The sequence below is a fragment of the Lepidochelys kempii genome, chromosome 3 (assembly GCF_965140265.1).
Source record: "Lepidochelys kempii isolate rLepKem1 chromosome 3, rLepKem1.hap2, whole genome shotgun sequence".
Classification (NCBI taxonomy): Eukaryota; Metazoa; Chordata; order Testudines; family Cheloniidae; genus Lepidochelys; species Lepidochelys kempii.
This window is the reverse complement of record NC_133258.1, coordinates 57,314,428-58,467,860: the sequence shown is the minus strand read 5'-3', so window position 1 is coordinate 58,467,860 and position 1,153,433 is coordinate 57,314,428. Positions and strand designations below refer to the sequence as shown.

General features: G+C 42.3%; 7 protein-coding genes and 1 pseudogene across 16 annotated transcripts; 4 read left to right on the top strand and 4 right to left on the bottom strand.

The window, feature by feature from the left end:
* Positions 1-127,423: 127,423 nt before the first annotated feature.
* On the bottom strand, positions 127,424-260,379 carry CD109 (CD109 molecule). Of its 2 annotated transcripts, XM_073336464.1 has the most exons (33): positions 260,092-260,379; positions 250,085-250,245; positions 218,585-218,613; positions 212,469-212,699; positions 212,226-212,351; positions 197,768-197,807; positions 196,629-196,713; positions 192,480-192,576; positions 190,873-191,011; positions 190,360-190,469; positions 187,895-188,134; positions 186,192-186,293; positions 186,028-186,090; positions 184,608-184,784; positions 181,258-181,410; positions 180,446-180,520; positions 179,815-179,875; positions 178,096-178,228; positions 175,259-175,376; positions 173,587-173,700; positions 172,781-172,999; positions 171,064-171,208; positions 170,005-170,181; positions 166,770-166,851; positions 162,045-162,273; positions 161,235-161,400; positions 160,016-160,206; positions 154,676-154,831; positions 154,522-154,587; positions 142,965-143,107; positions 137,449-137,605; positions 136,933-137,035; positions 127,424-132,994 (listed from the first exon to the last, which is right to left on the bottom strand). In XM_073336464.1, the coding sequence occupies exons 1-33, from the start codon at positions 260,190-260,192 to the stop codon at positions 132,789-132,791; spliced, it is 4,395 nt and encodes a 1,464-aa protein (XP_073192565.1). In that variant the 5' UTR covers positions 260,193-260,379; the 3' UTR covers positions 127,424-132,788. The 2 variants fall into 2 exon arrangements, with proteins under 2 accessions (XP_073192565.1, XP_073192566.1); XM_073336465.1 differs by lacking the exons at positions 127,424-132,994; positions 136,933-137,035; positions 137,449-137,605; positions 142,965-143,107 and adding an exon at positions 151,697-151,749.
* Positions 260,380-315,128: 54,749 nt separating this feature from the next.
* Positions 315,129-353,263, top strand: SLC17A5 (solute carrier family 17 member 5). Of its 3 annotated transcripts, none has more exons than XM_073336460.1 (11): positions 315,129-315,319; positions 325,010-325,206; positions 326,718-326,951; positions 327,599-327,686; positions 329,423-329,509; positions 330,777-330,895; positions 333,289-333,447; positions 339,571-339,703; positions 343,269-343,416; positions 349,419-349,509; positions 351,563-353,263. In XM_073336460.1, exons 1-11 carry the CDS (start codon positions 315,235-315,237, stop codon positions 351,698-351,700), a joined length of 1,479 nt encoding a protein of 492 aa, XP_073192561.1. In that variant the 5' UTR covers positions 315,129-315,234; the 3' UTR covers positions 351,701-353,263. The 3 variants fall into 3 exon arrangements, with proteins under 3 accessions (XP_073192561.1, XP_073192563.1, XP_073192564.1); XM_073336462.1 differs by lacking the exon at positions 315,129-315,319 and adding an exon at positions 315,562-317,029; XM_073336463.1 differs by lacking the exon at positions 315,129-315,319 and adding an exon at positions 317,050-317,142.
* A 67,367-nt stretch (positions 353,264-420,630) lies between these two features.
* EEF1A1 (eukaryotic translation elongation factor 1 alpha 1) lies at positions 420,631-425,188 on the top strand. The gene is made up of 8 exons (XM_073336459.1): positions 420,631-420,735; positions 421,522-421,711; positions 422,579-422,758; positions 422,858-423,154; positions 423,390-423,540; positions 423,774-424,030; positions 424,213-424,447; positions 424,789-425,188. The coding sequence occupies exons 2-8, from the start codon at positions 421,568-421,570 to the stop codon at positions 424,911-424,913; spliced, it is 1,389 nt and encodes a 462-aa protein (XP_073192560.1). The 5' UTR covers positions 420,631-420,735; positions 421,522-421,567; the 3' UTR covers positions 424,914-425,188.
* A 9,657-nt stretch (positions 425,189-434,845) lies between these two features.
* MTO1 (mitochondrial tRNA translation optimization 1) lies at positions 434,846-446,700 on the bottom strand. Of its 4 annotated transcripts, none has more exons than XM_073336455.1 (12): positions 446,317-446,700; positions 444,757-444,956; positions 443,767-443,884; positions 442,368-442,657; positions 441,698-441,810; positions 441,349-441,539; positions 440,910-441,040; positions 438,769-438,973; positions 438,515-438,686; positions 437,647-437,765; positions 436,946-437,103; positions 434,846-436,687 (listed from the first exon to the last, which is right to left on the bottom strand). In XM_073336455.1, exons 1-12 carry the CDS (start codon positions 446,507-446,509, stop codon positions 436,502-436,504), a joined length of 2,076 nt encoding a protein of 691 aa, XP_073192556.1. In that variant the 5' UTR covers positions 446,510-446,700; the 3' UTR covers positions 434,846-436,501. The 4 variants fall into 4 exon arrangements, with proteins under 4 accessions (XP_073192556.1, XP_073192557.1, XP_073192558.1 ...); XM_073336456.1 differs by having other exon boundaries at positions 440,910-440,953; XM_073336457.1 differs by lacking the exon at positions 446,317-446,700 and adding an exon at positions 446,083-446,310.
* A 6,875-nt stretch (positions 446,701-453,575) lies between these two features.
* On the top strand, positions 453,576-476,423 carry CGAS (cyclic GMP-AMP synthase). Its single transcript, XM_073336453.1, has 5 exons — positions 453,576-454,424; positions 468,062-468,284; positions 471,228-471,482; positions 473,716-473,818; positions 475,851-476,423. The coding sequence occupies exons 1-5, from the start codon at positions 453,765-453,767 to the stop codon at positions 476,203-476,205; spliced, it is 1,596 nt and encodes a 531-aa protein (XP_073192554.1). The 5' UTR covers positions 453,576-453,764; the 3' UTR covers positions 476,206-476,423.
* A 1,600-nt stretch (positions 476,424-478,023) lies between these two features.
* DDX43 (DEAD-box helicase 43) lies at positions 478,024-542,133 on the bottom strand. Of its 4 annotated transcripts, none has more exons than XM_073336448.1 (17): positions 541,690-542,133; positions 540,095-540,150; positions 537,062-537,194; positions 534,634-534,786; positions 533,364-533,445; positions 530,443-530,599; positions 530,235-530,353; positions 529,778-529,888; positions 527,128-527,269; positions 523,155-523,255; positions 510,071-510,158; positions 507,335-507,462; positions 497,619-497,728; positions 496,717-496,855; positions 492,112-492,199; positions 478,837-478,974; positions 478,024-478,485 (listed from the first exon to the last, which is right to left on the bottom strand). In XM_073336448.1, exons 1-16 carry the CDS (start codon positions 542,069-542,071, stop codon positions 478,861-478,863), a joined length of 2,103 nt encoding a protein of 700 aa, XP_073192549.1. In that variant the 5' UTR covers positions 542,072-542,133; the 3' UTR covers positions 478,024-478,485; positions 478,837-478,860. The 4 variants fall into 4 exon arrangements, with proteins under 4 accessions (XP_073192549.1, XP_073192550.1, XP_073192551.1 ...); XM_073336449.1 differs by having other exon boundaries at positions 534,634-534,783; XM_073336450.1 differs by lacking the exons at positions 478,024-478,485; positions 492,112-492,199 and having other exon boundaries at positions 478,838-478,974.
* A 10,874-nt stretch (positions 542,134-553,007) lies between these two features.
* On the bottom strand, positions 553,008-1,084,074 carry KCNQ5 (potassium voltage-gated channel subfamily Q member 5). Its single transcript, XM_073336454.1, has 14 exons — positions 1,083,628-1,084,074; positions 700,075-700,165; positions 668,439-668,565; positions 619,657-619,832; positions 618,239-618,364; positions 605,293-605,403; positions 600,616-600,711; positions 594,710-594,804; positions 592,546-592,572; positions 583,214-583,434; positions 574,959-575,067; positions 556,314-556,445; positions 555,470-555,596; positions 553,008-555,016 (listed from the first exon to the last, which is right to left on the bottom strand). Exons 1-14 carry the CDS (start codon positions 1,083,987-1,083,989, stop codon positions 554,069-554,071), a joined length of 2,748 nt encoding a protein of 915 aa, XP_073192555.1. The 5' UTR covers positions 1,083,990-1,084,074; the 3' UTR covers positions 553,008-554,068.
* On the top strand, positions 661,896-662,461 carry LOC140908201 (mpv17-like protein 2 pseudogene; annotated as a pseudogene).
* Positions 1,084,075-1,153,433: the final 69,359 nt, after the last annotated feature.

The window sequence follows — 1,153,433 nt, the reverse complement described above, 5'->3', positions numbered from 1 at the left end:
GAGGGCATAGCACAGTGTATAGAAATATAGATCTATACTGCACTATAAATCAAATTGTACCCAAATTGCTAAATATTCCATAATAAACCAGCTTTCTGAGACCAATGTATCTTTTCCCCTACATACCACACATTATTCATTTTCTCTTTGCACCTCTGGACTGTTTTTCTCCAGACAAGAGGTCCTTTGCATCCCTGCCTAGCTAAATGCTGCTCTTGCTTTTTCTAAAGCCAGCAGAAGATGCTTTACTCTTCCAACAGATGTTTCAGGGTTTAGAGTTAGAAATGTATGTGGTCTCCAAGATAACATGCCACAATCTCCGCATCTAGACAGCCAACATGTGGGGACCGTCATTTAACAGCTCTTGGATGGGCTGTCTAATTTATCTCCATAAGAGCTTTGTTCTGATTAGCTAGTGATGTAGATCTGAAGCAAAAGTAAAATATTTAAATTGTATTAAGAACTAAAACTGTCTCATTATTATTCTAAATGATAAAAATATTTGGTAATTAGTTAGACGAGTGCAGAGAAACTGGAGTCTTCAGAGCTGCTTGGTCCATCAGGGAGGGGTGTGCAAAGAGACACTGATAGGACAGAGAGTAGGTAAATCAAGGGGTTGTAGAATGCTTCTGGTACTAAATGACCCCCCCCCCTAAAACAGACCTTGCTGTGGGGCTCTCAGAAATGGTAAGGGGCCTGAAACACCAGCAAACAGTCTTTTGTGTTCTGTATTCATGTGACCCGAAAAGTTAAAATATTAAGATCTGTAGAATTTGCAAAGTTTAACGAACAGACCAAAAAGCCCCATTATCTTGTGCAAGAGACTGTACCACTTTTTATTTTTAACTACACTCATAAGGCTTCCTGAAGAGGGCTGCCTCTCAGTAGGTGTGTTCCGATACTCCCTTTAAGATATTTTGGAACTCCCACTTGTAGGCCCTTTGGAGGGACTAAATATGAAAGGCAATGCATTAGGGTAAAAATCTCTGTGTATGCACAGCACATGCATACTTTAAAAAGCTATGTCATTGCCTCTAAGACGTATTAGTACGTTACCTGTTGCAGAAGTTGCCTAACTTTTTCATAATGTGGACCCCCATTTTAATAAAGAGATTGTTACCAATTTAGATCATGCAGTCCACCTCACCTCCATTTGTGGCAAACCCCCAGGGTGACTCTAGCATATGCTGATCTGAACATGTGAGATCAGGACAGAATTGTTGTATTTTTTCCTGTATTTAATGCAATGTGTTATGTCCTTCTTGAAAAAAGGAAATCACACTGTATGGCTTTTGGTTTTCTTTGTTCTTTCCCCCGTCCATCTATTCTGTTCTTCTCTCTCCTCCAGCTTCCTGAATGTGCATCCTACCAGTTGCTCCCCTTCTCAGCAACTTCCCAAGCCTGACATTTGCTCTCCTGCCACTTCAACTTGCTTCCTGGGACATGTTACCCAGCCATCTGGTTTTCTTCTTACTGCTGCTCCCTGGACATATTGCCTTATGCTTTGCTTCTCTTGATGTTTGCCCCCACCCCCACTCCCACTTATGACCGGTAGCTCCAGTCCCTCACAGTTCCCTTTCTTCCTCATCTTATGTAGCAATGGCCCTGGTAAAGGCAGTTAGATCTGCTCATCCATTTTGTTCCCAATGCTCCAGGCTCTTCTTTGCAATGAAGAGCCTAGACACCAGCAGCCACATCTGGAAATCAGAAAAGTCAACTATGGGGCCAGCCAGCGAAATACCATTAGTAAAGTTTGGGAACTCCTCACCTAGGTCATTGCCACTTAGACCCAGATCCAGCAAAAAGACTTATACTTAACATTGAAGCATGTGAGTTGTTCCATTGAGTTGGGGCTCTTGTGGAACTAATAATTTGCTTAAAGTTAAGCACATGCATAAATCTTTGCAAGATTGGGGCCATAAATATTACTCCCCCATGAGGGGGAGTTTTTCTCCCCATCCCCAGGACAGTGACTTTATAAGGTACAGATATAGATAGCTCTACTTTCGTTACACAGTAGTACAGGACCAGAAAGCCCATTATTCTTTGTCTTGGACCAGTCTGGTATCAGCTCTGCCACTTCTAGCCTGACAGCCTGATATCCATCTCTAAGAGATATTTAATGTGGGGCATAATCATAGGGGTATATCAGAAAATTATCCCAATCACAGGCACAATATGGGGCTCTCTTAGCAGGGAAACTTCCTGTCTCAGCAGACAGAGCTAAGCATTTGAAAGGAGGCTATTTAGCATCCCCTAGGCCCAAGGACTTTCTCCTGTTCCCTAAACAATCTCCAGCAGGATGGGGGAATGCTAAAGTTTACCAACACCTATTGTGTGTGTTTCCCTTCAGAGGACTACTTGAGAAAGAGAGGGGCTGTCTGGGACAATAGTGAACTGGAAAAACCCTTTATACTTGAAAAATAGAAGCCTGAGTTATGTGTGGAAGAACCCTGTGGCAGAGTAGGGAGAGGCTATTGACCAGATGGGATGGACAGTGAAGGGGACGGACCAAGAGATGGAAGATTTTCTTGATTCTGTAACTAAGCTAAGAGGAGCCCACTGAGTTCTTTAACTAACCTGGCAGCCCACTGAATATCTAAATGAGGTATGTTATGCAACCCAATTATTTTGTTCTACAATTTTATCTTTATATAAATCAACCTTCTTGTTTAGAAGACAAATGGGTTATTTCACATAGACCATCTGTAATAGTTCTCAACGTACCCAGGACTGTGAATCCCCTCATTACTCCCTGCCTCTACCAAGAGGTAGTCTTTACAATAGGTGCATCCCATCCTGAGTCCCTTTGAAGCATTTCTTTGTGATATTCAGCTCTTGACATTGGCTACTCACAGAAGTCCCAGATCTTCTGTCCCGAAAGGAGCAATGTACCCCCAGTTTACCAGTTTTATCTTAAATCACCGCTCCTGTATAACACAAAACACTTGTAATTAAAAAAAGAAATTTTATATAAGATGGAATGGAGAGTTAACTAGAAAAAAGAGAGAATTGTGGAAACAATGGTTACAATACAAAATTAAAACTTGAACCATAGAATCACAGAGGTAGAAGGGACCACAAGGGGTCATCTAGTCTTACCCCCTGCCAAGATTCAGGATTTGTTGTGTCTAAGCCATCCAAGACAGATGGCTATCCAGTGTCCCTTTGAAAACCTCCATCGAAGGAGCTTCCACAACCTCCATAGAAGATCTGTTCTATTGTCCTACTGTTCCTAAAGTTCGAAAGTTTTTTTCTGAGATTTAATCGAAATCTGCTCTGCTGTAGTTTGAACCTATTGCTTCTAGTCCTGATCTCTGTGGCAAGAAAGAACAATTTTTCTCCATCTTTTTTATGGTAGTCTTTCCAGTATTTGAAGACTATCATGTCTCCCTTCAATCTCCTCTTTTCCAAACTAAACATACCAAGTTCCTTCAGCCTTTGCTCATATAGCTTGCATTCCATCCTTTTGATCATCTTTGTTGCTCACCTCTAGATCCTTTCCAGTTTCTCCACATCCTTTCTATATATTGGTGACCAAAAATTGGACACAGTATTCCACCTCTGAGGTCTAACCAGCACTTAATAGGGTGGTATTATCACCTCCAGTTACTTGCATGATATGCCTTTGTTAATGCAACTTAAAATTGCATTTGCTTTTTTTGCAACAGCATCGCATTGCTGACTCATGTTGAGGTTATGATCCACCACAACTCCCAGATCCTTCTCAGCAGTGCTGCTGCTAAGCCAGTCATCCCCCATTCTGTATCTGTGCATTTGGTTTTTCTTCCCTAAGTTATAGGACCTTACATTTGTCTTTGCTGGATTTCATTTTGTTGTCTATATCCCAGTTCTCCAACACATCAAGATCCCTCAAAATTTTAGCTCTACCCTCCAAAGTGTTGACAACCACCCCCCCCCAGATTTGTGCTATCTGCAAATTTGATCAGTAAGCTCTCTATTCCTATATCCAGGTCATTAATGAAGGTTTTAAACAGTGGACCCAGAACAGATCCCTGTCAGAACCCCACTTGAGATCTCCCTCCAATCTGACATCATTCCATTAATAGTTACTCTTTGTTTGCAATTGTATAACCAATTATGTATCCACTAAATGGTAGTTCCACCAAGCCTGCATTTCTCGAGCTTACTTATCAGAATGTCATGTCAGAAGCCTTGCTGAAGTCCAGATATATTCTGTCCACTGCATTCCCCCATCCACCAAACCAGTTATCCTGTCAAAGAAGGAAATCAAGCTGGTTTGGCATCGTTTATTCTTGGTAAATCCATGAACCTGGGTCTACACTTCATAATTACCTTTCCTACCTAATTAATGATGGTGTTCCTTCCCCCCAGCCTCCCCTACCCCCCAAAAAAAATCGGTCTGTTGCAGAGCTGGCTGGCTTCACAGGAAACAGGATCCAATTTTTTTCATGAGAATACCCTCTCTTCAAGTTGTCTCCTCAGTGAAAGGTGCCTTTCCTCACCCTGTATAATACTGAAACGGCCTTTTGTCTTTATTCAAAGGCAGGGTAATTCTCTGTCTGTTGTTATGTTCTTTTTTTACCTCCAAGAGATTTTGATTGCTCACAGGTGTCTCTGATGTTCTTCCATAGAAAGTCTTGGGATGGAGCAAGGCTAGATAATTAAGCTGTGAATTGCATCCTCAGTTATCCAGGGTGGGGTGACAACTCCCTCCGGCTTGAATGGAACACCACTGAGACATGTTCTCCGATGGTGACTAATTTTAGTCCAAGTCCATAAAGCATACTTTCCTTATAAATATAGTATTTCTTAAATATTATCTATGCATACATCCTTCAATTATTATGAATTTTGACAAGTTATGAGCTTTCTGTAGATACCTTTCACATGACTCTTTGTGGAGAAATACCCTGAAAGACATGTGTAGTGAGTTTATCAGGTTTGAGGTGTGAGTTGTTTGCAAAGAACAGGGAATATAAGATTATGAGAATGGCCATATTGGGTCTTCTGATAGTGGCTGGTGGCGATGCTTCAGAAGGAATGAACAGAACAGGGCAATTCAGTCCCAGCTTCTGGCAGTCAGACGTTTAGGGACACCCAGCACATGAGGTTGCATCCCTGACCATCTTGGCCAGTAGCCATTGATGGACCTATCATCCATTAACTTATCTAATTAGTTTTTGAACCCAGATATACTTTTGGCCTTCACAGTATCTCCTGGCAATGAGTTCCTCAGATTGACTGTGCATTGTGTAAGGAAGTACTTCCTGCTCTTTGTTTTAAACCTGCTGCCTATTATTTTCATCAGGTGACCCTAGAATCATAGAATCATAGAATATCAGGGTTGGAAGGGACCCCAGAAGGTCATCTAGTCCAACCCCCTGCTCGAAGCAGGACCAATTCCCAGTTAAATCATCCCAGCCAGGGCTTTATCAAGCCTGACCTTAAAAACCTCTAAGGAAGGAGATTCTACCACCTCCCTAGGTAACGCATTCCAGTGTTTCACCACCCTCTTAGTGAAAAAGTTTTTCCTAATATCCAATCTAAACCTCCCCCACTGCAACTTGAGACCATTACTCCTCGTTCTGTCATCTGCTACCATTGAGAACAGTCTAGAGCCATCCTCTTTGGAACCCCCTTTCAGGTAGTTGAAAGCAGCTATCAAATCCCCCCTCATTCTTCTCTTCTGCAGGCTAAACAATCCCAGCTCCCTCAGCCTCTCCTCATAACTCATGTGTTCCAGACCCCTAATCATTTTTGTTGCCCTTCGCTGGACTGTCTCCAATTTATCCACATCCTTCTTGTAGTGTGGGGCCCAAAACTGGACACAGTACTCCAGATGAGGCCTCACCAATGTCGAATAGAGGGGAACGATCACGTCCCTCGATCTGCTCGCTATGCCCCTACTTATACATCCCAAAATGCCATTGGCCTTCTTGGCAACAAGGGCACACTGCTGACTCATATCCAGCTTCTCATCCACTGTCACCCCTAGGGACTTTTCCGCAGAACTGCTGCCTAGCCATTCGGTCCCTAGTCTGTAGCTGTGCATTGGGTTCTTCCGTCCTAAGTGCAGGACCCTGCACTTATCCTTATTGAACCTCATCAGATTTCTTTTGGCCCAATCCTCCAATTTGTCTAGGTCCTTCTGTATCCTATCCCTCCCCTCCAGCGTATCTACCACTCCTCCCAGTTTAGTATCATCCGCAAATTTGCTGAGAGTGCAATCCACACCATCCTCCAGATCATTTATGAAGATATTGAACAAAACCGGCCCCAGGACCGACCCTTGGGGCACTCCACTTGATACCCGCTGCCAACTAGACATGGAGCCATTGATCACTACCCGTTGAGCCCGACAATCTAGCCAGCTTTCTACCCACCTTATAGTGCATTCATCCAGCCCATACTTCCTTAACTTGCTGACAAGAATACTGTGGGAGACCGTGTCAAAAGCTTTGCTAAAGTCAAGAAACAATACATCCACTGCTTTCCCTTCATCCACAGAACCAGTAATCTCATCATAAAAGACGATTAGATTAGTCAGGCATGACCTTCCCTTGGTGAATCCATGCTGGCTGTTCCTGATCACTTTCCTCTCATGCAAGTGCTTCAGGATTGATTCTTTGAGGACCTGCTCCATGATTTTTCCAGGGACTGAGGTGAGGCTGACTGGCCTGTAGTTCCCAGGATCCTCCTTCTTCCCTTTTTTAAAGATTGGCACTACATTAGCCTTTTTCCAGTCATCCGGGACTTCCCCGGTTCGCCACGAGTTTTCAAAGATAATGGCCAATGGCTCTGCAATCACAGCCGCCAATTCCTTCAGCACTCTCGGATGCAACTCGTCCGGCCCCATGGACTTGTGCACGTCCAGCTTTTCTAAATACATCTTGTGCACGTCCAGCTTTTCTAGTTCTTATATTATGTGAAGGGCTAAATAATACTTCACTATTCACTTTCTCCACGCCATTCATGGTTTTATATAATTTTCCCCCCTTAGTCATCTCTTTTCTAAGATCAACAGTCCCAGTCTTTTAATCTCTCCTGATACAGAAGCTGTTTCATCATCCTAATAATTTTTAAAAAAAGAAAAGGAGTACTTGTGGCACCTTAGAGACTAACCAATTTATTTGAGCATAAGCTTTCGTGAGCTACAGCTCACTTCATCGGTTGCATCCGATGAAGTGAGCTGTAGCTCACGAAAGCTTATGCTCAAATAAATTGGTTAGTCTCTAAGGTGCCACAAGTACTCCTTTTGTTTTTGTGAATACAGACTAACACGGCTGCTACTCTGAAACCTAATAATTTTTGTTGCCCTTCTCTGTACCTTTTCCATTTCTAATATATCTTTTTGGAGATGAGTGGTGGGATGGAGATACTGCACACAATATTAAAGTTGTGGGTGTACCATGGCTTTAGATAGTGACATCATGATATTTTGTCTTATTGTCTATACCTATCCTAATAGTTCCTGACAATGTCAGCTTTTTTGACTGCTCCTGCACATGGAGCAGATGTTTTCAGAGAACTGTCCATTTGTTCCCTAGTCACCCAGTTTAGTGAGATCCCTTTTTACCTCTCCACAGTCAGCTTTGGAGTTAGCTATCTTCAATTTTCTATTATCTGCAAAATTTGCCACCTAACTATTCACCCCATTGCCAATGAGCCTCTATGTCACACCAGCCCCCCTCCAAAAAAGAAGTATCCTTCAATCTTCAGAGAGTTGGTGAAGTGAGGGATTACTGGAGCCTCAATTCCCACTTGAGGGGCAAAGACACAGATATCCTCTCCCCTTAAGATATGCCACCAGTGAGTTACTGTCAGGCAAACAAACAAGGATCATGGAGGAGGTGAGAGTTGGCCTGGCTGCACTTGACCATCAATTTAAAATCTTCTTGTGCCATTGGAGAGGGGAAAAAACATAAATTAAATTGTCCCCCTAATCCCAGAACAAATTGTCAGTTTCTGCTAAGCATTAAACTGTCTATCTTTTTAGCTTATTAAATTCCACACATCCTACATTTCTATGATTCTGTGAATGTTAACTTTCATTTATTTGTTACTTGTGTTCATCTAGTACTGGCAATCCTTTTTGACCCTATTCTGTACATTAACCCTTACTGAAAGCTCAGAGACATGTTTAAAAGGTGTTTTTTTTTAACAAACATACATTAAGTACAGCTATTTGAAAAGCCTTGTCAGGAAAATTTGATTGTTATTGCAGACAGACAGGAATTACCCTTCTCCAGACCATGAAACCTACAAGCACTACTTGTTCCAAAGGGAAAATGTCCCTCTGCTCATGGGATCTGGTCTAAGAGGTGAACCACTTGGTAATAGCAAAATTCAATGTAATTAAATTTAACATCCTCATAGGGGGAACATACCAAAGAAGCCCACCACAGTAGCATTTAACTTCAAAAAGGGGAACTACACAACAATGGGGAGGCTAGGTAAACGGAAATTAAAAGGAACAGTTACGAGAGTGAAATGCCTGCAGGCTGCTTGGAAACTTTTTAAAAATACTATAATAGAGGCTCAAACTATATGTATATCCCAAATAAAAAAAAAAACAGTAGGAGAACCAAAAAATGCCACCATGGCTAAACAACAGAATAAATGAGGCAGATAGAGGAAGAAAATCCTGTTTAAAAATCCATCCTTTAAAAATTGGAAGTCAAATCCTAGTGAGAAAAATAGAAGGGAACATAAACTCCGGCAAGTTAAGTGTAAAAGTATAATTAGTCAGGCCAAAAAAGAATCTGAAGAGCAACAAGTAAAAGACGCAAAAACTAACGGCAAAATATTTTAAGCACACCAGAAGAGGAAAGCCTGCCAAACAATCAGTGGGGCCACTGGACCAACAAGATAGTAAAGGAGCAGTCATGGAAGACAAGGCAGTTGTAAAGAAGCTAAATGAATTATTTTCATTGGTCTTCATTGCAGAGGATGCAAGAGAGATTCCTACACCGCAGCCATTCTTTTAAGCGACAAGTCCTAAGGAACTGTCCTAGACTGAGGTGTCAGTAGAGAAGGTTTTGGAACAAACTAATAAATTAAACAGTAATAAGTCACCATGTCCAAATGCAATTCACCCAAGAGTTCTGAAGGAATTCAAACATTAAACTCCAGAACTACTAACTGTGGCACGTAACCTATCGCTTAAATCAGTCTCTGTACCAGATGAGCTAGCTAATGTAACACTATTTTTTTTTAAAGGCTCCGGGGCAATCCTGGCAGTTGCAAGCTGTTTGCAGCCCCTACAACAAAGGTCTATAGTTCGCGTTTTTTTAACTTTTTATAAAGGCAAAATTACAACAAAATATTAACAGTAAACTGTACATTACTTACTCAGGATCAGGCTAATATTCAAAGAATCTGTCTGAAGATTTTGGCTTGCTGGCTGGGGAGCCCTCTTCTGAGTATGCTAGAAAGTGTGACCAAATTTACTCTGTGGCTTTGAGTTTAAACCAATCCCAAGCACAAAGCAAAACAGGGATGCAAACCCAAAAGAAATTAAGGAATGTTCACATGGACTTCTGTTTAATTGAATTAGCTTATAATTGTGGTATGTTACACAACCAAAATTATTAAAGCTAGTTCGCCTATAGACTTTATTCATCTGCCTTTGCCTCAAAAAGTACAAAGAAAGAGATTATGGCAAATTTTTCTTTTTATATGATTAATTAACTAACTTAAAGCTGTCACCTGCATTATTTAGCCATCAGCAAACAGAAAGCACTGAACTTCACCCAGCTTTACTATAGTGTATAGGAAAAGAGCTGTGTCCCTTTAATAGTTGTTGAGTCCTCAAGTGGTGATCTGTTTTGAAAACACCAGCAACCAGGCAAAGAAGCAGGTTGTATATAGTTAAGCCTTGCGTATTTGTGTATAGTTAATAAACATTGCTATTTGAAACCCAGCTTTGCCTGCCTGGTTTCTTCATGCTTTTCCTGTTATGTAAAGAGCAAAAATTCAACATATTTTGAGATTACTTTATAGTAGAAAGAGATACGCAGGGAACCCTTATAAATAAAACACTATATTTTATTCCTCCACAAGAAGAGTGTGATATAAAAGTCCAGCATTACGCGTTAAGAAAAATGGGTGCAATTTTCACTAAGGTTACAGAACCTTTAGGGTCATGAATGAGAAGGATCTCAGTTTGCTGAAGTCTGAAGAAATTCTTTCCATACTCTCAAGTGTGGGTTTGGTAATTCTTTGCAAATGGTTTGTGCAAATTCTTTAGACACTCAGATCATCTCATAGCATTACAATCCATGACAGTTTATGCAAAAAGTAAAACTCCAGTTCCTCTTAATATAAACATTTTACACAAGAGAGGGAATGTCCTATGTATGTTGTTAACCTCTCTTCTCTCTCTGCACCACTGCCTTCCTCATGTTTAATTTTGACTTTCACATTTTCTGTCTGAAAACAGCCAGCCTCATTTATCATTTTGATTAACAGTGACTTTGTGAGTTATCAAAGATCTCTTCACTTCAGAGCAACAACATATTAGCCTAGAAGTGCCACATGTGAGTAATGCATAGTTGATTAATATTGTGTTAGCCATAGCTCTGAGAAGGCTCCAGTTTACTGCTAGTAAATTACATTTCAAGTAAATTGGCTCATGGGATTAAAAAAAATAGTTTGGTGAATGGAAATAACACAGCTGCTGGTAATATCTGATGGATGTGATATAAAATTTTAACTGTTTATAGGATATGTGGTATCAATTGAAATGCTAAAAACAAACTAGCTCATGATTATCATTTGCCAATTCTATCTTAAATTCTCATTAAAATAAGTCTGAAGCATCATGTATCCCACAGTGACATATGTCACTACAGTCATCTTAGCTTTTCACTGAGTAGAGAGTATAGATATACACTGAGTGCTGTAGTGCATAGATAAATACTGTAGGAGGATTACCCTGAGGGTTGAAAAAACAGTAATCAAAACGAATGTAGGAAACTACAGGCTGACAGTATTAGTGTTCGCTGAAAGTCACTTTTCAACTCACAGAGAAAAAGCTTCTTAAAAATAGAAGCAAAAACTGAAGAAGAGGAGAGAAGGAAGCCTAAGAATGGCCAAACTGTGTCAGCCCAGTGGTCCATTGTGATGGGGTGGTGGTCTCAACACCATAGCCCTCCCTCTGGCTACATACCTAAGTCTCCTACACAACTAGTTGTGCAATTATGCATTTCAAAATATGGGCTAATAGGACTGATATACTCACTGTACTGAAGTAGCAGGAAGACATTTTGGTCCAGATTCTTGGTTGCCTTCTGGTCCTTTTGCAGAATCTGAATAGTGCAAAGTAACTAGAAAGTCATCTTTTCTACTCAGCTAAGAATTTGCCCAGTATAGGGTGCCCTCATTTGGCAAAGAACCAGCATACTAAGCTCCTGCACCACCCATCCATTTGGCTTTGCAAAAGAAGTTGCCAAGGTGCCAAGAACACAGAGCTCTGTACTAAGTCACTGCAGCTACTCCACACCTCTGAAAACTCAGGCCATGACTTTCTTATTGTGTTTTCCACCATTGTGTTTTCCAGCTTATCTTTCAGGAAGATACATACTTGTACTGGGACTGATTTTCAGAGGTGCTGATTGCATACACCTCTCTGAGGTCAGCTGGCAATGCAGGTGCTCAGAACTTAATGAAAATCAGGCCTATAACAGGCTCAGACACCTTCTCGGCACCCCCTGATGGCAAAAGGTCACTCTGCAGCACTCTGCCTGTTACCTCCTTCAATGGCCCTTTAAGAACTGCACACTGCCACTCCAAAGATAGTTTAAAACATTTCCCTCCTGGGGTCCAATTTATTTAGGCATTACACAACCTGGCCCTCCAGCTCCCAGGTCTAGCTCAGTCTCAATCTCTCTCTGGGCTAGAAGTCAAAGAGGGATCTTCTAGAATCTTCATCTTGATAGAGGAAACTTTGAAGCCCATCTGTAAGAAACCCACTTGAAACCTGCATTTTAAATTTAATATTTGGGTCTCTATTCCCATGTTAGCTATTCCCCTCACAATCTGGGATACAGCTGACTTTAAAAAGTAAGTGCCCAAGAACAAATTATTGGACTTCAGACATCCCAGTTGTCCTACAATCCACAAAATTTTGATATGTTAAGCATGATTAATAGCTTCCACAAAGAGGTTTCCTGAGCCCCTATAAAAGGTCTAGTTTCCTGAGTTGATGATTAAATATCAAACAGGATTTTATTTGTTGTAGTTAAAGAAAACTATGATGGTCCCACATTGCAATTTTGGAACCAATATTTTAGAGAATACTTCCCTATTTTGTAAACAAAGTGGTGGCTAAAACAATTTTTGAATTGTTCTGTGTATCCCAGGAGCCCATCTAGTACTAATTGCCTTCACAGAGGACTGGGCCAATATGATACTTATCATGATGACACAATACAGCAACAAATTCAAACAAAATATTACACTTAGCCAGCAGAGTCACATAATTTTCAACCCCAGTGCCGTTGGGATGCCATTATGTAACACTTATTAACTGGATGAGATATCAAGGATTATCAGTGAGCTTTATTATTTCTTCATTGAAATTGTTCAGATTCTTTCATTGCCAGAACGAGATGCTGAACTTAATCTTGTGGGATTATTTTTATGTGATTTGTCTCTGCACCTTGTTTACAACTCCAAAGACCTCAGCAAGGTAGCTATATGCTTAATTGCTTCCCATGCAAGGACATTTCCTTAGGAAAAGGACAAGATAAGTATTTACCTAGAGAGAGGAGGTGAGAATTTATCTCTTTCTCCATTGCCATCACTCTCAGATAAATACACACACAGGGCTTCTGCTGAGGTTCCTTTTGCTGCCCGGATTGTACAACCAGCCCTTTTCTTCACCCCCAACATCTGTGCTCAGGTTGTTGCCCTTTGCTGTAGCCTCTTTTCCCTTATCAATGGAAAATTGTACTGTAGGTAAGCGGTCACTTACTCCTCATTTCTTTGTTGTCATATGATTACAACCCAGTCATACACGAAGGCACAAAACTGCCAGCTAAATCAGAAATGTGTCTATAAAGGGATAATAGATTTATTTTTAAAAGACTGTGTATGGGGGGAGTACAAAACCGTGTAAAAGTTCATTTTAAAAGGACTTGTCATCTCTATAGTTTCCAGAAATCTGAGGGCCAAGTTCTTAGCAGAGCTCTGTTGAAGCCAAATGGCTTTGTAAGCTTAAATAACTTGCTCTATAGTTGATGTTTGCTCCCGTGAAGGTTTTTCCTACACTAGTCTACTCTGGTGGTGTAACATTAGGCTTATGGAATAGAATCAAACTAAAGTTCATTGATTTGTAGTCTGCACAAAACAACGAGGGATTGCATTATAAAAAATAAATTATATTACAATAACTGAAAGTGAGAGAAGCAAAGTTCATGCAAATCTTTCCTTTTCATTGTTCTGAACTGTATAGCAATCCAAGAAAATAAAATGTGATAATCCCAGCCAATTCCAGACTCAAAGAGAGTAAAGACTTCCATAACTAGAGAAAATACAATGCAGCCAACACTTTTACTGTATCATATGGTCCGTGGTTTGTTAGAGACCTGCTTGCCCTTTCAGACTCCTAGAGACATTTCTATGAAAATACCTTACTCTCAGAAGTTATCATAGGTGATACACATCCTAGGGTCACTTTGCTTGGGGACAGTTTCAACTACTCTCGCACATGTTTGTTCTCAATTTTTGACTCACATTCTGAGGGGGACTTAATCATACAGGACATAAGGGATTCATGGTCAGTCCCATCATCTGCAAATGATTCATTTTAGGATCCTCTCAGATGAATGGCACTATAAAAAGTGAGATTTGTTGTAATTATTGGAATTTACATGTAACTTTTACTATTTATTATTTGCTAATGGTAAAGTAAAAATAGTAAGAGTAATTTTCACAAAAGCATTTGACACTGTGCTATTTAATGAAAGGGGATGCAGTCATGAGCAGCAAGCCAACTTTCATCACACTTTAGTAATGAAAAGTACAAGAGTATTTACGAGTGCTGTTGATTCTTATGAGATCAGGGACTATACAAAGAGCTCATTTTGTATTTTTCTCTGCAATATATTGGACCAATTAATATACTGCAAATGGCCATTTAAAATCTTAGATTATAATTGCATTTTTATTGCTCTCAGTTTTACTTGTTTACACTTAAATTGAAATGTTATCAAATGGTTATTTTAAAATAAGATTCCTGTTCTGCGTTTTGTTTTGTTATTAATACATGTTTTGTACTAAATGTGTAACTCTTCTGTGGTTTTAAAGATCCAACTGTGATCTCTTTGTTTTTCTTATTTGTTTAATCTCAGTTACAAAGGACTGCAATTAATTTTAAACGTAATGAGGAAATAAAATAAAACTGGCATCACAATTGATTTTAACAACTACAATGTCCAGAGCTCTCTCCCCTTCCTTTGAGCCTCAACCTGAGTTTTCCCAAGGTAAGTTAGCCATCTGTTCAATGGGATTTCTTATCATCATGCTGGCATTTTTTGCCTTTAGTTTAAAAGATTGTATTGTGTCCTGCTGTGTGATTTATGATTGAAACAATTTGCCTGTAGCTATTATTGTTCTAGGGCAAAAACGTTTAGTTTAGTAACATGTAGTTTTTCGTTGGAGGCTGAAACTTTGGAAAGTCCTTAGCTTTAAGTATGTTGAATGTGAGATTTATGAGAAGTTGAGTAAGAATGTACAGCAAATTGTACTGGCTTTTCTAATATTATGGGTTCAAATGCTTTCGTCATGCTATTTTAAAATGAAGAACAATTCTCATATGGTATCATCCCCTACAGTCAGAATTCAAAATGACATATAAAGTACTGCAAGAAACTTTTTGTGATGGTTTGGAGCTTCATTGTGAAGAAGTCTTACTGATTCAAGCAGCAACATATTGTTGAAAAGCTTCAGAAAAGAGGGACTATCTTTTGAGGCAGTCCTGTTTTTATTAGTGGATATTTATGTGCATTAGGCATTATGGGATTTGTCTGCATAAATCCCCATAAATGGAGATAACAAATGGATGAACAAATCCTGTGGTCCACCCCCATCCATTTGTTGCATTCATTTGGTGCATCTTGTCATGTACTTAGATTGTAGTCACTTTGGGGCAGGGACTGCCTTTTTCTTACATGAATACATATGTAGCACAGTAGCGCCTCAATCAGAGAGTAGGTTTGTTAGGTGTTACTGCAATACAAATAATTAGTAACAAATCAGTTCTTATAAAAGAAGCGCTGCTTGAACCTTCACCCAACACTCCAACCAAACCACAGCAAAACTTTTCTGAGATTCCATGTAGCTTGATTAAATTTATTTTTCTTTTACCCGCCTCAGAATTTGTTGGGGGGTTTTTTGTGGGTTTTTTTTTTTTGAGGGTGGGGAGGGCTAGAAATGGCAGTACAGAAATATAAGAATTCTCATGAGGGAGTCTGAACTCGTGATCTTGCCAGCCTACTTTCTAAAACCACAAGCTTCAGATAGTCATCCAAACCTTTTGGATACCCTTTTGACATGATCAAAATGGAACAGTCTAGGCCAAATCCTAACATAGTGTAGAGCAGCTTAGTTACATTTGCTTCTGGCCAATTTACACTGATTGAGGAGCTGGCTCACTATTCACGGTGAGGATGTGCAAGGTATTTATACAGGATAATACCATTACTGTTGTTTTGTTGTCTGTTTATACAGCACTTAGCACAAAGGGGTCCTCATCCGTGACTAGGGCTCCTAGGCAATCCAATAATACAAATAATTATTAATAACTATACAATATTTCTGTAATACCCTACGTGATCCTACTTTATACAGCCTAACACCTTAGTATTTTGACCACTACATATCATTCAGTATATGTCTTCATGACTCAAATCTTTCTCCTGCATTGAAAAACTGGTTAGAAAATTATTGTTGAAAATAATTTTGACGAAACAAAGAAAAGATGGACAATGGTTTTTGTTGTGTTTTGGATTGTTTGGGGGTTTGTTCGTTTGTTTGTTTAATTTTATGAAAAATATTTTCCATTTTAGCCCATCTCTGCTGAACAGGAATGGTGCATCTTGTCATGTACTTAGATTGTAGTCTTCACAGGCCACTTCAGTGACTATTGTGTCACACTTCAGGTGCATTTATAAGTCTGTGTCTTGAATCCTGCATGATATTGATGACCTAAAAAGGGAAAGATCTTCATTATCATCAACATATAAAATATCCTGTTTATTTAGGAAGTTTTTAAAAGGTTTATAGGTCATGGCCATATAAACATCAGAAATAAAATATTGTTCTAACTTATTTAAAAATCTAAAGCAACTTTGGCCCTCTCTCCCTTTGTAGCAGTATGTTCAAGTTAGGCATTGTGTTTCTCAACTTTCTAGCATTGTCATTCTACACAGAAAGGTTACTGTAATAGAAGAGATGGCTTCTAGTCAACTAGGAAACAAAAAATTATATGTAATTTATATCAATCTTTGCAGACACCTTTCCGACCACAGAAATGTCTGTATTTGACACAGGGGGGAAAGGATTTGGATAGACAAATTACCGCAGAGGAATGGGCTGTTATGTGAAAAAGAGGAACAGCAATAGTACAATAAAAGAAAATGTCTTTGATACTCTTTCAATGGTACCTCATACCTGGTACCAATGGTACCTCTGGTTAAAAAATACACATAAACCAAATGGGGATAAGTGTTGGAGAAATTGTGATGAAAAGAGGAGATTTTGTTTAACCACCTTTGGAAAGGCAGAGCCTCCCCTTATGAGTCCTGTTAACTCAGATTCCTCCATCAACACAAGAGAAAAATACCCCTTTCCTGGGAGATCTGAATACAACTACATTGTTACCACATTATTACAATTGCCATTTTAAGAAATGAGAAAGTTCATGGAAATTGCATATTGTAAAATTGGCAATGACTACAGGTTTTCAAATATGGAGGAATATGCCAGGCCACTCTTAGAAGACACTCTAAAAACATTTAAGATGATTTAAGATATGGCAGATGCCTTAGGGATGATTTTTAAAGCATTGCCTGGATTAACAGCTGAGTTCATTTGATTGTTATCTGTTTAAAAGCTTAAATAAATTTGTAATTCAATTTCACATCTATGCAGTTTCTTTGTTTTCAGAAATTTTATATGATGTATCACAAAACACTTTACTAACAGATAGAAACTAATGTGGTAACCAAGCATTTGCAGATAATCTTATATAATTAGGGAAGTCAAATATAATTTGAGAACTCCCATGTTTTTCTCTTTGAATTCCTTGGCAGTTCTGTTGGTTAGAGCTAATTGCCATCTGTACTAACGTGTACTACGGTGTAACTGCAAGGATATTTTAGCTCCCTTACTCTTGCAGGACAATATATGTTTCTTTTCATCAGTTTTCAAGGACTCTCCCTTCAAATGAATGGAAAACAAGGATGTATCTGAGGAACAGCAAATGCAATCGCAAAAAAAAGCATGTTTCTTGAAGATATCTATAGCAGATAGAAGAAATGTGTTTTTTCCATTGTGTCTGATTGTGTTTGGGAGAGACTGATAATGTCCTGAATGAACTTTATTAATGTAGCTAAACTTTATTGCATTATGATTGACATTATCGAGGTCCACTGTATTAAAGTTAAATTGTGTATGTGTTACTGTGGAATTGTATGTCTGTACCTTCTCTAGGACATTGTGGGCTTGTCTACGTTTGAAACAAGACAGTGACACAGCTGCAACTGTAGCATTTTCAGTGTAGACACTATCAATGCCAATAGGAGGAGTTCCCTCTAGTAAATCTACCTCCCCTCTAAGCAGTAGCTAGGTCAACAGAAGAATTCTTCCACTGATCTACACTGGGAGTTAGGTCAGCTTAACTACATCATGCGATTTTTCACGCCCCCAAGTGACGTAGCTGGATGACCTAACTTTTTAGTGTAGGCCAGGCCTGACTAATGCACTCTCTGGAAGGTATAAGGAATTTCAAAGGACTTTAGTACCTGGGGAATGCAAATGACCGACTTCAAATCCTCCCTTTTCAAGCTATAGCCTGTGGAGGAAAATCCACTGTCTATTAATTACCTGCTCCTTGAAACTCCAGCTCAGAGACCCCTGAACTGTATAAAGGGTGAACTAAATGTGTTATGAGGGTACTTGTTCTGAGCTGAAGCTGTTATGAACTTGTAACCATAAGGAATCCCCTTGGGTGGGAATGTTGAAGGACTGCCCCTGCCAGAATCCATGTTAGGGCGGGGGCTAACTCTGGTAAGCTTATTAGCAAGTATGTAGTTTTTTCTATTGTTTTTCATGTTTTCTATGTAATGCTTTTTACCTTAAGACTAAAATAAGCTTCATAGGAAGTGCTGGGTGGTAACTTATATCTGTAGCAATTGCACCTATTAACTGTCTCTAAAGAGAAAGTAAGCAGGTTCTGCTTGGGCAGCCTGTCTTTTGCTGGGAATAACACAGGATGGGCAGGGAACTGTGCATCCTAGAAATATCCAGATCAGAAGGGAAAGGGACATGTGTCCCCAACTTTGGAGGGGCAACAGCGGGGGAGGGGGCATGGAAGCCTGAGTGTGCGTGCCCTTGCTGGACCACTGAGGGAAAATACAGTTTCCCAGAACTGTGACTATGTCAAATTAAGTACAGGTTTCAGAGTAGCAGCCGTGTTAGTCTGTATTAAGTACAGTACATCCTCCTTTGTGGATTTAAATATGAGCTCTGTAAAAACTGTGGCCATTCCAGCCCAGTAGTCTAATGTTATTACGGTTTGCCGCATTCCTATGTGAGAGAGAAGGAGGTTCATTTTTCAGTTGCTGCCTGACTCTCTCCCTGCATCAGATGGGTTTGGAAGCGCCACAAAAGCAGGAGGGGTGGATGTGAGGTAATCAATTCCTGTACAGCGTGAATACTTTGGTCATGTTAACAGTGGTACTTTCAAATAATAGGACTCAGAGAGCTACTCAACCAAATGTATGGTCTCCACAGCAAAGTGCCTTCAGAGGATAAAATGCATGGTGATATTCAGACATGGTCTTTCATCAATAATGATGTTAAATACGCTCTTTTCATTTGAAGAAGTCATGCAGAGATCACCTTAAATAATATTAATCATCCTCTGGCATTGCAGCAGGTTATCTTCATACATTATGTATACTCAGGGCCAAATTCACTGTTGATGTAAGAGGATACACCTCCACTGAATTCAGTGACACACCAGCAGTGAATTTGCTGCTTGGTAGTTATTAACAAATACATTGCACTATTAGTACTCTAAATATTTCTCTCTCCACCTACAGAAACTGTAGGATGACTAGGTATATCAGCATTTTGAAACTCTGTAGGTTTTTTGGGTTATGGAGTAGTTGGATAATTTACTCTATATAACTACAGTCAACCTGTGGAACTCTTTGCCAGAGGATGTTGTGAAGGCCAAGACTACAACATGGTTGAAAAAAGAACTAGATAAATTCATGGAGGAAGGTTCATCAGTGGCTATTAGCTATTGTCTCTATCCTCTGTTTGCCAGAAGCTGGGCATGGACGATGGATCACTTATGTTCTTATATGTCATGCTGCCATGGCTTAGCAGTCAGGTGGTGAGTAACAGTAGCATATGGGCTGAAAATATCCTTGCTTTTCTCAGTTTCTCTCCCTGCCTTAATTGTAATCTACCATATTTAATATATTCTAATAGTGTGTGTTTTTCCACAGTGTCCTGAACTTTTACTGTCATATTCAGAAACCTGTATAGATTTTATCCTTTGTGTCCTCTCCTCTGATTTGCTATAACTGAAGATGTGCCATCAAGGATGTCTCATATAGTATAAGCAGTTTCTCTTGAGTGATAGGGTGGAGAGTACCACAAAGAGAAGCTAAGTGATGCTGGCAATAGGTACCACAAATGAGAATAGATTCTTATACCATAAAACACAGTCATAGAGTTTAAGGCCAGAAGGAAGCAGCAGATCATCTAGTCTGACCTTCTGTGTATCACATGCCCTAATACCACCCAGCACCTACACACTAAACCTGACAACTGAAATGAGACCAAAGTATTACAGCCCCCAGGAGATTGTGCCACAGCAGAGAATAGGAGGGACCAAGGTGCCCCAGTGCCCAAGGCCCCCACAATGACAGGGAAATGATTAAGTGAGAGATACCTAGATAATCCTGGCAAGTGACTTGGACCTACACACTGCAGAGGAAGGCAAAAAATCCCTGAGGTCTCTGCCAATCTGACCCCACATCAGTTAGACCCTGAGCACATGAGAAGAACCAGCCAACCAAACACCTGAGAGACAGAATGCTTGGTGCCTCCTCAGAGCCCCTGGTCCATCCCATCAATGTCCCATCTCCAGCCATAGCCATCTTCAATGCTTCAGAGAAAGGAGACAAAAAAATACATTGGGCAGAGGAGGGAACCCCTTCTTGACCCCTGCAGATGGCTGGCTGTGAAACCCTGAAGCACAAGTTTTTAGGACCATAAGACATAAACCAGAAGTGAGTCCCAGGACTGTACAACCCTGCCCCCTGCCATCACAAGCAACCCCATTATACAATCACGATCAGAAATTTGTCCATCTCTCTCTTAAATTGAATTAAGTTGTTTGCCCCCCCCCCCCAACTCCTGGTGTAAGGCTGTTCCAGACCCTCACTCATCTGCTAGTTAGAAACCATCTTCTAATTTCCAGCATAAATTTGTTCATGGAGGGATGGATGAATGAGCCAATCAGATACAATAATAAACCACCTCAGCTTTTTACCTCAGCTTTTAATCCTGAGGAAGAAATCAATACATTTTACCACTTATATGTGGGAGTTAGTTGCCTAAATGCCTTTAAAAATCTAGCCATAAATGGCTAAATCCTGGTGCTAATGAAACCAGTGGCAGATCAGACTAGGATATGATCCAAAGAAGCCACCAGCTCTATGAAAAGCAGGCCTATGAAAAGACAGAGACTTCATATCCTACTGTCATTATATGTTAGCCAAAAATAAGAAGATTAACCTTATGAAAAGTGTTTTCCCCACCTTCACCCCCACGTTTTCAGTCATCAACCAAATAACCACATCCCTTGCGGACCTAAACAATATTTAAGAAGTGGCTGCCCATCCACTTGTGTCGTGTTATTTAGTTGCTATCCTGGTACTGGCCAAATGTTTTTCTTAGGCTAACAGTATGGGGCAGGCTTTTCTTTTATGAAGGTGTTGCTTTCTACTGTGTTATTTTCCTCACTGGTGACTGCAAAACTGTGATGCACACTTGATGCTTTTAATTATTTGATTTAAATTAAATGACCACAAAGATCATTGCCAGGATGACTACCACTGATAGTTACACTATTTCTTGGCTTAGTGTCTGCAGAGGAACAGATGCCACAATAATAGACATGCTATAAAATGATTGATACATAATCATTTAGAATGGGAAGTTAACATCGTTACAAAATGTTATAAAAAATAACCACTGTATTTTCCCAGTAGCTATTGTTTGAACACAAGTATCTAGTCTAATTTTTTAAGTCAACAGAAAATGACAATATTACTAAAATTCAAACTTATCCAGATGCGGTGCGATACTCCTGGGATGCTGGAGCAGAGCTGTAAATCAATTCTGTTGCCTGCTTGTCTGGAATCAATCTGATTATCTCTAGTAGTTTTAAAATTCAAGAGAGGAGATGGAAGCATTTATGTGAAACAGTCTGAGTGTGAAGATGATGCTTTGTCTGCTGTACCAGAAGCCAGAGATGTGACGGAGATTTAAATTCCCTCCCATACTCTTCCACGTGCGCTCCAGCTCACCCAAAGTAAAACATAGGAGGGAAAGAGTCTTGTGGTTGAAATAATAACTAGCACACTACATACATAAAGAGAGTCACAAGCTATTTACATACACATTTTCTATGGTCTTGCTAATGAGAAGAAGCCTGTGGCTATTTATACCAGATCAATGACAGATTAAGTTTTTCAACCTTAGGCAAAGACTAATTGTCTATTGACTGGTACCTTCTCTAGTCATTGACACCTGTGTATTTTGAGTGTTAATTGGCTATGAAACACTTGCTGATCAATGTGGTAACATCTCACACATCATTTACACTCACTTTGCACAGATGTATATGACTACACAAGGTGTGCAGCAGTGGAGAATCTGTTGCCTTCTGGCTTGCACCATCTTTGTCCAGGAAGCAAAGCCGTTGACCCTGATCCAGCCCCTGTAGGCTCCCTAGATATCTGGCAGTACATTCAGAAATGTAGCAATAGTTCCCATTTATGCCATTTCAGAATGCCATGCAGTGACCCATATCAAATTAAACCAAAACTAGAACAAGTATATGAAAGATTGTCTGTTTATTTCTTCTGTCTCTCTCTCTTTTGGACTGCTGGATATTGTTCCTCACTTACTGTTGCCTTGGCCCAACAAACTCCTCAGTTAATATGACCCTTCACTAGGTGGCTGTCCTAGCCACTTCTTATCCCATCTCATTCTACCCCTACTGTATAGCCTGCAGCCTAGCTCAAGATCACTGGAAGCAACTTGCAAAAACAGATTTCAGAAAAGCAATTTGTTTACCTTACAGTTCATACCTTGACAAGTGTCTCTTCACTGGCTGCTGCTTTTATTCATTTTGTTGTTTTTATTTTATTTTTTTGCCTGTGTTTTGAATTGTTCAGCTACTATATTATACAGGCTACTAAAATTGTATCCTTGTCATTCCTTCGGAGGAGTACAATAGTCTCCTATTAAAGGTTAAAGTCAAAGTGTTAGAAGATTCCTGGTTCTCCCATAAACACTGTTCTCCCTCTACATCCTGGGATATCACTTGAGCTCTTGGTGTCTCCATTTCCCTAGCTGCAGAAGTAATGATAATGAAACTTACCTACCACACAGGTGTGTTGTGAGTCTTAATAAATTAATGTTTGAAAAACATTTTGGAGATCCTTTAATGGAAGGCACTGGAGAAGTGCCATGTGTTTATATGTATATACCGGTTACTGGTTACAAATAAATAAAGCTTTTCTTTGGCTGTTTTTTGAGTGTGAGTCCGCACTTCCCCTAAAAAGAGAAAGCATGTAGGTAGATTGGAGAGAGTGAGTGCGTAAAAGATGCTATCATGTTTAATTTATACAGCATATTTGGATTCTATTCCTGTTGATCAAGAAATGTATTTAAGGCAGTCAAGAAAAGGTTTCCAAATAGCTTCATCTTTGTAATGTGTTCTGCAATTTGCATGAATTTCTTGTATGCAGCTGTTTCCTCTAGTGATCTATTCAGTCTCAGTGGGTGGTGTTTGTATTTCCAAGGCCACGCTACTGACAGAAGCCTTGCATTGTCTCACTGAACTTAGTGCCTGCAATGGACATGGTTATGGCAATCCAAGTTGCTTCAAATATACACAGAATGTTATTAAACAATGCACAAAGCCACGCAGAATATCAGTCTTAGATAAGTGTGAATGCACCATCAGTCAGAAAGACATAATATAATAACATTCATTTTCAAAATAATATAATAACATTTTATATTTATAGAACCTCTTCCAAACAGGAGAGTCATAATGTTTCACAAACTACATGCAAAGACTGCCACTGAACTTTTAAGGTCTTTCTCTTCCATGCCTGTCAATGCTTTTTCCAAAGTCAGATACCCTATTCCCAAACCTCCTCATGTAACTAGAGGACAAAGCTTTAACATAATCCAATGCCTAGAGCTGATGTCAGAAAAATTCAAACTGAAATAAGACTTCACAGTGCAATGCTGTAGCTAAGGGCTAATCTGATCCTTATGAATATCAAGTAGGAGTAGGGATGTGGAGTTACCTCTGTATATAGCATTGATGAAACCTTTGCATTGCTAAGTACCACACTTAAGAAGGAAAACTCAAATGCACAAATGGGAATAGCTGGCTAGGCGGTAGAACTGCTGAAAAGAACCTGGGGGCATAGCAGATCACAACTGAATATGAGCCAACAATATGATGCAGTTGCAAATAAAGCTAATATCATTCTGGGATATATTACCAGGAATGTCATATGTAAGATGTGATAAATATGACAATATCCTGGATAAGCCTTACTGAATTCAATTAAATGTTATTGAATTAATTTTAATACCTTTGAAGCCCATTATATTCAAAATGCAATTGTTAGTGTTATTGTGAAGTTGCTTGTAACTTTTCTAGGAGGAGGGATGATAACTTAATTCCTCTTGTTTATCATCCATCTGAAGCTTTGCTCTAGGGAAGGGCCTTATTGTCTGTCTGATTACTCACTCACGGTCTCTTCAAAGGTTCAAACTGGATTCTCTAGAGACCAACAGACAAAGAAAGGACATTGGGATAAATCACCTGAGTTTATCTGACTCAGGCCTTCCTCCTGATCCATCAACTGTACAGGACCTCCAAAGTCCCACAATCCTTAGGGAAGGGTTGGAAGGATTTAGACTACTGAGGCCCCATAGGGTGTATGATACTTTTGATCTGAAGCTGTTATGAATTTTTGACCACAAAAGAGACCACTTTCTGGGGTTTGATAGGTTAATCATCTGCCAGAGTGCCTGGTGCAGCTGGGGTGACCTCTGGTAAGCTTATTAGCATATGAGCAGGTTCTTTTATTGTTTTTAAGGTTTTTTCTGTAGTTCTTTTACCTCAAGAATAAAATAGGTTTGCTTAGAAAGTGTGATAACGTATAACTGTAGCAATTACAGTGTGTACCATCTCTGAGGAGAGAAGCGAAGCAGGTCTGCTTAAGCAGGCTGTCTTTTGCTAGGAATAACATAGTAAAGTCAGGGAACTGGTCAGCCTGGAAATACTCCAAACACATGGGAGAGAGAGACGAGTCTCTACCCAACAAAAGCTACAGCTAGGAAGCTGGAAACCTGAGAGTGAGTGCCCTTGCTGGACCATAGAGAGAGAATACAGGCACAGTTGCCCTAAACTGTGACATAAGACACGTGCGGTAATTGTCTCACTCTACGCCCTGGTCTACACTAGGACTTTAGGTCGAATTTAGCAACGTTAAATCGATTTAAACCTGCACCCGTCCACACAGTGAAGCCCTTTATTTCGACTTAAAGGGCTCTTAAAATCAATTTCCTTACTCCACCCCGACAAGTGGATTAGCGCTTAAATCGACGTTCCCGGCTCGAATTTGGGGTACTGTGGACACAATTCGATGGTATTGGCCTCCGAGAGCTATCCCAGAGTGCTCCATTCTGACCGCTCTGGACAGCACTCTCAACTCAGATGCACTGGCCAGGTAGACAGGAAAAGAACCACAAACTTTTGAATCTCATTTCCTGTTTGGCCAGCGTGGCAAGCTGCAGGTGACCATGCAGAGGTCATCAGCACAGGTGACCATGATGGAGTCCCAGAATCGCAAAAGAGCTCCAGCATGGACCGAACGGGAGGTACGGGATCTGATCGCTGTTTGGGGAGAGGAATCCGCGCTATCAGAACTCCGTTCCAGTTTTCGAAATGCCAAAACCTTTGTGAAAATCTCCCAGGGCATGAAGGACAGAGGCCATAACAGGGACCCGAAGCAGTGCCGCGTGAAACTGAAGGAGCTGAGGCAAGCCTACCAGAAAACCAGAGAGGCGAACAGCCGCTCTGGGTCAGAGCCCCAAACATGCCGCTTCTATGATGAGCTGCATGCCATTTTAGGGGGTTCAGCCACCACTACCCCAGCCGTGTTGTTTGACTCCTTCAATGGAGATGGAGGCAATACGGAAGCAGGTTTTGGGGACGAAGAAGATGATGAGGAGGAGGAGGTTGTAGATAGCTCACAGCAAGCAAGCGGAGAAACCGGTTTTCCCGACAGCCAGGAACTGTTTCTCACCCTAGACCTGGAGCCAGTACCCCCCGAACCCACCCAAGGCTGCCTCCTGGACCCAGCAGGCGGAGAAGGGACCTCTGGTGAGTGTACCTTTTAAAATGCTATACATGGTTTAAAAGCAAGCATGTGAAAGGATTACTTTGCCCTGGCATTTGCGGTTCTCCTAGATGTAGTCCTAAAGCCTTTGCAAAAGGTTTCTGGGGAGGGCAGCCTTATTTCGTCCTTCATGGTAGGACACTTTACCACTCCAGGCCAGTAACACGTACTCGGGAATCACTGTAGAACAAAGCATTGCAGTGTATGTTTGCTGGCATTCAACCAAAATCCGTTCTTTATCTCTCTGTGTTATCCTCAGGAGAGTGAGATATAATTCATGGTCACCTGGTTGAAATAGAGTGCTTTTCTTCAGGGACACTCAGAGGTGCCCGTTCCTGCTGGGCTGTTTGCCTGTGGCTGAACAGAAATGTTCCCTGCTGTTAGCCACAGGGAGGGGGGAAGGTTGAGGGGGTAGTCATGCGGTGGGAGGAGACAAAATGCGACCTTGTAACGAAAGCACATGTGCTATGTATGTAATGTTAACAGCAAGGTTTACCCTGAAAGAGTGTAGCCACTGTTTTATAAAATGTGTCTTTTTAAATACCGCTGTCCCTTTTTTTTTCTCCACCAGCTGCATGTGTTTCAATGATCACAGGATCTTCTCCTTCCCAGAGGCTAGTGAAGCTTAGAAAGAAAAAAAAACGCACTCGCAATGAAATGTTCTCCGAGCTCATGCTGTCCTCCCACACTGACAGAGCACAGACGAATGCGTGGAGGCAAATAATGTCCGAGTGCAGGAAAGCACAAAATGACCGGGAGGAGAGGTGGCGGGCTGAAGAGAATAAGTGGCGGGCTGAAGAGAGTAAGTGGCGGGCTGAAGACAGGGCTAAAGCTCAAATGTGGCGGCAGTGTGATGAGAGGAGGCAGGATTCAATGCTGAGGCTGCTGCAGGACCAAACCAGAATGCTCCAGTGTATGGTTGAGCTGCAGCAAAGGCAGCTGGAGCACAGACTGCCACTGCTGCCCCTCTGTAACCAACCGCCCTCCTCCCCAAGTTCCATAGCCTCCACACCCAGACGCCCAAGAACGCGGTGGGGGGGCCTCCGGCCACCCAACCACTCCACCACAGAGGATTGCCCAAAAAAAAGAAGGCTGTCATTCAATAAATTTTAAAGTTGTAAACTTTTAAAGTGCTGTGCTTAAAGTGCTGTGTGGCATTTTCCTTCCCTCCTCCACCACCCCTCCTGGGATACCTTGGTAGTCATCTCCCTATTTGTGTGATGAATGAATAACGAATGCATGACTGTGAAGCAGCAATGACTTTATTGCCTCTGCAAGCGGTGATTAAAGGGAGGAGGGGAGGGTGGTTAGCTTACAGGGAAGTAGAGTGAACCAACGGGCGGGGGGTTTCATCAAGGAGAAACAAACAGAACTTTCACACCGTAGCCTGGCCAGTCATGAAACTGGTTTTCAAAGCTTCTCTGATGCGTACCGCACCCTCCTGTGCTCTTCTAACCGCCCTGGTGTCTGGCTGCGCGTAACCAGCAGCTAGGCGATTTGCCTCAGCCTCCCACCCCGCCATAAACGTCTCCCCCTTACTCTCACAGATATTGTGGAGCACACAGCAAGCAGTAATAACAGTGGGAATATTGGTTTCGCTGAGGTCTAAGCGAGTCAGTAAACTGCGCCAGCGCGCCTTTAAACGTCCAAATGCACATTCTACCACCATTCTGCACTTGCTCAGCCTGTAGTTGAACAGCTCCTGACTACTGTCCAGGCTGCCTGTGTACGGCTTCATGAGCCATGGCATTAAGGGGTAGGCTGGGTCCCCAAGGATACATATAGGCATTTCAACATCCCCAACCGTTATTTTCTGGTCTGGGAATAAAGTCCCTTCCTGCAGCTTTTGAAACAGACCAGAGTTCCTGAAGATGCGAGCATCATGCACCTTTCCCGGCCATCCCACGTTGATGTTGGTGAAACGTCCCTTGTGATCCACCAGAGCTTGCAGCACTATCGAAAAGTACCCCTTGCGGTTTATGTACTCGGCAGCTTGGTGCTCCGGTGCCAAGATAGGGATATGGGTTCCGTCTATAGCCCCACCACAGTTAGGGAATCCCATTGCAGCAAAGCCATCCACTATGACCTGCACATTTCCCAGGGTCACTACCCTTGATATCAGCAGATCTTTGATTGTGTGGGCTACTTGCATCACAGCAGCCCCAACAGTAGATTTGCCCACTCCAAATTGATTCCCAACTGACCGGTAGCTGTCTGGCGTTGCAAGCTTCCACAGGGCTATCGCCACTCGCTTCTCAACTGTGAGGGCTGCTCTCATCCTGGTATTCATGCGCTTCAGGGCAGGGGAAAGCAAGTCACAAAGTTCCATGAAAGTGCCCTTACGCATGCGAAAGTTTCACAGCCACTGGGAATCGTCCCAGACCTGCAACACTATGTGGTCCCACCAGTCTGTGCTTGTTTCCCGAGCCCAGAATCGGCGTTCCACAGCATGAACCTGCCCCATTAGCACCATGATGCATGCATTGTCAGGGCCCATGCTTTCAGAGAAATCTGTGTCCATGTCCTGATCACTCACGGGACCGCGCTGACGTCGCCTCCTCGCCCGGTATCGCGTTGCCATGTTCTGGTGCTGCATATACTGCTGGATAATGCGTGTGGTGGTTGATGTGCTCCTAATTGCCAAAATGAGCTCAGTGGCCTCCATGCTTGCCTTGGTAAGGCGTCCGCACAGAAAAAAGGCGCGGAACGATTGTCTGCCGTTGCTCTGACGGAGGGAGGGGCGACTGACGACACGGCTTACAGGGTTGGCTTCAGGGAGCTAAAATCAACAAAGGATGTGCCTGTACATCAAGGAGTATTTCAGGCAGGACTGCACGGAGGGTTCCAATAAGAAATGGTGCACCTAAGTTATCGTTGTTATTGGAACAAGGAGGTTAGCCTGGCCTCTGATTGATACATGGCTAGATTTACCTCGCTGCACCTTCTCTGTGAGTGACTGCAGTGTGATCTAGACAGGGGAGGAGGAAAATGAGTACAAAACAAATCTGGTCTATTTCTTGTTCTGACCCACTCCATCTATCTTTTACATCTTTGGCTGGCAGCAGACCGTGCAGAAGGACTGCATGCCATCCACATCTCATGGCTGCTTGGCAGAAGATGGTACAGTACGACTGCTAGCCATCTTCATCTCTTGCCTGCCTGGCATAAGATGGTACAATACGACTGCTAGCAGTCCGTATCGCCTGCCCGCTCACCATAAGACGGTTCAATAGGACTGCAGGACTAAAGAGAATGACCTGGTCAAGTCACTCCAAATTTAGTCCCTGCGCCCATGTCTGCCCAGGCGCTCCCAGCCGACGTGGCCAGGAGCACCTCGGACACGACGAGGACGACTACCAATCGTATTGCACCGTCTGCTGCCAGAAGGCAATGGGTTGCTGCTACTGTGCAGCAAAGCCGTACCGCGTCTGCCAGCACCCAGGAGACATAGGGTGATGGTTACCTGAGCTGGCTCCATGCTTGCCGTGGTATGGTGTCTGCACAGGTAACTCATGAAAAAAGGCGCGAAATGATTGTCTGCCCTTGCTTTCACGGAGGGAGGGAGGGAACGGGGGCCTGACGACACGTACCCAGAACCACCCGCGACAATGTTTTAGCCCCATCAGAGTGCTCCATTGTGAGTGCTCTGGACAGCACTCTCAGATGCCCGATTGTTTGCCATTGCTCTGACGCTGGGAGGGGCGCTTACAGGGTTGGCTTCAGGGAGCTAAAATCAACAAAGGGGGTGGCTTTACATCAAGGAGTATTTCAGGCAGGACTTCACGGAGGGTTCCAATAAGAAATGGTGCACCTAAGTTATTGTCGTTATTGGAACAAGAAGGTTAGCCTGGCCTCTGATTGATACATGGCTAGATTTACCTCGCTGCACCTTCTCTGTAAGTGACTGCAGTGTGATCTAGAAGAATGAGTCCCCTAGACAGGGGAGGGGGGGAAGCAAATCTGGTCTATTTCTTGTTTTGATCCACTCCATCTATCTTTTACATCTTTGGCTGGCAGCAGACGGTGCAGAAGGACTGCATGCCATCCACATCTCATGGCTGCTCGGCAGAAGATGGTACAGTACGACTGCTAGCAGTCCGTATCGCCTGCCCGCTCACCATAAGACGGTTCAATAGGACTGACTGCAGGACTAAAGAGAATGACCTGCTCAAGTCACTCCAAATTTAGTCCCTGCACCCATGTCTGCCCAGGCGCTCCTGATCGACCTCACAGAGGCGACCAGGAGCACCTCAGACATGACGATGACGGCTACCAGTCGTACTGTACCGTCTGCTGCCACAAGGCAAGGGGTTGCTGCTCCTGTGTAGCAATGCCGTACCGCGTCTGCCAGCACCCAGGAGACATAGGGTGACGGTTACCTGAGCGGGCTCCATGCTTGCCGTGGTATGGCGTCTGCACAGATAACTCAGGAAAAAAGGCGCGAAATGATTGTCTGCCCTTGCTTTCACGGGGGGAGGGAGGGAACGGGGGCCTGACGATATGTACCCAGAACCACCCACGACAATGTTTTAGCCCCATCAGGCATTGGGATATCAACCCAGAATTCCAATGGGCAGCGGAGACTGCGGGAACTGTGGGATAGCTACCCATAGTGCAACGCTCCGGAAGTCGACGCTTGCCTCGGTACTGTGGAAGCGCTCCGCCGAGTTAATGCACTTAATGCACTTAGAGCATTTTCTGTGGGGACACACACACTCGAATATATAAAAGCGATTTCTAAAAAACCGACTTCTATAAATTCGACCTAATTTCGTAGTGTAGACATACCCTACATGACACTAGTAAGGTCTGAGCTGGAGTACTGTGTCCAGTTTTGGCCACCACACTTTAGAAAAGATATAGACGAATTGGAGAAAGCCCAGAGGAGAGCAACAAAAATGATAAAAGGTTTAGAAAACCTGACACATGAGGAAAGTTTAAAAAACTGGGCATGTTTAGTCCTGAGAAAAGAAGACTGAGGGTGGGAGGACCTGATAACAGCTTTCAAATATGTTAAGGGGTGTTTTAAAGAGGATGGTGATGTATTGTTTTCCGTGTCCACTGAAAATAGGATAAGAAGCTATCCACTTAATCAGCTGCAAAGGAGATTTAGGTTAGATATTAGGAAAAGCTTTCTAATTATAGGGATAGTTAAGTACTTGAATAGGCTTCCAAGGGAATTTGTGGAATCCCCATCGATGGAGGTTTTTCAGAACAGGTTAGAGAAACACCTGTTAGGGATGGTGTAGGTATATTGGTCCTGCCTCTGCACAGGGTGTTGGAGTAGATGAACTCTCAAGGTCCCTTCCAGCCCTACAGTTCTATGATTATATGTTTACTGGAATAGTGTGGCCATTCCTGGTGTCCATATTTTAAAAAGGACATTGATAAATTGGAAAGGGTACATCAAAGAGATATAAATAGGATTCAAGGTCTGGAAAATGTATCTTAGAATGAGAGACATAAGAAGCTAATCTATTTAGCCTGTCCAATAAAAAGACTAAGAGGTGACTTGATCATGGTCCATATGTGTCTACATGGGGACACTTTTTCTGACAGCAGAGAGCTATTTAATCTGGCAGACAAAAGCATAAGAGGATCCAGTGCTTGAATGGCTGGAAACTATTTATTTTCTGTACTGATTGTGAGTCTAAATTGTTATTTTACATTAAGAAAACCAACAATGAAAGCAGAAAGTCTCCCCTCTGTGTTATAGGCCGCATCAGAAATGAATGGAAAATGCCAGCTGCCTCCAGCAAAGAACAGACTTCTAGACATTTAAAGGTGCAGTAGATAAATTATAACCACTACACACACCATTAGTTGCCTTATATTTTTGAAATCTGTACACAGGGATGTTACAGGGGTCCAGGAGGGTAATGTGTCCACAGGTATGTTTGATTCTTGACCAGTTCTACTAATTTGAATTTCTATATGTGCCTAGGGCCTGATCCAAAGACCATTGAAATATATCCTTGGATTTCATTGGCCTTTGGATCAGGACCTAGGCATATAGATATCTAAATTGTTAGTCGCAGACCTGATTTAGACATACCTCTGAATGCTTCAGAGGGTTTTTGATCAAGCGTCTAGTCACAATTTAGATTTCTGCTGGTGGTAAAGTTGCTCCCTAGTAGAGGCTCCACCTAGCCACAATGCAGCTGTGACCTTGCCCACTTTTTACTAAAACACCCAGTTTCAACAATAAAGTCTGGGGTTGTGATACTGCTACAAACCTCTGTGTCATCTGTCAGGTTCTGGGAACCCCTTGATCTAAAATAACAACCCTCTACTGCTTAATTTAGAGGAACACGTTTGTTAGTTTGGAGATAGTATTGGACTCTTAAACCTCTTATATGGGCCAACCACTAGCAGGGGGACAAAGACAGTTGGGAAGTATGTTCTCCTTCCTTACAACGCAACTCCCTTTCCACAATAGTTACACAGTAACAGAACCGAAGCTATGTAGAGAGTGGGGGCATTTCTCACTTCATTTTCTCCCTTTGCACACAACAGATCCTCTTCTACCCACAAGGTGTCAGGGAACTGGGCTCTGTTCTTTTTTAATCTGTATTTGACCTTCATTTCCCTTTTGTCTAATTAGAGAATCGTGCTGCCTTTACTAAAAATACTCTTCTTACTTGGTTAAGACTAGATACCACAGTTTCAGGGGGACAACACTTTAAGTGTTTTATGCAACCCCTATTAAAAGTTGGCTAAAAGAAAATCTATAACCTGGAGTCCCCTCTAAGTTAAGCTTTTTTTAGTCTCAGCTTTTAAAACATAGTTTGGTTTTGGACATTATATCGCTAATGTAGCATTTAAAACACTGCCACTAAAGAATTTTTATAGTTCTAAATTAGAAATGCAACCACAAAAAGTAAGAAACAAAGCGTACTACTCAGAAAACCTTACAAGCAAAAATGTGTAAGCTGATGTAGAGCTGTGACTACAAGCAGTGAAAATGCAAATACTTATCTTTCTCGGGGATTTGCTTGAAAAGATACTTTCACTTAGGCTCTATCCTGCAAAGAGTTAGGGTTTGTCTACATGAGAAAAAGCTCTCAGTAGCTGGTGCGTACTAGCTACTCCACACTAACTCCCTGTGGAGATACTTTTCTGTGTACTAAAAGCTTGTCTACATGGTGAATTAATCCACACAAGGGGTGTAAACTCTAGGGCACACTAGCATGTCGCTGTGATGTTAACTGATTAAACTATGACCATGTAGAGCATTGTTGCTACCGCTGTTATATAATTGCAACTGATCTTGTGCAAAATGTGGCATGAAAGATGTCTATGCAAAGGTTATGATTTGCTGAATATGGTTATGCTATTTGTATGCATGTATCATCTTTGTAGATGAAGTTAGGAGTATTAACTATGTGCCTGTATTTCTAAGGTGTTTGCTTCTGGGTAGCACCAACAAGGTGTTTAGCCAGCACATTGTGAAGGAACTATTCAAATAGATAGGTCCATTAAAGAACTTAACTCACAATGGAAGATGCCTATCTACTCTTAATGGAATTTCCTGCTATGACTAAGCGAAGTCATGCATGGACATGTAACTTGTTCCTGTGACTCCAAACTCCATCTTTTACCTGTAATTTTCCACTAGCTGTGCTGAGGGCTTTGTTTGAAACAATGGATTTCCCTCCACATGGCAGAAGCTATAAAAAGCCCTGGAAATACCTTCATTTTGCCTCTTTCCTACTCAAGCCCCTTTCCTGCTCAAACCTCTGGACTATGGACTTATACTAATGGGAACATTCTAACCAAGGGACTGAGGACCTTCCAATGATTTGGAAACAACTAGAGACTTGACTTAAGCCAGCAGTTTATTCCATCACTGCTATAAGCCTGAACCAAGAACTCTGCATGTTCACTGTATGTATCTGATTCCTTTAAACAATTTTAACTCTCACCTTTCTTTCTTTTTATAAATAAACCTTTAGATTTTAGATACTAACGGATTGGCAACAGCATGATTATTGGGTAAGATCTAAGCTGTCTATTGACCTGGTGCGTGGCTGGTCCTTTGGGACAGAAGAACCTTTTATTTGATGAAATTGGTTTTAAAGAACCACTCATCTTTAAGTCTCGTGTTTTTGGTGGTGATGCAAGGACTGCAATACCTAAGGAAACTGCTCTTTTGACTTCTTGTTAGCCAGTGTGGTGAAACAGAGGTTTCCTTTTGTTGCTGGTGTGGTATATCTTAAGGAAGAACAACTGCCAGTTTTGGGGTGTATCTGCCCTATTTCTCAGCAGTTTGTCCTGAATTTGGTATTCTCAGTTGTGACCCATGGAGGCATGGTGACAGTCACGTACTAACTTGCCCATGTGGAACCTTCTGGCATGCACTAGGGAACTTTAATGTGCACGAGGAAACTTTTCGTGTATACCAGCAGGGTCCACAAAAGCTATTCAGTGCACGGTATGTTAGCGTACACTAGAATTTACACCCAGGTGGTGCAGATCAATACACCATGTAGACAAACCCCAAAAGTTCCTTAGGGTGCCTCTACCTGTGGCGCCGAGTCTCAGAGCCTGCGTCAATTGGCTCAGGATGCAAGGGTAAAAATAGCAGTGTAGACATTACAGCGTTTCAGAGCCTGGGCTCCAGCCCAAGCCCAAACATCTATTTTAGCCCAGCCCAAGCCCATGAGCCCAAGTCAGCTGATCAGGGCCAGCTTCAGCCCTGTCATGGGTCCTTTATTGCAGTGTAGGTGTACCCATGGTGCACTTCCAAAATGCAGTAAGCTAAATCATAGCAGGGCACTACTAGTGCGCAGTAGAAGGGTCCACACAAGGAGCTGGTGTGGAGTAGCTGGTACACTTTAAATTCCTGCCCTAGCTTACTGCGAACTAACTTCCCTGGGTAGAAAAGCCCTTACAAATGTGCTCAGCTTTTTATGCACTGTGAGGAGTCCCACTCACTGTGTGATGGTAAGAGTGTGTATAATTTCCTTTCTCAGGGGAAGAACAGGCAAATTGAGAAAATCACTAGTATTTTTTCCATATCGTCTACCATTGGCATGACATGTTCCCATATTAACAACAGGCGAAAAAAATTCAAGGTGCACTAACAGTGGCATCCAACTTCTAAACAAAAGGAGCTGGAGCAGATCCTCAGCTGGAATAAGCTGGAACAGCTCTACTGAAGTCAATGGAGCTGTGCTGATTTACACCAGCCGAGGATTTGGAGAACTATGTAGAGCAAACACAAAGATAAGTGCCATGATAGTATGTATGTAGGGGAAGAGTCCTCAGAGGCTTTCTGCTTCTCTCTGAACAATTCTCTTCCTATTCAAAGAGACAAAATGCTCCTTCTTACTTTAGTAAAATGACTCTATTTTGGAATTGCTTCTCTATAGTAAACTCTTACAAATCCTCCACCCTGTGGCTGTTGTCTGGTGTGTGGGTTCCTGGCTCAACAGAGCAGAAAATAAACCAAGTCAATTAGGAAAATCACTAATACATAGTAAAACTGCCAAGAGAATTGTTTTGTGAGTTCTATGTAGTGAAGTCTGATAGTGGAACCCATATACTTTAAGGAATTTGGTCAGTGCTGTTGTTCAGGTTTTTGGCACAGCTCTGCATCAACTGTGCTTAAAGCACTTTAGGACAGCCATAATAGGTTTCCTAGTACAGTAAAATGCAGCAGAGTACATGTTATCATCATTTGTTTGGAAATAACAAAGGGCCAAATCAGCTTTCAGCTACATGAGTACAAATCTGAAGTAACTCCTTTGACATCCAACTCTGCTCTCAGATTGGCATTGTGTAGTTCTCATTTATTTAATCTCATAATTTATTCAAGTGAAAGGCTGAAACATTTTCGTAGCAAACATTTTAATTTACATCAGCTGTGCTGTCAACCCTAATGAGTACATAGTCAGCCCTGCAAACTTTCCACGTTTCTGGTAAATGATCAATAAGTTTGCAGATTTCAGACCCACTCAAATCTGGCACCAGCTTTATCCTCTGGAGAGCCCCCATAAGGCTCCAATAGATCCATATCTCCTACTTAAGGCCAGAGCTCCTACTTAAGGCTCAGCAAAGAGCACCTTTACCCAGAGGCATGTGACTGGGGGGCCTTTGATGAAAATGTTACATCAAAAATTCCTGTTGATTATTTTTGTAATATTTAAATATGTTGCCATCTTTAAAGTAATTTTCAGTGACAGAGGGATCTTTGAAGTTACAACACATGACTCTTGAAACTCTCCAAGTAGAGCTGGTCCTGTACTACACCCTTGGTCCAAGAGCTCTTATAAAAACTGGTCATTCATATTTGTCCCTTATGAGGAAATATTTGCTGCTTATGCAAATCATAGAATAGTTATCTTAACCAATTTGAATAGTATTCTTCTCCGCTTCTGGATTAACACCAAGTTCCCACAGATCAAGGCCTTCTGGTGGTCTGAATTTATGAAACTGTAGTAGTAAAATGCATGTTAAGCATGATGGTATAATTGCCTAATTGTTCAAAAGCTGGGGATAACATGCATCCTATTTATTTTTTGGTCGAACTCTGCTGAGCTGCTGTTTATCTTAGTGCTCACAGACCACAAACTCTCAAAACAACAGGCCCAGCTGCTTAATGTCAGTAATGACCTTCCATTGGTCCCAAATGCGTTCCGGAACCCGAAAGGCTGTGGGTCATAGAATGTCATCCTTTGGAGGTTTAGTAAACATCAGCTGTCTGTATTAAACTTTAAAGTTCCACTGATCTGTTGGAGGTGGATGAATAATTCCATGAATCCCAGCCCAAATGTTTTATTTAGATGTCTTTGAGTGATTCTCAGTCCCTTGCTGTCCATGAAAAACATCAGAGCCCTGTGTGGGGAAGTGGTGGGAGAACATTGAGAAGCATTATCCAAAGCTTCTCCCAGCTGGAAACACATTTTCAGTGGCCAACACACTGCCAGACCATGATCATTTCAGCAGAGAGCAAACTATGAATCTTACATTTTTGTTATTTTTAATCCCATCGCTCACTTTCAAAATAGGTGGAGATGTACTTACTGATATTCTGTTCAAATCCAAATAGGGGAAGCATGTCAGTCTTCAAGTGAATTTTTTCCAAGATTTCACTTTTGTCAGAAAGGGGGAGATTTTTCATTTTATTAAATTTTACTAGGATGTTCTGCTAGTGCGGAGTATATTAAATCCCAAAGTGCCATTTCAGTAATAGTATTGTGACACAAGATGGGCATTCACAACTAACATAGTCATTACATTTCTCTCAATGAAAACTGAAGCAAACCTATTGCTTGCAAAGGATGAAACAATAAAATATAAACCAACTTCTTGGGCACTTGCAGGAATTACATGCTGCCAGAACCAGGGTAGAAGCTGCACCTCTGCAGTTCATGTGGCTTCTGCTGATGATTTACAATTACTTGTTGCAACTTGCTTACCAAAATGATACAGCAGCTATTGAGTCTGGATTTCCATTAGCCACTTCAACTGTCTATATGACTCCATTCCTATAGAGGGAGTACTCGGCTGAGGTATTAGTTCTCTGACTCCACATACCATGCGTAAGAATTTCATTCTTCACAAGAAGTCGGTTGGCTCCCACTTGTTTGGAAAGCCTTTTCCATATGTACTGCAGAGTCCAAATTTCAACATGGGATGCCTAAATCAGAGCCCCTAACTCCACATACTTCTTGAAATGACACTGACATGCCCAGATACACACCATACAGGCTAACATAAGCAGTCACATTTGAAAATTAAGCTCATAACATAAAGCAATAAGTCTTCAAAGTAAAAGTAATATAGCTCTGTCACTAAAATTGTTATAGAATGCCAGAAGCTGAAAGCTCTTCTATTCCAAGGGCAATATTTTACACAGTTATTGCTCAACAAAAAAAGTCAGTTGTTTTATCACACTTATCTAAACATAGGGGGGAAAGGTGGTGTAGTGAGGCGGTGTGGTTCCCCGCCGTCCCGGAGAGAGATGAGTCCCTCCAGACACCAGAGTGAGCAGAGCCAGGGAGCTCTGAGCACATCCCCCCAGAGGGTCAGGAGTGGCACAGGAAGTATAAAGGCCCGACCCCAGAGCCCACTAGGAGAGCAGCCAACAGGGAGGCTAGATGCTGCCGGCCTAGCTCGCAATTGGGAAACCCCAGCGGCCTGCAGTAAACCCAAAGGCTGGACCGATCTGCTTTGCGCCAGCTACCGGAGGAGTTGCCGAGCCTGCCCCGCGCCAGCTGTCTCAAGGAGTTGCTGAGCCTGCCCTTCGCCAGCTATGCCGAGGAACCCATGGTGCTGGACCCCCCTGAGGACACCAACCTGACCCAGGTACCTCAAGAGGGGGAGTCTGGAAGTAGCCCAGGGGCAGCCGACCCTAGTCTGGCTGCAGCACTGCCAGAGCCCACGTCAGTGTGTTGCGGCCAGGATCCCCACTGACACAGCAGCGGGTCTTCTGCCGCTGCTAGGGCCCCGGGCTGGGACGCAGTGGAGTGGGAGGGCCTGCGTCCCCCCTGCCACCCAACTCGCGGGTGGCAGTCTCCCCCTCTCCTGGGCCCTTCGGAGCCAAGGGCCTGGGCTTACTGCTTATATACTCAAAAAGAAAAGGGGGACTTGTGGCACCTTAGAGACTAACGAATTTATTTGAGCATAAGCTTTCGTGAGCTACAGCACACTTCATCCGATGAAGCATCCGATGAAATGAGCTGTAGCTCACGAAAGCTTATGCTCAAATAAATTCGTTAGCATCCGATTAAATGAGCTGTTGCTCACAAAAGCTTATGCTCAAATAAATTTGTTAGTCTCTAAGGTGCCACAAGTACTCCTTTTCTTTTGATGGATACAGACTAACACAGCTGCTACTCTGAAACCTGCTTATATACTGTTATTGCTCAGCTCCTGGCTGAGCGCCTGACTCACCATTGCCCTGCCCTGACCTAGGACCTGGGCTTATTGTGTTTATTTCTGCCCTCACAAAGGCCGCAGAGGAAGACTCCCGTGGCTGAACTAATTCCCCACAAGACATCTTCCCAAGTTTAGTGAGGCAGTGTGGTTCCCCGCCGCCCCTGAGAGAGAGAAGCCCTGGCTAACCTCTCTACAGATGGTAATAGTAAATGTTAAAACAGGTCTACTGAATGGAATGTGCCACTGCAACACGGTATCTTAGCAAATTATAAAATGTATAAAGCTTAGTGTTAGGATATAGATATTCAGGCCTGTCTGTAAAGGCCTATACTCTAAGAATTTAGGTGTATTCCTATCACTTGGCTAGTTAGAGGTATAAAAGAAAGAATCAAAATCACTGTCTGCCAGTGTAAGGGCCTTCTCTTACTGTGACAGTCTGAGGCCCTATTCTTAGGCTAAGGCCTTTGGCTAAGCGACAGAGGCAGCCATAAGCTGGGAAGTGAACAGTCACATCCTCACATTCCAAACTAGTCACATTGAAATAAGGTGCTATTGGGCTGTTAGGAATTTAATCCTGTCCTTATAGTGCCTATCACCTCCAGAGAAAGGGAAGTGCCTAGAAGCTGTAAAAGGAAATTGAGGTTGATAGTTTTCTGTCTGGTAAGAACTCACTTATCAATAGACATAGCTGGGAAACTCTTATGTCTTTACAGATGTAGTTGTGAAATCCTCACTTCTGTATTGTTTTGTCATTATAGTTCCCACTTTGCTATTGTTTATTGGCATGGTCTCTGTCTGGTTCTGTGATTGCTTCTGTCTGCTGTATAATTAATTTTGCTGGGTGTAAACTAATTAAGGTGGTGGGATATAATTGGTTAGCTAATCCATGTTAGGATTGGTTAGTTAAATTTTAGTAGAATGATTGGTTAAGGTATAGCTAAGAATATTACTATATAAATTAGGGGCAAACAGGAAGTAAGTTGGGATTCGAAAATAAGGAAAAAAGGAACTTGTATTTAAGCTTGCTGGAAGTTCACCCCAATAAACATCGAATTGTTTGCACCTTCGGACTTCGGGTATTGTTGCTCTCTGTTCATGCGAGAAGGACCAGGGAAGTGAGTGGGTGAAGGAATAAGCCCCCTAACATCTTGGTGCCGGGACTTGGATACATCGCATTGGATAGGTGAGTGGCAGCCTGTAAGTCCCCCTCCCCAACAGTCCGCGCAGCTGCTTGGAGGGGGTATGGCGAACTCTCGTGATGGTAGTTGCGGGTTCTGGCAAGCTGGGGTAACGGATTTTTTGAACAAATGGATAAGGAAGAATCAGGGCCCATACCAGGTGCAGGGGTTCACCTGGGATGAGATTGAGAAGGAGATGGGAGAGGTTTTGGGAGACCCCAAGGGAAAGGAGTGTAGGAAAAAGGGAATGGTATTACAAGGTTTGTGTGCTGGGATGGCATACTGGGTAAAAAGGGAAGCTGATCTCCTCCAACACATTAAGGATTTGGAGGAGATTGTGGATCAGCAACGGATTTTAACAGAAAAATCTGTGTTAGCAGTAGAGGTAGCGGATTTGAAGGCACAGGATGCTGCACGGACAGAGGAGTCTTGTGAGGCAATCCGGAGAGAGAGGGACGAACTGCTGGGGAGAGTAGGAGACTTAGAGGAGGAATTGTATTATTGTAAACATGGGGGCAATGGATTTGGGGACCTCAAACCATCCGCCCCACTAATGGAACTGAAGGAGACACCTCTACCACCCTACCCTGAAAAAACACTGTACCCACCACTGCCAGTGGATGTTGTAAGCCGGCGATCCACAGTTACAGCCCCTGCGAGAGAGGCTACCCGGGAGGAACTGCAGGAGGCAGGAATAGTGGCCCCAGTTGCGGGGTGGGGGGACCATGCCCCACAAGTAGTAGAACAGGCAGAAATCCGCCCCTTGTCCCTGAAGGACCGGGAGGCAGTACTGGGCCGCTTGGGAAAGGTACCCCGGAATGATTGGGATCAGTTTGTGCTGTGGCTAGTGGAGGTGGGCAGAGAGATGGGGGGTCTAACTCGTGAGGACCAGGTGATCTTATGGCGTAGTCTTTTGGGACGAGGTACCTTGGGAATCGATGTGGCAGGAGTGGCACATCCATTTCTAATTCCCGGACAGGTGGCAAAACACTTGTTTGGGGTGTACTCTCGTACTGCAGGGATGAATAAGATGAAGCGAGTCCCTGGGGAAACAGGGCGGGATACACTTAATCGCATACAGGCCTGGGCACGGTGCTGGGTGGATCCCCTGGACGGTCCATGGGTGCTGCCACAGGCAGGGGCACCGGGACCTGGTGGGGGTGTGGAGCAGGGCAGGGGTGTGGAATTGCTGGAGAAATGGTTGGAGCTGAGCAATCCGCAGTTTGTGGGGCATTTAAGGTTGCAGCACCCTGAACTTGCTCCCAATCAGCTACCCCAGTTTCTGGAACAGGCAGATGTGTGGAGGCAGATGCATCAGGGGGAAGAGCCAGTCCATGCTATTACTGCGGGGGATCAATACAAGGTGGAAAGGAGTGGGTCAGCCTGGAGAGGAGGAGGTAGAGGGAGAGTTCGTGGCTTTGGGAGGGTAGTCAGGGATGAGCGGGCAGCTATAGAGCAAGAGATCCAGAGACTGCAGGCTAAACTGACTACCCACGATCTTACCAGATCAGGGGGAAAGTGGTCCCGGAGGCCAAGGGACTGGGACTGCCTGAAATGCCAGACATACAATTTTGCATGGAGACAGGAATGTGTTCGGTGCCAGGACCCCCGGTCCCCCCATGAACCAGTGGGAGAGACAGAGGTGGGTACTGCAACTTAGGGGTGCCCTGGGAGGCGTCCTGTCCATGTTCTCAGTTTAGGACGGGATGCATCTGGTCGCCCCACGCTCCAGGGGGCAATCGAAGGGAGTCCCATGAGGGATTTTTTGATAGACACTGGAGCAGCCATCAGTTTAACCACATGGGGGCAGGGGAGACCCTCAGAAGGGACTGTGACAATTGTAGGGGCAACAGGAGGGGAGACACAGTTAACCCTGAGGAGGGGACAAATCAAAGGAATCTGGGGGGAAGGGGAGATTATGTGGGGTTGTAATGATATGCTTAATCTGTTGGGGGCAGGAGATTTACACAAACTGGGACTTGTACTGGATTTAGCCAATTGGGTGTGTTTACTGGGGCAAACACAGGACGGTCAGGGCTATACCATTCCCATGGGGATAGCCACTATGACCATTAAAGCGGCACATGCCCTCCCACCACCCCCGGCTGGGTGGGAACACATCCCTGTGTGGGCTAAGGATAACCTGGATTGTGGTAGGGGCAGCATGGAGGTACTGATGGAGGGAGGGGACCCTCCCCCACAGAAACAGTACCCTATTCCTCGAGAGGCATTGGCAGAGGTGGGGGCAACTATTGAGGAATTGGAACAGAGGGGACTGATTCGGGCAGTTGCATCCCCTTGTAATGCTGCTGTGTGGCCCGTGAGGAAGCCAAATGGTACCTGGCGCCTCACTGTGGATTACGGGGCACTAAATGCTCTGGCCAATTCGCCAGCCTCAGTGGTGGCAGCGTATCCTGAAATGTTGGCCCGTATTGGACCCCAATTCCGAATTTTCACTGTTTTGGACATAGCTAATGGATTTTGGTCTCTGCCACTAGCTACCTCGTGTCAGTATAAAACTGCATTCACATGGGAGGGCAGACAATTCTGCTGGACAGTCCTACCCCAGGGATATAGGGACTCCCCTGCAATTTTTCACAGATACATGAGACAGGCTCTGGAGGGGGTGGATTCAGCAAGGTGCATACAATATGTAGACGACCTGTTGCTAATGTCAGGGACAGAGGAAGAAGACAGGGAACTAACTGAGCAGGTCTTGCAAGCTTTGGCAAGAGCAGGATTGAAGGTCAATGGGAAAAAGGCTCAGATGGGACAGACAAGAGTGACCTACTTAGGAGTGGAAGTGTCTCAGATGGGAAGGGAAATCGATAAGGGACGGGTGCAACTGATCCAGTCCCTGCCACTGCCTACGGATGTTAAAAGCTTGCAAAGTTTTCTGGGTCTAACTGGATTTTGCAGGGATTTTGTGGCCAATTATGCAGAAATAGCCCAGCCTCTATTTGACCTAACCCGAGCCTCAACTTGGGAATGGTCAGAAGAGTGTACTGAGGCAGTGAGAGTGCTAAAGGCACGCAAATAAAAAGGTACAAACAGGGGATTGGGAAAGGGGACATGTAAATTTTGTTATGTATGTATTACAGGTTAATTCAAAAAGGAGAAAAGGATGAAAATTCCCTGGCCCTGGATGGAACAATTACTAGTGCTAATCACAATTGTCACATTTACAAATTCTATTCAGATCCCACGATGTGAAGTGTCAAAAGGAGGAAACACATGGACGGCTACACATGCAACCTGTGGTAATAAAGCTAATGAAGACTATGAGAATCTCCCCATAGAAAGATGTACCACTAATACTCCAACAGGAATTTGGCAGTGTCGGTATATGGTTTATGGATTAGATGGGGGAATCCCAACCAGGTGGAGAATATCAAATTTATCAGGAAATATTGCATGGTACTCCCTGGGTGCTGCCATGATTAACGATAGTGAAAAACACAGTTACCCAGCTATGTGGTTTGTTACAGAGGGTCCAAAGAATATAACCCTCTGGTCTCCTGGAGCAAATGAACCCTCTTGGGAAAATAGGGCCCCACATTTAGGGTGTGATGTTACCATATGTAACCACAATGGTACTTCCATGGAAGATAATCCCCAAAGGTGTGATTGTTATGTACATATTACATTAGGCGTAAAATCCCCTTTGGGACGCTGGGTGTACGATGAGTTAACCATTTTACAGAATGTAACCCTACAGGTGATATGGATGCCAAGTTGGAAGAATCCAAATTTAAAGTGGCCACAGCCTGGAGCCAAGAATATTCCCCGACGAGCAAATGTCTGGGAGCCATTGTGGGAGCAGGTGCAGCCAGCACTTTTTAACGTGTCCTTTCACTCTATTACATGGGTGGTACGCCCCAAGGAATGGTGGGTGGACCAAATCCATCCTAATTGTAGTATGTACATAAAAGGATTGAAACAACAATTCAATGCATGGGTGAGGGGACACACCTGGAATCGTCGTCGGAAAAGGGGATTGTGGGCAGCTGGGAACACTATGCTGGGTACATGGAATCTGGGGGACGAGTGGGTAACCAAACAATTAGTAAGCCAAAATGTGAAATTTCAACAACAAATTAATGAATTAATGGCACAGCAACTATCAGCAGTTGCCACAGGGTGGAGGACAGCAGTAGAGGTAAACTTGCAGTTAACTCATTGGGCAGGGGACCTGGTGACATGGGTAGAAGATGGCTTCAGAAGACTAACATGGGGAGAAGTGTGCATAGGTATTCAAAATGCTCAGTTAATAATGTTAATGGATATTATGAGAGATGCTTGGTCAGAACAATGGCCTTCAGTATTGAATCGGGAAGCTAGCCCATATTTATCCACAATTGCAAAAACATACCCATCTACCTGGAAAATAACATCCCCGACCTGTGGGGACAGTTCTTGTGTAATTGTTACTATGATACCATGGAAAGGAAATGCAAATAAGGTGGTTCCCTTGTACCCTATGGGAGTAAGTAGGGAAGGGGGAGCACGTTGGGAGCCACTAGGGAATAGGTGGGGGGCATGGAATGGCGTAAATTGGACTGTCATCACATTAAGCAGTTGTATATCCAGAGGAGGAATATGGATGTGCCCCTCTCCTATGACTATGGAGGAGCAGGATCAATGGCCTATTGCAAAGGGGGGGCATTTAGGGGTAATGTATATGGGGTACGGTGTATTCTGTTGGGAATGTATGCAATCCTGCAATATAACACTAGGAGGCAAAATCCTTCCAGTGTATGACAAAATTATGAACTTCTATACTCTGCCACCTGGACTATGGTGCACCAATGGATCAGTGGACTCAATCGTTGTAAACAATCGAACCAGCACCTACTACCCGATACCATACCAAGTAGTTGAATTGGTTTGGACAATACCAAATTTCACTGTGGATATTCAATGGACACACAATATGGACAAAAGTACACAAAGATTACAAGAGCAACTTGCTGCAAGCGACAACAGTTGGACACACTTACAATACACACTACAGGATGGCGCTGACAAAATTTTAACCTTATCAAAGGAGGAGAAGCAGTGTTTTTGGTGGTGGCCAGGATGTTGGACCATACTGCAGTGGTCAGGACTCTCGGTGTTGCTGTGGAGTATCATAGCAGCTAGTCTATTGTTAACTATATGTGTGTTACCTTGCATATGGAAACGATCAAGGGGGGCACAATCCCCTAGAGAACAGCCACTAATTATAACTTATAAGTAATGTAGTAAGCCCCCCCAAGTGTACTAGACAACCTGGACCCAACCTTCTCGGGCCCACTACACTGGGAAGTCTGGAACACTAATTGGAATAGGTGTGGTATGCCCGTACGAGAGAAGGTGCAGGGCACTATACTACACAAGGGGCAGTGGGACAGATGGAGCATCGACACCTTCCACCTCGATGCCTGGCCCTATCAGGAAATGTGTCGCCATATGTCCTATGCTTTTCCAGGGATACCTGGGCAGGAGGATCCCAAAAGAAAAAGAAAAAAAAAGGGGTGGAGTGTTAGGATATAGATATTCAGGCCTGTCTGTAAAGGCCTATACTCTAAGAATTTAGGTGTATTCCTATCACTTGGCTAGTTAGAGGTATAAAAGAAAGAATCAAAATCACTGTCTGCCAGTGTAAGGGCCTTCTCTTACTGTGACAGTCTGAGGCCCTGTTCTTAGGCTAAGGCCTTTGGCTAAGCGACAGAGGCAGCCATAAGCTGGGAAGTGAATGGTCACATCCTCACATTCCAAACTAGTCACATTGAAATAAGGTGCTATTGGGCTGTTAGGAATTTAATCCTGTCCTTATAGTGCCTATCACCTCCAGAGAAAGGGAAGTGCCTAGAAGCTGTAAAAGGAAATTGAGGTTGATAGTTTTCTGTCTGGTAAGAACTCACTTATCAATAGACATAGCTGGGAAACTCTTATGTCTTTACAGATGTAGTTGTGAAATCCTCACTTCTGTATTGTTTTGTCATTATAGTTCCCACTTTGCTATTGTTTATTGGCATGGTCTCTGTCTGGTTCTGTGATTGCTTCTGTCTGCTGTATAATTAATTTTGCTGGGTGTAAACTAATTAAGGTGGTGGGATATAATTGGTTAGCTAATCCATGTTAGGATTGGTTAGTTAAATTTTAGTAGAATGATTGGTTAAGGTATAGCTAAGAATATTACTATATAAATTAGGGGCAAACAGGAAGTAAGTTGGGATTCGAAAATAAGGAAAAAAGGAACTTGTATTTAAGCTTGCTGGAAGTTCACCCCAATAAACATCGAATTGTTTGCACCTTCGGGCTTCAGGTATTGTTGCTCTCTGTTCATGCGAGAATCATAGAATCATAGAATATCAGGGTTGGAAGGGACCCCAGAAGGTCATCTAGTCCAACCCCCTGCTCAAAGCAGGACCAATTCCCAGTTAAATCATCCCAGCCAGGGCTTTGTCAAGCCTGACCTTAAAAACCTCTAAGGAAGGAGATTCTACCACCTCCCTAGGTAACGCATTCCAGTGTTTCACCACCCTCTTAGTGAAAAAGTTTTTCCTAATATCCAATCTAAACCTCCCCCACTGCAACTTGAGACCATTACTCCTCGTTCTGTCATCTGCTACCATTGAGAACAGTCTAGAGCCATCCTCTTTGGAACCCCCTTTCAGGTAGTTGAAAGCAGCTATCAAATCCCCCCTCATTCTTCTCTTCTGCAGGCTAAACAATCCCAGCTCCCTCAGCCTCTCCTCATAACTCATGTGTTCCAGACCCCTAATCATTTTTGTTGCCCTTCGCTGGACTCTCTCCAATTTATCCACATCCTTCTTGAAGTGTGGGGCTAAAAAGAGAAGGACCAGGGAAGTGAGTGGGTGAAGGAATAAGCCCCCTAACACTTAGTATGTGCAATAATCTACAGATTTGCCAGGCAATAAAACAAAAGTATAACAATTTTTTAAATATGACTTTACCCAGAAAGTTTAGAGGGAAAAATGAACCTGGGATCTGGTGTATATATGTCAGTGTATGCGAGAGATGGAGAAGATTGGGGCTGTCACATTTAGAGAGGAGATGAATGAAAGAGGACAAGCTAGAAATATACAAAGTAATTCAAAGGCATGGAGCAGATGTTCCCAAACTGTGATGTGCAAAGCACATGCTGGTAGTCCATGGAGAACTGGCTGATCACGTGATGCTGGCTCCCACTTATTTCAAGTTCCTATACTGCATTAAAGAGAGTTAGAGATACATTAAGAGTACATTTTTCAAAAATGCCAACATGATTTAGGAGCCTAAATCCCATTGAAAGTCAATGGCTTCTCAGACCGTTCATCCATTGCAGCCTTTGTCTGCACCCCTGGACCAATACTGAGGTCACGGGGATGTAGGTTCCAGAAACTCTTTAACCTTTAGTTCCTCTCCTTTCGAGGTTAGGGAGTTCTCGTGGTCTCAGGGATATCTGCATAAAATTACTGAGGCAACAGTAATTTTAATAAAAGCAAGATTTATTAAAAACAGAGAGAAAATGTAATTAAAGCAAAAGCAAGTTTACTTAATATAGCTAGATTTACACTTTTCAAAAGTTAAATTAATAAGGCATTGATTTGCGATAGAGAAAACAGAACAGTGAAGAACTTACAGCTCATGAAATCAATCCCCCTCTAAATGGCTATGGTGGTTTGGCCATGTCATCAGGCTATTCTGAGGCAGAAGCACAAGGTATGCTTCAGTTGGATTCCATCTGAAGGGAAGAGAAGGCATGAAGGACAAAGACACACCTATTGCAGGACATGGAAAGGATACTATCCTTATGGAGAAACCTTATGATGGAGTCAAATGTCTTCCTCTGGACAGACACCAGTGGAAAAAACTGGTTGCCTCATGTACCACTGGGCACGGGAGATTTAAAGTCTAAACCAATTGGGCAGCAGTAGTGTCCCTAGTCTCTGTTTGCCAGAAGCTGGGAATGGGCGACAGGGGTGGATCACTTGATGATTACCTGTTCTGTTCATTCCCTCTGAAGCAGCTGGTATTGGCTAATGTCGGAAGCCAGGATACTGGGCTAGCTGGACCATTGGTCTGACCCAGTGTGGCTGTTCTTATGGTCAACCTGTCAGCACCACATTGTGTCTATAAACAACTCTACTAGCAGTATCTAGAGATTGCCTGTAATCAAGCCCCACAATACATGGCTACTACCCCGGCTTTCCAACCAGTTTTCCCCAGTTACCTACACACATAATAGGGTTTGACTTCCTGCTTTCTCTAAGAAATGGGCCACTGAGGATACAAAAACCCTTTAACAATGATTAATAGCCATCTTTAAAAGGTTTAAAGGCTTAGCTCAAGTACCACCTTTCATAGATCATGTTGGCTTTTAGATTCATTCAGGCCTCTTATTAAAACAAGAAAAATGCCCATCTAATATTTAAATAATTTTAATTGACTCGTGGGACTCATTGCTACAAGATAGCCCTGAGGCCAAGAACTGCTGCTTATTTTGATTATTATTCTTGTTGCACCCAGAGACCCTAATCACTTTCTGGCCCTGTGCAAGATTCCATACGGACATAGAAATAGTCATTACCTCAGCCCTCAAAAAGCTTGAAATACACACAGACACACAGAGGTACTGTATGCAGGTTAGAATAAAACTCCTGATTTTTTTAATTGATAGAGTAAGAGAATACTATAGGTTCTCACATGTTGTTTCTGTTGTTGCCTGGGTGCTTAAGAAGAATGTTGACTACTTTTAGATGCACCAAAAATATGAAAATAGGAGTGGCTGGATTACCAAACTGCACAAAAATGTCTAGCTGGTTCATCTTTCTCCCCAAAGGGCTCTTACTTCCAGCATTTTTATACTACTTTCTTTAATACATTACTTAAAGATGAATGTGTGAAGACATGGAATTTTACAGGATCTGAGAGTCAGATCAGGTTGTGATGTTTGTTTAGGAAAGGAAATGATCCCCAGCTGTGTCTGATATTTTGAATACTCTGAGTAAAATTTTCTCTGATCCACAGTGCAGGCTTGTATTAAATATTCTGCAAACTGAATTCCCAATGACGTCAACTGAAGACCTGTACCCAGAAGAAGAGTGAAACACACAATAGAGGTCTGCAGTGGAGGGGAAAGATCCTCAGTGTAGATAATGGAATGTAGTGCTATTTTGTTTGAAGGTCTTGTAATAATACCTCCACAGCATGCCTCTAGCTAAAACAGCGATGTATTTTCATTAGAAATGGACACAAACCACAAAACTTGGACCCTGATTTCAAACACCCCAAAGCTTGAATGCAATCAGATTTGGGGCAATGGTTATTTTTAGACTGTTTTTTTTTTTTTTTCATTTTACTGTTCCAGTACTTGGCCTCTCTGGAGCAGAGACTGCCCCTTATACTGATTGTGTGTGATGGTTTTGCAATGTATAAATCCAAATCCCTTTTTATTTTTGCCCTCCAGAATGTGGAGCCTACTTCCATTCCATAATAGCCCCCCACAATTAAATTAGATTGCCTCTGTTTGATTTCTTCCTTCTCTGATAGTCTGCATCTTTTAATGTTGTGTATGAGATTTGATATCCAACCCTCCCAACTCTTCTTTCTTTTCCAAATTCATTCCCTAATAAAAATCCTCATCAGTAAATCAGAGAGTTGTATCCTCTTCTCTTTATGGAGATTCCATCCAGGTTTATAAACCTTAATCTGGACTCTACCTGTAGTAGTAGAAAGTTTCGCATAAACCATTGAGACTTATTGAGGGGAAAGGAAATGTGACAATGCCATTGGTGTTTTGATGTACACTCTTTTGTTACCTGCAGGCCTTTGTAAACCATGCAGTAATCCTTGATGTAACTCAGACTCAGAATAGTGTACTGTGAGTACTGTTCTCACTTGAGTGGACATAGAATCCTACAATCATGGAAGATTAGGGTTGGAAGAGACCTCAGGAGGTCATCTAGTCCAACCCCCTGCTCAAAGCAGGACCAACCCCAACTAAATCATCCCAGCCAGGGCTCTGTCAAGCCGGGCCTTAAAAACCTCTAAGGATGAAGATTCCACCACCTCCCTAAGTAACCCATTCCAGTGCTTCACCACCCTCCTAGTGAAATAATGTTTCCTAATATCCAACCTAAACCTCCCACACTATAACTTGAGACCATTCTTGCTTCTTGTTCTGTCATCTGCCAACACTTTGAACAGCCTAGCTCCATCCTCTTTGAAACCCCCCTTCATGTAGTTGAAGGCTGCTGTCAAATCCCCCCTCACTCTTCTCTTCTGAAGACTAAATAAGCCCAGTTCCCTCAGCCTCTCCTCTTAAGTCATGTGCCCCAGCCCCCTAATCATTTTTGTTGCCCTCCACTGGACTCTCTCCAATTTGTCCACATCTTTTCTGTAGTGGGGGGTCCAAAACTGGACACAATACTCCAGATGTGGTCTCACCAGTGCCGAACAGAGGGGAATAATCACTTCCCTCAATCTGCTGGCAATGCTCCTACTAATGAAGCCCAATATGCCATTAGCCTTCTTGGCAACAAGGGCACACTTTTGACTCATATCCAAAATAGGCAAACTTTAAGATCCAGCTGCGAATATATGTAGAGATACCATTTTATGTCCTCACTTACTGTTTTCTCTAAGTGCCACGGTCTCGTTCAATTCGGAAGCAGTTACAGAAAATAGACTCAGCATGGGAATTCAAAACGACTGCTACAGTTTACTGATGGTACATGCTCAGCAGGTAATGCCATAATGTTGATAGATTGTTTCATTTGCCTTGAAATAGGGCAGTGAGGAGAGATCCTGTAAACCTTGCTTTGAGAAACTGACATGCTCACGTGCCATGGCCATGCCAGTCACATGATCACCAGTGGCAACACAAGCGCACCTGTGCAACACAGAAATGCAGCTGGAAGGCTGAAGATACCCAGTGCAGACTGGCAGGCTGAACCAGCTCCCGAAGTACTCAGCATCATTAGGGTACTCAGTACTCAGCATCATCCTTTCACCCCAACTACAGAGAGATCCCTTCTGTGCACCCATTGCAGCACTCACTGAAATCAATGGAAAGACTATCACAGAATTTACTGGATGGGAATCAGGCCCAGACAGCCAGACTGCCAGAGCTGAATCACTGGTTGCTGAATTGCTGGAGTTCATCCAAGAAGGGATGGCCACTAACAGCACCATACCAGCTGCTCCAGTCACTGCACAGAATTCTCTTTCAAAAGGGGCAGGTAGCATGTACAAGTACAAAAGCGTGAGAGAAAAAGAGTTGTAAATTTTGAAACATATTTCCTGTACCCAGCAAGCTTTTAAAAGCCTGCAGAAGTAGAAACTGTTGTCATTCGAGAGAAATATGCCTCGTACAATCCTGACACACAAGAATTTACACCATCTGTTGCTTCTGTACACGTCAGAAAAGGTGACAGCCAGTCAATGCGAAGCACTGGCTAAAAACCCTAACCAACAAAATGAAATGTAGAGGAGTGGACTGCATCATCATAATGCCACTGGTAGGTCACTACATTTCAGCATTATTCACTCTCAGGAGCAAATTAATATAAACTCCATACCCCCATCCAAGCATGTGCTAGAGTTTGTAAAGTCAGCTATCAGCACATCTAATTATCTTTGAACAGCATCCTGGAACAAGAGTGCTCTGCAGCTCACCCCAACACATTGATAAAGCAGCATTGGTGTTTGGGCTTAATTTTACTGCTTATAACTCAATCCTTGAAATGTTATCAACCATTGACTGCCACATAGACTGTCAATGTGAAGAGCTCGGCTATAGTAATAATGCCTCTGCACAGTGATGTATGTCATAGGGCTACACATTTATCAGACATGATTCTCGCTTTGGTTCATCATATATTAACATGGAGAGTCTTAGGCTCCGCAGGTACTAACAAACATTCTCAACGTGGCCTCAACCACTTTCCATCTGTTGTTTTTGGTCCTGTGAGCATTATTCCTGGTGTCAGTGGAACCCATGAATGTGTTGGTTATCAGCAGTTAATTTTAACTGCTCAGTATTATATGCCTCTCTCTTTAATTCCTCCCTGCTGTTTAGTGTGAACAGCACTAGCATCCTCACTGGTTTCTGAAGGTCAGGAGAACTGAGAGGGACAGCTGGAGGGACATTGCCCAGCCTAGGCTGCTGTCTACATGGAGATCCAGAAAGTGATGCTATTATAGTGCTGTTTCTTCACAACCACAGAAGCAGTGAAGAGTCACCCCTAGATTGTTTCCATCACATCCCCATTTCCAGAGAAACCTTGTCCAGTGTTCGGGGAATTTATGTGGGATTGTAAATTACCTTCCATAACTAAATGTGAGAGCATACAAATCTCTCTCTTTTTTTTTTTTTTTTTTTTTTTGGTGCTTACAGGTTCCTGATATAAAATGAGCTGGTGCTTTATCCCCTGAGTCTGACTGAAAATAAATCATTCCAAGATACTGTTATGCACCTCGTGAAATTTATTGTTATTTGAAGAAAAATGGGTGGTATTTCACTTATGCTGAGAATTGTTTTAAGGGAGTATACACTGTCCAGACTGATCAGTAACACCTGAGTTCCTGTGAGCATTGGGAAAAAACGGTGCACATTTGCTATCCCTCTCTATTCCACTGAGCTACAGAAACCAGCATATAACTTTTACATGCATACAGTGGAGATTATCTATGTGAAATTCAATTGCTCCTGTAATAGGCTTCCGACACACACTGAATATTGGCTTTCTAGGATGCATTAGACAAAGGGCGATGGGTCCTTATTAGGAAATGTGTGGGTACTGATTCAAGGACTGTTTATGAACATATATTACAAAATGTACAGAAATATATTTTAAAAGTACTGCTCTAGCATATGGAAGTGTAAATGAGTGAGGACAATTAAATGAAGCATTAACCACCTTGTGCAGCAGAAAGTGACATGTATATAGCCTTTATGGCTTTGTACAGACCACAACAGAAAATTTATTTTCATAAGAAATACAGAGAAGCAATATGTGGGTATGCACATAAGCTCACTAGCATTAAACTGGATAAACAATATAGAGACTAAATGAACTGTGGAGCTATTTTGCACATTTCACAGATTTAAAAGTACTTCATAAGTAACATCAAATGCTAGTTAACAGATCCATTCCCAGGAGTTTTATATATTGATTCATATGTTTCATTTACTTAGTAGTTCATTAGCACATTGCTTACACGGAACAGAATGATACAATAAATGTTTTGTACAAAGTTGGTATGGTGTTTGTTATCCTTTTCCCCTCCCCCCCCCAAAGTAATTTAACTGCTGTCATTTACATACTATAAAAACTTCACAGTAGATACCTCTGTCTTACTGCACAATTTACCCAATGCAGTTAGAAGTGTGGTCAGTAAAATTCTAAATTCAGAATGCCAGGAAGATCAGATAAACTTGATTACTGGCAATCTTAATATGATAAAATTATTCATATATTTTCTAAAATCTGCTTCGCTCTAACTCATTGTTAAAAATAATTCTGCAATGTGTTTGGAAAATGGTAAACATAATCATGTTAACACAATCGATTTAGCTGTACATCTCATACTGTTACCCTATTTCATTTCATCCATAAGTAAAATGATATCAATGAATGGCTTGTATTATGAATGTAAACATGATGCTTCCCCATAACAGCCTTTTCTTGGGATCAAAACATGAATATGACATTTTCCCCACTGTGGCCATGATTTGGGGGAAAACAATACAAATAAAATATCATTTTGGCCACTGGGATTTGAATATGAAATATTGTGCTGACAACATGAATGACTGGGGATTGCAATGGAGGCTTTTGATGCAAGTGGGCTCTTCAAAACAAGCTTCGGAATTCTTGTTCTGCTCATTGAACATAGATTTCTTTTAAATAAAGAAAAGCTACATAAAACACTGAAACCATCAGCAGCTATAATTTGAAGCCACTCTGCACCATTCTTGCTGGTGGTCTTATGTTTGTAAATATTGCAGAATGCAGCAGGTGTACTTGAATCATACACAAAAGAATCTTTCCATGGAAGAGAAGAAAATAAATCAATTTTGATTCTTACAAACTTCTACTTAGGATACCACTGTCCTCCTTCACTAATTTCCTGTTGCCTCAGTGCGACTCTAGGTATTCATCTTGGATACATCCACACCTTCCTCAACTGTCCACAGCATTGGCTAGTCTATCCAGACTGCCACATAGTCAGCCAACAGATTCAACACCAAAACTTTGGAATTTGCTCGCACTTGTGTCTAACTGCTGTGCTGGTGTATTTTATGTTTTCCTGCTGCAGCTCAAGTACCCTGATTGGCCCCAGTTTACCAGGAATAAGCGGTTCAGTGGAATGAGTTCAGAGAAATGAACAGTGTGAGTAAAGAGAAAAGTCAATGAGTGTAGAGAATGTCAAAGTTATTCTTTTGCTCCAAGTGGAGGAGCACTCGAACAATTTTTAAGATGAGGCTGCTGAAAGCCATTGAACAAAACTCTAACCCCTGTATAGGTTGGAAGACATGACTTTGGTTGCTATTATTACTTCAAGCCTGGGGGATTTGCCGTACCCCCACACTCCAAGTTCCAGCACCCCAGAAATCTAACCCCTTATTCCATATTCCATGATAAACTCATTTAGATACTAAGTTACCTGGAAAAAAATTCTCCCTACTAAGTCAAGAGCTGGTGGTAGTGACAGCCACACACATTTTAAAAAGCATACTTGAGAATTTCATGGCCCTAAAAATATCACATTTAAGTTAGAAAATATGGTCACCTTAAGCGGAGAGAGTTTTATGCCACCTTTCTAAACCCTTTGAGTGAAATCTTGGCGCTACTAAAGTCAATGAACTTGTTGCCATCAATGAGACCCGGATTTCCTCCCGATCCCTGCAGCCAGGCCCAGCAGCACAAGTCAGAGCAGCCAAAGCAAGGGCTGAGCTATGCATATGAGCTTGTAGGAGCAGAGCCTAGAGTTCATCCCTGATGAAATGTTGGAAAAAGGAAAACATTGAACACAAACGTTTACATCTATGGAGACTCATATTTTTATCATAAATTCTATTAAGACTATTAAAAAAAAACCACTTACTAGTGAGCATACCGCTTAGTACCATGAATAACCCCAGTGGTAATATTTGCAGTAAAAAGCCCTACATTTAGACATGAAAGAAGAGTGATGATCCCAAGGAGGGACAAGAGGGTACTAAAAAGGAGGATGAGTGCTATACTAAAAGCAAATGTGTGAACATATAAAAATAATAAGAATGGCCATGTCTCCATAAATTTACCTGGTAATCTCCCTCTACAATTGTCAGATAGTTATGAAAACCAACACAAGGAAAGATGAGCAGAGTTATGTGGAGCAATATAATGCCTAGATTAAGCCTTAAGGTTTTACAAGATCATAAATTCCTAGGAACGCTTGTGCTCCCAAGTGGTAATCTGTATACTGTTACTAGAGGCTTGGCACATTTTGACACTCTGTTTACATCAGATATGCAACAATCAATTTGGTTTCCTTTATAAAAATCTGAAAATGAACATGATTTAGCCTTGATTGGTCCAGTTACTTTCTTAAGAAAATTGAGTAACCCAATCATGTAATATAATAAAATGAATTGGAATGGAAGTCTTTGCTGAGTAAACAATCATCAGAGAATAATAGCAGTCATTTATCAGATATAATGTCAAAATCACAATAAACTATAGATCTTCTATTGCCATAACTCCTGCTCTCAGCCCAACCCCTTCATAGCATATTTCTCCATTTGATTCCCATAATATGTTTTTCAGAGAATTACAGCAGAAATTTACACAGGAAGGTTCACCAGGTCAGATCTATCATCATTATTAAACATAATCCTGACCCTCTTGTAGTATCTTCCATAACCTCCCTATCTCCGCAGCCCACAGTATCAACCATTTACATGTCTAGTTGCAAAAATATGCTATCTTAATGGTAGTCAGCAAATCGGTCATTTAGTAGTGGCGAGATGCAGTTTGTTTATGATTTTAAAAAATGTAGAATGCACACATGAAGCCTCTATGATATAGTATCCTGGTGTTGGAGGAGTGGTTCTTCAATGGGGCTGGAGGCTTTTATAGGTGGCCTCTCAATTCATTTGCAGTCTCTGGTCCAGTAGGGGCCAGTTTCAGCTCCAACAAATGTGCAGCTGGCAGGAGTGTGAGGCAGAGAGGGGCAGATGAAGTGAAAGCAGTCAGGCTGCTGCTGCAGGCTGTGAGACGATATCTCCCTGCTCATATTTCTGGAGCAGCTACTTTCATGATCGCAAGTGGGCTAAGAGGAGGAAGAACAGAGGAGCCCTAATCTCCTGTCTGCTACTTGGCTGCAGTAGAACACTCTTCAACTGTGTGGCAGGCACAAGTAAATCTCAGACTCAAGTTTATTGTCTGATCTGAATGGAGTTCAATTATTCCCCGATACATATCAGCGTGCTCACAGGGTGCCCAGCCATTTGATGGCATCATCATCAGCCAGGTGGGAAGTCAGGAGCCTGCTTTTGAAATAAGTCAGTGGGCAATCAACAATGATATGCAACATAGTCTGAAGTTGAGCAAAGCTGCATTGTGGGTGTCAAGGTTCCTCCCCCACTCTGAACTCTAGGGTACAGATGTGGGGACCTGCATGAAAAACCTCCTAAGCTTATCTTTACCAGCTTAGGTCAAAACTTCCCCAAGGTACAAAATATTACACCCGTTATCCTTGGACTGGCCGCTACCACCACCAAACTAATACTGGTTACTGGGGAAGAGCTGTTTGGACGCGTCCTTCCCCCCAAAATACTTCCCAAAACCTTGCACCCCACTTCCTGGACAAGGTTTGGTAAAAAGCCTCACCAATTTGCCTAGGTGACTACAGACCCAGACCCTTGGATCTTAAGAACAATGAACAATCCTCCCAACACTTGCACCCCCCCTTTCCTGGGAAATGTTGGATAAAAAGCCTCACCAATTTGCATAGGTGACCACAGACCCAAACCCTTGGACCTGAGAACAATGAAAAAGCATTCAGTGTTTTACAAGAAGACTTTTAATAAAAAATAGAAGTAAATAGAAATAAAGAAATCCCCCCTGTAAAATCAGGATGGTAGATATCTTACAGGGTAATTAGATTCAAAAACATAGAGAACCCCTCTAGGCAAAACCTTAAGTTACAAAAAAGATACACAGACAGAAATAGTTATTCTATTCAGCACAATTCTTTTCTCAGCCATTTAAAGAAATCATAATCTAACACATACCTAGCTAGATTACTTACTAAAAGTTCTAAGGCTCCATTCCTGGTCTATCCCTGGCAGAAACCAGCATACAGACAGACACAGACCCTTTGTTTCTCTCCCTCCTCCCAGCTTTTGAAAGTATCTTGTCTCCTCATTGGTCATTTTGGTCAGGTGCCAGCGAGGTTACCTTTAGCTTCTTAACCCTTTACAGGTGAGAGGAGCTTTCCCCTGGCCAGGAGGGATTTCAAAGGGGTTTACCCTTCCCTTTATATTTATGACAGTGGGTCATTAGAAAAATCCCGTTTAAAGAGACTCGCGACATAGTTGCCCTGTCCTGTTCAAAACTGGTTCAGAGGTGACCACAGGAGCCTTGGCAAATCAAAACCTTGTGGACAGATGGTTGGGTCAGTGGTGAGAGAGTGATAAATGACTGTCATCACTGATGACTCGTTGTGCCAATCAGATTCCACCATCACTTCCTGTGGTGGCATAAATGACCATAAAGGGTGTCTAGAAGACAGGCCAGCTGGCAGGTGGTTGAAGAGGTCTGCATACAAAAGCAGGTCACTATTCTCACAGATCTTGGCTGGCAGCATGACAGCAGTTTTCTACAAAATGTAAAGATGGGAGCTGTCTTTTTGGATTTGACCACCGTGTACGACACAGTTTGGCACAGAGGCTTTTTGTTTAAACTCTCTCGAGTTGGCCCATGTTGGGTGGTCAAAGTAGTAGAGCTCTTTCTCCAAAACCGGTGGTTTAGAGTACACGTAGGAAACTGGTGTAGCTCTCAGAAGTTTCAGATCTATGGCCTTCCTCAAGGCTCAGTTCTTTCACCGATTACTGTTTAATGTGTACCTCAATAACCCGACAGCTTTCATGCAAGTTTATCTGTGCCAATGACATCGGCTGCAGCTACCAAGCTTGGTCCTTCTCAGAAATTGACAAGGCCTTGAATGATGATATGAAGCTCATGGCAGACTACTGTTGTCAAAGGCGCCTTCAACCAAGCTTTTCCAAGATGGTTTCTAGTAACAATCAAGATTATTCAGTGGCTTTACCTGCATTCTCACTGATAAATTGTCCTAGGCCAAGAAGGAACCCATTATTCCATCATTGCTTTTGAGGCTGATCAGTTACAAATATTTATTTAATGTGTTTGCAGGAACCCATTTTCCAAAAGATACCCCAAGTTACAATGAGTGGTCATTCTAACAGCAGAATGAACACGGATGTCATTTCTTATAATTTTCATCTGTGTTCACCCTTATTTGGGTTTCCCCTTTCATCTGCTTGGTCATTCCATACAACTAAGTCAGTTCTTTATCGTATTGCCAGATTGCCTTCAGCTTGTTTATCTTAATCTTGATAACTTTCATTTTATTTTTGGATTACTCAACTATAGTCTCCAAGATGTAAACTAGTTATTAAGCTCTGGATGGGGCATGATGGTATGAAGCAGAGTAACAGACAGAATGCTGTTCAATTATATTCCAGAGAAACACTTATTAAAAAGACAGAAAAACCTTTGTTTAGATATTTTTCTCCCAGTTTGCTGCTAGCAAGTTCCAAAACTTAACTATATCCAAATAAATACAAGTTAGAATTCAGAGGAAAGCACAAAGTATATAGGGCCTGACCTAAAGTCCATTGAAATCAATGAGGGTCTTTCCACTGACTTAAGATCTGGCCCATAGTCCCTGTAGTTCTTCAGGTGCCAGCTAAGTTTCTGAATTTAGATCATTCAAATCTTTCATATCATCATCCTTTATCATACAGGAAAAAGCCCTTTCATTAAAAAAGTTATTTCTCCAACATTTTAGCCTTTTACTTCAAATAAAAGAATAGTCTCTTTCCTTAAAGCCTCACTGAGAAATTTGACAGATTTGTTTTGAAACTTATTGCCATACTTGCTTTATCTTTAAGCTTTTAAGCTCTTGTGATGCTTAAACAGCCAGGGCCAATGGTGAACTCTATTCTAGAAATTCTGATAACACACTCTATGTGACTCAGTTGCCATCTTGCTAACACACTGGAGATTGAACTGGGTACCTCCAGAGCTAAAAGCATGAATTACCACAGCTTGAGCTAAAGAGTCATAGAAGATTAATAGCCTCTGAGGACTGAGCACAGAGGAGAAGGCATTACACACTGACCAGTGGGTTACGTAGAGCTGAACTTGTGTTGCCTTTTCTACTTTTAAAAAAACCTGTTGTGGAGATTGGGGAGATTTACTAAGTTATTTTGAAATGAATCTCACTCAAATAGAGCACTTCAGAGAAAGGGAAATTGACTAAATTCCATACTATACTGGAGTACTTAGGGCAGAAAGAAAGGGAAGAATACCTAGTGCTGGGCATGAAACAATTTTCCTATTTCATGACATATCAAAAAAAAAAAGGCCTGTCCTGAATTGGGACAAAAAGTAAAAATTTCATGAACTAAAACTCAAGGAAAAAAATGGTTTGGGTCAGTCAAAACCTTTTGTTTCAATAATTTGAAACATTTTGTTTTAATTTCAACCATTTTAATTAATTATGTTTTGCTATAATTAGCTTATATTTCTAAATAAAAAGTCATTTTGAACGGGAAGCCAGAATTTTACATTTTTAAAACTTAAAAAAAAAATGTTTTCACAATTTGCAAAACTTATTTTCAAATGTTTTTTATTGAGGAATACAAACAGTTTTGATGAATAAGCATTTACAAAGAAAACAAAAGTTTTAACAAAAAATTGCTAACCAGCTCTAAAAATAACATTAAGAGACACAATGGATGGAAGGCAAAAAAGACCATATGGGCAGCTACACATCTTGGAGTTAGTATGTGGGAGGCTACAGGGCAGGAGACAGAAACTATTAAGGAAGTTGAGAGGTGAGGTGACAAAAGTGAGACACACAGAAGGTGGAGAAAATCTATTGTCACAGAAACAGCATTTGCCAGTGTCTTAAAAATAACTTATTTAGACTCAGAAAGAATGTATAGAGAAGAGCTGGTTTTCCCAATTGAATTTACAAAAAAATAAAAATGAAAAAACTGGAGGGGAAAAGTTGTATTATGGATTTGTCTCTATTTTTTTTTAATTAAAATGCCAGGTTCTGCACTCAGTTATGTACTATAAAACCAGAATAACTGCACTGAATTCAATGGAGTTATTCTGGATTTACAACAGGATTTATGAGAACAGAATTTGAGTGATTCTACAAGTTAGAAGACTAGGTTTCTTGTTTGTCTCTATTCTGTTCTATTCAAATTCTTATACCATGCTTAGTATCTGAGCCCCTTCCAGAAGTGCATTAAACTATGTAACTGGAATTTGTCATGTGATTCCCTTTCTGCCTTTTTCTCTTCAACAGCAAAATTATGTACATATTATTATTATTATATATTATCTGTGAATTTAAATCATACCTACAGGAAAACTGGACCTTTTTTGCTTAGTCCAATAATCTTTCAGTTTAAAAGGCAAGAGGCATTTCTCATATGTGTTTGAAAAGAACGGCATTTTGAGCTACTCTGGATTTATACTTATGAAACTGGGTGAAATTTGATCCTTTACAGTCAGAATTTTAATTCTGTTGGCAGTGCCCAACTGGATGAAAATTGATATAATTTTTGACAAAGTAACAAGTGGCCTGTTTTCAATTGCTGAGAAGAGTCTTACCTTATAGCCATTCAAGCTGATAAGCTAAGAAAAATGGTGGCAATGTCCTTTTAAAAATAAAATCAGTGGTCACCATGACTTCCTCAGTTTATCAAACAAAGACCTGTTGGAAAGACACAAATCTGAACGCTTGCCTGGGTAATGTGTTCATGATTTCCAGGGTAGTAATGGACTGAATAAGTAATTTTTCAAATTACAAGCTATAGTTACGCTTACTTTGTGGAAGTTACCACAGAAAAGCATACTATGATGAGAAACACCAATTCTTATAACTACACAGTAATCACAATCATTGCTGCTTGTATCATAGGGTTACATTCCTATTCAGAAATTTAAATTATAGTAGAGATGAGTTTCATGTCAACATATGCAGACATTTTTCCCATGAGTAATAATTGCTGTAGCAACGATGAACCACAATTGGTATAAATATCTTTTGATGCTTGTTTCAAAGCACCAAGGACAAAGATTTGGATTAATGAGAACGAAAGATGGTCAACTGTTTACCTCTTTCGTAAAGGAGCCTCTCAATGCTTTCTCAGCTAATCAGTATCATTGGCATTTATCTGGCGCTACTATTTGTCAAATGTCTTTTCTAGGACTCAAGTGATGATCCCAGAGTTACACTGGCAAAACTTGTCGTGCTGATCACTCTCAAATCCCAGTGAGGTCAAAAGTTGCACCTTCCAGCACTGGTACATGAAACAGAGAGGGTGACAGTCACCAAAAGTGGCTGGAGCCTCAAAAAGCCCTTTTAAAGAGACTGGTCAGGATGGACAGACTAGGTCTCTTTTCGTTCCCTCAGTGAGTCATTTAAAAATCACATTTCCTCTCTCCAATTAATCACTGCTTCAGTGACTGATCTGAGAGAGAAACATATGTGTGAAATCATTAATATCTATAAGAAATTAGATGGAGGGAAATTCAAACTTGGGGCCAAAGCATCTAGTCAATGTTTCTAAATGAGTGAGATGGAAAGATAAGGGAACTGAAAAATAGCTCATTTTAAGCAGAGCAACCTTTATGAAATATTTGGGTTTGAAGGCAAACTAAAAAACTTCAGTGCAAGAAATATAGTGAACCTGAAGGCTTTCAAATGTCTCATCATGTTGTTATAATGCTGTTAAAATTAGCTTGTCCATGGTAAAAAAGTCTACAAAGTAAGAGAGTTCTGCTATAACTATGCTATATGGACTACCTGTCTTCTATAAAAAAAATGGTATGTACCCGTCTCTCTGAACTTAGACTTTGGTGAACCCCAAATAAGAATATTGACAGACGTATGAATTGGGCTGTGAGTTGTCTCCTGTTCTGTCTCTCTACCACCCTTCCCTGAGTAGGGAAGTCAGGTCAGCTTTGGCATTGCCTTGTACATGTGGAGCCAAAATTACAAGGCCCCAAGCAGTCATTTGTGTTGCTTACAAATAAGGTAGTCATGATCCATTTGTACTTGGCCTCAGCTCAGCGTCTTCTAAGAGAACCATTCATAGTTTTTCTTTGTAGCCTATGGCAATGATTTATGTTAGATGACAACATGTGGGAAGATGCTGAGAAGTGAGGGGTGCACGCTGTTTTCGGCTCTGCCGATGGAAGCTGGTAGCTTTACATGTCTTCAGGGGTTGCCCAGAGCTGCTGAAATGTTGCCAGTTTCTGGGGTAACAACCAGAAATTCTTCAACATTGTCTCTTAGGAAAGAGGAAATTGTTTACAAGAGGCCAAGTGATCTACTTCATTACACAGTTCAGCCTCTGTCCGTTATCATCTATAAATAAATCATGTAGGGAAATGCTCTTAGCAGTCAGATACAATGAGCCCATTCAAATATGCTGTGTCATTTTTGCCAGACACCATACTGTGCTGCAAGGAGCTGGAGAAAAGTTCTGTTTGTACTGAGCAGAAACAGCATAGTGTATTTGTGAGTCTAAATGTACCCTTGAACTGTAACTAAACTCCATAACTGATAGTCTGTCCATAGGGCAGCAGTATATACAAATGATGGTGCAGAGGCATAGGGTGATTATAAGACTTTAATTCCATTGAGGATCAGCCAATGAATTAAACTAAAAAGGCAAAATGTTGGTAATATGTACACTATGAAACCGTCAGAATGTATAGCGGGTTCATGGAGGTTAGGTCCATCAATGGCCATTCTTATATTCCAATCACTATAAGTTATAATCATGGTCTCATGGATGTAATGTACGTTTTTTGAACACCCATGCAAAAATTTGGGCCACCAGTTTTAAGTTAGATGAATGAAGTTTAATACATTCTATATGGTTTTCAAATTTTTAGCACTTGCACACTATAATGCAAACACCTCCATTTTTAAAAATCAAATTTAGCAGCCAATTAGCCCTTAATGAGAATCAAATCTTCTCCCTGTTTTTAAAAAGCCATTTAAAATAATGACTTTATGCTGACACACATTTTATAATTCTGCTCTGGGAAAATACATTATGTAACATTCCATTTGAATTTTTGTGGTTGTCGGAGACAGAATGTCAGATTGAAAATATAGCCTCAGAGAAAATCTATCTGGGTGGCTATTAAATTCAACTCTGCCGCAGAGAGTTTATTCACAGATGCCATTTTGAAGCCCATATTCTCAACTGGTGATAATCAATGACTTTGTATTGTCCCATCTTTTATATTTATTTTATTGAGTGTCAAATGTTGGAAAATTCACTATTCTGTCATTGACATTTAACAGGGGATAGGCCATTAAATCTTGAGACCTTTCTATGTTTTGTAAAGTACACTATAGTCTCTCATGAGTTTACGGTAAAATTCTCATTCACCTTAGTGGTAGACGAGATAGGGCAAGAATGAACACTTTTGAAAATCTCACCCTATAAGTTTTAATCATAGTGAGCACCGCTCAGGAATTTTGCCCAACAGTTAATAACTCTTCTTGGCTTTGTAATGTTTTAATGTAAGCACTTTTTTAAAAAATTGTGGTCTATGCCCCCGGCTGATGTACACCAGCCAAGGATCTTTATCATGCATTGGGAATGGAAGTAGATGAATGGTCATTCTGGTTTCTTACAGAACACAAAAGTTCAGATGCTCAGCTGGTGTAAATTAGCATAGCTCCACTGCAGTCAAGTGCCAGTAAACACAATAAATCTATGACCAAATCTGGGAGAAGCCATGACTTACGTGCTGTTCTGTTTAACACATGTGACCCATTTCATATTGGTGAGCAGGACACTTACTGATGAGCCTTTTCCTTATGTGTCACTTGATCGTCTTTGTGCCTACTGCTATCGTGTTTCAGGCTTCTTTTTTTTAAAAAAAGCTGTAAATAGCCCGATTTAATAAAGGGCAGTGAATCTTATAGCTGTCTTGAACTGTATCCAACTCAGAAAAGCAACTTAGGACTTCTGAAAACTTTTAATCTGCTCCAATCAAACCATGTGTTATGACATCATCTGAAAGCCTAAAATATTGTTACTTCACTGTAACTCACGCCAAACTATGTCCGGCTACTAATCCATTTAGCATTCAGGCTCCTAACATTTGTCTGAACCAACAAATCCATAAATGTCTTATGTAAAGGAATATCATTGGATCAGGGCCGGCTCTAGGATTTTTGCCGCCACAAGCAAAAAAATGTTTGGCCGCCCTCGCTTTTTTTTTCGTGCCCCCCACCCCCAGCTCCACCCCAACTCCACCCCTTCCCAACCCCTTCCCCAAATCCCTGGCCCAATCTCCTCCCTTGGGCGTGCCGCATTTCCCCCCCGATTGGTTCCTGCGGCTCCCCCCCTGCAACACCCCGCCCTAGCTCTCCTCTGCTCTGCCTGCTCCCCTGAACTCGCTGCCGCTCCGCTTCTCCCCCCTCCCTCTCAGGCGAGGGAGAGGCAGCGCGTTCAGGGGAGCAGGCGGAGCGGAGGTGAGCAAAGATGGGGGAGCAGGAAGTAAGGGGGGGTAGAGGAAACACTCCTCACCCCAGCTCGCCTCCACTCCACCGCCGCCGCCTCCCCCAAGCGCGCCGCCACTCGGCTTCTCTTCCCTCCCAGGCTTGCTGCGCCAAACAGCTGTTTCGCACGCCGCACACCTGGGAGGGACGGGGGAGAAGCGGAGCAGCGGAGGCAGAGCAGAGGTGGGCTGGGGCACATTTCTAGGGGCGGCATTCTGGCGCCGGCCATGCCGCCCCTAGAAATGTGCCATCCCAAGCACCTGCTTGTTTTGCTTGTGCCTAGAGCCGGTCCTGATCATTGGGGAAATCGGTTCTGTCCTTGGAGTCTCATCACAATCCTCCTACACTACTGGCCAGCTAAGGCCACTACTAAAAAGATTACCTCAGGCTATCACATTTTATTCACCCAGAATAAAACATTTTTGTGTTAACTGGGACAGATCAAGGCCTTGATTCTTCACTCCATCCAGGCTCTGCTCAGAGAAAGGGGACCTGCAAACAGCTTGCTGCAGCTCAGTGATTGAGGGCTGCCCTAGCCCCAGCATGGGTTAGAGCTGCTCCTTCCCCTTATCAGGAGCAGGAGAGCTGTTGACAAGTAAGTAGCAACGCTGCCCCTGCAAGTTCTCCACCAGCAAGAGTTCCTCTGCTCAGGGGACAAGTCTCCACCAGCTGTCTCTAGACAGTGCAATGACACTTTTCACTGCTTACATAGAGCAAATGGCCTCAGTGGAGTAGAGAATCTTTCCTCAGTACTTTTACAAAGTGAGCAGCACAAATGCTTGGCTAAGCGTTTCCCCCTCCTTACTACCCACTCTGCTTATGGGTTTGTTTCCTTCCATATTGTGCAGTGAGGAGCCCTTGTATCTAACTTACAAATGATGATGGTGTTGGTCGGCATGGCCAAATCTCAGAAAGGTTGGGTTCAGTTTGTTTAAGCATCCAAAAGTTGCAATTAATTTTGGATAAGAATCGGGACTGTCCAAACTGCTAGAAACTGTGAAATTAGACTAGAAATCTCTCAGGAACGTTCTTTCTCATAGAATCTTTTAGCTTTTCAAGCTCTGGCTATGTATTTTTACCTAATGATGAAAAATGATTTTTACAGAAATGAAAAGCACCCCTAGGAGACATTTCACAACCTTAAAGTTTGGTTTAAGTTAAATCTAAGTGCGTGAAGGTCTCAGAAGGGTCTTTTATTTTTTTCAGAATAGGTTTGTCTGGCCTTTGCTGCAGGAATCCTATTTTAGGATCTCCTGGACAAACAGACAGAACTAGGTAGATAACTCTGAAATTGACACTCTTTTAGACACATGCAAAGGGTCATGAAGAACAAGATACTTAACAGCTAAAGGACATAGGTCTTGCCACACACAGAAGAGGACAAAATGGTTCTTAGTTATACACATTAAGCAGGTCTTTATTCAAGCATACATTTCTGTACTTGACTTCAGTGGAGCTACTCACATGCTTGAAGTTAAGCATGTGCTTGTGCTGGATTGGGACCTTAATGCTATACCTAACAAATCATGAAGTCAATATTAGTTTACAAAACCACAGAAGTAAGATTTTTTTAGATAGAGGGTACAAGATTACATTCTTAATTACAGGAGAAAATAAGGGTCGAGCATAAGACAAGAGACAAAGAAATGGGAAATACTAGATGGACCTTGCAATATTCTTTTAATCCATTGATATTCACTTTGTTTTATATTTGTTTCATTACTTGCACGTGTTATGTCTACAAGGATCTCCTAATGCATGAAATGCTGTGCTGTGTTTTGTCTTCTAAAAGTGGCAGATCTTGCACTGAATATCTTGAGATGTGAGTTTTACTTAGTACAGTTCATGCAGTAATATTCTTTTCAAGCTGACAGCAATCCAGCCGTAGCTTTAGGCAGCAGTAGCTTTTAGTGTTGTTGCCAGCAATGTATTCACTTCCTTTGGCCAGCTCCAACTTTTAAATACTGCAGCATTGTTTAGGGTGCAAAAATAGTATTTACTGGGCAATTTTAATTGAAAAGAGCAGCCTATAATCAATAGAGGTTGCATTTATTGCAACCATATCCCTTATTTATTAATATGCAGCTTTTCAGCCTCCTGCTAACATCTCTTATTATTTTTCATCATTAGGTAAAAATGGAAATAAGTATTTATTAAACACTCTAAAACTGGCAGGCATGATAAATCAGTACCGTAACAACACATTATTGCTTATGCCTGTTTAAAAGTCCTGGATGAGCTATTGTATTTGGATAGTGAATATTATGACATAACTTTCCACATACCAGTGTTCTGCCACTACACTCAATATCCCATAATCAAACACACTGTGGTACATCATACAAGTACTGATGATTGAATACGTTGAGACATTGTGTCTCTGAAAGCAGAGTGTAATATTGAAATTGTAATATGTATGTAATATGTAATTTTTGTAATCATCTACCCAGTAAATTTACTTCAGATTGTTCTCAATGGAAGTCAGATAAATAGAACTAGTAACTACCAGATGACACTTTCTGGATACTTTCCTTGTAGCTATTCAGAATCATGCACTCCTGGCTTTCAATTTTTGTCATGAGACTTGAGTCAATCAATGAATACTGAAAATGAAGCTGCATCCCACACTAACAAATCAAATCAGCAGCATTTATGGTGACTTGTTTAAATCAGCAGTGTTGAAACTGTCATTTTAGTGGGGGTGATATAATTTGGTAATGGCATTGGCAGGGTGTATGGTGGCTAACAGCTGGGGCCTAGATCTTTGCTGTGGCAGAGCTATGCTCTCAAGGCTTCTATTGCAGGGTTTCTGACACTCTAGAGAGTGCTCAATCAGATCAGTCTCAGGGGGCTGAATGCCAAATTGTATTTACTTATGTGGGACTAAAATTTAAATTAATAATGTCTTTTTGCATCAGATCAGATTTATTATTTTGTCTGCCATAGATTTAGCTAAATTCCTCTTATTTCAGGCAGAAACTTGGTTCTGCTTGCAAGAGACTTAATAGAAGAAGTAGAAAAGCTACTTTTGTCTCTTCTGTACAAAGTTCCTTATGATTAAAAACCTTTTGTTTTCATGTGGACAAGTTTTATTGGTTGTCTAGTGGATTGAGCAGAGAAGGGGGAATCAGAGATTCTGGGATCTGAGCCTAGCTTGCTTTGTGATGTTAGGCAAGATGCTTCTTGTGCCTATTTTCCCATCTTTAAAACGGGAGTGAACTGTTACCTAACCGCCTTCACATATATATAGACAGACTTAATTAATGTTTGTATAGTTCTTTGAGATTGTCAAATAAAAGAGAAAATAAAAATTAGTGCTAAACACCATTCTATCTTTTAATTCTTCTACCATGTCCCAAAAACTCCATCCTTTGAAGATGGTTTCTTATAAGCTAAAGATAAATGTAAGTGGGGGAATAGACCCTCTATTGTGGGGAACTTTCCTGGCTTCTGCACTACCCCGGTGAAGTGGGCTAGCGAAAGGATCTGAGTCCCCCTCGGTCTCCCCAGCTGCTCACCGCATCCAGCTCCCGACTGCTCCAGCCCCAGCTCCACCACTCTGTCTCAGCGCTGCTGCTGCTGCTGCTCTGCCTCCAGCTCCCTGGGCTGCTTCTTTGGCCCCTCTGCCTCTGGTTGCTACAGCTCTGCTCCCAGGACGGGTCTGCTCTGCAGGCTCTCTTCTGTGACTCTGCTCCCAGCACTGACCTGCTTCCTGGGCTGCTTTTCTGGCCCCTCTGGCTCTGGTTGCTCAGCTCCTCCCAGGGCAAGTCTGCTCTCTCTGGGCTGTGCCTCTGGCTTTGGGGCTGCAGCTCTGCTCCCAGGACAGGGTCTGCTCTCTCTGGATCTGGCCCAGCTCTGCTCCCCAGCTTAGCTTGGGCCCCTGCTTTCTCCTTAGCTCGGCCCCACTCTGTCTGACCCAGGCAATTCCAGCTCACACAGAGGATGGGACCTCCCTGACCTCCTGACTCCCTGATTAGCCAGCCTGCCCTGTCATTCAGGCTGACCTGGAGCATTGGCCTCTCCCCATTGTTCCTGGGGACTGTCAGTCTCAGGGTCCTGATTCCCCATCGACCCTTCCCCTTTGAGTACTGGGAGCTAGCAACTAAAACACCCCCACTGAATGGTAGTAAGGGGGCAACAGTCCCCTTACATTAAGCAGCGGAGGTGAAAAGATTTTGCTCATATCCCTGGAGTAGATGCACTAGTCTAGGAAGCAGGAAATCTAAGGTAGTACTAGCTGAATGAAATTCAGGGAAACTGAGATTTTGAATCTAACAAGCCATTTGTGAACCAGTCCCTGGCTTTGCAAATACACCATGTTGGGTATTTGGAAATACTGAATAAATAAGACAACTGAAGAACTGGCAGTCTGCAAGTCATTGCGTAGCATCCGATATTGATATTCAGTTTGTGAGTTAGAAGTTGGTCATTTTCTTGTTTTTAACTAGTTTACTAAAACTCTTTAAAAATAAAGTAACAAATTACAAATGGCATACAATGAATAATGCACTTCTAATAGAAACCTGCAAAACCTTAATCAGTATCAGTGGCCATTCAAGTATTTGCAAATTCAGAAAACTCTGACTTCATGAACACCAGTGAATCAAATCTGAGCTGTTTTTTCATTAATATATTTGTGATTCAATTTTTGACATTACTTAACCATCCCTACCCTGGCCTGGATTCCCCTGCATCAGTGACATGATCTAAGCCACTGCACAGTTCCGAAATATATTCCATAGCTTAGAAAAAATGCCTATAATTATTACAGTTAACCCAGGAAGACTAGCATAAGGTCTGTGAAGTAACCTTATACAGTCAATGTTATTAAAATCTTCTTCTGCACTGTGGTGTGTGAAGCATAAACTATACTTAAAATGGAGAATGCTATTAATAATGTGGTTAATTTAGCTACCTCAGGTAATAAATATCAAGATTTTAATGGGACCCTCCGTATTTGGATAGCGTTTTATAATAAAATGGCTAACAATCTGACTGTGTGCCCAGTGGAGTCAATGGAAACGTTCCCGTTAACTTTAATGGTGCAAGATCAGGCCCTAAAATGTCAACAATTCTTCGTCTTGAAAAACATTTTTATCTAGGACATCGAGATATTTGGGAGCGGAAGGGCAAAATGTCTTGCATGATTGTCATAGGCTGTGTCAATTTGTTTTAAAATATTTTGTATCAAAAAAGCTTCTGTTTGTGGAATTCATTGTGGTTTAGATCTCATGTAAGACAGGACCATATGTCAAATAGAAAACACATGCTGCTTGTATTATAAAAGTGAATAATTCAAAGGGTTTTCAGTAAATGTGCAATTTTTAAATGTTTCCCTTAATCTCTGGTAATTTAGATAAAACAGCAGAACATTTTTGCAGACACCAGGGGAGTCACTGATGGTGAATGATTTTTCTTTGAAAAATAAATGGCAATAAGAAACAACAAATTCAGTTACAATAGGGATGAGCATTTGTCAGACTCATTGATTCCGACGTCTTACTAGACATATCAGCCTCCTTACCTTGTGTGAGAAATTTGCCCAGAGAGAAATTCTCTGATTCAGCACCTTACTATTTCTTTCCATAGCTGGAATTAGGTGGAAGCACTGAAAGATGTACTTTTTTTTTTTTAAAGCCATGAACATTTCTTCTTAGATTTCACCCCATTGCCTTTTCCCAGAATGTGTGATATAGCTGTCACAACCCCTCTGTAGTAATCAGAGGACATAGGGACATACAGATATTGGCCAAATGAAGTAACCGCAATGGCCGTTTGCCAGATGGCTGATGGATGTAGCAAGTCTGCAGAAAAAAGTGCAAATCGAAGCCAACCTGACTTCCATATTAAGAGTAAAGGACAGCTGAGGGATAAACACCTGGGGTTGTGTTTGGTGTTCAGCCTTCACTTGACCACCCCTGTAAGGTCTTGTAAGTTCAAAATTTCCTTTTCCTTTTCAGGGATGAGATTTCTACTTTTCCTCTTGGATAAGCAAACCCTTCTGTAATGTTTGTATTTAGAATCATGCAGCTAGACAAATTTAGGGGGACTGTGATTGTTTAGTCACGCTAATATTTTTATTGAAAAAGAATGAAGTTTAAATGAAGAGTCCAAGCTTAGGTTAATGGTTACATGTACATACATGGAACTTAATGGAAATTCAGTTGTCACAAATTCTAAGGTGTTCTGAGTAGCCAGGCCATAATAAAGGAGAATCAATCTCCACCTGATTCACCTCTTCAGTATCAGGATATAAAGACCATATATATATATAACTGAACACAGTCAGAAAAATAGCCCTAATATCTGCATCTGATTTAAAGGTTACTCCCACCACTGCTCCATTTTGCTTTGTGGGTGCATAAAAGCAACATCAGCCAAATCATTTACACTCAATTTCTTGTAAATCCCAATTATTCAAGTCACTTATTTACTGTTATATAGTTTCCATTCTGACACATTGTTAAAATACATAAATCCAGAGCATAAAGTACATGTATAAATGTATATCTCATACAAATCCTGAATAAATACTTGCCTCTAACCAACAAATTGGCAGATCAGCATTAAGCAAGCTGCCACTGAAAATATACATTGAAAAATAAAATATAACTGAGCTCTTCTCCCCAGCCCTATAAATTACATGAACATCAGGGCTGGAGACAACTTCCAATCCTCATAAAGATCATTTTTAAAGGCTTCAGACAAGCAGTAATGTATGGGAACAGTCACGGAGCCAGTTCTTCAGCTGTTGTAAATTCAGCTGGCTTAACTTAAGGTCAGACTAGATGATCTAATGGTCCCTTCTGGCCCTAGCTGTATGAAATGAAATCTCTGAAATTCCATGGAGGATCTCCTGCAGGTGGGGATTTAGCCTATGGTGTTCTTTATAATATCAGGAGAGAGAGATTTTCAATTAGGGGCAAGGGCTGCACTGGTTATACTGTATGTCTAAAGAGACAAGGAATCCCTGCTGAAACAGCTCCTGAAAGCCTTCCCCAAGAGTCAACACTAGTGGACTCTAAAAACATGGGGTGGAATTGTGCGCATGGTTATTGAGGCACTTTTGAAACTCCCACCCATGATCAGTTCTGAATGCATCAGTCTAAAATGAGTGGTTGGTGAACGTGCATAAGAGGTTGTTATGAACTGAGGCTTCAGAAATATCAGCGCAGATCTCACAGCTCTACCTCAGAGGCAAGACACTAGTGCCTCACAGCCATTTTTAGCAACAGAAATAGGGCCCACACCTTTTTTCAGTGTTGATGAGATGTTTTATTACACTTAGAACCCACTGCACAGGTCTCTGATCATTTGGACATGTGTCCAATGCTATCTGTCTCTCTAGTATACTATATTTGGCATCAATATTTTAGGCAGTCTCCAAAGTGAGTAGAGAAAGTGATTTTGTGTTGGTCTTGTGCTTCCAACTCATAAGTGGATCAGCCCAGGGGGCAACATGTTTGGTACTAGTTAGAGCAACAGAACATGTTATTAAATCACTGGTCCCAAGAAAACACCAAGACTCAATGTTTGGCACAACAGAATCCAGACTGATTATTTTATTGTCATTTGAGTTAGCGCACCAGGGATCTAGCAGGCACAGTCTACTAGAGTAAGATGATAGGACAGCCTGAATGCAGTGTTCAGGCAAAGCTTATATGGTAAGAGCAGTAGTGTATATGACAGAGAGGAGTGAACTTTGAAGAACAATTAAGAAATAAAATCTCTTCTGCCAGATAACATCTGTTTCAGTATCTGAAATTTAAGTCAATAGTGTCACCTACTGACCAAATAGCAAAGGATTTTTTTTAATGTAGCAATATAGCTGTGTAGTGTATGTCTAAAGAAATATCCTTTCTGTAGTATGGGACATTCCCACCCATCCTCTCGCTCTGTTGCCTCAAGTTATTATTGGTAGCAATTATTTTCTAAACTGATCTCCCACAGGTGTCATTCTTTTAACAATATTTACTATATGTGATTAAGACATAAAATAGAAAACCAGAACAGTTTCACAGCATGTCAGAAAAATTTCCCCTTGGTATTGAGACATTTTACATAAGCCATTTGAACATGTATCAGTTTATCTTGCGGTTAACCTGGAAACTGTCAAAAAATCAAGAACAAATTCCTAAACCTAAAGGAAACTCCCAGACTCTGTAATTCTCTCACCTTTACAGGCAGTTCTCTTTTCTGTAATGTTAGGTTTGGCTGCTGTAAACTACCAGAAAGGGGTCAGTAAATTAAGGAAACGTTTTATGGAAAATCCTTGGAAAAGTGTATTTTGTGCATTTGGCCAGCACAGCTTCATCACTCTGTAAGCTGCATAAGGGAACCAATTTGGTGCTTGCTTGCTTATATTTGTAGTTCTTTGGGCTTTCACCCAGTCTTGCAATGAAACCTAGCTAGCTTCAAGACTGAGCTTGATAAATTTATGGAGGGGATGGTATGATGGGACTGCCTACAATGGCATGTGGCCCATCAGCGACTGCCAGTAGCAAAAACCCACAATGGCCAGAGATGGAGCACTAGATGGGGAGGGCTATCAGTTACTACAGAGAATTCTTTCCCAGGTATCTGCCTGGTGGGTCTTGCCCACATGCTCAGGGTCTAACTGATCATTATATTTGGAATTTTCCCCCAGGTCAGACTGGCAGAGACCCTGGAAGTTTTTCGCCTTCCCCTGCAGCATGGGGCACATGTCACTTGCATGTTTAAACTAGTGCAAATGGTGAATTCTCTGTAATGTGAAGTCTTTAAACCATGATTTGAGGACTTCAGTAACTCAGCCAAAGGTTAGGGATCTATTACAGGAGTGGGTGGATGAGGTTCTGTGGCCTGCAATGTGTAGGAGGTCAGACTAGATGATTACTATGGTGCCTTCTGACCCTAAAGTCTATGAGTCTATGAGAGCTGAAAATTGCAATATTGAAGCTTGGTGACTGGTACAGATGAGAAGATAACATAAATTGGTTAGTCTCTAAGGTGCCACAAGTACTCCTTTTCTTTTTGCGAATACAGACTAACACAGCTGTTACTCTGAAACACTGAGTAATAAGTAAGTTGTTTAATAAAGTATGGAAATCTAATTATATTATAAAGATGTATCATAATATCCTTAAATATGGAAAAAGCAGCAAAAAGAAAACAATTTGCAGTTTTGCAAAATATTGTGGTTTCACCTCCAAATAGTTCACCAGCTTAACGAAAGTGATATGCATTCTTTATGTGTGGGGCAAATAAGCATCGCTGAAAAAAATGTCTTTGTGAAAATGTTACCATGTTCAAAGGAAGAAGCCATTGTTGCTGGCAGAAATTCTAAGACTTCATAGTTCTGAATTCTGACAAAACACAATTTTTCAAAGAGAGGGCAAATTTAATTTTGCTTGGATCTAATTATCAAAAGAGCCCAATTTAGCCTTTCATTAACTTCTTTCAATATCTTATGCGGAATGAGTCAGTTTTAGGCTACGTCTACACTTTGAGCTAGAGGTGTGATTCCCAGCTTTTCTACACATGCTCACATTTCTACACATAGCTCAGCATTTCTCAAACTGGAGTCAGTGGGCCCCTAGGGGTCCCCATGGCTTCTGAAGCCAAATCAGGAGATTTTAGGTGCTAAAAGTCTGATGGCACAGTGGGGCTAAGGCAGGCTCCCAGCCTGCCCTGGCTCTGAACTGCTCCCGGAAGCGGCCAGCACGTCCCTGTGGCCCCGGGGTGGGGGGTGGGGGTGTCCACGGGCTGCCTCAGCCCTGAGCGCCAACTCCACAGTTCCCATTGGCCAATGGGAGCTGTGGGGGCAATGCCTTCGGGCAGGGGCAGCGCACGGAGACCCCCTGACCCCACCTCCACCTAGGAGCCACTGCCAGAGAGACGTATTGGTCGCTTTCAGGAGCTGCCCAAGGTAAGTGCCGCCCAGCCAGTGCCCGCACCCCTCACCACCTCCCGCACCCCAATCCCCTGCCCCAGCCCTGCCCCCCGCACACCCAAACTCCCTCCCAGAGCCCACACCCCCTCCTGCTCACCAACTCCCTGCCCCAGCCTGGTGAAAGTGAGTGAGGGTGGGGGAGAGTGAGCGACGGAGGGAGGGGGGATGGAGTGAGTGGGGGGCAGGAAGAGGTGGGATAGGGTGGGGCCTTGGGAGAAGGGGTAGAGTGGGGGAAGGGCCTAAATCAAAATGGGGGTCCTTGGGTTGCTAAAATTTGAGAATCGCTGCTCAATGAGAGCTAGTGCGAGGATAGATAGTGGTATTGCCAAGGTAATATGGGTAGTGGTGGCACAGCTTAGCCATGCTCAGAACAAACCCGCCTCAGTCCCATGGATATGTACTCACTGCTCATGCTGCCGTGGCTATACTCCTATTTATAATCACATTAGCTGTCACTGAGCTAGTGAAAGTACGTGTCTACCAACAGATCGAGGGACGTGATTGTTCCTCTCTATTCGACATTGGTGAGGCCTCATCTGGAGTACTGTGTCCAGTTTTGGGCCCCACACTACAAGAAGGACGTGGAAAAATTGGAAAACGTCCAGCGGAGGGCAACAAAAATGATTAGGGGACTGGAACACATGACTTATGAGGCGAGGCAGAGGGAACTGGGACTGTTTAGTCTGTGGAAGAGAAGAATGAGAAGGGATTTGATAGCTGCTTTCAACTACCTGAAAGGGAGTTCCAAAGAGGATGGATCTTGACTGTTCTCAGTGGTAGCAGATGACAGGACAAGGAGTAATGGTCTCAAGTTGCAGTGGGGGAGGTTTAGGTTGGATATTAGGAAAAACTTTTTCACTAGGAGGGTGGTGAAACACTGGAATGCGTTGCCTAGGGAGGTGGTGGAATCTCCTTCCTTAGAAGTTTTTACGGTCAGGCTTGACAAAGCCCTGGCTGGGATGATTTAGTTGGCCTGGCTGGGGATTGGTCCTGCTTTGAGCAGGGGGTTGGACTAGAAGACCTCCTGAGGTCCCTTCCAACCCTGATATTCTATGATTCTATGAGAATCACACCACTAGTTCATCGTGTAGACTAGCCTTAGACCAAGTTCCTAGTGGACAAATGTCCATGCTACAGAAACCACCACCATTTCTATTACTTTCAATTCCATACTGACAGTCTCAATAGAGAAAAAGATTGAATGGACATGAAAATTGAACTGCCCTCTCCCCTTTATATAAATTAGTTTTCTTAGGGTTGAGGCATCCTGGTGAGGAAGCTTAATCTGTCACTTGATCTCAGGAGTGTCTGTTTTGTACATTTCACAACCGGTCAGGGACACAGTCTAGTTCTGTCAAAGTCAGTGGCAAAATTCCCATTGACTCCAGTGAGGCCACAATATAGTCATATTTCACAGTTCCTCAGTCCCTCATAATGGAGAAGAGACAAGACTCCAGAGCAGTAAACACAATGGCTCTCCTTAATTTAGGACACTGGACACACAGAGTCTGCAGCTCCTTGGCTCTGAACTGAAGACTCAGGAATGCAGTTTATGCAAGAATCCTGACCCAGATTAAGTAATCATGGACTGGATTGCTCACTGTGTTACACACATGAAAAATGAAAAAAACCTCAGTTTATATTCAGTGCATTAAGCAAGATATATCTAGGAAATTTACTGCACACAAAGCCATCAGCTTACTGCATGGAGCCAGCTAGTATCATGCTCCATTTTGTTACTTGTGGAATTAGTTTAGTCTAATTTCGGCCACCAAAATTTGAAACTTGTTGGATTTGGTACTCTGGAAACTGAGAAATGAGTAAGTACTGATTAAAGCTAGGCAAAGCACAAGCTAATATTATTCAAGCTTCCCTACTCTGTTCTAAGGTGCTGATATTTGCATCTTCTTTTCTGGATCATTTTGGAGATAAGCAGTTGCTGAACTCTGGTGAATCTCAGCATTTGTTAAAAATTCATTCCATTTAATACCTAGCATTTTCCTGAGGCATTTGTTTTGAAAGCATTTAGACATCTGTCTACACCTTTAGTGGATTTCCAGCTTTCAAGGTACAAATAATTAGTTGAAGATTTGTAGTTTGGCCTTTAAATTGTAGATTTTAAGCTGGTAACTGCGACTGCTGTCTTTCTAGTTCATTTCATTATTTCCTTCCGGATACCCCCAATGGCTTGCACCATTACCACCAGAGTATGTGAATTGACTCATTTCTGGTGTTCCTTTGCCTGCTAAGGTAATGCTTGAGTTGGGAGTTGCTGGAGTTTTTTTTTCACAACTAGTTATTGACCCCTGTTTTGTTTCATGTTGGACAGTCGCTCATTCTTTGCTCGCATGTTGGTTGAACTGTCACTTAGAAGAGCTATGTTGTCAGCAAAATTTAAATATTTTAGTGTACTGCTGAGCCATGTGATGCCTGCTTTTCATCCATCTACACTTTTTCTCATAATGAAGTCATGGCAATGTGAAAGAATGCATCCTTGTTTGACAACAGTGTCTATATTAAACCATTTGCTGACGTCTGCATTCAATTTAACTGTGCAAGCTGCATCTTCATATAAAGCTTTGATGATGTTAATTATTTTTGTTGCCATACCGTAACATTTCAAAATGTTCCAGAGTGAATTGTGTTGGAGGCTGTCAAATGCTTTCTTAAAATCAATGATGTTTATGAAGAGTGTTTTTTGCTATTAGACCTTCTATTTCATGATTATTCTTAGGCTGGAAACCTGGACGGCACACAATCTTCCTGATCAAAATCCAACCTGCTTTTCCCTTAGCTTCACCCCAACTGCTTCCTTTATTCTCTATAAGATGATACTGCAGAAAACTTTGCTGATCACTGAAAGAAGTGTATCATTTGCCATTTATTGAAGTTGCTTAGGTCACCTTGCTTTTGTATTTTGACTACAATGCCATTTTCCCATTGCCCAGGGGGCTTCTCCTGTCTCATATTTTGTTGAAGAGTTTGGTGATTGAATTGATGCTCTGATGATCACAAGCTTCCAACACTTCCCAGGTGATTTGTTCACCTACAGCTTTCCCAGCTGTTTTATTATATCTTTCACTTTGTGATGTGAAATGTTACAATAGGGTATGTCTCCACTATGGAAACTACACCAGCACAGCTATCCCACAAGGCCCTGTTGTGTAGATGCAGCCTACACTAACACAAGGGGTTTTTCTGATGGTGTAAGAACACAACCTCCCCTCATAATGTTAGTTACATCTTCTAAATCAACTCACTAAATCAACCGCCGGTGGATCGATCTCAGAGCATCGATCCCAGCTGTCGTGTAGATGTAGCCATTGACAGAAGCACTCTTCCATTGACATAGGTGCATCTACACTGCTGAGTGTGTCAGCATGGCTAGTCAGTCGGGTGTGGTTTTTCAAACCCCAGAGCAATGTAGCTATGCCACTATAACTTTCAAGTGTTGACCAAGCCTAATTTTGAGAGTTTTTTACCTTTGTCAAAGTCATTAGTTTCTTGGGATGCTCTATTTAGCTCCTCTTAAAAGTGCTTCTGTCCATCACTCTCTTTGTTCTTTTTTCTGTTGTTTAGATCTTTGCTTGTTTATCCTAACAGATCCTTTGGCTGGTGCAAACTTGCCAGTTAGAACCTTGTTGATTTGATAACATGTTTTACTATCACCTCTTTCAGCAGCCACTTCAGCTTCTTTGACGATGTTATCCATGTATTTCTGTGTCTCTTCTCACTCTGCTTTTTACTGGCTTGTCCTTTATTTTATATCAATTTTTGCTGCTTTTTCTGGAGGTGTTTTTGGAGAGCTGATGTTTGATTTGGCTTGTTTCCTTTTTTTCACACAGTTCCACATACCTTCATTTATCCAGAATTTAGGTTTTCTTGTCTGGAAGCCAACTACAGTTATTGCTGCATCTATGATACTGTCACATAGAAAGGACCATGCCATATCAATGTTGACTTCTTGTGGTGGATCTAATCTGTTCCTCTGTTTAGTTTGAAATTCCTGTTATAAAGTCTTGTTTGTTAGCTTTTTGCTGGCAATTTTCTTGGTGCTCTGGGGGCTCTTGTTTTTCTTAAGTTTGACCTTCAATCATACATATATTGTGGTCATTTCCAATGTCAGCTTCTCCTTATGCTTTGACGTCCTAGAGAGTTGATCTAAATGTTCTTTCAAGCTTAAGCAGGCTCAACCTCAGTGATAATTCAGGGATGAATCTTCACATCCTGCCAAGCCACAGTCCAGTATGTTGACATACTCTTTGTCAGAACAGCTATCTTGTTGTGTTTCTATAACATCACCTTTTTTTCGAGAATAGGTTGTTGACCTATCACTCAACCCCCAACCTGAGGGAGCAGTGGGCTTCTTTTTGTCTGATCCTACTCTTTGACCTGTCCAAATTCGTTGATCCTACCAAGAGTTAAAACTCCTTTTGACATAGTTTTCAGGGTCATTGAAGCATACAAGTATTCCCACCATGTCAAGGGGGAGTCCACATGAAAGAGGTCAGCACAATATGTAATAAAACCAACAGACAGAATAGGGTTATATTTATAGCATGTCTACTAGCTGGTTTCCCCAGGGAAGTGAAAATCAATGTATGATTAAGCGGGGAAATAATGTATTATAATAAAGTTTTCTAGAAAAAGGTCATTTTTTTCTAATTCCCAACCCCAGAGCCAAATCTATTAATAATTATTTAGATGGCAGCAATATATTTTTGAACAAGACATTGAAGAACCCAGTGTGCTTTTGTCAAGAAATTCTGATCCCAGATGACTCCACATCCAAAGCCTAACCTTGCTGGCTGACTAAAGGGAAACTTGCTTCCAGATGTAGCAGAAACTTCTGAAGCCAAAGCTGCTATAAGCTTCCAACTCATTGAGGTCTGATCCCACAGACATAAGGAGTGAAAGTTTTCTGGTGTTATGGTCATGCAACAGAATAAGGACACATGTACAGTAGATTTTTTCCCACCGTACAGTACACAATATTTAGCTGCTTGAACATTCTAATTCTCTGTTTCAAGAACTGAGAAATATAGTCAACAGCAACCACCAGTCAAATGTTCATGGGCCCTAAACAACTAATAACCTCTTTTCGTGAGTTACAATACATATGAGCTGCTGCAATTATAGGGAAAATGCCATGTGGGGGGAGACACTGATGGCTTGTAGGTAAGTGGTAGTTTAGAACAAATTAAATTATGGCAGCTTCCAAGTGGAAATACCTCCCTTTTAAATACAAATATGTTCTATCTTATAATAACTGGAGAAGACCAAGGTCTTCCAGTGAACATCATGTGTTAAATCTCGATAGGCAGTTTTATCTAATTTCTTTTGATCTCTGCTGTCTGGAACACAGTACACCTGTGAAATACACCCTATGTGCAAAGCAAGACTCATAAAGGAAAGACAAATATGTCTAGAATTAGTACTCACAAGTTACAACATGTGTTTAGCTAGTTCTTTCTTCTGAGCCATTGCTGCTGCCTTCTTTAAGCTCCATCTTAGTGAGCTGTGTGTAGAAGGCTCCTTGCATTTCATTACTAAAAAATTTATTTTCAATGAGTTGCTGTCTGCACAGAGAAGCTCAGTCTATTAACTGGCTCAAAGTGTATGATCTGCCTCTTTACACAACCTCCTTTGTGCCAACCAAATCTCTTGGCAATAGGGAAGCAATTTAATGTGCATAGAATAGTCACAGTAGCTTGCTGTGGCTTCAGCAATAGTAATTTCTTGGGCTTCTGTGGTTATCTGCATGCCCTGGGGTCACATAATCAGTGCCCCCATCCTTTGTACACCTACCTCCCAGATACTTCAATAATATGAAGAATGACAGAATGTCTGACAAATCTAAGGACCTGAAATGCATTCCCTCTGCAGATTAAAGGTATATCTTTACATGGTTATGGATTTGCACTGGCCTTCCCTGTAAGGAGATTTCAGGCCGGCTGAAGTCCAAACATTCTTTTTGCAGGCCAAATTTGCACCCACAAAATTTGTGCCTGCATTTCCACTTTTGAAAAATAAATTGAAATCTCAGATATGAGTTTCTGCACCTCTGATTTCCTGGTTTGAAGCTGCAATCAGGCACCTAAAGGTACAAATACTCAGATGTGCACCTGCAATTCAAAGGAAAAATTCATGGCTCAAATTGAAGATACAGAAAGGGATCCCTCCTCCTAAAAATGTACCAGCCATCTTTGTAGTCTATTAACACTGTGTTTTCTGTGAATAGGACTGAATCTTGATTGACTATAGGGAACTTGCCTGGACCATGATGACTGAACTGGACCTTACACAACTACCTATGTGTTCTACACTAAACATTTTCACTCAGCTTATGTAGCTCAGAAATGTTAAAAGCTGAGTTGTCCTTGGTGGGATATGAATTTGTGCTGCCATGGAGCCTACATAGATGGAAATTTTATGCATATACTTACAGAAAATCCACTGGACCTATATGTTGTAATGGATTATTTTTATTAGTGTCACAGATAGTTACATGCATACGTGGAATGGAATCTAGACACAAAAATACTTTAAGGCTCTACATCACCAAGGAAAGCATGTAAATAGTCCCATTGAAATAATGAGGTTAAAGTTAGTAATGTACTTAACTACCTTGCTGAACTGGGACCTAAATGATCTATTCCATAATGTCCAGTACAAGGAGGTAAAAGCTCCCTACGTTTTTCTTTGAATACAAAGGGTGCTGCTGGCAAACACAAGTGAGAAACAAATGAAATAAACTGGGGGAAATTAACATATCTAGCCAGACAGAAAGTATACTGACAGTTAGAGGCACAGGGCTAATTTTCTACTAGTCTCTGTAGGTAAGTCAATGGATCTATGCCAATTAACAGCAACAGAGAATTCAGTCCCAAATGTAATTACTGGCAAGAATATAATTTTCCACACACATTTCCCACTAATGCGTTTTTTGTATTTGCTAGGGGCATCTACAAGTCAAATAAAACCACTGACAAGTACAAGATCATCTCAAAATACTCCCCTTAAATGGTCTGTTTCACAAACTATACCAGAGACAAGGTAGGTGAGGTAATTTTTTTTTTTGGACCAACTTCTATTGATGAGCGAGTCAAGCTTTTGCTAACTAATAGAAGGTGATCCAATAAACGATATTACCTCACCCACCTTTTCTCTCTAATATCCTGGGACCAACATAGTTACAACAACAGAGCATACAGAGAATATCATCGTCATTCAACTGCTGATTTGAGAAAGAATGAAGATTCATTCCAAGTATGTCAAAATCTTCGAACAGTTTTATAAGGTACACGTGTACCTCCTCTAAATAAGATCCTGTGCAAATTCCTTCTCTCTGTGATTAGAGAAGAAGTAATATCATAAACTGCTTTTGTTAAAACCTCCTTGTATACTAGTAAGACATTTATTTAAAAGTTGTTGAAGATCTGGTGAATTGAAGGTCAGTCTGGGGCTAGATGTAGTAGTGGAAAAATATCTGGCTGGCATAGTCCATAGAATGTGTTGCAATCGCTTTGAAAAACTCTGGAAAGCTAGAGCTGAGGAATTTTATAGAAATTAAGGCATTATTGGCAGCATTTGTGACTGAAGACAGCTCAAGTGGACATATCCTCATCCTGGAAAACTCCTGATGAAAGTCCTGGGTTTTCTTTTTTTCATTATATGGCAAAATGCTGACACCTAGTGGATATGATACTCCTAGGGGAAATTGTGATGAAATCTGGCCAAAATTTTCCATCTCAACTCTTTTTCAATGGAAAATTGGATTTTTAACTAAACAAAAAAAAATTATGGAAATTATCTACTTTCCTACTTTTTTGGTCAGAAAACCAAAAATCCTAGCATGAATTTTTTTTTTCAGTTTTCATACAAATTTTTCAGTTTTTGATTGAAAGCCAAACAGCTTTTCCTTTTCATTTCTTCAACAAAGGATGATTTTTTTTTCATTTTTGTCAAATTTTTCTATGGAAAAAGCTCCATTTTGCAACCAGCTATACTAGTGACATTCACACCCTATAGCTTTCTGTTACCGCTTCTCTTTTGTAAACCAGTCTCATTATCCTATGTAAGCTCAATGGGAGTTCAGCTAACGATAGTTAACCTCCGCTCTGAACAGAGATTGCCTGATGATGGATGGCAGTGCTAACCATTGTTTGTCTTTGCTTAGGTAAACCATGGCTAGCATCAGTTCAATTAAACCACTTGCTGAGTGGTGCGATTTCCAATATAGAGATTTCAGCAGGTTTGTGAGCTTAATTACAGTAGTTAATGTAAAACACAATTGTCCAAGTCCTGATCAGCAGCACACATCCTGAGTTAACCATTGTACACCGTTGTGTCCTGCAGGGGCAGGAGGGAAGGACTTCTCCTTCTACCCAGATTGCAGAGCAGTTGAGGCATTCCACATTCTGCTGGGATCCTCATGCCCTGGTCCAGCTCCATCATTATCATCATCCTGTGTGCCAATGTCTAGGGGCCTCCCTTATTTGGACTCACACAACACTCCACCTTCAAACAAGCTTTTCTTCCTACCCAATGTGTCTTCCAATAGTAGTGTTAAAGTGACAGACCCTAAAATCTATCGTTTTCTGTTTAACGTCCCCTCATCAGCTGGGTCTCTCTTTTGAGACCCAAGAAAAACATATTAAAATAAAAATTCCCAACGTCTATTGCCAGCCTGCTCACAGCTGCACATTTCCTTCCCAGGCACTGTGTCTCCCTTTGAGCCATGATTTAATAAATCCATTTCTAATTAAAGTCATCTTTTCCTTTTGCTCTCCCCTTCTGAGCTGCACATTCCCATCCCTAGGGGTGATAAATGCATTTGCTTTACGAAGTGCTCTTGTCTTCCTCCACCTTCCTCTTCCAGCTGCAGTTTCCCACTAGTGATTTTCCTAGTCACAAAAAGATTGAAAGGAAAAATCCAACCACTCCCTGTGCTTCTTCTGAGCCAAATGCCACTTTCTGTGCTCTTTTTACACGACGGCTTTAAACCCAGACCATCCCAGAGAGTGATTATGTCAGCCATGTCTTTCTCCCGCACCTGACTACAATAATCTGAGAGAAGAAGCAAAGCAAGCTGGACATGAGCCTAATGTGCACAGCAAGGGATAAACCCCCATTTTTCATGTGAGACTACAATGACTTTTATGTGCTAGTGTTCACATTTCCTGTAAACTGTTCAGTGCAACTACACATTAGAGACAGGCTTTCAGGCTGAATTCCACTGGCCTACAACAACGTCTGTGAAATTCACACAGTAATCCAAACTGTGGGGCCATTTAGCCAAGCCCTGAGCATTAAATTGTTGTCCTGTATGTTTTTATGTTGTTGTATCTGATCTGAGGGGTTTAGTAGGAAGTTCAGTCATGCTGGTGATGCTGAAGTTGTTAATTGCAGTAAAAACTTTTGATATCTATAAGCCTTACTTAGCATACATATTCCTTGTTGAGTTACAGTATGGAATCTACAGCCTTGTTCACAGTGGGATTAGAAGAACCATGCTAACTGTAACTATGTTAAAACATGGTTGCTGCTAGCTGGATTCTGACATGGTTTCCCTGAGGTCTGTGGACAAGAATTAGTAGGGGGGAGAGGCATTCTTATGAAAATGTAAAACCGCACATAAGTCTAGGCTTGAGAAAGGAAGCAGACTCTATAGTGGTTCAGGTCCAGGAATGAGAGTTAGGGAATTAAGGTTCGAGTATTGGCTCGATCACACAATTTGCTGTGTGACCTTAGGTAAGTCATTCATTTCTGTGCCTCAGTTTCTCAGATGGGGACAATACCATTTTAATGAATTAAGCCAAAACTGTGGCAAAGAGTTAATGCTGGTGAAACACTGTGAGGCTTTATAGAAGTGCAAATTAGTAGGAGTAGTCTGTGCATAGTTTTATAACACAATTAAAGGAAGGACAATCCCTGTCCACACTCTGGTCAGAGAAACCTACAAGCCACAATGGTGTTTACACATGGTTGTAGCTAGTTTTGTACTGATCTGGGTGAACAGGATGTATAGGAAAGCCCTGATTCATCAATTCTTTTTTGCCCTCTGCAACTTTCAGTTTGACTCCTATAGTATCTCTATTTTAAACGAGTAACATAGTTACAGTATGGATTATAAAACGGATCTTACATCCCATTACTCATCTGCCCAGTAAATCTGAGCAATAGAGGTGTACTCAGATATTATGGTGTATAAAATCCCAGAGTGAATAATTTGTAATGTATAATTTATATTATGAATTTAGCTTCTCTTTGAGGCTGTGGAATATCACTAAGCACATCATGTTTTCTTCAAAAAATATTATTTTTCAAATTTATTCAACTAATATTTGACACTTGACAGCATGATTCTGGATATTTTGAATTCAAGATTAATTTTGGTGGCCAGATAAGTCATTATGTGATATTGTTTCTGTTCCCTGATTTTAGGTGAGCACAGAAACAAATTCGTTGGTAAACAAATACATGAACATTTACCACAGTATAACTCAGTAATTCAAATGTTTCTGGAAAGTGAATCCAAAAGAAACTTATGCATGGCCAAATTGAATTCACTTAAAATTTGAGTAAATATTCACAGAAAGTATTCGCAAAAAGAAAAGGAGTACTTGTGGCACCTTAGAGACTAACAAATTTATTTGAGCATAAGCTACAGCTCACTTCATCGGATGCATACAGAAAGTAGTGTGGATCATTCACTCTTCTCTCCTGCAAGCCATACCATGTGATATTTTTCAATGCCTGTTGTGCATCTGTTGCTTAACTTATTTGAACCCAGGGAAAAAAAGGTTGGGGACCAATTCTCCACACCCCTGTAGCTGAGGAGAATTTGGCTGTGGTAAAGCTGCTAGACTGAAGAAAGGGTTGCAATGAGCTAGGCAGGAGGGCTACCAGGTGCTTAGCCCCTAACTCAGAGTAACTGAAAGGAAGCCACAAGTGAACAAGATCTGGATCCTAAGTTTATTTGAAAATGTAAGTAAATATGATAGACCAGTTTTTTCATATGATGTCCCACACACATTGGGGACACTTCAGTTTTCTTGGCTTTTCATTATGTGACTCATTTGTCCTGTTCATTCCAGGCATAGTATTATACCAGTTCGAATTTGCACCTATTATTATTACCAGCAATTATGTTATAATGAAAAATACTAGTGGTCCTAAAAACCTTGGTCACAAATATCCTTTAAATGTACCAGACCTAGCATTCTCTTGGACGAAGTCAGTGAATGTCTAAAACTGATCAGTACAGGCTGGAAAGCTCTCCAGCATTCCAGGCCACCCGCTATACCAGACAGTCCATTTGCACTTAAATTTTCATCTTTGGAATTTCACTGTAGCCTTCAGAGTAGGAAGCTTGCATTTCATTGTATTGAAAGACAGATTGTCTTTGCTGTTTGGCTCCCATCCCTACAACAGCAGGGTATTCTAATTATTTCTGCAGACAGAGAGCAAAAATATTTTGCCATCACTGGAGGCCTTATTAAAACTGACTGATGGGTAGTACACAGGTTAAGTGAGGCTACTGTCTGTGTGCTCTTTTCCTCTTTCACAGTCCTAAATGTGAACATTCTGAGGACACATTTGTAAAGAGAGCTTAGTGCAGAAATCAATGTCATACCAAGACTTGCAGATTAGAAGCTAATAGGGACCTTTAAATGGTGTGAATAACAGCCATCACTTCGGACTGTTTTGATTGCTGTAAATCCATACCATTTAACCAATGGGCAGTGTGCCAGGTAACCACAAGCCCAAAGGCAAATGTTGTAGATGCTTAAACACAAGCCCCTTTATTACTTTATAAGTTTCCAATAATCACTCCCACAGGGATCAGACGGGAAAGGGTCTTTCTAAAGGCTTGGAAAAAGAAAGAGGGCAAATACCCTGGATACACAAATGTTGCAGTTAGTACCGTTTCTTGCTAAATCCCTGAGAAAATAGTCAATGCAAATAAGAGAGATCAAGGAGATGGGGAATCCAGCATTATTGCTTTGAAAATACCAAACACAGGAAGTATATTTTTAGTTTTGCCTAGAATTAGTTACTCCTCCATAACGCTTAACACTAAAAATAGGTGCCCTATTTATGAACAAATTTATAGGCAAAAAGTAGGAAAATTCTTTCAGTTGCTTTTTGTTAAAGCAAAATACCCAAAAAGAAGTGTGATTTGCATGGTATTTTGTCATACATGTAGACCCCATGGCACATTATACATGTAGTACCTAATTATTAATTTTAAAGTGCCTATAAAAATTATACTAAGAGCAAATTTTTTTATTTATTTATTTTTTTAACTTACAAAGGGCTAATCTGGCTACACAACATTTGATGTCCCTACATCCTATTGACATTGAAAAGAAATCCTCTGTTGACTAAAATTCCAGACTAAGCAGATGTGTCGTGGCCGAATGCTGTAAAACTCTGGCTTTGGCCACACCTTAAGTGGGATCAAGTTCCAAAGAAGAGAGCTGTCTACCAGGAATAGCACCCAACACCTAGAGTTCAACTCTGGGGACAGATAGCTAAAGCGCACCAGCCAAGTGCAACAGCTGCAGAAGGAGAGGCAATTGCAGGAACTGCTGAGTCCCAAGGTATTTAGGCTTTTATAAAGCACCATTATTACCTTAAATATCACCTAGAAAAGAAAAGGCAGCCAGGGAGAGACTGGAGTACAGGTGTTATATGCTCACATCTCCCTGCCCTACTTACCAAGCAGCAACTGGGGTTATGAGATAGCTTTGAGCAGGCAATATAATCTAAGAATGTTAGATTTCAAACAGAAAGTGACTGGCAACCCCTGTCTCCACTGAGGCCATATGTCAGAACCACCGCTGCAGGTCACTCATTTTTTACTCATGGTAAGGGCTACAGATTCTATTGCCGCTCATTTGGAGCAACCTACACTGCTCACTTGTGGCTTTGCTACTCATAATTAAAGGGTGGGATGTGCTTTTCATATATGTTATGTTGCTGTGTTCACCCACAAGAGCTTAGGTACTAATTCGTGCAGTCCTTTCTCAGGCAAAACCCACATTAGCTTAAAAAATGTGGATCCTAATCAATATCAAATCTCTCAGGGTTTGCTCATCACTACCATTCTCCCTGGATGTATACATATAGGGAGCAATCAAGATTCCATTGAAGTCAATGCGACTTTTGCCATTGACTTCAACAGAGCCAGGCTTTCTCCCATCATTCCTGAGATTCAGAGGTGCAGAGAACTGCAACTCCCAATGGCTTCAACTGTTTATGGGGTCACTGGGAAGATTAGCGAGGATGCATGGTGTGAACTGACTTCAATATGCTGATTACCAACTCCTCCATATCTGTATCTCCTCTGACCTGGCGGGAACTGTCAATTGCATGACTCCATGTGTAGGCACATGGATGTGGGTGAACCGGCTGAGACTAGCTGATGTTGGTTGGTTGCAGGGTTATCGTGGTTATTTCTGCCATTTTTATTACAGGTGTTTGCCCATCCTTTGATGATTGGGTTTGCAGTCTAGGGGGTCTCGTTAGACCTCTGGCTGCTACTAGGTGATCAAGTAACAGCTACAACCAAATATTTTTTTTTCCCCTGTGGATGGCTAGGAGGTTGAACCCACTTCTTTTGGATGTGGATCTGGCAACTGTCCTTTGTGCCTTTGTCATCTGGAGATTAGGCTACTGCAATGTTCTCCACTTAGGGCTCCATTTTAAACGGACTCAGAGACTGCAGCTGATGCAGAATTCAGCATCCTGCTTCTTCAGCAGTGCTTCTCTCCTGGAACATACCAAACCTGTGCTCTACAATCTGCACTGGCTGCCTGTTGGTTTCTTGACTGATGTTAAGCTGCCCCACTTTCATGTACCAATGGGGCTTCTGAGCAGGCACCGCTGCTAATGCCAACTCTGGCAGTATGTCATGGGGAGAAAGGCAATATCTTGGTTAGGTATGTTCCAGGCCATATTGGTCCCAAGACTCATTTCCCCCCCAAGTCTATAACAGTCCAAATTGTTAGCTTCTGAGATTCACTGCAAGGCTCAGCTTTCTTCCTTGCCTATGAGGAGACGGGTATGGGATAGGACTGTTTAGTGGTAGTGGGGGACTCTTGGAGTTGTGTGGCATGAATTCATTTCAGCCATATTTATGCTGTTGCTGAATATTTGAGTTGATCTGGGGGAATAATGGGCCTGTGTATTTTAGTATATTTTGGTGTTAGTCAAGGGCACTCAGCATTACATGGGTGCTCTCTTCTCAGAGTTTGTATAAATCCAAATAAATAAGGTGAAAATGGAGATGTGGGTTCTCAGCACTTCTGATGGTTTCTCCTTCACTGGTCATTTTAAAACCAAGTTTGGATCATTTAAAAAAAGATATGATCTAGTTCAAACAGGAATTATTTTGAGGTAGTTCTATGGTCTGAGTCACACAGGAGGTCAGATTAGATGATCAGTATGGTCACCTATGGCTTTGAAATATATGCAAATCAGGCTTCTGCTCTTGCTGCTATTGGTGTTCGTAAATATTACATGTCCACACTGGGCCAGTTATGCCCTCAAATAGGCACATACAACTCCCATGTGTTCTAATGGGAGTTGCTTGAATGTATCCACAGTCGGGATTTTGGACCCATTAAGAGTAACATACACACTGAGGATGAACAACTGGCCCTTTTGAAGTCAATGGCTAAACATCCACTGACTGCAATGGGGTTGGGGTTTCACATAAAAAGTTGTTTATTTAAAAAAGCTACATTAATAGGAAGTCACTTGTTCAAATGAAGCTTTGTAATTTTTTCTACTTCATTAAATGTATTGGCAGTTTAGTTACAATGCTAAACCTACATAACTTCAGACACTTCAACCAAGAAAAGAATGCATTTTTAATTATCACTGTCAAATAATGGCATAATAGATATAAATGGTAAGAATCAAGTATTAGAGCTATACATGCAACAACCAGATAGAACAGTGCAGGGAATAAAGCAGAGGGAAAATATTTCATGGGGTGGATGGTACTTACTCATTCTTCAAAAATGTCTTATGTTTTTAATTTGTGGACTATCTTTATTAATAATCATGTTTATTTAAAACATCTTTAAAAATATAAAATGCCATTTCAATGGAAAAAACTACTAGAGTTCTGTTGGAATCTTTCCATTAATGTTTCAGCTTTAAAGTCTGCAGCCGACTGGGAAGAAGGGAAATTAGTAAAACTGAAATGCACGCACAACAGGTGAGGAAAAAATGGAGCAACGCAGCTCCAACTCCCTGTCCACTAACCAATGCCAGGAAAAGATAGATCGGTATTACAGCATGCCCTTAAGGTCGATACACATGGGCTATCTTGGAGCAAGGAGGGGAGTTGCATAATCGTGGGCCTCTCATGGAAAATGCCCTTTCTGAAACCTTGTCTCTTTTAAAACAACAGGGCTCCAGCTCCAACACCTTAATTGATTACAACTGCAGCAATACGGCACCAGGAGAGAGAGAGAGTCATTCAGGTAGGAAGATTCTATTTAGGACATTATGGAGCAAATCCAACAACGCTGTCCTTCACTCAGAAACCAAAAGGCAGCCAATACAGTCGTCAAACCACCAGTGTATTGTGCTCTGTTAAGACATTTCAGTTAACAAGCATGCAGCCACATTCTGCAGCAGCCTTCTCAATAGCTATAAGGTGCAGTTCCATATAAAGCTCATTTGCAGTAATCTAATCTGGTGGTATTGAAAAGGAAAAGTACAGTCACATCCGAAAACAAAGGGCAGAACTTGCTGGCTAGAAGTAAACAGAAATGAGCAATCCTGACCACCAGAGCTGTCTAGTCATCTTTCTGCAGCTGTGCACCCAACACGACCCCCACTTGCTAACTTGTAAAGCAATTGGTAGGTGACCATTCTTTCTCAGAGTGGCTGATAAATTGCTGTGATCTCTTCAGGTTGCTTCCCTCAACCTATCAACAGCTTCTCAGTCTTATCCTGATTAAGGGCAAGTTTGTCCCTTTCCCTTAAGCCGGTGCAAAACCCCTTGCTAGGCCTGCCTGGATTGCCTTGGGGCCACCGCAAGTTCCTTTCTGACTCCTAGATGAAGTCCATGGGAGCTGCAGGTGCTCAGCACCCCTGAAATTCTGGTCTTGAATTCTTGAATTCTGGGCATGCAAAATGAGTGGGCACTGTAATCTTAGCGAGAGATTTAAAAGGCACCAACGGGAGGCACACAGCTCCCACTGAAAGCCAGCAGGGCATCTAACTCCCATTTAAAAAAAGGAGTACTTGTGGCACCTTAGAGACTAACCAATTTATTTGAGCATAAGCTTTTGTGAGCTACAGCTCACTTCATCGGAGCTGTAGCTCACGAAAGCTTATGCTCAAATAAATTGGTTAGTCTCTAAGGTGCCACAAGTACTCCTTTTCTTTTTGCGAATACAGACTAACACGGCTGCTACTCTGAAATCTAACTCCCATTTGTAACTTACAGTATTTCTACACTTACCGTGGATCAATGTTCTGGCGATCGATCCACCAGAGGTCGATTTAGCGGGTCTAGTGAAGACCTGTTAAATCGACCAAAGATTGCTCTCCCATCAACTCCAGTACTCTACTGGAACAAGAAGCATAAGGTAAGTCAACAGGAGAGTTTCTCCCGTCAACCCAGCGTGGTGTAGACACCGCAATAAGTCAACCTAAGCTACATCGACTCCAGCTACATTAGTCACGTAGCTGGAGTTACGTAACTTAGGTTGATTTAGCCCCATAGTGTAGAGCTTCCCTTAATCTCCCCTTTAAGCCTTGATCTTTCTCCTTTGCTTTCCCCCTTTGTAAAGTGGGGTAAAAACACGCATTAGCCCCATGGGGATTTTGTGGTGATTAATGTTTGAAAAGCCCTGAATAGCTGCTAAGTATTAGAATAAGTGGCGCAAACAGTAGTACAATGTGGGAGAGAAAATTATTGAAGAACATTTTTCAAAATTGGCAACTATGAACCATTACCTGGGCTCCTTTCCTTCTACAGAGGATGCTGGTGACAACACAACAATCCACAGCTCCTCTTTATATAAAATGAGTCATATGAGCTGTGGGATGGAGGAGAAACAAAGAATCATCTTGTTGACCTTCCCAAAATCCTAAAGTCGCATCTCTGCATTGCAGTCTGATCTCAGTGTACAGAAGTTGTTTTTGTTGGTGGAGAAGGAAAGTATTTCATTGGCCTACCCCAAAAATGCTAAGACTGGCTATGCCTAAAGATCATGAATCAAGAAATACAAATTTGAAGATGACAAAATGAGGAAGACCAAAGAAAGGTGAAAACTGTATCCAAATGGATCAAAATAAAATGGAGATATGGGCCACCAAACAAATTATTACAATACAGTAGTTTTATTGCGCATAGAATCTTTCACATTCACTGTATTCCAGAATCATTTACCCAGTTAAATAACTACGCCAAGAGAGATAAATAAAAGTGTGTTTTCAGATTATATTTTAAAGAAGACAGGGTCCACATTGTGAAATTGATAGAAAAGAGAGAAAGGGAAAGAAAAGAAATACAAAATGCTGGAGGTAGGCCAGAATATTTGTTCTTAAAAATAACTCTGACCATGTAGGGTAGATTCAAGAAATAACTAATTCCTTTGAGGAAAAGCATAATTTCTGAACAGTGACATTTGTTTGATGCCAATATGTTCTCACAAAGAAGTGGTAGAAGCCCCAATACTTAGTCATTTAAAGCTAGACAGGACAAAGCACTGCGGAATATAGGAGGGAGCAATCCTCTGCTGGCCTCCTCAAAGCTAAGAATATACACCCAGTTGTTACTGAAGGAGACACTGAAAAGACTGGCAGAGAACAGGAACTGAAAAGATAAAAGTGTTGAAGGAAACAGTGTATAAGGAAATATTATAGGGAATAAATAGATGCTTCCTGGAGCAATGGAGAGTAGATGGCAATAATATTCTGGTTGTGTCAGTACACAGAGAATAGCTACAAAAGAGGAGAGGGAGAAATTGCCCTCTTTAAGATAAAATTAATTTAACCTAAGTACTCTGGCTTTATGTGGATGAAGAGTGTGGGAGATGAAGAGATGGTGGATGGATGAAGAGTGAAGAGGTGGTAGCAATGAAACCCACCCTTGGCTCACCGAAGAGGGGCTCTGATTTTCATTCTGAAATGTATTAACAAGCACTTAGAACATTCATCAGCTGTCTTTTATCTTTAGATTATTTACAAGTCCGTAGATCGAAAGGTCTGTTAGAAATGGGCCAGTGGCCTCAAGCAAAACTGGTGCTTTTCAATCTTGTAGGTGTCGTACTTACGTAGTAGCTAGTAAATGTATTTCCACACAAGGGGAATTAGAGCCTTGTATTAACCTTCACTCCCCCAGGAATCAACACACCAATATTTCTCCCTCAATCTGAAGCTTATAAACGTCTCTCTTCCACAACTCGTATATAATATATTTTTGACAAGAATGTGACAGCATTTGTGGTTCTAACTATTGTGTGCATTGTAATGCAATTCCAATATTAAATGCAATAAGAGATCTAAAAGGAAGAAAAAAGCTCCCTTTCTAACCACGGCAGATTGCTGCTGTCTTCCACCTGGCTGACTGGTGGCTTTTTAAATTTTTATATGAGGACAATGTAAGGGTTTGTCCAGCAATTCTTAAGCAATAAAAGGCCAAAGTGAGAGAAATGAACCTTTGGTTCCATGCCAGCCCTGTATTGTCTCCACAGCAACCCAAGCTAGTCTAGCTACTCAGTAATTCAGCAAAGAAAAGTTACCACCTTTACAGAATAAAAATTGTAACATCTTCATGAAGACCTAATGCTTTATCATCTTGCTACTCTAGACGGGTAGCATGACACCAACGAGGCAGGAAAAAATTATAAACATGTATATAGACCTAGAGGGCAGCAGAACAGCTGTCTTCTACATCCAGCACATCACTAAACCAGCCTGCAAATATTTCAGATTGTTCTGCAGTGGCACAGATCAAAAGTTTACTCTACAAGAGTCCCACCCTGCAAGGTTCTGAGTTCTCGTAACTCCAGTTGATGTTGCTTGCATTTGGGGGTGCTCAGCACCTTTCAGAATCAAACCTTCAAGTACAGTAGCATTTAGCTGCACCTTCCCTTGGAGGAAGTACTGTTTGCTTGGTTACAGGACAAATGCGGAAGGTCTGATATTTAACATGCTGGGACCAGTTGATCTGTTGTGCAAGTTTTATGGCTAGATGCTCTTTAAAAAAAAATCTGTGAGGCAAAGACTTCTGTTGTGAGGGTAGTGATAAATTTCAAATTTGGTAAGAAAAAGTAAGAAAGAGGGTGGTTGGCTGAAATAACATAGTAGTGTTAACAGTTTAGTTTGTGCTTCAAAGCTACAAACCACTTCTATAATCAAATCTGTGTACAGAAGCCTGAAAACTTCTATAATCAAATCTGTGTACAGAAGCCTGAAATACAATCATCGGCATTCAAGCATGATATTTGCTGCCACTGCCATTATATTTAAATGTTCTTGATTACTTCATGGTTGCCTTGACCAAAAGAAGTGAGTTGCTAGCTTTTATTTTCCAGTACATAACTATCCTGTCTGAGTCTATGTTTTAATCTATAGGCACCTCACGATGGCATGTGCATTGTCAGCACTTAACAAATGATAAATAATGATGCAGGGATAAGTGAGAGATTCTGCTTTGCCTAAGAAAATACAAGCTGGAGCCAAATTTCCTTAGCTCACTCCTTAGGACCTGCCTTGAGACATGAACCAAGGAAACTTAACATGTCCATGAGTCATTGGCTTGGGTGTCTGCTGCATGGCACAAGGGAATTCACTGTCTGGGTATAAGGGCACAAAACTAATCCAGCAAACAAGTAGCTGATTCTTCTGCAACAACCTTATTGACAATTGTCTTTCATCAGAATCTACAATTTTACCTGAATTAAAGTGCTTGCTCTTGCAATCTTAACGTGATACTTGTGTTAATCTTTTTTAATTTAATTTCCTTGAGGTTTTTAAGGCCAAAAGAAAAGCTGTTGCTAACCATGAAGCGCCACTTCCAAGCTTTATCGGCTTTGCTACCAGAGCTCATTAGATCTTTGAACTAGATAGTTAATGGTGGTAACCAACTAAAACTTAGGGCCAGCTCCACAGTTGCTGTGAATTGGCATAGCACCATTAACTTGAATCAGTGGTACTATGTCGGTGAGGGGTTCACTGGTGCTAATTACATAGGCACAGAGGGCCTGATCCTGAGAACAAATGAGCACCATCAATGCCTTTGGCACTGTGGGCTTTGGGGATTTTGACATCTCCAAAATCAGAGAGCTTCTATGTAAGCAATTATCAAGATATTTCATTCATTCCCATATGTGTGAAGCACAAATTTTCACATATCTCTCTGGTGTCTGATATTATAGAACTCACTTTTGTGCTGTGGAACTAGTGTCACAAAGAGGGAGCCAGAAAATTACCGGATGTGATTTGTACAGAGTAGTTAGTCTGCATATGTGATATCATCCTACTCTTTGGGGCAACTACTTGTTTATTGTTCCTAGTTAGGTGCCCAGACACCAACTACACTTTTTTATTGGTCATTTCTTCTTACTGAATATTTTTGAAAACATCCTATTTTCTTTTCTTTATTCTCCTGCACCCTGAGGTGCACAGGGTGTCCACCAGATTCTGCAACTTATTTCAGTCTTGTGCTGGCCTATTCAGGCTTCTGAATGTCATGCTGATGGAATTAGCTTGTTTCTCTAGGTTGCTCACTAGGTTCTCTTTTCAGGTGATGTCCATATCATCCTTTGATGTGGAAGTCAGGTTGGTAGCATCATTAAAACACGTCATAAATATTCTGATCATTATCTTCTTACCATATCTGCTGCTTTAGGTTGGTTTGCTCTCCTTAGAATTTCTGATGTTCCAAGAAACCCTTTCCAGTGAACTCTGAAGATCTTTTGCAGGTACTTATTTTGGAATTAGTTAATCATCTAATCAATTTCTGTTATAGATTTCTATAACTTTGCTCTATAAAAGACAGATATGACACCAGTGTTAAAAATTCATTGTTTTTTGTCAGTGACAATCATGCTACTTTTCCAAATCTTTTCAAGTTTATGAAAGTTATTTGCTGCTTTTAGAGTAGCAGCCGTGTTAGTCTGTATTCGCAAAAAGAAAAGGAGTACTTGTGGCACCTTAGAGACTAAGTTAGTCTCTAAGGAGCCACAAGTACTCCTTTTCTTTTTGCATGCTTTTTGCTCGGCATCTAGCATGGTGTCACTGTCAGTGCACATCTCACTCCCTAGGTAGGTAAAATAATGTACTACTTCTAGTATTTCTTCATCTACTCTTATGGTTGCTTTTGAAGACATTGATAGCTACATATTTTGTCTTCCCTTTCTTAAAGAACAAACTTCTTTTGTGGTGCCTGCCAAAAACTAAGTCTTTTCTTCCACTAACTGATGTGTTGAACTAAGCAGGACAATGTCATAACCAAAAATGAGGTCATCAGATTTTGATTTATCATTTTCCATAAAATTCTTTTGTTGCTCTCTGCAGTTTCTTTCCTCATTACATGGTCAATAAACAGTGCAAACAATAGAGGGGACATAATACATCCTTGTCCTATTCCAATGTCACTACAAACCATTGGCTGATGGTGTCACCGTCTCTGACTGAATGTTTAGCATTATCCTGTAGAAAACATCTTGATAGACTATTATTGGCATGTTTTTCCTCATTAGCCATCTCCCATTGAGGTATATTCACAAACAAGTCATAGTTATCTCAGGCTGCAAGTGATTTTTTTTAAAGAATACCCAATAAGAAGATACAAATAATACTAAAGAATAATATCCTCTCCTATGTAACCCCCTGCAAAATTATGAATATAACATATCTTTTGTTGTCATCATCTTATGCACACCGCTTATTATACCTCTTCCCCTACTCTGTGTTTATCCTGTCTATTTAGATTGTAAGCTCTTTGGGGCTGGGACCATTTACTACTCTGTGTTTGTACAGTACCTAGCACAATGGGACCCCATTCTTAAAGGGTCTTTAGGCATCACTGTAATAAGCATGGTTAATGTAATAGACTAGGAACACCTTGCAGAATGACAGGACATATGCAGGGGACAACTGTCTAGCTTAGGTTTCACTTTATCACTGTACTACTGCTGAACACATCCAAGATCTATAACACATTGTCCAGAGTGAAATCTGCTCATCACCTTTCCCAAGTTCTAGGCCTTTCTTCTAGGCCTTTGTTTAATCTCCCCATGTTGTTATTTCCCCGTCTTCCACTGAAGTCAGTAAGCCTACTCATTTGTTTAGCATTACGCAAAGGGGTAGGCCTTTGATGTACTGGGGCAGAGTGCTCATCACAAAACACTATCTCCACATCAGATAAAGAAATTTCTTCAATATCAGCCGGCAGAGAAGTGGGAGGAATGTGGTCCTTTCCATATATGGGGATAAATCAAATTTATCTATAATCACTTGCATAAAAGTCCATTGTTTTGAAGATTATATCCTTTATCTGTTTTCTTGTTTTTCCAGAAGATTAATGTAATGTTTACAGAAGACAGCTTCTCTTCACTCCCCTCAGGGAGGGTCCCTCCTTTAGATACTATTTAAAATATTGGTGAAAACTAGAGAGGTGCTGTAAATTTAAGATCCAGATCTGAATGCAAACCTATCCAAAGCTTGGAGCCTGGATTTCTGTTTGGGCCAATCCTGAGTTAAAACAAAAAAATATTTCTAAACATTTGAAAAAAAAAGATGGTCTTCTGGTCAAGACACTGCATAGTGAATCTGCGAGATGGGTTCAATTCCCAGCTGTGACCTTGGGCAAATCACTTAAGCTGTGTCTGTCTATACTGGGGTATTTTGCAGTGGTGCAAACCCCCAGTGTATATGTACTGTACCAATGTAAAAAGTAACTTGCACTGATGCAGCTTTACCCTGGTTTGAAACCAAAAGCCAAAAGGTAGACAAAGCCTTAACCTCTCTGTCCTTTAGTTCCCAATTGGCAAAATATTCCCTTTCTCCCACGCTTTGACTGTCTTGTCTCTTAAGAGTCAGGGACTGTCTCTTGCTATGCCTACCACAATGGAGCTCTGACCTCAACTGGGGGCTCAAAGAACTTCCATAATAAAAATAACCCATGTCCTTCTTTTCTCACAGACACATCAGAGGGGTTGAGAGGCACTTAAAGAGGCTCCCCACCCCACCCAAAGGGTCAACCCAAACTTCCTCAAGATGCTTCAAAACTGAATTAATATTGGATTTAAGAGTTTTATTAACAGAGGATGTGGAAAAAGCTAATGTACTCAATGCTTTTTTTGCCTCTGTCTTCACGAACAAGGTCAGCTCCCAGACTGCTGCGCTGGGCAACACAGCATGGGGAGTAGGTGGCCAGCCCTCTGTGGAGAAAGGTGGTTAGGGACTATTTAGAAAAGCTTGACGTGCACAAGTCCATGGGGCCGGATGCGTTGCATCCGAGAGTGCTAAAGGAGTTGGTGGCTATGATTGCAGGGCCATTGGCCATTATCTTTGAAAACTCATGGCAATCGGGGGAAGTCCCAGACGACTGGAAAAAGGCTAATGCCCATCTTTAAAAAAGGGAAGAAGGAGGATCCTGGGAACTACAGACCAGTAAGCCTCACCTCAGTCCCCAGAAAAATAATGGAGCAGGTCCTCAAGGAATCAATCCTGAAGCACTTACACGAGAGGAAAGTGATCAGGAACAGTCAGCATGGATTCACCAAGGGAAGGTCATGCCTGACTAATCTAATCGCCTTCTATGATGAGATTACTGGTTCTGTGGATGAAGGGAAAGCAGTGGATGTATTGTTTCTTGACTTTAGCAAAGCTTTTGACATGGTCTCCCACAGTATTCTTGTCAGCAAGTTAAAGAAGTATGGGCTGGATGACTGCACTATAAGGTGGGTAGAAAGTTGGCTAGATTGTCGGGCTCAATGGGTAGTGATCAATGGCTCAATGTCTAGATGGCAGCTGGTATCAAGTGGAGTGCCCCAAGGGTCAGGCCTGGGGCCGGTTTTGTTCAATATCTTCATAAATGATCTGGAGGATGGTGTGGATTGCACTCTCAGCAAATTTGCGGATGATACTAAACTAGGAGGAGTGGTAGATACAATGACAGGTAGGGATAGGATACAGAGGGACCTAAACAAATTGGAGGATTGGGCCAAAAAAAATCTGATGAGGTTCAACAAGGATAAGTGCAGGGTCCTGCACTTAGGATGGAAGAATCCAACGCACCGCTACAGACTAGGGACTGAATGGCTAGGCACCAGTTCTGCGGAAAAGGACCTAGGGGTGACAGTGGACGAGAAGCTGGATATGAGTCAACAGTGTGCCTTTGTTGCCAAGAAGGCCAATGGCATTTTGGGATGTATAAGTAGGGGCATAGCCAGCAGATCGAGGGACGTGATCATTCCCCTCTATTCGACATTGGTGAGGCCTCATCTGGAGTACTGTGTCCAGTTTTGGGCCCCACACTACAGGAAGGATGTGGAAAAATTGAAGAGAGTCCAGCGAAGGGCAACAAAAATTATTAGGGGTCTGAAACACATGACTTATGAGGAGAGGCTGAGGGAACTGGGATTGTTTAGTCTGCAGAAGAGAAGAATGAGCGGGGATTTGATAGCTGCTTTCAACTACCTGAGAGGTGGTTCCAGAGAGGATGGTTCTAGACTATTCTCAGTGGTAGAAGATGACAGGACAAGGAATAATGGTCTCAAGTTGTAGTGGAGGAGGTTTAGGTTGGATATTAGGAAAAACTTTTTCGCTAGGAGGGTGGTGAAACACTGCAATGCGTTACCTAGGGAGGTGGTAGAATCTCCTTCCTTAGAAGTTTTTAAGGTCAGGCTTGACATAGCCCTGGCTGGGATGATTTAATTGGGGATTGGTCCTGCTTTGAGCAGGGGGTTGGACTAGATGACCTCCTGAGGTCCCTTCCAACCCTGATATTCTATGATTCTATGATTCAGGCCAGGATAATCATTTAGAAAAAATGATCACAGCTCAATGATTCTGGAATGTTTTAATCAAACCTGAACTTTATTATTAAAATTTCCAACCTTCAGCTGGATAAGCCAATAAAACCAAAGGTTCTACAATTTATGCATTTTCTGATATTTTCACTAACTTTATAACAATGTACAGCTTTTACAGAATGAAATCATTGTCATAAAGTACTATATGATGACACAACAAAGAAATGTAATGCAGTGAATTATTGTCAAAAGTGGAAATCTTTTTACACTAGTTACATTTGAAAGTTCAGGCTCAGCATCAAAGGTGGAGAGAGAGATCTGAAGCTCTAAAAATTCCCTCAGGAAATTGGCTGCATTTCACTAATACTAGGGACAAATCTGCCTAGACTGCACTAGGATCAGCTTTATTTACCTTGAGTCCAAATTAACAATCTGAATCCAATTTTGAAACCTCTCCCCCTGTCTAGTGTCACCGTGCATAATAAGCATTTGTCTAAACTGCAGGTGTAAAGTATGTACGCTGCATGTGCATAACAAAATTACATAACGCATCTTGCTTATGTTTTCATTACAAATACACGCTCAGTTTGAATACTTGATCCATCAGTCTACCTAGTGACTTCATATGATAAACCAGCACTGTCTGAAATGGACATCAGAAAATAATACCTATTAATACCAGAACAATATTCTGTTCAGGACACCCACTGTGAGCCACTGTGTGTTACCCAGCCTGAGCAAGAGAGAGCTTTGCTGGAGATTAGACAGTGTGTCAGCTCCCTGACACAACAATCTGACTACCTCACCAGCAAACTCCTCAAGACTCTGACAGTCTAAATCTTGTCTTGCAGGTAACAGTCAGCAAACCCCAGTTCCCAAGTTCCCCAGAGAGTTTCTCTTCAGCATCCAGTCCCTCTCACTATGACATTTCCAAAAATTATTAAGTTCACTGCCTCCAAAGAAACAGTGTACATTCAAACCTGTTAACTTAGCCAAAGACTCACACTTCACTTTACTATGCCACACTGATTTAGTTTTACTAAAAATAATCTTGTTAATGAAGACCAGAGATTTAAGTGGTACTGAGCAAGAGAAAAAGAGACAAGATATGGTTACAAACAAAACAAAACACTTTCTGGTGAGTGAAACTTAATTCTACCAACTTCTATTTTTGCCTAAAACAGTTTCTCACTTACAGAAAGTTATCAACAGCTCCTGCCAAGAGGATCCAACTTTCACAGACTCAGAGAGTGCTGTTCCCCATGTCCCACAAGACTAGAAAGTCTTTTTGCTCCCCCTATATTACCCAAAATTCATGGTCTTTGCCTCAAGAGCCAGGAAAGCAGCCTAGCCTGCAGGCTCTGACCGCAGAGTACTTACTAAGTTGTCTCCTCCGCTCATTAGCTCAATGGCTTTGTTTACCTTTTATGTAAATGTACTTTCATTGTCCTCTGCCTGTAATCAAGCCAGTCAGACAGGCAAATTCATATTCCTTTCTCGAGGCGTGGTCAGGCTGGATATACGCACTGCTTCCCAAACATATTTTAAGAACCTATTTCCAGCACGCATCCATAACTCTTTATACCCAACCCAGACAATAATTTTCAGGACCAGTGTGTTATCAGTTTACAAATGATACCTTACAGGACACCTTATAGATACATATTATAACAACAGTGTGCTGTGGGTAACAAGGCTGTCAGACTTGGTATGTGTTACAGTATGATGGGCCCTTTACCAGTTGCGATTAAGGGGCTCTTAGGGTCACAATCAGATACAATAAAAGCAGTTGATACAGAATTTTGAACAGTCAGTTTTACATAGAGCTTTCTTACTTATATCCAGATGTACTCTTTATCCAGACCCACACATTACCCAGTATAGTTGGCTGACAAAGATTTTCCCAGCCCCAAAACACACACTGTTTCCCAAGCCCCTGCAATGAAGTCAATCTCCTGAAGGTATAAAACTGCTGGCATTAATACAGTAGTCGGCAGCATGTGTGCCTGGGAGCTGCTTGGAATTGACTCTGAATGAAGCTGCTTTACTATCCCTCCCAATGCTTTGAAAAGTCAAGTATTAAACCACTGGAGGAAGTGTACAAAAATGACCGAAACTCGGAAACTTTAATGACATTCAGGTTTGATTCAGATGTTCCAATGTTATTAAATCCTGGAATCCTCTCTCTCTTTTTCCCCAAATAGTTCTCTTGGCCCTAGTCTGTTTCTGAATTACCTTTTGCATAGCAGAATGATGCCAAAAGCTAATGGTAATCCATTCTATATATGAGCTGCACACACAGTATTTGCTGAACAGGAAACACAGCCAACAATTTTAGGGTGTTTTTAATTTCTTTCATTTCTTTGTTTTGTGTCTTGCTTTTCCACTGAAAAGTTCTCCTCACAGAAGGTGGATCTGAAAAGGGAGGAGAGCTAAATGGAAGAGTAGCCATTTTATTTAATCAGCTTATTAAAAGGCACAATGAATACAGCTGCAGATCTTTTACCGTGTTATTAAATTAAAAGTATATTATTTTCCTTAGAAAAAATGAGTAAGATGAAACTTCTCCTATCGGGCAACATTCCTTTTTATATATATATTTAATTATTATTTACAGAATTAATTCAGTTACGTGTGTAAGCGGGGGAATAGTCCCGCTCTTGTGGGGAACTTTCCTGGCTTCTGCACTACCCCGGTGAAGTGGGCTAGCGAAAGGATCTAAGTCCGACCTCCCACTTCCTTTACCCAGTGGCCTCCCTGCCCTTGAGGACTCCCCTTCCACTCTCCTGTCTGGCAGAGTCCTCGTATCCCCAACAAGGCTGGGCCCAGGATTCCTGGGGGGCTCGACCCTGAACCCTGCTGTGGTCACCTAGGACAGGGGCTAGGTCGTCCCTACTCCGGGTACTCTCTCTGCACTGGGCACTTCTCTGACCCACTGACCATTACATACAAGTTAAAGCAAATGCAAGTTATTTAATCAACAATTAATTTTAAAAAGAATAAGGAAAAATGGGAACGGTTAAAGGAAACACATCACCCCGCTCTGCGGCAGGGAACATCACAAACAGTGTCTCTGGAATGTCCGGGCAGTTCACAGTCTGTCCCTTGTAGGTCCCAGGCCTTCTTCTCAGGCCCTGGCAGTGCTGCAGGGATGCTGTGGGTTGGACACTTGGTCTGGTGGTGGCCACACGCTCTCAGGCTCTAGGTGGTAGGACCCTTCTTCCCAGTGTCGCCCTCGGCCTGTCGGGGTTACGATCCAAGCCTGGCCTGCAGAGCCCCTTGGCTGAGGCGTCTCCCTGTGCTGGGCCTGCTGCCCAGGGTCCCCCTCGCTCTCCTCAGCTGCTCACCACACCCAGCTCCAGACTGCTCCAGCCCCAGCTCCAGCTCCACCACTCTGTCTCAGCGCTGCTGCTGCTGCTGCTCTGCCTCCAGCTCCCTGGGCTGCTTCTTTGGCCGCTCTGGTTGCTGCAGCTCTGCTCCCAGGACGGGTCTGCTCTGCAGGCTGCTTCTGTGACTCTGCTCCCAGCACTGACCTGCTTCCTGGGCTGCTTTTCTGGCCCCTCTGGCTCTGGTTGCTGCAGCTCTCCTCCCAGGGCACGTCTGCTCTCTCTGGGCTGTGCCTCTGGCTTTGGGGCTGCAGCTCTGCTCCCAGGACAGGGTCTGCTCTCTCTGGGCTGCTTTTCTGGGCCCTCTGGATCAGGCACAGCTCTGCTCCCCAGCTCAGCTTGGGCCCCTGCTTTCTCCTTAGCTCGGCCCCACTCTGTCTGACCCAGGCAAATCCAGCTCACACGGATGACGAGACCTCCCTGGCCTCCTGACTCTCTGATTAGCCTGCCCGCCCTGTCATTCAGGCTGACCTGGAGCGTTGGCCTCTCCCCATTGTTCCTGGGGACTGTCAGTCTCAGGGTCCTGGTTTCCCATAGACCCTTCCCCTTTTAGTACTGGGAGCTAGCCAACCAAAAAACACCCACTGAATGTTAGTAAGGGGGCAACAGTCCCCTTGCACATGGACAAGTAATACAACAAAGGAAGAAAAGAATTTAAAAATAAACCACCTGACAGACTATAACCCAAACACTCACGACCATTTACAAACTTAAACCATATTTAAGTCCAAGGTGATTCCTTCCTGAGGGAAGATTCTCATCTTCTAAGGGCCCAATTCAAGTCAATTTGAATATTCTTCTATGCATTTTTAAATACTGAGGGCCAGATTCATTCCAGTTGCTTTGCACTGCTGCAGCAATGCAAAGCAGCCATAGACCCAGTTTAACCAGGCAGTAAGAAAGGTTTATGAATGCATCACTCTGATGAATCTGGCCCTGAATTGTTATGTACTCTTGGAGCTTATGATAGACATGTTGCAGAACAACTGAATACCAAGACCCTAAACTAAAAAAGCACTTCAAAAATGTAACAGGCAAAATTACTGACAAGGCTTTTTAATAATTTACAAGCATGATGCTAAAGTTTGAGCAAAAAATTCCCTGAAATTTGGAGAAGATAAGATATGTTGACCTTAAAGGTCATGATGTTCCCCATTACTCTCCTGCTCAAATAAAAAAATAAAGGTTAATGAATAATTTAGGCTGGTAGACATGATACATACATACTGAATTTTGATACTGAAGTATAAAGATGAGGAATTGTTGATTGTTAAAAATAAGGGTTTTGTTATTTTAATCTAACAGTTCATAATTATGGATAGTGAATGAGTTTGGAAGGGATAATACTTATGCCAGGCTTTGGCCTAGCTGTTGCTTGACATGAGTGTTCTCTTACCAATCTTTCTTTTTATATAGACTAATTTAAATAACGCTTAAAACCAACAGGACAGAGGTGATGTTTTGTTATTGTACTGGAGGATTGAGCTAAGAGGAAGTTAATTAGTATAATAAAGTACACAGCACATCATGCTAAAAATCCCCATATTGGTAAAAACAGGGGTAAGGTAACATGAAGACATAATGACATGAAAACAGTGTAGACAGCAGATGGGAGTTTCAGGTTTCAGCTCTGTCCTTCACAGCAGAGCTGTGCGGGTTATTAACTGTTATCCATAAAGAGCTCTGAGATCCTTGGATAGGAGAGGCTCTGCCAGTGCGAAGCTCTGGGAGATGCTCAGTGTTATCATTCAGCCACCTAGCAATAAATTAAAGTTTGCAAATTCGGACTGTACAGGTTATGTAACACTCAATGCTTAACATTGATTGGAAAAAGGCTAATGAATATGTAATATGAAAAGGTATAAAACCCAGAGAAGAAAGGGGCCAACTCAGAGAAATACCAGATCGGAAACTAAAGGAACAAGACTGAAGGACCTGATCAAAGATAAAAGCTGAACTGACCCTCATACAGTGAAGAAGAGCTTCCCCAGAACTTGGTAACCCTACCTGTTCCCTCTTATCTGTTATTGTCTGGTATAAATATATGTTCAGAAACTATGTAACAATGATTTTACAAATTTTAAAAATAAAGGTACCAATTAATTAAGCCCGAATTGGGTGGACTTGTAACTCTGTTTCCCACCTTAAAGGTACATACTAGAAATCAAAATGCATAATTTGACTATCTCATTGTACTTATTGCATTGTTTCCTTATACTCCCCCATCAGTCTGCCTGTAGTCTCTAATCTTATGGGTATGTCTTTACTAGCAACGGTAAAGCGCTGCCGCGGCAGCACTTTAACATGGCTGTGTAGTCGCAGCACCAGGGCTCGGAGAGAGCTCTCCCAGCGCTATCATAAAACCACCTCCATGAAGGGAATACCGACCAGCGCCTGTGCTCTGTCTGAAACTTGCAGTGCTCAGAGGGGTGTTTCTTTGGGTAGGGACCATCTTTTTGTTCTGTGTTTGTACAGTACCTAGCACTATGGGGATCCTGGTCCCTCACTGGGGCTCTTAGGTACTACTGTAATACAAATGAATAATAATAATATAATGTATGGTACCACATTCTGAGATAGATAGAGCCCACGCAAGTGCCATTTGTCATTCACTCTACACCTACATATTAAGGACGTAGATGTGCAGTAAGGTCAGAAACAGACCTGAGTGAGTGGAGAGATTCTATGACTGGAGTTAGACAAGGGTGTTTGTTATCACTAACCCTCTTTGCATTAATAACAGACTGGCTAATGAAGCAACAAAAGACATCGTGTAAGATGTAAAACAGGTTAGCAGAGATGAATTACATGACCTTGCCTTTGCTGAAGACATTGCTGGAATGATTGCTCTTACATCAGAAGTAAAACAGGAAGCTGTGAAAATTGGATTGAAAGTAAATGAGAAAGTAAAAGAGATTAGGAAGGTAGGAAACTGGATAACCGATGCAAAGGCGTACGTGGATGCAAAAGAAATTGAACATGTTGAAGAGTTCTGCTAGTGATCACATTTGAAGGTGGCTGCAATAAAGATATTCATATAAGAGTAGGAAAAGCAGTTACCCCTTTTGGAAGATTGAACAACATCTGGTCAAGTAGAGATCTCCCCACCAAACTAAAGTATCTGTACAATCCGGTTATACCATGTGATTGTACAGAGCATGCTGTTGTATGGAGCAGAGACTTGGCCATTGGCAGCGGCTAACAAAAAAGAAATTGGAGGCTGCTCATAACAGATGGTTGAGGACAATACTACACATTTCATGGAATAAGTGTGAGAGCGAGGGAAGTGACAGAGCAGAATATGATAGAAAATATCATCAAAGAAAGAAGGCTTAGGTGGTTTGGACATGTACACTGCATGGAAGATGGGAGACATGCTAAACAAACATTGTATTGGGTACCCAAGGGAGGAAAGAGACAGCAAGTAAGGCATGGAAAAGCTAGTAGAAGACAGTGACAGAGGATACTGAATGTGCTGGCATCACTTGGGAAGAAGTATCACAACTAGTGACTGTAATCAAATGAGGAACTAGAGTACCTGATGAGTCAGCAGCACAGGAGGAACTAAGGCTGATGCTGAAGCCGAAGCCTGAGCCCCGCTGCCTAGGGCTGAAGCCCTCAGGCTTCGGCTTTGACCCCAGATGGTAGGGCTCTGGCTTCAGTTTCAGCCCTGGGCCACAGCAAGTCTAACACCAGCCCTGGTGACCCCCCGCAACCCACTTTGGGGTCCCAACCCGAACCCCTGGTCTAAGGTGCAGAAGTAGGGTCCAACAGTGGTAATGGTTCTTTTCAGAAAATCTGTACTAAAGACCATCTTGAAAGAGATTTCCAAAGGCACAAATGGCAATTGGATGCCCATTCACTTCTAGTGGTAGTGAGGGACCAAACTGCTGTTTGTGTCCTTGAAAATATCCTTCTTTAGAAGGTTTTATTGAAATACTAGGAGCACTTGCTGATATTGCTCTGCATTACCAGCTACCAACAGTATTTATAGCTGTACTTTAAAAGTACAAAACTATATATTTCAGTCCTGTCAATGTGACTTTTCAGAGAGCTGAACCTCGGAAGCATTTCTTGAATTCAAGCATCTCCCTTTCTTTTCACTTGCCTGCAGGATAATTATTGAAAAACTGGTAGATCATTAGGAACTTGGGGAAAAATTGGTAAATTCCTGTGTGTAGTGGATTTGAGACTCTGTTGCTGGAGGAATTATGGATCCAACAAAAAGGAATCGTGAGGTCTGAGAATCTAAGTGAAATTTCACATCAAAGCGAAGAAGCAACATGTTCAATCACTAACCACACCTGCACCTCTTCTTCTTGATCATCTGCATCATTCACAAAACATTGCAGTACACCAGTTTCATTTACTCAGCTGTAAGTCATAAAAGGGAAATCTAACATCATCTTTTATAAATGAAACCTTCTGCGTCCTTTATCTGCTGTGCTTAAATTTCCATATGTTGAGCTCATACAAACAACTAACTAACCACTCCAACTGTCCCCAGGTAATGGCCAGATAAAGTCAAGAACACTGCTCCACTGACTAAAATAGATTTGCATTGTGCTATTTGTTGGAATCAGGGGAAAGCTGACAAAAACTTTTGGAATCTGGCTGCCAGATTCTTTAAGGGCTCATTTTATGCTGGCCAACCTATATCAATAACTTATGTCTAAATTCTTGTATGGGCCATGATTATTGTCTAAACTTTTCAAACTTGAGCATGTAAAGTTAGACTGCTAAGCCTTGTTTAGGCAGCTGTGTAGCAGTGGGCTAACTTTCAAAGGAGCAGAACACATGTAGCTCTCACTGACTCCAGGATTTTCCGAAAAGGGGACCTGAAGTCAGGCTTCACTCATCTGAAAAATGTCAGTCTAAATTCTGAAGGATACATACCTAAATCAGGCGTTGTGCATCCAGGTGTTTGCTTCATGCACCCACATTTGGGAATGTCTGCCTCAGTTTAAAATGTTTCCCAGGACTAGCGAAGAAATCCCAAGGCTGTCTTTGTAGACACTCTTTTACCTACAAAGTGGGCAGATTGCTATTTTTCCACAGATAATTAAAATGAATAACCAAACCTGATGTTTTTTAAAAACGTATGTATTCAAACATTCCCAGCTTTCAGAAGGCTAAAATGGCTCCAGGGCCGTAACTCATCTGGCATGTTCTCTAGCTTACGTTTCTCTCAAGGGCATCTGCATCCCAGAACAGTGAAAATAAAAGAAAGTAATTGATGCGTTCCCACACCTCATCAAAGCTCATTGGAGCTTCAGCCATAATATAGACCCCAGGACCATCTGTCATTTCATTTCACTCATGTGGGCTCAGAACAATCTTAAGCGTACAGTCAGTGTTTATCCATGCAGCTGCAAGCTGTAGAACACAAAAACAACAAACTGCTGTGGTGATGTGAAAGCCTCACAGATATGGATATGTATTACTACTAGTAACTTGCAGAGGGCCCAAAGCTTTCCATACAGCTGTTGCTGTCAGTGTGTAAGTATGCTGATGTGCTCAGCAAGAGTGGCCTTTATTCTTAGATGCGGTTCAACACAGCCACAGAATATTCTAAATTGTATACTTCCTCTCTCTTTTGCATGATCTGGAAATGGCTTTTAACAGGAGCTGATTGTACACAACCTCAGCAAGGTGCTGAGTATCCTCACTTCCCATTCTGATTTATGGACTGACTTTTTCAGAGACCCAGAACACTTTCAGGAGCTAAAGGGTTTACCTGGAGATGTTAGTCCAGGGACTCTATCCTTGCTCTGTCTCTCTCTAGCTTTTGCTTTATGAAATAAATGACCATTCATTCATCCTTAGGGGGTACACAGCAGCTGTCCTATTTGGTACATGATAAATGTTATTAATCTGTTCCTTGTAATTGCACTAGACCTTCTGACAAGGACTTCGGTAGATGAAGAAGCTGATGAACAATTTGATTAGGACCACTTTAGTACAGTTTTACCATTCATCCATTTTGTGTTTGAGCTGTGGATGGTTCTACTTTGAACAATTTGCACAATGGATTGTTGTGTGTCTTGGTTATCATTCATAATAGCTGTGGCAGAAAAATAAACCCACCTTCCCTGGATTATGGAATAAGAAATCGTCCTGTCAATTATTGTGAAATTGTTATGATAGGGCACCACATAATAATGTGAATTATGATCGAGCCCCTAGAGTACCATATCATATATGGACGGGGGATCTGTGCATAGTAATAGGATACTGTATTTTATTTATAAGTATAAAGCAAATTATACTGCCTAGACTTACACTGCATGCATCCTTAATGAAATGAATGTATGGTAAGACAAACCAAGCCCTGACTTCAGACACCTAATACTTTGGCTAAAATCTCCTTTCCAGTATGTTAGTACAATGCCACTGAGGTCAATGGGACTGTTCCAGGATAGTACAGTAGTTTTTTGTCCCATGTGTCTCATTTGCTACCACATCATCGGCTTTCTTCTTGGGAGAAATGTCTGCAGTGTCTGAGACTATAGTGTTGATTTCAAACATAATTATAAGGCAATCAGTGGCTCATTCTTATTTGGGTGCTGTTATTTTAGGTTGTAGAATGCCATATGCAACATTTATTTGCATGTTTTATTGCCATTCTCATAATTAAAAGAAAAAGGTGACCTCTTGCCATGCAGCCATAGTACCCGTAATTAATGAGTGGCAAGGTAAGCCCTGGATATGTCCAACACAGAATGCATTCAGAGCTATTGTCCGAACCAAGAGGCAATTTGGAGCTGCCAAGCTGCACCTCCTGTCCCCTTTTTGTCTGTCTGACTCCCCCAACAACTCCCCCTTTTTAAACTACCAGAATTAATTTTGTTCTCAGGGGCCGCTCTAGCTCTGAGCAAATAGGGGTGGCTGAGTCAAACCTGAGTGTCGCTGCAACCCCAATCATAACACCACTCACTCAAATTTGGCTTGGGGGCCACCTCCTGTCATAATGGGGCCAGCCCAAACTTGAGCGAGTGGTACTGCAACATGGCACTTCGTCTCCCCACTTCTGTCATGATCATCAAATCATCAGAAGGCTCACCTCACCAGGCCACTCCTGAAAGTGCAACAGACCACCCTTCACCCCAGTTGAGAATCTCTATTCTAGAGCAGAGGGGCAGTACACTGACGTTTTGGCTGGGGTGGCAGGTTGTCTCAAGCAGCCCTTGCTTGTTTTTCTGTAATCCCAGGCTTTGGCCCTTTGGGACAAAACTAGTCTTGCAGGTTGACTGGGGAGGGGATAAAATCTTCAAAGCTAACAGCTCAGGCCAGTCTCCCCGTCCCAACAGCTCATCATCTGATCTCAGCGTTCCCCCTCCCAACCAACAACTGACACCCAGCGTCTCCTTCCAATTTTCCTCACCAGCCTTGAGTCCCAGCTTCTCCCCCGGCTCCCAGTTCAAGTCTTCTTCCCCAATCATTCCCAGCCTTCTCAAAGAAACAGTCACCAGATACCCAGCATGGAAAATGTCAGGCCACATGTTTAAAGTTTGGCAAAGTTATAAACAACTGAAAACAGGGTCTTATAATAGGAAGTATAACGGGCAGCTTTAATAATGGGCAGTGTTATCAAATATCTACACTTAATAGGGACCACAGTAATGCTCCGTACTTCCACACTGTGTGCTGAATTCTGCCCTTGGACACATGATCAGTGCCAATGAATGCAGTACGGCTTGCACACAGAGGACAGAATCTGACTTCATAGTACATCTGATGAAATGATAAATTGGTAAAACATCTGAACAACAGCTTTGAAAAGCAGAAATCTGCTCTTACTTCATAAGAACATAATACCATACTGGGTCGGACAATGGTCCATCTTGCCAGTATTCTGTCTCCAACAGTGGCCCATACCAGAACTTCATGGGGAGTGTACAGAATAGGGCTATTATGGGATGATCCACCCCATCTTACACTCCTAGCTTCTGTTAGCCAGAGGTTTAGGGTTGCCCCGAGCATGGGGATGCATCTCTAAACATCTTGGCTAATATACATTGATGGACTTATCCTCCCTGACTTTCTCCAGTTCCTTTCTGAACCCAGTTATACTTTTGGCCACCACAGCATCCCATGGCAATGAGTTCCACAGGTTAGTTGTGCGTTCTGTGAAAAAATACTTCCTCTTGTTTTTATTAAACCTTCTGCCTGTTAATTTCATCAGGTGACCTCTGTTTTTTGTATTCTGTGTTAGCATAAATAACACTTCCCTATTCACTTTTTCCTCTCCATTCATGATTTTGTAGACTTCTATCATATCCCTATTTAGTTGTCTCTTTTCTAACCTGAACAGCCCTATCTTTTAGTGTTTCCTCATATGGACACTGTTCCATACCTTTGATCATGTTTGTTGCCCTTCTCTGAACCTTTTCCAGTTCCACTATATTCTTTTTGAGATGGGATGAGCAGAATTGCATGCAGTATTCAAGGTGTGGATGTACCATGAATTTATCTAGTGTCATTATGATATTTTCTGTCTTATTTTCTATCCCGTTCCTAATAGTTCCTAACATACTGTTAGCCTTTTACACCACTGCTGCACACTGAGCAGAAGTTTTCAGAGAACTATCTATGATGACTCCTACATCTCTTGGGTGGTAATAGCTTATTTAAACCCATCATTGTATATGTATAACTGGGATTATTTTTTCCAGTATGCATTACTTTGCACTTATCAACATTGAATTTCATTTGCCATTTTTTTGCCCAGTCACCCAGTTTTGTGAGATCCCCTTGTAGCTCTTCACACCCTGCTTTGGACTTAGCTATCTTGAATAATTTTGTATTTGCAAACTTTTCCGCCTTACTGCTCACCCTCTTTTCAGATCATTAATGAAAATATTGAACAGCGCTGGTCCCAGTACAGAGCCTGGGGGGACCCTGCTATTAACCACTCTCAATTTTGGAAACTGATCATTTATTCCTACTCTTTGTTTCCTATCTTGTAACCTGTTGCTGATCCATGAGAGGACCTTCCCTCCTATCCTAGCTACTTACTTTCCTTAAAAGCCTTTGATGAGGGACCTTGTCAAAGGCATTCTGAAAATCCAAGTACACTATGTTGACAGGATCACCCTTATTCACATGCTTCTTCACCCCCTCAAAGAATTTTAATAGAGTGGTGAGGCCTGCTTCCCTTTACAAAAATCATGTTGACTTATCCCCGACAAATCATGTTTAATTATGTGTCTAATAGTTCTGTTCTTTGCTATAGTTTCTACAAATTTTCTCACTACTGAATTTAGGCTCACCAACCTGTAATTGCCAGGATTGCTTCTGGAGCCCTTTTTAAAAATCAGCATTGCATTAGCTACCTTCCAGTCATCTGGTACAGAGGCTGTTTTCAGTGGTAGGTTGCATACTACGGTTAGTAGCTCTTTAATTTCATATTTGAGTTCCTTCAGAATTCTTGAGTGAATACCATTTGGTCCTGGTGACTTATTATTGTTTAGTTTATCAATGTGTTCTAAAAACTCTTCTATTGACCCATCAGATTGGAACAGTACTTCAGATTTGTTGTCCACAAAGAATAGATCTGATGAGGGTATCTCCCCCATATCCTCTGCAGTGAAAACTAATGCAAATAATTCATTTAACTTCTTTGCAATGGCCTTGTCTTCCCTGAGTGCTCCTTTAACATTTCATGGAAATGGGTGACTTAGTGACCACAAGCTTGTTTTCGATTATTGCCATTTGTGCACAGTATATACTGTATTATTTTTCTATTGTTGTATATACTAATCCTCCAGTTTTACTCTTGAAAAATAAATCTTAAAAAATCTTGAGTTGTTGGGGAGGAAGAACAAAAAGTGGGCGTGCAGAACGCTTACTAATGACAAAATTTGGCATGTAGCTGAAAGCCACTAATGAGAATACCCACTGTGCAGTCTGTCCGTATTCTGAGTGGTTAATTCTGCAGACTGTAATCTAACAGCACAAATATAACCAGCAAGGCCAGAAGAGATCATTCAAACCTGTTTACAAGGGCATGATGGGGAATTGAACTTTACAACAGCCTACGATGAGATTTGGCTCGGCCCTAGATATAGCCTGAGAACATGGCATCTGGTGTAAGTTTATATAACTCACAAAAAAGGCTGCACACATTTAAATTGCACACAAATATTCATTAGGAATGGGTGAACATTGAAAGATTCAGAAATTCTGTTTGGTTCAGGTTATGCCCTCAGGCACATTTCTTATAAGATTTCTGATACGTTCCAGTCAGGCCTCCTCAGTAATGATTAGATCATTTTTCAATACTGTGAGACTCTTCGCAAACCCGTGTGTGGAAATCTGGTCCAATAATGATTTAAAGAACCAGAACTCATTTACCTTGGGAACCAGGGGCCTGATTCGCCTTTCATTTAAACCAGCTTTACCCTGGTGTAATTCCACTGACTTCAGAGGAGTTACTCAACACTTACATCAGTGCAAATCACAAGAGATTTAGGATTTGTATGTCTCCTTTAAATATAGCCTTATGTTTTGTTCCTGCAGCAAAGACCATTGACATCTTCAATCTTTATAGGCTTAAACATATACCATACAGCTCTCAAACTTCCAAGACCCAAATGTATGGTGCAATGAGAAACCCAATAAACTAATATGAGTGTTGCAGATATATGGGTTTGTTTTTTTAACAGACATAATACTTTCTATTATATCAGTTTCCAGAGAACACTGTTGATAGATAATACAACATATGCATGGGATAGAGACAAATATTGGTCTGCAGCCCAGGATTGGGAGTTGGGTTTTATTCCCAAATTGATACAGACTTGTGTGCCACCCTGTACAAATCATGTCACTTCTGTGTGCCTCATTTTCAGTGTCTTTAAATTGGGGACAATATACACAGTACAAGCCATTAGAAACTGATCATTTGCCAACAGTTACCACAAAAGTATCCTAGATATTTCCATTGTACGTTCAGGGAAACTGTAGTAATCTCAGAAATGTGGCACTCTAACTGGGGCTAATATTGATTTTTTAATGGTACTCCCAGAGTGCTTGAGAATTCAGGCAATAACATTTGTGGCATTTTGACATCTTAGAAGCACATTCAGATATGTGATCACCTACCAGATCAATATTCATAAGAGACACTCGTGCATCAGGCCCCAAACAGAAGAAAACTATGATAGAAAATACTTTATTGTTTGTTTCAGTCTATGGGTTGGTATACAGGAGTGAAATAGATGCTATCACGTCGCTCCTCAATAAATGAAAAAGAAGAAAACAGCATCTTTGGGGAGTAGCTGAGAAATAGGTACTCTGTCCTGGTGAGAAACAGAGACGCCCTGAGACTGACCGCAAGAAGAAAGTAAATCTGAAAGATAAGTGTGGAATTACACTGATTTTTCTAGACCTACATACTTAAACAAATTCCTTTTCTCGACTAAACCAGAAAAATAATGTACTATATGAAAAGTGAATCTCATTAACTGATGAACCCCAGACATTTGGACAACTGATATCTGCTGAATTAAAAAACAGAAACAAAGCAATCCTGGAAACAAAGTTGACACATGAAGAGCAGCATTGGTGCTGTGTATTCATTAACGTCACTGCACTTCCATTTTTTGTAATGTTATATGAATACTGTCACTGTTTGAAACGAAGAACTGAAAAAAGATTAAAAAATGGGGAAAAAAGAAGTGGTGTATGTAGCTCTTTAACTATGATTTTTTTCAGTGCATTGCCTCTAAATTTCTAAACCTATCCAAGTTAAAGGTGTCATTTTGTGATTCAGAGTTGATGCATCATATTACTGAAGCTACATACAGTGTACTCTGTCCTAGAACCTTACATTTATTCTTTTTTGTTTTATTGTTTCCTATATCCCATAATAAAATTAATTCAGACTGATAGCATGTGGCTGCTCTTTATGTACAGGAAAACACAGGAAAAACTCATAAAAAATCCAGCACCCATTTCTGACTGGAATGAGCAAAATGCTCAACGACATACTTATTCCTTGCAAAACTCTTTACAACTCACTGGAATGTTCAGTCAACCCTTAACATAATTTAATGTCATGCTAATGATAAAAAATTTTGCATGCTTTTTATTTTTCCAAGTTTCACTGAAATCCAATTAATCATAAACTAGAAGAAACAATAGTCTTAAGCTGGATGTGAAGAGGAAGATTCATTAATCATAATGACGCTCAGCTAAAAGTCAATCAACTCATTCCTCTTTAATAGAATTACCATTACAATGAATTTAAAATCATATCTGAAATCAAATTACAAAATATAAACTGAAAATTACATGACAGCTCAGTTATACAGACTCTGAGAGTGTGTTTTCACTGCCCCCCCCCAAAAGTCTGTTCTTAACTGGGGTTAGCTAACCTAAAGGTTCTCAACCAGGAGGTACATCATCTTATCTAGATATTTGCCTAGTTTTACAACAGGCTACATAAAAAGCCCTAGCAAAGTCAGTACAAACTAACATTTCATACAGACAATGGCTTGCTTATACTGCTTTATATAGTATACACTGAAATGTAAGTACAATATTTATATTCCAATTGATTTACTTTACAGCTGTATGGTAAAATTGAGAAAATAAGCAATTTTTCAGTAATAGGGTGCCATTACACCTTTTTATTTTTATGTTTGATTTTGTAAGCACGTGCTTTTTAAGTGAGATGAAACTTGGGGATAGGCAAGACAAATCAGACTCCTGAAAGGTGTACAGTCGTCTGGAAAGGTTGAGAGCCACTGAGCTATCCCACTTTAGCTAACTCAAGTTAAAATAGCAGTGAAAACAAAGTAACTCAGGATTTATTGCTGGTTAGCAGTTTGGGTTCAAGTTTATAAGGAAGCCTGAGGTTGAGCTGATAACCCAAGTTGCCACATCTTCACTGCTATTTTAAGCAGAGTTAGCTCACACTTTATTATGACAGACTACACCTTTATTATAGCAGTGAAGCCATCCCCTGATATTGAACCTGAGAACACAATGTACTCTAAAACTTATGGCTTCATTAATATCCTGCTGAGCTAGGGGTGGCTGCCATCTTTTTCCTCATGCAAAACCACAGAGATTTTTCAGTACATTACTTCCACATGTGCACATACTACTATCCTTTCCCTTTTAACCAGATTTTTAATAAGCATTTCTCAGTAAGATATCTATCCTCTTGCATCAAGTGTCTCTGAACCGGATCCTCCTTTCACACCAGCGCACACCAGAAGTACTGCAACTGAAGTCAGTGAAGCTCCACTGGTGTGAAGTTGTGAATCAGAACTAAATCAGGCCCTTTTTCTTAACTCCTTCATTTCTTGGTTACCAGATGCACAATGTTCCATTTTCCTCCTCAGCAGTTAATGCCCTTTCTGTCCTAAATAGCAATGGCTATTCCAGGCCTATTTTCAGGGTAGATTATACCAAATCAAATTTATTTAGGTGATGACCACTCTCAGGTCTGAAGATCTTTGTTCCTTTATCACCCAAATACAGACATGCCTGAAAATAGGCCTGGAATAGTCATTGGGTGTGAGGCATGTCTGTATTTGGGTGATAAAGGAACAAAGATCTTCAGACCTGAGAGTGGTCATCACCTAAATAAATTTGATTTGGTATAATCTGCAAGTTGTAACAGATGAAAAAGGTGTCATGGATCAAGAAGAATATTGATTGAGTGTAATTTTGGCAAGATGATGTTTTGGGATCTTCACCCACTATCCACTGTGGTAGTGATTTTCTTCATCTATAGGACAGACAGAAATCTTCCAAACTCCTCCATATATAGATGGTCACCCCGGGAACCGCTGAAGCACAATCAAGAAGTATCTTCTAAATAAAATCCATCACCTCTTCAGATGAATTTTATGCCTTATTTTCCATTTTTAAAAAAAGTGGGCTTACTTTGAGCACTGCTTAAAAGCAGCTGGTACCAAATGCCTCCTAGGAAGATGTAAAACTTCCATAATGGAAGCTAACATTATTCAGCGCTTGGAAGTTCCATCAAGGAGAATAGGCTAAATTATGTAAACATGTCTCCTCAGCATTAAATTAACAGCTGAGATATGTCTGTTAAATCCAAAGCTGACTGCAAAGAGTTACAAATAGATCTCAATTAATGGGGTAAAAAAATGGCAGATGAAATTCAATATTGATAAGCGCAAAGTAATCCACATTGGAAAACATAATGCCAACTATATATTCAAAATGATGGGATCTAAATTAGCTGTTACCACTCAAGAAAGAGATCTCAGAGTCATCATGGATAGCTCCCTGAAAACATGCACTCAGTGTGCAGCAACAGTCAAAAAAGCTAACAAAGTGTTAGGAATCATTAGAAAAGGGACAGATAGCAAAATAGAAAATCTCATAATGCTACTCTGTAAAACCATAGTAAGCCCACATCTTGAAAACTGTGTGCAGTTCTGGTAGCCTCGTCTCAAAAAAGATATATTAGAATTGGAACAGGTTCAGAGAAGGGCAACAAAAATTATTAGGGTTATGGAACAGTTTCCATAAAAGAAGAGATTAAGAAGACTGGGGGCTGTTCATCTTAGAGAAGATCTAACTAAGTGGGGATATGATAGAGGTCTATCTATGCTGTGGAGAAAGTGAGTAGGGAAATGTTATTTACCCCTTCACAAAACAAAAGAACTAAAGGTCACCCAATGAAATGTATAGGCAGCAGGTTTAAAACAAACATAAGGAAGCATTTCTTTACACAACACACCATCAACCCGTGGCACTTATTGCCAGGGGATATTGTGAAGGCCAAAAGTACACTGGGTTCAAAAAAGAATTATATAAGTTAATGGAAGATAGGTTCATCAATGGCTAGAGATGCAACCCCATTCTTTAGACTTCCTAGACTAAACCAGAAGATTGGACTAGATGACAGGGAATCACTCAAAATTACTGTGTTCTGTTCATTCCTTCTGAAGCATCTGGCACTGGCCACTGTCAGAGACAGAATACTGTGCTAGGTGGACTATTGGTCTGACCTATTATGGTTGTTTTTTGTTCTAATAAATAAATGATAAGTCATGAGCATAGATAGCATAACGCACCCAGTCTACCCTTTTTAATAAACATGCAACAAAAAGGAATTCAGTAGAGATGGACAGATAAATGGAAGAGCAAAACATGGCCCATTTTTGGGGACATTTGAAGGGTCCTACAAACTTTTTCTTAATGTGGATCCCATTTAAACAGAGTGCTTATATTGTGGAATATTCATCTCACCTCCTATTCGTGGCCATATAGACCATCTCCCCTCCAATTCGCAATCAGACAATCTTTGTGGCAACTACAGTAACTGCTTATATGGAAAAATATTCCTCCCTCTTCTTCTGACACCACTGTTCATTCTGATACCAGTGTCACCTCTTTTGCTGAATGATAGCAGAGATCTGGGGACTTGCAAGTTGCTTTCTCAATGGAGGAGAAATCAGTGATGTTGAGTCTGGGAATATTCTTATGTGTACCTCCCTTTATTTATACACATACACCAGTCCTGTAATGAGATGGTCAAACAGCATGAAAGACAATCTGTTAGGAATTTCAGCCCAGCACCAGTGCCAGGCTCCCAGGAAGCAATTCTGCTTCAAGTTGGACTCTGATCAGAACCAAAGGCAGACAGCAAACACTCGTGCTGCTCACAGAACAACCTCTCTTCCCAGGCTGCCTAGTCTAGATAAAAATCTTGCATAATCCAAAACCAACCACAACGCAGCATGGATGTCTTCCTGGGAGTCAAAATTGGCTCGCTTGTTAAGAAAAAGAACTGAGAAGACCATATGTAACAGCACCACCTGGTGATGCACGCAATAATAGTATGTAGAAATATTTATGCATTTTAAGCTATCTTTTCATGCAATTTAGCTAATGGAAATGAAGAAGAGAAGTCAGCACCATGTGACCAGCCAGCTGTCCAGGGAACATAGTTTCTCCAATCACAAATTCTTTCCATTCACCATTTTCTATGTTTCATTTAATGCATTTTGAAAGAGAATGGTATGGAAATCTCTGTAAAATTGAAAATGAAAGTTACCCGCAAAATATATAGGTATGTTGTTTTAAAGGTGAAAATGGCACCTTGATTTACTTGGAAAATAATAAGGTTTGCATAATGGAAGCCATCTCACAGTAGTAATGAAATCTAACCAAAACCCCACTCTGCTGCAGAACAACAATCTTGTGCAGTAACTATAGTGTTTCATTTTTAACACACGTCAGGCTTTAAACAGTTGAAACGTTTGCACTTTGTACATTTAAATGTCCAGAGTTAAAAATGACGCAAGGGCAACAGCTGCTGTTTCAGTCCTCTCCTCCAGCCAAGCACAACAACCACTGTGTGAAAAGTAAAGTACTGTGCAGCACTACTCCTGTTCCCACTGAAGCCAATGGGAGGGATCAGGCCCACAATTTGGAACAAAGAGAAAACAAGCCAATAGACAAACAATAAAATGGAACATAGTGGTTTCTGAGGGGACCTACTGTGCTCACAGTAGAGATTTGAATTGGAATTTGGATTTATCAGGAGGAATTCCCTTTTCCTCTGCTGAATTTTTCCTCAGCCAAAGTCATTGCAACCTGATAGCGGTATGTTCTTTGCTGTAGTGTGATTGGCGTCCCTGTGGATTTTAGCTACAGAAATGCAATAACAGCCTAAATCACTGCATAATCAAGGGCTGTGTGGTGTGCTGGTGAGCTGTGGTTGCATTTTCATGCAAAATAATAGAACTCCTAGTAATATGGAAGCAGCACGTCAGCTCAATATCAGCTATTTATAATCTTTCCATTTTCACAGTCAAGCTCCACTGGCAATTATGGCATAATCAGTCATTTATAATTATAATAATATCTTATATTTATATCATATGACTAATCCAAAGGATTGAAAACCAGGCTATCAATGTAAACTTTGTGTTGCCGGCTGTACCAGATAGGCGACTTGAGATGGTTTTAATCCGGCTGCAACTTTATTATTAGATGTCCGGGACTACCCACAGATAAACCTGTACAGTGCAGGTAACTCCAAGTTCATTCAATAACTAGCCAGGGGGCTTCTGCCAGCCCCTTCCCCCCTGCATTTTTCCATCCATTTCCCCCAGCCAACCCATTGCTGGGACTTTACCATCCCCCCCAAATGAGGGTTAAGGGGGGGCTATAAGGAAGGGGCGTTGGCTCCCTGCCATGCCAGTCATAGGAGCCCTAAGCACTAGCCCCATTCCGCTTCTTTAAACAACACCTCCTTTTTAAGTCCTTTGCCAAGCAATTTATCTGGTCAGTGTATCCCTTCCCAATGGTGTACCTCCCCGGGGCATCCTCCCCACACTTACATAACAAGTTGCGACACCATAGCCTAACTCCCTTTCCTACTCACCCTAACAACCCCCATGCTTCAGGGCACGGTGCAGTCATTTATGTTACTCGGAATCTGTTTTCTATATGTTTCATCCTTAAATGCAAGAAGTGACTACGTTCAAGGTAGCAAGAAACACTGTTACTGAGTGAGTAACACACTGAACTGTTTGTTCTCCTGGAGTTCTTTCTTAGCTTTTTGTTGTCCACATTCTGAAATGTAAGCCATCCAGATTGAACGTATATGTTTTGTTTGGTGTCTGCAAAACAAATGAAACTTTACTTTAAAAACCCCTGTTTGTACAGCACTGTGTCTCCAGCTTTTGCAAGGTGAAACCATCTTGAGGAAAATTATACCAGTCAGGCCCCTCCCCAGCCTGCCAGATGTTGTTATTTGCACCTAATTTCTAGTCTGCATTTGTCTAGATACATCTTCCAGCTACTGGCTCTTGTTATGCCCTTGTTTACTCGACTGAAGAGCCCTCATCTATCTGGAATCTTCTCCCCCCCATAAGTACTTCTAGACTGTGTAACATATTACTGTTATCCCGCTCGTGGCTAAGCTAAATGAGTTTCTTAAGTTGCTCACTGTAATACCGGGCTTTTAGACTTCAAATCATTCTTGTAGCTCTTTCTTGACTTGTGTACCATTAGGTAACACCCTTTTTAAAGTGTGGATACCAGAACTGGACACAGTATTCCAGTAATGAGTTTCACTAATGCTGTATACAGTGTTAATACCATTTCCCTACTTCATTAATACAGTGAAATGGTATTAACACTGTATACAGCATTTATACATCCAAGGATCATGTTTATACATCCAAGGATTGTGTTTGCTGTCTTAGCTACCACATGGCACTGGGAGCTCAGGTCTCAATTGGTTATCCATCTAAGGCTCTTCCACAAACACTGCTTCCCAAAATACAGTCCACATCCCAAAAGGGCTGGCCTACATTCAGTATGCCTAGATGTCTGGCCTTGCTTTTGGCTCTATTAAAACACATGTTCAAGTAAGCCCAATTTACCAAGCCATTCAGATTGCTCTGTAGACCAGACCTGACATTATTTATCACCCCACCCATTTTTGTGTCATCTGAAAATGCTACTGGACATGATTTTATATTTTTTTCCAAATCATTGATAAAGATTTTGAAGAGTGTTAGGCAAGAACAGATCTTTTCTGGACCCCACTTTCTTACAAGTGGGGGTGATCAGTGAAAGTGTTGACATTTAAAGTATCATTATTAACATATAAGTTAACCCCACTTGAAATGAATGGGCAGTTCAGATGCCAAAGTCATTGCTTCAAGCTCTCTCAAACTCAAGTAGACATCACTGTATCAGTTATATTCTGGTCATGTTTTGAAACATTTCTCTGCCCCCATAACAAAAAGTGACAATTTTTTTAAAAATAGAAGCAAAGACTCTGGAGAATATTAAAAAACACTGTCTACAGACCCCAGCTACTCTTTTACGCTAGGCACTTGGGGAAGATTGCTGGACAGGTTGTTTGAGAATTGGTTTGTCAGGGTAACTGCAGTGCAATGCAACTTTATAAGTAACCTGTCAAAAGATCTACACTACAGGATGCATGCCTTTCCAAAAGAATATCCCACCTAGGAGGTGCAGTGAAGTGGAATTATTTATTTATATTGGTGGAGCTTTCCTGTTTTAGTCTGTATATCTGTGTTCAATCCAGGTTATGAGAGCTGTATTGAGTTTTTAATAACGGTAAGAAAAAATTGTGGCCTAAAGGATATATATTGATATGCTACTTAACTTAACCAGGTCATACATCAGCTGAGAGTTTTGGTGATATACTACCATATGAAGCAATCTGTGGATTGCTTTCTCCTGTGCAAGTGCCCCTTATATTCAGTCACATTCTCTCTCCCTTGATGCACACTCAGTTCCAGGAAAAAAGTGACATATTACACCAGGAAAACGTTGTTTGATCTGAATATTCCAACCACAGATATTTAGAATTACACTTTCTGAAATAAACACAGCTCTCCACAAAGTATTCAATCATTGGTCTCAGATTCAACAGTTTAGAGCTGTGAGTTACTTTTAAAGCAGGCTGTGAAATCATATGAAAGCGTTACATAATGGTACAGAGATACTGCCAGTAATGTGTCCTAATTCATGAAGTAGAGGCCCAGTAAATATGAGATTTACAGCCGTTTCATAAGATGTAAATTAATTAGCAGCTCTCCTCATTATAATTTACAGAACCAAAAATACACTCCCTCCAATACAAGAAAACACGTAAGTATATGCTTAATTTTAATAGGCTAGGAGGGGGAGCGGAGAGAGTGCTTGTTTACCAATGTGATGAACACATATTTCTGAAGAAAAACATACATTGTTTTCCATTTTTATCTTTCTAATTAGACTGGTATTTTTCTGAGCTGGAAAGTCCATTAAGAGGAAAGGGGACAAGCAAAACACAGACGAATTTAAAAACAGAAAGGGTAATTTATTATTGAATTGGAACCATATAAACAGGGTTAGTCACTCTGAGCCTTGTACAGATGTAGGCTTGTTTACAAACCCAGAGTGCTGGTTGAAAATATATCAAAAATGGCTGCAGAAAGCTGGCATGCTGGCTGAATAAAACAGGGCTCTTGTATTGGCTCCTGCAGCAATCACAGGCACTTATTTTAAACCATAAGCTCGTCAACAAAAACAAAGCCGAAGGGTCAGAATATGACTTGAAGGCACAGGCCTGCAAGGGGGATGGTGCAGTGATACCTTCTCACAGATCCTGATGGGGGGCAATGTGGGCAATAGCTCAAATGCACACAAGGGAATTAAAAGTGTGTGCAGCACACATCTCCCTTCTGCAGCCAGCCACCAATACTGGCCAGGCCAAAGGCTAAGCCTCCACACTCCCCTTACCTTCTCTGGGATGGTCAGAGTCCCAGTGCAATCCCTTTACTCAAAGGGACTTTAATTCTGCCTGGCTCCTTATACCCTCCTTCCCCACGTCTGCACTGTGCAATGGCCAGGCACATAACACACAATACTCCTTGTTCTGGAGCACCAAGCTGAGAAGTAACAGCTGCTCTAGATTTTTAGGACACCTTTCACAAATATAATTGCGCTTTACAATGGAAAGCAGTGAAGCCTAATGGTTAGAGTCTGATACAAGGCATCTGAGGTTCTATTTTGGCCCTGCCACTCTCTCTCTCTCTCACCTGGGTCATCTTTCTTTACCTCAGTTTGCCCATCTATGAAGTTATATGGCACAGGTATGAAATGAGGCGTAATAACAGAACTCCAGCTAGCTAGAATAAAAAATGCTTGAAGGCAAACTTGGAAGGAACTAAAAAAATCAGCAATATAGATTTCATAGGTGAGTTAAACAAACTGAAGCCAAATGAGGAAAAAACTAGATTCCAAATGCAGCATGCTGTATGTAAAATACAAGATACAAATTAGAAACAAAATGTAAATTGCAAGCAGGAACATAAACACAAACAAGTTCTGTATATAAATAAATCTATTCCTCATTGCAACTGTTTGATCAAATGCTGGCTCTGGCCTGGACCAATGGAATCATACCCAAATATCATGGAATCAGAGGGACTGAGGAAAAAAAGCTCATGGGCTATTCAGTCTTTCCTCCTGCAGAACTGTCCTCTATTGTCATAGACTTTAAGGACAGAAGGGACAGTTATGATCAGCTAAGTTGACTTGCTGCACAACCCAGGCCAGACAATTTCACTCAGTAATTTCTGCAGTATAAAAACATAGGCTTTGCCATTTTGGATCAGATTCAAGGTCCATGGAGCCCACTATCTCTGATAGTGGCCAGTACCAGATGCTTCAGAGGAAGGTACAGAAACAATCTTCCCTCGCATGTTAGATTTTCTCCTGATCTCTGTTAGTCAGAGATTGATTTGATGCATGAGGTTTAATATCCATTTAATAAAATTTGCTGTAATTAATTATGATTCGCTTGATGGTATGATCAAACCCAGTAACACGTGGTTGAATTAGAGCACATCTCTATGGAAGTCCTGCCTCAGTGTAGGGGGCTGGACTTGATGATTTCTCAAGGTCCCTTCCAGCCCTACATTTCTGTGATTCTATGAAAAATTCTCTCTATTTTCTTAGTTCCTTTAATTGTGCATTTGACAGGGTTTTTTTATGTATAATCCGTTTCACTGTTTTAGCCCCTATTTTGTGAGTCTTGCATACAGCAACTGGGGAAAGAAAAACATTAAATAAGAACATGCCCATTATGGCTGTTTTGATAGCTACAGCCTGTTTACATGGCTCAATTTTCCTGTTTCTGAAGGCTAAGGGGAAGATTTCCCTATGGTAGGCACTGTAGAAGACAGCCATAAGTCTGCCTCCTTAGATCCTCAGGTAAGCTCCGCTGTGAGGTCATACCATTGTCAAGGCAGGGGGTGGGAGGGACATGTCAAGGGCCAGGGCCACAGCATGCAGCTATGCAGAGATTGCAGGCAGCCCTCGGCCCAGAGGTCAATCCAGGGAGGCTGCCATAATTTATACTGTCCCTCAGGACTGTCTAAGCCAGGGATCTCAACCTCGAATCACCACAAGGGCCACATGAGGACTAGTACATTGGCCCGAGGTCCGCATCACTGACACCTTTTCATATAAAGGTACAAAAGTCCGCCCTGGCCCCACCCCCACTCCACCCCTTCCATGAGGCCCTGCTCCCCGCCCTGCCTCTTCCCACCCCTTCCCCACCCTGATTCCAACCCCTTCCCCAAAGTCCCTGCCCCAACTCCGCCTCCTCCCTGCCCCTATTGCAACCCCTTCCCCAAATCCCCGCCCCTGCCCCGCCTCTTCTCCACCTCCTCCCCTGAGCGCTTGGCTCCCTGCTCCTCCCCCCTCCCTCCTGGAAAGCACTAAGCGCCGCCAAACAGCTGTTTGGTGGGGGGAAGCGCCTGGAGATAGGCAGAGGAGCAGGGACGCGGTGTGCTGAGGGAGGAGGAGCGGGGTGGGGGGAGCTTGGCGGCCCACAGGAAATAACTCCGGGGAGGTGGAAGGGATGCAGGAAGCTTGGCAGGCCGCAGGAAATAACCCCGTGGGCTGCGTGTTTGAGACCCTTGGTCTAAGCTATACCGGGAGCCACTCCAGAGTTTGTCTACACTGCAGTTAAATGCCCATGGGGTCCCAAAGCCCAGGCTCCAGCCTGAGCCGTAATGTCTATGCAGCAGTTTTACAGCCCCTCAAGCCCAAGTCTGCTGATGTGTGCCAGCCGCGGGTGTTTAATTGCACTGTAGACACAACCTTTAAGTCAGTTTAGCTCTTCCACCCTCTTCATCCATCTTACAGGTGCAGCACGGAATCTTACCCGAACTACTTTGTGGTAGATGCAGGTCTGCACATTCTAAGTTCCTGTGCCCACACAATACGTGTTGCTTGATAACAAGAAGATCAAATGCAGTACTAAAAGGAAAAGCTTTTGAATGCTAGTCTTTGGCTCTGAATGGAATGGCAACAAGTTGGAATCCAATGGTGTGTTGATGGCATAGGGTTAGCAATTGCCTTTAATTATATGTGCTCATCTCCCGTTGCCCATAAACTGTAGTTAATCAGTTAGGTCTTTGTCCTACATGTTGCACTAGTCATTAGACTATTCTGTTCATGCTAGGATCAAAGCAGTACAACACAGACAGAGAACAAAATCAAAATTACAGGTACATAAACTAAAACAGGGAAAAGATGATTTGCAGAAGATGCACTTTAACGCGTAAATACGGTATCCACTGTTTTTATTAGTAGTAAATAAACATTCCACAAATTTTAAGATCACTGTCTGCTAAAGTTCTCATTGACCTTAAAAATTACCACTGTTTACTTCCCAAAGTACAAGTAATGAGGAACATTTAGGCATTTGGGGGAGGGGGACTCAAAAGCAGACATTTGGCATTAGAAAGATAGAAAAATACTGTAAAGACAATGGTTCTCTTGGGTTTGAGAAAAAAATATTTTTAGAAAACCGAAAACTATGAAACCATCTACCACTCTGGGGATGTTTCCCTCTGTTATAAGAAACAAATTTGTAAGCATAAGTTATGTGTTAAGGATAAGAACACAACTAAAAAACATATGGGGAAAGGATTAAGCACAGTATTTTAATTATTTTATTATTAATCTTCTCATAGTGGATGAAAATATCTTCAGGCCTGCAACATTTATACCCATGGAATGAAAATACAAGAAATAATTTAGACATATTCTGAGTTTCTCTAATCATCTACTGCCATCTGATGGTAAGTATGTTTTCCGTAAGTTGTTAATTATCCCAGTTAAAGCTCCAGGTAATATATTGTTTTAAAACCAGCACTGTATTTTTGAAAGCTTTGAACTGATCTGGTGGATTCATTGATTTTTACCTCCAGGACAGCTCAAGTTTAACAACTTGAAGTTTTAACTACTTTCAAAACTAAGGACTGCTTTCAAGCTGGTTGTAATTCCCCATGGGAAAAAAGTTTTCTAAAGCATGGGAAATCTGAAAAAATCAGTTGAATTAATTCTATTATTATTTCATAAAATACTGTAGTACAGTGTAAGGATTGAATTGTCTTCTCTTGCTGCCAGCATAAGCCCCAGTCCTGCAATAAACTCTGCATGGGAAGATTTCTGCATCTACTCAAAGAAACAGTGTCATTCATGGGGCTCATTATTAGCACTTAGACCCACATGCAGTGAACTCCATATGGATCTGTTTCTGTTGAAGACAATGGCAACACTCCCACTAATTTCAGCATGAGCATGATCACATCATTGTTGAATGATGTCACCCTAGCAGAATTTCTTTGGTTAGAATAACTAGGCAAACAACTTGTCAAAAATTAATGTAATCTTTAATAGAATTTCCAGTGGGCATCATAATTTGTATCTGAATAAAAATAAAGCAATTTTAATCTCTAAAATTCTTACATAGACTAGTCTATATTTAATCCCATAACATTCACCATAAAGAACTTATACATTTCAAAAACCAATTGGCCGCAGTCTTTACACAATAGTTTTAAAAAGCAAAGATTTTCTTTTAGAAATCTATGATTTGACTAGAAGTGAAAATATGCACATGACCTCAGTATAGATCAAAGCAGATACTTGCCCATATCTCAAAGCAACAAGAATTCTGGAACAATTGGCTATGGCCTCAATACCTAAATCAGTTGAGATGCAATAGACCAGAACTGATGTGCAGTAGCAAAGCTGGGAAGAAATGTATAGTACATCTGCCTATACTATGCTGCTCGTTAGCCAGTGCTTTTATAGTTCCTTATTTACATTAGCATCAAACTCACCTAAAATATTAAAAACCACAATAAAAATTGATCCATAAAAAATGCCTGACATGAGAGCTGAGCATTGTTCATTAAGATTTTGTGAAATTACCAAGAAATACAGAAACAAACGCATTATGTAAAGCTAAAGAGAATTCTTCATTCAGCATCTCTGGTTATACATATATAGTACTCTGCAGTACAGTTACAAATTAACACTTTACACATCAGAAATCAAATAGTGACAACAAGAAAGAATAAGATATTTGGAATGGTCAGATACACTAAAGCTATCAGACTTCATTGCATAAAATAGTAGTGCAACGATGTTGCAAAATGGCATACAAAATCGGAATAAACTTGCTCTAAGAAGTACTGTTGAAATCAAACATATGGAGCCTAATAGCTTTTTTTACCCAGGGGGAACTAACAAGAGAATGGATCAAGTAGACAATAACTGCTGTTGTATTCACATCCATAAATTACTGGGGACATACAGTCCTTGAAAACCTTGGAAGCAGGACTATGGGTAAGTGCTATGTAATTTAATATGGATTAAAACAATAGGCTTCTATAGAAAATATAAATCTGCAGAATTCAATTGACTAGCAAGTAAAATCCTTTCCATATGTTTTTGGACCATCCTATATAAATTCTTTAATAGGGATATAATTCTCTATTAAATTCTATAGTTTCAAAATGATTATACAAAGGTCATTGTTTTCTTTTAAATTCTATAGTACTTTTCCATAATGCTGTAGTTAATAAAATTCTTCTACCATGTTCCAAAACAGGCAGGAGAAAAACATAAACAGTGCCCTGTATAAAGGGAGAAAGTATCTATAGAAAATGTAATGGCCACATTAGAAAAGGATAAACTATTATGATGGCCAAATTAAGCACAATACAATAAGAGTGAATTTGACCTCTCTCCTCAGAGTTTGAGATGGAAAAGGGAGCAAAGTAGCCAATGACCTTAGTGACTTTAGTCTTTCATACAGTCAACCCTTTTCAAATTTAGCTCTCATTTTACAAATTCTGCAAATTAAAGCTATTAATATATTACATATTCTTAACAGACTATTCTTCCTACACTGTATTGTAGTTACACCGTATACACATACAGAATCCCTGGACCTATTTAAATCCATTCAAGTCAATGGGTTATGGAACATGCTCCAGGAGTAAAATTTTGAAAAGTGTCTAAAAATGACTGAGGGTGCATAAACTCCATTTTCATAAGTCACTTAGGAGCCCAAGTCCCATTGGAAGTCAGTGATAGTTAGGTGATTTTCAAAATTGTACCTTTCAGCTAGATCTCTCTCTAAGATGTATCACGATGTTTGTATGGCGAAGTCTGACAAACTGTAGTCGCTGTAGTGGCAGGGGGGTCCTGGCTGGGAACCCTGGCAGTAACTGAACTGCCCCCGTGAGCAAACTTCACAGTCCATGTATAGTCATTATGAAGTACTCACAGCTAAGGGGAAACATTGCCCAGTTGACCCTACAATGATATAATCCAACATATACAAGCCTTCTATATGAGATACATACAAAATTTTAAACATATAGGTCCAAAATCTTCCCTCAGCTATCACCATGCAGCTTCATTGCTTAGAGTGAGATTGTATGGATGAAAGTGAGTGTAGAATTTGGCCCCAAATGTTTTAAATACATTGTATGGTCACTTCTGGGAGCTTCGAAGAATACTGAAACACACAATGTTTTTCAAACGCACAGCAACCATCAGACAACACACAACAGGACTCCTGTTCAAAAGCATTGTCTTAACATTGCTCTTTAAGAGAGTCCACTACTGTGATTGCCTCAGATACATCCACTGCAAATATAAAATACAAAATCAGAATACTTACAAAATTATCCCATGACTCTGATACAAAACTATAGGCATTAGCTATGAATAAAAAGCAATGTGGTGACATCATTCTTGTCAATGGAGTGTACAGATTAAAGATCCCTCAGAGTCAATATTCTGTTTTACATGGCAAGTTACGTGCTGTGCATGTTCATGCCCCATCAATATTCTTTAGTGCGGAGACAGATCTGGATTTTTTTTAATGATGTCCCTGCTGTACATAAAAAAGGACTGTTCATATACTGATCCTGACACTTTTCATGACAGGATGCGCATGACTGATGCTTCTTAGTGTTGTTCATTAGACAGCCAAGAACTGTTTAAAACATGTGTAGTTTCTGAGAAAACAAAGTTAAGTGAACACTAATACAAGCTACACTGCAAAAAAATTAGACAAAAGCAATCTGAACCTGTGTTTCTGGAGAGTATTTGGGAAGCTACGATTCACTGCAAAAAATTCAGGGTTTTTTCCCCACCATCTACTGATAGAAAGTAGTAGTTCATCTCCAGTACTTTTCCACCGGAAAACAAGCCTCTTTCTCATAATATTAACCACATATCAATTTTCCTCTTGATAGCTTTATGTACAGTAGAAGCCAAAAGTAGCGGGCTCTGTGTTCTGGAAATTTAGAATAAATCTGAGGAACATGACATGTCAACAGACCCAATGGCTGCCCACCAGAACCAGAGTGTGAGGTGAAAGAAGAAGTGTTCTTGAAGTTCACCGAGTCAGTATATTCCAACACAAAGTGAAAAAATAACTTCCACAGCATACACTATCTGTGACTGCCCATGCTCTATACTTGGGACCAAAGAGCTGACTGATAAACTGGACTTGGTAGGCACAGGAAGCGGAAGAATATTTATACTGGGGTCTTGATTTCCTATTAATTTTGGGTCCCACTAAAACAATGGAACTGCTCACAGATTCCAGACCTTTATTCAGGAGCATGGTATTGTACTCAGAAGGAGCCTCATTGATTTCAATGGGTAAGATACAAGTGAGACACAATCCAGCTCAGAGTAAAATACTATTCAATTACTCAGTGACCCGGATACAACACACATCAAAATCAATGGGAAGGCACACTGACTACAATGAGCATTGGATCAGACCCAAAATGAGACCCCACATTTATGAAAAATTTTAAAAAACTCTCTCTCTCTGTATATATATATATATACACACACACACACGGTTTAGGCAATTTTTGTATATTCCTAAGCTACAATTTGATTTTAAAGAAAATCTCGGCAGGTAACACCCTGTGCGGAAAATCCTTATATCCCTCTACACAATGCGGCTCTGAACTAATCCCTTTTCTTTAAAAAATATTACAAAAATATATACATTTTAAGCAATAGCAATAGTTGGATGAAAACAATACTCAAGAAAGTCAAAACGACTCTGTCAATTAATTACACACAGAGAGACTTATTACACAAGAGTGTGTATGAAGGGCAAATAATAGCCGTAACTTTAAAATTTTGTCTTGTCTCTATTTCTGTCACAACTGCAGTTGCTCTGTATTTATAATAACTGTTATCATTTTGGTTGCTTTAAAAAAACAGTCAAATTAAATACTATGGGCAATTTTGGTAAGGATGGGATGGGGGCATAACTACCCAACAAACAGGTGCTCACGGCAAAAGCAGAAACGGATCCTATCGTCCAACTCTGGCAGAACTTTCAAAGACTACACATTGAATTCTACCTGAGTATGGAGTGCAGATTTAGGCCTAAATGCAGGTCCATAATCTGGAATAAGGAGCTCCTACCCTCCCTCCCTGGAGTCCCACTCTAGTAAAGCACTGAAGCATAGGCTTATATGCTTAAAGATAAGCATATACACACACACACTCACTCACTCCACTTAATCTACTCCTACAAGCCCTTCCTGCAATCAATAATGGGAGTTATGGTTTGCAGGATCAGATACTAAAACTGTGCAGCAGCAGGTGTTTCTTTGCATAGCTGTTGCTGGCTAAGGATGCCTGTATCGTTAACATAAGGAACACAGGCCCGAGCACCCCTGTTCAGTCGGCCAATGCTTCCTGTAACAGAGGTCCTCCAGAGTGGCTTTTCTACAAGGCTCAAGGACACCAGAACTGGGTCAAGCCAACTTTGATCCTGGACTCCTGCTGCTACCCACAGGTTTGCCAGTCAGCACCTGGGTATCAATCCCATTTCTTTGCCAATTCCCAGAGTTCAATGGCTAGATCATTCACTATGAGGAGGGAAGTTGTGTTTATTATTATTATTATTATTTAGGATATTCAGAAATAAAGTCCCAGGGGTAGAGTCCCTGCTTGCCAAATTTCACTGTAAGAATCAAAGCCTTCTTTCAATGTAAAGAGTTTTTAAAATGTCTGAAACCTTTGAATAGCTTATTTTTAAAAAATATGTAACTTACAAACTGGCAAAAGCTCTCTTCTTTGCCATGATAAAAAGATTTGATGGTTTTTTGATTATCAGCCATTTGTGAATGCATCATTTCCTGGCTCCCATAACGGCTTTGTAGATAGCTCCATTTACTTTTCCGATTGTCCAATCATGAACGTGTACAATGGAGTTCAGTATTAAGTAGCCTTAGGTGTGCAGAACAGAACTGAGCAGGGTACTGATACAAACCCACAGTTATGCTTACTGAAAGTCAAATCAAAGGGTAGATAATTTTTCTGAATAATTCCAGAAACTAACATTATTCCTTAATGTTTAACACCCATCCAAAAACAGTAAGCAAAACAAAAATAATGCTGAAAGGAGAAAAAGAACATTTGGAAAATAGAAAGTTAGTCTTAATTGTTTTCTCACTTAATCTAATTCTGTATTTCTTTAGAAAATGTAAATAACTACAGCATGAAAAAAAAGCATTTAAGAATTTGTTAAATTTGTCCAGTAGAAACACACAACATTTTTCTGACCCAGCAAGTTAGCCTATGGGCCCAATCCTGCTTCTACTGAACACAATGGGAGGCTAGTCTCTGATATCTCTGGGTGATGCTTCAGCCCTTATTAATATAAAACTTTCTTTGGGTGATTTATGGAAATCTCAGAAGTGCTACATAAACGTGTCTTCTTACACCATCCAACTCTGTAGCAAGCCTGCCTGGATCACAAACAATAAGCAGAACAGGGAAATCGCTGAAAAGTGCTGGTGCATTCCTGGAGAGCCATTACTGGAGTCCGTATCTCTTTTGCAAAGACTGCAGTCATTTTCACAGAAGACACAAGATGTCAAGCCTTGCATCACTTCTGAATTGTAGCTTCTCGTTGCTCTTCTCCCTGTCCAAAGAGGTTAGTAAGCATCAGCTTCTGATCTTAATGGAAATCATTGTCAAACAAACAAATATTTAGCCTGCATTTTCATAGCTGGTTGAGATATTTTGTTCAGGTTTCTTTCTTAAAATAAATACTTGGGATGAACCAAGCCACTGAAATGCTATGACTTCTAGTGGAATCTAGAATGCAAGAGGAAAACAATGCTTTTAATTCAAATCCATCACCACCAGTTGGCCAATGCTTCAGAAAAAAATAATAACTTACAGCTGTATATTGCAGCTACAAACAATAATAGCAAAGAGATTATTTAACTTCATAGGGACCAAACACTAATGCAGACTGGGGCAAATACTGCAAAAATACCTTGTATTTGCTCAAATTTAGACATGAATCTTTGCCCCTTTTTATGTGCACTTTCTGCCATCCCTGAAGTTTTTGCAATGTACTTGCACAAACCCTTACAAAAAGGTAGTTTGAACTGCACATGTTCAGGTATCCACAGTCACAGAGAAAACTAGGGCTGATTGGAAATCTTCTGACTATTCTTCCATTGGAAAATGCCAATTTGTCAACACTGAAACATTCTGCCAGAACATGCTGATTCCTAGGCAACCCACCTAGGAGGCCACTGAGCTCACAAGCAGGAGCCTGGAAGCCCCGGGACCCCAGCTCCCAAGCTCCCTGGCTCCTTGGCAGCTCTCCTGCTGGGCTGCCAGGCTGCAACCCATGTGATGGGGAGCTTGGGAGCCAGGCTTCCCAGGCTCCTTTGAAGCCCACCAGAGCCAGGTCTCCCGGGGAGCCTGATGCGCACATTTTGCCTTGGAGACAGAAAACCGTACCGGCTGTATGGTTCAGTAATTCTGAAATGAAATGCTGCAGGATTTCATGTCTGCAAAAAATGCGATGGTTTTGTCTTTTCATCCCGATTCAGGATGGAAATTTTTCCAAAGCCTCAAAAAAAATTTTGCAGAAAGGAAATGTAATGTCATGGCCAGCTGTAGATAAAACATTGCTTGACACACCCAGGAGATAAGAGCTCTCCAAGCTCCTCATCAGAACCCTGGCATAGAGACAGTTAATCAGATTAGACAAGGTTCTGCTCACACCCTTACAACCAACGTGCACATTCAACGTTTTTCTCTCAGCAACTGTGGGTGAGGATAGAAAATTCCAGACACTTAATGCACTAAAGCACCTGGCATATGTCATATGGGATGGAACTCTGCTTATTAACACAGCATGGGGGAAGATTCACAAAACCCCTTGCCAGAGTCCTGGCACAGAGGCTATTGTACTGTCTATGATACCTGATTAATGAACACCATGGACAATATTACTTTGACTGTAATCACATGCACTGGCAAAATTGCTGCTTCACTAATTTATATTGGTGATTTCCTACACAGCACTCGGAATGGCCTGCTTCTAGAATAATATGCAAAGCAATCTTTTTCTTTGTTTAGGGTTAACACTGTGGAGTATTTGTGGTTTATACTGTAGTTTTTATACAACAGTACAAGATGTAATTGTACATTACACCTTCACTTTTTATGCCACTAAGTGATGCCTTGTTAAACAGTCAGTGTGTTCAAACCTAGAGGATAATAAGCAAAGTGATAGCCAACATGGACTTGTCAAGAACAAATCCTGGCAAACCAACCTAATTTCCTTCTTTGACAGGGTTAACACATAGGAGGGCAGCAGTAGACATGATACATTTTGGTTTTGGCAAGGTTTTTGACATAGTCTCACATGACATTCACATAAGTAACCTAGGAAAATATGGTGTAGATGAAATCAGTATAAGGTGGATGCACAGCTGGCTGAAAGACCACACTCAAAGAGCAATTATCAGTGGTATGCTGTCTAACTGGGAAGTCATATCAAGTGGGGTCCTGCGGGGCTCTGGTCTGCAATATTTCCATTAACAACTCGGAGGACAGAATGGAGAGTATGCTCATGAAATTTGCAGATGACACCAAGAAGGGAGGGGTTGCAAGCACTTTAGAGAACAGGATTAGAATTCAAAATGATTTTCATAAATTGTAGAATTTGTCTGAAATCAGTAAATACAAGTGCAAAGCATTGCACTTCGGAAGGAAAATCAAATGCACAAATGTAAAATAAGGAATAACTGGCTAGGCAGCAGTTCTGCTGAAAAGGATAGGGAAGTGATAGTGGATCGCAAATTGAATATGTGTCAACTGTGTGATGTGTGGCAAAAAAGGCTAATGTTATTCTGGGATGTGTTAACAAGAATGATATCCATAAGACACAGAAGGTAATTGTTCCACTGAGCACTGGTGAGTCCTCAGCTGGAATACTGTGTCCAGTTTTGCGCACCACACTTTAAGAAAGATGTGAACAAATTGGAGAGAGTCCAGAGGAGAGCAACCAAAAATATAAAAGTTTTAGAAAAATCTGACCTATGAGGAAAGGTTGAAAGAATTGGGTATGTTTAGTCTACAGAAGAGAAAGCTGAGATGGACATAACAGTACTCAAATATATAGAAGGTTGTTTTAAAGAGAACAGTGATCAATTGCTCTCCATGTTCACTAAGGGTAGATCAAGAAGTAATCAGCTTAGTTTGCAGCAACAGAGACTTAGGTTAGATATTAGGGGAAACGTTCTGACTGTAAGGATAGTTAAGCACTGGAACAGGTTACCTAGAGAGGTTTTGGAATCACTGTTATTGGAGGGGTTTAAGAATAGGTTAGACAAACACCTGTCAGGGATGATCTAGATATACTTAATCCTTTCCCAGCATGGGTGGGAGAGTGGACTTGACATCCTGTTGAGTTCTCTTTCAGCCCTACATTTCTATAAGTCTACAATTTATTTATGCACTGTAAATTCAAAAATATTAAACATTCACTATGTCATTTTTGGAGATTAGCTCATCATCAGTGTTACACATAAAAGGCTAAATCCTGTAGAACTCAGTCAGTCCTGAAGGTTAATGGAAATTTCACCAAAGTAAGGACTGCAGGAGTTGGCCCACAGATTCCAGCTATTATGTATTCATGTCATGTACAAATTGTTACAATGTGTTAATTAACACCTTACGACTTAAACGCTCTTTAGATTGCCAGGATAAATTAATTACTTTTGCCACTTCCTCATTTTAATTTTGATCCCTAGGATTTGATTATATTTATTTAATATAGGCTGAATTAATTACCTCCATCCAGATAGAGTACTTTGTAAAAGAACACTCTGCCATGGAGTATTTGGATTTCCTCTGGGTCTACTAAGGGATGGACAATAAAAACTGTATACAACCCAAATCTTTATTAAAGTTTAGGTCAGTTTGTAATAGGAGGACCCAGCCCCCTGCCATTTTCTCTGGCTTATCTTAAGCTCTTCTCCCCACCCCCCACCTCACCCCTCCACATGATTCCCCACAGCCTCCAACTTTACCCAAGAGTTTTATTCATTGCTGAATTTCGTCAAAACACATGCCATACCTAAAACAGAACCTGAGAAATATTTCTGCATGTACATCTTTTTTACATAACTATTGAAATCAAAATACTGGCACCCTCTCCTCTAATGAACTCTGTATTTAAATAAGAAACAGATGGAAGGGCCACCTGAAGATAATCATTAACTTGGTAACTGAACCACACCAGAGTTCATACTTCATTTTGGTAGTTTTGGAAACACCACTAGGCCAGATTCTCAGCTGGTATAAATTGGCTTCAATAGGGTTATGCTGATCTACACTAGCTGAGAACTGCTCCATTAAGACTAAAAGAGTTAATAGTAATTCATTATAACTCTTGACACATTTGCAGATAACTGGAGAGTAACCTATAGCATTTGTAAAGTATCAAGTGGCTTTTCCTGGTCTTCACATCTTCTCTGCTTTCATGAATACAGTAATTGCATATTTTAGCTTGTGAATCACAGTGATCTATCAAGAATGACTAACACTTACTAGGTTCATAGTAATCCACTATAGTCACGGAGGCACTTTGAGTATTTGCTACTTTGAAGTCTCTCATAGCAGGAATATCCACACAAACCTGTGTTTCATTTAGCTAGAAAAATACAAAAAAAATACATTCAGAGAATTCTAGATAGGGTGTTGTGAGGGAAGGGATGGGGACTAGATGGTTGGCTAATGGTCTAAAAACTCACCTCTAAAGACCAGAGTCTGAATTTAGGTCATTAAACTGATCTCTTTGGTGGAAATTTAGCCAAATCACAGATCATTTAAGTAAGCAAACAATTTACTAAGGGCTCAATCCAGCAAACCCATTCTGATCTAAGTAGTCCTTACCTACACATGCAGTCCCATTGACAACAGTGTTGTGAGTAATGGTTTAGCCATACTGACTCCTCAAAAGATGTGATTTTTATAAAAGTGTCCTTCTGAATTTGAATCAAATAGCTGGTGAGTTGAGGTTAGCACCTGCCATTACAAATGGATTTTCTTGTTTTTTCAACTTACAGAGTCTAAGTATATGTTGACTTTCCCATTGTCCTTTTCCACCTTCTTAACGGGATCATCTAATGAAATGAAATCTGGTGATACAGAGAAGCCACTAAGTAAATCAACCTCCATGAGGGCCATACCACTCTTGGAAGATGCACCAGACCCCAAGTACCTTTTAAAAAAATGGAGACAGGAAAACTTTTAATAGAAATCAAATATTCTAACATTAAAATGAAATGCTCTGCTATTTACATTCCACATTATAATACAGAAAGTATAGAATTTGGGAAATGAAGGAAAGATGATATGTTTGAGGACAGATGTTGAATTTCTAAGGTTTTAAGCGAATCATTTAACAGACTCTGAAAATTAACAATTTAGACAAACATTTATATCTCAATTCCCCCTAGCAACCTCAAACACATGGCCAAGGAGTAGATTAACCTCTGAGCAAAGAAAAGTATTGCAGTTATTTACCATTTGCAGGAGCCTAATTCTGATCCCACTGAAGCCAAAAGGAGTTTTGTCTTTGGCTGCAGTAAGAGTAGACATGGGCCCCAAAAATGCAGAGTAGTAATATAATTATCTGCAACTTTTAAAGGAGGCCTACAAGAAAAGCCAGACTGTACATTGCTAGGATTCTAAAACTATATCACTTGGTGCTACCATTTTCTGGTATTTTTGTGTAAATTTATAGATTGAAGAGTCTATTGAATTTGCTCCCTATTTCTCCAATAAGGGTCCATAATTCACTTAATGGAATCACTTGATTACCTCTCCAACCTTCAATACAATTTTAAAATGTTCATTCCATATTAGCCATCTGGTTTTGGAAAGAGAAAGTTTAGCAAGTTGAATTTTTCCATTTCCCCCTGAATATTGCTTATTATAGCATCTTCTGCCAGTTTGAGTATCACATGGTGGACGTGAAAACTTTTCTCTTCAGCAGGAGTGTAACATACCGTGGTACACAATGAAACTATCAAAATATATGTATGGCTTTCTCTTCTACATGTAACACTTCCATGTCCAGCCAAGACTGCTTCTTTAAATAAAGTTGGTGGCACAGGCTGTTTCCTTGGCACTGAGGCTAAACCACCATTGTTATTGAGGATGGAACATGTCTCTAATCTGCATTTTGAATGCCTGACAGTAGTTGAAAGTAATTGAATAAACTATTTCTTTGTAGATTTGGATGGGTTTAAAAAAGGGGAAGACTTGCTTTTCACAAAGCAATGCTATTAAGCCTGACAGCATGGCTGATTGAACACAGATAGGACTTTGAAAGAAATACAGCACCACTGCTGACTTCGGTTGGCTTATGAGATTAGAAACAGAGGAAACCATCTGTTGGATGAGGCACTGTGCCAAAGTAGCTGCTATTGAAAACAAATAACTGAATTGGAACTGGATGTAATTAGGTCTGTGTTTATAATTACAGCTGAGAGGATACAGAAACATCCAAGCTATCTATCTAGCCTGGGTACCACTAAAATAACAATGGGCAACCCAAACAACCTGGTACTCCCCCCAAAAAAGTGAGTCAGATCTACCCCCTAACAATTACACATGTGCCTTCCTCCAAAAAAACAGAGAGAGGCAGGGGATAGTCCCAGCTATTGTCTCCTCTGTAACATGGGCCCTTAAAAACACACACACACATATACACAGCTAAGAAAATGGCAAGTGATAGAAGGAAAGAAGTGAAAAGAAAAACGTGTCTCTTAACTGAATTAAGGAGACCCTGGGCTGGAACTTTGGGTTATGTGATCATTCCTCCAGCAGTCTAGGAGCTGTAGCTCCCCTCTGCACCATGCAGCAGAGGGCAGCAAATGAGCACAGACATCAAGCATATGTAGCCAGTAAGCACAGAGGGCAGAGTGAGTAGAGCTAATGGAGCATGCCTTCCTATTCCTTAGAGACATCAGAAATCCCACTGCATGCAGAGGCAAGGCCATCCAGAATTAGCAACAACAGCACATGCTCCTCTACCAATCCTGCAAGTTTTCTAACTAAAAATCCATCACGCCGCTGTCACAGTTCAGGGCAGCTGCACCTGCATTCCCCTTCTATGGTCCAACAAGGGCACCCAATCTCAGGCTTCCATCACCCCTCTTGAGTGGAGACACAGTTCTCTTTCCTTTTGGACCTGGGGATCTCCAGGCTGAACAGTTCCCTGCCATCACTGTGTTATTCCCAGCAGAGGCAGGCTGCCCAAGCAGGCCTGCTTGCGGTCTATTCAGGGATGGTTAACAGTGGGACTGCCCATAGTTATATTTACCACACAGCTTTTTCTATGCAGCCTATTTTATTCTTAAGGTCGAAGGACTACGCAGAAAAAATATTACAAACCATGAAAGAATCTACACGCATTCTAATAAAGTTTACCAGAGATCACCCCAGCACTAACATGGGCTCTGGCAGGAGCAGTCCTTCAACACCCCACCCGCAGGGTTTCCTTGTGTTACCAGTTCATCTCAGCTTCAGCTCTGAACAAGCACCCAGTCTTATGGAGCCTCAGTGGGCCCAGTCCTGCCAACCATTCCCTAAGGATTGGGGCCCTCTGTGGACCACGGGTCCTGTCCGTTTGCTGGATCAGGAAGAAGGCAATGAGCCTGTGTAAAACCAAGCTATTTATCCAAAAATTCTTTCTTTGTCTCTTGGTCCCTGGGAAATCTAGTTTGAATGAATATTTGGGCACCTCTCCAGAAGGTAGCTTCAAAGAGTCTGATAACTGAAAGAATTACATTAGCATCTCTCTCCTCCTTGAGGAGTTATATACAGTGCCACAATAACAGACACAGTAGCATTTTGAGTAAAATAGGCCCCAAAATTTTTGAACCTAATTCAATAAGCTTTAACTTAATTCAATAAAATGTATCTTAATTCTGTAAGGTTCATCCAGGAGGTTGCAGGATATTGTCAGCCTGGCACAGTTTCCACTAGGAGATTTTGTGAGACATCACATGCTCAAAGTTCAACAGCATGCAGATGACACATGGTGGGCAAATGTTATTCTGTTAACCTAGTACTTTTGGCCAAAGTCTGCTCAAGAGCTGGCTGAAGCAATACAGAATTTCTGCTGGCTGGTATTGGAAAAAACTTTGAGGTGTTTGCAGCCATTGACCAAAGATGCACACCCATAACTACTCAAACCAGTCCACAGCTTAGGAATTCTCCTGAACTAACAACCTGCATCTTGCTATGATTTCTAGATTATGCTGAAAGGGAAAATCACATCATGTTATATGGATTCCAAAATGACTAACAGTAAAATTATTTAGGCATTCAGTACACATGGCATGAACCGTGTCCCATTAATCAGAGAAAAAACATCTGATTATCAGATCCAGGCACATATCTGTTACTCTAAGGGTCAAATCCTGCACTAAGGTGCATTGGCCCAGAATCATCAGGACTCATGTGGAGCACCTTAGGCTCCAGACTGATGGAGATTGGTCCTGAATGACCATGTACCATTCTGAAGTGGCTGCACAAAGAAAGATGTCAAAAGTGGCAGTGCCTTTCAGCATCCCAGAAGAGGAGAGAGATGGGGTCCTTCCAGGCTGTATCATTGGTCAAGAGCTCTGAATCAGATATCTCAGCCAGGGAAAGAAAATGGGGACATCCAGCTAAGATTACCCCCAAGCCCGTGGTGTAACTTAGCATAGAATATGTTGCTGAAGTGCCTACAATTTGTGCTGGAGTTCACTTCACAGAAAACTTTGAAAAACATTCTGTTTACAGACAGCTCTGCTTATACACTGCAGTGTCCCTGACCCCCTCCTGTATCACTGGGGTTATTATCAGAGACATATACATGTAATCAGGACTTTTGTTTCAAGATTTTATACGCTCCTGTTGATTATTACCCAATGAAGTCAATCTTCTATGCACTGACCTCATATCTGGCTATATTTATATATATATATATATATATATATTATACACATATATATATATATCTTTATTATCTGTATTATGGTGAAGCAAGAAGTTCCAACTGTGATCAGGGCCCCATTGTGCTAGGCACTGTACAAACAGAGTAACACACAGACATTGTCCTGAAGAGTTTACAGTTAAAATAAATAACATACAAAGGGTGTACAGAGAAGGGGTATAAAAAATAAGCAGCATGAACAATGTGATGGTTTGCAAAGGTCACGTTTGCATGGAAATGATTATAATGTCACAAGGGAGCTGCAATTTCAAGGGAGGAAATATTCAACAGGAACAGATAAGCGCTTAAAGATTGTTTTTCTCCCAGTGTCCTTGGTAGTAAAGCAGAGAAAGAAGGGAAAAATGTAAATATATAATATACAAGTACAATGTCCTTCAGGGTTTTCTGTGAAGTATCCAGAGCTCTTTAACCACAACAGGATGTGTCTAATGAGAAAACTGCTACAGAAAGATGTTTTCTTTAAATGCTTCCCTTTAATATATATATTCAGTGTCATGCCAAGTAACAAAGAAAGCCAGCAAAGGAATTAAGAACACAGTTCTCTTGTCTGACTGGATGGCTCAGAGGTAACTAATGAGATATGGCAGTTCTATGCCACCTGTTCACTGCTAACCCAAATATAAAAGCTAATAATATCCTATGGCTGTTCAGTGGCTTACAGGAAGTGATTTTGATGATCTCAGTCCACTTCTAGTGGACATGTATTCACATCACAAAAAACACTTTTCACAACTGGTACCCTTTGTTCCATGTTGGAATGAAAACAAAACCTTTTGATGTTTTTGCAAGAACAATGTCCATTTTCACACAGAAACCAGAGCACTTTTCAATATGGGAAATGGCAGGGGGCTGTGTGTGTGTCAGTCATGCTCTGCAGCCTGGTACTTAGGGCACTGGCCTGGGTTTAAGTCCTTGCTCTGTCTGACTCAGAGCAGACAGGTTTTTCATTGCAGATCACTCTGAATCAGGCAGAGCAGGGACTTGAACTTGGGTCTCAGACATACCAGGCTACAGAATATGAGAGCCTTGTTCTCCCCACACCTAACAAAATTTTTCTCAAAACCAATCGCCACAAAATGTTTCAGTTTCAACAAAACAGTATATTGTGACAAAATTTCATTCCGTCAAAAATGTTCTGCATCAGCTCTACTTATTCACAAATTGCTCGGAGATAAAACCTGCAGATCTTCTATTGCTGAGCAGCACAGATAACCAGAAACCTTTGAAACTTCAAATGATATTATTGTGCATATAAACACTTCCATATATCTCTAACCTTTATGAAACCCTCATACTTCGAAAAAATGAGATGACAAATGGCAGCTTTGTTTTTTATAATTATGTTAATTAATAATCTGTTCAGATCTAATAAGATATCTCTTTGTTCATTTAAATATTTGCTTCTGAATTTAATAATTGGTCTCTTCTATGAAGTCATTAATTTGTTCTGTAGTAGATATAAATCTAAATCACAGGCATTAAAAAATACATACAGTACTTCACTCCTCTTAAATAGTATCAATACCGTACAGATCAAGAGAAGCAGCGAAGCACCAAATGAGTTACTTACCTTGTACATACATTTACGGTAAAATGGTTTATGTCATTTTTGTCATCTTTTACGACAACATCTAAGTCAAAAGCTTCTTGACTTTGGACAGATCTGCGCCTTCTACCAGTGACTGAATGTTTCACATTGTAAATAATGTTGAGCTATGAGAGTACAAACACAAAACATAGATGAAATCTGTACAGCAAAAATGAGTTCAATAAGACGGTTGGCTTGATCTCAAAGTCTATAATGGTAGAACTCTAGAGAACAGATCATATTAAGTGTAGTGATTGTCTAAAATCTGGATTCTCAAAATTCTCTGTTTGTGGTCCAGTGTCAGCCATCAGTAGCCACTGAATACCTTTTGTTGACAGATCAGTATGTGATATTCAAAGGAATACAGGAAGTGTCAGAAAGCTACAAGTGCAACTCTGCTTGTCTTACGATACAGTGCCATCCACTAAGACCTTCGCAGGGCCTGACTGAGGAAAATGTGTGAGTTCCGTGAAATGCAGGAATTTTCTAACTAGCTTCTACCGTTTGATAATGTGCACTGCTGCAGATATTTCCTGTCAATTCTGAAATGCAATGAAAAAAAACTCTGGACAATGACACTAACAGAGTTAGAAAGGAAAAACAGTCACATACCTGGGAATATGGAAGGAGAGCAAATAGGAATTTTTACTCACAAAGTAGTTTTATTTAAGAAATTTACCTTGATCCTATGTGTGATATATTATAGCAATTCTACATTCAAAATAGATGATGGTTAGCATTTTACTCTAGGCTCAGTGTAATAGAGAGATGTATTTATTTAAACCTTAATAAGGACCAATTTATCACATCAGCTAGTTCATTAATAAAAAGACACCATGACAGTCATCAGCTAAACACAAATCAGAAATATCACTAACTGAGCTTTCACCTGCCAGTTCAACAAATGCAGGCCTCTGCCAGGTGAGCTACACAAGGAAATGTGACAGTGTGTCTAGCAGAGGACAGTGGTATACATATAAAAGAAGCCCATACACTGGACACCACTGCAGAGGATTCCTGATGTATTTAGTGTAGGAGATGTGCATCAGCAGCTTGAAACAGCTGGAGAAGGGTTGTAGAACAAGAATTTCTTCAGGAAGGTCTGACTAATCAGGTGATGATCTGATTATCACAACATTTTAGGAAAGTATAAATGTGAACAGCCAAACCAAAGATGCTGAGGTCAGGATTAAATGACCATGAGCACTTTCATGTGACAGTCATTAGAGAACATTCACCAAGGAAGGGAAGTGACTGGTGTGGCGTAGAGAACCAAACATGCCAGACACAAAGCATTTAGAAGTTGCTGAGAGTTAGACATAAATGTCAGATGCCTTAAGACTGAGAACCTTGCCATGTGATATTGATTTATAATGGCAATATCTTCCCACCGAAACACAGTACACCAGCATGGTTGGCAGGACAAGGTATCTGGAAAGGGACCAGAGGAAGAGTTTATAATTCAGCACCTCAGGGAGAAAAGCACTTGGTACAATGAAAAGCTCAACTTTGAAATTCCTAGAACAACAAAAACAACTACAAGATGGTGAGAAAACTTTTACTATTAAGTGCTAATAAACATTGGTTTGACAGATTTGTGATTATACCCAACAAAAGGAAAGACTTGTCATTATACCCCACCTTCCTTTTAGATACAAACCGATACTCTCTCCCTGTCTTCTTAGCCTTCTAGATAAATCTCTGGGAACAGCAAAAAGAACTTTACTTTCTGCTTATTATATGAAAATAGCAGAGTTGGTTCATCTTTTCAAATACAACTAACTACCAACATCACTATATCCATCACTACAACAGTACAATAGGAGAGGATGTAGGAAATTGTACTCCATTGCCATACAATCATTTAGCATGATGCCAGACAATGAAAGAAAAGATGTTATTCTAAATTCAAAGGTACCACAAAGCGTGGTACAAGTAAGTCAGCACAAATAGAGGGGCCTTTAATTTTCTGTGAGCTGCTTTTCCTGCTCTATCTTCTGACCCCTTCTTGTAAGTTACACCGTGTACTCCAACTTACAGATGTTTACTCCTGTCACTCTGTATAGCACCTCTGAATTTAGCACTCAAGTACAGAGATGATTCAATAAAGACACCACAAAGATAGCAAAACACCACTGGCTCTGAAATGAAAACTTATCTTGAACAACAACGTATCCCTAGGCAACTGAACAAGTTCAGGAATAACACAGAGGATAGAGTGGTCAGTTTATTGGAGACGTGTCGTAAGTTTGGTATAATCAAGCTGGAACCCATACAGCAATTTGTCATCACAGGAACAATGTTGTTTTAGCTTTTGCCAGGAAAAACAAATTCATGAGAGGTTTCAGAGTAACAGCCGTGTTAGTCTGTATTCGCAAAAAGAAAAGGAGTACTTGTGGCACCTTAGAGACTAACCAATTTATTAGAGCATGAGCTTTCGTGAGCTACAGCTCACTTCATCGGATGCATACCGTGGAAACTGCAGCAGATATTATATACACACAGAGAATATGAAACAATACCTCCTCCCACCCCACTGTCCTGCTGGTAATAGCTTATCTAAAGTGATCATCAAGTTGGGCCATTTCCAGCACAAATCCAGGTTTTCTCACCCTCCACTCCCCTACACACAAACTCACTCTCCTGCTGGTAATAGCCCATCCAAAGTGACACTCTCTTCACAATTACAGGTTTCAGAGTAACAGCCGTGTTAGTCTGTATTCGCAAAAAGAAAAGGAGTACTTGTGGCACCTTAGAGACTAACCAATTTATTAGAGCATAAGCTTTCGTGAGCTACAGCTCACTTCATCAGATGCATATCGTGGAAACTGCAGCAGACTTTATATATACACAGAGAATATGAACCAATACCTCCTCCCACCCCACTGTCCTGCTGGTAATAGCTTATCTAAAGTGATCATCAGGTGGGCCATTTCCAGCACAAATCCAGGTTTTCTCACCCTCCACCCCCACACACAAATTCACTCTCCTGCTGGTGTGCAAGGCACTGCATTTAGCCGTATGGAGTGGAAATCTATCAACTGCATGAAAAAACTTGTACAGATACGGACAGACATCATCATCCTTTCCAAATGCAAACAAATGGACATCGTTCCAAAAGGACTGAAGGTAAAAAATCCATTACAATCTACATACCACACAGACTATGCTGACAGCTTGTGCCACAAGCTCTCAAAGAAACTGCGGAACCACCTGATCAACATCCTCTACAGCAAACAGGGAAAGATTAAGAATGAGCTCTCAAAAATGGATACTCTCATAAAAAACCAACCTTCCACACAAACTTCCTCGTGGCTGGATTTTACTAAAACTAGACAAGCCATTTACAACGCACACTTTGCTTCTCTACAAAAGAAAAAGGACACTAAACTTTCTAAACTACTACATGCTACAAGGGGCCACAGCAATGGTTCCCTCAACCCACCTAGCAATATTGTTAACCTATCCAACTATACTCTCAGCCCAGCAGAAGCAGCTGTTCTATCTCGGGGCCTCTCCTTCTGCCCCTCCACCCCCACGAACATGATACAGTTCTGTGGTGACCTAGAATCCTATTTTCGACGTCTCCGACTCAACGAATATTTCCAAAATACCTCTGAACAGCATACTAATCCACAGAGGTCTCCCTACCAACACTACAGAAAGAGGGATTCTAGGTGGACTCCTCCTGAAGGTCGAAACAGCAGACTGGACTTCTACATAGAGTGCTTCCGCCGACGTGCACGGGCTGAAATTGTGGAAAAGCAGCATCACTTGCCCCATAACCTCAGCCATGCGGAACGCAATGCCATCCACAGCCTCAGAAACAACTCTGACATCATAATCAAAAAGGCTGACAAAGGAGGTGCTGTTGTCATCATGAATAGGTCGGAATATGAACAAGAGGCTGCTCGGCAGCTCTCCAACACAAGTTTCTACAAGCCATTACCCTCTGATCCCACTGAGAGTTACCAAAAGCAACTACAGCATTTGCTCAAGAAACTTCCTGAAAAAGCACAAGATCAAATCCGCACAGACACACCCCTGGAACCCCGACCTGGGATATTCTATCTACTACCCAAGATCCATAAACCTGGAAATCCTGGGCGCCCCATCATCTCAGGCATTGGCACCCTGACAGCAGGATTGTCTGGCTATGTAGACTCCCTCCTCAGGCCCTATGCTCCCAGCACTCCCAGCTACCTTCGAGACACCACTGACTTCCTGAGGAAACTTCAATCCATCGGTGATCTTCCTGATAACACCATCCTGGCCACTATGGATGTAGAAGCCCTCTACACCAACATTCCACACAAAGATGGACTACAAGCCGTCAAGAACACTATCCCCGATAATGTCACGGCTAACCTGGTGGCTGAACTTTGTGACTTTGTCCTTACCCATAACTACTTCACATTTGGGGACAATGTATACCTTCAGATCAGCGGCACTGCTATGGGTACCCGCATGGCCCCACAGTATGCCAACATTTTTATGGCTGATTTAGAACAACGCTTCCTCAGCTCTCGTCCCCTAAAGCCCCTACTCTACTTGCGCTATATTGATGACATCTTCATCATCTGGACCCATGGAAAAGAAGCCCTTGAGGAATTCCACCATGATTTCAACAATTTCCATCCCACCACCAACCTCAGCCTGGTCCAGTCCACACAAGAGATCCACTTCCTGGACACTACAGTGCTAATAAACAATGGTCACATAAACACCACCCTATACCGAAACCTACTGACCGCTATTCCTACCTGCATGCCTCCAGCTTTCACCCTGACCACACCACACGATCCATCGTCTACAGCCAAGCTCTGCGATACAACCGCATTTGCTCCAACCCCTCAGACAGAGACAAACACCTACAAGATCTCTGTCAAGCTTTCTTACAACTACAATACCCACCTGCAGAAGTAAAGAAACAGATTGATAGAGCCAGAAGAGTTCCCAGAAGTTACCTGCTACAGGACAGGCCTAACAAAGAAAATAACAGAACGCCACTAGCCGTCACCTTCAGCCCCCACCTAAAACCCCTCCAACGCATTATTAAGGATCTACAACCTATCCTAAAGGATGACCCAACACTCTCACAAATCTTGGGAGACAGGCCAGTCCTTGCCTACAGACAGCCCCGTAACCTGAAGCAAATACTCACCAACAACCACATACCACACAACAGAACCACTAACCCAGGAACTTATCCTTGCAACAAAGCCCGTTGCCAATTGTGCCCACATATCTATTCAGGGGACACCATCACAGGGCCTAATAACATCAGCCACACTATCAGAGGCTCGTTCACCTGCACATCCACCAATGTGATATATGCCATCATGTGCCAGCAATGCCCCTCTGCCATGTACATTGGTCAAACTGGACAGTCTCTACGTAAAAGAATAAATGGACACAAATCAGATGTCAAGAATTATAACGTTCATAAACCAGTCGGAGAACACTTCAATCTCTCTGGTCACGCAATCACAGACATGAAGGTCGCTATCTTAAAAAAACTTCAAATCCAGACTCCAGCGAGAAACTGCTGAATTGGAATTCATTTGCAAATTGGATACTATTAATTTAGGCTTAAATAGAGACTGGGAGTGGCTAAGTCATTATGCAAGGTAGCCTGTTTCCTCTTGTTTTTTCCTACCCCCCCCCAGATGTTCTGGTTTAACTTGGATTTAAACTTGAAGAGTGGCCAGTTTGGATGAGCTATTACCAGCAGGAGAGTGAGTTTGTGTGTGTATGGGGGTGGGGGGGATGTGAGAAAACCTGGATTTGTGCAGGAAATAGCCCAACTTGATTGTCATGCACATTGTGTAAAGAGTTGTCACTTTGGATGGGCTATCACCAGCAGGAGAGTGAATTTGTGTGGGGGGGTGGAGGGTGAGAAAACCTGGATTTGTGCTGGAAATGGCCCACCTGATGATCACTTTAGATAAGCTATTACCAGCAGGACAATGGGGTGGGAGGAGGTATTGGTTCATATTCTCTGTGTATATATAAAGTCTGCTGCAGTTTCCACGATATGCATCTGATGAAGTGAGCTGTAGCTCACGAAAGCTTATGCTCTAATAAATTGGTTAGTCTCTAAGGTGCCACAAGTACTCCTTTTCTTTTTGCGAATACAGACTAACACGGCTGTTACTCTGAAACCTGTAATTGTGAAGAGAGTGTCACTTTGGATGGGCTATTACCAGCAGGAGAGTGAGTTTGTGTGTAGGGGAGTGGAGGGTGAGAAAACCTGGATTTGTGCTGGAAATGGCCCAACTTGATGATCACTTTAGATAAGCTATTACCAGCAGGACAGTGGGGTGGGAGGAGGTATTGTTTCATATTCTCTGTGTGTATATAATATCTGCTGCAGTTTCCACGGTATGCATCTGATGAAGTGAGCTGTAGCTCACGAAAGCTCATGCTCTAATAAATTGGTTAGTCTCTAAGGTGCCACAAGTACTCCTTTTCTTTTTGCAAATTCATGAGAATTTACCACCAGCACATGGACATCTGAAGCAACATACTGAACAGGTCAATTAGCAAACATTTTACTGGAATGAGTTACTGCTGCTAAGGTCTGATTTTCCCTTCCTCCCTTCTCATGGGTATGGGGAGGTTCGCACAGGAATGGAAATAGTTCTTAATATAAAAAGGTTAACTGAAGCCACCTTCCTTGGTGCAGCCTAACTAAGTAGCAGAGAATCAGTTAAAGGCAGACTTGTCCACTCTTCTTATAACACAGGGGAATACCAGAGAGGGGCAGGGAGAGGAAATTGAAATTTAATATTTTGCATCCAAAAGAACTTTAAGAAAATAACTTCAATGGTATCACGTCCAAAAATATGTGAGTTATTTTGAAGGTCTCCATACAGCCAAGGACAACTTCCTCTCCCTTTCTTATTCTTAAACTATCACCATAACAAACATGTATTTGGCTGAGGGCATTTGTTGAAGGAAATATTTACAGCATTTTCTCTCTTTTAATTATTATCCTTGGTGAAAACACGTTGGGAAAATGCACATCTTAGCCCAGATCCTCAGCTGGTGTAAATCGCTGTGGCTCCATTTCAATGGAGATAGGCTGATTTACATCAACTGGGGATCTGGCCCTTTGTCCAAAAGGCTTAAGGAGAGGAAAGATAAATTTCTTTACGACACGGACACCGTCTGCCCAAACCAGGCCAGAGCTACCTTCCTTTTCAAATTATAGGGATGGACTAATCCTGCTCCTCTCCAAGCCAGGGCAATAGCTTGATGTGCAAGTTTATCAACTGCAAGACCAAGAGACTACAAGAAAAATGTTGGCCTCTGCAATTTTCATGGCAACCTAGAGAGTCTGGAGTAGAGGCAGCTGAAACTCATTTACAGCCTACTGAGACCAACGTCAGAGAAGGTTATAAAGTATCAAGCAGAGTCATCAAGAATTACACAGGTTTTTCTAAGAATCTATCTTGTGGAGAACTAAAGCTCTTCCAATAATGGCCAGTCCTTGAGATCCCAACAGGAGATGGTATGGGACTTTCTGGTATTTAAATGAATCAGTGTGTGACATGCTACATCTGGAGGTAAAGTCAGATCCGCGGAATAGAGTGTCTGACTACTGCACTCTGATAAGGTGTAGGACAGTGGAACCCAGCTGAAGAAATACAATCATGCTGTCATATGCTATCTGATTTAGCAGACAAGATCCAGATCCTGCTTGCAGCTGGAGAAAAGTGAAATCTGATTTGAACAATATCAGAGCTCCTTCCTGAAAAGCAGCCCCATCAAGGAAAGCAGGAGGAAAGAGGTGGTCCCGCCTAGGAATAGTTTTATTGGATGAAATGCCTTACTCCAATGCCTTGTCTTTGCTCTGCCAAGCTGCAAGAAGATAAGGATAAAATTGTGGCATCTCTGTCTCTAAGCTACAAGAAGAAATACAACCTAAGGCTGACTTAGATCAGTGGTTCTCAACCAGGGATCCAGGGCCCCCTGGGGAGCCATGAGCAGGTTTCAGGGGTCCGCCAAGCAGGGCCAGAGTTAGACTCACTGGGGCCCAGGGCAGAAAGCTAAAGTCCCACCACATGGGGCTGCAGCCCAGGCACTGAGCCCCATCACCTGGGGCTGAAGCCAAAGCCTGAGCAACTTAGCTTCATGGGAACCCTGTGGCTTGGGGCCCCGGGCAAGTGCCCTGCTTGCTACCTCCTAACGCTGGCCCTGGCTTTTACATGCAGAAAACCAGTTGTTGTGGCACAGGTGGGCCGTGGAGTTTTTATATCATGTTGGGGGGGCCTGAGAAAGAAAAAGGTTGAGAATCCCTGATCTAGATGAAGCAGATGAACTGGATCCAGCAATGTAGACCTTTGTACATCTGTTTGGTTTTTGAACCTTAGGTCTCGTGGTAGTCTATTAAAAATGTATATTATACAGTATTTCTCATTAAGTTCCCCTCCCCCAGCCCTTTTGATATGATGGATGAACAAATGTTGCCCCACTGAGATATTAATTCTCATCTTGGCCCACTGTGTGGAATCTAAAATTATTCTCTAACATATTGGAACTTTGTTGTAAACACAACTAGCATTTATGTCAATGCATAAAAAAGACTGATGATTTATGAGTCTGCAGGCATTGCAGCTTGATGCTGAATGAACAACATATATACCTTTAACTGCTGTTCATTGGTAATGTCCAGTCATGCAAATTTCTTTGTGAATGTCATTTATCCATATGTATATTTATCATTTTAAAGAACAAGCTCTCAGTTCTCTTTCCTGGTCTCCTAGATGTGTCAGGACATCAAAGAGAAGATCAAACAGATTATAAGAAACTGGAATTGGAATTTTGCTGACTTAAACCTTATGGCAAGCTCTATTTTCCTGAGTAGGCATAGTAATGGTGGGAGCCTTTTAAAGCATTGTGGTAAAACAGCCTATAACTACCAGATATACAGTGATCTATATTTTTAAATAAAGAAGAATGAGCTTAATCCCCATGCTAGATAAGATCTAGCTTTTCCATACTGTCTACTACAGGGTTTCTTGCTTCTTCCTCTGAAGCATCTCGCAGTGACTACTGTCATATAGGATATTGGACTAGATGGACGGGAGGCCTGATTCAGAATGGCAATTCCTATATTCCTACTTTTCCCTACATAAATTGCCTCTGAAATTTCACTGAACATAATGAACAAGATTCCCTTCAGCAGCTGAGCTCTGCAAGCTAGGAAACTGAGAAGCATAAGGGAGCAAGTTACTGGTCCCTCTGAGGACCAATCAGTGCCAGCCCTAGTTTGAGACACAGCAGACAAAAATTAAGTTAGGGCTGCCTGAATTCATACCATAAGGTCCTCTGGATCCCAGCAGAGGTGTGGCAAAGTGAAGTTCTGCTATACTTCTTTCACTTCTTTTCTTTCTCTCTTCCTCCCTGACATCAGTCAGCTCTGTGTTTTTGGGGAACCAGGACACAGTATCTAGCCTGTCTGATTCATGAAAGACACCTCCCCACCATCACCACCACCTATCTCTTCTTGAACCAAAACCGATCAGAGAAAAGGCTTGCAGAGAGCAGCGAAGGGCATTAGGAGACACACCTAGACCCCTCTTGACAAGGGTGACAAGATTAAGACATGTCCATTAGCATACAGAATGGAAAACAGAGACAACTCCCCTAGCCTCATCTGCATGAAAGATGGGACAGGGAGACATCTAAATTTGCATACAGAGTGGAGAACAGAGAACCACACTAAACTCTGATATCAGAAAAGCAGGGAGGCACTGCATCATGGGAATCTCTGCTCCAGATGTTAATGAACCTACACCTGTACGCACCCAGCTCAGAAATTATCAGACCAATTCTAGTAATAAATCCTTGATTGATATCCAAAATACTGAAGCAGCCTAATTGCATTGTGAGCTCCCTGGAAGAAAACACCACCCATAAGCAAGAGTGATCAGCTCCTATTGTCTAGCCTAAAGAAACCCCCTAAATCATCAGTTTACCCATAAACAAATCTAGTGTTCTCCCTTGAACCATTGTATTTTCTCTACAAAAACCCCTACCTATGCCCAAATAAGTGTTCTGATGCTTAGATCTAAGCATCAGACAGGCTCTGCCTGTCTCCTGCCCTCAGGGCCCTGAGTTACCACCATCACCTGGGAACCCCGACCAGTTCAAGCTTCAGGGAATGGTGAGATCCCCTTCTTTCTCTCTCTCTCTCTGTTTTCCTTTCTACCTCAGGTATTAACCTTTAATAATGTATGTTATGTTGGTTTAGGCTCTCCTTGTGTGGTTATCACTATCATTCAATAAATAACTTTTATGGTTAAACTGGTTGCTTCTCTCTCACTCTCTCTGAACTTTACTCTTTTGTGTTTTTAGCTTCCCCCATTTGCTCTGCAGCAGCGCTTCTTTTACCTAAACTAAAGATCCCTGTAGTGCCCAAAAATACTGTGGGGTTTACTCATCAAGTGGGTTACTACCAGTACAATTGTAACATGAAAGTGGGATAGGGACGTGTTAAACCTGTGGCACATCAGAGGGGAGCAGCTGAAAGTGCTGCTCAGCCCAGCCTATTGAGACCAGGGGCACATATAAGGGTGACAGCTTGAAGGTGCTGTTTAACCCAGCCCATTGAGTACAGGGACATAGGAGGGGATCAGCCTGAGAGTCCTGATTGACCCGGTCTGCTCAGACTTGCTTGTTTGTGTGTGTGTGTGTATGTTCATCTAGTTCTAGGGCTGGAGGAACCCAGTCCTGGGGAACCGAGGTCCTGCAGGACAGCTCCATTGGGAGGGGACTTGCAGAAGGAAGGAGTTGAGCTCCATATGAACACAAGTACATTAACAGAATTACAGAAACCCCCCCAAAAGAGTAATCCGAATAAATGAGCATACCCCAAAGTAACGGGCACATCTGGTAACATCCCCCATATTTCCCTTATACTGGGGTACGGGTGGTTGGTGCAAAGCATTCCCTACTGGCAGACTGCAAGCAGATTCTGGCCTCTTTGTGTTGTCAGAGTGCACAAAACAGCTAAATCCTGCTAAAGAGAACTTGGCCTTCTTCCCTTTCTGCCCTAAACAGTATTTAAACAACTGTGACAGTTCAGAAGTGGGAAAGGTAATCTATACATTACTAAGAGTATACCCACGTTCTGCACTGATTTACAACCTATCCAATCACACTGGCTTCAGTGATTGTGCAGGGGAAAAGTCTGCACCGAATTTGACCCACATCATTTTGGCAATTAGTAGAGTGCCTTGGAATTCATTTAAGGTGCTATATAAATACAAGTTGTGTGCAATCTTGTTTTGTGCAGTCATATGGTCCCAGGATATGAGAGAGACAAGGTGGGTGAAGTAATATCTTTTATAGAACCAACTTCTGTTGATGAGACAAGTATTACCTCACCTGCTTTGTCTCTTCTCATATAAATACAAGATTCTTCTTCTTATTGATCTAGTTTTATGAAATTTCCTATTAACATTCTTTCTTCAAAAACCACATTTAAAAAGGGATCTTAAAAAAAGGAGTAAAATATCTTCCTGCGTACCTGAAAGATGGCAAACCCAACACCCTCTGCTGAAACTGAAATGGCCGTCGGTTGCATAGGTGCAATCTGAAAGAATGACATGGTGATTTAAACATATTCAAAATATCTTCAAGTGACAGGATTGATTAGAATTCTTCCTCATTTTCTACAATACCTCTTTGGTCTGAAGAAGAAAACGGTTTTGAGTATCAACAGAAAACATTACTGGAGCTTCCAGACTAGGTCCAGTCACTGTTAGATCAATTCCTGTTTTTCTGGAAGTAATGAGAGCTGCGAATATACTCAAGGCTTGCAGGGCCACGACGGTGTCCTGTTGAGAGAAACAAATGCTTTTGTATTAAATATAATACAAGAAGTCTGCAAACTAGGTGAGCACCAGTATCTGTTAAACTTTGTCTATACACAAAAGTTGCATTAAATTAATGACAGGTTTCAGAGTAGCAGCCATGTTAGTCTGTATCCGCAAAAATTAAATGAGACCTCTTAGCATGGACACTCTTAACCTGATTTCAGAGTATATACATAAGGGTTGCATCAATTTAATAAAATAATCAGTTCTTAACTAATTCAGTAAGTCATATGTAGGCAAGGTCTTAGATAACTGGGGCTTCCTGACCCTTACTGTGCAGACTGCACTGTCCATCCAACTGACAGTTTGGTAATGACAACCATTTCTGATGGAATATTACTACTGCTTCCTCCACAGATAAAATGAGATACTAGTGATAGTCACAATGGGCCACATGCCCAAGTCCTTACTCAGGGCCAGATCACCCTCTCCCATAGTAAACCCAGGAAAGAGGAAAGTCCTGTGAGGATTACCTCACAGTTACTGCCACATCATTTCGTCATGGAGGTTGGGATTTCCCCCCAACTCCAATCCCCTGAGATATGCAGATAGCCAGGATCATCCATGGAGAGATCCTGTATCTCTGCTCAGACTGTTGGTCCCTGGTGCTCCCCTGCCATGTTCTCTGGCATCACAGCTCTACTGAAAGGCTTCACTCCCATCAGAGCCAGGGGGTCATAGTAAAGGAAATGCAGCCCCAGATACTTCTGGAATTTTCTTCTGGGGCTGTCTCTGGACTGCAGCTTGATTTTTATTTGTAGATGCCATGGAGGTCTGTGGAGTTTTGAGCCAGGCTCACACTTTTATAAAGGCCTTGGCCAGTAGGAGGACAAGTTAAGGAGGAAAGGCAATGAGCCAGCCACAATGTGGCCTAACAAGAAATAACTGTAAATAGCAGACATTCTGCCTCACTTTTCCACAGCAGCTCGATCACAGGAACAAAAAAGCTGTACCTTTGAGAAACTGCAGATGTTAAAAAAAAAAAAAAAGTAAAAATAATTTTTTCCCAGTATTACAGCCAACTTTTCAAAGAGGATTCCCCTCAGCTTCTATATCCAGCTACAGACCTTTTGTTCCCAACATTTTCAGCAATCATCTGAACCCACTAAACACAGTATGTGTTTGTACATCAGCATTCTGCAGGCACACAAATTCTCCTTTTTTGCAGGTGCAAAATATCTGGGTGTGCAAAATTGTAGCCCTAAATTAAAAGGCAGTTTTTGGACATTTGGACCTCTTGAGTTTAGTATGGGAGCTGAACAAGACAACAACTTAATCTGAGTCTTCACATTGTCAGAGAATGGATTAATCTTAAAGCATTAGCTATTCTCTTTGCAAATATTGCAACAATAACAGATTCATAAACTGTAATGTCCTGTTCTCATTATAATTATGTCATGATTATCAGAATTTTAATAACTCATATTCTGAAAAATATGGTGATGAGCTGTATTTCTTTGACCTTTTCGTAATTCAGTAATTTGATTTATTGTTTATTCTTAGCTGCTGGTAATAGGAACACTGGGCCCTGCGGGTTTGGCACACAGAGGTTTTAATTATTCAATCTTAGGTCACCTTCTAGTAATAGGAAATTTGTTATATGACAGCAAACATTCATTAACAATGCAACTCTGACTGTGCCAGTCATAAATATAATAGTACTTGCTGACTAGTCATTCAAAAATCTCTATCTTTTTTTCTCCTCACTGTGTTCTCAAATTATCTACTTCACTGATTCCTTAAAATCTGGAAAATTCAGATTGAGTGGCGAAGTTGCCCAAGTTAACAGAAGACTGAATCACTAGCAGTTGGAATTCCAGCCTGAGGACTTAGATGAAATGTTATGGTAGAGAAGATGCAAATTATGGACTACAGGAGAAAATCAATGGTAGGTTGCAATGGGCAGACATTTCTCAGGAGAGGGCCAAGATTTACCCTACAAGAACACTGTCTGGTCTCTCATTCTTAAGAAGATGGTCCCTTTATAGTAGAAAGAAAAGGAGTACTTGTGGCACCTTAGAGACTAACCAATTTATTAGAGCATAAGCTTTCGTGAGCTACAGCTCACTTCATCAGATGCAGTTGAAGTGAGCTGTAGCTCACGAAAGCTTATGCTCTAATAAATTGGTTAGTCTCTAAGGTGCCACAAGTACTCCTTTTCTTTTTGCGAATACAGACTAACACGGCTGTTACTCTGAAACCTTTATAGTAGCAGAGCAATCAATAACAAAAAAATTGGATAACTGCCCCCACGCTACTCAAATTTCAGGTGTTTTGGACCTACTGATTAAAGGCCAGATCTTACAAGACCTGTATCATAACTGAAGTGAATGGAACTGTACATCGTATTAAGGACTAGAGGATCAAGCCCATAAACTCCATCCTGAATGCAACTGCAACACACTGGTAAACTAACAAGCCGTCATGTCAACATGGATAAACTGTTATTGTGGTGCCATGCAGATTGAACAACAAGGATATGAAATATTTGAGGTTACTTGTAAGCAAATGGCTAGGAAAAATAGCAGAAGAGAATATTAATTCCTTAATAGAATTTCAGCAATTCTTATATCAAACTGGAGCATGATGTCCATGTGAGATGTTATAAATATATTATTCTTTGGTTGAATTGAGCATTATTTCTTTATAATTGTCCACACTACTCTTTAAACATGCACACGCACACATAAATTAAAAACATTTTAAAATAAAACATTCTGATCATATTTTATATATTGCAAACATACAAATTAGAAAGTAGTTTATGATAGTTCAAGTTAGAAAAGTATGACGCAGACAGCCAAGAGCTGTCTAACCTCACTGTTTGATAATGACGCAAACTCCCCAATATGGAAATCTCTTACAAGTCAGGGAAAAACTCTAGCTAATATAAAATAATTCATTCTTTACATGTAACAAATATGCTTTGGGGTCACACACAAAAGTTAAATAAGAGCAAGCTATAAAGACATTATTTTCTTTGGAGAAATGTCAAAATTAAAATAGATTAATCTAGCCTTTATTGTGAGAAACAGTGGATAAAGGGATGGATTAAATTCATTGGTGAGCTTCACCATGATGGTACTATAGTGACATGCTACTAGATTTTCAAACTCCAGAATAAAAATACCATCTGGAAAAAAATCTGAAAGCTATTTGCAACTGAGATATTGCTTTAATCAGTCTCTTCAATTAATAATAATAGAAGTAATGTATTACAAAGAACAACCTGGAATCCCAGGGAAACTGTACTGGTTTTACAAATTTATTCTTCATTTAACAGAACTAATACCTCTCAGATTACTGTCAACATTTGAACAATTGAATTGAATATGAAGCTTGGAAAAGACAATGAGAATGAGATAAGGTATTGTACTTGACTGAGACCACGTTTTACAGTAAACAGCTAGCTTAAACTAATGCATTCTCAAGTACTATATAGATCCTGTTGGATACCAACACAACTTGGGTGATGTGGTCTCAGTAAAATGATACCTGCTAGAGGCAGAGAAGGTCTTCCATATTTACTGGGGATTCAGAAATTCTGACAATACTGGGGATCTACTCCAGATGCCATTCAGAACAACTGTAATTTGACAACAACTGGCTATTCTTCATGACTATTCATTGACTCCAAAAACAGTAACAATTTTCAAAGAGAGTTTGGCAGATGCACTTGTGTGAAATGTCCCTTATTGTTGCTAGTAATTAATAAAAACAATAAAGGGCCAGACCATGTCACATTGATTTATACCTAAAGTGAGCCCTGCCAGTGCGGAAGGTAGGGTCAGCTGATTACCCGGCACCAGCTCCTCTGGCCTGTTTCCACAGATACCCTGTCCAAGGGTCCAAGCTCCCACACATAGAGAGGGGAAGACTAAGGGAGGAAGCATGAGGAGCAGGGCCAGGGTAGACATTCATCATTCTCCCACAAACCCTGGGGAATCTGCAGGCCAGCAAAAGCCACTGGATGCCATACTTTTCTGCAGCATATCCATGCTGGGTACCCGTATTTTCAGGTATGTAGTGGGGCAGCCACAGGGAGAATCACACTGCCCAGAGCTGAAAGGAGGGGCACAACAGTCCTCAGAACCAGTGCAGAGCCAGTGCAGGGACGCTACATGCATGGCCCTCTGCACCCCTGGATCTCCTGATAGCAGCAACATTCAAGGGCCAACCCCTTCTCACCGTACAGTGGGAAAATTTCACCTCTACCCCTAAGAGGAATGCAGAGGAAACCCTAGAAGGGGAGCCTCCATGGGCTCTCCCACACCTCCACGCAACTCTCCTCTGTGGCTTTCTCAGCAGGAGGAGTGACCTGGCCTAATAATGACCTCTTGCATTTAGAGAACATCTTCCAGCTGAGGGTCCCAAACACTTTAACTGAGGTCAGCCTCACAACAACCCTGTGAAATAGGGCAATACTACAGAGACCAAAAAAGAGAGATCTCAAAGATGTTACCAACAAAACAGGGTGCAGATATGGTGTGAGATGCAGAATGCAGCACAATATGCAATCATTTAATAAAATAACGGATTTTGTTTCAATATCATCCTGAATAGGAAAGATCTAAAAATGCAGGTGAGATTTTTTTTTTAGCTGAAAATATCACTTCCTCCGCTTAATTTCAGTTCTTGTTGCTTTCCTTTTAATATTCGCCCTTTAAAAATATTTGAACTGCTCTTCTTTTTCTTTGTTTAATATGTTTATTGGATAAAATATATAGTCTGTGTTTAAGACCTAATCCAGCAGAGAATTTAAGTATGCGCTTAATGAGAACTATTTGTTACAGAATAAGAAACAATCAATGTATGCTATAGAAACATTTAAAAAAATTAGAAGTGAAGGCCCAGCTGTTTGAAGGTATTTAGGTGTTGCCACACTCAGCACTGCAGTGCCTAACTGAGGAGCCTAAGACTCATTTTAAAAAGTGATTTAGGCACTTCAGTCTAAATCCCATTGACCATCATTGGCATTTAGGCCTCTAAGTGCCTATATCACTTTTGATAATCAGACTTAGGCATTACAGTGCTGAGTGCAGCAACACCTAAAAACCTTTCAACATGTGGGCTAACACGTCAATTTGGAAAGTACATTTATATATAGCAAAGCATCAACAATGCTTCTAAAGGTGACAGTCTGACCTGAGTCGATGAATAACCTCCAAGATGGTTTCTTTGCTGGCTTAACCATTTCATAATGGGGATCCCCTCGGATAGTCTATCTTGCTGAAAGTGAGAGAGCAGAGCATAAGCTGAAAGCTCAATGTCTACGGAGCGTGGCTGCCATGAGTCAGACAGTTGAGGGGCTGGAGACGTCCAGAATCGAATATCTCCTGGAAGAGAGATCATCACTGATGTCAGAGCCGAAGACATGAATAAATGCTCAATAGCGGAGGAAAAACCTGCCTATTTATGTTTACCTATAGGATCCAGCAAAGCACTTCAGAACATGGTTCACATTAAGCATGTGTTTAAATGCTTGGCTGATTAGAGATGGACTTGGTCATGTGTTTAAACGCTTTACTGAACTGGGGCTGAACGCCAGAAACAAAACCCACCAGAGTTCACACAATGACTCCTACTGACTTCAAGGGATTTTGGATCTGCCCTTTATTTATAATTATAGAAGGACCCAATTCAGAGAACACTTACTAAAGAGGCATATTTCAGAGTAACAGCCGTGTTAGTCTGTATTCGCAAAAAGAAAAGGAGGACTTGTGGCACCTTAGAGACTAACCAATTTATTAGAGCATAAGCTTTCGTGAGCTACAGCTCACTTCTTCAGATGCATATCGTGGAAACACGATATGCATCTGAAGAAGTGAGCTGTAGCTCACGAAAGCTTATGCTCTAATAAATTGGTTAGTCTCTAAGGTGCCACAAGTCCTCCTTTTCTTTTAAAGAGGCATAGTGCTCAGTACCAGAAAGAATCCCACTGAAGTGAATGGGACTGACCATAGTAGTAAGCATTACGCTTGGTAGTAAGAATTTGCTGGGCCAGGCTCCTTTAAGGCTTATCATCAGAATAATTGACCAGGCCTGACCCTGTTGAGCTAGCGAGATCTGATGGGCACTCAAAACAAGGTGGGACGGCAGCAAGCTCATGTTTTGCAATAATATAATCACACTGCACACAAGTGAACACTGTCATTAAGGCTGAAACCCCACCTTTGTAACAGACCCTATTCACTTGCATATAGTTTTCATCAGGATTACTGCTCTTCAGGGTTCTATTCTATTCTAAATAGATCCCTATACAGCACTAACAACCAATGTCTGTATGCAACCAAACAGTGATTTCTTTTTTTTAAGCTGGAAGAAAATCCATTCATACTACTGCATAAAGAGCTTCTTACAGTACCTTGCTGCTCTGATCTCTGGTTTAGAACATCCAGGGCATCCTTTGCTTTTATACTCTTTGCCAATGACAATGCATATGTGACAAGTGTCAGCGTATAGTTATCTGAAATTCCTTCTTCTAATTTAGTTTCCAAGAAGTTTGCAGCATTTGCTACAGCAAGGGCATTCTGGGAATAAAGATTGTATTGAAAGATGTTAATTTAATACTACCAAGAATTTAAAAAAGCAGTTAACAAAAGAATGAATGTAGGCAACAGCAACATTAAATTGCAATATTAGAATTTATAAGAAATATGTATTAAGGAAGAGAAATAACATTTTTAATATAAAAGAAAATATAAAAAAATCTCTTTCAGAGTCACAGACATGGAGGCAGACATGGCAGAGTCACAGTCATAGAGGCATTAAGGCCTCAGCCAACAAAACACTTACTTAATTTGAAACATGTGAGCACTCCTGTTGAAGTCAATGGGACTGCTCACACCCTTAAAGTTAAGCACATGCTTATCTGCTGTGCAGGATCTGGGGCCTCAGCTACAATATATTTGCCTCTTTTCCCCCCAACTTCGTTAAGCTTTTGGAAAGGCCCACTGAGACTAGATGTTCCTCAGTTTTAACACAACTCCTTACTACCAGTAGACAGGAAAGATGCCATCAGGCCAAAGTGTAGCAAAGTTTAACCCAATCATGTGTTATTGTCCTTGTTATGATATCCCTCAACTTCTTTAAAAACTGCAAAATGATTAAGAATTATTGGGATAGTTTGGGAGGTATTTTATTAACTACAAGCAACACCAAAGTATTCTAATACCTCATCATTTTGGTAACCAAATAAAGTTGTCATAATGTAAGCTGTGAGAGTGATTGGGCTACTACTGCCTCCTTGAAGTTCACTGTGTATCACTCTTCCAGGTTCCCAGAATTCACCATTAGGCTTCTGATGTTTGACAATCCAATCAGCTGTTTTCTTCAGTACGTATGGATCAATATCTATGAATGGACGAGCTTGCAGGAAACATCGTAATACAAAAGCTGATAACCTTGGGGGAAAGATTAACCAAATACAAAGAATTAATGATATATTACAGCTTCTTCTATTAAACATGTTTTATTATTCAGACTGCTGTAGTGCCCTAAGTGTGCTAAACACTTTCCAAATACAGAGGAAGACACATGCCCTGAAGAGTGAGCATTAATCAGCAAGGAACAGCTAAGAACCACTAACTGGCAAAGAAAATAGTTATTTTTCCTGTCCATAAAACAACACTTTCTTTATATCTTCAGCATTTCAAACCTACATACAGATTAGAGGCTCCAATTCTGCCAGCACATGCTAACTTTTAGACAGCTGTTGCTCATAAATTGTGTGTACATGTTTGCAGGACTGGGGCCTAAATTTGTCAAAGAACTTTATAACTATATTATATGAAGTAGAACAGCAATAAATGTGATTTTAACAAGACACACAGAATCATAACATCCCACAGAATCATAATGTCAGAACAACCCTCTGTGGCTTAACTGTGAATATTTTGAAACTTTTGATTGACCTCTTCTTATGCCGTATGTACATCCTAATACTGCACTATTTATGTACCAAGGTTCACAGTCTTGATAGCACCATGCAGAGAATCTTATTTTCTCCATTCTATCAATATTAAGCCTGATCCAAAGCTCACTGAAATCAGTGAAAAGACTCTGACTGACTTCAGAGAGTTTTGGATCAGGCCAGTAATTTAAATCATTCTTATTTAGATGAGTTAGATGAGCTGCATGGAGCAGTCACTATCTGTCTATCAAGGTACTTTTACAGGACCCATCATCTTAGTATCCGAGCACTTCAAGAGGAAATTCAGTCCTTGAAGAGGGCTAGAACAAGCCCTATGTACCACTTCAATCCCACTTAAGACCTCAAGAGATAACTGGGATCTAAGTGGATGGGATAGGCTGCTGTTAGCAGCTATCAAGAGAGCGTTTGGAAGTCAGCACCCTAGCAGGCAGGGTACAGGGTATGGTTAGAGTGGGAGTGGGTTTGGTAGGTGAGATGGATCACTCACACCTGTAGAGAATCTGATGAGCTAATGACGTATTTAGCTCCCCTGTTGGATAGCTTGGAGAAGACGACAAGCAGTATAAAAGGCTGAGCCATGGAGCAGGATAGAGAGAGGCTCTGGCTCTATCTAAGTCCAACTGCTGCTTGTTGGTGGTATACCTGGAGCACAAGACAGAAAATAATAATTAAAAAAAAAAGACACCTCGTGGACTGTGTGTGCTGTTTAGTTTGTTCAGATGGGTTACCAGCCAGGGCTTCCAAGTGCTGAAGACACCTGTTTACAAGCAGGGTCTTGTCTGGGGGTCAGCCAGAGCCAGGAAGGTTGAGAGGCAGCCAAGGTGAGGATAGGCTGAATCGGGGGGGAAAATGGAGGTGCTAATGCAGGGGCTGAGCAACAAAAGGAGAAGCAGAGGGCGTGGCAGGCATTTCAGCAGACAAACCAACAAGCTCTGCTGGGATGGCAGGCAGAGCAACAGTGAGTGTTTCAGGTATAGCAACAGTGAGTACAAACTGTGACAAGTCCTGCCACAAGGCATGGAAATCAGGGGGCTAGGACCCTGTAAAATGGGCCCCAAGGATGATCCCAATGAAGTCTTACTGGCTTCTGAAAGAACGGTTACTGGTGCAGCTGGGATAAAGGATTAAGGGCCTACACACAGTCCACTAGGTGTCTTTTTTTTTTAAGCCACTTATATGGCATTGGGCAAAGAGCAGGCCAAGAATTATGAGCTATTATAAGCGGCTATGCAGGATCAGGTAGACTTGTCAGCCGAAAGATACAGACAGAAATTTAGGATGGCCAGGTGGACTTATGAGGTAGGGCTCAGAACAGTCACTCAGAAGGCCAAGGGGGGGGCAAGATATAGAAGTGGTAATGGAGGTGTGACATTAAAGCACTGGACTGGAGTGATCTGAAGCTCTCAGAAGGGAGTAAAAACAATTCCTGTAAGAGTTAGCCAAAGACAAGAGATGGGTATTATTGATTCAGCAGCTGATTGCTCGCTCCGGCAGAGCAGGCTAGTTAAATCACAGTGGGTTCGGGAGGGGAATGCTCTAGGCATAGAGTGCACGCATGAGGAGAAAAAACTTATCTGGGGGTGCAAGTGCCATTAGAGGTACATGGGAAGTTCTGATGGAAAAGGGTCAGAGTAGGGGGAACTTTGCCCCATCCTGTGGTCCCAGGGATGCATTGGAACCCATTCCATTTAAGTAGGAGAAGAAAGGCCCAGGAGAAGGAACCTCATTGGATGGCAGGAAAAAGGGGACCCCAGGCCCACAAGGGTGTATAAGAGTAAACCTTAGATGGGAACCAACAAGCCAAGAAAATGGGACCAAGGTAGACAATACTGGGGTAGAGGAGAAGCAGGAAAAGGGGATGGAGGAGCAGAGGTCACCCGTACAAGGACAGGCCGAAGAAAGAGTGGGAGGTGAACCCAACATACCCCAGAGAAAGGGAAGACCCCTGAGAGTTTAACACCTCAGGGAGAGGAGAGGCCACCAGACAGTGGGGTCCTGGTGGGGCAGGATGACTGAGAATGCTCTATAAAGGATGGGACAGATCCAGGGCCAAAGTCTGTGGGTTTGTCCCTGTTGCGATGACCTGTGGGATGAAATGGAATTGTGGGGTACGCCCCCACCTAAGGAGTTCTTATTCTGTGGATAGAGAATGGCGAATCCTCACAGCTGACCCACAGAAAGTCACACTAAGAGAACTCCAGAGGCAATGAGGCAGAGGCCATCACCCCCATAAGGAAGATGAAACATGTCAGGGAGAAAACTGGAAAAGGGAGCCCTAACTAGGAGAAATAAAGGGGGAGGTGTGTGACATGGTGCCATTAGCAATTGGGTCACTTATAACAACCACTGGTATAATCAGAGTAGGAGCAGGTTTGGAAGGTGGAGAAGAAATCACTTGCACCTATGGAGAGCCTGATGAGCAAATGCGATAATTAGTTCACTGGCTGGATAGCTGGGAGAAGACAAGTAGTATAAAAGGCTGAGCCAGGGAGCTGGAACTGCTGCTATGTTGGTGGGACCTGGAACACAAGGCAGAAGACAATAATAGAGCCACTTGGTGAAGGTACCCTGGTGAACTGTGTGTGCTGTTCGGTTTGCCCAGAGGGCTTACCAGCTGGGGTCTCCAGGAGCTGACAGGGGGACCTGTTCAGAGTGGGGCATAGCCCTTGTGCTGGCCCTCTGCACAGGGTCTAATTTCACCCTCGGAGAGACTGTTCATCCAATGGGCCTTCAGTAAAGAAAGATTTAAAAGATGTTCAGAACTTTGATGACAAATAATCCTAAATGTATTTGAACAGCTTCAAGGCTGATGAGTGGCTCAACAGTACAGCTACAATTTATTTGCTGAGCATGGACAGAACAATGCTCAGAGCTATCCCTATTTTTTGTAATAGCATGAAATTATCTTTAACACCACAAGACTTTGGGAGGGATTCTCCCTCCTGGTCCAGTCCTCATACACTGCTGCAGGAGCAAACAGGGATCCTAAAAGCACTTCATCCTGCTGGGGTGACCCCCCCCCCACACACACACTCCCCCAAGCAAAGGCACTGTGAAGGACAGCAACAGGCTGCAGTGCCCCTCACAAGCCCTGGAGCAGCGATTCTCAACACGTGGACGGCGGGCCGCATGTATCCCAATTAGCACACAACTGCAGCTCAGATGTGTGCTAAAGGCCACCAGGCCATGCAGCAGGGTCTGGGTTCCCAGCTGCCTGGCCACCCCGCCTGGCAGCCCACAACAATAAATAGGTTGAGAACCACGGCTCTAGAGTATGGCACGTATTGGGAATGGAAGAGGGTGGCACTATGGCACCCAGCATTACAGCCATTCTGAATAGTTGTGATGACCAAGGAGCTCCTCAGTGTCAGCCCAGCCAGGTCTGCCATAATTTAAAATAGCTCCCTAAATTATGCTGGGAGTTTCTCTGACCCCAAAGCAGCCTGGAATTGAGAGGACGCAATGGTGGCTTAAAGGCCGAGGACACTGTGGGTTTCACAGCACAAAATTTCACCCTTTGTGTTGTGTCTAGCAGCCAAATGTGCAGTGTACTTCATTGGTTCCATTATAAAAAGCTTTCTGTTCTAGTGAGCTATTCTCTGGGATAGAAGAATCACCTCCAAGCATTTAATTCAACAAATCCCATGGTGAAAGTGACTCACTACTCATCTTTTGTGAAGCTAAAAAACTCTGTCCTAATAATGGCCTTAGATCATCTAAGCTAAAAAGACAGTACATTCTGTGTAAGCTCAAAAGCTTGTCTCTTTCACCAGTAAAAGATATTACCTCACCCACCTTGTGTCTTAGAGAATCTTACAAGTTGGCCTAAAGACATACCGAAAACCAGACTGCAGCCATATCTGGGCATTTTTACCAGTTTCACAAACGTTTTAGTCCCAATGAATTATGCAAATATTTGACAAAATTCCAAACTGAATATTTTCTTTTTCTGGCAAAATTACTTACCACGTGCTCCCAGAGGGGTCACTGTTTCCAAAGGCACTGAAAGAGCCATCATCCCTTTGGTAGAGAAGCTCTCTTTGGTAGCCTGAAGAGACCAAAGCAAAGACAGGTATTGTATAAATTACTCCTGAGTAGATCCAAACTGGAATTTCTTTCTGGGGGCTATGGGAAAGGAGCTTTCAGACAGTGGAGAAAGAGAAGTGAGATTGCTCCAGCAGAGTATATTTATGTAGATTTTAAATCTCATGTTTCAAAACATTTCTGCCAAATGTGCAGGAGTAAATATGAGTGAGAGAATTAAAAAAAAACCCAAAAACTAGGTTGCAATAACATTAAGGATCTGTTTATGGAAACTGAGGTGCATAGCTCCCACTCCATCTTTAACCCTCCTGTCATCAAGGGACATCAGATCGGCACACAACTGTACATTTTCACATAACTCCACTGCTGCACTACCTATGCATAAGAATGAATTCAAGGCTCAGTGAGATGTACCAGCTTCTGAATAATAGGAAAAATGGAAAGCAGAAAGGAAAATATGTACCAGCTAGAAAGGCAGAAGATGCAGCGAAAAGTAGCTATGTGAGAGTTGCAGCTGCTCGTCTCTGCCAAATTTAAAGGACCAGCTAGCTGTCAAAAAAGCTTGCTGGAAAAAGTTCCCCTGCAAGGGTGGCCCTCCAATGAGGTGGTTTAGCAATGACCAGCCAGCCATGAAGAGAAGTGCATTAGAGCAGAGGTTCTCAATCTTTCCCCTTCTGAGGCCTCCGCAACATGCTATAAAATCTCTATGGCCCACCTGAGCCACAACAACTGTTTTTCTGCATATAAAAGCCACGGCCAGCGTTAGGGGGTAGCAAGCAGGGCAACTGCTTGGGGCCCCAAGCCCAGGGAGCCCTGCAAAGCTAAGGTGCTCAGGCTTTGGCTTCAGCCTCAGGTAGTTGGGCTCAGAGCCTCAGGCTTCAGCCCAGAGCGGGGAGCTTAGGCTTTCTGCCCAGGGCCCCACTGAGTCTAATGCGGTTCTGCTTGGCGGACCCCCTGAACTCTGCTTGCAGCCCCCCCAGGCGGCCCCAGGACCTTGGTTGAGAACTGCTGCTTTAGAGGAAGGCTCTGGTTAAAAGATATCCCTAGGTTTTCCAAGATATTTCCTGGTGTTTGACACATATATGTCTTTTTGTTGATAATATGTATCTTTAAAAAAACCTCAGGTATAGTTTGATATCAACCACTTACTTAGTGTCCCATCACAACAACTAATAGCAGTACAACACCTTTTCTTCATATTTTTAACTGCAGTGCAAAATCAGTTTACGTAGTTTTTTTAAAATGAAACGAGTCTTTTAGTTGAACTGTTTTGCTTCTCCACTGACTCTTTAATGTCTCTGAAACCTTTCGTCTAGATTTCACATGCTAAGAACACTATGCAAAACCCCATCCTGACTGTCTGTAAGCCATATCAATAATAATAATATCTATTGCACAGTAAGATTAATAAAAATGTGTTGAATTAATGGAAAAATGTTTTTGTCACTGCTGCAAATATCTTCCAGGGTTTTGCAAAGAATAAAATGGACTTGCATAGTTCTTTCAATGGCACTGTGACAATATATATTGTATACAGAGGTCTGGATACATACAGTAGTTTCGTTGAGATCCAACTATCAGCTTGAATACATGCTTGGTGAGCTAGTCAAGTATGATATAGTTAGAAAACTATAATACAGACAGCACAATTTTAATAACCAGAAAAGAAAACTACCATTATGGAATACTGCAGTGTTCTCCAATGGTGTTTTACAAGCTTACAGATTACTTAAACATTACTGCTGTGTTTTGGATCACAGCCTGCCCACTGACTTACTGTATGACCTTCAGGATATCATTTAACCTCCATTATCCCATCTGTAAAATCTGTAAAATAACAGTGCCTCCTTTTCTCTTAACCCCCTCTGTGGACACTCTTATTCCACTATAAGAGTGCCTTTTTGGGGAGTTTTTTTAGAGCACTTCAGGAAATTGCTTACAAACTTGAGAACAGCTGTTAAAATAACAGCTGTCTCTCTTTTCCCCCTCTTCCCCTGCAACCAAACTATGTAGTAAAGCTGGTTGAAAATTTTCAGTGTAACTTTTGTTTGACAGAAAATTGGGTTTTTAAGAAAACAAAGTTTATTGTGAAAAGTGTACTTTCCATGGAAAACTTTCAACTTTTCATTGAAAAATCGAACACTGGAAAACCAAAGAATTTCAGCCAAAACCAAAAAAAAAAATTACATTTAGAAATGCCATCACGATGCCTTATGGGAGGTGTAGTACCTCATGCCCCCATTATCCTCTATAGGCCTGGTTCCCCAGGCAGACTACATCTCCCATGATGCACTACAGTGGCTAAACAAGAGAGGACACTGTGGTGCATCCTAGGAACCGTAGCCTGACCCTTAGAGCAGAATGGAGCCATGAGGCACCCAGAGTATAACTTTCACTGCAGCAGCATTTCTAAATTAAAATTATTGGTTTTCAGCTAAAATTTTTCAGTTTTCGATTAAAAAAAACAAAAAAAAAGTCCATGAAAAATTTTGCTGAAAACAAAAAACAAACAAAAGACTGTCTTCATCTAAACTTTCTGCAGGAAAGAAAACTTCTGACAAGCTCTGCTGTGTAGCTCTGGGGTGACCAAAGTCTAATAATCAGGCCAAGAAGAACCCCTGGAAGCTACACCATTGAGAATATTTCTATTCGCAGGGCTATTTCTCCCTCTAGTGCCAGATCAGTCTAGGAAGCTAGGTCAAATTTAGACCTAGTATCTACTTTAGTCAAAGGAGTTCTCTTGGGGATTAATCTGGTTCATTGTGTTTTCTAACTAACTTGCAACCCTTTATGATGCAAGGAGCAGTCAGAAATATTCAGACTTGTGCTGTTTTATTGGCAAGAGATAACCAGCTCCAAGAATGATGATATGGATCACCTTTTACAGAACAATTTTACCCTGGAAAGTTACTATATACAAATGGCATCTTCATACTCAGCAGATCTTACTTTAGAAACAAATGTAAAATTGTCTGACTTTTTAGTATTGTCAGCCCTGGAGAACCAACACAGCTACAAATAAGTGGGCTTCTCATCTAGCTCACACGTCATCAAAAGAATGGCGAATCAAATTCCAAATGCAGGGCCACAAATGAAGTATTTTCTGTGAGTATGATATTTTTTTTAAATCTAGGCTCATCCCTGAAAGTTTACAGACCTTCTCTCATAAATGATGTAGCCTTCAGTTTAATATCTTCCTTCAATTGTCTTGTGTTAGTCAGGTATTCCAAAACATAAATATTAGGAGCAAAATTTATCATGTTCTGTTCACCACAGCCATAAGGCATCTTAATCAGTGATTCCAAGCCATTGATAGAAGGCCCAAGAATATCACCTGAAAGATAAAATTAAAGGTCAGTGCACATAAATGTATGCATACCACACAGAGGATGGGGTTACTTACACTGTGGAAGCATGTGATATGTTACACTTTTCATGTCCCCTTTAGCCATCTCATCTGCCCACTGCCCACTCACCTATCTGCCCAGGAACTTATTCTAAGATTTCAAGTTGTTCAGTGGTCACTGTTTTCAAAAACAAAACAGAACCTCCCATCCCGGGCCATGTTTCATTAATTGTACACATTTGCAATTTCTGTCCCAGAATTATACTGGCCTAGAGCTTCCTTATTAAAGGCTGAATCTCTAACCATATGAAAGAGACCCCTACATGATGAAAACACTCACTACCATAATATCCAAGTAAGATTCAAATTCCTCTGTCTTAAACAGTCTCCACAGAAACCTCATTCTTAGCCCAATGGATGATGGGAGAGGACTTTGGGAGTTAATCAGAGCAGTATCCATCCCAACAGTCTAACATTACAATTAAGCCAATATGAGTATAAACACAGTGTCATTAAAACCACAAATCAGCAACCACCTGGGATCAAATCTTGTTCACTTTACTCACACTAACCTCCCCACTGATTTCAGTGAGATTAACCGTGTGAGGCAGGAGAGCAGACCTGGGCCCAAGAAAGAACTCTGCTATATGGAGAACCCGTCTGATAGTTTGGTAGGGGAATTGGGTAGACTGGCTTCTCAAAAGCAGTTGTAATGACACAGTGTTACGCTGTACCATGTCTTGGAAGCTATGTGAGTTGAATGTAAATCCAACACAAGCCCAGCAGACAGTTTTATATTTACAGTGTGCAAAAGAGTAAGAGGTTGCTAGAAAATAAATGAAGGTGTAAATAGGATAAAATAATCCTTACCAATAACAGTGACTTGCACTCTTTCACTGCCACTTACTACATCAGGAGGGAAGGTGAAATCCAAAGTTTCTGATACAGTTGGTGGGTTATTCCCAGTCAAATCTAAAAGATGTGTCTGTGAATAAGACTGTTCCAGCCCCTCAGCCTATCAAAATAAGCAAAAAGGATCACTTTAATCTCCAACACTTTACATGCTGTCTTTAAATTTCTCTTTGTGCTAGTACAAAAGTGTTTGTCAGACTGCAAGATCTAAACTGCTGCTAACAAATGATTTCTGCTACTTGCTAACACAGCAAGAAGTAGAGTATTGACTCATCTGAGCTGATGCACATGTTTCTTTAAAACAGCAGGCACTTCCATCTGTAGTAATGGCTTATCAAGATGAATTGCTAAGAACAAACAATAATATACAGGGCCTGAGACAAAGTCCACTGAAGTCAGTGAGAATCTTTCCATTGACTTCAATGGGTTTTGGATCAGGACCATGGAGCAGAGCATTCTAAGACAAAGGTGTGTTCTTTCACACAACATGCAACACTGTAATGCTCAAAGAATGAAATTTTGTTCTCGGGGGAGAAATTCATCCCTGTGGAGAGGGCAAAGTGGTGGGAGGAAGGATAGTTTCAATGGTTAGGGAGATGGCCACAGACGCAGGTTCAAGTCCTTACTCCGCTACAGACTTCCTGTGTGACCTTGGGCAAGTTGTCTAGCCTCTCTGTGCCTCAGTTCCCCACCTGTAAAATGGGGATAATAATATTTCCCTACCTCTCAGGGTATTGTGAAGATAAATACATTAAGGATTGTGAGGTGCTCAGACACGACAGTAATGGGGGCCATATAAGTACCTTCAGGTACGTCTACACTGCAGCTGCAAGCATGACTCCCAAACAGACTCGCACTACCTCTGCTCAAGCTGCCGCACTAAAAATGGCAATGTGCATGCTGCAGCATGACTGGTGTCACGGGCTAGAGACCAGAGCCTAGACCCCGGGGATCAGGCAGGCCCAGACTCAGGTGGCTAGTTCCAGCCACTGCCCATACTGGAACATCCACACTGCTATTTTTAGCATGCTAGTCTGCTTGAGCTAGCACGAGTCTGTCTATCTTGGCTGCATGGCTGGCTCCCAGCTGCAGTGTAGACATATCCTTAGACAGTGCCAGCACAAGTCTGTTTAGAGTATGATGTGTTTGTCCTCTATATCGGGGTAAATTTCACCCTTAGAGCCCAGGCCTGAACCCTTACTACATTTCACTGAATTTAAAGGGATGACTCTTGTGAGTGAAAATAACTTGTTTGAGCAAGTGATATAGGATTGGGCACTTATACCTCACTTAAATAGAGTCACAGTGGTGTAAAACACACAGAATTTGGATGAGAATTTTAGTTCCTTTATTTTATTTATGAATAACTTTTTGGCTAACTTTCTCCCCCTCCCAGAATACAGAATTTGTCATGATAAAGCTCTGTTGAAATAAAATCAACTGTGTCAAATTTAGCTATATTTTTGTTTATATTTCTTAAAAGGCAGTCTAAACCATGTTAAGGAAGGAGTTCTTTAAAAGATAAACTTTCTGATAACATTTACCCATTCTGAAAGCTTCAGGTCAAAACGCAGATAAATAAATATTCCATTGGTCTGCCTTTTCACAACATTCTCCTGTTTAAGGGGATACCATCTCTGAATTCTTGACATGACCTACACCTTTGAATATTTACCTTCACTAAAACTTTCTGGAGGATGGCATCCGAAGCAGTGGGTGATATTGCTGCCACTTTAATAGGAATCTCTCCCAGCTGTTTTGGTTTGATTGGAAAATTAACAGTCTTTGCATCTTCACTTGGTACCAACACAGATTGCTGGTTTCCTGTAGCATTTATTTCATTGGATGTAATAAGAATTTCAAATGTGTCACTGAGGTCAAGAGTCACCATAACCTATAAAAAGACTGCAATTAATATTTTTAACTGGAAAAAGGGTGTTAATCTTAGGAACTCCCTTTTATAAACTGTCATTTTCTGTGTGTATTTAAAAATATGTCTTAGTTGTACCATTTATCACTGAAGAAACAGTAAGGATCTCAAGGAGATATGATCACTATAGTATGTATAAGCCTTGCAGTGTCTGGGCAACATCCAAGAATCAGAGCAAGAAAACATGGACAAGAGGAAAAGAAGAAAAAAAAAGAACTGGAAGTCGATGGGAGCTGAAGATATCCAGAACCTCACAGGGACTGCCATTCACCAAATGGAAGGGCTCAGGAAAACACTATATGTCATACCAGATCCAACCATCAAACTGAGTAGCCTATTTCTGGCCAATCCCATTCAGAGGAAGCCAAAGACAAATAGTCCATTTGACTAATTTGGGTGCAATGATTTACATGTAGGAAACTAGATTTTTCCTGACTCCTGCAGCATATAGTTCATATATTAAAGAGTACCTCTAGAAGAGCTGACAAACTTCAGAGCGTAGCAAAATGGTAAGGAAAAATACTAGCAAAAAAGAGTTTGCCTATATTTACCTCAGTTGCTTCTTTCAAATAATTGAAGATGTTTACTTCCAAAATAAACTGCTCTCCTCTGGTAACCGAGTAAGGAAGGTTCAAGGAAATAAAAAAGGGTTGAAAAGCTTCTAACTGGAAAACAAAATCATTATACAACAGTGAACCCCGGTGGTCATATATTAGCTATTAAATTGGCTACAGAAAGTTTAGATTCAGATCTGTTCTAATTAGACTTCCCCATTGGTAAACCTGGACTAGAGAACAAATTTACTTATATTGGACAATTAACATTGGGTAATATGCAGGGTTTCTGATTTTTGGTTTTAACCAATAAAACAGCCAATAAAAAAATGAAAACAGTGTTTATCCAAAAAATCACCAGACAAACACCAGAAATAGTTACTTGTAGTTAACGGCTTGTCTATGTAGATCAGTAATGTGCACTAGAGAGGCATGATTTCTAAAACACACTAATGTGTTGCACATTAATTGGTCTGTGTGGATCATGCTGATGCACACTAAAGATTCTCTACTGAGCTTTAACATAGTGCTGTTTGAAACAGTATGACACTACAGCACGCTAGGGAACATTACAAAAAGATTACTCAGTACAACACAAAGAGAGAGCCCCCCAAAACCCCAGTTTTTAGACATCTACATAGAACTCAAAAACTGCTAAAATAAGCCTCAAAAAATGAAATGAACAAACCGTGAAAAACAGAAGCCCTAGTAATATAATAGGACTGAAGCATGAGCCAAAGCAACTATTAGTACAATAGCAAATGCCTTTTTCCGAGGACTCTCTGGGTATGTTTACACTGCAATAAAACACCTGTGGCTTCCCAATGTCAGCTAACTCGGGCTCCTGGGCTCATGTTGCAGGGCTATTAAATTGCAGTGTAGATGGTCAGGCTCAGGCTGAAGTCTTGGCTTGGACCAGCCACAGGTGTTTTACTGCAGTGTAGACATACCCTCTAGCCCTGTTCACACGGGAGTAGCTGGGTTCTTGGCATTTTCATATCTTAGGTGCCTAGAATGATTTAAAAGTCTAACTTCAGACATCCAGGTTTGAAATCTTTGACCTTTCCCATCATTTGGGATCCTGTTAAATCATGACTTTCAACTGTTTTGGATGCTTAAGCAATGGATGATTTAAAAACTTGTCTCTACATGGCGCTATCTTCATGCCAATCGGGAAGAATATATTAGAAAGCAAAATAATGGGCTCATCTAATAATCTATTTTTTCTTCTTTATGTATTGCTTTCTGCAAGTGCTGTAATTTGGGTTTGTATTTTTAAGATTTATCTATATTAGGTATATTTTTGAAAATGCAACATTTTTTAACTAAAGCTGTGAAATAAAGAAACGAAAGGAGGCAGCAAGCAGATGCACTTATAATCCAACAAAGACAGACGCCCAAAGGCACAGAATCACTGTATATCATTCTGCAGTATTGAAGTTATTTATGCGTACAGGAGAAGGAGGAATATGGTACCATAGATTTTAAAAGAGACCTCTCCACTGATTTCAGTGTGCAGCTCTGCTTAAAATTTGATTGTATTTAATGAGTCTTGTTTTCCTTATTAAAATAATCAGGTTGCTACTGTTCTTGTTACAATATAAAACTGAAAATAATAAACTGGGGTGTTACCACTAACATAAACTGGAACTATATTGTACTATGTTACCACAACAGGTGCAGTCGTAATTCCAAGTCCAAGGTTTTCAGATATTACAAAAGCACTGGCTACCCAAGAAGTGATGGTATCAGGTACTATAACTTCCATTGTTGTATCTCTGCTGGATCTAACAAGAGAAAAACACATCCGAATTTCAAAAGCATTAATTTAATGCTCAGTAAATAAAATGTTTAAGACAGATCATAAATGTAGTCTGAATTCTTAACTGGAAAGATTGTTGTTTACCTTTTCTTCTTCTCCAAACTTTCTGTAAAATGTTTTTGTTAGGCCCCAAAGTAATAATTAAATGGTGAATTAAAAATTACTCACTTTAAGATAATAAATCCCTCCATATTCTATAGAAATACCCTCCAGATGTCAGCTGTTTTCCTAAAGCTCCTGATATTAATGCTTAGTTAAATGAGTGTCATGTATTGACGCACAGTACGGGTCAGATTGTGTCACCAATTTAGCAATTTTGGATCGTCTCATGGTTAAGACACTGGACTAGGGCTCAGTAAAGTAGGATTTAATTTCTGCATCTACCACAGATTTTAGTGTCATAGAATCATAGAAATGTAGAATATCACGGTTGGAAGGGACCTCCAGAGGTCATGCAGTCCAACCCCTGGCTCAAAGCAGGACCAATCCCCAACTAAATCATCCCAGCCAGGGCTTTGTCAAGCCTGACCTTAAAAACCTCTAAGGAAGGAGATTCCACTAGCTCCCTTGGTAACCCATTTCAGTGCTTCAGTTTTTCCTAATATCCAACCTAAACCTCCCCCACTGCAACTTGGGACCATTACTCCTTGTTCTGTCATCTGCTACCACTGAGAACAGTCTAGATCCATCCTCTTTGGAACCCCCTTTCAGGTAGTTGAAAGCAGCTATCAAATCCCCCCTCACACTTCTCTTCTGCAGACTAAACAAGCCAGTTCCCTCAGCCTCTCCTCATAAGTCATGTATTCAAGTCCCCTAATCATTTCTGTTGCCCTTCGCTGGACGCTTTCCAATTTTTCCACATCCTTCTTGTAGTGTGGGGCCCAAAACTAGACACAGTACTCCAGATGAGGCCTCAACAATGCCGAATAGAGGGGAATGATCATGTTACTCGATTTGCTGGCAATGCTCCTACTTAAACAGCCCAAAATGCTGTTAGCCTTCTTGGAAACAAGGGCATACTGTTGACTCATATCCGGCTTCTCGTCCACTGTAATCGCTAGGTCCTTTTCTGCAGAACTGCTGCCTAGCCACTCTGTCCCTAGTATGTAGCAGTGCATGGGATTCTTCTGTCCTAAATGCAGGACTCTGCACTTTTCCTTGTTGAACCTCATCAGATTACTTTTGGCCCAATCCTCTAATTTGTCTAGGTCCCTCTGTATCCTATCCCTACCCTCCAGCGTATCTACCTCTCCTCCCAGTTTAGTGTCATCTGCAAACTTGCTGAGGGTGCAATCCATACCATCCTCCAGATCATTTATGAAGATATTGAACAAAACCGGCCTGAGGACCGACACTTGGGGCACTCCACTTGATACCGGCTGCCAACTAGACATGGAGCCATTGATCACTACCCATTGAGCCCGACAATCTAGCCAACTTTCTATCCACCTTATAGTCCATTCATCCAATCCATACTACTTTAACTTGCTGGCAAGAATACTGTGGGAGACCATGTCAAAAGCTTTGCTAAAGTCAAGAAACAACATGTCCACTGCTTTCCCCTCATCCACAAAGCCAGTTATCTCATCATGGAAGGCAATTAGGTTAGTCAGGCATGATTTGCCCTTGGTGAATCCATGCTGAATGTTCCTGATTACTTTCCTCTCCTCTAAGTGCTTCAAAATTGATTCCTGGAGGACCTGCTCCATGATTTTTCCAGGGACTGGGGGGAGGTTGACTGGCCTGTAGTTCCCCAGACCCTCCTTCTTCCCTTCTTTAAAGATGGGCACTACATTAGCCTTTTTCCAGTCATCCGGGACCTCCCCTGATCGCCATGAGTTTTCAGAGATAATGGCCAATGGTTCTGCAATCACATCCGCCAACTCCTTTACCACCCTCGTGCAGTGCATCTGGCCCCATGGACTTGTTCTCGTCCAGCTTTTCTGAATAGTCCTGAACCACTTCTTTCTCCACAGAGGGCTGATCACCTCCTCCCCACACCGTGCTACCCAGTGCAGTAGTCTGGGAGCTGACCTTGTTGGTAAAGACAGAGGCAAAAAATGCATTGAGTACATGTGTGCATTGAGTACATTAAGTGCAACTCCAAGTGTGATTTGGCCTTCCTGATTTAACTCCTGCATGCTTGAGCAATTATTTTTATACTCCTCCCTGGTCATTTGTCCAATCTTCCACTTCTTGTAAGCTTCTTTTTTGTGTTTAAGATCAGCAAGGATTTTACTGTTAAGCCAAGCTAGTCGCCTGCCATATTTACTATTCTTTCTACACATCAGGATGGTTTGTTCATGCAACCTCAATAGGATTTTTTAAAATACAGTGTCACCAGAGGTAAATCATCAAATCTCCCTTTGCCTCATTTACCCATCTGTATAAGGGACCTAATACTACTTCCCTTTCCCCACCCTTTCTCTGTGTTGTTCATTTAGATTGTAAGCTCTTCAGGCAGAGATTGTCTCTTAAAATGTATTTGTACAATGCCGAGCACAGTGGACCTCCAATCTTAGTTACTACCTCTAGGTGGTACTGTAATATAAATGGTAATAGGGATCAGTGCAGAATACTATTTAAAATGTAATAGTACAACATGCCCCTGGAAAATAATTAAAGTATGTCAGAAATCCAGAGCAAGTAAGAGTAAAAATCTCTGTTTTTCTCTAAGTGTTTACCTAGTATTGGTGTCAATCCAAAGCCAAGTCTCCGGGAAATTTTTCCTTACATGTGGACTACTGAAAGCAGGAAATCCGCCTGCAGTACCTAGATAGTCATCAAAATCTGCACTGTAGGGTATCATCTCATCATCTACAAAATTAAAAATATTGTCAAATATCAGAAAACTACGTAGCAAAACAAAATCAAATTAGCACCCTGTTTCATGAATAATTATTTACAAACCCACAAGAAGTTTGGTAACAGTACACATGGTATTTCTGAATTGAATTTAGTGTTATGGCACTGTTATTTTCACTTAAACACAAAAGCATTGCACACAAAATTTAAGTTTGACAGGTCTCTATGTCTATACAGCGTTTTGGAGCAAAAAGGAGCAAGCCTCCCAGCTAGGTCATCAGACTTAGGCTAGCAGGTCTTGTGCTACACTCTAAATGTAGCTGTATAGACAGGACTTTGAAGTTGCAACTCTGGCTGGAGCTCAGGCTCTGAAGGCTAGGGAGGAGGGTGGGCTTCAGACCTCAAGCTCCACCCAAACCACAACTCAAAGCGCTGTTTAGAGCACTAGTGTGAGCCCCACTAGCCCAAGTCAATCAACCCAAGGTGGGGGCCTCACTCCCATTTGCTTCCAAATGCTGTGTAGACATACCCTAGATGGCCTCTTTAGGGGTATACATATACTCCATATAGTCTGAATATAACTATACTAGGGGTGCTGAGCCATTGCTGTTTAACTCAATGAGAGTTCAAAACACAAAGCACCTCTCAGGTCCAGGACCCTTTCAGCCACTTCGTGTCAGCAGTGGCATGGACAGAAACCATAGAGTCCATGGGGAAAAAATGCAAACTAGCCTAAGTCCCATGTTCAAAAGCACCTATGTTGATTAGGAGCCTAAGTCCCATCAATTGATTTAAGTTCTTATGAAAGTGTTACCCCATATTTATACCCAAAACTCTCCAAGAATCTTAGGATGCAGTCCTGCAAACACCTATTCATGAGGGTAGTCAGAGATTAATTCAGTGGGCCTTGTCACAGTGGTTAAGACTGCTCATGTGAGTAAGAATTTGCAGGATCGGACTCTTAAGGCTTAATCTTGTGACCAGAATCTGATTTAGCCGGGCTGGGTGCAGCATAAATGAGAGAAATTCTTCTCCCTAGATTGTAAAGTAGCTGCAGAGATGTTCCACAGAGATTATTCAGTCATATGAAGTAAGGTCTTATGTACCCACACCTATAAGACAGAGGGGGAAAGGATCTGTGTAGTAGCCCTGCAGGCTCAACGCAATGAGCTCATGCAGAGTGCAACTCACATTGCACACAAATCTAGTCACCCAAGCTGCACAGCTGAACCACATTGGATCTGCTGCAAAGGGACCCTCTCCATCTGTAGAGGAAGGGTCTGTATTTGAAATATCTATTTCAGGAATTTGTCTTCAAGCCCCGATGGATCTTTTGTCACCTCAGACAACAATGTAATCCTGACAAATATGCAAAATACATGCTGTTAAAGAAAGTGATTCAAATAAAAGATAAAACCTGTAGGCCAAATTCTCCCATATTACAACATCTTACATACAGGTAAATCTATGACTTCTGTGGCGTGGCTCTGGGTTTTTCTTGGTGCAACCAACCAGAATTTGGCCCTGTTTGTTTATCTTTAACCCTCCTGGACCTAGCAGATAGCAATGGTTTGGTTATGCCAATTTTTATTACTTACAGAGAACATTATTCTTGTCTTCTGGAAGGTTTGCATCAGTCAATACCCAAAGGTTGCATTTCTGGATAAAAAAGACATACAATATATTTCAGTACAGGACATGTAAAGTACTCATTCTCTTATTTTTTCCTTTCTTTCATTCTTTTTAAATGTCTTTCTTTCTTTTTTAAATTAAACTCAATTTAAAATAAAATGAAAGTCAATTTTTAGCAACTCAAATGCATGGCACAACAAATGCTATTTTCTGACTTTGAATCCTTACCACACCATCAGACGTCACTTAGGGTGGCATGATGTTTTGGCTTAAAGAAAAAAAGAATTAAGTACAAAGACTTCAGTGGACTGCTAGTTCATCTGCATGCTTGCATTTTGAAATGGGCACATAGTGATGAATTTCACTATTATCTATTAAAATTCTGTGAATACTTTCATTTTTAGACTTTTGTAAAACAAAATTAAATTCTCCCCCAAAACAACTTGATGCTGTCTTGACAAACACAGTAGAAACTATGAAAACAGTGGATTGTCTGCAGTTTTCAAACTTTACAAGGAGTATTTAATATATTTTCCTTCTGCAGAGTATGTACAATTAAAGAGAAAAAAATCCAACTTCTAGATTTAAAAATGATACCTGAAAGACACTGAGAGGACTTCTGATTGCGTCAAAATATTGTACTGTGTTGTACAAATGTAGTTCATGGAGCACCTAAGAAAAGAAAAATAAAAGAATGCGAATTGTGAAAGCAGGGTGCAATTCTTTAAATAAAATGTACTATACAGGATGTTAATTTGCAGAGCTATCCCTCAAATAGTAGATCTCTTGCCTCTGGAAAATTGGAGTTACCATATGAATGGCGTTAGGCAATAATGGCTTACACCAGTGGTGGGCAACCTGTGGCCCATCAGGGTAAGCTGACTGCAGGCCATAAGACATTTTGCAGACGTTGACCATCCGCAGCCACAGCCCCCTGCAGCTCCCAGTGGCTGCGGTTCGCCATTCCTGGCCAATGGGAGCTGTGGGAAGCGGTGGGCATGTGTGAAGAGCTTTCCTATGTTGTTTGTTTCTAAAAGAAAAATGATTTGACTGTGAGCAGTTTGATGGACAAAGTTCAGAAGTGTTGGAAAAAGATGAAATGCCGGTTGGAATATTAGTCCGCTAGCATATCTAAGGAATGAAAATTTACAGGACAGAACAAGTATAATTCCAAATAAAGGGGCTCATCTTACAAACAGTATATTCCTAAGCAGCTCACTAATGTTGATAGACAACTTGAATGAGTAAGAATTGTTCACACAAATAAAGGTTGCAAGATCAGTCCCAAAGTTGCATTCTATACTTATCTATTTATATCTATATAAAATAAAACATAAAAACTGTTACATTTCCATAACCTTACACTTTTCAGAAATACACTGTATACAAAGCTTTTTTCTTTTACTTACACTGTCTTCTGTAATGTCACTACTTTCTCCAAGGAGCTTTGTACTTTTGTCAACAACTGAAAGTCCAATTACAGAACTGGGTTCAGTTACACTGATTTTAAGGGAGACTTTCTCAGATGGATTGACTTTATCTTTATTCCAAGATACTTTGATCTAAGAAAAAGAAGAAAATGATGATGGTTTAAATTACACATTAATATTTCAGGGTCAGCCAAGAGCTTTCAATCATGAGCTTTTTATTTTAATTAGTTGTGGCTGAGAATCTGGTTTGGCTGGGGAAGGCATGGTTCCCACCAACTCTTGGAAGGCGCTAAGGGTTTACATGCTGCTCCCTAAACCCTCAGATTCCTTCAATCTGTAGTTGGTAAGCGCCAGCACCCCCATGGACATCCTTTGTTTCTGTGATGGCCACTATCTTGGCCAATAACGAGTATTCAAGGGACCACTAGAGCTAAAAGGATGAGTCTGAACTAAAGCGCCAGATTCGGTAGCTGGAGCAGTCACACTCACATCCTCTGTGGGTTGGGCACAGAGGGGGTTGTGTAATACACTCTGACCAGTGGGTTACACTTTCAATCTGCAAACCAGCCCCACAGGTTCCAACTGGCCCTTCTACAGCTATCCCAGTATTTTCATAGGGGGTTGAGGAACAGATGGCCGTTCAGTACTCCTGTTTCAGATGAATAATTTTGCCCTTTTCTTCATTGGAGAACCAAATTTTACTCTAAACTCTTGACTGGAAAAATGCATTTAAGCAGAGAAACAGGTCTTCCCAGAACTACATTCACAGTGAAAAGTCTGGGCCAGTGGCAAACATACTATCAATGGCTAAAGTAATTGATTATCACCATAGGCGCCGACTCCGTGGATGCTCCGGAGCTGGAGCACCCATGGGGAAAAACTGGTGGGTGCTCTGCACCCACCGGCAGCTCACAGCCTGCCCCCCCACCCCAGCTCACCTCTGCCTCCACTCAACCTCCGCCTCCTCCCCTGAAGCATGCCTGCTTTTCCCCCTAGCTCCCAGCGCTTGCCGCCGCAAAACAGCTGTTTTGCGCAGCAAGCGCTGGGAGGGAGGGGGCAGGAGCAGGAATGTAGCGCACTCGGGGAGGAGGCGGGGAAGAGGTAGGGCCGGGGCGGGGATTTGGAGAAGGGGTCCAGTAGGGGCAAGGAGGGGGCGGAGTTGGGGCAGGGACTTTGGGGAAGAGGTTGGAATGGGGGCGGGGCAGGGGTAGAGTGGGGCGGGGGAGGTCAAGCACCTACCGGCGCGGGGAAAAGTTGGCGCCTATGATTATCACTGCTTATTATGCTGTAAATAAGACAACAGACTGATTCATGAAGAGATGGGTTTGGATTAAATGACATTTAAAACACTGTTGTCAAGTTATTTATTGAAATGAAATGCAAGAACAAGCTATAAATTACTCCCAGAAGTAACTGATCACGTTTCTGCTGCACTTAGGAAATTTCAATAGCTACGCCTCACAAAGAGAAGTAGAATTAGTTTGGAATTTTTGTAGCTTTGAAGAAGATCAATTATTTCATTATATCCCATTGGTTTCCAAATCTGAAGTTTTCAGTGGCTGAAACCATTAGGCAAATATTTAATTCCCATTAATTCATCTTCCCAATTTTCCATCATCTCTGTATTTAAGATTGCCTGGTTTTCTGATCTTTAAATTGCACTTTAATCAGATACTTCGATTTTGGCCTGTTCCCACAAACCCATGCTCACAAGACTAGTAAGGTTTGCAAGAACAGGCCCTATCTCTGTAATATAAATTATACTGTAGTCTTCACTAGGAGCCTAATACAGTACCACTGAAGTCAATGGAAAGACTCCCATTGACTTCAATGGAGCTGGATAAGGCTCTATATGCTTTCTTGTTACAAATATCTTCTCCTGCTTCTGATCTTAAGCTTCTGAGTTTTAGCTCTCAGCTACATTACCTTTCTTTATTGCTATTTTTAATTTATTGAACTTTTAAGAAAACAGATACGCAACACAGCAGGAATGTGTCACATGTAGGGTATGAACTGCAGCTTTCTGACCACCTTGCCACACAACTGCTTATAACGCCACAAACAATGCTCAGCTCCCAAGGATGGGATAGCATTGTGAAGAGAATGGAGAATAGCTAACCAATTCACAAGCACGAGCCAGATCAAGTTCCACCCGATTCCTGGTTCCAAATAAAACTGTTCAGCATATTCATAGGTTCCAAGGCCAGAAGGGACTATTGTGATCGTCTACAACACAGGGCACAGAACGTCCACAAAATAATTCCTAAGGCATATCTTTGAGAAAAACATCCAATCCTAATTTTAAAATTGCCAGTGTTGGATAATCTATTATAACTCTTGATAAATTGTTCCAATGGTTAATGACCCTCACTGTTAAAAATATACACCTTATTTCAGGTATGAATTTGTCTGGCTTCAACTTCCAGTCATTGGATTGTATCCCACCTTTATCTTCTACATGGAAGAGCCCATTAACAGATATTTGTTCCCCTTACAGATTGTAATTAAGTCACCCCTAAACCTTCTTTTTGTAAGCTAAATATATTGAGCTTCTATGAGGATTGTTTTCTAATCTTTTAATCATTCCCATAGCTCTTCTCTGACCCCTCTACAACATCCTTCTTGAATTCTGGACAACAAAACTGGATGCAGTATTCTAGCAGTGGTTGCACCAATGCCAAATAGAGAGGTACAATATCCTCCCTACTCCTACTCAATTTCCCCTGTTCATGCATCCAAGGATCACATTAGCCCTTTTAGCCATAAAGCGTTTGACTCCATTGAACAGGAGAAAAATTTCCACTGGCCAACCTTGTCCTAAATGCCACTTCTGTATTGCCACAAAGAGAACTGACTGTACTCATGATTCATGGAGGGAGGGGAAAACAGTCCCTCTATGCAGCCTTTCCACAGTTTGGTTCCTCTCCACACAGCAGAAACGTGTTCATTCCATTCTGTTTTCTACCTTCCGGATTCATAACATAGCTGGGAGTATTGCTCCTCTGAGAAGACAACACTTGTATGTTCTGAGTATGGCCCTTCTGAATCTTTCTCTAGTCCAGTTCTGGGGGAATCATAGTTGAAGCAACTCTCTCCTGGTTTACTATGATACCAGTATCTTCCCAATGTCTCCTCCAACAGTCTTTCACTTATGGCCTGAACCAACTGCCAATGAAGTCAGTGAGAGTTTTCCACTAAATTCAGCGAGCTTTGAATCAGGCCTACATTGAGGAGGACTTTTTTATCAGCAAATCTTCCATTCTGAACTATTACTTAGTATGTAAGACACATAAAGAAAGTCATCTCAAACTCAGTCTTTGATTTACTACCTTGTTTTCAAGAACAGGCTGAATTGGCAGAGTCAGGGCATCATTTACAACTTCCCCATTCTCATCAATATAAAAGATACTTATACACGCCACAGGAGCCCAGGAATTTTCTGGTTTTAAAGTGAACGTTGTTAAAACCTCTGTGCCTACAGCCACAATCTGTTCTTTAGCTACCACCTGAAAGGGAAAATAAAATGTCCAAGTTATAATAAGATACTATCTGTATTACAATCACAAATTGCCCCTAGTTTTGCAATAAATTTTAAAGACAACCTTCCATACAAAATATGAGCTATCTGTGCCCTTTTTTGGAGAAGGCCCGAGAAGGTTGATTGGCTTTTGCGCGGGAATATGGAGGAGAGGGCAAATGGATTGTTTTAAATTAGAAACTCACGTCTTGACTAGCCTTTTTTTCTGGAAGACTCTCCAGACAACTGGGGAAATAATAGGATTATGACATTGCAGATATCAAGCAACTGAAATCTAATTGAGAAGGAAGGTAATTTTAACTAGACAGATTGAAACATGGAGGGGGGCTGTTTCTTTGTGACATCTAGCGCTAGTAGAAAATTTTCAAATGTTTTGAAAAAAGTGGGAGAAATTTTTAAAAAATTGTGACATTTCCCCCCTATTTTTTGACCATCTCTTTTAACACCACAAACAGTTTCCCTATAAACATTTGGAGGAAAAGCGCTGTTTGTTAATGTTTCAACACCATTCTTCATTTCAGTGCTGGGAAAGCTCACCGAATATACATTTCAGACCTCCAACCCCAACAAAACCAACAAAAGACCATACTTAACACTCCTCTTATTCCTAAGACATAAAAAACAAGGAGAACCACCAGACTTCCAAACTGTTCATTTTTTTAAAAAAAATAGCATTCTTTTACGTTATAAAAAAGGGCACAAATCTATTTTTTCTATTTCAGGTCAAATGTGAGATTCTAAGGTCACGCTTGGTCAGCTTGCTGTTAATAGAAATCTATGCATCTAACACCAAGCATCTTGATTATCAGGGGTTAGAATATGCTGTGACCCCATGTGGATTCTTGGGGTGGAAGGGTCGGAAATGCACCCCTGCCCAGTAGATGGACACAATCTAATTGATGAGATCTGGCACTGCTACTAAGGCTCATCAGCTAACAGAGCTGGCCTGAAACAGAGGGGAACCCACTCCTCCCTTTAAAAGAATGGCAGAGCAGCCTCTCCCATACAGCTCCAAGGAGGCAGACAGTGGGGCTCCCTCTGAGTAAGGACTGAGCAAATACAAAGTAAGGACTGGATCCATTGTTTTTACTGAGCAAATCAATAATAATCAAATCTCTCAAATACTTAACCACATTTTTTTACTCATTTGAATTTATCTCAGGTTGGTAACAATCACCTCAAGTCATACACATGTAAAATTGGTAAGTTACCAGATAACTGATCTCCTTTATTAGCTTGTTGCTTGCAACACTCAGCTGAAAAGGAATCCCAACCTAGAGAAATAACATGATGATAGGAATAAATAGGTGTCCATGATGAATACCTGACAGTAATATTTTATTGGCAAGTATAGCTTCATATGAACATGTGTTACCTTTACATCTTGTCTTGGTTTTTTTATCTGGAGGTAAGTCATGCTGGGGGAGTTGAATATACCATGAATTGCTATGTTAGTTTCACTATTAAGAAAACTAGCCTGTAAGACAATACAAAAAAGGCTGTTACTAGAATTATAAAATTTATTTACTGCTCATGTGTATACTATCATTATATACGGTATGATACAGACTGAAAATGTTATATATATTATATACATAATGGTTTCAACACAGTTAGGGTGGCCAGATTATCAAAGTGAAAAACCAAGACATGAGGCATGGGGATGGGTGAGTTCATGGCGAAGAGCATGGGCAGGAAGGTACACCTGGGACTGGCTTGGCAGATTAAAGAGAGGGCGTGAAGGTGCCTCTTTCCTTTCTGTAGCAGCTCAGCAGAGCTGGGCGCAGCTCTGAAGCAAGTTTACAAAACAGGGGGGAAAGATTTTTCGACAACCTTACTGCAAGCCAGGAATAACCTAAGAAACTGGGAGATTCCTGGTTTTGGGGGACAACATACCAGAGGTGGTGGGAAGGGGAAAGTGGCAACATGAGACTGGCCTGAGATGTGCTGATCCCTGATCTCCATACATGCTGTCATTCTCACCAGTCCAGCTGCCCACAGTCTCTGACCAGGCAGTCAGGTTTTGCAAGGGGGTTACATAACACCTTTTTTTTTTTTCACCAAAACTGCAGGGACCCTAGAAAGGCCCTTGAAAAAGGACATTCAGGGCCATGTGGTTGCCATTCTCATAATACTCATGTATGGCATGTCACTTAAAGCAATGACTCAATAAGCAATTGAGTGCTGATCAGTTTTCAGGTTTTCTTAAAGCACTATCAGTAATAACATTAGTAATTCCTTGGTTGGTCATATCTCCCATTAGTTTATATCAACTACAGTTATTCTCATTGTGGCCTGTTTCCATTCAGTTCTACTGGTATAAAATCCAGAGTAACGCTACTGAAGCCAATAAAGTTATTCTAGATTTACAGTGGTATGATTTATAGCAGAACCTGGCCCCATGAATTTCATCTAGAAAAGCAACAGCTGGTGAGATAGCTCAAACTCAAACCAGGTACAATCACAATTTTCCAAAGATCTCAGAAGCTTGTCACTACACACGGCCTTGACCTGAATATTAATCCCACTTCTTATTTTAACACCCTGTTCTCCCTTACCCTCCTCAGAGGGGATAGCATTCACTGTGCCCTTCATCAAGTGAGCTATGCAAACAAACAGACACGGAATCACCTGATGTACAAGTAGATTTATACCTTCCCTCTTCTTCCTCTAGGGCTAATCACCAATATCTTCAAGCTCCCACATGAAGACCAGAATTCTGACAGCACAGTCAAGTGGATAAGGCACTAACCTACACAACAGAAGACCTGGCTTCTATTTCTGGTTCTGCCACTGACCTAGTTGAGACACTGGGTGAGCCATTTCACCTTTCTGTGCCTCTATTTCCTTCCCCATCATTGTCTGTCTTGTATACTTAGTGTCAGGCACTCTCTCTCGCTGTGTATGTGGTGTCTAGGACGATAGCCTAGGTGCTACTGTAATACAAACAATAAATAATTGCTCCCCACACCAGCTGTTGCATAAGTCAGAGGCAATGTACTGTTGAAAAGCCACTATAGTCTCATTCTTTGAATTGTGCTGGATTAATGCTTTGAGTTTTCATGATGTAAACACTACCTTAATAAGCAGATTCATCGTATTAGTCAGAACCGGGACCTCAAGGTGAATGATTCCATTTTCTGGGACAGTGTAATTTAGGATATGCACTGTCTCATTTCTCTGCTGCACTGCTCCATTTTTGTACATAGAGAACACACCGTGGTGAGGAACAGTGTCTGACTGTTCTGCAGTGATTGTGACATAATTTTGTCTCTCTTCGGCAGTCAGCTGATTTTTGTCGGAACGTGTTACTTTTAGCTAATAACAAAAAACAAGGAAGTGTTCATAAGACAGGCCACAACATAAATCCAGGATTCATAAGATGTAACCATACATTCGTTTTTATGACATGATTATATTTTTTAAACAGCAGTTATCTTCAGGTTTGTAATATGTCTATCAGGACACCTCAACTCCATAACTCAAATTCCAGGTCTGAAACTTCACATAGGGAGTGTCCAGAGAAGAGCAACAAAAATGATAAAAGGTTGAGAAAACCTGACCATGAGGAAAGGTTAAAAAAACGGTCATGTTTAGTCTTGAGAAAAAAAAGACTTAGGAGGGACCTGATAACAGTCTTCAAATATATTATAGGCTGCTATAAAGAGGACAGTGATCATTGTCTTCCATGTCCACTGAAGATAGGAAAAAAAGTAATGGGCTTAATCTGCAGCAAGGGAGATTTAGGTTAGATATTAGGAAACACTTCCAACTGTGAGGGTAGTTAAGCTCTGGAATAGGCTTCCAAGGGTGGTTTAGAATCCCCATCACTGGAGCGTTGTAAGAACAGTTTGGACAAACATCTATCAGGGATGAGTCTAGGTTTACTTGTTTCTCCCTCAGCACAGGGGGTTGGACTAGAAGACTTCTCTAGGTCCCTTCCGGTGTTTCTACGATTCTACAATACTGACTCTGACTGGTAAATGGAATGGGAAGCAAGACAAAACAGGCACGATGGGAAACCTTCCCCTTTCCAACTGTGAAGATTACTAGTGTTCTTGTGAAACCACCACAGCATCCCACAGCTAAGTATGCACATTGAGCCCCAGTAGCAACAAGCATTAGTCCAATGTCTAAGTCACATGTAGGAGGAACAGAACTGATTCAGACATGGGCTCATCAAAAAGCCAGAGGAAAAGAAACTGCACAAAATTTGCATCAAGTACCAAAATGAGCACCTCCCAGTACACAACTTCTCCATTTCAAATCCCTCAGTTACCTTCACATATTATATCAGTTCTCACATTCCATCAATCCCTTCACCCATAGCATATCCAGGCTTCTCTCCACCCCACACTCCATAAATTCATCCCCCACACACATACAATTCATCTCTCCCCCTCCCTCCCTAATCTAAAAGCCTATCCCTCCCACTAGACTGTTAATTTTCCCTCACCCCTCAGTCCATTAATTTGCCTTCCTCTGTGTGTATCTCATATTCAGAGCTCCACTTATCAGTAGCTGCTCCTTTTGTGTGGATAGCTGACAATCCCTCTCTTCGCTTGTCAGCTGCTCAGCCCTGGTACCAGCTTCATCCAATACCTCCCTCTGTGTCTTGCTTTGGAGGATAAAGTGTGTGAGGGCTGGGAGCAAGCTGAGAGGATGGCAAGGGAAGGGAGAAGAACCAAAAGCCAAAGACGCCTGTTGTGAGGCCATAATCTTCAGCTAAATGGTGAGGTTAGGCTGGTCTGCTGTGAATGCTCATATTAAGCACTTGCCATTTATCTATCTGGATCCAAGTTTTACACAGCTTCAGCAAAAAAAAAATTCACTTGGCTCATTTCAACAAGCTTTAAAGTATTTCCCTTTCATATGGTGCAATTGTGGTTGCCTGTTAAATGCTGACATTGTCATAGAGTAGAAACCCTTTTATCTGTCTAGAATTGGGAACATGAGATTTAGTTAGATGACAGGGCCTTAGATAAAAAGAAAAACACAAAGGACATAGCCCAATTTCAGAAACCAGGAGGTTTTTACATAAGGAGGTGTTTGGATAAATAAGTTTTATAAGATTCTATAAAACAGCTAAGTAATAAGCGTATGTTAGTAAAAACACGAGATTCATTAGCTAACAGAGTTATTTAAAAAATCCAGACTAGCTACAGAATGTTCTGACTGAACAAAAATAGGTATCAAAATGGAAAATAATCAGCCCTAATGCAAATCCTAAAGACTCTGTGAAAAATTTCTTTTCCTCAAGAGCCCTCACCAACCATCTCCAAATATATTCCACGTACCTGAGGCAATGTCCATTCTACAACATTTCCTATTATTTTATAATTTTCTAGTGCAAATGACACTCATGCTAAAATTGCTGGCATGAATACAATGAAATAAGAGGTGTCCTTAGAATAAATTTGTAAATTCCCCCTAACACTCAGCAGACATTTTTAGCTAAGCAGAACCATAAAAGGAACACTGATTATTTTTCTTACACAAGAACTATCTTGATGAACAAACCATAATTAAATAGAAGAACTTACAGTAGCTGTGAAGTTCAGAGAAGGCTTTAGAGCTCCAGCATAGTCAGAAAAGTCAATGATGTAGTCATTCTGCTTTGGAAATACAGTGGTGCTTGCATTCTGCGTGATTCCTGTTGGAGTAATCATGAGTGTTCAAAAGACATGATTTCATGAATAATCCTTCTGAAAGTCTTCTCCCAGCTCTTCACGATACTGAGAAAACTCTCTTTATTTAAAATATTAATTCCAATCACCTCCATTTCTACTGTTGTCACTATCCTTCCCACTGGGGACTCCAGTGCTCTGACAATCCAGGCATACGCACTGGTACCCTTTCCCTCAGCACCAGATCCCTGAGGCTGCACAGTACTTCCATGAGTTACACTGCTCCATTCCACACATTTGCCATCCTCCCTACTCTCTCCCATGATTTGAAAAGTACAGCTTTTCGAGCCCTTCTGCATATAAACAAACTGTTAGGATATGGTTCGATCATTTGTTTTCTATAGCAACATCACATAGTAAGTAACATACCTGTAAGTGATTCTGTAACTACAGCTATAATTTCTGTTGGCCCTCTGTAAACTATATCATGCTGATACCGTGCATGTTGGACAGTAGATAAGTTTTCAAACTCTAAGTAATTAAAAGTGAAGTTCACAGATCCATTTATCTATAACAAGAAAACAAAGATCTTAATTTGTTTGACTGGATTTTTTCCAATGGAGTCATCAAAACTCAAAGCACTTAAAATCAGAACAATTTTTTTTATCTATTATTTCTAGTTAAATTGGATAGTACCCTCAATAAAAAACTACAATTACAGTTCATGAATTAAGATATTAACACTTTGTTTTGGTAATCATCATTCTTGTTTCAACAATAAAAGCCTTTTAACTGTAAGAGACAGTAGGGTCTGATCCTGGCAAATTTTGATGTTTTATTATGAATATTCATTATCAATAATATTCAATATTCATTATTCAATATTCATGAATATTCACTGCCAGATTATTAGTGCAATGTGTTCTATAGTGAAATACAAATGACAAGTCCCTGCCCAAGAAGCTTAGAACTGGAGAATATGATCCTGTAAAAGGATGTGGTTAATTCTCCATCACTTGAAGTCTTTAAATCAAGATTGGATGTCTTTCTAAAATATATGACCAGCTCAGCCACAAGATATGGGCCTGATGCAAGAATTACTAGGTCAAATACTTGGCCCATGTTATACAAGAGGTCAGGCTAGATTATCATAATGGTCCCTTCTTGCCTTAAAATCTATGAATAAAGTGCTGAGCACCTACTGAGACATAGCATAGTGAGAGATTATAGTAAACAAAAAGTGAGGGGGGAGGGATAGCTCAGTGGTTTGAGCATTGGCCTGTTAAACCCAGGGTTGTGAGTTCAATCCTTGAGGGGGCCATTTGGGATCTGGGGCAAAAATTGGGGATTGGTCCTGCTTTGAGCAGGGGGTTGGACTAGATGACCTCCTGAGGTCCCTTCCAACCCTGATATTCTATGATTCTATGAGCAGAGATTAACAGAATGACAAAGGTTACAATGGTGAAAGACTGTGGGATATGCTTATTAGTTATTAATATCTGTATGATGGTAGTACCCAGTTGTACGATTATGACTGTGGTCCCAATGTGCTGGCTGCTGCACATAACATAATTGAGACAAGATACATACATCTTGTTAGTCCCATATAAGGGTGAGGGAGTTTCTGTTGGCTTTTTCTTTTCAATTTATTGAATGCATTAAAATGTTGGGAGAAAAACAGGCAGGTATGGGGACCAGCAATGGAAGAGTAACAGGAAGAAATGACTTTAGATGAAAGGTGTGAAGGAGAATGTGGATGATTGGCTCAGGGTCAGGAAAGATGCTTCAAGTACAGAGGGCGATATAAAAAAAGGCCTGGAGTGGTTTATGAGAAAAGAACAGGAGAATCAACAAAGAGCAGTGTGTGAGCAACACAATAGGAGGCAACAGGAGAAAGGATTCCCAGTGGGGACAGAATGTGTGTTGATAATTGCTGATGAGGGTTTATTCCAATAGTTCATCTTGGCAGTGAAGTGGATGCAGAAGCAAAGTTCTTACGTTCATAAGGACTCTACAAATTGTCAACAAAGACTCACCTCCAATGTTTTAGTAACATTTTTCTTGCTCCCCCAATAGGACACAGGAATGCAAGTGACTGTTACACTTCCTCTCACTGGCTTTCCATAAGTATACCTGAAACATGACAAGAGAGATCATATGAACCATTATCACATGGCTTTGGATTTCTGAAGAATGTACAAGACCGAAGAATAAAGAAAAAAATGTACCTGAGGACATTAAATAAAACTACAGCACATTTGTACTTTGAAATGATTAGAAGTTTTTAAAGCTGGCATCAGTTGAAATTCATCAAGGGCATGAGCCCCCAGATTGTGAGTGGGGGATGTGCACAGAAGTGGAAAGTACTGCCCTTTTCCCCCACAGCCACTTGGAAGTCCATTATTATTATAAAACACTATTCATACATAGCAAGGTGCTGGACAATCTGAGATCAATCAACATCAAAATAACTACAGAAAAACAATAACTGGTCAGACTTTTTACATTTTATCATTTCATAATAATTATGACATTAACCCACAAGAAATATGAAAATGTCAAACTTTTAAAATTCTATTTAACAAAATGTGAATGTTGCACAATTTTAGTGCAGTAGAGTTTAAAGGCTGTGAGGGAGGATCTTGTGTGCCCTTTGAGGATTGCACTAATCTTACTAGATGGAGCTAATACAGATGGAGACCCCAATTTATAAAATATGCCTGGAAAAGTAACCATAAAGTAATAAATTGATCTAGCATTCTTCCAAAAAAGTCCCCAGGCAAACATAATTAAAAACAGTAAACAAGTCTTTTCAATTTTAATCTGAAAGCTAGAACAAATTCAGGTTTTTGAATGTCATTGGGAAGCTTAGCTCAATTATCGTGAAGCACAGATACTAAACTGCTTTTCCACAAATGCTTCCAGATTATGTTTAAGAAAAAACAATAGCTCATCAGACTCAGACCTCAAACAACAGCAAGGGAAATTAAAAAGAGCAAATCAAAGAGTGACTCTGGGCCAAGATTGTTAGTAAGCCTGCAAGTAAGCACTTTTAGTATTGTACAATCAATAAGGAATTACACTGGCAACTGTTACAGAGATTTTAAAACAGAGACGCTGGGAAAATATCATCAAATATCCTAATTCCAGGAAAAACTTTCACAACAGTCTGCAGCAACTGCAGTCTTTTTAGAGGACAGGCTGGAAGACCTAAAAATACAAGTTACATTAATCAGCTATTATTAAGGCTAAGATTTTGTCATGATTATTTTTAGTTAAAGTCACAGACAGGTCACAAGAAATAAACAAAAATTCACGGAAGCCATGACCTCTCTGTGACTTCTACTGCTGAGGCTCCCTGGTTTCCCCCACCACTGTGGAAACTGGAAGCTGTTGGGGGGTGGGAGGAGGGCCTCCGCCTACAGCAGCTGGGAACTGCAGGGTGACCATATTTCCCAAAGAGAAAACGGGACACCCCCAGCTGCTTGTCCAAAGCATCCCCCTCGCAAGACTGTCACTCGTGGCTGAAACCCTGAGGAGGGCCCCCTCAGGAGTCTGTTCCTGTCACTGGAACATTGCAGGGGGCCCCCTGTTGCTGCTGTCGCCTGCCGTTGGAGCCCTGTCAGAACTGGCTGCCAGCTCCACAGCCCTGCACAGATTCCGTGACTTCCAAAGAGACCTCCATAACATAAATGTACCCTTCGCTATAATCAAGCCTAGAAATGACAAAGTCATTGGGCAACACCATGCCTAACTAATCTAATTGCCCTCTATGATGAGATAACTGGCTCTGTGGATGAGGGGAAAGCAGTGGATGTGTTGTTTCTTGACTTTAGCAAAGCTTTTGACATGGTCTCCCACAGTATTCTTGCCAGCAAGTTAAAGTAGTATGGATTGGATGAATGGACTATAAGGTGGATAGAAAGTTGACTAGATTGTCAGGCTCAAAGGGGAATGATCAATGGCTCCACGTCTAGTTGGCAGCCGGTATCAAGTGGAGTGCCCCAAGTGTCGGTCCTCAGGCCAGTTTTGTTCAATATCTTTATAAATGATCTGGAGGATGGTGTGGACTGCACCCTCAGCAAGTTTGCAGATGACACTAAACTGGGAGGAGAGGTAGATACGCTGGAGGGTAGGGATAGGATACAGAGGGACCTAGACAAATTAGAGGACTGGGCCAAAAGTAATCTGATGAGGTTCAACAAGGACAAGTGCAGAGTCCTGCACTTAGGACGGAAGAATCCAATGCACCGCTACAGACTAGGGACCGAATGGCTCGGCAGCAGTTCTGCAGAAAAGGACCTAGGGGTTACAGTGGAGAAGAAGCTGGATATGAGTCAACAGTGTGCCCTTGTTTCCAAGAAGGCCAATGACATTTTGGGATGTGTACGTAGGGGCATTGCCAGCAGATCGAGGGATGTGATTGTTCCCCTCTATTCGACCTTGGTGAGGCCTCATCTGGAGTACTGTGTCCAGTTTTGGGCCCCACACTACAAGAAGGATGTGGAAAAATTGGAAAACATCCAGCGGAGGGCAACAAAAATGATTAAGGGGCTGAAGCACATGACTTATGAGGAGAGGCTGAGGGAACTGGGATTGTTTAGTCTGCAGAAGAGAAGAATGAGGGGGGAGTTGATAGCTGCTTTCAACTACCTGAAAGGGGGTTCCAAAGAGGATGGATCTAGACTGTTCTCAGTGGTAGCTGATGACAGAACAAGGAGTAATGGTCTCAAGTTGCAGTGGGAGAGGTAGATTGGATATTAGGAAAAACTTTTTCACTAAGAGGGTGGTGAAACACTGGAATGCGTTACCTAGGGAGGTGGTGGAATCTCCTTCCTTAGATATTTTTAAGGTCAGGCTTGACAAAGCCCTGGCTGGGATGATTTAGTTGGGGTTTGGTCCTGCTTTGAGTAGCGGGGTTGGACTAGATGACCTCCTGAGGTCCCTTCCAACCCTGATATTCTATGATTCTATCCCTGTGTCTTTCATATCTCAATCTGGTAATATTACAAAGATGATAAAAAGAAACTGACAAATCTGAAGACAGTGTAAATCTCAATGCTTTTTTATCCAGACAGTATACTTGAATTATCATAAAAATATCACTGGGGGAAAGCCATGCCCAGTATACAGCTAGGACCAATAAAACTTCAGAATTGCAAGGGATTCAAATTCACAGAATCCTCTGACATCCAAAACTGACTGCCTTGCAACCATCAGTCACAACTGTAACTATTCTATCACGGTTAAATGGAAGAGTTAAGTAAACCTATATACATAACACTGAACCCCAACTCACACTGGCAAATTCTAGACATCAAAGTATCTTAGCCATCTATCTTATGGGTTTCTAAGTCCACTCATCTCCATAGTATGTGAGTGTCTTCCATGTAACATAGATTGGCAACAGAAAAGTCCCTTGTAAACTTCATGGACTCTCTAGTTCATCTGCCTTTGGGAATTACAGAAAACTCTATTTGGGATGTTTTGGTATGAGGATTTTTGAGGGGGATGGGAGGACTAGATCTTATTTTCACTCCCAGCCCAGTGACACTATCACAGATCAGTGAAAGCGCCTGTCACAGTGCATAACTGTCCTGGGCTGTCGAACAGTGGACTGTAACAGATTTAAAATAATGAATAACAACAACAAACACTGCTAAATGCTCTAAAGCAAATGAAAGAGAATCAGCTGCAATTAACAAATATTTATAAACCTTTAATAGTGACAATACCTAGCACTACTGTAGCAACATGCATCTAAGAATTTCAAAATGCTTTACAAATGTTTATTACATTTCAGTTCCTCCCTGATCACTTGCAATTTCAGTTCTCTTGAAATCCAGACTGAACTGTTTCAAATAAAATGGAGCTATATGTGAATATTATTCCTCCTTTAATCTCCTTTTCCCACCACTTTAGGAGAAGTAATCTGCCATTTTTAAAAGTAGATTCTAAATTCTCTGGTCATACACCATGTCTGTGCCACACTAAGCACACTCTCATGTTCAATAAATAATAATATCTAAATTAGAAATGGGATGAAACACTCATTTGTCACCTTTTAAAATCCATATTATGATTGATTTATAACTTTATAACTACTTTATAACATAAAGTAACACGAATATATATGAATTATATTAATCCAGTGAGAGAGTTGTGTAAATTTATGATTTACTTACTTTGCAGTGACAATACCAGTAAAGTCCTTGTCTTTCAAAGGATAATATAATGATGTTGTAAGAGTAACTTCAAATTTTGGTAACACTACAAAAAAATCAAAAGCTAACATTAAAACATATCAGAAGTATTAAATTCATACTCAGGAGAGCAAGTATCAATTTTTTAAGTAATAGGGGTATTTCAGTGTAATGATGATGGAATCTCCCATCAGTCTGATGGATGAGTGATTTCACTGTAATACAGATTGCATTACTACAGCTTCCTAAAGGACATCAGGTAGGACACGTATATTGAACCAAAACTGGTATGCATCTAAGGCTGATCCTGCACTGAGAACCACACAGAGACTGCTGCACCCATACAGAGCCAAACTGACTTTGATAAGTCTCCAAGCAGACATGGAGGTCCATTTGTGCAGAGACACTTTTAGGACTGAGAACTAAGGTATCATTCCTTTCTCTCTCAGGTCAGACCTGAAAAAAAAAACTACTCATCAATTCAGTCTTTACAGTACTATCAGTGAACTTAAAAGACTACACAGATGATAGGGTTTCATTTGCTCTAGTTCAGTTCACACTGATCATCATTTCAAAGTTAAGAATGCCTCCTCGTGGCATATTAGCAGTGACTTCAGCTGGAGTTATTGCCTTTGTTCACAGCACAGAGCAGGAATCATGCATTCAGATAAGCAGGGAACATCCCGCACAATCGATATCCTCTAATTGCTGTTGGTGAGATACTGGCAAACTGAAGTCCTCACTATTTTTTCTACCACTTTTCCAATTTTTATCCAAAATATCACTGATTAAACTACTAAATGACATCCTGATCCTGCAAATTGTGGGTCAGTTTCAGAGAGGTAGGAGATGCAAGTGGGGTTTCATGTTCGTATGTCACCAAGTAATTGTTTATCTCCAAGTGTTTAATGCCAGATATTGATACCTGAAGAATAGAATGACACTCTTCCACAGGAATCAATTTGAAGTATGGGAATTATTGTGATGTGCACTTAAAAAAAGACACCCATCAATGTAGTATTTGAGCACCGTTGTCATCTTGACACAATACAATACTTTCCCATTCCCAGAAAAGAAGGATTACAATTTTCTGTCTCTGAGTGCACATGGACCACACTTACCATATTCCATCACAGTAAATCTTTGATAATGAGTTTGATCCTATAGAAAAACAAAACAAAGTATATAAAATTGTGCTTAGATTATTTGGTTCATTATATCTACTCTAGCCCAGTCCCACACTCATTCAAGTCAAAAAAAGCAAGATTTTAGCCTACAAGTTAAGTTATAGTCATTGAAATTGTGTCATTTTAAATAATGACATAACATAGAACCAGATATTGATTTATGTCAGTGAAGATAAGTATTATTTATTTATTTACCATAGAGAGACCACCAGTCAAGGATCACAAGCTCCATTATGCTAGACGTTGTAAATACACACAATGAAAAGATGATCCCTGCCCCAAAGAGTTTATAATCTAAATCTAAGACAAGAGAGCAGAGGTATTCAAGTAATCTTAAAGTTCTTCATTAACTCAGTAAATCTGCAAGATTCTATTAGCCCTGTGTGTCCTGAACTGCTTAGTTTCCTTAATAAATAATAATACTTAGCTCTTATATAGCACTGTTCATATTTTAGATCGCAAAGCACTTTACTAAATAGACCAGTATCATTTTACATCTCCACTGGCTTCAACGGAGATATATCAGGGCTGAACTTAGCTCAGTTACTTTTGTTTATTGGATTAAAACAAATGAATGGAAGAACTAAGTTTTCTGTACAATATATAAAACTGCTCAAGGCCTCTCCTTTCTATTTTCCGTCTTTCTAATTCCTTCTGTTGCTTCCTGATTTTCTCCAGGATCACAGTTTAAAAAAGTAACCCTTATGTGGCACATTTAGCTATGTGACTGTAATGTTTCGGTTTTCTGTGCACTGCACTTTTAAACTTCTATTCTGGTATTTAGAAATCAAAAGCCATTTTTGTTCTCAGAGACTAGGGCAGACTGTCCAAAGAGACACACAATCTGTGCTCTCCCTCTGAGACTTTACTTTTTATTTCATTTATTCTATTGTTCTCTTAATCTAAAATGAAAGTAATTGCAGCTGATAGTACAATGTCCGTTGCCTCTTTGCGCACATAACCCTTGATGGAACTTTTAACTTGTGCATTGTTACGCTAAAAGACACTGCCAACATTGCAATGGTCTGACTGCTGATTTACTGACGGTGACTTACAGTCTATAAAGTTCAGGATGACCTGCAAACAAACACGTGGAATAACATGATTAAACTTTCTTTCAAGACAGATGCATTAATCACTCATATTTCTGTTTGCTCCTTTCTAAACCATATGGGATATATTAATAAGCATTCTCTGATGATAAACAACAGATCAGTTAAAGAAACATTAAGACAATTGCTAAGTTAATATGTCTTGTATCCTGGATCTCACTGATCATTCGGCTTTCCAGAGCCAATAAACAGATGCTATTGTGGAAAAGAGGCTTAAAACATGATGTGTGGAATGAAATATTCCTAATTTGTCTTATCTGAAGCAGAAGTATACCAACAAGCCATTGGTTAATATACACTTGTAATGCCAGAGATCATCTGAAAATGTAAAACAAATGTAGGTATTTGTTCTGTCCAACTAATTGTCCATGGCTTGGCTTTGATGGCTTTGAAGTAAGATTTCAAGAGAATGTTGTTGCCTTATATGAAATCTCAAGAGTCAGTCTCAAAGATTCTGAAGCTTAGTGGGAGTTGGAGCCTATCTGAATGGATTCCACAGCCCTTGTCATTTGGTGGAATCTAGAAGGGAAGGTCAGATCTGGACTGAATGGAGCTGTCGTCCCAACAACTATATGAGTTCCTGCATTCACCTAGAAGTAGTTCATTAAATCCTCACTGTCTGATAGAATATGGGCGAAGATATTGGGCCACAACGGAGTGGCCGCCCCTAAAAGTCTGAAATGCTAAGTAGGGCAGGGGAGGGGAGAATTAAAAGGCTCACCCCTAACAGTTTACAGGACTCCAGTAAAGTGGAGAGTCCAGTGGAAAGTCTGAGCTGGGCTGGGTGAAAGGGGCCTGATTTAAAGGTCTTACATCCCTACTGCTTAATAGATTCCAGGTGAAATTATGTTATCTTATTGTTAATTTCTTTGTTAATAAAGCCAAGCCCCAGAAGGAGCAAGCTTCTGATGTATCTTTATATATAAATACTTACTTTTCCTAGCGAGTTATCTCTAGCACAAAGTAAACTCAGATTGTCTGAATTCTGAGCAATCAATCTGAAAGCAATGACCAGTGGAATAGCTGCCTTATACCTTACTAAGGACTTGGCTACACTTGCAAGTTACAGCGCAATAAAGGAGCCCCGGGCGCACTAGCTCACTACCCGTCCACACTGGCAAGGGACGTAGATCGCTCTGACTCCGCGGCTACAGCGGTGCTGGTACTCCACCTCGGCGAGTGGAATAACGTTTGCTGCGCCCCCACTGGAGAGCCGTGGTGCCAGTATGAATGAGGTGCTGCATTACTGCGCTCTGATCAGCCTCCAGAAATGTCCCATAATCCCATTAAGTCCAAGTGGCCACTCTTGTCATTGTTTTTGAATCACTGCAGGAATGCAGATATGCCCTTTGAAAGCACCGTTTCTGACAGCCAGCTGCTTATTTGCTCAGAGACAAAGCAAGCCATTAGTGTGGAATGCTGTGTGTGAAAGAGAGAGGCGGGGGAGTGAGGGGGGTTTGCTGCTGTTTGAACTTACAAGACACCATGCTGACATGCTCTCAGCCCCCCAAAAAACCATTCTCTCTCCCCTCACATACACACAACACACTCTCTGTCACACTCCACCTCACCTCCCCCATTTGAAAAGCATGTTGCAGTCACTCGCATGCTGGGATAGCTGCCCACAATGCACCACTCCCAATGCCACTGCAAGTGCCGCAAATGTGGCTACGCCAGTGCACTTGAAGCTGTCAGTGTGGACAGACTGCAGTGCTTTCCCTACCATGCTCTCCGAAGGCTGGCTTACCTCAAAGCGCTCTACCTCTGCAAGTGTAGCCAGGCCCTAACACTCCATGTTTGTTTGAAAAGGAAGTGTAGCCATGCCCTAACACTCCATGTATGTATCACGGCCTGCAATTTCCACAGTATTAGGTATCTTAAAGAAATGACAGATACTGCATTTTACTGTATGCCCGATGCTTATTAAAGACGTAAACCTATTCTAGGAATTAAATTAAATTTTACCCATACACAGTCCATTTTGCTGAGCTAAGCATTAGCAGTTCACTGCTTTTAAAGCCAGGAAAGGGGAGGTATTTTCCTTCTTGAAATAAGTTTTCTGTGCACCCCAATGCACCAGTCTGGGATTGAAAGAGTTACTTGTCCCCGCTAGCAGCAGAAGACATAGATTAAAGTGAGTTTAGAGCCTTTGGCAGCAATTTCTTTAAGTTGACAACTTCCCTGGCAGCAATATCAAAAAGTCAAAGATTCATAGAATCATGGAATGAAAAAGACCCTACTAGGTCATCTAGTCCATCTGTCTGTCAAAGTGGATTGTTCCCTAGTGTGCATTTACTAGTGATTTGTCCAATCTAGTTTTAAATATGCCATGCAAAGGGACTTCCATCACTTTCCTTAGGAAACTATTTCGTAAACTAATAAATCTTACTGTCAGGAAATTTTCCTCATAATCACATCCATTTTCTCTGAATCTCACTACCATACTCCTAGCTAAAACGCCTTAAACTATGCTAAATAATTCCTATTCCTTTTTGATGTTTATGCCCTTTAAATATATATTACTTAGTAAATGCAAGTATAATCCTTCTTTCCAACTCCAAACCTACTGACTAAAGGATTCCATCCAGCCCACTAGGGATATTTTTAACTCTTCTTTGAATTCCTTCCCATTTAATTTGTTTCTAGTAATCAGATGTACAAAAATAAACACAATATTCCAGGTGTACTCTCAGCATGGCTACAGAGAGAAATTACTTCTTCCCTGACCCAAAACTGCTTGCTTTGTGCATGCAACCCAAAACTACATTGGCTTTTTTTTTCCTACCATACCATATTCCAGGCTCATATCTTGTAAATTGTTCATGGCAAGGACTGTCTCTTTTGACATATATTTATAGTGTGCCTTGAACAATGGGGCCCTCGATTCTAAGCTCTATTATAATATAAATAAATAACAAAACAATCATAGTAGTGATGCACTACCAACTGTCACCCCTACTTCTCTTTCAGCATTACAACTTTCCAGATTTTTCCTTCTTCATTGCATAGCTGTGTTTTGCTGGAAAACATGCAAGCTGAAACATGTGGAGAAATATAATTCAAAGTTGAATTCCATTTTGTTATTCTCTGCCTGCAATAGGCTGGCAGTGTTAGCAAGTAATGACCTGGCTAAAGAGAGATTAAATAAAGTAGAGCTGACTGCTGCAGCTGATGCTAGCCTACCTGATACAAGGGTATACCCCTCGGATAGAAGAAGCTAGGGATTAGAAGAGATCTGTTTACTGGTAAGGCATTCTCTGTGGAATCCTAAGGAAAAGATTCAGGCTGGAAGGGTTTCCTGTAATTACTGTGGGTTAAATCCTGGCTCCTCTGAAATCAATGGGAGTTTTGACACTGATTTCAATGGTGTCAGGATTTCACTCTGCATGTTGTGCACCAGAGTATAGTAGTGGTGACTTTACTTTGAGACTGTAGTAGCTGTGTTAAACCAGACTCAGGAGGGCTGAGATGTTTGGATTGGGGTAGGGAAATAGCACTTTACAGTTTACAATTTGTTTCTAAATATTAGTAGGTCCTTTTCTATTATCTGTAGTGTCTGCATCTCCTTTCAAGTCAGTAATAACTCCAAATGTCATTAACATTATGTCTGCTCACTCTTCTAGTTCATTCATATCTTATTTAATAGGACAGGACCTAACACAGAACTCTACAGTTCCCTGCTAATCACCTCCTTTCAATTCAGTATTTTGCTGTTTATCCTAATCCTTATTTTGTGGTCCCACAGCTCGTTTTCTATCTATTATAGAGTGCATATCTTATTTAGGTTGAAATAAGTGAGAACATGATTTCATAAGACAGTATTTCAAATGCTTTGCTGATATCAAATATTACATCTATGGCTTTCCACTAAATTTTTATTCTGTTCCCATAAAAATTTGGTTGTTTTTTTTAATTCATGCTTCTTACTACTGTTCATGTTTGTGTTCCATTGTTTTCCTTGAGATAGAAGTTAGAATTGTGGGGAAATAAATGCCAAACATTCTTCTTTTTTTTTAAATCAGTGTAACATTTGCCTTTCTCCAATCTTCTGGTGCTCTGGTCACCATTTAAAACTTAGCATTTACCAAAAGTAAAAACTGAATTACCACAGTTATAATCCTGCTCGGAGTAACAATTGTTGTATCTCAGAAACCATTATGTGATAACACTTAGTAAATGTCCTGAGAATTTATAATCTAATTTGAGATAAGATGTAAGGAGAGTGTGATAGTAAGAGGGAAGGAGGAAGAGAAGTCAAGTACATGTGAGCTTTGCTCTGTTAGCAATTCTCAAACTGTAGTATGTGTAGCACTAGGAATGTGCAGCCCACAATGCGATGGTACAAGTGTCAATTAAAAGTATAGTGTCAAAACACGAATCCATTAGAACTACATTGATTAAAATCATGAAGGTTGGGCACCGAGTAATTTTGACTCTTAGATACAGTAGGCTTGGTCTTGAAGTCTGAAAACCTCTATTCTAAGGGGTAATTTTTGTTAAGGGGAGGGGCAGCAGTGGTGGTAAACAACAACAATAATGCTGGCAGCTATAGCATGCAGATTCACCAGCCTGATCTGGACCTAGAGACTTTTGTTCTTCTGATTGTATGTTTGATGGCGCTGAGGTAAGGGCCTCATGAACTTCAATAAGATGCTCCTTCCCCAACCTGACACCTAAGAGAAAGGAAGAAAGCCTGCTTGCCTCCTAATGACAATAAGATCTAGGCTCTCTGCCAGGTGGAATCAGTTTGGAGGCCTTCTTAAATGGGACATGGATTATTATATTTTTTTAAATTTTGGTTTTGGCATTCCCCTTCCATATTCTTGTACAGATCCTTGACCCATACTACCTGAATGGGGCTGGGAAATAAAGATTAGTCTTTTCACACAAAGAGAAAAGGAGTACTTGTGGCACCTTAGAGACTAACCAATCTCTAAGGTGCCACAAGTACTCCTTTTCTTTTTGCGAATACAGACTAACACGGCTGTTACTCTGAAACCTATCTTTTCACACAGACCACTATCCACTAACTCAAGTAGCTATTGTGGCATCACACTCCCACCCCTCTTTCCTAAATCAAATGCAAATCAAACATTAACCAAAGATAATTAGAACAAAATAATAACGCTAATTAATAACATACACAGAAACATCTAGGATACCAGACATGGTAGAGGATCTGAACACCTATGAGAGAAGACAGGACTGCAGGACTAAAGTGAAATCTAAGTGATTAATTAATTTCTAGATAGATTTTGGCATGAAAAACTTGTAGGGAAATGTGAGTAATTTGACAGCAACGTAATATCTATCATGAAGGCTTCAGACTGTAGATACTGAAGCCAAATTAATGTAATTATACAAACTGTCAGGCATACAGGAGCCTACAACAAAACACAGCAGAATGCCTAGCTGTTCAAAAAGTTTTTTCAGTTGGAAAATGCCATTTCATAGCATTTGTGGCCAGAAGGGACCACCAGATTATCTAGTCTGCCCTCCTGTATATCAAGGTCACCAACACCACTCAGTACCAGCACACTAAACCCAGCAACCAAAATTAGACCAAAGTATTACAGCCCACAGGAAACCAGACTGTTATGTGCCACTGGCAAACAACAGAAGGGACTGAGGCCCCTACAATCACTGGGGAAAGATTAAGTGAGATATTCCCAGATAATCCTGACAAGTGACACATTCCCCTGACAATGCAGGGGAATGGGGGAAAAAAACAATGTTCCTTCCCAAGCCCACATACAGGGATTAGTTAGGGACCCTGAGCATGTGAGTAAGAACCATCCAGCCAAGCACCTAAGAGAATACTCAGAGACACCTCATAGCCCTGGCCTTATCCCTACCCAATGTCTTATCACCACCCCTGGCCATCCCTGATGCTTCAGAGGAAGGAGATAAAAAATAAACCCTCCCAGAATATACTGGGGGAGGGGGAGAAAGCCTTTTAAGACCCCTGCCAGTGGCCGACTGAAACCCTGAAGCATGAGGTTTAGGAACACAAAACATAATCCAGAAGTGAGCCCCAGGACTGCTAAGTTCTGTCCCTTACCATCACAAGCAACGTCATCATACAATTGCACTCATAAATCTGTCCAGCTCTCCCTTAAAACTAATTCAGTTGTTTGCCCCCACAACTCCTATTGGGAGGCTGTTGCAGAACCTCATCCCTCTCTCTGATGATTAGAAACCATCTTCTAATTTCCAGCCTGAATTTGTTCATGGCCAGTTTATATCCACTTATTCTTGTGCCAACATTGTCCTTTAGCCATATCCCCTCTCAGCCTTCTTTTTGCTTGACAAAACAAGCCAAGCTCTTCCAGTCTCCTCTCATAAGACAGGCCCTCCATTCCCCTGATCATCCTAGCTGCTCTTGTTCCAGTTTAAATTAATCTTTTTTGAACATGCATGCCCAGAATTGTACCTAGTACTCCAAACAAGGTCTACCAGTGCCTTGTACAATGGCATTAATGCTTCTCTATCTACCGGAAATGCCTCACCTGATACATCCTAGTATCACATTTGTCTTTTTCACAGCCACATCAGACTGGTGGCCTGTAGTCATCCTGTGATCAACCCACACACCCAGGTCTCTCTTCTCCACTGCCACCTGCAACTGATGAGCCCCCGGCTTGTGGCAGAAATTCTTATTATTAAACCCTAAGTGCATTACTTTGTACTTTTGTACTATTGAATTTCACCCCATTTCTGTGACTCCAGTCTTCAAGGTCATTCAGATCTTCCAGTATAATATTCTGATCCTCCTCTGTACTGATGATGCTTCCCAAATATGTATCATGAGCAAACTTCATTAGTACACTCCTACTTTTTGTGCGATGGTCTTTTAATAAAAATATTGACTTAGATTGGTCCCAAGATGGATCCTTGAGGAACTCCACTAGTAACCTTCCTCCAATGTGATAATTCACCTTTCAACACAACCCGTTGCCTTCTCCCCTTTAGCCAGTTCCTTATTCACCTTACAATGCTTGTACTGATCCCCATCTTCCCTAATTTAATTAATAATTTCCCATGTGGTATTGTGTCAAATGCTTTACTGAAGTCCAAGTATATTAAATCTACTGCATGCAGTCCCCTTATCTAAAAAAATCAGTTATTTTCTCAAAGAAGGAAATCAAGTTAACCTGACATGATTTACCTCTAGTAAATCCATGTTGCATACATCACCTTTACCATTTACCTCACTGAATTTAATTATTCATTCCTTCACAATTTATTCTAAAACCTTGCATACTGCTGAGGTCAGAATAATGGCTCTGTAATTGCCCAGGTCACTTTTCTTCTTTTTCTTAAATATAGGTACAATGTTAGTTATTCTCCAGTCATATGGTCCTACCCATGAATAGATAGATTTATTAAAAATCCTTGCTACCAGACTAGCAATCTTATGTACCAGTTCTTTCAGTATTCTGGGATAGAAATTACTCAACCCCGCAATTTGAGCGCATTGAACTGAAAGTTTTTCTTCCATCTTGAATGTGCTAATTTCCATTTCTAGACACCCATTCCACCAGCCGTACTGCCTTAATGCACATGTTCCATATTATCATCCTTACTGACTACCAAGGCAAAGTATTCATCTTGGTTTTGGGCCATACCTAGACTATCTTTAATCTCCTTCCCATCTACACTGCCCAATGGCCCATCCTCATCTTTCCATATTCTCTTTTTATTTACATAACTAAAAAAACTACTATTTATTTTAATTTCCTTGGCAAGAGTTAATTCAGCTTGACTTCTAGCCTTTTTCACTTTATTCCTACATTTTGTAACCTACACAATGTAGCTTTTTTGCGAATCAACCCCTTTTTCCATTCCTCATAGGCACTCTGCTTACTCCTGTTAAAAAATTTTTAGGTGATTATTCATCCAGCTGGGTATGGAGCTCTTCCCTGCAAATTTTTTCCTATTGCTGGGGGTGCAAATTTTCAGATAGTTTTTGTATAACTGATTTGAAGAAATTCCTAGCCTCCTCCACATTTAAGTCCTTGAACTCTTCAATCTAGTTGATTTCTATAGCTAATTTCTTTAATTTCCCAAAGTCTGCCCTTTAGAAATCAAAAACCATAATTAACTAACTGGTTTTGATTACCCTTCCATTTAATTTAAACTCAATCATTTAATTGAAATAAAAAATTTCCATGGGAACGTGTTAATTTTGACAACATTTCATTTAGAAAAAATAGAAACTAAGCTTTTTTGATATGGTTGAAATGTTCTGTTTTGACCTTATTGGAATGGAATGTTTCAACTTTAACAAACACTTAATTTTGATTTTTTCTAAACAAAATTTCATCAGAATTGACAGGTTCCCACAGAAGCTCTGTTTCAATAAAAAAGCATTTTCTGCAGAAAAACACTGTTGAAAAATTTTCAGTCAGCACTATTAGTAAATGAATACAGAATACTACAAATTTGTATATTGTTTCCCCCTGTGGGAATAGAATGTACACTTAAAATTTTGTCTCTGCTGTCAAGGAGAAATAATGCTAAAGCCCTGTATTAGGGGAAAAAACATCATAGGACTTTTCTGTTGCAATGCCTGAAGCATGCAGATTTCAGTGCTTTTATCCTAGTTTTCTATTAAGGCTTTTTCTTGGTTATACTGACATCTAGTGGGCAACATTTTTTTAAAAAACTCCACTTCTTTTGCATTGCAACTGACTATCCAGCTGATCTCTGTGTGTATATAATGTCTGCTGCAGTTTCCACGGTATGCATCCGATGAAGTGAGCTGTAGCTCACGAAAGCTCATGCTCAAATAAATTGGTTAGTCTCTAAGGTGCCACAAGTACTCCTTTTCTTTTTGCGAATACAGACTAACACGGCTGTTACTCTGAAACCTATCTAGACTGAGTGAATTTATAGTAACATTTTATGATTTTGTAAAAAATCATTTTTGTTTTTAATTATGAAGTATATATTCTCTTAAAGATGTACTGTAAAAGCTCCCAATCCTGCACTGGAAGCTGCTAGGGGATGAACCCCTGCAGTCATGCAGAGTCCTATTAATAGGGACCTATGAAAATCAAAATTTCATGGACTATGCAGAAATAATGAAATTAGTCCAATACCATGATTATTCCAACAGCAGGGAGGCGGAAGCAGGCATCTCCATTTTCACCTGCCCACTGAGGATGCAGCTACTTGTGGGTGGTTAGCTGGCCAGTCCCATCCCAGAGCAGTGGGGTATGGGGTGGTGATAGACTAAACCTACCCTGGGGAGTAGGGGGTGCAGGCTGGGGAAAAAATGTCTCATCGATGGCCAGGGTGCTGAATGGCACCTGAATGAACATCGAGAACCAGCTCAGCACATAGATGACCCATATGGTGCTGGCCAGTCCAACGCAGCTCTGACCCAGGCCACAGGTCTGTGCAGCCAGCAGGGAGAAGAGGTAGCACTGACAACATAGAGATTAGGAGGCCTTGCCCAGTCCAGCCCACGGCAGACCCTGCAGGCCCAGGGAAGATGTAGCATTGCTGGCTGGTGAAGAGCTGAGACTATCAGCAGGGAGATGAGAGTATGAGCGGGCCTTGCCCCAGCAGAGGGCTCAGAGTGTGAGGGGGCCCTGCTCTGACAGGGGGATTGGAGTGGGGGGATGGATCCCAGTCTCAGCTCCTTGCCAATCAGATCCAAATATCAATCCAGATCTGAATGTTGCAAAAGGCCTTTATGTGTACAACAGGCCAAACTAAAAGCCAAATCTGAACACCCTAGAATTCTGGGAAAGTTCTGATCATGCTCAGTATTCAGATCTTACCATTTGAGCCAATCTCTATATCCTGCAGCAACTAAGTTTTCCCTAATGGTACACATAAGTTCTGTGTAACCCTGCTTGGAAGGATAGCTGGTGCATTTGTACAACTTTACATATAAATAGATAAAACAATTTTTTTCTTTGAACACTTAGACGCAAGGGACCTCTTCTTCTTGAGGCAAATCCAGCTCCATCATCTGTAGCCAAATCAGTGCAGTTCCATTGCACTAGGGTGGAATCTCCATGGGAGCCATACAAAAGGTGTTCACCCTCTGCATAGTGTGGAACACAGCTCCATGCTGACTTGGGGCACAATACCACACAGGAGGCAGGTGGGAGCAGGACATTGGCTGGCCAGGGACAGAGTTGGAGCAGAGGGAAGCATGATAATCATCTTACATGTGAAAGCTGTTGACTCCAGGAAGAGAGAGGTGGCACAAATTTGGGGTGGCACAAATAAGTGTATAAGAACAATGGGGATGAGCAAGAGAATAAAGAGAATATTTAGCCTGAGTAACAGCAAAATTTTCCTAAGCAGTGAGACATATCAGATTGTTCAATAGTCTGCAAGGAAAGTTGTGGATGCCTTGGATTTCGGGACTTCTAACAACAAACTGGACAAAGCACCAGAAAATATAGTACAGGGACCAATCCTGCATTAGCAGGGGTTGGTATGTTCCACAGACCTCTGATAATCCATGAAGCACTTGCTAGTGATCTGCAGAAAGACAATCTCTGTATTTAAATGTGGTCCACACTATGAATACCTTTTGGAACTCCTGAATTAGATAGCTTCAAAGGTTTTTATCAAAGCTAACGTCTATGATTCTATAATTATAGGGATAACAGGTAAAATTTTCAAAAGATTTAGGAGCCTAAGTTCCACTGAAAGTCAATGGGACTTAAGCTCCTAAGTGACTTAGGCACTTTTGAAAATTTTACCCAAGAGGAACATCCAGAGTTATAGTAATAAAGATTTTTTTTTTTAAGGCCAGATTCCGATATCCTTTCTCTGTTTGATTACTACCTTACTCCTGGAGTGATGCCATGGAAATAAATGAGAGCATTTCATGGAGCAAGGTGTTACTTAGCATAAGGGGGTCAGAATCTGGCCCCAAGAGTTTTGGAAAGGAAAATGAACTCTCTTGCTTCAGGGCATAAGCCAACTCCTAACTAATGGAGTCAAGAAGAAACTTTTCCTGTAGGCAAGTTACTCTACCATTGTCTTCTGCAGGGTTTCCTGCACAGTCCTCTGAAGCATATGCTATTAGCTGCTGTTAGAGACAAAATATTGGATGAGATAGTCCACTGGATGGATCCAGTATGATAATTCCCTTCTTCCTATACAAATTCAGAAGTATATTCATTGATATTTAGTGTTCTGAAAATATAAGACCTTCATCAACATAAGACATCTCCATAGTATGTGAGCATAGGCTCCCTCGCACAGAAATGCTGCAAAATATTCTATCATTGTACAGTGTGAAGCTCAAATCTGAGCATGCATGAGAGCCAGAAGGGAAAAGAGAATTATTATGGAAAATAATACACATGCTTGAATCTGAGGTTTGTGTTGTGTTGTCTCCAAGATACAAGCACACTTTGCTAAATGGCTCAGGCTTTATCAAGCCACAGCCAATGTCTTTCAAGACTGACCTGACATTTGGGGCTCACTGAAATTCCCCTTCTTGCTCAGGCTTATATAGTCCCTAAAGCTTATTTGGCTAAGCAAGTTGCATATGTTTTGTGCTAATTTGCTTTGTGAACTGCTGCCAGTCATTGGGATGACACTAAATAGTGTCCTAATTTTCTCTCTGCAGCAATATGTGATCTCATTCTCTTTTTCATATTGCGTTTGTATCCAGTGCCATGCTAAGCCCTATGTGTGAAGCTCCAAGCGGTATATGCTTTCCCTGAACTTTGCTGTAGATTCCTAAATTTCAAAACTTCAGGTTTTTGGGAACACTACATTTTTACTGAGATTTATTCATATCCTGTAATATGTGTTGGGTGGCTTACCAGTTGCAGAACGAGTTCTTATAATCTGACAAGAACTCACCTCCCCTGTATGGCTTTTCCTCTGTTCTCTTAGAGCTACCACACTAGTCAAAACAGAAGCTAAGGAATTTTTCTTTTTTCCTTTCCAATAAGGAGCTTTTCCAACTTTGTCTTTTATTTTCTCCCCCATAGACAGTTACAAACCAAAGGCCCAAACCCGGAATCATTGCTACAGAGAACAATGCTTACGATCCTGATTTCAGTGGATCTACTAACAGTAGGGAACACCATACTCAGTAGTAAATGTTTGCAGAATCAGATCCTTAAATGTATCCATGACTGCTACTATCGCCCACTTTAGACTATATGAATCTCTAAACTTTTGTGAACAGCAAACTAAAACTAAAATTACACACTTTTAAACCAGTCTTTAAACTTGAGCCCCCAACCCCCCACCCTATCCAAAACTCATTTAGGTGAATGGGATTCTTTCTATTGACTTCATTGGGCTTTGGAGCAGGCCCTGAATTTGTATGTACACAAGCAATAATTTACATACCCAGATGGGAATTTGCAAGCACAAACTGGATAGGAAACATGAAGCTGAATTTCTGAGAGCCATATTAGAGGAAATTTTGGAAATGTGACTACAAAACAGTACACTTTTAGAGCAGTCATTATTAACCTCTATGACATGTACATTTACAAAATATACATTACGTTTACTGGTATCCCATGGAATATTGTAAACAGTTAGAACCTATTATAAATTACAACTTACCAGCTAACCAAAGTTTAGTGACACATTTTGTGATGCCTTATCATTGCTTTATTACTCACTTATTTGCTTTGTGCATAACTCAGTCATTTTTAATGGCTCTCCCAATCACTAGTATAAATTACTGAGGTTCTGCTGAAATAAAACTATCCAGCCCTTTTTAAAATTACAGCTCCAGTGTTTGATTCTATGGCCTCTTTAGCCAGTGACTGGCTGCATACCGTGTTGACTTTTTGTAAACTTGCCTGTCATTAATAAATCTAAGTGTGCCTCTTCTCAAGACACCAGAATAGTCTGCTTGTAACCTTCCATGACTTTTTTCCTTCATGAAGGAACATTTATTAAAAAAAAATGTAAACAACATTTAAGTTGTAACGTTATCTGTCAAAACCAAAACTCAAAGCTCAGGATGAAATATGCACCTTAATTTAGAATGTCCAGAATTCTAGTTTGCTACAAAACCATATACTATTAAAACCTTTACCTAGGTTTTGTTAATTATCCCAGCCTATAGCCTCAGTCCTGCAATGAGCTCTGTACAGGCAGACCCACACTGACTTCAAGAGGGCTCAGCCTCATTGCAGGATCAGGGCTTATACTTGTTTCTGTTTTGTCTCATCATTGCAAATGTAGATTTCATTCTTAAACTGTGGGGAATTTCACTGTCTGGCAGGAGGAACTTACCTTCTATACAATTCAACAGTGTTAATACTCACATTGACTTGTACTTGTATTGACCAGTCTCCAAGTAGAGGGCTTGTTGATAATTGAAATCTTCTGGAAACCATACCCAAATCACCTTTCTCTGACAACCATTGCTGAATCAAATTCCCTCGAGGGTCCTAAAGTAAAACCCATGTTGCATGTTAAATGTGAGCATACTCAGGAGCATGACTTGACTGGAAATTCAAATGTCAAGCTGATTCCAGTTTATTGCTAGATTTCCAATGTGTACTCACCCGGATGTATATGCTTAGAGAAGTTTTGAAGGGTTTGAGATCAGGATCAACAGTGACAACCCGAAACTTCACTTCTTGGCCTGGTTTATATAGAGACTTGTCAGTCTGGATGAAGACAGAGATACTCTTGTGCTCAAATAACAGGCTGGTGCTGTTAGAGAATAACAGCCGGCCCTCGGCATGGCCTTTCACCAGTAACTCATAACTGCCAGCCCTGCTGTTCAAAGGCAGCTGAAAGAAAAAGAGTATCTCTGTTACAGTCTCATGTACTGCAATTTGTAAACATGAAAGGTAAGCGTGTTTCATAAAGACATGTCATGTACACCCTGACACCTTTAGGAGCAGGTCAACTGATTTAGTTCACAAAAAGAGAAATATGTTTTGTTGTGTGAAAACTGTCTCATTCTTGTGAATATGTACTTCTCTGAGAGGCCTCCTGTTTTCAAATAGTGCTTGCTAGGTACATTTCCACCCAGCTAGTTTGGCCTTTAAATATATCATTTTGGAGAAATCTGAAACAAATGGCTCACTCCAGCAGAAAGCAACCTCCTCAGTAAGTAGCTCTGCAGACTGCCTGGGATATACAGCCACTTGCACTACTTCTGATTGCACAGAGGTACTTTTCCCTTGTGAGCAAAATCCTGAAGTGATAGTGATAAGCAGCCTACCATTCCTCCCCATAGGGAGATCCTTAGCTGTTTGGATGCAGAGTTGATTGTTGGACTTCCTAACAAGCCAACCTATTTCCTGAGTAGTTTGGCCTGTTATGGAACCAACATCCATAATTTTCCATAGACATGCCCCAGCAGGCTGAAGAAACATTGCACTTGGTAGCTAGGAGTCTGACTCTAAAAGTGTCATTCCTTGCAATTACCCGCTAGTTGTCTGAGAACTTGCATTCAGATGTGCCTTTCTGAAACCTTTTCTTCTTATTCCTGCCTATAATCAGACTCAACCAAAATGCAAGCAGGAGGCTTTCTATGTATGTATATATATAGCTGGAGCACTGAGAAAAATTTATAGTTAAAGTTGCCTAAGCATTTCCACTTAACTCGCCCCAATCTCCTTTTTTTTAGTTCAATTGCTTAACAATTTCCACAATTTTCACTTTGGGGGCTGAAATTTTCCCGACTTGGTCATTGTCTGCTAATGAATTTTCCTGGAAAGTTTGAACAAAAGGCCTGATAAGGAGAGTATGCCGGATTGGATGGGGGAGGGGGATTAGGCACTTAAATAGCATTGGGGAACTGGGCCATCACCCTGGGAAGAGTGCCTTTCAGGGAAAACTGGGTTTTATTTGGCCATGTTACAGTGGCTTAAAAGTTTGTACGTAGCGCACACACTATAATTTTTCTAATAATACTTTTCAAAATAATTATCCCCCTCCCCCCAATACTTTAAGGAAAAAACAATAATAAATTTAAATCTCCAGGCTCCGCCCCCCACTGGCCGCCATCATAGCTTTCTATGCAGGTTCAGAGCAGAAATCCTTTCAGCAGTACCTAGCAGATATGCATGCCCTATGCAGGGCCTGAGTAGTGTAGAGAGTCAGGTGGTACACAGGGGAGTTTCACCCTGAATGAGGCATTGCATAATGAGTGAGCCTCAGGTACTGTGGATCCTTGACCCATGCTAACCCAAATTCTGGGTCCTGTTGTGCCATCAGATTTTTAAACAAAACACCCAGATGATTTCTGGTTAAAAAAAAAAAACAAAAAAACTTATGGTGTGACATGGCCTTTTGTTTGCAGTTAGAAAGGTGTAAATATGGAATCTGAAATCAAATCAATTTAAACGCAATAGATTGACATTTTTCAGTAAAACATACAGGAAATTAAGTACACACCTCAAACTGGTAATGAGAATTGCATCTGTTAATTCACCAGGCCCAGCACTGAAAAATGTCGTACCATATTCTGTAAATAAACTCTCTCTTGCTTTTAAAATTTGTTTTAAGGTCATATGAGTGAATGGAATTTCCAGGGTGGGGAAAATGCCATACAATGACTATACAGATTCAATCGTATGTCTATACAGAATGTGTATCTATACGTGCATGCACACAGAAATCAATAATTTTTGTTCTCCTTTGTAAATTTTCTATTTATATAAGCAAGTAAAAAAAGTGAAAATCAGGAGTTCAGCATGAAGGAAAATATCTTAAAATATACAGTAGAACCTCAGAATTATGAACGTCTCAGGAATGGAGGTTGTTTGTAACTCTGAAATGTTGGTAACTCTAAACAAAACATTATGGTTGTTCTTTCAAAAGTTTACAACTGAACATTGACTTAATACAGCTTTGAAATTTGACTAAGCAGAAGAAAAATGCTGCTTTCCCCTTTTTTTTCAGTAGTTTACATTTAACACAGTACTGTACTGTATTTGCTTGCTCTCTCCGTCTCTTTCTGCTGTTGCTGCCTGGTTGTGTACTTCCAGTTCCAAATGAGGTGTGTGGTTGACTGGTCAGTTCATAATTCTGGTGTTTGTAACTCCGAGGTTCTACTGTACTCTCTTTGCTCTCTCTAGTTATATCTTTGTTTCCTATGCCAAATGCACATTTATCACAGAAACCAAGACGATCATTCAAATGAGGACTTACCAAACTACATCTTTGAAGAGGAATGCCACACTAAACTTGGTGCTTTTTTTTTTTAAACTGGAGTTTTTAGTAGACTCACTGCCAAGAACATATGATTCATGTCTTCTAAACCTCTCACACTTCATGGACAAATATTCTAGAAAATGTTAACTAAAGGGACACAGCCCCACTTATAACTTTTGTCAAAAAATTGGCTCAATATGTAAAAAAAAATTAAGTTAAATATATGAACATTTTAATATATTGAATGATATGGTATTAATTGTGGAAACAGGCAAGTTCCCCTAAGAAAAAGTCCAAGAAATATTCAGAGGATTCAAAACAATGGATAAAACAAATAAAGAGCTTGCTCCCTTTTATCATAGCAATTGAAAACATTTCTAACAATTATTATATGAGCACACTTGCAAGGATTTAGTTTGATTTTTTTTTACTGAAAAATACACATTGTTTATTTGCAGTTCCCAAATACATTTTTCATAGATTTTATTATTATTAACAAAATGGATTACTCTATCACTTTTTGACTTCCCAATAATGCTAACACATCCTGAAAAAAAAATCCATTTTTTTCTTCCTGTCACTTCCCTGGCTGTTTCATCCTTCTTGATGCTGATGTCAGAAGTTATCAGGCTTGTGAAGTCAGCAATAGGGAAATAAGGTAGCATAACTGTTTTGCTAAAAGTAACTTGAGTCCTTTGTCACATTTCTCAGCTGACAGAGACCACAAGCTCAGGAAGTCACTGCTAAAATAATGGTAGCCATTGACTCCAACTCCTCAGCTCCATAAAAAACTACTCTAAAAAGGGCATTTCCTGACCAAATGGGAGTTACTCAACTCTTGGGTGCTGTCCAATAGGAGCTTATTATGTGCTTTCCCACTTACACTCTCCATCTTTTTTTCATGATTCTCTCCTCCCTCAGCCATGACAAAAATCATTCTCACTCACAAATGGTATTCTTGTCCTCACTTTCTTTTTCTTAACAATAACAGTAATAATAATAGCTGGGCTATGAATAAAAGAAGTACAGCTGTAAATCACATCAGTTACTGTCATGAGCTCTCACCTCAGCCCATGAAGTTACTGTTTCTTTCGGAAAATATGACAATCAAAAATAGTAACTCACAGTAACACATTATGTAGATTGTATTACCAGACAATTACACTGTAGGTAATATGGTTGACTACTGTAGCCATGCTAATGAAAAAGAACATTCTCACCTTGAAAGAATGAATTAGTTATCATTAATGCTACAACTTAGTCACAGAGGTCACAGCAGTCACGGATTCTGTGACTTTACCAGACCTCTGTGACTTCTACACTTCAGGAGGCTGTGCGCCCCTGCCCTGCAACTGAGGCTAGCTGGAACCAGGACCCTGCAGCCCCAGCCTTGTGGTTTCTACTGGTGGCTGCAGCCAGGCCACAGCCGAGGCCATGCGCCCTAGCCCCACAGCTTCCACCAAGGGCTGCAGCCAGAGCTATGTGCCCCTGCCCGGCGGCTTCTGCCAAGACCGTGAGCCCTAGCCCCGTAGCGTCCCGGGCTTGGCGGGGTCTGCAGACACGGCCGTGTGCCTCAGCACCGCACTTCCACCAGGGGCTGCAGCTGGGGCCGTGTGCCCTAGCCCCACAGAGTCCCAGGCTTGGTGGGGCTGCAGCCAGGGCCACACAGCCCTCTTGTGGCTTCCCAGGACTGTGCATCCCTCTCCGGCTGTGGCCAGGGCTTGGCGGGAGCTTCAGTCAGGTCTGCACACCTGTCCCACAGCTGCAGCCAGCTCTGGAGCGTGGGCTGTGTGCCCCGCGTGGCTGCATCCCCCGCTGCGGCCACTGGAGCCAGGTCAGCCTGTCAATCCCCCCATGGGACTCCAGTCCTCCCCCTATCTAGCCCTGCACCCTGGTTATTTTTAGTAAAGTCATGAACAGGTCACTGGCTCCATGAATTTTTGTTTATTGCCCATGATCTGTCCGTGACTTTTACTAAAAATAACCAAGACAAAATCTTAGCCTTAGTTATCATAGCTTCAGATAGTAATTAAAGACACTATAAGCTGAACTCTACAGACTCCTTGGGTGTATCAGAGCCACCTTTAGATCTAACACTTCCTGGAACTGGCCAGTACACAGTTTCAGTCTTCATCACAAATTAGCACAGCCTCAGGGCTGCTCTAAATTGTGCAAGCTTGTACTAGTCCCCTAGAGGCCACTGTGGTGTGTGGGGATCACCAGGACCTGAAGAATGCACTGGTCACACTCATATCTCCCCCAGCAAAGCCCAGGCTTCAGCAATACAGCTTGGAAGGGTGCCTTAGAGTTGCTGTAGGGATTTCCCCACCAGGAAAGACTCCCACTGGCCTGTTAGGACAGCTTTAAGGCTGCTTTGTAGCACTGGAGCATCACAAATCCACCTTTTCATAGGCTAGGATCTGGCTCAAAATCAGTTTTCTTCTCTTTTTATGTGGTTATTCACTATGTATTAAAATACATTAGTAATCACAGCAACTACCTCCTTTCAAAGCTTGTGGGAAATAATGGGATTTAAGATGGGAGTGGTTTGAGGAGATGTAATGGCTCTTTAAGAAGTGAGCCAATAATTACTAACAATTAACATAGCCAGTGAATTAAACTCTTTTCTGTTCATGAAGAATCCATGAATGGGCTTCAATTCTTAGTCTGTTTGCTGAATGAATGTTTTGTGCAAATATATTGCAACCTATGGATTTCTCACAATTCACAAACTGTTCACTGTGAGTGTTGCTTCAAATATTTGATATTTGCCAGTCACATTCAGTTGTTTTGATTGAGTATTCATGTTATTTGGGGTCTGAATATCAAAGATGCTTAGCATCTGCATCTCCCATTGACTTCATTTGGAGTTGCTGTTGCTCAGAACCTTTGAAAACTAGCCCTTGGTAAAATGTGTTCCTTGATAGGATAGCATAGCTCTTAAAATCAGGTTTCCAATGTGAATACTTATGATTACAAATTCAGAATGCACTTTCCACCTCTCACACATTCTCCAATATCTGATTAACATATTGTTTGAAGTTGGAAAATTTGTTTGCTAGAGAATGTAATTCCAACAGAGTATTGTGTATGAACACAATCAATGTGAAATTGTTTAAAATTTTGATCTAATATTTGTGGATGGGGGTTTTGGCACTATTCACCTAGCATTCACAGTGTGTTGGGAAGAATGATGTCTACCAATCATAAACTAATCAGTGTAAATGCTGTTCAGATATTAGAGTCCTATGCCAGCTGATGCTGGGACTTGCCTTCTAAACCCTTCAATTATTCTATAACAAGCTACAAAAACATTTGGAATGGGATCTCCCTGGCTCACTGGTCAGCTGCGGCATCCACTCCATGAGTATCAAAATAATTTGCACCTTGCACAACACTAAAATATATCATGTCATCAACCTAAGTCAATAAAAGAAGCATTGAGAGACTGCAGTTATCCAACACAAACATTTGCTATGAAAGTCAGGTAGTACCAGAAAAGAATACTTACTGCTGGAAGAACAAGAGTTCCAAAGGAACCTAAATTAAGAAGGGAAGAGAAAAATAAAATAAAGTTCTGCCAGCAAGCCTCATTTTATCAAAAACATCAATATTAAAAAGATTGTAGCTCTTAGTGACTTGCATCCTCAGCAACAATTAACTAACAATCCTCACAGAGCATTCACATTCCTGCAGTTCCTGACCCAGAATAGGTGGCATTCCAGGCTGAGGAGAAGATGTGTCAGAGCTTGAAGGGGCAGAACTACAAAACCATGCACTGGCCAGTAAAGCAGCTCCTTGGGGGCCTATATCAACTATTGCAAGTTAAAACAGCTTTGTGCCAAGGCAAGTTCAGGCCCTGATAGGTCCCAGGACCAAGAGAGCAGAAAGGTGGCATATAATCCCATCTCTTCTCTCCAGAGGTCTTGACCACTGCTCTAGCACACCAACAGCTATGGACTAATATTCTTTCTTCCAAATGCTTCACTCCTTCATTTAGTTCTTGTGTATCATTTTGGAAAATTTGAAAAATTGAACAGCTATTAGTAGGGACAGGCATAGGGTGGTCTAAGAGACACAGCACAAAATCTCACGCTTGGTGTTGTGCCAAATGTTTAGTGCACTTCATTAGTTCCATTATAAAAGTGTTTGAAATGCTTTCTATACTGGTGAGCTCTCTCTTGGATAGAAAAATCACCTCCAAGCATTTCATTCAACTGAACCCATAGTGAAACTAACTCACTGCTCATCTTTTGCAAAGCTAAAGAGCTCTGTCCTAATAATGGCCTTAGATCATCTAAACTAATAAGACAGTGAGCTCCCTGTAAGCTCGAAAGCTTGTCTCTCCCACCAACAGAAGTTGGTTCAATAAAAGATATTACATCACCCACCTTGTCTCTCTAACAAAAAGCAAATCAGAGAAACCAACAAATAAAAAACAAACTGCCCAAAATGAGGAGTAGGCACATCTTGTCTGCTAAAAAATAAGCAAAGAAGCATGCCAGTTAAGGGCTAATACACAAAGGGAGGAGAGGGCAGGACGAGATTCCAACCCACACAAACTGTTAGGTAGCATCCCCCTCTAGCATACAGGAATGCACTCAGTGGTACACCAACCTAAGGGGGCATGGCCTGCAGATCAGAGAGCATCATCACCATCTAATGAGCATGCACCATGATCCTGCTCAGTGGAGCAGCAAAGTGACCCTTACAGAGCATCACCTTGGCCTGGGTCCCAGGGAATCCTGCTCTGTCTTGCAGGAGCAGGATTCCTGTGGAAGAGGGCGCAGCAGGAATACCTCTCTGCTCCCTCTTAAATTCAGCCACTGGTTTGGACCTAAAGCAGTCACAGAGCTTATTGAATTCATCTGATGACAACAGATCTCGCTATTCTCTCCCACATTATTATCATCATTTTGTAGTCTGATTACTGCATGGAAATACAGGAGAAAGAGGTCCATGGAAAGAGGTCCATCAGTGGCACTCCCTGTAACTTAATTATATGGCGCAGGCAAGTCTGAGGAAAATGAGTACAGTTTTGCTTTACGTAATGTGAATAGAACCAGGGCTACCCACACAAAATTCTCTGAGGAGTCCTTGTGGCACCTTAGAGACTAACAAATTTATTTGGGCATAAGCTTTCGTGGGTTAAAACCCACTTCATCAGATGCATGGAGTGGAAAAAAACAGAAGGCAGGTATATATACACAGTACATGAAAAGATGGGAGTTGCCTTACCATGTGGGGAGTCAGTGCTAACAAGACAATTCAATTAAAGTGGAAGTGGGCTATTCTCAACAGTAGAATACCAAGAAAGGAAAAATCACTTGTTAGCACTTCCCACCTCTTCCAATCAGTTCCCCAAGAATGCAGTTTGACTCCAGTCTCATCACTTAGTTTCCTTTATTTGGCATATAGCAGAGCTACTCTGAGCTGATGAGGCTAAAGCATGGGGCATCAGGGGTAGGGCATACCACACATCCAAAGTTACACAGCAAACCTCTCCCTTCCATATACATTTACACATCTCATTGCATTAACTATACACTACATAACACATTTTGTGATTGGCTTGGTTACTTTGTCGGAACCAATCCCTGTACAGCATGCTCTGTACAGTTCTGCCTCTTAGCTTACTAATCCATTTACTTATCTTAGCACAAATATTCTGTTTTCAGCCTGCTAATTAATTTATCCCCCGTACTCCTGTCTTCCAAGAAATAAGGCCTCCCCCATGTTTAATTTAGTCAGCCTACATTCCTACCATGTGTAAGGCATAGTAAACACCACATTAATAGGTATTACATGCATGGTATTAATATAATATACATTACATACCTAAAGTGTTGGGAAGTTATACTAAATTAATGTATTATGCTCTTCCCACAGTTCCATTCACCATATCCCACTACACTTTGCAAAACTGAAGTCAGCTTTGGCATTAGAATCATAGAAGTGTAGAACTAGAAGGAACCTCGAGAGGTCATCTAGTCCAGGAAAGGAAGGAATGCCCAGTCAAAAAGGGACCCTGGTGGCTCTGGTCGGCACTGCCAACCAGGCCATTAAAAGTCCAGTCAGCGGCGCAGCAGGGGCCCGGGGCTAGGGCAGGCTCCCTACCTGCCCTGGCCCCTCACTGCTCCTAGAAGCAGCCACAGGTCCCTGCAGCCACTAGGCGGGGACAGCCAGGGGCTGGAAGGCTCCACACACTGCCCCCCGTGCTAAGTACCACCCCCTCACACACACCCTACACCCCAACCCCCCTGGCCTAGCCCGGAGTCCCCTCCCGCACTCCAAACCCCTCATCCCTGGACCCAGCCCCAGCTGGAGCTTTCACCTCCCCACACACCCCAACACCCTGGCCTAGCCCGGACCCACCTTCTGCACCCCAAACCCCTCATCCCTGGCCCAGCCTGAAGCCACTTTCTGCATCCCAAATCCCTTATCCCTGGCCCCACCCCCAGCCGGAGCTTTCACCTCCCCACACACTGCAGTGTTTTCAATGTAGACATATCCTAAGTTGTAACATTAACATTGTAGCATTCTAAAACCTAGTGTCCTCAAGGCTTCTACTCTCAGCCAGGTGCTAGCCACACAGACCTGCCCTGCAGTGCTCTTTGTTTTCAATGTATGGTTGAGGAAGCCTGCATGAGGCTGTTTGCAGGGCCACACAAACTATGGAATATTAATCAACTGTTTCCTTTACACTTATGCAGTGCTAAAGTAATGTCACCCCTTTGCTGAGTGGGAGAAGATGTTGAGTCTGCAGGTCATTTTCGAACAGGAGGAGAAATCACTGCTGTGGAGTCTGGGCATTTTCTTAGTGTAATTAGTTTTATTTGCACATTCTAAGGAATGGTAGGAGGGAGAACAGCAGAATAAAGATAATGAATTTCAAAAAGCCAGATTTTAGCAAACTCATGGAGTTAAGTAGGTAAGATCCCATGGGAAGCAAGTCTAAGTAGAAAAACATTTGAAGACAGTTGGCAGTTTTTCAAAGAGACATTATTAAGAGCACAAGATCAAACTATCCCACTGCATAGGAAAGATAGGAAGATGGAAAGAGACCACCCTGGCTTAACCAGAAGATCTTCAATGATCTAAAAATAAAAGAAGAGTCCTACAAAAAGTGGAAACTAGGTCAAATCACAAAGGATTAATATAAACAAATAATACAAGTATTAGAAAGGCCAAGGCACAAAACAAGATGAAACTAGCTAGAGACATAAAGGGTAACTTGAAAACATTCTACAAATACATTAGAAGCAAGAGGACAAGGTAGGCCCATTACTCAATGGGGGAGGGGGGGAAACAAAAACAAAAAATATGGAAATGGCAGAAGTGCTAAATGACTTCTTTGTTTCAGTTTTCACCAAGAAGGTTGGTGGTGATTGGACATCTAACATAGTGAATGCCGGTGAAAAAGAGGTAGGATCAGAGGCTAAAATAGGGAAAGAACAAGTTAAAAATTACTTGGACATTAATGATTAGAGGTCTTCAAGTCACCAGGGCCTGATAAAATGCATCCTAGAATATTCAAGGAGCTGACTGAGGAGATACCTGAGCCATTAGTGATTATCTTTGAAAAGTTTCAGAGTAACAGCAGTGTTAGTCTGTATTCGCAAAAAGAAAAGGAGTACTTGTGGCACCTTAGAGACTAACCAATTTATTAGAGCATCATGGAAGACTGGAAAGGGGAAAATATCGTGCCAATCTATAAAAAGGGAAATAAGGACAACCCGGGAATTACAGACCAGTCATCTTAACCTCTGTATCCGGAAAGGTAATGAAGCAAATAAGGTGATAAGTAACAGTCAGCACGGATCTGTCAAGAACAAATAGTGTCAAACCAACCTGATATCTTTCTTTGACAGGGTAACAAGCCTTGTAGATAGGGGGGAAATGGTAAACGTGGTATATTTTGATTTTAGTAAAGCTTTTGATACTGTCTCGCATGACCTTCTCATAAACAAACTAGGGAAATGCAAACTAGATGGAGCTACTATAAGGTGGGTGCATAACTGGTTGGAAAACAGTTCCCAGAGAGTAGTTATCAGTGGTTCACAGACATGCTGGAAGGGCATAACGAGTGGGGCCCTGCAGGGATCAGTTCTTGGTCCGTTTCTGTTCAATATCTTCATCAGTGATTTAGATAATGGCATGGAGAGTACACTTATAAAATCTGAGGATGATACCAAGCTGGGAGGGGTTGCAAGCGCTTTGGAGGAAAGGATTATAATTCAAAATGATCTGGACAAACTGAAGAAATGGTCTGAAGTAAACAGGAGGAAATTTAATAAGAACAAATGCAAAGTACTCCACTTAGGAAGGAACAATCAGTTGCACACATACAGAATGGGAAATGACTGCCTAGGAAGAAGTACTGTAGAAAGGGATCTGGGGGTCATAGTGGTCCACAAGCTAAATATGAGTAAAGAGTGTAAAACTATTGTAAAAAAAGCGAACATCATTCTGGGATATATTAGCAGAAGTGTTCTGAGCAAGACACAAGAATTAAGTCTTCCACTCTACTCCATGCTGATTAGGCATCAACTGGAATATTGTGTCCAATTCTGGGCACCACATTTCAGGAAAGATGTGGACAAATTGGAGAAAGTCCAGAGGAGAGCAACAAAAATTATTACAGAAAGAAAAGGAGTACTTGTGGCACCTTAGAGACTAACCAATTTATTTGAGCATGCTCAAATAAATTGGTTAGTCTCTAAGGTGCCACAAGTACTCCTTTTCTTTTTGCGAATACAGACTAACACGGCTGTTACTCCAAAAATTATTACAGGTCTAGAAAACATGACCTATTAGGGAAGATTGAAAAAATTGGGCTTGTTTAGTCTGGAAAAGAGAAGACTGAGGGGGGACAGGATAACATTTTTCAAGTACATAAAAGGTTATTACAAGGAGGAGGGAGAAAAATTGTTGTTCTTAACCTCTGAGGATAGGACAAGAAACAATGGGCTTAAATTGCAGCAAGGGAGGTTTAGGTTGGACATTAGGAAAAAATTCCTAACTGTCAGGGTGGTTAAGCACTGGAATAAATTGCCTAGGGAGGTTGTGGAATCTCCATCCTTGGAGATTTTTAAGAGCATGTTAGACAAACACCTGTCAGGGATGGTCTAGATAATACTTAGTCCTGCCATGAGTGCAGGGGACTGGACTAGATGACCTCTCGAGGTCCCTTCCAGTCCTATGATTCACACCAGTCCTTGAACTGAGATAGTCACTAACAGCATGTAGGCAATCTCCTCTTACAGAATTCTCAACCCGAACACTAATGCCCACTTATCAAGAAGTAACTCTGCACCAACTTGGAGAGATCAAGGCTGAGATCAAACTATCTTGCTGAGATCAAAAGACTCTACAACACAATATTAACACCAATACCATATTTCTTCAAAAACTGAAAATCCCTTATGTGTGACAGCACCTTCTAGTGACTCCCTCCATAACAATAAATTTAACTGCATCATATGAACCATCCTAATTGTTGTTTCTTCAGTGGATAATTTTTCCTTTATAAGTTAGCATTTTATAATGTGTACAAATATACTGAAATATTTTCACAGCTTGTCCAAGTCCATATCTGGTCTGACTCTGAATTTTCAATTGAATTTGCAACTCAGACAAAGTTTTAAATTTTCCAAGCAGTGCAACAGATTTAACCCGTTCAAATTAATGGAAGATGTGGGACTAAATATCCTGCACTACTTTGAAAATCCCAACCAAAAGTTCCTCCCAAAATAAGCATGCTCTCTCTCACTCACACTTTGCCCATACACATGCCTAGGCACGCCCAAAGTCTTACATCTGCCTACACTGTTCTTAGCAGGAGCAATGCCTGTTATTCAGACATCAGAGTAGGTTAAACCTCTATTAAGAAAAAAATCTAATTATCCCTGGAAATGATGTCTTTACATTTTCTAGATTTCTACTTTTTTCATTTCTGTATGTTTTCAAATTTAAGGCCCTTCCTCATCTCATCCAAGGTTGCAGTGGTTAGTCTAAAAAAGTAAATATTTACCCTATCAAGACATTGACCTTACTGCAATAAATTGAGATATCATCCTATTCCCATATCAACACTGCTTATGAAAGGAATAAAATCATATTAGAAATGAAGATCTATACAGTAAGGAAAAAAAATCCACAATCAAAAATATTCTCTACTTTTTCGTTATGCACCCATCTGTCGTATGGGCCCTGTCGAGGACGTCGCAAATAATAGTGACATTGTCCTCACAACACCCAGTGAAGTATGAAAGTATTGTCTGAATTTTTACAGATGAGGAACTGAGGAACTCTTCTAAGACCACAAAGAAAGTCTGTAGCAAAGCCAGGAATTGAAGCCAACTCCTCCTGAGTTCCTAGCCCATCATCTTAACCATAAAATGTTCCCCTCTTGACAGGAAATTTCTACTGAAAACCAAATTCTAATCTGTGCAAAATTCTGCTTAGTACCTAATCTTTTACTTAATTTGATTGAAAAAGGTCAGGTAATCGCAATGTGACCACAGAGTGATCGTTTCCGGTTCCCAGCGTAAATCAGTTTGAAAACCATGGAAACATGGGGAATTCAAAGAACATTGGTGCTAGTATTGATCCATTTTCATTATTTACTTCATGATTTTTCTTCAATTAAAGTCAGTGACAAATCTCTCACAGATTTCAATGGGAACAGGATCAGGCCCTTATGGACCTGTCTACACATTCAAATCTAAGTTGTTCACAGATTGTGTTATAAAACGATAGTCCCCGTCTGTGTTATAACAGGGTCTAGTCTTGCCTTGTAATTGGGACCAAAACATGTTACTAAATTGTGATATGCAGTTGTCTATAACATAATGCAGTAATATGGTTATAACACAGTTTAGTAATGTGTATGCAAGCAAGACTATTCCACTTTATAGTATGGTTGGGAGATTATATATGATAGGCTGCGATGGGCTGTACCAACTCTGCACTGGAGCCTCCAGGGGCGGACTAATCATTGTGGGCCCAGGTGGCCATGCCTCCTTTCCCCTGCTGCACATGCTCCAGGTGGAAAAGCCAGATAAAAGGCGGCTGCACAGCTCAGTTGGAGTGGAAATGGAGGAGGAAGGACGTACCATACTGGTTCCTGCAACGCTCCTGGCAGTAGAGCCTGAAGACCCAGACTACACTCCAGGTGAGTCAATGACTGCAGATACTGCCAGGGAAGCCAAGCCACTGCCTGCTGAGGAAGCTGCTGCCTGTTCTATGTCCCAGCCCAGAGGGTAGTAAGGCCGATAGACTGTTTGTTTGTTTTGCCCCACCCAGGGGCCATAGAATGATTGATATTTAGCCCTGCCCAGAGGGCTAATTCCCCCAGGGCAACTGCCTGCCCCAGCCAGGAGGTTGCAGGCCATAGACTTTGTTTGCTTTGCCCCGCCCTGGGGCTGCAATCTGCTTGCCGCTTTGCGCCTCCCAGGGGGCTAATTCCCCAAGTGTTGCTGCCTGCCCCACCCAGGAGACTGCAGGGCTCCAGACTGGTTGTTCGTCTTGCCCCAGCCAAGAGGCTCCACGGCTCCCAACTGTTTGTTTTGCCCACCCAGAAACTACAGGCTATTTGTCTAAATGACCCCGTCAGGGGCCGGGACCACTTGGCCGAAATCACCCGCTTAACGTGGGGACCCTGATGATGGGATGCACCAACCCCGCACTGGGCTTACGGGAACACCCTAGCTCAACACAGAGCACCCTGTCACATAGGCATATTCATTTAGAAGCACTGATAGACCTATTATAACCTGATCCATCAAACACAGTAAATTTGCCATTAAGGGCCATAAGAAGTGAATAGATTAAAGAGTGTCTCCCCTTTGTTATCAAAATTATGAAATATATATTTAATATATATTCTCTCCTCCCTTCTTTCAAAAGACCAATTACATGATTTTCATAACTCTGATATCCAGCAATCTAGGAAGCCCAGTTTCTAAGGTCATGGTTGAACTCATCCCCCATTACATTACAAAAAGCCTTGTGCATTCTCTTTATATACTAGATGGAAGTCCAGCTTTGAAAATAAACTCATGCAATATTTTAATACTTATATACATTTAAAGTCAAGACCTTGTTTGAGGGACCCTAATAATCTGGATGGACTGTTTGGAAACCAGATCATGAATCTGCCAAAAGAATGATGTTGATGTAACTAAACATAAGTTAGTTAATGTAACTAAAACTAATAAAGGCACAGTATGGTTTACATACCTATGTCAATACTTACTATTGTTATAAAGATAATGATGTGATCCATAGACGTATGGTACTAAAACAGGCTCCATTCATTAGAGAAAGTAGTTGTAATACTGTATAATTTTACTCAATTTATTTCTCAGGAGAATTAGTTCTATCAGACATAATATATTTCTGATTGATTTCAGTTAAAAATCAAATAGCCAGAATAATCCCATTAAAATACATTTCACATATTCTTACTCTTTTCATTTAAAAAGAAAGTGGAACACAGGAATTGCCACACTGGATCAGACCAGATATCCATCTAATCCAGTATCTTTTCTGACAGTAGCTAGTACCAGATCTTTCAAAGGAAGATGTGAGAAACCCTGTAGTGGACAACTATAGAATAACCTGCCCAGGGCAAAAGTTTCTTCCTAATCTCTGTGAGTTAGTGGTTGGCATGAGCTCTGAAGCAGGAGGTTTATATCCATTTATTTTTAAAACATTTTCCTATATAATGTGACTATGAATGTTCTTGTGATCCATATAAGCATTCAATCGTTTTACAAATCCTGCTAGGCTCTTGGGCTCAATATTTATTGTAGCATTGAGTTCCATATTGTTTCTTTTATCAGCTTTAAATGTGTTGAAAATCAATTTCATTGGGCATCTGCTTGTTCTTTGTTATGAACACTGAAAACACAGCTTCATAAAACTGGCACTTCCTTCATAACATGTGCATCCTGTGTGTATTGAGTCATATGGGCTGATTTTAGTGACAAAAGTAAGTTTTTAGTACTTTTTTCCTATTAGCACTGCACAAGTTACATCACTTAAAAGAGAGGGAGAAATGGATAACATTTTCATGTACATCACCAACAGAATTGTTCACTAAATTCTATTCAGGTACACCTGTGTAAACTTATTAAAAGACAGTGGGTTTGAAGCAGTGTCACAGAGGCATAATTTTAGAACAGTGTTGTTGCATTGACATAGCTAATGGCTTAATTTGGCCTGAAGAACCTTTATTACCCGTGGTGATCATTCATGAGAAGGAAAAAAACGTAATTTGACTCTCAATTGTACTTGTTTCTTCTCCCTCCTGAAACATAAATTCAGGTCCTGAAGTCTTTACTCAGGCAAATCTGCTTCTGATATCAATAGGCGTTTTGCCAGAAGTAAATACTTAAGGATTGTGCTTCCTTATATTTCAAAAATTAAGTTAAGTTTTCTCCTTACTGAGCTCCTGGACAAAATGAAAAAAACAATCAAAATGTTCACCCAAGTCCAATATATTTTAAAAGATACAGCATTAATTCTCCTGATTCTTTTTTTTTTTTTTTAATGAGGTAAAACCAGAATAACTCAGCTGACCTGGGATGGGCAAAGGAAAAACCCTACCTAGTATATGCCACCCATTAGAATTTAAACATGGGTTCAGCCACATGACTTATAACCACCAGGCCTTCTTGTAGAGAAACACATTCCAAAAGCCAAGTCTTCAGAAGCACCCAGGTTTTAATGGCAGCTGCTTATATACATCTGTGTGTAGAATTTGGCCTCAAGCAACTTAGAAGTTCTCTCAGTGTTGTGTTTGTTCTACCTTTAGAGTGACAACCTTTTTTTCTTAATATCTCTAGGAGTTCTCATCAGCTGAAAAGTAGTTTATGCAGCCGCTCCCCAGGCCTCTTCGTTTTCACAGCCACAGAGGCTTCAGGAGTTCCAGGCAATAAGCAAATAAATATTTTTCTTCTCTTTGGCAACCGACAAGCACAGCATTTTAGCATTCTGGCCCACCTCACCACAGCTGGAAGCTTGCCATTCTCCTTGATTGCCATATATGGGAGGAACTTCAGGGAGTCCTTCAAAGTACTTGACATGTGAGTGGGCAACCTCTCTTCTGATCAATGATATACTCCTCTTGAAAGCTTCTCTCTCTCACCAACAGGAGCTGGTCCAATAAAAGATATTACCTCATCCTCCTTGCCTCTCTGTTGATCTATTCCTGACATTAGCCATGGAACTCTATTAAGAGCAGTATAAGCTTATCTACAGGAAACCTGGTTCTCCCAGAGTGGCATAAGGAAAAGATTTCAGAGTAGCAGCCGTGTTAGTCTGTATTCGCAAAAAGAAAAGGAGGACTAGTGGCACCTTAGAGACAAACCAATTTATTTGAGCATAATGCAACCGATGAAGTGAGCTGTAGCTCACGAAAGCTTATGCTCAAATAAATTGGTTAGTTTCTAAGGTGCCACTAGTCCTCCTGTTCTTTATAAGGAAAAGACTTATCAGTAAACCAAGAGGGGTTTTTTAAAAGGAACTCTGGTATTTGAGTGATGACTGAGGCAGGTTTTAGAACAACATATGAATTTAATTAACAAGAAGAAATAATTTATAAAGTAAACAGCTGTAATGTAGCCTAGCTGTATCTTCTGTCTCCGTCCTTACAACTCATTCCTGTCTCTGTATGCGAGTGACTCATTGTGAGTTGACAGGTAGCATAGCATTGCCTGCAGTCAGCAAGGACAATGCTTCTCCGTAACATGCCCAAATACATCCATTATGATAATAACTGCTTTGTATTTAGCACCTTTTACAAGAATCTCAAAGGGCTTTATAAACATGAATTAATTAAGCCTCATTATTACACCCACTTTACATATGTTTTACCTGAAATACAAGGTGGTAAGTGATTCACTGAGGGTCACATCAAGTCAGTGTCAGAGCTAGGAGCAGAAACTACAGTGGAGCCTTATCTACACTAAGGAATTTAAACGAATAAATCCTTACTGTTACTAACACCATTTCATCTGCACTGGTGTTGGCATTTTGAGAGCCCTACTGAAGCTCCCCGGGTCCAGCACCTATTTTCATCACTATGTTGATTAGGCTCATTAAGCAGGTTTAACTGACTTGACCCTGGCAATCCATCCACACAATGCATTGTTAACAATGGTGCAACTGAACTGGGGTTAGCAACAGTGTGAGTTATTTTTGTAAAAGTTCTCTAGTGTATCCATTGCTTAGGAGTTCTTACTACCAGGACCATTACCCTACTATCCATTGTTCCCCCCTACCATAAGGAATAAAACTGAAAATGTTAACTTCAAATTTTTCCAAGACGAAACCATAAATAAACCATCTGTGGCATTAGGTCACATTTAGATTCTGATCACTGCATAATGATCTTGTTAGGAACTTAACACAGCCAAGTCTGAGACTTTACTTTTAAGTGTTAATGTGAGCTGCCTTGCCAGGAAGGTTTTCCCACATTCTCACTGCTCTAATAGTAATCCCTTCAAACTCCAGCCAAATTTCATCCTGAATGAGCTAAGGACTTTCTCAACTGAGATTATGATTCAAAAGTGCTTCTGTATGCTAGTATGCTGCTAAAACGTGTATCACACATTTTTTCAAAGCTTTGCTTGTAGACAAAATTAATTAATTAACAAAATTCTGCAGACAGAGTAAACACCAATCCCGCAACCACTGCTTTGGTATGAAACTGCAATAGAATTTTGCTGCAGACACATAAGGTTGCTTTATTTCTGGCTTTAAAAGATTAGTGTGATTCCTCCAAGGGCTTGAACATTTTGGGCCAGATTCTCACCAGGTGTAAATCAGCATATTTCTAATAGAGCTATGCCAGTTAAAGACCTGGTCCTTTATGCAACTATGGAGCATGACTAGAGATATCGAGAGCATTTTCCATGGCCAAATCTTAAATCTCTTACTCAATCAAACCTCAGATTGAAGCCAAGGAAAGTTCTGTAAAAGTAATAATGACTAAAAACTGAGGACCTTGTGCTGTAAACAGGGTGGAGCCAAAACTCCCGGACACCCAAACCTGTAAGGCAAAACAGTGCACATCACCACAAACGGTGGGCCTGATTCTCCAGTGCCTTGCACCTTGTGCAGTCACTTACACCTGTACAAGAGGTATATAAAATGCTACCATGCTGATGTACACAATGTACAAATGGGGCTGTGAAAAATCAGGCCCATTGTCTTTAGTAAGCGGTACAAGATCCCCCTCCCTTCCATGAGTTCTGAGGCATCAGCATTCAGGAGAGCCCCTGGCAGCATGTTCCCACACCAGCTGATACAAGATGGTAGGGAGGTTGGGGGCAAAGTGGAGGGGTGGCAATATGGAACAGAAAGGTCTACATGCAGCTGTCCCTTACTGCTGGCAGCTTTTAACACCCTGCCATGTCTGTAGGGCAGAATGCAGTGGGCAACCTTCTTGTTCTTAGGAGGAGAATTAGGAAGAACCTCATGGGGTTTCTGTTAGAGCTGATGTAAAGTCATTTTTAGAGCACTTCAACAAGTTTTATTGGTCTGTGACAAATGCAGCGAATGAACGGGTGAGCTCTGCACTCTGATTACTTAGATGCCAACTAGTTCCCCAGAGAAAGATGATAAAAGTAATTACATAATCAGGCTGCTGAGCTGGGTAAGATAAAGAGCAAATTAGCCCATCAGCCCAAAACTGACAAAGAGGCAGAAGAAATGCCAAGAGGAAGGGGCGGGGAAGGGGGAGGGAACAAGGCTAGCTGAGCTCAATCACACAGAGGCTTCACGGAAGGAAGACCTCTGTTCCCCTCAGGTCCTGATGGAGGGCCAAAATAAATGGTACTGTGAATGTACAACCAAGGGAATCTGCACAGTTTCCAGGGGGAAAGAAGACAGGAGCGGAGGTGCACCCTGTTGCATGGTCCTACCGAACCCAGGAGCCTATGTTACCTATTCTTGAGCCCCAACTACTGGCACTAGAGCTGGTTGGGAATTTTCTATCAGAATGTTTTTCTTATAGAAAATGCAGTTTCTGCTCAATCAAAATTGTCCATGTTTCATTTCAGCTCAGTTCAGCATTAAACTCCATTTCTGGTGTCACATTGCTTCATGGGAGCTGTAGTTCAGGACTCCATTATCTCCTATGAGCCTGGCTCCCTGGCCAGACTACCTCTCCCAGGATACATCAGTCTTTCCTCTGACTGAGTGGTGTGCTGCATCGCCTGGTGGGTGCATCACGGGTGTATGGTCAATAGGGAAAATAGGGGCATCAGGCAACCCAAATTACAGCTCTCATGAGGCAATGCACCACAATAGGACACTACAGATTAGTGTTGAACTGACTTGAAACAAAGCATTTTAGGTCAGTTAACAAATGGAAGCAAAACATTATTATTTGGGAAAATCAAACTATTTTGTTTTGACTGAAAATGCCAAAAGAAAACATTTAATCATTTCTGAATGCAATTTTTTTTTATTTTTTGTTCCATGAAAAATTGATATTTTAACTTTTCGTCCCAATTTTGGATGAACACAAATGTTGAGATATCGACATTACCCCTGGGATGGAAATTCCCATTTTTGCTCACCTCTAACTGGCACCTTATACAGAGGCGACACATAACCCTTGGTAGTGTGGGGGCATGTGACCGCCCCACACGTCGCCTCTGGTTCTAGAACCCAGGAGGGTGTGGAGGAGCATTTGTGGGGGCAAGCTACACCAGAAAGCTGGGGCGGGCGACACCAGGCAGCTTGGACCAGCCCCATGCAGTGGGGCTCCGGGAGAGAGAGCCACCTCCATCCTGACTCACCTTAGAAGCTGTTGCTATATGGAAGGCAGGACAAGTCCAATGCAGTGCGAGGCCCTGAGCAGAGCCCCTGCTGTAGGAGTGGGAGAGTGGCCTCTGCCCTGGGAAAAGGCACGGGGCATTCACCCCAGGGAAGTCTGAAAAGTAGGCAGCAGGAAGTGCTGGCACTCCAGCAGCGGGGAAAGAGAAGCAGCCCCATGTAGCTGTGGGGGGACTCTGCCCACAGTTAGGCACCTGGCTGCTTTCTCCCTCCCTGTGCTGCACGGACACATGGTGAGAGCCGCCACCAGGGGAAATTACTAGCTACTCGCTGCTGGGCATCCTGGCAAGAGGCAACCCAAGTACTTGCCTATCCCCACTGCCCTATGGGGCAGACTGCAGAAATCTGTGACCTCCCTGCCCCCCCCCACCATGTTGCCTCTGCGTTATTAGTTACCTATTTACATATATATACAGATATAGAACACTCCTGTAACTATTTTGTCTCATCTAAAAGGGGGCATGGCGCCCTCATTAAGGATTTCATGATTTGGCCCAATGGAACAGAACTTCAGCTAGTACGAATCAGTGTACCACCGCTGAAGTGAATAGCTAACCTATATACCAGCTAACGAGCTGGCCTTATATTCATGTTAATTTGGAAGGTGTTGCTAAAAATAGTCTCTCCCTTCAACTTTCCCTACTAGCTGTCCTCATCTGTTCTTTATCCTGTTAGGGAAAGGAAAACTTAGGATGCCTGCAGGTTGAAATGATTGAAATTACTTCATTTCTTTCTTTTGGCAGCTCCATTTACATATGCTTGTTCATGACATATTTACAGGTTTTTTCTTCAAAGTAATAGATGAAAACCCTTTTTCCTGAACAGCATGTTTCAAAGCAGCTTAATACCAGAGAAACCAAGAAAATTTGTTCTGCAAAGTTCTCCTGGTTTTTGTATTTCCACAAAACCTATATTACTGTTATTGTTACCTCGTTGAAAGAATCCTCATCAGTTGCTATGACAAAGATAAACAAGATTCCACAGCCTAAACAAAGAGCAGAGGCTAAAATATTCACAAAAAGGAAATTAATTTTCCACTGTGAAAGAAAACCTAGAAAATTATTTTTATATGTTGATTTTGTGGTTTTATTTAAAGTATGTTAAAATTCTTATCCTATATAGTAACTGAAATTGTACCAGGCTTATACAATATAACTATAGTGTTGTGTTTTCTGCCAATGGGGTTAAGTCATGGAAGAATTAACACACTGGACCCAAGCCCCAGAGGCTCCGCAAGGATAGTGCTTGGGGTCTACTACAGACCCCAGGATCTGATTTGGATATGGATAGAGACTTCTAATATGGAGACTATATCTTTAATATTTTTGATTAAATACATTCTATTAGGAATTGTGTAATTATGGGAAACTTTAATTTCCCAGGTATAGATTGGAGGACTGGTGCTACTAATAATGGCAGGCCCAGATATTCCTGGATGTGATACTTGACAGATTTCTTCACCAAATAGTCACCAACCAACAAGAGGTGATGCTATTTTAGATTTAGTATTGTTAAGTAGTGAGAATCTCATAGAAGAACTGGTTGTAGAGGACAGCCTTGGTTCGAGTGGTCATGAGCTAATTCATTTAAACTAAATAGAAGAATAAAGAAACAAAGGTCTGCAGTTAGGGTCCTTGATTTCAAAAGAGTAAACTTTAAAAAATTAAGGGGATTAGTCAGAGAAGTGGACTGGACTGAGGAACTCAAGGATCTGAATGTGAAGGAGGCTTGGAATTACTTTAAGTCAAAGTTGTAGAAGCTATCTGAAGCCTGCATCTCAAACAAGAGGGGCAAAAATGTAGGGAAGAGTTGCAGTCCGAACTGGATGAGCAAGCCTCTCCAAGAGGTTATTAAGAGAAAGCAGAAAGCCTACAAGGAATGGAAGATAGGAAGGATCAGCAAAGGAAAGCTACCTCCTGGAAGTCAGAAAGTGTAGGGAAAAGGTAAGAATTTGCAAAAGTCAACCAAAGTTGGACCTTGCAAAGGAAATTAAAACCAACAGTAAAAGGTTTGATAGCCATATAAATAAAAAGAAAACAAGGAAAGAGGTGGGACCAGAAGAGAAGAATGAGGGGGGATTTGATAGCTGCTTTCAACTCCCTGAGAGGTGGTTCCAGAGAGGATGGTTCTAGACTATTCTCAGTGGTGGAAGAGGACAGGACAAGGAGTAATGGTCTCAAGTTGCAGTGGGGAAGGTTTAGGTTGGATATTAGGAAAAACGTTTTCACTAGGAGGGTGGTGAAACACTGGAATGTGTTGCCTAGGGAGGTGGTGGAATCTCCTTCCTTAGAAGTTTTTAAGGTCAGGCTTGACAAAGCCCTGGCTGGGATGATTTAATTGGGGATCGGTCCTGCTTTTGAGCAGGGGGTTGGACTAGATGACCTCCTGAGGTCCCTTCCAACCCTGAAATTCTATGATTCTATGATTCTATTCTATGACCACTAAGCACTGAGGATGGGGTGGAGATTAAAGATCATCAAGGAATGGCCCAACGCCTACATGAATACTTTGCCTCCATTTTTAATAAGTGTAACGAGGAGCTTGGGGGTACAGGCAGAGTGGCTAATGGAAATGAGGATATCGAAGTAGAAATTACCACATCCGAAGTGGAAGTCAAACTCAAATAGCTTAATGGGACAAAACTGGGGGAGGGGAGGGGCAGATAATCTCAATCCAAGAATATTAAAGGAACTAGCACATGAAATTGCAAGCCCAGTACCAAGGATTTTTAAGGAATTTGTAAACTCGGGAGTCGTACCCTATGATTTGAGAATTGCTAATATAGTACCTATTTTTTAAGAAAGGGAAAAGAACTGATCTGGGAAAGTACAGACCTGTTAGTTTGACCTCAACTATATAGAAGGTATTGGAACAAATTTTGAAAGAGAAAATAGTTAAGGATTTAGAAGTAAACAATAACTGGGATAAAATACAACATGGTTTTACAAAAGTTAGATCATGCCAGACCAACCTGATCTCTTTCTGTGAGAAGATAACTGATTTTGTTTAGACAAAGGAAATGCAGTAGATCTAATCTACCTGCATTTCAGTAAGGCATTCGATACAGATCCATATGGGAAATTATTAGTTAAAATGGAGAAGATGGGGAATAATCTGAGACTTGAAAGATGGATAAGGAACTTGTTAAGGAGGAGACTACAGTGAGTCACATTGAAAGGTAAACTATCAGGCTGGAGGGAGGTTACGAGTGGAGTTCCTCAGGGATTGGTCTTCGGACCAATCTTATTTAACATTTTTATTCATGACCTTGGCACAAAAACTGTGAGTGTGCTAATAAAATTTGTGGATGACACAAAGTTGGGAGGTATTGCCAGTATCATACAAGAAGATCTGGATGACCTTGAAAACTGGAGTAATAGAAATTAGATGCAATTTAATAGTGCAAAGTGCAAAGTCATGCACATAGGGACTAACAAGAAGAATTTTTGCTATAAAATGGGAACTTATCAGTTGTAAATGACAGAGGAGGAGAAAGATCTGGATAAATTGGTTGATCACAGGATGACTGTGAACTGCTAATGTGATACAGCTGTGAAAAAGGGCTAATGAGTCCTAGGATGCATGAGGCGAAATATTTCTAGTAGAAACAGTGAAGTGTTAGTAACATTATACAAGGCACTGGTGAGACCTCATCTGGAATACTGTGTGCAATTCTGGTCTCCCATGTTTAAGAAAGATTAATTCAAACTGGAACAAGTACAGAGAAGGGCTACAAGGATGATCAGAGAAATGGAATATCTCAAAGATCTTTGCTTGTTTAGCCTAACCAAAAGAAGGCTGAGGGGAGATATGATTGCTCTCTATAAATACATCAGACAGATAAATACCAGGGAGGGAAAACAGTTATTTAAACACCAGTGTGAACAGAAGAACAAATGGATATAAACCCATCAACAAGTTTAGGCTTGAAATTAGACAAAGGTTTCTGACCATCAGAGGAGTGAAGTTCTGGAACAGCTTTCCAAGGGGAGCAGTGCAGGCAAAAAACCTAACTGGCTTCAAGACTGAGCTTGATAAGTTTATGGAGGGGATGGTATGATGAGATGCCTACAATGACATATGGCCAATCTGTGACTGCTAGTAGCAAACATCCTCAGTGGCCACGGATGGGGCACTAGACGGAGAGGGAGCTGAATTACTACAGAGATTCTTTCCCTGGCTGCCTAGTGCCTCTTCCTCCAAACTCTTCCCTCCTACCACCTGTGCTCCTCCCTCCAAGTTTCATGCAGGTTGCTGCAGGATTGGCCCTCCCTATGCATTACCTTCCTCCATATCCACATCCCACTGAAATAATGAAACTGTCAATTTACAGAGGATGGCCTATTGGCACCGGAAACTGTAGTTTCTTGACATTTGGACGTAGACTGAAAGAGATAGGAATCACCACAGCTCTCATCGCTTTCAAACCGGGCTGCAAAACTCACTTCCTTGACTCACTTTTCCGTCAATGACTAGACAAACATGTGCAAACTTGAACTCAGGCCTTATCTCCAAGGATTTCAGGCACTGGTGACCAGCCATCAGTTTAGCTACACTAGTGTGAACCCCTAGCATAGACAGGGAAAGATGCTATTTGCTGTTCTTTGTACTGATGCAGTTATCACTCCTTGAAACTGGAATAAAATGCACGAGTACGAATTGCAGCTTAACCTGTTCATGATTTGCTCTGGTGCAGCTACACAGGTGGCTGGCACTGATGGCTGTGATGGGTACATTGCCAGTCTAGACAAGTCAACTCAACTCACTCCTTAAAAACACAAAGCATCCAAATATTTATTCAAGTTTCCTCTTAAAGGTGGTGAGACGAGTGGTGTTTTTTTGTATTGGTCTTGTTGAATTATTTGGAAGGCCCTCAGACACTACAGAGGTGATGCCATATAATAATCTACAGATGGGTTTAAAAAAATACTGGGAACCCCTTACACAGGTCAACAAAGACTAAGCAATTTCCTGCCCACAGGAAATAAGCACCTCTCACACAAAGGCATGACATATTCACAGCATATCTGTACCAAATGGGAAATGGGGGGAAGCAGTTAGGGATCACCCATCATATACCACATTTCCCCATGCAAATGCTTAATCTACATTGGAATGCATCATGGCTGAATCACTACCGTCTCCTGATAGGCACACTTTAACCCTCCCTAAATAGGTCACATGGATGCCTCCACAAGTAAGGAGCCAATGGCAGTAGGGCATGGAAGTCAGCCATGCTGCCAAATGCTGGGTGTGCTTCTAGGAGTCTCACAAAGGCATCAAGAACACCCATGTATGTTTGAAGTTCCCGAGGTTTCTGATGACTTGCTAGCTGTCTAGGCATTTCTATAGCACCTAACACTTCAGGATGTAAGTGGACAGATCTGTCTCCTGCCTGTTTTGCCCAACCACTAATCCTGTACCTCCAGGGGAAATATACGGTGCAATTAATCTCAAGAAGCCACAGATTTTTCCATTGCAATATTGAGATGTGCTGGCAAAATCCCTATGCATCTCCTGCGGGAGTGCAAATGCACTCTGCTTCCAAGCAGTGTGTTTCTCAATAGACAGTAAAAGCAACTGTACATTCAGCACATGGCTGCAGAACCAGCTGCACAGCCTGCATGTGCTGCCTAGGGGATCTCGTCATGAGTCAGATAAAAAGGGAAGGTTTAGGCAGAAAAGAAGTTGCGTTTCCACATTCATGACTAGAACAAATAAGGGTGTAGCAGAAGTAGCAGGGATTAGCAGTAACTACTCCAGTCTCATAGTGTGAACAGGTCAGAAACAAGCTGACTTCAGAATTCTGCTATTTTCTCTCTCATTCGACAGAGCCATGAAGGACATCACACAGGATAATGATGGGATCCATTCTCACCTCATCTGCATGGGCCAATGGCCAGTTTACTAGAATCAAACAGCTCAACTGCAGCAGCTCAGTCAAAATGCCCAAGTCTGTGAATATGCTGGGCCTGAAATATACAGCGTGGCTGATGTCAACCCAGCGTGGGAAATGTAGTAATTCCAGTGGGTATTGTGTGTTCGCCAAGGGTGGGTGTGGAGGTGGTGATGCTGCTTACAGAGCTACTGGAAAGCCCTAGAAATGAGTGCTGTATAACACCCGTTACCATACTAGGGGTTGTGCCACATCATCACCCCTTCTGCCATAGCCGACATCCTCTAGAGCAGTGCTTCTCAAAGCCGGTCCACCGCTTGTTCAGGGAAAGCCCCTGGTGGGTCGGACCGGTTTGTTTACCTGCCGCGTCCACAGGTTCGGCCCATCGCAGCTCCCACTGGCCACGGTTCACTGCTCCAGGCCAATGGGGGCTGCGGGAAGGGTGGCCAGCACGTCCCTTGGCCCTCACCGCTTCCCGCAGCCCCCGTTGGCCTGGAGCAGCGAACCGCAGCCAGTGGGATCCACGATCAGCCGAACCTGCGGAAGCGGCAGGTAAACAAACCGGCCCGGCCCGCCAGGGGCTGTCCCTGCACAAGCGGCGGAACAAGTTTGGGAACCACTGCTCTATAGCTATTCAGTTCCCTTTCCAATAGTCTGAGACAACATCCTAGTAACACTTGTAGGACTATATAACTGTTACCAAGGGTGTATGTTAGGCCAGGGAGTGAGGATAGGTTGCCAGCCTGGACAGAGTCATGTGTGATTGGATACTTCTCAGTCATATGCAGGTCTCTTCCCCTTGAAGCCCCAAACATCACCTTCTTAAGAATATACAGCTGCTGGCAGCCAATGGAAGTGAACAGACCTACACTAGTACCTCCTTGCAGGGAGAACTGTGGGAGGTTCAGCTCCCTTGGACTTCTGACTATTGGGACTCTACCAGACTTGCTGAGGACACAAGATGTCTGGACCATCAGAAGAGGTGAGATTTACCTTGGATTTATTTTGTTTAATGTTCACCTTTCTCCTTGAAGAGAAGTGGTCTGGCAGGGAGCAAACCAGGGAAGCAATGGTGCAGCACCTTGGGAGTGCATTAACTGTGTAATTATTGCAGCTGCTCAGTGCTGGAGTACACCAACCCCTTAGGTGCCAGTAGCATGCCAAGCGTACCATGACTTGAAGGCAAGCATTGTACATGCTTCAGCAGCTAGGCCTTGTAGGCAGCTAGCCCTGGTGGGTCCCAGTAACCACACAGACTTATGGCTAAGGGGAAGGTTATTTTACCAGGGCTGTCAAGAAATGTTGCAAATACCCTAGATACAGAGTTATAGTCCAAAGCGAGCAACAGTTGTTCTTATTTTAGCCCCTGGCCGATCCAGTCGAGGGTTAGGTCTCTTCAGGCCCGGTGCCTGGAGTGCCCTCTCCAATCTAGTCTCTGTTCAAACAGCGGCTTGCAGGTTTCCAGACTAGATTCTGATAGTGTCTCTCACTGGGGTCCTTCTGCACTGACTAAGGGAAGATTAAAAAACCTGGGTATGTTTAGTTTTGAGAAAAGAAGACTGAGAAGGGGACCTAATAACAGGTTTCAAAGATGTTAAAGGCTGTTAAAAGAGGACAATGATCAATTGTTCTCCATGCCCACAGAAGGCAGAATAATAACTAATGGGCTGTAGCAAGAGAGATTTAGATTAGATATTAGGAAAATTTTTCTAACTATAAAGGATAGTTAAGTTCTGGAATAGATTACCAAGGGAGGTTGTGGAATCCCCCTCATTGCAAGTTTTAAAAAGAGGTTAAATACCTGTCAGGGATGGTCTAGGTATATTTGGTCCTGCCTCAGCACTAGGGGCTGAACTAGATGATCCCTTGAGGTCCCTTCCTGCCCTGCTTTCCTGTGATTCTAAGCTACCTTCCCTTTATTCATGACTGCATTGTAGAAATTATTCTAATTGCACTGCACAGTTGGAGTATTGCACAGGAATGTTACCTCGTCTTTCTGCAAAAAACTCATCACAGTTCATTATCATTTAGCTTTAGGTTGTTCAACAACTGTACAATCCCGTAATACTTTTTTTCGTAAAGAGTTGGAACTACTTCTCACCTGTTCTATTTTTGTTTTAAACCACAGTCACTAAGAGAACTGAGGATGTATGAGTGTCACATCGCCCTACCCAGATGCCATTGCCTCACAATTTCATAGCAACCACATTTCAGATTTTCAAGTATATCCTCTGCAACCATCAATGAATCACTTGGCACAGCTGAAGAATATTAACTATACTGAAAAGAAACACTGTGATATGTTTATGTTAACACAAGGGATTCAGCATATCTAGTATTTTCATCCTTACTAAATTGTTCTTTCACAACTTACCATTCATCAGTATTTTCCACTGTTTCGTGTCAGAGCCATATTGTTAAGTATGCAAAACAACTTCTGGCAAGAACTATTTTTCCAGTATTGACATGGATGACATTGTACTTGTCTGAGCTTGCTAGTCATTCTCACAGCCTCTGTCATGTTTAGCAAATATTCATTTGGAAGATAATTTGTACAGCTCTCTAGTTCACAGTTAATTCTATTAACAGTTGTTTCTTTCACTACAGAGGGGATGTACAATCAATGCATATAAATTAATTTACTATTCCAAGAAATTTATAGTTAATGCATACAAATAATGAAAGCTATTTTCAACCAGATTATAAGAATCACCACACTGGATCAGACCATTGGTCCATCTAGCCTAGTATCCTGTCTTCCAACAGTTGACCGGTGCCACATGCTCCAAGAGGGAACAAACAGAACCAGTCAATCTATTCAGTGATCCATCCTTTATCATCATCGTATCCCAGCTTCTGGCAGTCAGAGATTTAGGGACACTCAGAGTATGGGGTTGCATCCCTGACCATCTTGGCTAATGTCCTCCAATGGACCTGTCCTCCATGAACTTATCTAATTAGTTTTTGAACCCAGCTACACTTTTGGCCTTCACAACATCCCCTGGCAACAAGTTTCATGGGTTGACTGTGTGTTGTGTGAAGTACTTCCTTTTGTTTGTTTTAAACCTATTGCTTATTAATTTCATTTGGTGACCCCCCTTGTTCTTGTGTCATGCGAAGAAGTAAATAACATTTACCTATTCACTTTCTCCACACCAGTCACCATTTTATACACCTCTATCATATCCCCCATTAGTCATCTCTTTTCTAAGTTGAACGGTCCCAGTCTTTTTAACCTCTCCCCATAGAGAAGCTGTTCCATACCCCCAAACCGTTTTTGTTGCCCTTCTCTGTACTTTTTCCAATTCTAATATGTCTTTTTTGAGATGGGGCAACCAGTCGTGCATGCAGTATTCAAGGAGCGGGTGTACCATGGATTTATACAGTGGCATTATGATATTTTCTGTCTTATTATCTATCCCTTTCCTAACGGTTCCTAACATTGTTAGCTTTTTTGCTGCCACTGCACACTGAGCCGATGTTTTCAGAGAATGACTATCCACAATGACTCCAAGATCTCTTTCTTGAACTGTAACATGTAATTTAGACCCCCAGTATTTTGTATGATCCTCTGCTGATAAAGCAACTCTCCTTCATTTTGGCTCAAACAAATAAAGCTTAACCTAAGTCATATTTTATGAATCAAAATGTTTTTTCAGTTTCCTTAAATTCTAACATATGTTATTATAAGTAAAAGTATTTTTAAAACTTAATTTTCTTTCTATACTTATGCTGTACATTGACTTTTTTCACATCATTCAGTATTGTACAGATAATGAAAACAGACTGTTTTGTTCAATATCTTCATAAATGATCTGGAGGATGGTGTGGATTGCACTCTCAGCAAATTTGCGGATGATACTAAACTGGGAGGAGTGGTAGATACGCTGGAGGGGAGGGATAGGATACAGAGGGACCTAGACAAATTGGAGGATTGGGCCAAAAGAAATCTGATGAGGTTCAATAAGGATAAGTGCAGGGTCCTGCACTTAGGACGGAAGAACCCAATGCACAGCTACAGACTAGGGACCGAATGGCTAGGCAGCAGTTCTGCGGAAAAGGACCTAGGGGTGACAGTGGATGAGAAGCTGGATATGAGTCAGCAGTGTGCCCTTGTTGCCAAGAAGGCCAATGGCATTTTGGGATGTATAAGTAGGGGCATAGCGAGCAGATCGAGGGACGTGATCGTTCCCCTCTATTCGACATTGGTGAGGCCTCATCTGGAGTACTGTGTCCAGTTTTGGGCCCCACACTTCAAGAAGGATGTGGATAAATTGGAGAGAGTCCAGCGAAGGGCAACAAAAATGATTAGGGGACTGGAACACATGAGTTATGAGGAGAGGCTGAGGGAGCTGGGATTGTTTAGCCTGCAGACGAGAAGAATGAGGGGGGATTTGATAGCTGCTTTCAACTACCTGAAAGGGAGTTCCAAAGAGGATGGCTCTAAACTGTTCTCAATGGTAGCAGATGACAGAACGAGGAGTAATGGTCTCAAGTTGCAGTGGGGGAGGTTTAGGTTGGATATTAGGAAAAACTTTTTCACTAAGAGGGTGGTGAAACACTGGAATGCGTTACCTAGGGAGGTGGTAGAATCTCCTTCCTTAGAGGTTTTTAAGGTCAGGCTTGACAAAGCTCTGGCTGGGATGATTTAACTGGGAATTGGTCCTGCTTCGAGCAGGGGGTTGGACTAGATGACCTTCTGGGGTCCCTTCCAACCCTGATATTCTATGATTCTATGTTGGTTTTCACTCTAGCTTAAAGTCAATTTCATAATCAAGCTCTGTTGTTTTAATTTAGATGGACTATAGGGGCCCAGGTGTTAGCATAAGCCAGCTATTGTCCAACACGAAAAATTGTTAAACAAGGTCCAGAATTTGATATACAGTGGCCTTGGGCTGCTTAGTACCATGGCAAACACACCATTAAGGTTTTTTTTTAATCTTTTATTAAAGATAAAGAAAAGAAGGGGAAAACCAGTTGGCTTGAAACAGTGAACTGCAGCCCCTGGGAGCTGCGGGGGGCCATGCCTGTGGATGGTCAACATAAACAAAATGTCAAGCGGCCCACCAGCAGATTACCCTGATGGGACTCATGTCAAAAGTTGCCAATCCCTGTTATAGGCAATTGTGACCTCTTATTAACTTACATGTATTTGTTACAGTTAAGCTCACAATTTGTAGGCCCAATTACCACAACCGTTCTCATGCACTAGAACCTATTGCAATGTGTAGATGGCAAACCCTGCAAAGAGAATGTTTTTGTTTCCAGTTGACTTTTTATTTTCTTTTTCTTCTTCTTTAATTAATGGAAGCATTTCTGTTGAGCTTACATTTTGAAAAATTTATTTGGGTCAGTAAAACTAATTAGGCACTGCTATTGTTAGCATTCCCCTAGGATTTTTTCTTCCAACTGCATTTGTAAGTAAGTTTGGCAGGACTCAATTTCAATAACGTTTTGCCTGGTAAAGAATCAAATAAATGTTAACTACGAGGAAGGATATTGTTCTGCACATAAGACTGGATTTAGAGTCACTTTGAAACCACCCCAAATTCTCTTTTAACTTAAGCGCTGGAACAATGCCAGTTGCTCATTGTCTATGCATGACACATCTCCTGTCTTGACTAGACTTTCCAGATCTGTTTTGATGATCTGATGGCATATGGCAAACTCACGCTCTCCTTGTAACATTCGGGTGGGCTGCCTGGCTCATTGGACAGCTTTTACAGTGAAATATTACATGCTCTCCATTTCTCCTTTGAAAACCAAAGCATGTTCCTTTAATACTGTAGCTAGACGGCTATACTTTCCTCCACCAAGTGAGCTTTTCGCCAATTCAGCTGGATCTTTTTGATCCATCACTGGCTTCTCATGTATGGGAATAAAGACCATAATCAGAGACATTGGAGCTCTCTATCTATGGAGTTTAACCTGCATGTTTATAGTCCCCATCATTGTCAGTGGCTCTCCCATGAATGTCAACAGAGCAATTCATGTAGATTGGAAGATACGCCTTTTCTGATATAAGCAATACTGACGCTTCTATATTCACCTCCATTCAACTTGAAGGTTCTTCTAATAGTGGTGTTACCCAGAACCTGTAGCAAGGCCCTAATGTCATGAGGATGTGCATGGTCATATCTTCTCCAGAGCTATTCTTTCTATATTCTTCTTAGTTTTACTGCAGAAAATACAAGCTCCTTCTCTTCCCATGTCCCAGGGGCATGTTTTTGTCCTGTTTACTCGTATACGTTTTTCCTCTAGACATGTGTTTCTACTTGCAGACATATTCAGTGTGTCCCTTTCTATCCCAGTACCAGGAAGGTAGGTCTCCAAACCAAAGCATCACTTCTAAATAATCTCACTTGCTGCATCAGTGTCTGATATTTTGCTTCTGGTACATGAAGCCAGGCTCAGGTGAGCAGCACTTTTGTATTGTCTCTCTGCATGGATCACAGACCAGCGTGTCATCAGTATATGTCTGTTTCATTTGTTACACTACTTAGTAAGCAAGGCAAAGATGTGAACCTAGTCATACTGCCACAGTATTTATCTCATGACTCATCTCAAAACTCCCTAAGGAATCAAAATTTTAATTATAACATATTTAAAACTACAAACCTGTCAACCGTTAGAGAATAGACAACTCTATTGTATTTCTTACATAAAGCAAGAGTTATGTTAAATAAGGAACAAATTCTCATGCCAACTGAGGCCCTGATTAAGCAAAGTACTTGGAATTATACTTATTAAGTTTATGCTTAAAGTTAAGCATATGCTTAAGTACCATGAGGCCCAAATCATTTGAGCACATGCTTAACTTTAAGCGTGTGCTTTGTTGAATAGGAAGTGATTACTCACACATTTAAAGTTAAGCACATGCTTAAGTACCTTACTGAACTGGGGCCTTCAGATTACATTGCACTGATGAATACATGGAGAACCACTCCCAGGTTGTGGGATACATATTATGGTCAATAGCTTCAGGTACCCCACCAAAATGTGTCCTGCCCATAAGTAACATATCAACAGCTGCCAGCCTATCACTGTAGGTAACAGCACCGTAGAAACAGTATATCTCAAAATGATGTCACCACATCAGCCAGTTGGCATGATCCAATGTGTCAACACCACTAACAGAAGCAACAATTTCAGGCCAGTATATTCAACCGTGACATAGTTTAACACAAGATTGTTTTGCTGTCCAGAGGGTAGTTGAAGAGTTTAATCTGATAGGCTATTTTATCTCTGAGTCACAGTAGTTCCATACTAATAGTTAAGGCCCTACCAAATTTACAGCCATGAAAAAAATGTCACAGACCGTGAAATACGATCACCCCCATGAAATCTGGCTATTGTGGGGGGGGGGGGGGGGTCTACTGTTGGCTGGGCTCCAGCGGCTAGTCCTGGCCAGGCTGGGCAGGGACAGGATTTCCTCCTCCCCCAGCTGCAGGAAGCTCTGCGGATGTGCTGTCTTCAGAGCTGGGCTCCCAGTCAGCAGTTGTGGAGCTTCCTACTACAGCTTCCAGCGTGCTGCCCTTACTTCTGTGCTGCCTTCAAAGCTGAGCTGAAGTGAGAGCAGCCACTGAGCTTCCTGCAGCCAGGGGAGGCTCCTGGGGGTTGGGGGGGGGGGTCTGACCCAGCCCCAGGAACAGCCCCTGCAGGGGAAGAGGAAGTCCTGTCCCAACGCAGCCCGGTTGGGACTAGCAGCTGGACCCCGGCGCACAGTAGGAGCCCCCAGCTTGAGCATCCCTAGCCCTGTTCCTCCCCAGCTCTGGGCCCAGTGCTCCGGGATTAAAAGGACCTTGGGCAGGCTGTGGGAGGGGACCACAGCAGCCCCCTGACTATGGGATCCTGGGCAGTTGCCCATCTGTAAGGCTGACCCCACCCCCACCTCAAAAGCGACAACCCCGCATACCCTGCAACCCTCACTTCTGAGCTGATGCCCCCACTAGCAGCAATGCAGAAGTAAGGGTGGCAGTCCCACAACCCCCACCCCATCTCCCCCTTTTGGTCAGAACCCCCACAGTTACAACACTGTGAAATTTCAGATGTAAACATCTAAAAGCATAAAATTGACTATTTTTAAAATCCTGTGACTTTGAAATTGACCAAAATGGACCATGAATTTGGTAGGGCCCTACTTATAGTCTTCGGTGCTACCAGGACAGAACTCCTCCAATTCCCAACAAGCCCTGCTCTGAGAGCAAGAGCCTGGTACAGCTTGCTTGCTTCTGGCCCTGCCACTTTCTCAACCCTTTATCTCCAGTGCCTGTTTTATTGCCTTTCCATGTATCAAACAGAAAATCAGGAAAAGTATAAAAACTGACAAGAAACAGAGGTATATAAGCTGGGGTTAAAATTAAATAGACAATTTTTAAGTGTTGTGTTAAATCTTTTCCCCACTCCTCTCTATGTGGTATTGTTATAGATTCCTAGATTCCAAGGCCAGAAGGGTTCATTGTGATCACCTAAGCTGATTTCCTGTTTACAAAAGCCATATAACTTCCCCAAAATAATTCCTGTTTGAATTAGATCATGTCTTAAAAATATATATATGAGTTGAGTTAAATATATCTAAGTTGAGTTGCTATGAGTTGGGTTCAAACTTCGTTGAAACTGATGGGTGTGAATGCACCCTTCATCTAAGATATCTGCAAGAGACATTAAGGCGCCTCACCTAAAACAAGGCAGAATGGAGTCTGTCCAAAAATTAGCATCATAAGCCTGGAGGGTTCCACTGGATATTTTTTTACCAGAGATATTTTGTGGGTGGGTGTGTGAGAATGGTGTGGCCTTGGGAGAAGCCCTGTGTTCAGGGAAACAGGACTTTGTACATTCTCTGTAAATACACAAAATTGCATCAAACAGATACCTATCATCAATTTCTCCTCCTAACCGGAACAACCTGCTAGACCCTGAACTATGGCTAGCTGCTCAGGTCAAAAAGGGTAACAATATGCTGTCTGCTTAGAGCCTGAGTCTGAGCACTCACAGCCCCCACTGACGTTAGCACATTGCACAATCAGGTCCACACATTGCAAGTTCTTCGGGGCAGGAACTGGTCTGATCATATGTTGGTAAATTACCTGGTGCCCTCTTAGGCATTAAACAAATGTAAACAATAACAGCCCATACCAGGCAAGCCAGACTTGCTGTCAAGTGAAACAGAGACAGAGGAAGATAGGCTGGGAAATTAAAAGAGAAAGGAAGGGAAGAAGAGAGCAGCTTTTACAATAAATGTGCATTCTATTTTCCTTCCAGGAACAAAACAACAGAGTATCTGAAGGGGCACTGTGAGCCCAAGAATATTCAGCCTCAGACAAGATGAGGAGGGGAAACGAGCTGCTGTAACAAGTTTAAAAGCAATCTAGAAAGTGCTGAACTGTCTTAAACACTTTCTGTGTGTATCATCTGTTATTTCAACACTTGCCTGTATTTATTAAAACAGAATGATTTACTGTGTTAATATAACTATACAGTGTTATACAAACATCTGTATCATAAGTGTCCAACAAATCTTTTCTAAAAGCCATGTTAGCTTCACGTCCAACAATTTATAGCTGGATGAGGTCTCTGTTGAAGGTAGACAAATTCATACTTTCACTTGTGACCTCATAAATCATTACTGCACACTTATACGTTCCCTGAACTGATTTTTCCAGAGAAGAGAGGGGAGAAAATAGTCAGCCTCCTATTACCCAAACTGAAATATCCCACTGCCCATCATTATACTGTGTAGTTCTGTGTGATGATGTCATATGACAAAGTTTTACTCAGCATGGGTTCATATCTATATTATATTGTAGTGTGTGGGAAAGTTTTGAAATAAGAGGAGAATCAGTCACTATAATGAGGAAAATCAGGGCGATAGTTTTAAGCAAAATGATCTTGGGGAACGGTTTGGATGATTCGGGGACTTCATAGTGGAATGGGTCCTTCTATGTTTGTGGCAGCTATTCTCAGTCACCCTCTCATGGAATGAGTTTGGGGTGTTCAGCCTATTTTCTAGTGAATATGTGCTCTGTTCTACATCTCCAAGGTCCTGATCCAAAGTCCACTGAAATCAATGGGAGCCCTTCCACTGACTTCAATTAACTTTGGGATCTGGGCCCAAAGGTGGGCAATTTAACAATAACAACGCTCTTTTGGAGCAGATCCAAGGTATGAAGCACCTCAGTGCTCCAGCTATTCCTAGCAGCCAGACTTGCCAGCATTGGCTATAGCCACCTGAGCATACATTACAGCAGCTCTCAAACTACTCTAAACTTACAACATAAACAGGAGCAGTCATCAGCCAGCGCCAGAATTCAGGAGTCATAAAGGTGGCCTTCAACCCTTTAGCCATACAGCTCAGACTCTGGGCCATAGCCTCAAAACAAAGAGAGACTTTCTCACTCAACTCTTCTGAGTGATAGCCACCTCATTATGTGATCAGGGCAGCCTCCTCCCCACACTGGCCCCACACTTTTTCTCAGTCTGCCTAATATATATAAAGCAATGGGGCTTGGTTGCTTTATGAGAGGCTTTGACACTTCATATGCTCCTGCCTGGTCTCTGAATCCTTCCAATAAATATAGGAAAGAGAGTGGGTTTCTGTACTGGACTCATGAGGTCCTAGTGTCCAGAGTCCTTTAAAGATCCACACAGGTACCATATAAAATGACACTCCCCTACTACACATATTATTTTCAAAGTGCTTATAATGAGTTAATGGGTGCACACACACACAAATCATTAACTATTCAGCAAACGGTTCCACCTTTAACTATATTTAGATGGAAATAGGATTTTTCTTCTTTTATTGACCATACTTGGTAAAACAAGTCCAATAAAATTCATGTTTTAATGTATTTTTAACAGCCCTGATATTTCGGGGAGGAGGGGAAGAATAATCTTCATGTAAATCTCTCTAGGCCAGTGATTCTCAACTGGGGGTATGTGTATCTCTGTGGTTATGCAGAGGTCTTCCAGGGGGTACACCAACTCATCGAGATATTTCCCTAGTGTTACAACAGGCTACATAAAAAGCACTAGCAAAGTTAGTACAAACTAAAATTTCATACAGACAAAATGAGAAAGTAAGCAATTTTTCAGTAATATTTCAGTAATACACTTTTGTATTTTTATGTCTGATTTTGTAAGCAAGTAGTTTTTAAGTGAGGTGAAACTTGGGGCATGCAAGAAAAAATCATCTTCCTGAAAGGGGTACAGTAGTCTGGAAAGGTTGAGACCCACTGCTCTAGGCTGTTCCTGCCAACTCACCTTTTTCAAAGGTAACTTCTCCATGTAGCACAGTATCATTCCCTCTGAGTACTTCACCTCTCACTGTGACTTGTGGAAGGCTGTCTGTCAACAGAGCTACCCCGATTGTCACATTTGCACCAGGCCTAATGTTCCGGGGACCTGTCACCAGAAATGTGGGTCTGGAAAACATAAAAGGGGAAGAGGAGTAAATCAAATCCACTCATCACAGTCTGGTATTTAATAATCTTGTTTTACAAAAGGCAATAACTATGTTGGTGACAAATTCTATATTTCTGCTGTTACACACACACCCTATTGTTCTTATATACAATGCTAGAAGTTTAAATAATCAGATGGGTGAACTAGAGTGCCTTGTATTAAATGAGGATATTGATATAACAGGCATCACAGAAACTCGGTGGAATGAGGATAGACAACGAGGCACAGTAATACCAGGATACAAAATATATTGGAAGGACAGAACAGGTCGTGCAGGTGGGGGAGTGGCACTATATGTGGAAAAAAAACATAGAATCAAATGAACTAAAAATCTTAAATGAACGAAACTGTACCATTGAATCTCTATAGTAATAGTAATTCCATGCTGGAATAATAAGATAGTAATTCCATGCTGGAATAATAAGAATATAGCAGTAGGGATGTATTACCAACCACCTGATCAGGATGGTGATAGTGACTGTGAAATGCTCAGTGAGATTAGAGAGGCTATTAAAATAAAAAACTCAATAATAATGAGGGATTTCAACTATCCCCATATTGACTGGGTACAAATCACCTCAGGACAGGATGCAGAGATAAAGTTTCTTGACAACTTAAATGACTGCTTCTTGGAGCAGCTAGTCCTGGAACCCCAAGAGGAGAGGAAATTCTTGATTTAGTCCTAAGTGGAGCACTGAATCAGGTCCAAGAGGTGAATATAGCTGGACCCCTTGGTAATAGTGACCATAATATAATTAAATTTAAATTCCCTGTGGCGGGGAAAACACCACAGCAGCCCAACACTGTAGCAGTTAATTTCAGAAAGGAGAACTACACAAAAATGAGGAGGTTTGTTAAACAGAAATTAAAAGGTACAGCACCAAAAGTAAAATCCCTCCAAGCTGCGTGGAAACTTTTTAAATAGATTTTATTTAAATACATTTAATAGAGGCTCAACTTAAATGTATACCCCAAACTGAAAAACATAGTAAGAGAACCAAAAAAGAGCCACCATGGTGAAACAACAAAGTAAAAGAAGCAATGAGAGGCAAAAAGATATCCTTTAAAAAGTGGAAGTTAAATCCTAATGCGGAAAATAGAAAGGAGCATAAACTCTGGAAAATGAAGTGTAAAAATATAATTAGGAAGGCCAAAAAAGAATTTGAAGAACAGCTAGCCAAAGACTCGAAAAGTAATAGCAAAAATTTTTAAATACATCAGAAGCAGGAAGCCTGCTAAACAACCAGTGGGGCTACTGGACAATCGAGATACTAAGCCCTGGTATACACTAGGACTTTAGGTCGAATTTAGCAGCGTTAAATCGATGTAAACCTGCACCCGTCCACAAGATGAAGCCCTTTATTTCGACTTAAAGGGCTCTTAAAAATCGATTTCCTTACTCCACCCCTGACAAGTGGATTAGCGCTTAAATCGGCCTTGCCGGCTCGAATTTGGGGTACTGTGGACACAATTCGACAGTATTGCCCTCCGGGAGCTATCCCAGAGTGCTCCATTGTGACCGCTCTGGACAGCACTCTCAACTCAGATGCACTGGCCAGGTAGACAGGAAAAGAACCGCGAACTTTTGAATCTCATTTCCTGTTTGGCCAGCGTGGCAAGCTGCAGGTGACCATGCAGAGGTCATCAGCAGAGGTGACCATGATGGAGTCCCAGAATCGCAAAAGAGCTCCAGCATGGACTGAACGGGAGGTACGGGATCTGATCGCTGTATGGGGAGAGGAATCCGTGCTATCAGAACTCCGTTCTAGTTTTCGAAATGCCAAAACATTTGTCAAAATCTCCCAGGGCATGAAGGACAGAGGCCATAATAGGGACCTGAAGCAGTGCCGCGTGAAACTTAAGGAGCTGAGGCAAGCCTACCAGAAAACCAGAGAGGCAAACAGCCCCTCCGGGTCAGAGCCCCAAACATGCCGCTTCTATGATGAGCTGCACGCCATTTTAGGGGGTTCAGCCACCACTACCCTAGCCGTGTTGTTTGACTCCTTCAATGGAGATGGAGGCAATACGGAAGCAGGTTTTGGGGGCGAAGAAGATGATGATGATGAGGTTGTAGATAGCTCACAGCAAGCAAGCGGAGAAACCGGTTTTCCCGACAGCCAGGAACTGTTTCTCACCCTGGACCTGGAGCCAGTACCCCCCGAACCCACCCAAGGCTGCCTCCTGGACCCAGCAGGTGGAGAAGGGACCTCCGGTGAGCATACCTTTTAAAATACTATACATAGTTTAAAACCAAGCATGTGAAAGGATTACTTTGGCATTCGTGGCTCTCCTGGATGTACTCCCAAAGCCTTTGCAAAAGGTTTCTGGGGAGGGCAGCCTTATTGCGTCCTCCATGGTAGGCCATTTTACCACTCCAGACCAGTAACACGTACTTGGGAATCATTGTAGAACAAAGCATTGCAGTGTATGTTTGCTGGCGTTCAAACAACATCCGTTCTTTATCTCTCTGTGTTATCCTCAGGAGAGTGAGATATCATTCATGGTCACCTGGTTGAAATAGGGTGCTTTTCTTCAGGGGACACTCAGAGGAGCCCGTTCGTGCTGGGCTGTTTACCTGTGGCTGAACATAAATGTTCCCCGCTGTTAGCCACGGAGAGGAGGGAGGGTTGAGGGGATAGCCACGCGGTAGAGGGAGGCAAAATGCGACCTTGTAATGAAAGCACATGTGCTAGTATGTAATGTTAACAGCAAGGTTTACCCTGAAAGAGTGTAGCCACTGTTTTATAAAATGTGTCTTTTTAAATACCGCTGTCCCTTTTTTTTTCTCCACCAGCTGCATGTGTTTCAATGATCACAGGATCTTCTCCTTCCCAGAGGCTAGTGAAGATTAGAAAGAAAAAAAAACGCACTCGTGATGAAATGTTCTCTGAGCTCATGCTGTCCTCCCACACTGACAGAGCACAGACGAATGCGTGGAGGCAAATAATGTCAGAGTGCAGGAAAGCACAAAATGACCGGGAGGAGAGGCGGTGGGCTGAAGAGAGTAAGTGGCGGGCTGAAGAGAGGGCTGAAGCTCAAATGTGGCGGCAGCAGCGTGATGAGAGGAGGCAGGATTCAATGCTGAGGCTGCTGGAGGACCAAACCAGTATGCTCTAGTGTATGGTTGAGCTGCAGCAAAGGCAGCTGGAGCACAGACTGCCACTACAGCCCCTGTGTAACCAACCGCCCTCCTCCCCAAGTTCCATAGCCTCCACACCCAGACGCCCAAGAACGCAGTGGGAGGGCCACCGGCCAACCAGCCACTCCGCCACAGAGGATTGCCCAAAAAAAAAGAAGGCTGGCATTCAATAAATTTTAAAGTTGTAAACTTTTAAAGTGCTGTGTGGCATTTTCCTTCCCTCCTCCACCACCCCTCCTGGGCTACCTTGGTAGTCATCCCCCTATTTATGTGATGAATGAATAAAGAATGGATGAATGTGAAGCAACAATGACTTTATTGCTTCTGCAAGCAATGATTAAAGGGAAGAGGGGAGGGTGGTTAGCTTGCAGGGAAGTAGAGTGAACCAAGGGGCGGGGGGTTTCATCAAGGAGAAACAAACAGAACTTTCACACCGTAGCCTGGCCAGTCATGAAACTGGTTTTCAAAGCTTCTCTGATGTGTACTGCGCCCTCCTGTGCTCTTCTAACCCCCCTGGTGTCTGGCTGCGCGTAACCAGCAGCCAGGCGATTTGCCTCAACCTCCCACCCCGCCATAAACGTCTCCCCCTTACTCTCACAGATATTGTGGAGCACACAGCAAGCAGTAATAAGTAATAAGAGTGGGGTGGGAGGAGGTATTGTTTCATGGTCTCTGTGTATATAATGTCTTCTGCCGTTTCCACAATATGCATCCGATGAAATGAGCTGTAGCTCACGAAAGCTCATGCTCAAATAAATTGGTTAGTCTCTAAGGTGCCACAATTACTCCTTTTCTTTTTGCGAATACAGACTAACACGGCTGTTACTCTGAAACCAGTAATAACAGTGGGAATATTAGTTTCGCTGAGGTCTGAGCAAGTCAGTAAACTGCGCCAGCGCGCCTTTAAACATCCAAATGCACATTCCACCACCATTCTGCACTTGCTCAGCCTGTAGCTGAACAGCTCCTGACTACTGTCCAGGCTGCCTGTGTACGGCTTCATGAGCCATGGCATTAAGGGGTAGGCTGGGTCCCCAAGGATACATATAGGCATTTCAATGTCCCCAACAGTTATTTTCTGGTCTGGGAATAAAGTCCCTTCCTGCAGCTTTTGAAACAGATCAGAGTTCCTGAAGATGCGAGTGTCATGTACCTTTCCCGGCCATCCCACGTTGATGTTGGTGAAACGTCCCTTGTGATCCACCAGAGCTTGCAGCACTACTGAAAAGTACCCCTTGTGGTTTATGTACTCGCCGGCTTGGTGCTCCGGTGCCAAGATAGGGATATGGGTTCCGTCTATGGCCCCACCACAGTTAGGGAATCCCATTGCAGCAAAGCCATCCACTATGACCTGTACATTTCCCAGGGTCACTACCTTGATATCAGCAGATCTTTGATTGCATTGGCTACTTGAATCACAGCAGCCCCAACAGTAGATTTGCCCACTCCAAATTGATTCCCAACTGACCGGTAGCTGTCTGGCGTTGCAATCTTCCACACGGCTATCACCACTCGCTTCTCAACTGTGAGGGCTGCTCTCATCTTGGTATTCATGCGCTTCAGGGCAGGGGAAAGCAAGTCACAAAGTTCCATGAAAGTGCCCTTATGCATGCGAAAGTTTCGCAGCCACTGAGAATCGTCCCAGACCTGCAACACTATGCGGTCCCACCAGTCTGTGCTTGTTTCCCGAGCCCAGAATCGGCGTTCCACAGCATGAACCTGCCCCATTAGCACCATGATGCATGCATTAGCAGGGCCCATGCTTTCAGAGAAATCTATGTCCATGTCCTCATCACTCACGTTACCGCGCTGACGTCGCCTCCTCGCCCGGTATCGCTCTGCCAGATTCTGGTGCTGCATATACTGCTGGATAATGCGTGTGGTGTTTAATGTGCTCCTAATTGCCAAAGTGAGCTGAGCAGCCTCCATGCTTGCCTTGGTATGGCGTCCGCACAGAAAAAAGGCGCGGAACGAATGTCTGCCGTTGCTCTGACGGAGGGAGGGGCGACTGACGACATGGCTTACAGGGTTGGCTTCAGGGAGCTAAAATCAACAAAGGGGGTGGCTTTACATCAAGGAGTATTTCAGGCAGGACTTCACGGAGGGTTCCAATAAGAAATGGTGCACCTAAGTTATTGTTCTTATTGGAACAAGGAGGTTAGTCTGGCCTCTGATTGATACGTGGCTAGATTTACCTCGCTGCACCTTCTCTGTGAGTGACTGCAGTGTGACCTAGAGGAATGAGTCCCCTAGACAGGGGTGTGGGGGAGGCAAATGAGTACAAAACAAATCTGGTCTATTTCTTGTTTTGATCCACTCCATCTATCTTTTACATCTTTGGCTGGCAGCAGACGGTGCAGAAGGACTGCATGCCATCCACATCTCATGGCTGCCTGGCAGAAGATGATGCAATAGGACTGCTAGCAATCCGTATTACCTGCCTGCTCACCATAACACGGTTCAATAGGACTGACTGCAGGACTAAAGAGAATGACCTGGTCAAGTCACTCCAAACTTAATCCCTGCGCCCATGTCTGTCCAGGCGCTCCCGGCCGACGTAGCCAGGAGCACCTCGGACATGACGATGATGGCTACCAGTCATATTGCACCGTCTTCTGCCAGAAGGCAATGGGTTGCTGCTACTGTGTAGCAATGCAGTACCGTGTCTGCCAGCATCCAGGAGACATACGGTGACGGTTACCTGAGCGGGCTCCATGCTTGCTGTGGTATGGCGTCTGCACAGGTAACTCAGGAAAAAAGGCGCGAAAAGATTGTCTGCCCTTGCTTTCACGGAGGGAGGGAGGAAACGGGGGCCTGACGATATGTACCCAGAACCACCCGCGACAATGTTTTAGCCCCATCAGGCATTGGGATCTCAACCCAGAATTCCAATGGGCAGCGGAGACTGCAGGAACTGTGGGATAGCTACCCACAATGCAACACTCTGGAAGTCGACGCTAGCCTCGCTACTGTGGAAGCACTCCGCCAAGTTAATGCACTTAATGCACTTAGAGCATTTTCTGTGGGGACACACACACTCGAATATATAAAACCGATTTCTAAAAAACCGACTTCTATGAATTCGACCTGATTTTGTAGTGTAGACATACCCTAATGGAGCAATCAAGGACAATACGGCCATTGCAGAGAAACTAAATGAATTCTTTGCATCGGTCTTCACGGTTGAGGATGTGAAGGAGACTCCCAAACCTGAGCCATTCTTTTTAGGTGACAAATCTGAGGAACTGTCCCAGATTGAGGTGTCATTAGAGGAGGTTTGGGAACAAATTGATAAACTAAACAGTAATAAGTCACCGGGACCAGATGGTATTCACCCAAGAATTCTGAAGGAACGCAAATGTGAAATTGCAGGACTACTAACTGTCGTCTGTAACCTATCATTTAAATCAGCTTCTGTACCAAATGACTGGAGGATAACTAATGTGACGCCAATTTTTAAAAAGGGCTCCAGAGGTGACCCCGGCAACTACAGGGTGTTAAACCTGACTTCAGTACCGGGCAAACCGGTTGAAACTATAGTAAAGAACAAAACTGTCAGACACATAGATGAACATAATTTGTTGGGGAATAGTCAACATAGTTTTTGTAAAGGGAAATCATGCCTCACCAATTTACTAGAATTCTTTGGGAAGTGGGGGTGGTCAAGAAGCACGTGGACAAGGGGAATCCAGTGGATATAGTGAATTTAGATTTTCAGAAAGCCTTTGATAAGGTCCCTCACCAAAGGCTCTTGAACAAAGTAAGCAGTCATGGAATAAGAGGGAAGGTTCTCTCATGGATTGATAATTGGTTAAAAATAGGAAACAAAGGGTAGGAATAAATGGTCAGTTTTCAGAATGGAAAGAGGTAACTAGTGGTGTCCCCAGGGTCTGTACTGGGCCCAGTCCTATCTAACATATTCACAAATGATCTGGAAAAGGGGGTAAATAGTGAGGTGGCAAAATCTGCAGATGATACAAAATTATTCAAGATAGTTAAGTCCCCGGCAGACTGCAAAGACCTACAAAAGGATCTCTCAAAACTGAGTGACAGAGCAACAAAATAGCAGATGAAATTCAATGTTGATAAATGTAAAGTAATGCACATTGGAAAACATAATCCCAACTACACATATAAAATGATGGGGTCTAAATTAGCTGTTACCACTCAAGAAAGAGATCTTGGAGTCATTGTGGATAGTTCTCTGAAAACATCCACTCAATGTGCAGCGGCAGTCAAAAAAGCAAACAGAATGTTGGAAATCATTAAGAAAGGGATAATAATAAGCTAGAAAATATCATATTGCCTCTATATAAGTCCATGGTACACCCACATCTTGAATACTGCATGCAGATGTGGTCGCCCCATCTCAAAAAAGATACATTGGAATTGGAAAAGGTTTAGAAAAGGGCAACAAAAATTATTAGGGGTATGGAACGGCTGCCGTATGAGGAACGATTAATAAAACTGGGACTTTTCAGCTTGGAAAAGAGATGACTAAAGGGGAATATGATAGATGTCTATAAAATCACGACTGGTGTGGAGAAAGTAAATAAGGAACTGCTATTTACTCTTTCTCATAACACACAAACTAGGAGTCACCAAATGAAATTAATAGGCGGCAGGTTTAAAACAAACAAAGGAAGTATTTTTTCACACAACGCACAGTCAACCTGTGGAACTCCTTGCCAGAGGATGTTGTGAAGGCCAAGACTATAATAGGGTTCAAAAAAGATCTAGATAAATTAATGGAGGCTATTAGCCAGGATAGGGAAGGGATGGTGTCCCTAGCCTCTTTTGCCAGAAGCTGGGATTGAGTGACCGGGGATGGATCACTTGATGATTACATGTTCTGTTCATTTCCTCTGGGGCACTTGGCATTGATACTGGGCTAGACAGACCTTTGGTCTGACCCATTATGGCTATTCTTATGTTCACCCTACTGCATGTTGAGTCAGAGGCTTATACAAACAATGTAGGCCAAAAGCCTAATGGGTAGAAATTGCCTCAAGTAAATTGTACTCCATTTTGCTAGCCTTGAATTAGTAAGAAGAAATAGTTCTGAGTTTATTCTTTGCTGGGTGTGTGTGTGTGTGTTACTAATTAACTGAAAAAAGACAACTGGGCTGGATGGTCAAGAGAGGAGTGGAGGAGTCAAGAGGCAACAACTTTATTAGATGGCAGATTGATGACCCTAAAGCAAAGGCATACACCCCAAGGACAAGATAAGGAGTTGAGCCAGAGGGACGAGATAAGAAACAGCTGCAGATACTCCTGGTAACAACTCAAAATAATGCTGATTAAGAACAACCTTGAATACCTCATGATTGACAGCTCTGGTGTGACACAGCAAGGTCCATAGGTTTGTATGGGAACTTATTATGATAAAAGAAGAGTGTGTTGCCATGGGACTTTGGGTTTGTTCTGCATCAACAATGGAGCTTTGAATGCATTTAACAGAGACCCAGCTCCCCTCCCTTGTGTGCAGTTTCAGCTGGGCACTGGAACTGACTAAGCAACACTAAGGACTGGTAACTTTTAGATCCACCTGCAGAACCTTGGGGAGTGGGGGGGTGAATGGAAGCATATGCTGATATTAATGCTTAAATTGTACTCTCAGTAAATGCAGCGTATTGCCTTATCCCCTTTTAAAAGATTGTGTGTGCTGCTTATAAGCATAACAGCATTACTGTACAAGCCCAATCATTTCACCTCCCTCTAACAGAGGGAAATTACACTGAAGATACTTTATTGATAGGGTAGTGTCAGTGCCAATGTCCAGTTTAACTCATTCGTTCTTTGCTACCTACCAAAATGGGAATCAAGTCCGGAAGCAAACTTACAAATTAATTTCTGGTAACACAGAAGTTACTCTTTGCAGGCAAACCTCAATGCCAGTGCAGAGACCCACTAATGTCAATGGAACCTTAGGCGGGCACAGGGGGTCCACCCGCACAAAGGAACCTGCAGGATCGGGGCCCGTTGTGCCTCATCTTCCTCCACCGACTTCAGTGGGAGGAGGCTAAGGCCCCAAGCTTAAAAAAATGCAACTTAAATCCCAAAGAAGCACCTAAAAGCTGTGGTTTGTCTGTGAAACTCCTAGAAAATAAACAAGAAAGAAAACAGGGGAAGCCGCACACCCATCTCAATGCTGCAGGCTCAGGTAATTTTGTGTCACAACAGATTTAGCATGGGAGAGGGGAAATCACAGTGAAACACAAGAGGAGATCCAAAAAACGCATTCCCTATCTGGGAGGTTATTGAACATAAAGCACCCTTCCCTCGCACAGAAAAGCAAAGGGATTTCTCTGGTTCCTCCTACCCATGACTCACTGCCTACCGGGGCGGGGGACGACACATTAATGTTACACGCAGTGCATGTGAAATGCACCGTACAGCAGTCGGAGTGGGCAAGCAGCTGGCTATAAAGTTTGCTCCATTTATTTGCAGGGCTGTGATCACCCTGGGAGGGAACGTCTCAGCGGGCCCCAGCTGAGGCCAAGGACTGGCCATCGCTTTCTGCGGTCCCGATCCTGCTCCACTGGAAACGGGAGGATCCGGCCGCCGCAGCACCGCGTTCAGGCCTGAGTGGGGCACCGCACGCACGGCGCCTTGCCTCCAGCCAGCCCCCCTCTTCCCGCCCCCCGCGGCTCGCCCTCGTCCATACCCCGCCGCAGCGGCAGCCGACGCTGCCAGGAGACACGAGACGAGATGAAGGAAGGAGAGCGGAGCGGAGCCGCTCGGTGCAGCCCGGCCTGGGAACAGCATCCTGCTCCGGGAGTGTGCAAAGCGGCTCGCGGGATGCTGCTGGCCTCCTCCCCTGGCTCCCGTCCCGCCGGAGCTGGCCGCAGGGCGGGGCGTGCCCGCTCGGGGAGTGAAAGAAGCTCCTTATTGCCGCCCCACCCCTCCCTCTCGCTTTACCCGGGGCTCTTCCCAACCTTCCTCCCTGCTGCGAGGGCTGCGGGCTCCAAAATAGACCGGCCCGCTCCCCCCGCCCTGACACGGCCTCTGGCCCTTCCCTGCCAGCAGGGGCGGCTGCAGAGCGCGGGGAAGGGATGTGGCGGCGTTTGAAGCCTGCCGGCCAAAGTGCGCTAGTCTCCATGAAGTGAGCTGTAGCTCAGGAAAGCTTATGCTCAAATAAATTGGTGAATCTCTAAGGTGCCACAAGTCCTCCTTTTCTTTTTGCGGATACAGACTAACACGGCTGCTACTCTGAAACACCACCAGGATGCCCCTGATAGCCAGCCCCACCTCTCCACCTGTCTAAGCCCTGCCAGCCGCCCCCAGTTAAAGAGGAGTTCAAGCTTGAAAGAAACTGGGCTGAGTGGAAAACATGCAATCATTGTCCTAGACTGTGAGTCAGACTTTCAGAGAGACGGCAACCAAATAGGCATCTCGCAGGGGCGTTTCCTAAAGGCGTGTGTCAGCTATAGATGAGATCTCTCTCTCTCTCCAGACAGGGCTATTCTAAGGGGCTGTGTTCTGATCTAGTTCCCACCTCTTGCCCTTTCTGAAACAAAAACAATATTGACGCTATTCTCGTACACTCCAGCGTGAATGTAAAAACCAAAAATAATCGTGATCGATGTGTTAAATAGACAACTGTGACTGCCAACTTCACTTGGCTTATTTGCGAAGCTGTGGATTGGGCTTGGCCCCAGTCAGGTTCAGCCCAGCGGCACTTGTCACGGGATTCAAGTGGGATCCAAAGTAATCGGAAGTCATCTTTCCACACTCCCACCCCCGCTCCTGGATCTGGCCATGGGAACAGTGGGGCCCTTTGCACAAATTAGAGCCACTTTAGGGCTAGTTTAACTTGTGCTGATTCACAGAATCATAGGACTGGAAGCGGTGGTGCAAGTAGGGCAGTACCCTCCAGTACGCAGTACCGGGAGGACATTTTTAGCGGGTATGGGGTACCGGAAAGACTTGGGGCTAGCCCCCTCACCCCCAAGAGGTGGGGCTAGGCTCTGCTCCTTAAAGGAGCAGAACATGGCTAGAGAGGGCATTTATTCTTTATATGACTTTAACAGCACAATACATACGCTAATAAACTTAAACAAAGGCTTTAAGTTTGTTAGCATATGTATTGTGCTGTTATTTGGTCAGGAGTTCTCAAGAGGGGAAGGGAGAGGGGACGGAAGATGTTTAAACAGTGTTTTTGATTCTGTTTCTCCCCATTGGTCCGAATTATCCGTGACATTCATACTGCATCACATCAAGTCCAAATCATTAGAGAAATGCCTCTGCTTGCACTGACCAGAGGATGTTTGGATTCTGATGTCAGCCCAGTTCTGCAGCCTGACAGGAATCAGGTGTTGTCCCCAGTGTACACAGAATTCTTCTTTGTGGCCAAAGTAGTCTAACATGCATTTTGTTAACTGGAACTGAAGCAACAAAACAAAGAAAACAAATGCCTCATTTTCCAGCTTTGAGGGTAAGAGAACTAAAGTGAAAATTATAATGCCGGACACTGATGACCTTAAACCAGCTGCCTCAGGAATCTGCCAAGAACTTTGCTGAAAATAGGTTCCTCCTCTTAGCAATGGAGCTAAGCCCTGGTCTACACTAGGACTTTAGGTCGAATTTAGCAACGTTAAATCGATTTAAACCTGCACCCGTCCACACAGTGAAGCCCTTTATTTCGACTTAAAGGGCTCTTAAAATCGATTTCCTTACTCCACCCCTGACAAGTGGATTAGCGCTTAAATCGACGTTCCCAGCTCAAATTTGGGGTACTGTGGACACAATTCGATGGTATTGGCCTCCGGGAGCTATCCCAGAGTGCTCCATTCTGACCGCTCTGGACAGCACTCTCAACTCAGATGCACTGGCCAGGTAGACAGGAAAAGAACCGCGAACTTTTGAATCTCATTTCCTGTTTGGCCAGTGTGGCAAGCTGCAGGTGACCATGCAGAGCTCATCAGCACAGGTGACCATGATGGAGTCCCAGAATCGCAAAAGAGCTCCAGCATGGACCGAACGGGAGGTACGGGATCTGATCGCTGTTTGGGGAGAGGAATCCGTGCTATCAGAACTCCGTTCCAGTTTTCGAAATGCCAAAACCTTTGTGAAAATCTCCCAGGGCATGAAGGACAGAGGCCATAACAGGGACCCGAAGCAGTGCCGCGTGAAACTGAAGGAGCTGAGGCAAGCCTACCAGAAAACCAGAGAGGCGAACAGCCGCTCTGGGTCAGAGCCCCAAACATGCCGCTTCTATGATGAGCTGCATGCCATTTTAGGGGGTTCAGCCACCACTACCCCAGCCATGTTGTTTGACTCCTTCAATGGAGATGGAGGCAATACGGAAGCAGGTTTTGGGGACGAAGAAGATGAGGAGGAGGAGGAGGTTGTAGATAGCTCACAGCAAGCAAGCGGAGAAACCGGTTTTCCCGACAGCCAGGAACTGTTTCTCACCCTAGACCTGGAGCCAGTACCCCCCGAACCCACCCAAGGCTGCCTCCTGGACCCAGCAGGCGGAGAAGGGACCTCTGGTGAGTGTACCTTTTAAAATGCTATACATGGTTTAAAAGCAAGCATGTGAAAGGATTACTTTGCCCTGGCATTTGCGGTTCTCCTAGATGTAGTCCTAAAGCCTTTGCAAAAGGTTTCTGGGGAGGGCAGCCTTATTTCGTCCTTCATGGTAGGACACTTTATCACTCCAGGCCAGTAACACATACTCGGGAATCACTGTAGAACAAAGCATTGCAGTGTATGTTTGCTGGCATTCAACCAAAATCCGTTCTTTCTCTCTCTGTGTTATCCTCAGGAGAGTGAGATATAATTCATGGTCACCTGGTTGAAATAGGGTGCTTTTCTTCAGGGACACTCAGTATAGCCCATTCCTGCTGGGCTGTTTGCCTGTGGCTGAACAGAAATGTTCCCCGCTGTTAGCCACAGGGAGGGGGGAAAGGTTGAGGGGGTAGTCACGCGGTGGGAGGAGGCAAAATGCGACCTTGTAACGAAAGCACATGTGCTATGTATGTAATGTTAACAGCAAGGTTTACCCTGAAAGAGTGTAGCCACTGTTTTATAAAATGTGTCTTTTTAAATACCGCTGTCCCTTTTTTTTTCTCCACCAGCTGCATGTGTTTCAATGATCACAGGATCTTCTCCTTCCCAGAGGCTAGTGAAGCTTAGAAAGAAAAAAAAACGCACTCGAGATGAAATGTTCTCCGAGCTAATGCTGTCCTCCCACACTGACAGAGCACAGACGAATGCGTGGAGGCAAATAATGTCAGAGTGCAGGAAAGCACAAAATGACCTGGAGGAGAGGTGGAGGGCTGAAGAGAGTAAGTGGCGGGCTGAAGACAGGGCTGAAGCTCAAATGTGGCGGCAGCGTGATGAGAGGAGGCAGGATTCAATGCTGAGGCTGCTGCAGGACCAAACCAGAATGCTCCAGTGTATGGTTGAGCTGCAGCAAAGGCAGCTGGAGCACAGACTGCCACTGCTGCCCCTCTGTAACCAACCGCCCTCCTCCCCAAGTTCCATAGCCTCCACACCCAGATGCCCAAGAACGCGGTGGGGGGGCCTCCGGCCAACCAGCCACTCCACCACAGAGGATTGCCCAAAAAAAAGAAGGCTGTCATTCAATAAATTTTAAAGTTGTAAACTTTTAAAGTGCTGTGCTTAAAGTGCTGTGTGGCATTTTCCTTCCCTCCTCCACCACCCCTCCTGGGATACCTTGGTAGTCATCTCCCTATTTGTGTGATGAATGAATAACGAATGCATAACTGTGAAGCAGCAATGACTTTATTGCCTCTGCAAGCGGTGATTAAAGGGAGGAGAGGAGGGTGGTTAGCTTACAGGGAAGTAGAGTGAACCAAGGGGCGGGGGGTTTCATCAAGGAGAAACAAACAGAACTTTCACACTGTAGCCTGGCCAGTCATGAAACTGGTTTTCAAAGCTTCTCTGATGCGTACCGCGCCCTCCTGAGCTCTTCTAACCGCCCTGGTGTCTGGCTGCGCGTAACCAGCAGCCAGGCGATTTGCCTCAATCTCCCACCCCGCCATAAACGTCTCCCCCTTACTCTCACAGATATTGTGGAGCACACAGCAAGCAGTAATAACAGTGGGAATACTGGTTTCGCTGAGGTCTAAGCGAGTCAGTAAACTGCGCCAGCGCGCCTTTAAACGTCCAAATGCACATTCTACCACCATTCTGCACTTGCTCAGCCTGTAGTTGAACAGCTCCTGACCACTGTCCAGGCTGCCTGTGTACGGCTTCATGAGCCATGGCATTAAGGGGTAGGCTGGGTCCCCAAGGATACATATAGGCATTTCAACATCCCCAACAGTTATTTTCTGGTCTGGGAAGAAAGCCCCTTCCTGCAGCTTTTGAAACAGACCAGAGTTCCTGAAGATGCGAGCGTCATGCACCTTTCCCGGCCATCCCACGTTGATGTTGGTGAAACGTCCCTTGTGATCCACCAGAGCTTGCAGCACTATCGAAAAGTACCCCTTGCGGTTTATGTACTCGCCGGCTTGGTGCTCTGGTGCCAAGATAGGGATATGGGTTCCGTCTATAGCCCCACCACAGTTAGGGAATCCCATTGCAGCAAAGCCATCCACTATGACCTGCACATTTCCCAGGGTCACTACCCTTGATATCAGCAGATCTTTGATTGCGTGAGCTACTTGAATCACAGCAGCCCCAACAGTAGATTTGCCCACTCCAAATTGATTCCCGACTGACCGATAGCTGTCTGGCGTTGCAAGCTTCCACAGGGCTATCGCCACTCGCTTCTCAACTGTGAGGGCTGCTCTCATCCTGGTATTCATGCGCTTCAGGGCAGGGGAAAGCAAGTCACAAAGTTCCATGAAAGTGCCCTTACGCATGCGAAAGTTTCGCAGCCACTGGGAATCATCCCAGACCTGCAACACTATGCGGTCCCACCAGTCTGTGCTTGTTTCCCGAGCCCAGAATCGGCGTTCCACAGCATGAACCTGCCCCATTAGCACCATGATGCATGCATTGGCAGGGCCCATGCTTTCAGAGAAATCTGTGTCCATGTCCTGATCACTCATGGGACCGCGCTGACGTCGCCTCCTCGCCCGGTATCGCGTTGCCATGTTCTGGTGCTGCATATACTGCTGGATAATGCGTGTGGTGGTTGATGTGCTCCTAATTGCCAAAATGAGCTCAGCGGCCTCCATGCTTGCCTTGGTATCGCGTCCGCACAGAAAAAAGGCGCGGAACGATTGTCTGCCGTTGCTCTGACGGAGGGAGGGGCGACTGACGACACGGCTTACAGGGTTGGCTTCAGGGAGCTAAAATCAACAAAGGGTGTGCCTGTACATCAAGGAGTATTTCAGGCAGGACTGCACGGAGGGTTCCAATAAGAAATGGTGCACCAAAGTTATCGTTGTTATTGGAACAAGGAGGTTAGCCTGGCCTCTGATTGATACATGGCTAGATTAACCTCGCTGCGCCTTCTCTGTGACTGACTGCAGTGTGATCTAGACAGGGGAGGAGGAAAATGAGTACAAAACAAATCTGGTCTATTTCTTGTTCTGACCCACTCCATCTATCCTTTACATCTGTGGCTGGCAGCAGACAAAAAAGGCGCGAAATGATTGTCTGCCCTTGCTTTCACGGGGGGAGGGAGGGTGGGAACGGGGTCCTGACGATATGTACCCAGAACCACCCGCGACAATGTTTTAGCCCCATCAGGCATTGGGATATCAACCCAGAATTCCAATGGGCAGCGGAGACTGCGGGAACTGTGGGATAGCTACCCACAGTGCAACGCTCCAGAAGTCGACGCTTGCCTCGGTACTGTGGAAGCGCTCCGTCGAGTTAATGCACTTAATGCACTTAGAGCATTTTCTGTGGGGACACACACACTCGAATATATAAAACCGATTTCAAAAAAACCGACTTCTATAAATTCGACCTAATTTCGTAGTGTAGACATACCCTAAGACTTATCACACATCTGCCCACCTTTATTCGAATGAACCTCCTTCTGATCTGACAGCTCAGGCATTCTCAGTTTCATCCAGAACAATTTACAAACCTGTAACCTAATCCTGTAAACCCTTGATCAATCCCATTGAAGACAATGGGACTGTCTGTATGACTATGGACCATTTTTGTAGTAAGAGTTTCAGGAGTCTGTTCTGTTCCTATAAAGGAAGTTGAATCTCCCACTGAAATGCAATGTTTGGGTACTATACCATAATGCAGTATAGAATACAGTTCTACTTAAAATTTGTCTTTTAATAAATCATATATATGCTGAAATGGCTCATCACCCAACTCCCATAGTCCATATAAACAGACAGAAATACTACATATGTGGGGGGAAAGTGAGTAGTTAAGCATGTTGATGTTTGTAATACAAACCCCCATTTCATCACTGTACTGGAAAATATAGTTAAACTTAATTTTCTATGGAATTTGAAGAAAGTTTAAGAGCACCAATTGTTGTCCGTGTCAATCAGTGTGTACCTGAAAAAATTACATGCCTTCTAAGAGAAAAGAATCATTCCACACTTACTGGAAAAAAAAAATTCCTTCCAACTGGTGTTCAGAAGAGTACTACAAGACACATACATAACCTCATGAGCAGAAGGTGAAGAGGCTACCCTCCCACATTATGACCAGCAAAAATAAATAAATAATAAAATCTCTAGGAAACAGAGGTTCACAGATTTGCAAACCTAAAGACTTTTGTTATGCTTTAAACCACCTCAGCACACACCAGGTTTATGAACATTAAAAAAGTTAACTGAAAAGGAACACTGAAGCCCATTAACCTGAATGTGTGCCAGCCAGTATGCCCTCACTGACTAAAAGCTCAGTCACACTTGAACAGCTAAAAAATAACCTTGCCCTTTTAGACTAAACAGAGTTATGTCACTGGCTCCAGCTCTGTTGTTACATAACAGATAACAAAACTCTAGTGGTGCATGGTGCTGGCACATAGGGTCTCAGGTATGTGGTATGACTTTTCAGAATCTCTTTTGGGAATAGTCATGTACGTGAAATAGCTGGTACTTATGATTATGCTATTTTTATGCGTGTAGTATCTTGGTATCTGAAGTTATGAATATTAGCTATGTTTATTACATGTTTGCTCCTGTGGTAATACCCACAAGGTATTTAGCCAGCACATGAAGGGACAAGTCAAGTTGAATGCCCCATTAACAATGGACCCTGGAAAAAGCCTGTCTACACTTAATGGACTTTTCCTGTGAACATTCTAACAAGAATATGGGTGGAGGTGATGGACATGTAACTTGCCCATGTGACACCAAACACCATCTTTCACAGTGAGAACAGATTTCCCTTCACTTGGCAGAAGATGGGGCCCTCGGCTGAAGTCACATGGAGGGTCACGTGGGGAGATCACATGTCCCCCCTTGTGTCCTTCCCATGAGTGCAGTACCAGCAAGAAATGATTTCTACTTGCACCACTGACTGGAAGGGACCTCGAGAGGTCATCTAGTCCAGTCCCGTGCACTCATGGGAGGACTAAGCATTATTAGACCATCCCTGACAGGTGTTTCTCTAACCTGCTCTTAAAACTCTCCAATGATGGAGATTCTACAACTTCCCTAGGCAATTTATTCCAGTGCTTAACCACACTGACAGGAAGTTTTTCCTGATGTCCAACCTAAACCTCTCTTGCTGCAAATTAAGCCCATTGCTTCTTGTCTTATCCTCAAAGGTTAAGAACAATTTTTCTCCCTCCTTGTACCTTTTATGTACTTGAAAACTGTTGTTATGTCCCCCCTCAGTCTTTTCTTTTCCAGACTAAACAAATCCAGTTTTTTCAATCTTTCCTCGTAAGTCATGTTTTCTAGACCTTTAATTGTTTTTGTTGATCTCCTCTGGACTTTCTCCAGTTTGTCTACATCTTTCCTGAAATGTGGCACCCAGAAATGGACACAATGCTCTAGTTGAGGCCTAATCAGCACAGATTGGTAGCATTGGCCTGACCTGGTTGAACTCTAGGTATACTGCAATATAACTGTTAAATACAATAGTCCCTTATTTATTATTTTATCATCTGAGGACCTCTGGAGCACTGTTCTCTGCGCACACATTCTTCCTGGGGCACACATCTGCCATGTGTTCCTATACCAACTCTAAACTACAATGTTTCCACCAAGTTGAGGTGCCTACATAGGACAGCTTCATGGGCCCTTTGCACCACTCCATATTGGAGATGAAGATCTGGTCCACTGTAGTAATAATAATACCTAGCATTTTATACAGGGCTTTTCATCGATAGACTTCAAAGCACTTTACAAAGGAGGTCTCTATCATTATCTAGATTTTACAGATGGGGCAACTGTAGATAAGTAAGTTATCTTTCACCCATGGGTTTGCATTATTAAAAGTCAAACGTACTAGAGCTGCCCATCAGTAGCTGGGAATTGAAGGCCCTGGTTCAGCAGGAGACTTAAGCATGTGCCTAAGTTTAAGCAGTCCCATTGGGAGCTTTTCAATTGCTTATCTTTTATTTAGGCACCTAAATAAGGGCCTGATTTTCAAAAGTCCTCAGTCCCATTGTGCCACTGGCTTGGATTTTCAAAAAAACCTCAGTGCCTAACATGCTTGCTGGTTCTTTTGAAAACCTGGCTCCTGTTTTGGTGGCTAAATGGAGCAGAGTTCATTTGAAAATCTGTCCCTAAGCATAGTCTTCCACACAGATCAGCAATAAGTGGCAAACCTCCTGTGCATTCACTCCCTTATTTGCAAGTGCACATGGCAAAAATGATTCGGGATGTGTGGTGGAAAATGAGCAAGTCCAGGACACTAGGGCTTAACCACTGTCCCCTTTATGCTAATGAGGTACAAAACTATGTGTTCTGTTAGGCTTAACTTCTGCTGTGGGTAAGAGTAAGTTGCCAAGGTTTATCACAACAAATCTCAGAATGTGGCCACCAACTCTTGCTCGTGGCCACACTGACACTTTTTCCTAAAATACTTAATTAACTTTAGGAAAAACGAATATACATATCCAAATCATTGTCATTTATTTACATAGGGTTTCTGGGGGGGGGTTGCAGACTCAGTAATAAAAATAATGCTGTGAAAAGTAACATTTGTATGTTTGTTAATATCACTTCACAGCACACTAAGTAGCTAGCTGGGAGTCTGTGATAAGTGATAACTGTAGGTTTGTTAATATCACTTATTGCAACCTCCCAGTTAGCTACTAAGTGTGCTGTGAAAAGTAATACTTGCATCTTTGTTAATATCACTTTTCTCAGCAAGCCCCAGGACAAATTAAGCCTTGGATGGGGGGCTTCGAGGGGGATGCAGTGGGGGCCTGGCACAAAGGGAAGGGTGTGAGTCCCGCTGCCGCAGAGGTGGGGGTTGGCACCCAAAGTCCCGCTGCTGTAGCCTGCAGTCCAACCAACCCAGGGATGAAGCCTGAGCTCTACCACCCCACCGCCCCCAAAGGTGGATTGAGAACTCACCTTGCTGCTGCAGCATTGTGCCCCACCTATCTCCAGAGGCGGTGCAGGACGGTGCATCCAGGAGCAACCGAGAGGGCACGGCTGCAGGAGGCTGTCGTGGCTGCATAAAAAGCCCCTGGTGGACGCATTTGAGACTCGCTAAATTAGAGCACTATCAGGTTCCTCTACACTCCCTCATCTGGCATGTCTATTTTTACCTTGCAGTTAGGTTTTGTTTAGACTTGGATTTAAAGGTGTGTTGTTGAATTGTATTATGCTTATACACTAGAGAGTTAGGCTGATGTAAGGCAGCTTACGTAGACCTAACTCTGTTAAGTGTCTACATTACAACGTTGCTTTTGCCGGAGTAAGTTGCCCACTACACTGACCTAATAACTGCACCTCCATGACAGGAATAGTGCTTAGGTCGATGTAGTTAGGGCGATGCGCTGTCTGCATTACTTACATTGCCTGTTGGTAATGAAGTGTCTGCGTTACTTACTTTGCCCGTTGGCTGTCAGCACAGTTAAGTCGAGGGAAGCTCCTGCAGAGGATACACACCATCGACAGAGGGGGAATAGTGTGGACATGGCCTGTCTGGGCAGGTCTACACTCCAAACGTGCCCGGGCGCAGCTACACCGATGCAGTGGCACCACTGTAGTGCTTCTGGTGGTGCAGTTACACCGAAGTAAGTGTGTAGTGTAGACTTGGCTTCTGTGAGTACTTCTACTGTGCTAACAGTTCTCATGGCAATAATCCGATGTAACTGATTATAATGGTATTATTAAACTGCTAAGAGATTTGTGTTCACCGAAGAAAAATGTCTTAGCTGGGGGTATAGTTTCCAAGACCATAGAAATACCCATTTGGAAAAGTCTCAGTCTATAAGCCCATTTTAAATGCTTGGCTCCTAGCAACACCTTAGAGATTAATTTGTGCGTGCAACTAGAAGCTGGGCACTGCACAGCAAGTTACTGAGATCACTCTCTGAGGAAAGTTGTCCTGGGCCAGAACTCTGTCCTTTTAGAATAATTTTGAAAGCACAGAATGCAACATGAAAGGATTTAATAATCCTCAGATGCTTCAGCCCAACAAAGTGGACACACTGAGGGTTGCATTTGTGAGGTATAAGAAGTCATCACTGCATTCAGAGCAGTGGGATTGCCAGCCAGCAAAACCAGTGGAAAAATCCATTTCTGTTTGTTTTTGTGTTCTGGAGTTGGATACACACTGCAGACCTAAAGATTTACACACTGCTGATATATCCCTCATAGCGGACATTCCATATGTAACAGTTTCATTAGCCGCCAGCTGAACCATTTACTGTTACTCTTCCACATCCTCAAGAGCCTGAAACAAATTGCAGAAACTGAAAAACCTGTGGATTTAAATGAATACAGCTTGTGAACCAAATGCTGCTCACTTTCCTCAGGCAAGCAGTCCAATTGACATCAATGGCATGAGTAAGGTTTGTGAACATCGACAGCCATAATACTTGGTAATGCTGAATTGCTATGGTGCAAAGACTAGAATGGAGCTTCCAGATAGTATGGCAGGAACATCTATTCTTCTGTAAAATAGTAGAAGCTGAAATAAAAACAATTTAACTTTGAACACAGTACAGTAATTCTGAAAACATGTTTGCCACACCAGTTAGAATTTCTGGGGGAAATGCCAGCAAAAGTGAAATATTGTATGGATTCAAATGGTCAATACACTTGGCATAACTGCCAACTATCCTGATTTTATGAGGAAAAATTAACTTTGGAAGCTGAATTTAGGTTGATTAGGCATTAACCAAATTACTGACCCAGTAGAAGTATTGTGTTCTGTGTTCAAAGGTTTGGGTTCTATTAAAGGGAATGAGATAGATCAAGGAAGCTCTTGGCCTGTGCTATGTAGGAGGTCAGACTAGATGATCACAGTGGTCTCTTCTGGCCTTTTAATCTAGGAATATATTAAAACTATTCAGCAAAATAAAAGTTTAAAGTGCATTTTATTTGAGTTTACCATTTTATTCTGTTTGCAAAATATTTAATTGTTCCAACAATGGAATATTAAAACATATAAAAGTGTACTATTTTTACCAGGGTGAGATATTTTAAGAGATTTTACTAATGGCACAAGGTTGTCATAAAAAATTGCCCCATTGAAATTTATTCATGAAACAACAACAAAAAAAGTATTTGTTTATTTTTATTTCCTTTCAATTGTACTTTATAAAATTCCATTTATACCAAGTTATATCAACCTTTTCATTTTAGCTTAAGTTCTGTTCCCTTTGTTGTAGTGGTTTACATAAGATCATTTCTTCCCTCTTTTGTTGTGAACACAGTAGAAAGAGCCAAGAAAAGTCCACTTTCATTAAACTCTTTAGTGTGCATTAGTACTGATTCATCATAAAGAATATGACTTCTCTGAGAATTCAATGATGTCAAACTTTATCCCACAATTAAAGTGTTCATTTAAACTTCAGTGTTAAAAAGGAACTTCGAAAGCCAATGTTTCCATAATGTCATAAAAGACATTATTACCTTTTGCAGTACATGCATTCATACGTTATTACTTCAGTTACAATTAAATACATTAAAAAACTGGTGGAAACATTTTTTATGAAAACATTTTTCTCTAACAATTACTTAGATTTGGAAGGATTAGATGTTTATCAGTAAATGTTGGTCAATGTCTATTTCACTGTTACACACAAACTGATGAAAAAATATTTCCATAATCAAAATTTACAGATAGGCAAAGAAACAAAAATGCTCTGGATAAGTTATTAGAATTTGATTTAAGGATATTCGCTGTGACTATTTTGACATGTGATGGTGACAACTTGTATTTCAATGGTTATAAAGCTTTAACTTTTTTGAATCTCAACATTTACTATTATTAAATAGTTTTTGTTGGACCCCTCTTTTGCCTGACCGCTCCGAAATTTCCTGCAATTGTAAAAATATTGATTGATAAAAATAGAAAAAATCCTTATAAATCTGTAATTATGCACAACTGTGAAAATTTAAATCAATAAAACTTGGAAAAATGCTTAAAAATAAATATATTATCTATCAAAATTATTTTAAAAAAATCAAATTCTGCCAAGCCTATTTATTAGATTATTTTATCCAGAAATATGGGAAGTTCTATAGCTCAATATGTCCTTATAACATAGTACAGCCAGGCGTAACTCGTTATCTAACTATTATATGTGATATTTCTAAAGCACATACTACCTTACAAAATTAAGAAGGATCAGAGTCTTTAAAAAAATTATGCTATTACTCTCTATCATATTGAATGTCTGAATTTGGGTTTGAGGTCATTTATAATTAATAGGTGGGAGATGTCTTTCGGTTATTGTTCACAGGCACCATTCCTGGAGGAAAGGCTCTCCTGAAAAAGCAATCTAGACCTAATTACTGGCAAGCTCAGGCTTAATTTGATCTCTTCAGGCAAAAAGTTCCATAAACATAGGTCAGACATCCATGTGATAGTACCGATCACTTACAGTAGTTTTCATCCATAGATCTCAAAGCATTTTATAAAGGCAGGTAAGTATTAAGACCCACATTTCACAGATAGGTGAACTGAGGTAGAGAGGTTAATGCCAAAATTTTAAAATGTCTGTGTGTGCTAATAGTCATTTTGCTATTGCAGGCCAGCAGGGCTGCAAGCAGGAAAGGGGCAGCTAGGGAATTCTGAAAGATGGTTACTGAGAGCACACAAGTTTTCTGAATGCCCTGGGGCTTGAACACACCAACGCTGCAACTAAAAACCTGGGGCTGGTCCATGCCAGCTGCTTTGGGCTCATGAGGCCCTAACTAAGGGGCTGTTTATTTGCGGTGTAGGCTCAGGCTGGAGCCCAGGCTCTCGGACCCTGCAACGTGGGAGGGTCCCAGAGCTCTGGCTACAGCCTGAACCTGAATGTTGACACTGCAATTAAATAGCCGGGAGCCCAAGTCAGCTGGCACAGGTCAGCTGTAGGTATCTAATTGCAGTGTAAACATACTTCAAGTGTCTAGTTGGGGGTATAATCTAGGTGATAGGCAGCCAAACAGAATTTTCTAAATAAAGTGGTACAGGCTCAGCTGCCCAAAGCAGCAGGCCCTCACGGGTTGCTTGACAGTCTCTACATGCTTAATATAGACAGTTTTCAGGGAAATGATTCCCAGGCACATACACATGAGAGAAAGAGACAAACAGGATTTTCTGAAGGTTGCTAGAGTTGGTTTAGTGAAACATGGAGAGTCAGAGGAGTAGGATAGAGGTTGGCACCGGTCAGGAGATTCGGCTTCCCTGTCTGGACCCTTTATGGGCCATTAAAAGCCCATAAAGGATCAGGGGAGAATTGCCTGGCATAGGCACTGTGTTGGGCTGCCTTACCAGGTGCAGCACAGACTCTGACATGCTGTGCTTTGACACCAGTAAGGGCTGACATTGTATCTAGCTCCCATTATACAAAAAATGACATAAAGCAGATCAATACCACCCCAATCCATAAACCCACTCCCCACATACATGCACGTAGTACTGCCTAGCACAACAAGGGTTATACTTGTACTCAACAAGTGCAACCCCTTCTGTTAGTATCTGCATGTTCCCACCAAAATACATTTATTAGGTTCTGAAGAAGGGAGTCCCTGAATGGGAGGCTGTCTGAGAGAGGTGCTGACATTATATTTTAGTTTAGGTGGATCAGTTTGTAATAGCCTACATGACTCAAGCATCTTCTGATCAGATAGCTGAGAAAGCTCAGAACTCCAATGAAATTAACTGAGTTATAAAAACTCAGTTCCTGTAGGATTATTGGTATTACAAACTTACAACATTTTTGACTTTGTAATTTTTCCCAAAACATCCACAATTAAATAAACAGACGTATGTGTCATTGTATTACCTCATAGCTTGATCCATGCAGATCAAGGGATACTATCCATATGTTATGCATTGGTGCATAACATAGGTAATTATGTTCTTCCACTCTCAAAGTGCCTAGTGTCTGGAGCAGAGAAAACAAAAGCCATAATAATTACTTCAGCCATTCAGATATTAATGTGGTCATTGTTGAATTTATTATTATTAAGATTAAAGTCTACTAGTACTGCCGTGAGCATAAGTAAAGCCAGTTGGGACATTGTAACATGGTGTATTCCAAAATAGTAAGGAACATAACTATAGACTCCAGAGGTCTGGTTCATCTAACCCCATTTCAGGAGGAAAGAAATACACATCATCTGTCTATATTCAATAGTAGCCACCATTTATCTGGACCATGAGTAATCTACAGGTAAAGAAGAAAGCAGAGGAAAGAAAAAGGTTAAGCTCCCAGACATGTGCCTAGAGGCCAGGTAAGCCAAAGAGAGTGAGCCCACATCCTGAAAGCAGGGTCTATAATGCCTCTGGAGTTTTCTGACACAGGAAATAGTAATCCACAGGTACTAAATCAACTCCAAATATTCTGCTCCTCTGACAGGGTTCCTTCCCCACTCTGAACTCTAGGGTACAGATGTGGGGACCCTCATGAAAGACCCCCTAGGCTTATTCTTACCAGCTTAGGTTAAAAACTTCCCCAAGGTACAAACTTTGCCTTGTCCTTGAACAGTATGCTGCCACCACCAAGCGTTTTAAACAAAGAACAGGGAAAGAGATCACTTGGAGACGTCTTCCCCCAAAATATCCCCCCAAGCCCTACACACCCCCTTTCTTGGGGAGGCTTGAGAATAACATCCTAACCAATTGGTTACAAAATCATCAAAGACCCAAACCCCTGGATCTTGGAACAATGGGAAAATCAGGCAGGTTCCTAAAAGAAGAATTTTATTTTAAAAAAAAAAAGGTAAAAATCATCTCTGTAAAATCAGGATGGAAAATACTTTACAGGGTATTCAGATTCAAAACACAGAGGATCCCCCTCTGGGCAAAACCTTAAAGTTACAGAAAACAGGAATAAACCTCCCTCTTAACACAGGGAAAATTCACATAAAACAAAAGATAAACTAATCCACCTTGCCTGGCTTACCTATACTGGTTGCAATATTGGAGACTTGGATTAGGATGGGTTGGAGAAGATGGATTTCTGTCTGGCCCCTCTCAGTCCCAGGAGAGATCAACCACGTAAACAAAGAGCACAAAACAAAAGCCTTCCTTCCCCCAAGATTTGAAAGTATCTTGTCCCCTTATTGGTCCTTTGGGCCAGGTGCCAGCCAGGTTAGCTGAGCTTCTTAACCCTTTACAGGTAACAGGATGGTGCCTCTGGCCAGGAGGGATTTTATAGCACTGTATACAGAAAGGTGGTTACCCTTCCCTTTATATTTATGACATCCTCTATCAGGGCCGGTGCAAGGATGTTTTGCGCCCTAGGAGAAACTTCCACCTTGCACCCCGCCTCCGCCCTGAGGCGCACCCCCTGCGGCAGCTCCCCACCTGCCCCCCTCCACCGTCAAGCGCCGCCCCCCCGCCCTGAAGTGCCCCCCCGCGGCAACTCCCCACCACCCCCCCTCTGCCCTGAAGCACCCCCACTGTGGCAGCTCCCCTCTGCCCTGAGGTGCCCCCCCTGCGGTAGCTCCCCATCGCCTCCTCGCCCCTTGGGGAGCCGTGCAGCAACTCCCCTCGGCCCAGGGAGCCATGCAGCAACTCCCCGCCCCAGCTCACCTCTGCTCCGCCTCCTCCCCGAGCACACCGCCGCCCGTCGCTTCTCCCACCTCCCAGGCTTGTGGCGCCAATCAGCTGTTTGGCACGCAAGCCTGGGAGGGAGAGAAGCAGAGCGGGGCGGCATGCTCAGAGGAGGAGGCGGAGCAGAGGTGAGCTGGGGCAGGGAGTGGTTCTCCTGTGCGCCACCCAGCCCCCACCCCCCATTACTTACTGCAGGCGGCCCTCCCCGTGCCCCTCTGCCCCAGCTCACCTCCACTCCACCGCCTCCCCAGAGCGTGCTTTTGGCCGCCCCCAACCACTTGGTGCTCTAGGCGACCTCCTAGTTCGCCTAGTGGTTGCACCGGCCCTGTCCTCTATGATGTGTTACAACAGGATTCGGCAAGCCAGAGAAACAGAATCTATTATCTACCCAAGGTGGTCAAAGTGGCCATCACTCTGGAGTTCCTAACAATGGAACAGATATTTGCTGTTTGAATGGTGTGAATGGATTACCTACAATGACACTAGTGTAGAGCCTAGTTTATTTAGAAATTATATCCTTCAATTGGTGACTTGGATTTTGATACATTTACTCCTGATCGAACCACCAAAATCTAACTCTTCTCTTAAAATGGACTGGCCCACCTGCTTTTCCTGTAGGCAGCAAGAGGTGATAATTAAATCTCAGAAAAGGCAAGGAAAATGAATGGTTACTTATCTAGGGAGGTTTCTGACTAAAATAAATAGACATAGTGTGCTTTTTGTGACTGTGTCATTGGTTTCTGGGTGCAACAGCCATTTTGGACACAACAGGGACTGATATGGTTCTGTAAGGGACACCTTAAGGGGCAGGAGCTGTATGGACACTTGCATGTCATTTACAAGATTGTCAAGATGAAAGGCCATATGGAATGGAAGGGAGTAGGTCACAACTGTGCCTGGATTCCTTATCACATCAGCCTGATTTACTATCACATCAGCCTGGCCTGGACGCATACCATTGTCCCTTGATTACAGAGTATAGCTGTTTGGAAAATGAGGAGATTGTTTCACAAAAATAAATCAGCTTTATGTTTAAAAATCAAAAACTCAAAATACCAACAAAGTTCAGTTTGGGGCAACCAATTTTCTGCCAAAAATGTTCAGTTTTCTGACAATAAATTGAAAGTTTTCTAAGGAAGCATATGCAGCAAAAAAAAAAAAAAAAAAAATCATTACATTGAAAACCCAATAATTCACTGAAAAAGTTTCCACAGAAATTTTTCACCCAGCCCGTTCCCAGAGCATCCAAGCAGGAGAAAAGCAGAAGAGTAACAGTCTGTTTCAGAGCAGTGTCAGCCCATCCCTTCCCATCTTGGCAGCTGGCCCTGGTATGTTTACTTGTGACTAGAATCTGGCTCTGCCCTTTGTGCAACACATTCCTCTGTGTGGATATGTGATCATGGCCTCCCTACTCAACAGCAGCTTTCTAATGGATTTGTGTCAGAGATTCACAGAGTTTAAGGCCAGAAGGTGCCATTACATCATCTAGTCTAACCTGCTGTGTAACACAGGCTGTAGTGTTTCACGCAGTGTTCCCTGTATTGAGCCCAATAACTTGTGTTTGGCAAAAGCATATCTTCCAGAAATGCATCTAGTCTTGATCTGAAGACAACAAGAGATGGAGAATCCACTACTTCACTTGGTGGTTTGTCCCAGTGGTCAATTACCGTCACTGTTAAAAATGTGTGTCTTATTTCTAATTTGAATTGTCTGCTTTAACTTCCAGTCTTCTTATGCCTTTCTCTGCTAGACTAAAGAGCCTTATGATGAGGTATCTACCCCACACATGTGAACAAAGGGTAAACAGAAAGTAGAGAGCTCCTGGCCAGGCCTAATTAATGATGCAACCCATCTGGAAAGGAGCCAGGTGATATTATAAACAGAGGACATTGGGAGCAGAAGGGTGATGTAGAGAAGAACTTTGTAGTTGCTCTTCTAGGTTTAGTAAAAAGTAGTCCAGCGTGGTGACAGCAAGGAGTCTGATGGAGTGAGTCTTGACTGTCTGTCCTAGGTCCTTGGACTGGAACGCATTGTAGAGGGTGAGCCTGGCTTCCCCTACCAGCCATTGGTAAGGTGGCATGAAGCCCCTGAGAAGGGGATATGGACTACTGGAAGCCCTGAGAAAGGGGTGTACAAAACCACGAAGCCCAGAATTGAGGGAGGCACACAGGATGCAGAGGTTGGACATTTGTTTTGACTGGACTTTGTTACCCTGAAAGGTTGGGGCGGAGGGGTGAAGTGTGACCTGACTACAACGATGAGTCTCAAGAAGAGGCAGATCACCTTGGGCTGGAGTGACCGTCAGCAGGGGTTCCTAGAGAGGACAGTGATGCCACACCCAGCCATGAGGATACACTCCAGCAGTGAGTCCACTCTTCTACAAGCTCTTTTGTACCCAATATGTTGTCCGCATAAAGATACTTATACACTATAATTATGTGTTCTCTCAATCTTCTTTTTGATAAACTAAACAGATTAAGTCTCTTACTGGAAGGCATTTTGCCTCACCCTCAAATCATTTGTGTGGCTCTTTTCTGTATCCTCTCCAGCTTTTCAACATCCTTTTTAAAATGTGGACAGCAACACTATGTATTCCAGTAATGGTTTGTCGCCAGTGCTGTATACACTGGTAAAACCACCTTCCTGCTTCTACTCACTACTACCCTGTTTATCAATCCAAGTATCTCAGTAGCCCTTTTTGCCCAGCATTACACTGGGAGTTCATGTTCAATTGCTTCTCCAGGATTATACCTAAGTCCTTTTCAGAATTGCTGCTTTCCAGGATGCAGTCCCCCATTCTGTAGGTATGGCCTGCATTCATTGTTCCTAAAGATGTGACCTTGCATTTGGCTGTACTTATATGCATTTTGTTTGAATGGGTCCAGTTTACCAAGTGATTCAGATTACACTATATGACTGGCCTATCCGCATCATTCTTTATCATTTCATCAATCTTTGTGTCATCTGCAAATTTTATCAGCCATGATTTTGTATACAAGACCATTGATTAAAACCTTGAATAGCATCAGGCCTAAAACCAATCCCTGGGGAACCCCACCATAAACACCCCCAATTAGTGATGATTCCCTATTGACAACTACTTTTTGAGATCTATCAATTAGTCAGTTCTTGATCCATTTAATATGGGCTCTCTTGATATTGTATAGTGCTCGTTGTTTAATCAGAATACATGTGGTGCTAAGTCAAATGCCTTACAAACGTCTAAATACATTACATCTATGAAGTTACCTTTATCAACCAAAATTATAATCTCATCCAAAATATGAAATCAGGTTTGTTGGACAAGACCTATTTTCCATAAAACCATGTTGACTGGTATTATATTCCTGTCCTTTAATTCTTTATTGGCTGAATCTCTCATCAGCTTTCCAGTATTTTCCCTGGAATGGATGTCAGGCTAATTGGCCTATAATTACCCAGGTCATCCTGCTTTCCTTTTTTTTAATATTATTTCCTATTTTTAATATTTTAATATCACATTGTTAGCACTCTTCCCATCTTCTGGAATTTTCCTATTATTCCTAGAATTATTAAAAATTAATATCAGTGGGCCAGAAATCTCCTCAACCAACTCTTTTTAGGACCCATGGGTGCAAGTTATCCAGGCCTGTGGATTTTAAAATGTTTATCCTTGGCAGATGATATTTAACATCCTCCTTTGTTACTACAGGATTGTATAGTATTTCATCATCCTCATATGGTAAGAATGCATCATCCTGCTTCTCTCAAACGCAGAACAGAAATTTATTGACCACATCAGCCCTTTCTGCATCATTAACAATTTTGCCATCTCCAGCTAGTAACGGGTCTATACCATTGTTATATTGATTTCTTTTGTTCCTGATACTCTTTGCCCCTCTATCCTTAGCCTTGCAAGCCATGGATTTCTGATTACCTTGGCTAGTATCCTGGGACCTGCTATGATTGTTTTATTACCCACTCCTGTCAGTTATCACGTCCACAGATTTTGTCCTCAGCATATATTGTTGCACTTTCAAATTTAGAGTTTTGAAGCTGTTGCCCCAATGAGAGATAAACAGAACACAAACCTCTCACAAGGTTACTGAAGAAAATCCAAACATCAAATAAACAATATGTAGCATTGTTCATTATTAAATCCTGCATGGGAAACTTGAAGTGAGCTGTAGCTCACGAAAGCTTATGCTCAAATAAATTGGTTTGTCTCTAAGGTGCCACAAGTACTCCTTTTCTTTTTGCGAATACAGACTAACACGGCTGCTACTCTGAAACCTGTTAATATAACAGTAGAACATAAATGGGGAAAGGGAAAAGAAGAGTATGTTGTGTATTATATTTGAGCAACTTTTATCCAAATCTGACTTGTAAGGAGTCACTGAAGAGTCACATTCTAGTCAACTTCTCAGGGGAAAAAAAATCCTAAATGAAAAATTTAAAGCCGCAACCCACTATAGTAAAGACAGGAAAATTATTATTAATGAGAGTTTACAGCTACTGTGGGAGAATACTAATCCTATAAATTTACCTCAGAGTATAGCCAAGCAGGACAATATCGTCTTTGTGGCACAGGTCCACCAATGGCCTAAACCCTTTTGGGTTGGCCAACATGGCGAAAGAAAGAAAAGAGTCAAATACTATGCAAAAATTTCAGATTAGGAGTCAATGCTACTAAGTTCTACTACAGCAAAATCAATTTTGTTTCCCTGAAATCTAGAGGTGGGTGAAATTTTTCAGACAAATCATTTATTTGCCAAAATATGCAGCTTTGGTAGACCCAAAATTATTGGCAAATTTGACACTAATTTGCCAAATAGTTTCAGCCAAAAAAAATTGGAGAAGAGGATGTCATTCACAAGGGGATTTTCCAGCTATTCAGAAAATGGCTGGAGGAGGTGAGCCATCTCCCAACTTTTAGCCCCGCAGTTAAGACATTCACCTTCAATGTAAGAGAAATGGGTTCAATTCCTACCTTTAGCTGATGTAGAACAGAGAGTGTAACATAGGTTTTCTGCCTCTCAAGTTAATGCCATAGCCACTGAGCTATAGGATATTCCAGGGCAGGGGCCTCTCAATTTCTGCTGTTGAAGCAATTTCACTTGGTATAAAATACCTGAATATTCACTGTAGTAGCAAGTGAGTGTAAATAACTCAACAGCCTGATGAGAAGGGCACTGAGTGGGGAGGCCCAAGTTCAAGTCCACTGGTGATTTAATTAATTATACATGGAACAGCTTTGCAAAAGTTGTTGGTCAATTTGCTGAAATATTCCAGAATGTTTCACTTTCAGTTTGACTGGAACCAAAAACTTTTTCAATTTTTTGCAGTTGCCAGCAAACCAAAAAATCAGTTCTTCGCTCTGCTCTACTACAATTAAATTGATTGCTCAAATACCTACTTGCTTATAAAAGAAAACTATGGGGCTGATTCTGCTCTCACATCTGTTTCATTGTAGTGTAACTCCACTTACTTCACTGGAGTTATTTGTGATTTACACTGGTGTAACTGAAGTCAAAATCAGATCCACAGTCTCTCTCCCAATGCACCTGTATTACAAAAGTGCCATCTTAAGTTCTACAGGTATATAAAGCAAATAAATAATCATCTGAACATAATTATCAGTGTAATAGTAAAAATTTTAAACAAAGGAAACTTAAGATAATGCAAATCTTATCAAGATATAAAAGAGTGGGAACAAAGCTAATGGCCCTCTGCTGGGGAGGGAAAGTTGGCTTTTCAAAGTGGGTTCGGCTCAGCACCTTTTGTGACTAGTTACCAACTCCCAGGAGTTGGATTTGGGTTTAGGCCTAGGCCTAGCCTGTGGTTGAGTTAGGTGACCAGATGTCATATTATAGCCTGTGCAGGGTCTTCCATAAGATGGAGTCTGCTCTCAGAACGAGAGGGAGCCCAGGGGCTAGGAAAGGTCCAAAACCTGGCATTTGACTGCCACAGTTTCCCTCAGAGTGGGCTCTGCAGACTGGAGAGAAACCTGGACCCTGATGATCTGAAACAAGGGGACGAAGGACAGAAATGTGTGGGAAATCCACATGGTACCTGGAGTGAAGAAGAACTGGGGAAGAAGCTCTCTTTATCAGCTAGAGAGAAAGACCTGGCTGGAACTACCTGCACTGAGAAGTGGAGCAAAAACATTTAGAAGGGAATTAGGAGCCCATGAGGGGCTTGGTGGATTGCTGACCAGTATAAGGAAGCTGGTAATCTCTAGTTCTGAGTTAAATTGTTCCCTTTGTTAGTAAAGCAAAGTCACTGCAAAGCACCAGTTGTGACCACTTTGTTTGCCTCTGGAAAGATGTCACCTGAGGCAGTGGCAGGCTCTGATGCCGGATGAAGTAATACTGAACCACAGGTCCTAAGTAAAAACATTCCCAGAAGAGTTCATGTATTAGGCTGTGTCAAAGACTAAACTTTCAAGCAGTGATTCTGAAATGGATTCGAACTTCCTCATGGTTGCCCAAAAAAATCTCTCCTTCTGGGTATGTCTACACTACGAAATTAGGTCGAATTTATAGAAGTCGGTTTTGTAGAAAGCGGTTTTATACAGTTGATTGTGTGTGTCCCCACACAAGTGCTCTAAGTGCATGTAGTCGGCAGAGTGTGTCCACAGTACAGAGGCAACCGTCGACTTCCGGAGCGTTGCACCATGGGTGGCTATCCCACAGTTCCCGCAGTCTCCGCCGCCCATCTGAATTCTGGGTAGAAATCCCAGTGCCTGATGGGGCTAAAACATTGTCGCGGGTGGTTCTGGGTACATATCGTCAGGCCCCCGTTCCCTCCCTCCCTCTGTGTAAGCAGGGTCAGATAATCATTTTGCGCCTTTTTTCTTGAGTTACCTGTGCAGACGCCATACCACGGCAAGCATGGAGCCCACTCAGCAAACCGTCACCGTATGTCTCCTGAGTGCTGGTAGACGTGATACTGCATTGCTACACAGCAGCAGTTAATTGCCTTTTGGCAGCAGACAGTGCAGTATGACTGGTAGCCGTCATCGACGTAGTCCTGGGTACTCTTTTAATCTGGCTCCTGGGCAAACATGGGAGTGACTCAGCCAGGTCATTTCCCTTTTAAGTTTCGTCTTGTGGCGATTCAGTCCTACCGGCAGTGCACTGTCTTTTAAACTCCAGCCAGCAGAAGATGATGGCTAGTCGTCATACTGAACAGTCTTCTGCCGAGCACCCAGGAGATGATGACGGCTAGCAGTCGTACTGCACAGTCTGCTGCCAGCAAGATGTATAAAGATAGATGAAGTGGCTCAAAACAAGAAATAGACCAGATTTGTTTTGTATTCATTTTCTCCTCCTTCCCTCTGTGAAATCGATGGCCCGGCAAACCCAGTTTTGAGTTCTATCCTTGACGTTTTGAGTTCTATCCTTGAGGGGGTCATTCAGTTTCTCGCAAAGCCAACCCCTTTGTTGATTTTAATTCCCTGTAAGCCATGTCGTCAGTTGCTCCTCCCTCCATCAGGGCAACGGCAAACAATCGTTCCGCTCCTTTTTTCTGTGCAGACGCCATACCACGGCAAGCATGGAGCCCGCTCAGATCACTTTGGCAATTAGGAGTACATTAAACACCACACGCATTATCCAGCAGTATATGCAGCACCGGAACCTGGCAAAGCGATACTGGGCGAGTAGGTGACGTCAGCGCGGTAACGTGAGTGATGAGGACATGGACACAGACTTCTCTCAAAGCAGGGACCCTGGCAATGTGGGCATCATGGTGCTAATGGGCCAGGTTCATGCGGTGGAACGCCGATTCTGGACCCGGGAAACAAGCACAGACTGGTGGGACCGCATAGTGTTGCAGGTCTGGGATGATTCCCAGTGGTTGCGAAACTTTCGCATGCGTAAGGGCACTTTTATGGAACTTTGTGACTTGCTTTCCCCTGACCTGAGGCGCAAGAATACCAAGATGAGAGCAGTCCTCACAGTTGAGAAGCGAGTTTCAATAGCCCTGTGGAAGCTTGCAACGCCAGACAGCTACCGGTCAGTCGGGAATCAATTTGGAGTGGGCAAATCTACTGTGGGGGCTGCTGTGATGCAAGTAGCCAATGCAATCAAAGATCTGCTGATATCAAGGGTAGTGACCCTGGGAAATGTGCAGGTCATAGTGGATGGCTTTGCTGCAATGGGATTACCTAACTGTGGTGGGGCCAAAGACGGAACCCATATCCCTATCTTGGCACTGGAGCACCAAGCCGGCGCGTACATAAACCGCAAGGGGTACTTTTCAGTAGTGCTGCAAGCACTGGTGGATCACAAGGGACGTTTCACCAACATCAACGTGGGATGGCCGGGAAAGGTACATGACACTCGCATCTTCAGGAACTCTGTTCTGTTTCAAAAGCTGCAAGAAGGGACTTTATTCCCAGACCAGAAAATAACCATTGGGGACGTTGAAATGCCTATATGTATCCTTGGGGACCCAGCCTACCCCTTAATGCCATGGCTCATGAAGCCATACACAGGCAGCCTGGACAGTAGTCAGGAGCTGTTCAACTACAGGCTGAGCAAGTGCAGAATGGTGGTAGAATGTGCATTTGGACGTTTAAAAGCGCGCTGGCGCAGTTTACTGACTTGGTTAGACCTCAGCGAAACCAATATTCCCACTGTTATTACTGCTTGCTGTGCGCTCCATAATATCTGTGAGAGTAAGGGGGAGATGTTTATGGCAGGGTGGGAGGTTGAGGCAAATCGCCTGGCTGCTGGTTTCACACAGCCAGACACCAGGGCGGTTAGAAGAGCACAGGAGGGCACGGTGCGCATCAGAGAAGCTTTGAAAACCAGTTTCATGACTGGCCAGGCTACGGTGTGAAAGTTCTTTTTGTTTCTCCATGATGAAACCCACCGCCCCTTGGATCACTCCATTTCCCTGTAAGCTAACCACCTTCCCCTCCTCCCTTCGATCACCGCTGTCAGAGGCAATAAAGTCATTGTTGCTTCACATTCATGCATTCTTTATTCATTCATCACACAAATAGGGGGATAACTACCAAGGTAGCCCCGGAGGGGTGGTGAAGGAGAGAAGCACCAGGAGGGGTGGTGGAGGAGGGAAGGACAAGGCCACACAGCACTTTAAAAGTTTAAAACTTTAAAACTTATTGAATGCCAGCCTTCTGTTGCTTGGGCAATCCTCTGGGGTGGAGTGGCCGGGTGGCCAGAGGCCCCCCCACCGCGTTCTTGGGCATCTGGGTGAGGAGGCTATGGAACTTGGGGAGGAGGGTGGTTGGTTACACAGGGGCTGTAGCGGCGGTCTGTGCTCTTGCTGCCTTTCCTGCAGCTCAATCATACGCTGGAGCATATTGGTTTGATCCTCCAGCAGCCTCAGCATTGAATCCTGCCTCCTCTCATCATGCTGCCACCGCATTTGACCTTTAGCCCTCTCTTCAGCCCGCCACCTCTCCTCCCGGTCATATTGTGCTTTCCTACACTCTGACATTGTCTGCCTCCATGCAGTCATCTGTGCTATGTCAGTGCGGGAGGATACCATGAGCTCAGAAAACATTTCATCACGAGTGCGTTTTTTTCACCTTCTAATCTTCACTAGCCTCTGGGAAGGAGAAGATCCTGTGATCATTGAAACACATGCAGCTGGTGGAGAAAAAAAAAGAGGCAGTGGTATTTAAAAAGACACATTTTCTAGAACAATGGCTACACTCTTTCATGGTAAACCTTGCTGTTAACATTACATACACAGCACATGTGCTTTCGTTCCAAGGTTGCATTTTGCCTTCCCCCACCACATGGCTAGCCCCTCACCCCCCGCCTAACAGCGGGGAACATTTCTGTTCAGCCACAGGCAAACAGCCCAACAGGAATGGGCACCTCTGTATGTCCCCTTAAGAAAAGCACCCTATTTCAACCAGGTGACCATGAATTATATCACTCTCCTGAGGATAACACAGAGAGATAAAGAATGGATGTTGTTTGAATGCCAGAAAACATACACTGCAATGCTTTGTTCTACAATGATTCCCGAGTATGTGCTACTGGCCTGGTGTGGTAAAGTGTCCTACCATGGTGGGTGGAATAAGGCTGCCCTCCCCAGAAACCTTTTGCAAAGGCTTTGGGAGTACATCCAGGAGAACTGCAAATGCCAGCGCAAATTAATCGTTAAACATGCTTGCTTTTAAACCATGTATAGTATTTTAAAAGGTACACTCACCAGAGGTCCCTTCTCCGCCTGGCGGGTCCGGGAGGCAGCCTTGGGTGGGTCCGGGGGGGACTACCTCCAGGTCCAGGGTGAGAAACAGTTCCTGGCTGTCGGGAAAACTGGTTTCTCCACTTGCTTGCTGTGAGCTATCTTCCTCATCCCCAAAACCTGCTTCCATGTTGCCTCCATCTCCATTGAAGGAGTCAAACAACACGGCTGGGGTCGTGGTGGCTGAACTCCCTAAAATGGCATGCAGCTCATCATAGAAGCGTCATGTTTGGGGCTCTGACCCGGAGGAGCCGTTTGCCTCTCTGGTTTTCTGGTAGGCTTGCCTCAGCACCTTAATTTTCATGCGGCATTGCTTCGGGTCCCTATTATGGCCTCTGTCCTTCATGCCCTGGGAGATTTTGACAAATGTTTTGGCATTTCGAAAACTGGAACGGAGTTCTGATACCACGGATTCCTCTCCGCATACAGTGATCAGATCCCGTACCTCCCGTTCGGTCCATGCTGGAGCTCTTTTGCGATTCTGGGACTCCATCATGGTCACCTCTGCTGATGAGCTCTGCATGGTCACCTCTGATGAGCTGCAGGTGACCATGCAAACAGGAAATTGAAATTCAAAAGTTCGCGGGCCTTTTCCTGTCTACCTGGCCAGTGCATCTAAGTTGAGAGTGCTGTCCAGAGCGGTCACAATAGAGCACTCTGGGATAGCTCCCGGAGGCCAATATCGTCTAATTGAATCCACAGTACCCCAAATTCGACCCGGCAAGGCCGATTTAAGCACTAATCCACTTGTCAGAGGTGGATTAAGGAAATCGATTTTAAGAGCCCTAAGTCGAAAAAAAGGGCTTCATCGTGTGGACGGTGTAGCCAGACAGCCAGCCCCCCCGCCCCCTCAGACCAGCATTGCTGGAAACACAGGAGGAAGCAGGAACAGGGCACTTAACATATATTCCAGCACAGCCTTTGAAGCTGTGAAAGCACAGGTGTGCTGCTACAATGTGCCTCTGGGAACAGATACAAGGATTAAGCTCACAGCAGGCAGAGGCCCTGTGACAGACATGGCTCTTAGCCCCAACTAAATAGCGTGATGCACACACACCAACATCCTAGTTGGGAAAATATTTACCCTGATAAAAGAAATGTCCAGTAGTCGACACTTATTGTTTCTCTCCTTTGCAAGTGTAAACTACTCTTGCGAAAGCTGGCGTCACCCCGACAGACCAGCCTCAATTTGGCATAAGAAAGGAGAAAGAGAATAAAGGAGTACAGAGGGATAAGTAGGGGACCTACAGCACCATGATTTTTGAGTGCTTTCACTATCTATCTGCTGGTCAGATAAGTGACAGCCTCCCAAGGCTTCTGCAGCTAAGAGGGTCCCTACGCCTTGTCCCTTATTCGTCTTTCCGCGGAATTGAGTGACCGATCCTGGCTTGGCACCGCTGGAATCGAGAGATGCAAGGAGGGTAAGAAGCACCCACACCTGATCTCCTATCTTTAGTGTACACATATTTTGAAATAGAGCTCTATACTTTGTTTTCTTTCTTTGGGATTGTGGCTTCAGTTTTGTAACTTGTTTGTGTGTGTAACATCTCTACATTTAAATAAGTAGGCACTAGCAATTTTGTAACCACATGATTAGAATCTAGCTTAATAAATTTTGGTAACCATTTATGCATAAGCCTGACTTGTTTTCTCTGGTTTACTGTAAAGCAGCCAACACAATTAAAGAACCTCAGCCATTTTGGCTCTAAAGCCTGGCCATTAGGTGAGAGTACTAAGAGCCTAGCGTTGAGTTGTGCCGCCTCCACGGGGCAAACTCTTGGGGCACCTGTCAGTCAATCCTGGCTGCCCACTGCGAAGGAGCTCTGAGCTCTAGCAGTTAAAGTCACGGGTGTGGAGAGGCTCTTAGTGCTGCCATTGGGGCACCTGTCAGTCAGTATTGACTGCCCGCTGCGAAGGAGCTCTGAGCTCTAGCAGTTAAAGTCACGGGTGGTTAGGACCTTGGGGCATCCGTCAGCCTAGCCCGGGCTGCCCGCCGCGAAGGGACAGTGCGTCCTAGCGGTTAAAGTCACGGATGGTATAAACGGGCATAGCTGGCACCTCACCAAACATCCTTGGCCGTCGGCTAACAGACGGGTACAGGTTTACATCGATTTAACGCTGCTAAATTCGACCTAAACTCCTAGTGTCGACCAGGGCTCTGACTCTAATGTGGTCCAGTGGATAGAACACTGGACTGAAAGTCAAGAAGGGTGAGTTTTATCCAGAGGCTTGCTTTGTAACCTTGAGCAAGTCAGTTACTTATCTGTCTGTTTTCCCATCTGTAAAAAGGGGGTGATAACTGCCTACATTAGCAAAGTGGTTTGGAATCTATGGACAAAAAGTGCTATACAAGAGATAAATATTATTACTACCAGAAACCATGGTTAATTTCTGAGTGCAACATGCTAAACTGGAATTGTAAGTCTTGCCAGGGCCAATCAGAGGCGGGGCCAGAAGGGCCATTTGGCCTGGGCCTCAAGTTCCAAGGGGGCCTCAAATTTAGACACTTGTTAATTTTTTGGCATTTGATAAGTTTCGCAACTGATTTTTATGTGCATCCCTATCGGACCAAAATATGACAACACTCTCAGTTTACAGCTGCAAATTTAAGCAAATAAGAGATGTGATTTGGTAAAAGACATAATTTTGGGGTTAACTGATATAGATATTGTCATATTAAAGAGTTTAAAATCTTCATAAATATTAATAAAAATATATTGGTTCTGATGGCACAAGAATAGACCATGTGTCGTCATTTTTTATTTTCATTATGGCTAGGGACCTCAAAAGCTGGAAGTGGCCTGGGCCTCTCTGGACCTGTGAGCGGGCCTGAGACTTGCTTCTGTTGTAAAAGCCATTACATCTCTTGATTAAAAGTGCAGAATGTTCAGGGTAAATCCCAATTTTGAAATAAATCATCAAATGAGTAATCTCTTTTACAATTGAAAGATCATTGTTTCTGCTTGCTAGACTCTTGCAGATGATTATAGAATCTTCAGATCTGAAAACTTTCTCCCTGGAAGTCTCCTGGTAGAGATTAAAGAAAAAGGTTTCCATTCCTCCAGCCAGTTTGAGATCCTGACCACCACTGCACTAGGACTTCAAGTTTCCTGGATTCAGCATTGTCTAGGAGTGAAACAGTACTTAGATTCCTAATTCACAAGTTAATCCTTCATAAACAGCATTGTTTTGTCTTCGACATAGTTAGACGTGCCATCCTGGCCTGTGGGGCAGGTTTACAGCTGTTATCTTTTATTTATCCTCCTGTAGTCTCTGCAAAAAGGATTCTTCTTAGCAATAGCAGAAACAGAGTCTCACCTCTTCTGCAATGTGGCCATACTCTACATAACAGCTTTTTTGAGATCAAACAGAACTGTTTCTCAACTGAGAGAATTCAAAATAGCAACAGCCACTCCCACTGAAGATTCCACGTTCAGCAGAGCTGCATTTTTAGGAGCAAAATAAGTGTCCTTAAGTGGCAGCTGCAACTTCTTGTTGGGCATTTTCAGTCCTTGGCATCTTCATTTTCCTATCCCAGCTCCCATCAGGCTTTCCCAGCAAGAAGAAAGAGAAAATCTATTCAGATACCTTGTCAGGAGCTCAGCAGCACGTCAGTGCTCCAGAACTCTCAGGGCTGCCCCACCACCCCCACACTCTTCTTTAATTATAATACAATGTATTCTACTGAGACTTACTCTTATTTTGTTTTGCCAAAGACTTGCAGTGACATGGGTGTTACGTGGTAGGTTCAGATAAGGCACTAATGCATTGAGATAGTTAGGAGATGCAGTGCTTCAGTGGTAACTCCTGAAGGTGTGGTGCTTCAGGTACCACAATGTCTCCAGGGACCCCAGGGGAGCACTGCTGCTGCACCATCTTGGAGAGGGTGCCGTGTATGTTCCCCTATCCCTCATCCCAGCATTGCTGACTGGGGTAAGGGCAGGGGGCTCTTTCCCAAGCTTTCTGACGCCCCATGCAATGCCATTAACGTTACTGCCACTCCCTGCATGACAGGAATGCAAGGAGGGCCATTAAAATGAGCTGGAGAGAGAGTACATGAAGCACAAAAAAGGAGGCACACCATGATGGCCACATAACTTGTGAGACAGGCTTCCTTCTAATGAGCTTTTGGAAGGACCAGGTAACTCTGCCTCCGAACTTTATAGAAGACAGCATTGACCCAGAACCCGCAGGAGCCCTGTGCATCTGCGATCAAAGAGCAGAGAGAGTGGGTGTGGGGGCATCCTCTCCCTTCCCAGCCTAAATCCACAGGCAGCAAAATCTCTGGTGATAGGGAGCCCTGAGTCATCTGGAGCAGACAGAATGCCTCCAGACAGCTGGAAAACACATTGTACTGCCAGAGTCACATAAGCCAATTCTAACTTGGTCAGCATTACCTTACGCATGATTTAGTAATATTTTGTATGCTGCTTTCTGATGTGAGCAGGCTGCACTGGCCAATTGCTTTCAAACTCTGCTCTCCTTTTGATTGCCTCTGCTCTTCCTTCCCCTTAACCCCACCATCACTGTTGGAACACAGGGACTGCTGGCACCTACATAGGGAACATGCCTCCTAACCAGGGCCGGATTTACACCTTACACGCCCCTAGGCACAACATCTTCAGCGCCCCACCTCCCACGTTCCCATGTGGCCCCCCAGCAGCCCTGCATGACCCGCTCTGCCTCCTAACCTAGCTCCAAGAAGGCTGCTGTGATTTTTTCACTTGAGGAAAAAATGCACCCCCTGGCTACCTGTTTGCCGCTGCCCACCACACAAGTCAGTCTCAGCCAGCTCAGGCTGTTCTGGCCCCACAGCAGCCTCTGGTTGGGAAAAAGGCAGAACTGCAGCACATTTTCTGCAGGGGAAAAAAAAACTGCCTCCCTCAGACAAGAGTTCTGCGCGTGCTGCAAATGTCACCTAATGGGACGAGGGCACAATGTGAGACAAGCAGCGTGTGCGGCATCTCAGGCGGGGCGGGGGGGCAGATCAGGAGGCTTCCTCCCTCACGAGAACTCCCACGCAGTGAGGCCAGCAGCCACAGGGCAACAAAATAGCCCCAAATACTGCAATTCGCAACTGCTAAAAAAAACAAAAAACAAAAAACAACCCTGGCAACTGACAGCTAAAAATAGCCCAGTTGGGCTAGAATCACATACTTGGCAACTTTTGAGCACGCCGGCAACCCTAGGCATGTGCTTGCTGTGCCCACTTGGAAATTCAGCCCTGCTCATAACTGCTTTTCTTCTCCTAATTATCTTACTATCTTGACTCTTCTCCTCCCCACCCCCCAGGCTGTGCAAAAGAGGTAACTGTCTGTCTATTCTGCAAAACTGTATAATCGTCCTAACATGAGGTACATTTAAATAGTCTTACTAGCAGATATACTAATCTTTATTTGGTCTCATATCTTTAAACTATTTATCTTGTTCTTCTGAGATGTCTGGCTGTTTCCATTACTGAGAAGTCATAAGTTTTGTAACTTTATTCAAATACATAATGTTTTCCTGTCCCTTTCCTCTGTTTTCCTTGATTAAATCTAACCACAAAAGTTAAGCTCTCTCTCAGGACATAGTAAACATGACTATTCTGTAATATGAGTTCCTGAAGATCAAAATAAAGAGACTTGTGGGTGCATGGAAAATCCTAAGAGACAGACCATTTTAAATCATGTCCTCATAAAACTCCAGAGCCTGAGAGAAAACTATTACAGTACTATATACAATTTGTGAATTAGATTGGCACTGTTTGTCCCTGATAAGACATCCTCCCCAGCCTGAAGTGGAAATTTTACCCACTTCCGCACCGTCTGTACAATGTACTGTAGTAAAAACAGGCAGTGCTTAAGATGCACTGGAAAACAGGAAAACAAGCACTCATCTGCCTCTGACAGATCAATGCAATGGAGCCTTGCTCATGATGTATAACTACACAGCTGCACAGAGCTCTCCTTAAGGTGAGACCAACAGGATACAAGACAACACAGCAACAATTTCACATGCTCTCTCCGGCCCAGGAAAGACTCAGATATGCAATCCTTTTGTCCAATTAGAACTTTAAATGAAACAGTGCCACCTGCTGCTCTATCTAAGGTATGTCAATAAAGTGTCTTTTTATGTGGAAGTACAAGGCAATTGTGATAGGAAACCTTAAATATGAATGATGTTAAATAATCTTCACAGCATGACAAAGAAATAGACAGAAAAATGTGGAAACTAAAATATCTTGTGGCAACAATGGATCCAGGTGTACCTAACCAGGGATGACAGAAGACCTGAAGAAGAGCTCTATGTGGCTAAAAAGCCTGTCCCTCTCACCAACAGAAGTTGGTCCAATAAAAGATATCACCTCACCCACCTTGTCTCTCTAATATCCTGAGACTGACACGGCTACAACGACACTGCATATGTAACACCAGCAGACCCCCGGCAGGATTGAACTTGGGACCTCTGGAGCTAACTACATGAGTCTCTGCTACATGAGCTAAAAGCCAACTGCCTCTTAGCTAAGGCTGTCGAGCAGACTCATTTAACTCTCTCTAAGTGGTTTTGGTGCCACTAAATGGGACAGAACACCACACCCAGAAGGTGTATGGGTTACACATACATGGGAGATAGATTTAGTCATGTTGCTTAATCCATTACTGGAGAGCAGTCACATGCTACGATGATGAAGACAGTATACCTCTACCCTGATATAACGCGGTCCTCGGGAGCCAAAAAAATCTTACTGCGTTATAGGTGAAACTGCGTTATATCCAACTTGCTTTGATCCACCAGAGCACGCAGCCCCGCCCCCCCGGAGCACTGCTTTACCACGTTATATCTGAATTCGTGTTATATCGGGTTGCGTTATATCGGGGTAGAGGTATATAAGAATCTGAATAGAATAGAAACCTTCCCACGGTCTTTGAATTTATTTTCTTAACTGGCACACAAGTTTAACAGGTTTTGTGTGATACTATTATATTTACATATTTGAGTATGTAAATAATGCCCAACCCAGTGGTCCAATAATAATTAGTGGTCTTCAATAATAAAGAAAAGTGTTAATATGTCATGTAAATAGCTGTAGTGGTTATTCATGAGTTAACCAAACACCTACCCAGATAAAAGTCTTGTACTCTGACCTTAAACTCATCAAACTCAGGTTCTGGCAGACCACTAGTAAAAGCGCTAATGGGAATGCCCTGCCACTGCTCCTGGAGAGTTCAGCTCAAGTAACTCACAACAGGAAAGAAGTCAGTCTCAACTGCAATGAATGCACATAGTGGGGTCATATAGCTGGGTCCTGGACCTTTTAGTGTTTTTTAGAACATTACCAATATTTTGAACTGCATCCAGAAGCAAATGGGTAGCCTTTACAAGTCACTGATATGGTGTGTTCATAACTTGTTCTTACTCAGGAGGTGAGCACTATACAGAAGTGCATACTAAGGCAACAATGTGGAATTGTCACAGGTTGCTGGCCCCTTTAAGGGGAGTCTGGGCTCAGTCTACCCATGTTGAGCTAACTTAAGGGGAAGGAGGTTATTTAGGCAGCTAATTGAGTAACAAGCTCCTGGGCCTGCTAAAAGGCCATTGGGGCTCAGTTGGAGGGTGGTGCTGCTCCTCACAGAAAGAGAAGTTCTGTAAAGGAAGAGGAGCTCCAGAAACAAAAGGCTCCAAGGATGAGAACTGTGCAGCTCTTGAGCCCAAGGGGAAAGATGGGTTTTTTCTTCAAGTTTATCTGTATTTATTAAAGTACAACCCCAGCAGGGGAATTCTGTCTTACCCCAGGGTTGGGCAAACTTTTTGGCCTGAGGGCCACATCGGGGTGTGAAACTGTATGGAGGCCCAGGTTGGGAAGGCTGTGCCCCCCAAACAGCCTGGCCCCTGCCCCATCGATCCCCACCCACTTCCTGCCCTGTGACTGCCCCCCTCAGAACCTCCAACCCATCCAACACTCCCGCCGCTCCTTGTCCCCTGACCGCCCCCTCCTGGCGCCCACCGCCCCAACTGCCCCCCGGACCCCATCCCCATCCAACTCCCCCTGCTCCCTGTCCCCTGACTGCCCCAACCCCTATCCACATCCCCATCCCCTGACAGGCCCCCCAGGTCTTCCACACCTATCCAACCCCCCCTGTTCCTGTCCCCCCGACCCCTATCCACACCCCCATTCCCTTACAGGCCCCCTGGGACCCCACCCACTATCCAACCCTCCCTGCTCCCTGTCCCCGGACTGCCCCGACCCCTATCCACACCCCCATTCCCTTACAGGCCCCCCGGGACGCCCACACCCTATCCACGCCCCCCCCATTCCCTGACCACCCCACCCCAGAACCTCTGCCCCATCCAACTGCCCCCTGCTCCCTATCCCCTGACTGCCCCCAGGGACCCCCTACCCAACCCCGCTGCCACGTGCACGCCACCACCGCCACCTTACCATGCCGCTCAGAGCGGCAGGAGTTCACAGCCCCACTGCCCTGACGGAGCCAACTGTGCTGTCCACGCAGCAGCGTGACTGCAGGGGAAGGGAACAGCAGGGGTGGGGTTGGGTGCTAGCCTCCCCAGCCAGGAGCTCAAGGGCCGGGCAGGGCGGTCCCGCGGGCTGGATGTGGCCTGCGGGCCATAGTTTGCCCACCTTTGTCTTACAGGCTACTGGGCTGCGTGGAGTCCCTTTTCTGAGAAGGCCCCTTGCAGCACTCTGTCATTAGAGGGTGCTACAGGTCAGGCATGCCTTGTGACAGGAACAATCAACAGTGTCTAATGCAGTAGTTCTCAAACGTTTGTACTGGTGTCCCCTTTCACATAGCAAGCCTCCGAGTGTGACCCCCCCCCCTTATAAATTAAAAACACTTTTTTATATATTTAACCCCATTAGAAATGCTGGTTGCAAAGCAGAGTTTTGGGTGGAGGCTGACAGCTCGCGACTCCCCATGTAAAAACGTCGCAACCCCCTGAGCGGTCCCAACCCCCAGTTTGAGAACCCCAGTCTAATGCCTTGGTAGCATGGTGATTGGTCTCCCTAAATAAACTGATTCTATAACTATAGAAATATAGTTGCTCTTCTTGTCTTAAGCTCAAGATCTAGAACAAATCCCAAATCTATTTCTAGTTTGCTTCATGCTCTTGGACTACTCTAACACCAATGTGGAACAGAACTGTTGTTATTCCACTGACACTTGCAAGCTCAACTTCGTATGTGATGATGCAGTGGCATTAATATCAGGATTGTTCTGATTTAACCCTGTACTTACTAGTGCTGCAGCTCTTCCAGGCAGTTATGTTTTACACAGCTATAAAGATAAGGGCATTGGGCAGCCAGGAGAGCAGGATGTTCTGAAAGGATTACCAGTGGGGTCATTAGTCTGACTCAGCAGCACTCCAGCCTTGCAAAGGGCACAGAAGAACAGATGTGATTTCATCAGCTTCCTCTTGCAATCTGCAGTCTTGTGTGATGTATTCAGCCACAGGTTTCTGAGCAAGCTTTTTTTTTTTGCTTCCAAAGGGGAGACGTGGGGCTCAGGCACTTTCATGATCTCATGCTATTTTCTTATCCACTTGATATTGTGCAACTATGGCGAGCAAAGTGACTTGCTCCAGTCAGATTTTTATAAAGCCTGAGAGGTTTTGGGCACAGTCCGCTAAAAGGTTTTTTGGGTTGTGTTGGTGTATGGTGTTTTTTGTCTATCCCTGAAATTTAAATCTTAATAGTCAGAGATTTTTTGTCAATAAGGATTACTCTCATATTTGCATACATATTTCAGTGTTCACAAAGATCCTAATTTTCTGAAATGCTGATCACCCACAATTCCCATTGGGCTATACCCCTGGAATAAATACACTGAAATCAATGGAATTGCGCAGGTTTATGTCATTGATGTATTTTGCCCATGGTCTTCAGTGGGAGCTGTGGAGGCTAAAAAATTTTCAGGATCAAGCCTACAGCTCTACAAAACAAAAGAAAGAAATGACAGCACAAGATTATGCCACCTTTACTCATGTGGAACAGTAATTTACAGTGTACATAGTCCGAGTGATTTCAGTGTGATTACTTGCATAAGGTACTACTCACTGAAAGTAAAGATGGCAGAATCTAGCCCTTAAATATGGAGAGCTGCTTTAAGTTGTTTGAACCAACACAGAGGAGCTTTACCTGCAACTATCTCTGGATAAGTGACATTATAGCAAGAAGCTACAACAGTGCACATGTTTTGTTTGCAGTTAGAGGCCCCAATCCTGTAAATCGCTGTGCTCGTTCAGATCCCTATGACAGAGTTCCATGACTTCAATGGCAATCCATGCGAGTGCTAGGTACATTCACAGACTAGAGACCATAGTACGGCTCATCAATCTAACACATCATTTTAAACAAAGCGTTCTTAAAACAGCTATTTTGGTTTGGGGGTTTTGCAGGATTTATATGTATATGGTTTGTTACTGAGGTTCAAGCTGCCAGCTGCAACAGGCAAATGTAATTGTTGGGCTATGGCCGTGGTCAATGACACGAGACCATCTTAGAAATGTGGAGAGACCAAACTGTCTGTCAGATGACATAAGGCAGATTTAAAGGGTGACATGTCTATGGCTCTCTGTGAGGACATTTTCACATGAGGTAATAGGATTGTAAGCAGTTGTTTAAAGATTGCTATTATAGGGCCCAGGCCCAGGCCCTTGGACTCAGGCAAAACTCCCATTTTACTGGGAGTTTTGGCTGGGTAAAGACTGTAGGGTCTGACCAAGAGTGAATAAATATTAAACCTGATCTAGAAATTGAATCTCTCAAATTGACCATCTTTCCTCTGCACAATAAAGATGCTTGAAATGTTTCTCACCTCTCCAGCCCTTAGTGCATAGGGCCTGGTCAGGAAGGAGAGAGAGAGAGAGGTGGGTCTCTACCCAGAAAGGCAACAGTTGGGGAGCTAGAAGCCAAGAGTTGGGTGCCCCTGCTTAATCACTGCGGGGAAATACAAGTGCAGTTGCCCTTAACTATGATATGTATGGTGTAAGTGTCAACAGCAGTAAAAGCAAGTACTGTAGAATAAAAAGCACAGAGAAAAAAGTCTCAATAGTCTTTCTGGGGAAAAGAATAGCAAAAAGAGAGACATGGAAAGATGACAGCTAACAGAATGTTAGCTAACAGAATGTTGGGAATCATTAGGAAAGGAATAAATAATAAGACAGAAAATATCATACTGCCTCTATATAAATTCATGGTACGCCCACATCTTGAATACTGCGTGCAGATGTGGTTGCCCCATCTCAAAAAAGATATATTGGAATTTATTTGAGCATAAGCTTTCGTGAGCTACAGCTCACTTCGTCGGATGCATACTGTGGAAACTGCAGAAGACATTATATACACAGGGACCATGAAACAATACCTCCTCCCACCCCACTCTCCTGCTGATAATAGCTTATCTAAAGTGATCACTCATACTGTTTCCACAGTATGCATCCGATGAAGTGAGCTGTAGCTCACGAAAGCTTATGCTCAAATAAATTGGTTAGTCTCTAAGGTGCCACAAGTACTCCTTTTCTTTTTGCGAATACAGACTAACATGGCTGTTACTCTGAAACCTGTCATATTGGAATTGGAAAAAGTTCAGAAAAGGGCAACAAAAATAATTAGGGGCATGGAACAGCTTCCATATAAGGAGAGATTAATAACACTGAGACTTTTCAGCTTGGAAAAGAAACAACTAAGGGGGGATATGACAGAGGTCTATAAAATCATGACTGGTGTGGAGAAAGTAAATAAGGAAGTGTTATTTACCCCTTCTCATAACACAAGAACTAGGGATCACCTAATGAAATTAATAGGCAGCAGGTTTAAAACAAACAAAAGGAAGTATTTCTTCACACAACACACAGTCAACCTCTGGAACTCTTTGCCAGAGGATGTTGGGAAGACCAAGACTATAACAGGGTTCAAAAAAGAACTGGATAAGTTCATGGAGGAAGGTCTATCAATGGCTATTAGCCAGGATGGGCAAGGATGGTGTCCTTAGCCTCTGTTTGCCAGAAGCTGAGAATGGGCGACAGGGAATGGATCACTTGATGATGATCTGTTCTGTTCATTCCCTGTGGGGGCACCTGGCATTGGCCACTGTCAGAAGACAGGATACTGGGCTAGATGGATCTTTGGTCTAACCCAGTATGGCCATACTTACGTTCTTATGAAGAGGGAATTCTGCTCACCTTGACTCTGTGTGTGGGGAACAAAAGACCAGCCCAATGGGGTGGGGACCAATACTCCTCCCCCAAACAACCTGAGGTTAGACCAACAGAGTCCCTGGGTGCTGACCTCAGGGGACATGGAGCAGAGAGAGGAATTTGGCTATGGGGGAGGCTTGAAGACTCTCCCTTGCCTGACTCTTCTGCTGTGAAAAGCAGTGTGTGGTTGAGAGCCGTTGCACAGGGAGGCAGCCCTGATATTTCTCCCTTTGGAACAAAGAATGGCTGCTTGTAATATTCCCGGGGGGAATGGGGAATCTCAATCCAGTTTTCAGGCGACAGACAGATTGAGGAACCACAGGATACCATACACACTGCCTAGAAAGGCAGGTGGAAGGTAGAAGTTGGAGAATCAAGTCTCAAGTTTACACCCTGAGGTTTTGGGTAACAAGGGTAAGAAGAGGCATGTGAAAGCTCAGCTCCATAGGTTCTAAAGAAGAACTTTTTTTACAGGATGTTTTTCAGACAATTCAGTTTTAACAGAGTTTTAAAGGCTTGCTAGCAGGAGATTTGTTTTCTGAACAGATGAAATGTGAAACTGTGAAAAGTAATGGCAAAATTGACATCCAGGGAATAAACCTGTCCAGGCAATAAGTCAGTGGGTTCCCCTAGGATGCTGGTCACTTTTGTAGGGGCAGATGAGACAGACTGACAATATCCTGTAATATCTTGAACAAACTTATGGAATTAAGATACTGTACATTTTATTGAATTAGGGTTAATACCTTTGGGGTATGTTGTATTAAAAATGCAGTTGTGTGTATGTTGGTGCATTGTATGTAATGAACTTTCTCCATTATTAGCTTTTGCAGCCCCCCACTCCTGGAGGGAGATATGCATATATTAACTCAAACTGGATTCTCCAGATACCAACAGACAAATAAAAGACTTTTTGATAAAAGCTTGGATTTTAAACTGACGTGGGGCCTTCTTCCTGATCCAGCAAACAGACAGGACACCCTAGTCCTCAGAGGGACCCACTCCTTTTGGGGAGGATTGAAAGGACTTGGCTTACTGAGGCCCCATAAGACTGTGAGCTTGTTCTGGGCAGAGAAAGATATAAAGAACCTTTCTCACTCAATTAGATCTTTCAGAGCTGAACAAGGCATCAGGTACCTCTACCATTGGGTTGCCAACCATGGGCAGCGGATATAATAGGCCAGGGGAGGCTAAGCCTCCCCGAACAGGATGCGGCACTCCTCCCTTTGGTGTGCCACCGTCGAAAGGGTGCCAAGGCCGTGGCCCCACCCAGGCTCCGCCTCAAGGTCCCACTCCTGGGTCCCGCTCTTACCCCGTGGCCCCACCCACGCTGCTCCTCTTCCTGTCCCTGCTCTGCCTCTTCCCCCAAGAGCTACTCCCCACCCACCACTCGCACTTCGCCGCCCCTTCCCCCCACAGCCCCACCCCTACCCCCCTCCTGCCCCCTGAGAGGCAGAGAGGCATAGGCATCGGAAGGGGAGGCTCGGGCGGGCCTTGGGGCGGAGCAGGGGATGGGGCCACAGTCCAGGTGCTGGTGGGCCCACACACACTTCTAAGTGCTTCTGGCTCTCAGGCCCAGCCTCCCAAAATGTGGGAGTCATGCATCCACGTTGCCAACAAGAAGAGACGTCTTTATTTCTTCATCTCTGTACAACAAGATCGGGAGTGCAAAAAAGCAGCAAGAAATACACCCTGGTGAAGGTAGGCGAGTACTGCTTACTATTATTAATAATAATAATGAAGATAATAATAATTAATATTGGGAGGAGAGGTAAGGCGGGGCAGGAGTGCTAAGAAAACAGTCCTTTATTTTTGAAATACCATGTTGAGAGTCCTATCTACGAAACACACTCCTTAGTGCAGCCAAACTCTGACTCAAAAGGTATGCGGGGGGGCTTAGTAGAGGCTACGGAGAGTCAGAAGAAGCTGCCACAGAAGGAGGAAGGTAAGAGTGCGACCTGCCTTTCCCCAAACCGATGGAAGGAGATTTCAGGCCACAGCAGGGCTGTGCTAAGGGAGGTTCAAACGGTTCCAGTGGAACAAGGCCTGGGCCCATACAGGACCCTTTTGGAGGGGAGGTTTATTTCTCGCTATTTCCTCCTGTCATGGGGCCCTAGCCTTCTCTATGTAATGCCACAAATGGAGCATTTGGGAGCTCCCACTTAGTGCCCTGAATGATGTATTCAGCAACTTTATAGATGTCATTGATATCCACCCCAAAACAGCGGAGTCTCTCTTTGCAGATGGGGCTACAGTGAGATTCAGTGGGGTTGAAGTCTCTCTGGGACGGGAGGCACAGTGACAGTGGGAATGGGGTAGGGTGACCAGACGTCCCGATAAAATTGGGATTGTCCCGATATTGAGCAGTTTGTCTCGCGTCCCGACCGAAGTACGGTCGGGACGCCATTTGTCCCAATATTTTGTTTCAGGTGCATCTTTTCTTCCCCCGCCCTTAGGCGGCGGTGACAGGCAGGGGGCGCGGCTTTTTAATTGTTACACTCACCCAACACATCCAGGTCTTCGGTGGCGTTTCAGCAGCAGGTCCTTCAGTCGCTGATGGACTTCGGTGGCATTTCGGCAGCGGGTACTTAAATCTTCGGCGGCAAGATTTATTTCCCACCACTGAACGTGAGTGTAACAATTGAAAAGGTGCTCCTCCTGTGGCAGTCCCGATATTTTGTATTTAGCATCTGGTCACCCTAGGATGGGGAAGGGGGTCTCTCGGAGTCCCTGGGGCCTGTGCCAGGCAGGGTGACCAGGTGTCTGGTTTTCGACCGGAACACCCGATCAAAAAGGGATCCTGGTGCTCTGGTCAGCACCACTGATTGGGCCGTTGACTGTCCAGTTGGCGGTGCTGTGCAGCAGGGCTGGCAGGCTCCCTGCTAGCCTCCACGCCACACGGCTCCCAGGAAGCAGTCGGCATGTCCCGCCTCCAGCTCCTACACGTACTTGCAGCCATGGGGCTCTGCACGCTGCCCACAACCCAAGCACAGCTACCGCAGTTCCCATTGGCTGGGAACTGTGGCCAATGGGAGCTGCGGGGTGCCTGTGGATGGGGCAGCATGCAGAGCCACCTGGCCACGTCTCCGCGTAGGAGCCGAAGGGCAGACATGCTGACTGCTTCCAGAAGCTGCTTGAGGTAAGCGCCGCCCGAAGCCTACACCCCTGACCCTCTGCTGGGTCCCAAGCCCATGCCCCAGCCCTGATCCCCCTCCTGCCCTCCGGTCAAGGTTCCTTCCTCACTCTGAACTCCAAGGTACAGATGTGGGAACCTGCAAGAAAGACCTCCTAAGCTTATTCTTACCAGCTTTAGGTTAAAAACTTCCCCAAGGTACAAACTTTGCCTTGTCCTTGAACTGTATGCTGCCACCACCAAGCATTTTAAACAAAGAACAGGGAAAGAGCTCACTTGGAGACATCTTCCCCCAAAATATCCCCCCAAGCCCTACACCCCCTTTCCTGGGGAAGGCTTGATAAAAATCCTCACCAATTTGCATAGGTGAACACAGACCCAAACCCTTGGATCTTAAGAACAATGAAAAATCAATCAGGTTCTTAAAAGAAAAATTTTAATAGAAGAAAAAGTAAAAGAATCACCTCTGTAAAATCAGGATGGTAAAAATCTTACAGGGTAATCAGATTTGAAACTCAGAGAATCTCTCTAGGCAAAACCTTAAGTTACAAAAAGACACAAAAACAGGAATATACATTCCATCCAGCACAGCTTATTTTACCAGCCATTAAACAAAAGGAAATCTAAAGCATTTCTAGCTAGATTACTTACTGCATTCCTGATCTGTTCCCGGCAAAAGCATCACACAGACAGACCAACCCTTTGCTCCCCCCCCACTCCAGATTTGAAAGTATCTTGTCCTCTCATTGGTCATTTTGGGTCAGGTGCCAGCGAGGTTACCTTAGCTTCTTAACCCTTTACAGGTGAAAGGGTTTTGCCTCTGGCCAGGAGCGATTTTATAGCACTGTATACAGAAAGGAGGTTACCCTTCCCTTTATATTTATGACACCTCCAAATCCCTCAATACCAGCCCAGAGCACCCTCCTACACCCCAAACCCCTCATCCCAAGCCCCACCCCAAAGTCTGCACGCCCAGCCAGAGCCCTCAAACCCTCCCGCACCTCAATCCCCTGCCCCAGCCCAGACCCCCCTCGAAACCCCTCGATCCCAGCACGGAACATTCCAAACCCCTCATCCCCAGCCCCACCCCAGAGCCTGCACCCCCAGCCAGAGCCCTCGCACCTCACAGCCTGCCCCTGCCCAGAGCCCCCTCCCACCCTCCAAACCCCTCGGTCCCAGTCCGGAACACCCTCCTATATCCCAAATCCCCCATCCCTGGCTCCACACCAGAGTCCGCACCCCCAGCCAAATGATGGGGGGGGGATGGAGTGAGGGGGGGCCTCGGAGGAGGGGCAGGGCAGAGACCGGCAAGGGTGTTCAGTTTTGTGTGAGTAGAAAGTTGGCAAACCTAGTGCCAGTTAGAATGGCCAACACTGTGTTTCAAAAATAAGGGACTGTTTTCTTAGCACCCCTGCCCCACTCCTTCTCCCAATACTATTATTATCATTATTATTAATAATAATACTAATAATAAATACTAAAAAGCAATACTCAACTACATTCTCCAGGGTGTATTTCTTGCTGCTTTTTGCAGCACTCAGCAACTCCTGGTCTTGTTGTACGGTGATGAAGAAATAAGGGACATCCCTTGTAATTAAGGCTTGTTGGCAACCCTGTCTTTGCTCTCCCAGCTCTGTCCCTCTGTGCTGGCCTTGTCCATGCTCGCCTTGCTCAGGGCCTGGCTCAGAGATTGTCTCATGGTGCTGGACAGCTGTCACAGGAGGGTCAATGTCCCCTGCAGCTTCTACCGGCCGCTCCCCAGCTTCTGGGCTGCACTATGCCACACTCCGAGCTGCTACCTCTGCTGCTCCCCAGGCATCACCCATTCCATATGTGCTGAGGGATGGGCCAATGAGTGGGCGGTGGAGCAGGAGCCAAGGGAGTAGTATGAGGCAGCAGCTCTAGAAGAAGCTCTGTATGGGCTTCAGCAACCCTTCATGAGCTTAAAAAAAATAATTGGGGGGTCCACCACTCTCCCACACATGGCCTCCCTACTTTAAGCACTGGCTATAGCTCTCAGTTTCACAGAGATATTATGATCTTTCATCTGATTTCTCTCAGTTTCCAGGACTTATTAGTTAGTTCTTCCACATGCTACCACAGTCATTCCAAACCTCAGAATCATTTGTGAAGAACTTGGTAAGTGAATTCTTGTAGTCAACTGTGACTTCCACCCTGAGTGTCTACAAACACATGCACATGAGTGCTGCTCAAAAATGCAAGCTGCAGCAAGCCCGTGAAAAACAGGATCAGAAAAATGTGAGTGATCTACAAAGTTTCTTGAAACATGAGAAATGTGACCATGTTCCTAGTGAACAACCAGCAGATGGTTCTGCTACTCACACTTCTGAGCCTTCCTTAGCAAGAGAGGATGTTGATTTGGGTTTGCCAGTCTTGTTGGGTGCCGAAATCTGATTCTGGCACAGAGCTTGGTGCTGAATTGCTGGGTCCTGGCGTCTCTGATTCCAGGACAGAGTTGTTTGTTGGGTGCTAGTGCAATTGTCATGGATGTGGATGCTGAAAATGGTTCAACTATTGAAAGTATGTGGCAGAATTTTTACTTTGACAAAGCAGATCTGGCTACCTGACCACAAATGATGGATTCTGTTTTCTGGTTTTTTGCTAGAAAACAATCTAAGGCTATGTCTACGACTTTCGTCGGTATAACTCATGTCACTTGGGGTGTGAAAAAAACATCCCCCTGAGCAACATACAAGTCACAGCAACAGAAGCACTGGTGTGGACAGCACTATGTTGGCAGCAGAGCGTCTCCCGCCGACATAGCTACTGCTGCTCGTTGAGGTGGTTTAATTATGTTGATGGGAGAGCTCTCTCCCATTGGCATAGAGCGGCTGCACGAGAGATCTTACAGCGGTGCAGCTGCATTGGTACAGCTGTGCCACTGTAAGCTCTCTAGTGCAGACATGGCCCTACTGTTAATTTAGAACAAGACTTTAGCCTCACAAATGCAACAGAAGGCAAGTATTAAATCATGGTTCTTTGTCAAAATTCCTGATGGGGAGTTACGCCAGCGATCTTAGTTAAAATACAGTTCAGCTCTTGCCTCCATGTTCAGCTTAACTTGTTTGCTTTTCTATCCAAATTCCTTTGATCTGCCTTTGCAAACCATAACACTTGGGTCACTATCTCATTCCACTTTTGTGTTGGCATACTTGCACATTAATGTTCAAGGGAACACATGGAGGCAATTGCTTGCAGGATGTAACTTGCATAATAATTGGAAAAGGATTGCACAATTGACAGATTTGCAAACCTGCTATCAGATGCAGAAGGACATGTGGTGCAATATTTTATATAATCACTTGGATATTTTGCTGTACTTAGGTGAGAGGTGGTTAGTTTGAAAGGTTCAGATGAGAAACGGCAATTCTCATAATGGTAATTTTTTTAGATTTATTTGAATTACTTGCAAGGTATAAAAAGATAGGCTTGTCTACACTTAAAGCACTGTAGCAGCACAGCTGCAGTACTTAGTGAAGAGGCTACCTACACCAACAGGAGAGTTTCTCCTGTCAGCACAGGTACTCCACCTCCCTGAGCCCTGGTCTACACTAGGAGTTTAGGTCGAATTTAGCAGCGTTAAATCGATTTAAACCTGCACCCATCCACACAGTGAAGCCCTTTATTTCGACTTAAAGGGCTCTTAAAATCGATTTCCTTACTCCACCCCTGACAAGTGGATTAGCGCTTAAATCGACGTTCCCAGCTCAAATTTGGGGTACTGTGGACACAATTCGATGTTATTGGCCTCCGGGAGCTATCCCAGAGTGCTCCATTCTGACCGCTCTGGACAGCACTCTCAACTTAGATGCACTGGCCAGGTAGACAGGAAAAGAACAGCGAACTTTTGAATCTCATTTCCTGTTTGGCCAGCGTGGCAAGCTGCAGGTGACCATGCAGAGGTCATCAGCAGAGGTGACCATGATGGAGTCCCAGAATCGCAAAAGAGCTCCAGCATGGACCGAACGGGAGGTACGGGATCTGATCGCTGTTTGGGGAGAGGAATCCGTGCTATCAGAACTCCGTTCCAGTTTTCGAAATGCCAAAACCTTTGTGAAAATCTCCCAGGGCATGAAGGACAGAGGCCATAACAGGGACCCGAAGCAGTGCCGCGTGAAACTGAAGGAGCTGAGGCAAGCCTACCAGAAAACCAGAGAGGCGAACAGCCGCTCTGGGTCAGAGCCCCAAACATGCCGCTTCTATGATGAGCTGCATGCCATTTTAGGGGGTTCAGCCACCACTACCCCAGCCGTGTTGTTTGACTCCTTCAATGGAGATGGAGGCAATACGGAAGCAGGTTTTGGGGACGAAGAAGATGAGGAGGAGGAGGAGGTTGTAGATAGCTCACAGCAAGCAAGCGGAGAAACCGGTTTTCCCGACAGCCAGGAACTGTTTCTCACCCTAGACCTGGAGCCAGTACCCCCCGAACCCACCCAAGGCTGCCTCCTGGACCCAGCAGGCGGAGAAGGGACCTCTGGTGAGTGTACCTTTTAAAATGCTATACATGGTTTAAAAGCAAGCATGTGAAAGGATTACTTTGCCCTGGCATTTGCGGTTCTCCTAGATGTAGTCCTAAAGCCTTTGCAAAAGGTTTCTGGGGAGGGCAGCCTTATTTCGTCCTTCATGGTAGGACACTTTATCACTCCAGGCCAGTAACACATACTCGGGAATCACTGTAGAACAAAGCATTGCAGTGTATGTTTGCTGGCATTCAACCAAAATCCGTTCTTTCTCTCTCTGTGTTATCCTCAGGAGAGTGAGATATAATTCATGGTCACCTGGTTGAAATAGGGTGCTTTTCTTCAGGGACACATTCCTGCTGTGCTGTTTGCCTGTGGCTGAACAGAAATGTTCCCTGCTGTTAGCCACGGGGAGGGGGGAGGGTTGAGGGGGTAGTCACGCGGTGGGAGGAGGCAAAATGCGACCTTGTAACGAAAGCACATGTGCTATGTATGTAATGTTAACAGCAAGGTTTACCCTGAAAGAGTGTAGCGACTGTTTTATAAAATGTGTCTTTTTAAATACCGCTGTCCCTTTTTTTTTCTCCACCAGCTGGATGTGTTTCAATGATCACAGGATCTTCTCCTTCCCAGAGGCTAGTGAAGCTTAGAAAGAAAAAAAAACGCACTCGAGATGAAATGTTCTCCGAGCTAATGCTGTCCTCCCACACTGACAGAGCACAGACGAATGCGTGGAGGCAAATAATGTCCGAGTGCAGGAAAGCACAAAATGACCGGGAGGAGAGGTGGAGGGCTGAAGAGAGTAAGTGGCGGGCTGAAGAGAGTAAGTGGCGGGCAGAAGACAGGGCTGAAGCTCAAATGTGGCGGCAGCGTGATGAGAGAAGGCAGGATTCAATGCTGAGGCTGCTGCAGGACCAAACCAGAATGCTCCAGTGTATGGTTGAGCTGCAGCAAAGGCAGCTGGAGCACAGACTTCCACTGCTGCCCCTCTGTAACCAACCGCCCTCCTCCCCAAGTTCCATAGCCTCCACACCCAGACGCCCAAGAACGCGGTGGGGGGGCCTCCGGCCAACCAGCGACTCCACAACAGAGGATTGCCCAAAAAAAAGAAGGCTGTCATTCAATAAATTTTAAAGTTGTAAACTTTTAAAGTGCTGTGCTTAAAGTGCTGTGTGGCATTTTCCTTCCCTCCTCCACCACCCCTCCTGGGATACCTTGGTAGTCATCCCCTATTTGTGTGATGAATGAATAACGAATGCATGACTGTGAAGCAGCAATGACTTTATTGCCTCTGCAAGCGGTGATTAAAGGGAGGAGGGGAGGGTGGTTAGCTTACAGGGAAGTAGAGTGAACCAAGGGGCGGGGGGTTTCATCAAGGAGAAACAAACAGAACTTTCACACTGTAGCCTGGCCAGTCATGAAACTGGTTTTCAAAGCTTCTCTGATGCGTACCGCGCCCTCCTGAGCTCTTCTAACCGCCCTGGTGTCTGGCTGTGCGTAACCAGCAGCCAGGCGATTTGCCTCAATCTCCCACCCCGCCATAAACGTCTCCCCCTTACTCTCACAGATATTGTGGAGCACACAGCAAGCAGTAATAACAGTGGGAATATTGGTTTCGCTGAGGTCTAAGCGAGTCAGTAAACTGCGCCAGCGCGCCTTTAAACGTCCAAATGCACATTCTACCACCATTCTGCACTTGCTCAGCCTGTAGTTGAACAGCTCCTGACTACTGTCCAGGCTGCCTGTGTACGGCTTCATGAGCCATGGCATTAAGGGGTAGGCTGGGTCCCCAAGGATACATATAGGCATTTCAACATCCCCAACAGTTATTTTCTGGTCTGGGAAGAAAGTCCCTTCCTGCAGCTTTTGAAACAGACCAGAGTTCCTGAAGATGCGAGCGTCATGCACCTTTCCCGGCCATCCCACGTTGATGTTGGTGAAACGTCCCTTGTGATCCACCAGAGCTTGCAGCACTATCGAAAAGTACCCCTTGCGGTTTATGTACTCGCCGGCTTGGTGCTCTGGTGCCAAGATAGGGATATGGGTTCCGTCTATAGCCCCACCACAGTTAGGGAATCCCATTGCAGCAAAGCCATCCACTATGACCTGCACATTTCCCAGGGTCACTACCCTTGATATCAGCAGATCTTTGATTGCGTGAGCTACTTGCATCACAGCAGCCCCCACAGTAGATTTGCCCACTCCAAATTGATTCCCAACTGACCGGTAGCTGTCTGGCGTTGCAAGCTTCCACAGGGCTATCGCCACTCGCTTCTCAACTGTGAGGGCTGCTCTCATCCTGGTATTCATGCGCTTCAGGGCAGGGGAAAGCAAGTCACAAAGTTCCATGAAAGTGCCCTTACGCATGCGAAAGTTTCGCAGCCACTGGGAATCGTCCCAGACCTGCAACACTATGCGGTCCCACCAGTCTGTGCTTGTTTCCCGAGCCCAGAATTGGTGTTCCACAGCATGAACCTGCCCCATTAGCACCATGATGCATGCATTGGCAGGGCCCATGCTTTCAGAGAAATCTGTGTCCATGTCCTGATCACTCACGGGACCGCGCTGACGTCGCCTCCTCGCCCGGTATCGCGTTGCCATGTTCTGGTGCTGCATATACTGCTGGATAATGCGTGTGGTGGTTGATGTGCTCCTAATTGCCAAAATGAGCTCAGCGGCCTCCATGCTTGCCTTGGTATGGCGTCCGCACAGAAAGAAGGCGCGGAACGATTGTCTGCCGTTGCTCTGACGGAGGGAGGGGCGACTGACGACACGGCTTACAGGGTTGGCTTCAGGGAGCTAAAAGCAACAAAGGGTGTGCCTGTACATCAAGGAGTATTTCAGGCAGGACTGCACGGAGGGTTCCAATAAGAAATGGTGCACCAAAGTTATCGTTGTTATTGGAACAAGGAGGTTAGCCTGGCCTCTGATTGATACATGGCTAGATTAACCTCGCTGCGCCTTCTCTGTGACTGACTGCAGTGTGATCTAGACAGGGGAGGAGGAAAATGAGTCCAAAACAAATCTGGTCTATGTCTTGTTCTGACCCACTCCATCGATCCTTTACATCTTTGGCTGGCAGCAGACAAAAAAGGCGCGAAATGATTGTCTGCCCTTGCTTTCACGGGGGGAGGGAGGGTGGGAACGGGGTCCTGACGATATGTACCCAGAACCACCCGCGACAATGTTTTAGCCCCATCAGGCATTGGGATATCAACCCAGAATTCCAATGGGCAGCGGAGACTGCGGGAACTGTGGGATAGCTACCCACAGTGCAACGCTCCAGAAGTCGACGCTTGCCTCGGTACTGTGGAAGCGCTCCGCCGAGTTAATGCACTTAATGCACTTAGAGCATTTTCTGTGGGGACACACACACTCGAATATATAAAACCGATTTCTAAAAAACCGACTTCTATAAATTCGACCTTATTCCGTAGTGTAGACATACCCTGAGAGGCAGTAGCTATGTTGACTGGAGAACCCCTTCCGTCGACATAACACTGTCTACACCGGGGGTTAGGTTGGTAAAACTACATCACACAGGGGTGTAGATTTTCCACATCCCTGGGCAACGTAGTTATACCAATATATGTTTGTAATGTAGACCAAACCAGTATGTCTATACTTAAAACACTGCAGCTGCACCACTGTAGCGTTTTAAGTATAGACACTACTTATCCTGACTGGAGAGCACTTCTCCCATTAGAGCAGGTAAACCATCTCCCCCCTGAACAAGGTAACTAGGTCAACGGAAGAATTCTGTCTACACCGGGGGTTAGGTCAGTATAGCTGTGTCTCCTGGGGAGGTGGATTTTTCACACCCCTGAGCAACATAGCTATACTGATGTAAACTCCTAGTATAGACCAGGCCATGCTGCGAGATCATGTGGAAGCTATTAAGGCTGGTACCACAAAGGTAATCATAAAAAGATTAGGGTTGGAAGGGACCTCAGGAGGTCATCTAGTCCAACCCCCTGCTCAAAGCAGGACCAACACCAACTAAATCATCCCAGCCAGGGCTTGTCAAGCCAGGCCTTAAAAACCTTAGGAATGGAGATTCCACAACCTGCCTAACCCATTCCAGTGCTTCACCACCCTCCTCGTGAAATAATGTTTTCTAATACCCAACCTAAACCTCCTCCACTGCAACTGGAGACCATTACTCCTTGTTCTGTCATCTGCCACCACTGAGAACAGCTGAGCGCCATCCTCTTTGGAACCCCCCTTCAGGTAGTTGAAGGCTGCTATCAAATCTCCCCTCACTCTTCTCTTCTGCAGACTAAACAAGCCCAGTTCTCTCAGCCTCTCCTCGTAAGTCATGTGCCCCAGCCCCCTGATCATTTTTGTTACCTTCCGCTGGACTCTCTCCAATTTGTCCACATCCTTTCTGTAGTGGGGGGCCCAAACCTGGACGCAATACTCCAGATGTGGTCTCACCAGTGCCAAATAGAGGGGAATGATCACTTCCTTTGATCTGCTGGCAATGCTCCTACTAATGCAGCCCAGTATGCCATTGGCCTTCTTGGCAACAAGGGCACACTGCTGTCTCATGTCCAGCTTCTCATCCACTGTAATCCCCAGGTCCTTTTCTGCAGAACTGCAACCTAAAGCTGTGCATGGGATTCTTCCGTCCTAAGTGCAGGACTCTGCACTTGTCCTTGTTGAACCTCATCAGATTTCTTTTGGCCCAATCCTCCAATTTGTCTAGGCCACTCTGGACCCTATCCCTACCCTCCAGCGTATCTACCCCTCTCCCCAGTTTAGTGTCATCCTCGAACTTGCTGAGGGTGCAATCTATCCCATCGTCCAGATCATTAATAAAGACGTTGAATAAAACCAGCCCCAGGACCGACCCCTGGGGCACTCCACTTGATACCAGCTGCCAACTAGACATCAAGCCATTGATCACTACCCGTTGAGCTCAACAATCTAGCCAGCTTTCTATCCACCTTATAGTCCATTCATCCAATCCATACCTTTTTAACTTGCTGGCAAGAATACTGTGGGGAGATCATATGAAAAGCTTTGCTAAAGTCAAGATACCTTCCGTCCACCGCTTTCCCCATACCCACAGAGCCAGTTATCTCATCATAGAAGGCAATCAGGTTGGTCAGGCATGACTTGCCCTTGGTGAATCCATGTTGACTGTTCCTGATCACCTTCCTCTCCTCCAAGTACTTCAAAATGGTTTCCTTGAGGACCTGCTCCATGATTTTTCCAGGGACTGAGGTGAGGCTGACTGGTCTGTAGTTCCCCGGTTCTCCTTCTTCCCTTTTTTAAAGATGGGCACTATATTTGCCTTTTCCAATCACCCAGGACCTCCCCGAATCTCCACAAGTTTTCAAAGATAATGGCCAATGGCTCTGCAATCATATCAGCCAATTCCCTCAGCACCCTCAGATGCATTAGATCTGGACCCATGGACTTGTGCATGTCCAGCTTTTCTAAATAGTCCTTAACCTGTTCTTTCACTACTGAGGGCTGGTCACCTCCTCCCCATACTGTGTTGCCCAGGACAGCAGTGTGGGAGCTGACCTCGTCTGTGAAAACCAAGGTAAAAAAAGCATTGAATACTTCAGCTTTTTCCACATCATCTGTCACTAGGTTGTCTCCCCCGTACATTAAGGGTCCCACACTTTCCCTGACCTTTTTCTTATTGCTAACATACCTGTAGAAACCCTTCTTGTTACCCTTCACATCCCTAGCTAGCTGCAACTCCAGTTGGGTTTTGGCCTTCCTGATTACACCCCTGCATGCTTGAGCAATATTTTTATACTCCTCCCTAGTCATCTGTCCAAGTTTCCACTTCTTCTAAACTTCCTTTTTGTGTTTAAGCTCACCAAAGATTTCTCTGTTAAGCCAAGCTGGTTGCCTGCCATATTTGCTAATCTTTCTGCACATCCGGATGGTTTGTTCCTGCACCCTCAATAAGGCTTCTTTAAAATACAGCCAGCTCTCCTGGACTCCTTTCCCCCTCATATTAGCCTCCCAGGGGATCCTGCCCATCAGTTCCTTGAGAGAGTCAAAGTCTGCTTTTCTGAAGTCCAGAGTCCGTATTTCGGTACTCTCCTTTCTTCCTTTTGTGAGGATCCTGAACTCAACCATCTCATGGTCACTGTTGCCCAGGTTGCCACTCACTTCTGCTTCCCCTACCAATTTTTCCCTGTTTGTAAGCAGCAGGTCAAAAGGAGAACAGCCCCTGGTTGGTTCCTCCAGTAGTTGCACCAGGACGTTGTCCCCAACACTCTCCAAAAACTTCCTGGATTGTCTGTGCACTGCTGTATTGCTCTCCCAGCAGATATCAGGGTGATTGAAGTCCTCCATTAAAACCAGGGCCTGTGTTCTGGAAACTTCAGTTAATTATCCGAAGAAAGCCTCATCTATCTCATCCTCCTGATCTGGTGTGGTGGTCTATAGCACCCACCCACCACGACATCACCCTTCTTGTTCTTGCTTCTAAACTTAACCAAAAGACTCTCAGCAGGCTTTTCTCCAGTTTCATACTGGAGCTCTGAGCAATCATACTGCTCACTTACATACAGTGCAACTCCTCCACCTTTCCTTTCCTGCCTGTCCTTCCCAAACAGTTTGTACCCATCCATGACAGTGCTCCACTCATGTGAGCTACCCCACCAGTCTCTATTATTCCAATCACATCATAAGTTCTTTGACTGTGCCAGGACTTCCAGTTCTTCCTGCTTGTTTCCTAGGCTTCTTGCATTCAGGTACGTGCACCTAAGATAACTAGTCGATTGCCCTGTTTTCTCAGTATGAATCAGGAGGCCTCCCCTGTTGCACCCTCCTCCTTGTGTTTCTTCCCGGTGTCCCACTTCCCCACTTACCTCAGGGCTTAGGTCACCATCCCCTGGTGAACCTAGTTTAAAACCCTCCTCATTAGGTTAGCAAGTCTGCCTGCAAAGATACTCTTCCCTCTCTTCATTAGGTGGATCCCATCTCTTCCTAGCAATCCTTCTTCCCAGAACATCCCATGGTCTAGGAATCCAAAGTCCTCTTTCCGACACCACCTGTGTAACCACACATTTACCTCCACAATTCAACGCTCCCTAACTGTACTTATCAAACCTAATGCAAACTGAATTTATCAGTTTGAGCACAAAAAAATATAACTGACTATTTTTGACAAAGTTGGGAAAGATAACTACTGCTAGCATTTATTTTGCTGGAGGAAATGCTTCCCAGTAGCTGCTTAGTGGATATAAATTGTGGGAATTAAGTTCTAAATGAGAAGCATCTCTTCCAAGTAAGTTTTAGAGTAACAGCCGTGTTAGTCTGTATTCGCAAAAAGAAAAGGAGTACTTGTGGCACCTTAGAGACTAACCAATTTATTTGAGCATGAGCTTTCGTGAGCTACAGCTCACTTCATCGGATGCATACCATGGAAACTGCAGCAGACTTTATATACACACAGAGAATATGAAACAATACCTCCTCCCACCCCACTGTCCTGCTGGTAATAGCTTATCTAAAGTGATCATCAGGTTGGGCCATTTCCAGCACAAATCCAGGTTTTCTCACCCTCCACCCCGCCACACAAATTCACTCTCCTGCTGGTGATAGCCCATCCAAAGTGACAACTCTTTACACAATGTGCATGATAATCAAGTTGGGCCATTTCCTGCACAAATCCAGGTTCTCTCACCCCCCTCCCAAAAACCACACACACAAACTCACTATCCTGCTGGTAATAGCTCATCCAAAGTGACCACTCTCCCTACAATGTGCATGATAATCAAGGTGGGCCATTTCCAGCACAAATCCAGGTTTTCTCACACACACACACCCCACCCCCATAGTTTGTGTGTGTATGGGGGTGGGAGGGTGTGAGAAAACCTGGATTTGTGCTGGAAATGGCCCAACCTGATGATCACTTTAGATAAGCTATTACCAGCAGGACAGTGGGATGGGAGGAGGTATTGTTTCATATTCTCTGTGTATATATAAAGTCTGCTGCAGTTTCCACGGTATGCATCCGATGAAGTGAGCTGTAGCTCAGGAAAGCTCATGCTCAAATAAATTGGTTAGTCTCTAAGGTGCCACAAGTACTCCTTTTCTTTTTGCAAGTAAGTTTTGTCTATTAGTTTTCACATGGTTGTCCTTTATTTCCTTCAGTTAGGCATTTTAGTTATTTATGAATCCAAAGCAATAAAATAGAGAAGTTAAATGTCTGTCTCCAACTGAACTCAGGTCTCAGAGTAGCAGCCGTGTTAGTCTGTATTTGCAAAAAGAAAAGGAGTACTCAGGTCGGAGAAGCTGTGATCCGTGCCCACACCTCAGAAGGGGCTGGGATTTGGGTCCCCCTGTGCATGTAAATAGAGGGGTGTCTTGGAAATTTCAGCCTAATCCCCCTCCCCAACACACACCACTTCCACGTGGGCCTGAAGAGGAGACACTTGCAAACGGTAGGCGTGAGGTGGATACAGGAAAATGCTGCCCACGCCCAGAGGGAGAGACTGTGTGAGCCCCCACCCTCCAGCGCGAGTCGCTGCCAGCACCAAAGATGGCGGCTGAGGGCTAGCTCAGGGCCGGGCGGCGCCGCTGGGGAGGCAGCTTCCGCCCGGCGTCAGTCACGTGGCCGCCGCCCGCCCCTGGGCTCCCCTGGCTGCGCCGGGCTGGCTGCAGAGCCCTGGCCGGGGCTCGGGTCCACTTCGCGGTGGCTACGGGCGGGCTGGCGCTGGGCGCGATGCGGGCCCCGGCGGGCCGCGAGGCGGAGCCCGAAGACGCGGCGGACCGCACCCCGCTGCTGGGCGAGTCCCAGCCCGGCACAGGTGAGCGCCGGGATGGGCCAGCAGTTGCCCCGGGCGCAGCAGCGTGTGAGGCGGCCTCCCTGCGTTGCTATGGAGCGGCCCGGGGGCCGGGGGCCGGAGCGCCCCGGCAAGGCTCTGGCAGCGGGAGCAGCTTGGCCCAGCGGGGCTGGGAGCCCCGCTCTCCTGGCAGGGACCGAGCCGGCCCTCGGAGTCCGCTGTGCCGGCCCCTGCCTGCCCTAGAGCCGCTGCCGGGGCGCCCTGTCCCCTCTCCCCGCCCCAGTGGGCGCCTCCTGGGGCATGGCGAGGCGCGGTGCCCGGCTCAGCTGTCTTTGCGGAGCGGGGCTCCTCGTCCACACCTTCCCTCGGCTACGCCGGTGATCACGGGGACGGCTGGCCATCCTGGATCACGCGGCGTCCCAGCAGACTGCTGCTAAAAGCCACTCTCAGGGAACTGAAATATCCCGCGGTGTCCCAAATCTTTGTAAAGGTTTGATCGTTTCTCCACTCGGTATCTTAATCTTCATCTGAGTCTGTGGGCCTTTATGCACTATTAACTAGTTGCTATGGGAGCATTGTATTGTGAGCTGTGCATACAGGTGAAGAAAAAAATCAATAGGGCAGAGGAAACTCTAAAACACAGGTTATTTTAAAGAATGAGGTAGGAGAAATAAATCAGTTCTGACCTTTAGAGCAGCTTTCTCATTTTTATTTAAAATGATTATTACCATAGCACGCTAGAGACTCTAGCCTTTGTGATATGCATTGTACGAGTATATGGTACAAAACAGTCTCTACCCCAAAGAGTATACAATCTTGGACCCTGATCCTGTAAAGACTTGCATGTGTGCATAATTTTAAGTACAAGGGTGGCCCTGTTGATTTAAAGTTAAGCAAATGCACAAGTCTTTGCAGGATCAGGTTGTGACCTAAACACTAACTGGTGGGAAAAGCGAGCAAATGGATTTCAAGAGAAGAGGAGGTTAACAGAACTGGGGAAAAAGATTTTTCCGTTTGTTGGCAGTTTCAGAAAGTGGAAGAAAAATTGTTTGGAGTTGAACAAAATGTTTAGTTTTGACAAAAATCAGTGTTTCAGTTTTGAACATTTTTAAATATCTTTGATTTTAAAACTAAAGGATTTTTTTAAACAGTTATAGTAATACTAATACAACCATGTCTTTTAATAGCTGAACTGTGTAGACAACCCTGTAGATACAAAGTAGATGTATAGGTGGGGGCATTGGTTTGCTTACTAATAGAGACAAATGAGCAGTCCTAACACTTTTTTCTGCCTAAACTATTATCAGCTGACAGTGTTCCACAGGAGTCATGGTAGACATTAGTTGTAAGGAGGATTGGTAGTTGCTTTACAGCTTTTGGGGAACGGGGGGGTGGTTTCACCCATAAGGGGCGTGTGGAAGAAGGCATGATGGCGTTCATGGGAGCACCAGACACTGTGGCTTTTTATTTGTCAGTTGTTAAAGCAATACATTCTTAAGCTTGCACAATGTGCCATACTCTAGTTTGAGTGGCTCACCTCACCCACAAAAACAAATGCAACAGAACAACACGTCCTTAAACTGCAAAAGTACAGTGTCAGGGAACTTTCAGTACAGACTTTCTCTTAAAAAAAGAAAGGGAGGGGAGGGGGCAGACTATTTACAGTTCTAACCGAAAGACAGGAAAGCATGTTTTTGAAAGCAACAGAAGTAGGAGCTGAAAGCACTGTTCAAGGTAAGGTTGCACTGTTCAAGGTTGTATCTGACTGCGTTGGACCCTGCAGTGGCCTTCTTCCTCTTCATAATCATTTTAAAAGGAGGAAGGAGAGTGAGATGTATCTTAAAAAAGTAAGTCTTGAGCTTTCTGTGCTTTGAGTCAGGGTTCCCTCCCCACTCTGAACTCTGGGGTACAGATGTGGGGACTCGCATGCTTATTTCTACCAGCTTAGGTTAAAAACTTCCCCAAGACACAAATCCTTCCTTGTCCTTGGATGGGTACTGCTGCCACCACCACCAAATGAGTTAGACAAAGATTCAGGAAAAGGACCACTTGAAGTTCCTGTTTCCCTAAAATACCCCTCCACCCCCGCAACTCCTTCGCCCCCTTTCCTGGGGAGGCTTGAGAATAATCTACCAACCAAATAGGTAAACCAGGTGAGCACAGACCAGACCCTTGGGTTTTTAGGACACTAAAATACAATCAGATTCTTAAAAAAACAGAACTTAATTATAAAGAAAAAAAAGTAAAGAAGCACCTCTGTAAAATCAGGATGGAAGGTAACTTTACAGGGTAATCAGATTCAAAACACAGAGGATTCCCTTCTAGGCAAAACTTTAAAGTAACAAAAGACAGGGATAAACCTCCATCTTAGCACAGGGAAAATTCACAAGCTAAAATAAAAGATAATCTAACGCCTTTCCTTCCTATTACTTACAATTTGTAATCTTAGATGCTTAGTTCAGGTACGGCTTTAGGAGATGTATTTTCCCTGCCCTGGTTCCTCACTGACCTGGAGAGAGCATAAAGAAACACAAAACAAAAACCTTCCCGCACAGATTTGAAAGTATCTTCTCCCCTTATTGGTCCTTTTGGTCAGGTGCCAGCTAGGTTATCTGAGCTTCTTAACCCTTTACAGGTAAAGGAGGGATTTTATGCTACCCTTAGCTGTATGTTTATGACAGACTACCTGATCAAGCATTCTCAAATAATGCATCTACCTGTTGATCTATATGTTAAGCAAAATATATGGTGAGAAGTTTACAACTTAAAACTGTATGGTGGAGTCATATGTTTATTAGGTTCCCTCACCTTAATTTCTTAGAGTTTTGTATAGTGCATTCATTTTCCAGACTTTATTTCTAAAGGAAGAGTAATAGAAATTCCAGTTAACCTATATTTCCAAGGGAGTGTTAGATCATAAAAATGTGAAGCTTCCATTACTATCATTTGTTTAACCTTTCTATTAACCATGATGTCCAAACAGATTTAGCCACAGTTGTACCCATTCTTTAGAAACCTTCATGATCAATCAATTTATATTAAGGACCTATTGCTTCCAAAGCAATTTGAGAGAAGATAAAGTTGCTTAACTAGTTTTGCACACTGAGGACTTCCTGAAGAATTATTTTTTAAGTCCCCAATACATCTCAATTGTACTCCTTGATCTCCCTTAAAAATGAGATGTGCCTCTTTCAAATACTGTTTAAAAATAAGATTTTCAGAATGATCACATCCTGGTAAAGATTGACCTGTGTTTATCTTTTGCACTGAAGTTTTAGTTTTTTCTTTTGTATTTATATTTTTAATATATGCAGAAAAAAGTGATCAGTATACCCCAGCACAGCATTTTGAGGTGGTGGTCACCAGTCTACACTTAGATTTCATGTGCACTGTTGATAAAATTTCCATTAGCTCCAGACTTAGCCACCCATTGTCCTACAACCTTTTACAAATTCAGCATAATCCTTATTTATTTATTTAATTCCTTGAAACTTCTATCTATAAACATTGGGCATCAGTTCACATTCCTCTAGCAAAGTAGCAATATATTTCCCTGGTGTGTTTCCGGGTTTCTTTGATGAGCCTGTCTTATAATACTAAACGCTTCCCACGAAGCAGTGTACACTCTGGTATGTCTGCAGAGAAGATTATTTTCTCCTTGTGTCCTGCTCATTGTATAATTTTAGTTATTCACTACTGTAATCCATTGTTTTTGAGTAAGCAGGTGTGCAGTTCCTGTTCTTCCTCTATTACCTTTTTTCCTGCAAATGTTGCTTTGAAGGTCTAGCCCAGGGGTGGGCAAACTTTTTAGCCCGAGGGCCACATCAGGGTTGTGAAACTGTATAGGGGACTGGATGGGGAAGGCTGTGCCTCCCCAAACAGCCTGGCCCCCAACCCCTCCCACTTCCTGCCCCCTGACTGCCCCCCCCAAGAACCCCCGACCCATCCAACCGCCCCTGCTCCTTGTCCCCTGACCGCCTCCTCCTGGAACCCCCACCCTTAACCGCCCCCCGAGATCCCAGCCCCTATCTAACCCCCCCCCAGCTCCCTGTCCCCTAACTGCCCCGATTGCTATCCACACCCTGCCCCCCGGTACCCCACCCCCTATCCAACCCCTCCTTTCCCCTGACTGCCCCGACCCCATCCACACCCCCCTGCTCCCCATCCCCTGACCGCACCCCCCACAATCTCCACTCCATCCAACTGCCCCCTGGGACCTCCTGCCCCTTATCCAACCGTCCCACTCCACGCCCCCTCCTTACCATGCCTCTCAGAGCATCAGGAGCTCGCAGCCATGCCGCCCTGCCAGAGCCAGCCACGCTGCCTGGCAGGAGTGTCGAGCTGAGGCTGCAGGGGAGGGGCGACAGCAGGAGAGGGGCTTGGGTCTAGCCTCCCCGGATGAGAGCTCAAGGGCCTGGCAGGATGGTCCCACGGACCATAGTTTGCCCACCTCTGATCTAGCCACACAACAGTTGATTTTTTTCGACTCTTACCTCTCTTTCCCATTCTCTCTATGATTGATTAGTCCATGTTCTGGTCTAGTGGCCATGCTTTTGAATGTTAGTGACTTTGGCAGGAGGCGTAAGTTCAACTTACTTTTAAAGATGTATATCTTAGAATTTATTCTTAACATTTATTCTACCCTGTATCAGATATGTTTTTAATTGGTCCATAATTCAGTCTTTCACAAATGTTGTCTCTTCTAGATTTCTTACCAAAAATACTTGTTTGAATGTGTTTTCTTGTCCTGCGAATACTTTAAATTGTATTCATTCTTGTCTTTTATCTCAGCATTTTATCCACCAGCTCCCTAGGTAACCCATTCCAGTGCTTCACCACCCTCCTAGTGAAAAAGTTTTTCGTAATATCCAATCTAAACTTCCCCCACTGCAACCTAAGACCATTACTCCTTGTTCTGTGATCTGCTACCACTGAGAACAGTCTAGATCCATCCTCTTTGGAACCCCCATTCAGGTCGTTGAAAGCAGCTATCAAATCCCCCGTCATTCTTCTCTTCTGCAGACTAAATAATCCCAGGTTTCAGAGTGGTAGCTGTGTTAGTCTGTATCAGCAAACAAAAAAACCCCAAAAAAACGAGGAGTACTTGTGGCACCTTAGAGACTAACAAATTTATTTGGGCATAAGCTTTCATGGGCTAAAACCCACTTCATTGGATGCACGCAGTGGAAAATACAGTAGGATCTTGGGAGACAGACTAGTCCTCGCTTACAAACAGCCCCCCAACCTGAAGCAAATGCTCACCAGCAGCCACACACCACACAACAAAAACACTAACCCAGGAACCTATCAACAAAGCCCAATGCCAACTCTGTCCACATATTTATTCAAGTGACACCATCATAGAACCTAATCACATTAGCCACGCCATCAGGGGCTCATTCACTTGCACATCTACCAATGTGATATATGCCATCATGTGCCAGCAATGCCCCTCTGCCATGTACATTGGCCAAACCGGACAGTCTCTACGCAAAAGAATAAATGGACACAAATCTGACATCAGGAATCATAACATTCAAAAACCGGTAGGAGAACACTTCAACCTCTCTGGCCACTCAGTAAAAGATTTAAGGGTGGCAATTTTGCAACAGAAAAGCTTCAGAAAGAGACTCCAACGAGAAACTGCTGAGCTTGAATTAATATGCAAACTAGATACCATTAACTTGGGTTTGAATAGAGACCGGGAGTGGCTGGGTCATTACACATATTGAATCTATTTCCTTAAGTTAAGTATCTTCACACCTTCTTGTCAACTGTCTAAATGGGCCATCTTGGTTATCACTACAAAAACTTTTTTTTCTCCTGCTGATAATAGCTCATCTTAACTAATTAGCCTCTCACAGTTTGTATGGTAACTTCCAACTTATCTGTGTGTGTGTGTGTGTGTGTGTATGTGTGTGTGTATGTATATATATAAAATAATCTTACCACATGTTCCATTCTATGCATCCGATGAAGTGGGCTGTAGCCCACAAAAGCTTATGCTGTAATAAATTTGTTAGTCTCTAAGGTGCCATAAGTACTCCTGTTCTTTTTTTAGTAGGAAGATATATATACACAGAGACCTTGAAAAAAATGGCTGTTGCCATAGCAATTGTAACGAGACCAATCAATTAAGGTGGGCTATTAGCAGCAGGAGAAATTCTGCTGCTGCTAATAGTCCACCTTAATTGATTGGTCTCATTACCGTCTCTGTGTATATATATCTTCCTACTGTATTTTCCACTGTGTGTATCCGATGAAGTGGGTTTTAGCCCACGAAAGCTTATGCCCAAATAAATTTGTTAGTCTCTAAGGTGCCACAAGTACTCCTCATTTTAAATAATTCCAGTTCCCTCATCCTTTCCTCATAAGTCATGTGCTCCAGCCCCCTAATCATTTTTGTTGCCTTCAGCTGGATGCTTTCCAATTTTTCCACATCCTTCTTGTAGTGTGGGGCCCAAAACTGGACACAGTACTCCAGATGAGGCCTCAACAATGTCGAATAGAGGGGAATGATCACGTTCCTCGATCTGCTGGCAGTGCTCCTACGTATACAGCCCAAAATGCCGTTAGCCTTCTTGGCAACAAGGGCACACTGTTGACTCTCATCCAGCTTCTCATCCACTGTAACCCCTAAGTCCTTTTCTGCAGAATTGCTGTCTAGCCACTCGGTCCCTAGTCTGTAGCAGTACATGGGATTCTTCCGTCCTAAGTGCAGGTCTCTGCACTTGTCCTTGTTGAACCTCATCAAATTTATTTTGGCCTAGGGGTGCTGCTGATTTTTTTTTAAATTTGTAAGCTACAAATGAAAAAAAAAAAAAAAGTGGCAGGTCAGGGTGGTGGTGGGGAACCTGGGAGGGAAAAGAGGGGTTCTGGCTGATGGTTATGGTGGGATTGCTGGGAAGAGAAGGGTTTTTTTTGGGGGGGGACCCCTGGATGGGGAAGAGAGGGATCAGGGTGAAGTGGGACTTCTGGGAGAGGCCTGGCTTCTCAGGATCCTTTCTGGGGTTCAGCTCATCTTTGGCTCATTCTGCTACCTATTGGCAGTATTGGTGTCATGAACCATCAGAGCCATGGTGTCCTCTTCAGTGTCCTGGTATTTGGCCATCATGGTATCCAAGTCCACCAATCATCCCAGGGGGACAAGAACCAGCTTTCCTGCTCGCTTGGCTGCTGATGCCAAATGCTGGAATCGGTGTCTCAGCGTCAGTCCTTTGATTCAGCTCAAATTTATATCTAGATCCATCCCAGACTCAGTGCCCCTTTCCCTTAGGAGCTGGTAAAGTTCCTCTCTTAGCCCTACCTATTTTTCAAAAGGCAGCAAAGCATCTCTGGCTCAGATATCTAATGTACTTGCTGTTTTCTGAGTTGTATGGTCTCCAGCAAGTTCTGCTTTCATCAGGAACCCTTTCCACTAGAGCTGGGGAGCCAGCTGGACTTGGTCAAGTTCATTTCTAAGTCACGTTTCATAGATAGGCCCAGGCAATTAGCCTACTTAGCAAATGTTTCTCAGAACAAAATGAGAGAGTGAATATTAGATTTATTTTAAAAATCAAATTGCCATGTATCTTGAAATTAAATATTCTAGCTTTATTAGTATATATTTAATATAATAAAATATATTTTGTATAATATTTTAAAGTATTCAATCTAATTAATAATTGGAGACATTCTCATGTTTATAACTGTATATCATTTGGTCTGTCTTCTCCTGGGGGAATTCTGCGCTGCCAAAAAGTTAAAAATTCTGCACACTATTTTAAAACTCTGCATATTTTATTTGTCAAAATAACACAGTATAATCACACCAGTTTCAATTATTTTTAGTCATTTATTTCAAAATATCTATCAGCAAGTATGTGTAGCAATACGGACAACAAAAAAGATTCAGGAATTTTTTTTTGACAAATAGATTCCTTATTAGGCATATTAATACACAATTCTGAGTAATAATTCATTTAAACCTCAATACAGAGCAGTATTTCCTGCACCCCTCAGAAGCAGTGCAAAGGGTTGGAGGAGTCAGGGATAATGAAGGAGCTGAGGGAGGGGGAAGTAAATTGCTGGGAGGGACCCTGGGGTATGAACTTGTAGGGTTGTTGGGTATGGGTGGGAAAAATATGGAACAGGTTTTTATGGGGAGCGGGAAGGGATTGTTAGGGAGCTTCCTCCATGCTGGCTGACCCCTAGCCTCTCCCATTCAGGCAGGCACATCTGTCCCTGTCCCCATGTGTTCCTGAACCTCCATGTGTCCTTGTACCACTTGTCCACCCACCCTCACTGAGACAGCCCCCCATCCCCATGTGTCTCTGTGCCCCTACTCAACCATCCCCCGTCCCTGTGTCCCTGTACCCCCTCCACTTCTCCCCATGTGTCTCTGTGCCCCCACTTAACCACTCTCCTGTCGTTATGTAGCTCTGCACCCCTTCCTCAGTCACCATATAGCCCTGTGCTTCCATTCCCATTCAGCCCTTGCACCAGTCTGTCCTCCCCTACTAGCCCTTATAAGTCCCTGTCTGATACCCCCCAGCACCCAATGCTGTCTGTCTCCCATTAGCCCCCATCTCTTGACCTGGCCTGACAGAGGCTGCCTTCATCACAGCACCTTTCTCTTCCCTAGCTGGCCAGGAGCTGCTACTGTGTTCTATCACCACAACGCCCTCAGGTGGGCATAAGGCAGAACTGCATCAACATTTCAGCAGAAACTTTTTTTTGCACAAAAAAATAAAAATATGCACAGCTCATTAATTGTGTGTGCACGCAGTAGCTCAGAATTCTCCCAGGCGTATCTGTGTGGCTTAAGGAAGGTGAGTAGTCTCCAATTTCCATAGTGTACATAGCCAAAAAATTATTTTATCTGATGCTGGGTGTATAGGGGTTGCACAATTTGAGCTGCTGGAGATATCTCTCTAGCTGTAAAGGAGAGGGTAAGATTTTTTTTCCATGGGTGGCAATCAGATCTTTTCACTTTTCTGATCCAAAAGATACATTTTTACTGCTCTTCAATCCGATCAGCATTGAGAACGTGAGCTGGACTTTCACGGGTCACATTTTCAATTCTGTTGACGATGCCATGTTCTCTACAGAATCTATATTAGTCCTCGTGAAAGGCAGAACCTGCTTGACTTCCAGATCCAAGGCTGAGTTCATTGGAGAGTTAGAAATCTCACCTTGTTACAGAGTAACATCTAGAGCAAAATTTGTCCTGGAAGCTATAGAGATGTGACAAACATGGAACCCCATGGTGGCCATTCTATAGCAGCACTACAGGAGTGTATCTTAAGTTACAAAGAGAAGCAGGATACTGCACACATTTTCAAGTGTATAGCAAAATTGCCACTAATCTTGGGGTTTTTTTTATTGTGAAGTTTCAGTTTGAATAACCATGTTTCAGAAGACCTCTTGAAACCTTTGTAACCATACTGCTAAATCCCCTTTGTAAAAACCTTGCACAACATTTACACTTGAGGATCAGCCCTTTGACCAATAGGTATATATGTTCTTATATATATGTGGGAGAGGTTTACATATCAGCAGGGAACTAGATCAAAAACTTTTCTTCCCACTCAGTCACTCAATATCTAAAATATGTTTTTCAGGGTAAATAAACTTGTTTTCTCACTTCTTATATATAAATATCCAAGTTATCGTGACTAAAATGCTTTTTATCCTTTTTTGCAGCAAATAACTTTTAAAAATCTCTTATTGCAGTGCCTACATGCTGCTCTGCTCGCTACAATTTAGCATTACTGGCCTTTTTTGGATTCTTCCTGTTGTATGCATTACGTGTGAATCTAAGCGTTGCTCTTGTAGACATGGTAGAATCTAATACAAGTTTAGCGAAGAATACAACTTCCAAAGTGTGTCCAGAACATTCTTCTGCCCTAAACATACCTCGGAATACAACGGTAGGATTTAATATGTTTTCTAAAATATGTGATGTTACTTTCAACAGCATGCTGTGATTGAGTTTGATGTTTCATTTTTAACTGCTCTATTAACACTGTTTTGCTTTTGATTTTTTTAACCAGCAGACCTTCTCAGAATATAGATTGGCTCTTTTAGAACTATTCTGAGACCTTAGGTGAATAATGTTGTGCTGTCCTAAATGACAGACTATATTACATCCGTTCTAAACTATACTTAGCAAAATGGCTGCACTGACCTTGTAGGTCTAATATGACTCACTCTGAATTATGTGTGTGAAGTGGACATTTCCTGTTGTATATGCGTCAGAGCAATTGAGAACTCAGTGTCTCTGCCATATTATTAAGCTACATCTGTTTTTCATAGTCTTGACTTTGTATGGAATTTTGTTTTAATGAAAGGGACAAGTTTCATTAGATCTTTACTGCATACATAATATTCTTTATCTCTCCACTTATGATCTCTCTCACAATTCTGATTGGTCCTTTATATCCATCCTCTTTCTTTGCTCCCCTCTCTCCGACCTTTGAAACTACCTTCCCTGATCTATTTCTAAAAATCACATTGACTTTTCCTTTCTGTTTCCTACTCTTTTCCATATCTCTGCTTTTTTTCCATTCTCCCCTGGAACACCGATTTGCCAAGCCGTCTCTCTTCACTGAACCTCTTCCTTGAAACTTTGTCATATTTCCTATGAGAAATGAGTTGATTTAAAAAAATTAAAAAAGTTGAGAGCCCATGAAAATGTGTGTGTGTCTTAACTGACAACTATGCATCTTATTAGTGTAAAACTCATCCTGACTCACCTTTTTGACTCATTTAGGACTTGCTTATTGAGTCGTGACTGAATTTAGACCAGTAGCTGTTTGAGGCAGGGACCAGATCCCACCTTGTTTCTTTGAAGTGCCTGGCGTACACTTGGATTCTCAGAAATAATTAATGATGATTCAGAACTTCTATGTCTCATGCTCTCCAAAACCACCACCTCTGCATCTGTCAATGCCATTCCATCTCTTATCTTTATAATTGTAAAATTCACCTCTCTGGTCTCTTCTTTTACCGCTCTGTCCTCCAGTCTTCTACTAAGGTCATCTGCCCATCCCGTTACTCTGATCTCTCGCACACACACTAGTGCAACCCTGTCTCTTCTTGAATTTAGTGGACTTGTAACATTCTCCTTTGCATAACCTTGCTGCTCCTGTATGTTTGTCTGCTTTTCCGTCTGCTGCTTGTCCTGCCCCATATAATCTTTTTGTCTCACTTCTATTTTCCTTTCCTTCTATCTCTTTGCATTTTGGCTTGCATCAGGGTATGCCTATTCCAAAAACTGTCTGCCTGAGTAAAGGCCAAGATGAAATGCAGTGAGACCTTCAAAGTTTAGTCATCAGGACTAAATAATGAGCCATGGTTTAATTACATTCTTTGCTGATATTAGGTATTGCATGATGCAGAAAGAGTGTTAGTTAAGCCCTTTTCTTTTTTCCTTCCTCAGGGGAAAAAGTATTCTTGGGATGCGGATACTCAAGGATGGATTCTTGGTTCCTTTTTCTATGGCTACATCATTACTCAGATTCCTGGTGGATATTTTGCACGTAAAATAGGAGGGAAGCTGTTGCTGGGGTTTGGCATCCTGGGTACCGCTGTCTTCACTCTGTTCACTCCCTTAGCGGCAGACTTGGGGGTTGGATACCTCATAGCAGTCAGAGCCTTGGAGGGGCTCGGAGAGGTACACCAAATTGTCTTGTCTTACCCTTAATCCAAATTAGTCATTTCCTGTATCAAAATAGTATTGTTCTTCTAGCACAGCAGTTCTCAAACTGTGGGTCGGGACCCCATTTTAATGGGGTCCCCAGGGCTGGTGTTAGTCTTGCTGGGGGCTGGGGCTGAAGCCCAAGCCCTGCTGCCCAGGACCAAAGCCCAAGAGCTTCAGGTTATAGGCCCCCTGCCTGGGGCTGAAACTCTTGGGATTTGGATTTGGCCCCACTGCCCAGGCAGTGGGGCTTGGGCAGACTTAGGCTTCGGTCCCCTCCTTCTGGGGTTGCGTAGTAATTTTTGTTGGCAGAAGGGGGTTGCGGTACAATGAAGTTTGAGAACCCCTGCCTAGCATATGGGAAACCAAGAGTGAGTTATAAAGAGAGTTATTTTATTTGTACTTTTGCGTCCTCTTCGTGCACAAGGCATATTCACAAGCAAAAGCTTAATTCTGCCTAACTACCCGTGTGCATTTTTTGTCAAAACAGCTTCCTGTTGATTCATGAGACTAATAGGTTGTGCTGCTGTTCTGAAGTATATGATTTAATTGGCACATGAAAGTTTGAGTAGATAATTCTGGAATTACCATATATTTCAACAGAATAAAAAATTGTTTTTCAGGGTGTTACCTTTCCGGCTATGCATGCCATGTGGTCGTCTTGGGCTCCACCACTGGAACGCAGCAAGCTCCTTAGCATTTCATATGCAGGTGAAAGAGAATGAAATGTCCAGATTGGTAACAGACTTATAAATGTTTAGTCTATTAACACTTTTAAAAACTATTCGTGTATCTAGTTAAAAACATAATTTACCCTCATTATGCAAGCTATTGTTTACTCTTTCGATGTCTGTTCTCAAATGTGTCTTCAGGATAATGACTTAAGAAAATAGCCCATAATAACAAGATAAAGACTCTCCTTACTATTTGCTCCACACATGAAAGTACAGTGCAGTACAACTTGTCTCTGTGGTCCTAAAACATTTTAACATACTTATGTTATATATGATGATGCAACAAATGGCTGAAAATTATGCTGCAAAGATGCTGTATAGTAAATAAACTAAAACATTCAGGAACCAAGGAGGAAAGATGGTCACAGGCAAGAGTAAAAAGAGAGAATTTTTGAGAGTCGATAGAGTCCAAAGAAGTTAACAAAGTTACAATGGCATAAGCAAGGTGTATAAGTGAGAGGAGAATCAGTTGCAAACCCTGTTCAGTGGGCAGGAACGATGCTGGATAAGACACCTTATATGTAAATTCAGAGAACAGTCTATTTTCTTCTTTGTTCATGTTTTCATTCTTGGCAGTCCTGTGATTTTTGGGCTTATTTTCTTTTGTCAACACTTCATGTTAAACTAAGATATAGTTCCCATTTAACTATCCATGGAATGAATTATTTTGATGTGTGTTTTATGTGAATGTTGTATTTTGTTTAATTAGCCAATTTGTGGTTGAAGCTTTCTCCCAGTGTGAACGTGATCTCTTAATATTGCCCTGTTTCAGCGAGAACACAGTTCGGACACCTTAAGCTGTTCTTACTTTTTGAACCTGTCTGACCAACAGATCAACACAATGATATCTGCTGGTTTCAGACTAGGTTTGGAAAGTGATCTTGTAAAATGACATTTTGAGGTTCTGTACTGATTGTGATTAAATGATTCCCAGGTTAGATTTCCTTAGTTTACAAATACTATGATGGCTTTTTGCCCCCTAACTGCCGTCTCTTTGACCTGAATCTTGGATTGGAAAGTCAAGAAAGGTTCTTTCCTGCTCATGAAGCATCACCAGTAATAGCTTTGCACATGAAATTCTTCTGTTACCTACCCAATCCTACTGAGGTTAATAGGATTTGCCTTGCATAACTGAGAGCAGAAGGTGGCCCTACAAATGGAACCTAGTTAACAGTTCTGGGAATACTATCCAGCTTTCACATTCATAGGCATGCAAAGGCAGCACAGCTATGAACAGTTAAGAGCAGTAAAAACCGAGTGGGGGAATCAGTAGATGTGACTCAGAAGATTTGTAGGGAACAGATCTTTGACTAAGAAAAGTTTCCTTTGTATGCTGTCACTTTTCAGAGTCAAACTGTTTTTAATATGCCTCCATTTCACATTTGGAGCCCTCCAGTTTATCAGAGAGCAGTAATAGGCCAAGAACTCACCTATATTTCTTACTCTTTCATAGATCTTTCATTGGTAGTGTTGAATGTTATGAGTCTTTACAATTCCATTTTTTCATTCTATTGAAGCAATTACAGTAGCTGAAATGACCACCCTCTAGTGGTGGTGAAAATATTTATCTGCAAACTTCCTTTTGGTAAATCAGTGCAGCAGCAACAACAAAATCTGACTGGTAATTCCAGCTGTTGTATGTTTTCTTGGATCAATCCATATGCCACTTACATGTGTATTTGGTAAATTGAAAAACAAACTGTTTTCTTCTAGGTGCACAGTTAGGAACAGTTGTGTCTCTTCCATTGTCTGGCTTAATTTGCTACTATGTGAACTGGATTTATGTATTCTACATATTTGGTAAGTATTTAGACTTTTTAAATTCCAAACATACTCCTCTAGTGAAGATTTCCTTTTCCATTTCTGTGACACCTCTTACCTTAGGATTACAAATAAGTGATCAAATACTTCCAAAGATGTGCTTGTCCATATTCTGAAGCTGCTGATGCAGTGACATTTTCCGTCATGGGAAATCTAGAGACACTTCCCCTGCTTTACAAGAACAGTGATTCACAAGGACTTCCTGAGGGAAAATATAATTATATATATTATATATTTCCCAGGAGAAATATAAGGCTTATTGTTTCAAAGCTTCTAAACACATTTTTATTCTGATCCAGGCTTCCCAAAACATTAAAACATTGCTTCACTTGTTGCTTGATTCTTCAGAGAAACTGCCGCCTTTAATACAAGTAAATTCCTGTAGGAGGCTGTAAACTATGCCTTCACTATGCAAATTTGTCCTTAAATTGTGCTAAATGCTGTTACCCAACAAATAGTCTGAGTTCAATCAATTTAGAAAAACCTAAGACTTTAAGTTCTTGTTTGCTGTGTGAAATTGAGTTAACTTTGATCCCTGGAACATGGTCTTCTTAGCTGAAGACCTTCTCAAAAGTAACTTGCATGTGTTCTTCATTTACAATGTGAAACTTCCAGTGTTTCGCTAGCAAAGCCACAGAAGTTGAGCTAGGGATTCACTAAAGAATGCCTTGAAAAGTGGGATGCAGTCGTCTTACTGAGAATCACGTCCTAAAAGCTGATAACAGCTCAGTGCACACACCTCAAGGAAAGAGAGAATTATTTAACATTTTTTAACACAACCCTAGTTTACTATTTTTATATTTTAAAAAATAGGTATACTATCACTTGGGCTTTTCAAAACTGTGCATCTTCTGTATTTTTTAGATTAAAATTTCTTATATATATATGTTACTTCCTTCCTGTGTCATCCAGATACCTTGTCCTGTAGCTGTTCCATGTAGTGGACTGACAACAGATTCATTATTTACCGTTATTGCAAATAAGGTCACTTTGAAGTTGTCTCCATACTAGGTCATTCATATGAATCCTTGCCCACACTAAATGTTAAGGTCCATTCTCCGTCCTCACCTACAGCTGAGGGACTGTTGGTATGAGGGTAGAGTTTGGCCCAGACAGTCTAATACTATTTTTATTTGCTTGAGAATCATTTCCCCACTTTGTGGTTCTAAGTGTTTGTATCTGTGTAGTACCTGAGGGCTTTCTTCAATTTAATGTGCAGCTTTTATTTATTTATTTTCAATGGAAGGTGCACTTGGAGTATTCTGGTTCCTCTTCTGGATCTGGTTGGTGAGTGATACTCCGGAAACTCACAGAAGAATCTCTCCCACTGAAAGGGAATATATACTTTCTTCCCTCAAAGATCAGGTATGTAGCTTTGATGCAGCTTTTCTTATTTAAATAAGAACGGGAGCTACTGAGGGACAAGACCTGCCATAATGTTGAAGGAAAAATTGAAGTTTACATCAACATTCTTAATCTGAAGCAACTGAGTAAACGTTAATAAAAATAAAAAAGTCAAATAAAACAAAGTATGTTAAGATGCTGGACTGTTAGATCAATGAGAAACAATCATTAGTCATTAAAAGAGTACCTGGGGGGAAAAAAAGCAAGTTTACCCTTGAATATGTTTAATCAAAAAGTAATGTGAATGCATGTTAATTTTTTAAATATCCCCAAAAGGTGAATGCAGTATGACAACATACACAGGTGCATGCCATCCAAATTTTCTAGCAACATGGGTCTCTGTTAATGCATTGATTTGCATTACAACGTACCTTTTTCTGCCTGGACAGTGTAGGGTATGTATAATTTGTTACCCGAAATTGGGCCAGCTAATAAACTTAGGGAGGACTAGTGACCCACCAGAGTTTGGCAGAAAGCAGCACATTTATTATTCTGATAGCTAAGCTCAAAATAAAAGGGGCAGGGGGGTGTCACACTCGTGTACTCACACTCCCAGGACAGGCACGGAACTGGAGATGTCAGGATCCTTCAAGGTAAGTGTTCCACAGTGCAGCAATGATTATTAACTACAAGACATGCAAGCATTATCTGTTGAGAGTCTATGGTGCTCTCAACGCTCAAGATCTCAGAATAGGAGAGATTCAGTTCACATGTGTTTGAGGAGTGATTTTAAGTCCCTAATTGTTGATAGCAGTAAGGAGGGAGTAATTAAGTTGTTACAGGAGGACAAACATTCAGAAAAAAATTCTGATTCCAAAACTACTTGAAATCATTGTCCGTTTGCAACATACCAAATAGAGGAACATTTTTCCTTGTCCTATATGTTTTTAGTGCTTTTTCAATGAAGCCTGAACATGGAAAAAAATAAGTGTGTTGCCTGCTGTAACCATGCCTTTGTGGGTCAAAACTGAGAATACCAAATTCAGGACAAACTGCTGAGAAATAGGGCAGACACACCCCAAAACTGGTGGTTATTCTCCCATAAGATATACCAAACCAGCAACAAAAGTAAACTTCTGTTTCACCACACTGGCTAACAAGAAGTCAGAAAAGCAGTTTCCTTAGGCATGCCAGTCCTTGTATCACCACCAAAAACACTAGACTTAAAGATGACTTAAAACCAATTTCATCAAATAAAAAGTTCTTCTGATCCCAAAGGACCAGCCACGCACCCAGGTCAATATATAACTCAGATCTTACCCAATAATCATGCTGTTGCCAATCCTTTAGTATCTAAAATCTACAGGTTTATTTATAAAAAGAAAGAAAGGTGAGAGTTAAAATTGGTTAAAGGAATCAAATACATACAATAATTTCAAAGTTCTTGGTTCAGGCTTATAGCAGTGATAGAATAAACTGCTGGCTTAAGTCAAGTCTCTGGTTGCTTCCAAATCATTGGAAGGACCTCAGTCCCTTGGTTAGAATGTTCCCATTTGTATAAGTCCATAGTCCAGAGGCTTGAGCAGAAAAGGGGCAAAATGGAGATGTTTTCAGCACCTTTTATGTCTTCTCTCAAGGAAAGGGAATCCCGTTGTTCTTATTGTGGAAAATTACAGGTAAAAGATGGAGTTTGGAGTCACATGAGTAAGTCACATGTCCATGCATGACTTCGCTTAGTGATAGCGGGGAAAGTCCATTAGGAGTAGATAGACATCTTCCATTGTAAGTTAAGTGTTCTTTAATGGGCCATTCTACTTGAATAGTTCCTTCACAGTGTGCTGGCTAAACACCCTATTGGTGTTACCCAGAAGCAAACATCTTAGAAATACAGGTATGTAGTTAATATTCCTAACTTCAGCTACAAAAACGATACATGCATACAAATAGCATAATCATATTCAGTGAATCATAATGTTTCCATAGACATCTTACATGCCACATTTTGTACAAGATTTGTTGCAATTGTATAACAGTGGTAGCAACAATCTATGTGGTTATAGTTTAATCAGATAATGTTACATCTACATACCAAAGTAAATGAGGGAATAAACCCACTTTTTTATTATTGGTTTCAGTAGGGTTTCAGCTGCAATAGCTTTTTAAATATAAAGGCAAAAAATATGGCATAATAAGTGACTCCATAATAGATTTCTGACTTTCCATTTGCTTCCTAATTTGTCAAATTTTGTTTAGTTCAGTTACTATAATTAGCAATAAAGAACACACATCTAAGGATTCAGGCTGACTTTGAATGTGCTCTTCAGAATGCAAAATAATCAGATTTAGGTAGGGTCAAAACGTCTAGAATAAATATTCCTAGGAGTTGTCCTGATTATTTCCCTCCATTTTCCTAGCTTTCTACTCAGAAGTCTGTACCATGGGAACCCATGCTGAAATCCCTTCCACTCTGGGCTATTGTTGTGGCACACTTTTCTTATAACTGGACTTTCTACACTCTTCTCACACTATTGCCTACGTACATGAAGGAGATCTTGCGGTTTGATGCACAAGAGGTGAGATAAAACAAAAATATTCCAATCCATTTCCTGTTATAGTTCATGACTTAGTTTTCCTCTGTGTAGTAGAGTGTTTAGAACAGGGTACTCAGTCTAGTGTTTAGAACAGTCTAGTGTTTAGACTGTTACAGTCTAGTGTTTAGAACAGGGTACTCAGTCGGGAAGCTTGGATTCTACCCCAGATTGTCATTGACATGTCATCGCTAGTCTCCACACACTGAATTTTTCCTTCTGATGTCCATTAAATCATTCCATAGCTACTAACATTGCTTAATTGCACTCTCTCTCCACTGTTCTTTTTGTTTTTGTTTGCATTCTGTCAAAGAATTTTTTTTGTTTGTTTGTTTGTTTGTTAAGAAAAGGACAAAGTAGGAGCACAGTGAAACAGGGAAGGGGAGCAAATAGAATTCCTGAATAAATACTTCTCTTGATTTCTTAGCCCCGACAGAGGAAGGAAGAATCAGTGTACTGAAAGTGACATGAATCTGAGGAAAAAGAGGAGGCTACAAGTGCAGTTAGAAAATAGTGAAGTATCAGCTAATAAAATGTATATCTCTGGGACTAAATGGTTACATCTGAGATCCTATCTATGCTGTAATATTTTCTGTGCCAAGGGACTTGGTTAAAGGGGCATCTCTAGGGCCCTACTAAATTCATGGCCATGGAAAACGGTGTCACGGACCATGGAATTTGGTTTCCCCCCCGTGAAATCTGGTCTCTTATGTGCTTTTACCCTATACTATACAGATTTCACAGGGGGGACCAGTGTTTCTCATATTGGGGATCCTGACCCAAAAGGGAGTTGCAGGGAGGCCGCAGGGGTATTTCAGGGGCTTGCGATATTGCCACCCTTAATTCCGCACTGCCTTCAGAGCTGGTCTTCCAGCCAGCAGTCGCCACTCTCCAGCTGCCCAGCTCTGAAGGCAATGCTGCTGCCTTGTGGACCCCATAACATCTCTTTTTTTGGGTCAGGACCCTACAATTACAACACTGTGAAATTTCGGGTTTAAATAACTGAAATCATGACATTTACAATTTTTAAAATCCTATGACTGTGAAATTGACCAAAATGAACTGTGAATTTGGTAGGGCCCTAGGCACCTACTACCAAATCCCTTTTTCTGTTGGAATTTTTTACCTGTTACTAGAACATCTAAGATTACTGTAATTGAAAGATTAGTTGGGAAAATACATTTTCTCTGAATTCTTTTGAGCTTATTTTTGTTGTGTATTTGTTAGTGCTTTGTGTGCAGTCAGTTTCATAGGTTCCCCAGCATAGTCAGTTTCTCTTTGAGGTGGAATTGTTGGATTTTTTTTTTGGTTTGGTTAGGTGGCAGGTGTGTAGGTGTGTGTGGAAGAGGGGTTGATGGGTATTCCACCTGACAACAAAAAAAAAAAGAGGGAGAGAAATGGTAAAACAAAAAAAGGAGGGGGGGTTGGTGTGCAGGTATAGCAAAAAGGGACTCGGTGCAGACGACAGGGTTCCAGATCCAGGGCGAGCCCGTCATCCCCCTGGCAGAGGGGAAAGTGTACCAGCACCTCAGCATGCCGACGAGTTTCCATGTCCAGCAGACACCCGAGGACACCATCCAGGAGATCTTACAGGATGCCGCCAAGATCGACACCTCCTTGCTAGCACCGTGGCAGAAGATAAATGCCCTGAACACTTTCCTGATCCCCTGCATCTCATTCATCCTAAGGGGATCCATCGTGGCAAAGATACCCCTCAACAAGGCAGCCAAGATCGTCCAGCAGCTGGTGAAAAAGTGGCTGTTCCTTCCCCAGAGAGCCAGCAACGAGCTGGTCTATATCGCCCACAGGCATGGTGGTGCCAATGTCCCCCATGTGACGTTGCGGTGATCACCCACGCCTTCCGCCTGCTGACGTGTCCCGACGCCATGGTAAGGAACATCACAGCAAATGCCCTCCATGACGCAACAAAGAAGCGGATCGGCAGAGCCCCCTCCAACCAAGACACCGCCAACTTCCTGAGCGGTTCCCTGGATGGCTAATTCAGACGGGACGGGCGCGACATCGCTTCACTGTGGTCCCGCACTTGCAATGCCACGCGTCACCTGGGGAAGTGCATTGGCTGCCGCTGGGAGTGGTGCGAGGAGCGCCAGGAGCTGGGAGTCCTGGTGCCGCAGATCAGGTCTGACGACAACACCATCATCACCCAGAGCGCCAGGGGCATGCTGGAGAGGACCCTGAAGGCAGCCATCCACTCACTGTACATGGAAACCCTGAAGCGTAAACCGGACCAGGGTAAAGCCTTTGAACTGACCAGCAAGTGGGATGCCAGCAACCACTTCCTCGCCGGGGGCGGCTTCACCTGTTTCGCCGACTAGCAGTTCATCCACCGTGCCCGGCTCAACTGCGTCCCGCTCAACGCAGCCGTCCACCATGGGAACCGAGACAAGTGTTGCAGGAAGTGCAGCTACTCCAGCGAGACCCTGCCCCATGTCCTGTGCAGCTGCAAGCCCCACTCCAGAGCCTGGCAGCTGCGCCACAACGCCATCAAGAACCTCCTGGTGAAAGCCATCGCACTGCACCTGGGGGAGGTTGCTGTGAACTGCGCCATCCCTGGTACTGACAGCCAGTTGTGACCTGATGTGGTAGTCCCCAACGAGGCCCAGAAAAAGATCATCCTTGTCGACATCACTGTCTCCTTTGAGAACAGGACCCCAGCCTTCTGCCTTTTCATAAGCTGGAAAAATACGCCTCCTCTCCCCCCCCCAGCCGACACCCTGAGAGCAAAGGGCTACAAGATGCAGATGGATGCCCTGATTGTCACATTGGGCACTTGGGACCCCTGCAACGAGCGTGTGCTGCAGACCTGTGGGATCAGTCAATGCTACGCACGGCTCATGCGGCGCCTCATGGTCTCGGACACCATCCAATGGTCCAGGGACATCTACATCGAACACATCACCGGCCACCAACAGTATCAGGAGGTGTGAGCCGGTACGACATCATGCATCAACTATGGGAAAGGGACTGAGAGACTTCTTCCGTTGGACCATATGAACTGAAACCATAAACTCACTGAACATTAAATCCTACCAAATGAGGGTAAATCCATCCTCATCCTCGTATCCACTCATTATACTCCACACCTGAACATAGCCATTATATGGACAACATACCCCCATATCTCAACGTCTGTACTTTGACCCATTAAACTTTTACCCCCAATCGGGGAGATTGCAGGTTATGTATTCCTTACGCCACCCGTTCCTAAACCAAATTTCGCACCCCTTGATAATCTGTACTTTATTCCCTGATAACCAGAAACTTCTATGCTTAAACTCTATACCATTTTCTCTTTACTTCAACATCTTAATAAAATTATTAAATTTGAAACCGTTCATTCCTTCTGAAGCACCTGGCATTAGCCACTGTTAGAAGACAAGATACAAAGCTAGATGGACCATTAGTCTGACCCAGTATGGCTGTTCTTATAATCTTAAATTAGTAGTAACTCTTTTCTTTGAAATCTAGGCAACTTTTTTTAATCTGATGGGATCCCTTTTAAAACATGGTATTCCTTTTCCCCTTCTTCTCAGGAGAAGTAGAATACAAACCATTGTTGCAATGTAGGATTTAGTTGTGCTACAGCCCAGTTGAAATCCAAAAATTAGCATAATTCAGGAATATAATGACAGGACATAAGATAAAATGATAAAGTAATTGAAATTATTTATCCTGAAAGGGGGAAACATGTTTATGCTGTGTAAATACCTAAATGAGGGTTATATGAGAGGGAAAACAGCATTAGACACATCTTAAAACAAGATTGACTGGCTGAAGTTGAACAAAAGGAAAATATAATTTAGATCAGTGGTTCTCAACCAGAGGTCCAGGACCCCTTGGGGGCTGCCAGGCAGGGCCAGTGTTAGACTTGCTGGAGCCCAGGGTAGAAAGTCAAACCCCCACCGCATGGCACTGAAGCCCTGAGCCCCGCTGCCTGGGGCTGAAGGCAAAGCCTGAGCAGCTTAGTTTTGCGGGGCCCCCTGTGGCGTGTGGCCCCATGCAATTGCCCTGCTTGCTACCCCCTAACATCGACCCTGGCTTTTATATGCAGAAAACGAGTTTTTATAGCGTGTTGTGGGGGGCCTCAGAAAGAAAAAGGCTGTGAACCCCTGATTTAGATTTAATTTATTTGTATTACCGTTGCACCTAAAGGTTCCAACTGTGATTGAGGCCTACTTTGTTTACAGAGGTGAAATTTTCAAAGCCACAAATGGGAGCCAAGCACCTTTGAAAAATCTCTCTCAGAATCCAAACAGATGAGACAGACCAAGGGAAACAGGTGAAGTGGCTTGCCCATATTCATGCAGCAGGTCAGTGACTGAGCTCAGCACCCAGGTGTCCTGATTCCTAGGCAGGTGCCCAAGCCACTTGACTGTGATGCTTATATTAAGAAGAAAGTTCCAGCATCACTGTTGAAATAGTTTGCCAGGAGAAGTAGGCAGGGAACCAATTCAGAGGTGCCCAAAGTTAAATAAGAGCTTGGAAAGCATAGCTTAGTGTCCTTCCTATTTAACAAAGGCGGTTGGATCAGAGGTCTCGGGAGCTGTTCAAGCAAGCCCATGACAGAGGTGTCTGCCACCACAACCTTGAATTTGGCTACTTTGTATAAAACTGTTGCTTAAATGTTAGCAAGTTTTACTGTGTGGAGTGCAGCTTTCCTGTATCCCTGGCATTTTTAAAGCAAATTGACTTCAGATTGCCACATGTTTGACATTTAAAAAAAAAAAAGCTTGCATCAGAGTGTCATTTTAGCCTATTGCCGCACTTTCAGGTGGGAATTGCAATAACATTTAAAATGCAAAGCTGCTACATAGTGTCAACGCTATTCCCGTATCCGATTAATTGTCTGACTAGTTAAAAGGGAATTTGTTAAAATGCTGATTAGATATTTGAAAGGCACTTCAAAGGGGGATCTTTATTGCTGAGACTCTCTTAATTTTGGGTGTTTTTACTTATTGCTCTTCTTAAAAGCAGAAGTTTAAAAAACAATGGGCAGCATCTTTGAGTGTTGATTTGGAGGAATCCTGTTGGGATGAGACTTGTGCTTTAGTTCTCAAATATAGCAATACGCTCTGATTTAAAATTAAATGTCATACAGAAGTTTTTCTTGTTCCCTGATTTATTTTACATTTAATGAGTAACATAACAATATTTCCACAGTATGCATCCGATGAAGTGAGCTGTAGCTCACGAAAGCTTATGCCCAAATAAATTGGTTAGTCTCTAAGGTGCCACAAGTACTCCTTTTCTTTTTGTACCCCATCCAGTGGACATCCAAATACTTCTTTAAGTAGGTCAGATACTTGCAAATTACCCTGCCCCTACAGATAATCAGCTGTCAAGTTAAATGAAAAGGCAAAAAAGTTGAGTTAATTTGGGACCCATATAACACAGTTCAGTAGTTTAGATTTCCTACATCAGATGAACCACTTGGAATAGTACAAGGGCATACTAAGGACCTAATCCTGCTTCTGTGGAAGTCAGTATCTGTGTGTTGCAGTTGGTTTAGTGGCAACACTGTAAGGGCATGTAGGGATGTAGGAATTGCCATACTGGATAAGAAACCCCACAAAAGGCAGATTTGGGATAATCTGACCCGCCCACATTAGGTCTCAACTGGATCTCTAATAGTTAGATATTGGATTACACTCTGAACCATGAGGTTTAATATCACTTTCAAAATTTTTGTTAGCCTTAAGAATTGTTACTTGGCCATTTGGTGTATGTTAACCTGACTGTATAGAGGTTTTTCTTCTACTTTTCTCTTTTGTCCTTTAAATTGTTGGCTTTCATCTGACAATTATTTCTAAGACCATTTTTGTTAAACGGAATATTTATCAGACTGACTTTATGTGATGGCCTCTGAGCAGTATTCATGCACTGATACATTTTAAAATGTAATGATCTGCCTACCTTATCACCAGATATCTGATTGTCTTATGAAAGAACAGATGGCTATCCTGTTGGCTTACTTGACATTTTTAGTAGAGCTAAGTATCTTCCTATCGCTGCAGCACAAGTGCTTTTTCAGAATATTTTATGTTTATTTCAGTATTTTAACTTAACCACCTTTTTTCTCCTCTCCAGAATGGATTGTTATCTGCACTGCCTTATTTTGGATGTTGGCTGTGTATAATCATGTCTGGTCAAATTGCTGATTACTTAAGGGAAAAACAGAACTTGTCCACTGTGTGTGTGCGCAAAACATTTACCCTAATAGGTAGGTAAATTAGGTGAATAATGTGCATGCTTTTTCTTCAGTTTAGAACACTTAATGGTGCCTAGTTAGGGATAACGCAGGCATCATGAGTTTGACTCCTTACAGATGGTCTGCTGTCAGTCCAAGTATGTGTGTGTTTGGGGTGGGGTGCTGTTCGTCAGTGCTGGTGATTTCCGAGAGTTGCAGGACACATGCAGAAGTTGTACCAAAATGTATGTATGTGCTTGCTGGACAAAATATCAGTATTCTACTATTTCTTAGGGTTCCTTTGGACCTATGTGTCTTTAGTTTGACTGGTTTGATATGCACTAATCATACATTGGCCATTTTAGCTTGGTTTGCCTTATCTTTTTCTGTCTAGCTTTAAAATAAAAATCCCTCTTCCTATTTTAAATTCCTACTCTGCTCTAAAAAGGTGAGCTGCAAATGTTTTTACAAATTCTTCCAACTACTGGATGTGCTTATTGTCCCCAGCAACGGATGGGTTAAGAAGTGTGTTTGGCACATTTTAAGTTTAGAAATCTTCTAAACAGTTGTCTGCCGCACTGTTGAGGATACATTATATATACATGACTGAAGAAATTAAATGTCAGACCTTTTTTTCTAAATAATAAACCTGCTGGTTTTTTCCACTGATCTGCACTGAAATATCTTCTGGGAAAAAAGTTTATCGTTCCACTATGTTGTCCTCTAACAAGCAAAGATGAACATATCTATGTAAAGCAACTTTTGTCATCTGATTTCTCAGAAAAACAGATTCCGCTGGAGTAGAAATTTCTTTTACAGTGCTCGCATCAAAGGGTAAAATTTTCAAAGTCACCCAAGTGACTGAGGGAGTCATTAAAAGTCAGTGAGACTAAGGGCTTGTCTACACTGGCACTTTACAGCCCTGCAATTTTCTCGCTCAGAGCTGTGAAAAAACACCCCCCGAGCGCTGCAAGTTTCAGTGCTGTACAGTGCCCGTGTAGACAGTGCACCAGCACTGGGAGCTGTTCCCCTCATGGAGGTGGGGATTTTTATAGCGCTGGGAGAGATCATTAATGAAGACAATCCCTTAACCCTGGTCTACAGTATGAACTTACGTCAGTATAACTACGTTGCTCCTGGGTATGCAAAATCCACACCCCTGAGTTATGTAGTTTCACTAACCGAACTCCTGGTTAGACAGCACTATGTTGATGGGAGGGCTTCTCCCATCGACGTAGCTACTGCCTCTCGGGAAGAGTGCCCATAGATAGTGTCGGAGAAAAACACAGTTCTCACTCTCAGGTTGGGTGCAGCAAGTCAGATACACTTTATTATCTCAAGCAATTGCACAGAGGGAGAGAGTGCACTAGGACACAGGGTTTCCCCCACCTAGGCAGGTCTCTCTAAAGATAAACAATTAGAGCAAGCATTTATACCTTTATTACAGACAATAATGAGCAACAGCTGCATATTATTTATACATATTCCTTCATGATATCTTATTTTTCTCACCAATTTCTCTTATAGTCTACATTCTATTCTTATCTAATACAAGGTCACAACAGCCTCTCTCACAGTTCTTTTCCCACTCACTTCGCACAATCCCCACTTCTACAAATCTCGCGTTATTAAAGCTTGAGTTAGCCTGACTCCTACTCATTTCAGAGGCCTGCATCCAAATTCCCTTTATGTACTTCCACAGTAGCATCTTCACTAAGCTAAGCTGCGACGCTGCAGTGCTGTAAGTGTAGACGAGCCCGTAGACTCGTAAATTACTATCTGTAATTCAGTGCACCTTAGAATATGTTATGAAGTGGTTCTCACAGACTAATCTTGCAGGTTGCAGTACCTGGCTGATTTTAGTCACCCATGCCCAAGAAAATCTGTAATTGTTGCAATTTTTGTACGTGCCTGTAAATTAGAGAGAAAACAGCTAATTAACGAAGCTGAGGAAGGGGTAAAAATTCTGACAGGACATTTTGAAATCCAGGCCAGCAAAACTCAAAATGAAAAATCCAGAAATACGCGTTTTAAAAAGAAATTCTCTGCTTTCCCTAAGACTCCTTAACAAGATACGTATGATGTCTTTTTCAAACCAAAAAGACGTCTTCATCCTTTTATGCAACCACATCTATCTGTGGTAAAGAGGACAAGGAAGTATTCATAGTTTCCAACTGTGTCAGCAGAGCATATGTGTTAACTTTTTTACAACTGATTGCCATCTTTTCAGTATCCAAGTGTTGTGGCATATCAGTACATTGACAAAACTCACATAAATCCAGAAACTTGTGATTTGGTTGCATGCTCCAGAAGTTACCTATTGTAAAGAGCCCATTGGAAAGAGCTATGACAAAATACTGCATCAAAATGTTCTGAAGCTAACACTTTTGAGGAACATATGGGGTCACCATTTCAAACTGACTATCTAAAGTAATGTCTTGTAATAGCCAGCTGTTCCATTAGAGTGTACTTACAGATAGTATAATGTCTGAATCCCACTACAGAATTCATAATCTCTTGTTCCTCCTTGTTTCAGAGTAGCAGCCGTGTTAGTCTGTATTTGCAAAAAGAAAAGGAGGACTTGTGGCGCCTTAGAGACTAACAAATTTATTTGAGCATAAGCTTTCGTGAGTTACAGCTCACTTCATCGGTTCCTCCTTGGTATCTGATGGTTTGTAAAGCTCAGACTATTTTGACTAATTACACAGAGAGTTGCTTGAAGACCAGAAAGTATTTGCAGACGTTCCTTTGAATCTGAATGGTGGTTTGGTTCATTTATACCCACCCTTATTTCCTATTTGCAAATATTCATGCAAATAGATTTTTGGTCACTCAAATGGTTCTCGAATGGCTGTTCTCCACATGAAGACCTGTATTTGCATTTGAATGGGGGTATTTGTGCCCAAACATCAGTATTCATTATTCACCTTTTGTTGTTCATTATTCTCCTGTCTTAAAAGGTTTGTCACCCCTGATGGAGCAGAAACAATACCATGTGACTTAAGTGACCAATTCTGATACTGGACAGTCAAACTAAACAGCTGATAAACACCCACAGGCTGAAAGTTGGTCAAATCATCTGTTTACACAATTACAAATAATGAATACATGCAGAAGTCAGGATCAGTTCATCAGAAGAAAAAAGTGTTCAATTTGGATAACTTATTCATCACATATAATTCACACAGCTCTAGTCTTCCCCCATTTTATCTGCTATTGCAGCCTCTGTTAATTTTATCATAGTACATACACAAAATTGACCTGATCTGATAAGACTAGGCTGATCAGTATCAGTTACTTTCTGATGACCTTTCATCCAATTAAAGCTTGCTCTCCTGTCTGCCACGGGTATGGACTTCAGTGGGCTCATGCAGCACAGACATCCTGGATTCTCTTCTAATGGAGCCATAAAATTGCAAATCTCCATTTTAATTTAAAAAGTACCATGCTATGTTTTGCGCACTAGGTGGCAGTAGTAATATAGAAAATACACCTAAATACATAACTTAGTTTTAGGTTCTTTGTATGATAAATAACGGTTAAGCATCTTTGTGGTGGTAAGTGTCTGGAGGTTTCTAAATGATGTTGTTGTTTTTAGGAATGATCGGACCTGCAGTATTTTTAGTAGCAGCTGGATTCATAGGCTGTGACTACACATTGGCTGTTGCATTCCTAACCATATCAACAACACTAGGAGGCTTTTGTACATCTGGTTTTGGCATCAACCACCTGGACATAGCACCGTCGTAAGTATTGCTAAAGCTAGTTTTAATACAGATGACATTTTGATAACTTCAACGTGAATTAACACTAAAGCTGAGTGGTGTGTTCCATTTAGTGTTAAATGTTAACAATGGTGAAGCATTATAACCTTTTAGAAAGGTTATTTGCATTTGAAAAACATGCTGTATAAATTGGTCAGATGTTACTGTGTCATAAGCAGGCAGTATGTAGTCACTGGCTATGGGCAGATCAATCCTTATGTACAATTATTTTTCAGTAATGGTGTAATTTTTCAAAAGAGAAGGCTAGATTCTCATCTGTGTTTCTGTGCCTTGTACAAGACCAGAGCCCGACAGATCTCTCTCTTTCCTAAAAGATTTATTTGTACTCTTTAGATGTCCACATAAATACAGAATAATGACCAGTTGGAGAACTATTCAGCTCTGAGTTTGATTTACCCTCGTACACAGGACACTAGTGAAGTACAAGATTTCAACACTTATCAGGGCAGATTCTCTGCTGTGTAAGGCTCCTGGGCACAGCAAAGCAGAATGGGTTGCTCTAGCTTGTGCTAGCTGTCTGTGATCCCCCCAGCTTCAAGGAGCTGTGGATTAATGGTTTGAGCACTGTACTGGGAGTCTGGTAGTTTTAGTTTCTATTCCCATGTCTGCCACAGGAACCATAGCCAGATTCTGGTCACTCTCCCACCCCAACCTTTATGCTGGTAGCCAGCCTCCCACCGCTCATTTAACAGTCAGCTCTATCAATTCTGTCCCCTCTGGGGATTCCCCACACTGGGGACTTGTGGGTGGTTTCTGCTTCCTTTGCACCATCTGATTATTTGCAGATGTCAGGAAGGAATTTCCTCTCTGACAATCTACTGCACAGTTGTTTTGTTTGGGGTTTTTTGTTTTGTGTTTCCCCATGCTTTTGCCTTCCTCTAACTTAGCAGCAGGGTGAGACTTAGATTCTGTTGGGGTCATCCTCAGCTATGCATGTTTATAAAGACTGTATGCATGGAATCTATTGAAGGGTCATGGCTGATTCCAGTAGGCCGTATCATCAGTCTTTAAGGTGGTATTACTTACTGTTGTTCTTCAAAGATGCAATTCACCTGTCTTCCCAAAGTGGAGAATTAATTGTCAGAGAGGTGGTCAAGATAAAAAAAAAAAAGAAAGAAAAATTCCTGAAATTTCCTTCTTTTTAAACAAAAGAGTAATCTAAGTGTTCAAAAGGAAATCAGGCGATGTGCAGGATTCTGGGCTACATGTTGAACTCCTCAAACCAGCTCCACAGTTTACCATTGGAGAAAGATTTCAGTGATGCTCTCTGCTTTCTTAAAAGTCAAAGATTTGGTATAAACCTCTTGGAGAGAAGTGAATTATGAACAAAGGAGATCTAGACTGAAGAGCACTTTCTTACACCACCATCTTTCTAGATGGCTGGCTGGCTCTCTAAATTAATAAATAAATAAATTAAATTAAAAATACACCAAAAAAACTACATTAAAAATATTAGGATGCCTATACAGCCATAGTGCAGGCCCCTGGTATTATATGTGATCATGTCATTAAAGACTATACTATCTTTTCCACAGGACCCCTGCCTCATTAATTCCACAGAATGGACAGTGCTCTCTTAATGAGCAGCTATTCAATATTTTGTTTTGTCCCCACTCTTCAGATCTCAGGACTTACATTCAGCACACCATTCAGACCCTGCTCCAAAGAGGAGAATTAATTTCCTCCTGGGCTTTTCTGTGGTGCTCATCACTATAGTTTCTGAGTTTTTCACATTCGCTAATTACTTTATCTTCACAACACTCCTGTGAGGTAAGGGCATGATATTACTCCATTTTAGAGATGGAGAACTGAGGCACAGAGAGATAGGGTCTAAAGTATTTAAAAAATGTGGGTACCCAATTAGAGAGACCTAAGATCTGATTTTTTCAAAGAATTTGTCATTTTATAGCTTTTTCTACACGGAGAGCACAATTCCTGTTGACTTCCATGTGAGTGCACAGCACTTCTGTAGATCAGACCCCAGGGATACCCAGAAAATAAGGAATTAAAATCACAGTGAGTGACAGTGTGGAAAGTTTAGCTTAAGTGACTTGCCCAGTATCACATAGGTACTCTGTGGCAGAGCAGGGATAGAATCCATGTATCCAGTGCAACATTTAATTGCCTTAACCGTGAGCCATTCTTTCTGTTTCTGCAATCCCCTGCCTCAGTTACTACACACCTTCCAATTTCTGCAACAAGTGAGGCTGGGGTCCTGGAGACCAATCTCCTTCCCTACCCAACCCTGATTCATCCCCAGAGCAGGTCCATCCTGTGCAGTGAATAAGGCAGAAGTCCTTTGCCAAAAAAATATTATGTAATCAGATAATGAAAGACTGTATTATAATGCATACACACAAGGGGGCCGAATTAAGGTTACATGGACATTCTTAATTCTGGCTTTGTCTAAGTTTTGAGTGTTTGACTTAGCAATTTAATGTTTTTAAACGTAGCTTTTGTATGTGTAACTTCCTAAGTTTTAAAAAAAAGCAAATTGGAAAAAAACCCAAGTACCATCATATTGACCCCCACATGGGCCATCAGCAAGATTGGAACTGTTAGATCAATCACACAGGTATCTGCCACTTGAGCTAATGGCGTAACAAGGAGTAATAGTAGATTGTCATCCTTTGGATAACCAACGCTAGAGGGGGATGTCAGTGGGTTTCACATATATTTTCTGGGAGTGGGGGAATTACCAGACTTAGGATACCTTGGGTTCCATTCTAGGCACAGTGGAGGGAGTGGTACTAATGGGTACAGAATCTTCTGTTCATTTTCCCCCAAACATGACCCCTTTCACCCTATCCCATCCAACCTGTCCTGTCTCTTTCTACCCCTGAATTCTTGTCCCAATCTCACTTCCCCACCTAGCCAGCCCCAGTCTCCATTCCTCGGGCTTCTGTTCCCAGTCTTTTTGCCTAGCACATCCTATTCTCAGTTCTCTGGACTCTCCGTTCCAAGTGTCCTTGCCCCCTCAGTCCCACTTTTCCCCCTACTCCCCATCCTGCTGAGAATGCCCAGTGTAGGAAATTTAGCTGCTATCTAAGAAGACTGTAGTGAGCACGTGAAAACTGCTCTTTTTACCCAAAGGTTATATTTGGGCAGATATTCCTAGGGGTGGCAAAATAATCATTCCAGAAGCAACGGCACCACCATCGCCGTGCTTTCTCTCTCTCTCGATCACATTTCAATACCCTACTCCAAAGCAGGGAAGTCCTAGCACTTTTCAAAGAAAAGGTTGCCAGAATTTTTTGAAGTGCTCAAAATGAGACCCAGGAAAAATAAGTCATGCTTGGAAACAGCTGAACCATTTTGTCTGAAATCTTTCAAAAAAAAAAACTTCAGACTGAGGCAGACACCCACCATTGAAAGGAGAGAAAATGAATTGGGGCATTACTGTGGGCATATAAAAGAACATAGTGATGAGCTTGCTGGCTATTACCATAAGGGCCTTTTGCTATTCAAAAAATTGTAACATGCCACAGCAGGAATTTGTATAATAAATTTAAGTTGCAGGAACTGTTTCCTTAAATGAACAAAAATCTTCACATCCAAGTAGAAAACATGAATTATAATATAAAAATGTAGGTGTGTCTCTTCCCATTATGTTGTAAACATTTGAAATTATTGGGGAAGGGGCAAAATTATCTGTGTGGGGGGGAAAATATATTCACTTCTGGCTTCTTCCCTGAAATGTTGGCTAATTCAGCCAATTACAGTAATATATTTCCTTGATGATGATAATTCTTAATATCTCACTCATCATAGATCCCTCATATTGTTCCCCTCACTCTCTGATGTGCTGACCACATCATGTATCTTGCGTTGTCTTCTCATTCTGCCCCTTACTTAATCAGTGAGTTCACTGTATTCGTGCATCCCCTATTATGTTATAGAAGATCTTCGTCAATGTTTGGACGGTCTTGCTTTGCAGATTTGTCATATTTAGCTTTCTCTTTCATGCTGGATTCTTTACATTGTACAGAGAGTTGCACCATGGTTATCTGCATCAGACTGTGTGTTATCAAGTGCACAATCTATGTCAGAAATACTAAAAATGAAAGACATGTAGCCAGGAATGAGCTGCAAATGTTTCTCTGGGCTTTGAGCTTTGAAAGTGCGAACTAATATTGTTGCAGTGCTTAAATGTTTTAAGGAAGAAATGCTGCATGTAGGTCCATTAAGGGCTTCATAGTGTTTTGGTATATACACTTATCTGCCCCTAGAGGCTTTTACACTTGGGCTCTATGAAGCTGAATGTCATATTAATTTTTATGCACTTTCAAGTTGCCAAAGGAGTATAAATACATAAGTATCACTGTAGTCAAAATTTCAAAGTTTAAAGTAAAATACAGTGCACTGCCTTAATAAGACTTCGTGAGTGTGTTGACTTTAAATAAAAATCATCCAATAGGCTCGATGCTTGAATTTGTAGCTCCCTTGTAAATGCTTTATTCAGAGAACACACACACACACACACAGACACAGACACAGCTAATCCCATCTGATTGTACGCATAGGTGCTGGAACAAGGGTAGCAGAGGCTGGGGGGAGGTGCTGCACCTACCCCTCCACCCCCACCCCCCCAGCGTGAAGTGGTTTCCATTATATACAGAGTTTGGTTCAAGGGCTGTCAGCACCCCCACTATAAAAATTGTTCCAAAACCCCTGATTGCAACATATGCATCATCGCCTTTTATCTGCAGTATGAGATTCCTTCTAGATTCTCCTATTTTAGTAAGTAAAATGCCAGGGCTGAGCATATCTCTTCAGGAAGGCTATAGGTTCCATGGGGTGAAATACTGAAGCCACCAGGAATTCTGCCATTGTACTCTGGGGGGCCAGGATTTCATCCCATTGTGTTAAACGGTGAGTTAAACCAATACAGCTATTAGGAATATCTCCTTTCCCTTTTATTAGCTCATGGCTGACCTCAGTTAGTGATTTTTATATGGCTTCTGGGGGCAGCAAATCCAGCCTGCAAATCTTGCTCTGTTACTCCTTTCTGCTTCTGCGATCCCTGGGCTCTGAACTGGAAGTTTACAATTTTTAGTTCTAGTCTCACTTCTGCCACTGACTTGCTTTAATGTTCTGCACTGGTAGAGCATTTTGCAAGCATGGCATCCATATGCCTTGCAACATCCCTATAAGTGCTAAATATATTCATTTTACAGCCACAGGGAGGAGAAACTGAGGCTCAAAGAGGTTAAGTGAGTGTCTCGAGATTACAGAGCAAGTCGTCATCTAAGACTGCTGCTGTGTGTGTTGAGAACAGCACACCTTGGGATCCCAGAGAGATCCAAATGTCTGCAAGTGGACCTGCAAAAGTGGGTGTGGCAACCAGAAACATGGGTGGTCTTAGTTAAACCCACCCGCCATTTGTGTGCTGCAGCCACAACCTATACAAATCTGAAGGGAACAAATGGAGCATGTGTTCTAACTCCCTGTGTTGGTGGAACTTATGCTGTGAAGTAAAAGGTAAATGGAGAAATCCTTAATGCCTCCTGTCTTATTAGCAATGGCATCTGCGTCATCTTTGTCTATCCCACACATCACCCTGTCATGTGCCACACACTACCCACCTCACCTTCCATCCCCTTTTTCTCCTCACCTCTCCAATGGATCCATCCAAGACAAATCGGTTGGTGCTTACCAAAGAGGGCATAGTTTGCTGTAAGAGGCTGGATGAGACTCTCGGCAGTTCACTGGTTTTGGCCTAGCCGAAAGGTGGCAACCCTATAACATGAAGCGTGTAAACCAGTAACTCATTTTAAGGTGACACTGAGTTGCTCTTAAAATAAATAAATGGGAGCCATTCCCACACAAGTACTAACTTGTCTTGGCTTTTAGTTCATGTGATCTGACAAGACTACAGCTGAAGGTGGTTTGGCTCCTATATCAAGCAGTTTCACCAAATACAGGAATAAGTTAATAAGCAGTGTGAACAATTTCTTCTACAGGTATGCTGGGATCCTGCTCGGAATCACAAATTCATTTGCAACTGTCCCAGGAATGGTGGGGCCAGTCATTGCAAAAAGCCTGACTCATCATGTAAGACTATTTGTTTGTTTGTTTCACTAATAAAATTTCATATGCCCTCTTCTAATGGACATTCTCCATTCTGAGATGCTGTTTTATATAAGGATAAAACGTGATGTATATGCAAGTCTTACTCTTAAGTTGTGATAAAGCTCTATGCCCTGGATTTTATTTTGGTGGCTGTTATACTGGCAGTAAAATGTGAGATTGCATTTCAGAGAGCCACATAGGGCTTTAGGTATTTGGCTGTCAGTGGCATAGGCCTTGCCTTCACTAAGAAAAAGAAAGGTGGGTATATTTTATCACGAGTTAGCTAACACGTGAATGACTAGCGTGGTAAAATCCTAGTGTGGACAAGGCCATTATAGTTTTAACACGTTAGCAGGTAAACATTGCCTTGGTTAGTTATGGAAGAGTGATGGTGTTTGAATCCTGAATTAAAAACTTGTCAGTTAAACAAGGAAAGAACTCCTTTCAATTGTATTTATTTGTAATGTGTATCCTGGGATTTTAGTGTATATTATAAAATACTATACAGTTCCTCAGAGACTTGAATTAGATACCCAGTCTGAGACTTTTTATTCCCAGCACTACTTAGTCATAAAATGAGAAACAATCATATACAGTAAAAGCTATATCATCTGGCACTTTACCAGCCGGAAAGCTCTATAAACCGGCATTTCTGATCTTCATTGAAAGTCCGGTTTACGGTCCAGTTAGCGCAAAGCTGTAGGCTCCCAATCTGGCTTCGCGCAGCTCCCTGGAAGTGGTGACATGTCCCTGCTGCAGAGGCGTGGTTAGGTGGCTCTGCGCACTGACCTGGCTCCACAACTGTGGGGGCAGCACCTGCAGGCAGAGGCAACATGCTGAGCTGCCTAGTTGCACCTCCGCCTAGGAGTATAGGGACTTGCTGCTGCTGCTTGCAGGGAGCCGCCCGAGGTGAGCACCTCCCTGATCCAGCACCCCAAAGCCCCTCCCGCACCCCAACTCCCTTCCCAGAGCACCCTCCCACACCCAAACTCCCTCCCTCTTAGTTAACCGGAATTTTTCACTTACCAGCACCTCCCATTCCCCCAACGTGCCGGATAACAAAGCTTTTACTGTACATAACCAAAATGCTTTTCTTTTAGAATTATTGATAGAATTATTTAAGAATACTTTAGGGAGGGCAAGTGGGATGAGTGACTTTGCTAGTACAATTGGTGAATTGAGTAACCTAGTAATAAATCGCTCCAAGCGTTGCTTTGAAAAACACTGAAGTATTATTTAATGCTGTGGGTCCAAACAGATCAGCTTTGTCTGGACAGCTTAACAAAAATTCTCTTATACTGTTTAGTCTGGTGTTAATACAGTCTCGTTCAGCTACCCTTTTCCTTTCTTTACCAGTAAAGACACTTTGCAAGCTTGTTTGAATAGTCACCTGCTATTTTAAAAATGGCCTTTTAACCTTAAAACGTTTACATATATGTAAACCTCAGTATTTATTTTTATTTTTTATTTTTTTAGAAATGTATTAGCCAATGCCATTAATGCATCCTAAACTTTTTTTAGACTACAAACCTTCATCCTGGTTTCAGTGACATCCCTTCACTGCCAATAGTAAACTTCTCTGTGGGCCAAAATCAATCCAGGGCTGAAATGTTTATGTAAAACCCATGGCTGGAACAGTAATATAGTAACAGATAATCAAACTGATTACCCATAAAGCATAGGAAAGATTTGTGGTGCTCTGAAAACTGAGTAGTCCTTGCCATTAGGTTCATTCTCCATGCATTGGGTTAGCCCAAATACAATTTTGAGACAATATATTTGGACTTTCTCACTTTGTTAAATGACAAACTGGGTGGAACAGCCCTTATCACAATGTTAATTGCATGGTTTTAAAATGTATTTGACTTCTACTGCTATTTAAGTTGTCCTTTTGTATTTGTAATGCTTTTGATGTCAACGTGAAACTGCACTGTGTAGAATTTTCAATTGACAAGAAAGAGTGTCTTTTTAGCAACTTTTCATTCTAAGATATGACGCTGTAAACTCATTGCTTTTATTTTTTTTCTCTTGGCAGAATACTGTGGGAGAATGGCAGACTGTTTTCTATATTGCTGCTTCTATTAACTTATTTGGAGCAATTTTCTTTGCATTATTTGGCAGTGGAGAAGTGCAGGACTGGGCACTTAATGGCCGCCACTTGCATAGAAACTGAAGGAGTTATTGAGATATCAAGGCTATACTGAATCACTGTACTAAAGTCATGTGACCTGAAAAGTGCCTTTCATATTGATGCCCAGAAAGTTACAAAAGCTTTTCAGTTTAACCATTTTATCTGTGTACTGTTTGTACTGGAAGTCACTTGACAATGCATGTATGTTATTTCTGTAACAAGAAACTACTTAGCTCTAGTAGAATAGCCTCATGCTAAGACTTTATCAGATACTTGATCTAAAACCTAGAATTTTAAATCAGTGTGCTGGGCACCATTTTCTGCCACCTCTTAATATTTTCTGAATTAAAACGGGTAGGAAGATGTCTTCTATCATTGACAGGGCGCAGGAGAGAGAAGGGATTGTGTGTGGTGTTGGGAGGAGGAGGAATGGTATGTAATAAGGAACCTTTTTTTAATTTTTATGAAGTTAACATGCTTCTACCATTTTAATATCCAGGAACTTCCTGGTTTTCTAGAGGTTTTTATTATATTTTAATTTTTCTTTTTACCAATATTTTAATTGGTGTTATAGGGCTCTGTTTTACTACACACATTTCCAATATGTAAATGTTCCATGTTCAAGAACATGGCTTCACAATTAATACAGAGTAATTAGAGAGCAGATTAACAACAAGCAGCTTACATATGAGACAGACGCACAGAAGGAGTCTTTCTGCTCCCCCCTCAGTGGGGTAAGATATTGACATACCATACATTCAGTGTCCTATGCATCAACAAAGGAGTACGTTGCTATGGTTTGAATTCTAAGCAATGTGAAGATTGCACTAGAAACGGAATAGCTGGGTGTGTGTATTAAAATGATTTTCAATCTGGCAACCTTTTTTTTTTCTCCATGACAAAAAGCATTCAAAGCAAAGGAACTCTCAAATTCTTCTGCTAATGTTGTAAATTTGCCAGTAGAAATGTACTAAAATGAGGCCAGTGCAGAGATTAAGGATAATACTTTTTAGTTCTCTTCTATAGTTACTCTAGCCCTGTTCACAGGTTAAAAATCAGTGATATTGGGGAAAGAACCAGTGCAACTTCATTTTTGGAAGTTGCCCCAGGCGCTTGCTGTTCTGAGTCTGAGAGAATTTTGATGTTGGTACAGAATTCACACTTGGAGCATTCTTTTACTATAAATGTACACTTGGATGCTACACACCTGACTAAACCCAATTATGAGTGAAAATTGTAGTCTAGAAGGAATCGGTGATTGAAAATCAGAGGGACTCCACTTAGAGTATTCACCATGTAGAAAGGGAAAAATCCCCTTTCCAAAGATTCCTGGATTGGAGCAGGTTGGCGAAGGACACTTTGCTTTATTTTTTCCACCTACCACCAATACAAAAAAAGAAGCCTGGCCACACCTGCCTACTGGTGCTCCAGGGGAGTCTGGCTGACTTCATTTCTAGGAAATGGCTACTGCCTCTCTTTACCAGCTTTAAGAACCTTTGTGTTTTCACTTGCGTTGAAGTGTCATGTCTTACTATAGAAGTATGTTAAAGCTGTGCTGTATCATCAATTTGTTTCTACAATAAATGGTGCCAGATTCATATGGAATTTATATTTGCACATGTGACTGTTATTGGAAATGATACAATTCTAACTTTTGGGAAGTGATCCGCCAGTTAAACAGAGAATGTACCAACTGTGGGTGATGGATGGATTAGGGGATTGTGAATGGGTTTCTGAATCCCTAACCACTGCAGCAGTCTCAAATCTAGCAGAGACAGGTGAGTACTGTCTGCATGAAAAGAGGTAGCTTCGTTTTGTGTTCACAAAGCAATTGGGCTTTTTACTGGTCTCGGCAAAAATGGTGCCAAATAGTCCAAAGAATTGTTTGGACATAGACTGAACTAGCCTCTTCCCCTACCACCTCGGGACCATGCTCCAGGTCAGAGGTGCAGTAGGATGAGGAGAGGCTTGCATGGCCGCTACTTTTTTTTTTTTTTTTTAATTGACAACTGTTCTGTAGACAGAGCTTTAGATTCCAGTGTTGTCAGTCTGGCGTCTTGGTGACCACGAACATGGAATTTCCAGAAGAGAAATGGAATTAGAACATTATTTTGATTGTTTTTATCTGTGAGTTAAGACAGTAAACATTAAATAGATCCAATGTCACTGATTCTATTTGACAGGTTTCAGAATAGCAGCTGTGTTAGTCTGTGTCCGCAAAAAGAACAGGAGTACTCGTGGCACCTTAGAGACTAACAAATTTATTTGAGCATAAGCTTTTGTGCGGTAAAACCCACTTCATCGGATGCACACAGTGGAAAATACAGTAGGAAGATTTTATATACACAGAGAACATGAAACAATGCGTGTTACCATATACACAATGAGAGTGATCAGTTAAGGTGAGCTATTACCAGCAGGAGAGGAAAAAAACCTTTTGTAGTGATAATCAAGATGGGCCATTTCCCACAGTTGACAAGAATGTATGAGGAACAGTGGGGGGAATAAACATGGGGAAATAGTTTTACTTTGTGTAATGACACATCCACTCCCAGTCTTTATTCAAGTCTAATTTGATGGTGTCCAGTTTGAAAATTAATTCCAATTCAGCAGTCTCTCACTGGAGTCTGTTTTTGAAGTTTTTCTGTGGTATTATTGTGACTTTTAGGTCTGTAATCGAGTGACCAGAGAGATTGAGGTGTTCTCCGACTGGTTTTTGAATGTTATAATTCTTGATGTCTGATTTGTGTCCATTTATTCTTTTACATAGAGACTGTGCGGTTTGGCCAGTGTACATGGCAGGGGGGCATTGCTGGCACATGATGGAATATATTCTGTTTGAGTTATCCAAGCCAGACTGAGGAGTCTTGGAATTTCTGGTTTCATACCTATTTTGTTCTTTTAATCTCATGCATAATTGACACAGGTGCTCTGTGTTCCATTAATTTTGAAGTGAAAAGCTTGGCTGGAAAGCAAGGACAGAAAACTTATAGTAGGTCCTCATGTTTATTTCTAGAAAGCAGACCAAGGCTAGCTGGGGTCCTTATTCTGAAGCAATCATAACATTTGATGATAGAGTTTGATCCACAAGGCGTTAAGCACTCTGGCCCCAATCCAGCAAAGCATTGCAACATATGCTTGACTTTATTTTGTAGGTTCAAACCCATAGAATAGAAAAACTATATTAAAATGTCAAAAATAATTTAAATAATTATTGCCCTTCTGCCTCTTTACCATGCTGCTGCTCGCTCTCCCTTCTCAATTTATCTGTTTACTTGCTTCCTTGTATTGTTTCAGAATGTTTTGGGTGCCCAGCTTGATACCTTAAAGGGTCTTGATTTTTCAGAAAGTGCTGGACACCCAATCAGGCCCTGTTAAGAAGTTTCAAGTTGAACACCCAAAATTAAGAATTAGTTTTAAAAACATTGGGTTTTTTTATATTTTATATTTATATTCATTTTCTTCCTTATCCTGCGTAACTGGTTCCTTACTTCATTTTGTCAACTTATATTAAAAATAGAAGTAATGGTGTTCTATGCTTCCCTGTGTCACACCTTACTGCAGTCTTCCCCTAGTACCTAGTCACCAGGCTCTGAGCTGATCACTTTCCCAGGGGCTGAACTGTTACTGTCGAACACCCTCCCAGGCTGTAGCTCCTATTCTCAAAAGAGATTTTTTCCTTCCCATCCTGGAATAGTTTGTTTCCACCCTGTATAACTGGTAATCGAGTCTAATTGAGTCTAATTGACATCTAACTATTTTCAGAATTTGTCATGAAGGGAATAAAATGTTAAACAAGACCTGGATATTGTGACCTAAATCAGGCTACCTTTACATCTTAAATGTTCTTCCTCCATATAAACACTTCTGTACTGGAAAGGTCTACTGTCCACTACTCTATCTTTCATGTGTCTCAAAGTCACATCTCCTATAAACAGCTGGTTGGTTGGCCAAGTCCTGTTTTGGGAGCAATAGGATAAACAGAAACGAGCTGCCTTTACAAAGAGAGTTTAATAGCCAGGCTACACTTGCAAGGATATATCAATGATATACTATTTCTGCTGTACTGTGACCGTGCTGACCAATACCAAATTGATAAGTGTTAAATAAATTAGAGCATTATGCTGCCAAGAAGCCAACACTCCATCAGTACCAAGTTTAGCAACAATGAATTAAATGGTCTAGGACAGAGCCTACTCACTTGGCAAAATATTCAAGTGGCGGAAACAGCCTTCTATAATGTCTTTCCTAACGTGCAGATTAGTGATAGACATTTTTAAAACGATTCACAAGAGTCAGTATGTACTTCTCACCATCCCTGGAAACCTCCTGTCTTCTTCCCTTACCACCTCCAATATCCTGTGCTGCAGAATATCACAACTGGGCTGCTTCAGGATGCTGGTCGCTTCCATGGAGAGATTACAAAAGGGCATTTCTTTCCATGCCAGCCAGCCCATCCTTTTCCTTCCGATGTACAGCACCACTCAGAATTGTGCCTTAATGATCAAAGATCAGCTGCCCCAAAGGAAATCTTGGGAAATACTGCAAAGAGTTGTCTAAAATCCAGATAAACATTTAAGAAAGTAAAGTTGGATAACTTAAAGTCAGTCTGCATGGTAATGAACGAGCAGGTGGTCCATGAAGGTATTTAGGCAGCTTAATCCTGTTTTTAGGCACCACTGCGTGCCACAAAACTCTTGCTTGGCTGCCACCTCACCCTGTAAGTACCTAAATTCACTTGGCATCTAAGTTTTTGCAGTAAAAGTTCCCTAGGTGTGTATGTTTCAGTCTCTGGGCATTTGCACTGCTGCCAGGTGTCAGGGCACCTATCTCCCACCTAAGCTCTAGAGTGATTCATAAAGCAGGAAAGCTGGATGTTTGACTGCCTAACTTGCATGTGCAGCCTGATCTGGGAGGCATGCTCAGAGGCCAACTCTTGGATCAGGTCCCTCTGGTAAATTCACACAAAACAGCTGGGGGGCAGGAGAAGGAAGAGAACCTCCTTTGTAATCTTTAGCCTAGTGGACAGGGAATTCACCTGGGATGTGTGCCACACTCCTAACCACTAGGCTGCAGAGTCAGTCCAACTCTTTCTCTAGCTCAATTAATATGTTCAATATTAATATTCAATTAATAAAAGTGGAACAACTTCAATGTGAGAGACTGAGGGAGCCCTACCTCAGAATATCCCATAGCCTAGTGCTGAGAGCACTCACTTGAAAGATGGTCGATCCCTGTTCAAATCCCATCTCCCCGTCAGGGGGAGGGGGGGTCCTCAGACATTCTGGGTGAGTATCCTAGCCACTAAGCTAAAGATTACAAGGAGGGGCCTCCCCTACCCCTCTCAGCTCCCTGGTGGTTTTGTTCTGGGCCCTGCATGCAGGCCACTGAATGCCGATCTTTTTTGGTTCCTGGATCGCAAGCTGAGCTTGGCATCTATCTCCATCAGAGGGACGGGGCTTAACACACACACCCCCCCCGGGTCACTGTCTCCCATTCACTAATAGACCACGATCCACAAAGACAGCATGTTAAGCAGGGAGCTGCCTAAGACACCTAGTTCTCCCTATTCATTGTATAGGGTGCCTACGTGCCTAACAGACTTTGTGGGTCACAGTGATGCCCCTGTGTTGTTGTTTTTTCTAGGCGCCTAAAAGTTAGGTGTTGCCACATTGAACATCACAACACCTAAGTCCCTTTGAGGATCCCACCCACAGTGACTATCAATTCTTTCAGGTATACCTATTTAACCCACCAACAGCCTACCAGCTGCAAAGAAACTGCTGCTTTGCATCTGAATTATTTTGGCCGCCTGTTTTATTTGGATGCTCCTGTACACAGGGACCTTGTCTTTCTCTGTGTTTTGTACAGTACTGAACATGCTGTTCATTTTGAAATAATAGCCTTTAATGCCAAAGTAACCCAAATTGCTTCTAAAGGAAATATATAATCTCTCTAGACATCCCTTACCCATCACCATTCGAGTGTAGCCACCAGAACAGTAGCTGGGGAAGGAGTTTCAGAGTAACAGCCGTGTTAGTCTGTTTTTGCAAAAGGAAAAGGAGGACTCGTGGCACCTTGGAGCCTAACCAATTTATCTGAGAATAAGCTTTCGTGAGCTACAGCTCACTTCATCACGGCTGTTACTCTGAAACCTCTCTCACTATAGAATTATATTTTATTCCATAAGAGTATTTGCCTGTAAGGAAGAATGAAGATTCCTTCGTGATCCTAGTCCATCAGCAAACTAGTACATTGATATTGTAGACAGATATATGTACTTAGTACATTACATACAAACAAGCAAATAAATACGGACATAATCCACACTAAATTCAGTGCCAAGGCCCTCGGTGAGCGTTGTTTGAAGTAAACCACTTTAAGTGAGGGGCAAATGCAATCAGTTGCCTCTAAGCTGTTTTCTTCTCAGACTTCCTTCTTCTCTGGCTGTTTGATTCTTACACGATGTTAATTTTTAACTCTATGACAAATCAGACCTAGATCAATTATTGGAGTTATAATTTTTTATTTAACGGAGAAGGCTAAGTAATGTCTCGTCATTTTAGTTTTAAATTAAATCTGGGAGTACTTTGTACATAGCACCATGTAAATCAGGAAAGTTAACCTCTTCCGTGACAATCAAAACAATGTATGGTATAGTAAATAGCCTGGTGACACTAAGGCCATGTCTACACTACCACTTTATGTCAGCAAAAACTTATGTCGCCCAGGGGGTGTGAAAAAAAACCAATGCCTCTCTGAGCAATGTAAGTTTTGCGCAAGAGGCAGTGTGCACAGCATTATGTGGGTGGGAGAGCTTCTCCTGCTGACATAGCTACCGCCACTCATGGTGGTGGTTTTATGATGTCAGTGGGAGAGTTCTCTCCCAGAGTGGCTACACGAGCGATCTTATAGAGGCACCGCTGCATCAATACAGCTGTGCTGCTGTAAGCTCGCTAGTGTAGACATGGCCTAAGAAAGCAATGACGTTCCAACTTAAGTCTGCCATGCACCCATTTGCTCTTCCTTCTGTGGCTTTTTAAAGTAAAGTGTTTTGTACAGTATAAGCCTACTGAGGCTGAACACCAGCTTGTAACGTTTTACCGAGACATCTCACCAGCTGAGTAGAATTAGGCCAGCACAGGTCGAGGCTGGGAGAATTCCAAGAAAAAGCCCCCGAAAGCTGTTCACAGTGGTGCGGCGGAGGCAGCATAGACCGTCCCTTCCCCGGGCAGTCTTGTTGTTTGTGTTTGCATGGTGCCTAACACAAAGGGGCCCAGGCACTATTGCAATACAACTGGTAAACAATAACATTATTGCTACGCTAGAGCATTAGTTCAAAGAAGAATGTGATGCTCAAACTGCCATCTCTAGGGTGTGATAGAAAGCCTTCAGCCAAAGCACCCGCAGCTGTTGCAAAGTCTCCTGTGCCTTTTGTTAAGACAGGGGCATAAATGCTGCGGTATATCTGAATCGCAGATATTCTGTGGGTCTCAGATTTCCCCTGTAGCTTCAGTTGTTGTTACACGTGTCTTCACTCTTTCCCTAAAAGAAAAGGAGTACTTGTGGCACCTTAGAGACTAACCAATTTATTTTGAGCATAAGCGTTCATGAGCTACAGCTCACTTCATCGGATGCACATTCCCTGTCTCAAAGAGTTTACGGTTGTCAGTGGTGTTTTATACAACTCTAGGTACAGGACTGAAAGATGAAAAAATTAGCTCTTTACCATGTTTAAAACAATGGGTCAGATCTAATACAAACTCAGTAACCTCCTCCCTCTACCCCCCCTCCCCCCGGCTTACACTCCTACACACCTGGCTAGTTCAATCTTCAAAGGGTTGTAACTCGATACAATCAAATTTCATTGGGAGAATTAGTTTCATGGTTAATTTCAATTGTTTATCTCCAGCTATTTCAACAGAAGGGCTGCTTAAAAAAAAGTCATAAGAATTACTTTATAATGAGAAACATATTTCCCCCTTACTCTTCTGGAACTTAAAAATTGCTGAATAGTTTGCTTAAATTTTCACATAAGTGTATGCACACAAAAAATATTCACATTGGCAGTGTCCAAGCCTGGAAAACTTCAGCCTGAAATGTGAAAAATCAAGTAGGTGTGAGTTACTAAAAGCAAGGTTAATGCAAGCCTGTAACCTTAGCTTTAATGGTAGCTGCAGCTCTTATTAGATGTATGGGTGGGATTGGGCTGCTGGAATATGCCTAGCATCGGAGCTTGCTGTATCACCCCCAGAGCATCTCTGGAAATGAAGTGTGGTTTCAAAAGCCAGAATTTCCTTCCTACCCCCACCTTCCTCCACAGGATGGTGATTTGCTGCTGATTGGAACTGGGCAAAGGATACAAGTTCCGTTTTGAGAAAGGTTTTGAAATTTAGCTTAGCTCCAAATTGGAACAAAAACTAAAAATGTTTAAAATCTCGGCAAAGGAAATTTTAAAAAAATAGGTTTTGTTTTGATTTTGACTTTTTTTTTTAAGTCTGTTCTATATAATAGAAGTGACAATAAAACAATTGAGAAGTCATTCTAAAGCCCGACAAACCTTTTGTTCCAACAATGATGAAAGGGAACATTGTTGAAATTTGGGTGGGGGGGTTCCTGCCAAAATGAAATTCTGGCCCAGGCAACCCAATGTCATGAAGGATTTCAGTTTTGGTAGAACTACATTCCAATAGAATCTGGTTCCATCAAAGGTTTCAGCCAGCTCATCTGCTGATTGGCACCAGAAGCAAATCACTAACCTTCCCCTGCTGTCTCAGCTCCACTGGCCTGTGCCTGTTGGGCAGATCTAGGACTCTGCTCATTCCCCATCCCCCTCACACCCCTAGGGATTAGTCAGTGAATAGTGCCTACTTACCTCTGCAAGCCCAGCCCCAAAGTCTATGTGGGGTGTAAGGAGGAGCATGGGGGCTTATCCATCCATGTAAAGGTGTGAGGCCAAGGGACAATCCTGCTTTAAGTGATAAGCCAATGATTACTAAATGTTTCCTTTCTTGCTGTGCTACAGTTCACATCCTAAAGGACAATGGGGAAATAATTGCTGCTATGGTGAACTCTGTTTATAAACTGCGGATTTAAAAGGGAAATGAAATGAAGCACATTTGAGCACTGGTTTGAATTCCAGGCCTCATTCTGCCATTCTTACTCAAAGCTGTCTAAGCGATCCAATGGTGCTTTTTTGGTTTTGTTTTGAAAGATTAAGCAAAAACACTTCAGCTATTTCAAGTAAAGGGGACTGGGAGTTAAAAAACAACCTCCTTTTTGCATTATTTAAAATGCATGCATCTTTTTTTGAACAGTTCTAAAGGAAAAATGGCTAGGAGTAAAAACTGAAATTTGGTACAGAAAGAACTCTTCAAGTAAAATTTGGTTTTTATCTGACCATGGCCGAACCCTTTCAAAGTTACATGTGCAGTACACATTGCATAGGTTGTTTGTTTTTGTTTTTGCTTGGCTAGAAAAATACATAACATAAAAAAGAGTTACACTCACCAAAAGAAATATTTAGAGAGTAGGGCACTACTTGACATAATTAAGGTGGCCCAAATCAGCCCTTGGAGTAATGAGAAATTGGTTATTTACCAGAATCCAATTTCCTCTTGGTTTACTTCAAGTCTATGTCACTCACCACTACTGTCAGTAAGTTTTTGTACATTTAGGCCCTGATCCGCCAATGGGCAGACCCTTATGTGCACCCAGAGTCCCATTAAAGCCAGTCTAGGTCTGCCAGTCCACACAATTGAGGGTTTAGACCAAAGGTGGGCAAACTATGGCCTGCGGGACCATCCTGCCTGGCCCTTGAGCTCCAGGCCGGGGAGGCTAGCCCCCAGCCCCTCCCCAGCTGTGCCCCCCCACCCCGCAATCACACCGCCACACGGGCAGCCCTCTGGGCAGCATGGTTGGCTCCAGCCGAGTGGCGCGGCTCCCAGACGTGCTGCTCTGAGCGGCATGGTAAGGGGGCTGGATAAGGGGCAGGAGGTCCCAGGGGGCAGTCAGGGGACAGGGAGCAGGGGGCGGTTGGATAAAGGGTGGAGGTTTGGGGCGGGGGGGGCGGTTGGATAGGGTGGAAGTTCTGTGGGGGGTGGGGAGCGGTCAGGGGACGGGAAACAAGGGGGATTGGATAGGTGTGGGAGTCCAGGGGAGCCTGTCAGGGGTGTGGATGGGGTCGGGGCAGTCAGGGGACAGGGAGCAGGGAGGGTTGGATAGGGGGTAGGGTCCCGGGGGGGGGCAGTTAGGGGCAGGGATCCTGGGAGGGGACAGTCAGGGGACAAAGAGCAGGGGGTGTTGGATGGGTGGAGGGTTCTGAGAGGGGAAGCTGGGGGCAGGAAGTGGGAGGGGGCGGGGCCCAGGCTGTTTGGGGAGGCACAACCTTCCCTGCCCTGCCCTCCGTACAGTTTTGCAACCCCAATATGGCCCTCGGGCCAAAAAGTTTTCCCACCCCTGGTTTAGACTAAAAAGAGACTTTCACAGTCTGTAATTTGTTCTATAAATCCTTTGGAAATGTTCATGAAAATGAATAACTCACTGTCCGGAATATTTTTGTTAGTGTTTTTTGGCTTTTGTATCATGAAGTTTAGTTACATAATTTTTACATAATCTTTATTAATATTCCATTCATGGTTATACGAGCCTACAAAAAAACCCCTGTTTCTGTTAAAAAAACCTCTATGGGTAAAGAGTGGGAGACTAAAATATGTCAAGCAATCGCTGTCAGCTATATGATTACATAGCAGATGGGATTGCTGAATACTTCTGGTGGGGGAGCGGGGAAGTGAAGCACAGGAACTGTACAAGTGCCAGTAGAGAGTTGAAGAAATAGCAAAAAGAAAAGGAGGACTTGTGGCACCCTAGAGACTAACCAGTTTATTTGAGCATGAGCTTTCGTGAGCTACAGCTCACTTCATCGGATGCATACTATGGAAAGTGTAGAAGATCTTTTTATACACACAAAGCATGAAAAAATACCTCCTCCCCCCCCACTCTCCTGCTGGTAATAGCTTATCTAAAGTGATCACTCTCCTTACAATGTGTATGATAATCAAGTTGGGCCATTTCCAGCACAAATCCACGGTTTAACAAGAACGTCGGGGGGGGAGGGGGAGTAGGAAAAAACAAGGGGAAATAGGTTACCTTACATAATGACTTAGCCACTCCCAGTCTCTATTCAAGCCTAAGTTAATTGTATCCAATTTGCAAATGAATTCCAATTCAGCAGTTTCTCGCTGGAGTCTGGATTTGAAGTTTTTTTGTTGTAATAATGCAACTTTCATGTCTGTAATCGCGTGACCAGAGAGATTGAAGTGTTCTCCGACTGGTTTATGAATGTTTTAATTCTTGACATCTGATTTGTGTCCATTTATTCTTTTACGTAGAGACTGTCCAGTTTGACCAATGCAGAGGGGCATTGCTGGCACATGATGGCATATATCACATTGGTGGATGTGCAGGTGAACGAGCCTCTGATAGTGCGGCTGATGTTATTAGGCCCTGTGATGGTGTCCCCTGAATAGATATGTGGGCACAGTTGGCAACGGGCTTTGTTGCAAGGATAGGTTCCTGGGTTAGTAGTTCTGTTGTGTGGTGTGTGGTTGCTGGTGAGTATTTGCTTCAGGTTGTGGGGCTGTCTGTAGGCAAGGACTGGCCTGTCTCCCAAGGGGTGGGGGGAGGTATTTTTTCATGCTTTGTGTGTATAAAAAGATCTTCTACACTTTCCACAGTATGCATCCGATGAAGTGAGCTTTAGCTCACGAAAGCTTATGCTCAAATAAATTGGTTAGTCTCTAAGGTGCCACAAGTACTCCTTTTCTTTTTGCGAATACAGACTAACACGGATGTTATGAAGAAATAGCAGTAGAAAAGGGTCAAATGTAGAGAAATATTCACACAGGGGTGATGGTAACCATCAAATGTATGGAAGTCTGCAGTGCTGTTGCAGTCGTGTTGGTCCCAGGATATTAGAGAGACAAGGTGGGTGAGGTAATATCTTTTACTGGACCAACTTGTGTTGGTGAAAGAGACCAGCTTTCGAGTTTATGCTGACCTGAAGAAGAGCTCTGTGTAAGCTTGAAAGCTTGCCTCTCTCACCAACAGAAGTAGGTCCAATAAAAGTTATTACCTCACCCACCTTGCCTCTCTCAACTATGGAAGGACAGGTATGACTCAGTGGTTGCAAAGTGCTTTAAAGATCATCAGCTGTAGGTAAGTCAGTCTCTTTAGCTACTTGTGCAGCCTCCTCCCACACCTCAGAGCACTTCACAAAAAATAAGGGCATGGCTACACTGAACTGATGCAGCTGCACCACTGTAAGCTCTCTAATGTAGCCGCTCTAAGCCAACGGAAGAGAGCTGTCCCATTGGCTTAACTACTCCAGCCCATGAGGAAAGGTCAAGTAGGAAATTATGGCAGAGCTGGAAATCAAGACCTCTCGAGTCCTAGGCCTTGTCTAAATAGGAAAGTTGCATCAGTTTAACTTAAATCAGTTTTTATTTGAATGTAGTTTACTTGGTGCACACTTCTGCATCAGTTTCAAAGAGAGGCATTTTTGTTTTAGTTTAAGTCTGCTCCAAAGCAACATAAATTAAACTGCATAAGACTCTCTTAAACTGAAATAAGACTGTCCACAAAGGGGTTTGCACCAGTTTAATTAAATCAGTTTAAAATCATACATTAGCTTAAACCAGTGCAACCTTCTCATGTAGACAAGCCCCTAGCCTGCTTGCTTAGCCATTGACTCCTATGGGGCTGCTCATATGGATGCATTTATTCACGTGGTTAAGTGCTTGCAAAATCAGAACTGTCAGGCTTTGCTCTTTATCAGGTTTCAGATAAAATATCACATACAACAATAATTTTGCCACTTCTTGCAGTTATATTGTAAGTATCATGAAATTTGGTATTTTTCTGAAAGTCCCAGTGCCTGGAATCCTTGGATTATCTGAGTATATCAGTTTTCATTTAAAAAAAAAGTTTCTAGCCCTTGTGGTTGTGAAGGAAATAATTAATAATGATGATATAATATCCCCTAGCTCTTACAGAGTGCTGTTCATCAGTAGAGCTCAAAGCACTTTACTGAGGAGGTCCACCTCATGAAACACATTTTACAGATGGGGAAACAGAGGCACAGAGCACTGGGTGGCTTGCCCAAGGTCACTCAGCAGGCCAGTAGAATAGAAACCGGGTGTTCTGAGTCCCTGTCCAGTTTTTATCACCTTAATGGTTCAAAAATCAAAGAAGCCAGAAAAATAAAAGGCCCAAATGTTTGCCTAAAATTCATGAGCTTTTTAAAACTATCTCATGGCTTTTGAATGTTTGCAGTACTGACAGCAATATCAATATCAGTAAGCAAGCTAGCAGTATGCTGCCAGAAACTGCTCCATTCCTCGCTCCTTGAAAAAAACATCTTGGTTTTATGAGAGTCATGGAGAGGCAAAAATGGCATAAAATGCTGTTAGCTCAGATTAAGACACAATCAAAACCAATATTTTTTGCGGACGTAGGCTACATTCTGCAGGTTCATCATTTTCATTCTACAAGTGCTCAGAGTACCTTCTTGTTGCAAACATAGAAAATCAATGCACATCAGTCTTGTTTCATCTCCATAAGAACAGACTGAAACCACAAGGCCACTGAACAGTGGTGTTTCCCCCCACACTCCTTCACAGGGTGCTAACTTCAAAACTTCCTTTTGGCCATTGAAATGCCAGCTCTGTTAAGCAAGTGGTCAAACCACCAACATCCAGTTTGAATCGCTCACTGGCTTTTAATTATAAGGAGCAGCTGCCTTCACTTCTGACTGAGGACCTATTGGAAAAACACAAACATGCCAAACACGAGTCAAAACTAGGCCCCGCTGTCTGTTTCTGCTCCATGAAAGTACGTCATTTCTATCTAGGCTTCAAAGATGAACTATTTCAGAGCATATGCAGCTTTAGGCATGCTGAATAAACACACTTTTACAGGGGCAGATGTTTTTCTACGGAGAGCAAAACAATCCCTTTGCAAATCCCCCTGCCCACCCCCGGCCTGTTTGAACTCTTCTGAATCATAATGTACGATTCAGGAATCAAACAAGAGTGGGGGTTTTCCAGATATCACGGTTAACGTGCAGCTCCTGTTCCTCTCAGGAGAGTTCCGTTTGATTCATCTCTTTTTAGCTGAGTCATGAGTCATAACTATGTAGTTGTACGTTTCTTTGTCTCAATGCACTAGGCGAGGAGGTTACTGTTTAGAGCCGCTGCCCCTGTTCGCCGGAAAACACAAAGGAAGGGATTTAGAATGACTGAAAACACATTGCTGAGCTGGTGCATGCCTGTGGAACAATAGAAAGAGCTGGCAGGCCCCCCCATGCTATATAGAAAAGCTTGCAGTATATTCAGTACCCCCTCCCTCTCCCTCAGAATGCCATTATGTTCTGAAAGACTCTCAGAGGCAAAGAAGAAGGTATACAGTGGAGTATTATAGGAATTTAAGGCACACAGTTATTCAAGGTGCAAAACACTTGGACCGAATTACAAGGGCTGTTAAAACACTGATCCATTAAAGGTTTCAGAGTAGCGGCCGTGTTAGTCTGTATTAAAGGATTTTTGGATCTGAGTCAAAATGAAACAGCAGAGCAGATAATACATTAGTTCAATAATAACAACGTATTATTAGTTGCAGCTCATGATGTGTATAGCACCATAACAGCACTTGATTTTGATTTCAGTGCTATCCTTAAAAGAATGTTCAAGACCTTTCCAAACAGGTCTCAATCCTCTCCTTGGGAGGGCCCCTGCACCCACATGCAGCACACTGCATGATTAGCACCTTACACTGTTAGGTTTTAAAGCATAATGGCTTCAGGCTGAATTTTGACACCCCTTCCTTCAAAATCAAAGGGGAAAAGGCTATGTAAGACTTGACAAAAATCCTCGAGCTTGGCCTGCAAAGGGTTTGACTAAATGCTACTTGATTCTCTGAGCAAGGCGGTGACCAGGAATTTAGTGGTTGGTAAAGTATAACTCTTATTAATGGTGTGATAATAAAGCATGAATAGCCATGCTTTATGCTTATCTAGTGCTTTCTGTCTGCGGGTCTTAAAGCAAGTTACAAGCATCCAGTCTGACCTCACCTCTGTTAGGAAGGGAAGTATTAGGGTATGTCTACAGTGCAATCTCACACCTGCCCGCTGACTCGGGCTTGGGTGAAGGGGCTGTTTAATTGCAGTGTAGATGTTTGGGCTCAGGCTGGAGCTTGGACTCCAGGACCCCGCAAGGGGTGAGGGTCCCCAAGCTTGGGCTGCAACTTGAGCAGGGGCAGGCTGGGAGTGGGTGGCAGGGGATGGATCACTTGGTGATTGGTGATTGCCTGTTCAGTTCATTGCGGCTGGGGCACCTGGCATTAGCCGCTGTCGGAAGACAGGATACTGGGCTAGATGGACCTTTGGTCTGACCCAGTATGGCTACTCTTATGTTAATTAAAGAGCCCGTTAGCCCAAGCCCTGTGAGCCTGAGTCAACTGGCTAGCAAGGGCCAACTGCGGGTGTCTAACTGCATTGTAGGCATACCTTAACTAACAAGGCTGGCCTCTGGAGTTTGGGGTAGGCTAATATGATTATTTAATGCCCCTCTAAATGCAAACACAGCCCAACAAAATGGTGGATCAGTAGCTCCTGGTTCCTTAGCCCCAAAAGCTTTAGGAAAGACTGTGACCAGTTCCTGATTGTCAGGAGGCATGTACGTTTCCAATTTCAGCCATCAGTTCAGGTTCTGAAGATAGTCTGTGCAGTGAAAATGGTTAGAAGCCTTCCACCTTTTCAGAGCTATGCTAAGTATGGACACTAAAGGGCTCTACAGCTTGGAAAACCTGTGTACCACAAAGGCTGAATCCCAAAGCCATTTTACAGTGCTGAGGCACACAGACACAAAAGGACAGGCTTGAAACTAAGTCAGCGGCTGAGCTGGAAGTAGACCCCAGGTTCAAACCACCAAACTGTGGTGTATCGCTGTCTCCCCAACAAAAATTGTGATAGTTTGCAATTCCATTTGAAGTGACAAAGTTAAAATGACTTCACGCTCTTTGTAGTTGAGCAAAAGAAGATGCATTAGTGAAGATACTGGTATGATGTTGTTTTAAAAAAAAAAGAGAGAGAGAAAAATTGGCAGCTATTGAATCCCTAATATAGTCTAGTCCTGCTTGATACTTTGAAAAAGACAAATATTTAAGTATATGGAGCAACTCTTTGGCAAAAGGTATCTGTATAATGACTCTCACAGTTGCAGCTGAGAATTTTACTAGGTTTTCTTTTTTAAAGACAGGTTTATAAAGGCAATGTCCTGAGGGGCAGCCTCTGGAGCAGATTGCCTGCATGCTGGGTGCAGACTTCATCATTAAGTTCAGAGATTAAAGGCAAGGAGGTTTAGAAAAAGCCAGGTACAGTTGTGGTAGACTGAACTTTCTCATTAACAAGGAGGGAAAAAAGGACACTGGTGAGAGTGTGCGTTACACAGACTGTAGGCTGAATTGCTCCCAAAGTAGAAACCACCTACACAATGCATGATGACAGGTTTCAGAGTAGCAGCTGTGTTAGTCTGTATCCACAAAAAGAAAAGGAGTACTTGTGGCACCTTAGAGACCAACATGCATGCGTCCGATGAAGTGAGCTGTAGCTCACGAAAGTTTATGCTCTAATAAATTTGTTAGTCTCTAAGGTGCCACAAGTCCTCCTTCACAATGCATGATGAGTTGTTTGGGGAGTTTGTGTAGATTTCTGAATTCAAGAGCTGAGGAATGAGTTTCTCTTGTATATTTTTCTCATTTCATCTTCTCTTGCTATCTAGTCCCTGTGATCAAACCTGCTGTCAGTCAATCCAGACAGAGCTACTAATTTGAGAAACTTCATGCCACCACACCTGCAGCTGGCTCTATATTTATATCTTCTCCCTTTGATCTCACATTCACCGAAATTAATGACTTTCTGGCAGCCCGTGCTTCCCGCATGCTCTGCATTCTTTTTTTTTCCTAATGGAAGAGACCGGTGTTCCAAAAGTCTGGTTATTCAGTTTTCTTAGCCAAATAGAAAAGGTTCTATCACTCTGTAGCTTGTATGTACTTGACAAACGTGATAACCACTTTTGTGTTCCATATAGCCTACAAATTAACAAAAGAAGGCGAATGTTCTGCACTTCTACAAATGCTTCATTTATAACCTCAGCTGCTATACTATGAGGTCTGCTTATTTTATCCACTGGGAATTTTGTTTATTGGAAGAGAAACAAGAATGGTGCAGTGCCCCTGTTAGACTTGCTGGACTAGTAAAGGGGTTCACTTTCCAAAGAAGGTGAGCTCTTTGGGGCAGAGCTGTGTGTGGACAGTGACTATTACTCAATTATAAATCATGATCCCATATTTCAGTGCCAAGGTTTAGTCATATCGCTGGAAGCCTGCCCTGTGAGTGCCTGGGTAGATGAAGTGGAAGTGGTTCAGGTCTGTTGAGTGGATTGAGGTAGAAGAGCCTGCACGTGGAGAGCTACTGCCCACCTACATGTCATAGAGTGGTGCCTCAGGGAAGATGGTCCTAAGAAAGTCTAACTTGGCGGAGCCACTAGCCAAATCCTCCAGACCCTGCTGTAGGGAGGGACGCTGTCTGCAGAGGCTATTGATGACAATGAGCTCTAGTAACTGCTATGGAGATGCTTTGCTGGAGTTCCATGGCCCATCCAGAGTTCCCCTACACAAAAAATCAATTTATTCTGTCTTTGCCCAAGGAGAGATGATTTGGATGCAAGGTAGTGAGCACTTTGGTGACAACTTCTTGCTATCATGGTACACTTGGCAATACAGCAGAGTCGTCTTAATTGACATACGCTGGTGGATGGTGAGTCAAGCCGCTGCCCTTTTTCATAAAGAGGTGGAAGGATTTTCTTGTCGTTAAAGCACTGGACTAGGTCATAGAATCATAGAATCATAGAATATCAGGGTTGGAAGGGACCCCAGAAGGTCATCTAGTCCAACCCCCTGCTCAAAGCAGGACCAATTCCCAGTTAAATCATCCCAGCCAGGGCTTTGTCAAGCCTGACCTTAAAAACCTCTAAGGAAGGTGTCACGGTTCCTCCCCCACTCTGAACTCTAGATGTGGGGACCTGCATGAAAACCCTCCTAAGCTTATCTTTACCAGCTTAGGTCAAAACTTCCCCAAGGTACAAAATATTACATCCGTTATCCTTGGACTGGCCGCTACCACCACCAAACTAATACTGGTTACTGGGGAAGAGCTGTTTGGACGTGTCCTTCCCCCCAAAATACTTCCCAAAACCTTGCACCCCACTTCCTGGACAAGGTTTGGTAAAAAGCCTCACCAATTTGCCTAGGTGACTACAGACCCAGACCCTTGGATCTTAAGAACAATGAACAATCCTCCCAACACTTGCACTCCCCCTTTCCTGGGAAATGTTGGATAAAAAGCCTCACCAATTTGCATAGGTGACCACAGACCCAAACCCTTGGATCTGAGAACAATGAAAAAGCATTCAGTGTTTTACAAGAAGACTTTTAATAAAAAATAGAAGTAAATAGAAATAAAGAAATCCCCCCTGTAAAATCAGGATGGTAGATATCTTACAGGGTAATTAGATTCAAAAACATAGAGAACCCCTCTAGGCAAAACCTTAAGTTACAAAAAAGATACACAGACAGAAATAGTTATTCTATTCAGCACAATTCTTTTCTCAGCCATTTAAAGAAATCATAATCTAACACATACCTAGCTAGATTACTTACTAAAAGTTCTAAGACTCCATTCCTGTTCTGTCCCTGGCCAAGACGACTACAGACAGACACAGACCCTTTGTTTCTCTCCCTCCTCCCAGCTTTTGAAAGTATCTTGTCTCCTCATTGGTCATTTTGGTCAGGTGCCAGCGAGGTTACCTTTAGCTTCTTAACCCTTTACAGGTGAGAGGAGCTTTCCCCTGGCCAGGAGGGATTTCAAAGGGGTTTACCCTTCCCTTTATATTTATGACACGCCCCCCAAATCTCAGCTAGGGTGAAACACTGGCTGGGATTTCTTCCTGGAGCTCTAGGAAAACAGAGTTAATAAGACACATGCATCTCTAAATATACTACCAATTACATAAAGACTAACAATATTTTCCACATCTCAAGGACGATTTTAACCAGTTGATTCTGGGAAACTTTCACGGGAGAGTGCATCAGCCACTTTGTTAGAAGCTCCTGAGATGTGTTGGATGTCGAAATCAAAATCTTGGAGAGCTAAACTCCACCGAAGAAGTTTTTTGTTAGTTTCTTTGACGGTGTGAAGCCACTTTAGTGCAGCATGGTCGGTTTGCAGGTGGAAACGCCGTCCCCAAACATATGGGCGTAGCTTTTCCAGAGCGTAGACAATGGCATAACATTCTTTTTCAGTGACTGACCAGTTGCTTTCCCTCTCAGACAGTTTTTTGCTGAGAAACACTACAGGGTGGAATTCTTGATCAGGTCCTTTCTGCATTAAAACTGCTCCCACACCACGCTCGGATGCATCTGTGGTTACTAGGAACGGTTTGTCAAAGTCTGGGGCCCTTAGTACAGGGTCAGACATGAGTGTCGCTTTAAGCTTGTTAAAGGCCTTCTGACACTTTCCGGTCCACTGAACAGCATTTGGCTGTTTCTTTTTGGTTAGGTCTGTCAGTGGGGCAGCGATTTGGCTGTAGTGCGGTACAAATCGTCTGTAATAACCGGCCAAGCCTAAGAAGGATTGAACCTGTTTCTTTGACTTTGGGACAGGCCACTTTTGGATAGCATCCACTTTGGCCTGTAGGGGGCTGATAGTTCCTTGACCCACCTGGTGTCCAAGGTAAGTCACTCTGTTTAGGCCTATTTGACACTTCTTAGCCTTAACAGTTAGTCCTGCCTCCCTTATGCGCTCAAGGACTTTTTGTAGATGTTCCAGGTGGTCTGCCCAGGAATCCGAAAATATGGCCACATCGTCAAGGTAGGCGACTGCATATTCTCCTAATCCCGCTAGGAGACCATCTACAAGTCTTTGGAAAGTGGCGGGTGCATTTCGCAGCCCGAAAGGGAGTACATTAAATTCATACAGCCCGAGATGGGTGATGAAGGCTGGCCTTTCCTTGGCAGATTCATCTAGCGGTACCTGCCAGTACCCCTTGGTTAAGTCCAAGGTAGAGATGAACTGGGCCTGTCCCAGTTTCTCTAATAGTTCATCAGTGCGTGGCATTGGATAGTTGTCTGGGCGAGTTACAGCATTTAGCTTACGGTAGTCCACGCAAAAACGTATTTCCCCATCTGGTTTGGGAACTAGAACCACTGGAGATGCCCATGCACTTTCAGAGGGGCGGATTACACCCATCTGTAACATATCCTGGATCTCCCGTTCTATAGCAGTTTTAGCTTGAGGAGACACCCGGTAAGGGTGGACCCTAATTGGGTGAGCATTACCTGTGTCAATGGAGTGGTATGCCCGTTCAGTCAGTCCTGGGGTGGCTGAGAACGTTGGCGCGTAGCTAGTGCACAGCTCCTGGATCTGCTGTCGCTGCATACGCCCAAGGGTCATGGAGAGGTTCACCTCTTCCACACCACCAGCACATTTCCCTTCGTAATAGACACCTTCAGGCCACTCAGCGTCGTCTCCTCCCTGGGCTGTAAACTGACAAACCTTTAATTCTCTGGAATAAAAGGGCTTTAGAGAATTAATATGATACACCTTAGGCTTTCGGTTGGAGGTGGGGAATGCTATGAGATAATTAACAGCTCCCAGGCGCTCCTGGACCACGAATGGCCCTTCCCACGATGCTTCCATTTTATGGGCCTGGAGCGCCTTTAAGACCATGACCTGGTCTCCTACTTTGAAGGAACGCTCTCTGGCATGTTTATCATACCAGGCTTTTTGCTCTTTTTGAGCATCCTGTAAGTTTTCTCTAGCAAGGGCTAAAGAGGTTCGGAGGGTGTTTTGTAGGTTGGTTACAAAGTCCAGAATGTTAGTTCCTGGAGAAGGTGTAAATCCCTCCCATTGCTGCTTCACCAACTGCAATGGCCCCTTAACCTCACGGCCATATACAAGTTCAAATGGGGAAAACCCTAAACTGGGATGTGGTACAGCTCTGTAGGCAAAGAGCAACTGCTGCAATACTAGGTCCCAATCATTGGAGTGCTCATATACGAATTTACGTATCATGGCCCCCAAAGTTCCATTAAACTTCTCCACCATGCCATTTGTTTGATGATGGTAAGGAGTGGCAACCAAGTGATTTACCCCATGAGCTTCCCAAAGGTTTTTCATAGTTCCTGCCAGGAAATTAGTCCCTGCATCTGTGAGGATGTCGGAGGGCCAACCTACCCTGGCAAAAATGTCTGCTAGTGCCTGGCACACACTTTTAGCCCTGGTGTTGCTTAGAGCTACTGCTTCCGGCCATCGGGTGGCAAAATCCATGAAAGTCAGTATGTACTGCTTTCCTCTGGGTGTCTTTTTCGGAAAAGGACCCAGAATATCCACAGCTACTCGCTGAAATGGAACTTCAATGATGGGGAGTGGCTGGAGAGGAGCTTTGACCTGGTCTTGGGGTTTTCCCACTCTTTGGCACACCTCACAAGACTGGACATAGGTAGAAACATCCTTGCCCATTCCCTCCCAGTGGAATGACCCCCCCAAACGGTCTTTGGTCCTGTTCACCCCAGCATGGCCACTAGGGTGATCATGGGCTAAGCTCAAGAGCTTGGCCTGGTATTTAGTTGGAACTACCAACTGTCTCTGAGGATGCCAGTCTTCCTGGTGTCCCCCAGAAAGAGTTTCCTTGTATAAAAGTCCTCTTTCTACAACAAACCTGGATCGATTAGAAGAGCTGAGAGGCGGTGGGTTGCTCCGTGCCGCCGTCCACGCTCTCTGGAGGCTTTCATCTGCTTCCTGTTCGGTCTGGAACTGTTCCCTTGATGCTGGAGACATCAGTTCCTCATTGGATTGGGGACATAGGCTTGGTCCCTCTGGAAGCGATATAGGGGATGGAGCTGTTTCTGTTGACTGTGAACCGCTCTCCGCTGGTGCACTATGTTGGGATTCAGGCTCCGGCTGAGCCTCTTGTGTAGGGTTATCGGCTGCTGCCAGTTCAGGTTCGGTGGGGCCCTCTGGTGTTGAGGTTGCAAGTACTGGATTCAGTGCTGGCATGGGGTCTGGTGTTGGTTGTTTGGCTGGTTCCGGTTCTGGGACTGGTTCCGTCTGGGTCTCTGGGACTGGATCCACTACTGCTGTTGCAGACATTGGCCTGGGGTCCGGGTCCATCACCTCTGACCGGGCCCTGATAGAAGTTTCCGGAACAGAGCTAGGCCCCACGGCTTGTTTAGCCTGGCTGCGGGTGACCGTTCCCACCCTCTTGGCCTGCTTCACGTGATTGGCCAAGTCTTCCCCCAACAGCATGGGGATGGGATAATCATCATAGACTGCAAAAGTCCACATTCCTGACCAGCCCTTGTACTGGACAGGCAACTTGGCTGTAGGCAAATTGAAAGAGTTGGACTTGAAGGGTTGAATCGTCACTTGGATCTCTGGGTTGATTAAATTGGGGTCCACTAAGGAAGCATGGATAGCTGACACTTGTGCTCCGGTGTCCCTCCACGCGGTGACCTTCTTCCCGCCCACACTCACAGTTTCCCTCCGCTCCAAGGGTATCTGGGAGGTATCTGGGCCTGTGGACCTCTGGTGTGATTCCGGTGCAATGAACTGTAATCTGTTGGGGTTCTTGGGGCAGTTGGCCTTTACATGCCCCAGCTCGTTACATTTAAAACATCGTCCAGCTGACGGGTCACCGGGGCGAGGTGGGTTGCTGGAGAACGGGGTGGTGGGACGATAAGGGGTCTGGAGGGTTCTTTGGGAGGTAGGTGGGGCTTTGGGCAGCCCCCGGTAATAGGGTGTGGTCTGGGGTGGTCCCTTCTGGTCTCCGCTCCAACTGCGACCAGTTTTCTTCTTCTCTGCCACCTCCACCCATCTGGCTCCAATCTCTCCTGCCTCGATTACAGTTTTGGGTTTCCCATCTAGGATGTATCTTTCTATTTCCTCAGGAACACCCTCTAAGAATTGTTCCATTTGCATTAGGAAGGGCAAATTTACTGGAGATTCAACACTTGCTCCTGATATCCAGGCATCCCAATGTTTCACAATGTGGTAGGCATGTCGGGTAAATGACATGTCTGGTTTCCACCTTAGGGCTCGGAACCTCCGACGAGACTGCTCGGGTGTTATCCCCATTCTGACTCTTGCCTTGGATTTAAACAGTTCATACTTGTTCATATGTTCTTTAGGCATTTCAGCTGCCACCTCAGCTAAGGGTCCACTGAGCTGCGGCCTCAGCTCTACCATGTATTGGTCAGTAGAGATGTTGTACCCAAGGCAGGCCCTTTCGAAGTTTTCTAAGAAGGCCTCAGTATCATCACCTGCCTTGTAGGTGGGGAACTTTCTGGGATGGGAAGTGGTACTTGGAGAAGGATTGCTAGGGTTTGTTGGTATATTCTGCTGGGCCTTTATCCTCTCCATCTCCTCCACATGCTTCCTTGCCTCCATTTCCCTCTTGTGGGCAGCCTCCTGTACCTCCTTCTCCAGCCGCATGAGTTCTATCTGTCTTTCATGTTCCCTTTGTTTTTCCTCAGCCTGAAATTTGGCTAATTCCAGCTGTAGTCGAGCCGAGGATTTGGCCATTCTAACCTCTCTGTTTTTAACTAACTTTACACCCGAGGTTTAGAAATAAACAAACAAAACTTGGCTGTAAAATTTTGCTGTGCTGGAATAGAATACCTATTCTCTGATAGTGATTGTCAGCCTACAGAAAAAGACAATTCCCTTGTCTCTGCTCTGGGCCCAAATTAAAGCAAAAAACCTCCAACTACTTGGAAACCTGCTTACCCAGCCCAAAGAGAAAAAAAATTTCTTTTCAAACCTGTGCTCCTTGTAAAACAAAAAAACATCAAAATCCTAAAAAAAACCCTGCCACTTTTGTCTCCAGGCAAATGGGTAGAGCACACACCCCCTATTTACTTTTAGGAAGAAAAGAAAAAAAAAACCTCTGGGTTGGAAGACTGTGAATTTCCCTGCAGGAGTTAAGTACCCTTCCTCCAGGCAAAGAAAACCTGCAATTCACAAGATAATCCCCTTTTGTCTCTGCTTGGCCACAAAGCAGAGAGAAACCAAGCTGCTTTCAGTTTCAAAGCTGCTTTCTGGACTTCCTAAAAATTCCTTTTTAAAATCTGTATTTCTAGTTCAAAAAATCTCAACTGGATCTCAAAATGATTTCAGGTTAATCCCACCACTGTGCCACCATGTCACGGTTCCTCCCCCACTCTGAACTCTAGGGTACAGATGTGGGGACCTGCATGAAAACCCTCCTAAGCTTATCTTTACCAGCTTAGGTCAAAACTTCCCCAAGGTACAAAATATTACATCCGTTATCCTTGGACTGGCCGCTACCACCACCAAACTAATACTGGTTACTGGGGAAGAGCTGTTTGGACGCGTCCTTCCCCCCAAAATACTTCCCAAAACCTTGCACCCCACTTCCTGGACAAGGTTTGGTAAAAAGCCTCACCAATTTGCCTAGGTGACTACAGACCCAGACCCTTGGATCTTAAGAACAATGAACAATCCTCCCAACACTTGCACTCCCCCTTTCCTGGGAAATGTTGGATAAAAAGCCTCACCAATTTGCATAGGTGACCACAGACCCAAACCCTTGGATCTGAGAACAATGAAAAAGCATTCAGTGTTTTACAAGAAGACTTTTAATAAAAAATAGAAGTAAATAGAAATAAAGAAATCCCCCCTGTAAAATCAGGATGGTAGATATCTTACAGGGTAATTAGATTCAAAAACATAGAGAACCCCTCTAGGCAAAACCTTAAGTTACAAAAAAGATACACAGACAGAAATAGTTATTCTATTCAGCACAATTCTTTTCTCAGCCATTTAAAGAAATCATAATCTAACACATACCTAGCTAGATTACTTACTAAAAGTTCTAAGACTCCATTCCTGTTCTGTCCCTGGCCAAGACGACTACAGACAGACACAGACCCTTTGTTTCTCTCCCTCCTCCCAGCTTTTGAAAGTATCTTGTCTCCTCATTGGTCATTTTGGTCAGGTGCCAGCGAGGTTACCTTTAGCTTCTTAACCCTTTACAGGTGAGAGGAGCTTTCCCCTGGCCAGGAGGGATTTCAAAGGGGTTTACCCTTCCCTTTATATTTATGACAGAAGGAGATTCTACCACCTCCCTAGGTAACGCATTCCAGTGTTTCACCACCCTCGTCGTGAAAAAGTTTTTCCTAATATCCAATCTAAACCTCCCCCACTGCAACTTGAGACCATTACTCCTCGTTCTGTCATCTGCTACCATTGAGAACAGTCTAGAGCCATCCTCTTTGGAACCCCCTTTCAGGTAGTTGAAAGCAGCTATCAAATCCCCTCTCATTCTTCTCTTCTGCAGGCTAAACAATCCCAGCTCCCTCAGCCTCTCCTCATAACTCAGGAGACCGGTGTTCAGTTCTGGTATTGTATGTCCTTAGTGTCTTTGTGCCTCCGTTTCCCGCCTGTAATATGAGAATAAATACATTAGTGTCTGGGAGATGCTCATATACCATGTTGATGGGCTGGAGGGGAGGTTTCTAAATAGAAGCCCTTAAATATAAAAAATATTTAAAAGGACATAAAAATTGTACTGCATAGCATGCTGATATTATAATAGTCACTGCCTTTCACCTTGTTTATTCCTCTTATCTCTAGCAGCTTCTGTAGTAATATACAGAGTTTAGAAAGACATACTTCTTTAATAACTGGTTACGTGCCTCTTAACTCCTTGGCACTGGTTCAATGCATTCCTGTTAAGCAAAACTTGTGTTAATTCTGTATTGAATTAGCAGAAATTCTTGCTATTCGTTCTGTTGGAGAATTGATCAGTCTAAAGACAATGTCTGTCCCTGTTAAATGGATTATACTTCATTATCACATGCGCAGTTATTAGTCTCCATTAAGCAGAGATTTCAGTACAATCACATTCAACCAAACACTTTCAAATTGTGCACTGGTTTGGAGAGAGGTGTATTCAGAGCAGAGACTAGGAGCAAGAAATTTCTTAGTTCCAATCCCAGTTTTCACACTGATTTTGGGGCTTTGGTAGAGTCACTAGCCTCTCTGCCTTTTGTCTTCCCATATTTCAAAGAAGAATGGTTTGTGTCTACCTCACAGGCACCTGTAGATTTGAAGTTGAAAATAACACAGTGCTTCCATAGCACTTTACAAGCAGTAACAGTTAGTGTGAGGTAGATATCATTATCCTCATCTGAAAACTGAAGTGAAGATGGGTGACTTGCCCAAGGACATTTAGGAAGTCTGTGGTCATCTGGAATAAGACCCTGGTTCTTACTGTTACCAGTCTTACAGTATTAATCACAAACACATCTTTCTACTCTATGGCTCACTCCCCCTCTGTGCTATGAAAAGCATTTCCTTTGTTCACACTGGGGAAAATTTGCAGGGATTTCCCACTGTAGCTAATACTGGTTCAACTCCACTGGAGTTGACAATTCTGGTAGCCCTTGCATAAATGGGCCACTAACTGCTGGCATTAGGGTGACCAGACAGCAAGTGTGAAACATCAGGAAAGGGTTTGGGGTGTGTTAGGCACCTACATAAGACAGACCCCCAAATATCAGGACTGTCTCTATAAAATCGGGACATTTGGTCACCCTAACTGTCATTGTGTAAAGCACTAAGTCAGTTAGACCTGCGCTGAGCACATTTAGATGACAGTGCTTGAAATGCCAGCATTTGTAATGTTGCTTACACTGGAGGAGCTGGAGTGGTATGAACACGGCTGTGAAAAATTATTGCAAAATTTCCCTGTAATAGACAAGGCTTTGAAGTGCCATGTGTTTTAATAGGGATTTTCACATTGTATTTTAAAGTAGTCCTGAAGCTGCTGGTGGTGGTTGTCCAGAGCCATCACTGCTATATTCTTCCATGCAGTGACTCTCCAGCTTATTTTAGGCACTATTGTTGGGCCTCAAAATGTAGCCGTCTGGACAATGCATTCCAGTAAGGTAAGGAAACTAAAAATGGGGATAAGACTTACAGAGCCAGCCATTGCTTGTGAAGTACATTGAATACTTTGCATAATGACAGGTTTCAGAGTAACAGCCATGTTAGTCTGTCTTTGCAAAAAGAAAAGGAGTACTTGTGGCACCTTAGAGACTAACCAATTTATTTGAGCATGAGCTTTCGTGAGCTACAGCTCACTTCATCAGATGCATGAAAATCCAGGTTTTCTCATCCCCACACCCCATACACATACAAACTCACTCTCCTGCTGGTAATAGCTTATCTAAAGTGATCATTAAGATTTGTGCTGGAAATGGCTCACCTTGATTATCATGCACATTGTAGGGAGAGTGGTCACTTTTGATAAGCTATTACCAGCAGGAGAGTGAGTTTGTGTGTGTGGTTTTTGGAGGGGGGTGAGGGAGTGAGAGAACCTGGATTTGTGCTGGAAATGACCCACCTTGATTATCATACACATTGTGAAGAGAGTGGTCACTTTGGATGGGCTATTACCAGCAGGAGAGTGAGTTTGTGGGGGGGGGGGGGGGTGGAGGGTGAGAAAACCTGGATTTGTGCTGGAAATGGCCCAACTTGATGATCACTTTAGATAAGCTATTACCAGCAGGACAGTGGGGTGGGAGGGGGTATTGTTTCATGGTCTCTGTGTGTATATGAAGTCTACTGCAGTTTCCACGGTATGCATCCGATGAAGTGAGCTGTAGCTCACAAAAGCTCATGCTCAAATAAATTGGTTAGTCTCTAAGGTGCCACAAGTACTCCTTTTCTTATTGAATACTTTGTATCCAAATTGTTTCCTTTTAGACCTCAGACAACAGCCCTTGCTATAAGACTTGCTATAACCATAGCAGTCTGGTTATTGTCTAATTTTAGTATGTTCTTTGGTCAGTTTCATTGAGATTATTGCATGAGGTCTTCAGAGGTTAAGTGAACCTAAGGACAGTCTTAATCTTCATGTCTCAGAATTGATTGCCTTGTCCCCTCTTTCTTTCACTCTTCAAGCTCTGGTGTGTATGTTTGGGGTTGGGGATAGAATTTCCTTGCCAAGATTCTCCATTGGCCTTGCATATCAACCTATCTCCTATGACTAATCATGGAGAAAGGAGAGACTTTCAAAAGAAAAGGGGATGTTGTGGTTGGGTAGTAGCTGATATAATTACTACCTTCTTCAAAGACAATGAATGTAATGCTTCATGGATACATAAATGATTAGCTCTGTCTCTTTGCGACCCCAAAGCCTACTGGTATTATTCTAGAATTCTGTATACAGACACCTTATAGCCTGTGGGTAACACTTTCAAAAGCCCCTAAGTGAAATGTAGTGGGACTTAGGGCTAGATTCACAAAGGGGCTTATGCATTGCAAAGTTCAGCATTTAAAATGCTTAACTCTTAGGTGCCCTGCAGTCTAGTGAAATTCCTTCCTCAGAGCTAGGCGTGTTCCCCATGTGTCGTATGGGGAGAGTTAGAAGATCCCTGATTGACTGATGGCTGGAGGGTGGCACCTCTCAGCTGTAAACCATCTCCTGGAATTAGGCCACTAAGCCAGGTCAGCCCTTTCTTGTGAAAAACTGGAGTAAGAGCTGTCCCATAATGAACTCCAATATAGCCAGTAACCCAGTGGTTGGGGCACTCACCTGGCATGTAGGAGACCCAGATACAAATTCTGCTCCACCTGATTTGGAGCAAGGACTCAAACCCACCTCCCAGGTGAGTGCCCTAACCACAGCAGGGTATTAAATGTTGGGAAGTGGGAGGGAGGGGGGAATCTCTCCTGTTGAAGCTGCTCTACTTTGTATGAATAATTAAATATTCATTGGGCGGAGTGGGGGGAGTGAGCGACACTAGAGCCCAGTGATTAGGGCATGCCCCTGGGATGTGGAAAGTCAGGTTCAAATCCTTGCTCCAATATATATGTTATTAATGACAGAGTGGAACAGCTTCAACAGGAGAGCTTGAGAGAGCCACACCCCAGAATACCCAATTCCCTGGGCTGGGATTCTCAAAGGGATTTAAGCATCGCAATGCTCACCATTGCCAACCTAACTTTCCAGTGTAGACCAGCCTTTAAAATTAGATTGACCCAGTTATGTCGCTCTGGGGTGTTAAAAATCCCTGAGTGACACAGTTAAGCCAACCACTGTCCCTGCGTGGACAGTGCTAGGTATGGAAGAATTCTGTCATCGACCTAGCTACCACCTCTCCGGGAGGTGGATTACCCATGCTGATGAGAGAGCAGCTCCCATCAGTGCAGATAGTGTTTACACTGACGTGCTACAGCAGGGCAGCAGCAGCTTTGAAATGCTATAGCAGCACATGTAGACAAGCCCTTAGGCACCTAGTCACCCAGTACAAAGCCTGGGTTAGTACCTGGACACCTTCCCCCTCCTCACCCCCATTCAGTGCCAGGGGGCAGGGAGGAGGGATAGGCATCTTAGAATGGGATTCACAAAAGCTAACCTGCTAAGTGGCTAGCTGCATAAACTAACCAATAACCGATGCTGAGAAAAGAGGTCTGTCCTAAGCCCCACCCCTTTCAGGGTGTTAGGTGTCTCCTTCCAGGCTGGATTTAGGCCTCTATCTCCACATGGGACCCACAGCCACTTTTTGGGTTTTTTGTCGAAGCTATTTCTTGCCAGATCAGTGGCCATGTGCACCGAACTCAACATAAAACAGCCCCCGGGGTGATGAGGGAGGAGAGGAAGAAGAGATGGTGGCACCAGAGCTATCCCTCGTAACCTTTAGCCCAGTGGCTAGGGAAATCGCCCAGGATGAAGGAGATCCTGGCTCAATTTCCCCCCCTCTGCCTGAGGAGAAGAAGGGATTTGAACAGGGTTTTCCCATGTCTCAGATGAATACCCTAACCATTGGACATCACTATGATTATGTTGCATTTTGGCACCAATAAATTCAAAGGTCCAACTCTCTACTCCCTATCGTTACTTATTTGTGTTGTGGTAGAGCTTGTAAATCCCAGCCCCATTGTGCTAGTCACCGTAAAGGGATATAACAGAAGGTCCCTGCCTCAAAGAGGTAACAGTCAAAGGACAAGATGAGGGTGAGAGCACAGGGTAACAGTAAAGATTATGGTGCCTTGCACATTGTTCAGCCACTTACACTGTGAGAAGTGAGTGTAAAAACTATCAAATTAGAATCCTCAACTTGCATGTTGCACATCCACTTTGCACAGGTGAAATGATTGTGTAAGGTATGCCAGTGGGGGTTCAGTGAAGAGTTGTTATAATTTTCAGACCTTAGAAAAAGTGAATACCTTTTTGCAAGGTACAAGTATTCAGTTATGAACCAGCCTGACTTTTTTACAGAAACATGTTTCTGTCTGACCTGTGGATCACAAGCGGTAATCAGGGGGGTGACATGCAGGTCAAATCATAGGAGTTCATTTTTACTTCAAAATCTCTGACACAAAAAGTGCTATGGAATTTGCAGATTTAGGTCCAAAGAAAGTGACATCAAAAAGTTTACTTTGGGGTACCTTGTACCCTTTACTGTATTGGTTTGTGATGAGGATTACTGGATTGTCTGCGTATACTGTCAGAACAGCTCATTACATTGAATTTTTGAGGTCACTATGTTAACTTTAAGGTCAGGCCGTGATTGGTGGGTAGGAAGATGGAGTGCTATCCCATAGGTTTGCTGGTCCATTCCAGTTTCTTTGGACTAAGTGATCTTGTGGTTTGGTTGCACAAGTGTTAATGGGGAAGCAAGCAGAGAGGTGGGGGAGGGGAGGGGGCAGAATCACACATCACTCCTGCTTACAAAAAGCACATTTATCTATTATTGTGACACTCCTAGACTTTAAGGCCAGAAGGGACCATCACGATCATCTAGTTTGACCTCCTGCACATCACAGGCCACAAAACCTCACCTTCCCACTCCTATAAAAGACCCATAACCTCTGGCTGAGTTACTGAAGTCCTCAAATCATGGTTTAAAGCCTTAAAGCTACAGAGAACCCACCGTTTCCACTAGTTTCAATCTGCAAGTGACCCACGCCTCATGCTGCAGCTGAAGGCGAAGGCAAAAAAACCCCAGGGTCTCTCCCAATCTGACCCGGGGGAAATTCCTTCCTGACCAGAAATATGGCAGTCAGTTAGACCCTGAGCATTTTGGTGAGATCCACCAGCCAGCCACCAGGAAGTGAATTCTCTGTAGTAACTAGGAGACCTCCCCATCTAGTGTCCCATCACCGGCTGTCAGGGATATTTGCTACTACCAATTGCAGATCATGCCATTGAAGATTTCAGAGTAGCAGCCATGTTAGTCTGTATCCGCAAAAAGAAAAGGAGTACTTGTGGCACCTTAGAGACTAACCAATTTATTTGAGCATAAGCTTTCATGAGCTACAGCTCAATTCATCTGATGCATTCAGTGGAAAATTCAGTGGGGAGATTTTATATACACAGAGAACACGAAACAATGGGTGTTACCATACAGACTGTAAGGAGAGTGATCAGGTAAGGTGAGCTATTACCAGCAGGAGAGTGGGCGGGGGAGGGGGCGGGGACTTTTTGTAGTGATAATCAAGGTGGGCCATTTCTAGCAGTTGACAAGAATGTGTGAGGGACAGTCGGGGGTGCGGGGGGGGAATAAACATGGGGAAATAGTTTTACTTTGTATAATGACAGTCTTGTCACACCATCCCCTCCATAAATTTATCATGCTCAGTCTTGAAGCCAGTTAGGTTTTTTGCCTCCACCGCTCCCCTTGGAAGGCTGTTCCAGAATTTCATTACTCTGATGATTAGAAAACCTTTGTCTTATTTCAAGCGTAAACTTGTCGATGAACAGTTTATAGCCATTTGTTCTTGTGTCCACACTGACACTTAACTTAAATACAGGAACTCCTCACTTAACATTGTAGTTATGTTCCTGAAAAATGCGACTTTAAGCGAAACGATGTTAAGTGAATCCAATTTCCCCATAAGACAATGTAAATGAAGGGGTTAGGTTCCAGGGAAATTTTTTTCACCAGACAAAAGACTAATATATATATATATTGTGACAGGGTCGGGCCAGATGGCTATAGGAGAGTAATAGAAGGCAGATATATTAGCCCCAGGCTAAGTAGGTCCCTTTTCCCTGGGTAAGGTAACAGGGAAGGTTTCAGAACAATCAGGAACCTTCTGGAGACAATTAAGACAGGCTGATTAGAACACCTGCAGCCAATGAAGAAGCTGCTAGAATCAATTAAGGCAGGCTAATCAGGGCACCTGGGTTTCAAAAAGGAGCTCACTTCAGTTTGCGGTGTGCGTGTGAGGAGCTGGGAGCAAGAGGCACTAGGAGCTGAGAGTGAGAACGCGGACTGTTGGAGGACTGAGGTGTACAAGCATTACCAGACACCAGGAGGAAGGTCCTATGGTGAGGATAAAGAAGGTGTTGGGAGGAGGCCAGGGGGAAGTAGCCCAGGGAGTTGTAGCTGTCGTACAGCTGTTCCAGGAGAAACTCTAGACAGCTGCATTCCACAGGGCCCTGGGCTGGAACCCAGAATACAGGCAGGCCCGGGTTCCCCCCAAATCTTCCCAACTCCTGGTCAGACACAGGAGGAGTCGACCTGGACTGTAAATTCAGAAAAACGGCCAAGCTGAGGGCCGCCGTGAAGCACACACACAAAAAACACAGTGTACGTTTTGGTCAAACTGGACAGTCTCTACGTAAAAGAATAAATGGACACAAATCAGACATCAAGAATTATAACATTCAAAAACCAGTCGTAGAACACTTCAATCTCTCTGGTCACTCGATTTGTGACCTAAAAGTGACTATTCTTCAACAAAAAAACTTCAAAACCAGACTCCAACGAGAGACTGCTGAATTGGAATTAATTTGCAAATTGGATACAATTAACTTAGGCTTGAATAGAGACTGGGAATGGTTGAGTCATTATACAAAGTAAAAAGAAAAGGAGGACTTGTGGCCCCTTAGAGACTAACCAATTTATTTGAGCATAAGCTTTCGTGAGCTACAGCCACAAGTCCTCCTTTTCTTTTTGCGAATACAGACTAACACGGCTGCTACTCTGAAACCTATACAAAGTAAAACTATTTCCCCTTGCTTATTTCCCCCCCCCAACTGTTCCTCAGATGTTCTTGTTAACTCCTGGAAATGTGCTAGAAATGGCCCACCTTGATTATCACTTCAAAAGGTTTTCTCTCCTCCCACCCCACTCTCCTGCTGGTAATAAAGCTCATCTTAAGTGATCACTCTCCTTACAATGTGTATGATAAACACACATTTTTTCATGGTCTGTGTGTATATAAATCTCCTCACTGTATTTTCCACTTTATGCATCCGATGAAGTGAGCTGTGGCTCACGAAAGCTTATGCTCAAATAAATTGGTTAGTCTCTAAGGTGCCACAAGTCCTCCTTTTCTTTTCACTTAAAGTCGTCCAGGTTAATGTTGTTTTGTTACTGATCAGTTAGGGAACATGCTCTTTTAAAGTTGTGCAATGCTCCCTTCTAAAGTCGTTTGGCAGCCGCCTGCTTTGTCCACTGCTTGCTGGAAGAGCAGCCTGTTGCAGCTAGTTGGTGGGTGGTTGGAACCAGGGTGGACCGGCAGCCCCCCTAGCAGCTCCCCTAAATTCCCTGTGCAGCAGCTGCTCAGCAGGCTATCAATTGCCAGCAGTTCAGCTGTCCCTCCCACCACTGTCCTGTGCTGCTCCTGCCCTCTGCCTTGGAGCTGCTCCCCTAGCCTCCTGCTTGCTGTGGGTGAGGTGGGGGGTGGAGGTGGGGGTGGAGGGGTGTGGGGGGGCGGAAAGAAGAGGGGGGCTAATGTCAGGATGTCCCCCTCACCCCGCTCCTGCACCCCTTTTACGCCATCTTCCATAGAGCAGGAGGGACACAGGGATGGAGGGAGTGTTCTGGTCTCAGCTTGCTGATCTAATTAACAAGGCAGTGTACTTCTGACCCCACTCTTCATACTTAAAGGGAAAATGTGCATCTCTATCTCTCAAACACACACAGGGTGTGTGTCTCTGTCTGCCCTCCCTCCTTTTCTGCTGCCTTGTAGAGTATGAGAGTTAACCCTTGAGGGCTCAGCCAATTGCTAGTTCATCACTGAGCAGTAAGGCATTTCCTGGGAAATATCCCACCCTCTGACTCCTCCACCTGAACCAAGCACCACAATCATCATCACTGGTTTCAGAGTAGCAGCCGTGTTAGTCTCTATTCGCAAAAAGAAAAGGAGTACTCGTGGCACCTTAGAGACTAACCAATTTATTAGAGCACAAGCTTTTGTGAGCTACAGCTCACTTCATCAAATGCATACAGTGGAAAATATAGTGGGGAGATTTTATATAAACAGAGAACATGAAACAAGGGTGTTACCATACAGACTGTAAGAAGGGTGATCAGGTAAGGTGAAAAGAAAAGGAGTACTTGTGGCACCTTAGAGACTAACCAATTTATTTGAGCATAAGCTTTCGTGAGCTACAGCTCACTTCATCGGATGCATACTGTGGAAAGGTAAGGTGAGGTATTACCAGCAGGAGAGCGGGGGAGAGGGGGAACCTTTTGTTGTGATAATCAAGGTGGGCCATTTCCAGCAGTTGAAAAGAACAGTAGGAGGGGAAATAAACAAGGAGAAATAGTTTTACTTTGTGTAATGACCCATCCACTCCCAGTCTTTATTCAAGCCTAAGTTAATTGTATCCAGTTTGCAAATTAATTCCAATTCAGCAGTCTCTTGTTGGAGTCCCGTTTTGGAAGTTTTTTTGTTGAAGAATTGCCACTTTTAGGTCTGTAATTGAGTGACCAAAGAGATTGAAGTGTTCTATGACTGGTTTTTGAATGTTATAATTCTTGACGTCTGATTTGTGTCCATTTATTCTTTTACATAGAGACTGTCCAGTTTGGCCAATGTACATGGCAGAGGGGCATTGCTGGAACATGATGGCATATATCACATTGGGAGATGTGCAGGTGAACGAGCCTCTGATAGTGCGGCTGATGTGATTAGGCCCTATGATGGTGTCCCCTGAATAGATATGTGGGCACAGTTGGCAACGGGCTTTGTTGCAAGGATAGGTTCCTGGGTTAGTGGTTCTGTTGTGTGGTGTGTGGTTGCTGGTGAGTATTTGCTTCAGGTTGGGGGGCTTTCTGTAGGCAAGGACTGGCCTGTCTCCCAAGATTTGTGAGAGCGATGGGTCGTCCTTCAGGATAGGTTGTAGATCCTTGATAATGAGTTGGAGAGGTTTTAGTTGGGGGCTGAAGGTGACGGCTAGTGGCGTTCTGTTATTTTCTTTGTTGGGCCTGTCCTGTAGTAGGTGACTTCTGGGTACTCTTCTGGCTCTGTCAATCTGTTTCTTCACTTCAGCAGGTGGGTATTGTAGTTGTAAGAATGCTTGATAGAGATCTTGTAGGTGTTTGTCTCTGTCTGAGGGGTTGGAGCAAATGCGGTTGTATCGTAGAGCTTGGCTGTAGACAATGGATCATGTGGTGTGGTCTGGGTGAAAGCTGGAGGCATGTAGGTAGGAATAGCGGTCAGTAGGTTTCCGGTATAGGGTGGTGTTTATGTGATCATCGCTTATTAGCACCGTAGTGTCCAGGAAGTGGATCTCTTGTGTGGACTGGTCCAGGCTGAGGTTGATGGTGGGTTGGAAATTGTTGAAATCATGGTGGAATTCCTCAAGGGCTTCTTTTCCATGGGTCCAGATGGTGAAGATGTCATTAATATAGCACAAGTAGAGTAAGGGCATTAGGGGACGAGAGCTGAGGAAGCGTTGTTCTAAGTCAGCCATAAAAATGTTGGCATACTGTGCGGCCATGCGGGTACCCATAGCAGTGCCGCTGATTTGAAGGTCTACATTGTCCCCAAATGTGAAATAGTTGTGGGTGAGGACAAAGTCACAAAGTTCAGCCACCAGGTTTGCCGTGACATTATCGGGGATAGTGTTCCTGACGGCTTGTAGTCCATCTTTGTGTGGAATGTTGGTGTAGAGGGCTTCTACATCCATAGTGGCTAGGATGGTGTTTTCAGGAAGATCACCGATGGATTGTAGTTTCCTCAGGAAGTCAGTAGTGTCTCGAAGGTAGCTGGGAGTGTTGGTAGCGTAGGGCCTGAGGAGAGAGTCTACATACCCAGACAATCCTGCTGTCAGGGTGCCAATGCCTGAGATAATGGGGCGCCCAGGATTTCCAGGTTTATGGATCTTGGGTAGCAGATAGAATACGCCAGGTCAGGGTTCCAGGGGTGTGTCTGTGCGGATTTGTTCTTGTGCTTTTTCAGGGAATTTCTTGAGCAAATGCTGTAGTTTCTTTTGGTAACCCTCAGTGGGATCAGAGGGTAATGGCTTGTAGAAAGTGGTGTTGGAGAGCTGCCGAGCAGCTTCTTGTTCATATTCTGACCTATTCATGATGACAACAGTACCCCCTTTGTCAGCCTTTTTGATTATGATGTCAGAGTTGTTTCTGAGGCTGTGGATGGCATTGTGTTCTGGATGGCTGAGGTTATGGGGCAAGTGATGCTGCTTTTCCACAGTTTCAGCCCGTGCATGTCGGAAGCACTCTATGTAGAAGTCCAGTCTGCTGTCTCGACCATCAGGAGTCCACCTAGAATCATTCTTTTTGTAGTGTTGGTAGGTAGGTCTCTGTGGATTAGTATGCGTTGGAAATATTCCTTGAGTCGGAGACGTCGAAAATAGGATTCTAGGTCACCACAGAACTGTATCATGTTCATGGGGGTGGAGGGGCAGAAGGAGAGGCCTCGAGATAGGACAGATTCTTCTGCTGGGCTAAGAGTGTAATCGGATAGATTAACAATATTGCTAGGTGGGTTAAGGGAACCATTGCTGTGGCCCTTTGTGGCGTGTAGTAGTTTAGATAGTTTAGAGAAGCAAAGTGTGTGTTGTAAATGGCTTGTCTAGTTTTAGTAAAGTCCAGCCACAAGGAAGTTTGTGTGGAAGGTTGGTTTTTTATGAAAGTATCCAGTTTTGAGAGCTCATTCTTAATCTTTCCCTGTTTGCTGTAGAGGATGTTGATCAGGTGGTTCCACAGTTTCTTTGAGAGCGTGTGGCACAAGTTTCTTTGAGAGCGTAGTCTGTGTGGTATGTAGATTGTAATGGATTTTTTACCTTCAGTCCTTTTGGTACGATGTCCATCTGTTTGCATTTGGAAAGGATGATGATGTCTGTCTGTATCTGTACGAGTTTTTTCATGAAGTTGATAGATTTCCACTCCATACGGCTAAATGCAGTGCCTTGCATAATGACAGGTTTCAGAATAGCAGCCGTGTTAGTCTGTATTCGCAAAAAGAAAAGGAGTACTTGTGGCACCTTAGAGACTAACCAATTTATTTGAGCATAAGGTTTTTTAAATGAGCAGTTCCTGTAACTCCTCTCCCTCCCTGGCATCTGTCCCTCTGATGTATTTATAGAGAGCAATCATATCTTCCCTCAGGCTTTGTTTGGTTAAGCTAAACAAGCCAAACTCCATGAGTTTCCTCTCATAAGGTAGGTTTTGCATTTGTCTGCTCATCCTAGTAGCCCTTCTCTGCACCTGTCCCAGTTTGAAATAGTCTTTCTTAAACAAGGAGACCAGAGTTGCACACAGTATTCCAGATGAGGTCTCACCAGTGCCTTGTATAATGGTACTAAAAATTCCTTATCTCTACTGGAAATACCATGCCTGATGTATCCTAGGACTGCATTAGCCTTTTTCATGGTCGCATCACACTGGCGGTTCATAGTCATCCTGTGATCAACCAATACATCTAGGTCTTTCTACTCCTCTGTCACTTCCAACTGGTATGTCCCCAGTCTGTAGCAAAAATTCTTGTTGTTAATCCCTAAGGGCATGACTTTACACTATTAAATTTCATCCCATTTCTATTACTCCAGTTTTCAAGGTGTCCAGATCTTCTTGTATGATACTCTGATATTCCTCTGTATTAGCAATACCTCCCACCTTTGTTTCCTCCAAAAATTTTATTAGCACACGCCCGCTTTTTGTGCCAAGGTCATTAAGAAAAATGTTAAATAAGATTGGTCCCAAGACTGATCCTTGAGAAACTCCACTAGTAACCTCCTTCCAGCCTGACAGTATGACCCACTGTAGTCGCCCCTTTAACCAGTTCCTTGTCCACCTTTCAATTCTCATATTAATCCCCATTTTATTCATTTTCACTAATAGTTTCCCATGTGAAACTTTATCAGATGCCTTACTGAAATCGAGTAGATTAGATCTACTGCATTTCCTTTGTCTGAAAAATCAGTTATCTTCTCAAAGAAAGAGATCAGGTTGGTCTGGCATGATCTATCTTTTGTAAAACCATGTTGCATTTTATTCCAATTCCCATTTTCCTCTGTCCTTAGTGACTTTTTCTTCCAAATTTGTTCTAAATTGAGGTTAATCTAACAGGACTGTAGTTCCCCAGATCACTTTTTTCCCTTTTCCCTTTGTCCGATGTTTTATAAGCAAAGAAGATGCATTTCTGCCCTGCAGAATTTACACAGTAAATTATATTCATTAAATTAAGTAGTTCACAATATGTAATCTGTTGCTAAGAGATCCCTTTTTGCAAACTATAAGAGTAACTGCAGGATCAATACAGTGGAAATTAAGCCAAACCTTTCACCCTTGAGACAGTCTTAGGGCTTGTCTACACTACACCAATGCAGCTGCGCCACTGTAGTGTGTCTGGTGAAGACGCTCTATGCTGATGGAAGATGGGACAGTGATGCTTAGGTCAGTGTAATTTATGTCACTCAGAAGGGTGGCTTATTGACACCCCTGAGTGACAGAGCATAACCTGTAGTGTAGACAAGCCCTTACTGTTTAAGGAAAAACACAAACAAAACACACCCCAAATAGCACTGTCACTTTTTACTTTTGTTAATTCTGCTCTCTTTCCTCTTTGTATTGGCTTACAGTTGCCACACTATACTAATCCTGGGAGATATAGCCAATGCCAAGACAAGTGACATTGGGTGATGTGTATACAACAGCTCCTGCCCCGTAGTTGAAAATAGGAATCACCTACTACAACTTTTGTTGAATGTGGTGTCAATGGTTGGGGGAGAGGGTGATTGATAGATTTATTTCACCCCTATCAAAGGAATAGTATGTAAAACAATTTATAATTATCTTTGCAACTAGTTTCACCTCAAAAAATTAATCCTGAAAACACTCTACAGAGTACTTCATTGGGACTGTCTTTATTCTGAGCTATTGCTGGCCAACACTGCTTCCCAGAAAGTTTCCCCCCTCTTTATATGATGATGGCAAGTGAGAAACAGTTTCCACTTCTCTATCTTATTTAGGAGTTAAAGCATATCTAGGCTACCGTGACTCTCTGTACAGCACTATGAAGTAAATGTTTGTGAATGCAGAAAGTAGCCTACAAATTAAATATAAGCTATTTCCCTTCAGATCACCTTTGTGACTCTGAAATGTTGAATTTAGTGATGAAGTTGTCGGAGAAACCACAGTTCTCACTCTCAGGTTGGGTGCAGCAAGTCAGATACACTTTATTTTCTCAAGCAATTGCACAGAGGGAGAGAGTGCACTAGGATACAGGGTTTCCCCCACCTAGGCAGGTCTCTCTAAAGATAAACAATTAGAGCAAGCATGTATACCTTTATTACAGACAATAATGAGCAACAGCTGCATATTGTTTATTCATATTCCTTCATGATATCTTATTTTTCTCACCAATTTCTCTTATAGTCTACATTCTATTCTTATCTAATACAAGGTCACAACAGCCTCTCTCACAGTTCTTTTTCTACTCGCTTTGCACTATCCCCGCTTCTCCAAATCTCGCGTTATTAAAGCTAGAGTTAGCCTGACTCCTGCTCATTTCAGAGGCCTGCATCCATATTCCCTTTATCTACTTCCACAAAGTGTAAAGTATTTAAAATAGTATGTAGGGCAGCGGTTGCCAACTGGTCAATCGCAATTGACTGGTCGATCCTAGAGGATCTCCCAGTTGATCACAATCTCCAGCGGTGCAGCAGGGCTGCTGCTAAGACAGGCTCCCTGCCTGCTCCAGCCCCATGCCACTCCCAGAAGCAGCCAGCACGCCCCGCGGCCCCAGGGACGGGGGACAGGGGTCTCCCTCTGCACGCAGCTCCTGCCTGCAAGCACCGCCCCCACAGCTCCCATTGGCCGGGAATGGGAAGTTGTGCCCAATGGGAGATGCTGGAGCAGTGCTTGCAGAGAGGGGCCGCGTATGGAGCCATGGGCTGCTCGCCCCCCGCCGTAGGGGCATGTTGGCCCCTTCCGGGAGCGGCGTGGGGCTGGAGTAGGTAGGGAGCCTGTCTTAGCGGCAGCCACGCTGCACCACTGACTGGGAGCCACCAGAGGTAAGTGCTACCTGGCAGGAGGCTGAACCCCAGCCCTAAGCCCCCTTATGGATCCAGCCCCCTGATTCCCCTCCTGCACCCTGAACCCCCTCCTGCACCCCAAGCCCCAGCCCTGATCCCTCTCCCAGAACCCTCACCCCCTCCTGCACCCAACACTGCCCCAGCCCAGAGCCTCCTCCTGCACCCAAACTCCCTCCCAGAGCTTGCACCCTTCACCCCCTCCTGCACCCCACCCCCTGCCCCAGGCTGAGCCCAGTGCCCCCTCCCACACTGTGAACCCCTCGGCCCCAGCCCAGAGCCCGCACCCCTACCCAAACCCCAACCTCCTACCCCATCCCGGTGAAAGTGAGTGAGGATGGGGGAGAGTGAGTGACAGAGAGAGAGGGATGGAGTGAGTGGGGCAGGGCTTCGGGGAAGGGGCAGGGCCTCGGGAAAGGGGTGGGGTAGGATCTTGGGCGTAAAAAGGTTGGAGACCTCTGATGTAGGGTAATATTTTGTATCAAAGTATTCACTTGCTGTATCAGTTTTGTCCCCTTTTTTTGCACCAAAGAACCATTCTAATTTTAGTGCATATGTAATAGAAAAATAGTGCAATCTGTGGGTTTAATACTGAACTGTAAAACATGTCTAAAGTTTAAATTTTTTATGTTCCTAAATCAGTCTAGAGATTTGTGTAATTTAAAATTTCTAAACGTATTTGACACTTTGGTACATTGTACCTTTTTTAAAGTTTCAGTGTGCTCTGTGATCTTAAATAGAGCTGATCAGGAAATGTTGTTTCCTCCCTCCTGGCGCAAACAATTTTGACGAAAGCTTTATAAAAGAGTTTTTGCTGAAATTTTGTCAACATCTTGCTTTCATCCAAAAATGAAACATTTTTCAGCAAGCAAAACACTTTGGCCCATCTGGTAAAAGTTTTTGGTTTTACTGAAAACTTACAGCACAGAAGATGAAATTTTTCAGTTGCCATTCCTTTCAATGGAACCTCTAACCTCAAAAAAATAAATAAATAAAAAGTCCCGTTTTAATTAACAGGCGGTGGGAGCTTTGACTAAAAGAATTCAATCAGTGCTAATCCTAACTGTTTGCAGTCACCTTTAAAAATAATTGTGTTAGTACTGGAATAAAGTATTACTTTGATTACTAATTATTTGTACCTCAGTAGCTTCAACAATATGCATCAAGGAGCTTAAAGCTATGATCGCTTTATGACTTCAGCTGTCACTCTGCTGCAAAAAGTGTCACATTTGAGTATCCAGCAAGGATAGAACTTATAACCTCCTGCTGTACCTACAATTTACGCTAAAGTAGAGCCTTGATTCTACGTAGCAGTATTAGTACTATACACAGTGGAATAGTTCCAATTCCAGCCAGTAGAGGGTAATAACACATGACTCACTAGGCAGTTTATTATCAGCTGGCCTCTTTCTAAACCACTGTCCTTGGGCATGTTTGATTTGTGTAACGATTCCGTGTCTGTCATAGCACTGCTCATTTCTCCCACTTCCTCCTTCACCCAACTTCTAAATCCTCTCTATCTGTCACATTAGAGCTTGGCAGAGTCTGACAGTTTGGCATGTCAGTCTTGGCTGACATTCATTCTTGAATTCCGCTTGAATGCCATGGAGCTGACTCACATGATCTCACAGTTCAAAGTCTACTTTTTGCAACCTTTAATACAGGCTTTTAACTTCTGAAGTGCCATTCCGCCACGCAAACATGGCTGTTATTTTCCACAAGTATTAAACCGAATAGACCAGGGAGGCAAGTAGTATATGTGAATCCACTCCCATGATGCTACATTATTTTACAGTTCAAAACACTTTGCCAGCAGCCATGTCTATTTACTACCTTCTGTGGGAAATCACACATGTTTTTGTGAACACATTTTTGATCCTCAGTCAGGAACATAGGAATTGCCAGATGAGTTATTATGTATTATTGTACTTTTCCATCTAGTCCAGTATCCCTTTCTTCAGAGTGATCAGTACCAGATGCTTCAGAGGAAGATGCAAAGAACTTCATAATAGACAATTGTGGAATAAGCTGCTCCTGGCACAGACTTTTCCTCATCTCCTCTCCCCCTTCTAAAGTACAGACCTAACCTTTCCTTTGCTAGAGCTTGAAACAGAATAACTGTGGTTCCCTTCCACAACTTAAGTTTTGTGTAGAGTCAATTTTTTTGATTCTGAATAGTGTTACATGCTGGGGAGATATTGCTGCTGCATTATATTGCCAAAAATGGGGTGCATGGGGGGGCAAGACAGCTTATACAGCAGCATCGGGTTCCTCTACACTATTAGTGACTTTCGTGTTGTTGCAGCATGTTATAAATTCATAGTTTTTAGGTCAGAAGGAGCTACTATGATCCTCTAGTCTAACGTCCTGTGGAATGCAGGCCTTTGAATTTCTCCCAGGAATTCCTGCTTCAAGCTCAATAACTTCCGGATGAACTATGGCATGACTTTTAGAAAGACATTCATTCCTGATTTAAAAACTCCAAGTGATGGAAAAGCTGCCACTTCCCCCCATAAGCTGTTGGAGTAGTTAATTACTCACTGTTAAAAACTTGGCCCTTATTTCAGGTTTGAACGATTCTAGCTTCTACTTCAAGTCATTGGATCTTCTTATCCTTTTGTCTCTAGATGAGATTCTTCTAGTATAGGATTCAGTCTGCCTGTGTAGGTCCCTATAGACCGTGGCCTGATCTACACCTAAAACTTAGGTCAACCTAGCTACGTCACTCAGGGCTGTGAAGCTGCAGTGTTATAGCTGTGCCTCTGTAGCATAGATGTACCCTATAATTGGGTTACCTCGTAACCTTCTCTTTAGTAAGCTAGATGGATTGAGCACCTCAAATCACTGTAAGGCATGTTTTCCAGACCTTGAACTGTTCCCACAATGGCTCTCTGAATTCTTTCCCATTTTCCAGCATCCTCCTAGATGTTTGCAAATGGCTTGATGTGGTAACCATGGTTACCAAAGTGATGCAGGTGGCAGGCAGGCAGTGGACATGCAACGGTATTCGACTGACAGATTGAATGTTACACAGTGCCACAGCCTCAAGACAGGCTGAATGAAGCGAAGAGGTAATACTGGAGTTGAGCAAGCTGCTTGGCATAGCATTTCCTTACCAGACTTTCCTGGAAGGAAAAGGTTAATCACTTGGTTAAATTATCACTAGGGCGGTCAGGTGATTAAAAAAATTAATTGCAATTAATCACACTGTTAAACAATAATAGAATACCATTTATTTAAATATTTTTGGATGTTTTCTACATTTTTCAAATATATTGCTTTCAATTACAACACAGCATACCAAGTGTACAGTGCTCACTTTCTATTTATTTTTAATACAAATATTTGCACTATAAAAAAACCAAGAAATAGTATATTTCAGTTCACCTAATACAAGTACTGTAGTGGAATCTCTATCATGAAAGTTGAACTTACTAATGTTGAATTATGTACAAAAATATAACTGCATTCAAAAATAAAACAACGTAAAACTTTAGAGCCTACAAGTCCATTCAGTCCTACTTCAGCCAATTGCTCAGACAAACAAGTTTGATTACATTTGCAGGAGATAATGATTTCTGCTTCTTGCTTACAATGTCACCTAAAAGTGAGAATAGGCGTTCTCATGGCACTGTTGTAACTGGCGTTGCAAGATATTTACATGCCAGATGCACTAAAGATTCATATGTCTCTTCATGCTTCAACCACCATTCCAGAATCCCTGATGATGACATGTTCTGCTCGATAACAATCCAAAGCAGAGCGGACCAATGCATGTTCATTTTCATCATCTGAGTCAGATGCCACCAGCAGAAGGTTGATTTTCCTTTTTGGTGGTTCTGGTTCTGTAGTTTTCGCATCGGAATGTTGCTTTTTTAAGACTTCTGAAAGCATGCTCCAAACCCCATCCCTCTCAGATTTTGGAAGGCATTTCAGATTCTTAAACCTTGGGTCGACTGCTGTAGCTATTTTTAGAAATCTCACATTGGTACCTTCTTTGCGTTTTGTCAAATCTTCAGTGACAGTGTTTGTAAATCAAACAACATGCTGGGTCATCATCAGAGACTGCTATAACATGAAATATGTGGCAGAATGCGGGTAAAACAGAGCAGGGGCCATACAATTCTCCCCCAACGAGTTCAGTCACAAATTTAACTAACACACTACCTTTTTTTTTTTTAAATGAACATCATCAGCATGGAAGCATGTCCTCCAGAATGGTGGCCAAAGCATCAAGGAGCATATGAATGTTTAGCATATCTGTCACATAAATACCTTGCAACACCAGCTACAAAAGTCCCATGCGAAAGCCTGTTCTCACTTTCAGGTGACATTGTAAATAAGAAGCAGCCAACAGTATCTCCCGTAAATGTAAACAAACTTGTTTGTCCTAGTGATTGGCTGAACAAGAAGTAGGACTGAGTGGACTTGTATACTCTAAAGTTTTACATTGTTTTGTTTTAAGTGCAGTTATGTAACAAAAAAAAATCTACATTTGTAAGTTACACTTTCACGATAGAGATTGCACTACAGTAGTTGTATGAGGTGAATTGAAAAGTACTATTTCTTTTGTCTATCATTTTTACAGTGCAAATATTTGTAATAAAAAATAATATAAAGTGAGCACTGTACACTTTGTATTCTGTGTTGTAATAGAAATCAATATATTTGAAAATCTAGAAAAACATCCAAAAATATTTAATAAATTTCAATAGTATTCTATTGTTTAACAGTGTGATTAATCGCAATTAATTTTTTTAATCGCAGTTAATTTTTTTGAGTTAATCTCGTGAGTTCATTGCAATTAATCAACAGCCCTAATTATCACTTAACAGCATGAGAAGCAAGAGATTTAAACATTTTTTTTAAAATGCACTTCGGGGGTCAGAGAGTCCATTATTGAGAAAAATCAACCAGTCTGACTCCACCCAGCAGACTTCTGTACACGTTCACTGCAGTCTGTCATTGTGCACAGTGAATGCACGTATCTTTCTGATGAGTTCCTTGGACATGCTTTACAGTGAATAAGGGGTGCATGGGGTATCTGTATTTTGGGGTCCCTTTATGATTTCCATAGAAAGTGGTAAAATAAAATATCAATGTTTATTTCACCACAAAATGTATCCACCAGAATGAGACAGGAGAATGTTGTAACGTACACACACCAAAAATATTCAGGCAAAACCACAGAACAGTTTAACACTAACAAATTATACTGTAGTGGGTATTCCTCAACTTCCCCTCCTGTTTACCTGTCTCTGACATGCATTGTTGGTTGGTCACTGTTTGAATGCCTGGAGCCATGTCGTCAGCGGATTTAGCAATACTAAAGTAAATGAAGCTATGTCAGTTTATAGCAGCAGAAGATATGGTGGCTGGTCCGCTATGCTGGGAAATAAGAGGTTATAGTAAAGTAACCTATAGCGATCCCTGGTCTCTTCCCCATTCTCTATCCTGCTCCAGAAGAGCAAGCGTACTAAAATGGCCACCTCTAGACAGGAATTCTATTTCCCATGCTGACTTGGGACGTGTAGTAGAGACAAGCTACGAGCAAGCCCTTTTTCCTTTTAAAATGGGAGTGGGCAAGCTGCCCACCCCACACCCCACCCGGGCACTATTCTCTCCAGCATAGGTAAGCTATAGAAATATTGAAAGAAGTTCAGCATCAATGAGTGTCATTCCACACAAACACATTCCTTGCCCTATTTTTCCTAGTCACTGGCTTTTGATCAGACTGGGGGCATTTACCAGGGATTGACAGTCTAAGACGCTCCCATCAAGTAGCTTACAGATAACCTATTTCCCTCTTCTAACTCTGTAATTCACAACTCACCAAAACACATCTTTGTAGGAGTAGTTCAGAAAAGAAAGGAGGACTTGGAAACAGCTGTTAATCTGGGAAGAGTTATGTGGGAAGCTTGTGCACACCTGCACATACTGTCTGATTTAAACCAGTATTAGTCCACTTTCATGAACAATAAAACATTCACATATGTAGAATCCTGTTTATTGAGAAGTATAGACATTCTATGCCCTGCTGCTATGGCACTAATCAAGTCAGGATGCCTTGGTACAATAACTGCTGGGATTTATTAATAAGTTGCTCAGCTAGAGGCTGTTCTCACTGATCCAAAACTTCCCTGTAATTTGATAGTAGATATATAAGCATGACCTGGAATTCTTACTCCTGAGTTTTATGAGGGGGTAGAATGGTTAGCTTCTGTCTCTGACTAAAATGGACTTGCTGGTTGGCTTAACAGTTTAATAATGAAGAATAAATCACTCAACAACTGAGCTGAAAATCTCAAGAATCAATATAATGTATAGATCTTGTGTTTTCCCAAAGGACTAGGTAGTAAAGTCTCTTTTAAGTCTTCAGAAACAGGTTTTTTTCCCAATCTCTTTCACCTATATTATGGGCAGCTATCCCACAGAGCACCTCTTCCCATTCTGGCACTATGGCTTGTGGGAAGGGGGCAGGGGGTGCGGGGCATTCTGGATCCTATCCCAATGCCCCGTGATGCATTGGTTCGCATCCCAGCAATCCCTGTGCTTCCATCCACATTTGGCGCCATCTTTCAGTGTTTTTTGTACTGTGCGCTCTGTCGTCCCTTTCAGTCTGCGGGAATGGAACCCGAACTGCTGAGGAGTATGCTGACGAGTCTTGCCAGTACGTCACGTTTGGCAGTCAAGTTATTCCTTATGATCCAAAGTGACAGCGAGGGCTCCGACAATGATATCGACTCGAGTAATGCATATGACATGAGTTTGCTTGTGGCATTCACGGACATGCTCACCAGTATGGAACGCTGCTTTTGGGCTTGGGAAACAAGCACTGAATGGTGGGATCACATTGTCATGCAAGTCTGGGATGACAAGCAGTGGCTGCAGAATTTTCAGATGATAAAAGCCACTTTCATAGAACTGCATGAGGAGCTCGCCCCCACCCTGCGGCACAAGGACACGAGATTGAGAGCTGCCCTGATGGTGGAGAAGCGGGTGGCTCTTGCAATCTGGAAGCTGACATCTCCAGACAGCTACCAATCGGTCACTAGCCAGTTTGGAGTGGGGAAGGTGACCGCTGGAATCGTGTTGATGCAAGTTTGCAGGGCCATGAATCGCATCTTGCCCAGAACCGTGACTCCGGGTAACGTGCATGACATTATGGCTGGCTTTGAACAAATGAGTTTCCCTAACTACGGAGGAGCGATAGATGGCACGCATTTTCCACATCTGGCACCAGCCCACCTAGCCTCTGAGTACATTAATCGGAAGGGGTATTTATTTCTCTATGGTTCTCCAGGCGCTTGTGGATCACGGTGGGCGTTTCATTGACATTAACGCAGGCTGGCCCAGAAAAGTACATGATGCATGCATCTTTCGGAACACTGGCCTGTTCAGGAAGCTGCGAGCTGGGACTTTTTTCCCAGACCAGAAGATCACTGTAGGGGAAGTCGAAATGCCCATTGTGATCCTTGGAGACCCCGCTTACCCTTTAATGCCGTGGTTCATGAAACCCTACACAGGGAGCCTTGACAGCAGCGAGGAGCAGTTCAACAACAGGATGAGCTGGTGCAGAATGACTATGGAGTGTGTTTTTGGCTGTTTAAAGGGTCGCTGGCACTCTCTGTATGGGAAGCCGGACCTGGCCGATGACAGCATCCCCACGGTTATATCCGCGTGCTGTACCCTCCATAACATTTGTGAAGGGAAGGGTGAATGATTCACTCAGGCATAGAACTCGGAGGTTCAACACCTGGAGGCTGAATTTGAACAGCCAGAGAGCAGGGCTATTAGAGGGGCCTAGCGCAGGGCTGCAAGGATTAAGGATGCCTTGAGGGAGCAATTTGAGGCTGAAAGCCACTAGTAATGTCTGGTGCCCTGCACAGGAGTGAAGTACAGTGGTTCCAATGTTAGTAGGAATCTGTGTTTGCTACGCTGACTTGCAGTGCCTGTTTCTTTCCTGGGCTAAGGTATCTTTTACTTAATGCAATAATAAAGAATGTTTTCAAAGCCAAAAAATCCAGTTATTGAAAAGAAAATTCATTTATTGAAAAGAAACACAACTGTTTGGGAAACAGAAAGGACAAGGGGGTGGGGTGGGGAATGGTACAATCACAGATTTGCGTATGTCCTGTTATCATACTCAGCCTTCCTGTCTGGAGTGCTGTGCAATGAGTGCTGCACTTCAGGATGGCTATATACTGCATGGTGATGGGGGTTGAGTGCAGTGGGTAAGGGTCATAGTTTTCAGGGCTGGGTGGTGAAGCTACAGGTCTTGGAGGCAGCTGGTGGCAGTAAGAACCCGGATGTTGGGGAAAGTGGGTTGGAGGTGACATGGGGGCACAAGGGAAAGAGATTTGGGACAAGGACTGCAGGGGGGTCGGACATGGTAGTGTTCCGCCTGCATGACTACGAGCACCTGGATTGAGTCCGCTTGGTGTTCCGTTATGCTTATCATCTGATCCATGCTTTGCTGCCGGAGCACCGCGCTTTTGTGCTGCCGCTCCTCATTCTGCTGGCAGATCCTCCTTTCACTGTCCCGCCACTCCTGCACTTTTTGATTTTCATTATTGAATGCTGCATTACTTCATGCAACATCTTCCTTGCTTTTACATGGCCTCTTTCTGATTGTTTGGAGTCTTTCGGCCGGTGATAACACAGATGGCTGAGATTTCAAGGTTGCATCTGTAAAGGCAAAATGCAACACTTAACAGAGGCAGCATTGTTCACACCAGACAGAGCAATGATTCCCCCGTACTTAAGGGCAAGCACTGTCTACACAATAGCATAATTTGCCTGTCCCAAAGCGAGCACACACAACCCACAGGAGCCCCAAAATGGTGAGTAAGCACAGGGTTAAGCGTGACTGATTGTTTCACGGCTGTACTGTCCTCTGGGTTTCTGTGCCTTGGGGAGAGCCAACAGTGGCAGGGGGCCCTATACTGAACACTGTCCCCACATTTTCCACAGGAGTTCAGCCTGGAAGATATCTCACTGCTGAGGGTGACTTAGGAAGCAAAGGAGGGTCTTCTATGGCAATGCGGCTTCTGCCCTGGCCCATATGCAGCTTGCCTGTGCACAGCAATGGTCCACCCGCCCCTTACGACACAGTGGCCCAGACAAGTTAGCCTTACAGGGACAAGGACCACAATGGCTCTTCCAAGAAACCTGCACAAGCGCATTGCTCAAGTTCTGGATGAGACTTTTGAAGAGATCACAGAGACTGCTTACAGTGATGTGAGAGAGCACATCAACGTCCTATTCTGCGTCTAGGCATGCATGCAGCCCTAACCCTCCTCACCCCAAGAGTCAGCATGAAATAACTTCCTTCCAAAAATAAAAGCTGCTTACCGGGGACCTCCTCTGGTGTTTGTCCTTCCCCAAGCACCGGCCTCCACGACTGGCTACCCTCCTCCTGGCTTGAGAACAGCTCCTGGCTGCATGTATCTAGTGATTCCGGGGTGTCTTCCTCCGCCTCAGCACCCTCGCTCCCACTTTGCTCCTCCTCCTCCTCCTGCCTTGTTGTCCATGGTGGTACTGGAAGTGGAGGTGGGGTCGCCCCCAAATATTGCGTCGAGCTCTTTGTAGAAACGGCAGGTCACAGGGGCAGCACCAAAATGGCTGTTTGCCTCGCGGGCTTTGCGGTAGGCATGCTGCAGCTCCTTCACTTTAATCCTACACTGCAGTGCGTCCCGGGCATGGCCCCTTTCCATCATGTCCCTTGATATCTGCCCGAAGGTATCGTAATTCCTACAGCTGGAGCACAGCTGGGACTGGACAGCTTCCTCCCCCCAAACACTGATGAGGTCCAGCACCTCGCCATTGCTCCATACTGGGGATCGCCTGGCACGTGGAGGCATGGTCACCTGGAAAGATTTGCTGAGAGCACTCCACGCCTGGCTGAGCAAACAGGAAGGGGATTTTCAAAATTCCCAGAGAATGTAAAGGGTGAATCTGATGGTTGGTCACCTGAAGGCAGGGCAGTAGAATTCAAAGTGATGATCAGAGTGGCTAGAACAGGTATTGTGGGACACTTCTGGAGGCCGACCAGGGTGTCCACACTGGCGCTGTCGTGCTCCAGCAGGGGCGCACCAAACGTTATTCCACTGCATTGCTTCGCATCCCAGCAATCCCTATGCTTCCGTCCGCATTTGGCACCATCTTTCAATGGTTTGTGTACTGCGCGCTCTGCCTCTTCGGGCTGCAGGAATGGATCCCGAACTGTTGACCAGTGTGCTGCTCGGTCTGACTAGCATGTCACGAGTGACAGTGGAGTTATTCATTAAACTACAAAGGCAAAAGGAGTTTGGCATTGATCTGGCCATGTGTAGTAGCTACAACATGAGATTGCTTGTGGCATTCACAGAGGTGCTGACCACAGTGGAACGCAGCTTTTGGGCTCAGAAAACGAGCACTGAGTGGTGGGATCACATCGTCATGCACGTCTGGGATGACGAGCAGTGCCTGCAGAACTTTCAGATGAGGAAAGCCACATTCCTGGGACTGTGTGATGAGCTCGTCCCAGCCCTGTGACGCAAGACACGAGAATGAGAACTGCTGTGCCATTGGAGAAGCGTGTGATGATTGCACTGTGGAAGCTGGCTACTCCAGACTGCTACTCATCGGTTGCTAACCAGTTTGGAGTGGGGAAGTCGACTGTTGGACTCATGTTGACGGAATTGTGCAGGGCCATGTATCGCATCCTGCTCTGAAAGACTGTCGCTCCGGGCAATGTGCATAACATTGTGGCTGGCTTTGCACAAATGAACTTCCCTAACTGCAGCGGGGCGATAGATGGCACGCACATTGCAATTCTGCCAGAGAGAGTTAGAATGGCTCTATTCCCAAGTGGTTGGGGTACTCACCTGAGAGACTGTAGATCTCTGTTCAGATCCCTTCTCCCACTCCAGAGTGGTGGGGATTTGAACTGGGGGTCTCCTGCATTCTGGGTGAGTGTCCTGACCAGTAGTTTTCAACCTTTTTACATTTGCAGACCCCTAAAAAAATTCACATGGAGGTGAGGACCCCTTTGGAAATTTTAGACAGAGTCTGTGGAGCCCCATGGTCTGTGGATTACGGGCTGAAAACCACTGGGCTAAACTAAAGGTTGTAAGGGAGGCTGCTGCTTCTCCAGCTGTTTGGGGCTCCACATGCAACTTAGCTAGCTGTCAATGCCTCTTCCCTTGGTTCATTGATCACAAACAGAGCTAGGTACCTATCTCTGTGAGGGGGTGGCGTTTAGCACAGACTCCTCTGGTCAGCATCTCCCATTGGCTAGCTTAGGCACCTCACCAATAACATACGAGCTTTGTGGATCGCATTTTAAGGTGTCCATCTCTCCCCATTCATTGTACAGGGAGACTAAGCACCTAACTTAGAATTTATGGACCACAATGCTGCTCCTGTGATGTTTTTTTTTTCTTCTCAATCTTGCAACACCTACCTTGAGTAATTACAAAGGTGTCTCATAAAGGAGCATGTAACTGGGGACAGGTACTTTTTAACTTTAAGTAGACTTGCCATGCAAATAACACATTTATCTGGGCTTTGGGCCCCTTCATGGTCTCTCAAATTGGATGCTGAAAAAATGAGACACCCAAAATTACTCAAAAAGAAAAGAAGTACTTGTGGCACCTTAGAGACTAACCAATTTATTTGAGCATAAGCTTTCGTGAGCTACAGCTCACTTCATCGGATGCATAAAGTGGAAAGTACAGTGAGCAGATTTTATATATACACACAGACAGTGAAAAAATATACATTGTAAGGAGAGTGATCACTTAAGATGAGCTATTACCAGCAGGAGAGTGGGGTGGGGGGAGAGAAAACCTTTTGAAGTGATAATCAAGGTGGGACATTTCCAGCACATTTCCAGGAGTTAACAAGAACGTCAGAGGAACAGTATCACTCTTGGAAAGCTTGGGCCTTTGCCACTATCACTTTGCTTCCCCTTCTGAAATGTCTGGCAACAGAAGTGGAGGGAGTGGTGTGGGGAGAAGGCCAAGAGCTTTAATGTATTAGGCACTGTGTGACGGAGCTGGGGTTAAATGTGAGGCTATCAACACACATTTTCATTCTGCTCCTAATAGATTTCCTGATTCTGGCATTGATAGACTGTATGGAAAATGAATTTACTAACCTCCTAAAGTACATAAATGTTCAGCTGATCTAGCAGTCTAGGCTTTTGTCTCCATGGCAGCCCTGGCAATCCCATTAGCATAATAAAATATCTGATCTTTAATTCTCTATGTCAACGACTTAACAGAAGCCGTTTATCTCAAGTAGAAACAGAACTGCTTCCTTCTTGACTTATTCAATCCACTTTTGTTTGTAACGTACCCTACCTCCACATCCCCAAAATGTCAGCACCTTGGTTTCAACTGTAAGACTTTCACTGTGACATAACCGTAGGATGTAAAGGATCACCATTCTAACACATGCAATTCACATCCAGTCCCCAGTTCCTACACTCTGTCATGAAGCAGACTAATGCTGACTTTGTTTAGCAAGTGTGAATAATCTTCAAAACGTATGTGCAGAGTGACTCGGCAATAGTGCTTAAACATATACAGTAGAAGTGAAACGTACACACTAAGATTTTTACCTGAGTTAGGAACTGTTTAAACACAGTTTGTGCCAAACCAGTTTCTTAACAGTTTGATTAGCCAATGTGGTTCTAGTTTCATGCATAATGTTTTAACTTGATTATGCTTTAGCCAAGCTTGCAAGGGCTGGGGTAACTTGAACCATATTCATTAGCCGCATTTAAATACAATGAAAAAGGCCCTCATCTGCACAGGCCATCTGCACAATGCCACATGTGACCTACAGCCATAATTTGAGAGATGCGGCATGGGTCAGTGGATATGGCATTGGACTAGCAGTCAGGAGATAGGGATTGTCGTCCCAGCTCCACCACCAATCTGCTTTAGGACCTTGGCTGAGTCGTTTCTGTGCCTCTGTTTCCCCTTGTGTGCTTTTTCTTGTCTATTTAGATAGTTCCTGCCCTTACATATGTCGGAAGACTGGATACTGAGCTAGATGGATCTTTGGTCTGGCCCAGTATAGCAGTTCTTATGAGTGCTCCAGCTGGGGGTGTGGGCTCTGGGGGGGATGGGAATGAAGTGTTTGGAGTGTGGGAGGGGGCACTGGGCTGGGGCCAAGGGGTTTGCATGGCAGGAGGGGGTGTGGGCTCTGGGAGGGAGTTTGGTTGCGGGGGGTGGGGGGCCCTCGGGGCAAGGGGTTGGAGCATGGGAGAGGGTTCACTATGTGGACTCCGGGCGGCACTTACCTCAGGCAGCTCCCGGAAGAGGCAACATGTTCCTCTGGTTCCTAGGTGCAGGGATGGCCAGGGAGTTCTGCTCACTGCCCTATCCACGGGTGCTGCCCCCGCAGCTCCCATTGGCCAGGAACCACAGCTAATGGGAGCTGCAGCATTGGCACTTGGGGAAGCGCCTGTGCCACGGGCAGGGGCAGCGTATGGAGCCCCACGGCAGCCCCTGTGCCTACAAGTCGGAGGGACATGTTGCTGCCTCCAGGAGCCACGCAGAGCCAGCTGCTTTGGCCAACCGGACTTTTAATGGCCTGGTCAGAGGTGCTGACCGGAGCCACCAAGGTCCCTTTCCGACTGGGCGTTTCAGTCAAGAACCGGATGCCTGGCAACCCTAGTGCTGCTAGATGACAAAGAATAGTCATATTAGTACCCATATTGTGTTATGACACACTCTGATCTTAGCTATGTGTATGGGGATGGGAGGAATACTGTATTATGTTGCAATTCTGTAGAGTCTTGCACTTCTGACAAGGCTGTACTGTGATTAGAGCATGATTTGGTCCAGTTCATTCAAGCAAGACCGAAGCATATTGTAAAACAGTGTGGGACTAACTGTGTTGTTACGTGTTTCCAGGGGGGGAGGGATAGCTCAGTGGTTTGAGCATTGGCCTGCTAAACCCAGGGTTGTAAGTTCAATTCCTGAGGGGGCCATTTGGGATCTGGGGCAAAAATTGGGGATTGGTCCTGCTTTGAGCAGGGGGTTGGACTAGATGACCTCCTGAGGCCCCTTCTAACCCTCATATTCTATGATTCTATTAACACAGTAATGTCATTCTGTTGTCAGGGAAACTTCATAGTTATTTTCCAAAGATTTAGATTAGAAAGACAGATTAGTTCTGCAGCTGTCAAAACTAACTGATTATATGCAGAGCTGGTAATGCTGTCCATAGTTAAGGTTGCCTGACACTTCCCACTATAAGATCCTGCTTTCAGTTGCCAAACTTTAACCATGAAACTTACTATACTGGCTATCTGCCTCAGACAGAAGCAGGGGTCCTGTGGAATAATAGTAAGTGATCATGTAATTAAAGGTTGTAGCATAATGCATACTCTCAAAGGGGCAGAATTAAGATTGCACAGGCTACTTTAATTCTGGCATTTCATTTCTAAGTGCTTTACTTTGCAACCATAACATTCTTTTCATGAACTTTTTCGATGCTATGTTAAAATATGGTTAAATTGTTCTGTATGTAATAGTACGGTTAGCTATTGTGGTAGATGCTCCCATATTTAACATTTGATTTACATGTGGTTATGGTAAATGGAAGATTGCTGTAAGACATGGTTTTCTTATGACTCATTAAAAATTAGTCTCTGTTCAGTCCATTGTTTTGTGTTCAAGTAAATAGAAAAATATAGTTTATAGAAAGTCTGCTTTTCTTGTACGCTGCCAACATCTGAACGGATCTTTTGCCTCAAAGCATTATTAACTTTCATTGGCTCCAACAATATATTGGATAAAAAGAAGGAAATGGTTCTTCAAATATGTTTTGCTAAAGCATTAATATTTACAAATACATTAGAAGCAAGAGGAAAAACAAGGTAGGCCCATTACTCAATGAAGATGGAAAAATATGAACAGAAAACATAGCAACAGGTAAAGTGTGACGTGCACCTTTTGTTTGTTTTCACCAAAAAGACAACTAACATGGTGAACATCAGTGTAAATGGGGTACGAATACCCAGGGAATTATACACCACTCAGCTTAACTTCGGTACCCAGAAAGATAATGGAGCAAATAATCAAATGATAAATTTGTAAGTACCTAGAAGATATTACAGTGATAAGTAACAGTATTCATCAAGAACAAATCATGTCAAATCAACCTAATATCCTTCTTGGGTTATTTGGGGAATAAGCCTTGTGGATAGACGGGAAGCAGTAGATATAGCACATCTCATCTTTAGTAAGGTTTTTGATACTGTCTCTCAAGACCTTCTCATAAACAAAATAGGGAAATACAGCCTAGACAAACGTATTAAATGGGGGCAGGATATACAGTTGATTGAAAACAGTACTCAGAGTAGTTATCAATGGTTTGCAATCAAGCTAGAAGGGCATATTGAGGGGTCCCACAGAGGTCTAACTTGAATTTGGTTCTATTCAATATCTTCATAGATGATTTGGATAATAGCATAGAGAGTACACTTATAAAGTTTGCAGATGATACCAAGCTGGGAGGGGAAAATAAGTAGGATGCAATTCAATAAGGACAAATGCAAAATACTGCACTTTGGCAGGAATAATCAATTGCACAAATACAAAATGGGAAATGACTGCTTAGGAAGGAGTACTGCAGAAAAGGATCTGGGGGCTATACTGCATGACAAACTAAATATGGATTAACAATGTAATACTGTTGCGAAAAATTACAAACACATTCTGGGTCATGTTAGCAGGAGTGTTGTAAGCAAGACACAAGAAGTAATTCTTCCACTCTACTCAGCACTGATAAGGCGTGGAGTACTTTGTCCAGTTCTGGGCACCACACGCTGAAAAAGATGTGGACAAAAGGGAGAAATTTCAGAGGGGAGCAAAAAAAATTATTAAAGATCTAGAAAATATAACCTACGAGGCAAAGCCGTAACCAGGGCGGAGTGAGCAGGGCAGCCTCCCAGCACACAAAACCGATGGGGGGTGGAAAAATGGGGTGAGAGGCCAGCAATGTGGGGACCCATCTGGGGTCACATGCCCCCAGATATTTTGGTTGTGCCCCCCACACACACCCCCAGACATGCTGGGTGGCTCGCTATGGTGAGTCAGGGGGTGGAGGTTGCCCTCCCTCCCTGAGCACCTCCAGGAGGGGCTCCCCCACACCTCGAATGTTCCTCCATACCCTCCCAGAAGCTTGCTCCCCACAGGTTTAAAACCTCCATGGGACGGTAATATGCCCCTCCCAGAACCTTTAAATTGTGCCCCTACCCCACTATCAACAGTTGTGTGTTGCCTCTGAATGGGATGATGGAAAAAAAATGGTAGTGGGTGCACGTACACTTGCTCACCTCAGGCTCTAAAATACCTCCTTTCATAGATTCATAGATATTAAGGTCAGAAGGGACCATTATGATCATCTAGTCTGACCTCCTGCACAACGCAGGCCACAGAATCTCATCCAGTCCTGCGATAAACCTCCCACCTATGTCTGAGCCATTGAAGTCCTCAAATCATGGTTTAAAGACTTCAAGGAGCAGAGAATCCTCCAGCAGGTGACCCGTGCCCCATGCTACTGAGGAAGGCAAAAAACCTCCATGGCCTCTGCCAATCTGCCCTGGAGGAAAATTCCTTCCCAACCCCAAATATGGCGATCAGCTGAACCCTGAGCATATGGGCAAGATTCACCAGCCAGATACCCAGGAAAGAATTCTCTGTAGTAACTCAGATCCCACCCCATCTAACATCCCATCACAGGCCATTGGGCCTATTTACCATGAATATTTAAAGATCAATTAATTACCAAAATCATGTTATCCCATCATACCATCTCCTCCATAAACTTACTGAGTTTAATAATAGTTACGGCTCTGCTACGAGGAAAGATTGAAAAAACTGGGTTTTCTTTAGTCTAGAGAAGAGAAAACTGAGGGAGACATGAAACAGTTTTCAAGTACATAAAAGGTTGTTATAAAGAGAAGGGTGATAAATTGTTCTCCTTAACCACTGAGGATAGGACAAGAAGCAATAGGCTTAAATTGTAGCAAGGGAGATTTAAGTTAGACATTAGGAAAAACGTCCTAACTGTCAGGTTAGTTAAGCACTGGAATAAATTGCCTTGGGAGGTTGTGGAGTCTCCATCATTGGAGATTTTTAAGAACTGGTTAGACAAACACCTGTCAGGGATGGCCTAGATAATACTTAGTCCTGCCTCACTGCAGGGGACTGGACTAAATGACCTGTCAAGGTCCCTTGCAGTCCTATGTTTCTGTGATTAAGGGCCTGGTTTCTAGAGGCATTGGACATGTACAGTTTCCACAGACTTCAACAGGATTTACAAGAGCTCAGCACATCTGGAAATCTGATTCTAATTTTCTAGAAATTACTGTTTTCTTAGTATATCTATCAAGGATGAGCCCAAACTGGTGAATACCTATAGAATTGTTGGTACTGTACATGGCCAATGTATAAAATTATATGCACCAAAGCAAAGTTATTTAACCTTAAAGTGCTTTGGAAAAAAAATTGAGGACTTATTTGAAAATATTTTACAAAAATATTTTGAGGAGGCTTTATTTTGTGTTGCCTCCCAACTTTGCATCTAAAAATATATAAGTTGTTGGTTCTTTCCCATAAATATCACTCCCCATTACTTCAACTCACTTGGCCTAGTCCTGGGTATTTCATCATAACTTGGGTGTGTCTGCCATTTTGACCGGATCTGCAACATCCCAGAAGTCAATTTAAAATGTAATTTATAGTCCTTTGTTCAGAGAAAGGACCTTTAGATAAATCCTGTCCATGGTAGCACAATGCTAAACAGTTAACAAAATCAGCTTAAAGTAGCTTAAAGTAGCTTAAATTATTTAACCATGTTAAATTAAACCAGTTGGCAGAAGCAAGTTCTCTTTATCTAATCTCTTGATACTTGCATAGCCCCAATGAGTCTATTAAAAGATCCATACGTTTGATAAACACAGTTCATTAGACAGGTTTCAGAGTAACAGCCGTGTTAGTCTGTATTCGCAAAAAGAAAAGGAGTACTTGTGGCACCTTAGAGACTAACTAATTTATTTGAGCATGAGCTTTCGTGAGCTACAGCTCACTTCATCGGATGCATACCGTGGAAACTGCAGCAGACTTTATATATACACAGAGAAGATGAAACAATACCTCCTCCCACCCCACTGTCCTGCTGGTAATAGCTTATCTAAAGTGATCATCAGGTTGGGCCATTTCCAGCACAAATCCAGGTTTTCTCACCCTCCACACCCCCACACAAATTCACTCTCCTGCTGGTGATAGCCCATCCAAAGTGACAACTCTTTAGACAATGTGCATGATAATCAAGTTGGGCTATTTCCTGCACAAATCCAGGTTTTCTCACATCTCCCCCACCCCCATACACACACAAACTCACTCTCCTGCTGGTAATAGCTCACCCAAACTGACCACTCTCCAAGTTTAAATCCAAGTTAAACCAGAACATCTTGGGGGGGGGGGGTAGGAAAAAAACAAGAGGAAATAGGCTACCTTGCATAATGACTTAGCCACTCCCAGTCTCTATCCGATGAAGTGAGCTGTAGCTCACAAAAGCTCATGCTCAAATAAAGTAGTTAGTCTCTAAGGTGCCACAAGTACTCCTTTTCTTTTTACAGTTCATTAGAATGGTATAACAGTTCATCCATTTGTGTGAAGTTTGGAATTTCTCCTAGGAATGAACAAATTAAAATACATTTCTGACTTGAATATGCAGTATTAGTTATATTTTAATGCAAGCTTAGCCATTCTCAGTCTCTACTAACACTTACCCCCTCCTGTATGTAAATATTTTAGTTTAAGGGGAATCTCTGGCAATAGAGAGATTGGATAAATATAGTTCACTGAGGCCCTGAGCCTGTGAAGACTGTATTTGCCCTTATGCATGTGAATGGCCTTGTTAACTTCAAAGGGACTTGCCATGTGTAAAATTTAAGAGCATAAGTGTTTACTGGATGGACCCTAAACTTATGCCATTTTTACATATATGGTGGAATGGAGCATGGTAATTTTTTTGGTGGGGTGGGGGAGAGGAGTGCTGAGGATGACAGAATATGTGAATTCATCTTTATCTTCTGGTGTGTGTCTGATGATTTAATGTGTTTAGAGTTGGGGTGGATTTTATAGAAAATCAATTGCTTTATTTTACAATGACACGCATGAATTTAAAAGTGTAACTGCAGGAACTGGTCAGGGGGAGGGGGAAGACTAGCCTGATTTTAAATTTTAAGGTCAATCAAATATTTGATCTAAAGATATGCTGACAGCAGAGACAACCCATGCCTGCCAACAGTCGGGGGAGGGGGATAGAGTGAGGGTAGCTGGCTTCAGCAGTGTTACTGAGCATGGTCAGTTCGTGTGAGCATGCTCACACCAAGCCAAGCAGCAAATCTGGGTGGGGGGGCACATAACACCCCTCCCCCCCCGCCGTCCATGACTCCTGCCAACGTGTCACCTCAGGTTGATAATGTCACTTTAAATAAAAATGGTTGATCTGATAGGAAATGAAAGATCTCTTGTAAAATGTCAAATACTCCACAGGTTTCCAGAACACAGGAACATTTTCTAAGATGTATCTGTGTTCTCTTATACTGTGCACATGAGTAACCTTACACATGCACTCTCGCAGGTGCACAATAGAGGACTAACTGTTCTTGCAAAATAAAATCTCACTGCTTTGGAGATCAAGCTGGATTTAACAAAGTGATACTCCAAAATCTCTTCACTCTATCAAGGAATAAACTAGATGTTTAAAGACAGCCTGCCAAGAAAGTAATTCTACACATTCATCTCTTACTTAATAAACAAGGTTTAAAACTTTGCAGTAACTTTTACTAGTCAGGTTTATAGACAAAGGAATTAGTCTTGTCAACCCCTGCCAGTGTTAATCACTTAACATCTCATCCTGAGGCTATTTGCACACAGGAATAACCTCACTCATGTGAATAGTCCCATTGACTTCTGTGATGCTACTCATCTGCCTGAAACTACCAGTTACAAATATATTTGCAGGATAGAGTCCTTAATAGGGAAGATCTGGTAGTGCTTTGGGCAATGGAAGATCCAAAGGTAGCAGAGAGACTTTAATAAGAGTGTCGGGGGAGAGAGAGAGGGATGGCAAAACCCACTTAATTGTTATCAGTTTCATAGCATGTCATGTGCAGTGCTGTAAGTGTGCAAGGTACTTTGGAGACATGCAATACAAGGTCCCTGTCCCAAAGAGCTAACATTCTAAAATAAAATATTTTCTGTAATTGAAATAATGCAGCTAACAAAAATGTAGAGAGGATGTTTTTGTGGCTAGGGCACTGGACAGGGACTCCTGAGATGTGGGTTTGGTTTCTGACTCTGCCACAGGTTTCCTGTGTGATTGTGGGCAATTCACTTCATCTCTTTATTACGAAGATTAGGGGTAGTGTGAGAGGGGATGAACCATTAATGTTTGTGAGTGCACACCACAGTGATGTGGGCCATAGAAGTGCTTAGGTGGATTTTAGATCCATGTTGAGCAGGAGGCAAACATTTTTGGGTGCCTTAGACTGGACATATTGCATATCTGCCCATTATCTCCTTTCTGGGATGGTTGGATGTTTTATAGTTTTATACACCACCTTCTGTGTAATTCTGTACTAGTAATTCTGTTCATACTAGTCTCAGTTAAATGATGCAAGATGAGAACTGCTCATCTCCACCCCTAGTCTTGCCCAAGCAATTGTCCATATGATGATGCTCCAGAACACAAAGGTCATCCAAAGCAGTGCTGTAATACATTGCATGTGTTGCTAAACCTTCTGCAGATGTCCCAGAGAGCGGCTTCAAAGCTACCTCTACAAAATGTGTTCTGCTGCTCATTCCAGAGCTTCAGCCAATGTTCAGAATCGGCTTGGTTTTAAAGTTCATTGATTTATCCACTGGCAGATTCAGAGTCACAAAAGAGCTATCAAAGCACCCCAGCCTTAACAACTTTATAGCTATGAAGATTATAATTCATTCTTTCCTTCCATTCGGCCAGGAAAACATCCAGTAACATCCAGAGACCATAAGTATGCCTATCAAAACCTATGGGGTAACAATTGCTGGCTGCCCTTGTACACAAAGCAATTTCTGAGTCTTCTTCTACGTGTACATTGCCTTCTGTCGCCAATGTTTTATGAAATGGCCCTTTCTGTTTTGAGTGGCAGCTGCCCTTCTTAAATAGGGCATGATACAACTGCCATTCATGTAACTGGAGAGACTACTATTTACTCATTCAGGCAGGTCCATAGTTAAAAAGATATTTCCCATGAAGTCCACAGACCTTCAGCTGTATTGCAGAAGTTGTTGCTGTCTGCAGGAATATGACTTCTAGTTCAAAATGCCTTTATTGCTCCAAATACAACTGCCTTTATAATTTTGGTATAACACTTGGAGATGTTTGATTTATAAAGGGCTATAGAGAGAAATAAACCAGAGGTTTTTTGCCCAATGTGAAACAAAAGTTACTGATTATCCCTTGAAAGATTGAAAATGAAATGTTTGCAATCCAAATTCGCACTTGCTTCAGATATTCTTGTTTGTGAAAATTCCTGCCAGCAAACTCACACTGGTTGACTTGGAAGGGAAGATGCCAATTTCTACCTACAGTGTTCACTACAGGAGGAAAAGGGTTCCATTTTTGAAAGTAGATCACGTAAATCTTTTGCACCTGTTTAAAGATAATGCTTAGTTTCATTGTCAATTAGAATTTTTGTTGGTTGTCTTTTTAACTCGTGTTATCAGATGGATAGAGGGAACTGAAAGATCAGTCTATTGGAAACACTTTCCTATTTGTTTTTTATACTAAATTTACAAAAAACCTGTCTTTAAATCATCTTTAATAAAGCTTTTTCAGATTCCTTTGAAAGTAAAGTCTAGAAATGGTGTTCAACTTTCTGACCAACCATCACCCTCTTGACCCAGATTTCAACCTTTGCCTCTGTTAACAATAAAGTGTGTTATCTTTTGGCTTAGAAAAGGCACAGAATTTCATTTCAGGGACATGATCCATTTCTCTCTCCCAATATTACATGTGCTCTTAGATGATTATTTGATGTGACTGAATTTATTTTTTACCTCTATGGTATGATATGTACTGTTAACATTCTGAGAAATAATTGAACTGTATTTAAATTATCCTGCTTTTCTTTGTATACATTTTTTTGAGAACATGGAAATTACCAACCTTTTACACTTCTCTTTACCTCCTATAAATCAGTGAGTTAATTTAATATTATCTGAATCTGTCTTACAGGTTTTTATTTAGTGTGCTTTTGCCTTTTTTTCCTTCTTAGTTTAGTCAATTATGTACTATATTAAATAAAAATATTTTAAAATCATTTAACTTTTGGGAAAAGCATGCTTTCAAACTTTAATAATTCCTTTAATTTTGGCCAGAACTGTGTAAAATATTTTTACACACACACACTAGATGCATTTAATTGGGGCAAACCCATCAAAAATTATGTGAACTTCACTTATATGTTAGAATCAAACTCTGGCCTGTAATCTTTTCAATATTTTTTAAAAAATGAAACACTACAGTTTGCAGTGAGTTTCATGCTGGGTCTGTCTGAGTTGGAGAAACTTACAGTAAGGTTGGAGTGCAAAGATCTTTGCAGCACAATGCTACTCTACTGTTTTATAGCCCCAGTCCAGTAGGCACATGCTCATAAGAATATGAGCAGTGTCATTGACTTCAGTGGACATTACTCATGTACTTAGAGTCACACTTGCTTAAGTGCTTTGCTGCATTGGTGTGGGGCTTTTTGGTTGGTTAGTTGGTTGGTTTGGGTTTTTTTTGTGAATGAACTTCTAATATAGATGCTTAAAGTCACCTAAGAATAGTTATGGGCGTGGAACAGTGAGCGCTGCAATTAACTGCTCCCACCAAATGGGAAAATTGCTGAAAGTGGGTTGGGCATGTTTCTTTAAATAATTCCCCTCATCCCTATTGTGAATGCTGTATTAACTTTTCTACTAATTTTCCCTATTCTTTCTCCCCCAAATGGGAGCCAAAGGAAGCTGCAGCCACAAGGAATCACAGGCAGTTCAGCTCCATTGGAGTCGTGGAAGACTGCATTGTATTGGACATGAAGTGAAAGCTTTCTCACTGTGACCAGGGTCTCTAGACTGTGTGTATATGTATGTATATTTGTGTATGCACCACACTCAGAGACCGTAACACTTCAAGGCCTTCTCTGTACAGCATGAAGAAGGAAATAGGGCACAAGCTGTCCCCTTCCCCCTCATTTGCAGGTCACCTTTAAAAGTGACAAATAGAAAAATATTTGTTGTTGCCTTCAAGTAGCTTCTGTTCAAACTGAATTTCCCTCTCTTACATTGATATGAATCTTGGAATATTTCTGAGCTTTCTTATTTTCCTTCTGATTTCTTACTCAGATTACTCAAGTGAATAGGCCAGAAAATAATTAAATCCATGTAAATCATGAAGGTTTTATCCCTAACAATATCCTCTTTTGTGAGCTGTTTTACACCTCACAGTTGACATAATTTGAGAACTAATTTGTCAGGGTTATCAATGCATTCAGTGGTTCTCTTGGCCAAGATAAATTTTTGACCTATAAATAGAATATACTATTAGTCCAGATTTTTGTAAATCTGATTTCTTGCATTTTAGTACATTTTAGACCAAAGGTGGGCAACCTGCGGCCCGTCAGGGTAATCTGCTGGCAGACCACCAAACGGTTTGTTTACATTTGCACAGCTGCCCACAGCTCCCTGTGGCCACGGTTCACCATTCCCAGCCAATGGAAGCTGTGGGAAGCAGTGTCCAGAACATCCCTGCGGCCCACACCACTTCCCTAAGCTCCCATTGGCCGGGAATGGTTAACTGCGGCCACTGGGAGCTGCGGGTAGCCATGCAAATGTAAACAAACCGTCTGGTGGCCTGCCAGCAGATTACCCTGACGGGCTGCGTGCAGTCCATGGGCCGCAGGTTGCCCACCACTGTTTTAGACGCTCAAACATCTCAGCTCAGATTTTAAACTTTTTGTTTCTTATGCTTGTTTCTCTTATACTACTAAAGATTCAGCGGCAGTTGCAAAAAGGAGGGACAAGAGACTACCTTAACAAATGACCTTTGGAAGTTTGGCCTGTCTTGATGTAACTTTGAAGGTGTGTGTATAAAATGTCAATCACCTTTTGTATTTTTTTGAAAACATTAGAAGAAACGTCCACTAAACTAAAACATACTGTACCCCTACAACTGCATCCACTGTGATAAGGCTGCTTTGATATTTGCCATTCCTGTGGGGTTCCTAAGATAATGAAGGCTTTTCTTAAATTCTGGTGTGTTGAGCAACTGCAGACAAATACAGGCTCATCAGGGTATGGATTGAACAACATTTTCCTATTTCCATGCTGAAGATTGTTGCATCTGTATTAAGGAGCACAATTGGTCTGTCTGAGGGCATTCTCTAGGGGGTTTGTTTATCTTACAGCACAGCGCTCCCTGTTCCGTAGAGAATGTGGCAATGATCCAGTTTGCACAACTTGTGCCTTCTCAGTGGCACAAATATGTCAGGAGGTGGTGCATGTTTAATTTATATTGGATAAGCAAATCTGCCCCATCCTATGATCTTTTTACGAGAGGAGAGGGAGATTGCAGCAGTATCCTGCTGAGAGGAGCTCACCTTGATGTCTGTCTGGCTGAACAAACCCACCCATAATGCCCCTGTGTAGATGCAGTTTTGTCAACAGAAGAAGACTCCCACTGACACAGCTAACTTTGTTTAGAGAGGTGGTGTTCCTAGTACACTGACAGAAAGAGCCCTTCCGTTGGTATAGGCTGCATCTACATTATAGGGCTATGCCAATTATAGGCTCTGTAGTGTAGACATACCTTTAATCTTGTCCTAGGAAAAGAAATAAATCCTGATCCTTCTCAGAAGTTTTAGGTAGGGAAGTGCAGGACTGCTCGGGCGGAGGAAAAACAGGCTGCTTTTATGTCCCACCATGGAAACCAAGTGGCAGTTATGTGCTTCTGGAATGGAGTCAGGAAATCCTATCTACAAATAATCCAGATCAGCTGACTCCTTTTTCCTCTCCCAGCTTTCTGTAGCTCTTTTCACTGTTCACCCAAAGCAACTGGCAGGGGAATCAGAAGAGGGTTGAGAGAGGAAGTCTGGAAGGAGTAGTGGGGTGGGGAGTTCGGAGAGCCAAGATGTTAGTGTCACAACAGGTGTTCCATCCCCCTTTTGGTGCCTAATGTCACACATCCCATATCAACCAACCTAGGATACACTTTCTCTTGTTTTTTGTTGTTTTTCTTTTTTAATATTAAGAATATGGGTGGAGGTGGCAGCAAAGGGGTCCCTTAAAATGAGATGATGTGTTTTGATAGTTCTTCATTTGTTTCAAAAGAAGGTGGTCACCTTAATTTCTCCTGCCTTCACACCCCAATGCTAAAGCAATGGCAAATCACTGACTGCTGCAACTGTCTTTCCTGAACAAATGTCACCTAGGAGTAAGAAACAATATGGGAAACTGAATAGAAGGGAGTAAAACAGTTCAGTTTCACTTAAAATGTGTTGATCAATATCTTCTTGTTCATTGCTGACACACTTCCTTATTAGGTTCCTGGTAGGGCCAGTCATGGAGAAATATTGCACAGTGTGTAAACTTTCTGTATCTTTTCATTAAAAATATAAGACTTGCCATACTGGATCAGCTCAGAAGTCCATCTAGTCCACTGATAATGGCAAGTACCATCTACTTCAGAGGAAGGTGCAAGAAAGCCTGTGGTGGATAATTATGAAATAACCTGCCCACAGAAGTTTCTTTTTAGCACAATCAGTTAGTGGAGGAAGAAAGATTTTGAATGAGGGATTGTGAATATTTGAATGGCCAGACCCGAATGGTTAGACTATAAGAATACTTTGCACTTACATTATATATAGTAGCATTTGACTAATGTTATCCCCATTATTTCAGATGAGGAAACTGACATGAAGAGATTGCAGAACGTGACTGGATGTTGCACAGTGAGCAGCTTGCAATAAACTGCTCCTAGAAGACCCAGAATCTAGCTAAGCTCACTCTCTGTGTTCATGAAACCTTCTATTTCCCACCTTTCATCTTTCTCAGCCATCTCTGCCATCAACCTGAATGCTGAGACACACAAGCCTTGTCTACACTGGCAAGTTTCTGCACAGTAAAGCAGCTTTCTGCACTGTAACTCCCGAGGTGTACATGCTGCCAAGCCACTTAGTGTGCAGAAACTGTGCAGCTGAAGTGCTGTAAATAAAGCACCCCGATGAGAGGCATACAGTTTTCTCCGCCGGGGATACAGTGTTGCGGTGCCAGTGTAGACCCCCTAGTCGATGACAGCACTGCAATTGGCCTCCAGTAGGTGGAGCTCATATTAAGTGATCGCTCTCCTTACAATGTATATTTTTTCATGGTCTGTGTGTATATATAAAATCTCATCACTCATCATCTTTCCACTTTATGCATCCGATGAAGTGAGCTGTAGCTCACGAAAGCTTATGCTCAAATAAATTGGTTAGTCTCTAAGGTGCCACAAGTCCTCCTTTTCTTGTTACTGCATGTGATGCATGAAAAAAGCCCAGCTTGACTCTGAATGACGGGAAACTGATAAGGAAAAAAATCTCTTCATTTCTAAGAGCTTGTCTACACATGGAGTTGTTCAGAAATTACTATTTTGAAAGAGTAATTCCACACATGGACACTTGAATTTCTGAAATTCCAGTTTAGCTCAATTCATGCAGTAACCAGAAACAAGGCACACTTATTCTGGAGTAAGCGTGTGCATGCATGGATTTACTCAGAAATTGGGTTTTAAATTTACACCTTCCCTTAATCCAAATTAACATTCAAATGTTGACAAGCCCTACAGTAAGCACATGTGATACAGAGAGACAATTAACATGGAACCTTAAAATGTCCTTTTATAGAAATGTTGTGGTAACCATGATGGACCCAGGATAGTAGAGATAAGAGGTAATATCTCTTATTGGACCAAATTCTGTTGGTAAGCATATGTAAGCTTGAAAGCTTGTCTCTCTTTCACCAACAGAAGTTGATCCAATAAAATAAAATTACCTCACCCACCTTGTTTCTCCTTTTACAGAAATGCTTTTCAGAGGAGAATCACACTTTAAACTCAAGACAGCCCATTTAAAGCAAGTTGTTCACTGTCTTCCAAATGAGTAACATTCTGCTAGCACAGCCACAATGAACGACTGGGGACAAAAACAGTTACCGGTAAGTGAAGTGTGCCTGCCTGGCCTAGACTGAGGGTTACTCTCTGTGGGCCAAACAGCTGGCATTGGCTTACAGAAAACAAAAATTCACCTCCTGCTCTCTGAGCACTTGGGAGAGGTCAGAGGGAGTTTGTGTGAGCTTGTGGGGGAGAAGAAGGTGTGTGTACACAGGTGCATAGGAGGCTAAAGGCATATGGTGTTTGCATCAGATGTGTAAAGAAAGAATGATAGAGATGCACAGGTGGTGGTGGAGGTGACTTGAAAACATGGGAGGAAATGACAGGATTGACAGGGACCAGGAATTATGTCTGGGATGGGGATGGGCGTGTGGGTATCTGAGGGCGTAGGGCAGTTTCGGGGGGATGGGGCAGTAGGTGGGAACTTAAGGAAGGTGGGAGATGAGGGGTAGGTTGTACATACACAAGCTGGGTAGGAGAAATGGAGAACGTTTTAAGGGGAAAGGCAGCATCTATGGTGACTAGAAAAGAGGACTGAGCTCCTGCAAGCAAAGGGGTCCAGGAGTTTGTGTGGCGTGCGAAAGTGACAGGCTTGCTGAGGAAGGGGGTGGGGTGGGGGCAGGGAGCAGGGCTGGATGGGGAGAGGCAGAGTGCCCAGGGACTGGCTGGCTGTGTGTGAGGGACGGGCTGAGGTGAGGGTGTGCGGCTGTTTGGGGGAAGGGCAGTGTGGGGGAGGGGCAGCTATGTGGCTGTATGGAAGCGATGCGGGAGGGGCCGGCTGCAGGGGGGAGGGACAGGTTCAGGGGGCAGTGTGGGGGGGATGGGCCCACGGGGGCCACACGATGTGTGGCGATGTGGGGGAGGGGCAGGGAGCAAGGGGAAGGGTGGGGGGGGATGGGGACAGGGGGCAGCGAATGGGGATCGGATGGGAGGGGCAGAGAGCTCTAGCTCTGCACCCCCCCCGGCGGTGACTCTGCCGCTGCCCCCGGCAGCCGGGGCCGGGGCTGGAGCGAGCGAGTGGCACTCAGCGCTGGCGGGTCGGGAGGGGCGGCAGCGATTCAGGCGAAGGCCGGAGTCCGCTCCCTGGGCAGGCGGGAGGGGCCGTCACCAAACTCCCCGAGGGGAGACCCAGCGGTGCAGCGCGAGGGATGGCCCCTCCTGCAGTCGGTAGCGGGGCTGCGGCCGGCAGCGCCTCCCCCGTTTCGGGGGCAGCAGGGCACTTTGTCCCCGCTCCCTGCCGGGCCCGACGCTAGGGGCGGTGGGAGCGGCGGGGAGGAGCGCGTTGAACGCTGGAGTGGTGACGTGTCCCGCACGCCCCGCCCCCGCGCAGGATATATAAGCGCAGCGGCTCACGTTGTCGGTCTTTTTCGCAACGGGTTTGCCGACGCCTCGCAGGTGAGAGCCGGCCGCGTGGTGCAGGCCCGCTGGGGGAGGGGCGGGCCCATGTGGCTGGAACAGTCGGGCCCGAGGGGCAGGGTGGGCGAATGCGGCCCCGCGCGGGGAAGCTGCGGCGCGTGCGAGGGTCCGGGGCTGGCGGTGGGGAAGGGACACGAGGGGGGAGGGAGGGAGAGGGCCCCACAAAATGGCGACGTGTCCCTCGCGCTGCCTCTTGCGTGCGGGGTCTGGGCCCCGGGGGGGAGGGGCTGCAACATGCGGGGCCTTGGAACCCCCTCCCCCCCCGGTGACTCTGGGGGGACTGTCCCTCCTCCCCTCGGCCTGGTGGCGCGGGCTGGCCGGCGGCGTGGCAATGGGGGGGGTGGAGAATAGGGTCGCGCTCCCCGGTGCAGGGCCGCTCCCATTCCCCGCCGCCCGCTCAGCGAAGATGGCCGCTTCCTCTCTCCCCTCCTCCCCGAGCGCCACAAAATGGTGGACGCGGCGGGCCGGGCGGAGGGTTAGTTACACAAAGGAGCTGCGCCCGGGTCTGGCCCCGGCTCTGCGCGCTCCGGCCGCATGGCAGCGCCTCGAGCCCGCGGGGGACCGAGCCGGCGGCGAGGGGGGCTCAAGCGCTTCTCGCGTGTGGCGCCCCCCCCCCCCCCCCCCCGCGGTGGGCGGAGCCGTGGCCCTCGAGTACCGCCTGGGCCTAGTCACGGCCTCGAGGCCGCCCCGCCCTGGGGCGGGCGCCTCCCCCCGTTAGCGAGGCTCTGGCCCGGGGTGATCCCTGCCATGTTTTCTCTTCTCTAGGTGTTGATTTTGTAACGAGCGAGCCGGACGCCGCGAGCCACCCATCATGGGCAAGGAGAAAACCCACATCAACATCGTCGTCATCGGCCATGTCGACTCCGGCAAGTCCACCACCACCGGGCACCTCATCTACAAGTGCGGGGGCATCGACAAGAGGACCATCGAGAAGTTCGAGAAGGAAGCTGCGGAGGTACCTTCGCTGGCCCGAAAGATTTTATTAGCCCAGTAGCCTGGTTTAAGTGCAAAATGGAGGCTCTGAGAGCAGCCTGGTTTGGTTACTCCAGGCCACTGTTGATGAAATAGCACCGTGCTCCTTAAGCAGCGCTTTTCAACTACTCTGCAGGCAGTAGATCTACACCCATCTGTCAGGACAGGGAGAAAATACCTGATTTATCCAGAGACTTCAATAACAGCAGGGATTTTCAGAGTTCTCAGCCTCTGACTGGGTGTTCAGTCAGACAGGCAATGCTAAACAGTTTTGTGTAAGCAGCTGCTGCATTCAGGTTTTTCGCTAATGGTAGAGGAATACATGGCTCTTCTTATATCAAGTTGAAAAACATTTGTTACTACCTGTGCCTGCTCCATATGTTCATCAGTGTACATTCATTTCTGTGTAGTAGAAGAGACTGCATTTCAATTAAAAAAAATACTTTGAGTGACATTAATTATACTAGCTATAAAAATTGCCTGTGGGTGAATAGCACATCTTCTAGATGTGGAAGAGATTACAGTGGTATGAAAACAACTTGAAGCAGACACTTGATATGAGGGCTTGTATTTGTAAGGTCTAAGGTTAAAAGATCTGTTAATATAATTAACAGACTGAAGGCTAAAGTGTCATTAGGTTAAATAACTGAGAAGAGATGGAATCTCTCACCAGTTGTGCCAAATGTGTTCAAGCCAAAGCTGTATTAGCATTACAGAAAACTAGCTGCAACAGAAGCCTTGTACTATTTTAGATACTTTCCTCTGTTCACTAACATACAAATTGTTTTAAACAGTCATTTAGAAAGCAGTGCAAAATATACTAATGTTACACTTTTTTAACCATCTGTAGATGGGCAAAGGTTCCTTCAAATATGCCTGGGTTTTGGACAAGCTGAAGGCTGAGCGTGAGCGTGGTATCACAATTGACATTTCTTTGTGGAAATTTGAAACAAGCAAGTACTATGTCACCATCATTGATGCTCCTGGACACAGAGATTTCATCAAAAACATGATTACTGGCACCTCCCAAGTATGTAAACACTATGAATTCAGTGGAGGATTTTAAAGTGTTTTCTGACCTATATTTGTGGTCCATGCAAAAGAAACTAATGAATCTTTTTCCCCAAAGGCTGACTGTGCTGTCCTTATTGTTGCTGCTGGTGTTGGTGAGTTTGAAGCTGGTATCTCGAAGAATGGGCAGACTCGTGAACATGCCCTTCTGGCCTACACACTGGGTGTAAAACAGCTGATTGTTGGTGTGAACAAGATGGATTCCACTGAGGCACCGTACAGCCAGAAGAGATACGATGAAATTGTCAAAGAAGTCAGCACCTACATTAAGAAAATTGGCTACAACCCAGACACCGTAGCTTTTGTACCAATTTCTGGTTGGAACGGAGACAATATGTTGGAGCCTAGCTCTAACGTAAGTTTGTTTATCTTGTATATTAGAATTAATTTGGAGGGACTGCCAGAGTGAATTGTCTGGATTAAGAAACAATGCATTTGAGTGGAGTTTATAGCTGTTTAAAACTGGATCAGATAAGGTAGTTTGCGAAACACGAAACCTCAAGATATCAAGGAGGAAATGTATTTGTCCTTCCTATTTCTACATCACAGTATTTCTAAACGCAAGTTACATTTGTGCTGCTTTTTGTTAGATGCCCTGGTTTAAGGGATGGAAGGTTACTCGTAAGGATGGCAATGCCAGTGGAACTACCCTGCTAGAAGCTTTGGATAGTATACTGCCACCAACTCGTCCAACTGACAAGCCTCTGCGTTTGCCTCTGCAAGATGTCTACAAAATTGGTGGTAAGTATTTTGTGTGAATAGTTCTGTAACTTTTTCTCCATTAGTAAGCTTTTTAAAATATAACAATCAGATTGACCGTGATAGTCTATCCCTTTAAAAAGCAGAAATGCCAACATTTGCCAGAATGTTTTTCTTTAGCAGGAAAAAGGTGTATGACACTTAAAAACCCACCAGTTTGTATAAAACCTTAGTTAAATTGGAAGGAGTAAAAACCTAGAGTTGCTTCTTTTCAGGTATTGGTACTGTTCCAGTTGGTCGTGTGGAAACTGGCATCCTGAAGCCAGGCATGGTGGTAACATTTGCACCTGTCAATGTAACAACTGAAGTAAAATCTGTTGAGATGCATCATGAAGCTTTGAGTGAAGCTCTGCCTGGTGACAATGTTGGCTTCAATGTCAAGAACGTGTCTGTGAAAGATGTTCGCCGTGGTAATGTTGCTGGTGACAGCAAGAATGACCCCCCAATGGAAGCTGCTGGCTTCACTGCCCAGGTACTTTTCAGAACCATTTGAAGATCTCTGAAACGTATTTATGGATTGATGCAAATATTGGTTCATCTTGTTTGGAGTGAATACTTAGAAATTTTCTCTAAAAGATAATTACTCTGTCTTTTTAACCAGCTTAACCCAACAAGTTATGCTGAGAGAGGTTACTTTTTTTAATATACTTACAGGTCATCATCCTGAACCACCCAGGCCAAATTGGTGCTGGTTATGCCCCTGTGCTGGATTGCCACACTGCTCACATTGCTTGCAAATTTGCTGAACTGAAAGAGAAGATTGATCGTCGTTCTGGTAAGAAATTGGAAGATAGTCCTAAATTCCTGAAATCTGGAGATGCTGCCATCGTTGACATGGTCCCAGCCAAACCCATGTGTGTCGAGAGCTTCTCTGACTACCCTCCTCTGGGTAAGTGGTTTTCTAAAATGACTGCTTGTACATTCATGGTATGTTAGTGCCATGCTCTTTTAGAAATCTGTCTTAGTTTCTTGGGTGGTATCCACTTTACTTTGTTAGGTGTCATTGACACTTTAAGCTGTCTATAAATAAGACTTTGTGCAGTGCTCCATAACCTTTAAAATGGGTGGAGGCCAAATTACCTTCAGATACTTCCAGTTTCATTTGCAGTTGGTTTTATATTTTTACTTCCTGCCATATCATGAGTGGTATTGTCATACGCACTCTGAATGAGGCAACCTCTGTATCTGTATACTCCCATACAAAATTATAAAATATCATTTTGTTTCCAGGTCGTTTCGCTGTGCGTGACATGAGACAGACCGTTGCTGTTGGTGTCATCAAGGCAGTTGATAAGAAAGCTGCTGGAGCTGGCAAGGTCACAAAGTCCGCCCAGAAGGCTCAGAAGGCTAAATGAAAATTCTGTACATCAGCTGCCACCTCAGTCTTAATCGGTGGAAGAACGGTCTCAGAACTGTTTGTCTCAATTGGCCATTTAAGTTTAATAGTAAAAGACTGGTTAATGATTACAATGCATCGTAAAAGCATCAGAAGGAAAGGAATGTTTGTGGACCATTTGTTTCGTGGCAGTTTAAGTTATTAGTTTTTAAACCAGTAAATTTTTTAATGGAAACAACTTGACCAAAAATCTGTCACAAAATTTGAGACCATTAAAAAAAAGTTTAATGCTAAGTTTGTGTGTTCTTTGGATTAATATTGACTCTATAGGAAAACTATATATCCAATTTATTAGAGTAAAATTCACCTTTAACTCACGCAAATATAAAATATTAATTGAATTGCAAAGCAGAAATGAAAATTAAGTCTCTTTTGAATGTCCTAAACGGTACAGGAGGATTCAGTTTCAAAATTTTGTATCCATTTTACACATCCTTAAACAATTCCTCATTGACTGAAGATACCTGCTGCACTGCACAAATCAGATGCAGTAATGTATTGCAGAGTGGTGCATTCTACAATATGTTCAGTAAACAGATTTTTTTGGACTGAGGAAGGTGGGATGGACAGTTAACATCAAAGGGTAAATTTTTGTTTTGTCCATGTACCATTAGATTAGTTGGGACACCTTGCACACACTTGAGCTCAATTTCCACTTTGTTTTCTAGTTTGTCCATAACCTAAATGGATAGGTATGTAACAGTACATTCATGCATTTGCTTAGGTCATTTATTAATTTGAATTCTATGTATTCTAGATCATAAGTCTGAAAGCTGCAGTGAACTTACCTAAATTCTGCTGCTGAAATCAGCCTGTGTAAAACTACTACTTGCAAAATCTTAGTCCATAAATAAATGTGGAGAATAGAACTAGTATGCATTTTAGTCACACTGGTTTTAAAACTAAATAAGAACTTCCTTAAATGTTAGAAGGCACTTCTATACTTAAATATGGCTGGGGCTCTGAAATCTTCACCAAAGCTTGAGAACTGCTTGCTTGTCTAGTTGAATGGGATATTAGAATGCCAAAGGAGCCAAATTTTAAACCTGGGGAAGAATTTCTTTGAAGTCCAAAGGGCTTGTTAACAAAGTCTGAATCTGGCCCAGTTCTCTAACAGAAGAAAAGGATTATTGGGGCTGTGATGGGATCAGGAAAAATAACATTAACTTGGAGCTGTATAATCCATTCCCAGCAAGGTGGTGGTTTTTTTTTTGCTGTATGAAATACAAACCAATGAGATTTGAGTTACAATTAGTTTCGCAGGGGCCTGTAAAGTAGACAAATAGGGACAATGCAAGTTAATCAAGGTTTCAGTTGCACAATGATGCAAGATAATCAATCTTTCACATTCTTTCTACAGCCTCAACAAACAAGGTAGCAAAGATCACTAAACTTTGTGGCTGGTTAGTATTGCTTAAAAAAAAAATAGCACCAACTTTACAGTCAGACCAGTGCACCTCTATTTTTTTTATCTGCAACAACCTTTTTTCCTTCACTTACAGACCCCTTGAAATGTGGTAGGAAGGGCCACTGTAAATAGTGAAAGGCTGTTTTTCTGTACTGACTTCATTTTCCCCACCCATCCCTCATGAATCTAATTGTTAGATAAACAATTAGTCTCACACCTTAGATATATTTCTTGGATAATACCAAGCTCTTCATAACTTTTTGTCTTAACCCCATGCCTTCTGCCTAACATCAACTATGTTTCTACAGAGTCTTTACTCACCTCTGCAAGGTAGAGCTTCCCCCCCCCCCACTGAATTACTCTATTCCTTCAGGTAGTATTTAAAAGGGAATAATGGAAGTATCTCAATTTTCAGTGTTGACTGAGTTTAAAGGTTAATGTAGCTATCACTAATAGCTGGAAGATCATTTGTTAAAATTATCACAAATGTAAAATTCTAGATAGTGTATATGTTTCCCATAAGCTGTGTGCAAATTCTGGCTAAAATAAAATTGTACTCCAGCCATGCCACTTCAGGAATTGTCACTAATTCAATAAAAGAAAAATACTGCTGCTGGTAGAAATAGGATCCTGTTCAATTAGAATGAAAAGCCTAGTAAAACTACCACAGCTCCAGTGAGCTATCTTTAAAGTCTACTAAAGCATGTGAACTGAGGGAAGATCTTGCATATTCATATTACAAATTCCTATCAACTAGCCATCAGGGTGTAGCTGCTGGTTTTGCATTGATACCACTTTAGGACACAGTACAGATATAACATGTCACTTTGTTGTCCTGTCACCTTTCTCTGCATGTTGAAAGCTCCTTAGTTTCCACCAAGCTGAGTTTTCCATTACAAACCTTGCTCTTAAAATCTGCAGGGTACTGTCTTAAACTGAGTCCTTGCTGCATAGTGGCTTGGAAATGAGTTTGTGCAAAGGAGGTGATTCAACATCAGAAGTTTCTGTAGAGGCAAAAAGACTGCCAACAGATTTAGCTTGCAGCCTAGCACTTACTGGCAGATTAAATGTGGCTAGCTGATGAACAACTGGCAGAGAAGGAGGGCAGAAAGATGGACACTTGCAGTGGAACTTTTTAGAATCCTATTTTCACATGGTCTGTAAATTCTGAAATAAAAGTCATTTCCCTCAAATAGAATGTTGCAGCATGTGAGAAATGCAAAGACTTGTGGGAGAAGAATTCAGAGCTAAGTCTATGCCTGAGTTACTAAAACGTCACCTTTGATTATTAAAAGCAATTTACAGTTTAACTTTTCACCATTTATGCTGGGACTTTATTTTTGAGCACGTTCAGCTTTGACAGTGTAATTAGGCTAGTTTTGCTTTCTGGTTTTTATGATCTAATACACTGCTGTGGGGGATACTTTTCTAGAAATCTATGAACATATGTAAAAGCATATCTCTGATTTTATAAGCAAAATTTTGGGTTTAAACTACTTACATCAACCCTCTAATAAATTCCATAGCTGAGAACTGCATCTGATCTCTGATTCTTTATTTCCCAAAATGTGTTCTTCCCAGCTGTCACACTGTCATTTATCTAAATAACTTAATATTCAAATCCCACAGTATTTGAGATTTGTTTGTGTGCAATGCTTTGATAACCCTATTTAAATCGTAAACATTATTACACTAGCCTATGGAGAAAGTGGTAGAATCCCCCTGTCAAATTTATTTCAAATTGGAATGGTCAGAGTAGTAAATAACGCTTGGATACTGACCTACATTGGAAGAATGAAACTAGCGCTCAAGTTAGGAGAGCTAGTGCTCGTTCTAATTTCTGTTGCACATCCTAGATTTCTAGTTTTTAATAGAAAAACAAACATAAAAATGTAAATATTTTTTAAAAATCACCGAAGCTATGGATCAAGCATTGTGTTTAACCTCAGGCTGGTGCCTCCCTAACTACCGTAACCCGATGAAACAGTTTTAACGAATGTGGGCAGAAGCACAAAAAATGAGAAAACAGGTCATTGTTAGAAAACTTGTGAGTGGACTGCTGCTCTCTTAAGGGTTCTTGAAATTTCTCTCCACTTATGGCAGGCAACTAGCAATGACCTTTGTTAGGGCTGACCTGCAGCTATTTAACTGAAGGTGTTATATGAAACAGATTTTAGTGAAAGGCTAAAGTACGTCTGGTTTAAACTGAAAGAAGTTGAGTTTAACTCAGGAACAAGTCTGTGCTAAACCAAAATAAACCACTGTTAAACTGAAATAATCTTTTACCCAGGGATGAATTCCAATTTAACCAAACCAGCATAATTAAAGTAGTGCAAGTTTGTGTATAGCTCACTGGTGGGCAACCTGCAGCCAGTTGGGGTAATCCGCTGGCGGGCCGTGAGACAGTTCATTTACATTGACTGTCCGCAGCTCCCCGTGACTGTTCGCAGCCAGTGGGCGCTGCGGGAAGTGGTGCAGGCTGGCTGCCGCGTTCCACAGCCCGCATTGGCCAGGAACGGTGAACCGTGGCCAATGGGAGCTACAGGCAGCCGTGCCTGTGGACAGTCAATGTAAACAAAGTGTCTCGCAGCCTGCCAGCGGATTAGCCTGATGGGCTGCAGGTTGCCCACCACTGTTACAGGCAGAGGCTCAGATTACCTTTTTCCCAATATAGTTCTTACAGCAGAGGTTTTCTAAGTAACTGTGTGGCAGAGGGTCACAGCAAAAAGTTCAGGGTGGCGAGCGGTGACGCCAGGCAGCTTGGGGAGGGACCACCACCTCCAACGCAACTCACCTCAGTGATAGAGGTGACGCTGTGGGTCAGTGTCAGCAGCCGCCATGGCCACACTGATGTTAACTCCTGGTAGCTTCTGCACCTAGTACTGGCTCTGCCTTAGGGCCCATCTCTCATGTGCCTGCTTCCACCCTGAAATCCAGAGGAGGGAGGGGTGGATATTGAGGGGGGGAGGGTGCTCAGCACAAAACTTTGAAAGCGGCTTCCTTACCATAATAGGCTAGGCTACAGGATAAGCGCGCAAGTGTAAGATCCAAGTAAGATGGAGGGGAGATGTAAACTTCCAAAGGCCAGCTAACCTAGCTGCTGATTGGCTTGGCCATTAGCTGAGCATATAAAGGTGTGATCTTTTGCTGATGGATGGTAAATGAGGAAAGTTATATTCTTTGGCTATCCCTTGATGTGAGGATGTCTGCCAAGGGGTTCATTGGTGGGGGGGGGGGGTCTTTGAGGAGCCCAATTCGTGCCCTGCAGCTTTTCCCACAGAAGTGATAGGTGTAAGCTTGGAGGAGACATACAGTAGTTGTTGGCTGGACTGTTGTGGCCTTTCTTTCCTCCTTTGTCGCTTCTCATGAGCATGTCTGTTCTCCTCAAAGTGAGCGGGTGGAAGCATTAACATGGGCGTGACCACTGGAGCCTTTTTGCCATCCAGTTAATTAAAAATCATTTTGCTGGGAAAGGTGACATCTGGTTTTCGCAGCCCCTTCCGGTCCTAACCTGGGCGCGTGTGTGGAGTGTTAACTGGGGTCCTGCTACTTGTGAGGCAGCCTGAGGCTGCCTCACAGAACCCCTCAGTTAAGCGTTAGCCCTTTGGCTTGCATTCTGGGCTACTGAATAGAAGGAGGCCCTGTGAAACTGGGCCTACATCCCTGCAGGCAGCCAAGAAGCTGTAAGGATGACAAACCTTGCATAGGGTGAGGCAAGCCGCTTTGTCTGCGTGAGACTGGAGAGACTTTATAGGAGGAGCGAGAATAAGAAAAAGCTTGTCTTGAATCCTCTGTGCGTCAGACGATTGAAGCCCAGGGGCCTATCCATTACCAATGGCCTTCTACAACAGGGTTAACACAGGCTCAGACACATCACAGAGCCACTTCCCCATTGGTAAGACTGCCCTGGCCGGGGATGGACACACAGGAGGCGTCAAATGCAGGGCACGGAAACTGATCTCAGGCCTGGAAAGAGAACCTCACGGCAAGCAGGCACAGTGCTGGATGGTGGCAAAAGGCTGGAGCCCTGCGAAAGGGAGGGGGGGGAGATACGGTTCTGCCTCCTTGAGCAAAAAGCTGGCACCCTTAGTAGGTGATAAAAGGACTACACTGTGATCTCTTCACCCTTGCCACGCCTCATTCTGCGTGTCTAGGATGCTGCCTCTCAGCGCTCACTTTGCTCTGGCACTGAGACATATATGAGGGCTGTGACATGTGTCTCCACCATGCAGGCAGAGGCAGAGTAAGGTTTCCTGGGGCCCTGGGCCAGAGCAAGTGTGAAGGGGGGGGCTACCCCCTTTCCACCCCTTCTGCCTGCAGCCCCCCCCCCAGCTCCACCCCTTTCTGCCCCCTTCCCCCCGGCTCACCCCTGTTCCACCCAGAGTTCCCCCCTCATTCTCGCCCTCCCAATCCCACAATCCCTTTTGTGCCTTCCTCCCCCCCGGCAGCCCCAAGACCAAAGAAGTTCCTCCAGTCCCAGGGCTGCAGCGTGGAGTCAGGTGTGGGAGGGGTCTTCCCCTGCCCCCCCCCCATGCTTCTGGGGGAACCAGGGTCAGGGCACTGGGGCTTCTCGCATCCCCCACAACTGTCTGGTGCTTCTGCCGGAGAGTGGGTCGGGGCGCTGGGGCTTCTTCCCCCATGCTGTGGCTTCTGCCAGGGTCGGAGGCTGGGGGAAGAGGCTTGTCCTGCTTGGTGCTGGTAGCGGGGTCAGTTGGCAAGGGCCCCTGGGCATCGGGCTGATTGGCCCAGTAGTTAATCCTCCACTGCATGCAGGAGGCATAAGAACTAACAAGAAGCTGTTGCTTGGCTAAGCTGTGCCAGTTAGACGTTGCCTTCTCAAAAGGCCAGTGATTGCTTTCTGAATGATCTTGCCCACCTTGTTCCTCACCCTCACTGCCACCTCTGCTTTAAACAAACTAATCAATGCCAAGGAGTCTTGCTGTAATGATCTTGCTGTTCCCGCCTGCATTTCTGAATAGCTATCATCTGATGCTACCCAGTTCCCCAATTCCTGTTTTTAAATCCTGGTCTTTAATTATTAAAATATTTATCCCAAATAATCCATTTTGACAGCCTCCAGTCCCTGCTTATAATGCATTTGTTTAACCAAAGTTTTCTTAGCAAGCCCATAGGAGGGTGACATGGTTAAAACAATGTTAAAAAATAAATCACTTCGAAGCTATTGCTCCTGCTCGGACAGCAAAGTGGTTATTCAGCTCCACCCAGTGGCACATCTCAGAGCTTTGTGAAACAGACACTTGCTTACAGCGTATTGCTGCAGAACAAAGGGTCGCCAGCACCTTGCAGCAAGAATGCAGTCGCTAGTCATGTGTGTAATAAAACGTGGAATGCAGAATAGCAGCTTCTCCTTCTGCTATCTTACGGCCATTTCGGAGCAAACTAACCCAAAAGCACACAGCTGGGCCAAAAGACTCCATATGTATAATTTCTAGCATGTTGGGCACCTAAATCAGTAGTGACCTTTGGCTACCTTGGCTAACATCTCTAGCTTAGAAGTTTCTTCACCCTTCCCTATAAGAACTAATGATTATATAGAAAGTGCTGAATTGACACAGCTAGTATTAGCTAGTATTAGATAGCTCCAGCACTGTTTCTCCCCCTCTTTTGCTAATCACCATAGTAGTTGTATGCTGTTTACATGCTAAAATTGACTAAACAAATCTGGCCTTCATAGGCTTAATTTTATTGCTAGTGTCTTCCCTGACCTTCCTGATGCGCCTTGATTGCAACTGGCAGAGACGTTCCATGACTTAGGGCTTGTCCTCAAAAAGGCCATTCTCCCAGGCATCAATAGTTTTAGCCAGGGGACACTCAGTTATAGCTGCCAGGCTAGAGTAAGAGGGGGGGCTCTGAGACAACTCAGGACTGGCTCATTAAGGGTGTTAAAGCTCAGAGGCAGGATACTGAAATGGATCTGAAATTGAATAGGGAGCCAGTACTGACCAAATGTAATACAGGGCATGCTACATTCACTTCTCCCCCACCTGAGTCATCCCACACAGCTTCTGCATGGCTTTCCCTCTCCCCCCATTAGGGCATGCTGCAGCAGTGTAGACAGGAAGAGAGAAAACAGACTTGTTGAAAGGGCAGCATCTCCTTCATAGCTGAACTGTTGTTTCAACAGTTACAGGCATGACAAAACATCAAAGCTGTGCACGACCTTCATTGCCAGATCACCTTGATAGGCCACAGTACCTGCCAGTTTGTCGATGTCTCCCCCCTTTCTTTTACCATCAAACTATCCCAGATTCAGTTTGGGGCAACATCTTGGAAGTTCCAATTTTCTTCTGCAAAACTGAATTGTCTGCATTCCATAAGAAACTCTAGGAGCTCCGTGCTGTAGCATTATAGTCCATCTCACCTCTTTTGTTCCTGAGCTATTTTACTGGCAAACATTCTTGTTTGCCTTTGTAGCAGAAGTTTTCCCTTAATATGTACTCTATTGAAGGAAGGGAATACAAAGGATTCTCTTACTGAATGACTCCTAACAAGAAAGAACTCAGAGAAGCAAATGTTGTCTGCCAGGAACAACAAAAAAGAGAAAGAGGGTGAAGATATCAACAGGAGTTCCTTTGAACTTTAAAAGAGCTCTAACTAAATTGCTGATTAAAAACAGCAGTAACAGGGAACTGACCTGTTCCTTCCCCAACGAACCACAGAGCAGCAGAACTCAGCTGGTGTAAATTGGTATAGTGCCAATGAAGTCAACAACAAAGCCCTTTGGTTTCATGTCAATCTAGTCTCTGGTCAATTTCTGTAAGTGCTTAGAGTACAGTGTGCAACTTACACAGCAAAAGGTTAAAGCTCAAAGACTCTCAAATGAGACTGAAACTAGTATTATAACAATGAAGTTCAAAGAGATACATGCCAGGGTTATGCACTGAACAGCAGTCTTACAAGCAGGGTTGCAGAAACCTCTGAACTTTCCAAACCATTGAGAACCAAAGGCCAGTCTACAGTTTGGCTGTCCAAAATACTAACCCACATAAGCTGACAGCCTACAAACCCTACTCGTGCACGCCTGGCCCCTGACTTGGCTCTTACTGTAAATGGAGAGGACAAGGATCTGCTCTGACATGACTGACTGACTGCTGGAAGGGAAACAAACATTCCCTGCAATGTTAGATCAAGAGCCACTCTACACTGGCTTAGGAAAAGCATTTAGAAAGTGTGTTTATAGTTTAATGCAAAATGATTTACTAGATTCAGATTCTGTATAAAAATACTCAACTGCAGCGCACCCAGGTTTCCACCCAATCCTAGCGCAGACAGGATTCCAGTCTCTTCCCTCCCTATTTTTGTGACACAGTATAAGGGATATTCCTAGTACCTAGAACCCATTTCTAATGTAATTTCATTCTATTACTAAACATATGGTTTAGTGTGGACAATAGCACAGTGTCGACAATAGCAGATCTTTGATTGCTGGTTTTCTAACGAAGGTTGCCTGCTCACCTCGCTTCCAAATTCTGCCTTTGATTCCATGCACACAGCCCCCTCTGTGACCCCAGTTGTCATGCATTAATTAATGTGTAGATTATAGTCAGTCACTATTTCTGGTGTATTCTCTGGCACTGTGTAGACACTACTTCATTTAAATCAGTGAGTGGTTGGGTATTTTGTCACCTCTCTCAAGTACTTCTGTGCCCCCCTTCATTACCATAATTGCTGAGCACCTCACAGTCTTTAGCTAACTTCACAACACTTCTGTGACATAGATAATTACTGTAATCCCCAGGTCCTTTTCAGCCAGTCGGTCCCCAGCCTGTAGCAGTGCATAGTGAGAGACAGTCTCTACCCTGAACTGTTTACAGGTTAAGTATAAAACACAATCTCAGTCTGCAGTGGGATCTGAACCCTTATAAAACTCATACAAGCCCCTGGGCCAGACAAAGATGCAATATTTGTTTTTTCATATGTTTGTTTGCAGTTGTTCACATTTAATCTTTTTAAAAGCTACAGTAAGTTTGAAGGAAATGTCAATCTCAGCTTTTAAGTGAGGTACAGCTATGATGTACTTTATTACATGCTACTATTTTGAGTTGTTAATATCAGAGTAAAACATTTGGGATGCAGACTGACTATCCCACTGCTGGATAGCTGGAGTTTAGAGGAGGCCTAGGAGTTTCTTCATATTACCTAGGATTGTGCATCTTACCTTTCTCCACCTCCTTGTGGCAACTGAGAGGGGTGAGTTTCCTTCCAAGAGCTGACAGAGCACTGGATACTGGGGATAGTTAGGCAAGCCTGCTCACTCACTGCTTTCATACTTGAAAAGAAATGCCATTTCAGACTTCTCTTACTCACAGGCACAGATATCCTGGTTAATTCCAAGGGTTGATAATCAATCCCTAAGATAATTGCTTAAAATTCAGGATTTTTTTTTGGAAAAGGCACAATCTTTTTAACATGGAGCTTTTTTAACCCTCCACCCAGAAATGTCCTGCAAAGTCAGTTCCATCATAGAATATATATGCCCTTCCAAGACTTGTATGGTAAAACAGCTAACTGGACTGGCATACAGGAAATCATTGTTTACATTCAGTTCTTCTCACATGCTTCTCTATAGCACTATTCATTCTGTATTATGTTTCATGGATAATGGGTATTTTAAGCTATGTTTATCCATTAGAAGTATGTGTTGCAGCATTCTAAAACTAAAACAACATTATAAATATATTCTCCAGTCCCAGCATTTAGTTTTTGCAATAAGTAAGTGATCTACCTCTTTGTTTTCAAACAGGCAAAAAGACACATTTATGCTATTGTTTTGACATCAGTGAATTCAGGCTTATGCCAGAGAACTGGCAACTCCACTCAGTTTCCCGAGAAGCCGAGCACAGATAAAAGAGCAGTCACTCCAAAGCTGTTCCTCATGTGGCTTAGAAATGTAGTTCTGCTCTGAAAGATGCCTGCAAAAATGGCACTAGGGATTGTGCGTTTGTCTCATATTTACAAAGTAAAAAGATGTTTTCTCTCCTAAATGCCAGCCCTGCAAACTCAACCTAGGGGCAGAGTAAACCTGGGTTCTTTCTTTCTCATGCCTGCCCACCAGTATTAAAAGTCAAATCAGTCCTTCAGTGATGCCCATGCAAACTCATTGTCTAGCTGGGTTGTACAGGTGTAACTGACAGGAAATTAATAGACAGCTCGGTTGATGGTGCATAAGAAGAAACAGACTCCAGGTCCCACAGCCTTAGCTCTGTTGACTCTGTGGGACTAACAAGGGTAGAGTGCTTATTTTTGTCACTAAAATGAGCAAGTTTGTTGAGTGAAGGTGCCATTCTGCAGTATCACTTTTCTGAGTAATAATAATTAATGGAGTACAACCAAACGTTAAATCTTCCCATCCTACTGTGTTCTGGGATAACCATTTCTCAAGCTATATGCTGGGTATGAGTTAATGGCTTCTGGAAAATAAATAAATGGAAGAGTGATCCTAGAGTTTCATCTAAATTGAAAGTTAACTTTTCTTCATGATCAGATTGGAAGCCAGCCCTCCCAATTGAGTTACCTTCCAAAGTTAATTTTAAAATTTGAGGCGCAGGGGGTTGCATCTTAACATTACCCTCAGCCCATTAAAGAGTTACTATAAGGTAAGTATTTATAAATTCTTTCCATAAGCAGGAATGTTTCCAGCTGGCTGAAATCACATTAAAACAAAAGCAGTGCCAGCCACTGCAGAGGTGGGGACAAATCCAAGTCCTATTGAAGACAATAAGCAGAGAGTTACTGGGCTTTTGGCTTTCTAGTTCTCATTAGCATCTCATGCTGCTCACTGCTCAACAGGGCGATATGTTCCTCCTTAGTCAACACCTTGGGTAGAAGGGATGTTTTTTCAGCAATGCTTTTTAATAGGTGTTTGGTTGACCGATATCCCCACCATCATTTTATTTTAACTCAAGAGGAGCATGACACACTGATGAGCTACTTAGACTCCTGGTCACTCTACAAAAGCTCACGGGTATGCTGACTTCAGATTAAACTGATGAAGTAAGCCATAGGAAACAGCTACAATGGTTTTTGGCTTTAGGTGTGGCATACTCATCTGTATACTGTCTAATGACTGTACTCTCCTTCATGAAGGCATTTTAACAAAGCCATTTTCTGGTTCCTCCTCATGAAGCACAGCTCAAGCTTGAGTTCTGAAATTTACTCTTCCCAAGCATATTTCCCTCTGGTAAGGGTCTGCCAGTCCTAGAGTGCTCTATGTGCTCTGTCCTTTGCCGATTGGTCTTCACAAATCTCAGCAGGTTAACAATGGCGGCTGGTGTAATCCCAGGAATGCGGCTGACTGCTCCGATCTGTCAACAGAAACAGTAACAGATCAACTGGAGAACACCCCGTCTCTGAAACTTTCCAGTGAGCCTTATTCCAGACAATGATGTCCAACTCCAAAACAGAGACATGACACACACCGAGTGTTTAGTCCTCCCCTTCCTCGCCAGCATATACACATTTAGACACCCATACAAAGAGTCCCTTGGACAGATATGGAAGCATTTGGTGCTTAGATGGGATTCCATCACTGTTCCAACCCCATCCCTGACCCAGTGCCTCACCGTCTGGGGGCGGTTGGAGTCTAGTTTCTCTCGCACTTCCTGGGACAACGATGCATCAATGGCAAAGTAATCTAGGTCCTCCGGCAGCTGGAGAGCTTCATCTCGACGTACTTCCTCTATTTCCTGCTGCTGGCTGGCTACATGCCACTCATAAACCGCTGCAGTGGGAGTTGTGGGGGGCACAGAGAAAATAATAAAGATACAAACATTTACAGCACAGGCGCTCTTGTCCCCAGAACTAGGACTTCTGGGTGGGATTCTCAAAAGTACCTAAGAGAATTAAGCCTCTAACTGCCAGGGACTAGGGAGTTTAACACCTGTAGGTGCTTTGGAAAGTTTCACCAACTCAGCTTGCAATGGGAATGAATAAACACAGACAATGTTCCTCTCCCCTGAGGAGAGGCTGGTCCTCTGGGGCAGCTTGCAAGCCATTGGTGGAGTGGTATAGTGGGAAAAAACAGGACAGAATGAACAATGAGACAATTCCTCTCATACCCCAAAAGGAGGAGAATAGGGGCCTCTCCAGGGGAGGGCTGGGGGCCAGAGATGAATGGGTCTGGTGCTCTGGGGACAATAATTCTTTCCCCACTCAAGTCCATGCAGAGATGACTGGGGTTTCTGGTCTGTGCTCATTCACCACTGAATGAGCTCTAAAGCCATTGAGCAGATCTGGTTACGGAGGACTAGCAGACTCCTAATACCTTCTATTTTCAGCCTCTCTGCCAGTTCTCTGCATTCAGCAAACTTTCTCAGGGGCTCTGGGATAGCTCTTGCCAAAAGTTCCATGGTGACCTCTGGATATTGAAGGATGTCCAGGGCACTGTGAAAACAAGAACACGGTAGCAAGGCCAGCGAATTACCCAGAACAGGTTAACAGCTGTTCCTAGCGAGAGCCACTGTATTTAGCTTTGGAAGGACAGTTCAGAGATGAATGACCACAGAACTTATCCTCTTTTCCTGCCACCATCAGATGAGTAAGGAAGAGCAGCTCTTTGCTGAGAGGAGGGCACATTTGGGTAGGCAAATAGGGAGAAGGTGGCTACATAATGGCATCTGAGGAACCTTGAAACTGGAAAGCACCTAGCGAGGGAGTTTTCAGGTATTGACCTGAAAAACAACAAAAGGGAAGGTAAAGAGAGGAGAGACTAGGAGAGATGGAGGGACTAGGGCCACCGTGACCAAGACTGCTACCATCTGGCCTAGGTGAAATGAGTTGGTGGTCTCAGTCTAGTTCCTAGGTCCACATCGTCCAACCATTACCTCCCTCGTCAGCAGTCTCAGTAGACGCACCATGGGCTGACCAGCACTAAAGCGTGGAGTACCTTCACACAACCAGGGAATAGTCGCTCCAGAGCAGGACTGAGGCACGTTGCACAGAAAGTGCCACTTTGCCGGAGCCAGTGTTAGACCTCTTCCATGGCTAAGACAGGCTGTCAGTTTGCCACCACACCACCTCCTCAGAATTAGATTTACTAACGGAGTTTTAGAAAGCAGAGAAGAGAAAAAGAAAGGCGTCTTCTGCAGAAGTACACACTGGACAGACAAGAAAGGATCAGCTGTAGCCTTTACCTGGCAAGTGAGCTTCGATTGGTGCTTATGGGAGCCTCTGGAACCAGCCTCGACCACTTGGTGGCAGTGAACTGAAGAGATTTTAGCACTGCTATTGCCTCCTCTATAGCAGCCTTCATCTGAGATGCTTGTGCATATCGCTGTTGGGACACACAGCCAGCTTCCTCAAAACCTTCAGAGAGAGAGCAAGTGTGAGCAAGAGAGAAGGTGCACAGACAGGGCTGTGAACATCACCAGGAGAAACGACTGCCTACCTCGGAGGGTGAGCCTGCTGTCTGCGTTATCGGGCCGCAGAGACATGCGGAATTCCACTCGGCTGGTGAACATGCGGTATGGTTCATTGGTGCCTAGGGTGGTGAGGTCATCAATCAAGACTCCGATGTAGCCCTCTGTGCGGCTAATGATAAAAGGGGGCTTGCCACCGACACGCAGGCCAGCGTTGATCCCAGCAATCACTCCCTGACAGAGAGCACAAATGGTCATAGGAGCTGCTGCGAAACCAGCACAATGGTACTTTCCTGATCTACACATGTGGCCAAATACAAGCCATTAGGTCTGTGTAGCACACTCCATGTCACATGAGGTGTGTGATGGTCTGTGATGCTTTAACAGCCCTAGTGGTTTAATTCCCGCACTGGGAAAGAAGAGGCTCTCCACATCCCTTCCAGAGCTCTGAGGATCCCCTCCTTGTTCTCCCCCAGCTGAAAGCATGTGTCTTGGCGACTATCTTTCAGCCTGAATGCCAGGCAGACTGCTTGGAGCTAGTCATCATTGCTACTTAATCAATTCAGAGGGGCTCACGGGTGAGCAACATAAGCCTATCCTGCCTGTATGTCCGTCTGTCCCCTGAGAAGCATTTTTTTCCTGCAGCTGTTCCAGCTGCTTTAGTCCTTGCTACCAATAATCATACCAGGGCACCAGGAAACTAGCCTCTTGGGCTGACTTTAGGATTCCTTGGTATTTTTAAAAACAAAGTTGTAGGAAAGCGGTTCCTGAGACTAGCAGGGCCTTTGCTGCTGAATGCTCTGACGGCCGTGTGCACATAATCCCAGATCATATCCACAACTCAGGCAGTGCCCAGTGGGAACAGTGCCGAGTGGGAACAGCACTGGGATCGCTTGCAGGAGGAAGGAGAAGAGCGACAAAGCAGCCACTGTCTGACATAGTAACTATATGGTTTGCAGTGCTGTTCACTACCACTAGTTTGTGGGGTTTTTTACTGTCAGTGCTTCTCCTCTCACTGTCCAGTACTGCAGTTGCTGATTGGGGTTAGAATTCTAAGACACCTTCAGTCAATGCAGCCATTGGAGACTTTTCACATGTGCTCCCAGTCATGCCCATCAGGAGTGCAATCTCCACACTGCCCATTTGGCTGTGTCTACACTAACAGACTTTGTAGCTGTAATGCATCACTGGTGCGACTCCAGCAGTGGTAATCAAGATAGAAGCCAAAATGCAGGCAGGATGCAGGCGGGCTGTGGGCGTGGCTACACTTGCAAGTTAGAGAGCATTAAAACAGCCCCAGGCACCCTAACTGCCGACCCGTCTACAGTGGCAAGGCACTTAAAGCGCCTGGACTCTGCAGCTGGAGCGCTCCCGGTAATCCACCTCCATGAGAAGCATAAAGCTCGCTGTGCCCCGGCTGAAACGCCCAGGCGTCAGTGTGAACGAGGTGCTGCATTACTGCACTGTGACTGGCCTCCAGAAACGTCCCATAATCCCCTTAAGTCAAGTGGCCACGCTTGTCATTGTTTTGGAATCGGCTATAGGAAATGCGGATATGCCCTTTCAAAGCTCCATTTCCGACAGCCGGCTGCTTATCCACTCTGGGACAAAGCAACCATTACTGTGGAATGCTGCTTGCTGTGAGCGTGTGAGAGAGGCGGGGGGTCTGGTGCCGTCTGAACTTACAAGACAGCATGCTGACATGCTCTCAGCCCCCCAAAACAAACTCTCTCCCCCCCCCACATACACACAACACACACCCTGTCACACTCCACCCCACCCCCATTTGAAAAGCAAATTGCAGCCACTTGCATGCTGGGATAGCTACCACAATGCACTGCTCTCTGTGGCATTGCAAGAGCTGCTAATGTGGCCATGCTAGTGCACTTGCAACTGACAGTGTGAACACACGGGAGCGCTTTCCCTACTGCGCTCTCCGAGAGCTGGTTTAACTCTCAGTACTCTACATCTGCAAGTGTAGCCATGCCCTGTGACTAGTGTTGGATGACACAGCGGCAAAGCTGTTCCCGTCTGCACTACACTGTTACTGCCATTGGGGGCTGCACTGGAGGTGAATTACATCTACCAGGCTTGCTAGTTCAGAGGAGGCCTTTCAGGTTATATCCATTCCCCTTTTGAGCATGGAGCATGCACTTCCAGATCTGCTCACCTGGGCTGCAGCTTCTTCATAGCCCGTGGTGCCATTTATCTGTCCTGCAAAGAAGAGTCGCTGAACAAGACGAGACTCAAGGGAAGCACTGAGCTGACGGGGGTCCAGAAAGTCATACTGAACCCCATAGCCTATTACAAGCAAACCAGACAGACAAAAGTCAGTCAGTCATCAGGGGAAGAAATTCAAACACCCCTGCCCTATTCCACAGAATAAAGGTGTCAGAATTCCCACTGACAGCCCAGCATGATATAACACCTCCCCACTCACCCCCAAGTGCAAGGGCATGTAGGTTTTTTCACACCCTCAGCCTCTGGATACAGTAGGGGTCACATTTCCAGATGCCTTTGTAATGTAGACTCCCCTCCACCCCCTTCAGTGGAAAGGTGGCCTGGAAAGGGCCAGGTCACACTGGTTGGAGTGATTGGCCCTCACTCACCTGGCTGCACCATCTTGGCTTTCTCCAAGCCATGGATGCACGCAATCACCTGCTCCTGGAGCTCCGGCGGCAGAGTCATTGACATCCCTTGGGGGTAGATGACATTGGAATCCAGACCCTCAGGCTCCAGCCACAGCTGATGAATGCGGTTTGGAAAGCGCAGAACTTTGGATTCAAGCGAGGGACAGTATCTGGAACAGGGAATAGCCATCACAACAAGGGCGTTGACATGGAGAGAAGCAATCTCTCAGAACAGCCCTCCCCGAAGCTACACAAGGGAGACCCAGAGGACTTCAGATACGCTGTCAGATCACTACAGAAAGATCTCTCCAGGATGCCCCATACTCACCGGGGCCCTCTTGTTGTCTCCCGTACATGGTTGTTCAGGTGAAGGCTATCGTGGATGATTTGCTCCACTTTGGCATTGGTGAGAGTCCGGTAGCATGAGAGCTGATCTTCTGGCTGACAGAGGTCAAAAATCATTTGGATTTAATCCAACAATGCTACTTTGCACTTATTTAGCCCTTTTTTCTAAAGACCTCAAAATGCTCTACAAACATAATAGCATTGAAAGGGGGGTAGCGTTGTCATCCCTGTTGCACAGATGTCCAGTGATGTTAAATAACAAGCTGAAGAGTAAGTCAGTGGCAGCGAGTAGTATAACCCTGGGAGCCTTGAAACCAAGTTCTCTGCTCTAATCAATACACTACCCAATTACAGAACAGATATCCCAAGGAAGGTGATGGATATGGGGTGGAGGTCCATGGCATTCCAGCTGGCCTTACCCTTCCTATCTAAGGGCTGATGCCTCAGAGAAGCAGAATTCTGAGCCATCAAGGTGAGGTAGCTGGACACCCTCTGATTGCATGGGTCAAACACTGACAAGACCACTTCCTCAGCCAGCAGACCCCACCCACACACTGCCTTGATGGTGCTGATCACAGCAGTATAGGGATCACCCTGAGAGCACGTTCCCAGCTCACCCCAACTGCATGTGTATTATCAGCATTCCATCCCACCTTGATCCACACAGCCTCACTGAGGAAGCTGAATGGCATAGGAGGGTTGTCAGCCATGTGCCTCTCCAGAACGCTGAAGTCAATAGAGTCTTTGGCCAGTCGAGGTGGGGTCCCAGTCTTCAGCCTCCCCACAGCAAATCCCAGTTTCTCCAAGGTCTGAGCCAGCCCAATGGAGGGCTGATCCCCTAATCGCCCAGCGGGATGCGTCTTTAATCCGATGAAGACCACCCCCCTCAGAAACGTGCCTGTAGTCAAGATGACACTCCCAGCGTGGACTCTGCTTCCATCCCCTGGAATAGAGTCAGTTTATAGAAATAAGCACATTTCATATTAACAAGCCCTTGATGTTTCTGGTGCTGTTACCTAGCACCAGCCCACATTCTCCACTGAATTTGCATGCGCCTCTTGTCAATACAGAGAAAACTCATGGAGACACAAAACCAGGCGCAGTTTAACATTCCCAGTACTCTGTCTCATCTTCATCTGAGGGGACAAGAGCGAGTGCCAGTGACCAGAACAAAGCCCAATAAGTTGCGGACCCAAATTTCAATGACTCTACCTCTCTCCTTCCGCACCAAGGACTGATGACAAAGACAGCTGGAGGGTCCTTGAGTGCTTAGAATTTCTTTCTGATGGGAAGAAAATTTTATCCACAGATTTTAGGCCCTCATCAGTAAAGTGACAGAGGAAATACAAGAACTTACAAACATGAAAGTTAAAGTAAAAGGTCTCATCAGTGCAAAGCTGCTTATTTTCATGTTACTACGGGGGAAAGGTGTTGGTCTGGCAGCAATGATGGCTGAAGTTCTTCTACCGAGATAGGATGACAACCAGATAGCCACGAAATAAGAATTATGAATAATTCCTTCTACACTTCTCTCATGGCTGATGGCTACCATGAAAAGCTCACTTCTAGGGACCAGTTCCATGCATTTCTTCATCTTGATGAGATTGTCAGCAAGGGAGTCAGTTGGTGCTACGTGTAATGGTGATGTCTGTAATGTGGATAACGCTCACTAGACAATGTACTAAGAAAAATATACTCTTTTTCACAAGTCAAACACTTATTAGAGGAAAAGGAGTTTGTCTTTGGCACACCTGATTAACCCAACAAAATCTTCTCATATAGCCTGGGACATATTCTGAATGACTGGTCTCAGATAAACCTTTGTAAATCTGTTCCCCAAATCACCTAGTTCTCACACCCACCACTGTGATGGCTGGTTTGTTTCGCTCATACTCATCCTAAACCAGATTAATGAAAGACTCCTTAACCTTTTACCAGTCCAGCCTTTAAGCATAAGTCAACTTGAGGAACCAGACATGTTTACTCTCATGGTCCCACTTAGGGCCAAGACATAACCAACCCAGTGAAGCACCTTGAGCTTCCAGTATGTACCTAGAATGACCCCACTGACTTGGCATTTCCCAGGACGGTCTGGCTCTGGTTCCATCAGGAGAAGATCCTCCACGGATGCCTCATGAACAGTCAGCAGTGGAGTGTTAAGGATTTCTTTCTGCCATGAAAGAAGGAAGCATTGAGTGTCCATACATCACTAAGATGGGCCTGCCCTCCCCTCAAAATAACATCTCAGAACCTCTTCCCCAAAACATGCAGCAACAGCCTCCCTCCTGGATACACAGAGCTTCCTTTCTTTCACCCCATTGCTTTCCCATTCTGTCATCAGGTCATTTCACTGTACTTGTGATCTAACTCGCTGCCCAGGACATCCAATTACTGCACTGTTTGGGATTTATTAAATGGAAATGAAGCACTAACAGAGTTTAAGGCCAGAAGGAACAATTAGATCTACTCTGATCCCCTGTACAACACAGGTCAGTTACCCCGTATTGAGCTCAATAACTTGTGTTTGACAAAAGTATCTTGCAGAAAGGCTTCCAGTCTTGAAGACTTAAGAGATGGAAAATCCACCATTTCCCATTCCCTAGTGGTTAATCATGTTCACTGTTAAAAACCTGCGCCTTATTTCCAAACTGGTTTCAGTTTCCAGCCATTGGTTCTTGTCATGTCTTTCTCCGATAGATTAAAGAGCCCTTTAGTACCTAGTATTTTCTCTCCACAGAGCTACTTATATACCATAATTAAATTGCCTCTAGATTGTTTTTGATAAGCTAAACAAATTGAGCTTTTTCAGTTTCACATTGTAAGACACAGTTTCTAGCCTCAAATGAGTTTTGTCTTCTATCTGCACCCTCTCAATTTTTCAACATCCTTTAAAAAATGTGGACACCAGAACCATCGTGGGCTATTTGTTTCTCTAATTAGACCCAGGTTTTACTTCTCTCCCATTTCCCTTGACCCAGTCAGAAATTCCACATCCCATTTTACCCCATTACTTCTCTTCTCCCCCTGCCATGTCATTCTCACCTGCATGTTTTCTTTATAGAGTTTCCTATCAATCTGGGCTCGGAGACCCCACACAGCAGGCCCCTTACACCGGTTTAGCACCTTGTAATGAACTCCAGACTGATCACAGATCCGAGCACACAGCCCGTCTAGGGCATCTACCTCCCTCATGAGATGCCCCTTTCCAATGCCACCGAAGGAAGGGTTACATGACATTTGCCCTGGATAAAACACAAGAGAGCCTTTTTTCATCAGCTAATGGCAGCCTTGCATTTTCTGAACCCTAGCATTTATTACTACTGTTTAACAAGGCGGCAGCTCAAGGCCACAGTATCATAACTCACCATTAGACTGGGATCTTGGCTCCTAGCCTCATACTCAGTCTACACGTCTATGCTGCTTCTCATGAGACATCACAGAAACTACTAAAAGGTTAGTTACATAACACGGTATGGCCAGAGAATCCACTGGGTTCTGTCACACATGCAAAGCTACTAGGGGAAACAGACTGTGTGTGCCACAAGTATGCTAGTAAAGCTCAGCTGTTTCTCATACACATCATAGCAAGACAATGTAGTCACTCAAGCTTCAAGCAAAGGACAGTATTTCAATGTTAGCTAGCCAGTTAGACACTCAACTTGATGTCTGGTCTACACTACAGCTTTACACTGGTAGAACTGTTACACTGGTAGAACTGTTTCGCTCAGGGGTGTGAAAATCCACACCCCATGTGCAATGTTGTTATACCAACCTCCCTCCCCTGGGCCGGTGTAGACAGCGCTGTCAGCGGAATGCTTCCCTTGTTCGCATAACTGCTGCCTCTTGGGGAGCTAAATTATCTATGCCGACGGGAGAGCTCTCTTCCGTCAAAGTAGGAGTGTCTTCATATTAGCGTTACAGTGGCACAGCTGCAATGATGCAGCTGTGCCAGTGCAGTGTTTTAAGTGTAGACCTGTCTGTCCCTAAGACAGAAGTAATTCTAGTTGAGTGAAGGACGGAAGAGGGACATCTCAGAGCGAGGAGAAGCCTCTACCTTTTGTGATTATGGCCACATCTACGTTATGGGTGCTACAGCGCTGTAGCTATGCCATTATAGCAGCACAGAGTAGACACATCCTAGACCGATAAAAGGATTTTTTCCAATGCTGTACGAACTCCACCTCCCAAACAGTGGTAGCTAGTTTATGGAAGCATTCTTCCTTCCACCTTGGAGCGTCGGGGGGTGGGGGAGGGGGGGAGGAGGGCAAGGGGGGCATAGATCAGCCTAGCTACTGCACTCAGGGTGTGAATTTTCCACCCTCCAAGCGATGCAGCTAGGTCGAGCTAAGTTTTACGTGTAAACCAGACCTAGGGCTTGCAATAGACGAGTCCTGCCGGACCCTAGACGTGCTCAGCTCTCCCGCAGCACCGGTGGCCAGGAACGCTCTCCCCGGCTCGGTGGCCGTGACCCTTTAGGCTCCCTACGATCAGCCTGGGGCTGTGAGTCTCTCTGCGCCGGGCGCTGCCCGGGAGCCCACGCGACGCGCAGAGGGGGTCGCAGCGCGGCGCGGGCGGCTGACGGGCTCCGGGGGACGCGGTTACCGATGGTGTCGGCCTTGTGCGTGACGAGCAGCGTCCGGACCCCGCTCCGAGCCGCCGCCGCCGCCGCCTCCGTCCCGGCATGGCCCCCGCCGATAACGACGACATCCCAGCGAGGCGCGGTGCCGTCGCTCCGCGCGCGGCGGCGCCAGGGCAGCGGGGCGGGCGGCAGCGCGCGGCGGCGGAGCAGGAACATGGGGGCGGCAAGGAGACCTCGGCAGGAGGGGCGGGGCTTCCCCGCAGTCACGCCGCGGGCTGGGAGGCGGCAGGCCCCGGGGTCAGCGGAAGAGTGAACCGCGGATCCGGCATTCCACGCTCCCTCTGGGCGCCGCCATGGCTGCGGCCTCCGGACCCCGCCCGCGGAAGGTGGCGGACACCGAGAGGGCGGAGCAGGAAGTAGGCACCATCGCGGCAGCCGAGGCGCAACAAGCGCGTCTCGTCTGCCTTGGAGGACCGAAGGAAGCGGCAGCGCGCTCTCCCCCGCCCGCGGAATTTCCGAGGCAGCGCGTCACGTGCCCCGCCCCGGCTGCGTGCGGCCCCGGAGAGGGCGAAGAGCCGAGCCCCGCCCCGCGCCGCGCCACGCGGCGGCTGCCCGGCTGGCCCTAAGTGGCGTCAGTGGCCGGGCTTCGTTGCTGCCCCGTCGCGAGTTCCCAGCCTGAGGCCCAGGGGTAGCTATTGGGGCGGGGCTGGGGGGCCGCCCCGCGCTGCCCCCGGGGGAGGTGTTACGTGGGCGCACAGACAGAGCCAGGTGGTTTTGCAGTTTGGAAAAGCGCTGTGCAGCATTCAGCTGCGGGGCTGCTCTCTGCCGAGTCCCGAGGGAAGCTGCTGCTGTGTTCTTTGCTGGCCTCTTTCCCCAGCAGATTAGAAATCCTGTGGCCTACAGCAGGCAAGAACTTAGTGTATGCCAGGTTTCAGAGTAGCAGCTGTGTTAGTCTGTATTCGCAAAAAGAAAAGGAGGACTTGTGGCACCTTAGAGACTAACCCATTTATTTGCGCATGAGCTTTCGTGAGCTACAGCTCACTTCATCGGATGCATACCGTGGAAACTGCAGAAGACGTTATATACACAGAGACCATGAAACAATACCTCCTCCCACCCCACTCTCCTGCTGGTAATAGCTTATCTAAAGTGATCACTCACCTCTCCTTACAATGTGTATGATAATCAAGGTGGGCCATTTCCAGCACAAATCCAATTTAACCAGAATGTTGGGGGGGGGGGGGAAGGAGGAAAAAACAAGGGGAAACAGGCTACCTTGCATAATGACTTAGCCACTCCCAGTCTCTATTTAAGCCTAAATTAATAGTATCCAATTTGCAAATGAATTCCAATTCAGCAGTTTCTCGCAGGAGTCTGGATTTGAAGTTTTTTTGTTGTAAGATAGCGACCTTCGTGTCTGTGATTGCGTGACCAGAGAGATTGAAGTGTTCTCCGACTGGTTTATGAATGTTACAATTCTTGACATCTGATTTGTGTCCATTTATTCTTTTACGTAGAGACTGTCCAGTTTGACCAATGTACATGGCAGAGGAGCATTGCTGGCACATGATGGCATATATCACATTGGTGGATGTGCAGGTGAACGAGCCTCTGATAGTGTGGCTGATGTGATTAGGCCCTGTGATAGTGTCCCCTGAATAGATATGTGGGCACAGTTGGCAATGGGCTTTGTTGCAAGGATAGGTTCCTGGGTTAGTGATTCTGTTGTGTGGTATGTGGTTGTTGGTGAGTATTTGCTTCAGGTTGCGGGGCTGTCTGTAGGCAAGGACTGGCCTGCCTCCCAAGATTTGTGAGAGTGTTGGGTCATCCTTCAGGATAGGTTGTAGATCCTTAATAATGCGTGGAGGGGTTTTAGTTGGGGGCTGAAGGTGATGGCTAGTGGCATTCTGTTATTTTCTTTGTTAGGCCTGTCCTGTACTAGGAGACTTCTGGGAACTCTTCTGGCTCTATCAATCTGTTTCTTCACTTCCGCAGGTGGGTATTGTAGTTGTAAGAATGCTTGATAGAGATCTTGTAGGTGTTTGTCTCTGTCTGAGGGGTTGGAGCAAATGCAGTTGTATCGCAGAGCTTGGCTGTAGACGATGGATCGTGTGGTGTGGTCAGGGTGAAAGCTGGAGGCATGTAGGTAGGAATAGCGGTCAGTAGGTTTCCGGTATAGGGTGATGTTTATGTGACCATTGTTTATTAGCACTGTAGTGTCCAGGAATTGGATCTCTTGTGTGGACTGGACCAGGCTGAGGTTGATGGTGGGATGGAAATTGTTGAAATCATGCTGGAATTCCTCAAGGGCTTCTTTTCCATGGGTCCAGATGATGAAGATGTCATCAATATAGCGCAAGTAGAGTAGGGGCGTTAGGGGACGAGAGCTGAGGAAGTGTTGTTCTAAGTCAGCCATAAAAATGTTGGCATACTGTGGGGCCATGCACGTACTCATAGCAGTGCCACTGATCTGAAGGTATACATTGTCCCCAAATGTAAAATAGTTATGGGTAAGGACAAAGTCACAAAGTTCAGCCACCAGGTTAGCCGTGACATTATCGGGGATAGTGTTCTTGACGACTTGTAGTCCATCTTTGTGTGGAATGTTGGTGTAGAGGGCTTCTACATCCATCGTGGCCAGGATGGTGTTATCAGGAAGATCACCGATGGATTGTAGTTTCCTCAGGAAGTCAGTGGTGTCTCAAAGGTAGCTGGGAGTGCTGGTAGCGTAGGGCCTGAGGAGGGAGTCTGCATAGCCAGACAGTCCTGCTGTCAGGGTGCCAATGCCTGAGATGATGGGGTGCCCAGGATTTCCAGGTTTATGGATCTGAGGTAGTAGATAGAATATCCCAGGTCGGGGTTCCAGGGGTGTGTCTGTGCGGATTTGATCTTGTTTGTGTGTGTGGTTTTTGGGGAAAAAAAAAAAAGTGGGGGGGGGTGAGAAAACCTGGATTTGTGCTGGAAATGGCCCACCTTGATTATCATACACATTGTAAGGAGAGTGATCACTTTAGATAAGCTATTACCAGCAGGAGAGTGGGGTGGGAGGAGGTATTGTTTCATGGTCTCTGTGTATATAATGTCTTCTGCAGTTTCCACAGTATGCATCCGATGAAGTGAGCTGTAGCTTACGAAAACTTATGCTCAAATAAATTGGTTAGTCTCTAAGGTGCCACAAGTACTCCTTTTCTTTTAGTGTATGCAAAACACTGAACGTAGCATAAAGCCTTGCAAACGGGATTTGCAGTATTTATGAATGCAAGCTATTAGGCAGAAGCTCCACCATTGCTCCTCACACAGCCTCACCTGCTCTGTGGTCACTGTTAGGCATAGCGATCATGTTTCCAAAACAAAATTTGCCCTTCTCTACTTCAGCACAAACAGATGAGTATATTGCCTTCTGATCCTAGATGTTTTCTCAGGCCTTCTCCTCACTGTGGCCTAGTGTACACTGTGGAGTTATGTCCACATAAGGCAGCTTATGCTGAGCTAACAACATCTGTATCTACACTACCAGGTCCCACCACAGTAACTTGCCTGCTACATTGAATTAATTACTCCACCTTCATAAGAGGTGTAGTGCTTAATTTGATGTTGTTAGGTTGACTTTGAAGCAGTATACTCACTGCATTGCTTATGTCGACCTAACTGGCCTCCAGGAAGTGTCCCACAATGCTCCGCAGTGACCACTCTGGTAAACGTTTTCAACTCCGCTGTACAGCAGCCAGGTACACAGGAGACACCTCCCTGTTAAAGGACCGGGAACTTGTAAATTTCCAAGAGCTCGCCTGCCCAACTGATCATGGTGTAAATGTGCTGTTGCCTGGAGTACACAAGAAGTGGCGGATCTTCTTAGTCTGTGGGGAGAAGAGGCTCTGCAGGCACAGCTCCGATCCAGCCGTAGAAATGCAGACATCTATGAGCAGATTGCACAGGGCACGGGGGAGAAGGGCTACACCAGAGACATGTAGCAGTGCCATGTGAAAATCAAGGAACTGCAGCAGGCGTACCAGAAGGCAAGGGTGGTGGACAGTTGCACTTATAAGGCCTCAACTGGTATTATGTCCAGTTCTGGGCACCACATGTCAGGAAAGATGTGAACATATTGGAGAAAATCCAAAGAGAATAACAAAAATGATGAAAGGTCAAGAAAATATAACCTATGAGGAAAGACTGAAAAAATTGGGATTGTTTAGTCTGGAGAAGACTGAGGTGTGGGGGAGGGGACATGATAACAGTTTTCAAGTACGTAAAATGTTGTTATAAAGAGGAGCGTGATCAATTGTTTTCCTTATCCACTGAGGACAGGACAAGAAGTAGTGGATTTAAATTGCAGCAAGGGAGATTTAGGCCTTGTCTACATTGTTACTTTTCAGTGCTGAAACTTTCTCGCTCAGGGCGGTAAAAAAACACCCCTAAGCAATGCAAGTTTTAGCGCTGGTAGCTACTCCCCTTGTGGGGGTGGTTTTTTTTACAGCGCTGGGAGATCTCTCTCCCAGCACTGGTGCCGCGACTACACAGCTACGTTAAAGCACTGCCGTGGTGCCTTAATGTTGGTAGTGAAGACATACCCTTAGATTAGACATTTGGGAAACTGTCCTAACAGTAAGGGTAGGTAAGCACTGGAACAAATTACCTCAGGAGGTTGTGGAATCTCTGTCACTATAGTCTTTTAAGAACAGGTTAGACAAATAACTGTCAGGGATGGCTTAGATCAGTGGTCACCAACCAGTCGATCACGACCAACTGGTCGATCCTGGAGACTCTCCCAGTCAATCATGATCTCCTGCCAGTAAAAGTCGGGCGACGCAGCAGCGCTAAGGCAGGCTCCCTGCCTGCCCCAGTCCCATGCTGCTCCTGGAAGCGGCCAGCACACTCCTGTGGACCCGGGGATGGGGGTGGGGGGGCAGGGGTCTCCACACGCTGCTCCTGCCTCTCGTTGGAGTCGGTTTTTGAAGTTTTTTTATTGAAGAATTGCCACTTTTAGGTGTGCAATTGCGTGACCAAAGAGATTGAAGTGTCGTCCGACTGGTTTTTGAATGAGAGACTGCTGAATTGGAATTAATTTGTAAACTGGATACAATTAACTTAGGCTTGAATAAAGACTGGGAGTGGATGTGTCATTACACAAAGTAAAACTATTTCCCCATGTTTATCTCCCCCCCCACACTGTTCCTCACACATTCTTGTCAACTGCTGGAAATGGCCCACCTTGATTATCACTACAGAAGGTCGTGTGTCGTGTGTCCGTCCCGTCCCCCCCCCGCTCTCCTGCTGGTAATAGCTCACTTTACCTGATCACTCTTGTTACAGTGTGTATGGTAAAATCCATTGTTTCATGTTCTCTGTGTATATAAAATCTCCCCACTGTATTTTCCACTGCATGCATCCGATGAAGTGAGCTGTAGCTCACGAAAGCTTATGCTCAAATAAATTTGTTAGTCTCTGAGGTGCCACAAGTACTCCTTTTCTTTTTGCAGCTGCTACTCTGAAACCTGTCAATGTTTTCAATGACATTTGTTATTTAAAAAAACCGACAATTAAATAGCACAATGGTATCCATCTGCACAATGATAACAAAGGTAAATGATGAAGTGCCAAGAGGAATAAAAATAACATTTAAAAAAGTAAATAATGTAAAGGTGTGAAACTCCATTTATCATGGATGGCAAGAAAAATACAGTCCAGTTCAGGCAATGAGAAGAGCAGCAAAGACAAACTGGCTATGAGTCTTTATGCAGAGGTATAAAGTGATAAGGGATTCTTTTAAACACTAAAAACATTTCTGAATCAAGTCTCCTTTAGCAGCTCAGCACAACCCACAGGGAAGAGGGGTCTTGTCTAGATCCTTGGATGCACTATGCCGCTAACAAAACAGCCCTGGGAAATGGGTGCTGAGTGCGTGGAGAAGAAAAGCCCTTCAGCCCCCCAACGCCCTATTTTGGCAGTCAGTGCATGTGGCACACGCTGTATGAGGTGACTGTTACTCAGTGGCAGATTAGCCACTGGGCCAATGGGGCCATGCCCAGGGGCCTCAGCCAACTGGGGGGCCCTGGAAAAAAGGGTGCTCCCGCTCTGCCTGATGCTCCTCCAGGGGAGTGCGGCAAGACCCCGCACCCTGTCCCTGCTAGGAGCACGGGGGGACTGCCGACAGAAGGGGGGAGGGGCCCCCACTTGGTCTGGCCTAGGGCCCCACAAAACAGTAATTGGCCTCAACCCTGGTCTGGACCAGGCTCCTCCCTGATTTGGCCCCTCTCCTGCCTCTACCTGTTTGACCCTCCTGTGCAGTCAGTATCCCCGCTGCACAGGCTTTGTCCCACAGCTAACGCTGATGAGCCGCAGTTTTTAACGTTACACCGCTTGCCTTCCAGGGCAGAGGGGGGTGAGGGGCTCTGGAGTTGCCAATTTTCTATTTTCAGAAATGCAAACACCCTGATTCCACCCCTTCTCTGGGGCCCTATTCCCATTCACTCCATCCTCCCTCCCTCCATTGCTCGCTCTCCTCAACCCTTGCTCATTTTCACCGGACTGGGGTAGGGGGCTGGGGTGCGAGGGTTATAGCTGGGGATGTGGGCTCCGGGGTGGGGCCGGAGATGCAGGGTTTGGGGTGTAGGAGGGGGCTCTGGGGTGGGGCCAAGGGGTTTGGAATGCAAAGGGGCTCCAGGCAGGGACAGGGCATTGAGGTGTAGGAGGGGGTATGGGCTCTGGGCTGGGGGTGCAGGCTCTGGGGTGGGGGCTGGGGATGAGGGGTTTGCAGTGCAAGAGGGGGCTTAGGGTGCAGGAGTAGGTTCCCGGCTGGGGCAGGGGGTTGGGGCATGGGAAGGGTTCAGGGTGTGGGCTCCCAGAAAGCTGCCTCCAGGTTGCTGTGGCTCCTAGGCTGAGGCGCAGCCAGGCGGCTTCCTGCGCTGCCCCTGCCTGCAGGCGCTGCCCCCGCAGCTCCCATTGACCACGGTTGGCAGCCAATGGGAGCTGCAGAGCCTGCGGGGGCGTGTGTGTGTGTGTGTGAGCCGCCCAGAGTCCCCCTGGCCACCACTAAGCCTAGGAGCCAGAGGGAGATGCCAGTAGCTTTCTGGGAGCCGGGCAGGGACCCTGCCTGCCCTGCTAGGAGAGGCCGACCGGACGTTTAACTGCCCGGTCAACAATGCCGACTGGAGCCGCCAGAGTTGGCTGACCCGCTGCCTTGGGCTCCGCTGTGCCCTGGCCGCCGGCGTTTACCTAACGCCCCCCACAACACCGCGCCCCGCGGCTGGCCTCGCTGCTCACGCGCCCGGGAAAGCCCGGCCGCTTGTGGCGTGGGCGGTGCCGCTGTCCCCAGCAGCCAGCGGCGGGAACAGGGTCGTGCCCCGCGCTGAGTTTCGTTTCTCCAGCGGCGCGCCCCGGCCCCGGAAGGGAACTTGCCTGAGCCGGGGCTCGCGCTCGGCGCCTCGGAGCCCGGAGCCAGGCGGACGCGGGAGGCGGTGCGCGCTGAGCCATGGGGGACCCGTGCGCCGGGGCCAGGCGAGCGAGAGGCTCGAGAAAGGCGGCGAGTCAGAGCAGCGCTCCCGAGCCCCCTCGGAGCCAGCGCGCCCAGCCCCCTGCCCGGGGCGGGGGGCGAGCTGGGGCGGGGGGCGGGGACGCTCGGCCTCCTGGTGAGCATGCCAAAACCCCTAACCCCAGAGACGCCCCTCCGCCCGTTGACCCGCAGGGCGCCACCTCTGCCAGATCCCGCGCAGCGAAGGGACCTGCTCTCAGCGAGACGGGCGGTGTCCCCAAAGGGAAGGGCTCTGCCCCGGGAGAGGGTATCGCTATCCCCAGTAGGCAGGGAGCCGCCCCCCCTAGGAAGGGCTCTGCCCGCAGAGAGACGGGCGCTGCCCCTAAAACAAAAGCGTCCGCCCCCCGAGAGCCGCCCGCTGTAGCTGCCGCCTGCTGCACGGGGGCAGAGAGCGGCGTCGGTGCCAAGTCAGGTGGAGTGGGAGCCCGGCCGCTCCGGGATGTGCTGAAGACACTGAGCCTGGGCCGGCAGGACACGTCGGAGGCCTCGGAGCGTGTGAACCAGCTCATCCGCGCGCTGCTGTCAGCGATCAGAGCCCGGGAGGGCAGTTTCAGCTCAGTTGAGATTCTGGGCACCGGTAGCTACTACGAGCATGTCAAGGTGAGGAGAAACCGGCAGGGGCTTAAGCACTTCATCGCCAGCGGACACGATTAATGTAGGACCTAGCACAGGGGCGCCAAACTTTTTGGGCGGAGGGCCATATCTGGGTGAGGAAATTGCATGCAGGGCCATGAATGTAGGGCTGGGGCAGGGGGTTGGGGTGCAGGGTGGGGCTCAGCAGGGGACTCAGGGCAGGAAGTTAGGGTGCAGGGTGCAGAAGGGGGTTGGGGTGTGGGCTCCGGCCCAGCACTGTTTACCTGGAGTGGCTCCGGGGTTGCAGTGACATGCCCCATTCCTGGCCACTGGGAACTGCAGGGAGAGAAATGCAGGTGAGGGCAGCGTGCGGAGCCCTCTGTTCCCCCTCCTCCAGGGGCCGCAGGGACGTGGTGCCGGCTGCTTCTGGGAGTGGCGCAGGGCCTGCGGTGCCAGAGGGCTGGCAATCCTGTGGGCCGGATCCAAAGCCCTGACAGGCCAGGTCCGGCCCATGGGCCATACTTTGCCCACCCCTGACCTAGCATGACTAGGGCACTTCCAGTTGCGTGCATCCGATGAAGTGAGCTGTAGCTGACGAAAGCTTATGCACAAATAAATTTGTTAGTCTCTAACGTGCCACAAGTCCTCCTTTTCTTTTTGCGGATACAGATTAACGTGGCTGCTACTCTGAAACCTTCCAGTTGAGATGTGACTCATAATCTTCTGCCACCTCCAGCCTCCCTCCCTGGAACAGATTTTCAGATACGCTTCAGGGTCCTTTTCTGTCCCTGATTCTTACTTAAAATTGTCTCCATTCAAATTGTCCCAGCATGGCACAGCCCTTGCTTCTGTTGCAGCAGCTTCTGAAACTATAGTGGCTCAGGTTTCAGAGTAACAGCCGTGTTAGTCTGTATTCGCAAAAAGAAAAGGAGTACTTGTGGCACCTTAGAGACTAACCAATTTATTTGAGCATAAGCTTTCGTGAGCTACAGCTCACTTCATCGGATGCATACTGTGGAAAGTGTAGAAGATCTTTTTATATACACCCAAAGCATGAAAAAATACCTCCTCCCACCCCACTCTCCTGCTCAAGTGCTCTTTGTGCCTTTCAGGTACAGCACATTATCTTACAGGGACACTTTCACTGCACTCTCTTTCCCATAATGGCTAATTATATTCCTTCTAGCTATGCATTTTATATTGGTGACCATAACCATAGATTTGAGTACTCCCAGGTTCCTAGCAGGTTTCATGAAATCTGTTTTGTCTCCCTTTGGGGTTACATGGATAGTGGGGGCCAGAACCACCCGCGTGGGGCAATTTTCCCCAGGGCAATATACTATACTATAGTATTGCAACTTTTTTTTTATGGAAGGGGCCCGTGAAATTGCTTTACCCCAGGCCTCCTGAATCCTCTGGGCAGCACTCGTGGGGGCTAGTTGGGAGGGAGGGAGATTGATGTTGTAAAAACAGTTTTGTTATAGGGGTGGGGAGGCTTTCCTCCTTAATAAAATTTTCCAGCTTTTACAAAAGATATTCAAACTCGTTTACTCTAATTTCTTCAGGAAGTTTGTTGAATTAGTTCCTGTTGATTAAGAGACAGCTCCAGATCTCATACAGTTTGTGCTCTGCATTAATAGTTCTAGAGGAACACAGTTGTCCTGATGGTTCACATAGATGAAGATAATGTAGCTGAGACCTGCTCCATTAGTCCATTTAGACTGGGAGCAGGTGGAAAAACTGGAGCACAGGCTTGATTTGCTCATGGTACCTAAGACACGCAGGCAGCGGATAGCTGTGGTTTGCCCTAGCTGAAGCCTTTACATTGTTCTGATGTTCAACTATAGATACAGTCAGTTACAATTATCCAGGTTGCAGGTAATAGGGGTATTGATCATTGTGGATAGTCTTTATATATAAGAAGTGGTGGGGACAGGAAGAGTAAACTCTAACATGTCGAGATGGATCCTTCATGGCTGGAGATAACAAGTTTTAACACAGTCTGAGCTGACGCTAGTTATCCCTTAATTCTTCCGGCACACACCACAAACAGCCTGTGCGTGTATCCAAATGGTTTAGTCCTGTCTAAATAAAAAGCATGCTCTTACAACATCCAGAGTATGGAGTCTCATTTGTCTTGGAGTGGAGTGAATTTCAGAAGACCATGAGATAAACAGATTACATGGAGGTCAGAGAACATAAGAACAGCCACACTGGGTCAGACCAAAGGTCCATCTAGTCCAGTATCCTGTCTTCCTACAGTAGCCAATGCCAGGTGCCCCAGAGGGAATGAACAGAACAGGTTATAACCAAGTGATCCATCCCCTGTCACCCATTCCCAGCTTCTGGCAAACAGAGGCTAGGGCTACCATCCCTGCCCGTCCTGGCTAATAACCATTGATGGACCTATCTCCATGAACTTATCTAGTTCTTTTTTGAACCTTGTTATAGTCTTGACCTTCACAACATCCTCGGCAAAGAGTTCCAAGGTTGACTGTGCGTTGTGTGAAGAAATACTTCCTTTTGTTTGTTTTAAATCTGCTGCCTATTGATTTCATTTGGTGACCCCTAGTTCTTGTGTTATGAAAAGGAGTAAATAATACTTCCTTATTTACTTTCTCCACACCAGTCATGATTTTACAGACCTCTATCATATCCCCCTTTAATCATCTCTTTTCCAAGCTGAAAAGTCCCAGTCTTATTAATCTCTCCTTATACAGAAGCTGTTCCATACCCCTAATCATTTATGTTGCCTTTTTCTGAACCTTTTCCAGTTCCAATATATTTTTTTTGAGACGCAGCGACCACATCTGATCTGCACACAGTATTCAAATTGTGAGCGTATCATGGATTTAGATAGAGGCAATATGATACTATCTCTTTCTTAATGATTCCCAACATTGTTTGCTTTTTTTTTTTTTTTTTAAACTGCCGCTGCACATTGAGTGGATGTTTTCAGAGAACTATCCCCAATGATTTCAAGATCTCTTTCTTGAATGAGAACAGCCAATTTAGACCCCATCATTTTTTATGTATATTTGGGATTATGTTTTCCAATGTGCATGAAGGTTCTGAACTTCAGTCTCTTATCTAGCAGCCTAAATTTGGACGCCAGGACCTCTCGCCTATCCTTCCCTATGTCATTGGTACCTACATGTACCATGACCGCTGGCTTCTCCCCAGCACTACACATAAGTCTATCTAGATGTCTTGAGAGAGCCGCAACTTTCACACCAGGCAGGCAAATCACCATGCGGTTCTCCCAGTCATAAAAAACCCAGCTATGTTTTTAAATGATCGAATCCCCCATAACTTACCTGTCTCTTCCTAATAACCGGAGTTCCCTCCTCCAGAGAGGTATCCTCAGTGTGAGAGGATACCATATCATCATCTGGAAAGAGGGTCCCCACTTGGGGTGAGGCCTAAAGGTGACTGTCCTGTTGGAAAATTGTACATGATAGGTCCTCTCAGAGCCTGAATCTACTCAATTTTTCTAGTCAATGTGATCATAGAATCATAGAATATCAGGGTTGGAAGGGACCTCAGGAGGTCATCTAGTCCAACCCTCTGCTCAAAGCAGGACCAATCCCCAATTAAATCATCCCAGCCAGGGCTTTGTCAAGCCTGACCTTAAAAACTTCTAAGGAAGGAGATTCTACCACCTCCCTAGGTAACGCATTCGAGTGTTTCACCACCCTCCTAGTGAAAAAGTTTTTCCTAATATCCAACCTAAACCTCCCCCACTGCAACTTGAGACCATTACTCCTTGTCCTGTCCTCTTCTACCACTGAGAATAGTCTAGAACCATCCTCTCTGGAACCACCTCTCAGGTAGTTGAAAGCAGCTATCAAATCCCCCCTCATTCTTCTGTTCTGCAGACTAAACAATCCCAGTTCCCTCAGCCTCTCCTCATAAGTCATGTGTTCCAGACCCCTAATCATTTTTGTTGCCCTTCGCTGGACTCTCTCCAATTTATCCACATCCTTCTTGTAGTGTGGGGCCCAAAACTGGACACCGTACTCCAGATGAGGCCTCACCAATGTCGAATAGAGGGGGACGATCACGTCCCTCGATCTGCTCGCTATGCCCCTATTTATACACCCCAAAATGCCATTGGCCTTCTTGGCAACAAGGGCACACTGCTGACTCATATCCAGCTTCTCGTCCACTGTCACCCCTAGGTCCTTTTCCGCAGAACTGCTGCCTAGCCATTCGGTCCCTAGTCTGTAGCTGTGCATTGGGTTCTTCCGTCCTAAGTGCAGGACCCTGCACTTATCCTTATTGAACCTCCTCAGATTTCTTTTGGCCCAATCCTCCAATTTGTCTAGGTCCCTCTGTATCCTATCCCTGCCCTCCAGCGTATCTACCACTCCTCCCAGTTTAGTATCATCCGCAAATTTGCTGAGAGTGCAATCCTCCAGATCATTTATGAAGATATTGAACAAAACCGGCCCCAGGACCGACCCCTGGGGCACTCCACTTGACACCGGCTGCCAACTAGACATGGAGCCATTGATCACTACCCGTTGAGCCCGACAATCTAGCCAACTTTCTACCCACCTTATAGTGCAATCATCCAGCCCATACTTCTTTAACTTGCTGACAAGAATACTGTGGGAGACCGTGTCAAAAGCTTTGCTAAAGTCAAGAAACAATACATCCATTGCTTTCCCTTCATCCACAGAACCAGTAATCTCATCATAGAAGGCGATTAGATTAGTCAGGCATGACCTTCCCTTGGTGAATCCATGCTGACTGTTCCTGATCACTTTCCTCTCATGTAAGTGCTTCAGGATTGATTCTTGATTCTTTCTTTCTTGATGATTTTTCCGGGGACTGAAGTGAGGCTGACTGGCCTGTAGTTCCCAGGATCCTCCTCCTTCCCTTTTTTAAAGATTGGCACTACATTAGCCTTTTTCCAGTCATCCGGGACTTCCCCCATTCGCAACGTGTTTTCAAAGATAATGGCCAATGGCTCTGCAATCACAGCCGCCAATTCCTTTAGCACTGTCGGATGCAACTCGTCCGGCCCCATGGACTTGTGCACGTCCAGCTTTTCTAAATAGTCCCTAACCACCTCTTTCTCCAGAGGGCTGGCCATCTATTCCCCATGTTCTGATGCCCAGCGCAGCAGTCTGGGAGCTGATCTTGTTAGTGAAGACAGAGGCAAAAAAAGCATTGAGTACATTAGCTGAATTAGTGATGGCCATAAGGAAGGCAGTTTTCACTGACAAATGATAGAAAAGAGGTGGCCAGGAGTTCAAATGCCCCTTCCCAAAAAAATCAGGCTTGACAGCACCAGATTAAGGGCCCACAAAAAAGAGGATTCCCAAACTGGGAGGAAGTTCCTTACGGAACTTTGATCCCAGAGGGTTTAAGAAGACTGCATATTCCTGGACTGGAGGGTGATGAGAGGATATTGCCATCAGGTGCACCTGTATTGAGAGGCTGCAGTGTTTTAAGGACAATAGATAGTATCTGCTATGGACTACGTGGCCCATACTGAAAACTTTCTCCATTTGGCTCTGTAGATTAGTCTGGGTGGTGGCTTTCTGCTGTGCAGTAAGATGTTCAGCATTGCACTAGGGCAGTTCAACTCTGTAGATCAGGGGTGTCATAACCATAGGGGTAGCCTAAATTCCTCCTTACCTGTAAGGGGTTAAGAAGCTCAAGTAACCTGGTTGGCACCTGACCAAAGGAACCAATGGGGACAAAAGATACTTTCAAATCTGGGGCGGGAGAAGAGGTTTTGTTTTGGGTTCTTTGTTTTTCTGTGCCGTTCGCTCTTGGGACTAAGAGGGACTGAACATCAATCCATGTTCTCCAGAACTTCCTGAACAAGTCTCTCATATTTCGAACTTGTAAGTAACAGCCAGGCAAGGCGTATTAGTTTACCTTTGTATTCTCAACATGTGAATTTTCCCTTTGCTAGAGGGAGGTTTATCCCTGTTTTGTTATAACTTTGAAACTAAGGCTAGAGGGGGTTCCTCTGTGCTCTTTGAATTTTCTGCTACTCTGTAAGGTTAACTACCAACCGAAGTTTACAGAGGTGATTCTTTTACCTTTTTCTCTTTTAATAAAATCCTTCTTTTTAAGAACGTGACTGATTTTTCCATTGTTCCAAGACCCAGGGGTTTGGTTCTTTGATCATTTTGTAACCAATTGGTTAGGATGTTATTCTCAATCCTCCCCAGGAAAGAGGGTATATAGGCTTGGGGGAATAGGACTCCAAGTGGTCTTTTCCCTGATTGTTAAATCACTTGGTGGTGGCAGCGATCCCAAGGCAAGAAGGGAATCTGCCTTGGGGAAGTTTTAACCTAACCTTAGGGGGTCTTTCATGTGGGTCCCCATATCTGTACCCCAGCGTTCAGAGTGGGGAAGGAACCCTGACATGGTGGCAGAGTGGTGGGATCATTTTTGAACCCAAAAGCACAGCAGGATTTTAAAAGGACTAATTTTTCTTTCCTTTTGGCTGCTTGGAAACAGGTTTTTGCTGAGAGCAGTTAAGAGGTTTTTTTCTCTGCCTGAAGGCAGAGGGGTCAAGTTACAGTAGCAAAGGAATTCACAAGCTGGGTTTTTTTTTCTAACTCTCAGGTATAGCTAGGTTAAACACAAAAAGGCTAGGATTGTGACAGAAAGTGATGTCCAGAAAAAACTGGAATTAGCTAGATTCAAAGCACAAGAGAAAGAAAAGGAACATAAGAGACTGATCGAATTAAAACAACTCGAGAAAGAAGCTGCTGAAAGAGAAGAGAAAGCCAAAGAGGCTGCCCACAAGAAAAAAAGAGAGGAAGCATGCTGAGGAGGAGAGGGAAAAAGAGAGGAAGCATGCACTGGTGTTAGAGATGGCAAGGGCTAAGCAGAATATACCAGACAACCCTAGCAATCCTTCTCCACGTACCTCTTCCCATCCCAGAAAGTTCCCCATCTACAAGGCAGGCGATGATACCGAGGCCTTCTTAGAAAGTTTCGAAAGGGCCTGCCTTGGGTACAGCATCTCTACAGATCAGTACATGGTAGAGCTGAGGCCGCAGCTCAGTGGACCCTTAGCTGAGGTGGTGGTTGAAATGCCTAAGGAACACATGAACAGTTATGAACTTTTTAAAAACAGGCCAGAATCAGAATGGGGCTAACACCCGAGCATGCCCGTCGGCGGTTCAGAGCCCTAAGGTGGAAACCAGACGTGTCATTTACCAGACATGCCTACCACATTGTGAAACATTGGGATGCCTGGACATCAGGAGCAAATGTTAAATCTCCAGAAGAGTTGCCCTTCCTAATGCAAATGGAGCAGTTCTTAGAGGGTGTTCCTGAGGAAATATAAAGGTACATCCTAGATGGGAAGCCCAAAATTGTTGTCGAGGCAGGGGAGATTGGAGCCAAATGGGTGGAGGTGGCAGAAAAGAAAAAAACTAGTAGCAGTTGGAGCGAATATTAGAAGGGGCAACCCAAAACAAATCCCTGTTATCGGGGGCAACCCAAGGCCCCACCTACATCCCAAGGAAAAACCCAGACAGCTTATTGTCCCACTACACCATTCTCCAGCAACCCACCTCGCCCCAGTGACCAGTCAGCTGGGCGATGTTTTAAATGTAATGAGCTGGGGCATGTGAAGGCCAACTGCCCCAAGAACTCCAATATACTGCAGTTCATAACACCGGAGTCACACCCAAGGTCCTCAGGCCCAGATGCCTCCCAGGTACCCTCAGAGCGAAGGAAAACTGAGTGTGGGCGGGAAGAAGGTTACAGCGTGGAGGGACACTGGAGCACAGGTGTCAGCTCTCCACCAATTCTTAGTGGACCCCAAATTCATCAACCCAGAGGCCCAAGTGGCGATTCAACCATTCATGTCAAAATCTTTAAACTTACCTACAGCTGAGTTGCCTGTCCAGTACGTGGGCTGGTCAAGAATGTGGACTTTTGCAGTCTATGATGTTTATCCCATTCCCATGCTGCAGGGGGAAGATTTGGCCAACCATGTGAAGCTAGCCAAGAGGGTGGGAATGGTCACCCGCAGCCAGACTAAGCAAGCTTTCACACCTCTCCCTGTTCCTGAGCCTTCCACCAAGGCCCCGTCTGTGTTACCAGAGACCCAGACAGAGGTGATGGAACCGGATCCCCTGCCAACGACTGCAACAGCCATAGTGGATCCAGTCCCAGAGACCCAGCCAAAGCCAGTCTCAGAAGCAGAACTGGCAAAGCAAGCAGCACCAGAACCGTTGCCAGCATTGAGTCTAGCGCTGGCAAACCCATCTACAACTTCAACACCAGAGGACACCACCGAGCCTGCACTGGCAGCAGCACCAGATAACCCTACACAAGAGGCTCAGCCAGAGCCTGAAATACCACATAGTGCACCAGCGGAGAGCGATTCACAGTCAACGGAAACAGCCCCATCACCTGCATTGCTTCCAGAGGGACCGAGCCCAGGTCCACAATCCAGTGAGGAACTGATGTCTCCAGAATCAAGGGAACAGTTCCAGGCTGAACAGGAAGCAGATGAAAGCCTCCAGGGAGCTTGGACGGCAGCACGGAGCAACCCACTGCCTCTCAGCTCTTCTAATTGATCCCGGTTTGTTGTAGAAAGAGGACTTTTATACAAGGAAACTCTTTCTGGTGGGCACCAAGAAGACTGGCATCCTCAGAGACAATTGGTAGTTCCACCTAAGTACCAGGAAAAGCTCTTGAGCTTAGCCCACAATCATCCTAGTGGCCATGCTGGGGTGAACAGGACCACAGACCATTTGGGAAGGTCATTCCACTGGGAGGGAATGGGCCAGGATGTTTCTACCTATGTCCCGTCTTGTGGGGTGTGCCAAAGGGTGGGAAAACCCCAAGACCAGGTCAAAGCCCCTCTCCAGCCACTCCCCATAATTGAGGTCCCATTTCAGCGAGTAGCTGTGGATATTCTGGGTCCTTCCCAAAGAAGACACCCAGAGGAAAGCAGTACATACTGACTTTCATGGATTTTGCTACCCGAGGGCTGGAAGCAGTAGCTCTAAACAACACCAGGGCTAAAAGCGTGTGCCAGGCACTAACAGACATTTTTGCCAGGGTAGGTTGGCCCCCCGACATCCTTATGGATTCGGGAACTAATTTCCTGGCAGGGACCATGAAAAGCCTATGGGAAGTTCATGAGGTGAACCACTTGGTTGTCATCCCTTACCACCATCAAACAAATGGCCTGGTGGAGAAGTTTAATGGAACTTTGGGGGCCATGATACGTAAATGAGTACTCCAGTGATTGGGATCTAGTGTTACAGCAGTTGCTCTTTGCCTGCAGGGCTGTACCACATCCCAATTTAGGGTTTTCACCATTTGAACTTGTGTAAGGCCGCAAGGTTAAGGGGCCATTACAGTTGGTGAAGCAGCAGTGGGAGGGTTTTACTCCTTCTCCAGGAACTAACATTCTGGACTTTGTAACCAACCAACAAAACACCCTCTGAACCTCTTTAGGCCTTGCTAAAGAAAACCTAAAAGATGCTCAGGAAGAGCAAAAGGCCTTGTATGATAAACATGCCAGAAAGCTGTCCTTTAAAGTAGGCGACCAGGTCGTGGTCTTGAAGGCGCTTCAGGCCCATAAGATGGAAGCATCATGGGAAGGCCATTTACGGTCCAAGAGCACCTGGGAGCTGTCAACTATCTCATAGCATCCCCCACCTCAACCCTTGAGTGTACCATGTTAATTCTCTAAAACCCTTCTATTCCAGAGAATTGAAGGTTTGTCAGTTTACAGCCCAGGGAGGAGATGACGCTGAGTGGCCTGAAGGTGTTTACTACGAAGGGAAAAGTGACAGGGGCGTGGAAGAGGTAAACCTCTCACTGACCCTCGGATGCATGCAGCGCCAGCGAATCAAGGAGCTGTGAACTAGCTTCACGCTGATGTTCTCAGCCACCCCAGGACGGACACAACGGGCCTACTACTCCATTGACACAGGTAATGCTCGCTCAAGCAGAGCCCAGACTTACCAGGTGGTACCTCAAGCCAAAGCTGCTATAGAACAGGAGATCCAGGACATGCTACAGATAGGTGTAATCAGCCCCTCTAACAGTGCATGAGCATCTCAAGTACTTCTAGTCTCCAAACCGGATGGGGAAATACGCTTTTGCGTGGACTACTGTAAGCTAAATACTGTAACTCACCCAGACAACTTGCTAATGCCACACACAGATGAGCTACTGGAGAAACTGGGATGTGTCCAGTTCATCTCTACCTTAGACTTAACCAAGGGGTACTGGCAAGTACCGCTAGATGAATCCGCCAAGGAAGGATCAGCCTTCATCACCCATGTAGGGCTGCATGAATTTAATGTGCTCCCTTTCGGGCTGAGAAATGCACCTGCCACCTTCCAGAAACTTCTAGATAGTCTCCTAGCGGGATTGGGAGACTCTGCAGTTGCCTATCTGGACGATGTGGCCATATTTTCTGATTCATGTGAAGAACACCACAACCATCTCCAGGAAGTCTTTGAGAGCATAAGAGAGGCAGGGCTATCTGTTAAGGCTAAAAATGTCAAATTGGCCTAAACAGAGTAACTTACTTTGGACAACAGGTGGGTCAAGGAACTATCAATCCCCTACAGGCCAAAGTGAATGCTATCCAAAAGTGGCCTGTCCCAAAGTCAAAGAAACAGGTCCAATCCTTCTTAGGCTTGGCCAGGTATTACAGACGATTTGTACCGCAATACAGCCAAATCGCCGCCCCACTGACAGACCTAACCAGAAAGAACCAGCCAAATGCAGTTCAGTGGACTGAGGAGTGTCAGAAGGCCTTTAACCAGCTTTAAGCGACACTCATGTCTGACCCTGTACTAAGGGCCCCAGACTTTGACAAACCGTTCCTAGTGACCGCAGATGCATCTGAGCGAGGTGTGGGAGCAGTTTTAATGCAGGAAGAACTGGATCAAGAATTCCACCCCATCATGTTTCTCAGCAAGAAACTGTCAGAGTGGGAAAGCCACTGGTCAATCAGCGAAAAGGAATGCTACGCTATTGTGTACGCGCTGGAAAAGCTACGCCCATACATTTGGGGACGGCGTTTCCAACTACAAACTGACCATGCTGCGCTGAAGTGGCTTCACACCGTCCAGGACAGTAACAAAAAACTTCTTCGGTGGAGTTAAGCTCTCCAAGATTTTGATTTTGAAAAACAACATATTTCAGGGACTTCTAACAAAGTAACTGATGCACTCTCCCGTGAAAGTTTCCCAGAATCAGCTGGTTAAATTGTTCTTGAAATGTGGGACATAGTGTTAGTTTTTATATAATCAGTAGTATGTCTAGAGGTGCATGGGTCTTATCAACTCTGTTTTCTCCTAGAGCTCCAGGAAGAAATCACAGCCAGTGTGGTACCAGTTGTCCGACACCATCTGTGATTTGTGGGGTGTGTCATAACCATAGGGGTAGCCTAAATTCCTCCTTACCTGTAAGAGGTTAAGAATCTCAAGGTTAGCACCTGACCAAAGGAACCAATGGGGATAAAAGATACTTTCAAATCTGGTTGGGGGGGGAGGGAAGAGATTTTGTTTGGGGTTCTTTGTTTTCCTGTGCCGTTTGCTCCTGGGACTAAGAGGGACCGGACATCAATCCATGTTCTCCAAATCTTTCTGAACAAGTCTCTCATATTTCGAACTTGTAAGTAACAGCCAGGCAAGGCGTATTAGTTTACCTTTGTTTTCTCAACTTGTGAATTTTCCCTTTGCTAGAGGGAGGTTTATCCCTGTTTTGTTGTAACTTTGAAACTAAGGCTAGAGGGGGTTCCTCTGTGCTCTTTGAATTTTCTGCTACTCTGTAAGGTTAACTACCAACCGAAGTTTACAGAGGTGATTCTTTTACCTTTTTCTCTTTTAATAAAATCCCTCTTTTTAAGAACGTGACTGATTTTTCCATTGTTCCAAGACCCAGGGGTTTGGTTCTTTGATCATTTTGTAACCAATTGGTTAGGATATTATTCTCAAGCCTCCCCAGGAAAGGGGGTGTATAGGCTTGGGGGAATATTTTGGGGGAATAGGACTCCAAGTGATCCTTTCCCTGATAGTTTGTTAAGTCACTTGGTGGTGGCAGCAATCCCAAGGCAAGAAAGGAATCTGTGCCTTGGGGAAGTTTTAACCTAAGATGGTAAGAATAAGCTTAGGGGGTCTTTCATGTGGGTCCCCACATCTGTACCCCAGAGTGGGGAAGGAACTCCGACAAGGGGGTCTCAAATTCAATTTACCTTAGGGCCAGCGCCAGTCCTCAGATTCTCCCAGCAGGCCAATAATGTCACTCATACTACCCAGAACCCACTCCCCAAAACTCCGCCCTCTCCAATCTCTGCCCCCTAATCTGCCTAAGGCTTTGGGAGGGAGTTTGGGTGAGGGAGGTGGTCTGGGTTAAGAGATTGGGGTGCAGGCTCTGGGAGGGAGTTTGGGTAGGGGAGGAGGTCTGGGGTGCAGGCTCCTGGATGGAGTTTGCGTGCTGGGTGCAGGCTCTGGGCTGGGGCGGAGGGTGAGGGCGCACGAGGAGGGAGTAGGGTTGCAGGCTCTGGGCAGGGGGAAGGGTGCAGGCTCTGGGAGGGAGTTTGCGGGCAGGAGAGGGTGTATGGGAAGGGGAATGGGGTGCAAGCTCTAGGAGGGAGTTTGGGGCAGAAGGGTGTGGGGAGGGGGTGCAGGCTCTGGCAGGGAATTTGGGGATGGGAGGGAGTACATGGGGAGGGGATCGGGGGGTGCAGCGCTTACCTGGGGCTCCAAGGTGGGGTGGGCCGGGGGCCTCCACACGCTGCTGCCCCCCAGGCACAGCTCTCACAGCTTCCCATTGGCCGCAGGGGTGCTCGGGATGGGGGCAGCACGTGGAGGCACAGCTCCGCCCCACCCTGGGGCTGACAGACACATGGAGCTAGCGTGCAGAAAGCCGCTCAACTCTGCTACACTGCCGGTGGCTAGTGCTTGGGCTATTTACAATGGGGACGCGCGGGAGCAGCAGGCAGGGCTAAGAGAGAGACCCGGCCCCAGAATTCCTGGAGCCCTACGAGCCACATTGGGGAGGTTCTCGGGCTGCAGATGGCCCACGGGCCGGGAGTTTGAGACCCCTGCTGTGGATGTTATCAGAATTCAAGAAGAATGTTGATATATTGAAGAGGTTTCAGAGGAGAACCATGGGAATGATTAAAGGATTAGAAGAACATGCCTCAGCGATTGAGCTTGATGGATCTATTTATCTTAACAAAGCAAAGGTTTAGAGGTGACTTGATTACAGCCTATTACTACTAACTTCAATAAGAGGGAGGGAGAATTGAGCAGCATAATTTGGGTCTGTCTCTTCTTGCTGCACTTAGGCCTTTTATATCGATGTTGTGTAAGTTGTTCCAGTTTCACTTTATGAAATGTGTTGCTTACCCCACTCTAACAGAATGATTAAATCACTTCTAATCTACAGCCATCCAAAAATAAAACTTCCAGTAAGAGTTGATAAGAGTATCTGCCTGACAGGGTTGTATTGTCTTTCTCCTGTTGAGGGTTCCCTGGTCTTAATTTACTGCAAATTAGCATACATTTGTTCCCCTCATCACTGCACATGGAAGTGGATGGGAGAATAAAGTTCATAGAGGTATTTATAATGGAAATGCAGGCTAAAACTTTACCTGTAATAACAAAACTCAGTAAGCATTGTATTTCTATGATTCACAGATTTCTGCACCAAATGAGTTCGATATCATGTTTACAATGCCAGCTCCTAGAGTTGAACTGGAACAATGTGATGGCTCTGGTGCCTTTTATTATGTGAGACTTAAAAGAAATCCTCAAGGAAACGATCTGGACAAATTTATACAGGAAGATGGAACATTAGCAGCCTGTAAGATGCTTTTTGCCCTGAGGAACATTATTAAAGAAATTGTAAAGAGCATGACAAGTAAGTATTCAGTGGATAATATTTTCACTTACAGGTATTACTGTTCACATTAATCTCTGTACATATAAATCACTGTAAGTAGTGTTGTACATACAACTTCTGTTCCTGTCAACAGTGCCTTCATAGATGTGTGCACAAAATGCTAGAAAAACCTATATATGAGCTTTTTCTTGTTGCAAGAGCAACAAGAGAAGAGCAACCACAGACATACAGGGCCTGATTCACTCCACAGAGTGTGCAGTGGAAGGGTTCTGCCTGACTCCGTTCTTATGCAGCAAGCTGTTTTTGCAAATTGAAATGAAGGACATTCAGGGTACGGTCTAAAGCCGTGTATACACCTGCCACCTGACTCATTCAACATGACCTTGTGCAAAGGTCTTGGTGTTGAGCCTCCAGCAAAAGAGACTAAAAGGTAGCTATATATTTTCCCCTTCATTTTTGCTGTTCCTCCCGAGCTTCAAAAGTTTAATAAGAATTTTTAACTAATGCGTCTGTGGCAGACCACTCATTCCTTATCTTGTCTCAATGAAATAGTTCTTTTTAAAAGTATGTTGTCCTAACTAGCTGTACAGAAAATACAGTTTCTAGGTATAAAACTTGGACTGTAACAATTGTATTAACTCAAAAAGACTTTCTTTAGAATATTCTTTGTATAGGACAACTCCCCAATAGAGTCTGCTTAACGAGCTCTGGAAATGTGGAGACTTAAAAATAAGTGTTTCAGATCTAATATTTCCCCCAAATACAGTCAGTCTCTCAGGGATAAAACAAATTAGAGTTTAATTCAGGCCAGTCACATTATGAAAACAACAGATGGCTTAAACAAGTTTGCAGAAGTATTTGAAAAAATCCTTATCCCATATACTGACTCAATTTCTTCTGCTTTATACCAAGCGTTCTTAAATTTTTACTGGAAGTAAGCTTTCTGTAGTTTCTAAACTTATCCTGTCCCTCTTAAAACAAAGCAGTTTTTTCTTCCAGCAAGGTGCTAGAAACATTCAAACTTATAAGTTTGTATAAAAACTCCAGAGACTGATTGTTGTAGCGCTGAAATGACTGATACGGTTTTTGACGTCTGAGGTTCTTTTACGTCAGCATTAAACTGTTCAAATAACCTTGTCCCTAATGGACCAGGTCAGTGAATGTGGATCTTGTGAAAAATTCAGTGTCTTGCTTTTCAGTGTAGTATTTTTTGCTCAAGAATATGGTGCTATAATCAGGGTTGATACTCACATGGAAAAGAGGGGTGAATCTATGTTGAATTATGGTGTGTAGACCAAGATATAAAGTAAGCACTATACATAATGGAATGCCCATTGATGTCAGCAGGGGGGTTATGCAGAAATTAGGGAAGAATATGACCTTCATTCATTAAATATTTTATTTGTGTAACCCCTTGTAGTTTAGAGAGCATGGTCCCTTTAAATCTTTTTCCTATTGGGGAGGGGGAGCAGTGAGAGAAAGGAGGGAAACTTGGGGGTGTGGCTCTGGAGCCCAGGGAGAGAAGGGCTGCAGCCGGGAGGCCCTGGACAAAGTGAAGGGGAGAGAACCTGCCTGAAGCCTGGGAAGTACAGGGTGGCCAATCGGGGACACCCCAGGACAGGAGCCAGGAGGAGCACTGTGCCAGGGAGGAATTTGCCCAAGAAGGACAGGCTGGAACTGGACCCAGTATCACTGCTGCCCAGGGCTGCATGGGGCTGAGAGTACTGGGGCTTGTGACTCTGCATTGGGAATAAGGAGGGAGGCTGCTAGTTAGTTAAGTGGGGAAGTTGTTGCTCTGTGTGGCTTTGCAGGGAGCGGCAGAAGAGGGTACCGGAGGGGTCTGTTGGGGAAAGTTCACTGGCGCCGAAGATGACCAGGAGCACCCAAGACTCGCCATTGAACTGGAACTCTGCACAGGACTCCTGAGCTCTATGTGCAAATACATTCCTCAGTGTCTGCTCTTTCAGATTGTGCTACCACTGGGCCTGTGGGGCCTTAGTTTGGATGCAACCCTTTTCTACTGCTCCCCCTACATTTCCCCTTGTTGTTTTTCTCCTCTCACCCCTCTGTAAATAAGTATCTCCCTTTGCTATATCCATTGTACTTTTCCTGTGGGTGTGTGTGTGTTCACTCTGGGGGGTTTGGAACAGGTGCCTCTGGGGTGGAAGGAATTGTCCTGCTGCATTCCTGCGTGCGCCGTCTCTTGGCCAGAGCTGCCTGCAGAGCAGACTCCATCTTGGCCACGAGGGCACTAAAGTTAAATTTGACAATTTATTTCCAAAACAAATGTAACACTAACAATATACTCTACGTGAGAAAATACAGTCCCCTTTAGCTAACAGGTATGTGTGTTGAAAATTGTGAACATAACAACTAACATTTACAATATTAAATATAAAAATACATTGGGTTCTATGGGTCTACTGTATTCATACAAAAATATTCCTAAACACCAGAAGAACGTTCCACTTTTAGAATCAGTACTCACTGCAAATACAAGATCTCTCCAAAACACCTTAATTTCAGTTATATTAGAAAGGCACTTTCTTTTCATTACATGGTAGCATATTAATGCAGCTAGTCAAATACTGAAATCTTATGTTAAAATTTTACATAAGCTACTTACAAAAATGGCTTGGTTATTTGTTCTCAATGGGGGAAACCCGTAATTATTTGTCCCTCATGGAGTTCTAAGTAGTTTCATGCATCTTCCTTTGTTTACTTGGTCAATTTTCTGCACATACCTTAAAAAAAAAGAACTATTTGCATTATACAAACTGATTTAAAAATACTTAGTCTCTTCATATATTCTCTAATAGTCAATTACTGAAGCTTTGTATACGACATGATTTAGCTGCAAATTCTAATTAAATAAACAAAAAAACATTCAAAAATGGTTTCCTCCAATATTAAAAAGTTCAGCTTATTAAAGAAAAGTTGTTACTTTTTTTTTTTTTATAGGAACGGAAATGAAAGTGACTGTGGATAAAAAAAAGGCTGGAAGCCCTGCAATAACACTTCGCATTGGGAATCCTCCAATGGAGATATCAGTGGATATAATCCTGGCTTTGGAAGTTCGGAGTCAGAGCTGGCCTGCTAGTACACAGGATGGCCTAAAAATTGAAAAATGGCTAGGAAGGAAAGTCAAACAAGAATATAAATGGAAGCCAATATACCTAGTACCCAAACATGCCAAGGATGGAAGAGTGCTAAAAGGTATTGTTTTTATTTTGAATACAAACTAACTTTTTTTTCTTTTTTTTTTTTTTAAATGTGAGAGGGGTCTTCTTCTCAACTAGTAATTACCCAACTGTTATAAGGGGAAACTACGTATTACTTTGTTTGTCAGCAGGGCCTGCAGTATTCTCCTCTTAACAGAGGGGTAGCCGTGTTAGTCTGTATCCACAAAAACAACGAGGAGTCCGGTGGCACCTTAAAGACCAACAGAGTTATTTGCGCAGAAGCTCTCGTGGGTAAAAAACCCACTTCTTCAGATGACTGAAGTGAAAATTATAGATACAGGCATAAATATATATATAGGCACATGAAGAGAAGGGAGTTACCTTACAAATGGAGAACCAGTGTTGTAAACCAATACATAAAAGGATAAATGGATACAAATCAGACATCAGGAATGGGAATATACAAAAGCCAGTAGCAGAACACTTCAATCTCCCTGGACATTCAGTAACAGATTTAAAAGTAGCCATCCTTCAACAAAAAACTTCAGTAACAGACTTCAAAGAGAAACTGCAGAGCTACAATTCATTTGCAAACTTAACACCATCAATTTGGGCTTAAATAGGGATTGGGAGTGGCTGGCTCACCACAAAAGCAATTTTCCCTCTCTTGGTATTGATACCTCCTCATCAATTATTGGGAGTAGATCACACCCACCCTGACTGAATTGGCCTTCAACATTGGTTCTCCACTTGTAAGGTAACTCCCTTCTCTTCATGTGCCAATATATATTTATGCCTGTATTCATAATTTTCACTTTTACCCATGAAATCTTATGCCCAAATAAATGTTAGTCTTTAAGGTGCCACCGGACTCCTTGTTATTCTTCTCTTAGTCTGTCTTGTCCGTGGCTACATCTGGATCAGAGCCATCATCTAAGAAAACCCTATCTTTGAATTATTAAACTTGTGCTATTATTTGTATTGTGGAGGCTCTGTACAAAGACAGTTTCTACCCTGAAGCTCTTACATCAACGTGTCTGACATTGAAGTAATTTGAGATAGACCCTCCCATATTGGAACATTGTGGTACTTACCAACCATGGCCATGAAGAGGTATTTTTGCCACCTTTTTCGATTATACAATAGAAACCTATTAAGAATGAAAGAAAGTATGCTTTTGCACAAATAGAACATCAAAATGAGTTTCTGTATGTGAAGTTGAGTGATTTAGTCTACACAAAAATACATCTAAAACCTCAATGTTTTGCATTGTCAGGGCAATTTACTAGATTTCCCCATCAAGTTCAGGTCTTCATAAGTGCACCATTACCATTATTTTTATTTAACTTGGCTGTCACAATCATGATCTGTGGCAGTAGAGTACATCTAGGGGGAAACTGACATTTTTTCTACTATATTTCAGCAAAAGAAAGTGTTATGCTAAAGAAAGGCTTTGCTACAGAATTTATTTTTTAAAAAGCTCAGTACAGAATTCCACCTAATGCTATTTGAGAGTAGTATTACCTTGTCATGTTGATCTCCTGTAATAGGAAGATTAAATTTAAAACCGTGACTATGTGCTTCATGACACAGAAAGCTGATCGATAACTGGGTGGGAAGCATATAGCCATGTGTTGGTGCGATAAAAATAATGTGGCTTAAGCCTATTTAATTCTTCATGGGTGTTAATTTACTCAAACTGAATGCCTTGCCTTGGGTGGATAACAGGGTACTATTGCGAGAGTAACAGAGGCGTACTCCTAAAACAAGATCATGTCAGAATCAATAGACAGTGGAAGAAGTCTTAAAAATAAAGTTATGCCAAACACTACCGCAATTGGCTTATCCCAAAACAAAAAATTGTTTTAAGATTGAAAGTACATTTCAAGTAATTTTAAAGATGGAAGACTTCCTGGGGTGTTGTAATTATCCCAAAACCATGCATTGTAAACCCAGGAAATTAAGAGTTAAATTTACACTTCAAGAAAATCCAAACATATTTAGGTATGGAAATGCAGTTAAGGTATCCAGACAACCATAACTCTGTCTTGTAGGAACATCATGAAAAATGTTGGGGATTTTAGCATTTTGTGGATTAGATTATTAAACTGATATTTTTAAAGTAAAAAAAAAAAAATGTTGCAGACATGTCCAAATAAATTCACTTCAGGATGACTTTTCTTTAGCTACAGAAACTGTGTAAGACTCATATTCTAAATGGGTAAAAGTGTTAATAAAATGTTTGTATTCTTTTAATACATATTTAGAAGACACCTGGCGACTCTCTTTCTCACACATTGAAAAGGACATGATAAAGAACCATGGCAACACAAAGACATGTTGTGAATCTAAGGGAGTGAAGTGTTGTAGGTTAGTACTTCGTATGTCTTTTTTAAAGTCTCTTTTAGCCACTATATCAATCTAGCAAGTGTGTTCGTTCTTTCTAAATTTAGAATTTAATCTGTGGTGTGAGAGAACAAGAACCCATACTCAGGAATGATAGTGAGCCTCTATGAAGCCTTTTTATTTGAAAAACACTTCATGCAGATCACCTAATCCTCACAACACCCTTCTGTTGTAGGCAAATAAATACAATCTTGTGCAGTGCTGACTATGTCTGGCTTCCATTGAAGTCTAAGGAAGATGGGGGCATACTACATCACAAATTCACTTCCCATTTTTGCATTATAAAGCAAACAGATGAAATCTGTCAAAAAAACAAAACAATCCCTCCCCACACTTCCTAAGTCTGATAAAAAAAAGTTAGCCCCAGTGTGTTAGATTGGGAAGTCTATTGGCTCAGCCATTAGGATCTTCACCACTGTGGACAAGAAGCTGGATATTAGTCAAACAGTGTGCCCTTGTTGCCAAGTAGGCTAACGGTATTTTGGGCTGTATAAGTAGTGGCATTGCCAGCAGATGGAGGGACATGATCGTTCCCCTCTATTCGACATTGGTGAGGTCTCATGTGGAGTACTGTGTCCAGTTTTGGGCGCCACACTACAAGAAGGATGTGGAAAAATTGGGGAGTCCAGTGGAGGGCAACAAAAATGATTAAGGGTCTGGAGCACATGACTTATGAGGAGAGGCTGAAGGAACTGGGATTGTTTAGTCTGCAGAAGGGAAGAATGAGGGGGGATCTGACAGTTGCTTTCAACTACCTGAAGGGGGGGTTCCAGATAGGATGGATCTAGACTGTTTCAGTGGTACAGATGACAGAACAAGGAATAATGGTCTCAAGTTGCAGTGGGGGAGGTTTAGGTTGGATGTTAGGAAAAACTTTTTCACTGGGAGGCTGGTGAAGCACTGGAATGCGTTACTAGGGTGGTGGCAGAATCTCCTTCTTGAGAGGTTTTCAAGGTCAGGCTTGACAAAGCCCAGGCTGGATGATTTAGTTGGGGATTGGGCCTGCTTTGAGCAGGGGGTTGGGCTAGAAGACCTCCTGAGGTCCCTTCCAATCCTGATGTTCTATGATTCACTATATATACTAGATATTGGACACTAAATAAGTTAGCTATTTGAGGCAATTCATTAATTAGTATGTTGGGGGTGGGGGGTAAGGGGAAAATACATGAAGATCCATTTGGTGTTTTAAACAGTATAATTTAAGGAATTGATTTTTGACAGATAATCCATTTTGCATTCTGTAGTTTTACAAATCATGAACCCTTCTGAATTTCATTAATAATTCTAAGCATAGGAAGAGAGAAAACAGAGTCATCAAGTAGGTGTGCATATAAAGACAAAGCTAACTCCTTGAGAGTCTACTTCATGTTGGTCAGTTCTCTAGATTTGACATACAAGACATCAAATTATTAGAATCATTTTATTTTTGGCTACAACAGTAATTTCAAAAATTGTTTTATGGACTGGGCCAGATTCACTATTGTTGGTGCAACCACATGTAAATTGCACCTTCCCATACCCATTGGCTCCTTCTGTCCGAGGGAAGGCAGTGGTATATCAGTTTGTCAGAAAAGGGCAGCTTTAATTTGCAGCAGTCTCCAAAACTGCCCACTGGTGGTAACTGCTGTGGGGAGTGCACTAAATGAAGCATATGACTGGCCAACACTACTCAGTTTCTGGGTTATGATGGCTCTCAGTGGAAGGAAATTTCTATTATAATGCATCACTGAAACTTCCCTTGGACGCAGTCCTTCAATCTTGGGAGCCCTGTGGAAAAGCTAATGTAATCCTGGGATGAATCTGGCCTACAAAAATGCAATGGGTTTTCATACTTCATAGGAAAATATTATTGGCAAGATTCTTTATCCCACTGGTTAGGAATCAGCATCAAATGCCTCACAAAAGCAAAATATTCTGTACTTTAACAACATTTCCAGAAACACTTATTTAGCATACATAAGGCATTTCCCAGTAATATCATCTTCTTGTTCAACAGGAAAAACTGTCTGAAACTTCTGAAGCATCTTCTGGATCAGCTTAAAACAAAACATGGAAACAGACGGGGGCTGGACAAATTCTGTTCCTACCATGCCAAAACTGCCTTTTTCCAAGCATGTGTCCTTTGGCCAGATGACAAACAATGGCTGTTCACAGACCTTGAGAGCTGTTTTCAAAATTTTTTGGATTACTTTCTGGACTGCCTCAACAACGCATACCTTCCACACTTCTTTATTCCTACACATAACCTTTTTAGTAGGCAATTGATTGATAAGGCAAGCAGTGATTTCCTTTCAAAGGAAATTAAATATGAAATAAACAATAGATTTCCAATATTTGAACTGCAGAATTAAGGAAATATTCTATTGTGTTTTTTAAAATTTTCATTTATATTTTATAAATCAGAATATCTAATAAAGAATCAACATTTGAAGTTATTCCTTGGGAATTTCTGGTGCTATGAAAAGTGGTGGTAAAGTAATCATGGACAATAAATGAGACTTGCACATTTAAATTAAATTATGCGACTTAGTGGTAGAGGAGAAGGGACAACAGGACAAGTTTTTCACAATTTCAAGTCTGATTGGTGCCAGACTACTTTCAATGGGGGGGCGAGGGGCACGGCAGGAGAACTAGCTATAATCCATACTTTCCTGCTCTCACTTCTATGCGCTTGTCTACACAGTGCAGCAATGCATACTATGGGGATGTGATTTCTCAAGTGCACCCAATTACACCCACTGCAATGCACAGTGCCACACACTATAGACAAGCTCTATGCTTCTAAGAAGGCAGCAGTGATTCAGTAGTAAAAATAAAATATTGATTTGATGCAGAACAATGACAGGCAAACAAATTTACAGACAAATGGCCATATTATACTCCTAGTTATACTGGTGCAGTTCTGAAGTCAATGAAGTTGCACCAGTATAAACAGAACAGATTATTAAGGCTGCCTTTATGTGAAGGACAATCATCAGTGGCTGACAGAAGTTGGTTACTGACTTTGATATAGACTCCCCCAACTAACTGCTTTTATCTATTTATGTATTTTCAGAGATGTTCCAAAGATTTGCTGCCATAACACTTTGCAAGTACAAAGGACTATAACTATTAAGTATAATTATATAACATGGAGTTGATGGAAACACAGTGTTTGAGGTCAGAAAGTGGAAGAATGCAGGCCGATCCTGATAGCACTGATGAACACTAGTAACACAGCAATCTAGTGACAAAAGCAGTTAGCAATGCTAGTGCTATCATAGTACAACAGTAACTACAGCCACTTTATATTTTGGAATCCAGTGCAAAGACATATGCACCCAAGTGCTAAACACATTTACATCCTGTAGTTTGATTGCATGCTGTATGTACCCATGTGGCTTTGGCATCTGCAACCCATGAATAGGGCTGTGTGTAGGAGGTATAAATGTTTTACAGCCACATAAATATGAGTATAGGACACAGGAGTGGAAATGACCTCCTGGGTCATTGAGTCCAATCTCCCCACTAATAAGTTTCATCTTAAAACTTGCTAGGTTGTTTGCCCCCACTACTCTTACCAGAAGGCTGATCCTGTACCTCATTCCTCTGATGGTTAGAAACCTTCTAATTTCCAATCTGTTTTTATCCATGGCCAGTTTGTACCCACTTGTTCTTGTGCCAACATTGTCCATCAGCTTAAATAGCTCTTCTCCCTCACTGCTGAGTATCCTCCATATGTATTTACAGACAACAATCATAACTTACCTCTATATTTATCCCGAAGAGGCAACACTGCATAATAGCTTGCAAAAAACCAAAATCATAGTTCTGATTTTCTTTCATCCATTACTTTGCTCACGTTGAGGTATTTGTTGGATACTTGAGTACTGAATATTCCAAAACAGAAATGTGCTTAAGGATAATTATACTTTTTACTGATCCTGCTTTTAAGTGATAACGACTATAGTTGCACTTTAATTTTTGGATGTCAGAATACAAGCAGCCACAAAAACAGACTTTATCTATTACATCTACTCAGACAGAACTTAACTTGATTCTTCTTTCTTGGAGACTCCTTGAAACAAGAGCACATAAGAAAGGTACAGCCAGTGGAAAAGCTATTACATTTTCAAGTTTTTATTTAGCAAATGCAAAAATCTTACAGCATTTGAAAACTTCAGTGCTGTACAAAACTGTATTCCTTTATTCTCTTAAAAAAAGGTCAAAAACATCAAAATAAATATGAAAGGTGAAATCTTAGCTCAACTGAAGTCAACAGGAGTTTTGTATATAAGTATATAAGCTTAATGTAAAAGAAAATAAGAGGCCCAGAAGAATCAAATTAGAAAAAAAGATTTGGGCCTCACAAAATTTGTGTACTGTTAATCATTTGGTTAGGTTTCCATCCACTCAGTATGACAGACTTGAAATATTAGTTCAGAGATTTATTCAGCTATTACTGTAAGAATATGCTTCATTTTCCAACAATGAAAGAAGACACCCATCAGTATTCCATGCCTTATCTGTCCCAAACTAGAGATGTAACATCCTCCTTGCACTCCGCTGACATAAATGGTGGTAACATCAGGCATGTAAGTTATTTTGGAACAATGCTGACAAGCGTTGGGTGTATGCACCAATCTGATTCCCTGAAAATATAAGGGAAAAGTTAATTTTTAAAATTCTTGTATATTAAAAAATTCTGCAGTTTGTCAAATTAAAAGCAGAATCTTAATTTTCTCCGGCATTTTTACAATTTTAAAAAATTATGTCATTGCAATGACTAACCTTGACATACACTTCCCCCCCTTAAGCGTGGATTAAAGAATAATTGAGAGTGATGTCTAAACATAGCAACACATCATTAAATGTAAGGAGAACCAGATTTTCAAAAAGTCCACAGACCTAATTCGTGTGTACAAGACAAGACAAAAGTACACATACTTGAAAAAACTGGCCCTAAATTCAAATCTATATGACTATTATAAGAATTTACTTACGTTGTTTAAATATCTCTCAGGCGATTAAAAACCTTTCTGGGACTTTCCACGAGGTCTTCCTAAATCCTTTTCGATTTCTTTTTTCATCTGAAATTGCTTGAATCTTTCTGCCATTGAAATAAGCTCTTCAGGAACTGCCTGATAATTAGAAAGGTATGTTATGGAGAAAGTTTATTCTAAGTGATTCTCTAAGCTTTCCAGTCATATGCCCATGAGGTCAACAAATAAGTATTTATCCAGAATGTTTTCTATTACTCTTATGACCTTGCAGCTGAATACTTTATCAGCACACCAACAAGAAAAAGCCAAGGGAAGATATCTTTTTACCTAAAAAAAATTAGGAAAAATCTTGTGCAGCTTGAGTGATAAATTCTTTGCTGCTTTGTCATTAGATTTCTAGTATACGTAGATAAACCAATACAATATTGTCAACTAAAAAATCCTATGATGTATTTCAAAGACTTCTGCCTTTGAGTTAAATGCCTCAGAAAAAGTTATGGGAAAAGGACATAAAATTCAAGTAGATTAAAATCTGGCACTAAATAATCTACTTGAATTTTATGCTGTTTACTCCATTTCTGCACCCAAACTTTACACCTTCAATCTGGTTAGCTAAATTCCTTATCTGCTCATGTTTAGTTCTTAAAATGTTGTTTTTAAAGTGCCTGGAATTCTCTTAGGATTTTTCATCCAAGTAAGCCTTAGTATCAGACCACCAAGTTAGAGTTCACTGAACTTTGGTTATGAAAAGACCAAGAATTCAAGTGGTTAAGAAAGAAACACCACAGTTTAGTATTTTTGTTTAGTGAAGATCAACCACCTCATTCTGATGCAATTGCAGGATAGAGGAAATCTTAGCTTTCCTATCCACAGTACATTTTGCCCTACATGAATGAAAATGGTTCACATATTTGATGGAGTTTTTCTGTCAGAAAAAGGCAAGTCTGGCTAAACTAAAATGCTTTGTAAAACAGTGTCAATTTCACTAAAATTTTGTTTGTGAGAAAAAAGGGAAAAGTTCTAATCATCTCTGAGTGTCCCATTTCAATATCTTCAGAATATGAAATGGCTGATTTTTCCTTTTCAAGTGGACATTGTTTTTAAGGGTTTTTTTTGTTTGTTTTGTTTTAAGATATGGAAAACACCATTGTAGAGGGGAAGGAGGGCACGTAGTGAAATATATATACCACCACATCTCGAAGAACTCAAGTTTCTATAAGGTGACTCTTCTTTGAGTACTCCATATATATATTCCACTCTTGGTGGCTCAAAACAGTGAACTGAAGACAGACAGGTGCTTGGAGTCTACTTAAAGAAACATAACACTGCTCTGCCAGAAGCAACATCAGATAAAATGGTTACCTACCTTCATGCTCAAATAAATTTGTTAGTCTCTAAGGTGCCAAAAGTACTCCTTTTCTTTTTACCTACCTTCTGTAACTGTTCTTTGAGATGTGTTGTTCATGTCCATTCCGTTCTAAGTGTGCGCACGCCCACGTGCACAGCTGTTGGAGACTTCTGCCTTAGCAGTATCCATAGGGTTGGCTATGGCACCCTCTGGAGTGCCACAGCATGTGCCGGTATATCAGACGCCGCTGGCCCTATGCCCTCTCAGTTCTTTCTTGCCAGCAACTCCAACAGAGGGGCAGGAGGGCAGGTAATGGAATGGACATGAGCAACACATCTTGAAGAACAACAGTTACGAAAGGTGGGTAACTGTTTCTTCTTCAAGTGCTTGTTCATGTTGATTCCATTCTAGGTGAGCAGAAGAAGGGAACAGGACACCAAGGGCTCGAAGGGGGCTTTCATGAGCCGTGCAAGCACCAGATTCAGGTCCCATAGAGGGATTGGGTCCTAGATTTGGAGATAGAGCTGCTCCAGACCTTTTAAGAACCGGCCCATCACGTTATGAGCGAAGACTGACCTGCCCTGGAACAGAGGGTGAAAGGCTGATATGGTGGCCAAATGGACCTTAATTGATGAAAGAGACAAGCCCTGGAGTGTGAGATGCATAAGATAGTCAGGATCGACTGTAACAAGGCCTGCTCGGCCTAACCCTGTGGGCCGAGACCCAGCATGTGAATCGTTCCATTAGGCCAGGTAGGTTGCTCTAGTGGAGTGGAGGGCTTTCTACTACCCAGTAGGATCTGCTGGACATGGGCCAACCACTCCTGCTCTTCAGCAGTTAACCATGCAGCAACCAAGCTGTTAGGTGCAGCAGTGGTAGATTTGGGTGCAGGAGCCTGCCGTGATTCTGAAACAGGAGATCCGGCCAGAGGGGCAACTGCATCAGGGTTGTTACCAACAGGTCCATCAGCGTGCCAAACCAGTGTTGGTGAGGCCAAGCCGGGGCTATCATGATTACCTTGGCTTCGTCCTGCTTGATCTTCGTGAGGACTTTGTGCAGCAACAGCACCAGTGGGAAAGCATACATCAGAGTCCCCAACCACGGGAGTAGGAAGGTTTCTGACAAGGAGCTCCTTTCATTCCCCCGAAATGAGCAGAACAGATGACATTTCCTATTCTGGTGAGTCGCGAACAAATCCATTCGGGGAGATCCCCACTTTTGAAAAATCCCATTGACCACCTTGGGGTGGAATGCCCATCCATAGTGAGACAAGGAGGCTCTGCTGAGGCGAGCTGCTAATATGTTCCTGGTTCCAGGGAGGTGTGCTGCCATCTAATGAATGGCATGCTGCACACAGAAGTCCCAAAGCCGGAGGGCTTCCAGGCAGAGAGCTGATGACCTGGCTCCACCTTGCCTGTTGATATAAAACACTGTGGTGGTGTTGTTCGTCAGGACTTGAACCACTCTGCCTTTTAAGTGGGGCCGAAAAGACTGACAGGCCAAGTGAAGTCAAAAGGGAAAGAAACTGCTGACCATTTGCGAGGCAAGGGAGAGGAGCACTCTGACCAACCATCACAGGCAGTAAGAAGGAACTGAGAGGGCATAGGGCCAGCGGCACCTGATATACTGATGCATAAGCATGGCACTCCAGAGGGCACCACAACCAACCCTATGGATACCGCTAAGGCAAAAGTCTCCAACAACTGTGCACATGGACACGCACACACCTACAACAGAATAGACATCAGCAAGCAGTTGAAGAATATGGTTAAAATATGGTGTAAGGAAAGTCACTAGCAAATGAATCATTTGCTTCAAATGAAAATCTAAGACTACTTTATGCAAAAATATAGGGATAGGAGCTAAAGGTGATTTTGAGTGGAATATTATATAATGAGGCCTGCATAAGTACCTGTATTTTCCCAATTCTTTGAGCTGATGTAACTACTATGAAGATGGTTGTTTTCCTGGACATGTGTAGTCAGGAACAAGTTGTCTGGGGGCACAAACAAGGAGTCCTATTAAACCCGCTAGGACAACATCAATATTCCAGGAAGGAGGAGGAACTCTGAGAAGGGGAAAGAAACATGATCCACTGCAAGGTGGGAGAAAACTGTGGTCCTGAATGTTTGTGTGGGAGAACATATGTTGATATGGCTGCCAAATGAACATGAATGAAACTAACAGGCAGTCCCAAACTCATTAAATTCAGCAAGTGGTTCAGGTAGCTGAAAATTGTGTCTTAATAGGAAATAAATGGCACTGCTCAGCCCAAATAATGAATTTCTTCCACTTGGTTGTGTATGTTGAGCTGGTGGAATCATTTTTACTTTGAATTAAAGCATTCTGAACATCCAGAGACCAGAGTCCATGGGGCCGGATGTACTGCATCCGAGAGTGCTAAAGGAGTTGGCGGATGTGATTGTACAGCCATTGGCCATTATCTTTGAAAACTCATGAAGATCGGGGGAGGTCCTGGTGACTGGAAAAAGGCTAATGTAGTGCCCATCTTTAAAAAAGGGAAGGAGGAGGATCTGGGGAACTACAGGCCAGTCAGCCTCACCTCAGTCCCTGGAAAAATCATGGAGCAGGTCCTCAAGGAATCAATTCTGAAGCACTTAGAGGAGAGGAAAGTGATCAAGATCAGTCAGCATGGATTCACCAAAGGCAAGTCATGCCTGACTAATCTAATTGCCTTCTATGATGAGCTAACTGGCTCTGTGGATGAGGGGAAAGCAGAGGACGTGTTATTCCTTGACTTTAGCAAGGCCTTTGACATGGTCTCCCACAGTATTCTTGCCAGCAAGTTAAAGAAGTATGGGCTGGATGAATGGACGATAAGGCAGATAGAAAGCTGGCTAGATTGTCGGGCTCAATGGTTCCATGTCTAGTTGGCAGCCGGTATCAAGTGGAGTGCCCCAAGGGTCGGTCCTGGGGCTAGTTTTGTTCAATATCTTCATTAATGATCTGGAGGATGGCATGGATTGCACCTTCAGCAAGTTTGCAGATGACACTAAACTGGGAAGAGAGGTAGATATGCTGGAAGGTAGGGACAGGATACAGAGGGACCTAGAAAAATTAGAGGATTGGGCCAAAAGAAATCTGAGGAGGTTCAACAAGGACAAATGCAGCGTGCAGAGTCCTGCACTTAGGACGGAAGAATCTCATGCACCACTACAGACTAGGGACCGAATGGCTAGACAGCACTTCTGCAGGAAAGGACCTAGGGGTTACAGTGGCAAGAAGCTGGATATGAGTCAACAGTATGCCCTTGTTGCCAAGAAGGCCAATGGCATTTTGGACCGTGTAAGTAGAGGCATTGCTAGGAGATTGAGGGACGTGATCGTTCCCCTCTATTCGACATTGGTGAGGCCTCATCTGGAGTAGTGTGTCCAGTTTTGGGCCCCACACTACAAGAAGGATGTGAAAAAATTGGAAAACGTCCAGCAACAAAAATGATTAGGGGACTGGAACACATGAATTATGAGGAGAGGCTGAGGGAACTGGGATTGTTTAGTCTGAGGAAGAGAAGAACGAGGGGGGGATCTGATAGCTGCTTTCAACTACCTGAAAGGGGGTTCCAAAGAGGATGGATCTGGACTGTTCTCAGTGGTAGCAGATGACAGAACTAGGAATAATGGTCTCAAGTTGCAGTGGGGGAGGTTTAGGTTGGATATTAGGAAAAACTTTTTCACTAGGAGGGTGGTGAAGCACTGGAATGCGTTACCTAGGAAGGTGGTGGAATCTCCTTCCTTTGAGGTTTTTAAGATCAGGCTTGACAAAGCCCTGGCTGGGATGATTTAGTTGGGGACTGGTCCTGCTTTGAGCAGGGCGCTGGACTCGATGATCTCCTGAGGTCCCTTCCAATCCTGATATTCTATGATCTCTGTGTCCTTTATCCAGCTAACATCTCAACTGTGAGGTGGAGGGAGGCTGGATCCAGAAGCAGGAAGTTTCCATTATCCTGAGAGATTAAGTCCAACAGAAAAGGTGGTAAGGATTTTGGAGGGTGAGCTGATAAGACTGAGATCTGAATATTAAAAACTGTCTTGGCCAGAAGGGTGCTATCAGTAAGGCTGTGAGTCTGTCACGGAGGTCATGAATTCTGTAACTTTCTGGGATCCGTGACTTCTGCAACCGCCGGTGCCACTGACCCCAGGGCCACTTGAGCAGCTCAGGTGGCCCCCGACCCTCCCCCCCACAGAGCACCCAAGATTTAGTGAGGGATATATAGCACAAGTCTGGCCTGGTCACGGGTCGTGAATTTTTGTTTAGTGCCTATAACCTGTCCATAACTTTTACTAAAAATACCCATGACTAAATCTTAGTCTTCGCTATCAGATCTATGGGATCTTTCTCAATACCATCTGAATCATCATCATTCTGGAGACCACGGATTGAAGAATGTGTCTGACAAGAAACCTTGTACTTAGGCCTCCCCTCAAACAGAATCCAAGACACTTCTCATTAGTGACTTTCGAAAACAGGTTTACTGACAGCTGACACCATCCTTGAAAGATGTCTTAGATCAGGGGTCTCAAAGTCCCAGCCTGCGGGCCATCTTTGGTCCGAGAACCGCCCCACTGCGGCCTGTGCAAGAGAGATGCAGGCAGACATGCTAGCGGCAATCTCAACTACAGGCACCGCCCCCCGGAGATCCCATTGGCTGGGGGAGAGGGACAGAGATACCATCACTGGTTGCCGGGCACAGTCAGCCCTGGAGGAATCATCATTAGTTGCCGTGCAGAGTCAGCCATGGAGACAGCATTACTTCCCCCTCCACCACACAATGAATACAAGTCAAAACACCAAACACAACTAGCTGATGCGCACCTTGCTGCAATCCTGAACATTTCAACTGCTCAGTCACTGAGGCCAAACATCAACAAACTCACAGAACTGAAGCATTGCCAGGTGGCTGGCCAACACTAAAAACTCTCTGGGAGGTGAAAAATTGTATAGAGTTGTATGATAGTTTAATTATTTCTAAGAAATTCAAAATAAAAAATACAATATAAACATTTTCTTTTCTGAACACCATCTTCAGTGACATTATTGGTCCACTGGGAGGATTTGAGGACTGGCACTAGCCCTAAGGTAAACTGAGTTTGAGACCTCTGTCTTAGATAATGGAGTCTGACTGTCCACTAAATTGCTGGAGAATTGCCCAATTAGATCTTTCACGGCATCTTACAGGAGGTATAGGGCTCTGGAAGAATCTATTCCAGAATCAAACGAACAGTCTCCTGCCATAGGGGCTATAACTGGGCTCCTTCCAGCCTGTTTATATAAAACATGTCAGTCATGTGGGTCAGTCATTTTCTGTATGGTCAGTCCCTGAATCATTGGTAGCAATGTAGTCAGACTTGGCGAATTACCCTGAGTTCTAATATATTTACTTGCACTAGTTTTCTCATGGGTCCACAGACTTGCATTTGATGGTGGTTTGGATGTGCTCCCCGTCCCAGGAGAGAGAGGCATCTGACACTCAGGTATTGGTGGGGAGAATGCTCCCCTCCTCACCTTTGCATTTGATTGGGACCCTCCAACTGAACAAGGGAATATTGGAAGAGAGTTACACTAACATACCTATGTAATGTCTGCTTAGCAGGTAGTCAGATTTCAGCCAGCTTTGCATGCAGTGATCACTTTTTGAATTTAAGGGCAACCTCCTGCCCCTTCCCCAAAGTCCTGCCCCACTCACTCCAATCCCCCCGCCTCTGTCACTCGCTCCCCCTCACCCTCATTCACTTTCATCGGGCTGAAGTAGGGGTTTGGGAGAGGGTGCGGGCTGGGGCCAAGGGGTTCACAGTGTGGGAGGGGGCTCTGGGCTGACCCTGGGGCAAGGGGTAGGGATGCAAGCTCTGGGAGGGAGTTTGGGTGCAGGAGGGAGCTCCGGGCTGGGACAGGAAGTTGGTGTGCAGGAGGAGGTGTGGGCGCTGGATCTGGGTGGGGGGTCAGGACTGGGGCAGAGTGTTGGTGAAGAAGGGGATCTGGGGTGCTGGCTCCAGGAGGGGGCTCAGGGAGTGGGGTGTGCCCTTCCGCCAGGCAGCACTTACCTCCGGCAGCTCCCGGTTGGCAGCACAGCATGTCTGCCACTAAGGCAGGCTTCCTGCCTACCCTGGCCCCACGCCGCTCCCGGAAGGGGCCAAAGTGCCCTAGCAGCTCCTGAAAGCAGGGAGGGCGGGTGGCATATGGCTCTATGCGCTGCCCCTCCCTGCAAGCACTGCTCCCTCAGCTCCCTTTGGCTGGGAACAGGGAGCTGTGGCCAAAGGGAGCTGTGGGGGCGGTGTTTGCAGGCAGGAGCAGTGTGCAGAGGGAGATCCCTTCCCCTCCGCCCCCGGGGCTCACTGTCCACTTCTGGGAGCGGCATGGGGCTGGGGCAGGCAGGGAGTCTGTCTTAGTGGCAGCCCCATTGCACCACTGGAGATCACGATCAACTGGAAGATCCTCTAGGATCGACCGGTTGGTAACCACTGTCTTAGACGATCGACTGAATTGACCAATTATGAATGTGAACCTTCAACCAAAGAGACTGCACTATACTGCAAACTTCTGAAAATACTTTCCTCTGTCCACCAGCATCATCTCTGTTCTGCCCAGGTTCAGCTTCATCCAGGTATTCCTCATACAAGCACTGAGCCATCTTGGTTGTAGTGGTATGTTTATGTTGTGAAAGGTAAGTAGAGTGGTGTTTCATCTGAATATTGCTGGCACTTAAGTTGATGTCTGACCAGTTCACCTACTAGAAAAATGTAGATGATGAAAAGGACAGGAGAGAGCATTGATCCTTGTAGAACCCTATAAGTGAGGGGTTTAGTGGTGGAGAAGCATCACTACTTCTTGGGTGTGTCCCTCCAGGAAGGACTCAAACCATCTTAGTGCATTATCCTGGACTCCTGCCACGACTCTCAGATGAGACAGCAGTATCTCATGATCAACAGTGTCAAATGCTGTAGAGAGGTCCAGGATGAGAATGCATGTCTGTCCACTGACAGCAGATCATCCATTAGTGCCAATAAGTTTGAGTTTCATGTCTTGGCCTTAATCCACACGGATGTATCTAGAATGTTAGCTTCGGTCAAATGAGCTTGTAGTTGGCCTTTTGCCAGCTTCTCTATGAGCTTGCTCTCAAATGGGAGGTTTGACACTTGGTGATATTTGGCAAGGACTGAAGTATCTAGAGTGGGTTTCTTCAGTGTTGGTCTGATTATTGTGTGTTTGAAAGAAGAGTATCTCTGAATGAGGTGTTAGCACTTTTAGACAAGAGTGGTACCAGCTGTTCATGACTCTTTCTCAAGGCTAGGAGGCTGGCATTCACAAATCTTTAGTTGGGACTTCTCCAGGGTACCTAGGACTTCCTGAAGAGTGAGTGTAATGAACTCTGGGAATGTAGCTGGGATGTTTGTTGGCGGACGGGTGCAGGCAGAGTGAATCCATGCTGTTTGAGAAGGCTTCCTAAATGTGAGAGATCTTTTCTGGAAATTCAGATGATAGTTCTTTGCAACAATTGTTGCTTGGCTCTGATGCAGACAGTAGGCATTTAGGATTGATGAAGTGATTTACCATCTTGGGGTAGGGTTTGGAAGCCTCAATGGAAGCTGATATGAAGGTTCTTTTGGCCTCTAATATAGTCTCAACATAAGCTTTAAGAATTTGTTATATTTCATCCCGTTGGAATCAGCCTTTGTTTTCCACCATCGGTGCTCAAGTTTCTGCCTCTTTCTCTTCATCCAGTACAGGGTGTCTGAAAACCCAGGAACATCTGTGTGGGCCAGTGTGTCAATGGTCGAGACCAGAACAGAATAGTAATGATTAAGACTAATATATTGTCACAGTTAATTTTTAGTAAAAGTCATGGACAGGTCATGGGGAATAAACAAACATTTATGGGAGCCTGTGGCCTGTCCCTGACTTTTACTAAAAATAAATGGGGTGGGGGCAGAGCTAGGTAAGGGGGAGGAATGACAGCTGAAGTCCCATTGGGGGGGGGAGGGAAGACTGACAGGCAGAGCCTCCTGCCATGGTGGGGAGCACAGCCCCAGCCGGGGGGCACAGAGGCCCCCACTCAAGCTGGCTGTAAGCCGCGGGGCAGGGGCATACCGTCCTGGTTCCAGCCCCAGTTGCAGTGCAGGGGCGCGCAATCCCGCCTCCAGCCCTGGCTTCAGCCCCTGGCAGTTGATGCCCAAGAAGTCATGGAATCCATAGCTGCTGTGACTAAATTTTAGCCTTAGTAATGATTCATCAAATCCTCAATTCCTCATCCTGTGCCTGGGGTGCTGTTGCCCCTCACCAAGCTTTATAACATAGGTCCTTAAAATGTGGGGTGTGCCCCCTTAGGGGGGAATGGAGGAGCCCAGGCCAGCTCCCATGAGAGGTGGGGTGAGAGCACCACCCAGCCCTGTTCCATACCCCCAACTCTGCTCCGACCCCAGCTGTAACCCTGGCTCCACTCCCAGCACCATCCTTGGCCCCCCAACCACAGCCCTGGCCCTGCTTCCAGCCCCCAGCTGCAGGTCTATTCTTGGCCCCAGTCCCACCCCCTAGCCACTGCTCAGTTCTCAGCCCCAAATCCACCCCAGCTGCAGCGTCAGCCCCCTTACTCCTGTCTGCACCCCCCCTTGGGAGCTGTGGTCCTGCTCCTGGCCCCTGGAAGGGTGTGGATAGGGGTAAGGGGGGCATGACACTGACAAGTTTGGGGACTACTGCTTTAGAATTTGGAGTCCACAAGACTCTGGTCAAATCAGGATCATTTCTCTTTCTTATTGCCTGGATGCTGGAAAGTCTCTGACCATGGCCTTAATCAGGTGATGCTCTGTCCAAGACTGTGGCTGAACTGTAATGTCCTTTATATCCAGGACGAAGATCAGGTTCAGGATATGTAGAGGCTGAAGGTCTCCTTTTCTGGAAGATGTCTCTTCCTCCAAGGTTCCAAGCATCTTTGCCTGAAAAAGGCTCAGCCATGATCTTTGAGTGGTATAAGATTGAGGTCTTCTCTGTTTCCTCTAGCTGCTGGTGTGTATACGCCTAGCAACTGGAGCCTGGGCTGGGATTCTAAAATGCAGAGCACCAGCTGCATTTGTGATGAAGGGTGCAGAGTCCTTGAAAGGGAGATCTTTAATTGCTGTCTGCACCTCCCCAACCATGCAATGTTAAAGACCATAGCTAGGATTCTATCCTTATGGTGTCAGAAGTTGCCATGTATCTAGCCATTGTATTGGAGGCATCTAAAGTGTCCTGGGAAGAGGTTAGTGCTACCAACTGCCCCCCAGAAAATTTTTCTCTTTCACGCTTTCTTGCTCTCCTGAAGAACGTTATTAGCAAAGTTTAAGACCTTGGACCAGTTCAAGTAATTGTATCTTACTGACAAAGGGTAATAATTTTTAATTGCAGGCTAACTGATCAGTAATTAGAGACACTTTAGCCTCCTGCCTTTTGGTGTAATTTTTGGTTGCAACTTTTTATTATTTCTCTCATTGGCCACCATGACAAGAAAGTGAACCTGGTACACAAGGTATTATGGATAAAATCTTCCTTCTGAAAGTATCTAATACAGTTTATCTGCCTTCTTAGATGTCAGTGCAACTGATGCTTGAATATCCCAGATGTCCTCTGCCAGTTCCAACAAGGCTTCATTGATAGGTAATCCCTAGCGACTACGCATGGAGTATATCTAAGAGCTTGCAGGAGTTCTCCGGTACTACCTCCACAGGAGTTTCTATTCAAATTCTATACGGTGGACCAATTCCTGTAACTTTTGTAATTGGTTGAGAGGGAGCTGAAGGCACAATTGCCTCATCTTGTGATGAAGAAGCAGCGGCCACAGACGGACTGAACACCCATGGAAGGATGCTTTTCTTTTGATATCTTTGGTAGGTGTGCTCAGTGTGTTGCAGTGCAGTTTGAGAAACAATACTTTAAGACGGTACAGGAGAAATGGACCTAATTCTGGAGCAGGTGCAGATGCAGGTTGTCCCAATTGTTGTAATCCCCAGGCATTCCAGTAGGGCCAGCAGTCTGTTATAGAGGAAAACACCCAGAGCCAAGGTGGATGTCACCAAAAAAAGACTGCCTGTCTCTGTAAACCCTAGATCTTGACAGAGGCTCTCAAATCTGAGTTTTAAGGGTCATATGAATATGACATCAGGGAATAATCAGTATATTATTTTTTACTTTGATTTGAATCAGATAAAGAGACGAAGCACTCCTCATCCAGAAGAAGGGTTTGTGGCTCAACCTGTGTTGAAGAGGTACTCAGAACCACAGCAGTAGTGGTAGCTGGCACTGTAGAGGAGACATTCAGGACCAAGGACAGCAACAGTGACTCTGGTTCAGCTGATACTTGACCGTCTCCCACTACTGCAAATGATCTCAGTTCAAAAAACATTGCCTTGAGAAGTGGAGAAGGGGTTTATAGCACCAGAGTGAACTCTGCTGATGTGATTGGTACCAAATGAATCATCAGTACTGCAGTCTCTGTACCACTCAAAGATGGTGCCAAGGGTCCAGCGCTGCTCCCTTGGGGGTCCAGCGCTGCTCCCTTGGGGGTCCAGCGCTGCTCCCTTGGGGGTCCAGCGCTGCTCCCTTGGGGGTCCAGCGCTGCTCCCTTGGGGGTCCAGCGCTGCTCCCTTGGGGGTCCAGCGCTGCTCCCTTGGGGGTCCAGCGCTGCTCCCTTGGGGGTCCAGCGCTGCTCCCTTGGGGGTCCAGCAGTACCTGATCCAGACAATGAAGCCCCCTTAGACTGGGAGTAGTAAGGCAATTTCAACCACTTTACTCAGGTCTGCAGCAGGTGATCTACCTTTATGCTTCCCAGAGAAGTGATCCTTTCTACCCCATCCAAAGTTTACTTGGGGATCTAAACAATCCTACCAGAGTCCACAGCCAGGATTCTCTTGGAGGATGGGGCTCAACTATTGATCTAAAGCATTACTAGAGCACTTCTGGACCTAGGGTGAGCTTTTTGGGGGTAGAGGGGGCAGAGAGGTTTCTTTGCTTGCACAGATCTAAGGCAGGCTACAGAGTAGTCTAAAAGGAAGTTTGAGGTGAGCCTCTCTCAACTTCTGGTCCTTTCTGAAGAAGACTACAGATGGAAAACTTATCAGGTCTATGTCCTTTCTCTGAGACAAAATAAGCATCTTGTGTGGCCATCACTAAGCAGCATGCGGGAGGAGGGGCAGGTTTTAAAGTCAGGAGACTTAGTTCAGTTATGAGTAATTCCCTGTACCAAGGGAAAATATTTTCCCTTGAAGAAGAAAAATAATTATACCTAATATTCCTCACTGTACTATAATCCTAATCCTTGCACACATATTTACAAGTACCTACAAGGAAAACAGTTTACACGAACGCATTGAGGCCTGGACACTGCCAAGGTTTTGTCTCAGAGCCACAAGTAATAAGAAGGAAATTAGGGACAGCTGAGCCCGCTCCACCCTTTCAGCTTGCGAACTGAACAGAAGGACACTCAGGGTGACTGCATGGCCCCAGTGGATGCTGCTGGCCAAAAGACAGGACACATGCATACCCAGAGTGGATTACATATGGACAATCATGTCAACAAATGCTTTTTGGAAAACTCAGTCCACTCTCTTGTACAGTCCTTTTTCAGTGCTCAGCTGAAGGGCTTAATTGAAGTTAGGCAGACTCTACCATACTGAATGGCAACAGCCTGTCTTCTGGCTTCTCTTTTTACAACTGAGGTAAAGTACCACTGCCAGAATGTCCAATTTGGGGATTTTTTTTTTTTTTTGAAGGCTGGAGGGCCCAAGCTCCCAATTTTCCCAGTGAAACTACAGACGATACGGTTAAGAATGGGCTTCTCAGTAAGCTTCTCCCCCATGCTAAAATACCATTTCAAATGGTATTTAGTGACATTTAAACAATTGAGAACTATGTACACCTTGCCCTGCTAAGGTAAATATTCTTACTTGATTTGCTCTTTCAAGAATGCTGATCAGCTCAGATGCAATCCTCCAGTCATTCCTAGTGACAAGCGTTACAGCCTCCCCTGTGCGTCTAAGAGAAAAATACATTCTTACTCTTCAAGAGAGGAGAAAACTACATTGTTGGACACTTCCTACCGACATAGGCATAAGAAGCTAAACTTGTCCAAGGAGAGGAGAAAGTCAGAGTACTGAGATTTCAGAAATAACGTTGCAATTTATAAATTAAGTTTTCATTAACAGAACTGGTGGAAAAAGCTAGACTCCTCAATGGTGTTGCTTTTACTATGTAAACTGATTTATTGCTGCCCTATTAACATCTTTAGGCCTGGTACTTAATTCATTCTTGTTAAATGAGTTTTCTACAATTCATTTCTGAATATGGTAGGTCCATACCTACAATGGATCACTTTGAAAAAGGTTAACATTTAGTACAACACTAACAAACAGTAATCTGAACTCTTCCAGAAAACTAAACATTGAGCACATTAAGCCAAACTCAGAAAAGCACAAAATGGACCCACAAGTGGTTGGGTGAATGCACACATTGCAAAAGCAACCTGCGTGTTTGTATTCAGTCTAGCCTGAAACGATCTCTTCTCTTAACAAATTATTCTAGTCAGAAGTAGGAATAATCTATTAGGGAAAATATGTTTAGTGACAATCGCAGGGGTGAAACATAGTAATAAACCATAAACAGGGGTACTACAACCCAGCCTCTGTCCTGCTCCTGTCAGAGCTATTAATTGATAGAGTACCCTCTCTACTGGCCTGAAGCCAAAGAAGAGAGCAGACAACTTCTCTAAGCAATTTACAATAGCTTCAAGGCACTACCAGTGATTGGTGCCTTCTCATGCTGCTGGTCACTGGTTTTCAGAATTTGGCCCATGTTTTTTCCTCACAGAATAGAAATCTTGTGCACAAAAATTCTAAGCAGACATTTACTGTCACACTGCCTGGGCTAGGAAGAGACTGGACTTCGCTCTGCTTCACCTGTTGATCCTAGAAAATGTTTTCTAGCTTTATAGTTACTCCTCTCCAGCAACTGTAATTGATTGGTACATTTTTTTGAAAAAAAGTCTGCAGCTATGCAATCAGATTTGACAATATGTGGCTGAATCCTCTGTCCAGCTTCTAGACTTTCAAACCTCTTTAGATTTCTTGGATTTGGCTGTACAGAGCAGAAATATATATACATTTAAAGAGCTCACTGCTAAGTCTCATCCACATTAGGCATAAATGAGTTATCAGACGTTTTACATTCTTATGTATTGTCCATAAGAAAAATTTGCAAGATGACCAATGCTGCATTAAATGTTCCCTAGACACTCTTACTACTAACCACTTATATGTTTCATCTGTAGATCTAACAGCAGTCTACATAACCAGATAGATCACCATTTTACAAATGGGAAAATGGAGGCACAAAGGTTAAGTGACTTGCCCTAAGTTAAGGAGCAACTGAAATCCAGAAATCTGGTCCCATGATTCTTAGTCCATGTCTCATCCACAGGATTGTGCTACAAGATACGTTAACCACTTTCAAACTTTTTTACTTCCTCTTGCTGCTGGAGAATGTCATTTATGAAATTTGAAGTATGAAAATCAATATGGAAGTCTTACAGTCAGTTCTCATTCTGCTTAATACTACTTTAAAAAGGGTGAAGTTTACATAGTACAGTGTTTTTTCTGACACTGAAATACTGTAACCACATACATCAATAGCTTAAAAGCAGTGCAATTTCCATATATAAAGAGATACAGATATGGAATATATATTTATTTTATAAGAACAAATCTGTACAATACATTAAAATGAACTCCCTAGAATAAAATCCAAGATACATACTAATATAGAAGCATTAGGAAAACGCCTATCAACAAAGCTCCATCCCATTAGAGGCTCAGTACAGCGTTCTTAGGCAACCTGCATATGTCTTATGTTGCCTCAGTAAAGCATCTTCATTAGCAGTTGCTGTTCCTTTTTGTTAAATCGGAAGTTCCCAAACTGTGGATCACAACCCCAAGTGGAGTAACTCCATCAGCAGACGAGGTTGTGGCAATCCCAAGTATGCAGAGGTTGTAGTTTTGCAAAATGGCACCCTCCGCACAGCAAGACCCATACATACAAGGATCATGCCGCATAGAGGATATTTTTAGCTCCGCAAAATGGCATCATCCATAGTGTGACCTCACACACTCTGTATGTGTGTAAGGTCACACTGTGTGGAGAGTGCCATTTTGCAGAGCTAAACAACATCCTCTATGTGGTGTGACCTTGCATGTATAGTGTGCATGAGGTCACGCTGCACGGAGGATGCCATTTTTAAATGGCGTCCTCCGTGCTGTCTGGGGAAGCAATACACGTGAAAAGGAGGTCATGTAATGGGAACTGCTGAGTTCATTCTTATATAATGGAATCATTTGTCCATCTTCTAGACTTTTAAGCCTCTTTAGGCTCCTTGGATTTGGCTGTACGCAGCACCTGTTCAACTGTTCCCCCAAACTGCCTGCCACAATGAGGGTCACCACCCCGGGGAGGGCGGGGGGTCGGTCGGTGCGTGTGTCTCCCTCCCCATCTCCCCCTTCATTATTATTTGATTAAGGCAGAATGGGAACAGGTTTAGAACCCATTGTACTGCCAGTAACGGTCATGAAACTGGAGCACAATGGCTACAACTACCAGCAAGAAGTTCAGAAATAATTATGTTCTCAAATTCCGTCTCCCAGTTTACTATGGAGACAAATACTTACTCTGTAATCTTTCATTTTACTCCTGGGGAAATGCTGAACCAAAAAATTAAAAATTCTACACTAAAATATTTGAAAATTCTGTAAAATTATATAATCATGCCAGTTTCAATTTTGGTAATTTGTTTCAAAATATTTGTCAGCAAGTATGTCTGTAACAATACAAAGCAAAAAAAAAAAATCCTGGTAATTTTTTTTGACAGATTCCTTACTAGGCATATTAATACAGAACTTTGTATAATTCATTTAAATTACAATACAGAACTGTATTTCCTGCACCTGTGAAAAGCAGTGCAAAGGCTTGGGGGAGTCAGAAGTAACGGAGGACTTGAGGGAGAGGGAAGGAGCCTAGGAGTGAACCTGGAGGGTGTTGGGTGTGGCTGGCAGGTTTTTCTTTGGGGTGGTGTGTGGGATTGTTAGGGTGTTGGAAAGCCTCCCTCATGCAGACCCTGGCTGACCCCAAGCCTCTCCCATTCAGTCAGGCATGTGTGCCCCTGTTCCTCCACCCCTACTCCCCATGGGTCTCTGCAACTGCCCTTCCCCATCCCCAGGCTCAATACTGTCACCCCACTAGCTTCTGAGCCCATGCTCCAGTCTGTCCCTCCCACTAGCCATTCTGAACCCCAGTCTGTGATTCCCCAGCAGCTCTGCACCCCACTCTGCCCTAACCTGGCTCCACAGGCAGGGTGCTGTGATGAACTTCCACTCCTGGGGGAATTCTGCAGCACTGGGAACAGAATTTTGTGTTTTCCCACGTAAAATACATTTTACCTAAGAAATGCTGCAGTTCTGCTTTTTGTCCACCAGAGGCAGCTGTGGCACCAGAACAGCCAGCATGAATGCAGCTGGCTGTTCTCTTCCCACAGCAGCCTCTGGTGGGATAAAGGCGGAACTGCAGGATTTAGGCAAAATGTTTTTTTTAGCGAGAAAATAAAAAATTATGCCAGACAGAGGAATTCTGCACATCCGCAGATGCGCAGAATTCCCCCAGGAGTATCATTTGCAGTAAGAACAACTGACACCTTAATTTTAAGCATACTTCAAAATCACAATTATATCTTTAATGGAGAGAGAGTTTCCCTATGAACTTAAGTTATTACACTGTAGTGATTAAATGGCACTTGTTTTACAGGCACTATGGGCACACTTTGTATGGATCAAGGCCAAGAAGAAGTCAGAAACTAGCTGCAGTCTTTATATGACAAACACCATGTATCACCAGATGCTGACAGAAGGCTATATAGAAACTGTTTTTTCATCATCTTATTTGTTTTGTTACATTTCTGGAGTTAATTTGGCATTCAAACCTCTCTTTGAAGCCAACAAGCTGCATGACTGTAGTAAGGTGAAACTCTGGACATTTCAAGTGTGCTTGTTGATTGAATTCCTAGGGAGCTGACTGAGAATTTTATACAGTAGTTTATAATGTAAAATAGATTTAAGACAAGGAAATATTAATCTAGAACATCTTCCAAAATATGACTACTCAGGTTTAAACCCATTTTCATTTTTTGTTCACAACCCAAGTAATTACCAACCTCACGCCAAAACCCTGATGTGCCTTTTGCTAATTGATTTCAAAACACACAATGCCAGAGATGGAATATTAATATTTGAAATGTATCTTGGTATACACATCATACTCTGGAAGCATCATTTACTGTTGATCTCACATTGCATCAGCAGTAAGATTTATATTATCTGTTGCTCTAACATCTTAGAAATCATATATTAAAAATATACATTAAATAAAAATGTGAGTAATCCTAAGTAGCAAGCTTTACTGTCATTTTTAAAAGATGAAAGAGAATTCAGTTTATATGTAGAAAAACCACTTACCCTGCTCGTCCAGTACGACCTACTCTATGAACGTACTCTTCAATGTTCCGAGGGAAATCAAAATTGAAAACATGAGTAATATCTTGTACATCAAGCCCACGGGATGCTAAATCTGTAGCTATCAATATTCTCACTCTTCCTGCAATAAGCATGTATGGAAAATATACATTGGTCTTTTATCTTGCTAATGTACAATACACAATCTATCCACCTTCAATGCTTATATGGCTCCCATTATCCTAGTATTGGAGTACCACACAATCTAGAGTACTTAGCCTCTCAGCACCAAGTGATGAAAGTAATTCCTATTGCTGCCATTTTACAGATGGGGAGCTGAGGCACGGAAAGACTTGCCCAAAGTCACACAAGAAATCTAGTTGATTAGCAAATTGAACCCAGATCTTCTAAGTCTCAAGTTAGCATCCCAATGACTGGACTAGCCTTCATCTTAATGCCATTCTCCTTAGCAGGACACAATCATGGACCAGGTGGGTTTTACTACACGAAAACCATCACCCAACAACAAACATTTCATACTCATATAGCCTTCATTCTAACAAAATAGAGTTTTGTTTTTTTTAAATTCCAAAATATAAGAGAGAAGTCAGCAGTAGTTTAAACTGTCATCTCATTTTCACTCACGGTCATTTCAATTTTTAATGAATAAAGCAACAACTTATCTCCTCTTCCTTACCACGTTTTTCTAGTGCTAGTATTTGGTATATTAATACAATTAAAAATATTCTGAGTCTTACTCCCACACATTTAACATTGAAGTTATTTTACTTTTAACTGCTCTGTGTTACAAAAACCATTATGCTACTGGTGTGGATATTAAGTTTTTAAAAGTACAGATTGAAATTGCCAGGCTCAAGAGAATAGCATTCAAGGGCAATACTTACCTTTCTTGAAGTCATCCAAAGCTTGTTCTCGATCACACTGTTCTCTGTTGCCATGAAGAGACTGAACTGGAATTCCTTGGAGACTAAAATCACTTGATAAGTCATCAGCTCTAAAGTTAGATAAAGGGACCTTTAAATACTTTAAAATGTATGAGGAATGAACCACTAGCAAATAGTTATGAACAGAAGCATTCCTATCTTAGACAAAAGTCTGCTCTAGTTAAGAAGAGACTTATTGTGACAGTACTGGAAATGAGCACCCCTAAGCAAATATTCATTTGATGAACTCTTTCAAAATGTCAATATCATTCAAGTCAGAGATGTTGCCTAAGTTTTGAGGGGCAGCCTGGGAGACAAACTAGAGTATGACTGTAGATACTTGTACGGTCCCTATCACAGTAGCGTTTGAAAGCCTCACATGTATTTATGGATTTATCCTTACAATACCCTTGGAAGACAGAAAAGAACTGCATCTATTTTACAGGGGCAGAACTGAAGTACAGAGATTTAGGGACTACATAGGAAGCCTGTTGCAGAACCACAACAGAACTCCAATCCAATGGCTTACCCACAAGACTATCCTTCCTTGGGATCACCTTTAGAGAATGTGTGGAAAGAAAAAACTAATGAAGCCTACTTCACACCTTTAGTAGCTCAAGAACATACTAAAAACAAGCAGATACAATTTCAAGATTTCTCTCATTTTTGGCATGCATGCAGACCATTTAATGGATTCCCTTACCCTTTAATGGTAGAAAATGCTTCTTTGGGCCAGAGTGTACACTAATATTCTTTCTACAATGTATTTCATGCACACGTATTGTGAAGGTCTTTTGCTACTTTCAGCTTCAGCTTACTATCTTGTTAAATATTGGAAATGTTTCGAAGTATTTAGAATATTTTTAACAGAAGCTACCTTTTTTCTCTGTATTTGAAGGATAACCATTGGGATATTCCTCATGGGGATCAAACAGTTTCATATTTCCAATAACTCAACTCCAAGTGAACATAGTTAAGAGAACTCACTGGCAAGGGGTGTTTTCCCTACCAGTCCAGGAGAGGAACTCTACTTCAACGGCACGTACATTAAGAAAGTGTTCTATTCCTGAAAAATCTGTTTTATGTACATTCATCCCACATAAATCAACTGGATAGATTTCACTAACTTAAATCCAGGAAGGAGGCAGGTGCAGAGGCTTTTTCCCCAAACAGAAAGTCCTGGTCAGAGAACATCTCACCCCAAAATACCTTCCCACAGAATTCAGGAAAATCAATACTTTTAATCTTATTACAAGTCATTATCTGTGAACTGAAAGTGCTGTATGCACTGCTGCACACCTTTATACAGAAAGTAAACAGAAACCACAGGCTTCTACTTATAACAGAACTTGCTTTCAATGATGTGGTTTCAACTCTAAAATGCTACCTACTAAGGAAGAGCTCTAACTGATACTATATCTTTTACTCAGGATACTTCCCTATCAATTAATTAAAACAGAGCAAAGACTATGTGCAAGTGAAATGTTTTCTACTTCTAAATTAATATATATTGAGGAAAGCTCATGCCCCATTTTTACTTCCTTCAGTCAACATTCTACATTATGTATTGTTTTACAATAAATGTTGTGCTAAACCCAATTTAAAGAAAATTCATATAGTCTTTTCTTTTGAAAAGGACTCACACCTCTAGTTTGTTTCAAGACAAGAAACTGCGCTTCTGGTGTGCAGAACTGAACAGCTTCTGAACAAGGTAAATCTGCCCCAAGAAAACTAGTTATGACTAAGGTTAAGATTTTGTCATGGTTATTTTTAGTAAAAGTCACGGACAGGTCGCGAGCAGTAATCAAAAATTCATGGAAGCCCATGATCTGTTTGACTTTTACTAAAAATAATTGGGGGTGGTGGTGGTGGGGGGAGAGGGGGCTGATTGAAGCCTAAGGAGAGGGCAGGAAAATGAGAGCCTGAGCCCTGCCGCAGGGGTGGCTGAGAGCTGCAGGGGCCTCTGCCCCTGGCGGCTGAGAGCTTCCCTTGCTGGCTGACAGCTCCAGCCCACTGCCTTGGGCTGTGGCAGAAAATGTCATGGATGTCTCTGGAAGTCACAGAATCTGTGACAATCTTAGCCTTAGTTATGATATTCAGCATCTTCATATAAAGAAAAGGAGTACTTGTGGCTCCTTAGAGAATAAATTGGTTAGTCTCTAAGGTGCCACAAGTACTCCTTTTCTTTTTGCGAATACAGACTAATACGGCTGTTACTCTGAAACCCATCTTCATATAGTATGCCCTCAGAAAAAAATCTCATACTGTTATAGTTGGATAAAAAGGTTTGGCATGTCTACATTCAATATTGACTCTACTGTACATCAGTCAAGGGAGAAAGTAGAGTCTTATAATAGTAAATATGACTATATTAACAGATTATCCTAAAAAGGGAAATCAGATTTTTAATGTATTTAAAAGTGATACTTTAGTAATATGCAAGCAAAATTGTGATAACATACAAAAAACAAAACAAAAAATATCCTAACAGACTAAAAGTATTGGAAATAATTTAAGATTTTATTATTATTTTAAGAGGTATATCAATTTGAAATCTATTTTTAAATTAAACAAATTAGAAGTAGTTTCAACTATTATGCCAGGCAGAGTCCAGTCAATTAGTAATTTAACCACCACATATTCTGATGCCTGAAAATATTCCTCTCCCCTATTATTTTGTAAAAGATTTAGCTTAATAGGAAACTGACCAGAGCCATTTTCCCTGTATCTAGAAAATGCTGCCAATGCACATAACATGAAGAGAAACATTTTTCATTCATTTTGTTATAGTAGTCTTGGGTGTTACTTGCTAGAGCAGGTAAATAGTTCCATACATTGTCATGTTCTGGGGTGCAACCCTGACCAGTGATGGGTTGTGTCATCACTTGCCCTGAAAACATGAGTGCCTTAAAACGCTCCACAGCTGTATCTCCCTTATCTGGACACTCATGCACAGCATACAAGCATGCTATGAGTGTCTGCATGATAAGCCACCCTGGTTTAGCTGCTCTGACTTCAGCAGTCCACTTGTTATACCACAGTCACACTCCAGCCTCCATGAGCCTTGGTTATGATTGGAAAAATGATCCCAACACTCCCCAGTGCTGAATTTTCCCAAAACCACGTGCTTTGCAATGTCCAACCCTTTCCTGGACCATTCAGAAAAAAACAAGGTTTGTTTGGTCCTGTAGAGAAACAAACCGCACAGCTCAGTACTTTAACTTGAGTTAACAATCACTTTAATTCAAACAGCACTGGGTTGATTTAAGTAAAATAAGTTTATTAACAAAAGGAGATAGGATTTTGAGCGAGTCCAGGTACAAAGGATAGAGTTAGAAATGATTACAAGCAAATAAGAGACTAGATGCTAAGAGTTAACAAAACTACAGTCTTGGTAAAAGGTAAAAGTTTTACCACATTACCTTCTTGCAAGATGGCTGACCACCCATCTGATTAGGATCTTCCTCCAAGTACTTAGTTCCTGTATCTTCCTAAGGTAAAAGATACCTTGGGGCTCTTTGCCTCTCTGTTTTATAATACTGTGAACCTCTGAAATAGATTCTTCTGAAGAAAATTCCATGCTAGTTTCTTTCCCTGCTTGTGTTTGCTAAAATGCAAATGAATGGCCACTTGACATGTGATTGCTAATTGATTCTGATGACACCTGGTTGGAAGTGTGGGCCTGTCTTTTGTCTGGGAGAAACCTGTTTACCCACTCCCAGAATTGTCTAGTAAACACATTTTAGTTCCACATTTCCATTGTCCCTTGGGCATTTACCATATGTACACCAGGCAAGGATATTAATTATCAGTGTGTTAGGTTTTCCAACGATACCTTACATGACACATCAGATACAGTTTATGACATTAATGAACTGGGGCCCACTGAACTGGTTAGGACAGCTGAAACTCACTACCAGATACCAGAGAGCCCCCTGCCCTCTTAGGGCTAGTCTACACTAACAATGCTAAAGCACTGCCACCGCTCTAAAAAACCCCACCTCCACGAGAGGTGCAGCTCCCAGCGCTGGTGCACTGTTTACACTGGCGCTTTACAGCACTGAAACTTGCTGTGCTCAGGGGGGTGTTTTTTTCACACCCCTGCGTGAGAAAGTTGCAGCGCTATGAATTGCCAGTGCAGACAAGCCCTTACATTGGGATGCTGATAGAGCCACATACATGTGTAACTTAAGCTGCCTGTATTCATCACATTCTCAACACTTATTCTTTGTACCTTTACTATAAAGAAGGATTCTACTGAGTTTTGTTTATTCAGCTTTTATAAAGAAATGTACTCCTATTATCTGTATTATTGTAGGGCTTAGGAGCCTCAGTCATCAGAGGTAATCGTACTTCAATAACAATTTGCTATGCAAACCTGGAGGCAGAAGAATAAACAACCTTCTTTCAAAACAGGTCTAGTTTCTTTCTGTGTTGGTCAAATAACAGAGGCAGTTGGAACTGCTCTGCCCTATGTGTCCTTGGGGGAATTTGTTTAGATTGCGAAGATCCAGGATGGGATGCCAGCTGCCTGACTTCTTCTGAATCCGGAAACAGTGGGAGTAGAAACCCTGTCCCATGTGCTGGGGAGGGACCTGTGCTATGGCTCCCAGTTGCAGAAGAGGACTTATTTTTCCCTGTAGAATAGACTTGTGAGAGGGGTCCCTGAAGAGGGAAGGAGGTAGGACAGGACAGATAGGAAGGGGATGGAGTATCCTTCCTTGACTATCTCTAGAACCCACTTGTCTGAGGTGATGAGACTACGATGGGAAAAATGGAGCTAGTCAGTCGCCAAACTTTTGGAATGGCAGACATGGTGGGGATGACTGGAACAACGGAAAGCTTCTCAGGGCCTTGACCACACCTTCAAAATTGTTGCTTTGGTACTGGTGCATCAAATGAACTCTGATGGAAGAATGTGCAAGGCCTTGGTCCTTCAGATGAAGCAGGTAATCCAAAATCGACTGGACTGAAGAATACAAGGGGGAAATGCCCTGTTCAGCTGCCCAGTGGGAAAATCGCGCAGGCTACCGCTGGGTGGAGCACCCACTCGTGGTGAGAGGAGAAGTCCCTGCTTACCTAATCCGCTAACGTGTTCTTGACCCCCGGGAGGTGACATGCTTCTAGATGGATTCTGTGGTGGATGCAGAAGTCCCAAAGACGGAGCGCCTGTTGGCATAGGACCGAGGATTGAGTTCCTCCGTCTGTTGATATAGAACATTGAGGCTGTGTTGTCTGTTAAGATTCTGACCACTCCACCCAACAGGTGAGGAAGGAAGACTGTGCATGCCCTGAGCTCTCTGACGTTTAAGTGTAAAGTCATCTCTTCCAGGGACCACGTACCCAGGCTCTGGAGATCATCGAGGTGTGCCCCCAAACCGAGATCCAAGGTGTCCGAGACCAACTTAACTGAGTGGAAAGTGCTGTTGAAGGGGTCTCCTTCCAGGACATTCCGGGGGTTGGACCACCATCAGAGTGAGGTGAATATCGTTGCGGGAATGGTGACGACCTTTTCCAGGTGTTGCCTGGACTGGGAGTAGACAGTCGCCAGCCATTGCTGCAGGAGTTGCATCCGGAGCCTGACATGGTGCACTACATACGTACATGCCACCGTGTGACCTAGGAGGTGCAGGCAAACCCTGGCCATGGTCAGGGGAAACGCGGACACTTCTGCGATGAGATCCGCTAATGCCCTGAACCTCTCCAGTGGCAGGAACGCTCTGCCAGAGGTTGAGTCGAGCACCACTCCAATGAACTCTATCCTCTGTACGGGAACTAAAAGTGGATTTTGTGTCATTCACCAACAGGCTGAGGTGATGTCACATGGCCAGCAGCACCGCGACGTCCAAGGACCTGGAGTTGCCTTTGACTAGCCAGTCATCAAGGTATGGGTAAGATCTGGATATCCTGAAGTCTGAGGTAAGCTGCCACCACCAGCATGCACTTGGTAAATACCCGTGGTGCTGTTGCTAGGCCAAACCGAAGGACCTCAAACTGATAGTGGTTGGGACCTATCGTGAACCGGAGAAAGCATCTATGGTCTCTCCGAAGCTCTGGATACTGAACAGGAGTCCTGGGAGGGCTGAGTCAACCCCCATGGGTACCATGATGCTGGCCACGGAATCTGAGACCACAGGGCTAGCTTTGATGTCATCCCGTAGCCTGCAACATCGGTGCCAGAGCTTGTCCTGCAGCTAGGGAACCTCGTTCCAAACCCAAGCTAGAGTCAGAGTCTCTCTGCCCTTGTCCGAGGTCCGGAGACCAGATGGGGCTGCGAAGCTTCTGCCTGTCACGGTCAGAAGCGTGTTGGCTGCAAGAGGGCAGCCGCTGGCAAGACATCCCCCACAATGGGGAGCGTTGCCATAGGAGAGACGACTGTAGTGGTCCAAACACGGGTTTATCCAGTCACTGGGACCCCGCAGGGGCTGGAGTGGGCGGCACCGGGAAGGACATAATCTCTTGCGCTGCTTGTAGGACCTCCAGCATGGACAGCACCCATAGCAGACAAGGACCTCTGTTGCTATCCAGGAAGTGGGCTGGGTTACACCACGTGACCTTAGCTGGGGCCCGAGATCCCAAAGGGGGTGAAGAGGTGCCCGAGACAGTGCCTTGGTCCACCCCAGATTTATTCTTTCCCTTGCAGGAAGCTGGAGACCTTCCTCACCCTGTCTTCTTGGCTGTGGACTGGTGTCTGCTTGCAGACTGTACCGGTGGGGCACTGCGCACTGAATTCATGGTGCTAAGCACTGAATCAGAGAGCTGCTCCGGCATTGGGGTAAGGGCAGACTCCATAAGGAGCACTTTCAAGCGAAAGTCAAGCTCACTTTCAAGCTAATGTCATGCTCCTTCTTCGTCTTGGGCTTGAAGGACTTGCAAATTCTGCACTTATCACTAATGTGATCTTCACCCAACCATTGAAAACAACTTATGTGGATCGCTAATGGGCATGGGCCTTTTACAGTGATCACAGGGCTTAAAGCCTAGGGACCAGGTCATGCCCTATTCTCAGGCGAAGTCCCATTCGGGACCTACTAAGTCTCTAAATAGCAGAAAAGAAACTAAAACTAGAGGGAAACTATATACAATATACAAGAGGTAAACGAATTCGAATGAATAAGCAGCAACAGCTCTAGCTGAAGTAGCAACAGTTCCATGCACTGTCACTGGCAGCAAGAAGAAACTGAGGGGGGTGGGCAGGCGGCATCCTATATGCCATGGCATACGCGCACCACTCCACGGAAGCCAGAGCCAGTCCCCTACGGATACCGCTGAGGGAAAAACTTCCGGCACTGGTGCATGTGGCGAGCACACACCCCTAAGCTGAATGGACGTGAGCAATCACTCAAAGAACCACCTTAGGAAAAGTGGGCTCTGCTAGCGGATCCTGTCTTAGACCAAAGACAGTAGAGAAGGAACTGGGGGCGGTCGGACCTTACAGAGCTATATGTACGTTCTGCGTACAGTGTCAGAGAGGGGACGTGTGCATGTGCTGGTGAAGAGCTCTGATCCCAGCCACAGGGGGTGCTGCCACACTTACAGTGGAGCACTCAAAGGGACATCACTTGAAGAACTCATTTTTCTCTTGTTCCATTAGCTATGATCACTTTTTTTGAATTACCAGTTCACTACAACATTCCTTTGATCGTTACATGCCAAAATGTTCATAAGTAACTATTCTGTAGTTTCTAAAGTTTTAATGGAATTTTACTAAGAAGAGATGTTTGCAGCACTGTCAAACTTTTAGGCATTGAGTTAGGAGGGCCAGGTTGTGTTTTCTCTTATATTACAACCACTACGAGAGATCCGGGAATGGGACGAGTGCAAAACACACCCACACTCAAGTCTCTTTGGAGTCTTGAGTCTGCTCTTTTAGGAGTGGCAGAGATAGAGGCCAGGATCTGCCACAGATCATTGGCCATCTTAAAGATTCCCTCATTAAGGGGCACAATTTATCTGCCAAGAATCACAGGGTATAAGATCCTAGTTTCCATGATTTTTCTTGGACAATTGCTAAAGGAATCTCTAAAAGGTGTCTGCCATTAGTTTCAAGATACCTAGAGAGGCCTCCAAGTCACCATCATCAGACAGTACAACTTCATCTAGCAAATTACCATAGATGCATGAGGAATTGAATATTCCTCCTCATGATCACCACCACTCTGCATGAATCATAGAATATCAGGGTTGGAAGGGGGGTCATCTAGTCCAACCCCCTGCTCAAAGCAGGACCAATCCCCAATTTTTTTTTTTGCCCCAGATCCCTAAATGGCCCTCTCACGGATTGAACTCACAACCCTGGGTTTAGCAGGCCAATGCTCAAACCACTGAGCTATCCCTCCCCCCAGTCTGAGAGCCGCAACCTGCTGAGGGGTCCACATCCTTCTTGGAGACCTAGCCAGAGTGGTCAATTTACGCCCAGATGAAGTGGGGGAAAAAAATCTCTAACAGGTCCTGGAAATTGAGCTCAAGGATTCCAGGGTGGCCAATAAGGCCAGGTCTGCACACCATAGGGATATGGTACATAAGGCCAAGATGAAAGAATCCAGGCAGTTTGGACCCAGACCAATTTGTGTCTTACTGTAGGTAGAAGAGTGTCCCGAGATCCCCTTCTATGGCTCCCACTATAGATTGTGTTGACTCAGAGAGAAGGGTTCCTACTATCCCCTGAAAAGGAAGAAGTAGAAGAGTAAACTTCTTTGAGAAGAGGCTGATTGCTGAAAAAGTTAGGTTGAGATGATATTCCATGAAATATGGATACCAGTGACTCTGTAGGTTAATTTAGCACACTTTTTGTCTTTGGTACCCTTGGTTCCACTACTGATATAGGTCTTGCAGATATTATCAGTCTCATGTTGAGAAGAGGAGCTTCTGGTTCAGGTGTAATTAGCCAAGTTTCTAGAAGATGTAAATGTAAATGGTTCCAAGGTTGTATGCATCAAGGAAGGTGTTGCCAAAGGCAACAGTACTGCAGGGATAAGTGCCAATGAGGGGCTCATCTCTCACTCTGTTGCAATGTCATCAGCGTCGACGTAGCTGACGCTGATACAGAAGGATTGGTAACCAAACTCAACTGGCACGTGACTGCCAGTGCCAAAGAACGTGCATCAGGTGGGACAGCTGAACCATAGTGCAGATCAGGCTTTGAAGGGAGTACTGAGGCACAGTCACAAATATGACTCTTCAACTTCCTTTTTGACAGTATTGGGGAAGATGATCAAGTTGGAAACTGTTTTCCTGTCTCACAAGAGTTTTCGAAAATGTTTCCCATCCAAAATGGGACAGTCAAAATCTCAAATTTTCATGAACTGATAGCCCAATAAATAAATAAAAATTCAGATCAGGTCAATCAAAATGTTTCATTTCAATAATTTCAAAACATCTCATTTGTCTTTAATTTTAACATTTTTAGTATAGAAAATCTTAAAACCCATTTTAAGTTAAACAGTGCAGTCACATTCCAATGCATATTAGTTTTATGATACTAGAGAACTTGCATAAAATGTAATGGTCATGTACAGTGCTGGGGAAATACAGTAAGTCAATATAAACACTAGAATGTGGTTGAAAGTAATTAAGAGTGTCCTAGTTAGTAACTTTGATCTGAGAATAACTGATTAATTTCTAAATGAGTTGATAGCAAACTAGACAAATGTAATATTGGTTAAACAATTACATACGTAAGTTTCTTTCCCACAAATATGATGACTTTATCTTTAGGCTTCATAGTATCAATGAAGTAGCGTGTGAAAGCTCTCTTTTCTTCTTCTGGGATAATAATAACTTTCTGCTCAACTGTATTTACTGCCTGTGAAATATGAAAAAATGATGTTAAGTAAAAAGAAAATCATTTCACTCCAGTTAATTCATTCTCACATTACAATACCTCAGGCCACAGACTTCAAAACTGATATACTTGATTGTGTCAATAAATGATATCAGGAGAGAATCTTAAATATTCACTTCATAGGAAAATAGACTGTGTCAAACTCTAGACAGATAAGTTTGCTATTTTTCTCTGAGCAGAACTGGGAAGAAGCAAATTAACTAAGCTTCAGAGGGCAGGCACATGCTACTGAGCCAGTTACAGCCATGGGCCCTGTAAAACTAGGAGTTGTAGTTGCAGATCTTCACCCTAGTCATGTACCCTACAGGAAATTTCATATAGGGAATTCCTGCTCCTTCAGCAAAAGACCAGACAGGAGAGACACAGGGTAAAGGAAAGACCCTGGAGGGATATCTCTGCATTTATCAGAAAGAAGGCCCAGAATAGGAGACATCTGCAAAGAGCAGGAGCTGGCTGTTATGAAGCCTCAGCTACGGAAGGTTGTGAATCCCTAAGACAAAGGCTAAGTGAACACCCTGAGGAGCTTTGAGATCTTTTCGGTACTTTGTTTTAAGTCTTTTTCTAAGTTAAGAAAAGTCCTGAGCAGAGGAACTGAAATAGTGAAGTTGTCTGGAGCATGATCTCATTGGGCTAGTGGATTAGTCCACAGGTTTACAGTCACTTAAACTCTGTGCTTCAGTTCTCTGTTTGTAAACTGGCATTGATAATACTTTCTCCTTTCTCTCTATTAGCTCTTTGGATTCTAAGCTCTTTGAAGCAGGGACTTTTCTTACTATGTATTTGCATAGTGACTAGCACATGCAAGTCCCAATCTAGTTTGGGTGCCAGTAGGCATGACATACTAATTAACAACAACTATGACAGAGGATGGGGAAAGGCGAACAGACTGGAAGGTAGCCAGGTGGTAATACAAAATTCACTTACTTTATTATAAAGATTTATTGACAATCCTTTTTTTTTCCTTCCCTTTTACTCTATGACTGTGCTATTATGATATTTACATGGTAACTAGAGAGCAAAATCTGCTAAACTGAGATCAGACATTGAGCTGCCTTTGTTGAACTTCTAAAAGAAGAAAGGGGGCTTCAATCATTAAAACAAAGTTGGCAGACCACTGAGGAAGACAGCTTTTTTGCATTGTAAAAGGAAGAGGGCTGAAAAAACTGCCTGGAAGCAGGAGGGAACTAGTGGAACCACATAAAGAACTGAACCAAGTCTTGTTCTGATGGATAAAATATCCAGATCCTGCCTAGGGTCTGATCTACAGAAGGTACAGAAGCTCACTGTCAGAATAACAAATCTGGTTGTGAAAGAAATACTAATTTCTTTATGGCATGACTGCATGCAGGCTGAAGCAGGGGTGAAACAGCATATGCACTATTTGAAAGTTTGATAAATTTCAGAACACCCATGCTGTTTAAAATTGTGAGTAAAATGCGTTTGAACAAATTTCTCATTAGTTATAGTGAAGTTATAAAACAGGAGTAAAAAGAACCCAAACATTTGCTGCTACATTTCAGTACAATGTTATTTCAATCTATAACCAGTCAGTCCAAAAATTAAAAATGCATCGTAGAAGCTCTTGGAAGATATAGCAACTATATGAGAGCTAATGACTCCTTTGGCGTCAGGAAACAATGGGATTTATTTATTTCTTTTTAAAGGCATCCAGTTGAGGCTTTCAATACTGAGGAAATAGTAGTACATCTTTCCCTTTTGCTTTTTGGCAGGGGCAGAGGGTAACTTTACATTTAGGGAGGTGGTATATGAATTTCTTCCTTGTTCTCCCAAATCAAACCTTGAATGCATTTCACCCCAACCTAATATCTGATGCTACATCCAAATACGTCTAAATACTCCAGTTTGATGTTTCTGCTAAAATGATAAGTTGACTTTTACATGCAGTTGACTTTTACATTTGTTAGGTTTCAAAGTCAATACAAAAATAGAGATAAGGGGGGAACTTTACACCTCTGAGAACTATGACAGGTTGTCTGTATACGCCAAGCAATACGTTTACATCTGTTTCACATTTTAAAGGTTATTTTTGTAACCAAAAGAGCTCAATTTTTTTTTTAAACACAAAAACTTCAATTCTGGATGAAAATTATATAGCATAATCAAAAAGGGCAATTACATAGCAATGTGTGGCTACATAATATTATACATGGGCCCTTGGCCATTAGGTAGATTTGGATGAAATGTTTACTATTGAAGTCATCCGCTTATGGGTGGAGAAATACATTATTATTAACCAAATCAATGCTTCAGAGACTTCATAAAATTTATTTAATCATTTGTCCATTACCAAAGCTGAGACTAAATGCTCTTTGGCATGTCTCATTATATTTTTATCACAAAGTTCTTTTCTATTTACAGTTCTAAGATACATTCTGGGCTTTTACTGAAGCTTTTAAAATACCACTGATTTCTGCTTACTTGGAGCATGTTGTGAAAGACCAGACTGGATTATGCTTTTAACTAAATAAAGTATTATTTGAATGTTCCAAAACATTCAAAGTTATGTGCAACTACAAGGAGTAATGTGATTTTAAAAAAACCAACCTACCGCTAAATCAAGAGTGCCAACATATACGATCATAGGATCTTTCAAATACGATTTGGCAAGGCGGCGAACACCATCTGGCCAAGTAGCACTGGTGGGAGAGAAGAAAAACACATTTTAAAAGGCAAGAGGTCTCCAATACATCTCTCATCCATCCCACACCCCAATACATTCCAGCAAGGTCTTACACCCACAATAGCTGTCATGCATATGTACTAACCTTAACAAGAAAAATTGGAATTGCTCATTTATGAGCATAAATTCAATCCACTTGGTATTACTGAAACCTGGTGGCATGATTTATACAACTGAAATGTTAAAAATCAATGGTTATAACTTATTTAGGAAGGACTGGAAGGGGAAAAGGAGAGGAGGAGTGACACTCTGTCAAAAACGGCATTACCTGTTTCCGAGTTACTGATAACTCGGAAGAAAGTTATCTTGAAGGCTTCTGGATCAATGTCCTAACAGACAAAACACAAGATGGGGTACTAGCTGGTGTCTGCTACAGACCACAAAAATCACACTAGGGAAAATGAACACTTCCTTACATGCTTATCTACAATGTGCAGGAAAAAAACACATTTTGTGATCATGAGGGACTTCAATTTGAGTGACATATGCTGGAGGTCTCGTACTGCCAGAACTAAAACATTCTTGGAATTTCTAAACATTATAGATGATAGTGGATAACAGTGCCTTGGCGGTCTGTCCAGGCTCCTGTGTGGCGGCAGAGATGTTGGCTGTCTGCCCTAGGACTCCTCTGAGTCGGACAACGGTTCTGTCTGAAATAGCGGGCCCCAATCCGATGAATGGGGAAGGTGTACAATAAGAGCAGCAGTTCATCCTCAGGTGTAGGGATGTCTTGGAGAATAGACAGGCCCGAGAGAAGCAAGACTATATGTGACATAAATATAAAGGGAAGGCTAACCACCTTTAAATCCCTCCTGGCCAGAGGAAAAACCTTTTCACCTACAAAGGGTTAAGAAGCTAAAGATAACCTCGCTGGCACCTGACCAAAATGACCAATGAGGAGACAAGATACTTTCAAAGCTGGAGTGGTGGGGGGAACAAAGGGTTCTCTCTGTCTGTGTGTTGTCTTTTGCCGGGACCAGAGCAGGAATGAAGGTCAGAACTCCTGTAAAGGCTTAATAAGCAATCTAGTTAGATATGCGTTAGATTCTGTTTTGTTTAAATGGCTGATAAAATAAGCTGTGCTGAACAGACTGTATATTCCTGTTTTTGTGTCTTTTTGTAACTTAAGGTTTTGCCTAGAGGGATTCTCTATGTTTTGAATCTGATTACCCTGTAAGGTATTTACCATCCTGATTTTACAGAGGTGATTCTTTTACTTTTTCTTCTATTAAAATTCTTCTTTTAAGAACCTGATTGCTTTTTCTTGTTCTTAAGATCCAAGGGTTTGGGACTGTGTTCACCTATGCAAACTGGTGAGGATTTTTATCAAGCCTTCCCCAGGAAAGGGGGTGTAGGGCTTGGGGGGGATTTTGGGGGGAAAAGAAGTTTCCAAGCGGGCTCTTTCCCGGTTATATTTTGTTAGACACTTGGTGGTGGCAGCAATAAAGTCCAGGGACAAAAGGTAAAATAGTTTGTACCTTGGGGAAGTTTTAACCTAAGCTGGTAAAAATAGGCTTAGGGGGTTTTTCATGCAGGTCCCCTCATCTGTACCCTAGAGTTCAGAGCGGGGAAGGAACTTTGACAGTAGGTATGGCAGGAACATCCTCTGGTGTCAGGAACATCTCCGTACGTCCTGGAGTCTGTGGGTGCTCACTGAGACTCCAGAGGTACCTGGTTCAGTAGTCAGAGCCAACTGGTTTGCATTTTGGTGAGGCAGCAGCAACAGAGCATCCAGAACTGCAGTCGTAGAGGGAAGCTCTACGTGTCACCAGGTGGTAGGGATGGATCCCGCTTCTTCTTTACCTTACTCTTCAGCTGGGGGACCTTTGGTGGTGGTTCAGCTGGATCCACAAGCAACATCTTACTCAACCTGGCATGGCTCAGAGAGGGAATGTGTCTATAAAAGTAGTCTAACGCGGGGATCTGCTCTTACGCCTATGAGCGTTTATTACGCTTGTTGTGGGCCTTCGATGCTGGCAGCTTCGTACCATAGCTCATGCTCAGAGGGACTCTACTGACCAGTAGAGACTGCTATACAGTGGGAGTCTGTGTGGGGTATCTCCCTGGCCAGGATCAGAGTGCATCCAGGGCCTTACTGCCTCTTCCTAAGGAACCTGTGGAGTTGGAGCTCACAGGTCTATAGTTCTGAGTGCGAAGGACTTACAGATGCTGCACTTCACCAAGATGTGCACCTCACCCAGGCAGTATATGCACCGTTGATGGTCAATGCTGATGAAAAAGGAATGAATGCAGAAGACAGTTCTTGATGCCTGGGATCCTGGGCATGGTCACTGGATAGCAAGGGGTTGTCCCCCTGAACTGGGGAGGGTTTATACTAAACTATGAAAAACAATCTATTTACACAAGTATACAACAACTCTCTTATCGAAATAAGAGTGAAGGAGGAATAGGGGTTTTGACTCAGGCCAGGAGATGGTAAGAGGGAACTGGAGTGACATCGACCCGCACCACCCCATATACCCTCTGTCGGGAGCACAAGGAGACATACTGAACATGTACAGGTCAATGGACGTTGCTTGGAGAAAACTTCCCGACTCAGCACATGCATCTATGTGTGGAATACACATGGGACCATCACTGGAAGAACAGATCATTCTGAACCAACCTTGGAAGCAGAAGAGGCACAGCCTTGTGTGATCAGTTGCAAAGGTGCAAGCTGCCATGGGTCTGCAGAGCTGAAGACAGTTCGTAATTGTGGTCCAAGAGCTCTCCTGAATTGCATGTACCAGACCTGACAGAGTCTAAGATATGGTAGGCCCTGGCTATCAGTGATGCCCCTATAAACTGTATCTTCCGTACAAGGAGTTAACATGGATTTTTTACCTTTTTTAAGATCCAACTCCTGGTACAGAGCAAAGGCTGTCTGGGTAGAAGACAGGACTGCTTCGTAGGAATGTTCCTTGAGTAGTTAGTTGTGAAGGTACAGGAAGACTAGGATCACTTCTTGTTTCAGGACCTTTGAGAACACCCTTAAGGTTAAAGAAAGGCTGAAGGGAAGCACTTGGTATTGGAAATGATCCTGGCCTATAGTGACATGAAGGTATTTCCTGCAGGATGGGTGTATCTTTATTTGGAAATTGGAATATTGTAGGTTGAGGGCTGAAAACCAATCCCCTTCCTCCAGTGAAGGATTTATAGCTGCCAGAGTCGTCATTGTAAGCTTGAGACTTTACAAACTTGTCTTAGATACAAGATCAGTCTCCACACTGTCCTTTGGCACAAGGAAATATCTTGAGTAAAACCCTTTGCCCTTGTGAGGAGTAAGACCAGTTCTATCATTCTTAATCAAAGAGAATATTTACTTTTCATCTCAAAGGCTTAGGAGAGGGGTCCGTTAAGAGGAAGAGAGAAGGGGTCCGGAAGGGAGAGACTGATGTGAAATGGATGGTATAGCCTGTTGTGACCTCTATGACCCACTTGTCTGTAGGGATCCCACGCCAATCATATTGGAAATGGGAAAAGGGGTCTTCAAAGGTGAGGAGGTGAGCAAATGGACAGCTGTAAAACCAGAGATGTGGGAGGATATGAACCTTGACCAACCCATCAACACTGCTGCTTTGAAGAGGACTGGGTTGTTGTGGAGGGCAGATGAGTGGCCCTTTCTATCTCTCTCAGGAATGTCTTTTTCTAGGGGTTTTGGTGGATCTTTGGAATTCAGAGAATTTAGCAGAATGCAATCTCTGGGCAGCTGGTGACCTACTAAATCTCTTATCGTAGGTATTTATACGTCCAGGGATCTCAAAGGAGCCCTAGAGTCCTTCAGCGCATACAAGGACTTGTCGATAGTCTCGGAGAAAAACTTCCAACCGTCAAAGGGGAAATCCTCAATAGCGTTCTGTACTTCCCTTGGAAACCCCAAGAGTTGGAGTTATGATGCCCTTAGCATAACAACAGCTGTGGAGATGTACCTGGCAGCAGCGTCTACAGCATCCAAGGATACCTGAAGAGCAGTTCTGGCCAATAACTGGTACTCTGAAGTGATGGACTGGAATTGCTCCCTCTGTTCCTGTAGCAGATGTTCAATAAAGGCAGTTAAATCTACTATAGTTTGTAAAATTATATTTGACCATGATCCTGATAGTCCAGTCTTCACGTCCGTCTAGAAAAGTCTAGTCTTTAGTTTATCATATGGGATAGAAGTGGACAAGTGTTGCTTACCCACTCATTTACCATAGAAAAAACCCAGAGAGTCTTTAGGGGGAACCATTTACATGTTGGTGGAACAGTATTCGAATTGGCTAAGATAGTGTAATGCCTCATTAATGGGTAAGGCCATCCTGGAGTTGTTGCTGACTGCAGGAGATCCAACAGTTTATGCTGTGAATCCTTGACTTCTGAGTGGAATGTGAAGAGTGTCAGCTACCCACTTTATGAGGTCTTGAAATTGACAGAAGTCATCAGCTATGGAAGGTGGTGGAGGCATAACCACCTCGACTGGAGATGAGGATGAAGTGTGTTTGGTGGTTGGTCTCCTGCTCCTCAAACATCTCCTGTGAGGGACTGGTGGTGTCACTGACCGAGAAGGATCACAGGCAGGAAGCACAGAGTCTGAAGCCTGGAGTCGTGGGCACAGACTAGGAAACCAAATGAGGCATTGGACGGGGGAGGGGTTGTTCCCCAGGAGACTAAACTATTAAACTCTTTACAATTAGATGATTCTTGTTCTGTAGAATGAAGTCAAAACTGTGGACACTAAAGGTTCCAACCTGAACCATGCAGTGATGAGAAGGAATTGGAGAGGTGGTCAGACCATCCTGTCCTTTACCCCCACTGTTGCAGGAATGAGGGGAGCAAGGGTGCCAGTGCAGACCAATGAATGCTACTTTCAAATTCTCTGGCTCCGGACGTATGGTGTGCATACGTAACCTATAGCAGAATACAATAGGGACCATCACTTGAAGATCAAGGTTGATTTTTAAGAAATCTTGGACACCAGGGAATTTCCAGAAGACTGGAAGAAATGTTGTGCCACTTTTTTTTTTTTTTAAAAAAAGGTAAATGGGATGACCCAGGTAATTGTAGGCCTGTCAGCCCAACAATGACCCCAGATAAGACAATGGAGCAGCTGATATGGGACTCAATTAGAAACAATAAAAGGAGGGTAATATAATTAATGCCAATCAACAACGGTTTATGAAAGCTAGATCCTGTCAAACTAACCTGATTTTGTTGTTGTTGAGAATACAAGTTTGATAAAGGTAATATTGTTGACATAATATACTTAAGATTCTGTAAGGCATTTGACTTGGTACCATATGACATTTTGTTTAAAAACTAGAAAGACAAAATTAACACTGCACACATGAAATGGATTAAAAGCTGGCTGATAGGTCTCAAAATGTAATTATGAAAGGGAAACTGGGGGTGTTTCTGGTGGAGACCCAAAGGGGATCCCATGCTTGGTCCTATGCTATAACTCTTTTGTCAATGACTGGCAAGAAAAAATCATCATTGATAACATTTACAGATGACACGAACTGGGGGAGTGGTAAATAACTAATCACAGAATCATAGAATATTGGGGTTGGAAGGGACCTCAGGAGGTCATCTAGTCCAACCCCCTGCTCAAAGCAGGACCGATCCCCGACTAAATCATCCCAACCAGGGCTTTGTCAAGCCTGACCTTAAAAACTTCTAGGAAAGGAGATTCCACCACCTCCCTAGGTAACGCATTCCAGTGTTTCACGATCCTCATAGTGAAAAAGATTTTCCTAATATCCAACCTAAATCTCCTGCACTGCAACTTGAGACCATTATTCCTTGTTCTGTCATCTGCTACCACTGAGAATAGTCTAGAGCCATCCTCTTTGGAACCACCTTTCAGGTAGTTGAAAGCAGCTATCAAATCCGCCCTCATTCTTCTCTTCCTCAGACTAAACATCCCCAGTTCCCTCAGCCTCTCCTCATAAGTCATGTGTTCCAGTCCCCTAATCATTTTTGTTGCCCTTCGCTGGACTCTCTCCAATTTTTCCACATCCTTCTTGTAGTGTGGGGCCCAAAACTGGACACAGTACTCCAGATGAGGCCTCACCAATGTCGAATAGAGGGGAACGATCACGTCCCTCAATCTCCTGGCAATGCCCCTACTTATACATCCCAAAATGCCATTGACTGTCTTGGCAACAAGGGCACACTGTTGATTCATATCCAACTTCTCGCCCACTGTAACCCCAGGTCCTTTTCTGCAGAACTGCTGCCGAGCCATTCGGTCCCTAGTCTGTAGCGGTGCATTGGATTCTTCCGTCCTAAGTGCAGGACTCTGCACTTGTCCTTTTTGAACCTCATCAGATTTCTTTTTGCCCAATCCTCCAATAATAAGATAGGTCACTGATAAAGAGAGATCTGGATCTCTTGGAAAGCTGGGATCAAGCAAACAGATTAATGTTTGAATGTGGCTTAATGCAAATGTATACACCCAGGAACAAAGAATGTAGGCTGTACTTACAGGATGGGGAATTTTATCCTGGAGTCAGTAATTCCGAAAAAGACTGGAGTTCTTGGTGGATAATCAGTTGAACATGAGCTCCCAGTGCAATGATGTGACTAAAGGGCTAATGCAATACTGGGATGCATAAAGAATGGAATCTTGAATAGGAATGGAGAAGTTATTTTACCTCTATGTTTGGTACTGGTGCGACCGCTGCTGAAACAGGGTGTCCAGTTCTGGTACCCACAATTCAAAAAAGATATTGACAAATTGGAGAGGGTTCAAAGAGCTATGAGAATGATTAAAGAATTAGAAAACATACTTTACAGTGGCAGACTAAGAACATAAGAATGGCCATACTGGGTCAGACCAATGGTCCATCTATTCCAATATCCGGTCTTCCAGCAGTGGCCAATGCCAGGTGCTTCAGAAGGAATTAACAGAACAGGTAATCATCAAGTGATCCATCCCTTGTCATCCACTCCCAGCTTCCAGCAGACACCAGAGACACAATGCATGACCATCCATGACCATCTTGGCTAACAGCCACTAACAGACCTAACCTCCATGAATTTATCTAATTCTTTGAACCACATTACACTTTTGGCCTTCACAACATCCCCTAGCAATGAGTTCCACAGGTTGACTGGCCATCGTGTGAAGTACTTCTTCCTTTTGTTTTAAACATGTTGCTTATTAATTTCATTGGGTGACCCCTGTTTCTTGTTTACTGCTTCACGTAAGACAACATTCTTATTCACTTTCTCCACGTCATTCACGATTTTATAGACCTCTATCATATCCCCTCTGTTGTCTTTTTTCCAAACTGAAAAGTCCCAGTCTTTTTACTCTCTCTTCATACGGAAGCTGTTCCATACCCTTCATCATTTTTGTTGCCCTTCTCTGTACCTTGTCCAATTCTAAAATATATTTTTTGAGATGGGGTGACTAGAATCAAGGAGCTTAATCAATTTAAGATTAACAAAGAGAAGATTAAAGGGTGATTTAACTACAGTCTACATAGGGAACAAATATTTAATATTGGTCTCCTCAATCTAACAGAGAAAGGTACAACATGATCCAATGGCTGGAAGCTGAAGCTAGACAAATTCAGACTGGAAAGAAGATGTACATTTTTCACAGTGAGTTATTAATCATTGGATCAATTTAGCAAAGGTCATGGTAGATTCTCCATTACTGACAATTTTTAAATTAAGATTTAATCTCTCTAAAAGGTATGCTTTAGGAATTATTTTGGGGCAGGTATAGAGCCAGTGTTATTCATAAGGTCAAACGAGATGATCAGTGTTTCCTTCTGGCTTATCACTTCATCTATGAACTGCAAGTATGTTTTTTAGTAGTATAACTATACACTTGCCTGTACTCTTAGCAAGAAACATGTGTTCTGAATTTTGCCTGTGTCCACTAGTAGGCCCAGCACTTTGGCTATGACTGAGCAGTGCACAACAGAGCTCCAGGGGGAGAAGAGGGGTCAGTCTGTAAAAGTGGCTCTAAACTCCCAAATCCTTAGCCAAATTTGCACTTTTCTGGGCACCCAGAATAAATCAGAGCACCTGAGGATTATACTGAAGTACACATGTTGTACGCAGTGTGGTAATTGTGTTAGTTCCAGAATATTGGAGACACAAGATAGGTGAGGTAATATCTGAAGAGCACCTCTGTGTAAGCTTGTTGCTCTCACCAACAGAAGTTGGTCCAATAATAGATATTACCTCATCCATCTTGTCTCTCTAAAGTATACAGGCTGTTAACAGCCTTAAGGTGTTATTACAGTATCTGAAGATCTCTGAGGCAAAGAAAAATCCCAGCCATGTCCCCATTCCCCCTTTCACAAACCTTGGCTAGCCACAGAGAGTGGGATAACACAGAAGCAGTCACGCTGGCTCTACATCAGAGGATTCTCCTACACTAGGGTTATCTTCCTGTGGCTAGTTATGGTGTGGCATGCATTGGCAAGAATTCACAGAACCAGGGGTTTGGTGGTTAGAGACTGAAAGGTTCATAGACTGATATTCATATTAATGTAAATATATAAAATAAGATTTATACCAACACTTGAGAGAGAAAATAATTCACTCTGATGTATTTTGAACTATATCCCTGATAATCCTGGATCCTGTTAGGAAATGTATTATGTACTATGCAATCAGCAATCATAAACCTCTTTACATCTGCAAAGAGATCTTAAAACATTAAATATTTTCAAACACTTCTGAAGTACAGTTTTTAGAATGCAGGTGGGGAAAACAGACAGAGGCTGCAAAAGTTCATTCTATTATATAAATATGCTAAAGTTGTAATGAAGTATAGTTAATACCCTTGCTCCAAACCTCTCTTGGGCACACATGATTTGAATCTTTGCCCACAACTTCAAGAAATGAAGTAAAATTTCACTCTAAAACCATATTCCAATCTATATGAAGAGGTTACTAACCTGTACAGTAACTGGAATTAGAGATATTTTGTCCCTGGGGTGCTCCATTTTGACCTTGTGCTTTCAATCAGATTTCTGTCAGCAGTCTGTGGGGCTGCGCCCACACCCTACTCATCCTTATGCTCAGGACTGAGAGTATATAGGGAGAGACAGACTTGCCATTGCTCCAATTCATTCTCAGTCATGAATTCCAGCAGCAAGAACTCCAAATAGAGGGGAAGGGGAGTGCAAGTAGAGGAGCACCCATAGGGACAAAACATCTAGAACAGGACGGGCAAACTTTTTGGCCTGAGGGCCGCATCAGGTTTCAGAAATTGTATGGAGGGCCGGTTAGGGGAGGCTGTGTCTCCCCAAACAGCCAGTCAAGGCCCAGCCCCAGCCCCCTATCTGACCCCCTCTGCTTTTCGCCTCCTGCCCCATCCAACCCCCTGGGTTCCCTAACGGCCCCCCCCCCAGGACTCCTACCTCATCCACCACTCCTGCACTGTGTCCCCTGCCCGGCCCTGGACCCCTCGCCCCTAACTGCCCTCTGCTGCCCCATGCAACCCCCCCTCCTTCCGGACTGCCCCCCCCCTTCTCCCTGCCCAATCCAACCCCCCCTTCTCCCTGACCACCCCGGACCCCCCACCCCTAACTGCCCATCCAACCCTTCCCCTTCCTGATTCCCCCCCCAAGGACCCCTGCTCCAACCAACCACCCCATCCAACCTCCCCTGACCGCCCCCGGAACCCCATCCAACCCCTCCTCTCCTTCCTGGCTGCCCCCAGAACCCCTGCCCCCATTCAACCCTCCCATTCTCCACCCTCTGACCTCCCCAACCCCATCAACAAATTTTGATATCCCAAATTTTTTATGCAAAAACTGGATTCTTGGATCACTTTTAGAAATTCATTCAGTACTTAATACCAGAATTCTAGAATGGTCTCAACAACAAGGTTAAGAGGACATTCATTTAATTACCTATTGATAAACCTGTGGAACACAAAAGTACCAAGCACATATTTGCTGCAGACTGTCAGTTCCTATTCAATGTGATGTCCCCGTACACACTCTCTTAAGGATATCACAGTCTCAATTGAAGACTGCTGGAAAGGCGAGTCTGTATATAGGAAAATCCAGTTTCTTCAATGACACTTACTACTTTATACCAGGGGTGGACAAACTGTGGCCTCTGGGACAGATACAGCCCGCAGGCCATTTTAATCTGGCCCTCAAACTCCCACTGGGGAGCTTGGTCAGGGGCTGCTCCACATGGCTCCCAGAAGCAGCAGCATGGCCCCTCTCTGGCTCCTACGCGTAGGGGCAGCCAGGGGGTTCCACTCTGCACCCTGCCCCAAGAGCTGTCGCAGCAGCTCACATTGGCCAGGAACCACAGCCAATGGGAGCTGCGGGGGTGGTGCCTGCGGATGGGGCAGCGTGCAGAACTGTCTGGCTGTGCCTTTGCATAGGACCCGGAAAAGGGACATGCCGCTGCTTCCAGGAGCCGCTTGAGGTAAACACCACCTGAAGCCTGCACCCCTTCCCGCACCCCAGCCCTGATCCCTCTCCCGCCCTCTGAACCTATCAGTCCCAGGACGGAGTACCCTCCTACACCCCAAACTCCTCATCCCCAGCCCTACCACAGAGTCCACAGCCAGAGCCCTCCACCCCAAAACCAATTTTGTGAGTATCCATGGCCTGCCATACAACTTTTATTCCCAGATGTGGCCCTCGGGCCAAAAACTTTGCACACCCCTGCTTTATATCCTAAGGCTGTAGTGCACAACTTCTGGGTAAGCAGTCCAATGTTTTCTGTGGCCCTCTGGTGGTATTTCAGTTCTGCAGAATTTAAATTTTACTTAAGAATGGTTTCTTCCACATGACTGCAAAGAAAAACTTTGCTAATCAAAAGGTTTTCTTCAGATAGCATATACTCTAGGTGAAAACAAATGCTTTAACACAAGTGTAAACTACCTTCATTTCTCTCACCAGGTAGTCACTCCAGCATGTAACATTAACAGTTTAAACAAAATTTAGTTTACTCCCAACTCATCCTAGCTGAAATATCCAAGCAAATTGGATATAACTGAAAACTAGTCGAGACCCAGTGGATGCGTTGTGCAATGTAGGGAACATCCATGTTATTGTCAAGTTTGTGCTCTCTGGTGTTCAGCAACATAGCAAGAGCAGACTCAGGGCATAAGAAGCAGAGAATAGAAAGCTCTTGTTGCTAGCTAAGATGATCTGCGATTCCAGCAGCAATGGGAGTAAGAACAGTCACCATCATCTCTGCCATCCCTACCATCTCATGGGACCTAGGCCTTCATCACCCTGATACTGAGAGATGTCCTGACCAGACCAGGACAGAGAGGACTCAGGTATCACCACCATCTCTACTGAATCCAGCTGAATCCCAACCACCACCTGGAATGAAATGAAGATAGACTTTAACAGCAATGGCAGCTCTAGCTCATCTCAGCTAACTTTTTCTTTTCTCCAAAAGTACAGTTACCACCATCCAAGAGACTATCAAACAAGGAGTTGTTTTCCTTCTAAAACTCTCTCCAGCTAAAGGGAAAAAGGATGTTAAAATAAAAGCCTTAATGTTTTACATTTCAATTACATTAACTGTTTTTCTTTCTTTTCTGTATCTTTAATATAAGGTTGAAAAGATTTTTAATGGTGTTTGTGCCATGGTACTAAGCAGACTCAGGTCTCTGTATACCAAACCCCACTGTTTAGTGTTGGACAGTGACAGGGTTATGTTAACACTTTTGGCCCATTTATTCCATCTCACTCAAGACCAGAGTTCTCAAAAAGTGAGTGACAGTTCTATTTAGAGTGCAAGGATCAAAAAATCTTTAAAGTTTGAGCTTTGGCTAAGAGACTTTCAAGGTAAACAAGACTTGTAAGTTACTTGCAGATGCATTTTTCACCTGACCCCAAAGAGATGTCAGATTCAGTTAGAACCAACTGATTTACTAAGCTTCAGTCCAAATGTCATGAAGGAAACAATGAATTTCTATAAATTCTTTCCACGTGACTTATTTAGTTATACAAAAGAGCTTCTCTGAAGTACTTATTTATGAAAAAGATCTATGCACTGGAATAAATCAAAACGCCACACACTGAACAATGGTAAGTCTCCATTTCATCGTGTGCACAACCACTTCTAAGTCAGACATCAAGAATTTGGTTTCAAAGCAGTGCCAGTCTTCCCGTTGATATGCCTTCCCCTGAAGCCCCCAAAGTATACATTCAGTTATGCAGTGCATACTTTCAGCACTATTATTTTTTACTGACTAAATCCTATGTAAAATTATTTACAGCTTTTGGAATCTTGTTAGGTTACCATGAAGTCCTCTGTGTTACAAAGATTCTGCATCAGTGCCCTCCATGATAAAATATTTTCTTTCTGAAGTCAAATATTGGAGAAGAATGAGACTTACCACTGAAGACCATTGGGATAGCTAAGGGGTAGGGGAGACTGATATAAGCAGAGTGCATACTCGTATACACACAGAGCAGCAGCTGGCAATCTGCAGTGGATATGTGCATCACAAGCTTGCAAAAACAAACAGATAAAAAATTAAAATTTCACGTTACTGGTGTACTGAATGTCTCTCCTAGCCTACCTGGAGACATACAGAACATAATTAATTAGTTAAAAAAATCCAAATGTGCAGGCTTTCTTTAAATACCCTCAAATTCTTCAGTCCAAGATTTATCACTGATTAAGTTGGACAGACAGGCTTATGGGAGTTCTTCAATCTATTAAGTCTGAAGTCTAAGACGCAAGTAGTTACCAATTATTATCCAACTAGTCAATATCCAAGAGTATCTGAAAATTCTCATGAAACTGAATTCGATAAAAAGTAACCTATTTGACATCAAGAGGATAAATCAAAATGATTATAGCAGGTATCCACTGTCCCATAAAGATGAGCACAGTAATTATTTAGGAGCTTTATATTAAAAAGAGCTAACATGAACCGTTAAAACTAAGTATAACTATACAAGTTTACAATGACACCAACCTTAATTCTAAACTACTGAAAACATTTACATACCTAGTCATGACTGTTTGTCTGTCAGGGCGTACATCTAGTAAGATCTTCATTATTTGAGGTTCAAATCCCATATCCAACATCCTATCAGCTTCATCTAAAACCTGTGCAAAACAAGGTTAGTGCCTATGATTCTTCAGTTAAGTTTTCAGCAAGACACTACACCGCAGACTTTCCTTAAGAGGTACAGTATTTCTCACTCAATCCTTAAAACCCATTTTAGAATCTACTTATTTCCATTCCAGAAACTATTAACTCCTTTTCGAGTTTTCACCTTCTAAATTGTTTCTGGTGCTACTCCTTGATGAGGCAGCAAGTATACTGGTATATTTCTAGACAGGAAAATTCTCTGAGAAAAATGCTTTTATCCATTCCCCCAAGACCAAAGCCAGAGAACACCAGGATTTTGAATAGTTTTCACTTGCCTATATTTCCCTCCTCCCCCCAGTTTGTTTGGCATATAAATTCAAATAGAAGTTTTGATTATGTAACAGAAAACAGTAAAAACAACAACCCTGCAACTATTTCAATCAAGAGGGTTTCTTCAGAAACTTTAAAGTGAAGTTTCCTATTTTACTTGTTAGAGCTTTTCTATGCCAGTCCAGAAATACTAATTTTGTCCTTCACAACGAGCAGAAAGACATATCACAACATTTGCAAGGGGCCTATCAGTTCTCAGAGCTCAGCCTTCTCTTAACCACTAGGTAAAATGCACTTGACCACTGCTTGATACTTCCTAGTACTCCTGAAAAATTAAGAGTTTTTGAGGCTAAGTCTCTGAGTCAAAACTCATAATGGCCAAACAATGGTCAAACCATGTCATCTGCAATGAGTCAAGGCTACAAAGTAATATCCTAATTACAGTGAAAGAATGGTACTTGGAGCTGGAAGTTAGGTGTGATTCCTCACAGAAAAACAAAGAGGCCTTACACCTTGGACATATGGCTAGCTGACCATTGTTTGAGCCCTAGAGATCTTCTGCCACACACAAGTGAAACTGATGATTCTACACAGGGCAATGTGGTAAGTACTCATTGGATATCTTTGACTTTCAAAGACTTGGAAAGCTTTTATAATCTCCTGGCCCTTAACCATCTAATCTGCTCTGGAAACAGAGACCTGATAGGTTTTTTAAGTGTTGCATTGAACTAAGATCCTTTAGGGATACACCCCCTACCATGGGAATTGGAATTAGTTTGACCAACTGAGAAGTGACTTCATCTACCTAACAACTTGCTTTTAAAATACCTTCCTTGGAAAGAGGTCACAAGATTTTCAATTCATTGGAATGGTTTTGTAATCTGAGTCCCACTCATGATCCACTCCATTCTGACATGTAGGCACAAGTGTGAGAATTTCAGAATCCTATACAAAATTTAAAAATATTAAGCCAACCAGAACCAGGTCCACTGGACTTTCCTCCTTTAATTTTCAGGTTTGAGTTATAGGGTCAGTTATATAGGTTAAAAAAAAAAATTAAGGCCAAATTCTGTCTTCTCTTATACTGGAAGATCAGAGATTTTTCTGGCCATCCCCTTGATTATCCTCATCCCTGTTTTCTCCTTTTTGGACATCCTAGTCCAGTTGTGACTCATCAAAACTGCAGTGCCATTGGAATTCCCTGAAATGTAAGTATGAACATAATAATCCCTCATCTGAGGGGCTGAGGAAGGGAATTCAATCTTCTGATTAACGCTTCATGTCCAAAAGACTTAATTAAGATTGTTCTTCGTTAATTATACACTCCATCGGAATATGTAAAGGCTAGAACCTCTATTGTGGGTTACAGAGAGCAGCTAGCGCTTTGTATATGAGAGTGTCCTTCCTGATAGGACAGATGGTACTTCCTTGGCTAGGAAATGAACTATTCCGGTAGCTGGAGGAAGGGGAGAGAACATATGAAAAGCCATACTGTATCAGACCAGTGGTCTGTCTAAGGTCAATATCCCATCTCCCAGATAGGATAACCAGCCCCCTGTTAATGTTTCTTCCAAACCCCCAACAGTTGGATACCTGTTTATTCCCTTAAGGATAAGATTTAATATCACTTAACAAAACTTTAATATTCACTACACCACCTTCTGGACATTCTTTCTATCCATAGAAAGGTCCACTCCTTTTTTGAATACAACAAAGATCTTTGTTGAATTGAACAGGGAAGGTAACTAACTAATCTGTATACTTTTGTGTCCTCTTTTTGTCTTCTCTCTATAGGTTTCTTTGATGTTCCTAATCATTCTCATCATAGGTCTCTAAATCAGGAAGGAGGGGGAGGCACTGATCGGTGGGGCTGCTAGTGGGTGGGAGGCGCTGCGGAGCTGCTGACATATCACTGTCTTTCTTTTGCAATGTACATTGGTAAATTCTGGCTCCTGCTCAGGCTGGCTACCCCTGCTCTTACACATAGTGGGGTGGGGAGGGGTCGAAGAGGGAGAGAAGAGGACAAATACACAGGTGAAAATTTTAAAACAAGATCTCAGTTTTGGGTCCAATTTTAGATACTTATGGACTGGAGTAGAGGGTGTGCAGCACTTCCAGGGGGAAAAAAAAAAGTCAGTCTACTGGTACCTAAAAAAAGTTGATCACTTTCAAAATTCAGTCCTCTGTGCATGTCTCCCATCTACTGGAAAAGTGGAACTATACCTAAGTGTCTGGACTAACAACTGAAGTTCAAAAGAACCATTTTCTCCCTTTGTATGCGATTCAGAAAGATCATGGTTAGGGCCTTTTGGTTAACATGTAACGTAATTATCGAGCTATTTTCAGCACGTATAGCCTTTTTGTTCTATTTCTAGCCAGCACCACATCCTTTATTTTCTAATGACAGCAAAAGTGCATGAGACTGAATATAATATTTAGCTGCTAGTGCACTAAAAACTAGCAATTCTTTTCTTTACTACAGAAAGGAGAGAGGAAAAAAACAAAAAACAAAAAATTAAACAAAAACCTTCTCCAGTACGACTTCTCCTCCCCCAAGCAGGCACCTTCGTTCCTAACTTACAATCAAATAAGGCTACTCTCTAGTTCCACTACTATTCTCTTTCTTAGCTGGTCAAAATCCTGGTGATGCTCATCTCTCTCTTTGCTGTCTATTACCATCCTTACATATTTGGGGTCTGCAAGTCCACTATTATTTCTAAAACTGGAGTATAGGCAAGTACTGGCATCAGGGGAGGCATGCTATGATACTTTACCAGGTGCTCAGGACTGGATCTTCTTACCAGTCCTAGTTTACTCATTAAAGTATTTCATAGGATTCACCTGAGAAAGGGCCAGTTTAAACTGCTATCCCCCCTAGTGATTAATCAGTGTCCTAAGGGTTAAAAGGCCACTGACAATTGGTAAACTTGAGAGAACAGAGTACCTATAGGAGTGGTTCTTAACCTGCAGCCCAATCAGCAGACAGCTGCGGCCCATGTGTGGATGCGGCCCACGTAACAGAGAGAGCTACATTTGCGGCCCACAATGGTAAATAGGTTGAGAACCACTGACCTATAGTATTAAGAAGATGACTGTACAAAAAAGTAAAGGGTAATAAGGACATTATGCACTGAAGTAATCTAACAAATTTCTTACTTAACTTTATGTCCTGAAGTCAGACTGGTAGCTTACTACTTGTAAAAAATGGCCAGGAAGACTTACGGCTTTCAGTACATGATACTATTACATCACAATAGCTATCTAAAGAAAGTTTTTCTTCAAGTGACCTTTAGAAACGTGAGCCACAAGCTATTTTCCATTTTATGAAAACTGATTACATGTACCAGGAGTCTAGTTTTCCCAGGGTGGTGTCAGTGTCTTCAGCAGAGATACTCAGTTTACAGTACTAAGATTTTCAGATTTTAGCCTTAAAAACACCTCAATTCAATTAAAAATTTAATTAAAAAAACAAACCAAAAAACAAACCAAAGATTTGCTTCAGATTAATCCACTTCTACCCCAATAAGTGCATTACTTTTCAATGTTGACTACTTGCCAAGTAGGTTATGCTCTTCAGATTTATGAAGTTGTTCATTTGAAGGTCATTCAGTCTACCAGGAGTAGCAATAACAATATCCACACCTTTGGTAACCATGTTTATCTGTCCTTTTCGGTCCCCACCACCATATATGCAAATACTAAAAAAAAAAAAAAAAAAAAAAAATGTTTTCCAGAAGTTGAGTATAGTTCAATTAAAATCAATCTTTCAAAATTGAAAACAATACCATCACCATTGTCCAATAATATTTGAAGAGGTTTTTTTTGTATGAAGCTATCAAGAGGAAAGATTACAGTCACAGAATAGATCAAAAAGCACAAATGATTGATTTACATTTTGTACTTTAAATGAATATTTGTTATTTTACATTATCTGCCACAATTAATGTTTTTTAAGTTCAGATACACTAAGCAGGACAATAACAATAAAATTGTCACTGAGAAGCTGACTACATTAAACCACATCACTAACAATTTGTCACTGAATGTGCTGCTTCAGTTTCTCATCTCATATCCAGACAAGCATAAAGAGAAGCCGAATGATTTGTTAAAAGTACAGATAAAAAAACCCCAAGAGGTAGCGGTAGGCCAAACTAATGACAAAAGCCCGCGGAGTAGGTATGAAAAAGGATTTTAGGCATGAGCACAAGTTATGTGACCACCTATTACAGTACATAGAAGCATTATCAGAGAAGGAAATATGTGACATTTAAAAAGTTAACCTAGCAGTGAACAAGGGAATTAGAATTCTTCGGGTACCACAGCACCTTAGCATTCACACATTTCAACATGTGAGAAGACATTCTGAAGTAAACTGCAATAAAGAAGAACTACTGATGGAATGTGGAGCATGCACAATATCCTATTTTATAAGAATTTTGTGAAGAATAAACGAAATAATTATAATTTTGTTTAATTTCTGGAGGAACAGATGGTGGAGCCTGACTGTCAATTGAGAACTACTAAGAGGTACAAAGACGGTCAAGAGAGAATAACTGATAGCAAGCTGAAGCCACAGACTGGATAAAGAAAGATGGAGAAATATGGCCTCAAAGACTCGAGCCAGAAGGAAAAGCCGTAAATATAAAAGGTACAAATTAAGGACCTCTTTAGACTTTACACCAATAACAAAATATCTTGCCCTTGGAATACACAGGAGAAAGAGGGTCAATCAATGGGAAGCTCAATTATTGACCAAAGGGAGCCCAGAGGAAAAGACAAGTAGTCCTATTTAGTGACTTCATAATGAAAAATATAGTAGACATAGAATCATAGAAGATTAGGGTTGGAAGAGACCTCAGGAGGTCATCTAGTCCAACACCCTGCTCAAAGCAGGACCAACCCCAACTAAATCAACCCAGCCAGGGCTTTGTCAAATCAGGCCTTAAAAACCTCTACGGATGGAGATTCCACCACTTCCCTCCCTAGCTAACTCATTCCAGTGCTTCACCACTCTCCTAGTGAAATAGTTTTTCCTCATATCCAACCTAGACCTCCTCCACTGCAACTTGAGACCATTGCTCCTTGTTGTGCCATCTGCCAACACTGAGAACAGCCTAACTCCATCCTCTTTGGAACCCCACTTTAGGTAGTTGAAGGGTGCTATCAAATCCTCCCTCACTCTTGTTTTCTACAGACTAACTAAGCTGAGTTGCCTCAGCTTCTCCTCATAAGTCATGTGCCCCAGCCCCCTAATCATTTCCAGTGCCCTCCGCTGGACTCTCTCCAATTGGTCCACATCCTTTCTGTAGCGGGGGGACCAAAACTGGATACAATACTCCAGATGTGGCCTCACCAGTGCCAAATAGAGGGGAATAATCACTTTTCTCGATCTGCTGCTCCTACTAATGCAACCCAATATGCTGTTAGCCTTTTTGGCAACCAGGGCACACAGACTCGTATCCAGATTCTTGTCCATTGTAATCCCCAGGTCCTTTTCTGCAGAACTGCCACTTAACCAGTCAGTCCCCAGCCTGTAGCAGTGCACGGGATTCTTCTGTCCTAAATGCAGGACTCTGCACTTGTCCTTGTTGAACCTCAACAGATTTCTTTTGGCCCAATCCTCCAATTTGTCTAGGTCACTCTGGATCCTATCCTTCCCCTCCAGCGTATCTACCTCTCCCCCCAGCTTAGTGTCATCCACGGAGTTGCTGACAGTGCAATCCATCCCATCATCCAGATAATTAATGAAGATGTTGCACAAAACCGGCTCCGGGACTGACCCTTGGGGCACTCTGTTTGATACCAACTAGACATCGAGCCATTGATCACTACCTGTTGAGCCTGATTATCTAGCCAATCCATTCATCCAATCGATACTTCTTTAACTTGCCGACAAGAATACTGTTGGAGACCATATCAAAAGCTTTGCTTAAATCAAAGTATATCACATCCATCGCTTTCCCCTCAGAGCCAGTTATTTCATCATAGAAGGCAATCTATGGCCCAAACAAAGTGAACAGCACGTATGCTGCCTTCTATTGACAGAACAAATAGAATACCAGATATCTTAAAGGCTACAGGATAATTAAATTTTTTTGTATTTCTTATAACGCTTTAGCTTTTAAGTGACAGGACTTGCTGTAATACAAGACTTCTGCCAACACTTGTGTCTTTAATATTAAGAAACTGGTGAGAATAAAGATTACCTTTTAATTCCTTTGTACGTATACTTTGAGCACTCTGCTTCCACTTGAAGAGCTAGTTCTCGAGTGGGAGCGAGGACTAACATACCTGGCCCACCACGCTGATCTTTTGGGCTTTAAGAAAGAATTAAACAAAATTTAAATAAATGCTTTATACAGTAGTTCCATGAAGATACAGAAAAACATGATATTGAGTACACCCACATTAGATATTAAAATATTTTAATGTAATATTGCTCTAGAGTTTCTCAATATACTGCCACATTGTGTTATCCAGACAGATCAGGGCTAACAGTTTCTTAAACCAATACAGTTAATTTTAGAACTACTGATTGGACTCTTTTTCAAGTTGTGTTTTAATGCCAATTAAGAGTTTAAAAACCAAACAAAAAAAAACCCCCACACCAAAACTTAGCGAGGCAATACAAAACTCAAAAGTTTCACTCCATCAAGCCCTTACATTGGTTGTGAATCCAAATGAATGAATCCAGGCATTAAATAAGCTAATGTCTTCCCAGTACCAGTCTGTGCTATGCCAATGAGATCAATTCCTTGAAGTATGATTGGCCAAGCCTGTGACTGAAATAAAGCAATGTAAGTGCTTAACATATGGACTGCAAATTTCTCTTTAAAATATAAAACTTACCAGAACTGATAGCACACAGTACCTGAATTGGTGTAGGATTCTCAAAGCCAACTTTTCTGATATTTGCCATAACATCAGGATAATATTTAAATGCATCTTCAAATTTACAAACAGGATTGGGAACATGGCGCTTCTCACCTTCTTTCAAGTCATCACAAATGATATTATTATTTTCTTTTCTGTATAGAATTTAAAAATATTAATGCAGTAACTTGAAAAATCAAATAATTTTAAAAGCAAAACAGAAGAATATTCTAGAAATTGAGAAAAACTGTGTCGTCTATAAGAAATGAGTACAGGTTTCTTGGGAAAAAGAGAGCCATGACCACTCTTATGTTCACAAAGGGTGTTACTTGGGAGACACCCTTCCACATCCTTCAGCTCCCACTTTTAGTTACTCCCCTCCACAATTAGATGCTCTAAATGGATAATGACTATACACCCTGGCCATACATCTGACCTTGACTGCACTCTACCTGAATGAACTATACATTTGCTGAGAATATTCGTGTCCTATTGTAATCCAAAAGTCATTGGAGAGTGCCACTGACTGGTTTTAAATGGCATCCTATCTAGGCCTTCACCAGAAAAGTGGTTGTGACAGCGTGGGACCATAGCACTCCATATGAACAAAACAACCACAAAGGTCACAAATTTAGAGTAAAACAAAAACATAATAGAACAACCTATGCCATATTAACAAACAGGAAGGACTAACGTTTCTACAGATATGCAACCTACTTTAACAGGCTTTACAGCACTCTTAAGCACTGAGATATATAAAGCCATTATTTTTAAAAGAAATATGTATCAATGGTTTGTCTTAATTTTTTCTTCTCTTCAGCCTAAATACAAGATTCCATTCAACCAACATCTTTGCTTCAACCAGGGAGCAGGAAGAGAAAAGCACTTTCAATCTCCCCCTTTCCCTCAGTTATACTTAGTTAAAAAAGAGATGAATAAAATTACAGAAATATTAATTATAGCTAAGCATATACAAGATGGGAAGAAGAAGAGGAAACACTACAGAATATTTTTACTCGCTCATAACTGTTGTCCCATACATTCTCTTTTCTGATCCTATGAAAAGTTCCATACAGCATGGAAAAGTGGCAAGTAGAAGCATGCGCATATACCACCACCAGACAATAACTAGAATCCCAGTTCAGATTACAGGTTATATTTCCTAACAGAGAGACATATGGTTAGAGACACTGATAAAGCTGCTGGGGCAGCACACATGGAAAAATGATAGGGCAGCCAGGGAGGGTTGCAAAATCCGTTACTACTACTAGAGAGAGAATACTAGAGTCAACATGAGGGGATTGAAAAGTAGGATGCTCTGTGTACTTGATTCAAAGTGACTGGAACTTAGTGATTAACCAGGTTGGTACTTACCAGAATCTACGGGCAAGGATAGGGCAGTGGAAATCAAAGTTCTAACTGCTTGGAAGATGTTTGAGTAAGGCTTCAATGAAGAAAAGAGAGTTCAGGGAGCATTTAAGATGGACACAATGTTCAGATGATTATAGCTTGAAGGAGTTAATGAACTCCAATCAACTATCTCACAATATGCTCAATTCCAGTAGGTAGACACACTGAAGGGTTTTGTGCACCAACTACACTGCCAATACCATCTTTTTATAATACAAAAGGAAAGATTCTGACATTTAAAAGGGGTGGAGGGGAGAAGACGACTGTGGCCATTTGCCTTTTACAGAGATTACAGCCACCATTTGCTACCAGCTTGAAAAAGCAATGTCTGCTTGCCTAATGCTCAACCCATGTTGGATAAAAATCCACGATTTAATTTAAAAAATTGGATATTTTCAAAATTTAAATTAAATAAAGGGTTTTTTTAAATAAAAGAAACCTAACTACAATTTTAATTTTAAATTACAACCTATGCTAAGGCCTAAACTTACTATGAGGTATTAAAATAATTTAAATTAAACAAAAAGCATTAAGCAGTTCATTTGCTGCCAAGTTTTAAAGAAAATCAAACCCCTGACTGGTGGAAGGGACTGGCTAAGCACTTGCTTCCAGAGCTTGATGACATTCTAAATCAGCTTTTGACAGCAGTAACCTCTTCTGCATGTGCTGAGAGACAGTTTTCTTAATTTCAGTCCAGTTCAGTTCAATGAGCTAAGTAAAGAACCCAACTGGGAGTTGAAAAATAGGAAAGTTTGCTTTTGACTTCCAATCTATGAATAAAAGCTATGTGTGAGAGAATGAGATCTACTAATTCTAAAATTTTTGATGGACCTGGTGATCAGAGACAATTAGTTCAATTCACTAACTACAGATAATACTTTTGTTCAATAAATGAGTTTTAAATTCAAAACATGTCTTGATGAACTTTTTTCTTACATATCAAACATGTTTAAGGTAGTTTTATTTAATAAAAAGATAAAAAATTGTTTTTGTGAATTTTAATTGAATAATAATTTCCAGCCAAACAGAGCTTGACACAAATTAGTAAAAAAATTAATCCAGTAAATAAAAAACACCTCATCTGTCATTGTCCAACATAATAAGTGTAAAAATTAAGAATAAGAATAAATGTAAGAAGCTATACAATTGCTTAAGTGCGTAAAGATATACTGTTTCCTCCTGATTAGCAAAAAGCAGCACCAAATTTAGCAAAAATATATTTTAATGGTTACAAACCAATGAGAACTGATCTTTCTTCATGAAAGTAACTGATGCGCACAAACAATGCAAAACATAATGAAAACTGATATTTAAATCAAGGATTCCTGCTTGCTGATTTAAATCATGATTAAAATTGATTTAAAAATCAATCCACCCTTGCTCCAGCCCAAATAAAAATCTACAAAACTGTTAATAAAAAGAAAACGTTAAGATTTATACAACCCCTGTGTAACAATCATTTCACCATTCCAATTCCAAAACAAGCAGTTACTTATACAAACATCTTACCGCCACTTCTCCACTTCTTCTTGTGGCATGGAAGCAATCTTGGGTGATTCTTTGTAAAATTTTCTCTCAATTGGAGGCAAATCTTAAACAATTAGGAAAAAAAGCAACCTGTTAAAAAAAATTAAATTTTCCAAATTGGTGAGAGATGTGCTTATTCAGAATTACAACATATAGTTTAAAAAGAAACAGTTACTGGTACAAGTCGGCCAAAATTATGATCAAGATTTAAGATGGAAGGGCCCAAAACCTACATAACATTGTGAATCCTCACATCACTCCCTACTATGAAAATTATTATAAGTAATGTGAGGATTCCTTGTTGGAAGCATGTAAACAACAAAGCTGAGGAAGAGATAAAACCCAATATTATTAAAGTATTTGCTAAATAAACCACCTCACCAAATTTTTAGTCTAGCTAATCGGAATTATTCCTCTAACAGAGATAATATGATGCAAACAGTTATGCTGTAGAAAATTACAATGCTTAAGCATTGTAATAATGTTATATTTGTAATTGGTATATAATAATGTAATTTGTATATCTGTATATAATAATGTTATATATAAATAATGTTATATTTAATTGAATCTAAAGAAAGTGAGAGTCTACCAGGAATTAATAATTCAGACAGTGAAAAATACACATTCATTTCAACACAGACACATGATCTAAAATTTTTCTATTCTGCATTTTAAAAATCTGTAACAGGCTATCAAGACTTTATATTTAAAATCATAGAATCACAGAATCATAGAATATCAGGGTTGGAAGAGACCTCAGGAGGTCATCTAGTCCAACCCCCTGCTCAAAGCAGGACCAATCCCCAATTAAATCATCCCAGCCAGGGCTTTGTCAAGCCTGACCTTAAAAACTTCTAAGGAAGGAGATTCCACCACCTCCCTAGGTAACGCATTCCACTGTTTCACCACCCTCCTAGTGAAAAAGTTTTTCCTAATATCCAACCTAAATCTCCTGCACTGCAACTTGAGACCATTACTCCTTGTCCTGTCATCCGCTACCACTGAGAATAGTCTAGAGCCATCCTCTTTGGAACCACCTTTCAGGTAGTTGAAAGCAGCTATCAAATCCCCCCTCATTCTTCTCTTCCTCAGTCTAAACATCCCCAGTTCCCTCAGCCTCTCCTCATAAGTCATGTGTTCCAGTCCCCTGATCATTTTTGTTGCCCTCCGCTGGACTCTCTCCAATTTTTCCACATCCTTCTTGTAGTGTGATAAGCACACCACACTTTTTCAAAGCCTGTATACTAACCTGCCCACTTCATAGCTTCATATTTAGCTTTATTTTCTCGAAGAGATGCCCAGTTAATTACTGATTTCTGTGGGCCATTTCCAGACTTGACAAGATCATGATGGCTTTCAGTGGAATAACTAGAGCCAAAATCCTGGTGTTGGAGGGAACCTGCTGGGAAACAGTAGCTTTGCTTTATTTTTAACAAACAAAACCTTTCCCATTTTGAATTCTAAGGAGATGTTATGTTTAAATAGAAAGTTCTTTCTTGGGACTTATCGTTAGAAGCCTGGTTTGATCATAGAATACCAGGGTTGGAAGGGACCTCAGGAGGTCATCTAGTCCAACCCCCTGCTTAAAGCAAGAGCAATCCCCCATGTTTGCCCTGATCCTGAATGGTCCCCTCAAGGATTGAACTCCCAACCCCGGGTTTAGCAGGCCAATGCTCAAACCACTGAGCTATCCCTCCCCCTGAGAGAGAGCTGATCTTCAGATCCAATCTTATTATAGACCAGAAAGATCTATAAAACCTGTGTGGATGCACTGTTGTGAAAAGGAGAGAACAAAGAGTGCTTCCAGCAATTTCTGGCTACTTAGGAGTAGTACTGACAGGTTCTAAAGCAGGGGTCTCAAAGTCCTGGCTCGCGGGCCATCTGCAGCCTGAGAACCTCCCCACTGTGGCCCGCAGAAACTTTTAAAAAAGTTCTTTCATCTGGCCCTCATGACTGCTGGCTGGGGGATGGGGTGAGAGCGGGGAGGAGAGATTCACATGCCCCTCTCCCCAGCATTGCTCCATCCTGCTGCTCCTGGGACCCTCCCAGGGGTTGCACTCGGCAACGTGTCATTCACCTCGGCTCCCTGCAAGCGGTTCCCTATCTCTGCTGTTGCCGGAGAGGAGAGACCTATGCAGCCACACAGCCTGATGTCTGCTGCAGGCACCGTCTCCCCTCCGCACCTCCCATTGGCTGGGGGAGAGAGACAGAAGTACCATCACTAGTTGCTGGGCAGAGTCAGCCATAGAGGCAGCGTCACTAGTCACCAGGCAGAGTCAGCCGGCCCGGCCTGAGGCCAAGAGAGCAAGGGAAAAGGGTGGGAAACAGGCTGGGAGGTGGTGTGAACACCAACTTCAGTGACATTATTGGCCCACTGGGAGGATTTGAGGACTGGCACTGGCCCTAAGTTAAATTGAGTTTGAGACCCCTGTTCTAAAGGGAACTCCAAGCAGCTCTCTCAACTAGAAGGAAGGTTTGCTGTGATATGGGTTCTTCAGGGACTGGGTGTAAACTGGGGGAAAATGGGAGGTAAATTCTCAGAGCCCCAAGGATCAAGCACAAAACTATTTTCAACAACTGTAAGGAGAGAAGGGGTATTTCTACAGCACAAGATGGTAATATAACAGTTAAATCACACATACCAAGCGTACAGATAGTACAGTAAATTTAAAAGATTCATTAAATTAGGATCTCTCAGAAAGAAACTTTAACCATGACACAAAGGCAATACATACTACATGTGATGACAGTGATTAAGTGAGTCCCAATGATAACCTGGGACAGCATAGGAGAAAATGTAGTGGTGTGCCTCATTCTTATGCTGCTCTGGGCTGTTTGTGCATCTGAACAGCAGCTTTCAGTTCCCCCTTAGTTATGATACATTCAGAAAGTATATTAAGAAATCCACTATTGAGTATTCCTAGCTGCAGCTTTGCTCCTTCCTCAAAGACACCTGCTAGTCCACCATGCTAGGCATCTCACAGCTGCCCCTGCCACCAGAGTGGTACACTCCATGCTCCATTCCTCCTCTCTTGGAAATGTGGAACCTAACTCTGTTCTGAGTTTAATTCCTTTCTTCCCTTTTAGTGTCTCAGTCCAGATCTGAAGACATACATGGTCCTTGCCCCCAAGTGCTTTCAATACAAATAGACCAAACAAATAATAACAGACAACATAAGCAAAATGTTAAAACAGAAATTGTAGTAATTGCTTATGTATCCCTACAACATATACAGTAACAATATTCACTGCATTCCACACTTCACTGTGTGGAAACTTAACAGACCTCTTACTCTCTTCATGGGAAAAATAAATTTCTGTTAAGCATCAGTGAATAGGCAAATTATAGGGTATGTTGAGGTCAGAGCTGTAGTTCAATAAAGTGAGTAACATGATGTATATTGTTTTGATGCATTTGCAGGCACATGGGATGTACTTGCAGAGGGCACTAAGTTTGTCAGTGCAAGTGGTATATGTATCCTCTTCTATTTCTTTGTTTTTAAGGATTTGAGTGTGGTATTCTCCTAAAGCAATTTTAACTGTTTTTTGACAAAAGTTCTCTCTCTGTGGTACAGCATATATACAGAGGCATATTGTACATGTTAAAATGTTAAGAACAAGTCAAATGTTATAAGAGGACACAAGTCCCAACAATTCCCCCACTGTAAATTTCTTACCTTTCTCAGTCCTGTCTCCAGGGTAATTTTGGCCATACCTCTTAACAAGATCATCTATCAACATTTTGGCTTTGTTCTGTGTATCATTACTACCAAAAATCTTTACTTCAGCTTCATATGCTCCCCTTATAACCTAAATTTAGAAAGCCTAATTAAATTTTTATATAGCACAAGCTTCATATACTAGAATATACACAGGTATCCCACTCCTTGATTTCTTCTTTATGCAGTCTCATAATTTCTCTGCCTAACACAAGCCCTACAGTGAGCTACCCAAAAGGACTTAGACATCATAATACCTAATTTTGGGGCACCTAGAAAAGTCACAAGAACACTGCAATCCACAAAGCCACCGTTAAGTGCATCAGCTTCCCTATACAATGAATGGGGAGAGCTAAACGCCTGAGAGTATGTAGACACTTAAGGCAATAAGAAAAGGAGTACATGTGGCATCTTAGAGACTAACAAATTTATTTGAGCATAAGCTTTTGTGAGCTACTAAATTTGTTAGTCTCTAAGGTGCCACAAGTACCCTTTTCTTTTTACGAATACAGACTAACACGGCTGCTACTTTGAAAATTAAGGCAGTGGTTCCCAAACCGGTGTTCGTGAACCCATGGGGGTTCACGAAATCTTACAGGGAGTTTTTGGGAAAAAATTCCCTAATGGCGGACAGAGCTGCCCCTAGGGACTCCAGGCAACACAGGGCCAGCAGCCCAGAGCCCCTGGACTTCCAAGAGCTAAGCAGATCAAAGCAAGCATATTTATCACACCGAGGAGATTCAAACTTCAAGACTCCTTATAAGAAATGGAAAGGGAGGTGGATATTTTTTGCTGTTTTTAAAATTAAATAGGCAGCTAGTACTATTTTTAAAATTATTATGAAGAACAAGTTTAAGCTTTGTTGTAAAGTGCGCAGTTTGCCTGGACTGCTCAAGACCTGAATGCTCATGGAGGAAGAACAATTTGAGTTGGCTTCTTAAATACCTTCATGCTGTTTCACATCTGATACTCCTTGATGAAACACAGGAGCCTTGTCTTATAACAGGCTTATTCAAAGTGATACAAGCTACGAAAGTGAGATCTTGGAAGAGTGTTACCGCTTTCATAATGTAATAATAATTATTAATAAATAGTGTGTAATAAGCATGTCATAAAACATTTCTAAGATCACTGCCTTTAGAATTTATATTTAGGTAAAGGAGAAAAATCCTTGAAAATATTCATTTTTAGGAGGGGGTTCGCGAGACTTGACATTTTAGTGAAAGGGGTTCACAGTTTATTAAAGTTTGGGGAACCACTGACTTAAGGATATGTCTACATATGTTTGAGGGGGAGGGATAGCTCAGTGGTTTGAGCATTGACCTGCTAAACCCAGGGTTGCGAATTCAATCCGTGAGGCGGCCATTTAGGGATCTGGGGCAAAAATTGGGGATTGGTCCTGCTTTGAGCAGGTGGTTGGACCAGATGACCTCCTGAGGTCCCTTCCAATCCTGATATTCTATGATTCTATGATACATCGGGGGTTAGGTCGATATAACTGCCCTGCAGCCTTAGCTCGGTATACCTATAACCTGGTCTACACGGTTACACTATACTGTTAGATCAATGCAAGGCAGCTTACATTGGCCTACTTGTGCATGCACCTACACTCAAGCTCTCTCAGAGAACTCTCCCACTGGCTTAATAACACCATCTCCACAAAAGACAGTAGGTATGTCAGTGGGAGAAGCTCTCCTGCCAACATAGTTTTGTCTACACGGGGCGGGGGGGGTTAAGGCTGGTACAACTACATTGCTCAGGGATGTGGATTTTTCACACCCAAGTGACATAATTATACCGAAGTATGTAGACCAAGCCTAGGTGCCTGCCTTGTACCATAAACAAAAACAGGATAACGAGTGACCGGACCCAGGGTCTTTCACCTCCCAGGTTGGTGCCCTAACCACCAGCCTACGGAGTCATTCTGACTCTCTGGCCCTATGTCTGTAACTTTTTAACCATGGTGGAACAGCCACTGGATGAGGGACAGAAAGATGGAATGTCTCTGTAGTCTGGTGGTTAGAACACGCACCTGGAAGGTGGAAGACCCAGAGTCCAGTCCCCTTGCTCTAAGCACTTTTGTTATTTATCCATTGAAACAGCTCCAGTAAGTCCCACATCAGAATATCCCATAGCTCAGTGGTTAAAGCACTTCCCTGAGAGGTCAGAGACCCCTGTTCAAATCCTTTCTCCACCTCTAGCAGAGAGGGAAGAACTGAAGCTTTGCCTCCCACGGTCCATGCAAGTGCCCTAACCACTGGGCGAAAAGTTATAAGGTGGCACCACTACCCTCTATTCCGTCTCCCAACAAATTTTAAATGGAACCTGATCCAGTACACAGCCTCTGAGCATGTCTACTGGATATGGCCTTGCACTCAGCTTAGGCAGCCTGAATGCCTATCTGAATCACTCTGGGGCTTAAGTGGGAAACAGGCATCTAGACACCTAGAGGGAGGCAGCAGTATGCATGTCCAGAGCATGAAATATAGGCACCTAGGGAGCTTTTACACTGAAAACTTAAGTGCCAAGTGAGTTTAGGCACCTACAGGATTTGGTGGGAGTTCTGTGGATTGCCGTGCAGACAAATCTAGCATTTAGGTGCTTAAATCTGGGGTTTAGGCTGGCACCTAAGTATCTTTTTGGCTCTGAGCCCTTGTGTTACATTAAAAAAAAAGAAAAAAGAAAAAGGAAATTTTGTATGTTCTTACCTTTTTTTTTAAAAAAAGAAAACTCTACATCACCAAACTGTTCTGTTACACCCCAAGCAAACTGTATGTTCACATCTTAGTTCTGCTTAGTTACTCTCCATGCATACAGGGACTAGGAGTAATGTAAAGGCATCACATGCAACTTCAAGATAAAGAAATGACAGATGAAAGGAGAGACTCTCTCATATCAGGGAGCAATCACTAGGATATATAGAAGGAGAAATGGCAAGACCTGGAGAGAGTAGTGAGCAATAAGCTCTTGTCAAAATGTAGTGCACTTTACCTGTATTTTAGAACCTGAAGAATCCTCAAGTTCTCTAATTTTAGTTCCAGCCCGACCTGTTACAAAATGCAAATTTGTAGATATTATACAAATCTTGACCACAGATCAACTTGCGCCAAGAATCGGAAATAAACTACTGTTGATTATTACTTTATCATTCATTAGACTGTCATCAAATAAGAAATCCTTTAATTTCTTCAAAAAGGGTAGAGCATTTAACAAGAAACCGCAGAAAAAAAAATAGGTAGCTTATTTGTGATCATTCAAAATCAAGACAGAAAAAAGTGCACGGGGGGGAGGAGAACCCACTGAGAAATCATGGTACCAGGGAGACACTTCAGGTTCCTTCCCTGGCCAGCAAAATTTTGTCCCCATCTTCCGCTCTTCTAGCTAAAAGGCACGCTCACACAGCCACTGGGCTGGCCAACAGAGCCTGAGCAAGCCTTTTGTGGTGAACCCCTCCCAGGCAGCAGAGGTGAAAGTGGGTCGGTACGGTGTACCAGTAAGAAGCGGCTGCCAGTACCGGGGCCGTACACAGCCAATGATAAAGGGCTGGCATGGCAGCACTTTAACTTTGCTGCCCTTTCCTCCCCCTGGGCCACTGAGGGGGTGCCAAAGGGGCAGCTGCCCTGGGCCCAGCAATTTAAAAGGGCCCGGGACTCCTGGCCACCACCACCGTGGCAGCAGACGGAGCCCCAGGCCCTTTAAATCACTGCTGGAGCCCCAGTTGGCACTGAAGGGCTGGCTGTGGGAGGCTGACACCAAGCCCTGCTCTTTCCGCCCAAGCCCCCATACTGATAAGACTTCTAAGTTACTTTCACCCCTGCCAGGCAAGCAAGCCATCGTCCCCTCAAGGTGATCAAATGGGAAATCAGGCAAGCAGCTGCCACGCACTCAGCCTGGTCTCCCAAGGCTACCATGCATTCATCGGGAGAGAGGCAACGCAGAATGTATGTGGCCCCCTGCCTCAGCAGGGACAAGGGCCAACTAGAGATCTAAGAGGCCAAGCAGGTATCACACCCAGCCCCCATCAACACTCTCTGCCTCTGCAGCCCACTAAATGTCTTGAGCTCGTCTGGCTGGGGTGGAGATTGGGAGGGCATACGGCGCATACCCCACCGCAATCAAGGGCAACACATGGGTGGGTATGCAGGGTTATGTGCCCCCCTCCTCCAGGTTTCTGCCTTCCATTTAGCACAGAGGTTTTCAAACTGTGTGTGAACGCAGGAACACTGAGCTAGTCCTGCACAGCGGGTCTCAGCGAGGTGAGGGTCCTTCTCCCTCCTCAAGCTCTGCCACATGAGACTGGCCTGAGCCGCCTGCCTTCGCCACTCGCCCCCCCCCCGCCGCCTTCAATGTTCCTCCATGCGCCCTGGGGGGGGGGCACACCCCACAATTTGAAAACCTCTATGCTAAATGGGAGACAAATCAGGGGAGGGGGCACAAGACCCACACGTTGCCTCTGTCCCCTGCATATACAGAAATCAAACTATGCCTATGTCACCCACCACCCTGGCACGCCTCCTAGGCTTGCCCCGCTCGGGAAGGACTCGGGTCTACCAGCGCCAAGCACTCGGGCACGGCCCGGTAGTTACCTATGACGGTCCCGATCATGGCGTTGTCCAGGTGGAAGCAGAGCGGCACCCCCAAGCTCCGATCCCTGGGGGGGCCGCGGGGCCGATATTCCAGGGGGCCTGACAGCCAGGGCTCCCGGGGTGCCTGTAACGGGAGCGGCCGCGAACCCTCCAGCCTCCCCCAGCCGCCCTGGGAGCCGCTGCCCCTCCGGGCCGGCCTCTTCTCCTGGCCCTTCGCACAGGGCCCGGCGGCTCCGCTTCGCCCTCTGCCGCCCACCGAGGGCGCTGGGCTCCTCCGGCCCTGGGCGGGGGCCACCGCCGGCTGCCACTCCGGCAGCGGGGGGCCTGGCGGCCGGCTCCCGGAGCGGAACTCCTCGTCGCTGTCCGCTTCCCAGTCCGACATGGCAGTACCAGGGACCCCCCCCCGAACCAGAACAGTCCTGTCCGCCTCGCGCCGCTTGGCGCGTGCTCTCCAACTGTCAACACGCGCGTGCAGAGCCCCTCCCAACAGCTTTAGGCCGGGAAGCGCTCTGATTGGCCACAGCATTTCGCCTCTACGAAATGATTGGCTGGTTTGCCTGGGCCTCTGTGTGATTGTCCATTGGCCTCTGGAAGCAACGGGCATTCCGCAGCGGGGGGGGCCACGCCCTGGGGCGGGGCTCAGCTCACCCCCCCCCGCCTCAGCGCGTCACTCCTGCGGGTTTTGCCTTCCAGAGAGACCCCCTCAGGCAGGGAGCCCGGAACGTCCCAGCAGCCTGCGAGGGGGGTGACGCTGACCACACTCATTACCGCGGGCTACGGAGAGTGCGCATCCCCCGTAGGCCCGTGGGCCAGGTGCGACTGGTAGCCGAGCCCCTGCTGCTCACCGCATTTGAGGAGCTGGGTCTGCGCCACCCAGTCTCTAACTATGGAGCGTCACGTACAGGCCGTGTCGTCGCCAAGCAGCAAACCTGCATCGCGCCCGAAGAGCAATGTGCATGCCCCATGGCTGCTGGAGGGGAAATCGCTCTGTTCCGGGTCGTGTCAGGTGTTAATTAAAGGGAGTCCCATTTGTGCAACAGCCACTGTTTGTGACATCCCCACAGAACATGCTGTGTGGCAGGTCACTAAGCAAGGTACACTGCATGTTCATTTAATGTGTGGGTCTGTACGTGCTGCCAGTACAGTGGTGCATCTGTTATTTGAAATGAATTGGGTGGCATCATAGAATCATAGAATATCAGGGTTGGAAGGGACCTCAGGAGGTCATCTAGTCCAACCCCCTGCTCAAAGCAGGGCCAATTCCCAGTTAAATCATCCCAGCCAGGGCTTTGTCAAGCCTGACCTTAAAAACCTCGAAGGAAGGAGATTCCACCACCTCCCTAGGTAACGCATTCCAGTGTTTCACCACCCTCTTAGTGAAAAAGTTTTTCCTAATATCCAATCTAAACCTCCCCCACTGCAACTTGAGACCATTACTCCTCGTTCTGTCATCTGCTACCACTGAGAACAGTCTAGAGCCATCCTCTTTGGAACCCCCTTTCAGGTAGTTGAAAGCAGCTATCAAATCCCCCCTCATTCTTCTCGTCTGCAGGCTAAACAATCCCAGCTCCCTCAGCCTCTCCTCATAACTCATGTGTTCCAGTCCCCTAATCATTTTTGTTGCCCTTCGCTGGACTCTCTCCAATTTATCCACATCCTTCTTGAAGTGTGGGGCCCAAAACTGGACACAGTACTCCAGATGAGGCCTCACCAATGTCGAATAGAGGGGAACGATCACGTCCCTCGATCTGCTCGCTATGCCCCTACTTATACATCCCAAAATGCCATTGGCCTTCTTGGCAACAAGGGCACACTGCTGACTCATATCCAGCTTCTCGTCCACTGTCACCCCTAGGTCCTTTTCCGCAGAACTGCTGCCTAGCCATTCGGTCCCTCAGCCCAATTCTCAATTGGGAAGTGTCCCCACAAAAACAACCAGCTACATTCCTATGCCAAAAAACCTCTACTGCTGTAACTACTAACTTTTGGTCAGATTTGAACTTCTGTTTGGCACAGCAGAGAAGTGGGGGACATTAGGGAGCAGTTTAAATACATATTTTTATCCTAATGCCTCAGTGAGATCCTATTCCATACTCAGGCTCCTGGGCACTACAGTAATACAAATAAATAAATAATGTATTCCTTGCTTGAACCTACCTTTAGGGTCTGATTTACCCTTATCCATATTCAGTGCTTCTTACTCATGGCACTAGGCTCATCAGGGTTGACAAAATCCAGTCTCACATATGTCCAGGGCAAATATGTTCCAGGTGAGTGCCGTTGCTTTCTACTGAACAAAAGCTTTCATTAAGAAAAAAAGTACGTTTGTAGCTTGAATGATTGCCGTTAGCTTTCCAAATGCAAACAAGGCTAAGTCTATGCAGTGCTGTCTTCCTAAATCATAGAATCATAGAATATCAGGGTTGGAAGGGACCCCAGAAGGTCATCTAGTCCAACCCCCTGCTCAAAGCAGGACCAATTCCCAGTTAAATCATCCCAGCCAGGGCTTTGTCAAGCCTGACCTTAAAAACCTCTAAGGAAGGAGATTCTACCACCTCCCTAGGTAACGCATTCCAGTGTTTCACCACCCTCTTAGTGAAAAAGTTTTTCCTAATATCCAATCTAAACCTCCCCCACTGCAACTTGAGACCATTACTCCTCGTTCTGTCATCTGCTACCACTGAGAACAGTCTAGAGCCATCCTCTTTGGAACCCCCTTTCAGGTAGTTGAAAGCAGCTATCAAATCCCCCCTCATTCTTCTCTTCTGCAGGCTAAACAATCCCAGCTCCCTCAGCCTCTCCTCATAACTCATGTGTTCCAGTCCCCTAATCATTTTTGTTGCCCTTCGCTGGACTCTCTCCAATTTATCCACATCCTTCTTGAAGTGTGGGGCCCAAAACTGGACACAGTACTCCAGATGAGGCCTCACCAATGTCGAATAGAGGGGAACGATCACGTCCCTTGATCTGCTCGCTATGCCCCTACTTATACATCCCAAAATGCCATTGGCCTTCTTGGCAACAAGGGCACACTGCTGACTCATATCCAGCTTCTCGTCCACTGTCACCCCTAGGTCCTTTTCTGCAGAACTGCTGCCTAGCCATTCGGTCCCTAGTCTGTAGCTGTGCATTGGGTTCTTCCGTCCTAAGTGCAGGACCCTGCACTTATCCTTATTGAACCTCATCAGATTCCTTTTGGCCCAATCTTCCAATTGGTCTAGGTCCTTCTGTATCCTATCCCTCCCCTCCAGCGTATCTACCACTCCTCCCAGTTTAGTATCATCCGCAAATTTGCTGAGAGTGCAATCCACACCATCCTCCAGATCATTTATGAAGATATTGAATAAAACCGGCCCCAGGACCGACCCTTGGGGCACTCCACTTGATACCGGCTGCCAACTAGACATGGAGCCATTGATCACTACCCGTTGAGCCCGACAATTTAGCCAGCTTTCTACCCACCTTATAGTGCATTCATTCAGCCCATACTTCCTTAACTTGCTGACAAGAATACTATGGGAGACCGTGTCAAAAGCTTTGCTAAAGTCAAGAAACAATACATCCACTGCTTTCCCTTCATCCACAGAACCAGTAATCTCATCATAAAAGGCGATTAGATTAGTCAGGCATGACCTTCCCTTGGTGAATCCATGCTGGCTGTTCCTGATCACTTTCCTCTCATGCAAGTGCTTCAGGATTGATTCTTTGAGGACCTGCTCCATGATTTTTCCAGGGACTGAGGTGAGGCTGACTGGCCTGTAGTTCCCAGGATCTTCCTTCTTCCCTTTTTTAAAGATTGGCACTACATTAGCCTTTTTCCAGTCATCCGGGACTTCCCCGGTTCGCCACGAGTTTTCAAAGATAATGGCCAGTGGCTCTGCAATCACAGCCGCCAATTCCTTCAGCACTCTCGGATGCAACTCGTCCGGCCCCATGGACTTGTGCACGTCCAGCTTTTCTAAATAGTCCCTAACCGCCTCTATCTCCACAGAGGGCTGGCCATCTCTTCCAGATCAAATCCTCAGACAGATTCACTCATCTCTGCTGCCACACTTGGAGCTTCCACCAGTGGCAATACAGTGAAAACCAGCCAGTTTTGATTGTTTTCACTGCTGATCTTCAGATTCCTGTGGGTTGCAGAGAAACTGAGAAGAATTAGATAAATGTCATTCTGTTGCACCTGGGGAAGGCTATGATCAACAGCAACTTCAAGCACTGAATCTGTTTCCCTGTCAGGGCTGGGGAGAAGGTAGAATGGCAGAAATACTCTTGTTGCACCACCCAGAAAGCTAAGAGAGGAGTAGAGTAGAAAGAAACAAACACCCATCCCTACAGACAGGAGGCCTGGGAAGATGTAAAGTAGTCTTCACAGCAACTGGGATGCTCTAGGAGGAAAGAACCACAGTGAGAATCTCCCTCTCCAAGCTGGAGATGGCTGCGGGGAGAGGTTGTCTTCAAATGTATGAGACACCTACTAGCTACTCCTCCAGAGCCTCTCTGTCACCTGTTTCTTCCGTCTCCCAGGTGCTCCCCAGAGTTCTCTCTAAACACGCCACATAGGAGGCAGATTCTCTAGTTCCCATCCCCTCTTCTTAGAAGCAGTAGTTAAAAGTAGCAGCAGCCTTTAGCACTGGAAATAGAGTTTGACAGGAGGGCAGGATCAGAAAAGAGCTGAGCAGACATCCACAGAATGGTGAGGAGGAGACTGTTTGGGGTTATGGAGCAGCAAGGAAGAAGTTACTTTGTGCAGTAACACTGGGTCTTTGATATGTGTGTCCCTACGGGTGCCATGGCCCACCCTCCTCCCCTATATACTCCTGGGGGAATACTGCATGCATAATTAATGAGCTCTTCAGATTTCCAATTTTTTTTGCAGAAAAAAGCTTCTGCCAAATGTTGCTGCAATTCTGCCTTTTGCCCACCAGAGGGTGCTGTGGCGCAAGAACAGCAGCAGCTCTCAGCGGAAAATAACTTCTGCAGTTCCACCTTTTGCTCACCAGAGGGTGCGGTGGTGATAGAACAAAGCTGCAGCTAAGGAAGAGAAAGACTGCCTTCTTCACTGTGCCTGTGGCCATGTCAGGAGACGGGCTATGAGGAGACAGCATACAGTGCTTGGGGGCAGGTCAGATGGGCTCATAAGGGCTAGTGGGGGAGTACAGACTGGGGCAGGCACTGAATGGGAGTGGAGACACAGGGCCACAGGGGAGGGAGGTGCAGAGACACATGGGGACGGGGGAGGGTGTACAGGGAGACATAGAGATGGGGGAGTGGCTGGGTGGAGGCACAGAGACACATGGGGACAGGGGCAGATGTGCCTGACTGAATGGGGTCAGCCAGGGTCTGCATGGGGGAAGCTCCCTAACAATCGCTTCCCACCCACCAAAAAAACCTGTTCCGTACTTTTCCCACGCATACCCATCAACCTTCCAAGTTCACACGCAGGCTCCTTCCCAGCAATTTACTTCCCTCTCCCTCAGCTCCTCCGTTACCCTTGACTCCCCCAAGCCTTTGCACTGTTTCTGAGGGGTGTGGGAAATATGGTTCTGTATTGTAGTTTAAATGAAGTATTACTCAGAGTTCTGTATTAATATGCCCAATAAGGAATTTATTTGTCAAAAAACATTTCCTGAATCTTTTTTGTTGTCTGTATTGTTACAGACATACTTGCTGACAGGTATTTTGAAATAAATTACCAAAAATAATTGAAATTGGTGTGATTATATTGTGTTATTTTGACAAATAAAATATGCACAATTTTGCAGAATTTTAAAATATTGTGCGCATAATTTTTAATTTTTTGGCACAGAATTCCACCAGAAGTACCTATACTTCAGAGTTCTAGTAGTTGATTCTGTGTTAGAGAAGGAGCTGAGGAAGGATTGCCTGCGGATGCTGGCTAGCCTCGTGGCAGGCGGGGAGCAATGCGCAGGCTAGACTGATACAGCTACCAAAGTTCTCTGATTAGCAGCACAGGGATGCAGGAATAGGGAGCGGAGAACTGATAGACTTGGGGAGAGGAGCCCAGAAATGGATTAGTGAAAGGAAGGGAACAGAGAACTGAATAGACTTGGGGATGGAGGTAGACCTGATTACTTTTGTCAGGCTGCTGAATTTTTAGTCTGACTAGTATGTTTTAATAGGAATTTTGGAGGGTTGTCTTAATCTTAAATTATAACCCTGATACTTTCACATTAATGTAATGAAGATTTTGATTTGGCCCATTGTACTAAAGCAGACAGTATTACAAACCCTTCAGTCAACAGTGCAAATCTGCTAAGTCTTTGAGGGTTTAAATGTGCCTTGTAGACACAGCCCTGCACTAGAGGCAGAATGGAGCAGCACTGCCCCAAAGGGCATTCTGAGCTCCCTGGCATGAAGGGGAAAATTGGTATGCAGCTATTTATGGGTGCAGGTTACTATCCTTGTATAGCCAGCCTGATCTACAGCAAGTGCTGCATGAGGGAAGCAATTTACCCTGCTTCTTCTGCCCCCTCCCAACCTCCTTTGGGGCACTATGTGCCTTGCTGTATAAACTGTGTGTATCTCCTTGCACATTCCCCCTTTCCCCTGTGTACCTACATAAGGTTGAGACAGAATCTAATCCTAAAGGGACAGACTATGGTAAAAGATACTGTTCTTCTGAAAGTTCATGATTTAGGAGTATAAATGAAAGGTATGCAGGGGAGGCAACTTGGCCCTTACATTTTTACACTTATCATAAAGGACTTTACTTCAAGTTTTGTAGTCACCGTGTTACAGTAAAAATCACTAACTAATTTAGTAAAATATAGGAGGAAATTGATTCATTTAAATTAATACTCTTCATGAAATTATGGAACAATTATGCAAAGAAAAATAGTAAAATATCTGCAGCTGGATTCTCCCTTCCCTTGTACCTTGTGTAGTCATTGATATCTGTGCGAAGTGGGTATAAAATGCTACCAAATCAGAATGATAATGTTTTCTGCTCCCTTTGCACAGATGTTAATGATTACGCAAAATACCACACAGGGGAGAATCAGGCCCCATATATTTATATACTTAGTCTCCAAGTCTGAAAATTGACTTCAGTAGGGTTCCACATGGGAGTAGGATTCACCCATGTCAGTTTCTGTGGGCAGAACAGAAGTCCTGATCCAGGCCATATAAATTGATAGCACAGCACGAGATGCAGTTCTGCTGGTGGCCTCCTCCTAAAAATCCTGCTTCCTGGCGTATTTAGTCCCACCCAGGTGTATAAGAACTACGGTTTCCCCTCTCCTCAAAAATCCCTGGTTGATCACCGGTCAAAATGAAAACTGAGTACAGCAACTTCTGTTTGAAATGCCTTAGCACTGCTCTTAATAGCTTCCAAAATCACTTTCATAGAGGGTTTGTATTCTGTGAAGGTGAAGCGGGTTTAGGTAAACCATCATTAGAAATCATTAGAAGGTGTTACACTGGCCTATGTTGTATGGACTTTTTGGTCAAATAAACTTGTTTTGTGATACTTTGATCAAGTTGAATCAAAGCCATATAAAACGTTAAAGAAAAAAATGAGCACATCATGGGAATTTTTCAGGTGCACAATTCTGCTCAGTCCTGCCTGAGCTGTATTCACATGCAACACCAATATTAATCTTTAATCAAAAACAAAACAAAACACAAAAATCAACCAACAAACAAAAAAAAATTCAAGTATACACAGTAGCTACTTTATAACCATGTTTATTAACAACAAAATGGATTTACCTTTGTCATGAAGTTACAATTAACATTGTATTATAATGTAATGGCTAAAGCCATTGCAGCATCAGTGGAAGTGTCCCTTATACTTTCCATAACCGTTATAAAACTGATATTTTAACACCGCTCCCTCCCATATTGGCTAGCAGAAATGTCTCAGAACACATTCAATAGCAGATGATGTTTGGTGCCTGTGGAAGTGTCCCATATGTATCTGAATTAATGGCAACCCCCATATGCTTCCTTTGACATTCCACGGGTTGGTTTAGATTTAAAAACCGATTCACCTTTTTGGATAATTATAGCAATTTATTTGATATTGCAATTCATTTGAACTAAATTGATTAACATGCTTGGAAAAAAATGTGAAGCAGAAATATGACGGCCAAATTCTCTTTGGACGTACACCTCCTTCAATCCTTCTGAACTCCATGGGATTGCACAAGGTATGAGTCAGAACAAAAATTGTCGCAGTGGGACAAGTTTACTCCTGGTGTAGGCAGGTGTAATCCCATTGAGATCAATGGAGTTGAGTCTCATTACACCAAAGAAGGCTGAATTTGGCCCACCTATGCTGTCCTTTGAAGTCAGTGGAGCCACACAGGGATGAATTTGTCCTCAGATGTTTAATCACTTTTTTCATTCCTTTGCTCTACATTTTATTTTTCTGCTTTGTTCTGTTTTCTTACTGACCTACTTTTCTCTGTGCTTTTTAAAAATTTCCCTTCTCTTCATTCCTTTTTATCTTACTATTTTGTGCGTTACTTTTTATATAGTCAATGTGACATATGGGTTAATTCAGCTAAGCATTAGTTTCCTCAGGAAATAACTGGAATATTATCATTTTCACTTTATACAGATGCCCAACAAAATAAGGGTTTGAATCTGGACTCCTGACTCAGGCAGAGCTCTTGCTGAAGTCCATGGAATTTTTGCTTGAGTAAGAACTGCAGGCCCAGACCCATAAATCGTACTGTATATCAGGTGTTCCTCAATACAGCAATAATTCAGTATGACTTGACTTATCACAGAAGAGTAGGTGAATTACCTATCAGCAGACTGTAATGAGAGCAGTCATTTAAGCAGGATTATCTCAAAAAAACATGTAACAGCTGTGGGCATGTGAATAAAAGTGTATGATCTTTGCAATCTTGAACCCTAGGCTAAAACACTATATCCATACTGAAATAAAAAGTATAGATCACATAAGCCAGGAGTATATAGAGTTTGTAAAACAAATAATCATCAAAAACTATTCTTTTAAGTTCTCTCTTCAATCAGGTACAACAAACATGCTGATCAGAAAACAGTTATTTGTGTAAGGCCCAGTCCTTAAACCCTTACTTAGAGCCAGATTCTGTCCTGTTTGACACCCTGCACAATCCTCCAATGGAGTGTATATTAGGGCAGAATTTGGTCCTTATTGCCTACTCATGTAAAACTCTTATTGACTAAAATGAGAGCTTTGACTTAGTAAGTAGTTCAGGACAAGACCCTTAAGGCCAAATGCTGTTCCCACTGACATCAATAAATTATTGATACTGATTTTGGTGGGAGCAGGCTTGGTCCTTATAGTGTAATTAAAGGTATACTGTGGACACAGGAAACTCCTGGTGAAGAAAGGTCAGAACAGCTCACTTTGTAAAAACACATAATAAACCCTCTCCAAATCTCCACAGATTCATTAATTATTCTCGCAATTTTCCATCAATATAATGTTAAGAAAATTCCTATATGATAAGAACTGTAGCTACAAAAAGAAAGATGTAACGGTGACAATAAAAAAAAATCAGTAATTTCAACTTAAAAAAAGATAAGGTCTTCCTGATTTATCCGATCTTTGTGAAGACATTCACATAGAATCATAGAATATCAGAGTTGGAAGGGACCTCTGAGGTTATCTAGTCCAACCCCCTGCCCGGAGCAGGACCAATCCCAACTAAATTTTCATATATAATTTATAGAATTCATTTATGTGCACAGAATTGTATTAAATAAATTAATTTAAAATGAGGAGAACTCAGGTATGTCATTTAAGCCAAAAATACCAAGTTCAGCAAGTAAAAATCAAGATCCTGATTCTGCAACTGCATCTGTGCAGGCAGAGCCTGTGCCCATGTGGAACCTCACTGATTTCACAGTAAGGCTCAATGTGGATGCAAAGGTCTGCTCAAGCAGATGCAGTTGCAAGATCAGGGCCCAATTCAGGATGCTGTTGTGTTCACATTTAATGAAAAAGGGGAGGCGAGTCTAATTACTGACACATTTGTTAGCTGTCCTGTGCCCAAGCTCTTGCCCCTACATCAGACCTAAGTACAGATTTACATCTACAACATTATGAGATTTTATATAAATGGCAAGAAAGGCACCATAAAAAATTAGGAAAAAAGAAAAGAAAATCCTAAAAATTAAATTGTTTTTAGATATTGTACAATACTTTAAATTTACAGATTTGGCTGGACAAACTGCAGACATTCAAATAAGTCAATATTTAAATGTTCTCAGATGTTGAAAAACCTATTTATCATCACAAAAATATCTTCGCAATTCGGCTTTAATATGATCAGGCTGCACATGAAGGATGTAGTAAAGGATGAATGCGATGGCAAATCAGTGATAGCTAATTGTGCTTCAAGACATCTTTCAGAATTTACCACGTGAGCTTTGTTCTGGCACAAGCCATAGAATGCAGCTTATCATCCATAGATCCTGTATCACTGACACAATATATACACTTTACAGTATGCATGTACTTTCACATAATAAGGTTATCATGTAACATCCAGGAATACTTTTGTAAAAGAAATATGGAGGCAGAAATTACAGTGGATTCATAGTAAACAGTTCAAGTCCTTCACAATACAATCTACAGCATTTAGCCATGATTAAGACTGCTCTGACATTTTTGATGTATAATAAATCCTCAGCAGGGCTGGGCTTTGATGAAACAGTGCTCTGAGTGAGCTGGAACTGGCACTCCCATACATTTGGAGTTCTTGTTGCTAGAGGTGGCCAGGCCCAGAACAGGTTGCCCATGAGTCAGTGGTACATGTTGGCTGTAATTTGGGGGGATACAACAAATAGAAATCTTGTTCAGTGCGGAAGGGTGGAGGCTCCTACAGGGTTCCATGGCAAAGCCCTGGTAAGGACCAATAGGTAGGCACTAGTACTGCTACTGCACCTCTGCAGAAGTGAAACGTAGAAAGGCTATGAGAGCAAGAGGAGGTCTCAGGGGAGAATGCTCAATATGCTGCATGCTTTGAATCCCCAAACTAGGTGGGAGGTGGTATGGGGAAGGAATCTGAGGGTCCTTTGTAAAATGGCATTATAAAGCTAATAAGAATGTGACTCCTTTCCCTCTTTCCTCCTCGTCCCCTCGTTTTTAAAAATTCGGTCTTCTTCGATTTGGGCAATTCAGCCGTTTGTCTCTATTACCTCTCCCATTTCCTTACATGGCTTTTTGGAAGAAACACTAGCTGTCTGGGACCAACAGGCTGGAATTTTAAAGACCTTTTTCACTGTCCCTGCCTCCCTGCTGTTATTTTCATTTTTTCCCCATCCCCTTTTTTCCCACCCCTTTTTTTCTTCTCCAAATTCATATTTTCCTTTGCTTATCGTATTGTCTCTCTTTTCCCCCTCTTCACCCCTTCTGTAGTCTCTCTCTCTCTTCCCTTATCCCCTTTGTTTTTCCCTCTGCTTTCAGTACCCCATATGTTACCACGTTCACTTCCTTCACAGACTTCTGACACAGTATCATGGAGTATCAGAGTGCAATTGTGAAGCATGGTGCCACCTTCAAGGCAGAAAGAAGAACTGCCTCTACAATAAAGGTAACGCCCTCTCCTCTCCTGCTGATTCTACTTCCAGAATGCTTCAGATCCTTGGGAAGGGCACATCAGTGATATCAGCAAGTTTGGGGTAAGGAAAGCTGCCCCTGAATTTTTGGTGCAGTAGTCCAGATTATCCATCTCTAATGCCAGCCCTTATCCTTTGAATTTATACATTTCATAGCAAAAGAAGGTTCTTATCATAAAGAACCACCTGAAAGTGGTGTGCAAAGTACTTTGCCACAGCACTAAATCACCAAAAATGTTACAGAAATTAACATTCTAAAGCTGAGAGTATTAAAATCACTGATTAATGATGAGTTAATGTGTATATCTTGCAACTAGCAGCCATTTCTAGTCCCATATTACTAGTTTCCTTGGTACCTTGCTAGCAGCTGTAGATAATATTTTTGTTGTAAACATAAACTATTGTCTAATTCAGGACATATATATTTTTAATTAATCCAGAAGCAAAGTGCTTTAAATCTTACAATTTTTACTTCTGTACTGTAGAAACAACACTATTTCTAAATGCTCAGACCTTTGCTTTCTGACACAGTCTGCAGTATTAACTTTGTAGATTACTCATTATTTACACCTACTGTACTACATAAAAGTGATGTGTACATTAGGTATAAATTTGAATTTTAGCTGTCACTTAAGCATGCATTTTCATGCAACTAGAAGATATGGGCTCATACAACTGCCTTTCAGATTCTTCCTGATTCTTACAATTTTATTTTATTAAAAAGGCTTTCAAAAGAGTTCATGCTATGATATGTATGACTAAAGGAATTACTCAGCCAATGAAGAAAACCCATAAATTGTTATTTAAGTTTGACATGAGGCAAGCTGAGTGCATCTGTACTGTCCCCTGGCTTGCAAATGCTTTGAGATGATCTTGATATTCCAGTCCTTAGAGAGTCAGTAGAGAGAGTTGTTTCCACTAATGAGCGAGAGATGCTTTCAAAAGCCTCTGTTTTTGTCTCTGCTTCCAACTCTTCATCTGTTATAAATAATTTTGACTCCCTCCATTTGGAGTACACTTCTTGGCTCCCTCTTGAGCCACTGGAGTCATTCCCAGCAATCTGTACATTCAGTTCTTCAGATGATTGTATAAGATTTTGTACAGATAAAGATTTTCCTAAATCCATTTGCACTACTGGTTTAACTGGGACCAAGGGTTCCCCTTCTGTATCAAGGCTTTTTCTCCATGAAAGATCCTTTGTCACTTTGTGCTGTGCAACTTTTCCATTATCCTTTAACGCAACAAGGCAAGCGGTGACATCAGAAATATTTTCCTGTGTGGTCGCAGGAGTAATATGAAGAGGCTCAGGCCAGTTGGCATGCTTGACTGAGGAGAAAGGTGGTATTTGTAACGTTGTTGGTGTTGTTGGCTTAGTTGCCTGGTTTATTTGGTTTGATGTATTATTAGTTATTACTGTTGCAGGTCCATCATTTGGCACCTGTGTTGCTTGACTATGCATAGTTGGACTAAAAGCATAGTAAGCCTGAGTGCTAAATTCATTTGGTGTCAGTATAAGCTGTAGGCCACGAGGCATGTTGGCACTAGCTGATCTGGATACACATCCACTAGTTTGTGCAGAACTAGATAAATCTTTGCTGTCTACAGGACTTTGATAATCAGAGGTCTGGTCGCATTCAAAAGATGGCATTTGAAATGAAGCCAAAGTAAGCGCTGATGCAGATCCTTTCCTTAAGACCTGTTGATAAATATCTAACAGGCTGTCCAGCTTTGACTCTATGGATTGTACCTGCAGATTGGGGAAAAAAGGTTAAAGTAAGTTCAAAATATTATTTAAAAATATTTGCCTCCCTAGAGCCTCTCTAGAATCTAAGCAAAGAGAAAATGTAAAAGATAATAGGAACAATCTGCATATAAAGGAAATGTGTGTTTCTCTGTATAAAAATGCTACTCATCAAAAAAAGAAAGCTATTAAAAGCAGTGTATTTACAGATGCTTCATGATTAAGTTAATATTTTAACTATTAAATGGTGCAGATTTCAGTAGTGTATGTGTCTCCATTTCTGTATACAAAACACATTTAATGTAATATAATTTGTGTGTGTTTTACTTCAACATTTAGAATAGTGCAGACACCAGATAAAGTTATTTTACTAAATTGTTGTAAATTGAAAAATCCATTATTAATTATAGAAAGTTATAAGCAATAAAACAAAATCATGGTCTCATACAGTCACTTTACCTGCTTCTCCACCTTGACTACACGCCCTAACATACTAAGGTCATCAGTTGTTTCATTCTCTGCAGTATTCTTTTCTCGATTTTTCTTATCTGTTGTGATTTGTCCTTTTCCAAGAATCTGGTCAACGCTGTGAAAGAAATTGGGCGATAGGCTTTGAATTATATATATATATATATAATTATATATATAGTGCTCACTGAAATAAATCAATATCTCTGATAACTAATACGCAGTATTGAGCCCTCCGTGTGTTCTTCAGATGCCATTTCATAGTGGCCAACCGGCATACAGTATATAGGAGCCAGAGGTGGAGGGAACTGCAAAACTCTGCATTGGAAAGGCTGAGCACAAACAGAGAGCTTGGGCTTCTAAATCTGGGAAATGCTTCCCAAATGCAAATATAAGGAGGGATATATATGTATCATGGACGTGTCAGTTTATTACTGTATAGAGTCCAGAATATTAAAATATAGGATCCGGACCATTGTGGTGCTATGGGTCCTCAGCTTCTGTTAACTTCAATGAGAATATAAGGGATTGGAAAACAGTTTTCAAACAGTCACTGTATTAAATATTCCATCAGCACTTAAAAAAAAGGGGGGGTCTAAGTTTTTAAATTTTCTGGGCCCAATTTACATCCACATTTTTTCCACCCACAATTTAATTGCAGGGCTAACTGCATTCACAGAAAGGAAGACCAAGCTGCAGTAGAGGTGAAACTTGGGCCAAAAAAAAATTGGTAATATAAAAGACACACAATTCTTCTGGTGCTAAATGACAAAATAGCTCAAGGTATTTTTATACAGGAAGGATCTTCAATGATGAAGGATTATTTTTTCCTTACCGGGACTGAAGACTTTTTATTCTGCACAACATATCAAGGTGACCAGCTGAATACTGTTCAATTACATCTTTTACATCATATGGACGTAATGTCTCTTTAAACTTTCTCTTTGCAACATGAAATTTCATGATTCTGTGGAAGAAACATTTTTCCAGATTAATCCTTATACATTTTTGTAAAACAATAAAGGCATCAATACTGAGTCAAATGTCTATCTTTTCATAATACTGACAGCTTAGTGTTACATCAGCTAAATTAAACTAAGGCCTTGTCTACACTACAAAGTTTTGTCAACAAAATGCAGCTTTTTTCAACAAAACAGTGAATATGTACACACTGCGATGGGACTTTTGGTGGCAAAAATGCCGTGTTTTGGTGGCAAAATACAACCACCCCAATGAGAGACATAAGTCTTTTTCCTCTAAATTTTTGCCAACAAAATGCCAGTGTAGACACCACACTTGATTTTATTTCTTTAATTGGCCTCCAGGAGGTGTCCCACAAAGCTCATCGTGATCATTCTGGTCAGCAGTTTGAACTCTACTGCCCTGCAGTCAGATAACAGCCATCCGCCCCTCCCCCTTAGAAGCCCCCGGAATTTTTGAAATTCCATTTCCTGTTTGCTTGGCATGGAGAGGTCTCATTGCATCCTCCCAGGCGACCATGGCAGGTAACTGCAGCAAACGCTCTCCTTCTTGGACCAGTGCTGGATCCTCTCAGTATATGAGGAGAGGAGGCTGTGCAGTCCCAGCTGCGCTTGAGTCGTAGGAATTGGAATACCTACAGGCACATTTCTCGAGGCTTGTGCGAAAAGGGCTGTGATCGGGATGCGCTGCAGTGCAGAGTGAAGATAAAAGAGCTGAGGCAGGCATACCATAAGGCGAGGGAGACAAACGATTGCTCCAATGCTGCACCTAAGACGTACTGGTTCTATAAGGAGCTGAACGCTATCCTCGGTGGTGACCGCACCTCGACTGCCAAGAGCCCCGTGGGTACTTCGGTGGGCCTGGAGGCAGTGGAAAGAGGACCTAATCCGAAGGGCAAAGTCATTGATGAAGAGGTGGAGTTAGACAATGATGTGGAGCTCCTGGCAGGGTCACCCAGTGAGGCAGGCATCCAGGAACTGTTCACCACTCCAAAGGTGTCTAGCCAGTCTCAGCAGTTGCTCTCCGGCGAGCAAGAAGCAGGAGAGGAGACATCTGGTAAGTGGCTGTGGTTTGTGTAATGTGGAGGTGGGTTCAGGGTATAGAAATGTAGAAGGCTGGCTGTGTTTCTGTGAAATGGACATTTCTCTGTGTAGCTAATCAGTATGGCGGAACAGGGTGTTGATGCACGCCGAGATCTCACGGGAATCCTCCAGAGAGATCTCCAGGAAAGTTTTCTAGAGGAACTTCATAATCCTCTGCGGAAGGTTCCTTGGCAGAGAAACTTTGTTCCTTTCCCATTGTAGGAAACTTTCCCGTGCGATTCAGCAATCACTTGTACAGGGACCAAAGCGGCATACAGACAAGCAACATAGGGAGTAGGGCGGAAGCCACAAGCATGTAGTAGATGTACCCTCAAGTGATGGGATGGACTAGGTCCAAAGGCCCCTTGCTAGAGGCCTCACAGTTCTACCACACTCATTCCAAGGAAGGAGCAGTAGAGAGGTCCTCCAAGCAGGCTAGAGTAGCTGCAGGGGAAGCAGCCAATCAGGGCCCCGGAGGGCCATATAAAAGGAGCTGCAGAGCAGAGCAGTAATCAGTTACTGCTTGGAGCAGGAGAAAAAAGGACTGCAGGCCTGGATGCCTGGAAGAGCAGTAGGGCTACGGATGGTTTGCTTGCAGAGACCAGGGGAGCATTGAGGGAGCTCCTGGCTGGTTGTTGGGACTGAGTAGGTACTGAGCCTGGGGAGGGCTGCAGGAAGATAGTGTCTCCAGTGAGGAAGCCCTGGAGATACAGTTCCATACCAGGGCTGGACTACTTAGAGACCAAAGCGCAGGGAGGTCTAGAGAGAGAGGGGGGTACTGAGATAGGCCCCAGTGGACTGTATACCCTGGAAGGAGTTTGTACTAGTTAATATGCAGACAATGTGACTCAGCTGGAGCACTGTGTTACTGATAAACCTGCCTGAGAACCACCAAAAGGAGTCACTCCTCCTATGCAGAGAAAAGGGAACACAAGGAGTGGTAGAAGCTGAAAGGCAGGCCAGAAAAGAAAATCTGTTAAGGACACTACTGAGCGGTTGATTAAAGTAATTCAGGAGCAAATGCAGAAGCTGAAGTCCTTAATGATGCTGCAGACTGAGGAGATCAGTACCCGCCCTCCCCTGCAGCACATTCAGAACTCTCTTCTATGCCCCCCCCAAACTCCACCCACACAGTCCACTTTCTGGAACTTCTCTGTTTCCCCTTTATTCCACCCCCTCAGACAACTTTCTTAATGATAGCTGGACCTACACACAGCTCTGAAAATCTGCCCTTCCCTGGTACCTCCTTTCCCACCAAGCATCTTTGGGTGTTTTGGATGCGTTGTTTCTTGTCCAATAAAAGCAAAGTTTTTGAGTGGTAACTCATCTTCAGGATGTGGAGTGGAGCCCGCAGAGCAGCTCCGGAGCAGTAGAGCTGCAGGTTTTTGCCTGGAGCTGGAGCGGAGCCGGAGCACAGCTCCAAAGCCCTGCTCATCTTTATTTGTTTTCTGCAAATTGAGATAGCAAGCAATACCAATACATACACAAACAGTTTATTCATGTGCTTGCTGGAAAGTAAGGCCCCAGATATCACTATTACTTCCTAGGAAAACTACATGTAATGTAACATTGCAGCACCAATCACAGAGATAGACATTACTGGTTCTCATTTTCAAAGTGTTGCCTCAAAGCCTCCCTGATTTGAATTGGCCCCCTCTAGCTCCTCTGATAGCCCTTGTACCTGGCTGCTCAAAATCAGCAGCCAAGCGCTCTACCTCCACACTCCACTCAAACCTTTCACCACTCAAAGCTTCACAAAGATTATGCAATGTACAATATGCGGCTATCACCATGGGAATATTATTCTCATTAAGGTCTAATCTGCCATAAAGGCATCGCCAGTGCACCTTTAATCTGCCAAAGGCACATTCCACTGTCATCCAGCATCTACTCAGCCTGTTGTTGAACTGCTCCTTACTGCTGTCCAGGTTTTCCGTGTAAGGTTCATGAGCCACAGCTGTAAGGAGTACACTGGATCTCCTAGGATCACTGTAATCTTCTGGTTTGGAAAGAAAGTCCCCACTTGTACCTTTCTATACAGGCCAGTGTTCCTGAAAATGCGTGCATCATGCACCTTCCCGGACCATCCCACGTTGATGTCAGTGAAACGCCCACGGTGAGCCACAAGTGCCTGCAACACTATGGAGAAGTACCCCTTTCCTATTGATGTACTCCTTTGCAAGGTGGTCTAGTGCCAAAATTTTGCCATCCATCGCCCCTCCACAGTTAGGGAAACCCATTTCTGCAAAGCTGTCCACTATTTCACATACATTTCCCAGAGTCACGGTCCTTCATAGCAGGATTCAATTAATTACTCTGCACACTTGCATTAACGCAGCCCCAACAGTCGACTTCCCAACTCCAAATTTATTCGCAGCCGACTGGAGTCATCAGCTTCCACACAGTGATTGCTACACGCTTCTCTACCAATAGGGCAGCTCTCATTATGGTGTCCTTGTCCCGTAGTGCTGGGGCGAGCTCTGCACACAGTTCCAGGAAGGTGGCTTTCCACATCCGAAAGTTCTGAAGCCACTGCTCATTATCCCACGCGTGCATGATGATACGATCCCACCATTCAATGCTTGTTTCCCAAGCCCAAAAGTGATGGTCTACCCTATGCAGCTGTTCTGTGAATGCCAAAAGCAATCTAAAGTTGCTCCTAGCCATATCACATAGCATGTCACACAACTGGGAGCTTCTTCAGTTAGGAACTTTGTGATTAACTGCACTGCCATCTGCAATGTCTTCATGACAGCTAACAGAGAATAGGAGAGCAGTGCAGGATCCATCCCGTCTCACAAAGATACCTGGGTGCACAGCAAAGAAGGGCCGTTGAAAAATGCCGCAAAAGAAAGCCGGAAGCCCATGGAGTGCTGGGACAGAAAGCAATGCATCACGGGACATTGAGCCCAGTTCTAAGATGTGCTGCAATCCGCTCCGCCTTCCCACAACACCTAGTGACAGAAGGTGTCGAGCTGGACTGTGGGATAGGTACTCACAGTCCATTGCTCACATTGTCGATGATAGTGCCCCAACTGTGGACGCACTCTGCCGACAGAAGGAGCGAGTGTGAACACGACACTCCGATTTTTATTATGCAGATTTTTGAGTGTCGACATCACTTTTGTCGTCAAAGCTTGGTAGTGTAGACAAGGCCTAAGCTAAGCTGATGATATTTTCTTCTGAACTCTTGAGTTACACTCAGCAAAACCCTTCTTTTTCAAGGTGATTTGTGGAGTTTATAAGCACAATTCCACTGAAGTCAGCATTTTGCAAGTTTAGAATTGTCATCTTAAAGACATGTTATATGGGATTTTAAATAGCTTGTTTAAAGTTTTAAATGTGTGCCCATCAAAGTGTTCTCTTCTGTTAGGTGCAAATTCAGCAAGGTACTTAAACATGGTGACTAGTCTCATTGAGGTCAATGAGGCTGCTCAGATCCTCAAAGTTAGGCTTGTGCTTCAGCAACTTCTTGTACCAGGATCTTAATGTTGAGGGAATTTTCATAGCTAAATCTCAACAAGTCATAAGTTTTGTTTTGTTGCTAGATTGGTTCCTTTCAAAGCTTCCCATTTTGTTAGCAAATGCCCTCCTAGTTATATGTGTATAATTTTAATCTAACGCACTCCAGTGCTGAATAACTTAAATGATAAAAATTGCCATGCTAATTGTACTCTCCTTTATATAAACAAATCTGTGAATGTTAAAGGGTGTGCTTTTATTTTCTACTGAGAAAATAGTAGGGTATATCCATCTATATCTAGGTAGCTATACCTAGACATATATGCAGTGTAGTTCTAATCAAGTTGGTCCCAGCATATGAGAGAGACAAGGTGGGTGAGGTAATATCTTTTACTGGACCAACTTCTGTTGGTGAGAGAGACAGGCTTTCAAGCCACAGTGGAGAAATCTCTGTATGGTTCGAATGCGTGTCTCTCTCACCAACACAAGTTGATCCAATAAAATACATTGCCTCACCTGCCTTGTCTCTCTAATACCTAAAGATAAATATATAGCTGTGGATGGCTGTATGAATGACAATTTGAATCAAACCAAACAATTTTGCATGCAGTTTAAAGGCCTTGATTCTGCTCCCACTGAAGTCAGCAGCAAACTTCCCACTGATTTTAGTGGGAGGAGGATAAAAACATACTAATTAATTTAAAGTATTCACTTTATTGTGTTCCTTATAAGTACAGTACCACACATCCCATTTTGTAAGTATCTTTAATTGTGCATCCAATTTGTTTCTCATTAATTTTTCATTTGTTGATTAACAGTGTCTCATCATGCAGGCCAGTATTCTCCTTTTTTAATTCTTCTTTTGCTGCTTTGGGACCAAACACTACAGTCCAGAGATTTGACTGAGGCACAGTTCTCATTCAAGTACAATTATGACATTTTCCCAGTGGAAATCAGTGGGAGTTATGGTTGAATAAGGATTGTGGGACGTGACTGTTGGATTTTACCGCAAAGCAATCAAAGGTGCCATTCAATAGTAAATAATTAATGATGAAACATAAATTTCACATAAAGACCATTTTGCACAATTTTGTGTAATTTGTGTGGCAATCAGATGTTCAATGGGTATTTTTTAAGAACAGGAAACTTTGTGTTAAGCCATAAATGTGAAGAAATACAGGCCAAAGATTTTGAATATATCTTTAGGTGCCTAAATAAAAGTGATCAGATTTTTCAAAGGTGATGTGAGCTCCTGTAACTTCCACTGATTTAAATAGGAGTTGTGGAAGCTCAGCATATTTGGGAGTCTGAGAAGTTTGGCCATACTGCTTTGTGTTGAAGAGAGGTAAAAGGAAGATACTAGTCATAACTTGGAAAGATCTATACTCTAGTGCAAGTAAGCACGTAGGGAGCACAAAACTGTTGGCCCATCTGTAGAATGTGCACAATCACCAACAGTGTTGCCTAGTGGTCAGGTGGGGTTTTAGCAGGGCATCTCCCCATTGAAACCACAGTCAGGTCCTTCAATGCCCTGGCCCCAATGATTTCCAGTCCTCCCCTTTAGCCCTGAGATTTTTTGAGGGTTGAGCCCTTGAACAGTCAATGCCTTTTTCAGCTGGTCTCTCATCTAGATGAAGATTCCTAGTGTTGTAGTGTCCTCTTGGGGTGGGTGGGGCTCCTGGGCCTGCTCTCTCCACCAGGCTCCAATCCGGGGTGCTAAACTGCTCCCCAGGGACAACTTCCTGTCCCTAGCCCCTTTTAGCTCCCCAGAATAAATTACTCCAATCAAGTTTCAGAGTAACAGCCATGTTAGTCTGTATTCACAAAAAGAAAAGGAGTACTTTTGGCACCTTAGAGAAACCAATTTATCGAGCACAAGCTTTCGTGAGCTACAGCTCACTTCATCGGATGCATACTGTGGAAAATACAGAAGATGTTTTTATACACACAAACCATGAAAAAATGGGTGTTTATCACTACAAAAGGTTTTCTCTCCCCCCACCCCACTCTCCTGCTGGTAATAGCTTATCTAAAGTGATCACTCTCCTTACAATGTGTATGATAATCAAGGTGGGCCATTTCCAGCACAAATCCAGGGTTTAACAAGAACGTCTGAGGAATGGGGGGGGGGTAGGAAAAAACAAGGGGAAATAGGTTACCTTGCATAATGACTTAGCCACTCCCAGTCTCTATTCAAGACTAAATTAATTGTATCCAATTAGCAAATGAATTCCAATTGAGCAGTCTCTCGCTGGAGTCTGGTTTTGAAGTTTTTCTGTTGTAATATCGCAAGTTTCATGTCTGTAATCGCGTGACCAGAGAGATTGAAGTGTTCTCCGACTGGTTTATGAATGTTATAATTCTTGACATCTGATTTGTGTCCATTTATTCTTTTACATAGAGACTGTCCAGTTTGACCAATGTACGTGGCAGAGGGGCATTGCTGGCACATGATGGCATATATCACATTGGTGGATGTGCAGGTGAACGAGCCTCTGATAGTGTGGCTGATGTTATTAGGCCCTGTGATGGTGTCCCCTGAATAGATATGTGGGCACAGTTGGCAACGGGCTTTGTTGCAAGGATAGGTTCCTGGGTTAGAGGTTCTGTTGTGTGGTATGTGGTTGCTGGTGAGTATTTGCTTCAGGTTGGGGGGCTGTCTGTAGGCAAGGACTGGCCTGTCTCCCAAGATTTGTGAGAGTGTTGGGTCATCCTTCAGGATAGGTTGTAGATCCTTGATAATGTGTTGGAGGGGTTTTAGTTGGGGGTTGAAGGTGACGGCTAGTGGCGTTCTGTTATTTTCTTTGTTAGGCCTGTCCTGTAGTAGGTGACTTCTGGCAACTCTTCTGGCTCTATCAATCTGTTTCTTCACTTCCGCAGGTGGGTATTGTAGTTGTAAGAATGCTTGATAGAGATCTTGTAGGTGTTCGTCTCTGTCTGAGGGGTTGGAGCAAATGCGGTTGTATCACAGAGCTTGGCTGTAGACGATGGATCGTGTGGTGTGGTCAGGGTGAAAGCTGGAGGCATGCAGGTAGGAATAGCGGTCAGTAGGTTTCCGGTATAGGGTGGTGTTTATGTGACCATTGTTTATTAGCACTGTAGTGTCCAGGAAGTGGATCTCTTGTGTGGACTGGACCAGGCTGAGGTTGATGGTGGGATGGAAATTGTTGAAATCATGGTGGAATTCCTCAAGGGCTTCTTTTCCATGGGTCCAGATGATGAAGATGTCATCAATATAGCGCAAGTAGAGTAGGGGCGTTAGGGGACAAGAGCTGAGGAAGCGTTGTTCTAAGTCAGCCATAAAAATGTTGGCATACTTTGGGGCCATGCGGGTACCCATAGCAGTGCCACTGATTTGAAGGTATACATTGTCCCCAAATGTAAAATAGTTATGGGTGAGGACAAAGTCAGAAAGTTCAGCCACCAGGTTAGCTGTGACATTATCGGGGATACTGTTCCTGACGGCTTGTAGTCCATCTTTGTGTGGAATGTTGGTGTAGAGGGCTTCTACATCCATAATGGCCAGGATGGTGTTATCAGGAAGATCACCGATGGATTGTAGTTTCCTCAGGAAGTCAGTGGTGTCTCGAAGGTAGCTGGGAGTGTTGGTAGCGTAGGGCCTGAGGAGGGAGTCTACATACCCAGACAATCCTGCTGTCAGGGTGCCAATGCCTGAGATGATGGGGCGCCCAGGATTACCAGGTTTATGGATCTTGGGTAGTAGATAGAATATCCCAGGTCGGGGTTCCCGGGGTGTGTCTGTGCGGATTTGATCTTGTGCTTTTTCAGGGAGTTTCTTGAGCAAATGCTGTAGTTTCTTTTGGTAACTCTCAGTGGGATCAGAGGGTAATGGCTTGTAGAAAGTGGTGTTGGAGAGCTGCCGAGCAGCCTCTTGTTCATATTCTGACCTATTCATGATGACAACAGCACCTCCTTTGTCAGCCTTTTTGATTTTGATGTCAGAGTTGTTTTTGAAGCTGTGGATGGCATTGTGTTCTGCACGGCTGAGGTTGTGGGGCAAGTGATGCTGCTTTTCCACAATTTCAGCCCATGCACATCGGCAGAAGCACTCTATGTAGAAGTCCAGTCTGCTGTCTCGACCTTCAGGAGGAGTCCACCTAGAATCCTTCTTTTTGTAGTGTTGGCAGGGAGGTCTTCGTGGATTAGTATGTTGTTCAGAGGTGTGTTGGAAATATTCCTTGAGTCGGAGATGTCGAAAATAGGATTCTAGGTCACCACAGAACTGTATCATATTTATGGGGGTGGAGGGGCAGAAGGAGAGGCCCCGAGATAGGACAGCTGCTTCTGCTGGGCTGAGAGTATAGTTGGATAGGTTAACAATATTGCTGGGTGGGTTGAGGGAACCATTGCTGTGGCCCCTTGTGGCATGTAGTAGTTCAGAAAGTTTAGTGTCCTTTTTCTTTTGTAGAGAAGCAAAGTGTGTGTTGTAAATGGCTTGTCTAGTTTTAATAAAGTCCAGCCATGAGGAAGTTTGTGTGGAAGGTTGGTTTTTTATGACAGTATCCATTTTTGAGAGCTCATTCTTTATTTTTCCCTGTTTGCTGTAGAGGATGTTGATCAGGTGGTTCCGCAGTTTCTTTGAGAGCATGTGGCACAAGCTGTCAGCATAGTCTGTGTGGTATGTAGATTGTAACGAATTTTTTACCTTCAGTTCTTTTGGTACGATGTCCATTTGTTTGCATTTGGAAAGGATGATGATGTCTGTCTGTATCTGTACAAGTTTTTTCATGCAGTTGATAGATTTCCACTCCATACGGCTAAATGCAGTGCCTTGCATAATGACAGGTTTCAGAGTAACAACCGTGTTAGCTGGTATTTGCAAAAAGAAAAGGAGTACTTGTGGCACCTTAGAGACTAACCAATTTATTTGAGCATAAGCTTTCGTGAGCTACAGCTCACTTCATCGGATGCATACTGTGGAAAATACAGAAGATGTTTTTATACACACAAAGCATGAAAAAATGGGTGTTTATCACTACAAAAGGTTTTCTCTCCCCCACCCCACTCTCCTGCTGGTAATAGCTTATCTAAAGTGATCACTCTCCTTACAATGTGTATGATAATCAAGGTGGGCCATTTCCAGCACAAATCCAGGTTTTCTCCCCACCCTCCTCAACAAACCCACTCTCCTGTTGGTTGTGCTGGAAATGGCCCACCTTGATTATCATACACATTGTAAGGAGAGTGATCACTTTAGATAAGCTATTACCAGTAGGAGAGTGGGGTGGGGGGAGAGAAAACCTTTTGTAGTGATAAACACCCTTTTTTTCCATGGTTTGTGTGTATAAAAACATCTTCTGTATTTTCCACAGTATGCATCCAATGAAGTGAGCTGTGTTCATGAAAGCTTATGCTCAAATAAATTGATTAGTCCCTAAGGTACCACAAGTACTCCTTTTCTTATTCCAATGAAGTCTCTGACCTGCTCGCTCAGTCACTTGCCTCTTCTATGTGGGTTTGCATAGGTCTGTGTTGTCAAGTCTCAGGCAATGGGCTCCTGGGCAGTACTTTCCCGTCCATGCAGTTGTCTGCTCCCTTCCACTGCCCTGCTCTGAAGAGCTCTTCTCCCCTTTTTAAAGCTCTGCCTCCAGCTTGTGCAGGCCCTGCAGGTGTGGCTGTGAAGGGCCGCCTCACAAACCCCTTACTCATCAGTGTGGGGTTTATATATCCCATCACACCATCCTTAATCCTAATATTTCATGCTATAACATTAGCTAATTCAATTTTTATTATACTACATAATTAACCTGTAAGACAGCCAACAAGAAGATAAAAAGCCATGGTTATCACTCTGTGATAACTAGAGATTAGTATTACTTTAAATGGAATTACATGAAAACTGTACTTTGTATTATTTATTTACCACATTATTATAAAAAGTATGCAGTCAGAGTTGAAATTTATAATGGACCCCTTTTGATTATGTATAAACCTGTTATTTTAAGTAAAAAGAAAAGGAGTACTTGTGGCACCTTAGAGACTAACCAATTTATTTGAGCATGAGCTTGAGCTGTAGCTCACGAAAGCTCATGCTCAAATAAATTGGTTAGTCTCTAAGGTGCCACAAGTACTCCTTTTCTTTTTGCGAATACAGACTAACACGGCTGTTACTCTGAAACCTGTTATTTTAAGTAGTATCAATCTTTTCCCACAAGGCTTAGTTTCTTGATTTGTCGCATTCTTGTAAGTTTGAAGTTAAATGGTGAATTCAGATAAGGTGGAGTGTCACTGATATAATGGATGAAGCATAATCTTTGTCATAGAGTCTAGAAACGGAAGAGACTTATTAGAACAACTCTTCCATCTCCTTGCCAGTTCAGGATTAATCTCTATTGTGCACAGTGGAAATGTAGTTTTTAATATGCAAAGGGACAAACTTCCATTGCTTCCACTGGGAGACTAATTCCACAAGCTAATATATCTCACTGTCATTTCTAACATGGAGGAACCTGAAGCAGGGAAAATGTTGGAAATGGAATTTTTTCACATAGTTGTCAAATGACTCCAATATGTTCTATTCCTAAAAGTCTGATAGAACATCTAATCCCCATGTATTCCATTCTTTGTTCAGGTTATGAAGAAAACATTAAAGTGACTTGTTCCAAAACAACTTGCATTGTAAAGGTGGTTTATTTAGGAGAAAATATAGTTGTTCTTTTTTTTCTTTCTTCTTTCTTTTGGTTGCCTTACATAATTGCCATGCACACTTCTCATGAAGTGCAATATGAGACTAAACAGGAAGTGTGGAGCAAGGGAAGTAGTATGTTATATGGGAAAATAATCCAGTTTCCTACTACGGGATGGCATGTACAAGAAAATTGAGGCAGAAGGTCAGTTTTCATTATCGGGCCATAAACCTGGTTAATCAGCATACACAAAAATCTGAACTGTAGATCAGCACCTTGTCTGGAAGCAGTAAGTTGTTATATAGACCAGGGCTTTGGTTATTCAAGGCTGTTTTAACATTTTTCCTTGCTTGACCAAGGGACTATGTTGTTTTGGAACTCAGGATAATCCTGGCTATTTGGGGAGAATCTCTTTTAATGTATCTATGTTTCCTAATGTAATAAGGGTCTTTTTTCTTGCGTCCTCTGAACCTAGGAGTCTTCTCAGCCTAAAAGTTTTTCATTGGCTTTAGTTGGAACAGAATTAGGCTAACACTCATTGCTTTGAAAAATTCTACCCTTGATGACTGTTCTCATTTCTTTCCAGACATGAAGTTGTATAGTAATTGCACCTGCTCTTAATGGGTCAATTTCAGTAGAGTCCTGTTCTCAAAAATTCAGTATTTAGGGCCTGGATCCAGAGCTCATTGAAGTCAATGGTAATTTTCCCACTAATTTCAATGGGCTTTGGATCAGGCCCTTATTCCCTTGTGCCTCAGATGTGTGAAGTTTTCTTCTGGATTCCAAGAATACATGTAAAATATCCTACAGGAGGGAGGAGGGGAAGGAGATATATGAGCTATACAAATGATAAAGAAGTAAAAAGAATGATGTTATTAAAACCTGTCAGTTACTATGTAACATAAAAACGCAGGGATTATTTAAATGATGGAATTGAGGGGTTCCTTTGGAGTTGTTAAATTCTATTTAATCAGTAATTCTCAATTAAAAAATAAGTCAATCTGTTTTTTTTAAAAGTCCTGAAATAACTATTTATATAATAGATTTTAATAAACGTAAACACCCATTATGGTTAATGATAGCAATTTTATGGACTTTTTTCAAAATAAAAGAATTATGTCACAAATCCAAAAACTTTGAATTTACCTTGTATTTGTTAGTTTTAAAAATCAAAATGTTAAACGATTTTTGTGTGTTCACATGTGGTACAAACTAAGGGTCTGATACTGCAAACGCTTACACATTGGGTGACTTTACTTGCATGTAATGGCACTACTCCCACAAGTCAAGTTACTCATATGCTAAAGTATTTGAAGAATTGGGCCTTAAAACACACAACAGGGCACACTAGTAAGTACAGCTTAGTGCTTGTTTTCTATTTGTACCACAAGAGGGCAAAAAAGACTCACCATAAACCTTGACTGTATGTAAACTGAGTAGACCAGTTTAGATACAGTCAAGCATACATACTAAGCAGAAAGTAAAACAAACAAAAACGAACAAAACAGTGCAGTCCCCTGTCTAGTTGAAAGGCTAATTATTTTTTCTCAGAGTCACTGTATTAAATATAACAGGGTCATTTTAATATAATTTAAATATAATGAGATGAATGATATCCTGTATACTAAACTAATCTAATAAAACAATTGGTGTAAGGCAACTTTACCATAAGCATTATTTGTAAATAATGGCCCAGTTCATCATCCAGCAGAAAGCAGAAGCTAAATTATTTTGTATTGAATTGAGCTCCAAATGATTTCAGACACTTTTGTATGACACTACGTCATTTACCCCAAGAATCTCTACACGATTTGCTCTGCATCTTTACTGAGGCTAAACTCCTCCTGAAGCTCAGACAAGTTTTGCATGAGCCAGGCCCAAACAGAACAATATTAGCACCATCACCTCACATCAATAACATCAAATGCAAGAGCAGAAAAAATCAGGATTACAGGGACATGAAGATTATTCTTGTACAAAGTTTTGCTTCCCATTTGTTTTGTATTTCTTTCCCTTCATTTTCCTCCCCATTCACGCTGCCAGTTATAGTGTTATGTACAGGTATGCTTGTCATTAGTAGAGCCTACAAATCTGCAGATATCCACGGACAATTTTTGCAGATTGGCTGCAGATACAAATTTTGTATCCACGCAAGGCTCTAGTCATTGTGCTCTTTACTGAGTCTGGGGCTGAGCAAATGCATCGTCAGTTCTTTTAGTGATTCTGATGCTCTTACGTCATTATTTTTTAAAATGTTTAAATTGCCATAGCACCAAGAAGCCTCAAAAAGCACTGGAGCCCTAGTCTGAGAGGCATCATGACATAGTCCCTGCTTTGAAGATTACAGTCCAGGAAGATTGCTTTCCTCTACAAGACTACCACAACTACACTGCTGAGTGTGAAAACATGCCCCACCACTTCCAGCAATTCAGAAGCCCCATGATGCTTGCCCAGGATGCTGGCTGTACCACAGTGCTCTTCTACCCTGCTGGTTCCATGACTTTTTTCCCCCATCCCTGGCCTCAGCAACCCCTCCTGGTTTTCTGCCTGCAGAAGGGGTCAGGAACTAGTAGCAGGGAGGCAGATCATGTGGGAAGTGCAAGCCACGGAAGGAGGGGTGTTCAAGGTGTAGGTAGATTGAGGCAACACTGACTCCTCCCTAGAATACTAACCTGCTCTATCCTCAGCAGCCAGAAATCGTCTTTTCTCCCAGGCAGTCTTTTTATATATGCCTAAACAGTCTGGCTGAGACTCTAGAACAGGGGTGGGCAAAATTTCTGGCCTAAGGGCCACGTCGGGGTCCCGAAACTGTATGGAGGGCCGGGTAGGGAAGGCTGTGCCTCCCCAAACAGCCTGGTCCCTGCCCCCTATCCGCCCCGTCCCATTTCCCATCCCCTGACTGCCCCCCTCAGAATCCACGACCCCTTCAACCTCCCCTGCTCCTTGTCCCTGACCGCCCGCTCCTGGGACCCTCCTGCTCCTAACCGCTCCCCCCGGACCCTACCCGCTATCCAACCTCCCCCCCTTTCCCTGTCCCCTGACTGTCCCACCCCTATCTGCACCCCCACCCCCTGACAGGCCCCCCAGGACTCCCATGCCTATCCAATCCCCCCTGTTCCCAGTCCCCTGACCACCGCCCCCCAGAATCTCTGCCCCATCCAACCGCTCCGTCTCCCCTGACTGCCCCCTGGGATCTCCTGACCCTTATCCAACCCCCCTGCTCCCTGGCCCCTTACCATGCTGCTCAGAGCACCAGGACTGGCAGCTGTGCTGCCCGGCTAGAGCCAGCCACGCAGCCTAGAGCACCGGGGCAGGCCGGCGGCTCTTGCAGCCGCGCTGCCCAGAAGGAGCTCGCAGTCCTGCCACCCAGAGTGCTTGCAGCACGGCGAGCTGAGGAGCGGGACAGCAGTGGACGGGCTGGGGGCTAGCCCCCCGGGCCAGCAGCTCAAGGGCCAGGCAGGACGGTCTTGGACAGACGGCCCACATGTGGCCTGAGGGCCATAGTTTGCCCACCTCTGCTCTAGAACCATGTAGGGGTGGGGAAAATAGTATGTTATGGGTTAAAATATATAGGAAGCTCAAGCAGAACACCATAAGACAAAGTTCTAATGGATAGTAAAAGAGAAATACATTTCAAACTATAGCATAGATGGAGTTTAAAGAAAATGAAATTAAATCAAATTCATAAACGGGTAAGCATAAAATTAAAGAATTAAAGTTAGCTTACAATTGGTTAAGGATCAAAATGTGTGTTTGTAAAGAAGGCCCCAATCAGGAAGTAAAAGAAGACCATGAGAATAATAAGTAGCATTACTTGCAGTGTGGGAAGGCTGTGTGGTTTCAAAAGTAGCTAATAAAATAAAGAACTGCAGTAACAAGACAAAGAATGTCTTAAAAGAAACATGCCCAAATCTTCTCACTGTTCTGCTGGTCAGCAAGGAATGGGAGAGAAGATAAGAAATGAAAGATCTTGGGAAGAAAGGAGGTTGTAAATCTTATCGAGATTAAGACTGGAAATAAGGGTGAATTGTCTCAAACTGGTTTTTAGCTGAAGTCAGTAATTAGCAATGATATCTTGTGTTTGTTTAAGGGTATAAAAAGTAAATTCTTAAAGGGATCATTGCTAATACCTGCCTGATTATGCTGGAGTCGACCAATATGGATCTGAGCACCCTTGGGGTTAGCCAGTTTGTAAGTATTTTGATCAAATGCCTATAAATGTTTTGTTGCTACTTATTAGTTAGGCTTTTCAGGCATGTTTAGAGTAATTGCGTAAAGTATCCTTTGGATTTAATAAAGGAATTTATTGTTAAATTGGTGTTTGGTGATTTCCCATATTAATATTAATTATTTCAAATATAATTAATAATTCCAACAGATGGAGTTTAAAGAAAATTAAACCAAATTCATCCTGCTTTTTTCCATCTAATATATATCCCTATCCTTTCATTACATAACTAATCAGCTCTGGAATTTACAAGTTTGCATGACGTTTAGCTACATTATTTGGATTTCATATTAACACCAAATGAAAATGTATGTATGAAAACATACAGCAGTTAGAGATAGAAAAGACCTCCTAGGTCAGCTAGCTTACTTCACTGCCACACTACATAGTTATTCTCTACTGTGTATTTCTTAGCGCTGAATTTATAAGTCCTAAGAAATGTAGGAATCCCACCATTTCCACTGGGACAATATTACACAGCCTAGTTGCTCTCATTGTCAGGAAACGATCAGATATGTTGTACTATACGGTAAAAATTTGTATTAGTTTCTCCTTTTGACTCTATTTTACATGCTTGGTAAATGTGAGTTAATGGCCATAGCTAAAAACTGCAGTGCTTTCTGTCAAGCCTGCAGGTCTCTCAGTGCAGGATACTAATGGCTAATTGCTGTCCAGGGATCCAGGACTGGTTCAGATAATACCGCCCATCCTGCCACCACAGAGGGGACTAGTATACCATGCACAGGTTGAAATATTAGTTATATGTGTAATACTCTTGCTCTGCTGATGCTTGGTATGGATTATCAGCTGCTTCGTGCTGACTGAGAACTCCATGGTGAGAGCTTGATCCTCTGGGGAATCAAGACACTGACTCCTTTATTTTGGCCCTGACTGAGGTACGTGGCACCATTTCTCTTAATTCACTATTGCCCTAACACTCTCCTCAAACACATACAACCATTATGGAGAACTTTCACGGTCTTCCCATGTAACTCCCTCCCTCAGCTGGCCTGGCACAGGAGCTTGGAAGAGGTGGGGCAGAGGAAGCCGTGGCCCTTGTAGCCAGAAAGTTCAAGCATATGACTTTCAAGAGAGCCCGGTTTGCTTGAACTGTTATTGAACAGATCCACTGAGAGAGTCTTCAGTCTCCCTTGCTACTTGGAGGCAGTCAGACCTGTGAGCAATGGGCGCAGGCTAAGAGCCTTTCGCTGAAGAACACATTGGTTCTTTCCGTCTCCAGAGATGCAGTTGCCATTGCCTCTGCAGCACGCCAGCACTACCTCTCCCATTTTGATAAAACTTCCGGAGGATTTTAAAACAAATTTAACTTTTTTGTCATTTTGCAGCAGTTTGGGCAGAGACGTGAGGTGTGATTTTGTCTTTCTGAGGATAGCCTTTTGAAACACAGCAGTGGCTCTCTTCTGCTGCCAGAGGTACGTTCTTCTCTAAAGTGATAGATTCTGCCATGAAGATGCACAAGACGGGAGCTGTGGGAGCACTCATTCAGGGATGTGATTGCCCCCATGTATTCACATGTACATACTACTTAGATAATAGAGATGGGTCAGTCACACACTGGAAGGTTAGTGTGATATATAGGTTTGTCCCACTATAGAAATTCTTTTCTACTAATACCACATGAAATAATACAATCTGTAGGAAAAATACTTCCAATTTCCAAAATATCTGAAAAGTATTCATGTAACTATTGCAACTTGCTGATGACAGAGTGAGTGAAATAAAATCAAATATGGTATCCTGCTTAATTTTTGTCCACTTCATACATTGGCTGAAGCATGTTTTATAGCAAATTATAAGCTCTGTGCATTGTTCAGAAACACTGCAGTCAGTTCATGATAGCATTTCTCCCAATAATTCATCTTTCAGTGGCAGTGCTTGTCTATAAAAATTGATTTGATAAAGGAAGTATGAAGTTCTGTGTGAATGTAACAGTACTCATAGCTGGGGAATCTGCAGTGATTGAATTTCTGGATCTAAATGCATGAGTCTCTCTACTGCTTGAGTGAAAGGATCAGGCCTATTAGTTTGAAGACTGTAAATCTCATACATGGTCCAGCTACTCGAGGAGGCCAAAGGCCCACACTTAGTTAACATGGGTTATATACGTTTCTTTAGGGCCAGTTTCTGATACTATTACTGAAATTAATAGGACTACCTGAGAAGTAAGGTGTGAGCATGATATCAAAATGTGGCCACTGGTGTTTAGGTCAGTTTCTTTTCTTCCCAAACTCACCATTACATGAACATATTTCCCTTTCAGTAATTTTGTGCAGCTTGCCACTTTGATAAAGGAGACAGAAACTGAGATTAGTTTAAAACTGTTGGAGTCATAACTAGATCAATGAATTATCATTGACAAGGCTCTCCTTAGCTGCAGGAATATAGCTGTTCTGAACTCACCAGAAGAAACTTATACCATAAAAAATATGCTACTGCAGAAAGATTTGGGAGTAAGCAAATTCAATACACAATGTCAATTTGACAGTGAGTATTAGAGACACAAGGTGGATGAGGTAATATATTTTATTGGACCAACTTCCATTGGTGGAATAAACAAGCTTTCGAGCTACACAGAACTCTTCTTTTCTGTTAGCTCGAAACCTTGTCTCTCTCACCAACAGAAGTTCATCCAGTGAAATATATTATGTCACCCACCCTTGACTCTCTCATATTCTGGGACCAACAGAGCTACAACACTGCAAAGTGAGAAATATTATAACTTTTCCAGGCCTGGTGACATACATGCAGTAAATCTGCATCTGTATGTTGAGTGTATTTTGAATTACAGAACATATATTGTAAATCAAGCTTCACTTTCTCTTTCTTTTCCCATTCAAATGAGACCCATATTATATAATATGTTTTTGAAATGTTGAAAAGAGGATAACTTAGAGCTATGAAAATATTTTAGCTTCTTGTAGGCATACTGCTGAATAGCAGTGGGGAGAGAAATTATACTAGCATGTTTACTAGTGATGTAAAAACATAGCCATACAATAATTTCAACAGTCAATATTAGAGCTCTCCAAATATTTCTTCACTAAGTATTTTTCACCCACCTGATAGCTCTAATGATGGTTTTAAGTGCTGGTGTGAGATCTTCTACTGATACATCACATTGGCATCCTCTCTCAACATAAACATCGTCTGTTCCAAGAGTGGTGTCAGCTACAGGATACATTTGCAAGCTAAATAACAAGCACTTCAAGACAATACCCTTGTACATTTAGGTAGCTTTTCTCTCATGCTGTCTATATTGGGAAATAAAACTACATTAAGGAAACCAAGTTCTGCTGTCTAGTCTCAACCTAAAAGCAAAGAGGAAAACAGATTTTTAGTAATTAGAGACAGAAAAAGACCTGAGACCTATTAGATCATCAGTCGATCTCCCTGCTAGTGCAGGATTGTATAGTCCAAAATAGATAGTGTAATATCAGTTCCTTTTGAATGCAGGTCTGCGTGGCATCTGAGTATATCACATCATGTTCTCTATTTTAGAAAGAAGCAACAAGGTAATAGAAACCGTGGCAGAGCCACAATATAGATAAAAGACACCGATATTGTAATGATGAATTATTAGTTATTATTTATATAGCACCATAAATTTACATAGCATTTAACAGAAAAATAAAGGATTTGGTCCCTGTTCCAAAGAGCACATTTATTCTGTGTGAGGACAGCTGAATGACCAAATACTCCAGGTAAAAACTGTGTTTAACAGAAGAAAGATATAGGAAGAAATACATCCCAGTTCAGTTGGCCCACATAAGCCTTCTGCCTCTAAGCCACTTAAGCATTGCCTTTGCCTGCCATAGTGGGAGCTGAGGAAGCTCTCTATACTAGCCAGTCTTATGATTTAGAAGAAATCTGCTTATTTTATTCATAAAATATTTATGCCCGTCCCCTCCCTAATGAAAGCTTGGATGCCTGACAAAATTATTAATTAGTTTTAACTATGTAATTATCCTGCTATATTAAGTTCACCAAAGCTACTAATAATTAAAATAATAACTGAAAACCATACATAATGCTGAACTTTCCAGGTGTTTCACACTTCTGTCCCTGATTTAGTCTTTCCAATAACTTCCCCCATTTCTGGAATCTCCTAGCTTATCCCTAAATACCATACTAAATAAGTCTTCCTTTATTCTAGTGGTATTTTCACTAAAAATCTGATTCTTCTTACTTACACTGGTGTAAATCAGGAGTAACGGTTGAAGTCAATAAAATTACAACTGTATAAAACCAGTGAAAGAGGAGATTCTGGCTTCTGCAGTTTAAAATAAAGTGCATTTCTAAATGGCGGCCTCTATTATACAATTCTTGGACCTTGTTCTAAGTGTAGCTTAATCAATGAAAGAGCTCCTTTAGTGGAACATTGCAAAGAAAAATCTGCATAAATCTGGTGTTGAATGAGACTCATGCAATCTGTGAAGTTCTCCAGCCAGTTCACAGACACAAATATCTTCAAAATATATTTATAGATACACAACAAAAAGTTCTTGTAAGTTTAAGCCAACATGCAAAAGAGGCACTTTTCTTAATAAACTGCCTTCTTTCTTTCTAATATTTCCGTTGGCATGAGTTTCCCTCAGCATGGTAGGAGCTCAATACAATATGTCAATAATGCTGTGAGGAAAAGCTATAAAACTTATTTGATTTATATGAGAAATGTGCATATTTCTTTATAATACTTAGAGACTTGGAAACGCCACCCACCCACATCAATGGGTAAGAGAAATTGATGGGGCTGTTGGTGAAAGGAAAACAGTCACAGTAGCAAGGGAGGGAGACGTTTGCCAATGGACAATAGGTAGCTCCTCCCCTGGGAGTCTCTGGCACCCATTGGCCAATTGGGGGAGAAGGGTGCTGATTGGCTAGCATTCCCAGCTCCCAGGATTTAGCCAGTGCAGGGGCCTTGTGGAGCTTTTTTTGGCTCTGTTCCAGCTGCCCACCTTACCCACCTGAACTAAGAATGGAAACCTGGCCTGACAGATACTGCAGGTCTAACCAATCGCCTATTTACAGGGTCAGGAGGGAATTTTTTCTCCCATGGGCCAACTGGCAAAGGACCAGGAAGTTTTTTGCCTTCCTCACAGCACCTTCAACCCACAGTGGTCTGAGTAGGAACACACTTAGTACCTAACTAAGGTACTTGGGTGGTGGAGTTTATTCGTCAGAAATTGCCGCTGGTTTCCAGTGCAGTTAAGAGAATAAAATGAATGGTTCCCAGAGGTAAAAGACCTGGGATTTTGGTGATGAGCCTTGGGCTCATGTGATAGGGTGAGTCCTTGAGGCCTTCATGGGCAGAGGTCAGACCTTGTAGCACTTGCAGACTGAGGTCCCACCCTGCTGCACCCTCTGTCCCCTTTGCGGGGGAAGAGGGTGCTAGGACTCAGAGCTGAGTCCTGGGGTGTAAACTGAGGAGAGCCACCCCGTGTTTGAGTTATATGTTAAGTAGCCCTGTAAACCTGATGCTAGTTACGGGTTATATGGTAACAAGCCCTGTAAGCCTGGGCTAGTTAATGGGTTCTCTGGTAAGGAGTTCTGTAATCCCCACATTGGAACCAATTAAGTGTCTGGTATAGGAGAATATAGGTGATGGGCAGGTATAGCCCCTCCCTCGTGTTAAAGTTTAACAAAATTGTAATCCCATGCATATGTCTGTCCTCATTTTGCTGCTGTGTCCAAAAAGAGTTTGGGGAGCATGTATTAAGAAGAATTTGGAAAATTTTCCAATTTGCATTCCCGATGAAATAAACGTTTATGCTCTGATTAATTTTCCAGTGGAATTTTATGGACATGTATGCATTCCATTTATGAATTTCACTGCCATTTATGATTATGCAGAGATATATGGGATAAAATTATGTTGTGAAATCCCACAAATAACAAATAAAAATGCATGAGTTCATAACTGTATGTCATATGGTTTGGTGCACAAGTTATGCCTTGGTTTTGATTTATATTTTCCAAAGGCCATATGTGTATTCAGTTTGTTAGCAATGTACTTTGGCTACAGTAAAACTGACATTGCTTCAGTGCTTAACTCCAGCAGACAGTTCACAGCTGTGAATCCTAGTAGAGGGAGGTACCTACTCGTAAATGCCTAACTCCCTTTGAGGGGAGGGGCTTAGGCAATAGTTCTTTAAGATAAGAAGCCTCATTTTTATTGGTTATCAAATAATTAATACGTGATCCTAAAATTCAAAATTCTGCGTGTATAATGAACATTGCATAAAGATTCCCATCTAATAATTATCAGTTAGCTTTAGTTGCTCTTAAACTTCCGAAAAACGCTCTGTCGAAATACTGGCAATATTTCATGGAATGGCTCCCGATACTTAATTTAAAAGGAGTTTCTCCACGTTGAGTGATGATAGCAGAATCAGAAGTTTTTCTAAAAACAGTTAATTATATACACCATAATTCTACAGTTAAAATTGCTGATCACATCATAACAGTGAATCACTAACTGATCTGTTATTAACTCGCCATAAAAGGAGAGTAAGAAAGAAGGATGATTTCGTTTTGATGCTTTTTAACTTTTAAAATTCGAAACTTTTAAAAATCTCTATCTAACTGATATGTATCAATATAGCTATACACACAAACATATCTCATACCTATGTAAACAGCACACATGTTAAAGTATAGCCATGTACGAAAGTGCAGGCTATGTGATAAAGTGAAGAGCTATGGGGGAAATATCCTGTATCTTTGACTGCATCATTTGTTGTACTCTGCCCACAAAACCGCTCTGACATTCCAAACCCCTTGTCCTTGGGGGTGGGGACAGAGATCACCACTGGAGAGTCTTCAGCCCAAATGCCCAGTTTTGGTCAGGGTTAGCAGCAGCAATGACTTCACCCCCGCAAGCACTCACCCCACTAGGGCCAGTTTCATCCTGGGCTTGGCTCCCTCTCCCTTTCTATTAAAAAAGCAGAGACTCCCGCTGCTGAGTAATGGTAATGAGGGTACTTGGCTTTAAATGCAGAAGGTTATGAAGGACAGTACCAAAAACATTTTTTAAAATTCTAAAGCATTCCTAAAATAGTACTGTATTTGGCATACGCAGAATACATGCCGTGTAGTGTGGTATAATGGCTTAATTGGCACTCAGTTCATGGCTTCACCACTCATGAGTGTGTGGTCATCTGAAATTCATTTACGTAAAACCTCTGTACCACACAACATTGCATTTGCGCTCGCTCTCTCTCAGAGCCCAATTGTGCAACCCTTACTCATACTACTAAGCAGTCCCTTTGAAGTTATTGAGTACTCACCTAGATGAGTAAATTTTGCACAATCAGACCCTCAATATGTGTTGTAGAGATACACATTGAATGACAGAATCATAGGGCTAGACCATCAGTTGATGTAAATTGAAATAACTATCAAAACCAATGGAGCTACGCTGATTAACAGCAGAAGAAGATCTGGCGCATAGAATTCAAATTAGAATGGTGGGTTATGTTTGAGAAGATCTTACTAATTCAATACAGTGTAAACTATATGAAAATGACAGGAGATACATTATCAGTTTAAACAATCACAGAAATATAAATCCCTATCGACTGACATCAATTAACATATTGCTAACAGCACTACAGCTTTTTATCCCAAGGTATTAGCTCATACAAATCCAGTAAGGAGACGAAAGACACCAAATGGCTTCAGAGTAACAGCCGTGTTAGTCTGTTACCAAATGGCTTAACTCTTAACCAGTAATTGCTAACTAATGAGGGCTTAAAAACAACTAAACTAAGGACCTGCCCCTGATCGAATGAACTCTAGATGAGGGCAAGATCTGTGTGTTATTGAAAGAAAAAGCTGTCATTTTTACGATACATAAATTTTATGGTAATAACTAAGTATATGGGGGATGAAGTATACATTTGCATTCTTTCCATGATTTTTATGATCTACTCACCCTGAGGATTCAATGTAAGTACTCTCAGGGGAATAGAAGGGCAGAGAGTTCATGTGAGTTTATAACTTTCTGCCGTTAAGTTTAGAGATAAGAATAGAAATCAACTATTTCCTTGGAGAGGCCTTTTCAATTAATCAAATGAAATACGTCTGTAATTTCTCAAGTGTTGAACACTTTGATGTTTTATTCAATAAACTGCACGTCTTTAGGTTATAGAGAATGCTAAATATCTCCTGCAAAGGCTCGAAAGAATAAAATGGTGGAATACAATGTAACAGGGTGTGTTGGTCCTTATAGATGGCTACACCCTGTGCCCTACTTTCATCTCAGAATGGGAGAAAGGGTGATTTAGAACAACCCCTGCTGAGAAGGCAGTAGGGAGAAGGGGAATAAGTCCTGTTCCTCAGAAACCAGAGACGCAGCAAGACCTGGAGTAGGGCCTTCCACCAGGAGTGCTGGGGAAGCAGCCCTGGAGAGTCTGTGGAAAGGGTCTATGAAGAGACAGGAAACACAGGGAAGGGTAAGTTGTTCAAGGCCTGATGAGGCAGGAGAGAAAAGAACTTCCCATTCCTTTGCAGGATAAGATTTTCAGTAGAATCAGAGACTGTTTGTGAGTCCTGCACTAAGGGGATGAAGATTCAGATGTGTGGGAAAGCAAGTGAAGGAAAGGCCTGAAGCAATGCACTAGTGGAGTGGGCTGGAGGCCTGTTGCTAGCTCCTGCCTTTAGCTAGAGATGACAGGCTAGAGCTTGCAAGAAAAGGTGGGAGGAAGCCCTTTTCACTCTCCTGTGTTAAGGATGGAAGAGCAAGGTAGGAAACTATTGAGTTGTTTGGTCCTGGAAGGATGAAGAAATTCCTTAGCCTGGGGAGGTCAGTCAATCACTGGTACCTGCCTTACATCAAAAGAGATGAAACGTGATACAAGAAATGGACCACTGAGCTCCTACACTAATAGGTGGCAAAAGGCCTGGCTCAAGGAGGGTCAAATATGTGTGGTGTTTTGTGTTTGGATGTTTGTTTATCCCAGAAAGGGAGGATTTTTGCTTTGGTTGGAGGGCCAAAGTACCACAATCACCCAGCCAAATAGCCAGTGGAAGATTATCATAAGGAAGGAAACTGAGGTAGTGACCTGACACCTGGGAGATAAGAATACATTACTACAACAAATAAAATGCTGTAGTTCCATTCAGTAAGAAGAAAAAATGCTCTAAGCTAAATATGCAGTCTATTGAACATCCACCTTGAGACAGCATTTAATAACTGTAGAATTGATATCATGTGAGGAAAAATTTTGAATACACCAAGGTTGGTACTACATATCTGAGGGATAAAAGCGAGGCTGCAGAATGTACTGTGTAAGTGTTGCCTATAAGTAGTAAGCAAGCTGGACATCAGTTTGATGACACTGATCCCAGAGGCTGCTGGACTAAGTCCTACAGTGGAAACTTTACCAAAGAGCTGGAGTCACTTAAAGCTGTTGTTCCTTCTGTCACAGAAGAGAAATGGACATATCTGTTGGCTTTTGTACATAATGGTGGCTGTGCCGCTGGAAACTGCTGACATGCATACAATCTGCGGTTACTCTGAGGAACTGGAAAGTATTTAAGTGTATTGTAAAGAATTATAAACTATATTTAGTTTTTATGAGTATTGATTCCTGCAGATGCAATTCATGGCATCTTTTCCCTAAAATCAAAGACTGCACGGTAAGTTCCTACTTATTTTGATGATGCTTCAAGACTATAAGTTACAGTATGTCTAGGGGAAAATATATGGCAATGTTTGCATAGTTTGTTTGATGAGCATGGGGAGCTGGTAAAAAGGAAATGAATTCCTCAATGTGATGGGGCTAGAGAATGAAAGATAGGAGTATAAAATAAGGGGTAAAAATTAAAAGGAATATTACAATTGTGCTCAGCAAACTGCATTGGTTGTCAGTTTATGTCGAGGTGCAGGTCATGGTATTGATTTTTTTTACCTATAAAGACCTTACTGGTTTGTATCTTACAGACCACTTTCTGTTCCATTGTTCTATCATAGCTGTTGAGATCAGCCATGGGTGCTCAACCCCTAAGCTGAAAGTCTCAAGATTTGTACATCTGAGGATTCTCAGAGGAGGATCCTAGACTCTGGATTGCTGATCCGCAGATGGTCTGCTTGTTTTGTTTTCAGCCCTTCAGGGAATGTTGCTAACCCTGATTATTTAGTGAGGCATTTCCTGAATAGGTACATTGAGTAGGAGGCTCTTAGTTGTGGTCTACAGTGTATTTCAGTTCTATGTATGTGCTAATATGTGCTCTTAAAGGGATGCAGATAGCTAAATCACACTCTTGTCTGATTTTTTTTTATTATCCACAATTATTAGAAGTTGCATACATGATTACTGTCATGAAAAGAGATTAGCGACGTCTCTATTTTTGTCAATTGGTTTCCTTTTTGCAGTTGACAGCACTTTGTGTACAGTCAATTTTGCTGCTTCCCTTGTATTCCCATATCCTATTGTTTATATGTGGGCCTTCGGGGGAAGTCAAATCTTTATATAATAGGAAAATGTGATTGTATAAACCTAAAATTGCCAGGGAACACTCAGGCAACTGTAATACCAAAAACTACTTTTAACTCACTTTTTGAAATTGACTATATTTCAAGTTGAACTTTCATAGGTTACAAGTTGCCTGGCTCTCCCTATTCTTGGCTGCCACTAGGCTCCCTGGCTATCTTAGTCCTCTAGCATTGCATCTGGTCTCCACATCCTTGGTTATCCCTGACTAGAGGGGCCACTGGGTCCCTGTTGATGCGACATCATGGAGGAAGATCTTTGATGAAGTGAGGGTTACATTTGTGAAAAAACAGGATTTTTGTGAAAGTGCTTAGCTGGTTGAAGGAGAAGGGGAGAGGCATAACCTCAGGTCCTATGGCTCTCCTATACCTTCCGTAAAACAGGAGCCAATGTGGACAAAACTTGGAATCTCCATTCTGTCGGAAATTCTGACACTTCACGATGTCCTTACACAAAACCATGATCTTGTTTATCTATTATCTTTTAAGGTTGGTCTACGCATAATTTGCCTAAGATAAAACCATAAAAATAAGGAAACGAAAAGTTAAAGCATCTACTAGTACATCTCCCTCCTCTGCCCAGTGACACAAACTCACCACTAGCACCACCACCAAGCAGCACACCACAGAAAAAGCACTACAGCTTGAACTCTAACCTAGTTGGGAAGCCAGCTTTCCAGTACCCCCCTTCTCCAAACTCGAGTATCTGCAGTGGTTTCCTAGAACCGTGGAGAATGGGTGGTCGTGGAAGTCTGGCCGCTTTGTGGCAAAGGGGAGATAGGGACAAGGTATAATGGAAAATACGCATGAAAAATATCTTACCATCTGCCACTGGTTTCGGCTGAGAACTCTTCAGACGCAGTGAAGGTCTGAAACGGGTTCGGTCATTGAAGCTCCAGCTCTTTTGCACTTTGGTTGGGCTGCTCTCTGCAGTAACATCAGTACCTGGTGACCGTCGATCTCCAACTGATGCTTGCCTGTTTTTAATACTCTGGCCTCTTGGGCTAGCCATCCGTACCCGCTCTTTAAAACTTAACTTCTGGCTGTGAAAGAGAGAAATATATATTATTTCATATTTAATTCATTCCAATTTCCTTTGTTATGTGATAGACATGTAGATATATTTATTTCCAGCAACTAAACTAAAGAAAGCACAATGTAGATTTTTAACCAGTGTTTCACTTTCATGGAATATATTCATTCATTGGGATAATGCTCATTTGAAATAAGTATAATTCTATAAAGACATTATCATTGAGAGTGTATAGTGATTGCAGTGATAGTGTATAGTAAATCTAACAAAATGTAATCCAGTAATAATGGTTTAACCTTACAGACATACTTTTAAGGTTAGGACTTAAATTTTAGATGATTACAAATATATTTCCATGTAAGACAGCCCAGCTCAGTGCATTTCTGATCATCTCTACAGATAAACAAGACAAATTGTTCTATTATTTCTGCATGCCATGTAGTTTTTGTTTTTTAAACAGGCAAGATTAATGTTATTGTTAAGTTCATGCATTTTCAAGACATGACATTTTCCAACATTTCATACATATTATTAATGATCACATAAATTTAAAATTCTTTTTTACAGCATTCATTTGGACAAGACAAAAACCCAAATGAACAACCTCCCCTTTCCCCGCCCCCAGAAATGTTATTGATGTGATGGCTGATTCACAAAAATGTGATATTATACTGTATGTTTAATAAAGTAATTTCCTGTCTTTGAGCTGGGAACTGACCAGCTGGAACAGCCACTAGCAGATGGTACTTCAGGACCAGTCAGCTGAAATAGCCTGGCCATGCTAGTGATTGTGACTGCTTGATCTAAGATGGCCTGTACATTGGGAGAGCTACAGGAAGAATGCTTTTCTTCATACACCTGTGACTTTTCCCTTCTACTTACTCATGGGTAAGATTTTGGGCGCCCCTAATTTACAGAATGTACTTTCCAGCTTTGTTCATGTTTGTATATGCTATGTAATGTACTTGATTTGCTCACTCTGGCTGTTTTCATGTAACACTTTTCCATATTTATTTATAATTTGCACTATTCATTGTCACTATTTTACAGACACAAAATATGGGACACAAATAGGAGACGGAATGGAGTAATCCACTTTGAACCTGTGTATGCAGTTTGGAGGCATGAAGATGTGTTGTATCTACATGATTAAGTTCAATAATCTATACAAGGGGAAAATTTTCCTGCACAATGATCCTATTCGTGCAAGGGAAGGAGTTGACAGACACAATTGTATTGTGGCTACATAACAAATGTGGGAATTTTCTGTAATATTTTTATGAACAATGTATGTGTCCCCATCTGACTTTCTATTGTTACCCATTGGATATAGAGGGGTTAAATTGCTTTTCCTGGAATTGAGCAGGAGGAATGACGTGTTTGGGCTGTTTGTAGCTGTCTGGGGTAGTAGGAATGTGCCATTAGGAACTAGGCTGGAATCAACCCAGATGAATGGAAGATCCTCCTGAGGTAAGGGAATCTCAACAACCAAAGATTAACTCCTACCTGCAGAAGTAGCTGAACGTGTGAACACAGCATGGCTGTGTCTGGAGAACAAAGACACAAAGGTGTTAGGTGTTTATGTGAAGAAAAGCAGGGTTCACAGACACAGGGAAGCTCACTGGGGACTGAGAGACAAAGGGAACGGGGCAGAGGAGATGGGAAGAAACCTTAGGGAAATAGGGCGTGGCAAAATCTTGTCTCCCCGCAGTGTGAAACCTGTCCTAATTCTGCCTCTCTCAGGGAAAACCAGACTTTCAGCCTCTGTATTCAAGGTCACTAATAAATTGTTACTTTATTTTGAAAAATCTGCCTAGTGCTGTTGCAGATATTTACTGAAGAGCACTGTGCCCTGAAGCAGGGGGAAAGTATCTTGCAGGAGCCTGGCTCAGCTGGATTGCTGCAGGCAGCCATCGAGATACAGGGATTGATGGGGCTTGAAGGCCTAGTTTTGGAGTTGTGGAGGCCACTGGCCTGTCCCTGTGGAACAATAGGGATCCTTGGAGTCCAGCACACTAATGGGATATTCCTCAGGAGACCAGTTAAAGGCTGAAGCATAGACTAGACCCTGTGAATCCATGACAGGCCACACTTAGGAGAGCCTCTTGTGAATTTATTGACTCTAGCAAAAGGGGCAGGGTGTTCCAGTGGCAATAAACCTTTTTGGGGGTCATGACAAAGACTATCTGCTTGTTGTTCATGACACTGAGATGCAGCCTGTTCTGCTTCCCTCATGGTCCCTGTATTTTAATGTAAGACACTAAAAAGAAGCGTTTTGAACAGAAATGTATTTTGCAACTAAAAAGAAATATTAAATTGTACTGTTCCATGTCTACCTGCTTAACAAACTATATTCTGAAAAGACAGAGTTCTCATATGTAACTATATGAAATGGAATCACATGATCTTCTGAGGTTATGACATTTTCAGATAATCATACATTCTTTGTCCATGCATCATACTATGTCTCATACAGCTGAGACTGACTGAGAGGCAGTAGGCGGCAAGCAGAGCACATGCTGAGCGGCTTATAATGAGGTCAGTTTCAAGAATGCTATAAAGATCTTCATTAGACAAATATGGCATCTTATATCCCTTTAAAGAATACTTGTTTCTGTAATTTCTCAATCTAATCCCTTTCTCCCCTTGCCCAAAGTAAGCAATTTTTGAAACAAACATGGGATGATACTGGAAATGTCATCTCTTTCCATTGCAAAATATTAATCACACCTGGAACACTAAATCCTGTAGTGTACTGAATACAAAAGACCCTCAGAACCTATAATCTGAAAGAAAAGCAAGCTCTAAGGTTTGTTTTACAGTAACAGTTACAGTTCAAGGCTCAGTTCAACTCTCAGTAACTTTTGTTTATAATCTGTCATGAGAATGTACTCTAGGAGGCAGTCATTTAATAGTCACACTACAATGTATTCACACTAGCGTGCATGAATTACATAATGCAAATGTATTTGTTATTATGGGTACTATATCTATACATGTGCTCTCCATATACTGTATTTGCTGTACCGGTAAAAAAAATTAATTATTATTCAAGCACAAAAATCAAATGATTATTTTCTAGAGAAATCCTATAAAGTAAAAACTTTCTGGAGATGTCACTTTGTCTTACATTAATTTAACCAATTGGAAAATTGATAAGGTAGCCATAACAAGGATTGATAAGGACTATATTTTATTACCGCGGTAAATGCAACCAAAAATAAAATTAGATGAAAAGTACGTATTACTGCTGCTAAATCAACTCATTTGTACTAATATAAATCTCTTTTCTCTCATCTTTTAAAAAGATGTCATGGATGTAGTGCTTTGAATGAAAGCCATCCTGTTGATGTCCAGTAGAGACAAACATGACATCATGAAATTGGATGGGGTAGACTGTGGCGTGTGCTCACACATTGCTGTGGACTTGTCAGTGTTCTGGGATTAATGCTTGAGGGCCTCTTAGCCGCCACGCAAGGGTTCTTGTAACTCCAACCTGAATGCTGACCCAGAAGGCAAAAGCTTTAAGGCACTGATTCAGGGAAGCAAAACGGTTAAGTGCTTTCCTGAAGAGGTGTCTTTTGAATCAGGGCCCAAGTGTACAGAACCTGAATGAGCCCCACTATCCCTACCGTATAGCAATTTTGTTCTTTTTTGGGGGATGACTCTGTTCTTTGTTGCTTATATTTTATCTGTTTAATCTTTTATGCCTTTCTATTTCTTGACTTTGACAATGATAATCTTCTTGGACTTACTGTGTTCTTTTGCTGCCTGTTGCAGAATTCTGTATATTTCTATAGCTATAGTGCTGGAGCTTTAAAGTCTTGTAGGGCAAGCCTACACTACAGCGCTACATCGGTGCAGCTGCACTGATGCAGCTTCACCACGGTATCGTGTCTGTTGAAGATGTGCTATGCTGACGGCACCTCGGCGAGAAGCATAAGCTATGTTGGCGGGAGAGTGTCTCCCGCCGACATAGTGCTGGTATGGACAGCGCAAAACTTGCATTGCTCAGGAGGAGGGACTTTTTCATACCTCTGAGTGACATAAATTAGATTGACTCAGGGCTAGTCTTCACTATGGAGAGATCAACACTGCTGCTATCGATGCAGCGGGTGTTGATTTAGCGAGTCTAGTGAAGACCTACTAAATCGACAGCAGAGCACTCTTTGGTCAACCCCGGTACTCCAGCTCCCCAAGAAGATTAAGGTAAGTCGACCGGAGAGTGTCTCCCGTCGACGCAGCGCCGTGAAGGCATTGGAGTAAGTCGACCTAAGCTATGTTGACTCCAGCTACGTTATTCATGTAGCTGGAATAGCACAACTTAGGTCAACTTACCCCTGTAGTGAAGACAAGCCCTTAAGCGGTAATGTAGACCTGCCCTAAGAGTAGGGATCAGTTACAACTGGAACCTTTGGAAAAAAAGAAAATGACTTCTCTTTAATTTTTGTACTCTGAAGGCATTAGTTATAACATCTCACCCACTTAGTCCTCCACCCCGCTAGTCAACATACACATGAACTGTTCTCTTGCACAGGGCTTTGTACTCCTTTTAGTTTTTCCCAAATTCTTTATTTTCTGTCCTTCACTTATGAAGGAACTGCTGGGGGGGACACACTAGGGGTCACTGTGGCTTCACTGGAGGGGTAGTGAGCAATATTCTCTAGTGGACCAAATTACTTTAGGAGCCCGATTACTCCAACTGGGTGCACATGACACCTATTGAAATCACACTGAGTCACACACATGTATTTGATAATCCAGTCCTAGAAGTTTAAGATGTAAAACTTCTCCACCAGCCTCATGCTAGAAGTGTGAACCCAAGAATGGTGATGTTATACCTCGCACCTTCTATGAGCGTAGGCAAGAATTACAAGGAAGTAATTTTAGTTTAGATTTCAATGTAGTAATGGAATTTTAAAAGAATACATTTGAAGCTTTTTGTGAATGGTGTTAAAAATAGTGCATTTATTTCAAATTAGTCTCTGGACAAATAGAAACTATATTTTTGCTCACTTTATAATTTCAGTCTGGGATTATAATGACTTTTTGAAATCACTAAAAATAACTTTAAAAAAATTGATGTAGCAAGTTTTTGGCATAGAGTAGAGGATTCTCCCCTAAGATTCATAAGCTAGAAATTACCATGTTTGGCAAGAGATAGAAAGGTCAACAGAGTCCAGTTGAAGCAAACCATTGTTTTAGCATGCAGTCCTCTACACTGTAGATAATGCACTGATTCAGGCACTGTCTCCAAGGGAATACTTCTCAGTAGCAACCGTAAACTTAAGTTATTGAAATAACCTAGCATGAGATACCTTAGTATTTCCCACTAATTAACATTTATTTGACATGGGAACACAGCCTCCGCTGTTGCAATAATCCTCTTGGATTTAGGAAAATGTAGTTATCCAAATAGCCAAGAACTGTTTTAGCTCTTTATAGGATCAAACATTCCAAAAGTTCAAGTCTCAGGCGGAAGAGGGTACCCACGCTTAGAAAAGCCAATGCGTGCTGCACTCTGCAGTTGCCAGTTGCATGAATTTTGAGGTGCTGACACAGTATACTATAATATACAACACTTTATTGCCATTATATTAATACAGCACTGCAGGCAACAAGCAACAGGGAAAATTACAAGCACTTAAAAAAATCAAGAAAGGACCCTAGGAGAAGTAAGAAATTGTAAAGCACTAAGAAGGGGAAGTAAACTGATCATGCACCTGATGTTAGTGGCATTCTCAAATATCATGTGAATAGATAGGATGCTGGATACCTATGTTTCCGAGAGCTGTACATCCTGAAGAGCTTCTGTTTATTACTACAAAGCTTACTAGGAGTGAGGGGAAATAGAGGATTGTATTACTAAGCATTCCACTACTAGGAAAGGAGTTAGGTTTTCCATATAAGCCAAGACCGGTTCCAGATTACTGACAATTCTTTTTTCACAATGGTGGAGGCAAAGATAATAAACAAGGTAATCATTTAATTTTAAATCTGCTATGAGAAACAAATACAATATTGTATATGGAGATTCCAAAATATAATACATTTGAAAGAACCAATCAAAATGAGTAGAATAATAGGTCTTTTCTCGAACTCCTATGCAGGCAAAACTCCCATGGCCTGTAATAGAGAGTGTTGCTAGAGTAATGGATGGATGATCAGGCCCACAATTTAGTACTTCTATTTAAAAGGATAATAAAAAAACTACATTATTTGGGTGAAATTTACTTTCCTGCAGAGAGAATCATCCCAAGGCTTATGCACAACTTGAGGCTCCTGGAAGGTCTGAATATAGATAGGGCTTAAGTGAAATGTTCTGCACCGACCTTGTGCTGGTCCTCTGAACGGGGGTGAATTTCACTCATGATGAATAAATTGTTAAATATATATATGAATGCAGTGTATAGGAATTCAGATTTAAAATGGCTTGCAGAATTCGAACAATGATTTACAGAATAATCTATTTTACACCAAAGAAAATACTAGAAAAATACAGTCTAATTTTATAAAAGAGAAAAAACAAAACAGCACCTCTATATAATATTTAGAAATACTAAATATAAACTGTTGTGCATTTTGTTAGCAAAATTAATGTTCATGTATAGCTCAAAGGCTCAGTTCTATCCTCCAAACACAGAGTGACAACTTAGCCACACTCTGAAAGGTTCTAGGTCCAAATAGGAGTTAATGAATAAAAAATGTTATAATATGTCCAAAATTCATTTTTATAGGCAAGAAATTAAAATAATTTCCAGATAAATGGAAAAACATTTCTTTTTTGTTTTATTAAAACAGAATTAAGAAGAAAAACCATGTTCACAAAGCAATTCAATGCACTGCGAATACAAACACATTTTAATATAAAGACACCTTTTATTTAGTTCACATAGCATCACATGCAAGTCACTAAGCATCACAGTAAAAAGAAGTTAAAGACTAGAAGATAGTTAATTCTAGAAAGTGCATTGCAGAACATTGCATTTACATATTTAATGCAAAAGACTACATTCATTACATATTTTTTAACTGATGTAAACATACAGCCATACAACACTGTAGGAACTATTAACAGCCACTGACAACAACACAATACTTAACTTCACTTAAAAAGGCAATGAATGGTCAGCAGGTTTACACTGAAGTCAAAGATATCAGTTAAAAATTAAAAATGATTGATAATCTTTAAAACTTTTCAATTGTATTTCTTTTTCCTTGGTAAAATTCAATTTTAACATGCTATTGTGTATAAGCTGTTGTAAAGTGTTTTAATGCCATGCAAAAAAGTGCATTTTGATTCCTACTCAATATACAGCAACAACAGAAAAGATTGGTTGAGATTTTCAAAGGGGATATGGCCACACACCTTTCATTAGTATTAATTCAATGAAAAGTCATTGAAGATATATGGTTAAATCCCCTAGACTACTTTAAAATATGAACCATTATCTTAATCATAGGATATACTATCATCTTGATGTTCAGGGATTTATATGAGTAATTTCTATTTATGGTAAAGGGAACTGTGTGTATAAAGGCTCACCTGTCAAGGTGGGAATTATTCCCTTCTCTTTTGTCTAAATCATTCTTTTTGAGAAAATAATGTAAGGGGATAAGTAATCATAGAATCATAGAATATCAGGGTTGGAAGGGACCTCAGGAGGTCATCTAGTCCAACCCCCTGCTCAAAGCAATGACCAATCACATCTACAAACAGCTTTTTATAAAATCTGAAATCAGTTTTTGAGCACTGTTGTTAAAAGAAAAAGGAAGTATGAATAGTATTTGAAAGTTTTGATCACGTGTTATACTGTTCAGTGTAAAATGAGTAAATTGGTAGCGGGCTCAATGAGGGAATATATTTATATATGAAAAGACACAAGTTTGACAACAATATCAAACTGGTTATATGTGAAAGACAGACTAAATAAAGTGGATGTAATGGATATCTTAGAATGGATCTAGGAACCTCAAGAGGTATGTGTGTAACGTTAATAGGAGTTACATGCACATCAAGAGAAGAATAAGAATACCGTAGCTTCAAAAGCGAGAAGGACAAGTGGCAAGTTGCAGGCCCGCTAGGGAGATGTAAACAAGTTCACCTAACTTTCATGTTTTAGACTGTTGGGATGTCCAAACTCCGCAAATGTGGCTCCACAGCCTGTAAGTGTTACAGGACTGTAATATGTCCCATATGCAGCTGCACTTGTGGGCTGGTTTGGCTCTGGACTATATTTTATTTCTTTTAAAAAATGTTTTTGGGTGTCATGCAGGTGGTGAGATAAGCTCCACCATTCCTTCCTTGATCACTTTTGTACTGGAGAATTGACTCCTGAACACTAGTTTTTGGGATGGTGTAGTTCAGTGGTTCTCAACCTATTTACCATTGTGAGCCACATATGTGGCCTGCAATGTGTTATGTGGGCCACAGTCAATACTACCTCTATGGCCCTGAGGATGTCACATGGGCCACAACTCTGTGCTGATTGGGCCACAGGTTGAGAACCACTGGTGTAGTTACTCTTCCAGCCACCTGGCCCTTTTCTGACTCTGCTCTCTGGATCTGAGCTGTCAGTAAGGGGAAGAGCAGTATTTACAGGTTGTGTCTTCTGACTGACATACAACTAAGCCAGGGAAGATCCCTCCTTGGTGTTAGAAAGACGATGGATTCTCTGAAATTAGAAGGCCAGATTCAAAGACGCAGCTACAACCTCCACCAAAATCAATGGGAGTTGTGCCCATCTATCTTATGGCAGAATCTGGCGCACAGACTCTGAACTGGAGAGAATGCTTAAGTCATTATTCTGCAGTAACTAGAGCTGGGATCTTCCCTCAGAATAAGGGTGTGCTCTGTGGCTATGAAGATTAGTAGTCCCCTAGATTTTCCCGTGGGACCCGGAGACAAAAAGGCAAATTTCTGCTAAATTAAGCTGCTAATGTAGGACAAATAAAAATGAGATTTCAGACAATAGTAATAAAAGTTTACAGAAATGATTTTCCAACTATTACAACTCCGTGTTAGCCAATCTATTTTGAACCTACTATACAAAAGACATTCAAAACCCCGTTATAAAATTTGGAGATTTAAAAATATATAACAAATAGAGAAACGACAAACCTGTTAGATGTTTCCCCTTGTTCTTTCCTTCAGGTGTCAGGGTATGGGGAGAAAAAACAACTTTGTTATGCAGATAGTAATTATTAATACTCAGTCATAGATGGTGTTAGATAAATGCTAAATTGTAAATGGATGTGTTAATTAAATTAATGTGAAATACACAGGTTATAGTGCAAGCACAAAACATTCAAGCAACATTCAGAACTACAATATTTCTGAAAAATAAACTTCTCAGTCACCTTAATACATGCATAACTTGCTGAATACATACCACTGCAGACTGAGTTGGCAAAGCACTTACTTAGGCAAAATGCATTGGTGACACATATATAACAGAAAGCTGTAGACTTTTTATTTGATAAAGTTATCTGCAGTAATGAAACATGTTTGATTTAATTAGGACTGTGATAGCACAGCAATGGATTTCTTTAAAATAATGATTATTAGGCTTTATTTTTCTTGGGCTATAATTGTATTCTAGACTATTTCAGATAGGATATAGCTTATTTATATAGCTTCATATTAATTCATGTATGCAAAAGTTGCCCTATACCTGGATATCTATTTGTCTCAAACAAAATTATTAAAATCAATATTTGTGAACTCTTTGATAACTTTTAATCTGAAAGCTACTTTTAGTTTGAAGTATTCAGGATGAATACTTGTGGTAATAGATCACTTATGGCTCAGTTCTTCTAAACTCTTTGAAATTCACAGATCAGCTTTCTGTAGTCAGCCAACCCTTTTTGGCTAAATTTATCTGGCACATAATCTCCTCTTTACGGTTGCGTGGGTGTTCATCACACGTTTGAGATGAACAGCTGGTCTCTTGCACTGGCCATAACAACAACAACAATAATAATACTTAGGACTTCTATTACACCTTTCATGCAAGGCTATCACTGTGTACCTTTCAAAGCTGTACTTAGTACTCTCCATTCCAAAGTATATGCCCCACATTTGGGGCAGTGACATACTGCCTTGTGTTAAATTTTTTCAGAGCTACGGAACAATCTTGGACCATTCCTCTTAAAGGGTGAATTTCTGCCAAAGCACTGAGAATTTTCATCCAGGTTATGACATCAGTGTACTCTCTATTGGCCAAATTCTTACATTAGAGGTACAATACATGGTTTTATTCTATTGATTACATGTGTGTATATCCGAAGACATAATATCCCCTAACTAAACTCTTAGTGTATCTGAAGTTATAACTAAAGGCTACATTCCCAAGAGGTGGAATGTCATAAAGTTCTTTGCCACTTTGGAAGCACAGATGTTTCTAAAGCCTCCTAGTGCAATGTAGAATAATACTGCCCATGAGAATAAAGAGCAGTCACTGCATTAATTATATTGCCTATGCTCCCCTACAGAGGATTTGCCACTGGAAAAGTAAACATGCTGATTTAAAAAGATTAATAAGGATAACAAAGAGAAATTTAAATTTCTACTCAGAGAAATGTAGTTTATGTATAAAGCAATGTAATTAGAGAAACAGGAAATGCTTGTAGTGGATAAATGATTACATGAGCTTCCAAATACATCTGATTCTGGTCTCAAAAATTCTATGGGCCTGATCCACAGCTGGTGTGGCACAGCTCCATTGACTTAAGTGGAGCTAACCTGATTTACACCAGTTGAGGAGCTGGTACATAATCCCAAATTCCAAGATCAAGGGTAGCTATTAGTTCTTCAGTCAATCAGTAAGCACCATTCGCTGAGTTATGAAGAAAGCATGTTGTGTGGAAACCAATAGGTATGAGCCCTATAAATAGTAACACGTCTTTACTACAGTAAATAGGATGAATTAGTGTGACTTGGAAATGGAGGCTCTGATTATCAATGTGTGTATTGCTTACAGTTAAAACATAGCTGGTACGGTGCATGGATACGAGTAAAATATTAACCTTCACAGCTGAGGGTTTGTGAGAAAATGCTTTGAATACTTTAGTGTAATAATATTTCATAGATAAATGGAAATGGATTCTATTTATCCTCACTGTGTCTGGAGTCTCTATAATACTGGCCAGATTTGTTAGTTGAGACCTTAATGAAAGGAATTAGTGAGAGAGAGAGAGAGAGAGACAAACCAAACAGAAATACTAATTTTCTATAAGCTTGAACAGACATCAAGAACAGCACCAGCTGCCATATTTGTACCTACTTTGTAGGGCTGCAGGTATGCAAGGCCTTCAAATGAGGCTTCCAGGTAGCAATGGAAACCGATTTCTCATCAGCCGCATAACTACGCCATACACACTACGTGCAGGATATATGATAAAAAGAAAAACAAGGCAAGAGGGAGCAGGGGATGAAACAAAAATTGAAAAGCAGATTAGTAAACCAATACAAGTCATGGCTTTTTTTTATCATTCATAGCACTGATACATGCCTGAGGGGTGGAAGAATACTTTCATAATATCGCCAGGTGGCTGTCAGGTTTGTTCGGCTGGAATCAGTGGAATAAAACCGCCAAGCAGCCTGGTATGAGGAAACAATAGAAAAGCACAAAGGAACCAACAATATATGAAATGAAAATGCCACCATATTGATTATGGAAAGTCTGGACTTTGTTCAAACCAAGAACATTACCTGTTAGGCTGTCTAAATAAACATTAATACCAACAAAATCTAGCAAAAATTGCTAATCAGGACATGGTGAAATATGGCTAATAATCTCTGGGTAAATATCACAATACAGCCAGTAAACAGAAGTGCATAGTAAGCAGTGCAGTGATTTATTTGTAAAAATCCCACAGGAGAAACTTTCACAAAGTTGCAGACTGAAGTAAGAAGGGTGTAAGAATTAGAGCTCACCAAATACTTTTTTTTTTTTTTGGTTTGGGACCAAATTGAAAAATGAGGAAAAAATTGTTTCAGGTTCAAAAATTCATGTAGTTTTTTCAGTTTTTCTCACCAAAACAACCCCCCCCAGAATCATTCAACCTGATTTTTTTTTTTGGGGTGGGGGGCGAAGGGAATGTTTTGTTTTGGGTGTTTTTTAACCTTTAAAATGTTTTTAAACAAACCTAGTTAAATACAGAAATGAAACCTTGTTTCAAAATTAAAAGTCAAAATGTTTTGTTTTGAAAATATCAAAATGAACCATTGAGACTTTTTCCAATTTTTTTCATTTTTCATTCCGCTGAAACTATTTGCCCAATTCAATCCAAATGTGCAAATAGTTTGGTTTGATTTTTCACTGAAAAATATTCACCCAGCTCTAGTCATAATATAGTTTGCAAATGATAATGAAAACCAACCACAAAAAAATTAGAGGAAAGGTAGAATATTCTCCTTGGCTCAGGCATTTTTGACGATATAAAGCTACGAAACAAATAATTTGGTTGGTGGAAAGCAAATATACAGTATCAAAAGTATTTTCAACTTTTAGATTTATAATTGGACAAAAATGGTGAGCCAGATCTTCATCTGGTATAAGGTGTTGTAGTTAAATTGTAGCTATATTGGCTTCACCAACTAACACAAGCTGAGGATCTAGCCAGTTAGGTTAAAAGGTTTCCTGGACATTGTTCCATCATTTCCAATATGTACTGTCATGCCATACTAATATGGACCAGGTCTTCACTGACATCAATGGAGAGACACCAATTTACACCAGCTTAGAATCTATGTCTATATAGTCCTTTCAATGCCCTTTGCCTGGACATATTTAGTACCAACTGGAGTGAAAGAATAGAAATATTAAGCCTGATTCTCCACTATTCTACATCCCAGCTAGTGATTTACATCTGTGTGAAGAGAATGCAAAATAGGTGTAACATGCTACCATTCTCCCTTGGTAGCATTTCACACCTGCTTTGCATATGTGTAAATTGCTACATCGGGGCATGACAGTGGAGGATCTGAATGCTAATTCCAATGCCATCACACTTGAAAAATCAGGGCTCTTGAAACTAACAACAGGTTTTGCAGTTATTCAGTTGCAGATGTGCATTTTTTATTGCTACTGAATGTGTGAAAAAATAAACAGAGCTTTTGAATACCTTATTATTAAGTCTGCGATTCTCTCAAGGAGGATGCGGAAGTCACGGCCATAAGAAGTGGGAGGACCATGACCCCCGGAAACCTGCCCTATTCTGGCACCCCTGACTTATATGCTGCAATCAAGTCACTTGTCAGTCTTCTTTTTGATAAACTAAACGAGACTGAGTCTCGTACTGTAAAGCATTATCTCCAGTGCTTGAATAATTTTTATGACTCTTTTCCTCATGCTCTGCAATTTATCAGTATCCTTGTTAAAATGTGGACACCAGAACTGGATGCATTATTCCAGTACCATTCTCACCATTACTGTATACAGAGGTAATATCCAAGGACCACATTATCCCTTTTTACTATAGCATCACACTGGGTTACTTGTTCACTAAGTCCTTTTCAGAGTCACTGCTTTCCGGGATACAGTCCCCATTCTACAGGTATGGCCTGCATTTATTCTTCATAGATGAATATTTGCATTTGGCTGCATTAAAACACATTTAGTTTGAATGGGCCTATTTTACCAAACTATGCTATATGACTTCCTCTTCCTCATCAATATTTACCACTCTGCCAACCTTTGTGTCATCCACTAATCTTATCTGCTGTAATTTTATATTTACGTCCAGATCATTGATGAAAATGTTGAATAGTGTCAGGCCTAGTGCTGATCCCTGTGGAACGGCTCTAGAAATATCCGCATTCTCCACTGACAACTACTTTTTGAGATCCGTCAGTTAGCCAGTTCTTAATCCATTTAACGGGTGCCTTATTGATACTGTACAGTGCTAATCCTTTAATTAGAATATCATTGTGTTAGGAGCAGCAGGTCCAGAACCTGAGCCTGCAGGCTCCCAGGACAGCAACTGTCCCTATGCCACCAGCTAGCAGCAGAAATACTTGGCAGGTCATGAGTCAGAGGCACCCACACACATAGGCACCGACTTTGTGTGTGCTCTGAGGCTCAACCACCCACGGATAAAAAAAATAGGGGGTGCTCAGCACCCATGGACTGTGCCCCACCTGTGCTGTGCCTCTTCCAGCCCCCACTCTGCCTCTTGCCCCAAGGTCTGCACCACTCACTCTTCTCTGTCCCCTCCCCCATCACTCACCCTTCAGGCAGGAGGGGGCAGAAAGGAGTGAGCGGTGGGTGGGGGGGCCTCAGGGGAGGGGGCAGAGGAGTGGGTGGGAAGCGCTCAGGGGAAGGGGCAGAGAGGAGCAAGTGGCAGGTAGGAGGGTCTTGGGGGTGGACAGAAGTCAGCGGTGGGCAGGCGGGGTCTCGGGGCAGAGAGGAGTGAGTGGTGCGCGGGGGAGGAGCCTTGGGGTGGGGGCAGAGAGGAGTGGACAGTAGGCACTCGGGGAGTGGGTGGAGCGGGCAAGGGAAGAGGCAGAGTGGGGTGGGGCCTTGGGGGAAGAGGCCGAGTGTGGAGGGAAAAGCTGGGGTGGACCTCCCACCGGGAAAAACAAAAGTCAACTCATGAGCCCACACACACCATATGACATGCAGCCCCTGGAGGTCCTGATTGACATAACGTTCCCTAACCAAACTCTTAGTGTATCTGAAGTTATGACTAGGAGGCCCAGGTTCCCCTACCAGCCACTGCGGAAGAGGCACAGACCTGGCAATGGAGAGTGGACTGCCTGGGACAGTTTGCTTCTAAAGACTGTGATACACTGGAAGGGAGAAACATGCATAGTGACTTGGCTGGAGGGCTAAGTCATGAAGGAGCACCTGGCATTGCAGAGACAGGTGGACAGACCGCCAGAGGAGGGCACAGCACCTGAAAGGAGCTAATCCCCAGAGCGGTAGGAGAAGGCGGTGAGTGGACCCCATGGCAGATGCTTACAAGCAAAATGCGGATCACTGGAGACAGCATGGCCCGGAATTCAAGGTAGGCCAGAAGGTTTGGCTCACAACCAAACATCTCCACACCAGACCACCCCATAAACTAGATCACTGATATCTTGGACCATTTCAGATCCGCCAACTAATTAACTCTGCCACCGTTAAACTCTGCCTGCCTAGGTGACTCAAAATACACCCTGTTTTCCAATCTCTCTTTTGAAGTCATTCACAGAATGGCCCATTTCTGGGCCGAACGCAACCACCTCTGCCACCCATTCATGTCCAGCACCATGAAGAACACCTAGTCCCGACCATACTGGATTCCAGGATCAAGCTGGGTACTTTGTGAACTGGGAGACATATGGCCCCAAGGAGCAGTCCTGGGAACCAGCCCACCATGTACAAGCTCCCAACTTATAGAGGCTTTCCACAAAGGCAATCCCCAAAAAGCCTGGGCAGGTGATACTACAGATTTGCTCTTGGGCAGGGACGTGATTTTAAGAGCAGCAGGTCTAGAACCTAGGCTTGCAAATTCCCTGGGCAGCAACCATTTCCTTGCCACCATGTAACAGCTCTGGTAGTGAAAACACTCAGCAGGTCATGAGCCTCATGGACACACACACATCACAGGACATCCCCCCCCACAGAGGGTATGATTGGAAGGACATTCCCAATTGGTCCAGACATACTAAGTAACATCTGCTGGGGGTGATTCAGTAAGTTTGTCTCTGCAATTATGTAGAGCCAACTGCTGCTATAGACCCTGCTTCCTCATCCTGCTTCTGCTCCCTGATTCCTGACCTTGGCTTTTCCTCCTGGCTCTGATACCAGGTTTCTGGGTAGGCGTGTCTTCTGCTTCTGATCCCTGGTTCCTGATCTTGGCTTTACATCCTACCTCTGATATCTGGTTTCTGACTTGGCTTTGTCCCCTCCTTCTGACTCCTGGTTCCTGACTTAGCCTCCCATCCTGATGCTGACCCCTAGCTCCTAACCTTAGATCCCTCCCGACTGCGATTCCTGATGTCTGACACTGATTCTAGCCACTAGGCTGTCCGTCCATGACCTGGCCCTGACACATCAGTACTAAGTCAGATGCCTTACAAAAGTTTAAGTATATTACTTCTATGCAGTTACCTTGATCAACCAAACTTGTAATCTCATCAAAGAATGCAATCAGAATGTATATATCTTGGAGAGTCTCACTCATCCTACAGCAGGTGCAAAAGGAATGACAAAGTACTTATTTATGCTGTCAATTAATAATTTATTAACTGCCTGAACATTCCAAAGATATCTTTGTCATCGTCTTGAGCTTAGTGAAACAATGTTATATGAACTGCTCAGGTTCTTTGTTTTCATTTGCCACACCAGTATGAAAAAAGACTATATATGGTACACATTTAAAAGAGTTGGTTTCCAAAACAAGTAAATGAAGATGATATCTGTATTTCAGTCCAGTACATCAAATACAATAAAGTTCAGTAGGAAACCGATTTCATTCTTTCTTTTTTTTGTATGTTTAGAGCTAGAGACCTCTGGTATGAAAGTCATCAGCAAGCATTTCAATCCACTATGATCAGAAAGTTAAAATAATTGTACAAAATTACAGTTTAAATGATCAAATATACTAAAAAAAAATATTTACTTTTATCTCTTTTAAAACATTGATCTGCACCTTCACCTCAAGACAACAGGTGAAAAGATGCTCATCATTTCAAGACACTGAACTATTCAATTCCATATTTCCAGCTCCTAGATTGGGTGATATTGACAGCAATTCTCTGGACAGGAAACTCTACATTTTAAAGGAATGTATTACTCATCTCAGCACTGTGAACTCTCTAGTAGTGAAAAGTAATTGAATCTGGGCCAGAGTGCTGTGCTATCTCTTAATCCTGTCCTTTAGTGATCAAATCTGTTTTCCCAAGTAATTTATATAATCAAATGTCAAGCAGGACTGCACATAATTTGCATCTTTGCTTGGCCATTTTGGCATGGATAGTAATCTGAAATTCAACAATGCATGAACCATGCATTGTAAAGCTGAATATAACATTATACAAATGCAAGGTGTTTATTGAACACAGTTCATTTTAACAAAATGTTCAACTTGTGGCAATTAAACAATATTTCTGCAGAACTTTGCATAATACAGGAGGTAATACAGGTTTACTTAACAAGCACATAGAAATCTATTTTAATCCTCTCACTGGTTTTATATTTACCTGAATTAAACTGGCAGCTGGATTCCTTCTTTTCTCAAAATGTTTCTGACGGTGCTGTTCTTGTACTTTTAATGCAAAGCCTGAGCCAAGAATGCCCTAGAGTAAAATATAACACAAAAGTTTTTATCATTAGGAAGGTAATTGTGAAAAATAGTTTAAATACATCAGCTCTGAAGTTATTTTGAGGATGAGAAAAAATAAAGCACCACTATTCACAATTGGAATTGTTTTGTCTGATTATTTCAAACAACCACATTTATTACAGTACAAAAGTTTCACAATAGACAATGTCCATTCACTGTAAGACATGAGAATCCCTACATAAGAAATAACATTTGCAGTGTTATGAATGGCTACTCATCTAAACCATTCGATGCTATAGGCTATGGTGTGCTACTGATATTCCAAATAAGGTATCTGTGTAGGCAGCCAAACAATCATGTACATACTTCACTTATAGTCACAACCCTGTGTTGTAACTTTTGAATTTAGAAAATTCAAAAATAGCTTGCATACAGCAAGTTTTTCAGTTTAATTAATTAATCTGTAGTATTCATTCTATGGGGTTTGCAGTGTTGCCAACTCTCATGATTTTGTCATGAGTCTCATGATAATTATTGTTTTCCTTAAAGCCCCAGCTCCTGGAATCAAGTGGATATGTGATGATTTCAGCCTTCATTCTTAATGAAAAAGTAAGTTTCTAGTTCTCGTGGCTGTGGAAAAAGCTTCAAAATATGAGCCCAGTGCACCCTAAAGACTCAAAAAGCAGAAGGTAAATAAAAAGAACACAAAATCTATTATTTTTACATAATCTCATGATTATAAAGCCAGTCTTGTGATTTTTGGAGAGCCTGACTCATGATTTTTGAACATTTGGGGTTGGGAATACCGGGTTTGAAAGAAAGTTTATAATTAAATCTTTACCACTTTTGGCTTTTTACAGGGTAAGACTATTCATTCTTCTGCTGAACAGGCCAAAAGTGCAAAGATGCTTGCTTCCTAAGCTTCTGCAAGAGGTGTTATTCCGCTGAACAATTTTGCATTATAAGGAGGAAAGATACCACTTGACTCTTATGCAAGAAAAATAAAATAAAATTCATGAAAGATACACACATCTTAATATATTTCTCCATAGTCTGACTAAACACAAATGTTGCTCATGAAGAAAATGAATGGCTACATGGATATGACATGTGGAATACATTTTCTGATATTTACTTTAAGGCTGTATTCATTTTTCATATACTCATCTTCAGATATAAATATTCTATTCCCTAGTCATCTCTAGGAGTATGTTTTCTGCTAGGGATAATTATATAACACATTGATTCAAATACAGTGGGTACCATTGATGTCAACATTTGCCAACAGGTATTCCACTGTAATATCTGAGATAATGAAGTATTGCTCTGTACTGTACAGTAACTCCTCACTTAAAGTTGTCCCGGTTAACGTTGTTTCATTGTTACGTCACTGATCAATTAGGAAACATGCTCGTTTAAAGTTGTGCAATGCTCCCTTATAACATTGTTTGGCAGCTGCCTGCTTTGTCCACTGCTTGCAGGAAGAGCAGCCCGTTGCAGCTAGCTGGTGGGGGCTTGGAAACAGGGTGGACCAGCAGCCCCGCATCAGCTCCCCGCTCCCCTAAGTTCCCTGTGTGGCAGCCGCCCAGCAGGCTATCAATTGCCAGCAGTTCAGCTGTCCCTCCTGCCACTGCCATGTGCTGCTCCTGCCCTCTGCCTTGGAGCTGCTCCCTAAGCCTCCTGCTTGCTGTGCAGGGGTTGGGGAGAGAGGGAGGCTAAGGTCAGGGTGTCCCCCTCTCCCCCAGCTCCTGCACCCTGCTTACCACATCTTCCATAGAGCAGGGGGGACACATGACAGGGCTCAGGATGGAGGGAGCTTCCTGGCAGCAGCTGCGGTCTCAGCTTGCTGATTAACTTAACAAGGCAGTATACCTAAGAGTGGGGTCAGCGTACTTAAAGGGGAAATGCGCATCTCTCTCAAAAGACTCTCTCTCTCTATATATAATATAGTCTTTTGTCTGACCAAAAAAAAATGTCCCTGGAAACTAACCCCCCCCACCCTTATTTACATTAATTCTTATGGGGAAATTGGATTCGCTTAACATCATTTTGCTTATAATCGCATTTTTCAGGAACATAACTACAACGTTAAGTGAGGAGTTACCGTATTTAAACAAAGAAAATAACTGTGGAATCACAGATGCTGCAATGTTGTTGGTAAATGCTGACTTTTTAATGTTGGTCAGTCTATATGGTTAAATATAAAAATATTCTAATTCCAATGAAAATAATTTTTAAATGATCTATATGTTAGTGAATAAATAAATTTTTAAATATTTATGTTTCATATGTACAGTGACAGGTTTAATACAAGAGGAAGTAATGTGCCCTTTGGATTCAAGCTTATTAAATGCACCATTTGTATACACACGTTAAATGTTATGATATTTCTACCACTTCCAATACTCATTAGATTACTCTCATTTCCATTAAAGTCCCTTTAATGTCTGTAAATCTCATAAGCTGTCGTGTCTTTCTTATCAAGTAGTCATTTATAGGATAAAAATAGTTGTATTTTTTCATTTAATAGAATGAACTTCTATTACGATCAGGGGCCAGACACCCTTAGGGGAGAACAGAGGGGGCTGAACCCCAAGAGTAAGTAATTGAATCAACTGGTTGTGCAATGTTATTGTGTATAAAAGAATGTCAAGTAAGGCCTTCTATGAAAACTTGTAATATTCTGAACTTGATTGTCATTGTGAGATATGCAAACAGACTGTGGTTATGAATTTATGTATTTCTGCAGCTATAAAACTGTGCTGATAATTTGTGCTGCAACATCCAGCTCTATCTAAAATTCTCTGTAATCTGAAGTCTTTAAATCATGATTTGAGGACTTCAGTAACTGAGCCGGAGGTTAGGGGTCTATTACAGAAGTGGGTGGGTGAGGTTCTGTGGCCTGCAACGTGCAGGAGGTCAGACTAGATCAGGGGTTCTCAAACTTCATTGCACCGTGGCCCCCTTCTGACAACAAAAATTATTACATGACCCCAGGAGGAGGGACCAAAGCCTGAGCCTGCCTAAGCCCCGCCACCTTCGGCAGAGGGCCAAAGCCCAAGCCCTACCACCTGGGCCAGTGGCGGCGGACAAAGCAGAAGCTCAAGGACTTCAGCCCCAGGTGTGGGGGCCTGTAACCTAAGCCCTGCTGCCCAGGGCTCTTCCCCTTAGACTTCGGCTTCAGCCCCAGATGGTGGGGCTCAGGCTTCAGCCCTGGGCCCTAGCAAATCTAATGCCAGCCCCGATGACCCCATTAAAACAGGATCACAAAGCACTTTGTGGTCCCAACCCACAGTTTAAGAACCGCTGGACTAGATGATCATGATGGTCCCTTCTGACCTTAAAGTCTATGAGTCTATCACAAGGTAGTAGTCAGCCAGGCAGGGGGAGGCTGCCTCCCCACTGGATGAGACTAGCTCCAAGCACGGTACAACCCAGGAAAAGACAAATGATGGGCCAGTAGGGTTAATGGGAAAACATTAAGACATCCCAGCTCAAATTTTCCCACCTAAATAACTGAGAGTCGCCATGCAAGGAGAAAAGGGGGAAAAAGGGGGGGATTGGGGAGCCTTTAAAAAGGAGGCTTGAAACTCAAGTTTTTATGAAAAATGAGGGGCAGCGTCTAAGCTGGAAGCTGTATGTTAAATGCTGGATCTCCTCTATGACAGAGTCAAATATGAGTGAGCAAAGTACAAGCGTATGGTTTATTATTTTCTTTTTCTTATTTTGGGTTAAGGGAAATAGAACAAGACAAGAGGAAAACGAGCCAGTTCGAATCCTTGGACACAATGGATAAAAAGCAGCTTGGAGCCTGTGTGTGCAATATGGTGTACAACTTCTGCCTGATTTCATGCATTCTACTGCAGTCAATTGATAGATCTTACATGGTCATTGTAGACCATCCACTAGCAATGTCCTAATTTTTCCAACTGCAATAAATCCGGAAGAACATATCTGCTCCATCATTTCAAAGCCCTGAGAGAAACATATTGCGAGGGTATGAGGCACGATTCACAGGCAGAGAGAGGAATTTCTGTCTTTCAAAATGCAACAGGAGTAAATCCTGGAAAAAAGATATTTTCCATTTTTGTTCAGGCCAAACCCCCATACAAATACAATGATAAGTCTTTGCAATGACACTTTCGTTTGGGCCATATCATCCCATCAGTTTTGAAAGTGAATAAATTAAACCAATGTAGAATTCTGCTTCAAAACTGACCATACGGGCCTATACTTTTTTTTAACTGAATAATGTACAACTTAAACTCTGTGGTTAGGTAATAGATGGCCATATCTGACTTACTAGCTCATAAGTGAGTAACTGTGCAGTTTTAGAAACATTGGAGTCATAATAACCCAGTGTTCCAGGCTAACACCACAGAAAAAGGGGCTTTATGTAGATGATCCAACTGCATGATCAGATTTCCTTACTCTATGAAAAGGCACTTGAGAAAAGTTTTAACATTAGTGAAGGAGCTTTACATATTCAAACAATGACTCTTTATGCTGAAAGCTTCATGCAGCTTCTCACATCAGCCTTAGGAGTTATTGAGGTTCCTGTTGCCTTTTTTTTTATTTTTGTAAAGATACTCACAGCAGGTAGTGCAAAGAAAGAAATTCCAAGTAGAGCAAACCCAGCAGAAAGCAGCCTTCCAAGCCAAGTAAGAGGAGTTTTGTCTCCATAGCCAATTGTTGTCAATGTGATCTAAAAAGCAATGAATAAATACCATGTGCAATAGAAGTACCTGAGAGAAAAGCTACAGATCAGATACACAGTATGCAAGAATTTTTCCAGTAAATAATCATTCACTAAGACACATGAAAATCTAAATGTATAACACAATCTTCTATTTTAGAACACATCTCTAAAGGAAAAACATTATTTAAATAAACGGATATGAATAACTTTGTAACAATGAACAGAGGTGATGTGGGGGGGCATGAGGGGTCATGTGCCCCCCCATATTTCTGCCTTCCATGAAGCACAGAGGTTTTCAAACTAGAGATCACCCCCCGTTCCCTCCAGTTTGCAAACCATCACCTCCTTCCAAGAGCCAGTGGATCGGAAGCTGGTGGGAGCCACCTGGCCTGCTTGTATTGGATCATATTAAAGAAGTTCTGTATTAAAATCACAAATGAGTTTGATTCCCCATAGTTTAAATTCCAGGGTATTACTAATTAAGAGGTCTCTTGGTTTTTGGTACTGTTTCTCTCTCTCTCTCTGTGTGAAACTTGCAAGCTGCTAATTGTGTTAGTACATCCTAAGACAGAGTCTGTTCTCAAAGCAATTCTTTGTAACAACAACTACTCACACAGAGAGAGACTCAAAGCAATACTCTGCAACAACAGAAACAGCACCCAGAAACTCCCCGCCCTTTTGTTGTATTCATCTCACTTTGTTAACAATTGTGATTAAAATAGAGATAGAAGATGTATGTGGATGGATGCTTGGTGTGGATAATAACTGAATGATCAGGGAGGTGCCAGCCTAAGAATGCAGTGTCCATCAGCTAAAGAAAGTGTCAAGTGGAAATAACCAGAGGACCCCCAGGACTGGAATCCACCCAACAGCCTCAAGAATGGGAGAACCGAAAAACAAGATAACATCTGGCAGCACGGAGCCATCACGAATGTGCCATCTGCTGATTGATTCAGCAACAGCATGATGAAGCAATTCTCATAGACTGGCACAGGAAGAAATTCCTATAAAAATAGACTCTAGAAAGTGAGAACTTTGGGGTCTGATTCTGCAAACCAACTTCCAGGAGCATCAGATGTGCATCTGACAAGGCCCTGCTCCCTCCTCATGTCCAGGCCACCTGGCCAGTGGCTTGGCATGAGCAACTCTAAGGCTGGTAACTATGATAACAACCTTGCAGAACCTGTGTGTGTGTGTGTGTATGAATGAATGTGTGAATAAATATGAAATTGAATGGAATGTTATAGCTATAACTAACTGCTTACTATGATTCTTTCTGTATTCACAATAAATGTGGTATTTTGCCTTTTCCCCTTTAATAAGATCCTGCTGGTTTTTATTTTATTGGTATAACATTTTGGTGGAGAATTGCAAAAGGGGGAATACTGGTAAAAAACCTCAGTTATTGTAAATATTGGTGTGCACACCGCCAGCTCTGTTGAGCTAGGCATTTCTATTGGGTCCATGAAGGTAGCAGGGGAAAGTGTGTAAATTAAACTAAGATTACTAAAATCAATCAGGTTAACCAGACCTGCTGGCCTCCGGGAAGGTAGCAGGGGAAATCAGGTTGACCAGACCTGCAGGCCTCCGGGAGGGTAGCAGGGGAAAGCGTATAGATTAAGCTACGATTACTAAACCTAAGTCCTATTGTTCACTGAGGTATCAGGGGCAGCAAGAAGGCCTAAGGGCCAGGCTAAGCTACTCGCTGGAATAAGGAGTAGCAGGTTCAGAGAATCTAGGCTGTGTCACTCGCTGACCTGTGCCAGGTGTGACGAGGAAATTTGATAAGCTATGATTTCAGAATCTAGGCTGGTTTCAGAGTAACAGCCGTGTTAGTCTGTCTTTGCAAAAAGAAAAGGAGTACTTGTGGCACCTTAGAGACTAACCAATTTATTTGAGCATGAGCTTTCATGAGCTACAGCTCACTTCACTTGCTAAGTAATACCAGGAGTGACAAAGAGATTGAAATATCCATGTGAAGATGTTTAAAAGAAAACAGGGTAACCCTGTACCAGAGGGAGGAATAGATTCAGAAGGAACTCCAACCTCACCTTTTGTTAAAAAAAAATTACACCTTTTAAACAAATCCTTCAAAAATTTGGGCACAGTCCTTGGACTAAACAAGCCCTAGCTGATGTCTGCACTATTTCGGAGCTAGAGGATAGATTGGCTTAGTATATCCTCATATACAAACCTTCTAGTGCTGCCAAAAGAGATGCAGCAGCAATTTGATTGTTGTGGGAGGCACGTAAGGATTCTTACCTCCGCTTGTCTTCATGTAAAGAGGAAAAGGCACAAACGGAAAAGGGAGCAGACAATTGGAAGGTGCTGGCTACAAATACCCAAAGTCAGCTGAAAATAGTGAAAGAGGCACTCCAGGAATGCAAAAAGAGAGAAAGATTCCTGGCAGACCAAGCTAAAGCCTCTGAGAAAATTGAAAGAGAGTATCATGTGCTCCAAGGTCTGGTAAAGAAATTAACCTTGAAGCAGGGCAGAGCACCTGCAAATCATAGTCGTTGTGAATCACTAATTAAGAGTCTGAGACAAAAATTGGGCTTTGCCAGTAAACAGGTAGCAGCCATTACAGTGGGTGAAGGGGGAGAAGGTCCTATGTACGGCACCCCCAGGCATAATTACAAAGAGAAAAGAGAGTGAAAAAGATAACTTTGCAGAGGCTGGAGGGAATTAAGCAGCTAAACTTTGTGAAAATGTTAAAAAGGAAAAATGTTAGAGAAAGAGCAGTCTTGGTTTCTTTGCAGCCATTCTGAAGGAAAAATGGGCCCTTTTCCAAAGGAATGTCTGTAAATTAGCCAGGCAAAAATAAACTATCTGATTAAAGGTTTCAGAGTAACAGCCGTGTTAGTCTGTATTCGCAAAAAGAAAAGGAGTACTTGTGGCACCTTAGAGACTAACCAATTTATTTGAGCATGAGCTTTCGTGATCCGATGAAGTGAGCTGTAGCTCACGAAAGCTTATGCTCAAATAAATTGGTTAGTCTCTAAGGTGCCACAAGTACTCCTTTTCTTTTATCTGATTAAAATAATTTGACTGGACAATTTAGTCAAATTTGCTAAAAGAACAAAAGGGGATTCTATTGGAACTTAACTGCCTCAAATGTATAAAGGGAATGTAAGATGTAAAAAACAGAGCAGTGTGGAAGGGATGTTAAGGAAAAGAAAATGTGTATGTATCTATCTGTGTGTGTAAATACATAAAGTTCTAAGGACCAACTGGTTTTGTTTTTGTTTGAAATAATGCCCTTAAAAATCCGTTTGACTCTTTAATTCAAAGTTGCAAAACTGAGACCTTTTTGCTAGACACAGGTAATTAGTGTTGTTTGGCTTTGGGATTTGGCATTTAACCCTTAAAAGGTAACTCAATGCTTTACAAAATTGAAAATGTTTTTAAGTTGTGGTTGCAGCAGGGCAGTCAAAATCAGGAGAATAGGAAAAAAAATCTGGATTCTTTTTGTTTGTTTGTTTTTGTAACAAAATACCAGATGAGAGCTGTAGTAAAAATACATAAATAAGAAATTAAAAAAGACAGTGCCCCTCTGAAGCAACAGCAGGGGTGAGGTGCACAAAACAAAAAGAAGCAATGTTAGAAACATTGAGTCTTAAAATGGCTCTGAGTAATCAGACTGTCACTTTGATAAAGGAACATGATAACTCTGTAAGCAAAAAAAAAGAAACAGTTACACCTTATGTAAAAATGGATATGGATAATGTTATAGTAGTTAAACTATGGGAGGAATGTGAATTTGCCCCAGAACATGTGCAGGGTATATTGTAGAAGGGGCAAAAGAAATGCAAACATACCATGCTACTTAATTAAAATGCTATTAGGGCTCCAAAGGGAGCCACAATAGGTTGGGTTTTCTTTTTCAGATTGCTGTGTGTTTTGGAAGCAGAATTAAAAAAGTTATCAAAACTCTGGTGAAAGTTGATTGTGTCCCTTTTAAGATAGAGTCTCTGAGCTGCTGATGGCTTTAAATCCAAAAGCAGGAAGCGTCTGTGAAAATGCAAATTACCTAAATTATAAAGGAAGGAAAGAACTAGCAGCACAAAGGAGCTGCAAATAAAGGACACACCTGGTCAGCAAACAAATTGTCTAAATAAAAGGCATGGGATCACAAGATAACTTTATACATTTAATGATAATAAGTACCCCTGTAACAACGTATAGGGTGTATGATTTTTGGAAAAATCCTTTAAGGTCATATGGGTAATGATGCTTCTCAGCTATTACCTGTAGATAAACTTAAAGCTTAACACAGCAGGAAAAACGTTATAAACTTGGTCTGCTGTATAAGAAGGAAAACTGAGGTACCCCACCTCAGGGATTTAATGACTAAACAGTGGCATAATTTCCCCATAACCCTTAAAAGATAGACGCCATTGAAACCTGGCCTGCCTATAGAACAAACACAGGAAAATATGGGGGTAATTCCTCTGTTTTACCTGCAATAAGCAAGGATATTGTAAAAGAAATATTTTAAGCAATAACCTGCCACCCCAAAAAGGGGTAGAAACATGTTCTTTTGTCTTTCAGAAAATCAGGAAAAGCTGATGCCAGCTGAAGAGCAACCCAATACCATGAATCTACTGTCACAATAGAAATTGTGGTTTGAGTTCTATGTTTTGTCTTGTCTTGTTGCTAGCACTGTTGTGTGTTTAAACAAAAATACTGCAGACCTGCAGGTAATTAAAAATAAATTAAGCTCTCCATCCCAGCTACAGGACAGCCTAATACAAAAACAAGTACATGCCAATGTAGACTTGGTCCAAATTGGTCTGGGTAACCTAAAAGCCTGATGGAATCTTTGGCAATGGCTTAATACTACCACATGGCTTATAGATAAGAAAAAATTTAGAAATAGGAAACTACACAGCCATAGCTATGGGATGCACTGAAATGCAGATACTTGCCCTAGCTACTTTGGAACACGAAATGTTCTGGGTCATATTGGGAAATATTTAGGGTTTGATGCATTTGTTAAAACAAAGGAAGAGATCATTGTTTGACACTTATCAATATGAATGGATGCAATAAGTTTCCAGTATTGTAAAAACAGACTTGTTAATGGGAGAAATTGTTGACACAATTGCACACCAACAGTCCCTGGAGGCAAAAGTATTGAAGGTTAGCTCACTCCCCATATTACACATGGGATCCTTCTGGCTACCCTGGACTTCGAGCCAGTGGGCTGGGGAGGGAGGGAAGCTATTGGACACTAGAGGTTGTACTGAATGGACTCCTCAAAAGTGGGTGTGCCTCACCTTGCCTGTTGCCCCAGAACCTTGTAGTAAAGATACCTCACTAGGATCATGTATGTGGGATGAATTGGAATCACAAACTCAAATTGCCTCACAGTACCTTCTCTTGAATAGAAAGTGACACTGTCGATTACAAATCTTAGTGTCAAAAGGGGGATTATGTTGGATCACATTAAAGAAGTTCTGTATTAAAATCACAAATGAGTTTGATTCCCCATAGTTTAAATTCCAGGGTATTACTAATTAAGAGGTCTCTTGGTTTTTGGTACTGTTTCTCTCTCTCTCTCTGTGTGAAACTTGCAAGCTGCTAATTGTGTTAGTACATCCTAAGACAGAGTCTGTTCTCAAAGCAATTCTTTGTAACAACAACCACTCACACAGAGAGAGACTCAAAGCAATACTCTGCAACAACAGAAACAGCACCCAGAAACTCCCCGCCCTTTTGTTGTATTCATCTCACTTTGTTAACAATTGTGATTAAAATAGAGATAGAGGATGTATGTGGATGGATGCTTGGTGTGGATAATAACTGAATGATCAGGGAGGTGCCAGCCTAAGAATGCAGTGTCCATCAGCTAAAGAAAGTGTCAAGTGGAAATAACCAGAGGACCCCCAGGACTGGAATCCACCCAACAGCCTCAAGAATGGGAGAACCGAAAAACAAGATAACATCTGGCAGCACAGAGCCATCACGAATGTGCCATCTGCTGATTGATTCAGCAACAGCATGATGAAGCAATTCCCATAGACTGGCACAGGAAGAAATTCCTATAAAAATGGACTCTAGAAAGTGAGAACTTTGGGGTCTGACTCTGCAAACCAACTTCCAGGAGCATCAGATGAGCATCTGACAAGGCCCTGCTCCCTCCTCATGTCCAGGTCACCTGGCCAGTGGCTTGGCATGAGCAACTCTAAGGCTGGTAACTGTGATAACAACCTTGCAGAACCTGTGTGTGTGTGTTTGTATGAATGAATGTGTAAATAAATATGAGATTGAATGGAATGTTATAACTATAACTAACTGCTTACTATGATTCTTTCTGTATTCACAGTAAATGTGGTATTTTGCCTTTTTCCCTTTAATAAGATCCTGCTGGTTTTTATTTTATTGGTATAAGACTTGGGCCTCTCCCGCAAAGGAGCCTGGCGCCAGCTGGTGATGCATTCTGGAGCGGACCCTGCCTGTGGAGCCTGGCTGCCATGACATGCTCCCTGAGGTGCTCGCTTGCCACAGCCCTGGCACTTCTCGTTCTGCTACTGCTCCTCAGCCCAGAGGCAATGCCTGGGGCAGTGTCCCCTGCCCCCATCAAGATTTATGCGTTGTCTCTGACAATGAAGATGTTAGAAGTGGATCTGAGCAGGTGGAAATCATGCAAATGGCATTGCCATTTTTTTGTGCATATGTAATTGTACCATTCATGTAGTGTAACAATCAGGAGTACACTGCAGGAATTTGCAGAAAAGACTACATGTGTGCCAAAGACTACAATGCAAAGATTTAATACTCCAGTGATGAAAAAGGAAGTATAAGTTCATAGATAAGGACAAGGTCAAAGGAAGTGCAGAAAGAAGTTATATTTTCTATGAACACATTTGGACAATTAGAGCTCAGTCATCTGTTGCAGTATAAAAACTCCAAGCACACAGGGTGAAAAGATGCACTAAAAACTAACTGCAACAAGGCTGTGTAAAAAAGCATCGGAGGTGTTTCTTCACTAGAAACATGGCAGGAGCATGGCTGCAGCGCTCAGTCAAGCTAAGTTTTTAGCGTAGACCTGGCCTTAGTGTCCCAATGACTTCAAAGGAATTTGTCACGTCAACACTGATCATTGGCTATAGCTTTTCTGAATGCAAAGATTACATAGGGAAAGTCAAAATTCAAGTAAAAACGTGTATTATGGTTCCATGAGACTCAGCCCAGAGCCGACTGCACCTAGTTGTAGCACTCAGTTTTGGAGTGAGCTATCCTTGTTACACTAATGAAAGAAGTAGCTCAAATCATCAGGTAATATCAGCTCAGACATGTATGAAGATAGTATAAGTGAAGAAAGATGGCATTTGTAAAACACTCTTCAGAACTCCCCTTCACATGAAAGGGTAATCCGAGACAGTGTATATATGCAGAAAAAGTTGTATTGTAGAGACCAGGGTCGCTGCCATGTAGCACAAATACAGATCATGACAGTGCTCAGGATGTGCTGGAAGGCTCTGCCTATGTAAATCAGCTGCTACTACCTCTCATTGAACTCATGCCACCTCTCACTACAGTATGTATCCCAAATGTTGCCCCACTATCTAATGCAGTTTATTAAGATGTCTCAAAAGCAGAACAAGCCAAAAGTTTGTAGTATCTTCAGTATGGAGCATGAGGAACAGATTTGCACTGTGGGGCACACTATCAGGAAAAGATTGTTTAATACCCATCAGAGTTAATAGATCACAGAAATCATTTCCAGAAAAGACCTGTTGCTCACTCTGGGAAGTATTCATTCCAGTGCAGAATGTCTTGCGACAGCACCTCTGTATCAGGGGCTGTATGGGGGATGGGTTTCCACCATGCCAGGGAAATGGCCTCCATGCCAGCTCTCCATACCTTGTCACAAAAAATTACTTTGGAGCTATGGCCAGAGGAGGGGTCACAGGTACCTATTTACAGTGTTCCAGTACCCCAGGAAACCAGCACGAAAGGGTTGTGGTGCTATTCCTGCCCACGGACTGGAATAAAACCCATGGCAAAGGAGTGTGAGAGAGGCTGCTACTGCATCCTGGGACTGGGTTGTGGTAAGGGGATTTTGCCTCCCTGGACTTTCCCTGCATAGAGGAATGAATACTGCAGCTGTAGGCAGGTAGAGTGACTTTCACCCACCTATGGACCAAGTGGGTTTATTAACTCCAAATGGAACACTGAACAGCTCACATCCACAACAGAACAAAGTTAATTTTAAAGGGTAAGATGGACAACAGTAGGCTAAATGCCAAGGATTCCAGAGCTTGCGATTAGTGGAAAGCTTGGACAAAAAGAACTATTTTACTTAATGTTCTAATATGGCCAAGTTCAGGCTTAGACAGTTGTCTGGCAGAAGTGAATTTCCAAGGAAAATGCCTGCTATTCTCTCAAAGGTCACTCTTGGGAAAGGTGGCCAAAGCAGTGCAGCTCAATGCAGTGGTCATCACTGGGCAAAGGTGGTGAAACAGTTTCCTAAGTAAATGGGATGTAAGTTATTTAGGGCTCGTAGATAGTAAGCAGTACCTTGACTGCTTCCATTGTTGAGGACAAAGCCCAGGTGTGATGTCTTAGAGAAAGGCAGGCTAGCTAAAAAGGAGGCAGTCATTCACTACACTAGCTGAAATAAATTTGCTCTAATAAATTTGTTAGTCTCTAAGGTGCCACAAGTACTCCTGTTCTTTTTGCAGATACAGACAAACAGGCTGCTACTCTGAAACCTGAAATATTCAAGTGGCTGTCAAGGCTAGCCTCTGGGAGAGTGACCCATAGTAATGTTAGCATGCCTGTGATGGGGTCTACCTCCAAAAGGAATGGCTTCTTGGCCTGACAAATGACTGTTGCCATATGGGAGGCCAGGAGCAGCTACGAGGCTTCTAACCCATTTTGACAAAAGCTCTGCAGATGTCTTCCACTGACAGAATGATTATTGACTTTGTTAATTCCTCAAAGTGCTTCCCCCTGTCAATCAGCATCAACCTCTTTTTTCAACACTGAGCCTAAATCAACTGGCTTTCATCAATTTTCCTGTCTCTGCCAGAAACTGGAGAATGAGGAGATGTCTCCAGTAGGGCTGTGGAAAAGGAGATGTCGGATTTAGTGTTGTCTGCATGTTAATGACATTGTAGGGTAACAATCTTCCCAAAAAGTTAGACAAACTTTGAGCCCTATGAATCTTCACACCTGAAAGCCCTCTGGAGAGAAGAGCAATCACTCAGCACAGAATTTATCTGAAGAAAAAACAGGACCATATTAAAGCAAGAGTCCCAAGGATAGGAGTTCCTTTCTGTTTAATTAACATTCCAATAGTTTGTTCTTTAATTAGATGCATTTATACATTCCTTAATAAATAATTCCCTTTTGAATCTCCACATACTATGAAGTTAATTGAAAGAATTAAATTTGTTCAAGTTCTGATAGTGTTGAATGAGAAACTTATCATCAGTATTTCATATCCATTGTAATAATATCATCCACGGTTAATTCATTTGGTATTCACATAGTTGTTGTAGATATTTCATTATTCTATTGTAATTACAATGTACTATTAGAAAAGGAAAAGTCAATATAACTGAGAGAAACTCTGAAAAGATGGCAGCTATACAAGTATCTTTTTTCACCATAATACATTATGTTTTCAGGTAAAACAAATGACTATATATGATAATTGCAAAAAGCACACACTTTTGCATAGCACTGAAGTGCTAGGGACTTGAATAACAAATATTTAAGTCAAGGAATGCTCCCTCTTCCTGTTCCCACATTATATATGGTCTATTAAAATAATTATTTTATTTAATTAATTTGCCATCCTCTCCAAGTATTCTTGCTATTGGAGCCCTGCATGGCACCCATTGATCTTGTTTGTATGCAGTGTTGTTGTAGCCACGCTGGTCCCAGGATATTAGAGAAACTAGGTGGGTAAGGTCCTGAAGTCCTGAAGAAGAGCTCTACGTAGTTCAAAAGCTTGTCTCTCTCACCAACAGAAGTTGGTCCAATAAAAGATATTACCTCACCCACCTTGCTTCTATATTAATTTGGTTGGCATACATAAACCAGAACTGTGGGAGCTCCAGCCATAAGAAAATACACATTGATGGCATTTATGTTATGTTAGAGTTGCAGATTGGAAATCTAGATGTATTTAAACTAACAGATCATATCCTGCCTTTGATTTCAGTGAAAAACTCCCATTGACTTCAATAAGAGTATCACACATGGAATGATGGCAGGATATGGCCCTTAGATAATTTGATTGAATGAATGTGCTAGTGTCAATTAATTACAGCATACTGGGTATGACGAGAAGGCATTACGAGTGTTTCTAGAAGCCTGGAACTTCAGAGGATGATTCATGGCTAGTCCCCCCTTTTTTTTAAACGGGAACATAACAAAACCATTCTGGGACTTGATGTATACAGTGGAATGTAAATTAGAATAATTGTTGCAAATAAACAAATCAGTGAGACTAAGGGTTGACGCCCCCTAGAATGCCATGTGATCTGACCTTTTCAAAATCTGCATGTGGGTTATTCTGGCAATCAAAACAAGCAAGACTACATTTCCCACATACTGTTTTACAGATAATACAGAAATTATCGGTTTCAGAGTAACAGCCGTGTTAGTCTGTATTCGCAAAAAGAAAAGGAGTACTTGTGGCACCTTAGAGACTAACCAATTTATTTGAGCATAAGCTTTCGTGAGCTACATCCGATAAAGTGAGCTGTAGCTCACGAAAGCTTATGCTCAAATAAATTGGTTAGTCTCTAAGGTGCCACAAATACTCCTTTTCTTTTTATAGAAATTATCATTATTAAGACGGAAACAACAAAAATAATGAATTAGGGAGATATGCTGATTTTCAGTAATTTTATGCACCTGAATATATTAAGAATTTAAATGTATTCAGGTTAATTAGAGAGTAAAAAAATTGTTTTTAGGTTTTTGATTATAATTTGTTTTTCTGTTGATAGCAAGAAAAAATTCCTGTTTTCTCAATTTGCACAAATTATCTGACCTATGAGTCATACATTTTCATTTTCACTGTATGCAAAGTATTTTAAGCCACCATTTTATAAAATGATTGCTCCCTAGCAGGGCTTTTCCTTCTAAAATATCAAGAAGTGGAGAAGAAAATTATAAAATTAAGCTCTTGTTCATGCAATTAGATCTGCTTGGATCTATGGATTTGACTACAGGGTCAAGGCCTGACTCTGTCAAAGCCCCACTGTTCAACTACGAACTTGATCCTGCTATTGTGAAGCAGTCAAAACTCTTACTGACTTCAGGCCAGTCTGCTCTCAGTTACATTGCAGTAAACCCAGAGCAATTTACACTGGTGTAACTGAGAGCAGAGTTTGATATGATGGTTTAACTTTAAGTCAATTGGACTCTTACCTGCATTAGGATTAAAGGATCAAATATTAAATATTTTATGAGACATTTTTTCTTGACATTTTAAAACAAGTCTCATCAGGCAAAATACTTCTGTATTTTTTATAACTGTCACTGTGCAGCCAATAGATACTTTGGGTTCTGCATGTTCCCAGCTCACAATTCTACTCACTGATCGTTCAAAAATACAACCCTTACGGAGGAAGGGTAACCTATGGCCTAAGAATGAGTGAACTGGTTCAAATAAAAAGGTTTGGGAAACCTACCTTTCACCCAAAAAGTAAACAAACCCCCAAATGCACATTCTTTTTGGGTTCAGAAGTGTCTGGGAGTTTATTTTGTTTTTTGTTGTTTCTCTAAGCAAGTTCAGGTTTTGACTAATCTGCGAGTCGAAGTACAAGAAAGACTTGGGTCCGGTTGAGCTCCTGTCAGCGCAACACCTGAGGTGGGGAAGTTACCTTTTTAGTCCTCTGATCATGGAGCATGCCAGAGGGTGGTTCAGCCCCCCAGACTTCCCTTAGTCAGCCTAAGCGATACTCTAAGTTATAAAAAGAAAAGGAGGACTTGTGGCACCTTAGAGACTAACCAATTTATTTGAGCATAAGCTTTCGTGAGCTACAGCTCACTTCATCGGATGCATTCAGTGAAAAATAAGTTATGCATTCAGTGGAAAATAAGCTCTAAGTTATGTTGACACTAACGGCACCACTGACTGGCTGGGATTGCTGGAGCACAAGGTGTTCTACTATGGGAATAGGAGTGCTGCTTTATCCCCTGGAGGGGGATACACCTACAGGAGATGAATAAGCAGCTTTCCTATTAGGGCAGCCTTCCAGTTGTCTGAGCAGAACAGTGTAGTTGAGCATGGACCAAGGATCTATCTCACTATTTGCATAGTATTTCTATTCCCACTGAAAACAGAAAAACTCAGAATCTTGTGAGAAAGTTTGTTCTGGTGAGATTTTTAATCAGATTTCAAGATCAAAAAGTAGAAATCTGAATAAACGTCAAACATCTAGGACTGATTCTACATTTGCTTATACCATGCATAGACTTAATCCCCAGTTTGGCAAAACACTTAAGCACATGATTACTTTTAAGCACGTGAATAATCCTATCCCTTTCAGCGAAGCACACAAGCATGTTCTCAAGTCCCATGGACTTCAAAAATGCAGCTGCACTGAACTTTGAAGTTAAGCATGTGCTTAAATGTCTTGCTGAATCAGGGCTTTACATCTGTGTAAAGCAGGTGTAAAAATGCTACCAAATTAGGATATAAGGGTAGCATTCACACTCATTTTTTCACAGATGCACATGCCCATTCAAGACACAAGCACTAGGATACTCAGGACCACTATAAGTTTATATCTTTTAATATGTGCATTCATGTAATACAAAATATTCTACAGTATTAGTTAAATAGTTCAAATGATCATTCTATACTTACTGTGCCCCACCAGAGAGCATCTGCATATGTAGAAAACTGAGTATTTGCATCTTTTTCCACCAGATAGACAAGGAAAGAGGAAAAGATGAGTACTAAAAATCCTATGTACCAGGCTGTGATTAATTCCTAGATAAAAGAAAATAAATATCAACCTATATTAAAAAGATTAAACATAGAGTGGAGTGGCATTTGAAGAAAAAATAATTAAACAGTCCATATTCTTTTGGCATTTTAGCAGTTAAAAATCAAATGCTTCTCAGTTCACATAAATTGTCTCCAAACAATGGGTAGAAGTAGAAGTGATTGGGAATTTTTCAACAGAATGTTGGATTCATCAAAATGAATGGTGATTCATCAGAAAGGTTTCTCGGGCCCAGGATGGGGAAAGCGCTCACACAGAACAGCCAATAGACTTGTGATTAGGGCACTTATCTGGGATGTGGGAGCCCGAGGCTGAAGCTCCTGCTCAGTGTGATTTGGAGGAGAGACTTGAAGCTGGGTGTCCCACATCCCAGGTGAGGGCCCCAACCAGTGGGCTACGGTGTCATTCTTTCTCAGTCTTTCCTGTTGGAGCTGTTTCACTTAGTATAAATCATTTAATATTTGTTGTGCCAGAGGGATATTTTTCTTTCATTTACACTGTCTCTTTCTGAAGAGCTCATGCCTGTGATTGCATCAACAAACTGACTTCATGGTCATTAACTACACTACATGGACCTCAACGTTGTAAACAAGTATAGAGCTCAGGAGCTTTGCCTAAATGAAGGGAGTATGCAATGAAATGGCTAATGTGTGTACCTACCCCTTCCCTCTGCTAGCTGGTCACATATTCTGACATTTTTTCAAATATGCTACTCACTATCTAGTGATTGGCACCCAGAGATGATTATATGCTTTAATGCTACTGCAGCTATTTGGAGATTCTCTTTTACCTTATGTGGTAGTGCCTTGTATTCTGGAGTCAAATATCCACTACGGGGCTATTCTCTCGCGGGGTGGATCTCTTTCTCTCTCCTCTCTCTCATGTTTTTTCGCCAAAGGTTTTGAAAGGCTTCATTTTCATTCCAGTGTGGAATCTCATATTTTTTCATGAAAAAGAATTCTTGTTCTCTGGCCAGCCTGAAAAATGGGCCTGATTTCCCAGTTCAGTTTGACACGTGTGTAACTCCACTGATTTCAATGGAATTACACCAGCATCCAACTGGTGGTGAATCAGGGCCAATATTTTTAGCATATTTTCAAAAACCTGAATGAACATGAAAAGATGTATTTTTGATAATGCATTACATAGCCAACATTACTTTAGGAAGTTTTAGGTATTGACTGGAATCTTATAGATATATGAGGTGATGTTGATTCATAGAGTTTTGTTGAATCCGACTGAAGAATTAAACGAAATGAACGGCCATGACAGTTACCTTGCTATGTGCATAAACTACTGAACCTAATAATTTCCAAGTCCCTCCTCTTCGGTCCATGCGCACCATTCGAAGGATCTGTAGGAAACGAAGACTTCTCAGTGCTGATGTTGCAAAAATGTTACCCTGAGTTTTTGCAGAAACAACCGCTATTGAAGCGATGAGAACAATGGTGTCTGAAAGAAATACATTACAGAATATATTAATGTACATAAAGCAATCATGAACATAGACGTACATACGCTGAGTGAAGGGAGTTGTGCATAAAGAGGAGTCCTTACTCGTCTTCAATTCCCTGGGAATTTTGTCTGAGATAGGACTGTGGGATCGAGACTAGAGTCTAAAAAGTACATAGAGACCCTTCAGGATGAAAATCATGAGCTACATTAGAAATGTTAAAAACATATACTGATAAGGCAGGCAGTACTGAAGGAACTAGTCGTCTTGTGGAAGGTATTTTCAAGCCCAATGTGTAGAACTGTATAAATCATCTCATGCTTTAAAACTGCACTACTGCTTTCCCCCATAGCAACATTCCTATGAAAAGGCATTAAAAAAGCCAGTAACAGAAAACAAAACCCTCTCAGTTTCATGAGTCAAATGGAGGTACGTAGACTTATAAATATACATTTTATTTTCCTATGTGTGCGAATACTATGTGATGCAATTGTGCAGTAATGAGCTTCTGGATACAAGCTTCCCTTATATACATTTTCCCGGGGGAAAAACAGAAATAAACTTGGTTGCATAAATGACCTCCTAAGCATTCATTTAGCTGGCAGTCTGGAAAGTTCCAGCACTCCGAGTGTTAATACTTTGCATGAGAGTTTGTTTCTTCACAACAAACATTTAAAATTTTTTGTTAAGTGTAGCGTGCTTGTTTATAACTCTTGGAGCCAGTGCCATGCTTAGGAGAGGATGAGGAGAAGAAACACTGTTCAAGCAGAGACAGCTAGATGCATTATGGCCTGCAGTAGCTATGAGTAGTATGGAATAGAAAGGGGTAATTTTAAATTGTTGTATTCCAAGTAATTTTATTTAAAAAATTACTAAAAATATTTACCCCAGAAAAACAAGAAACGGGAGACTAGCTCTTACTAATTGCTTCTCTTGTCACCAAATCAGGGCTATGACTTCCACTGTTCTAGGCTATGTCTATACTATGAGCTAGGGATGTGATTCCCCTGTTTGCGTACACATATTCACACTTGCTCTCATTGAGCGAGTGCAGTTGCAGTGGTAGCAGCCGCGGAGGCACTTCAGAACCACCCCTCCCCGGAGTGACACAAGTGACACCGACATACGTGACACTGCTTCTGCCGCTCGCGGAGGTGGTTTTATTAGGCTGAAGGGAGAGCTCTCTTCCGTCGGCACAGAGCGTCTTCACCAGACACACTGCAGCGGCTCAGCTCTATTGGTATCGCTGCAGCGTGGTATGTACAGACATGGCCTTAGGTAACTTCCTCTCACTAATTCATGTTGAAGTCTTACAGAGGTTTTCCTTGGGTTGGTTTCTTCCTGAGCCTTCTCTGGTTTTCTTAGCTCTCTGTGGTAGTTTGCCTGTAGAGATGGGCAGGATAAACTGATGAGTGCTGTGTGTTCGTTGAGCAGAGTAGCAGGGAGTATGTGTGTGAGGGGAGCTTACTTGAGAGTTTTTTATACTCTTCTCCTTCCTAGTTCCATGAAGTTACAAGAAAACACACCTCTTTCAGGCTTCTTTAAATTCAAGTTGATTGCTGTCCTTCTTTCACTGGCTCAGTATCATTGTGGGTTGTCTTTAGGTGCCTCTTCATCTTTAGAATATGCAGTTTGTTAATGCACATATGTGTTGGAGTTTTAATTCTTTCTTGATGATTGCATTTCCTGTGTCTTTGTGACAGAAGATTCTCAGAACATCTCTAAAGTTAGAGTTTTAACTCCTTCTTTTTATTCAATATATTTCTGAGGTATTTCTTTAGTTTTACTAGACTTCAACAGGAAATGAAATTCTGTTTTCAAAAACACTAAACATTCTTGTTCTTTATAGAAAGTTTTTTAGTTCTCAAAACCATCTTTTTAAAATTAAGTCATTCTTAAGGAGAGTCTTCAGCCTAAATACAGGTTTCAGAGTAGCAGCCGTGTTAGTCTGTATTCGCAAAAAGAAAAGGAGTACTTGTGTTAGAGACTAACCAATTTATTTGAGCATAAGCTTTCGTGAGCTACAGCTCACTTCATCGGATTGAGCTGTAGCTCACGAAAGCTTATGCTCAAATAAATTGGTTAGTCTCTAAGGTGCCACAAGCACTCCTTTTCTTTCAGCTTAAATAGTTATTAAAGAAGGTGTTGATTCTACATGGCAATTTTTGGAAAGATGATTCTTGTCTTCCTGATTTGGATGAGGGAATTGCTTGAGTACTGCCAGTAAATAATGAATTCCCCAATAAATATAAATATCATATCCCTAAATGGCTTCTTACATTAGTAATAAGTTTAGCAAGCTCAGTAGATTCAGTGTTGGTACATAAAGGATTTTATCTTTTACATAGCAGTGACATTAGGAAATTATATTAGGAGCTTTGCATTAAGCTGACATATTTGCAAGTAAGCATTTCACAAAGGTATTTGCCATTTCAACGTTTAAGAAACAAAACGTTTAAAACATTTCCAGCTAACGTTTTCCTGGAGTTTCAAAGACACAAGCAGAGGTTATTTGGGGGGGTGGGGAAAGGGGAGGAAATGTGTGTGTGGGGAGGTGGTATAGCCCACCTTAACACCTGGATTTATTGCTCTGATAACACATTCCTACATTCCTTTTTGAGGTACCCCGCATAAGGAACATCCTCACATATTTTTTTTTTTTGCACACAGTCAGGTTTTTTCCAAAAACATGAATGTTTTACATGGCTTGTTTTCTTGAGATAAGGATTACATTTGTCCCACACTGGTATCTTATATAAAGGGAGGTGCGCTGGCCTAGATAAAAAGAAAAGGAGTACTTGTGGCACCTTAGAGACTAACAAATTTATCGGATGCATTCAGTGGACTGTCCACTGAATGCATCCGATGAAGTGAGCTGTAGCTCACGAAAGCTTATGCTCAAATAAATTGGTTAGTCTCTAAGGTGCCCACAAGTACTCCTTTTCTTTTTGCGAATACAGACTAACACAGCTGCTACTCTGAAACCTGGCCTAGATAAGACACTCTTTTGGTTTGTTTGTCTATTGACCCACGCTCCTTAAAGTTACAATCTGTTTGTTATAGCAATTAAACTTCTATTACATATTTTGTACAAAATAAAAATTTCAAAAACCAACACATCTTTCAACACAGCACAAAAGAAAAAAGAGTAAAAATTAAAGTAAGGTAAAGTTTAAAATGCAGCTTTCTGGAGTTTGTATAACACTCTTTGGGGTAATCAACATGGTTTTATGGCTAAGAAGGGGTTATCTTCCTTACATTTGCTCGTCCTCGGGAGATAGAAAGTAGAAACCTCCTGCAATTTCTTTAATCAGCCTGAACATTTTGTAACATAATTAACTAAAACATATACAGGTTTTGTTATATTCTCAAGCACCCTGGCTATAACATACTTGTAGCTATATCTTAATAATACCCAGTAAAGGTACAAACAGGTTTGCAATGACCTAATATTTTAAAAAAGTGATAATTTTATAACTATCATTTCTCTGTTGGTATTGATATTGAGGTCTCTCCACCAGAGGAAGAAACAGTACCTTCTGCAACATTGGGGCAGTTATACGCACCAGCGGCCCTTGCTACTTGTTTGTAAACAGTGTAGCTTGTACTCCCCCAAGCACAGCCTAGCAGCTCTTGTGTGGAGGGGTGAGCTTAGCCATGGTCACCCCATCACCTCATCTAGACATGACCCACAGGACATTGAGCAATGCTGCTAGCACTAGCAGTAGCTCCCTTGTGGGAAGGGAGCACAAGGCAGCAGTATAAGGGCTGCTTTCTATGCAGGTGTCAGCAATAGACGATCAGTGCTCTGTCTATCTGAACTACCCATATAATTCCCCTCAGGATGGAATCTAGTGCCTTATAGTCTTTAATGTATATAATTAGTCTCACAATACCTCTGTGAAATAGGGAAATACTATTAGCCCCATGTTGCAAATGGGGAACTGAGACATAGAGAGACTAAGTGACTTGCCAAAGGCCGAAGTTCCTAATAGAGTAGGGGATTGAAGCCATGTCTCCCCTGTCCTAGCTTAGTGTCCTAATCACTAGAGACCATCCTTCCCCTCATCCAGCCAACTCCCCCTTCCTTGCACCCCATTCCCTAATGCACCTGATCTGAAGCTGCCATAATTTGGTCCAGAGTATTTTGGTGTGGAACAGATAATTAAATGGTGAAAATGCAGTGAGCTATACGGCACTGACAGGAAAGAGGGGAGTTTAAAAATATTAAAAACACTGCTCCCAATAGGATTTGAACTCTGTATTGTACCTTTAAAGCATAAGGCAGACCCTATGTTACACAGACATGGGAATTTAGAGGTGTTATGATTGGCCAGAAGAGGTAGCCTGCATTAATTTAATACAGTCAAAATATACCTCAGGCCAGATTTTGCATTCTTTACTCAGGGAAAGCTAATGATTCTGGGAAGAAGAGACACAAAAGTGTGTGTCAGATTCAGAGCATTCTCTTCTCTACTTTCTGACCCAACAGAAGGCCCTCCCTGGTGGGGTCTGCAGATGAAAGGAATGGCTCCTATCAAAGGCATCATTCCTCAACTCCATAGGGATTCTCAGATTAAATTTATGTATAGGAATGTATGAATTCCATGCCAGTTCAAACAAGGAGTCTGTTTACCCCATATCCTATCTTTGCCTGTGACCAGTACCAGATGCTTCAGAGGAAGGAGTAAGAAACCCATAGTGGATAATTATGGAATAACGTGCCCATTGGGGAAGTTTCTTTCTCATCCCCCATTCACTTAGTGGCTGGCTTGTGCTATGAGGGTTTATATCCCTTCTGAAAAACATAAGAGTTTATGTGCCTTAAAAGAGGTTTTTTTATTTTTTTTTGTAGATTATCTAATTGCAGATGTTCTCACGTATGGAATACCGATTTTTAAAAACCCTACTAAATTCTTTCCATCAGTGCCATCTTGTGGCAATGAATTCCACAGATTAATTATGACAGGTTTCAGAGTAGCAGCCGTGTTAGTCTGTATTCTCAAAAAGAAAAGGAGTACTTGTGGCACCTTAGAGTCTATCAAATTTATTTGAGCATAAGCTTTCGTGAGCTACAGCTCACTTCATCGGATGCATTCAGTGGAAAATACAGTGGGGAGATTTATATACATAGAGAACATGAAACAATGGGTGTTACCATACACACTGTAACCAGAGTGCTCACTTAAGGTGAGCTATTACCAGCAGGAGAGCGGGGGGGGGACTTTTGTAGTGATAATCAAGGTGGGCTATTTGGGGGTGGAGGGGGGAATAAACATGGGGAAATAGTTTTACTTTGTGTAATGACCCATCCACTCCCAGTCTCTATTCAAGCCTAAGTTAATTGTATCCAGTTTGCAAATTAATTCCAATTCAGCAGTCTCTCATTGGAGTCTGTTTTGGAAGATTTTTTGTTGTAATATTTCCACTTTTAGGTCTGTAATCGAGTGAACAAAGAGATTGAAGTGTTCTCCAACTGGTTTTTGAATATTATAATTCTTGACGTCTGATTTGTGTCCATTTATTCTTTTACGTAGAGACTGTCCAGTTTGACCAATGTACATGGCAGAAGGGCATTGCTGGCACATGATGGCAAATATCACATTGGTAGATGGCAGGTGAACAAGCCTCTGATAGTGTGGCTGATGTGATTAGGCCCTATGATGGTGTCCCCTGAATAGATATGTGGACACAGTTGGCAATGGGCTTTGTTGCAAGGATAGGTTCCTGGGTTAGTGGTTCTGTTGTGTGGTTGCTGGTGAGTATTTGCTTCAGGTTGGGGGGATGTCTGTAAGCAACGACTGGCCTGTCTCCCAAGATCTGTGAGAGTGATGGGTCGTCCTCCAGGATAGGTTGTAGATCCTTGATGATGCGTTAGAGAGGTTTTAGTTGGGGCCTGAAAGTGATGGCTAGTGGCGTTCTGTTATTTTCTTTGTTGGGCCTGTCCTGTAGTAGGTGACTTCTGGGTACTCTTCTGGCGCTGTCAATCAGGGGACACCATCATAGGGCCTAATCACATCAGCCACACTATCAGAGGCTCGTTCACCTGTACATCTACCAATGTGATATATGCCATCATGTGCCAGGCTGAGTTTGATGCTGTACTGCAGGAGCATCTAAGAAGAGTCACCACCCAAGAAATGTACACACACCACTACCTTGGAAAAACAATTCAAAATGAGATCATACAGTTACTGGCAACAAAAGTCAAACAGAAGATTGTGGCAGATCTGAAGTCAGCAAGATATAACTCTGTTATTCTGGGATTGGTCCTGCTTTGAGAAGGGGGTTGGACTAGATGACCTCCTGAGGTCCCTTCCAATCCTGATATTCTATGATTTTATGCACAACTGACATCAGCCATATGGAACAAATGACTTTAATGGTGCGTTTTGTAACAACAACAGAACCTAGTGAAAATGTCCCTGCAATGGTGACTGTCAGAAAGCATTTTCTAGAATTTATTGACATTGATGATAGTACAGGAGCTGGTATGACAAATGTGCTTCTTAAAAAGCTGGAAGATACAGGAATTGCGATAGCTGACATGAGAGGTCAGGGCTATAATAATGGTGCCAACATGAGAGGAAAGAACAGAGGCGTGCAGACACAGATCCGAGAGTTAAATCCTCAAGCTTTTTTTGTCCCATGCAGTTCTCATTCATTGAACTTTGTGGTCAGTGATGCAGCATCAGCTTCTAGTGAGGCTGCTGAATTTTTTAATGTAATTCTAAGCATCTATGTATTTTTCTCTGCATCAACTCATTGATGGCAAATTTTGAAGTAACATCTGGGAACATCCTCTCTGACACTGAACCCACTGAGTGCCACATGATGGGAAAGTCGAATGGAGGCGATAAAGCCTATCAAACACCAAATTGGGAAGATAGATGATGCCATAGTTGCCATTATGGAGACAGGAACTGTTTGTGGGAGAACAGTGGCAGAGGGAAATGGAATCACCAGAAACATACATAACTTCAAATTTCTGTGTGGCTTAGTGTTGTGGCATGACATACTGTTTGAAATAAATGTTGTAAACAAGAAACTTCAATGTGTTGACCTTGATATATCTGGAGCAATGGAACAGCTGAACAAAGCAAAGTCATACTTACAGTCTTATCGGTCAGATGACGGATTTCAAAACATTCTGAAGAGTGCACAGAAGTTGGCAGAGGAACTTCACACTGAAGCTATTTTCCCACCCATTCAAGAATACAAGAGTCACCAAAGAAGAAGACATTTTGATTACGAGGCATGGGATAATCCCATAAGAGACCCCAAACAACAATTCAAAGTTCAATTCTTTAACTGGGTGCTAGACTGTACAATATAGTCAGGAGAGCTGGCTGTATTTTAAAGAAGCCTTGTTGAGGATGCAGGAACAAACCATCCTAATGTGCAGAAAGAACAGCAAATATGATAGGCGACCAGCTTGGCTTAACAGAGAAATCTTCAGTGAGCTTAAACACAAAAAGGAAGCTTACAAGAAGTGGAAACTTGGACAGATGACTAGGGAGGAATATAAAAATATTGCTCGAGCATGCAGGGGTGTAATCAGGAAGGCCAAAACACAACTGGAGTTGCAGCTAGCAAGGGATGTGAAAGGTAACAAGAAGGGTTTCTATATGTATGCTAGTAATAAGAAGGTCAGGAAAAGTGTGGGACCCTTCCTGAATGGGGAAGGCAACCTAGTGACAGATGATGTGGAAAAAGCTGAAGTACTCAAAGCTTTTTTTTGCCTCCATTTTCACAGACAAGGTCAGCTCCCAGACTGTTGCACTGGGCAGCACAGTATGGGGAGGAGGTGAGCAGCCCTCAGTGGTGAAAGAACAGGTTAAGGACTATTTAGAAAAGCTGGACATGCACAAGCCCATGGGTCCGGATCTAATGCATCAGAGGGTGCTGAGGGAGTTGGCTGATGTGATTGCAGAGCCATTGGCCATAATCTTTGAAAACTCGTGGTGATCAGGGGAGGTCCTGGACCACAGGAAAAAGCCAAATGTAGTGCCCATCTTTAAACAAGGGAAGAAGGAGAATCCAGGGAACTACAGACTGGTCAGCCTCACCTCAGTCCCTGAAAAAATCATGGAGCAGGTCCTTAAGGAAGTCAATTTGAAGCACTTGGAGGAGAGGAAGGTGATCAGGAACAGACAACATGGATTCACCAAGGGCAAGTCATGATTAACCTGATTGCCTTCTATAATGAGATAACTGGCTCTTTGGATATGGGGAAAGCGGTGGATGTGATATATCTTGACTTTAGCAAAGCTTTTGATATGGGTTCCCACAGTATTCTTGCCAGTAAGTTAAAAAAGTATGGATTGGATGAATGGACTATAAGGTGGATAGAAAGCTGGCTAATCATTAGGCTCAACTGGTAGTGATCAATGGCTCGATGTCTAGTTGGCAGCTGCTGACAAGTGGAGTGTCCCAGGGGTTGGTTCTGGGGCCAGTTTTGTTGAACATTTTCATTAATGATCTATATAATGGGATGGATTGCACCCTCAGCAAGTTTGCGAATGACACTAAGATTGGGAGAGAGGTAGATATGCTGGAGAGTAGGGAAAGGCTCCAGAGTGACCTAGACAAATTGGAGGATTGGGCTAAAAGAAATCTGAGGAGGTTCAACAAGGGCAAGTGCAGAGTCCTGCACTTAGGACAGAAGAATCCCATGCACTGCTACAGGCTGGGACTGACTGACTAAGCAGCAGTTCTGCAGGAAAGGATCTGGGGATTACAGTGGATGGGAAGCTGGATATGAGTCAACAGCACGCCCTTATTGCCAAGAAGACTAATGGCATATTGGGCTGCATTAGTAGGAGCACTGCCCGCAGATCAAGGGAAGTGATTATTCCCCTCTGTTTGGCACTGGTGAGGCCACATCTGGAGTATTGCATCCAGTTTGGCTCCCACTAGAGAAAGGATGTGGATAAACTGGAGAGCCCAGTGGAAGGCAATGAAAATGATTAGGGGGCTGGGGCACATGACTTACAAGGAGAGGCTGAGGGAACTGGGCTTATTTACTTTGAAGAAGAGAAGAGTGACGGGGGATTTGATAGCAGCCTTCAACTATCTGAAGAGGGGTTCCAAAGAGGATGGAGCTAGGCTGTTCTCAGTGGTGACAGATGACAGAACAAGAAGCAATGGTCTCAAGTTGCAGTGCGGGAGGTCTAGGTTGGATATTAGGAAAAACTATTTCACGAGGAGGGTGGTGAAGCACTGGAATGGGTTACCTAGGGAGGTGGTGGAATCTCCATCCTTACAGGTTTTTAAGGCCCAGATTGACAAAGCCCTGGCTGGGATGATTTAGTTGGGATGGGTGCTGCTTTGAGCAGGGCGTTGGACTAGATGACCTCCTGAGGTCTCTTCCAACCCTAATATTCTATGATTCTATGAAATGGCATAGAAATAGGTAAAATTACGAATAATAATCTCATTGTGATTCTGGGCAGGACAGTCAGATTTCAGTGAAATTAAATTCAAAATGAGCAACCAAATTGAAAACAGTAAGTAAATTCATACACAATTTGTCTTTTATTAGATCACATTCATGTACAAATTTCACTATGGGCATTTCTGCCATGAGAAGTCTCCATTATTACTTTGTCTAAAGACTGAGGCCATGTCTACACACAGATTTAACGTAAAGTGTGATTTTCAACCTACAGAGTTATACTGGTGAAAAAGGCTGTGTAGCCACTCCTATTTCAGTTTAACGAGGCTTAGTTTAGCCAAGGGCTTGGTCTATACTGAAAAGTTACAGCGGCATTGCTACATCAGTCAGGGGTGTGAAAAAACATGCACCGTTGATGCACATAATTATGTTGAGAAAACCCCCAGTATAGATGCAGTTATGTCGACGGAAGAATGCAACATAGTTAACATCATTCAGGGAGGTGGTATTGGCGTTCCTACACCGAAAGGAAAAACTCCTGTTGGTATAGGCTGTGTCTACACTAGGGCCCTTTGCCGACATAGCTAGGTTGTATAGTCTCTGTAGCATAGACATACACTTGATTAAGTTAATCAGGAACAGGTTTCAGAAATAAGTCAAATTAAAGTGAAATAAGAGTGTCCATACAGCTTTTTGCACTGGTTTAATTATCTCACCTTAAAAAAAATCACACCTTACGTTAACCTAGTACAATTTTATCATGTAGTCAAGATCTTAGTAGAACCCTTAAAACCTAAAGGCCTCATTCTCCACTCTCTTAACTCCAGTTTTGTACTCACGTCACTCCACTATTCCCATTTAAATAAGAGAAGTAATATTTTCTTGAATTGTTTTTTCTGTTCCACCTGGATTTTTTCTTCTTAAAAGATTTAACAAAGTTCTGCCAAGTTTTTCCTCCTATTCTCAGTGGTGAAACTTAGATCAGAAGGAAAAAAACAGATAGAGGGTTGTGTTGCCTTGTGTCTTTTCGCTAGTTGCTTTAGGGATTATGGGTGAAATCCCAGCTCCTTTGAAATCAATGGCAAAATTCCCATTTACTTCAATGGAGCTAAGATTTATCCTTACATCTTGCTCTGAAATACCAGAAAGGGTTGTAATTATATTGCTCCCTGGTTTACTATTAGGTACTTCCATTCTCTATAGTAACTACAGTTAACGTTTTACATAGATGGTATCCTTTATCTGCTTCCAGGAGTTTTTTTCACAAGGTTTCATTCCAGCCAATATCCTGCATATGTATTTGTTTATCCAAAACTTCAAGATGCCCCTCAAATATGATGATGGGATTAGCCAGCTTTTTAGAAAATGTTCCCATTTTACTTTCCCTGCACGTATTGTGTTCCCTTGTGAGCTCCAAGAGAGATTATAAATCTCCTAAAAACCCTTGTACAATGTTTACTTTTGAATACATCATTTCAAATTTAATTTCAAACAATGGGTTCTTCCATTTTGGAGGTAGAGACTCCAGTACAGATCTCATGGAAAAGTGAGCTGAAGTGAAGATAGATCTTAGGCTATGTCTACACTAGCGGGCTTACAGTGGCACAGCTGTACCAGTGAAGCTGTGACGGTCTAAGGTCACTTGTGTAGCCATGCTATGCAGACAGGAGAGACCTCTTCCGTCGACATAATAAAACCACCTCAATGAGTGGCGGTAGCTATATCAGCAGGAGAAGCTCTCCCGCCAACATAGCGCTGGGCACACTGCTACTTATGCTGGCAAAATTTATGATGCTCGTGGGTGTGTTTTGCTGACATAAGTGGTATGGTAGACATAGCCTTAGGCAGCGGAAACAGCAGCATGCTGTCAGTTGACAACCAGGACTAACACACTGGAGGCTGAAAAATACAACAGATAAGCCCAGGAAACATGTGTGACTCAGCATACCTGGAATACTGTCACAAACCTCTAAAACAGAAACATGGAAGTAGGGATGAGTGATTGAGGTCCAGCAATGCCAACCACCTCCAAACACAGCAAATTACTCATGTGAGATATGCCAACCTGAATTTAACAGTCAAACAGATGTAAGCTGATTGCAGGCTGCCTTTTTCACAGTTCAGGCCAAAGCAAATTTTTACAGTTTATTTATAAACTCCAGTGAACCGGGGGTTTATAATAAAATGCTGTTGGCACACCTAAACTATAAGTGCTCCAAATGGTGACAATATAATAGTGGATTATTTAATACTAAAAGCTCCATAATAATAAAAAATGAGGTATTGCAAATCACCTTAATGGATTGGTTTACTTAGAAAGACTTTTTCATTGTAATGTCTCTATTATGAATGCTTTGGAGGCTGTGAGATTCTAAAAGCTTCAAAGGTATCATGTTGATGGGTGCAGTTTAAGAACCTGTCTAGAACAGGAAAATGGATGAATGCAATAATGTCTCCAGAGTGTAGAATAAAATAGCTGATATGCTACTAATGCGTTTTTTTTTAAAATACAAATTACAGGAGGCGTGTGAAAATGTGCTCAGGAACTATGGATAATGATGGTCTCTCACCTGACTTGAGCATGCTTAAACTGTAGCACTGGTGTCAGTCATGTCTGTGTTATCTATGCTTGTTTGATACTACTCACATTTCAGGTATATCAGAAATTTAACGGATAGCTATTCTTATTGCCCATGTTCACCACTGATGTGTTAGAATATCTGATTCTTCCAAATCAAATGACATGGTGGACTGATATGAGTTTTGCTGTGTTCACCTCCTATTTTTTATCTGGATAGAACAGAGAACACATTTCATCTTATTAATTCATTTTTGGGCACATTACATTAAAATTATTCCTGTTTATAATATTTTTAAAGATGTATAGGTAAACATGGAGGACAGACTGTCAGTTAATTTGCTGTGAGTGAGGGTGACGCATACTTTCCCCATGACAGGCCCACGGAACATTTTATCCCAGAGTAGGAGAACAAGCAAGACAAGACAGCAAAAGAATGTGGTTTAACTAGGCTGCAACTTTATTAATTGACCACATCAAGGAAACAAGCCAGTAACAACTTATCCAGTGCAGGCCAACCTCTCTTCTGTAAACCCACACCAGCTGGGAGAGGGTTGCCCACATTCCCTTTGCCCCCCTTTAACCTGGTCTGACAACTATAGCTAGGACCCCACCACTGCACTCCCTTCATATGGGGGTTGAGGATATGGGGAAAAGGGATTGACCCTTTGCTATTCCAGGCATTAAGAACTTTATGCCCTTCTCCCACGTTCTTGAGCAGGACTAATCCTAATATTAATTCCTAATCCTGATTTTAATTCCAGTTTATCAGTGAAGCAGACTGTGATATTCCCAGTCTTGAACACAGACCGGGGCGTTCCAAAACAGGTGCCACATCTTGGCCTCCACCCAATGTCTGAAGAAACCAGATGGGCTTAGAAGCTAGTAGGACTACAGGCCTCAGCCAAGGTACCACCCACGGGAGCCCTGATTGGAGGATTGATCAGCTCACCGATTGGTCCAATCACTCTATTTAAGCCAGGAGGCAGCACAGGAAGTTGTCTGAGCAACAAGGAGATTTTCTGTTGTGGCTGCACTAGACCCTGCTTCCTGTGTCCAAACCTGTTCCTGATTCCTGCTCTGCACCTGGCTCCTGCCTTACTCCCGCCCACAGACAACTGGTGTCTCCCCAGTGGGAGGCACAAGCTAAAGGGGGAGGATACATGACCACCCCACGTGTCTCCCCTGCCCAGTGACCCCCTCTGCCCTGAGCCCAGCCTGGGGCCACAGCACTCTCCCTGCCCCATGCTATCTGCAGTGGGGATGGGATGGGGGAGGGGAGGGAAGGGGAGCTCTCTGTCCTTCTTTCCCTGTGCCTCCCTGCTGCACATTTGGCTGCTCTCCCTGGCAACTGGGTGGAGAGCGGGATGGAGCTGCTTCTGCCTGAGAGAGCCAGGCATCTGACATTGTTTGGTTTTTGAGTGCAGTTATGTAAAAAAAATAATTCTACATTTGTAAGTTGCATTTTCACAATAAAGAGATTGCACTCTAGTACTTCTATGAGGTGAACTGAAAAATACTATTTCTTTTATCTTTTTTTACGTGCAAGTATTTGTAATAAAAATAATAATATAAAGTGAGCACTGTACACTTTTCAGAGTAGCAGCCGTGTTAGTCTGTATCCCCAAAAAGAAAAGGAGTACTTGTGGCACCTTAGAGACTAACAAATTTATTTGAGCATAAGCTTTCGTGAGCTACAGCTTACTTCATCGGATGAGCTGTAGCTCACGAAAGTTTATGCTCAAATAAATTTGTTAGTCTCTAAGGTGCCACAAGTCCTCCTTTTGTCTTCACTGTACACTTTGTATTCTGTGTTGTAATTGAAATCAATATATTTGAAAATGTAGAAAACATCAATATTTAAATAAATGGTATTCTATTATCGTTTAATAGTGCCATTAAAATTGCAATTAATAGCGCTTTTTTTAACCTCGTGATGAATTGCGATTATCTTTTTTAATGATTTGACAGCTCTACACAAAATAGTTTATTCAACATATCACAAATGAAGAACTATGATTATTTTCCTCTTAATATACCCATTTGGGATACATTAGTCTGTGAGAGGTTGGGTGCTTTAACTCCAGCCCTGGCTTGATGTTCATAGTGGATTCAGACTGTCACAGTTGAGAGCAACTGTACCTGTATTTCCCCTTCAGTGGTCCAGCAAGGAGACCCACCCTTAGGCTTCCAGCTCCGCAGCTGTTGCCTTTCTTATCACTGGGGTATTTCCAGGCTGAAGAGTTCCCTGCCTTCACTATGTTAATCCCAGCAAAGAAAATCTGCCTAAACAGACCTCCTTGCTTTTTCTTCAGAGTTTGATAACAGAGTGATTGCTACCAATATAATTACCACACAGCTCTTTCTATGCAAGCCTACTTCATTCTTAAGGTAAACAGCATTACACAGAAAACATATTAAAAACTATAAAAGAACCTACACACATGCTAATAAGCTTACCAGCGTTCACCTGAACTCCATCATGGGCTCTGGCAGAGCAGTCTTTCACTTCATTACCCACCCTGGGGGGTTTCTTTGTGGTTACAAAAAGAAAAGGAGTACTTGTGGCACCTTAGAGACTAACCAATTTATTTGAGCATGAGCTTTCGTGAGCTACAGCTCACTTCATCGGATGCATACCGTGGAAACTTGTGGTTACAAGTTCATCACAGCTTCAGTTCAGAACAAGCACATGCATGACAAATGTAGCCCACCCTTTTATACAGATCAGGAGTCTTTGATCTGGAGTTTCCAGAAGCAGGTAATTAGTATACAATGAGTCTCTCTGCCCAGGGCACATCTTCACAAGGTTGGCTTCATAGGGGAGAATTTGCACTCCCCTCACCTCAAGGTACTTCTTGGTAATTCACATGTATTGTGCCAAAGACCTTTGAACTTCCCCATAACATCTAGAGATTGCATTAATCTTGCCTTTCTGCTAAAGAGCTTCCATACAATGTCACAACAGTACGTAAACATTTGCATTTCTAATACAAGGTACCCCAATGGTATTAACTCCATTTCAATAAGGTTTAACTTAATTCAGTATTCAGGATATTACAGGATATCAGTCTGATACACAGATAAAATACATATTGTTCCTGTATTTTACTATTGCATTATAGTTTCTTTAAATACTATTAAAATTAGACTGTGTGTCAAAAAGATACTACAAAATGTACACACAAAATGAAAGTTAGTATGTGCTACAGTTTTTATAAAAAGGATTCCCTGAGCTTAAAGTCCACCTGTAAAACCAAAGAGGCCCAAATGGATAACCCTTAAAAAGCCAGTGCCTAGAGGGTGAAAGAACATAGGCACTACTGAAAATTTTACCTAAGTGATTTAAAAAGCCTAAGTCCTAAGGCTTAGGATTTATGACTAGGGTTTAGGAACACTTAAGGCTTTCAATGAAACATGGGCTCCTAAAGCCTAGATTTTAAAGGTATTTAGGTACCTAACACCCATTTATTTCTATGGAAATTAGGTGCCTAAATACCTTTAAAAATCTGGGCCTAAGTGCCTAAAGTGACTTCTGAAAATGGGACATAGGCTCCTAAGTCACTTGGACACTTTTAAATTTTTTCACTCCATATCTGTGCAGTTAATGGATGAGAGACATGAACACAAAGTGCTGGTAAATGGAAAACAGGAACTCTGGAATCAGGAAAAGCTCAGCACTATTTGTTTTTATCAAATGTGGGCCTACAAACAAGGCAAAAGGAAGGTTTTTCTTTTACTCTGGTCATCTCTCCTCCAGAAAAACAAACAAACAAACAAACAGAACCAACAATTCAATCTCTGTAAAACTGAAAGATACACGCCAAGAAAAGCACTACATAGTTTTGGATCATGATTCTGTGGAGAAGCTATTGGACTCCATGAGCAATCAGGAGAGCCAAGTAGACATGGATACCCAGGGGCCTATTTGCTGTACTGGCATGTCTGCATGTGCCCAGTGCAATTCCTCTCACTTCAACATTTTATACAATTCATCATTCAGCTCTAGAAGGATAGTTATGCATTGGACCTAAATAAATGTTATAGTTTGGCTACAATCTACCTTTACTTAAAACTCCTCTCACATCTCCAAAGTCCACAAGGTTGCATGGGGTTTTAATTTGGGGCAGAATCTGGTCTTTAGTTTTTCTAATCTTTCCTCACATGTTAATCCCTCTTCATCTTCGCTGCTCTTCTCGGAACTCCCTCCAATTTGTTTATGATAGATGCACAACCTTTTGGGGACCAATGGCCCCGATGACAAGTTGGCAGGGGACTGAGGGTTTCACTTAATTTGCATATACATGCATTTAGGGTTTACATGCATTTAGGGTTTTTATCAGACAAATGCACAATGTTTTTTTAAATACAGATTTAACAGAGCACTGTACATGAGCACAACATAAAATATATTTAATGAGCTAGATCCTAAGCTGCGGTAAAATAACTAATTTACACCATCATAGGAACTGGCCTAATGACTATAGGATATGTCTGGTTTTACCGCTGAGGTGGTCACGCTACCAGTATATCAGAATGAAGTTTGAGTCGCTAAGCATGTGTTTTAGGGTGTTCAGATTTTTAACAGAAGAGTTTCCTTTAGAAACTCCTGTGAAAATACCAAATAATACACGTTCTATCTGGAGTTCTCTTCTTCTTTTCCTTTCCTCATCATCAATGTATTTGGAATCATCTAAATAGATGATACTATGATCTCGAAGTTATTTTAAAAAGTCAGAGTGATTCACTGAAAACACAGACTTGTTTGTTTTAGACTGGCAATTATTTGTAAGTAGCCAAGTCTGGTCTATTTGGAGAACTAGCTCATCAATGAGTACAGAAACTTATTTTTGGCAACGAGAAAATAGGAGAAAGTCAATAAAATGGAACATAAAAATAGTTTGGTCGAAAGTATCTTCATGCCATGACCAATAAAAAATGCATGAAACAATAGGAATCTGATAAGATACCAGTCCAAGGGTTATAAAATTGCAAGTGTTTTGGGGATTAGTTACACTACAGTGCTGTGACCTCCAAATTCCCTCCATTGAGTTGGATGGAACCTGTGATAGGGTCCCAAGAGTGAGTTCAGAGATGTAAACATACTGTAAGGGGGACAACATCTGTTATAAAATAGTTTGATTTGCATTGTTGCAACTCAAGAGTACAAGTGAAGTTATACTCTAAAAAGTGACTGTGTAAAAATGGCACCTTGCTCAACAGCACCCTGTCTACCCCAGGGCTAGATTGTCACAGGGCAGATAGGGAGCACGCAAAGAATTTTCCTTTCCCTTCTCCTCCCTCTACTTTGTGCCATCCTCATGAGGGCATATTTACAAACCAGGGACAAACATAAGACAGAGTGGGTGGTGTAAATTGGGTGAAGTTATAGTGAGTGATGAAATATTATATGGTAGGGAATTGTTTGGATCCCTTAACTATTCCATTTTAAAAAAAAGAAGTATAGAATTTTTGTAAAGAAAAAGTAATATGGAGTGTCAGCTGAGCACTTCGCTCCCCCTTACACAGAGCAGAGAGGGGCAACTATGCCACCTCTGCCAGCTTCATATCAGTGGAAATTCCCCTTGCACAGTGAGAATTTTCATGTGGGAATCTTCAGATGGTTTATGTTTACTTTGCAACCCCACAAGCAGCACAAAATGAATATGATGGACCAGAGAACCCAGCCAGCAAACTTTACCTGGCATCCACTGTGCCTGCCAGTCTGTTATGACCTTCCTCCATGCCTCCCCATACCTAGGGTTGCCATATTTCAGGTTCCCAAAAAGAGGACCTGGGGAAGGGGAACCTAGGGGGGAAAGGGAGCTGAAGGGGGAGTTAGGGTTTCCAGGTGCTGCTTTTTGAACGGAATGCCTGATCAAAAAGGGACCCTGGCGGCTCCGGTCAGCACCTCTGACCGAGCCGTTAAAAGTCCGGTCGGTGGCGCAGTTGGGCTAAGGCAGGCTCCCTGCCTGCCATGGCTTCTCACAGCTCCCAGAAGCGACCAGCATGTCGCTGCAGCCCCTAGGCACAGGTGCGATCAAGGAAGCTCTGCGCGCTGCACCAGCCATGAGTGCCAACTCCGCAGCTCCCATTGGCCAGGAATTGCAGTCAATAGGAGTTGTGGGAGCGGTGCCTGTGGGTGCGGGCAGTGCGCATCACGCAGAGCTGCCTGGACACGCCTCCACCTAGGGGATGGTCATTGTGGCCACTTCCGCGGGTAGCGCGGAGCCAGGGCAGGCAGGAAGACAGCCTTAGCCCCGCTGCTCTGCCGATTGGGAGTGACCTGAGGTAAGCGCCGCCCAGCAGGAGCCCGCACCCCAAACCCTCTCCCATGCCCCGAACCACTGCCCCAGGTTGGAACCCTCTCCTGCACCCTAACACCCTTCCAGACCCTGCACCCCAACCCCATGCCCCAACTCAACTCCTACACGCTGAACCCCTCAGCTCCAGCCTGGAGCCCCCTCTTGAACCCCAAATCCCTCATCCCTGGCCTCACCCCAGAGCCTGCACCCCCAGTTGGAGCTCTCACTCCTTCCCGCCCCCACCCAGAGCCCCCTCTCACACCCTGAACTCCATATTTCTGGCCCCACCCTGGAGCATGCACCCCCTCCTGCACCCCAACCTCCTGCCCCAGCCCAGAGCCCCCTCCCACGCCCTGAACCCCTCATTTCTGGCCCCCCCAGCCCAGTGAAAGTGAGTGAGGGTGGGGGAGAGCGAGCGATGGAGGAAGGGGGGATGAAGTGAGTGGGGAACGGGGCCTTAGGGAAGGGGCAGAGCGGCGGGGGGGCAAGTGTGTTCAGTTTTGTGCTATTAGAAAGTTGGCAATGCTAGGAGGAGTATCTGCAGCAGGGGTGCTCATTGGAGGTGGGGACAATGTCGCTCGTTCTCTGTCACGGTGGCAGGGCTGCCGGCACAAGCCAAGGATGCAGCGACAGCCATCAGTCAGTGCCATGGGTGATGAGTGAACCCCCTTTTGGGGAGGCTAGCCCCGCACTCTACCACCTGAGGCCCCTCCCACCAGAGCTCTGAGTGCTCCCCCACCTGTGGCCTGAGGAGCCCCGCCCCGCCCACCCCAGACAGCCCTCCAAGCACCACTGCCAGCCCCTCCCCCAGTGCCAGGCCAGCCCTAGTGCCATGCTGTGCCACCAGCTGCGCCCCCCCAGTGCCAGGCTGAGACGCCAGCCCCCTCCAGCACCAAGCCTAGCTGCCAGCCTGACCGCCCCCACACTTTGCTGGCCCCAGCGCCGCCCTGACCTCTTCCCCAGCACTGGCCCCAGCTCCACTCTTGAGCCCCCGCCAGCTTCAGGTAGAAGGGGAGGGAGGGCAAGGCATCAGGGCACAACATAGGCGGGGCCACATCCTGTGTCAGGTGAGGCTTAGCCTGCCCTGGCCTCTGATATCTGCCGCCCATGTTCAGCGCCTCCCTGTGGGACCTCCTCCCCAGGGCTGAGAGCTGGTGTCTGGGTGGGCAGGATCTGTCAGCTGTGGCTTGCAAGGGAATGGACCAATCAATTGCAGATGCAGGGGAGGAACCAATCGGGAAGTGGACCAATCAGGGATCTTTCTGAGCTGCAGCTCGTCTGCTCTGCAAAAACTGGGACATTTGCTGTTATTTGAAAAGCCCGTCTGGACGGAGAAAGCAGGTTCACAAAAGAGGCTCTGTCCAGGGAAACTCGGCATATGGTAACCCCACCCATATCCCTTGTATTCCTCTATTTCCCCCCTACTCTGCTGCAGCATCCTATATTTCTCCCAGTTTTCTGCACATCCTTCTCAATGCTCTCCCCCCCGCCCCCGCATGCCACTTTCTTGCCTCCCCCATAACTTCCCATTCTGAGACTGAAAGGCATGGCTTCCTACTACATGTTCCATATAGCCTCAGCATCCTATCCTGAAGGCCCTGTCTCCTCCTATCCCCTCCCAATTTTTTCTCCCTCTACATTCTCCCCCAGATTTCTACCTCATACTCATTTCTGAACGAGTGTGACTCAGGCCATAGTATTGATAACAGCAAATGGAGGACAGGGAGGTGAGATACAAACAAATACTGCCACTTGGGGATGTACACACACACACATGCTTCTGTTCAGTACATTTCCACACCCTGGTCCAAAGTATGAGGAGACAGGACGTGGGATTTCTTCAGCCTTGTCCGAAAGAGGAAGAGAAACAAACAGGTCCTAGTTTCAGAGTAGCAGCTGTGTTAGTCTGTATCCGCAAAAAGAACAGGAGGACTTGTGGCACCTTAGAGACTAACAAATTTATTAGAGCATAAGCTTTCGTGGGCTACAGCCCACTTCATTGGATGCATGCAGTGGAAAATACAGTAGGACGATTTTATATACACAGAGAACATGAAACAATGGGTATTACCATACACACTGTAACGAGAGTGATTATTTAAGGTGAGCTATTACCAGCAGGAGAGGAAAACAAAAACCTTTTGTAGTGATAATCAAAATGGGCCATTTCCAGCAGTTGACAAGAACGTGTGAGGAACAGTAGGGGGAAAAAAATAAATGTTTTACTTTGTGTAATGTCACATCCACTCCAAGTCTTTATTCAAGACTAATTTAATGGTATCCAGTTTGCAAATTAATTCCAATTCAGCAGTCTCTCTTTGGAGTCTGTTTTTGAAGTTTTTTTGTTGTAATATTGCGACTTTTAGGTCTGTAATCGAGTGATCAAAGAGATTGAAGTGTTCTCTGATTGGCTTTTGAATGTTATAATTTTTGACGTCTGATTTGTGTCCATTTATTCTTTTACGTGGAGACTGTCCAGTTTGGCCGATGTACATGGCAGAGGGGCATTGCTGGCACATGATGGCATATATTTACAATTTCCCAGTTCTTCCTAACTGCCTGGATTTGGAGTCATTTTCAGGTTGAGACGAAATAGAGCTTTCTTGTGTCTCCTCCATATCTCCTCCCTCTAATGAGCCCTTAGTTAATACCTGTCCTACATTTTAGAGTCTGGTTAGGCACACCCCATCACAAACTGATTACACTATATTACACAGTTGTTTTGGAGGGAAATACAGATAAAAATCAAAACAACCCTTTCCCCAACCTATAAGCCACTTCTCAGTAGGGACAACCAAGTAAAACAAGCTTGAACTATGCAGCCCAAGTCATTCAGGAGAAATTATGAGCCAAAACAGATTAGGAAAAATTTCAAAAAGTCAGTGACAGAAATGTTTTTAGACACCATAATTGATTGTTTCCAGGAAAAAAATTCTACCACTGGTTGAGTCATGGCATATAAAACTTCAGGAAACTGATTTCTTTTTGGGAAAGTCAGGTGATTTCTTTTAGTTTTTTTAAAATCAAGTTTATAGTGTGAAGCTAATTTAATCCCTATATGGGGACCAGATTCTACAGCTCATTAATACGTGCATGAACTAATATTGCATGCTTAGTATTCATTTGCATATAGCCATAAACTGCTATGCCATATTGCCCAATTTTCTAATAATGACATTTTTACTTTTCACATAGCACACTCCAGAATATTTCCTCAGTGAAATGAGAATCACAATTGAAACATGAATGTTGAATTTTTATTTGCATGTACATGTTATTCTAGCCAAAAGTAAGGCCTGTAGTGGGAGCATTAAACATTGATTTATATTATTGGAATTTAGCTCTTTGGCCCTGGCTAGGCTGAATTATTTGTATGCGCTGAACAAGTCCATCAGCAAGTGTCAGGCCTAGAGGTCAAAGCAGGAGCCAGAGCTGAAGATCAAAACCAAAGTCAGAGTCTGAATGCCAGAATGAAGGCAGAATCAGAGCCAGGAATCAGAGCCAAAGCTCAGAATCAGATTATCTGCAGTCAGGGATGGCAGGAGCATGACTCAGAGAAGACTGGAACAATGCCAAGTGCAGGGCAAAGTTTAGGCTAGAGCACAAAAAAAGCAAGGCATGCAAGGGAGAGAGAATCCACAGTCTTATGCATTGAGGAGCCAGCAAGCTACTGCTGCTGCAGAGCTCAAGAAGAGAAGGTTACTCACCTTGTACAGTAACTGAGGTTCTTCCAGATGTGTGTCCCTGTGGGTGCTCCACTCTAGGTGATGGTGAGTCCCTGCACCTTTGTTCGGAGAGTTTTGCAGCAGTGCCCGTACCGGTCGGGCACGCACAGTATCTGCCTCATGTGCCGTTGGTGCTTCAAGCAGCGCATGTGCAACCTGGAATCATCAGTTCCTTCTCTAGCGCAGGGGCTGCTTCGGACACTGATGGCCCTGGAAGAGGCCGGGGACCTCTGCCACTTCCTGGAGTTGGGGGAGGATCCCTGGCCGGGCTGGGGGCTCTGACTTCAGCAGTATGCCTGTAAAGCCCCAAAGTGGGTGCATGGCCTGACGTAGGTCCTTTGCCCAAAGCCCCATTGTCTTTTGGTTCCAAAGGGTGCCTCTTCTTTTGCTGTTTCTTTGGAACTGGTGAGGAGGAATGGTGCTGGGCACAGCCTGGTGCTGGCGGTGGGGTCCACAGTGGAAGGCTCTGACACAGGGCGAAGTGCAGCCTCCATAAGGAGGGCCCTCAAGCAGATATCCCGCTCCTTCCGGGTTCAAGGTCAAAAGTTTTTACAGATCCGACACTTATCTTTCCTATGGGATTCCCCCAAAGACTTAAGGCAGCTGTCATGGGGATCACTGATAGGCATCAGCCTGCTGCATGTTGAGCACGACTGAAAGCCTGGTGAACGGGGCGTGCACTCCTCGGAGACAAAGTCCCAGCCGGGACTGTAAGTACACTAACCTAACTCTTCTAAAGGCAAACTACCTACCTACAAACTATATACAGATAAGAGGGAAAAAAAGCTATAAAGAACTGCTAATGCTCTTGTGATCTGCAAAACAAGGTGCTCCAACCAACCGTCATGGGCGGTAAGAAGGAACTAAGAGGCCATAGGATTGGTGGCACCTAATATACCAACGCATGAACGCAACACTCAAGGGGGCATCGCAGCCAACCCTACTGATACCGCTAAGGTAGAAATCTCCAACAACTGTGCATGTGGATGTGCGCACACCTAGAATGGAATGGACATGAGCAACACATCTTGAAGAAGAATTTTTGTTTACTGCCCATGATCTGTCCATGACTTTTACTAAAAATACCCATGATTAAAATATAGCCTTAGTTATAGTAGATCACAAGCTAAATACAAGTCAACAGTGTAACACTGTTTAAAAAAAAAGCAAACATCATTCTGGGACATACTAGCAGGAAACATGTGGACAAATTGGAGAAAGTCCAGAGAAGAGCAACAAAATGATTAAAGGTTTAGAAAACATGACCTATGAGGGAGATTGAAAAAAAATGGGTTTGTTTAGTCTGGAGAAGAGAAGACTGAGAGGGGGACATAACAGTTTTTAAGTACACCTCTACCCCGATATAACGTGACTCAATATAACACGAATTTGGATATAACACGGTAAAGCAGCACTCCAGGGATCAAAGGAAGTTCGATATAATGCAGTTTCACCTATACTGCGGTAAGATTTTTTGGCTCCCGAGAACAGCGTTATATCGGGGTACAGGTGTACATAAAAGGTTGTTACAAGGAGGAGGGAGAAAAATTGTTCTCATTAACCTGTGAGCATAGGACAAGAAGCAATGGGTTTAAATTGCAGCAAGGGTGGTTTAGGTTGGACACTAGGAAAAAATTCCTGTCAGGGTAGTTAAACCCTGGAATAAATTGCCTAGGGAGGTTGTGGAATCTCCATCATTGAAGACTTTTAAGAGCAGGTTATACAAACACTTGTCAGTGATGGTCTAATTTAGTCCTGCCGTGGGTGCGGGGGACTGGATTTGATGACCTCTCAAGGTCCCTTCCAGTCTTACAATTCTATGCTTATGACATCAGGATACGGAGCAATTATAATTGCAGGGCCTTATTCTTGATTGCAAGTATCTTTGCATCATTAATAGCCGACTCAAGACAGCCCTTACTCTTGCAAGCTTTCTCCAAAGTAAGCTTAGATTCAAGTAGAAGCTCTTCAAGGATTCATGCATTACTAGTCTTTTCCATTAATTGGTCTCTAAACATTTAAATTGATCAAATTCATATGCACCTACCATAACAGACCACTGTGCTTTAAGTAGTACTTTAATCTGGCTTCTGAGACAGCTGACAGAATCTATGGCTTTCAGCAGTAAATCTTTGGAATAGACTAAGAGTCTCTAACACAGAAACTGAAGAAGCCTATGTATCATTGCTATCTGGTAAAGTGTATAAAAAGCCTTCTGCAGCAAAGCAATGAAGCAAAGAAACAAGCCATGATTGCCTTGTAGCATCAGGTAGACTAGCAGATAATTCTCAAAAAACTTTCATCTACATTTTAAAGGGAATTATTAATCTATTAGACAAGGAGAAAAACTAATGGGCTATGTAAATGTGCAGTATTGGCAGGCCACTTAACTGTATCTGCTGCCTTCTAGTGGGTGGTGTCAGAGCTGTTTACCTAAATCTCAGGGAAAAAGTGGATAGAGTACTACTGAGAAGTGTTTGAAACTGGCTAGTGGAAAGAAGACAAGGATGAAGAGACAGTGTTTCTCTTTCTCACACACACAGGATATACACGGAGACTCATGAGGTCAGGCAGAGGTGTAATGTATGCACTCTGGTTCCATACTCAGAAGTGGTATGGAGGTGTGTGCTAGGTTGTGTGCCTCCAAGATCTAGCTAGACTGAGGCGCTGGCAGCTGCAGTGGGGCAAACAGTTATCAAAACTTTCTCCTGAGTGAAAGCAGGGAGTGGTCCAAATGGGAGCCATTTCCCTCTGCTTTAGGGCTACTTTTGTGGAATATGACTAGGCACTGGCTAACATTGGATATGACTAAGCACTTGATGACCAAGAGAAGGCACTGGACACCAAGGACTTCTCACTGCTCAATATTAGTGGCACCTAGTGGCCAGATGTCCATTAGCTACCAAGCAGGTGGCTGGGTGTCCAGGAGGGAGGAGCAGTCAACTTCTCTGGCCTTACTACTGGCCATGCTACAAGCAATTCCTGTTCCCAGCTCCTCCATCATCCATGGTGATGCGGCAGGCTGCCAGCAGGGCAGCCAGCTGAAGACTCATGTGACTTTGCATTCAAATTTGGGCAGGCTGAGCAAGGTCAATGAGTTTTAGGATAATGGTATTTTACTGTTGGTGGATGTTAGTGTTGCAGCAGATTCATCCTGCTTCCCACCAGAATCTGTTTACCAAACCATTCTTGATTCTTATGACCCCAGTATGTTATGATTTCAAGAGGAATAAAGTAAAACTTTACAAGAAATATTAATGCTGTGATGTGCATAACTGAACTACACGGGCAGGGCCGGCTCTAGGTTTTTTGCCACCCCAAGGAAAAAATTTGCTGCCCCAAACTCCGAGAGCGCAACTGTCCAAGCCAAAAAAAAAAAAGAAGATGGCTGGAATGCCGCCCCTGGAATTGTGCCACCCCAAGCACATGCTTGCTTTGCTGGTGCCTAGAGCCGGTCCTGTACACGGGAAAGCTCAGTGCAAATATGCTGTGCCCTAAGTGAGCTTTTCATGACGGTTTCAGACAGAACACACAAAAGCAACCTCTCTTCTGAGAAAAGTGAGCCAGTCTGGTTTCTGTGAACTACCCATGCAGCCCCACCCAATCAGGGAACCAGAACTAATATCACGTGACTTTTATTATCAGTTACAAGCAACTAACCCAGTTTGAAATCTAAAAAAGTGACGTGAAAATTTGTCACATGATTTTTGCATGAAAGAAAAGTACAAAATGTGATCAGGCAATTTAAAATTTAATAAAATTACATGCATTTGGTGGATATTCTATAACTTGAAATCAGGCAATTTTCATTTTCAATTTCAAATTTCAGTTTCAATTTTCATTGAAAAAAGATTTTGTTATGCATATTTCACCCAGTTTTAAATATTAAATTTTTAGAATTATTGTCAACTAGTGGAGACGGAAGCCTGCCTTTATCAACGATTTATACATTAATACTTCAGAGGATTAACAGCTAATTATCTTTATAATCTACTTTTAAAGCATCACCCCGCACATACAACATTATCTACCTTTTCAAAGGACACTGTTAACTAGGAGAATGAGTCACAGCACAGCTTTTACACTAAAAAATTGAGGCATGCAGGGGTAAATTTTCATAGCTGTGTGCAGTGATTTAGCTGCACGACTCCCATTGAAATTAATAAGAGTCACACTGTTAAATCTTCATGAATTGCTTTAAAAATTTACCACATAACATCAAACTAATGAAACTCTCAGAATGTATATCTAATGATAGGATTGGCTCTCTCAGATGAAATGGGACATCTCCTCACTTTAATAGGAATAATCTTTAACAAAACTAAGCTTTAGTGAAATGTACCTGATGATCAGAAACATGACACTCAGATACTTAAGATGTAAGATGTGAGTTCATTTTAAGAATGAGATTTATAGATTTTAAGGCAAAAAGGGACCACTGTGATCATCTAGTCTGAATTAATTCCTGTTTGAGTTAGAGCATATATTTTAAAAAAACATCCGATCTTGATGTAAAAATTGCCAATGGTGGAGAATCCACCACAACCCTTTGTTCCAGTGGCTAAATACCCTCCCTGTTAAAAATCTACACTTATTTCCAGACTAACTTGGTTAGCTTCAACTTCCACCAATTGGATCTTGTTATACCTTTGTCTGCTAGACTGAAGATCCCATTATCAAATTTTTATTCCTCCTTTAGGTACTTAAGTTACCCCAACCTTCTCTTTGTTATGTTAAGTACACTGAGGTCCTTGACTCTTTCCCAATAAGGCATGTTTTTCAGTCGGTCAATCACTCTTGTGGCTCTTCTCTGAAACCTTGTCAATTTATTAACATCCTTCTTGAACTGTGGACACCAGAACTGGACAAAGTATTCCAGTAGCACTCACACTAGAGCCAATTAGAGGTAATATAACCTCCTTAGTCCTATTTGATATTCCCCTGTTTACACATCCAAGGATCACATTAGCCCTTTTGCTCACAATATTGCACTGGGAGCTCATGTTCAGGTGATTATCCACCATGAATCCCAAATCTGTTTCCCAGGATAGAGTCCCCGACTTGTATGGCCCAGATTCTTTTTGTCTAGAGTACTACTTTCCATTTGCCCATATTAAAAGGCATGTTGCTTTCTTGAGCCCCGTTTACCGAGTGATCACTCTGCATCAGTGACGTGGCCTCTTCATATTAACCACTTCCCCAATCGTTGTCATCTGCAAACTTGATTTTATGTTTTCTTCCAGGTCATTGATAAAAATGTTATAGGGCCAAGAATTGTTGTATTAATTTAGATGGAATATATGGGCCAAAGTTGTTAACATAATCCAGTCATTGTCCAACCTAAAGCGTGGTCTACACTGTGTGGGGAAGGGGGGGGGAATTGATCTAAATTACGCAACTTCAGCTACGTGAATACAGTAGCTGAAGTCGACATACTTAGATCTACTCACCGCGGTGTCTTCGCTGCGGTGAGTCAACTGCTGCTGCTCCCCCGTCGACTCCCCCTGCACCTCTCGTGTCAGTGGAGTACAGGAGTTGACGGCAGAGTGCTCCGGAGTCGATTTATCGCGTCTAGACTAGATGCGATAAATCAACCCCCGCTGGATCGATCGCCCGCCGATCTGGCGGGTAGTATAGACATACCCTTAGTGTTAAACAAGATCCGGAGTTTGGTATATAGAGACCTCAGACTGCTTTGTACCATGGCAGATACACCATTAAAATTTTTTAAACGTTTTAATAAAGAGATAGAAAAGAAGGAAAAAACAGTTAAAGCATTTGAAATGTATAGTATTAAACAAGGCTTTTATTTTAACATTTCTTGTTTCCTTTCCCTGATCTGTTTTTTATGGTTAATTCTTAGGTAGGCAAAAAAGCAAAGGTTATTGTGACATCTTATGAATTTTCACATACTTTTCACAGTTGAGCTTAAGGTAAATTTTTAGGTCCATTTATCACAAAAGACCCCACTAGAAAGTCACCTGTTCAGTGATGATTTCCCATTTACAGTGATAGAGAGACCTACCGATCAGTAAGCCAGTTTTTAATCCATTTAATGGGTGCCATGTTAATTTTGTATCATTCTGTTTTTTCAATCAAAATATTGTGCAGTACTAAGTCAAATGCCGTAAAGAAGTCTAAGTATATTACATCAACACTATTAAATTTTTCAACCAAACTTGTAATCTCACCAAAAATGGTATCAAGTTAGTTTGACAGGATTTATTTTCCAAAACCCCATGCTGACTGGCGTTTATATATTGCCCTCCTTTAATTCTTTATTAATTGAGTCCCGTATGAGCCATTCCATTATTTTTCCTAGGATCAAAATCAGGGTGAAATGCCTGTAATTATATGGGTCATCTGTTCAATCTTTTTAAATGGAGTGAGTGAACTTCATATTGCTGGAATAGATTCTAAATATATTAAATGTCAAGAACTACTGGATTACAAACTTATTAAGACATAGAAAAATGGAGTAGGAAAATATGACCAGCCTTCAGTATGGAAGTTGGTTGGTAGTGCAATAAATTGGACTGGAGAGCAGGGAAGAGATTCAGGGAGCAGGTCTCTGGGGGACAGCAGCGCTGGGGAAGAGGGGTGAAGGGGATGGTGTTTGAGGGAGCAGGTGTTTGGGGAGAGGGGAGAGGAGGTCTAGGGGCACAGGTGTCATTATATACTGTAGATATATACTATACAGAGAGAGACCCAATTGGAGGTTCCAACCTTTCTTCACCCAGGACTCCCAAACCACCTATTTCTTTTGTCTTAATCCACTCACCACAACTACAAAAGATTGTGGGTTTAGGGTATTAGCAAGAAGCTGTGGGTTATTTTTTTGTGGGGGTGCTAGGTGTGGGGTGTTGGGGCTGTGGATACTGGTCAGACTACTGTTGGGTTGGTCACAGAAGCCAGTGAATGCTAGGGGTGCTGGCTGGGTAGTGGGGTTGCTAGGAGATAGTTAGTACCATGGCAGATACACCATTAAAGGAGATGGTGGTTCTTGAATAGTGTTGTTGGTGAAGATGCTGTAGCTGGACTGGGGGACTGGTATGGAGTGAGGAATGGGGATTGTTTTCCTCTCCTTGGTCACACAACTGTCAGCTGTGAGACAGCACCACTTCAAGAAGCTGTGAAGATAGCTCCAGGGCCTCATGAAGTACCACTTACCTTACAACTGAGCACTGTGCTGGAGGGAAGCGTGGGGGAGAGAAGCCACTCTTTAAATGGGTGGGGCAGGGAAAAAGCAGAGAGCAGCAGTGGCAGTAGGGGGATGGAGATAAAAGATCATTTACTTCCTTTCCTAACCCTGGGTCCCATTTGGTTTTAGCAACCTCAGGATTTTGCTGCATTTTGTTTCTCTACTAGTGGAGTGTAACCCAGTGGGGTCTCTCTTGCATCCACCTGCCTGTCATACCACACAGGTTAGGAAGCCCTGCTCTGAATGATCAAGAACTGTGCAGTGTAATGTCTGAATGTTAGGAGGATTTTTTGAAATGTAAGTCGAGGTCAGGGAAAAAAATAAGTGGTGATACTCTGCCAAGCCTTACACAGTTGACCCCACAATCAAATATCAGTCACACAGGTTATGCAGATCTTTGAAATAAGACACAACCGACTTCCTCCAGAAACTCTGCAATATTAACAAACTCCCTCAGAATACAATTCTTGGCACCACAGATGTCACTTCCCTATACACCAACATCCCTTACATTGCTGCCTGCTTCAGATATCTACAAGATATTGGACAACACTTAGATATCCACCTCAAATACATCACCAAACTCATCCATTTCATCCTCACTCATAACATCCTCATATTCAGCAACAAACACTTTGTCCAAACCATTGGAACAGCCATAGATACTGAGGCTGGCATATTGGGGAACCATCCTCTTCATGGGCCACCTCAAAGAAGAATTTCTGGACAAATTCACCACAAAACCAATGACATATCTGAGACATATCGATGACATTTTCATCCTCTTGAAAGATGATCTAAATTCCCTTACAGATTTTCACCACAACTTCCACAACCACCACCCATCCAACAACCTCTCTCTAGAATAATGGTTCTCAAAGCCAGTCCACTGCTTGTTCGGGGAAAGCCCCTGGTGGGTTGGGCTGGTTTGTTTACCTGCTGTGTCCGCAGGTTCGGCCGATCGTGGCTCCCACTGGCCGCGATTCACTGCTCCAGGCCAATGGGGCTGCCGAAAGCGGTGTGGGCCGTGGGACGTGCTGGCCACTCTTCCCATCGCCCCCATTGGCCTGGAGCGGTGAACTGCAGCCAGTGGGAGCCGCACGCGATCGGCCGAACCTGTGGACATGGCAGATAAACAAACCGGCCCGGCCCACCAGGGGCTTTCCCTGAAAAAGTGGCGGACCGGCTTTGAGAACCACTGCTCTAGAACACTCCCACACCAGTATCAACTTCCTGGACACCATGCTCAGCTTCAACAACGGAACTCTACAGAAAACTATTTAAAAGAAGCCCATCGATCACCACACTTATCTTCACAGATTCAACAACCACCCCAAACATACCGAGAAATCTGTTATCTACAGGGCACTCAGCTGTATATGCTCCGAGGAGAAAGTTTGGGGTACACACCTTAGCACACTTAAAACCACCTTCACCAAACAAGGACAATCCATCAGACAAGTAGATCACAAAATGGAATTGGCCAGCCAAATATCCTGAGAAAAACTGCTTCAACATGAAAAAAGAACCTTCCAACCACACACCTCTAGTTGTCACCCACCATCCCACACTGGAATCCATAAGGTGCATTATTAAACAATTGCAATGCATACATAATGGAGACCACATCCTGATAGAAATATTTCCTAAACCTCCTCTTCTGGCCTTCAAACAACAATGTTGCCAAGCTCATGATCAGAAGCAACCTCCCCACAGACCAGGACATACCAAGTCAAAGCAGCATTGGACCCTGCCATAACAAAAGATGGAAAACCTTCAGAGATATCTCCACTACTATCATGATCAATATCCCACACAACACACCTTTCAAGATGTATGGGTCCTACACATGCCTGTCTCAACATGTGGTATACCTCATCCAATGCACTAACTTCCCAAATTACAACTAGGTGGGTGAAACAAGACAATCCCTATGCTCTCGAATGAACTCACACAGGAAAATGATAAGAGACAAAACCACCATATCACCTTGGGCAAATACTTTCCACAAAACAATCATAGAATCATAGAATATCAGGGTTGGAAGGGACCTCAGGAGGTCATCTAGTCCAACCCCCTGCTCAAAGCAGGACCAATCCCCAATTAAATCATCCCAGCCAAAGCTTTGTCAAGCCTGACCTTAAAAACTTCTAAGGAAGGAGATTCTACCACCTCCCTAGGTAACGCATTCCAGTGTTTCACCACCCTCCTAGCGAAAAAGATTTTCCTAATATCCAACCTAAACCTCCTCCACTGCAACTTGAGACCATTATTCCTTGTCCTGTCATCTTCTACCACTGAGAATAGTCTAGAACCATCCTCTCTGGAACCACCTCTCAGGTAGTTGAAAGCAGCTATCAAATCCCCCCTCATTCTTCTCTTCTGCAGACTAAACAATCCCAGTTCCCTCAGCCTCTCCTCATAAGTCATGTGTTCCAGACCCCTAATCAATTTTGTTGCCCTTCGCTGGACTCTCTCCAATTTATCCACATCCTTCTTGTAGTGTGGGGCCCAAAACTGGACACAGTACTCCAGATGAGGCCTCACCAATGTCGAATAGAGGGGAACGATCATGTCCCTCGATCTGCTCGCTATGCCCCTACTTATACATCCCAAAATGCCGTTGGCCTTCTTGGCAACAAGGGCACACTGCTGACTCATATCCAGCTTCTCGTCCACTGTCACCCCTAGGTCCTTTTCCGCAGAACTGCTGCCTAGCCATTCGGTCCCTAGTCTGTAGCTGTGCATTGGATTCTTCCATCCTAAGTGCAGGACCCTGCACTTATCCTTGTTGAACCTCATCAGATTTCTTTTGGCCCAATCCTCCAATTTGTCTAGGTCCCTCTGTATCCTATCCCTACCCTCCAGCGTATCTACCACTCCTCCAACTTTAGTATCATCCGCAAATTTGCTGAGAGTGCAATCCACACCATCCTCCAGATCATTTATGAAGATATAGAACAAAACCGGCCCCAGGACCGACCCTTGGGGCACTCCACTTGACACCGGCTGCCAACTAGACATGGAGCCATTGATCACTACCCGTTGAGCCAGACAATCTAGCCAACTTTCTACCCACCTTATAGTGCATTCATCCAGCCCATACTTCTTTAACTTGCTGACAAGAATACTGTGGGAGACCGTGTCAAAAGCTTTGCTAAAGTCAAGAAACAACACATCCCCTGCTTTCCCTTCATCCACAGAACCAGTAATCTCATCATAGAAGGCGATTAGATTAGTCAGGCATGACCTTCCCTTGGTGAATCCATGCTGACTGTTCCTGATCACTTTCCTCTCATGTAAGTGCTTCAGAATTGATTCCTTGAGGACCTGCTCCATGATTTTTCCGGGGACTGAGGTGAGGCTGACTGGCCTGTAGTTCCCAGGATCCTCCTTCTTCCCTTTTTTAAAGACTGGCACTACATTAGCCTTTTTCCAGTCATCTGAGACTTCCCCCGTTCGCCACGAGTTTTCAAAGATAATGGCCAATGGCTCTGCAATCACAGCTGCCAATTCCTTTAGCACTCTCGGATGCAACTTGTCCGGCCCCATGGACTTGTGCACGTCCAGCTTTTCTAAATAGTCCCTAACCACCTCTTTCTCCACAGAGGGCTGGCCATCTACTCCCCATGTCCATACCTGACCTCTCAGTTCTTGTCCTCAAAGGAAACCTGCATAACACCTTTAAAAAAGAAGCCTGGGAGCTTAAATTTGTAACTTTGTTAGACAATAAAGATCATGGACTCAGTAAAGGACTGCATTTATAGTTCATTACAACAATCTATAACCCACTAACCTTCTTTAGTCCTATTACTTCAGAGGTGTTAATTGCCCACTTCACCTTGAATGGTCTCTTACAATATATGTTAACTACTTATGCTAAACAGTCTGTTCCATCTTGTATTTCGCTGTGATGCATGTTTCCCAGACCTGAAAAAGAGCTCAGTGTAAGTTCGAAAGCTTGTCTCTCTCACCACCAGAAGCTGGTCTAGTTAAAGATATTATCTCACCCATCTTGTCTCTCTAATATCCTGGGACCAATAAGGCTATAGCAAACAGTCATTCCTCATGTCTCTTTCATGCTTTAAACAAAAATGTAGACATTTAAATGGTTACAATTAGGCTTCAGAGTTAACATACTTTTGCAACAAATACGGTCACTGACACCTTTCTTAGACCAGTTACTTCAGCCTGCCTGCAAAATCAGATAGTTATCCCTGCATTGTTACATTTGCTTTACATTTTTAAGGTTATTGCCACAATCATAAAGGTTAAAAATTGGAGTTAGATTCTGAAGCACAAGCTATAGTCACTAGGGAAAAGTACCAACTGGCAGAACTGCTGCAAGCTGGCCAAATTCGATCCCTTTTATGTAGTATTTGTAGATAGACAGTTAATACCCAAAGCATCATTTACTGGCATACAATATTATCTAATATTGTTAAGTGTGTGATATAAATACATTTGTTATAGCGCTGAAGAATGTTTCCTCCTTACTCCACTTAATATGGTGTCAGAAATAGGTTTGTGGATAGCCATTTGGGGCCCGATCCTGACACTCCCATTGCACTACTCTGAAGGTCAGGGTTTTAGTGACTTCAGCAATGGTTATGAGCAACATTCTATTCTCTGCAGCAATGCAGATGAATGGACACATCTGTGGAAAATGGAGCTTCTTCTGACATTGTGATCAATTATGAAGTACTTGTAAATCATAGAATATCAGGGTTGGATGGGACCTCAGGAGGTCATCATAGTCCAACCCCCCACTCAAAGCAGGACCAATCCCCAACTAAATCATCCCAGCCAAAGCTTTGTCAAGCCTGACCTTAAAAACTTCTAAGGAAGGAGATTCTACCACCTCCCTATGTAACGCGTTCCAGTGTTTCACCACCCTCCTAGTGAAAAAGTTTTTCCTAATATCCAACCTAAACCTCCCCCACTGCAACTTGAGAACATTACTCCTTGTTCTGTCATCTTCTACCACTGACAATAGTCTAGAACTATCCTCTTTGTAACCACCTCTCAGGTAGTTGAAAGCAGCTATCAAATCCCCCCTCATTCTTCTCTTCTGCAGACTAAACAATCCCAGTTCCCTCAGCCCCTCCTCATAAGTCATGTGTTCCAGACCCCTAATCAATTTTGTTGCCCTTTGCTGGACTGTCTCCAATTTATCCACATCCTTCTTGTAGTGTGGGGCCCAAAACTGGACACAGTACTCCAGATGAGGTCTCACCAATGTCGAATAGAGGGGAACGATCATGTCCCTCGATCTGCTGGCTATGCCCCTACTTATACATCCCAAAATGCCGTTGGCCTTCTTGGCAACAAGGGCAGACTGTTGACTCATATCCAGCTTCTCGTCCACTGTCACCCCTAGGTCCTTTTCCGCAGAACTGCTGCCTAGCCATTCGGTCCCTAGTCTGTAGCAGTGCATTGGATTCTTCTGTCCTAAGTGCAGGACCCTGCACTTATCCTTGTTGAACCTCATCAGATTTCTTTTGGCCTAATCCTCCAATTTGTCTAGGTCCCTCTGTATCCTATCCCTACCTGCCACCGTATCTACCACTCCTCCTAGTTTAGTGTCATCTGCAAATTTGCTGAGAGTGCAATCCACACCATCCTCCAGATCATTTATGAAGATATTGAACAAAACCGGCCCCAGGACCGACCCTTGGGGCACTCCACTTGATACTGGGTGCCAACTAGACATGGAGCCATTGATCACTACCCGTTGAGCCCGACAATCTAGCCAACTTTCTACCCACCTTATAGTGCATTCATCCAGCCCATACTTCTTTAACTTGCTGACAAGAATACTGTGGGAGACCGTGTCAAAAGCTTTGCTAAAGTCAAGAAACAACACATCCCCTGCTTTCCCTTCATCCACAGAACCAGTAATCTCAACATAGAAGGTGATTAGATTAGTCAAGCATGACCTTCCCTTGGTGAATCCATGCTGACTGTTCCTGATCACTTTCCTCTCATGTAAGTGCTTCAGGATAGATTCCTTGAGGACCTGCTCCATGATTTTTCCGGGGACTGAGGTGAGGCTGACTGGCCTGTAGTTCCCAGGATCCTCCTTCTTCCCTTTTTTAAAGATTGGCACTACATTAGCCTTTTTCCAGTCATCCGGGACTTCCCCCATTTGCCACGAGTTTTCAAAGATAATGGCCAATGGCTCTGCAATCACAGCCGCCAATTCCTTTAGCACTCTCGGATGCAACGCATCCGGCTCCATGGACTTGTGCATGTGCAGCTTTTCTAAATAGTCCCTAACCACCTCTTTCTCCACAGAGGGCTGGCCACCTACTCCCCATGCTGTGTTGCCCAGCGCAGCAGTCTGGGAGCTGACCTTGTTCGTGAAGACAGAGGCAAAGAAAGCATTGAGTACATTAGCTTTTTCCACATCCTCTGTCACTAGGTTGCCTCCCTCATTCAGTAAGGGGCCCACACTTTCCTTGGCTTTCTTCTTGTTGCCAACATAGCTGAAGAAACCCTTCTTGTTACTCTTAACATCTCTTGCTAGCTGCAGCTCCAGTTGTGATTTGGCCCTCCTGATTTCATTCCTACATGCCCGAGCAATATTTTTATACTCTTCCCTGGTCATCTGTCCAATCTTCCACTTCTTGTAAGCTTCTTTTTTATGTTTAAGATCCGCAAGGATTTCACCGTTAAACCAAGCTGGTCGCCTGCCATATTTACTATTCTTTCGACACATCGGGACAGTTTGTCCTGTAACCTCAATAGGTATTCTTTGAAATACAGCCAGCTCTCCTGGACTCCTTTCCCCCTCATGTTATTCCCCCAGGGGATCCTACCCATCAGTTTCCTGAGGGAGTTGAAGTCTGCTTTCCTGAAGTCTAGGGTCCGTATTCTGCTACTTACTGGATCTGGATCTTACTGGATTAAAAACAAGATTTGGCAATCAGATTGGCCACATTGAACATAGCAATGGGCCAGGCCTGCATTTTAACATGCCATTAACAATTAAGGCTGCCAAGATATAACAGAAATCTTAATCACTTCTGAAAAACACATGCTATCTAAAAGAAATGAGAATGCATCTTTTCTAAATTACAACATGTGATCAAAATGAAACAGCAATTACAGACCAATACTAACACAACTGCATCACCTACCCTCATCCTAATATACCCTCTACCCTATACCACCTACCCTTGTCTACAGATGAACTTATTAGAAACAGTCTAGTCTTAGGCACAAATTATAATGAAGCCATGGCAGTAAACAAGCAAAATAAATAATAATAATAATCATAGCTACAAAAACTTAAAGCATCAGACAGAGTGGAAGATATACAGTACACACAAGATAGCTTCAAACATCCTAGGTTAAACCGAAAAAAACCAAAACTGTCTGTAGGCAGAGAACAGCAAAAATGTATTTATTGGGAAAATAAATGAGGCAAATGCCCACCATCAGTGCAAAGGAGATTAATGTGATTACTGACACTAAAAATAAAAATCAAGACAGTTGCGAGGTAGTTATAGAGAGATCCTACAATATATACCAATCACATTTCTTCAAATAAGTTTGTCTATATCATCACCCACTGGGTTGGGGCTGTGACAATCGAAGAGGAAGAGCTGTTTGCACAACTAAACCTGCAAGCCACACCACACCTAGTTCATATATCCAGATATCAGACTGACAATTCTCCTGTCTTCCATGTAATAAGCTTTAACAATTACTCTAATGTAATTCTAGACAGATTGCACAAACTCGGGTACAGAAACTCTAAACTAACATTCAACAATGGCACATATTTGCACCTTGAAGATAAATGCACTCTGGCATGCTCATAATGGGAAATGCCACAAATTGGACTTTAACATAAATTGCCACCAGGCGGTGCACCTTTGTCCACCAGAATCTAGTGAAAGGTTGGGCATTGCACAGTTAGGGCAATATAACAGTCAGTTGCAAAAGTATACAATAATATACATCTAGCAAAGGAACCAGTGGTGGATCAATATGGAAGGTTTTAAATGATTCAACTCTCTGCCTGAAGCATCTCGCTGGATATCATATAGAGTGGAAACTTGCTCAGCAACCAATATTTGAAGCAATTCTTTTAAAAAATAAAAAAGCTAAAATGGGACTGACAATTATTTTGAGGTAGGAGCTATTTTACTACTTCGTAGACTCCATTCTGTTGACATATTTGGCATAATCATGCTCTAGATGAGTGACTAAAACATAAACATTAAATCCTAAATGTTCTGTAAGGGGCGGATGCTATTGTCAATGACTATTTAGGTTGGGGTATGGAAATATCTTATGAATTTCAACAGAGATCATGATTGTAATCCGATAACACAGCCCAACAGAGCAGAGTATGTAAATCTCAGATTGAATAAAGGAAGGTAGGAGGGAGGGAGAGGAACAGAGGCCGATTCTGTTAGCAATTTCATATACTGGAGACCACTAATAGCAGAAGGTTTAGAGCCAGTCCCTAAAAACATTTTAGCAATTTTGGACATGCCCTGTCTAAAAAGTGCACAAAGTGTACAGTATTCCTCAGGGCTGTCGACTATCTGTCCAATTCCTATCACCTCTTCTGCAAGGTCAATGAACCTCTTGATGTGTTGAAGGCTCAGGGATGCTACTGGGAATTCTAGCATCAAAATGTTTTCAAAGAGTTTCAAAGGTTAGTGACCAAACATCCAGCCCTAAAATATGATGGGAATGGAATCTGTAACTCAATTACAGGGTGAATATGGATTAAGAGTCTCCAGACTGCTAAACGGCCAGCCTGTGGCATTTGACTTTAGGACACTTTTTCTAGCAAAGGAAAATCTATGCTCAAATGTGTAAAGAATGTCTAGCTTTGTTTTTGCACGTACCAAGCCTGACTGATATAATCTGGTATGAGACCACACGTGTGGACACAGTACATGATGCTTTGGAAATGATCTTCAATAGTTTCTGTTATTAGCTCCCAAAGGCCTTCAAAGAAAGTAATTAAAAATATCACTTGGATAGACAATGCAGAAAAGGATCTCTGACATTCATCATGGACTTTCTATTGCATACCTGTCCTCTGCTCTGTCCATTGGCTTCCCATTGAATATCTTTCAGGTGCTCAAAGGTCTGGTCCCAGCATATGTAAAAGATCACCTAATACTCTGACCCTGGTCCTAATCCCAACACCTCCACTCCTCAGGCGCAATAGAACTTTCTACCACAAGGGTAAACCTCATCTGTGCAGGAAACAATGCTTTCTTGGAGGCCAGTCCTAGAGTGGAACAAACTTCCACAGGTGCTAACTACCACTACAAACCTCACCACCTCCCACTTAAAGTGCAAAGTGTACTTCTTCAACCTTGCCTGCTCTAATATAAACACTCAGTAACTCTACCAAAACAAAACATGACACGAAAAATTTTCCCCAGAGAGAGAATGAGAGAGGGAAAATGAACCACATGTGACAGATGTTAATCACATCACTTAATGCACTACTGGAAGGTGCTGAGATACTGTGGTGATGAGGCTGCTATAAGAACATACACAGAGCAGAATCAGATCACCAAAAAGAAGTGACTACTGATATCTCAGCTTATGCCAAAAAGATGTAACCAGGAACTGGAGTGTATCAATCAAGCAGATTTCCTTTGAATGGTGGGTAAGTAGCTTCATAAAATAGAGGACCAGACTTTGTCATCCTTATTAACACACAGTAAGCAGGCCCTTAGTCTGCCAGTAGGCCCGCTACCTGCTGACTAGGTAGCTGCTTCACACACTCCAAAGAATTGTTCTGTCAGGACTGCCAGACATGAAGAGATGCCACTAATCATTTGTGAAAAAAGCCCTACAGGGTTTGGGACCTATTTACCTTAAAAAAACATAACTCTTCCTCTGCCCCTCACTGTGCCAACTGAGATCTTCTGAGGCACTTTCTCTAACAGTCACTAATGGACAAATCCTGTTAATTTTGCTCAAGTGAGTAATCTGGTTGGCTATAATTAGACTATTCTCTGGAGTAAGGCGAACAGGGTTTGGCTCTGAATGTGTTTGACTGAAGTTTATAACAGGGCATTTTTAGCAGCTGGGCCCCAACTGTGAAGATTGATCCTTCCAGACCTCCACTTTGCCAACCTTTAGAATGTAATGCAAGGCACATCACTTAGGTTAAGCATATACTTAACTATGGACCATAATTAGGTTCTTTATAGTTCAGGGAGTACAGGAAAGGGGTTATTTATGCTGTTTATTGAGGGCAGTAGATTTACTGTCTAGTTGCATTTAATCTATGTAATGTGCCTAAATACTATGGTGATGGGCACATAACATATCATTTCATAAATAAATTAAACCCCCAACCAACCTTGCAACAACCTAGATGTAGATTTGTTTATAGTGGGCTGACAAAAATATTCTGTGATGGTAATTACTACTTTGATTAATGAGAAATAGATCCTGTAACACACAATAGCCACTGCTATCACTGAATGTTCCAAAGCAAGGTTTGCCAAGAATGACATCCAAGAGATGGATTATGGAGAATGGACTTAAGTTTCCCTGTTGGGAATCTGCACAGTTGAAACATCAGCAGAATTTGAACTTGTATAACTTTCATTGTACTATAGCTAGTCTCGTGATAAAGTAGGAGCAGCTATAAGGAAACTACTAATGGACTAACAGAGATGCATGAAAAGCATTACCCGACTGGAGAAATACACCATCAGAAAGCATGAACTCTCTTTATCTTCCCTTCCTGCTTGATGCCTCTGTTTAATGCTTAAATGCAAATTAAGCAGAGCACACCCCCCTTTGATTAGGACAGCCCTGTTTGCCTTCTGTTGGGGCAGGGCTGTGGGGTTTGGAACATACACCATACAGGGCACTCTTATAACTTCACATACAATGTTACCATACATATTTTATCAGGACAATACTGTCCAGCAAATTATGAGTTTTGAAATGATACCTTACAAGGCATCCTTTGTATAAAGATTATTACAATAGTGTGTAGGGTGTGAATACAGGAGTATATTCTGTCACAGTGGGCTCAAAACAAAACATTAGGTCAAAACATTCCCAAACAAGGGGCTGAAAACCCACATTCGAATCTGGACTTTGCACAAGGTTGGGGCATTCAGATTCAATGGAAAACTCTACTACCACAACCATAGTTTCATAAGAACTACTGAGGAACAACTGTCCTTCAAGGCAGAGCTAGAGAGATCACACACTGCAACTCCAGGTTCAGGGGCTGTTAGAGACACTGGTGACGGCTGGGGAGGAAGCTCAGTGGCTAGTAACACACAGTTGATGCAAAGGATGCCAGAATATAATTAACTTGCCCGATGCACAATTCCCTGACTCTCGCCATCAGTAGAAAGAAGACACCTTGCGAACTGGGAGGGTAGTAAGATAGCCTACAAACTTAAAAACTTTATTGGTAACCAACTAAAAGCCTAAACTATCATTCAGCTTTAGAAGGAGCACTATAATGAGAGTTCTGTACAAAAATTATATGAGAGTATACACTGAATTTGTAGACAGTCAGTTAATATGAACAGTACACTTACATGTACATTAAGTATTGCTTTTGTGTATGCAAGTGTTATGCTGGATCATATTAAAGAAGTTCTGTATTAAAATCACAAATGAGTTTGATTCCCCATAGTTTAAATTCCAGGGTATTACTAACTAAAAGGTCTCTTGGTTTTTGGTCTTTTATTTTTACTGTTTCTCTCCCCCTCTGTGTGAAACTTGCAAGCTGCTAATTGTGTTAGTACATCCTACGACAGAGTCTGTTCTCAAAGCAATACTTTGTAACAACAACAACTCACACAGAGACTCCCCGCTCTTTCGTTGTATTCATCTCGCTTTGTTAACAATTGTGATTAAAATAGAGATAGAGGATGTATGTGGATGGATGCTTATAATAAATGAATGATCAGGGAATCCAGTGTCGATCAGCCGAAGAAGGCGTCAAGTGGAAACAACCAGAGGACCCCCCGGAGGGCAGACTGGAATCCACCCAACAGCCTCAAGGGTGGGAGAACCGAAGAACAAGATAACATCTGGCAGCACGGAGCTGTCAGGAACGTGCCATTTGCTGATTGATTCAGCAATAGCATGATAAAGCAATTCCCATAGACTGGCATAGGAAGAAATTCCTATAAAAATGGACTCTAGAAACTGAGAACTTTGCGGTCTGATTCTGCAAACCAACTTCCAGGAGCATCAGATGTGCATCTGACAAGGCCCTGCTCCCTCCTCGTGTCCAGGTTACCTGGCCAGTGGCTTGGTATGAGCAACTCTAAGGCTGGTAACTATGATAACAACTTTGTAGAACCTGTGTGTGTGTGCGTATGAATGAATGTGTGAATAAATATGAAATTGAACGGAATGTTATAGCTATAACTAACTGCTTACTATGATTCTTTCTGCATTCACAATAAATGTGGCATTTTGCCTTATTCCCTTTAATAAGATCCTGCTATTTTTTATTTTATTGGTATAACACAAGTTCAAGAATTAAATTTTCTCCCTGCTGTATGCAACAATTTACTGAGAGATGGTGGTGACATCATAATAAAGCACAAAAGCAAAAGTCTTAACTAGAACCTAATGATAAGTTTGTTAGTGGTGCCTTTTATTCATGGCTTTGATTAATTTTTTACAAGATCTAACATGGAGCAGTTTTCCAGCTACTTCAGCCTGTAATAAGACTCCAGAAAAGCAAAAGATGGTAATGCTCACAGGACAGACTTCTCAGGGTCTGGGAAAGGAAGGAGATGAGGGACCACCTCTGAACACCTTTGCCTGAGTTATCTGGTCAATATGGATTTATTGAAGAGTAAAAAAAAGAAGGAGAAAGATGTTTGGCTGGGGTAGTCAGCTCTTTGCTGTCTTCTCATGCTACAGAAAGGCCCTTTTCAGTAACCAGTTCATTCTGGTTACAAACACAGTGAGTTGTGTCACACTACCGTGCCAGCAACTGCAGACATACTTCAGCAGACTTGGGAAATCAGGACAAACACCAAACCAAAGTGGGAGCTGATCTAGATAGCTTGTATGTTTGCTACTGGTGCATCCATCAGACCATTAATACTTTACTGGTACCTCTGGTTAGAAGGAGCATTGCAGATTTAAAGGATAAATAATGTCCTTACAAAAGTATCCATTGATAAGATGGTAGCTTCTCTAGTTAGGAGAGGGTAGTATTTCATGGGACTAGGCACACTGGAAGGCCAAGAAATGAAGGAAAACTGGTGGAAACTCAAGAAGTTTGGGAAATTGTAGAAGGCAGATCTCTGACTTTGGCCATAAGTTTGGGTGATTAATTTCTTGTTCCTCACTCCATGTAATCAAGTGATATATGTGACTATGGTTACACTGTGATGGAACACATAATTTTCACACCTCAAACACAGAAGCAAATGACCACAAACACAGGAGACAGATTCTAAGAGCAGTGATGGCTAGACCAATAATTAAAACACCCCAGTATCAGAGCGGCTTTATAGCCATGTGTTTCTGTAAGATGTCCATGAAAGTTCTTTAAAAATAATAATGTGGATGTATGAGGGTTTTCCATTCTAACCCTCTAATATGTGAGGTGGTATTCAAGATCTGACATTCCTAGCTAATCCTGTCTCCCAGAAGAAGGGAAATGGCTGGATCAATTGTAGATGTGCAGGAAATATCATATCGATCACAGTTTTTATTTCACTTTTAAACTATTAAACTTTTCTGTAGACATGCCACTTGCACAATCCCTTAACAAATATTTTTTCTGAATTTAGAGACAATTTCACAGTGTATCTGTATTTGCTATGATAAGGTGCTGATTGAGATTGTTATGTATGAACTGGGGGTACTAGGGCCGGAAAGGAAAATGTTGAAATAATTACGATAATTATCTATTCACTTTTCTTTTTCATCTGCTGTCACCTCTTGACCTCCCCCATGCCATTCTTTTTCTTCTCTCATGCATCTGTAATCACTTTCTGTCTCTCCTCTGATTCCTTTGCCTCTCTCTTCAGATATGCCTCCGCCCTATGCTAAAAAATCTTTTCTCAGTCCCTCCTGCCTTATCAGCTACTGTCTAATCTTTCTCCTCCCATTGACTTCCAAGTTCCTTGAGCATGTTGCCTAGTCCCACGATTGTGGCTTCTACATTGCTGACTCCTGGAGTCTTTTCAATCTGGCTTTCCCCTACTTCACTCCACTCAAATTGCATTAATGAAAGTCACCAGTCATCTCTTCCTGAACAAATCCAAGTGTGACTTCTTCATTCTCCTCTTTCTGTCTGCTGTTTTGAAACAATACACTTTGCCATCCTCATTGATTGTCCTCACTGGACTTTCAGGAACAATTACTCAACTCGATCTCCTACCTCTCATAGTGCTCCTTTAGTGTCCTCTTCCTGGGCAGTTCTACTTTCTTCTCTCTCCTCCTTTTCAGCCTGAATCAAAAGGGACATGTCCCTTCCTTTGTTCTCTCCAGACCTGGGTGACCTCATCAGCTGTCATGGCTTCAGCTATCATCTTTATACTCGCGAGTCATAAATCCATCCCTCCAGTTTGTCTCTGAAGCCGCCTCTGGCACATTTCTTCCTGGATATCCCAGCTCCACCTAAAACAGAACCCCCAAGTCCTCCTCCCCCTGTCACAATGGATAACTATCAGAGATGGGCAAATAATTGATTTTTCAAGATGAGGTAGATGTAGATTCAAATGACTACTCTGAATCAGGCAGAGAAAAGATTTGAATCCATGTTTTCTACCTCCCAGGTGAGTGCCTTAATCACCAAGCTGGAGAGTTGTTCTCACGCTCTCTCTTTGACACAATGAATGTTTGGCTGTTTATTCAGATTAGAACAGCTGCAACAGGAGAGACTGAATGCAGAATAGCCTGCACCCTGGTGGTTAGGGCACTGCCTGGAAGGGTGGAGGCTGAGTTCAAGTCTCTGCTCTATTATTTACTCAAAGTGCAATGGTTTCAACAAGAGAGACTGAGAGCAACCCCCCCTCCACCCCGCCTGAATACCCTATAGGCTAGTGGTGGGGATGCTCATATGGGAGGAGTAGATCTGTGTTCAAGTTCCTGTTCCAGAATGGGGATTCAAACCCTGGGTCTTCCACATCCCAGGTGCCTTAATCTCTGTGCTAAAGGTTATAGGGAGAGATGGGGATGCTCACACTCTGAATCTGGCCCTGGAAAAGTTTTTCCCAGATGAAATTTATAGGATCAAATTTGCAAATAGTTTTGGATTGACTGAAACTGCATTTTTCAACAAGTAAACCATTTTTCCAAAAAACATTTCACCCAGCTCTAATAACTACACCATCCTTCCCTATGCTAGCTACAAAGCCAATGCCTTTTTAAAGGAAGAAGTGTATTTTTGCCATTCAAGTGCACTTTTTGTTTTGGGATGTCAATGAATTGCCTAACAGAACTGATAGTTTCTTGTTATTATTCTCATTTCTTGTTTTAAATATTGAAATAGCACCTACGAACCCCAGTCATGGACAAAACTCTATTGTGCTAAATACCGCACAAACACAGATTTGTTCCTTCTGACTTTTAATGAAAAATTGTAATTTTGCAGTGGCTCAGATTTTTCTGTTTTGTGGCTGCAACATCCTAGGGTAAGTGTGTCCTAGATATGCCCACATCTTGAATACTGCATGCAGATCTGGTCCCCCATCTCAAAAAGAGATATATTGGAATTGAAAAAGGTACAGAAAAGGGCCAAAAAAAATGATCAGGGGTATGGAACAGCTTCCATATGAGGCGAGATTAATAAGACTGGGACTTTTCAGCTTGGAAAAGAGACGACTAAGGGAGGTATGATAGAAATCTATAAAATCATGACTAGTGTGGAGAAAGTAAATAAGGAAGTGTTATTTACTCCTCACAACCAAATGAAATTAATAGGCAGCAGGTTTAAAATGAACAAAAGGAAGTATTTCTTCACACACAACACAACTGTGGAATTCTTTGCCAGAAGGTGTTGTGAAGGCCAAGACTATAACAGGGTTCAAAGAAGAACTAGATAAATTAATGGAGGATAGGTCCACCAATAGCTATTAGCCAGGATGGGCAGGGATGGTGTCCTTAGCCTCTGTTTGCCAGAAGCTGGGAATAGGCAACAGGGGGTGGATCACTTGATGATTATCTGTTCTGTTCATTCTCTCTGAAGCACCTGCCATTGGTCACCACTGGAAGACAGGATACTGGGCTAGATGGATCTTTGGTCTGATCCAGTATGGCTTTGCATACTGGAGAATTTCAGAGAGCATTGCTCCCTCCTGAGGCATGCTGCTTTTTGGAAACTCTTCCAAGTCCTGTATGGCTGTGCACTTCCTCCTACACAACCCTGCGCTTCAGTGACACAATCTGACCAGTCTGACTGCCTTAGTGAAGAGGATAAATTAAAGACCCATATAAATAGTACTGGAATCCAAATGATCATTTTTCTAAATAAAGGACAGATATGTCAAAATTAGGACAGATCATATATTAAATCAACAGTCATTGGGGCCCAATAAAGAAAAGCTAGGAAGTGAAGGCCTTGATCCCTTCACCGCTGTGAGCCTCTACAGCACAATATGGCAACATCCTTTGCAGTCCTGAAATTCCAGCTTCAAATTGATATGCCTAGTACACGGGTCAGCGCTTGTGTGCTCTGTGGATGAGATACACTGGCCAAGTAGTAATTAGGTAAAATAAGGGATATCAGGCAGTTCTCAATCTAACACAAAATACATAGCCAGGATGAATAGCACAATTATATTTCCCATATCCTCTGAGACAGCGAATAGGGTGCAAAGCAGGCCAACATGTACTGATGTATCTTTTCTTACCAAGGAGCACCCAGAGTTGTTTGTAAACTAACTTGTCAGACTTACTGACATCATAGGCTCATTATTGTAAGTATTGGCCTTTGGTTGTGAGTACTACACACTGACAGGTCATTAATGAAATCTAAACAAAAGAAAGGCTCTCTGAACTTGACCTTTTTGGTAATCTGAACATTTATTATTTCTACCTCTTAGGCCAATGACCTAAGTAATTGTGTTTGACTGCAAAAGTAGTTAGATCTGCTGAGGATATACAGGCAAGTTAAATTAAGGGCAAACAGACCATGGCTGTAAAGATATCACTATTACATTGAAATGGGAAGTAGAATGAATGAACTGTAAATAAGGATTAAAAAACAAAAAGCCAAATCTAGTCATGGGATTTTAGAGGAACTCTACTTTGACTTTAATGGGGAGTTCAGCTAATAAAGCCATATGACTCACCATTATTAGTAGACCTATTAAAAACAATAGAAAAGAATGCTAGTTTTCAAGTGGTTCAAAAAGTAAAAATAAAATAACCCATAAAGGAAAATTGCTAAGTATTTAAAGCAATACTGTCAGATAGTTTAGGCCCAACATTTAGAGTCCCCACCCAGGAAAAACATTTTACAAATGCTAACAAATAGAAAGGCATTCCTTACGTTTTTTTCCATTAGTTCATTTTTTAAATGCTGCAGCATGAGGCATGAAGCATGAGAATACTATAGACCAAGAGAAAAAGCAGAGATAGGAACAAATGGGGCCAGTTTAATAGTTAGAAACAAGTGAAGAGCAAGAAACAATCAGGGAAAACAGTGAAAAGTATATAACGATTGCTTAAAATTCTGGTCTAGATTGTGACCTAGCCCCATGCAATGGAGTCTATGTTGCAGTGTTGCTCCTAGAATGGCCCAGAAGGGAGACTGACTGCCAGAATGTGCTCCCTGATATACTGGTGTAGATACACCGCCAGGGGTCAGAGTCAAAGCTGTATTCACTCCTCACTCCTTCCTGCTCATTGGCACGCAGGAGGGGACACAGCGGCACTGTGGAGCATGCTACCCACCAGGTCCTGGAAGCTGCGTTATGGTACATGGGGTGCTTTATGCCCTTCTTACTCCCTTCGGCTAGTGCCCAGAATGGGCCATAATCTGGCCTTCTTTAATTATCGACAGGTTCGTAAGTAACACAGGTTTGGATGTGTAACTTTGAGCATGACTGTGTCCCTTAACTAACTTACTTTATGCAAGGAATTAACACCTCCAAAATGAAGTTAATTAGCAGCAAAAGGCTTGCACACAGTAGGAGGAAAGAAAACTGAAGATAAACTGAAGCTGGATTGAACAAATTGTGGCTATCTCCAAACAAAGAGTTCTAGGACAGCAGCAAGTAATCTGGGATGTTAAACATGTTTCTGCTATTTAAATGTTTGACTTATTTTATCGTTAATAAACCACCTGTGCTGAACTGTCTGGTTCTGTTATCTTGAATTATGTACAGTAGAACCTTGATTATTAGAAAGAGTTGAGTGTACCAAAAACCTGCAAATACCCATGGGTTTGATTAATCAGGGGAGTCATATGGCTGAATTCAGGGAGAGGGAATGTTTGAGGGGCTGGCTTCCCCAATGAAGGCTGCCTGGAAAAGACAGGAGAGAGTGGAGTTTCTACACACGAGTCCCTTCTGTCTCCTCTTCAGCCAGTTGCCTTGGGGAAACAGGTAACTTCCTCTCCCTGCTTTCCTCTTTAGCCAACTGTGCAGTAAGCCTCAGGGGACATGTTGTTCCCTAATTTCACATTAGATCTGGCTAACCATGGTTCGGATATGGGACTCAAAGTTCTACTGTATTTATTGGGAAAAAGCCCCTACAATTGATAATTATAGGACTTATTGTAAAGTGCTTAATAATGATGCTTTTATAGATGATACACCTCTGAGTAATGCAAAATGGTCGAAACCCACTGTGACCTTCTCTATACACTCCCAATCAACCTTTACCTGACACACCCATACTTACTTTGGTCAGTGTACTTGTAAGGAACCTGCAACGTGGCTAATATTGGCTGCTCTTGCATTCTAAACATCACAGCTTCAACAAAAGTGATTCTTTTGGGAATTCCACCTACTCATATTTCCCTCATTACAGCCCCACTGCAACTGAAGGACTTTTTTGGTGAGATTATTTGTTATTTGCATTGGGGCCTTTGGGTGCTACTGCAATTAGGTTGGGGACCCCTGGTGCCAGGTGTTGTACAAACACAGGCCAATATGTCTCCTGCCCCTAGGAGTTTATAATCTAATTTGAAATGAGTTGCAACAAGTGAGTGCAAATAGCAACTGGAGAGAACAAGGAGGTCAGAGGATGAGGGTAATGAAGCTGAGATCCTGCTGTTACACAGGTTCACTATTGCACCAACATGTTGGTTCCAAATCAGACATTTTTTTAAAGAATTACAGTAAAATCAAGTAAATAAACTGAATCTGTTATTATGTGTGCAAGAAATCAGCCAACCTGTGATGTCTAGGTTGTAACTTTTGGAATTTACATTGAAATTAATTGGGAAACTCACCTATTACACAGAATGGTTTCCTCGCAAATCGCAATCTTCCTTGCCATCCTCGGTAGCGACAACAGCAGCCAGCTGACCAGATACGAATGATATATTCCAAACCAAACACAACAATCATGACAAACTCCTGGAAAGGGAAAATAATAGACATGTCTGTTGCAGGCTCCAGAAACAAAATAGCAAGAAATACTTGACAATTATGCCTGACGAGTCAATTCATCTAATGCAACTGTATTCCTTTTCCTGAATCAAACCAAACTGGTTCTGTAGGGCATCAAAATACTAGGACTTGCATGTCCATACAGTAAATACAAACACCCAAAAGTGTCCCTATTAAGGGCACGGTCCTTATCTGTGCATCACTAAATATCTTCTAAAGTCAGCTATTTAATGTGAAAGAATTAAGTGTCCAGTCCTGCACCATAAATGTCAATGGCAAAACTCTCAGTGACTTTCAAAGTTCCACAATCAGGCCCCAGGTGATTTTACAAGTTACTCAATAATATACATATTCAAAACTGGGCTCTTATTTTGAAAGCTTAGTATTCTGGCAGGTACATTCTCATTTTACTTCATGGTAATGATATGCATGTGAAATAATTTAGGCCACACATAGGAATTCAGGAAACACTGTTTTATTCTGTACCAGTCTGAGATAAAACCCCCATGTGCTCATCTGGTGCAGCATGTGTTAGCAGTATTGTCCGTCTGATTTAGGGCTGGTTCCTGCTCTCATTAAAGTCAGGTAAGAGAAGTGACCATAACTGGCCAATGGCATATACAGTTTGTGTCCCAGTAAATGTACGCGCAAATTGTGTGTAAGTTTTTCACATAAAACTGTGTGTGTAAAACCTTTGAAAATCTGGCCTTGTTTTCTTTACTTTCAAGTTGAAATTGTCTTTCAATTGTCTACACCAGGGATTGGCAACCTTTGGCATGCGACTCATAAGGGATATCCGCTGGTGGGCCGGGATGGTTTGTTTACCTGTAGCGTCCGCAGGTTCGGCCAATCACAGTTCCCACTGGCCGCGGTTCACCGTTCCAGGCTAGTGGGGGCTGCTGGAAGCGGCGGCCAACACATCCCTCGGCCCACAATGCTTCCCGCAGCCCCAATGGGCCTGGAATGGCAAACCGCGGCCAGTGAGAGCTGCAATCGGCCGAACCTGCAGACGCTGCAGGTAAACAAACCGTCCCAGCCCACCAGCAGATATCCCTGACGGGCCGGGTGCCAAAGGTTGCCGATCCCTGGTCTACACATTTCAAAAGTTTCAATCTATATTTGCGGCACATACGGCAGGCCAAATTCTGCTTTCAGTAAAATCAGTGAAGTCAATGGAGTTACAGCAGTTTAACTAAATAGAATTTAGCTCACTATTTCTTAAAGTGATTGGAATTCAAAGACATGATGTGAAATAGTGCATTGAATACAGGCATGGTATTATAATCTTCATTTAGATTTACTCCCAAAATGTCATTGATATGGTATACTGGTTTTAAAATGATTAAATGAGAGTTTGGGTAACTTGCAAATGGAAGAGAAAAGTACTTGATGGAACTTATTAAGCAGTTTATCAAGAAATGAAGGACGAAAATTATATTTTATTTGACAGGTGACAACATTTCTCTGTCCAGAATAAAGCTGTTCTATGTCAACCAATTAATTTGTTATCTTTACAGGATAAGGACTAGCATGGTACCAGTAAGTAAGCATTACAAATAAATTAAACAGAGGAATATTTGCAGGAAAAGGGTTGACCCACCTTTGATTTTTTTCCAGGAATCATTCATATGTTTTTGGTTTTTCTTTTCTTTTTTTTTTACACAGTAAAAGCCTAAAACTCCTGAAAGCAAGTCAGTTGCAGACAGCACCTGTGGTTAGCTCAGGGACTCATTTACATGAACTAATGGCATACATAGTTTTGTGGTGTGTAATAATGCCGACTTAACTTATAATTAATGGCCTTATATTCATATATTCTGTACTGTGTTTGCCTATCCTTACGTACAGCTTTTTCCAAACATGCAAACCCTTCCTAAAATGATGTGTCAGCTTGATTTAAATTTATCACATTTATTAAACTGTACTTATAAGCCCCTCTGGAAGCTTCCTTTTTCACCTTTGTAAATCCTTGTATTTAAATTCATAAATCACATATAAACCTAAGATGAGATGTCCTTATCCATAACACAGTAACAGAAAAGGCCTAGCATTGCTTTGTTTTAAAGAAAATCCAAAGAACAATTAACACGATAGGTTAGTGGGATTAATTACGCTATTTCAGCAAGCACTAAGGTAAGTCTATGGACAGAATTACTGCACAGTACTCTAGTGTATTTATGTTCCTTATTAATTTTCTTGCTTAATCAATTCATTAACTATATTGCAAAATACTTCCTTTTTCTAGTAATTCTCAATAGTGGTTTAGCATGTGGCAGATTCCCTATGGGTCAATTCCCTGTTGGCCAAGAATGAAAAGAGGAAATACAATCTGGTTGGAAAAACTAGAGAAATAGTATTTTAGTTATTTAGTTACCACTTTTATATTGTAAATGGCTAAATCTGGCTTATATATGGTCAGATGAGGTTTCCAACTTTTTGTGTGTTCATGGAAGGGATCTAGTCATTTTACACTTGATTTCCTTGGTGAAGTTTACTTTTTCTTTGGGAGTGGTGGAAGGTAGATCTCCAGTCACTGTCTTGATTCCCTTAAAAATCTCTTGCTTGTTAAAATCTAGTCACATTTTGAACGAATTACTACAAAACTAGTTTGTATGGCAAACGGGGTATGTATATGCATGGGAAGCACGCTGAAACTGTCATAATCTCTTCATCTCATGTACTGAATCTGATTCATACACATAGAAAGATGCTCTCCTTCATGGTCCAGGCCCCACTAATGCTTCTGAGCTAGAATAGGCAAGAATGAAATTCATTCATGAATACTATACAGAAGTATTATTTTACAGCATTAACCATTTGGCTGAAACTCACAGCATATATTGCTGATATAATGAATGAGATAAAGTGTATTAAACTTTATGTAACTTCACACTGGTGTCTATTACTGCCCGTTTTGTTTAGAGTTCATTTACAATATTACCATTAGGAATTCCTGTTCTCAGTGTTTTCGTAGCTATAGTAAGTGGGTGGGAGGGTGGTAAGGGAATTCATTGTGACTTGAAATCTTGTATGTGATTCAAGGTGTCCTGTGGTACAAGGTCTTTTCTGTCAGAAAGCACACTTTCTCTCTTTCACACACACATTTTGAAGAAAAAAAGTCCATTTGGGCATATTTAAGTCAAGAGAGTAAAAGAGATAAAGAATTTGCTTTCAGACATTCTTCGCAAAAGTATGAATTTTTTTAGATTGGATACGTAGATTGAAACACCTCAGTTTTATTCTGAGACATATCACCATTTCTAGCAGTATTGCCCGTTTAAGTATAGAGAATCTCTCTCAAGCCAGTAGAATTTTTCACAAATAAAATAAATTTTAAATGCGACCACTTGGCAAATGATCCTATTACCTTGCAGGATCAGGTCTCCAGTGGCCATTGCTTTAGCTAAATGACTTGAAGAGTCATATTTTTCAACCTATATTTCTGTCAGGGTTCCTTCCCCACTCTGAACTCTAGGATACAGATGTGGGGACCCTCATGAAAGACCCCCTAAGCTTATTCTTACCACCTTAGATTAAAAACTTCCCCAAGGTACAAACTTTGTCTTGTCCTTGAACAGTATGCTGCCACCACCAAGCGTTTTAAACAAAGAACAGGAAAAGAGACCACTTGGAGATGTCTTCCCCCAAAATATCCCTCCAAGCCCTACACACCCCCTTTCCTGAGGAGGCTTGAGAATAATATCCTAACCAATTTGTTACAAAATCGTCAAAGACCCAAACCCCTGGATCTTGGAATAATGGAAAAATCAGTCAGATTCTTAAAAGAAGGATTTTATTTAAAAAAAAGAAAGGTAAAAATCATCTCTGTAAAATCAGGATGGAAAATACTTTACAGGGATTCAAAACACAGAAGATCCCCCTCTGGGTAAAACCTTAAAGTTACAGAAAACAGGAATAAACCTCCCTCTTAACACAGGGAAAATTCACATAAAACAAAAGATACACTAATCCACCTTGCCTGGCTTACCTATACGGGTTGCAATATTGGAGACTTGGATTAGGATGGGTGGGAGAAGACGGATTTCTGTCTGGCCTCTCTCAGTCCCAAGAGAGAACAACATGTAAACAAAGAACACAAACAAAAGCCTCCTCCCCCGCTCCAAGATTTGAAAGTATCTTGTCCCCTTATTGGTCCTTTGGGTCAGGTACCCGCCAGGTTAGCTGAGCTTCTTAAGCCTTTACAGGTAACAGGATGGTGCCTCTGGCCAGGAGGGATCTTATAGCACTGTACACAGAAAGGTGGTTACCCTTCCCTTTATATTTATAACAATTTCTATATGAGATTTTTTTAAAAATCATCATTTAAAGGGTATAAGAAGCTCACAGGTCATAAGCTACACTTGAATAAATTTGAAATTTTGTATTAGACCACAGGACAGGAAAATCAGAGTCAAGAATGAAACCCAGTGCTTGTGCCAGTTATTACAGTTGGCACGAGCTACTACTGCTAGATGCCTCAAACCACTGGAAGACTTTAAACGCTACAGGTACTTCAATACCAAGGGAGCAACTGAGGGAGTTGGAGATAGAAGTTCAGATTTCCATTTCCATTTTCTGTCCTACTGATGTCTAGGCAGGACTTCTGGGACCCAGTTACACTGCCCTTACTCCTCCCAAACCATTGACGTTAATTGTACTTTTGGCAAGAGAGAGCAGGATCAGACTCATATGGATACTTTACTAAATGTTTTTTATGTGTGGCTGCTCATCTACTTAGACACCATTCACCTGGTTCTGATTTTCCTTACACCAGTGTGAGCCTAGATTAACTTCCCTGAGGTCAATGGAGTTACTCCTGTGTAAAACAAATCAAATTCAGGATTTTTATTTTATATATGAAAGCAGGTGAAGCTATGAGCCTACAGAAAATTCCTACTTACTACAAAAATGAGAACAAAATCCAGACTTTTAAATACTTTGAATATTGTTGGTTTTTTGTTTTGTCCCTCAGTGATGGAGACACAAGGACCAAACATAACTGGAAATATACATAATAATTTGGACAGTTATTGGATTCCTTATAGTGACTTCATATCATTTTAAAAGGTATTGTAAATATGTCATTCTAAGCAACACACACAGACACGTAAATCAGAATAAGACCACACTGTTCTTTAATCTGGCCTCTTTAAGGAACTCATCAGGGTAGACTTCACCCGTGACTACATATACACTACGAATGGTAGCCTTTTGTAGAGGGGGTGAGTAACCAAGCCCAAGTTTTCCCCAGTAATTGATAAAACAGATCATTTGAGTGGGAAAAAAGTCTTCACTACTTCCTGGAATGCTATTAATTCTGCTCAACAGGACACAATAGTATCAGCTCCATCTGAACTGACATTTTTTTACATTCAAAATTCCCATTAACATCAGTAGGAGATAAGAATGTGTGTTTCAGTCTTGCAGCCCTTGCGCATATATAATGTATCTGGCCCAGGAAAGCAGATCAAATATGAAATTAACAAAAGGTTTTATAGGGCTTCAGTAAACTGGGCTGATAATTAATGAACTCAAACAGGGTAACAACTCAAACAGGGTAACAGATATTGTTAGTGCTTTTAGTTAGTTTGTTTTCCTCTCTCTAATTAGGATTCAAACTGTACTTTGTTATTAAATTAGCATGCTTCTCAGACGCTTTTCTGTGATAAGAAATTTCCCTTAATATAACATTCAAATGGCTAAAAACTATTTTAATTTCTGCATTAATTAATATAATTATTCATTAAAACTCTAAATAACCTTGGGTTAATTTGCTGCATACCTGCTGTGGCCATCAGGTTCCCTTGGTTCCAGACCATTATTTTACAGAATCAGATGGTATTTAAGTAAAGAAAAAATGCTGATATTGTAAATTCTGGGTTATTTTTCCCAGTCATAAGAGAGTCATGGTTAATTAGTTACACTAGCTATTGCATACAAGAGATCTGCATACAAAACAATAGCTCTTCTCTTATTTTACTTATATTTTCTGTACTTAAAATAAAGTTTCATAATCTTATGTAGAGCACTAAACTAAGATATTATTTGCAACGGAGCTTCTAATGGGTATAGGCCCTGTTTGTACAGAGCTCATTGTAGATTGGGGTCTCTGTACCAATGGTTTTCAGGAACTTAGAAAGTGAACCAGAATCTATCAAAACAGTTCGGTGAAATAAACGTTAATATAAACATCAGATAAAACCAGCATCTCTATATTAATGGAAACACATAGAGCCAGATTCTCAGTTGGTGTAAATCAGCTTAACTCCAGTGGGTCAGATGGAGCTATGCCAATTTACACCAGCTCTGGTCCAGAAAGTCTTGAAAACAAATGTATTTATTATTTTCAAGCTACCAGAAAAAGAAAGAACTAATTTTTCTCACATCTTCGATTCCTGATGACTTTGCATCAGCTTCTGCAATTTTAGTTTGGTAACCTGTAAAACTTCTATGACACATAAATGGCATCATCCAAATAATAATGGCTAGGTGCTAGCGTAATGCAAATAAAATAATAATAGTGCTTTATGATTCACAGTTTATGGGAAGTTGAAATGTTTGCTCACTCAATTAAAAGAAGAACATAACAGTTTATCTTGGTTCCAGGACCATGCCCTGCACCCCTTGTCAGGTAAAACTCTAGCAGTGGTTCTCAAACTGTGGATCAAGATCCCAAAGCGAATCATGGCCCCATTTTAGTGGGGTTGCCAGGGCTGGCTTAGACTTGCTAGGGCCTAGGGCCAAAGCCCAAATACAGCCCGAGGGCTTCAGCCCTAGGCAGCAGGGCTCAGGTTACAGGCCCCCTGCCTGGGGCTGATGACCTTGGGCTTTGGCCCCTGGGCTTGGGGCAGTGGGAATTTGGCTTTGCTCCCTCGCACCCAGGGTGGCAGGACTTGGTGGACTCAGGCTTCAGTCCCCCCTCCTGGGGTCCTGTAGTAATTTTTGTTGTCAGAATGGGTGGTGCAGTGCAATGAAGTTTGTAAACCCCTGCTCTACTGATTCCTGAGCGATGAGTACAGGATTGAGTCCTACAATTAATAGTTCTTGTTTTCAGAATGACATAAAATTGTGTCATTAATGCATTGCCCCCTGAATGCTGCGCTGCCCCATCTCTGAAAATCTGGGAGGCATTGTGCCTCAAACAATCCAAAGGCTTCCAGAGTTCCAGAGGATAACAGCTACTGCATCTCCCCTTTAAGGGGGTGCACTCTGCACTTCTCCTTTACAGCTGACTGCTTTAGGGATAAGTGGCAAATATGCCCCACATCCTCCTTGACCCTTTTGGATCAGCCACGTGCAACACTTTGACAAAGAAAAGTGTAAAGGTTCCAACTGTTACAATATGGCTCCACCCCCATAACTGCATTGACACCAGTCTGTTATGATTAGATCCAACCAATGAATCCTATTGGTTGCTATGCCACATGGGTTTGGGCAGTGCTTGCTCACTGTTCCTAGCTCTCAGGTGCACACCCAGGTGTAGACCGCACGAGTGACACCCTTCTTTAATTCAATTCTTTACAGTATAAAGCCTTACTTGTTTCCTTGTGAGTTGTTCTTTTACATATTCATTATCCATTTATCTGTTCATAATATCCTAAAGTCTTTAGGTCTTGCATCTGTTTGTCATTCCATTTTCACAAATCAATAAGAGGAATTCAGGTAAAAAGCACTGTTTCTACTACTTTGTATTCAACACACGCCAAATTCCTGTGACAATGCCCGACATTTTCTATTAAAATGATTTCAGTGATTGTTAGGTACTTAGAAAATTAGAGATTTCATAGAAATTCAGGTTCAAGGCAAAAGTACGGCTGTGCTTCATGCTGAAACATTGGAAATTTTAACTATAAATACTAATTTTAATGCATCAATTAATGGAATATCATAGAAACAGTTCCCCAATCCTCCCAGCCTAATACATTTTGATCTAAATGTACAACTCTTGTGCTATCAATTCTAATAACAGAAACTATATTGTGTTACTATATGGTTTTCTATTATATCATTTCCTCCTTTTGTTAACAATTGCTCAGTGATTAATATATACCCTATTTCTATAGAACAGGTACGGTAAATAAAGGATTAAATTTTTATGATGTTACACTATCTAATTACTCTTGTGAGAAAGGACTGTGTCTACCTCTGTTTTTTCAGCAGTTAGCACAAAGGATTCCCGATCGGGGTGAGCAGCTGGCAGTGCAACTAGAAATAATAACATCTCCTGTAATGCCAGCAAAAAACTGGACAACGGTTAGGGTGCTGCTTTGCTGAGACCACTGCCTAGTGTGCTCACGAGTATTGTGCATCCCCATCTGTCTGTATCCATCTGTTGTGTTTTGTCTTATACTTAGATTGTAAGCTCTAAGGGGCAGGGGCCATCACTTTGTTTTTTTGTTTGTTCAGCACCTAGCATAATGGGTCCTGGTCCATGACTGGGTCTCCTAAGTGCTATAATAAATAACAAAATAAATAATAAACAATAATAATAATAAATGTAGCAAAAAAATTGAACTCCAGGGGTGAAATCCTGGCCCTGTGGATGTCAATGAAAAAAAATTCTGACAATTTCAGAATTTCACCTAAGAAGTCTCTTCATTCCTTAGTGGGAAGGAAACGAGTGGATGCAGACACAGGATATTACTGATTTATTTACAATATGTACATTTTTGAACAAATATATTAGGTGGCAAGAACACAGCATAGCTGTTGCTCACCAACTCAGTAAGGTGTTAAGCCCCAGTCACTTCAGTGGGGCTCTGGGAGGGTGTAAGGGTCTGCCCACCTGGAGCTGTTTGCAGGATGAGGCCAAATTCATGACATCACATCCACAAAGCATCAATGTAACCATTTAATGGTGATTAAAGAATTTTGGGGCCTATGCACTGTGGAAATTGGGAGCTCTCCACTTTCACTCATTTTTGGCCCAGCCATCCCTCCGTCATGATGAAGGGGCTACTGAGCCAAACCTGAGCAGCACTCGACCTCGCTCCAGTTCTGCTCCAGCTGCTGCCAGCCCTGTATGGCATGAATAGGGGCTGTTCAGCAAAGTGCCTCCACCCCATACATTCCTCATCCTGCACACCTCTCTGAATGCTCATCCCACCCCACATATACCCCAACAACCCTCCACCAGCCGCCCTCTTACCCTGATGGCCCCCCTCACACACACACATCCCAGGAGCCCTGATGTACTTCTCATTCACAGAAGCTCCAAACATCTCAGCCCCATAGGCCACAGTCCCCAACATGCCCCACTCCCACCAACATCCTCCCCCTGCACAGTCCCCACAACTCCTCACCTTGCAGCCCCCCAACACTCCCCACTTAGCTTAGTTGTTTTTATGATGGGATCCTCAATGCCAGGCTCTCACCCACCGTCCCCGAGTCCTTCCTGGCTGCTGACCAGGACCCCACTCCTGGCTCAGCATTCCCAATGCCAGCTGCTCCTATCACCCGTCCTGTGCTCACATGGCATGGGCCAAATTTGAGTGAGTGGCACTGAAGATCATGAAGTTGAAGATTTACAATCCTGAGGCATATGAATTATTAGGAGCATATTCAGGAGCTAAAGATGCTACCTAGATCTTTCCATGAAGGTACAACCAATGAAAGGGTGACAACAGCTGATATTTGGATCCTGCTAAGCCTCTGATGAAAGAGGTCCATCTTCCACCTTCGGAGACTATGGATGAAAAAAAGTCTCTCTCTTTAAATTGACATACCAACTCAGCACTCTGATCTCTTCTGAACCTGTTAATCTCATCTCATCCAAGTAAGTAAACAGCAACAAAAGGCAAAGAAAAAAGAAACCACAAAACAGCACCAAGAAGAAGCAGGGCCGGATTAATCTTTTGTAAATCCCAGCACCTGGACTGTGGCCCTGCCCCCTGCTCCAGCCGCACTCCGCCTGAGGCCCCGCCGCTGCTTGGCCTCTTCCCCACGAGGCCCTGCCCATGCTCTGCTCCAAGGCCTCACCCCCACGACGCCTTTCCCCCCTTAAGCCCCACCCACTGTTTGCACAGGGGGGAGGGAGTGGAGAGGAGTGAGCAGCAAACGGGGGCCTTGGGGAAGAGACCGAGTGGGGTGGGGTATCGGGGGTTGGGGGCAGGGCCACAGTCCAGGTGCCCGGGCCCCTTCTGAGTATGGGGCCAGCACCAGAGCATCATTGGCACCATTGTAAACCTGGTACTGAGAAGAAACATTCTTCCAGGCCAACATTGCTTCTGCCACATGACACTACCAAAACTTCAGCACCATTGGTGACATGATGTTTGCAAAAGCATTGCAAAGGAATTACATTTAATCAGTTCTTGCAATAATTTTCATTGGATATTGAAACACTGTTAGGCACTTAAAACTTCTCATATTAGCACTAGATTGTACAGATTGCATTCTCCTGGAGAGGAAACAAACTAAACAGTGAACTAATGGGAATTACTTTGAATTTAAGATTCTTAGTATTCATTAATATGCCTGTCTCAAAACCATTCCTTAAAGCAGTGGTCCCCAATCTGTGGGGCATGCCCCCCAGAGGGGTGCACAGGAACATTTGGGGGGGGGGAGGGTATGGTGGGGCCTGTGCCAGGCCCCACGGGGGCAGGGGGAGGGAGTGCCACCCAGCCCAGCTCTGCCCCCAGCTCTGCTCTGGCCTGCCCCCAGCAGCAGCCCCACCTCCTAGCCGTGGCTCCACTCCCAGCCCTGGCCATGCCCCCAGCTACAGCCCTAGCATCTTCCCATGGCTTCTGGCCTGGCTCCATACCTGGCCACAGCCTTGGCTGCTGGCCTCAACTGCAGCCCAGCCCCAGTCCTGCCCTAAGCCTTGGCCCCCGGCCACAACTCTACTCCTAGCCCTGACCCCACTCCCAGCCCTGCCCCCAGCCTTGGCCCTCTTACCCCACCCACATTCCCCACCCCCGGGAACCACAGCTCCACTCCCATCCCTGGTTCCCAACCACAGCACCTGGGGGTGAGGCGCAGGAGGGCGCATACAGGGGTAAGGGAGATATGACATTAAAAGTTTGGGGACCACTGCCTTAAAGTGAGTTTGTGAGTAAGGCTCCATGGGATTAGAACCCAGATCTGTAGAGCCTATAATGGCTGATATTCTCACATTGCCACTGGAAGGGCAGGCATAGCCACATCCAGGGAACACTGCAGAGACTGGGCACTGCAGGAAGTACCGCCCAAAGGGTCCAGAATGACAGTACACTGCAGCCTTCTGATTGGTCAAGTACCCTGGACTTCTGGCCTGCTGTGACTCCTGACCACATCTTGTCTTCTGATCTCCAGTCTACAACCCCAGCCTGACCCTGACTCTTGCCTCCAGATTCCAGCCTGGTACTACCTCTGGTCTCAAGTCTCCGCCCCCAGCCAGACTCTGACCCTGACTCTTGCTTATTGAACGTAGGTCTAGTGATTCCTTTGACCTTTGCTCATGGACTAATGTCTTGTGGCTGTCCTTGACGTGTGGACACCAGCTCAGCTGTGAACACTAGGCCAGACCACCTATGTCCTGGTCCCTTATAGTGGGTGTATAAAAAACTATTTCATTTGAATGGCTTCTTTACGTACCTAAGTTTAATACTATTGTCACTTCATAGAACTTTGGGCTGGCCTACACTGAAAAGTTATACTGGTATAGTTACATCTCTCAGGTTGTGAAAAATCCACACCCATGAGATGTAGTTAAACTGACCTAACCCCTAGTGCAGATAGCACTAGGTTGATGGAAGAATTCTTCAGTTGATCTAGCTACCCCCTCTTGGGGAGGTGGCTTACCTACAGCAACAGAAGAACCCCTTCCATTGCTATAGTAAGTGTCTACACTGAAGCACCACAGGGGTGCAGCTGCAGCTGTACCCTCTGTAGTGTTTTAAGTGCACCCATTGTCTTAGTTAAGTTTCTCATGGTTATGGAACTGCTATGTAATAATCTAGGACTACTGAGAGGGAATGCACTCAGAGAAACCAAAGGGTGGGTGGTCAGATGTGCTGTTCACCCGGTAATTATCACAAATATCACTTTCTGCTGTCCATTTATAAACTGCTTATGTTATCCTTGATAAAACAAACAAGATTCACCAACCCTTAAACAAAATTCCCTTGACCATCTATAAAATGTTTTAGTTAGCTATGATACACAGACAGATCTCACTACTGACTTTGGAAAATAATATACTTAAAGGAGTGTCCCCATTTCTTCTTTCTATAAACTATACATTTTTAGTTATTTCTGGAAAAAACTACCCGGCATCTGACACCTTAGGAACATCCCTTTCTATCCACAAGCATTACTCAAGACCATCTCTGTGCTAGTGTCAGGTTTCAGAGTAGCAGCCATGTTAGTCTGTATCCGCAGAAAGAAAAGGAGTACTTGTGGCACCTTAGAGACTAACAAAATTTATTTGAGCATGAGCTTTCGTGAGCTACAGCTCACTCTGATGAAGTGAGCTGTAGCTCACGAAAGCTTATGCTCAAATAAATTGGTTAGTCTCTAAGGTGCCACAAGTCCTCCTTTTCTTTCTGTGCTCATGCTAAGCATCGGATTCTGCCCTGTTAAATAAAACAAAGCCAATTGCAGCCCCATTTCAAGTGCTTGAATGTTAAAAGACCCTCTGCTTTTGAGACGTGTGTCCTGAACTTCCTTTCAGATGAGAAAAATTGGTTAATTTTCCATTTAAGTGCTAGCTAATGTTATTGTGCTGATGTGGTCTCCTGTAATTATTTTAAATGTACTTCCCTTTACAGGACATTCTTCTCCATATCAGATATAATTTATTTTACCACTTTTTTATTGATTTCAGCTTTCCTTTTTTTAATAAAGAAGTTTATTTCAAATATTTATGAGCTGTATAATTTTAACACTTTTGCTACAATGTCCAATTTCCAGATTAACATCAATGGACACGGGTAATATAATGTGTGCACTGTACTATTCAAACTGAAGTTATAACTTGGATAGTAAGTATGATCCCTGCATCAACTTTAGGAAGTAGCATTTTAGAAGCAGACAAATTACATACACACACAGAGTTTCAGAGCTAGAATGAATTCCATTCAACTGGTTTTCTTAATAGTGGGAGATGGAGAGTCATAAATCTGAAAAAACAGTCTGGAATAGACCATATTAATGGGAAAAAAATTTGGAGACTTTTAATCAGCTCCCAGTTGAATACCTGATAAACATGTAAATAAATGCCAAAAATGTGCATCCATCAGTTATATAATAGACACACTTCTTTTACAAGTTTATTTTTTCAAATCATGACTGAGATTTTGCATCTTGGTTTTGTGTTAATAGATGGATTATTTAAAGACAAATTACTTACCAAACAACTATTTCTAACATATTGCTATAATTTTATTAGCATAACATTTAAATCCCAGGTAGAGGCTCAGTTTCAGCTGTTATCTATATGTCTCTGAATATGTTCTCTACTGGATTTTTTATATCTCAATCTCTCTAATATTTTTGTGCTAATTAACTGAAATGGCGTAAGATCAGCTGGTAATGTGTCATAAATCATGTATCACACAAGAAGTAGACCCCTAAGTGCCAGTGATCTTGACTCAAGTAGAACTATACTGACACCTAACACACATACTGTATTTTTTTTTGTTTCTTTGACAATTTAATAACTGTTTTTACTACATTGTATTTGTATCAAGTATTTAGCCTGTGAACCAAATCATGATTTCTTGCAGCAGGCCTGAGATAAGGTTCCCCAGCAGTAATGAAGGAAGATCAGAATCCCTTCCTCCCTCCTCAAATCAGGGCACAGAGCACCAGACAACCCACTTCACAGCCACCATGGTTCCGGTATCCACCCTTGTCTGTGGTGGGTCCTGCTGGTACAATTGCATAGGAGCCAGATACTTCAGTGATGAATGTCCTGTAAATGCCTATATCATTTTTAGCAACTTCTTTGCTACATAGACTGCATAGTCTGCTAGTCTGTTTTATTGATGGTATCTAGGACTGGACTTCTTTTGATGAAATTTGTAAGCTTCAGCTGAGTCCAGGAATTCCTTGTTCATGACCTGTAGTCCACTGTCTGTTATTACAATTCTTGGATTTCTATGATGAGCAACCATGAATTTAACATGCCAGATCATAGCTAAAGCTGCACCTTTCTGTGTCACTACTTATAGCAAGTTGCTAAAACAGTGCGTCATCATCATGTTTTTCCAGCAAAACACATCAATTCTGATTTTGTCCCATGCATTATCATATATTGTTTCCAATGTGCATTTCGGTATTTCAACTATGTCCACAGCTGCTCTCCATTCTATCAATATCACTGTTCCTCTCCGGCCAGAATACAATTTCTCCAGCTCCACTTTTGACTTAGTCATTCCTAGGTGCCCTTACTATATTCTTTACAACATTTTCCTTATCTCTGTGGGGACTACAGACCTGTCAATGCTACGAGTTTTCCCCACTGATTGTGGATTTCCCAACCTTCCTATGAGTCTGTGAGGAAAACCCATCAGTTTACAGGGAACTCCACTTCTGAGTGACTGTTTTTCACCATTATTCCACTTTGTAGAGAATTGCAACCAAAACGTACTCCTACACTGAGAGGCATCTCCTTCTCTCCACATGTGAAGCAGGCGTCTACCTCTCTCCTTCACCTTTCTGCACAAAGGGCTGGAGTGCTCAGCCTTTTGATCTTGGAGCTCTTGTGCTTCCTACCAGCCTGCGGGGGCGTGGGTGGGGGAGAAGAGGGAAAAGGACAGTAAAGAATCTCTGGAGCTGCTCCCATCCCCAGGTCTGAGGTCAAGGAAGAAAAAGAACTTCTAGAGCTGCAGACAGAGCCGCGATGTGCTGGAAGGCAGGGGCAAATGTAGGGTTGGATGTATGCAGAATGACTGATTGGGGGTGGGGGGCTGCAAAAGATGTAGGGCTGAAGGATGCAGAATTACTTGGCATTTGTGTGTTTTGGGAGGAGCTGGACCACCATCAGACACTACAGGATACAATTTAAGTAACTTTATGCAAATGCGAAAAACATATCTAAATTTATGCAAGTTTAAAATCTATTTACTTCCCCCTCCCCGATTTTGGTTGGTATGGGACTACTATTTTTGTACTGCTCATGATTACGCCTGAAATCACCAAAATCTCCCTTTAATACTGGCAACATGCAGGTGGGAAGTGCTGATTTCTCCATCCATTATTTATCAGTTGTATTACTGCATATGGTGTGTCATCCTTTACTGTTTCACTTTCCAATTCATCCCATATTCCCAGTGACACAGCACATAATAGCTTTTATTATCTTTACATTTACTTATACTGCATGAAGAAGTGATCTGGAATATGTGAGAAATGCAACGGATGCTCTTATCAGTGCAATGTAATGATAAGATGATGTCCATCAGACCAAGATCATATCAGTAGATTCCAAGGCCAGAAGGGATCATTGTGATATCATAATTTCCTTCGTTCCAAAGTAATCTCAGTATCCTGGGAGGGACTCCTCCATGTCCTTTCCTTATGTAGTAAAAAATCAGTAGTTTATGTGTTTCAGCTTTGAAATTATGCCCACAGAGAAAATCATGGTGCTTTGTACAGCCATATATGCAAGTCTGAGCTTTCTTTTATTATTTGTTTACACATTTTTTTTGCTGCAGTCAGAGCACTGAAGTCATATAGTACAGGCATCAGAGTAACAGCCATGTTAGTCTGTATTCGCAAAAAGAAAAGGAGTACTCTCCTGCTGGTGTCAAGAATTATAACATTCATAAACCAGTCGGAGAACACTTCAATCTCTCTGGTCACGCAATCACAGACATGAAGGTCGCTATCTTAAAACAAAAAAACTTCAAATCCAGACTCCAGCGAGAAACTGCTGAATTGGAATTCATTTGAAAATTGGATACTATTAATTTAGGCTTAAATAGAGACTGGGAGTGGCTAAGTCATTATGCAAGGTAGCCTATTTCCTCTTGTTTTTTCCTACCCCCCCCCCCCCCCAGATGTTCTGGTTTAACTTGGATTTAAACTTGGAGAGTGGTCAGTTTGGATGAGCTATTACCAGCAGGAGAGTGAGTTTGTGTGTGTATGGGGGTGGGGGGGATGTGAGAAAACCTGGATTTGTGCAGGAAATGGCCCAACTTGATTATCATGCACATTGTGTAAAGAGTTGTCACTTTGGATGGGCTATCACCAGCAGGAGAGTGAATTTGTGTGGGGGGGGTGGAGGGTGAGAAAACCTGGATTTGTGCTGGAAATGGCCCAACCTGATGATCACTTTAGATAAGCTATTACCAGCAGGACAGTGGGGTGGGAGGAGGTATTGTTTCATATTCTCTGTGTATATATAAAGTCTGCTGCAGTTTCCACGGTATGCATCCGATGAAGTGAGCTGTAGCTCACAAAAGCTCATGCTCAAATAAATTGGTTCGTCTCTAAGGTGCCACAAGTACTCCTTTTCTTTTTTCATAGTACAGGCAGACAATCAGCCCTATGTGTCTGTAGCAATACAGCTCCCAACTCTCCTTTTGACGCATTTGTGGAGAGTCTGATCTCTTTTACTGTGTCCAAAAGAAACATGGCACTGATGGCTTGGCCAGTACATGCTTCAAATCCTTTAAATTTCTTTCATGCTCTGGCATCCACAGTCCATTCTGTATCTTTGTGAAAAAGTTTACTTAAGCTGATTGTTTGAGCTGCACAGATAGGCCTGAATCAACGGACACAACCCACCATGCTTGCAATCTCTTTTTCTTAATCTTTGGGTCTCAGCATGTTTGGAATTGACTGGATCTTAGAAATATCAGACATATTTACTTTGTGGTTAATTTCTCTCCTAGCTCAGTGATTTCATTTGTTTTGAAAATGACATTTGCCTTGTTCAGTTTTAAGTTTTTATTCTTCCAGTGCTCTCTGCAATCATTCCTCATGTATATTAGCAGTGCTGCCCTAGACCAGGGTTTCCCAACCTGTGGGTCAGGACCCAAAATTGGGTCACCAAAATGTTTCAAAGGGTTCCATGGCAGCTCCTGTGGCTCCTGTCCCACGGAGCTGACTGGGCTCGCCTCCCTGGTTCAGGCCCTGTAATTTCTGGGGCCCCAGTACCACTCAGATTTGGCCCAACTGTCATGATGATGGGAGTCCAAGTAGGCCAAATTTGAATGAGTGGCACTGCAATCTCATGAGCCAGGACACAATTCCACTCACACAAATTTGGTCCAGCCGGGGGTCGGGGCCAAACCTGAGTAGCTCTGCAATCCTGGAAGTTGCAGTGCCTGGAGCTGAAAGCCAAGCTCAGCCAAGCCCATAGCTCAGGAGCTGCAAGAGCCGCCACTATGAGGTGAGTGCTGGGCAGGACCAGACAACAAAACCATCCCAGACTATTTATTGGGTTATGACAGGCCATAAACATTTACATATGGGTCCTGAGCCCAAAATAGTTGAGAACCACTGCCCTAGACTATCATATTATTAATGTACATCTTGACCTCTGTGAGACTTTCTAGCATCTGGGAGTTGGGACACTGTCCAGTGAAATACTTCCGGTGCCAAACATATTCAGAAAGGCACTCTCAAGAAAGCAGTATTTGTCAAACAGTAAATTTACAGAGCAAGTATTGGAGCTCTCTCTATGCAAACTGCCAAAAACTGCTAATACATCTTGTTTGTTGAAGAATTTAGCTCCTGTAATCTCAAACACTTTTGTTACTTGTTGGCAAGAAGAAATGTTCCTTGGATATTTTTGTTCAACTCCTTGGGGTCAGTGAAAAATCTGACTGCCCCTTTTTTCCTCTACAATAACTAAGGAATGAACCCAGTCTATTGGGTCTTCTACTCTATGAATGATGCCATCTGCTGTCATGTTTTGCAGCCATCGTCTCTTTTTCAATGCTTACGGAATACTATGAGTAGGGCCCTACCAAATTCATGGTTCATTTTGGTCAATTTCATGGTCATAAGATTTTAAAAATTGTAAATTTCATGATTTCACTTTTAAATCTGAAATTTCAAGGTGTTTAATTGTAGGGGTCCTGACCCAAAAAGGAGTTGTTGGGGGTGGGGAGGGGTTGCAAGCCCATTGTGGTACTGCTACCCTTACTTCTGTGCTGCTGCTGGCGGTGGGGCTGCCTTCAGAGCTGGGCAGCTGGAGAGCGGCGGCTGCTGGCAGGGAGCACACCTCTGAATGCAAAGCCACCGCCAGCAGCAGCAGCAGTGCAGAAGTAAGGGAGGCAGGGTATGGTGTTGCCACCCTAACTTCTGTGCTGCTGGTGGTGGGATGCTTCCTTCAAGCTGGGTGTCTGGCCAGCAGCCACCGCTCTCCAGCTGCCCAGCTCTGAAGTCAGCGCAGAACTAAAGATGACAATACAGTGACCCCCCTAAAATAACTTTGTGACCCCCCTGCTTGCAACTCCCTTTTGGGTCAGGACCCCCAATTTGAGAAACCTTGGTCTCTCCTGTGAAATCTATATAGTCTAGGGTAAAAGTAAAGAAAAGACCAGATTTCACGGTCTGCGACGTATTTTTCATGGCCACGAATTTGGTAGGGCCCTAACTATGAGTGTCATGTAAAACAGACTTTGCATCCCCTACCCCCCAAATGTATATACATCCATGTCCTATGATCGTATTTTTATATAGATCAGCTCATTCATGTTTAGTTCAGGTCTGATACCATTATTCTGACACTCTATGGCATATACCCTTTTAATAAGGTCAGGTATTTTGTGTGTGATTTGTGTCCCTCAATGTGCTATATCATAACTTCTTGGTTGGCTTTTTTACCTCTGCACCTGAGTACCAGTTCACATTTTCTCTCAAGACTGGAATTTATTTCTCACGACATGATTTTAGTCAGATCCACTGATCTTTATAATCTCTGTGGATTGCTGTATTTCAGACATTTATGGCCTTGTCTATTTTGTAAGACACATATAGTTCATTTATGTATATTTTTATTAGCCATTCTTTTGGATTTACAGCTTATTTTTATTGATTTTGCTGCATTCTGTCTGTAACAACCTGTGTGTTTTCATGGTTTGTCTGTATATCTTTGCTATGTGGCTGGGCTTATTTTCATTTCTGCATGTTGTCCGGATGCTGGACTTTTTCTGTGCTCATACTAAACTTTCAAATAACTTATGTTGTGCCTTATTTGGCATGTTTTTGCTATTTTATTTTCTGTAGTCTTTTTTCTCACTGGCCAGGGGTCTGGAAGCTCTGGGTATATGGATATGGAAGCTCTGGGTCCTTGACCCTGGGACAGTCCTCATCTTGGGGCTGCTTCAGAGCTGCCGAGTGAAATTGACATTCTTGTCAGTCTCACAAGAATGTCAATTTCACCCAGCAGCTGCCAGTTCTGGGGAGCAAATTTTCTTTCAGAAACACAATGCTGGTGTGTGTTGGTGTTCTGAAATGAAGGTTTTTTTCAGAATCCCTGGTTCATGAGAAAATTTGGATTTGTTCCAAATTGGAATGAACCCAAATTTCAGAGTGTTTGTGAGAAATGTCTGTATTTTGAAATTTGGGTTCATTCTGATTTGGAACAAACCCAAAATTTTTTACAAAGTAGAAATCCTGAGTTTTGGCCAGCTTTACTTAAAAGGGATTTTTTTTCAATTGTTAGTTTTAAAAGGTAACACCCTCTTGTCCTCCAAGGGAATATTTATATCCAAGTTAGAACCCTTATATTTCCACCTCTACCACCTGATTCTGTCCCTTTCCATTACCAGCTTAAATCCTCATATTATGGCCACCATCCGCCTGGACAAAGAAGGATAAGTCTCCCCTCAAAACCACTCCTTGAATGGCTAGAACATTTTCTGTTGCGTAACACGTGACAATCCCTTCATTCTCACGGACATGCATCTTGCCCACATAGCACTCCTACTCCTTCCTGATCTGGGAAGAAAGTGATTAAGAGTGTGACCAAGAACGGTATTCAGGACTCCAACAAGTCTGATTACTTTTTACTTTGTGTGTGAATAACACCTCCAAGTCCAAGTCCATACTGTGTTCTGTTTCTATCATCTATTTATTGTCAAATGATTGATTCCAACAGTACAAATGATGTCACTTGGCTTATCTTGCACTTGGTGGTGTTACGTTTATTTAAGAAAAAACAGAGATTCCACTAGAAACAAGCAAGAGTGATGGAAACAAATGGTTACAATACAAAATAAAATCATAAAACGTAACTAGGGCCTACACTTATTGATAGTTACCAATAAAGTAGGTCCCCCACTTCCACACCAAAGTTCAGCCTGTTGTAGAGCTGGCTGGCTTCACAGGAGGCTGGATCCAATCTTTTATGAAACACTCCTACCCAGCAAGATGTCTCCTCAGTGAAATGGATGCAGAGTGTCTTTCTCCACCCTGTGATAAACTGAATTAGGGAGGGGCAACAGATCCCTCCCACTTGAATGGCCCATCACTGAGACATATGATTCCCTGGTGACCAATTTCTACTCCAAGACCATAAGGCATAGTTTTCAACAAAGTTACATAATTCCTTAAATATTACCTGTACACATCTTGCGATGATTCTGAGTAGGACTCCGTGTCTGTCAAAGAGGTCGCGGAAGTCACAGATTCCGTGACTTTCCACGACCTCTGTGACTTGTACAGTGGCCAGTGTGATGATGCCAGGGCCACCCAAGCTGCTCAGGTGGTCCCGGGGACCGCCCGAGCAGTGGCCAATGCGGCTGACCCTGGGGACAGCCTGAGCAGCTGCTGTTCGGTTGTCCCCAGCAGCTGGTGCCACCAGCCTTGGGACACGGCCCCCACCCTAAGCTGCAGGCCTCCCAGGGCATGGCCATCCCCTGTCAACAGCTGCCCCGCTGGCTCCCCCTAGCAGTACTGCTCTCCCCTAAGATCTAGTCAGGGGTATTTATGGTATAAGTCATGGACAGGTCATGGGCCATGAATTTTTGCTTAGTGTCCATAATTTTACTAAAAATACCCGTGACTAAATCTTTGCCTTAATTATGAGTATTGATAAGTTACAAGCTTTCAGTAGAGACCTCACAAGCTACCCTTTATGGAAAATATCATGAATGCAGCGTATTAAGTGTGGTGAGTTTGTCAGGACTGAGACAGCAGTTACTTGTAAAGAACAGTCAGACCCCTTTGCCAACTGACAGCAATGATGTTGCACCATCAACCTCCCCTTTTTTCTATATTTCGATTTATTTAATTATTCTTATTATTTATTAATTGCTGATTTTGCATCCCTTGTTATCCAAGTTGATAGTTTTTTTTCTCAAAGCAGCCTTTTTGTCATGACTAAGGAACTGTGGCTTTTGGTGCATCTATTAGAGTGTCCTGAGGAAACTCCAAATTTTCATTTACACTTCTCTGTTTATTTTTCTCCTACTCTACATTGCGTCTAATTATTTTTAGTTTGGGGAAATCGGCCCTTTTAAGTCTGTATATTAATAATGGGGCCTGTATTCTATTTGCATACGATGGCTGTAATGAAGTCAGGATTAAAGCTGGTCGAAAATTTTCTGATGGAACATTTTTTTTGTGTTGGAAATGCTAATTCGCTGAAATCTAAACATTTCATAAGAGTGTGATGATTTCCTCAATATTTTTGACAAAAAGTTATCAAAATGCTTGTCAAGGTTCCTCCCCCACTCTGAACTCTAGGGTACAGATGTGGGGACCTGCATGAAAAACCTCCTAAGCTTATCTTTACCAGCTTAGGTCAAAACTTCCCCAAGGTACAAAATATTCCCCCCGTTGTACTTGGACTGGCCGCTACCACCACCAAACTAATACTGGTTACTGGGGAAGAGCTGTTTGGACGCGTCCTTCCCCCCAAAATACTTCCCAAAACCTTGCACCCCACTTCCTGGACAAGGTTTGGTAAAAAGCCTCACCAATTTGCCTAGGTGACTACAGACCCAGACCCTTGGATCTTAAGAACAATGAACAATCCTCCCAACACTTGCACCCCCCCTTTCCTGGGAAATGTTGGATAAAAAGCCTCACCAATTTGCATAGGTGACCACAGACCCAAACCCTTGGATCTGAGAACAATGAAAAAGCATTCAGTTTCTTACAAGAAGACTTTTAATAAAAATAGAAGTAAATAGAAATGAAGAAATCCCCCCTGTAAAATCAGGATGGTAGATATCTTACAGGGTAATTAGATTCAAAAACATAGAGAACCCCTCTAGGCAAAACCTTAAGTTACAAAAAAGATACACAGACAGAAATAGTTATTCTAGTCAGCACAATTCTTTTCTCAGCCATTTAAAGAAATCATAATCTAACACATACCTAGCTAGATTACTTACTAAAAGTTCTAAGACTCCATTCCTGTTCTGTCCCTGGCCAAGACGACTACAGACAGACACAGACCCTTTGTTTCTCTCCCTCCTCCCAGCTTTTGAAAGTATCTTGTCTCCTCATTGGTCATTTTGGTCAGGTGCCAGCGAGGTTACCTTTAGCTTCTTAACCCTTTACAGGTGAGAGGAGCTTTCCCTTGGCCAGGAGGGATTTCAAAGGGGTTTACCCTTCCCTTTATATTTATGACAATGCTTCATTTCAATAATGTTGAAGTATTTTATTTTGGCTAGCATATTATAAAGTTAAATGAAGTGCTCCAACCTTATCAGAACAAATCATTTTGATATTTTGATATTTCTAAAACATTTTTTCAGAAATGTTGTTTTGCAGGTAACTTTGAATCTTCAACTTTTCACTCTAATTTGTGACAAAAGCAAATATTGGAATCTGTGTTGTGCACGAAATTGTGAATTTCAACCAGTTTAAGTCATCCTTGTTTATATACAGACGACTAATTTTTAGTCCAGGGATCAATTTCATCTTTATGTGTGAGAAACAGGTTTAATATTTAATTACCCTATGTTCTGTACAATACCTTTTCTGTTAGAAAGTCCAAAGACATTTTACTAGTGGCAACATGTGATCTCAAATGTATGTTCCGCAGGATGAAGACTTCCATGATAATTATAGATACTAACAGAGCCACTCGTCCTGATCTCTAGGCAGATTTGGTGGCCTGTAACAGACCCCATCTTGTGTTTTATCAATTAGCACATTGATCTATAACCATTCAAGATCCGTTGCTTCTGAGCTGGCAATAAATCTAAAACAGGTAATGGTATCTTTCATATGTAATACCATCCTTCTCCCCTTTTGCCCACTCTTCCATCTTAAATAGTTTGTAGTCAGTGCTTCTACTATTACGTAATCAATGCTCATCCTCTTTGTACTTTCCCATGATGGACAAACAACCTCTACTAGCCTCTAATAGTATAAGCCACAATATCAGAAGCATTTACTTGGCTTTCATTTAGGACTGACATAAGTGCCCTTGGTCTAAGAAGAAGGTGGCCTCAAACACAACCTGTATATGCCAGCTTCCCTTTCATCTCTCGTGGAGCTATTTCTGCCGGGAGAATTTGTGTCTAGGACACAAAATCATTTTCTTAGGCCTCAAACTTACAAACACATAAGCACATGTGTATCCCCACTAAAATCAATGGGACTACTCACATTTGCAAAGTTATACACATACGTAAGTCTTTGCAGGAATGGTGTCTTAATTTGGGACTCTAATTCTAACATTGTATGATGTATAAATACATCTAATTTGTGGTAAATGCAAAATACAGACACTACTAGAAACAGATTCAAATTAATTTCTTATACAGATCCACCTGGAAAAAACAGATGGATATCACTGTAAGGTAAGGTATGACAAACAATGCAAAAGACAGGCCTAAGCTAGCATTTCTTGTACTGGTTTCAGAGTAACAGCCGTGTTAGTCTATATTCGCAAAAAGAAAAGGAGTACTTGTGGCACCTTAGAGACTAACCAATTTATTTGAGCATGAGCTTTCGTGAGCTACAGCTCACGGCATGCATCCGATGAAGTGAGCTGTAGCTCACGAAAGCTCATGCTCAAATAAATTGGTTAGTCTCTAAGGTGCCACAAGTACTCCTTTTCTTATTTCTTGTACTGTAACTCTGAACTAAATTGATAGGAATTTTAAATGTGGAAGGAATACAGGAGAAGGCTTGTGATGTGCTATATATAAAAATCTTCGAAATATCCTAATAAAAAGTGTTAGTAAAAACAAACTTGGAAAAATTACCTACATTCCTCTTTAATAGATGCACTATTTCTGGACATAATTTCAGCCTTGCTAAAGTCAGAAGACTTTTCTATCTCACTAATGAGCATTATCAGGCTCTCTGCTGAGGGCAAGCTAAGTAAAGTAATTCCAGGATAGTGCAAGAGCCCAAACACAAGACTCCTGGCTCTCCTGCCCATCTTTATCTTTGCCCTGTGGAATGATGCTTGTCTTTGTGAACATGTAAGAATGGGGAATTTTTTCTAGCCTTATGTGTAACATTTGACCTTCATTTAAAACTTCCAGTACACAAGTTATTATTGTAGAAGGAACACTGAGGAGGGATTATGACTCCAGCTCACAATTCTTCTCCTCCTCAGCTCTTACTTTGGTGGAGTAAATCACTTACTGTAGTTCTGAAGGGTAGGTAACTTCTCCATTTGTGCCTAGCGCATTCCAGTTACAGGAGTGTAATAGGGGTTGAGCCCTGGCTCTCTGCTGTGAAGGACTGTGGGTCTCAAGCCATGTCCCCTGGTCCCCAGGCAGTCTTCAAAGAGAAGTTACCAGCTCGCTGGCAGCAGCAGAGAGTTTTAGCTATTTCACCCTAGCTCACCAGAGGCACCACCCACTATTGGAGGAGATATCTGGCCCCCGTGATTGGTTCAAACTCACCATTTAAGCCAGAAGGAGCCACAGGAAGTTGTATGAGTAACTAGTTAATATCCTGGGCTGGTTACTACATTGGACCCTGACTTTCCACCCAAATCCTGAGCCCTGCCTTCCTGCCTTGTTCCAAACCTCTGTCTTGTTCCTAGTTCCTGCCCATCTGCCTTGCTCCAGATCCCTGCATCTGTACCCACACCCGTGGCTACTGACTCTGGCTTAGACCAGACTCTGTCTCTGGCTTTGAACCCTAGCTCTGGTTCCTGGTTTCCAACTCCTGCTCTGACCACCACTGCCCTGACCACTAAGTTTGACTGCCTACGTCACAATACACAACTGCTTCCTTTTGCACACTGGCTCTCAGGGGGGGCAGGGGAAGAGGGGGGCTGTGAAAGTGCAGAAGCTACATTCTACAGGGGACTAACAGCTGTGATCTATGTAGCAGTACTGCGCCCATGCAGGGAGGCAGGATGAGGCCCTGGCATAGCCACATTAGGGCTAGAGATGATTTTGCCTTATATAACAACAACAACAAAAGAATCAAACAATATGTACATATAGAATGAAAACACTAATACACAATGACTTATTTTATCATGCAAAGGAAACGTAATGGGAGCTAAGAGTTTAATATTCAGATTAAATATCACATTATGGTTTAATAATGGTTGGTGTATTAGCTATATACCACAGGTCACAGAAAGAAGATAAGTGCAAGTAATGAATTCTATACTACAGCTTGTTATAAATGCTATTTCATCCAGAGGTGCACTGAGTGCAGTGGTCCTATATATATTTTTGTGCATAGACACAGATTTACAATTTTTGCAACATTATTTTTCACTAAAACGTCTAAAATTATTTTTGTTGCTCTGATTGCTCAGTCCCTTTCGTTGATATGAATGGGGCTACTCTTGTAGGAAGGTGCTAATGAAAGTGAATAAGTAGAGCTGAGTGCAAATTGGAATATCCATTGCATGAGAAATTTTGATATTTCAACATTTGTTTTTGTCCAGAATTGGGATAAGAGTTGAAATATTAAAATTTTTGGCAGAATGAAACTTTCTAAAATTTCGATGTAGAAGTTATTAAACATTTCATTTTGACATTTTCAATCAAAACATTTTGATATTCTGGAATAGAAATATTTCATTTTGGTTTGTTGAACTAACCCAAAACATTTGGTTTCAAGTAAGTTCAACATTAAATTGCATTTCCTGATAATGCACATTGTCTCATAGGTAGTTGTAGTTCAGATGCCTGATGCCCCCATTGTCCCCTAGGGATTGGTCTCCCTGGCTGTACTATATCTCCCAGGATGCCCCCACAGCTTTGTGACTTCCATGATGCACCACACTGCTCAATTAGAGGGGAGACTGCATTGTATCATGGGAGATGTAGTCCAGCTGTAGAGTAGAAACTTCATTTTCAGCTGAAAAGTCATTCACAGAGAAAATCAACCACTAGCTCTACAAATACCAGTGACAAATCTTGCTGTGTGTTGTAAGATTTCTTAAAATATATAGAGTTTGGTCATGAGAGAAAACAGTTCTCTGTGCCAGATTTATTTTCTTGGCTAGCTTCCCCAAAAGGTTTGACTTTTGCCTTCCCATGCTCAGTTTTGCTTCTTCAACTTGTTGGGGACACTGGGGCATGGCCACTAGGTAACTCGAGGGGATGGAAGACCACGAGTGTCGATGAAGCCCCCTTGCACTAGGCCCAGGTGTCCTTGGCCTCCCCTCCCGCCTGCAGGCACTCGCAGCAGCTCTGCGTACTAGGCCCAAGTGTCTTCGGCCCCCCTGCCTGGAGGCACACACAGCAGTTATGCTGAGAATCTGCAACAATATGCTGCAGAGTCAGACTGCCTGAAACTAAACAAGGCCAAACAGGGCAGATATGGAAGAACAATGCTGAATAAAGCAGCTTTATGTATAGTTTAACAAATGATACAGAGAAGCAGGGAACTAGCTGGGAACTGGATTGGCTGGCTATATGGATACTTGGGGCAGCTTGCTATTGGATAAGTATGCTGGGAAAAAGGATGTATAAAAGCCTGTGTAACTTCCTGCTCTGTGTACAGGATTTGAGATTCAAATCTCCCTGTACCTATTTGAAGCTTCGAATAAACTTTTCTGCTTCTCCACCCCGTTGTGATTATTGGGTGTAGCACACCGGGTAACGAACCAACTCAAGCTGTTGTTCAGCCTCTCGGCACTGGGTGCCGGCAACAAACTTTTACTATTTGATACAGTGCCAGTAGTTGTTGTGCATGTAGAAGACGAGTAATACGCCAAGGATTATTTTCCTGCTGTGTTGGTTGGATTCTTAAATTGCCTGTGGCTTTTTTAATGTTGGAGGAGAATTTATTCTACTGTCTGTGTAGAATACATCAGTAGTCAGATCCAAGTGCCATAAACTGTGTGCAGAGAGATTAAAGGATGATTGTGATAAGGAGGTATAAGGAGATGTCTGATGCTTTCTTTTCCTTTGTTTAGGCTTATTATTTCCAGAAAGTGAAGTAAATAAGAGCTGTTTGGGGAGACTTGTGTACTTTAGATTTTCAATTCTCTTGAAAAATTTTTGAAGCTTGATGTCAATGGAGATGTTTTAAATCTTCAACCCATCCAACCCAGCTGCTGTTTTCAGGAGTCCCAAGTTAAAAGAGAAAGAGAGAGAGAGAGAGAGTGTAAATGTATATAGCAATGTTTTTCTTGCTATTTCTTGTCTGTGACAGATGTCAACTTGCTCCTACCTCTGCCTAGCAGATAGTCATACCATCCCAGCCATGTAGGAGGAGTGGGAAAGAAGACAAGTCCCTCAGCATCTCTGGCCTTTGTAGTGAGGAGGTGGAGACTAGGGGCTTCTCTACTTCACCAAGTTTTGTTGACAAAACTTATGTCAACATCCCAAAGTCGACAAAACAAAAATCGCCAAAGGGTGTTCATGCTTGCTCCCTCGGTCGATAGATCATGCCCACATTGGGGACACCCTCATCGACAGGGTGAGCAATGCACCATGGGTATATATCCCACAGTGCAGTGTTGTGGGAAGGAAGAGCTGATCGCTGCACATCTTGGGATTCTCTCCCAGTTCTCCCACAGCTCCCTCAGAGGCCAAGAGCAGCATCATGAGTAGCTCTGCGAGATGTCCATGCTGAGGAATGGCATAGCAGTGTGTCCCAGTCTGCCTGCTGCTATGCCATTCCTCAGCCTGCAGGGCAGGACAGGAGCATTCCAATGATTTGCTCTTTTTTTGTTCCCCAAACGGAGCAGCACACATATACTTCCCGGAGCTTTGAAAGAGGAGGGGCATATACCTGCAGGGCATCAGAGATCAAAACACTGAGCACAGCAATCAGGGAAGGCATTGTGGGATACTGGCGGAAGCCAGTTCTGTCGACAAAACAATCAGCAGTGTCTACACTGGCTCTTTGTTGACAAGAAAGGGAGGGAAAAAAAGACAAAAGTCTTTCATAGGGGTGGAAGTGTTTTGTCACCAAAACTGGGCATTTTTCGTGACAAAAGCCCCATTGTAGTGTGTATGCTCTTGCTGTTTTGTCGCCAAAAGGCAGTTTTTGGCGACAAAACTTGCCAGTGTAGAAAAGATTACCTACATTTACCTCTTCTCTTTCACCTTGCTAGTAGCAGCTAAAATAAGTAAAACAAACAAAACAAAACAAAAAAACAGGTACCAGTGCAAGGCAGAATATGGCAAAAACCACAGATATGAGTGTGAGGAACATTATTGTTTTTGTTTTATGGTAGCAAATTAGGGTGGCTCTTCAATACCATCTGGAATAAGTCCATGAAGCAGTTTGTTCATGCAGTTCCAGCAGGCAGCTCCACAGAGTGTTGTACTTTACTTCATTAGAAAAGAAATATGGGATGGTGTATCTCTTCAGTACGAAAGAAACAGTTCTTTGATATTTAATATAACTGTCTGTGGTAAGTTGTGTAAGCGGAACATTTGCAAGAACTTTGTGAATCATTACAAGTAAAGGGGCTGTGAGAATTGGTGGCACTCAACACCACAATCAGTGTGTTTACGTAGTCAAAATGATTGCTGAAACATTAGTGTTGAATTGTAGTATTATTATGTCGTTGCAAATCTGCATTGCTAGACTTGCTACCTTTAACTAATGAGTCAGCAAATGAAGGAAAGAACATGTGGTCCAGCAAACAGGAATGAACTAGTTTAAGTTTCAGTTTGCTCCTGGACCTTATACTTTCTCCATTAGAGAGCCACAGCAGGAACTGTAAAAATTTCTCATCTCAGGACCTATTCTTGCTAACAGGTTCTACAAACACATAGGGATAGTCTATAGAAATGTTGGATCAGACGACTACAACTAGTATTAATGCCTCACAGATTAGCCATCCACTTCTATTAAGCTCATCACTCTAATATACAGATGTCCTAATTTCTACATTCTGAATTGTTCAGGATCATACGAGAGACAGAGAGACTTGGTTAGACTCTAAAATCCAAAACGATAGGAGGGGTTGCAGGATTGGACAGTTACACAGTAGTCCAAATCAGTGAAGCTATAATGATTTACATCATTGAGGATCTGGCCTTATTGCTTAAATCTTATGAGCAGATCTCACTGCACCTGAACAGATCTCTGAGAGTAAATGTAGGACCCCAGAAAGGTGTTCTACAGTAACATTTCAGGGTGAACTCATTGCAAACAGAGACTGTTTTAAGAGTAGTTGAATAATTACATTAACAACATCAATTATAGGATGTCAAAACAAACTCATTACAATGGTGTTGCTCAAATCAGTAAATAAGGGAACAGGATCTGAATGCTATCATTATTAACTGATTTTTGAGGGTATCTGAAATCACTAAAGTAACTGCACTGGAAATTACCATGCATCAATTAGCCAGCCCACTCCTTAACTACTTAAGAATTGTTATGATGAGAATCAGTAATGGCACATACAGTGACTGCATCAAAAAGTCGACATTTGTCAACAGTTGCCATGCAGCGGAGCCTACCCAACATGCCGCAATATGTCCGTGTCCTTGGAATACAAAATAACCATCAATAACTGTGATGTCTGGTGACTTTTTAAATTAACACCAGTGTACCCCCACTGGCTATCATTGACCCAGCAAGAAGGGTTTAGAGGCCAGAAGGGAACATTGTGACAATCTAGTTTGCCTCCTGTATAACACAGGCCATAGAACTTTCTCAAAATGATGCTTGTTTAAGACAGGATATTTTTCTAAAAGATATGGTCTGTCTTGATTTAAAAATTGCCAGTAATGAAGAATCTACCACAACCCTTGATAAGTTGTTCCAATAGTTAATTACCCTCACTGTGAAAAATGTGCGCCTTATTTCCAGTCTGAATTTGTCTAGCATCTGCTTCCAACCACTAAATCTTGTTATATGTTTAACTGCTAGTTTGAAGAGCACTTTATGAATTATATGCTCCCCTGTAGGTTCTCACAGACTGTGATCAAGTCATCCCCTTAACCCTCTCTTTGTTAAGTGAAATAGATTTTGCTCTGTGTGTCTGTTTTCTAATCCTTTCATCATTCTTGTGGCTCTTCTCTGAACCCTCTCCAGTTTTATCAATATTCTTCTTGAACTGTGGACACCAGAACTGAACCCAACATTCCAGCAGCGGTCAAACTAGTGCCAAATACAGAGATAAAATAACCTCTCTACTTTTACAACAGGGTCACCTGTTTATGCATCCAATACACATATTAGACCTTTTGGCCATAGCATTGCACTGGGAGCCCAAGTTCAGCTGATTATCCACCATCATCCCCAAATCTTTTTCAAAATCATTGCTTTCCAGGAGAGAATCTCCCACCTTGTAAATGACAGGTTTCAGAGTAACAGCCGTGTTAATCTGTATTCGCAAAAAGAAAAGGAGTACTTGTGGCACCTTAGAGACTAACCAATTTATTTGAGCATAAGCTTTCGTGAGCTACATCCGATAAAGTGAGCTGTAGCTCATGAAAGCTTATGCTCAAATAAATTGGTTAGTCTCTAAGGTGCCACAAGTACTCCTTTTCTTTTCACCTTGTAAATGTGGCCTACAATCTTTGTCTGTAGATGTATAACTTTACATTTGGACATATTAAAACATTATTTGCTTGCACCAGTTTACCAATCATAATAACGTTAAGCAGTTTTCTAGATTAAATTCACTATACTTAAATCACAAGCTAAAGGAAACAAGAGGAAAATATAGTAGAAAAGCACTTAACGAGAAAGTCATGAAGCTACTCTACCCTACCCTATCCTACCATAAAAAATCAGTATTTACCAACAGTTAACACATTGGTTAACACACTGGTATCTAAAGTACCAAAATTATTTCCTGTTTAAGTATAAAGAAAGATTGTAGTAGCTCACTATCTCTTGTCACATACTGACTTTCAGTGACAAGAGCAGTATCAAAGGTCTTTCATGCTTTATCAGCCAAGCTGCAGAAGAACTATTAGTGAAGTATGGCACGTCTCAAGAGGAGAAAAAAGATACAATCAAGTGTTTGTTAACACTTCCTTATGTAGAATAAGTCCCAAGGGAAACAGTGATTCTGTCAGGTTTTTGTTTATGATGGGCCTATTTTGATTCTTTCACCTTGTTGATGAAAAAAAAATTTAAAGCATAAATTACCTATCTCTGTCTAAAGTGAGATAGAGTTTAACATACTTAATGTGGCTGTGAAATTGTCTTGTATTCATAAATTAGACTTACCAGAATGAAGAGGCAACGAGAGGAAAGTTTTGCATGCTCAGGAATGGTAGAAAACACTGACAAAATCAAGCAACCAAATACAAGAAGAAAACTGAAAAAGAAAAGAATATTAAAGAATTAAGAACAGTGAATAAATATGTCCATCAATTCTGCATTTCACAAATAGGAGCATTTAATAAAATGGCACTATATTGTGTTAAGTAACAAAGGAATTTTGGTAGAATTATATACAGTATTTATACATTTACAAGTTTCTAAACAGAAATATAAATAAAGGGTAATAGAATTAAAGGAAATAACACAAGAATCTTTCTCCATGAGATGCATGAGCTACCTCTTGGTGCTCCAATCTGGGAAATATATCCATTCTAAACTAGTGTCTAATGCTGGGTGATATTTTTTTGAACAAAATGTTTTTTAATGGGAAACCCCCCCACAGATTTGGGTTGCTCAAAATATTTTTAAAATGTGGGTTGAATTTGCCAAATTGTTCTGGTCGAAAAAAGTAATTCTGAAAAAGTCAAACATTTTGTTTCACCATTTTTGAACCTGAATATTTCCACTTTGATTCCAAATGAGTTTTTGTTTCAAATTTTTCTTCCATTTTATTTTTATTTTTTGTAAGGTGAAAAAAACACTCCCAAAAGAAACCAAACGTTTTGTTTGTTTGACCAAAACATTTTTTTCCAGTTCAGCCACTGTCTCAAAAAAAAAAAATCATTTATTCACACAGCTCTACTAGTCTTAGGGGTTTTGAAGAACGACCATCAATTAGGCTTTTCCATAATCTGAAAGATCCCTTGATATTTGCCACAAGACTTCTCCAGTGCCACCTAAGGTAGGTCAAAGACAGCAAAGTCACAGACTCTGTGTCTCACTGCCATGTATGGCAATTGGGCACATCCCCTGATGCTATGACTGTAAGATGTCATTTGAAAATTATCACATTTTGAAAAGAGAAAATAAAACCTGATGCAAAATCCTCACTAAGTATTTTTCCAGTCAAAGAAAGGAAAGATCTATCTCGGCCACAAGCTGACTATTCAAGTTAGAGCTGAGTATTCACAGACCAAGATTCAAGGAAGGAAACTATTACATTTAATAGTATAACAAAATGATGGCAAAATTGCAGGGGAAATTTGGATTGCCATTTCTAAGACATGGATTTCTAGAGGACAAATAGGCAGCCCCTGCTTACTGCACATTATGAGATTTTGAACAGCAGTGTATTCTGAGATTTTTTTTATTGCAGATGACACAGATAAATGTAGAGTATATGTTTGAGTTATATGTCATATAAAATTAATGTATAAGAAGCTAATTATATATTACTTCTGAGCTAGTATGATCTTAATGATGCAGACAACTCTCTACAAAATGTATCCAAAGTATAACAAGATGACTTTCTGTAAACTGGTTGACTCACAAAAATAATTTGCTATATTTTTCTTTGCAATTGGCATTTTTAAGCAAAATGTTGTATTAGTATTTCTATAATGAAATTTTGTATTGCATTTTAAGTAGATATTGAATAAGAGTCAAATTCTGAAGTCCTTACTATGTTAATACTCAGACCCTATTCCATAAGAATTTCCATGGAGTTTTTCCTGAATAAGGTCTGATTATTAACAGAGTAAGAACTTCAGGCTTTGGCTCTGTATAAGCAGAATAAATAACATAACTATGATTCATGGAGAGACAAGGTGGGTGAGGTAATATCTTTCATTGGACCAACTTCTCTGACTGAGAGAGACAACAGAAGTTGGTCCAATAAAAGATATTACCTCACCCACCTTGTCTCTCTAATATCCTGGGACAAACACAGCTACAACTACATTGCATATGACGGATGGAGTTCTATTGGATGTTCTGGGTACGTAACAAACCAGAAGAATAAAGTTCAAGTAGTTTGTGTAGCCCCACAATAGAATTTATGGGGTCAGATTCTCCCTCCAAGCAGTGTAATCGGGAATAACGTCATTGAAATCTTCCAGACATCTGTCTGTATAGATGTTTATATGGCATTGGCTATCATCTCTGCTGTATCTGCTCATCAGTTGAGTTACACTCACTGCATAAACCTCATGTGAGTGAGTGGAGAATCAAGTTCACAGCCTCCGCGTCAAAATTTGCCTAACTGTACATCTACGAATACGCCCTGGCTGTTGCTTTCTACATTTCTGTATTGTTTTTACTTCCCTTCCCTTCCCCTTGTTGGAACTGCACTTCTCCTTCACTTTGTTACAGTCTGTTACTGCTGCCCTCAGCTCCCCCTTCCTGTTGTCAACTTTCCACCTTTATTTTCGTCTTGTGGTCTACCTCTCCATTTCTATGTACATCTCCTCTTCTTAATGTTTGTTCATCACCAGAGCAGCCTTTGCTCCTTCTCTAGTGGCCTGGCCTTGGCTACTGATGCAGGTGCTGCTGGAGCAACTTTCCCCTTTTACTCTGATGACAGTTACTAGACATTTGGCAAGCAACAGGCTAAACTGTAGCTGTGAATTAGGAACATTTTTCCACTGTGCTTAGCACTGTAGTCCCCGTGTTATTCTATATTCACATATACTGAACATGTAATTTTCTGATCTTTTGCTGCAAATGGATGATTGTGACTTTTTGTTGTATTAAATGTTTTCGTTGAAAGCAACAGACCTCAAGTACAGATGCAATTCTAGAACATGAGCCAAATGCAATACTGTAAAGACCTTTAGGACATTACTTTCTTAAATGACCAGTTTCCACTTTGTGTATTGTATGATTTTAAGCCTATCACTTAAAACAAGGGAATCTAGATGAGTTACCAGATTGACAGGACTAGAAACAAAAGCCCTCTATTTATACCCAGAACTAGTTCAGCACTGGTAAAAACATCAGTACAGTGTTCTGCAGATTGACCAATATACCAGGGCCTAGCTGCCTCCCAAGCACCTCTTCATGGCCAGGGACGGCTCTGCTGCACCCTGCCTCAGTTTCCCCTCAGCCTCCTCAATAACTCACAAAACAGCCCTTCTTGGGGTCTGGTTTATTAAAATAAAGTTCAAAATAATTCACGCTGTCCTCAAAGTCCCAAAATAATTCAAGCAGCCTCTCCTACTTAGAGTCTGGCTCAGAGACATTAGCAGGCAAAACCTCCCCTCTGCTGCTCCCCTGTTGTTTCAGGGTCCCATAAAGAGCCCTGCCCCACTTCTTGCAAGCTTCTTACTATGGGTTTTTGTATCTACAGCTTTTTCTGGCTTCCAGGCCCAAAGTTTTCCCCCTGATCCTGGGTCTCCTGAAGGAGCCTTTTGCTCATTGCAGCTCTCTCAGACTCTGCCAAAGTTTCCTCCCTCTATTTCCAGTTCCCTTCTGGCTCTTTATAGAGACCAGCAGCTCTCTATCAGGCCCCCTGTAGAGGCTGTTGGTGAGGCACAGATGGGCTGGACCAGTTCCCTCTTAAAGGGCCCAGTCCACCCTGTGACACCCAGCTTACGTGTTTTAATTTGTGATATCAATGAGAACGCATAGATAGTGCAAGGCACGGACAAATCAGTTACTCAAGCTGTAGCGCAAGGAAGATGTAATGATCATATACAGTTAAGGAAATTCTTGCATATTCCCAGGCGTGTTTCTTAAAACATACGGTACATGAAAGGGTTAGCATTGGCCCCAGGGACCTCTGCCAGGAATGATGAGGAAATTTATTCTCTGTGATCCTTACTTTGCTACTAAGAGTGCTAATTAGGCTGGTATTTTTGTTATGTGAACACCTGTTCTCTAAGGGCTTGTTTACATGGTGCAGCAATGTGCTCTGTAGGGATGTGATTTCTAAAGCGCACTAATGTGCTCTGCACTAATTGGTCCACGTTAACCCTGCTGGAGCACCCTAAAAGTTCCCTAATGCACTTTATCATAGTGCTGTTTGAAACAGTGCTTGATGCACACCCATCAATGCACAATATGCTAGTGCACTTTAGGAATCATACTCCTGTGCAGCTCACTACCCCATCACATAGACAAGCCCTAAAAATGCATCAAGACAACAGCTCACTTCATACAACCATAAACTGGCTACAGCCACTACAGCCATAATTTAAAATTACAGACATTTGGGCATTACGCATACTAGTGCTTATACTGTTTTGCTAAGTGATCATCCTCAATAGTATCGATACCCCACTCTTCTGTGAACATTTGTCAATCACATTTGTACTACAGCACGCTGAAAAAGGACCCTGCATATGGATGCAGGGTTTCTTTGCTGACTCATCCCACTGTCAGGTGCTTTAATCCTGCGTGAAGATGCAGTGCAATTAATACTGAGTTAGACAGGCAGGAAGATTCAGGCAGTTTTCCCAGGCCATCAGGGGGCTTAAAGCCTATCTCGGGGCAGAGAGAAACAGGGCCTGGGACAGAGGATGTTCTACTGGGAAAATGAGTGAACAACCAAGCTTAGCAGATAGCTGAGGTTTATATATTTTTTTAAATTGTTGTTTGAGTTACAAATAAACCAAACCCAAGGAAGAAAGTACATGTTTGTTTGGACTCTAGAGAGAATAGGCATAGGTATGCGCCTTTTTTGGACTATACAAGACATACTGGCATTCTAAAGTAATAGAGATGAAGAATATAAACCATAACGTCACACTGCATCTTTTCATATTGAAAATTGTTTTTAATTAACCACTTCACTGCTCTTCTGCTACACTGTGTCCTGTGTTTACTGATATTAAGAAAACCTGGTGTTCACGCATGATACATGCTGGAATTGTTTTCATATTTGTTAATCAAATCTGAGGAAACACCTTTTTATAGCATTTAATACACTCAATGAAAACAAATTCCACTCAGAAGATCAATTCCAGGAGGAACCTGCACATAAACTCTTTTCCGAAGTATAGAAAAAGCAAATATTTGAGAAGCAATAGAATTTTATGACATGCAGAAGGGCAAACTAGTCCATTTCACACCCTCAGCCAGCAGGCAGTTTTCCAGCCACCACACAAAACCCCCAAACCAATAACAGATATATATTTCAACCTTCAGAGAGTGACGTTCAAGAGGCAAAAATCCACCACATGCCCCTCTTGCTGTCTTTATTTAGATAAATGTCCCATTGATATCAATGGAAGTTTTCCCTGAGTAAGCATATCAATGTGAACCCACTGTAATTACAGCCTGCAGCTGACAAGACTATTCTTTGAGCTGCGGAAGCACTGGCTCTCTTTGCTAATGTCTACACTTAAAAGCTGCAGCGGCTTCTCTTGTTGTAGGTACCTCCCCAAGAGGCGGTAGCTATGTTGACAAGAGAAGCCCTCCCATTGACATAGCGTGATCTACACCAGGTGTTAGTTAGGTCAGTATAACTGTGTCTCTCAGGGGAATGGATTTTCTACAACCCTGAGAGATGTAGTAATATAAGTTGCTTACACTAAACCTAAGACATGTCAGGGAAGGCAAAATAAAATGGACTGAGGACTTATGGTAACAGGATGTGATCTCCATCTGCGGGCTCCGAGAGGGAGTTTGTGTGCAGGAGGGGGCTCAGAGCTTGGGCAAGGGCTTGGGGTGCAGGAGAGGACTCAGAGTGCAGGCTCCGGTGGACACTTATCTCAGGCAGCTCCCAGAAGCGGCCGGCATGTCTGGCTCCTAAGCGGAGGCGTGGCCAGGAGGCTCTCTGTGCTGTCTGCATCCACAGGCGCTCTCCGCAGCTCCCATTGGACACAGTTCCTGGCTAATGGGAGCTGCGGAGCCAGCACTTGGGGTAGCGGCAGCACATGGAGCCCCAGTGGCCCCTGCGTCTAGGAGCCAGACATGCTGGCTGCTTCCAGGAGCCGTGCGGAGCCAGGGCAGGCAGGGAGCCTGCCTTACCCCTACTGTACTGCAGACTGGACTTTTATCAGCCTGTTCAGCAGTGCTGACCGGAGCCACCAGATTACCTTTTTGACCAAGCATTCTGGTCGAAAACTGGACATCTGGCAACCCAATCTTTGCTCCTGACTCAGCTGTGCACTGCTCTGTCTGTGTGGCTGACTTGCTACCAGGCTAATGTCCCTACATTCCCTGTGCCACTGGTGTCCACTAAACAGTCCCTCCAGGGAACCTGGATCCTCTGGCTCCAGTTCCACTGACCATGATACATTACCTAGGTGAAACTTAGACAGAACATCCGATGAAGTCTTTGCAGTGTTCCCAACAAGAGGAAACAGCAAAAGAGCAGCTTTAAGGCCAGGTAAGGTAGAAGTATTCAGAACACTGCAATAATCAGAATGTATAAGAACTTGTTTTCATTTACTATGCATTGATATACCCCATTTTTACATTGATGGATTAAGTACAGAATAATGGATCTGCATGAGGACTTGCACAATCATCTTGTACACCTTATATGATGAAAAAGGAACTTTCAAATGCCAGTATTTGAATTGTGTTCTGAAATACATGGAGCTGGAATAGCGAGGTTTGTCTAGAGAATGCTATTGCAGGTGCAGGACAGACAGACCAAAATGCACTGTAATTATATTCAGCCTCTAGTGGTTCAATCTGAACCATATATTGATTCAAGCTGAAGGAAACAGATGGTCTAGTCTCTCATGCATTTACTTTTCAGACAGTAAAACATATGCCTTAGGCAGCAAGTTACCATAAAATTATTCAGCCACAGCTATAGTGTATTTTATCAAAAGCAGCAACTTCCATTTTGTTTCAGCAGAATAAGTTTTGATGTAGACCCTTTCATTTTATTTCCTTTCTTCTGAAAGTACATACTAAATGGAAAAAGGGCCAACTTATGAACGATAACAGAATCTCAAACGTGTTCATATTTGTTCAAGCCACCTCTCAAACTTTTTGTGTTGGCTAATTAGGAACCAGTAATTCGGCATTTATCTAATTTTCAATAGAGCTCTCTACTTTATCTTGACATTTTACTGGTGGTTTGTAAATCCAACCATGCTCAACTTAAAAATATGCTTAAAACATTAGCCAGGTATCATCACCATATAAATGAAATAGGTACTCAGACCCTTAAAAGCTAATTCTCTATATAATTTAGTACTAAAATTAAAATAATCAGAAAATAAAACATCTGTAAACAGCTTTATTACCTCTTTTGTAAATAATAAAAATATATCTGTTAAAGTGACATAATTAGATAATTAGATCACCAAAGTTATGTTAAATTATTATTCAGGGTCTAATATAAACCCTATAAAAGTGGGGATACTCAGAATCATGGTTGTAACTATCTTTAAATCACTCTATTTTCTTAGGTGGTGCCGCATATTGTATGTGGTATGCAAGATGAACAAAAGTTTGAAAACTCCAGCAATTCTTAGCTTAACAAAGTGTTAAATTCTGGTCTCAGTTGCATTAGTATAAATTCAGAGTTAATTCCATTGTTCAGAGAATACACAAAAGTAATTTAGAGCAAAGTTTGAACCAGTGGATTGAAGAATGGAGTTCTGGCCCGAATTCTGAATGTCCTTTCTTTGAGGGTTTAAATGAGACCTTAAATTATCACCTGTAAATATATATATTTTAATTCCCCCTATCTTTGTAATATGTATTCAGTACCCAAATAGCCAGGAGCCTATTAATTATTAGATACATTCTGTATATGATTCGGATTTTTAAATGTGGATACCTAGGACCTGATCCTGCAAAGTGCTGAGCTGAGGGCCTCCAATACCTGCTTCTACCAAAGTCAACAAAGGGTGCTGAGCGCTTCCGAGGAGGGGCTCAGCATCTTGCAGGAATTGACCTCCAAATGGCACTTTTAAAATATGGTTTGGTATTTGTTGGATGCACAAAACCCACACTTTCTGGCATCTGATGGATAACTACACATATCCATACCTCTTTAGTTACACAATAACTAATTTAGTGCATGCATATGTGGGTTTTGTTACACATGCAAATGGTATAATAGCAGATCAGACAACAGTGTTTGAATATATGGCCCTGTAAGTTTGCCACATCTAACCCAGCTCCAATTATCACCTCATACACAGAGGTAACATGATGTAGTGAGGGATAAGCAAGACAACAGTAAGGGAAGATAAAGGCTGCACAGTTACTTAGCAAGGGCTTTGTTGAATGATGCACTCAAGATTGTGAGACTATTATTTTGGGGACTGGTTGGGAGATGGCATTACCAAATGGATATTCTAAATGGCTAATTTTATGTAATTGTTGCTGCTGAACTTGATATTATGGGTTTAAAGTAGACATGGAACTGTCTTACTGGGGTATAAGGAAAATGCTCAGATAAATGCTTTTCGTTTTAATGCACTGTGTTGTTTTCAAATCAAAAGTAACTCGTGTCCAAGATATCAAATGGATGGGCAGCCTCTAAGATCAAGAATATTTTATAATTCCTTCTCAATCTGCTTTGTTGTAACCTAACAATCACTTTTTGAAATACTGGGAAAAAATGTAGGGCTACTGGGAGACAGTAAAGCAAAGGTGATACAATCAATCATAATGGAATTCATGAAGCCTAAATCTCTCTCTCCTGTGGTACACAACCAGCCATTCATTCTCCTTGAGCAAATAACCCATAGAAAGCATCGTATCCTCACTGCACACCACAATGGAAAGAATATCCTTAAAAGTTAATTTATTAAAGATCCGTCTGGACTAGATGAAAAAAAAAGTAAGCAGAGAAAACAAACTAATTTGCAGCCTCTGACGTGTCATGGACTAGAACAACACACTCTTTCTGAAAAACTCATGAAAAGAAGTTTAATAAGTGATCACGGTATCAAGCAGCTTGAAAAATATGAGGATGTTGGACAACCAGCAGATGCAAGAAAATCAGCTTTAAATCATACGTGGAGATCTCGGTGTCTACAATTCTGAAATTAAACATATAGGATGATCTCCCTCCACAATGAATGAGCATATCAGGATCCCTTTCACACAGCGAATAAAAAACACTGGAAGGAAGTCATTAATATGTTTTTTTTTTTCATTTGACCATTGGGTTTGGGACTGATGCCCACAAGAAGGTGGCAGCAGGGGGAATTTTAGTTTATGGCTTTAGTATATTGTGATGCTGAGAATAAGAAAGAAGAGCATTTTCAGGGCTAGAGCAGCAGATCATTTGTCAGAACAAATATCCCAGAGAACATGCTAGATGAAGAGTAAGAGATGGACAGACATGCAAATAGAACAGTGGGGAAGACATGGCTAAAATACAAATATTTGACCCCTAGTTTGATAAGCCAGTATCAGCAGAAAGTTCAACAGCTTTAACTTCTATATGATTTAAGGAAGGTTTCAGAGTAACAGCCGTGTTAGTCTGTCTTTGCAAAAAGAAAAGGAGTACTTGTGGCACCTTAGAGACTAACCAATTTATTTGAGCATGAGCTTTCGTGAGCTACACTTTTCATAAGGAATTCCATTTCTTTTCTGGCCTGAAATATCTCATTTTATATAGTCACAGGAGTGTGTACGCAAGCACAGACACAAGCATACAGCCCCTCACATGCACACCATTAAACTCCCCCAACTGGCTTGTGTATAGGAAAAATAATGCTCTCAGGCTGGGAGCCAAATTAGATCCTGGAGCAAATGTACACAGTCAACGTAGAGATGACGGGAGAATCTTAACAGTACCAGTGAGTCCCACTGCACTTTGTAATATCACTGACTAGTAAATTCCCTGAGGTCAGTTGAAAGAATGTCTCAAATAATGATATGGAATAACAAGCTCCAGGATATTCAGAAATAACTGAAAGTGAAAACATCAACTAGCACAGACCTGGGAGTGGGGAGATATTTACCCAGGTCCTATGGTATCTCCCTTAAAAAGTAATCTTTTCAATTTTTCTTTAAAAGAGATAATGCAACTGCTGACATGGTGGAAAATAATACAGTTTAACAGTTTTGATAATGCAAGCCATGTGGATTAAATTTTCCATCATTTATAGTTTCAATGTGACTTGTTTATGCAAGAAAATGAGATATGACAAAGGTTATGACAATTTGTTAAAATTGTTTGACAAGAGTTGTGTAGAGCATAAGCACTCTCCCATAGAAAAAGGCTCATAAATTTGTCCTGTAAACTTTCATTTAAAATGACTTGCTCTTTAACCTTTTCTAGGACTATAAGAGTGTAAAACATTAAGGACCTGATTCTGCACAGCCTCTCAGTATGGAAAGCCCACTGAGCTTGTGCATGGAAGGTCTATAGGATGGGGCTCTTAACTCTCTTAAAATGTGAAAATAATATACTAGGGCACTCAAAATGGTTTTTGTGTGTGTTACGAAAAAAATAAAATTGTGACAAAACCCTATTTTAGAAGCTTGGTTTTCTGGTTAATTAACTGTAAACTTTTGTAGAAACACAGAACTTTTGAGAATATTAAACTTCTGCCAAAAAACAAGGTTTTGCTGCCGATTGAACTCATCACCATAAACTGATTTGAAAAGTTGTTTTTGTTTTGTTAGGCTCTGATATACAATTTTATTCAGACAATATTTCCTTGTTAATTTATATATTGTACATTCACTGCATCAGAACAGAACAACAATTCACATGATATGAAAGGGTTTAAATTAGCAGTGACACAAATGTTTGTAGACCTAAATCGATCTTCTTTGTTATATTTTTAGTGAGAAAATGAACAGTCAGTGTCTGCCAACTGACTGTGTTCCAGGATTATCTTATTGTATTTGGCCTACAGAGAGAAAGCAGTAAAGTGGCTAAAGCAGGAGAGCTCCTGAGACACCAAGTAAAGTGTTTGTGTTATTGGCAGCAGATTTCATAATCTGGTTCACTACAGAGAGAAAATAAAGCATCAATATAAATTTCTCCGGGGAACAGTAAGCGCAAACACCATTCTCTGTCAAACATGTACAATAGCTAAAAGAAACCCCGTTGGAATTAGCCTTTAATGGCATATGTTGCACATGTCCAAGTGTTTAACAAAACAATGAGAGAGTGTTTAAAGATTTCTTTGGATTGAGTCAAATGGTTTCATTTGAAACTGTTGTTTACAATCATTCCATTAGGATGCACTTGTTTGGAAGTGTGTGTTTTTCCTCCAGACTGTAGCTGCTTTCAAAAAGCCTAGTAAGAACAGGGGTGTTGTAATTTTTACATACTAGAATCAATGTCCATTTTCATTAGGAACCAGGTTTGATGGAACTCCATGTAACTTTGCACCCACTGCCTCCTAAAATCTATGGAAACTGCCAGATGTTTCACTGTACCACACCTAAAGAGAGGTGAATATGCAGCCAACATTTTCAAATGGAAGCTCCTAAAGTTAGGTACCAAAATCTATATTTAGCCTTGGTCTCCAAGGTGATCTGTGGGAGCTCAGTTCAAAAGGAAACCTCTGTTCTGTCTTTAAGGCTACGTAAGTGACAAAATATGGATTTAGGTACCTAAATTTAACTATCCAAGTTTGGAAATGTTGGCCTCAGTTCATTCACTAAAATGATTAGACACCTTTGGGTATGGCTGCCTAGACAGCTAACTCACTTTTAAAATCCATAGGGATTTTTTCTTGCCTGGTGCTGCACCACTGTACCTTTTACCCCAGCCTCTCAGTGAGTAATTTTAATAGCCCTCATTGAGACATTTTTTGTGGAACGATTTTTCCATTTTCAGCTAACTCTACTAATGTTGTCCCTCAGCCTACTGTGAGGAGAAAAAGATTAAAAAACATGTACATTTTTTACTAGTTCATTCTAATTGTTTTTGTATACTGCAAAACATAAAAGGTAGATTGTCAGCTAAATTCACTTCTAGCTTAGAATGTCAGACTTTACAATTCAATATGGAAATATGATCATGTTCCCTGTGACATTCTGGGGTGCAATTCAAAATAGTGAGGGGTTGTGTCACTGCCTGCCCTGTAACCCTGGGTGTCTCACAATGCTTTGCTGCTGTAGGTCCCAACCTGGGCTGCTCCCAACCAGCCTTCCAGCATGCAGGTCACACCCTGAATGTCTGTGTGTTAGACAGCCCTGATTCAGCCACTCTGAACCCCGCAGCCACTCTACAGCCCCACTCTGGCTTCCAGCTCTACCTGTCTTCCCTCCACCCGTAGCCATTTCCACTCCAGCCTCCACAGCTCTGGATTTCTCACCATTGCCACTGCCTCTGCTGGATCTCTGAGGAACCATCTGCTTGATCTCCTGCATGTGCCCCAAAGGAGAAAGAGGGATCCCTTCTGGCCCCTAGGTTTGGAGCAGGTGCTCCATCCTGCCTCATGGCATATGTGGACAACATGGCCACTAGCTCCAATTGCTTATGATCAGCTGCTGACAGACAACACTGTGCTCACAGCTCTTCTAAATGCTGCTTCATGAGCTCAGCAACTGCTTCTTTGCTCCTCCTACCTTTTCTGCTTCTTACTCATTTGTACACTTTCTTTTCTTCTGTTTCCCTTGCCCAAAATAAACAAACAGAAAATAATCAAACTACAACCTTTCTTTGACTGTTCTCAGCCTTTGCACTTGAGAATCACTTAAAACTATTTCACCAGTGCTTAAAGGGTAAACTTCCATTAAAATAGCAAACTGTGTGTAAATCCTGCATAACGACACCACAGTCACGTTCTGGTCAGTTGGGGGTGCAATCCAGCCCTGTGAGGGGCTGTGCCTACCCTCTAACCTTGGGAGCCTCACAATGCTTTGCTGTTGAACCACCCTGGTTCACACACACGTAAGAGCTAGGAATATGTGCTAAATACCTGTCGCATACATACATCATGCAAGAATATTAATGATCAGTGTGTTGTTATTTTTCAAAGGCATATTTTGTACAAAGATTATTACAGTAGTGTGTAGGGTGCGAATACCAGGGTCATAGTGTCACAGTAACTATCATTGACAATTGTAAGCTTAAGGAGAAGAAACAAGAAGGGACCGAGGAACAATCACACTCACATTGATAATACATTATATTCATCAGAAGAGACAAAGGATTCTCTTCTATGTAATTATAAGTCAAATCCTGACTCCAGTGAAGTTATTGGGAGTTTTGCCACTGACTTCGTGGAGCCAGGACTTCACCATATGTCTCTATTATCCCCATCCCATGATCCAGCAATGGCAGAGGGCCAAGCGGAGGTACTGAGACAGTGGTAGCTGCGCAGAGTCAGGAAAGATGTTGACCTACATGAGACTTTTGGAGTGTCTCCCACTCAGCATGAATGGACACTGGAGGACCCTGAGTAGGCCGTGGAGGACCATGACATGTGGCTACTCGGTAGGAGACACAGATACATCTACTCCTTGGCTGTGAGATGTTTGGTGCCCTGAGTTGGTGTTTCAGGTGGCCAGGATGCTCGTGGCTGTGGATGGAGTCAAAGCAGACACCTCTTTTGCAACATTTCCAGTATTTGGCTTCTCCGATAGACCTACTACTAGCCCTAGGATTGAGGACCCCTTTTCCCTCTGCTGTCTATAGGGATGCAGCAGACTCTTGGTATCAGTTAAGGAGGGGTCAGAGGTCTTTATTACACACAAATCCCCATCCAGGTTTGAAGCACTACCAAGCTAGGATATTTCAAGTCTGAGCTGAAATGGTACAACAAAACCCTATCAAAACTAGTACATTTCAATTTTGTTTTTCACTTAATTTTAGTTAAGACTAGGAAGCCAACTGTATTGAAAACTGATTTTAAAAACCTGGTTCCTAGAGGAATCCTCATATGCTGAGTTTCTGCTTGGGGCAAAACAGAACTACTTTTGTGCTTTCTCCCATACTGCCCCATATGGTTGGGAGAAAACCTACCTCATTATCCTCTTTCAAATTCCTCCTTAAATCTCTCTCCTGCCATGATGCCTACAAAAAATTTGAGAACTGTTAGGCCACCCGTATGCTGAGATCACAGCCTCTCAGTATTGACCAATATTGTCTCATTGTGTCCTTGTACTCACTCACCTATATCTCCCTGTCATCTCTTGTCTTATACTTAGATTGTAAGTTCCATGGGTAGGCACCACTTTTTTGTTCTGTTGTTCTGTGTTTGCCTAGCACAACTGGGTCCTGGTCCATGGCTAGGACTTCTAGGAGTTACAATAATTAATAATAATTAAGACAACATAAGATTCAGTGGGAAATACAGCCTAGTACAGGGATTCCACTTCATTGTTTTAGCCGAACAGTGTAACTTTAGTAACATATCTGAATACTAAGTAACAAATTTAACCAAACATTTTAGGACTTGTAACCAGAGTGTAACTGGTTTTAAGTTGTGTATTGTACCTCACTTTGCTTTATCCTGGTAAATGATTGCTGTAGCAGTGGTAGTATAAAACTGATACAACAATCACATTTAAAGTGACAAACACCAGTTAATCTGTGAACTTTATGCTGCTTTTACACTACAACTTTACTAGGAAAGGGACAATCCATCGTCTTTTTAGTATATTAAAATACAGAATCCTATTTTTAAAACACTCTGCTCTGGAGAATGAGGATATAGGTGAAATTCTGTCCCGAACAAAACAATGTACATTGATTAATTATTTAAAAAATGTAAAGACAATAGCGTTTTTTAAAAGGCCAGTACACTTTACAGCCCCACCATTCCTCTTGGCAGCAGCAGGAGCAATCTAAGCAGCCACAAAATTCAAGGATTGAAACTGGCCAGAATAAAGGCATAGTCTTTATAGAAGGATAAATGGTTAATGTAAATTTCTCTATTGTACCAGGATGCTGTCTTCTTTCTCTAGCTTTATTTTTCTAATTTTAACAGTCAGGTTCCAATCATTGCTGCAAAATAACTACTGAGTAAATAGAAGTTTGGCCTGTGTTGGGAGTATTGAATTTGTCCATTAATGTTGCCAGTGCAAGGAAACTCTTGTTCTTAATTTGCATGAGTTCTCCACTAATTCTCTGATAGCAAAAATGGATATAAATGGAATACAGAATAATTTTCCAATATACTAAATTATTAGTATTAAAAATCCAATGTCACACAGTCACTCAAGGTGTTTGGTTCTATTCCACAGCAGTAGTCTTGTCTTTTAGGAATCTAAATTGATTTTCTGCCGATTGAAATGTATATCCCCATCTATTGATGTTATACAGTAGCACTCACTTAAGAAGCTGTTATGGCAGAAGAATTTCAGACAGCAGAAGGAAACAGCTGAATCAAGTGCAATAGCATTATAGACTGTGTTCTCTGAATGGGTATGTATCTATGGGGAAAATTTACACCCGCTGAGGATCTGCCCCTACCAATATAGGCCTTGATCCAGCAGAACACATAAGCATGGGCTTAAAGCAGGGCCGGCCCACAACATTTTGGCACCTGAGGCGGGGAGCTCAAATGACGCCCCCATGCCCCCTCGCTTGGGCCAAAACTTTGAAAGGTCTCAATTCTGCCTTCTTCCTGTTCTACTCCTCTCATGGTACTGCTCTGCTACCTACCCCAGTAAAGGAGAACTAACAACTTAAAATGCCTTGTTCAATAATTTTAAGTAACACTTAATTTTCAAATGCCTGAACAGCAAATGTAACTTTTCTTGTCTGCATACTGAACACTGGCATTTTTATCTGTTTGAATAATCAAAGTGGTGCTTTCCAGGCCTTCTTGGTTGCAAAGATTTGAACGGCTTCCTGCTGACTGTCCACAATCTGGGCCAGCTCATGCTCTATTGAGATGGTTGCAAGGCCAACCAGCCTCTCCTGTGTCATTGTGGAGCATAGATGTGTTTTTATTAACTTCAGCTTGGAGAAGCTGCATTCTCCACTGGCAACTGTTACAGGAAGTGTTAGAAGTATGTGCAGAGCAACAAAAGCATTTGGAAAGAGGGTGGTCATCTTATTTGTGCACATATCCTCCAGAACAGCCTTTGGAGTTGATCCTGCTGAAATGTATCTTGAAAGGGCTTTTGGTTCATCACCTAAATCACTTGCATCAATATCGCGCATGTCATCATGTGTCAACACTATCTCTAGTGCCCTGCATTGCTGATGTAGGTCTTCTTCAGGTATAGTGAGGAGTTTTGGAATATCATACAACATCCCAAATATACAGCTGTGTTCCTTGAGCTGCATGAAACGTTCTTCAACTGACTGTATTGCACAATCTAGCACCTGGTTAAAGAATTCAATTTTGAATTGTTGTTTGGGGTCTCTTATGGGATTATCCCGTGCCTCATAATCAAAATGTCTTCTTCTTTGGTGACTCTTGTATTCTTGAATGGGTGGGAAAATAGCTTCAGAGTGAAGTTCCTCTACCAACTTCTGTGCACTCTTCAGAATGTTTTGAAATCCCTCATCTGACTGGTAAGACTGTAGGTATGACTTTGCTTTGTCCAGTTGTTCCATTGCTCTAGATATATCAAGGGCAACACCTTGGAGTCTCTTGCTTACAGCATTTATTTCAAACAGTATGTCATGCCACAACACTAAGCCACACAGAAATGTGAAGTTAAGTATATTTCTGGTGATTCCATTTCCCTCTGCCACTGTTCTCCCATGAACAGTTCCTGTCATAGCATTATCCTCCATAATGGCAACTGTGGCATCATCTATCTTCCCACTTTGGTGTTTGATAGGCTTTCTCACCTCCACTCGACTTTCCCATCATGTGGCACTCAGTGGGTTCAGTGTCAGAGAGGATATTCCCAGATGTTGCTTCAAAATTTGCCATCGATGAGTTGATGCAGAGAAAAATGCATAGATGCTTAGAATTACATTAAAAAATTCAGCAGCCTCACTGGAAACTGATGCTGCATCACTGACCACCAAGTTCAATGAATGAGAACTGCATGGGACAAAAAAAGTTCGAGGGTTTAACTCTTGGATCCATGTCTGCACTCCTCTGTTCTTTCCTCTCATGTTGGCACCATTATCGTAGCCCTGACTTCTCACGTCAGCTATCGCAATTCCCGTATCTTCCAGTTTTTTAAGAAGCACATTTGTCATACCAGCTCCTGTAGTATCATCAATGTCAATAAATTCTGGAAAATGCTCTCTGACAGTCACCATTGCAGGGACATTTTCACTAGGTTCTGTTGTTGTTACAAAACACACCATTAAAGTCATTTCTTCCGTATGGCTGATGTCAGGTGTGCAGTCCAGAATAACAGAATAATATCTTGCTGACTTCAGAGCTGCCACAATCTTCTGTTTGACTTTTGTTGCCAGTAACTATATGATCTCATTTTGAATTGTTTTTCCAAGGTAGTGGTTTGTGTACATTTCTTGGGTGGTGATGCTTCTTAGATGCTCCTGGAGTACAGCATCAAACTCAGCCATCAGTTCCAGAATTTTAAGGAAGTTTCCATTGTTTGGCAAATACAGCTGATCTGAAGTGCCATGCAGTGCTAGGTTTTGCATAGCAAGCATTCTCACAATGACAATGAGCCTTTTCAGAACATTTTGCCAGTAAAGAGACTCTGATGCAATCTTCTCTTGATGCTGATCATCTATGGTGGCCTTTAACCTTACTTTCATCTCAAGCTCTTTCCACCTATGGAATGCTCTCTGGTGATTTGCTGCCTTCTCATGGCATGCCAGATCTCTAGCCAGATTTTTCCAATCCTTTGTTCCTGTAGAACCCAATGTGGCTGGAACGTTAGAATGGAAGAGTTTGCAACAAAAACAGGATGCAGCATTCTGGGTTTTGAGTACACAAGCCATGGCCTCTCTACTTTGTCACCATTGCGGATTTCAAGCCAGTAATGTGTTGGATGGAAACTTCTATTTTCATTGTCTTTGGGGAACATGAAATTTTTCACTTGCTGTGGCCCATGCAGTACAAGGAAGTCCCTCAGGCTATTGCTCAAGTGGGTCCAAAGTCCTGGATCATCTGGACTTAAGGAACTAAACTCAGCAGCAGCTGTTTCTTGCGCCTCCACCACACTCTTCTCTGATCTACACTTTTCTTCAGGAATGTGCATGGTTACATCCATTTGAGATGGAGATATGGATGCTGCAGTAGCTGCCAGGTCACCTGCACTCTGATTAACTGGAAGATCAGGCACCTCCTCACCACTCACTTCCTCACTGGGGCCAGAAGGCTCACCGTGAACATTTGTGTCTATGTATCTCAGGAAAGCTCCTTCCTGCTTAAATAGAAAAGCTTCCTTTGCTTGCTTGCTTTTTCTGAATGCTGCCCCAGAGGGGTGTTTTCTTCTTTCACTCATGATTGCTGTTCTGTGCCAGCTACAGTGGCTCTCAACACTCAGTTGAAGGGGACAAATAAGCAGGCTGGTAGCAGGGCCTGAGTGAGGGAAGATATCAGCATCTTAAGGGCTTAACTGGCTCCTACTACTGCAGTTGACTGCCTGTTCTCCTCAAGCGGGTTCAGGGAAGCAGCCGGAAACAGGAAGCTCCCTGAGAAGCTGGTGTTAATCAGTCCAGGCTCCTGGGGGTGCCAGAGAGGTACATAAGAGGCTCCTCCTCCTCTCTCTCCCTGCAGCTCCTGCTGCTTTCTGTTATTCCCTCTCACCTTTTCTCCTGCCTGCCTGTTTTGTCTCTTGTGCCCACCTTCCTGCAGCACAGCACTCCACCATCTCTGTGCATCTAGAGCAGAGAAAATACACATGCACCAGCAGCAGACACAGTTTTCTACATTCTGGGTCCTAGTGGTGCCCCCCCACAGTCTGGCATCTAAGGCGGCCGCCTCAGTTTGCCTCATAGTAAGGCCAGCCCTGGCTTAAAGTCATGTACATGCTTAAGTACTCTGCTGTATGGGGGACTTTATAACGCACTCAGTCACCACAGCATCTAACCTTGCCCTACAGTAAACATGCCCATTCTGTTGATAGTGTCATTAAGATATCTTTAGTTTTTTAAACACACTAAGTGATAAGACGGATGTGCTCACCACAACAGTATGGTGGGTCCTTGCCTAGCTGGCTGACAGAAAAGGCATTGTTAACCCTTTAAGGGCTCCCTGTGCAACTGATAGCAGAGGGAGAAGGAGGAGGAAAATGTCCCCGGATGGAGTGGGTAGGAGCAGGAAGTGGCTGGAACAGGACAGTGGAGAAGGGCACTGCCCATTCTGCTGACCAGAAGAGTTGGAAGGAATTTATATCACGTGCAGCCCCAGAGAAGCCCTCTTTTACCTGGTTTGGGCTGGCAGCACCCACCCACCCACCCAATCTGAAAAAGGACCGAATTTCCTTATGACCTGCCATAGGCATTATGCTAGTTGTCCTTTGTCCCCTTGGGGTCTGGGAAGGAATTTTCCCCTCACTGTCTGATTGCCTGAGGTGGGATGGGTTTCGGACCCAGTGGGGTACGGCAGGGGTTAGGTTCTAACCTCACAACTTAGTATGTAAAACTCATGGCAGATTTCCAGAGCAGGTACTCATTTGGAAGGGATACAGTTGTCAGATAAATGGACTGGAAAAGGATTTAAAGGAAAGTATTCCATAAAGAAACTGAGGAAGGGAGTGTCAGGGCTCCTATGTGGGGAGCTGACCTCCTTCCTTTTATTGCCCTCTTAACCCTCATACTAGGAGAGGGTGTTGGGGGCCCAGCAACAGCATGGCTGAGACAGGTTGAGTATTAGGTAGAAATGATGATGACTGCACTCTAAAATGTATAGACAGGCAATCCTAGATATATTAAGTGACTAAAGTTGTGGCATAATTTAAACCACATCCTTCTCTTTCTTCCGGTGTAGCAGGACACTTTCTATTTTGTCACTGCTGCAGGGAGCAGCCACAAGAGTGTAACCTGTATGGGCTTTTCAGAAAACGTTACTTTCTTTACCCTTTATGTTCATTAGCCAATTGTCATTGTTCATTCAGGAACAGACTTCACCTTCAGCCTCATTCTCCAGAGCAGAGAGTTATAAAAAGACTATTCTATATTTCAGTACACTGTAATGAGTTTCTATTTCCCAGGGTCTTGGGAAGGGGGCTAAGATTTGTGCTGTAGGTCAATTTTTTTTGCTGGGGGGGGGGGAGCTGTTGGTGTTAGCTACTATTTTCAGGTGATTTGTGTTTCCTAATGCAAACCAATGGTGCTTAGACTGTTAGGTAGCATCTCTGGTAAAATCCTGGCCTAGTGGATAGGGACGGGACTGGAACCTGGACCTGGTTCTATCAGGGGCCTGGTGAGTGACCTTGGGCAAATCACTTTGCTGCTCTGTGCCTCAGTTTCCCCATCTGTAAAAAGGGAATAATGATACTTACCTCCATTCTAAAACATTTGGAGAATGAGTGATAACAGGTGTTATAAGAGCTAGATATTTATCATTGCAAAAGTTAAGGGGACTTTCAGCATTCATTAGGAGCAGGATTTTACCCCTTTTTGAGCATTTTTATCAATGCATAGAAGTTAATTATACCAAACAGAATCAGTGCATGACAAGCAAATCAGTATTATACCTTCTCTTCTTTCAATTTAATATTACTTATGGTAAAAACAGAATAGAAGGAAGACAGCTAAGAAGTGAGACAAAAGGTCCTATTCTCTGGAATAGGTGTTATATTGCTTTTTCCATTATATAAAACTATCCAGGTGAGCTTAACAACTTTGTAAAGAAGTATTCACCACCGCCATCATCTGAATGTGTGGGCAAAATACAGACAATTTAAGTGTCCTCAAGCTTCAAAATGATTATGGAAAATGATACAATCTTTAATGATTTTGTACCAACCCCACAATGTTGAGATATTTTAGGGCCCTTCATTTTCAGTTTTTATTGTATTTAATTTTCCCCAGGAATTTATCAGTGTTTATAATTACAAAAACAAAAACAGGTGAAAATCAGTGCAAAAAACTATTATTAATTTTTCTCGGCTAATAATCTGGGCTTATTTTGGTGGATGGAAAGACAGGGGGGAAGTATTCAGTAGATTAATGCTTTGAATTCCATTAATCAATGTGATTTGCTGCAGAACTAACAGAGAACTCAAAACACAATGCCACCTCTGAGTTTAAGAAAACAATATATCTCTAAGTCCCAAATAAAACTTTTCATTTGAATAAACAGTTGACTGTTGTAACTCTAGAACTATTAGCCTATAAATATTTACATTTAATAATTGGGCCACACCATTTGCAGCGCATACACTCAACTTCATCCTTTTCTCCTGTTTCTCTTTTTTTTAAACTTTCGATTACTTCTTTGTGTTCTGGAATGTATTCTGATACAGGTTTTTGTTTTCTTCCCATTTTAGTGTGTCAGATCTTTAAACTGTTATTTGCTAACAGCTTGAAATATGTACGTGGTAGGCATGAGGTTCATCAGTATGTTCAGATGCGCAGACACTTCAGAGTTTGCGTGCGTGCCTGTTTATTGTGTGTATCTTCTAGATTTATACATCGCCATACTTCAACAGGCAGCTTTGCATATACACACAGACTAACGTATTATCATAATAGATATATATCATGCCATGTATTGTGTTTTCCTAATAAAACAATGATTTTTTTTATATATTTGAATGATGCAAAAGTAGGGTGAAAATCAGAAAAAATTGAATAATACTTTTTGTAATACCCAGGATTTTTTTTGGTAAAAATCAGTTTAAACTGAAAATGAAGGGGCTTAAATATTTTACAGCACTCATTTTCCACAGTGAGTCATCCCCCCGCCACTCCCTGTTCAAAACTGCTCTCAAGCAGCCTGTAGAATCAGCAGTGTTCATAAAGCCCATCTACAGAAATGCTCAGTTTTCCAGGGACTTTCATTTTAAAATCTAGGCAATTTGGGGGTGGGGGGGAATACATTAATGTTCTTCCTTATTTTCTTCTACATTAGCCAATATAATCTAAAGTCCTGCCAGCATGCAACTGTGAAACATTAATAAGCACAACCTCAAATATCTGTGTACTTGTTGCAGATTGCAATGTAGGACTGTAGCATCTTTTCTTTACACAGCAGGGACTGCATATCAGGGATAAACTCCATGTTTATTTCCCACCCCCCCTACCCCCCCACACACACTGTTCCTCAAAAAGGACAGGAGGACTTGTGGCACCTTAGAGACTAACCAGTTTATCTGAGCATAGGTTTTCGTGAGCTATAGCTCACTTCATCGGATGCATCTCACGAAAGCTTATGCTCAAATAAATTGGTTAGTCTCTAAGGTGCCACAAGTACTCCTTTTCTTTTTGCGAATACAGACTAACACGGCTGTTACTCTGATAACTGCTTACTATGATTCTTTCTGTATTCATAATAAATGTGGTATTTTGCCTTTTCCCCTTTAATAAGATCCTGCTGGTTTTTATTTTATTGGTATAACATTTTGGTGGAGAATTGCTAAAGGGGGAATATTGGTAAAAAACCTGAGTTATTGTAAATATTGGTGTACACACCGCCAGCTCTGTTGAGCTAGGCATTTCTATTAGGTTAACCAGACCCGCTGGCCTCCGGGAAGGTAGCAGGGAAGAACAGGTTAACCAGACCTGCTGGCCTCCGGGAAGGTAGCAGGGAAAAGTGTATAAATCAAGCTAAGGTTACTAAAAAAAAAAAAGAAAAAGAAACAGGTTAACTTGATCCTGCTGGCCTCCGAGAAGGTAGCAGGGAGAAACAGGTTAACCAGACCTGCTGGCCTCCGAGAAGGTAGCAGGGATAAACAGGTTAACTGGACCTGCTGGCCTCCGAGAAGGTAGCAGGGAAGAACAGGTTAACCGGACCTGCTGGCCTCCGAGAAGGTAGCAGAGAGAAACAGGTTAACCAGACCTGCTGGCCTCCAGGAAGGTAGCAGGGGACCTGCGGCCTCTGGGAAGGTAGCAGGGGAAAAACGCATAGATTAAGCTATGATTTCAGAATCTAGAGTGTGTCACTTGCTGTCATAAATATAAAGGGAAGGGTAAACCCCTTTGAAATCCCTCCTGGCCAGGGGAAAGCTCCTCTCACCTGTAAAGGGTTAAGAAGCTAAAGGTAACCTCGCTGGCACCTGACCAAAATGACCAATGAGGAGACAAGATACTTTCAAAAGCTGGGAGGAGGGAGAGAAACAAAGGGTCTGTGTCTGTCTGTAGTCGTCTTGGCCAGGGACAGAACAGGAATGGAGTCTTAGAACTTTTAGTAAGTAATCTAGCTAGGTATGTGTTAGATTATGATTTCTTTAAATGGCTGAGAAAAGAATTGTGCTGACTAGAATAACTATTTCTGTCTGTGTATCTTTTTTGTAACTTAAGGTTTTGCCTAGAGGGGTTCTCTATGTTTTTGAATCTAATTACCCTGTAAGATATCTACCATCCTGATTTTACAGGGGGGATTTCTTTATTTCTATTTACTTCTATTTTTTATTAAAAGTCTTCTTGTAAAACACTGAATGCTTTTTCATTGTTCTCAGATCCAAGGGTTTGGGTCTGTGGTCACCTATGCAAACTGGTGAGGCTTTTTATCCAACATTTCCCAGAAAAGGGGGGGTGCAAGTGTTGGGAGGATTGTTCATTGTTCTTAAGATCCAAGGGTCTGGGTCTGTAGTCACCTAGGCAAATTGGTGAGGCTTTTTACCAAACCTTGTCCAGGAAGTGGGGTGCAAGGTTTTGGGAAGTATTTTGGGGGGAAGGACGCGTCCAAACAGCTCTTCCCCAGTAACCAGTATTAGTTTGGTGGTGGTAGCGGCCAGTCCAAGGTGTAATATTTTGTACCTTGGGGAAGTTTTGACCTAAGCTGGTAAAGATAAGCTTAGGAGGTTTTTCATGCAGGTCCCCACATCTGTACCCTAGAGTTCAGAGTGGGGGAGGAACCGTGACACTTGCTAAGTAATAATACCAGGAGTGACCAAGAGATTGAAATATCCATGTTAAGATGTTTAAAAGAAAACTGGGTAAGCCTGTACCAGAGGGAGGAATGGAGTCAGAAGGCACTCCAACCTCACCTTTTGTTAAAGAAATTACACCTTTTAAACAAATCCTTCAAAAATTTGGGCACAGTCCTTGGACTAAACAAGCCCTAGCTGATGTCTGCACTATTTCGGACCTAGAGGATAGATTGGCTCAGTATATCCTCATATAAACCTGCTAGTGCTGCCAAAAGACAGCAGCAATTTGGTTGTTGTGGGAGGCATGTAAGGATTCTTACCTCCGCTTGTCTTCATGTAAAGAGGAAAAGGCACAAACGGAAAAGGGAGCAGACAATTGGAAGGTGCTGGCTACAAATACCCAAAGCCAGCTGAAAATAGTGAAAGAGGCACTCCAGGAATACAAAAAGAGTGAAAAAGTTAACTCTGCAGAGGCTGGAGGGATGCAGGTAAAGGGGGAGAAGGTCCTATGTACGGCAACCCCAGGCATAACTACAAAGAGAAAAGAGAGTAAAAAAAAAAAGTTAACTCTGCAGAGGCTGGAGGGAATTAAGCAGCTAAACTTTGTGAAAATGTTAAAAGGAAAAATGTTAGAGAAAGAGCATTCTTGGTTTCTTTGCAGCCATTCTGAAGGAAAAATGGGCCCTTTTCCAAAGGAATGTCTGTAAATTAGCCAGGCAAAAATAAACTATCTGATTAAAATCATTTGACTGGACAATTTAGTCAAATTTGCTAAAAGAACAAAAGGGGGTTCAATTGGAACTTAACTGCCTCAAACGTATAAAGGGAATGTAAGATGGAAAGAACAGAGCAGTGTGGAAGGGATGTTAAGGAAAAGAAAATGTGTATGTATCTATCTGTGTGTGTGTAAATACATAAAGTTCTAAGGACCACTTGGTTTTGTTTTTGTTTGAAATAATGCCACTAAAAATCCATTTGACTTTTTAATTCAAAGTTGCAAAACTGACAGACCTTTTTGCTAGACACAGGTAATTAGTGTTGTTTGGCTTTGGGATTTGGCATTTAACCCTTAAAAGGTAACTCAATGCTTTACAAAATTGAAAATGTTTTTAAGTTGTGGCTGCAGTAGGGCAGTCAAAATCAGGAGAATAGGAAAAAAAATCTGGATTCTTTTTGTTTGTTGGTTGTTTTTTGTTTGTTTGTTTTTGTAACAAAATAGCAGATGAGAGCTGTAGTAAAAAATAAATAATAAGAAATTAAAAAAAGACAGTCCCCCTCTGAAGCAACAGCAGGGGTGAGGTGCACAAAACAAAAAGAAGCAATCGTAGAAAAACAGAGTCTTAAAATGGCTCTGAGTAATCAGACTGTCACTTTGATAAAGGTACATGAAAACTCTGTAAGCAAAAAAAAAAAAACAGTTACACCATATGTAAAAATGGATATGGATAATGTTATAGAAGTTAAACTATGGAAGGAGTTTCAGAGGAACAGCCGTGTTAGTCTGTATTCGCAAAAAGAAAAGGAGTACTTGTGGCACCTTAGAGACTAATATGATGTCTGTCTGTATCTGTACAAGTTTCTTCATGCAGTTGATAGATTTCCACTCCATACGGCTAAATGCAGTGCCTTGCATAATGACATTTGCCCCAGAACATGTGCAGGGTATATTGTAGAAGGGGCAAAAGAAATGCAAACATACCATGCTACTTAATTAAAATGCTATAAGGGTTCCAAAGGGAGCCACAATAGGTGGATTTTTCTTTTTTAGATTGCTGTGTGTTTTGGAAGCAGAAGTTAAAAAAGTGATCAAAACTCTGGTGAAAGTTGATTGTGTCCCTTTTAAGATAGAATCTCTGAGCTGCTGATGGCTTTAAATCCAAAAGCAGGAAGCGTCTGTGAAAATGCAAATTACCTAAATGATAAAGGAAGGAAAGAACTAGCAGCACAAAGGAGCTGCAGATAAAGGACACACCTGGTCAGCAAACAAATTTCTAAATAAAAGGCATGGGATCACAATGTTCTTTTGTCTTTCAGAAAATCAGAAAAAGCTGATGCCAGCTGAAGAGCAACCCAATACCATGAATCTACTGTCACAATAGAAATTGTGTTTTGTGTTCTATGTGTTGTCTTGTGTTTTGTCTTGTTGCTAGCACTGTTGTGTGTTTAAAAAAAAATACTGAAGACCTGCAGGTACTTAAAAATAAATTAAGCTCTCTGTCCCAGCTACAGGACAGCCTGATACAAAAACAAGTACATGCCAATGTAGACTTGGTCCAAATTGATCTGGGTAACCTAAAAGCCCGATGGAATCTTTGGCAATGGCTTTTACCACATGGCTTGGTATGCATGGCTTGGCATGCATAAGAAAAAAAAATTAGAAATAGGAAACTACACAGCCACAGCTATGGGATGCACTGAAATGCAGATACTTGCCTTAGCTACTTTGGGTCACATTGGGAAATATTAAGGGTTTGATGCATTTGTTAAAACAAAGAAAGAGATCATTGTTTGACACTTATCAATATGAATGGATGCAATAAGTTTCCAGTATTGTAAAACCAGACTTGTTAATGGGAGAAATTGTTGTCAAAATTGCACACCAACAGTCCCTGGAGGCAAAGGTATTGAAGGTTAGCTCACTCCCCATATTACACCATGGGATCCTTCTGGCTACCCTGGACCTCGAGCCAGTGGACTGGGGAGGGAGGGAAGCTATTGGACACTAGAGGTTGTACTGAATGGATTCCCTCAAAAGTGGGTGTGTCTCACCTTGCCTGTTGCCCCAGAACTTTGTAGTAAAGATACCTCACTAGGATCATGTATGTGGGATGAACTGGAATCACAAACTCAAATTGCCTCACAGTACCTTCTCTTGAATAGGCTACACAGAAAGTGACACTGACGATTATAAATCTTAGTGTCAAAAGGGGGATTATGTTGGATCATATTAAAGAAGTTCTGTATTAAAATCACAAATGAGTTTGATTCCCCAGAGTTTAAATTCCAGGGTATTACTAATTAAGAGGTCTCTTGGTTTTTGGTACTGTTTCTCTCCCTCTATGTGTGAAACTTGCAAACTGCTAATTGTGTTAGTACATTCTAAGACAAAGTCTGTTCTCAAAGCAATTCTTTGTAACAACAACCACTCACACAGAGAGAGACTCAAAGCAATACTCTGTAACAACAGAAACAGCACCCAGAGACTCCCCGCCCTTTGTTGTATTCATCTCGCTTTGTTAACAATTGTGATTAAAATAGAGATAGAGGATGTATGTGGATGGATGCTTGGTGTGGATAATAACTGAATGATCAGGGAGGTGCCAGCCTAAGAATGCAGTGTCCATCGGCTGAAAAAGACGTCAAGTGGAAATAACCAGAGACCCCGGGAGGGCAGACTTGAATCCACCCAACAGCCTTGTTGGGGACACTGGGCACTACACTAGGTAACTCGGGAGGGTGGAAGACCACGAGTGTCGAGGAAGCCCTCCTGCTCTAGGCCCGGATAAACCAAGGTCCCTTTGCTTCTTGAATCCTCTGTGATCCTGCATAACACTGAGGAAGCTAGCACACAAAGAGACTGGTTTGCACACGGCTCGCCAGCCAAGGCCAGCTTCGGCCTGGGAAACAGATAGATAAGACAGAAATGCTTAGCAAAAACTAGGAACAAATTGGACCAAATAAGGCAAGGCTCGGGTAATGCTACTGAGGAAAAACACAACTGGCTGCTTTAGCTGATTGGCTATGGTATTGTACGGGGCAACAGGTAATTGGTTGCATAAGTTGCATAAGGTTGTGTAGTGAAGTAGGAAAAGGTATAAAATGTATACTGGAATCTGCTGCACTGGGGCAGGATTTGAGACAGCTCAGTCTCCCTGCGCCCTATTTGGAGCTCCAAATAAATCTCTCTGCTTCTCCACCCCGTTGTGTTTATTGGGTGACGCACACCGGGCAACGAACTCCTGCTGTTGTTTGCCTTTGGCACTGGGTGCCGGCAACAGCCTCAAGAATGGGAGAACCAAAGAACAAGATAACATCTGGCAGCACGGAGCCGTCAGGAATGTGCCATCTGCTGATTGATTCAGCAACAGCACGATGAAGCAATTCCCATAGACTGGCATAGGAAGAAATTCCTATAAAAATGAACTCTAGAAAGTGAGAACTTTGGGGTCTGATTCTGCAAACCAACTTCCAGGAGCATCAGATGAGCATCTGACAAGGCCCTGCTCCAGTGGCTTGGCATGAGCAACTCTAAGGCTGGTAACTGTGATAACAACCTTGCAGAACCTGTGTTTGTATGAATGAATGTGTAAATACATATGAGATTGAATGGAATGTTATAGCTATAACTAACTGCTTACTATGATTCTTTCTGTATTCACAGTAAATGTGGTATTTTGCCTTTTCCCCTTTAATAAGATCCTGCTGGTTTTTATTTTATTGGTATAACAAAGTCAGCTTCTGCTAGCATGTCTGGTTTCCTCATGCCAATGGTATACTTGCACATTCCTTTAGCAGCAATAATAGTTCTGTTCTGGTAATGGGTTATTTTATTAAATGCTGATTAGAGTAGCAAATAGGTTCTGGACCAGTTTGTAATAGAGTATCAAACTCATTGTGGTCACTTTAGATATTACGAGAGACTACCCTTTCCAGCTGTTTCCTTGAGCTTCTTAAACACCTTCAAGATGCAATTTGTGTCCTTTGGGACACTCTATGCACATGCTTTGATCTTCCAATATTTCACCTTGCAGCTGTTTGCACTGCCTGCCAGGAGCCTAGGACTACTGGTACTTAAGAATGAATGGAATATGAAAGAGTCACAATAGGTGCACCTTAGACACTAATACATTTATTTGAGCATAAGCTTTCGTGAGCTATAGCTCACTTCATCGGATGCATTCAGTGGAAAATACAGTGGGGAGATTTATATACATAGAGAACATGAAACAATGGGTGTTACCATACACACTGTAATGAGAGTAATGACTTAAGGTGAGCTGTTACCAGTGGTGCGGAGGGGGGGGGGGGGAAGGAGAGGGACCTTTTGTAGTGATAATCAAGGTGGGCCATTTCCAGCAGTTGACAAGAATGTGTGAGGAACTGTTGGGGCTGGAGGGGCGAAATAAAAAGGGGAAACAGTTTTACTTTGTGTAATGACCCATCCACTCCCAGTCTCTATTCAAGCCTAAGTTAATTGTATCCACTTTGCAAATTAATTCCAATTCAGCAGTCTCTCGTTGGAGTCTGTTTTTGAAGTTTTTGTTGAAGAATTGCCACTCGTAGGTTTGTAATGGAGTGACCAAAGAGATTGAAGTGTTCTCCAACTGGTTTATGAATGTTATAATTCTTGACATCTGATTTGTGTCCATTTATTCTTTTACGTAGAGACTGTCCAGTTTGACCAATGTACATGGCAGAGGGGCATTGCTTGCACATGATGGCATATATCACATTGGTAGATGTGCAGGTGAACGAGCCTCTGATAGTGTGGCTGATGTGATTAGGCCCTATGATGGTGTCCCCTGAATAGATATGTGGACACAGTTGGCAACGGGCTTTGTTGCAAGGATAGGTTTCTGGGTTAGTGGTTCTGTTGCGTGGTGTGTGGTTGCTGGTGAGTATTTGCTTCAGGTTGGGGGGCTGTCTGTAAGCAAGGACTGGCCTGTCTCCCAAAATCTGTGAGAGTGATGGGTCGTCCTTCAGGATAGGTTGTAGATCCTTGATGATGCGTTGGAGAGGTTTTAGTTGGGGGCTGAAGGGGATGGCTAGTGGCGTTCTGTTATTTTGTTTGTTGGGCCTGTCCTGTAGTAGATGACTTCTGCGTACTCTTCTGGCTCTGTCAATCTGTTTCTTCACTTCAGCAGGTGGGTACTGTATTTGTAAGAATGCCTGATCGAGATCTTGTTGGTGTTTGTCTCTGTCTGAGGGATTGGAGCAAATGTGGTTGCATCATAGAGCCTGGCTGTAGACGATGGATCGTGTGGTGTGGTCTTGATCAAGCTGGAGGCATGTAGGTTAGGAATAGCGGTCAGTAGGTTTCTGGTATAGGGTGGTGTTTATGTGACCATCGCTTATTAGCACCGTAGTGTCCAGGAAGTGGATCTCTTGTGTGGACTGGTCCAAGCTGAGGTTCATGGTGGGATGGAAATGATTGAAATCATGGTGGAATTCCTCAAGGGCTTCTTTTCCATGGGTCCAGATGATGAAGCTGTCATCAATGTAGCACAAGTGGAGTAGGGGCATTAGGGGACGAGAGTGAGTTGTAGCTCATGAAATTTTATGCTCAAGTAAATTTGTTAGTCTCTAAGGTGCCACAAGTACTCCGTTTTTTTTGCGAATACAGACTAACACAGCTGCTACTCTGAAACTTTTCAATTACCAAAGCCCAAAAATCTACAAAGGGTTTTGTAAAAAGAAAAGGAGTACTTGTGGCACCTTAGAGATGCAGCCGATGAAGTGAGCTGTAGCTCACGAAAGCTTATGCTCTAATAAATTTGTTAGTCTCTAAGGTGCCACAAGTACTCTTTTTCTTTTTACGGATACAAACTAACACGGTTGCTACTCTGAAAGGGATTTGTAGCATCTAGCTTTGAGGCATTTATCAACCCACAGGGTGGACTGATTAAAATCAATTATTTTAATCATGATTTAAAAATGAACAAGCAGGAAACCTTGATTTAAATAATTGATTTTAATTGTTTCACATTTATACTTCAGTTATTTTCCTAAAGAAATATTGATTCCCTATTGGTAACCATTAAAACATATTGGGATAATTGGGGATTGGTCCATAATTGGGGATTGGTCCTGCTTTGAGCAGGGGGTTGGACTAGATGACTCCCTGAGTTCACTTCCAACCCTGATATTCTACGATTCTATGATATTGTTTTGCAACTAAATATAGCTATTATACTAAATTTGGTGTGATTTTTCCAATCAGGAGGGCACATTATATCTATACAGTTTATTTAAGCAATTATATAGCTTGCCTTTTATTCACATTTTTAATTTTTACATTTTTATATTAGAAAATGGGAAATAAGTCATTTCTTGTTTACCAGATGACTAACTTTTACTTGTGATTTATGTCAAGCTCTATTTGGAGGAAAATTCAAATTCAATTAAAATGCACAAAAACTGCATTTTAATTTCTTTAAGGTAGTTTTATTTCATAAATATGATGGAAATATACAAAAATAAATGCAAAACATGTTGTGCATTTGTGTAGCATGGTTAGAAAGGGTTAAACATCCTGCAAAATAAATAACACACAGAAGACATGTGGGGAGATAATGTTTGTGTTTATTTACATATGTATGAGTAGGGTCAACAATGTAATCAACAGTCCCTGTCTATGCCATATTCTGATCATTTGGAGGTCAAAAGAAGATCCTAGCATTTAATTGAATTGTAAACATGGGATATCTCGGTATTCATCTCTCTTTTAAATGTATAGCAAATAATCTGTGAATGGGGAGGACCAAGCAAATGACCTTATGTTAATTCATATAGCTAATTACTGCTGTTGGACCTCCTTCAAAAGTCATCCTAATTACTTTTTGTTCCCCAAGGAATTCCCAACTTGCCAAAGAGGACATGAAATTGTATAAAAGATCCTTGCGTCCTGATTCTGTCATCTCAGATCTGCTAAGGCTTCATCAGGGGAAGTTTGAGTCGCAAGACTGAGATCCCCATTATGCTGGTATGCCCTGAATATGATATTTGGACATTGGACTATGACCTATGAACTGAATTTTAAAGGAACTCTTTGCAACTACAAAGCTCACCATCTCTGCTGTGAATCTGAACCTCAATGAATTGAACTCATGTCTGTATATATATTGATCTTTTAACCATACTCTCTCTTTTGTTTTTTAATAAATTTTAGTTTAGTTAACAAGAATTGACTGTAACGTGTATTTGGGTAAGATCTGAAACATTCATTAACCTGGCAGTAATGTGTCTGATCCTTTGGCATGGGTAGAACATTTTCTTGTACATGATGAAATAAAATTTTTAGAAATCATCATATTTGACATGGGTACCTGGATGGAGGAGTGAGGTTGGATCACTTTAAGGGAACTTTGTTGTTTGGACTTCTGAGTAACCAGTCAGGTAATAAAGAAGCTGTTTTATGCTGGCTTGGTAAATATATGTATTGCAATATCCACCAGCTTTTTTGGGTCTGGCTGTCCCATTCTTTGCAGTTCACCCTAAAAACCTGAGTGACCACAGCTGGCTCCCCACTAGGACACTGGTCACAGCATTTAAAACAAACAAATTTACTAAACAAAGGAAGTATTTTTAGTTAGTTAATTGAACTGATTGTTTCTGGTCATCATAGCCTTCAAGATTTTAGAGCTAGTAAATCTTTCCTTCTCACGCCTAGTTTTTATTAATAGATTGGAAGAGGAAAACCAGCTTTCCTGATTTTTCATCTCCCTATTGGCTTCTTTGAATGAAAAAGGGTCCTTGAAATGAGCTAGCTGAATAAACCAAAATGAGGATAATATTCATTGTGTACTTGCAGAAAAGGTTACTGCTCTCAAAAGCTGGTTTAACACTTCAACAAGCTCTGGTTCCATGTGCTTAGCCAGCAACAGCCACCAGTTCAGTGGTTTGGTTGTCTTAAAACATGACAACAAACATGTATTCCTTATTTTTTCTGTATTTTAATTATATTAATAGATTATAATAAAGTTAGGGAGTAGGCACCTAAGTCCTTCAGTTGGATCTATGCCCAAGTTTCTTTGGCTATGTCTACACTACAGCCTATGTTGGCAAAACTTATGTAGATCAGGGGTGTGATGTTCCACCCCTGGATTGACAAAAGTTACACCGACATAAATGCTCATGGGCACAGTGCTATGTCGGTGGGAGAGCTTCTGCTGCCATAGCTTCTGCCGCTTGCGGAGGTGGGTTTTTTTATGCTGTCAGCGTAGAGCGTCTTCACCAGACGCGCTGCAGAAAGCGCAGCTGTATTGGTGCAGATGCACCACTGCAGGGTTGTACATACAGACATGTCCTCTCAGATGAGACCACAAAAACTTTGGTTCTGTCTACACTGCATGGAAATTAAAGAACTTGTGGGACATTTAATAAGAGTTGGAGGTTGTTCCAGTGAATTTGCTAAAGTTTCTGCTTCACCCATTGCTGTGCATAACACTATTTACTGGCTAGTTGCTGTCCCCTACCGCTCAATTTGAGGCTTTTCAGGGTGCTATATGTATATGGCTCCTGATTGTGCAGCCCTTCCTCATGAGAGTAGTCCTATTGAAGGCAATGGAACCACATGCATTTGTGAGGATTGTTTGTACGATGAAGTATTGTAGGAGGTGGGCCACAGCTGGTGTCATGTTTTGGGATCCTTTAGTAGACTCTTTATGCATGTCAACTCACTTTCCTGGTGCTACTGTAAACAAATAATGATACTTCAATATTTATAGAAAAATATACCATAAACTGATACCATCACAATCTGATATTTATTAACGTCTCTTTATGCTGTAGGGCTTGATTATGGATGCTCATTGCATGGGCTGACAAGGGGGCAGGGCACATGGAGCCTTTACCACTTTACATCATCCTGAACAGTGGGACTGCTCCCTTCTAGTGACCTGGCTGCAACAGCCACCCACAGGTTGTGTGAAGGAGTAAAGTACAGTTAGGCACCTAGGTGTTTTTTGAAAATCCCATTAGGCACCTATATGAATCTTTAGGTAACTAAATACCTTTAAAAATTTGACCCTTAAGTGACTTGCCCAAGGTTACTCTGGAAATCTGTGGCAGATCAGGGAATTGGACCCAGGTGTCTGAAGTTCTTGGCTAGTGCCCTAACCACTGGACCATCTCCCCCTGAGGGACAGTATTTCCATGCACGTGACCACTCACAACATGGGGCATCTGAGTTCAATGGCCATCTCCACCACAGATCTCCCGAGTTTTAGTCCAGTGCCTTAACCTCAAAACATTAAATCACCCAACCACAATGACTATGTCCCTTTCCACTCAAAACTGCCTTTTTTATGTGCTGACCACTACATTGACCTGGGTATGAGGTAGCTAGTGGCCACTTTGCCCCACAGCAGTCTGGTCCCATGGTGGGCTCTCCAGGGCCAGGAACCTCCACCAGGTTTTTGCAGAGTAAACCTAGAATGAACTCTCGTCTACCCCAAGGGTTTTGAATCATGACAGACACAAATTTGGCACATTATTTTGGCCACCAGAGGGCCTCCATTTTTCTAATACTACAATGGAAAAAATTTGTGAAAATAGCACTGGATAAGAACACAAAGTGCATCCCTAATGCACACTATGACCTACATGCATAAATGATAATTTCAAAAATATAGTGATATATTTTGCTTCTAAACAAATAAGACAAAAATTTTCCTTGTGTTTTGGAAATAAACATCTCAAAAGTAGGGCACCTGTCAATAACGTTTTTGTATTCCTCTTAGTCATTGGATTATGCAAAAAACACAAAGAAAAAAGTTTCAATGCTTGGTAATGTCAAGGCAATGAGCCACACTCTCCATCAAATTGGGTCATGTACATAATAAAAAGAAAAGGAGTACTTGTGGCACCTTAGGGACTAACCAATTTATTTGAGCATAAGCTTTCGTGAGCTACAGCTCACTTCATCGGATGCATAAAGTGGAAAGTACAGTGAGGAGATTTTATATACACACAGACCATGAAAAAATACACATTGTAAGGAGAGTGATCACTTAAGATGAGCTATTACCAGCAGGAGAGTGGGGTGGGGGGAGAGAAAACCTTTTGAAGTGATAATCAAGGTGGGCCATTTCCAGGACATTTCCAGGAGTTAACAAGAACGTCTGAGGAACAGTGGGCGGGGGAGGGAGGTAAGGAAGGAATAAACAAGGGGAAATAGTTTTACTTAGTATAATGACTCAACCACTCCCAGTCTCTATTCAAGCCTAAGTTAATTGTATCCAATTTGCAAATTAATTCCAATTCAGCAGTCTCTCGTTGGAGTCTGTTTTTGAAATTTTTTTGTTGAAGGATAGTCACTTTGAGATCAGAAATCGAGTGACCAGAGAGATTGAAGTGTTCTCCGACTGGTTTATGAATGTTATAATTCTTGACATCTGATTTGTGTCCATTTATTCTTTTACGTAGAGACTGTCCAGTTTGACCAATGTACATGGCAGAGGGGCATTGTTGGCACATGATGGCATATATCACATTGGTAGATGTGCAGGTGAACGAGCCTCTGATAGTGTGGCTGATGTGATTAGGCCCTATGATGGTGTCCCCTGAATAGATATGTGGGCACACTTGGCAACGGGCTTTGTTGCAAGGATAGGTTCCTGGGTTAGTGATTCTGTTGTGTGGTGTGTGGTTGCTGGTGAGTATTTGCTTCAGGTTGGGGGGCTGTCTGTAGGCAAGGACTGGCCTGTCTCCCAAGATTTGTGAGAGTGATGGGTTGTCCTTCAGGATAGGTTGTAGATCCTTGATAATGCATTGGAGAGGTTTTAGTTGGGGGCTGAAGGTGACCGCTAGTGGCGTGGCCGACATGCACGGGCTAAAATTGTGGAAAAGCAGAATCACTTGCCCCATAACCTCAGCCGTGCAGAACACAATGCCATCCACAGCCTCAGAAACAACTCTCACATCATAATCAAAAAGGCTGACAAAGGAGGTGCTGTTGTCATCATGAATAGGTCGGAATATGAAGAAGAGGCTGCTCGGCAGCTCTCCAGCACCACTTTCTACAAGCCATTACCCTCTGATCCCACTGAGAGTTACCAAAAGAAACTACAGCATTTGCTCAAGAAACTCCCTGAAAAAGCACAAGAACAAATCCGCACAGACACACCCCTGGAACCCTGACCTGGGGTATTCTATCTACTACCCAAAATCCATAAACCTGGATATCCTGGATGCCCCATCGTCTCAGGCATTGGCACCCTGACAGCAGGAATATCTGGCTATGTAGACTCCCTCCTCAGGCCCTACGCTACCAGCACTCCCAGCTATCTTCGAGACACCACTGACTTCCTGAGGAAACTACAATCCATCGGTGATCTTCCTGAAAACACCATCCTGGCCACTATGGATGTAGAAGCCCTCTACACCAACATTCCACACAAAGATGGACTACAAGCCGTCAGGAACACTATCCCCGATAATGTCACGGCAAACCTGGTGGCTGAACTTTGTGACTTTGTCCTCACCCATAACTATTTCACATTTGGGGACAATGTAGACCTTCAAATCAGCAGCACTGCTATGGGTACCCGCATGGCCCCACAGTATACCAACATTTTTATGGCTGACTTAGAACAACGCTTCCTCAGCTCTCGTCCCCTAACGCCCCTACTCTACTTGCGCTATATTGATGACATCTTCATCATCTGGACCCATGGAAAAGAAGCTCTTGAGGAATTCCACCATGATTTCAACAATTACCATCCCACCATCAACCTCAGCCTGGTCCAGTCCACACAAGAGATCCACTTCCTGGACACTACAGTGCTAATAAACGATGGTCACATAAACACCACCCTATACTGGAAACCTACTGACCGCTATTCCTACCTACATGCCTCCAGCTTTCACCCTGACCACACCACAAGATCCATCGTCTACAGCCAAGCTCTGCGATACAACCGCATTTGCTCCAACCCCTCAGACAGAGACAAACACCTACAAGATCTCTATCAAGCATTCTTACAACTACAATACCCACCTGCTGAAGTGAAGAAACAGAGCCAGAAGAGTACCCAGAAGTCATCTACTACAGGACAGGCCCAACAAAGAAAATAACAGAACGCCACTAGCCGTCACCTTCAGCCCCCAACTAAAACCTCTCCAACGCATTATCAAGGATCTATAACCTATCCTGAAGGACGACCCATCACTCTCACAAATCTTGGGAGACAGGCCAGTCCTTGCCTACAGACAGCCCCCCAACCTGAAGCAAATACTCACCAGCAACCACACACCACACAACAGAACCACTAACCCAGGAACCTATTCTTGCAACAAAGCCCGTTGCCAACTGTGTCCACATATCTATTCAGGGGGACACCATCATAGGGCCTAATCACATCAGCCACACTATCAGAGGCTCGTTCACCTGCACATCTACCAATGTGATATATGCCATCATGGGCCAGCAATGCCCCTCTGCCATGTACATTGGTCAAACTGGACAGTCTACATAAAAGAATAAATGGACACAAATCAGATGTCAAGAATTATAACATTCATAAACCAGTCGGAGAACACTTCAATCTCTCTGGTCACTCGATTTCTGATCTCAGAGCGACTATCCTTCAACAAAAAAACTTCGAAAACAGACTCCAACGAGAGACTGTTGAATTGGAATTAATTTTCAAATTGAATACAATTAACTTAGGTTAGAATAGAGACTGGGAGTGGTTGAGTCATTATACTAAGTAAAACTATTTCCCCTTGTTTATTCCTCCCCCCCGTCACTGTTCCTCAGACGTTCTAAAAAAAAAAAAAAAGGAGTACTTGTGGCACCTTAGAGACTAACCAATTTATTTGAGCATAAGCTTTCGTGAGCTACAGCTCATTCACGAAAGCTTATGCTCAAATAAATTGGTTAGTCTCTAAGGTGCCACAAATACTCCTTTTCTTTTTGCGAATATAGACTAACAGGGCTGCTACTCTGAAATCAGACGTTCTTGTTAACTCCTGGAAATGTGCTGGAGATGGCCCACCTTGATTATCACTTCAAAAGGTTTTCTCTCCCCCCACCCCACTCTCCTGCTGGCAATAGCTCATCTTAAGTGATCACTCTCCTTACAATGTGTATTTTTTCATGGTCTGTGTGTATATAAAATCTCCTCACTGTACTTTCCACTTTATGCATCCGATGAAGTGAGCTGTAGCTCACGAAAGCTTATGCTCAAATAAATTGGTTAGTCTCTAAGGTGCCACAAGTACTCCTTTTCTTTTTGCGAATACAGACTAACACAGCTGCTACTCTGAAACCTGTACATAATAAATAAATACATACATACATAAACAAAGAAACAAATAAATAAAAGTGCCTGAAGGCTTATAGGTATCTTAACAAAAGCAGATTATATCAATGTTATAAGCAGCCCAGGCAAAAGGCCTATACAAATCCCACACACATAGTCCACATTAGACAAAGCCATTATTATTAAGTCATTATTATGATTCTCCATATTGTATATATTCCCCATGCTCTCTGTATAATGGGAACGCATTATGTTTTGTGGCTATGGCTTCATGGCTTTGATGTGTCTTTAGGTTAAACGTAAGCACATTCTGTTGTTGTCAAGCAATAGCAAAATAGCTGCAGGGTATAATACAATAAAAACGTCAAAATTTAACCCAATCTGAAAGAATATAGTCAACTAAAGGAGGGAGGAAAATGACAAACCTTGGATTATACTTTCTAAGTATACAGCTTCCAGACTATGTCATTTGCCACAATCAAAGGAAGTGAAGATCATTTTTTGTTGGTGCTTAGGAAAAATGAGGGGAAGTGTCCAATTCCTAGGAGGGCTACATACAGTGCAAAATATCTAATAGAAATAGAGCTACCCAATCTGGTATTGTACAATGAAATTGGGTCATGATGTACAAAATAATGATACTTTCATCATGTTGAATTCTGTAGCCTGCTGAACATTTCCCTCATAAAAGATACTCAGCACCTTACCCCTTTGCAAGATCAAGTCTTTAGTTCCAATTTCTACATGTCCAGCTCTCACTGACGTCAACAGGAACTCAACATGCATATGTGCAAGTAGCCTTTGGACCCTGAGTTTGTGCAAAATACCTTAAAGAGCTTGCTTTAAAAAAATGTATTCATTTACGCATGGAAGTCATAGTGTGGATGAAATACATTTAAACAATATCATAAATGTAAATTGTACTTGAGAAAACTGTAACCGTGCAGCACTAGAGTCCATAAAGATAAAGCTCATGTTTTCATAACACTTAAATTCAGCTACGTTTAGTCGAAGCTGTTTGCATATTTTGCATTAGTATCACCAAAAACTCTATCCCTCATTTATAATTACCACAGTTTGGAAACCATGCTTACGTAGCTGAGGCAATAATCACCACAAAAGGAAAACTGAAAATCAGAGATTTTGTAACATCTGGATAAACAAGCGATCAGTTTGGATTTTGTAACTCATCAGCTGCTGGATGCATTTCATTTTTGACTGAAGCAACAGCCATGTTTCCAGAAATGACACAGCATGGTCCATACTAAAGTAGGTCCTTGAATATTTTCCTATGAAGATACTGTAAGTGTTATGTATTAGTTAATCAACCAGAAATACCCTTTCCACTTACTCATGCTAGAAGAGTTACAGGAAAACTTAACCTTTTAGGCCCACGCAACCTCTTCCTTTAAAGATTATTTTCCTATCAAGCACAGACACGTGTCGTAGTTTCAGGGTAGCTGCACTTCTAACCCCCTTTGTGAATGCTCAGGGGATGTCCCCTTAGGTTTTAGGCCTCTAGCAGTCATCTCACTTTGGAAAGGAACCAAATCCCCCTCCCTCCATACCAGTGGTTTAGGCTGCAGCTCCCCTGCACTTCACTGTGATTATCCCAGCAGGTCTGACCCAGCTCAGGACCCACAGTTTCACTTTATTTCTCGGGGGATAAAGAGGGTGGTTTACCAGTGACCAAATAGCCTTCACAAAGCATAACACATTCATTTTAAGATGAAAGCATTACATATAAATAAAACAGCCAAAGCACTAGAAGCATAATTAAGCTTACCAGAAGTCCCACATTCTTCCTGTGAAGACCCTGGGGGATTCCAGACCCTTCAGCAGACGTTGTCCTCTAGGTTAAAGGTTCATGTCTGTTGACTGGACAGAATGAGAGCCTCTCAGTGCGTTTGGCTGACCCTTTGTATAGCCTTTTGGGCCACTGGTTCTCAGGACTCCTGAGACAGGTAAAACCAGCCAATGCCCCTTTCCCCCAGGGTGAAGCTTTAAAGACTCCGTATCCACATAATGAGCATTGGGATTTAGCATTAGTAATCCCCTCATCCCACATGCAACAGGAGACCCACCCAGTGAGCTAGGAACACACAACACTTATTGGTAAAAAAGTTTATGAATAGTCTGCAGGCCCATAGCATCTGGCACATCTGAATATACTAGACTGAAGTTTTCATGCTTCCAAAGCCTGACTCTCAAAAGTTACAGATAACCTTTATAAAGTTGATCCAATAATCTCAGACAGATGCCTGTGATGGTCAGATCCATCACAGCATGGATTCCTCAGTGCTCATCCCCTTTTCAATCCTACTGGTGTCACATGGAAAGGAATACCTTTTGTGGTCTGCATATAAGCAAATCCATCCCTATGCAGTATTATGGTACACAGAACCTGGATGTGCAGCTTTGCTTATATGCTCTGCTTGCTAGGGTGCACAGAAAGGCAAGGTGATATATATTTAGGGTGAAACTGTGTCCCATTTAAGTCAATGGAAGTTTTGCCATTTACTTCTATGGGACCAGCACTTCACCCTTAACATTTATTTTTTCCGTGAAGCAAATTTGGTGTTTGTGAAAGGTGCTGGATTTACAGCCAGAGGTCAGATCAAGTGAAGACAGTAGTAGTGTAAGCTTCTCCTTACTGTTGCCATTGTTGTACTGTAATGTTTGGAGTTTCAATTAAAACTGGAACTCCTGGAGACATGTGAGAATCTCAGATTTCATTAAAAAAAGAAAGGCAGTTTCTAGCTTTCCTGGCTGCTAAGAAAAGCTTAATATTATGAGTCCTAAAAGCTCAAAACCCAAAAGGCAAATAAAAAGAACCTCAAAATTTTAATTTGTTAAATCTCATGATTTTAAGACAATCCCATCATTTTATAGGTGTGACCCATGATTTTTTGAACACTTCGGTTTGGGAATCCTGTGTGTTTCAACCTTTTCCTGGTTATATCACATCTAGTCAGTGAGCAGCTAATTCCTCCTCTGGGCTCATTCCATCCTTGGCCTTTCTATAGGCTATTTCTTATGGCATTCAATTTTCCCTCAGTCCTTACTCAAGCAATCTCGCATTGATTTCATATGAGATATTGCCTGAGTCAGAACTGCGTGAAAACTGAATTAGGCTGTCAAAATTTGACTTTATATTATTTTCAGGATAACATTATTCCCCACTAACTGGTTACAAATGAACAGCAGGGGAATCTTCACCTTCAATCCCACACAGAAAATTTCACATAAGGCACGTGAGATTTGGGCTTTAAAAAGTTGCCAGTGTTCCTTCAGTTCTGAAAAACTTTTACATTTCTTTGGAATACGGGTTCAGGAAGTCTTATACATATCCATAGGCTAAGCACAAGAGGAATTTTAAACCATGAAACGTTACAAAATTCTATACTTCGTGGCATCTCACATCCTCTGGCCTGCAGCTGTAGGCTAGTGTACACTAGCATATTTTCAAAACTGTCAGCAAATTCAAAAAGGGGCACAAAATATTGTTTTCATTTTTCTTTCAGTATTGGATGATGAAAACTTGCTACTGAGAGACAGAGTTTAGTAACAACGACCATTCTTCAGGCCAAACTCCACTGCCCCATTGTTGGGATGTTATTCCTGTAATTACAGGTTTCAGAGCAGCAGACATGTTAGTCTGTATCTGCAAAAAGAAAAGGAGGACTTGTGGCACCTTAGAGACTTAGAGAGGATGAATACGATGAAGTGAGCTGTAGCTCACGAAAGCTTATGCTCTAATAAATTTGTTAGTCTCTAAGGTGCCACAAGTCCTCCTTTTCTTATTCCTGTAATTGTATTGTTTTCTGCATAGAGTTGGCGTTATTTGCTTTTTTAATAATGAAAAATGGAATCATCAGCAATCTTAAAAAATATATACCTTTGTGGATTTCCACCTCACCTTCCACACTTTTTCTGTTTCTTTTGTGAAGCCACTGGGCTGCAAGATCAATTTAGGGAAAAAAAATCCATAAGTGCACCTTTACTGGCTTCAGTTCTTACTTTGAGAACAGCAGAGTAAAGCCCTTTACTTGTAAAAACAAAGATATAATTTTTCCTTTTCTCTGTAGTGATATTATTTAATCACTTCTGCCTTTCGTGTCTCTTTTCTATGTGCAGATTGCCATGGAAACTAGGCACCACATCATAAAATCTTATGCAAAAGATCTCTAGACTGGAGCTGCCATGTAGCTTCTTCAATCATTCCCAGATAATGTGAGCTGTAATTGTATTGGCTTCTGCATAGAGCTGGAGTTATCTGATTTTTTAATAATGAAAAACTGAATCATCAACAATCTTGACCCAACCTGGAAGTGAAAAAAAGGAGAGATCAGGGGCCAGATCTTTATCCAAGAGGAACAAATGCAAACATTTGGCTAGCCAAATATGGAAGGAGGCATTTCACACCACTGTTGTTCCTTGTGAGTCCAGAAGAAGTGATGAGACCAAAAGGAACCAAAGACTATATACTACACACCATGATGATCAGAGAGCAAATGCCTTCCACAGATGGGGAACAGTCTCAGCCTGCTCCTCCAAATGTTTCCTTCTTCCTGTTAGCATGTCTGTTGTGTTAGTTGGGATGAACAACACAGGTAATGAGTTAAAGATAGCTCAGGACTAATCAACTTTTGTTTAGAAGGGAAGCAACTTCCTCAGTAACGTTTCTATTCTCTTCTGAGAATTCTCTGCAGTTTGAAATACCAAGTACTTGTGTACACAGGCCCCATCTATGTAAGGAAACCTCTAAAGTCAGGGGAAGTTCTGTGCAGAGAGAACTTGCCGAACCAGACTTTATAACAGAAACCAAACGTCCTATTAAGATGATTGCATAACATGTTAAAGAACTAAAGGAAACATTTTCAAAGCCAAAAAGGTCAAATTTTTAAAGATATTTAGGTGCCTAAAGATGCAGATAAGCACCTAATGGGATTTTGAAAATCCTGCTTGGCACCTATTTACATCTTTATGCACGTAAATACCTTTAAATATTTGGCTCTCAATAACTTTATCGGAGCCTGAGTCCCATTTACTATGAAGTCACATGGGCACTTTTGAAAATTTTACCCTTGAACACAACATGCTGGGTTGTAAGAATATTCAAATATATATTCATTATTTAACTAACATTTTGAACCATTGATACACCATTGACACTGGTATCAGTGATATACCATTGACACTGGTCTGAAGTCAAGTGACCATAACCTTAAAGAAGGGCAGTAAAATGTATTGCTCAGTGTATCTTTTCAGTGTTAAGAAATGGAATTTTTATGTCAAATTATTGAAGAGAAGCTAGGCATTGGATTTTACACTCATTGGCATGGGGACTATTTCTTTACATACAATTGTAAAATGCTTCACACGTCATAGGCACTATGGAAGTCTGTACAGACCGGACATCTTAGACAAGATATTCAAGATTAACAGCCAATCAGAAAACTCTAATTGTATCCAGAATCCTAAAGCATTTAATAGTGCTAATTAGAAAATGGGCCACAGAAATGCATTTATCTTACTGGCTCCTACCCAAGCTATTAAGAGAGTAAAACAGTGCAGGTGGGAAATTGGCCTGATTTGCCTGAACATTGTGACTATTATCTTGGAGAGGAAATTTGCATGGCAACACTCAAAATTTTAAAAGTACTGATAAGCTGGAGATGGCTTGCAGGGGGATAGTGCAAGTCCCTTTGTTAACTGAGACATCAGTTAGGCCATGTAAAGAACCACCTCAGTTTTCACTTAAAAAAAAAAAGGGCCCTGGCACATATCCTTACAAAGACAGCCTAAAAACTTAAACTGAAGGAAACTGATGCGAACACATCATGTGGCCCTGATCCTAACTTGGGCCCTAGGTTGCTAGTTTGATAAAACAATACATAATAGTAACAGGTGCATAATGTACAATTAAAAAAAACCCCAAAACATTAGACTACTACAGGATCTGCCTTTTAGTCTAACAGCAGTTCTCAAGTCTGGAAAACTCAAGTCAAGTTGGTCTCACTCAGTTAACCTGACATATGATAACTCATATCAAAGTCACATGTTATCTGCCTAGAATATGGTGATATCGCCAAGTATCACACACTACAGGTAATAAAAAAAAATTATTTTACAGAGCTCCAGAATATGCTTCCAGAATACAAGAGGACATGATCCCAGTGCTGAAGAGCTTGTAAAACTAATTTCAGACATGAGACAATTGGACATAGGCACAGAATGACAGAGGGACTGAAAGAGATGAATTAAACGAAGATTATTCAGTAACTCAGCAAAAGTTAGTGCCTAGCATTATGAATAATGACTTTAAAATAAAATTAATGGAGGACAAATGGAGCATCAAGGCTGGCAATACTGGCAGGGTGGAGAGAGAGGGGTGATGAGGTGACTATGGAATAGAGAGACTGAGTTATGTAGTGTTTTGAAGGAGAGAACAAAAGGTTTTATCTTGATTTCTGGTGAAGGGTGAGCAAGAGGAGGGTTTCTAAGATGAGGGTGGATGGTCTCAGCACCTATATTTGTCTTTTATTTTGTATAGCAGGGGACAATGTGAGTGTCAGGGAGGCCAGAGAGGAGGAGGTTGCAGAAATGAAGACAGCAAGAGAATGAGTCTCTGGATGAGAGCTATAACAGAAAGGAAAGCTTGATGGTTCTTTAACATCCTGGGAAGGCTTTGTAGATGTTGAAGTACTGTAGAATAGGGGCACTGTAAGGCCTAGAACAGTGGAATGATGTCCTCTTGCTGATCTGTGCTACTCAGAAAGTAAGCAGGTGCATGAATAGTTGGAATTTTCTTGTGGCCTCCGTTTTCTTCCCCAGGCAAAGGCATTACATTAGTCAAGCTTGGAGACTATGATCCTGTTAATCACTATGACTAAGTCCTTACTGATGGGAGGGAGTGCAGCCTCTTGCCCAGCTAAAAAAGATAACATTTCTGGCTACTGTTCTGAGGGCATTCAGGAGCAGCAAGGTGTCCTGTAAGACTCCAAAACTGCACACCATCTTCACAGCTGTGGTAGGTACCTTTGAGAGAAATCATGGTTATGCCTTCAGTCTGGACTCCTCCAGGCAACATCTTTTTTGTCCTGTCTGGTTTAAAACCATTTGTTCTTTATCTAGGTTCTTATTTCAGGCACCAGAGGAGCTGCGAGATGGTGCGATCTGCATTTGATGAGAGAGCAGGAGAGTGTTTATTGTGATGCTGGCACTGGAGACCACAGACAAGATCAAACCTAATGAAACTCCACAGGTGAGAACTCTGGGGGCAGAAGCTTATCATGACACTATCTGGCCTCGCAGAAAGGAACATACTTAGGCCTGGTCTATACTTAAGGCCTCTCTCTACTCCCCTCAGGTTGGTCATAATCAACAGTGTCAAAAGCAGCCGGCAGATGTGCTTCTTTGTAAATAAGTTGGCTGTCCCTTGTGTGCCCCCTTCCCCGGTGGCCAGTGGGCCCTCTCCTCTGCTCTGCTCTTTTTTCTCCCTCTTCCAGGTCCTTTTACGCAGACTCCAAACACTTTGCTCAGCCAGTCACAACACCCTTATGGGCATCTGGATTTATTCAGACAAAATACACTTAAAAGTAAAACGCAAAGTCCCAAAAATCTGTACCTGGGATCCTGGGTGAGTGAAAAGGTGCCAGCTCAGATACCTTCCATTAGCTCTAGCTAATTCAGACCGAGGTGCCTGAATTCTAAATAGGTTATGAATGTCTTAAGATGTCATTCACATTCTTAGGTCTTTCCATTGGCTTCCGTCTTATACTTACATAATCAGAATAATATACTGTAGTTGACCCCCTAGCAGACTTCCCAGAGTCAGATCCCTGACTTGCTTCAGCTCTCTTTATAAGGAACCAGCTGGTTGAAGTGTCTCTTGTTGGCTCATTTAGCAAGCCTGCTCGAGGCTTCAAGTCTCCTGCAGGCAGCTCCTTCACTCCCTTTGCTCTTTCATACCTGCACTGACATTTGTCTATTGTCCATGACTGAGAGGAGATCATCCAACAATACAATAAGAATCAAGTGTGTGTGATTAAATAACTAGGGATGTGATGAACAAACTTGTTTCATTGATTCATGGTGTATTGCATCAGCATATTTTATTATTGTATTTTTCGCTAAGAAACGGAGTTTAAGCAAAGTGCAGTGCAGACAGTTAGAGTGGGTGTTTTTCTCTGGCACGTGGCTAGGTCTCTGATATTTGGATTATGTTCCTGGTTGGTGTTTATGTATCTAATTGAGATATACTGTTGAAATTACCCAAAAAACACAATAGACCAAATACTGATGATTATTGACTTTTGACAGACTTCAGAATGAGAGAAATTATTTTATAATAATTAAAGAAGTTGGCTAAAAGGTAAAAAAAAAAAGAAAAGAAAAAATATATTATGAAACAATTGCTTGTTAAAATAAGCTAACCTAATTTTTATAGCTACTCAAGTGTTCAAATCATAGCCAAATTTCCATGATGCTACTGACTTAAATGCCTTTGAAGATGCACGCCAAAAGACTTTTCATATCCAAACAAAGAAAACAAAAGCAGATCTTTTCCATGAGTTAAATACAAATCCTAAGTTAACAGGATCCAGATAAAAGATAATAACAGCTGACGAGATTAATAAACTACACCAGCACACACACTACATTGGCAGCAGGTTTCTATCAGCTTTAATTCTCAGACTTGCCCTTCACTTTCAAGCTTCATGTAGTTGTATAAAACAGATGTCAGACATGATTTTACTGCACTAGTGGAGCCAACCATCCAAACCTTCTCTCTGTACTAAGCCTTTTTGGAGAGCCAGTACTTTTTAATAAGGCACATTTTGCGGTACATAGTTGTCATGGTAGATTCGAGCCAACAAAATACTCTGGTCAAAGCTGTTCTCTCAACAATCAAAGCTGTTCTCATCAAGGTGATTACCTCAAAAGAGTATTTACATTTGAAAACAAATAGTTCATTCATGGAGCGTGCAAAAAGGTTTTAATAACTGTAATTGAAAAAAGCTTGAGAACATGATGACACGAATGTTCATATGCCATCCCAAGTGGATTCTTATCCACAATAAAGGGGAAAAAAACCCTTTCTTAGCCACTTTTTCCAATGGAGCAGCTGTGAAATGTTTTTGCCTATCTTAACTGGTTACTGTAGAACTGCTGCTCTTTTCCAGTCAGCATCAGCTTGTTAAACAAGTACATGTAAGATCTAAACTGCCAGATAATAGGTGTAAAAAGTAAACACACTGTCAATGAAACTACTTCCTTTAAACACACACAACCTAATTGCTATTGATAATTAAAGCACTTCTCACTTATGCAGCCCTTATCACAGATGGATCTCAAATAGCCCTGTATGAAACTTTCGAAATTAAATTCCAAGTTTCTCCCTATCAGCCACCCTGGTAAAGGTTCACACAAAACATTTAGATGGTTTTACACTCATGTTTTTGGTGTCGCTAGATTCCATACACAGGAAGGAGAAAGAACTAGGCCCCTAGACTGTCCTCTCAGAGGCAAAAAAGTCCTTTCCGTCCTTTCTCCCAGACTCATTGTATCTTACCTCAATGGACTAATGCTGAATACTAGTCTCACGTTCCAAAAAAGTAACAAATAAGATGGTAGTGTGGTACAATTAATATCGAATCACATTTACCACATTGCATTTTGTGTAAATACAGTACATGAAACATAATACAGAGGCCTAAGTAGTTTATTGCTCTGCATTCAAGGCACATAATCCCTTTGGAAAAAATATTGACCTTTCACTTAACCCTCTCACTCCATCTGCAGCTACTGCTTTAGCCAACTGTACTGAACTGAGAATTGTCATTTGAATAGAAAATGTGCATTGTATGACTGAGATTATATTTGCTTTCCAAAGTAGTATGTCAATTCAAGTCCTACGTACACATTCAGTAGGGTCCAGTCTAGGTCTCACCAAGTAAATTGCAAAATTCCCGACTTCAGTGAGAGCAAAATTGGGCCACTTATGTCAATGATGCATAATGCAGAATTCAACATTGAATCTTTGCTATTTATTTTATAGTATATAATCATGCACTTTCTATTATATAAAATTGGACATTTATTGCAATTCCAGTATGGTACTCATTTTTAATTTTAGAGGATAATATCTAGAATTTTTTACTATGTTCAGCAGAATGGAGATTTTTATCTAAGGGACTATGCCCAATTTTAACAAGGAATCAAAGTGGTATGCTTAACTGCTAATGCACAAGCCAACAATACTCAGCTTACAGCTCTTATCTCTTTAATAATGGTGATAGTGTCTCAGCAACTTGAGCAAACAAAAACATAAAGTATATGTTTGTTCCAAGGTACCTTCACTATTTTATCATGAAAATAACAGTGTAGCATTTATCCTTACATTTGATAAGTAAGATGTAGAATATTCGCATGCTGGTCGAGTTAGGTAACAGTTATTGCTGACTATAGGTTTATTTAGTATATTTCAATTTTTAATGGTGTAAGCAAAATGTAGTTATGTACTGGGATAAAAATGTATCTACTGTGTGAACAAAATTAAAAGAAAAAAACTCATCTTTACAAATATAAGTTGTGAAGTTGCCCAGTACATTGACATCTCCTGAGGTCTCCACTGCACGGTCAACTACTCTTAATTTTTGGCTCCATCAGATTCCCTGTCCATTACAACAAAACAAGGAATTAATCTGTCTCTAGAATTAACTTCCCTTTCTCCCCCCAAATGTCAGTGCGTGGAGGACTATCTTCCCCAAATTTCTGAAAAAGAGTGCAGAAGAGGGTCTCTTCCACATTGCTGTTCTGGTGCTACTGTTTCCTACTTTCCCTTCTCCTCTTATAACTTGCTAGTTGCTGAGGGACAAATGAGAAAAGACACCAATTTAAATAAATCCTGGCCAAAATTACAATATACATATATATTTTTACAAGTTACAATCTAAAGGCAATGCCCCCTGAAATGGTGAAAGAAAAGAGCAGGGGAGGGAGATGAGGAGAAGTGACAGTGGCATAGTACCCTGACCATCTTTTAATATTCCAACACTGAATATTTAAGGCTTATATCAGCCCTCTGAATTCCAAGGCAGTAATGGCCCTTAATCCCAAGCTTTAAGGAGGCCTGTAAAGCTTTTACACTGAATTAAACAAACCTTAAACTGAGAGTTTGGATGTCAGCATGCCAAGGTAGTTTGATACCTAATCTAGAAAGGACATCTTCCAATCACTGTGGAATTAGGAGAGCTAACTCCACCATACAATTCAATGCCTACACAGGAAACTAATCTAACCCTTGCTGTCACCACACGTGCTCTATATGATTAACAGAAAGGATATGAAACAGTGAATGGCTCCAATGTCAGACCCACATCCCCCTTACATCTTCTCTTTCTGGCTCACCTATGGAATCATCCAGCGTCATTCCCAAGAGACAAGCTCCTGACTTCTGCATGAATACTCAAATTCTCAACTTTAATTTTGCATTAACCAAGTTTTTGACAAAGAAATTACTGCACATGATATATCTAAAATATTAAGAACATTTCCAAAGCAGATCAATTTGTCAATGAATATATGAATGAATGATACAGAAAGTAGTTAATGGAAAGAAAGAGAGATGAAAACTAAATAACGTAGCAAATCAACTCTGGGCCCGGAGTTAGTCTATTTTAGACTTTTAAATGAATATATAATTTATGAAATGATCTTATTGAAGTGGAAGAGGAATCTCTATTGGGAGTCCTACTAAGCCCGTTACAATGTGTTTTGTTCACTGGTGCCTATAAATCAGGGATCGGAAACCTTTGGCATGCGGTCCATCAGGGAAATCTGCTGGCAGGCTGGGACGGTTTATTTACCTGCAGCGTCTGCAGGTTCAGCCGATCGCAGCTCGCACTGGCTGTGGTTTGCCATTTCAGGCCAATGGGGGCTGCGGGAAGTGGCATGGGCCGAGGGATGTGCTGGCCGCTGCTTTCTGCAGCCCCCGTTGGCATGGAGCGGCGAATCGCGGCCAGTGGGGGCTGCAATCAGCCGAACCTGTGGACGCTGCAGGTAAACAAACTGCCCCAGCCTGCCAGCGGATTTCCCTGCCAAAGGTGCCAAAGGTTGCTGATCCCTGCTATAAATCCTGAAAGATCACAATAAGACACTAAAAGGATTGGTGAGTAATCCTCAACCCAGATTTATTAAAATAGAGTTTTCTGCAACTATTCAGAAAATATTTTGAGAGCTGTGAAGTAATAAATAAGAGTATTCAAAGGAATGGTAATGTGATAGATGTCACACTGTTGCAACAAAAGCAAACATCATTCTGGGATGTATTAGCAGGAGTGTTGTAAGCAGGACATTAAAAGTAATTTTTCCATTCTACTCCGCATCGATTAGGCCTCAACTGGAGTATCATGTCCAGTTCTGGATGCCACATTTCAAGAAAGATGTAGACAAATTGGAGAAAGTCCAGAAAAGAGCAACAAAAATGATTAAAGGTCTAGAAAACATGACCTATGAGGGAAGATTGAAAAAATTGGGTTTGTTTAGTCTGAAGGAGAGAAGACTGAGAGTCATGGGTGACTGGTATCCCCCCATTCTGGGGGCACCAGCTAAATGGGATGACACATGACCTCCCCATGTGTTTCTTCCTCACTCTACGCATGCGACATTACTTCTGTGAGTGTGTGGGGGGGAGGGTTGGGGGGGGTGGGGAGATTCTGTCCTCCCGCTGCCCATCTCCCTCCGCCCACCCCCAGCACGCTTGGCTGCTCTTCCTGGCAGCCAGACCCAGATAGGGAATGGGACAGAGCTGCTCCTGGACGCTGCCTAGTGCAGTGCAGCAGCTACCTGGGAGAGCGCCTGGCTACAAGGCTGGCAGGCTGCCTCCCACCCAGGCTTGGCTTCTGGGACAATGGCTGAGCGAGTCAGAGCTCCCTGCCTCCGGGCATGCTCTCTGCACAGCAGCAGCTGGCTCCGAGAGAGTCTGGCTGGGGGGGAGCAGCGGCGGCAGCCAGCTCCCTGCCAAGGGTTGACTTCTGGGGACAAGAACAGGAGTACTTGTGGCACCTTAGTACTTGTGGCACCTCAAATTTATTTGAGCATAAGCTTTCGTGAGCTACAGCTCACTTCATCGGATGCATGCAGAGGAAAATACAGTGGGGAGATTTTATATACACAGAGAACATGAAACAGTGGGTGTTACCATACACACTGTACCGAGAGTGATCAGTTAAGGTGAGCTATTACCAGCAGGAGAGAAAAAAAACCTTTTGAAGTGATAATCAAGGTGGGCAATTTCCAGCAGTTGACAAGAACGTGTGAGGAACAGTAAGGGGGAAAAATAAACATGGGGAAATAGTTTTACTTTGTATAATGACACATCCATTCCCAGTCTTTATTCAAGCCTAATTTGATGGTGTCCATTTGCAAATTAATTCCAATTCAGTAGCCTCTCGTTGGAGTCTGTTTTTGAAGTCTTTTTGTTGTAATATTGAGACTTTTAGGTCTGTAATCGAGTGACCAAAGAGACTGAAGTGTTCTCCGACTTGTTTTTGAATGTTATAATTCTTGACATCTGATTTGTGTCCATTTATTCTTTTACATAGAGACTGTCCAGTTTGGCAATGTACATGGCAGAGGGGCATTGCTGGCACATGATGGCATATATCATATTGGTAGATGTGCAGGTGAACGAGCCTCTGATAGTGTGGCTGATGTGATTAGGCCCTATGATGGTGTCCCCTGAATAGATATGTGGACACAGCTGGCAACGGGCTTTGTTGCAAGGATAGGTTCCTGGGTTAGTGTTTTTGTTGTGTGGTGTGTGGTTGCTGGTGAGTATTTGCTTCAGGTTGTGGGGCTGTCTGTAAGCAAGGTCTGGCCTATCTACCAAGATCTGTGAGAATGATGTCTTCCTTCAGGATAGGTTGTAGATCCTTGATGATGCGCTGGAGAGGTTTTAGTTGGAGGCTGAAGGTGATGGCTAGTGGCATTCTGTTATTTTCTTTGTTGGGCCTGTCCTGTAGAAGGTGACTTCTGGGTACTCTTCTGGCTCTGTCAATCTGTTTCTTCACTTCAGCAGGTGGGTATTGTAGTTGTAAGAACGCTTGATAGAAATCTTGTAGGTGTTTGTCTCTGTCTGAGGGGTTGGAGCAAATGCGGTTGCATTGTAGAGCTTGGCTGTAGACAATGGATCGTGTGGTATGGTCTGGGTGAAAGCTGGAGGTAAGTATAGTGGTCAGTAGGTTTTCAGTATAGGATGGTGTTTATGTGACCATTGCTTATTAGCACCATAGTATCCAGGAAGTGGATCTCTTGTGTGGACTGGTCCAGGCTGAGGTTGATGGTGGGATGGAAATTGTTGAAATCATGGTGGAATTTCTCAAGGGCTTCTTTTCCATGGGTCCAGATGAGGAAGATGTCATCACTGTAGCGCAAGTAGAGTAGGGGCATTAGGGACGAGAGCTGAGGAAGCATTGTTCTAAGTCAGCCATAAAAATGTTGGCTACTGTGGGGCCATGCGGGTACCCATAGCAGCGCCGCTGATTTGAAGGTCTACATTGTCCCCAAATGTGAAATAGTTATGGATGAGGACAAAGTCACAAAGTTCAGCCACCAGGTTTGCCGTGACATTATCGGGGATAGTGTTCCTGACGGCTTGTAGTCCATCTTTGTGTGGAATGTTGGTGTAGAGGGCTTCTACATCCATAGTGGCTAGGATGGTGTTTTCAGGAAGATCACTGATGGACTGTAGTTTCCGCAGGAAGTCAGTGGTGTCTCGAAGATAGCTAGGAGCGCGGGTAGCATAGGGCCAGAGGAGGGAGTCTACATAGCCAGATATTCCTGCTGTCAGGGTGCCAATGCCTGAAATGATGGGGCATCCAGGATATCCAGGTTTATGGATCTTGGGTAGCAGATAGAATACCCCTGGTTGGGGTTCTGGGGGTGTGTCTGTGTGGGGACAGGAGCTGACTACGAGCCTGCCGCGGGAGCGGTAGGGGGCTCTGGCTCACTCGGCTGCTGTCCCCAGAAGCTGAGCCTGGTCCGGGGGCAGCCTGCTGCTGCCCCAGCCAGGCGCTCTTCCAGTCAGCCACTGTGCTGCACCGGGCAGCGTCCCAGGTGATGTGGCCCCGCCCCTTCTCCTCTGGCTCTGCTCGGGGAGTGGGGGCGCTTCTGCCCCTCAGATGAGTTGCCTATGCTGAGAGGGGTCATGATAACAGTTTTCAAGCACATAAAAGGTTGTTACAAGAAGGAGGGAAAATGTTCCTCTTAACCTCTGAGGATAGGATAAGAAGCAATGGGCTTAAATTACAGCAAATGCAGTTTAGGTTGAACATTAGGAAAAACTTCCTGTCAGGGTGGTTAAGCATTGGAATAAATTACCAAGGGAGGTTGTGGAATCTCCATCACTAGAGATTTTTAAAAACAGGTTAGATAGACAAACACCTGTCAGGGATGGTCTAGATCAGGGGTGGGCAAACTATGGGCTGGGGACCACATCCAGCCCTCCAGCCAGTTTAAACCGGCCCTCGAGCTCCTGCTGGGGAGTGGGATCTGGGGCTTGCCCTGCTCCCGCACTCCAGCCGGGGAGCAGGGCCGGAGGCTGCTCTGCATGCATGTGCCAAGGCTCCTGGAAGCAGCAGCATGTCCCCCCTCCGGCTCCTATGTTTAGGGGCAGCCAGGGGGATCCCTGTGCTGCCCCCACCCCAAGCACCACCCCGCAGCTCCGACTGGCCAGGAACTGTGGCTAATGGGAGCTGCAGGAGCGGACAGGGCAGAGTGCAGAGCCTCCTGGCTGCACCTCCGCATAGGAACTGAAGGAGGGACATGATGCTGCTTCCAGGAGCTGCTTCAGGTAAGCACTGCCCGGAGCCTGCATCCCTGACCTCCTCTCACACCCCAACCCCCGTCCCATCCCGGAGCCTACTCCCGCACCCTGAACTCATTTCTGGTCCCACCCCAGAGCCCTCACCCCCTCCTGCACCCCAACCCCAATTTTGTGAGCATTTATGGCCCACCATACAATTTCCATACCAAGATGTAGCCCTCAGGCCAAAAAGTTTGCCGACCCCTGCTCTAGATAATACTTAGTCCCACCATGAGTGCAAGGGACTGGACTAGGTGACCTCTCAAGGTCCCTTCCAGTCCTAAGATTCTATGATTCGATTATTCATTTCTTGAAGACTTACTTTACATAATTACAGGTGTTACTACAAAGTATTAATAAGACTTCTATTTGTTTGTTTACTTCAAAGAACTGGAAAATTGTTGCTAAATTCTATAATAATGTTGTTGGAAGATTGTTGACAACTAATAAAAAAAAGTCAGTCTGACACTTCATTTATTTTAGCTAACCCATTTCTTATGTTGACATTCTCCATTCCAGTTAATGGTTTTCATTAACAGGCAGGCTAACTTTAGAACAGCATGTGCTTTCTCTTTATTAAATTGTACTATTTCAGTTAATATTTAAAACCTATTTTTCTTTCAATTAACTCTTGATTATTTCATTTAAGAGGTTGTTTAAATAAGTCTCTGAAATCTTAGAAACATTGAATCATAGAAATGTAGGACTGGAAGGGACCTCTATTTACATCACATAATCCTGTCCCCTGCATTGAAGGGGACTAAGTATTATCTAGAACTCCCCCGACAGGTGTTTGTCTAACCTGTTCTTAAAAACCTCTAATGAGGAGAGTTTCCACAACCTCCCTAGGTAATTTGTTCCAGTACTTAACTCTAGGAAGATTTTCCTAATGTCTAAACTAAATCTTCCTTGCTGCAATTTCAGCCCATTACTTCTTCTCCTGTCCTCAGTGGTTAAGGAGAACAATTTATCACCCTCCTCTTTATAACAAGATTTTACGTACTTGAAGACTGTTATCATGTGCCCTCTCAGTCTTCTCTTCTCCAGAGTAAGCAAACACAGTTTTTTCAATCTTTCCATGTAGGTAATGTTTTTTAGACCTTTAATTATTTTTGTTACTCTCCTCTGGACTTTCTCCAATTTGTCCACATTGTTCCCGAAGAGTGGTGCCCAGAACTAGACACAGTACTCCAGTGTAGGCCTTTTGAGTGCTGAATAGAATAGAAGAATTACTTCTTATGTCTTGCTTACAACACTCCTGTTAACACATACCAGAATGATATTCATTTTTTTTTGCAACAGTATTACATTGTTGAGTCATGTTTAGTTTGTGATCCACTATAATCCCCAAATTTTCCACAGTACTCCTTCCGAGGCAGTTATTTCTCATTTTGTACTTGTGCAATTGATTTTTCCTTTCTAAGTTGAGTACTTTGCATTTGTACTTATTGAATTTCATTCTATTTATTTCAAACCATTTCTCCAGTTTGTCCAGAACATTTTGAATTGTAATCCTGTCCTCCAAAGAGCTTATCAGATCTGTTTTAAACTTTAATAGAGATTAATCTTTTTTAGAAATTTAATTTGAATGAGACATTACTGGATTTTGGTAAAGAACACAATTTAGGAACCTCTATCAATACAGGTTACAAAGCAGATCAGACTTTACTTGAATGGGCCAGTAGAAAAACTGTAGATTTTACTCTATACTTGTTTTGTTCTAATCCTGAACTTTGCCATGTCTTACAGGTAGAACTGACTGAGTGAAGTATTTCGTCCAAACATTTTTTGGGGGGGGAGGTAAAAATGCAGATTTGGCATCACTTAGCAAATTAATGTAGATTTGGCTAAATTGTTCACGTCGAACGCTCCCTCTCACAATTCCAAAAAAATCAATGTTTCACTTTGACATTTTCAAAATGAAGTGTTTTGAAATTCTTATTTGAAATGAAATTCCTTCAATTTTATAAATTTGTTAAATGTTAAAAATACTCAATTGAAAAAAACATTTCATTTCAGGTCCACCGATACTTTTGATTCACCAAAAGTTTCGGAAAATTTCTTTTTTGGGTTGAACTGAAGTAATAACAACACCTTATTTGAATGTCCACAAACAAACAAATTAGTTGTTAATGCCTGGATCTAGCATGCTTACTAAGAAGGCTCATATTCTGCTGTAATAAGTTGGAAACCAAATGAGATATCAAGTAGGTCAGATTCCCTGAATATATGGGGGCAGATGATTCAGCATTTCTAGTGAAGAGAAGGTGCATTGTTAGTGTACAAACATTTTGGTATTTCAGTCTCTTTCCAACAATACAACACAGTAGTATTAATAGTTTGTATTATTGTAGCACCTAGGGGCCACAGTCATAGACCAAGACTGTATTGTGCTAGGCGCTGTACAAACACTGGAAAAAATGACTGACATCCCAGTAACACCTGCCTGATAACTCCCTTGAGAGTGTGAACAGCAGCAGAGAGAGCAAACAATCTCTCTTGAACTTGAATTGGTCCAATTACTCTAACTTTGCTCTTGGGGACTAATGCTCTCTTACTCTTTAGGGTGGCTCTGGATTCCCCAAAAGAGTTTGAGACCCAATTGTCATAAAGAAAATGAGAGACAAGATGGGTGAGGTAACATCTTTTGTTGGACCAACTTCTGTTGGTGAGAAAGATAAGCTTTCAACCTCTGGGTGGCTCAACAGCTTGTCTCTCTCACCAACAGAAGTTGATCCAATAAAAAATATTACCTCACCCACCTTGTCTCTTTAATATCCTTGGACCAACACAGCTACTATGCTGCATACATAAAGAAAACAAGGCTTATTAGAACAACCCTGAGAAAAAATCATATCAGAATTAATGTAAATCGTGGTTTCAGAGTAACAGCCGTGTTAGTCTGTATTCGCAAAAAGAAAAGGAGTACTTGTGGCACCTTAGAGACTAACCAATTTATTTGAGCATGAGCTTTCGTGAGCTACAGCTCACTTCATCGGATGCATACCGTGGAAACTGCAGCAGATATTATATACACACAGAGATCATGAAACAGTACCTCCTCCCACCCCACTGAAGACAGTGGGGTGGGAGGAGGTACTGTTTCATGATCTCTGTGTGTCTGTCTTCAGTGGGGTGGGAGGAGGTACTGTTTCATGATCTCTGTGTGTATATAATATCTGCTGCAGTTTCCACGGTATGCATCCGATGAAGTGAGCTGTAGCTCACGAAAGCTCATGCTCAAATAAATTGGTTAGTCTCTAAGGTGCCACAAGTACTCCTTTTCTTTTTGTAAATGGTGGGAAAGCCTAACTTATCTATTCTTCACTGAGTAAGCTTATAATTACATCACAGAGAAAACAGAATATGAAAAATGTTCACATTAGCATTTGGGCTGGTCAGTCTGTCTATCAATCAGATTTCCAGGGACTCAGAGCGTCAACCCCGAGCCAATTACTCTTGTTATACTCTCACAGACTTTGTCTTCACTACTTCAAACGGAGTATGTGTGTGTGGTTTTCTTTACAGCAAGGTAACAAATGCACAATCATTATCTCCATGTAAAATCCTATATATCCTACATGGAGATAAGCATTTGTGTTTACTCTGAAGTAGCTAGGCATATAACCCCACCAATGGTTGACCTCAACCAGTTCCTTCAGTATCTTGTCTCCAGTTTGTTTTTACAGTGGGGACTGCTAATGCACACTAGTCATCCTTCAATAAAAAACATTTTGTCAGTGAATACAAGCCCATAAATGTATTCTAATCCTTGAAAGTTCAGATGTTTTGACAGGAACAGAAAAACCCTCTTTTTCACCTCTTTGCAAAGGTGCATATGAGAACATTTTGGTCTACTGTCCATTCAAGTTTCATCCAATATTGTAAGGGGCCCTTTATCGTGAAGGAAATTGTGTGTCATCCATCCCTTGTCCCTTGCAAGAACAATAGTTTCTTCTCCATATTTTCTAACAACCTTTTGATTTGGTCTGGTTCAAACTAAAGTTCGTTTACTTATCTTTTTCTTTTTAATCCCAGCATACATTAACATTCCTCTTTCCTCATCCCAGAGGATCTCTGTGTTCCTTGGCTGAGATGCCTGTGAATGCTAATTAGGCTTCAAATGATCTTTCTCAAAGTGAGACGTGAAGTAATTTATTTCTTTTTCTGAGACAGGTAAATTTAAAGGGACAACATTTAAATACCTCCACCTTATCCATGTGTAATCTACATTAAATGGAAATTCTTTCCAGATGGTATCCTTTTTAATCAAGACAGAGATTGAAGCAGTCTTTGCAAAAAGCAGAGAAGGCTCCTAAGAAGAAGAGAATTCTTATGCAGCTACTATTATGGAACTCCTCTGTTAATGGCTCAGAGTTGTTTATGTGCTCTGAGCCCCGACAGTTGCGAGACTTCGGAACACTGCTAGGCAGTTTGTCCTTTAGCAGCTCTACACTTAATTAGACCATGACATCTCATAAAATACAAACCAGAGCACTTTCCAATTCAGAACACTTTTACTGATTATATGCCCCCCCCATAATTTTCTCAATTCTATATATAGTGTAATACTTTTTCCCTATTAGAACAAACCAAAACCTGCACCAAAGGCCTATTTTAAGTTATTTAGCAGTAATTTGAGGTTTATTATATACAGTTATGAAACAATGAAGAGAATGTTTATCATAGAAATTAAAGTAGTAAAAAGCCTTTATTGAATAAGCCAATAATTAAGATGATTTCAAAGTAGCTAAACAAAAATAAACATAAAAATAAATGTACCCCCAGAACAAATCCTGCCTACTTGTGGAAGACCACGTCTAAGTCTGAAAGTTATCATTTTTTCATCAAGCAAATGCCCCATTAGAAAATAATCTGTCATCTCCACAGTCACTTTGATTAGGAGATTCTTCTTTTTGCATGATCTGTTTAGTATTTTTGCCTGGGGGAGAAATCATAAAATACCTATGGGACTGAGCTAATAAAGAATTAAATTTATACTCAATAGTCCTGAAACCTTGAAGATTTGTGCACATGCTTAACTTTACACACAGAATAGTTCTACTGAAGTGAACAGCACTACTCCCTGTGCATAATGTTGAACATATGAGATGTAGTTCTTTGCAGGACCAGAGCCCATGAAAGGTATGCAGGATATTTAAGAGTCAAGACAGATGGGACAATAATTATGAAACAGCCCAATTGTGATGCATGGCTAGAAAGGGTTAAACAGCCTGCAAAATAAATAATCCACAGAAGACATGTGGGGAGGTAATGTTTGCATTTTGTGTATTTACATATGTATGAGTAGGGTCAACAATGTAATCAGCAGTCCTGGTCTATGCTGTATTCTGATAATTCAGAGGTCAAAAGAACATCCTAACACGTAAATGAATTGTAAACACCAGATAGCTCAGTATTCATCTCTCTTTGAAATGTACTGTGAATGGTGGAGGAACAAGCAAATTGCCTTATGTTTATTCGTATAGCAAAGTACCAGTGATGGACCTCCTTCAAAGTCATCCTAATTACTTTTTGTTCCCTGAGGAATTCCAACTTGTCAGAAGACATGAAATTGTATAAAAAATCCTTGTGTCCTGATTCTGTCGTCTCAGATCTGCTTAGCCTTCATCGGGGATGTTTGAGTTGCAAGACTGAGGCCCGAGTTATGCTGGTACGGCCTGAATATATTTGGACATTGGACTATGACCTATGAACTGAATTCTAAAGGAACTCTTTGCAACTACAAAGCTCACCATCTCTGCTGTGAATCTGAACCTCAATGAATTGAACTCATGTCTGTATGTATATTGATCTTTTAACCATACTCTCTCTTTTATTTTTTAATAAATTTTAGTTTAGTTAATAAGAATTGGCTGTAGCATGTATTTGGGTAAGATCTGAAACATTCATTAAACTAAGAGGTAATGTATCCGATCCTTTGGGATTGGTAGAATCTTTTATTTTATATGATGAAATAAGATTTTCAGAAATCATCATATTTGACATGGGTCCCTGAATGGAGGCCTGAGGCTGGATCACTTTAAGGGAACTGTGTTGTTTGCACCTCTGAGTAACCAGTAAGGTAATAAAGAAGCTGTTTTATACTGGCTTGGTGAATCTAAGTATTGGAATACTCACCAGCTTTATGGGGATTGTCTGTCCCATTCTTTTCAGTTCACCCTAACTGAGTGACCACAGCTGGCTCCTCACTAGGACCCAGGTCACACCAATTAATACAACCATTTCTTTGATGCTGGTTTTAAAATAACTCCTTTGCCAGCCATTTAGAGTATCATATATAAGAAGTTTATCCAATACTAATTTTATCCTAAAGCAGCTGAAGGGAAGGGTCTCTATCAATCCTCATATGGTTGTACTTGAGAATATTAGTAGTAAGCAAACCAAGGTTAACTAATTAATATTAATTAGAGCAGGATACAATAAACCACACCACCTGAAGATTATAGGACAAATTGGACCTTGGTATAAGTATCACCTGCTTGCATTAGGGCTGAATTTGAACCTATTTGTGAATCAATATAAAGCTGCCCAGAAGTTTAGCAAATACTTTCATATGCCTGCCTCATAATATTAATGTATGAAAACATTTGGAAAGAATGGGATAGACTTCTTGGATTTAAATCCCACTAAATATAGAAAATATCATTTCATTCTTTAATGGAACTCTGTTCAAAACATGTCCTGTGTCTGGGCCTGATCCTGTAACCTTCACTCATATAAAATAGTTCCATTAGGTTAATGAACTATTTGAATGAATAAGGCTTTGCTGGGTAAAGGCTCAAATTATTAGATATGCCTATAAAACTTGATACTCATATATGTATATAGTAAGCAGGCTTCATCTACTACTGGGATAATTATTTCACCCAACTAGCAGCTATTTTGCTTTTTATTGTCACAAATTAAAGTAAATTTAAAAATGATTAAATAAACTATAATCCATATTATATTTCAGATGTTTGTTGAATTTCAAAACATTAGGGGATTGAACCAGACCTATCATTTATTTTAATGAATATGGATTAGATCTTGAACTTTTGATATATTTGTAAAATTTCACTCTATTTCTTTAAACATTTAACTGACTTTTTAGGAACAATAGTCAGTTGCTGGCCCTGCAGAACGTATAAATCAGAGCAGAATTTGTTCCAACTTGCCATATTTAGTTCAAGACCCTATCCTGCTCCCAATTATGGCAAACTTGCATTGACTTCAATGACAAGAAAATCAGCACCTTAGTAACTAGTTAATATAAAACCCTGCAAAACAATGAATGAAATGATATGGTTAAGATTTTATTATATAAAAGTAACTCAAAATTATGGCATGTTCAATAACTATAACATTATCCCCACTAGTCTCGCACAGACAACAGAAGTTTTTTATTGTATTACTATATACGGTTACTTTTTATGCTGAATAGGTCCAAGTCACTGTCAAATTTTTCATAGATTCTACAAAAGTACATTTTCCAAGTCCCAAGGTATTAGATGAAATGCCTCCACCACCCACCCCCAGGAAATCAACTGGAGCTTTATTTCGTTACCTATGTAATTGTGTCCATGCATCATCCTGTTACTGCTTAGATTAGATAAATGGACCTTTTCCAGTTTTTTGTGATCCCATGTTAACTATCCCAGTGCCACACTATAATCATCTCTTCTACTTTGAAAAAGATGTTATAAAAGTAGCTGGGTGGGGCTCCACACTTACATTTCTGTTTCCAAATCCAAGGTGCTCTGTTATTTCTAACTGCCATGGCTGTAACTGGAATCTGGCCTCAGAGTTAAGCTGGGTTCCTTTCATCTTGTAGGTCAGCACCGCTAACACCAAGTTATGGCCTTTGCAGCCCTATTATCCAACTGGCAGGAATGCAGCAAACCGGTCTCTTGATAATGCACAAAATAGAACAGAATCACCAGTTTGCTTGCTCTTAGCTATGCTGGCAGTAAAAACTTATTTGTCAGTACAGTGAGCAGATGGGTCTCTGAATACACAAATGGATTTACTTGTTGAGTAAGAAGGTGCCAATTTTACGTTATCATAGTAGAACTGCTCTCTAGGTGTTCAAATTATCCCTAATGTAATTTCACACTGGTGAGGAATCTGGCCCAAGCTCCTTAGACTACATAGTCCTATTAAAGGCCTTGCAATTCTCCTTAAAATGTAAATTTTTGAAAGAGCTGCTGATTTAACTTACCACCTATTTGAGCACCATAGATAGTGGGAGGTGTTGATGACATTTTGTAACCAAGATAGTGACAGGTTTCAGAGTAACAGCCGTGTTAGTCTGTATTCGCAAAAAGAAAAGGAGTACTTGTGGCACCTTAGAGACTAACCAATTTATTTGAGCATAAGCTGGCCCAACTTGATTAACATACACATTGTAAGGAGAGTGATCACTTTAGATAAGCTATTACCAGCAGGAGAGTGGGGTGGGAGGAGGTATTTTTCATGCTTTGTGTGTATATAAAAAGATCTTCTACACTTTCCACAGTATGCATCCGATGAAGTGAGCTGTAGCTCACGAAAGCTTATGCTCAAATAAATTGGTTAGTCTCTAAGGTGCCACAGGATAGTGAGATAGCTTGGTACTACGTGGGAACTACAATGCTCAAAACCACTGTTTCTCTCTCTTTCTCCACCTCATCTTCCCTTTCCTTGCTCCCATCTTCTCTGTAATACACTTCCTTTCTCACAACTACAGGTTAGAATACTTGACTCTTATATTTGAGCAGTAAATACATAGTCTTATTATGACTGCTTCACGAATTTTGTTAAGAGTTTTTTTTTGTTTCTAAAAAAGAAATTTTGTAGCTAAAAAATTCTCAAAGCATCCTTGCCTTTATTAGCTCTGCCTTGAAATGAAGACATATTGATGTTCACAGGCCATTAAATCTTCCTCTTTCTCTGCTCACTACCTGGAGAGCACATTGATGCAGCATCCTGCTGGACAAGGTCTAAATATACCTATTCCATTGCTCTTCTTGAAAAAAATAATACTTATGTATACATTTTTCAAAAAAATTACTTAGGTGCCTAAGGGCCAGATTTTTAACTGCATCTTTAGGTGTCAAAATATATTCAAGTGCCTAGCGGGATTTTAAAAAGCACCTAGGTGATAAATCCCATTGATTTCAATAAATTGGCTGAAACTGTAACTATTGGCATCTCTAGGTGCCTAAATGCCTTTAAAAATCTGAGAGAGAAGGTGAGTGAGGTAATTTTTTATTGGACCAACTTCTGTTGGTGAGAGATACAAGCTTGTCTCTCTAATATCCTGGGGCCAACAAAGCTACAACTACACTACATTTAAAAACCTTGTCCTAGGTCCCAATTCACTTTCAATAAGACATGGGGTCCTCTGGCACAACGGAACTCTCAACAATAAAGAGCAAAGCTCATTTGTGTGGGAGACAGAATGAACTCCCCCAGGATCCAAGGACCATCACAAACTTCACCACTTCCTACTTCCAGTGCAAGGCACATTTCTTTGACCTTGCCTGCTCTAATATAAACACATAGCAGCTGGTATATTTTTCAACATACAAAAATCCATGCCAAAACAAGACACACCACTGAACACGATTCTCTCTCTGGGGAGAGGATGAGAGAATAAACATGTAACATTGCTTAATGTACTACTGGAAGGTGCTTAGATACTACAGTAAACATGGTATAAAAACTTATACGGACTAGGATAAATTTTTCTCTCTTTATCTTGTATCTATAATGTGATTGAAATTATGCTCCATGACAGATAAGCACTCAGCAAATATGTTATTTCTGTGTTGTAATGTTAAAGGCTGCTCTGTGTAGCATTAGCAGGACACTGGATGTGAATTAAAATAAATAAATAAACAAATATATTTAAACACAACTTTATATTATATATATAAAAATTGTTAATCTTAACAAACTTCTCTCTGAAAAAATGAACAATTTTCATCTCAGTCAATCTTAATTGTACAGCAGCTCCCTTTAATACACATTTGAATTTTAGATAAATGACTAGCTAGTAACAAGTAAGTGCTTAAAGCAGACAAATGGATTGCTCAATATTGTTTAATGACAAATGCTAAATAACAGATTAAAGTATTCGCCTTCATATATATTTTATGATACACATTTTATAATATAACCAATAATTAAGTATGTAAGCTTCATATTTATGCAGAAAAAGGACAGAAAACTAAATATACATTGTATATCTGCCTAGGTTTATTTTAAAGAAAAAAAGGGGAAAAAGTGTCTGTGCTTGATAATTTAATATTTAAGTCATCCCAATTAAGGAATAAAGGGCACATCTAACTGAGGTGTTCAGGGTACTGGAAGGGTAGATTGCCACCTATAATGTTGCTTCTGATTGGCTAATATATAACTTTCTACAGGATAGGGCTGTAGCATGATAGGTAGGTGGTGGAATCTCCTTCCTTAGATATTTTTAAGGTCAGGCTTGACAAAGCCCTGGCTGGGATGCTTTAGTTGGGGATTGGTCCTGCTTTGAGCAAGGGGTTGGACTAGATGACCTCCTGAGGTCCCTTCCAACCCTGATATTGTATGATTCTATGAGGTACTTCTGTACAATGAGAAATGTTCTGAACGTATTTCTAAATGTAACATCAGAATTTGTAGGATACTTGGAGAAAATCAAAATAATCAAAGCCAGAATTTGTTTTTGCACCTGTGACTTCCTCCTGTTCTTGATGAGGGTCATATTCATGGAGGAATTTGTTGGGTGTGTTTCAGTGACATAATATTCCTCATTCAAATTATATCCTAGCAGCTTCCTGATAGTTGCAAGCTAGAGAAAGTCAATGTGAAGTTATGACACAATAGGGGTGGGACTATACTGAGCTTTGCTAAATTTTCAGCAGATACCGATGGAATACACGTAGAGTGATGCTCTTCCAACCCAAAAAAGCAGGCATTTGCCTAACAAAGGAGGAGATTACCTATTGTACCTGGAGGTTCTTTAAGATGTATGGACCCTATTTAGATTCCAAATGTGGGTGCGCATGCATGCCATGTGCCGGAGCCATAACAGTTTTACAGTAGTAGTGTCCGTTGACCCTCATGGGCATCATGCGTCATCTTCATGCTCACTTCCAAGGTTAGAAAAGACCATGTGGGTCGATGCTGCTTCAGTATCTCTCTTACCAGCAAGCAATGGAGTCTGTACCACAGGGGATGGAGTGTGGGTAATGGAATCCAAATAGGGACCACACATCTCGAAGATGTCCCTATATGGATTGCAAATCCGGTGATTAGCAAGCAGTGTTTAGTGCACAGTTTGGTGTGAGCCCACTCCTCCAAACACACACCTCTTCAAAAGCACCCACGAGCAAAAACAAAAGTCAGGCACAGGGACACATAGGTGCTATGTCAGGAAATCCAGGTGGGTGCAGAGGCAAGTCGGGGGGCCAACAGAGAAACGGAGGAGGTCTGTGAATTGATATTGGTGAAGTCAAAAGGGGGCTATCAGTATAACTGCTGGGTAGGGACTTGTCCTCTGACACAAATTCCCAGATTGGTGAGGAGATCATGAAGGGTCTGGATAGCTGAAAGGAGGTAGTTGCGTGACATCACGACGAGGAGCCAGTCATCCAGGTAGGGAAACATGGAGTGGCCAAGGCATTGCATGTGGGCTGTGATGATGGAGAAGACATTTTTGAATACGTGGGGAGTGGTGGCGATACCGGAGGAGGACATGGAACTGATAATGGGAATGACCAACTGTAAAACGGAGAAATTTCCAATAAGCCGGGTGAATGTTGATGTGGAAATATCCATCTTTCATATCAAGAGCTGTGAACCGGGCTCTGTGGGGGAGGGACATGATAATGAGGAGAGCATGACCATCTGGAACTTGAATTTTAGTGTGAACCTGTTGGGTAATTGGAGGTCCAGAATGGGCGGGTGGGGGGGGGAGACTGCATCCTTTTTTCAGAATAAGGAAATACAGGGAATAAAAACCGCAGCCCTGGTAACAGAGGAGGACACACTCTATGGCACGCTTCTGGAAAAGGGTGTCTGCTTCTTCTCAGAAGAGATCTCAATGAAAGGGATCTCTATGCCCACCATGGGGTAGGTGACAAGGGGGAAAAAGAGGAATTCTGTAGAGTACCCCTGGTGAATGATGTCCAGTGTCCAATGGTCTGTGGTGATCTTTCCCCAATTGTGGGTGAACAGGGCAAGACAGCCCCCAGAGATGACATGGGACACTGTGCAAAGGGTAGGAGGAGGTTCACAGGTCTCAATGGGGGAGTCAAAATGGCTGTTTCGATTGACATGGCAGGGGGGTCAATGGGGTGAAAGTGGTAGTGGCGGAGTAACAGCATCACTGAGTGCGCTGACAAAACCAGGACAGCTCCTGTTGTCTTTGGAAGTAGGGTTGGTAGGGGGTGTGGTGTGGTGAAACCTCTGCTGCTTCCAGGTTGGGGTATAAATGCCGAGCGACTACAGAGTGGTGTGAGAATCCTTGAGAGAATGGAGAGATTCATTTGTCTGGTCATTAAAGAGCTTTTGGTTGTAAAAGAAAGTGATCTGGACCTCCTTAGGGAACCCAGACAATTGGAGCCAAGAGTCTCTGTGGAGTATGCCAAGAAGGCCAATGGCATTTTGGGATGTATAAGTAGGGGCATAGCGAGCAGATCGAGGGACGTGATCATTCCCCTCTATTCGACATTGGTGAGGCCTCATCTGGAGTACTGTGTCCAGTTTTGGGCCCCACACTTCAAGAAGGATGTGGATAAATTGGAGAGAGTCCAGCGAAGGGCAACAAAAATGATTAGGGGACTGAAACACATGAGTTATGAGGAGAGGCTGAGGGAGCTGGGATTGTTTAGCCTGCAGAAGAGAAGAATGAGGGGGGATTTGATAGCTGCTTTCAACTACCTGAAAGGGGGTTCCAAAGAGGATGGCTCTAGACTGTTCTCAATGGTAGCAGATGACAGAACGAGGAGTAATGGTCTCAAGTTGCAGTGGGGGAGGTTTAGATTGGATATTAGGAAAAACTTTTTCACTAAGAGGGTGGTGAAACACTGGAATGCATTACCTAGGGAGGTGGTAGAATCTCCTTCCTTAGAGGTTTTTAAGGTCAGGCTTGACAAAGCCCTGGCTGGGATGATTTAACTGGGAATTGGTCCTGCTTTGAGCAGGGGGTTGGACTAGATGACCTTCTGGGGTCCCTTCCAACCCTGATATTCTATGATTCTATGATTCTATGACACCAGTCACCAGAGGATGCGATGTCGGCAGCGTCCACTGCTGGCTGGAGGTTCACCTTGGTGACCAGTTTCCCCTCATCCAGCAGCACCTGGAAGTCCTGTTGTTTGTTTGACAGTAGAAAGGCCTGAAACTCTGTGAGCTTGGAGTATATATGAAAATCGTAGTTCACCAAGAGGGCTTGGTAATTGGTGATATGGAACTGGAGTTCCACAGACAAATAAACTTTTCTCCCCAAAAGGTCCAGCTTCTTGACTGCTCTGTCCAGAGCTGTGGATTTAAGGTGTTGTTGGCGAGCGTGTTCAGTCGCTGTGTGAACCATGAGCGAGTTGTGGGATGGATGAAAAGGAAGTCCATACCATTAGACAGGACAAAGCATCACTGCTCTGCACACTTAGGAGTAGGGGCACAGGAGTCTGGTGTATACCAGACCAACTGTGCTGATTGCAGGATGGCTGTATGGATAGGGAGGGCAGTCCAGGAAGGCCCTGGCAGTTGCAAAATATCTAGGAGCTGGTTTTGTGTGTCTTGTACTTCCTCCACTGTGAGGCTGGAGTCGAAGAGGAGGAGGGAAGAGGGAAGGCAGAATTAGTGCCTCGTCTGGTGATGATAAGGCCTCGGTGGGGACTGGCAGCACTGGCTGCACTATAGCCTTCTCTGATTCATCATAAACAGAAGGGGGGTGCAGTGCGGGCAGAGGAGGGCTGGAAAGATGCCACTGCAGTACTCCACGGTCCCGGTAGGGGTCCCATGGAGGCCAATGGGGCCAAACGTACATGTCATCAGGAATTGGCACGCCTTGGGGATAGTGGAACCATGACTTGGCAGAAGGGTCATATGCCAGTGGATAGGGTGGCTGATGCCTGGGGTCTGGACTGTGAGACTGGACAAGTGAGAAGGAGGGGTCTGGCTCTGTAAAGCACTTGGACCTGGTGGATGGGTCTGGTAGGGCCGGTGCAGCCAGTGCGAGATGGGTGGAAGAAGCGCATCACTCGGGGAGGAGCAGGAGAAGTTCATCCACTGGAGAGGAAAGCATTGAGGTGGAGGGGTCCAGTGGTGTCAACTGTGCCGGCAGTGAAGATGATGATGGACTGGTGACCGTAGCTGAAGGCTGTACCATTGGATCGCAGGAGTACTTTGACTTATGCTCCATCTGTGGCTTCTTAGCAAGACTAAGAGCACTGAGGAACAGGGATTCCGACTCTGGCCATGCGACGGTAAGAGGGAAGTGGAATGGTGTCGACCTGCGTGGCCTCTTATAACCTCGAATGTCAGCATGTGGATGATGCATGACACATGACACATGTTCAGGTCAATGGCCACTACTGCTACAAAACCGTTCTGGCTCCAGCGAATGCACTCCCACGTTTGGAATCCATATAGGGACTATCACTCGAAGAAGAAGACTCAGTTCTGCTTTCTGGGCTTTGGCCATTTTTTTCTGTAGCCTTGTTAAAAATGTGTAGACCTGATTCTGATATCACTTCGGCCAGCGTAAAATCGGGAGTAACTCATCAAAGTCAATCTTACACTGATGGGAGATCAGAATCAGGCCCTACCATGGGAATATTTTTTTACAGTTGAAAGAGTATATTCAATCTTCCATAACTTAAAACTAGTTGAAGGGACTCTGTGCAAACATTCCCAAAATATTTTTCAAAAATCTTTTTCTAAAAAACAAACAAAACAAAAACAAACAAAAAAACAAGCCTGAGAGGGGGTAACCAGTTTCTCAAAGACAAAGGACAAGCTGATGCCTCTAACCAAGTTGATTGGCAATCATTGGTCAAGTGGCCATTCTTTGGCAACAAGGTGGGGCAGGAACAGATCAATCTGCATTTTAGCAAGCAACATAGAACCTCTTTTACCACAAGACTCCATGCTTCCATTCTCAAAGCAAGGAACTTTATGTAGGGGCAACCCTCAGGAAAATGCATTTCAAAGGGTGACTGGACTATAAAAGTGAGGGGCAAAACACCCCAGGCTCTCTCTCTCTCTCTCTATTTTTCCACCTAAGATGACAAAGGAACCAGCCTTTTAACTTTGGGGGAGTTCCTGATCTGAGAATCTGGTCAGATATGTTGCCAGGTACCTGTGCAAAGGCTTTTACCTTGAACCAAGTCTAGCTGGTTTAATTTTAGCTACTAGACAGTGTTTTATCTTTTATATCTCGTTACAATTTCTGACTTTAATACTTTATACTTCTACTGACTTAAAATCTGTTTGTAGTTAAATAAACTTGTTTTATTTTATTTAATCAAAACTAATCCAGTGTTGTGTTTAAACTGAACTGTTGAATATTGACTCCTTACAGAGGCAACGGACCTCTAATACCTGAACTGTCCAGGAGAGGGCTGCACAGTGCAGAACACACGTTTTTGGGGAAAATTTAGGACTGGGAGTGTATAGTGATCTTCCTTCAGGTAGTAACCACAGCTGCTGGAGTCAGAATTGCTAGACTAGGGCTGTAGTTATATACAGACACTCAGGGTGTGACCTGCATGCTGTTTGTGAGCGGCCCAGGTAGGGAGCTACGACAGCAAAGCATTATGGAGCACCCCAGGTTGAAGGCATGCGGTGACACAACCCCTCACTGCTCTGGCTGCACCCCACAATGTGACAACATGAAAACAAGGTGTAGAATAGAAACTATTGAGCAACTTTAACCACCATAGTCAGTACTAAATTTACATTTTTACCTTCCTGCTGCTAGTAGTGCTGTTTACCTGAACAATTGTCACCTCTCTTAGTTTCTAGTTGATGTCCCTCATGCCATCACAAACGTATGTACTTCTTTTTATAATCTCAGAGAAAAGAAACGATGGCTTTGTGGTTAAAATAACTGGATTGCAACTCTGGTGATCTGAGTTCACCTTCTGACTGTCACAAGCTTCCTGTGTCACCTGGGATAAATCACTTTCCATGACTGAACTCTTAATCTGTAAAATGGGGGTAATATGAGGATAAACTCATGAGTAGCACTCGGACACTATGATGATCATATAAGTATATAGCTAGATAAGCTCCTTTAGTTCCGAAGAACACTAAAATGGGATAATTGCAGTGTCTCTACTGTTCAGATTGATTCATTCCACTTTCTTAACCTTGTATTAACACCACAGAACTTTCTTAATCAATAGGAAAAGTGATAACTAAAACTGTACATGCTTTTTCATCACTGGGAACACTTAAAGTAACAGGACAGATATACTCTAGATGTTTTTGCACAAGGGCCAATTCCACCTTTGACTATGTGAAAGCAGAGACCAATTTCACTAGACAGGGAATAAACTAGAGTCAATTATTACCCAGTATACTCAAATGAAAGAGGTCAGTAATAAAATATCAGGTCTTTGACTCCATGACCCAGCCAATAATGATCACTAAACAGCTATTAAAAATGTACCTTTGATCCAATTACCATCATCAGATGCATAAAGTTTGATTTTATTAAGGCACAGTATATTACAGCTTGAAACAAGCAGATATGATTTTAAACAAGCAAATAGCTGATTTACTCACTCACTTAACTGTATTCAATCATTTATGCAGTTGCTGGGAACATCTGCCCAACTTCAAATTGAACTGAACAGAAGCACAAAACCTGAATCTCTGTACGTCATTTAAATGGCACACTCATTACCTTAAAAGCAATTAACATAAGCAGTATGTGTATTACCATGTAAAAACACACATGGCCAATTAGGTTACACTTAAATTGGACCATCTAACTTTATTTCAAATACCATTTGGCACCTGTTTCCCATATGTTGGCCAGATGTCTTCACTAGTGATTCTGCATATTATCACTGACATCAAAAAGCAGCTTAAAACCTCAGCCTTTACTGTTTAGAGAACAGTGAACATGTCCTTTAATGCTCTGTTTATTTTTGCATAAATGTAGAAAGCCAAGCATTATTAAAATGCAAAGCTCAAAAATTGGAGCTCAGGTTTCTTCAATGCAGAGAAGGTTCTACCTATGGTGCTTGATTTTTATTGAACAATTTTCCCTTCACTATGACATGCCATTTCTCCCATGGCAATCAAGACTGAAAAGCTTGAATTTCTCCTAGTAGACAAGTTAGAGTTATCACCACTTCGTTCATGTGAATGTTATAAAGTCAAATTACTCTGCAGCACTCCCTTTTGCAATCCTGTTTAAATGTACCTGCCCTGAATTAAAAAAAAAACTGGCTTGAATTAATCAGTGAGTGGATAATCCATGGCTTTTTTGTGGATGACAGGGCACAAACTGGATGGAGGTATCCTTTTCCAGAGGAGGGGAGGTCTGGTGCTGCTGCAGCAGGAGTAGCCCAAGATGGAGAGGAGCCATGCGGCTACTCAGTGTGAGTAAGGGTTATTTGGATTTTATGTTGAAGTGAATTTCACCCTGTGACGTTATTGACTTGAACTGGGACTGTATAGAACACTGTTGCAACCAAAGTCCTGTAGTGGCACCAAATCTTGTATAAAGGGGGTCAAAAGAGGTGTGTAAGACAAGGTTATGGTTTGGTGGTTATGATTATGCTGTCTATATGTGTGTATCATTTTTATAGTTAAAGTTATGATTATTGGCTCTATACTGTCTGTATTTCAAACTTGTGCTATGCTTCTGGGAAACATTCCAGACAAGTTGGTGTCAGCTCTGCCTAGCCTGCTTGATGGCCCATTAAGGACCATCAGCTATTCAATTGACCCATTGAGAGAAGGCAGACTTGCCTTATGACTCAGCAAGGCATGCAGGGATATGCCTATGGACAGAACTTTGAGGTTTTTCCAGGCCACGTGCTGGACAGCTTGTCTTTGGAACAAAGAAAGAAAGACCACATGGCAAGAGAATATAAAAAGCTGCTGCAGCTCCTCCATCTGGTCTTCAATCCTGCTTCTTACCTCTGGAGGGACTTTGCTACACTGAAGCTTTGAACAAAGGACTGAATGACCCATCCCAGCTGTGGATGTTCTCCAGAGACTTGATTTGAACCTGCAGTTTATTCTATCACTGCTGCAAGCCTGAACCAAGAACATTGCCCTTACTGTATGTAATTGATTCCATTTAACCAATTCTAGCTTTCATCTATATTTCTTTCCTTTTATGAATAAACCTTTAGATTCTAAAGGATTGGCAACAGTGTGATTTGTGGTAAGATCTGATTTGTATATTGACCTGGGTCTGGGGCTTGATCCTTTGGGATCGAGAGAACCTTTTTTCTTTTACTGGGGTATTGGTTTTCATAACCATTTATCCCCATAAAGAGTGGCACTGGTGGAGATATTGGGAAACTGGAGTGTCTAAGGAAATTGCTTGTGTGACTTGTGGTTAGCCAGTGGGGTGAGACCAAAGTCTGCTCTGTTTGGCTGGTTTGGGTTGCCTTAGAGGTGGAAAAACCCCAGCCTTGGGCTATGACTGCCCTGCTTTAAGCAATGTGTCCTGACTTGGCACTCTCAGTTGGGTCCCGCCAGAACCAGCATCGTTACACACCCAATCAGAGACACTCATTGGATCTTATTTTTCTTTTCAGGATGCTCATGAAGGATTTGAGGCAAGATCCTCAACTGATGTAAAATGGCATATTCTGATGTCCATGGGGGCCATGCCAATTTACTCGAGCCAATCAGCTGGCCCTTCATATTACAGCAGGCATAGAAATTTAAGTTTATTATCCAAATACTTCTAAAAAAAAAATCAGATCACCTCTGGAAGAAAACAGGGTTTTAAGTGACTGAAATAAAAGGTCTGGGAACTTGGAACTAGTTTTTTGAGCCCTCACTCAGCTTGACATCAAACTCATCACTGAGGTTTTTTTATTGGCATACAATCAAACTATACTTGAGTTTATCAGGCTCAAGTGTAGGTGGTGGATACAGGCCATACCACACATCCAAAGCTACACAGAATCCCCCTTCCTTTATATACATTTACATATCCCATGGCATTCGCTATACATTGCATTATGTGTTTTGGGATTGGCTTGGTTACTTTGCAGGAACCAATCCCTGTACCGCGTGCTCTATCCATGTGCTGTCCACTTTTGACTTTACTCTTTACTTCATCTTTACACTCCCACCTTCTCTTGTCCATTGTTCTTATTAATTGTTCTTGTTCTTAGTAAATGGTTTCCTAGGTGTTCCCCCTCTTATCTTAACTAGTTCTTTTATTTTACTGACCGATTGACCCGTGGGCCTCGAACCCAATCCACAGTAGCAGCCATGCTACAACTCTCCATTTGGCGGCTTGCAGACACAGGCTGACCCAGGACTCATGAAGCCCAGCCCCAGTTTGACATCCTATTGGCAGAGTCCCAGAGCAGCTGATTGGCCCGCTGGCCTTACGTAAGCCAGCAACAGGAACAGAAAGCTGTCCGAACAGCTGGGATCCACTCTTCTCCCACCCCCTCAGCTTGACTTCCAGGCATCCCAACATGACTTGGCTCAGCTCGGTTCCTGACCTCTGATTTGTGGTTCTGATCTCCATTTTGTCTCCTGCCTCTGATCCCTGGTACTCTGACCAGCCTGACTCTGGTTACAAACTTGTGGTTCTGATCCCAAGTTTGTCTCCTGCTTCTGATCTCCCGGTATCCTGAGTCAACTCCTGACTGTGGATTCTGGCTCTGACCACTAGGTCTTGCTGCCCACGACCCAGCCATGACATCTTGGGCAAGTCACCTAGTTTCTCTGTATCTGTTCCCTTCCTTAAAATGGGCATAATTACTGCATATGGATACTGTGAGGATAAATATAACACAAAAGACTGTGAGGTGCTCATCAGATATTTAAATAGCCCTCATTACCATAGTACCTTAGATCATATGTCTACATTTTAGCATGAAGCAGGGTCAACAAAGTAAACTGATGTACTTCAAGATACATGTACAAAAATAGTTCCCATTGATCTTCTATAAATAAGAGTCAGCCTAGTAAAGAACTTGTAAAGAACAGTAATTTGACTATTTTTACTCAAAAAAGCCCCTTTTACCTTAAGGGGGTCCTGTGCTATCACCCTTCAAAAGTTAACCTGGAAAAAGAGGATAGCCTCTATACAAATCTGATGGGCATGTTGGCAAGTCAACTATGGGCATTGGAACTATTAATGTATGTACATATGTAATTATGCATATGTGCATCTGATTTTGCATACATAAATCTGATGCAATGAGTTTCATGCAAGAGTTTCAAGTTTTGTGACTGTATTTTTTATTAGAAATTCCTTCTCCTCCTTCTCTCCTTTTTGCACAGCCTTTCCTAAGTAGGATGCAAATTCGATAATGCTTGAATTTCAGCCAAACTTTTGAACCCATAATATTCTAGGGCATAGGTAAATCCAGCACTCATAACCCTATATTTTATAGCGAAATACATATGAGAGGCAATTGGGTGGGGGTTGAGACCAGGCCATGTAATCCAAAATGCACATATAACCAAAATTAGCTTGCAAAAGCACGATGTGAATAAGACAGACTTTTTGTAGAAACTTTCCTTAAACTCATTTGTCATAGCAGTAGTGCGTGAGAATCTCAGTGGGATTCTGGCCAGAGATTTCTGACACATATTACTACAGCAAGAATGCTTAGTTTGTAAGATGTTTAGCATTTTCCCAATGTAGCTAGCAGAGGTTCACAACATACTAAAGCAGCCATAAAATTCACTCACTGGCATGAGTCCCAGTGCTCCGCTCTTCCTAGAGCTTTTATTTCTTATGCTAGTGGTTTTTTAAAAAAATTTAAACTCTGAAGCAGTATGTTAATATTTCTCAAAAAAAATTAACCGCTACAGTTGATGAGAGCGCCCCTGGGGTACAGCATGTCCAGGCAGCTTTTTGGGGATGACAACAACCTCTTTGTGACCCCTCTACCCATGCCCAATTATGCTGCACCTATAAATGGACAGTACTGACAACAGAGTTGAGAGATGCATTCAGAATGTGATCCAATGAATTTATTGTGGTTAGTAGCTACGTTGTTGGTATCAGCTGATCCTTAAGCAAGATTATTTTTATTAATGTAATTTAAATGAGTCAATTGAAAGGATCATTAATCATGCTTTCCAAACTTGTATTGTGGCCATAGTTCATAATCATAGACTATGTCTATACTTAAAAACGCTACAGTGGTACAGTTCAGCAGAGACACTACACTGTAGTTATTTCACCTCCTGAGAGGCAGTAGCTAGGTTGACAGAAGAATTCTTCCTTTGACCTAGTGCTGTCTACACTGGTAGTTAGGTCGGCTTAACTACATCTCCAGGTTGGATTTTTCACAACCCTGAGAGATGTAGCTGTGCCAATGTAACTTTTCACTGTAGACTAGCCCATAGAGTTTAAGGCAAGAAGGTACCACCAGATCATCTGTTCTGACCTCCCGCACGTCACAGATCCCCAACACCACCATAACTTCTCATTAAAAGATTTTTCCTCAGGATTTAAAGTGAGCCAGCTTGAACACTGCTGGACTAATTCTTTTTATAAACAGTTTAGACATTTGTTACTGCGGTTCAGATATTCACACACTGATAGTTTTCTTGGTGTAATAAAATTAGTTAATCTTTTCAAGACAGCCGTATGTTCCAAAACAGTGGGATTGTGTACCCACTGTACTAAAAGGAAGACAGGATGTTATCTGCTTTTCTGGGTACTAAGAAGGAATTTGAGAGTCACTTAAAAATAAAACCCCACCAGAACTACACTACTGAGGAATGCAGATGGATAAATAGTATCTGATGCAGATGATGACTACACTTATGGTCGGTCTACAGCAGTGGTTCTCAAAGCCGGTCCGCAGCTTGTTCAGGGAAAGCCCCTGGCTGGCTGGACCGGTTTGTTATCTGCCGCATCTGCAGGTTCAGCCAATCGTGGCTCCCACTGGCTGCGGTTCCCACTGGCCCTTCCCACAGCCCCCATTGGCTTGAAGCGGCGAACTGCGGCCAGTGGGAGACACGACTGGCCGAACCTGCGGGCACGGCAGGTAAACAAACTGGTCCGGCCCGCCAGGGGCTTTCCCTGAACAAACAGCGGACCAGCTTTGAGAATCACTGGTCTACACCACAGCTGTAAGTCAACCTAAGGTACGCTACTTCAGTTACTTAAGTTATGTAACTGAAGTCGACGTAACTTACATTGACTTAACAGCAGTGTCTACACCATGCTGTGTTGATGGGAGATGCTCTCCCGCCAACTTACCTTATTCTTCTCGGGAGCTGGGGTACAGAAATCAACAGGAGAGCACTCTGCCATCAACTTAGCGGGTCTTCACCAGACGCACTAACTCAACACCGCTGCGTCGATCACAGCAGTGCTGATCTAGCCATAATGCTCTTACATATCAATCTGTCTTGTTTCTCCTTCCTGAATTTTTTATTGGTAAGGATATAGAATCTTGTTTTATTGGTAAGGGTACAGAATCTTGTCTTTGCTTTAGCTGTTTATTCTTATCTCTTCTTAAACTAGACACAATTTGCTGTAATACTGTTGCTGCTTGCAGTGAAAAATTTATTACTGAAAGGACTGATTACTTCAAGTGAGGAATTAGCACTAGGAGAAATGAACTCGTAAAGAAAATCTATCTCCATGAAAAGATGAGAAGGGGAAAAAATAACAACCCAAGAGGATAAAAATGGAAAATGCATGATGTAGAGCCAGAATTGTTTCTAAATGGAATGTTTTTGAAATTTTTTTCCATCAGGGAACAAGCTGCACTTTACATATTTTGGCCTCGTGTGCTATAGAAAGAAGTCAAGGTTGGGTTACCCTTAAAAGCTCCCATGTCAAAAAATGAAATTAAAAATAGTGACTGGCAGTCACTACCTGTCTTGAAACCATCAAGATTCCTGCACTAAGTTTGATAATCATGCCTGATGGAGCTGGAAAGAACCAATATGTTAGTGTTCACTACACAGAGAAATGGCTGGAAAAAGGGCAGAGGATGGACCAAGTATGTGTTCAGGATCGTTATTTTATATAGCCATATCATGCAAGTGAAAAATGTCCCATAGACAATAGTTGAAGAAAATTGAAACAAACAGTTTATATTGAACATATTGAACAGTGTGAGGATAATATGGGATGCAGATTTTTAACAGAAGGTTTCTAGTAACTTAAGGGTAGAGTTAGCGGAACTAAGGTGCTCTCCTAATCGATTAAGATTATAATTATCACAAAGGAAACAAATAGTGAGTGCTTTCAATGCCATGGGAAGCATAGCAGGTGTTTAATGTTTCCATTTGTACCTACTATCTGCGAGCAAATGTTTTACAGTTATGCTGGGGAATATAGAGTTGATTTCGCTCTCATGGACTCTTCCCCAACAGTCTAAAGTAATTAGTATGTGGAATTTACTTCATTTGGATCAGCAACAGAACACAGACACGCAAGTATCTGGTGTACAGATGTTCTATTCTGTATTTGCCTGTGAGCCAGTACTAGCCCACATTTGGTCACAACTGTTATTGAGATGAAGAAAGGAGTTCATATGCACTCACTCCATTAATAGTCTGCCTCCTTTCTGGTGCCAGAGTCTCTATTATGACTTCACTTCCATACTCCTAATCACTCTCACTTTCTGCAGCCCACTCCAAGATGTGCATTGTTACTGTCCACTTATAGCAAAACCGTTAGGTAGCGTCCTACATAAATAATGGAGAGATACTGGTTTGACACAGATTTAAGGGTGTGATGACACTCTGATAAGTATACACAGGCTCAAGCTTTGATTAATGTTTTTTCTTTACATTGCACTGAGGATACATGTGCTTCTTTACATGTGCTCCTGATTCTGTGGATCCACGGTGACACATAGGCACCAACTTCCCCACTTTCCCCTGGGTGCTTGACCCCCCCGTCTACCTCCAACCCTGCCCCCACTCCACCCCTTCCATGCGGCCCCCTGGCTCTTCCCACCCCTACCCCCCATTCCAACCCCTCCCCAAAGTCCCCTCCCTGCCCCTATTAAAACTCCTTCCCCAAATCCCCGCCCTGGCCCCGCCTCTTCCCCACCTCCTCTCCTGAGCGTGTCAAGTTCCCGCTCCTCCCCATCCCTCCCAGCACGCTGCCAAGCAGCTGTTTGGCGGTGGCGGGTTGGAAGCACTGGGAGGTAGGTAGAGGAGTGGGGACATAGTGTGGTCGGGGGGAGGAAGAGGTGGGGCAGGGGGTGAGGGGAGCTTGGCTGCAAGTGGGTGCAGAGCACCCACTAATTTTTCCCTGTGGGTGCTCCAGCCCCCGAGCACCCACAGAGTCAGTGCCTATGTTGTCTATGGGACATGAATAATGATGTATGAAATGAAAAGCCACTGCCCATTCATAGAGACAGTACTGCAATCACTGCTGTTCTGTGCTATTTGTTGTGTACAGAGGACACAATGTCCAATTTCATTTAAAGGCACACAGGTAAGCAAGCAGAGCAACTCCCTTTCCACAGGAACAGCATTTTTGTGTTTTTAAAGTTGTTTTTTTCTGTTTTTACTCAGCAATCTTCCCTCCACCAACCGCCAATGGTGGATAGCAAGCACTTCAAGGATACATGAGTATCTGCTTTCTTTTTCTACAGATACCGCTGCTGCATTATTACCACTCTGTTAAACCAGAGACAAACTGAAACTGTTTCCGAGAGTGTTGGGATGTCACTGAAGATTCAAGTCACAGTGGGCTGGGCATAGTCAAACAACTTGTGTGAACATACCCTGGTGGAATTTCGGTTCAGTGAGGTTTTTCCTTATTTCAGAAATTAGTTCCCACTCTCTATAGCCTTCTCTACACTGGAGACACTTACCATGAGAAAAGCAAAAACAAAACAACCTCTCCCCCACTCAAAAAATACCCCACCAAACCCAAGCCACTGGTCCTAGCATGTTAGTTAGTGCTTAGGAATTCAATCTTGTGATGTGTTGAAGACTCATTCATCTTCATGAGACTATTGCCATGCCTAAAGGTATGCCTGTGGATAGGTGCTTTGCTGGGTTGGGACCATAGTGCTATGATCAAGACCTAGCTGAGGAGGATGGATCCCTACCTGAAGTACTTCCAGAAAAGTCTGGTACCTCTGAAACTGAGGTATCCACTATTGTAGACCAGGGTCTGGCAAACTGATCCAATTTTACTTTTTGTACCAGTTAAACCTGCTGAAAATGAGTCTAAATTGAGTCACTGAGTCTATCTAAAAGAGTCTGATCTACTGTAAGGATATCCTCGGGTCTACTGAACTGGTGTTACAACCTGTAGGAGTTTCCCCCCGCCCCTGTCCCCCTAGTGAACTTCCATAGTGTGGACAAGCCTAAAGATTAGCAAAATTAGCTTCTGAAATAAGGAGAAACTTTTACCAAGCCAATACTTCTCCAGGACATAGTCCCTTGAATTGTTTTATTATACCAAACTGTCAGGGCTGGGATGTAGGTGGCTGGCTGGAACCAAGGGTCAGAGTTGAGCCAAGGGTCTGAGTTGGAGTCTGACACCAGGAGCAAGTGTCAGGAAAGCGGGAACCAGGAGTTGGGCAAGAAGGAAGGGCCCAACATAGCAGCCAGGTAGAGCCCCGTTGTGTGGACAACTTCCTGTGCCTCTCTTTAGGAAGCCCTGACCAATCATAGCTCATGGTGTTCCTCCAATCAAGCCTAAGGAAGCCCTCTGTGATGTAACTTCAGGTTTCACAGTCTCTCCTACTTAGTTGGTTAATAGCAAGTCACTGGGTAGGAGCAGGGTGGTGACCATCAACTGGGAACTCTGCAGACTCAGGTTCAAGAACTGCAGGGTCATGACACCAGCCACTGAGTAAGAACCCATCTCAGTTTTGAGCCCCCAATTTTAGAATTACCAGACTTTCTAAACTCCTCCAGCCAATCTCTAATTAGAATGTTGGCAAGTGTATTAAACTTCTAATAACAGAAATTACCTACAATAATTCATGAGGCTCTAAACTTCAGCTTACTGTTACATTTTATTCTCTATAACTTATCCTATCTTTGGCTGGTTTCAATTAGGCAATTAGAACACTTACATATTTGCTCACTGTAGTGAAGAATGACAGTAGGACCGTAAACTGCCAAAATCAAGGGGGAAAATGCTCAAGCAATACTTTCAAAACACAGAAGCCATCAGCAAAACTGCCAGAGAAGTAATGTTGAACTAGTGCATAATCTTTATGGAAAAACAAACTTGAGATCAAACATTGTTGTCATAAATGAAATACGGAACAGAGCTGGGTGAAATTTTTTTGGCTGAACAGTAATTTCACTGAAATATTTCGTTTTGGGGCAACCAAAACTATTTGAGAATTGCATTCAGATTCCTCAAATAGTTTCAGCCAAATAAAAAATGAGAATAAAAAGCTGAAATGGTTTGTTTTTACTCTCTTGAATTTGTTTCAAAACAATGTTTCATTTACAAATTTAGCCAGTTTTGTTTATTGTTTTTTTTTAAAAAAGCAAACCATCACACACTGAAACAAAACACGGAATCATTTTAGGTAGAAGACAATGTTTTGTTCGACCTGATTTTTGTTTGTTTGTTTCATTTTGGCCTCCAAACCAACAAAAAATAAATAAATCAATTATTCCCTTAGTTCTAGTCTAGAGTTTTCCCTTCACTTTCATTTGATTTAACCACATAGCAAAAATGGATGACAGGTGAGGGTTTGCCCACATGTTGGCAGCTATGAAGAAACCCTGATTTCAGTATGTCTATAAAAGAGGTACGTAGATAGCATGTAGAAGTCATGTTCAAAACATGACATATTCATTGTTCTTCTGGGAATACCTTCTATAAGAAATGTCTGAAATAATATTTAGCATTGATCAAAGGCTTCATATCTTTAAATTCTATAAGGATGTTGTAGCTGTTACTTCACCCAATCCCGCTGTGAGGCATCGCTTATCCTGTTTTAGAGATGAGGAAACTGAGATATGGAGAAATTAAGTGACTTGCCCAAGGCTACACACAGAATAAGGCTATGTCTACGCTGCAGCCACGGGTGTGATCTGTAGCTTGTGTAGATGTACCCATGCTAGCTCACTAAAAATGGCAGTAAGCAGAAGCCTTCCTGATACCCCTGGCTCCATTCTCATTTGTGAAACCAGCCTTGTGGTCCTGTCCACTAAATTATCCTGTGCATCTAGATCCTCTCCTAAAGGCAACAGACACAGTTCCAGACAGTTGGCAGAAAAGGAATAAAAGAGTTGGTTCAGAGACGCAAGCCAAACATTGGGTCCAGTTTGGGCACAGACACCTGGGTAAGGCAAATGGAGCCATGTTTGTTTATATAAGACCAGGGGGAAGGGGGAATGAAAATCAAGCAGCAGTTTGATAACACTAAAACTAAAATAGTGTAAGGGGACTGTTGCCCCCTTACTAACATTCAGTGGGTGTGTTTTGGTTGGCTAGCTCCCAGTACTAAAAGGGGAAGGGTCTATGGGAAACCAGGACCCTGAGACTGACAGTCCCCAGGAACAATGGGGAGAGGCCAATGCTCTAGGTCAGCCTGAATGACAGGGCGGGCAGGCTAATCAGAGAGTCAGGAGGCCGGGGAGGTCCCGTCCTCCCTGTGAGCTGGAATTGCCTGGGTCAGACAGAGTGGGGCCGAGCTAAGGAGAAAGCAGGGGCCCAAGCTAAGCTGGGGAGCAGAGCTGGGCCTGATCCAGAGGGCCCAGAAAAGCAGCCCAGAGAGCAGACCCTGTCCTGGGAGCAGAGCTGCAGCCCCAAAGCCAGAGGCACAGCCCAGAGAGAGCAGACTTGCCCTGGGAGCAGAGCTGCAGCAACCAGAGCCAGAGGGGCCAGAAAAGCAGCCCAGGAAGCAGGTCAGTGCTGGGAGCAGAGTCACAGAAGCAGCCTGCAGAGCAGACCCGTCCTGGGAGCAGAGCTGCAGCAACCAGAGCGGCCAAAGAAGCAGCCCAGGGAGCTGGAGGCAGAGCAGCAGCAGCAGCAATGCTGAGACAGAGTGGTGGAGCTGGAGCTGGGGCTGGAGCAGTCTGGAGCTGGGTGCGATGAGCAGCTGGGGAGACCAAGGGGGACCCTGGGCAGCAGGCCCAGCACAGGGAGACGCCTCAGCCAAGGGGCTCTGCAGGCCAGGCTTGGATCGTAACCCCGACAGGCCGAGGGCGACACTGGGAAGAAGGGTCCTACCATCTAGAGCCTGAGAGCGTGTGGCCACCACCAGACCAAGTGTCCAACCCACAGCATCCCTGCAGCACTGCCAGGGCCTGAGAAGGAGGCCTGGGACTTACAAGGAACAGACTGTGAACTGCCCTGACATTCCAGAGACACTGTTTGTGATGTTCCCTGCCACAGAGCGGGGTGATGTGTTTTTTTAACCGTTCCCATTTTTCCTTATTCTTTTTTAAAATTAATTGTTAATTAAATAACTTGCATTTGCTTTAACTTGTATGTAATGGTCAGTGGGTCAGAGAAGTGCCCAGTGCAGAGAGAGTACCCCGGAGTAGGGACACCCTAGCCCCTGTCCTAGGTGACCACAGCAGGGTTGGGGGTCGAGCCCCCCAGGAATCCTGGGCCCAGCCTTGTTGGGGATACGAGGACTCTGCCAGACAGGAGAGTGGAAGGGGAGTCCTCAAGGGCAGGGAGGCCACTGGGTAAAGGAAGTGGGAGGTCGGACTTAGATCCTTTCACTAGCCCACTTCACTGCGGTAGTGCAGAAGCCAGGAAAGTTCCCCACAACAGCGGGACTATTCCCCCACTTACAATAGCATACAAATGCTTTTCCTTTATATCACTCAGAGAAACACCTGAATATCTGTTACTTAGAGGACAATTATTATACTGATCAGAATGGAAAACCAATCCTGATCACTTCACAGATGGATTACATAACCACACTTAAAAGTGGCAATTCTTCAACCAAAAAATACCAAAAACAGACTTCAACGAGAAACTGCAGAACTGGAATTAATTTGCAAACTGGACACCATCAAATTAGGCCTGAATAAAGACTGGGAGTGGATGGGTCTCTATAAAAAGTAATTTTCCCTCTGCCGATACTCACACCTTCTTGTCAACTGTTGGAAATGGGCAACATCCACCTTGATTGCATTGGCCTTCTTAACACTACAAAAGTACTTTCCCCTCTCTTGATATTCACCCCTTCTTGAGAATAGGCCACTTCCACCTTAATTGACTTGGCCTTGTTAGCACTGACCCCCCACTTGGTAAGGCAACTCCCATCTTTTCAGGTGCTGTAATATTTATACTACTTACTGTATTTTTCACTGCATGCATCTTATGAAGTGGGTTTTAGCCCACAAAAGCTTATGCCCAAATAAATTTTGTTCGTCTCTAAGGTGCCACAAGGACTCCTCGTTGTTATAACCATTTAGTGTATATACAACAAATGCCATGAGCCCATATTCTCACATTCCATTAATCTGAGTGGACATTCCTCAGAGTATTACTGCCGGGAAATGAGACAACAAGGAAGGGGTTAACTAGGATTCTTCTATGAAGAGGCTTTTAACTAAATCTGTCAGATGCTTCCTCTTAAGAAGTTCCATTTAATTTGGTGCTTTCTTTTGATGTGTTAGGGATGAAGCAGAGGGAGAGCTATGCAGAAAATGCTGGGTAGCTTGGCATTTGAGAAAAGTTTATGTTTTATTATATATACACACAATATATTGTTATTTGTGTCTGGTTTTTATTTCTAACTCAACCCGAGTTTTGTTTTGCTGGGATTGTTTTTGCTCACACTTTTTATGATCTGGCTTCCTTTTGTTGGGGCAAGGGTAAGGAGGAAAAGTGACAGTGGTTAATGTAGTCATCAGTGCCGTTTTACACTCATGTTTCCTGTGATACCAGTCCTGGGCTAGTGCCAGGTTGCAGCTTGAAAAGTGTGCTGCCTTGTAGATTTCCTCACATAAGCCTTAACTGTCACTTTCTCTCAGCCACTGTCACTGAAAGTAACCAATCCTGGCAGAAGATCACAAACTGCACTTAAGCAAAAACTATTCTTTGTGCTTCCATTTTCCACAGTTCTGGCCAAGAAAAGAATTTGTGAACCTTCTTTCCTCCTCCTCCTCCAGTTTTCTCCTTTTTTTCCCCCTTGTTTCTTCAGTGCTGTTGTATTAGTTCTATTTCCTTTCCCCAGCCTCACTCTGGATCATTTGATTTCACTCGCATGTTGCCATGCCTCAAATGCCCCTATTGGTTTCCCTCCAGTAGTTACAATACCCATTAAGCCCCATCTATCTATAATCTTTTCTCTTACCCCTTTCTTACTAGTTACACTGATTTACTGTTATATATTATCAGAACTCATTATCTGTGCTGTTTATAGTCTCTGGATCCTCAGCTTACATTATCCCACTTGTTTTATTTTTTAACATGAAACATTAAAAAATGCAGGCTTATATTTGAGTCCTTGATCATATTTTCCCGTGTAATAACTAACTCACATCTAGTACAGTCCCTACGATCCCCTGGTTAAAGTTACATTTTCTACACAGCACAGAAAGAATAGAAGATACATGTTTTCATGAATACAGCATCCATACATGTAATTCAAAATGTACCATTAGTTTGGTTTTAAAAGTAAAAAAGCAGTAGATATGTAAGATCATGCTGAATTGATCTATGCCTACACTATACCATATCTAGTTACAGCAATAAATCCAAATTGTTCATCCTATTATTTAGTTGAATTTAGTGATGATAGCAATAAAACCCTTTCCCCATCCCCTTTGACTGCTGAAATCTGGATTATTTATTCCACATTAACCTGATGTTGTACTCTATTCACAAGCACTTCAAATTCCCACAGAAGTTCTCTGAATTTCAAAAGCTCCAGTTACGTAGGCCTCCACAAGTGAGCCTTTTTAATTTCAGTGAGGACAATTTGAAAAGATTAAGTAAATCCAGCTGTGTGAAAGTATTCTTCAGGATTGCTTGAAATTCATCGTGAGGGATGCAAGATTTGAAATTTGGAAATGTGTAATTATAAGTAGTATGGTTCAGCTACTTATAAAACTTTTTATCAATGGGATAGCATTCTCTGATTACGATATGGGAACAAGTTAAACTTTGCTTTCAGTGACACTAGTGTAACTCCATTGAGTTCATAAATACTGAGTGTAAGCAAGAGTAGAGTTTGGCCTTGGACTTTGACTGGTCAATTTTCTTTTCTAATACAAGAAAAAGCTCATCTCAGTGTCCAAAATGATATCCTGAAAATTGTATAATGCTGCTGTGGTGGAATAAGGGCCTGAAAAGGCAGAATCAGTGCCAGCATGCCATCAGCTTTAGCAGTGCTATAAAAATTAAACTCCGAGGCCAAGAACTATCATGATGTGATGCTTTAAATAGATTAGACAGAAAACTATTAAGGATACCTGTTAAAAATAACACTATAGTAACCTTCATATACACCATGGCTCTGAGGGTCACTGTAATCAATTCTCCCATAGCAGGGTATGCATATGTAACACTTGACAAGGAAAAAAGGAAAAGTTCATACTAACAACCTCACAAAGATTTTAGAAATACATAATAATAAATAAAGAGAAATGAAGAAATCCAGCTATGGAAACAAAATATGCATAAAGTAGCCATACTTTAACATTTTCTGTCATAACCAGTTTAGTTTTGGAATGACAGGATTAGTTGCTAAGCACTCTGCATAAAAGGAACATGTACAACAACCACCATCATCTGCCAAGGTGGTTGGAAACGGCGTGCTTTACAGACAGTAATTGATTTAAGTCAGCCACTCTGTGAAATAAGTAGGTAGCCATAGATCCATTTTACAGATGAGGAAACCGAGGCATGGAATGGTTAAAGTATTTGCTCAACGTGACACAGAAGATTGTGGCACAGATAGCTATAGAACCAATCAGTTTTCCTGACTTCTAGCCCTAGTGTCCTAATCACAAGAACATTCTTCCTTCCAGATAAATTATTATTCATGCATTATCTGGGATTAATAGTTTATTAAGACACACAGTCAAACATAGGTAGAATGCCATCATGTTGGAACTGCTACCATGGGTTCTTTAGCTGGACTATCCTTCTCTGAGCAGACATTTCAACAGCATTGTACAATGACAATTACACTATTTTATTGTGGACTACAGCACTGCTTCCCTGCGGTTTTTTATTTTACACTACTTTTGAGGTGAAAGGCGAGGGAGGCTATGAAGAAGAAGGAAGGGGACTAATGGATCATTAAATAAGAGTATGGACTTCAAAAACTTGAAACTTGCTCTTGAGACTCATAAAATACTCCACCTAACACTTAAAACACACTGCACTGTAGCTGCATGATTGACATTTCAAGAAGTTTAACTTTATTGTAAAATGTACAGCAGATTGTACAATGTATTGTTAATATCTTAGCAGCCAGAGTTTCTGCTACTTTGACATTTTCCTTCCTGTTAAAGCAAGAATAATAAAGCACGACTCTGATTCCTTCAACAAGTGCTCTCATATCCCATGAAACCATGCTATCAGTGACATCCTTATACATTATACATCAAACTCAGTGGCTATCATCACACTGTGCCTATCATTTCATGTAAAACAACAATCTGAACAAAGATGCATGCTCAGCTGCAACCTATTTAGCAGGAGTCTTCAGGCATTTCTCTGTCTCAAAGACCAATTATTTTCTCAAACAACTGAAAGCAGAGACACTTGTTTGTATAATTATATGAAATTTATTTTTGACTTCTTTAAAATAAGCCTCCCCTTTACACAAAGATCTGATAAAGATCACACAACACAATCAAATATTATCTTTCTTTGGCTTAATTGGAAACCCAGGGTGTTATCAGCAAAGAGCGAGAAAGCATGTAATGATTATTAGAGCTAGTGGTAAAATAGCTCTTTCAGCATTTTAGCAATAAACTGGCTTTGTGATTTACTCTTTGAGGAAAATGAACAGCAACTTGAAAAATTAAGCACCCATGTATGAGGATCATAGAACAGTCTTAGATCAGAGCACTGCCTTAAATTTCTGTCCAAAAATGGCATTAATACATTGCAACCTTTCAGCAACAACTGCCAGCATAGCAACATGAAAAACATCAAGGTGAAATAAGTGGTACAGCCACAGTGTTCCTCAGTAGTCCTCAAACATGAAACGTCCTAGAAGAATAAACCAGGATTCATACTAAAATATTAATCTAATTCCCCTTCCCTTTCCCACTCCCCCAGCATCTCTAATTACTATTTATTCTATTTTCATTGTTTGTATTTATAAAAGAAGTACCTAATCCTCAGTGCAGATGCAGCTATGTTGACAGAATAACGCTTGCACTGATGTCGCTAACTTTGTTCGGGAAGTGGTGTTCCTACACTGACGGAAAAACCTGTATCTATACTAGGGGTTATGCCACCTTAGCTATGGTGATACAGCTGATACAGCTTTGTTGGTACAGTCTCTGTAGCGTAGACACAGACTTAGCAGCCTCACTCATATACTTTAATTTCACACTTTTAGTAAATATGGCTTAACTTTTCTGTCTGTCTCCTTTATAGACAAGCCCTTAGAAAAGTTGCCTATTGTTTGACTTCACCAAAAATAAAACCTGATTTCCATTAACTCCCTCTTCATCCTGTCAGCACTGAGGGTATGTCTACATTACAAAATTATGTGGACCTAAATTTTGTCAACCAACAGCCACTGCAGAAATTAAATTGCTTTTGAATGTCCACACTATGCTCCTTGTGTCGGCCGTGCACATCCTCACCGCAATTTAATGGTCAGTGTGGGCATTGTGGGATGGCTTCTGAAAGCCAGCAACGGTCGATATAAGCAATGCAGTGTCTACATTGACACTGCGTTGATCTAACTACGTCAACCAAGTGCTACGCCTCTCGCAGAGGTGGAGTTATTAATTCGGCATAGTCACAGAGTTAGATCAATGTAAGTTGCCTGCATTGACCTAACTCTGTAGTGTAGACCAGGGCTGAGAGAAAGAAACTGTAGAGGTCTCTGCAAAGCTGCATTTCTCTGTCCCTTCTGGCATGTCTGCGGGGGACGAGAGGAAGTTAGGGAAATTAAGACAAATTAACTAAAGATATGAAGTGAGAGCACATTACTTGAAACACATGATATCTCTGTGTGCATGCTCTAATAATCTAAGCCACAGCGAACTAAGGCCACTTTTCTTTTGAATGAAAACATCCATGCAGGGGTTTAATGAGCTTTAACTAATGCACTTTCATGTCACTCCTTGAGTTAATTCATTTTAACTTCTCTGAGTGTGCTCCTGTAGACCAACCTTTTTTTTAGCACATTATCCTATCTCTAGCTACAAGTGATCATCAAGAATATCCAAACCACCACCTCAAAGTATTGTTCACAACTGGAAGATAATTAAACAGCTTAGAAACTTGAAATGGAAATCTTCACCAAATTTGGTTTCCTCTGTCAGATGTGGACACCTGCGGATACTCATGCACGTTAACACACACCACTTTTTGCTAGCAATGTCCATGAACAAATGAACTGATATTCTTGATGATATTAGAGGAATTGGACTAAGGCCTTTACTCTCAGAAGTATATTGGGTAGGAGTGTGAAAAATCATCCTTAACTGACATTGCTATGCCAGCAAAAGCCTCAATGTAGACACAGTCAGAGCAAAAAAGTCTTCTTGCTGGCATAGCTTATTTTGTTTGAAAGGTATAAGTTCTCTCTCCATTTGGAGCATTTGCTGGTACTGATCTACCTGCATAGCTATACTGGCAAACACTTTCTAGTGTGGAGAAGGTCTAAATATAACAAAGAGGATTAAAACAGCCGTTTAAAATATAAGGGCCAGAATTTGGCATTTCAACCCATAGCAGCAGGGAGTGGAAGGGGTTGCACAGCAGTTGCTACAGGCAGTTGTAGAATGCTAAGGTGGTAGGCAAAATGCTTCTGGGACTGTAGGAGAAGGATGCACAGAAGCAGCAAGTATTGAACCATTTTCAAACGGTGCATTGCTTGCGCCCACTTGCTCCGATCCCCAGGGTCCAAGTAGAAGGAAGCAAAGTTCACCCCCGTCCCTTCAGCCACATCTACTTTGAAATGAAGAGCGCTTCTGGCCACACAAACCTCAGGAAGCACAAATATTTTGGCTCTCCACCTCTTCATCCCAATCCCTGCTCACCGCCACAGCACGGCCTCAATGTTCGCCTACGTCTTTCTTAAAAAATAAAGAAAAAGATTGTGCCTGTCGCAGTTCAGGACAACTTCACCTGTATTCCCCCTCCATGGTCCTTTGAAGGCACCCCTCAACACTCCCAGCTCCACAGCCGCCACCTTTCTGTATCTCTATCTCCTAACCAGGGTTTTCCCGGGCTGTGCAATTCCCTACCTATTCAATGTTTTTCCCAGGAAGCTAGACTGCCTAAACAGGCCAGCATCTGTGCTTTGCTTTCTCTTTGAAGTTTTATGAACAGCATAATTGCCAGCAGTTATAAGTCATCACATAGCCCTTTATCAGCAAGTACAGTTATTCTCAAGGTGAAAGCATTCCAGAGAAACATAAAAACAATAAAAGTTCCTATATGCATGCTAAAAGCTTAACAGAAGTCACCCATCCGTCTTGTGTGTCCTCAGGAAGCCAAAGTCCTTCCAACCCTTCCCAGGAAGGATTGAGGCCCCCCCTTAAACAGAAGGTTTCACCTGTTTGTTGGATCACAAAGACGACCCTGAATCAGTTTAGACTCAGGCTATTTATTCAAAAGTCCTTTCTTCATCTGTTGGTCTCTGGAGAATCCAGTTTGAATCAGTATATGTGAGCCTCTCTCCAAGTGGTGGTAACTCTCTGGAGGTGTTACAACCTGAGTGAATTTGCCTAATCATCCCTCACTGTTCGTAATTCCTAGAGGAGCTGTGGTCACCTTCCCCCATGGAATTACATACCATCTCTAGTTCAGAATGTTACCTAAACTCAATACAGTAAGATCTCCCAAAGACATCACAGGAAATTGCCACAGTTGTCACAGTGCCATCCAGGCCATTTTTGCTCTGTTGCCAACACTCCTGCCTTGAAGTGCTATTGACTGAGCTCCACACACACAGTGCAGAGACTGATGGTTGGTGGAAGGCAGACAGATGGAAAATCCTACTGAACACTGAAGACTCCTTAGCCTATGGGAAGACTGGAAGCAAAATACCCACAGTTCATGACACACAAGCATTTACTATTGACTGGGTCATTTTTCACTTACCACTTCATTCCATTTGACATGCTTTTAAGGTAGTTTCTGATAATTACCAGAACTTTTACAGTGTGCACTACGTTATTTTCCTGTCTCACTCACTAGAACTCTAGTTTTAATTTGTTACACAAAAAATTATTCAACATTTCTGAAAAACACCCCGAAGCTGTTTTACAAAGGAGGCACTTGCTGTTATATTACTGTAGCCTCCCTGAAAATATGCCACTTACACAACTTTGAATTTAAACCAAACACATAGCCCTTTGCTACAGTATTTTGGTTTCTCTTTCAAATATCTGATGAAACTGTTACATTAACTGATATGTTACAGTAATGGTATTTTCTTTTTGATGCTTTTTGTTTATCTAAAAGGTGTTTCATTGAATTATGTAGGATGCTGAAAACTACAAACAGAAGAGAACCGAGACAAACATGCAAGCTATAGGTTGAGATGAGAAAGGAACTTGGGGGCTAGAAGGAAGGAAGATGGGGGAGGAATTTGGCTTGAGCCTGAGGCAAAAGCTGATAGGGATGGATGATGGAGGTGGAATGGTGTTCTGATGCATTCATGCGCATTGAGCTCTGATTCTCCAGTACAGGATTACAGTTGCCAGCTCAGAAGTTTGAATAGGATAAGTTATCTTTTGGCAGCTCCAGTTCCTCAGCCCCAGCAGTGATTGTAGATATTTATTTGGTTTGATTTGTCTTATTGTCTGTTTTGTCTCCTGCAGTGTCATCTCCCTCATGGTCTCTCATATTACCTCATCATCTCTCTCATTCTCACTCATTACTTGCTGTGCTGAAAGTCACAGGCATCTCTCTATTCCAATAGTCTCTTAATCACTGTTTTCACACATACAGAATATTCTTCCTTCCCTTATCATTCCCTACTTCTGTTCTAATAATATTTCCTTGTCTCTTCCCCTGTGCTCATTTACAGCAACAAACACGTTCACAATAGAGTATCAACTGGCCTCGTAGAGTCAGAGATTCTATACATTCCAAGGCCAGAAGGGTCCACTGTGATCATCTAATCTGACCTCCTGTAAAACACAGCCCATAGAATTTCCCTAAAATAATGCCTAGAGCATAGCTTTTTGAAAAACATTCAATCTGGATTTTAAAATGGTCACCAATGGAAAAATCTACCACTGTTGGTAAACTGTTCCAAAGGTAAAATTACCCTCACTGTCAAAAATTTACATCTTATTTCCAGTCTGAATTTGTCTAGCTTCAACTTCCAGACAATGGAAGCCTCTCCAATTTATCAATAGCCTTCTTGGATTGTGGGCACTAGAACTGGACACAGTATTCCAGCCATGGTCGCACCAGTGCCAAATACAGAAGTAAAATAATCACTCTATTCCTACTGTTTATGCATCCCAGGATCTCATTAATTTTTTTGGCCTTTTTTTGGCCACAGCATGACACTGGGAGCTAGTGGTCAGCTGATTATGAACCACAACCCCCAAATCTTTTTCACAATCACTGATTTTCAGGATACAATCCCCCAGTTTGTAAGTATGGCCTTTGTTACTAGATGTATACATTTAGCTATATGTTTGCTTGCACCCAATTTACCAAGCAATCCAGATCACTTTGATTCAGTGACCTGTTTCCTTCATTATTTACCACTCTTCCAATTGTTGTGTTATCTGCAAACTTTATCAGTGCTGACTTTATGTTTTCTTCCAGGTCATCGGCAAAGGTGTTAAAAAGCACAGGGACAATAACTGATCTCTGTGGAATCTCACTGGAGATAATTCCCCACTTACAATTACATCTTGAGACCTATCATTTAGCCAATTTTTATCTATGTAATGTGTTCTACATTTTTATCTATTTAATGTGTGAATTTTATATTGTTCTAGTTTTTTAATCAAAGTATCATGTGGTACAAGTCAAAAGCCTTACAGAAGTCTAAGTATATTATGTCAACACTATTATCTTTATCAACCAAATTGTAAGTTAATATAAATATCAAGTTAGTTTGACAGGATCTATTTTCCAGAAACCCATGTTGACTTGTATTAGTTACATTACCTTCCTTTCATTCTTTATTTATCAAGTCTCATATCAGCCACTCCATTATCTTGCTACAGATTGATATCAGGCTGACAAGCTTATAATTACCCATGTCATCCTGTTTAGCTTTTTAAAAAATTGGTACACATTTAGCTTTCTTCTAGTTTTCTGAATTTCCCCAGTCCTCTAAGACTTATTGAAAATCAACATTAATGGTCCAGAATTTCTCCTCAGCCAGTTCTTTTAAAACTCTTGCATGTAAGTTATCTGGGCCTGCTGATTTTCAAATGTCTAACTTTAGCAGCTCTTGTTTAATATCCTCCAGATATGCTATTGCAATGGAAAGAGTGCTATCATTACTATATCAGCTGTTTTTCTCCAAATACAGAACAGAAATATTTATTGAACACTTCTGCCTTTTCTGCATTATTATTGATAATTCTACCACTTCCATCTATAATGGATCAATACCATTCTCAGGATTCTTTTATTCCTAATATATTTTAAAAACTCCTCCTTCTTGTCCTTAGCTCTTATGGCCAGAGAAGTCTCCTTGTGACCTTTTGCTTTCCTTTTCAAATGTCTACAATTCCTAATTTCTGATTTATATTAATTACTATCAACTGCCCCTTTCTTCCATTTGTTAAACATTCTTTTTTTAATGTTTATAGCTACCTTCATTCCCCCCTAAACCAGGTTAGTTTTTTAACCAGCAAAGTGTTCTTCCTCTACTGTTTGTGAATTTTTGGGCATCTACTCAGGTTCTTACATGATTACCAATTATCATTCATATCTTTCTGATAAAATTCTTCTTCCTGGCTGATCTGATGTGAAAATGTTCTGTTATTTCTTCTGACTAAACTTTTTGCTTCACTAGGTTTTAATTTTTATCCATCACCAGCAGTGGCTGTTCACAAAACATCTTCTTAAAGGAAACAGTTTATCTTGTAAACATTTCTTATTAAAATGTACCACCACCGTATAACTGAGGTTAAAACTATATTCCTATTAAACACCAGACTTGCAAACCATGCTCTAACCTGTCCAAAAAGTAACTTCTACCCTTGATGTTTCATATGCTGCATGTCATCCTACTGTAGAATTTTCCTGGGAAGTGTGGGAAAAATAATCAGAAATGGCACCCTAATATAACGGAATTTTAAAAAGGTCCATTTCAATGACTTTTTCAAAGTTTTCTGAAAGTTTTCTTGGCTCATTATACTTTCAAAATAGCTTGGCCTACAATTTTTTTGTTTTTGTTTTTGTTTTGCTGAGGAGGGGAACCTTTTGGTATTTCTGATGGGCTACCTGAGGAATTATGAAGAACTTGGGGATCCATCACCCGCAATGAGGTAGGCAGGGAGGAGTTAACTAAGAGGTCATTAGAGCAGAGATATAAAGAACCCAGAGAGGAAACTGGTTAGGAAGCACAGAGGAACTGGAACCATTTTACCCAAAAGTATTACATCGCTTACAAGATTATTTTATAATAACTATTGTCCCATCCCCCCTAGCTGAAGCAAGACAAACTCTGTTTCCTGTTTTTTTCTTTACAAGAAAAAGATCTTTACAGAGGTGCATGCACCTGAAGTGGCAAGCTGAAATGTGTGTTTCTTTTTCTTTGTTTTTTACCCTTTTTGGTTACCTGAAGCTGAGTCCCGTGCCACATCTATACGCAGCTGTATGTACACCTATACATAGCAGCATTTCACCTTATTTTAAAACTTGCCATGGACTCCATGCTGCTGGGCTGAGATGGGGTGAAGGGGTGGGATGGTACTGAGAAAAAATGCAGAACGGCAAGAGTTTTGAACACCACGTACACATACACCACTGGTGAAATAATGCAGTGTCTTCTATGTTGTTAACAGAATTTTTGTACTCTTCACTGCCCTTTTATCAAGGATCTCTTATACATGCACTTTGCAGATTCCAGCTCTCTGTGACAACCAATGATTAAGAATGTGTCTACAATACGTCTTTGCTTAATAATTTACAGCCCTTAAGTAGAAATAGTCCACAACGCAAAAACCAAGCAAATCAGAAACAAGATTTCAAAAATATACACTAAGTATTCAACAAAAATAAAAATGTGACTCCATGGATAGAAACAGATTAATCCAGTAGGGGGAACTGACTTTATAATACTGAATCCATAATTTACAGGCAGTTGTGTGGTGGTATTTTGTGTTGTCCCTGAGGGTGTCGCCTGACGATAGACTGTCTGGTTTCCTACACACCATTACATTTGGCTCTTCTGTTTATTTCGAAGGAATTTGCGTCCTCGGTCTATTTAAAAATGAAGCCATCTGTGATTTCTGCGGGAAAGTACAGGCTGTTTTAATGTGTGTTTCCTGATGCAAACTAGCCTTGAAGCTACCTACATACCACTCACAAAGCTAAACTCTTTTTGTAAACAAAACTCCTGTGTAGTGCGTACATGCATCTGAAGTGGCACTGGCCTTTTAAACATTTAAATTGGGCGATAAGGAGAGCAGAAGTGGCAAATATATATTTCAAGAGCATTATTTTTAATGGACTGGGACATTGTCACTAAACATGTCTCATTGGCACAAACCCATCCAGACCCTGTGGGTATGTATTTGGGTGCCTAGCCTGACCTGCTGCCCAGGCTGCCATAGCTACCCTACTATTTTTAGAGCTATTCAATGAGAGCTACCACAAGTATGTCTCCTCAAGCTGGGAATCACACACTCTCCCCAGCTCCAAGTGTAGACATACTCTCAGTGCTTACTACAATGGAGCCTGAACTCTGACTGGGACCTTTGGCCACTACTGCACACAAAACAATTGAGAATAATTAAAAAGCCCCACATCCATTTGCATAAACTCTCTTACACCTGGGAGGTTCTACTGTTCTCAGCCATGGAGAAGAGTTTTCTTTTTGGAATAAGGGTAGAAGAAAATAGGAACCAGGAAAGGTTGGCCTGACCTCTAGATAGCTCAAATCTGCCATGTAGCCAGGGCCCCTTGCCTTTAGAAGTTTACTATTTGCAAGGCTGCTATTAGGTCCTAATCCTACAAACAGTTGTTATTAGCATACTGTAATAAACCCATGGCTAATTCTAACTTCATGGATATTACTGTGCTGCACACAATGGCTATTCAGAACTTCACAGAGGCAGCAGAGATCAAACTCAGACCCTCCTGTGCTATAAGCCTCTGCCACTTACCCTACAGGAAATGAGAATCTCTTTCAGCAGTTAGCCATATATGGCCTATGACACACAGTTGATCCATACTGATTTTACTCAGAAGACAGTGGGATACACACATAATAGTTATTTTACTACAGTACAGTATCAATTACACACATGAAGCCCTTGAAATTATGCTTGAATATTTTATCTGACATGCAACAGTAAAAGCACATACACCACAGAAAGCATCCAAACTGACTGGTGTATTGAGGAAAGAGAGAATTGCCTCAGGTGTGTGTTAAAATAATCAGAAAATTTCATCTTGACTACATTTTATTATTGTCTTTCATTAATTTAAAACTTTGCTTTACAAATCCATTTGCCTTTTTACATATCTATTCACTCTCGCCTATCTATTATGGCATGTTTTATTTACAGCTAGTAGCCAGCTTTCATATGGTCTTTCACCAACACTGCTTTCATCACTGATTGCCAGGGCTCCCATTAGACTTTATGGTCATTGATTATCATTTCCATGACACATTCATTTTTCATACTCAAAGGGCTCGAGGTCTATATTTTCCCCTCAGACATTCTCGGTCAGATTCTCAGCTGATGTAAATTAATATATCTCCATTAAAATCAATGAAATTTACATCAGCTGAGCAAACAGCCCTAGGTTTTCTAATTGCTTTTTTTAAATAGTGAAGATGATTATAAAAAATAAGTAGAATACACAAGTAGAATACAATCAAAGTCCCATGGCAGGTTTACATGAACCTCTAAAGGATTCATGAGGTTCCATTTGGATAAATATGAATGTCTATCTGGATTTTATCCAAACAAACTCAACTTCTAGAATCAGAGAGAACAAACATTTTTGATATATTATAGAACTTCTGCTTCAGACTGCAGCCAGAACCAGGAAGTGCAAGGATTACCAATAAAATGAAATAAAATACCTTTCTGAACCTCAAATTGGTTTGGTTAAGACTCAGACTGAGTATCAGATCAGTTCATATTTTACTTAGACCTGTTCATCAGTCCCTAATTTTCAGGTATTCAAGACTAAGACTAAGCAAAGGTCATAGTCAAGAGCTTAGAGAGAATTTTTGTTTTGGAAAAGTCGGAAGTGTCCAAATACAAAATTCTGTAATTTCTATCTGTAGTGGGATTCATATTTGTTTGTTTGATACTTTGATAAAAAAGGCTTTGAATTTCTCAGTTAGAGCTCAACCATAGTGCATTTATTAACTTAAACTAGAGGAAAAGGCACCTTTTTAAAAACACAGAGCCAATAATACACAGGAATTCCTGACAAGTGTGATGATTAAAATCTTCCATTGTTGTGTGCAGTGTTGTTGTAGCTGTGTTGGACCCAGGATATTAGAGAGACAAGAGGGTGAGGTAATATGTTTTATTTATCAGTGTAAGCTTATTCAGGACCTGAAGAAGAGCGCTGTGTAAGCTGGAAAGCTTGTCTCTCTCACCAACAGAAGTTGGTCCAAAAAAGAGTCCCTCACCCACCTTGTCTCTGTGATTAAAATGTCTTATTCTGATAATTAAATAAACCATCAAGGAACCTTAATTTTAGACACTCTCAGCAAGATTCATCCGGAATAACTCCACTGACTTCTGACTACAATGGAGTTATATCAAATGTGTTCCCTAGTATCTATCAGATGGATAAATATTACTGAATGAAAACTGTATTATATCCCTACTTTTTTGGTTTATGCTGTTCTCCTTTCAGATTTTTACAGTGAGGAACTACTGAAAATTCTTTTAAGGGGTTGTATTATACATTTTCATTAGGTTCTACACTTACATGCTCAGTGATACTGAAAACAGCTTTAATCGGTAGAGATATAATTGTCAAAGCTGATGTCAGAACTGTGAGATTCTATTTTAACTGCAAGAGATGATCTGAGTTTTTCAGGTTCATTTAAATGTAATAAGCTAACATTGGTACTCATATTAAAATCTCTGGAAATGTAATTAAATGCTCAAATGACTACTAACATGATTAAAAAGAAAATGCAATAAGATTATTACTAAGCCTATTAAAGCCATTGCATGTGCTGTCCTGCTCAGTAATAAATCACATCTGATTTCTGGAAGCAGGATGACCATGTAAGCAGTTCTACTATTTCCCTGTGCAGCGTGAAAATAACGCTGGAATGCGGTTTCCATATAGATATAAATCTGAGTTTTTATTTTTCAATAGATACATCTATTTCACCTAGCCAATTTTTTCTGTTGCATATTCAATATTGATTACAATAAAAAGCAGTCTTTATACTAGACACAGCCCAATTAAATAATCATATCTGCTTATGCACAGAATATGGATTGACAGGCACAAAAGTGATATCTGAATTCATAGGACTTACCTTTCTTACTAATAATACTTTTAAAATCCCTTAATTGGAGGAGACTATGATATGAAAACTATTACTGACCCTTTATGGTATTATTTCAAATAACCAGATCAATGCATTTATCTAACTCCATGACTATTAATATTAATGAAACTGATTATTTTTCTCTTTACATTAATTCTATACAATATAAAGGTACAGTAGACTGTACTAGAGTTGCCAGCTTTTGACTCGCACAATAGTGAACACACTTGCCCTGCCCCGCCCTTCCTCCAAGGCCCCACCCTGGCACCACCCCTTCTCCAAGGCCCTGCCCCCATGCACTCCCCCATCGCTTGCTCTCTCCACACTCACTCACTCACTCGCTCATTTTCACCAGGCTGGCTCAGAGGGTTGGGGTCACTGTTCCCTTTAAGCTGTGCGCGTGCACACAGATCTTAAACCCCGCTCACATGGTGAAACACTGCACGCACAAAAATTTGCACAGAAGCACAATTTGCACAGAAGACATTTTTTGTGCACACGGACTGTCAAAAATTAGAGGGTACATTGTGGAGGGAGTGAGGGGTTTGCGGTGTAGGAGGGTGCTCTGGGCTTGGACCGAGGGGTTCAGGGGGGATCAGGGCTGGGGCAGGGGGTTGGGGCATGGAGGGGGAATGAGGGCTCCAGCTGGGGGTGTGGGCTCTGGAGTGGGGCTGGGGATAAGAGGTTTGGGGTGCAGGAGGAGGATCAGGGCTGGGGCAGGGGGTTGGGGCATGGGGGTGATGGTGTCAGGGGTGCAGGCTCCAGGTGGCACTTACCTCAAGCAGCTCCCGGAAGCAGCAGCATGTCCCCACTCCTGCTCCTAAGTGGAGGCGAGGCCAGAGAGCTCTGCGCGCTGTCCTGACCACAGGCACTGCCCCCCACAGCTCCCATTGGCCGTGGCTCCTTGCCAAGGGAAGCTGCGGAGCTAGCGCTTGGGGTGGGGGCAGTGCACGGAGCCCCCTGGCTGCCCCTACACCTAGAAGCCAGAGGGGGGACATGCTGCTGCTTCCGGGAGCTGCATGGAGCCAGGGCAGGCAGGGAGCCTGCCTTAGCCCCACTGTGCCGCCAACTGGACTTTTAATGGCCCAGTCAGCGGTGCTGACCAGAGCCACCAGGGACCCTTTTCGACGGGGCATTCCAGTCGAAAACTGGACATCTGGCAACCCTAGACAGTACAGTAAAAAACAAATGCAAGAATACAATCTATAGTCAACGTTTTATAACATATTTTTATTTACAAGATGGGCCCAAATCTGAACTCTAGATCCAATAGTACCCAACTTTGAAAAAGTTTACATCCAGATGTGAACTTTGACACTTAGCTCTACCACTGCTATGACAGGCCCAGGTCCTGTGACCACTGAATTCAATGATGTTTTGACATTGATTTCATTGGGAGCAAAATCAAGCCTAAGTAGTGTAGTGAGTTTGAATAACAACAGGGACCAGGATCTTCTGTGCCAGATGGCCTGCAGGTTCTCTTTTGCTCACTGGAATCCAGGGTTGTTGTTCCAGAAAAAAAGGTCTTTTATTGTCACCTCTTCTAGAACCTCCTGAGCACCAGTCCCTCCCCACAAAGTTTTGTATAGATAGATAAACAATTTCAGTAGTCATGCTCAAGATAGGGAGTTTGACAGGGAGAAGCAAACTGATGAATACAAACAATATATCAACCCCACTCTTCTAACAGTCTAATGAGGAACTATATGCCATGGTTTGGGATATGCAGTACTGAATTAATCCCTATAAATGCATTATTTCTTTATTGGTGATTTTTATAAATAAAATAGGCCTGAATCAAACTGAAAGACCCAAGTATGATTGAGCTCTGATGTGTTCAAAATCCAGCTCTCGTTCCAAATGTTGCACCTGGAACCCATCTCTATTTATTAGCAGATTTGACTGTAATAAATATACCCAATGCTATCTTACACTGATATAGCACACCTCTCATCCAGAAGGATCCTACACCACTTCACAAATTATACAGGAATCACTTCACCCACCACTGGTGTGCAGCTAACTTTGCAGTGGGATGCAGGCAGCTGGATAATAGCATGAAGCAGCACTTCACAAACGTTGAGGACAGGAAATGGAAAAGATATCAAGTAGTTTGTCCGTAAATATTTGCAGTGACAAGACACCTTGTGAGAGTTTCACATTTGTGGCCCATTAGGACAGAAGTTTAGTGTTTCATGTGTCAAACTAATTCTTAGTAGTATTGTCTTAAAGGCCTTGTAGGAAAAAAAAAAGGTGTGAATATAAAGTTAGATGAACTGATTCTTACTTCAAATAATTTATAATAATAAACAGTATATTCAGTGCCTCCATTAATAAAGTTCAGGTCTTTGCCAGACTCTTAAGTCCTGACTTCAGTACTTTGCAGTCTGATTTCATTACTGTTGATAGTAATTACTATCTACTTAACACAAAACCATGAAGTGTCTTACTTCAGCTGCCTATAAATCAAAGGTGTTTATTTTGCTCCATAAAAGTGTTAATCACCTTTTATGGAGCAAAATAAACACCTTTGATTTTAGAGCTCTACTCTAGGAATCTATATCATGGCAACACTGGAGCAACAAAGCTGTGTTTTTTGGAAGCTGCAAGTTAAGTTAGTACATATTAAAGTAATAAAAAAGAAATGTTTTATTAGAAAGACAATTACATTGACAGTAACAAGCATTCCTCCTCCAAGGAAGCCTTTTACATGAAACCTCACAAATTCTTGCCACAGTCCACACACACTTTCCCTGACGTGACTCCAGACCTACAGAGGACTATCGATGAAATCCTCAATGCCAGCTAAGGCTCTGTGATGCCTCCAATCCTTTCAGCACAAGAAAAAGACGTTGTACATGGGCCCTGTAACTCTGTGTTGTAGAAGGATATAGTGTGGTATCAGCCACCACGTTGGCAAAAGTAATCATTTGAAGTTTCTAGTTCAATGTATTCATTCAACTCTTCAGCTATTATTATTTCAAAATCAGGTTATATTCCATCTTGGAAAAGATCCTCACCACATACATTATCATTCTGACTATTTGCTTACTCCAGAAGCCCCAATCACTGCAGCAGTTGAGGGGTGATTGTGTTAGGTTAATGCTCGCTACTTACAACCAAATCCCCTTGCTTATTAAATAAAAGAACCACACACACACACACACTTACTCAGAGGAGAAAAATAAATAATTTTTAAAGAGGCACGTGTTGTGTAATGTTCAGCAACCTTCCTTGAAATTCCCCATCAGGACTTTGGAATAACCAAGAAGAGATTGTCCCAAGTGAACCAATCCCAGATTATAGACTGAGCCCATTGAATGCTGAGGCAGTGCTTTTGGAGACTGGTCAGTGCTGAGTGGATAGTCACAGAATCCAGCCAGATTAATTAGATCGGTAAATATGCACCTCACTATAAAGTTTCAGTGATTTAAGGAACTTTCTGGTAATTGTGGACATCAGATATTACAGCATGCACTGAGGAAAGTAAAAGAAACAAATGGAAAAAAACCTGTTTGTGAAGGAACGTGATGTAGCCAATTATTTGAATTAGCTGCCCAAGACAACCACTACCTGCATCCACACAAGTTAAAGCAAGAAAGGGTGATAGTAGTTTATACTAAACATGGAGGTAACTCATGAATCCTGGCAATGATACATTTCTGAAAAGGGTTTTGCCAAGTGAAGAGTGCTGATCTGAAGTAGAAAAACATGAGGGTGCACTTTGCTGACCTGGGATTATAATAAACTTGATAGGCCTATATGACTAAATATGACAGCCTGACATCAGCTTCTAAACTGCCAATAGAAGTTCCTAGCCCCTCATCATCTACCAGAGCTTGCAATGTAGCTGAGTCCAAATGTGGCACAGACAGTCAGTGGGTCTCTAATGACCATTGCTCCTGCAGAACTACATCTCTCTCTACCTCTGAATTCCGGATATAAGCTACAGAAGAAAGAGGGATATAGCAAGGATTGCAGAGGAAGAAGCAGAATCTAAGGCAGGTCACACTCTTTCTGGAACATGACAGGGCCTTCCAGAGAGAAAGAGATGGGAAGGATAACAGCCAGCCTAACAGCACCTGGCTGAATCAAAGAATGTGAATAGGTAAGGTGTCACCTTCGTTAACCATGCTATGTAAATAAGCTTAGAGCCTAGCTAACTATACTTCTCATACTGATGTATAACTACGCTTTGAACGTCCATGTAAGGACCTCATGACAAATGAATTTAGCTTTCTGTGAAATAGGCAAGTGTTATCCCTTTTTAACATATGAAGAGACTGAACCACAGCTAGGTTAAGTGAGTTGCCCAAGGCCAAAATAAAACTTGATAGTAAAGCCTGGGAGAGAATCCAGGACTTCTTACTCCTTTTTAACCACAAATGCAACCTTTTTTACATCCCACTAATCTTCCCTTGATTAGACTAAATGAACCCAAGTTCTGATCTCATTCACGCTTGTTATACACCATTGCAACTCCATTAAATTCACCTGATTTACATTAGGATAAGTGAGATCAGACTTAGGCCCAATTTGTTTACAGGCACAAAACTTTTATTTTTAGGCTTTCCTTTTTCTTTTCCATCTATAGCTTTTGCTTTTATTTATGGTAACTGGAATTGCTTTTATTTATGGTAACTGGAATTGCATCTGCTATTGTGGTTAGGGGTTAATCTTTGTGGGTACCTCAGAGAAATAAACTGAGGGAATAAAACTGCAATGGCTTGATCTTTGGGGTTTTACAATTTACCCCTCCAATAGAGCTCTCAGTTGGGTGAAGCACATGGACACATGGAGAGCCAAGATGACCTGACACTAGACAGGCTTACAATGCGTCACTGGCCTTTATAATGTGTCTGACAAAGATTCAAAAAGAAGCCAAAAAGAAAACAGCAAACGAGAAATCTTGGAGTAATGTGAGGGTTCATTTCTTTAACATAAAGGAAATTTTTTTAACCTTAATTTCATGCATCAGCAATCAGTTTACAGTAACGTGTGTCATGGGTAGATTCCTCTAACATGAGTGACATATCTTGCAATGACACTTGGCTGAGAGATGTGCTACTAAGAGAGATACAGGGCAGAGATCTAAAAAATAATTTGAAAGTACAACAATAAAAGCAAGAAATGACCTACGGGGATTTTACCTTTACAGTCTATGTGTTAATGTGTCTTAGGTTTGAAATGAAATAAGTTTGTTTCTGTGGGACACCCAAAGCTTTCAGCATAGCCGACAGTCTATGAGCAGAGAATGTACTATGCTTGAATAAATTTGTGTGTTTCTGTAATCAGGTATATTTAGAAGCATTATGTGAGAAAAATACATTTGTGGATTTACTTTATAACTCACTGATAAACTGCCTGCTGGTGCTCAAAGTCCCTGCTTTCATTATTCAATTATTTAAATATACATGCACACTAAATATTGAGAGATTTACTATGTTTATTAAAGAAAAAATGTCCCAGATCAGACCCTACTTCATTACAAAAAAAGAAGAAAAAAAAAAGAAAAAGAAAAAGAAAAGGACACATCTGTTCTGCAGTTTTTGCTACCAGTTTGAAAATGAAGGTATCATAGCACATACTGAGGAAGAGACTATCTAATCACAACAATTCAGGACACAGTTCCTATTGTAGAACAGGACTTAAATTTCAAGGGAATTTAAGGAAATGCAGCTGTCTTATTTTTAACAAAGTTATTAGTGGAGGAAAGATGGTCCAAAGAGGAATTAGAATAGCAGTCGTGTTAGTCTGTATCCGCAAAAAGACCAGGGGTACTCGTGGCACCTTAGAGACTAACAAATTTATTTGAGCATAAGAATTGTGATCTTGTGGTTAAGGTCCTGGACTGGGACCCTTGAGTGCTGGTTTCATTTCCTGGCTATGACAATTTACACTCACTGATAAGCCTTCTCTCTCTCTGCCTCAGTTCCACACCTAGAAAATGGGGATAACAACATCTTCTTAGCACACCAGGGTAATGTGATGTTAAAGTCCTTGATGTTTATGAAGTGCTCAGATATTATGGTAATAGGGGTCAGATGGTTAATAAAAAAAGAAAAAGACACTAAGAAGGGAAGGGAGTTTCCTCGTGCAAAATATTTGTCGTGCAAAATATGAGAAAAGTCCACAGAGACCCACACTTAATTGGGCTTCTATAAAGATCCTCCTTTAATGGTGCGCAGGCATATTCTTATTAGTATGACCACAAAATGAGTCAGTGTTCCTGCTTATTATGAAAAACATCCTACTTGTACAGTTACTGTCTCCTTCTCCCTGCCCTCTCCTACATACCTACTCCCATCACTATTTCTTTCATCCACCTGTTGCGTTTTGTCCAATTAGACTGAAATAACTCATTATGTAGTAGCATAATGGTCATATTACTTGTTTGTTCAGAGACTAGCACAGCAAGGCTATGATCTTTGATTAAGAAATAAATAGCTTAATAAATAATAATATAACAGAAAAATTTTAGGATGTTGAATATTTGTAAACTTCTCCCCTACACTTCTCCCCTGAACCTTTTCCAATTCCAATATATCTTTTTTGAGATGGGGCGATCACATCAGCACGCAGTTTTCAAGATGTGGGCGTACCATGGATTTATATAGAGGCAATATGATATTTTCTGTCTTATTATCTATCCCTTTCTTAATGATTCCCAACATTCTGTTTGCTTTTTTGATTGCCGTGAACAGAATGTTGGGAATCATTAAGAAAGGGATCGATTAACCTGGCTAACTCTCAACAGCAACACAGACTGAACAAAGATGTCTGGAAACACCGTATGTGGCAGTGAAAATAATTATTTTTCCTCAACACCTTAATGTAGGTGAGGGCCACCTGTGAATGAAAGAACAAGTGCAGGCTATGAACAATCTTATTGTCTGGCAACCTGAGAAAACCAAAACCACAAGTTTATTTACTGACCATCCAACAAGCTGATGATGTGTATTTTAAACTCCTGGCTACATTGATGGACTGGACAAGGCGGGAACTTTCAAACCCCCACTGCAATGTGAGACATAGACTCTCAAAGATAGTGGCAATATGAGGCAGTGAGCCCTGAAATGAGAGACAGTCTATAGGATGCCATTTCTCCCACACCATCTCTAGTGTTGTCTCCTTCCCTCCCCCACCGTGTCTCACCTTTCCCTTTTTTCTTCCTTCATCTTTCTCATTAATATTCTTCCCCTACCCCTATCTTTCCTTCCTCTCTCCACTGGGGACAGTGGCTGCTCTCATTATGTGAAGATGATGGAAGTAAGAAGAGCACTGAGCAAACACGCAAGGCAAGTGCTGGAAAAGCAGCACCAGCCAGTTAACCTAATATTTGCAGCAGGAGCACAAGAAATAAGTTGTATAGCAAATGCAGTCAGCTGGGATTAGCATACAGCAGCTGCAACAGGCAAACATCACTAGCCATAGAGGACTACCGAGAACAGCGAATATGTTCTTAATACAGTCTGAAATACGGGATATTTTACACAATGGGTGACAGCTGAGAGGTATGCTTAGCATAGGTTCTACTGCTATTAAAACCCTCAACAGCAAACTTACTTCCAGTAAAAAAATAAGTTTTTAAAAAAACATCTGTTGAAAAACTTATTTTTTAAATCATTGGATTATATGCAGATCTGTCTGTTTCAATCAGCTATTACTATTACTACTCTCTTCGCAGTACAAAGTATAATAAAGAAATGCCGCTGTCAATATTAATGATTATTTTCCTTCTGTTTTTCTTGAACCTATGTTATTCAGACCTTGCAATATGATTGGGGAGTTGGGTATCCCAAGTGATATTGTGATTACTTAGCAGTGGCAGGAACTGGCTTAAAAGAAGTCATGGAAGTTTTACCTTGTGGAGGCATTTGGATGTATTTTTTAATATAGTGAACTGCTCAGATTCTTCAATAAGTTCCACAGTAATTCCAATCAATAATCACCATCATGATGCTCTTAGTCTCTAAAATGCTTAGTGTCCTGAGAATAATTCTTAACTTTAGATTTATAACCTGCAGCGCAATATCTCTTAGCTCTACCTCAGCGTTGAAGGAACTGCATTGATCTTTCTCTCCTTCTCTATAAAACATAATAGTAAAAGCGGTTATATACTATACATAGAGAGGGCCTGAACCAGGCAGTTTGGTTCACCCAGGAAAAGTCCATTTCTAACGGGTCCAGCTTCTAATCTCCTGGGCTCCCAACGGGCTCCTGAGCTCTCTGCCTCTCTTGGAACAACTGCTGTTTTGCTTGTTTGACACTCGGGCTTTCAGTGCACAGGATCAACATACACTATTAGATAAACTGCTATGTTTTTAAACAGGGGTTATAGTTAGAAAGGAGACGATGGAAAAATACTGTACATTTGTGTCAATAGCTTCTGTCAAACCTTTGTTGCATCCTTTTTTCTCAACAGACCTGCTCCCTCTGTACAGTCAGAGTGACATCCTCACTAACTCAAGTCCTGTTTTACTCTTCTCACTGCTGCATAGCCAATACAGGCATGGGACAGAGAGCTGAATTCTATCAGGATACACATCATCAAGAGAAGTTACATTTCTTTTTATCAGAGTTCCAAATTGCCAGGCCAAATTCTGTCCTCTCTTACTCCCATGAACTCCCATTGACCTTATAAGTCAAGGGTTCAAAGATGTTGGAGAAGTTGATGGGTTCTGGTAATAGAAAAGATCCAGCTTGACTTTCAGATTCTAGGTCATATGTGTACGGCTGGCAGTTAGAAATAAACATCTTTTGCACGTAAATTGAACAAGTGTGATATGATTGATTGATAATACATATAGAATTCCCAAAACCTATTTTACAGTCATTTTTAAGACTAGAAATGCACATTAAACCATTTTTGTTCCTAAATCAGCAATTAGAAAGACTGAAATAATCATAAAAAGAAAAGGAGTACTCGTTGCACCTTAGAGACTAACCAATTTATTTGAGCATGAGCTTTCGTGAGCTACAGCTCACTTCATCGGATGCATACTGTGGAAACTGCAGAAGACATTATATGCACAGAGACCATAAAACAATACCTCCTCCCACCCCACTCTCCTGCTGGTAATAGCTTATCTAAAGTGATCATCAAGTTGGGCCATTTCCAGCACAAATCCAGGTTTTCTCACCCCCCCACCCCCCTCCAAAAACCACACACACAAACTCACTCTCCTGCTGGTAATAGCTTATCCAAAGTGACCACTCTCCTCACAATGTGTATGAAAATCAAGGTGGGCCATTTCCAGCACAAATACAGGTTTTCTCACCCCCCCACCCCACCCCACCCCCTTTTTTTTTTTTTTCCAAAAAAGCACACACAAAAAACTCACTCTCCTGCTGGTAATAGCTTATCCAAAGCGACCACTCTCCCTACAATGTGCATAATAATCAAGGTGGGCCATTTCCAGCATAAATCCAAGTTTAACCAGAACGTCGGGGGGGGGGGGAACGGGACAAGGGGAAATAGGCTACCTTGCATAATGACTTAGCCACTTCCAGTCTCTATATAAGCCTAAATTAATAGTATCCAATTTGCAAATGAATTCCAATTCAGCAGTTCTCACTGAAGTCTGGATTTGAAGTTTTTTTGTTGTAAGATAGCGACCTTCGTGTCTGTGATAAATCCAACTGGTTTATGGATGTTATAATTCTTGACATCTGATTTGTGTCCATTTATTCTTTTACGTAGAGACTGTCCAGTTTGACCAATGTACATGGCAGAGGGGCATTGCTGGCACATGATGGCATATATCACATTGGTGGATGTGCAGGTGAACAAGCCTCTGATAGTGTGGCTTATGTTATTAGGCCCTTTGATGGTGTCCCCTGAATAGATATGTGGGCACAGTTGGCAACGGGCTTTGTTGCAAGGATAGGTTCCTGGGTTACTGGTTCTGTTGTGTGGTATGTGGTTGCTGGTGAGTATTTGCTTCAGGTTGGGGGGCTGTCTGTAGGCAAGGACTGGCCTGTCTCCCAAGATTTGTGAGAGTGTTGGGTCATCCTTCAGGATAGGTTGTAGATCCTTGATGATGCGTTGGAGGGGTTTTAGTTGGGGGCTGAAGGTGACGGCTAGTGGCGTTCTGTTATTTTCTTTGTTTGGCCTGTCCTGCAGTAGGTGACTTCTGGGAACTCTTCTGGCTCTATCAATCTGTTTCTTCACTTCCGCAGGTGGGTACTGTAGTTGTAAGAATGCTTGATAGAGATCTTGTAGGTGTTTGTCTCTGTCTGAGGGGTTGGAGCAAATGCGGTTGTATCACAGAGCTTGGCTGTAGACGATGGATCGTGTGGTGTGGTCAGGGTGAAAGCTGGAGGCATGTAGGTAGGAATAGCAGTCAGTAGGTTTCTGGTATAGAGTGGTGTTTATGTGACCATTGTTTATTAGCACTGTAGTGTCCAGGAAGTGGATCTCTTGTGTGGACTGGACCAGGCTGAGGTTGATGGTGGGATGGAAATTGTTGAAATCATGGTGGAATTCCTCAAGGGCTTCTTTTCCATGGGTCCAGATGATGAAGATGTCATCAATATAGCGCAAGTAGAGCAGGGGCGTTAGGGGACGAGAGCTGAGGAAGCGTTGTTCTAAGTCAGCCATAAAAATGTTGGCATACTGTGGGGCCATGCGGGTACCCATAGCAGTGCCGCTATTACCAGCGGGAGAGTGGGGTGGTAGGAGGTATTGTTTTATGGTCTCTGTGCATATAATGTCTTCTGCAGTTTCCACAGTATGCATCCGATGAAGTGAGATGTAGCTCACGAAAGTTCATGCTCAAATAAATTGGTTAGTCTCTAAGGTGCCACAAGTATGCCTTTTCTTTTTGCGAATACAGACTAACACGACTGTTACTCTGAAACCTGAGATAATCATAAGATTCTTTCTCTTTTTTGGCTTGCTACTGATGACCATAATAGGATTGCACAGGGTAGAAGGGAAGAAGATTCAGATATTTTATGTTGGAAATGCAACTACATGAGAAACTGCTATGGGAGTGAGCTAGGACGAGAAAACGCATGAGGCTGAAGTTGTGCAGAAAAGAATATTAAAAGTATAGTAAAAAGTGTGTGTGTGTGGGGGGGGGGGAATTCCCACTCATTTATTTCAGTGGTTGCACTTAAGCTTTGTGTTTACCAGCAAAAATGTACCAAAATAATTCAGTCCTAAAAAAGACTACCCACAAACCCACTGTATTATGTGTTATATTTCACAGTCAGCAGCCCAGGAGTCATAAAAGGGCACAGAAGCACTCCCTTTTGTTATTAATTAATCATCAGATAATGGATTTTTGACAAACAGTGAACTTAGCACACAGGCAAGACACTGGGCAAGACACTTACGACATTTGTTTCCTTCTATACCTCCATTGTTTAAAAATACACTAACTACTGAAATCCCAGCACTACTCTGGTAAGCTTTATTTCTAAAATCAGAAAACTGAGTCAAGCTGCGAGTTAAGCTCTAGTCCAGGGGTCAGCAGCCTTTCAGAAGTGCTGTGCCGAGTCTTCATTTTATGCACTCTAATTTAAGGTTTCACGTGCCAGTAATACATTTTAATGTTTTTAGAAGGTCTCTTTCTGTAAGTCTATAATGTATAACTACACTAGTGTTGTATGTAAAGTAAACACGGTTTTAAAAATGTTTAAGAAGCTTCATTTAAAATGAAATTAAAATGCAGAGCCCCCCGGACCGGTGGCCAGGACCCAGGCAGTGTGAGTACCACTGAAAATCAGCTCTCATGCCGCTTTTGGCACGCGTGCCATAGATTGCCTACCCCTGCTCTAGTACATGTCACTCGAGGCTACTTATCCCTTCTCTGACATGGCCTACTAGGGATCCTGTGAGGGATGGAAGGAATTAGTTGTTTGCCAATGTTTAATATGTGATCATTCTGTAAAACCACAAAAAGTAATGTGTGGTTTTGTTCATACAAGACATTTATGTAGAATACTGAGTGAAGTACTACAGTGTTATTTTTTATTTAAGGACAGATGTTCTCTTAGATTAGGATATATGGTTGATTTCAGGCCTAATCCAATGTCCATTACAGTCAGTGGGAATCTTTCTATTGACTTCAATGGACATTTGAATGGTCTCCTGGCAACAGCTCTAGTACTGTGAATCTCCAAGAGCCAGAGCACAGACAAGAGAACCTGTATTATTTTTAAAATAGAAAATAATTATTCTAGATTTGGTTTTAAGTTCACTGTTGTTTGAAATTTATTTCTGCTTTGCCTTCTGAGTAAATGGCTGTTATGGCTGAACAAAATGGATTTTGTCTTCTTTATATTGTATATATATATAAAAAAAAACAGCCTCAGAGAGAAATCTTTTAAAGTACAATTTGAAAGTAACCCCAGGTATGAGTGGAAACCTCCAACCAAACAGTACAAGGGAAAAACCCACGTATTATAATTACGGGAATGAAGATTTAGTGTATATGTAAACATGCATATGACAGAATTACTGCCATAGTTACTGCTGCAGTAGCATGCCCTTGATTCCTGCCTCATCAACTACTTTAAAAATGCTTCTGAAAACTTTTTGCCTCCCTTTCTTTTAGTGTTAACTTATCTCATTCTCTTCACTGGTTGTATAGAAAAAGGTACACAACAGAAAAGTATACTATAGTCCTTATTGGTTATTGTTGGTTTTAAAAGTGCCTTTGCTTTTAGTGAAACATTAACAAAATAAAATTCATTAATGTCTGTTTATGTGGTTCTTGATGGAAGATTTGTACTTTTCCTCTTGTGGGTTGTTTTTATTACTATTGGTTTTTGCTGTTTTTTTAAACCAGGTTCATGAATTTGTGCACACATTTTGAACACATTTAGTGAGGAATCTAATGATCTTAACACAATTTGATCAACATTAATAAGTTAAGCCTCACAAGTATGACTCATTTTGCAAATGGGGAAACTGAGGCAAAAAGAGGTTAATCTAGTTGCTGAATTCCCACAGCAAGAAAGAAGTAGAGCCAGAAATAGATCCCAGATCTTTTGACTTCCTCTGCTGTGTTTTAACCATTAAACCAGCTTTCCAGCTTCCATTTGATTGAGATACTTCACGTTCAAGTGCAGAAAAAGCAACACAGTCCCATCACTTTTGTTTTTCTAGAGTGTAAGCTCCTTGGGGCAGGGACGGTTACTTTTTGTGTGTTTGTGCAATGAGGTTCTGAATCTGATCTCAGTTAGACCTTCTGGGCACTACTTTAATACAAATAACAACAATCATGCTTCATATCTGTAATGTGAAATGAATTAAAGTACAAAATAGTAAAAAGCACTCTGATTTCTTGCTCAGCGGGAGCTCACTCAAAAAAAGGCAAGTGTTGCTAAAGTTAACCTGATAGCCCCTTTTACAGACAATCTAAGATTACTGCAGGAGTGGTCACTGGCATGAATTTAATGGATTTTTAAGAAATTTGAGTGAAGTCCTGGCCCCATCGAAGTCAATGGCAAAACTCCCATTGACTTCACTGAGGCCAAGATTTCATCCTTTTTAGTGACTGTGGCATACAGAGTATGTGACCTGAGTATCCTCCTGCATTAAGAGATAAGATAATCTACAGTCTATCATTATTCCCAGAGTTTTTATGGTAAAAATGGTAAATCAACACATGCAATTCTCTTAGAGATTATTTGAAAATATTATTAGCTGCCTTTTCAGCTCAGCACTCTCAGGCACAAATAATAGCAACTGCAATTTTGCAGCTGCAATTCATTGTGGGCACAAAACAGTGCTTGCATGTATATGTTCCTGTAAATGATGGCGCTGATCCTGCAATGAGTTGGTTAAAGGTAGGCCCCTGTGCTCACATGACATGCATTGCAGACTCGAGGCCTATGAGTGCAAAACCAAAAATGTTTTTAAAAAGTCAGCAGAAGATTCTCTGCTAGGGTTGCCAGGTGCCTAGTTTTTGACTGGCTAGTCTGGTCGAAAATGGGACCTAGCAGTGTCTGATCAGATCTACTGACCAGATACCCAAAGTCCAATTACTGCAGGCAAGGAGGTGCCAAGTCATCACCCACATCAGCCCCTACTCAGACGGGGCTGCCTCCTACCTGCATCAGGCAACTGCAGCTCCCAGCCCCGGCTTCTCAGGTGAGTCCCTCCTGACCCATCCCAACATTATTCAGACAAGAAACAAAGGAAAACAACAACAAGCATTCTAAAATATTTAATATACTAAATGATCACCTCCCCCTGAATCATTAAATATGTTATTTGGATGTACATAAGAACGGCCATACTGGGTCAGACCAAAGGTCCATCTAGCCCAGTATCCTGTCTTCCGACAGTGGCCAATGCCAGGTGCCCCAGAGGGAATGAACAGAACAGGTAATAACCAAGTGATCCATCCCCTGTTACCCATTCCCAGCATCTGACAAACAGAGGCTAGGGACACCATCCCTGCCAATCCTGGCTAATAGCCATTGATGGACCTGTCCTCCATGAATTTATCTAGTTCTTTTATTAATCCTCTTAGAGTCTTGGCCTTCACAACATCCTCTGGCAAAGAGTGCCACAGGTTGACTGTACATTGTGTGAAGAAATACTTAATTTTGTTTGTTTTAAACCTGCTGCCTATTAATTTCATTTGGTGACCCCTGGTTCTTGTATTTTGAGGAGTAAATAACACTTCCTTATTTACTTTCTACACACCATGATGATTTTATAGACCTCTATCATATCCCCCACTTAGTTGTCTTTTCCAAGCTGAAAAGTTCCAATCTTATTGATCTCGCCTCATATGGAAGCTGTTCTATACCCCCAATCATTTTGGTTGCCCTTTTCTGTATCTTTTTCAATTCCAATGTAACTTTTCTGAGACAGGGCAATCACTTCTGCACGCAGTATTTAAGATGTGGGCATGCCATGGATTTATATAGAGGCAATATGGTATTTTCTCTCTTATTATCTATCACCTTCAATGATTCTGAACATTATTTTTTGACTGTAGCATCTAGCACAATGGCATTACTGTAATACAAATAATAGCTAAAATACTCACATGTACATATTACCAGATGTAGGGTAAAAGTTGCAAAAGCACCTAACTGACGTAGGGGTCTAAGCCCTATTTTAAAAAATTACGTAGGCACATAGATGATTTTTATGGGACTTAGACTCCTAAGTGTCTAAATCACTTTTAAAATGGAGGGTTGGCACCTATATCACTTTAAAATGTACCCATCTAGTAAACTATTACTGAGTGTAATCCCAGCACTATGAATACCTAGTAGCAAGTGTTTTACTCTGTCCTCTCTCAGGTAAATTACTGTGGACTTGCAGGCAAGTTTGATCTGCATAAACACAAAATAAATCCTGAGTAAGAACCTCAGGATTTGGAATGCTGGTTTACTACTTTTCCCCCCAATTAATTAAAAATAGTTTAGAGATCAAGGAGAAATCTCTGCTCCACAGTTCTGTGTTCAGAACTCCCACTGATTTCAATAGGAGTTGCATGCATATATCTCAGGGCAGAATATGACCTCATTATGTATATAATTTTTTGGATAACAAAATCATTACATCCAAGGTCATCAGTTAAGTTTATATCAAGAACATTTTGTAACAGTATGGTTAACAAGGAATTGAACATTATGCTGGACCTCAGATAAATCTCCAACTTTTGTTGACAGGTTGTTAAATGAGTTGGGATTGTTAATCCCAACAGACAGGTCTGCTTATTTTTCAAAATAAATTGTTAATATTCTGGTGAATATAAAATCTGTGTATTGAGTTCATAAAGAGGAGACAGAAAAGATGGAAAAAATATTGTCAAGAATTTAGTATTTTAACCTTTATCATGATGTGTACAAGTCATATATTATAAAGATTCTGAAATTAACAAAAGGTGCTATGTATATTTACCTACTTTTGCTTGATGTTTGCAAGTCTACAATTGTGGCTATATGGAAAATGCAAAGAAAGGACTTAGTCTTGGTTTCCTTTTTCAGACAAAATTCCTAATAAATAAATTTAGATTTTTATATGAGTAAAGTAAGGATGCAGGACTGGGCCCTAAAATTATAAAAATATTCTGAATTAAATTACACTCCACAAAACAGCTAGACAGAATTTGGTCCATTAACATCTATTGCTTTTTGGCAAGTTTTTATCCTTATATTGTCAGCATTTAAAGTGAATGATTATGTAATGAAAATCTTGTATAAAAATTCAAAAAAAGGATCAAAAATGCTTGTTCCAAGATAAAACCCATTTAAAAAATTATCAGAATGCATTTCATTTCAAAGGCTAGAAAGCCAAAGATATATCAGGGATCCATTTGTATGGTTAATGTACTTATGAACCTTAGCAAACATTATGGTAATTATTTATCTTGATTTATATTTTTTTGTAACAGTAGCCAAATATAAATACTTCCATATTACAGAGAACTGGCTTAACTCAGAATTTCCTGTATGTGGAAAATTTCGAAATTTCAGGATTTGGTTTTGGTCTGATTTGGAAGGAAACCAAATTCTTTGAAATTTCCCATGAATTGGAGATTCTGAAAAAACACAGTTTTGAAACACTGAAACATGGCATTTCCCAATGAAATACATTTCCTGGGATGCCTGGCAGCTGCTTTTTGGAACTGACATGATTCTTGTCAGTTTCACTGCTGCTCACCACTGAATAGCAGCTATGAAACTGACCAGAATGGGACTCTCAGGGTTTCCAGCCCCAGACCAAGGAGCCTAGAAGTCCTAGAGACTTGGAGCAGTCTGCATAGCAGGAGTGCCCCAGAACCATGGATGTTGGTACCTGGAGTCTCCAGCAGTCCACCAAGTGAGCTGGAACCAGGTAGGCTTCCATCAGACTCCTGCCTGTCGTTTACTGAAAGTTCGTCAAACCCAACATGTTTCTGCAAAACATTTCAGGTTTGACAAATCAGCATTTTCTGATTAAATCCTGTTTAGTTGGAAAATTCCCAATCACCTCTAATGTTTGACTGGAACAAGAGTTCTCACACTTGTTATAACGTGAGCCACATTTTAATAAAGAGATTACTTTGTGGGCACCTCCCCTCTCATTCATGATCCTGTATACTATGTCCCCTCTCGCTAGCAGTCAAATACCATGCCTCTAGCAGTTGTTTTCATCAGAAGGTAATATTAGGAAAGTATTTAATGTATTTCAAGTGTCTTTTAATATGATTTAACAGCTAGAAACAAGGAGGAGACTTCACACCATCTGACCAGACAACTCTCCAAGAACCACACGCAAGTGCTTTGTGGACCCCTGGTCACCTGCAGCCTATAGTTTAGGAGCCATTTAATGAAAGCATTCGTACATTTTGCACCTCCAGATAACCTGGCAGCGTTATAAAATGCCTAGAATAAACAAAGAACTTTTAGTGCAAGAGGGACCCATGGCATATTTTTACTATTTCATTTTTTAAAACATTTTCTACCAGAAAGTAATTCTACTCTCTATTGGTAACATTTTTCATCTCATGACAAACAGCAAACTATAAATCTTTTATCAGAGAAAACTTTTAACTGAGCCACAGTTTGAATGAAAAATAATTCACATTTGTAATATAATTTAGTGAAGCCAACAGAATTGTGATGAAGTGGCTTCATTATGAAAAGGAACAAGTAATTGGATTCGATTTTCAGCACAATAAACACAGTGCAGCCTCTCAGAAAATGCGGTGCATAGATCAGCACTGTTGCTGTCTCCACCCATTCACAATAAGCCAAGAGACTACATATTCAAGATATAAGATTTAAATGAATAACAGAATTAGCTGGGCTGTTTTGTTTGGTAAAGATGAAGATAAAGATACTTGTGAACTCAGATGCCCCTGATACGGCATTTTGTGTCTGTGGTACTAGTAAGGCTATAATTCATAATTAATCTGTGGAATTCATTGCCACATGATATAACTGAGGCTAAGAGCTTCACAGGAGTCAAAAAAAAAAAGGCTTCAGCATTTATGAGGGTACTGATAACATCCACAGTTAAATTGGGCAGGATAAACCTTTTTTTAGAAAGGATACCAACCCTCTTGTTTCAGGGCAGAAGCTTACCACTCATCAGTGAGATTTTAAAAAAAATCCCTGTGGGCAAGTTATTTCTGAGCTGTCCACTACAAGGTTTTCTGCATCTTCCTCTGAAGCATCAGGTACTGGCCACTGTGAGAGACAGGATAATGAACCAATAGGGCAACTTCTGTATGTAGCATAGGAACATTCATAGAATCATAGAATATCAGGGTTGGAAGGGACCCCAGAAGGTCATCTAGTCCAACCCCCTGTTCGAAGCAGGACCAATTCCCAGTTAAATCATCCCAGCCAGGGCTTTGTCAAGCCTGACCTTAAAAACCTCTAAGGAAGGAGATTCTACCACCTCCCTAGGTAACGCATTCCAATGTTTCACCACCCTCATAGTGAAAAAGTTTTTCCTAATATCCAACCTAAACCTCCCCCACTGCAACTTCTCTGCATGATTTTACAAACAAAATAATTTAAAATAGACATGCATCCGATGAAGTGAGCTATAGCTCATGAAAGCTTATGCTCAAATAAATTGGTTAGTCTCTAAGGTGCCACAAGTCCTCTTTTTCTTTTTACTATAAACATGGTATTTGCTGCATTGGCAACAATTTTGCTACTTTGATTATCCTATAAAACACAAAAGTAAAGAAGGTTGCTCAGGAGGGAAGCCAGGAACTTCATTAGTTTTGCCACAGAAAGATAAATGAATAAGTGTCTCAGCGTATTTGGCACTGTTTTTGCCCACCCCATAACAAAATGGGGATAACAGTTTAGCTGAAAGTTGTAATTTGAACGAACAACAAAACGTGGCTTCCTATGAAATCCTCAAAGCTCGTATTATGTTATTAAAATCAGAGCAGTGGTGTTGCTCTTTTTGGTCTCTATTGCTAGCTTGGAAAACTGAGAAACAATTTAGTCAGTAAATGTTACTTTGTTTTGTAAACTAAATGCATTTTAAAATCTGGATAATAATCCTTTGCAATAAGTCCTTCTATTTTAAGACATTTCCATGGAATATTGTTCCCTGTCATTGAAATGTATTTATTTTGTAATAAGAAACAACTACTGATTCATGTCTTCATTACAGACAGAACAGATAAAAAATTTATAACTGTATGAACTGAGAGAAAGCTGAGCTTCTCCTCAGGAAGATCAAAAAATACATTAACTCGATATTACTTAGACTAAGCATGATGAATGTTTCCTAATATAAATTCACCATGCTATAGTAAATTAAGGCAATGAGAAACATAAGAGAAGTAGAGAAAATGGAGGATGAATAGGAAGGGAGCAATTCACTTGTCACTAGATCATAAAGATCTTCCTTACTAATATTAAGCAATCCATATGTATAGTCCATAAGAGTACTACTTCTTTTGAGCTGATTTTCAGAGGGGTTTGCTCTCTCAGATCCATTGTCTGCAATAGGAGTTGTGGGGATTCAGCACAAGACATTAGCTGTTTTAGTACTTTTAATGCATAGACACCATAGAGCTTTACAAAGGAGGGTATAGTAATCTATCTCAGGATATGTCTACACTGCAATGAAAAACCCATGGCACCAAATTTCAGAACCTAGGGCAGCTGATTGGGGCTCATGGGGCATGGGCTGTGAAGCTAAAAATAGCAATGCAGGTGTTCAGGGTCAGGCTGGAGACTGGGATCTGAGACCCAGCTAGTGGGTACGGTCTCAGAGCCTGGGCTCCAGCCTGAGCCCAAAAGAGTATACTGCAATTTTATATCCCCACAGCCTGAGCTCCACAAGCCCAAGTCAGCTGACCTGGGATAGCCATAGCCATGCCGCAGGTCTTTTATTACTGTGTAGACATGCCTTTAAGGCCTCTATACAGTTCCCTATCACCATAGTATCCGAGCACCTTCTATGTAAAAGCCGTAGTGGATTTAATTAAGTCTCTGGCACTCTGTCCTTTGTGGGATAAGAGCTCTGCTTGGGGTAGGGATTTTTTGTTGTTGATTTTATCCTCCCTCCCCACTAATTTATGATTTTTTGAAGGTTGATTTGTTTCATGGATGGATTTTTCAGTAATTATCATTCCTCTTTTTTTACAAGTGAGAAAACAGAGAAAGAGAAAAAGTAAGTGACTTAACCCAGGCCATACAGTGACCCTATTGGATGAGGCAAGACTAGAACCCAAGTTTCCTAACTCCCTGTCCTATGAAATATCCCTTAGAGAACTGGTTCCTGATGCAAATATTTCAAAGGTACATTTGGAAAGCTCAGCACAGACCTCCCAGCCAGAGCGGAGCAAAGAAGATATTTTTCTGTTCACTGGCAATTCTGAAAACATTAGAAAAAAAGTTTGGTTCAGGTTGAAACCAAAAATGATCCCCTCCGCCCCCCCCCAAAAAAATTTCCAATGAATCAACAAGTCAAAAAGAATGAACTGGAGAAGAAGCTCCTTTACAAGCTGTAGCCCAGTGGTTAGGGCACTTTCTGGGCTTATAGGAAACTGAGGTTCAGTTCTCACTCTACTAGAAAAGGAGGAGGGGTTCGAATTTAGATCTCCCACATTGCAAGAAAGGGCCCTAGCCACTGGGCTATGGGATATTCTGGTATGCGGCTTTCTCAATCTCTCCTTTTGAAACTGTTCAATCCATAGGCGCTGACTCTGTGGGGACTTTGGGGCTGGAGTGCTGAGCACTCACCGGCAGCCCCCTATGAGAACTTCCCCCTCCCCCCAGTGCCTCCTGCTCACCAGCAGGTCCCATCGATCAGCGCCTGCCACTCCCTCCCCATGCCTCCCAGCTGCCACAATCAGCTGTTTCGTGTCATGCAGGAAGCTCTTGGGGGAAGGAGAGAGGAACGAGTGTGCGGCACACTCGGTGGGAGGGGGAAGAATGGGGAGGGAAGAGGTGGGGTGGGGGTGGAGCGGGGTCAGGAAGAGGCAGGGTAGGGGCAGGGCAGGGCAGGGGTGGAAAGAGGAAGGTGGGAGTAGGGCCTTGGGGGAAGGGGTGAAGTGGGAGCAGGGCCTGGGGCAGATCCAGGGGTCGAGCACCCTCCAGCACTTTGGGAAGTCAGCACCTGTGGTTCAACCTTTATACAAAGTTGAAGAGTTTCAAAAACAGAGACTAAGAAAAATGTCTCCAAATCATTTCCTGGCCCAATAGCTAGACACTCTCCTGCAACGTGGGAGACCCAAACTCAAATCCCTTTGCCACATCAGGCAGAGGTAGGAACTGAACTTGAGTCTCCCATAAATCAGATGAGCTCCCTAAGCACTGGAGCTAAAAGATCCTAGGGGAAGGCCACTTCTCTCTCTCCCCCTCATTTGTGAATCCAGTCCTCCTTTGCTTTTGGTAATTGTTTAAAATTAAACAATTTAATTTTATTAAAAAAATGTCTGAAAAATGTCAAGTCAGTCAAAACAAAATATTGTTTCAACATTTCCAAAATGTTTTGATATTTTGGTTCAGTCAAACAGTGGAAACTATTCAGTGAATTTGACATGAATTTGCAAATAGTTTTGGATTAAAAAAACCCTGCATTTTCAGCAAATAAACTATTCACCAAAAAAAAAAATCATTAGACTCTCCTATCTCTAACCTCCGATGGATACTCTTTCTAGCCAACATACAATTAAAATGTGATAAGAATGGCCTGGGCTTGTAACAGTAAGGATTTGTATATAGATTCCGCATTGTCCATCTATGGAGGATAAAATAAACTTATTAATGTCAAACCATGTAAGTCACAGAGATGACTATCTACCTCCCACCCACCCACAGAGGACAAATCAGTTTACAAAATATTAGGGCTGTAAAGCGATTAAAAAAAGTAATTGCGATTAATCGCACTGTTAAGCAATAATAAAATACCCTTTATTTAAATATTTTGGGATGTTTTCTACATTTTTAAATATATTGATTTCAATTAAAATACAGAGTATAAAGTGTATAGTGCTCACTTTATATTTATTTTTGATTACAGGTATTTGCACTGTAAGAAAACAAAAGAAATAGTATTTTTCAATTCACCTAATACAAGTACTGTCATGCAATCTCTTTATCATGAAAGTTGAATTTACAAATGTACAAAAAATTACATTCAAAAATAAAACAATATAAAATTTTAGAGCCTGCAAGTCCACTCAGTCCTACTCCTTGTTCAGCCAATTGCTCAGATAAAAGTTTGTTTACATTTGCAGGAGATAATGCTGCCCGCTTCTTGTTTACAATGTCACCTGAAAGTGAGAATGTTCTCATGGCACTGTTGTAGCTGGCGTCGCAAGATATTTATGTGCCAGATGTGCTAAAGATTCATATGTCTCTTCATGGTTCAACTACCATTCCAGGAGACACACATTGTTACTGATGATGGGTTCTGCTCGATAACAATCCAAAGAAGTGCGGACTGATGCATGTTCATTTTCATTATCTGAGTCAGATGCCACCAGCAGAAGGTTGATTTTCTTTTTTGGTGTTTCAGGTTCTGTAGTTTCCACATCTGAGTGTTGCTATTTTAAGACTTCTGAAAGCATGTTTCACACCTCGTCCCTCTTAGATTTTGGAAGACACTTCAGATTCTTAAATCTTGGGTCGAGTGCTGTAGTTATCTTTAGAAATCTCACACTGGTACCTTCTTTGTGTTTGTCAATTTGCAGTGAAAGTGTTCTTAAAATGAACAACATGTGCTGGGTCATCATCCGAGACTGCTATAACATGAAATATATGGCAGAATGAGGGTAAAACAGAGCAAGGGACTTACAATTCTCCTGCAAGCAGTTCAGTCACAAATTAATTAACACATTTTTTTAACAAGCGTCATCAGTATGGAAGCATGTCCTCTGGAATGGTGGCCAAAGCATGAAGGAGTATATGAATGTTTAGCATTTCTGACAAGTAAATATCTTGCAGTACCAGCTCCAAAAGTGCCATACAAATGCCTGTTCTCACTTTCTGGTGACTTTGTAAATAAGAAGAGGGCAGCATTATCTCCTGTAAATGTAAACAAAGTTCTTTGTCTTAGAGCTTGGCTGAATAAGAAGTAGGACTGAGTGGACTTGAAGGCTCTGAAGTTTTACACTGTTTTGTTTTTGAGTGCAACAAAAAAACAAAATATAACAAAAAAATCTACATTTGTAAGTTGCACTTTCACAGCAAAGAGATTGCACTTGTATGAGATGAACTGAAAAATATAATTTCTTTTGTCTATCATTTTTACAGTGCAAATATTTGTAATATAAAATAATATACACTGATTTCAGTTACAACACAGAATACAAAATTATATGAAAATGTAGAAAAATATCCAAAATATGCAACAAATTTCAACTCGTAATCTATTATTGGTGCAATTAAAACTGTTATTAATCACAATTACTTTTTTTAATCACAATTAATTTTTTTTGAGTTAATCGCGTAAGTTAACTGCAATTAATCGACAGCCCTACAAAATATATTAATGAACCACTGCAGACAGGATGTCAAGCAAAGAGAATAAGAAAGTGAGATGCTGTACTGGATCATGCATGCTCAGCTGCTTCCTCCCTTCCTACAGCCAGCACTAGACTTACAGAACCAGGTTCTTAGGTGGGGTAGTCAATGGAATTGCTTTGATTTACACTAGCTGAGAACCTGGCTCAGAGTCCATGTGGGCTGGAAGCACTTGTGCATTATGATCACGGGTGATCCCTGGGAGGACACCTAAGGCACTTTGTCCCCAGCATCCTCTTGTAGGGACAATCCCAATCTGACACTTAGCAAGGGATGCCAATGAGAGCAGAGTTAGACCTGAGCACTTTTGGAAATCCCGCACTCAAGGCAGGTTCCAAAGGGAAGATGTGACTCGTGGATCTTGGGAGGAGAGACATGGCTGTATAGACGATAAATAATAATTGGCCAAATGCCAGTCTTTTCTCATTGAGGGCAATGAGTTTTGCTTACCTAATGATTAAATAAAAACCTCGAGATTGAGCCTAATAACAACAACTGCATTTATAGAGAAGCTTCTATCCTGAAAGATCCCATAAAACTGTACAAACTTAAACTGACATTTGAACTATCGACATGGATACCTTCACCAGCCACTGAAAACCACCCATGTGTGTACCAGCACATAGTAACACCACACAGAACTTGTAATTCAGGAGGTGAAGAGTAATAATGATTTAATTGAAATCCTAAAAGGATAAGTTTATTGAACTACTTTATCTGAGTTAGAATTTGATGGCAATCTAGGGTTAACACCTCGGCTCTAATGAAAATGCTTACCTCATTAGCCAACGTGCAGGTTCGATGGGACCAGGAGCAGTGGAGACACCCTCAGCAGAGATGGGCTGATGAGAGCTCAAGTAGGAGCAGGTAGGATGGTGGTGTTTCTTATGCTCCAGCTTCTCCCTCCTCCCCTTTCCTTTCAGCATGTGTGTGTGTGGGAAGGAAGAGCTGCTTCTTTCTCTTTTTCCATTCCCCACCTTTGTGCTGCACTAGTGGAATATTGGAGGGGGATAGACTATTGGCCAGACTGGTGCCAGTTCGGTTGAGCTGTGTGGTGCAGAGCCCTCTAGGGGAAGCCAGCAGATCTCTCTGGATGCCACCACAGACCTCAGAAGGGAGGGTTCTGTACTTGAAGACAGGAAAAAGTACCCCCCAGTGATGTGAGGATGAGTAGATCTCCTCTAAGGGAGGCACTGAAGTGTATGGCACTCCCAGTACTGGCATCTGTACGGGTACTTGTAGGTACTCTGGCACCAATGACTATTCTGGTTCTCTCCTGGACTCATCCTCTGTGATACGTATCAATGCCAAGGGGTGCAATACTGGGGTTGGAGCTGGTGGTGTCCTTTATGCTGCAGCCTGTTCGTTCTCCCCAGGCCCTGATGGTGTGGGCAGCTTGGCGGATCTGTCTCTACAGGATTTATGTTGTCTGACCTTATCAGAGGATGCTGAACTCCTCCTGGAGTCTCTGCCTCTGTGTTCGGAGCAGCCTCTTTCAGTGCCAGACTTCAACACCACAGCTCAGTCTAGGGTCCCTGTTTTGGGGGTGGGGCAAGTGGGTATTTTGGGAGACCTGGATATCACTATTAAAAAAAAAAATTCCAAGACTTCACAGGATAGTTAGACAACTTGAAAATCTTGGATTTTAAAAGCTTAAAGAAGCAAAATTTGGCTACCATGTCAGTATTTTTCTGAGATTTATAATTTATATAAAAGAAGAGGAGACTTGCCAATCTGCTGCTCTCCCACTGCTTCGCACTGGATAACTTTCTATGAATTTGGACCTTTTTAAAAATAATTTGGAGCCCCCTGAAGTTCCATTGGAGGGCGGCAAACATCCACTTTGCTCTCTTAGCAACGCTGGGCCTGCCAGAGGAGTCGGTGCCAGTTTCAGCAGAGCTGGGTCTTTTCTCAGCAGCATCTTCTCCACCCCAGTATTCACTGTCTAGTTTGTCTGATAAACGGGACACTGGATGATTCTGACCTGTTCACTAGCAAGATCCTAGATTGTTCCAGAAGATGGCGCTACAGTCTGGCATCTCACAACTGACAAGTCCTAGTGGAATAGGATACGGACCCCAAACGTGTTCGGTTTACGTGGCTCTCCGGGGCAGAAGAGGTGCCTGTTGTATTCATCTTTTGAGGGGATTAGACAATCACAGGATGCACAGAGCTTGAAGTCTGCAGTCTTTGAGTCTGCCATGTTACAGAGCCCTATATCAGGGAATTTAACCATCGATGCTCAGGCCAGACAGGCAGGTATAATCATAGGGATCATAAATCAAGATAATCAGAAGAGTTCTGAAAGGATTTAGAAGATTTGCAGATGGTCTACCTAAAGCTTAAGAACTGGTCCGACACTCACTGGACTATGTCTCTCGGTCACAGGTGGTAAGAAGGAACTGAGGGAGGTTTACAGCAGCTATGCTGTATGGGAATCCAAGGAGACACAGGGCTCATGTGCAGGCCTGATTGACACTACTATTCAAAAGAACCTGATCTCACATGCATGAGGTACATGCATACATTCAGTGGGATCCATACTGATACCTATTCAAAGGGCAACCTTGTTTATACTTCTTGGCCAAATATTTCACAGCTAGCTGCATATAGACTTTCAATGTTGGTGCATCGGCTCAGTGCTGACTCAGAAGAATGCCACCAAATTGCACGTGGTTGGCAACCTTCCTGGTGGATTTTTAGTCCTCTCATCTTCATAGTCATCGTTCATTGCCCAGCGCAGATGCAGCTGAAAAGTTGAATTAAATGCATATGTGTTTGTCCTTAGTAGTAAAAGAAAACAGACCAGAATTAAGGGGTGGGTGTAAAACTGATGGCTGCTATTTGCCTCAAAATTTCAAAATCTCTGTTCAGGTGAAAGAAGGTCTCTAGTAGGACTGGATAAGAGCAGGGGATTGCGGTATTGAAATGTTTGTGACCCCTGACCGTTAAAGACGATTTATAAGTTCCAGAAAAAGAATTCTATTGACAGTCTTCAGACGTATCTTTTAACAACCTATCATTTTCAGAAATTCATATTTCTGATTATTTGGCTTGTTTGGTTTTGGTTTTGTGCCTGCAATCCAACCATTTGAATATCTAAGTACCTAATTATGGCTGTAGTTATTTGCCGTTTTATGGACACAAAAGTAAAAAGATGAGATGAGATGTGTGGAATCTGGTCTTTCAGCACCTATACATCAATAAGCTAAGTCATGAAAGCAATTCTGTGTTCACTCTAGCAACAATATAGTCATGTCTGGTTCACTACCCTGTCACCTCTGAGATGTGTGTGTCTCTTGGATTTGTAGCACATCTATTGAGACAATCTTAAGGCAACTCTCACAAACTTCTTTCCCAGATGCCCCAATCCTACATCTGTTCCATGCTCACCCTTATAAAACAGCTAGAAATGAGGCCTGTGAGTCAAACACTCTCCTGTTTCTCCCAAATAATGAGCAAATGGATCAATTTGTAATAGACATGCTTGCTACTGAGCATTCACGTGATGAAGTGCTGAGTGAAATCCCTGAAAGAGCACTCTCATAACAACAGACAGGATGGGATTTATTTATACTGTGCTTACTGGAAAACAAAATAAATATATGCAATAAGCCAATCACACAACAAATGTATTACTAGCAAAGAGCCAAAAGGTTTTGGTAATGTGACAGAAAGCTTGCTTACTGAAGGAGGCGGCAATGACACTTTACTACCATGTACAGCCCAATCTCTCTGAAATCTCATTTAGCAGGTCCTGGCCTCTGCAGAATGATGAGAAACAACAAGAACGTGGTTCTCTCTAAACCCTCAGACCTTCTCAGTTTCCAACTGTTTCTCTAAGAAGCTCCAGGCAAGTCAGGTGACACTAGTTTAATTTAACATAATCCCCAGGTGCTGGGAGAAAAATGTCACTGGTTCTATGGAAGACTTTTCATTCTTGATGTGAATGAAGAAGTCCCCTTTCTGGAGCCTCTCTCTCTCTCTCTTCTCAGCACTTGAATTCATGTGACTAGCATCCAATATGTGAGCCCTTATCCCATGGCCAGTTACTGTTTAATCCTTTTCTTCCAGTGTTACATGTAGATTTCCAGATTCATGGAATGCTGAAATAATGATGATAAAGCCCAGTGAAATCTTACTCGGCACAACGAAAGAGACGACTAAGAAAAGAAGAGACCACAAAAGTCTCCTCATGTTTGGGGAATTCACCAGTTCTGACGTACTCAATGAAATTCTGTACAGGGTTAGCATTCTCAACAGTCACATGTTCCCTGAAGTAGGCATGAACTAGGTCTGAGGTTCAGAAGGAAATTTCTAAAATGTACAAAAATCAAGGAATGGGGTTGCTGGTGATGCTAACCCTGCAACAGTTCTTTTGATGGCTTTGCTGCCATCCCAATGAGCACTATGAACCATGCCAACCCTCCTTCTTCCTTTTCTGCTCTTCCTCCCCGATCAGGCTTAAGTACTCAGCCACTTAGGAAAATGTGCCCCAGAATCTTGTATGGTTCATATATTTAGCATATACATGCATACGCACTATGGAGCTGGAGATATGGATTACTGGGATTCAAAGGACACTGAGGATGAATAGTTTAAACAGAATTTTATCCACAAGATTTCGGTCTTACAATAATTATAATTGAATATATTCTTTTATATTGAACTTTCCTTCCGTGTAATAATTGTAATGCAGCAAGTTCTAGTTTTTGCCATAATATTTTTGTGAAAAGGAGGTATGAGTCAGAAGCCATTCTTTCTGTTAATTACGCTGCCCTAGCATGCTGTCAGTGCTCGCTCAGGGTCTTTTTCTTTAAGAAAATGCAGTGCTGCTTAAAATAGTGCTGCCAAGATTCCAGGGGGGAAAAAACAATTGGGCTCCTTTTTAATATTATATTTTTTTATAATTTTTTGATTGTGCAAAAACAATTAACATATTTATGAACCAAATTTGCTTGGAGAAGCTTTGGATCTGCCTAATTGAGCAAAATCTAATAGCTAACATCGCAACCTTCTGCTCTGGCTGTTCTAGCTGCAATGGATCCATCACAGTACTTATTTGAAATGGCCTGAAGTTTGGAGGACACCTCTCTGGGACAGTCTTCTGACTTTGAATTGAAATGACAATCTGGCTTCCCGAGGCTCTGGGAGCTCCTATGTCCTACCTGGTCAGCTAATAGATTAGTTTCTTGTGAGTCATATGTCTCTGAGGGATCTTCTGAATGGACACTATAGACTTGTAAATGTGATGCAGTCAAACAGAATGATAGTTATTGTGTTTATTGACCCTGTTTATATAATCCAAAATTATACAGTATATGAAAGAAGAAACACACAGAAACGATATCACTAAAAACAGTAATAGAATGATTTATACTACTGGGAAGCTTTGTTACAGAGAAAGATAAAAATAACCTTAAGGACTGTAACAGGGCCTTAGAGCTCTCCCAGTGTGCATGCTATGGACACTTTGCCTATAGGGGCCGTGCAAGAACTCAGTAATGTAAAACTAGAATGTATTTGCATTAGTGTTAGATACATTGAGAAGAAACTTCCCTATGAGACATTTTTGGGTCAGTTTTATCATTTAAATCCTGATCCCCTGCCTTCCTATGGAGAAGTCAGAGAAAGAAGAGTTTACTGCAGTTCTGTGCAGACATCAGTTAGTTCATTTCCAAGTAACTCACCTTTGTGTGTGTGTGTATTATATATATATATATTAGAAATCCAAATGTCAAACCATGTGATCTTGAGACTGTAGCATCCATTCTCATCCCTTAGATTTTTCCCCACTGTTATTAAGGGAGTGTTAGCTCTCACCTCCCATTGTTCCGCCAACGAGGAGTGCTTCAGTTACTAAGTAAATATACAGCTGTGCCAAGATACAACCTCCTCTGCCCACATAGATCATATGCATAAAGCAGAAACTTAAATCTGTAGTTAACTCAGGATCCACCCTCTGATTCATAGACTCCAAGTAATGTCAACCTGTTTAGTTCTCAAAAGGAATACAAAATTCAACTCACACGGGAGAATCACCATGCACCAGTATCAAATTAAATCATTAAAATGTACTCTCATTCTACTTAAAAATATGTACATGTTTCAGGTGCATTTTGTGAAGGCTTGTTTCCTAAAGAAAATAAACAATAATGGAATGAAACCTACATGAATAATGTTAAATATTAATAGAATCTGAAAGCAAATAATCCAACAGGGATTATGTATGTTGTTTTACTGTATATCATTTCTTGCAATAAATAAATAAAACCATTATGGGAATGATGTCTTGATGAAAAGTGTATAATAATTCTACTATAATTAATGGGAGTTATGTATGAGGCTCAAGAGCATGATATGCATACCCACAATTTGATGTTCATTGTGATTTATGCATTTTAGTTAAATTTAGATATTTCAGTTAACAATTTCACGATGCCACTGTTCATTTTCATATCATTTCAGTTGGAGCTGACAGTTCCACTGAAGGAAGAACTGTCTGAAGTCAGCCCTTTGATTATAGTAAAAGAGAGAGAGAGAGAGAGAGAGAGAAAGGTGCACAGTCCAAGTGGCAATGCAATACTTCTAGATGACAGGTGTGGGAATACCAAAGGACACTCATGTGACACCTATGCTGACTTGGAATGCAGAAACAGTCTGGAAATGTTACATTACAAAGCAAGCTTCCGCTAATAAGCTAATATTTCTTGCCTTGTTATTCCCAGTGGTGGAAACGATTGTGTCTGGCCTCTATGTGGTTTAGCTCTTTCCTCCTGTGACTCCATGTAGGGGGGGAACAATTTAGCCAAAAGAATTAAAGTGACAGATAATTATCCCATTCTGTTGCTTTCATGGTTTCTGCAGCCTAACATGATTCATATTCAGAAATCAAATATTTGCATCCCTGGAGTTCTGTGATGAAATCTTAAATTACTACCGAGCATCATCCACAATTTCGCCAAAGCTCCTTTCCCCCACATTATTCAGTCCTGCAACCTCAGTTCTCTTGACATCTCAGAAAGTGTTCACCTTTAACGACTAACATGCTAAGCTCATATAACTAATAACACTCCCCCTGTTTCCGCTAATTTTGCCACTTGGGGGCTGATCCTGCATTACTTAGACACACTAAATTTCCTTGGTTTCATTTTTAGCGCAAGCCGAAGGCCCCATACAGCTGAATTTCTACTGACAAAATCCAAAGGATGACGGTGGAAATCTGTTTCATGATTTCTAACCCCATTCACCCAAAGCCTGTGTAAACTCCAGGGGCTGCTTCGTGTATGTTGCATATGTACAGTTTTTTTAAAGAATATTTACATTGCAAAGTTTAAAAATCTGTTTAAGTCAACTCTGTGTAAAAATAAAATGAAGAGAGTGATGCAGTTTCCCCGAGGCCTTTCTTGAAACAAAATGTATCATTTAAAATACAGAAAACTGTTTCCCAATTTTGCTGAAACCTGTAAATACTTTTTAAAGGTTCACATAAACAACATGTTCTTCTGTTCTGCAAATTAGCTGTTATTTTTAGATGTGCTCTGTCCACCTAGGGAGTTTACAACAAGAGCTGAATTCCATTTGATACGTAGTAAAACCTTAAAGGCCACGTAGAAAACTAAGCTGCTGACAGTGCTCATTCTATTTTCACTGCTATTCCCCAGATGCACAGTTTACACTCACTGAATCGGTCTATTCCAACCACTTGCAGTTACAATAATTTTAGAGTTGTGGAAACAAGTGTGTGATGATAGACAAAAGTGACAGACTGTGATGTACACAGAACATTAAAAGAGACTCTAATGTGTCTTTCTTGCTCAACATTATGTGCCAGGATTTGAATAAATCATACAATAATCTGATGAGAGGGCTGAAATTAGCAGCTGAGTGCTAGTTCATGCTGCTAATTGGTGACATATATTAAAGAGGCATAGCATTATACTGAAGAGAAAATGTCAGTAAACTAACAATTTGAGATGTAAACTGACAACCCTACAGCACTTATACTTAGCAATCCATATTTCGCTTGAACACTCTGGTTACCCTCTCCAGACCTGATGAAGAGCTCTGTGAAACTCGAAAGCTTCTCCTTTCACCAACAGAAGTTGGTCCAGTAAAATATATTACCTCACTCACCTTGCCTCTCAAATAAAAATATTGTAATTTCATTGTCAGCTATCAGAAATGAACAAGATTTCCATGAAGTTTTGACTTTTTTCCCAAAAATATTCATTGTTTTCATTTGCTGTTGGTTAAGCACACATACAAATGATGTTAGTTCTCACATTATTATTTTTGCTGAAATGATTGAGCCACAAAGACCCTTCAGATTTGGGGTATCTGAGATGGACAGTTTGGTTAATTCTAATTTTATTAAAGTCCGACCTCCCCTAAAAAATTTACACAGACCAAGGCAAACAAGAAATAAATTGGACTGAATCCACTTCAAAGGACCATTCCTATTACAGTGCACCTGATTCACAATTCAGGGTCACAATTCTGATTGCAGATGAAGGAAAATGTCAGCAGACCACTTGAGATTGCAGGGTCGAGTACAGCAGAAATTAGACAAGATTAGAGAAACAATCCCCTAGCTAAGTGGCTTCAGAGGACAGTGCCTACTGGAAGATAAACTGATTCATGTCAGCTACAGAAGGAGCCCCTGGTGTGGTCCTGCATTTGTTGTGTGGAGCTGTCCAATATTGTGGTTAACAAATAGGCACAGATAAAGTTAATAAAAGCAGAACAAGAGGAGGAAAAGAGACACAGTTGTAAAGGTCTAGTGAAAATATAGCTGTCCTAACACTATCTCAATGTGAACTACTGAAGGTTATTGGATTTGATTGACAGGAGGGGTGGGTAGCCTAAAAAAAAAAAAACACTCCCAAGGGGTGTATTGAAAACTGCTCTGGGTAAAACTGGTACTGAATGCTACTAACATAGAGGTCACAGCAAACAAACTAAGTTATAGAGTAGTAGCCGTGTTAGTCTGTATCAGCAAAAACAACGAGGAGTCCTTGTGGCACCTTAGAGACTAACACATTTATTTGGGCATAAGCTTTTGTGGGCTAAAACCCACTTTATCAGATGCATGGACTGAAAAATACAGTAAGAAGGTATAAATATTATAGCACATGAAAAGATGGGAGTTGCCTTACCAAGTGAGTGGGGGCGGGGTCAGTGCTAATGAGGCCAATTCAATTAAGGTAGAGGTGGCCTATTCTCTACAGTTGACAAGAAGGTGTAAGTATCAGCAGAGGGAAAATTACTTTTTGTAATAACATAACTAAGTTATGTTACAGCTGAAAAACAAGAATTGGGAAAGCCCATCAGTGCATCATTGTCAAAATTAGAATGGGGCAACAATTATTTTCTAAAATACTGCCAGTATGGCAACAGCAAGGTGAAAAGGATTTGTTACTTTTAGCAGGGACTATGGAATCAATACAAGAAAATGTCCTTAGCATTAGCCCGCACACAGTCCCAGGAAATAAGTCAGCAATTGGTTATTCAAGTAATTTGTGAAGGAATGCAAGGAAGACTACCATTAGAAATAAAAAAATTGTGGGAAAATTTCACTGAGGGAGAAAGACAATTGGTATCCTGGTGGAAACTAGTAAATTTTACCTTTATAAGGATCAATGACTATTCAAGCATATGTTATAACTGTCTACCCTAGCCACGCCCTTAACATATACCCATTACTACTTATAGGGATCCAGGTAACCAACAATTTAGTAATGCATTCGGTAGTCCACCATACATGGACATATATCAAGAACTGTGATGGGGCAAGGCCAGATGGCTATAGAAAAGTAGTGAGAGATAGATATATTAGCCCCAGGCTAAACAAATCCCTGGTACCAAGATAAGTAAATGGCAGCTGCTCAAGGTCAATTAAGACATCTGGGGCCAATTAAGATCTTTCCAGAAGACAGGGAAGATAGCTAGGTTGATTGGGAAGCCAACAGGGGCTGGGTGAAACTAGTTAAAAGCCTACCAGTTAGTCAGTTGGGCGTGCATGTCAGGAGCTGTAGGAGGAAGCTGCACTGTTGGAGGAATTGAGCAGTACAAACCACTTCAGGCACAAGGAAGGAGGCTCTGAGGTAACAGTGAAGTAGATATTGAGGAAGGGGAGGGCTGCTGTGGGGAAGTGGCCCAGGGAATTGTGCACGTCCTATTTCCAAAAGGTCAGCTACCATAGCTGCTACTATTAGGGTCCCTGGGCTGGAGCCGGGAGTAGAGGGTGGGCCCAGGCTTCTCCCCTCCCCTCCCCAATTAATCACTGAGACTGGGAGACAACAGAGACTGTGCAAGGGAGGGTTGCTTCTCCTCACCTCCCCTGCTGGCTTATGATGAAAATGGCTCGGTAGGCTGTGACCCTTGCCTCTAGAGAAGAGCTACATGGAGGGTCACAGTGAGCCTCTGAGGCTAGCAAAATCCACCAGGAAGCGTGGGACCCATGGAGACAAGGACAGAGCTTTGTCACAGAACATAAACAGTGGAAAACCATAGATGTATCCCAATGTATAGCTCATGAAGATTTAGGATATGTATGTGAGGACCAAAATTTGCAAACAAGGGATGAATGTTTTTACATTAAAACTAAGGGTACTCAAAGGTACATGTTTAATGTGTTTATAGGACAACAATCAATGGTAATCTATGCAGGTAAAGCTTATGTATGTGTTAGATCTCATTGTCCACAGGTCATTGTAAATAAAAATGAGGTATACCTTATGACATATTTAATTTACAAATGTTTTTGTAATGTTAGTAATGTTAAGGGTTGCGATTTTGAATATTATGTATCCCTTTGGAGTGTAGAACACTTACAGTATAATGTTCATGTGATTTATGACATACGACCTGTTAATGTAGGTATAAATACGAGTTTAGTCCGACATTTGTTAATTCACCCCATGCGGCAAGATCATTTGTAATGCATAAAATGCACTGAAGAACAAATTCGCATATAAGTTCAGCACAACAACCAACAGGTGACTAAAGTTTTAAAAACCATAGCTAAAATTAGATATCACTCCTGGTGGGAAACTTTGCTGGGGTGTTCACCTACAGCATCTGGAGTTTTAATATAATGATTCACCCCATTGTGGTGATAATTGGAATCCAATTGGATTTGCTTTCCGGTATGGTGGTATTGGTGGTGTGGGTAAAAAGAACTGCTTGGAAGATACAAATGGACAACATGAGAGCTCAGCTCATACCGCTGCTAACTATACCTGGGAAACATACCCAAATAATATAGCATGGGTATCCTATGGTGGCAATGACTGCTTTGGTGAAAGCGTCATCAAGGAGGGGCGGGTAGGCCTGATATTTAACTCACACCCATACTAAACCAGCCTCGGGGGACACTCACAGATTTCACCACTAAAATTAAGAAAAAAATGCTCCACTGCTGCTAAGGTGCCCCCATGTCAGGTATGCCACTAACAAGAGTTATAACACCGGGTTGTAAAGTAGAGACACCCAGGCACTGGGAAGTTTAGGGAGGAAACAAAAAGACCCCCAAAATTAGTAAAATAGGTAAGATAAGCTCTGACCAGTGAATTCATGCTGACCATCTGCACAAACAAACAAGGTCATAAATAAGTTACAATTTGGGCATCAGAGATAAAATGTAAAAAGAGTTGAGCAGGGAGGAGAAAACATAGGTGCCAGTGCGTGATTGGTCAAAATTTGTTAGCTAGAGGTACTGAATAATGTCATAGGGTTAGTGAAGTTAAAGGAGGGAGCTAGTTTTACCTATATAACGTAACAAAAAAAACAATGCTCTTTGGGAACCACCTCCAGATTGGAAGTTAACATCAAGCTGCAAGAACTCTGACCTCTCTGCATGACTGTGACATGCAGAGGCATCACCGGAACCCCCAGATGAGAAGATTCTGACTGGCCATCAGGTGAAATTTGTCTGTATATTCGGAGTGGTGAGCATAAGAGATTTGCTTGGTATACGTATTCTATGTGTGTTGCTAATAGATAGATGTTTAGAGCACAGCTGTGTAAGGGCTCTCTCACTGGAAATAGGTCCCGCAGACCCGTAAAGCCCTGAGCCCCGAGGGAAAGGGCAGGTACTTAAACTGACCAGGTTTCTTCTGAGCCCTGTAGGTAAGGATAGGTGCCTTACACCCTGAGCCCTCAGAAGGAAAGGGTGGGTGTGCCTAAATTGATTGGGTCACACCTTGAGCCGTCGGTAGGGTATAGGCGGGGTGCCCTGGATTTTTTGCGAGTAACACCACCATGAGGAGAGTCTAATCTTTACTCTCTGTCACCAAATTCTGCCCAATGACAAGACCCAGAGTGTCCACATGTGTTTTTGAAGTCTGAAAGCACCTGGGATAGGTTAATGGTGATAACCATGGGATCTGAAGCAATCCTAGGAAAGCTATTGCCAGCATGGATGTTGAAGTCATCCAGGACTATAATCTGGCTCAGCTCAGGTGGCTGGACTAGATGACCGCTTCAGGACCCTTCCTGCCCTCCATTTTTACGATAATCAACATCAATCAACCAGTCTATTATCTGACTAAAGCTAGCCTAAGGGGGTTGTTTTATAATAGAAAGATGTACAGTAGGTGCTCCACAAGGAGCTGATCTGAAGGAGATAACACACACACTAGGAAGCCCCTTGATGGCTTTCTTCTGTCCATCCAGATAGATTTGCTAAAATAGGTTAATATAACAGGTATTTATAAAACTGATATAATCAATAGATTGGTACTGAAGCCTTTGCACAAAACTCTTTTGTGTTACTGTTGCTGAAAGAAGGGAGTGTAATTCTGAAACAAGAGAAATATGGTGTTTATAATAGAACCTATGGTAATGTAATGTTCTAGCTAATTGTCACAATTGTCTGGGAACACTTTCTTCCACCTTACTTCCCATACAGCACAAACACAGCCTGTCACCCGCATGTTTTAAAGTTAACTGCAATGAGAATCACTGCTACCAATTATCCTTAGCAGGAAATGCAACAGTTTTTCCAGTTCTTAATCTTTTAAAACAGACTCCCTCAGATGTATTCTATTCCAAAATCTGGAATCTTAATGGTAACACCAATGTTAAATTTACAGCAAGTTTGATGCAAAAATGTGGTGTATTTAAAATGTAAACATATTAAGATGCATTATCTTAAGATATGTGGCTAATATGTATGCTACATACTTTGGAATTGTAGTTTAAAGGGCTTATTGTAGATGGTAATCTGCGAGATACTTTATTCTCTGCAATAGTACTCAGGGGAATTTTTACATTCCACTCTGGTTTGCTATTTTATGCTCATGATTTAAGTACTCAAGCTAATAACAATAATATATATGTTGTCTGCAGTGACACATGCTTGGGAGAACAGAAAGAACTGTTCTTTTTATTGTTTTGAATTCAGCCAAACCTCATAGCTTTAAAGGAGAGATTTCTGAATTTCTTGGCCATTAAGAACTTTATAGCTGGGTACTTTTCTATTTTTCTGCAGCTTTACAATAGAGTCCAAAAGGCAACAAAAAGTATTCAATATCGAATTAAAAACAAAGAACTAATCCTGCCAACAATGTCAAACTTAACTATGGAACAACTTGCTCTTTTTTAAAAAAACTGAAAATTTTAGAACTGACTAAATAAATCACTGTAAATATTTTTTATTTTTTAATTCTGTGGACTGAGTTTGAACAGCTTGATATGAGTATTAAATACTTCACATTTGACAGTGCCATCTAGGTGAGATGTGGTAAGTCAAGTGAGGCACCTTTTACTGTTCCTGCTCCTTGACTGGAGGAGAATAACTGTTATAGAACCATGAAAAAGCCAGTTACTTAAGTACATGCCAGAGTTTAAGCACTGATTTCATGTGCTTTGCAATTAGAGTAATCATGTGCTTAAAATCAGGCATGTGCTTTAGTACATGGCTGAACCGAGTGTTCAATAAACCTCTGGGACTTGAATTTCTGAGGTGGAAGCAAAAGATAATAAGGACGAGGGAATTTTCAAAAATGTTACTCTTTTGCCTTTGTGGGCCACATAGGCTTCACCAGAAAATTATTTAAAATATTAAACTCCTCTAAAGCTTACTCAGTGGGTGCAGACTAGTTTAAATCAAACTTGCTCTCACCACATTAACAAAATATAATTGTGTGTACGCAGAGTTCTAACTGAGAAGGGCAAGATCAGTTTCTTGTTTGGCTTATTTAAAGCAAGGTACATAAGCATGTGTTTAAAGTTAGGCATATGTGTCAGTACCTTGTGGAACTGGGCTCTAGAGAGGTGAAAGGTGATCGTGGTAATCCTATCCAAAAACCACTTGTACCAATTGTACTTTTGTAAAAAGAGAACCATGTTACAGAGTGTGAATATTACTGAGCTTCCTGAAAATGCACCAAACATGCACTGTAAAAAATGGATTAAATTTAATTACAAAACTATAAGAGCCCCATCCTTTCTTTGTGAGTAATCTTTGGAATTAATTGAGAAACTTAACAGTAACAAGTCACCGGGACCAGATGGCATTCACCCAAGAGTTCTGAAAGAACTCAAATGTGAAATTGCAGAACTATTAACTATGGTTTGTAACCTGTCCTTTAAATCAGCTACTGTACCCAATGACTGGAAGGTAGCTAATGTAATTCCAATATTTAAGAAGGGCTCTAGAGGTGATCCTGGCAATTACAGACCGGTAAGTCAAACGTCAGTACCAGGCAAATTAGTTGAAACAATAGTAAAGAATAAAATTGTCAGACACATAGAACACCATAAATTGTTGCGCAAAAGTCAACATGGTTTCTGTAAAGGGAGATCATGTCTTACCAATCTATTAGAATTCTTTGAAGGGGTCAACAAACATGTGGACAAGGGGAAACCAGTGGACATGGTATACTTAGATTTCCAGAAAGCCTTTGACAAGGTCCCTCATCAAAGGCTCTTACGTAAATTAAGTTGTCATGGGATAAGAGGGAAGATCCTTTCATGGATTGAGAACTGGTTAAAAGATAGGGAACAAAAGGTAGAATAAATGGTAAATTTTCAGAATGGAGAGGGGTAACTAGTGGTGTTCCCCAAGGGTCAGTCCTAGGACCAATCCTATTCAACTTATTCATAAGTGATCTGGAGAAAGGGGTAAACAGTGAGGTGGCAAAGTTTGCAGATGATACTAAACTGCTCAAGATAGTTAAGACCAAAGCAGACTGTGAAGAACTTCAAAAAGATCTCACAAAACTAAGTGATTGGGCAACAAAATGGCAAATGAAATTTAATGTGGATAAATGTAAAGTAATGCACACTGGAAAAAATAACCCCAACTATACATACAATACGATGGGGGCTAATTTAGCTACAACTAATCAGGAGAAAGATCATGGAGTCATCGTGGATAGTTCTCTGAAGACGTCCACGCAGTGTGCAGCGGCAGTCAAAAAAAGTCAAAACAGGATGTTAGGAGTCATTAAAACAGAGATAGAGAATAAGATGGAGAATATCTTATTGCCCTTATATAAATCCATGGTCAGCCCACATCTTGAGTACTGCGTACAGATGTGGTCCCCTCATCTCAAAAAAGATATACTGGCATTAGAAAAGGCCAAGTAAAATGATTATGGGTTTGGAATGGGTCCCATATGAGGAGAGATTAAAGAGGCTAGGACTTTTCAGCTTGGAAAAGAAGAGACTAAGGGGCGCTATGATAGAGGTATATAAAATCATGAGTGGTGTGGAGAAAGTGAATAAGGAAAAGTTATTTACTTGTTCCCGTAATGTAAGAACTAGGGGCCACCAAATGAAATTAATGGGCAGCAGGTTTAAAACAAATACAAGGAAGTTCTTCTTCACTCAGCGCACAGTCAACCTGTGGAACTCCTTGCCTGGGGAGGTTGTGAAGGCTAGGACTATAACAGGGTTTAAAAGAGAACTGGATAAATTCATGGAGGTTAAGCCCATTAATGGCTATTAGCCAGGATGGGTAAGGAACAGTGTCCCTAGCCTCTGTTTGTCAGAGGGTGGAGATGGATGGCAGGAGAGAGATCACTTGATCATTACCTGTTAGGTTCACTCCCTCTGGGGCACGTGGCATTGGCCACTGTCGGCAGACAGGACACTGGGTTGGATGAACCTTTGGTCTGACTCAGTATGGCCATTCTTACGTTCTTATGTTCGGTAACGAGAGCAGTGCCACCTGCTCATCATGATTATTACAGCTCTTTATCATAAGACTGCTCTAAAATGTAATGGACATTTATTGACTTTTAAATATAAAAATAGACTTTAAATTACTGACTCTAAGGATTTGAAAAAAAAATTCTTTAGTGCTAACAAATTACCAATTCACATGACTAATGTCTCAAAGCACAATTCTAACCGCTCTTATTTCCTTCACAACAGCCAGTACACTAGGAGACATGTTTGTTCAGAAACAGTAAGGTTAATTTAGTCTCTTTACTGCTGTGCAAAGTATAATTTCTGTGTAGATTGATATAGACTTGTGCCTCAGCTCATCCTACCAAAGGTTTGATTTCCTGTCATTGTGGCACTTGCATTTATAATATGGGCCTGATTCCACTCCCACTGAAGGGAATGGAAATCTTGCCAGTGACATTCAGTGGGAGCTGTATCAAGCCCATAGTTTACTGTATTTAAATGTTTTATTAGAAGTCTTCTGAGAGTTTGTCAAGCAAAAATAATTTCTAGTGTACTGGGATGGCTTTCTTAATTCGTCATGGAGCTGTAGTTTTGCAAAGGAAACATGTTTCTTTAATTGTTCAAACCAATGAAAGCACTGCAAGCAGAATACAAGATAAACTAGGACCATATCTACAGCTAGTATCAATTGCTACCATTTACACCAGCTGACAATCTGGCCCTTTATATATTTAGATGTGTCAGAGGCATGATGCAATTTAGGACAAGGTTAAGAATATCTTTCCTACACATAGCAGATTTCCTTATAATTAATGTTACCTTTATAATGATGTTAATTCTGTTAATCTTAGCAATCCTTTTCTATAGGTGGGATTTATAAGCTAAAAAATTACTTAGCTAAATCACAGTTATTAAAATATTGAATTGGAAATTTGGGAAAAACACAGACCCCAAAGGATTTTATTGGTAAACCAAGTTACCATGTTATCTAGGAAGAAAGGCCTTTCTTATTCCCTTTATATTGCCTTGTTTTTTAGCAATATCTTCCATTCTGCTTACATAGCTAAGTTCAAAATTGTGTGCAGGGGATGGCTGAGGGGGAGAGAGAAAACGTTGAATCGTAGAAGAGTCTGGCACTCCAGCTCTATGAGCCTAGGATACCTGCAATCATTTCAGCCTCTGCCAGCATGACTCACTTGATTTGCTCAGTCTGTTTCTCTGGTCATTCACATTAAACTAAAAAGAGCTGTGTTGGCTTTGAACTAAACAAATTGAGCTCTTACACTGATGAGCTCACCAGAAAAGCTCTCCAAGCCAGTAAACTTCAATGCTTTGCACAGAGATATTATAAGGCCATTCTTAAAATGTCTCATTTGCCACTCTAGAACAACAAATTGAGTGGAAATCCTGCGCACTTCTCTTTGGACATAGACAAAGCTTTGGCATCTAACACGGAAGACAAGTGGTTTTATGATACTTAATATGAAAAATTAAGCAGAAAAGGACTGTTCCAATCTGATCTAAAGAAAATGTGGGGTTTTTTTGAGATACGTTATGATGTGAGCCAAGCATGTGAGGTCAGACGCTGCTCAATAGGATAGGGATTGGTGGAGAGCAGAATCAGATATTTCACTATTTGAACTGTAAATTTGGGATTATTAGTCTGCTCTTGCTTAGGTTAAATTTGCCATTTTAATTTATATTTTTGAGACCCTCTGAGAAAAAAAAACATCCATATACATAGTAAGAAACACCAATTTACATGAGTAAAGTAGATTGTATATAGTCAAGAGACCAAGATTTTTAAAAATACTAGGTGACTCAGTTTTGGGGTCCTCAACTTGTGATATGTTGAAGGGCTCTGATTTTCAGAAAAGCACTGAACATGTAAATGCTGAAAATCAGACCCAATAAGGAATTTCAAGTTCATCACCCCTAAAATGAAGCATCCATTATTTCTGTACACATAGCTACACATATACTACTAAAAAAACCAGGAGTACTTCTTGAGCAGATGGTGTAGTTTCTTTTAGTAATCCTCAGTGGGATCAGAGGATAACAGCCTGTACAACGGCTGAGCAGCCTCTTGTTCATATTGCAACTTATTCATAATGACGACAGCACCTCCTTTGTCAGCCTTTTTGATTATGATGTCAGAGTTGTTCCTGAGGCTGTTGATGGCGTTGTGTTCAGCACAGCTGAGGTTATGGGGCAAGTGATGCTGCTTTTCCACAATTTCAGCCCGTGCACGTCGACGGAAGAAAACTATGTAGAAGTCCAGTCTGTTGTTTCGACCTTCAGGAGGAGTCCAAGCAGAATCCTTCTTTTTGTAGTGTTGGTAGGAAGGATTCTGTGGGTTAGTATGTTGTTCAGAGGTATGTTGGAAATATTCTTTGAGTCAGAGACATCAGAAGTACGATTCTAGGTCACCACAGAACTGTATCATGTTCATGGGCCTGGAGGGACAAAAGGAGAGGCCTCAAGATAGGACAGACTCTTCTGCCAGGCTAAGAGTATAGCTGTAAAGATTAACAATATTGTTGGGTGAGTTAAGGGAACTACTGTTGTGGCTCCTTGTGGCATGTAGCAGCTTAGATAATTTAGTGTCCTTTTTCCTTTGTAAAGAAGCAAAGTTTGCATTGTAAATGGATTGTCTAGTTTTTGTAAAATCTATCCATGAGGAAGTTTGTGTGGAAGGTTGGTTTTTTTATGAGAGTATCCAGTTTTGAGAGCTCATTCTTAATCTTTCCCCGTTTGTTGTAGAGGATGTTGATCCGGTGGTTTCGCAGTTTCTTTGAGAGCGTGTGGCACAATCTCTCAGCATAGTCTGTGTGGTATGTAGATTGTAATGGATTTTTTACCTTCAGTCCTTTTGGTAGAATGTCCATCTGTTTGCATTTGGAAAGGATGATGATGTCTGTCTGTATCTGTACGAGTTTTTTCATGAAGTTGATGGATTTCCATTCCATATGGCTACATTCAGTGCCTTGCATAATGACAGGTTTCAGAGTAGTAGTCGTGTTAGTCTGTATCCACAAAAAGATACAGAAACAGAAAAGATACTCTGAAACCTGTCATATATTACTAAAATTACCAGCTGAGCTGTGTCAGAGAACAGAGATGTCCATTACAATGTTTTGGCTTATCTGCTTATATTTCAGTACAGACAAGTTATCTGACCCACCTCAGTGGTATACTTAGAATGTATGTGTTTTACATTTGTAACTCTTAGTATTTTCTTAAAGAAGGAGGTCAGCCAGTTCCCGCAGTTTGAAAATTAACTTCAATGCTCTACTGGTAACAGCCATAATTGAAAGTGCCAGCAATAAAGATTTCAGTAAAGTTTATTTGTGTGATCTCTCTCTCTATGTAATATATAAATTAAATTAATACGTATACATTTAGAAGAGTGTTATCTTGCTAGTATCCTCCTATTGGTGGCATTGTTTTTACCCTTACAATTATAAAAGACAAGAAAATGAGACTTTGATTGAAAAATAGTATTTCTACCTTTAGTGAGATTTGTGGTAAAGAGATAAATTAGAACTTTTAAGAGAAAAGGTCACCTTTGAATACAATACATGCTATTAATTCAGTAATGAGAAGCTGCTAGTTCTTAACTGTGTGTTTTTGTGGTGTAACAAATGGCTCCAGACAACTAAGGATAGGAGGTGGGCTGGGGGGGGGGGAGCCGCAGGAAGAGGTGTGCTAAATATTCCTGCTGAATTTAAACACAAGAGTAAAGATTCCTGTTTGTTTGCATAATTTTTCAGTGATGCTGTCCCAACTGGCTATTTGCTCCAAGTTGGGGCACAGCTGTGACCGTAACTAATCAGAAAATGGCTTTGCACAAACACCGTACTCAAATTGTACTATAGTAGGAGTTATGCATGTGAATCACAGGGATAACAGATTCCTACGAAGGGATATCAGGAACAATTTGATATTGTGGCCACCCTACAGGGCTGGTTTTCCAGCTCTTTTTCTTACCTCAACTTCTGAATTAAAGTGGCGAATTTACTCTTCTGCTCTGCTCTTCCAGAAAACCCTGCGCATGTAGTGGGGAGGGGGAGAATCTTGTTTTGCATAAATGACCTATAAAATAGGTGGACTCCCTAATGGTGTTCCCTCTTCATTCATCATTAATCCTAATCTAATTTACTACCATAATGAAAATTCTAGTGATAATCTTAATGAATTTTCTCTGCAATGCCTGAGGCTACACAATGCTCTACAATAATATGAAATAACATGTTCAATAGAATCTCACAAATCAAGCTGTCAATGAATACAATATTACAAATTACTTAATGAGACACCACTGAAAACACATCCAGTTTGTTTTAGACTGTTATTTAAAAGCCAAGAGCAAATTCACCTCCTAGACATCAGAAGTCAATGTATTAGAGAAAAGGGAATATAATACAGGAGACCTGGCCAATGAGTCACTCTAACTTTGGGAATAAAGAAAGCATAAAAGGCAAGCAGGTCACTCTGGATATGATCCATAATGAAATCAGGAGTCAAACGGTATAAAGCCTTAAATGTTAGGAGTAAAATTTTAAAGCCAGTTCTTTATTTCACAGGCAGATGGCATTAACTGAGACTAAAAATAGGGCAATATGATCATATTTTTGTGTCTGGGGCTTTCAAACTGACATCTGAAACCTATTAGTCAATTAGTTAGATGGGTCTGTTAAAAGGCCATTATAACTTTATAGTTTCACAGCTGAGAAAACATAAAAACAAAAACCATTTTCTACATCAAGTAGCAAAATAAAGTACCCAATTCAGCAGTATTTCTTAGATTATAATTTGATGTTTTTACTGCAGCTGGAAAATGATATAAAGTTAAAGTGAACTTGGAATCTGATTAAAATACCAAGATTCCTGGCTACCCTTACACATTCCACTTAACAACTATCAAACTAAAATAGCATCTCTGGAACCTTCTTTGAGTTACATGTTAATGGAAGTTACACTTACAACACTGAGGGAAAATATAGCTCAGTTTGGTTTTGAGCTAATTAACCATAATGATGCTACAAGTCCAGTTGGGCAAACCGATTCAGAGATAAGGAGATCTGCCTTGAAACCTTCCTTCTGTCATTCAACTCTGTATTGTTGTTGTACACTTTCTAAAGCAGTGGTAGAACAAAAAGAATACTGCAAGAAAACTGATGCTTAAGCTTTGCTTTGAAATAAAATGACGAAGCTGTCAACTTTGCTGAAGATGTGGTTCACAAAAATTATAAACTCAAGCTATATCTTGATGATTTAGTCTTGTTTGCTAAGAGGAGGAGAAACAAAGTCTTAAGGTACTGGGTCTGGAATGAACATTGTTGTTTCCTACAAGATTATTTAGACCTGGGCTTCATCTTCATTAAGGCAGAGCAAGTCACTGGGGTCAATACCCACCTGCTGAAGTGAAGAAAAAAATTGACAGAGCCAGAAGAGTACCCAGAAGTCACCTACTACAGGACAGGCCCAACAAAGATAATAACAGAACACCACAAGCCATCTCCTTCAGCCCCCAACTAAAACCTCTCCAATGCATCATCAAGGATCTACATCCTGAAGGACAACCCATCACTTTCACAAATCTTGGGAGACAGGCCAGTCCTTGTCTATAGACAGCCCCCCAAGCGGAAGCAAATACTCACAGCCACCACACAACAGAACCACTAACCCAGGAACCTATCCTTGCAACAAAGCCCATTGCCAACTGTGCCCACATATCTATTCAGGGGACACCATCATAGGGCCTAATCACATCAGCCACACTATCAGAGGCTCGTTCACCTGCACATCTACCAATGTGATATATGCCATCATGTGCCAACAATTCCCCTCTGCCATGTATATTGGTCAGACTGGACAGTCTCTACGTAAAATAATAAATGGACACAAATCAGATGTCAAGAATTATAACATTCATAAACCAGTCGGAGAACACTTCAATCTCTCTGGTCACTCGATTACAGACCTAAAGGTCACAATATTACAACAAAAAGACTTCAAAAACAGACTCCAACGAGAGACTGCTGAATTGGAATTAATTTGCAAACTGGATACAATTAACTTAGGCTTGAATAGAGACTGGGAGTGGATGTGTCATTACACAAAATAAAACTATTTCCCCATGTTTATTCCCCCGCCCCCCACCGCTCCTCAGACGTTCCTGTTAACTGCTGGCAATGGCCCACCTTGATTATCTGTATAAAAGGTTTTCTTTCCCCTCCCCTCCCCCCCGCTCTCCTGCTGGTAATAGCTCATCTTAAGTGATCACTCTCCTTACAATGTGTATGATAACACCCATTTTTTCATGTTCTGTGTGTATATAAATCTCCTCACTGTATTTTCCACTGAATGCATCTGATTAAGTGAGCTGCGGCTCACGAAAACTTATGCTCAAATAAATTGGTTAGTCTCTAAGGTGCCACTAGTACACCTTTTCTTTTTGCGAATACAAACTAACACGGTTGCTACTCTGAAATCTGCTTCCTGAGGATATGTCCTAGGTACATTACTGCCTAGGAACTGATGGCTTTTGCTTTTGAGTCTTCATATTTGTGTATTTAGGGGCTGATCCACTGCTTGCTCAAGTCAATGGGAGTCTTCCTATTGACTTCAATGGACTTTGGATCAGGCCCTTTGCTAGGGCTATTTATTTGCTGCAGCATACAGTCTATTCAGATGATATTCTTTCATGTGTTTCCAAAACTGTGGGTATGATTCAATCCGTGTAATGTATTTGACCTTCTGTTGCTCAAAATACTGTCCACCTGCTGGATGTTGCCACAGCATCTGACTTAACATTGAAGTATTTTGGTGGGAGGCCAGTCTGTAGCAAACAGTCCATCTGGCTACGCTGTACTTGGTGGAGAATGCTGGGTCAGTTCTGGGAACTTACTGTTGTTTTTTAAGGCAGTGGTTCTCAAAGCCAGTCCGCCGCTTGTTCAGGGAAAGCCCCTGATGGGTCGGACCGGTTTGTTTACCTGCTGCATCCGCAGGTTTGGCTGATCACGGCTCCCACTGGCTGCGGTTCGCAGCTCCAGGCCAATGGGGGCTGCGGGAAGCAGTGCAGGCCAAGGGACGTGCCAGCTGCCATTCCCACAGGCCCCATTGGCTTGGAGCGGCGAACCACGGCCAGTGGGAGCCGTGATTGGCCAAACCTGCAGACATGGCAGGTAAACAAACCGGTCTGGCCCGCCAGGGGCTTTCCCTGAACAAGCCGGCGGACCGGCTTTGAGAACCACTGATTTAAGGTATTTCTTGTCTTATAGAATTCATATGCACAGGTCCAAATAAGTTATTTTTTGCTATAATTTATTATGTATTCCAAAAAATACTCATCTCCCCAACACCTGGGCACCATTGCATGAATTAAAAGTGCATCAATTTTGCCAAGGATGAGGAACAAAACAGCCATCCCTTTCCCAACAGATTAGAGCTGCTTACTTGTGTAGAACCCAAGTTGAAGAAATTTGTTTCCTAGAACACAAAATATCTTGTTCATTCGGTTCTTGTTTAAGATTTGGTCGCACTAAAATCTTCACAGAACTCCGAAGAATCACAGCATCGCTTTCACTTCCACTGGCTGCTTGCTCCTCTTTTTAGATTTATGCTCGACTTCTAGGTCAGAGCCGAAACAATTTCTTTCCAGATTTTAGAAAGAGTAAAATTACAGTAATCTAATTGCATTACTACCTCACTGAGAAATTGTGCCTTTTTTGCAGGAATTCAAAGGTAATATATTGAAGTTATTTTAAATATGTTCATTTGAGTTCTCTTTTTCCTTCACGTTCTCCTAGTTTTGCAAGGCGTGGTAGCAGCTGGTCATTAAAATAGCGAAGCTGCTATGAAACAATGTATAAAAACATGACTTGGAATGTCTGCATTCCGAAAAAAAAGTATAGGCACTGGCAGCCTCTGATGAATTATAAATTAAAAAGATATTGATATTTCTATTTCGGTAATCTAGAGAGGAGCGATTCGCTACACCCAAAGCTATTTAAAAGAAATGATGTTCTAAACCAAATAAATAAATCATCAGTGTAACTGTAACTATGCTAAACGACATAACAAAGCTAAATACTTTTAACAATCACATTGCTATAGCCCAATTTATGGTTTAGTGATACCTATTTAACAGAAGCTCTGTTTTTATTACGTTACCTACAGTAAAGCTGTATTTGGCCTTTCAACTAACTATCCCAGTAGTGTACACTAATAGCTCCCAATTTTTCTTCCTTTATGACAACTTAACTGCATCTATTATGTCCTAACATCCATTTCCCTGGTGCTCATAATGTATGTACAATCAGCCCCTGTGTATCTGACAGCAGTTCTCATACTCTCCTGGACAAAGAGAGAATATATTTTTTAAGGTTGTTACAAAAACAGCCTTCCTCAACATGTCTAGGCATAAGACTGTTTGTTCCTTTCAAATCCATAGAAGAAAAAATACGTTCTGCTACTATAAAGTGTACAGGTTGCTGAATTATACTCATTTAACTTACTAACTACAAATGAACAAGGAACATATTTGCTCAGCTTATTAGGACTGGTGATATACAAAGCTGTTAGACTCTAAGGAGAGCCAACTACTCCCACTCACTGTGAAATTCTATTCTAATTAACACACTAAACAAACAACAAGCTATGCCACAGAGTTGACTTTCCTTAATTACAACTGCTGGCCATGTGATTGTTACAGCACATTGTCATCTTTTGAGGAAAGGTCTCGTTTAGTTAAAATTAGAAAACAATGACAATGTACATAACATTTAAAATCATACAAAAATAATTCTACAATATGTAGAACACCAACCTACACTACCTTCTACAGCAGCTTACAGTTACATTTTTATTTTGACTGCTTGTACAATACTTTTAGAATTATATGTGAAATTATACACACACAAATCATTTTGCAAAGTCAAGCACTCAAAAGTTAGGAAATGCTGGAATGAAGGTTGCCTGTGCAATCATACTTCAATCCTCTTTTGTGTGTGCATTATGGTACATGATCACATACTATTTTTTCCACAGGACCCCTGCTTTAATCAGGGCTCAGGAAAGATGATGCTCACTTAATGATCAGCTGTTCAATATTTTGGTTTCTTCCCATGGTTCAGTGTGTGGCCCCAAGCCATCTTTACTGCACAGTACTCAAACGCTGCTCTGAAGACAGAATTATTAGTTTCATCATGGGCTTTTCTATGGCTGTCATCACTAGAGTATCTGAGTGCTTCATAAACATTAGAATCATAGAATATCAGGGTTGGAAGGGACCTCAGGAGGTCATCTAGTCCAACCCCCGCTCAAAGCAGGACCAATCCCCAACTAAATCATCCCAGCCAGGGCTTTGTCAAGCCTGACCTTAAAAACATCTAAGGAAGGAGATTCTACCACCTCCCTAGGTAACACATTCCAATGCTTCACCACCCTCCTAGCGAAAAAGTTTTTTCCGAATATCCAACTTAAACCTCCCCCACTGCAACTTGAGACCATTACTCCTAGTTCTGTCATCTGCTACCACTGAGAACAGTCTAGATCCGTCCTCTTTGGAACCCCCTTTCAGGTAGTTGAAAGCAGCTATCAAATCCCCCCTCATTCTTCTCTTCCGCAGACTAAACAATCCCAGTTCCCTCAGCCTCTCCTCATAATTCGTGTGTTCCAGTCCCCTAATCATTTTTGTTGCCCTCTGCTGGACGTTTTCCAATTTTTCCACATCCTTCTTGTAGTGTGGGGCCCAAAACTGGACACAGTACTCCAGATGAGGCCTCACCAAGGTCGAATAGAGGGGAATGATCACGTCCCTCGATCTGCTGGCAATGCCCCTACGTACACATCCCAAAATGCCATTGGTCTTCTTGGCAACAAGGGCACACTGTTGACTCATATCCAGCTTCTCATCCACTGTAACCCCTAGGTCCTTTTCTGCAGAACTGCTGCCGAGCCATTCGGTCCCTAGTCTGTAGCGGTGCATGGGATTCTTCCGTCCTAAGTGCAGGACTCTGCACTTGTCCTTGTTGAACCTCATCAGATTTCTTTTGGCCCAATCCTCTAATTTGTCTAGGTCCCTCTGTATCCTATCCCTACCCTCCAGCGTATCTACCTCTCCTCCCAGTTTAGTGTCATCTGCAAACTTGCTGAGGGTGCAATCCACACCATCCTCCAGATCATTAATGAAGATATTTTACAAAACCAGCCCCAGGACGAACCCTTGGGGCACTCCACTCCACTGCCAACTAGACATGGAGCCATTGATCACTACCCATTGAGCCAGACAATCTAGCCAGCTTTCTCTCCACCTTATAGTCCATTCATCCAGCCCATACTTCTTTAACTTGCTAGGCAAGAATACTGTGGGAGACTGTGTCAAAAGCTTTGCTAAAGTCAAGGAACAACACGTCCACTGCTTTCCCCTCATCCACAGAGCCAGTTAATCTCATCATAGAAGGCAATTAGATTAATCAGGCATGACCTTCCCTTGGTGAATCTATGCTATCACTTTCCTCTCCTCTAAGTGCTTCAGAATTGATTCCTTGAGGACCTGTTCCATGATTTTTCCAGGCACTGAGGTGAGGCTGACTGGCCTGTAGTTCCCAGGATCCTCCTTCTTCCCTTTTTTAAAGATTGGCACTACATTAGCCTTTTTCCAGTCGTCCGGGACCTCCCCCGATCACCATGAGTTTTCAAAGATAATGGCCAACGGCTCTGCAATCACATCCGCCAACTCCTTTCGCACTCTCAGATGCAGCGCATCTGGACCCATGGACTTGTGCTTGTGAAGCTTTTCTAAATAGTCCCGAATCACTTCTTTCTCCACAGAGGGCTGGTCACCTCCTCCCCATGCTGTGCTGCCCAGTGCAGCAGTCTGGAGCTGACCTTGGTCGTGAAGACAGAGGCAAAAAAAGCATTGAGTACATTAGCTTTTTCCACATCCTCTGTCACTAGGTTGCCTCCCTCATTCAGTAAGGTGCCCACACTTTTCTTGACTTTCTTCTTGTTGCTAACATACCTGAAGAAACCCTTCTTGTTACTCTTAACATCTCTTGCTAGCTGCAACTCCAGGTGTGATTTGGCCTTCCCGATTTCACTCCTGCATACCTGAGCAATATTTTTATACTCATCCCTGGTCATTTGTCCAATCCTCCATTTCTTGTAAGCTTTTTTTTTGTGTTTAAGATCAGCAAGGATTTCACTGTTAAAGCCAAGCTGGTCACCTGCCATATTTACTGTTCTTTCTACACATCGGGATGTTTTGTCCCTGTAACCTCAATAAGGATTCTTTAAAATACCGCCAGCTCTCCTGGACTCCTTTCCCTCTCATGTTATTCTCCCAGAGGATCCTGCCCATCAGTTCTCTGAGGTTGTCCAAGTCTGCTTTTCTGAAGTCCAGGGTCCGTATTCTGCTGCTCTCCTTTCTTCCTTGTGTTAGGACCCTGAACTTGACCATCTCATGGTCACTGCCTCCCAGGTTCCCATCCACTTTTGCTTCCCCTACTAATTCTTTCCGGTTTGTGAGCAGCAGGTCAAGAAGAGCTCTGCCCCTAGTTGGTTCCTCCAGCACTTGCACCAGGAAATTGTCCCCTACACTTTTCAAAAACTTCCTGGATTGTCTGTGTACCCCTGTATTGCTCTCCCAGCAGACAACAGGATGATTAAGGTCTCCCATGAGAACCAGGGCCTGCGATCTACTAAAAATCCTTACAGTGAAATCCTTGCGATCTATTAGTTGCCGGAAGAAAGCCTCGTCCACCTCATCCCCCTGGTCCGGTGGTCTATAGCAAAAAGAAAAAGAGTACTTGTGGCACCTTACAGACTAACGAATTTATTTGAGCATAAGCTTTCGTGAGCTACAGCTCACTTCATCGGATGCATACTGTGGAAAGTGCAGAAGATCTTTTTATACACACAAAGCATGAAAAAATACCTCCCCCCACTCCACTCTCCTGCTGTTAATAGCTTATCTAAAGTGACCACTCTCCTTACAATGTGCATCAAGGTGGGCCATTTCCAGCACAAATCCAGGGTTTAACAAGAGCGTCTGGGGGGGGGTAGGAAAAACAAGGGGAAATAGGTTACCTTGCATAATGACTTAGCCACTCCCAGTCTCTATTCAAGCCTAAGTTAATTGTATCCAATTTGCAAATGAATTCCAATTCAACAGTTTCTCGCTGGAGTCTGGATTTGAAGTTCTTTTGTTGTAATATTGCAACTTTCATGTCTTTAATCACGTGACCAGAGAGATTGAAGTGTTCTCCGACTGGTTTATGAATCTTATAATTCTTGATATCTGATTTGTATCCATTTATTCTTTTAAGTAGAGACTATCCAGTTTGACCAATGTACATGGCAGAGAGGCATTGCTGGCACATGATGGCATATATCACATCGGTGGATGTGCAGGTGAACGAGCCTCTGATAGCGTGGCTGATGTTATTAGGCCCTGTGATGGTGTCCCCTGAATAGATATGTGGGCACAGTTGGCAACGGGCTTTGTTGCAAGGATAGGTTCCTGGGTTAGTGGTTCTGTTGTGTGGTTGCTGGTGAGTATTTGCTTCAGGGTGGTGGGCTGTCTGTAGGCAAGGACTGGCCTGTCTCCCAAGATTTGTGAGAGTGTTGGTTCATCCTTCAGGATAGGTTGTAGATCCTTAATAATGCATTGGAGGGGTTTTAGTTGGGGGCTGAAGGTGACGGCTAGTGGCGTTCTGTTATTTTCTTTGTTAGGCCTGTCCTGTAGTAGGTGACTTCTGGCAACTCTTCTGGCTCTATCAATCTGTTTCTTCACTTCCACAGGTGGGTACTGTAGTTGTAAGAATGCTTGATAGAGATCTTGTAGGTGTTTGTCTCTGTCTGAGGGGTTGGAGCAAATGCGGTTGTATCGCAGAGCTTGGCTGTAGACCATGGATCGTGTGGTGTGGTCAGGGTGAAAGCTGGAGGCATGTAGGTAGGAATAGCGGTCAGTAGGTTTCTGGTATAGGGTGGTGTTTATGTGACCATCGTTTATTAGCACCGTAGTGTCCAGGAATTGGATCTCTTGTGTGGACTGGACCAGGCTGAGGTTGATGGTGGGATGGAAATTGTTGAAATCATGGTGGAATTCCTCAAGGGCTTCTTTTCCATGGGTCCAGATGATGAAGATGTCATCAATATAGCGCAAGTAGAGTAGGGGCGTTAGGGGACAAGAGCTGAGGAAGCGTTGTTCTAAGTCAGCCATAAAAATGTTGGCATACTGTGGGGCCATGCGGGTACCCATAACAGTGCCACTGATTTGAAGGTATACATTGTCCCCAAATGTAAAATAGTTATGGGAAAGGACAAAGTCACAAAGTTCAGCCACCAGGTTAGCCGTGACATTATCGGGGATAGTGTTCTTGACGGCTTGTAGTCCATCTTTGTGTGGAATGTTGGTGTAGAGGGCTTCTACATCCATTGTGGCCAGGATGGTGTTATCAGGAAGATCACCGATGGATTGTAGTTTCCTCAGGAAGTCAGTGGTGTCTCTAAGGTAGCTGGGCGTGCTGGTAGTGTAGGGCCTGAGGAGGGAGCCTACATAGCCAGACAATCCTGCTGTCAGGGTGCCAATGCTTGAAATGATGGGATGCCCAGGATTTCCAGGTTTATGGATCTTGGGTAGTAGATAGAATATCCCAGGTCGGGGTTCCCGGGGTGTGTCTGTGCGGATTTGATCTTGTGCTTTTTCAGGGAGTTTCTTGAGCAAATGCTGTAGTTTCTTTTGGTAACTCTCAGTGGGATCAAAGGGTAATGGCTTGTAGAAAGTGGTGTTGGAGAGCTGCCGAGCAGCCTCTTGTTCATATTCCGACCTATTCATGATGACAACAGCACCTCCTTTGTCAGCCTTTTTGATTATGATGTCAGAGTTGTTTCTGAGGCAGTGGATGGCATTGTGTTCTGCACGGCTGAGGTTGTGGGGCAAGTGATGCTGCTTTTCCACAATTTCAGCCCGTGCACATCAGCGGAAGCACTCTGTGTAGAAGTCCAGTCTGCTGTTTCGACCTTCAGGAGGAGTCCACCTAGAATCCTTCTTTTTGTAGTGTTGGTAGGGAGAACTCTGTGGATTAGTATGTTGTTCAGAGGTATGTTGGAAATATTCCTTGAGTCAGAGACGTCGAAAATAGGATTCTAGGTCACCACAGAACTGTATCATGTTTGTGGGGGTGGAGGGGCAGAAGGAGAGGCCCCGAGATAGGACAGCTGCTTCTGCTGGGCTGAGAGTATAGTTGGATAGGTTAACAATATTGCTGGGTGGGTTGAGGGAACCATTGCTGTGGCCCCTTGTGGCATGTAGTAGTTTAGAAAGTTTAGTGTCCTTTTTCTTTTGTAGAGAAGCAAAGTGTGTGTTGTAAATGGCTTGTCTAGTTTTAGCGAAGTCCAGCCACGAGGAAGTTTGTGTGGAAGGTTGTTTTTTTATGAGAGTATCCATTTTTGAGAGCTCATTCTTAATCTTTCCCTGTTTGCTGTAGTGGATGTTGATCAGGTGGTTCTGCAGACTCCCACCACGACATCACCCTTGTTGCTCACACTTCTTCTAAACTTAATCCAGAGACTCTCAAGTTTTTCTGCAGTTTCATACCGGAGCTCTGAGCAGTCATACTGCTCTCTTACATACAGTGCAACTCCCCCACCTTTTCTGCCCTGAATTAATAGATAGAATTAATCTATCTTCAAAGCACCCCTATGAGATGAGTGGGTATTATTCCCACTTTATAAATGGGAACCTGAGGCACAGAGATTAAGGTCAAAAGATTCCACCGATTTTGCGTGCCCAATCTGAAGGAAGGCAAACAAGACCAACCTCACCTCAGCCAATCTGACTGTGAGGGAAAAATTCCTTCCCAGCTTCCCTACAAAGGAGTGCTATGTCGGCAGTGGATCTTGATGAAACCTGGAATTTTAACTACTTCCATGGGTGGGAGTTGCTAGCCTGGTCCAGATTAAAGAGGGCTTTCCTGGAACTGCCCTGGTTGTATTTATACCACCCCCTTCTTCCAGTCTCCTGTCCCTCCCAATCAGCCTGGTCAGGCTGACTGCTTCCTGTCGGGGAAGCGGGGGAGGTTCTTTAAGGGGTAACCACCCCTTTCCTTCCAGCCTGCTGGAAAAGCCAGGCTTGCAATTAAAGGAGCAACTCAACTTCTCCATTAAGGTAGACAAAGGGCCCCTACTGCATAATTTGAGGTGAGGACATGATTTTTTTTGTAATTATAGAGCCATATCTGGAATCATATTACTGTCATTTTAAAATCCATCATTTAAAAAACAAAATAATAGGAAAATAAACTATAAACTCTGGCAAGTAAGTCCTTTAACATATCACCTTCTGACATCAATCACATTTTAAAATCATTTAAAAATTTTCATAGTTCCAAGCAGGTGGAGACCAGGAGCAAGATTCACTGTCTGAGTTCTACCAGCTTTCATTGTGCGAAACCTATTTGAGAATGGAGCTTGTAACCAAGACTGACACATTGAAGCCTGCTGCTGTGACATTCACTAGGTCACAAAATCATCTAAACATAACCAGTGCCACCATAAGCCATGATGTGTGCAGATCTGGCAAAAAAGTTCCACCAAATTTTTTTGGCGGAAAATGCAGATTTGGTAATACCAAAATGTTTCATGGGTTGGTTTTGCCAAATTGTTTTTGTGTTGGGAAATTTTTTTTGGAAAATAGAAACATTTTGTTCTGACATTTTGAAAACGAAACATTTTAGTTTTAAGTAATGTTTTGTTTCAAAATTTTGATTAATTTTATTTCTACAAAGTTTAAAATATGCTCTAAGCAAAACATTCTGTTTCAGGACTGAATGAAATGTTTCATTTGACCTGAAACAATTTTTTTCCCTTCAACTTTTCAATTCACCAAAATTTTATTTTCAGGTTGACCCAAAATTATTTTTTTCCAGAATCCCCAGTGAACCAAAAAATGAGTTATTCACGCAGTTCCAAATGCATGATTAAATATATTGGGCTATTTTGTGCCACTGATAATTAAGGCCCCAGTAAGAGATTCATACTTACTGTCAGCCTGAACAGATTTCATTACAGGATGGATGCCTAAATTTGCTGCCCTTTTGGTACTTCTGTCCCTATTTTTAGCAACAAAGAAACTTAAGTGAATTACCAGAAGAAAGTAATCTCGGCGTCTAAATGCATGTTCCTTTGAAAACTTAACTGATATAAGTTGTCCTGTTGATTTAGTACTACTCACAGAAGCAAAATTTTACTGGCTCATAACCTGTGATGGCATTAAATGAATTTGCAAAGACAAACCTTATACTAGGGAAACATATATAGTTTATAAATGATTGATAGAGGTTATTAGAATGTTACAGATATGAGGAGCGTAGTGTATGAGCCATAAGCACATCAGCTCCTACTGGACTCTATAATTATGTATACAACTTTTAACAATTATTAAACTATTTATTAATCATTTAATAATCCTTTATAAATGGTCTATAATATTAAGTAAAATTCAACATTTCAGGTCGCATAAAAAACCCTTCTGTGCAGGGTTCTCCATTCTAGGGATGTATGGACTAAGTATAATTAAAGAATACAGCTGGAGAAGGAAAAGCTGCTACAACGTAAGGACATCTCACAGACCATACATTCAAGTAATGACACTGAGATGATGAATCATTACTACTGGGGATTCCTCTAACTTTACCATCTCATGATTTTGACATAAATAATATTTGACAATAATATCAACAACTAGGAAGGCATAGGATTAATCTGCCCATACGGGAAAAACTTTAAATTAGGGTTTGGATTATAGCGTAAGATTCTTGTTAGCCAATTCTCTATGATGATTGAGAACATGACTGTGCAGATTAAGTAGAAGTGTACGCTCTCCTAAATTGCTTGAAGCAGTGAGTACTGAAAACTCAAATCTGTTTTGAATAATGCAAATTTGAGATAGAGCTATGAACCTTTGACCCTGGTTAAAATTTTTAGATTATTTCTCGTTTCTAGAGAAACAATTGCATCTTTTCCCTCCTTTGAATCCAACCTCAAAAGTTTTCACCTATCTTGATGATGTAGTGATTTTTTGGTTTGTAAGAAAAGACAGTATTATCTGAGGCCTGATCTACACAACAAACTTAGGTCAACATCAGCTGCGTTAAGTTGATCTAATAAATGTACGTGTCTACACTACTGAATCCCTTCCACCAACCTAAGTGGCCTGTAAAGTTGACTTCTGTACTCCATCTCTGTGAGAGGCATAGCACTTGATTCGACATCCACGGGTTGACATGGGGTAGTGGAGACACTGCATTGTGTAAGTTGAATGAACTGGTCTCCAGGAGGTGTCCCCCAGTGCTCTGCTGTGACTGCTCTGAAGAGCACTTTCAACTCCATTGCAAGTCAGCCAAGTACACAGGAAACAGCCACTCCCCTGTTAAAGCCCCGGGAACTTTTGAATTTTCATTTTCTGTTTGATCAGCATGGAGAGCTTGCCAGCACAGCTGATCACGGAGATTCAAGGCCGCAAATGCACTCCAGCATGGAGTACATAGGAGGTGGTAGATCTTATTGCTGTGTGGGCAGAAGAGTCTGTGCTAGCAGAGCGCCAATCCAGCAGAAAAAACGCTGACTTTAATGCCAAGATTGCATGGGGCCTGGGGAATAAGAACTACACAGGGACAGTGCTGCGTGAAAATAAAGGAGCTTTGGAAATAAAGGAAAATAAAGAAGACAAGGGAGGTGAACAGTCGTTCTAGTTCTGCCCCACAGACATGCCGCTTTTATGAGGAGCTGCATGTGATTCTCGGCAGTGACCACACCAGTACCACAAAATGCTTCATGGATACCTTCCAGGAGCTCCAGGCAACCTCAGGCAACAACCAAGAGGGCACTGTTGATGAAGAGGAAAACGTGAGGCAGGCAAGTGGAGGATCCATTCTCCCTGACAGCCAAGAACTGTTTTTAACCCTGGAGCCCATCCCTTCACAGGACCAGCTGGTGGAGGAGTGTGATGCTGGAGAAGGCATCTCTGGTGAGTACACATTTCCAACCAAACTGTACCGATTACATGCTACTATTTTTTATGGTTAATCTGAACAAAAAAGTAGGTGTAATGGGTATCAATGGCCACTCCAGCTACACAAAGGGTGCTCACTGAGAAAGACTGTTTATGTGCATGGGGATGGCCCTCAAATCCTCCATGGAGATCTCTAGGAAGCTTTCATGGAGGGACTCTGCCATCCTTTGCAGAAGGTTTCTGGGAAGGCTGCCTTATTTCGTCCACTGCAGTAGGATAATTTCCCCTGCTACTCCAGTATTAACTCTGCTGGCATCACTGCAGCACACGGCATTGCAGAATAAGGACCAGGGCTGTAGCCAGACGCTTGCAGCATCTGCTCCCTTGCTGCCTCTGTTACCCTCAGGGGGGTGATATGGCACAGGGCCACCTAGGGGAAACGGAGGAAGTTTTCAATGCTAGCCCTTAAACCACAAACAATTCAACAAGTAATCCACCCCCTATTTGGTGAAATCTTGGTTACACAACCACGCTTTCCCAAATGTGCCATGGTTGTGGTTAGAAGGTATCACCATGTACTGCAAGCAGCATTAAAAAAAAAAAAGGGAAGGGAGGCGGCTTGCTGTTTATCTCCCTTCCCCCCCAACCTGGTGCCACTTTTGTAAAAAAACAACCTATTTGGAGGACTTTACACTGTCCTCAAGCACCATCCAGCTTGCTAGGGGAAAGGGGGCTGTTCTCAAGTTTCAACCTGTGATCCCAAGGATGTCTTCACAAAAGCAGCAGCACAAGACCTCTTGCCCATGCCTCGTGGCCTTACTCACCGTGGCTGGAGCAGCAAACTGACTCTTACAATAGCCAGCCATTGTGATTATGTTGTGACTTGCAGTGAAGTGTATTGAGGGGTGTCTTTTTTATAAAAAAAATTAACCTTGCACCAGAATGTATGCACTGCCAATGCTTCCCTTGGGCTTTGCATTCCTTGCAGCTGAAACTTTGCATCCTGAACACTGGGACAGAGACTTTCCCAGATTAGAAGGCGGAAAAAGACTTGGGAGGACATGTTAAATGAGTTAATGGCGCGCCTCTGAGCATGACAAGATGGAGCTCAGAGCATGGAAGATTACACTGTCTGAGAACTGGGACATGGACAGGGTGGACAGGAAAGCATGCAGGGAACAAGAGCGTGGCATGCAGGAAGAAATGCTGCAGATTATGAAGGAGCAATCTGACATGTTGAGGCATCGGTTGAGGTTCAAGAAAGGCAGCTGGATACTGGAGTCCCTCTGCAGCCGATGCTGAACCTGCTGCCATCATCGCCCAGTTCTCAATCCTCCTCCCCCAAAAGTCCTATGAGGCAGTAGCGGGGAAGGGTGCGGGTGGTTTGGTATCCCTCGCACTCAACACCAGGGGAGGGTACAAGGACCAGAAGGCGCCCATTCCCACACCTTTGATTGTTATTGCAGTGCATCTGTAAGCAAGCTGTCCTTGTTTCTCTCCCCACTGTGTTATCAGCCTTTTTGCCCCAGGTTATCTTACTTTTCTTTGCTGTCTCTGTGTTTATGTGCATAATAAAACTTAATGGATTGTGTTTATTCATTCAACACACGGTGGTTGGTGGGGGTGGAGTTTACAGGGGAGAAAATGCAATGGAAGGGACAGTTTGGTAAGGAACACCACAAATAAGTGTCACATTACTCTGGCGCATTGCTGAAACTGATTTTCAAAGCCTCACAGAGATGCAGAGCCCTTCAATTGCCCCGGTGTCTGGCTGCTAGGTAATCTGCCTCAGCCCCGCCACCCTGGCGGAAACTTTTCTCCCTTTGTTTCACAGATATTATGGAGCACACAGCAGTCGGCAGTAACAATGGGGATATTGCTTTCACTGAGGTGTAACCTAGTAGCAAACAATGCCAGCAACATTTTAAACATCCAAAGGCACATTCCGCCACCATTCTGCACGTCTCAGCCTATAGTTGAACCAGTCTTTACTGCTGTTCAGGCTCCCTGTGTACAGCTCCATGAGCCATGGGACCAAGGGGTAGGCTGGGTCTCCCAGGATCACAAGTGGCATTTCAACATCACCAATGGTTATTTTGCAGTCTGGAAAGAAAGCGGCTGTTTGCAGCTTTCTGAACAGACTGGAGTTCCTAAAGATGCGCGTCATGCACCTTTCCCGACCATCCCGCATTGATGTCAGTGAAACGGCCCCTGTGATCCACCAGCACTTGCAACACCTTTGAGAAGTGGCCCTTTTGATTTATATACTCTTTGGCAAGGTGTTCTGGTGCCAAGATAGGGATATGTGTTCCGTCCATTGCCCCTCCCACTTACGAACCCCATCGCCCAAAAACCACCCACTATGTCCTGCACATTGCCCAGAGTCACGACCCTTCTTAGCAGAAGTCTGTTGATGGCCTTGCAAACTTGGATCACAACAGATCTGATGGTAGATTTACCCGCTCCAAATTGATTCCCCACTGACCGGTAGCAAGCTGGCATTGCAAGCTTCCACAGAACTATCACACTTGCTTCTCCACTGTCAGAGCAGCTCTCATTTTAGTATTGCTGCACTTCAGGGCTGGGGAAAGCTCTTCACACAGTTCCTGGAAAGTGGCCTTATGCTTTCAAAAGTTCTGCAGCCACTGCTCGTTATCCCATAGCTGCATAATGATGGAGTCCCAACAGTCCGTGCTTGTTTCCTGGGTCCAGAAACAGCGCTCAACCGTGTCATAGAATCATAGAATCATAGAATATCAGGGATGGAAGGGACCCCAGAAGGTCATCTAGTCCAACCCGCTGCTCGAAGCAGGACCAATTCCCAGTTAAATCATCCCAGCCAGAGCTTTGTCAAGCCTGACCTTAAAAACCTCTAAGGAAGGAGATTCTACCACCTCCCTAGGTAACGCATTCCAGTGTTTCACCACCCTCTTAGTGAAAAAGTTTTTCCTAATATCCAATCTAAACCTCCCCCACTGCAACTTGAGACCATTACTCCTCGTTCTGTCATCTGCTACCATTGAGAACAGTCTAGAGCCATCCTCTTTGGAACCCCCTTTCAGGTAGTTGAAAGCAGCTATCAAATCCCCCCTCATTCTTCTCTTCTGCAGGCTAAACAATCCCAGCTCCCTCAACCTCTCCTCATAACTCATGTGTTCCAGACCCCTAATCATTTTTGTTGCCCTTCGCTGGACTCTCTCCAATTTATCCACATCCTTCTTGTAGTGTGGGGCCCAAAACTGGACACAGTACTCCAGATGAGGCCTCACCAATGTCGAATAGAGGGGAACGATCACGTCCCTCGATCTGCTGGCTATGCCCCTACTTATACATCCCAAAATGCCATTGGTCTTCTTGGCAACAAGGGCACACTGCTGACTCATATCCAGCTTCTCGTCCACTGTCACCCCTAGGTCCTTTTCCGCAGAACTGCTGCCTAGCCATTCGGTCCCTAGTCTGTAGCTGTGCATTGGGTTCTTCCGTCCTAAGTGCAGGACCCTGCACTTATCCTTATTGAACCTCATCAGATTTCTTTTGGCCCAATCCTCCAATTTGTCTAGGTCCTTCTGTATCCTATCCCTCCCCTCCAACGTATCTACCACTCCTCCCAGTTTAGTATCATCCGCAAATTTGCTGAGAGTGCAATCCACACCATCCTCCAGATCAATTATGAAGATATTGAACAAAACCGGCCCCAGGACCGACCCTTGGGGTACTCCACTTGATACCGGCTGCCAACCAGACATGGAGCCATTGATCACTACCCGTTGAGCCCGACAATCTAGCCAGCTTTCTACCCACCTTATAGTGCATTCATCCAGCCCATACTTCCTTAACTTGCTGACAAGAATACTGTGGGAGACCGTGTCAAAAGCTTTGCTAAAGTCAAGAAACAATACATCCACTGCTTTCCCTTCATCCACAGAACCAGTAATCTCATCATAAAAGGCGATTAGATTAGTCAGGCATGACCTTCCCTTGGTGAATCCATGCTGGCTGTTCCTGATCACTTTCCTCTCATGCAAGTGCTTCAGGATTGATTCTTTGAGGACCTGCTCCATGATTTTTCCAGGGACTGAGGTGAGGCTGACTGGCCTGTAGTTCCCAGGATCCTCCTTCTTCCCTTTTTTAAAGATTGGCACTACATTAGCCTTTTTCCAGTCATCCGGGACTTCCCCGGTTCGCCACGAGTTTTCAAAGATAATGGCCAATGGCTCAGTGTCAAGGTGATGCGTGACTGTTGTCAGCAATGGCGAATTCTTCTGTTGTATATCTTCCAGCAGGGCTGTTTGCATGGCATCATATTGTTCCATGAGGTAGCTGCTGTATTGGCTGTGGAAATACTCAGGATAAGGCAGGAGGTGTTTGCAATGCTCACAACAACAGTGTACCACTGAGCAGGGTCCATATTTTTCATGCTATGGCATCTGTGCGGATAACCCAGGCTTACGAAAAAAGGTGCAAAAAAGGCTTGGTTTGTTTGTCATTGATTTCAGGGAGGGAGGGAAGGAGGAAGGAGAGAGTGAGGTAAATGCGTCATGGGAGGCTAACGACACGTTACCATAACCATGCTGTGGCAAATTTCAAGAATGATTATGATGGGTCTTACACTTCCTCTTCTGGGGGGGGGGGTTGTGGTGCAGTTTCCTGCCCCTGAACTAGGGTATCTACTGTCCCACTAGTAATCCAGAGAAGCGTAGTGGAGAGGGAGGGACCCGGGCCACCCTCTACTCTGGGTCCCAGCCCAGGGGCCCTAGGGATAGTGGTAAACCACTTGAACTAGTGCTTCCTTCCCCTGGGCTACTTCCCTCACCTGCTCTTCAGCTTGTGGGGCTTCCTGCCTTCTCTCTCTGCACAAGCCGGGTGTCCCTTTACCTAGGGTCTTGGTCTTCTAGCCAACCACGGCACTTCTCCAAACTCTCCTCAACTTCAACTCCTTCAAACTGCTCTCTGCTCCAACTCAAAACCACTCTGCTCCAACTCCTTCCCCTGGCTGATTGAAGCAGGGGGGGGTTATTAGGTGACTAGCTTCAGGTGCTCCAATTGGCTTCAGGTGCTTTTAATTAATCTATAGAAACCTTTCTTCCCTCTACAGGGAATAAGGCTTCTCCTCATCCTGGGACTTACATATCTCTCGTATATCACTCTCCTGAGGCCGTCTGGCCATGGTGTATCACACTCCCACATCGGTGTTTTGGTCCCATAAGGCACTGCAAGCCCAACCCAAAATTCTACTCAGCTACGTGCACTGTGGGATAGCTACCCACAGTGCAGTGCTCCATGCGTCGATGCAAGCCCTGCTAGTGAGGATGCACTCCACCAACACGAGTGTAGTGTGCACGCAAGATCGACTTGCTTGAATCAGAGGCTCGATGTTGACTTACATGAAGTCGACTTAACTTTGTAGTGTAGATATGGCCTGAGTAATAGAAATCATGATAAATTCTCCTTCAGATAAATAGCTTTTAAGACAACTGATCTCCCAGAACAGGACCTCTGTCTAGTTCACATTCCAAGGGCTTGTCTGCACTGAAATTCTTCAGTCGACCTAGCTGCTGCCTATCGGGGAGGTTGATTAACTACAGCGATGGGAGAACCTATGGTGATTTATCTGAATTCTCAGATGATCTGCTCTCAGTCTTCTGAGCTACTCCACTGCACCTACCAAAAATGGTTTCTCTCTTCCAGAAATGCTGGAGTGGCTAGTGTGCATGATTTTGCAGTGCAGGTATGTATGGTACTGCTATTATTTAAGCTGGGGTTAATATTACTCTGATTATTAATTTTAATATGGTGATAAATATATTGAGCTAGATCTTCAACTGTTGTAAATCTGAGCAGCCCCATCTAGCCCACTATATTTTCTACAGACATTATACCTACTGTCTATTTCTATAGCTGTGTTGTGGAGGAATTCACCAGCGAGGATGAAAGGAGCTCAAAAGGAAAAAGCTTTTAAAGGATTAATACAGGAGGATAACCTGATTTTTGAAACCCTGCATTGAAATCTCACAGGAAACCCCAAAGAGAAATATAGAACAATCAACTGCAGGGTACATTGTACAGCACATAAAAAGATATCTTGGTACCCTTACCTTGAGACATATTTCTGTTACCAATCTGCCTGAGGCATCAGGTGATCAGGCTGAGGCCACAGGATCATTTGGAGAGGGGGCGGGGAGATGAGGAAACACACCAAGTGTCTAAGTTTTAAAGCTTTATTGATAAAATAATAAAATAACAGCGAAGAGTGATGGGTTTTCCCCATGTCACTCAGAGGAAGGAAGAAAGCGCTAGTGTGCCAAGCCCTTACCCACTTTCATACTCACACACGCTCTACCTGAGGCTGGCCAAGCCTGGGTGTAACGTAAGAAGACGATGGGGAAGGGTGGACAGGAGTTCTGGCCTGGGCCCAGGTCATCTGGCGTCCGCTGTGATCTCCGAATTGCTCCAGCTCTCAGGAGGGTTTTAAGTCCTGGGCTCCTATGGGGGTATTCCATTCCACGACCTCTGTTCCTGGTGCTCTTCGTGCCAGTCTAAACCAGTTTTCTGTGGTCTCCTCAACTTTCCCAAAACACACCGGCTAGACTCTGTTGTCCTCTTTGTTTTCCTCTGTGTTGGCCTTCACTTGCCTCTCTTGTTATGGGCTGGCTCTGCAGGTCTGTTCAGTTGATCTTCCTTTCTCATGGCTTGCCGGTGGATTCCAGGCCCTGCTCTTTCTTGGCAGGCAGCAGAGTGTCAGATGTGCGCTGTGTCCTTGAGCTGGCTGGAGTCAGCATCTTATCTTTGGGCCTAGCAGGAGCATGGAGTTAACCCGTCCTCTGCTCTCTTCTGTCTTCCCCCCACCCCGGCCTCTCACACCCTGCAAAGGAATCCTCTATTCCACACTCACTCACACCTTTGACCCTTCCCAAAATATCCTGCAATGCTTGCAACAGTGTTAGCAATAAACAATGCTGATCTGCCTTCCCCAGGGGACCCCTTGAAGGAGGGGGCCATCAGGGTGTGACAAACTCAGGGGAGTGGTTTGGTTTTTGTGTCTTTGCATTTAACTATTCTGGGTTTCCTCTGCATCCAGGATAATCCAGCAGTATGTGCTGGGTGACACCATCTCTGCCCACATATACAGATTTGGTAATGCTGCTGATTTATGCCTTCTCACAGCACAGAAATACAGGAATGCAATACTGCAGCTTCACATTGACATAAATGGTGAAATGAGCAAATAGTTTGTCAGTTTTTGTTTTATTTGTCTGTTCTAACTCATTTGTTTTTTTGTGTGTTGTCATGAGTGGCAATCGGGGTGGGGGGCAGGCAGGAAGCAACATGGAAAAATGGAGGAGATAGATTAGCAGAAGATAATGGGAAGTGAAGAAAATGGTCTCCAGGACCAAGGCAAGGTGGTTCAGACTAGAATTCTAGAACAGAACTCAGCACTAAGACTCTGGTCCTGCAAGTGATGCTGCATAGCTAGACCTATGTGGAGTCCCACCAGGTGCCTATCTGCACCTTTAGGCTGTGTTACAACCTTTGAAAATCTCACCCTTACACTCCAAAATGCCTACTTTTTTTTGGAAGGGGTAATGATTATATGGATTTTCATTACATAAACATTGTAAGATAAACTAAACCACTTTTTTGAAGGAGTTTTGATTCATAAACCGACACCTGACTTATTTCTGCCCTTCCTTCCCCCACCAATTTTAAACAAGTCACCAGCCAATGATTCCCATGGTAGAGCTATATTGTGACGAAATCTATTTTCAGTGTGGGTGCCAAACTGCTGCTTCTAGAAACAAGGAGTCCCACTAATTGCAAGGACAAAACCTCCTGGAACAGATAGTGGAAAAGGTTTGACCCAATTTTATTAACATAGCTGAGACCGAGAACTTTTCCATTCCTGTGGAAGAAGTTTTTATAGGATGCATTTACTCCTCAAACATTAGTGATCAATTCATAAAAGTATTTTCTTCTTTTTTAAATGTAAAATTTTCACATCATTATATTTCAATCTCATTTCAATATATTATGCTGAGCAGATAACATTTCTTTGAGTTCAGTGTTGATTTTCAGTGCTCTCAGGCTGGTTTTTATTATATAAATATGTTGTCACTCATCTGTACATTTCATGTCTAGCCTCAGAGTTACTGACTAAGATATATAGTCTGAATCCACTGGTAAGGTAAAGCATTTAAGATTACATACTAATTACTGTATATTGATTATTAAAGATGGACTGATAGGTTGAGTTTGTCAATTTTTTTCACCGCTGTTACCTAAATATCAACATTTTAAATTAATATTTCCATATTATTTTAAGTATTGCGTTCACTTTTATTTCCCACGAGGAGGGAATTTTTTCTTTGGGGAAAAAATATGTATGACGCTTGTCAAAAATCTGCTCAGTCTTCAGGATTGGTGACCAATATTTTTATATTGGTCCAAATCTGCTCTCCCGTTCAGTGAATCCAGAGTAATTTCAATGAAGTTGATGTGCTTGATTCATCCCCTTGAGGTTGAGGAAAATGTAAATTACACACCCTTTCAATCCAGAGTTGAAGGTTATTCATGGTTTTACCTTTCAGATGAGGATTTTTTTTTAAAAATGTCCTCACCATTTGCAATCATGAAGTACCCCATGTTAGTAAGAGTACTACAGAAGTGTTTACCGTAATGATCTGGACAAATTTAAAAATAGGTTTCTGCATACCTATGTTTCAACTGTAGTTTAAATTGATGAGATGAGATGAGATTCTTCTTTTTACGTCCGACACTCTTCCTGGTATAGCATATTAAACAGTTGCCATTTTGGGTGACTGCATTTTGATGGTGGGTGAATTGATCCATGTGCATACAGTATAGTAGCTAGTACAGTGCTTTGGGATCCTGTGGACTGAAAGGTGTTTTATAAACTAGCAACCACAAATTTCAGGAAAAGATATGAGCTAAAACTTTGAAAAGTGCCTAGAGGCCAGATTTTCAAAGGTGTTTTGACATCTACAGATTCAGACAGGTGCTTAGTGGGATTTATAAAAGCACCTAAGCAGGTTAGGCACCTAGTTCCCATTGTTAGATACCTAACCTGCTGAGGCATTTTAGAAAATCCCTCTAGGCACCTATCTGAATCTTTAAGAAATGCAATACTTTTGAAAATCTGGTCCTTAGGCTCCAAAGTGCCTAAATCCTGTTTGAAAATGTCAATTAGTTACTTTTGAAAATTTTATCCCTTATCCTTTCACAATACTGCATTCTGCTCAATTGGAGAGTTATCTTACAGTAAGAGGAAAAATACGTCTCTTTTTCTGTCTCTCTACTGTTTTACAGTCACATGGAAGAGTCTTGGCTTTCTTTGTTTGTGTTTTGACCATTGTTTGGGGTTATAAAAGTAATATCTTCCATTGAAAATAATGGGGATTTTGCTTCAGTAATCAGTGATGTAAAATAGCCCACAACATGTAACAATGAACTATATCCTTGCTATAGATTTCTATAGGATGGGTAGAAAAATAAATGTATCAAAAGGATACCAGAGCTTAGTCAGTTTTGTAGGCTTCCAGGTTAATTTCAATAAAACAATGTTGTTTTACTATTCAAATTTACAATGCATTTTCAAAAGGAACTGAGAGTTGATGTGCTGAGTGCGTGGTATGCCTCCAAACTCCCACTTCATATAGGAGAGCCCTATCATTCTGAAGCTAGACAAAGTCAGGCTGGTAATAAGACATACATTTTTAACAGTAAGGGTAATTAACTATTGAAATAATTTACCACGGGTTGTGGTGGGTTCTCCATCACTGGCAATTTTTAAATCAAGATTGATTTTTAAAAGACAGATATGCTCTATTCAAAGGGAATTATTTATGGGGAGGTCTATGTGTAATACAGGAGGTCACACTAGATGATCACAATGGTCCATTCTGGCTTTGGAATTTATAAATCTATGAATCTTTTATTTAAAATGCTAAGGACCATCTGACCTTGGTATATGGAAACATGAGGCCTAAGGGTATAGCTATCTGGATCTTCAAGCCTCTATGATTATATTAAGGTATCTTCTTTGATATGTCACTCCTTTGATATAGGACTCCTACACTGAGTATGTGGTAAATATAACTTACGATAAAACCTACCAGAAGCAGGAAAATTCTGCAAATCAACGGTGGGAGGGAAAAGGCTATGGATGTATATGTTTATAATGAAGCGGTTCTTAAAAGATAACATCACAATTTTTAAACACACAAATAAATCTACTACTGACTTCAATAGAAGTTAGGTGCACATAATGGCTGCAAGAGTTATCTTGTACATTATTTGAGTGAGCAACACATTACACTAAAGTGGCAGGGGGACAAATTATATATGAAGCAGTGGTTGCCAATGCAGTTAGCTGCAGTGGCTTTAAAGTCAGACACATGCAACTGAACTGAGTATTAATTGGGTAGCAAGTGGACAGAAATACAAAAGCCCAGAGAGTTCTAAAGCCCAGAGAGTTCTAAAGGGGAATGACGGAGAAAGGAGCAGAAGGAACGATGAACTCTGTGACGCACAGTAAACATATTTATCTCTATTTATCAGTGTTCTTGGCTTTGTTACAACTGGTTACTACACAGCAGCCATTAACCCTCCATATTGCATAGCAGTACTGAAAAAAAGCTGAACTGTAAATGCTCAGATACTATGGTGATGAGCACGGTATAAGAACCTCTATAGAAAAAGACAAGACTAGAATTCTAGTAAACAGGAGGAGCTACTATCATAACTGTTGGGCATGTGAATTATAGGAATGAGAAAGCACTATGCATCATGTTATACAGCCCATCCACTCACCACTACAGTTCCTCCTGCACATTCTGCCATCACTGCTGTGCATCAGCTTCCCACATTCTGGACTGAAGAGGAGTCTGTGGTATATGCTTGTTCATTCTGCACTGCACTATAGGAGGGCTGTAGACAAAGGGAAGCCTAAATACTGAGTATTGCCAGGCAATAGTATTTTATCCAAAGAGAAAATGCAATGAGAAATGGTTGGTTTTGTCATTGTGCAGTGTTATTTAGGAGGGTTTTTCAGCAATGAGCTTTGAGCTGCCAAGTATGGTTATGTTATGCCAAATATGGTTATGTTCAAAATTCCATCTTATCTCCTAACTCGTAATTTGCTTCACACATAAAGTACAGCATGGGGTTGGCACATCTGGTGCTTAGTAATTTTTTTTTTTAATCCCATAAAATAACTTGTGTTTGCAATTGTTGGCTGGAATATAAATCGTCTTGGAAGGATTCGATTTTTATCAGTAATCGATGATAAACATCGATTTCACTGCACACACACAAACCAACAAAAAACTATTTCCATCGAAAATAACCTACATTTACATATAGGCAAAGTAAGAAGAATGATGTGTGAGAATTTATTAGAGGTTGATTAAAGGCTATTTACCTTGTGTACTTGGACATGCGACACTGCCAATCTGTATTTTAATGATTACAAAGCTTTAACTTTGCGAATCTCAACATCTACTGTAATTAAATAATTATTCTTACACCCCCCCATAATTTTCCTCAAGTCCGAAAATTCAAATATACAACAATAGAAATAAATGCTTAAAAATAACCACCATTATCCATCAAAACTATAAAAAATAATCAAATTCTGCCAAGATTAAACATAAAGGATTTTTAAAATGTAGAGTATAATATGTGTTTATGTGTGTGTATAACACACACACACAGGAAAAAAAACCCTGCCTACTCAGTCCAAACTCCTGGTTAGGTTCACAAACCCCTTTAGACTTTAGATTAGTGGGGTGGAGGAGCTTCTGATTAACTCACCCTGACAGTTATGTTAATTGAAGGGTGCATTCACACCCATCTTAAAAAGGTTGTGATTCATGCAGTCACCAGTACCTTTCAGCATAACAGTGTCATGGACACAGACAGACAGGCTTTCCTTTCCTCCCAAAGCTCTTCAACTCTGAAAAATGCAATCCCCTCTGGAGAAGTCAGCTGGCACGTAGAACTCTGTGCAACAGTGGGTAGTTTTGGAAAACTTGTCCAAGAACACTGAGACAAAGCCATAAAGTGCCATGAGATCTAGAATGTCCTCAGAGTAGGTAGCAGCTCAGGTTCTGTTTTATAGATGAACCATAAATTATTTTTTCATTGTTTCACTCTTGTACTGTTTCTGTTAATTGTTATGTGCTTAAATGTAACAGCTCCTCCCTCTCCGTACTTCTTCACATAAACACAGAAATATAATCTCACACGGATCAACAAAAACCCCAACCCAACAAAAACCACATGCAGCATTTAAGACACATATACTATTAATCCATACTATGAAATGATCTTATTATGTTAACTCTCATAACTCTTCCTGCTAAAATATAAGTGGGACCTTAATTTAGGGGCAGGCTGCTACATAGAGAGGCGAAAACCGCAAAGGGGACAAGAAACTCTACAGTGCCCTACCCATGAAATTTCCTTTTAACCATTTCATCAGGAGTTTTGGGGATGTGAAGACAGTTCAGTTCTCAAAGCCAATGGATGTCCTGGGATCCATGTGACTCTTTCGACAACCATCAAATGCCAGGGCCATCTGAGCAGAGGTCCTAGGGAGGCCAGGCTGGCCAGGCCATGGAGACATTCTATTACAGGGCTGTAATGAGATACCAGGAACCACCTCCTTCTCAGAGGTTATGAATCATAACAGTTTATGAGATGCAAATCTCATAGTACTGATTTGTCTTTGAAGGTCTGGTTGGGACAATGTCACAGACAGCAGCTCTCTCCCTCACCAGTCTTCTAATTGGTAAAATCCTCTACCATAGGAATTTTATTAATATTTTAAAATATACAAAGGTATTTCAGTTTATTCTTTTCCTTTTAAAACAAGAATAATTTAGGCTTGTGCTAACATGGACAATCAGCTGCTCTTTTAAAGATTACAGATAGACTAGAAGGAAATACCACATACGCCCACACACAGGTCCAACTCCGTTCACATCAGTGCTGTCCCACACACTTTAAAATGGATTTAGTCACATTTTCCATTGACGAGTTTTTAAACACAGGCTTAATTCAAAATGATTCAGCTTTTCAGATATTTTTCTCTGCAGGATTTTTCATAACACATTCACTTGTAACCTTTGAAGTGAAAAGGCTGATACAAATGCACTAATTTTCACTACTTAATAATCCATTAACAGTGACTGGTGCCTAAATTTAGAATATGATAATTATCTGGTTTTCTCTATGGCTTTAAAAAGGCTAATTATAATAAGAGAGCTAATAAATATCTAGTCTTAGAGGAAAAAATGACCCCAACTAAACATTTCCCTAATGCTGTATGTAATACGTATACATGTGACCAACGTATCAGTTTCATTAAGCCACTGTCATATAGGTTATTTTTGCTCATTTCTGTAACAAAGCTGGCCACAACTGCATCAGAAAATCGTCTGCTTCGTGTCAATTTACATTCATTCACAAACTGCAGTTAAACAATTCACTGACATCCTAGTAGCACTTTTATATTTATGAACATTATTTTGTAAAATGAATGTACACATTTCTCAGCAGAGAGTTACTGACATTCAAAGACAACTTGATTGAAGTTAACTTGATTGTAAGCAGTCCTGAAGTTGTCTTTAACTTTGGTATTGTTGCAGAAGAATGACATTACCTATTAAATGACCTGCTCTTGTTATTTAGTAAATTAAAAAAAAAGGGATAAGGACAAAGCCTGTAGAATATTTTTGGTTTTATTTTCAAGCCTCAAATAAAGTAGTAAAATGCCGAGAACAAACATATTTTAAAAAAACTAAAAGAAGTGACTTGGCAATGTCCTTTAAAAATGAAACATTTAAAAATTTAATGTAAGAAACTTTTTTCTACTTTTAATTTATTGTTCCGGAAAGCTGCCTATATTGAGTCCGCTGCTTCCTAAGAAGCCACTAATTGCTAAACAGAAAGGTCATGTTCTGTTGCACAGTACACCCCCCACTAGTCAGAAAAGCCAGCAACTTAATGTTATGATTCATAATCAGCAAGTAGAGATAATTACAAAGGAATTATGAAAGCTTTTTTCCTAAAAGCTAGTTTAAGTGAACCAGCCACTGATTCCCAAGTTGCTGCCCACAGACAGCCTTTGAAACAATAGCCCTGTCCTAAACAGAGGACAGATACATAGAACAACATACTTAAAACTGTCTACATCCCACTACCAACTTTTTGGAAAAATTAAGATTAATCCAATGAAAAGCACAGCTTACTTTTTATGCCAAAACATGTGAAACATCTTAATATTTTAAAATAGAACACAGGAATACTGACTGCAAATTCAACTTGATTTTCAAACAAATCACCATGTAGCATTTACAGAAAGCTGTTTCTTTGATTGTGCTTTCAGCCTATAATGCTTAGTGGTTGACCTCACGTGTTTAATTCTTAAAAGAAAACATTTTTTTTCCATTTTACATATTTGTGTGCCCTTGAACTGCTGAACTGGCATATCACATTGGCACTGCAGTCCAGAGAGTCATTCAAAATCAGATTGGTGTCTCTATTCCAGAGGAAGAGCAGAATGAATAATGGTACCTTGGTGGAAAACATGGTGAGAAGATGAAGTCACCCAGCAATAACAGTTTGCCAGAAATAAATAAAGGAGCAGAAAGAACAAAACATTTATTCGTAATATACTTAAAGTTGTACTGATAGTGCCACAAGGCCATATTGTAAAATACCGCCAAGCCAGAGTTTCACTTTATAGGTGCAATTTGTATGAGCAAGGGTTATTCAGGAGAAGAACTGTTCGTTAAACTTTAATAATTCCTCACACTCATTCTTAAGTAACAATTGTTATTTCTTTGACTGTGAAGACATTTATTCTCATCTTAGTGTGTGGGAAGCTCAGCATATCAATCACGTTCTACTCAAAGCCCAAAGAGGACCCACCCGAGCAAGCACATCAATTCTCTGTACTTAACTGACTAAATATCACCACCACAAAACACACACTGCTCAGCCCACAGTTTCATACAAGGAAGGATAAAATGAGCTAAATCTGTGTAGTCTGGGTAAACAACTAAGAGAGGATATATTAACAACGACAAGTATTTGACATGTGCCCATTAAAAAGGGAGAACAATTGGTTAGGGAGGTGCAAAGGGTAACAGTAATAAGGTGAAATCAAGAACAGGTAAATAAATAAAATTAGGATGACTAACAGGAAAACAGGAAAATCTACCAAACTGTGGAACAGCATCCCGAGAGAAGTGGTGGTGGTGGCAGGAGGGTATTGATTGTAAGAATTAAAACAAGATTTGAGAAAACAGTGGAAAATGGGCTTGGGCAAACAGGTGTGTGAGTGAGGAGTCTCAGAAGTAGAGATGGTCAAACATTGGAAGTAATGTTCCACAGGAAATTCTGGGGGGAAAAAATCATTCCTTTTAAGAAGGAAGAGTATACATTTCTAAATTGCCTATGGAAGAGAAAATCCAAACATTTGTTCTGAAATAATCATAATGTTTCATTCATAACATTTTGCAATGAAATTGAGCCCGGGAGCCCAAGCTTTTCTGGGTGCCCCTGTAGATAGCTGCCCTGATCCTGTGGTGATGTGGTCCTTCTGTTACTCGGTCTTCCAGCCAGGTCATGTGTTCCAGTCCACTCCTTTTGGGGTATGCAGAAGAAGTCCAATAATGTGGAAGTCTTTTGATGTCTGCCAGGGCTTTGGGGCTTAGTCCTCAACTCAGGGTCTAGACTTTCAGAGTCTGCCCCAACTAGGTTCCCTGCTGACAGATAGGCTTCTATCATTGTCTCCTCTTTAAAGGTTGGTAGGGGAGCCTGGGCCCACGCTCTCCACCAGGCCCCTATCCAGGGCCCAAGGGAGCACCTTGGAGTGCTATGCACCTGCCTCCCTGGATCATTTCCTACAAGAGCCTACTTTTCCCACAGGCTATGTTAAAGAATTGAACACAAAAGCAATCTTCGGGGACAATCCCCAGTCCCTCCTTTGCAGGCTTGGTAGGGTCACTATTGATAGGTCTCAGGCAGACAAAGCTCCTGTAGTACTGCTTCCCAAGAGGACAGATCTGCACTCTTCTACTATCTGCCTCAACTGAGCTGGCCTGCTCTCCTTTTAGACTCCTCCTCCAAGCCAGGCGTGCTTTGCAGGTATGGCAGGACAGGGCTGCCTGGCTCAGAGCAGGTGCTTAGCCTCTTCCTTCCTGGGGTGGGGTTTGTATGCCCCATCACAGTCCCATTGAAGTCAAATGCTAAATTGTGGTGCAATAAATGCATAAACAGCATTGCAGACTTAAAGTTTACAGATTATTTAGCTTTCTAAAGTACATTTCAAAAGAAGCTGACTACATACAGAATACAATTCATTCAAGTGCTCACAGACAGATATTTTTCATTTAGTGAATTGTAATAACTAATTTGCAACTCCTACATTAGTTAAACTTAGGCTCTCCAAAGGATGCTCTGTTCATGCATATGAAACATACAGAAGTATAGGGTCACCTTTATAAAGACATTTACCTGAGATACTGTAATTATATTATTTCTCACTCAGATGCCAGTGTGTTAACTGTCAGTAGGCGTTGCCTTTTTCCTGGTTACCCTTGCTACCTCTGCAAGTCCTTTCTTAAGGGAGGAAGGGGAAGTTCCAACACCTGGACATTTAAAAATAGATTGAACAACAATAAATATATTCTTGGGAACAGTCCTGCATGGCGAGGGGAGCACAGCTGATGATTTGACTTGATATATTTACCTCTACATTCTATAATCTACAGCTCTCAGTGCAGTTGGTTAGCTCTTTTCAACATTCCTATTTTCTTCTTCTCCTAAAGGTCACTGCTCTCTGAGTTGCCTCATTGCCCAGAACATCAATAGTGAAAAGTGTATTACTAATTACTTGTTGTTTCTGATGTAAATGAAGAGCAGCAGGAATTAAAAGACTCTCCTGAGAAGAGATACTTATTGTACTGTATAATAAATTAACCCCCTATCTTGAAAGGGCAAACTACACTTTAAGCCCTGACAAATACACACATATACACATCTACAGAAATTCACAAATTGTTTCACAGAATGAATCCTTCATATGTGTTAGTACGAATCACTCTATTCATAATCACACAACTTTCTTGGGTCAATTATAGTAAGTTTTTACATTGTTTACTATCTATTTTTCCTCTTCCTCTTAGATACAAGCAAGGAGGAGAACCAGCAGAATGTGGCCAGTGAGCTTTCCATAGACCAGCAAGTGCTACCTGGACCACCAACAATCCACACATCATCCCACTTCAGGAACTTCTGATCTAATATGTTTCTGCAAAATTTTCATAGATTATAAGGCCAGCAGGGACCATTGTGATAATGCAGCCTGACTTCCTGTATAATGCAGGCCATAGGATTCCACAGAATTAACTCCTGTTTGAACCAGAGCATATCTTTTGAAAAACATCCAATCTTGATTTAAAGATTTCCAGTGATGGAAATTCCACCAAATCTGTTGGTAAATTGTTCCAGTGGTCAATTACACTGACTTTTTAGAATTTGCACCTTATTTGTAGGCTGAATTTGTCTAGCTTCAATTTCCAGCCCTTCTAGCTTCACTCTCTGTCATGGTTACCGGGCTCACTGCATCTCTGTCCCCTCCTTATCTCTTTGAGTTTCATCCCAGGCCTTTGGCTGGTCACCTCTCTTGGGCTGGAATCACACAATCTCCCCGTTAGACCGGAACCTGGCTTCAGTCCCCTGTGATGAACTGTGATTACCATAGCAGGTCTGACTTGGACTTAGATCCTGCAGATCTGTTCCCTGTCTGAGCAACAACAATGGTAACCAGTAACTAGAGAGCCTTTTAAAGCAGAGTATTATTTATTAGAACAGCATTTCAGAGAACACATATCTTGAAAACAATAAATCAGTCTATACACATGCCTGCTTTTCCCTAAAGCTTAACATTCCCTGGAACGGGGAAGGCCAAGCTCCTCCAGACTCCTCTGCAGCATCTCTCTTCTCCATCAGACTCTCTCTCTCTCTCTTCAGCTTCTGACAATTGACACCTTTCCACCTTCTTCCTCTGACAGTTTAGTATTCTTTTGATCTCCAGGCTTGCAGCTGTTGGAGACAGAATACAGGATCCCTGAAGCTAAAGTGTGTGCCATTTTCTTTCAAGTGTGTGCCTGCATGCCATTACCTGGGAAGCCATTGTTTTGCCTTTATGCACAGACCCCACTGAATTAAAGGATTATAGGCATATAATAAAACATTGCACTACCCCCAATATAATATATAAGTTAGATCTATACACAATCATACATGAAATTCTAATAACCCACCACAGTTACACAGTAACTTTAACTCACTGATGAGGTCACATAATTACATCTCAGCAGTCACAGATTATTACATAGCAGTTCCATGACCATCACACCTTCTCTTTGACAACTACATAGACTGAGATCCTTGAGTCTGCCACAATACGGCATGTTTTCTAATTCTTTAATCAATCTCATGGCTCTTCTCTGAACTCTCTCCAATTTACAAATATCCTTCTTGAACTGTGTGCACCAGAAATGGACAAAGTATTCCAGCAGCCATCACACCACTGCCAAATACAGAGGTAATGTAGGTTTCAGAGTAGCAGCCATCTTAGTCTGTATTCGCAAAAAGAAAAGGAGTACTTGTGGCACCTTAGAGACTAACCAATTTAATTGAGCATAAGCTTTCGTGAGCTATAGCTCACTTCATCGGATGCATAAAAGTGAAAAATGCAGTGAGGAGATTTTTATACACAAAGACCATGAAAAAAATGTGTGTTTATCATTTCAAAAGGTTTTCTCTCCCCCCACCCCACTCTCCTGCTGGTAATAGCTTATCTAAAGTGATCACTCTCCTTACAATGTGTATGATAATCAAGGTGGGCCATTTCCAGCACAAATCCAGGTTTTCTCTCCCCCCACCCCACTCTCCTGCTGGTAATAGCTTATCTAAAGTGATCACTCTCCTTACAATGTGTATGATAATCAAGGTGGGCCATTTCCAGCACAAATCCAGGTTCTCTCTCCCCCCACCCCACTCTCCTACTGGTAATAGCTTATCTAAAGTGATCACTCTCCTTACAATGACAGGTTTCAGAGTAACAGCCATGTTAGTCTGTATTCTCAAAAAGAAAAGGAGTACTTGTGGCACCTTAGAGACTAACCAATTTATCTGAGCATAAACTTTCGTGAGCTACAGCTCACTTCATCGGATGTAGCTCACAAAAGCTTATGCTCAAATAAACTGGTTAGTCTCTAAGGTGCCACAAGTACTCCTTTTCTCCTTACAATGTGTATGATAATCAAGGTGGGCCATTTCCAGCATAAATCCAGGGTTTAACAAGGACGTTTGAGGAACGGGGATGGGGGTAGGAAAAAACAAGGGGAAATAGGTTACCTTGCATAATGGCTTAGCCACTCCCAGTCTCTACTCAAGCCTAAGTTAATTGTATCCAATTTGCAAATGAATTCCAATTCAACAGTTTCTCGCTGGAGTCTGGTTTTGAAGTTTTTCTATTGTAATATCGCAAGTTTCATGTCTGTAATTGCGTGACCAGAGAGATTGAAGTGTTCTCCGACTGGTTTATGAATGTTATAATTCTTGACATCTGATTTGTGTCCATTTATTTTTTTTACGCAGAGACTGTCCAGTTTGACCAATGTACATGGCAGAGGGGCATTGCTGGCACATGATGGCATATATCACATTGGTAGACGTGCAGGTGAATGAGTCTCTGATAGTGTGGCTGATGTGATTAGGCCCTATGATGGTGTCCCCTGAATAGATATGTGGACACAGTTGGCAACGGGCTTTGTTGCAAGGATAGGTTCCTGGGTTAGTGGTTCTGTTGTGTGGTATGTAGTTGCTGGTGAGTATTTGCTTCCAGTTGGGGGGCTGTCTGTAGGCAAGGACTGGCCTGTCTCCCAAGATTTGTGAGAGGGATGGGTCATCCTTCAGGATAGGTTGTAGATCCTTGATAATGCATTGGAGAGGTTTTGGTTGGGGGCTGAAGGTGACGGCTAGTGGCGTTCTGTTATTTTCTTTGTTAGGCCTGTCCTGTAGTAGGTGACTTCTGGGTATTCTTCTGGCTCTGTCAATCTGTTTCTTCACTTCAGCAGGTGGGTATTGTAGTTGTAAGAATGCTTGATAGAGGTAATGTAACCTCTCTACTCCTACTTGATAGTCCCCATTTTATACAGCCAAGGATCATATTAGCCCTTTTGGTCACAGCGTACAATACAACGCTACCACTTTGATAAAATACCAACCAAATCACACCCCCACCCTTTTTCACAGCTGTGCAAATGAGACAAAGAAATTCAGTTAAGTATTAATGGCCCTACGGATATGAGCTTCTTTATTTTTGTCTTAGACTTTACGAGTCAAGAGCTAAAACTATTTTACAGACGCTGTACCAAAGCATAAAATGTGCAAATGTTTGTATAAAATACGGTTTCAGATTATTCTATTGAAGAAATATAATGGTGTAGAACTAGGCTAACCAGTTACTTTCTAAAGAATCAGTATAGAAAATAATGCTTCAACTTTCACCTGCAAACTGTGTTGAGGGATTTCAAAAACAAGAGCTTTACAAAGTAAATCTAGAGTGAAAAAATATTTTTTTAATAAATCCTGTGCTAAATGAATACCATTAGGTAAAATATATTTAAAAAACAAAACATTTACTTACCTGTGTTACCGACACCTTTGATTATTAAAACTAAAAGAATTTTATGAGTCTTAGTTACTTTTCACTATTTATGCTGTTTGAGTTCTCTTTTAATTTCTCTCTTTTGGTCAATGAAAATAGTAATTTTTAATCAGTTTGTAATCAGTGTTCATGCACAAGTACAATGCTACCATGTTAAATTTGCAAAAACACTGTAGGGATATATTTGAATATAGTTTTCACTGGAATTATTTTTTTAAAACATGGAAGCATTCTTAGGTTTGTAAAGCTTTGTATAAAAAACCTGAACTTTGGGTCATATTTTGCTTAAAGGTTTCCCTTTAAGTTAACTGATTTTTTCCATCTCCATTCTCCCCATTAATTGTAATTGCCTATTAAAAGGAATTTGAATCCTAACACAGTGAAATCTATTTAAATATAGATCCCTTCCAAGTTAAATTAAACTCTTGCTCTCATGAGGAATACTGACAGATTATATATTTATGTCTCAACTCCCATTAAGCTTCCATTCCATTTAGAAATTTTCAATTTCATCTAACAGGCAGGCAAAGATCAATATGCTAAATGAAACTGTATTTGATACCCACTGATGCCTGGGGATTTTATTTGTCCATGTGCTATATAGATACTCATGCAGCGATAGTTACCAGCAGTACATGAAGGAGCCAATAAACTATCTCAGGTTTATGTTACAGTAATTTAAATATACTTTGTCTAAAATATTACCTAGATTCACCAAATTAACATCTTCTCCCTGGACCTTCCTGCCTCAGTAACCAAGCTTGGCCCAAGGGGTTTAGGTGGGAGGGAAGGAAGGCTACATTCCACAGACACAGTTGCAGTCCTAAGGCTATAACTATCCCCTGCTGCTTCTCCCCTCTGCTCCATTTACAGGAGTCAAAGGCTGCTGGTGGGGTAACAGGTACACTGGTCCTGCCCAGCTCTTCCCCCAGCCAACCCCTGCTTACCTGAGAACCACACAGGGAGACCTACAGTGCACAGGTTTCAGAGGAACAGCCGTGTTAGTCTGTATTCACAAAAAGAAAAGGAGTACTTGTGGCACCTTAGAGACTAACCAATTTATTTGAGCATGAGCTTTCGTGAGCTACAGCTCACTTCATCTGATGAAGTGAGCTGTAGCTCACGAAAGCTCATGCTCAAATAAATTGGTTAGTCTCTAAGGTGCCACAAGTCCTCCTTTTCTTTCTACAGTGCACAGGCTCCCCAAATCCTAACTCAAACTGCAGCACAGTTCTGCTGTTTCTTGGGCACAACATAGTGGAGGAAGGGAGTGGGAGTTGACCCCATATGCATAGTGGCAACACTTGGCTACCAGATTCATGGCTACCAGAACTTAACTAAATCCCAGTAGCTATTTTCTTTTCCTTTCAGTTATTCTGATCAGTCAGGCAGCTGGAAACCAATAGAAAATGTGCACTTCAGCTAACCATTCCTCTTCCCTGACTTTTCCAGGTAAGGCAACAAAATTTTCTCTCTCCAGGTAACAGATTCACACCTTTATGAGAGGGAATGCTTAATTTGCTCATCAATAAAGAATCCAGCTGCTAAAATTCTGGAGTGCTGCTACAGTGAGCTGCAATCTCTGTATTTCAGAAGCGTTACTTAGCTGGGAGAGCTTCAAGAAAAAAACAGTGAGAGTGATGATTTTAGCAGTGTTGAGGGTTCAGCAGGATTTAGTCACAAAAATTAGCTTGGACTATGCTGCTGGGGACTGTGTTTGCAATGAGCTGAAAGAAAAAGGTCATGACCATTGTGTTCATTTACTATCACAATTAAAAAAAACAACAACAACAACAAGAGACAACATGCTGTGGGAAAGGAGGAAGAAAAGAAAGAACAGGATTTTTTTTTCTATCTTGAAAATTTGATTTCTACAAGAGTCACCAATATTCTGAAAGCCCTTGGGGTTCTGTATATAGCTCTGTCCTAAAACATATAAGATTTCCAGAGCTAAGATTGCTAAGGAAATATTCAATGCATTAGAGCAAGAGAGTGTTGCAGGGAGGGACAGAAGAACATGAAAATGTCTGATCAGCTGACTGGTGGAGATAGGATACTTACCATTAACAACTCAGCATGTGCCAATGGTTACTACACAGGGTGTCATTGAAATTACCAGGTTTATACTTGCATTTAAAATAAGAGCTTTCTATGTCAGGTGGTAATAGCTGGTGAATGTTTTTTTAATGATTTCTACTGCACCACATGAATTCAGAAGGAAAAGAAGAAACTCTGGTGCCTAGCTTATAGGAAATATTCAAAGAAATCCCATTTTCAATGTTGTAACAACATTTAACTTCCTCTCCTTTCCCTTCTCTCCCATTGGCTTCCACTCTCCTCTCTTTTTCTCCATTATACATTTGTTTTCTGTACTGAAATGTACCGCTGCACGACTGAGTCAGAGTTTGGTATAAGTGGACCATTGGAGTTAGTATTCTATGATTAACACTGGTTTCTCTATGATAAGTAAAGCTGGTGAATACATATTCGTTCTTTATTTTCCTAGGCCAAGGATGGATAGCTCAGCAAACTAATAACTTTGCAGCTTTTTGGTCGCGGAGGAACTGAAATATTCAAAATCCCTGGCACAAGACCAAATGAAGAACCTGCCATAGAAAGAAAAGACTAAAAGACTGTGAGCATACAACTGTATGCAGCTGTCATCCATCAGAATAATTAATATTCATGTCATCAAAACAAGATCAAAACATTAGTAGCCTGATCAAGTTGTACCTCCATTAATATTGGGTTTGTTACTAGTGTGTAATATCTGACTAGCAATACGCCAGCAGATAACAGACATACAAAAGTTGTGAACTTGTGGCATCTCTATCATAAATGATTGGGAAGAAGAAATAAAGAGCACATTATGAATTTCACATATTATACTAAATTGGGGGTGTTGTGAAGAGCAGCAAGGACAGAGAAATAACATAAAGCGAGCAAGAGACATTGGAGACATCAGCAGAAAGCAACAAAATGGTGATTGACATTGAGAAAGGCAAGTTAAGATGGAAAATTACAACACATATTTTACAAGAAGACAGAACCAGTACTTTGAAAGTAGCAATGTCAAAAATAGAGATTTGGGGTAACAGTGGACAGCAAAGTGAAGTGTTATATGGCATAAAATAAAACAAAATCTCATCAGTCTGAGGCTAAATTGCAGACCAGTGCAAAGACCAGTGAGGTGATGATGCCTCTGTATACAAAGCTGGTGAGATAAATTGTTGGATGCTGGAATACTGTGTTCATCTCTAAGCACAATAATACAATAAAGCAGTGCACAAATTGCAGGGCATTCAGAGGAAAAACAACAAATATGATCAAGTGTCTGGGGAGAATGCTTACAAGGAAGGATAAAATGAGCTAAATCTGTTTAGTCTGGCTAAACAACTAAGAGATGATATATTAACAGCAGCAAGTATTTGATGCGTGAACATTAAAAAGGGAGAACAATTGTTTAGGGAGGTGCAAAGGGTAATAGTAATAAGATGAAAGCAAGAACGGGTAAATAAATACATTTAAGATGACTATCAGGAGAACAGTGAAATCTACCGAACGGTGGAATAGCATCCCAAGAGAAGTGGTGGGCGGGGGGGAGGGGTCCATTGCCTGTAAGATTTAAAACAAGACCTGAGAAAGCAGTGGGGAATGCACCCCAAGCAAGCAGGTAGGTGAGTGTGGAGACTCAGAAGTAGAGCTGGTTGAATGTAGAAATTTCTGATTCACAGGAAATTCTGGGGGAAAAATAAATCATCCCTTTTAAGAAGGAAGAGTATAAAAATGCCCATAGAAGAGAAAATCTAAACATTTGTTTTGGAATAATCAAAACGTTTCATTAAGAAAACTGCAATGAAATTGAGCCTGGGAGCCCAAGCTCCGAGGCTTCCAATTTCCCATCAGCCCTAATTGACTGATGAGGAGCCAGGAGCACCCTTCAAGATTCCTGCCTCCACAGCAAAGAGCCTGGAAGCCACAACAGCCCCAGGATTTCCAGGCTCCCATCTCCACAGCAGGAAGCCTGGAAGCTCTGGAATCCCCAGGGTCTACAACTCTCAGGGTAGTCCCCAACAGCCAGCAAGGAAAGCTGGCTGGTTTCTAATGGGGGTTTGCTGAAATCTAAACGTTTCTCCACAACAGTTTGGTTTTGATGAATTGGTATTTTCCAATGAAAACCTGTTTCATTCAAAAATTCTCTACCAGCTCTATTTAAAAGGTCTTTTCTGTTTTTAATTTCTATAACTACCTGCTGTATTACAGGCAGAGATTGTACTTTGTTCTCAGAATTAAGCTATAAGATACTTGATCTCAAATGGATGGCCCTTGCTCCTGAGAAATATAGGGCATGCATCATATGCCTCATTTTATCCCCTATCTGGGAGTGTGCAGCTACTGCATATGAATCTATATAAGCTAAAACCAGTTTCCCAATGACAGTTCTGTTTTCTATGTCAATAATTAGACAGTACTTGTTCATTAGCCTTTTAACAAATACTTCACATTTCCTAAGCTTCTCCAGCAGAAAAGGACACTAAAGAAAAAATGCTAAATAATAAAATTATTATTAACAGAGGAAGAGAGGGAGAAACAAATCATTTTTCCAGTTTTTTCCCCTCTGTAACAATATTATGACTTCCAATAAGAAATGCACACTTCACCTCTCATGCTCAAGGTGCTCAAATAATTGCATATATCAAGTAATGAGATCTTTGTCCTTCCCTTCCCTTGAAGGAGGAGGTATACAATTGCCTTAAAAAAATTCTATAAACAATCCCATTTCTTCTTCCTTTCACAAAGAAATACAAGATGTTGCTAAAGTGGGGTTGTCATAAATATAAAGGGAAGGGTAAACCCCTTTAAAATCCCTCCTGGCCAGAGTAAAACTCCTCTCACCTATAAGGGGTTAAGAAGCTAAAGGTAACCTCGCTGGCACTTGACCAAAATGACCAATGAGGAGACAAGATACTTTCAAAAGCTGGGAGGAGGGAGAGAAATAAAGGGTCTGTGTGTGTCTGTCTTTATGCTGTTTCGGCCGGGGATAGACAAGGAATGGAGTCTTAGAACTTTTAGTAAGTAATCTAGCTAGGTATGTGTTAGATTATGATTTCTTTAAATGGCTGAGAAAAGAATTGTGCTGAATAGAATAAATATTTCTGTCTGTGTATCTTTTTTGTAACTTAAGTTTTGCCTAGAGGGGTTCTCTATGTTTTGAATCTAATTACCCTGTAAGGCATCCTGATTTTACAGAGGTGATTTCTTTACTTCTATTTACTTCTATTTCTATTAAAAGTCTTCTTGTAAGAAAACTGAATGCTTTTTCATTGTTCTCAGATCCAAGGGTTTGGGTCTGTGGTCACCTATGCAAATTGGTGAGGCTTTTTATCCAACATTTCCCAGGAAAGGGGGGGTGCAAGTGTTGGGAGGATTGTTCATTGTTCTTAAGATCCAAGGGTCTGGGTCTGTAGTCACCTAGGCAAATTGGTGAGGCTTTTTACCAAACCTTGTCCAGGAAGTGGGGTGCAAGGTTTTGGGAAGTATTTTGGGGGGAAAGACGTTTCCAAACAGCTCTTGCCCAGTAACCAGTATTTGTTTGGTGGTGGTAGCGGCCAATCCAAGGACAAAGGGTGTAATATTTTGTACCTTGGGGAAGTTTTGACCTAAGCTGGTAAAGATAAGCTTAGGAGGTTTTTCATGCAGGTCCCCACATCTGTACCCTAGAGTTCAGAGTGGGGGAGGAACCTTGATAGGGGTCACTTGCAGTATTTGGATTATTGTACTAAATGCAATGGTTTGACACAGGTCTCTGGGGCTCTTAACTAACAGATCATCTCTGAATACAACACTGTGTGCATGAAATTGTCCCCTTAAGTAACAAGGGAATTGCAGCAACTTTACGACTCTAGGGCTCTGACCTGCAACATATTGAGTACTTTGGCCCCAAACCAGCAGCACACATAAATGTAAGTTTAATTGTGCCATCAAATTTTCATACATAATGTGACTACACACATAGTTAAAGTTAAGCACGTGGATAAGCGCTTTACTGAACTGGGGCCAGTGTGTTCAGCATTTTGCAGGATAAAACCTAAAGTTTATAAGATGAGTTTCAAGTGAAGTAGGTAACATGATACAGATATTATCTGCTTCAGAGCAGATTCTGCAGTGTGATATATTCATGGTTATACTTTAGGATGTGACCTCTAGTTCAAATGTTACTGCTGTTAAACTGGGAATCATTCAAAAAAGGAGATGTGAGGTGTTTTTTTTCTTAATTCAATAGTGATTTACTCTATAGCAAATATAGTGAAACAAGTGCCAATAGTAATACCATAGATCAGTGGTCACCAACCAGTTGATCGTGAGGATCTCCCAGTCAATTGCGATCTCCGGCAGCACAGCAGGGCTGCCTCTAAGACAGGCTCCTTACCTGTCCTGGAAGCAATCAGCAGGATGGAGGGGCAGGGATCTCCCTCCACGGCCTGCTCCTGCCTGCAAGCACCGCCCCTGCAGCTCCCATTGGCCGGGAATGGGGAGTTGTGGTCAATGGGAGCTGAGGGAGCAGTGCTTGCAGAGAGGGGCAGTGCGTGGAGCCACGTGCTGCCCCCGCAGCCTCCCTGGGGCCGCAGAGGTGCATTGGCCCCTTCTGGAAGCGGCATGAGGCCGGGGTAGGCAGGGAGCCTGTCTTAGCAGCAGCCACTCTGCGCCGCCAACCGGGAGCCGCCAGAGGTAAGTGCTGCCCAGTGGGAGGCCACACCCCAACCCCCAGCTCTGAGCCCCCTCCCAGAGCCAGCACCCCGAACCCCCTTCTGCACCCCAGCCCTGATCTCCATCCCCTCCTGCACCCCAACGCTCTGCCCCAGCCTAGAGCCCCCTCCTGCACCCAAACTCCCTCCCAGAGCTTGCACCCCTCACCACCTCCTGCACCCCAACCCCTGCTCCAGGCTCAGCCCAGAGCCCCCTCCCACACTGTGAACCCCTTGGCCCCAGCCCAGAGCCTGCACCCCCTCCCAAACCCTAACTCCCTACCCCCAACTCAGTGAAAGTGAGTGAGGGTGAGGGAGAGCAAGTGACAGAGAGAGGGGGATGGAGTGAGTGGGATGGGGCATCGGGGAAGGGGCGAGGGCTCGGGGAAGGAATGGGGTAGATCCTGGGTTGCCCTTAAATTCAAAAAGTGATCTTGGGTGTAAAAAGGTTGGAGACCACCGCCATATACCGACTCAGTTCATCAGCAGGTTCTGTACTCAGTTACAAATTAGTAATCCTAGGACCTAAAACAGTCCTGTCAAACTCTTAGGGCCAGACCCTGAGCTGTGGCTGATGAGCATGTAGTGCAGCACAGGACAGGTACACAAAGGTGCCATTTCCGCCCTACAGTCTTCAGCCAGCTCAGCACTGATTTGGGTCCTTGCTGAGATCAGACCAGCCTGCAAGCTGTTGTAAATTGCACTGACTGCCAGTAGGCCCCAAGAGGTCGAGGACATCCACGTCACACCCCCTTCTACCAGCCATACCTCCTGTACCAGGGGCCTGGGACAGAATAGTATAGGAGTCACTGTAGTTGCTCTGTGCTACTGAGAACTCTTCTATTCAAGCAGCTCAGTAAACTGACTGTAGGAGAACCACGTATTGCTAGAGTGGTGCAAAATGGATGCAGAGCATCTGTGATTATGGCTTTAGCATTAACAGACGTTTGCATACATGATAATAATAATTAAAAAAACCCAACAAAAACTAAGAAAAATCTAAACAGGAAACAGAGTTTCTAAAATAGGGAAAAATTAAAGTTTCTGAATAATGAAATCAGATTATGTTGACATGTCGTGAGTCTCAATCCGAAAAACTGATAGAGACGTGTATCTAGAAATACTCCTACCCATAACTGGTTTGAAAATCATTACCTAACTCCAGTTTCACAGGAGCAACAGATTAAAGAGAGAGTTCAAGAGGGTCATGCACTATTAGATCATAGGGCTAAGATCTGGGGACTCCTACGCATAGCTCTAACACTAATTAGTTCTGTGATCTTGGGAAGATCACCTAACTTCTCTGCTTCAACTTCCCCTCCATAAAATGAGGATAAACAGTCCTTAGCTACCTGCCTCTCAGTGGTGATGTGAAGATTAATTAGTTTATGTGTGCAAAGTGACCTGAAGATGATACATGCTATATATCTTAAGTGCTATACAGTGTAATTATTTTTAAAACTAAAGAAGAATCATTAGGTGCCATTTTTGTTTAAAAATAGTAAAAGTTGTGTAGAAATGTCTTTGAATAGTCATGGACAAATTAAACATATGGTTGAAACAGTATGCGACACAAAAAGAGGTTTTCAAAAGCACCTAAACAACATAGGAACACAAGTCTCATTGATTTCCAGTCAAATTTGTGCTGCTAAATCACTTAGGCACATTTGAAAATCTCACCCATTAAGTATAAAAAAGGGGTCATTATCATATCATCACAGATTTAGATTCATTTCCAGTCCTCAGATGAAAATTTCTGTGTCAGTGATCTCTCAGTGTTCAGACATATTTTAAATTTGGCTAGTTACTGGGAATCACCAGTGATTCTGGATTAGTGAAAGCGAACTTGTCCATTGCTTTCTATAATTGTATAATAAATTTCCGTTTTGTAGAGCCTACAGATAGGAACAAGTCTGCCCATCAGGAAAGAAAAAGCTTATGTCCAGCTAGTTGCTACAAGCATTAACCTTTAAAAAAAATAACATATAGCACAAAGATAATAGATGAACTAGCTGCCCATAAAGGTTGAAGAATTTCCCTCATAAGTCACTAAGCTTCATTTTTAAGTTACTATTTACAAACATGCAACTTGAGGCAAAATACAAGAATTGATCAAACGGTGTTGGATTTCTCCCTTTTCTTTTCTTTCTTCCTCTCACGTCTTGTCAGAATGAAGAATGCAGAACAAATACCCAGCATGTTACACATTCAGTTTCAATTTAACATCGTCGAGGGAGTGGAATATGTTACATTCAGTGTAATAAAAAGATGGAAGGCAAGAGAGGGAAAGAAACTTGAATGTATGAAGAGTGATTCTCTCTCCCATGGCCTATAGCATTTTTAGTGTTTTTCCCATTATGGGATGACATACAACCTCAGCTTTAATTGAAAATGTATAAAATAGATGTTCTAACATTTAAGTACTCCTTGTCCAATGTCAAGAATATATAAGTAGATGGTATTAACAACTAGTAACAATGTTCAATCAATCAAGTTCTGTTTACAATAACATTACATCGAGCAGCCGGTGTTACAGAACAAGAAAACAATAATGTAACATGCCAAATTCTTCTGAGAGTAAACATATACAAGGGAGTTATATAGAGCAAATCATTTAACTACTGTAGAATAAGTTATAATGATATGTAAGCTTCAGATATACTTCTAGTAAACATTTATTGCATATAGTGCATAATGAAGTAGTGCTCTAAGGTTTTTACTGGAATGCTATTTCTCCAGACATTCAAAGATCATTAACCATCACAACAGAGGCAAACAGCAAATGTGACATATACCTATAAAAATACCACTTACCAGCTGTTCTCTGGAAGAGGTATGTTGTGTTCATTGGAGTCATTAGTGTATGTGAAATTTTCCAGCTGTTCATAATGAAAAGGGCTGAACATCGGGATTTTGTTGAGGGAGAAAGCGCGAGAGAAAACAAAACAAACAAAACAACCCAAACCCAGTATCACTTGGTGTCATAATGGCAGCAGAGGGTACCCCACATGTTACTGTTTGTCTGAGCAGAAAAGTGCATCTCCATGTTTCTGTAAACTATGGTGAATGTTCAATTAAGAGACATGTCCACACATTTTTCTACCTGGCTTTGGCCAGTCCTTATCAGATGGCTTTCTAACCATTTACATGTTTACATGACCTGAAGATGTTACAAATGGCACATTTACATGTAACATGTAACGGCATGATTTTCTGCCACCAGTGTCCTTATGCTATTTGTTAATGTGGCACAGGTTCATGGCATGGGACATGTCTCTTACTGTCAAGCATTTTGTCTGCAGCATGCATGCCTGAGCACAAAAATCAACGTGTGACATGCTTTGCAATTCACTAACGGTGGCATGCCACATGTTACAAAATGCTGCAGTCCCCTCACATATTGCTGTATGAGCAATTGCCATTCAGCTGTGTTCTCGCAGGTGAGGGTCTGAAACAGTAAAATGAAAAGAAGAACATTTCTAATTTACATCAATAGCTTGAGCTACATAATTGGAATGAGTTTGCTTATAAAATGAAAATTAGCATTATTACAGCTATCACAAGGAATACAATCTCTATACATGCAAGCATGTCATTCATTCATTTATTTATTTATGGATCTACAGAGTCCTCTAGTATGTGCCACAAATCCATGTGGTGTCCCCGAGTGAGGGATTTTATATTTAGATCTCTGGTAGGATGCAAGATGTGTAAAATCACAACTAGGCAGAGAGCTTTCTACTAATGGAGACTGCTTTGTATGGGTCATTCCAGCAAGTGTATGAAGTATCTTGAACTAAGGAAACATCTGGCATGCAGCTAACCCCTTGTGTTTGATGGACTGATATGCAGGACTTGAAACTTTCCACTTTTTGAGAAGATACTTCACTTCTTTCATTCAAGCACTGCCATTTTCAGACATATTGGGTGAAATAATGGCCCTATTGAAGTCAAAGGAGGGGTTGCCATTTACTTCACTTGGGCCACAATTTTACCCAATGTACCTTAATTTCCTTTGACACTAATTTCACATTTATGTGAGTGGAAGGAAGGGGGTAGAGCTGTGTTCCCTTGCTGATACTTGGAGGAAGCGGCAGGCCTTCTCCTCCAGTCAAACTCCATTTTTTGGAGAGGGAGTAGAATTAGCGAATGATATAATGATCATATCCCATGAAATAAGAATGGGATGTATTTTTTATCCCCATGATTACAGCCGTTGGTTCAATAATGACATACAGGTACATATATTTTTGTCCATGCTCTCTATGTTATTAGCACCATGGCCAAGTTACTTAAAGGTTTTAGATGATTTTATAAGAATCACATTTATTATGCTATGCCATTTATAACAAAAGTAAACTAGCCATTTGAAGTAAAAAATGTGGGGGGGGGGCAGATTAGGTGGAAGTGGAGAGTCAAGAAGATTTTAAGGCACATATGCTCATTAAAAATGAATGTACAAAATTGTTCACTGATGCAAATAATAGTTTACAATTTATTTTCTGTATAATAAAGTTATTGATTTATGGGGAATGGCTTTTTTTTTATACTACCTATAGTAAATACATCAAAACTTGATTTTTCATAGAAAACCAAATACAGTACTTCCATCAGTATTTAGATATCACAATATGACCTCTCCTGAATGTTTGTTTCACGCTGGGTCTTTAGGGATCGATTATATTGTCATGCCAAATATACAGACTAACCCAAATGGATGAGTTTGTATCAGCAAAACTAAATCCGAAGTGCTATGGATCAGATTCCAGAAGACTGTGACTTGGAACATCATGCTGAAGTGCTGCCAGCCGAGAGTCTGGGCTCTATGAGCCAATCCTCAGAGCTCTTTTGACAGAAGAGGGCCAGCTACAAGGGGAAGTAGTTAGTCAAGACTGGCCCATGCTCCAGGAGCCTGTGGGGAGAAGTCTGGCTGCGTCCCCTTTTTTGGCTCCTGCTGTCCGTCACTGGAGCATAAGTTTCACTGGGAAGGCAATTCAACATGTCATGTTTACACAACGTTTATATTGCAACATATTGCAACCAAGTATGGGTTCAGGATTCACTGATTTTGTAGCTAATTTCCAAACATGAAAAAGTCTGGGTTTACCCACACCTATTCTTTATTCATTATTCTGTCTCTTACACACTTTCCCATTGGGTGTATATCTACAAACCTTTCTATGCTGCAGTTATATTTTCCTGTTTTCTGGAGTAAAGAAAAATGATGAAAATGCAGGATTGCAATGATAGTGTCTATTAAGATGCTGTAGGTCTTGTCAGTTATCTGAGCTGATGTTTGCAGTAGATAAAACAACAACTGTCTGTTGTAGCTGGCTGGCCAAAAACAACAACAAAAAATTAAAAGCACAGAACTGTTTTGTTCAATTAGGCAAGTGTCCTATCATCTGGCATTAATTACATTAAACAGTAATAAAAATGGTCTCAGACTGTGAAAAAGGAAAGAGATCCCCCAAAACCTGTAGTAAGCAAACAAACTGGGGTGTAGGAAAAAACCCTCCCACTTTCAAAAATCTCCCTAGCTATTTATCTTGTGTCTTGAAATGACCATACCAGAAGGCTGAGATAAGCAGAAAGCTTCCTGCTTAATAATAATTACGCTAGATAGTGGGTCACTATGTCTCCCAAGGAAATTGAATCACCCATTACCTCCATCAGCAGATGGAGTGAGAAGAACATCAATCATGCATTTTCTAGAAACTCTAGGCCGACAGAATCAGCATTTTTCTTTTATACATGATAAGGCAAATTACCATTTCCTGCAAATGGACAATAAAAGAATTAACTCTTAGACAACTGAAACTCAGTAAAGAGGGCAAGTTCAATCGTCAGCCTTTTGGGACTCAAGGTATCCTACTGATTAATTCACAATTACTGTAGCTAGTATGATTACATGATCAGAAGCTTGCACTCGTTAAAAAGTGATGAAGTCAGCTGTTTATACATTTATAATATATCTACTTGATATTTCTTGCATGTCTTCTTTCTTACCTCTAAGTGTTTGCAGTTCAAATGGGATAATTAGGAGGCATCTAATAAAATATAATTTGCTAAGGGTTAAAAACAAGGACACATTTAGGTTTCCTAGAACAACAAAAACAATGTGTAACAGATCATCTTGTAAAGCAGTCCCTGCTGACAAAAAATTGCTTATTTCAATTTAAGAATAGACTTGTAAGCACAGTTAAGGGAAAATCATTCAGGACAGCAAAAAAGATGCCGTTGAAGAGTAAAATCACTAAAAGTCAGGAGTTTTAGTTGTGATAAATCTGTGCATTTTAGTTGTAAAAATAGCATTTTATTTGTAAAAACAGAGGTTAATGTGATTTTGGATGGTATAATAGTCTCTATTAAATGTTAATAGCTTAGAAACCTGTGGGAATCTTTCATTGTAATTTAGGGAAATGTATAGCTTTCTGTGATAGAAGCTGAAATGATTTTTATGCAAAGTAACTTACAGCAGTAATAGCTGAATCTATTCTTGCTTTGGAATGTACAGCACTGGAAGGCTGTATGCTCTGAGATCAGAAGAAAGCTTGAGTCTTGCCTATTCCCCTGGAAAGGGGGCAGTGGGGACACCTTAGAACATCAGCTTGTGGAGATGTAAAGTATCCCACACTCCTGAATCACACTGCCTCTGTGCTCCTGGGAGCTTTACGTGGCATTCTGTATCTGCCTCCCTGAGGCTGAATGTTCCTGGTATCTATGTGGAGTCACATCACCTCAATGCAGGGCTCTACCTTACAAATATGAGTGAATTCTTAATGGTCTTCCAGACATTTTAATGCTTAGGATTTTTTGTAATTATCTTCTTGACACATAGTTTAATTAAAGTTTAATATTTAATCACTGAAACAACCCTAACTTTACATTAAAGTTTTTTTTTTTTGGTGTGGAGGAAAATTAAAAAAAAAAAGTGAGTATTAAAAAGACTTCCTGAGATTTTTAAGTTAAAAAGTGGCAGCTGCAGAACAAGGTCAGAACTAGGGGAGTTGAATCTAAGGAGAGGAAATGGGAGAGCATAAGTGTGCAGAGGAGAACAGGAAAGTCAGGGGGAGATAGAGGAGGGAAAATAATCACAAAGAGGTGGAGGAAGACAACAGTGAGGTACGAGAGGTGGAGAAGGTGCGAGAAGATGGAAGATAGAGGGTGTAGTGACAGGAGAAGGAAGTGAAGGGAAGATTAAAATCCATACACTAAAACAAGTATCCTTTGCAAACAAATTCTATCTGGGATTGCTAGAGAATTCACAATCCACACGTAGTATATAAATGTCACCAGAAAATCATCATAGCTTTGTAATGCATAGCTTCTTCTCATTTATCCTGTTGTCCTAGTGAAATCCAAGATCAAACTCTGCCCTGAATCCCAACTGATGCAGAACTTCAGTGGCTTCAAAAAAGTTGCATGGGATGTAAGTCAGGGCAAAATTTGGTCCTGAATATTAATTTATTATTTATACGGATTTCCCAAAAAGGATCTATCTGCAAGTCTAGGTGCCATATCCTATTCATAAAAACAATCAAAAATTCCCATTACAACCCTGTGCCCCAGACAAAATAGAGCTATGTGAGTTATAGACATACATACATGCAGAGGATGCATTATAAAGGTCCCTATGAAGAAAGATTCGATTTGCAGGGCACATTTTAAGGGGTTCAGCGGGCGATGCACATTTACGGGCACTAGAAGGGAAAGTTGATGGCAGAAGAACACAAGGCAGAAAAAGGAAAATCTTGGATGGATGACGTGATATCCTGGGTATATCAAAAGGATGGTTCATCCACAAAGAAATTAGCAGAGGATCATACGGAATGGTCTACCACGGTTGCAAACCTCCAGTTATGGAGATCCACGTAGGAAGAAGATCAAGTAACAGCTTCTGAAGAAAATTAGATTTACGGTGAAAAATCACCTACATATTCTTCCATCAGGGTGTTCAGTAAAGAATGCCACCTGGTACCACATTATTCAAATACCTAGAAATACATTAAGGCTTTAAGAGGGCAGACATGTAGAAATTCAATCTCTTCTACAAAGGCTTCACTGAAGGTATGTGACAAGCAGCTTTTTACGAGTTATTCAACAACAAATCAGGATTAGTATGTATCTCTAAGACACAGAGAAGCAGTGAATTGAAAGAATCTACTGATACTACACATCCACTCTTTGTAATCCAGGGTCTTTGCAAAAGCTTATCTGGCTGAGAACAATCTCATTACAGCCCGCTGAATAGATCCAGTATTAGTATTAGCCCTTCTGGCACTTTAATCCTATTACAGTACCTGCTTGTGCATATAATATTTGTACCTCTAGAATAAAATTGCAGCTCATTACTGTGTTATCTCCATTTACTATTGTTCTGTGCCTTGATTAACTTCTTCTGACACTTAAGGCAGATGTACATACATGTAATTCTGGTCTTAATGTAGAAAGAAAAATATTTTGATCCAGCAAATATAAAGGAGATATCTTGCCTATCATCTCAGCAGGTGACTGTTCAGTTAGACCACAACTGTTGCTACAACTCCTGTCATGCACTCAGTGACAACCAAACAAAGATAGGAGTTAATTAGTTAGGTTCTCCATGCCCCTTATCCTTACTATATTTGCAGAGCCTCTATAAAACACATTAACTCACCAAGAATGTTAGACTTAGCAGCAGGTGGAATCTTTGCCTTTAAAATTCAAAAAAACTCTTATCTTAAAAAGAAAAAAAGAGTACTACACAACATCTGTGAGAGGTAGGGAAGTGTACAGATTGAGAACTGAGGCAAAGACAGATAAGTGACTTGACTATGGTCAAACAGGAAAGCTGTGGCAGATCTAAGAATTGCATCCAGATTTCCGGAGTCCCAGTCCAATGCAATAACCACAAAACATTTCTTTCCTCTCCCACCAATCCCAGTTCTTCTCTCTCCTCCCAATCTGCTCTGGAAGGGCATAGTACTACCTGCATTGCAGTTGTATCTGTGTAGCCTGCTCAGCATAAATAGTTATGAAATATCTGAAGGGAGTTTAGACCTCATTTGCATGAGCTTCCAATCCCTTCAGCAGCTCTATGGATCTCAGCTATGGATTTACTCCAGCAGTTCTCGAACTGTGGGTCAGGATCCCAAAGTGGGTCACGATCCCCTTTGAATGGGGTTGCCAGAACTGGCTTAGACTTGATGGGGTCGGGAGCTGAAGCCAAAGCCCCACTGCCCAGGGCCAGGGCCAGGGCCAAAGCCAAAGTCCAAGGGCTTCAGCCCTGGGTGGCAGGGATCAGGTTGCAGGTCCCCTGCCTGGGGCTGAAGCCCTTGAGCTTCAGCTTTGGCTCCCCTGCCCAGAGTGGTGGGGTTGGGGTGGACACAGGTTTCGGTTCCCCCTCCTGGGGTTGTGAAGTAATTTTTTTTGTCAGAGGGGGCTGCGGTGCCATGAAGTTTGAGAACCCCTGATCTACTGCATGCTGCTTCCATATGAGCTGATGACCTCAGAATCAGTTAGGCTGGTGTGAAGTCTCCATATTCAGGAGTATAAGAGTCATGCGTCTCTTATTCCTACAAAAGAAAGGTGTCAGGATTTTGCCCTTATTGAATAATTAATAGTTATTGGAAGTTTTAACAATGACATTGTCATAAATATAAAGGGAAGGGTAAACCCCTTTGAAATCCCTCCTGGCCAGGGGAAAGCTCCTCTCACCTGTAAAGGGTTAAGAAGCTAAAGGTAACCTCGCTGGCACCTGACCAAAATGACCAATGAGGAGACAAGATACTTTCAAAAGCTGGGAGGAGGGAGAGAAACAAAGGGTCTGTGTCTGTCTGTAGTCGTCTTGGCCAGGGACAGAACAGGAATGGAGTCTTAGAACTTTTAGTAAGTAATCTAGCTAGGTATGTGTTAGATTATGATTTCTTTAAATGGCTGAGAAAAGAATTGTGCTGAATAGAATAACTATGTCTGTCTGTGTATTTTTTTTGTAACTTAAGGTTTTGCCTAGAGGGGTTCTCTATGTTTTTGAATCTAATTACCCTGTAAGATATCTACCATCCTGATTTTACAGGGGGGATTTCTTTATTTCTATTTACTTCTATTTTTTAATAAAAGTCTTCTTGTAAAACACTGAATGCTTTTTCATTGTTCTCAGATCCAAGGGTTTGGGTCTGTGGTCACCTATGCAAATTGGTGAGGCTTTTTATCCAACATTTCCCAGGAAAGGGGGGGTGCAAGTGTTGGGAGGATTGTTCATTGTTCTTAAGATCCAAGGGCCTGGGTCTGTAGTCACCTAGGCAAATTGGTGAGGCTTTTTACCAAACCTTGTCCAGGAAGTGGGGTGCAAGGTTTTGGGAAGTATTTTGGGGGGAAGGACGCGTCCAAACAGCTCTTCCCCAGTAACCAGTATTAGTTTGGTGGTGGTAGCGGCCAGTCCAAGGATAACGGGGGTAATATTTTGTACCTTGGGGAAGTTTTGACCTAAGCTGGTAAAGATAAGCTTAGGAGGTTTTTCATGCAGGTCCCCACATCTGTACCCTAGAGTTCAGAGTGGGGGAGGAACCTTGACAGACATAGTAATGTGAAATTTAGCGAGGCTATATGGGAGGGACTGGATGAGCATGTGAATGTTGCCTGGGAGTGATTAATGCACTCATTCAAAATGTTTCTTTCCTAAAATCAGATTCATTTTTTGGAATAAAAATTCAGATCTTAATTCCGACGAATCATTTTAACTACTATGGAGAATGGTAGAAATGTAGGGCTGGAAGGGACCTAAAAAAGTAGGGTCCAGCCCCCTGTGCAGTGGCAGGACCAAGTAAAGTTAGACCATCTGTCATAAATATAAAGGGAAGGGTAAACCCCTTTGAAATCCCTCCTGGCCAGGGGAAAGCTCCTCTCACCTGTAAAGGGTTAAGAAGCTAAAGGTAACCTCGCTGGCACCTGACCAAAATGACCAATGAGGAGACAAGATACTTTCAAAAGATAAGCTTAGGAGGTTTTTCATGCAGGTCCCCACATCTGTACCCTAGAGTTGTACACCTGTACTGTGACACGGTTGTACACCTGTACCGTGACACGGTTCCTCCCCCACTCTGAACTCTAGGGTACAGATGTGGGGACCTGCATGAAAAACCTCCTAAGCTTATCTTTACCAGCTTAGGTCAAAACTTCCCCAAGGTACAAAATATTACCCCCGTTATCCTTGGACTGGCCGCTACCACCACCAAACTAATACTGGTTACTGGGGAAGAGCTGTTTGGACGCGTCCTTCCCCCCAAAATACTTCCCAAAACCTTGCACCCCACTTCCTGGACAAGGTTTGGTAAAAAGCCTCACCAATTTGCCTAGGTGACTACAGACCCAGACCCTTGGATCTTAAGAACAATGAACAATCCTCCCAACACTTGCACCCCCCCTTTCCTGGGAAATGTTGGATAAAAAGCCTCACCAATTTGCATAGGTGACCACAGACCCAAACCCTTGGATCTGAGAACAATGAAAAAGCATTCAGTGTTTTACAAGAAGACTTTTAATAAAAAATAGAAGTAAACAGAAATAAAGAAATTCCCCCTGTAAAATCAGGATGGTAGATATCTTACAGGGTAATTAGATTCAAAAACATAGAGAACCCCTCTAGGCAAAACCTTAAGTTACAAAAAAGATACACAGACAGAAATATTTATTCTATTCAGCACAATTCTTTTCTCAGCCATTTAAAGAAATCATAATCTAACACATACCTAGCTAGATTACTTACTAAAAGTTCTAAGACTCCATTCCTGTTCTGTCCCTGGCCAAGACGACTACAGACAGACACAGACCCTTTGTTTCTCTCCCTCCTCCCAGCTTTTGAAAGTATCTTGTCTCCTCATTGGTCATTTTGGTCAGGTGCCAGCGAGGTTACCTTTAGCTTCTTAACCCTTTACAGGTGAGAGGAGCTTTCCCCTGGCCAGGAGGGATTTCAAAGGGGTTTACCCTTCCCTTTATATTTATGACACCATCTATGACAGGTATTTGTCCAACCTGTTTTTAAAAACCTCCCTTGATGTGGATTCCACAACCTCCCTTGGAAGCATATTACAGAGCTTAACTATACTTGTAGTTGAAATTTTTTTCTAATATCGAATCTAAATCTTCTTTGCTGCAGATTTCAGTGGATATGGAGAATAACTGATCATTGTTCTCTTTATGACACCCCTAACATATTTGAAGACAGTAATCAGGTCTCCCTCAGTCTTCCTTTCTCAAAACTAAACTTGCCCAGCTTTTCTAACCTACCTCATAGCTCAGGTTTTTCTAAACCTTTAGACTCTCTTCAATTTGTCCACATCTTTCCTAGTGTGGTGTCCAGAACTGGACACAATACTCCAGCTGAGGCCTCACCATTGCTGTTTATAAGTGGTTGGTTGGAATGGAAAAGATCTCACATAGGACACTGCTGTTAATATACGCAGAATTATATTAGCCTTTTTCCCAGCTGCATCACATTGTTGACTCATATTCAATTTGTGATCCACTAGAACCCCCAAGTCTTTTTCTGCAGTACTACCACCATTATAGTTATTCACCATTTTATAGTTGGGCATTTGATGTTTCCTTCCTAACTGTAATACTTTGCATTCGTCTTTATTTCATTTCATCTTGCTGATTTCAGACCAATTTTCCAATTTGTCAAGGTCCTTTTGAATTCTAATCCTGTCCTTCAAAGTGCTTGCAATCCCTCCCAGATTGGTGTCATCTGCAAATTTTATAGGCATGCTCTCCACTTCTCTACCCAAGTAATTAATGAAAATATTGAATAGTACCAGAGCCAGGACTGACCCCCTGTGACACGCCCCTAGCTACACCCTCCTAGTCTGATAATAACCATTGATAAATAATGATGATAAAATTATTGCTCCATCTTCTAAAGTCCAGCGGTGCGTCAAAAGAGAACCTGAAAACCATGGGCCTGATTCTCGTTTACACTAAGGTCACTTCACACAACTATGGCAGCATAATGGGGCCTTGAAATAGGTGTAAATATAATTTACTTCTACTTTAAAGCTGTTTTATACCACCAGGGTGGAGTAAAGTGACCCTAGTGCAATTGAGAATCAGGCCTTCTGTGTGTTAACTGCTCATTCTTCAGGTCCATCCATCAGATTCAGAACAAACATTTCCATAATGCTGAAAAGTGACCACTTTCATAATTAAGGAAAACCCACTTATGGAAGAGTAGAAGGCTGTGCTTTTTCTATACCTACAGCATGAGTTTTCTGGTGGATAATAATTTAGCTGGATGCTGCCCAGGCATGATTAACAATATATGTACCAATATATGGGCACATGCCCATATTAATGTATTACTAGAATGAAAAGCTAAGGAGACCAACTAACACAATTAAGGAAAAATACTAGACTGAGACAAACGTTTCTGTAAACAGGAACAGAATAATGCCAAAAGCCACACCTATCAGAACTGGCCAGGTTATCATTCCAGCCCGAGAATTCTCTCACACACACTAATGGCAAGAAGAGAAAGGGTTTGTGTATCAGAAAGCGTTCATAATGTTTCTCCCTATGCTGCATACGTGTACTGTTCCCTTAACCAAAGAGTCACCCTAACTTCTGACTGCTATGGAAAAACTAACAGGTATTTTATTTATTAATCTGTTTAATTTTTTTCCTACTCTAAGTCTCAAGAAATCAAGCCTCAAATGTTCCTGCCCTGTTCTTATTCCCCAACAGACACCATCGTATGATATTATTTACATTACCATGATGCCCTGCTGGAACATGATTCTCGTCTGGAAGTCTGGGCTGTTTTATTATATTTTACAAAGTTTTAAAATGATTTTATATTTCACAGTATAGGAAATCTATTTTTTAATTTCTTTTTGAAAATGTGCTTCATAGGGTAAGCTGTGCTAACAGTTTCATAAAGTAGTTTAAACGGCTGATCTACCATGTGTCTGCAGTCTAGCTTTTGCTGCATCTTAAAGCACTACAAATATTTCTTTGTCAATAGAATAGAACAGCTGCTATATAATTTAAGATTGAATTTATCAAACTACATAAACTATACTATATGAATATGCTTGCAATATTTACATATTATGTACATTACTTCCATATCATTATAGTATTTACCGATCATATTTATGTCAGACCTTACATCTTCATTCATTTAGCAGTACCTCTAATTCATTTTGGATTAATTTAAAGCATTTCACTCTTGAGATTAAGTATTTTGTTATGCATTCCAAGGAAATTTTTAATATGCAACTCATTTAAATCATCACAACAAGAGAATCACAAGCCATGTGGATAACATACATTATACATAAATAGAAATAACATAGGTGTGTATAGATTCATTTTAGAATTAATTTATTTTGATGTGCCTCTCATTTCTGGGCACATTACATAGATTAAATGTAGCATTTCTTTAAATTAAGACATCACATATCAATTCAACCAACCACTTATAAACAAAGCAAGTGTTTGACCAAAAGAATGGGTCTTGCCTCATATTGTGAAGATCAATACAAACTGAGACAACTCGATAACAAAAGCTAGCACATAATATGATGACCACTTATTGGTGGGTGGAGGTGATATTGGAAGCAAAACATACTAGTGCTCCAGGATAAGCACTGGCTTCCAATACATTTCTAAGTTTCAGGTGTTGGTTTTAACCTATAAAATCCTAAACAGTTTTGTGTCTCATTACCTGAGGAATTGCTTCTCTTCCCTGGCCAGACTGCTACAACTGAGATTGGTGGAAGCTCTCATGCTCCCTCATTAGGAACGGTAGCATGCTGGTGGGATGACATTATTCATGAGGGGATCTCAACTTTTACAATTACGCTTCTACTTGGGATACCAGAGCCTGGATTTGTTAACCTTTCAGGTGTGCTGCAAAGCTCATCTTTTCCCAGGCCTTTGGAAAGAGAGTGGTCTGAGCCCTACTGGAGGTTGGGTTTATTTTTCTCATATTAGCAGATGGATATTTATTGAAGTTGGTAAAAAAAAATCCTACAGAATAGCTTTCCATCAGAAAATGCTGAATCAGTGAAAAGTTGAAGTGCTTCTTTTCAACTTTTTCATTTTGACTTTTATGCTTATGTAAGTAAGTAAAAAAAAAAACCTTATTGTAATGAAGTGCTTTAGCCCTATGGAAACACAATATTTCAATATAGTCATTTTAATATTTCTAAAACAACATTTTTTCAGAACTTTCATTCTGTGGGAAATTTCACATGGAATGAAGTTTTGACCAGTTCTAATATTTATGTAAGTATCCAAGTGGGATAAGCAGTCCGTGATATTGTATTTTGTATGGTGTATTTTAACATATGAGTATCCAGGACACAAGATGAACACCTAACAGATGAGTTTTATACATTTAAATAAATATTTAATGAATAGATATTTTGAAATATACCATGTGTGGAGTCTCAGCTTTCTTAAAGGTCATCTCTAACTTGTGAAAATATTTCTTACATCACTCTTCGCTCTATCTTGTAGTCTTTTTCTCATATTCCACCACTCCCCACACTTACATACAACACCTTTCTTTTCAAATCTGCCACGAAATAAAGTCACTGGCGAACATATTCTCGCATTTACACTAATGCAGACCCTTTGACTAGAATGGGTTGAATTTAACCCATTAATTACCTGCTTAGTTAGGGACAATCTAATGAGGTGCCTATTCCAGAGCAAGTGGAACCCAGCAACTATACTCTGATTACTCTACTACTGTAACAAGTGCTAAAGAACATAAAACAATCTGGACAGATTAAATAATAACAGCAGCCTCTAAAATCAAATAAATTCACAAATCCTCAAATCAAGATAAGAAGCTTAAGGACAAATTCTCTTTTGGAAATGCAAAACCTGATGAAAATTTAATTCATGCTTATTGCATAGCTTCACAGGTGTAAATCTAAACTGAGATTCTGTTGTGCAGCATGTACAAAGTAACACAGGTGGGTAGGCTGGAACAGTTTGGGTAATGGGCTACTACTTCTGCACATCCCATTTTACAGAGGAAAATAACTCACTTACCCAGTAATCAGATCTCGCAGGCACCTAAACTCACAGACATCAAAGCAGAGCTAGCGAAAACTAAAATTTCCATTTCATGTTTTCATTCTGAATTGAAAGAAAACACACACACAAAAACTGAAATTTTCCATGATGTGAACTTTAAAAAAAAATGGTTCGAGTGTTCTGTTTAGATCAAATCAAATTGTTTTGTTCTGAATCGGACTTTTTATATGATGATAAGTTATAATATAAACACATTTCAAAACAAGAAGTTTTTATTTCTAAACAAAAAAATCAAAATGTTCCATGCAAATAATGTAAACCTCAACACTGGGTTCAATTTTTTTTCTGAAACGAAATGTTGTTGAAATTGCAACATTGCTGCAGAAAGTTTCCATTTTGATAAAATTTCCAATGCAAACACGTTATTGGAAAAATTTTGACCATCTCTACAAAATAGGTACCATGCATACTGCTCAGACTATTGAATAAAGAAACCTCACCCAGGGTCAGAGGCAATCCTAAAACACCATAGGACTAGAGCGGGTCAAAAGTTAGAATTTCTGTTCCAGGGACAATTCTGAAATTCTCAAAAAACAAAAACAAACACAAACAAACAATTGTTCCATTTTGGAAGAAAAAGTAGAAATTTCGTTTCTGACAAATTGGCATTTTCCAATGAAAGACTGTTTCATCAGAAAATTGCCTGATCAGCTCTACAAAGGACCTTATTCTGGAGAAATGTATTTAATATAAAAATACAGAAAAATATTGTCTATTTGAAATGCATTGTCTATTGAAAATGCATTAAACATATAGAATTGGAACCTCATAATATGTAAAACATGCAAAATATATTGAGCATACATGAATTATGTATTTCAGTAACATATCTTGTAGGGTATATTAACTTGGAATAATACAATACTGAGAGATCAAAGAGGCCTCTGCAGTGGAAAGCTAGAGTGTAGGAGTTATTGGCACACACTTTCCCTTCTGGTGTGCGGACCCTGTAGTCAACCTGCAGGCCCAAAAGTGGCAGATATTGACCATCAGATGACCACAGAGGGAAGAGTAGTGCTGATTTAGCATGTACCCTCAGAAGCCTCTGGCAGTGTGGTCCAATTGCTCACATTACCACAGGATAGGGTTGCCAACTGTTTACTCACGCAAAACTGAACACCCTTTCCCTGCCCCATAGCCGAGGTCCTACCCCTGCCCCTTCTCCAAGGCCCTACTCCACGCTCACTCCACTCCCACCCTGCGTCGCTCGCTCTCCCAAAGCTCACTTGCTCATTTTCACTGGGCTGGGGCAGGGGATTGGGGTGAGGGAGGGAGTATGGACTGGGGGTGCGGGCTCCGGGGTGGGGCCAGAAATGAGGGTTTCAAGGTGTGGGAGGGGGCTCCGGGCTTGTGCAGGGTGTTGGGGTGTAGGGGGGATGAGGGCTCCAGGCTGGGGATGAGGGATTTGGAGTGTGGGAGGGGGCTCTGGGCTGGGGCGGGGGTTAGGCTGTATGGGGGGATGAGGGCTCCGGCTGGGGGTGCAGACTCTGGGGTGGGGCTGGGGATGAGGGGTTTGGGGTGCAGGGGGTGCTCCGGGCTGGGACCGAGGGGTTCAGAGGGTGGGATCAGGGATGGGGTTGCGGTGTGGGAGGGGGTGAGGGGTGCAGGCTCCTGGTGGACCTTTCCTCAGGCAGCTCCTGGAAGCAGCGGCATGTTCCCCCTCCGGCTCCTATGCAGAGGCGTGGCCAGGTGGCTCTGTGCATTGTCCCATCCACAGACGCCTCCCACACAGCTCCCATTGGCCCAGTTTCCGGCCAGTGGGAGCTGCAGAGCCAATGCTTGGGGCAGGGACAGCATGTAGAGCCCCTGGCTGCCCCTACACATAGGTGCCAGAGGGGCGTCTCGGCATGCTGCTACTTCTGGAAGCCGTGCAGAGCCATGGCAGACAGGGAGCCTGCCTTAGCCCCGCTATGCTGCCCACTGGACTTTTAACAGCCCGATCAGCAGTGCTGACCAGAGTCACTAAGATCCCTTTTTGACTGGGTGTTCCAGTCGAAAACCAGACACCTGCAACCCTACCACATGACAGGCTTAGTGGGACTTTTCCCCTGAAACATCCTCTTTTTGACCAGTTATTTATTCATTTCCTACTATCCCCTTGAGTAGCAAGTGGAGTTATTACGGATACAGTCCATAAAGAGTGCTAGGTGTGTAACAGATAAGTGAGGGTAGGCAGTCCCTGCCTTAAGGAGCTCATAATATAAACAACTCTGAGCAACAATGCAATGGAATACAAACAAGCAGCCGAGCAGATAGTGATATTCAGTACTCTCTTGATTGGACCGTATTTTTTGTTTTAAAATACTCTCATCACTTCTGTTGCATTCTAGCTCTCTGTCTGTTGATTTTCTTTTTAGACTTCAAGATTCCTGAGGCAGAGACCTTGGATGAAATCCTGGCCCCATTTGAAATTAACTGCTTTTTTTCTAGGAACCCAAAATATTAAAAATAAGATTACTTTGTGTTCTACCGCAATGCAGTGTCACAATTCTATCTACAAAAGTACTTACAATGACCCTTATGACCATAAAGCAAGTACTTTCCAAAGTATTTTGTCCCATAGTTACATTTGTGAAAGATGGCAAAATCATAGCTGGAGTCCCTTTTTTCTTTTTCCAACCCTGTTTTTCTTTCTAAGATGGAACTTTAAATAAATTGCTTAGTGTCATAGTAGAAGGTATCTGATAGAAGCATAGACCATTCCTGCAAAACACAAGCTTTAACATATTTAAAGCCACTAAATTTTGTTTTCGTATGTCCACGCTCGATTCCTTATATGCATAGTAATTTTCTGTTCCATATTTTGTACTTTTTGCAAGCGTAATAACTTCTTTTCACATCACTGAAAGTTTCACATACAAAACAACTGCAGAATATACAAAATGCATATGCCAATATGACACCTGCAATTCAAATCTGAGAGGAAATATTGTCCTTAAAGATGTTCACCAGGGCTGGCCCACAACGTTTTAGCACCTGAGGCGGGGAGCTCAAATGATGCCCCCATGCCCCCTTGCTTGGGCCAAAACTTTGAAAGGTCTCAATTCTGCCTTCTTCCCGTTCTACTCCTCCCATGGTACTGCTCTGCTACCTACCCCAATAAAGGAGAATTAACAACTTAAAATGCCTTGTTCAATAATTTTAAGTAACACTTAACTTTCAAATGCCTGAACAGCAAATGTAACTTTTTTGCCTGCATACTAAACACTGGCATTTTTATCTGTTTGAATAATCAAAGTGGAGCATTCCGTGTCTTCTTGGTTGCAAAGATTTGAACTGCTTCCTGGAGGTCCACAGTCTGGGCCAGCTCATGCTCTATTGAGATGGTTGCAAGGCCAACCAGCCTCTCCTGTGTCATTATGGAGCATACATGTGTTTTTATTAACTTCAGCTCAGAGAAGCTGCGTTCTCCACTGGCAACTCTTACAGGAAGTGTTAGAAGTATGCGCAGAGCAACAAAAACATTTGGAAAGAGGGTGGTCATCTTATTTGTGCACATATATTCCAGAACAGCCTTTGGAGTTGATCCTGCTGAAATGCATCTTGAAAGGTCTTTCAGTTCAACGCCTAAATCACTCGCATCAATATCACACATTTCATTATATGTCAAAACGGTCTCTAGTGCCCTGCATTGCTGGTGTAGGTCTTCTTCAGGTATAGTGAGGAGTTTTGGAATATCATACAACATCCCAAATATACAGCTGTGTTCCTTGAGCTGCATGAAACGTTCTTCAACTGACTGTATAGCACAATCTAGCACCTGGTTAAAGAATTACACTTTGAATTGTTGTTTGGGGTCTCTTATGGGATTATCTCGTGCCTTGTAATCAAAATGTCTTCTTCTTCGGTGACTCTTGTATTCTTGAATGGGTGGGAAAACAGCTTTAGTGTGAAGTTCCTCTGCCAACTTCTTCAGAAAGTTTTGAAATCCCTCATCTGACCGGTAAGACTGTAAATATGCCTTTGCTTTGTCCAGCTGTTCCATTGCTCCAGATATATCAAGGTCAACACCTTGGAATCTCTTGCTTACAACATTTATTTCAAAAAGTATCTCATGCCACAACACTAAACCACACCGAAATTTGAAGTTATGTATGTTTCTGGTGATTCCATTTCCCTCTGCCACTGTTCTCCCACAAACAGTTCCTGTCTTAGCATTATCCTCCATAATGGCAACTATGACATCATCTATCTTCCCAATTTGGTGTTTGATAGGCTTTATCACCTCCACTCGACTTTCCCATCATGTGGCACTCTGGGTTCAGTGTCAGAGAGGATGTTCCCAGATGTTGCTTCAAAATTTGCCATTGAAAAGTTGATGCAGAGAAAAATGCATAGACACTTAGAATTACATTAAAAAATTCAGCAGCCTTACTAGAAGCTGATTCTGCATCACTGACCACCAAATTCAATGAATAAGAACTGCATGGGACAAAAAGAGCTTGAGAGTTTAACTCTCAGATCCGTGTCTGCACTCCTCTGTTCTTTCCTCTTATGTTGGCACCATTATCGTAGCCCTGACCTCTCATGTCAGCTATCGCAATTCCTGTATCTTCTAGCTTTTTAAGAAGCACATTTGTCATACCAGCTCCTGTAGTATCATCAATGTCAATAAACTCTGGAAAATACTCTCTGACAGTCACCATTGCAGGGACATTTTCACTAGGTTCTGTTGTTACAAAACACACCATTAAAGTCATTTCTTCCGTATGGCTGATGTCAGTTGTGCATAAAATCATAGAACATCAGGGTTGGAAGGGACCTCAGGAGGTCATCTAGTCCAACCCCCTCCTCAAACTCTTCTTAGATGCTCCTGGAGTACAGCATCAAACTCAGCCATCAGCTCCACAATTTTAAGGAAGTTTCCGTTGTTTGGCACATACAGTTGATCTGAAGTGCCACGCAGTGGTAGGTTTTGGGTAGCAAGCATTCTCACAATGGCAATGAGCCTTTTCAGAACATTTTGCCAGTAAAAGAGACTCTGATCCAATCTTCTCTTGATGCTGATCATCTATGATGGCCTTTAACCTTTGTCTGATCTCAAGCTCTTTCCACCTATGGAATGCTCTCTAGTGATTTGCTGCCTTCTCGTGGTATGCCAGATTTCTAGCCAGATTTTTTCCAGTTCTTTGTTCCTGTAGAACCCAATGTGGCTGGAACATTAGACTGGAAGAGTCTGCAACAAAAACAGGATGCAGCATTCTGGGGTTTTGAGTACATAAGCCATGGCCTCTCCGTTGGGGATTTCATGCCAGTAATGTGTTGGATGGAAACTTCTATTTTCATTGTCTTTGGGGAACATGAAGTTTTTCACTTGTTGTGGCCCATGCAGTCCAAGGAAGTCCCTCAGGCTATTGCTCAAGTGGGTCCACAGTCCTGGATCATCTGGACTTAAGGAACTAAACTCAGCAGCAGCTGTTTCTTGCGCCTCCACCACACTCTTCTCTGATCTACACTTTTCTTCAGGAATGTGCATGGTTACATCCATTTGAGATGGAGATATGGATGCTGCAGTTGCTGCCAGGTCACCTGCACTCTGACTAACTGGAAGATCAGGCACCTCCTCACCACTCACTTCCTCACTGGGGCCAGAAGGCTCACCGTGAACATTTGTGTCTATGTATCTCAGGAAAGCTCCTTTCTGCTTAAATAGAAAAGCTTCCTTTGCTTGCTTGCTTTTTCTGAATGCTGCCCCAGAGGGGTGTTTTCTTCTTTCACTCATGATTGCTGTTCTGTGCCAGCTACAGTGGCTCTCAACACACAGTTGAAGGGGACAAATAAGCAGGCTGGTAGCAGGGCCTGAGTGAGGGAAGATATCAGCATCTTAAGGGCTTAACTGGCTCCTACTACTGCAGTTGACTGCCTGTTCTCCTCAAGCGGGTTCAGGGAAGCAGCTGGAAACAGGAAGCTCCCTGAGAAGCTGGTGTTAATCAGTCCAGGCTCCTGGGGGTGCCAGAGAGGTACATAAGAGGCTCCTCCTCCTCTCTCTCCCTGCAGCTCCTGCTGCTTTCTGTTATTACCTCTCACCTTTTCTCCTGCCTGCCTGTTTTGTCTCTTGTGCCCACCTTCCTGCAGCACAGCACTCCACCATCTCTGTGCATCTAGAGCAGAGAGAATACACATGCACCAGCAGCAGACACAGTTTTCTACACTCTGGGTCCTAGTGGCACACCCCCCTACCCCCAATAGTCTGGCAGCTTCCCCAGTTCACCTCATGGTAAGGCCAGCCTTGATGTTCACTAATATTTAAACTTTATGAAGAGAACCATAAAATTTTGACAAAATATTTGACAAAACTGCTTTACAATTTGTTTTAATATTTTAATGTAATAAAATCACCCCTAAAAAGCATAACACTGCACTTTGAGGGGCAGAGCATGTCAAACTAGCTCCCTAGATTTCAGCGTAGCTACATTAATTTATACCATATTAGAATTTGGTCCAGAGTGTTTTCTTTAAAGTCAGCATAAAACACATATAAAGAAACCCAGGATAAAGCAGTTGATGTGTGAAATCAGAAATGGGAAGTGAGTTTCTCTCAGACTGGCTAATCTAACATTTTCATAGAATACGTAAACTGCAGTCTAAGAAATCTTTGACTATTTTCTCTCTTAGGTTTTACTAATAACTCCAATCACTGTAGTCTCTAAGTGCTGATTTTCTTTACTGTGATTGAGGAAGACATCATTTTATATAGTCTTATAAGTATATTGTACTACAATGTGTATGCTCCTAGCAGATTATTTCCTGCATTTGCTAAAATTTGTGACTTTTGTCAAAATGTATTAAATATTCAGAGGTAACCAAAAAAACAAAAACAAAAACAGTTTAAAGCATTTGGGAGTGAAATTCTACTCTTGCACATGCACATAGGGCTCCTATTAAAATAAATGGAATTCTCGGTCAACTACAATGGGACTACTCACATGCTTAAAGTTAGCCATGTAGTGAAGTGCTGGATTGGGGCCTATACTCTTATAGTTTTATATGTTGCGTCCATTAATTAGAAATGATAGGAACAGTGGTCTTTTTGTACATATTACAACCTGCTGATTTTTTTTTAAGTAATGTAGAGGATAGAAATTTAAATGCACAAAACTAAAGAATTGTGAGAGTTACAGTTCGATATTAAGGCCTAGCAGCTGACGTTGCAGAAAAGCAAAAAAATCTAAACAACACTGATGGATTTTCCTGTACGAATGTCCTTGCTATCGCTCTCCAAGCTGAGATACTACTGATATCTCTATGGCACTTTTACGTCATTCAAGTTTTTCAAACTTGAAAACACTTCAGCTCCTTGTTGCTTTCTAAAAGAAATTACAGAGTACGCTGAATTGCCTTTCAGCTTTAAAGCTAAAATAAAAATTCTCCACTATTCATTATTACAACCACAATAAACTTATTCATTCAAATCACTTAACCTCCTTTTTTCAAACCAGCCTATAATACCAAATTCCCAAAAGCAGTTTCTAAATTGTGCCCACAATTTTGCACACTCAAGTTGCAAGAGTAAGTTAATTGCACACAAAGATTTTTAAATACGAGCACATGTGAATGTAAACCACGTAGTTAGATGTTTAACTACATGTTCTGGTCATGCAAATCTGAGCGTTCAGGCACACAAAAACTTGTGCCCACACACCCAACAGAGAGAAAGCATGGGGGGGGGGGCGGAAGGAGCACGCAATCCTCAGCATCTCTCTCTGATCCAGTCAACCAGGCTGGATGAATGCCCATCTATGGGAGAGTTCTCTCATGCTGTATTCTCTCATGTGTGCTCTTTCTCATATGGTAACTGGTCACACAGACAGACATGGAGGCCAGCTTATATTTTAACCCAGTACAGTGCAAACTTTTCACACACAGAATTCATATCACAGCATGTTTTATTATCAACAAAAATATTTTGAAAAAGTCTAAGTGAAAGTAACCTGTGCCAGACTCAATATTGTTTGAGGGAAGCACATTATCCCGCCTGGTGCGGAACATCTCAAAATGCCAGCTTTTCTGCTTATTCAAAAACACAGCACTTATGAACTGATCTTCAACAGAGCAGAATCAGTGGGAAATTGTTAGCGTTTTGCCAAGAAAACAATGTTTTGCCTGTGGGATAGAATGGCTACAGTAGCACAGTGTCGTTTCAGTGAACTTTAGCGTAGCAGTGCATCTGTGAATGATTTCTTTATGCAAGACTCTCACATCAATGTGTGCTTGAAGGGAACACTTTGTTTTGGGAGATTCTGGTCCCAGGCGCCTCTATACTCCCTTAGTTTATAAAAATAAAAGTTAACTTAAAAATGTATTAGAGAAATAAAATTACATCCAAATAAAATGTATTCATTCCTGGTCAAAAGACACAGAACTGTTTCTAGTTAGAGGTTTCTGGAAGAAGATAAGAGAAGCTGAGGACTTAGAAGTAAAAATTTTTAAAGGGTATATAGTGCACAAAGGTGTTCTCATATACTGTAGATTCCTTTGATTTGGGCTGGATGTCTCTTGTAGAAATTATGCACTGTTTTATATCAGAACTGCATTTAGGTTTATGCTACAGTTAGCACTCGGTCAGTCCCTAAAATTTAGTTTGTTCAATAACCGGGAATAAAAAGCATTGTATAGTACCGCACTTGCACCTCCTTCCAAATAAAATACACTAAATCCACCTGCACAGTGTGCTAGCATAGAACACTTTATAAACAGATGATAGGACCAAATTTTGACTTAGTGTAAGTGTGCCAGGATCTTTGGGTTCTCAAATCTGAATGTCTTGCATCATGGCCTATCAGGTTTTTAATTAACATGGTCTATCGTGAATATGGCCTATCATTAGGGCCCTACCAAATTCAGGACCATGAAGAACGTGTCACGGATCGTGAAATCTGGTCTTATGTGTGGCTTTTACTCTATGTTATACATATTTCACAGGGGAGACCAGCATTTCTCAAACTGGGGGTCCTGACCCACAAGGGAATTGGAGGGGGTCACAAGATTATTTTAGAGGAGATCATGGTATTGCCACCCTTACTTCTGCACTAATGCCTTCAGAGCTGGGCAGCCGAAGAATGGCGGCTGCTGACTGAGGGCCGAGCTGTACAGGCAACAGCACAGAAGTAAGGGTGGCAGCACCATACCAGGCCATCCTTACTTCTGCACTGCTGCTGGCGGTGGCTTTGCCTTCAGAGCTGGGCTCCCTGCCAGCAGCCACCGCTCTCCAGCTGCCCAGCTCTGAAGGTAGTACAGAAGTAAGGGTAGCAGTACCACAACCCCCGCCTACAATAACCTGGTGACTCCCACAACTCCTTTTTGGGTCAGGACCCCTACAATAACAACAATGTGAAATTTCAGATTTAAGTAGCTGAAATCATGAAATTTACTATTTTTAAAATCCTATGACCATGAAATTAACCAAAATGGACCGTGAATTTGGTAGGGCCCTACCTATCATGTTTTAAATTAATAGAAAATTTCTTAACTCTTTGATATTTCATCTGCTAAGCGTAGCTCAGTAAGATCTGAAAATGTTTCAACAATCATTGTGCATCCAGATTTGTGCAAGTGCAGAAAATTGCAGAAAATCACCATAAATAGAATATGAAAGTACAGTCTATGCAAATGTAATGCTGACAGACCCCGGTCATCGTCGTGCGGGATCGAACCCCAGACTTCTGGAGCTTAGTGCATGAGCCTCTACCGTATGAGGTAAAAGCCAACTGGCTGTTTGCTAATGCTCTCTCTTTCTCTCTCTCTTCCAGTGGTCTCGGTGCCACTAGATGAGACAGAACACTACACCCAGGAGGTGTATGGGTTATACAAACAATTACGGAGTCCATTTAATCTCTCTCTCAACATGGAGTTAAAAGGATTTTCATCATCAGGCAGGAAAGGTATACAGAATTTAGAGCTTTATTCATTGAATAGCAACCTTCTAATATAAGACAATGGCCACAGGAGGTAAAGTGTAATTGCTATTCCAATGCCTATCAATTTAACCGCAATGTACAATTTAACCTCCCAAAAACAATTTATGTTTTTTTATATTAGATATTAATGTAGACATCTTAAAAATGATTTCTAGAAAGGCGGCACTTGTCTTCCTTTAAAGATGAGAACCATTTGTTCTAATAGTATCCCTATCAGAAGCACTCTGATCATGATTACTTCTGTGGCAGTATTGGTTTAATGACATGAAGCGCTGTTAGTTAATCTTGAGATGGTATTAAAATAAAATTGCAAATACTAAATTTTTTTCACTAAGTCAAACAGAATATTTTATGTTTAATGAACTCTGCAATATAATAAAATGCATTGAACTTTTTTATTGCTATTATTAAAGATTGTTTGAGATAGGATTCTGAACTCCTTTTAATAGCAACAATAACTGCTACAAAATGAAAGCCAAAACCGCATTCTAAAGTGTAAATTGCTCCAAGGGCCTAGCATGCCACATGCATGAAAATCTCCCATCAATTTCATTGGGAGCTGTGAGTGCACAAGGAATGTAAGTTTGGGCTCACCACTGTTACAAAAAACAAGTGACACAAATTAGAGTTTTACAGATAACTTAGCAGAAAGAGTAGAGGAACGACAGTTATATATAATTAAAAATGGAATTAATTACCTATTAAAAAGCATTTTACTTTTAATGTAAATTTTAATTTTTCTGTGTTCTGCCTATTTTCATCAAGCTCACTCATCATTTGCTTATGATAAGTGTTTTATTGATATACAGCATGTTCTGTATATTTCAAGCTCCTTAAGAAATACTGTATGAGTTAGGAAATCTATTGAGCTGTGAAGCCCAAGGAATTTTAAATATTGTCTGCTTGATTTTTTCAGAAGGCTGTATAATCCACCATATGTGTTTTTCACAGTATGGTAATATGGTCATAGGATTTGTTTTAGTCAAAGACCAGCAAACTCAAATATTTCACTCTTTTCATTATTGTTTGTGAATAGCAAATCAATCATTTCAACCTAAACAATTTCCTACTGGGATTTATTCAAAATAAATACTGTTGTTTTCTTCAGGGTTGTCTGCTTAGATAATAGTAATTAATAAATGATTTTTCATAAAACACATTATAATTAATAATTAAAGTATTCAGTTCTTATTATCATAGTCTTGGTAACTTGCTTATCTCTTGATTTCCTTGGTGTGATTTCTATTGCATTTCCTAGCTGTAAGAGAAAAGTTCTGCTTCTAATAGCCTCAAAGGATAAAAAAATGCATCCAAAACAAGTATACTTTTATTTCTTTTGCATTTCTAAGAACAACCCAATAAACATAATCTCCATGACTACTGCTCAGGAAAGCTCTGTGTATTCCTTAGGCTATTAATTTGTGAGTCTGTATCTGAATATGAACGGGAAAATGCTTATCTTTAACACCCACCAAAAACAAATTAGGCATTTTACAATATCCCCTTCTGTGTTATCCCAGCATCTCTCCTCTGTCTGATTATGTCTAACCCAGTTGCCATCTGTGGAGACCTCCTACAAAGTTTCCCAGAAGGCAGTGTCATCAGGAAGAATGAGTATGGGATTGGGAATCAGGAGGTCCTCCTTTCTAATCCTGGCTCTTCTACTACTTGCTGTGTGGCCTTGAAAAAAGCCCTTTGTCCTTTCTTTCACAGTTTTTCCATATGAAAAATGGGGATTATACAACTTACATCACAGGGTTATTGTGAGGATTAGTTAATGACTATACAGTGCATTAAACATGTAAAACACTATATAATTGCTAACTATTATTATAAACATGGAGTATAGGGGCTTTCTGAAGCAGAAAGGCTAGCAGTCCCTTTCTTTGCAGCAGTCCCTAGGTAATTAAGGAAAAACAGGTTTCAGAGTAGCAGCCGTGTTAGTCTGTATCCGCAAAAAGAAAAGGAGTACTTGTGGCACCTTAGAGACGGATCCGCTGAAGTGAGCTGTAGCTCATGAAAGCTTATGCTCAAATAAATTGGTTAGTCTCTAAGGTGCCACAAGTACTTCTTTTCTTTTTAAGGAAAAACAGCTGATGAAAGGACTCTGAGTCTGTTATCCTGACTGCCCAGGTGAATTACTCCAGCCTCCCACAGAATTAATTCTCTCTTGCCTCACAGCCAAAGACTTTGACAGTCCTGCGGATAGAGAGTAGAGCAGCACAGAACATTGAGAACTCATATGGATGCATTTTTAAACTCCCAAGTGACAGTTCAACTTGTGACTACAGAGCTGGTTTAATATTTTGTGGGCTTCTTTAGTATTCCCTTGAAAAGGATAATCTTGTCAGGAGTCTGGATCTGAGAGCCTTCTAGGGCTTCTATATTGTGGCTATTTTCTGCAGAATTGGGCCCTTCCAACTGAAAAACAGACAGCATTTTTTAAAACTTCCAAAACCCTTGATTTGGCAGAGATCTTGTGTACTGACTTCAGCCTGGAGCCTATATTTACGGGTGAGTTGTAAACCTCTGAAGAAAATACAGAGATATATTCTTACCTTATCAAAACTGTAGGGAGAAGGTAGAATACCAATTTATTAGCTGCACACCCAGATGCAATCATTTTAAAAAGTAAATGCTGTATAAGAGACATCATTTTATGTTAATGCTAAAAATTGTCAGCATTTATGCCTGAGAAAGGAAAGGCACAAAGTACAAAAATTTGTTATTGCCTATGCATGCTGTTTGATAAAGAAATGCCATGGAATAATTATTTTTCCTGGTCTGAATACTTAAAATAACAGTCTCTATTTCACTTCAAAACTTTGCTGTATGAATTTAAAACAAGTGCTTAGTCTTAAAAATATCTGCTACAAACTAAGCTACTTTGAAAAACCACTAATTAAAAGGCATTATTTCAGTAAAGGGTATTCCATAAGAGTATTTAACTAAAACAAACGGGGAAAAATGGTTACTCACAGTCTTATAACTGTTGTTCTTCTAGATGTGTTGCTCATATCCATTCCAATTAGGTGTGTGCGCACCACGTGCACAACTGTGGGAAAGTTTTTCCCCTAGCAACACCCTCAGGTTGGCTGTGGAGCCCCCTGGAGTGGCGCCTTCATGGTGCTCAATATATGACCCTGCCAACCCAGCACCTCCTCAGTTCCTTCCTGCCTTCTTGTTACTCCAACAGAGGGGAAGGCAGGTGGGTTTGGAATGGATATGAGCAACACATCTCGAAGAACAACAGTTACGAGAAGGTGAGTAACCGTTTTTTCATCTTTGAGTGATTGCTCATGTCGATTCCAATTAGATGACTCCCAAGCCCTACCTTGGCGGTGGGGTCGAAGTATGGCATCGCTGATTGGAGCACCACTCTGCTGAAAGCTGCATCATCTCTGGCATGCTGGATGATGGCATAATGAGAGATGAATGTATGTACCAAGGTCCAAGTTGCTGCCCTGCAGATTTCTTGTATCGGGACCTAGGCCAGGAATGCCGTCGATGAGGCCTGAGCCCTCGTGGAGTGTGCCGTAAGAGCCAGGGCAGGTGTTCTGGCCAGCTCGTAGCACATGTGGATGCATGACATGATCCTGGAAAATATTCTTTGAGATGAGACCGGGAGTCCTTTCATCAGGTCTGCCACCACCACAAACAGCTGGTTCGACTGCCTGAATGGCTTAGTGTGCTCAATGCAGAAGGCTAGCGCCTGCCAAACTTCCAGAGAGTGCAGCCTCTGCTCACGGCATCAGCCTTAGGATAAAAAACAGGGAGGAAAATATCCTGACTAGTGTGTAAGTGTGACACAACCTTAGGAAGAAAGGCCGGGTGAGGTCTGAGTTGCACCTTATCCCTGTAGAAAACCGTATAAGGTGGGTCTGAGGTGAGGGTCTTTAACTCAGACACCCTCCTTGCTGATGTAATGGTGACCAGAAAGTCTACCTTCCACAACGGATAGAGAAGGGAGCAAGTCGCCAGCGGTTTAAATGGGGGCCCCATTAGCCTGGAGAGGACCAGGTTAAGGTCCCACGCAGAGACAGGTTGTCTGAGCTGGGGATGTAGCCATTCCAGACCCTTGAGGAACCAACCAACCATAGGGTTGGCGAAGATGGAGCGTCCAGACGCTCCCGGGTGGAAAACTGAGATAGCAGCAAAGTACATTTATGGAGAACATTGCCGGGTTTTGCTGTTTCAGGCACAGAAGGTACTCTAAGATGAGAGATATAGGTGTCTGAAGAGGGGATGTATGACACTGGTCACACCAACAAGTAAATCTTTTCCACTTTGCCAGATATGTGGCTCTAGTGGATGGCTTCCTGCTGCCGAGTAGGACCCCCCTTACCTGTTCTGAGTACAGAAGCTCCATGGGGTTCAGCCATGAAGCTTCCAAGCCGTGAGGTGGAGGGACTGCAGGTCAGGTGATGAAGACGACCGCAGTCTTGAGTGATCAGGTCGGGGAGGAGAGGAAACATGATCAGGGTGTCCACTGACAGTTCCAAGAGTGTGGTGTACCAATGTTGTTGAGGCCACGCTGGTGCCGCCAGAATTATCTCTGCCCCGTCTCTGTGGACCTTGAGTAGGACCTTGTGCATGAGAGGGAACAGGGGAAAGGCGTACAACAGGTGGCCTCCCTAGGGTAGCAGGAATGCGCAGAACACTGGGCACTTCCTGTTGCATCGAATGACAAACAGGTCGATCAGGGGGAAACCCACATCTTTGGAAGATGAAGTGTATGACATCCAGCTGAATGGACCACTCATGATTGTGGAAGGACCTGCTGAGGTGGTCCGCCAGTGCGTTCTGAACTCCTGGTAGATAGGATGCTTCCAGGTGAATGGAGTGAGCTATGCATGGTTTGTTGAACCTCGGGAGGGAGTCCTGAGGCCTGCAGGCATGAGCTATGCCTCCTGGCAATACCAGAGGACAAGGTGCGCGCCACTGAGTCCGCAGCATCCAGTGAGACTTGTAAAGAGGTCTGTGCTACCACCTTGCCCTCCTCCACTATTGCTCCAAACTCCTCCCTGGACTCTGTTGGCACCAGCTCCTTAAACTTGAGCATCGAGTTCCAGGAGTTGAAGCTGTCTCTATTCAGAATTGCCTGCTGATTGGCAATCCTGAGTTGCAACCACTCAATGGAATACACTTTGCGCCCAAATAAATCTAGGTGCTTTGGCGTCCTTGGACTTAGGCGCTGGGGCTTGTTGTCCCTGCCTCTCCTTTCCATTTACTGCAACCACCACTAATGAGCAAGGCTGCAGGTGAGTGAAGAGGTATTCGTATCCCTTAGATGGGACAAAATACTTCCTCTCCACATGCTTCACGGTGTGAGGGATGAAGGCTGCGGTTTGCCAAATGGTCTTAGCATTGGCCTGTATAGTCTTGATGAGGGGTAGAGCCACCCTCGATGTGCCTTCCAGGGCCAGGATGTTGACCATCATGCCCTCCGACTCCACTGCCTCTTCGGCCTGCAGGACCATATTTCGCGCCGCCCCACAAAGGAGGTCCTGGTGGGCATGGCTGTCCATGGGAGGTAGTCCAGAGACAGAGGAGCCTGCAACCGCCTCATCCAGGGAGGATGATGAGGAGACTAATGAGAGAACAGGGTCCTCCAGAGACTTCCTGTCCCACCTTTCTGTCAGGGCCAACCACACCTGGATCAGGCTCAGGAACTGGCGTTGGTTCCAGGGGAGGTAGTGCAACCGGGTACCTCCTCGGCACCCCTAGGGGTGTGGCGACTGGCTGATGCCTCCGGCACCCATGGTACAGAGGCAGCTGAACGGAGACCTTTGGATTGGGCGCCCTGGGCTTGGTGGTACGCCCATGGGGTCCAAAATGGCCACTGCGCTGGTCCCTGCCACTGTGCAGGCCATGGCCCTGCACCCACCTCAGGCCTTTCACGGCCTGACCAGTGCCCGCCCTGGTCTGAGTATCTAGACCCCGTCTCCCAGTCCAAAAACAGGGCCCAAGACCGCAATGGCCAGGGCGGTGCTGAGCAGAGCTGGAGTGGGGAGCGGTGCAAGGATCTGGAGTGGTGCGGCGATCTGGAACAGTACTGAGACCGGGATCTGTGCGGGGATGCTGACCAGTGCCGGGATGACTGGTACTGGCCGCGGGAGCTGCTGCACAATGGGATCAGGGTGAGGATTGGTGTTGCGATCAGGAGCGCTGGTACCACCTGGAACGGTGCCATGAGTCTGACCAGTGCTGCGAGTCCAACTGGTGCCATGATTGCGAGTAGCGCTGAGACTTCGAGCAGTGCCGGGACTCCGAGCGGTGCTCAGGGACAAAGCATTGCCAGTTTGCCTCAAGACAGTGAGACACCAGTGCGGTACGGGAGGCTTGGCTCGAAGGACCAGCGACCACGATGCCGTCATGGTGATGAGGTCCCTCACAGCCTCAATAGTGTCCAGGGTGGATGGCAATTCCACCTCCTCAATGACCTGGCTCGGGGATTCCAATGGCAACGGACCTGACAGTCCCTCTTGCGGGGCCAAAGTCGACAGTGCCAATTCCAAAGTCTTTGGCCCTGGGTGCTCCTCTCTGGGATGCGCCCCATTAGCCGGCTCCAAAGGGGTGGGTCTCTGAGTCAGAGATCCACTCCTTCCCTGCTTCTGGTGCCGCTTCTGCATCGGGGAATGGGACTGGTGCTGGGTCGATCCTGACAGTTTTGGCGTTGGGGAGTGGTGGTGCTGCAGTCTCTCCCAGAGTCCTTCCGCAATGCCATTTCTACCTCTGCTGCTGGGGCGCTGCTCACCGATGAGTTTGGTGCTGGGTCTTGCCACGCCGATGCAGGTTGCAGTCTAAGAAGCTCCTTGAGGTGAAAATCTTGCTCCTTTTTTGTTCTGGGGCAAAGCCTGCACTTATGCTCTTGGTGTGCAGGTCCAACAAAGAAAATAACAGAATGCCACTAGCCATCACCTTCAGGCCCCAACTAAAACCTCTCCAAAGCATCATCAAGGATCTACAACCTATCCTGAAGGACGACCCATCACTCTCACAGATCTTGGGAGACAGGCCAGTCCTTGCTTACAGACAGCCCCCTAGCCTGAAGCAAATACTCACCAGCAACCACACACCACACAACAAAAACACGAACCCAGGAACTATCCTTGCAACAAAGCCCGTTGCCAACTGTGTCCACATATCTATGCAGGGGACACCATCACAGGGCCTAATCACATCAGCCACACTATCATGTGCCAGCAATGCCCTTCTGCCACGTACTTTGACCAAACTGGACAGTCTCTATGTAAAAGAATAAATGGACACAAATCAGACATCAAGAATTGTAACATTCAAAAACCAGTCGGAGAACACTTCAATCTCTTTGGTCACTCGATTACAGATCTAAAAGTGGCTATTCTTCAACAAAAAAACTTCCAAAACAGACTCCAACGAGAGACTGCTGAATTGGAATTATTTGCAAACTGGATACAATTAACTTAGGCTTGAATAAAGACTGGGAGTGGATGGGTCATTACACAAAGTAAAATTATTTCCCCATGTTTATTCCTCTCCCCCCCCCCCCGCCACACTATTCCTCACACGTTCTTGTCAACTGCTGGAAATGGCCCACCTTTATTATCACTAGAAAAGGTTTCCTCCCCACCCCCGCTCTCCTGCTAGTAATAGCTCACCTTACCTGATTACTCTCATTACAGTGTGTATGGTAACACCCTTTGTTTCATGTTCTCTATGTATATAAATCTCCCCACTGTATTTTCCACTGAATGCATCCGATGAAGTGAGCTGTAGCTTACGAAAGCTTATGCTCAAATAAATTTGTTAGTCTCTATCGTGCCACAAGTCCTCCTTTTCTTTTTGTGAATAGAGACTAACACGGCTGATACTCTGAAACCTGTCATAATCTTTTAATTATTCAGGACATTAATATCCACACTGGCTCTTTTGCCATAGAGATCATGATGCCATACTCTAGAATAAAATATATTTAGTCTCATTCACATCAAAAAGTAATGATAGATAACTCACAATTTTGTAATAAATGTACAGCTTTGCAAGATATAATTTTTTAAACCTATAATACATAACTTTTCTTTGATTGAAAGGTTTTTAACACTAATTAAGCTTTATTTCTCTAACCAGCTTCTTTCTAACTTGGTACTTCTGACATCCCAATTTCTCACGTATTTCCCTTTATGAAGTACTAATGCATTTGGCCTGGGGAAGCTATTGGTTTTCAAAGACAACCTGTGTTGCAACTCAAATTCTACTTGGGGTTTTTGAAGTAAAAGGTAAACCATAACATATATAGTTAAAATTTGACCTTGTCCATTAGAGAAAATATTCCAATATTTGGAATACCACAATCTCTACCAATACCTGAATGCATGTTCACTTTTGGATCAAGTTATGTGAAATCTCATTAAATATTTTAAGTTAATGGTCTAAATAGTGTCACAAAACACAGCCCAGAATAAGAGGCAATGCATTCCTGTGCTGCCCCGGGAGCATCCTAGGGAAGGAAATGTGGTCCAGGGGCCACAGCTATCTCCCTGCTCTTCCTTGTCTACAGGAGTTGTAATTTGCTGCTGGCCTATCCAGCACAAACTCAGGCTCACCGGCCAGTGCTTTGGGAGGTAAATCCCAAAATTCCAGGTTTCAGAGTAGCAGCCGTGTTAGTCTGTATCTGCAAAAAGAAAAGGAGTACTTGTGGCACCTTAGAGACTAACACATTTATTTGAGCATAAGCTTTCATGAGCGATGAAGTGAGCTGTAGCTCATGAAAGCTTATGCTCAAATAAATGTGTTAATCTCTAAGGTGCCACAAGTACTCCTTTTCTTTTTCCAAAAAATCCACTCATTTCCTGATGACCTGCTTTGGTGGAGAAGTAGCAAGTGAGCAGCACCCAATCAACCCTGCAGACTTGGAATTAAGCCTGGGTAATCTGCCCAGAGCTGTTAGGTTATTTCTTCTTCCGCTTTATACCGCTACATAAGCGCATAGGCCAAGGTGTAATATAACCCAATGTGTCATGACTAGAGCTGGTTGGAAAATTGGCCTTCTCCCTCGCCCCATGGAAAATTTTGATTTTTCAGTGAAAATTTTAATACTGAAAAATTTTAGCTGAAAACCTAAGTATTTAGATTCAGAAATGCTGCCCTAGTGCCTCATGGGTGTTATAGCCCAGGTGCCTCATGCTCCCATTCTCCTCTGTAGGCTGGGTTCACTGGTCAGACTACATCTCTGGGTGCATCATGGTCTCCCCTCTTGAAGAGGAGACATCATGTATCATGGAAGTCCCTGACCAGAGTGCATCATGGGAGATGTAGTCTGGCCAGGGAGTTTTGGTCCAATGGGAACATGGGGCCAATCAACTCCCACGGAACACTGTGGCAGCATATCCAAATCAAAATGTTTCAGGTTTTGGCTGAAATGCTTTGGTCCTTTGAGCGTTTGGTTTTTCAATGGAAAAATATAAAAAAATTCCACAGAAAACAGATATTTTTGCAAAAACTTTTGTTTAACTGAAAACCCAATTTTTGTCAATAGACTTGTGAAGTTATTTTCAGATTTTTAAAGGTCTAATGAACAGAACACCATTACTTTCACTTTCTAATTTATAACACTTGCCAACATAACTGTAACCTGCTTTATTCTAAACCCTGTAACAATTACTTACTAAACTATATGCCAGGTTTCAGAGTAACAGCTGCATTAGTCTGCATTTGCAAAAAGAAAAGGAGTACTTGTGGCAACTTAGAGACTAACCAATTTATTTGAGCATAAGCTTTCATGAGCTACAGCTCACTTCTGTAACTCACGAAAGCTTATGCTCAAACTATATGCATCATCCAACCTCACTGTTGCTTTCAAATAAAAAGTAAAATAATATTGATTTAAGTTTTGTGCTTCATGCACCATTTTTAAATGGTTACTGTATCTCATGTTGCAAATGGTTTGAGGTTTGTCACCACTCCATTCATGGCTTCTTCTGCAGTTTGTGGAGAAGAGTATAGAGATTGCCAGAATAACTGCTCCAGGCCTCTGGCTGCATTCCCATTTCAATCAAATTAGCAGCTGTTCCTCTTGATTGTTTTACCCCGAGATGAGTTGTTGAATTATCCTGTTTCTAATTTCCCATTCCAATAAAAAAGAGAGACGAGAGAGAGAGAACAGTATAATTTAAAAGACTCTCCTGTTGCTCCATAATTGTAATCATAGTTGATATGGCACATTTCAATTTGGTTTCAGGCATGGTCACTGAATGGCTATGGCTCCTGGAAAAGATTACAATAATTTTGTTGATTCTGGGGCCTTTTTAATATTTTAGGCTAGGTTCTGCAAGCCTTGCTCATATAAATTAGCAATGAAACTACTCATCTGAGTAAACACTACTCAGCTCAAGTAAGGTTACAGAATTTGGCACTTATTTTGTTACATTTATTGGTTGCATTTATCTAATGTCTAGTTGTAGACATTAGATTGATTGAAACACAAAGTCCTTGCTTGGTTTAATTCTAATTTGAACACCTACAGTTTATTATTTATTTCCTTGCACATGATTATAACATATAAAGATTTCTCACACTATATTCAGGCCCCTATTATTTTACAGGTGTTCTGCAAATGATTTCACTGGCTTCCCTTTTTGAAAAAGTGCTCACTGAATGATCATTAATCTGTTGACAACTTTCAGGCCCACTTTGCCTTGCAAGCAAATTCCATTTAGTACATTAGATTTGCAGATTGGAAGTAACAAGGACAAATTCTCTGCTACCGCAAGACAATTTACCTCATTAGAATTACACAATCAGATAATTTAGCCCATATTTTTTGTTTTAACTCAGTACTCTATTCAGAAGTTAGATAACAGAAGCAGCAGAATTCAGGCATGTTGCCACTATTCTTGATTATAGGCAGAGCTGGCAACACTGCCTATTGTTAAGGTTGCCTGACATTTTCCATTATAAGACCCTGTTTTCAGTTGCTTATGCTTTCCCATGCTTTAATTGTTTTTGTTGAAATTTTCCATGCCTGGTGTCTGCTCCATGCTGAATTGTTTTGAAAAATGTTCAAAACAGTTCAGCCATTTCCAAGAACAAGGCTAGGGAAAAATACACTGTTTTGACAACATTAAAAACTGGTGGTGACTTTTTCTTTGAACAGCTCTAGTACCTCTCTGCTTTGGAGCAGGGACTTAAGATTTGGTAGGGGGTGGCCTTTGTGTCAGAGATGTGTCTTTTGCTGTCTGTGTGACAATCTACACAAATCTGGGCAAGTTAAAAGCCTTTGACAAATAACACTTCACACATGCTGAGTAGAGACTTCTTAGATTTTAGCAGGTAAATTCCCCAAAACAGCATCACACTAAGCATGCTTCCAAGTGGTGCAGAGCAGGATTTTCCCTGCAATTGGAGGGCTGCACTGCTGCTGGCTGTGCCAGGCCCAGGTACTTGAACTGAGAACAATGTGCCTCTCTCTCCTTTTAGAGTATGTCTACACTGCAAAAAGAAAGAAGGGTTATCCGTATAAGCGCTTCAAAGATAACCTGAAGAGTAGTCTTCAGTGGACTTGCATCCGTCTCAAAGAACTTGAATAAATGGCTCAGAACAGGACTCACTGACGGTCTCTGACAAGATCAGCATAAAACAGGTTCTAGTGGGATCGGAGAAATCGTCTCCAGGATGCACGTGAAAGCACCACGGAGCTGCATCACAGATACGGACTTCCCATGCCCTCAACTCTGTGCATCAGGGTTCGGACTTCAGAGTCATATGCACAGCTGAAGATGATAATTGCAACAATAGCAGCAATGGACTACCAACACCCCCGCCCCCCCTCCACACACAGTAATTAAAAACCTACAGCTGCTTTATCCTCTGATTTAAGCTCTTCTTTCATGTATTGATTCATGATGCTATCAGCATTTCAGTTCTTAAATCCCATCTATGTATCTGAGCTGTAAATAATACTTCAGTACCATTTTGTGAAGAAGGTTTGAGTGGATGATGATAAAAGATGTTGTGTTGTTGTTATGAATCTAGTTAACCGAAGGACATTCTGAAAAACACTGGAAATTTGCAAACCATCGAAAGAGAATATGACAACAGATGAGTGTGTGTGGGAGAAAGAAGAAAAATAGGTTCTTGAACCTGTAATTGTGACTCCTACACTGTTTCTTTCAATTGTCTGTAGTGATAATGTTCATAATACCTCATCCCAGCAAGGCCCACATATCCTCAGTGTGGGTAAATATTAAGCTTGTTTTCTGTGGCAAACAAAACAGTACAATGTTTATACAAGATTATACAAGATTTAATATGGTATGGTCTGTTGTTTTCCTAGGTCCAGAATGCATGAGGTGGTTTCTGAGAGAAAAACAAGCTGTTCATTTATACTGAAAAAATCCATTATAAGTACATAATAAAAATGAGGTATGCATACATTAGCAATTATGCTTGTATCTGCAGCCTGCTTTCAGTGCACTCTTATTACAAAAGGCAATTAAAACTGCAAAATTTCAGCTAATTCTAAATAGTTTGTAACTGATGCTATTGTGTAACTGATGGATGTAACGGCTATATTATGTAATATTGTGTACTCAGGTCTGTAGCTGAAAGGAGCTCCAGGAACGTACATTCTGCACCCTATTTTTATTCCATGTATAGATAAACCTAACGATAAAAACAATTAATATTCACATCAATAGTCCCAATGACTTCAATGAGACAATTACTGTGCTTAAAGCTAAGCATATACACTTGTGGTAAGAGGACAGGTCTTAATTATGGTACTGAATTAGCTTTCATTTACTCCAACCCTGTGGGCTTGTCTTCACGACCGGGGAGATTGATGCTGCTGCAATTGATGTAGATGGTGTCAATTTCGCAGGTATAGTGAAGACCCACTAAATTGACGGCAGAGCACTCTCTGGTCAACTCCGGCACTCTAGCTCCCCGAGAAGAGTAAGGTAAATCAACAAGAGAGCGTCTCCTATCAACGCAGCGCAGTGAAGACACCTGGGTAAGTCGACCTAAGCAGTAATTTAGGTCAATTTACCCCGGTAGTGAAGACAATAAGAAATTATAATCCAAATAAAAGGTGCACTTTTATATATGAACAAAATACCATTGTATAAAATTGTCCAAACTATGCAGAGTTGGAAAAGCTGCTAGCCCTACTGTTTATTTTCTTCTGAAGCTTAAGGCACTGTTCACTACCAGGTGCAGGTATAATCAACGGTATAATGTAGCATGCCATCTCCTATGGGTGGTGCAGATCTGATGTAATACACAACGTAGAGTATGGGAGATGTGATGATTTGGAGGATCTGTCTGTACCACTTATGAATGCTGCCCCATTTATGTGTACCGATAATGGCTTAGAAGCCTGGAAATACTTCTCTGCCAGACCATAGACAATATCAAATCATCAAGAATTATCATCACCTGAATAGGCCTTACCTGAGAGAACAAAATAGTAACTGCATCCTAAGGGATTCCAGTTCCACAAGCAACACAATGAACATGACAAAGCAGGGTTTTCAAGAGGACTCACAGGGAGAGGATTCTTAGAGAGCCCTATAGGAAGTTAGGGCAGGAGAGGGGAAGGGATAGAACACAGAGGTCACAGAAGGCAAGCTGAGGAAAGAAGTTATGTGTTTCAGAACTCAAGCCATGCACTGCAATGGTTGATCCCTGGATGACCCTAGACCACCCTAACCCTTGCACAAAGAATGCTCTGTAGGGTGAGGAAACTAATATAGGGAAATGTGTGTATGGATCTGTGTATTTGTGATTAAGTAAAGATCAATAAGGGTGTAAGAATTTTGTGCAAAGTATTTTTGTGTTTATGTTACACATGACATGTGGTCCCTTGGAGTGGTAAACAAGAAGGCTCAAACCTTTGGATGGAGTTCTGTGAGAAGGTGTGTATAATGTACTGGAGTTTCTTGGGGGTCAATGCTGGTCCTGGGGGCCTGTGGGGCTCTATTTCTGTGAAGGGGTAACAGAATGAGGATCAATGCCCAGGAAATGATCCAGAAAGACCAAAGGAGGAAATAATGCTGCAACCTACTGAGATCTAAGGTATTTTCAAGCACACGAGGATTCAGTGTCTGGGGATTCAGCAATCTGGTGAGTGGCCAAGAGGGGGTGCTAGACTTGGTCTGTGACAGAAGGATCTCAAGGATTTCCATTTATGTGTCACAACTAAGTATTACCCCATAATACTTACTTTAGATTAAAAGTGTCAATCTCGGATATGTATCAATGTATTAGGTCCTGTATTAAATTTTTTGCATTGCTGGTGCTGTCTGCACCCATTGCTACTAACATTTGAAAGCAATTATGAAGGCCTTTTGAAGGAAATCTGCATAAAGTCAAATAGACTGTACATATATTTTAGAGTGATTGTGGAAAAAATTGTAACATTTTTTCTAAAAATAGAAAAACTGCACCTTTTCAAAAAGAGATTGCTGGCATAAATTTTAGCTTCTTGTATACAACAGTAATGATCAATGTCCATCTATAGTGCAGTACCACTTTACTCTGCCACCAGAGTTGCGGAGTGCAGGAAGATAATTCCACACTCTTCATTTTGGGAAACAAAAAGCTGATTATTATTACAGATCATTTTTCCATTATATGAAGGAAGTGTAATTCAATCAATCAGTGACATATTGTTAAAACAGCATAATTATTATTCTGTTAACCCAAGTAAAGTAGCCACAAAACAGGCAATAATACAAAAGTAGCAATGAAGATTTTTTAAATTCATCAAACCACTTTGTACCCCAAAGATAGTACAATATTTGACAAAATGGAGGAGGGTCTGGGTTTTTGTTCAGTGGCTCTATATAATATATAAAAGGATTATACCCCCATGTACATTTACCTCCCCTCATAAGAATGTAAATTGCATTAGTGTCAATGGGTTATGTCTGTCTTTGCAGAGAGTTATCCTGCATGTCCCCTTACTTAATCATTTCCAGGCTGGTTGATCCTGCCAGTAGCATACATTTTTCTCAAAGATTAAGCCATGCATGTCTAAGTACACATGGCCTATACAGTGAAACTGCAAATGGCTCATTAAATCAGTTATGGTTCCTTTGGTTGCTTCAACCCTTACTTGGATAACTGTGGTAATTCTAGAGCTAATACATGCCGATGAGTGCTGACCTCCAGGGATGCATACATTTATCAGACCAAAACCAACCCAGGCTCGCCTGGCTGCTTTGGTGACTCTAGATAACCTTGGGCCGATCACACGCCCTCGTGGCCTCTAAGATGTATTCAAATGTCTGCCCTATCAACTTTCGATGGTACTTCCTGTGCCTACCATGGTGCTCACGGGTAATGGGGAATCAGGGTTTGATTCCGGAGAAGGAGCCTGAGAAACGGATACCATATCCAAGCAAGGCAGCAGGTGCGCAAATTACCCACTCCCGACCTGGGGAGGTAGTGACGAAAAATGACAATACAAGACTCTTTCGAGGCCCTGTAAGTGGAATGAGCACACTTTAAATCCTTTAACAAGGATCCATTGGAGGGCAAGTCTGGTGCCAGCAGCTGAGGTAATTCCAACTACAATAGCGTATATTAAAGTTGTTGCAGTTAAAAAGCTCGTAGTTGGATCTTGGGATTGAGCTGGCCGTCCGCCGCGAGGCGAGCTACCGCCTGTCCCAGCCCCTGCCTCTTGGCGCTCCCTTAATGCTCTTAACTGAGTGTCCTGGGGGTGCAAAGCGTTTACTTTGAAAAAATTAGTGTGTTCAAAACAGGCTGGTCGAAGACGACCTAAAGAAGAGCTTTATGTAAGCTCGAAACCTTGTTTCTCACCAACAACACAAGTTGGTCCAACAAAAGATATTACCTCTCCCACCTTGACTTACTAATTCTGTTTAGCATATCTGACCATCATGCAATATTGGAATGTTGTAGCCACATCAGTTCCAGGATATTAGAGAGAGTAAGCCTAAAAGCTTCTCTCACCAACAGAAGTTGGTCCAATAAAATATATTACCTCACCCTCTTTGTCCATTGTACAATATGCAGTCTGGGCAACTATACACATGCCTTACTGAATCATTTAGCAAGAGGTGTCCAAAAACAAACTGAAGATAAAGAGAGGAAGAACACAGATGGTATTTTGCTTCCACATAATTGCAAGATATTCATTTTATGCAATTCTTATTATGTACTAATCAAACTGTTATGGAAACCAACTACTGTACCATCCATGAGTGTCATATCCCCTTAATAAAAAGGAATATTAAAACATAAGGCATACAAAATATATCGATACAGGGACAGATAAATTCCCCAGGGCACAAGCTGTGGCTGCACAACATAACACCCACAGAAGTGGCTCTGCTCATGAGGGGATTCAGGAGGTTGAGCAACCATAGTCACCACTTTAGGAGGGCAGCTTTAAAGCTCTGGCCTCAACTGTATAGGAGCACCCATGCCTGTCAAATGGCCTTCAATTTGAGGGCTATCACCCATTTTAGTCCTACAGTTACCAATGTTCTACACAAACTTAGTCTCCCCCCTCACTTTTATAATTTCTCTTTGCATCAGAAATAGGAAGCCTGCCTTAGGCTCACCCCCCGCCCCCCTGCTGACCGGGAGCCATCCGAGGTAAGCCCACACCCCAACCTCACACCCCCAATCCCCATCCCAGCCCTGAGCCCCCCCAAGCACAGAGCCCCTTCCTGCACCCCAAATCCCTGACCCCACTCCAGAGCCTGCACCCCCAAGCCCAGAACCCTGACCCCCTCCTGCACCCCAACCCCCTGCCCTAGCCTTGAGCCCCCCCCAAACTGAAGCCCCCTTCTACACCTCAAACCCCTCACCCCTGCATCCCAACCCTCTGCCCCAGTCCTGAGCCCCTCCCACACTGCAAACCCCTCATCTCCAGCTCTGTTGAGTCGCGGTCATCGACAATTTTCTTCAACTGGGTCGCCAGAAAAAAAGTTTGAAAACCACTGGTATAGAGAACAGGCGCTATACCTATAGCCACATGCCACAGTGAAAGACTCTGGCAAGCAGGGAGGCAGCGGAGCACTACACTGCGTCAAATAGCAGTGGAGACATGGAAGGCACTGCTTGGGCATGTAGAGAGGATGTAGGATATATATTCTGGGTGTTCAGGCATGTAGGGCACTCAACTCTACTCACCTAAGCCCTTCCTCACCATCTACACTGCTACTAATACCTTTGCTAGCAGGACGTGCAGTGTCTGTCCATTACATGCTGCTGGAAGTGTAGGTGTACCTTAGACACTACAGAGAGAGGTAATGGAGATAAAAGTCAGATAGACATACTGCTCAGGAGATTTTTTTAGTTTCAGTTTCTATTAAGTAAAGTGTTCTTTTTCTTTTCTTTTTTTTCTTCTTTCAGAGAAATTTGGTCGTGGCGTAGGAATGCCATCTTTTAATTCAAAAAGTAAAACCAGCCTCCTCATACAAGATGACAGAGTTGTATAGCAGGGCAAGTTTAAACAATAACTTATGCAAGTGCCTCCTGCCAAAGGCTTTGAACAGGAATTCTGGCTATGCTATCTTTGGGCTTAGGGCTATTTTTGGAGAATTTAAAAGTTTCTAGAGCTTCCGTGATTTTAATTAATATACAGGAAATTTATTTGGAATTTTTTTAATACTGATTTGAGTTCATCTTCAACTAGTTGTTTTTAAATATTAAATCAAAAATTTCTCTACCAATCCAAGCAGTGAGTAGCAGTTGTACCTATCTCTTTAGTTAGTTCTAATTACTAGCAACTTGGAGGTTCTTCAAAGCACTATATTTTCTACTTCCCTGGAGTGGGACTTATAAATAACTCCTCCTAACACCTCTCCTTCCACCACAGAGGAAACTCATGGATCCAGTTTCCTTGGCTGGATTTCAGCAATCTGTTTAATAGATTGATATGATATACCCACTGCAAATAACCAGTAACAATGCTCTTTCAGGATAGAGCTGGCCGGAAAATGTATATCCCCTTCCATGAAAAAGCTCACATTTCTGGGGAAAAAAATTCATCCCAAACTGGGATGACCTGCCAAAAATCACAAATTTTTTTGGTGGGAAGATTTTTCTAGAAAAGTCCCGTTTTGGAAGAACCAAAATGAATTGTTTTCACTTCACTGGCTGCCTAGGAATTAGGAGTGTGTCTAATGTTAACTGCCTCTCTTCCTCCTTTCCTATGGAATAACATAGCAAGGTCAGAAGGCACCATTGTGATCACCTAGTCTGACTTCTATATAACACAGAACTTCCCCAAAATAATGTATTTTGAAATAGAGCATACCTTTAAAAAAAAATCTCATCTTGATTTAAAAATGGTCAGTGACTGGGAATCCACCACAACACCTGGTAAACTGTGCCAATGGTTAATTACCTTCACCCTTAAAAATGTACACCTATTTCCAGTCTGAATTTGTCAAGCTTCAGTTTCTGGATCCTGTTACACTTTTTTCTGCTAGATTGAAGAACTGATTATCAAATATTTGCTCCTCATGCAGATACTTATAGACTGTGATCAAGTCATCCGTAACATTTTCTTTGTTAACCCAAACAGACTGAGGTCCTTGAATCTATGACTATAAGGCATTTTTTTCTAATAATTCTTGTAGTCTTCTCTGAACCTGCTCTCCAATTATCAATATCCTTCCTGAATTGTGGACACCAGAACTGAGACACAGTATTCTGGCAGCAGTTGAACCAATGGCAAATATAGAGGTAAAATAACCTCTACTCCTATATGAGATTCCCTTGTTTATGCATCCAAGTAACCCATTTGCCCTGTTGGCCACAGCATGTCACTGAAAGTTCATGTTCAGATGATTATCTACCATGAACCCCAAATATTCAGAATCAATGGTTCCCTCAGGATGGAATCTACCATTTTTGTAAGTGTGGCCTACATTCTTTGTTCCAGGTATATACATTTACGTTTAGCTGTATTAAAACATATATTGTTTGCTTGCACCTATGGAATGGTGGACTGTATCTTGGCAGACAGTGACTCTGAATAATGACAGGTTTCAGAGTAGCAGCCGTGTTAGTCTGTATTTGCAAAAAGAAAAAGGAGATGAATCAGATGCATCAGATGAAGTGAGCTGTAGCTCACCAAAGCTTATGCTCAAATAAATTGGTTAGTCTCTAAGGTGCCACAAGTACTCCTTTTCTTTTAGTGACTCTGAACAGGATTTAGGGGTCATAATGGACAAGCAACTCAACATGAGTTCCCAGTGTGATATTGTGGCAAAAAGTGCAATGCATAAAGGATGGTCAAAAGTTTTCCAAAGGAACAGTTCTCCCCAAGAAAATGGTGATTGATGGAATTGAATCTTTCTGCGAGAACGCATGGATTCTGACTAAACTTTCAGGGACAACATGGTTCCTTGGGCTTCCCAACTAGCCAACTCCCTTGATTTTGTTATTTTATTTTTATTTTATATTTTTATTATTTTTATATTTTTTTACATTATACCGTCTACTATAAGAAATTACCATTACAAAGAAATCACTAAACCAAATACCTGCTATCAATTAGAATAACAATTACAAATGATCAGTTAGAATACCATTTGAGCAAACCAACCACCAATTACCAGACAAGTTAGGGCACCAATTACAAAACAATTATCAACTAGACTACCAAGTACCAATTAGAATATCACTTACCAATTAGAATACCAATTAGCAATTTATAAAATATAAAAATAAAAATATATTTTAATTTATAATATACAAGTTTAAACATTTCAACTATGTCATTTCAGAATAGATTTGTAATGTTTTGAATATATATTATAGTTGACAAAACATTTTCATTTTGACTAATAAGGAATATCATTTCAATATATTTAAAAAAAAATTCAGAATTTCATTCTGTAGAAAAGTTTTACTTCTCATTCCAATTTTGGATTAAAATAATTATGATTCCAGAATTTCCCATGGAATGGAAATTCCATGTTTCAGCCAGCTCTAGAATAAATGGGGATAGTGAATAGGAATAAGGTGATGGTTTTACCTCTGTATATGGAATTGGTGAAACCAATACTGGAATACTATGTACAAGTCTAGTCTCCACATTTTTAAAAGGATATTGAAAAATATGAAACAGTGCAGAAAAGAGCCACAGAAATTTCTTGAGCGCTTGAGAAAATGCCTTACAGTGAGAGATTTCAAGAAGTCTATCAAAAAGAAGATTGAGAGGTGACTGAATTACAGTGAACTTTCATTGAGATAATATATTGGACACAAAAAGGCTCTTTAATATAGTGAAGACAGACATAAAAGGAACCAATGGCTGGAAGCTGAAGCCAGCCAAATTTAAATTAGAAATAAAGCAAAACCTTTTAACCCAGAGTGAGTTTAGCATTGGAACACTATCAAGGGAAATGGTGGATTCTCCATCTCTTTAGGTCTTTAAGCCAACACTGGAAGATATGCTTTAAACAAACATAGTTATGCTTTAATCAAACACAAGTTATTAGGCTCAATACAGAGCTAACTGGGTTAAATTTAATGGGCTGTTGATATACAGGAAATCAGATTAGATGATCAAACGGTCCCTTCTGGCCTTAAACCTTCTGAATTATCTCCTACACAAGAATTAGTCACATAAGGGTTTTGCTAGATGGAATTTCCTTGGAATAATTTTTTGAAGATGTGGAGAGTTACCTGTTCACAGAATGAACAGGGGAGGTTCTGCCACGCCTATCTCTCCCAAAGAAGTAGATCTTTGGGGATCTGCTCAGGTCAGGGACCTATGATGTTTTCATGCTCTCTTTCCACTTTTAAAAATGCCTCTTTTCATTATTGTTCTCAGTCAGGTCTTCTCTTAAGTACCAGAGGTTTATATTCTCCTCATATAGCCTTTTATTATTTTTCTATGATTCTTTGCCTGACAGGTTCTGAGTCACATCTTTCCACTTATATTGGCTTGCTATGATTAAGCCTGACTCCGTCATACTCTTAAGCACCAACATGAAGCAAATTTTTGTTTTACCATACCATTATAGTTCATTATCTTCTGTTTTTACATTAATCAATATACATTGTTTTACTCTGCAACCTCTGAGGTCTGTAAGATTAAAGGAAAGCAAAGTGGCCCTGGCTCCTTGACAATAGGACAGCTATCAAAGTATCCTATGGTTGTTTGCCATGGACCTTCCCCAGGGAATCCCCTTGTCGCACTGTCCGCTGCAGACCTCAGACCTGGCAATTCTGTTCCCTCTGAGTCTGAAATGAATATTTTTCTCTTGAAAGGGCAACCTTGATGTTCCTTCTCTCCAGTGGTGGCATTTGTCCCATGGTGCAAAGCTCTATCCTGGGACCCCTGCCAATGTTACTGCTCCCCATGCAGGGCAGTGTTTGTGTCCCTGAGTTGTCACGCTGGGCACGGTTTGCATTTCACTTTGTCATCACAAGAACAAGTAACTGAGTCACCAAGTCAGGTGGTACCCTCGCTGCCTTGGGGTGCCCTCCGATTGCATGGATTGCAGGGCTTCTCTCCCCTTCGGCAGGCTATTGCTCTCAGGCATAAGAGAGAAAGGTCATCTCTTCATCAGTTCATCACCCTTTGCTTCTTCCTTTCACATCCTGTTGTCCTCCAAACTATTCTGTTCTCCTGCAGAATACTGACATTTATGGCAGAAATTAAGAGGTGCTTCTAACTGCAGCTCCTGTCTACAGGCCAGGATATTAGCCCCTTCCTGTCCCACAAAGTGTAAAGTTTATACAACCCATTACAGAGCCCTATGTATTAATTCACAGATCAGAGGGATGGGTCAGAGGTCTGAGTGATAGCTTGGAACCTTGGAGACCTCCGTTTAATTCCCTGCTCTGAAATAGATTCCCTGTTCAACCTTGGTCAAGTCTGTAAAATGGGTATCTCATAGGGGGTTTGTTGTGAGGAAAGAAAGATTGTGGGGATCTTAGATACTATACTAGTGGGGATCATATCAGTACCTAAGATATCTAGGGGGAAACCCTGCCCTCATTAAAATCAATGTGAGTTTTTCACCCCTAATGTTTATAAAGAAGGGGAATAAGATAGAATGATATGTTATTGTCATTCTTCAAGTTCCTCCTAACAACTTGTCCAGAAATAATCCCACTGCTTGGAAGAGTAAATTATTCTTCAAGTAGGCAAATTAAACTCTTGTACCCAAGATCCTCACACCTTTCCTTGCATATGCTATCCTCTCACATCTAACACATTTCACAAGGTCCATGAAAGTGCACCATCTCAATGATAATATAAAAATATCAAAATTGTTTTATCAGAGTAAGAACTGTGCTATGGCAACTTCGTTTTAATTTCTCAAATAACCCACAGGTTTCAGAGTAGCAGCCGTGTTATTCTGTATCCACAAAAAGAAAAGGAGAACTTGTGGCACCTTAGAGACTAACAAATTTATTTGAGCATAAGCTTTCGTGAGCTACAGCTCACTTCATCGGATGCATGTAGTGGAAAATACAGTGGGGAGATTTTATATACACAGAGAACATGAAACAATAGGTGTTACCATACAGACTCATCCCCTAATGTCCCTACCCTACTTGCACTACATTGATGGCATCTTCATCATCTGGACCCATGGAAAAGAAGCCCTTGAGGAATTCCACCATGATATCAACAATTTCCATCCTACCATCAACCTCAGCCTGGACCAGTCCACACAAGAGATCCATTTCCTGGACACTACAGTGCTAGTAAGTGATGGTCACATACACACCACCCTATACCAGAAACCTACTGACCGCTATGCTTACCTACATGCCTCCAGCTTTCATCCAGACCACACCACATGATACATTGTCTGCAGCAAAGCTCTACGATACTACCCCTCAGACAGAGACAAACACCTACAAGATCTCTATCAAGCATTCTTACAACTACAATACCCACCTGCTCAAGTGAAGAAACAAAATGACAGACCCAGAAGAGTACCCAGAAGTTTCCTCCTACAGGACAGGCCCAACAAAGAAAATAACAGAACACCACTAGCCATCACCTTCAGGCCCCAACTAAAACCTCTCCAAAGCATCATCAAGGATCTACAACCTATCCTGAAGGACGACCCATCACTCTCTCAGATCTTGGGAGACAGGCCAGTCCTTGCTTACAGACAGCTCCCCACCCCGAAGCAAATACTCACCAGCAACCACACACCACACAACAAAAACAAGCACCCAGGAACCTATCCTTGCAACAAAGCCTGTTGCCAACTGTGTCCACATATCTATTCAGGGGACACCATCATGGGGCCTAATCACATCAGCCCACACTATCAGAGGCTCATTCACCTGCACATCTACCAATGTGATATATGCCATCATTTGCCAGCAATGTCCCTCTGCTATGTACCTTGGCCAAACTGGACAGTCTCTACATAAAAGAATAAAAGGACACAAATCAGACGTCAAGAATTGTAACATTCAAAAACCAGTCGGAGAATATTTCAATCTCTTTGGTCACTCGATTACAGACCGAAAAGTGGCTATTCTTCAACAAAAAAACTTCCAAAACAGACTCCAACGAGAGACTGCTGAATTGGAATTAATTTGCAAACTGGATACAATTAATTTAGGCTTGAATAAAGACTGGGAGGAGATGGGTCATTACACAAAGTAAAACTATTTCCCCATGTTTATTTCCACACCCCCCACCCCTCCGGCCACACTGTTCCTCACATGTTCTTGTCAACTGCCGGAAATGGTCCGCCTTGATTATCACTACAAAAGGTTTAAACCACCCCCCCCCCCCCCCGGCTCTCCTGCTGGTAATAGCTCACCTTACCTGATCACTATTGTTACAGTCTGTATGGTAACACCCATTGTTTCATGTTCTTTGTGTATATAAAACCTCCCCACTGTATTTTCCACTACATGCATCCGATGACGTGAGCTGTAGCTCACAAAAGCTTATGCTCAAATAAATTTGTTAATCGCTAAGGTGCCACAGGTACTCCTTTTCTTTTTGTGAATACAGACTAACACGGCTGCTTCTCTGAAACCTGTCATATTCCAGTTTGAATTTTTCTATTTTCAGCTTCCATCCCCAATGCTGCCCTTAATGCCACATAGATGAAATGACTCAGGGAGCTTCAGCTGGCTGTGAAGCAATTCCCGATCCCTGCCCCCAGCAGAGCAGACAGAAGCAGGGCTAGAATTTATCTTGTAAATATAAAAATGTTTCAAATGGACCTTTGCTTTGTAAGTAAATGAACTACTTTGAGAAACCTCCGTTTTTAATATGGTCTGTATTATGGCATGGCAAATCATGGCACTCTAGTACTTTTTTCCTTTCAAGTCCCAAGATTTTACATGCTTAAGTAAAAGTCAAATAAACTGGTAGAGCAGATCAGCTGGCTGTGAATTTTATTTCTATGCAATGGGGTTACAATATGAAAAACATCTATTTATGTAACAGACAGAAAAAGCCCAAAGTGCAGACCAAGATCCAACCCAGCTCTGTGACCAATGGACAAAGCACTTTTCCTCCCCCCAAAAAACACTTCCACCTACAATATCAAAGAGGTTTTCTAACAGCATTTCCCATAATGCCCTAATCCCCAGCGAAAATGACAGGGCCTCCAGGCCTCAGCAGTGCTGCAGTACTTACTTCTGAACACCCATGAGAGGTCCACATATAGAGTAACTCCCTGGTTACCACCAATCAGGTTGGGCTTCTGCACCTCGTCACAGACCCAAATTTTACTCTGCATGTTACCCTATATCCACCTCCCTATCTCAATTTGCCAGCATCCACCCTTTCTTCATTTAAATCCCTCCTGAACACCTACTACCATACAAAGGTCCACACACACACACATCTTGACACCATCACCATGAAATTATAAAAAACAAAGAACAAAGTTATTTTCATTCCTTGTCTCCAGTAAGTTTAGCTAATCATTGAATTTAACACTATAAGATCGCCAGGCCAGGAGCTGTGATCCCAGTTCATCTCAGGGTCAGTGCTGCGCTGAGCAAAATGCATAATGCTATTTCAACAGTACCTTAATGATTTAGAACTATGGCTGTGCTGAATATTCATGCTGATTCACAAACACTGATTTTTCAAAACCCTAGTTTTAGTTAATAAAATCCAGTTGAAAGAGCTTTACTATTTGACAAAACTGAGGTTTGGATTCAAAGTTCATTGTTCTTGTGGATTTCAACCCATGCTCGAGAAATTTCAGTGAAAATGGACTTGAAGTTATCACAAGCAAGGAAGAGACTCCTCACAAATAGCTTTCTCCTTCCCCAATGTTTGAGGAGGAAGGAGTTACTTAGGAATTCACTGTGGAAGTAGAGAGGGTTCACTGTTGAAGTAGTGTGGAGGATGAGTGGGAATGGTTTTCAAGGAGTTCGTCTCAGACGTTTGAATTCAGCAAACTGAAACTTGCAAGCAATCTTGGGACCCCAGAAGAGTTCTCTGGGCTGTTGATGTAATTTTTAAATAAATATTGGAAAATTGGGGAAGTTCCAGAAGACTGGAAGAAAGCTGGTATTGTGGAAATATTTCAAAAGAATAAACAGGATCACACAGGTAATTATAGGCCTCTTAGCCTGATATGGATCCCAGGAAAAATGATGGGGCAGCTGATTTAGAACTCAATTAATGAATTATGAATGGATACAACAATAACTAATGACAGTCAACATGGTTTCATGGAAACTAAGCCCTGCCAAATAAACTTGATTTTACCCTTTGATGAAATTATCTTTATCAACCAAACTTGTAAACGGTTTTGATGTTTTTAAAAGTTCACACCAGTTTATAAGATTCAAGTCAGGGTCACTGCTATATTTAACACACTGCACTTTTATATATAATATATAAAATGAAAACAAGAATGTATTTATTATCAAAGAACAGAGAATCAGGCGATAGTAAGAATATTGGAAACAAACTGTTGCACATAAAACAAAATCATAACATGCTTTCCAGAGCCTAAACTTAACTCACAAAGTATTCCCCTATCTCCTACAAGATAGCTTACCCCAAGTCCTTTCCCGAGGATTTTCAACCAAATGGGCTGAAATCCTCCCCTTCATAAGATCAAGCCTGCTGGCAAGTTTGTCTTCACAGACTGAAGAAAAACTGGTGATTAATCTGTGCCCCAAATATAGTTCCAAAAGTTCATTGTCTTACTCGTAAACAGGATAACCCCTACTGTTTTTGTTTTTTCCTGCAGTCCCCACAATCTATTTATTAGCACTTTGCTCAGACTGTAAATGGGCATCCACTGTGAACTATACAATATTCAATTTGCACATGACCAGCCACAGAGATAGATAAGTGTCTCTCCTCCCCCAACAGGAGTATGTGTATCACCTTTTGGTGACCTGCCTTAACTCTCAGACCTAAAGAACATATTGAGAGAAGAGTTCATTTTCTTCCACAATATTTTTTTATTATACATAACTCTTCACATATTTTCTGCACCTACATCTTGCAGTGATTACAACTACTGGCGTAACACAGGCGTTCACTAGAGAGACCTTGCATGACATACTTTTGTGGACGAGTATGTAGATACCAGACCTGTATTTCAAGGAATCCCTGTTGAGGTTACAGGGACAAACCATCCTGATGAGTTGAAAGAATAGTAAATATGGCAGGTGACCAGCTTGGCTTAACAGTGAAATCCTAGCAGATCTTAAACATAAAAAAGAAGCTCACAAGAAGTGGAAGGTTGGACATATGACCAGGGAAGAGTATAAAAATATTGCTCGGGCATGTAGGAATGAAATCAGGAGGGCCAAATCGCACCTAGAGCTGCAGCTAGCAAGAGATGTCTAGAGTAACAAGAAGGGTTTCTTCAGGTATGTTGGCAACAAGAAGAAAGCCAAGGAAAGTGTGGGCCCCTTACTGAATGAGGGAGGCAACCTAGTGAGAGAGGATGTGGAAAAAGCTAATGTGCTCAATGCTTTTTTTGCCTCTGTCTTCACGAACAAGGTCAGCTCCCAGACTGCTGCGCTGGGCATCACAAAATGGGGAGTAGATGGCCAGTCCTCTGTGGAGAAAGAAGTGGTTAGGGACTATTTAGAAAAGCTGGACGTGCACAAATCCATGGGGCCGGATGAGTTGCATCCAAGAGTGCTAAAGGAATTGGCGGCTGTGATTGCAGAGCCATTGGCCATTATCTTTGAAAACTTGTGGCGAACGGGGGAAGTCCCAGATGACTGGAAAAAGGCTAATGTAGTGTCCATCTTTTAAAAAGGGAAGAAGGAGGATCCTGGGAACTACAGGCCAGTCTGCTTCACCTCAGTCCCCGGAAAAATCATGGAGCAGGTCCTCAAGGAATCAATCCTGAAGCACTTACATGAGAGGAAAGTGATCAGGAACAGTCAGCATGGATTCACCAAGGGAAGGTCATGCCTGACTAATCTAATCGCCTTTTATGATGAGATTACTGCTTCTGTGGATGAAGGGAAAGCAGTGGATGCATTGTTTCTTGACTTTAGCAAAGCTTTTGACACGGTCTCCCACAGTATACTTGTCAGCAAGTTAAAGAAGTACGGGCTGGATGAATGCACTTTAAGGTGGGTAGAAAGTTGGCTAGATTGTCGGGCTCAACCGGTAATGATCAATGGTTCCATGTCTAGTTGGCAGCCGGTGTCAAGTGGAGTGCCCCAGGGGTCGATCCTGGGGCCGGTTTTGTTCAATATCTTCATAAATGATCTGGAGGATGGTGTGGATTGCACTCTCAGCAAATTTGCGGATGATACTAAACTGGAGGAGTGGTAGATACGCTGGAGGGTAGGGATAGGATACAGAGGGACCTAGACAAATTGGAGGATTGGGCCAAAAGAAATCTGAGGAGGTTCAATAAGGATAAGTGCAGGGTCCTGCACTTAGGACAGAAGAACCCAATGCACAGCTACAGACTAGGGACCGAATGGCTAGGCAGCAGTTCTGCGGAAAAGGACCTAGGGGTGACAGTGGACGAGAAGCTGGATATGAGTCAGCAGTGTGCCCTTGTTGCCAAGAAGGCCAATGGCATTTTGGGATGTATAAGTAGGGGCATAGCAAGCAGATCGAGGGACGTGATCGTTCCCCTCTATTCGACATTGGTGAGGCCTCATCTGGAGTACTGTGTCCAGTTTTGGGCCCTGCACTACAAGAAGGATGTAGATAAATTGAAGAGAGAGTCCAGTGAAGGAGAGCAACAAAAATGATTAGGGGTCTGGAACACATGACTTATGAGGAGAGGCTGAGGGAACTGGGATTGTTTAGTCTGCAAAAGAGAAGAATGAGAGGGGATTTGATAGCTGCTTTCAGCTACCTGAGAGGTGGTTCCAGAGAGGATGGTTCTAGACTATTCTCAGTGGTAGAAGATGACAGGACAAGGAGTAATGGTCTCAAGTTGCAGTGGGGGAGGTTTAGGTTGGATATTAGGAAAAACTTCTTCACTAGGAGGGTGGTGAAACCCTGGAATGCATTACCTAGGGAGGTGGTAGAATCTCCTTCCTTAGAAGTTTTTAAAGTCAGGCTTGACAAAGCCCTGGCTGGGATGATTTAATTGGGGATTGGTCCTGCTTTGAGCAGGGGGTTGGACTAGATGACGTCCTGAGGTCCCTTCCAACCCTGATATTCTATGATTCTATGACCTAGGGGATTGCTGTAACACTTAGGTATTCCTGTATCCTCTGCCAATTGACATCAAGAGTCCTTGGGTCACAGAGTTACAAAACAAACCAAAGCAGCAGCATTTCTCCTCCCCTCTTCCCTAACCACATCCCAACATTCAGCCTACCCAATATGGATTAAAACTTACCATGCTTTCCCCCAAAAAGAAATCTCACCCCCACCTGTCTCGCACCTCCTCCAGTGTATTGTCCAAGAGAATTTTAAAGTTGCTTCTAAGATGTTTCTTATAAATCTGGTCCTGGAATCATCTTTTCTTTTTCTGAATTAGTTATATTTGTATTCATATATTCATGCCTTTTAGGACGAAATGCTATCTGAACTAAAACATACCATACATGTAGAACAGCTGAGCTAGAAAAAGGATAGCTAAGTCACATAAGGATAAGAGGCACGAGTTTCTACAATGAGCAAACTGCACATATTGATGTAAATGGTTACACAAAAAAGATTTAAAAATACTAAATCAGAATTCTTCACTCACTTATAAGGGTGGTAGAAATTTACACCTACTCTACACTCATTTTGCCTAAGTGAATATGCAAATGAATATTTTCCACTACCTTGCATATTGTATGCATAGTTATTTACATCTGTAAAGTGGGCGTGAAATTATTAACAATCAGAATGATAACATTAAGAATGAGGAGTACTTGTGGCACCTTAGAGACTACCAAATTTATTTGAGCATAAGCTTTTGTGGGCTAAAGCCCACTTCATCTGATGCAACGTTGTAATCCACTTTCTACTGACTTGCATAATCATAAGCAAGATGAAGGTAGAGGAGAATCAGGCCCATTGTTATCTTTTATTAACAGTCATGAGAGCACAGAGATAATACTTGTACCACCAAGAGTACGTATTTTCCCAAGAATGTCCATTCCCTTCCCCACATAGGGACAATACAAGTTTAAAGAATAGCAATTAATTGCTTTCAAGATTCTGATGCAGGCAACATTTCATGACAATCAAACAACACGATGTTCTGTCTTGTTTTGCCATCAGAAAGTTAACATTTTTGTTATATGCAGCGAAATGGGGATAAGAAAGGTGATTAACAAATTAAAGGGCCATGTAACTGGGTCTGCTGCCTCCTTAGTGATCCCTCTTGGCTAGAGGTCACACTGCAGCACCCTGCCTCTGTTTCCCACTCTTTAGGGCCCTTTACACAGACTCCACACACATTTTCTGTGGTCATAATACTCCTTTTCTTAGGAGGTTTATTCACAGAAAATAAACTCAAAATAAAACTCGAAGTCCCACAAGTCCAACAAATAAATGTTTCTTTTCCTTGTCCCATGCCTCTCTGTCTGGAGAGCTTTTAAGTTCCTTCTGTTTGTCCCCTGGCTTGCTCAGGGCCTCTGAGTTTATGAATTTAAGCCAGAACTTTGCTAGATACTAAAATTCATGGACTGAATAGAGGCACTGGATTTATGGCTTATTATAACAATCTATAACCCACTAAGCCCCTCCCCCCAGATTTTTGTTATCCTTTTCCCACTATGACTGGAGAATGGTTAAATAGGCCACTTCATCTTGAATGGTCTCTTGAAATGTGTGTTAACTACTTATGCTAAACAATCTGTTCCGCCTTGTATTTAGCTCTGAGTATATTTCCCAGACCAGAAGAGCTCTGTGTAAGCTTGTCTCTCTCAACCACAGAAGTTGGTCTAATAAAAGATATTGGCCTGATCTACACTCAGAATTTACATCATTCTAGCTACATCTCTCAGGGTTATGAAAAATACACACCCCTGGGAGATGTAGCTATAGTGACCTAACCCCTGGTGTAGACAGCGCTAGATCAATGGAAGAATTCTTCCATCATCTTTACACTACAAAATTAAGTCAACCTAAGTTATGTCGACGTACAGCCGCTGCAGTAATGAATTACTTTTCCATATCGACACTACACTCTTCTTATTGGCGGTGTCCATCCTCACTAGCAGTGCTTGCACTGATGCAGAAAGCAGTGCACTGAGGGTAGCTATCCCCTTGTGCAACTCACCACCATCTGGCAGAGGGTGTTTTGGAAAGGGTTTGCAAAACCTCATGGGGGCAAAAGAGTTGGGCAGGGGTGACTCGGAACATGGTTTCAACATCCCATTATGCAGTTTTCTCCATCCCATAATATTATCTGCATTGCCTACAAGTGTACACACTCAGTGTCATACCACATTTCCCAGAGTTTTCCAGCTGATTATTATGTATTTACATATCACCAGTTAAATGTTCTTTTATAATCTTCTCCTGGCATGTCCCAGGAAAGTTTTTTTTGGTCAGATGAAGGACTTATTTGAATGTGGTAAAAGTTTATTGCTAACCCTGGATAGAAGAGCTCCTTTAATAATACATTACTTTAGAAAAAAAGGCAATGTACAGTTTACAACCAACGGTAAGACAGAATGTATGGACTTTAATGTGGCTCAGCTGTCTGTCTCTTCTTCAGGCTAAATTGACACTACCAACCACAGCTCTAGTTCTCGCATAAATCATTGCTTCTGATGAGCAAAACACAGCATCACAGAAGACAAGTGGGGAATTATTTTTGGTTTGGATATAAGTATTCATTCAATGTAAATGCCGCTGTACTGAAGGACAACACAAGCCAGAGCTTCCCCTACTACATTTTAGTTAAATGTGCAGTGAAGAGAAAGTTACTCATCTTGTGCAGTAACACCGGTTCTTCGAGATGTGTCCCCCTCTAGGTCCTCAACTTAGGTCCGTTTGAATCCCTGCACTGCCAATCAGAGAACTTTGGTAGCAGCGTCTGTTTGGCCTGCTCATGCACCGTCCCGGTCTAATGCTCTGCCATGAGGCTAACCAGCACGTGTGGGTGAGCCCACCCCCTCCCTCCGTTCCTTTTCTACCACAGAGTCCCTGACAAGAACTCTGAAGTAGAGAGGAGGAGGGTGGGTTGTGGAGCACCCATAGGGACACCCATCTCGAAGAACCATCGTTACTGCACAAGGTGATTAACTTCCTCTTCTTCTTCTTCTTCGAATAGTGTACCTGGGGGAGTGCAGGGGCAGTGCAGGGGTGGGGGCTTGAGGGAAGAGGTGGAGTGAGGGCAGGGCCGGGGGCTGAGCACATCCAGGGAAGATTGAAAGCCGGTGCCTGTGACAAGAGTAGAAACCTCACAGATATTGATGTACAGTTTCTATGGTACCTGGACGGAGGTGGTGATCTACTTCCTGTCATAATAAACTGTCGTGAGCAGAGTTCCGGAAGAGGGAAGGGGAATGGTGTTGGGGGCGGAGGGAGTTGAAGTGGATAGAGTAGCCATTGTGGATGATTTCCAGAACCCATGAGTCAGATGTTATTCATTCCCGGTTGTTGGGGCACAAAGCAAGGTGGTACCCAAATGGGCGTGACGGGTTGGTCAGCTGCAGTTGGTGTTGAGGGCAGTGGTTTGTCAGCACCCTGACCAAGATGTCAAAACTCATGTTTTGATGGTTGTGACAAGGCAGACTGGGGGCCTGATGGCTTCCGTTTGGAAAATCTGGATTTTTTCCTGAGAGGCTCATAATAGCACTGATTTGAAAAATGCAGAGTGTGGGATTTATGTTGAGGTTGTGGACTAAATTTTCTCTTTTTGTCTAGGTGTATAAATCCCTAATGACGAGAGAGTGGCCCCGGAGTCTTTAAGCATATGGAGAGACTAGTCAGTCTTCATGGTGAACAACTTGGTGCCTTAGAAGGGAAGGTTCTCTACTGTAGTCTGCACTTCCTTAGGGAAGCCAGAGGTGCAACCAGAACATTCGCCAGATAAGCACCACTGTAGAGATGGACTGGGCTGCTGTGTTGGCTGGATTAAGCGATGACTGGAGTGCTGTCTTGGCCACCAGCTGTCCCTCACTAACAATAGCTCAAAACTGTTCACAGTGCAACTCTGGGAGCTGATCAATAAAAGTGTTAACTTGGTGTAATTGATGTAGTCATATTTTGCTGTCAGAGCTTAATAGTTTGCATCTCTGAACTGCAGAGTGGCGGAGGAATAGATTCTCCTGAATAAATTGAGGCACTTCCAATCCTTATCATAGGAGGTGGACCTCACTTGTTGTTGGCCATCGCTGTATCCCTAACTGGGATGTAATATTTCTTATCGTCTCAATTGCAGGTAGGTGTGACTGATGCCGGGTTTCCATATAAGCTTGGCTGGGTCCAGAAGAGCCTCGTTGGGGAGGGCTATTCTGGAGGAAGACGAGTGCAAGATGTCCAAGAGTTTACGATGTGTGTCTTTTAGCTCCTCAAGGGGTACCCGCAGCATGTTTGCCACTTTTTTAGCTAGATCTTGAAATAGCCTGAAGTCATCGGCTAGGGATGGCGAAGATGGCATCACTGTCTCCTCTAGGGAGGAGGAAGAGATATTGGTCTGTGGTGTAACTTCCTCCTAGAATCTGCCCTCCTGTTTCTCCATGATCTCCTCTGGAGGTTCAGAGGCTCTGAATGCCGTGGGTGAGGGAGAGTGCCTCAAGGACTCATGGTGGGTCACGCTGGATGCTTGGGAGGCATGGAGTCTGTACGCTGCCCAGGGATCCCAGTAGGGTCACTGGGGCAGTGGAAGAAGTCCTAATGGTGGCAGCCATAGTTGGCCATACCACAGTGGTTGAGGAGCAGGCGGAAGGTATGACTGAGGGGTCCGCTATCAACCTGGGCGATTATAAGGAGCATGAAAGAAGTGGTGAGAAATGACCTCCTCCTGCTCGCTACCTGATTCACCACTGGAGAATAGAGGTGCATGACATGGTGCTTATCATAAATATAAAGGGAAGGGTAAACCCCTTTAAAATCCCTCCTGGCCAGAGAAAAAATCCTCTCACCTGTAAAGGGTTAAGAAGCTAAAGGTAACCTCGCTGGCACCTGACCAAAATTATCAATGAGGAGACAAGATACTTTCAAAAGCTGGGAGGAGGGAGAGAAACAAAGGGTCTGTGTCTGTCTGCTTTTGCCGGGGATAGAACAGGAATGGAGTCTTAGAACTTTTAGTAAGTAATCTAGCTAGGTATGTGTTAGATTATGATTTCTCTAAATGGCTGAGAAAAGAACTGTGCTGAATAGAATGACTATTCCTGTCTGTGTGTCTTTTTTGTAACTTAAGGTTTTACTTAGAGGGATTCTCTGTGTTTTGAATCTAATTACCTTGTAAAGTATCTACCATCCTGATTTTACAGAGGTGATTCCTTTACTTCTATTAAAAGTCTTCTTGTAAGAAAACTGAATGCTTTTTCATTGTTCAAAGGGTTTGGGTCTGTGGTCACCTATGCAAATTGGTGAGGATTTTTACCAAACCTTCCCCAGGAAGTGGGGTGCAAGAGTTGGGAGGATTTTGGGGGGAAAGACGTGTCCAAACTACGTTTCCCAGTAAACCCAGTTAAAGTTTGGTGGTGGCAGTGGAAATTCCAAGGGCAAAGGGTAAAATTAATTTGTACCTTGGGGAAGTTTTAACCTAAGCTGGTAAAAGTAAGCTTAGGAGGTTTTCATGCAGGTCCCCACATCTGTACCCTAGAGTTCAGAGTGGGGAAGGAACCTTGACAGTGCTGGTGAAGATTCACATGTCCGAAATAAACTCAGTATTGGATCCCCAATACCGAGAAACAGAGACTTTGGTATGTCAGATACCATGAGATATCTAGAGTGTCTGGATTCCTACAGTGCCGACCTAACCAGTACTGATGGTGGTTGTTTATGGGCCAGCAGTATGGAAGGGATCAGGGATCTTGGCCATCCCAAGCACTCCAAGGTTGGATGGCTCACTGTTGACAGTGCAGTTGGAACTGCTTGTACCAGCAGCATCTTTTTAAAGGTGGTATAATCTCTGTCCTTGCCTTTATTAGTCATTAACGTTGCTTCTGTGCCTTTGACCATCAGGTCTTTAGGTGCCTTAATGGTACGTGCTGCTTCAGACCCTCATGAGCTCCGAGTACTGTGTTTGGACTGTCTCGGTACTGACAGTACTGATGATACCGAATGTGCTGGTGATCTTTTTTGGCTAGCTCGGGGCTCACTCTGGGGAATCACAGCTCTGTTTTTTGAAGCCTTATGTGAGGGGTCTGCTGCTGTTTTTTTTTTTTTTAAACTCAGGTCCTTAGATGTTGAGGGTTGTGGAAAGATTTGTGCTGTCTGGATGACTCCTGGTGCAGGTCCAGGGAAGGCTGAAGAGCTGCCTTCATGAAGAGGATTTTTGTCTCAGTTCCCTGTCCTTCCAAGATCTGGGCTTGAATTGTTGGCAAAGACCACACTTATGGGGAATGCGGCTTTCCCGGAGGCAGTGGATACAGCGGGAATACTTATCTGCTACAGGGACGGCTTCCTTGCATGAGAGGCACTTTTTAAAGTCCGGTGAACCAAACATACACCATGCTGGGACAATCCCAGGCAAAGGGAAAAATAAAAAGTTGGGGGGGGGGTTGTGTGTGTGTGTGTGTGTGTGTGTGTGTGGAAGAATATAAAGAAAGCTCTACAACTAAGGGCTTGTCTACACTGGCAATTAACAGAGCTGCAACTTTCTCACTCAGGGGTGTGAAAAAACACCCCCCTGGGTGCAGCAAGTTGCAGCGTTGTAAAGTGCCAGTGTAAACAGTGCCCTAGTGCTGGAAACCATGCTCCCAATACTGCGAGCTATCCCCCTCATTGGGGTGGTTCTTCTAGAGCACAGGGAGAGCTCTCTCAGCGCTGCCCCACAACCACACAAGACACATTAAAGCCCTGCCGCAGCAGCGCTTTAGCATTGCCAGTGTAGACTAGCCCTAAGAGAAAAGGATTAACTAACTACTGACGTGCTAAGAGAGAGAGAACGATCCGATGAACAGACTGCTAATAGCTCCATCTCTAGCCAAGGGTGGCTGAGAAGGAACTGAGGAGGGTTTGCCTGCGCATGCTGGTTAGCCTCATGGAAGTCCACGAGGAGGGGACAGCACTTGTGTGGGCAGAACAGACACTGCTACCAAAGTTCTCTGATCGGCAGTGCAAGGGCGCAAACACACCTGCAGTGGAGCACCCATGGGGACACTACTCGAAGAAGAATCCTTTGGCTACTGCTGGACCATTCTCTTATACCACAGTGTTTAAATGAGATTTCACTAAAGTCAACAGAATCATAGTTAATGCCCGGTGAGAAAGGGCTGCTGCTAGGACAGAGCAGATATGTTTGACAGATGAAAGTAGGCAGAGGGTCAACTATATTTCTATGTCATTTGTACAGATATTGTATTTTATGCAAAGAATAAGAAGTGTGCAAGAAAACTCAGATAATACAACACAATATGAACATTTTTTTCTAGTGGTTTTCAATTTTTAAAAGAAAAATCTTAACCAAGATGAAAACAATGTTTTCCTTTTACTGAGATTTTTCATCCCGAATTATCTCCCCTGTGAATTAAAAGGCATGTTTTTTTTCTGCTGTCAGAAACTAAGAGCATAATAATTTTTTTAATACACTTGCCATAGAGGGTAGGCATTCACTTTCAAAAGAACATGGAAAGAATCTTATGAAAATGCACCTGGCTTCTGAATTGTTAAATATGCTGTAAAAGAGCATTCAATCTGCAGTTGCTTATGACATTCTATTATCTATATAAATCAAAATTGGACCTTAACTCTTTGCAAACCTCTCAAATGCACTATTCTTTTTTATTATCTTCTATCCTAGTACTTTGCATCCCCTTTCAAATGAGTCCAGATAATTCAAAGACTTTAATTAATAGTTAAATGAGTTTGAAAAAGCATGTTTTACTTGTATTTCTTGTAATGCCCTAAGTATCTTAATGGTTCTATTGATATGTAATCAGGGCCCTACCAAATTCACGGCATGAAAAATGCATCATGGACCAAGAAATCTGATCTTCCCCAGTGACATCTGGTCTTTTGTGTGCTTTTACCCTATACTATACAGATTTCACAGAGACCACCAGCGTTTCTCCAACTGGGAGTCCTGATACAAAAGGGAGTTGCAGGAGGGGTCGCAAGTTATTTTAGGGGGGTCACGGTATTGCCACCCTTACTTTTGCACTGCCTTCAGAGCTCGGCAGCCGGAGAGTAGAGGCTGTTGGCTGGGTGCCCAGCTCTGAAGGCAACACCCTGCCAGCAGCAGTGCAGAAGTTAAGGGTGGCAATACCATACAATGCCACCCATACTTCTGCGCTGCTGCCTTCAGAGCTGGAGAGTGGCGGCTGCTGACTAAGAGGCGAGTTGTGCAGGCAGCAGCGCAGAAGTAAGGGTGGCAATACCATAGCAGACCATCCTTACTTCTGTGCTGCTGCTGGCGGTGGCTCTGCCTTCAGAGCTGGGCTCCCTGCCAGCAGCTGCAGCTCTCCAGCTGCTCAGCTCTGAAGGCAGTGCTACCCCCAGCAGCAGTGCAGAAGTTAGGGAAGCAGTACCACAAACCCCCCTACAATAACATTGCGACCCCTCAACAACTCCTTTTTGGGTCAGGACCCCAACAATTACACCACCTTGAAATTTCAGATTTAAATAACTGAAATCATGAAATTTACAATTTTTAAAATCCTATGATAGTGAAATTGACCAAAATGAACCATGAATTTGGTAGGGCCCTATATATAATTAGATATAATGTACAGAATAACTTAATAGCCTTAATAGTTAGAATAACTTCAGAGATAAGTAGAATGGGGGTTAATAAAAAATGTATTTAAAAGCTGGGAGTATCCTATTAAATCATTTAAATGTTAAAGTACACTGGCTAAATGCATTAAATTATGAATTAATGCTACAAAAACAAACTATGTAAAACATTAGTCAAAATCAATACATTATTTACATTAGAAGCAGATTTTATTAATGGACTTTCCAGTATAGGTATAATTAAGCAAAGGCTGACTTACTGAACTGTAAATCTACACTCCAGTCATTTAGCTATATAACTCATCTTTAATTTGACAGGGCAGCAAAACAGTATGACTATTATCCATTTAGAGGTTTATTTTTTTTCTGTTCATATCGTCATTCAGTTATGTTAAAGACTCAGAAAAGTACTTACAGCTTTAAACTTTTGTCTTTTGTATCAAAACAATGCATATCAAGAAGATGGTTAAGTAAGATAACATATTTTAACAGTAAAAGTGTGCTATCAATTGACTTGGGAAACTCTGAAATCTGGAAATGCACATCCACTTATTCTTCCAGAAGAAACTTTCATTTAATGCATGTTTACCAGACATTTTTCCCTCAAAGAAGCAAAATATATGACTTAGAGCAGGGTTTCCTAACCCCTGGGTCAGGACCCAAAATGTTTCAAATGGTTGCGCGGCAGATCCTGTGGCTCCTGTCCCATGGGGCAGGCTGGGCTCGCCTCCCATCCAGGCACTGCAACCTCTGGGGTCCCAGAGCCACTCATGTTTGGCCCAACCATCATGACGATGGGAGTTCAAGTAAGCAAAATATGAGTGAGTGGCACCGCAACCCCATGAGCCAGGTCACAACTCCACTCACACAAATTTGGTCCAGTCAAGAGGATGGGGCCAAATCTGAACAGTGCTGCATTCCCGGAGGTTGCAATGCCCAGAGTGAGAGCCAAGCCCAGCCATCCCCACAGCACGAGCTGCAATAGGGCAAGTGGGGTGAGTGCTGGGAAGGACCCAACCCCCCCAGGGGCAGGATCCAACTGTAACCACCCCAGTGTAGGGCCATAACCAGGGCGGGATGAGCAGGGCAGCTGCCCAGGGCACAAAGCCGCAGGGCAGCTCGGGCCGACGATGTCAGGTGCCTTGGGCCAGCTCCGCACAGCAGGGCAGCAGGACTCACTGGAGCTCAGTTGGGCTAGCCCCACGTGGCAGGGCTTGGTCAAGCCAGCCCCACATGGCAGGGCTGGGTCTGGGAGGGAGCTCCATCTTCATCTCCTGACTCACCTCAGCAGGCCACCCAGCCCATCTGGGTGGTGGGGGTGGGAAGAGAAAACATCTGGAGGGCGAGACATGACCTTGCATGCTGCCCCTGGAAGGGGACGCTAATATGCTTGCTCGCCCCAGGCACTAAAATGCCTAGTTATGCTCTGCCCCAGGGCCTGTACCCCCAGACTATTTACTGGGTTGTAACAGGCCACAAACATTTACAAATGGGTCCTGAGCCCAAAAAAGTTGAGAGCCAGTGACTTAGAGCATAACAAATTTTGACACCAATAGTACCTTTGTGTGACATCATTTTATAAAATAATGATTACGGGCATATTACTTAGACTTAACAAGATTGTTTAGCCTATTAAAACTAATACCAAGAACTAAATTCTGCCAAAGGTGGGGCTGACTGTGGCTACCTCTGGAGCTTGTCAGTTCTGCTGTGAGCCAGAGCAGATCACGATAAAGTAACACAAGATGCTTCCTTCACTGCATCAGCAGAAGTAAAAGTTCCTAGATCACTGCACTAGCCTAGGAGTGCAACAGCCTGCTGTACCCCAAGGAAGACAAGGAAAACAGAATCCTGCTCTATGCTTGTCAAAACTGCGATTACCAACAGGATGCCGACAACAGCTGCATCTACATCAATAAGATCACCCATGAAGTGGATGAACTGACACAAATCATTGTGGACATTTCCCAGGACCCAACTTTGCCCCAGACAGAGGATCACCCATGTCAGAAGTGTGGGCACAAAGAAGCAGTATTCTTCCAGTATCGCAGCGCAAGGGCTGAGGATGCCACGAGGCTGTATTACGTGTGCACCGCCCCGCACTGCGGCCACCGCTGGACTGAATAATGGGGCAGCTGTTTGAGACCTGAAATCACCCCTGGCTCCTGGTTATCAGAAACATTTGGGCTCTGTTCCCTTCTTGGAATAGCCTCTGCTCCTGGTTCTGCCCTGGGGTCATCTAACCACTGTATTTTTGTAAATAAAAAGGTTTTTATTTTTCAAGTAAAAAAAACCAACAACCCTGGGATTGACTATTGCTGTATCACAAATAGTACACTATTACAAAGTCATTAAAATGTAGTGGATGTGTTTTTCATATTCAGTTGGGGGTAAAATCCTCAGCCTCTCTCTGGTCTTTATTTTTGCTGAGTAAAAGGGCCAGAGTGGTATAAAGAGCCCCATAAGCCCTAGTTCCCCTAGTGCATGCATTGTGGAAGGCACCCATAAGGCTACCGCCAGAGGATCACCTTTCAAGCCCAACCTATGGGGTAGGGCTGGGAGGAGTGTGTTAAGATTGGGGCTTCAGCATGCAGCTGTAGGATGACTCTGCGCAGCACTGGTAGTCATAGGTCAGTCACAAGAGGCTACCTTAATTTAGGCCTTGTTTACATACCATTATACTAGATTTAACCTAACACGTTCATTTAAACAGATATAGTTAAACCAATATAAACTCCTGTGTGGCATTCTTATTTCAGTTGATGAGTGGCTTTGGGAGGTAAGCTTAAGTCAATGGGGGAAAGACTAGATTTAAACCAGAAAAAAAATCTCTCTAACGCTGAAATAAGAATATCCACACAGGGGGTTGCACCCGTTTAACTAAATTATTTTTTAAACTGATGTAAGTTAAACCAGTGAAACAAGGCTTTAGACAGGTCTCCAGGAGGGCTGTCCATAGCTCTATAGGCACCCTGAGAATGCCTGCTCTTGATCCAATACCAAAAGTACAAATAAACCAACTAGGGCTGTCAATTGCAGTTAACTCAAGTGATTAACTCAAAACAAATTAACTCAATTTAGATCAATAATCACAATTAATTACAGTTTTAATCACACTGTTAATAATAGAATACCAATTGAAATTATAAATTTTTAGATGGTTTTCTCCATTTTCAAATATATTGATTTCAACTACAACACAGAATACAAAGTGTACAGTGCTCATTTTATATTATTTTTATTACAAATATTTGCACTGTAAAAAAGATAAAAGAAATATTTTTCAATTCAATTCATACAAATAGCGTAGTGCAATCTATCGTGAAAGTGCAATTTACAAAAAGTAGAGGGTTTTTTGTTACATATCTGCACTCAAAAACAAAATAATGTAAAAAAGTATGTAAAAATAATTCTACATTTGTAGGTTGCATTTTCACAAGAGGTTGCATTACAGTATTTGTATGAAGTGAATTGAAAAATATTTCTATCTTTTTTACAGTGCAAACATTTGTAATAAAAATAATATAAAATGAGCACTGTACACTTTGTATTCTGTGTTGTAGTTGAAATCAATATATTTGAAAATGGAGAAAACCATCTAAAAATTTATAATTTCAATTGGTATTCTATTATTAACAGTGTGATTAAAACTGTGATTGTGATTTTTTTAATCTTGTAATTTAATCATCATTAATTTTTTAAAATCTTTTGACATCCCTAAAACCAACACATTATTTTCTTATAGAATCTACAGAAATTCATACTCTTAAAGTGTACAACTAAGAACAGAAAATAAAATTAGAAACCCTCCTCTGCTGCAGAAATCCAAAAAATTGTGGAGGAGAAAGGGAAATCCCTGCAAAGATTGCTCAAAATACCAGGAAATTCCTATTACACTAGAGTAGGACATATTTGCTAAACCCCAGTTTAGGTTTTTACTAAAAAGTTTGTTTTGTTTTTAAAATATTACATATTGAGGCTCTCAATACTTGCAGACTTTCAAAGTGTCCAATTATTTCTCTCTACAAATGACTGTGGTAATTTGATAACTTCCTAACCTCAAGATTTCTCCTAACTTCTCTTTCAATTCTGATAGTCTATTTCAATGAATAGCCACTTATCCCTTATGCTATGCCAGGTTACTCTCTTTCCCTTCAGTCTCTTAAATAGAGTAGGAAAGACAGTAATCAATAAAGGATAACTTCTCACTCAGTTTACCTTAATGGGGGAAGAAATATTCTAAGTTTTAAAGTGTTTTAAAAAGTATATGCAATTTTAGACAAGCAACTGTAAAGACCCTTGGGGTTTTTCACCTTCCTCTGCAGCATGGGGCATGGGTCACTGGCTGGTTTGAACAAGAGTAAATGGTGCATTTTCTGTAACTTGAAGTCTTTAAATAATGATTTGAGGACTTCAGTAATTGATTCAGAGGTTATCGGTCTTTTACAAGACTGAATGGGTGTGGTTTTTGTGGCCTGCAATGTGCAGGAGGTCAGACTAGATGATCACAGTGGTCCCTTCTGGCCTTAAAGTCTATGAGATCCTGATATTGTAGGGCTTGTGAATACAGTAGAACCTCAGAGTTATGAGCTGACCAGTCATTTCAAACCAGAAGTACATAATCAGGCAGCAGCAGCAGACAAAAAAACAAAACAAAACAAAAACAAAAAACCCCAAGAACAGCAAATACAGTACAGTTAAATGTAAACCACTAAAAAGTAAAGGGAATGTTAAAAAAAATGACAAGGAAACTCTCTGTGCTTGTTTCATTTAAATTAAGATGGTTAAAAGCAGCATTTTTCTTCTGCATAATAAAGTTTCAAAGCTGTATTAAGTCAATGTTCAGCTGTAAACTTTTGAAAGAACAATCACAATGTTTTGTTCAGAATTCTGAACATTTCAGAGTTATGAACAACCTCCATTCCTAAGGGGTTCATAACTCTGAGGTTCTACTTTGCATACAAAAATACTGTTAAGAACCCAAAGAGTGTGGTGAAACTGTACAGTGTGTTAAATGCACATTCTAAAGACTGGTAAGTGATGTTACATGCATCAAAAACACAATGGATTCAATATGAATGAAAAGATAGATTAATAACGAGTCTTTCTTGATGATCATTTTAAATAAAAGTTTGATAATTCTGTAGATAGTATTTGTTGCTTAAGTTTTATCAGCCCAGAACTGGTAATAAACAGCTGTCTGAGAACAGAAATGATAAGATGAAGTGGCAGCAATGGATATTTCTCTGATATTAAATAGTACATTAGTTACTATAGTAAAATCTTCTGAAACATTGTTAACTAAACAAGGAGATACAAATGGAAAAATGGGGGTTGAAAGAATATGACAGTTCCAGGTCTTGATGCTCTCTGCATTTGATTGTATTTTCATTGCTTCTGTTTTAGAGTCTCTGCACTTGAATATTGTTCCTGTGATCTGGGCTCTAGTTATGTTGCTTTATCTGTGATATGGAATCAAGCAGACAAGTGATATGGAATCAAGCAGTTATAGTTATTGTTGAGATGCAGGTTGACTTTTTCCATTACAACTTTGCAGCCTGCTATCTTCAACCCCTGTAGATGTCTGAAGGACTTTCTCTTAAATATTGGATAGGTTATTGGAAGATAATTAGCAGGTTGAGGTGTCCTGGAACACTTTGTATCTTTTGCATTTTGAAGAATGTAGTTACTCTGTAAGCATTGTGTTGGATAGGGTGGGAAGTCTGGGTACATGTTGTACTAGAACGAAGGTCTATCTTAGTTCTCTTGTTACTGCCTTTATTGACAATATCTCTTACAGATGCTAAATTTTAGAATAATATGTCCAGCAATTCTTTAAAGATTGTCCTTTTAAAATTACGTAAAATAATCCAAATGCAATGAAAGCAAAGAAGTGAAACATATAAACAGCAATGATGGAGGGCAATGAGTGAGGCCGATATCTTATCCCAGCTTGCACATCTGTGATGATCTGGTAGCCAAGGGAAAATTGAGTAAAATAATTTTTATCTAACTTGATTTATAGCCAGAACAGGCAACTTTAAAAATAGATGACATTTTACCTAGCATACAGGTTAACCTGAGCTACCTGAAGGAACAAGAAGCTCAGATAATAATGAAAATTAGCTAGACCAGATGCAGCGAAAAGTTGCGTGTCTTGAGAAAAAACTGAAGCAAATGAAACAATAGCCCATTGTTTGGCCATCTTCAAAAGACTACCGGTAATAAAACTGTTGATTTCCCTCCCTAAGTAGCTGCCTAAACTTCTTCAAGCCATGGAATTATTGAAAATGAAGGTCTCATTGTTCTCTTGGATCTTCATCTAGATTAGGAGAAAATACTTGAACTGTAAAAATTCATGTGCACAGCTTTACAGATAAAATCCTCATGTAGCTAGCATATACAACCATTCTAGAAGCTGTGAACAGAAGTGGTAACCTAAAGGTTTAGAATAATCATTTCTGTTTTTCAGTACTTTTCTATAGATTTCCAATGGCAAATAAGACATTTGATGAGTTACCGGGATGCCATTATGCATTTCTACATTAAGTTAAGCAAAAGAGTGATTGTAGATGGATGAAATTAGAATTAGTCTTGAATTAAGCAGAAGTCTAACTGATGTTTAAATTGATGTTTCATGCTGTTACTTTGAGGTAATGAGTTATAAAAACATAGCTACATCGATAGAAAGAAAATGTTATTAGGAACTGTATGTCAGCTCCTACATTCCAGTGTGGGAGAAATCTCAATTATGGATTCTAGTTTAAATGTGTTTGCTTTGGAGTTTCTAAGCACATTAAACCTTCTAGAAAAGAGTTATACTTGTCTCTCTCCATACTGGGAATATAGACAGAAGAAGATGGATAATATTTTGATTACCCATCTAGAAAAAAAAAATCAATGGGCCACAGAGAGCTAGGGATCTGTATGTTAATTTGACTTATTCTTCTGGGGCTTAAATTTTCTGAAGGGCTATGTCACATTTAAAAATAAAGCAAAGGGCACCATTACCACAACTGTTTTCTGATTCCTCAATCGGTTTAAAAAACAGGAATATCTGTGACAATGAAGCGGTCATCCTACATCAAAACCAAAAGGACAAAAAGGAACATTTCTCTTTCCTGCTCTCCCTACACTCCCAAGAGATTATCAGCTAATTGGAAAGGGTCAAAGCAAAACCTTTTAGCTTGGCCAAATAGGAGAGAAAATGGCAAAAAAGGTACCAAGGAAGGAGAAGGAAAGTGCCAAGTGTGCATTAGTAATGTAAATGTATTTCTTAAATATGCCAATTTTGAAACTGCACACATGAAAAACCATTTCCCCCCATTGTATATCTCGGAAGAAAACCAAAGTGTGTATGAGAGTACCCTGAAGATTATTTTTGACTATTAACATAAATATTACTGTTTTGTGGCAAACGTATGTGCAAACAAAGCAACACTTTACAAAATGCTGCTAAACTGTAACATTTGATGGTGGGCCTGTGTTGAATTGACAGTTCTGAAGAATGAAGTCTCCTATTTATGTACTGAATATGTACATCAGAGGCAGCATTCTTGAAAGCTTTCCAGTAACACACTATGAATATGTCTCAAACCAAACCTGGAGGTCCATTATGTAGCCAGAGAGGTCACTTGTCCTCTCTGCTCATACTGCAAAGAATGACATTTTTGGTGGAGACACTTGTCTACTCTTAACAATGGACAGCATCAGTTCATTCCATGTAGGGCACTGGATACCCATGAGATGGTAATACATTTTCAGTTGCTACCACCAACCCAGTGGTTAAAATATGTCAGTGGAAGATCAAACATTCTTTCTAAGCTCACAGGCCAAGCAACTGAATTGGCCTGTTAAAACAGCGGTGCTTCCGAGTGAGTAGAAAAGAATTTTCTAAATTATATTTTTTAACATCCTGCCACTTAAAGTCATATTGATGACTACTTTTTCCCCTAGATTTTTTTTTGCACTTTTAATATTTATTAATCATCAGGAAGCCTAACAGAAGGCAACCTTTAAAAAATACTGTCTAAACACATACGTTAATGAGATAGTACCCAAGAGAGTCTGATGATACTTTATAGATTCATTCAACAACAAACTGAAAGCTTACAACATTTCAATAGCTACAGCAGTAATACCCCAAATGAAAGTGTCATCATACAAACATTCACTGCCACCTCCATAAACCACCAATGTTATATTTAGTTGTAAATCTTTGAAGGAATCCGGGTTATATTGTGCCCTCCTACCCTAAAAAAAGACAAATGGGAGCTGAAACTCCCACACAGTTTTCTCCAAATTCTGCCACAGGATGGGACATAGGTAGGCCACCCTTTGGGCCTATTTACCATGAATATTTAATTACCAAAACCATATTATCCCATCATACCATCTCCTCCATAAACTTATCGAGTTTAATCTTAAAGCCAGATAGATCTTTTGCCCCCACTGCTTCCCTTGGAAGGCTATTTCAAAACTTCACTCCTCTGATGGTTAGAAACCTTCGTCTAATTTCTAGTCTAAATTTCCTGGTGGCCAGTTTATACCCATTTGTTCTTGTGTCCACATTGGTACTGAGCTTAAATAATTCCTCTCCCTCTCTAGTATTTATCCCTCTGATATATTTAGAGAGAGCAATCGTATCTCCCCTCAACCTTCTTTTAGTTAGGCTAAACAAGCCAAGCTCCTTGAGTCTCCTTTCATAAGACAAGTTTTCCATTCCTCGGATCATCCTAGTAGCCCTTCTCTGTCCCTGTTCCAGTTTGAATTAATCCTTCTTAAACATGGGAGACCAGAACTGCACATAGTATTCCAAGTGAGGTCTCACCAGTGCCTTGTATAACGGTACTAAAACCTCCTTATTCCTACTGGAAATACCTCTCCTGATGCATCCCAAGACTGCATTAGCTTTTTTCACGGCCATATCACATTGGCAGCTCATAGTCATCCTATGACCAACCAATAACCAAGGTCCTTTTCCTCCTCCGTTACTTCTAATTGATGCGTCCCTAGCTTATAACTAAAATTCTTGTTATTAATCCCTAAATGAATGACCTTACATTTCTCACTATTAAATTTCATCCTATTACTATTACTCCAGTTTACAAGGTCATCCAGAGCCTCCTGTAGGATATCCCTGTTCTTCTCTAAATTGGCAATACCTCCCAGCTTTGTATCATCCGCAAACTTTATTAGTACACTCCCACTTTTTGTGCCGAGGTCAGTAGTAAAAAGATTAAATAAGATTGGTCCCAAAACCGATCCTTGAGGAACTCTACTGGTAACCTCCCTCCAGCCTGACAGTTCACCTTTCAGTAGGACCTGTTGTAGTCTCCCCTTTAACCAATTCCTTATCCACCTTTCAATTTTCCTATTGATCCCATCTTATCCAATTTAACTAATAATTCCCCATGTGGCATGGTATCAAATGCCTTACTGAAATCTAGGTAAATTAGATCCACTGCGTTTCCTTTGTCTAAAAAATCTGTTACTTTCTCGAAGAAGGAGATCAGGTTGGTTTGGCATGATCTACCTTTTGTAAAACCATGTTGTATTTTGTCCGATTTACCATTGACTTCAATGTCCTTAACTACCTTCTCCTTCAAAATTTTTTCCAAGACCTTGCATACTACAGATGTCAAACTAACAGGCCTATAATTACCCGGATCAGATGTACTGAGCACTGCAAGTTCCTATATATCTGAGCTCTTGTGGTAAGATAAGGTTATACAGTGACCAGAGCTGACAGCCAAACATTTCTTCTCCATGCTTTATCTGCCTTGCACAGCTCCAATGGTGCACAGCTCCCCAAGTATTCCACTTGTGTAAGGGTAACGGCTAGGTAACATGGAGCTGACATGACATAGCTCCTTTGCCATCCCTCTCTTGACCCTGGGAGTATGGGGAATGGCTGGGGAAAGGAGTTTTGGCTGGAGGGAGTGATCATCAGGTTTTGCCGAAGCTCCTGTGGACTCTGAGCAGCCCACCCTGAAGCTGTCCAGAGTTGTGCTGGGAGGTGAGACCAGTGTTGGGCCAGCTCAGGACTGGAGGGTATAGAGATGACTTAAGCCACTTCTGAACTGCCCCTGCTTCCTCAAGCTGTGTCAATATGCTCTGGTGTGGTCCAGGATCTGGCTCATCAGGTTTCTTGCCATTTCCATTTGGAACTCTAATAAAGTATTATTCAAAGTTGTCTCCTTCTTAAGGAGAGAAAAAAGTTAATTATCAAACAGGATTCAGATTTTTAAAAGCCACACCTACCAATAAATACCCTCAGATTATGTTTCAGACAGCATTGAGAGCTCTGGGGTACAAAAGAAAATTTAAAAGAAAAATGATGATATTGGCTTCCAAGAGAGTGATACTTTTCAAACATTTCCTGCTACTGTAAGATTTGTGCTTTTTGCCATTAGGTTTTTATTTTTTTAAATGCAGTAAAAACAATCCCTGGATCAATTCACCCTGAAAGTCGCTTTGTTCCGCTCAGAAATGTCACAATAGTGAGGTTACATTTCAAGTCAAAGCACTCTATAGCCAAATATTTGAGAAAATTGGAAAAATGTACCCCGACATAACTGACTACTGAAATCTACCAGTGATTCTACAGGGTCAATCTAAAGAAAAAATATTTCTGGAGGATATTCAAAAAAAAACCAGATTGGTAAATCCTGCACAGATTTAAATAATCAGCAGTGTTTAAGTTACTAGTAGTGAGCAGTTTGCTTATTATTAACTCTTAAACACTTAAAGTACAATAGTGTCTAGAGGCTACTATCAGGATTCAGGAGTCATTGTGCTGGGTGCTGATGAGAGGCAGGGAAATTAAAGTGATCCTCCATATACAGAAATGGACTACTTCACAATGGGACGCAAATGAAGGAAGAGGAAAATACTGTAAATGTTCCATATCTGTTCCTTCCTTTTTGTTGTAAGAAAACTAGAAGAAAAAGAACCAAAGCAAAGAGAAAAGAGAAAATAGCCACAAGAAATTACAGGAAAAATGGCACTGGGATCATAGAACGACAATCTGAAGAAATACCAGTCAGCACCAGAAAATTGTCATCAGGCAACTATGTTTTATTGAACATCATGCTTCAGTCCATAGCTGTCTTCAGCATTGTTTTACTTGGAGCATCAATATAGTTCTTGTATGCATTACTATTGCAGAGTTATCTGTCAATCAAACAACTCTAAAAATAAAGGCCATTGTGATTAAATACATTTACTGACTATATTCTGCAAAATTCTAAACAGGCACCTATGTTTAATCTCAGCAAATCAAGACATTTCTCGACCACCATACAGATAGAAATTTGGGAGATCTCTCTCTGAAGTAATGTTTATATCAGTACTCTAAGATCAATACATAAGATATGAAGATGGTTCCCTAAAAAAAAAAATGGTGGTCCCTGTTTTCCTACCCAAAAAAAAAGTAATAAAAACATAAGGCTCAAATGTTGTGGAGTCCTTTTCTCCTTTTATAAAATATTCTCTCAGGAGAGTCCATGCCACTTAATCATTGTCCTCCTTTACTGTCTTGAAAGGTGAAGGTGATTTCCAGTGGTATAATCACAGATGTTGTGGTATCACTGAGGCTCATAGGAACCAGTAAACTTCTGAAGGTGAAAGGTGAAGGTGAAAACTTTGGGCTGGTGTAGAAAAAAGTATATTTTTCATGTAATCTGTTTTACTATGTTTTAACTGGCAATGTAATTTTGTCTGCAAGAATTAAACCATGAATTACTGGTTATTAGGAAAAAGAAAAGGAGTACTTGTGGCACCTTAGAGACTAACCAATTTATTTGAGCATGAGCTTTCGTGAGCTACAGCTCACTTCATCGAATGCATACCGTGGAAACTGCAGCAGACTTTATATATACACAGAGAATATGAAACAATACCTCCTCCCACCCCACTGTCCTGCTGGTAATAGCTTATCTAAAGTGATCATCAGGTTGGGCCATTTCCAGCACAAATCCAGGTTTTCTCACCCTCCACCCCCCCCCCCCCCCACAAATTCACTCTCCTGCTGGTGATAGCCCATCCAAAGTGACAACTCTTTACACAATGTGCATGATAATCAAGTTGGGCTATTTCCTGCACAAATCCAGGTTTTCTCACATCCCCCCCACCCCCATACACACACAAACTCACTCTCCTGCTGGTAATAGCTCATCCAAACTGACCACTCTCCAAGTTTAAATCCAAGTTAAACCAGAACATCTGGGGGGGGGGGGGGGGTAGGAAAAAACAAGAGGAAATAGGCTACCTTGCATAATGACTTAGCCACTCCCAGTCTCTATTTAAGCCTAAATTAATAGTATCCAATTTGCAAATGAATTCCAATTCATCAGTTTCTCGCTGGAGTCTGGATTTGAAGTTTTTTTGTTTTAAGATAGCGACCTTCATGTCTGTGATTGCGTGACCAGAGAGATTGAAGTGTTCTCCAACTGGTTTATGAATGTTATAATTCTTGACATCTGATTTGTGTCCATTTATTCTTTTACGTAGAGACTGTCCAGTTTGACCAATGTACATGGCAGAGGGGCATTGCTGGCACATGATGGCATATATCACATTGGTGGATGTGCAGGTGAACGAGCCTCTGATAGTGTGGCTGATGTTATTAGGCCCTGTGATGGTGTCCCCTGAATAGATATGTGGGCACAATTGGCAACGGGCTTTGTTGCAAGGATAAGTTCCTGGGTTAGTGGTTCTGTTGTGTGGTATGTGTTGGACTCCCTCCTCAGGCCCTACACTACCAGCACTCCCAGCTATCTTCGAGACACCACTGACTTCCTGAGGAAACTACAATCCATCAGAGGGTGAGAAAACCTGGATTTGTGCTGGAAATGGCCCAACCTGATGATCACTTTAGATAAGCTATTACCAGCAGGACAGTGGGGTGGGAGGAGGTATTGTTTCATATTCTCTGTGTATATATAAAGTCTGCTGCAGTTTCCACGGTATGCATCTGATGAAGTGAGCTGTAGCTCACGAAAGCTCATGCTCAAATAAATTGGTTAGTCTCTAAGGTGCCACAAGTACTCCTTTTCTTTTTGCGAATACAGACTAACACGGCTGTTACTCTGAAACCTGGTTATTAGGAGTGTCATCTACTAAAGAGAAGTAAAAACTCATGGATCAGGAAGAACTACTTTTGATTCTTCAGTTCATTTTATTGGGAAACTAGTTCCTATTGTTGGCTGCTGAGTCTTTTCATATTACGTATGGAATTGGCCCTCAAATTTAGATGCTTACCAGCATTAGATTCTGGCTTGTAAATCAGTTTCTTAAAACCATTTTAAGAGGATATGGTTACACTCTCAGTCTGGGAACAACTATTGATAACTCCAGCCTTTTAGTGTCATATTTTTGATAAACCCATGCTCCTCCATTTTTTCTGCATGCTACATTCAGACCAATTGTATATATTTTTTGCTCCGTGCAGTTCCCTCAGTGGGAGTGCTGGGTTTAGTAACAAGGCAGGAGGACCAGGCCCCCCAACAGTAAAAGCTTACTGCTTTTGATAGTAAGCACATCCATATAACTAATGTATGAGAGAAACTGTTTAAAAAAGTGTATTGCTAGAATTATTTGTGTTTTATGGACTCAATCCTGCATGGTGCTCAGCAGCTTTTTTCTGCAGTATAATCTAAGGTTGTATAGGAAACTCCAGTTTGTTTAATACCATGTATTATTTGACAAATTATATATAAAGAGAGACAATATTTAAAGGCGTGTGAACAAAGCAATAGAGGTGAAGTTGAGCATTCAACTGTAGTTTTTGGATGGTACTGAATTTTGAGCAACTGATTTAACTGAACATTGAGGAAACACTAATTCTATTTGCTTGCATTCCACTGCCTTCTTTCTGGAGACTGGTGGCACTATTATAAGATTGTCCCTGTGATTTACTGGCTTCATATATGTCAATATTAGGCCTTGTCTACACTACACAGTTTTGTCAACAAAAGTCAGCTTTCACTGACAAAACAGTGGAGGTGTACACACTACAATGCTCCTCCCATGGATTTAACTCTCCTGCTACACTGACAAAATAAAACCACCTCAATGAGAGGCGCAGAGCTTTTGCAGCAAAGTTAGATTGATACAGTATCAGTGTAGACACTGCGCTTGGTTATGCTCCCGTAAGTGGTGTCCCACAATGCCCATCCTGACCGTTCTGGTCAGCATTTTCAACTCTGCAGCCCGGCAACCAGGTACAAAGACATCTGCCCCTCCCACTCGAAAGGGCCGGGAATTTTTGAAATTCCACTTCCTGTTTACTCAGGGTTAACTGTTTACATCACATCTTTCCAGCTGACCATGGCAGCTTCATGCACTTAAACGATCTCTGTGTGGAGTACACCAGAGTTGTTGGATCTGCTGGCACTGTGGGGAGAGGAGGCTGTGCAGTCCCAGCTCCACTCCAGATGTAGGAACTTCAATACCTTATCTCATGGCATATTTGATAAGGGCTACAAACTGGACATGCATCAGTACTGTGCGAAGCTCAAGGAGTTAAGGCAGGCATACCAGAAGGCAAGGAAGTTAAACGGTCACTCTGGTGCTGCGTCGAAGACCTGACACTTCTCTAAGGAGCTGGAAGCCATCTGCAGTGGCGACCTCACTTTCACCACCAAGAGCCCCATGGATACATCTGGGGGCTGTAGACAGTGAACAGCAGACTCAACCCTGATGATGAAGTGTGGATGAGGAAATGGAGTTGGAGGATGAGATGACACAGGTGACAGGGTCGTCCGGTACCATGGTGAGCCAGGACCTCTTCTCAACCCCAGAGGGTTCAAGCCAGTCCCAGCATTCCAGCTCTGGCACTCATGATGCAGGAGAGGGGAGCTCTAGTAAATGATCTTTTTGAGTTGATGCTGCTCTGATACATGAGGTAGAGCTGTCCTTTGCTTCATTATACGCTAGAAGTGGGTTAAAGGATAGAAATGTACAAGACTAGCTGTGTTTGCATCTGCTTCACATTCCCCTATGCAGCAGGGGTCTTGTGGAAAAGAGTGTTAAAGGACACCGAGATTTCACGGAGATCTCTAGGAAACTTTCCTAGAGGTTCTTGCCAATCCTCTGCCAAAGCTTCCTTGGCAGAGCTGCTTTGTTCCTTTCCTGCTGTAGGAAACTTTCCCACACCAATCGGCAATCGCTTATGCAGGGACCAAAGCGGCACACAGGTGAGCAACATAAGGACCTGGTCTAAAGCCGCACACGTTCAGGAGATGCATCCTTGCATACCCTCAAGAGTAAGATATTGGCTTCAGTGACCCCTGCCTGTGAAAAATGGTGGAAGACTTTACAATGTTGTCGCTTATTGCTTGCAGTGATCTCCTTAAAAAAACCACCTAGATCTTTTGCCCCATCCTGAAAGCTCCATCCTCACCCCTGACTGAATTCACCACGTTCAGTGCGTTCACTGAACTCTGTGCTTCACAGTGAGAAAGAAGTGCATCTTACTCTTAGGATTAAATGCTGTGAGTGCACTAACAATCATGGCTTTGTTTATTATTTGTTGTGCTTCTGCAGTTGTGGGGAACCCCCTACACATCAGCAGAGCACCTCTGCCAGATAAGGAAGTGACTCAGGAAGAGCAAGGAGGACACGAACAAGAACATAGGGCACAGAGAGAGACAATTAATGAAAAATTAAAAATAGATAGCCAGGAGAGGAAGCAGGGCCAGGAGCAGATGCTAAAAGTGATGGAGGAGCAAACAGAGATGCTGAAGTCCCTAATTGTGCTGCAGGCAGAACACATGCATGCTCGACCCCACCTTCCAGCCCGTACAGAACTGCTTGCCATGCCCTCCCCAAACTCCACCCACACATTCCTTGCATTTTCCAGGCCCGTTGCAGTACCCTGTTCACTCCACCCCTTTGGACAGGTTACCCAATGATAGCTGGACTTACACACAGCTATGGGAGCCTTTCAAGAATCTTCTGGTCTGGAAAATAAGTCCCTGCTTGCAGCTTTCTGTACAGGCCAGTGTTCCTCAAGCTGCGCGTGTCACACACCTGCCCTGACCACCCAGCGTTGACATCAGTGAAATGACCCCAGTGATCCACAAGCGTCTGCAAGACCAAAGAGAAGCACCCCTTTCTAGTGATGTACTCCATCGCAACATAGTCCAAGGCCAAAATACGGATATGCATGCCATATATCGCCCCGCTGAAGTTAGGGAATCCCATTGCCGCAAGGCCATCCAATATTTCACATACATTTCCAAGAGTAACCTCCTTCATAGTAGGATGCGATTAATGCCCCTGCACACTTGCGTGAACGCAACCCCCACAGTGAACTTCCCAACTCCAAACTGATTTGTGACTGACCAGTAGAAGTCTGGACTTGCCAGCTTCCATACAGTGATCACCATGCACTTCTCCACTGAGAGGGTAGCTCTCAATTTGGTGTCCTTGCACTGCAAGGCAAGGGAGAGCGTCGCACACAGTTCCAGGAAGATGGCTTTCCGAATCCGAAAGTTCTGCAGCCATCATCACAGACTTGTATAATGATGCGATCCCATAACTCAGTGCTTGTTTCCCAATCCGAAAATCAATGGTCCACTGTGTGCAGCTGCTCTGTGAATGCTAAAAGTAATCTGGAATTGTTTCTTTCCATGGCACACAGCAGCTCATGAAATACTGCATGATCAGTCACATTGTATTCATAACACTTATCACAAGACTATCAATTCAAGATCCATGCTTTCAGGCAGAGATGGCGGATGCACAGTTTACAGGGCTCTTGAAAAATGTTGCAAAACATAGTCGGAACCCCATGGAATGAATGGACAGAAAATACTGCATCATGGGACACTGAGCCTGCAGCCATGATGCACTGCGATCCATTCCCCATTCCCACAACTTCTAGCCACAGAAGGTGGCAAGTTGCACAGTAGGATAGCTACCCATAGTGCACTGCTCTCTCTGTTGATCCAAGAGCACAAACTGTGGACACGCTCTGCCGACACAAGGAGTGTTGTGTGAACATGCACAAGCGATTTAATTACAGCAGTTTATGATCCTCTGCATAACTTGTGGCAACTTAACCGTGTAGTGTACACACAGTCTTACTGTGTATAAGAAACGAGATCCAGCAGAAGAGATGTTAAAGAACAATATTTCTGCCTGGAAACGGAAGGAGCTGTTGAAGCACTCTCTTTGGAGAAAGTATTTAAACTACAACAAAGAGGAATAAAATCAGAAAGCTGATTTTACTATGTCAGAATTACATAAATATCCCTTAATGAAAGACTCCAGAGCAGACACTTCAAAGACGTGTTGTGCCAAGTACTTTTCTAGGCTTTGAAAACAAATTAAAAATAACTAAGCTTGTGTGCTTTTGAATAATGATGTAGCAATTTACATACTTGCCAACACTGGAAAGCTATAAATAGGGATAGTTTGGGAGAAAAAAACAGATTAGCACGTTTAAGGCCCAATCCTGCATTCATTAGTTGGTTATGCTTTTTCTTCCAGTTTGAACAATCCTAACATTGAGCCCCTATAATAAGTAGTGTATAATACAGTAAAGGTATCACAACACAATTTATTGGTCATCAGCAGCTGACTGAAAAGCCAATTAAAATTAAAACTTTATTTTCAAAATGTATTTATGTCATTTCATTTCCATTCAAGAAATAGTAACTGTTCTGTCTTTCTGGATAACCTTGAATTGTTACATAGTCTCTGTAGACTAACCTGAACATTTGCCCATAATAATACAACAAATCCATTATATTTGTACACTTTTTCTTTCAACATTCAAATGGAACTAGAGATAGATGCTAATGAACAAAACAGAGATATTCAGTTTCAAAGATAGTGATTTTTTTTTCTGCAATTTCTGACGATTCAGCTGGATCTCTTAAAACGTAATGACAAAATGGAGTCTATCAGAAAATAAAGTCAGTTTTCTTGTAACCATTTTCCCTTAACTGAAGCCTGTTGACAGCACTAAATAGCTGTTATACTGTTGTTACATTGCTGTGTCTTCTGTCGTTTTGGGCACCAATGACAGTCATTCCCCATGAGAGGCACACAGGAGAGAGCTACACCTAAAAAGCGGCGGTGATGCAGCTGCGCTGCTGTCGCGCTTTAGCGAAGACACTGCTACGCCAATGAGAGGCTTAAGGTCTGTATAATTACGTCACTCCGGGATGTGGATTTTTCATACCCCTAGGCGATGCAGACATACGGATGTAAACGTATAGAGTAGACCTGACCAAACATATAGAGTAACTGTGTGGAACGTATAATTGAAATGATGACTAAGGTTTCTGAAAATGCCTTAGCAATAAGACAGCGCAATATTTTTCTCAATTAGCAGTCCTGAAGGCAATAAGCTTGATTCCCATGTCACTTGCACCAGTGTAAATCAGGAGTGTCTGTACTGAAATGAGTGACAGTGTAAAAAAAACTGTGAGAAACAGATTTATCCATAAGTCAGTGGAAGTTCAAACTTCTGCACATTGCCCCATTCCTTGTGTCAATCCTAACCTAGCTGGACCAACTCTAGGTATGAACGGGGAATTCAGTCTTCATGCCTAGTCTTTAGCCTCTCTGTTGAGACAGCTAACAACAATTATTATAATGGTGTTTTCTGTCATGTGGATATCTGTCCTCAAGGAACAAAACTGAGGCCAACAAATCACTTAATACAGACCACCATATACCCGAAATATGATGATTACTTTCCATTACTATAGGCCTGGGTAGTACTTGAATCAGTGACACGAAGAAGAAATTATCTCTCTCTCATTAACAGTTCTCTGGCCTATCAAGTGCTGTAATTCTTCCTTTATAGTGCAGAAAATAATATCATTAGGATCACCTGGGTAGTCTGGCACCATTTAATATTAAGAACAAAAATTCCCAGGTTTTCTGGAAACTACATTAAATAGCTAATTATACAGAATATTCACTTTTTGACTCCTAAGCTTAATGGGACTGGCATATTTTTCACTGAGTGAAAGATTAACCCTGCACATGAAATATCAAAATTGACATTAACAGAAAAAAGATACGGGATACTGAATTACAATATATTATACTATTGTACTGCAATTTTCTCTCAGAATAATGAATAATTGCTGGAACTCTGCATATCTTTTGATGCACACATTTCCATTCAATTAAAACTATTTGTCTTACTTTAAGTATCATATTTCTTTGATGACATTCTGTAAAAGCTAAGGATGCCATCTTAAAATAAAATTCAACCTCACCACATTTGCTCTGACAAGGCTACAGCATTTCTAACAAAGTCACCCTACAGGGCATAAGCTCACAGTTCCATTTATCTCATTGCATACAACCCCCTTTATTTGCAATTTATTTTGATGTAAAGAATACCTTGCTAGAAAGTGCAGACTGTAGGTATTACTATCTCTGCATTAGTAGCTCTATTTATAATTTATCACTGCACGGTGCAGTCTGCATCTCTGATACAAGAGGAATGTTATTCTCGGTGTAATATTGGCCACATCCCTTTGAAACCATAGTGCACCTCAGAGTTCTTTCATGGACAGTAGAATTTCAGAATTAAATACAAACTGTTGTTGATCAGACTCCTCTTTCCTCTCTAAAAAGAAGGTGCTATTTGTTTTTCTTTTTCAAAAGTCACCTCAACCCCCGCACCCAAACTAACACTATCATGATGAGCACTGCATGGATACTCCTAATCATAGCTCTTGCTAGGGATGTGAAAGGAGTGAGGTTGCACATGGCACCCTAGGACATGAATCTAATACCTGAAAGAAGTGGCAAGAGACAACAGTAAGGAAGGACTACAGTATCCATGCAATGGTAGAGTCTAAGGCTCTCCTCCTTCCTTGGCTACTCCCCCATTATTTCCTGTGCGCTGCCACACAAATTGCTTCCACAGAACTGAGTTCAAGGCATGTAGGGGTTTACCCCTCAGTGTGTCCCTCCCATATGCAGCCTTCCTCTCTTGCGTGGTAAAACCACAGGGTTCCCCCACCAATCAGCCTTCTGCATCCTGGAAGAAAGATAGGATTTGAATCTTATTCAATAAATAGTGGATCTCAGAATAAGTATATGACGTCATCTCTTGTAGCCTTTTATAATTATGAATGGTAGATTGGCATACTGTATTTTTAAGATCTGTTTAACATTTACATGTCATTTATTATTCATCCACTCTAATCCTACAGCATAGCTAAATCTCGTGTTAAACTACCAAACTACACAATACTGTGCCCTTACCCACTTTTTTTCTGACAATAAAAAAATAAAAATAGCACAACACAAATGCATTTCTACAACAATTTTGAAAGAAAAATCTGTGGAAATATTATTACCTGCTCTTGAAAGGTTACATTTAATAAAATGCAATTTCTCCCTCTTAAATACCTTCCAAAAGTTACAAATTTCTGGAAAATGTCAAGAGCGCAGGGGCAGAGCCAAGATGCAAATGTTTGAATTCCAACAGCTGCAGAATCATAAAATAGATCCTTATTAAAGGTCCCCACCCAATTCTTTTCTAAAGTGTCAAAAATATCATGAAAGTGGAGTAGACATATTCTTATGGATTCTGTTCACAAAATGAGATTGCCAGAAAATAAACACTTTAAATCTCCCAAGTTATGATACATAGAGATATCCAACAACAGAACACCCACTGACAGTCAGACCAAAAGCTACTCTAGCCACTGAGCCATGCAGTTCTGCTACACCTGATCAATCCAGCCCCTTCTCAAACTTTACAAAACAAAAAACAAACAAAAAGCTCCTCCAAACTATCCCATTCTTTAAAAAGTGCAAGCTTCTAAGGACTTTTATGCTATTCATAACTGCAGTACCAGACTATCTTGAAGCAAACATGTAAAATAACAGCACACTGCTGAGTCCATCAATACCTCTCCATCAACCACAGAGACTGATGCAGAGCAACACAAACCATTCACCATGTAGGGTTTGAGTGTACTGCGTCTAGCCTGGGGAACAAGAGACTGACCATGGGGTGCAGGAAAAAATAGAAATCAAATCCATCTCTCTCATATGGTAAAGGAAAGCACTACCCACAGGACCACCAGCCTCTCCTTCAACTCTTAATTAGGGAAAAAAACCCAGCATGCTATTTGGACTTTCTAAGGGAAAATAGTTACCTCTCTCAGAGATTTTCCTGTTTAAACATGCAGCAAAATAAAGTCAATGATAAACACTGTGATTTCCATAACATATTAAATATGTCCTTGAATTTAAGCCATGGCAATGTAAGAGGAAATATAGTTATTCCTAATGGTAATATTTAGATTGAGTAAAACTCATGAAGATGTGAAATCCTTCCTTAATATAGATCTGCAACTGTGCATTTAATAAATAACTGTAGAGGAAAAAGATCAACAAATAACACATCCATTAACTTATGGGTCCCTTGACTTATTCAGTAATTTGACAAATTGATCCACAGCAGTTAATGAGGATGGAGGCAACATGTGTGCATGGGAACTTTTACTTCAGAGCTCTTTTTGTCTAAGAATATAAGCTACTTCCATCCCAAACATAAAAATTTGTGTTATTACAAGTCCTACATATTCTGAGCAAATGCTATTATATGAAATTATTCTGACTCACAATATCTGAATCACCACCTCAGCAGCAAGGTTAAGACAGCCTTCATTCCAATTCTCAAAAAAACACACTAACACTAATAGTTAACGTCAGGAGTTTGTTGCACTAGTAGCAGAAGAAAGATCCATAGCTCTAAATCTACTATAAAATGTGTGAGAAAATGTGTTTACAGCACAGTAGCAGTGGCTTTTTAATTACAGCAAGTTAGTTATTTGTGTTTAAAAAGACAAAGCTGTAGTGTATTTCTGGGTAGCTTGCTTCAGGTAAGTTAAGGAGTATTTATTTGATTACACAAATTAAAACTTCTTCCATTCTTTGTCTGCATGATCCTGCTACTTGTCACGTAAAATTAGGTTCAATGCAATTGAATTTTCAAAACTTCAAATGAAGAAAAGTGCAGATACACACCATAAATTGAGAGAGAATGTAATTATTGTTTTTCTCCTCAAGATTGATTGGTTCCAGACTTCCAAATCTAGTTCATAAAACAGATTTCCTGCAAAAATTGAGATGGAAAATAAGAAATTCAGATTCACTTTTCCTTGTTTATTAATTTTGTGTGTGTTTCTTTTTAAGAAAGGAAAGGAAACTGCAGAACTACTAGACAGTATATTTACCCAGTCCTGTGAAAAAACTGTAACATTCTATAAAATATTTACTGTAAAATAATTGCACACCCAAATGGGTCATTTTCACTGCTACAACCAGAAGACAATTCTTTTAATGACAGTTAAAAACTATAAAGGAGTAACACTGAGCTGCCTTTAAGCCAGGGGTGGGCAAACTATGGCCCGCATCCGGCCCATCACACCTTTTAATCCATCCCTTGAGCTCTAGCCAGGGAGCAGGGTCAGGAGCTTGCCCCACTCCACACGTGCCGTGGCTCTGCGCAGCTCCCGGAAGCAGCAGCATGTCCCTCCTCCAGCTCCTATGCATAAGCGCAGCCAGTGGGCTCCGCACTCTGCCCCCACCCCAAGTGCCAGCTCTGCAGCTCCCATTGGAACCGCGGCCAATGGGAGCTGCAGGGATGGCACCTGCAGACAGGTCAGCATGCAGAGCCACCTGGCTGGTGCCATGCCTCCACATAGGAGCCAGAGGGGGGACATTCCGCTGCTTCCGGGAGCTGCTTGAGGTAAGCGCCACCCAGGGCCTTCACCCCGACCTCCTCCCATGCCCAAACCCCGCCCCAGCCTTATTCCCCCTCCTGCACTCTGAACCCCTCAGTCCCAGTCCGCAGTACCCTCCTTCACCCCAAACCCCTCATTCCCAGCCCCACCCCAGAGCCCGCACCAACAGCCAGAGCCCTCACCCCCCCACACACACTCCAAACCCCTCAGCCTCAGCCTGGAGCCCACTCCCCCACTTCCCAATCCCCTGCCCCGGCCCAGAGCCCCCTCCCGCACTCTAAACCCCTCATTTCTGGCCCCACCCAGAACCCGCACCCCCAGCCCATATCCCCTCCCACACCCCAACCCCCTGCTTCAGCCCAGAGCCCCCTCTCATACTCTGAATCCCTCTGCTCCACCCCCAGTCCGCAGCCCCCACCTGCACCCCAAACCCTGCATCCCTGGCCCCACCCCAGAGCCCACACCTCCAGCTGGAACCCTCACCCCCTCCTGCATCCCAACCCTCTGCCCCAGCCCAGAGCCCCTTCCAGCACCCTGAACTCCTCATTTCTGGCCCCACCCCAAAGCCCGCACCCCCAGCCAGAGCCCTCACCCCCTCCCACACTCCAATCCCCAATTTCGCGAGCATTCATGGCCCGCCATACAATTTCCATACCCATATGTGGCCCTAAGACCAAAAAGCTGTGTTAGAGAAATTATTGTATCATTAGAAGAGTGTGAAGCAGCATCTGATTCTCAAGTAAGAGACAGCTTGCTATAAAAGATACAAACCAAGAAAAGGCAAATCAAAATGATTAATTCACCCCGGAAGCCCATTACCACAATTTAGAATCAATAAAAGAAGCAAACACCATTATTTGGATGTACTTATAGAAACATGAAGTGTATAGTTATTCTCCTCCTTTACACTGCATTAGTGAAGACACTAGATGGGTAGTGAAAAACTCAGCTACCTGAAGCTATCCTCCATAAATGCCCAGATTTTTTTTAAGTATATCAGGTGCCTGGACACCCTGAGCCTCTTGATTCCTTCAGAGGGAAGCTGTCTTTAGGGGCTGTTTCAGGGGCCCCCCCAAAGAGCTGGGATCACAAAGTCTGTCTCCTGGCCCTTCTCTGCCACTGCTGCCAGCCCTGCCAGTGCTGCCTCCCAAATCTCCCTGCCACACACTGGGGCTGTAGGGCATTCTGCCACCAAATTACCCCATAAATTCTGCTCTGAGACTGACAGGAAGGGTGGTGAGATGTTCTGCTCACATGTCTAGTCCCTATGGTCTCAGCTAAGTTTCTCCAGTTTATGGCTGAAGCCTAGTGGAGACAACAGAAAGTAGGAGCAAGGTTCTCACCACTGCTCCAGCCCCTTTATACAGGGTAAAAGGGCTGGAGTGGCATAAAGCCATTACCTAGGGAGGTGGTAGAATCTCCTTCCTTAGAGGTTTTTAAGGTCAGGCTTGACAAAGCCCTGGCTGGGATGATTTAACTGGGAATTGGTCCTGCTTCGAGCAGGGGGTTGGACTAGATGACCTTCAGGGGTCCCTTCCAACCCTGATATTCTATGATTCTATGAAAGAGGTACCAAAAGCCCCACAACCACAGACACTATGGTAGGAGGGGCAGCTACTAAGACTGTCACTCAAGGACCCCCCTCACAAGCCCCAGTGTATGGGAGGAAGGGGGGCAAGGGCCAAGTGAGGTCTGTTGGAGCAGGGCTGCAGCAGGTAGGAGATTCCTGGCAGTGCTGCTGCCCGTAGGACAACTTGGGGAGGCTGCTATGACTTAGACAGGCCTACCATCTCTTAAAGGCATACCACGGAATCTCACCCCAGTAGTATTTGTGGGTACCCTCACCCCCACTGCCTGTTTTAAGTCTCCTTGTTCCCCTGGGAGAAGAAAACTCCCAGGTGGGATCCCAGGAGACAGCAGAGACATTGGGAGTCTTCCAGGGAAAATAAAGTGATTTAACAGGCACAGCTGCATCCCAGGGTCTAGCTCAGTTGTACTCAGGACTGAACCTGAGGAGAGGGCACTGATGGCACTCTTTTGCCACCTTCGTACTTCCCTGATCCTAGGGGCCCCTACAGGCATACATTTGAACAGCCTTGGGGCTTTGCTCCCTGCAGTGGCCCCTAGAGGCTGTTCCACTGCTCCAAGACCACGAGTGCACAATGCTCCAGCCACACCTCTGGACATGCCACTGCAATGGGGCCCGGAGTAGGTACCATAGAACTTGCTACACAAGGTCCATGCTGCCCAGGGATCCCTAAGCAAAAAGAACCCTCCATTTGTAAGTCAACTTTCCTAGTCTTTTTCACCACAGCGCAGAAGAACTGCAGCTGGAGCTTCTCTGTCATTTCTCACTCATTGGACCAGGAAGAGGGTTTGTGAGAACTAATGGAAGACAGGTTTTTTAATAACAACAAAATCTACCTAGTCACCCCACCTAGCTTTCCCACGGTCATCTTTGATCCAAAGAATCTGAAGAGAAGTAGCAGAATGAGATCAGGGACATGACTGATTGATTTTAGCATCCAAGCTTTGAGACCAATCCAAAAGGTTTGGGGTTACTTATGTTTGCAATAAGTTCTGTATTTTCTGCTTACAGTACAGGTAAATACTGAAGTGATCTTAAGGCATGCATTTAATCATAGGTTTCAGAGTAGCAGCCATGTTAGTCTGTATTCGCAAAAAGAAAAGGAGTACTTGTGGCACCTTAGAGACTAACCAATTTATTTGAGCATGAGCTTTCGTGATAGAATGCATCCGATGAAGTGAGCTGTAGCTCATGAAAGCTTATGCTCAAATAAATTGGTTAGTCTCTAAGGTGCCACATGTACTCCTTTTCTTTTTGTATTTAATCATAATCATTACTACTGTCAAAAATTAGTAAAAACTTCATAATTTGTATTTGAATATAGAAAGAGGGTTTCCATTTATATAGTATGACATTATCTGTGACAAATGCATAATATCTTAGGAATCTCTCTACAACATTTACTTCCCTTAAGCCCAGGTAAGCAAATAACTCACTCTACCCATCTGTTTCTGCTATCTCCTCTATTTCACATTAGGTGAAAGATTCCTTTTTCCCCAATTTCTATTTTCTTCCATCTTGGAAGACCAATATTCCAAATTAAGCCTAAATTGCTGAACTGATTTTTAGGAGAGCGTATTTTTGCTCTCCTTCAACATACACGTCTCAAAACAAAGATAACTTAGTCATTTTTGACTAGCCATGCAAGTGACGAGCACAAACAAAAGAAAAAGCACTCTGCCCCAAAGTATAATGTATTTTTCCTGTTATTCATGCATATTCACAAACAGAATATGAACATATGGATCAAACAGTAAATGGTATATGTAGAATATATATATGCATTACACTTCAAATTAGAAAGTAGTTTACAAACCATATCAGCACTTTTTTTTAACCAGAGGGACTTTACAACACCTTTTAGTGCTTCACTGGAACAAAAAACCAAACGCTGAGTGCAACACAAAAAAGGTAAGTTATGGAAAAGAAATATAGGGAAAAACAAGGAGATATGCTTATTTAGAACTGTTAGTTTATATATTTAATGGTCCACTCAACCCTGGGCTGTGATAACAATTGTTGTCACTTTAACCTACATTCTACTCCACACATTGTCATCACTGTCCTCTAGAATTCCATGAATTTGGAAGCTCTTTGTGTCTTCTGTGGTACTCGGTCATGAGGAAATGGTCTGGTGAGCTACTGTAAATTCATTGCTTTTTTATGGTATTTCTGAGTGATTAGAATGATCTGTAAGTAGTATTTTAAGGCAATTTTGTAATTCTTCCCTTCAGCTGTACATCCCTAAAGTGGCACTGTTTATTATAATGAATTAATTATATTATATAATATGTTAATGAAAGCCGCTGTTCACAACAGGTCAAGTGAGAGGAGAATCAGGCCTTTTCTGTTTTTCTCCTGTATGCCTCTACTCTTCCTTTTTGAGATAGTAAGATGTTTGGGAAAGACAGAAATAGCAAGGTCCACTAGAGGTTTGGGGCCACCATACAGTGCATATGAAATGTGCTTCTGAAAGAGAGAAAACAAAAAGACTAACAGAAAGGGTGAGTAATAGAGTGGAATAAGATAAGGGTGAATCACTATCCAGATTTTTGTTGCCTGTGCATGAAGCAAGATCACTAAAAGATGTTCTGCTTATGAGGACTGGTGTAAGATGGATGCATAAAAGTTACAATGAACAAAACTGAAAATTACTATTATTCTGGTATAAAAAAACCCCAGGTACTAACCAATTCTCACTCTCTGATCTGAAATATTGTCCTATACAATGTACGAGGTAAACCTGTTATTCTTTGACCGGGCCCTGAAATCCATTTTTCAGCTATCATCTGGTTAAAAAAATAATAATAGTTCTTCATGACCAGAATGAAAAGAAACAACATTGACTGGTAGGATAGTGTTTTATACAATAAGCTTTAACTTTTTTTGTACAAATTGTAAAATCAAGAGTACATTCCAGTATTTCACTCTTAAAGTTTTATCTGGCTCACTGAATATATTTAGCCCATTCTCTTTACTATTCTTTTCTTCTTACCCACACTTTTTCTTTCTTTTGTTTTCCTTTTCTTATTTTTTAAATCTTATTCCTGAAGTGTTGGTTTTAGAATAATTTTATTTACCAATATCTGTGATGGCAACATTCCATTTCGTTTGCAGTCTGAGACCTTGGTCTTCCTGCACATGATTGGCGTGGGAGGAATCAAAATGTTATTTTGAACTGTCTTAACATTATCAGTTATTTGCCCAGTGACAGAAATTAGCTAGTCTTGCAAAGGACTGTTGACATACATCAGCTGCAATCTGAAATTGAAATGGCAGTACAAACAGCAATGAACTTGTCAGCCTCATTTTTCCATTACTCAACCAGAAAGACATCTGCCTTGTGGCTTAAAAAAATAACATATACTAGTTTGTATATAGAAGGTAATTATTAGTCTAATGTATTTTGCATTATAATAGTAGCAATTTCTTTGGTATTTGTATCCAAATTCCTTAAATATATCATCCAGATCATAAATACCGCAATCATCTCTGTATACATACATAGTTTCATAGATTCTCAGAGCCCGAGTCAGTTGACTTAGGCTGGCGCTACGAGGTTAAAAATTACAGCATAGATCGGGGTGGGCAAACTACAGCCTGTGGGGCCCCGGCGAAGGGGGCAGAGGGCTTTGTGCGCTGCCCTTGCCTCCAGGCACGGCCCCCCACAGATCCCATTGGCTGGAAATAGGAAACCGCGGCCAATGGGAGCTTCAGGGTAGGTACCTGGAGGTGTGGCAAGGGCAGTGCACAAAGCCCTGTGCCCGTGCCCACCCCCACCCCCGCCCCAGGGCTGCGAAGGGACATGGTTCCGGCCACTTCCCGGCGTGGCGCCAGGGGAGGCATGCAGGGAGACTGCCCTGGCCCCGATGCACACCACTGCCCCCTAGAGCCCGAACTGCTCCTGCACCCCACCCCCCAACTCCCTGCTCTGAGCCCCCTGCTGCACCATGCACCCCAAACCACTGTCACACCCCTCTTGTACCCCAACCCCCTGCCCTGAGCTCCCTGCCGCACCCTGCACCCCAACTCCCTGTCCTGAGCCCTGTCGCATCCTGCACCCCAAACCCCTGCCCTGAGCTCTCTCCCGCAGTCTGCACCCCTCCTGCACCCCTGCCCTGAGCCCTCTCCTGCACTCCACACCCCTCCTGCACCCCAACCCCTTTTGAGCCCCCTCATATGCCCCATACCCCTCCTCTTCCCCAATCACGTGCCCTGAGCACGTTCCTGCACCCCCCCATCCCCTCCCACACCCCGCACTCCCTCCCACACCCCAACCCCCTGCCCTGGCCCTGCATACAATTTCCCCATCCAGATGTGGCCCTCAGCCCAAAAAGTTTGTCCACCCCTGGCATAGACATTCACACTTGGCCTGGAGCCCGGGTTGTGAAACCCACCCCCATCGCAGGGTTTCAAAACCTGGGCTTCTGCTTGAGTATGAGCCCAAACGTCTACACTGCAATTTTTAGCCCTGCAGCTGGAGCCCTGCAGCCTGAGTCAGCTGACCAGGGTCAGCCATGGCCACGTTTCAGGTCTTTTATTACAGTGTGGACTTATCCATAGTGACCACCTGGTAGTGACTGGTTGGAACTTTCATTATAACCCACTGTTTTCAAATGCACATAACTTTCTCATATAGGCAACATTTGGGCTCAGATTTTCCATGCTTGGTTTGGTCCCCAAAATGAACTTTCCGTGGAAAATCTCATAAAAATTCATTCATACATATTTTCTATTTTCAAAGATTTAAGATACTTCTAAACAAAGTCAGAATTGATTCACTGACTTTGATGGAGGTGCTGTCTAAGAATGAACTCCAACAATAGGTTCAATATTTTTCAATTATTAGAAACTACACATTCAATAGCAAAGTTTATCAAATGCAGTGCTACAGTTTCCAGGGTAGTTATCTTTTTGATGGGACGGTGAGGACTACAAGGTGGCAAATTACTGACTGGATAGAGCAGAACTGTGCTGAAAACTTTTAGAGAGACAAGGTGGGTGAGGTAATATCTTTTATTGGACCAACTCCTGTTAGTGAAAGAGACCAGAGCTCTTTTTCAGGTCTGGGAAAGGTAATCAGAGTGTCATAGCTCAACAAAAAAGATGGACCAGATTGTTAGGCATAAGGAGTTGACACATGTTGCAAGAAGCCATGCAAAATGAAGTAGGCAGTCATAAGACAAAGGAGAGTTAGGGCATGTCTACACCACTGCTCTCCAACCAACATAGTGCTGTGCACACGAGCGCTTATGTCGGTGTAACTTAGGTTGCTCGAGTGGTGGTTTATTCACACCCCTGAGTGACATAATTTCTGCTGACTTAAATTGTAGTGTAGAATCATAGAATTATAGAATCATAGAATATCAGGGTTGGAAGGGACCCCAGAAGGTCATCTAGTCCAACCCCCTGCTCGAAGCAGGACCAATTCCCAGTTAAATCATCCCAGCCAGGGCTTTGTCAAGCCTGACCTTAAAAACCTCTAAGGAAGGAGATTCCACCACCTCCCTAGGTAATGCATTCCAGTGTTTCACCACCCTCTTAGTGAAAAAGTTTTTCCTAATATCCAATCTAAACCTCCCCCACTGCAACTTGAGACCATTACTCCTCGTTCTGTCATCTGCTACCATTGAGAACAGTCTAGAGCCATCCTCTTTGGAACCCCCTTTCAGGTACTTGAAAGCAGCTATCAAATCCCCCCTCATTCTTCTCTTCTGCAGACTAAACAATCCCAGTTCCCTCAGCCTCTCCTCATAAGTCATGTGTTCCAGACCCCTAATCATTTTTGTTGCCCTTCGCTGGACTCTCTCCAATTTCTCCACATCCTTCTTGTAGTGTGGGGCCCAAAACTGGACACAGTACTCCAGATGAGGCCTCACCAATGTCGAATAGAGGGGAACGATCACGTCCCTCGATCTGCTTGCTATGCCCCTACTTCTACATCCCAAAATGCCATTGGCCTTCTTGGCAACAAGGGCACACTGCTGACTCATATCCAGCTTCTCGTCCACTGTCACCCCTAGGTCCTTTTCCGCAGAACTGCTGCCTAGCCATTCGGTCCCTAGTCTGTAGCTGTGCATTGGGTTCTTCCGTCCTAAGTGCAGGACCCTGCACTTATCCTTATTGAACCTCCTCAGATTTCTTTTGGCCCAATCCTCCAATTGGTCTAGGTCCTTCTGTATCCTATCCCTCCCCTCCAGCGTATCTACCACTCCTCCCAGTTTAGTATCATCCGCAAATTTGCTGAGAGTGCAATCCACACCATCCTCCAGATCATTTATGAAGATATTGAACAAAACCGGCCCCGGGACCGACCGTTGGGGCACTCCACTTGATACCGGCTGCCAACTAGACATGGAGCCATTGATCACTACCCGTTGAGCCCGACAATCTAGCCAGCTTTCTACCCACCTTATAGTGCATTCATCCAGCCCATACTTCCTTAACTTGCTGACAAGAATACTGTGGGAGACCGTGTCAAAAGCTTTGCTAAAGTCAAGGAACAACACGTCCACTGCTTTCCCTTCATCCACAGAACCAGTAATCTCATCATAAAAGGCGATTAGATTAGTCAGGCATGACCTTCCCTTGGTGAATCCATGCTGGCTGTTCCTGATCACTTTCCTCTAACCACTAAGACATAGCCTTAGTGGTTTTATAGGTCATTGTAATGAGATAGAAAACCAATATCCCTATTGAGTCCCTGATTTTTGGGGTCTAGCAGAGTTATGAATTTAAGCTCCTAAACCCATCTTTTGAAGGTATGGTGTAGGTTTCCTTTGAGGACAAGGACTGAGAGGTCAGATATGGCATGATCACTCTGTGTAAAATGTTTGCCCCCAGGTAGGTTTGCCAACTTTCTAATTCAAGAAAACTGAACACTCTTGCCTTGCTCACTGCCCCACCCCTTCCTGAGGCCCCACCCCCGCTCACTCCATTTCCCCTCCCTCGCTCACATGTTCATTTTCACTGCAAGGCCCAAACAGGCATATTTATTGTTTTGACAGATGTATGATGCTAACTTCAGGTTTTATTTGTTACAGGTGTGGGAGTCAGTTTTGAGCTGGCAGCAGAATAGTCAAAAAGGGGAATTTAAAAAAAAATGAATTTTCAAAAAGATTTTCATGATTCTTTCCCTCCCTTCTTCCCATTTTTCATAACCAGTTCCATGTTTTTTGTTCATTAAAATTATTGTAATTTTATGTGTGGAATTAGGACCACACATTATCACAGCTGCAATGGGTCCATTAAAGGCCCACTCCTGAAGCCCAAATACAAATCCGTAGAGCACAACCACAGAAATGCACACCTGTCCATATACCTATATAAATAAATCTGTAGAATCTGACTCCCATATCTACATGCAGATACACGTGTATTCCTGTGTACACATCTAGCATACACTAACACATTTCCACATTATTTATTATTACAATTGTTGTTTAGTGCCTAGAGACTCCAACTAAGATCAGGCTCCAGGGTGATAGGTACTGGATATACACATAAAAAGAGAGAGTCTGCAAAAAAGAGTTTATACTGTAGCTAGACAAAGGTGAGAAGAAATGTATGATACATTGGCTTTTCTGCAATTACTAGTCAACATACATGTTTTAAGAAATAATACATTTCTTTTTGAGTTCCTTTCTCTTTCAAAAATTTGTTATGAAAAGAATACACACATATTTTATGTCATCAATTTTTTTGTGCGCAAGCCAGCAAAAGGCATTAAAGTCAAAGAGTTAGGCTGCAAATTTTATTCTCACAGGTATACACATACGTGACAATACATGCACCTCCCTACACAAAGGCACACAGTCTCTTACACACATACAATGCATGCATACCCACACTTTCCTACATAGAAACACCCAGCCACAAAGGGAAGAGGGTGGGCTGGAGGGGAAAAGGGGTGTGTGTGTGTGTGTGTGTGTGAAGAGAAGATGGGGAGGGAAAGAGGCCAAGCCTGAGAGCAGGGTGGGGGTGAGAAGGGTCAGTGAAGGCGAGAGGAAGGGTGGGGGGTATGTGGGGTTGGGGATTCAGAAGGAGGCAGAAGGCTACAGGTGTATGAAGATGTGGGGGGCACAAGGGTATATAGGGCCATAATGGGAGTGCAGCAGTGTGTGGAGGTGAATGGGGTGCTGGGCTGTCATAAATATAAAGGGAAGGGTAACCACCTTTCTGTATACAGTGCTATAAAATCCCTCCTGGCCAGAGGCAACATCCTGCTACCTGTAAAGGGTTAAGAAGCTCAGCTAACCTGGCTGGCACCTGGCCCAAAGGACCAATAAGGGGACAAGATACTTTCAAATCTTGGGGGAGGGTGAAAGGCTTTTGTTTTGTGCTCTTTATGTGTTGTTTTTTGGGACTGAGAGAGGCCAGACAGAAATCCGTCTTCTCCAACCTATCCTAATCCAAGTCTTTAATATTGCAACCACTATAGGTAAATATAGGTAAGGCAAATTAGTTTATCTTTTGTTTTATGTGATTTTTTCTTGTGTTAAGAGGGAGGTTTATTCCTGTTTTCTGTAACTTTGAGGTTTTGCCCAGAGGGGGATTTTCTGTGTTTTGAATTTAAATACCCTGGAAAGTATTTTCCATCCTGATTTTACAGAGATGATTTTTACCTTTCTTTTCTTTTATTTAATAAAATCCTTCTTTTAAGAACCTGACTGATTTTTCCATTGTTCCAAGATCCAGGCTCTTGTAACAAATTGGTTAGGATATTATTCTCAAGCCTCCCCAGGAAAGGGGGTGTGTAGGGGGGGATATTTTGGGGTAAGACGTCTCCAAGCGGTCTCTTTCCCTGTTCTTTGTTTAAAATGCTTGGTGGTGGCAGCATACTATTCAAAGACAAGGCAAAGTTTGTACCTTGGGGAAGTTTTTAACCTAAGCTAGTAAGAATAAGCTTAGGGGGTCTTTCACATCTGTACCCTAGAGTCCAGAGTCGGGAAGGAACCCTGACATGGGCTCTGGGGGGTAAGGACATGTGGGTGACAGCTCTGGGAGGTGGAGAGGATGGGTGGGACCCCCCTCCCCCAGCTGTCCCTACACATAGGAGCCGGAAGGGGGACATGCTGGCTGCTTCCTGGGAGTGGCAAGGCGGCTAGAAGGGAATCTGCCAGCCCCGCTGCATGGTGCCCACAACCGGACAGTCAATGGCCTGGTCAGCAGAGCTGCCAGGATTCCTCTTCAACTGGGTGCTCCAGTTGACAACCGGACACCTGGTCACCCTACCCCCAGGTGAAAGGGCATTTTTGTCTTTTGTACCTTTTTATGTGACTGGAAATAAAAGGACTTTGGAAAGAAGCCTTTCTGGTGAAATAAACTGCATTCTCAGAATGGCTTCCTGTCCAAAACAAGTATTCTTAAACTATTGGACCTGTGCTCAATGCCTGTTTTATTTATACTGAAAAGAACCCACAAAAGAAGGGGGAGGGAGAGAATCTGCTATTGTGTAAGGTTTATTGGACTGGAACTTTCTGAAAATTTAAGTATTCACATTAGTAAGACATAATCAATTTAATGCCTGCAAAGGCTCTCTAGTCAGTCCTCTTTTCCCTTCAAAGGGTCCTAGTAGGATACTTGGTAAAAACTACATGTGTCGAAGTGATTACTATACCAATTGTTACTATATTGCTCTTGCCAACAAAATTCCACTTCAAGTAAAGGGAGGGGGGAAAAACCCTTCACTTATTTCATATCATAAATGGAAACATCCTCTAATTAACGTTTTCTTTTCACTACATGGTTACTGTGTTGCTGGAAAACTAAAAAGACTGTCCACGTGCACTACTTGCAAATTTCCAAAATTCCACAGACTGTTATTTCCATTTTTTTAATACTAAAAACAAACATAATAAAACATTACATTCTAGCTTACTTTCACATCAACTTTTCATTTCATTTCATTTAATGTTCATTTTGCATTAATAAATGTATAAGCATTCAGCTAATAACTCAACAAACAAAGTGTGGCCAGAAGAAAGTTATAAAAAGATGTCTATACTGTAAGTGGCTCATCAGTAAAGCTTCTACTGTTTACCTACCAATTTAACGAAGTTACCCATATATGAACATTAAGTCATGGCTTTAACGAGCTGTCAAGTTTAATCTCTTGCAGAACTACTATATGTAAAACTCAGGATATTAAAAAATTGGTCACTAAATGAGAAAAAATTACATGAAACCTTAATTGATTCAGCTGTATTTCCCAGTGCCATGTAAAAGTGTGCATCAAGGTTGTTCAATAATCTAGATGAACTCTTGAACTGCAAGAAACTTTAGCTCAAATTGATGCCCACTGTATCCTGTCTTATGTAATGTATCATGAAGTTAATATATAATTTAATTCAAGCAGATTCAGGGTTACAAAAGGAAAGGAACCTGAGCATTCTCAAATAATTTCTTTTAATTGTAGTTTATTTACAAAGTAATCTGAAGTTTTTACTATGTCCTGGATGGTTCTAAACATTTCTTATGATCTAAATTTCTTTTCTCATATTCTCATACAATTATGGTTTCCTCCCCTAATAGAGCTAGAAATCCAATATAAAAAAAATGGCAACAATGATCACTTAAAAAAATGTCTGCTGAAGCAACCAATTAGCATGAGAAAGGTACCTGTAATTTTCCCCTTATTGTCCTGCTCACATACTTCTTTATAGTGGTGTAAGAATAATTCATAAAGTTGTAACACCGACAGTTGTTGGCAGGCAGAATCGAATCTGGAGCCTCTGGAGCTTAGTATATGAACCTCTACCACATGAGCTAAAAGCCATATGGCCCTTAGCTAAGGCTGTAGAGCAGACTTATTCATCTCTCCCTCTCTCTCTCTAAGTGGTCTCAGTGCCAGTAGATGGGAAAGAACACCACACCCAGGAGCTGTGTGCGTTACAAAAGGCACACCAAATGCTAGCATAGGCCAAGGCTACATGCAGAAATGGTGGTTCTTGAATATATTCCATGAACACTCCTTGCATGATGTGGATGCAATCTTTGAGTTACAAAAGGAGGTGTTAAATGCATTGATACTGAATCAGTTCTGGGCTTCTTTGTGATTAAAGATTGCTACTTTGTCACAAGTGGGAAAAGGTAACCTTGGAATAATACAGTTCAGTTTTGTAACATCACACCAGAAGTTACACTTGACATTAAAGCCATAAATTAAAAAAACAAGTCTGTGATATTATAAGAGATTAAAAATCGTTTAAAATGACACAAAGATTGGTAGGGTGCTAAAGAATCATATAGACTGATCTGGATTGCTTGGTAACTGGGGCCAATCAAACAAAATGTGTCTCAATACAGCCAAATGCAAAGTCATACAGCTAGGAACAAGGAACACAGGCCATACCAGCAGGGTATCCTGGGAAGCAGTGACACTGAAAAAAATTTAGGGATCATAGTGGAAAACAAACTGAACATGAGCAAAACGGGCTAATGTGATCCTTGTATGTATAAACAGATAATTATGAGTAGGAGTAGGGAGGTGAATTTATCTCAGTATACGGCATTGGTGAGATTGATGCTGGAATACTGTGTCCAGTTCTGATGTACATATTCTTTAAAAGATGTTGCAAAATATGAGAGAGTACAGAAAAAAGGCACAAAAACTACTTGAGGGCTGGAGAAAATTCCTTGCAAAGATAGATTTAAAGAGCTTGATCCCTTTATAGTTTATCAAAAAGATTATGGTGTACAATTACCTTCACCAGGAGAAAATAGGTGCTATTGGGCTCTCTAATCCAGTGGAGAATAGCATAACAAGAATCAATGCTGGAATCTGAAGCCAGACACATTTAAATTAGAAATAAGACACAATTTTTTAAGAGCGAGGGTGATTAACCATGGGAACAAACAACTAAGGAAAGTGATGAATTCTCCATCTCTTGACATCTTCAGATCTTTATCTTTCTGGAAGATAAGCTTAAGCCAAACACCGGGATTCACAAAGATGTAAATGGGTAAAATTTAATAGTCTATGGGAGGTCAGACAAGATCTCTAACCATCCCTTCTGGTCTTAAATTCTATTAATCTATGGAAATAGTATATTCTGAGTATAACAGAGATATGCTGATTACTTTGATATAATGACAGGTTTCAGAGTAAACAGCCGTGTTAGTCTGTATTCACAAAAAGAAAAGGAGTACTTGTGGCACCTTAGAGACTAACCAATTTATTTGAGCATAAGCTTTCGTGAGCTACAGCTCACTTCATCGGATGCACATCCGATGAAGTGAGCTGTAGCTTACGAAAGCTTATGCTCAAATAAATTGGTTAGTCTCTAAGGTGCCACAAGTACTCCTTTTCTTTTTACTTTGATATAAGAATCTTAAGCTTGTTTATTCAAAAATTCACATTAAAAATGATTGCCCAACGGGTGAAAGTGTTGTTTCTTTAAGAGGCCAGAAAATGACCAAAAAATGGCATTCTGACTGTATTCTCACAGCAGTTCAGTATAGAAAAAAAATAGCTAGCTTCATCTCCTTTGTACTTAAATCATTTTTATGACCATTCACAATAATCACCTATTGTTCTAAATGGTAATGGATTTGATTAAGGGTATCAGACATGAAAGAAGTGGCGAGTGACTAATTTTACTTAACCCAAACTTCAAAGCTAAACCATTTACAGTTTCCATTTTATCTGCAGATTACAGTGTGATGTGAAAAAAGGTTTAACTCCTTCAAAAATATCACAAATTTCTCCTCTATAGGTGGTCAAACTAGATAATCATAATGGTCCCTTCTGGCCTTGAAATCTATGAATCTTCCATTAGCCAGAAACAAGAGACTCAGCATTATAAGAACAAGACTATGGAGGATATGTCGGACCCCTTTTACTCCTAAAGAAGAATGAAAAACTGGCCTAATTTCTGCCATTAAAACATTTCAAGATGAGATGAGGAATCCTGAGAGCAGGAAAGACATCCAAACTGCGGGAGTTTGGATTTCCAAATAAATAAGGAAGAGAATGCGGCATAAACTGTTTCAAGATCTAGGGTCAGCAGTCTCCATAGAAGTGTCCTTCTGGAAAGGAAAGAGGAATTAGTTGGAATTTAGTTGTGAAATCCACCAACTAAAAATTTTAATTGAGTGTTCTATATAAGTGACCTGATTTTCGGAAAAGTCACAATTTCTGTTAACTCCAGCAGGAGCTGTGTGTGCTCAGCATCAGCAGTCTGTCCACTCTTTTAGATGCTTAAGTATGGATGTAGGTGCTTAGCTTTAGGTATCTAAATTTGAAAGTTTTGGCCATAAGGATTTTATTGGTCAACTGTGCAATAGTTTTTATTTGAGTTCTCTTGATAACTGGAGACAGAAGAAAGCACTGCTTGTAATTGCTGCGCTTTGAGTGTCCAGGGACAGAAATGAATCCAGTGTGACTTCAAGACTATACATTTTAACCATGAGACATAAGAGGACCTTAATGGAAAGTGATGGTGGATTTCACCATTTCCTCAAAGCTTTTTCTTCTTCCAATTAACATCACTTCAGTTATTTCCTAAGGTCAAATTTGAAGCAGCTGTTCTCTGTGCACTGAAATATCTGGGAGACAACACTATATCCGCAGCATGAGAAAGATGCATCGAACTGTGTAGCATCAGCATATTGCATACACATAGCAGCAAGCATAGCCTTGTCCCACAATGTCCCCAAGAGGTTGTAGATAGATTGTTGAACATGTGTTTTGACAGAGGATTGATTCCTGTGGCCTGTTATGCAAGTTTGAGAATACCTTTGATGAAGGTTACTAGTGTCTGACTCTATGAACTTTACTATGTTATATTATGAATCAAGGTGTTTAGACAAATTAGTTTTAGATCTGTTCAATGGAGACGCTGTAGACCCACAGTTATTAAGATACTTTAGGACAAATACTGTGATTAGTTGCATATCAAATGTGCTTATAATAACTGACCAGAATATTTTAACCATTTATTAACACATTATAATTTTGAAGAATGGCCAAAGAATATATTTTACTGGTCTGTATTTAAATGAACTGAAAAATAAAGATTTCTTCAAATATCTGTCAAACTAGTCAAAAGGTTCTGAGAGAAACCTGTTACAGTATGTGATCTTGGCTTACAATTGTACTGGACAAATCCATGTAGGACATCTTGTTTTAGTGGAATTTATACTTTGTTCCTGCACAACAAAAAGGACATTTTTAAATGTTGTAGTAGATTAAATCTCAGTAGAGGCAGCTGGACCAGGGCAAGCAATAGTCATTCTGTCTGTGGAGACCAACCACTGAGATCAGGGGAAAGAAAAGCACACTTTTAGCAAGCCTTGAATACTGTAGCTCCTGTCCCTCAACCTCCTCTCTCAATGACATGTTTGTTAGCTACCACAATTAATCTCATTAGTGCACTTTTGGATGAAGAAGTGTTTCTGTTCTCAACTAAAAACTGTAAACTAGTTAAAAGTGGCTCAGGACACTTGCCTTCCAGAAAACCTGAATCAGAGAAAGATGTGGTGCTGGTGTCTGTAGGCATTAGAACTGATAGAATAAAATAATTACAGAAGGTCGTGAAATGTTACAAAATCTTTTCCAAATTTGAAAAAATTTGAAATTTTAAACAATTTAAAAAAATTCCACCAACTATAGAATTTTCATTTTTTAATTGCAAAATTTTGCCATTTTTGATTTCAGCGAGCTTTGGTAAGAATGTGCTTCCTACAAATTCTCTGCCAGTAAAACTGTACAGTGAACACAATATTGTACCAGTGAGAACCCAGAACTAGGTAACTGTTTAAGGACACCACAAAATAGCCATCAAAACCACAGAAACAAACACTGTGGCACTGTCAATGGCTGTGGTAAAAGTCCTAGATGCTGATGAAGTCTGCATTGCTTTTGGCTATGGGGCAAAACAAAAAACAGACTCCTTGCAGCCCACAAAAACTCCCCAAATTAGTGGAACCTATTTTCCAGATAGGTGATCAGTTCAGGAAGCGTATTAAGAGGCTAAAGCAGGGGTAGGGAACCTGCGACCCACAGGCTGGATCCGTCCCATTGCTTAATTTCATCTGGCTGGTGGCAATTCTTGGCACCTTCCTCCGCGGGCTGGAGCCATGAGCACTGGCTTGCCCCGCCACAGGCAGGAAGCCCCGAGCCTAGGCGCCCTCCTATGGGGCTGAAGCTCTGAGCCTAGGTTCCCCCTCCCCCGTGGGGCCAGAGCCACAAGTGCTGGCTTGTCCCACCGCAGGCAGGAAGCCCTGACCCTCAGCCCCCCCACCCCCCTCACCCAGCAGGTGGGTGAGTTGAATGTTTTATATTTCTCTCTCTCTCTCTCTCTCTCAAAAAAAAAATCTAATTTGAGTTGCTTTTTCTTCTGTGACCCCCACAATTAATTTTTTCTGTGGGTCAATGGCCTGTGATAGAAAAAAGGGTTTCCCATCTCTGGGCTAAAGAGTGATTACAGGAAAAGCAGGGATAAGAACCTCACTTCAGGCAACTCGCCAACAACATGCCTATTTTATGATAGCTATTACTGGTTTCTGGGCATTGCGCTCACCATGGAGCCACCCTGTGCTTCATGACATGCTTAGCTGGGACAGTGCCCTGCTGGCTCTTGAATCCAGCCTGGAGACTGATTCCCAAGTTTAAAATTCTCTTTTAATATACAGTAGAACCTCAGAGTTATGAATACCTCAGGAATGGTGGTTGTTCTTAACTCTGAAATGTTGGTAACTCTGAACAAAACATTATGGTTCTTTCAAAAGTTCACAACTGAACATTGACTTAATACAGCTTTGGAACTTTACTATGCAGAAGAAAAATGCTGCTTTCCTTTTTTTTTTTTTTTTTTTTTTTTAGTAGTTTACATTTAACACAGTACTGTACTGTATTTGCTTTTTTCCCCCATCTCTGTTGCTGCCTGATTATGCACTTCCAGTTCCAAATGAGACGTGTGGTTGACTGGTCAGTATGTAACTCTGGTGTTTGTAATTCTGAGGTTCTACTGCACTACACAAGTCATTGTACCAGCTTGGTTTCCTTTATTTACTAATCCTCTTGTAACCTATGTACCAAATTGTTCACTGAGGTCATATGAAATTTCCAGACTTCTAGTGATCAATGCAATATCTTCAGGTTCAGGGCTTTTATCTGTAATCTTTCCTTGTCAATTCATGATGTTGATGTGAGTTATCCTAGTAAAATTTAGCTCAAATTATATTTAATAAATTATCACAAGTATAACTAACATTTCATTTCAGAGTGGCAGCCATATTAGTCTATATCAGCAAAAAAAAAAAAAGGCGTACTTGTGGCACCTTAGAGACTAACAAATTTATTTGGGCATAAGCTTTTGTGGGCTAAAACCCACTTCACCAGATACATGCAGTGGAAAATACAGTAGGAAGATGTATATACACAGAGAACATGCAAAAATGGGTGTTGCCATGCCAACTGTAACTAAACTAATCAATTAAGGTGGGCTATTATCAGCAGGAGAAAAAAACGTTTGTAGTGATAATCACGATGGCCCATTTCAAAACAGTTGATGAGAAGTTGTGAGTAACATTAGGGGAAAAATTAGCATGGGAAATAGTTTTTACTTTGTGTAATGACTCACCCACTCCCAGTCTTTATTCAAGCCTAATTTAATGGTGTCCAGTTTGCAAATTAATTCCAATTCAGCAGTTTCGCGTTGGAGTCTGTTTTTGAAGTTTTTTTGTTGAAGAATTGCCACTTTTAGGTCTGAAATTGAGTGACCAGGGAGGTTGAAGTGTTCTCTAACTGGTTTTTGAATGTTATAATTTTTGACATCTGATTTGCATCCATTTATTCTTTTGCGTAGAGACTGTCCGGTTTGGCCAATGTACATGGCAGAGGGACATTGCTGGCACATGATGGCATATATCATATTGGTAGATGTGCAGGTGAACGAGCCTCTGATGTGGCTGATGTGATTAGGTCCTATGATGGTGTCCCTTGAATAGATATGTGGACAGAGTTGGCAACGGGCTTTGTTGCCAGGATAGGTTCCTGGGTTCGTGTTTTTGTTGTGTGGTTGCTGGTGAGTATTTGCTTCAGGTTGGAGGGCTGTCTGTAAGCGAGGACTGGCCTGTCTCCCACTCACTGTGAGAGTGAGTGATTGTCTTTCAGGATAGGTTGTAGATCCTTGATGATGTGCTGGAGAGGTTTTAGTTGGGGGCTGCAGGTGACAGCTAGGGGCATTCTGTTACTTTCTTTGTTGGGCCTGTTTTGGAGTAGGTAACTTCTGGGTATTCTTCAGGCTCTGTCAATCTATTTCTTCACTTCAGCAGGTGTGTATTTTACATTTCATTGTAAAATATCTAACAATGCATGACACGTATGGTGTGAAATCTCTATTAATATGATAAGTGTATTTTAAAGACTTCTTCAGGGTTTGGTATGAAATGTCAAACCCTTGCATTGCAAATTAAAACACTATATGGTCTGTCAAAATAACTCAATTTCTTTCACAACTAATTATTTTCAATTCACTCCAATAATAAATGTAGATTACCCAGTACACCCTATCTTTGCTTTCAAAAATCAACCTCCATTGCAGTCAAGTGTTTCAAAGAAAAACAACCATCTAGAGATTTTAAAAAATAGAAGCATGGCAGAAAAATATATAAATGGAGTATGTATGCTGATGGCACTCTCATTATACCAAAAAATCCTACCAACTCAGTAAATCTGCTTCTATGGCTACTTGATAGATTTGGTATGCTGTCAGGATATCAAGTAAACTGGGACAACTCTCACTTAATGGATGTCTCAAAAAAATACAGACCACCATTACCAGCAATTCCAGTTTAAAGATTGTAAATAAATCACTTAGCTAGAAATGAAAATATGCATAGCTAAAAAAATTCAGAATTTCAATTATAATATAAGACAACCAGCAAAGGCTGCAGAAAGATAGCAACAGCTCCCTCTGTCCCTACTAAACTGAATCAAAATCTCCACAGTGAATATAAATCCCAGGATTACCTATTTGTTAAGAATGAATATTCTAAGGCTGATAGTCTCTTTAATAACCTAAACAAATTTTAAATACAACTTCTATAGGATAAAAAAAACCCTCATACAGCTTGGCATCTCCCATGAATCTCTGAAAAGATCCTGTCTATCTGGTAGTATTGCCCTCTGCATCTCTATTTGTATTATCTAGATTTTCATGTATGCCTAGTCACTACATAGTTAACCGCTCCAGAATTTGACTGTCTTCCTTTATGACTTATTTTAGGCCTTGATCTTGCAAAGCTCTATGTATGTACATAATTTTACACACAGGCAACAATCCCACTTTAACCAATAGGACTGCTCCCTCTGTGTAAAGTAAAACACATGCTTAAATCTCAGCAGGATTCAGATCATAGACATCGGTTTACTAGCTTTTCTTTGTGCTTTAAACATTTATCCTTACTTCAACTGTTTTTCTCTAAGATAGAGGCAAATAAAATGGTCTTACATTCAATTTGAAGTACTTTGTAAAACTTTAAAGCATTTATCAAAACTACTTTTATCAGTTCCCCACTGAGTTCTATCTGAAATAATCCCTTAATCTCACTTACTGTAAGACTGCAGGATGTTATGAAAATGTTTAACCATGACAGAGGATCACGTATACAAGAACAAAATAACTTTCTTCCCATTCCTGCATGCTAGATATAATATCCCACATGGTCCCAATACAGCTTTCTTCCCTGACTTGGCAATGTATACTATGCTTTGTTGTTATCTGGCGGGAAAATTAAAGTGTGCATGGCTATCTACCACAGTGAAGGACTATCTGAAAACCATTGCCAGTGCAGGTCACGTTGCAGGAAATACCCATATACGTGAATGAACACCATTAAAAGCCAGCCCGCAGAGAAAAATAGGAAACAGAATTAAACCTCATTCTGAAAGGATATTTTCTGTGTAATTACACTCCTATGTTTTGGTGGTATTACTGAATGATTCAGTTAATTTATTACCTTCAGCTATGGGAATATTAATAACATACAGTAAGTAAAGGCAACTCTCAGATTCTACATGTTACTTTTGGAAAAATTTAACTAACTACGCTATTTTATTACTCTGACCTCCTAATGGATCTCCTGTTTACTCATAGGCACTTTTCTCAAATATCAATATTACAGAAAACATCCTTCTGAGAGAAGTGGATTTGCTGTAGGTCTCTCCTAAAATCTGTCAATTGCATTCCTTGCCACTACTAGACTATCTGAGCTGAGCATGCAGCCTCCTTAGTATTCCCAGCTCTTTACTTTGGGAGCTCATGTCTAAGTTTAGTACTGGATTCCCATGTGACAATGAATTGTGGTTTCACCAGACTACTGAAACAGCTGAAATTTTATTTGTTATTATTTCTATTGTAAATGATTGATTTCAGGAAATCCCCAATACTTGCAATGTTAGTAGCGTTATAAAAAAGTATTACATTGATTTTCACTGCAAACTCTAAAGGACAAAATACATTTAATTTCTAAAATTAGGTGTTTAAATTCTGAAATTACTTTTTGATAAAAAACAGAAAATTAAAAAAAGGAGTCAGAAATCTTCTTTAATGTTGTGTGTTTTCATTAAAGTAGTAATGTGGGCAGTAGAAATTTAGAGAATAGTCTATACCTACTAAATTATTACTTGAGCACCTGTGATTTGTCTATAGTTAAAATACACAATTTAGCACAGATATCATCTAGACTATTCTCAGTGATAGCAGATGACAGGACAAGGAGTAATGGTCTCAAGTTGCAGTGGGGGAGGTTTAGGTTGGATATTAGGAAAAACTTTTTCACTAGGAGGGTGGTGAAACACTGGAATGCATTACCTAGGGAGGTGGTGGAATCCCCTTCCTTAGAAGTTTTTAAGGTCAGGCTTGACGAAGCCCTGGCTGGGATGATTTAGTTGGGATTGGTCCTGCTCTGGGCAGGGAGTTGGACTAGATGGCCTCCAGAGGTCCCTTCCAACTCTGTTATTCTATGATTCATGTTGTAAAAACGCTCACCTAGGGAGTCAAGTCCATTAACTTTACTTTGCTGTCAGTATGTAATACAAGTTTACCTGATGCACATGTTAAAACAAAATGATCACATCCAGGAAAATAGGTTCTGATATACTTGACAAGTTAAAGAATCCTAATGCAGTGTAGTATTACATAGAGCAGGGGTGGCCAAACTTACTGACCCTCCAAGCTGCATACAACTAACCTCAAAAGTTCGAGAGCCAGAGCACACCTGCCAGGGCTCAGGATTTCAGGCACATCCTGTGGAGCTGAAGCCCCAAGATCCTCCTCCCTGCTGGGCAGAAGCCCGTACACCACCACCCTGGTACAAGGCAGAGGTCCCAAGCTCCCCCTTCCCAGTCTAGTAGGTGGAGAATGGGGGGGGTGCTCCTTCAACCACCATTTAATGGTAAAAGAGCCACAGTTTGGCCACTGCTGCCATTGCCCATCCTGTGAAAAGTAATCAGAACTGCATTTCACAGAGGAATTTAATAGTACCATGTATTGCATGGTTTTTCTATACGTTTATATGTTGGTCAGGAAGACATAAGGAAGGATCTGATTTGTCCAAAAAAGTTCCTGATGCATTATTAGTGATGTGTGAAATCCACTTTTTTGGTGTTAGAATACCAAAGAGTAGCCGCTAGTATTTGCCAGATAATTTAAATAGTTAATATCCAGGGAACCCTAAAAGGACTTGCAATAGCAGTGTAATTTTGAGAATGAGTAACCAGTGTGCATAAGCCAGTAAGTAGGGCTATGCCTATAAAAATACAGCAAAGAACTTCACAGTGCAAGTATTATCAGCGGATTACATGAGCCACTCAGATGTCTTGCCGTTTTCGCCCCAAAACCTGGTAACTTTCTCTCTATACCACAATTAAACATCATCGGAGCCCAAGTCCTGCCAGCCCAAGCCAGCTGACAAGGGCCAGCTATGGGTATAGACATACCCAGAAACATCTGCTACACACTACTGACTTAACACATCCCCTGGGTGAGAAGAACTGGTGGACGCCCGAGGTCCAGGAAACAGCTGCAGTCTTTTTAATCAGGGCCTGAAGACGACCAGTAAAGCAGGAACTCAATCTCCCCCAACAGCCAGGGACAGAGAGAAGCCAAAGGAAGCAGAGTTCACATAACATCAGTGAAGTAAGGGAATGATTTATCCATGGGAGGTATCTGCACCCTATTGTTTTGTCTCATGAGTTTCTCAGCCTTTGGAACCACATACAGACTTTTAGAAAGCTTCTTTAATTAGAGCGTGGGATTAGGTGGTAAAATGTATTTGTTCACTTGTTCATATCTGGGGGTGGGGGAAGCTATTAAACTTTTGCCCCTTCAACTCCTGATTATTAATTATTTTCAGGTGGGTACAGAACATTCAGGAGTGAAAAGGCTATTGGATTGGTAGCAACAGCTGGGAGGCAATTGGAGGAAGAAGCAGGGTGCACCAGGAGACACAAAGGATTCCTAAGAAGGCCAAGTAGGAGGCAGATGGGGAGGAAGGGAGAATGGAGGGCCGAATTTTATGAATGGGGGTAGGGCAGGAACTTCACTCGGTAGCCCATCAAGGGGAGTTCCTGAAATGTACATGAGAAAGCCGAGGCAGACCAACTTGCCCAAGAGCACAGCAGAAATCTGTGCCCCAGACTGGACTGGGATTCAAGAGTTCCTGGTTCTTAGTTCTGAGCTCAAGCTACTGAGTTCACAGAATATAATTATCCAGATTGGGATCTGAACCGCAAAACTGGAGCTACACTCGTGAAAAGTGCCACACGTGGTCAGGAACTTGTCTGAGTGCTGCCTCGTAGGAAAGAGAGCCACCGACTGAATAACCAGCAGCAGGTACCCTTTTGAGTTTTGCCCTACATGATTTTCCTATGAAGACCTCCTACCATGACTTGTGAGATCTCAGCAGATCACAGTTCAAGGTGGTCTGAATTCTGGCATAAGTAAAGCAGTATACGCCCTGGGATTTGGCAATATCATTGTAGCTGTAATCCTGAGACCAATAATGGAAGCAATTAATAGTGTTCTGTTCCACTTGGTTAGCAGAGCTCAGGTGCTTTGTTTAGGTGACAGGGTAGTTTTTTCCAGGGAGGGCAATGGTTGCTACATTAAACATTCTTTTTACCCAATCCAACAAGTAGTCCTGATGCAAGTCTTGGGTCTCTTCAGGCCAGAAAAAGAACAATACTGTACTTGTAGAAAACTACAGGGTAGGGCTAAAAGAAGAAAAAGAATGCTTCTCCCACCTCCGAACAGGAATATGCACAGTATGTGCTGAAGAACTTCCGCATTGCATGAAATCTAACTTTTTTTCTTCTGCCTACTATACAATCAGAGAAGTGTAGGACTGGAAGAGCCCTCAATAGGTCATCTAGTCCAGTACCCTGCACTCAAGGCAGGACTATGTAATAAAGTTAGTGAGCCAAATTCACCTCCCAGATATACACGTGTAAATCAAGAGTAATGACATTGCTACTAATGGAGCTACTCACATGTTATACCAGGTTAACAGGGTATAATTTGCCTAATTGGGGGTTTTTTTGGAAAAGAAAGACAACTGATAATGATCAGATCTTACATTCACACACATGTAATATTAACACTTAGTTTTTATAAAAGCTTCACTAATTAACTGAGCCACCTACAGGTTCATCAGTACTATTTCCTGCAGCACCTAACTTGTTCCTTGGTTTCTCATCGAAGTCTCCAATCAAAGTACTGAACAGGGTCAAATCTAATTAATTTGTAGGAATTGACTGTGTCACAGAACAAAGTAGTATGGCTACTGGCTATAGGATGATGCTCCTTTTCAAATATCTTCTAAAATAGAGTTGATGCTACCAGAAACCTCAACCAGTTACAAAATACAGAATAGCATACTATTGTAGCATAAAATGAATTACTAAAGCATAATTATTATGCAACCATCTTAATGGCATTAGACACACAGCTAGCAGAAAGAAAAGGAGCATTTTGCAATATAAATCCAATTTACTTTGAAACAGTAAAGAGCTTGAGCCACACACCCTTGTTTCCAGCCATAAGGTACACCATCCTCTGCAAGCAAGTCATAAAAGAGTATTTAGTAGAAACAATTTTTTCCCACATAATAGTTTGTAATGCAAAGGAAGCCAACAAGACAGGTTAATGCAGATGCACGCTAACATCTGCATTGTATGACACAGGCGGTGGCAAGGAGAAATTTGTTCAGCAGCGGATTGTATAGTTACTTAAAACATATCCGTATGTGCTATAGGTTATTGCAGGACTAGAGACTGCCATATTAAATATGAAATATTGTGTCCTTTACAGTTAATTTTTTAAAAAATAAGGAAACAAATTGTTCTGGAGCAAAGGGCTGAAACCAACAAAATTACAAGACACAAATGATGCCATAAAGTTTTATCAGAAGAACACAGCAAGGTTTGCCTTGAGAATTACGCAGAAACATCTTTACACTGTTCTTGAAGCAGATGAAGAAAATTCAGAAAATCTGATTCAATTATCACATTATTACTGGCACCAAAATTTGCTATGATGGTTATAAGGCTATTAGTACAAATGAACCAAAGTGACAGTGTTTGGATCCAGGAAGGAAGAGATCTGGATTAGGTTTCGGCTAGGGTTTCAATTTTGGATGTTGAGGCAGAACTAAGGATAGAACAGGGTTTGATGGCTTCAAAATATTGTATCAAGGTCTAGTCCCGTCCCCCCCAAAATGGAAATAGTACAGTTCAGCTGCTCAACGTTGGGGCAGAACTTGAAGCAGGGGGTTCACCGTGGATACACAACCTCGGCATAGTACAGATATCATCTCCACAGAGACTACTGCAGTTTATGTTTACATAGCCTGGCCCAAGCCTTTTCCCAGCTCAGCTACTCAGACCAGGCCTGCACTGAAGACACCTCTGTAAATGAATGCTGAGAGTGAACACACACACTTCTTCATCAGTACTTGTTTGATCTTGCTGTCTGCATACCTTGTTCATGTGTGGGCAATGCTTTACACTCTCCTTTGCATTGCTTTGTAGTTTAGATCTACACGAGGCTGAAAAATTATTAGGGTTTTCTGGGTTTGTTTGTTTGTTTGTTTTTTTGGCAGTTTTGGCATCCTCTCTCAGACACAGGATATGCTGTCTTGCCTCTGCATGTAGGTATGTGATTTCCCCACACCTGCATTTTGTGTTGCTTGCTCTCAGTTGTGCTGTATGTTTTTATATGCATTATTGACAACCTTTCTGTACAGTGATCTCAATTTCTGATGCATGTGCTTAGGAGAGTGGTATAGATTAGCTCAAGTCAAGCAGTTTTTTCCAGAGTCCTTTCTGGATCCTCTAATGCTCTCCTTCATAGCCTAATAAATGTACAGTTTGCACAATCTATTATTTTACCTTCTGATTACATCATGGCTAGCTCTACTAGACACATGTGATATACACAGATCCATTTTCAGCCAGGATTTGTTTTGATTGTTGGAACACAAGTCCAAATTATCTATTTTTCTTAGAAATCAAATAGGTAGTGAACACATTTAATTCCTTTTTCCAGAGCATTTTTATCATCATGGAAGGTATAGTCTGGTAAAACATTAAACATGCAATTTATTTTCTACATACAGAAACGAGTTAAGGATTGCTGAGTCTCCAGGCTGGTCTACACTGAAAAGTTACATCAACAAAGCTTTGTCTCTCAGGGATGTGAAAAATCCACACTCCTGAGACATGCAGTTAAACTGAACTAACCGCTGAGGTAGTTAATGCTAAATTGACAGAAGAATTCTTCAATTGACCTCACCACTGCCTCTTGGGGAAGTGGATAGAAGAAAATTCTATTTTCTAGAATTATCTACATTTTATTCCTGGAGTATTTTGACAATACAGAACATGGTTCCATTTGTATTGTCATTTGAAACATGCGGTGAACATATAAAAAGATTAAAGGGAAGTCTGGGGTATTTTCTCCTGCTGGGACATTACTTTGAAAATATCCATCCCAAGGTACAATCTAGTAGTGCATTCCAAAAGCAAAAATATTGCTCGTCAGAAAGTCAAAGGGTAAATCATTTTTTACTGCAATGATTATACAGTATCCAGATGGGGTAAATTCCGTCAGAGGCCAGGGAACTAAGTTCTACTCTTCCTTCAGCTTGGTGGTAACATTTAACAACGGGTTCCAAGAGCCTTTTCCAGCACATCACCACTACTGCTCCTGTTTTTGTGCTAATATTAAATAGGGATTAGAAGTAAAGTTGCTACTATTTCCTGTCTCTCACTCACCTCCAGTGTGCTGGACAAGGTGGATTTAATTTAAATCAAATTGATTTAAATCATGAGTCAGGAAGACTCGATTTAATCATGGTTTTCTACATAAAAGTGCATTCTTGTTGCTTGTTATAACCTTCATACATATTCTTCACAACTCAGACACAGATGTAGGCTTCATTTTTAGAAGGTACACACTATACATTTTTAAACAGTAATTTATTTTGAAAAATTTTCAGATAAGTTTTACAGCTATATCAGAAAATGAATGATTATTTGGTTATTTAATTTACCAAAGGTAACTGAAGCAGATATTTATGAAGTCATTGGGAGGTGAACTATCCAAATCAACAGGTTAATCATTAATATTTGGAGGATTTTCTTGCCATGCTGTATTAGGAGGAGAACATCATCAGGCAGACATTTAAATTGTTTTATTTAACTAAAACAACAATGTTAGAGTATTCTGGATTTTTTTCTTCAACAGCAAACATAATATTTTAACAAAAAAGTGTATGTCCCTCGCTTCTCACATTTATCTCCAGACTTCTTCTCCTTGTCCAGATCTATTCCAACCCCCAAATCTTCTATTCATTGAACTTTTTGAAGCTTTGCACTTTTAGAGAGAGGTAAAGGATTGAGTCTGTGTGCACAAATTTGCAGAGGGACAAGAGAGTTGAGGTCTGTTATTTCTCACCTCTCTCTATTATTTATTTATTTACTTTAAAACATTTTTGCTGTTAATGAGCATGTTACCTCTGGAGACACAAATCCACAGTTTGAGAACTGCAAAACTAAGCATCTCTGATGGTATCTTCTAGACTGAGCACTGAGTCCCATTGGGTAGATAGAAAGATTAACCTAAATAACCTATACAAAAGCTTGTGGAACCCCATAAGATTGGGTTCCTAATCCATGAACTATTGGAACTCATTTACAAAACTTTTCTTAAACATTCCATGACTATATACAATAGAATTAAATTTATAATTCCTATTTCATGATGCAATATCTTTGAGCTATAACGTATCTTAATTAAAACTATCTTTAGATTTTTTTTTTGAGGAGAAAACCTTTTAACAAAAAATTCCCATTAAAATAAAAAAAATCTGATTTTTTAAATTTCTTTTTAAAAAAGCATTGATTTTTATCCATCCTGGTGCTGGATGACTTTATAGCTCATCAGCGATACCAACTCTCATGATTTGTTCACAAGTGATGGGATTTTGGCCTGGGCTGGAGCCCCTCTGGCAGTGACTGAGAAATGCCAGCCCTCTAACAAATTTGAACCCTGCCTGGGGGAAAACCTCACTGACTGATGCCTACCTGGCCCGCCTCCTGGAGTTGAGCAACCAATCAGAGCTGCTACAGGAAGTTCCTCTTCTCTTCTGCAACACTAGGCCTGGCAAAGGAGGTGAGGAACCCAAAGAAGAGCAGAGGTGAGGCTGGGGGTAGAACTGATAATGTACTGGGAGAGGGGGCAGGATTGATATGGGGGTTGGAAGAAGAATTAATTGCTGGGCAGGAGACAAGCAGCTGTGGCGGTGAGAGTTCCTACAGCAGATGCCAAAAATCATCTTATCCAATACATTTGGGAGAGTGAGCAACACTGACTGCCACACACAAAGGGGATAGGCAGGGGTAGCTCAAAAATTAAAAGGCAGATCACAAAACACAACATAATCTCATGATTTTGGGGTCCAGACTCATGATTTTGGGGTCTGACCCCAAAAATATTTATCCATAATGAAAATACTTGCGTGCTTAAAATTAAGCACGTTCATTAGTATATGCAGGATCAGGACCTAAATATTCTTAGGCTAATGCAAATAGGTTTTTTGCCAGTTAATTCAGACTTTAGGAAATGAAAAAAGTGTTACAATAGCAATCAAGTTATTACAGGGAGTGTGGCTGACATTTCAGCATCCTGTAACATTAGACACATATGCAGATTATCTTCTCTTTAGCAATACCATAAAGCAACAGCTTTGTAACTTGATAATTAACAACTTGATGTGAAAGTAAAAAACACAACGTAACCTTCATATTGCAATCAGGCAAATCTCAATGAACAGATGGCACAGGTTTTTTCTACACAGATTATACTTCTGCCAAAAACCAGACAAAGCAAGCACATTATATAGCCGAGTTCCACTCTCTCAGCATGCACAGAATAGTTTTTCAGAAAGTGATGGGTGACTAAAGAAAGATGTTAAGGATGAAATAGGTATTCCAGCTAAACTAAAATGTCATTGCCATGATGTTACAATAAAACGAATACATTAAAGGACCACATGATTGGTGATATGAAGGCAGCTGGGAGATTAAGGGAGTTAAAGCAGCTGAGTTTGCCAGCAGAGGAACGCAATGAGGTAGGAGTGAGTGCTTTCCCCCCCGCGCTTTTCCTTAAATTTGCAGGTACTCTACAAGGAAGAGCCCACAGTGGGGAAAAAGCAGTGTGTAGCCAACACCACTGCTAGCTCTTTCTCTGTCTGCACCTGTGTCCCCCACCAGAAAGGCATCCTGACCCTGGAGACTTCCACCCAGGTCTTGTACTTGACTTGCTGGAAATGTGGCCTGCATGTCCCCGCTGACAAAAGCCAGGCAGGGGGAACTACTCAGTCTAAGAGGTGTCTGTTGGTCAAGACCCTTGGGAAGCAGATAAGAGAGCTGCAGGAGGCGGCGGCTCATCTGCATAGCACCCAGGAGCATAAGGGACATAATCAACAGGACACATGTGGAAACATCTGGCACAGAGGATGCAAGCCAATTACAGATGGCTACAGCAGCACCAGAGGAGGAAAGAGAACTGGCTGCTCTAAGGGGAAGAGACTGGCTGCTGGCCGTCTTGGGCAGTAGACAGAGCTCCTTCCCCCAGGTCACCCCTCCATCACCATCAAGAATGGTATGCTGTACTGGCAACAGGTGATGAGGTGCAGCGCTCAGTTCCTCAAGAGGAAGAATCACCTGCCCCCACATCTGGGAGGCTCACAGTAACCACACCCAAGAGGAGAAGTTGTAAGGTGGTAGTGGTGGTCAGTGACTGTCATCTGTGGGGGGCGGAGGCATCCATCTGCCAACTTGACACGATGTCCCAGGAGGCATGCTGCCTGCCTGGAACCCATGTCCAACAAATACAGAGAGGGTCCAACCCTCTGACCACTATCTCATGCTGCTCATCGTGGGCACTAGTGATACTACCTGATCAGATCAGCAGTGACTACAGAGCTCTGGGAGCAAGGTTGTGTTCTCATCCATCCTCCCAGCTGAGAGTAAGAGCCCAGGTAGGGGCATGTGCAACCTGGAGATGAATGCATAGTTGCATATATGGTGTCAATCGGCTTTCTCGACCATGGCATGCTGTTCCAGGAAGGAGGTCTGCTTGAAGTGATGTGGTCCATCTGACCAAGACAGTAAACAGCATCTTCGCTCATCAACTCACCAACCTAGCGAGGAGGGCTATAAACTAGATTCATAGAGGCAAGTGACAAAAGCCCAGAGGCAAGCATAAAAAAGGCAACCTGTGTTGGAGGGGGGAACATGGAAAATTACAGTAGGGTCATAGGAGCAACAAGAGGGAAATCAGTGGCAGTATCTGCTCAACAACTTAATGTTTTGCATTTGTTTATAGGGGTATAGGAGAATAAACAGGAAGAACTGACAGTATTAGTATATAAGCTAAATTATGACTTAACTGGCATCACAGAGACTTGGTGGGATAAATCTTATGACTGGAACACTTGTATAAAGGGGTATAGCTTGTTCAGGAAGGACAGTCAGAAAAAAGAGTGGAGGTTGTTGTATTATACATTAAGTATATATGCACTTGGTCTGAAAAGAAGGTGAGAAGTAGACAGTTGAAAGTCTCTGGGTAAAGATAAAAGGGGGGAGGGAAAAGGTCACATCATGGTAGGAGTCTACTATAAAACACTAAATCAGGAAGAGGTGGAGGATGAGGCATTTCTAGAACAAACAAAAATATCCCAAACACAACACCTAGTAGTAATGGGGTACTTGGACTACCCAGACATCTGTTGGAAAAATAATACAGCAAAAGACAAGGTTTCCATTAAGTTCTTGGAATGCACAGGGGGAAAGCTTTTGTTCCAGGAAGTGGAGGAAGTAACGGGGGACAGCCATTTTAGACTTGTTTCAGACCAACAGGGAAGAATGGGTTGAGAATCTGAAAGTAGAAGACATTTGCGTGAAAGTGATCATGAAATGATAAATTTTATGATTCTAAGGAAAGGAAGGAGTGAGAGCAACAGAATAAAGACAATGGATTTCAAAAGGGATGAGAAACTCACAGAGCTGGTAGGTAAGGTCCCACAAAAAGAAAATCTAAGAGATACAGGAGTTCAGGAGAGCTGGCAGTTTCTCCAGGGGACAATATTAAAGGCACAACTACATACTATGCTGATGCAAAGGAAATATAAGAAGGATAGTAAGAGGCCAATATGGCTCTATCAAGAGTTCTTTAATGACCTGAAAATCAAAAGGGAAAGAGTGCAAAGAGTGGAAATGTGGACAAATTGCTAAGGAAGCACGTAGGGATGAAATCAGAAAGGCGAAGGCACAAAATGCGTTACACCTAGCAGAGACATACAAGGCAATAAGAAGAGGTTCGTTAAGTACATCAAGAACAAGAGAAAGATGAAGGAAACTGTAGGTCCTCTACTTAACAGGAAAGGAGAGCTAATAACTCATGGTATAAAGAGGGCTGAGGTTTTTAATGCATGTTTTCATAGAATCATAGACTATCAGGGTTGGAAAGAACCTCAGGAGGTCATCTAGTCCAACTCCTTGCTCAAAGCAGGACCAATCCCCAATTTTTGCCCCAGATCCCTAAATGGCCCCCTCAAGGATTGAACTCACAACCCTGGGTTTAGCAGGCCAATGCTCAAACCTGCTTCAGTCTTCACTAAAAATGGTTAATGGTGACAAAACACTCAATACAATTAACAACAACAACAGTGGGGAAGGAATGCAAGCCAAAGTAGGGAAAGAACAGAAGAAAGAAGATTTAGATAAGTTAGATGTATTCAAGTTGTCAGGGCCTCATGAAATTCATCCCAGGGTCTTCAGGAACTAGCTGAAGCAATCTCAGAACTGCTAGCAATTATCTTTGTGAACTCATGGAGGATGGGTGAGGTCCTAGGGACTGGAGAGGGGCAAACATAGTATCTGTCTTTCAAAAGGAATACAAAGAGGACCTTGGGAATTATAGACCCGTTAGCATAACATCAATATCTGGAAAGAGCCTAGAACAAACTAGTAAACAATCAATTTTCAACCTCCTAGAAGATAATAGGGTTATAAAGAATAGACAGGATGGATTTGTAAAGAACAAATCATGCCAAACCAATCTAATTTCTTTTTCAGACAGTTTACTGGTCTAGCAGATAGGGGATGGGAGGGAAGCAGTAGAGATGATAGACCTTGATTTTAGTAAAGCTTTTGACACAGTCTCACACGACATTCTCCTAAACAAACTTGGGAATTGTGGTCTAGATAAAATTACTAGAAAGGTGGGTGCACAACTCGTTGAAAGATCATACTCAAAGAGTTCAATGGTTCTCTGTCAAACTGATAGGGCATATCTAGTGGGATACTGCAGTGTTCAGTTCTGGGTTCAGTACACTGAATATTTTCATTCGTGACTTGGATAATAGCGTAGAGAGTATTCTTATAAAATCTGTGGATGACGACAAGCTCTGCAGTGTTGCAAGGACATTGGTGGACAGGATTAAAATTCAAAATAACCTTGACAAATTGGAAAGCTGGTCTAAAATGAAGAAGATGAAATTCAATAAAGACAAGTGCAAAGTACAACACTTAGGAAGGAAAAATCAAATGCACAACTACAAAACGGGGAATAACTGGCTAGGCAGTAATGCTGCTGAAAAGGAGGTTAGAGTGGATCATGACTTGAATATGAGTCAACAGTGTGATGTGGTTATGAAAAAAGCCTAAGGTCATTCTGGGATGTATTAACAGGTGTATCATATGTGAGAAATGGGAGGTAATTATGCTGCTCTACTTGACACTGTTGAGACTTCAACTGGAGTACAGTGTCCAGTTCTGAGAACCACATTTTACAAAAGATGTGAACAAGTTGGAAAGAGTCCAAAGGAGAACAACAAAAATGATGAAGGTTTAGAAAACCTAACCTACAAGGAAAGGTTAAAAAAACCTTTTATTTAGAAAAGATGACTCCAGGGGGACCTGATAGTCTTCAAATATATTAAGGGTCGTGCCTGCCGCTTCTGGGAGTAGCGCAGGGCCAGGGCAGGCAGGGGGCCTGCCTTAGTCCCGCTGCACCACCGACCAGGAGCTGCCTGAGGTAAGTGCCTCCCGGCCGGAGCCTACACCCCTCACCCCCTCCTGCACCCAAGCTCCCTCCCAGAGCCCGCACTGCTCACCCCTCCTGCACCCCAATCCTGTGCCCCAGCCCTGAGCCCCCTTCCAGCACCCAAACTCCCTCCCAGAGCTTGCACCCTACACCCCCTCCTACCCCAGGCTCATCCCGGAGCCCTCTCCCACACTCCAAACCCCTCGGCCCCAGGCCAGAGCCCACGCCCCCTCCTGCACCGCGACCCCTGCCCCAGCCCGGTGAAAGTGAGCGAGGGTGGGGGAGAGCGAGCAACAGAGGGAGGGGGGATGGAGTGAGTGGGGCGTGGCCTTAGAGATGAGGCGGAGTCTCGGGGAACAGACAGGGCAGGGGCGGGGCAAAGTGTTTGCATTTGTGTGATTAGACAGTTGGCAGCCCTACAGTCAAAATGTATTATCAAAATCAGTAAGACAACAGGCCTTATAGTTATAATTTTCACCAGATATATATTGCATTATAAATATATTAAAAACTTTTATGATTATGTGAAATTGCAATCCATTACAAACCCTTGACAATCCCATTAGAACAAGGACAGTCCCACCAAACAGGGGAATCCTGTTAAATCTTGTATAGTTCAAGAGTTTGCTTAATGTGTAGTAGAATAACACTAAGTTAAAAATGTCTCATTGCAAAAAGACACTGTGCAACTATTCTGTTTTTCTCATTTTTAAATGCATGATATTTTGGTAGATTATTTAATGAGATGACCATACATTTGATAAATCTATGTGTTGTCAGGGAAATTTGTTTTATTAGATCACTATTTTCCAAGGTAAGATCAAAATTTGCTGAAAGTGGAAAAGTAGAGACTTCTGAAAACAATTAATAATTTGGCATCTGGAATTTAAGAAGGTGAAGACTGAATTTTGAAATCCTGACTTGGAAAAGGCACTTTTATGTTAGAAGTGTGCACCTGTAAAGTAGTTTTTAATTAACATAAAAATAAATCAGATTTTTAGCATATATAAAAAATCCATTTCTGAAGTACTTAAGACTCCAAATACAGTACAAATACAGTAGTTCCATTTGTATTACACAAACTATTGAAAAATTCTGAATGGTTCCAATAATTTTAGATCATTCTGCTCAGCAAGCCCAGAACATTGACTATTTACAAACCACTATCAAGGATTAGACACATTCTAGCCATTTAAAATTTTGTTTTATCATTGCAAATGATTTTATCACCTGGGTGGATAAGTTTGTGTGTTCAAGGATAATTTAAAATGTCAATGGATTTTAAAAAAAATGTATTGACAGCTGTCAATCCTGGGGAAAGTCTCATTGAAGCACTGCATGTTGTACTTGTCTCAGGCTCAGTCTGATCTCTTCTGGCAAGGAGTTCAGAGCTGTGGTCCTGCCTCTGAGAATGCTTTGCCCCAGATAACCTGAACCTGGTTGTCTCCAGCTGCATTGTACTATGTGGAGCATAGGAGAGGTGGGATTTCGAGGTAATCAGGTCCCAACCTGTTAAGAGTTATCGATTCAGACCAGAATTTTGAATTATGTTTTGAAATGAATGGATAGCTAGTGAAATTCACAGAACGAAATTTCAGTATATTCACATCAGCCTTCGTTGCTTTTGAGAAGCGCTCATCCCATAATGCATGATATCTCTTAAAGATTACTTACGCTATGCTGGTGATTTCACAACAACCATGGAAGTCCACAGGAGCATGCAGCTGAGGTTTGGAAGTGTTAGCAGTTAAAGCTTTTTATCACCCCTCTTAACCTGTTGGGTTCATTCAGTCCATAGTGTTACAGCAGAAGGAATTTTGTGCAAACAACCTGCAGGTCATCTTTAATTATATGGCATCTAGGGATGGCCTTCCATATTGCCTTAAGATTCGGAGTTTAGAAGCATAACTGACATGCCTTTCACTGTTACCAGACTGTAATTTATTATTTTACTCCATGGCTGACATACAACAGATGGCTTTTTCTTTGAGTTGTCACCTTGCTAATAGGAATGGCTGACAGGCTGGCAGTCTTATTTAGTGATTGTATGTTATATCTGTTTCTGTATTAGAAAGCACCAATGAATTGACTGAACACTTTAATATTATATCAGTTTTATAGATAAGGCCAGAAGGGTCCACTGTGATCACCTAGTCTGACCGCCTCCATATTTTCTCTTAATGTAATTCCCATTTGAACTAGAGATTATTTTTTAGAAAAACATCCAATCTTGATTTAGAAATGGTCAGTTATGGAGAATCCACCACAACTCTTGGTAAGCTGTTCCAGTGGTTAATTACCCTGACTGTAAAAATTTTACTCCTCGTTTTCTGTCTGATTTTGTCTGGCTTCAACTTCCAGTCATTGAATCATGTTTATACCTTTCCCCGCTAGACTGAAGAACCAATTATTAATTTTTTATTCCCCATGTAGGTACTTAGTGATTGCAGTCAAATCACCCTTTAACCTTCTCTTTGATAAGCGAAACAGATTGAGCTCCTCACTACAAGGCATGCTTTCCAACCCTTTAATAATTCTTGTGGCTGAACAACCCTCCAATATAATTCAAAATTGCTATGCAGAATGTATCACTATAGGAAGCACTACCCTTATAAACAGTATTTCTGTGTCTTCATAATGGAATTGATGCAAAGCTTAACGAAGCCACTGAAAAATGCCTACTGACTTCAGTGGGCTTTGGATCACTCTTATATTAAACCAAGCTGATTGCTCAATGTGGTGAATCACTAACGGAGAAATGTGCCACAGTTCCAGATATATTTCCTATAGCAACATCATGTAAGAAACAGTCCTTGGATCACATATGTATCTAACTGTAGGTATGGCACGTGTAGTGTATCCATTGATGTTTATTTTTGGTTAACTAAAAATAATTTTTAACATGCCAAGCTAATTTGTAATATACCAGCAGCTTTTCTCTCTTTTGATATTAAATTATGCTTGTCTCATGATTCCTTTCCTGTTGCCCAGACATATGACAGTTCTGCACATATTAATCATTTTATCACTGAACCACAAATAAGAGCTTTCCCACACACAAAAATTAGCTATTCTGTTTTGAAAGGGGATTAAGCTTGCTTTCTGATTTTTTTTACCCATTGAAATGTAGAGCTTTTCGTGGTATAAATTTTAGGTGCAGAATTTTTTTCTGTCATTTATACAAACTACTAATAAACTTAACCTAAAAATTCTGAGTGACCACAATGACACCTCTCAGTGACAGCTGACCCTATCAACTGCAAGCTCACAGAAGCTAAATTGATTGTAACCTCAACACTCATTTCTACTACAGAAGCTAAAAGAACTACTGCAGGAAAGGTTTCCTTTCTCTCGCCAAACTTCCATAGCCTTGTTTAGTACCCAGACAGAGAAACCGTGCTGGCATTACTCACTGGAGCAGGTCTTGAACAGCAGGGCCAAGACAGCAAAGTGCCTAGCAACAGATTTGCACCTAGAATCTGTATGCCAGCCAGTTACTATCCATGTACTGACAATAATCCTTTCTGAATTCTGGGTCCTTAATAATCTTGAGTTTTGCTCCCTTGATATTTTACATTTATCCAACTCCCTGCTCTGCAATTTAGCTCTTTATTTAGCTCACAAAGTAGGCATTATACTAAGTAGGTAGAGTATTCATCTTTTAGCGTCAGTGCCAGTTGCCCTTGGCAACCACCACTTGAAGGGAAACCTTATTTTCATCTGGTAACTCGAAATAGGCCTGAAGGGTCAACTGCAAAGCAGTAGCAAAATGCAGGTCTTAATTTTCAAAATGTTTTCAAAATGTTCAATACACAACCTACTTTCATTTGTACAATTTAATGGACAAAGCAAGATATGTATTTTTAAATTCTTTTTACGTCACATGACTGAAAAAAAAATCTGTTCCTAAGCAAAAGTTACACGAAAAGGCTACTTTTTGGTTTATGAACATGAATTTTTACAGGCACCAAGCCAACATGGAAAGATCTGGGGAGAAAGATCCTTGAAATCTTTACACAAAATGTATTATGGGCCCAATTCTGTCACCCTCATTCACAATGAGCAGTGTCTAGCCCCACAATACACCTACTGAAATAAAACATGATTGTTCACAGAGTAAGGCACATAATTAACAGCGAAAGAATCTGGCCATATATTAGAGTTCTTCTATCCTAGGGCTAATGAAGAAATACAAATGCAATATCCTGCATTTTCTGGCTAACTTTGAAGTTTACTACTGTTTATATTGTTAAAGGTATATTGTAAAATATACAGGGTGTGTGACACAGCAGCATTGCCGTTTGAACCTTCACTTTTGCTTTTCCTGATTCAGGGCTAGATTGAGCCACTAGGTTCAACCCATAGTAAGGAGCAGCACGTGGCTGCGCAGCCACAGGACGAGCTCTGTGAAGAAACAGAGAGTGAGGCACTATTCTGCCCTGCTATCCCTTGTGCCAGGAGGGGGTTACTTAGGGCATGTCTACACTGCAAAATTACATCGACCTAACTTACGTCGGCATACAGCTGCCACAGCAACTACATCACAGTGCGTATCTACACTTTGCTTCTTTTGTCAGCAGTGCACGTCCTCACCAGGAACGCTTGTACCAACTGTACTGTCAGTGTCGGGTATTGTGGGAAGGCTTCTGAAAGCCAGTAAGTGTCAATGTAAGAAACACGTCTACACTGACACTGCGTTGACCTAACTACATCAACAGTGACTCTATGACTCTCGTGAAGGTGGAGTTATTAAGTCAGCGTAGCGGAGCAGTTACATCAGCAGGAGTGAAATTTTAGCGTAGACGCTTACATAGTTAGGTCGACGTAAGCTGCCTTGCATCAACCTAAGTCTCGAGCACAGACCAAGCCTTAAGGCTTGTTGTCTTCACATACAGTGTGACAGCAGTGCCGCTGAAGCAGGAGAGCTTCTCCCATCGGCATAGTTAATCCACTTCCACAAGAGGTGGTACCTGTGTCGATGGGAGAAGCTTTCCCATCAACATAGCGCTGTCTACATGGTGGGTTAGGTCCAGGTGCGGCTCTACCAATTTTGCCACCTCAAGCAGTCGCTGCCGAATTACCGCCATGCCCTGAAGAGCAGCGGAGCTGCCGCCCAAAAGCCACCGTGGCGGAGCTGCCGCCGAATTGCTGCCACAGGACACAGACTGCCGCCCCAAGCACCTGCTTGGAAAGCTGGTGCCTGGAGCCAGCCCTGGTTATGTCAGTATACTTACGTTGTTCAGAGGGGTGGATTTTTCACACCCCTGAGTGACATAGGTATACCGATATAGGTTGTAGTGTAGACCTGGCCTTATTTCACACCTTCTAGCAATTCAGCTTACTCTCCTCCCCACTGTACATTGGACCAAATGCTCCAAAGCTCTTCCCATTCCCCCTACCTACACACTAATTTGCAGACAGACTATTGGGCCAAATGTCTCTGCTCTCCCCTGCCATGCCCACAGCTGAAGTCAGAATGTGAGTAGCCTTTGCTTGGCTCAGTAAGAGGTATAAGGGACGCGTTACTTTCCTTCCTTCCTTCCCTGTGTGGCTGAGCAAACGCCGGGGAAGATTTAGCCCTATGTGATTTTAACTGTGCAACCTGAATGTTATTAAAAATAAAACTGTGTTATTGCAACAATGTGCTTGCAAAAGCGGATATAATAAATTAACCAACATGTTCTATTCATTTGCCATATTAAATGAATTATCTGGGGAATTACTATTCTCTGTGAAAAGAGGGACATAAAAGTAGGCAATGACAATGTATTGTGACAAAGTTCCTCCTCTGCTTTGGTACGTCCTGCACTTTTTGGGGGGATTTGCTCACCTCAGAGGTTCACAGCAGCCCTCAGTTTGGCCACTTCTGCTAGAGGCTCAAACCTGCTGTTCACTCAGCTAACCTCATCACTGGCCAGCATGGGGGAAACGGAGAACAATCTCCGCAGTCTCTGTTGTGCCACATAGTCATTCGGAGACAGGCCAGATCCCTTTCCAAATTAGACCTTCCCTTCCGGTGCTGCTCACAGACCAGGTCAACTCCTCCTGTGTCCGATCAGGAGTCAGGGGGATGGGGAGGAACCCAGGCTCGCCCTCTACACTGGGTTCCAGCCCAGGGCCTTGGGGATAGCAGCTGTCTACGTCTCCTGTATCAGCTGCGTGACAGCTACTGCTACAACTCCCTGAGCTACTTCCCCATGGCCTCCTCCCAGCACCTTCTTTATCCTCACCACAGGATCTTCCTCCCGAGGCCAGATCAGGCTTGTACTCCTCAATCCTCCAGCAGCACACCTTCTCACTCCCTGCATGCCCTCCACTAACTGATGAGAGGTCCTTTTTAAACCAGGTGTCCAGATTAGTCTGCCTGCCATAATTGGCTCCAGGTATCTTAATTGGCTCCAGGTATCTTAATTAGCTTGCCTGTCTTAATTGGTTCTAGCAGGTTCCTGATTGCTCTAGTGCAGCCCCTGCTCTGGTCACTCCGGGAACAGAAAACTATTCATCCAGTGGCCAGTATATTTGCCTTCTACCAGACTCCTGTACCCCACTGGCCTGGGTCTGTCACAGTATGGATAGTTAACAGTTCAGAGGTACTTTTTAAAATGTTGTATCTGAATATGTTCTCAATAACTAAGTCTTAATTTTAATCTAAACTTAAACTGCACAGTGCTATATTTTAAAAACCATATAATCAGAGACCCTGGGGAGGCAGGAGAGAAAAGTATCAACTGTTATATAGCAAAATCATACATTCTATTCCAAAATCTGGGAACTAAGATACATTTGTCTTTAAAAATTGCATGTGTAACATAATGAATATGGCTCAATGTTGTTCTTATTATAGTGTCCAAATTATATCTGAAGTATTTTTGGGGTACATTCTAAATATTTTACATCGACAAACTGTCCTTGTGACTTGAAGCAGAATAAACATCAAAATAAATGTTAGTCCTATCTTCCCAGCTTTTCTGTGTCAGACTGCAGGTCAAAAAGTAATAAGACACTGCCCTGAGGTTCAGAGCTGCATGCCCTGCAGATCACAGCTGCGATGTATGCACAGAAAGTGCAGATTGCACAAAAAGGAGAGCGAAAAGTGCAAAACAGAACATGAGTTACCATCAGGGCTGTATACACCATGTGGCTATCAGTTGGGTTTTACCGTCTGCCATATGCATGGCTGCTTCGAGAACTTTTTTAGCACTTTCCATCCTAATTTTATAAGGTCACAGTGCCGTCCTTCTGACTCTGCTTGGACTACACTTGCTGCTCCATTACACAATATCTGAGTTAATAAAATCCTATTAATAAACCTGTTCCTACATTTTGAACCTATTTTCTTCAAATGTAAGTTAAATTATTTTGTTGTTCTAAGAGAATACAAGTAAATTATGGGTACATTCTTTTCTTTTAATTCAATAGGACCCCACAAAAATGACTTCTGACTCTCATTGGTACACTATATACAGGTTAGCTAGAGACTACACTTAATGTACATAGCTCTCACTTTGGGGGAAGGGTGAGTACAGGGTTGTGAATTATTTTTGGGGGGACAAACTGGAACATTTTAAGATTTATGTTTTAACTAGTTGATTTTGGCTGCGTTGGTAAACTTATTCTGGTGGATTTGTAATTTTGTATTGATTGCATTTTTAAGGATTTGTCAAAAAAGCTATTGGGCAAGGGACAGAGGATTTTTATTACTGTTATATTAATCTACATAAATATATATACACACACACAAACACACACACACCTGTGTGTGTCATATAGTTATTAACTAGCTTGTCCTGAGGGAAAGTTTTATTGGTTGAGAAGGGCTGTAATTACAGACTATGCATGCATAGGTCAATGCTTCTCAGCAAGAAACATTAAATAACTCTAGATGCTGGAGGAATACACCTTTTGACCTTACACCTTACCCCACATTCAAGGTGTATGACACCAATTCAGGGCTTGATCCTGCTTTCATTAGGTGTAAGGTCATTTTTGGCATTGATTTCAATGGAAGCAGAATCAGATCATATCTACACACCATGTTGTACATTACTGTTTTCATAAGCAAGTCAGAGGATATGTGACATTTTTATTTTCATGATTTTTCCCCCTCAAGGTTTTTAGTACCCCAATTAGTAAGCTGTATTTCTAGCAAATTGTGATTTGCAGTAAGTAATTGCAGTGTAGTGTTGTTTTTCCTATTGCCACTCACTAAACATGCACTTTAAAAACTAAATAAAAAAAATCCATACACACATTTTTTCTTGTTTGTGCCAGGAAGAGTGAAAAAGACAAGGAAGAAAACAAAAGTAACAACGTATTTCGTAATAACATTTCCATTTTTGTTGTAAACTGAAAAGGATTTACTACAAACATGTTATTTTCTTAGATGCTTATTGATTAACAGCATAAAGCTATTTTTAAGCATCTATATACATTTGACCACTGATTATTTATCTTGTACGAATAATTATCCATTTCATCATAATGAAGATGCCACTGTTACTTTACAAACCTCTTTGTAAGTCTCATTACAGGTGCAAGGCAAGGCCCAAAACTGATACTTTTAACCTTGTATCATAAATTTGATTCAATTTTAATGAGACACTATACCTAAGACAAGATCCCCTGTCCTCACCAACCCCATCAACACTTCCTAAAAGACAGTTCTAAAGGTCATTATCTTGAAGTCATTATCAGAGTTGATGAAAATGGAGTCACAGGTAACTAACTCACTCCATTCTGTGAATAGGATATTGTGACAGGGTCGGGCCAGATGGCTACAGGAGAGTAATAGAAGGCAGATATATTAGCCCTAGGTTAAATAGGTCCCTTTTCCCTGGGTAAGGTAACAGGGAAGGTTTTTTTTTTTTTTTTTTTTTTGAAACAGAAAGAAAATTTATTGGTAACGCTTACAGAATTACCAAAGGAAACAAAACAACTATGCAACAAAACAACGCAATCAGAAGGTATAACACAGCAGCTTTCAGGAGGGAGAAGTGTTCAGGCTAGCCTGGGCCCAGAGCGGGGGGGGCTTCCTCGACACTCGTGGTCTTCCACCCTCCTGAGTTACCTGGTGGCCTAGAGCGGGGGGGCTTCCTCGACACTCGTGGTCTTCCACCCCCTCGAGTTACCCAGTGCCGCGCCCAGTGTCACCGATCCTCCCTCTCCTGAGAGTGCCCGGTAAGATGGGCACGGCTGCGGGGTGGGCGGTTTAGGGAGGGGGGGGGTAGACACCCATGTATTATAGGACCCCTCCTAGATGACAGGAATGATGGCATCCACAGCGACAATGGCTGGGGCTGGCGTCTCTCGCTCTTCCCCTCAATCAAAGGGTCAGACGGAGGGAACCGGACGGGGTCACCGAGCAGAGAACCCCAGACAGCGCCCACCGCTCCTCGAAGGCTTCCAGGGAGTCGGTGGACGCCGCCCAGAGGAACTCCGCTCGGATACGTGAGTGTACTGAGGATCGGAAAACGGCCCCACAATCGCAGGACGTTTCATGGGCCAACCTCCTCTCTCTGGTTTTATAAATGGCTGTTTTAGCCAAAGCTAGGAGGAGGTTGACCAGAAGATCCCGCGACTTTGTGGGGCCATGGATGGGAAGTGTATAGATAAAGAGGTGGGGGGAAAAATGAAGCCAGAAGCGTAATAGAATATTTGTGAGGAGCCGGAAAAGGGGCTGCAATCTGGCACACTCTAAATACACGTGCGCCAGGGTTTCCCTCACGTTACAAAAAGGACAAGTGTCCGGAATGGGGGTAAACCGTGTCAAAAACATGCCCGTGCTCACAGCTCCGTGAAGGAGCCGCCAACTGATGTCCCCGACGGGCCTTGGGACCAGGGTGGAATACAGGCTGGCCCACCGAGGTTGCTCACCCTCCAAAGGTGGCAGGAGATCCCGCCACTTTGTATCGGGGCGGGACACCAGGGTGTGGGCGTGAAGGGTGTGAAGCGTAAGTGTATATAAGTATTTCCGTAAAGCAATTTGAAAGCTAACCGGCTGCAATTCGTGCAGCCGGCTTGCAGTGAAAGGGTGAGGGGTGTGTTGGGATCTACGGGGTGGGGGCCCGATGGAAAGGTCCGGCGGGCCTGGGGTAAGGGATGGGCGGGGTGCGCCCTCGCACAAGGCTCGGCTAACATAAGCCCGAGCAGCGGGGGTCAAGGCGGCCTTCACCTCCTGAAGTACGCGCCGGGGGGTACGGAGGCTGGAGAGCCCCATGCGCCGAGCGAGCATCAGGGGATCCAGCCAGTCTCTCCGGTCGTAGTCCAGGAGGTCTCCGACCCTCGTAACTTCTGCCAGGACCAACCTCTGGCGCACCGAGCGGGACTCCGCCACCTGCACACAGAGCTGGGGGTTGTGTAGCAGGGGCTCCGTGAGGAGATCTGCCCCCACGGTGGCCGCCACAGACCTGGTTGTTAGAAACAATTTCCAGGTTCGGAGGAGGTCCTGGTAGAAGGCCGGCAGCCCGGAGAGGTCTCGCGGAAAACCCCTCGAAGAAAGATAAAAGAGCTGCCGGTCATATCGAAGCCCTTGGAAACGGCGCAGGAAGGCGTGCGCCAGTATGCTCCATGCCGTACTACTTGCACTATAAAAGAGCCTCTGCAGGGCCTGGAGGTGGAAAACGCGGACCTGAGTGTACAGACACTTCAGGCCCTGCCCTCCTTCCTTCAGGGGTAGATGAAGAACTCCAACAGGGGCCCAGTGCATTCCTGACCAGAAGAACTCTAGAATCAATCTCCGGAGGTGGGTCAGGAAACCCGGGGCCGGGGCCAAGGTGTTGAGCCGGTACCAGAGCGTGGACAGGACTAGTTGGTTAAGCACCAGTGCTCTCCCTCGGAGGGAGAGACATCGGAGAAGCCTCGTCCATCTCCGGATCCGCTCTATCACCCCGCCCTCTAAATTTTGCCAGTTCTCCGGCGGGGAAGGATGCATGGCGGAAAGGTAAACGCTGAGATAGAGCAGTGGACCCGCACTCCACCGGATGGTCTGAAGTGCGGGTGGGAGGGAGCTCACCTGCCGCCAGTCCCCCACCGCCAAGCCAGAGCTCTTGACCCAGTTGACTCGGGCGGAGGAGGCTGCCGAATAGATGGCTTGGCATGCCTCCACTCGCGCCAAGTCGCCCGGGTCCTGGACCACGAGGAGTACGTCATCGGCGTACGCCGACAGGACCAGCCGCAGCTCCGGCTCCCGCAGCACCAACCCTGTCATCCTCCTGCGGAGGAGACAGAGGAAAGGCTCGATCGCCAGAGCATACAACTGGCCCGAGAGGGGGCACCCTTGCCGCACTCCTCGCCCGAAGCTGACCGGTTCAGTCAGGGTCCAGTTGAGCCTAACCAAACACTCCGCGGAGGCATACAGCACCCGGAGAAAACTCACAAACTGAGGTCCAAATCCAAACGCCTGCAGAGTGCTCAGGAGGTACCCATGGTCTACTCTATCGAACGCCTTCTCCTGATCAAGAGACAGGAGGGCGAACGATAGACCATCTCTCCGCCCGAGTTCCAAAAGGTCTCGGACGAGAAAGAGGTTGTCGAAAATGCTGCGACCCGGGACAGTATAGGTCTGGTCTGGGTGGACCACGTCCGCCATCACGGACCCTAGCCGCAGCGAGATTGCTTTCGCTACGATTTTGTAATCCGTGCTAAGGAGTGAGACGGGACGCCAGTTTCGTAGATCGCGGAGGTCCCCCTTCTTCGGCAGCAAAGCGAGCACCGCTCGCCTGCATGACAGAGGGAGGACCCCGCTCTGCAAGGACTCAGCCCAGACGGTGACTAGGTCTGGGCCGAGAATGTCCCAGAATGCGCGGTAAAACTCCACGGTCAGCCCGTCCATGCCCGGAGATTTATTGGTGGGCATGCGACGGAGGGCTTCCGAGAACTCGGCCAGAGTGAGAGGCAGCTCTAGTCGGTCTCGGTCGCCCACGCTGACCGTGGGGAGTTCCTCCCAGAGCACCTCGCAAGCGTCAGGATCGGTCGGGTCCGGGGAGAAAAGGCTTGTGTAGAAGTCACGGGCCCTCCCACACATCTCCTCCGGACCCGTGAGGGGGGTGCCGTCTTCCGCAAGAAGGCAGGTGACGTGTTTCTTGGCCCCCCTCGTTTTCTCCAGGGCATAGAAGAAGCGGGAGCCGCGGTCCATCTCCCGAAGGAGGCGGATGCGGGATCGAACGAAGGCACCTCGGGCCCGGTGGTCCTCAAGGGCCCGGAGCTCCTCCCGCTTCTCCCGGCACGCTCCGCAGAGGGACGGGTCCTCGGGATCGGCGGCCAGGCGCCTCTCCATCTCTAAGACCTCCCGTTCCAGCTGCTCTATCGCCGCATTTCGCCGTCGGCTGGTGCCCCGAGTGTAGTCACGGCAGAAGAGCTTGGCGCGCACCTTCCCGAGATCCCACCATCGCCGCACCGAGGGAAAGGCACGCCACTGCTCTCGCCAGGCCAGCCAAAACTCCCGGAAGGACATCACAAAGCTCTCGTCCTCCAACAGGCTGTTATTAAAGTGCCAATAGGCCGGCCCCGGTCTCTCTGCACGGAGGGAAACCGTTACAGCGACTAAATGATGATCGGAGAATGGGGCCGGCTGAATGGCGGAGGAGTGGGCCTGTGAAAGATGGAAACGGGATAAGTAAATACGGTCCAACCGAGAGTGGTGTGACCGATGGGCCTCCACCCGGACAAAGGTGAACGTGGAGGTGTCATCTGGGTGATGGTCGCGCCAGACGTCCACTAGGGAGTGATGGTCGACTATCCCTTGGAGAATATTCGCAGCGGCCGGACTCGGTTTGGCCCCTGAGCGGTCCCGTTCCTCGAGGGTGGTGTTAAAGTCCCCTCCCAGGACCAGGCACTCATGCGAATCCAGGGTGCCGAGAAAGTCGGACACCTGCTGATAAAATTGTGGCCGCCTGGAGCTCATTTGCGGGGCATAGATATTAACAAAATTAACCACGAGCCCCTCCATACGGACTCGAAGGTGCAGCACGTGGCCCGGCACGGCCTCATTGACCCCTAGCACCTCAGGCCGTAGGTTGGGGGAGAATAGGGTTGCCACTCCAGCCTGCCAGGTCGCAAAGTGGCTAAAGTATACCCCGTCCCCCCACTCCAGCCGCCACCTGTCCTCGGCGGCCGGGTCTGTATGGGTCTCCTGCAGGAAAACTACAGAGTACCTCCCCTCCCGAAGGTAAGAGAGCACCTGGGACCTGCGGAGAGCCATCCTACAGCCCCTGGTATTCAGGGTCGCAATAATAAGAGGCGTCATACGGAGGGCTGGGGGGGTGGGGGTCTCGTATTGGCGGGGGGGTTCAGGGCCCCCGGCAGGTTGCACAGCAACCCATGACCCATCCCGTGGGTGAGTAGATCGCTTCGGAAGCTGCGGGCTCGCTCGTAGGCCACAGCACCGCGCTTTCCTTGCCCCCTGCCCTCCTTTATAAGGGCCTTTGTGGCCTGGAGGAGTTGATCAAAGTCCCCCCATAGCCGAAGAGCCAGCTGTGCCCTATCGCGGGCGCCACGGGAGTGCTCTAGGAACTTCCGTAGCGCATGCCGCAGCTCATGGGGGGGTGGGGTTACAATTCCCGAGGTATTCCCTGATGGGCCTCTTAATACAGCCTCGTGGTCCGCTAAGGCAGGTAGACAGGGTGCGGACCACCGACGGGGCGTCTGACAGGCTGGGGTTATTAAATTCATTTCACGCCTTGGGGTGGAGGGGGATGGCAGGGGAAAAACTGCCACTCCTAACGGGTCGCGACTAGAAAGTGCAAAGACTGCTCCCTGGGGGGAGTCTGCAAAAGGCGGAAAGGAAATAACCCCAGGGGCGGCATTAACATTGCAAGAGGAGGGACCTTGGGCAGGGGCAGGGGTGGGGGCAGGGGCAGGGGTAAGGCTCTGGGGTGCAGGAGGCGAGCAGCTAAAGGAAAGTGCCTCCTGAGCAGAGTCAAGGGTTAAGGGGGAAGGGGAGGGGCTCCCAATAATGCTAGGTGCTGGCTCCATGGTGGTTTTAGCGGTCACGGCATCAGGTGGTGGACTGCCTTCTGCAGGGTGCTCACCCGGGAAGGCAAAAAGGGGGAGGGAGCATGGGGAAAGGGAGGCTGGGGTAAGGCTGCCCAGCTCGAGGCCAGCCGGCAGCAAATCATCCCCTCCCTGGGTGACCGGGGTCAAATCTAGGGCCTCAATCTCCGCATACACGGAGGAGAGGCCAACTCCTGCCACCCCGGGGGCCTCTCCTCTAGGGCCCGCCTCAACGGCCGCCTCGGGGTCCGCGGGGGGTTCGGGTAGCGTCCAGGCAGAAGGGGTGTCCTCAGAAGTCTCGGAGGGGAGGGTTTCCCGTGGAGGGGGGATTCTGCCCTCCAATGCCAGTCCGTCTTCCCCTCCCGACACCGGCGGATGGATCTCGCTCGCGGCCGTGGCGGGAGGCTCGATAGCAGTGCCTCCTTTCCTGGTCTTCCGGGGGGCTTCCGCGTCAGGTGGATGCAGTGGAGCTCGAGCCTTCCGCTTGCCTCGCTTCCCCTGGACTAGGGTCCAGCCCTCTATAGCATCATCTGGGGGTTGGTTAGCAGGGGTCGTGTCGGGGGGCGGAGGCGATGGTTTAGGGGTTCGGGGAGGTAGCGGTGGGGCAACATGAGGGGCGGGGGCTTCTCCTTGGGGAGGGCCCTCTCTTATACCCGATAATATCCTTGCCACACCCTCCTCCATGGGCTCTATTGGGGTGGTACTAGCAAGGGTGGAAACCCCTTGCTCGCCCGGGCATTGTAGGGAAGGTATCTCTTGGGCCCGGACGGGAGCAGCGATGGGTCGAGTAGGAGGAGGGTTGGTTTCAGGTACTGGGCAGCCAGGGGCGTCGGCAGCGACGGGGCCGATGTCCTGCCGGGTCTCGGGGGTTTCGGGTGCCCCTCCCCCCCGAGCCAAAGGGCAGTCTCTGCGGACGTGCCCCGCTGAGCGGCAGAGGTAGCACCGGGCCTCTCCGGTAGAATAAAAGACCCGATAGCGGGCTCCCTCGTAGGGGACTAGAAAGGACCCCTCAAGCGCCTCTCCGTCACGCGCCCCTGCCGGTGGTAGAAGCTGCACTTGCCGGCGGAACGAAAAAATGTGACGGAGGGTGGGGTCCTTGCAGCCCAACGGGAGAGGGCTGATGACAGAAACAAGTTTCCCCAGGGTGGAAAGAGCGGGTAACAGGGCAGCATTGGGTAAGAAGGGAGGAACGGAGGTAAGGACGAGGCGAACGCCCAGGTCTTCTAACGGTTCTAGGGGGACAAACACCCCCCCTACCGTCAGGCCCCTCTCCACCGCCTCCTGGGCGGCATCCTCCGAGGCTAAGAAGAAAACGACCTTCCCATACATCTTGGAGGCCGCCACAATAGCCGTGGGTCCTACCACCTTCGCCAACGCCTGCACGTATGTCTCCACGCGGGGCGAGGCGGGCACCAGGAGGCAACGGACGCCGTGCTTCCTGGTCAAGGCGGGGAAAGGGCCTCGGCCGCTGGTGATGGTGGCAGAGGCAGGGGGGGGGGGCGAGATGACGAGGCGGCAGGCAGCGGGCAGCCCGCTGCCGCCCGGGCATACGTCCTGGGGGCCAGGAGAGGGACAATCGCAGAGCTGGTGGAGGGAAACGCTGGGAGGGGCGCCACAGTTGATGATGAGGCCGCAGCGGTGGGGGCAGCCCCTGCCATGGAGGGCTCAGTGGTTTTAGCGGGGCCCTTTCCTTTCCACCCGCCCTGGCCCTTCTGGCGAACCGGGGGGGGTTTCCTAGAATCTGGGGGGGTGGTGGGTGCAGCAGCAGCAGCAATCACCCTGGTGCCTCCTGCTACCGGTGCCCCAGCAGGGGGGGTGGCAAGTACCTTAACAATAGAAGTAGGGGGGGGACCTTGGGGGTTGGGCAGGGGTGGTGGTGGGGAAGGGACAACTAATTTTATTAAAGCAGTCTCGCCCCTCTCGTTCCCCGCCATTGTGAGCAGGGAGAGACAGGGAGACACCGGAAGGAGGAGGGGGGAGGGGAGAAGGCGGAATAGCCCCTCCTTCCGCTGGCTGCGGACGGGAAGGGAAAAAATGCCGAGGGAGGGGGGCTGGGAGGAGGGGGGGGAACAAAATCGGGGTCCAGTAAAAGGGGCAAGTTGTGGGATAAGCAATCCGGGGGGGGGGGTGCAGACCCACACACGTTTGTCCAAAGAGTCTCGGTTGGTCGGTTGTTAGGTCCGGTCCGGAAGGCAAAGTTCAAAGCAAACAGCTGGATCTGAAGGGAGATGGCAGATTGCCAGCAGGGACAGACTGCGGGGGGGCCGTGACAGTTGTAATAACGATGGGGGGGTAGGGGCACCGATGGATCGGGGGTGGGGGTCTCCACGCCACACCCCCTGTGCCGCCACAAACGCAAGTAATCACAGTCAAACTCCCCCCCACGAGAGTATAATTCAGAAAGTTACTCAATCTTACGGCCTTCGTCGCAATGATTTATATTATTTCTTCTGTCTGATGAAATTTCCGTCTCCGGCTGTGTTGGCTGTGTTCCAAGTCCTCCGGTATGTTAAGAATGTTGTAAGGTCCGAGCTGCTGGCAAAACGGCTGGGTCTGGGGGTTTCCACTCCCCCCTCCGGACAGCAAAATCGGCAATCTTCCCCCCCCTCCTCCGGGGGCTCAGCTGAGGCAAATAGCTGCGCCCGAAAGCAGGTGTGGGGGGGGATGGCCGGCGAAGGACGTAGACGGAAAAAAAACACAAAAAATGAAAAGAAAAATCAAAAAAGCGTCTGGCCCGGTCGGGGGGGGACTAAGGCAGGTGCAAAAAGTAAGAAAAATCCGGGCCAGGGGGCTTTAGGAAAGAATAGAAAGCAGATAGCTGAGGAGCAAGCAAAAGACGTTCCGTTTCCTAACAGGGAAGGTTCCAGAACAATCAGGAACTTTCTGGAAACAATTAAGGCAGACAGGCTGATTAGAACACCTGTAGCCAATTAAGACAGGCAGGCTAATCAGGGCACCTGGGTTTTAAAAAGGAGATCACTTCAGTTTGTGGAGTGCGTGTGAGGAGCTGGGAGCAAGAAGCTGAGAGTGAGCAGGTGTGCTACTGGAAAACTGAGAAGTAGAAGCATTATCAGACATCAGGAGGAAGGTCCTGTGGGGAGAATAAAGAAGGTGTTGGGAGGAGGCCATGGGGAAGTAGCCCAGGGAGTTGTAGCTGTCACGCAGCTATTACAGGAACCACTGTAGACAGCTACAATCCACAGGGCCCTGGGCTGGAACCCAGAGTAGAGGGCAGGCCCGGGTTTCCCCCCATCCTCCTACTTGATACCGGAGGAGTTGAACTGGACTGTGGGTTCCACCAGAGGGGAAGGTCTCTGGCCTGTTCCCCGATCCACTACGTGGATCAGCAGAGACTGCGGGAATTGTTGTTCTTCCTTTCCCCATGCTGACCAGTGATGAGGCTAACTGAGTGAACAGCCGATTTGACCCAGGAATGTGGCCAAACTGAGGGCTGCCGTGAACCTCTGAGGCGAGAAAATCCACCAATAAGCGCAGGATCCACCAAGGCAGAGGAGGAACTTTGTCACAATATGAAATAGAACACGTTTTATATAAATATTTTTAGGGAATATACAGAAGATCCAAATTCTGGCTACAGATCCATGCATGGAGCTCCCATTTAAGTCAGTGGGAGACCAACATGTAGGGCCAAAATTTGTCCCTAAGAATTTTATTATTAAAAGAGTATGCTGCTCTTCCTCATCTGTCCTAGTAAGATCCATTTTCTACAGGCATCAGACACATGCATTTGATTTCTGTGCAATGACCTGCTGCTTCCACTTTTAAAAACATTTTTTAGATGCTGGTATTGCCATTGCTTTAAAACCTGTTTATAGTATCCATGTGAATTACTATTGAAATGCCAGCCTGCTAAAGGAAGGAACAAATAGGCAAATAAATTGTACCTGAACCCTCGTTGTCTTCCGTTCCTCATCATAAGGAAGTCAACCCCATTTCCATGCGTACATTTGAACTGTGTAACAGAGAGGGCAACATCCATTACCTTTGTCATTTGTATTGTGAATGGAATGAAAACATGGAGACATGGAAATTATTCCTATCCTCTTGTTCGGATTTACCATTTTTAGAAGAAGTCTGAAGTTTAAAATAAAAAAAAAAAAGCTGCCAAAAGCTGGACTTATACTAAGGCATAACAGATTTTGTTTCTGGCATTGTTCAATCAGCTACCTTAGGGGAAAGCCACTCAGAAAGTGTTTTGACACCATGTTCACTGCCCACGGCCTTAACCAAAAGGCTTATTCCTAGTTGCCAAGTTTGCTACAGTGCAAAGTGCTAAAATTAATGTCAGGTAACATTTGTCCACATTTTGATGCTGTAAAGCACTTTGCAAATGCTACACATTCCATCTATCCTGGTATTTATAAGTTTGCCCATCATCACAATATCTGAGTGCTTTCCATAAGGAATAATCACAAAAATCTCTCTTTCCATCCTGCTGGCAGGAATAAGCTTAAAATTGTTAGGTTTATTTTTTGCTTTATATATATATATATATATATATATTATATATATATATATATATATATATATATATATATCACACACAGAGAGAGAGAGAGAGAGAGAGACTTGAATGCTGACTTGTTTGAGAGGGTCATTGTGGTTAAACTAAGTGGAAGAGATGAGGTTTTCATTTCATTCTGACCATTGTGGTTATTCCTATTTCATCTGGCATTGAGTTCCACAGTCTTGGTTTGTCTCCTGCATAATATCTACTTACTGGGGATAAGAGTCTTCCCTGTTTTTACAGAATTATATTCCAGTGGAATATAAGAGGTCACCACCAAAGGAAGAGAGGCAATCTCACAGGAAGTTAAGCCAACACCATAAAGGACTATGGAAATCAGCATAATGACCTTCAACCAGACTCTGTTCAATGGGGATCCTACATAAAGGGATCCGGAGTATGTACTCCCAGAAACATCTATTAGCAATGAGACGCTGCACTCAGGCGAATTTGTTTTGTCATTTGAAATTTGTTGAAAGGGCTCGAAAAAGTCCATTTTTGAGAAAAGGTCAACACTTCAAAAAATTCAAAATGGGGGTAATCTCTTTGCCCAGTTTTATTTCCTGCTTGTGATAAAGTATTGTCAGCATGCCATCAGGACACTGGTTGTAGACAGATAACATGCTTCTTTTATCTTCTGCTTCATAGAATCATAGAATATCAGGGTTGGAAGGGACCTCAGGAAGTCATCTAGTCCAACCCCCTGATCAAAGCAGGACCAATCCCCAACAAAATCATACCAGCCAGGGCTTTGTCAAGCCTGACCTTAAAAACTTCTAAGGAAGGAGATTCTGCCACCTCCCTAGGTAGCATTCCAGTGCTTCACCACCCTCCTAGTGAAAAAGTTTTTCCTAATATCCAACCTAAACCTCCCCCACTGCAACTTGAGAGCATTACTCCTCGTTCTGTCATCTGCTACCACTGAGAACAGTCCAGATCCATCCTCTTTGGAACCCCCTTTCAGGTAGTTGAAAGCAGCTATCAAATCCCCCCTCATTCTTCTCTTCCGCAGACTAAACAATCCCAGTTCCCTCAGCCTTGCCTCATAAGTCATGTGTTCCAGTCCCCTAATCATTTTTGTTGCCCTCCGCTGGACATTTTCCAATTTTTCCACATCCTTCTTGTAGTGTGGGGCCCAAAACTGGACACACTACTCCAGATGAGGCCTCACCAATGTCGAATAGAGGGGAACGATCACGTCCCTCGATCTGCTGGCTATGCCCCTACTTATACATCCCAAATGCCATTGGCCTTCCTGGCAACAAGGGCACACTGTTGACTCATATCCAGCTTCTCGTCCACTGTCACCCCTAGGTCCTTTTCCGCAGAACTGCTGCCTAGCCATTCAGTCCCTAGTCTGTAGCGGTGCATGGGATTCTTCTGTCTTAAGTGCAGGACTCTGCACTTGTCCTTGCTGAACCTCCTCAGATTTCTTTTGGCCCAATCCTCTAATTTGTCTCGGTCCCTCTGTATCCTATCCCTACCCTCCAGCGTATCTACCTCTCCTCCCAGTTTAGTGTCAGTTCAGGTACACCTTTGTTTCTGATATTATCCCCACCTGCCCAGGTAACCACCTCTGTTTTTTCTCTGGCTGATTTTTTTTTTTAAATTAAATTGTATTGAACTCTAAACTTGACAGCCCATTAATAGGGATTTGCTCAGCAAGGCTTTTGTGGTGTTCCTAGCTGTCTTTGTCTTTTTTTTAAACCTTCCGCTGCTTGCTTGCAGGGAACTAGTTGGCTATCGAACCAGTGTTTGAGCCATTTCCCCTTAGTGCTGGAAGTTTTCATGTGTGAAATCTTCTATACCTCAGAAATTTGGGTCAGGCATGTATTAAGTCATAATTTTGATCTAAAATTTCCCTTCCATCAAGAACAATACATAAAGATGCACAATTTAAAGCCTCAGAGGAAGACTAATGGCATGGCATTACCAGGCATTCTTCCCCCTTCATTCATTCATCACCAAGAAATAAGTTCTGTGAGACACTGCATAGGGCAGCCTGGTTTTTCCAACCCTGGCACCAGCTTCACAGGCTGTTGCAAGACTGCAGAGGTATTCCCTCCGCCTATTTTTCTCTAGGATCAAAGTTACAATTCCAAGAAACTATTCATCTTTTTGCTACATAGACTGTCCACAATTTCACAAAAAATGTCTTTTTTCCGTAAACATCGCCAAAAAAAACATCTTACTCAGTTGATTGTAAGCAGAATACTGTGTATCAAAAGCTCTGTTATATCACTGACAGCAATGGCAATAATTATCCTCTACCCCCAAAATGTAACTCACAGAGACATATAGCATCAATCAGGCCTGCAAAAATGAAGGTGAACAGGACAGCTTACTCAATTCTGCAAGACAGTTACTACATGTTTTACAGTTCTAAATCTATCTTAATTTGACAAAACTGACTGGAATATTTTAGAAACACAGTATGAAAAAAGGACCAACCAATCAATAAATAAAAGCCCTTCACCCTCACTGGAACGTTGCACAACAAAATAAATTTTTGGAGGTGGGGAGTGCTCTACCTTAGAAACTTTGAATAAAGCTAGAGGCAAGATAACTGGACATTAGATTGAACCAATAATTTAATATAATGTAGCAAATTTCATGTTCCCACATAAAGGATCAGGATGCTACTGAATTGTGAATGGTAACAAGTCTAACAAATTTCAGAGTAACAGCCGTGTTAGTCTGTATTCGCGAAAAGAAAAGGAGTACTTGTGGCACCTTAGAGACTAACCAATTTATTTGAGCATGAGCTTTCGTGAGCTACAGCTCACTTCATCGGATGCATGCCGTGGAAACTGTAGCAGACTTTATATATACACAGAGAATATGAAAAAATACCTCCTCCCACCCCACTGTCCAGCTGGTAATAGCTTATCTAAAGTGATCACCAGGTGGGCCATTTCCAGCACAAATCCAGGTTTTCTCACCCTCCACCCCCCCCCCCCGACACAGATTCACTCTCCTGCTGGTGATAGCCCATCCAAAGTGACAACTCTTTACACAATGTGCATGATAATAAAGTTGGGCCATTTCCTGCACAAATCCAGGTTCTCTCACCCCCTCACCCCCCTCCCAAAAACCAGACACACAAACTCACTATCCTGCTGGTAATAGCTCATCCAAAGTGACCATTCTCCCTATAATGTGCATAATTAAGGTGGGCCATTTCCAGCACAAATCCAGGTTCTCTCACATCCCCCCCACCCCCATACACACACAAACTCACTCTCCTGCTGGTAATAGCTCATCCAAACTGACCACTCTCCAAGTTTAAATCCAAGTTAAACCAGAACATCTGGGGGGGGGGGGGTAGGAAAAAACAAGAGGAAATAGGCTACCTTGCATAATGACTTAGCCACTCCCAGTCTCTATTTAAGCCTAAATTAATAGTATCCAATTTGCAAATGAATTCCAATTCAGCAGTTTCTCGCTGGAGTCTGGATTTGAAGTTTTTTTGTTTTAAGATAGCGACCTTCATGTCTGTGATTGCGTGACCAGAGAGATTGAAGTGTTCTCCGACTGGTTTATGAATGTTATAATTCTTGACATCTGATTTGTGTCCATTTATTCTTTTACGTAGAGACTGTCCAGTTTGACCAATGTACATGGCAGAGGGGCATTGCTGGCACATGATGGCATATATCACATTGGTGGATGTGCAGGTGAACAAGCCTCTGATAGTGTGGCTGATGTTATTAGGCCCTGTGATGGTGTCCCCTGAATAGATATGTGGGCACAATTGGCAACGGGCTTTGTTGCAAGGATAAGTTCCTGGGTTAGTGGTTCTGTTGTGTGGTATGTGGTTGTTGGTGAGTATTTGCTTCAGGTTGCGGGACTGTCTGTAGGCAAGGACTGGCCTGTCTCCCAAGATTTGTGAGAGTGTTGGGTCATCCTTTAGGATAGGTTGTAGATCCTTAATAATGCGTTGGAGGGGTTTTAGTTGGGGGCTGAAGGTGACGGCTAGTGGCGTTCTGTTATTTTCTTTGTTTGGCCTGTCCTGTAGTAGGTAACTTCTGGGAACTCTTCTGGCTCTATCAATCTGTTTCTTTACTTCTGCAAGTGGGTATTGTAGTTGTAAGAAAGCTTGACAGAGATCTTGTAGGTATTTGTCTCTGTCTGAGGGGTTGGAGCAAATGCGGTTGTATCGCAGAGCTTGGCTGTAGACGATGGATCGTGTGGTGTGGTCAGAGTGAAAGCTGGAGGCATGCAGGTAGGAATAGCGGTCAGTAGGTTTCCGGTATAGGGTGGTGTTTATGTGACCATTGTTTATTAGCACTGTAGTGTCCAGGAAGTGGATCTCTTGTGTGGACTGGACCAGGCTGAGGTTGGTGGTGGGATGGAAATTGTTGAAATCATGGTGGAATTCCTCAAGGGCTTCTTTTCCATGGGTCCAGATGATGAAGATGTCATCAATATAGCGCAAGTAGAGTAGGGGCTTTAGGGGACGAGAGCTGAGGAAGCGTTGTTCTAAATCAGCCATAAAAATGTTGGCATACTGTGGGGCCATGCGGGTACCCATAGCAGTGCCGCTGATCTGAAGGTATACATTGTCCCCAAATGTGAAATCATGAAGTCTAACAAAGAACCTCTGCTCAATACTTTAGATAACTATGGATTGCAACAATTCAATGTCTTTGGGACACTCAAGACTTTTGACCCAAAATCTTGATTTACTTTGTAAGTAGTGATAGAGACTTTTCCCAAGATTTGAACCATTTCAGTCACTTTAATGTGTTGTACAAATACATACAAATACACCTCCTTTTCTCCAGAGGAGCTTACACTCTAAATGAAGTCAAAGACCAATCTACAATTTAAGATATCTGTGGGAAATAAAAGAAAGCAAAATAATATAATACTGTATTTGTCCTCTGTTTTTATATTTGCATAGCACACAGTACAACAGAGCCCTGACTGGGGCCTCAGAACACAACTGTAATATAAATAATTAATAATAATGGATTTGGGGGAAATGGGATCACTTTCAGCAATCTGACCTATTTCTAAGTTACCAAGTTATCTCTTATTTGTTTTTACATCAGATTCATGCTGTCTTTGTTACTGCAGTGGAAAGTGATATTGTTTGTTCTTTAGTTTTCATTTGACCAAGGAAAAAACAAAATCCAACAACACAATATCCTTGTTACTGCTTGCTCTGAAGGCAACATGTAGTTAAGATGTGGACAGTGTACTCCCCACTCAAGTTGTTTTGGTTTTAATACTTAATTTGTGTGTAATGGAAAAACTACACAACATAGTAAAGGAATAATCTGGTGAGTTTTTTGAACTCATAGGACATTGTTTTTTGATAATTTGCCAACTAGTGCAGGAGATTTATTATGCAAAGAGTATGCCAAAATGGCAAAAGCCTTCTCACTCAGCAAGACTGTGAAAGAATCATTTTGTAGGATCAGTGTTACCGGCACTTCTATTGTATGTTAGGACTCTCTTTTGACATACAAAACATGTCTGTCTCCTGGAAATTTCCATCTCTTTACATTTCTGTGGTATAGAATATATTGTGAAGTCTTGTCTGTGCTGGCCACTGAATCATTTTGATTCATGTGAATAGGTTTAATTTATTATTTAATGTTAATACATTTATTGTTTATGGTCAACACATTTTAAAATCTTTCTCTAGAGACTACGTGCAGTACCTCTAGCTATTATCATTACCAAAATAATATATATATTCTGTTATTAGGTTCACCGTTGTCACTATTATTTTGAAGCATAATATCAGCTTAACATTTTAAGTTAAATTTGAAAAATTCAAGCTATTTTTTAATACCAAAGCATTCAGTGTAAACTAGACAGGAAACATTCTCTGTAGAAGAACATAACATTTTTTGGGTTCTGTCTCAACATTTTACTTCTGTTTAAAAAAAACTACATCACCTTTGTAAAACTAAAATATATAACAACTTATAGCATATATAAAAATAAAAAGACATCCAGGACCAAAGTTTGCTGTTGACTAGATTCATATAACTGAAGGCAGATTTTGATGCACTGTATTGTTGTTGAAATATCTGATTAAATAGATATGATATAGGAAAAAAGATAGCTTTTGAAACTTGGACATTGACTGAGATTTTGTTCTCAAAGATTTTAACCCTTTCTGATTCACAATTTATAGCCAATGTCCCTAGTAATACCCCTTAGATCAGGGATTCCCAACCTGAGGTATGCAACCCCTGGCGGTACACAAGACATCTCTGGGGGTTTGCAGGAGATATTGTGTAACAGTGGATTTTATTATTAATAATTTTATTTAATGCATTTTCATAATAGGCTACTCAATTGAAGCTTTATAACTCTGTGGGAATTTGTTATATAAAATACGTTTGTTAATTTACTTCAAGATGTTCCAACGAGAACACAGATACACAGAGATGCTGACTCACAGACCCCTCACCTCCAATCACTGTGCAGCGCGAGTTCAATTGCCCAGCAACTGTCCAGTCTAACTGAGCTCCGAACTTAGTCAGGTTTTTTTTTCTATTGTATATATCACACTATATCTGTATTTAACAGTGAAGTATGGACAGATGGTTAAATACAGGTAGTGTTAATAAGAACACACAAAGTATCAGTGATAAGAAGGATGGGGTATGCACACAGCTGGTCGATCTGAAAGGGGACAGACAATAAGAAACGTCTGGAAGCTCTGCCTTAGATGGTGCATTTCTACCCCATCTAATCTCCTACTGCAGGTTAACATGAAAACATATTTGGTTTTCCATGTTTTTATATAATATTTCCCCATCTTCTGCAGGTAAGAATGTACCTGATTTGAAATAGTAAATGTACATGAAACAAAGACTGTTATCATGGTTACATGGATGCATTTTAAAATAAAATATTGTATACTTACTTTCACCTATGTACTACATAAAATTGCTGGTTATGATATATTAAGATTTTGTACTATTGATATATTCAGTGGTGACAGGTCCTTAATTTGATTACTAATGTTCTTCTAAATTATTCCATTTGATCAGAATCTGAAAATAACTGCACCAATTAAGAGTTCAAAATCCAGGGTACTTGGTGATATGAGCCACAAATAACATTCGGTATAATGCTGTTTTGTCTTGATAAGTTGAATTGGCCAAGTCAAAGCATACTGCCTTCCAAATATGCATCTCCCCAGATAAGATACATTTTTACACTAGCACTGAAGCTATCGTCTGTTCTATTTATTTATTTTGGAGGCTCTATTTTGTGCCACTATATAGGTCATCAGTTTTTATTTTTTAAAAAAGCTTATTTTCAGGGTTTATTTATTGGCTGGCTGTTCAAAACTGAACACCCCCCTAAAAGAGTTAAACTCAAATCTAGATTTTTTTTTAAATTTAAACCTTTCAAGCCCTTTAGAGATTGACAACATACAGTAAACACATAGTGCCACATTTTTAGAGATCACCTTTTGTGTGTGCAAAATCATCTCTGTGTGAAAACACAGTTTACATCCGCAAACTGAATTTGCTACCAGGTCTGCACACAGTTCCAACTGCATACAAAATTCTATTATTTATTTGTACAAATGAATGTCAGTACAAATTTGGCAGCTGGTTTGAGGCAATATAAATCCCTATATACATATATTAGGCTCACATTATAAAACTATGCTAGTATTCTAAGGAATAAATTATATTACTGTCAACATGAGAAGTTGCCTAGTTTGAAGTTTTTTATGGGGTGGGGGCGACATCAAAATGGCTTTTTTTAAAGGAAAATTTACAGTGTTGGAGCTTTTAGTAACTTAAAATTTGTGTGTCAATTTGCATGATAAACTAATTATTCTGAGATACTACAGTCTATCAACCCAATGATAAGGCTTTAATAGAGCACCTAAACAAAGATTTATTTTTAATACCTAGTCTCTGACCAGGGACTTTCTTTGCAGCAGAGAAAAGGAACAGAAAAGAGAAGCCTTTTGCAGAGGGTAAGGGTTTACAACATAGAAAACTGTACTAGTTTAATCTAAAATGTGAATTTAAACTGATTCCATTAAATTTCTGTGTGGATGCTATATTAGTTGTCCACACAGGGGTGTGCACTCTCTTATTCTGGTTTAAGAGTAGTTTAATTCGACAGGGAACAGGTTAACCAGGGGTTCTCAAAGTGGAGGTCAGGACCCCTCAGGGGGTCACAAGGTTATTACATGGGGGGGTCACGAGCTGTCAAACTCCACCCCAAACCCCAAAGATTAGGACTTTTCAAGTTGGAAAAGAGACAACTAAGAGGGAATATGATAGACATCTATAAAATCTTGACTGGTGTGGAGAAAGTAAATAAGGAAGTGTTATTTACTCCTTCACATAACACAAGAACTAGAGGTCACCCAATGAAATTAATAGGCAGCAGATTTAAAAGCAAACAGAAGGAAGTACTTTTTCACACAACACACAGTCAACCTGTGGAATTCGTTGCCAGGGAATATTGTGAAGGTCAAAATTATAACAGGATTCAAAAAAGAACTAGGTAAGTTCATGGAAGATAGGTCCATCAATTGCTATTATCCAGGATGGTAAGAGATGCAACACTATGTTCTGAATGTCCCTAGCCTCTGTTTGCCAGAAGCTGGGAATGGACGGGATAGGATGGATCACTCAATGAATGCCTGTTATGTTCATTCCCTCTGAAGCACTTGTCAGAAGCATTGGCCACTGTCGGAAGACAGAATACTGGGCTAGATGGACTATTGGTCTGACCCAGTATGGCCATTCTTATGTTTATACAAAACCAAAAAGTAATCTCGGTCCAGGGGAAAAAAACAGAAAAGCTGACATGAGCAGAAGGGAGGTAGTGAAACTTGGATCAGTGTGTTTCAATCAGCAAGGGGTTGGAGCAATGGATTCCAGCTGAAAAAGATCTGGTCTACACTAGGAAATTAGGTCAGTATAACTACGTCACTCAGGGGTGTGAAAAATCCACACCCCTGAGTAACACATTTAAACCGACCATAGGTGCTGGAACTAGAAGTGCTACCACACACCTTGGCTTGAAGTGGTTTCCATCATATACAGGGTTTACAATTTGGTTTAATTGATCTCAGCACGCCCACTATACAAATTGCTCCAGAATCTCTAAAACTGACCTAACCCCCAATACAGACAGAGCCACCACTTAAGGAGGTGGATTACCTACACCGACACGAGAACCCCTCCTATCGGTGCAGGTAACATCTTCACTGAAGCCCTGCAGCTGCATCGCTGCAGTATTTTAAATGTATACAAGCCCTGGCTCTTACCTCTCAGCTACCTGTCTGAGTGCTAATGGACAAGTCAAGTCATGACCCAAGTTAGAATTACTTGCCCCCAGCTCAGCAACTCAACAGTCCCACGCTCTCTCTCTTAGTAAGAGGAGTTCAGTTCCCACAACAGTGCAATGGAGGACAGTAGGCCAAGGATATTGTAAGATCAAGCCATAGTTTGGGTAAAAGGGAGTCTTAAAGCCTGGGCCCAGGCTTACAGTTATGGGAGAATGGGGAAAACAGCAGTTCAGCAAATTTGCAACTGTTGTTCACTATGTCATAAGTGCTGGCATATATGCAAGTGTGCAACAAGATAGTATTTTTAGAGAAAGAAAAGCTAAGCAACTAAAATGGAAAGATGGTTCATTATCTCCCAATTATTTCTAGTTTGGATGGAAAGCATGGGTGGAGGGTGAAACTTCCCCAGGGGAAGGCTAGCTCCTTGTCCCACCTCTTCTGCCCACAGCCCCCCACCCCCCCACACACACACTGTCCCAGACTCCGCTCCCGCCTGCCGCTGACTCGCCGCTCACCTCTTCACCCCCACACAAGATTCCCCCCTCCACTCACCTCCTCCCCTGCCCACCTGCTGCTCACCTCCTCACCCCCCCCGCCAGACCCCTTCCCCACCCGCCACGAGACTGCCCCCACCTGCCATACAGCTGGTTTACAGCTCAGCTCCTCACCCTGCTGCTGCCGCCACCCCTCCCCCCCCCACGAAACCCTTCCCCCTTTTCACCTTAAAACACTAATAACATTCCCCAAGGGAACTGAACAGGCAATAGCTATAGATCAATTGCCAGATGGATTCTCTTCTGTGTGGCAGGGAGTTCGGAGTCTACTGTATAGAGAGAGACGAAAAGCCAGGTTACCTGCACCAAGCTGAAGCCTAATCTCTCCTTTTGAAAAAGTGTCATTGACAGCCTGCTGCATTAAGGCAGTAGTTTAATAACCTTTCACACACAATTTCGTGCCAGACTCGTTTACTTAAACTGGGTTTGAATAAAACAACTAGATCAAGATATAAACTCACTGGCTATGTCAGCTCCTCCTTGAGCGAGGTTAGTCAAAAATACTTCTGCTGGGTACAGAGCATAACTGATGGTTCATTTGGAAACAGTTTTTAACCCCAGTAACACATTCTCCTACAATATAAAACCCAGCTGAATGTGGCCAAAAGCTTCCTGGGCATTGGCAAATGCCTATTAAATGGCTTCATTACCACCTTAATGGCCCTTTAACAGTTTCAGTGATCTCTGCTACTAGGTCTCTGGAAGGCTTTTTCACATGTGTAAAGTTAACTCAGAGATCCCCTCCCCTTGTCTCCGCATTCCGCGCCTGTGGCTGGCATCCTCACATACCTCGCGCCCCTTAGGGATGGGGGTGGTGAGGATGAGGGATGCAGCCAGCAGCTGTGGGGACCTCTGAAGGGGGTGGGGTGGACGAAAGGAGGAAGACTCTCCAGGCAGCAGCAGCGGCTGACTGTGGGAGCCTCCGAGAAGGGTCAGAGCAGGGAGGGGGAAGAGGCAGGGGGGAGGGGCACCACGGCTCAGGTGCCAGGCAGTAGGGGCGGCTGTGCTAGGCAGGAACAGCTTCCCCTTGCCTATTATACCCGCCACCCATGATGGAAAGCTATCTTTCCCATCGTGGACTAGAAACCAAATTCACCTATGGAGTTCCTTTGTGTAGTACAATGTAGGCACTAGTACATGAGTACGTGCACCAGGACAAGGGGCAGGTCAGTGGCCAACTAGATGATCCCTTAGGTGATACCAAAAGGAGAAAGGCCCCTTTCCTCTCACTTAAATTGAAAAGGCTACCTGCCCTTCACCTTCTATTTCATTACCTCTTGTGTCAGTCATTCTTTCTGTGTTTATGGCAGACTCTTAGCATTCAGGAGTTTTGTTGCTGTATTGTCCCCATTATGCAATATTGAATATTTTCTGTTTTCTCTGGCTGTGCAATCCACATGTTTTCCATTATTAGATGGCTGCAAAACAATATCTTTCAGTGTTCAGTTATTGTATCTGTAGAACGACATATACCCTATTTCTTCTCTACCTGTTACTCTGCAAATTTATTTTTAAGTGTAGCTCTGTATTTTAAGTGGGACGTGTAACACCATCTGTTGTTGTTTTATTTATTGTGTGCATAGTCGTCTAGCCAAGCGATGGCATCTTCAGTGGCATGATGCATCATCGTCCGTGTTGCGCCGCAGCTGCACAAAGGTCTGTCATGAAGGCCCCAGAGATACTGGTTGGCTGCACAGAGACCTTGCCCGGTCTGGAACCTGTTCAACAGGGACCGTTGGCGATGGGGCAGGTCAAAACCAAGCAGGAAAATTGTGGATCAGCAACGAGGGACTGGTTGGGGATTATAACAGATATCCATTCTCAACATCTTGGTGTGGCGGATGAGACCATAATGGGCAATGTGACAGCAAATGCGCAGAGAGTGGTTTTAAAAGGTCATTGTGCAGTGGCAGGCTTGCGTTGTTAATCTGTTATTAAGGTTGTGTGTCACTTCCCATTATAAGACCCTGTTTTCAGTTGCTTATAACTAAGGCTACAATTTAGTCATGGGTATTTTTAGTAAAAGTCATGAATCATAGAATATTAGGGTTGGAAGAGACCTCAGGAGATCATCTAGTCCAATCCCCTGCTCAAAGCAGGACCAGGTCATGGGCAATAACCAAAAAGTCACAGCCCATGACCTATCCATGATTTTACTACAAATACCCCTAACTAGAGGAGAGGAGAAGGGGAGGTCCCAGGGCCCCACTGCCGCCGCTGCTCTGGAAGGGGGACGGTCCAGGGCCCCATCGCTGCTGCTCTCAGACCACTGCTCGGGAGCAGTGTCTGGGACCAGCTGCCTGGGGCTGCCCGAGGAGCTGCCAGTGCGGCTGACTCTGGAGCACCCCAGCTGGCCCTGGAGTCAGCCACACCAGTTGTTGCAGATTTCATGGAGGTCCTAGAAAGTCACAGGATCTGTGACTTCCGTGAAAGACTCACAGCCTTACTTATAACTTTGCCAACTTTGCTTTGGAGTAGGGACCTGAAATTTGGCATAGGGTGGCCTGTGTGACAGGGATATGCTTTGACTAAGTAGACTTGCTACCGAGCCACAGCTCAATTCCCCAGTGACTCCATCCACACTGAGCATGTGGAAAAAATAACATATGGTCATGTAATTAAAGACTAACATAATGCATCCACAGGACGTGGGAAATAAAGGTTACACAGGCAACATTAATTCTGACAGTTCCTAATTTTTGAGTGCTTGACTTTGTTAAAAGACCATTATTCAGGTTGCATAATTTCTTTTGGCGTGATTTTTAAACACGTCTAACTGTATTTTATATAATTACACAATAAACCTTAATGACTATTACTGTCCTTTTGGGAAGTATTCATGCTTCACTAAAAGTTAAAAGGATATTATATAACAAAAATGCACACTCAAGTTATGTTAAAGTTTTGATTTAAAGCCACAAAAACAAAGAAATTCAGGTTCACAGTTTAAACTTTGTGCTACATTTAGCATACCCCGAGTGATTCCCTGCACACTTTTGTAACCAATGTTAGAGTGCCCTTTAATAATTATTAATATGGTATCTGGACCTGTCACTTTTGTGTTGTTTCTGTTCCATTCTGAAATTTACATTACACCCAATCAGTCTGTTTGGGTGACAGAACCTAGCCACATGGGGAAAGAGGGAGGAAGCCCTTGCTAATAGTCTCCCAACTGCTTACAGACCAAGTGGCCTTATCGGCTCTATCTTATTCTTGCGTGGAGCACTGAAGCCAGTTTGAACAGGATGGGTCAGAGAGTACCAGACAGAGTCCCCACAGACAAAGGAGCATCTGGTTTTGCTAAGAGAACTTAAGTTGGTTCAATCCCGTTTCTCTATCTTAGGAGGAAAGCCTGTTTAATTTAGTTAGTGGTTAAGTGTAAGATTACATGAGACTAAATATGCATGTTGGCTGTTTGTTTTAAAGTTCTTTATTCCAAATGCTAAATAAAAATACTTCATGTTAAGAAGGGGGTTGGTCAATCTCATTTGTCACAGATTCCTGAAGGGAAGAAATGTAGGTGCCTGAAATCTTGTCAGACCGTAGAGTGATAGGCAGTTGTGACACATAAGGTAGTGTATCCAGGTCCTGATCTAAGAGATGAATAATCACAAGATTACATACCGAGACGGGTCAGGGCTTCTCATCTGAGGGGGCACATTCAGAGAGACCAAAAAGGGGCACCAAGCTAACACCATAACTTTGTATATCAGACTTATTTGCATATGTGCCAACAAAGACACGTACAACTCCTAGCATTCCATTTAATAACTTACCACAGTATTGTCCACCTCCAAAGGGTTAAAAAGAACCAAACACCTTTAAAAGCTATTTAAAGCAAAAATGGATTTTAGTCAAAATATTTAGGTGTGAGCAATATTTCATAACCAAGGGATAAACTTCGAGACAGGGCTTTAAAAATAAAACTGCTGACAAGTCCTCAAGTATGGAAATGAAAGACACAAAAAAGGAGCATAATCCAGCTTCCTTGATGCAATAGAACCGTATCTGTAATTTTTCTACAGCACTGCATATCTCTGGGGTAATGTCCTTTGACTTGGAATTCCGTGCTTCGCCAATTCCTATTGGCCAATGCAGTGCAGCCGCACTTTTGAGAAAGGATTAGTACTAGTCAAACTACAATATGTCCAGCCTGCAGGAGAGAGTGGCTGCAAGCTCTTTGCACGCTACCTTCTTTACACACTCATTCAGGGCCCCTTATGTGTGGTAACATTTCATCACAATGGAGTGTATTAGGTTTCAGCCACTCCTGCTATTAGGCTATGTCTACACTACAAAATAAGTCGACCTATGTTAGGTCGACTTCAGCCCCCACGGTAATTAATGCAGGGGCGGATGTCCACGCTACCTTTCTATCGGTGGTGTGTCCCCTCATCAGGAGCGCTTCCACCAACTGAAGAGGAGCAGTGTGGGTAACTCCATGCAGTTCTTCCCCAGGAACCCAGATGCTCCCTGAAGCTTCTTGCCTTCCCACGCCCAGCTGGGAGCTGGGGGTGGGGGGGTGAGAGCTGCCTCGGGATTCTCGTCTCAGGCACAGAGATTCACACCGGAAGTCTGGTCGGAGCAGTGATCCGGGGGGGGGGGGTGCAGGCAGCAGGGCTCTCAGTGGGGACCTCAGGTGGCAGCCCAAACCAGGACCCTGGGCAGCCCAGCTTGGAGCAGAGACTGCACAGCACCCAGTGTACAAAATTCAGTGTCTACCCAGACACTGTGTCGCTCTAAATCCACTGACATAAGCCCTATGCCTCTATGGTGTGGCTGGGGCCGCTCCAGCTGGCGGGCCCGGGAAGGCTGGGGCCGCTCCGGCCGGCCAGCCAGGGGTTAATGATTAAGGTGAGGTAACCGGTAAGACTAATGCTTACTGGTTAACTGTTTAATATTTTACATCCCCACTATAAGGAAAAGGAAATTAAACAAACCTGTTAAACTTAATGCTGCACATTGACAGGTAAACTGGACCATATGCATAGCAAAGAACATTAGAGTTATGAAACTAAAGTATTTAAAATGTACACAAATGAACGGTTAAAAGAAAGTATGAGAATTTCTGAATGACACCGTTCATACAATCTCATACATAAATATGCACATCTACCCTTAATTTAAGGGTAACCACATTTGTCTATCTTTCCCCTGTACATTTCTATGTTTGCTAATACGGAAGAGTGAGAGGGTAACCCTACAGGGAAACAAAAAATGGCCTATTGGCAGCATAACCTCTTTCACTGATTTGTCACCTGATGAATAAGCCTAGCCTTTAGTCATCAGTATTAAAGCAAGACTCAGCTCTCACAGGTTTTCCCACAGATTTATTTTCCCCAATTCATCAGCTAGAGAGCATGATGCTTTCCCTAAGCTTTCAATTTATTGTCAGATGTCTCTCAATAGAGCTTTCCAAGTAACGCTCTTCTCATTTACAGTAATTACATTTTAAAGACCTACTTTAGTTTCATTTACCCTGCAATCATAAAGGAGATTTTAAAATTCTATGCCCGTATAACCTCACAGAACTAGGATTTCCAGTATGTTTGTATTTATCTTTAGCATAAGCATATAATTCAGCTCATTCTTAACATGACTGACCATTTAAAAATCCAATCGTTGTATCCCTGTATTTAATTACCAAATATTTATAAAATTCCTAAACAAACTCCTGTACAATTTGAGAAACCCATGGCAACCCAAAAGCCTAGAATGTCTGTATCTTTACCAATTTGAAGATAATGACGACGTTGCAACATAAGGAAATCACAGTATTGTATGTGAGTAAATTTACCATCCCAAAGGAAACTTCTGCAATGCTTCTCTGAGTTAAAAGTTGCAAAGGATTAGGGAAAAATTCTGCAAAGCCATACTTGCATGAATAGATAGTCCTTATTCACATGACTTATTTATTCATTGACTTCAATGGGACACCTCCTGTAGTAAAGTCTATTTGTGTGAGTAGGGGTTAAGCAGTCTGGGCAATTATCTATCATACAAAATCTTCTAAACAAAAATATTTATTAGAAACTGCACAACGAAAACAAACACCATGTAACTCAAATATTAATAATAAATTAAATGAAATTATTTTAAACAGTTTTAGTGCTGTTTTTAACCTCCACACCAACAAAAATATCTTCACTTCAGTTTTACAGAGATTTACTATACTGTGTTTTAGTAATATTTTATGCCAGTTCTTAGTACTAACTTTTGCTTTGTATTGAAAAGTTTGATCAAGGTTGAAATGAAACAATTAATTCTTCTTCCAACTGTGATTCTAGAAGATACAACAGGCTTGCAACTACTAGCACATTAAACACATATTTGTCTCAGTTCCACAAGAAAATTAAACACAAATGTTCTACAGTTAAAAAAAAGATTAGAACCAATACAAACACAAATGTCTTCCTTTCATCTAATTTACTATTATGTTTATGTTAAAAGAACAAACAAAATTACTTACTAGTACCTTAAATTCAACTATATGTGATTTTATCTCCCAAAATTCATTAAGGTCTAAATTCCATGGGAGCTCACTTATTGATTCATGTTAATAACAAGTAATCTTTCTCAACAATTCATGTCTACTATTTCTTCCTTGCAGCTCTCAATACCTTCACCTGGTCTGCTTTGTTAATTGAAATCGGACTTCTGATTCATGTGCAAAATAATACAAATGGTACTAAATTAAGTTTTTGTTCAATTTATAAAATTCATGTCAAATTATTGTTCTGTAGTATGCTCTCACACCTGCTAATAAAGGTTTACAATTGGAAATTATCTGAATTATTATTCTCCAATGTTTATATGAAATTTGTCATTTCAAATTAATATTTTGTTATATACACAAAGATGTAAAATATTATAAAATGTAAACCATCTTATCTGAGAACCCTTGTTTATTGATACTATAGCTGAAAATTTTTGCACAGAATTTCCTGCCTTGAATACTACTCATTCATGAATACATATCATTCAGAAACTGTAAGAATTGATCTACTGAGTGCCACAGAACAACAGAAACTGTATCAAGAGTATATAATTTGGATCTTAGTAGAAACAGAACCACAACCGACTTTAGTGAAAATTGAGACAGACACGTATATGTTTGGTAGATATAGTTGTTAGCTATGGCAACTGAAAGTTTAGCTCACAGATCTGACTAACCTTACTAGCCCATCCACTATGTATTTATATTTGAGATGCAACCCATACAAATAAGTCCCCAAATCCCTTGCTTTGCCAGATGCCAGAGGAACTCATAAGGTGACATCAACACATTAGTTCCAGGATCAGAGCATCGTACAAAGCAAAGCACTTGGGTTTATGCAGTCAGAAAACAATTTCACAGGCTCTGGTAGCCAACCACAAAGTAGGGGCTGTATGGAAAAAGCCAAGAAACCTAAAATCCCCCATCATATGCTGGGTTCTTCCCCGGAAGTAAAGGTAGCAATTAATGATTATGAATTCAAAATTTGCTTTCTACAAATAGTTTCAATAGTCACTTACAACTTGCTGTTTCTGCTAACAATCACAGTGGCCAACTTTCATGCAGCAAATAAGCACCATGACTTTCACAATAAGCCAAAAATCAAGCTAATCCCAGTTCAAAACAAGGCTAAAACAAGCCAATCCCTAAGAACTACAACACTCTGTGTGACTAGATCCCACCCCAGTGTGCAGTCTGGGACTGTGGTGGGCCTGCTGTGCACCCAACTCTCTCCCCACCTTGCCCCTGCTCGCCTCCCCTTTCCCTGCTTGCCAGGAGCCAATCAAAAAAAAGAAGCAACAAGCTACAAGCCACAAACTAGCCAACAAAGCAACTCACAAGCAAATTAAGCCAAAAACCTATAAAGAACAAGGGAATATTCTTATTCTTACATGGTAAAATCCTGTAGTTGTTAATAAAGGGAAAGTTTCAAGAAGCCAGCTCTATGGGAATACAAAAACCAGTAAATTTAAAAAAAAATGTACAGAATGATGCACTCTGGATTCCCAGAACAAAAAATTATTCATACTGATTGAGCCACAGATGTCACCATATTAAAAACACACCAACCAGGAAACACAGCACCAAACAGCAAATTAACAAACGGAAGCAGTAAATGGGTAAACGGAAGCAGTAAAGAAAAGTAAGGAGTAAGAATGGTGGTTTCATTCTTCAATGGTTTAAAAGAGCAAGTAAATCACATTATTAGTAATAACTTGACAGTATTCCTTTAATCTTGTTCATTCATGTACGCAGGATGAAAGTGTGCATCGTCTGAACAGAACTTGTACTCTTTAAAAAACTTTCACTACTGACCCTTCAGAGTCATCTATATTTTAAAATGTCTGGCTCCAAATATGCATAAGACAGCATGGGTTAATAAAGTTTAATTATGCAGGAAGGAAGGAGCATCTTTGTAATTCTCAAAGATGAACATAATACCCTGTGGTGAAATGGCTCTATCTGATCTCTAACGATGAAATCCTTCAAACACAACTCATTATGGTAAAGATGCAGACAATCCTAAATCAGCTATAAAATACAGAAATCAAACAACATGTCTCAAGTCATCACTTAACTCTAGGATCAGATCCTGTATGCTTTTACAGTGTTGTGACTTCCATTTGTGAGGAGGAAAAATTCTGTGCACGGTAGAAAGTTCCAACTACATTCTATCTCCTTGCTGAAAAACAGCAAGATGCATATCTGGCAATGGAAAGAGGTCCAAGAGACAGTGGGAAGTATTTGTAGGAAGGGAAGCGGGCACAACCCTATTCATGTGACATGTTTTGCATCGAGCCTCATCCTAAGGACTGCAGGTAAGCACACAAAGAAAAGGAGTACTTGTGGCACATTAGAGACTAACCAATTTATTTGAGCATAAGCTTTCGTGAGCTACAGTTCACTTTATCAGATGCATTCAGTGGAAAATACTATGAGGAGATTTATATACACACAGAACATGAAAAAATGGGTGTTATCATACACACTAAAAGGAGAGTGATCTCTTAAGATGAGCTATTACCAGCAGGAGAGCGGGGGGAGGGAGGGAGGGGAGGAGAAAACCTTTTGTAGTGATAATCAAGGTGGGCCATTTCCAGCAGTTAACAAGAACGTCTGAGGAACAGTGGGGTGTTGCGGGGGAGGGGGGGAATAAACATGGGGAAATAGTTTTACTCTGTGTAATGATCCATCCATTCCCTGTCTCTATTCAAGCCTAAGTTAATTGTATCCAGTTTGCAAATTAATTCCAATTCAGCAGTGTCTCGTTGGAGTCTCTTTTTGAAGTCTTTTTGTTATAATATTGCAACTTTTAGGTCTGTAATCGAGTGACCAGAGAGATTGAAGTGTTCTCCAATTGGTTTATGAATGTTATAATTCTTGACATCTGATTTGTGTCCATTTATTCTTTTACATAGAGACTGTCCAGTGTGACCAATATACATGGCAGAGGGGCATTGCTGGCACATGATGGCATATATCACGTTGGTAGATGTGCAGGTGAACGAGCCTCTGATAGTGTGGCTGATGTGATTAGGCCTTATGATGGTGTCCCGAATAGATATGTGGGCACAGTTGGCAACGGGCTTTGTTGCAAGGATAGGTTCCTAGATTAGTGGTTCTGTTGTGTGCTGTGTGGTTGCCGGTGAGTATTTGCTTCAGGTTGGGGGGCTGTCTGTAGGCAAGGACTGGCCTGTCTCCCAAGATTTGTGAGAGTGATGGGTCATCCTTCAGGATAGGTTGTAGATCCTTGATGATGCGTTGGAGAGGTTTTAGTTGGGGGCTGAAGGTGATGGCTAGTGGTGTTCTATTATTTTCTTTGTTGTGCCTGTACTGTAGTAGGTGACTTCTGGGTACTCTTCTGGCTCTGTCAATGTGTTTCTTCACTTGAGCAGGTGGGTATTGTAGTTGTAAGAATGCTTGATAGAGATCTTGTAGGTGTTTGTCTCTGTCTGAGGGATTGTATCGTAGAGCTTGGCTGTAGATGATGGATCGTGTGGTGTGGTCAGGGTAAAGCTGGAGGCATGTAGGTAGGAATAGCAGTCAGTAGGTTTCCGGTATAGGGTGGTGTTTATGTGACCATCACTTATTAGCACCGTAGTGTCCAGGAAGTGGATCTCTTGTGTGGACTGGACCAGGCTGAGGTTGATGGTGGGATGGAAATTGTTGAAATCATGGTGGAATTCCTCAAGGGCTTCTTTTCCATGGGTCCAGATGATGAAGATGTCATCAATATAGCGCAAATAGAGTAGGGGCGTTAGGGGACGAGAGCTGAGGAAGCATTGTTCTAAGTCAGCCATAAAAATGTTGGCATACTGTGGGGCCATGCGGGTACCCATAGCAGCGCCGCTGATTTGAAGGTATACATTGTCCCCAAATGTGAAATAGTTATGGGTGAGGACAAAGTCACAAAGTTCAGCCACCAGGTTAGCAGTGACATTATCGCGGATACTGTTCCTGACGGCTTGTAGTCCATCTTTGTGTGGAATGTTGGTGTAGAGGGCTTCTACATGCATAGTGGCCATGATGATGTTTTCAGGAAGATCACTGATGGATTGTAGTTTCCTCAGGAAGTCAGTGGTGTCTCGAAGATAGCTGGGAGTGCTGGGAGTGTAGGGCCTGAGGAGGGAGTCCACATAGCCAGACAATCCTGCTGTCAGGGTGCTGTCAGGGTGCTGTCGGTAAGCACATGGACACTTTTGGGTAATTTTAATAAATCACTCTTCTTTCTCCCTGCCACACAGTTATATTTATGAAATTACTGTTTCAGTAGGGTGTAAAATAAGTTATGATGAGATACTGCTCAGGTAACCTACAAAAGATAACATCTCAAACTGGAAAAAAAAACCTACACCAGAATGTGTGATTGTGACAAACATCTAGATTTTCCTCTTTTAAATTTTGAACACTGGTCAAACACAATCCCATTTTTCAAGGTTAGAGAATTGCTCCAGGTTCCAAAGTGGCCTCTTCAAAATATAGTGGGGCAGGCCAAGGAACGATCCTCTCACAAACAGTTTTCATCAGCCAATAGAACTGTCCGTGTGCAAGGAAGATCACATGCCACAACCTTTTAAGTAGTACTGCAGTAATGACATTCCCCCGGAGACTCTGCTCCAAGCACAATGCCACTGGGAGCTCCAGCTAGGACAGGGCACCCCCATGCCTCATGCTATTGAGAGCTGGGTCAGAAAGGCACAATTTATTCTAAAATGATGCAGCTTTCTCACTGAGATGGCAGTTAGCAGTTCTAATTTTAATCTTGCTTACACCTGTATTGCACTGTGTAACTGTACTGCACCACCGATTTCAATACAACTATTCCTTATAAATAAGTTGCTATAGAAAACGATAAGTGTGAAAATACTAGGCCTTACTCTACTCACACTTGGGCCCAGTAGTTTCACACTTCTCGTTTCCTACAGCAACTGTAACTCACCCATGTTGCATATAAAATTATCATGCACACCAGTACAAATATATATTACAGCAGCCTTGCAAGTTTCTACTCACTATAGGCAAGTTTTTCTTTTTGGGTGGGGGTTGGTGGGTTTTTTGGGACAGGTGGTAGTTTTAGGAGTATCAGTTTACTCTGTTCTACATGGGGTCTTTTGCTGCCTTTATCACTATACAATCCCAAGAACCTTCCGGTCGTGCATTAAGTGATATAGTATTTGTCATGTACACATAAGGGGACTGTTGCCTCCTTACTAACATTCAGTGGGGGTATTTTGGTTGACTAGCTCCCAGTACTAAAAGGGAAAGGGTCTATGGGAAACCAGGACCCTGAGACTGATAGTCCCCAGGAACAATGGGGAGAGGCCAATGCTCCAGGTCAGCCTGAATGACAGGGCGAGCATGCTAATCAGAGAGTCAGCAGGCCACGGAGGTCCTGTCCTCCGTGTGAGCTGGATTTGCCTGGGTCAGACAGAGTGGGGCCGAGCTAAGGAGAAAGCAGGGGCCCAAGCTAAGCTGAGGAGCAGAACTGTGCCAGATCCAGAGAGAGCAGACCCTGTCCTGGGAGCAGAGCTGCAGCCTCAAAGCTAGAGGCACAGCCCAGAGAGAGCAGACTTGTCCTGGGAGCAGAGCTGCAGCAACCAGAGGCAGAGCGGCCAAAGAAGCAGCCCAGGGAGCTGGAGGCAGAGCAGCAGCAGCAGCGCAGAGACAGAGTGGTGCAGCTGGGGCTGGAGCAGTCCTGAGGTGGCTGTGGTGAGCAGCTGGGAAGACCGAGGGGGACTCTGGGCAGCGGGCCCAGCACAGGGAGACACCTTAGCCAAGAGGCTCTGCGGGCCAGGCTTGGATTGTAACTCCAACACGGCAGGGGCGACACTGGGAAGAAGGGTCCTACCGCTTAGAGCCTGAGAGCGTGTGGCCACCACCAGAGCAAGTGTCCAACACACAGCATCCCTGCAGCACAGTCAGGGCCTGAGAAGGAGGCCTGGGACCTACAAGGAACAGACTGTGAACTGCCCGGACATTCCAGAGATACAGTTTGTGATGTTCCCTGCCACAGAGCGGGTTGATGTGTTTCCTTTAACCTTTCCCATTTTCCCTTATTCTTTTTAAAATTAATTGTTGATTAAATAACTTGCATTTGCTTTAAATTGTATGTAATGATCAGTGGGTCAGAGAAGTGCCCAGTGCAGAGAGAGTACCCCAGAGTGGGGACACCCTAGCCCCTGTCCTAGGCGACCACAGCAGGGTTGGGGGTTGAGCCCCTCAGGAATCCTGGGCCCAGCCTTGTTGGGGTTATGAGGACTCTGCCAGACAGGAGAGTGGAAGGGGAGTCCTCAGATCCTTTCGCTAGCCCACTTCACCGGGGTAGTGCAGAAGCCAGGAAAGTTCCCCACAAGAGCGGGACTATTCCCCCGCTTACATACAGTTTGATCTGTCTCTGATCCTGTCCACAGAATGTGAATTGTGTGTGCAGTGTTGCATTGTGTGTGTTTGTGGGTCTTTTTGTTTTAAATAGGTACAGCCTTTATATTATTTAGTGGAACCACATTATTTTCTGTTAAGGAAAAAATGAGGACACTGTACAATGTATAGTATTTCTCTGTAAGTGCCATATTTCTGGATGTTTATTGTAACCACAAAGAGTAACATTAGCAAGATCACGACACTTTATTTTGCTTTTCTGCACTGTCTTATTTATATAGTATCCTTGGGTTAGCACTTCTCAGTAACTCAGTAAGTTTAACAGTGTTTAACAGTAATTAGAAGCAGTCGTTTTTACTGTATAAAGAAGGATGTCAGCACTACTTTTGTGAATCTGGCAGTACTCTACTTCTGGTAGCATGTTTGCACAGCTGCACAGAACCCTGTCTGAAAAAATAAAACAAGAGTTTTGAAAAACAAAGCAAGTCCCACTAATATTATCTAATATCTGTTAATATACATTTTATGCTCTCCTTTTCATTCTAAACGACAAAAACATTACAGGTTTATTAATCATCTAAAACTAGCTGCTGAGGTTGTTTTGTCTGAAGTGTTACTGTAAATCCTAACTTGATTTACAGTATTTCAAAAATATTTTAATACCCCATTAGTTAGCAAAAGGCACTGTGCGACTCTTAAATCCTCACTACCTAATTTGGAGTTCGACATTATATTTATGATGATCAAACAATACAGTTTAAAAAAAACTAGAACAATCTCGGTAGCTTCTGCAAACTCTGACTCCAACAAAAGATAATGAGATAAACTCAAATACAACAAACATATTGGGATCTCCTCCATTATTTTCCTACCTCTGCTCAGTTCTCAGATGCATCTGCAGTAGGTGCCTGGAATTCAGTGTGTGCCTATAATGGCGTGAGTTTCTTTGGGACAGTTAGAAATTTATGAGGATGGTGCCCATGGCACTGGTGGCTTAAAGCTGGGATTACACAGCCCTGGTCATTGTCTACTAGTGGTATAGGGAGCCTGAAGAGAGGGGGGAAGGAGAAGACAATAAAAAATGTAGTGAGAAAAGACATTAGGTTACAGATGGGAGAAAAAGGGCATCAGTTAGTCAATAGACAATGCGGGGGGGGGAGGAGGGGGTGAGAGAGTGACCAAAAGGAGAGGAAATAAATAGCTGAAAAGGACACAGACATATACATACACTGAGAAGAGGAAGAAAAAAAATCATTACTGCCAAGAGGAATCGTTCTTGAAAAACAATTACATTCGAAGTAATTTGACAGGACAAGGATACAAGAGGTTGTTGTAGGACAGCAGATAACTAAGCATACAAAATTTGCTTTAGAAAGAAGTAAGCAGCTGCAATGAACACCAGAGTGGATACAACAGTTCCAAGTGCAAATATACCTATCTACCCCATAATGTAGTCTCATTTGGGGCATAAGTAGTATAATGCTGGTCCTGCTACTAGGACTAGCAAAGACATCAGAGACTGACTTTATTGCTATCAAGAAATAGCTTTTATCATGAAATGTGCATATTTGGGTGAGGTTACAGAAAGAGGCCCATACCAGCAAGTAAAGAAGTTCAAATGCAGAATGCTAAACAGCTGTATTATGGAATGCTGATCACCATTTAGAGTTACTCAAGTTGTTGTTGTTGTTGTTTTTAAAAAAAGCTATTTGCCAACCATTACCAAACAAATATTTCTCCCAAATGCAAGACGTTGTCTGCCCATGACTTACACATCTACTACCTTAAAAGAAGAAAGAAGATTCTCTACTTTAGTACCAATTCTAGCTGCTATATTTATATTATACTTAATATTTTTATTCAAACTAGCTTTCTCTTTCTTACTGGTATTTTTCACATTTTGACATATTTTGAGGTTTGAGTCAGATTTGTGATCTCAGTTCAAAACTTCTTTAACTGATTTTAGTCATTACTTAAGTGAAGACTTTAAATCCATTTCAACTTTCTGGGATTCTCTTGACTATTCTGAAATAATTTCTTTCGTCCAGTGTGCCAGAAGACAGCCAAAAGAGAGAAATCTGAAAATTTGCTATAAATTCAACACGAGTAGATTTTGGACATCACAAAATGCCGTGCATGGTATCACATTATTTTATTTTTCTTCTAAGACTACCTAATACTGCTCCATATAAACATATGAATTATGACAGGCTATCCAGCCATCTTTAAATGGGTGCTTTGCATTTGATATCTAGCTATAGAAGGAGTCCAGGAGAGTTGGCTGTATTTCAAGGAATCCCTGTTGAGGTTACAGGGACAAACCATCCCGATGTGTCGAAAGAATAGTAAATATGGCAGGCGACCAGCTTGGCTTAACGCTGAAATCCTAGCGGATCTTAAGCATAAAAAAGAAGCTTGCAAGAAGTGGAAGGTTGGACATATGACCAGGGAAGAGTATAAAAATATTGCTCGGGCATGTAGGAATGAAATTAGGAGGGCCAAATCGCACCTGGAGCTGCAGCTAGCGAGAGATGTTAAGAGTAATAAGAAGGGTTTCTTCAGGTATGTTGGCAACAAGAAGAAAGCCAAGGAAAGTGTGGGCCCCTTAATGAATGAGGGAGGCAACCTAGTGACAGAGGATGTGGAAAAAGCTAATGTACTCAATGCTTTTTTTGCCTCTGTCTTCATGAACAAGGTCAGCTCCCAGACTGCTGTGCTGGGCATCACAACATGGGGAATAGATGGCCAGCCCTCTGTGGAGAAAGAGGTGGTTAGGGACTATTTAGAAAAACTGGACGTACACAAGTCCATGGGGCCGGACGAGTTGCATCCAAGAGTGCTAAAGGAACTGGCGGCTGTGATTGCAGAGCCATTGGCCATTATCTTTGAAAACTCATGGCTATCGGGGGAAGTCCCAGACGACTGGAAAAAGGCTAATGTAGTGCCCATCTTTAAAAAAGGGAAGAAGGAGGATCCTGGGAACTACAGGCCAGTCAGCCTCACCTCAGTCCCTGGAAAAATCATGGAGCGGGTCCTCAAGGAATCAATCCTGAAGCACTTACACAAGAGGAAAGTGATCAAGAACAGTCAGCATGGATTCACCAAGGGAAGGTCATGCCTGACTAATCTAATCGCCTTCTATGATGAGATTACTGGTTCTGTGGATGAAGGGAAAGCAGTGGATGTATTGTATCTTGACTTTAGCAAAGCTTTTGACACAGTCTCCCACAGTATTCTTGTCAGCAAGTTAAAGAAGTACAGGCTGGATGAATGCACTATAAGGTGGGTAGAAAGTTGGCTAGATTGTCGGGCTCAACGGGTAGTGATCAACGGCTCCATGTCTAGTTGGCAGCCGGTGTCAAGTGGAGTGCCCCAGGGGTCGGTCCTGGGGCCGGTTTTGTTCAATATCTTCATAAATGATCTGGAGGATGGTGTGGATTGCACTCAGCAAATTTGTGGATGATACTAAACTGGGAGGAGTGGTAGATACGCTGGAGGGCAGGGATAGGATACAGAGGGACCTAGACAAATTGGAGGATTGGGCCAAAAGAAATCTGATGAGGTTCAATAAGGATAAGTGCAGGGTCCTGCACTTAGGACGGAAGAACCCAATGCACAGCTACAGACTAGGGACCGAATGGCTAGGCAGCAGTTCTGCGGAAAAGGACCTAGGGGTGACAGTGGACGAGAAGCTGGATATGAGTCAGCAGTGTGCCCTTGTTGCCAAGAAGGCCAATGGCATTTTGGGATGTATAAGTAGGGGCATAGCCAGCAGATCGAGGGACGTGATCGTCCCCCTCTATTCGACATTGGTGAGGCCTCATCTAGAGTACTGTGTCCAGTTTTGGGCCCCAGACTACAAGAAGGATGTGGATAAATTGGAGAGAGTCCAGCGAAGGGCAACAAAAATGATTAGGGGTCTGGAACACATGAGTTATGAGGAGAGGCTGAGGGAACTGGGATTGTTTAGTCTGCAGAAGAGAAGAATGAGGGGGGATTTGATAGCTGCTTTCAACTACCTGAGAGGTAGTTCCAGAGAGGATGGTTCTAGACTATTCTCAGTGGTGGAAGAGGACAGGACAAGGAGTAATGGTCTCAAGTTGCAGTGGGGGAGGTTTAGGTTGGATATTAGGAAAAACTTTTTCACTAGGAGGGTGGTGAAACACTGGAATGCATTGCCTAGGGAGGTGGTGGAATCTCCTTCCTTAGAAGTTTTTAAGGTCAGGCTTGACAAAGCCCTGGCTGGGATGATTTAATTGGGGATGGGTCCTGCTTTTGAGCAGGGGTTGGACTAGATGACCTCCTGAGGTCCCTTCCAACCCTGATATTCTATGATTCTATGCATTGGAAACAAATGGGTTATGGACCAATATTATGCAACAGTCTCTCTGCACTCATAAAAACAACAAGGAGCCTGGTGGCGCCTTAAAGACTAACAGATTTATTTGGGCATAAGCTTTCGTGGGTAAAAAACCCACTTCTTCAGATGCATTCTTCCATGCATCTGTAGAAGTGGGTTTTTTACCCACGAAAGCTTATGCCCAAATAAATCTGTTAGTCTTTAAGGCGCCACCAGATTCCTCATTGTTTTTGTGGTTACAAACTAACACAGCTACCCATCCGATACGCTGCACTCATAATGCACTTCACAACACACCCAAACCTCACAAGCAAATTTGCTAATTTGAATTCATAATCCCCACTGATGAACATGCCAGAAACTAAGCTTCCTCTGCAAAGAGTGTTCCTCCTGCCGATTTATGCTTTGCAGATATTCATAAAGAATTCCAAGAATGCATATATACATGATCTAGTGCATAAGTGGCACCTGCAGCATTCTCTTAACTGATTTACTTTAGGTTTCAGAGTAACAGCCATGTGGCGCATCCGATGAAGTGAGCTGTAGCTCACGAAAGCTTATGCTCAAATAAATTGGTTAGTCTCTAAGGTGCCACAAGTACTCCTTTTCTTTTTGATTTACTTTAGTACATTTGAGAGCAAAAACATTCTATCAATGAGATTTAATTCTCATGTATAAAAAATTCCCCCCCCCAAACCTTATGGCAATTATTCTTATGCAAGGGACTAGAAATTCCATCAGTTTCAACATAACGAAACATCATTCTTCTGTTGGAGGCCAGAATTCAATCCACTAAATCCACAGCTCCCGTATCATTCACATGGATCTCTGAGATCTACTTGAGCTCAGAACCATTTGCTCAAAAGTCCATTGCTTACATAATACTCTCTCAGCCCCATTTGGTTCTCTGTGGTCCCTTGAAGGAGTCGTGATCCCAGGGAAGCCTCCAATTGCATCCCTACAGAATCATTCCCAATGGAGGAAGAAAAGTATTCCAGAGCACCAAAAGGAAACCCATCAACCCAATAATATCAGTTACTGAAGACTAGTTCTGAACTAGTTTTTATTGTTTGGTCTAGGAGTTTGAAGAGCAGCCAGCCTTTCACCTTTGTCTCCTCCTAAACCACAGATCTGGATACCCACAGAGGAGCTACTACCAGATCTACAGAAGGTTTTCCGAAGTGGGGGACAAACTTTCTTGTGTGGGTGAGACAGGGCAAAGAAGAGGAGCAGCAGCAATGGGAAAATTACGTAATCTTGGATTCATCCTGACTACACAATGTAAATTTTCTTCTATGACTAAAGTAGCAGAAACTAACCTTTCTTCTCTGCTCCCGGCCTCAGGAGGGGTTCGTCTATCTTTCTTTTGTATTCGCTTTTAATTTAGGCTTGGGCATATCCTTTAGTTGGGAAGCCCAGTGGTTCCCGCACAGCTGGATGCCATCTTGCTGTTTTCCTACCTCTCGCTGACAGATTCCTTTCTGAGTTGCTATCCCCTCTCAAGCTAGCAACACTGAACAAAGGCAGCTGAACACCCACAAAACAGCAGAATCCCCTGATGAGTAATGGAGTGCTAATAAGTTCTGCATGATCTCTTTCTGGGCTTTTCTGGAACAAAGCAGAGCCAGCAAATCTTCCAATTGGCCACTCTCTCAGTAGGGACTGGAGAGAGCCAAAAATTGTGTAATCAAGAGTTTCATGGGGTACTGCACATCAAAAGTAAAATCAAAATAAACTATTAGAGTGAAAAGCAACTGGTTTTCAATATTATAACAATGCTATGACAAACAGTAATTTTAGTAATATGCACTTTTTTATATACTACTCTGTTCAGGTTCTTATATTGCCCTCATCAGCATAGTATCTGGGTGCCTTCCAGTAGCCCATTAAGTGATGTGATTAACATCCATTATGTGTGGTTCATTCGGTCTCTCGAATTCTGCTGAGGGAGAAAATAGTGTACGCAGGTAGGGAATGTTTCGTTTGGTGGGGGGGGTTGTGTTGTGTTTGTTATTAATTATAGATTATCTGTATAAGGTGTTATGTTTATTTTAGAGCAGGCAAGATTGAAGACATGTGCCTTGCAATGGAGTAGATGATGAGGCTTCTGGTGGTTTTTAATTCCTGTAGGACCTTGTTCCACATTCTCTTACTGGGCCCCAAGAAAGCTCTTGTCTCTTACAGAAATAAGCTTTACCTTTGTGGTAGAAAGCTCCATTATGCCAGAGGAGTGAAGTTGTTGAAAACAGTCTTTATTCTAAAGCAGGATATATAAAAGATCCTGGTAATCTTTTACATATCCTGGGCCCATGCCACTGAGTGCCTTGAAGATAAAAAAAACTGAGTCTATATTCTATGGAAAGCCAGCAAAAAGTGTAGAGGACAGGTCTTATGCCCTTGTAGTGGCGCACATTGCTGAGGAGACATGCTGCTGTGTTCTGTACTTGTTGGAGTTCCCTAAGGACTGATGGCTTTATGCACAGGTATATTGCATTGCTGAAGTCCAGACAGGATGTGACAAAGGCATGCATTATAATTTATTGAGGCCAGGTCATCGTCCACCAGGAGTCTCCCTAGCCGAGCATGGATGGATAGTAGAAAGTGTTATTCGTGGATGCTGCTATATGAAAGTTTAGCATCCATGAAGAATCCAAGAAAACTCTATTGACTGAACTGAATTTTTGTTGGTGTGTGCCATCAACCAAAGGAGACTGCATTGCAGCTCCAAACTCTCCAAAGTGCTTTCCTCTGCCAACCAGCAGTAACTCCATCTTCTTCGGATTCAATCCAGCTGTTGTCCATCCATGCACTGATTTTGTCCAAGAACTGATTCATCTTGCTGACAGTGGTGTTGTCATATGTAGTGAAGGATAAGTAGAACGATGTGTCATCTACATAATCCTTGGCACTTCAATCCAAGTCGTCTCATCTTTTCTCCTAATGGCTGCATGTAGATGTTGAGTAGGACTGGATAGAGAATTGATCCTTGGGGTACTCTACAAATGAAGGGTCTAGTGGTAGATGTGCAGTTTCCTCATTAACACCATCGGAGTATATCCCTTCAAGAAAGGGCTCAAACCATTTTAGCATATTCCCATGGACACTTACCACCTCTCGGATGCGACATCAATATCTCATAGTCAACACTTTTGAATGCTAAAGAAAGGTGCAGGAGGAGGAGCATGAATGGATGTCTCCCCTGCATCCAATGGCAGTTAGTGGTGCTGGAACATTTACAATGAAGGAGCTGAAAGCCAGTGGTCCCCAAACTTTTTACTTTGCACCCCCTTTACCTCTGTCTGTGCCCCCTCTTCCCAGAGCTAGGGCCAGGACTGGTCTCTTCTGCTGCTTTACCTCCGATTCCAAATGAGGTGTGTGGTTGACTGGTCAGTTTGTAACTTTGGTGTTTGTAACTCTGAGGTTCTACTGGACTGAGAATTAAGCTACCCAATGCTTGTTTTAATAGAATATTCATATTCTAAAAGGCAATATGCTATTTTAATATGTATCCAGAGTACCGGAAAGAATGTCATCACATAATGGTGGTTCCAACATAGCTCCTTCAAGAAACGGCATCATCCACATCCAAAATAAAGAATATAAGACCCAATCTTTCATCTTCTATTCATGGGAGCCTTCCCATTGACTTGAATGGGCTTTTGATAGAGACCACAAGCCTTACTGAAGAAAGTAGTCCTATGGACTAAAAATAATCTAAAATGCAAGAATTACATTAAAGACTTCAATGGAACTACTCATATGAGGAACATTTACATGGTTGGCCACTGACTTTTGTGCCCTGAGCACTCCTATGTTTCAAAACGGATAAAAAACACAGTAAGGTTTTGTATATTAGAATAAAATAGATTTGTGGGATCAATAATGTTTTATAATACAAATACCTATAATCTTTCATAAATTATGCATTTAATATATGATTTCTCATCAGTTTTTTTTAAAAACTGCAATTCTGAAATGGATTCTTTTCCTATTTTGTCTCATTTAAAACTTGCATCAGAACCAAAATAGACTTGCTTTGTTTAAAATTAAAATCCCTCATTACATTTTTCTTTAGTCTTCTCCACAACAAAATGAAAATGGATTTTCTTTTGAATGCACACTCTTCACTAAGACTCTGATCCTGCAAACACTAATGCACATGGTTAACTAATATATGGTAGTAAAATTAAGCACATGTGTAAGTGTTTGCAAGATGAGGGCCTACCTAGCACATTCAACACAGGAATGCACCTTTCCATCTTCTTATATAGCTCACTTGTCTCCAAAATTTTCTTTCTGAATAAAAAGTAGAAAGTATGGACTTACATTGTGCATCATTGTGATGGGGTGTATGCTCCACACTGGCCGGAGAAGATAAATTAGGCCAGGCGAGCCTAACTGACCAATTAAGCAGCCAGTAGAGGAGAGAGAGTTATGCTACAAGGAGGCCACTAATTAGAGGCAGACACAGCTGGGCAGGAACAAGAGAGGCCTATAAAAAGCCCAGGAGCTGCAAGTGTGAGGAGGGGCTGCAGGGAAGGAGTCCACAGTCACTCCCTGAGGGGAGGGAGAGTGGGTTGGCTGGCAAACCCAAAGAGAGAGGGGAACCAGTCAGATACGAAAAAGCCAAGGAAACAACAGCAAGTACAGGCCTTGGCTGCATGTTATAGGGGCCCTCGGCTGGAACCCAGCGTAGAGGGCGGGTAGGGTGTTGGCAGCATCAGCTGGACAACTGATCCGAAAGGACTGTGATTTCCCCAGAAGCGGAGGAACACAACAGCCTGTCTGGAGGGCCAACCCACAAACCGGAAGCTGCCACTCCAAGGAGAGAGGGGCTGCAGACAGTAGGGTGACCAGGTGTCCGGTTTTTCGACCGGAACACCAGGTTGAAAAAGGATCCTGGCAGCTCTGATCAGCACCGCCAACTGGACCGTTAAAGGTCTGGTCGGTGGTGCTGCAGCGCTAAGGCAGGCTCGTCCCTACCTGTCCTGAGGCACCGCGCTGCACCACGGAAGTGGCCAGCAGATCCGTCTCCTAGGCAGGGGGGGCCATGGGGTTCCGCGTGCTGCCCCCACTCCGAGCACTGACTCTGCACTCCCATTGGCCAGGAGGGAGCGGTGCCTGCAGGCAAGAGCAGTGCACACAGAGCCTCCTGTCCCTCTCCCCTCCCCGGCCTCATCCCAGAGCCCTCACCACCCCTGCACCTCAACGCCCTGCCTTAGCCCAGAGCCTCCTCCCACATCCTGAACCCCTCATCCCTGGCCCCACTCCAGAGCCCTCACCCCGTGCCACACCCCAACTCCCTGTCTCAACCTGCAGCCCCCTCACACACTCCGAATCCTTCAGCCCCAGCCTGGAGCCCCCTCCTGCACTCCAAACCCCTCATCCTCGGCCCCACCCCAAAGCCCTCACCCTCTCCCGCACCCCAAGCCCCTGCCCCAGCCCAGTGAAAGTGAGTGAGGGTGGGAGACAGCGAGCCACTGACGGAGGGGGAATGGAGAGAGCAGGGGCAGGACCTCAGGGAAGGGGCAGGGCTAGGGTGTTTGGTTTTGTGCAATTAGAAAATTGGCAACCCTAGGAGACAGAGAAGACGACGGGTAGAGAGACTGCTGAGGAGGGCGAAGCCCTTGGCTGAACTGATCCCCATGATGGCCAGGAGGAGGTGCCACTGTGGTGAGGAAATCCTGTCATAATCCGGAATAATCAACTACTTTTTCATAACTACAACCCTTACTATCTGTTCTTAACTTATTTTAGAATTGCACAAAAATTAAAAACTGTATTTAAAATGTTAATATTTGGTTCATACCTGAAATGTTTTTACTATTTCAGAAAATATTTTATATTACATTTAAAGGAGATAGTGAATACTTCTAACATTAAATGCAAGTTTAATTTCTACAAGTTTTTATTTATAATATATTTGTAAAGGAGGCTTCTTAAAATACTCTATTTTCATAATATTTTCAAAATAACTAAATTTTCAAATATCACTACCTCACCCCCCTTATCACTTCTATTTAGCATCTTTGGAAACAAACATTATTTGCATTTTTGCTGGCACTTACACAGTGACTGGTCTCTCTAACTTGTGGAAAAATGGCTTTGTTCCCATTTCTAATTTCAGAGTAACTGATGATGTCTGGGTTATGAACCATATCCTATTGAGTGCCAGCAAAAACGTAAATTGGAATAAAAGGTTTTGTAAAAAAACCCCTACAATAATATTTTTAATAGAAATCAGTTGACATTCTGCTGTTATGCTAGAGTGTCTATAACACTACAAATTTTCTTAGACATGAAAAAGGGGTGAAGATTTAAACTGCTTTGCCCACTTTCAGTTGATGCAGATTTAGCACTCACTTTAGCTTTTCAGAATTTGTTTACATCCTTCAAGCAATCATCAATGTTTAAATGATTATCTTAATTAAAATTAATGCTTTCTCATTACTTTATTCACTTTAATACCCCAAAAGGGCTTGTTAAAAGGCCATAGTAACCAGTAGAAAACAAGGAGGAGGAAAATGTATGCAAACTAAAGACACAAGTTGGGTTTTCTCTCAGGCATAATGAGGATGTGAGCTTGTTTTGGCTTTTTATTGTAAATTGGATCAAACTGCTAGAACTGCGGACCTCTGATTGTGCAAACAACAAATATAGCATGTGTCTTGCCAATACAAGCTTCCATACAGCACCCTCCCAATAACCTCAGCTCTATCCTGGCCCTAGAATGACCATTTGTAAGATGAAAAGCTATTTTAGTCTCCATGTAAACTGAGTTCTTAGCCTCTCTGCTTAGATATCAGCAATAGTGCCCAGGAGTGACAACTATGGGGGATTTTTTTTTTTTTTGTGATGTAGACATCTGTCCAAAGGCAGAAATCATCCAACTCTAAGAGGCAAACACGCCACCATCATATAGTAACAACTTTCAGTCACTGCATGGGCTGGATTCCAACAAGCAGCCCAGAGATGAAAAGCTTCTTAGTCACATCACCAATTCTCTCAGCCACCCAGCACCTGCACCCACACACTTTCAGTTATGTATGTGATTGGGGCGTGATCCAGCAAAGCACTTAAGTATGTGCTAACTTTAAGCATCTTAACAGTCCTGCGGAAGTCAATGGAAATATCCATGTGCTTATATACTCTGCTAGGCTGAGGCCTAAGTTACATACAGGCAGAATGACTGTGCACATACACTCAATTACTGTAGTCATGGAAGCCAGGAAGACTGCATATCGAACATGTTAAGTACAATGCATTCAGAAACACTCAGCCACTGTGGGTGCTCCATTGAACATTTATAAATCTGGATGCTCTGAATTTTTAAAGGCGCCCTCCCATCACTAGTATTTATATGTATTTTTGTAATACTAAATGCTGATTTTGCGCATGCTGTCCTATGCATTTCTGAAGTATTGATGGTGGATTTTTTCACCTGGTAGCCCTATAAGCAAGACAGAAATTCCCTTCCCCTTTTTGTAAATGATTAAAATTGCAAATTAGCAGGAGAAAATGGAACATTAAATTTTTTTTTTAAGTACATAATTTTCCTGTAACCCAGGGATTCAAAACCAAATCTCTGGTTTGGCCCATCTCTACCTCCAATGTCTCATAATAAAGGAGATTTATTTCAAATAATTTGTAAAGCCCTGCTGAAAGTCTCATGAAAAGACATTACTACCTACCGTTGTGCAGAGAATGATACATTTTCTTTATACAGGGCTATATACAAAAGCACTCGAAGCAATTTACCATAAAACATGCAGATTAAATATGACAAACGTCCACCAGCAAAACAATTTCACTCAGTATAAAGCATAGTCAGTTTGCAAACATTAATCACTCAAACATTTATTCTATACAAAATTAAAAAAAAATTAAAAAAAATTTCAGTAATGAATGCACACAAAATTAAGAAGCTTCTGTTTTCATTAGGCTGGGTCTTACTGTTCTGGAGAAAATTTTTACCCAGTCTTTGTTCTACTGTTTTTTGCTCTTTTATTTAATAGTGGGGGGGGGGAGGGGGTGGAAAAGAGCCACGGTAGAGTTAGAAAATACCTGTTCATTTATGTAGCACATCCAGTGTACGGTAGTTCCTTACTGCATAGATTCAGCAAAGCACTGGAGAGTAATTTTAAATGTTTTAAATTGTGGGGCTTCTACCAAGCTTTTTCAGAGCAGGGACTTCACTAAGCTGCTTTTGGGAGGCACAGGGCCTCCCATTCCTGTAGTTCATCCATCATCCTACAGGTCTGAGCTCACCCAATGGCAGCTACAGGGTGCACTATGCTCTGCATTCTTGGCTGCTTCCCTATGCTCACTCACTTCCTGCTCCTAGCAGGCACACAGTTTATTGAGAGAATTTTCCCCAGATAACACTTCTAAATGTTGACAACTATGCACACGGCATCATCATCACATAACATCAGCACTTCTCCAGGATGGGAAGAGGGAGTGATTTCTCATCTCTCTATCCCCACCTCTCCTTTGACTGCTGGGGTAGAACAAAAAAGAGGGGGGGACTTGGGAGGGTGGGAAAGGAGAGAGAACAATGCTATATCCTATACAGTAAATCTTCTATTTCATCCAAAATTTCAGTTGGATGAAACCTAAATGACAAGCTGATTCTAAAATACTCTAATTTGCACCAGACTGTAAACTCTTTGGGGTCAGGATCTCCTTTTCTTTATAAGGGATCATGCATAAGTATGGTACAAGAGAAATAATGCCACCTTTGCCACCCTTTTATGTCCTTATTCAGCACTCCTTACTCAGGCAAAACTAAGTGAATTCTCAGTAGCGCCGTACAGACTCTGACTATCACCTCAAAGCTCAGTGACATGATGCCTCCACTACACAGTTTGAATCTTATTTGCCTTTTTAATGCTGTTATCACATTTCTAACTCCTATCTAGTGCTTTTTAAAGGGGAGGGGCAGGAGACACTAAATCTTCACTCCACTGTGATAGGGACCACTCGGAGGGCCATCCAGCCCAGTGGTTAGTGCACCCAACTTCCAGCCCCTTGCCTCTGTTATGGAAGTAGGGGTACCTGTTCCTGACCCTAAGCCAGGGACCTTCAACTTTCCACCTACATCTGGGTCTAGGCCCTTAGAAAGGTGTGGTAGAGGGACCCCGACTCTCCCTCTCCACTGGGTGCCAGCCCAGGGCCCTGTGGAAAGCAACATCAGCAGGGTCCTCTCTGTAGAGAGTCTGACTTGCTTCCCTGAGCTACTTCCTGCCTATAGATCCCTTCAGTTTCAGGCATGGCCTCTACAGTCCAAACAATCAATTACCATATAACAAGAGAGTCCAAAGGAGCAGAGCCTTCCAGACCTGCAAGTTTGCAAATGGGGTATGGTTGGAGAAGCCTCTACCTGTAGGCCTTACCTGCTGTGTGTTCCCTGTTCGGCTCAACCTTCTGCCTGGCTTCCTGGAGAAGGATTCCTCTCTCCCGCAGCCTGTCCACAACCCTTTGCCTTGGCTTCTTTTAACCAGCTCATCTAGCCACAGCATGCTCAGTAGGTCTGGGGCAAGGAGCTACCTGGACCCAGTATTGCCTTTTAGCCCCTTCAGGCCCAAACTGCGGGTTGTATACCTCTTCCCACCCACCATCTTACCTTTTTCTTTTTTATAACTGACTCCAAACATAAAGAATCAGATTTCAAGTATGGTGGAGCTGATCCTGGTTTAACTGTAAGATCCAAAAATAAAAACAAATATCATAAAAACATAAGAAAGAAGCTTACAAGAAGTTGAAGATTCGACAAATGACCAGGGAAGAGTATAAAAATGTTGCTCGGGCATGTAGAAATGAAATCAGGAGGGCCAAATCGCACCTGACGCTGCAGCTTGCAAGAGATGTTAAGAGTAACAAGAAGGGTTTCTTCAGGTATGTTGGCAACAAGAAGAAAGCCAAGGAAAGTGTGGGCCCCTTAATGAATGAGGGAGGCAACCTAGTGACAGAGGATGTGGAAAAAGCTAATGTACTCAATGCTTTTTTTGCCTCTGCCTTCACGAACGAGGTCAGCTCCCAGACTGCTGCGCTGGGCAACACAGCATGGGGAGTAGGTGGCCAGCCTTCTGTGGAGAAAGAAGTGGTTAGGGACTATTTAGAAAAGCTGGACGTGCACAAGTCCATGGGGCCGGATGCGTTGCATCGGGAGTGCTAAAGGAGTTGGTGGCTGAGATTGCAGAGCCATTGGCCGTTATCTTTGAAAACTCATGGCGATCGGGGAAAGTCCCAGACGACTGGAAAAAGGCTAATGTAGTGCCCATCTTTAAAAAAGGGAAGAAGGAGGATCCTGGGAACTACAGGCCAGTCAGCCTCACCTCAGTCCCTGGAAAAATCATGGAGCGGGTCCTCAAGGAATCAATCCTGAAGCACTTACATGAGAGGAAAGTGATCAGGAACAGTCAGCATGGATTCACCAAGGGAAGGTCATGCCTGACTAATCTAATCGCCTTCTATGATGAGATTACTGGTTCTGTGGATGAAGGGAAAGCAGTGGATGTATTGTATCTTGACTTTAGCAAAGCTTTTGACAGGGTCTCCCACAGTATTCTTGTCAGCAAGTTAAAGAAGTATGGGCTGGATGAATGCACTATAAGGTGGGTAGAAAGTTGGCTAGATTGTCGGGCTCAAAGGGTAGTGATCAAAGGCTCCATGTCTAGATGGCAGCCGGTGTCAAGTGGAGTGCCCCAAGGGTCGGTCCTGGGGCCGGTTTTGTTCAATATCTTCATAAATGATCTGGAGGATGGTGTGGATTGCACTCTCAGCAAATTTGCGGATGATACTAAACTAGGAGGAGTGGTAGATACAGTGGCAGGTAGGGATAGGATACAGAGGGACCTAGACAAATTGGAGGATTAGGCCAAAAGAAATCTGAGGAGGTTCAACAAGGATAAGTGCAGGGTCCTGCACTTAGGACGGAAGAATCCAATGCACCGCTACAGACTAGGGACCGAATGGCTAGGCAGCAGTTCTATGGAAAAGGACCTAGGGGTGACAGTGGACGAGAAGCTGGATATGAGTCAAAAGTGTGTCCTTGTTGCCAAGAAGGCCAATGGCATTTTGGGCTCTATAAGTAGGGGCATAGCCAGCAGATCGAGGGACGTGATCGTTCCCCTCTGTTCGACATTGGTGAGGCCTCATCTGGAGTACTGTGTCCAGTTTTGGGCCCCAGACTACAAGAAGGATGTGAAAAATTGGAGAGAGTCCAGCGGAGGGCAACAAAAATGATTAGGGGTCTGGAACACATGACTTATGAGGAGAGGCTGAGGGAACTGGGATTGTTTAGTCTGCAGAAGAGAAGAATGAGGGGGGATTTGATAGCTGCTTTCAACTACCTGAGAGGTGGTTCCAAAGAGGATGGTTCTAGACTATTCTCAGTGGTAGAAGATGACAGGACAAGGAGTAATGGTCTCAAGTTGCAGTGGGGGAGGTTTAGGTTGGATATTAGGAAAAACTTTTTCACTAGGAGGGTGGTGAAACACTGGAATGTGTTACCTAGGGAGGTGGTAGAATCTCCTTCCTTAGAAGTTTTTAAGGTCAGGCTTGACAAAGCCCTGGCTGGGATGATTTAATTGGGGATTAGTCCTGCTTTGAGCAGGGGGTTGGACTAGATGACCTCCTGAGGTCCCTTCCAACCCTGATATTCTATGATTCTATGATCATGTTCACCTTGCTCTGCTACTTTGTGTGCATGTGTTTGGTTTATTAAGAAATGGGATGATGGGAAGAGAATAGCAGGTCTTATATTTAAGTTACAATGGCTGGCATGATAAAGATCTCATTTACCTGCTCACTGGATACAACTATTAACCTGCATACTGCATCAGTAAGTGGTCCTTTACAAACAGAACAACACTATTTGTCTTGCATGGGATTTTCAAAGACACTGCATAGTAACAGGTGAATTTCAATGGGAGTTGGGTGCTTTTTTAAAAATCCCAACCTCTGTGAGACCCACCGAAGAGGAATCCAGAAATGTCAGCGCTGAGACATAGCACTAGTTTCTGATCTTTGATTTATATTGATATATATATTGTATACAAAATAGAGGTCCAAAGCATCCTTAAAACAGCTAGAGATAGCCATCTGAGAATTACCTGTGTGTTGGGGGATGCTCCACTAATGGAAATTTGGCAAATAGCTCCTCAGCCACCTTTCTGTCACCCTACATAAGGAGAGGAAGGGGGATCTGTCAGGGGCATTCCCGTAGCTGGGAGGGGAGGAGGTGTAACAAAGTTAAGCTCCCCCCATGCCTGATTTTCCCATGGCTTAAGGTCCCTGATCTCTTCCACTGAAGTTTTAACTTACACTAGCGCTGGGGGGCAGAGGACCAGAGACCTCCAAGCAGTCCTTGTGGTCCCCTCATGTCTGAGCAGAGCTCAGAGATAACAGACAATCAAGCCTAGATGCTCTGCCAAGACCAAATGAACCAGTTTTACTGGGTCAGACCCAGTTTTTAAATATGATCTTCCTGGAACTTCTGCAGAGGTACTTGAAACATCAAAGACTTCTTTTTAATCAAAACATTTGGGTTTTTACATAACTACAAAACATTTGTTCAAGATTAGAGCTGCCCAGTAAACAGAATTTCCATTCTATGAAAAATGTCTCATTTTCAAATATTGTTCTGTACCAGAACAAGACAAAAGTTGAAAATGTATTTTTCCCCACATGGGACTGAAATACCAAAATACCGTGTTTTGGAAACATCAAACAAAATATCTTCACTGAAGCCCCTGCTTCTTGCCTGTTGGGATGCCCAGCTCACAGGATGGCAGACTACCCTATCTTCCCTTCTGACCACGTAGCAGGTCACCTTGCTGTCCAGGAGCCTGGGCAATCCATGCAGACAGAGGGAGGGGCAGGGAGCCCAGAAAGTTGGACAGCCTGGAAGCCCTTCAACCAGGCAGGCTGGAAGCTAAATAAATAAATTTGGGGAGGATTTTTGGGGGGGAAGACGTTTCCAAGCAGGCTCTTTCCCCGTTATATATTTGTTAGACACTTGGTGGTGGCAGCAATAAAGTCCAAGGGCAAAAGGTAAAACAGTTTGTACCTTGGGGAAGTTTAACCTAAGCTGGGAAAAATAAGCTTAGGGGGTTTTCATGCAGGCCCCACATCTGTACCCTAGAGTTCAGAGTGGGGAAGGAACCTTGACATATGGTTACCCTAAATGTCTCAGAAAAATGCATGCCAAACAGGTAGCACAACTTACAGTAAACAATGATCTTGTGTTAGTTCTGTCTGTACAGCTTTGGGCAAGGTTTCCGTAACCATGCTTACCACATGCCTATGTTCATGAACAAAACAAATAAACTGGAGTTAACTGGGTCCTAAATGCAGCTTTAACTTGATCCACAGATATTCACTGTGTTTAATTTTGTCTTGTATTACAACATTTTGCAGTTACGGTTGCAGCAATCATTCCAACTCTCATAAAGGGGAAAGCATATCACAAGCTTGATTTTTGACTGTTACTTCATGCCTTAGACCAAAGAAAGAGAGACAAAAAAGTAAGCAATACGAGAGTGTAACATTAACTTCTCTTCACAGAGGGACATGCCTCATTCATGTATGTTCTTTCAAATATGGAGTTCTAAAATGTTTAAATAAACTAAAGAAATATTTCTAACTCACAATAGAAACTTTTTGTTTTGAAAGTAATCAAAGTATAACTCAAAGTCTGTTTCATCTTACAGTGTATCAACCACAGGTTAAAAATACTTGCCTATCTGTATGAATGACATTCATACATCCAAATCTGTGCCGAGAATATCAAATATCCACAGAATTTCCCCAAATGTTGGATTTTGTATTTGGATCTTTAAGTTTCCATTAAAGATGTTTAAAAAGGTAGAAAGATTCTAATTAATATAAAGAGTTATGTGCACTGTTTATTTCCATATTAAGTAAGAGAACATGTTGAACTCCGGAAATGCTACTCAGATATGTTAAGTTTCAAGGAATCTGCAAATACTGTAACTAATACATGCAGGGCTAAATATCTCATTTTTAGTCAAACCATCCCTTTTTCTAGGATCTATTCTAAGCCACCTTTAATAGGAAAGCAATAACCAGGGGCTGCCAGTATGGAAGTCTGCTGCTAGCTTAGAAGTTTGCAGTTGCATGTTATCCCACTATTTAGTGATATGTTTGTGAGGATGAGAGATCAGAATGGAGCCCTTTGTAACAGAATAGAGCCCTTCATAACAAAAACAAAAGCTAGCCTTTTCTCGTTTGTGTGCAGTGCAAGCTGTGTTGCACACTGCAGCCAGCCAACATGAAGGATGATTATTAAGTACAGTATATTGAGCACACTGATTTGAACCTTGTCTCCCTAAGAGAGAAAAACAGTAAACGGTGAAATATAAATTTAAAATACTAACAAAAAACACACTCAGCCAGACCCCAACAGATGCCAAACACTTGTTGAACATCTGAAACTCCTATTGACTTCAACACTTCTCTGGATTTGGCCCTGAGAGAAAAATCAACCGAAATTAAAATTTCCCTTCTGGGAAAGAATAGGTGTGTATGGGCTGAATGTGCCTGTCACAAGTGCCTCTTTCATAACTTGTGCTGCTCTTAAGCAGTGCTTACCAATAGTTGCAGTCTCTCTTTCTCCTCTCTTGAATTACTTAAAATATTCTTAATGCAGTTTTGTGCTGCCTGGTCCCCTTTTCAGGCTAAGTAGCTGTGTTGTTGCTGCAGAAATGGAAGTAATATGACCACCCACATCCTGAGAATCAGCCTCCTTTTGTGAATTCTATTCTGAAATGGCAAACTAGAACAAGAATGCAGCAAGGAAACTGGGCTGGAAATCTCTTGAACATAGGTTCTCTAGCAAGATTAATCAGTGTTTTCTAATGTTGGTTGTGTGTGAGAGAGTGTGAAGGGGGGAAAGGATAGAAAATAGGTTGAGAGTACAACTGGTCAGGGGTTTTTTGACTAAATGTTTTTTCATTAGAAAAATGTCAGTTCATTAAAATTGATTTTTTGGGGAGTCATTTTCAACAAAATTTCTCAACTCAAAAGTATGTGGAAAAATGTTTCGAAGTTGTTGAAACTTTTTGCATTGCCATTTTGAAAAGTCCATTTTGAAGTTACTTTTATTTAGAAATTAGGGAATTTTTTTTAATGTTAAAAATTGAAACAAAACATTTTGATTGACCTGAGCCATTTCCCACCCACCTCCCACCCATTCCCCTGTTGGCAAAAATTTTAAAGATTTTGACCTTTTGCACTGATTCAGGATGTGAGAAAGTTTCAACAAAATCACAAAATTTTTTGCTGGGCAGGAAAATCATTTCCTGGCTAGCTCTAGTTGAGAATAGCCTCTTTTACACTATTTATCTTTAATACTGAAACCCACTTTTGGCAAATACTTATTAGGGGGATAACCTTGTATATACACTAATAATTGCTTCAACAGGTCCATACTGCACTGCCTACATTCACATAATGAGTAGTGTGCATGTGTTCACTATGAAAAGCAGGGAGTAAATGAGAGAAATGAAAGGAAGGTTAAAAAAAATATTAAAGTTTCAAAATAAATACAGTAAGAAATGTTCATTTGATTCATTTCTTATATCAATACTGTAAAGAAAACCCCATATTTGGAAAAGTTTTGGGATGTTTTATAATACAATGTAATAGAAAAATGTCCTCCCCTTTAAAAAGAAGGGAAATACCACAGATATTTCCCAGAATTCCAGCTGTCAGCTGTAGGTTTGCATTCTCTTGTGTCTGCAGTGTTTCTTCATTTTCCTTTCTAGGTAACTTAAAGATGTATTCCTTGGTATTTAGCAGATATTACGAAGTGCTTTTTACTTTTAAAAAAATTTTATTTAACTAGGTACTGTAGTTCATTTTCATATAATAGGAAACTTACCGTTTATGTTGCAGAATCATGCAATGTTAAGATAGACAGGGCTTTATATTGACAATTTCACATGCAGACAAGTTTTAGTGAGGAAAAAGGAATCTCCACCAATTAAAGAGCCCAGATTCACACACCATCCCAATATAAAAGTAAATTGTTTTTCAAAATAGAGGGGAGAGAGAATAATGCATCAGAAAGTGCTGAGAGAAATTCCAAACCTAACAGTTATCTAATCAAACATAATATTTACACCTCCATAAACAGCAGAAGAGACTATACAAATTAGTAACAAATTCTTACTAAAAGGTCAGGTTTAATGGAACAATAGGAGGCCAAGCAAAGGATAAGAATTTAAGACTGAGCTCCATACTTCCCACTCCCTAACGTTCTGAACTGCCTTGACAGACACTGGTGGGAAACATGCCCAGCCTCTTTAATCCAAAGTTGGAGTTGCTGCAATGCATCAGTTCTGAAAGTAGGGGAAAGGGAAAATAATAGGAGATCTCACAAAACAATTCTGGAAAGTATTAAAAAGAGACTTCTTGGTTTATGATAACCTATAAAAATTTTGTTGTTTGCATAATTAAATATATTTTTAACAACTTTAAGTTCTTCAGCTGCCTGGTCTTCCAATAGACAAATGTGAAGGATGTTTACTGTATACAAGCATGTCATGTTATGTGAAAATAAATAAATTTCTACTCTATTTATTGCATTTTGAGGGAACAAAATATTATAACACACTTCTATAGTCAATCAATCCCTTGATTATTATCCAAGATTAATTTGGTCCATTATGTATGCAAAAGTGATTGTGTACGTAAGAGAGTTTAATGCAGTTACCAATGAATCCAATATAATCTTTGTCAAGAAGGGAAAATGTAAGATCATATAATTCCACTCTGTGCAGAATATTTTATTCTAACTTCTATAGTCAAATAAATCTATTTCCATATCTAGCTGATGAGTTCAAATCCAGTTATTAAAGACAGAAAATTGTTACCATTTTTGACTGCACTGTGGCTCACCATGGGACATGAATTGATGCCTTTGGTCCTGTTCCCAATGGACATCAGAAACCTAACACAAATGTCACTAATTAGCACACAATATATAGTTCTGTTTATTTCACCTCTAGAGGCCTCAGGAGAGGGCTAGAGAACAATGGCAAACCAATTTATGGAATTTTACAATGTATGCAGATACATATATTGTATCTGATATGTAGTTACATAGGATACAGATTTCCAGAAACATCCATCAAGTACATTCCATAGGAACTAAATGCATGATAAAAAGGTTAAAGAGAAAAAATCTTCTCTGATCATTTAGAAATAGGGAGCTGCAGGAAAATGCATTAATCTCTAGTTAACTTTAGCATAGGTTCATCGTAATGAAAAATACACTATACAATGGAAAATTAGACATGACTGTATCTTCTCTGAAGTTATTTTAGGACTAGAAATATATCAATTGTATTTCTTGCATTTTGTTTGGCTGGAAAGTTGTTTAGAATGTGATGCTGCAGGGCTGCATTTAATTATGTTGAGGGTATCCAGAAATAGATGTACATGACTCAGAGTTTTTGTGTACTCAACCAGACAATCAGATCACAAAATAGACAACAGCTACAGTTAAATTAAGCAAAAAGACACCAGTTGGAATATTTATCAGCACACCTTCATGCAAGGAAGAAGTCCTGACCAGGAAGCATAAGTTTACAATAGTAATTCTATTCATTAATGTTATGAATATCTTCACAAATCACTACTTGGGACTCATTTTATTCAGTCAGAAAACGTGCCACACTTCATAATAATGGATCAAGCATAAAGTGAGGATAAAGGCTTTGTTTCACAATCTTAACAAATATCATTATCATTGGTGGCTAAAGTGAGAGACCTACTATATAGTCTGTTATAATCAATCACATTTTTAACCCTATAAATACTTCATTTTGACAAAATACCTGTTGAGAATAATAATATAATTATAACAACAGTTAAGGTTTTTAAAAACATAGCTACAAAAAAGGGCAAGGGTGTGGGGGGTGTGGAAATAATACATGGTAATCTAAAGGTATTATTAACATGAATTTGGGAAGGTTGCTTGCTTATTAGTGGGAAAGCCATAAACTAATTATGCAGGTCATTCCGAACTACAGCTGATATATTATGATGAGGTCTAAAGAGTTTATTTTGCTTATGCTACATAAAGAGAGACAAATTCCATGCTGACTCTTAAGTATGACTTAAAATTATTTATGTAGATTGTAAAAGATTTAAATAAGTGCAGACTATGGCCCTGAATATTTTTAAAAACTACATTTTATTTATTGGCACTATATCACATCCACCTACCTGTAAAACCAAGTTGTTTTAAGTACCATCTTCAGGTCTTGCCGTGATAGTAATATATAACTTCTAAAAATGATCTCACGAATTTAAAACATGTCAGACTGGATGCCTCCCAAACTGCCAAAGCTAAATACAAATACTCTCTAACATTAGATATTTTTTCCCTTTGAAGAGCTGGGAATTCAGGATAAGTGTTTCTAGTTCTAATTTTTGAACAAAATGGAAAACCTTAAACATTTCAAGGTTCAGGACTCAATATTGCCTATCCTATGCCTTGAATAGGAATGATTTTCAGGGAGGAAAACTACCTTTACAGGGACAAAGAAAATATTTTGTTGCCCAAGAGCCAAGTTCTTTTCTTTTTTTTTTCATTTTTATTGTTTGTTTTTGTACTTTGGTTTTGATTTTTTGGTTGTTTGTTTTCTGGTTGGTGGGTTGGATTTGGGTTAGTTTGGCTTAAATGGTGGCTGAGAAGTTTGGAATGTTAAAAATAACTGTGGCTACGATGAATCATTGGGCAGAGTGCAGGTATTCAGTGTTGCACAAGAAAAACAGTTTATCACATAACCCTGTAGTTTACTGCATAGCTGTAAAAGCAAATGATATTCATGCAATAGATTCCTAACTACATAGGTATTTATGCCCTTACATGTTATGCATCTATTGGGGGTTGCCATTTAAAAAAAAAAAAAAAGAGAGAGCATTTACCAAAAGTTACCAAATGGAATCTGAATTTACTACAATATTCCTCTATGCTTAGATCAAAAGATAGCAGTAACCAAGTGGTAACCCTTGGCAAATGCTAAGATTTTTATTGATTTCAAATATACATGTTATACTTAAGTGGCTAGTGAGAATGTGTACCAAGAACAAGAACAATGTGCCTGTGTTTCTTAATACCTGTGCTACCAACAGTTGAAAAAGATTCTCCCTGAGGTCAAATGTCAGGAACCAGTACTGTTGCAGCTGGAAGATCCGAGTTCTATCCTCACTACAGCCACAAAGTTCCAAAAGCACAGAGATAACTATTCTGTGTAACCACAGAGTTGTGATATTGGTTTCAGCAGAAGCAAGACTTGAACTAGTGCAGACATCATAGTATTAAAGAAAAGATTTGTTTAGTCTGAGAGAGTGTAAGTAATTATCTCATGTGTACTGCTACCAGCTACTGAATGGAATCAGAGCTGCTCAACTGGGTGTCATATTGCTAACAACAAAAAGTAGGTTATTTTAGTTCATGTAATAGGGGCCTGGATTTGAATATGGAAGATTTGAATTCTAATCTCACTGTGAGTTTCTAGTGGCCCCACTGTGCACTTGCTCTTATTACAGAATTTGATAACAGAGGGTTCTTCAGTCTAACACACAAAGGTATAGTAACATCCAACGGGTAGAAGTTGAGGATAGACAAATTCAGACTAGAAATAGGTCACAATTTTTTAACAGTAAGGGTAATCAACCATTGGAACAATTCACCATCACAAGAAATTTATAAAGCAAGAGTGGATGTTTTTCTAAAAGTTATGCTTTAGGTCAGCCACAGCTACAAGACTTGAAGCAAGAATTAATTCAGTGAAGTTCTATGGCCTGTGTCATACAGGAGGCCAGACTAGATGATCTTGGTAGTCACTTCTGGCCTTAAAGTGTATGACTTATGGTACTAATTGCACTCACATTTTAAATAGTCTAACAGCTGTATGCAACAGGCGAATGTTGACTATATTAAAACTTCATGCTTTTTAGAGCAGCTCAGTTGAATAGCAATTCTACTACATGCATTTAAACAAACTATTCAGGCATGCATATCACTAGTAAATTCACTACTGAAAAGTTTGTGATATACAATGCACACATTAACATTTTCAAGCATTCATACTGTAACTTCCATATTGCCTAGCCAAAGTTTACAAACTTCTAAGTGTATATTGCTGTATATAATCTCAAGTTTAAAGATTCAGACTTTTTTTAACTGTTTCTCTTCCTGTGCTCCCAAAGTCAATGGATTTGTGTCCATTTAAAATCAGGCTAACCATGGCTCAGTATTTCTAAAAATCCTCTCTCTTCCTCCCTCAAACAACCCCTCCCACCCCCATCTGAGTAGCTTAGTAGCTCTAGTAGCTTGACTGGAAATGCCATTCTACGCATCAACAGATAACTATGTGGAGAGGGGTCCCTTCAAAAACTCACAGAAGAATGTATCACTGTTCAACTAACAGCAACGTACCAGTTAAAGCAACACAACTTTAAAAACTGAGCTCGTATCTTTACGTTTGGTACACTCATTCATTATGGGTCACTGAGGAAAAATTCCCAATTCATAACCTGATGTATTCATCAACCATTTTTACTAAATTTCAGCTATGCCAGCTTCAGGGTGGGTGGAGGAACTCATCATATGGCAAGTTCTCAGCACACTGCAGGATTAGGAAGTGAACACTTTGACTTAATGATGGGATAAGAGAGAAGGTACTCATGCATCAGTAGCTGGTTGAAAGATAGGAAACAAAGGGTAGGAACAAATGGTCAGTTTTCACCATGGAGAGAGGTAAATAGCTGAGTCCCCTCAAGATGTGTACTAGGACCTGTGCTGTTCAACATATTCATAAATGATCTGGAAAAGGGGGTAAATAGAGAGGGGGCAACAATTGCAGACGATACAGAATTACACAAAATAGTTAAGTCCAAAGAGTTACAAAGGGATTAAACTGGGTGACTGGGCAACAAAATGGCAGATGAAATTCAATGTTGATAAGTGCACAAAGTAATGCACATTGGAAAAAATAACCCCAATTGTATATGCAAAATGATGGGTTCTAAATTACATGTTAGGACTCAAGAAAGAGATCTTGGAGTCTTTGTGGACAGTCTCTGGAAAATATCAGCTCAGCGTGCAGCAGCAGTGAAAAAAGCTAAGAGAATGTTAGGAATCATTAGCAAAGGGATAGATAATAAGACAGAACATATCATAATGCCTCTATATAAAACTATGGCATGCCCACACCTTGAATACTGTGTGCAGTTCAGGTTGCCCCATCTCAAAAAAGGTATATTAGAATTGGAAAAAGTAGGGCAAAGAAGGGCAACAAAAATTATTAGCGGTATGGAACAGCTTCAGTCTGAGGTGAGATTAAAAAGACAGACTGTTCCATTTAGGAAAGAAACAACTAAGGGTGACAATACAATAGAGGTCTATAAAACCATAAATGGTGTGGAGAAAATGAATAGGGAAGTGCTATTTACCCTTTCACATAACACAAGAACCAGGGGTCATCCAGTGAAATTAATAGGCAGCAGGTTTAAGCAAACAAAAGGAAGTATTTCTTCACACAATGCAGTCAACCCGTGGAACCCGTTGCCATGGGCTGCTGTGAAGACCAAAAGTATAACTGGGAGGGTTCAAAAAGAATTAGATAAGTTGTTGCAGGATAGGTCCATCAGTGGCTATTCGACAAGATGGTCAGGGATGCTCCCCATACTCTGGGTGTTCCTAAACCTCCAACTGCCAGAAGTGTCTGGCACTGGCCACCGTCAAAGACAGGGTACTGGGTTAAATGTTCCATTTGCATGACCCACTATGGCTGTTCTTATGTTTATATGTCACCAATACAAAAATAAAGGCCTCAGGCCAAATTCAGGTCCTATATGATTTTTGGGCTCAGACAAACATATGTGAGTGCTGCAAAAGCAACATGTAAAAAGAGCTCATATTCAAACTTGGTGATAGATCCCTAAATAGATTATTCCTGCAGGGGCAGAATTATTTTGTATGAGATATGGGATGAGTAAGATAGCAGATCTCCAAAGCAAAAATATGTTGTCCATGACATTTTACCCCCAAATGCCTCCTCTACACCTTTGATGGTGGGGTTTGAAGGAGCTCAATTACACTTCTTGGTTACAGGTTTCAGAGTAACAGCCGTGTTAGTCTGTATTCGCAAAAAGAAGAGGAGGACTTGTGGCACCGATGAAGTGAGCTGTAGCTCACGAAAGCTTATGCTCAAATAAATTGGTTAGTCTCTAAGGTGCCACAAGTCCTCCTTTTCTTTTTACTTCTTGGTTACTTCCTTTCATGTCTATAAAAATAGAGATGATATAGGCTGAATTTAGGAATTTATAGAAAACATGATGATGTTGAAATATTTTCATTGCAACAGCTTAGTCATTATTAATTAGTGACATAAAGCACTCAAGAAAAAGAGAGATAAGATAGTAAACTCTCTGGAGTAGGGACTATCTACATTTTAGATAAACTGTAACAAGTGCGGAACCAGCCACAAATGACAGAGATTAGGAGAGATTAAGGGTGAGGAGTAAAGGTACTGACAATGATATCAGCAATTGTGATTACAAGAAAAATCAAATAAATTGATATAGCCTTGTTGAAGAGCAGTAGACCTATGTACATAGTATTTTTCTTCAAAATATGTGTTTTCATAAAATATTTACTATATTCTTGCTAATTTGCTTATTTGTTGACTGTCTGAGGGGTTTCTTTTAAACAGAGTATTAATTTTAACGAGTAGCTAAGCTTCAACCACTAACAGTCTGACTGTCTGACATTCATTGCATTAGATACAAACATTTCATTATTTTACATTTATATTTCATAATCAGAATTCATTTTCAGTATTTATCATGAAAAACTATGCTATTAGACACTGAATCGCATTAGTGCTGGAACATAATACATGAACAGCTTTCAAACTAAACTGAAATATCAAAGAGTTACTTGAAAAACTGATTTATTTACAATTGGTTTTAGATTAGGAACATATCCAGGTTTCCATGCCTTAGAAAGAACTATCTGTTCCATTGTTCCATTTATGGATAAAATGTTATGTAGTAAATAACTTGTAAGATATTTAGTGCACAGTATTTAAAAAATATAAAGAAATAATAATTTCCCCATTTGTAACCCATTTTATTTATTGCTGCCTCCTGAAGTAAAAATCTAAAGATACAATCTAAGGTGTATTCTGGCACCTTTTGATTGCCTTTTTAAGAAATGCAGTGGACCTGAAGTTTATGTAGCACAAGTGAAACTGAAATAGGCAGCAATGGATGACACACTGCTGGCAAAAATCCAATCAGAATTTGTTTTAAACTACTTTTGCATACACTCAGAACCCTCAGTAGATCCAAGAATTAAAAAAATGCTTTACCTCACTTATTATATCAGTGGAAGTTTTATTCTGAGTCAGGACTTCAGGATTTAGTCCAATACCAAAAGCCAGTAAATGTCCTTAAGATTTGGCATGCTACTAATACACAGTAAATATCTTTCGATCCAAAAATATATTTACTATTAATATCTGAATCAAACAAACATTAAATCATACTCTTTCAATTGAAATATGCTGCAGAAACCATAATAAAAATGCATGTGCATTAATTTGCTGGTATTCCATATTCTTTTCCATAGCTATGGTCAAGCTATGCCTCCTGCTCAGAAGCTGAGCCACCTGAGAATATCATGTAAAATCACTGGTGTTTTACCATTATGTTCTGTTATTCCTTTTGTAGAATATTTCTCCTTTTTCTAAGTGCTGAAGAAAGGTGCTGGTGATTCAGTAGACAGCACATTTTAATGCCAGTATTAAACAGAGCCACATATTCTTTTTCTGCAAATGCCCAAATAGCTCACTACTCACGTAAACCTAAATACACTTACATGCCACCGACAGCCATTTATAAGGCCAAAATAATGCAAACTCCATTATCCTGACATTATTACAACCTTCCAGGATATGAAATACTGTAACGAGAGGTCTACTCGTCACCTCTACCCTGTGATGGGGTGTACTGTTCACTTGGGGCCCTGGAAAGTCACGAGGGTGGTCTCACCAGGAAGCCCTGAGGTTCCAGTCCAGGGTTCTATGAGAGGAGACAAGGGTTAACTGGCAGGGCACAGAAGCAGATGAGGCTCATTAGCCTCTTAGCTATCGAGCATGGCAGTGGTTCTCAACCAGAGGTCTGGGGGGCCACGAGCAGGTTTCAGGGGGTTCACCACACAGGGCCGGCATTAGATTTGCATGGCACACATAAAAGAAAGAGGAAGTTTGTTGCTGGGGGTAGAACAGCCAAGCAGCCATGTTAAGGGAAATCAGATGTCCACAGATGACTTTGTTAAAACTTGAGGAGGGACCACAGACTTCATTTAAAGCCTGTTAAGAGGGGGTTGAAATGTTTCTACTTCTCTTTCATGAAGGATGAAGAAGTTAGAGGAATCTGATTGTAACAAACACAGGAATAGGGGGCATAGGCTATATGATTTATCTTTCCTGAAAAAAAGGAGAAACTCAAGACCTTACATTGTTTTGCCCTGAAACAAGGCAGTTGAGACTCTTGTTTGCATTGACCTTGGTGAGGGGAACCTTGAGATTAGACAGGGTAAGACCTCAAAATAACTTTTCTTTTCTCTTGATTTGCCACAGTTCCTTCAGCTGAATGTCCACACATTCCCATCTCCCTCAGATCGTTCCATAGTGCACTAAATTGGCAATGAAAACACACAATTACATAAACTGTAAATAAAACAAACAAATGGATGTGTGAAACAGATATTCTAAGTCTATATTAATAAGCACAATGTAGTGGTGTTACGATGCAGAACTGGACCAATAGATTGAGCATGCCTTGCCTACAAAAGTTTGTTTGTTGTTGTGTTTTGGGGATTTTTTTAAATAAAAGAATCCCTTCTCATCTATAGGCTAGTTGGGAAAGTGTGTAAAATACAATCTTTGATTTATGGAGACCTGAGTTCCAAATCTATCCTAGGTCACAAGTAAAAAAATATAATATCTTCTTAATCTATTTCTTACCACCACAGATCTGCTATACGGCTTTGAAAAATTGGCAGTGTGCCTCACAGAGGGCAAAAGCTTGAATCTCAACAAAGTAGTAACTCAGAACTGATATGCCTTAGCAGCTCTGTGTGGGCAAATATTGCACAGGATCTAGCCAACTGTGGTTGGCTGTACAGTTCCTTTAAGTCTCTCACTTGCATAAATGTCAGAGTCACCAGGCAAACAGCACCTCTTAGCCCTCCTAATTTCTTTGAGTGTAACTCCTCCTGCTCCAGGCCTTGAGCTGTTCACTCTCTTGGGGTGGAATCAAGTGATTCTCTCACTCTCAATCCAGGCTCTGGTACTAATCACAAGTATCTCAGCAGGTCCAATTTAGTTCGGCACCTGCAGATCACTTTCCTCCAGGAGCAATGACCAGTTGTACGCAGTGACCAAACAACCTTATTAAACCATGTATTGTTTATTTAGCACCAAAGCAAGAAAAATACCTTAAAATAATAAACAGGCTATATGGATTGCTAGGCTTCCTTGAGGATTACCATCCCCTGGAATTTAGGGAAGGCCCCAGCTGCTTCAGACACTCCTCCAGGACCTGTGTCTGCGTCCTTGTCAGTCTGTTCTCCACAGAACAGCTTGCTGACAACTTCCCCCACCTCCCTTGATCTGTGGGAATCCAGTCTTAGAAGGTCAGGTGACAGCAGCAGTTAAAAGGTCATTTTACCATCTAGGCCCATCCAGACAACTTGCTCTTTCGGGTTCAGATCTTGCTTCCATCATCCATACCTTTGTCTCTTCAAGGTTTGATTATTACAATACATTCCACATGGGGCTACATCTTGAATCAATTTGGAAGCTGGAACTGGTGCAGAAAGGCGGCCACCCACTTGGTAAGCAGGGCATCCTGCAGAGAGCACATGTTCTAAGGGCAGGCTGTAAAGCTTATTTGTTTAATCTAGACTTTGAGGAAAATCTAAGGAGGCTGAAGTGCAGGCAGAAACATAGGGATGTTAGTATTTGGTTACAGGCTGCTGCTCAATAGAACCGGTAAGTTGACTGTATGGCATATTATATTGCATTTTGGTTTTGTAATTTCAAATGACCAGCAAGCCACTTAGATCATGTGAATGGGTGGTATTTTATTATTTATTCTAACTTGAAATAAAATTAAATGAATGAATAAATATCCATCTTATTGCAAACAAAAACTTTAAGCTTTTTTTTTTCTGGTAGGGCTGGAAGAGAGATATTTGTGCATTTACTTCTCCTTAGTGGTGCTCGGATACCATAGTGATCTGTGACTTTAAAAAAACCTACAGAAGTTAAAATTAAGGTACTAGAAGAATTTAGATTTGGACTAGTAGTTCTGACTATCTGACTTAGGCAGGGAACTTACCAAACTATCTTATCTAACCCATTAGTACTCTAGTTTGAGTATTTGAACTGTATAATTGCCATCTTTTTCATTCTCTTGAACCAGGAAAGAATGTTTCCCTCTTGCTTTCATCATCTGTGAGAATCAGCACTGATGTGTTGATACAATATGACATCAAGTATGGTTACACTAAAGTCATTAAAAGACAATGAAAGCCTTGAAATCGAAATTTTCATGTCTTTACGTTTCAAACTGGTTTCAGAGTAGCAGCCGTGTTAGTCTGTATCCGCAAAAAGAAAAAGGAGGACTTGTGGCACCTTAGAGACTAACAAATTTATTTGAGCATAAGCTTTCGTGAGCTACAGCTCGGAAGTGAGCTGTAGCTCACGAAAGCTTATGCTCAAATAAATTTGTTAGTCTCTAAGGTGCCACAAGTCCTCCTTTTCTTATTTCAGACTGGGTATCACAAGATGATGTGCTTGATCAGGCAGATGATGGATACCATAGAAAACAGGAGAATCCTGCCTGAATTGTAAAGGTGGGCAGGTACAGAACTGCCTTTCTTCTTTCTAATGGGATGAAGAGCGTGATTCATTTGTTAATTTTTACTCCATACGAGCTTTGAAAAAAGGCTGTCTTGTAATTATTCGTTATAGAACATTGTAAAGTGTGTGTAAAATCACAACAAAACTAACTTAAAAAGAATCTATAGGTGCTCAGCACCTCTGAAAATCATGTAATCGTTTAGAAAAGCATTTAGGTAACATGTTGAAGTCCTTATTCAAGAATGCACTTACAGATATGCTTAAGTGTTTTACTGAATAAGGGCCTACTAGGAGTATCCAAATATGAATTTAGGTTCTAACTTAGGCACCAAGTTTAAAAATGTTGGCCATACTGTACTCAGGCAGTTAGCACCAGCAAATAGTCAACCTCTTATGAGAAAGCTGACAAAATTGCTTGACCATACATCTAATCTGTGAGAGAACCTCTGGACTGCCAGTTAAGGAAGTTAAGAAGCTTGTTCTGACCTCAGCTAGGCAACTGCTTTATGATCATTTTGCAATTGACGAAGGAACTCTGGCTTAGGTGCTGAATTTGCTTTCTTAACTGAACCGTGGTGGTAATCCCATAGGCAATCTATATTTCTTATCGGATAGGTTATCTAGACAGACATACTAGCATTAATACTCAAGAAAATAATATGGAGAATCAGTTTGTTGCTTATTTCAATCACCTGCACAAGTGAAAGATTTCCCCTCTGAAAAGTAAAGATTTGATATTGTAAAGAGAGACGTTTGTCTTGTTTAGAAAAATGGGATACTGAAACTGGGTCTGCTGTATTTATATGGTATAGGTTTGCCATTAGATAATATTGGGGGTTTTTAAAGCTCAGCTCTTTTACCCACATATGAAGGGCCCAGTTCTGTTCCCATTAATAGCAAAACTCCCTTAATTTCAGTGGAGCAGAATCAGGCCCCAAACCTACAGTAATGGAAACATGAACCTGAGTAAAATCAGGACATGATTAAACTTTAGGCATCTAGTATATCTCCCGTCTTAGTCAGGGGTCACTAAAATACAGCAAGATACTACCCATTAAGCCCCAGAGAGCTAATATTTGAAGATTTATTGTGACACTTTGGTGGCTTATATTATTTAAAAGGAAATTACTCGGCTTGTTTTCAATGTGTTTGTTTATAAAAAACAAGGTATGTTACTTACTTTAATAATAAACTAAGTATCTTCATTATAGTGACATTCTTGTGGAAAAATTCACTGACTTCATATATACTAGAAAATATATTAATTACGATTAGTATTATTAAAGCAAATACTGAGTGCAGTAATGATTGAATATTGAACATAAAATGCCACCAATTTAATTATGTTAGACATAATTCTCATTGCATTACTATTGGAAAAAATAATACTTAATTCAGATCCAAAACAACAACAGTAATTTAATGCTGATGCATATTAATAAACTAGTCCTATTTTTCCACTGTTAGGTTGAAGGTACACCAGGACATAGTGATAATCCTGTTCAAATAATCCTATTCAAATAGAGGATTTACATTTCCAGTATATTTATCCTATTAAAAAATTGTTTTTAAGCTCAAAGAATTACAAAACTGATCAGTCAAAATGTGTCACACAAATGCTGTCCCATAACTGAGCCAAAACCTCTCTGGCCTCTGCAGCCACAGCTGCTCCTTCTTCCAAGCTGTAATCAGCATCCCATGCTACACTAGGCATTTATGGCTGTCCTTTCTCATGGATCATATATTTCATTCCACCCAGCCTTTACCAAATACAGCATTTGGAATCTTAGGAAATATTGAGCTTTCTTGATATAAGAGACCTCATGTGGGTGTGGGTTTTTCTCTGGCGGATTGGATGTCAGAGATAAATTTTAAGAAGCCCAGATTCTTTCATAAACAGGGAGACAAAAAGAGGGCACATCATGCTCAAAATTCACACATTAAGAAAAATGGACCTAGGATTGACCAGAGGAAAATGGAGGTGGGACTCCTTGCAACACAATGCCAATGTATACTTTCACAGAGGGTATCGGGGGTGGGGGGAGGAGAAGGACTCCTCCTGGCAAAATAGTAATCATAAGATAAGGCCTGACCCACTTCTCAGTAAATGGAGATGGGAGACAGACTGTACTTCCAGGCATTACCTTCACTTTAAAAATCTATTCCAAACAATGGCCCAGAACACTGTCTTTTCTCCTGCGGTCATGCAGGGTTCATAATTCCTTCAGGGTACACACCCATGTGAGGGAACAAACAGGATGCAGCTCATCTGCAGTCTTTCAGGTCCAGGACTCTCAGTAACTCTTTCCTGAGGAATGTTTTTTGTTCTTTTTTTTCCCTACAGGGTGGGGAGAAGTTCTGCTTTTTGTGGCAACCCAGTGTTTCCCCTGGATAGATCATCTGCTGTGGAGCCAGCATCTGCAGCCTTATGGAGCTTACATAGCTCATAGAGCTGAATATATAACATGTGGGATCGGGCCCAAACTAAGCTGGATCAGGCCCAAAGAGACTGAATGAAGGCAAGTGAAAGTCACTTGTATTTATTCTCTGGATGTGTAAGTAATAAGAACATTCATCACATAACATCTTGAAAATTCCAGAATCTTCAGTAGCTCTCCAGCAAAAGTGTTGCCCATGGAACACCATAGGGGAGAGGGGGAATGAAGCATTGTTGTCTGCTCCTTCTCTTCCACCATCATAGGTAATAAATGATACAAAGGCAATTTTTAATTGCTGTGGTATTGCTGTTGGTGTGCCACTGTTTAAGTTGGATGAATACATCCTAGTACTGAAAATAAATTTGCCCAGGTATGTGCATTCATGCTTATGTATAGTTTGTTCCCAGCACAATATATCCACGGCAGATTTATGCTGAAATGCCTCTACGTTTTTATTGTTATATAGAAGGAAAAAAAAATCTGTCTTGTATTTAGCTGAAAGTTATATGACAGGTCATAGAGATTCCATTGTTTTCCTCCTCAGGACCCAATAGAATTGAGTTTTGCATAAATTTGCATTGCTTTACAAATGCAAACCCTGATCCTGGAAGTGGACTGAAACAAGCTCCAGAGGATTGCCACATATGTTCATTGTATGCCCTGAAGTACACCTCTGATTGCTGATACAACAATATTTGTATCACTTTAACATAAGGCAACACCACAGTTAATCCAAACACTGTGCCTCCCTAGAGCCTTCAAAATCAGAAAAAAGGAAACGAGAACTCCAACAAGTAAAACAGAAATGAGAAGGGGAGAAAAAGAAATAAAATGCTATTTACCAGATTTTGTGACTAGTTCATCAGAGAAATGATACAGCCAAAGAGTTGGAGAAGTGCATAATGTCTAATTCCAAAACATATTAGGCCATATCATGCCATCAGTGTATAATCAGAATGGGGAGTTCTGCCTAAATATCAATGGCATGATATTTGACATTTGATCAATGTCATTAGCTACAGAAATCACTACTCAATAGACATCTGAGAAAAATATTCAAACAACAAACATGTTTGGAGAACAAAGCTTGAAGAACAGAATTCCTGGTAAAATTATCACTCGCCAGAAATGGGGGGTTCACGGTGTAGGAGGGGATTCGGGGCTGGGGGGTTGGGGTGTGGGTTCCAAGAGGGAGTTTGGGTGCAAGAGGGGGCCCAAGGCTGGGGTAGGGGGTGCGGTGCAGGCTCTGTGAGGGAGTGGATTGTGGGCTCCAGGAGGGAGTCTGGGTGCAGGAAGGGGCTCAAGGCTGGGATACAGGCTTAGGGCATGGGAGGGGGTTCAGGGTGCAGACTCCAGTTGGCGCTTACCTCAGGCAACTCCTGGGAAGCGGCTAGCATGTTCCTCTGACTTCTAGGCACAGGGACAGCCACGGGGGCTCTGTGTGCTGCCCCCGTAGCTCCCATTGGCCATGGTTCCTGGCCACTGGGAGCTGCAGAGCTGGCACCTGGGGAGGGGGCAGCGTGTGGATTCCCTATGGCCGCCCCTATGCCTAGGAGCAGGAGGGACATGTCACTGCTACTGGGAGCCGCGCGGAGCCAGGTAGGGAGCCTGCCAGCCCTGCGCCAACCAGACTTTCAATGGCCCGGTCAGCTGTGCTGACCGGAGCCGCCAGGGTCCCTTTTCGACCAGGTGTTCCGGAAAAAAAAAATGGACACCTGGCAACCCTACTGCCATATCACAAGCAAGTTGAGATGCAAATATTCCATTTCTTATGAACAGATTAAACAATGTTAACAAATTAAAAAATATACACAAATAATTTTATCATACCCATAATTATATCAAAGGGCAAAGCTTCCCCCCCCACTCCAGCTGCTCATCAGAAAGACAACTAAACACAAACACACACACACACACACACACACACACACACTCTTACACTTCTGAAATTCATAGAGAGATTATGGAGAGATTTCCAAATATTTCTGGTAAAGACATTCAGATATGTAACTCATATATAAAAATAGATATAGGAAATGTTCTCAAAAGGCACAAATTACATTTAGGCACTCATTTACTTTCAATGGCAGTTAGGAGCTTTTGAAAAATCTCCCCCACAGTAACTTCATGTGTTGGATTATATTTATTGTCGCTGATAATCATTAAATCAGTACTCAATAGTCGCCTTAACAAAAACAAGCAGATAATATGTTATGAAGACAGGTTTGAGCAATATTCAGCTTTAATGTTGGAAGCACTTACAGTAGTGTACCACGCAAACAACAGTTCACTGTATTTCTACACAAACGGATACCAAAAAAAAGAATCAGCATTTTAGGGGCTCTCTGAGAAAACACTTTTAGAAAAGTTAGTATTGTTAATGTATTTGCATGTTAAATATTAGCACGAACACAAATGACTAGGTGGCGTGATATGAAGATTTTACCAGCATGAGTTTACGAGGCCAGCCTCGTTACTCACAATTGGTATTGGACATTCTGATTTTATCCGTGTTCATATCTGAACTATTCCTAAACCATTAAGAGTTGAAGATTAGGGAAAATTGCCTTTCGAATGGCCCAGACTTACAATACAGATTTTACCTAGAACTTCTATGTCATGAAGTACCAATAAAATGCACACAGGTAATATGTAAGTAAAGGAACATGTAATTTGTGGGTCTGATCTGGCAAACCCTTACTACCCACTATAATCCTATTTAAGTGACTGTCTCTGCCCAATAACAAACACTAAATCCAGAGGTCACAGGATGGTACCCTTTCTGTGTAAAATTACAAAACTCTAGGAATGAAACACAAATAACCAAACTCATTGATTTCTAAAATTTAACTTACTATACCTGTTCCTCAATGGCTAGCTCCCCTTACTCTTTTATTTACAATGGCAAAAGTTTTTCCATTTTGAATAAATTGGACAATATTACAGATTAAACCCAGATCTAAAGTCCTTCTGCATGGAAAAACTCCATTAAAGTTCCACTCCAGGACTGGTTGCTGATTAGATAATGCCACTTATAAACACTGCAACTCCCCACCCCAACCAACCAAACTTCGAATTCTAAAAATTAAGAAAACCAAAAAATTTGGGGGAGGAAATAAAATTTGTGATTATGTCATCTTGCAGATCAGAGTGATATTTACATCCAGTGTTATATTCTCATGAAAATAAGGTTTAACAATTTATAGCCCCTAACTATAAGAGCCCCTAACTATAAGAGCAATAATAGACTCTGTGGTAATGTAGATATGCATTAACAAAGCTCAGAAATGGCATCTCAACAAGTAAATAACTTGATTGTTACACATTTTTTTCAAAAGATTTGTCATTTTTAACATTACAATATCTGTGTAGAAAATTTGCCAAGATGAAGTTATGTTCAATCAGATGGTTGCAAAAGATGCATCTGAAACACTGAAAATTGTAAATTGTATATATTCTTTTAATCTCAATAGATAAAAATAATTTATAAAGAAAAAATGCATCCAAAGTAATGAGCTCTTTGCCAAATTTTCACCCAATGGAGCTTCAAATGGCCAAGTTAAAAAGCTCATTAAAATGGGAGTGAAAATAGAAACACTGATAAATCCTTGAACAAGTGGTACTACTAGGTGTACTATACACTACTTTAGTACAATAGTGTTTCCAAAATGCTTCACACAGCTTTGATCAGATAAAAAATCTTTTTATACACTTTGTTGGCATTTCCAGTTGCCAGAATTGCCATTTGTAATTAAAAACTAAAATTGGCACTCATTCTATGCAGGCAATTATCTAAAGGTATCTGGCAATATTCCTTGTTTACAGTGTTGCTGTGTCATGACTTCACTCAGTTTGGAAATTTGGAAGTTTGGAAATTCATTTTTTTATAGGTTTAATACTGTGAACTTTACTTTAATCTTGGATTTTATTTAATAATTATCATTATGCTACCAAATTAAACAGAAGAGTCTCAAAGTAAGATTTCTTGGTATTTACATGATGACTGCAATAAGAAGTGTCCTAACAAGTGATTTTCAGAGTATTGGTAAAGTACGGTCTATGCCACAATATGTCCTAGGGTAAGAGATTCCTATTAAAAACACAAATAGCAAAGTGTACACAATAAATGAACAAAAATAACAAAAGTTCAGTCTACCACAGTCGATTTTCATAATGAACCATTTAGAGGGGAATAAGTAGTTCTACTTAGTTGACAGCAATCTTTCACTAAATGAAATGTCACTTCAGACCTGTTTCTGTTGTTTTTTGTCGACAGCAATTTTGGTCTACTAAGTAAATCTATCCCTGAAGTACCTCATTAATCACAGTGCAGTGGTTCTTGGCAAGATACTCTATATGGCTATAAAAACTGTTATTAAAGAAGGATTTGGGGATTCCCATGCTGGTGTGATACAAAGCATTACTTGATCATAGGTTACCAAAGACAGCTTTTAACAAATAGTTGCTTTATTACTGAAAGTGTTACAACTGACATTTGCTTACTATACGTAATCATCTTTTCAATGAAATTCCTGGAACTATCATTCAAAGAATAGTAACCTTGCATGTGCTCTATCCTGTGCAGTATGTTAGTTTTCTATGATTAAAGATAGTGACCCACGCTCACACACAATTTATAATATCAAAGATAAATTTTCTGTACTTTTTCAAATGTAAAGTACAATATTTTAAGAAAAACATTTCTTTGACTAGTCTTAACATCAGTCATAGTTCATCTGGTTTACTGCAGCTTTCTGGGGTTAGGACTATGGTGTATTGCAACGACTTCTTCACAAACTCTGTCTTTAGACTGAATGATCTTTGGTGTAGGGAAATGTATTTGGATGCAGACAGAATACATAATAATAAAAGAGAACTAATATTGAACTAATTTGTTTTGGAAACCCTGGGGATACTTTAAAGGGGTTGCTTAAGGTAGGGTTTTAAAGCCTACATCACATAAGCAACACCCTGTCTTAAGGAGCCAATTCAAGATACACCTGAATTCTCTTTGGAGGATAACATCTAGAATCACAAGAAACATTTTAGTCACATCCTCTACTAAACCCATGTACACTGCACACACATCCAAAAGAGAAGAGTAACTTACTAGTACAAGTTGAAATGACATTAACATTCAAGAGACAACATAAATTAAGACTACATAACAAGATAACAATTTACTAAGTGCTTCCTAAATAATGCCGAACTATATGAGAAATAGTAAGGAACTTCTTGGAAGTCTCAGAGTAATTTATCATGATCATTACTAAAAGGAATTAGTTTGGAATTAATCCTAAACATTGAATATTTCAATAAAAATATAACAGTAACACTATGTCCATTAACTACTGCTGCTATGGAACTCAACTGGAAATACATGTGCAATTTGCATGAATACTAAATGAGTTCATAATGATCAAAGCGATTATTTATAATACCTAATGAATTCATAATGATGGAAACAACGCACTGCAGGATGCAAATGAGAAAATGGGCAATAATAATTAAATGGAGTAAACATCTTAAACTACATCAGTCCTGGTTTGTAAGAAGCAAAAACTTGGATATTTAAGTGCAGGGGTAATATTAAAGAGAACTGACTAGAACCTAGTTCATGCGTAGCTCATGAACCATCTCTGCATCCTGGCCTTTTACAATCGCCCCACTGTCCTTTTCAAGTTATTGCAGCCAAGAATTCCAATTCCCAAGCAACAGATACAACCACATCTGCAAGCAGATGCTCGGTGCTTCCTACCTCTAACATGAACAGACACCTGCAAACTTACACTTCAGAACAGATCGAAAACGGTCGAAAAGCTGTGCACCAACACTCTGCCCTCTTTCCCTCCCTTAGCTCTGCTTTTTGTTTAGTTCTGGGAAGAAGCACTTATAAAAGTGTCTAAAAATAACCAACGGGACGAAACTGTAGTAAGAGCCTGGCTGCACGAGCGAGTGAACGGACGCGGTGGGAAAACAGTATTAAAACCCTTTCAGCAGGGGAAGGATTTAAAGGCCCGAAGGGGAAAGTCCACATTTGCTTCCAATCAATTCCTCGTTGGGCATTTTCCGCTTCATGGTCAGGTCTAGGCTGCCTCTCTTTTCCCACCTTCCCATAGCGCCACGAGCGAGCCCAGATCAGCCTTTGCCTGCTGGCTGCCGGGGCCAACCGTCGGAGTGACAAAGAGCCATGCGGCTGGCCCGGGCAGCCCTGCCCCAGCACAGTCCCTTGCAGAACTGACCGCCAACGCGCGGGCCTTTCCCCGAGGGCTACGCGCTTCCCCCGGCACAGCAGAGCTCCCCGTCTCCCATGGCAGTGGCTCCCTTTGCCGGTTGCTGTCACCGCGTTTAAACGGAGTGGCGAGCTGGGGTGGGAGGGGGCGGTTGCAGCGTGCACAGACCACCCCAAACGCTGACGTTTCTGAGTCACTTTTTGGCGGGTTTTTGGGGAGCGCCACTCCCTCTCTCCCGCCCTCCACTGGGGGCTGTCACCGGCCGACAAGCCCCGCTCCCCAACCTGGACTTTCCCCCGCTTTGCCTCCCACCCCTGGAGAAGCGCTGCAGGCGAGCCACAGCCGTGCGCTTCCCTCCGCGCTCCTGGAAGATGCTCAAGGAGCCGGGGCGGGGCCGTGCCACCGCTCATGCCTCCTCGCTGCTGCGCGCCTCGCCCCACAGCCCCTGCCCGGGCGAGCAGGCGCCGGGCTGGCGGGGACAGGTGCGGGCCGGCGGGGGGGGGGGGGCAGTACTCACACGAACGCGTGGTAGATGAACGCCCAGCTGCGGGGTCTCTCCAGCACGTTGTACAGATAGTTTTGCAGCCTCCGGTACTTGACGTTCCTCCGGCAGCTCTGGCTGCTGTTGTACGACAGCGGCTTCCCCAGCAGACTCATCCGGGCTCCCCCTGGCTTTCCTCGCCGGTTCTCCCGCGAGCCGCCGCGGCCGATGGCGCCGCCGGTGCCCAGCAGGAGCAAGCCGTCCCCTCTGGGGGCCGAGTTCAGGAGCACCCTGCTGCGGCCGGACTCCACATCCTTCATGCCGCTGCCCGTGCGGCTGCTCTTCAGCCAGAGCCCGGCGGAGCTGCCCTCGTCTCCTCCGCTGTGCTTGTGGGGCATGGCATCACCACGGGCGCTGAGAGCGGGGCAAGAGCAGCACCGGAACAGGGCCCGGGCAGCCGCCGTGCGCTCAGCTTCCCCAGGGGCGGGAGGGAAGCGGCCTGCGGAGCAGGGGAGAAGGCAGAAGTGAGAGAGGGGCACAGTGTCCAAACGATTCCCCCGGAGGAGGGAAACAAAGCGGAGCGGGCAAGGGGGAGCCGTGTGGGCCACTTTGATCGAGCAGGGTCCTTTCTCCTGAGCTTCTGGCAGGAAAGGAGCCCAGCGGTCCCCAAACACCCCGACTCGCCCCTCGGGTCCCCCAGACAAAGGGTGGGACTCCTGAGCAGCTCCCCAAGCCTGGTGGTGCCCGCACCTTCCCGTGAAAGGCAGGAGTGGCTTCCTCGGCCCCTTCAGCCTTCTTTAAAAAAAACCACAACAACTTTGAAATAACATGGTCTCTCAGCGAGCGAGCCGGCCAACAGGGGATCAAGCCGTGAAGGGGAAATGTATCGGAAGCTCTCTTAGTTTATTAGGATGTAGGGAAGGGAGGAAAAAATATAAAGCCAGGGCAGCTTTAGGGGGGAATTAACGTAGAAGGCGCCTGTCCTTGGCTTGGCCAGTACATTTTGCTCTGACGGGCACCTCAGTCGACCTAACAAGCTGTTGCTCTAATTTCAAATGCATGAGAAAGTCAGCAAGTAATTGTACATCCCTTGAAAAAAATGCTCCAAAGTGTGACCACTTTTCAATGGTAACCACCACCATGCCCGGGCAATGACAGTGGCGATGAAAACAGCAAACGGCTGATTACGCGCAGCTCCTGGAGATTATACACATTGTCGGGAAATGTCCATTTAAATCCGCGAAAGTAATAAAACGGTTGAAGTCTCACTAGCGGCAGCTCCTGTGAGACTATGGAGGACAGAGCTGTCAGCTGGAGCAGCCTCCCTTCGTAGGTACCCAACAGCTTTTCAGATTTCCCTCCTCCGCCCAACCGTATAGCGTGGCACGATGTATACAGTAAACAGCTACACAAACAGAAATGTGCATCAGGTTTGAAGTCTCAAATAATCCCCCACGTTGCAGATCCTAATAAACGGCCCTGGCGGGTCCTCGTTGATTGGGGCGCTGGGCATTAACAAATAGGGAAGAGATTCAATCCAAGCCCAAAGGGAAAGAAAGTCCTTCTCTCTCGTGCTGGCAAACTCCCAGCAAGTGCCAGGGATTCGCACCCGCGAAGGAAAGGATGGTCAGTCAGCAGGCGAAGATATTGCTGGGCGGCGCTTGGCGTCCGAGCGGAACGGAAGAAAACAAAGCTGCCCCTTGCTGAGGGTGGGCGTTTGGCTCCTGGCCTCTCCCAGCGCATCAAGGTGAGTGTGCAGAAAACCACACCCGCAGCTACCCCGCGTCCCTCTCCTCTGAGGCGCGCCACTCACACCGAGGCAGGCGGCTGCGCAAGCGGGATGTATCTAATTATTATTTATTAGCTGTGCTCTCGGCGGCAGCGCCCGCGGCTCCCTCCGGAGCTGTCTCTTGCGGGAGCGTCTCTCGCCCAGACATACACACGCGCGCTCTGGGGAAGGGCTGAAGCAACGTGCGCTCGGCAGGAGCCCCACGTGACTCCCCCCCAGCACTCCACCGCCACCCACCCTCTTGAACACACCGGCCGGCCGGCGAGGAGAGTCGCTCCGGGCGGGCGGGCGGCCACCTGACCCCGGCCGCCACAACTCGCCCAGGGCGAGAGAAGTGGGGAATCCGCACGCCGAGAGGGGTCAGGGCTGGTCATCCTGGCTACACGCTAGATCAGCGTGGATTTGCAAGAGCCCCAGGGCACTGCTTGGCCTCTCTCTCTCTACAGCAGCACATGTATTGCTGTAGTAAACCAGAAGACATTACTCATTTCCTCTTAACCCGAGCCTGCTGCTGCTTTGCATACTGCAGCTAAAACTCATCAGCGTATCCATTTCCTAAAGTCAACTGTCCACCGCCCGCCCTCCACACACGCAGGCTGTTTTGAAAATAAATAGTTCCCAAAAGGGCACCGTGACACGTGCCTTAAGAATGGGCACAGGGCTTTCTGCCTACTTCCAGTCTAACTGGAGCCGCCTCTGGCTTACAGTGCTTCCACCCCTTTAGCGTTTAGTTAAGTCTCAAACCTGTTCAAATCCTTAACCTCCATAACCTTCTTTTAGTGCTTTGATTGGCACTTTGTTCATGTCACTGACTATTAATTGCGATAGTTGTGTTGATTTTCTGCTTGTGGGACTGTTCTGTTAACTCTGTATTAAGAAAAATGCTAACAAAAATAAGTTCATGCATTCCCGTGTAAGTCTCACTCCTAAATTAAGAAATGTTTAATCAAGCGTCTCCTGAAAGCAGTCTCTCTGGAGTCTAATTGTTTAGGGCTAATTTTCAAACTAGTTTGGGAACTCTAAAATTAGGCCCTTACTGACTTGTTCCCCATACTGTTAAAGCCTATGTGCATGTGAGAACAATTAACTAATGTCAAAGCAATTAAAAGATCATTGAGGGATTGCTCCTGCAGTCTTTACTTAAGCAAACCTTCTGTTAAAAGGTATTAGTTATGACCAGCTTCCTTGGATGTTACCTTACTTTTCTAAAGAAGATGCAGCATATTAAACAAATCATTTCACATGTGCAGGATAAAATAACAGGAAGCTAGACAGAGCATTTATGCTCTGCACCATCACATTAATTATAAAGCAGGTGGGGCTTGATTACTTGTCCACTAGGTGTTGTGGTGTTTTGCAATAAGTGTAGTTTAGTAATTAATATGAAAAACTAATTCATACTGAGATAATGAAAAACTTCTGCTGTCTATTACAACCAGGAAACTCAGATACTGATATTTCAAGAATACAGTTGTTTTCAGTTGATCAAATATTTCAAAGAAAATCAAAATGTAAGATCTAGGAGGCCAGTTTAAAGTTTGAGCGTTTGGGGTTGTTGTTTTTTTAACTGTTTAGAAGATTACAGCAAAATGGATGCTAAAATAAATTATGAGAAATTTAAGGTTAAAGTTAAGAACAGGCAACTAACAAATATTTTATTTAGTGTTACAAAATGTCTCCAAAGCTCTTTAATCAGAGAACTTGATCTGCTTCATTTCTTCACTAGATTTCCTCTTGTAAGCAAACAGGAACTTTAAAAAACACAAGTGAGACATAGTGGAAACACAGATCTTGAGAGGGGAGCGGGAACAGTATACACTGAAATACAACACACACACACACAGAAATGAAAACAAATGTTAAAAAGTTTCTGTAACTTATTAATTGCAAGTTCATTTCACTCCTCTCTATTTGAATTGTAAATTGAGCGCAGTAAGTTCTGCATTTACTAATTATTTGCACTCCCCCTTTGCATTGATGCAAGTGTTTAAGTCAATATTTCATTTTCCTCTTTCATCCCCTTTGTGCCTTTTAGCAATGGGTATGTAAAATAAGTGTTAAGTTACTAAAGACCTGATCCTGTAAACGCTTACGCATAACTTCATACATAAGTCTCTTTGACTCACATTAGTAAAGTGTTGGCAGGGTTGGTCCCTAAATTCTAGAAAGCCTCAGTGTACAGTCACATCTCTGCAGGAACAGGGGGTGGGATCCACAAAGGGAATTAGGTGTTGTGACTCTGAACGTCCTAGAAAATTACAGGAACAACACTGCAATCCACAAAGCCTAAATTAGACAGCTAGGCTCCTATATAAGGAATGGGGAAAGATAGGTGCCTTAGACTGAGATTCACAAAGCCAACATGCTAGGTAGGGAAGCAGTTTAAGATAGCCCATGTGAGTTGCCACTGAGAGGATTGTGTGCTTAGGCACTGAGTAAATTTAGATGCCTATAGGGTTAGACAGCAGCCAAATGGGTATATTGCTGATAGCAGTGGTCCCTAACAATGGTGCTTCAGTACCTTTGTGGCTTGCACCCAATGTCCACCACATAGATCCCATTGCATCACTGTTTGTCCTTGGAGATAAATTCTGTTTTGGAGGTGCTTAATTTTACTTCTGTGGTTATTTGGATTGATTTCATTGAGACTAGTTACAGCAGTAGTATTAAGCATGTGCATAAGTATTTGCAGGATCCGGGCTTAAGAATTGGGGAAATAAAGTAAAACTGTTAAAGTTAGCAGACCCAATGTCCTGTACCTGATGAACTTTTTGTGAGCCAGTAGGAAATATTGTAATAATTCTGTGCCCCCTAGTGGTACTGAAAATTATGTATTATATAAGAAATAGTTGGGAAACACCAAAAAGATATGCCAGTTTTTCAAGTGAAGTCACACCAGCATAGTAAGTCAAGCACACAAATGCAGTATGGTACGGATGAGTTGAATATTTTATTTGCATTTTATGTGAACAATCCTGCTTTGCCAGTATTCTTATTTGATCTAATAATGCTTTGAGAAAAAGCACATAGGACAAAAAGACAATTATTACTTAATCTGATTCTTCCTTATCTATGTGATGGACAATATGGGCATTCAGGGCATGACATGTGGATGACTCCAGGAAGAGGGACTGCTAAGCAGAGATGGGGGCCACCCATGGAGGCAGTGGAAGAGCATATTTGGACACAGACTGGCTAACCTAGTGAGGCAGGCTTTAAACTAGGTTTGAAGGGGGCAGGTGACAAAAGCCCACAGGTAAGTCAAAAACATGGAGACCTGGGAGAAGGGTCAGAATTTGGCAGGGAGCATGGACTGGGGGAGCATTTATGAGGAGCAGGGATAAGGGAGAGAGAAGACCTAACCGGGGTGGGGATCAAATCAGTGTCTTAGATGTCTGTATACTAATGTGAGAAGTATTGGGAATAAGCAGGAAGAACTCGAAATGCTAGTAAATAAACACAACTGTGTCATAGTTGGCATCACAGAGACTTGGTGGGATAATACTCATGACTGGAATATTGGTATAGAAGGGTACAGCTTGCTCAGAAAGGACAGGCGGGGAAAAATGGAAGTGGTGTTGCCTTATATATTAAAAATATAGACACTTGAACTGAGGTTGAGATGGAAATAGGAGACAGACTTGTTGAAAGTCTCTGGGTAAGGATAAAAGGGGTAAAAAAACAAGGGTAATGTCATGGTAGGGGTCTACTACAGACCACCTAACCAGGAAGAAGAGGTGAATGAGGCTTTTTTTAAACAACTAACAAAATCATCCAAAGCACAGGACGTGGTGGTGATGGGGAACTTCAACTACATAGACATCTGTTGGGAAAATAACACAGCAGGGCACAGATTATCCAACAAGCTCTTGGAATGTATTGGAGACAATTTTTTTATTTCAGAGGTGGAGAAAGCTATTAGGGGAGAGGTTGCTCTAGATTTGATTTTGACAAATAGGGAGGAACTGGTTGAGAATTTGAAAGTGGAAAGTAGCTTGGGTGAAAGTGATCATGAAATGGTAGAGTTCATGATTCTAAGGAATGGTAGGAGGGAGAACAGCAAAATGAAGGCAATGGGTTTCAAGAAAGCAGACTTTAGCAAACTCAGGGAGTTCGTAGGCAGGATCCCATGGGAAGCAAGTCTAAGGGGAAAGTCTTTTTCAGAGAGACATTATTAAGGGCACAAGAGCAAACGATCCCACTGCATAGGAAAGATAGGAAGTATGGCAAGAGACCACGCTGGCGGAACCAGGAGATCTTCAATGATCTTAAAAAAAAGAGAGTCCTACAAAAGGTAGAAACTAGGTTAAATTACAAAGGATGAATATAAACAAATAACACAAGAATGTAGGGACAAAATTAGAAAGGCCAAGGCACAAAACGAGATCAAACTAGCTGGAGTCATAAAGAATAACAAGAAAACATTCTACAAATATGTTAGAAGAAAAAGGAAGATCAAGGACAGGGTAGGCCTGTTACTCAACGAGTGAGGGGGAAAAATAATAACCAAAAATGTGGAAATGGCAGAGGTGCTTAATGACTTCTTTGTTTCGGTTTTCACCAAGAAGGTTGGTGGCGATTAGACATCTAACATAATGAATGACAGTGAAAATGAGGTAGGATCAGAGGCTAAAATAGGGAAAGAACAAGTTAAAAATTACTTAGACAAAGTTAGATGTCTTCAAGTCACCTGGGCCTGATGAAATGCATCCTAGAATACTCAAGGAGCGGACTGAGGAGATATGAGCGATTATCTTTGAAAAGTCATGGAAGACAGGAGAGATTCCAGAAAACTGGAAAAGGGCAAATATAGTGCCAATCTATAGAAAGGGAAATAAGGACAACCTGGGTAATTACAGCCCAGTCAGCTTATTTTCTGTCCCCGGAAAGATAATGGAGCAAATAATTAAGCAATCAATTTGCAAACATCTAGAAGATAATAAGGTGATAAGTAACAGCATGGATTTGTCAAGAACAAAGCATGTCAAACCAACCTGATTGCTCTCTTTGACAGGGTTACAAGCCTCGTGGATGGGATGGGGGGGGGCAGAGAAGTGGTAGATGTGGTGTGTCTTGACTTTAGTAAAGCTTTTGATACTGTTTCGCATGACTTTCTCATAAACAAACTAGGGAAATGCAACCTAGAGGGAGCTACTGTAAGTGGGTGCAAAACTGGTTGGAAACTGTTCCCAGAGAGTAGTTATCAGTGGTTCACAGTCATGCTGGAAGGGCATAATGAGCGTTAATTTCTCATGATTCACACCCATAAGTCACTTAATCCAAAATAAAGCTTTTCACCAATTGAATCTTCATACATTTTCAGGTGCTATTGTTCTCATAAAGGAGACCATAGCTGAGCAAGCCATTCCTACTCTTCTTCCAATGTCTTTGGAACAGCCTTTGTGGTTGGATATGTCTGATTCCAGATAACTGAATTCTTCTACTGCCTCTATTGTTTGACCATTAATCATGGTGTCCACTTATCTGATTTTTTCTCAGCTGGCCACTCCTTCTCACTCTTTATTTCTCTGTGGAATGAGACACGTCAGCAGGCAGGCCTCCTTCCCTGAGGACGAAGTTGTGGCCCAAAGCATCCAAGTATTCGGACTACTGTGATAATCTTGTACAAAATATGCCTTGTGAGGTATCATTTTAAAAACTAATAACTCGCAGGTCAACAATATCATGGTGACATGTATGTAGCAACATTATATGTCAAGTTATGCATTCCCCCTGTATGATTGTGATGGGGTCTCCGGGGTGCAACTTGGACTGTGGGACCACTGAGCCCTCCAAAACCCACCAGCCTGGGGTAGCCTTCACGCTGTGATGCTAATGCCAAGTTACAAGCCTTGAACAGCCACTGCACTTACAGACATCCACAGGCAGGGACACACCCAACTGACTTACATGAATGATTTCCCAGTCACTCATGAACCATCAATAGAGACGCTCCAGCCAATTGCCCTCAGCTCCCCAGCCTTGCACCCCAGAACTGTACCAGCTTGAAATGGTCAGAAGCCTGGTCAGTCTAAGTTCAATACCTAGTTCGCTACTCAAACAAAAAAGTAGTGGACATGCAACAGCCCTTATTAACCTGAGCTGAGATTTCCCAAGCTATTCAACCAAAACACACTGTTTTAGGTAAAATATAAAACAGATTTATTAACTACAGAAAGATAGATTTTAAGTGAGTATAAGTGGTTGGCATAAAGGTCAGAGATAGTTACCTTAAGAAAATGAAAAGTAAACACACATTTAAATCCTAAACTTTTAGTCTAAGCAAGAGTTGAATCAAACAATATTTCACCCTGACAGATGGCATAGGCAGGTTACAGTTCCTCAATACACAGGCTGGGACTACCTACCAACCTGGGACCACCCTTCCCCAGTTCAAAGTCTTTGTCTTCCAGATGTTTTTCCAGGTGTTGAGATGGGGGGAGCCAAGTGATGATGTCACTTCCCCTCTTTTATACTTTCTTCCAGCTTGCTGGAAAGATCCTTGCTGCAAAGGGAGGATCAGGTAGCCCCTGTTGGTCAAGCAGTCTTCATTGCATATGTGTCTTCTCTTGGGAGTCTCTGGGATAGTGGTTTCTTTTCTTGATGGTTGTTCATGAGCCATTAATGAACATCTGGCTATTGATGGCTACTCCTTTGTTGTAACTGAAAGGTTGGTTGTGGCTGTTCCCAACCTCACAACATATTTCAGTAACACAAATAGCAATACTTATTAACATCACGTACAACGATAGTACATAAAATCCAACAGGATATTAATGTTCAACAGGGCAAGACTTTTAAAATGATACCTCACAAGATATACTTTGTACAAAACATATCATAATCATATCACCATGGTGAATATGGAGTTCCAGGGTGCTACTTCGAGGTGGAGAGTGTTACAATGATGTTACTAGAACATGTTCAGGACCAGATGGCACTGTCTAGGTAAAAGTGTTAAATAAGTGTGTCCTTAACAAAGGAATGTGGGCTTACCTCAATTTATATAGAAGCAGTAAATGGGACCATCAGGACAGCAGGGGGAGAACAATTTGCATTATAGCAAACCCCAGCAGGGGACAACACCAACAGCATGGAGCTTCCTTCACCACCAGATTCCATGTCTCCTTCCTCAGTTTGAATAAACTTTACGCTGTGGGGTAAACTCCAGAAGAATCCATTTGAAAAAGGTTCACTGAACTATGAAAGAAAGGGGCAGAAAACCCCAAGTTATCTCTTTCACCTAAAACAACAAAAGAACCAGCACTGTGGCCTTCTGGAGGAGATCCAGGGCCCAGGGAGGGGGGGCATTCAGTCATTTTTCTGGAAGGACTGTGGGTGAGAAAAGCCATCTTGGACAAATTCTGTATCTTGCTAGGTTAAGATTTTAATCACTAGAAAGTGTTTTTCCACTATTTTTTGTTTGTAATCATTTCAGTCACATTTAAAACCTTGTTTTCTTTTGTTAAGAAACTGTTTACTTTTAATTTAAACTGTGTTGTGTTTGAATTAAAGCATTACTAAACTCACGGTAAAGTGGTACTGTGTACATTGTGTCTTTAGAGGAGCAAATGATCTGTATTATTTCTCTGAGTGGTCCAGGACAGGGCTGGACACTTCAGAGCACATAGTTTGGGAAAACTCTGGGATGGAAGTGTGTTGGGATCACCTTGCTGGTTGTAACCAAGGATGGTGGAAGTCAGAGTGGGGCTGTGGGGCTGCAGACAGGGTGCTTGGGTCAGAGCTGCTGAACCAGGGCTTGCTACATAGCACACAGACACTCAGGATGTGACCTGTATTCTTGTTGCTGACTGAGAGCCTCCCAGGCAGAGAGCTACAGTTGCAAACTATTGTGAGGAACTCAGGGTAAGAGGTGACACTCACTAATATGGATTGCACCCCAAAGTGTGACAGAGGTCTCACTCATATTATGAGGGAAGAGACTGGTAATCAGACATCCTCTTTTCCAGGACTCAACCTAGTTGATTGGGAGAGAGAGGAGCCTTGTCCCACTTGACACTACAAGGCGCCTGGTTCTGGTCCATTAAAGAAAAAGTCCCCTGTAAACACCCAGACACTAACAGTCAGCCTGAGACCACTTTATCCCCGCATGTGTTCCAAATCACCTGGTCAAAGTTTTACTGGCCGTAGTACCTGCTCACACTTAAAGGGGACCACTTTGTTACAATTATTATGAAGATGCTGAGCATCATAATACCTAACTTTTAAGTGACTAGAAAAATCACTGAAACAACACTGGGATCCACAAAGCAGAAATGTTCAATAAATATTTCTGTATTTGGGGGAAAAACAGACGATACAGTCTCATCATATGGTGATGATGATGCTCTTTCCATTCTGCTAGTATCTCTGGAGGATGTTAAACAGAAACTACTAAAATCAGACATTATTGAAGCAGCAGGTCCAGATAACTAGCATTCAAGAGATTTAAAAGAGCTGTCTGAAGAGTTTGCTAGACCATTAATGTTGATTTTCAATAAGAGGTTCCTGAAGACTGGAAGAAAGCCAATATTTTGTTCATTTTCAAAAAAAGGTAAATGAGATGACCCAGGTGATTATAGGCCTGTCAGCCTGACATTGATCTCAGATAATAGAGCAGCAGATATGAGACTCAGTTAATAAAGAATCAAAGGAGGATAATGTAATGTAAATCAACATGAGTTTATGGAAAATAGATCCCATCAAACTAACTTGACTTTTTTTTTTTTTTATGGAAGTAGAGGTTTGGTTGATAAAGGTAATAGTGTTGACATAATATACTTACACTTCTGTTAGGTATTTTATTTAGGAGCACACAACTTTTTCTTGGGTTAATTTAACATTTTTATCAAGGACCTGGAAGAAAACATAAAATCATCACTGTTAAAGTTTGTAAATGACAACAATTGGGGGAGTAATAAATAATAAAGAGAACAGAATGCTAGGTGGGGAGTCACTTAAGCTACCCTATGGGAGATGCTGGTGAGAGGGGTGTGTGCTAAGCCCCTCCCCTATCATGGAGTTGGGAGCCTAAGTCGAGGCTGCAGGGAGCTGCCTATCTCTGCTTGTGACCCAGAGCTGGGAACTCCTTTCCTGGAGTCAGATGGCTTAGGTGCCTAAGTAGCTTCCTGTGAGAATAAGGCACTTACCTCACTCCACACATAACAGCTAGAGCAGGAGGTGCACAACTAGCAACTTTTATCCCCATGATCAGAGCATTCATCCAGGATGTGGGAGACACACGTTCAATCCCCCCCTCTGCCTGAGGGGAAGAAAGGATTTCATAGAAACATAGACTTTAAGGTCAGAAGGGACCATTATGATAGTCTAGTCTGACCTCCTGCACAACGCAGGCCACAGAATCTCACCCACCCAGTCCTGTGATAAACCTCCCACCTATGTCTGAGCTATTGAAGTCCTCAAATCGTGGTTTAAAGACTTCAAGATGCAGAGAATCCTCCAGCAAGTGTCCTGTGCCCCACGCTGCAGAGGAAGGCGAAAAACCCTCAGGGCCTCTGCCAATCTGCCCTGGGGAAAATTCCTTCCCGACCCCAAATATGGCGATCAGCTAAACCCTGAGCATGTGGGCAGGACTCACCAGCCAGACACCCAGGAAAGAATTCTCTGTAGTAACTCAGATCCCACTCCATCTAACATCCCATCACAGGCCATTGGGCATATCTACTGCTAATAATCGAAGATCAATTAATTGCCAAAATTAGGCTATCCCATCATATCATCTCCTCCATAAACTTATCAAGCTTTGTCTTGAAGCCAGATATGTCTTTTGCCCCCACTGCTTCCTTTGGAAGGCTGTTCCAGAACTTCACTCCTCTGATGGTTAGAAACCTTCGTCTAATTTCAAGTCTAAACTTCCTGATGGCCAGTTTATATCCATTTGTTCTTGTGTCCACATTGGTACTGAGCTTAAATAATTCCTCTCCCTCCATGGTATTTATCCCTCTGATATATTTATAGATAGCAATCATATCTCCTCTCAGCCTTCTTTTAGTTAGGCTAAACAAGCCAAGCTCATTGAGTCTCCTTTCATAAGACAGGTTTTCCATTCCTCGGATCATCCTAGTAGCCCTTCTCTGTCCCTGTTCCAGTTTGAATTCATCCTTCTTAAACGTGGGATACCAGAACTGCACACAATATTCCAGATGAGGTCTCACCAGTGCCTTGTATAACGGTACTAACACCTCCTTATCTCTACTGGAAATACCTCGCTTGATGCATCCCAAGACCGCATTAGCTTTTTTGATGATCCTGTGATTGACTATTACTCCGAGGTCCTTCTCCTCCTCTGTTACTTCCAAGTAATGCGTCCCCAGTTTATAACAGAAATTCTTGTTATTAATCCCTAAATGCATGACCTTGCACTTTTCACTATTAAATTTCATCCTATTACTATTACTCCAGTTTACAAGGTCATCCAGATCTTCCTGTATGATATCCCAGTCCTTCTCTGTATTGGCAATACCTCCCAGCTTTGTGTCATCCGCAAACTTTATTAGCACATTCCAGCTTTTTGTGCCAAGGTCAGTAATAAAAAGATTAAATAAGATTGGTCCCAAAACCGATCCCTGAGGAACTCCACTAGTAACCTCCTTCCAGTCTGCCAGTTCACCTTTCAGTGTGACCCGCTGTAGTCTCCCCTTTAACCAGTTCCTTATCCACGTTTCAATTTTCATATTGACCCCCATCTTTTTCAATTTAGCTAATTATTCTCCATGTGGAACTGTATCAAATGTCTTACTGAAATCGAGGTAAATTAGATCTACTGCGTTCCCTTTGTCTAAAAAAATCTGTTACTTTCTCAAAGAAGGCGATCAGGTTGGTTTGACACGATCTACCTTTTGTAAAGCCATGTTGTATTTTGTCCCAATTACCATTGACCTCAATGTCCTTAACTACTTTCTCCTTCAAAATTTTTTCCAAGACCTTGCATACTACAGATGTCAAACTGACAGGACTGTAGTTACCCAGATCACTTTCTTTTACTTTTCCTAAAAATAGGAACTATGTTAGCAATTCTCCAGTCATACGGTACAACCCCTGAGTTTACAGATTAGCAAGAATTTTTAATCAATGGGCTTGCAATTTCATGTGCCAGTTCCTTTAATATTCTTGGATGAAGATTATCCAGGCCTCCTGATTTAGTGCCATTAAGCTGTTCGAGTTTGGCTTCTACCATGGTTGTGGTAATATCTACCTCCATATCCTCATTCCCATTTGTCATCCTACCATTATCCCTAAGCTCCTCATTAGCCTCGTTAAAGACTGAGGCAAAGTATTTGTTTAGATATTGGGCCATGCCTAGATTATCCTTAACCTCCACTCTATCCTCAGTGTTAAGTGGTCCCACTTCTTCTCCAACACATCTCAGGAGAGTGCTCTGACCACTGAGTTTGGGATAGTCTGATCTGGGGATACTCTCACTCTCTCCTGTTGCAGGTCTTCCATCATGGTAATTAATTAAATAGTGACTGGAGTAGGGGGACTGAACCGGACCACTGGTCTTCCCCCTCCTATGTGGGTGTCCTAATCACCAGACTATAGTCACTCTTGTTCAGGCCAAGTGACTATTTAAGTAAGTATTATACACAGTGGAACAGCTTCAGCAGGATAGACTGAGGAAAACCCATATCAGAATATCCCATGGCAACCTGTTGTATTTGGCTCCTGCAGGTGTGATAGGTGGAGGAGTGTCTATATTCCCCCAGTTCAGGGATCACACTGGGGTTTAGGAAGAAGAATGCCTCCAGTGAGAAAGCAGTGATCCTGCCCAGAAGCAGAAACATAGCTAAGGAAATTTTACAGAGGAAATTTAGGTGCCAAGGGGGAGTTTAGGTTTGCAAAGGTTAGGTGGCAGCCAAATAGGAGTCTTGAGGATCACAGCAGAGCCTAAAACTGGGACTTAAATACTTAAATCCAAGATTTACACACCTTTGAGAATCTGGGCCCAACTCACCATTTTACTGCATTCAAAAATACTTTTGCTAAGAGTTGCTGGCAAACACTTCTACGCTCATGACGTTAATATTTAAATTAATAAGACAGTGTAATCCTCCTCATTTCAGTCGAGTTACACCCTTGTAAAACTGTATTTCCAAAGTATTATAAAAAGTTTCAGAGGTAAAGATTAATTCACTATTCTCAAAATTATGAATATCAGCTATTCATGTTGCATTTGAGCCCTATTCTAATATTTCATTATTATTGTACTACATTGAAAGTGGCTGAATGAGTCTGTTAATCAAGCAATTAATATATTCTACAGCCATATGCTAATATAGAAATTGTGAAACAAGTGCTTTGCAGTTGGTCCTTTAACAAATAATAAAATCCAAATACTTAGCTTTTCTGTAGCACATTTCCCTTTCAAAGAGCTTTCCAATATTAATTATCCTTTGGGAATTTCAACAAGCTATGTCTCCCTGTATTCCCTAAGTAATATATTGCAGCCCATTCATCACAGAATATTGGATCAAAATACTAAAATTCTGATAGTTTATATTTTTATAAAAGATAACAAAGACTACTTTCTGTAAGTCCTTTTCATTTCAAATTCCCTTTGAAACCAATGAGACCTATACATCTAGGGCCCACTATTTCCCACTGAAAAACTCCCATTGACTTCAATAACTCATACCCTCTGGGAAGGGTAGGTGGTGAAAGTGTGGGAGATAATAGGACCCTTGGAAGGCTTACATCTCATTGGATGAGGAATTGACCTCAACAACAGCTGTTGTGTGCTTAGTACTTTTGAAAAGGATATGACTTCTTTGGGTGCCTCACCTGTAACAGAGCATGGGTAGCTTAAGGCTGACTCACCTCTCTGTGCACTTTTTAAGGGTCCCCACATCGTCCAAATTGACAAGGTAATTAATTAAGCACCAGGTGATTAACCAATTAAGGTGATTCATCTGGTTAACTAAAGGCAAGAGGGCTAGGAAGGGATGAGAGAGTGGAAGGCTAGAGAGAAGGGCTGAGAAGCCCAGGATTTCATGGAAATGAGAGCTCTTATTACCCCTCCTGCAGTGTCTGGAGTGAAGGGAAAAGCTGTATACTATGGAGAATAAGCACATGTATAGCATGTTGTAAATAAAGCACCACGGTTTTGAAATTGCTACAGGAGCATGTGAGCATGGTTTGCAACAAGGAGTGCAGGAGGAGGGAACCCTCCTCTGTGATAGTGCATAAATGTTTCTATAGGAACCTAACTTTAGTTGCCTATTTTTGAAAATCTCATACTCAAGCTCTTTTGTTTAAAACTCATCCTATCAGGAGGATATGAACAGTCAGGAGAGAAGACAAAGCAAGGGGCAAGAGGAGTACAGAAGTAACAGTGATGCTGTGACAACAGCAACAACGAGACAGAAATCTGTAACAGACAAATACAAATAATAAGAACTGGGCATAAGTTATTAATAGAGAAAAGATTTTATTCAGAAAGGAGGCTTAAAGGGCTTTCCTACAGTTTTATACCTAAGAGACTTGATAGCTCTTTTATTAAAAATATAGCAATAGCTATAAAGAGGAAGGCAGCTGTTACTTTTATTATGTTTCCATATACACCATAGTCTGAGACACAACTTATTAGCCAAAAAGGGTTTTTAAATATCCTAGGAGGTTGGAGAGAGGGAAATGGGTGCTGCTTCCTGAAGTGGCAGAGGCCAGAGTTACCTGACAGGACGACATAAGGTGCCAACCAGAGAAGCAAATACCTGAGAAACAAGATAGATAGGTCTGTGAAATGAACACCTAGTGACCTGCCCTATGATACAAACAGATAAGTTTGACTAGCCAATACATCTGAGAGAAGAATATATCTGAGTGAGGAGGAGGCCACTCAGCTCCATCACTTATGATATCCTGTCCACTAAGACAAAAGCAGAGACTATCGAGCCTGAGCTATGTTAAGTAAACACCCGGCACTTAACACAATCAATCTTATCCATATTGTTCCTCATCTGAGTAAAAGCAAAATGATTAAACTGTCAGCTGAAGTTTTCTAAAACACTGTATACAGTAAAAAGAAAAGGAGGACTTGTGGCACCTTAGAGACTAACAAATTTATTTGAGCATAAGCTTTCGTGAGCTACAGCTCACTTCATCGCATGCATTCAGTGGAAAATACAGTGGGGAAATTTATATACACAGAGAACATGAAACAATAGGTGTTATCATACACACTGTAACAAGAGTGATCAGGTAAGGTGAGCTATTACCAGCAGGAGAGCGGGGCGGGTCGGGGGGGGAACCTTTTGTAGTGATAATCAAGGTGGGCCATTTCCGGCAGTTGACAAGAACGTCTGAGGAACAATGCGCGGGTGGGGGCGGGGGGCAGGGGAATAAACCTGGGGAAATAATTTTACTTTGTGTATTGACCTATCCACTCCCAGTCTTTATTCAAGCCTAATGTAATGGCGTCCAGTTTGCAAATTAATTCCAATTCAGCAGTCTCTCGTTGGAGTCTGTTTTTAAATTTTTTTGTTGAAGAATTGCCACTTTTAGGTCTGTAATCGAGCGACCAAAGAGATTGAAGTGTTCTCCGACTGGTTTTTTAATGTTATAATTCTTTCTTTTTGAGGATACAGACTAACACGGCTGCTGCTCTGAAAACTGTATCCAGTGGCAATGTTGTGGTGCCAATAGCACATACTAATGGTGATTATTAAGATCTTTTAAATTAGCCACTTATTTGATGGTTGTTTATTTTATTTTCTTATTGGCCCATTGGATGTGTTTGCACAATATAATTATCCACCACAAGGGTAAACACATTTTTCCACCTGTGGACAGGCAGGGAGAAAAAGAACCAGAGTCATGCTGGACAGCTGTAGTCACATCACTTAAAGTATTTCTAGAAAGTGTTTTGACAGCACAGTGATGGGTGCTAGACAGTGGTGCAAGTAGAAATTATTTCTTGCCAGTACTGGACTCATGGGAGGGAGGGAGGGAGGGCGGGCATGTGACTTCCCCACAGATGCAGTTGTAAAATAATGCTTTGGGCCCCTGGTGCCACCGGTAGTTCCAGGTGTCCTTGAGGATCCAGCAGCACCCCAAACTGAAAACTTAAATGAAAGAAGGGTAGGAAGGACAATCATCCCACTTTCCCTTAACACGCTATCAGTGCCTCCTTTATGTCCAAACTAAGCTTCTGCCAGCTTGCCTTTCTCTAAGTATTGCTCTCCACCAGGCACAAGGAAAGCAAAGATGCTGCACCATCTGGGTTTGATGGAAAAGAGGTATAGAACTGCGTGTGCTACATACATCTTGATAGAACTACAGCCCAAATTGTTTTATTATTTTCCTTTGATTTGATTTTACAATCAAAATCAACCTGGCAGAACATGCAGGAGAACTGTCTCTGGCCAGATAAGCAATTGATCAAAATCACATTCTCTGATCTCTTGGGGGCCAAATCCTGTTTCCATTAATAGCAAAACTCCCTTTGATCTCAAGTTCGATGGGAACAGGCTTTGACATTTGGAGAGGAAAGAACAAAACCACTCAAGCAAGGGCTATGTTGCTTATACCAGAGGTATCAAAGGCTGCTGACTCATGTGACAAAGTCAGCAGACATCTGATCTTTGTCCATTGCAAGGGAGAAATCAGCAATCAGTGAGGCTAGAACAGTCTCTGTACCATATCCAGCTCTGTACCATATCCAGTAAAGTCCATCTGCAAAGGATCAAGGAAATCTGAAGGCTCCAGAGTTACCTTAAAGTCCTCAGTCTTGGTTAGAATGCTCCCATTAGTATGTTCATAGTCCAGAGGCTGGAGCAGGAAAGAGGCCAGAGCAGGAGAGAGGCAAAATGGATATTTTTCCAGGCCAGGGCCTCTTAGCTTCTGCCAAGTAAAGGGAAATCTGTTCTTACTGTGAAAGATGGTGTTTGGAGTCACATGGGCAAGTTACATCAACCCCACCCATATTCCAGTTAGAACATTCACAAAAAGTCCAATAAGTGTAGACAGGTGTTTTCCAGGTTGCACTGTGAGCTAAGTGTTCCTTCATGGGTCATTCAAACTCACTTGTTCCTTTACGTGCTGGCTAAATACCTTGTGGACATTTCCACAGGAGCAAACATGTAGTAAACATAGCTAATATTCATAACTGCAGAAACCAAGATGAATATACATGCATAACAATAGCATAATCATAAGTACTAGTTATTTCACCAACAAGAATATTCCCAAAAGAGATTCTGAAAAATCACACCACATACCCGAGACCCTATGTGCCAGCAGCATGCTGTACTGGAGTTTTGTTATCTGTTATGTAACAACAGAGCTAGAGCTAGTGACATAACTCTGTTTAGCTTAAAAAGGCAAGGTTAATTTTTGGCTGTTCAGGTGTAACTGCACCTTTAGTCAGTGAGGGCATACTGGCTGGCACACATTCAGGTTAATGGGCTTCAGTGTTCCTTTGCAGTTAACTTTTTAATGTTCATAAACCTGGTATGTGTTGAGGTGGTTTAAAGCATAACACAGGGTTTTAGGTTTGCAAATCTGTGAACCTCTGCCTCTTTGAGATTTTTTTATTATTAATTATTATTATTATTATTTTGCTGGTCATAATGTGGGAGGGTAGCCTCTTCGCCTTCTGCTCATGAGGTTATGTATGTGTCTTGTAGTACTCTTCTGAACACCAGTTGGAAGGAATTTTTTTTTTCCAGTGAGTGTGGACTGATTCTTTTCTCTTAGAAGACATGTAATTTTTTCAGGTTCACACTGATTAACACAGAAGACAATTGGGAATGTTAAACTTTCTTCAAATTCCATAGAAAATTAAGTTCAGCTATATTTTCCAGTACAGTGATGAAATGGGTATTTGTATATACAAACATCAACGTTCTTAACTACTCACTTTCCCCCACATATGTAGTATTTCAATTTGTTTATATGGAATATGGGAGTTGGGTGAGGAGCAATTTCAGCATATATATGACTTATTAAAAAACAAATTTTAAATAGAACTGTATTCTAAACTGCATTATGGTATTGTACCCAAACATTGCATTTCAATGGGAGATTCAATTTCCTTTATAGGAGCAGAACAGATTCCTGAAACTCTTACCACAAAAGGGGTCCATAGACATGCAAATAGTCCCATTGTCTTCAATGGGATTGATCAAATGATTAAGGGTTTACAGGATTAGGTTCCAAGTTTGTAAATTGTTCTGGATGAAACTGACAATGCTGAATCCTGAGCTGTCAGATGAGAAGGAGGTTCATTCGAAAAAAGGTGGGCAGATGTGTGATAAGTCTTAGCTCTGTTGCTAAGATGAGGAACATATTTTCAGCAAAGTTCTTGGCAGATTTCTGAGGCCACTGGTTTAAGGTCATCAGTGTCCAGCTTCATAATCTTCTCTTATACATCTCTCACCCACAAAGCTGGAAAATGAGGCATTTGTTTTCTTTGTTTTGTTGCTCCAGTTCCAGTTATCAAAATGCATGTCAGACTAGTTTGGCAACAAAGAAGAATTCTATGTACACTGGGGACAACACCTGATACCTGCGAGGCTGCAGAACTGGGCTGACATCAGAATCCAAACATCCTCTGATCAGTGCAAGCAGAGGCATTCCTTTAATGATTTGGACTCCATGTGATGCAGTATAAATGTCATGGATAATTCAGACCCAGGGGCGGCGAGTTATATTCCCTTGTGGTGCCCAGGCTCCAGCAATATTCAGGCCTGGTGGCCCTTCTCCACCAGTGTTTGGAGCTGGGTCTCGCCCCCAGCCCTGCCTGGAGCAGCCCCTGGAGTGTTGCCCCCCCGGAGCGTTCCTCCCCCCGGGAGCGCCCCTGCCTGAGTGAAAGCAGCACGGCTCTCCCTGGCCAGCAGCTAGAGCACAAGAGCAACCCCGGCAGCGGGCTGAGGCAGCTGCTGCTGCTACTGCACCTTGGGAGGGGGAGGCGGCACACACGTGCTTGGCAGCCCTCCCCTCCCCCGGCACCAGACAGCGAGGTGGCTTTCAGGGGGAGACATCTGGAGTGGACCTCCTTGAATTACCTGAGCCGCTGCTGGGGCTTTGGTGAGTGTTTGACCCTGTGATCTGTGCCCCCAGCCACCACTCTTGCAAACACTGGGCAAGGGGTAGCCCCATCCCCCACCCCCCACCGCCAGTGAGGCTATGGCGAGGGGCAGCAGGGGAGGAAGGAAGCCACATGTGATGGCAGTCCCCTCCCACCCCAGCACCCACCAACCCCTTCCAGAGCTCACACCCCCTCTCCAGCCCCAAAACTCCCTCCCAGAACCTGCACCCCCAGCCCCTTCCCACCCACCCCCTCCTGCACCCAAACTCCCTCCTACACCCCCACCCCTTACCCCAGAGCCTGTAACCAAACTCCATTCCAGAGCCTGCATCCCCTCCCATCCCCAAACTCCCTCCCAGAGCCTGCACCGCCACCCTGTGCCCCAGCCCGGAGCCTGCACCCAAACTCCATCCCAGAGCCTGCACCCCAGACTCCATGCCAGAGCCCAACCTCTCAACTGTCCTCCACCCCCAATTCCCTGCCCCAACCCAGGGCCTGCACCCCAGATCTCCTTCCCGCACCCAAACTCCCTCACAGAGCCTTGGGGGGGGGGGGAGCAGGAGCAGGCTCTGAGCATTCTGGGCACCACCAAAATTTCTACAAACCTGCCGCCCCTGCCAATGGGGAGAAACAGAGTAAAACACACTGTTTAAACACCTTCCCCTGCCCCACCCCTTGAGGGCTCCTGACCAATTTAACAGCACAATACATAAGCTAACAAACTTAAACAAAGCCTTTAAGTTTGTTAGCATATGTATCACACTGTTAAAGCCATATAAAGAATGAATGCCCTCCCTAGCCGCCTTCTGCTCCTTTAAGGAGCTGAGCACTGCCCCCCTGCCCCAAGTCTTTCCGGTAACAGACCCCCTAAAAAAATCTCTTGCCAGGACTGTGTACTGGAGAGTACCACCCTACTTGCACTACTGGTGGGCACTATAAAACCCTGAAGAGAACAGACTACTAGGCAATTAGCAGAGAAGAGAGTGGACTCAGATAAAGTGAGGATCTGAGTTGTGAGAGGAGTCTCAGAGATGTGTAGGTGTGTGTGTCTAATCTCAGAGAAAGAAGTCTATACCTCTGTATGGGATGGAGGGTGTATGTGAGGGGAAGTGATGGGTATACTCACGTGGATTTAGAGTATATGTGCATATGTCTGTGGATAATAAGAAAAAAAAGGCGGGGGGAAATGTATGGGTAAATAAAGAGAAGAGTAGAGAGACAAGGAAGATATAAGGATGAGGGGTGCATAGCGAGTGGCCCAGAGGAAGACAGTGAGGTATGTGAGTGTGCAGTGAGAAAAGGAAGCTGTGGGGGCACAGAAAGAGTGCATGGTAGGAGAAAAATGGAGAAAGGCGGCATATATGGCATGGCCCAGAGACAGATGGGAAGGTGTGAGAGAGAGACCCAAAGAAAGGTGGAGGAGGAGCACAGAGTTACATGAGAAAGTTGTGTGTGAGGGGAAAGGAAGATAAGACACAAAAGGGAAGGTAAGTGTATTGTAGGTCAGAGAGCGAGAGGTGTGTACATGCAGGGGGAGCCCAGAGACACAGGAGGAGTGGCAAAATGTGTATTTGTAGAAGTAACTGCTCTCTGCATCTTCTAAAGGGGGCAATGCATACTCATGGGGAAAGAAGCTAATAGAGTGTTATGCCCTGATGCACAGCAGTCTCCCTCCCAGTGAAGCAAGACATGCAGGAAGATTGTCAATTTAAACATGTAATAACCATGGACCAGTTAGTCAGCTACAGTCTGACCAAAACATTATAACAGTCTGAATAGCAGATACATAGCAGCAGGCCCTGAGTAGCTGCACAGATCCAATGGGACAACCACATATCCCCCCACCCCCCGGCTGAGAAACAGGTACACTGGGTTCAGGGAGCAGGAGGAAGGCAACACATACAATCACAATTTTCTTCCCCTCTCCCCAAAAAGTTCAGTGGTAGCTGGCCAGAGGCACCATGGGATCCCAGGGCTGTAAATTAGACCCCCGATGCAGCTCAGGGGGTGGATGCTGTTGCCGTGGCACATCTTTCCCTGTTGGCCACGGACATGCTCCACAGTACGAGCGTCCACTTCTACCTGCAGAACACATACTCGCCACACTCCAAACCCTGCAGCCCACAAGATTGTGCCATGAGTGTCGAAACCACTTCCAGACTCATGCCTAACGTACACACTTTGTTCTGCATAAAATGCATGGAGTCTTGCACGGATATATTCGTTGAAACTCACATAATTCACTCACATCTGTGAGCTCCAAGGATGGTGAAGGGGGAGGATGAGCCTTTTTCGTCAGCATAGACAACGCGGTCCTCATAGGCCATCTGAAGAGCTGATGGAATAGGGTTTCTCCAGCACTTTCATAAGGTGTATTCCAGATATCATATAAACCATGATTTAATGCAATAAGGAAGGATGTATGTTGATGTTCCTTTAATATGTGAGCTACACAATTTTTTTGAGTCCCATGCAGTCTCTCTATTATCCCATTTCTTTGGAGATGGGACACAGCAGATTTATAGTGTACTGTACCAAAACAGGTCGGAAAGTCATCAAACTCTCGATACAAGAGGTACATTACCTAAATCAAGGCTCTCTGGTAGGCTAAACATAGCAAATAAGGTGAGCAGACAAGAAATGAGCTCCACTGAGGTGCCTTGTGAAATTATGAATGCAATGAGATAACGTGAGTAATCGTCTAAGACACTCAACAGCGTGTAGCTGTGCAGTGCAATCAAGGGACAGTAGTATCCACTGCAATTCTCTGCCATGGTCTGTCTACAGCTACTACTTTCAAAGGGGTCAGAAGAGCAGTAGTTCTATGCATTGTGCAGGCCAAGCATGTCTTCACACAATGCTCAGTGTCTGAGTGCAGCCTTGGCCACCAAGCAATGACACAGCTTCCCCCCCCCCCCCTCAAAAAAATAGGAACAGGAACACTGGGTTCAGGAAGCAGGAAACAAAACCGGGGAGCAGAAAGACAATACATACACACACATGCACCATTCTCCCCTCCCCCAGTCATCTCATGGGGACATAGCTGGATCAATTCCACTGGCAGAGGTGCCCTTAAGGCTAGCACCATTGTAAAAGCAATCTCTGGGAGTGGCATAGGAGTCATGCAGTTGTATTCTGTCTTCCCTGTACATATTTCAGTTTTGTGGGCTTTGCAGGCCAATGCTGCTTCTTTTCTCCACCCCTACTTTGTGGAGCTGCAAACCCCTTCCTTCCATATCAGATGGTTTGAACCTGGTAGACTTTTTGCAACAGTTCCCCCATCATGCTGTCTGGAGTAGTTCATGACTACGAGTGCTGACTTCAGGGCAGACTGTCAAAAAGCAGGGCACCCCAAACTGGTGATATGTTCTATAATTAGATTTCACCAACTCAGTAACAAATGTTAACTCCTAAAGCACTATAACAGTCTTACCATGGAGTCACAGACAGTCCCCTTGGGCATTCCCATCTATCTTGGCACTCAGGCAAGATGGAATTAGTGATAGTTGGTTGCTATATGTGCCAAAGATCACAAAAGGTTCAGGTTGCTTCCAGTCCCAAGAGACTATTTGCAGAGTCATTGGTTTTAATAGGACTACTCACAGTGTAATGAACTACTCACCCTAAGAGAATATAGCCCTACATGATGGTATGTTTTTAATGAAAATAAAGAGTTATCATTAACAACTTCCAGAATGGGTCCTCAATAGGGTTGTAAACCTGGACTTGAGCGCCACAAAACACATCTCCATCATTTAAGCTAAAAGAACTGCTGGAAGCAGGAGTAGGTTCTTATTCTCTGTGTAGACTAGCCACTAGAGGGGGATGTGGCATATATAGCTAATGGGTTACATAGCCAATTATCTTGTCACTGGAATGGTAAGAGGAGAAGTGAGGCATTTAAAAGTGCCCAGTTCCCATATGGTTTTCCATATTGTGCAGATTATATACTGGAACTCCTATACATTTCACAAAAAATGATGTCTTAGAAGATAATTATAGAGAATGATAAAAACAACAAACTTATCTCCAGCTGCTCCATAATTCAGCTGGAAGTAGTTATCAGCATAATTCCACATTCCTTGAGTTGAACCCTGATAGCAAAATTATTTTGCTCAAAATGCTTCCATGGCGCAGAAATGAGAAATGGCTGAAATCTTGCAGATGAACGTTTTGGAACATTTCACAAAACACATTGTCTGGTTACGTATACATACAACTCAGTTATGATGTCTGATTGAAGAAGCTATTCTTTCCATTTATTGTGTCTCTCCCTATTTAAATTCATATAGATAAGAATCCCTCTTTTTTTCCAAAGGGAATCTGTATGTTACTCCTCATCATCCTCTAGGGCCAAAGCATACATATTCCATTTAAAATGTAAGACAAACAGTGGATTAATTACTTATTGAAGACCTAGCCCTAGACTCATTTTACACTGCTATGAATCCAGGGTAACTCCACTGGTGCAAGTGAGCTGAGAATTTTCTCTCGTGTTCCTCCTTATCAGTGTAACCTTTCACATTAGTATTGTTTTCAGCTGCTGAAAAGACTGCCTAAAACTAGACCATCCAGTTGTGTTTTGGTTTGTGGGCACATGAGCTCCGCATCTGTCTCTCTGCTCTGTTGATCTATAGCATTTTCTACTTCTAGAAGTGTAGCAACACATACCAGAATCAAGTTCTTCAAGTACCTAAGGCAGGAGGATTTTCTATAATTCAGTACCCACTCAGTTGATAAGATTGGCAAGGTCCAGCAGAGCAGAGGGTGCAATTGCAAGAAAAGCCAAAGACCTAAATCAGCTATTCACAGACTGCCACTGTGGAGAAAGTTGAAATGTTGTTTCAGCCCTCAGTCGGGAAAGGCAATAGGTTCTTCAGAACTGGAAGAAAATTAAAAATATAGTTTTCAGACTGGCTGAAGATCTCAATTCACACCTCACCCCCTCCCCTCCAATTGTGTAATGTAAAATGATGACTTAAACAGTACCTAGGCATTTTGCTGGGCCTCTGCGCTGTGCTGAATTTCACCTTTTGTGAGCATTAACCAGACACAAACATGACAAGTTATTGACTACTCTGGAATTCCCAGTTCTTAACATCTTCTCTTAGAGGAAGATTCTTAAAATCTTGTCCATTGCCTTAGATAATGAGAGCAAGCATTGGCAGCCAGTTTCAGGATTTTCAGTAACCAAAGTATTTCTGTAGTAAATATAGAAAAGTATGAATTACTACTGGAGATACTGAATAACCATGCCTAATTATCATAGGTAAAACTTGCTGTTTGAAGAGCCACCACTGTTTGTCTTGTTTAGATTGTAAACTCTTTGGGACAGGGCCTGTCTTTTTCCTTGACAGTTGGCTTGCGGGGCAGCTGGGGTCAGTCGGGCTAGCTCCATGTGGCAGGGGTCAGGGAGGGAGGGCCAACTCCACCCCCTAACTCACTTCAGTGGCCACCCAGCCTGTCTGTGTTGGTGGGGCGCAACCAAAAATTCGGGGAGAGGGAGGGAATGTGACCCTGCATGCCTCCCCACTCCACCAATGCATTGCCTCTGGTAGGTGGCACAAATATACTTGCTCATCCCAGGCACTAAAATGCCTAGTTACAGATTTGGAAATTCTCCTGTGGAAACTGAGGCAGTATTTAGGGACTGTGCAACCATCGCAATGGTAATGTACAGGCTGGGGGTGGCCATGTAGGAGACAGGGAGCACAATCACTGCTGCTTTGCGGCTGTGGAAAAGTATTCGGCTCTTGCTTCCCCTTATACCTGCAGTGATCCCTTGCACATATTTAGGGCTTCTGTTTTTAGGTTTTAACTGATGAACACTGATAAAACACTCCCAGGAAAGAAAAGGGCATACACAGAACAATAATATGGACTACAGGGGTGTACTTTTCTACACTGCACTAATGTATTGCACATTAACCGTCAGTGTAGACCTTGCTAGTGAGCACTAAAGATTCCCTAGTGAGCTTTAATATAGTGCTGTTTGAAACAGTACTGCTTTAAAAGTGCACTAGGGAATGTTACAAAGAGATTATTCATTACAGTGTATATAAAGTCTAACATCTTTCCTGCATGGATCTGAGACACAGACTCTTTATAGATGGCACATTAAACAGCTAGAGCAATTTCACATGCACTCCCTCCACTCAACAATGAGCATTCATTGGCAAGATAAAGTGACCAATATTAAGGTCCTTGAGAGAGCAAACACAACCAGCATCAAGGAAATGCTATTGAGAGCACAACTTAGGTGGACCAGACATGTCAGAATGGAAGACCACTGCCTCCCAAAACAGATCCTCTATGGGGAGCTGAGGCAAGCCAAAAGAAAGAAGGGTCATCTGTATAAGCACTTCAAAGATAACCTGAAGAGCAGACTTCAGTGGGCTGGCATCAATCTCAAAGAACTTGAGCAAATGGCTCAGACCAGGACTCACTGGTGGTCTCCGACAAAGTCAGCATGAACATGTTTGAGTGGGATTGACAAAATCATCTCCAGGCTGCACGTGAAAGATGCCACAGAGCTGCAACAAACACAATAGATATGGACCTCCCATGCCCTCAGGGTGGCCAACTGTGCATCAGGATTTGGATTTCAGAGTCATATGTGCAGCTAAAGATGATAATTGCAACAATATCAGCAGCAATGGACTGACAACATATACAAAGAGAAAGCCTCAGGCCCCCCCCTGATTTTTGGACATCTACATAAAACTCAAAAATAGCCAAAAATAGATGCAGAAAAACAGAAGCCTACAGATAGTACATTTATTTATGCTGAATGCTGAGGTCCAGGATTTGGCCTTAAGGGATTTGGTCACTGTAATAAAGGTGTCACAGGTATGCTGTTAAGATTTCCGGACTCTATTTGAGTCAGGATTACACACGGTTATACCCCTATCTTTGGCAGGGGGCAGTATCCAGTGGCTACTATTATAGTCAGTAGTAGAGCAGGAATGCCGAGTCATTACTATGCTGCTTTAACTGCTAGCGCCTCCAGTGACATGAAGAAAAAACAAACAAACAAACCCAACAGCAACAGAGACATACATCAATTAAGGATGAGAAAGATACAAAAAGAAAAACAATACAAGTATCTGATCAACAATCTCAAATGCATTATTTTGCCTGAACATGCATTTTGGTCACAAGTACAGAATTATGTAATGGTGGGAAGAAAATCTCATTAACTATTTTTAGATTATTGCATTGTGAATGGGATAGCTACACAAACTCAATTTTAAAGAATCATGAGTGAAATTCTGGCCCTAGTGAAGTCAATGGAAGTTGTGTCACTGAGTTCTATGAAGCCTAGCTTTCACGCAGTTTTTAAGATTATTAAATTTTGGGACTGTCAGACTATGCACCGACATGCACATGCGCACACACACACACGAACTGCCCTTATTAGCTGTCAGTGTCAAACTCTTTGCTCTCCACATTCAACCTCACATTAAAAATACTAGTAATGGATAAATATCAGATATTGTAGGAAGCAAATTCATCTCTGGTTTAAGTAGGTACAACCTCGGAAAAGGCAATGTGGTTGTACGGGGGCTGATTTCAGCCATAGGCATCTTTTCACAAAGGTTTGAGAAGAGCAGCGGCAGACAGTGCTATAGCCATAAAATGTTGTGAAGGGTAACAAAAGGCAGAGGGGAAAGTAAGCCAGTCCAGTATGCCTTACCAGCAAGAGCTCACAGTGGGCAGCTTTCCCAGGCCACCAATTTAAAAGGGCCCTGGGCTCCAGGCAGCAACAGCCAGAGCCTTGGGCCCTTTAAATCGCTGCTGGAGCCCCGGGGTCACGGCAGCCGCCAGGATCAATCTTAAATCTTCAGGTTTCAGAGTAACAGCCGTGTTAGTCTGTATTCGCAAAAAGAAAAGGAGTACTTGTGGCACCTTAGAGACTAACCAATTTATTTGAGCATGAGCTTTCGTGAGGAAGTGAGCTGTAGCTCACAAAAGCTCATGCTCAAATAAATTGGTTAGTCTCTAAGGTGCCACAAGTACTCCTTTTCTTTTTTCTTAAATCTTCAGCGGCGATTTATAGGGCCTGGAGCTCCTGGCAGCAGTGGGAGCCTCGGGCCCTTTAAATCTGCACCAGAGCCCCAGGGTCACGGTTTTAAAGGCCCGGGGATTTAAAGTCCCTGCCTCTTCTGGTTGAGGCCCCGCCCCCTGCTCAGGACCCTAGCCCTTCGTACTGGTAAGTCCTTTAAGTTATTTTCACCCCTGACAAAAGGAGGCCAGCACTGTGAGGTATTTGAATATCTGCATACTTAAGAGCACTCCTTTAGACAACATGAAGGATGCTTGCATAATTGAGTGGCAAGCTAAGATCCCTCCACTGGGAGAAGAGTCTGAGTATACAGAAGGACATTAGTTTATTGATCTTTTAGATTTGTATGATCCAAGTCAGTGGAACAACAAGGCAGGAAAAGTATAGGGCTTTTTCTTCTTACTTTAAGTGGTGAGGAGCTAGTCAGATTGCTTTCTGAAGAGGTGAGCACTTGCAGTGCTGATGATGGCAACGTCAGAAGAACAGTCTGTGGCAAATTGCTGGCACTACTTTGATGGATCTTGCGCTTTCTCTTCTTGGGGAGGGTTCAGGGCACCATTTCTTGCCCCTGAACTTAGGTATTAACTGCCCCACTAGTGTCCTAGAGGAGGGGAGTGGACAGGGAGGGACCCAGGCCCACCCTCTACTACGGGTCCCAGCACAGGGGTCCTAGGGATAGCGGTAAACCACTTGAACTAGTGGTTTCTTCCCCTGGACTACTTCCCTCTCCTGCCCTTCAGCTTGTGGGGCTTCCTGCCTTCCCTCTGCACAAACCAGATGTCCCTTTACCTAGGGTCTTGGTCTTCTTAGCTCACCGCAGCACTTCTCCTCTGCTTCCCTCCAAACTGCTCTCTGCTCCAACACCAATCCACTCTGCTTCAACTCCTCCAAACTGCTCTCTGCTTCAACTCCTTCCCTTGTCTGATTGCAACAGGGGGGTTTTATCAGGGCTCAAATTGGCTTCAGGTGATTTAACTGGCTTCAGGTGCTTTAATCAATCTATAGCAAAGTTTCTTCCCTCTACTGGGAATAAGGCTCTTTTCTAACACTCTTCTGCTGCCCTCTGGCCATGCTGTATCACAAGTCATATTCAGGACTATTCCTGGGGAATTCCATGCCGAAAAAAATAAAAAATTCTGTGCACAATATTTTAAAATTCTGCATATTTTATTTGTCACCATAACACAATATAATCATGCAGGTTTCAATTATTTTGGTAATTTATTTAAAAATTCCTGCCAGGAATTATATCTGTAACAATACAGATAACAAAAAAGATTCAGGAAATGTTTTTTGACTAATAGATTCCTTACGAGGCATATTAATACAGAATGTTGAGTAATAATTCATTTAATCTACACAACAGAAACATATTTCCTGCTCCCCTCAGAAGCACTGCAAAGGCTTGGGGGAGTCAGGGGTAATGGAGGAGCTGAGGGAGTGGGAAGTAATTTGCTGGGAAGGAGCCTGGGAGTAAACCTGAAGGGTTGTTGGGTGTGGGTTGGAGAAGTATGAACAGTTTTATTTTGGGGGGAGAGGGATTGTTAGGGAGTTGGGGAGCCTCCCCCATGAAGACTCTGGCTGACCCCATTCAATTAGGCACATCTGCTCCTGTCCCAGTGTGTCCCTGAACCTCTACTCCTCATTCAGCCAGGCATATCTGCACATCTCCCTATGTGGTCCTGAACCCCTACTTCTCCCGGTTCCCATGTGTCCCTATACCCTCATTTAGCCAGGCATAGCTGTCCCTGTCCCCATGTGTCCCTACACTCTCACTCCCTGTGTCCCCATTTGTCCCTGTTTGCCCACTCCCATTCAGCCCCTGGCTCAATGTTGTCACCCTACTAGCTCCTGTGCCCCTGCTCCAGTCTGTTCACCCCCTTAATAGTCTGTGTGGCCCCCAGTAGCCCCGTGTGTTCCACTCTGTCCATCCCCCCACATTCCGGGCCTCCTCACCTGGCATCATGGGCAGGGTGCTGTGAGAAAGGCAGTGTCTGCCCTCTTCCTCTCCATAGCTGGCTGCTGTGGCCTGTGAGCCTACTGCCCTCTCTTCTGGTGCCACATCAGCCCCTGGTTGGTGAAAGGTGTAATTGCAGCTTCCCTTTGCCTCCCCATCAGAATCAATTATTCTGTGGTGAAAAAAAATCTGGAGGGGACATTAATTCTGTGTTTGTGCAGTGGCACAGAATTCTCCCAGGAGTACAGGATTCTGAGCAGCATTGATTCAGCTTACAGAGCAAAGATTTTATTTTCTTAGCTTGCCAAATATTGCATTGATTTCATATACTGTTTCTGGCTCAAGAGACCGTTCAAAGGTGTTTTGGTTTAATGCACTACTTTAGTTACAAGAAATATTTTCCATAATGTTCTATTACCTCCTCTTGCATAATTTTTTGAAAACTATGTGATTTGCAATGGAAAAAAATTTACAGCATACTGCATGTTATGTTACACAACTCTTCGGGAACTAACTAGTCTGTCTGTCAAGACTTTGGAAATGCAACTTTAAAATTAGCTATTGTTGAGGAAGGGCAGAAGTGATAGAACAAACAGTCGTACTGTGGAAGGGTAAAGGGGACAATACTGGGGATAACAACTTTCTCTTAATTTAGAACTTCAAACTGTGAGACTATCATAAGTTTAAAATCCTAGGATACTGTATATCTGAGACATTGTACATTAAAAATACCGCAGCCTTTAAGTTATTCTTTATACAATACAATAAGTGGGATCAATTGTGTATGGATCCTGCCTCATGCAGTTTACATAGTATAGCTGAAACATATAGGTATCATGTCAAAGTTCCAGGAATTTTAGGCCCAACACTGGTCTCACTGAAGTCAGTAGGAGTTATGTCAGTGACTTCAATGGGAACAGAATCAGATCTTATATTACTGAATTATTTCTTTCATGCAGTTCTTTAGACTCATGCTATGCTAAGACTTGCCATTTTTGCAAACGTCCTTTAAAAACTAAGAACTACAATAGCCAAATTTATTCAGCAGGTGGCACTAAGAACATTCAGCAACCAGCCAAGGAAACATCTTCTTTATTTATCTTTGGTGTGCAATAGTGCACCCCATTGTACTGCAGCAGTGGCCACTCTGGCTGCATTTTTGGCAACTTGTTTACAGAAAAATGTAACCTCCAGGAAATCACTTCCTCAACAGGGACTGTCTGACTTTTTGTGCAGTGCCCTTGAGCTCCCTTCCCACACCTGAGGAAACTGAGGATCAGACAAGGATAATAAAATAAATAAGATTCAACCATCAGTGGCAACACAAGCCTTTCAAATGAAACTTTCCAACTGACTGATCAAAGAATAAATCCAGGGCGGATTATCATATTAAGAATTTGTGCTGTTTATCATTTTTATTATATTCACACATAGAATTTGGTTCTTTTAATAAATGTGCTCTTGTTTAGGGATGCACTCAATCAGGAAAAAAATATAAATAGTATTCCCATATCCATATGTTCCCTGGAAAGTCCATTCCTTTAATTGCCATCACTACTGCTTTTGGACTGTGTTTCACTTATGGTATTTACACATTACATTAACATGGTCTTGTTATATTTGGACAATATAATTTAGCACTGTGATTAAATACTTGTGTACCAACTCCTACAATGTTTTCAAAATGTTTTTTGAGCACAGAATATCTCTAGAGATGAAGGGTATAAAAATACACACTTATAAAAGAGTATAAAGTTATGAAATTACTGAAATTATGTTAAAGCAATTACTTCTGTAATTACTGACAGGATGATTCCTATATAATTGAATGTTGAAAGTGTTATCAGTTGTGTTTTTTGGAAGGAAATAAATTTCATTTCTACTATGATATATTTATACATTAAGTTTACACACCACTGGCCTTATATTGGTAAATGGTATGTGCAATAGCTTTGTTTCCATATTTTCCTGTTTTGGGTATTACATGTCCTTTGGATGCCATTTTTTGTATTATATTTTAAGGCTGTTTTAAAATATTTAAGTTTTATTCAACTGGGTTTTTAAATAGTTTCTTAACATGGTTTTATACGAAGAGGGTTAATGTTTATGGATAGAATTGCAGAATGGAGATTAGTTGAGTACCAACTTAAATAAACTAAGGTAGTTAGGACTTGACACAGTGAGCCAAATTCAATTCCCAGCTGTGTCCCTATTAACTTCAGTGGAATTACATCAGGATGACTATGACTCATTTTCTTTCAGCTAAGGTTTCTGTACGGCATGTATGCCTCTAATGAATGAGACAGGGAATAGGTGAAAAATAGACCACCTCAGTTGCCATTTTTTTAAATTAAGTCTGTCTCTATTTGCTAGTGACTGTTTTTATCAGCTCGTATCCTTTCTATTTATTTGTTGTCCTTTGTATCTTTACATGTTTCCTTCAATTTTTGCAGTTTGTCCCAGGAAGCAGAGTAGCTGACATTTAGAACTCTTTTGTAGAGGTACTGTCATATATTGGCTCATTGCTCTCACGTGGGACTTCAATTTTTTTTTTTTGAAGAAAATACAAAAGGTCTTGCAGTGTTGGGCTTTAAGCAGCTAGAGACTAATACATTTTTCACCATGAGATGACATGTTTTTCTCTATTGACAAGAGCTTCAGAAGCAGGTCTCCTGAGCGTGGAGAGGAGTACTGATAATGATCTGTATCAGGAAACAAAAGGAAGGCGTGTTGGTGGGAAAGTGATGAAGGTTTGCTGGTTCTGCATGTAGCTCCCAACTACATAAAAAAAATATGTACTGTAGCAGCAGTTACCATGACTGCACTATTCTGTTTATTTCTCACAAGGTTCAGTAACACTTCACTTTTCTTTTCTATATTGTATACTGACTTCCTATTTGAAAATAATTCATAGAATTTCTGGTTCATTGCTGTGTCCTCTCAAATTGATTATTGTAATGTTTTATTTATTAGCATACAAACTCCTACAAGAGAAGTTTAAATAAATACAGCAGAGCAGTAAAAGTCTGACAGGTGTTAGGCTATGCGATCGCAAGACCCCATATCTTTTATAGGGTGCATTGGTCATCAGTCACATTTTTGCAGTAGGTCATGTGCTTATGCTGCCTTAAAAAAGTTTTCATGGATAAAGCTACCTTTTGATTCCTTAGTCTCCTAATGTCAACTACAGTTAAATTGATTCAAGTCTCCTTGGATCTTTGCTCTGAACATATGTCACTTTGGCTAGCCTTTTTTATCGATCGTCTTTGTGTAAATCAATGGAAGTTAAGAGCCTAAATAGCTCTGAGGAACTGGGCCTCATTGCTCAAGTCTTGTCTACATGCAGATTTGCACCAGATTAACTTTAGATGTTATTTTAAACTGATTTAAGACATACCTGCACTGCAACTGAAAGTATGATTGCAGCATGTGTAAACATAGCTGGGTTAGATTTAATCTTGCTAGCGTGAGTATCAGTTGCTGTGAAGCCAAGGCAGCATAGGCTATCCAAGTAGAACCCTGCAAGACACAAAATTTGTATCCACATCCAATCCACGATCCTCGGTCCATGGATATCCGCATCCACAGATGCAAATATCCTCAGATATAATGTGGACATTCGCAGATTTGCAGGGATCTATGTACAAGCCCAACCAGGATCTGAGGTACTTGCTCAGGAAGTTAGCTCATGCTGAAGCTTGATCTGATGAGGCTTCACAGCAAGGTACTCATGCTAGCTAGATTTAAGCTAGTTTGGGCACATCTACATGTGTTGCAGTCACACCTCTGGCTCCAGTGTAGATATACCCTTAGTTAAACTGATGCATATAGTTGGTTAGACACTTACTTTGGTTTAAACCAAGCTTTTAGGGTTTAGTTTAAGTTGATTAGGAACGGGATTAAACTTAATCAAAATAAACCACTCAAGCCAAAATGAGAGTGTTTACACAGTGGATTAGTTCAACTACCTGAAGGGGGGTTCCCAAAGAGGATGGAGCTAGACTGTTCTCAGTGGTGGCAGATGACAGAACAAGGAGCAATGGTCTCAGTTGCAGTGGGGGAGGTCTTGGTTGGATATTAGGAAAAACTATTTCACTAGGAGAGTGGTGAAGCACTGGAATGGCTTACCTCACCCTAAGGTGGAATCTCCATCCTTAGAAATTTTTAAGGCCTGTCTTGACAAAACCCTGGCTGGGATGATTTAGTTGGAGTTGGTCCTGCTTTGAATAGGGCATTGGACTAGATGACCTCCTGAGGTCTCTTCCAACCCTAAAACAAAAACAAAACAAAAAACTAAACCCATCCAAGTTTGTGTGTAGACAACCCCTTCTTAAATTACTGAATTCTCAGGTACATTTAGGTTCCTTTATGCTGCCAGAATGGTGTAAAGGGGCCTAAATGTAACTAAAAATTAAGGCCCAAATGAATTATATTCACTTGAAATATATTAGCACATTCGCTTAACCGTCTCATACTAAAGCCTTGTCTACACAAGTCAGGTTTTGTTGACAAAACAGTAGATGTATACACACTGTAATGAGCCTTCTGTCGACAAAACTCTCCTGCTTTGCTGACAAAATAAAATCACCTTTATGAGAGGTGTCAAGCTTTTTGTGGCAAAGTTATATCAACAAAATGTTAGTGTAGACACTGCGCTTGGTTAGGTCACTGAATATGGCCTTCAGGAGGTGTCCCACAATGCCCATCCTGACCGCTGTGGTCAGCAGTTTGAATTCCATTGTCCTGCACCCAGGTACACAGGCATCTGCCCCTCACCCTTTAAAGGCCCAGGAATTTTTGAAATTCCACTTCCTGTTTGCTTGGCTTGACCATGGCAGCTCCATAAAGCAAATGCTCTCTCACGTGGAGCACATGTGAATTGGTGGATCTGTTGGCACTGTCAGGAGAGGAGGCTGTGCAGTCCTAACTCTGCTCCAGCCACAGGATTTCTTGTGGTTTGTTGCATAAGGGCTATGAACGGGACACGCATCAGTGCCGTGTGCAGATAAAGGAGCCGAGGAAGGCATACCAGAAGGCCAGGGAGGCAAACCGTCGCTCTAGTGCGGTGTCGAAGATCTGCCGCTTCTATAAGGAGTTGTATGCCATCTTCAGCAGTGACCCCACCTCCACTGCCAAGAACCCTGTGGATACTTTGGCGGGGCTGTAAATGGCGGATTGTGGACTCAACCCTGTGGACGATGTCGTGGATGAGGAGGATGAGTTGGAGGGCAATGTGTAGCACACGTCAAGGTCATCTGGTAGAACAGCAAGGCAGGAACTCTTTTCCACTCCAGAAGGGTTTATTCAGTCCCAGAAGTCTGTATCAGGTCTGCATGATGCAGGACAGGAGAGCTCTGGTAAGTGATCTTTTTGAGTTGATGCTACTTGGTTATATGAGGTAGAGCCATCTTTTGATTTGTATATTCTAGAAGTGGGTGAAGGGATACAAAATGTACAAGACTAGCTGTGTTTCTGTGCACTCCATATTCCCCGGGCAGCTAAGCAGTGTGGCAGAACAGTGTGTTAATGCACACCGAGATTTCATGAGAATTCTCCACAAAGCTCTCTAGGAAGCTTTCCTGAAGGTACATGCCAATCCTCTGTCAATAGTTCCTTGGCAGACCTGCTTTGTTTGTTCCCCCATTGTAGGAAACTTTCCCATGCCAATCAGCAATCACTTGCACAGGGACCAAAATGGCACACAGGCGAATAGCATAGGGTCTGGGTCTGAAACTTCACGTTTGTAGGAGATGCATTCTTGCATCCTTGCTTACCCCCAGGAGTGAGATCTCTGCTTCAGTGACCCCCGCCTTTGGAAAATGATAGCAGAATTTACAATATTGTCCCTGGTTGCTTGCAGTGATCCTCTTAAAAACCATCTAGATCCTTTGCCCCATCTTGAGCGCCTAGCCCTCCTTTCCCAGGCCTAACTCACCATCTTTAGGGTATTCACTGAAATGTGTGCTTGCCAAGGGAAAGTGAGAAAGTGATTTGCATGTAAAAAGAGGTGTATTTTACTATAATGATTCAATGTTGTGCATGGACTAACAATAATGCTTCTGTTTATTGTTTTTTGTGCCTATGCAGATGTGGCCTTCAGGGGAACCCCCTACACACTGGCAGAGCACCTCTGCCAGATAAGGAAGTGACCAAGGTGGAGCAAGGAGGACATGTTCCAAGAGATGCTCCAATCCTCAGAGGCCAGAAAAGAGAGAGCGTAGGGAGTGGACAGAAACCCTGAAGGAAAAATTTAAAATAGACAGGCAGGACAGAAAAGGGATTGAGGAGCGTATTCTAAAGGGCCAGGAGCGGATGATAAAAGTGATGGAGGAGCAAACAGAGATGCTGAAGTCCTTTAATCATGCTCCAGGCAAAATACGTGTGCTCACCTCCTCCTTCCCCACAGCTAGTACAGAACTGCTTTCCATGCCCTCCCAAACTCCTCCTATGCATTCCTTGCAACTTCCTGGAATGTCTCAGTATCCCATTCACTCCACCAAATTTGGGCAGCTTCCAAAGTGATAGCTGGACCTACACACAGCTGTGAGAGCCTACATGCCCTGCACTCTTATCTCTCTTCCTACCAAGCTGTGTGTGTGTGTGTGTGTGTTGTTAATCAGTATTTAATTAAAAAAACCCTCTAATGATACACAATCTTTATTTATTTCCTGCACATGGTGGTTGCTACTGGTAGAAATACATAGTGGCAATTAGATCACTTGCTGACTAACAAATCCCAGTCAGGAATCATCACAATTTTCAATCAAGTTAACAAAGCATGGCAGAGTGCTGTATAGAAAGACACATTACTGGTGCTCATTGTCAAACTGTTGCCTCAAAACCTCCCTGATTTGAATAGCCTCACACTGTGCCCCTTTTATAGCTCTGGTATCTGGCTGCTCAAAATCAGCTGCCAGGCGATATACCCCAGAGGAAACTTTTCATCCTTAGCCTCACAAATGTTATGGAGCGCACAGCAGGCTGCTATGACCATGGGTATATTTTCCACATTTAGGTCTAACCTGCCACAAAGGCAGTGCCCAGGTGCTTTTAATCTTCCAAAAGGCACATTCTATGGTCATTCTGTACCTGCTTAGCCTATTGAAGCACTCCTTGCTGCTGTCCAGGTTTCCCGTGTAAGGCTTCATGAGCCATGGGAGTAAGGGTTATGCTGGGTCTCCCAGGATCACTGTGGGCCTTTCAACATCCCCCACTGGAATCTTCTGGTGTGTAAAGGAAGTCTCTGCTTGCAGCTTTCTGTACAGGCCAGTGTTCCTCAAGATGCATGAATCATGTGCCTTCCCTGACCACCCAGCATTGATGTAAGTGAAATGACCCTGGTGATCCACAAGCACATGCAATACCATGCAGAAGAACCCCTCTCTATTGATATACTCCATTACAATATGGTTCAGGGCCAAAATTGGACAATGTGTGCCATCTATCACCCCGCCGCAGTTAGGAAATCCCATTGTTGCAAAGCCAGCCACTATTTCACGGACATTGCCAAGACTCAGTCCTTCATAGCAGGATACGATTAATGGTCCTGCACAATTGCATTAACGCAGCCCCAATGGTGGACTTCTCAACTCTAAACTTATTTATGAGTGACCAGTAGCAATCTGCAGTTGCCATGTACTTCTCCACCAAGAGGGCAGCTCTCATTTGGGTGTTCTTGCATTGCAGGGCTCGAGTGAGTCCGCACACAGTTCCAGAAAGGTGGCTTTCCACATCTGAAAGTTCTGCAGCACCTGCTCATCATCCCAGGCCTGCATAACAATGCAATCCCACCACTCAATGCTTGTTTCCCCAAGCCCAACAGAGACAGACCACTGTGTACAGCTGCTCTGTGAATACAAAAAGTAATCTGGTGTTGTTTCTTTCCATGGTACACAGCATGTTAGGCAACTCTGATTCCTGTTCAGATTGGGAGTTCATGATATACTGCATGACCATCTGCGATGTGTTCATAATAGTGACCATACCAATAGAGAGTAGTTCAGGATCCATCCCTTCAGTAAACAGGGGCCATTGGAAAATGCTGTGAAACACAGTCAGAAACTCATGGAATGATGGGATGGAAAAAACTTCATTGTAGGATGTTAAGCCTGCACCCATGATGCACTGTGATCCATTCTGCCTTCCCACAACTCCTAGCTGCAGAAGGTGTTGAGTAGTACAGTGGGATCGCTACCCATAGTGCACTGCTCTCACTGTTGATGCTAGAGCACCAAGAGTGGACACGCTCTGCCGACAGATGGAGCATTGTGTGAACATGCGCAAGCAAAGTAATTATACCGGTTTTTGATTGTCGGAGTAACTTGTGTCGACAAAACTGTGTAGTGTAGGCAAGCCCAACAGTGCACAGGAAATCATCCATCCATTTGTGATCGTCACACAGTCTCTGTAACCATGGACAATATACATCCCTAAGGAGCCAGAAGGAACACAGTACACAGCATGGACACACTCACTTTTGGGGCACGTCTATGAGAAACAACTGCTGAGCCATTGTGGAACAGATACTTGCACATATTTCCTCATGTTTCCCCGGTGGAACAACTTTTCTTGTCTCCTGGAACCATTAGTTCAGCTCCTTGTTATAGAGCTTTGAAATCAGGTTTCAAAAATCCTCATTAGCATATTCAATTTTAACTGTCAGTCGGAGAGGTAAGTATACTTATAACTCCTGCCCCACCTATATAAGTAATGGTACTTCCATATAATAACAACTTTCAGTTTGTTACAACACTCACTGAAGTTCCTCCTCATAAACATAGGATTCAAAGACCATGGATCCATTTCTATGGATTGTTTTGTTTTTTAGTAAAGGGTTTATCTGTTTAGGTTCAATACAGAACTTCATGCTAACTACCTTTGTCACCTTTCCAAAGGGCCTCCGCCTGGCACACGTAATTTTGTATGTGCAAATACATTTTAGGCATGGATACCAGTGCACACAGTTGATAGATTCTAAAATCTGCATGAACCTACATGTGCAAGTGGCAGTGTTTAGATGCACACTTTTCTTATACAGGCACTTTTTAAAAAATATCCTTCAGCGAGCATGAGTACCGCCTGACCAGCCTTTCAGACTCCTACCGTCTTCCACAATCGAGTTAATATGGGACGATAGAGACGCCGACTTTCCACATTTCCTGGCAGAAAGTGATCAAGTGTCCAGATCACATTTTTTATGCATGGTACAATGCAATTAGAATATGTCATTTGATTCCCTCTTATCACACATTATATGTAATCAAGAGATGTCTGTTACTTCAATCAGTAATTCAGTGATAGTTTAATATTTTACTCAGTTTTGCAAAAGAAGGGAGCAGGAATTCTAAACAAGTGAAATTGAAGTACAGGAAATAAAGAGGAACAGGTCTTAGATGGCTCTGGGTGGAGCAAAAAGATATGGACAACCAACCAGCTTTTTCTGCTCCTCTCCCCAACTTTGTGCACTTGCTCAGAGGACAGCAACACTTCCGGAGTAGAAAGACTGGGTGTATATTAGTGCTTCTAATTGGAAGTGTCCTCAAACCCTTTCTGCATCATTTCACCCATGTGTAGTAAGTCTGAGAGCAGAGGTCAGTACCTGTATAGTCTGCTGCAAACATATTTCCCTCAGTGCTCCACAGACAGAATGCCTCTGGGGATGGGAGCTGGTATGGTGCCCATTCACAGGCACCACCATGCCTTGTAAAGGCACACAGAGCAGAAAATGATTAAGCTGGAGTATAAGCAGTATTCTACTATGATATGAAAACATTAGTTTATGACAAGTTACTACTTAGTTCTGCCGAAGAGTAGCTCTTCTCTATAGTATGTTTAACACCATTTAATGATGCAGGTTTTACAAAGTTGTAATAAAAGTAATGAAGAGAGGTTTGCATTGCTATTAAACAGTTTTATATTAGGTCAGTAAACGCTCTGTATTGGAAAAAACATGTATCTAAGCTAATTATTGGAAGGGATAAGTTATTGTTTTGGGTATTGTTTCAATTTTTTCTGCACACTCTTAGTTCTGTCTACTGTTATTAACTGCTCTATTTGGCATGGCATAGATGTAAAAATTATATCAATAATTCTAGAGAAACTTTTAAAAGAAATTTAGTTAACTGCATAATGTAATCTTTTGGTCTGTCTTATTCAATATCTATAGCATATTTTAATAAAGCCCATCAAGCTTTGAGAGTTACCTGGAAAAATATCAATACTTTGCTTACAGGGGCTCAAATTTGCATGCCTCAAACTTCCTTAGATGTCAGGGAGGCCCTGAATATGCAAAGAATGAAGGACTTTGCCCAAACTTGCCTTAATGACTCAACTTGCAGAGGAATAAGTCACCTTGGGAGAGATCAAGATTTGGTAAAGGAGAACTGTACTCCTTTGACCGGGGAGTGGCAAGAGGTGCTCAGGTGATGGTGAAGTCATGGAGGAATGGTGATTTGCAAATGTAACTGCTATTGACTTCCTTTGGCAGTGCACTGCAGCTACAGAGTGTGTACTATAGTGATGATCTTGTTGCTAAGGCACTGGCTTGGCAGAAGATCAGGGTTCTCTTTGTAACTCTGCCATAGACTTCCTGTTGGACTCTGGCCAAGTCACATGATATCTCTGTGCTCAGTTCCTCATCTGTAAAATGGGGATGATACTTCCCCACTTTCCAGGGTTGGTGAGAGGATAAATTTTTCAGTGCAAGACAAGTGCCATCATGTTTAGCACCATACCTAAGCCGATAAATAACTAAATCCACTCAAGCAATTACTCAAGGGACCAACAAAAACTGATTGCTTACTGGAGGTGGTGTTCTACTCAAGGTGGAGCAGAATTCTACTCATTGCACTGGAGGTCAGGCTTATAATATAAAATGTTGCCTAATAGTGTGACATTTTCCATAGGCTTCACTGCATAATATACTGAGATTCAATGCAAAAATCTCTATTAATGCTCCATTGACAATAAGAATTTAAAACCACAAAAGGAAGTGGATTCAGAGTTCCGGTTCTCATAGCTAATACAACTCTTTTCCACTGAAAATTTGTAACATTTTGTATTGACATAGAACGCTGTTAACCGTATGCTACTACACACATCAAAGTGACTCAGTTACCATGCCAATAATTAAATTTTCCCAGCATTTAAAATCTCAGTCATTAACTGCATTAACAACATTTATTGCATTGATACTTTTTTAAAAAAAGTTACCAAATGAAACGTTATTCCATTTTAAAGATAAATAGAAAAAAGATCGATAAATATGTGGACTGGACACACATTAAAACAAAACTATGCTGTTTGCTCCTTTCAGTTGGCGATGCTAGAGTCTGATGTGCAGCATTCCAGATAAAGGTCCACTTGATAAATATTAATCTGTCCTGTAAATGAATCTTGATGGTCCCATCAGCTAAAGAAATGATCTGCTTATTGTCTAATTTAATATAACAAACGGGTAGTTAATATGAGGGCTCCGTGCATAGGGAAAGTCAGTATTGGAGGTTTCACTGCTAATGTGGATCCTTCTATTCCACACCTCTAATCTCTCCCCACCAGCCAGGAAACACATTAGTGCTCTGGGGCTGTAGTTGTAAGCAGCAGGGTGCTTCTCTAGCCACTCCATAGCCTGGGGGAAGGATTATTTTCCTCATGTCCCCTGCAGAGCTACCAGCACACAGCCCAATATTCAGCCTGTGCACTGGATTTCAGGATCTGGGCCATAATACAGAAAAGCACTAGATATATGTAGAGAGACAAGACATTGTGCACCATGGTATCTAGCTGCTAAGAAGGTGAGGTACCAATGTCAGTCAGTGGGCTCCAACTATCAACATTTTGGGTGGCCATTGAACATGCTAGCCCACTGTATCACAGATACACAAGGCTAATATTTTCCAGCATGGATGACTAAAATTAAGTCAAATACGTTCAAATTTAAACACATAAGATTGATTTTCATTCACTTTAGGGGGAGGTGGTAGGTACTCAACTCCTCTGATAATCCAGCCAAATGAAAAAATGGATTTGGATACCCTAGTTTGAAACATTTGGCCAATGTTCATTGGGACAGTACTGGAAACAAAAAGTACTGATTTAAGCAAAATATGGTAGGAAGTGAGCTATTATTTTAATTACAAGTCATCATAGCTACAGTTTATTTTTAAAATACATAGTGCCTTTATATTAAATCTCATTCTTATTTTTGCTTTTCCAGTATCCTGCCATTCTCTATTCTTCTACTGTACTAGTAGTTATGCTTAAGAGAAATTTCAATTTAGAGAGGTCTGGACACAAACCCAAATAGTGAAGTGGGTTAAAATACCCCATCTTTTCACCTCTGCAGATCTTGATTCAAATCCCTTGTTTGTATAACCACAAGAAAATTATTTTGTTGATTGTATCCTACTGCCCATATATCAACATAAACAAACAAACCTAGAACTGGCCACACTTAGGCATAGTTTGCAACCGATCCTCCAGATTGGCTGATAAAGAATTGGGATGGCTGTGTTAGACAAGCCACAAACACCTTCTGCTGCAAACACAACAAAGTTGAATGGAGTGTGTGGAGATCATGCCTGGCAGCAGCCTGTTCTAAATTGGTTGCCTGAGTCAACCACCAGGATTCCTTATCTTTCTTACACAATGACTAGATGACAAACCTGTTGTCTTTGCTTTTGCTATCAACAAACTTGTGTTTGGAGACTTACCTTATAACTAGTTCCCACCCCAATGCGAGTCTCCTCACTGATCATGGATGATGCTTAAAGAGCGGAGGCCTCAGCACCGAGCTAGCAGTGATCAGCACTGATGACCTGAAACGACATCATTCCTTGTCAGATGACAGGGGCATGAGCCCTCAGTCTCTAATGCTTTGATGGCCTTAAGCAGTTCAGAACAAAAAGCTGTCTGATAGTGTGGTTGTAATACGAGCTTTTGGTTGAATTGGACTAATGTCAGCCCACCTTTGTCAGCAAAAACCAATGGTCAGTGTCAAGTTCAGTACCTCTTCAGCGAACTCAGACATCCATGACTGTTGACCACGAAGTCCCTGACCATTACCATCGGGCAGCCTCCAGCTCCAGGTTATGGCTAGCACCAGACCGGACATCAAGCAGGTGGCCAATGTCAGATATTTGGGAAACATCATAGATGAAAGATGTGGACATTCATATAACTGCAGCTGCTGTTGCCGCCATGTTTCAGGCCTTTCAGCGGCCTCTGTGGGGATGTTGTGACATCAAGCCTGCTATGAAGCCATGGATGTATATGGTTGTATCAATTCTATTGTATGGAAGTGAAACACTGGTGCTGAGGAAGGCTGCAGAGCACCCACTGATGTTTTCAATTCTTGTCATCCTTGTCAGCTACTCTATATCAAATGGCAGGACAAGATCAGAAATAAGAATATTTGAAGCCAAATCCAGCAACTGCCTCTAGATCTGGTTTCTGAGGCTTTCTTGGAATGAACATATTAGAATGGCAAACCAATGAATTCTGAAGCAGGTATACCAAGGAAAGCCATGTGACACTCAATCTGCAAGGAAACCATGTCCCTCTGGGAAGTGCTGATGAGGAGGAGGAGGAGGAAGAAGCAGTGGCACGGAATGAGCCTCTCTCACTTTCTCTGCTCCAGTAAAACTTGAAATTGGAGAAGAATGATTACTGCAAATCAGGATTCAATTTCACTGGCAGAACTATGTGTGGAAAATTGCTCAACAGCTGGTTCAGGACAATGCTATTACAACAGGCAAACTACCAGTATGAAAGTATTTATTGGCTTATTATTTCAATTTGCTCCCCATTCTCTCTCAAACCAGACAAACTTTCAAACCAGTAAAAGCATGTTAAGTGCACCAAAGCATGTTAAGTGCACACACACAAAAGAGAGCGACACACCATTTCATATGCTCTGTAAATGTTTTTTGTTTTGGTGCATAAAGGTTACATGAGTTATTGATGTGAGATCCTGGTTCTTGCCTATGTACACGTATTATTATAAATAATGTCAGAAAAATGTTTACTTAGCCAGCTTATTGGGAGAAATAGAGAAAGGAAAGAAATTGGCCACGTGCTTCATAATAAACAGAAACTAAGGAAAACATGGGAGTTATCTCAATTTGTTTATATTTTTTTTATTAATACGTTTTAAATCATTCTGTGTTTTCCACTGGTCAGAATAAGAAGTGTCTCCAAGCTGATGTTCAGCCTGAGTCTGTTATTTTGGAACAAAAGCAGAAAGACTCACATTTCAAGCCATCACTATGTAGTTCTGGGTACCAGCAATGGGACTCCTGAAGCATATTGAGAAAACAAAGGGCTATTTGGTCTTTACTCAGACAAAACTCACACTGTCTTATTTACAATAAAAATTCCCAGACCTATCCATGCCGTACATACTAGGTGCACACAAACAAATGCATACATTGGCTGAGCACTAACATCTTAATACTCAGATGTCAAAAATCAACTGCATGCACTGATATTGCTACTCAAAAAGTGCATTTGCACAAACTGAAAATTTAGCCCTCCAGAGTCTAGCTGGTAAAATATAAAATTACTGTAAGGAATAACTTAATAAACTACAATACATTATAAACATTTTGAGGAGCTTTGTGGACCCATATTCATACAAGCTAGTAAAATCAAGTTGGTGTGGAGGTACAGTATTGTATTCATTGTTGATAAAGATCATGAAGCATCTTCCACAGGAAGGCAGGATGCCAGCTTCTCTCAAATAAGTGGCCATCTATATCCATACTGAAGAAACTATCTTGACACTGATAATTTCACCAGTTGCCATCTGCCTCAAGTGTTCCTTTCTGGGGCAAGTTGGGAACCCTCACACTCCTTTTATCCATATCAGTCTGGTTTTAGGCCTAAATATGCAAGTCTGCGTTCAGTTTTGTTGACTGAAAATGTACTTTTACTGATGGACAAAGATCATGGTCAAGATTTTAAAAAGTAACTAGTGATTTGGGGTGCCTAATTCAAGACATTTTCAGACAGCTGATTTTCAGAAAGTTCTGAGTACCTGCTCTCTGAAAATCAAGCACTTTTAAAAGGTATCTTAAGGTGGGTACCAGAAAAGAGATGCACTCAAAATTACTAGCCACTTTGGAAAATATTGGCTCAACTGCTTATGCTAGGGTCTGCCTGCAACTTTTGATGCCATTAACCATGAGCCTGGTTGGGATAGTCAGGATTGCTCAAGTAGTTCTTTTCTTTTAGAAAGATCAGAGTAGGTCTTGTTAAACAATTGTTCATTAGCTCCTAAGGTCTTGGTCATATGTCTTCCTCAGGATTTTATGTTATCACCCCCCCCCCCCCCCCATTCAGTGTGAGTGTGAGGCTGGGTGGGAAAAGCTAGGAAGAAGACTTAGACTTAGAAGCTCTTAGTATATGGAAGACATGCAAGTCTAGTTCCCCTTTTCATCAACACAGAAGATGCCATTTCTCTGATGACTTGGATTATTATGAGCTGGTTAAAACTCAAATCCAGGGAACACAAAAATGTTGAAACAGAAAAAGTCACAACTTTTCCTTTTCCCGTCTCTGAAATGAAACGTCAGTGAATTGGACACAGTTTTGATGTCACTGCATTTTCCACCAGAAATCTGTTCTACTGAAGTTTTTCTAATCAAAATTATTAAAAAATGGTTTTAGTTAAAACAAAAAAGAGCATTTTCTGTTGTCTCATGGTACAGTAACACTCAGCTAAGTGGAACAGTGGGGAATAATATTGTATAGGTTCCAAAATCTAGTTCCCTGATAATCATTTTATAGTGAGACAGAGTCAGGCCAGATGGCTACAAGAGAGTGGTCAAAGGTAGATGCATTAGTTCCAGGTTAAGCAGGTCTCTTTTCCCTGGGTAAGATAACATGGACTATTCCAGAACACTCAGGAACTTTCTAGAACTCATTAAGGCAGGCAGGCTAATTAAGACACCTGTAGCTAACTGGAAAGCTCTAGAATTAATTAAGGCTAATCTGGACACCTGGTTTAAAAAGGCTGTCATTCCAGTTAGTGAGGTGTGTGTGTAAGGAGCTGGGAGTGAGAGGACGTGCTGCTGGAGGACTGAGGAGTACAAGGATTAACAGACATCAGGAGGAAGGTCCTGTGGTGAGGACAAAGAAGGTGTTGGGAGGAGGCCAGGGGAAGTAGCCTAGGGAATTGTAGCTGTCGTGCAGCTGTTCCAGAAGGCACTCTAGACAGCTGCAGTCCACAGGGCCCTGGGCTGGAACCTGGGGTAGAGGGTGGGCCCGGGTTCCCCCCAAACCTCCCAACTCCTGACCCAACACAGGAGCTTCCACCAGAGGGGAAGGTCTCTGAGCTGGTCCCCGACCCACATGGTGGATGAGCAGAAACTGCAGGGATTGTTCTTACTCTTTTTTCCCCCATGCTGGCCAGTGATGAGGTTATCTGAGTGAACGGCAGATTTGAGCCATGAAAGTGGCCAAACTGAGGGCTGCCGTGAATCTCTGAGGTGAGCAAAACCTGCCTATAAGCGCAGGACCCACCAAGGTAGAGGAGGAACTTTGTCACAATAAACATCATTTACTGATTTTTCAAAGACAAACGCTAGATACCCGTATCACTCTTCAATAGTGGCTAACCTGGTAGGTAACCTCTAGAAATATATCTGCTTTTCCCATTGTTTAGAAAGCAAACTATCTTCCTCAGAGGAGTATAGATCAATTACATTATTTCTTCCTTACCAGAGTACAGCTCAATTACTGATCCTGCAAACAGTGACATATATAAGTATTTCCACTGACTTTAATGGAACTACTCAAATGTCTAGATTTATACACATGTGTAAGTATTTGCAGAATAGGGACCTTAGTGATGGAAGGACTCTGAAATGCATTTGCTTCTGAATTCGGACAGCTTCTCTAAACAGGAACACTCAAGAAAATCTGAATTAATTGAAGGGGTAAATTTGAAGTGGATTTGTTCAACTGCATTAAATTCCTGTGTGGATGCTTTCGGTATAGATTAATTCATTTATCTCCAGTTGGATTCATAAACCCTCTTTTAGAGCCATGAACCCTCTCCTAGAGTTCAGCACCTAAAGTAGGTCAGCCCTTTAAAAAAAACCAAAAAAACAAAACAAAAACAGTAGTGCCACCCTCCCCTTATAACATTTAGCCCAGTAGTTAAGACACTCACCTGAGCTGTGGGAGGCTGGAGTTGAATTTCTTCTACCTGATGTGGAGGAGACATTTGGAATGCATGCTACAGTATTGGGCCCAAAAGATGATATGGGGGAACACCTAGTTTGTGAATCCCACTGAGGAGGCAGCTGGATGTGCACCCAGCTGCCCAAATATAGGTGCCTAGGGGACTTTAACAGCAGAAACGTACTGTATGTCTACACAGCAAAACAAAAACAACACCTCTACCTCAGCAGTGAGCCTCAGAGCCTGGGTCATCTGACTCGGGCTCCCACTGCAGTGTTAAAAATAACAGTGTAGACCTTTGGGCTTGGCCTGGAACCTGGGCTCTGAAACCTGGCAACGAGGGACTGTCTTGGACTTGGGCTCCAGTGCAAGCCTGAATGCCTACATTGCTCCTTTTAGTCCCTGAGCACCAACCCTGTGAGACCAAGTCAGTTGACCCAGCTTTGAGACACACTGCCTCAGGTCTTTTTTTGTTGTGTAGATGAACCCTTACGTGCCTAGAGACTTTCAGGGAGTACAGGATTAGGCAGCAGTTGAGTAGGGATTTTGGAATGCCAGACTAAATGTTGAGTTTAGGCCTCTGTAGTGGATGTTAGGTGCCAAAATCCTCATTGTGAATCCATCCAGAGTGCCTGAGTGTAGGCAATTACCTCACCTGGATTCTCTTTCTCCATTTAAAGTTAAAAACAACGTTACACAGAGAGACAGCTATTACCTGTAGTGATTTAGAAACACAGCCAGTTGCCAAATGTAGTGTCAGGTTGCACTAGGTGATCTGCTAATTAGGTCCACTATGAAAATTGCTTTTCAAATTTAATTTTAAAATTAGGGAATGAAGATTAGTTATGGCATCCACATGCCTAAATGTGAAAAAAATTAGAAGACAAACAAACCAACCTGTAGACTCAACTTACTGGAGAACAAAGAAATGTACTGTTTAATTTGACATGATGCAGCTGTGATATAAATTGGAACTGGACACTATTTAGCCTCCCAAAGGATACAAGGAACTCAGCAAAATAATAACTGATTCAAAAATGCCCTAGTAGTTAGGCTTATTATGCAGGTTTCTTTCTGTGCTAAGAAATGAATGCAATCAAAACAAAAAGGGGGGGAAAATAAAAAGAACAAAACCCAAACCCTCTGGTAATTTCTGTATGTTCAGTGAGAAGGAGCCATTGATTTTAGTACAATTACTTGAGACAGTAAGCACAATTTTTCATAATATTTCAGCGGTTATTTGCAAGGAAAGAGATTTTGTAGTCCCCTCAAGCATTTTTTCAGATAATTTGATTTGAGACTCAAGTCTGAAGTAAGGAGGTAGTCTGGTCTTGAAACCGAAGCCTGGGTCATCCCATGTCATAAAATAAATAATTAAATAAACCAAAGTTTAAATCAGAAATTAAAAAAAAAAATCCCAAACCTAGCCATATATTGAAATGAAAACTGAACACTTTCTTCATTGTCCAAGGCAAAAACTACAACACAGGCTCAATTAGGCACCCTGGGAAGGGTTTCCCTGCAACAGTCTCAAGTATCATGGCTTTGCCAACTACATCAAGGAACGCATTAAGGATTGTAACATGGTAGACACTAGGAGCAAAACCACTGAAAACAGATTGGCCTTCTCTCCCATTACCCACAACTTCTCTCCTGACTAGATATGTCATTTATTTCTATAGCCACCACTCAATGTTAGATTATAATAGTATAATAGATACTTTGGGTGAGGCACTTGTGGAATAGTCATCTGATGAAGACACATACCTTCTTTCTGATGCAAAAGACAGAGACACTTTTCATTGTGCTGGAACAGAGATCTGTTCTCTGCTTCTTCAGAAAAGACCAATTAGGAATCCCTCAGAATGCCTCCAGAACAATTCTTGGTAACTCTTCACAGTCAGCATTGACTGGTGACTTCTGAAAGGCAAACTGGCTAGAATTCACTGTGGCAGTTGAGGCCACCATTGACATAATTCCACTGAGGCCCAAAAATTTCAGTTGTTTTGCCTGGCTCATCTGAATATCCACAAGAAAAAACAGTTCCTGCAGCAATCAAAATGGATACACCCCATGCTGGAAATCCAGAAACAGAAAGTCTATTAAAGGAGCACCAAACATCTGGTGACTCAAACACGGCAACATCCCTACTAGCATCACTGAATTTAGAGCAATGTCAAAGATGGATCCACATGGTTGAAATTCTGGACTTCGCTCTCTTCAGCCACAAAGCGTGGGTATTATTGCATTAGTTTGGGGCTGCAAACCCAGTGAAAACATCAAAATCCTGACGTCTCAGCTGATGTGATTGCAAGAATGCGCCTTATGAACTTAAAAGCACCAGCAAAAACTCCTTGTGAACTTAAAAGCGCAAAGTGTGCAGAGCACTCCAACAAATAGTCAGCTCAGTATCTGCCTCGTCCTCCCTATAGTTGCCCTTCCCTGTTGAGAAGGCAAACAAGGCCTTCTCACTCATGAAAGCTGAAGGACCTTATTGGGTCTTTCTAGAATTTCTTAAATACCTTGGAGTCAAGGGACAGAAATGGCTGGTGGCACTTATCTCTAATATCCATTCCACAGGGTTCATCTCAAGGATCTGGTGTGAGGCTATGGTCATTGCCACTGCCAGGCCTGGGAAGCCAACAAGTAATTCCTCATTGTTATGCCCCATATCACTCTTCTGCACATCATGCAAACTTATGGAGAGAATATTATTGGGAAGTATTGTGTTCCTTGTACAAACAATGTTACAGAATGAACAAATGGGTTTCTGACCAGGCTGCAGCTGCACCAACCAACTATTAGCCTAAACAGTACACAATGCAGCAAAAGCTGAAGACTGGGGCAGCTTTCTTAGATTTACCTGCTGCCTACAGCATACCAGCCTACAGGAGGTATGGAAGAATGTCCTTCTCCTGATAGCCAGCAAAATTATTCCATGCAATGAAACAACGAAATTCTTCCCGAAATTTTGACCAGTTCTGGGTTTAGCATTTTCCTTCGTAACCAGGTCAGCAGGTCAAGTACTCTCAGTGAGGCCTATCACACAACACCAGCAGCAAGCGTCTCTGCATCAACAACAGTAGCCGCAATTCATTCAAGGGCTGACCACCCAACACTAAGGGCAGCAACAACACCTGGTCCAGGAGAATGGCAGCTCTCTTACAGTCTTCCAGGAGCTACTACTAACTTAGGGCCAGAGTCTTCAGGGTAGGGTTCCGATACCAGAGATCCAGTGAAGCTGATGAAGATGGGCCTAGAAGATGACTCTAAAGCCTTCTTGGCGACATTTGAGCATGCGGCCACTCTGGTGGCATAGCTGCTGGATCACTGGGCTACACTCGCAGACCAGTATCTGACACGATTGGCCCAGGCAGCCTGTAGGTGCTAGATCCCATGGATGCTCTAGGTTAACAGAAAGTCAAGACAGCTATTTTAGACTATTTTTATATCTCCCTGGAGACGTATAGGCAGTGCTTACAGAGAGAAAGACACCCACTGCGGGGCCCAGTGCCTCAACGGTTATTGCTTTACTGGCTAACCCTGGAAAAGTGAACTGGGGTGCAGGTGGTGGAGAATATTGTTCTTGAGCAATATATTCATGTTCTCCCAGTCAGTGGCTGGGAGTAGGTACAGAGATGCTGACCAGGCAGAGACAGAAGGCCTCATGGAAAATTGCCTGGCAGCCGAAAGGGTGCCTCCCACCCAGACTTCCATGTTCAGTGATGGCCTAACCTCAGGACCCCCATCCTTGGAAGGCTGAGCGCAGCGGAGGGAATGGGGCACAGGAGATTGTCAGCTGTAGTGAGGCCCAAGTCACTTCCGTGGCAGACACAATAAGCCTGAGCAAGAAGGCCCCAAGATTGTTAAACTCTGATACACCCCAGAATAGCAGTCCCCAAATACAAGAAAATCAAAGCAAGACACACAGGTAGGTGGTCAATCAAAACATGTAATCTTGAACAAGTTAAGTCAGCAACACAATCTGAACCCCCCCCCCCCAAAAAAAAACAAACAAAATAACCCCAACACACATAACAGCCCAAATGGCAGGTATGTAGTAGCAGGCCCTGAATAACTGCACACAACCAATGCTATGTACATACCCACACAGGAACACGAAGCAATAAGCAGGAAAGGTTCCCCCCCCCAAAAGTCATAATAATTTCCCCTATTTTCCCCAAAAGCTCAGTGGTACCTGGCTGGAGACACCAGGTGATCCCCGGGTGGTCAGTTTGGGGTGGATGCTGTTGCTGTGGTGCAACTTCACCAATTGGCCAGATGATGTCATCATATACAGAAGGAGTGTCCTCTTCCCTATCTGTTCCCCTTTCTTTAAGCAGTATATGTCAGCGGTTAACAACATGTTCTCTCTGTAGTAAACATACTTGCCACACTCTGTACCCTGCAGCCCACTAGCTCATGCCACGAGTATCGAAAATTATTCCAGACCCTTGCCTAACGTACACCGCTTGTCCAGCACAGAATGCATGGATACACTGCTCGAAAAATCACATATTTGCTAGTTGCATCGGTTGGCTGCAAGGATGGCAAAGGATTGGGGTGAACCTCTTCTGTCAGCATAGCTAGTTAGGTTGGCTGAAGAGGGATTCCCCAGTACTTTCATGAGATGTACTCTGAATATTATATATAAACTATGACTCAATGTAACAGGAAGGGTTTATCTTGATATTCCTCCAGTATATGCAAAACCATGCTCTGAAGTGTTTTTGCCAGAAGCTGGGAATGGGTGACAGGGAATGGATCACTTGATGACTACCTGTTCTGTTCATTCCCTCTGAAGCACCTGGCATTGTCCACTGTTGGAAGACAGGATACTGGGCTAGATGGACCATGAGTCTGATCCAGTATGGGCATTCTTATTTGAGCTGCAGTCTGCTTCAGAATCCCATGCAGTCTCTCCACCATCCTGTTGCCTTGGGGATAATACAGAGCAGATTTATAATGAACTGTACCAATATTGTCAGAAAGTCTTCAAACTCTCTTGATACAAAAGTTGTCCCATTATCTGAAACAAGGCTCTCTGGTAGGCCAAACATCACAAATAAAAGGGTTAGGCAAGAAATGAACTCCACTGAGGTTCCATGTGAAATTATGAATGCAAAGGGGTAACGTGAGTAATAGTCTGAAACTAGTGTGTAGCCATGCAGTGCAGTTGAGGGTTTAGTAATTGCCACTGCAACTCTCTGCCATTGTTTGTCTATGACTACCAGTTTCAAAGGGACTGGAGGAGTAGTAGTTCTATGCACTACGCAGGCTGAGCCTGCCCTTTCATGACACTTAGACACGAAAGGCAGCCATGCATGCCAATCACAACTACACAGGAGTTTCTTCATCTTCGTAACTCCCAAACGCCCTTTATGAGCCACATCCTGGACTGTTTGTCGCAGCACTGTGGGAACAATCACCCTGGCTCCTCTGCCTAAGATGTATTGAGTAGCACGTGTCTTCACTGTGAGCTTGGAACGAATTTTCTAGAATGTAGACAAAGTTCTCTTAAAGACTGGGGTCGTCTAATCCACTTGCACAGCAAGTATCATGTTGGATAATTCAGCATCGTGAAGAGTGGTGTCTATGATTCATGCTCTCCCGATACTGGGGGGGGGGGGGGCTCAGTCTAAAGGGGAGGACATGTGACCACCCCATGTGTCTCCTCTGCCCAGTGTTGCCCCCCCAGCTCCCTGTGCCCAGTCCAGGGCTGCCACACTCTCCCCACCAGAGTTACCTGTAGGGTGGGGGGTGAGAGAGCTCTGTCCTTCTCCCACTGCGCTTCTCCCTAGGTACGTTCAGTCCCTGCCCCTGGCAGGCGCCCCTGGGCAGGGAGCGGGATGGAGTCACTTCTTATGCCAGCTGAAGCTCACCGCTCCAGGTTGCTGCTCTGTGCAGTGCAGCAGCTGCCTGAGAGAGAGTCCGGATGGGGAGATGGAGGCAGTGGCTTGCCCCCAGTTGCTGGGGACAGGGGCTGCATGAGCTGGAAACATGCTGGGGAGGAGACTCACTTCGGCTCGCTTGGCCCTTGTTCCCCACAGTCAGGCTTGGGCGGGAGACAGCCAGGCTCTTGAAGGCAGCTGCTGCACTGTACAGAACAGCAACCCGGAGTGGCCAGTTTGAGAAGTGGCTGGTCTTGCCCCTTCTGCTTCCTGCCTGGGCCTGACTACCAGGGACAGAGGCTGAGTGTGCCGGGGGGCAGGAGAAGAACAGAGCCACTCTCCCTTACCCCGGCAGACTAAGCAGAAATCGGGGGGGCACTTGACCCCGCATTCCCTCCCTATGCATTGCCTATGGTGGAGTCAGTAGTCCACTTTAATTCAATTGGGATATCTTTCAGTAAAAAGCATTTGATGTACTCTGCCATTTCTGCATACAAGGGCGCCAACCCAGAACAAGTTCTCAAAGGATCATTGGCAAATAAATTACATGTTCCTTTGATATGTACCACATTGAAGTCACACTGCTACAACTGAATAAGCAAATGCTACAGCCTCACACTGTGCAGGTCAATGGCTTTATGATAGAGGCCAAAAATAAGCAAATGATCAGTTTCTAATGTAAAATGGCTTCCCACTATGTAGACTTTGGAATGTACAATAGCAAAAACCACTGCCAAGAATTCTAGCTCAATCTGGGAATACTTTGCTTCCAACAGGGTGAGCGTACAGGATGCAAATACAACTGGCCATCCTTCCTAGAGCGGAACTGTGCCCAGGCCTCAATTGCATTCATTGGTCTGAATCACTGTTGGCTTCCTTGGATCAAAATAAGCACAGGATTGGACCTGACACAAGGCTTGATGCAGGATTTCAAAACCCTGCTTTGCCTCTTTAGTTCAAGCCAACTGGCCCTTCGTTAAATCCCACAGCGGCTTGGCAAGGATAGTAAAATGGGCAGGTCATGGCCACCTAAGTATTGAACGAGGCCAAGGAATGGATGTAAACTGCTATGATCAGTGGGTAATGGTAGCGAAACAACAGCTTGTAGCTGTTCAGGTGTCAGTTTCACATAACTGACCAACAGAGAATGCCCTAGAAACTCTACAGCATCTTTGGCAAAACCATACTTGACCTCATTCAACTTTGTGCCAGCTTGTTAGAGTTGGGTTAGCATCTGGTCCAGAATAGCATTATGCTCAGGAAGGGTCTTAGTAAAGATGAGAATGTCATCCAAATAGAAACATATGCCTTGGATATTATCCAGGAGCTGAGAGAACTCTCTGAAATACTCAAGGAGCAGAAACTAAACCAAAAGGGAGTTGTGTGTGCTGAAAGTTAATACCTGTGACTGAAAATTTGCAGTTATTTGCCAATAAACAGATTGGTAATCCAAAAATAGAGAAAATCTGGGATCTACTTACTTGGAATCATCACCTCTTTGAAGCTGGCAATTGAAACTGATCATGTTTCACACGTTTATTAAGTGCCCTAGAATCTGGGTGCATTCTTCTTGTATATAATCACTGTGTGTGGGCCCTGTCCATAGGCCCCTCCACCTCTCAGGTGATACCTTTATCTTTCATGTGTGGCAATTCTGCTTGGAGCTTATCCATAAGTGCAGGAGGAACAGGACATGCAGGCAATGTAAAGAGCTTGGCATTTGAATGCCACTGCAGAGAGTGCAATATCTCAGGGACAGAACACGATCACTGTTGGAGACACCATGGTGTCTCTTGAGTTCATGCAGAATAAGCACTGATCATAGGACAATAATGGAATAGCATTCACAGCAGTACCTGTCACAATATAAAACTTAGCTGTCAAGGCCGTGCCTTTGTAAAGCACAGAGCATACAGCTTCACCCACTGTCTGCAAAGCATACAAATCCCAAACTTTTATAACCACTATAGTTGTCCAAATGTCCAGATTAACAACTAACCCAGAAGGGGGAGATTGTTAACTTCAGCACCCATATTCACCATGCACTTCAGCAGTGCACCATCAATTTCTACAATATGGGATACCAGCTTCAGCGCTTTGTCACATGAGAAGAGCGTACTAAAGGAAACTAAAGGTCCCTGGTAGATGTCTCATGTGGCTCCACATTTACGGTACACAATTCTGGCCTCCCATCATTGTGAACCAGCGTACCGTGGCAGGCTAACTAAAAGTGTCCTTCCTTCCCACAAGCCCGAAACATAGCAGTTCTAGCCAGGCAGGCAGGCAAATTGACCAAGTGACCTGGACTACCTACCACAGTGGAAACAGTGAGGAGCTGGCAACTTCTGCTCCTGAGGTTGTGGAACGGGAGTAGGTAGCATTGTGTGACTGAGTGATGGAAGCAGGAGGAGCAGCTGAGGATTTAAGGGTAGGCACAAAGGTAGCAGCAGTCTGAGACATAGAACCCCTTTTAGTCATTTGAGAGGGTTCAGACTGACTCTTAGCAACTGCAGCATCAAAAGTTAGAGTTCTAGCATCTTCAGTCAATAACCATTCACCCAGCTGGTCATTGGCTATGCCAACAACAAAAATATCCTTGAGCATGATCATCAGAACATTCCCAAATTTACAGTCCTGGGCCAACCACTGCAAATGACATGCATACTCCCGTATAGTTTCCTTGAGCTGCTGGCAGCTTCAAAAAACATTTTCCTGTTTAGCAGAACAGAATGTTCAGTCCCAAAATACTCACTGCGATGCTGCACAGCCACATCAAAGGAGGACTTGGGCTCTAGGAGTCCATCTTAAATATCAATTCCAGTCAAATAGCCAAAGGATGTTGTCAAGGTTCCTCCCCCACTCTGAACTCTAGGGTACAGATGTGGGGACCTGCATGAAAAACCTCCTAAGCTTATCTTTACCAGCTTAGGTCAAAACTTCCCCAAGGTACAAAATATTCCACCCGTTGTCCTTGGACTGGCCGCTACCACACCAAACTAATACTGGTTACTGGGGAAGAGCTGTTTGGACGCGTCCTTCCCCCCAAAATACTTCCCAAAACCTTGCACCCCACTTCCTGGACAAGGTTTGGTAAAAAGCCTCACCAATTTGCCTAGGTGACTACAGACCCAGACCCTTGGATCTTAAGAACAATGAACAATCCTCCCAACACTTGCACCCCCCCTTTCCTGGGAAATGTTGGATAAAAAGCTTCACCAATTTGCATAGGTGACCACAGACCCAAACCCTTGGATCTGAGAACAATGAAAAAGCATTCAGTTTTTACAAGAAGACTTTTAATAAAAAATAGAAGTAAGTAAAAATAAGGAAATCCCCCCTGTAAAATCAGGATGGTAGATATCTTACAGGGTAATTAGATTCAAAAACATAGAGAACCCCTCTAGGCAAAACCTTAAGTTACAAAAAGGATACACAGACAGAAATAGTTATTCTATTCAGCACAATTCTTTTCTCAGCCATTTAAAGAAATCATAATCTAACACATACCTAGCTAGATTACTTACTAAAAGTTCTAAGACTCCATTCCTGGTCTATCCCCGGCCAAGACGACTACAGACAGACACAGACCCTTTGTTTCTCTCCCTCCTCCCAGCTTTTGAAAGTATCTTGTCTCCTCATTGGTCATTTTGGTCAGGTGCCAGCGAGGCTACCTTTAGCTTCTTAACCCTTTACAGGTGAGAGGAGCTTTCCCCTGGCCAGGAGGGATTTCAAAGGGGTTTACCCTTCCCTTTATATTTATGACAGATGTTCAGGCAGCATGGGTTGCAGAATAGAAGCATTCATTACCATAATGGCATGTTCTGATGCATCCCAGAACAGCAATCCCCAAACACAAGGAAATCAAAGCAAAACATGCAGGTAGGTGGTCAATCAAATACATGTAATAACCATGAACCAGTTAAGTCAGCAACAGTCTGAACAAAACATAACAATCCAGATGACAGGTATGTAGAAGCAGGCCCCATTGTGACAAAGTTCCTCCTCTGCCTTGGTGGGTTCTGCGCTTTCTGGTGGATTTTCTTGCCTCAGAAGTTTACAGCAGTCCTCAGTTTGGCTCCTTTTGTTAGTGGCACAAACGTGCCGTTCACTCGGCTAACCTCATCACTGGCCAGCATGGGGAAAAGGAGGAGAACAATCCCCGCAGTCTCTGCTGGCCCACCTAATGGGTCGGGGGACAGGCCAGAGACCTTCCCCTCTGTGGGACCCACAGTCCAGATCAATTCCTCTTATATCAGATAGGGAGTTAGGGGGAATCGGAGCCTGCCCTCTACTCCGGGTTCCAGCCCAGGGCCCTGTGGATTGCAGCTGTCTATAGTGTTTCCTGTAAGAGCTGTGTGACAGCTACAACTCCCTGGGCTACTTTCCCATGGCCTTCTCCCAACACCTTATTTGTCCTCATCACAGACCTTCCTCCTGATGTTTGATAACACTTGTACTTCTCAGTCCTCCAGGAGTACGCCTACTCACTCTCAACTTCTTGCACGCCTCTTACTTCCAGTTCCTCACACGCACCTCACTAACTGAAGTGAAGTCCTTTTTAAAACTAGGTGCCCTGATTAGCCCGCCTGTCCTAATTGATTCTGGTAGCTTCTCAGTTGGCTCCAGGTGTCCTAATTAGCCTGCCTTAATTGGTTCCAGCAACTTCCTGATTGTTCTGAAACAGCTCATTATCTTAATCAGGGAAAAGGAATCTGCTTAATCTGGGGCTAATATATCTACCTTCTGTCACTCTCCTATAGCCATCTGGCCTGACCCTGACCCTGTCACACCACAGACACACAATGCTATGTACACACACACAGAGAAAATGGAACATTGAGTTCAGGAATCAGGAAACAAACAAGAACAGGGAGCAGGAAGCAAAAAGCAGGAAAGCCAACCTCATCACAATCATCACAAGGACACAGAGGCTTAGGGAGCTGACAAGCACTAAAGCTAATGATCCCCAAGCCATTATACCCCCAGTGGAGAGGAGACGGACAGCGGTCTTACCTGCAGGCAATTTCTTCAAGTGTGGGCAGCTCAGTCACTTTTGTCACAACCGTCCTTTATGGATTGTAGGTACTGCCAACATTGCTGGTTTTAAGCCATATGAAAAAAGGCCTAATATATAGCACTGGGATGCTCCTCCCCCTGAAGCTCCTGGGACAACACAGCTCCCAATTTGCCCTCCACAGCATTGATTTTTCAAAATAAATACTTTTGAGAACTCTGGCCTATACAGGATCATTTCCTCACACAGGCACTGCTTTAATGACCTGAAAGCTCTTTCCCAAACATTGAATCAGCTGGTCTTTCTTGGGGTGTTGTCTTTGGTCAGGTCTGTGAGGGGGGCTGCTACCATGGAAAATCTCAGTACAAAGTGGTGATAATACTCTGTGAGCCCCACGAAATTATGCAAGCATTTTTTCATTGTTGGAGCATGGCAGGCTTTCAAGGCCTGCACTTTGTCTGTGAGCAGCCAAATTTTGCCCTCTCCTAATGTGTACCCAAAATAGGTATCAGAGTAGCAGCCGTGTTAGTCGGTATTCGCAAAAAGAAAGGGAGTTTTGGAAAAAGAAAAGGAGTACTTGTGGCACCTTAGAGACTAACAAATTTATTTGAGCATAAGCTTAAGTCATCCGATGAAGTGAGCTGTAGCTCATGAAAGCTTAATGCTCAAATAAATTTGTTAGTCTCTAAGGTGCCACAAGTACTCCTTTTCTTTTTCAAAAATAGGTAGTTTCCTCCTTTCTGATTTTGTATTTTGACATCAGTCTTGCCTCTCCCAGCAACTGGAGGACATCCAATACATGACTAAAGTGGATCTCCCAGTCTTGGCTATCAATAATGGCATCATCTACTTAAGCAGTGGCATATGCACCATGGGTCTGTAGGAATTGGTCCATCAGTCATTGGAAGGTTATGGGTACCTCAGGTAGGCCAAAAGGCATCATATGAAGATGATATAATCTAAATAGCATGGCAAAAGCCATCTTCTCACAGGATACTTATGTGTGTGGAATCTGCCACTACCCCTTTGTCAGGTCTGGCATAATAATCTATATGGCTTCCCGCAGCCAGTCAATTAGTTCATCCACCCAGGGCATTAAATATGCTTTGAATTTGGAAATGGCATTTACTTTTTGAAATTTGATACACAACCTGGTGGTCCCATCTGATTTAGGAACTAACACAATGGGGCTGCACCACTCATGGTAGAATTATTGAATAACGCCCAGCTCTAGCATGGTATGGAGTTCTTGCTTTGCCACTTCATGCATTTTCTGGAGAAGTGGGTGAGGGTTGCTCTGGCTCTGTCTGAATGTGGTGCTGTGTTAAGCAAGTCTGGTCCAGGTAGAGAACACCATTGTAAGGGAATCACAATCTACAATTACCATTATATAGAGGTATCCAACTGCATATTTCTCAAGAAGCCCTGCAGAGTCCACTCCTATCTTCTTGAAGAGGTTATCCACCAACAGGAAGGGAACTAAAGGAGTCTTTGCAACTCCATTTGGGATAACACATTGGCACTCAGGACAAGAGGCACAAAAGTCTGCTACCTCTTTGTATATTCTAGTCCAAAAAAACTGGCTCAAGATTTTCGGTTCCTCCTTACTGAAATGCCCTGCAAATGGGATGATGACACGTGCCAACCTCAGAATTTCCTGCCAGTCTCCTTAGGCCTGTCCCAGGCAGCAGAGACAGACCAATAGTCTTTAGGTCCTATAAGCCTGTCTCAGAGAACACAGACTGCCCAATATTCCTTTTTGTGGTAAAGCAAAGATAGTCCCCAAAACAAGCTCAGTAGTTCTGGTGCCAGGCCTACCTATCTTCTTCTGGAGGACTCTGGTAGTCAGCAGTCTCTGCGGAATTTCAAGGCTGGTCCTTTCCCAGGCAATAGGAGATCTGTACTCCTCCCTGGTCAGCCCACTACTGAGCTGTTCTCTTCCCTGTTTAATTGCCCCTTCATTACCTGACAGTGAGTGCAGGTGTAGCAGGGCAGGGCTGAGTTGGCCACAGCAGTTTGTTAACCCTTGCTGGGTCAGTGTGGGGTTGTTATACCCTTTCACAGTACCATAAACATTTAAGTCTTTTAAAAGATTCTCTAACTTAGGCAGTTTTTCAATGGTAATTAAATATTTAGATGTATAAAAAGATTTCAAACTATGCAGGTTCTGTAGGGCACAGGCGTACATAATTTTTTTTCTGGATCATGAGTAACATGCAGGTGTTGAGAGCAAGGTAGCACTATGACTTTGTAGAATACCCTTTACCTTTAAGTGTTTTTTGGTTCATCTTCAAGGCTATATCTATGCTACAAACTGGTGGCCTGATTCCCCTAGTCACATACACGTATTTGTGCTAACTTTCATCGAGTGACAAAATCTGGAGACAATTTGATACATGATTTGGTAGTCTCTGCTCAAGAAAGCTCCAGGATTGCAATAGCAGACTGAGATTGGTTAAGGCTCAGGTTTGTTTCTTAGCCTTAGTGGTTAGCTTGCCTCACATAGTGTCTTTCCTTCACTTGCTTAACACAGTGTACTTTCCTCCACTTCCACAGTTTCGGCTCTTCTACTCTAAACAAGCAAAAAGGCCCTAATGCTGCAAACATTTAGGCATTAGTGATTTTACACATGGGTACTCCCATGGAGTCAGTAGGACTATTCATTTGTGTAAAATTATGCAAGGACATGTCTGCAATATCAGGGCTTTAGTGAACCTGATAGGTACTTCCACTCTCTTTCCCAAGCACTGTATCCCCTGTTGATGGCCTGTTCTTGGAGAGCTAAATGCTAAAGACCCTGAGTCTACCCTTAAGCTGCTACAGCAACACAGCTGTAGTGCTTCAGTGTAGACACTCACAACAGCGAAAAGAAGGGTTTTTCCATTTCTAGTTAATCCACCTCCCTGAGAGGTGATAGGTAGGTTGATGCTGAAGTTCTTCCTTTGACCTAGTGCTTTCTACACTGGGGGCTAGCCCGACTGATGTAGATCAGTTGACCAAAGTCCCTCCTCCCACATCCATAAGACTGTACTGAGAAGCAGTCTCAGCAGAATGAAAAACAATCTTAATGTTTAATAATAACCTGCAGGAGTGGGAAGAAAGGAAAATCTAATGAACATCTTAAATATCTGTATACTAATGTAAGCAGTATGGGAAATAAACAGGAAGAACTAGAAATACTAGTGAATAATCACAGTTGTGACATAATTGGCATCTCAGAGACTTGGTGGGATAATTCACGTGACTGGACTATTGATATAGAAGGGTACATCTTGTTCAGGAAGGACAGGCAGGGAAAAAAGGGAGGTGTTGCCTTGTATACCAAAGATGTGCACACTTTTCCTGAGGTCAAGATAGAAGAGAGAGGCAGATTTGTTCAAAGTCTCTGGGTAAGGATAAAAGGTAAAAATCAAGGATGATGTCATGGTAGGGGTCAACTATAGACTACCTAAGCGGAAGAAGAGGTGGATGAGGCTTTTTTTAAGCAACTAACAAAATCATCCAAAGCACAGGACTTGGTGGTGATAGGGGACTTCAACTACTCAGACATTGGTTTAGATAATAATAGAGCAGGGCACAGATTGTCCAACAAGTTCTTGGAATGCAGTGTAGACAACTTTTTATTGCAGAAGGTGGATAAAACAACCAGAGGAGAGGATGTTCTAAGAACATAAGAACTGCCTTAATGGGTCAGACCTATGGTCCATCCAGCCCAGTAGCCTGTCTACCAACAGTGGCAAGTGCCAGGTGCTTCAAAGGGAATGAACAGAACAGGACAATCCTCAAGTGACCAATCCCCTGTCCTCCACTCCCAGTTTTTGGCAATCAGAGACTAGGGACACTCAGAGCATAGGGTGCATCCCTGACTATCCTGGCTAATAGACATTGATGGACCTATTCTCCAAGAACTTACCTAATTTGATTCTGACAAATAGGGAAGAACTGATTGAGAATTTGAAGATGGAAGGCAGCTTGGGTGAAAAGTGATTATGAAATAGAGTTCACGATTCTAAGGAATGATAGGAAGGAAAACAGAAGAATAAAGACAATGGACTTCAATAAGGCAGACTTTAGAAAATTCAGAGAATTGGTAGGTGGGAAGCAAGTCTAAGGGAAAAATGAGTCCAGGAGAGTTGGCAGTTTTTTAAAGAGACATTATTGATGGTGCAAGAGCAAACTATCCCACTGCATAGGAAAGACAGGAAGTATGGTAAGATATCACCTTGGCTTAACCAGGAGGTCTTCAATGACCTGAAACAGAGTCATACAAGAAGTGGAAACTAGGTCAAATTACAAAGGATGAATATTAAAAGAAAACCACACACAAGCACGTAGGAACAAAACTAGAAAGGCCAAGGCAAAAAATTAGTTTAAACTAGCTACGGATATAAAGGGTAACAAGAAAACATTTTACGAACACACTAGAAGCACAAGAAAGACCAGGGACAGAGTAGGCCCCTTATTCAAGGAGAGGGGATAGACAATAGCAAAAAATGCAGCAGTGGCTGAAGTGTTAAATGTCTTTTTTTTTGTTTTAGTTTTCACGAAAAAGTTTAGCAGTAATTGGACAACTAATATAACCAATATCAATATAAATGGGGTAGGATCTGAGAATAAAATAGGGAAAGAACAAATTAAGAATTACTTAGATAAGTTAGAAGTCTTCAAGTCGGCAGGGCCCAACAAAATACATCCTAGAACAATTAAGGAACTGGCTGAAGAGATCTCTGAGCCATTAGCGATCATCTTTGAGAACTCATGCAGGACAGGAAAGATACCAGAGGGCTGGAAAAGGGCAAATATAGTACCTAACTATAAAAAGGGGAATAAGAACAACCCAGGGAATTATAGACCTCTCAGCTTAACTTCAGTACCTGGAAAGATAATGGAGCAAACAATCAATTTGTAAGCAACTAGAAGATATTAAGATAAGTAACAGAGAATATGATTTTGTCCAGAACAAATCATGTCAAAACAGACTAATAGCCTTCCTTGACAAGGTATCAAGCCTTGTTGATAGGGCAGGAAGCAGAAGATGTGGTATATCTTGACTTTAGTGAGTCTTTTGATAGTTTCTTACATGACCTTCTCATATGCAAACTAGGGCAATATAGCCTAGACCAGGGGCTCTCTACCTTTTCCTTTCTGAGGCCCCACCAACATGCTATCAAAACTCCATGGCCCACCTGTGCCACAACAACTGTTTTTCTGCATATAAAAGCCAGGGCCAGCATTAGGGGGTAGCAAACAGGGCAATTGCCCAGGGACCCACACCACAAGGGGCCCTATGAAACTAAGTTGCTCAGGCTTCAGCTTCAGCCCTGGGAGACAGGGTTTGAGGCAGTGGGGCTTGGGGTGGCGGGGCTTGGGCTTTCTGCCCCAGGCCCCAGTGAGTCTTATGATAGCCCTGTTTGGCAGACCCCCTGAAACCTGCTCACAGGCCCCCCAGATCTCAGATCCCTGGTTAAGAACTGTTGGCCTAGATGAATCTACTATACAGTAGGTGTACAACTTGTTGGAGAACCATATGCAGAAAGTAGTTAATGGTTTACCACTAAGCTGGAATGGCATATCAAGTAGGGTCCTGCAGGGATCTGTCCTGGGGCCGGTTCTAGTCAGTATCTTCATCAGTGATTTGGACAACAGTATAGAGAATATACTTACAAAGCTTGTGGATGATAGCTAGTTGGGAGGGGTTGCAAGCGCTTTGGAGGACAGGGTTAGAATTCAAAATGATCTTGACAAACTGGAGAAATGGTCTGAAATAAATAGGAAGAAATTCAATAAGGACAAATGCAATATACTACACTTAGGAAAGCATAATCAATTGCACAAATAGAAAATGAGAAATGATTGCCTAGGAAGGAGTACTGAAGATCAGGGGGTTATAATGGATCACAGCTAAATATGAGTGAACACTGTAACACTGTTGCAAAAACACAAATTTCATTCTGGGATGTATTAGCAGGAGAGTTGTAAGTAAGATACGAGAAATAATTCTTCCACTCTACTCAGAAATGATGTGGCCTTTCCTGGTATACTGTGTCGAGTTGTGGTCACCACACATTGGGAAAGATGTGGACAAATTGGAGAAAGTCCAGAGACGAGCAACAAAAATGATTAAAGGTTTAGAAAACTTGACCTATGAGGAAAGACTGAAAAAAGTGTGTTTGTTTAACCTGGAGAAGAGAACATTGAGAGGGGAGGGGCACAATAACAAGTATGTAAAAGGTTGTTATAAAGAGGAGGGTGAATTTGTTCTCCAGAACCACTGATGACAAGACAAGAAGCAATGCGCTTAAATTGCAGGAAGGGTTAATAATGTAGCTGCAGTCGACCCACTTAGATCTACTTACTATGGTGTCTTCACTGCGGTAAGTCGACTGCTGATGCTCCCCCATTGACTCCACCTGTGCCTCTCGCTCCGGTGGAGTAGCGGAGTCAACAGGAGAGCGCTTGGCGGTCAATTTATCGCATCTTCACTAGATGCGATAAATCGACCCCTGCTGGATTGATCGCTCCGGAGGTAAGTGTAGATAGGCTAGACATTAGGAAAACTTCCTAACTGTAAGGGATGTTAAGCACTGGAACAAATTACTTAGGGAAGTTGTGGAATTGTTGTCATGGAGGTTTTAAGAACAGGTTAGACCAGGGGTTCTCAAACTTCATTGCATTGTGACCCACTTCTGACAACATCCCTGATCACGTTGGCTCATAGCCATTGATAGACCTATCTTCCATAAATTTATCTAATTCTTTTTTAAATTCAGTTATAGTTTGGCCCTCACAACATCCCCTGACAAGGAGGTCCACAGGCTAACTGGCTGTTGTGTGATGTAGTACTCTCTTTTGTTTATTTTAAAACCTACTACCTAATCATTTTGTTGGCTGACTTTTGGTTCTTGTGTTGTGTGAAGGGGTAAATAACACTTCCTTATTCACTTTCTCCCCACCATTCATTATTTTATAGACTGTCCCAGGAGTCGGCAACCTTCGGCACGTGGCCCATCAGGGTAATCCGCTGGCAGACCGTGAGACATTTTGTTTACTCCATAGGCATGACCCCCCCATAGCTCCCAGTGGCTGTGGCTTGCAGTGACTGAAAGCAGCAAGTCACTCACACCTTTTCAGAAAATAAATGTCAGAATGTGAACAAGAAAAGGCTAAGCCTATAGGGCTTGTTCTACTGAATAATTTCTCTTGAAATAAATCTTCATATGCTGCTAATTCAGTTATAAAGTTTGTCATTCAGGTAACTTGTACAGATATAATTCTACGTGGGTGATTTTTTAAGGAAATTTCCATGGTTTTCCTGGAAAATGGAACTTTATTCACAGAAAGTATTTGGTCTGTTCATAGCTCCAAGTGTATTTATTATGGTAATGAGAGCAGTTGTTCATCTCCTAAATTCTCTGGGAGGGAAAATGTGTTTTTACTTAGATGGTATCTTGATTGCTGCAGTCAGAGTTAAATACTAAAGCTGCATATCTCAGCCACAGAGAATCTGTTAATAGTTTTGGGCTTCTTGTCAAGAAAAACTTTTCTATTCTAACACCCACTTCCAGGTTAGATAGCATGGGTTTCATAGTAACCAGCACAGCTCTTACCCAAAACACCGTACAGTAGAAGAGGGAATTAATAACTAAAGTTTCAGGAAGAGATGTCTGTCCCTTTATTGCTTAAAATAAAAGTGTTTCATGCAAGTTTCTCTGTAGTCCCCTCCTTTCTTTATTTTGTCAAAGTTGTTTCAGTGAAAGTGGTCATTGAAATTTCATCGAAACTTCAGAAAGTTTAGACCAGCCCCATAGATATATTTAGTGAGGCATCTTCCAGTTCTCATTGCACACTTCACTTCAGTAACTTGGTTACTGAGAAAGTAAGAGCAGGACAGTTAGATCACAAGGTGAAAGTGAACTTTTGTAAAGGGAGTATGGCTGTTTGGTTACATACTTCTGTTCTGTATCTTTGTTCATTTCCTTCCCTTGGTATAGAGCTTTCTATTTATTGTAGCTGAATCTCTCCATTGTTTCATGTGGTCCACATTCCCTGGTTTCTCCAGGTCACTTTGCGGTTTGGCCTTGCCTGCCAATTTGTTTGTTTTCTTCTCCAATTTGGAGTCTTCTGCAAGTTTGATCATGATTAATGCACACCAAAGAAATGCTTGAAAGAGCCACACTAATGAGATGATGCATGGGGGGGGGAAGAAGAAGGGGCATGACCCCCCATATTTCTGCCTTCCATTTAGCACAGGTTTTCAATCTGTGGCTGCACTCCCCTACAAAGACACACCCCACAGTTTGAAAACTATCTCCTCCTGTCTGGAGTTGGTGGATAAGAAGCTGGTGGGAGCCACCCAACCTACTTAGGCCCCTGGTTCTCCGCTCTGTGGAAGTTGGGACGCTGGTTGCCCAAAAGCCCTCCCTGCCCTGATTTTTGAGCCATGTCATCTCTGTATGGCAAGGTGCTCCCCAGGCAGGGTGGGTGGCATAGCTCCGAGCTCATCCTGGATGTGCTTTTGCCTCTCTCTTGAAGCATCCCTTGCCTGTGGAGCCCAGCTGCCAGGAGATGCTCACTGAGGCACTCACTACTGCCCTGGTGCTCCTGGATCTGCTGCTGCTCCTCAGCCCAGAGGCTATGCGTGGGTCAGTCATGGGTCCCCCCCTAGAGTTACATGTCTCTGTCTCTGGACTAGATTACAATTAGCGGGAAACATCACTGTTTGAAGACTGACAGAGGCTTCACCATTATGACAGAAGCAGCAGTGCTTCACAGTCTACTAGGGGATGTCCATACTGCATCATAAGCCCATGCTTAAACTTGGGATCAAGCCTAACCTTCCCTTGTGTCTACTCTGCAATTGTGCTAACCAGGGCTCGGACTAAGGGTCCCAGGACTCTGCAGGGTCTGAGCATGAGTCAAGCTGGGATCCAGGGTTCAAACCCTATTGCTTTGGAGTATAGATACAGCCCTGCTTGATTCATGTCCCAGTAGTCTTCCCAAAGCATCCCACAATTCCATGGGACAACTTCCTTAGTCCTTTCTGTTCCAACAATCTCCAATCTACTCTTGAAAATGGAAGCCATCCCCCTCCTTGGCAAACAGAGCAGCTCAGGTCAGCGTTAACCCATTCTCTTCTGATCACTGATCTGCAAACACACTGTCAAAGAGCCTCCTGGGTTTGCAATGGAGACAGAACCGAACAAGACTTTGGCAAAGGAAGCTGCTTCCTGGTCATGGGAGCATAGCCAGATTTTCTTGAATCTCTGCTGTGAGACCAATAAAACTATGGACTTGAGCAAAAGCACCAGGAACAACCACCCACATATACCAGTAGCTAGCAGAAAAGCTGGCAGCTCTGCAGACTTCCCAGACAGTGCAGGAAGTGTATTAAGAGGCTGAAGAGAAAGTACCAGAAGACTAGGAACAAGAATCACAGCTCAGGCAACTCGCCAACATACCCATTTTATGACGATTTTGACCGGGTTCTCGGCACTGCATGCAACACGGAGCCATCTGTGCTTCATGACAACATGCTCAGCTGGGATGGTGCCCTGCTGGCCTCTGAATCCAGCCTGGGGACTGATGGGAGCCAGAAGCAGGCTCCCAGGGAGGAGCATGAAGTGACTCGGTTTATGAAACTGATCCCTGAGCGGACTGTGAATCAGAAACAGCGGCAAATTCTCAGCCCCTACTCGGAAGAGCTGTTTGATCAGCCCCCACCCCCCGAGAAGCAGCCCACTGCCAAGACTCAGCAAACATGGTGGAGACAGAAGCCACCTCGGAAGCAGATTGGTGTATGACTACAATTTACAGTTTATTATTACAGTAATAGGAAGAATTTCTGCTGTAAGCAGGAATGCAAAAATGCTAAGCCCTGGCTACCAGTGTATAGACACTAATGGCTGATTGTATCACAGCGCCTTGGCATCACCCCTCCCTTTCTCCCCCACCATGTGAAGTTCAACATGGTGATCTGGAATTTCAAACATTCCTACACAGATGTCAAAGGTTATTTTAACTGTAAAGTCACAGATATTTGCTAGGGGCATTCATGTTTTCCTTTTAGGAATAAGAAATTTGCCACTCTGTAATCACTCCTTCTAGGTCTATGCAGCTGCCTGTAAACAGTGAACAGTGTGTGTGTGTGTGTGTGTGTTTGGTAAACGGTCTTCTATTTTCAAATCTAGTCCATTTCAGTTAGAGGTAATCCATTCAGTCTGCAGGTCACAAAAATCATTTCCCCAAAGTATGAGCAGGGTGTCAGTCCCCCTCCCCCCCCCAAGAACTGTGTTGGGTGGAGGAAAGCAGCAGATTTCAGGGAGTTTGCGTGCAGCAATAATAGGGAAAGCCATGTGTGAACTAACACAGCATCATCATGTTAATTCCCCCATGGATTCTGACCCAATCCTGATTGCTAATAGCTGCAAACTTTTCTTGAAACAGGAAGTCCAGATAGCCAGTTACACTGCAGGGAAGGGCATATTTTCCAGGGCCTCCAACCCTGCCCGTATAGCTGACTAGTCCACTCTACTCACAAATGTGCTGTTGGGTCACTATATGTTTGACTATATCAGCTGCATACACTGCAGGCTTCCCTCCAGCCACCAAGAACAGTTAGGTCTTCCAAAATGGGACAGGGCTGAAATGACAGGAAAAGCCTTTTGCACTGAGGGTGCTATCTATACACCGTGCTCTATATGGCAATAAGTTATGAAGTGTTTATGAAACATTTATGAAACAGAAAAAAGGTTATGTTTTAACCTCAGCACTTCTGTAACTGTGATTAACAAGTTTGTGTACGGAGACAGTGTGAGGGCTAAAACATCCCCTTCACAATACGTGTTGGTTCACTTTAGAAATGTTCCATTTTTTGTCTGAGATTCCGCAATAATTAATTCTTTGCTCCTCCACTGAGCTAGTTTAGACAATAACCCTCAACCTTTACTGCCTGCTGTTCTTCAGGTACTCGATCCCTGACCCAACATACCCTCATGGACTGTTCTAAATGAAGTGTTTCTGTGATGAAGTTATGGTTGATGTTCTTGAGAGGGTAGACCAGCAGATCCAGTACCAGAAGGAGGAACAAAAGACTGGAACGACTGCCTACTGACAGGCAGGGAGAAAACACTGAGGCTCGCTGCCCAGGTGGAGGACAGGTTTCAATGAGGGAACAGGCACTTGCAAAGCAGTTCCTGGTACAGGAACGGCAGCTAAGGGAAGAGGACAGAGCTCAGAGAACTGTTTCAGCAACTCCTGTTCATAATGGCTGCAAGAGAACCGTCTCCTGCTTCCTGTCCAACACTATGACAGGATCACCCTGCAATATACCTTCAGTCCAGCAGTAGCATGGACAATACCATATAGGGGAAACCCAAGCATTCAGGACTCATGACTAATTGGGCAGGACAACTGAACCCCCTATACAGCCTTCATTCTTCCACCCCACACCTGTGGAAACAACCTTCCCCTTCCCAAGTGAGGAGAGAAGAATGTGCGGCCAGGGGACATATAGCGGTGGGGGTATTAACTATTTTGTTGGGTATTAGCTATTTCCTGCCCGTTTTTGTGGGTGTGTGGTTTTGTCATACAGGTGGCCTGCCCAAGAATGTGACTGTTGTGCTATTTTAATAGCAGTTTACAAATAAAGCATGTTATGTTTTCAAGAAAGTTTATTTGATGTGATGCAGTAACAATAATCATGATTTGAGATAATAAAGCTAAACACATGCTCAGGAGCAATTACGCCTTAGTAGGCAAATGGTATTCCTCTAATTAACTAGGTACAGCAATTCACATTTCAATAATTTCCAGCTGTAATTATTGGCATGGCAATCAAACCCACACTCCTCGCAAGCACTGCCTCACCCCCTAAAAAAATTAGTGAGCCACTTCTCCC

What these genes read in the sequence shown, in the direction of transcription:
- CD109 (XM_073336464.1), bottom strand. Translation starts at nt 260,192, where the DNA reads ATGCTGTTCCCAGGCCGGGCTGCACCGAGCGGCTCCGCTCCGCTCTCC. An exon ending in ATTTACTGTGATGGAATATG is followed by an intron (nt 196,714 to 197,767) that starts GTAAGTGTGGTC and finishes ATTTTTTTGTAG; the next exon opens with TGTTACCAAAATTTGAAGTT. An exon ending in ACTGGTATTGTCACTGCAAA is followed by an intron (nt 192,577 to 196,628) that starts GTAAGTAAATCA and finishes GTCATGTTTCAG; the next exon opens with GTATACTTATGGAAAGCCAG.
- SLC17A5 (XM_073336460.1), top strand. Translation starts at nt 315,235, where the DNA reads ATGCGGGCCCCGGCGGGCCGCGAGGCGGAGCCCGAAGACGCGGCGGAC. An exon ending in TTATGTATTCTACATATTTG is followed by an intron (nt 329,510 to 330,776) that starts GTAAGTATTTAG and finishes TTTCAATGGAAG; the next exon opens with GTGCACTTGGAGTATTCTGG. An exon ending in TTTCTTCCCTCAAAGATCAG is followed by an intron (nt 330,896 to 333,288) that starts GTATGTAGCTTT and finishes CCATTTTCCTAG; the next exon opens with CTTTCTACTCAGAAGTCTGT.
- EEF1A1 (XM_073336459.1), top strand. Translation starts at nt 421,568, where the DNA reads ATGGGCAAGGAGAAAACCCACATCAACATCGTCGTCATCGGCCATGTC. An exon ending in AGATGTCTACAAAATTGGTG is followed by an intron (nt 423,541 to 423,773) that starts GTAAGTATTTTG and finishes GCTTCTTTTCAG; the next exon opens with GTATTGGTACTGTTCCAGTT. An exon ending in CTGCTGGCTTCACTGCCCAG is followed by an intron (nt 424,031 to 424,212) that starts GTACTTTTCAGA and finishes ATATACTTACAG; the next exon opens with GTCATCATCCTGAACCACCC.
- MTO1 (XM_073336455.1), bottom strand. Translation starts at nt 446,509, where the DNA reads ATGTTCCTGCTCCGCCGCCGCGCGCTGCCGCCCGCCCCGCTGCCCTGG. An exon ending in AATCGAAGCTCACTTGCCAG is followed by an intron (nt 437,766 to 438,514) that starts GTAAAGGCTACA and finishes TTGTTTTCACAG; the next exon opens with TGCCCTGGACATCCTTCAAT. An exon ending in AGAGAGGCTGAAAATAGAAG is followed by an intron (nt 437,104 to 437,646) that starts GTATTAGGAGTC and finishes CTCCCACTGCAG; the next exon opens with CGGTTTATGAGTGGCATGTA.
- CGAS (XM_073336453.1), top strand. Translation starts at nt 453,765, where the DNA reads ATGGGGGACCCGTGCGCCGGGGCCAGGCGAGCGAGAGGCTCGAGAAAG. An exon ending in GGATGGAAGAGTGCTAAAAG is followed by an intron (nt 471,483 to 473,715) that starts GTATTGTTTTTA and finishes ATACATATTTAG; the next exon opens with AAGACACCTGGCGACTCTCT. An exon ending in AAGGGAGTGAAGTGTTGTAG is followed by an intron (nt 473,819 to 475,850) that starts GTTAGTACTTCG and finishes CTTGTTCAACAG; the next exon opens with GAAAAACTGTCTGAAACTTC.
- DDX43 (XM_073336448.1), bottom strand. Translation starts at nt 542,071, where the DNA reads ATGTCGGACTGGGAAGCGGACAGCGACGAGGAGTTCCGCTCCGGGAGC. An exon ending in AGAATCCTACACCAATTCAG is followed by an intron (nt 530,354 to 530,442) that starts GTACTGTGTGCT and finishes GCTTTATTTCAG; the next exon opens with TCACAGGCTTGGCCAATCAT. An exon ending in ACGTACAAAGGAATTAAAAG is followed by an intron (nt 527,270 to 529,777) that starts GTAATCTTTATT and finishes TTTTTTTTTTAG; the next exon opens with TATTTGCATATATGGTGGTG.
- KCNQ5 (XM_073336454.1), bottom strand. Translation starts at nt 1,083,989, where the DNA reads ATGCCCCACAAGCACAGCGGAGGAGACGAGGGCAGCTCCGCCGGGCTC. An exon ending in ATGCTCTCTGGTGGGGCACA is followed by an intron (nt 605,404 to 618,238) that starts GTAAGTATAGAA and finishes ATTGCTTTTTAG; the next exon opens with ATCACATTGACAACAATTGG. An exon ending in GCCGAAACCAGTGGCAGATG is followed by an intron (nt 575,068 to 583,213) that starts GTAAGATATTTT and finishes TGTATCCTGTAG; the next exon opens with CTGACACCACTCTTGGAACA.